The sequence below is a fragment of the Felis catus genome, chromosome C1 (genome assembly GCF_018350175.1).
Source record: "Felis catus isolate Fca126 chromosome C1, F.catus_Fca126_mat1.0, whole genome shotgun sequence".
Lineage (NCBI taxonomy): Eukaryota > Metazoa > Chordata > Mammalia > Carnivora > Felidae > Felis > Felis catus.
Window position 1 is genome coordinate 39,909,205 of NC_058375.1, and position 1,153,433 is coordinate 41,062,637.

The 1,153,433-nt window shown below is 38.7% G+C and overlaps 6 protein-coding genes, 2 long non-coding RNA genes and 3 pseudogenes across 19 annotated transcripts; 5 read left to right on the top strand and 6 right to left on the bottom strand.

The window, feature by feature from the left end:
* The first annotated feature begins 6,528 nt into the window (after window positions 1-6,528).
* On the top strand, window positions 6,529-152,863 carry ELAVL4 (ELAV like RNA binding protein 4). 6 transcript variants are annotated; one of them, XM_023258677.2, is made up of 7 exons: window positions 6,529-6,635; window positions 101,389-101,629; window positions 127,942-128,045; window positions 143,533-143,686; window positions 145,365-145,590; window positions 147,215-147,253; window positions 150,454-152,863. In XM_023258677.2, exons 1-7 carry the CDS (start codon window positions 6,618-6,620, stop codon window positions 150,821-150,823), a joined length of 1,152 nt encoding a protein of 383 aa, XP_023114445.1. In that variant the 5' UTR covers window positions 6,529-6,617; the 3' UTR covers window positions 150,824-152,863. The 6 variants fall into 6 exon arrangements, with proteins under 6 accessions (XP_023114445.1, XP_019692534.1, XP_019692536.1 ...); XM_019836975.3 differs by lacking the exon at window positions 6,529-6,635 and adding an exon at window positions 59,610-59,816; XM_019836976.3 differs by lacking the exon at window positions 6,529-6,635 and adding an exon at window positions 59,614-59,816 and having other exon boundaries at window positions 150,496-152,863.
* Window positions 118,798-119,692, top strand: LOC101085559 (annotated as a pseudogene).
* Window positions 152,864-153,007: 144 nt separating the features above from the next.
* LOC102902450 lies at window positions 153,008-280,876 on the bottom strand. Its single transcript, XR_006584262.1, has 12 exons — window positions 280,691-280,876; window positions 246,070-246,184; window positions 238,613-238,779; window positions 237,304-237,476; window positions 237,151-237,201; window positions 230,238-230,324; window positions 222,263-222,356; window positions 219,088-219,183; window positions 174,394-174,459; window positions 167,535-167,749; window positions 155,808-155,969; window positions 153,008-154,106 (listed from the first exon to the last, which is right to left on the bottom strand). It is a non-coding gene; the product is annotated as an uncharacterized LOC102902450 (long non-coding RNA).
* A 22,564-nt stretch (window positions 280,877-303,440) lies between these two features.
* Window positions 303,441-303,928, bottom strand: LOC101085815 (annotated as a pseudogene).
* Window positions 303,929-347,636: 43,708 nt separating this feature from the next.
* On the bottom strand, window positions 347,637-351,830 carry DMRTA2 (DMRT like family A2). Of its 2 annotated transcripts, XR_006584263.1 has the most exons (3): window positions 351,064-351,830; window positions 348,630-349,802; window positions 347,637-348,509 (listed from the first exon to the last, which is right to left on the bottom strand). XR_006584263.1 is itself a non-coding variant. In XM_011285032.4 (2 exons), exons 1-2 carry the CDS (start codon window positions 351,617-351,619, stop codon window positions 348,751-348,753), a joined length of 1,608 nt encoding a protein of 535 aa, XP_011283334.2. In that variant the 5' UTR covers window positions 351,620-351,830; the 3' UTR covers window positions 347,637-348,750. The 2 variants fall into 2 exon arrangements, 1 of the variants encoding a protein (XP_011283334.2); XM_011285032.4 differs by having other exon boundaries at window positions 347,637-349,802.
* An 18,421-nt stretch (window positions 351,831-370,251) lies between these two features.
* FAF1 (Fas associated factor 1) lies at window positions 370,252-890,593 on the bottom strand. 3 transcript variants are annotated; one of them, XM_023258678.2, is made up of 19 exons: window positions 890,485-890,593; window positions 817,349-817,417; window positions 730,196-730,242; window positions 719,532-719,737; window positions 677,241-677,332; window positions 663,878-663,969; window positions 637,347-637,452; window positions 592,235-592,321; window positions 538,112-538,207; window positions 528,441-528,567; window positions 527,425-527,488; window positions 526,429-526,510; window positions 510,849-511,003; window positions 479,550-479,686; window positions 474,269-474,357; window positions 426,356-426,436; window positions 425,300-425,377; window positions 410,675-410,890; window positions 370,252-370,506 (listed from the first exon to the last, which is right to left on the bottom strand). In XM_023258678.2, the coding sequence occupies exons 1-19, from the start codon at window positions 890,527-890,529 to the stop codon at window positions 370,423-370,425; spliced, it is 1,953 nt and encodes a 650-aa protein (XP_023114446.1). In that variant the 5' UTR covers window positions 890,530-890,593; the 3' UTR covers window positions 370,252-370,422. The 3 variants fall into 3 exon arrangements, with proteins under 3 accessions (XP_023114446.1, XP_019692539.1, XP_019692540.1); XM_019836980.3 differs by lacking the exon at window positions 890,485-890,593 and adding an exon at window positions 737,012-737,078 and having other exon boundaries at window positions 817,349-817,423; XM_019836981.3 differs by lacking the exons at window positions 730,196-730,242; window positions 890,485-890,593 and having other exon boundaries at window positions 817,349-817,423.
* LOC101086074 lies at window positions 538,522-540,284 on the bottom strand (annotated as a pseudogene).
* LOC109502307 (cytochrome b-c1 complex subunit 7-like) lies at window positions 684,105-685,665 on the bottom strand. Its single transcript, XM_045035806.1, has one exon. It carries the CDS (start codon window positions 684,430-684,432, stop codon window positions 684,238-684,240), a length of 195 nt encoding a protein of 64 aa, XP_044891741.1. The 5' UTR covers window positions 684,433-685,665; the 3' UTR covers window positions 684,105-684,237.
* A 7,708-nt stretch (window positions 890,594-898,301) lies between the features above and the next one.
* On the top strand, window positions 898,302-903,228 carry CDKN2C (cyclin dependent kinase inhibitor 2C). 2 transcript variants are annotated; one of them, XM_006934734.4, is made up of 3 exons: window positions 898,302-898,440; window positions 898,898-899,037; window positions 902,477-903,228. In XM_006934734.4, the coding sequence occupies exons 2-3, from the start codon at window positions 898,909-898,911 to the stop codon at window positions 902,852-902,854; spliced, it is 507 nt and encodes a 168-aa protein (XP_006934796.1). In that variant the 5' UTR covers window positions 898,302-898,440; window positions 898,898-898,908; the 3' UTR covers window positions 902,855-903,228. The 2 variants fall into 2 exon arrangements, with proteins under 2 accessions (XP_006934796.1, XP_006934795.1); XM_006934733.4 differs by having other exon boundaries at window positions 898,307-898,444.
* A 163,238-nt stretch (window positions 903,229-1,066,466) lies between these two features.
* CC1H1orf185 (chromosome C1 C1orf185 homolog) lies at window positions 1,066,467-1,102,126 on the top strand. Of its 2 annotated transcripts, none has more exons than XM_003990089.6 (5): window positions 1,066,467-1,066,517; window positions 1,075,697-1,075,802; window positions 1,088,447-1,088,582; window positions 1,099,314-1,099,350; window positions 1,101,413-1,102,126. In XM_003990089.6, exons 1-5 carry the CDS (start codon window positions 1,066,502-1,066,504, stop codon window positions 1,101,805-1,101,807), a joined length of 690 nt encoding a protein of 229 aa, XP_003990138.3. In that variant the 5' UTR covers window positions 1,066,467-1,066,501; the 3' UTR covers window positions 1,101,808-1,102,126. The 2 variants fall into 2 exon arrangements, with proteins under 2 accessions (XP_003990138.3, XP_044891742.1); XM_045035807.1 differs by lacking the exon at window positions 1,066,467-1,066,517 and adding an exon at window positions 1,066,524-1,066,650.
* An 11,788-nt stretch (window positions 1,102,127-1,113,914) lies between these two features.
* On the top strand, window positions 1,113,915-1,140,694 carry LOC109502309. 2 transcript variants are annotated; one of them, XR_006584265.1, is made up of 5 exons: window positions 1,113,915-1,114,058; window positions 1,115,208-1,115,310; window positions 1,115,582-1,115,640; window positions 1,116,737-1,116,962; window positions 1,136,973-1,140,694. It is a non-coding gene; the product is annotated as an uncharacterized LOC109502309 (long non-coding RNA). The 2 variants fall into 2 exon arrangements; XR_006584264.1 differs by lacking the exon at window positions 1,115,208-1,115,310.
* Window positions 1,140,695-1,153,433: the final 12,739 nt, after the last annotated feature.

Sequence of the window (1,153,433 nt, forward strand, 5' to 3'; positions counted from 1 at the left end):
CTCTCTCTGCCCTCCCTCCTTTGCTTGCATGCTCCCTCTCTCTCTATCTCAAAAATAAATAAACATTAAAATAAATAAATAAAATAATAAAAGTACCTATTCCAATGGGGCACCTGAGAGCTCAGTCAGTTAAGCCACCGACTTGATTTCAGCTGGGGTCATGATCTCACCGTTGTGAGATGGAGCCCTGAGTGGGGTTCCGCACTAAGCGTGGAGTCTGCCTAAGATTCTGTCCCTCCCTCTTCCTCTGCTCCTCCCTCATTTGCCCATGCACTCACGTTTGTGCTCTCTCTCTCTCACTCAAAAAAATAAAATAAATTTAAAAATTAAAAAAAAAGTATTCTTTGCTCCATTCTAAAAGGATTCAAGGCATAGGCATTAGACTAGCAATGTCAATAAATGAAATAATATTTAGAGATTCCAGTTAATCACGTCAGCACACAGAATTATCCAGTAAATGGTAGCCATTGCCATTGGTGACAGCAATGTGCGGAAAGCCAAGAGAACTGGGATTTGCTTCTCACCAGTTGTGTGAACTTAGGCACATCACTGAACTTCTCTGGACCTGCCTTTCCTTGTCTATGAAATGAGGAGGATGATATCAATGATCTCTAAGGTCCTTTACAACAATAAAACCTATATGAAGACTGAGTACTCTTTTTATCATTTCCTGCATGTCATGATGGGCCAAGCCATTTTCTACTACTAAGCAATTAATTATCTAATTTATTAAGTGCAAACTGCAACAGTTAAGGAGCAACTAAGAATAGTTAATTAAAACTGTTACATCAAAGGTTCTAATAAAATGTTTCTAAACATATGCTCATGGGCTTATTTGAAAATAAAGCTTATTCATTGTTCCTAGTGAAATCTCATGTGATCAAACATTAGAGAATGCACAAATTTTGTTATATCCATAATAATAACATTACAATGTAGCCTTCGTCTGACAATGGAATATACAAATTATTTCACAGCTATGTAGAGCAGGTCTTTTTTTTTTAATTTTTTTTTTTTTAGCGTTTATTTATTTTTGAGACAGAGAGAGACAAAGCATGAACGGGGGAGGGTCAGAGAGAGGGAGACACAGAATCTGAAACAGGCTCCAGGCTCTGAGCTGTTAGCACAGAGCCTGACGCGGGGCTCGAACTCACGGACCACGAGATCATGACCTGGGCCGAAGTCGGCCGCTTAACCGACTGAGCCACCCAGACACCCCAAGCAGGTCTTTTTTTAAAAGGCACCTCACCTCTATCAAGCTTCAGTGTTTAGTCTTTCACCTTCTAAATCCTACCTGTTCTTCAAAACTCAGTTCTAGAATAAGTTATTTTCCACGAATCTTCCCAGGTCCCTCTCCCATCTAACCCACTCTCCCCCAGGCTGTTTTGGATGCCCCTATGGCACTCTCAAGATCCCTGACCCTTCTGTTTTAGCACTTGTTAACAGTGTTACATCCTATTATCACTGCCTGTCATTTCCTTGTCTACTGTCCCCTCGGGCTGTGGTCTTCTGGAGGACAGAAGACAACTCCACTGTCAGTGGTTAGCAGGAGGCCTAGATCTACTGCGTGCCCAGAAGATGTTGATGATGAAAATAATAGATGCATTTTTTATCTTATGTCAAATTTCCAAATCCCTCAAATATTATCCATACCTTCACATATGCCTATTCTTCTTCTACGGATGGGCATAGCTGGAGCCTTTTTGAATGTGTCTCCTGCAGAGGAGAAAGGGGAAAAAGAAGCAACTTGTATTAATGGCTACTGCACACACTTTTTCCATTAACATTAAAAATAATCTTCATAAAACCTATGAGGTAAGTTTATCTCTACTTATTATCTCCATTATACAGAAACTGAGGCTCAAAGGGATAATAGAATTTGCCAAAGATCACAGAGCTCCTGAAGGACAGAGGTGGGATTAGCCTGACTCCATCTAATTTCACACTGACTCTCCAGGGAGAAGAGTGGGGTGGTGCTGGGGTTAGGTAGATGGGGGTGGGGCCTCATGTTCTAAAACCTCTCCTGTGTCTTAAAAGCAATCTATCCCACAAGTTAGCTCTTACTACCCTGAATTTTAGCCCTTTACCTGAAGGGTAAGCAGCAAATGCTCTCCCATCATAACTAATACCTGTGTTCCTCCCCAGTCATTATTTGAGCCCCGGAGGTTGTGCAGATGCTATTGTTAAGTTGTTCTCATTAAGAGAGAAATAGGGCGGGACAGGGGAGGAGTGTGGCAAATCAAATCCTCAGGTCCAACCAACCAGATAAACAAAGAAACACAGGTGCCCTTATAATTAAGGTTCACAATGAGCTTGTGATGCCTTTGTGTGAAGATTCAAGACTTTTAAAGAAAAATAACATTGTCCTTAATACAGGAATTGCCTTTCAGAGGAAGAAAGTAAGTTTCCATGCTCTTACTAATTGCTTGTTACATGAAGTTGACTATCCTAGAGTCACAATATGACGTGTAATTGTAAAATTATAACAGATTCTATTTATGGTTTGTATTGGGAAGGAATGTAAATTAACACTATACTTTGGGGAATTTAAAGTAATTCCAAAACATTTGTTTTAAATAGTTAATACTAGGTTTATAAAATTAAATTTTAATATGTTGCATTTAATGAAGTATGTGTGTGTGTATATCAGCCTGAAAGATATTTTCGGTTGATGAAAAATTGTTTTATTTTCCTGTACCATAATCCTTAATGCTATGATGATTTGTTTTTTATGAGCTTTTTCATAAGTAGTATTACCTTAACATATCTGAGTATAAAATTGAAGATGTATTATTTTTTATTTATGTGTAGAATTTTTCAGTTGCTTTCAAAAGACCTCATAAATCCAGAGAATAGATCAAATCTTTGAATATAATAAACAAAATGCATGACAAAGTGAAGTTCTAAATATGCCAGATTCTTTTCTTTGAAGAATTCATGGCTGAACTGATTTTGGAAAAGTTAGACTGAAAGAATTGGTATTTTTTTGTGTATATCGTGTCTGGGTTTGAATTCTGTTTTAGTAAATACAAGCACATGCAATGCTACATGGATTTCTTTTAAATGGGGACAGCTTCCTCCTATGAATCCTGACAGGTTGTGCATTAACCTTTTAAGTTAAATAACAGTATCTTCAGATATCAACATAAGCAATGTACTAAAATCTTTGTATCAATGTATAAAAACAACTTATAATTTATAAAATGTATAATCATTTAAAGAACTCTAAGTATACCAGGCACTGTTCTTACTGCTCTGTTAACTCTTTAATACTGAAAACAACCCCCATGAAGTCAGTCTAATATTATGCCCATTTTACAGCCAAGAAAACCGAGGAACAAAGAGGTTAAGTAACTTACCCAAGATCACTGAGCTAGTAAGTGGTAGAGCTAGGATCCAAACCAAGGCAGGCTTTAGATCCAGCCTATGCTCTTACCCACCCCACTGAACAGACAAATTAGACTCACTAGAGAGGTGATCTGAGTAATAAAATGATTATAAAGAACAGACTTTGCTATAAGGGTTGTGCCTAAATTATTGAAAATGACAGTATATATACATATGCATACATATATGTATACGTATACACACACACACACACACACACACCTGGCAGTGTGTTAGGCTAAGTGCTTTAAGTATATCCTTGCATTTAATCCTCATAACCACACTGTGATGTATTTATCTAATTATGTAAACTAGGGCAAGTTATTTGACTTCCCTTAATTTAAGCCCCAATTTCCTCACCAGCTGATGTGGGGATGAGATTATATACAGAGTGCTTAGCATACTGCCTAGCACAAAGTAAATTCTCTTTGAAAGTTAGCTATTATTATCATCACTGGTTTTAGGCTTAGGAAAAGCAAGTAACTTGTTCAAGATGACATACCTTGAAGAGGGCAGAGCTATAACTTGGAAGCTAGGTCTAATTAGTGCCCTAACTACAGTGGCTAAAGAACATAGTCTTAGCCTTAAGTCTTAGCACAGTTTACTGTGCTAAACTGCACTGAATTCTTATCTGCTCACCTTTGCCACAATGCCTTGCTCATTGTAGGTACTTTGATAATAATCAGGGATATGGATCCATTAAAACAAAACTTGTTTTAATTCCAAAATAATAAAAATTTACTACAGAAACTTAATAAAAAATAGAGGTAAGCAAAAGAAGGAGAACTAAAAATCACTCAAGATCCCACCTTCCAAAATAATCACTGTTACTCTTTCACAAACAGAATCATTCTAAACATACAATTTTGTGATCTGCTTTTTCTCTCCCTTTGAAATATACTGTGAACATCTTTCCACATTGATATTTATCTACTGTATCATTCTTAATGTCTGCAGACTATTACATTGTATGATCAGTCCCATTTGTTGACCCTTAAAGAGGATTTCCAATCTTTCCACATTCCAAAGAATGCTACAGTAAACAATCATAGAGCTACATCTTTGAACACATTAACGATTACTTCCTTAAAATAAATTTATAGAAATGGAGATATCAGATCAAAGGATACTAGTTAGCAGAATTTTGAGTTGGTATATCCCATCTTCTCAGGTACAAAACTCTTTTGTATTACATAGTCACATGAGATTGTAGGAAAATAGCTCTTACAACAAACAGGGATTATTCAGTTTTAAGGAGGCACTATGAATGAAATCATTTAAAACTTGGATTAAATGATATAATCCATGGAAAGTAAATATGATAAGTGATCAATAACTAATTGCTATTATTATATTGAAAAAACATCAAATTTGTTTCATTTGTCATTCCAAATCCTTTGTTAAAAAATGTTTATTTTTGAGAGAGAGAAAGAGAGTGCACACCCACGAGAACAAGCTCAAGTAGGGAAGGGGCAAAGAGAGAGGGAGACAGAGGATCTGAAGTGGGTTCTGCACTGACAGCAGTGAGCCCGATGCAGGGCTTGAACTCACAAACTGTGAGATCATGACTTGAACCCAAGTTGGATGCTTAACCAACTGACCCACCCAGGTGTCCCCCAAGTCCTTTTATTACCTAGGCCTCCTCTTTAGTTTATTTGAAGGTCTCAATGAATCAAGCCCTAAAACAAGAAAAAATTTGGGAATCCTGAGCATTACGAAGTAATTACTAAGTAACTTAGCAGTTTACTTAGTAATTCATATTCATACTTGTATTTCTTGTATTTTGAATCAAGGTAGATTTTCTGTAGGCAATAATGGACATTCTCTACAACCCTATGGTCTGTGAGTTTCTGAATTCAGAACATGGAAGTTTTATAAAGATCAGGAGAGCCAAAGAAGCCACTTGCCCTTTTTTTTTTTCACCTACCCATTTTTATTTTTATGTATTTATTTTTTTAATGTTTATTTATTTATTTTAAGAGAGAGGGAGACTATGCAAGGGATGGGCAGGGAGAGGGAGAGAGAAAATCCCAAGCAGGCTCTGCACTGTTAGTGCAGAGCCCTATGTGGGTGGGGTTCAATCTTGCAATGGGTGAGATCATGACCTAAGCCAAAATCAAGACTCACTCACTTAACCGAATGAGCCCACCCAGGGGTCCCTGACCTACTTTTTTTTTTTTTATGTTTAGTTTATTACTTATGTTCGAGAGAGAGACAGAGTGTGAGTGGGGGAGGAGCAGAGAGCGAGGGAGACACAGAATCTGAAGCAGGCTCCAGGCTCTGAGTTGTCAGCACAGAGCCTGAAGAGGGGTTTGAATTCATGAACCATGAGATCATGACCTGAGCCCAAGTCGGAAGCTCAACTGACTAAGCCACCCAGGTGCCCTCCACCCACATTTTTAATTATCATCACATTACCCAGCATGGAACTAACTTTGTATATTATTCAAACCTCTGGCGTGGTTTAGCAGGCCAGGCAGTAAAACTGAAGGGCTCTCCCAAATCAGGCCAACAAACAGTTTAACCTTAAATTATCATTAACATATTTATTTTAAATTATAGAGCACTAAAGTGTTGGCCATTTTGCTTGGGGTTTAGTGATGTCATTCATTGTCTCCATTTCTCACTTCTCTTTGGACATAACTTGGACAGGAGTCAACTAGCTAAACATGGCTTGAGGGACCAACTTAAAGCGCCCACACTGCCTGCCTGAGACAGGCCATGCTCCTAGTGTGCCTTCCCACAAAGGGTAAGATTTATCCTAAGGATTCCAAAGTGGGCAAGTTTGTAAACTCTCAAGGCTCAGCACAGTGTTTTGCCAATAACATTGGTCCAAATGGTGTTGGTAGACATGAACGGCAAAGCAGCAACCACGCTTAAAATTTAAGAACAGGCAGCAGTATTGGAGGAAAGGGAGTTTTATTCATTCACCTTTTCCAGCATAGATTCCAGGCCAACCACCAGGACCACAAAGGGAGCCTGCCTCACAGGGGCCAGTCCTCCGTCTCTCGCGCGAGGCGCCCCCTGGAGGCGACGGTGGGGGTGGCGGCAGCGACGGCGGCGGGGGTGGCGAAGCGGCCGCGCGGCGCTGGGCGGGCGAGCGAGCGAGCAAGCGAGCGCTGTGCGACTCCGCGGACGTACCCCCGCGCGCCGCGCGCCGCGCCCCGCGCCCCGCTCGCCGTGTCGCGCCCAGCAGCTGCCGCCTCCTGCCGGACCGCACTGCCAGGAAGATGCGCCTCAAGAATCAGGTAGCCGCGCCTCTGATCGGCCCCGCGCCCCCGACGCCCCGCCCACCCGCTGTCACGGGAGCCGGCGGCCACGCGGCCACGTGGCCGGGACTCGGCTGCCCCCGGCGCCCAGTCCGTCCGCCCCGATTCCCACGGAGGGAGTGGGAGCCCTTGCAGTTGGGAATCGCGCCGCGCGCCTTTGGTCGGAGGACTCCTGGAGACCCCTCCCTCGCCCATCTGGCAGCTCTGTTCCCGCTGGGCCCCGGGTCACTCCCCCGCTAGCCTCCCGAGACTCCGCTGGCCTCTGGGGAGACAACCGAAAGTTGGGTGGGCGCGCGCCTTCTCTCCCGCAACTGCGGACAGTGCCCGCGCGGAGAAGCCGCCGCCCTGCGCCACTCCCCTCTGCGCCTTTCGAGAGCTGTCCTCGGAGTGGTTTTGCTGAACTAGCTGGTGGCGCCAAAAAGTCCGGGCGGCTTCGAGCGAGCAAGGCCCCAGGGTGCTGGGCGAGCGGGCATGGATCCTCCGGGGGCCTGTCTCTCAGTGTGACTCCCGTTAATTGTTGAGAAGCTGCACTCTCCAATGGTTTCCCCCCATTACTGGCAGCTGTGGACCTGGGCTTGGGATATTTCTGGATGAGATTGAGAGGGCGCTTCTGTTTCACTAAGCACTGCTCTCGTTTAGCAGAGGAAAAAGAAGGCTCAGGTGTTGGCTAGGGGCTATCAGTGTTTTCTGATTGTTGTTTTCTCTTTGGGCTGGGGGTTGTCAAACGTTGGGGATTCAGTAAACACACGTCCTGAAGTCTTTAATTTACGGGAGACGAATTCGTTTCTAAAAGGAAGAGAACCTCCCCTCCCCCAACATATCTTAAGGGATTTAGGTAGACTACAGGGAAACCAAGGGTAAGGGCTTCTAGGAAACACCTCCAGGTTTGGGGAAAAGTGAGTCTTATTGATTCCCAAGGTGTTAGCTGGTATCGTTCAACGGTGGTAATTCTCATAAAATCTTCCTCTTGGGGATTCAAATACTGCCTCCATAACGCAGTTTGGCAGGAGCCTTGTGGGATCCTGAAAGCCTATCTGTGCCCCTTACCTAACTGCTTTATTTTATTTTTTAAAATGTTTATTTATTTTTTGAGAGAGAGAGAAGCCCAAGCAGGCTTAGCTCTGTCAGTGCAGAGCCGGAGGGGGGGGGGGGCTCAGTCCCCTGAACCTCAAGATCATGACTTCAGCCAAAATCAAGAGTCTCATCAAGATGCTCATTGGACTGAGCCACCCAGGCACCCCTAGCTGCTTTATTTTAGTAGTACCCCTTAAAGAGGCTGCCTCCCTTTTTGTCTTGCATTTGTGTGCCTAGTTTTTTATATTTTATAACACTTGCAAATTGACACTGAATAAGTTTTAACCTCAGTCATTTCAGAATAAGTTTGATGTTTTAAAGTTTTGAATGGAACTTCATTCATGAGGGAAGTAGTCTGTGTGAAGTGTTTTGTAAATGTGAGTGGGTAGAATTTTAAACTGAATAAAATTAGTGTAATGAAGAATCAAAAGGTTCAATCCAGATGTTTGCCTCCACGAATCCATAAAAAAATGACAGTGCAGTGCTGCACGCTGCCTTTCCTTGTGGTCCTTGGGTAAAGTGGGCTGTGGCACTGTGGTTGACTAAGAACAAGTGGATGGTTGGATTCCTTCCATTCATTTTCTAAAGCACTAACCATTCTTTGGGACTGATGGAGTTGTGACCCACCCACCTATATAGAGGATTTTCCCCCTCTCCCAACTACTTTAGAAATATGTGAGGGATTTACAAGCAGGTTTTCAGTTAAAGAATTTGCAAGTAATCCTCTTTAGTTATCATTAGTATTAGACCCTGAAGCCTTTGCTTGCTTGTTAAGATGAGGTACTTGGATGTGGTAAGGCTGTGATGTAGAGCTGGTGGCCTCACTAATTCCACTATGTAGTGTGTGTTTTGAATTAACAGAGAACACCTTAGCATTTGTGTAGAGGCAATATAGTTTAACATAAGGGATTCTAATTCAGATGTTCTCGGTTCAGGTCTCATCTCACCACTCAGTAGTTATCTGACCTTGCATAATTAATTTATTGGTCCTACCATCCCTCCCTTTTTATTCCCAGTAGATCAACAGGGATAATACCAACCTTCAACAGGGAATTAAATAGAATACTATATAAGTACTGTGCCTGGCATTAGGCACTCAGCAAATACTCCTATTGTTCACTATCATTAAGCAATAGCTATTACCATCACTATTACTATATCTACTTAAAAATACCTACCTACCTATGGTTGGATAGAGAGTTTGACTGCAAAGGGCAGGAGGGAACTGTCTGGGGTGATTAAAATATCCTATATCTTGATTGGGGTGTTGATTAGAAGGGTGTATCCATTTGTCAAAACTCATCAAAACTGAACCCTTAAGATCTGTGTGCATTTGGTTGTATGTGCATTACATCTCAGTAAAGTTAATTAAGAAAATTAATCTCCCAATATGTTAAGTATATATCTTTATGGAGGTGGTAGCTGACATACCAACCTAATTCTGCTTAATCTAGTGATTCATTTCCAGAGGCCTCTCTGCATATGAGCATATGTTCTTTATAAGTTTATGTTGGGTCATAGAAGGCACTCTCATTTTTCAGGTTGTTGCAGGACTGATGGTCTATGGAGAAGAATGATTGTGTGGCTTGTGTTGAGATGCTACGTAATTTGAAACGTACATATAGCGTTAGTTTTTACTAAATAGCTTTTTAAAATCAGATTAAAATGTTTTATTTGATCCAGTAGTACTTGTTTGCATAATATATCCATCAAGTAGGCACAGTTCCTGAAAGGCCAGAGTCATTTTCTATCCCTTTTCTTTGTATCGTTCATACTTAAGTGAGATACCTAACATGTTTTTAGCACAGCACCAGGCATGTAGTAAATGCTAATATATGCTAGATGTTATTATTAAAACTGATAGATTCATATTCATCTTTTTTGGAGGTCAGAAATCAACATTATGTATATTTTAATGTCAGTTCACTATAAAGATGTGAAAAACAGGTGTTTTCCTGAAGCCTCTCTCCTTGGCTAGAAGATGGTTGTCTTTTTATCTTAACATGGTCTTTTCTCTGTGTGTGTATGTGCCCTAATCACATCTTCTTATAAGAACACTACTCATATTTGAATTAGGGCTCACTCGTATGACTTCATTTTACCTTAACTACTACCTCTTTAAAGGCTTTATCTCCAAATAATCATATTCTGAGGTGGTAGGTGTTTAGGACTTTAACATATTAATTCTGGGAGGGTATAGGTCAGCCCACAACACATGGTATCTAGTAAAAAGCTGTGTTGGTTCTCTCAAAATAACTCAACAATAGAATATGAAACAAGTCAGATTTTTATTCCTGTTTTAGAACAGTTCAATTTTGATCTAAATGGTGTAGTTCCCTGCTGCAGTGAGAAACCCAAACATATCCATCACATACACACACACCTTTTACATGTAAGGCCAATTACAACTGAGGCAGAGTTAGGGTCATTGTCTAAGCTGAGTATTCCATGCATGGGTCCACTAAAAATCCTGTCCTTCATTGAAAGGGAAAGATAGCTATACAGCAGCGTCCTAATCTTTCTGCCTTTTTAGTACTTTGGATAACGGAGGTAGAAGGTTTGGCTCTCTGGAAAGAAACCACTTACTCCTCTGATACCTTTATACTTAGTGCTGTCTTTTGAGCTCTTGTTTGACTTTCCAGGTATCTCTCCAACAAAATAATTATACTAATACCTTTATACATATTTTGTACATATTCAAACCATGAATTTATGGACCCAAATTTACTGCACAAACAACCTTTGTTCCTTAAATCAAAGCCTAGAGATAGTTTACTCAGAGGTACCTAAATTGCCCACTTCATGGTTTATTCCCCTTACCAGTTTGAGGTTCATCTTGGCTCTTCATGTTCACGCATCAGGATATGATATTTTATCTAAAGAAAAAAAACTAAACTTATGTTGTGCAAAAATGGCTCTCAAATGCATTCTGTGTGTTACTATCAGTTTGTGCTAATTTGCACAGCCTCTGAACAAACTGGCAAAGTGGCTAGTGTTGATGTTGCAGCTGCTGCAGTGTTCCCAGTTGCTTTAAGAATTTTTACATTTTATTTGTATAATGATAGAGTTTACAGTTATCCACAGTGTGTTAATTACAAACACTTACTATCTTTTATAGTACCAGCTTTATTCTTGATCTTAAATTTCTTTTAACAGAAACGTTGCAGCTTTTATATTTAATTATAATGGGGATTAATCATCACTTGTATCAGTTTTTACCTACAAGCAAAAACTTGGAACAAATCATAGTTGAGGTGAGGCTATTAGACTTAGAATGCAATGCCAACAAAACTTTCTTTTTTTGACTTTAAAATTTTCCATTAAGAAAAAAATTGCTAATATCACTGAGCCTCATTTCACATGACTGATCGGATAATTGACTGACTCATCCATTCGGTGAATGTTTGTTGAGTGTCCAGTATGGGCAAGGCTCAGTTGTAGGTGCTTGGGATAATGCAGTGAACAAAATTCAAATATCCCTGTCAATAAGGGTGCAAGGGGAGATAGACATTAAAAGTAGCCATAATAAGCAAGTACATTATATAGCATGTTAGAAGGTTATAAGTGCTCTGGGCTTGGAGGAAGTACAGTAGGATAAAGGAGATGAGGAGCTTGGGTGGGGGATTGCAATCTTGAATAGAGCAGGCCTCATTGAGAGGGTGATATCTGAACAAACTTGATGGCAGTAAAGAAGTTAGCCATATGTCTCCCTGGAGAATAAGCAGAGGGAACAGCCAGAGGAGAGCCCCTAAGGCAGGAGTGTACCTAGAAGGCTTCAAGGAACAGCAAGGAAGTCACTCTAGGCTAGAGAGGAGTGAACAAGAAGGAAAAAAAAGATTATAAATTGGATTATAATGTTTGTATGCTGAATAAATTTTGTCGTGGTTCATCATACACTGCTAAGTAGATAGATGTTTAACCTATATACTACGCACATTGTAGGGGCTCTGCAAATGCTTCCTGAATGTTTCTTTAACAAATGTATTGGTGCTTTTAAGAACTGGTTCTGAACCACAATAAAAAATGGAATCACTTCTAGAATTGTTGCTGATTCTGGCGCCAGCAAAAGTTAGAATTGGAGCTGGGAGAGGAGAAGGGCAGGAAACTAACATGGAGATGCTGATGTGCAGATGACTGAGTCTTGCCTTACTGTTGTCACACTGACCTCTCTAGGGAATCAATTTTTCACTTCGACTTAAACATTTGGTACTGAAAAATTCCTTTTCAATTTGGTTTGTGTCCTCATGACTTAAAATTTTAAGCAGAAAGTAAAAATTCCAGTGTAGGGGATACTTTTGATTGGAAAGCTTGAGATGTGTCAACCTCAGGATTCCCACACCATAGCATTTTCTTGTTTACTTCTTATTGGGTGGATCCCATAATTATCATATTTGTTTACTTTATTTACAGTTTATGAAGCATTTTTTTACATATATGTCCCTCACAACAAATCTATGTGAAGGTGGAGAGCCATTATTACATTTTTGGACTGAGTGTCTTCCATTTGCTCTCTAGATCTACTCACTACCCTTTTCCCCATCCTTTCTGTGGCTTTGGAGGCTGCCTTTCATAGATTGCATCAGTGAGGTCCATTGTCCTTTTGCTTTGGGAAGGATTCAGCCAGTGGTGTACTAGCAGGATATCTGAGGGCAGAAAGAAATTGAGTTCCAGTGCTAGGCTATTGGTTAATAGTGGTGTGTGAAGACCACAACCCCTACCATCCTACAACTGTAGCTTTCTCTCTGGATTTTCTAAGGTCTAAGGGATGGCAAAGGGTCTCCACTTCTGCCAGCCTGGGGTGCTTCATCTCCCTTGATGAATTCTCTTCATTAAACCCTGCCTAATTTTACGCTTTGAGTGTGCCCTCCATTTCCTGTCTGGGACCTTGACTGAGGCACAGCTTTAAAGATGACAACCTAGAGAAGTTGGGTGACTTGTCAATGAGAGAAATCTGGTAAATGATGGAATAGGGACTTGAATCCTATTTTTGTGACTCAGAGGCACAATTAATTTTAAATATACCACAGAGGAATATATTCCAGCTGGTGGATACTATTGAAAAGCCTTTCTACTTTGGTCTCCGGTTAAAAGATATTATATGGGATATTATTTATTGGTATTTCCTTAAATGTGGAAAGGCTTTTGTAAAGAATAGGGCTCTTTAGAAAGAAATATTATTCACTTTCTTGCCCCCAGACAAAATCCTTAACATATCATATCTTCATAAGAAAAACATGGAGACAACATCAGGAAGCAATTAGACTGTTTGCTTTTGGTTTTTCAGGGTGATGAAAAATAAGGACAATGTGAATAATCTGTGATTTTCCTTTTTCATCTCTCTACTGGTCTACCATGAAGTCCTCTTTACACATTGTCTTACCTTCCTGTCTCCTCCCCTCCAACTGTTCTCCAGCACCAAACATTGTCTCTAAGTTGTAGATCTCAACTTAGAGATCATTTCCTTGTCCCCCACTCTCCACAGGATAAAGCCCAAGCTGTTGGTTTGTCATTCTCCATCTATCCTTACCTTTATATTTAACCTCATGCCCCTTCATTCTCTCCAATTCAAATCCTCCACTTGCTACAATATTAAATCATTTGCAGTTGACCAAACATGCTTCATATTTGCTTTTGCTTATTTGCATTTGTTGTTCTCTCTGCCTACAAAATCAACTACCCTTGCCCTGAGCCCCAGTATCTGTCAGGAGAACCACTTACCCATCAGAGTTCTGTTGGAAATCATCACATGAAACGTTGTGGCCCCTGCAGGCAGAATTGCCACACTTGAGGAAAGAAGCCAAACTCCTTGAGGACAGAAATGGATTAAAAAAAAATTTAATGTTTATTTTTCAAAGAGAGAGAGAGAGAAAGCACAAACTGGGGAGGGGCAGAGAGAGAGGGAGACACAGAGCTCGACACGGGCTTGAACCCACAAACTGTGAGATCATGACCTGAACTGAAGTCAGATGCTTAACTGACTGAGCCACCCAGGCACCCCAAGGACAGAAATGGATTTTATTCATCACTCTATCTCCTGAGTTCTGGGGCCCTCTACTTAGTGAACCCTTTACTGAGTTCTGGGACCCTCTACTTAGTGGACAATCAACAAATATTTATTGAGCAAATGACTTAGTATAAGGCCCTTCAACCAAAACCTTTATAAGAAAAGTTTTGAAGTTGTTTTTACTGATTTGAATTAAAATGTTGGGGCGCCTGGGTGGCTCAGTCGGTTGAGCGGCCGACTTCAGCTCAGGTCATGATCTCGCAGTCCGTGGGTTCAAGCCCCGCATCAGGCTCCGTGCTGACAGCTCGGAGCCTGGGCCTGTTTCGGATTCTGCGTCTCCTTCTCTCTGACCCTCTCCCATTCATGCTTTGTCTCTGTCTCAAAAATGAATAAACATTAAAAAAAATGTCAGAAAGATGGGGTGAAGGTGGTAGCAAGGAAAAGATAAAAAGCAAAAATTCGGGGTTGTCATCAACTAGAGTTTCTAATTAGGGAGTCCATGCCATAGAGTCATGTTTTTGCTGCTAGAAGCCTGAGTAGGACTCTGTACAACTCTGGCCTCTTACTCAATGTATAGACACCTGTGGTTGACCTGTATTAGCTTGCTCTGCTGCTATTATAGAAGGGATTTTTCTTTTATTTTTTCCCCCTGAAGATGAGTTGGCCATCTTTTCCCTACATCTCTGATATTAAAGATCTTTTAGTTCTCACAGCATGAATTTCTCAACAAAGGGTCATCTGGGAAGCAGCAGTTTTGAGGATCTTACTCAGGTCATTGGAGCTAGTGTTCCTGAAAGTGCCTGGTGCATAACTGTAATAATAGAAGTCAGATCCCAAGTTTGTATTACAAGTGAGTGTTTTGTACTACAAACTCTCCCTGTCCACTCATACTATCACTTGTTGAGGGGAAAATGATACTAACTGTAATACTATACTGTAATTTGAAGTCAAATTACTATGTTGTTTGGAGAGATAGGGCAGAAGAAAAAATTTTAGTATACATGGGACACTCTTACTGTGTGTTGAAATAGTATTTCTCTCTCCTCTGGAGATGTGATCTATTCTTCTCAGGTGTATATTATGCAAGGTTATAATATTTTTATACTAAAATAATTTCAAAATGCAAGTGGTATCAAACATTTTTACCAAATTAAAGTAAGTTTGAATTATTTTTTCTGATTTTTGAAATGGGAGAATCACACTCTACAAGGGAGAAGTGATCGAAGTAAACAAAAATTCAGTGATCTGTCCTCTAGTTACAAAATGTTGTCATATGGCATCACAATGGACCTGCTTTTCTGCTTTTCTAGAAAAGTTCTAGATCAGTTTTTTGCTTGTCTGCTTTTCTAGATAAGTTCTGTTCAGTGGGACATTCTCTGATTCATAAGACAGAAGAGACGTAATAAAGTTGCCAAACCAAATTGGGATAACCTGTACTGTAAAGACTGTCATAATAGTCTTTTTTTTTCCTATGGAAAATTGGACATATGTGGGATGGAGTGATATTCAGCATGGATGAGGACAGGATAGGACCTATAAGAAGAAAAAGCAAACCACAAAAAATTAAGGTGAGAAATGTTTGTGAATAGCAGTGTTATTACCTTATGTTTGTAGAGAATTCTGTCACTTTTCTCTTACATTTTCTGCATAAAAAGAGTAGTATAACGGCTCCGGGGTGGCTCAGTTAGTTGAGCATCTGACTCTTGATTTCAGCTCAGGTTATATGATCTCTTGGTTCATGAGATGGAGCCCCTCATTGGGTTCTACACTGACAGAGTGGAGCCTGCATGGGATTCCCTCTCTCCTTCTCCCTCTGCCCCTCCCCTGTGTGTGCACGTGCACACACACACACTCTCTCTCTCTCTCTCTCTCTCTCTCTCTCTCTCTCTCTCTCCAAATAAACTTTAAAAAAGAGTGGTATAAAAGGAGCATTAAAACTGAAGAACAAAAGTAAAAATGGAACTCTGAACCAATGGTAAGACTTCTGAGATAATTTCTTTATTATAAGTGTTCTTGTTCTTGTGTTCATTATCCTAGTTTATGGCATCATCATTTACCCAGTGAACCTGAGCAGAAAAATGCTAAGGAGTTACTATAGATGCATCCTTCTACTTTACTATCTACATTTAGTTACAGTCTCTGAGGCCAGATAGTCAATTTGATTTTTTTAATTAGTTGAGTGCTTAGTATGTACCTTATTCAGAGAGAATGATATAGATAAAAATTATTGCACTTGTGGAACTTACATTTTCTTAGGCATCATATATTTCTGATTTAAAGATAAGATTTCTGGGGCGCCTGGGTGGCTCAGTCGGTTAAGCGGCCGACTTCGGCTCAGGTCATGATCTCGCGGTCCGTGAGTTCGAGCCCCACGTCGCGCTCTGTGCTGACAGCTCAGAGCCTGGAGCCTGCTTCGGATTCTGTGTCTCCCTCTCTCTCTGACCCTCCCCCGTTCATGCTCTGTCTCTCTCTGTCTCAAAAATAAAAATAAACGTTAAAAAAAAATTTAAAAAAAAAAGATAAGATTTCTGAAATGGAAACCCATTTTTACAATCAATGTTTGAAAAGAAAACAACTAAACTAAAACTTAGTGAGTTGTGGTGTGGTTATCATGACCTGTACATGGATGAACTTAGCAAAGCTCACGGTAGGTATCTGTTCAATCATCACCTCAGTTGCATTATTTGCATTTGGGAGTCCCATATGCAATTGAATTATAACTTAAATTTGTATCCCTGATTGTCATGTAAGTTAAAAAATAGCCAAAAAGCACATAAAAAATGTTTAACATTATTAGTCATTAGTGAAATACAGATCAAAACCATGATGAGATACAACTTCACATCCACTAGCATGGCTATAATAAAAATAAAAATTAATAATAATAATAATAATAATGTGTTGGTGAAGATGTGGACAAATTAGAACCCTCATATATTGCCAGTGGGATTATAAAGTGATGCAGCAACTGTGGAAAAGTTTGTCGGCTCATCAAAATGTTAAATATAGAATTACCATATGACCTCCACAGTTCCACTCCTACATGGGTACCCATAAGAATTGAAAACAGTTATTCAGGTACATGTACACACATGTTTAGAGCGCACTCTTCATGATAGCCATCAGGTGGAAACAGTCAAATGTCCATCAACGGATGACTGGATAAACATTATGGTATATACATATAATGAAATATTCTTCAGCTATGAGAAGGAATGAAGTTCTGGTACAGGCTACCGCATGGATGAACCTGCAAAATACACTGAAAGAAGTGAAAGAAGCCAGATAAAAAAGGTGACACATGATTGTGCTTATATGAAATATCCAGAATAGAAAAGTCCAAAGAATTTGAAGGGAGATTGGTGGTTGCCAGGGACTAGTTATGGGAGTGGGAATGGAGAGAAACTGCTAAATGAGCAAGGGGGTTTTACTTGGGAGTGATTGAAATGTTTTAGAACTAAATAGAACTAGAGAGAACAACATTGTGAATGTACTAAATGCCACTGGTTGTTCACTTTAAAATGGCTAATTTCATAATATGTAAATTTCACCTTGATAAATTATTTTTAAAAATATTATACTATGATGCAAAATTCAAATAAAGGTTATTTTGTGCCCTCAAGTTTGTCTATCATATACTATCAGCGCAGTTAAAAACAGAATAAATGGTCAAATCTCTTTATATAGATCTTAGAATTCAGAGTTCAGAGAGATTGGTATGACTTTTTCATGTGTCATCAAGGATGGTTATACAGGCACCTGACCTCTAAAGTCAAAAGCTTGACTTCCAGTAGAAGCTTTATTATACATAATCAGGTATAACTGGGGTATCCATGTTCCTTCTGCCCTCAGCAGCTCAGAGTACATCAGTATGCCCCATGAGTGGTATGGGACTCAGGACTCATGAGTGGTATTGCCCTTTGCAGCTAAGTCTTGAGTAAGCACTGATGGCAGAGTTGCAATTTGCCTGGGCCAGGTGGATCCAGAGCAATGACCAAGGACTTTGTGAAGCAGTCTCCTGCTATTACCATGTTGAGGAGAACCTTGGCAGGCAGTAGCTGAGGATATGCTAGACTGGGTCCTCTTCTAACTGTGACACTACTACCAGCATGACCCCATTTGTAGCAGCAGTATTCCTACTGTCATCTGCCAAGTCTCAGACAGCCCTCAGAACCCAGTGGCACTGTGAGCTCATGTTTCCATGCCCTCACAGGCCCAGAACTCTGGTCATGCCACACCTACTCTGTCTTTTGGAGTCTGGCTGGACAAAGCTGTCTGCTTACTTCTTAAGGGACAGATACCCTGAGTGCCTTGTAATACTCAAGCATGATTTATATTCCTCATTCAAGGTAATCTTCCTTTTTTTCTCTTGTTGGAGAAAAATTTAAATAAACACATGTTTCAAATCCAGCAGAGCATCTCCATACATTAAAAAGTATCAAAACTTTGAATAACCAAATACAGAAGAAACCCCAATATTCCTTGATGCCTTCTGAGATTGTAGTATCACTCCTAACATATCAAAGAGGCCAAGTTCACCAGCATGGATTGTGAAAAACAGAGTGCCTGTGATGCCCTGCTTAGCTGTCAATGACCACAAATGATTGACAAGATCTTTGCATAATAGCTTCTGTTTATTCATAAAATTATATACAAATTAAGTTTTCAAAGTTTGAATCTTAGCCAGGCTTTAATAGTTGCTATTTTCTTTGATATTGTTTTTAATCTTAATATCATTAAGTAGATTATGTACTCTCCAGGTAGACTACAGAGACCAGGGGCCCTCTTTCTCCCTTTTATTTTACTCAGGCCAATTTACACATTTATGTTTCCTGCCTAGCCCCTGTGGTGTTCTGAGTTTATAATTCCCAAAAAAGACTGAAACTTTAATAGTACATACTAAGTTTCTGGGCACTGTTTTAAGTGTTTTATCTGTACTGACTAATGGAAGATCACAACCCTATTAGGTACTGTGGCCACCATGGAGGTCTGCTATTCAGACCTCCCTTCAAGAGACAACTCACTTTATCTGTAAGGAGCACAGATAACAGCCTCCAATTGCAGTGCCTTAAGGGCATGCTCTTCCTGGACAGTCCCAGCCAATGACTGAGAATGGTGGAGATACCAGAGCCTGACCATTTCTGCCCAATGTGGGACTCCTCTTTTTGAAAATCTTTGTCCCAGAGCTCCCCTTTGGGTTGGCCAAGGCTTTGTCTGATCTTTACAGTAGTGTGAGGCTCTCTCTCTCCAATTCTACTTCCTCTCCCTGTATTCTCACAATAAATTGATAAATCTCTTGCATCCCTGACCCTATCTCAGTGTCTCCTTCTGGGAGGACACAACTGATACAGGTAGGTACTATTATTATCCTTAGTTTACAGATAAGGAAGACAAGGCATAGAGAGGTGGCTCAAGGTCTTATAGCTAAGTTGGTTTCAGTGCCTTTAATCATGTTCTTAAACCATTAGGGTATGTTACCTCTCCATTCTAAAGTTCTTATCCAATTGGGGCGCCTGAGTGGCTTAGTCGGTTGAGCAACTGACTTCGACTCATGTCATGATCTCACGGTTCGTGGGTTCGAGCCCTGCGTTGGGCTCTGTGCTGACAGCTCAGAGCCTGGAGCCTGCTTCGGATTTTGTGTCTCCCCCTCTCTCTGTTCTTCCCCTGCTCATTCTCTATCTCTCTCTGTCTCTCAAAAATAAATAAACATTAAAAAATTTTTTAAGTTCTTATCCAGTTAAGTATCCTTTGTATGGCAGAAACTCTGCTGGGTTCTAGAAATAAAGAAATGAATTATATAGCCCCTTATCTCTCTCAAGAAACCCATAATATAGTGGAGAAAACAAGGAAAATAAGCAGATGGTTTCAATCTTTGCTCTCAGTGCAATGATGAGATGAATGCAGGGGGCCTGAGAGTCTAAAGGGAAGGAATCTAATTTGTGTCATTTCTCACTTCCTCTACCCCCGGTATGGACATCCCCTTCCTCTTCTTATCCCCCTGCCCCATGCCATCTGGGATGCCTGTCATGTTCTCTGACCCCCCTAAAACTGAGTTGGGCATTGATTGTTCTGTATTCTTTCAGGAACCATCTGTCTTACCATACCACAACCACCTTAGTTGATGTTTACTGCTTGTCTCCTGCTTGTCCATGTGCCCAGTGCCTAGTGGCATGCCTAGCTACAAAAGTGTTTGTTGGATCAATGAATGAAGAGAATCATTTGTTTGCTTGCCTGTTAACTCCCAAACCTAGAACCTTTCAAGCTGTGAATAGAAAAGAGATGTTAGAAGAGAATGCACAGGACGGGAATGGTAAGGAGGCAAATGAATTATACCTTTCTCTTGAGAGAATCTCACTTTTTTTCTCACTGTCATCAGCAGGTCTGAATTCAGGGATGTTTTTGTCTTCTTTAAAACTTGGGTTCAAACATGGACAAATGCTTTCTATCTTGTTTATGATACAGATATGGTAAGCTGATATTTTTATCCATCCATCCATCCATCCATCCATCCATGCATTTGTTTATTAAGACTGTAAACACATATCTATGGAGTGTCCCTTGTGTGTTAGGCACAGTGCTAGGTACTGGTAATAGTGGTGAATGAGAAGCACAGTCTCTCACCTCAAGGAGTTTTCATTCTAGCAGGGCAATTGGGTTCTAAACAAATACAACCGGAATGTCCCCTAGACTCCTCCAGTTCATAGATCTTAGATGAGGTCATTTTAAATCTTTGTCACTGAGTCCAGTATGTCTGTATTCTTCCATGTACCAGATGGCATGCTATCAGTTCTGTCCCTCTCTTATGTCTATGGGCATACTCAAAGGCTATTTTTTTCCTACAAATGAAATAATGCCTATCATTGATATGTGCTTTATAGTTGAATAAACCTTTCACAAATTGAATATTTTTATCATTATTACGAATATAATCATATAATATGTCCTCCTCCTACTTACGTTTCTACTTTTCTTCTTCTTTGATGCCTCCTTTTACCATATATCCTGGCCATTGTATGCTGTTCTGTTTGTTGCTATAAAGCTGCCTTTCCACTGTGCTACCACCACTATTGGAAACACCTACATGTGACCTGCTTGTTTTTCAGCTTCCTCTGTGGCCCCTGTCTCTAGATTTCTGTTCCTTTATCAGCATCTGGAATGATCTAGTACTAAGACTTGCTGCATTCATCTCATCAGCTGACCACTGCTCTCCCCACAAGACCTCTTGGAGCATCTGCTCTTTCTCCTGCCAGTTTGAGTTTGTTGCCATTTTTCATATCTCCAGATCTCAGATGCTCCCCTCTCTCCAGTCACTGGTCAAGCATTTTCCTTTATTTATTTATTTATTTATTTATTTATTTATTTATTATTTTTTAATTTGCATCCAAGGTAGTTAGCATATAGTACAATCATGATTTCGGGAGTAGATTCCAGTGATTCATCCCCTATGTATAACACCCAGTGCTCATCCCAGCAAGTGTCTTCCTTAATGCCCCTTACCCATTTAGCCCATCCTCTCACCCACAACCCCTCTAGCAGCCCTCAGTTTGTTCTCTATATCTAAGAGTCTCATACGTTTTGTCCCCCTCCCAGTTTTTATTTTTGCTTCCCTTCCCTTATGTTCATCTGTTTTGATTTTAAATTCTACATATGAGTGAAGTCATAATGACATTTGTCTTTCTCTAATTTTGCTTAGCATAATACCCTCTAGTTCCATCCACATTGTTGCAAATGGCAAGGTTTCATTCTTTTTGATTACTGAGTAATACTCCATTGTATATGTATACCAAATCTTCTTTATCCGCTCATCTGTCAATGGACATTTGGGCTCTTTCCATACTTTGGCTATTGTCAATAGCGCAAGCATTTTCCTCTTTTTTAACATTTATTTTTGAGACAGAGACAGAGCATGAACGGGGGGAGGGTCAGAGAGAGAGAGGGAGACACAGAATCTGAAATAGGCTCCAGGCTCTGAGCTGTCAGCACAGAGCCCGACGCGGGGCTTGAACTCACGAACCGCAAGATCATGACCTGAGCCAAAGTCAGACGCTTAACCGACTGAGCCACCCAGGTGCCCCAAGCATTTTCCTCTTTTTATGTCGACCTGCTTTTGTAGGGATCCCATGATATTGTGACATGGGCTCCTAGTGACAGAGTTATTTTATTATCACACATCTTTTCTTGCACTGTTAAATGTGGTTTTCAGTTAGAACCTCCCACTGTACCTGGAACCACTGATCCCATCGAGGTTTTAGGCCTACTGTACCAGCCTGTTTCCTCCTTTATGGTGGTTTTCCCCCCACAGGATTTCTGTTTTTCTTCTGTTCAACCTGGAAGTTTTAAACCAAGGATGCATAGGGTGCATAAAGGAAATGAGAGATCCAGTGTAAGGAATGGCTCTATGCAAAGCCCCAGAGACCAGGAACAGCATAGGTGTGTGATAGAGCTAGGTATGCTGAGAAAATGCAAGCATCGCAATGTAGCCAGTGCATTGTAGCATGGAAGGGCTTAGATGGCAAGAGGTAATCCTGGGAAGCTAAATTGTGTCAGAACAAGAAGGGCCTCTCTGGATTCTGAGAACAGAAAAAAGTAATCTGGAAATGAAACAGGTTGAGTTTTCTCAAATGCAGGTGTTTTATTGGTAGCTAATTTTTCCCTGACTCTCAAAAGCTGAAACACAAGCTGCTGACATTTTGTATGCATTATGCATGCCTTGCATTTCTTCTTGGTCCTTCTCTCCATCTTTTTTACTACCTAATGGGACTGGTCTAGACAATGTCTAGACTTATTGTCTGTTTTCTGAATCTGTTGATTGTCATGACCTGGTAGTTGCTTCAAACTTCCAGAATCCAGTTATTAACCCTTCCAAGTTTTGGATATGCTAGGACTCTCAGATGAGTCTTTTTTTTTAAGATTCTATTTTATTTTTAAGTAATCTCTACACCCAATGTGGAGCTTGAACTTACAACCCTAAGATAAAGAATCGCATGCTCTACTGACTAAGCCAGCCAGGCACCTCTCAGATGAGTCTTTTTTGCCCCCCTGCAAGGAATTACTCTTGTCCAAACCAACTAGATTTGAATAGTCACCATGTGGATATCTTGAAGAAGCAATCACCATGACAACCCTACGACAAAATCATTCCTACAGCAATGGAAGACTGTGCTCCCACAGGAAACTCCATCCTGTGCATCCGTCATGGTCCCTCCCATGTGAAGCCTTGTCAGTCCATGTTTCTCTTACTTTCCTTTGAACTCTGGAATCTGACTGCTTATTTCATTCATTTGACAGTTACTAATACTTCTTAAATTTCAGTCTTTTTGTGTATTTCAGTCTTGAATCCCCAACTGATTGTGAGTTCCTTGAAGGCAGAGAACATGGAGTTAAATGCTTTGAAGCCTCCTCAGGAGCCATTTTTATGGCTGGTGCAGATAGGAAGTGTTTGGTATATATTTGCTAAATGAAACAATTGGGCCACAGGCGAATGAACTGCAGGAAAGATTGAACTGCTTGGAGAACCCAGAGGTGGTTCAGAAGAGCAGCCAGGCAGCATGGGCCTGCTCTCTGGAGTTATCAGACTTGGAGTTCCAGCCCTATGAGGCTGCTCACAGGCTGTGTGACTTAGGGAGGTGGATTAGTTTCTCTGAGCTCCTCCCCCCTTCGTTTTTTTTTCCTCTTCTTTTTAAAACAAAGTTGATGATAGAAACTTCACAGGTTTGTTTAAGGATTAAATGAGATAATATATCAGCAAATTAAATCACTGCTGTTAAGGTTATTCTTCATAGAAATAGCTCTTTGTGTTGGAAAAATCAGAAAGACAGGGAAAGGTTAGGGCAGATTATTTGTTGTAGAAAAGACTGGAAAAAAGTTATTTATGTTGGATTAAGTAGAAGATCCTTTTTTTGGGCTTGAGTGCTGCTCTAGAGTTGTACTGTCTGACTTGAATTTTGGCCCCATTTTCTGCTAGCTATACAACATTGGGGAAGTCCACTTAAACTCTCTGGACCACAATTTTGTCATCTGTAAAATGGGGATAGTAATATTTACTGCATAAAGTTACTGTGAGAAAGAAATGAAGCAACCCCTGTAAGATGCTTATTAGCATAGTGCTAGGCACATAGTAAGGCTCCTGATAGGTTGTTTTATTTATTGCTACTTGTATCAGTTACCTATTACTATATAATTAACCACTCTAAAATTTAGTGGTTTAAAACAGTGAGTGTTTATAATTGCTCATGGGTATACAGATCAGCTGGACAGTTCTTTTGATGTCAGTTGTGCTCATTCATACATTTGCAGTCAGGTCTAGGGCAGGAAGGTAGCTCTGTGATCTTGGCTGGGCTCTCTCACATGTGTAGGGTCAGTGGGCTACAGGCTGTTCCAGGATGGTCTTCCCAGGGCTCACTGGGATGTTTTCCATAGTCTTTCTTTCTCTAGAAGGACAGTCAGGGCTTGTTCACATGACAGGTAGGCACAAATCCAAGAAAGAATGAAAGTAAGCAAGAACTGACACACTGGGATTTCTACTGCATCCTGTTGGCCAAAGCACATCACAAGACCAGCCCAGATACAGGCATGGGGAAAAAAGATTACATCTCTTGATAGTAAGATCTACAAAGTCACATTGCAAAGGGCATGGATACAAGGAGGGGTGAAGATGTGGCTAGTTTCACAGTTGCTCTACCATACTACCTTTACATTCCTTCTAGAAATATAGAAGGAATATAGATTTGTAGATTACAAAGACCTTTTGCCTATAAATACTGAGTCTTATAATGAGACTGTGAGTTAGGTATTTTTGAGCCTTTACTAGGTGCTAGATACTATCTTAGGCATGTACTTCTATTGAAATCTTTTTCTTACCCTTTCAGTATACATTGGTTGCTAATGCTTAGGCAGTAAGCTTTCCTTCTCGGCCAACTGCTCTCCTGACTCTTCCAGGGTCATTTTATTTACTTTCATGGGATTTCACTTTCGCCCTTTATGTAGAGACATTGATACTCCAGCCTAAATCTTCTTGAATTTTGTTCTTCTTAGTGCTTGTTAATCAGTGTTTCATAGTTGTCACATGACTGCCTCAAACTCATCTTGTCCAGATGTGTAACCAGATGTGTTATCATTTTAAAATCTAATTAGGCTGATACTTCCCAGAGTGAAAATACTATGAAAATACAAATACATACAGTAATATTTTGGCCTTTCTGTGACTTTTATGTATGACTTTTAACTCCTTAAAGTTATAGAGACACTGCAAATGGCTTTCTGTAATTAACATTCTTAGGAAAAATATCTCCTGGATAAAGGCATTTCTTATTTGGCCTTAATCTCGGGTTGGAAGGTAGGGTCCTGGATGTACACTGGGTAGTTTTTATTTAGGGTTTTAGTGGTGCTACTAAATATAGCATGTCCCATTTTTCCTTTTCCCTCAAACTGTCTCATTGATGTAACATAAAACCAAATAGAACAGTGTCGAACAGCTTGAAAGAGTGAATATCATGTGTTGAAAAGGAATATCACAGTATCACCTGATAAAAATAGCTATACCCACAGCAAGCAGAGATTGGTGCACTCTAGAAGAGTGCATGCTTTTTAAAGGTTTGATTCACTTTTTACCCCCAAGAAATTGATAGGTGTTTGCAAAAGCTGTACCAGGTACGGGTTTGCTGGATGGGGAAAAAATAACCTTTAAACTTGGTGGTCAAGTATAGTTCTTAAAAATAAGCAGAAGAAATGTGGTTAAAAGGTCCTTAACTTTTCCATGTTACCACTCAAATTATGTTCATATTTCTGAGGATTGAGGCAGAGGTTTGACAAAGTCAAGATTAAGAAGTCTGACGAGAAGGGGATCATATTATTTATTTATTCTACAGGTCTTAAGCAAGAGACCACATTATTTATTCAATAGCATTAATCAAGGAAACACTTTATCATGGGTATTAGAGGATACAGAGGTGAAACAGACAAACCCTCAAGGAATTTACTATCATGTAGGGAAGACATATTTATGCATATGAGTACACATATAATATTACCATGCCAAAAGGGACAGATATTGTCAGAAAGGTATCAAGTGATATAGAATTTGTATGTTCTGTGAGTACCAACTGCATCCAGGCACTGTGGTAGGTGCTGGGGACACAGCTTACATTCTAGCAGGTCAGGCATATAAATAACAAGCTAATAAACTATTAAATAAAATAATACAGGTTAGGGGGGAGAGACCTAGGGGTGTTGTTTTAGGTGGTCAGGATTATGGAGAGATGAGGGTGGGAAATGGAGGTCTTCCCCCCACCCCCTTTTTTTTTTTAAGTAGGCTCCATGCCCAGTGCAGAGCCCAATGTGGGGCTTGAGCTTATGACCCAGTGATTAAGACCTGAGCTGAGCTCAAGAGTTGGACGCCTAACTGGCTGAGCCACCCAGGTGACTCTGAAGGTGTTTCTGAGATAAAAAAGTAGACATGACTAGACATAGAATAAGAACTGTATTTGGGGAAGAGCATTCTAGTTGGACTGGTTTTGGGGTGGATGAGATGGGGTAATCAGGTTCAGGGTTGTTGGTGAACCTCCATCTTTTATTTTGAAAAGGCTTTTAAGGGGGAGCAGTTAAGACTAACCTGGAACCAATGACTGGAGGTTTTAGGGGTTAAAGTCTATGCTGTCTGGTAGTAGGTAGTAGAAGGAGTTCTGGCACCATGTTAGAACAGCATGGTTAACTGCCTGTGAACTCTGCAGGGGCACAAGAATGGTGTCTTTTTCATAAAAATATACCTGTTGCCTATCCCAGAATCTAATACATAGTAGGTGATCAAGAGTTGAGTTTTGAATTCCGTTTCTGAACATCACACACGTGGTTGTATGAAACCCATGGATCTTCTTGCAAGTATTCAGTTGAGATGGCTATGGATTTACATGGAAGTGTACAGATAAGTTTTCCCAAAAAGGATGGCCTATTCTGTTTTGGCTCCCCTGGATGAAATGAATTAAAAGTAATCCCTTTTTCATTTCACAGACATTTTCTCTTCTAGGATCAGAGATTGGTTTTGCTGTCCATAGAGCTGTACCTGATTTAAACAGTGTATAATAATTTAATTTCTATTTATTTTGCTTATTCACAAACATTTATGTATTTCAGAAGGAATAATTTACCCAGGATTTCACAGACAATAATCACCGAGGCCTTGTGGCTCTAAGTCCATGCTCTTTCTACTACATCCTACAGTCTCATATGAAACAGATTTCATTTCATGCAAGTTCTGTTTATGTACCTCTGTGTCATATTTCAGTTTCTTTAACAGCAGCATCATTTTACCAGCTAAGAAGACTGCCTGCTCTGGATGGCAACCTAATCACTGTGCTAAGGAAGACACCTCACTCCCTGTCCCCTGTTTAATGAAACCCTCTTGGATCTCTCTGGCCCCCATTATTCTCTCTTGTCTCTGGTTTCTGTAACATTTATACCCTGCCCTCACACCTTCTCATGCTTAGCTTGTTTTCCTACTGTTTCTTCTGGTTGAACCTTATCTCCCTAGATGGGTTGTCTGTTCTAACCCCAGAGCTCAATGTTTATTTATTTTTGGGAGAGAGAGAGAGCACACACGAGCAGGGGAGGGGCAGAGAGAGAGGAGGACAGAGGATCCCAATAGGCTCCACGCTGACAGCAGAGAGCCTGATGTGGGGCTCAAACTCACGAACTGTGGAGATCATGACCTGAGCCGAAGTCGGACGCTTAACTGACTGAGCCACCCAGCATCCTCCAAAGAGCTATTTTTTAAAGCAGGAACTCCATTTATGTTTTGTGTGACACTAGACATGGATGCTTATGAACTACTTATTTGATTCAGAACCATCCATTAGTGAAAGGAAAGTTGTAGTGAATTTCTCCAGGGCATAAGTCATATTGTCCACTTCATTTATATTCCTAGCCACAAGTATTGAGCCCAGAGTAGGTGCTCAATAAATATGTTTTAGATATGTCGGCTTGGTTCCCCTGTACCCTTGTTCCTGGCATCTCTGTTTAGTAGTATTCTTCTTAGTGATGTTCTTCAACATCCTTCAGGAAGGGTCTGGGGTTTATTTATCTGTGCAATAATGGTAATAAGAATAACAGCTTGGTTTTTAGTTATTCCTATGTGCTGGGCCTTACACTAAGTACTTTACATGAATTACATTATTAAACCCTTACAACCACCCCCTCAACCCAGGTACTCTTCAGAGCCCAACCTCCTAACCTTGGTACTATTTCCTTTGTAGCCCCTCTCTACACTCAGTAACTCACAGGGGATCAGTCATCAGGAATTTCTGGAGAAGGCCGATTGAAGGCATTGCCTAACCAGTTTAAACATTTCTAAGTCCTTTTTATTTTAGTGTCAGGGCTGTTATTAATATTTTCTATGAAATTCTGTAGTTTCTTTTTCCTCTTAGCTGAATTTGTTATAAGTACAGAATTATTACAGGGAATAGCTAGCCTAAGCTGGAATTGATGTATCTGCCGCCCCTGGCTTTGCCAAGCAACAAGATTCCTTGTTTTCTGAAGCTATCTTGGCATTGTTAATGTGGTTGGACATAGAAGTATATCTGTGATATAAATAATGGTCACTAGGATGGAGAGGATAGCAGTTTGGGAATGGTATTTCTAGTTCTGGGGAGTGCAAAAGAACTGCATTGGTCAGAGAGGATTGAACACTGCATTTATTTTCCTGAGTCTTCATTGAGATTTCTACTCATTTAGCACTATTGAAGACTGGTTCCTGGTGGAGGGTGGTGTGGGAGGATTGTGGGCTCTTCTATGGGCTCTTTTTCCCTATCATTTTCATTTTCCTCTTAACTAACCCATGTTTTCATTTGATAGCAAGAATATAGAATATGAAACTTCCACAGCTGAATGGTGAGATTTCATAGGGGCAGAGAAAGTTGTATAATCATTTTAGAACTCAGTGTTTTCCTCTGTAAATACGATGTACTCCAAAGAATTGTTGGTAGAATAAATGAGATCCAAATTCCTAACCTTGGCCTGCTCCCTATGCAGGGAGTATTGTATAATTTCAGCCTGCCTCTCACAACCTTCTCAGATCACCATTCCAGCCTCACTGACCCTCTCGTCTTGTTCCAGGATGCCCAACTGGCTCCTGCCTCACTGCCTTCCTGCTCTACCCACACCTCTAGACCCTCAAGCAGCTGGCTGGTTACCTCCTTAGCTTGACCCAGGCCTCTGCTCAAATTACTTCTCCTCAGAGAGCCTTCCTATTCATAGTCCAGAAGAACTTTCCTTCCTTCCCTGTTTTGTCTATCTCCCTTATCCAGCATTATTTCCCCTATACTACTCACTGCTATCTTAACCTATTTTATTTTTTATTACTTGTTTGTTCTCCCTTCACTTGAATGGAAGCTCCATGAGGGCAGGGTATTTGTCTGTCTTGTTTCCTTATCTCCTCAGCCCCTCCAGTGGTGCCTGGCACATGGTAAGTATTCAAACAGTATTTCCTGTCAGGGATAAATATGCCTGATACTATCCATTCCTTGTGGCATGGATAGACTTCTTAATTTCAACTTTGTAGCAACTTTTTTACTGGGTAATGCATTTTCTATTTTTACTAACATAACCAATAAAAGTTTATTGAACAATTTGATTAAAGAGAGTCAGGGTCAAGTTGAGGTCCACTATGGATACAGCTTCCTAAGGATTAAGTGACTAGGAATTGTTAGGTTCAGGGTTATCACTGGCAGATGATTTTTAGAGAGGCAGCTGAGGTAGGTTGGAAAGAACTGGATTCGGGTATATGAAGAGAACACCAAAGAGTTTTGTCTGAACATGATGGGGCTGGAACCAAACTGGACAGGCAAAGATTTCTAAAGGCCTTATACTTACTGATGGTGTGACTTTGTTCAAGTCCTTTGACCTCCTCTGCAGTTCAGATTCCTTGTCTGTAAAATGAGTCTCATAACTGGAGAAGGGAGATGAGGGAGGGACTGCTTACCCCAAAAGGGTTGTTGTAAAACTGTTGAGGGAATGTATGTGGTAATCGTTTATATCAAGTGGCACTCACATAAATTGACATAAATGCATATAAAGTGCTTGGCACCCAGTAAGTACTCAACAAATGGCACCTATTATTTGTATTAAAATTATTAAAACACTTGGAAATTATTTGAAACACTTGTAATGATTTGGATATCTTAATGATTAGCTTTTTTTGAATTTCAACAAACTTTAAACAAACTGTTGGATTGTCTCCTACTCCCGGTTTGCATTTAGTGAGCATGAGAGGGCCCTTGAGCATAGCAAGAATGTGGACTTTGGAATCAGACAGAAATGAGTGCAAATCCTGAAATGAATGAATAAATGAGTAGGCAGATGGACTAGTGTCCAAGCGTAATCTTACTTAGCCCAGGCAAATTTCAATTTCCTTTCCCCCTCAAATTGCTGTCCATCGTGTGAAGGGAGCACTGTGGGCAAAGTACCAGAATAAAGAGAAATAAACTGTAGTCTAGATAATTCACAGATGCCTTTTGTACCCCTGCATGAATGTGAACCACCCTATATTTCTTCCCTCACAGACACTGGGGCATGCTTGTCCACACAGCCCTACTGGTTCTTCCTACTGTTTTATGAGACAGATGCCAAGGCTCACTGGGTATCAGCCACTCACTGTCACCATCACTGGTGAATGACAAGAGTCCTGGAAAAAAAAGTCATCTTTTCCTTTAACTTACCAAGGCAGGGTACATAGATCCTCCTCTTCCTGGTAATAGGATTCCAACTTAACTTTGAAGGTCCCTCAAATCTGTGGTCTTTGCAACTTCCGGGAATAACATGACTAATAATCTTGACACAAAGATTGATTACTTACTAATGTCAGACATTGTACTCAATCCTTTATCTGATTCCTTCCACAACTCTAGAAGGTATAGGTACTATTGTCTCATTTTTTTCAGGTGGGGAAACTGAAATTTCAAGATAGGAAATAACATTTCCAAAGTCCCCCAGCTACAAAGAGGAGGAGTTGGGAGGTCAATCAAAGTTATCTGACTCTGGTGCCTGTGTTGGGTTGTCATTCACTAAAGTCTGTCATCTCTGCCAGACTATGAAGTCTTTGGGAGGAGAGATAGATCTTACTCACCTTAATCCCCATTCATCCCCAATGCCCAGCTCAGTCAATGGTTATTAAGATGAAAATGTAAAATTCCCTCTGTGTGGATGGCGCCCTAGTCTACATACAGCTCAAGCTTCCAGATAGAAAGTGGCTACATCTGTGCATCCTGATGTAAAAATGTTGGCGTTTGGAGCCGAGGGCGAAGAAAGAATTCTTGAGACATCTTTGGTGCAAGAAGGTGGTTTTATTAAAGCACAGGGAAGAACCTGAGGGCAGAAAGAACATCACTCTGCCTATTTTAAGGACATGTCAGTGGGCTGTAAGTTGTAAGGAAATTTACTTTTTTCTTTTGCCTTTGTTTCCCACATCGCATTCTACTCAGCTCTTTGCTCAGGCAATCTCCTCAAACCTCAGAGCACCTGGGGAAAGGGTGGGGTTATTACTCCATCTTTACACGGGAAGAAGTATTCTCCCAATACTTTTTTGTAGGCACCGAAGTTGGGATATAAACTCAGCGTCCTTAATTTCATATTTAGTCATTCCCCTTCCTCTGTATCTTTAAACTTTTAAGAGACTTAGAAATTTTCTGGGTGGGGGCAAGGACATTTGACACAGTCTCTTATATTGTTTTTAAAAAAGCCTACCTTAATTGTGTGGTAAAAGCTATTTTAATCTCTAATACAGGCACAAATGCTCTATTGATTTTTTTTAAAGCAAAGTCACAAAAACCCATGTCCCTCTTTTTGTGAAAAATCATTATTACTAGGTGTTGTGGTCTGCAAGATGCTAAATAAGGATTCTAGCTAAAATGCTTTTGCAAAACTATTTCAATGCAAAATCAATAATATACCTGAAAAATTTATGAAAAGATGAATTAAGGATAAAACAACTCCTTACCTTTTAGTGAATACATACACATGTATGAACATTAACATGCAATGTTAACTTTTGGTTGTCTTCTGGGGTTTGAGATCTAGTGGCTTTGTAGATGAGGAACATACCAAGAGTCTTGCCCGAAATACAATGGTAGCCATAACTATACTGGGTAGGCCACAAGTACCAAAGGCCTTAAGCACTTAGAAAAGTAGAAATCTAACATGGGGCCAGACTCTGGACTTCCATGTAAGACTCCTGTGCCTCCCATTGGCTTCTGGACATTTTCAGTGGACCATGTGAACAAGACTATGAGTTGGTTTTTGGCTAGCCATGGCTTTAAGGCATGCTATACAGTGTAGAGCCAGGAGGACTAGGAATAGAGAGGGATGGAGTGGACTTGAAAATTATTTAGGGGTACAATGCCTGGCTCATAACAGTTGTTTGATGTTCCCTAAATGAATGAAAGTGCCATCAGCAGGACCCAGAGAGTTCCAGTGATGAAGGATAAAGAAATAAGCTGTAAACTGTGCAAAGAAATTCAACCTCTAGCTTCATCTGTAAGAGGGGAAAGGTGAGAATACTTCCTGTATTGGTTACTTAGTCAAGAGTTTTCCAGAGGATGTATGTACATATAGAGAGATTTATTGGAAGGAGTTGACTCATGTGGTTATGAAGGCTCACAAGTCCCAAGAGCTGCAGTCAGCAAGCCAGAGACCCAGGAGAGTCAACAGTATCATTCCATTCCGGGTCCAGAGGCCTGAGAGCCAGGAGAACTGATGGTGCAGTTCCAGTCTGAATGCTTGCAAACTCAAGACCCAGACAGAGCTGATGTTTCAATTAGAGTTGGGTGGCAGCAAAGAACTGATGCCCCAGCTCAGTGTAGTCAAGCAGGAGAAGTTGCCTTTTACTCACAGGAGGGCCAATCTTTTTGTTCTATTCTGGCCTTCAACTGATTAAATGAACCCACCCTCAGTGGGGAGAGCAATCTGCTTTACTCAGTACATTCATTCAAATGCTAATCTCATCCACAACACCTTCATAAACCCCCAGAATAATATTTGACCAAATAGCTGGGCACCCTGTGGCCCAGTCAAGTTGGCATATGAATTAACCATCCCAATTCCCATGCTTGTTGTAGAAATGTTATGAGAGTTAAAAAAAAATACTGTACAAACATAAGAGTGTCACCATTTATTCAAGGGAAAAGGTATTTATTTATTCCTTAATGATAATACCATGCATTTACCTAGTGCTTCCCGCATGCCAGTTAGTGCCCTGTTTTACTTGCCTTATCTCATCTAATTCTCACAATGACCTTCTCTCTCTCCTTTTACCCTCAGAGGGGTCCATGTCTATAATTGTTACTGCATACAAACTGTCTGTGACATGGTGAGGAGGACCTCAGGCTCTGGAGCCAGCCTGCCATGGTTTCAATGCCAGCTGTTTCACTGGCTGCACAACCTTAGAGGCAAGTTATTAACTTCTCTATGCCTCAATTTCCTCTTCTATGAAATGAGATAATTGTAAAGTGCTTAGAACAGAGCTTGGCACCTAATATGTAAATATATGCTATGTACGTATATATGTACAGGTAGCATGTATGTGTGTATGTATGTGTGTTGCAGTGGTGGGGGTGACAGTGATCACACACAGACAAACTTACTTGCCTTCATTAGCCAGTCAGGTAACATCAGTGTGTAGGAAGCAGCGGAGAATAAGTTAGTAAGGAGTGGTAGGGTGAGTGGAGAACTAGAAAGTGTCCTCTTCACTTAAAGCCATTAAAATTGGGGAATTTACAAATCATGCAAGGAGTTGACCCCCCACACCCCAATGTGCCATATGCCAAGCTGCTGTAATCTGTGTTTTACAAAGAGTTCCCTTAGTGATCCTGCTAGCAGGATGGTCCATTTTATAGATGTCAAAAGCAAAGTTCACTCCCCAGGTAATAAGTACCAGAGGAAATACGGACTGAACAAAGGGCGCTCCCTATGCAGATCCCACACCGTGATCACTGTCTCTATGCCATTCTCATGCCTAACACAGGAGCCTCTGTTGGTGGCCTTGGGGGTTATGGCTATGTTTGTTTGTGTTACTCCTTTGTGAGCTTAGAAGGGTTGGGGCCTTATTCATTTTTCTATTTCCTGCCTCCCTACCACACTGGTGTCCACTGAGTAACATCTGATGGGTCTATGTTCTGGTCATTGGTCATCTCTAATCAGGTGGTGAACTTGGGCAATTAGTTTACTGTCTAAGATGTCCAGTTTCTCCATCTTCAAAATTGGGATAATAACTCCCACAGGTTGTATTCCTTGGGAAGCAGACTTTTGAGATGTGGACTAGCCTGCAGGAGATTTATTAGGGGGTACTTTGGGGATCATCACCATGGAAGGAAAGAGAAAGGGAGGGGAAGGGAGTGGAGGAGAGCAGAGGGAAGTTGGGGGGAAGGGAAGAAGCAGGATCAGACAGAGGGACCAGTGGGGCTGGGCTACAGTCTCAGTGAAGGCCTCAGCCAACCCTATGAAGGGATGGAAAGCTGAGATAGCCCTTCCAAGTGTACTTAGAGCAAGGGTTCCAGGTCTTCATACCCTATGTCAACCAGTCACTAGATGTGGGGTGCCCCAAGAAAGGGGCATGACTTTGGGAGAGACAGCTCTCTCCGGTCAGCTGAGCACTATCTAAGGGACTAAGTTCTTCAGTCGTGAAGGAGGATCTGGGCAGCTCACCCCAGCCTCTACTGGAGAAATCTGATACATGTAAAAGCACGCTGTGAAATGCTAGACAAATATAGCATTTTTGTTGTTAACATTAATAGTAATATATTCGGGGATCAGGAAAAAAATTTAAACCGAGTTGAGTCTATTTTTTTGAATAGGTTCTCAGTAAGAACCATGAAGTTGGTATATACCCTTGTTTTTATTCCTCTCACTTCCCCAAAGACACCCTTTCTCCTCTCTCTTTTGTTATTAATCTCATCTTAAAAGTGCTTATGCCATCCTATTTTAAAACCTCTAGGATTGGTTTGATTTGATTTCCTTTCCACTAAAATGACTGTTCTGACCTCTGACCTTAATCCGGGATGGTTAGAGCAGCTGGAAGCACTTTCTTGACTATCTATCTATCTTCACACTTTATATTCCATATAGGCTCAGAAAAATTCTAAGTCCTAGTGCAGTTTTTAAACATTGCTAACATTAACTATTCCTGTTATCAGTGAGGTTAATTAAACATAATTGAATGCCAGCCCTAGCATTCCCAACTCTGTACTGACCCTGGAGTCAGTTCTGTCACAGTTCTGTCAGTTTGTAGGGCTCAGACATGAGAACAACACGGCAAAAGCCATCAACATGAAAGATGAATGTTCCAGAGATCAAGAATATTGAGCAACTCTGAGTCAATTCCAGGGACCAGCTGCTTATAGAAAGAACTATGTATGTGAGTTCAAAGGTGTAATACATTGTTCATTTCACATACACGTGCACACACAAACTCACACTCACATGCACACAAACACAGCACTGATGTATTCAGGCAGTTACACTGTGAATTCCATCATATGATTTCTGTCAAACATACGTGTGTATATATTTCTAACTCACACATTTCATCATGTCACTTTTCTGCTGAAATGCAACATCTCCACCATAAAATCTAAAGTCTTAGCAAAGCTCTTTTAGTCCCTGAATATGTCAGAATCTTGTATGCTGCTGTGTCTTTGTGCATGCCCTTCCCTTCTCCCCAGAAAGCCTTCTCATTGCCTATGCATCCTTCAGGTCTCAGTTCAAATGTCGCCCCTACCAGGCAGCCTTCCCTGGCTTCCCCACAATGTCACATTGACACTTGGTGCTCTGTACTGGTTTTCCTCTCACTGAGCTACTGGATGGGAGGGAAATAAATTCATGAACCTGTTGAAGAGGTGATAGGGTCACGGTGGAGAGAGAATGGGAGAAGAAATATGCAAAAACCCTTTTACTTAAAACTTAAGTCCTGTAGAGGGGCACCTGGATGGCTCAGCCAGTTGAGCGTCTGACTCTTGCATGATCTCATGGTTCTTGAGTGCAAGCCCCAGGCTGGGCTCAGTGCAATGCAGAGCCTGCTTGGAATTCTCTGTCTCCCCCTCTCTCTGCCTTTCCCTGCCCCTCCTCCAACCCCCTGCTCGCACTTTTGCACGCTATCTCTCTCTCTCTCTCTCTCTCAAAATAAATAAAACATTAAAAAAACTTATGTCCTGTAGAGTCAATATTCAGTTATATCTCTAAAAGTGTAACTTAATGTATCTGATCCTTGATTTTGGTTTTGGTTTTAAGAAGAAACAAGAACCACCTTCTGACCCAAAGATTAGGAGAGCTTCTAAGGAGAGGCTTTCTGACAGAAGTAAAACTTTCCCCTGACTGCCCTCTTGTGGAGGTGCTGAAAGAGCCCAGAGATGATGGATAAAAACATAAACCTTGTTCCCTAGGTTGAGAGAGTAGTAAGTATATTCTGCATTGACCATTGTTCTGTTTAATCAAGCTGCCGCTTGTAGATAATTACAGATTTTTAAAGAATTAGAGTATAGCAAGTCATACCCCAAAATGAATTCAGTTTGCCTCTAATGAATCAGATGGTCCATCAAGAACATTAGAATATCCAAAAAGAAGGCTATGAACAGCACATAGAGAAAGGCCACGTGTGGTTAGGAGAGGTCTCTGGCAGATGAAGTGCTAGATGCACATGACTTTTCACTTGCATACCTTCACAGACTGAAGAAATCACAATTAAGAACACTTTCCGTTCTGTTTCCCTTAGATTAATGGCTCTTGTCATGCCCAAGAATCACCTGATGAGCTCTGTTAAAATACTGATTTTTGAGCCTCTCATCCAGATTCTGGTTCAGTGGGTCTGGGCTGGAACCTAGGAATATACATTTTAATAAGCACCCTAGGGTTATTTTAATGGATATGACCCACACACATCTTGCAGTGGGGATGGGTTTTATAGAGTCATTTACACACTTTTCCATTACCAGGCAACTTTCTCTAGCAGTCATGATTTTAGATGTTCTGAGCCATTGTCCCTTGATAGCACTCTTTTTAGACCTCATGCCCTGATTTTCAGCTTGCAAGACATGGTCTTCATTTCTGTACATGGGATTGCTAGTTAGAATTAGCATTTGATCTCTATGGAACAAAATTTCTCCTTTTCCTCCTCCCTCTCTTTCTTTGTACCCACCCACCTGCCTGTCTGCCTGCCTACCTACATACCTTTGTACCTACCTACTCATATTTATGGAATAGCCTACATTTTATGCTTTGTGCTTGGTAAACCAACATGAACCACAGAAGGAGCCAACCTTTTGAGACAGGGGTTACCCTAGGATTCTGGCATTCTTGATGCGGAAAGGTGAGATGTGCTGGCCAGGAAGTAACCTCCCCTGAGAATAATACCAACTATCATTTCCTGAGTGCCTACAAGGTACCAGGTATTCTATAAGTCTTTTTAGGTACATTGTTACTAATCCAGAAAAGTAGCTCACAGGTGAGGAAGCCAGAAATTTAAAGAGATTATATAACTACTCAAGTCTTCCAGAGTCTTGGAGGTTGAACTATAACTTGAATCCAGGTGTGTCTGACACCAAAGCTCCCTGCTCCCTTTCTCTGGATGAACATATATTTCTGGCTACCCACAGATGGGCACAAGAGCTCATCAGACTTTTCTAGAGCCACCAGTTTTGTTCTCATTAAACATAGAATTTTAGGTGAAAAGTCCATTTTCAAGAAAGTTAGCGAATCAAAAATTTTTAGATCAGCTGGATTGAAGCAAAAGGAATGGTTTCTGTGATTTTTTTTAAAGGTTTCTGAAGGTTGTTTTAGGACCAAACTGGGCATCCATCCATGTATCTTAATTTTGTATTTTGTAGAGAACCTGCGGCATTGTTGATACTCCTAAAAGGTCAATAACAACTTGTTTGATATTTCGAGTTAATTGTGAGTCTCTGCATGTTTGCATAGCTGAACCTTTATTGCTAAAGGTCCCTTATAAATGTTGCATTGCCCTCAATGTTTGGGGCTGCCTTAAATGCCTTGTATGCCAGTGAAAATGCATTTGTTGCAGTGGAAAGGCATTTGATTTAACACAGTGTAGTTCATACACAGTGATAGTTTAGCTATCAGAACCTTTTAAAAAACAAAGTTTGTATTTTTCTGATTATGAAACATGCTTGAATGTTAAAAATTAGGAAAGTCTAAAACAGTGTAAAGAAGATAAATCACCCATAATCTTCTTTTCCAAGAGCAGTGGCAGTAATAATAAAAAATGCTCTTTATGTAAGGTATGCTTACTATGTGTCAGCTCACTGTTGTGAGGAGACCTAATTCTAATTTTATAGGTTTGGTAACTAAGGCTTAGAAAGGTTAAATATCTATGCTCCTAAGTGGTAAGTTAGTGAAGCCTGGATATAACATGAATTTTTCTAGTTCCAAAGCCAGTATGCTTTTTGTGCCTCTCCCACATAACCACTGTTAACATTCTAGTATGTTTCTTCCAAGTCTTTTTTTATGCATATTTTTTCATGGCTGAGATCATACTGTGAACATAATTTGCGACCCTCCCGTTTTCACTTAACATAATGGCATAAGCATTTTCCTTATAGGATCTGGCTCTGCCTTTGCATCTGACTCCATCTCATACCACCTTCCACCTTGCATGTCACACTGCAGCCACACTGGCCTTCTGTCGGTTCCGGGAACCGGCCAAGAATGCTCTTGCCTTGGGACCTTTGCACTGGCCTGGCTCAACTTCTCTTGTCTCGGTTCTCAAATGATTAGTTTTTTTCTCATCACTCAGGCCCCAGCTTCAATGTGGAGGCTTTCCCTTAATGTCTGTCTCAAGTAGATCCTGTTCTCATTCTTAGCCCCGTGTGGATTTCTTTCGTAGCACTTATTGCATCTTACCATTAGTTTGTTTTATTTGTCTTTTTACTGTATCCTCACGTCTCCTTTTTACGTCTAGCCTAGCGTGGGCTTACACATGATTCTATACTGGACATTTTCATATATAATATGCTTTCTTTATTATTTTGGTAGTTTCATGGTTGTTCACCTATGAGGTCAAACTGTAGGAACATTTTTAAGGCTCTTGCTTCATATTACTGCAAAAATTTCATCCCAGCAGCCCAAAATGTATATAACTACAAGCTCTGTGTGAGGGTGCTTCTTTCACTCTACCTTTGCCAGTGTGATCAGTTTTAGAAGTCTTAGCTAAGTATATATCTGTGAAACCATCACCTCCATAAAGTGGTTTAAAAATAAATAAATGAAGAAAAATAGACCACACACACACACACACACACACACACACACACAGCCTTAGCTATTTTAATAGGTGGCTCAAATGATGCCTGCACATTGTAGGTGCCCAGGACATTTTTGTTGAAGGAATAGAGGAATAGAGGAATTTCAGTTGATAAGGGGATGATATAAGGTTGCATTGGGCCAGAGTTCCAAGAACACTCAAATCCTTTTCTGGACTCCTTTTCCTGTGAGGTCACACAGAAATGTAAGTGAAGAAAACAAGCAAGAGATGCACAGATGAGCTCTGTCTTCAGTCCTTGTAATCTGGGCCGGACCTTGTGAAAAATTCCTTTTGCTGGGCCTAGACGTGGCCAGAGGCTAAAAATGGGGTTGCCCCTTGTCCCTTTTCCCCATCTGCATTGGATTGGTGAGGAAAGTCTTGTTCAGAACAAAGGAAGACTATTTGCCCTATCGTTGCTGGTATAGACCTGTCCACATGCCATTTCAATATCATTTCCTTGACAGATGAGATACCATTTTTATTCAAATATACCAATTCAACAAAGCCTTTAAAAATTGATAATATTTCATGCATGGCATGATTAAAACTATGCCCTCTGAGATCGTGATCCAATAAAAAGCTCTTGAACCTGACTGGATTTACTCCTGCAAGCATCTTCCTTAGGTGGTCAGTGAAGGGGGAGATAGATACTGAGATCTCCCCTTATCAGTGTTGTTTTAATGTAAACATTTTTTTTTACAACTAGTTGTGAAGTTAAATATTTTCCATATTTATTAACCAGTTTTAAGTCCTCTTTTAAGTAACTGTTTGTGTGTTTTGTCTGAGTCTATACTGATAACTTCTGTGATTTATGTGAGTGCTTTCAAAAGCAGTAGTCCTTTTTTATACCTGTGGTAAATATTTTTTCAGCTCATCTTTATAGTTTTTATTGTTTTAGACTTCTGGATGTTTTGAATTTACATGTAATCAAGCCTATCAATATTTTTCCTTGTTAATTACTTTTAAGCTTAGAAAAGTCGAGGATTTGGATAAAGGGTTATTTTTTCTTATTTTACAGTTTGATAAGCATATCTTGTTTGAAGGTGCTTTTTAATTGTATAAAGGAACACCAAAGCTGTTTGGGTTGTAAATAACTGGTTCTGTAGTACCTTCCCAAAAATTGGCGTGAACTTTTTTCCAATTTGGCTTTGAAAAAATAGATTTCAAAATTAGGTGTAACTATATAAGCTTTAAAGATGTTTCTTTGTTTGCTTCCTTGGAATCATTCAGCTTTTTTTTTTTTTTTTTTTCATGCTCTCCCTTCTATCTCCTAGAATAGTACGCAGAGGAACTCTTTAGCATACTAATATAATAAGGATGCTTTTTATGGCTTAAGAGATCTTGGGAATCCTTGGGAAATTGTTCGGTGACTCTCTGCAATGGAATTAATGTTTTCAAGCCAGAAGCCTGCATTCTATATAAGATATATTTTCAGAGCTCTTCTTGCAATGAGCTTTCCCAACCCCTCCCTCCTGCTGGCTGTCCTGGGAGTGGTGCATCTCCCCCCATAATTGGATTGTGGCCAGTGTTCCTTTGTTGTGTGCTGCTCAGGGAGGGGAGGTTGTGTATTATATTCCCAAAGGGATGGGGGCTGCTTAAGTGTGAGTGCATTGTCTCTGGGTCTCTGCAGATCCAAGGCCAGTGCTTCATTCTCGGTCCCTCAAGTCACTTCTTGGCCTTGGCTGTTCTTCAGCTAAAGGGAGACATTCCCAAATGCTACTGATTGTTCTAATCTTTTTTTCCAAAGGGAGAATGTTAAATGTTAGTATCAAGGAGGAGGGTGGGTATAAAGGGGCAATCAATTATCTTTTGAGCTTAAAAGTAAACAAAAGGAGAAAACTAAATGGATTAATGATATTTATTTTACCATCCACTATTTTCCTTATGTAGACCCCTTTGGAGCAGGAGATTCTTTTTCTAATCACTATACTGATTTGGATCCTCAAAACAACCACCCAGAAATGGCATTCTGAAACACAGTTTATTTTAAATTGTTTTCTTATTTATTTAAAAAAAATTTATTTTTGAGAGGCCGAGAGAGACAGAGCATGAGTGGGGGAGGGGCAGAAAAAGAAGGAGACACAGAATCCAAAACAGGCTCCAGGCTCTGAGCTGTCAGCACAGAGCCCGACATGGGGCTCAAACTCATGAACTGTGAGATCATGACCTGAACTGAAGTCGACGCTTAACTGAGCCACCCAGGTGCCCTAATGTGTTTTATTATTTAAACCAGCTTGGTATAATAAGGAAACAGAAGCACAGAGAGGGCTGGGGACTTAGCCACGGTGGCACAGCTAGTTAGTTACAGGATAAAGATGTTTGATGTTCATGCCTTCCACTCTAGTACTTTCCATTGTTTCTCTTCTTACAATCTCCAGAGAAACATATTTTACAACTTTGATTATGAATAGCAAACAACATACATCTTCTGGATTGTATTTTTTTTTAATCTTAGCTATAATCCATCAAGTGAATATCTAGCTGGCTCAGTTAGTAGAACATGCCACTCTCGATCTCGGGGTTGTGAGTTCAAGCCTCATGTTGGTCATAGAGACTACTTAATTAAAAAAAAAATGTTAAATAACCCATTGAGGATAAATATATTTTTATTTTTGTGAATTTCACCTTAGTGATACAACTTAAACCATAACCACCTGAAATAGACACTGAACTTTGCATGTGAAAGTTGCTATGGCCAGAATTATGTCCCTCTAAGATCTATATGTTGAAGCTCTATCCCTCCAATGTGACACTATTTGGAGATAGAACTTTTAGGAAGCAATTAAGGTTAAATGAGCTCATAAGAAAAAAAAATGAGCTCATAAGAGTGGGGTCCTAATCCAATAGGACTGATGGCCTTATAAGAGAGAGATCTTTCTCTCTTCCATGTGAGCACACAGTCAACACGAGGCAGTCACATCTGCAAGCCAGGAAGAGCATCCTCTTCAGAACCTATGGCACCCTGATCTTGGACTTACAGCCTCCAGAACTGTGAGAAAAGAATTTTCCGTTTTTTAAACCATGCAGTCCATGGTATTTTGTTGTGGCAATACAAGCTGACTAATAGAACAGTTTTATCGCCTTATTAAATTCTGGTTTCTAGACCCAATAGACCCAGGATACCCTGGATACCTTTTGTGTGTTTGGGTTGTAAGCACTTCAGAACACTTGCTTTACTTGTAAGAAATAGCTTTTTGTTGACTGGAAATATCCTCGCTCACAAATTGAACTGGTGGATGGAACTTGGCCTGTCTTCTGCTGAACCAGGAATAAAGTATGCATTAGCATTGTGATGTCACTGCAGCCAGAGGTCTTTGCTGGGCTGGGAACTCAGTTCTTGGCTCCTGAAATCACTTAATTAAAGGCAAACACACATAATACCTAAACAGCACTACTGCACTGGTTTTGTTTTCCCTGCCATGCTGAGTTATTCGTTAACATTTGCGTAAAGCATCTGAATCATAGAATCTTTTTAGGAGGTCATCCAGCTCATCCTTTTCTCTGTAGACTAATTCTTCCACAAGCATCTGTAGCAAAATTCTGAGCCTCTGATCGTCCCCACTGCAGAGTTGGTGCCCTTGCCTTGATTCAGCTGATGTAAAAATTGAAAACAAATATTTAACAGTGCAACCTTGGACAAAGTATGACATCTGAAAATGCATGGCCTTATGCCTCATAAAGTTCTTAAAATAAAAGAAAGCCACCTGCTGGTCTTTAGGTCTTAGCTGGGTAGTAATGCTACTTACACAATGTTAGCCACTGAATGTCCTCCACCTGTTGGGATGGTCAGGCTCCTTAGATCACTCAGGGCACTAGAAACCAGGAAACAATAAAGGGCACCCACCCACATAGCCAGCCAGTACCTCTTACATCTTCCCACAGACTCTGTTCTCCAAATGTTAGAGGGTAGAATAATCAGTTAAACCTTGGTGAGCATCAGCGATACTTCAGATCCATTCAAATGATTGTGTTTGGTTCTGACTCAGGGTTGGCAGTTACTCTGTAGAGTAGGCTGGGTGCAGCGAGAGCCCCATTTCACAGCTGATGATGCTGATCCAGAGCAAGACTTGAGGGCTCCACAGCAAAGGAATTGAGCGGCACTGCTACTACGAACCACACTGAAAATTAACCAGCCCCACAAGGATTATCTGGCACACTGCCAGGCACTGGAATAAAGAGGAGTATCAGCTATGGTCCCTGCCTGGCCTTGCAAAACTCTTAAATGTAGTGGGAAAGAAAGATCCATAAACTGGTCATAACAGTGGGAAAAGTACTGCAGTGTTGGAAAGGAAGCAGAGGAGGCTATGAGGCAGGGCAGAGGACACCTAATGCAGATTCTTAAAAGGTGATCAACCTAAGTTAAAAAGATAAGGTATCGTTACTTTGGAAGGTTTTCCTTTTGATTCTAAGATGATCTTCATAGCTTCTAATGCGATTAAAAAAAATTACGACTTTTGATATACATTGGCTTTCCAGTATTTTAAGAACTTTGGTAGACATAGGGCCATACATTTTTTAAAAATTTTTTCATGTTTACTTATCTATTTAGAGGGAAAGAGACAGAGCACAAGTAGGGGAGGGGCAGACAGAGAGGGAGAGAGAGAATCCCAAGCAGGCTTTGTCAGCACAGACCCCAACATGGAGCTCAAACCCACAAACTGTGAGATCATGACCTAAGCTGAAATCAAGAGTTAGTTGCTTGACTGACTGAGCCACCCATACATTTTTAGATCTTAGACTTTGTCCAGGCTTGGGCTGTTAAATATTTGTTTCCAATTTTGACATCAGCTTCATTTGTCAGCACAAGGGCACCAGCTCTGCAGTAGGGAAGATGAGAGGCTGAGAATTTCAAACTTTTTGGAACTTTGATTCAATTTCAACATTCCCTCGGGTGTTCGGGTGTTGGCTTTTTTTTTCTTTTTTTTGGGGGGGGGGAGCATGAGTGGGGAAGGGTAGAGGGAAGAGAGAGAATCTTAAGCAGGTTCCATGACCAGCTTGGAGGCCGACACGGGGCTCAGTCTCACAACTGTGAGATCATGACCTGAGCCGAAATCAAGAGTCAGATGTTTAACCAACAGAGCCACCCAGGCTCCCCGATGGGTGTCAGCTTTTAAAAAACACCTTTCTTTTTCACCCTTCCTGTAGTCAGAATGGGCTGTAGGGGCACATTTTCTCAGCAGATGCCACCAGGTATGGGAAGGATGAGGCCAGGTGCAGGAGAACATAGCAGTTTGCTAAGGCCACCTGCAGAAGAACAGCCAGATGGGGAAACCCAGTGTCCAAAGGACTCAATTGTTTAAGAGTCATGAAAACACTTGGCATTTGGAGTCCTAACATGGCAAGCATAATAACAGGGATTCTGAGGTTGGTGTTTGAGGATCAGAGAGGCAGGTGGAGGTTGTGAGGTCTGTTCACAGAAGCCGGTTGGTAGGTTCAGGTGCTGAAATCAGTGAGAAATGGCTGCGCCCAAGCATACTTGAGTTATATACATCAACTTGCGTGAGTATCTGTTTCTGCCTGTTTAAAATGGTGGTGATTCCATTTCGTAGGGTTATTGTAAGAGATAAATGAAGTTTACATGCTTAAGGAGACTGGTTCTTGAGAGAATGTGGCCTTCCCCGCCTCTCCTTCCTTCCCATATCCTCTTCCCCTGCCTTCCTGCACTACTCCTTTTCACTTTTCAGGAGCTAATAGTACATAGCTAATAGTACATATGTTCTGTACAAAGTATAGATCATACTAATATCACTAAGGCTTCTAAGAGAGATGATGATATAGTAACTACTAAGACACTTAGTCTGGTGTTGCCACTTAAAAAAACCGGATGAAAGGTCTCTGTCAGACTATGAATTATTGTAGCAAACAGCCTTCAAATCTCAGTGGCTTAATGCAGTTAAGGAACTTCTCACTCATATCTCATATCACAGTTCAGATGGGTCTGCAGGAGGCCGTGCTCTACATGGTCATTCATGGCCCTGGGCCCCCTCCGTCTAGTGGCTCTGCTCTCCTTTCAGCCTCAGAGTTCAGCATTGTACCCTCTGCATCTACTCTAGTAAAGGGAGGAAACAGAAGAAGCAGCACCATACAGAAGTTGTTGGGGGACCAGGCCTGGAAGGATGCACATCACTTCCACCCACATTCCAATGGTCAGATCTCAGTTACTCAGCCACACTGTAGTCTAGCTGGGTGGCCAGGCAGAAAAGGAAACAGGATGGATACATGGTGGTCCCTGCCCTATAGTCAGAGCTAACCCCAAGTTGGGCAAATGATTAGAACAGTAGTGAGCTCCCATTCACTGAAGCTATGTAAGCAGAGTTTGATGAACCCTTTTTTGGAGTGTCCTGCGGGGTGGGGTGGGACATGTTCAAGCTAGAAGAATACAGAGGACATTTCTCTGTCTGTTCTGAGATCCTGTAATTCAGTAAAGCAGCAGAGAATTAAAGCCGAATTACCCAGCCGAATTTCCGGTGCCTTAAACTGAGTTCTTGGATTAGAAATAGAACATTGAATTTCATTTCATAAATTGTTCTTCCAGCTTGACGTATTGGAGATTTTTAGCACGCACACTCACACCTGGCTACCCGCCACCTTCTGCCATTGCAGATACGCTTACAGGAAACCGTAAGTGGATCTGCTTTTGATGCTGGCAGCATCTTACTAAAATGCTTTTGCTGGCATCATGGAACAGGAGCAGAATTCAGCTGGGACCAATAATGAGGCTATTTAGAAAGTTCTTTCCTCCACCCCCTGACAAGGCAGATGTGGTGGGGATTTTTCCACTCCCATTCTGTCGATGGTGGCCGAAATTAGTTCAAGGCCATCAAAAATGTTTAGACCTGGAGAGTTGAAGCCCCAGACCCACAAAAAGGACAAATTCTTATTCTCCTGTCTAGCAAGAGAATAAGAAACTCATCCCAGAGACTCCTAGCACAGAGGTTTGTCACCTATTTGTTCTGTTAGCAGACCTAGAAAAAGCACAGCCATGTGTCAGATTAGAAGGAAGGACGTATTGGCTTAAATTAAAAATATCTCCAGATAATATGATGTGGCTGATGCTCCCCCCCCCCGCCCACCAAAATTGAAGCAACATTTTATTGTAAGCATTTTCACTTCTTTCATCTCATTTAAAACTCCCAGTCATTTTTGCGTGAGGTAGGGATTTCATGCTTTATCCCAATTTAACAGATAAAACTAATTGAGGTCCAGAGAGATTAAGTGACTTCATTTAAGATTAAGGGACTTCAGGATTGGTACCCAAATCTCTACACTTACAAATTCTTTCACTAGACCACATGAGGTTATATAAGCTGATGCTCTTTTGCGGGGAGGGGGGCAACACACAAACTCATAACTGAGTCCATCTGTATGTTGATCCATTCATCCATCTGTCCATCCACAAACTCCATGCCAGGCATTGTGATTGAGATACAAAGATGAATGAAGGTCTTTGCTTTCAACAGATTCATAACTTAGTAAGGGAGATGGACCTATAGATAAATAAATGATGGATACAATTAAGTGTATAGACAGAGTACAATGGGTATATATGTGGGGAAGGAGCAGGGTTAGACACACAGTGAAAGCATGGTCAGTTTTTCCTAGGGAGTTCAGGGATGGTATCACAAAGGGGGCCACATTTGAGCTGAATCTTAATGACCATCACATATACAAGGGGTATAGAGGCATTCCAGTTAGGGCACAAGCTTGTGCAAAAGCATAGAAGCTTAAGAGAATGTGTGTGATCCATGTAAGGATATCCTGGCATATTTGGGGATGGTTTTGGAAAGTGGTAAACCCCAGGGGGCAGCCTGGCCACATTGCTGGGCTAAAGTGAAGGTTGATGTTCTCTAATACTTGTGTTCACCCTAGTTTCTGGGTCCCTTGTTGACATCTCAATTCTCAGAACTTAGGGAATGTTTTGAGTCTGATCCACACAATCGAGTCCTTGATTATGTACCATCTTGTTCTTGATTATGTACCGTCTTGTCTTGTTCTGTCCCTGTTGTCATCAATAAACCTGGCCTCCCAAGTCTGATTATAAATGCTCAAAGATCCTGAACCGTATCACATTCTTGCCACATTGCCATCCCAGTGCTAAGAACAGTATTTTGTGGATGCCAAGAGATTGTTTGGTGTTTTTAAAATGTTCAGCAATCAAGCAGTGAGCTCAAGGGAATGTTAGTAGCTATGGCATCGTGAGAAGGAAAGCATGTGGACTTGAGTTCAGTTGGGTAACCCAGCACTGTGTCAGTCCTGGGGCACATAGACAAAGACGGGTTGTTTCTCAAAGAGCTCACAGTCTTTTTTTCTTTGATTTTTTTTTAACATTTATGCATTTTTGAGTGAGAGAGAGAGAGTGAGCACGAGTGGGAGAGGAGAAGAGAGAGAGGGAGAACCAGGATCTGAAGCAGGCTCCAGGCTCTGAGCTGTCAGCATAGAGCCCAACGTGGGACTCAAACCCACCAACTGCAAGATCATGACCTGAGTTGGATGAAGTCGGTTACAAAATTGGACACTTAGTAACCGACTGAGCCACCTAGAGGCCCCAAGAGCTCACAGTCTTGAATGGAAGGCAGCCATTGCAATTCCATGAGGAATGGAGTAATCTGGAGAACAAGTTCTATGAGAAGTCAAAAAAGAAACTACTAATTCTTTCTGAGGAAATTTGGGAAGCTTTATTGTCTGCCCTCAGTTCAGTGTAAACTCTCAAGGCAGGGGGTTTGTGTGCCTTCTTTAATGTTAATTCTTTAGTGTCTGGCACATAGTAGGTGCTTAGTAAATATTTGCTGAATGAATTAGTAGGAATTAATACTTTAACTTTCTTTTGCAGGATGAGTAGGGGTTCACTAAGCAGAAGAAGAAGGGAGGTATTGTGTTCCAGACAGAGAATAGCTCATACAAAGATACATACATAAGTGTGTATCTTTATTTACCTAAGTTATTTCCCTAAATATAATTCCAGAAGGGATTCTTGAAGAGTATGGATATCAATGGGATTTCTTGTCCTTGGACAGTGCTGGTTTATGCCTGTTGTCTTGGTGTAATTATTAATAGAGCCTCCTTGCACTCTAAAAAGTGTCTGAATTCAACCAAAAGAAGGAGAGGTCCTTTGTCTTAAGCATCAGTCAAGAAAAGTAGTTGATGTAGAAGGGCCCACTACTAGATTTCAGAGGCACTAATTCAGTTCTTATTCAGCAGATATTTATTGAATGTGATTCTCTTCTGGGTACTCTAGGGACCCCTAAGGATGAACAAGGCATGGTTTTGCCTTTATTTTAAAGTGATGATTGTACATATTCTTTCCTGCTAATAGATGATTGTGAAAATAGCACAGTAAACACTCTGAATGTTTGTTGAATGGTTATAATGAGTCAATGTATATTATTTAACCTCTCTCTGTCCTCATTAGTTATCTTTATCTGTCAATGTAGGGTTAACAATCACAGTACCTACTTTATAGGATTATTGTGATATTAAGTGAGTTAATACATGTAAAGAGCTAATACTAATTCCTGACATAGTAAGTGCTCAGTAGATAGTAGTTGTTATGTAAAGCCACTTTGCAAATGGAGGAAAGCTACCTATAGCTCTCTGCAGCTTAAAAAGGAGAAAAGCAACTATTTGGAAACTTTGTTTAGGGAAAGTTTCATTTGTTAATCTATTCATCCATCATTTATTATGAATCATATATGTTCCCCACCCTTTAAGGAGTTCAAGCTTAGTAGGAGAAACAGACATGCAAGAGAAGACTTTGAACTTATACACATTTGTGTTATGAAACAATGTCCTATCAACATGTACAGTTAGAGGTCTGCTGACACACCTTCACTGGAAATCTCAGCAGAAGAGGGATGGACTTTGATTAATATTAATCAAGGAAGCAATGTGGTTAAAATGGAATTTTAGAAAGGTCAGTGTGTCTGGCTAATGGGGTTCAGTCAAAATTGGAGGTAAGGATATGTTGATAAAAATCTAGGAGAGAGATACAGAGATTTGAATCAAGCAAATAGCAGTGGGTATAAGAAAAGTTAAGGAGATAGATCTACACAACTAAGTGGTTCTCAGGACTCTTGAGAAGCTTACAGATAACTTTTCTTGACTAGAGAGAGATATCTTGAAGGACAAGAGCAAGACACCAGGTCTATTTTCTAAGCCCGCTCTGGGTACTTGTGAAACCTGTGTTGTTAACCTTGTGTGTCCTCACTGTCACCATTGTTACACCATTGTTGAACTTTGTGTAATTGAAGAATGATTGGGAAACAGATTAATTGGGGAGATTTAAGGTAGGTAGAAAGTAGGAGAGGAGTAAGCACTTTTATCCTGTGTGCTTGAGAAACCCCAGAAACTGAGGCATTATGCTTGTAATCTTGGATAGCAATTACCAAATGCTTTGAATTAGATGTACTAGAGGAGGAGGCTTGGGCCTAAGGGTGGTCTCATTGGTGCTAGAACCCAGGTCTTTTGATTCCCAATTAACTTTTTTCCTACTGCACTATAGACTGGACGAGACTAGATTTAGACTAGACTATATTGGTTTAGTGGGACCCACTCTTTTCCCAACCAGGAGAGCAGTACTGTTTTATTTGTTTATATATTAAGAATTCTAATAAGCTTTTACTTAGATAAAAATCACTTACTGGGAAAAAAACCTTGAAAGTAAATCCTCTGGAGTTACAAACCAGCTAAATAGCCTGCTACTCCTATAGCGCAGAAGTGTTGACTCTTGACTCTCCTTTTAAACTAATTATACATATATATTATATATATAAATTATATATATACATACATATATACAAATGTATATACATACACATATCCATAATGATGTAATTTCATACATGCATACATATACATACACATTAAATATTAACTGTTATTATTCATATAGGCAGTAACATTAAAGAATATTTAGAATACGTTATTAATTCTCTCAAGCACTTGCACATCCTAGAGTTCTTCCAGAGTCCTGATTGTGTAGAGCATGGTAATGTGGGCAAATGATGAATTCACACTCCAGGCTGCAGCAGTATCCTCCTCTTTTCCATGCCTTTCACATCATCGAAGACTTATTGGAGTTCTCTGCAACTGGTACTTCTCCAGCTATGGAAGCACAGATTCAGTGTGCAAACTCTCATATTATAGCCATTAAATGAGGTTGCAGACAGAGCATTGCCATCTCTAGTAGTAAGACAGTGGTCTTTGTTGAAAGCTCATGGCTTCAGCTCAATGGATTTGTCCTGAAGAATAACTTCCACTTTAGAGTTTCTGGTTTTAGTCATTTGAGGATTTCCAGAGGGATAAAGACCTTACTTTGGTAGAGATTTCTCACATAAAAAAAACGGTTCTCTGGAGGGGTGGATTCCAAAAGTTAAGGTTTTTTTGGAGTCCTCTTGGGTACTCATCTATTTTTTTTTTCGTTTTTTTAATTTTATTTAAATCCAGGTTAGTTAACATATAGTGTAATAATGATTTCAGGAATAGAATTTGGTGGTTCATCACTTACATATAACACCCAGTGCTCATCCCAACAAGTGCCCTCCTTAATGCCCATCACCCACTCAGCCCTACCCCCCACCCAGCACCCCTTCAGCAACTCTGTTTGTTCTCTGTATTTAAGAGTCTCTTTAATGGTTTGCCTCCCTCTCTGTTTTTATCTTACTTTTCCTTTCCCTTCCCCTATGTTCATCTGTTTTGTTTCTTAAATTCCACATACGAGTGAAATCATATGATATTTATCATTCTCTGACTGACTTATTTCTAAGACAAACCATTTCTTTTTTAATGTTTATTTTTGAGAGAGAGAATGCAAGCAGGGGAGGGGCAGAGAGAGAGGGGGACAGAGGATCCAAAGCAGGCTCTGCTGATAGCAGAAAGTCCTGTGCAAGGCTCAAACTCACGAACTCGTGAGATCATGACCCGAGCCAAAGTCCAACCCTTAACCAACTGAGCCACCCAGGCGCCCCTAAGAGAAACTCTATTTTAACCTGCCATGTGATTATGTTCATTTTACTTTAGCAGATATTTACTGAGCACAAACTACAAGACAGCCAATGCGCTCAACTGGAGGGAAACAAAGACACATGAGAACAGCCCTTGCCCTGGAGTATCTTTTTGTTTCTTTTTTTAGTTTATTTATTTTGAGAGAGTGTGCATGTACCTGTGTGTGAGCAGGAGAGGGGCAGAGAGAAAGGGAGAGAGAATCCCAAACAGGCTCCACATTAACAGCGCAAAGGCGTATGCAAGGCTCAATTCCAGGAACTGTGAGGTCATGACCTGAGCTGAAATCAAGAGTCAGAACCTTAGCTAACTGAGCCACCCAGGTGCCCCACCCTGGAGTATCTTGAAAGCAGCTCAGGGAAACAGACCTGTAAACAACTGTGATGGTGGAGGCAGGAAGAATAAGCTGCTATAAAAGCTCAAATAATGAATCAGCTCATTTTGCTTTGTGAGGTTGAAGCCTTGAAGGATGAATGTGATTTTCCAGGGAGAGAATGCATTTCACATGGAAGAAATAGCAGGAACAAAGGCATGAGGGAGAAGGGCCAAGCAACATGGGAGAATAGACTGGCATGTCTAGAGCTGTATATATGGGAGGGACTGTCCCAAAGGACTCAGAAAGCTTAAATGAAGACCAGATTGCAAAGAGCCTTGAATTCCATACTGAATAATTGGACTTGATATAAGCAGTGAGGATCATGGAAGGTGTTTTAGGCAGGAGAAGAAAAAAACATAGCTTGAGCGAGATAGAAGTGACAGTATTTGATTCTGTTTAATCTAAAAAAACAATTTCATGTGTTTCTACCTAATACTAAAAATATTTAGCATCTTTGAGTATGTAACAGCATTTCCTATACCCTATAATAATACATGCTTTATGTGTATTTTTTCACTTAAGCCTCACACCTTAGGCATTATTATTGTCCCATTTTGAACATGATGACGCTAAAACTCAAAGAGAATCTTTAAACTTGATCAAGGTCCTGGTCAAAGCTTGCAAGTTTAATGATTTTAACCAACTGTCTCTAGTTCTGTATTTTATTAAAATAACTTTGGTCACCAGACTGGATATCGGAGGAACATAATACCAACCTGGCTCTTCATTTGAGACAGACTTTAAAATCCTCAAAAGCTTCACTTCCCTTTAGCCAGCATTCTTACACTTTAATGTTAGTTGAAAATCTGAGTTAACCTTACCAAAAATTTTGTTTGCTAATTAAAAACTATTTATTTATAGACTCTGACATATTAGAGCTGGCAGGGACTTCAGAAATCGCCTAGTTTCAGTTCTTATTTAATCAAGAAGATTCTGGTCCAAAGAGGAGAGTGATTTGCCCAAGGTCATAGAATTATTAGTGGTAGAGATGGAACTGGCCTTGAGGTCTTCTGGCTCCTTCTTGTATATTCCCTAGTGATTTAAAATGGATCTTACTTTCAGGAACACACATCAAGCACCTACTGTGTATAAAGGTCATTGCTCTAGGCACGTCCTTCAGTAACACCCTGACACGTGGAAACATATAAAACTTCATGGTACGGTTTTGTTATCTACTGATAACAAGTAAAAATACGTCTTTTCTCTGTCCACATCATGGAATTGGCACACATAGATCAATAGTGAAGATGTTCATTGTTCTAAGCCCTTGTGCATTTTGTGCCCCGAGGGACCCATGTGCTAATAGACAATAAACAAATTTCAAGCAGAAGTTTATATATTATTTGAATTATGAAAACTTTAAGATGACAAAAGAGCTTCAAAATTTTTGAACAAGATAAAAGTTTTAATGATAGGCATAACATATATGACATGAACATTTTATATCCCTAAGGGTTCTTGATGGTTAGCAAAACCTTTTGCAAGCCTTCTCATTTCACTGACAATGTAAAAACAATTAAATGTGATGATTATTCGATATCCCATCATCCAGCTTATAGACAATGAAGTAAACAAAGTAAGTATTGAATAATAAAATCAGTAAGTACCTGTTTGTAAAGTTGGAATTTTCTTTTTATATTTTTCTTTAAACTGTCCATAGAATCTTAGGTTACATATAATAAATATAGTTTGTAAAACCCTGATGTAGGTTTTAAAAACTGTGATTTAAGTTGTTCACTGTTCTCAGTAGGGAGCAAACTGAATAGTGAGGTCAATATCAGTAACCCTTTTTAAAGAACTTAAGTATAATTTCTGTAATAACCTAGGATTAATGGTGACTTGATAAAATAAAAGTTATGTATTTGTGAGTAATTTCAGAGTAAGACCAGGGCTTTTCCAGAGACTGAAATTTCACAGGAGCCCAGCATCATTATGGTTACCACATAATATCATAAAGAAAAGTTAGCGTGAAATAGATATTTGTAGCCTACAAGGCTTTGGGGGCTGTAATGTTAAAACATCTGTTCAAAAACCTTACATTAAAAAAATACTCATCTTCATTAAAGATGTGATCCTTTTCAAGGAGGTATTTTGAACTTGAAGCTGCTGTTGCTAAGGGGTTGCTAAGGGAAATGAGCTACTCAGCACTAATGTGCAACTTTACTCTTCTGCTTAAAAGTAGTTAAATCATTCCCCCAGCTTCAGAGTCAGAGAAGAGAACTAAAAAGGGTCAAGTGGAGAGTTACCTCTTTCTGACAGGTATATAGCATGCCTCTCTTGTTTTTCATGGTTTTTCTTCATCTCCCACAGAGAATGGAAGCAACTTTCTTGGGCATAAAAAGGGTGAAAAGGTAAACAAGACTGCTGTGCAGGGCAGGGCTTATAATGAATGTAGACTGTTGCTAAGGCAGAAGGAAGTACCTGACCACTGAGAGAAATGCAGCTGCTGATGAGCAACCTCAGGAAAGGGCTTTTTATAATAACCCTGCATTAAGGGTGACTTGAAAGAGAAAGTTGTTTATTAATGAATAAAGTACCAAACAATTGTGTCCTAAGCATTTGGTTTTAAAGTTTTTCTAAAATATTTGGAACCAATTATTTCTGTTCTTTTACCGAGTGCCCACTATGTTCTAGGTACTGACGTTCTTCGTGCTGGGATGATAAGGCAAACAACATGCAATTTCTACCCTGCAAGCTCACAGTAGAGTGTGAAAATAAAAAAGAACTATAATTCATTGAATACAATCTGTAATAAAATTGTTTGAAAATTGTTGACATTTAGAATTATGTTCAGAGTTGAATTTTTGATAAAATTTGGAAAATATTTGGAAAGATTAATGTCTTGGGGCTTTAGTAGACAAGTCCATCTGAGGATCAGGCACTCTTTCCTCCACTACCAGAGATGGAGGAAGGAATAGCACACACACAAAATTATAGCAGGCAAAAACATGACCTTGGTAATTCTCATAGGACCAGGATTCTATCATCACCTGGTGGCAGAATACTGAAATTGCCAGCATAGGTTAGGTTTTTTGTTCTTGGGTTTGGTTTGGTTTTTTACTGTTATTGTTATACTGTCAGCAGATATCAATGACATTACTTTGCATGTTAGTTTCTGAATATATAATAACATAGAGAATAAGACTTAAATTTCTCTAGATCTACACTCTTCTATATAAGGTAGTATTTATAGTGAAGAGTGTGGATTGAGATTGGATATGTATAAATATGCCTCTTACTAGCTGTGTGATCTTGAGCAAATCATTTAAATTCCCTAATGTTTAGTTTCCCTATTGGAAATCTCAGAGTTATGAGATTAGATGAGATTTATAGGCAAAGTGTCTAGTGCAATGTTGGACGCAGAGTAGATGTGCCGTAACTATTAATTCCTATTCTTTTTATGAAAGTACTTACTGAATAAAAGGCCTGCTCTCCCACAGTCATATCATAATATTCCTCTTTTTATAACTTTAAAAATATGGAAGAGATTGGAATAGATTTAGAGGAAACCTCAGAGGGGGTCTAGCTACAATGAGCTGGCTGCCAATATCCCCTTCCTTCCATACTCCCCCACCTTTGTTATTATATAAAATATCTGGAATTTTCCTAGACAAATCCTATCATTCTTTAAGCCTAGTATTAGTTCCAGCTTCTCCCCTGAAGGCTTTCCTCATCAATGCAGAAGGCATCCTCACCATCAACTATCCTTCAGTATTTTATTTTGATACTATTTCTTTTTATATTCCTTACACTATCAAGATTCATGCATAAATATGAATGTTTCTTTCCCAACCAAACTGTAAGCTTCTTGAAGGTGGGAATTATGACTTGTATTTCTTTTTATTCTTCACACTCAGAATTTAGCACTGAACTTTACCTATTGGACTAAGTCCTAATCTGCAACAGACATTTTGGTTAGAACTGGAACAGCCCATTCAGCCTTTCTTAGTTATTATTGTCTTATTATTATCTAAATGTTTTTGAGAGTCTTTGAATTGTATCTTCCTCAGCAAGATTGAATTATCTTGTAGCTAGGTACTAATTCATACAGTTTTCCTTATTTTCCATATTAATAACAAGTACCATATAGAGTGCTGCCTCTACCAAGCCTATCTGTTTTAGTCTTGGCAACAAACCTTAAGGGAAGTATTACTGTGCCCATTTTACAGGTGAGGAAACTGAGGCTTAGGCAGCCTAGCACATCTTTTTCCCTAAGATGGTGTTTAGTGCCTCCTAGTTGAATCACATGAAATAGGCCTTGGGATAGTTTTTGAGATGATGTTGAATGGAATCGTTGATCTTTATTCCTTCCTCATAATTGAGTGTTGCCTGGAGCCTGGCTCTGTCCTGTAAGGGGCTCAGGACATCAGAGTTCATCCAACCAATGTTTGCTGAGCAGCTACTGTATGTAAGGAATTTTGCCAGATTTGGAAGAAGTAGAGAATTAGGTCTGAATCAGGTACTCATCCTACCTGCTAAAATTTTTTGCTTTCCAGCTTTAATCCTTTGTCTCACTCACTTCAGATTTATAGCCTGGTCATAATGACAGGCTAAATGAGATACATTTTGAGGACATGTTTAGTTAGAAGCACTTCACAAAGAAATCTCTTGGTCACTTTTAGATGAGAAAAAATTACATCTTTTTCTTTCTCTTCTAGTCTGTGTCCATCTTCCTCATTTATTCAACAGATATTTATTAAGCATATTCTTCTATGAAGTGATGGAGAGGAAGTCTTACTTTTAGATAAGGAAAACACCTTTCTAGAAGAATGCTTAGATATAACCGTTGTGATTCCTATGATGTTGTGTGAAATTGTGCATATCAAGTGCCTAGTGTAGTGTTCAGTATACAATAGACTGCTGGTAAAAAAACAGTTTTTATTTGTACTTTATAAGTCCTATTATTTTATTTCTTCTTCTCCTCCCTCTCCTCTTCTCATCTTCCCTTCCTTCTCCTTCTCCTCCTCCTCCTTCTTCTACAATACTTTTTTACGATACTATACATTTTTTCTTTATTTGTAGTTGCAGAATTATGAGTCCAGAATTTTTTTTGAAAAAACTCTTGTGTTGAATTATTTTCTAAACTGTATTAATCTGGTTAAACACTGAATCCTTTGATGGTATGGCTATTCCATATTTATCTGTTCAGTGGCCTTTGATTTGTAAAGATTTATATTTACATGAGGGTATTTTGTTTGTTTCTTTTTTTATTATTTTTAGTGAAGCTCATCTGAGCTGAAATGGAAAGGCCCCAAATCCTTTAATGCAGGGATCTTCAGAAATCTCTGTGTGTTTGCACATTGACCCTGTTGAGTTTTCTTAGGCTGTGATGAAGAATATAACAGTGAAAAGTCCAGACAGGGACTCCACCTAAATTAGATTTTTTTTTTATAAATGTGTATTTACCTTTTTCAGAATTTTGTAAGTAAGGCAGTTTTCCTGTCCTTTAAATTTTCTTTCCCAGAAAGACATCCTAGTGCTTTAAGGGAATGGTCAAAGGCACTTTTGAAAAAGCGTACCTTAATTCTGAAAAGAAATCTTCTGCTTTCAGCTGCTTTTCTAGCATAAGGCATAGGAATGGAAAGAAAATGGGAAGATCAAGTGTGAATCAACCCAGAGGTTGGTTTACCTGCATAGGTGAACTCTAGGCAATTTAAGTGGACTAGACATCCATTTGTCACATTTTCCTACGCAGGAGCATTCTTGTAGCTCTTTCCTGCAATCCATAGTAGACAAAAATACTTAGGAAAGAGAAAAGCATCATACGGTCAGGTCATATATCTCTAAGAGAACATCGACAGTGAATTCCAAGACTCCATGTCAGTCTGGTGCATTTTTCTTGCCTCTATGGTATGTTTCCATTTTCCTATAAAATTTGATTTAATGTTTTTAACAGGAAAAAGAAAGACAAAACCAGTGCCACAATTCATCAAAGGAAAATTAGGCTTTAAATTTTATCCAAAGCCCTTAAATAGAGTATACCATTGTCTGGGCATACTGATTGTATTTTCTCTAAAGGAAGAAATGCCAACAGTTTTGGGTCTATTTTTCAAGGGAAGAGGGAGAAGATAATAAGAAATAGCAAGCACTACAGGAAAATGTCAGGTCATAGTCACTGATGATGCTATTTAAATGGTGTGCCATAATCATATTAGGACAGAGCACGTGGAATTCCTGATTTCTGCATGACAGTGAAGAAGGGCCAGCAATTATGTGTGTGTGTGTGTGTGTGTGTGTGTGTGTGTGTGTGTGTGTGTGTCTGTTTGTTCTACCTTCCCACCCTGTTTTGCTAATTCAATTGAGGTGCAAGAAGAGATAATCCAGATACCCAGAACAGGAGGAAAAAAGTCTGCAGCTGTGCTGGGAGGGACTGGTGTGAAGAGAGAGGCTCAGTCAGACTTGGAGTTTTGTGCTATTGCACGTGAATGCTCTGGAACTGCCCTAATCGACTGAAAATGAGCCGGCTACGGTCATATGGAACAGGTCTGTTTAGCCACATCGCTGGGTAGCATGGCAGATGGTAGACCGTCAATGGGTGGTATTGATTGGCTGGATTTGCCTTAGGGTAACAAGACTATGGTCCTTAAAACCCCGCTTCATCTTATTTTCCTTTGTGTAACTACGTACAGTTGTGGTTTACTCTTCTCACTCCCCAAGCCCCCAATATCTCCCTTTTTCTTTTTTCAAATCAAAAGCCTTTCCTGGTAATCAAAATAGAGAGGTTACCTTGAGATAAACACTCTTTAAATTATCACCAAGGCAAGAAAACTCGGGAATATTTTATTTACTAGGCTGATTACATTTTAATGTTTGAAGAAAGTGACATTTTTTAATTAGTGTTTAAGACATATGGTGAGTGTACAAATTAGCTTATTTCATACAACCAGAATTTGATGAGAGCAACTCCTTCTCATTCCCCAGTTAAAAATTGTCACTTGAAACTTAATATATGCGAGGAGGTTAAATGGTATTAAGCGAAGCAGCCTAGACTTAAACATGAAGGAGACAGTCACTATTGTATGTGGCTAAATATTGCCTGGATGGGCTGGAAAAATACTAGTATCGACATTTGTGTTTGCAAGAGGATGTGTAAGTTCTAGGGCATTAATTTTGTCCAGCCAAGAAAACAAAATTCCAGGTATCTGTGTGTGTTGGTTTCTCTTTTAGACACGAGAGAACGTAAAATAGTGCATGCATGCTCTTTAATAATATCCTCCTTTAAATCAGGCCATATAACAATATAAGGGATGAGATTTATTTATGTCCAGGTGATTCTTTATCTTTGAACATCCACCCTCCATCACTTGGGGCTTTCAGCTTGGGACATTCTATTTATTCCTGGCAGAGGAGCAAATTAATTGGAATAGAATTGTACAAAGGAGACACCAAGTTAGCTATACATCCAAAATAACACAGGACAGAAATGTTCCACGTTGAGGTGGATCTTAGGGAAAAAGAATAGGACTGAGGAGAGATATGATTCATTTGCTCTTGTGGTCATTTATAGCTATTTGTATAATTGTATTTTTAAAAGAGATGCTTAAGATTTTGTTTCTGTTTTTTTTTTTCCAGTGTCTTTATGTTTAAGCTTTCGGTTATTTCCTATCATAAAAGACCCTATCAAATAACCTCATGCTTTACTCAGAAGAAAAGTTGTACAACCCTTAAACTCTTTCCTCCATCTTGTATGTGATTCATCCATATGCTCACTTTTGATGGGTTTTTATCACGTGAGTCAATATTCTTCTCTTTTTGCTAAAGGAAAATATTTCCAGGGAGTTTTTGGTCCCTCCCCCACAGCCCTGCTCTGTGTTGATTGCATTTTCCTTGTTCATCCTTTGCTGAATGAAACAAAGCATGTTTGTGTTTCATTCTTCACAGTTCTTATTAGAATTGGTGATGGTGTTTTGTTTCCTCCCTATAAGTCAGGAGAAGGAATTTTATTTGTTTATTTTGACAAAATACAGAGAGATACAAGACACGATGCCTATCATGTCACACTGTACACCTAAAAGGCGGGGGCGGGGGTGGGGGGGAACACCACGATCCTTTAAGATGGTTCATTTGAATCTGTGCACTCTACCCACCTGGTGGTTATATAGTGAACTGTTACTTTAAAGAGTAGTTTAAACACCAGCCATGTTTGGGGCAGGCTGCTCTTGCAAAGAGAGCAGTACATATAACAGGAGTCTACTGTGTGTGAGATAAGGGGAAAATTCAGCTCACTGACTAGAGGTTTTAATGTGCGAACTCTAGGGAAATAATATATTGACTGTTCCGTGGCGCGCAAGAAAATTGAAGAACCCTTTGCAGACGGAGTGCTTTGCAAAGGATTCTATCTGTTTCTCTTAAAACAAAATCTGTGGCAAGATGTTTGAAATCAGCAGGACGCTTAATGCTGCTTTGTTAAATAATGAGGTAATATTTTGTCACTTTTTTTCTGGGCAGCATCTGTTTCCCTCCCCCCCCCTTCATTTTTTTCCCCCTATGTTTATGAAGGATTCTTTTTTCTTTTTTTTTTTTTCCTCTTTTTTCTTTTTCTCTTTTTTTTTTTTTCTTCTCATGGAAGTCAAGGAATACAATTCACGCTTCCCTTTCTGTTCCTTCCTTTTGGTGCTTTTGGAGAATTTGGTTTGTCTTTTTTATTTGCAGTTTCAGCCGGCTGCTGTTTCCTAGCCCATTGTGCCACGTAAGGCTTCTCCACTTAGCGGAGTAGGTAGTTATTAACGCTGAATTGGCTTCTGGTACAGTCCATCTGGACTCTGTGTGGGAAAGCTGGCTGCCGGCGACTGATGCTGACATATCTGCAACCTTTGGGATGTGTGCATGGTGGCAAGGGGCTGACTGATATGAGATTACTTCTTTTAAGGGAAATTGTTATTAATGAGTCAAGAAACTGCTCATTTATGGTAAGAGGGATACAGCGGCACTGGCAGCCCCACAGCTCTGGGATATCATTTTTAGGTTGCCTTAGCTGCCTGAGTGAGACAAGTTTCTTTCTGTGGTGGTGGAGGATTGTGGCAGAAAAAAAAATCATGCATGACTGGGAGACTCGCCTGCCTGATTCTTGAGATAATATATTGAGAATCTGTTGCTTTACAAATGTCACACCACTGATGGAGCGGTCAGCCCCTCACTCTGAAAGATGAATGGTACTATTGGAAATGCAATAATAAGGTTGACTTTTCCCAACAATAGGATTCTGCCTTTGTCTTTAGAGAAAAGGCCTCTGAGGACATTTGTGCATTTGTTTGAGGATTCCGTTGAAAGACTTTAGAGTGGAGGTTTTTTGGAGAAGTAATCAATATACAAAGTGCATGGATTTTTTTAGCCTAGCACAACCAGCTAATTATTTATACTGTAATATACAGTTCCTGTTTCAGAAAAGTGGCCAGAACGTCTTTTGATATACCTACTGTTGATTGATACCTAAGTGTGCTGAGATTAGTAAGGAAGGGAGAGAATGCTTTTAAGACATTCTGACTCTTACAACCTCCAGAGAGATACAAAGTAAAGATTTTGTTCTGGAGCGGAGCTGTTTTCATTTGTGTTTTTCAGCATTGTGTTCATGGTTTTCTTTTCACAATATTTTGATATTGATAGGATTGCATTCAGAGTTTCTGTTGTTGATTTGGGGCACCTGTACCTTCCCTATGTCTGTATGTTGAGCTCTTTAGAACACTTAACCTATGAATTCGTCCCTAGAACACAGTTCAACAGATACTATAGTACTGTTGTGACTTGTAGGACTCTGTGTATTTGCTGGAGAAATTATTTTAAAAGTTTACTTAGACCAGTATTATTTCACCATAACTATTGTTACCATTTTAACATTTCTACTTTTCTCTTTCATGTATTTTTATTTCGAACAGCTGAATGTATCATAGAGTGTACCCAGCACATACCGTTTTGTGGTGTATCTGTATTTTTAAAAGTGTGAATATGTACATTTTGTGTGTGTGTGTGTTCATGAAATAGTAGCTGGGAAAAAAAAACAGTTTTAATTTTTTTTAATATAAAGGTCATTTTCTTTTCTAACAATTTTTCATGGGCCCGTCTTTTCTTGGACTTTGAAGCCCAGAGTGTAGCATGATTTTCGGCCTCTATTTCTATTCTGCCCAGTCCCGTCTTGCTGTCAACTACAGCCAAAGATTTAAAATAATGTTGAATTATTTCCTTAGTAATACTTGTTACCTCTGTGTATTCATTGAGGAACAAATTGACTAGATTGTGAATTAAATAAATAGCAGTAATTTAGCCTTTTGGATAGAAGTAAAGCAGAAACTCTTCAGGTAAGCCACTTTAAAACCCAAACCAGAACAAATTACTATCCTATTGGAAGACTGGTGTCGCAGAGGTTATGACATGTGTAACATGGGCAGACAAACTGTATACATCACCACACACTTGCTAAATAGCTCTTTGCAAGTCTTTCAAGGGGCCAAAGATAAAAGACCTCTTTTGAAGGAGAGAAGCAAAATCACGTGTTCAGTTAAGCAAGATGAGCCCTCTGCACCGGTTATGAAATGATGCTGTTGTCAAAAGCATGCTTTACCATTCTCTATAGCAGTAGTGAAAGCAGAGAAGATGTGTTTTAGTGGATTTTTAAAAATTCAGATCATGCCTCTATCCAAGTTGAGAAATATATTCATTTAAATAAATCATTCATCATTCTCTGTTTTGAAAAGCTCAGACAGAAGGCAGAAAGGTAGAGGCTGACAGCTTTCCCCCTCCCCCCCCCCAGCTTTTTTTCTTTTTTTTTTTATTAGGAAGTAGTTTTCTGAAGCAAACTTGTATGAACCCAGTTCACAGAACAAGCACAGTCTCAAACTTGCCTTCTCTTGAAACCCTGGCCATGTTAGCTGCACAAGGAGCATTACTTACTGAAAATCAGCAATATTAGGAAATAATAAAGTTAAAACGTGGATGTATTAGCACATTAAAGTGCTTTTGTTGTATCTTTAAGCCTAGAGGCAGATCATTAAATATGCATTTCGCTAGAAAGCAACTGTCCAGAAAGATAAGGTGGTTGAAAATATTCCATACTGGAAAAGCCCTCTGTCAAAGGGGTTTGATGGTGCAGCCCTCAGGACAGGGGAAAGGGAGGACACTCCCACTATTAAGGTTTGCAAGCGGCGGGTGACCTGCAGTTGTTACAGTACTTTTGAGCTGGGAGGAGAGAAAAGGTAAAAATACAAGTATGGCTGTTGTTGCTTCTGCCTGGCCTTAATTACCAGACACAAGAAGCAGTTCAGAAATCTGGTCTCTGTTGTTGTAGAGGTCACCAAATCATTAACATCGTCAATCTGGCAGTAGCTAATTTAAATAGCACCTGATGTTGCAACGCCTCCCTTCCTTTCCCCAGCCAATCAGATCCTGGCTTCGGCTGACAGATGGTCCCATAAATGGATGTAAAAAGGGGAAGCTTCGAGCCAATTTCAGCAAGGCTCTGTTCAGTTGTTCTTATCTACATCCTAGAATCGGGGGTTTCAGCTCACTGCTCCTTTTCTTTCTTTTTTTTTTCTTTCTCTCCCCCCATCCCCTCCCCCCAAATAATTGATTTACTTTACAATCATCCACACTGTGTTTTGTGGATCTTTATATATATATAACAATAGTAGTCATTTAAAAAATACATTCTGAAACCTTTGCAAATTTTAAGAGAAGAGTCGAAGCTCTGCGAGACCCAATATTTGCCAATAAGAATGGTTATGGTAGGTATGACTAGATTTATAATCTGTTGTTTGTGTTGCTGGAGGGAAGAAAAACATCTACACCTTGGCCAGTCTTATGCTTGCACAAGAGTTTAGTTCTCTGCTGCTGTTTGGTTCCTACATTTACTATCTCTTTTGTGTAGAGAGTGCCGGTAGGTCCTTTTATTGAAAAGCAGTGGGGAAATAGATTGTCATTTTTAACAGGTCATTGTCAATTTTCCCTTCAACATAAAGGAGGGGGGTGATGTAGAGGGGAGGTGGGCCGAAATAATTGCTGATTTTTTGGAAGAGATTATATTACATGAGACCATATTGGCAAAAAAAAAAAAAAGGGTTTTGTTCTGTGTTTTTTTGTGAGGGAGAGGGGGTTTGTCTATGTGCCTGGGTTTTGTGGGGCTGGAGGGGATGTAGCGGGGTTAGGAATCTCCATTTCCGTGCTGGAAATTTAAAGCTCGAGAGGCAGTTCCTGGATACTGAGCGTTGAGATGGGCAGTTGTGTTTCGGGGGACTGCGCAGTCAAAACGGCAAAGAGAGTGATTTATTTGGGCTTCAGTAAATGCTGCATCTTGTATTTCAAAGAGTTTCCTGTCATGACCTCATAAAAAAGAGGAGGCGGCTTGTATGTGTAGCGGTGCCTGGCGTGTTGAGTTGTTGCTTCCTTCTCTGGGCAGCAGCTCTGTAAGAAGGAATGTCAGCTTTTACATAACGTTCCTTTCCGCTTTTGACACACTGTGTGAGGGTCCATCTTCTTCTGATCACAGATGGAGTGGAATGGCTTGAAGATGGTAAGTGAAAATTCAGAGGAAGGCAGCTTGGAGATTCCAGCCTTGTGTGTGTGTGTGCGTGCGTGTGTGTGTGTGTGTGTGTGTGTGTGTGTAAGGATGATGGACTGTGCATCGTAAATCACTGTGCAGATCGTGTGTGTGTCTGTGTGTGTGTTTATTAGTATTTCTCTTTTCTGAAACCCAGCATCCATCTCCAAGTGTAATGGCACTGCATGCACACAAGGCACACACACTGCCTCTTCCATCGAACACACATTTAGCCAAGCGAGGCTGGTGTCTTTTTTGACAATCACAATGTCACCGTAGCTGTTGGCTGGCGTGTCCACCGCCTCTGTGAGCTTTCAACAGAATTACATGACTGTTAAAGTTAAAGGCACATTTCTTTTTCAGTCTCCTGCTAGGAGTGATGGGGAAGGCTGGGTACGAGGGGTGGAGGAGGTGAGGTTCAGTACCAGCAGATGCAATTGTGAAGCAGGACTTTTGGATGTGGAAAGGGAAGTGGAAAACCATTCTGCCAAAGTAGTAAATCTATTTTTAGCATCATCTTTTTCGGGAAAAAAAGAAGCAGGGAAACTCCTTGAGTGCCGCTCCTGTCGCCTGATGTTGACCCTGAAGATATGGCACAAAATGGCACAATCAAATGCCACGAGTGCCCACTTTGACTTTGAATTTCACCAGCAATAGCTTTCACAGGGTTTCAAAGCCGGGTATGTGGGGAGGCTGTAAATTCATATCTATCTCACTTATTTTTTGCTAGAAAAGCCTGGGGAGGACTTTTCGCTCTGCATAGATGTTATAACAAAGCTGTGGTCTTTTTCCCATTCTTAGAGGATTGCCTTTGTCTGGCTGCTTGTTTTGATGGGTGTAAAACAAATAAGATTAGACCGAGCAGCCCAACTGAAAGCGATAGCTGGGAGGAAAACCCAATGAAAGGTTGCCGGGGAAACGAACAGAGGAAAAGCCGAGTAGGGAGCAGGTGGCTATCATGAGAACACACTGCAAACAGTGTAAAAAAGGGGGGGAGGACAGGACCTCGATTATCTTTGCTGTTCTTTGTGGCCGGCCCAACTTTAATTATTCTTTATAAATAGGTGTTAATTACATTTCTAACTCTGGTTTACAGTGATTTTTAGAAATCTATTTTTAAGCATCTGTTCTGTCTCTCCTGTTTTTTTTTTTTTTTTTTTTTTTGGTTTAAAAAATAGAGAGGGAGAGAGAAGAAGAAGAAGAGGGGGGAAGGGAGGGAAGGGAATCTTGCTTTTTTTTTTCCTCTCTCTCTCTTTACCCCTTTCCCCTGCTGTGAAATTGTACGTGCGAAAAATCGCAAGGAATCCTGTGAGGCCATTTGAAAAAAATGTAAATTATATTGAATGAAGTTGACGGAAGCATAATAGTGAACTCCCACAGCTGATAGGTTCTGCAAATGATTTCTTAGAAATTTCCAGCAAATATCCATTGGAGAAATATAGGTAGTATAGATCTACCCTAAAGCAATGATTTTGTGCTAGCTGATATTGGTGTTTTTACTAAATCAGATGTTGATACTACAATTCCAGGGAGTTCATTGTATCTTTCATTTTATATCCCAAGTAGAAATTACTTTTAAAAATAATCAATGAAAAGCTGCATTCTAGCCTCTTGCTTCGTTTACCTCTCCATACCTCCAACCACAAGGTCCATCAGGTGTACCTTTGCAACCACTGCAGTGCATTTGGTCCTGGGTCTAGTCTTGGCATAAACTGAGCGAAAAGCTGATTTTTTTTTTAGAGTCTCTGAACGTCTAGGACCCGTGCGTGCCCTGGGTGACAGGCATCTCTCCCTTTTCCTCTGAGTGTGCTTTACTAGTAGTCTCTTTTTCTCATGATGGTGGGTACCAGAAGGACTGAAAGGTATAGTGCTTAGGCAAACAGGAGGTTGCATAAAAACCATGATCTGTTCTGGTTTCTTCCAAATTAGATACACGATCAGGTAGCTAATATTAAGCCCAAAATGAGAGATTAAAAAATACTGAAATACGTTAAGAGGTTCGGAAATGTAATTGGCTTTACTGAAAGTGCTCTTAATTTTTACTCTCTCCATTGCAAATCTCTGCACTCACCCCCACCCCCACCCCCCGCCCATTCTTTTTACCTTGCAAGAAGCTTCTTTTTGTTTTGTCTTCTTATTGGGGGATTTTTTTTATTTGTTTTGACTCTTGAAGTAAAAATAAATAAACTTATTTTTGTCATATGTCATATACTTGAACCTTTGCTCTCTGTCTTGAGCATATGTCTCTCTTAAAAATTAGAATACGTTTTTTTTTTATTATCTGTAACATATTTTTTTCTGAGGAATTTCTAGCATATTTTCCTTAGGGCAAAACCATTTCCATAGAACTAGCACTTTGTCTTGGGTTGTAAAAAAGACACGTGGTTCCACTGCTGACCTTTCTTGCTTCTTTGTCTTAAAAACATTAATGCCTACTACCTGCACGAGGAGGTGTGCCTTTATGGAAGCTCTAGGCTAAGAGTGCATTTATTGAGAAATGAAAATCTGATCGGATATATTTCTGCAAAAAATACCTGACTACATCCCAGGCTTAATGGTCAGAATTTCTGTTTACCTCATTGTAACATATTGGCTAAATCGTTTAATATTCAAATTTTTAAAAGGATAGAATGAACATAGATAGGGAAGTAGCTGAGAAACTGCTTTGAGAATCATTGACTTATAAGATAATTTTAATATCTCAGAAAAAAAGCCTAACAGACAACTTGAGCACTCATTTTTGTAATCTCAGTTCCGCTCATTTCTAACTGCCATTCATTCAAGTCGTCCTCCTGGCCAGATATAGATGAGCTTGCTTCTGTTTGATAGTTTTCCAAAGCCTTCAAACTTTTTTCTCTCCCGATAGCTCTTCCTTGGTCCTTTGAACACTCAAGGATTTTGTTGTGAGGGGAAGGCCAGATTGTTATGAGCTAATAACGATCGAATATTTTTTTTAAAGAAAAAGAAAGAAAATGAGCTACGTGTTTGCATTTTAGTTCTTAACTCAGTCTTGAAAAAGGGTCTGAGACGTGATAGACTTCAGGTATTCTAAACTTAGCATTTCTGTTGGGGATAATCTATTTGACATTTCAAATCTAGAAATCATTGCCTGAACAGTGCTTTGTGTGTGTATTCAGGGTCTCTAGAAGAATTTGTGGGTAAATCAAGGTGTTTTTCTCAAGAATTACCATGAACAATGAAAGGGTTTCCGTCAGGGCAAGTCCTTTCTTCGGTTTGATTTCTTCCCTTTGCACTTATTTCCTTATTGTGGGTGGAATCTTTTCCTATATGTAGACCAAATACTATTCCTTCCATGAGGATATACGCTGCTTCAATTAGCCCTTGGCATCTTAATGCCTTATTTTAATTTAAAAAAGAAAAAAGAAAACTGAAACAAATTGTGTGTACCACAAATAAGGAATGGCGGTCTTGATAGAGGTCATTGTATGTGAACAGAAGTACTTTGGCCTTGACAAATTTCTTCATCAGTTCCAATGACCTGTGGCCACCAGGCACTTAATTTATATGTCTGGACACTTAATATGTACATTTGTTGGTGAGCTGGCCAGCGGATGCTAGACACATGAGTGTGCGCTGGCAAATGCTGCAATGCAGTATTTTTTCCCAATGTCATTGGGAATTTGGGGGGTATGAAGGGACATAAACATTCTCAAGCTTTTATCTTACCATCTTCCAGTAGATGGACCATGTTGCACAGAATTGGCCAATTCTCCTTTTGAAAGTGAAGTCAACCTTTTATTGCCCACTGTTCGTTCTTCCATGCGTTTGATAGATATGTGGAAATTATGTGTATGTGACAGAGGGAGACTCTGTGTGTGTATGTGTGTGTGTGTGTGTATCTGTGTAAGCATGTGTGTGTGTTTCTGGAATCCTGCACCTGTCTTAGGTTTTCCTTATTTGGTATTACCAAATGTGTATACATACTTGCAAGTATATGTGCATCTAAAAATGGAAAGAAAACCAAACTGGGCTGGCTTCCCATAGGAAGTGGCTTCTCCTCCTCACAGACTCCAAGAGTTTTCTTATTAGAAGAAATATAAAACTCAATCAAAAAAGATATATCCGGACCCTGCAGACTTCCATTTGTAACCAAACACCTTTCTTTAGTTGCCACTTGAGAAACTATAAATGTGCAAATCCCTAACAGTGTTTGTGAGCTAGAAGCTGCTCTTTCAATCAAGGGGTTGGGTTCAAATTAAAATGTATATGTTTGTGGAAGGAGAGTTGTTTTTTCTTTGGGAACATTTGAACCTAATCTTTAACCATTGGTAAAAACAAGTAGGAGGTAGGGTGGCTGTGTTAGCAGTTTGTGCATTGTTTTGTGAGTTTGTGTGTGTATGTGTGTGCTTTAGAAACATCCTTTTATTTTTAAAATCTCAGTGTATTTTAAGGATAGAGGGCCATTATAGGTCAGTGGCTTTTTAAAGGTAAAAAGAAAGGTGATCTGGGGGTGGGTGGGAATTGTCACAAGCAGTAATTGTCATAAATTACTCATCTAGAAATGGAAAGGAAAAAAAAAGGCCGGAGGACAAGAGTGGAGAGAGGTACCAACATGTGGATCCGCACTTGCCGATATAAGAGATAATGAGTGATAAATTTGAACTGGTGCAGTGCGGGATGCCCGATAATTTCTCAGAACCTTGACTTTGCAGGTTCATTACTTCCTTGCTTGCTTGTTCACACCTTTAATTATATCCAGTTTGGGATGCTAGCTAGGGGCACCAAAGATGAGCCATTTTGTTTGTTGTTTACTTCATTAAGTATTCAGGCAGTGTGCTCACAATAGCTATGGAGCATCAGTGTTAGGAATCAAGCACTTTGGAAATGGAATTGTTACAAAAGAATAAAAAATAAGAAAGCAATCAGCCAGCTAGCTTGCTTTGGCTGTTCACTCCGCTTAATGGTAATATTTATGCTGTTCCTTGTACATTCATTAAGAAATAAATTATGCAGTGTTAGAGTCCTAATTTGCTGGTGGCTCCCCTAAACCCTGTCACTCTCTCTACCTCTTTTCTCTCTCTCCCCACGCTCCACCGCCAAGCTTTTGCCTTTTACTTGACCATTTTAGGACTGACCATTTTGCTTTGGGGAAGATCGTTATTCAGTTCCTCATTGTATTTAATACCAGAGATATTTTCCTCTCAATATGGATCTTTCTGTATAAGGATCACGAAATGCTGAACACCATAAAGGAATCTTTAAATAATTTTTGTTGAGGAAGCAGTGAAACTGTTGAAGAAATAAGGTCAATGTAATTGTTGTGCTTGGGTTTTGTTTTTTGTTTTGTTTTGTTTTTGGAAAGCCTTATTTTTAACCAAAAAAAGTAAAGTGCAAAACTAGCATATGTGATTTTTTTTAAATGGAAAAAGATTACAAGTCATAGGTATCTCTTAAAAAACTTACCTTGGACTCTGGTTTGAAAAATGACATTTAAACTCGAGTTTAGTTTTTAAATTGTTCATGTTAAAGCTATAAAATGTTATTCATAAACATTTTTTCTATAAGAAGTTTAGTTCTATTTTCAGGATACGAGGAAGCAGAGAAACCATCCTAGCCAAGATGGCGAATTCTGAAAAACACACTACAGGGTGGAGGTTTCCCCCTCTCTGCACTTTGTGGCATTGAATCCACTCCTGCTTGTTGTATGCATCAGTTACCTGCTGTCATCTACTGTCTTGTAGCAACTAGCCCTTGAAGTTGTTTTCCCAACTGTGTTCATAGTAGAGGTTAGCTATCATTTGTTGTTGGATGAAGATGTGTTTGTTGAGGACTTGCTATGTGTATTTCTTTGGAAGGTGGAATTCAGCTTCACCGTTTTCTTTTTCTTCTGACACTGATCAAAAAACTTCTAAGAGGCTAAGTCCCTGTGATTGGGGCTAACGTTGTGGTGAGGGATTTTAAACTTGGATGTTACATAATGAGGTTTGTGTCAAGTTATGAGAAGAGATCTGTTTGAACATTCAAGTACACAAATGTTTTTCTTTTTGTATTTGTAAGAGCCTAGGCGTGACTCCAAAAGATAGATATAAAAGGGGGGGGGGGCGCCTGGGTGGCTCAGTTGCATGAGTGGCTGACTTCTGCTCAGGTCATGATCTCGCGGTCGGTGAGTTTGAGCCCCGTGTCAGGCTCTGTGCTGGCAGCTCGGAGCCTGGAGCCTGTTTTGGATTCTTTGTCTCCCCCTCTCTCTGCTCCTCCCCTGCTTGTGCTGTGTCTCTCTCTGTCTTTCAAAAATAAATAAATGTTAAAAAATTTTAAAAAGAAATAAAAGGTCTTCTGGACATTTTTGTCTATAAGGTTCCATATATGCAGATGTTTGCTTTCAGGAAAAGTAAAGTTTAGGCATTTGGGAGGAACTCGTCTCTCTGTCAGCTCCTGTGGAGCTTGGCTAGAGCCTGTTAATTTTACAGAAATACGAATGCCTTTCTTCCAACAGAGATGACTCTTTGAGTACCTTTCCCCATGTCACCCTCCGGGGAGGACCTGAAAAGATAGTGGCCCTCTTGGCATGTACCTGTGCAAACTGTAAGTCTGCACATAGAGCAGAAATCATAGAGTAACTTTGTGACACACACTAAATACTGCATGGTGTGTGTGTGTGTGTGTGTGTGTGTGTGTGTGTGTGTGGCGGGGTATGTATAGATAGACAGCCATGACCCCCAGTGTGCTCTGGATGTGCCAATAATGGCTTCTGAAGTAGCCTATGTTTTCCTAAGCTGCCAGTCTAAACCTTCAGAGTTTTCCTTTCTAATTTGTACATGAAAAATAATAGGCTGAATTGAACTTTTTTTTCAAGTGCCCCCTTTGAAGATGCAGCAGTAGTAAATACAGCTTTAATGATAAACTTTAGCTCTAAGTGCTATTTAAAAGTCTGTCATGGAAAGCCTGAGAACTTGCAATCTTTACTAATGAAACTTTTATTAGGAGAGTGCTCACTTAAAATGGAGTAAACGACTAAGTCCCTGTAATGTGTGATTTTGACCAGATTTGACTCATCCTTTCTTATGTTACTTTTTGTAATGCAGCCAACCACACATCTAAAATTCTGGATATTGTACTTGTCTTCAATATTAATTATCTCTGTTGACGCACTGGGTACAGACAGTACAATTCCCACAAGTCCAGATTCTTACTGTAACACCAAAACAAAAGTGATATTTATGAATAATATTGGGAAAGTTGTCCTCATAGTAACCATTCCCCAAAGGAAGCTTTACATAAATGTGCATTTATTATTCAGGATATTAAAAGGGAATCCTTAGCTTTTACATTTTAATTTGGGCTAAAATATGTAAATTGGTTTTATTTTGGAGTTGTTCTGTTTTAGGTGGCTTTGGGGGAGGATAACTTTCTAGCTTGATTATATTTTAATCGCCTCTGTAGTAGAAAAGGTTCCAATCCTGAAATCAACCTGGTTATTGTGATTAGGACCCAGAGGGCCAGTGTGCAGATGAGGCTAAATACATATCACATCGATTTGTACACATGTAGAAAAATTAGATTTGTTTCTACTAGATACCACTGTCTCCATGTCTTTATTGGCAGGGCCAGCTCAGAAGCCACGGAGCCACAAGTCTGCCTGTGGATTTACAGGACTTTCATGGTGTGCCTGTACAAGCAACCATCTGGAAATATTGCCCTTTGTCTTAAGAAACCGGGAAGGGCAAAGGACTTTAAAGTCAGGTGGATTTGGATTAGAATCCTGACTTTCCCTATTAGTAAAAGGGTGATCTTGGATGAAGTCCTTCAGCCTCTGAGCTTCAGTTTCCTCATCTTTAAGATGCAGATGATAATGCCTGACTCACAGGGTTTTTGTGAGGCTCAAATGAGAAACGGTATGTGAAGGCATCAGTCATACACCTGAATATTAAAGGTGCTTACAGGATGTTAGGTCTCCTTCAGTCTGCCCGTGCCAGATGTCCTGGGGAGAAGTGACATTGAATGATGCCCTCATAGTCTCTATCCTCTCCCCAGAACTCAAGGAAGGGGGCAGGGGTGGTGGCACAGTAATTTTTAAACACAGATAGTCCCTCAGTTCTTCCCTGGAATTGTGTGGCTTTGTTAAGTTTCTCCTAGGGTTTTGTAAGGTACATTCACGGTCTCCTTTGGAATTAGAATTAACTTGGGATTTAGTTGTTAAAAGAGAAAAAAGGTGAACATAAAAATTAATTTTAGTTGGTGCTGTTCTTTTTATTATTATTATTTCATGAGTCTGTTAGGAAATTCAGAAGTCAACTGATAAAAACCAAAAAAAAAAAAAAGTGAAGCTCATTAATGCAATATCATCTCTGCTAAAATATGTTATTATAACCTGTGACCTATTTGAATTTGGCCCAAACCAACTTATTTTGGAGCTATGTTTTCCCTCTTCACCACATCACCTTTTTCTTTCTGTCCTTTTTGTTTCCCCAAAAGACTGAATTTTGAAGTTCTGATTTTCAAGGAGTGGTGAAGAGGTTGAGGCAAAAAGTGGCTTAATGAGATTTTTCTAACTCGCCATCAGTTTTCTTTCTCCTGCTTGGTGAGGCAGGATGATGGATGGCTTTGGCAGTGCAAACAGTTCTAGAAGCGATTGCATTGACTGAAGAGGTGTGGGAGATGTGAGCAGAATGCTGGCCCTCAATTTATTACCTTCCCATTTGTAGGAAAGAAAGAGAAAAGAGTAAGGCCTTGATGTAACTGTTGGTCACACACACTTGGGAAAGGTAGTGGTGTTAGGACTCGTGTTAAGCTGAGCCTAACTTTGTGCCTTTTTCCCGAGGCTCTGAAAGGGGGAATAAACAGGCACATTTAATAAAATTGACAACTTGCTTTAAATTGGGACCTGTTGCTGTCACAAGTGAGGACAAAGAAATAATACAAGTAGTACCTGAAGGTGCTTGAGACTTAAACTGAAAACATAACCTTTAGAACACTATTTTAATGTCATGGATTTTGGATTCCACTTTATATGGTCAAGGGAAGGATGTGAAAGGGAGTAATTTTCTTTCCTTCAATTTAATCCTTAAAATAAGGGGAAGGATTATAAATTGATCTGATCCCCCAAGCACTATTTTCCAGGACTTATGCTTTTATAAAAAAAGACCCTTTACTGTGAAACAGACAATAGAATTTTTCTCTTTCCATGTGTATCTATTTCAAGGCTTCACCAAGTTCTTCTAAGGATTTTGTAAGCAGCCTCATATATGGTATGCAAGCTCTCTGGAAGAATTTAGTCGATTTTTACATTGTGTGTGTTCGGGCAGAAATACGCCAGTGGAAGAAAGGGGCTTGAATATGGAGAAGGGTAGAAGATGTTTCTGTACAGTTTAGCCTAGAAAAATTTCACACCTATTAATGAAGGACCAAAAAGAGATGATCAGGTGAATGATTTGAGCAGGTGACTAGACAGGGGAGGGGCAGGTGGATATTCTTAGGATCTCTTGGCTAGCTAAATGTTTGTATTATTTAAAAATTGACCCCTATTTAAGCCAGTACTTGAGTCTCAATTCCTTCTTGCTTTACACCACTGGCTTAAGGTTATCTGCAAGAAGAAAAGACTTTTAGCTTAGAGGAGCTTTAATAAAAACTCTTAAACAGGTCTCTAGTTGGTGTATTTTGGAGACAGGGCTTGCAGTTGCTATAATCATAACAGCACTCTTCCCGAACTACCGTTGTGTCAATTTTCTAAGAACAGAGGAGCAAGTTTGTATTTCTAGAACTTGAGCTATTCCCAGCACAGTTCTGCTGTAATGGATCTGTGACTAGGGAGATCATTTCTTACATTCACTTAACATTGTATAATTTTTGCTCTATGGTGTCAGGTTGATCTCCTTAATGTAGTTGGGGCATGTGTTATTAACCCCTTTTTATAGAAAATAAAGCTTAGCTGCCTGCCTTAGGATACATGCTTAAGAATATCAGAAGTCTTAGCTCCAAAGTATTTAGGAATACATCCAGCTTAGCCAAAGTTTACTTCTCTAGGGGAAATCAAAAACAAAAACAAAACAAGTGAAGCAATTCCTTTTCTAGATCAAGTTTTTCAGTGTGGAATTAGCAAATACAATGGCATGTCTGTGCATATAAATCACATTCTAGGTGCCTTCTGGAATGTCATAGTATTTAAAATGTATTCTAATCTAGTGGGTAAGGACAGTGACAGGCAGAATGTGAAGAATGTCTCAGCAGAGAAGGTAAAATATACAGAAGAGGAGACATTCATTGTTGTTGGAGGAAGGAGGCAGGCTTCACGGAGGAAATGTCATTTGTGTGGAACCAGGAAAGATGGATAGGCAGAGAAATTAGGGAAAGGGAGAATTCTGTGTGTAAAGAAGAATGTAAGTAAAAGGCACGGGGATGGGTACTTGCTGAAGGAATAAGTAGTCTGGTGTAAATGCAGCATAGGATGTGTAAAGTTAAAGAAATAGTTAAAAGCTATCATTTAGGAAGGTTAAGGTGTTTTGACTTGGTTTTAACTTTATTTGAATCAGTAGCTCTGGAATGTGTTAGTTCAAAGGATTGTTAGTTTCCTGATTGTTTTGCAGAGAAGACTTGCCTTTATTGGGTCATGATTTCTCAGAAGTTGAAGTCACCCTAAAGATGCTTCTTAATTAGATATTGGTCATTCAGAGAGAATTGACATTAAAGCACTCTTCTGGTCAGAATGTGATGTGATGATGATGATGATGATGATGATGATCACTGGTGAAGTCACGTTGAGGCTTGCTTTTAGGCTTACAGTGCCAAAAAGCACTAGGAGGAAAAATACCAACTTTATTTCAGATTGTAAAGAAATGTGCCGTTAGAGGAGCACACTGCATTCTCTCACCAGCAGGGTACCAGTGCTCATGTCATGGGAAAATGTGTGGCCAGAGATAGGATAGTGGTAGTTTGGGAAAAAAACTTATTTCCCCCAGAATAGAATATACCCGCTTCAGACTTCCAAGTGCATGTACCAAGGCATGCTTGTCTTCCCTGGTAGTCTGTGAGCCCTAGAGGGCAGAGATCATGTCAGATGCTCTCTTATTTCGATGTTGGGCACACAGTAACTACTCAATTTAAATGTTTACTGAATTGAGTTATCCTTTTTTAAAGAGCCTGAACTACAGAGTTGGAAGACTTGTGAGTCTTGGGTCTGCCATTTAGTCTACCTTAGTCCAAATCACCCCATCTTGCTGACAGCTTCAGTTTCTTAATATGTAAAATAGAATCCATATCTTGTTGGGAGGATCAGTTAAACCATATCCTTGATACACCCTCACAGACAGAATAGCATTATTAGTAAATTACTAGGTTTAGTTTTGCCTCCAGTTATTTTACTGGGTCTTTTGACCAGAATTTTTTTAAGTAAAATAATAAATGAAATAGAAAAGAAAACATCAGTAGCTAGTGCTTAGGAAGGGTAAGTATTATTTCATGAATCTTTTGTTTCAGTTGCCTATGTTTTGAGTTGTGATGTGAAGTTGATGTGTGTTCAGTATGTTTCTTACTTTTTTTGCTTTGTTGGATTCCGGTCGGTAAATTTTGAAAAACACTGTTCTGTTTTTTTTGTTTTTGTTTTTTTTTTACTTTTTTTAATGTTTATTTATTTTTAAGAGAGACAGAGACAGAGACAGCGTGAGCAGGGGAGGGGCAGAGAGAGAGGGAGACACAGAATTCAAAGCAGGCTCCAGGCTCTGAGCTGTCATTACAGAGCCTGACGCAGAGCTCTAATTCATGGACCGCGAGATCGTGACCTGAGCCAAAGTCAGATACTTAACTGACTGAACCACCCAGGCCCTTGAAAAACACTGTTCTAGATGATCATGAGCTCCGCATTCTCCAAACAAACAAAATCCATCGTTTTTTTTTTTTTCAGAGCTATGCAATGCAAGATCTCTAGTATCTCCCAAATTATTAAAGGAAGCATGGCATCTGATTATTTTACATTTAATGTGAAACTGTATCTTTAGTCTTCGAAAATTCATGCTATCTGCATGGTATATGCTACGGCTCTCTATTAATCAAAGTATTTATTAACTAGCAAATCTTATTCCTCGGTCATGCCACCTAGCTGAACCTTCAAAGTAATAATACTAATGATAGTAGTAAGTAGTGGAGGTGATCTAAAGGTGAGACCAGAAATAATGAGATTAGCTTTCATTTCTTGAGCTCTTACTATGAGTCAGGCACTGTGCCTTACACACCATCCCTTTTAATCCTTAGAACAACCTTAAAAGGTAAATGTTAATTTTCCTATTTTATGGATGAACTAACGGAGATTTTGAAAGGTAAATTAAGGTTACACAGGCAGTAATTGATTGGGCCAGATTTGATTTGAACTCAGGTGTGTCTGATTCTAGAGTGAAATTTAAACGTTTTATTCAGTTCCATGAAAATGTATTAAGATGCCTACTCTGTGGTAGCACTGTACTTCTTTACAAATATTGGTGGGTCAGTTGGTCCCCGCTCTTTTTTTTATGTTTATTTGTTTTTGAGAAAGAGAGAGAGAGAGAGAGAGAGAGAGAGAAACAGAGCGCAAGCGGGGGAGGGGCAGAGAGAGAGGGAGACACGGAATCTGAAGCAGGCTCCAGGCGCCAAACTCCTAGCTGTCAGCACAGAGTCCTACGCAGGGCTCAAACCCACAAACCACAGATCGTGACCTGAGCCAAAGTCGGATGCGTAACTGACTGAGCCAGCCAGGAGCCCGAGTTCTCTGCTCTTCAGGCTTTACTGTGCGTGAAAGTGGGTGAGATGTGATTTAATCACAGGAGGGCAGCCACAGAAACTTCCGTACCAAGTATTTAATTTTGGAAGTACTGAGACAGGTGCCTGCCACATAGTAATTATTCCAGATTTATTGAATTGAATTGAAATTGGATTAATAGATGGTGATTGGGAAGGGAGTGGGAGAGTACTGGAGGACCTTTGTACTCAAAAATGTCCTTGCCTGGAAAGTGGCAGATCCATCTGCCCTAAAACCAACCTATGCCCTTTGAAACTCCTAAAACTTGCAACAGGGAAAAGCCAACCAGAGTTCAAGAATTCAAATTGTGGGGGCATCTGGGTGGCTCAGGCAGTTAAGCATCCGACTATTGATTTTAGCTCAGGTCATGATCTCATGGTTGTGGGATTGAGCCCTGTGTCAAGCTCTATGTGGACAATGCTGAGCCTGCTTGGGATTCTCTCTCTCTCTCTCTCTCTCTCTCTCTCTGTCCCTTTCTCTCTCTCAAAAAGTAAATAAATGTTTTTAGAAAAAATTCAAATTATGAACTTCAAGTTTCATTCAGGCAGAGAGAACCTTCTCTATCTTAGTATGAAAAGAGAAACCATTGGCAGAAACATTTAGAGAATGAAAATAGAAGGCGGGCTTCCTTAGAATGAAAAACAATAATTATTATTGTCGTTATTGTTATTCTTTCTATACTAACCTTATATCTTGAGCAAGTCACATTACCTCTGTGAGCCTCAGTTTCCACATTTGTAAAATAATCTATACTTCTTGGGGTTGTTGTGAGGATTAAATAGATCCATTTAATAAAGCCTTGCTAAGTACTTACTGTTTAGTGGTCTCTGAGGATTTAGCATAGAGACATAGCCCCTGAGTATCTGGCAAAAGTGCAATGAGAGTGGGATTCAGCCCCACCACCTGCAAAGCCCACTGCTGAAAGAATGCACCCTTGCATTCTGCTTTGGGGTGTGTATATTATTGTCATATGTGCCTCTTTTGCATCATTGGAGGTTCACGTTCATTGAGGGTAAGGTTGTCATGATATTCATCTTTTTATCTTCTACTACCCATGGGCCCCTGCTTACCCATTGGTGCAAGGTTACCTTATACAGTTGTCACTCAATGAATCTAACCCAGGTCGGCAAATATTTACCAAGTTGCTCAAGGTGCTGTGCTGGGAAAGGAGACTAGCATTTGCTGAACAGAGTTGAGTTTAAAGTGACTTCAACGTATAAAAGGGGAACAGTATCATGAGGTGGTGATAAATTCCCCTACTGCTAAAAATGCCCATGATCTATTCAGGAAGAAAATATGGCAGTGAACCTAAAAAAATAGTGTTTTCTTTCTTTTTCTTAGTGCTGTTTTGTTTGTATTTTTAAAATTTTTTTTAACATTTTTATTTATTTTTGAGAGACAGAGAGAGACAGAACATGAGCAGGGGAGGGGCAGAGAGAGAGGGAGACACAGAATCCTAAGCAGGTTCCAGGCTCTGTACTGTCAGCACAGAGCCGATGCAGGGTTCGAACCCAACAACCGTGAGATCATGATCTGAGCCGAAGTCGGATGCTCAACCGACTGAGCTGCCCAGGTGCCCCTGTTTTGTTTGTATTTTGTGGGGAACCAGTGTATTTGCTACAGGCACACAGTTGAGATGTGATCTCAAAGATGGCTACATTAGAGATTTGTGGCTCAGGATCAAGCCCAGCTGCCTTCACAACACCCATGAGACCCTCTGTGGCCTGTCCCCACCCTCCTTTCCAGACTCCCATCCTGCAGCTCTCAGCCTTCCATTCATTCTCCACTGTGGAACTTCACCATGCTCTTCTGTACCTATGCTCAAACAGATCCCTTGGTGTCAAACATCCTTCTACTTTTCTCCACCTGTCTTCAAGAGACAAATAGGTGACTTCTCACCTAGGAAAGGTGACTCATGCTGGGACTCATGAGCACTGCCAGCATCCTTCTGTCATTGGTCTTCCCCAGTGCATTATCAGTTGTTGACTTTCATGTTGCACTGCCACCTCAACAATCAGGACTGAGTTTATCTCTGTGCCTGTTTCCTAGTAAGTGCTCGGTAATGAATTGTTAACTGAATGATAGAGTTGGATGTTGGTTATATGTTCACAAAGGGGTTGCCATCAGGTGCGCCGTTATCCTCTAGCCTGTGAGAGGGAAGTTGGACCCAAAGCCCTCTGCCATGACGACTGATTTTGACACTGCTGTTGCTCACCAACCGTAGTTCTGTAACTTTGGGTTGAAGATCTTGAGGATGCCTTATTTACGTGAAACTCCCTGACTACCATGACTCACCTTGTACTTCCTCATTAATTCTTCTTTCTTTCAGACTTCTTTATGTCCCTTGGTCTCTACCACATGGTTAACAATGATACATCACAATAATAGTGACCTTTTATAGTGTATGTGTCAGGCTTTACAAACAGAACAAACTTAGGTTATGTCATTGAACCTTATAACTCTAGGAAGCAGGTATTTTTTTTTTCTTTTAAAAAATTTTTTATTATTTTATTTTAGAGAGAGAGCATGCATGCTGGAGAGAGGGGCAGAGAGAGAGAGAGAGAGAGAGAGAGAGAGAGAGAAAATCTCAAACAGGGCTCATCCCACAAGCCTGAGATCATGACCTGAGCTGAAATCAAGAGTCCATCACTTAACTGACTAAGCCATCCAGGTGCTCCTGAAGCAGGTATTTTTATTCCCATTTTTAAGAAAGAGCACCGCATAGTTTATGTAACTTCTACAAGGTTACATGTCTAAGAAGTATCAGACTGGGAATTACAAGCCTAGTCTGTTTGATCCAGAGCCCATGTTCTATCTCCTATTTTATATTATTCACTTCTTAAAAGGAAGGGACTGATGATAGACATTTAGCCTAGTGGTTATTAATAGAGACTTCAGTGAAGATTGCCAGAGTTCATATCCTGGCTTTACCAATTATGACTTTGAGCAAATCACTAATCCTGCCCCCCACGCCCCAATGCTTTAGTTTCTTCATCTGTAAACTAGGGTTATTTTGAGGATTTGATGGACCAATGTACTTTAAGAATTTAAAACAATAAAAATAAAGAATGTAAACAGTGCTTAGCATATAAAGTGCTAATGATAAGCATCATTATTATTGTCATGTGAAATTAATTTGGGTCCTATTCTTCAAATATTTGTTGGATGCCTGCTATATGCCAGACACTGTTCAAGGTACTAGAGATACAGCAGTAACTAAGACAAGTCCTTGCCCTCATGGGGCTTTCATTTTAGAAGGGGAAGACAGGCAACAGAATAAGTAAGTAAGTAGAATTAGTAGATAGATTGTGTGATGTTTTATAATTCCATGTGATGAAATGCTATTTAAAACATACAATGAGGGGCGCCTGGGTGACTCAGTCTTGAGCATCTGACTCTTGAATTCATCTCAGGTCATGATCCCAGGACCATGGGATTGAGCCCCACATCAGGCTCTGTCATAAGCATAGAGCCTGCTTAAAATTTTCTCTTTCTCTCTCTCTGTCACTCTCTTTCTCACTCTCTGCCCCTCTCCTCTGCTGTGCACACATGTTCTCTCTAATATAATAAGTTAAAAAATACAGTCAGATAATGGGTTGGAGAGTGGCACTAATGAGTATTTGTTTGTGAACGTGTAATGAGGCCACAACAGTTCAGCCAGCGTCTTGCTTCTGCTTGGTAAGCTGGAGCAGTCATTGTCCTGTTCTGACTAGCTGCTGACTCTTGGGGTGACAGGCATACCCTACCTGCATTCAGTTTGGGGTGGTCATCCCTGGAGTAGCAGGAAATTAAAAGATTGGTTTGAGGTTTCTGGGCCTCAGGAAAACCCAACATAGAGAACTCATAAAAAGACCAGAGGTCTTCAGTCTGTGAGGGAGAAGCTCCACTCTATTTCCCTATAGTTGAGACTATGAAATGGGATAAAAATCCCAAGAAGGTCAGAAAGAAGGTTAGGTCAATCATTCAAAAAGTTCAATAATCATTGTCATTATCATAAGATTCTTCATTTCCATAAAAGTAATCTAGTGGTTAAGAGGATAGGCTTTGGAGTCAGAGAAATTGAGGATTTTTTTTTCCTTTCCCACTTAACTGTGGGGGGGTCTTGGTAAGGCCACTAATTTGTTCTAGCCCTCAGTTTCATTGTCTATAAAATACAGTTAATAATACCTACTTCAAAGACTGGTTTATTTTTTTATTTTTAAAGTTTAATTACTTATTTTGAGAGAGAGCGAGAGAGTGAGTGCATGCAAGTGGACGAGGGGCAGAGAGAGAGGAAGAGAGAAAATCCCAGGCAGACTCTGCCCTGTCAGTGCAGAACCTGACTTGGTGCTCCATCTCACAATCTGTGAGGTTATGACCTGAGCCGAAATCAAGATTCAGACACTCAACCAACTGAGCCACCCAGGCACCCCTCAAAGACTTGTTCAAAGGATTATTAGCATATGTAAAGAGCCTGGTTCGGGTCCTGGCACACAGTAGGCATTTAATAAAGGAACATTTTAAAAAATAGTTCAATCCACCTGGGGTGCTATGGTGTGTATTTTAGATATTAGTCACTTTTTGTAGGGCTCATGGGGAGAGATTTAGACTAAAATATGCAAGCTACTTCCCATTGCATAACCTTCAAAGAGGAGAACAGATAACCTCAAAACTGAGGATATATCATCCAAGAAAGGCTCGTGGATGCCAGCAGAAGATAAAAAGAGCTTGGTAAAAGAGCTCTGGAGCGTGAGATCCTGAGTTCAGTTCTTGAGTCTGCTGTCAAGTTTTTAAGTTGAAATGCTTACTTTTGAATATGTATTTTCACAGGTCAAAAGTATTCAGGCCAAGACTACTGCATTAACTGGAATTGTAAATAAACCTACATGATGAAAGCAACCAGAAAGCATTAGTTTTAAAATATAGATATGTATATTTTATGTATTTTTATCTCCTCTCTCCATTGTGTATACTATTGCATAAAATTAGATTAAAATCTTAAGATTAAAAAAGGAGAGATACCGTTTATTCTGTTGCCAAAGCTCTTTTGTTTTCATTTGCAATGTGTAGATTTAAATTACTTAAAAAAAAAAAAGCAAAATTCTGCATCAAACACTCTTAAGAGTAGAAGAATAACTGAACATTTGGCAGTGCACCTTTTGTGCAGAGCTCCGGGTGAAGCCCTAAATATTTTCCTCTTCTTGTGTTTAGTGGCATGTTACGATTGTGAGTCTCCCAAAATTTATTTGCCCCCCCCCCTTAGCCACTAGTTCACATTTGTTTTGATCTTCATGCCTGTACTCATCTAAAATAAACAGCGCAGGAAGAGTGAAGAAAAGGCTTAAGGAAAGGATTTAAAAATATAGAACCACAAGTTTCTCTTATGGTTTTCTCAGCACACTGCAGAGCCTGGTGGGTTGGGAAAAAAGGAAGTCTCGTGCAATGTTCCCGTGTTCTCTCCCTCTAAACCCTCCTGGCACCCTGCACCTGCTGCTGATCACTGATTCATTCAGCAGGCTTTGGTCAGATTCTTCCTGTGTACTCCATGCCTGGAGCAAGAAGTCAACTAAAATTCAGGCCCTGTTCTCCAGGAGCTCCCAGTCAGTGGGGAGACAGGCAGGTAGACTGTGACTGAATGTGGAGTGTGAATGCCACAGCAAAGCAAAGAGAGGAGGTGCCAAGGCCATCTGGGTCAGGAAGTCAGACTTCAACTGAACTTTGCAACATGGCCCAGTTATTTAGATGGTGGTGGGAGAAGCATTTTAGTGGGAGGAGAGGAAGCACACATGTAAAGACATGGAAAAGACATACATACCACAGAAGGCAGACTATGGTACCTGCCTTGTTGCATTTTGGAATTTTGTCTATTCACAGATCTGTCCATTAACCACTGCCATCCCCCACCCCTTTCAAGACTAAATTCCTCAATGGCAGGGATCAAATGCCATGGAACTCAGTCATCTAATCATAATAATACATTTAATCTTTGCCACATTCCTATAAACACTGTCAACACTGAGAAAACTTAAGACACAGAATTGTTAAGTAACATGCCCAAAATCACAAAGCTGAACGTAGGCATTCAGGCTCTGGTGCCTGTGTTCCTAACCATTAGATAGATAGATATTGGATAAGTGTTTAAATTGATTTGAATTGAATGGAAGTAGAAGTAATTATATGATGGTTTATTCAATCATTTGTTTTTTTTAAAAAATAACACGCAAGTCATTAGCTTTGATAGTTGTTACAGCAAAGTATTGAGTCTCCATTGGCTTTGGCTTCTGCCTGTGTGACTTGTAGCAACTCTCCTAGGTGCAAGTGTTCTGTGGGACTCTTAACCTGTAGCCCTTAGCCAGATTTAGACCCAAAGTGAAAATAAAATATGAGTTTAGGCCTGAAACAGAGGCAGTCTGAGTTGGAATGAATGAATGGTAAAGGAAAAGAGGCTATGAAGATGGCCTTCCCCAGAAAATGGCCTTAAAAATACAGTCTTTGGGGACAGTTTGAAAGAAGTTGAGGAAGACAAGCGTGATAAGTGCAATATAGCTTTAAAAGATAAAGGTGCTCTTATTTTTTTTAATGTTTTTATTTATTTTTCGAGTTAGCACAAGAGAGGGAGGGGCAGAGAGAGGGGGACAGAGGATCTGAAGTGGGCTGACAGCAGCGAGCCCGATGTGGGGCTTGAACTCACGAACCATGAGATCATGACCTGAGCCAAAGTCAGATGCTCAACCCACTAAGCCACTCAGGTGCCCCAAAAGTGCTGTTATTTTTAAATTGATTTTGAAGAGCTGAGAAAGATACAAGAGAGGTTTATGATGAGAGAGGAATGGTGGGGAACAGAGCAAGGAAAGCAGATTTAGCTATGGAGAGCAGGTGAGCACCTGGAGAGCCGCCTGTTTATTCATTTATTCTGCCAACAAAACCTGGAGCTCTGCACTGGTCCTTGGGGTTACAAATGAATCAAACACAGCCCCTGTCCTCAAGGAGCTCACAGTCCAGCGATAAAGACAGGAAGATGGAGAGTCTCGAGGCTGTGTGGTAAATGTCCATGACGGAAGCACGTACAAAGGATAGAGGTGGGAGCTGGGGAATGATGGGGTGTTGGGGAAGGTCTGTTAGGCCTGGTGGTGGGAGAGGACAGCTTTCCAGGCCAACAGGAGTGCCTGCGCAGAGTGTGGCACGGGAGAGACCACAGCATGTTCTAGTTTGTCCTTGCAGGCTGGAGAAAATGTTGCTGGGAGGGTGATTTCCAGGGTTTATGGAGGTTGTGGTGGGTAAAGGAGGAAGATGAGAGTCAGTGACAGGAAGACCTGGGGTCAGATCCCAGCTCTGTACCTTGGGAACCAGGGCTAGTCACTCTGCTTTCTGTTTGCTGCTTAGCCCCTGGTTTGCTCACCTGTAAAGTACAAATGGTAGGGGAGGGGGGCAAAGCCCACTCATGTCTCAGGGTCTTCATGAAGATGAAATGGGGTGCTGGGTGTGAATGTGCTTATAAAATCCCCTGAGTCTAGCATGTGATTTAAAGAATTCTTTCCAGTGACTTTGTAAGGCTTCATTCCATTTCTGCAGGAAGATAACACTTTCTGTGTTATCTCTGCACTTCCCACCACACCTTTCCAACAGTGCCCTGTAAAATTCTCCTGAAGTGCATGTGGTCAACGTAGCTGCTCCTTGGGGTCCACAGGAAGGAAGGAGCAGTCCAAGTGGAGGGTGCACCAAGGACAGACAACCTCTATGCTTCCACCCTGAGCAGGTCCATGTGGAAAGTCAGAAATGCCCTCTGCTATCCTTCCACAGAGAGCACTGTGGCAATTTCCTGAAATTTCCCATGAAAACAAGAGGGTTTTCCTCTTGGGAAATCAGAAACCTGAGTGACTGCACTTATTACATTTGAAGTATCTAACTTTAAGCCACTCACAGTAGAGGGTGTTTTAAAAAGGCAAAGTGTACCAGAAATTATGTTTGTAAGTGTTAAAAATGGTGATTTCATTACTCACTTTTTCAAGTTCACTTAATCCCTTTCCCTTTGCTCTGTATGTTCCTTACTGGTATTATTGTGAGAATTTATTAATGTTTGTGAAACATTTTGAAGATGAAGGAAATAGCTATTGACATAGGTGATGAGTACTAACATTTTTAAGTATTTTTTTCCATTTCAGAAATTAAATTCCAAGGATAAATGTTACCAGCTCTGGTCAACTTTACTGCCTCATTTTAATGGGGATATGTTTTTAGAATGTTACAATTTTGACAAGGGGAATGAACATGTATTGTGTCCTTACTGTGTGCCAAGTTCTGAGCCAGATGCCTTAAATTTGTTATTTTTCATCTTCACAACCACCCTGCAAGGCAGATAGAATTATGTGTATTTTTCAGATGAGTAAATTTAAATTGCAATTCAGAGTCTTAAGTGTCTAAACCACGGTCAAGGCTGGAGCCAGTTTTCAAATACAAACTCCAAACTTCATGCTCTTGCCTGTACACCATGTGGAATTTTGAACTAAGATTTTCCTCTAGCATCCATTTATTTGACAGTTTTAATGACTAATGGTAGATATATAGCCCAGTAGGTTTTTAATTGGATTCGATCATTTACTTTCTCCCAAGACCATTGGGGTTGCATTTTATGGTGATAGGAGCTCTTTCCTCTGACTTGGAGGTTTCAGAAGGGACAGAGTTTGGTTTCACACTTGAGTTCAAGTTGTGGTTCTGGCTGAGTGAGAGCAGATACTGCCTCAGGCCTCACTTCTCCTTCATCCTATGTAGAGTGACTTCACTTCTTCAAGCCTTGGTTTCCCCAACTGTAAGTAGGGGGAACGACAGTTACCTACTTTGCACAGTTGTGGGAGAATTAAGTGAAGTAACCTACCTGACTACATCTATCACTGTTTATTATGCGCTGTTGGTAGTATTAGAAGTTCATGGTAATTGCTTGCCTAAACATTTTCCTGTGTAACCCAAAGCACTTTTTAATCCGTGTTATCACAGGATCACCATTTATTGGGCCTTTGCTATATTCCAGGCAGGGACTTTGCTGGGCACTTTGTATATACTTCTCCATTACCACATTTATGACATTATAGAGTAATTACTTATTTACTGATTTATTTATTTCCTTGCAGGCAGGAAACCCCTTTCTCTCCTGTATCTCAGGCATTTATCATAATGGCTTCTGGCCCATTGAAGGAACTCATTGACGTTAGGAAGTTAGCTTGACTTTTGTTCCTTTGTGCTGCCTTTCCTCTTCTTTTAAGAACTAACTTCAGTTGTGGGGAAGAGCTGTTCAAATGAAGTTCAATATTGTCATTATTAAATTGTGACTTGCTGGGGCGCCTGGGTGGCTCAGTTGGTTAAGCGTCCCAACTTCGGCTAAGGTCATCTCACTGTTCGTGAGTTCCAGCCGCACATCGGGCTGTATGCTGACAACTCAGAACCTGGAGCCTGCTTCAGATTCTGTGTCCCTCTCTCTCTCTGCCCTCCTCGACTTGCACTCTGTCTCTCTCTCTCTCTCTCAAAAATAAGTAAACATTAAAAAAATTTTTTAAAACTTTTGACTTGCTTTAAAGTATGCCTATAATTAAAAAAAATTTAGTTTGCCTTAAAATTTGTTAATTTGACAACAGCTGACTCTGAATATTGTTAGCCTTTAATTGTTTTGGTTTTTTTTTAAGATAAATTTCTGGGATAAAAAGAATATATCAAGAATTGGAGCAGTTTGCCAAGCAAATTTACTTTGTGATTTCAAAAGACATGGTTACCTGACTCAAAGATGTAAACTCTTCAATACCTTAGTGTATATACATGTATCCAAATTATTCTTAGGGACTTATTAAATTAGTTCTACAAGGGTCTTATCTGAGAATTATATATAATGCAGTTTAAATTTTAGTATAAAGGTAACAATTTTGAAACTTTATCCTGTGTTTTAAAAAGTCTTACCGTTTCTGAATTTTTAAAATGCCAGTTTGACTTTTATCCAATTATATGAATTAGTGAGATTTCAGAAGCATATTTTGAAAGACGAAAGATGATTTGTGAAGATAAAAATATTAACTTGTTCTTTATTCAAATCCAAAATTCTCTGTTGTTATAAGGCAACATCATAAAAATATGTAAAAATACATCTATTTTTCTTTTTTAAAAAAATAGAACAATGAGGAAATTGAGGTGAAGGAAAATTAAGAGAATAAGAAAAAAACCAAGATAAATTCAGAGGTTAAGTTTGTGTTGAAAAAGAATCAAGGGGCCCCTGAGTGGCTCAGTCAGTTAAGCAGCCGACTTCAGCTCAGGTCATGATCTCATGGTTCATGAGTTCAAGCCCCGCATCAGGGTCTCTGCTGTCAGCACAGAGCCCGCTTTAGATCCTCTGTCTCTCTCTCTTTCTGCCCCTTGCTCTCTCTCTCAAAAATAAAACAAACATTAAAAACAAGAATCAAAAGTTTGCAGGGAGATTCTGTGTTCTTTCCTTAAACACAGAGGGCTACAAATTTGCCCCCTCATTTTTCTAGCAGTATTACAAAGAGGAGACACAATGAATTACAAGATGCAGAGTCCATAAAACTAAAGGAAACCAATCATACAGAGGACAAAGAGTGTTAGTGGTTCATTGTCATAATAAAGTATTTGTCTTAAAGTAGACAAACATTCTGATACGTGGTATTTGTGATTTTTTTTCCCTCTCCACTTTGCTTTTTGTTCGTGAGATTTTTAATACATATGTATTAGGAAGATCTCTGTATGCAGGAAAGAGAGAGAGAGAAGCTTAAAAAGCATGGCATGGAATGCTGCTTGACAGTGTCATACATTCACAAGATGTCCTTGAAGATGGAGCACAGAACAGAGATCAGGGAAATTTTGGCAGCTGCGGTTGGGAAAATAAATGGCTGTTGTGTGATTGGGCAGATCCTAAAAGCAGGCTCCTGCTCAGACCATGTAATTAAGAAAAGTGGGAGCTTTTTGTCCAAGTGCAGAATGTTCATAATATCAGAGTTTGTCAGCAGGAGCTTTTAGAACGGATCAGTACTTTTCACTCCCCGATCCAGGGAATGGTTTTCTTATAAATCATCTTCTCTCCTTGCTGTCCTCCTGAAGGTTGCTGCCAGGCGATAAGGCAGACTTAGATTGTAACCTTGCTAATACACAGTGATTTAGGTGAAGGAGAGACTGAATCACAGGCCGTTTCAAGAAATGCGATTTTTATTCATTTGGGCTCCTATGTGTCCTCTAACGTAGGAGCAGAGTGTGGCCAAGGAGAGATCCCGCAGGACAGCTCTGGGAAGGAGATGGAATAATTTTTAATACTGTGACTCCAAACTGGTTTGAAGGATTTGACATTTTCTTTCATTTTTAAAAATAACTTCCTTTCAGATTATGAAAGTGCTGTATTTTCATTGTAAGACAAAAACTTGGAAAATAAAGATAGAGACGAGTGTAACAGTCACCTATAATCCCACCCTTTATTGTTAGTATTTTTACTTTTCCCTCCTACATTGTACATGTTTATGTAATCAAGATAATCAATTTTTATTTCACTTTTTTCTACATTTATCATACATGTTTTCTTCTGTTATAAAACCCATTATAAACATAATTTTAACAGCTGCAGAATACTGTGTCGTAAAACTATACAGTAACTTACTTAGTCATCCCCTCTTGTTGGGCCCTTAGGTTGTTTCTATTTTTTCACTCTTCTAAGATACACTTTTCATAATATACTTTATCATGCATACTTTTGGTCTTTAGAATTTTACAATGCTTTTCTGAGCTTCAGAATGGATCCTTGGGTCCAAGAATATGAACGTAAGGTTCAGAAAGATTGTGCCAGTTTACATTTCCACCAATGTGAATGAGACTATTTCACTGCACCTTAAAGCTTGACAGTTGCAAACCTTGAATTTCTAGGTTCTATGTGAACAAGCTGTCCACAAATAATTCAGAGATACACTTCTCCCAGCCTAGGTCTACATTCTTAGGAACGCTGTTAGGCTAGAGTCCCATTTTACTCACACCCATCTGCCTTCCCAGGGGGTGTCCAGGATGAATGGTAGTCCCAAATAACTCTCTGAGGTAGTGTGAGGAAAAAAGTTCCCCTATCAGGTCAAAAAGTCTTTTTTTCTAATGAATCCTTCTTATTAAAAAAAAGAAGAAAAAGAGAGAGAAGGAAGGGAAGAAAGAAAAATTCAGAAGAGGAAGAAATTAAAAATAAAATTTCAAATGTGATAAAGTAATTTTCAAATTTTTTTTTTAATTTTTTTTTCAACGTTTATTTATTTTTGGGACAGAGAGAGACAGAGCATGAACGGGGGAGGGGCAGAGAGAGAGGGAGACACAGAATCGGAAACAGGCTCCAGGCTCTGAGCCATCAGCCCAGAGCCTGACGCGGGGCTCGAACTCACGGACCACGAGATCGTGACCTGGCTGAAGTTGGACGCTTAACCGACTGCGCCACCCAGGCGCCCCAAGTAATTTTCAAATTTAAAACTGCCCTATCAGAATGACGTTCAAGATTTTTTCAGTAATGAACATGTAGATATAACATGAGGCTGTGTGAATTGTCCACAGGTCTAATTTACCATGGCCACTTACACATCCACTGAGGTGCTGAGAACTGTTTATTTCATTTAGTATCTTTAGCTTCAGTATGCCCCCAAATAATCTTTTCTCCTTTGAATTGCACAATTGGAAGAACCATTGGCATTATACAATTCTTAACAAAGAGAAGGTTGCCCTGTATAGAATTTTCTAGATACTGACTCCCTCTACTTCCCTTCACTATCCTCCCCATTCCCACCCAGGTTTGTTAAGAAAACAAATACAAATTTTCACAATAAAAAAAAAAAAACATTTTAGGGGCACCTGGGTGGCTCAGTCGGTTAAGCATCCAACTTCAGCTCAGGTCACGATCTCGTGGTCCGTGAGTTCGAGCCCCGCGTTGGGCTCTGGGCTGATGGCTCAGAGCCTGGAGTCTGCTTCCGATTCTGTGTCTTCCTCTCTCTCTGCCCCTCCCCCGTTCATGCTCTGTCTCTCTGTCTCAAAAATAAATAAACATTAAAAAAATTTTTTTTAATAAAAAAAAATTTTATTTGTATTTCTGAAGAATTTAATCTGAGTGTGCATTAACACAAATGCGGAGGAGTGACCCCATGCTGCAGATCATGATACAGATGCAGAATAACACATTGCTTCGTTCAGTTAATCCCGGTGAGTTTGCTTACACTCTGAGCCACCAGCCAGGCACTTTATAAGTATACCATATTTAAGTCACTGGCTATTGATTATGCATTTAATCAGAAGATAAGCTTAACTTGGGGTGCCTGGGTGGTCCAGTCAGTTAAGAGTCTGACTCTTGGTGGGCTCAGGTCATGATCTCATGGTTGGTTTCTGAGTTCAAGCCCCAAATAGGGCTCCAGTGGACAGTGTGGAGCCTGCTTGGGATTCTGCCTCTCTTCCTCCCTGCCCCTCCCCCACTCGCGCAGGCACATGAGCGCATGCACAGTCAGGCTTTGTTTCTCTCAAAATAAATAAATAAACTTAAAAAAAAGAAGCTCAACTTGATAATTCTGGAAGCAGTTTTACAAATTATCCATTGATGTTCTTTGTATGAAGATGACGTGTCTACCATCACAACTGGTTCCTGCCCCGGCAGGTACCCATAGCTAATTATGAGGCATTTTGGTTATTTTGTCCACATTAAATATTCAGAGTTTAGAAGCTTAAGGGGTAGAATGGGAAAGGAATTGTTTTTTCCAATTGATTTTTTTAAGTTTTTTTTTGAAGTTTTTTTTTAGTGTTTGTTTATTTTTAAGAGAGGGAGAGAGAGAAAATGAGAAGGGGGGAGGGGCAGAGAGAGAAGGACACACAGAATCTGAAGCAGGCTCCAGGCTCTGAGCTGTCAGCACAGAGCCTGACCCGGGGCTTGAACTCACAAACTGTGAGATCATAACCTGAGCTGACATCAGACGCTTAACTGACTGAACCACCCAGGTGCCCCTCCTGTTGATTTTTTTATTAGATCTAATATTTTTGCAGAAAGCGAGAGCTTGGCCATGAAATTGTATTTATATTGAAATGAAAACATTTGCGCTTTTCAAATATGTCTTTAACAAAGAAGGCTTATTGAAAGTTTGAGATGATCTTTATTTTGGAAAAGAGCACTGAATTGGGGGTTCAAGGGGTGGTGACAGAAAGGTTTCCTCATCTTTATAATGAACTGGATGGCCGGGTCATCCCTCGGCTCTGGAAGGTTTGCTGTAAAAGTCTGCTAAAACCAAGTACCCAGGGGTTTTACTAGGACTGCCCCAGGACAGGCATACCAGGAAATCATTTTAGGCCCAAACTAAAGCCCTAAAGAAACACTGTAAGATATAAAGGAGGCCAGTATTTATTTAGGAGGAGAAATGTGTGTGCTGTATCTGGGGAGGAAGATTAAAAACTTGGATTTCTGTGAATTTGAGAATAATGCCTAAGAGAAATTAAATTTTGATTATGCTTTTCATATCCACGCTGGCCCTGCTATTTTAAGTATTAATGCCTCTTGTTCTCTCCAGCGACTGCTGAGTTTTTAAAAACCCTGACTACCCCCACTGAGAATACTTTTGGCATGCCTAGTATTCCTCTCCAGTGAAGAAGATGCTGTTTCAAAGGAGTAATGCCTTAAGCTTACCTCCTTGTTACAAACAGTCATTTGTTTAGGACGTAAGCATTTAGACTGGAAACAGGACTGTCAGTACAGTATCAGAACTTGTCCGTGTATATCTCATGTATGTGCTTTTTTGGGAAAGAGGGAGAGCCATTAGAGAAACTCTGGAGGCAATTGCTTAAAGAAAGGGGTATATACAACTGGTTTTAGTTAATTATTTGTTTATCTGCCCTCCCTTTCCATCCTCCTAACTTGAACACTCTAAAGGCAGGGACCAAATTAGTTTTGTTTTCTGTATTCCTAGAACAATGCCTTGGTCTATAATAGCATTCAATAAACTTGTGTTGACTTGAACACACTTGTTTTAAGGATATGCTGAGAATTTATTACCACATAACTTCCTAGAGTAAATAGGTCTTTCAGGTTATTTGTGCATCTACCCAAAGGTACTATTAAACTGTCAGCATGTTTTCCCCAGTTGGAATTAAATATTTTTTCTAGAGTTTTCTAGTTACCTTCCAGCAGAATTAGGGAAACCTGGTACAAATGTTTTTGAGGGACATGAGTGCAGTCTTCAGCCAGATTCTTCTGCTCCAGGGGTCTTTTGTGAGTCATCACTTGTAATTTGGTGGGGGGCGCGGGGGTGCGGGGTGAGTATATTCCCAAGTTCCCTTTTCTTAGAGTGATCAGATCATCAATCTCAGCCCCTGCTCTTGGAACCCATTAATAACATGTGTCTCCCTCCCAGTTGAATCATAACCAGGAAAGCATTGCATTTAGAAAAAAATATTAATCTGAAGGGACTTGAGTGAATTAAAGCCTCTTGAAGAGAAGGAGGGGAGAGTGTGGATTTTATGAGCTGATGGATAAAACTTTTAAAAAATATGAAATTGGGGGTTGTAAGGACATTTTTAGTATCTTTAAAGGAGCAAGAAGAGAAGTGAGGAATTATTCCTAAAAATAATATCTGTCTTCAGGAACACAGAGCCTGCTGTGTAATTTTCTAACTTTGGGGATTTGTTTTTCAGGCTTTTGAAAGGCGGGTGAGATGCAGTAGTCTGGGCTGCACCACCAGAGTCTAACATACTGCGTGTCAGGATTTTATAAGGGTTAAGTGGGAAATGCCTACAAAGAGAATTAGGACTTTTATTTTTGTTCTCATGAATAATTTAAATCTATTTCTTTAATGGTTCGATTCAGTGACTGCCCTTGGTAAACATTATTCTTCATGCTCTCGGGAGCGCTTGTTCTATTACATAAGGGTTAGCCTTTATACATAAATTTTCAAAAGTCCTTCCAACATGGTAAAAGAAAACACCTTTCAATACTCATTAAAATATTGAATAAAATACGTGTGTGCGTGTGTCTCAGATGTACACACCTGAGACATGTTTGCAATCAGTACACTCCCTCTTTCTAGTTTCTGGGAATGCTGACATTTAGAGGGCATTAAAAGTAAAGGGGAGAGTATTTGGAAAAGAAGCACCATATTCCTGTGACCTTCTTAGTTTCTTTTCTCTTGGTCTTTTTGCCCAGATTGAGCCTGGAGGCCACCCCTCCTCCAGAAAACCAGAAGTTGAGAACTGCCGTGATAGGAGTACAAGGGCGCTGCACTGGGCTCTTGGATGACGAATGTCAGTCTTGCGTTTTACCATAGCACAGGTTCCTGTAACAAAGTCGTAACCCTTTATGTGTCTCATGAAGTAAATCCTGAGAGTGTAAAGTGGGTTAAGATATGTAAATGCAAGACCAAGCAGTTTATTGTGGGACTGCATTTTTATGGAAAATATTGGAGTAAGGCCACAGTATGGCAGACAGGATTGGTGAGGGGGCTGCGGTAGGGCCTCCAAGGTGGCTCTCTGGTGCCCGGGACAATAACTGTCCTTAGTTGTGAAGAGGAAGACCAGCCCTATATCTCTAGTCTTTCCCCAGATTTGAGCAGATGAAAGCCTTGTGAAGAGTGAAGGACAGAAGGGACTGTGAGGAGTCCATGAGCTGATGGAAGAAATATTAAAGGAGACTTTAAGTACATTTTTAGAATTTTACAATAGTCCAGTTTAATATACTTAAAGGACCTTCTGGCCATAAGACATGCTTGCTCTCTCCTCTGACATGTAGACCCTTTGGCAATAAATATTTGTTTGGTTAATGAATTCATGAATTCTGAGAACAAGAAGTTACATGAAAAGAAAGATTTGGGAAGGAAGGGAAGTTTTTGCACTTTGATTGTATTGCTATTCCTAGAATCAGCTGGAGGATTTCAATCTGGAGACAAAGGATTGCCTTTAGTGTACGTAAAATGGTGTGTGTGTGTGTGTGTGTGTGTGTGTGTGTGTGTACATTTTTCTGGGGAGAATGGAAAAAGGCATTCAACAGGTTCTCAAGGGGGCTCATGTCAGCCAAAGATTCAGCCCTCCTGCTTGAACAAATGCCTCTTACAATTTGTATATGAAATAATATCTAAATGTATGCCTGGCATATAGTGGGTACTCAGTAAGTGTTCTGCCCTCTTTTGTTACATTTAAGAATGGGATGACATTAATACCTTTTTGGCTTGTACTTTACAGGGTTGTTTGAGGGATCTAGTGAACTACTGAACGTGCAAGGACTTTCATTCATTCAATAGTCCTTTATCCAGAACTTAGAATCATCAGGTGCTGTTCTACATGCAGGAGATGCTATAATAAACAAAACAGATGTGTTCTCTGAGCTATGGAGCTCAGGTCACCATTCTTTGTAAACTGTAAAGTGCTATACTCAATAAAGTATGGAGGTAGACATGTCTCCACACCTCTGTTCAAGGGCATTTTTATGATATGGCCACCTTACTCCCTCTTCCCAGAAAAGGAGAAATAAACCCTCATCTAAATGTCCATGTCTGCATTGTCACAAGAGTACACAAGTGAGGTAGTCTGTAGACCTGGGCTTAAGTCCCATTTCCTGCTCTAACTAGCAGTATCACCCAGGGCAAGTAATTTCCCCTTTCTGGTCCTAGGTTTCCTCATTGTTAACATTATGGGGTTGGGTTTTGTGGTCCTTAGTGTTCTCTGGTATCTGTCATGCATCTCCATCAGGAACTCAATGAGGGCTATCTCTTTGTCTTTGTTGTCTCTGTATCCTCAGGGCCCAGCACAGTGCCTGGCACTCTGGGGCTCCATCTCTGTTCATCTAGCATTCTAAGATCTAGCCATAATGGAAATAAACCCCATTTTTTATGTGCATCTGACCTGACAAGTCCAGGAAACAGTGAAGCAGATACCTTTGGGGGGACAAAATAAAAGATGGGATTGAGCAGGTAATTAAGGCTATGGGGCCTCAGGACCCAGGATTGTGGCGATGGAGACACTACGATGGGCTGTTTTTTTCAGGAGCACCTTAAGAATGAGGCTGAGCCTGGCCTCTGCTTCTTACCTCCCTCCACAGAGATAAATATCCCTGAGTGCTGATCCAGCAGCTGCATGTCTGAGGCCTTCCCTCTTGCTTTTGTTGTATATTTTTCTGAAAAAAAAAGTGGTGGGAGGGGTGAGGTTAATGCGTTGAGTGTGAATAATTAGTCATTCAAATCATTGACATTTACAATGACAGGATTTGAGTGCCTGTGTTATTGTGCACTGCTCTAATAGTTTATCCCTGAAATTTTCTGCCTGTATAATGTTTCTTAAAATATATCACAGGAACATAAAAGATTTAATGCAGTGCTTTGTACAACCATTAGAGTTGAAGTCAACTGAACCTCCTCAATGCTCTATCCTGGATGCTCACTGTAATTCTGTTCTTAATTGCCATTCGTAAGAGGGAAGGAGGGCAAAAACGGTTTGGAACCTGGTCAGCTGCAAAGTTGGCCATGAGACCCACACAGACTGTTTCATGAAAATACATAGTCACACTTGAGTAACTGATATATTTATTTGCAATGAAAATTGTGCTGTTAGAATATCAAAGGCTTTAGCCTGGGGAAGGAAGTCTTCTGATCTTGTGAAGCCAGCCTCTGCACTTATTGGAGGATATACTTCCTGCTAACATACGTTTACCTCTGGTCTGTTCCCCAAGTTGAGATTACAGGTGTCCTCTCGTTAAAGACGTCATATAACCTTAAAATATTACAGTTTAATATTCTTGGGTTCCATATCTTTAGACCTTGGCAATTTCTCTTATTTTCCAAGTAATGTTTTAAAATCCTCTTGGTTCACTTGTGTGTTGGATTTGATTCTGACATTTTACATTTGTGATTCCTTTTTTTAAGCCTGTCTTGTATCCGGGGATGCATCATTAAGATGAGTGAGGGGCTTACTATGTGATGTGTGTTAAACATTTGCAAGTGTTTCTCAGCTTTAGCATTGTACTTTTTTATTGAGCAAACTCTGTGTGATTGTGTGTATTTTCATCAGTTCTTTCTGAATACACAAAAGGATAATTGTAGTTTGTGTGCAGAGCAAAGAGAGCTCCATCTCCATAAGCCAAGAATGACTTGACCTAATTTATAGGTTTGGTCGGTTGAAGTAGCTCAGTACCAAATATTGCATCTCATCGATCCTTTTCAAAAGTTTGAGCCCAGTTAAGGTTGTCTGATCTACAGATGGGGCTCCAGTCCAGGAGTCAGCATAATTTAGGAAATGCACATAAGATGTAGGGGAAGATGGCTGGGGAACTGACATGACTTTACTGCAGACTCGATGCTTCCTAGGCTTCTCTAGAGCAAGGAAACCTGTGAGATGTTTACATGGACAAGTGCTGGCTTTCACCACACATGTCTGTGAGGCGAGCATCCAGTGAACAAAAGATGAACCTGGCTGTCAGGTGACCTTTAACAGTCTTGATCCCATAGAATCTCAGCATGCTTAGGTATGATTTACATTCTTCTTCATACTCCATCATTCATGCCGAAAAGGCTGCCTCGGTGCAGGATATTTTCTAGGTGTTTGTGGGAGAGCCATAAGAAGAGTAACCTGACAGGGGCACCTGGGTGGCTCAGTCAGTTAAGCGTCTGACATCGGCTCAGTTCATGATTTCACAGTTCATGAATTTGAACCCCGTGTCGGGGCTCTGTGCTGACAGCTAGGAGCCTGGAGCCTGCTTCAGATTTTGTCTCCCTCTCTTTCTGCCCCTCCCCCAATCGCACTCTGTCTCTCTCTGTCTCAAAAATAAATACACATTAAAAAAAATAAAAAGAAATAAAAAGAAGGGTAACTTGACAAATATGGACAGCAGGGAAGGTGTTCTATAGATCATGGGACTAGCACTTTTGCCATTAAGTCAAAATGTAGCAGCTGGGTAGCTCTGTGGTTCTGCCAACCCAGCCTTCTGAACCAGATAAATTCTGCTTTTAAGTTCCTTATCAAGTTGGCAGTGCTCCTTGTGTCTGTTGCCTGGACACTTAGTGAGGCAGTGAGACGACACAGCAAATGGAGACACGGCTCAGGCCCAGGAGGCCCAACAGTTTGGCAGAGCAGAAACCTGCCTCCCAGCCAGGAGTTGTGATGATGCTCTACGACATCATCTCCATTAGCATGTACATCCCTTGGGCGCATCTCCCTCATTGTTTCCTGGACAGAGCAGCTGACTAGGCTGTGTTGGTACAGTTTCTATCAGTGCTGAGAAGAGTTTGATTTAAGATTCTTCAGATGGGGCGCCTGGGTGGCTTGGTGGATTAAGTATTCCAACTCTTGATTGCGACTCAGGTCATGATCTCGTGGTTTGTGAGTTCAAGCCCTGCATCGGGCTCTCTGCTGCTTGGAGCCTGCTTTGGGTCCTCTGTGCCCCCCTCTGTCTGCCCCTTCTCCATTCTTTCTCTTTCTCTCTCAAATAAACATTTAAAATAATAAGATTCTTCTCAGAAACTCTTTGTTTTCTCCTTGCTGTCTCAACCAGCCTTCCAGAATCCCACAGTTGACCTGAATCCAAGAAAAAAGTTCTGATGATGTGATAAGGGGAGCCACTTAAGTTACTTATAATGATAAAGAATCTTAGAAGCTCCTCACCTTCCTCCATCTGCCTTATTTCTCTGACTCCTCTTGAGACTTTTTTTTTTCTTTTGGTTTCATTTCCGATTTATGATCATTCAGAAGAGGAAAGAATTAAAGTAACACCTATATAGGGCATGATGCAGAATATTAGTCATTATGCCTCCAGGCATTCTTTCTGAAGATAAACCTACACGAGAGGCTTTATTCCAATTTACAAAGAGGAAACTGAGGCCCAGAGTATTGATGTAACCTGCCTGAGAGCACATAGCTAACAGGTGGTGGAACTACAATTTAAATCAGCTGTTGCCTTGACTAAAAACATATTCCTTTTTTACTTTATCACTCTGCTTCAATGAGAAAATAAGCAAAAATAAAACCAAACCAAGAAAGTCTCAACGAGTATTGATAAGGGTGTGCAGCAACTGGAACTTTCATACTCTGCTGGTGGGAGTGTAAATTGGTGCAGCCATTTAAAAAAGATACTGACAGTGGCTACTACAGCAGAACATAAGTATACTCTATGACCCAAAAATAGACTCCCAGGAATATTCCCAACAGAAATGTGTGTGTGTGTGTAAGCCACAAGACAAGTACATAATGTTCATAACAGCGTTATCAAAATAGTTAAAAACTAGAAACAACCAAATGTTTATCAACAGTAGAAGAGATAAATAAAATGTGATTTAAAAAAAATTTTTTTAATGTTTATTTATTTTTGAGAGACAGAGTGTGAGTGGGGGAGGGGCAGAGAGAGAAGGAGACACAGTATCCAAAGCAGGCTCCAGGCTCTGAGCTGTCAGCACAGAGCCCGATATGGAGTTCAAAACTACAAACCATGAGGTCATGACCTGAGACAAAACCTGACACTTAACCAGCTAAGCCACCAAGGCACCCCAAAATGTGATTTAAAAAAAAATTTTTAATGTTTATTTTTGAGGGGGGGGAGGGGCAGAGAGAGACAGACACAGAATCTGAAGTAGGTTCCAGGCTCTGAGCTGTCATCACAGAGCCTGACGTGGGGCTCAAACTCACGAACTGTGAGATCATGACCTGAGCCAAAGTCAGACGCTTAACTGACTGAGCCACCCAGGTGCCCCTAATTTTTTAAATGTTTATTTATTTTAGAGAGAGAGAGAGAGGCAGAGAGAGAGGGAGACAGTGGATCCCAAGCAGGCTCTGCACTGACAGAGCCTTTGTAGGGCTCGAACCCACAAACCGTGAGATCATGACCTGAACCAGAGTGGGATGTTTAACTGACTGAGCCACCCAGTTGCCCCCAATATTTTTATACAGTGGAATTCTCTACAGCAGTGGAGAAGAAGAACCTACCACTATATCTAATGACATGGATGACACCCAGACATAATGTATGAAAGGGTACATATTGTGTGATTCCATGTATTTAAAGTTCAAAAACAGATAAAACAAATCTCTGGATTAGAAGTCAGTTACCTTCGGGAGGTGTGAATGATGGAGGTGGGGACACAGGAAAGACTTCTGGAATGCTAGTCATGTTCTATATCATGATCTGAAAGGTGACTACTCAGGTACGAATGGTGTTCTCTTTGTAAACATTCTTTGAGTTGTACCCTTAAGGTTTGCACACTTTACTACATGTGTATGATATAAAAGTGCTTATCCCCCAGAAATTCTCTCAATAGCCAAATGGTGATGATAATGGAAGCTGCTAGTTATCAGATACCTGCTAAGCCTTGCTTTCCTTGTCTACAAGATGTGGAGAATATGAGAATATGCCTCATTGCCTTCTTGTGAGAAGTGAGACAAGTGATGTCAGACAATTGGTAGAGTGACTTTAATAAATATCAATGATGGGAGCATCTGGCTAGCTCAGTCAGTAGAGCATGCAACTCTTGATTTCGGGGTTGTAAGTTCGAGCCCAATATTGGGTATGAAGATTACTTAAAAATATAACCTTTTTTTTTTTAATTTTAAAAAAAAATTTTTTTTCAACGTTTGTTTATTTTTGGGACAGAGAGAGACAGAGCATGAACGGGGGAGGGGCAGAGAGAGAGGGAGACACAGAATCCGAAACAGGCTCCAGGCTCTGAGCCATCAGCCCAGAGCCCGACGCGGGGCTCGAACTCACGGACCGCGAGATCGTGACCTGGCTGAAGTCGGGCGCTTAACCGACTGCGCCACCCAGGCGCCCCATGTTTTTATTTTTTAAAAAGATTATATTTTTGGGGCGCCTGGGTGGCGCAGTCGGTTAAGCGCCCGACTTCAGCCAGGTCACGATCTCGCGGTCCGTGAGTTCGAGCCCCGCGTCGGGCTCTGGGCTGATGGCTCAGAGCCTGGAGCCTGTTTCGGATTCTGTGTCTCCCTCTCTCTCTGCCCCTCCCCCGTTCATGCTCTGTCTCTCTCTGTCCCAAAAATAAATAAACGTTGAAAAAATAGTAAAAAAAAAAAATAAAAACAAATAAATATCAATGAATGTGAATTACATTCCCACTACTATTCAGGTGGTGTCTGTACATCATGTCACCACCTCGCAAGGCAGGTGTTCCCATTTTCAAATGAGGAAAACTAGGGGTGCTTGGGTGGCTCAGTCACTTGGGCGTCTGACTTCAGCTCAGGTCATGATCTCACGGTTTGTGGGTTTGAGTCCCGCATTGGATTCTGTGTCTCCTTCTCTCTCTGCCCCTCCCCCACTTGTGCTCTGTCTCTGTCTCTCAAAAATAAATAAATGTAAAAAAAATTTTTTTAATTAAAACAAAAACAACAACAACAACAACAACAAAAAACAAATGAGGAAAACTAAGGCTCCTAGAATTGAAGTCCCTTACTCAAAGTCACACAACTAGTGAAAAGCAGAGCATGATTCCATTTCCAAAGAATTGATCAATTTCGGAGGCAATGGAAGTCTTATCATGAAGGACTAGTAAGGGATGGTGATAGAATAGAATGGAAAAGGGGATTGCTGGGCTGCATTCAGGGCCAGGAAAACTGTAGGCCCAGGCTCTGCCCCAGTTTGCGATGACACAGTTCACTGGATGTCTCTGGAATTCATCTCAAACATGAGAGTTTTGAACTAGATTTTACTAGATTTTATTTCCTTAAGTGACTTCTGGCTCTGCAATTTTATGATTCTCTATGTTTGTCATGCCTTATAGGGCCTCTTTACAACCAGGCTCCATGAGCTTAAATTCATTTTTCCCGTAGAACTTTATTCCTGCTTCATCTTCTCAGTACTTTTCCTCAATCACATCCTATAAAGCAGGGCTAATTGTTCCCCTACTACATGCCCATTGTCCTACTGTGAGCCATTTGCCGGTCTGTGTCCTCCATAGACTGTAATCTCCTTGAGGCTAGAGGCTAAGATTTATTTGTCTTTTTTCCCATACATGCTGCCTGGAACAGTTCACACATTTGTGGAAATTTTTGTTTAATTAAGTATTTAAATCCTCAGAAAGTCCTTTTTGAATAAAGTGTGAGAGGATAGCCTCAGGCTGTGCTGGACCTAAGGTGGAGACCCAGAGAGACCTTTTCCTTTATGTTCTTTATTTTATTAGAGGTCCAGGAGAAACAGTAATGGAGTGGCTAGGGAGAAGAATCATCAGATGACTTAGCAGCTCCTTGATGTGTGTTGATGAAATCTGAAGTTTGATCAGTGCTTAAACATCAGTGACAATCCAAACCCTTCCGATATGGAATGGCCCCCACTTAATTTAATGTCATTTTACTTTATAAGATAGTTAATAAACAGGTACTGTGTTTGATCTTGTGAGCATAGACCTCTATATTTAGTTTTTCAGCTTTAATGGAACTATAATTTTAATCATGATTATTACTTTACATTTTAATTATAATTTGGTGTGGCTTAAGTATACATTTCTGAGAGTGATTGTGTAATGAAAACAGGAATTAGCTTTTCATTAACAAAATAATGGGAGCGTTCCCATTGCATTCTAGTCTGTGTTCAAAATCTATGGGCTGGCCTAAAAATAGCAAAGGGAGTTTAACATTTTGGTTAAAAACATGCTTCTAAATTGGATGTGTTCACAACCCAGTCTCTTTTGCTCCATCTTGCTTTATCTTGTTCCCTTTCTTTTCAAAGTACAAAATAAAATAAAATCTTGAAAGAGACTTTGTGTCTTTGAGATTTCAGGAGGTTTATTTTTATTATTTTTATTTTTATTTAGATAATTAGCACCATGGAGCCACAGGTGTCAAATGGCCCGACATCCAATACAAGCAATGGACCCTCCAGCAACAATAGAAACTGTCCTTCTCCCATGCAGACAGGGGCAGCCACAGATGACAGCAAAACCAACCTCATAGTCAACTATTTACCCCAGAACATGACCCAGGAGGAATTCAGGAGTCTCTTTGGGAGCATTGGTGAAATAGAATCCTGCAAACTCGTGAGAGACAAAATTACAGGTATGGTCTTCTTCAATATTCTAAGCTTAGGATCAGCAGCTATCTGTTCCATTGAATGTGCAGACCTTAGCAGGAATGCACGCGCACACACGCACACACACACACACGCACACGCACGGTGAATGGTTAATGCATCTGAGTGTCTGCATCGTGTATCCTGCCTTCAGGGATGGCGTGGGAACACAGTCGTAAGCTCCTGCAAGTGTGTACACTACATAAAACCATTCTGCAGATTGGTAGGACTTGGAAGCAGATGAGATTTTGGAGCTTCCTCAAGCTTTACTTTCTGTGAAATAACCCTTTGGTTTGATCCCCTTTTATTCTCAATCAGCCACCCTTTCCCTTTGTTCTATAGTTCTCAGTTCTGCCCTCCACCCTCCCTGTACTCCATGCTAGTTTTTATCTATTCCTTTCCTCTCAAGCATTTGGCTTGTGTGTGTCCAGTGTCTGAGACAGTGTTTTAATGGGGCGGGGGAGCCATTGTGGATGGAGATCACAACTGCCCATTGTCTCTGGGAGAAATAGGCTGTAAGGATAGCAGATTATTCTGGAATAAAACTACTCTGCAGTAGGAGGGAGAAGCTTAATGAAGATCTGTATTTGAGGTATTTTGTTTGTTTTGTTTTGTTTTGTTTTGAGGATACTCTTTGAGAAGTCGGAGACTTTTTACTTAATAGTAACACAATACCCTTACAATTTCAATACTTGAACATTTTAGCTTCCGATGTTTTTCTAATCAACAGCCATTTGCTGAAGACCTAATGTTTGCCAGACACTGATACTGTAATTCTTTGGAGTGAAGTGTCCCTGTAATCTTTTTGGAAGTGAGAATATTTTCTTAGAAATCTACTGGCTACGTCATGACAGAGTGCAGCTGCTCATCTCTGATGCTCCATTCCTAAAATCATTCCGCCCACCTGAGCATTTGTCATTTTTGAGTGTTGACTTTTGTTTCCTTTTCTCTGGACAGTTTAATTGACAAGCAACTGGCCTATTAAGAAAAAGGAAAGTCTGTCATTAAAATAGGAAGATACATCATCTTGGTTTTAAGTCTGAGAATCCAGTGTATACGTGTGCACATAGCTGTATGTGTTCTCCAATTCTTCTAATTCACTTGTAAATTTGTCTCCTATATAAATTAAGTACCTTGCAAGATCATAAAACTAAAATAACTGTTGAAAATAAAAGTCACATAACCCTCCAAAATTAATTTCCTCATCTATAAAATTGGAAAATAATATTTATCTCAAAGGGCTTATTTTGAGAATTAAGTGAGAGACTGGATAGTGTAACGCCTATTGCATAGTGGTCTCTTAGTAAATGGGAGATGTTGTTATTACAGAGGCATGTAGTATGTTACAAGGAAAGTGGCTGAACAGAGAAATTTTATCAAGGTCTCCAAATAGGACCAGAGCTTTGATGATCTTATCTGAGAACACCATATCATCCATCCTTTAACAGAATTGCCTGTCCTCTCAGACAGCCAATGTTTAGATTCCTGAATAATCTTTATATAATAGGATGATAATTCACACAAAATTAAAACCAGTTAAGCATATGATTCTTCCTCCCACTCCTGTATAGAAAATGTATTTTTGGTGTAGCCTTACCTTCTAAATAGGGACTCTGCCAGCTATATTAGTGAATATTATTAATCACCTTTTCAAAAGATTTCCCTTAGAACTGTAGTGAGATTTTTTAAAAGTACTGATTCATGGTGTTGTTCCTTGTTTTCTAAAGACACATGTTTAAACAAGCAGATTCCTTTACTGAAAGAATGCTAATTTGGTAGTTCACCGAGTAGATTTGAATAGGAGTGACAGCTTCGAAGACAGCCTTTAATTTGGTATACAAAACCAAAATTGTCAACTTTGGTTTGTTTAGCACCCTCTCCAGCACAAGCAGAGACAGTAGCATCTGAGCTTAAAGAAGAAGCTTATGGGTTGAAAGCAGAAATATAATTCAGGCATAAATTTATAATTATGCACTTTTTAAATTTCAGGCAAAAAAAATTTTTTTTTATTTGCAGGGAACTTCTGGGAATGAGGCAAGGAAATATATAAGAGAACAGAGATATTTGCCCTCATTTGGTAGCAGTGTTTAATAAAAGTAGAACTTGTGGTTGTAAAGAGTGCTTATTAAATTCTTCATTTACACTACCTAATTAATTCTAGCATTTTAAATTAACAGTGAAACTGGTCCCTGCTGTACCATTCCATAGATGCAGCATATTTCCTCCATCCACCAGTTGTTCAGGTTTAATTGACTACGCTAAAAGTCAGAGAAGGAGGGAGAGAGGGCTGTGGGGAGTTGGGGAAGGAGTGAGAATCGCTCTAATGGAAGACCCTCTGAGGCCTACATTTGGTGGGAGGTGATAACACAGGCTGGGAGAGGCGAGGTGGAACATCAGGCAAGTTGAAAGGCTGCTGCCGCCGGTGGTTCAGAAGTCAGGGTAAATGACATCATAAGTATTTTTGTTGCCCTGATTTTTAACATCCCAGTCCCCCCTTTTCCTCCAACACCTCCTACAGATCTCAATACATCTCGATCCTGTGAAGTTTACAAGGAGTTTAAATATCTAGTGGGAGGATTGGGGGGTGGGAAGTGGCGAAGAGATAAGAATTCAAGATTAAGATTTTCCAGCCCAAACCACTCCCTAAGCGAATGGATTCCCTTAGAAGGTTCCAGCTTATCAAATTAAGAGAAAGAGAGGGGCGCCTGGGTGGCTCAGTCAGTTAAGCGGCCGACTTCGGCTCAGGTCATGATCTCACGGTCTGTGAGTTCGAGCCCCGTGTTGGGCTCTGTGCTGACAGCTCGGAGCCTGGAGCCTGTTTCGGATTCTGTGTCTCCCTCTCTCTGACCCTCCCCTGTTCATGCTCTGTCTCTCCCTGTCTCAAAAATAAATAAAACGTTAAAAAAAATTAAAAAAAAAAAAAAGAGAAAGAGAGACACTCAGAGGAAGAGAAAGAGAGTGAGACTTGTTGTTGAAAGCATTGTAGGTAGGCTGGGTTGGCTCCTGACTGTGGGTTGTGAATGAATTCTCCATTTGAAAACACATAGAGGAAATTTGGGCATGGGCTTAAGTGTTTGGTGCTGAGGACATAATTGCTATCATTTATCAGATACTTTATGCTAGGCACTTGCTAAGCACTAGACATACCTTATTTGATTTAACCCTGAGAATAACATCCATTTTCTTAGATGAGGACACTGAAACCTTGTGAGGTCAAGTAATTTCCCCCTGCAAAACAATTATCGCCAGGTGGTGGAGCTGGGGTTCACCCCCAGATTCCAAAAGCATGATTTTATGGGGAAGTATGTGCAGGATGCCCCTGCCTGTGTTAGCGAAGATCCCCGCCTAACCCTGGCCCCAGAACCCAATGAAACATTTTGATCTTCTGAGCAGTAGTTGCTGGCCACCCTCTGGAGATTCTACCTAATGCACCATGGCTTTAAACTAGACTCCTGTGTATAACAGGAGGCAAAGATAACAATATTTATCATCCTCTGGGGATACAACTCAGCCTTCAGAGTAGAACCAAATTTACTGAAAGTGCCAGGTTTAAGATTCTGTTATAGTGCTTTTGGACATCTCTGTTACTTATCTTCTCAGTGATATTAGATTTTCTTTTTCCAATTTTAAAAGGACACTTATCAGGATAATCTAGGTACCAGAGAGAGAAAACATGTCTCCCAACTTGCTTTTGTGTGCAGCCGTGGACACGTGATGGCACAGGAAGCCATGTTCTTCATTTTTCTCTTTCATCCATCTGCAGACTCTGCTGCTGGAGAGAAAGGGACATGGTGTGTGGCCCACGAGCTTTTGTGCAACCTCAAAACTCAGGCAAAAAAACATCAAACTCCTGGTAGAAATTATATTATTCCCATGAACTGCAAAGAATTGAATTAGTTTCTCATTTTTAATTTTGTTGCCCTTTTGTTTTTTCAAGCTTTGAAACTGCATTAGAGATGCTCAGTATTTTAGGGGAGGAAACATGGCTTAGGCAGGATGCAGTTAGATGGCTCAGGGTATGTCTTAAAGCCAGCAGAACTGGGATGCTAAATTACATTTTAATAGTTGTCTACCTCGTTATCACTGCTCTCCAAAAGGAAGACAGAAAGGAGAAAAAAAGTAACAAAGAAAAATCCCCAGAAATGAATCCATGTAAAACAAACAGTTTTGATCTACTTGTCTAGCTCGTGTGATTTTTTGCATTCTAGCGATCAAAAAGAATTTTTACTTGATATTACTCTTCATGTGCCCATACAGTGTAGTTTGTTTTTTTGTTTTTTTTAAATCCCAGTTCAGGCAGGTAAGAGCTCTGAAGGGAGGGTTTTGAGGACGGAGTGGTCCAAACTGAACATTATCTGTTATAAAGCTGAGTATATAGAGTGTCCAGGGCATGGAACAGACTGTAAGGACTATAGATGGTTGAGAAAGGGTGAGGTTTTTGTTAGCTGGAGCTGCTGGGAGAGGTTTGAAAGATGAGGTTAGGATTTAGGTAGAGGGAAGAAAAGCAAAGGTATAGAGCTAAAATTCCAGTCTAAGAACAAAAGCCTTTTTTATTCCTTTGTGTTTTGGACACAGGAAGTAGAGCTAGAGTATGCCTCTTAGGACACAGTAGTCTATTATGAAGCAGCATCACCAGATGAAGTTAAGCATACCAAAAAACGAAGCTGGTTAGAGTTGCACCCTGACAAAGACAGCATTTCCTAAACCTCACCTCTAGCCCATTTTTTTTTCATTTTTTTCTTTATAACACTTGGCTTTGGCTTAATTAATGTTATTCAGTAGAAAAGGCAGAACAAGGCAAAAAAGACCCTTCACTGCTGTGGACATCAGGATGAACGCTTTGCCACCACCTTTGTATCTGGAGTCACATCTCCAGTTAAAGGAACCAACTCAGTTTTGATTTCGTGCCACTGGGTAACTTCTATTCTTTCTCAGATTTGTGAAAATGCTATTAATCCTGTGTGTCCCTCTCAGTAGGTGACATGTGGGTACAGCAGCGGGGGTGGGGGGATTGTTAGGGCCCTCTAAGGTCAGGAGGCATTGCATGGAGTATGGTCTCTTGGGTTAAAAAGAGAAAGGACAGTGAGGGCTGTGGACTGCTTTATGTTACCTCATATACTTTCAAGAAACTGTACTTCTAGGGCACTATGGAAATTTGAGTGAGTTTTACTTCTGAGATAACTTTATAAACAATAAAAGGCCCTGAAAAATCCTAAAATATGAAAGTGCTTTTAATTCATTCCTAAAATGTGAATTCAGCCCTAAGGTGAGTTTATTGGCATACTTTCTTACAACACCCAGCCAAATAAATATAATAGCAGAAGTTTTTGTATGTTTCTGTGTGCCTTCTGTGTGTTTTGGGCATGGTATTCAATGCTTTAAATAGAGTAGCTCATTTAAATAGTAAATTGGGATTTCTTGGAGACTCACAATAATAGCCAGTGTTTATTGTGCACTATGTGCTAAGCATTGTGCTGAGATGAATTGATGGAATTTCATGTAATCCTCAAGATAGTTATTTTACAGATGAAGAAACTTGGACTTAGGAACAACTGAGTAATTAGCCCAAGGTGTCTTGGCTTCCAAATGGAGGAGCTGGGACTTGAACCCAGGACTGTCTGACTAATTGTGAGTTGTCCAATTTATAGTTTATCTTTGGCAGTTTCTCTAAAAATACTCAACTGACTTCTCCCCTTAACAAATGAACTCAGCTTATATTACCCAGGGAATGAAAACTTTCAGTTCAGGGAAAACACAATTAGAGTTCAAAATCTTTTGTTTTGGAAAAGAGCATACTACACATTAAAAAAATAACAATAAGGACCAGTGGTTTTTTAATTAAGCAGGTCACCAGTTACCTGAACAAAGAAGAACAGAGTGTTTTTTTAACTTCAGGTTTTGTCTCTTCACAAAATACTCTTCACTGTGTTTTCTTTTTCTTGATTTTGCAAGCACTGTATTAAAATGGATGCTGCCTTAAATGTAAGCATAGTTAAAACCCAGTCTCAATTATGTATAATCCAAGAAAATCCCAAGATATTGATTAGCTAAATGAACTTTTCTACATGCACATCAGAGGGCTAGTGATGAGAAGGGTACAGGAAATAGTAGCATTTATCAGCACATTTTGCTGCTGACTTTGAAAATGTGTTTGGTACAGTGCAACGTGTTTCTTGAATTCAAAGGAAAATCAGGCAGATTTGCATCTGTCATTTTATTTCTCATCCCCCTGCAGTCATCTTACTTGTATTCCACAAAGAAGAACGGAAGAATTTTGACTTGTGGACTTGGGGAGGGAAAGTGATTATTGTTGGGGGTGAATGGAAAATATTCAGTTATGGAGAAGATTTGGCAGCCTAGTAGGGTTACAAAATGGAAGAATAGGGGTCTCCCTTATTAAGGGGAACTGGAAGATGTCAGAATGTTAAGTGCAAACAGTAAACCATGTAATTATTGTGCCTCTTACACACCCATGGGGCAGAGACCTCCCATACTTTCTAATTAGGATGGGTTGGCAACTGAATGGATCAGTGAGGATTAGAACTTATACAGGTACATTCTGCTCCTTTGGATATAATTCTTTTCCCAGGGTGGCAGGAGTCAGGATTATAGAGCAGGTATGGTTTCCTTTTGCCCCCTGGCTATCTTCCCCTTCATCTTCCCTTCCATATTAGATGGTTCTGCCCCGCTTCCAAACTCAGATAACCGTAGGAAAGTATTCTCATGTCCCAAGAGAAATGTCTCAAAGGATTTTTACCTGGGATGTGAATCAGGCCTGGGTATTTTAAGGATTTTCTATTTCTGTGCTTTAGCTGACTGTTTGGTTCGTAGGACCAATTCCCTGTTCACCCAGCCTCCCCTCCTTCCCCCAGTACATACACACACACCCCCACACACACTCCTTCCCTCACTCCCTCCCCCTTCTCTGTAGAATGACCTGGTTGATTGAGACTAGGAACTAAGCAGGAAGGTAATGTCAAACTGAAATTTCCACACATTATCTAAAAATGTAATTCATCAGCTTCAGGGTAGGAGGAAAGTGCTTTCTGAAATGTGTTAATGGGAAATTCATTTTTTTTCTTGTCTTCTGGGAGGTGTGGCAGGGTGATTTCTCTTTTCAGTCTGCCTCCCCCACCCCACAACAGCCCCATTCCACATCTCCCTTACTGCTCTTAACTGATGAACTCTGTATCTGTCTTCATTCCTTGTAAGAACTAAAGATCTTTAAGTTGCCTTTTTATTTTTTCTACAGTCCCCAAATTGAGCTTTGATGGGAGAAGATATTTCTAGTTTGGAGAGAAGATAAAATTCAGATAGAGACCATATATTTGGATAAGGCTTTTACATTTGTAAAACATTTTCATTCAGCCAACAGTATTTATTTAGTGTCTGCTCTCTCAGACCAAATAAATGTTATTCCCTTTCCTTCTCTTCTCTTAAATTCTGTATCAGGGTCTGTGAAGAAGCCAGAGAGGATAAGACATAGTTCGTGCCCACACGTTGCTGCCAGCAGGGCAGTGATGGGGGAAGCCAGGACAAAGTATGGGGTCCTACGGCAGCCTGCAGGTCTGGAAGGGGCTGGAACGCATGTCTGTCCACCTTTACTGTTTTGCGTGTGATGGTAGTGGGGGTGAGGGTGGGGGGTGTTTGTTTTGTTTTTCACCAAGGTCCAAACTGACCCTTCCTGACCCTGGCTAGTAGTTTCATTAGCACAGAAGGACGCATCACAGAAGGACGGAGTTTTGATGGAATGCCTGCTGTGTGTCAGCTACGTATTATATATATTATCTCATTGAAGCTTTATGTCAGTTATGTATGATCAGTGGTATTATCCCCATTTTATAGATAAGGAAGCCAAGACTTAGAACAGTTAGCTGGAGAGTGGGGTTAGATCTGTCTGACTGCAAAGTCTGTGATCTGTTACCTTGTCACTCTGGCTGTGCTAAATGAATATGAACACATCAGCTATGGGTGTTCAAAAGAGAGAAAGACGACAGTAGGCTGGGGTTCTCAGAACAAGTGTCAAATGAGCCTTGATCTTGGTAGAGAGCAGGTTGTGGGAGACTAGTCCATGAAGAGGGAAGCAGTTGAGCAAGTCTTCAGAGACATCTTCAAGGGATAGTGAATGGAACAGTCAGGACTATTCCGTGGGAAAGTGTTATTAGTGGCCCCTTTGTGTTGATGAAATAACTGAAGCTCAGAAAGGTTAAGTAATTTATCCAAGGTCATAGCTAATAAGCGGTAGGGCTAAGATTTGAACCCAAGTTTGTCAGACTCCAAAGTCTGTGTTTTTTTCTACTTTCCTAATAAATAACCCAACCTAACACAGAAGGAGGTGGACAATTTGCAGACTCCCCATGGTGCCTGTGATTTGAGGATCATTGTTTATCTTGCTGAGGTCAGGCACAAGTTCTCTCAGTGACTCTCCTTGCACCTACTTCAGTTTCTTGCTGACTTACAAATGTGGTTTTCTGCTTGGCCCTTGTTTTGTAGTTGGATGTCTGGTGATATGTGAGGTCCCATTACCATTAAGTGGATACAGATAGTTCGGGTAATTACTCTAATTCCTATGGCTGATAATGGAATTTCTTACCACAAACATCTTGACTCAGATTTAATCATTTTATTGGTGGTATGAGCATAAAGCGTATACTTAATAATCCCCCAAATTTCCCTTTGTGTCTGTTTTCAGAGGCTTTGACATTTAGTACTTCCTCTGACCCTATCAAAATAGCCAACATATTGAGGCCAGTGCCCCCCAAAGAAGACTTGAGTCAAGAGCACTTGGCTTCTTCTTTTCCTTGCTCTTTCTTCTTTTTTTTCTTTTCTTTGCTTGCTGCCTGTCCTGTCTCCTCTTTTTGCCTTTTTATGTACTCACGTGCCATTTGATTAAAAGAGGATTTGAATTGGCTTTGTAAGATAATATGAAAGAGAGCTAGAATTAAAATAGCTATGGGTTTTTTAAAAAGCAAGGTAGAGCAAAATGGGCATAGAATGAATGGTAAAAGGAGAACCAGAAGGAAAATTACATTACATGTGGCTAGGTGACTTGTCTGAGAAGTAACCAACCACCTAGCCTAAGTTTTCTTTACATGAAGGAAAAATGGATGGTGACAACCTTGATCCCATTCTCCAGTGGTAAGCAGGATCCCAGCCCCCTCCCACCTTCCCCCCGACACTCACATTAGCCCACAGACCTCTGTGGAGACACTTGCCAGCTATGATACAGGATGGGATATGAAGCCTGAAATCACATACATAGAGTTTTTCTTTCTTCATCTTTCTTGCTTGAGCCCATGTTGGATTGATTGACATGTTTTTTTCTGGCCAAGGAAGTCAGTGACAGAGAGAGGCTGCCTGACTGGAGTCCCTGTTTTCACTGTTTTTGTAAACAATGTGCCAAAGGAAGTGTTCTGAAGTGAGCTTCCTTGCCTGCTGCCATGAACTGAGGTATTAACTGGTCTCCAGGTCTCTTCAGTCTTCCCCTCTCCCCTCAAACCCTGAGGCTGGGCACACAGATACTTCAGTACTCTGCTACCATCTTCCTGGTAAGGGTCCCTGCAATGAGTTCTGGCAGGTTCTGCATTGCCCAGGACTCTGAGCTGGACAGCAAACAGGAAAATCAAATGTTACTCTCACCTTCTGGCCCTGACCCTGGAAACTGGAACTAGTTCTCAGCCACCTTTTCTCTTCCCCAGTGCCCCTTGCCAGTAAGTGGAGCTTTTTCAATGAGACAGACCATGTCTAAGTACAAAAGAAATACAGCACTACCCCAGAGTGCTCCACCCTCCCCAACATACACACACATACCGAATGCTTCCTTCTCAGAAATACCAGACACAGTGCAGTGAACTCTAACCAGAAGTGAGACAGATATCAATGAAATCTTGCACTACTCCCCAGCCCCTCTCACACACGCACATAATAGGTATGTGCCTGGCCTTGCATAAGTCACTTTTTCTTGTGGACCTCCCATTGTCTCGACATACAATACGAAGATAGATCCTTACCCTACCTTCTTTGCATGTGACTTGGAATTCAAACAGCTGACACATGTGGAGGCACTTGTAAACTAAAGCAGCCTATAAATGGGAGGGGCCCCTTCTGTCTCTTGACTGCTTCCCTCTTCTCACCAAGTGTCCTACCCCTGGGCCAATAGATGGATAAAGACAGAGGAAAGGAAAAGTAGGTATCTATTTGTTCTTGGTTCAGTCCTCAGTTATATAATTCCAAATAGGAAATAGGAAATGCCATATGAGAAGGCAGGAGAGTGGAATGGGACCTTACATTTATTAAGAACTGCTGGATGCCAGTTGCTTTATATTTGTTATCTCATTTAATCCTGACCACAACCCCAAGAGGTAATAGCAGCCCCATTCTTTAGATGAGGAAACCAAAGCTCACGTTGTTTGAAGTGACTGACCGAGCTGTCTGTGTACCCATGTCTGTCTGACCACATGCTGCTGCCAGTTGGAACAAGAGACTTTCACAGAGAAGGTTCCTCGCATTCTTGCTGTTTCATCCTGAATCTTGCATGTGGCTGTGTAGGATGTATTCCAGTAAACCTCAGAAATAGCTACGGTAATAATGAATAGCAGTTTTAGTGGTTCTGGAAGATTGTAAATGAAAGCCTTCAGTTCAGTATTTGAAAATGCCAGGATGATTTCTGAGATTGTTTTTAAAACCAGGCCACCTCTATGAGTGGCAACATGATAAAATGGAAGGTTCCACCAAGTTCTCATTATAGCTATGGGACTTTCAGTGGATCAAACTGTTCTGTGCCTCAGATTGTTGTACATAAAATGGGGAAAACGACACTGGTACTTTCCACCTTACTGTGTGTTGACGGGAGATGAGCTACTAATGTGTTGGTAAGTCGTTAAAGTGCTATACCAATTCAGGATATTACTGTGGTCACCTAGAAGATAGAACATTGTGAGGAGGGGATTTGTAAGGATAAAGTAAATACTAAACCCCTTATGATAAGCTAGTTTTACTTTCTCGTCTGTCTTCCAGATGTTTTGTTCAGTTATCTATGTACATCTCAACAAAAGCTGATTAACTGCCTCAGACATCAGTGTCTAACTGTTATTAATGCTCAAGCTGATCAAATTACAATGCCACAGATCCTACTTGTGCTGTTAATATTAGATTTCGGATTCCGGTCTATAATGAATGATTTTTCCTCCATGCATTGGAAAAATTGGTTAGCAAGGTTCATAAGAAAGTTTAATTAGCAGGCTGTTTGTGAAAATAGTGGTCGTGAGTCATCATTTATAATGTTGAATTGTTCTTCTGTTCCTTGAAGAGCCACGTAGGATCCTTGTGTTTGGGAAGCTGGTGTCTGCATGCTGCCCACTTGAACTGCCCGTGTAACAAACTAATGACAAAAACAGCACATTTTAAATCCGAGAGAGGAAGAGAAGGTGTAGGGTATTTGTATATTTGTGTATGTGTGTCTGTGTCTTCCCGGGGAATATCATAGACCTACTATAATCTGGAACTGTGCTAGGCAGGATAGCTTTGTGATTAAGACATAGACTGCTTGTGTTAGCATCCCAGCCTCATTAGTTACTAGCTGTGTAACAGGCAAGTTTTTCCCCTCTCTGTGCCTCGGTTTTCTCATTTGTAACATAGGGATATTGATAGGATTATTGTGAGCATCAACATATAAAACACGCAGAACAGCATCTGGTAAATAGTATATAATTCTCACAGCAGTTCTGTGAGGTATAGGTATTATTAGCCCTATTTTACAGGTAAGGAAACTGGCTCAGAAAAGTTAACTAACTTGTTCAAGGTCACACAACTTCTAAGTGTCAGAACAAAATTGAACCCATGTTTATTTGACTCTATTTTTTAAAAATTTACTTTAGAGAGAGAGCGCGTGAGTGGGGGAGAGGGGTAGAGGGAGAAAGAGAGAGAGAGAGAGAGAGTCCCAAGCAGGGGTCACATCCAGCGTGGAGCCCGAAATGGGGCTCAATCCCACACCCAAGGATCATGACCTGAGCGGAAATCAGGAGTCAGACCTCAACCAACTGCGCCACCCAGGCACTCCTGTTTGACTCTGTTTTTATCTGCAATACTAAAGTGGCTCCCAGGGTATTGTGCCTAGTTAGTTAAGTATAGATAATGTGCAAGTGTATGGCTGTATCTGTGCACCTCTATATGTGTACTTCTGCTTTGGTGTCCATACAGCCACACACAATTATGTTTTGTTTCTCCCCTGGGTCTTTGGTTCTCTGAGTGAAACTCCTTGAGCTATTGTATGCTGATACATAGGGAGCTAGACCCAGATTTGTACAGGATGAAAATATGTCTTCAGACGTCTGACCCCCTCCCCACTATGCATCTCTGTCCTGTGTCTAGATTATCCCAGAGCAAGTCTATGTGATGTCCTCTGAGAAACAGAATCATAGACTGTTACAGTAAAAAGAGACCTTAGAACTGTTCTCTGGCTTCATTTCCTTTTTCCTGTGGGCCCCTCTGGTATCTCAGGAACTATAGCTCAGAGCTGGGGCCCACACCCCCAGGCTAGGGTAATTATATCCTGAGGCAGTATTCTGTCCTGTTTCAAAGAGTAGTGCTCATTTGGGAATCTCATCTAAAAGTCTTTCCCAAAGGTGTTTAATAGGTTATATGTTTTTTTAAAAGAGGTTCTGTGACCAAATGAGTTTGGGAAACTGAAGTGAACCAAATTAAAAAGGGTTGTTTTTTTTTTAATCACTGCTTCTTTGAGTCTGTGCTAATGCGTGTTACAAATCTTAAAAGGAATGGTATAATACATAACATTGCCCTAGGAACTTTTTTTTTCCTCCAGCATTTTATGGACTGTCATTCTAAGCCAGGAGGAGCTCTATTAGGGATAAGTTTGTAGTAGAAGGGAAGGAGGCAGTTTGGGATAGTTCCTACCTGATGACCTCCTGTTTTCTGTTAAGAAAGAGGTGGGGTTCTCTACTACACATGAGTGGGCAAGCAGAGGCCTTGGTGTCCTAGGAAAGTCTTAATGGCTCTCAGGAGAAACCGAATATGGTGCCAGATGGATCCATCCCTTCTGCACCAACACAGCCCCATCAAACATTAGGCATTTTTGTTAAAAATTACCGAGTACTAAGCATGTTCTGGGCATGATTTAAATCATGAGTTCCTTTGGTTTTCTGATTGTCAGGGTAACATTTCATTTTCCATTGCCCAAAAGAGGTGAGCCATAGAAGGTATTTATGTTTTGCAGTTCTCACACACATTCCTGGGCACTCCTTCATTTTCACCTCTCCCAGGTACTTGACTCAGTGTAATGATGCTGGTCACACTTGCACAGAATAGCCATTCCCCAAGAAGCCCTTAGCTTTAAAAAAAAAAAATCAAAGAAGATGGCTTCCCTCCTTGCTTCTTACACTACAGACCCATTTCTGCATGAGTCCTTTTGTTCTTGGGTTTTTATTTCTTGATTTTGTCTTATTTCTTATCTGCAAGCACCTGGTGATGAAAAGGGAAAATGTGCTTTGATTCTTGTTTCTTTTTTTTTTTTTTTCATGGATCTGGGAAATATCTATTTTAGCATTTGTCAGATCCTAACATGATCATGAGATTCCTGTCTGGTACTTCACTATCAGTGAACTCCTTGATGATAGGGATGGGGTACTCATCTCTGCATTTCACACCGCTGTTAGTGGTGAATCCAAGGCCAGAGATCCCCAAGCCCTGATTTCAGAAATGACACACTGACAAAGATTCTCTGACAAAGTCCTTCTCCAGCTCTGCACAGACAAGTTATTTTTCTCACCTCCTTCATTGAGAGCCATGAATTTTCTTTTACTTTGGATAAAGACAGTTTTAATAGATTTATACTCAGTTAATATTTATAAAGCATCTACCTTGTGCCAGGCCCTCTCACATAAGTTATCTCATTTAATCTAAATCCCAACATGATATCGGAAGCCTCCACACACGCCTTCTCCACAGTGTCTGATGGGAGTTTTGGAAGCCGTTGTCTTAGTGTTACACACAGCACTTCCTTTCACCCACAGACATTTCACCCACAGAATCTCATTTTGCCCAAAGGCTAATTACAGTGTATACAATTACTACTAACCTGATGACTTTTTCTACCCCTTCCTCCTTTGTTGTTGTTAGACCATCGTTTAACATCAGCTGCGTTTCTGGAATCACTTGTTGGTTTTGCATCCATTCTGGGTGGAAAGTCTTGTCTGTCTGACATGCAGACCTTTTGTTGTATGTGAGAGTAAGCCAACCAAGAATTAAGAATTCTGGTTCATTTCTCTGACTAGCTGGGAGTTTGCCAAAATCCTCCTCTTTTTGTTTCAACCCTTGTTAAAAATATGTTTAAATGTTTGACTATTCTTTCCTGTCTGTAAGAATATTCTGAACATAATTTAATTGAGTGTTGTTTCGATTAAGAATCTTTCATTGCCCCAGGGTCATCAGTCTGAACACTTGTTTTTGTGTGATAAATGCTGAAGGGTGAGGTGGTTGTCGCTGAGGTTTCTATTATCCCTCGTACATTACCTATTTTTTCTCTTTCAGCTTTTTTTTTAAACTAAGTACTTGATACTAGCTTTTTATCTCATGAATCGCCTTTCTTCCCTGAACAGACAGAAGAAAAATAGGGTTCAGATTAGTTTCATTTTGTCATTTGTTGAGGTATATTATTGAAATACATATTTGAAGATCTGTCATTGGAGCAACTTATTTTATAGGACAAACCAAAAGAGGTTAAAAAAAAAAACCTCCTTTGGGAATTTGTCGGTTGGCTTTCTTTGTGGAATATTGTAGTTTTGTAACCAGTCCTTCCTGCTCTGGGGACTGCTGGAAATCATTTTGTATACTCTGCATTTCCATGAACCTTACCCCAGTAACACAGGCTTTGTTTCACATTTACGTGAACAGTTTGGGTGATACTGCCTCTGAAATCAGGAAACTCTGTTAACAGCCTGTTTGGACTTTGGAGCCAGATGGACTTGGGTCTTGGGATCTGAGGTCTCTGGGCATCAGTCTTCTTGATTGTAAATGGCAGTGATAATGCCTACCTTGTAGGATTGTTTCAGGGAGCAGATGAGATGAGAGAAATAACATACTCAGCTAGAACTTAAATGTTCTCACCAAAAATACGAGTAAGTAAATAAATAAATGTGTTTTATCATTGCACATCATATCAAATCGTATCATATCATCATGATGTGCACTTTAAATATCTTAACAGTCATATTTGTTGACTATATCTCAGTAAAGCTAGAAAAAAAATAAAGCACTCAGTACAATAACTGGCACATGGTAAGCACTCAAAAAATAACTATTTTTGTTCCTATTTATTCATTGAGTTCATTCACTTATTGAGTTCATTCACTCATTCATTCATTCAACATAGATTTATTGGAAGCCTACTATGTGCCAGACATTGGTCATACCAAGATTAATAAGATCCATGTCCCTGCCCTTAAGGGATTTAGGGTCCATTAAGAAATACATTTAGTTCAGCAAGCTCATACTGAATGCCCACTGTGGGACAAGTGTTTTGCTCATTGCCATATTGATGCTACATGATGAGTTCTCAGCTTCTCAGGAAACTACGTCTACTTAGGAAGCCAGAATGTAGCCTCTGGAAATAACCTAGTACTGGTTCAATGTAATTTTAAATACTTCAAGAATTCGAAATAAGGGAGACCAGGTCCTGTCTTTTTCAATAGTGTTTGTTGTTGGCAGAAAGCAGACACACTCAGAATTTCAGATGCCTAAATGATTCTTGAATCTGTGTCAGAGGTATGGGGAGATGTCACATATACATCTGAGCCCAGATTCAACTTGGAAACAGTATTGACATTTCAGGTTGATACCAACAATCAGCGGCCTCCTGGAAGTAGTGGCTGTGAACCGAATGGCAGGTCTGTCTCCTCAAGGGATAGATGCTCATGCTTCCTCCTCCTGCTGGAATGCCCTTCTCCGTCTATTGTGTGGCTGTCTCCTATCAATCTTTTTGAATTAGTCTCAGAAATCCCTCTCTCCTACTGTCATAACACTGAACCATACTCCACTATCATTATTGATTCATAGGTCTGACTTTCTCGTAGACCATGAACTCCTTGCTTCTTCCTCAGTCCTCAGTTTCAGAATCTGGAGAACAGACTTGAAGATGATTGATACTAAAGTCCTTTCCAAGACTGTCATTCTGTGATATACTAGATCCAGTTTGGCAGGCACAACCAAGTTAGAAAGTGGGAATGGGATACTTGGGTGGTATATATTGAAATTAAATGAGAAGAATGAGATAGTCCTAGAAAACTCAGGCTCTGTCAAAGTCTCAGACACACTGTGCCATGTCCAGCAGGTGTTTAGCATACAAATGAGCACATATTCAAGAAACCAGGGCACAGCAAAAAAAAATGCACAGGCTCTGGAATCAGAGGAGTCTGGCTACTATTCTGCAGCCAAATAACCTTGGATATGTTACATCTACTTCCTGGGCCTCAGATTCCCCTACTGTAAAACAGGGATAGAAATGCCTGCCTCAAAGTGATGAATCACTGGACTCTACTCCTGAAACCAGTACTACACTATACGTTAACTAACTTGAATTTAAGGGGCAGCTGGGCGGCTCAGTTGGTTAAGCCTCTAACTTTAGCTCAGGTCATGATCTCACAGTTGGTGAGTTTAAGCCCCGCGTTGGGCTCGCTGCTGTCAGCACAGAGACTGCTTCAGATCCTCTGTTCCCCCCTTCTCTCTGCCCCTCCCCTACTCTCAGATCCTCTGTCCCCTTCTCTCTCTGCCCCTCCCCCACTAGCGCCCTGTCAGAGTCTCTCTCTCTCTCTCTCAAATATAAATAAACATTAAAAAAAAACTAACTTGGGGCACTTGGGTGGCTCAGTCGGTTTAGGGACCAACTCTTGGTTTCGGCTCAGGTCATGATCTCATGGGTTCATGGATTTGAGCCTCATATAGGGCTCTGCATTAACAGCGCAGGGCCTAGTTAGGATTCTCTCTCTCCCTCTCTCTGCACCCACCCCCCACCAATCACACTCTCTCTCAAACTTAACAAAAAATTTTTTAAGCTAACTTGAATTTAAATAAAAAAAAATAGTACTTACATAAAAAAATGTCTGCTTCAGAAGTTGTGAAGATTTAAATAATGATATATGTAATGTGTTTTGCTTGTAGGTGCTTAGTAATTATTCTCTATCCTTTTTATTTCCTCAGTTAGAAATCAGGATAAACTGAAACACGTTGGGAGTGTTGGGTCTAAAATAAATACGATTTAGTTCTTTCCCTGCTGCCGCCCAGTAGTGCAGAGGGGGAGGCTAGGGTACACTCAAGATTTGGCTCCACCCATAACCCACCACCATGGCCAGGGAAGGCATTGTAGCTGGAGGTATAATGGACATTAATACTGCTTTACAAGAAGTGTTGAAAGACTCATTCCACGATGACCTAGCACATGGAATTCACGAAGCTGCCAAAGCCTTAGACAAGCAAGCACCAAGCCCATCTTTGTGTGCTTGCGTCCAACTGGATGAACCTATGTATGTCAAGCTGGCAGAGGCCCTTTGTGCTGAACACCAAATCAACCAAATTCAGGTTGATGACAAGAAACTAGGGGAATGGGTAGGCCTCTGTAAAACTGACAGAGAAGGAAAATCCCATGAAGTGGTTGGTTGCAGTTGTGTGGTGGTTCAGGACTGTGGCAAAGAGCCTCAGGCCACGGATGTCACCAAGGAATACTGGAAATGCAAGAAATGAACAATAAAAAACTTAGCCCCTGTTCCTCAAATTAATAAATAAAATATAATTTAGAACCTTTCATCTTAGCGTTACAAGGGATCAGTCCGTCTTACTGACTGCTGCCCCCTTCCCTGATAACAAACATTGGTCTCTGCATACTTCTAGTCATGGCACCCTTACCACCTCACAAGGCAGCCACACTCTCATCAATCATTATTAGAAAGTTCTTCCTTTTATCAAGGCAGAAATCTGCTCCCTAACTTTCTTCTCCCAGATCTTTATTCTCTCCCTTATGACAAGCCTACCCCCGCTTTCCCATGACAGCCTTTCAAATATTAGAATTGGCTCTGAGCACCTCTAGAGTCTTCTCTCCTTCAGACTAAAGACTACAGGTCTTTCAGATGTGTCTCATGGTACTGATTCTTCTGGACATGGGTAAGGCCCTGGTAAAAAAGTTTGCAGCTCTTCCTGGTCCCTTTCTGTTTGGTATATGGGAAATTGAGTGGGTTAAGAGGATGTAAGTATGTATGTGAATAGATCATATTCATCTGTTCACCCAACAGGTATTTACTGACTATCCAACAATGTTATGGATCCTTTGGTAAGTCCTGGGGATACAGAGATGAATAAAATAGCATCTTGGCCCCAAGTTGCTCCCCACCTAGTGAGGAACAGGGATACATTAAGAGATGGTTTTGAAAGGATATGTCAGTGAGATCGTTCCCCTGATCTGCAGGGCTGAGGGGAGTGGGCTGGCATGGTTTTCATATATGTCTTATTCCGCAGCATTACAGAGTCAGTTTGAAGAAACCAGGGGTGCCCCTTTCCTGTTTAGTCACTTAGCAAGTGCAGTGGGGGCTGCCCTCACGTTCACTTGTGTCATTGCTCTGACGTTCCAGGCATGCTCCTGCCTCAGGAGCATGTTATGGTTTGTGGGATTAAACCCCACATCAGGCTCTGTGCTGACAGTACAGAGCCTGCTTGGGATTCTTTGTCTCCCTCTCTCTGCCCCTCTTGCTTACTCCCTCTCTTTCTCTGTCTTTCTCTCTCAAAATAAATAAATAAACCTTTAAAAAAAAGATTTCTTCTGTTTGGGATGCCCTGCCCTCAGAGAGAAGGGACTGGCTGCCTCCTTTCCCTCAGGTCTCTGCTCTCATGTCACCTTAGCAGCGAGGCCTCACTTGACCATTCTATTAAAATATTGCAACCCCATCCCCTATACTTTTCCCTCCTCTGCTTTATTTCCTCCCCAGTACTCACCATCATCTGACAACTTTTATATTTTATTTATGTTTCTTGTCTTGCTCCATCACCCTCAATCAGAATATAGATTCAGTGATGGCAGAAACCAAGTATTTTTGTTCTCTTCTAGTCTCAGTAAATGGAACTATGTCTCGCACATGACAAGTGTTCAGTAAATACCTGTGGGGTAAATTCATGCAGTGCTTGGATTCAGCCCTCAGGTTGGAAGGTCATCCCTTGGTAGGAAAATCCTATCAAAATTTTACTGTTTCTTCAAAGCTGAGCTCATGTGCCTCTACCTCCAGGAAGCCTTCTGTACTCTGCTCAGTCAGAATCAGTCTTCATCTCCTCTGTTATGTGTATACTTTCGTTATTGTTCTTGTTCTTGTATATGGTTTTAAAAGAAATATCTCTGGTATATTTATTATTTTTGCTGAGCTATAATTAATTCTTATATCTATTTTTCCCTTCTACACATTAAGTCTCCTGAAGTCAGGAACAATATCTTGGTCATTTTGGGGCCCACTCATGGTATCTGGCATGTTGTAGATGCCTGTTATACATGGGGTCTGTGTGCCTATAGCATATTATGTGCTCCAATATAAAAGAAAAGCATCAAAAACATTCTCTCCCTTTAAGAAGGTTGGAACCTCAATGAGAAGATAACAGTCTCATAGACAGTAGTAGAAAGCAACATTTAATGGGGCATGAGAGAAGAAAGACAAGGAACCAGCATCCACTGAGCATCCGTTATATGCCAGGCACTTTGCATGCATTATCACTTTTAATCTCCCTAATAATTCCATGAAAAAGTAATCTTAAGTTCATTTTACAGGTACAATTACTGCAGCAGAAAGGAACAAAGTGGGAATGCAGAATTGGGGGATGAAAAGAAATAATGTACACAAAGAAATTCTGATGAGGACTTTTCCCATCTGTGCTTCCCTTCCCTGCTACTAAGGATTAGATGTATAGTTTTCTCAGAAACCAATGTGTAGGGACATTACTTGAACTTGGTTAGCTAAGGCCACACAGCAGTAAGCTGAAGCTGCATTTCTTACATCATTACATTTCTGTATCAAGTCTCCAGATGATGCCAACAATACTGGTACAGGGACCACACTTAGAGTACAAAAACTTTAAACCATACTTAGTTTGAAACAACTGTGTGAACTACCAAAAGAAAAGAAATTCTCTGACTAGTTGGTTCTACTAACCCTGAGCCTGCAGAAGAAAAGTGAAGACCCAGAATGCCCAACACCATGTAAAACCCACAGAGGTGGAGTGGGTGGGAACAGAGCCATGGATGCTCCAGAATCTCAAAGCATCCCCAGTCAGTGTGAAGAAGGGGAAGAGACCCCAGCACAGAGTGTGTGCATGTCCTTGAGTGCTTACTTGATGCTGGACACTCTGCTGTGCCTTTTCACAGAAGCCAGGCCCTGTGGAGAGAAAAGCTTGAGCCCAAAAGTCACACAGATCTGGGCTTATTCAGATCCTAACCGTGGACCCTACTTACCGGTTACCTTTGGGCAGGTTACTTAACATGTCTTAGTCTATTGTTCTTATCAGCACAATGGGCCTGATAGTACCCATTTCACACAGGATTAAATTGGGTAACAGTAGGCCACTTAGCACAGTGCCTGACACAAGGCAGACCCTGAATAAATGGTAGCTGCTGTTAGTCTGTGTGTTAAACATAGTTAACCCTCACAGTGATTCTCTGATTGTGAGGATAAGGGATTATCCCTGTTTTCCCAGATAAAGGAATATGCTGATGAAGCTTAAATGGCTTAACCAAAGTTATACAGCAAATAAGTTTTGAAACACACACACAGTGTGTGTGTGTGTGTGTGTGTGTGTGTGTGTGTGTGTGTGTGTGTGTAATAACAGCTGAAGTGTGTAATAACAGCTGAAGTGTGTAATAACAGCTTCAGGTCTCTCTGACCCTCTTTAGGGTGTGTTCAGGTAGATTTTGAGCCATCTGACATCTCAGGACTGGCAGGGAGGGAGTCTTGGGATTCAGAGTTGGCTGCAGTTAACCCAGCATGCGGATTACTGCCATGCAGGTGATCTTAAGGTGACTGGAGATTTTATCATGTGCTTGGAGAACAGAATTTCATCCTGAGCTCGGGGTTCTAACATTCACAAGAATCCTTACTCAACTCAGAAGTTTTTATCAACAGCAGCTACCCATCTGGCTGCCCCCTCAGGGACTTTGCAGATGAGGGGAGTAGCAGTTAGGTTTCTGGAGAATGACGATTTTTGAAGAAAGAAAGAGCAAAGTGTGCAGGTTGGCAGTGCAAAATGCTGAGGCCCTTTCCAGCCAGCCTTGCAAAGGGATGGCTTCTCTGTTGCTGCCGTCAGCCATGAGGATGTCACATTTGGGGTCCTGCTGTCATAACCCCCAGGACCCCAAAGGCAAGAGAAAACAACTTCTATCCAGAATGACCAAGAAAATGGTACTATAATCAGCTATAAGGGTGATTCCTAGAGTCTGAATGCAATAAAAATGCTTAGCACAACTATTGAAGATAATTTTGTTTTTCTTAGATGATTCAGAAAAGCCTCAGAGGTATTTCAGGGCTTTGGAATAGTTGTCAGGGACATTTTACTTCAAATAGAGTTAACTGTGAGTATGGCAAAGGGTACTGGATTTGGAGTCAAAAGATCTAAACCAGGGGTCAGCAAACTATGGCCAAAAGGCCAAACTGAGCCCACTGCCTGTTTTCCTAAATGTGTTTTATTGGAACACATATTGTCTACGGCTGCTTTCATGCCACAATGGCAAGGTTGTCATGACAGAGACCAGAGGACCCACCAATCCTAAGCTACTTACTATCTCACCCTGTATAACAAAAGTTTGCCAATCCCTGATCTAGACTAAGATCCAGCACTATTTTCTCTGATCTTCAGTTTCCACATCTATAAAATGATGATTATCTCTCCCATGGGGTTGTTGTGAGAGTCAAATGTGACAGAATGGGTGGCAAAGCTCTTCGGAAATGCAGAAGACAGGCAGCACCTGATCTGTGCTGGAGGAGAGCTTACCCAGACATCCTTTGTGCTTTCTTTTCCAATCTTTGGTGTCCACTTGTCTTGTTCCCCCTTTCTCACAAATGGAAAAAGAATTCCCCAGGTATCCCACCTTCCCCCCAAACATAAAGCATTCTTCTAGAAATGGAGGATTGGTACAAACATATGTATCCACTCTTTCGTCCCTCAAATATTTGTTGGGCACCTACTGTGTTCAAGGAAGCAAACTTTTATAAGCTAGTTCTTGTAGGAAGAAATGTTTGGTTTCCAAGGGGACAAGTTGGTATACAAATTATTACAACAGAATAGAGATGTTGCCATGTCAGAGTAGGAGGACCCATCATGTGTTTGTGTGTGTGCGTGTACATATGTGCAGTTTATAAAAACAGAAATATTCAGGTTCAGATTTAAGAAAAGCCTGTGAACCTCTTTAATCTAAAATACACTGAAGTGCCCTAAAGTATAGCCATTATGTATAACTGTTTCCCTTTGGAAACTACATTCTAATTTTAAGTTTCCATCCCAAACTACCAAGAAAGCATTTCCTGCCCATGCATGGTCACTGGGGATCCCTCATCTATGCCTGCTGGACAGGACTGTTAAGGAGTGGTAACACATGTCAGGGTGGTTGATCACCTGAGCATCAAGGAGTCAGGTGCTCACTACAGTTTACAAATTTTGGAGGCAGTCTTCATTTTATAATATCATCTGTTCTTTATTGATTTTTTATTGATGATTCAATAAACATAACTTCAATGATTTGTTTTATTTGACCAACTTGCTATCAAAATAAACTCCTAAATTGAGAACAAAAGTTAAAAAACTTTCTGTTCTAAAAATACTGTTGCTATACCTATCTGGTGAAATCTTACTATTGCTGATAAAGAAAAATGTAGTTATTTGGGAAAAAATAATAAGAGGACCTTATCTATTTCTGGGATGCAGATACACACACACTTGGCTCTAGGCTCCAGACTGGGTCCCCTGGGCCTTCCCAGCATGATGGCTCTCTTAGTCCCCATGGAAATAGTGTTGGTATTTTTTGTGAATGTGTTTCATCCACATTTTTCCATGTGCATTTAAATATAGGACTGCAAACCCAAAACTCATCAAACAATGTATGTCCATCATACATACAAGTTAAAACATAGAATTCTTCTTCATTTTACTCTCCCCCCTACTAATAATTTTTTAAAGAAATGAGGCTTAGGTTTTTATATTTTCTACCTTGGGATTTAATCCTCTCTAGAGTGTTTTAAAAGAGACTGCTTAGTCTGCTTAGGGGGTGCCTGAGTGGCTCAGTCAGTTAAGAGTCCAACTCTTCATTTCGGCTCAGGTCATGATCTCAGGGCTTGGATCTCAGGGTTCGTGAGATCAAGCCCCATTTCAGGCTCTGTGCTGTCAGCGGGGAACCTGCTTGGGATTCTGTCTCTTCTCTCCCTCTGCCCCTTCCCCCATTTGCGCTCGCTTGTGCGCTCTCTCTCTCTCTCTCTCTCTCTCAAAGTAAATAAATAAGCATTTTTAAAAAGAGACTGCTTAGTTCCATCGAGTATTTTTTATTGGACTTAGCTGGACTCCTCCTACGTTGGCAAGAAGCACGTGAGGAAGCCATTTGTGAACAAGGTAGCACAGGTAGTTTCATTGTGATGCCAGTTTATCTCATGTCTTTTATTTCCCAGGCAATGTTCTTCACCTCCATTCCCCTCTGCTTGAATGCAGTGTTCTGTTTCAGAGTTTGTACCTCGTTATTTCAGATCAAGGAGAATCTCTAGTCTTTCCCCCCTCTTCCTTTCTGAAACGATGTTCATCTGGTTTTTAGTTTTTCCCAAAAGCACCTTCATTCCTGATGTTAAGTGCAGTTTCTCTCTAAACCTAGAGCAGGTGATGACAGCACAGTTGTGCTAATTGCAGTCAACCTGAGGTGATGGTGGGTTTGGGACTGATACAAGCAGGTGGGGAGGTATGACACAGCTTGCTGGACAGGAGTCCTTTCCTTCACTTGACCTTCAGAACCTTCCTAGGACCTGAAGCAAGGGTCTAAACCAAAGATAAAATATAGAATGTAAAAACATAGCCGCTGTATTTATTTTAGATTACCATAACTATATGATAATTAGAAAGAAAGATCTAGTGTATCAGGGAATGTGCACCACTGGTAGGCATGATAAATTTCTCCACATACATTCCATCAGCATGACGAATCATGAACTATTTGGGTTTAGGTTCAGTGTTTGCAGTTAAGTGGTGAGTGTTTTGTCTGTATTTTTTCATATTTCATTTTAATTTTATAAAAATTCAATTTAGCTGGATAGATTGACTGTCTGACTTGTTTCCTAGAACTAGCTAAGGTTTATCATTGAGATTATTGCTTTAAAAATGTCCTTCAAAGCATCTCAACTTGGTGCACAACTGTTTAAAATAAATAATTGTAAGAATATTTTAGTGCTGCAATTTTTAAGGCTTCTCTTATTTACAAGGAAAATAGAACTGATAAATTTGAATGATGAAAATGGATTTAATTAGGTGAATTTAGTTGGGCTTGATGAGGTGGAGCCAAATTTAGGATAATGATATTTTTAAACTAATGCCTCTTGTATTTTAGGATTTGCAAAAGTTTCTCAGAACATGTGGCAGGGTCGTGTAATTCACACACACCTCTCTCTCACACACACTTTTACTCTTCTGCACACACACATACACACACATGTAGAAGGGCCCCAGCAGCTAGAGTGTGTTTAGCATTCGCTCTTCCTCCTTCAGTTACTAATTCTGCCTATAAAGGGTATATCTGGCCAAGTTTGCTCCTGTCTTTACTGTTATTCCAAAACACAGAGGAGTTTTCTAATGGAAAGTATTGTCATTTTGGGTTTTCCATTTTGGGGACAAAAGTGGGCACTGAGCCATTACTCATGATCCTCTTTGCTTGCGTCCTATAAAGGATAACAAAGTCACCCGTTTTCTGATCCAGAACCCAACTTGTTTTCCCAGGTTCCCTCCCACAACCAACACAAACACAGACATTTACCAGCAAAACAGAAGCTGTTGGAAAGATTTTTTGGCTGCTGAAATGGGCTCCTGTCACCAGGACATGGCAGGCTTTTTGCTGTATTGTCTCCCAGCCCTGGCCCGGGTACTCCAGAAAGAGCTTTATGTAATCAGTCTTCCCTGACATGTGACGTCCTGTCATTTTCCTCCCTTTCGGCTCCACTGCCGCCCACAAATCAATAACATTGCTTGGGAAGTTCAAGCTGGTTTTTCAGCCACCCTAAGCTCTGTATTTCTTAAAGGGTATGTCAAAAAATGTAAAGTTTCCTAATGATATTTCTGGCTGATGACACATGGCAGAGCTGATGGACTATTTATAATCAGTGGCACGATCGCAAGCACATTATTTTTATTTCACTTGGGGGGAGCCCTGTCACTTGCTACCTCTCTTTGCAGACAAGTTGATGCCATCTCCACCTAAAGGAGCTAAATCCTCTTTGCAGAATGTGTTTGCACTCTCCCCTTTGTGTTAGGAGCTCCCCAGTTCTTTCTAATAGAACCTCCTCTTTTTTTAAAATTGTTCTCGGGCTGGGAGGGGAGGATGATGAGGGCAACCAATGATTTGTAGCAACTGCTTTAAATTCTGGTCATGCCTTCACTATAAATGTCTCAGTCTTTGCTGCTCAGATCCTGCTACATTCCTCTGAGTGTGGGCGTGGCTGGCATGACTGAGGCAGCAGACACAGCTACCGCATTCAGCGCTCGCCCCAGTTTTACAGGACTGAGCATAGCATAGCTGTCTTTCGTTGAGCAGCTACTATATTCTAGGCAATGTACCTGGTAGGCATTTTATACACAGTGTCTCATTAACCCTTTCAAACTTGTCTCTGGCAAGTGCTGTTATCTCCAGAGAAGACACATGGGGGGAAAAAAATTGGGACATCCAGTGACTTCTCTCCACAGTCACACTGCCCATAGGAAAAGCCCCATGACTCCAGTTCAGATCTAACAAAGCACACCTTCTCTCGTTCAACTACCTTCTCACCTCTGTCCAATTAAGTGGACACTTGTGTATGTATGTGGATGTGCAGGGGCACTTACCCATTCCCAACGTGGGCAGCTGCTGGGAGTTCATAGGCTGACCAAAGTGAGAGATGGAAGAATTGGAAACTTCACCTGGGGTAAACCCTGGTGTAAAAGAAACCATATACTAGAGGAGGGTTTTGACTCACTGCAATGGGAAGTATTACTGCTATAAAGATACTGAGCTCTCTCTTTCTCTCTTTCTCTTTTTAAAATGTTTCCACAGGACAGAGTTTAGGGTATGGATTCGTTAACTATATTGATCCAAAGGATGCAGAGAAAGCCATCAATACTTTAAATGGACTCAGACTCCAGACCAAAACCATAAAGGTAAGAAGTGATATGCTGTCCTGATTGGGAGGCACTGGTTAAATTTTGTTCCTTTGATCTCATAAATCCAAGCTATCAGGGAGCTGGAAGTGGTGTTCTTTATTTATGCAAAGGACATTTATCATCCACAGTGCTAAGTGGAGGACACAGATCATTACAAAGAATGAGATGTAGGCTGAGTAGAGGGAAGGGACTGGAGGGCAGATGGGGTGTCAGGGCCCGCCAAGAAGGCCTGTGAGCCCAAGCCTGCAAAGATGGCCAGAACTAAGCCATGGGAAGAAGCTGAGCCAGAGAAGCTGTTCCACACAGAGGGAACAGCACATGGGAAGCTGTGAAAATGAACGTAAACATTATGAGTGGGGAACAGCATATAGGGTAGCATGGTCTGATTTGGGATGGGAGGTGGGCAGGAGCCTCATGTGGCAGGCTGAAACAGTTTGGCTTTACCTAAAGGGGACAAGGACCCTCCTAACTGTGACTAGAAAAGAAAAAAAATCTGTTATAAATAAACACTAATATAATGGGGATGGGGACTATCAAATTGTTAGGAGCACAGTAAAGGAATGACAGAAAAAGTAACATTCGAGCAACTGGAAAATAATTAGAGCTGTAGATAATATCTCAGGTGGGGTTGTTTTAAGTCGAAAAAGAGAAACAGTTACCCAGAGCCTGTTTCTCCAGAGGTTTCTATGACTATGCCGTCACTCTCTCGGTTCAGATTTCCCCTTGTGGAGATCTTCAGGAGCTGTTTGCTTTGAGGGCCCCCTCTGATAGCTAGTGGTGGTCTCCTGGATGGAGCCTTCTCCTCCTCCTCAGTCTCCCTTCCCCTTCTTCCCCCACCTCCAGGCAGCATCCTGCTTGGGGGCAGCTGCCAGCCCATTAATGAGTCCCATCCTTCATAGCCTATTAAACCACAGGGAGGTGTCTCCTGGGCGCTCTTATCCTCACGACAGCAGGTCTGACGCAAAGTAGGACAAAAGAGAACCTCTCCCAGAATGGAAATCTATAGATGGCACCAGCTCTCAGCGTATGAAAACACAAAAGCAGAACTTTTTAGTTCAACAGAGCCACTTTTCCAACATCAGGACTGACAGAGAGAGACTGTTGGTATAAGATAATTTCAGCTAGGAGGTAATCAAAGCAAAACCAAAACAAAAATCTTCTTTTTTTGGAATATTATTATCCGATTGTCTTCCTTCCTTCCTTCCTTGCTTCCTTCCTTCCTCCCTCCCTCCCTCCCTCCCTCCCTCCCTTCCTTCATTTTAAGCAGTTTAACTTTTGCAATTGAGTTTAGCTTATTTCCAAAAGTGATTGCTTTCATGATCTCATACAGTCTGTAGTACACAAAGACCCCCAAATCAGCCTGATTCAGGCTGCCTCAGTCTCATCTTACAATCAATCCCTTTGAGCTATCTAATGGAGAAATAATTAAGAGTTGTTTAATTATGGGGTAGTCCTCTGAGAGGCAGGAGGATTAATTTCTTTCAAAGGAAAAACATACCTATTTTTACGCTTTACGTGAAGATGGGATGCTCACGTCCCTGATTGTTTGATGAGGCCACACCAGGTTGAGAGCTGTATTTGTGGGTTTGATTGATTTTTCTGTGCTATCCAGTTCAGCATTAGAATGTCAGACATTTACTCTTCCCTTGATGGACACCCTGACCTTGAACTGAGAAAGGTACTTTTTTTTTTCCTCTACAGTTTTCTTGAAACCCAAACCTTCCCAAGAGTTTAGGATCAAATCATCAGCCATCCATTTTACCTTTTTTTTTTTTTAATATTCCATGAAGCTGTTGGGTTTCCTGAAAGACTGATTGGACCTGGCTTTTCTGCTCTCAGAATGCACCCCCTGATCCATCATGCCATCAGAAGTAGTGCTTTGTCTAAGTAGATCTTACAGACAAGGAACGTCGATTATTTTCTTTCTGTGGGAAGGCTGTCTGCCTTCTCTTCTCTACATCCGTTGCCCCACCCCCTCACCCACCCTGTGCTCACCCTGCATCAAAACGCTGCCAACACATTTGCACCCAGCAGTAACATGGGCTTCCGAGGCATTGTAGGATTCAAAATGCATGATGCCATGGCTGAATCAATAATTTCCATCCTCTACTACGAATGAAAATTTAATGTGCAAACCTGGGGATTTCAGCCCTTTCATTAAAACAGTTTATTTGCCATACTAAAAATTAAGTTTGAGTGATAGGTTCTTTTATTAACTTTTCTTCCCTTTCCTAAAGGGACACAATGTTTAAGGTAAAAATCATATTAAAGGGGAGGAAAAAAGCAAACCCTTTTCATGTGCTGTTAATAGTCTCATCATTTATTAATTTTTTAAAATTGCTTTTCTGCCTTTCAGGCCACTGTTTACTTCTGCTTCAGTCTGCTTTGATAAGTGACATGAGATTTATCTCTTTGCTCTGACTCCCAAGAAGGAATAGATAACTTTCATATCTGGAAAAAACAAATATCTTCCTAGAAGCATGCTTTACAGAGATCTGCCCAGAACTATCTAGTACATGTTTGCAAGATATGGTCAAGTTTGTCCCTCCTTCTCACATTTCTGGAGCATTTTTGAAGTGCTTTGTGCAAAACACAATACTTTTTAAAAATTTTTTGTTTAAGTTTATTTATTTATTTTGAGAGAGAGAGAGCAGGGGAGAGGCAGAAAGAGAAGGAGAGAAAGAACCCCAAGCGGGCTCTGCTGTGTCAGCACAGAGCCTGATGCAGGGCTCGAACTCACAAACTGTGAGATCGTGACCTGCGCCAAAACCAAGAGTCAGATGCTTAACTGACTGAGCCACCCAGGTGCCCCAAAACACCCTATTTCAAATGTAATGCACAACATAGCTGCAGGAAAACCAAGAGTTAATTGTTGTTGTTATATTTTAATTCCTAGGTTTTAATGATTAAATGCTAGATTCAGGGATAGTTCTAGAAAGCCCTAAGGGAAGGGTGGAGACTATAGTGAGGTGGAGAGCAATAAAAATGGCAGGTACTCGTCAGCAACTACAGATTGTTTAAGCCCAGATTGTTGCCAGGTCTTCCAATTATTCAATAAAAACTGAAATCTAGATATTTTTAATGCCAAATCTGTCAATTTCTAAAGGTTGGAAACCAACTTAAAATTTTTAAAGCATAGGGAGTCAGGTCAAACAAAACTTAATAGTTGACCTGTGGGCAAGCAGTGTGTGGCCTCTGAAGTCAAATTTAAGTACAAAAACACTGTTTTGCTTATTGGACGTGAATGATTCATTCACCTCCTAGTGGAAGGTGCCCCCAAATGATGGTTCCCTGTTAACAACTATTCATTGTCGCTTTAGTAAGGTGGATGTAATGTGACTATGTGCCAATATCAAAGGCATATAGAGGGCAAGGCCAGGCCTCTGTCCTCAAAGAGAATACAGTCTTGGCATAGACACAGCATCAAAGCAGAGAAAGAACGTGATTCATTAATTAAGCCCCTATGAGTAGTGTGGATGACTGCAGATAACGTGCCTATCTGGATCAAACAAATATATTTTTTGGAAACGTGTTACAGTGATCTCCTAGGAACATCTAGTACATGTTTGCAGACGTGACTACAGAGGAATCATTCTTTGGATTATAACTTGTTTAGTGGGAGAAAGTGGCCAGGCTCAGAGATGAAATGACCTGTCCAATGGCACACAAGTGACCAGCAGCTGAGCTGAGCTAGCATCTGAAGGGCCTGTGAAGGACTCTGCCACAAGAGGAGATGCTTAATATGTGAGCATATGCTTGAAATAATAATAATTATTTATTATAATTATACTACTAATAATAGTAATGCTACCTTATATTGAATATTTACTGTGTACCAACAGTATTCTAACCCCTTTACATGCTTGAGAGGATTGAATTCTTGAAACATCCCTAGGGCTAGATGCTTTACACACATGAACTCTACTTCTTAAGATAGCCCTGTAAGAAGGTGCTATTCTCTCCTTTGTACAGTTGAGGAAACTGAGGCCCAAAGAGGGTAGGAGACTTACCCAGGATCACATGGTTGGTATGTGAGATTTGGAGTAAAGAAAGGTGTTTTAAAAATAACTCTAGCAGTAGGCTGTAAGTATTGGAAGGTCACACTGTGTGTTTGCTCAGCAGCACGTGCATTCTGTGAGATTGTTTGGGTCTGTATTTGGCTCTGCACACACAGATAATACTCCCTGGCATGGGAAGGAGATATAAAAAGCAAACAAATTGTGTGGTTCTTCCAGGTTCTTCATTAAACAGACTTGTGGTTTGGGACTTCTGCCATCAACCTGAGTACAGGCCTAAGTTCAGGTCTTTTCTTCTTGAACCCCTGCTTTGCAGGCTCTGTGCTAGGTCCTGGGATTTAGGTGACCCAGAGATGGCAGTGCCCTAGACTTTCTCCCATCTACATGTGTTAGAGAGGCACAGAGCATGGACCGTGGGCTTACATGTCTAGCCTGCCAGACCAGCCTGGCACTCCATTTGGGAAAGTGGGTCTTTTCTTAGGATTTCAACTCTGAACACAGGAGATGATTTGCCCCATTTAGAGTTTTGAGAGTGCTCTTTGTTGAGCTTTTTTCCTCACTTGTCTCCAACAGAGATCACGTTAGACTTTGGGACGTATTGGGTGAAATGACTGTGGGTTCTGGAAAATGATTCCCGGTACTCCTTGACTCCACAGTGGATGCCTGTCCCAGTCCTGGGCCCTCTCCTCTCTCCATGGGTTCTAAAACAGCAGCTTCTGAATTCACACTGTAATTTCAGCTGCTTACTAGGAAGCACTTCATTGAATCCAGCTGTAGTGGTCCAGCTCTTTGTCGCATTAATTAGTAACAAAGAAAATTAGATGTCTGTAGTACCTTCAAAAGAGATATCTTTACAAAAAGTTTGGATTGATATTCAAGTTACACTGAGAACCTTCAGTAAAAAGTGATCCAGAGTGTAATTTGAGGGTTTGGAATCATGCCCAGTAAATCTTTCAGAATAGTGGGACACCAGTTTGGATTTTTAACCTGAGTTCAAGGAGCAGAGGAGTAAAGAAGTGTTCACTGCTCTGCCTCCAGAAGCTCCTGTCTCATGGGGGGGGGGGGGGGGCACAAACATACAGAGAATCTTCTCTAATGCAGTGGGATGGGGCGCGGATGGGGCGCTTATGGGGCTGCAGGGCTGCCCATTGGTTTGGGGTGGAGGAGTGGGAACCCGGAAGCTATGCAAGGTTTGAGCAGGAAAGGGACTTGGTCAAAGCAAAGTTCCAAGAAGGCTCATCTGGCGACGGTGTGTCACCTGCGGTGTTGGACGGATGAAACCAGTGGCTTGCAAGCTGTAGTGGTAGGTTTTTGTCAGCCTAGACACTGGTTTTCATTAGCTCTTTAGGAGCTGTTTTTACTCATTTTAAAAGCAAGGCATGCTTATTTATAAATAATTTGGAAAACACATTATCATATAATGTGGCAGTATCAGCCATTCCCAACTCAATACTGTTAACGTTTTTATATATTTCCTTCCTTTTCTCATTGCATTACAGGTTTACAAATGATTTTGTGTCTTGTCTTTTTCAAATAATTACATTAAGCTATTACTCATATTAAAAAAATACGACTTTAAAGAAAACATTCCCAGAGCACAGCTCTTGTGCAAACTGGAGGTGTGAGTGCTTTCAGGACTGGAGCAGGAAGGAGGGGACAAAAGGCTGCTTCTGCCACTCGGAGTGAACCCAGGAGGGTTGGCACTCAGTCAGGAGAGGGGCTGTGAGAGTTAAGAAGGAAGCTTTATCACAAGGCAGCAGCCCAGCTCCAGAGGGAGCAGGACTGAGAAGGAGAAGGTGCACTGAGTAAGGGCTTTTCAGAAGGAAGAAACTTCCCATCACTGGGAAGGAAAACAAACTGAGCTCCTGTCTTCAGGCCTCTCTGTACCATGATGCTGCTTAGCCATTTCTCTGTTCTCGCTTTATTCTTCTAATAGCACTAACGGTGCCTCCAGGGGATCTTTCCACACTTGAGTTTTGCAGGTTCCAGTATGCCCCTCCCACTTCTTCCTCTTGCCAGGGGTCATTGGGGCGCTAGGCCTCCCTCCCTCGCCCTGCAATCCACCTGCCTTGCTAGAGGCCTCCGTTCCGCTGAAGCATCTTTTCTTTGCACTCGGCATAAGCAATTATTTCTCCTATCACTGCTCTTAATGCTTCCCAGAGAGTTGGCAGATCATTTTTTGCTGACGGGTATCACCCCACCCAGAAATGATAGACTGCCTCCCTCAGTCTTATTAATAATAAAAAAGGCATTTTTCTCTCCTCCCCCATTACAGCTATAGTCAGAGCAGTGTGGGAGCACTTCCCCCACCAAGGTCAGCAGGGGAGGCTGGATCACTGAATCCCCAAGGACCCAAGAGAGGGCACATAGCCACAGCAGTGGAAACTGGAGACTCTTTTACCCCAGTTGTACCAGGCTGCTCTTTCTCTCCGGTGAGAGCTTCCGTTTGCCTGCTCTGCTTCCCAGTGCCCTGCTAACTTCCTCTGAGTGAATGATTTCAGATACAGGTGTAGGAGTTTGAGAGAGAGAACTAGAGCTTCCCTGCTCTCTCTGCCCAGTGAGGCTGTTACAATTCCAGTATCTCTTGAAGGTTGTCCACAGTGTCCTGGATCTGGATTGCAAAAGAAAATCAGACAGGTACAGGTTAAGATGACACCTTATAGTGCTACCTTATATTGGTTTCAGAAGTGTGTGGAATGGGACTTGGGGGCTTTAGTTGTCTACAAGTGTGAAAGAAGCCAACAGTAGGATGCGAGCTGCTTTAAAAAAAGCCAGTGCACCTTGGCTGTGTTAGGAGAATTGTAGATTCCAGATCACAGGAAGTAATGCTGCTTTCTTGTGCACTCTGGTCAACCTGTCCTTGGTGTCAGTGTCCCATTCTCAGCCCCACATTTTAAAGAGACCTGACATTCTAAGGGTTGTCCAGAGGCAAATGAGGAAGATGGCAAAGATGATGCCATACTCAGATTCACCCACAGTGGTTGGTTTTTGTTCTCTAAGGGAAAAGAAGTCTGCAGTGATTCTGAAACTCAGTCCTATATTTCAAGAATCTAGGAAGAGACCCTGTGCAGCTATCAGGGTAGAACATTTGTCTTGGATAGTAGTGACTCTCTGTTAGAGACATTCAAATGGAGTCATCAGGGATGATGTAGAAGAGATTCCTATACCAAACTAGAGTCTGATCTAAAGGCCCCTTTGAGCTCTGAGATTCTGAATTTTTGTGTGGTTCCTGGACTTCAACTCTTCTATCCAGTATAGTAGCCACACATGGCTATTTAAATTTGAGTTTAAATTAATTAAAATTAAGTCAAATGAAAAGTTCAGTTCCTCAGTCATACCAGGTACATTTGAAGTGCTCTGTAGTCACATGTAGTTAGTGGCCACCATATCAAGCAACACATTTTCATGATCCTAGGTTTGGTTAGACAGCGCTGGCCTAGAACATCAGTGACCGTGGGGAATAAGGAATCTCTTCTCTATGGCTATCATGAAGCCCCAGAGAAAATCATTTGGTCTGTCAAAGATCATAGAGCCAATCCCTCTTCCCTTCCCTTTTGTTGTCCATTCAAAAGAGCTGAGTTAAGATGAAGAGTCGGTCAAGTCCCAGCTCTGTCAAAAACTCCCAGAATGACCTTGGGCAACTTACTTTACTTCCCTGGATGCATTTCCTCATCTGCAGAATGGTTCCTTCCAGCTGCAACAGTCTAATAAAATATTATAGTGTGATCTTGTCAGCTTGATAACTTTCCAGAGAAAGTAGCAGTTTGTGCCAAGCACACAGCTTTTATTTCACTGTCCACGTTATCCTGGTATAGTGGAAAGATCCCAGAACTTGGAGTCATATCCAGCTTTGTCTTAGTTTGGCTATGTGACCTTGGACAAGTACTTGATCTCACTGAACCAGAATTAGTCATCTAGAAAATGGAACGAATAATATCTCATGGGTAATCATGGCTTATAGTGGGGTACTCAAGTAATGCTTCCCAGAATGATGACAAAAGTGAATAGGGTTATCCCTAAGGTGAAAATTACATGACAGGAGAAGACTTTTTCCCATCTGCATGTTTCAGAGATGTACATGCTTCAAAGATGCATAAAAAAATAAAGAGTCTGAGCCTTACTAAGCCTCAGGCAGCACATATAGAGGCTTTGTATCGTAGGAAGTATTATGGAGCTCCCAGGTGGCTACAGTAATCTTATCAATCTTTCATATAGCAAGAATCAGGATTTGCAGTTTAGTGAGAAGACTGAGTGTCTTCAGCTCTGGGTCTGAGACCAGCTCTTCCACTAACCAGGCCATGAAACCGTTAGCATATCTCTACCTTCTGGAGGCCACTAGATGGACAGAAATATCCTTGTACTAAGTAAGCTTCTTTGGAATTTAATGGACTTTGTTAAAGTTGTAGACATATGAATATATCACCACACCATAGAAATATTTATCCTGCCTACTGTATGCCAGACACTCTCTTGATATTCTTGGATACTCTTAAACTCCACAATGGGAGACAGTGATAGCTGCTGCTGTTGAAATGTATATCATCTATGGAGTTTAAGGAGATAGCAGTCATTTGTGCCTGGGCCTCAGAGAAGAGATAGCATTCAGACCAGGTCTGTAGGGATGAGCAGGAGTTCATTTTGACATCATGATGAACAGATAGCAAGAACAAAGATAAGGAAGTGGAAACTTTAAGCGCATATTCTGAAAACTGACCTTTTTTAAATTTGAACTGAGGCATAGAGTACATGGAGAGTTAGCAGGAATTGAGAAGTTGGTCCAGATCGCAGAGGGCATTGAATGCTCGAATGAGGGATTTGAACATCCATCACAAGGTGTTGGAGAACCATTGAAGGCTTTGGGCAGGGAGAAGTGGCACAATCAGAGCTCATTAGAAACATTACCATCAGGTCTTGCCCCTGATAAAAGAATATCATGTATCAGGTGACAGGTGGGGGGAGTATGAGGAGTGGGGCCACATAAGCAGACACCTGTTCTGCCTGTGGGCAGGGCTGCAGCCACAGATACAGGGAAAGCTGATCCTCACAATCAAAGCTGTTGTTTCTAGGAGCCAGCTGGCTTCTTTCTTCTCTCCCTGCTCCTGGAGGTGGGAATCAGAGGTACCTGCAAGGGTTTGCTCCTAGAAGGCCCTGGCAGCACCAGAGACTGTTCTCAGCTGCCATTCTCCTGGTCTCTTTGGAATGAATATCCCCCAGGGATCTATGTGCTCTGGGGAGTTTATGCTCACTCAGAGAGTAGGGTGTTACAACAGATTGGGGAAAATCTGCAGCTTGATCTTTTGAAATGATTGGTCTCTGTGTGTGTCTCCTCTGCTAGACTAATAGTCCTACATGTCAAGGATGGCTATTTTCATCTCTGTACCAACCAGTGTTTCACATAAGGCCATAGCAATTATATCAGAGCTGTTTATTGAGCAGTTCCTATGTGCCAGGCATAGTGCCTAGAAATCTTATATGTATTAGCTTGTTTAATGCTCCAAGAACTCTGTTAGAAAGCTTCTAAGCTATGTTATTCAAGTGATATAACTCAGAAAGTTAAGTGACTTGCCCCAAGCTTACCCAACTAGGAAGTGGTCAGGATTTAAATTCATATCTTTCTAGCCCCAAAGCCCCTTGCTCTTAACCGTTTTCTCTTTTCCATTCCAGAATAGATGCTCAGTGTCAGTTAAAGTAACATAAACAAGAACTTCCTTGGAACAAAGGCCTGTCTCAAAGTTTCCTGATGCTCTAACTTGCACCTATCAGTGAGAGAAACCCACAGGATAAGAGGCAATGAGAACAGGAAGGATGTTCCTAGTGTGTGGAGCTAGAATAGAAATAGGAGAAGGATGGAAACTATAGAAGAGACAGGTTTGAACACAGTTGAAGGATGAACTTACCAATAGTCAGTGATGGCCAGTGATGGGGCAGAGCACCTCATGAAATAGTGAGCTTCCTATGTAATGTATAAGGTGGGTGGCCAGCTGTCTGAGATCTCAGCCAGAACTTTTCAGGCCACTTCCAGCACCAAGTTTCTGTGAAGCAGATTTCAAGGATAGTGCTTGCTGCTGGTATCACCAATGGCACCTGTCACCTTTATTTCCACTTACCATGAACCACAGTTGTAGAGATTAGCAGTTTTGTGAATAGAATGCCTAGCTCATGGAGACATCCAGTCAATGATAGAGATCCTTATTATGATTTGAAGGGACCTAACAAGTGATGCTCTTGTTTTCCATATCCTGTAAAACCACTGTAAATCAGGTGAGAGATAACACAAAAGAGAAAAGCATATTGAATCCTAAGGTCACCTTTAATACAGATTATGTCCTGGATGGATTTCCTGAACACAGTGGACTTCCTAACACATAACCCCACACTTTGACAGACTGACATACCATGTTACAGGGACTTTGGACCCCACAGGCCTCCTGCTCTCATCAAACAGATCCTGGAACAGAAAGTGTGCTTCCAGCTGGTATCTGGCTGCCAGAAGGGAAGAAGTACACGGTGGCTGAGGCTTCTGTGCCTATTGCCAGTATTGAAGCTTGTTCAGAATGGTCACTGTACTTCCCCTGGAGAAGAGAGGTGAGGGGGTACCAAGAAGCCTAGACTGCTACCCCAGGGGGCTCCCTCCACATGGAAGCTAACACTGGAAGTGGGAGATGAGTAACCCCTTGCCAGGAACAGCCCTCTGAACTGCACTCTTCATTTATCTGCTCCCTTCCTCACTGGACCTCGGAGTGCTTGAAGCACCAGGCACCCAGCACAGCTCGGCAGACAGGAAGTGTTCAGAAATGAGAGGAACGAATGAACTCACATCTTCTAATGCCGGTATTTATTAAACGAGCACCTTTCGAAAGCAGAGAAGGATGCCTTTTCTTACCTTACCAGACTCCCAGCACCCTAAACCAAGCCTTTATCATGTTTTCCAAGTCCTCTCCCTTTTCTGTACCACGGCAGGTTAGACAAGGGGCAAGGTATTGCCAGAGGATTCAGGAAATGTTTTACCCAAGGCCATGCTGTTCCCCCATCCCTGCCCAGGCCAACCCCCATGGCTGTGAACAGGTGAAGGAACCTGCGAGGAGAGTGCTGTGTGGGAGGGGCAGCCCCCAGCTGGGGTCCTGCTGCCCCATCTGTGATGAATGATAATGCTGCTGCACCACCTTGATGAGAATCACTAACAGCAGACTTGTGAAGTCACACTGGAAATTGGGAAGTACTTTACTTTGTGGATATGGAAAGTACAGTGGAATCTGTAGAAATGTGCTAGAGGAAATTCATGGCAGTGAAGTGGTAACAGATCACCCAGACCCCACCAGGCTGACAGAAGGAAAGTGGTGCCTCTATAGGTGCTCACTGGTGGTATCCCAGATGTTTGCTTGTGTGGTAAAATTGAAAGGTGTGTCCCAGTGGGTGCTAGAGTCCCACACTGCCCACAAAAGCCTGTAGTACTCACTGCGTAGTAATAATATAATAACATTTACTAAATATCTACTAAATTCTAGGAATGTGCTACCCCTGTTAAATCTATTATCTCGCTTCTTTATAATAACCCATCAAAGGAAAATTGTCCCCCTTTATACCAGTAGAGAAACTGAGACTTATCAAGATCAAATTACTTGCCCAAGTAATAGCTAGTGAGTGTGGGAGCCAGCTCACAGGGCTGTAAACTCCACACTGTACTGTTACTCTTGCAGTGGGTCAGGGTTACTGTAAGCCTGCAGGGATGGGGAGTTTGGAGGCACTGCAAATCTTTTATCAAGGTCATTTGTAAAGTCACCTGCCTCTGGGCCATCCTAACCCAGAGCTAGAGGAGTGGCCTCTGTATTCCCAGCTCTTTCTGAGCTCCAGAGCAAGATCAGTGCCAGCCTAGAAATGCCAGTCTTGTCTTCAAACGTTCTGGATGAATGGAGTGAGCAGGATCCTGAGGGACTGAGGCATGGGATTCTCTAGGGCAGTGCCTTTAGCATTGGAAGCCCTGGGCTCTAGGCCACTAGTTTAGTGGGGTTAACACACCAGCAATGGCTGTCTGTCTGCAGGGGCTAGAAGTGGATAATTTTTGAGAAACGTTTCAGCCTAACAAAGGACCTGACCCCTATAGTCACTCAGTTAGGATTTCATAAATGTATGAGGACACTTGAAAAGTACAAATACCAGGAATCAGCATTTGGATATTAAATGTAGGGAGATCCTTTTTCTGTCATTTTTGCCCATACCTACTTCTACAGATTTCCTGGATGGAAGACTAAGATAACAAGAGACTTAAGTTTTTCAAATAGAGGAGAAAAAGTAAGCAAGAGTTAGGTTTGGTGAATTATCAAGGTGCTGCTGTTCACCTTTGGCACTTGTTACTGCTCTGTGGCAGGAATTCTGCCTGGGTAAGATTCTGCCTCCATCAGAATCATCCTTTGAGGAAATGGTTTTGGTTCTGTCATTTACTTTCCAATGTCCACCCCTTTTCCCCAGCAGGTATGTCCTAAGCCTGCTCCCTCTCTACCCCAGCTCTGGCTGCCCAGACCATTGGGTATCAAGGTCATTATTATCCATTGTGCATTTATTGAGTGTCAAACAGGCATTGCACTAAGCCATTGACCTTCATCGTCTTATTTGTCCTCACACCAGAGGAGGGCTATCATTAGACCGCCATGCCCTGACCCCACCACACACCCATCTCAGCTCTGTCTTCTTTCTGGCCCTTATAACCCTTAACTAAGCCCTCCCCTTCACTGTGTTCCAGTCCCAGCTATACAACCCTAGAATAGTACACATCTTACAGCATTGTGATAATTGGTCCATATTGTGTACCATTCTTCCATTCAACTCATGTTTATTGGGTACCTTCTGTATGTTGTATATTGTCCCCATTGGACTTGGAAATCCTTTAGGGCAAGAGACCACTCCGTGTTCTTTCTTGTTGTGCATCCCCAGCACACAGCACTGTGTCTGGTTCATAGTAGGTCCTCAGGAAGTGTTTGCCAAGAGAAAGCCTCTACGTGGCGTCTACTTCTAGAACAGTCTTCTTTCAGTCCTTCCAACCTCAGACACTGGGAAATGGGAAACCTTCCCCTTAGCTCTTAGCTTAGTAGGGAAACACAGCTATGCTTCTGGACGCTTAACTCTTGGTGATCCCCCTAAGTAGAGGAATCCAAGCTGCAGTTAACTCCAGAGTCATTAATTCCTACATCATTCATTTTGTTCTGTGGATATATTCATTTATTCTTTCACTAGATGCTTAGCATTCTGCAGGTATAAGGCTCTGTGCTGGGAGCTAGAGCCACTAAGGTGAATAAGATACACCACCCCTACACACACACACACAACCATGACCTCAAGGAGATCAGCAGTCTAGACAGAGGGATGGTAAATCAAGGTCAGAATGGGTTAAATATCATGGGTATGGTTCACTGAAGAACACTGCTAGGGGGCTTTTTAGGAGGAGGTAAGATCAGGGAAAGCTGTCTAGAGAAGATGGCATTGGATCTGGGCCTTAAAGAAAAATAGGATCAGGGCCTGAAAAAGTAGGTGGGAAATTTTTCCTTGTAAGACATAGAAGTAGGAGGGTATGTTTTGGGGGAGCACAAATGTCATACAGGTTATTAATTTGTAAATAATTGGCAGGGGTTAGACAGGGGTAACTCTCATTACCATGAACATATCACTACTTGTTTTTCTTTCCTTGTCCCTACCACTCCCTCCTCATGTCTAAAACATAGTTCTGCTAGATTATAATCTAAAGGACTTTGTTCTGTAAAGAATGGGGGTAGGAGAGCCTTGTGTGGAGTGATGCTCTGTCCAGTCACATGAGATTCTTGGTCCTTCAGCTCCCACTCCCCAGGGACTCCATGTAAAGGTCCCTTTGCCTGTCAGCCCTGTGCTGGAGAAGAGCCTACAGAGGCCACCCCCTCAGTTTCTAGAAGAGGTAGATACTGCAGACAGTCTGCCTTGCTCCATCAGCAGGAGGAGACCAACGAGGCAGATTAGTCACTCACATCATTTTATCTGTTGAGTCAACATCTATTTTTAGGTGTGGAACCCATAAAGGGACTCGGCATCTCTGTCATGGAAAGGGAGAGAGTGCCAAGGGTGAGGGGGTCTGCTCATCCTTCATTCCTCTTTGCTAGGTACACTGCCAGACCCTTTCTCAGAAGCAAGTTCTCCTCCACTGCTGGAGCTTTAGTTCTTGATGCCAAGGGTCCAGTTTAACATGTACAATTTCTTTTGTACGCATGCTTTTGTGTGTGTACCACACACACACGCACACATCCATGCACATGCACACTCACCCCCAGAGTCTTAGCAGATCTTGTAAATTGGATATATGGATTAAATAAGACTCCCAACTGAAAAATGCTAAGGCATATAGGTCCCTTCCTGTCCAACATTGTCAGATGTGCTCTGAAATGACTGTTTTCATCATCTATTCTGAGCCATAACCGCCCCAGAAATAGCTTTAGCAGGAAAGTGCTTTTGTTAGACTAGCTGTAAATTATATTTCAAATGTCTGATGTTGTTTTCTTAAAAAATAAATAAATAAGTAAATGAAAGTCTAAAATTAATGACTGCTGGGGTTTGCTTTGCTTATGTGTACTGCTACAGATTTGGCTTCTTGCAGATGGAATTTCAGATCTGTTTACACTTCTGTGTTAGCTTTTTGGGGGAAAAAAAGCAGTTGAGAGATCTGGGAGGACAAATTTACAAAGTCGAACTTATTATAACCATCCGTGAGGCTCGCTTCCTTCTTCCACTGCCCTCTCCCTCCCTCCTTTCCCCTCTGCTCTCCTTTCCTTGATTGTAGTTTTGTCTGCTCTTCCTCCACGTTAGAAGGTACCCGGTTCTTGCAGATGTTATGACAAGGTCATGTATCCAGTATCACAAGCAGATGTTCATGAAGCCCCATTTCATTGCACTTTGTCATTCAGCGAGAGCAGACCTTGTGGGAGCAGATTGGAACAACACAGAGGATGGGACATAAAAAATCTTGCGGAGAACCTGATCGCTTTAATGTGTTGAAGACGAAGGGCTTGGGGGTGGGGAGGGTGGCAAGGAGAGAAATCTGCAGAGCAGAATTTCATGGAGGTTTTTTTTTTTGGTTTATTCAAAGATTATTATGTGTTAGATACAGTAAATCATCTATACACCCACATCCAGGAGGTAAATCTTCAGAGCTCCATGCGTGGGTCGTTCTGCATTTAACAGCTGCCATACAGTAGCTATTTTGTTCTGCACTTAGAGACCCTTATCTGTGCATTTGTTTTAAGTTATCGTCACCTCTCCTTTTGTTCCTCTGTTGCCGTTCTCGGGATTCGTATTACGATTACAAGAGTAGCTAAGAATCTGAACTACTGAGATATTTAAACGGCACCATGAGTTCGAATGATAGACAAGGGGCTGTCATCTCAGTTGTTGACTCAGTCTCTACTCAGAGGGTGTTGCCTGTAATGGATTTAGCTCCTCTTGCCTTTTCCTAGGTCTCATATGCCCGTCCGAGCTCTGCCTCAATCAGGGATGCTAACCTCTACGTTAGCGGCCTTCCCAAAACCATGACCCAGAAGGAACTGGAGCAGCTTTTCTCGCAATATGGCCGTATCATCACCTCTCGAATCCTGGTTGATCAAGTCACAGGTTAAGTGTTTCTTTGTCATTTCTTTCCTTGTGTCTCAATGCCACAGCCAGTGCCCTGTGACCCATAGGAGCAGAGAGATAATGGTTACTTAGGGTAAAGGGTATGGATCATGCGCAGACAGATTTTTGACATAAGAGAAAGATTTCTTATCAATCAAATGCCCACATTTAAAATGGGCCATCTTAGGAGGTAGCTCTCCCATCATGGGAACTGTTCCAGCAGCAGCTAAACTACTTGGCAGGGCTATAAAGAGGATTCGGGCATCAGGTTGTGAGTGGGACTGAATGACCTTCAAAGTCTCTTTCAACCCTTAACCAAGTAACATTACTTTTGTATGTGAAAAGAACCTGTGTTAGAGCTCCGGCTCCAATGATATCATTATAGAGCTAGAGGGAACCGCATGCTGCCTCATTTCACACGTGAAAAAAGAGAGGTCTTAAGTGGGGGATCTGACTTCTGCCCAGCTAGTTAGTGGCAGTGCAGGGACATGAACCCAAGACCTGGTACTGTGGTACTTTGTCCATAATAAAGAAAGGCATCCACCACCTCTCAGTAAGAAATGTAAGGTAACCTGGGTTGCATTTTTATTGACAAAATGTTTTCACCTACTCTCCATTTGATCCCATTTTAAAACACCCCCTGAGAGCAGTTCAGCGTGTGTTTCTCATTCGACTCCTGCAATAGACCCTTACTGAAGCCAGCTCTGCCCCAGACACTGTACAGAGGGACACTGGGGGCCTGAGATGAAGGAGGCACAGTTCTGTCCTTGCAGGACTCCATTATGATGAGCACTTGCTGGGGGCTGTCCAGTGTACCACAGGGGCTCAGGAGAAGGTGTGCTGTGCCTGGGAGGGGGGAGGTTGCTGTGAAGGCTACATCAAGGAGGTGACATTTGAGCAGGGTTTTGGAGGATGGATTGAGGTTATCTGGCACAAAGAGGGACAGAAAATTCTAGGTGGACATGATGTGTCCAGTAGAATAGGTGGATAGGACATGTCATAAGGCATGGAGTCAAGGAAGAACACAGCCTGTTCAAGGAATATGTGGTGGTTCAGTATGGCTGGCATGAGACTCAACAGGGGATTTGGGACCACATCATCAGGAGCACTAAATGCCATGCTAATAAAGTCTAACTTCATCTGTATGCAACATAGAGCCATGGGAGGATTTTTTGTGGGTTTTGTTTGTTATTCTGTATGTGGGGTGGGAGGCAGTGAGGAACAGGTACCACGCACAAAGTAAAGAATTGAAAAGTTACAAAAAATGTGTAAAAGATGCTTTGAAGGGGTGTAATGTGGTCAGAGTTTGCTTGTCAAATAGATTACATGGTTGCTAGGTGCAGAGGGCACATTGCAGGACTAGAAACTGGACAGTGGGTGATGGGTTAGAGCAACTAGAAGGAGACGAGAACTGAGCAATCTGGTGTAGAGGCTGGAATGGACAGATGTGAGAGGTGCCTGTGTTCTGTGGGTGGGAAGCACCTGCCCAGAGCCATGATGGAAGAAACGCAGCCAGATGCATTTTGATGGGTGAGAGAGATTCTGGGATACTCAGCCCTGGCCCCACAAGTGGGGCCACTCCCCACTGGAGGTCCATGTGGCCCAGCCCATCTCTTCTCAGAGATATTTACCAGTGTGCTTTGTTCACTCTTTATGAAGGCTCTTTCTCTTTCCCTAGGAGTGTCCAGAGGGGTGGGATTCATTCGGTTTGATAAGAGAATCGAGGCAGAAGAAGCCATCAAAGGGCTGAATGGCCAGAAGCCCAGCGGTGCTACAGAACCGATTACTGTGAAGTTTGCCAACAACCCCAGCCAGAAGTCCAGCCAGGCCCTGCTCTCCCAGCTCTACCAGTCTCCCAATCGGCGCTACCCTGGCCCGCTGCACCACCAGGCCCAGAGATTCAGGTAGGCACACCCATGGGGGAAAGAACGCTGCTCCACATGTACAGAGCTGGGTGGGGGCCAGGGAAACCCATATCCCAGAAAGATGGGACAAGCATAAGAACCTCTGTCCCCAGGAATCACTGTGTGAAGCTCCCTACTGAACCTCAGTTTCCACTACTGTTAAATGGGATGGTCCGACCAGATGCTCTACCAATCCCCCTTTCAACTTACGACTGTGGCTGTGGTTAAACTTCAGATTCTTGGATTAAAACAAAATGTCTACATTTCATCAAACAAGAAGGTGTTCTGTTTCAACAAGTTAAATCACAAATAAGTGACCACATTCAGTAGCTTAGACTTAAGGCAGAGGGAGTGGCTTTTAACAAAGTCAAAGAAAAGTGTAGGCCAGGAGACAGATGATGGGTTGTTTGGCCTGTCCCCCTCTTTCTTCTACAGGTAACTCTGTTGGGTTGGGGAAGGGACAGGTACTCTCTTTTGTGTTAACTTCACTCTGACTGTTAAGTCAGTAGATTCTGGGACAAGAAGGAAGATTTTGTCTAAGACTTATTAGTGTTTCCTTCAGGTACCAAACCCTCCCGGTGCAATGGGGGCACTTCCCTTCTCCTGGGACATTTCTGAAAGGCAGGTTTCACTCCATGAAGGCAGTCTTACCTTGACTGCCTTCATTGTGCAAGAGTTAAGAATATTCTTGACCTACTCGTAATAATTCTAAATAATGATTTTATTCCACCCATGCCCCAACTTCCTTTTAATGAAAGGGTTTTTCTCCTTTTCACACATCACATGGGAAGATAGTAGGCCCTTCCATCTGGCCATGATGAGGAGAAAATCAGCCTTAGCAGTGTCCTCCCATGCCCTGGGAATTTGAAACGGTTAATGATTTCATGAGGAGTCCAAGTCATCTAATTTTTATTTTGTGTGAGAGCACATGCAGTATTTATGTAAAAAGCCTTTCCAGCCAGCTTCTAATGGTGGAAACTATGGTTACTACTGCCCCATGGTGTGAATAGCTTGTCCCCAAGTAAAATACTGACCATGACGGAGATTACAACATAATGGCAGTTTGCTGGGAGGAGCTTTCAGGTTGCAAACAGTCAGCTCATTGTAAAAAATCTTAACCCCAAACTCCTCCTTCCCCCTCAAAAACATGTGTGTGGTAAGAAGATTTAGTTAATGTAGCTAGATTAAGAGAAAAGATCTGTTCTGATAATGCCTTGTGCATGCACGTGTATTCCTTTTATTCACAAGTTTAATTGCAGTAAAAGGTGAATTGTAATAAAAGGTGAACAACTTAAGAAGCTGCCCCCTTTTAACGGTCTCACACACAATATAAAATGAAATCCACACAAATGTTCTGAGAGGAGGGGTGAGTGGGATTAATTCAGACCTTGAAAGAAAGGGAGCTTCATTAGACACTTGCTTTAAACTCCAGCATTGACCTGAACGTGGATTACTCATAGTTGGAGGCAGAAAAGGGGGAGACGACCAGTGGATAGACTTCTAAGCATTGGGGAAAGTTGTCGAGCTTTTCTTCTTTGAAAATGGAGCATTCTTATTAATAGTTCCATTGAGCGATCTTGCCATCTGTGAGGCATTAACCCAGAGACCCTCCTTCTCTTTGCAGGCTGGACAATTTGCTTAATATGGCCTATGGCGTAAAGAGGTAATTAAAACTCCACAGATTGCCAGATGTCCGTGTTGGCACAGACTGGGGCTAGAAATTTTTTTTTTTTTAATTCACTAACTTTACTTTTTTTTTTTTTAATTCTTCCTTTTTCCTCCACCAGCATGTCAAATTCTTAATTTTAATTTCAGACTTCAGTTGGTTTTGTTTCTTTTAGGGCACACAAAGCGTGTTTGTGTGTTTCACTTTTTCTTTTATTTGCAGGTGGGCTTCTCCTATGGTTCAGGTGCCACAGCTACCAAGCCCTTGATAATCTGGTTCTCTAGACGGCTCCCCCAAGGGAGAAGGCTCCTAGTCTTTGCCAGCTGACTTTGCAAACTTGCAGAGCAACTGTTTTGCATTAGCAATGCCAAGATTCAGTTAAGAGGGCAGATTCCAGCAAATCAAAATTAGAACACTTTGCTAATCACGGTTGACAATCTTATGATTGTCAGTGGAAAAATTAGATTTTGGACTACCAGCCCTTGGCCAAAGCATGAATAAACTTGTGGAGGACCTGCTGACTCCCACCCCCAGCTCAGTGTGCATTTCAGGGTACGGCCTGAGAATGAAGTGTATCTGTGTGCACCTCAACCAGGAGTTTCTTTTGTTACAGGTTTTAACAGTTATTATAAATCCTCCCTTGGTTTTATACATGTATATATGTTTTACACTTGCAGTTTCTTTCATTTAAAGCCTTTCTGTGGGATTGGGCGTTCAAATAGAATCGAGGTTTGTGGGGGCTCTCTGAATGCAGTCACAAGAGTGATCCAGACCTAGTCTGAAAGCTGAATCTCAGGAAGTTGAGTGCGTTATGTCACTGTGTCCATGAGATTCCCATATGTGCTTTTGATAAGCTCCACTGAGCTGCTAGGGACATAGCATCTTCATCATCCTGCTCAGTAGAGCTGCACACTTTAATTCCCCTTCCCACAGTCAGGGAAAGCAATGTGGTCTTTAGTAGTCCCAGTCACATCCCCCATATGAGGCAGCTCTTTCACCACTTGGCCATGCGTGGTAAGTACCCTGACTCTGGAAACTGCACACAGTAAAGGGAATAACTTGACTGCAGACTTCACTTCGAGAGCGCCAGCCTCTTGAATCTCAGTCCTGGCACCAGTGAGGATAACTGAATTACTTCCACGTGTCCAGCACACTGCTTGCCTGTTCCCACTCCCACTTTTGCATTTTTCCCACTCTGCCCTTTGCTCCCCTCTGACTTGAGTGAGGCGGCACCAGTTACAAAAAGAGGAATGCTCATGCACGGACGAGGCCAGGGAAGGCACACAGTTGCAGCGTGCATGCCGCCACCACCTCTGCTTCCCCACTCAGAGCACACGTCACTAGTGGATAAGAGCACTCTCCTTTCCTATTAAGCCCAGGTTTGGACCCAGGCTCCTCCCTACCAAAGTGCTCCAGGTAGCCATTCCCAACTAGAATTGAGACTCTCCTTGAAACCTCTTTGCTGGCTCCTGACTTTGGCCTTAAAATAATTACTTATAGCTGTTCTCTACCTTTAAACTGAGAGGAGTCAATTCACTCAGTTGGAGGAGAGAAGGTTGAGAAGACAGTCTTCAGAAATAATGCAAATAATAGTTAGACATGCATTTGCCCTAAGAATTCTTACCGTGATGATTTTTGGTTTTGTCTCGTTACTTTTTTTTTTTAATGTCTATTTATTTTGAGAGAGAGAGCAGGGGAGGGGAAGAGAGAGAGGGAGACAGAGAATCCCAAGCAGGCTGCACGCTGCCAGCACAGCACCTAAGTAGGGCTCAAATTCACAAACCATGAGATCATGACCTGAACCAAATCAAGAGTCAGAGTCTTAACTGACTGAGCCACCCAGGTGCCCCTTGTTATTTGTTTTTTAGCAAGAGGGAAGATTGACTTAGTGAATAAGGCCAAAATTAATACCTATTGAGTTATGTTTAGCATATCTACAGCAGCCACTTGATTACCTAAATTCTAGTTACATGCAGAACTATTCTTCCATAGGACATTCCGATCTCCAAGAACATTTGCTTATTTTTAAAACATCCTAAGTAACACTTTACCCCATTCTTGTCCCCAGTTTTTGCTTCCTTTCCTCCTCCTATCCTCCTTTTCAGAAAACAAAAACAAAACCAAAAAAACCCAACCACATGAAAACGAAGACACTAGTCAGTGGATATGGACAAAATCCCTGTATATGTTTGGTATAAAACAAAAAGTTAGCAAATATTTTTCTGCTGTAGGCACTGGTAACATAATCTGATGCATCCATTATGAATCACACGGTATATATTTTATCAGACGGTGAATAAAATCTGAAGGGTTGTTTTTCTTTTCATGATAGTAGCATGAAAACTGAGATTTCAAAGGCTAATAATACAAAAGAAGTTATAATAGGCAAGTAACAGTTTCCTGCTTTTCTAATTCAAGTTATATAAATGCACAAACCACTTGAAATCTTACTCCTGTGATGCTTAGAAATTAATTCCAGATAATACAGCATCAAGGAGTGATCTGTCGTTAATATTATTGGTTGGGCTTTTTTTTTTTTTGAACTCTTTTAAATAAATGCTAAATGAAACATGAGCCACCCATGTGGTTAATAACAAGGCATGTCTGTTCATTGTCACACATCTCTGTCCACAAAATATCAAGAGATCTTTGACAACCATAAGTCAGGGGACTGCAAAGATGGTAGACTTGAAAACTCCTTGGGCCATCCCCTAATCTGCCTTAAAAATTAAAAAAAAAATTTCCCAAGCTTTGATATCCACCAGTGTTATTCACTTATGCAGTCAATAAGTATTTATTATTTTCTATGTGTCACTATGTCTGTGATAGTCCCACATGTGCCTCGGTGAATAAATAAGTAGAGCAACAGAATGAATGAAATAGAGCCCCTCCCCCAAGAGCTGTCTGTTGTGGGGAGGGAGGATAAGGGTCAGAGCGGGATACCCTATGACCATATACTGTGGTAGAAGTACGGTAGAGCCTGGCTCTAGGAGTTTCTTATGGTTATTAGGAATTGACCTAGCTTTTCTCTTGGCATTTATGTCCCTTAGCCAGTTGAGCCATTCCATTCAGAAGAAATGCCACAGACATTAGTTGTTGCATTTTGGTTTTTAAACCTTGAAGACTCTCCTGCAAACACTCACTCAGCCCTCTGCCCCATGTCTGTGTCTGTGCATCTGTGTGTTATCCGTGGTCAGACTGATGTCTGGACCAGTCCCCCCTTCTGCCTGTCCCCCCAGGTTCTCCCCAATCACCATTGACGGAATGACAAGCCTTGTGGGAATGAACATCCCTGGTCACACAGGAACAGGCTGGTGCATCTTTGTCTACAACCTGTCCCCTGATTCCGACGAGAGTGTCCTCTGGCAGCTCTTCGGCCCCTTTGGCGCAGTGAACAACGTTAAGGTCATCCGCGACTTCAACACCAATAAGTGCAAGGGATTCGGCTTTGTCACCATGACCAACTATGATGAGGCAGCCATGGCCATTGCCAGCCTCAACGGGTACCGCCTAGGAGACCGAGTGTTGCAAGTTTCCTTTAAAACCAACAAAGCCCACAAGTCCTGAATTTCCCATCCTTACTTATTAAAATATATATATAAATATATACGAACAACACACACACACATACACACACACACACACACACACACAAAAGAGAGAGAAACAAACTTTTCGAGGCTTATATTCAACCATGGACTTTATAAGCCAGTGTTGCCTAAGTATTAAAACATTGGATTATCCTGAGGTGTACCAGGAAAGGATTTTATAATGCTTAGAAAAAAAAAGAAAAAAAAACAAAAAAATACCTTTGATGCATTGAATGTTCTTTCATAGCTGTCGTTGTTGAATATAATATACATAGATAGCGATGTGCAGGGATTTTAACCCAGCCAGCTAACTTTACTACCTTCCTTGAAGGTGGGTCTTTTTAAGATGACCATTCGCTCATTTGAAGAAGAAAAACAAAAAACAAAAAAAAAATAAAAATAAAACAATTTTTACAAAGTAATGGGATTCAAAGAAAGAAAAAAAAGATTTTTTTTTTGTCAAAAAGTTGATCCAATCAGATTGGTAAAAACCCCCCACACAAATTAAAGAGGAATAATAAAAATTGCAAAAATGAAAAAAAAACTTTTGCAAATTTTTTTATTTTTCCTTTTTTCTTTTATATCATGTGAACTAAAAACAGTCTTCTGTTAGGGGATGGGGGCAAGGGGGATACCTGATGACATTAACAATTTAATAACATTAACATTGTTGCCAAAGAGGTGGTCTCTTTGCTGAAAATGGGTTTCAAGAAAAATCTATTTTTATAAAATATAAAGAATTTTTACAAGAGAATCTGGATTTGAGAAAAAAATATTTTGACTGGCTAATTTAGGGGAAATTGACAACTTTGTCGCGTTCATACTGCACTGGTAACTTTTTAGAGATCAAGATGTGTGTTTTAAACTGGATTCGTAGACTGTTTTTTGAAGGATGGGCTATAAACAGATGATCTTCATATCTTTTCATAGCATGTAATAATAATAAAAAAACAATTATTAATTACTAGGGGAAAGGAGTGTTCGTTCTACCCAGGGTACCACAGTTCCCCACAGTCAAAACCCAAAAGCAAGGAGATGAGTTGAAAGACAGTTTTTCTTTAAGTCATCAGTATGGGATGTCAGCAGAACAAAAATTAAAAAGATTAATTTTCCTTTTGATCTAAAACTTCCTTAGTTTGAGCAGTAGGTGCTACGAAATTATTTACATATCTTAGTATCATAGTTAAATGTAATGTGTTTAGGAGAGGAAAACAAAAGATACATTTGCTTTAAATTCATTAAGGAATTTTCAAATTCACTTTGTAGCCCATGCTGGTAGAATTGGGCTGTGTTGGTACATTTGAAACACTGTTTATGTTGCTTGAAACACTTATTTATTTAATCGCCGATGTGATGATGCCTATGGCCGAGATCAAATATAGCTAGATTGGCTAGACTACTTATTTGTTTACTTAAACTATGGGAAGAAGCATATTATTGTGTCATTCTGTTGTGTGTGTATGTGTATATACAATATAAATATATATATATAAAGTTATTTTTTCTTTGGGTTAATTTATTATAAGTTGTAACACTTGGCTAGTTTTGTTTGTATATGTCTTAAAATGTTTTCTTATGATATTTAAGTGACAGTTAAAGAGGTATCAAGGTAACTTGTGTAGAACTATTGTTTGATATATTGTCATGTTTGTTGTGAATATTTTTTCTTACTGCACAGTAGAAAAATAAAAACAACTGGGTCTTTATTTTAATGTAATTCAGATTGGGGAAAAAAAAACAGAGCTAAGGGAACAAAATGACTGAGGGAGCATTCTCCCACGTCCAGTGCACTGATCATTTTAGTATGTTTGTGCTTTGTACGGTTATATATTTAAAACAAAAACAAAACAAAAAAATACAAGGGTTCATGCTCTTCCCTGGGTAATAGAAACAGTTACTCGCTATGCATAATCTAGTTGATAGTTAAATTTGCTATTGCTTTTCTTGTCTTGTTATATAAAATCTTTTCAATACAAGTTTAGTCTTAATGGTAATAAAACGTTATGGTTATTTATAACTTGTGCTTATTTTGTGCGTTTTTTCCCATGCTGAACCCACTAAGTGCATGTAGACAGAACTGTTGTTTTCACACTGAAGAGGCAAACTGTAGTAGTAGTCGTAGTGGTAGACAGATAACGAAAACCAAGGCTGCATCATAGACTCCTCCTTTAAATTTTTTTTCTGTTTTTTTTTCCTCTTTTCGGTTTTGAAAAAAAAAAAAAAACACCAGATTTCAGTTCAGAGAACACTCGTTCAACATTCAGGGAAAACTTTTTACATCACCTGCTATGAATGAACGCAGTTTGCTGGCAAAGTTTTGATGCATTTGCTAAGCATTAGTGGGAAAGGCGTGCCAAAATCTCTTCTCTATAATGTGTTCACTCTTGGGGGAAAAAAAAAGGAAAAAAAATCTTAGGACCAGGCAGTTGTATACTTTAGTTATAATGAATGACTTCATGTTAATCTTGCTAGTTTAGATGATTTCTGAGGGAAAGTATTGTAAATGTTTTTTTTTTCATAATCTTGTTGTGTTTGAATTATTTGTACTTTATCTGTCCAGACAATAAATGAAAGTGTGTAGAATGGATTTGAGCTTCCCAGATTTTTAAATGTGTTCAAACTTTTTTTGTAGCATCTTCAAATTTCCCCAGTAATTTTATCATTAAACAAGCGCAAAAAAAAAAAAAAGGTAGAGTAAAATTGTGTTTTGCAACTTAGCCCAGTCTCTCAAAGTCAATTCGGTATTCAAAAGTCATTGCCCTAGTTCCATACGAGTAAAAGTGTGGGCTCCTGCCGGCAGTATCCACATCATCTGGGAGCTTGTTAAAATGCAGAATCTCGGGCTGAATGCAAATCTATATTTAACCAGATCCCCAGGTGAATCACTGGTACTTTAAAGTGACGAACACTGCACTGATTGATAACAAGCTGGTACATTTGGCATTATGTTTGGCATTGTGATACATTTAGCGTCGGTTATTCATTTATAAGCATATTTGTGACTTGTTCAGAAGAAAGGAAGTCACTGCTTGCAGAGCATCTCCTGTCAGGCTGTGTGCTGTCCTCTACATTCTCTCACTTTGTCCTCCAGCAATCTGGGAGAGGTGGATAGCACTGTCCTCATTTCACTGATGGTAAGACTGAGGCTCAATGAGATTAAGTAACTTGAAACAGCTGGCAAGTCTCCAGCTGGGGCTTGACTCCCAAGTCTGAGTCGACTGCACAGCACCTCAGCGTTGAGACTGCAGAGCTGGAGCAGTCTTTAGGAAACAGACCATTTACATTGGAAGTGGTAGCAAAACAAGAAAGGTTACCTTGTTATGTTAGCGTTCATTTTTGCTTAGAAGTAGCAAATATTTGACTTTCTTACTTCCAATAGAAACCTAAACAAGGACTTAACTTATACAGTGTATAAAAAACATGGATTTTAAGCTCAACCTCAAGGGGGGGACTAAATGTCTAAGGTATCATGAAGTCATATTAAAATGTTCCCTTAAATTTACAGATGAGCTTTTTAGTGATTTCCCGATACAACCACTCATTGATGATCTACTGTCTTTCGTTTTCATTTTCTCACTAATTGAAAATTCATAATACCTCATAAAACATCACCATCCATAAACTGACACTAGCAGACGAAATGCCTCTAAGTGAGCCAGATGAAGAAATAGTCAGATTCTCTTCCATTTCTCATTACCCTTCCCCTTTTTTATTATTATATTAAATTACCACAGTAGTTGGGATAATTAAATTCAGGGCAAAGAATGGGATTTAATTAACCAAGCTAAATATTAAAACGAAGTCAGCCTGAACTTTACATAGATGAACTTGAGGGTTCTTATTTCAGTTTTATTTAAAGACAAGTCCCTAAATTTCTTTTCTGAAGAAAAATGCACAAATAGCTGCCCCCAGGGAAAACGGCTTCACAAACATGTGTATAGGGTCTAAAAATGTTACTGCTAAACCTAAGATAGTTATTACCAATCATCACCATCTCTGATCCTTAAAAGTGTCATTTTAGTGTACTTTAAATGAATGGATACATTATTTTGGAATATTGGAAGTTGGTGGAATCTTACCAGTTCACTCCCCAGCCTGCAACAGACCTATCTTGACAGTTTCACAAAGAGCTGTACGTGTTTAAATAGGTCTTTAAAACATCCATGGAAGGCCATTCTATATACACTCTCTTGGTAGCACTTCCCAACATCAGCATAACATGTCTGCCTAACAACTAATAAAAAATTCATTTTGCTGTGAGTGTAAGCCTGTACCTTAAATCTCCAGACAAACGTTATATAGTTTCTTGTAGGTGTTTGTGGGAAAGTTTTAGCAAATCACAAGAAAGCAGAGGTTATTACATTTTTTTTTTAGGTCCTAGGTACGTTATGTTTTACTTGGATGAAAAATTGCATGTCAGGGAAGGCTGAAGGCATTTACTTAGTGTTATTTTTCTCAGACTGATAGGAAGAGTGCAAAAAACATGTGCTTGTGTCTGTAACCATCCTACATCATCACCACCAGCATCAAAACTACTTACATCTGACCAAAAGGATCAAAGAGTGACCAAATGTTAGTTACAGTCAGAACAGTTTATCAACTTGGGTCCTGTTTAAATTTCTTTCATCAAGATCAGTCATTATTTGTTCACTTATAAATGAAACATTTAAATCCCAAAGAACAACACTTAAAAGTACATTTGAAACTCACAAAGTCTCATAGGGCTCCTGTGCAGTATTTGTGTCTGACTACCTTAACCTTGTCAAAATTTGGTACTTAATCACCTTTCACCATAGGCAATTCAGGAAACTCAGTTCCAATTGTTTTGCCCTTACTTTCTGTAAGTACTATGCATTTGTTCTTCAACAGACATATACATGCAAATACACAGAGGCAAGCATTTGTACAACTGAATAGGAAATGGGGTGTTTTACTTTCACTTGCAAATTCAAAAATCATACCTGACAAGGCAGCATTAATGGAAAGAGTGTGTCTTCTAAATGGAAGAGTCATTAAAATCTTAATTTGAGGTCATCCTGCCAGGATCCATTCCACAGCCTTAACACATGCTCATGGAGCACAGCTGTATAATATCCCTACACCCTTCACTGCCTTTGTTCTACCTGGAAAAGAGAATAATAAAAGGAAATTACATTTTATTTCCATGAGCTACAATCAAGTTTTAATATTGTCCAAAAATGACTCGTAGCATTCCTTTATCTTATTAGCTTTTTGGCATATTAAGTAATAAGATAATTTCTCATGGTACAGTATTTATGTAAGAATCATATTTCTCTCTGTGCAGATCACTTACAGAAGTGTCTGTTAACAGGAGAGAATGATGCGTAATCGGCACTTAAGATTAAAATAGACCTGAGAACATAAAAGTGTTCCTTCAATTAAAGGAATAGCATTTCTTCAGTCTCCTCTTTTTTTTTTTTTTTTTTTTTTTTTTTTGTTTCTGCAGCAGAATGAAAACTGGCTTAAAATCACCCAACCCCAGGTTAATTACAGGAAGGTTTCCCTATGCAAGTCCAGCTTAATCTACTAGTGGTTCAAATGCAAAGTAGACTCACATGCCACTCCAGGATACCATGTAATTATTTTAAACAGTTTCCACCAAAGTCCTTGAGGTTTAAGAGATTATTTCTAGAAAGAGCACAAGCGTTTATTATCTTTCCAATATGCCAGGCACTATACATTTAGCATTTGGTCCTTCTGCCAACTCAGGAGTATCATCCTCCTTTTACATAGAGCAAAAAGAGATTCGGAAGAGATTTGTTATCTCTGCCTGACCTCAAAGCCCCCAGTTATACCACCCTGGCTATGAGCCAATTCTGTCATAATCAGAGCCAAAACAATTACCAAATGGTCCTTACTTCAATTAAAGGTAGAGATGAGTCCTGTTATGTAAGGAACAAGGGAAATAACATTAATGCATTGTGCCTGGGGTAATCCCCAACTCTTTAATGGAAAAACAGATGCAATAACGTTGATTTACAAGCAAATTGACAAGGAAAAACTAAAAATGAGAGTTTTTAAATACTGATGAGCAACAGTGTTTAAAAATGAAAATTTCGTTGACAAGTCTATTTAAACCACCAAAAGTCAATGAGGTGGAAAGGGGTTGAGGATAGGACCGACCATAGGATAAAAAATGTTTACAAGCTAAGCCAGCCACACTTGGAGCTGACCCTTCAAGTCTCCCTCAGAGAGAAAGTCATCATGTGAACAATATCACCATGATGAGAGCTCCTTTTGCTATCTGTATTGCCTCCAAATCCTCAGAACATTCGTAGGAGGCACTATAATCCTTATTTTACACCTGACAGAAGAGGCTCAGAGATGTTGTGCATCTTGCCCAAGGTTTTACAGCATGTCGCAGAATTGGAATTTACACCCGTTGTCTGGCTCCAAGGCAAGGTCTTTCCACTAAACCACACTGAGGGCCTTTCAGTGTGATACCACACTTGTTGCACCCCCACCTACCTGTGATGTAAGGTAGGCTGGGGGTGGGAGAATCAACCTAAGCCTTGTCTACATGAGAACCTCTGCTCTGGACATCTGCCACAGGCCAGGCACTGAGGTAGGGCACACAGCAATAAAGAAACATATTCAGCATTTTTTTTCTCCCACCTATTTTGTACATGGCACTGTGCAATGGCTTATGACAGGAAACAAGAGAAGAAAGGAACTTTAGAGTTTTGTTATAAAGAAAAGCCATATGAAACAATTATTTAGCCATGCCAGGTAGCTTCTGTGCTGGAAGGAGAATTACAAGAAATTCTGAAAAATCTGTGGGGAGTGAAACAGTATTTTGGTACCCAGAGAGGAAAGAGAGTATGGCCTGGTAGAAGGAGGACAAACACTATTGAAAGAAAGTTCTAAGTTTGGATCCAAGGGCAAATTGTTTAATGTCTCTGAGAGTCCTGATCAGAGAAGGACAGATTATAAATAAAATATGTCAAGTTCCTGGCACTCGATGAAGAGTACAGTTGACTATTAAACAACACTGGACCTAGGGACACTGACCTCCACATAGTCAAAAATCCATATATAACTTTGACTCCCCCAAAACTTAAGTACTAATAGCCTGCTGTTGACCAGAAGCTTTACAATAACACACAGTTGATTAACACATATTTTGTATGTTACATGTGTTATATATGCTATTCTTACAATAAAATAAGCTTGAGAAAAGAAAATATTATTCTTCTAATTTTTTAATGTTTATTTTTGAGAGAGAGAGAGACAGAATATGAGTGGAGGAGGGGCAGGAAGAGGGAGACACAGAATCTGAAGCAGGCTCCAGGCTCTGAGCTGTCAGCCCAGAGCCCAACATGAGGCTTAAACTCACAAACCATGAGATCATGACCTGAACCAAAGTCAGATGCTTAACTGACTGAGCTACCCAGGTGCCCTGAGAAAATATTATTAAGAAAAACATAAGGAAGAGAAAATACATCTACAGTGCCGTAAAAATAAATCCATACGTAAGTGGATTCTCACAGTTCAAACTTGTGTTGTTCAAGGGTCAACAGTGGTAGGGATTAAACAGTAGCCAGAAAGATCCCCAGAGGCAAGGAGCTTGGGCCGGACCATTTGTCAGGGGAAGGGGGTTTGGTGGGTGCCTGTGGATGTAAAGAACAAGGAAAAAGCCTCAAGGAGGGAGGAAATAGTAGGATGCATATGAGAACAAGCACTTGGAAATTTCACTCAGCCTTGTAGAATTTGAGCTCCTTTTGAAATACAACAATACAACAGGGACCACAGACCCTGTCGGTCCCTCCTCTGGTGCCTGGCCACTACAGTGATTCTGCCATTCCACCTCCTCCCTGGGACTCTTCAGTGATGTTCCCTTTACCAGCAGTCCAATTTTCTCTAAATAAACTGTTCAAATTCTAGAGAGAGGAACCTGAATGCCTTGGTTCATTGGCATTCACAGGCTGCTGGCACAATTAATTCCCTTTCTCATAGACCAACCTGGTCCTGAAGCCAGAGCTGAAGTCACATGCTACACAACATGGCCTGCTGGCAAAGAATGGCTTGGGGGAATTGCCCTGAGCAGGGGCTTGGGGCAGGACAGGCAGCTTGGACAGCCTGTGCAGTACAGTGGGAAGCAGCTAGGCAAGATGGAGTGGAGACAGGCCTTCCAGGGATTGGTGAGGGGATGGCGATAGGTGCTAAGGAACATAGGTAGACAGCAGTGGGAGGATAGCAGAGGAATACTGATATCCCCAAGCCCTGCTTGTCTTTGCTGTAGGCACAAGAAAGACTCATATGTTCTGTCTCAAGATGACAAACAGATCCAATTAGACTATTTGTAAAGGGCAGCCTTCCCCCACTTGTCACACAGTCAGCCTGGTCTTTGCCTGCTTAGTTAGCTATGGAAAGCCCTTGGAAGTCAGTTCAATCTCCTCATTTGAATCCTTGGGAGAAAAAAGGGCTTTGGGTTGCCCAATCCTACCCTAGGTGACTAGCTCCTTATCCCATCCTACAAACATTAGGATTCCTTTCCTTAAAATGCCCTTTCTGAACCACTGCTCCTCCCCCAACCAGGCCCCATTTCACTCAACACACACACACACACACACACACACACACACACACACATCATCCACATGACTAATCCTACATGTTCAGCTCACAATTCAGTCCCTCCTGAGAACCTTTCATACCCCTCAGGCTGGGTTAGGGATTCCTGGACAATCCCATATCCCTCTCCTTTCCTGTCTCACAGCACACTTTGACACCCCACATTTGTACCACTGTATGCATGCTTCCTTGGGGATGGAGGAATCAAATGCAGTGCCTACCTTGGAAGAGCTCAAACGCAGGCAGAGCACTGAAGGACAAGAACAAAACCAGAGGTTGTTTGGGGAGCACAGAGAAAAAAAAACAGTCAAGTGTAACTTTGGTAGGGAAGGGTGAGACTGAAGTGTAATAAGAAAGGCATCCTTAGACATGTGTAGGAATCAGCTTTACCTTGAAGGATGAATGAGACTTGGACAGGCAGGCATTGGGGCAAGGTCAGGAGCATCACAATGGGAACCATGGAAGTGACCCAGGACCAGGAGTCAGAATCCTCAGCCCCCTGACTTACTGTGTGATATCACTGTACCTCACTGGGCCTCAGTTTCCCAGAAGTTAAGGGAAGGTGTTAGGGACTAGATGGTCTCTGATGGTCTTGCTCCTGCTTTCTCCTAGATTTTCATTTTCCTTTATGTTTTTCATTGATTCAGCAAATATTTATTAATTACTTACTGTATGGTACTGAGGATACAATGAGGGGACAAAAGAGATGTTTGTATACAGTTGGGGACGAATGCTGTTAAAGTCAAGTACAGGCTGCTCTGAAAGTAACAAGGACACCTGCCCATCAGAGGACAAGGAATGCCCTGCTACTGTGGCATTTGAGCTGAGGTCTGAAGGACAAGATGGGCATCCCTCATCCTAGGCAGAGGGGAAGAGCATGGACAAAGAGCCAGAGGTGGAGAGGAGGCTCAGCGGGAAGGAGCATAGTGACTCAGCAGTGGAGGTGGGGCTGGGGCTGGGCTGGGAGTGGTAGCAGGGACCTGATAACCCCTGCAAGCCACAGAGAGGACTTTGACCTTTACCTTAAAAGTAGTGGGAAGGACCCACATTCCAGCCAATGGATCATCTTCTCTCAGCCTCAATGAACTCATATATAAAATAGGGATGATAAAGCACCCACTTTATATGGTACTGGAAGAATCAAATGAATTAATATGTGTTAAGTGCTTAAAACACAACCTGGAAAATAGCAATAGCAATAAAAATGTTTGCTATCACCATCATCATCATTAGCAACATCATCACCATCATCTCATCATTATTCATCTGGCTAATTCTCACACATTCCTCAAAATTCAGCATGGATGCCATCTCTTCGGGAGCTCCTTCCCTGACTTCCCAGTCAGATTATGTACCACTCCCCTGGGCTCCCAAAGTCCCTGTGCTTCCGTCTCTCAGCCTGCAGAGTAATTTGCTGTTTACATCTCTGCCTTCACCACTAAACTGTAGGCTCATCAGGGGAAAGGACGGTGACCTACTTGTCAGCACAAGATTGGGCACAAAAAGAATGTCAGTGAAGGTGCTCAATTGTGGTAGGCTGAATAACGCCCCCCAAGATGTTCACACCCTAACCCTTGAACCTTGAGAATATGTTACCTTATGTGATAAATGTGACTTTGCAAATGTGTGCAAAAGTTAAGGATCCTGAGATGGGGAGATTATCCTGGATTATCTAGGTGAGCCCAATATGATCATAAGGGCAGCAAGAAGGCAGCAGGGAGATCAATCAGTAGTAGGAGATGTGATGACAGAAGGAAAAGATTGGGCCCATGAGCCAAGGAATGCAGGTGGTTCTTACAAGCTGAAAAAGGTAAGGACCTCCAGAACTGTAAGAGAATAAACTGACATTTTAAGGTTACTCCGTTTGTGGTAATTTATTACAACAGCAAAAGGAAATTAATGTGCCAGCCAAACATGAAGCAGGGATTAGAGAAAGAATAATTGTGGGAGAAGCGAATGCTCAGACCAAGCACTCTCTGACCCCATCACATCAGTGAGAACTGGGGTGATGTTTATGGTGGCCCCTCTGCCCGCTCTGTCAGAATACCCTCATCAAACTGGGCCCCCCAGAAGCAGATGCCACCGCCATTTTAACTTCATCCCTGGTCTTTCAACTTGGTAGACCGAGAAAGGGGGAAAAGAATCAGTGTGTCCAAAGAGATGAGTGCACTGTTTCTCCAGGCTCCAGAGGATAGAGGCTAGAGTATCAAGTGCAGTAATGGAAGGAACACTGGCTCAGGAGACCTGGGTTCAATTTCCAGCCCTACCACCAATTTCTTGTGTGATTTTGAACAAATATTATATTCCAGACAAGCTCTTTCTCTTCTGTTCCACGTCCCAATCAATGGTGGGAAACCCAGGAATATTTTTAAACTCTACCCCTTTCCCTCAACCATCCAATCAATTACCAAATCCTGTGAATTTTACCTCCTGAAAATTTCCCAAATTCATCCCCTCCTCCCCCTCTTCATGGCTGCTATCCTAGTTTAAGTCTCATCTGCTCATCAGAGACAACTGGACATCTTCTATGTACATGGATTCTGGCACTAACCTCACAGGAGACCTCCCTTCCTTAACATCTGTACCCCTCCTATCCCCTCAGTCAGAATGAGCTGCCTAAAATATCCACCTGACCAAATGCCTTCCCTGCCTAAATCCCCTGAGGAGAGTCCCAAACAGGTGACAGTGCAGATGTCTGAGCATGACTTCAAGGCCCTGCATTATCTAGGCTCTGACTGCTTAACTAGCCTCATCCTCTCCTCTTCCTGCCTCATGGTTTATATTAAACCACGCAAAACTGCCTATATTAATTCTCTTCTTCCTTTCTAACAGAACCTAATTTTATTAAGGCAACAAAACGCCTAGCTTCAAAACATTTTTCAGTTTTTCTTACAGCTAGAGGTGGCCACATCACACAGCTATGGCCAATGAGATGTAACAAGTCCCTGGTGAGGTTTCCAGGAAAGATCTCAAAGACAGCAAACTCAGCTGACATTCTACTTTCCCTTTGTCATTGTCCTCCCCACCTCTTCTTTCTTCCCCCCTGGAATGCTGATGTGATATCTGGAGCTGCAGGTGCCATGTTGCAACTATGAAGGCAACAGCCAATAACCATGAATGAAAGAATTGAAACACATGAGGCACCATGGTCCTCAGTAGCATCTCTTAGCTGCTACAGCAGCCTGGATTGTCTTCCCTGTGCTTCTCATTACATGAGAAAAAAATACATTCCTTACTGCAGGGTTTCCCAGCCAGTGAACACATTCTTATTGATGTTCTCATTCTATTTCCTTGACATTCTGAGCAGCTGGGTGATGCTCTGGGCTGTCAGAGTCCCCAGGCCATTTATTTCTGACCCCAAACAGCCTGTCCCTCTACCCTATTGGGACAAAAAAAATATTATTGTATGTATGACACTATGTGAAAAAGGTTAGACAACTTTGCCTCACTGATTTAAGTTTGATTATTACCCTGTCCCACTTGGCCATTACCTATGCCTCCCAGTCTGACCACATTGAAGAGACTCACTTTGGTCTTCAGACCCACCCAGATGTCCAATGCCCCTACAAATGCCTGCTATCCCCACCTCTAGGAGTTCCATCCCCACCTGCCTCCATATCTCCATTGCCTTATTGCTGCCTGCATCAGTCTTCCATGCATCTAAGGACTCCCCATTCAGCAGCACTGACCTATTTCTGACCTCTGATGCTCCTTGGGGATTCAATTCCTGCCATCCCACTAACTGGAAGATCTCAGTGTCTTTGCTTACCTCCAGATCTACAGGGCTCATTTTTCTCTCTCTTGCTCATTCTCTCATTCTTGCTCATCATATGGGATGCACCCTCCCTTTCTCTTATCCCACTTGGCTAGGGAAGGAACAGTCCTACCATTGAGTTGCTTAGACCCCTGGTGACTTAGTAAAATCATTTTTTGGATATGCAGGGGTGGAGGTAGGTCAGAGTGGGCTAAGAAGTGCCTTTCGTCTAGTCCCTTTCATCCTCGAGCCTGTTTGCTAGTCTGGACCTCTGTGCCAGATGCTTTCCTCACTTACAGTGATGTTTTCTCTTGGGACCCTGTTGTTCTTAATTGTAATCTGGCTGCTAACGCCCCTATCCCCATGACCTCAGTGCCCATCAGTTACGCTTATATATGTCTGAGCCTTAAATACGAACCATCCAAGTTCTCATTCATGAAGTCTATGTCAACCCGGGGATGTAGCTAGACACCGGAAGGGCATGGAATATATGTAGAGTCCTGAGCCTCCTGCTACAGAATAAATGATTAAATTCTCTAGGCCTCAGTGTCCCTATCTGTAAATGCAGAACCAGGTCTATGTGAATTCAGCTACACCATGCTGACACTAGAAGGAACCCCAGGGAAGGCTCGAGGCCCAAGAATACATAGAACCAGTCTAGGAAGAAGGGGAGGGGGAGAAATGAGGGGGAGAGGAAGTTTTCATCAGGTGCTGAGATTTCACTGCCAAAAAATTTCTCACAAACAAACCCACCCCAGCAAAGGAAGCTACTGTCGGCTGGCACACTGCAGAAAAGAAGGCGGGCACGAGGCCTCATTAATCCAGCAACTGTGGGATCAGTTGCAGATACCCCCAGCCCACCCACTTCTCACCATCTGCTGCTGCTGCCGCGGAGCCGGAGGCGTGCAGCTCTGGTGGGCGTCCAGCCGGCAGCCGGCAGAGGGCCTGGACCCTAAACTGTGGGGCAGCCTCAGCACGGGGACCCGCGCATTCCCTTGAGCCAGCTTGGGCCCCAAGGGTGTCTCCTACCCTCCGTCCCCACCCACCAAGCCACGCCACGACCCTCAATGAAGTTCTGCTTTGAAAGCAGCTGAGGGAGAAGCCTCAGTGCCCCGAACAAATACTAAGCAAATAAAAGACTAAATGACATTGATTGAGAACCCACTGTGTGCTGGGCACATACCTCATCTCCCACACTCCCCCCAAACCACACTAAGACTCCGAAACTAGTTCATCATAAGCCTTAATGATTTCAATACGCATATGGATGATGCCTCCAATATCCTGGCTTCTCAATTCCTCAGCCTTTGCTTCCCCTTCCACCTCATTACTCCCTTCCTGCTCAGACCTCAGATCTGAATACCCTAATGTTAGTTGCAAGTGTCTCTGTCAGTGCCTACGTCCTCTCCCACTTCCTCTGGGAAACTGACTCAATCCCACTGGGACTTTCAATTTGCCTTGTACTGTCCCTTTCCCCCTCCCCCACCCCCACTGTCCTCATTCCCTTCCTAGCCAGTGTAAATTCCAAGATCAAACATCTAACCGTGCCTTGCATGCATTCATGATGTCCTGGCCAGCCCTCATTCCACTGCACCTGCTAGCTCTCCAGCTACTCTTCTCCTGCACCTTCACAGCTGCACATGACAAGAGGAAAATACATGCTAATGCCCTCAGTCTCCCTTTAAATTAGGGACCACTAGCCTCACAGGGGCCCCGAGACTACTTGCAGTAGCACTGTTTCTCTAATTCATTTTCTCTCCCTCCCTCTTGGATGGTGCTTTCCTGCTTTCTCCTCACTTTTCAAATTTCCAATACCCCCTCCCCCATCTTCATTCTCAATCAAAGACCCTGCTTCCTATCCTACTTTTCTGGCCATCTCTCGAGTTTCTTCTTCATTTCTTTGACCTCTAAATGTTGAAGGCTGGTTTCTTGGGCCTTTTCTCTAACTACATTCACTCCCCAGGATCACTCATCCAGGGTCATGGCTTTTAGTATAATTAATGTTCAGATGATTCTCATGTGTATTTCCAGCCCAGATCTCTGCCCTGAACTCTGGAGCCAAATACACAATTGCCAAGTTGACATCTCCTCCACCTGACTGTCTTAAGGACATCTTATACTTAACAATAAAAGAATAGCTTTTTACCCTCCTGTCCACCCAACCTGCTCTCTTCACCGTTTCAGCAAATGGCAGCACCATCCTACCAGTCGTTCAAGCCAAAACACTTGGGGTGACACTAACTCCATTTGCTTTTCTTCTATCCTTTAGAAAATTTCCCCTTCATGTAGAGATTGGTACCTATTTTGCTCACTACTATGACCTCAGCTCCTGAAAGAATGGCACTTAGTAGGTGCTCAATAAATATTTGCTGAATAAGTGAATAATTAAATTAATAACGATGAATGTCTTGGGCACCAAGTTATTCATCCATATGCTCATTAATAAATAATTACAGATTGGATAAAGGCTGAGAAGGAAGGTGCTGTGGGAGAAAATAACAGAGGGGTTCTACTTAGGGTAGGGGTCTTCTCCCTCAGAAAACGACTTTGAAATGGAACCTGAAGGATGAGAAGGAGTCATTGTGGAAGAGCCAAGCAAAGAACATCAGTGCAAAGGCCTGGAGGTGGGGAGAGTTTGAGGGGATCTAGGAAAGAAACGAATGGACAAAAGGGGCAGAAGAACAGTGAGGGAAGAAACAGAGATGCCAGCAGACTCTGGATTGCTAAGCAGGGCCAGATCATGCAGGCTTTTGCAGACCTTAGTTAGGAATGTGGATTTTACTCTTATGTGGATCCTGAGAAACTTAACAGAAGACCATGGGGGAGGGGAAGGGGAAAAAAAAGTTAGAGAAGGAGGGAGCCAAACCATAAGAGACTCTTAAAAACTAAGAATAAACTGAGGGTTGATGGGGGGGTGGGAAGGTTGGGAGGGTGGGTGATAGGCATTGAGGAGGGCACCTGTTGGGATGAGCACTGAGTGTTGTATGGAAACCAATTTGACAATAAATTTCATATTAAATAAATAAAGTCCTCAAAAAAAAAAAGAATGTGGATTTTATTCCAAGGTCACTGAGTTCATTTGTCTTGTCAACTTTCGAAATAAAAAATGTGGAGTAATGTTAAGACCTGAAGATCTGGCTCCCTGTTCTGCTAGGCTTACACTATGTGACCTCTAGCAACTATCTCTGCCTCTCTGAACTCCACATCTATAATCTAGGGATAACCACTTCTGATCTGCTTACCTTGTACCATTGTCTTTAGATTCACATGAGGTTAGCCAGGGACCTTCAGAGGGGTCACTGCCAGAGCTTAGGGGGCATTTTAACCAGATTGTTAAAGACTTGGACTAAGCAAAAGGAAAAGCTAGGAATGGTTTGCACTTAAAGAGGATAAATATGGTTAAAATCAGCACAGGCTGTTTTGCTATGGTATAAATTAAAAAGTATCTCCTAGCGTTGCCTGAGGCTTTCCAGCCAAGTTCCTGGCATTCGAGAAGACCCGTTGAGAAGTGACCTGCTGACAGAAGAGTACCTGGAGATGGAAATTCTGTCCTGTCAAGGCCCTCAAGTGAGGGCTCACTTTGCATATCCCCACTCCTGCCCTGGCCATTAACTCTCCCCCTCCTTCTCCCTCTGCTAAGGCTTGCCACACCCCATCTCTCTGCTCAGGGAGAGCTAAATATAAAATGAAAGCAACTGTAGCCACTGCTGTCTTGAGGTCAGGACACCCCTGAGAAGAATTACAAAAGGAGTAAGACATCTGAATCAGGCTGACCGGTCCCATGTGCCTTGGTGACTTAAGAGAGCCAGGCTGGCGTTCCAGGTCATCACCAGCTGGGCAGGGTGGTGGCTACAGGCAGCACCTCCTCCTCCACTTTCAGACAGTTGCCTAGGGCTGCTCAAGGGAAGCTGAAGCAGGTCAGGGAAAAGAATAGACTCCACATGCTAATATGGCCAGGCCTGGCCCAGGGATGGGGTCTGGGAGCTCAGAGCAGAGATAATAAAAATGGCTGCTTTTTTGTGAGTACAGACCAGGAGCCAGAGGCTTGAATACATTCTCTGTAATCCTCCTAACACCTCTTTGAAGCACACAGTATTTTCCCATTTTACAGGTAAGAAATCAGAGGTGTGGAGTTGTCAGATGCAATTTTCCAGCATCGTCAGCTTGGCCGCAGGGAAGGTGGAATTCTAGTCCAGTCTGTCTGACTCCAAAACTTATAAACTCTTTCCGCTAAGTCTCACTACCTCCTCCAGGGATATTTGCCTCATCTGACACAGCCAGAGGGAGGGGACCTCTAAGGCACATTTGCCCCTACAGGTAGAAATTTAAGAATAGTTACCTTATCAGACTGTTGAAAGGATTCAATGATTTAGCACTTGGGGGAGCACATAGTGAATGTCTAGTACATGTTGGTCCTGGTCACGATTATGGAATTTGAGCCAGCTTCCATTTGTACCTTCATCATTCCTAATGATTTCTGACGTGCCGTGTGACTGCCCTTCTCCTGCTCTACTCCCTACACGCACACCAGATCTCTAAAGCAAGACACAGCCACTGTGGAAAGAGCATGGATTTGGGGTCAGACCAAAGTTCAAATTCCCACTGTACCACTTACTGATCTAACAACAGTTAGTTTCCTTTTCTAATAAAATGTAAATAAAAGTATCAAATTCAATGGGTTTCTGTGAGGGCTAAATGAAAAAATATATGTAAATCACACCTGATAAATAAAGAAAACTCTTTGTGACGATCGTAAGGCCTGTGTCAAATCTTCCCTACTAGATGAAAAGGTCCTTGTGGCAAAGATTTGGCTTCTTATGAACACAGATTCCCTGGTCCCAGCATCTAGGACAATGTCTGGAACTTAGTAAATGCTTAAGAAATGTTTGCCAATGAATATAGAGTTTTGTCAATAATAATTTTTTTAAGACCCTGAGATACAAGGCAGGTAGCACAGACATACCGAAGCAGATTTGACCCTTCCTCTCTGAAGCTGACATCCAGTTGTCATCATCCTCATACACATCAAGAATTGGACACATTATTAAAATCTCTCAAAGCGACTTCCCTCTCAACTATCCTTCAGGCTGCAATGAGATGACAGAGATCTGACATCTTCATCACACAATTACTAAAACACCCTTTTTTGAGTTACCATTTTAAAATATTTGCCTAGGGACGCCTGGGTGGCTCAGTCGGTTAGGCATCCGACTTCAGCTCGGGTCATGATCTCGCAGTTTGTGAGTTTGAGTCCCCGTCGGGCTCTGTGCTGACAGCTTGGAGCCTGGAGCCTGCTTTGGATTCTGTGTCTCCCTGTCTCTCTGCCCCTCCCATGCTCATGCTCTATCTCTCTCTGTCTCTCAATAACAAATAAACATTAAAAAATTTTTTTAATAAATAAATAAAAATAAAATAAAATATTTGCCTAATTTAGCTGGAGTTTGGGTTTAATTACAGGAAGAATGTGGGCTTGGGTTAGGTTCAGTTGAATTTAGGGAAGGGGGAGCAGATAACTGGATTTCTTTCACGTGCTGAAGGACTTCTGCTGGTTACAGAACTCCCAAATAACTCTGGGCCAGTCCAAATAAAGCAAGTGACACCAAAGAAACTTGGAAAGCTCTTTGGAAAGAAAGAGAAGGTCATGGAGCAGGAGACTGAGAAGGCCTCAATCCAGTTAAAAATATTTCTGTGTCTCTCTAGGGCCTTAGAACACAGGTCAAGATGCTTGGCCTGACTGGCATTCAAGACTTCTATGATCTGGCCACACCTCTGATCTCTGCAACCTTGTCCCATATGCACAGCTCTCAATGACCATGGACCTCATTGACTTTAAGGACCTCAGGGCTCTTTCAACTTCTTTCCCTTGGCCAAGGCCCAGTTTTATATCTTTTTCCTATACAGTGGCCTAAACTTGACTGGTCTAGTTTATCAACCAATAAATACACATCAGGGTCTTATTATGCATCTAAATTGGCTCTAGAAGCTGGGGAGAAAGCAGTTAACAGAACAAGTAAAATTCCCTGCCTTCAAGGATGGAACAGACAATAAATGACCGCATAAATAAACAATATAGTCTTTTAAATGCTATGATAATTGCTTACCATGTTAGTTCCTTTTCTCTTTTTGCTAGAACTGGTAAGGGAAGGGACAAAACAAAATCTGTGCTTGATTCAAGGTGTAGTTTTGGGGGTGCCTGGGTGGCTCAGTCGGTTAAGTGTCCGACTAGGTTTTGACTCAGGTCATGATCTCTAGGGTCATGGTATCAAGACCTGTGTCAGGCTCCACAGAGCCTGCTTAAGATTCTCTCTCTCCCCCTCTCTCTGCCCCTCATCTCTCTCTCTCTCTCTCAAAAAAATAAAAATGTAGTTTTGGAAACACCTTTGATGTTCTTTTTTTTTTAATTTTTTAAAAAGTTATTTTAGGGGCACCTGGGTGGTGCAGTCGGTTAAGCGTCCGACTTCAGCCAGGTCACGATCTCGCGGTTCGGGAGTTCGAGCCCCGCGTCAGGCTCTGGGCTGATGGCTCAGAGCCTGGAGCCTGTTTCCAATTCTGTGTCTCCCTCTCTCTCTGCCCCTTCCCCGTTCATGCTCTGTTTCTCTCTGTCCCAATAATAAATAAACGTTGAAAAAAAATTAAAAAAAAAAAGTTATTTTAGTTTTGAGACACCGAGAGAGAAACAGATCACGGTGGGCAGAGGGGAGGGGCAGAGAGAGAGGGAGACACAGAATCCCAAGCAGGCTCCAGGCTCTGAGCTGTCAGCACAGAGCCCGATGCGGGGCTTGAACCCACGAGCTATGAGATCATGACCTGAGCTGAAGTTGGACGCTTAACCGACTGAGCCACCCAGGTACCCCAACACCTTTGATGTTCTAAATACTCATGGAAATACCCTGTACCTTACCCTACCATTGCACTGAGACCCATTAACTGATGTTAACAGCACATTATATTGTCCTTTGGACTAGATGAGGAGCTGCTTAAGGGCAGGGATGGAGTTCTGTTCTCACAAAGGCACTAGAGACTATCTGCTGAATGAATGAGAGGAAGATTGTGCCAACACTGAACTGTCTGTCCTCTGACCCCTAGTCATAAACCTTCAATTCATTTATACAAACATTCTGCCACTCTTGCAGTGAATTGCCCTAAGCTCTAAAGTGGTCTACTGAGGACCTTTGAGCTGGGATCCCTGATGACATTATAGCATCCAGGAAATAAGCATTTTCCAGCCCAACTCCATGAAAATAATGATTGAAAACATCATTAGCTAGTGAGCACCTTCTATTGCCAGGTGCCATGCTAGTTCCTTGACATAGAACATCTTTTTAATAACTAAAAAGTTCTCCTTGATAATCCTCCCAGTGCCAATAACTGTGAGAAATACATGGAAATTACTAGCTGCTATCAATATTACTGTGTCTAAAACTACCGTTTTCCCCTGCATTAGAACAATCTGAACATTGTTAGGCAAAGACATCTAAGCAATTTTAAAATTATTTGAGTCATGACAGAGAGACTCACAACTGAAATATTTACCTTTCAATTTCAGGTGAGGATGTTCCCAGAGATGGAAGATGTGACAAGTTCCCACATCATGTGAGCATCAGAGAAAAGTTCCCCTGACAAGTCACGTGCAGAGGTGGGAACCGCTGATTAAGGAGAGGATTAATTTTATCTTCCAAGTATTTCTGCCAGGGAAATACTCTTAAATTTGTAGAATGGTGAGGCTGGAAGGGTCCTTTGAGGTTTCCTGCTCTAACCCAGTGTCTTATGAATGGGGAAACAGAAGTGCATCCTAATTGTTCAGACTGCTTCCTTACATTTCCTGCTTCAATCCCTCCACTGCATGAGAATTTATTGAATGAACAAATGAATACAAATGAGGGAGTATTTGGATCTTGTTTTATCCATTCATTTAGTCAACAAATACTGAGTATTTACCGTTTTCCAGACACTGTTCTAGGGACTGGGGATACAGCAGTAGACAAAGCAGAAAAAAAATCTCTGCCCTCATGGAGTTTACATTCTAGAGAAAGGAGGTGAACACTAAAACTATATGCATACATACATGTTAAATGGTCATAAAAGCTAGAGAGCAGAATACAGCAACAAAGAGATAAGGAGTGGGGGAGGAGAGTGGAAACTTAATTAGGATGGTCAGAGAAGGCCCCTCTTAGAAAGAGATAGAAGCAAGGAAGGGAGCCATGTGGATATCTAGTGGTTAAAATCCAGATGGAAGGAATAGCAAATGTAGAGGGCTGGAGTATCCAAAGAATCCTGAGGAGGCCAATGTGGCTGGAGTAGAGTGAGCAAAGTGTGAGATTTCCAACATGATTCCAGAGACCAGAGACATGATAGGAGACTGAGGAGGGGTGCACCATATTGTAAAGGTCCTATGCCATCAATGGCTGGTTTCCTCGCATATCATTCTTCTCTGTACTTTTCCCTTGCCCTCTGGCTTCTGGTTACATTTGGCCAATGGGAGGCACTAGCAGATTAGAGAGGGAGGGAATAAAAGCGAAGTATATCTCTCACTCTCTCTGTTTCAAGTGGTATATCTAGCAGGGGCTACTGCCCCCCATGGCTCCAGCTCCCACCAGACAAGCCTACCAAGGTTCAGGCTCTGGTGGAACAGCTCCAGTCCTTGGGCCCCTCCCTTTATTCCTGCATCCCTAGGGAAAGTAGCAGCCCCTTCATTTGCTAATCTCACAGTTGCCTCACCTCCTTGGTTGCTCTTTTAGCTCTTCTAATACCTCTGTAACAAACTCCCTGCATTAAATGATCTCTACTAGATTACCTGGTGTGAGTTGTGTTTTGCCAGCTGGACCCTGACTAATCCAGGCTCCATAGGCCCTTGTTAAGACTTGAGCTTTTACTCTAAGTGAAATGGGAAGCCATTGGAGGGTTCAAGCAGAGGTGGATGAAGGACCTTGAAAGCCTGAATGAGGCATTTGTTTTTCCATAAGCACTTCTTGAATTGAAAACACTTAACCAAAGTCACACAAAATATGTGATGAACAGACCTCTGGTGCCTGCTCTTCTGCTCTCCACTCAGTGCTCAATAAATGGCATTGAGAATCCAGAAATTTCAAAGACAAGAAAAATAATTTGCATATTCTTAAGCAGTTTTGCTCAGGACTCTAACTCTTTGAAGACCTTTGCGGGTCAGGAGGGGAGATGACACTGTGCAGAGGAAGACTTTTATCTGTTTGATTTCCCAGGAGTGCCAGCAGAGATGGAGAAGAAAGGCTAACCCTTAGGAAGCCCTTGCAACATCCTAGGCACCCTGCCAGGCAATTTCATATCTAATGGCTCATTTAATCCTACAAGGACACTACTCAGTGGATATTATTATCTTTATTTTGCAAACAGAGCTTCTGAGTTTTAGAGTGGTTAGGTAACTAGTCTAAGGTCACACATCCTCCTTTTCCATTGACAAGTGGACGAAGGATCAGTACAACCCTCCAAGGTGGCCATCAAAGCAGTTGAATGAGGAGTCTTTGGGCAAAGTCATTGGACAAGAGACCAGGTCTTCGAACTAAAATTCATTTTCCCTCTCTGAATCTCAATTTCCTCATCTATAAAGTAGCAATAGTATCAATGAAATCCATTTCAAAGGATGGCTTTGAGGGTTAAAAGAAGCTACTGCATGATAAGAGCCTTGCACATTTTAAAGCTCTATATAAAAAGTTCTTAACTTGAGGTTCATGCCTGAGCTTTGAGGTCCATGAACCCCTTAAAGATGATGCTAAAATTTGTATGTAAAGGCACAAATATGCTGGTCCTGCAAAAAATGTGACTTTCTTCATGCCTCTTTTATAGGTAAGCATCTTGCTGTGTGGATGGTGATTCCATTTTATAAAGAAAAGCTTTTCTATACTACATGGCTTCCAAATATAAACCAACTAACTACTGTGTAGACAATGTGCTCCGGACTTTAGGGGAAATTCAAAGGATTTTCAAGAATAATTTCCATTACATGTGATTTTTGCCTTACAGACCATCTTTAGAATTTAACCTCTGCATAAGATGTGACTCCTCTGTGCTTTTGTGGCAGGAGGGTCTGTGACTCCCAGCAACAGATTCTCAAAGGAGGTGACCCAAAGTTGGTTGGAAGCACCATTCTAGACAAATTTTGCAAGTGTTACCATGTTTTTTTTTTAATTTTTTAAATGTTTATTTACTTCTGAGACAGAGAGAGACAGAGCATGAATGGGGGAGGGTCAGAGAGAGGGAGACACAGAATCTGAAGCAGACTCTAAGCTCCGAGCTGTCAGCACAGAGCCCGATGCGGGGCTTGAACTCACAAACCATGAGATCATGACCTGAGCCGAAGTCGGTCGCTCAACTGACTGAGCCACCCAGGAGCCCAAGTGTTACCATGTTAATAGTGAACATACTACGGTTATTGTCATTACATATACATTTATTGAGCTGTTATTATGTGTCAGATATAGTTCAAGAAATCCACGTCCACAAGGCTTATAGTGCTGTGGGGATACCAAACCATATGCAGCTGGCAGGCTTCTTGGAGGAGATGAGATATGAGCTGGATCCTAAAGGATGCTAGGAACCTTAACAGGTGAAGATGATAGAAGAGCTTGCCAAGTGGGAGGGACGTCTTGAGCAAAGACATGGGGTGGAGAAGGTGGCAGGGTCAGCTTAGAGAACTCCTAGTTGTGACTGGAGTACAGGTCAAGATGTGGGATGTGCAGGAAGGAGGCAGAAGTACTTTTGGAGACAGAAGTAGGGCTTGGCTATGGAGACCTTCAGTGTCAGCCAGGCTACAAATTCTCTTATCTGTCCCAATATCCACAACCAACTCAGCCCTTTAACTCCCCCAGCACCCATTCCAGGGCTCAATACCTATGGATGCTATGGGAGAAGGAGGAGACCCTTAACCTAGGTAAGAGCAAGACAGACCTGGAGTCTAGAGTCCTGATTCATCCACCATCCAGTTGTGTGACCTTAGACAAGACTCTTCCCTTCTTTGAACCTCAGCCTCTTCATCTATAAAATAGGATGTGTACTATCTCTTCTGCCAATAGTACCCAGTAGGGTATTTGGCACTTTGTGGGAGCTCACCTCATGTTAGTTGAACTGGGCTCTTGGAGGCCATCTAATGAGACAGTGAATAGTCAAGTGATTAGGAAGAAAGACCAAAGACAGCCTTAAAGTCCTGTGTTATTGTGGTCACTGACCTTGAGAAGCTCTCACTCCATCCAGAGGCAGCAGACTCAGCCCTCTTCCCTCACGCCAAGCTCCCTCTACAACAAAGGAGACAGGAGGGAAAGTCATCCGTTGCCTAGGCTGACCCAGACGTTGGAAATCTCCCAATGCATGCTAATGCCATCGACCCTCACCGAGCTGTGCTAGGTTTTCAAACAAGCGTATTTGACTCTGATTCACCTCTGGAGAAAAGAAAGGTTACATTATTGATATGAAAAAATACCAGGAACAAAGTCACCCAAACAACAACAATTCTCCCCAGCCTTCAACTTTCACAACTTCTACTTAAGTTTAGGTGACAGGCCCTTCTCAGAGAGGCCATCATGCCATCATCTCCTCACTTGATTACCTAACAGATACTCACTTTGAGCAGAACTTGAGCCAGACCCTGGGAGCACCAAGAGAACACAAAGCAGACCCTGTGTTAAAGAAGCTCTCGATCCAGGGGCAAGAAAGGAGCAAAACTATGGACCCAGAAAGCTGCAAACATTAAGATGTGATTGATCACAGGGCAGGATAGTCCAGAGTTCTTTGGGAGCCAGAGTAGGGAGCACTCATTAGCTTGGGATAGGCGAGGCCATAGAGATTTTGAAGACACCCAGCCCTATACAGGCTAGGGCCAGCTGCAACCCCAGCACTCCCTTTCGCCACACCTGCTCGCACCAACCGCACCACCATGCCAATAACTCGCAGCTTTTCATCTGTACCAGCCCATTTCATGCATTCACACCAGTGATAAGGTACATAAAAATAAGACTTGGGAAGCAATAATGAGGCCCATTCATGGAAGACAGTTCAGACAAGATCTCACAGGGAGATGCTAGAATGAGTAGGAATTCACTCGAGATGTCCAGGGACTCTGTGTGCCACGTGGGTAGAAAGGAAAGCATATGCAAGGGATGGTATGGAGTTACTATAGCATAAAGTGAGTGTGGGGAATTTGTGAGTTGATGCTGGGGGCAGGGGCAAGTAGCCAAGGGCCTAGGATGCCAGTCTAAGGAGTTAGGACTTTATCCTATAGGTTGATGGGGAGCCCTTCACAGGTTGTAAGCAGGGCAGTGACTTGGTCAACCACCATGACTCTGGGGTGCTTGAAGTAAGTTCAGAGGAGGCTGGGCTTCTATAAATTGGTGGAAAGAAAGCTGAAATCTAACCCAAAAGCAAGAAAGTGCATCCCAGGTCCCAACAGAGCCTCAGCCAGTGAGCAATCCCTCCCCCTCCTAGCGCACAAGGACCCAAGGACTTCCCAAGGTCACCCTAATGGCCTTTGATGTCTAGCATTTCTCTACCACCATCCTAAACCATCTCCTTTCGGCAGGTTCTGCACCAAGGACAGATTTGATGGTGAGCAAATGGCTCACTGGAGAAATAAAATGCTTGTGTTTCTTCAGCAGGGAAAGCTGTTGGGGTTTTTTGTTATCATTATTATTATTTTTCTCTGAGCCAAACAAGTGACAGAACATAATAATATCATTTATTCTAACTTGCTCTTGCAAATCAGAACTTTTTAATATTTTCCTTTCAAATGAAAATGCCATTTATCATTATCAAATGAAGTGCTAATGAAAACAACATGTCTAAGAAACACATTCACACAGCAGAGCATGATGGAGCACCTTGTCAGCGGTCCATAGTCTCGCCGTTAATTTGATTTCTGCCAAAAATCACTTAAGTGAGACTTGGGTTTTTTTTCCCCCTCAATGCTCCAGGCCCTTCTACTGAGGTCTGTTTATTCCCCTCTCCTGAGAAGGCTCTGAAATCTCAAGCCAGTTTTAATCTGCCTTTTAATGGAATTCCTGTTGATTGCATGAGGGATGTGTGTGCACGTCAGGGAGCATGGGGGGCTATGCTTGCCTGCCTGCGTGTTACTGCTCATTTCTTCCACCCAAAACATATGTGGCTGCGATGTGTCCTTGTTTAGGTATGTGTGTGTGTTTCTGTACTTCAGTTTGGGTGTGCCTCTGTAGATGATTATGTGTTCGTGTCCTTAAGCCATGGGGACAGTAATTATGTCTATTTGTTCCCCACTGTAGGCCCAGCATCTGGCCTATTGCCTGACACGTGGTAAGCACTCAATAAATATTTGCTAAGTGAATGTTAAGTGAATATGTCTGTATGTCTTCATGAGGCATGTATTTTTGTCTGCATGGGTTCATATCTGTGTTTCTATTTACATGTATGGGTCCTTCAGGGCAGGAATTATCCCTGAATCTCTAGTGCTTTGTAGAGTGCCTGGCACATGGGAGGCATTCAGTAAATGTTTGTGGAATGAATATGTCTATGGGTTTCCATACATTTTTGAAAAATTGAGGTAAAATTGACATAACATAAAATTAACCATTTTAACTGTACAGTTCAGTGGCACTTAGTATATTCACAGTGTTGTGCAACTATCACATCCATCTAGTTCCAAAACATCTTCATCACCCCAAAGGGAAACCTTGTACCCATTAAGCAGTCACTCCACACTCCCTCTCCCTCCAGTCCCTGGCAACCGCTAATCTACTTTCTGTTTCTATGGATTTACTTCTTTTGGATATTTCATGTAAATGGGAATCATACAATGTGTGACCTTGTGTGTCTTGCTCCTTTCACTTAGGATAATATTTTTAAGGCTTTCAATATATGTTTTGACATTTGTGTGTATTTAAGTCTATAGGCGTGTATTTATGTGTGGGGTGGTTGGCACCAGTGCTGTGTCCTTAGGACATGGGAAAAGGCCTGACAGCTGAGCAATGAGGAAAACTTCTTTTGCTGTGCTTCCACCCCCCTTCCCTGCCTGCCACCTCTGAGCCTCTGCGTAGGCTGTTCCTCAGCCCAGATCACCTTTCCTCATCCCGACCTTTGCCCTTGCTGGGAGAGCTCTGAATGATTCGTTGGTGATTTTTCCAAGGGCTACCTATTCCAGCCTTTGCCTACCCCAGTCTGGGTTATGAAACCCTTCTCTGAACTCCCACTGCCCTGTGCTTTCTTTTGTCACTGCCTTGCTCCACTATGTGGTCAGTGTTTGTCAACTTATCTCTCTCCCTATGATCATGGGCTCTTAAGGGCAGGGGCTGTATTGTCTTCACCTTTGCAGTGCCAGTGCTTAGCATGATATTTAGCTTATAGTGAGTGTCCCAGAAGTATTGCTTCAAAGAATGAATGAATTTCTAATAAAAGACATTCCATGTAGAGAGAACAAAGTGTGCAAAAGCCCTGAGGCATGAAAGAGTACATTCATTTTTAAAAACTATACCAATTTGGTATGAAGTGGAGCCTAATGTGTGTGGATTAGTAGGAAAGTGAGAGTTTAAATAGGAAGCAAGAAGTAGAAATGGGCCCATCACAAACCACCCCAAAGAAAATGGGAAGCCCCAGCAGGGTTTACAAGGGTGTGTCATGGCCCAACTTATGGGCTGCAATGCTTCCTCTAGCTACTTGGTGCAGAATGATTGGAGACAACCAGGATGTGATAAGGGTGAACCATCTAGAAGACTACTGCAGAAGTCTAGGCAAGTGGTAAGCGGCTTAGTCTAGAGTGGTGGCAGTGGAATTGGAGTCAGAGACTTGAGCAATGCTCAACAAAGCATGGGTTGTGAACTGGGGCTAATCCATGAACTATTACCAGTCCACAATGAGAGAAGTACATCAAGAAAAGGTGAGAGCAAGGACTTAGAAACCTTTAGAGCAATTTGACATTGCTGAGACATTTTTATTGTATTTTACAAAAGTATTGGTCCAGAACATATTGGAAATGGAAAAATAAAAGGTCCTTCACAAGGTAGTTTAGAGGACATCCTAATGAACGGGGTATGCTGGGCACAGGGAGAGATTGGAAGCAGGAGTGCTCCCGGCAAGACTGTCAATGACAGGGACCATGTCTGAAGTATTTCTGTGTCCTCAGGACCCCTTTAGGAGGAAAGGCTTAGAAATCCCAGGGTTCATCAGGAGCTGAAGGTCCTGAACAATGTCAAGACTCCCACAGGATTCCAGGAAGGGTATCTTAGTCCACTCAGGCTGCTATAACAAAATACCATCCACTGCATGGCTTAAACAATTGAACAAAAGTTATTTCTCATAGTTCTGGAGGCTGTAAGCCCAAGATCCAGGCACCAGCAGATTTGGTGTCTGGCAAAGACCTGCTTCCTGGTGCATAGACAGCTGTCTCTTTGCTGTGTCCTCGCATGGAGGAAAGGGATGGAGACATCTCTGTGCTCTCTTTAAAAAGGGCACTAATCCCCATCATGAGGGCAGAACCCTCCCAAAGGCCCCACCACCAAATATCATCACACTGTCGTTAGTTTTTAACATATGAGGATATAAACATTCACTCTATAGTAAAAAGTGAGGACAAAAAGCTGGGTCCAAAAAGAAGGGATCTGGTCACGAGCCACAGAGGATTCAGGCTATGCTTTCTGTGCTTTCCTCCAGCTCTGCCTTGCTCTGCTGAGTGTGAGCTTCTGTGAAAACTGAGAGTCTTCCCTGCCCTTCACACCCTATGCTTAATCAGCCACTGAGCACAGGAACCTCAAGAGCAGTATAATGTGGGATTGAGAGCTTGAACTCTGGAGCCAGACTGCCCAAGACTGAATCCTGACTCCACTACTTACTAGGTATATAATCTCTAATCCTTGAATATGATACATACCCTTTCAGTTATGTTTCTTTGGGTTATTGTGAAAACTAAATCAGTTACATGTCAAGCATTTAGACTGGTGCTTGGCACATGGCGACAGTTCTATGTGTTTGCTTACTATGGTTACTGTTATTATGTTGGTTGTTTCTGTTTCCTAAGTATCTCCTGAACAAATCTGCCCCTCTCTCCATTCCTTGTACCACTGCCCAGTCTAGGCCACAGACACAGCAACAACCTCCTCCTCAGTGGCCTGTCTTGCTTTGGGTCATTCCTCACTGCACTCTGGCCACAGAATGCTATTTCTGAACCATGAATCTGGCCATGTCACTTCCTGCTTAAAACCCAGCAGTGGCTGTCCATCGTCCCCAGGATGAGGTTCGTGCTCACAGACATAATTCACAAGGCCCTCTGTGATTCAACTCTTTCTGGCCTCTCATAGACTCAGCCTTTGCCACCAGGGCCTTTGCCCTCCATGTGTCAGCCACATGAGCCTCTCTCAGCTCCCCAGATGGCCTTTGCATTTTCTGCTCCCTCTGCCTGGGCCAGCACCCCCAACTCCTTCATCAAACCAGCTCCTCTGCCTCCTTCAAGGCTCAGCTCAATAGCCACTCTTTCTGAGATGCCATCCCTTATTCCCCAGGCAGAACTAGGAACCCATGTTCTCTGTTCCCATAAGCCCTGTGCTTCGTTGACATAGCACTGACCACACAGTGTTGCCTTTACTGTTACATATCTACCTCCCCCAACCATAAGCTTCCCTAGGTCAGACCCTGGGCGTGACCCATCTGTGTAGATGCTCAATAAACCCATATGAGATGGGATTGAATTGGAACCAGCCCAATATTGCATTTTAAGTGCCAGAAAGCAGAATAAAGTGGCTGGATCCAACTTCTTTAGGAGAGGCTCATGCGTGGGCAAAGGGAGCATGAGATGTTCTTTTCTCACACCATCCTCTTCCTGCTGCCAACCCCCTCCTAGCCGCGTGAGTCTCGTGAGTTGACTCCAGATGGGATGGGCTTGGCAGTGGCTGCCTGGCTGTGTGCCCACCACTCGTGGGCGCCCAGGAAACACTTGCTCAAAGGAGCTGAGCATCACCAAGCAGTCCAGCCCTGCAATTCCTACGTGGGGCCTCGGAGAGAGGAGTAGGTGGGAAGCAGGAGGTGCAGTACCTAAATCTATAATATCTCTGGGCCTCAGTCTTCCCCTCTGTGAAATAGAGTCAAAAATCCCTATCTTAATGGTTGTCATGGGAATCAAGGAGATCAAAGATGCAGGCATATAGTGAGACTTTCTACTCCTGCTTGATTCCTGTTAAGTTTCTTGACATTACCAGGGAAATTGGGGTGAAGAGAGTGAGGAAAAGCACAGTTTTGGGTAGGGTACCACTTTTGTACAGCATAGACAGGAAGGTTCTCTGCAAATGTACAATATCTTCCAAGGATCTGGCTCATTTTTAAAAGCACTCATGGATGGTGAACGTGGATACTGATTTGTAATGGTAAGGAAGTAGAGATAAGGAGTTCAAGAAACACAGGATTGTGTGTATATGAAAGAGAAGTAAACTGAAATACCCTACTGCCAACAACAACTAACATTTATAGAGAGTACTTAGTATGGACAGAGACTGTATTAAGTGCTGTATATGTGTAAATCTTATTTAAGCCTCACAATAACCCTATGAGGAAGGTATAATTACTATTATTCCCACTTTACAGATGAGGAAACTAAGTCAGGGGAAGTTAGGTAAATTGCCCAAGAACCCATTAACACAGAGCCAGGATATGAACCCAAAACCATCTGATTCCCAAACCCTTGCTCTTTCCATCCTGTCCTGGATATTGTCATTGGTCTTCAGCTCTATACCTGCTGTTCTAAACTCTTCTGGGCACCTGTAGAGCGGGAAACCTATAACTACACTTCTAAGATTCCTGTGCCCACTGGGATCCAGTCTGATTCTACAACTGGAAAGCACACGTGTGTGATAAGAAGGCCAGAAGAAATTGATGTCATTTTCGGCGTCTGTTATCCACAAGAGTGTGAACTCTTGGGTTGTAGGAGCTGTGCCGATACCAGTTCCAGGAATGTCATGGGGGTGAAGCCTCCACTCCTCCCCCTTTTCCTTTTCTAGACCAAGAGCAGTGATGGCTTCCTTTTGGTACTGATTTCTGGGGAGCGCCCCCTTTATTTCCTGTTTTGTTTTCCAACCCCTCCAAGAGCTTTATAACAAAGTCTCTTTGCTTGAAATATCTAGAGGGGTTTACTTCTCAACCAGACACTGGCTGACACAGTATTGCTTTCTACTCCTTCAATTAAAGGGAATAGCCAGTTATAGGATCAGTGTGTCTGCCAAACAGACTGAGGGCAAGGCTGAGGACTCTGTTGGATAGTGGAGGTCTATCAGGGAAACTGAGGCAAGCATCCACTGGGCCAACACCAACAAAGGAAGATGTGGGAGAGTGCTGCCAGCTGGTATCCAACATACCAGGCTTGGGCTTTGGGCCTAATTCCAGAATCCACCCACTCTTGATTGAGGTTGAGCCCCAAAGCCATCCCACCAACATCAAGATTGCTCAGGACTTGGGTAATGCAAGAGAACCTTGGGGCTGGCAGGTGAACAGGCCAGGAGATGCAAGGGTAACAGGATATCTTCTGCCTGCTTCCACTACCCCTAGTAACCTATCTACTTTGTGTTGTCTGTTCTCTTCATTGGGAGCCTGACTGAGAATAAACTTTGGAAATTTGACAAACCTGGGTCCCCATTCTTTACCAGGTAGTTCTGTTACTCACTTAGCCCCTCCACCCAACCCATGATCTCCTGGTTTATAAAAGGGAGGGGGGCTGTCATGCCCACTGAACAAGTGTGAGGATTGAGTGAAATAATGTGTGTAAAGTACCTAGCCCAGCTCCTGGCCCATTGCAGATGCTTATGTGCATCCCTGCTCTCTTCCCCCTTCTGAATCATAAGCTCCCTTATTTAGTTATTTAACAGATCCTGTATGTGTGTTTCTCAAGCTCCATTATAAGGTCTGGGATAGTAAAGATCATGTCATAGCTTTCTTTGCCTTACTCAGAGCACCTAGTTCATTTAAAAATAATAATATGCTTTTAATAATAAATAAACCTTCACATTCATAAAAAATAAAAAGAAGAAGATGGGAAAATAGAAATGAGGCTTCTCCACTTGGCATGAATATGGGGCATTGAGACAGGCTGCAACTTTAGAATCTGCATAATTTATTTTAGTATAATTCATTCCTTTTCTCCCTACCTTTCTCCTTCCTTCCCTCCCTTCCCTTTTTTCCCTTAAAGATTTATTTTCCAACCCTGGAAATGAATATAAATAGGTATGGCCCTTACCCTAAGAAGTCCAGATTCTAAGGTGGGAAACATCATGTAAACAGGTGTATATATGGGGCATCAACACATCCGCACAGCAGAGAACAGTGCCATGATGAAGGGAAACACACTGGTGTAGAGACCACAGTGGATGCTCCCTGGAAGAATACTGTTCTGTGCTAGTCATAATGGCAAAGTGGAAAGTATGACATGCAAGGGAAGGATGGGAAGACACAACAAAGGAGTCAGGCCAACTGCAGTTGAGAGCCCTCTCAGCTGTGTGGCCCAGGATAGCTCGTGCTTCCTGTATGAAACTCAGTTTCCTCTTCTGTAAGAGGAGTAATAATATTTGCTGGGCAAGGTTGTCATGGGTTTGATGGTGATACAGAAAGGATTTGGCATGAATTACGTGTCAGTGGATATCAGGTCCCTTCCACCATTACTGTGACAATGGCTTTTCCTGAAGGAGAAAGGAGATTAAAGTTGGAAGTGTGTGGGGCCAAGATACCTCTTAAAGACACTTTGCTGGCTTCTGCATGTGGAATGCTTCCCCACATTCCCCAGTGGGTCTCCCTTCTGAGGAGGACTTATTGTTAATCATAAAACATAAGACCCTGGGCTGGGGTGCCTGAGTGGCTCAGTCAGTTAAGCATCTGACTCTTGACTTTGGCTCAGGTCATGATCTCATGGTTTGTGAGTTCGAGCCCTGCATTAGGCTCTGTGCTGACAGTGTCGAGCCTGCTTGGGTTCTCTCTCTCTCTCTCTCTCTCTCTCAAAATAAATCAATAAACTTAAAAAAAAAAAACATAAAACACTGAATAATGAAGAATCCAATCCCTGCCCCCACTCCAACACACACATCCCTAAGGTTACAACCATCCAGAACATAGTCAGGCCAAGCGACTTACTGGATTTCAGCAAGCCCCTCTCAGCTCATACCTCCACTGCTTTTTAAGATTTTGGACATCACAACACAGGAAGAAACCAACCCTGACTTTTTCTCTCCCTTTTCAAACTAAACAAGTTCCTGAACTTGTCAAACATAAATGCAAAATTATGAAAAACAATCATAAGTGAAAATTCCAGTTATTAAAATGTATGGGGACTAATTATTGATCTGATGATATTCTGAATAAAAAGAAAAAGACACGCTTGGATAAACGGAAATCTTTTAAAGTCATTAATATACATGTGTTTATTTTTCCTCGTCCACACTGGAAGCTGCAGCAGGGCTGTATTGTCTAACAAATTAGAGGGGGTGACAATGCCATGTTCAGCCTGATGTGTGATGTCTCTCCACTCAGACTTATTAGTTTCTGCCAAATTAAAACAAGGGATCCCTCCCCACCGCAGGCCACAGGAACGTGTAATGCAAATATGAATGCTATTAGGAAGATTTAACCAGGGAACCTGCACAATGTTGTTTTTGTACCAACAGAACACTGCTGGCCTGAAACTGGGCCCTGTCAGCAGGGAAGCTCTGCCAGGAGGGGGGCACTTGGTTCTGTTCCTGGAAGGCTGCCCCCCCCCCAACGTGCCACTCCCTTGTTTTCCCCAGCACCTGTCCTTGCATCCTCCACGTGGCACCACTGCCCTGCAACTCCCTTCCAAAATGATCGCTGCTCCTCTGATCCTTGGTTTTCCCGTCTGCAAACTGGATCTCCTGGTGCCAGAGAGCAGAATGATGATGAAGAGCTGACAATCCAAAGTCAGGCAGATGCAATGTTCTAACCGTGGTCCCGAGTTGTGTAACTTCTCTGAGCCTCTGTTTTGTCAGTTAAACAAGGAAACAACTCTCATATAAACCCCAGTGGACTGTCTGAGGATCAAATCAGATAATACACGAAAAGCACTTAGTCAGAGCTTGGCTACATAGTAGATCGTCAATAATTTGTCAGCTATTGTTATTACTGTCTTTCTCACAGTTAAATAAAATCACATAAAGTATGCAAAAACAATAGACACAATGTCTCCTCAAAATATTTTCTCAACTAAAAAGAAACTGGCTCTGAAGTCACTCCCAGCATTTTTGGCTGAGCCAGGTGCTCTCTGACGGTTCTTTCTCTCTGTCTCTGTCTGTCTCTCTCTCTTCAGACTCCTGCAGGAAACTTCGGTTCAGGCCCTTCACATCAGGGTGTGTTTGCAACAGGCTTAAGTATCTCTGTTCATGTATGCAGTTCTCACCATGTGAGGCCACATGGCAAATCCTGCCCGTCTCCAGGTGTGGATCTCTCTAGGAAGCCTTTGGAGAGGCCCCTACAGTATCCCCTCTGGTACCTTGAGTTCTGGCTGTTCCTGCAGGTGTCCATCTCCCCCACTGGAAAGTGAAGGCCTGAAGGGCTGCGCCTGAGTCTTTCCCAGCTCTGGGCTCCAGGGACGGACAAGCACAAGGGCTAGTCTGGGAAAATGAACAGAGTAACTAACATCTATCAGGCATTTGCTCTGGGCCTGGCTCTGGGCTAACCAATTCACAAACACAATCTCACTGAACAGCACAGTACTTTATAAAGTAAGAAGAAGCATCACACAATTTTACATAGGCTCAGGGAAGTCAAGTCCCTTGCCCAAAGTCACACCTCCTGTGAGTGGGGCATCCCGATCACTGCGCATCTGTCTCCTCCAGGGCTTTAACCACTCCAGAGCCACTCTGCTGAGAGGGGAGGCAGGAGGGAAGAGGAAGAATTGCCTCACCCCCCTCTCTCAGCTTTAACTGGGGTAGGGGCATTGGTTGGGAAGCCAGTCGTAGCATATGCAAATGAAAGGTGACAAGAGTCTCAACAGGGTGTGCTGAGAATGGAGAGATGCTTAGGGAAGGGCGGGTCAGGATCGCTTCACTTGCTGAGTGAGAGAGTGCTGAGGGAGATAGCGATGGGTAGATAGTGGTGCTGTGGTCAGAAATGTGGACTGTGAGCCATCACGTTCATCATTGGAATCGCCATAGGTGGATGTAATTTCATGCCAGGCATTGTACTAAGAGCTCCACATACGTGATCCCACTCGGGCCTCACAGAAACCTTGTGAGAAGGTATTATTGTTCCCGTTTTATAGATGAGAATATGGAGGCTTTCAAGCAATAACTTATCGGGACAATTTACATTGAAAATGACTCAAATCTCATAAAATAAACATTTTATGATCCATTTAAGCCATGAAGTATGTGCCTGGCTACTCAGTCCTTCCCCCTGACATATAGAGGTTGGGGTGTCTTGTGTCCCCACTTTTGCCTCTAAGTCACAATCTCAGCATCCTGCGACTCTCAGTCTAAAGCATTCCCCCAGCACCTCTCCCAGCAAGTTTACCAACTAGAAGTTGGAGGCATCCAAGAGTTCTCAAAGGGGGCAGGCAAATCAGCACCCCCCTCACTCATGTACCCAAATTTCTGATGTCCTCCTGAGGTCCACAGTCCAGTGCTCCTGAATCCCTGGCTTTTCTGCTGCACCGGCTGCAGGACTCACTCTGGCAGCCCGGGTGTCAGGCTCACAGCTACTTGGTGCCCCAGCCCCTGGAGTGCTATCAGAATTGGGTAAATGCAGCTGTTCTTTTGAAGGAGTAAGTTGAGGGCACTTATCAAATCAACTTCCTAATGAATCTTTTCAGGTCTGGATGGAAGCTGTTCTGTTACTATGGAACTTGGCTTGATTTGGAAATTAATGTGGTAATTTACAGCCACTCTGCCAGGCAAGAAGATTAAAAGAGTGAGAGAGAGAGAGTGAGGGGAGGGAGACCTGCAGGGGCAGAGCCTTAAGAAGCACCAGCCTGGGGTGTGTCTAGAGAGCTGGACCACACGAACTGGTAGAGCCGGCATTTGGGACTCAGGTAGAGAAAGGCACTCCTCAAAGCAGACCTAAAAGTCAACACTCCACACCCTCTTCTTTTTAGGGATGATAGAAAGATGATAGATTAGATAGATAAATGATGATGATGATGATGATGATGATGATGATGATGGGAGAGAGACATGTATATGATATATATATCAGAGAGAGAGAGAGAGAGAGAGAGAGAGAGAGAGAGAGAGAGAGAGAGAGATCATAGACAGACATTTACTGCTTCTAAGATTTTCTTAGTATTCCAGGATTTACTTCCCATTATTACTTTTGCCATGTCCACATGTCACCAATACCATTATTCATTTTCTATTTTTCTTTAGATTTATTCACTTTTATCTTAAATAAATTTTATACCACTATCATAAGTGGAAAACCAATATTACATACCAGGAAGGGAAAATAAATGTAAAATTAATTATACTGAAAACAAAAGTTTAAGTATTAAATTCTGGAGAGGTCTTTGCCTGCCCAAGGTTCTCAGTCTGAAGCCTCACCCCATTTGGGAAAAAGCAAGTTTTAGAAAGATGCTCAAGACATATTAGTACAAAGTCAAGGTGTACACACCTCTTGGAATCCACTTTCTCACTGTATGAACCAGTGCTATTTAATGCAATGACCTTTGCAGTTTATTTAACAAACATTTACATAGCATATCTTATGAGTCAGAGCCCATTCTAAAAGTTCTTTTAAAAATTAACTCCTGGGGGCCTGGGTGGCTCAGTCAGTTAAGCATCTGACTTCTGCTCAGGTCATGATTTCACAGTTTGTGGGTTCGAGCCCCACGTCAGGCTCTGTGTTGACAGCTCAGAGCCTGGAGCCCACTTTGAATTCTGTGTCTCCCTTTCTCTCTGCTCCTCCCCTGCTCACACTCTGTCTCTCTCTCTCCTTCAAAAATAATAAACATTCCAAAAAAATTGAAAATTAACTCCTTCTCTATTTAATTTGTATAATAACCTTGTGTGGTACAGCACTATTCCCATTTTAGAGAGAGGAAACTGAGGCACAGAAGAGGTTCAGTAACTTGCTAATGGTCACCTCAAAACATCTTACTATCGGGGCACCTGGGTGGCTCAGTCGGTTAAGCGGCCGACTTCGGCTCAGGTCATGATCTCGCAGTCCGTGAGTTCGAGCCCCGCGTCGGGCTCTGTGCTGACAGCTCAGAGCCTGGAGCCTGTTTCAGATTCTGTGTCTCCCTCTCTCTGACCCTCCCCTGTTCATGCTCTGTCTCTCCCTGTCTCAAAAATAAATAAACGTTAAAAAAAAAAAAAAAACTCTTACTATCATCTGAAGTCATGTGCACTTTGGTCAGTCAGAGCATCGCAGAGCTTCTCCAGCCACTGTCCTGGCCAGAGCTGCAGGAATGCGGCAAGAGATGCTGTTCAAACACAAGTTGTAGGCAGCTGCAGACTGATTCCTCACGGCTCAGCCCCGCCAGTGGTGACATCTGTAAGTGGCCCCCATCGGGGCTCCGTGCCCTCCATCTGACTTTGAGTCTGGGTTCTATGGCTGGTGGGTGACAGAGAGTTGGATGTTGATCCAGAGAAGCTTCTCCAGAAGGAAAGAAGAGAGTGGGGTATTTTTTATTTTTATTTTTATTTTTTGTATTTAATAAAGAATTTTTTTTCCAGCGCCACTGGAGCTGCTGCTTTTCTTTTGAAAGAAATCTCTGAACAGAACAATGCTCTGAGAACCAGACCAGGGCTGCAGTTGGAGATCAGGTGGCTGGATCTGAGCGGGCAGCACGTTCCCTTGGCACAGGGAGCAGCGGTGGGTGCAGATGAGGCCTGTGTAGAGATGAGGGGCCGTCTGGTGAGGGCTTCTGTGACCAGCTGCTTCTGCAACTGCAGCCAGGTGCCCTCAAGGGGCCCACTGCAGTCGTTCCACCCTGGACAGCCCATGCCTTGTTTGGCCTGGGGGTGTAAGATCGGCTGCAATCCTAACCACAGCCTGGAGTGGATGACAGGAGCCCTACATCATTCATATAACAATAAAAGGGTAGCAGAGGCAATATTTTGGAAATTGTTAATGCATTATACACTTTTGCTTCTCCAAGTACATGAGCCTTGCCCAGTCTGACTAATGTGAAGTTGAGAATCTTCCAGAAGGAATTCCAAGAGAAAGATGAGGTAATATGTAGATACTGACACTTAAAAAAAAAACACACACACAGAATTTTATCCTGGCTGGAACTAAAAACTATATTTTCCCCCTTAGCAGTGGGGAGAGAGATGGGAGGCTCAAAAGTGAGGTTAGATCATCAATTGAAAACATGACGCAATCTTACTGCAGATTTGAGTTAGACTATGAGTTAAATCTGAGACCCTACTATGATAATTAACATTGCTGAGCATTTCCTTTGTGTCAGTTCTTTCGTTTGCTAAGTGTTATACATGCACAGCCTCATGTAATCTTCTGAATAATCACGAGGTTGATGCTGTTATTAACCCTATTTTATGGAGGAGGAAAAGGAGGAAAGTTAAATAACTCGGCAAAGCTCAGATATCCAGGAGACAGAGTAGAGATTTGAAGCCTTGGTGCATTTCTCTAGACTGCAACATTTGTCCCTAAGGAGCTACCAGTCCCTTTAGCCACCACTACTCACCCCCCCCCCCCCCCGGGAGCAAACAGAACACTCCATAAGAGAGTCTATCACCAAGACCAACATTCTTGGGCTCATCTCAGTCAAGGACTCACCATGGGACACTCCAGGTAAGAATCTCTGTCCAGCTCCTCACAGATACTAGACCCTATAAAGATTGTAAAGGCAATTGAAAATGCATAGCCCCCACACAGGGGATTGTGGATTTAGAAGCATCTGCCTCCTCTGGTAACTCCTCAGATCTTTAACAGACCAGGTGCCTGCTCCCACATCCAGATTCCAGATCTGTAAGTAATACAGATCACACAGCCTCATGAGGAGCCAATGCTTGGCTCATTTACTTGGCAGTTCAGTGAGCCCCTCAACTGTCAGAGGCTCCAAGCACATGAGAGCCACCACTCCCCTCTCCCCACGGTGCAGCTCAAAGGTCAAGCAGGACCTGGCTTTCCCTCTAACTCCTTAGATATTGGAGAAGGCCCACCTCACCTCCCCACTTTTACCCTGCCTTGTGCCCTCCAGAAACAGCCCCAGCAGAGAGGGCTGAGGCCATTTTCTTCGGCAGGCCCTAGGCCTGGCATACCTAGAGCTTTCCCCACCCCTCAGCCTTGGGCCTGGAGGCCAGCCACACTCTGCTACTGCTTGCTGCATAGCACTCAACAGAGAAGTTACTCTCTTTGCAGCTCTGTGTCTTCATCTGCTAAACAGAGAGCTAGATACAGCCTCTGCGGTTTACCACCTACTCTTCCCTCTGTCTGAAAATCCTTCCTCTTCTTGATCTTACTCCTAGACTTGATCTAACTTTCTAGACTCAACTCATGTTATTAGATCCCTCTGGAGGTCTTCCCCCACCTTCCATCTTCTGACTCTTTTCCCAAGCTGGATTGCCTTCCTTCATAATAATAATAATTATATATTTATAATATATAATATATAATATATATAATATAATATATAATATATAATATATAATATATAATATATAATATATAATATATATAATATGTAATATATAATATATAATATTATATATTTATAATAATATAAATATAAGAATTATATACTATATATTTATAATAATTATAATTATTAATTATTATTATTATTATCATTATCATTATTACCTTACCACATGCCAGGTACTGTGTTAAGCATGTCACATATATTTATTTAGTCCTTCACAACAATTCCATTAGGTGGATGCTATTATTGTCCTTATTTTACAGAGAAGAAAACTGAGAAATAGAGGCAAACTGAATTATCCCAGGTCACTTGGCAAATAAGTGTCAGGGCTGGGATTTGAACCCCTGCCTGGTTCTCATGAGTGATGAAAAAGTGTGATGAGGCATGAGAAGAGCTGCCTTGCCCTAACTTCCATTTTGATACATGATCCTGTTCAGGGAAGCCCATGCAAAGTTTTTAGCCAAATTACATCTTTTTTCCCAAGCAATTTTATTCCTCAGTGATGACCCCAAATCCATCCTTCTGGACTGAATTCCTGACATTGTAATTCTATCTGTTGCCATTGTTGTAATTACCCACAATTCACCCCAGAGCAAAAGTCCTATGTGTGGAGGCCCGAGGGCATGGTGGAGCTGTCAGAAAACTTGGGGTCAACATCTGACACTATGTATGACTTTGGACAAGTTCCTGCTACAATCTGAGCAAATTCTGCACCTGAAAAATAGAGATACAATACCTATATCAGAGATTTAGGGAGGGTCAAATAAAATAGTGGGCTTTAAAGCCCTGGACAAGCAAGAAGAACTCGTCAACAATTGCTCAGCAAGTACTTACCTGTGCCTGGCACTGTTACTGTCAAGCAGGACAAAAAAAGGACCTGTCCTCTCAGAGTTTATATTTGGAGGTGACATTTTTGCCCTGGAGTTATTTTCCAGACCAGCTCTTCCTGAAGGAGTCTCCTGTTTATGAAACCACCACATTCCCTATCATGTCAGAACCTCCGGATCCTCACTGACAGGTACCCACCTACTCACTGCTGTCCCGTCTCCTCTCTCCTCTGCCCCACCTAGGTCAAGGGTGTCCCCTGTCATTTCACTCCTTCTTTGGCCCTGACTCCTCCTCTCTAATTTAAGGAGCTGAGGTCACATGGATTTCCAGGCCCTTCCAGGTGGCCATCAATGATTGTACGGTTTGTTACTCCTTCATTGAGTGGAACTCTCCCCGGTATGGTGAAGTCAGAGGTGGGCAGGAAGATGAGCCCACAAGTCCAGTATGACCTTTGGAGTTTACCAGGCATGTCTTCACTGGGACTGAAACACCAAGTTTCACTCCCTGGCCACATCAAACACCTCCAAGTTCCCTTCATCTCCAGCTGAAATTACACCTTCCTTTGGCTGGGAGCTCCCCTCCATTCCTTGCTTTCCTGGCCAGTCCCTATATTACCTTTAAAACTCAGAGTAGAAGCCGCCTCCTCCCTAACGCTGTCTATTTTTGCAGTCAATGCACTAGGATATAATTTATTGATTTGAACATCTGTTCTCTCACCACACTGAGAGCTCCTCAAGGGCAGGGACTTTATTTTATAATACTGTTTCTCTAGGCCTTAGGTCAGCATGAGGCTCATAGCAAGTGCTCAGTTGCTATTGGATAGATTGAATTGAGTGTGATTTAAAGTCACCTGCTGAGGTTTCCAGTATCAGGAAATAACAGGGCTAGGACTGGAACCCAGACCTGAGTATGCAGAGTCCAGCACACCCCACCTCCCTGCAGTGACCAGAAGTGGCACAGAGGAGAGCTGCTGAGAGAAGAGGGGTGTCCAGATAGCTGTTTTCACCATCCTTCCACCTGAGCAGGGGAAGGCCTGGGGCAGAGATGGTCTCCAGGAGCCTGACTGTCTGAGAAGAATCCACAGGATGTCCTGAGCCTCTATAGCTACCCATCTTTTTTCCCTCCCTTTTCCCCTCTCAGCCCCCACCTGCCCAGCCCCTGGTTTTCTGGGAGCTGAAGTCAAGCCACCTTTTCCCCCTTATGCTCCCTTTCCCCAGACCTCTGTAAATATGTTGGGAACCTGGCTTTTTAAATGAGGTGGGAGGAGACAGAGAGAGCCACCCACCCCCCAATGCCTGTCGAGTGCCCAGTTCATATTCCTGCTGTGACTGTATCTAAATTTGCAAATCGTCACCCCGCGCCCCACCATCATGTGTCATCTTTTATGCATGGCCACCTCTGCCGTACTGCTCGGCCAGTTGCTACGCAACCGACAACGGCGCCGCAGGGGCCTGACATTAGTGAAAGCAAATTGACCAGAGGAGCCCTCATCCTGCATGCAAAGCAGCCAGAGCCTTCCCAAGCCACCCTCTTTCTATCTGGGGCCAGACCCTTGGACCACAGCCCCCCAGCCTAAGCTGCAGACACTGGCGCTCCTACTCCTCCAGAAAAAGCTGAACCCTGGCCAGTGACAAGAGCCACCTCCAAAGGGAAAGCAGGGGCCAATGAACCTCCAGTGGAATGGTCATTTGTTGCTGCAGGAAGGGAAGAGAGGATTCCTACTCATTGAGCACTTACTATTTGGTAGGCACTGTGAAAACAGTACAATACAAAAAGCTCTAACTTCCTAGATTCCAGCCCAGCTCCACCATTTCTCATCTGTGTGTTGTGCATATAAATCACTTATTAGGACTGAGACCCAACCACTGAAGGAGGCTATCTTCAGACATCTTAGAGGGCAATAAAAGGCTAGATAACTGGCTGGAGCAGGAAGGCCAGTAGAACAGCAGGTGTGAGTAGATGAGGGAAAGGAAGGAGAATAGCAGACTGCCTGGCACACCTAGTATGGAAGGCCTCTGAGCCTCCTGTTGGGAGGAACAGAGGAAATTAGAAGCTGGATGTTGTGGTCTCCCCTTCTGCTCAGTCTCTCATGGCTCCCACCCCCAGGAACTTGACCTCACAATTTGCCATTTGAATATATATATATAATTTTGCACTGGCAGGGGTGGGAGGGGTGCAGCAAGTTGTGCTGGAAAGAGTAAGGGTGTTAGGATTGATTAGAACTGACCTTAAATTCTCAAATCCTGGCTCTCACCTTTCCAAACTATGCAACTGCAGCAAGTTACTTCTGAAGTTTAATTTTTTAATCTATAAAATGCATATGATACCTACCTCACAAGGTTAAATGGCTGACATATGTACAGCTCCTAACAGAAAATCAATAAATGCCACTCTTCTCCCCCAAACTCTTCTATGGCTCTGAATTGTCAGAGGAGTTGGCTTCCTTAGGACCACCTGGCCCCCACCCCCCTCCCTGGTTGTCACCTCCCTGCACCTCTGCACATTTGCTCAGAATGCTGATTCTTCCTAGCAAACCCTTCCTTTGGCTGTTTTCTTTTGGAAATCTGGTCTACCTCTCAGGACCCAGAAAAAAATACAATAAAATTCCAATTTTAAAAGCTCCAACAGGCAAGGCTGCCCCATCAGACCATCCCCAAATCCACTGAAATTTCCTAGTGGAAGAAAGAGCAGGAAACCAAGGAGTGATCTTCCCTTCTTCAGTGGAGTATCTGAGAAGCTTTCTCAAACTTTATGACAAGATGTCTCAAAACTCACTTATCTGTTGAGGAATGCTGTTCTGTGGCTCCTGAAAGCTCACTGCTACATCTCACCCCGAGAATGGGCATGGGAACACCTCAGAAGGCATAGCTCAGCGACTTACAGGGTGCCAAGAATGGTTCTAGGTGTTGTAACAACATCTTGGTCTTGACCAGTGTTTAAAACTTCACAGTCGGGGGCGCCTGGGTGGCTCAGTCGGTTGAGCGTCCGACTTTGGCTCAGGTCACGATCTCGCGGTCCGTGAGTTCGAGCCCCGCATCGGGCTCTGGGCTGATGGCTCAGATCCTGGAGCCTGCTTCCGATTCTGTGTCTCCCTCTCTCTCTGCCCCTCCCCCATTCATGCTCTGTCTCTCTCTGTCTCAAAAATAAGTAAATGTTAAAAAAAAAAAATTTAAATTAAAAAAAAAAAACAAACTTCACAGTCATTAATTAAAATAATTCACAACTTATTAACATACTAATATGCTAACAACATCCTTCATTTTCATATAAATCAGTGAGGTAGATATTACCCCCACTTGCTGAAGAGGAAACAGAGTCTCAGAAAAGACGAGTGACAAACACAAGATCACACAGTGGATTGACGATGGTAAAACTGGAGCAGGTATGCAATTCTACATGAAAATGGGCTATGAGGCTGTAATGTAGACTTTGTCTATATCATCGATCAACTTAATACTTCAGAGTGATTTTCCCATTAAAAAAAACCTCACAAGTTACTGGGGAAAGCCATTTATCTGTTCCTTGTAAGGGCAGAGCCTTTACCACATTCAGAAAGAGGCAGCATGGAGGTTGCAGAGAGCACAAACTCAGCTGTGTGGCCCTGGGCAAATTAGTTCATTCCTTCAAGCCTGAATTTCCTCTCTCTGAAATGGAAGGTGAGGTTACCTATCCCTCTCCTGCTTCTATTCCAAAGGGTAAAATGATACAGACACCAAAGTGCTAAACTAAGAGGTCTTGGTAGGTGTTAGTATCCCCCTTAGGAGTGGCATTTCTCAGAACCAGGGGTATACAACCTATATCTGACGTATGCATTTCTCTAATTATTCAATGTTGAGAACTGTGTTGTCATTGTTGTTTAAAAGGAGACGTGTCAATTGTATTGCCTTTGTGTTGTATTGAAAAGCATTTCTTCATCATTTGGACTAATTTCCAAACAAATTAAAAACTGTTGTAGCAGTCAAGCTCTGACTGCTTCATCTATTAGATTCAGAAGATGGCAAATTTCTTAAAACACAGATATAAACAATTCTGGTAACACGATCTGATTTATAATTAATTTTCTGCCTGGGAAGGCAAAAGTTCTCCTTCTCACTTCCTTTGTCCTCAACTTCCTGACTGTTCTCCCACTTCTGACAGACTCTTGATTAAGGAAAAGCAGATTCTGTTACCTGGGACTGTGCTGCATGTAAAAAAAAGATATCTTTTCTCAAATGTCCTTTGACCACAGAGATGGCCAGGGTACAAGAAGTAGAGTTCCTTTATGATCTGACTATATTGGTTCCTGTTCCTCCCATGGTGCAGCCACAGTGCATCTTTATCAAGGCATGGTCACTCAGTGAACCCATTCTCATAAGCAGCCTTTAGAGGCCTCCCCTGTGCCAGCCTGTGGGACAGACATGCCCTAGGGGTGCTCAAGATCTAATAGAGTTACAAGGCTGAGATATAGGTGAAGTAGGATGGACAAACATGTATGCAAGGAGGGTTTTTTAAGTTTCTATTTATTTGAGAGAGAGAGAGAGAGAGAGAGAGAGAGAGAGAAAGAGAGAGAGAGAGAGAGAGAGAGAGAAAGAAAATCCCAAGCAGGCTCCACACTGACAGCATGGAGTCTGATGTGGGGCTTAAACTCACAAACCACAAGATCATGACCTGAGCTGAAATCCAGAGTGAGACGTTTAACCAACTAAGCCACCCAGGTAGCCTGCAAGGAGTCATTTAAACAGCAAGAGGGTTGGCTGGGCTGAGCCCCTTGTGAAATGACAGGTATATTAGATGGAGCCAGGGTCTAGTTGAGGACCAAGATCAGGACTCAGTCTGGAGCCAGGTTTATGGTTCAATATACGGCCAAGATCCAAGCTCAGGCTGGGACCAACATCAGGGCTCAGGTTGTGACCAAGATCAAGGTTCAGACTATAACTAGGATTAGGGCTCAATCTGTGGCCAAGATTAGGGCTCAATTGGGACCTGAGTTCCAGGACTAGTCTCTGGCCAGGGCCAGGCTAAATTGTGGTCAGGATCATGGCTCAGTGTGTAACATGGCAATGGGATTCGTAAGTGATTAGGCCCAGTTTCTGCTCATGGATTTCATAGTCTAGTTTGGGAGACAAGTAAACTGAAATTCCTCTACCAACTATTAAAAGTTGTAACAGAAGGTAACATGAAACAGTAAGAACACAAGAAAGGACCAGATTGTCCCATCTGGGGTCCAGGGAACACCTTCTAGAGAAGGTGATGCTTGAACTGTGTCCAGGAGAACCTGAGCAGCTTCATTTCAACGTATTTTTTTAATATTGTTTTCAACATGTGGCCTCATTTGCTTTGCCATTCCCCAATTTCCCCCAGCATTCTGTGCTGTATGCAATGTTTGTTTTGAGGGATACTTTTACTCTTCCTTTGGCCATCAAGGTCCTGAAGAACACATAGTTTTCTTCAACTTCAGTACTTTCCATTATTTCCTGTTCACCATTCAGGTGCTCTATCTGACCCTGACACTAACTCCCAGACACCTTTGCTTCTCTGGTTTGGTTTGATGCACTGGATTACTGTGCAGGAATCCATTCACTCCCTTGTACTATTCATCTCCATCTTGTAGCACAAAGGTGTGAAACTTTTCCCTAGGTCCAGTAGCCCCAGAGGAACAGAATGGTGAAGACAGGCAGTGAAATCTAGGAAACCAGATGAGCTCGGTGGCCTCAGGCAAATCACCCAGTCACTCTGAGCTTCCTTGTCTGTTAAATGAGGCTGAAGCATGCTTTGCCCATATTGCAAGACATTTTGGATGCCCAGTAAAATAACAGCTCTAAAAGTATTCTGGAAATGGTAAATATTACAATAAATCTCTCATGAATGAAGGAAACAGAAGTTCATTTCAGCTTCATGGGATTGGTTGATCCTCACTAGGGTCCTAAAAGGTAGGATCCGTGGTTTCTTGTATCTGTTCATCACCCAGGTATGTGGGGAGGGGATAATATGTGTTTCTGAGCTATTGCTTTGGGGTATGAGCACAATTTGTATGCCCATTTTATATTAATGTATGTACCCATGTATGTGTCTTAGATTGGCTTCTTCAGAGCAGACTCTGTGATGGGCATTTATGTACAAGTGATTAAGGAAATGCTTCCTGAAGAAACCAGTAATGGAGTAGGAAAAGCAGGAGGATAAGGAAAGGAGATAAACAATGTAAAAGTCCTGCAGAGAGTAGATTTTAGCCTGATCCTGCAGGGGAACTCCTAAGTGTAAGTCGTCCCAACTCAAGAGTGGGGCTGGGCTTTCATTCTCTCCCTGCCAATAACCCAACAGTCATTGGTCAACTCCCAGACACATCTAGCTGTCTGTGATAGTAGGCTAGTTCTAGTCTAATAGCCTGAGGGCAGTCCCACTGAAGAAAAGCTACAGGTGCTATTAAAAGCACATGAAGTGAGGGGTGAGGATCGAAGGAGACTGGGGTAGAATACCATTATATACTAGAAGGTTTCCATTTGTGTTGGTTTCCCCAGTCCTGTGTATTGGTTTCCCAGCCTCTCTGGCTATCTCTTCTCATTTTCCTATAAGAGCTCCACTTTCTTTATTCCTTAAGTGATAACATTTCATTTGCTTAACCCATCCCTGGCTCTTGACTGCTTGCAGGATAAAGTCCAAGTCTCCAAATGACTAAGAAGCTCCTTCGTGATCTGTCCTCTGCTGACCATCCCTAAGGCTTATTACTCACATGGCCTCATTACTCTACCCCACCCAAGAACTTTCTGGGTATGGGGATCATAATGGGGTTCTGGGAAGCCCTTACTCTCCTTGTAGCCCAAAGGGAAGATAGTGATATGACAAGAAAATTAAGGAGTTTGTGGAACAGAAATAAATACATAACTCAGCCTGTGTTCAATGAAGACTTCCCAGGGGATGAATGTGAAAGTGGAGAAAAGTGAGCTTGATAGGAATTGCAGCATAAGTAGAAGGTGGGAAGATGTGCAGGAGATTTGGCAGAGAGTGATCACAAATTAAATATTTGTGGAATAAATAAATGATTAAATGATAATACAGGCATTACACAGCCTGGGCTTTAGAATTCAACAGCCTCTCCTCTGCTTACTCACTGAGAAATCTCCAACAAGTCATTTAACCACACTAAGCCTCAGTTTCTTCATTTAGAAAATGGGGCTCTGGTGCCTGGGTGGCTCAGTTGGTTAAGCACCTGACTCTTGATTTCATCTCAAGTCATGATCTCATGGTTCCTGGGACCAACCCTGCAACAGCCTCTGTGCTGGCAGAGCTGAGCCTGCTTGGGATTCTCTCTCTGCCCCTCCCCCATTCATGTACATACACATGCACATGCACTCACACTCTCTCACACACAATAAATAAATAAACTTTAAAAGAAAAAGAAAATGGGGCTAATGAGAATATCTGGGACAATGGTTTCTCTGCAAGCTGGAAAACCCTGTTCAAATATTAGTGTTCATTCATTCAAAGAATATTTTTTAGTTGCTACACTAGAAATCAACCTACACAAATAGGAATTAGATGGAGACTCTACTTGGCAGGTAAGGAGGAGACAAGTTTAGGGGAAGAGATGAGACAAAGAAAGAAAAGTTTAGCTCATAATGAGACAAGGTGCTATAATTAAGATCTGGGGGCTCAGAGACAGCTTGACCAATTGTCATCTAATGAGGAAGTTTTCCCCCAAAAGGTAAATTTGTATAATTTTGCCCTGAAGGATAAGTGGGGTTTTGCCAGATGAAGAAGAGGTCATGGTAGAGGGAACATATATGAAGACATAAGCATGAAAGAGAAGTGTGTTTAGACCATCAGGGCTGGTCTGGATGGCATAGTGTATGTGGTATGGTGTTGAGACATGAAAGGGAAAGGGGATATCCTTAAAGGTCAAGTAATATAGGGAGAATTTGAATACTTCCCTGACAAGAGAGTTGTGGTGGCATTAAGATGAGAGGAATAAGTGAGCAAAGCCTATCTGGGTCCCAGGAAGAATAATTGTGGGAACCCATAACTTAAGAAATTGAGAAACTTCTGGATTTTTATAATCATTACCACCAACTCCCAACCACTCCACCACCACCACCACCACCACCAAGCTCCAGCAATCTCTCCCTTAGACAGGTATCCATTACAGAAACATCTGCTTAGTATGGTTCTTCTTGAAAATGTTGCTCCTGGGACGCCTGTATGGCTCAGTCAGTTAAGTGTCCAACTTCAGCTCAGGTCACGATCTCACGGTTTGTGAGTTTGAGCCCCACATCGGGCTCTGTGCTGACAGCTCGGAACCTGGAGCCTGCTTCAGATTCCGTGTCTCCTTCTATCTCTGCCCCTCCCCAACTTGTGCTTTGTCTCTGTCTCTCAAAAATAAATAAATGTAAAAAAAAAAATTTAAAAAAATGTTGCTCCTACATCATGAGACTCATTACATACTATCTATCTCCTGATGAGATTTGTTTGGTTATTTTAATTGTGTTTCTATTGGCAGGGTATAGGATGAAACACCTTCTAATTAGTCTTCAATATCCCCCTGAAGAGGTCTTTACCGGTTATCTATTGCTACACAACAAACCATCCAAAACCTAGTGTCTTAACACAACCATTTATTTAGTTCATGATGCTGTAGGTTGGCAATTTAGGCTATCCTCAGGTGGGCGATTCTCCTGCTGGTCTTGACTGGGCTCATTCATTTTTCTGTGTATAGCTGTGGAAGAGCTAGGAAGGTCTGTTTCTGGGGGTTAGATGGCTGTCAGCTGAGGGTTAATGGGGTCAATTGAACCACATGTTTTTCATCATCTAGCAGGCTTGCCTGGGTTTGGTCACATTGGTGGTAGTCTCAGTGTTTTAAGAATACCAAGAGAGGAAGCTGCCAAGGCCTCCTGAAGCCTAGACTTATAACTTACCCAATATTACTTATTCTACTGACCAAAGCAAGATGCAAGCCAGCCTGAAGTGCTCTCCACGTCTGGATGGGAGAATTTACAAAGTATTGTGGCTATTTTTGCAATCTGCCCTAAGGTTTATGAACTTACTTTTTTTCTATAATCCTGGCATATGCAAGAAAGAATGAGCATTCCAAGGTTTTTGGGTTTTTTTGTTAATTAAATTATTCCCTGTAACCATAACATATACTAAACACATGGTGAACTCCCAGTTATTTATTATTATGTATTATTATTATAGATCTCCCCCACATCCGAAAGTAGACCTGTCCTATGAAAACTTTTATAAGCCAAAATGATACAAGGTGAAGCAGCAATTACCATTAATTTATATGGAAAAATTTTATCATTCTCAGACCCCCAAAAAAACAACCTCTCTTTGGCCTGACACCTTAATATATCTTGCTCAAGGATGCAGAAAATAAATTGAGATACAGCACAGATGCTCACAAAGTTCAAAGCTATGGCAGCGAGTTGCTGAGTAGAGTTCCCAGGAAGGAACTGACTGCATTGCCACTCTGACTGCTCCATGCCTGCTGCCTCTATAATGGCTCACTGCAAAACAAGTGCTGAAAACTATTTTCGCTTTTATTTATGAAAGCAAAAATCCTCTCCAGATATTTTCTGGTTACCCAAAACAGGTACTAATGTAAGTCTTTCCTAAAAGCAAAGTGGCCTAATGCAAACTCTTGAAAAGTTGGGGGATACCTGCATTATTTGAGTACCTGCTATGCACCAGAGACTAGTCAAAAAAACAGTGGAAAAGGTATACACAGCACTTGATCCCATGGAGTTCACAGCCCATTATGGAAAATACCTTAAGCAAGTAATTATAATAGTTACATAATATTATGTCTAAAAGTTTTATAGCTTTATTAATCTTTTTCTTTATGATTTTTGTTCTTGGAGTCTTGACTTTTAAAGCCTTCCATGATCCACAAATTAACATTCACCTGTCCAAATGGGTTTTTGAAAGAAGCAAGTTGTACCCCTGCCTGGAGGCCCTCTTAACTTGGGTCTCCAATGAGCAAACCTGGGCCCAGCCAAAAGGCTAAGACCAAAATGGGGGGAAACCCCCGTTCATCTCCAGACCCAGGTCTTGGCTCATCCTGGAAGAGGCTGGTGCTATCCTCCCTTAGCATTGTGTTACCTCCCCAGGTGGAAACCATTAGAGGGAGATTAGAGGCCCTACTTCAGTCAGCCTAGAGTTGATGTCCACTGAGCTCCCTATTACCAGATCGCCTGTTGGGCCCCTCTCAGAGGTGTTTTAATGCACACTCTGACTGATAACTGGATCCCTCAGAAGCATTTTACTGGATTTCATTCAAGTGTATATATACATACCTACATACCTACACTAACTACAGATGATAGTTTCGTATCTCTTTTCCTTTTGTTTTTCACTTAACAATGTTTCAAGTTTTCACTTAAAAAATTTTTAGTTAAAATATAGCATAATATTGGTTTCAGGAGTAGAATTTAGTAATCCATCACTTACATATATCACCCAGTGCTTATCACAAGTGCCCTCCTTAATACTCATAACCCATTTAGCCCATCCCCCACCCACCTCCTCTCCAACAATGCTCAGTTTATTCTCTATAGTTAATACTTTCTTATAATTTGCCTCCCTCTCTCCTTTTTCCCCCTTCCCCCATGTTCATCTGTTTTGTTTCTTAAATTCCACATATGAATGAAATCATATGGTATTTGTCTTTCCCTGACTGACTTGTTTCACTTAGCATAATACATTCTAGCTCCATTCGTGTCATTGCAAATGGCAAGATTTCATCATTTTTATGGCTGAATAATATTCCTTTGTATACAGAAAACCCATCTTCTTTATCCATTTATCAGTCGAGGGACATGTGGGCTCTTTCCATAATTCGGCTATTGTTGATAGCGCTGCTATAAACATCAGGGTGCAGGTGCCCCATTGAATCAGTATTTTTGTATCCTTTGGGTAAACACCTAGTAGTGCAATTGTTGGATCATAGGATAGTCCTATTTTTAACTTTTTGAGGAAACTCCATACAGTTTTCCAGAGTGACTGCATAAGTTTGCATTCCCACCAATAGTGCAAGAGGGTTCCCCTTTCTCCTCATCCTTGTCAACATCTGTTGTTTCCTGTGTTGTTAATTTTAGCCATTCTGACAGGTGTGAGGTGGTAGCTCATCGTGGTTTTCATTTGTATTTCCCAGATGATGAGTGATGTTGAGCAGTTTTTCATGTGTCTATTAATCTGGATGTCTTCTTTAGCAAAATATCTGCTCAGGTCTTCTGCCCATTTCTTCACTGGATTATTTGTTTTTTGGAGTTCAATAAGTTCTTCATAGATTTTGGATACTAACCCAAAATCTAACCCATAGATTTTGGATACATACCCTATTAGATATGTCATTTGCAAATATTTTCTCCCATTCTGTTGGTTGCCTTTTAGTTTTGTTGATTGTTTTCTTTGCTGTGCAGAAGCTTTTTATCTTGATGAAACCCCAATAGTTCATGTTTGCTTTTGTTTCCCTTGTCTCCGGAAATGTGTCTAGTAAGAAGCTGCTACAGCTGATGTCAAAGAGGTTGCTGCCTGTTTTCTCCTGTAGGATTTTGATGGGTTTGTGTCTCACATTTAGGTCTTTCATCCATTTTGAATTTATTTTTGTGTATGGTATAAGAAAGTGGTCCAGTCTGATTCTTCTGAATGTTGCTGTCCAGTTTCCCCAACACCATTTGTTGAAGAGACTTTTTTCTGTTGCATATTCTTTTCTGTTTTTTGAAGATTAGTCGACCATATAGTTACTTTTCTATTTAATTTTTTTAATCTTTATCTTTGAGAGAGAGAGAGGCAGAGTGTGAGTGGGGGAGGGGCAGAGAGAGAGGAAGACACAGAATCAGAAGCAGGCTCCAGGCTCCAAGCTGTCTGCACAGAGTCTGACGCGGGGCTCGAACTCACAAACTGCGAGATCATGACCTGAGCCAAAGTCAGATGCTTAACCGACTGAGCCACCCAGGCACCCCGTTACTTTTCCATTTAATAATGTATTAAGAAAATTGTCTTACACTGTTAAAAAAAAAAAAAAAAAAACCTCTACCCTGAGAGATATAGAATGAATAAATAGATATGTTCATGAAACTTCATAGCATTTCATGGAATGCTATAAGGAGGCCCACTTCATCCATCTATCTGTTCAATAAATATTGTCTCCTATGTGCTAGGCCCTCTTCTAGATGACCATTTCTGTATCCTAGGGTATGTGGCCATCTGGCCACCTTACAATGGACTTTCTTTTCTTTACAGATGAAGGATTTGTTGATGTTTTTTCCATTATTTCCCACCTACAAAATCTTTCTAAACATTTTTTTCTCTTAATTACCACCTCCATAAATTTTAATACCAGTTATATTATGTATTTGCTTTTATACTGTTTATTTCTGTGTTTTATACGTTTTTTAAAAAGTAAGCTTTTTTCCACCCCCCAAGAACCACTTTTCACCCTCTTGTGGGCGATATCACCCTCTTTGAGAAACCTTTTCATTTCACAGTTGAAGAAACTGATGCCAGAGAAGGGAAAGGATTGCCTCAAGGTCATTTAGTTCAGACCCCTGGAGTCCAAAGCAGATCTCAGGGCTGCTGGTCCTTCACTCTACACTGCCTCAAACATATCCATGGAGGCCACTGTTACCCCCTCCCTCACCATCACTCCTGCCTTTGCTTCCCCAACTCAGGGCTCCCTCCAAACTCAGGCCCTCAACTTTCTAAGAGTGAGATTATCTATACCTAAGTATCCAGGTGCCTCCTAGACTCAGCCATGGACCAGTCCATTAAGAAACCCAAAGGCCCAGTTGGGGCTTCCCTCACAGAGTCCAGCATTAAGGGACAAGCACTGCTCAGCTCAGGTCTTCGCTATGGGCCAGCAGATCACACCGCAGCTTCCTGGGAGGTTCAGCTCCATCACCTTTTCCAAATGCAAGACAAGCATAAAACTACTGCAGCAATGAACAACAAAAAAAATCAACTTGGAAATAATTAAACAGTGAGGCAGCCACCCATAATGATATTCTGCAGCACACTTTGGGGACAGTTTGCTGCAAAAGCGCCCGAGCACTCCGGTTGTTTAATTAACATTGAAACGGCAGTTCCACAAGAACTAAAAACCCTGTTAATTTATGTGTCTCTTAATGATGCTCATTTAAATACTGTCAACTTTCCCTCGGTTTAATATTCATGATTTTGAGTCATTAAAACACCATGATCAGCTGGGGAGGGGGGATGTCTCTCTCATCTACCCAGAAACACAAACTGTGTGAAGACAACAATTTCCAAATTCCTACCTTTTTACCCCTCTCCCCAAATGTTCAGCCTCTTAGAGAAGCTACAAACCAGTTGGAGCATTTTCAGAGCTGCAGGCAGTACAGGGGGTTGAGTGTAGTTTATCATTTACTGCCCATCTCCCTTCAGAACCAACAGGCCCTCTCACATTTTCAGCAGTCACATAGCTGGGGAGCTCAGCTGGCAAATACAGGCTCTTGATATGCACCAAGAGGCCAGTCTCCAAACCCCAGAGTGCTGAACTATTTCAAACAAGACTAGGAGACACGAGTTACCCTGAAATGTATTTCTAGAAGAAAGGGACATTTGGGTCAGAATACGATGCTGATGAGGTGAGAAGGCATACATAGGGTTTAGAAGGGGCTGTGGACACCCTTGTAGGAAACACACAGAGTTAATGCAAGGCCCCACTTGGGAGCTACACACACATAATGGAAGCTATGGGTTAGCCATTACAAAAACCCAGGCTCAACATGCACAAATACTCACTGAGACACATGCAAATTCTATGAAAGCATGTGGAAATCAATAAGGAAAATTCAAATCAATCCAATTCAGGATTACCAAACTCTGATAATAGCCCACATGCTATACCTAATTTTCTAAACTGATTGAGTAAGGAAGACAGAGATAGAAAAATGAATGCGTAGTGACCAAGAGTCATTCACCATGATAAGAAGAGCCAATGTAGATGTGGATGGGAGGGTTTTAGGATCCCAGAGAAAGGGGCACATGTGTAGAAAGTGGGTCTGGCACCAGAACACTAGGCTGACACTCGGGAGGTACTTCCTAAATGCTAGTTCCCATCTTTTCACAAGATTTCTCTCTGTAAGACCCCTTCACAACACTGGATTCTACTTTCAATAAACTAAAAACAAGGTATGGGAGTAAGTCAAATCTACCAGCATTTCTTTTTTTTATATATCCTCAAGACAGATAAGTGGTAAGTGTCATGGGAGCTGACTGGAGCAGGAGACAAAACACTGACTTCAATGCCACCCAGAACAGGGTTCCTTTTAGGAACCTGGGTAAAGTCAGTTAATAAATAAATATAAGTCTAGTTCCTCATCTGCAAAGCAAAGACATAGTCCCCAATATCATTTTTTTTAAGTATCTGTTAATAGGTGTGTCTTCCCACTAGAATGTGAGCTATCTGAAGGCAGGAACAATGTCTGATTTCTCTCTGTATTTTTAGAGTATGGCACATAGTAAGGACTAGATAGTTGTTGAACTGAACTATTAACTTCACAGGGATGTTGTAATGAATAAATGAAATAAATATGTAAAGAGAAATCAGTCATGCTCAATAAATTACTTGAGACCAACCACAGGATCAAGGAAGACTTCAAGAGTTTGAACTTAAAATGGACCTCAAAGGGTGGTGTAAAGTGGACCAAAAAGAAAAGTGTCTTCAGTTGAAAGAGCAGAGTGCATAAAGAGCCAGGCCACAAAAGCCCAGCCCTGCCTGTCTCCTTCTCCCCTAGTTCCACCCACAGACCTCCCTGCACATATCATGCTCTTTCACAACCCCCTTTCCATCCTCATAATAATCTGTTCTCCTTCAATCAGCCAGCTAACTCCTACCTAGGCTTCAAGAACTGGTTCTGCAGTCTCCTTTTCCAGGAAGCCTCCCCTGATTGCCAACTTTCTTCTGGTGCCCTCTCTGGAGTCCTGCAACCCCTCTAATCCAGCTGCATTACACCGTATGGTCATCACTATTTATATGCCTGTCTTCTCACTTGGAGGGAAAGGACTGCTTCTGAGTGGTCACTACATACCCAGTGCCCAGCCCCAAGGCTGACACAGAAAAGTTTTTGCCTAGTGGATGGGATGGCAAGCAGCCTGAGTAGGAATGGTGATTAGAGAATAAGGCCCTCAAATCCCCTGTGCACAGACAAGTGTCCATGGTGGCCACCAGGGCCAAGCCACCAAGGCCTGGGCCAAGCCAGCTTTTTCCTCTCCCTCCCCCCACCCACCATCCAATAATCATCCATAAAGGAGCCCTATTGTCTAATAGGAAGGATTATGTTCCATCCCTCTACCCTCTCTGCCACCTCTATCCCCATCCCATTGCCCTGCCTCAGGCCCCACCAACTCTCCCTGCCTCAGGCTGCTGTTCCCAGCAATCCTTGTAGTCCATTCTCTATGCATAGCCAGAGAAAGTGAGCTAACAACCAGACTTCTGCAAAAGGAAATCTGACTGCTCTGCCTGACCCAAAGACCCTGTGGGATATGAGCACTGCCAGCCCCTGCTCTTCCCCTCATCATTTCTCAAATCTGCTGGCTCCACCCATTCTCTCCCTCCCCTCCAGGCCTTTCACCCACTGCTTTCTCTGCCCAGAAAATGCCTTCTCCTCCTCACCTCCCCTTTTCCCAGATAACATCTCTTCACCTGTCAATTCTCAGCTTCCATGTTACCTCCTCTAGGAAGCCTTTTCTGGTCCCCCTCAGGCTGGGCCAGGCCTTCTCCTGTCTTCCCTGGATGTCTCTCCTAGGACTCTCAGTGTGTGTCAGTTGAAAGGGAAGGTACTCAGGTGGTCACATTATGGGAATGGAAAGAGTCCTCTGTGGATCCTGCTCTTTTTCAGTTTATTTCACTCCCAGGGCCACCTCTGAGTAGACCCCCACCCCAGTACTGAGTGGGCTTTGCCAGGGGGAGGGGAGCTGCCCGAGCAACAACGCCTTCCTCCTGACCTTCTGCCTCTGCAGGTTCCCGTGACTCACTGATGGAAAACATCCACCCCTTCTGGGCCTCTTCCTTATTTCATCACTTTAATAAATTAAGAACAGATTGAAAAGCAGGAAACATTGTCTCCTGGGCCCCAGCACCCACATTCCAACTCAATTACAGGATTTGTTTTTCGGGTCTGGCCAGAGGCAGCTGGGATGCGGCAGAAAGAGGGAGAGAAAGAGTTTGAACCAAGAGGCCAGAGATGGCAATTCAGATCCCATCTCAGTTGCTGACCAAGGGCCTCAGGCCCATCCATTCACCCCTCTGAGGTTCCTCATTCATGTCTGGAAAATGGGAGATAACAATGACACATCCCTCACAGGGCGGGGGCAGCATGTCAAATGAGATTGGGAGTGTAAAAATGCTTTGTAAACAGTCAAGTCCTAGACCATATGAGAAATAGATTACTGCCAATTCTCTTGGTTAAAGCTAATGTGGCACCAGACCCCCTCCTGCCTAATAACTTGGCTCTAGGACTTTGAACTGAAACTCCTGAATTCCTTGAGCAAGGGTCTCCTTCATTCTCCCACTCCTTGAAATCAGCACCAGGAAGAGGGACTCAGTGGATCTTTAGTCATATATTCAACTGTTGTTCTTGCTGTTTTCAGTTGACATCCAGAGTGCTGTGTTGGAAAATAAAATGGGAGTGGGGGGGGGGGGTCCTCAGTGGAAACTAGGAGACACAGCTTTTCTCCTGACTGCACTACTTGATTTCTTGCCAATTGCGTCAGTTTTGTGGTTTGCAGTTTCGGTTTCTCCATGTATAAAATGAGGGCGAGGGGGAATGAGTTAATAATCCTTGTCTTGATAACCTCACAGGGTGGCGATTAAGATCAAATTAGACCTTTTACAAGCTGTAAAGCTCTATACAAATGTAAACTGCTGTTAAAAGGATATTAATAATTCAATTATTATAATAGTGACTAAGTAGTGATGAAGAAGGAGAATATTCCAGCTAGATGATAATATCTCTTTCCGCAAAGAGAATTGCATGGCTTTTCTTGATCACCTCTCCTGAGTTTCTTACAGGAAACTCTCCTGAGTTTCTATGATAGTGAAGTTCTTCCTTCTCTAATCCAATTATCTCATGCTTTAGGTTAAGCCATTCTCATTTTCTGCTCTCACTTGGAAAGGAGAATAAGGTCACCACATCCTTTCCAAAAACTTCTACCCAGTTTAAGACCATTCATAAGACACACTTCTTCCTTCTAACATGTCATCTGAAAAGAGCACATTGGAGGAAAGTGGTAAATTCTGTTTTGGAAAGGTGGGTCAGAGGTGCATGTAGATCTTTCAACTGAGATGCACAATAGGCTAGCTGGAAATAAAGTCTGGAGGTTCAACAGAGTGCTCTGTGCTGAAAATAGTGGTTTAGGAGACCTCAGAATAAAAGTGGCAGCTGTATAGCTTCAATCTTATTAAACTACTCTCCATTTCCTGGGCCAGCCATCCACTCTCATGCCTCTCTACCTTTGCTCTTGCTGTTTTTTCTGTCTAAAATGACATATTCCCTTTATCTGCCTGTGAGATACTATGCCTCACCTCCAGAGAAGCCCTAACATTGCTAGAGATTTCACTTACCCTTCAACAAAGTGTTGCAATCTAGCTTTTTATGTTGCAGGCACTGCACAAGATGCTTTGCTAACTCCATCCTATTTAGTTCTCACAACATCGCTATAAGTTCATTATCTTCACTTTACATATGAAAAACTAACCTGTCCAAACCTGTGCAGATGGCTTCTGGTATAACCATGATTCAAACCCAGATCTTTGGATAACAGTTCTAGAGATATTGCCACCAGATTCTGCCAACAACTATGATAGCAAGAGATGTAAGGCAGGGGTGCACTAGCTTCCAATTCTGAGACTGACACTCAGATTCAGACAGCAGCCTGGCCTGAATTTAACAGTTACTCTGTTTGGGGGTTGAATTGGCCAGGCAAAATCAGCTGGTCATATGCCAGGGCTCTCTTATGCTTCAAGAGGTCTTTCCAGAAGTTGGCCTCCCTTGTAGCTCTCCATGGTACTGACATGACTTACATCTGCCAGCCCTAAAAGCCTGACACATTCTCCCCATAGGCACTATTTCCCCAAGTGTGTCCCCCATCTCCAACTTCGAATTTTGTTTTTCCCTATGCCAGATACTCCTCTCTCACATACCTAGTGAGTTTCTCATCATTCTTCAATACTTGGCTCCCATTGGCTTTCCAAGGTGAAGATGCCACATTAGCTTTTTAGAAAGAGTTCTTGGATACCTTCTATGTATCAGGCACTGTGGTGATGACTTTCAGAGGCAATACCTCTTATTACATACTAACATACTCTATGGCTTACTTACATATTATACTTATTATTTATTGTCTGTCTTCCACCACAAGGCCCACAAGGGCAAGGATTATTGTCTGTCCACTGATTTATTCTTGGTAACTAGAAAAGTGCCTGGCACATAGTAGTTGGGCAATCAATAACTGCTGAATGATTAAATAATTACTAAGGTATAGACAAACAACAAAAAATATTAAAAAAGCATTATGATTGCATTTCATATATAAGGGCTTGGGCAAAATGTCTTCCCCTTGGTGTTTCTTGTCCCCTTCCAGGTCCAAACTCACAGTGGGCACTGAGAGAACTGAAATGTCAGAGCCAACCTGGATAGAGATCAGAGCTTTTTACAAGGGATTGGTAGAATGAGGAGCCATTGTTCACCTACACAAGTAAATCTCAGAAGAATATATAGTCTTCAGTTGATGCCATTGATACGCTCAACTTCTATTTATTTTTTAAATGTGTATTTATTTTTGAGAAAGAGAGAGACAGAGTGCAAGCAGGGGGGTAGAGGTAGGGCAAAGAGAGAGGGAGACACAGAATCGGAGGCAGGTTCCAGGCTCCAAGCTATCAGCACAGAGTCCAATGCAGGGCCCAAACCATGAACCACAAGACCATGACCTGAGCAGAAGTTGGTCATGAGCCACCCAGATGCCCCAAGACTCTCAGCTTTTAAAAAGGAGAACTGAGACCAAGAGAAAGTTGTTAGTCACAAAATCTTTAAAGGAGTTTACTATGGTGGAAATAGGATGTATTGAATGAGCTCTACTCTTATTTATGTGACTCAGTGCATCCTGGCATCAGAGTTTAACCTGAAATCACAGTTAGAGCTCAGTATCTGCACAGAGACATCTCAGTCTGATAACAGGGTTCAGGTTTGTGTATGGGATCAGAGTTTAGTGAGTGGGTCCAAATCAATTAAGCCATTAAATCAAATAATATACACAAAATACTTGTACCAAAACTCGATCCCATTTGGTGAAATCCTTAATAAATCAGTCCCTCTTCCCCCAAATTAAATGGAATTCTACACAATTTTAAATGTTCCCTTATTAACCTTCTTCTTTCCTGGGCTCCTTTCTCTTCTTTAAGGAGCCCTTCTGGAGGTGCCTACATTAGGAAGGATCTGGAACATTATGATAGTAATTTTGGATTTTGTTTTAAAGATTATGAGAGTTAAAAGAGCCAGGGATAGATTCCAGGAATCCTGACCTCTTCATCACTGTCCTCCACTCTGTCTACCAACCCTGCAAATTCCATACCCCAAGTCCTGGAGCTAGACACACATTTTCTTAAAAATGTCCCTATTTACTGCCTCCCTGGGAACTTCCACTTGTAGGCAAGATGGAGTAATAGGGATAGGGTTTATCTTATTACCTGAAACAACAACAACAACAACAACAACAACAACAACATCCAGACAAAGATATGAAACAATGGTTTTCAAGACAGTTCATGACAAGCAACAAAAGACAAAGACCCCCTGAGAACAAGACACAAGCAAGGCAGACCTTACAACTTCCCCAGCTTACTTCACTGAGAGAGATTCTAGGCTTCAGAACAGGGAGGGAGAACCCAAAGACAATCTGATGGACTCCCTGATTTGGGAAGTCAGAGCTGACAGTCCAAGGATAGCAAGACAGTGAGAGTTCATCAGACAGAGCACTTGAGAGAGAGAGAGCACTGCACAGAGAGAAATACAGAGATCTATAGAGGTTTCACCTCAAGTGTTGAGTGCATATGTGTGAGGAAACTACACGAGGCACAGGAAAGATCCATTAGTTCCCACCATTCACACAGCATCAAAAATAGTACCTGTTCTCCCCAAGAAACTTGAAGAAAAAAACGATTATAATTCACAGAGCATGGGTAGAACATTCAGAAGGGTCTTACCTCAATAATGGGTATTAATTAGCTCTAGACTAGAAGATGCTCTGGTCCTGCCTTAAAAACCTTCAGATCAAAACCCAAAAGGATCAACTGTTTACAAGTATCTTAACTGCATCCCAGAACAAAGCTCAAGAATATTTTACAAAACGCAAAAAATATCCAGCCCCCAACAAGGTAAAATTCAGTGTCCAGAACCCAGTCAAAGATCACCAGGCATGCAAAGAAGCAAGAGAATATGACCCACACTGAGGAGAAACATCAATCAGAACTGACACAGATATTAGAATTAGGAAACAAAGACATAAAACAGACACACAATTATATTCCTTATGTTTAAAAAGTTTAAATAAAGTCATGGAAGATACAAACAAAAGGCTCAAATTTTAAACTTCTAAAGGTGAAAACTGTGAGGTCTGAGATAAAAAATACATTGGGTTGAAGGCAGATTAAACCCTACAGAAAAATCTGTTAGTGAAGTTGAAGAACTAGAAATAGAAGCTATTTAAGGTGAAACACAGAAAAAATAACAGGCAATTTTAAAATGAGAAGATCATCAATAACCTGTGGGGCAACTTCGTTCAACCTTAAATATGTACAATTAGAGCCCATAAAGGAGGGAGAAGACAAAAATTATTTGAAGAAATAATGCCTGAAACTTTTTCCAAATTTGATGAAGACTGTAAACTCACAGATCTACGAAGCCCAATGAACCCCAAACACAAGAAAAATGAAGAAAACTGTATCAAGACACATCATAATCAAATTTTTCAAAACTAGTAATAAAAGAAAATATTAAAAGCAATCATAGGCAAAGGAAACATCCTATACAGAGGAACAAAGATGAAGTGAAAACAGATTTCTCATCAGAAGCAATGCAAACCAAAAGACACTGAAGTATCATCTTTAAAGTATAGAAAGCAAGCTGTCAACCTATAAGAATACGTAGTGAAAATATCTTTCAAAGGAGAAAGTAAAAGAAAATTTTTTTCAGACACACAGAATCTGAAAGAATTCATCACCAACAAAACAGCACTATAAGAAATGTTGTAGGCAATACTTTAGTCGGAAAGAAAATGAAACCAGATAGAAATAGAAATCTCCAAAATGAAATGAAAAATATGAGAAATGGCCACTACATGGGTAAATGTACAAGATTTCTAAATTATTGTTTAAATCTCTTTAAAAAAATAATTGACTTTAGGGGGTATAGAGTTTTAGCTTTATAAGATGAAATGAGTTATGGAGAAGGATGGTGATGGTTGCACAGCATTATGAATGTGTTTAATGCCACTGAACTATACACTTATAATGGTTAAGATGGCTAATTATAGGTTATATGTATTTTACTACAATAAGAACTAAATTTTACTACAATAAGAATTAAAAAATCATTGTTTAAACAAAAATAATAACAATGTATTGCGGTATTTATAAGTAAAATGTATGACAAAGTCAGCCTAAATGTCAGGAGAGAAGAAATGGAACTATATACTATTTTAAGAGTCCCATACTCTATCTAAAGTGCTACAATCTCACTTGAAGGTAATGCAATGTTGAAGATATATACTATAAACCCTAAAGCAGCCACTACAATACATACCAAAGTGTTAATAAGCCAACAAAAGAGACGAAATGGAGCCATGAAAAAATGCTGTCCATCCAAAAGATGATAGGTGTAAACCTACCCCACTCTGCATCAATAATTACATGAAATGTAAATGGCTCCCTGCCTCCCTGGGCCTGTTGAAATGACCATATGAAGAGCACTCATCTCTCATAGCTGGATTCAATCCTCAAAGCCATCTCTGAAATAGATCACAGTTATTGTCTCCTACCACAGATTAGGAAACTGAGACCTCCTCTGGGAAAGTAACTTGCTCAGGTCAACAGCAAGTTAGCAAATGAATCACCACCCTCCTTCTTCCCAAATCAAAGCTGCTTCAACCCAACCCTAAAACAGACTCCTCCCTTCAGAAACTCATTTATTCCTATCTACCCCCACCTCTTCTCTCTCTCTCTCTCTCCCTCAAAAGAAGAAATACAATTTGACATGAATTAATGATGAGCCTGCCTGGCCAATTACCAGGGCTAAGTGCCCTCCTGCTGGGAGCGGCTCCCACAAAGCACTAAGTGATGTGGGCCAAGCTGAGCCCCCCCTCCCCCAGCCAGTCCCAGCGCCCTCCTGGGTCCAGGCTTAGAGGAAGCAGCTTTCCAATTAGCTCTTGCCAGACAGACTGGCTTCTCTACACAGCAAATTGGGTTACAGAGCTCTCCTCCAGCTGGCCTCGTTGTCTGGTCCCACTCGCCCCAGCAGAGAGGAAGCTAATCAACTGTGAGGCCAAGCCTGCAGGTTTCAGGCATCCATGAAGGAAGGTCCATGCAGACCTCAGCCCTGTCCCACTAAGGTGGCATTCCATAGCCGAGTAGATTTCCCCTATAATGGACAGATAATGGCCTCAGAGCCCTGGAATCCAGGCTTCTGAGCTAAACAGAGCAAACAGTGCTCAAGGGAAAGAACCCCGGTGTCCTATACTTTCACCAATCTCATAGCCACTTCCAGGAATAATGTAGGAGGTTGCTGGGCTTTTTTCCTTCTTACTTTTCTAGCACGTCAACGATAGCCCAGATGTCACTTGAATTTGAAGGGAAACGTGAGGAAAGGGGAGACTGGGACCTCATGGCGATGTCTTAGACTCCGTGTTCCCTCTTTCTGGACCAGCCACGGGGCTCTGACGAGGGCCTGTCCTGCTGCTCAGCTGCTCCCTCTAGTGGGCATTGCCACATCACAGTGCTGAGCACCACTTCCCTCCACCGCCCCCACCCACCCACCCCACCCCCGCCAGAGCAAAAATACAGGCTCAGCACTTAACAGTTTAAGCAATAATTTCAGAGACACTGTCACACAAGTCCTCACAATCACTCTGTAAAGTAGCTGAGCAAGGGTTGTGGTTCCCATTTTAGAGATCAGGAAGCACGTTTGGACAGATGAGGAGAAAGCTCAGAGTCAGTGTGAAGCAGGGCTGGTCCTAAAGCCCAGGTCTCTCTCCAAACCAGGGCTGTACTGGGAATGCTCTCAGCTGCCTTTCACTGACAGTGTGTTTTACTTACCCTGCAGGCCTGAGGGTTGGGTGTGCCCTCTTATAGACTGTAACCCTCACCCTTACACAATATGCACATTGCACTTAGACTGAGCAACAGGGAAGGGTCCTAGCACCACATACCCCCTAACCATCATACCAGCTAGCCAGCCAACACATACTTGTGAGCATCTAGCATGATCCAGGTGATAGGGACTCCAGAGTGAATTAGACCAACTCCCTGTCCTCAGGGACCCCACAGGCCTATTGAGAAAATAAACAGGTAATGGCAATGTTGTACGAACAGTGCAACGATGGGGGTGGCACAGAGCCTGGGAGGTATACAGGACAGGCTCTTGGCCCAGAGGAGAGGTGACACCTGACCTAACCAGAAGAGCCAGTAGGAATCCACTGGCAAAGATGGAGGACTGAGCAGGTAGAAAATATTCCAGGCAGAAGAAATTGTTTTTATTTTTTTTTAATTTTTTTTAATCTTTATTTATTTTTGGGACAGAGAGAGACAGAGCATGAATGGGGGAGGGGCAGAGAGAGACGGAGACACAGAATCAGAAACAGGCTCCAGGCTCCGAGCCATCAGCCCAGAGCCCGACGCGGGGCTCGAACTCACAGACCGCGAGATCGGGACCTGGCTGAAGTCGGACGCTCAACCGACTGCGCCACCCAGGCACCCTGAAGAAATTGTTTTTAAAAAGAGAAGTCACAGGATGTCTTCAGAAAACTTTTCAGTCTGGCTGTAGCCTAGAGCATGAGGGTGCAGAGAGGCATGGCATGGGACTGAGATGCAGCAGGGTCAGACCATGAGACTCCCTGCATGTCCAGCTGCACAGGTCAAGGCTTTGTCAGAGTCAGCTCCCTATGAAGTGGTGGCTGCAATCCCATAGCTAGGTAGGTTTATGGCCAAATGTTCTTATACCCATCAGGGAGCTGAGCAGAGACAGGGCCTCTGGGGAGTGAGCAGCTGGTGATGCTGAAAAGCGTCTGCCAGGAGAATTCAGCTGCGAACACTTCCCATTCCCAAGAGGTCAAGAGGCCCTGTTGTTCCTCCCTAGTGGAGGCCCTGAGATCACACTGTCATCCATAATTCAGTCAACAAACACTCACTGGGCCTCCTGTCTGTGCCAGGCTCTGAGCTAAGCTCCAGGGGCACAGAAATAAAAAGACATGGTTCTTGCCCTTGAGAGAGATGTACAGTCCTGGGGGAAAGGGAGCCAGAGGGGAACAGACTGGGAATTTATCACAGTGTAGTGAGATGGAAGATGGGTACAGAGGAGGAACAGCAAATCTTATATGGGAGCCAAAGGGGTGAGGGGATTTGAGCTAGGCTTTAGAGTACAGGTAGGCATTTGCCATGCAGGAAAAGGAATTGTAGGAACCAGGAATGGTACATAAAGCATAAAGTCATGAAGGCACATTGAGGAACAGGGAGAAGCAGACGGTGGCTGTGTGATGAGCTGCCTGGTCAGACCATGGGAAACTAGACTTGCCAAGCCAAAAAGCTGGGATGCTCGCCTAGTCAGGTTTCAGTTTTATAAAGGTGACTCTGGCAGAGACCAAGTGGCTGAAGCAGAGGGCTAGAGTGGAAGGATTGGATCCAAAAGGCAGTACTGAGGCAGAATTGACAGGGCCAGGGGCCAGACGGACTGACTGTCTATAGGAGGAAACATTCATTTGTATTTTGCTCTTTTAATTGCCAAGTTCTGCTAAGCAAACCTCTTCTGCAGCGCACATGTGAATATTCGATAAGCTAGGGTAAGTGAAAATCCCTAGTACGCACACCCCCACCCCCACCCCCAGTAAACATGAAGTCAACACTCAGTGAGGATCTACTGTAGCTGACTCCCTCTACATGATTCAAGGAGTGAGTAGATGAATGAGTAATAAGCAAACAAATGGATGAAGGAATTGGTGACCTGTGGACCCCCAGCAGGCAGCATCAGAGCCACACAAGTCTCTATGCCAAAAGTCCTGGGGAGATGCTATCCAGGAAACTAGCTTGGTAGTATGTGTTGCTTAGGGAGGCTGGGGGTGGGGGTGGGGTGTGTGGTGGTGGTAGAAGCACGGGGAGTAAATTTCAGAGTTTGCCTTGGGGCTTGGGGTTCCAGTTGACCCTCTCTAGCCTTCATTCTTTTGGCTTGTATCAGGCAATGGAGGGTTGACAGGTCTACACCTGACCTAAGGAGACTCCATCTCTGGAATACAGGTTTGGATGTAGCTGTCCCACCCTCACTGTGGCAAACCTCAATAAGTCAGAAGATAACCTGTGAGAAATGGAAGAAACCTCAGGGGAGTAATTGACATCACTTAGTCCTATGATGCATAGGCACTGTGCAAGGTACATTATACCTACTATCTCATTAAATATAGCAGTCCTGAAAAGAAGGGAGTCTTATTGACATTTTACTGATTAGGAAACTGAGGCATGGAAAGGCCTAACCTTTCTTAGGCCATCAAATAATATCCTGGACCAAGTCCACCAACTTATCCATAATTAAAGCATTAGGGCATCTGGGTGGCTCAGTCTGTTAAGAGTCTAACTTTGGCTCAGGTCATGATCTCACAGTTCATGGGTTTGAGCCCCGCATCGGGCCCTCTGCTTATGGCACAGAGCCCGCTTTGGATCCTCTGTCCCCCTCCCCCACTCGTGTGCATGCTCTCTCTCTCAAAAATAAACATTTAAAAAAACAATATAAGATTAAATAGCATTATAGAAGTTGGAAAAACAGAGAAAAAGTGCTTACAATTTTATCATCCTAACATAGCAGCTGTTCTTTCACATAGCTCCGATATACTTGGTACATACTTGAGGTTTTATTATTCGTGAAATTTTGTCTTACTTTTTTCCTTATTTAACACTGTAACATAAGTATTTTTCCAGACTACTATGTCACCTTCAGAACCACTATTTTTGATGGCTTCAGACTGTCAAATCAGGTGTAAACACCAGATTTTATTTAACCATTTCCCATAGTTGGGTACTTAAATTGCTTCCAATCATTTGATATTATAATCAATCTTTTCTTTTATTAGAATTGCCTTTTTGTAGCAGTATTATTTCCTTAGGGCAGATTCCCAGAAACAGAAATACCAAGTCAGAGGGTTTGAACATTTTTAAGGCTTTTGATATCTGCTGCAGATAACTTTCTCATGGGATCTTTCTACTTCATTCCCCATATCTGGATGCCTTCTTTAACTCTCTTTCAAGCCCCCTTTCCCTAACACAGCACCTCCCTCACCCTCAGTCCCTCCTTATCTGTGAGGTGGAGCTAATGACCCTCCCCTACTAACCTCATGAGCTGTAGATAAAATGATTTGGAGACCCTCGTAAAGAATAGCAGGTTATACAGCATAGTGATCATATAGCACAACTTTTGGCACCAGACTACATAGCTCTGAAGCCCATATCTGCCGCTCCGAAGCTGTGTGACCTTGGGCAAGTTAATTAACCTCTCTGTACTTCAGTGTCCTCATCTGCAAAGCAAGAGTGATGAAAATAATAGCAACCCCTTTGGGTTGTAGATGAAGCTTTAAGGAGTTATTTTGTGCAGAAAGCACAGTGAAAGCCATGGTTGTAATAAGGTGATGTATGATGTGGGAGGCAGCCATAGCAGAAAAGGCTTCAGCATTCCTTGCTATAGGGGCTGCCCAGAGGGCAGGGGCCAGTAGCCAGGTGTCTGACAAAAGTACTTTCTGTGGTAACAACTCATCTAGCTCCATGGCAGTGACCATTACTCCCTCCCTGAAGCCTGCATAGTGCAAGTCTGGGTCTCTCTTACTCCCCCCTCCACTCCACCCTCTGGCTGCTGTGGCCTGATCTTATCCCTTTTTCATCAGGCTGCCTAACTGACCGGAAAATGCAAACGCATCCCTAAACGCGTGCAACTGCCCCCTCCCTCAGCCCTCTCCCCCTTCCGGGAAACCAGCCCCAGCGCCAGCCTGACGAGCAGCACTTAATTCTTTATTGAAAACCATTAACTGGAGTTCAGTTCTCTGAGCCCCAGTTTCAAATTACCCACAGGAAACACCAGGCCGAGAGAGTGGCTTTCAAGGGCAGAGCCATCTCCTCTAAGAGACTGGCTCCAAGACCCTGACTGTGGGGACTCTTTTGAGAGACAATGACAACAACCACAACAGCAACAACAGCCATCAGTTTAATTCCTAGAAGCACAAGAACTGATGAAGCACCCTGCTCTTCTTCCTCTTCCTCTCCCTCTTCAGTAATAGCCCAGCGCAGTAGGCCTGGAAAGAAATATTATTGCCCCATGATGGATGAGAAAGCTGACAGCCATGGGATCGCAGGCAAGCAGGGTTGAACTGAGAACTTCAGATCTCCCCAACTGAGCCCTATCACCCTCCAGTCAACACCTCATGGGCTACCCACAGTAGGGAGACAGGTGAAGAAGATGGGACTGAGCCCTTGATGAGCTAAAGTCCTGATTGGGAGGGGAGACATGAAAAATGCCTAAACTAGAGCCTCAGAGACCCTAGTGCTACCTCTGGGCCTGCCACTAACTACCTGGCACATTGTGCGGTTAGTTATTATTCTGGGAATATGGACAGGAGTGAGGAAACTGAAGATTTGAAAATGTGTCTTCAGGGGCGTCTGGGTGGCGCAGTCGGTTAAGCGTCCGGCTTCAGCCAGGTCACGATCTCGCGGTCCGTGAGTTCGAGCCCCGCGTCGGGCTCTGGGCTGATGGCTCAGAGCCTGGAGCCTGTTTCTGATTCTGTGTCTCCCTCTCTCTCTGCCCCTCCCCCGTTCATGCTCTGTCTCTCTCTGTCCCAAAAATAAATAAACGTTGAAAAAAAATTAAAAAAAAAAAATGTGTCTTCAGTCTTCTTTATCAAGATTTCTAACCAACCAGAAACTTCATTCATTCATTCATTCATTCATTCATTCATTCATTCATTCTGAATTGTTTACTGTCACCTATGTGCCTAGGCACTGAGCAAAGTAATTTGCAAATAGTACTCCCTGACTCCTCCAAACAGTCTTTGGAGGTAGGTAATATCACCATCCTCACTGCCCAATGAGGAAAGTGAGGCTCGTGGAGGAAAATGAGACTCATTCATGATTGTACATCAGTGGTAAGATCTGAACCCAAGTCAACCTGACTCCCTGATTCTTGCTGCTTTTTTGTTACTATTACAGTTACAGTTCTACAAAAAGTACACTATGGCCCCACAAGAGCACAGAGAGAATAAAGACCTGTGTGGGTCTCCAGGAAGGTTTTCCAGAAGTGGTGGCATCTGAGTTGAAGGATCAGTAAGACTTGGCCAAATGGGAAAGGCAGGGAAGAAGGTTCTGCAAAGGCACAAGAGCACAGGTCAGGGCTAGTAACCATCCAAGGATATGGCACATTAAGACAAGTCAGGAATTGCTAAGCCATTGGAACTGAGCACAGAGGGTACAAAGGAACAATGCCCTCTGGGAATGCACAGTCCAGGAGAGAGACAGAAATGTATAAAATGACTTGGTATTTGAGGCAAACTGGGTAATTTTTATCTAAGAACAAAGAGCTATCTGCTTCTGTGTCTCACCTCCTGCTCACAGTAGCCCAAGAAGCCACTGAACAAGAGGGCCTGGGGCTGGGGGGCAGTTAAGAAGTTTTGACTTCAGAGACCAGGAGCCTGCTTCCCAGAGGTTGTGCAACTTACCACCTCTCTGAACCTCAGAAGGGGAACTTCTCTACAAAGCAGTCACCAATACCTGCTTCCCAGCACTGCATGTTACTATACCTGATCCTAGTTAGAAAATAATAAAAAGATTGGATTTTATTCTAACTTACCTAATTATACAAATGTAGATGCTGAGGCTCAGAGGCATTAATAACTTGCCTATGGACACACCAGAAAATGCTTGATCTGAAATTTGATCTCATATCTGGTAGATTCCTCTGCCTACTGTCACTTCCACCCACAGATCCTAGTTTAGCCCTCTGGTGCCCAATGTAATAAGCCTGCTCCTCTGCCCACAATGCCCCTTTGGATGGATGAAGACAACAGCTGTGTCCCAAAATCTCTACTTCCCAGCCAAAAACTCCCAGATTTTCACAATATGATTTCAGCCCTCAACAGGGTTTAGCTGTCCTTGAGAAAGAAACAGGGAAGAATAAACAATAGAAGGAGCTCCTTAGTGCCCTGACCAGATGTGAAACATCCCCTGCCTCAGGACCAGCAGCCAGAATCGCACAAACTCCTCATGGAAAACAATAGTAACAGCCTGTTTGTTTTCCCCAGTCCATAAACTGTCACAGCCAAGCTGGACACCAGCTTTGAAACCCAAGGGACCTGTCTCCACCTAAACCTTGTCTCTTCTCTGCCCCAGATGGTCCTTATTTGAGCTGGATCCATTTTTTTGGCCACCTTGCTGAATGCGGTACACACTCATTCCAGAAAATGCTGACCTCTGCTCCAGGCCGCCTTGTCGGCAGTTTCCCAGACATGGCTCGACTGTTTATTTATTTATTTTTGTGTTAGCAAAGAGAAGAAAATCACATCGGCCTAAAATGAATACTAATGAAATGCCTTCGTTAGCTTCCTTTGTGATGAGAATGAAAAATCGGATTTCCGCAGAATTGCAGGCCATATATTTCTTTCCCCCAACCGTTTTTTTTTTTTTTTTTTGCCCTTTCCTCTGATAGGAAGATTACGGACAGCCAAGAAGGAGAGTAAAGTCATTTCATAAAAAATATCTGCATTTTTAAGGGCGCCTTTGTTGCAGAGGGACGTGGCAGTGCAATTTCTCCAAACCCACTTTTCCCAGCCTGTAAAGCAAATGTACCTATTTGTCCTCTGCTGCAACAATGCCAGCTGCATTCAATCAACTGAGAAGCTGCAAGCCATAAACCTTCTTCCCCAGCTAGGGGGGTGAGGTGGGGGGAGGGAGCAAGCAAGAGAGGAGGCATGCCATAAAAATTCATCAGAATAATGTAGGGATGAGACGCGCTCCGATCGCCGGCAAGCAATCAACCAATCACTCATTCTGTGGCATTTACAGCACGTCTCATTCCCCTGTTCCTTAAGGACAATTGATTTTTCCTGATTCCATTAGCATAACGGCGTGGAAAATGTCTGCAGTGCAATATTTCTGGAAAGTTCCAACAAGTAGGCTGGGCACTGGAGTGTGACCATCTCCATAAAGCTTCCTCAGGCTCTGCGGCAGACATCACCACAGCCGCAGCAAAGTGCCCAGAGAGAATGATACAGCCTCCAAAACTTGGGGGCCAAGGGCACCTGAGGGGTGTCAGAGCAGGTAATTGGCACCAATATGAAACCCCTCAATTTCTCATTCCTGGACAAAGAAGCACTCTTTTCTGCAAGACGGGGTACTATGGGATGGTAAGGAACAAGCAAAATGCACCCAGCCCAGGAGGGGCTGAGTCACAGATCCTATGTCTACTTGCGGCCTTCCAAGTCTTCTGGATTTAGGAACTGAGAAAACAATACTTAATATAATTATTCCTTTGTGTGTGAACAGGAGGCTGCAGTAGTGGGTGCCCAGAAGCCGTTATTCTACTCCTCTGTCAGCTGGGTCCCCACCAAAACAGCATGTGCATGAAGAGGGAATGTGAGGAGTTTGGGGACATGCAGATCTGAATTCAAATTCTGACTCTCCCTTTTATTTTGTGTGTGGCCATAGGCCACAGTTAATTGGCATCTCTGATCCTCTCCCATAAAGTTTCTTTTTATGGAAACTGGGGACCTCATTACTTCACAAGTTGTTGGGAGAATTAAATGAGAATATGTGAAAAGCACCTAGCACGGTGCTGATGCATAGTGACTGTTCAGCAAATCAAATTCTCCTTCCTCTCTCTATCCCCAAATTTCAATTCCCTCCTTTCCACCAGCAACACAGTTCTCTCACAGTGTCAGCTTCAGCTGGCAAGGTGGTAAATCTTTCAGTGCCAAAAGGAAACATGTAAAACCCAGGATATTTCCATCTACTGTTGCAAGTGAGATGAAAACCTGGCTGTGCCTTTTAGAATGAGCTTGGGGGGACTCCTTCCTCTTGCTCAGTCTCCTGAGTCAGCCCCTGCCTCTCTCTCACCCCCTCCTTTATTCGCACAATGCACCAGAGGGACCTTTCTAAAACACACATGTGACGTTTTCAAGCCCCTGCTTAAAACCACCCAGTAACTCCTCACTGCCATCTGGTCTCTCCAAGATTCAGCTCAGGCTGGGCCTCCTCCAGGAACCCTTCTTTGATCCCACAACCTTTGTGCATATCTCACACTCTGTTGTGATTATCTGTGTCCACGTTTTCTCCATCCTAGATGGTAGGTTCCCTAAGGTCAGTTTTCCAGTTCTGAGTCTCTGGCACCTCTCACAGCACCTGATACTTAATAGATGTTTGGTTTATGTTGTTGAGAAAACCAACTTACAAAGGCAGTGCTGATCTCTTTGGCTAAGACTCTAAGCTTATTTCAGAATTTGTAGGCTGCTTCGGTGCTGGCCATGGTCCTGAATCCTTCAGTACTGAGGAGAGAAGGAAGAAGTAATAAAGAAACCCTGAGTATGGTGAAAACAATACACATTCATTCAGATAACCTCTAAACAAACAGTGTTTGCAGAGCATAAGGAAGGCAGGGATTCTGGGGGAATTAAGTTCCAGTCCTGGCTGTTCTGTGAATACTCTGCTCAAGACACAAAACCTTGCTGGGTCTCCATTTTTCTCATCTGTCAAATGTGAATTTGACCTTCCTGTGTCACAAGATTGTTCTAAGGATTACAAAGATGATGTCTGTGAATCTATTTGTAACCTTTCTCTTGTTAAATAATGTTTATTTATTTTTATTTTGAGATAAAGAGAGACAGAAAGAGTATGAGTGAGGGAGGAGCAGAGAGAGAGGGGAGAGAGAGAATCCCAAGCAGGCTCCATGCTGTCAGCACAGAGTCCAACGCAGGGCTTGATCTCACAAACCTGAGATGACGACCTGAGCTGAAATCAAGAGTCAGATGCTCAATGGACTGAGCAACTCAGGAGCCTCACTTTGTGACCTTTCTTAAAGTGCCTTCCATGAAAGAACTCTGAAGTTCCTTCCAGCTCATTCAGTGCCCAGTGATTGAGAGTTACCTACATTGACCATCTCCACTTCTTTACCTCCAATTTAAATTTAGCCCACTCCTGTGTGGCTTTTGGACCTATGACTCTGACAAAACAGCCCTCAGTAATGACCTTATGCTGCTAAATCTATTGATATTTTTCAGTCCTTACTATACCTGCTCTCCTAGAACCATGCCTCTTGTTTTTGAGCACTTATCTTAGGCTGTAATTATACATTCATTTGTTGACCATTTTATTAAGGCTCACTCTCCAACTAGACTGTAAACTCCATGAGGATATAAACTGCATCTATTTTTGCTTAACACTGCATCCCTGGGTCCTGACATGATGTTTACAGGGAGCAGCCTCCCCAGTGAAATAGGAGGAAGGCAGGCAATGCTCAGAGCAGACATGGCCATTCCAGCACTGACAGACACCAATAGATGACCTGAAACCTCTCTGTAAGTCCCTGAGTCAACAACCTAATACCAGAGCTTCTCTGCCTGATGAGACCTGGAGCTCTGAGGAGGCCCCTCTTGAGAAACATTGAGGGTATTATGATGACTGTCATTGTGCCCAGCAGCATGAGTACAGAGGCATCAATACTTACTTACAGAGTTAAATATTGTGGGATAAGATCTGGGGGGATCATTGACCCCAGATACCTTGCTGTACAGAGAATGAAAATCAAGGTCAGAGAATAAATGTGATATGTCTAAGATCTCACAATGAGTCAATGTACTCCACAGTCCAGAAAGAGCAAGAGGCAGAAAGTGTGATCTCTCAGATCCCCTGGGCCCTCTGCTCTGGGCCACCACAACACCTAGGTTTTCCTCTACCATAACATATATCTCCATAGGCTTTCATTATCTGTTCACATATCTGCCTCCCCCTAGAGGATAAAGATGGTGTCTGGTTAATCTTTGTATTTTCAGGACCTAGTTCAATGCAAGATATATAGGAGTCACACTGGATGGTGAAAAGATTGGAAGAGTGGATGTTGAGGTATAAGAAGGGTGACTGGGAACCAGTACAGATCCCCACACAGCCTCAGAATCCCACCCATCTGAAGATCCCAGGAACAAGGGATGGTCAGTCTCAGGCCTGGATGTCCCCCAAATCCAGACTTGGGCTCCATGGTGAAATCTCTGACATAGATCTGCAACTGAGTTCCTGCTGAATTTCCCACCTGGCCATCCAAGAAAGCCAGAGTCATCCCATTATCTCCTGAGAATGACAGAACTTCAGAGTTTACGATTCATCTTTACAGGTAACACAAAGTACAAAATACTATCAGCATTTGAAATTGAAGTTATTTTATCCATTCCATAGGATACAGAAGCAGGGGCTTTGCAGTCAGAACCCCCAAGTATAAATTCCAACTTCTCCACTTACATCTGTACATCCAAGTCTATAATGTGGATTTATAAGTATATAGAAAATATTGACTTTGCCTTCAAGGAGCTTATAATCTAGTAATAGGAAAAAGACATGTCTACAAGAATTCTAATGCCAGGTATGATGTGACTAAAAATCTCTCAAAGAGATGATAGGGGAGGCTCACAGCCAGCTGAGAAGAAAGCTTTATGGAGAAAGCTTTCAAGACTCATCTGAGTCTTGAAAGATACATGGGATTTTTTTTTAATTTTTAAAGTTTATTTATTTTGAGAGAGAGAGAGCACAAGCTGGAGAGGGGCAGAGAGAAGGGGAGACAGAGTCCCAAGCAGTCTCCACACCATTAGCACAAAGCCAGATGCAGTGCTCAAACTCACATACTATGAGATCATGACCTGAACTGAGATCAAGAGTCAGATGCTGAACCAACTGCACCATGCAGATGCCCCATTTTTCATGGGATTTTAAGGCAAAGAAAGAGCATTCCAAGTGAAGGAGGAAGGAGGAAAGAATGGAGCATGCTCCTGGAATGGGAAGTAAGCATGTTTGACTGAAGGGTTTAGGTAATCTATGGAATATAAGCAGAAGCTGGAGCTATAAAAGGAAGTTAAGCCAAAGTAGAGACTTGAATGACATTCAAGAAGTTTAAAAAATTTGTGCAAGGACACATAAAGTCAGTGGGGGAATCTATGATTGGACTTCAATTCTCTTCTCCTTAACCACTTTGCCTTCATCGTCAACATGAGTAATGGCAGAGCAATTGGCATGGGCAGAGGAGTGTCCCATTATAAAAGTACATGAAAAATAAATAATCAGAATTAGTGTGACTGGCTGTGGGGCAGAGGCTCAGAGCCTCTGACAAATAAAAGTGTGAATTACAGGATGAAAGCAAGGAAGTATGTTCTTCCCCCACATCTCTACAAGTGGCATATTCTATTGCCCATCAAAACCACGCTTAGAATAGCTAACTCTTATGAATGAATATAAATCTTTGCCATGGGCACATAATGTTGATACATTTAGTGTCAATTAAACATCCAAATAGCAGGGCTTTTTTCTTCAAAAATATGTACCTCTGCTGAGACTTTTCATGGCAAAGGCAAAGGTAAATTTCAGGCCAGCTCACAAATTCTGAATTATCACAAATTGAAAATTTGTTAGTAGAAAGAAGGTAAGATTGAAGCCAGTTGATTGTTGAGATATTCAGCAGCTTTAGAATCTTCTATCCAAATGTTTTAGCATCTCCAAGGCTTTAACAAATTGATTTATTAGAATGGCACCATGGGCTCAGCCAGTCCCAGGTCCAAGGATCTGCTCAAACATTACCTGACTGTGTGACCCTGAGACCTTTGCTCCACCTATCCAATATTGTGGGCCTATCTAATATTGTGAGGACAAAATAAATTAGATAATAAAATACAAGAGTTTCACTGGGAGAAACTAAAGAATACCCAGAGTTCATATAGTTGGGACAGGAGCTCCAGCTCAGGAATTCAAAAGCAAAGTGGGGATGGGGGTGGGGCAGTGCTGGTCCCAGGCTCTCAGCTACTTTCTCTTCCCACCAGAATGGGGTGAGACTCAAGGTGTGGCTGAGGATGGGGATAGAGCCTGAGCATATCTAGCTTTGGAGGAGTCTGAATTAGGGGAAGAAGTTGAAAGTGTGGCAGAGTCTGATGCTCATTCTCTATGAAGGCACACACCTAGTCAAGGAAGAGCAGTACCCAACTTTTCTGCATCCTTCAAAACCCTGTTTAGATTACATTGGCTCTGAGATGCTCTCCATGACCTGTTCCCTAGATTTGATTAATCCCTCCCTCTGCCTTTCTGTTGTGACATCTTCCTCACCATATAAATCACTATCAGTTTACATGCCCATCTCTTCTTCCAGAGTGAGAGTTTTCCCTGGAGGCACAGACTCACATCTGAGGCATCCTTGGGTCTCCAGGGCCTGCTCAAGAGTTCCACTCAAGTACAACTCAGGAACTGTTTGCTGAACTGAAAGAGAGTACACATCCAAAAGGAACTTCAGGGACTTGAGAAGAGCAGTGATTTATATGTAGAAGAGATGCTTCTTGGAGGAGGAACATGAGGAAAAGAAAGCCTTGTTCAGGGGTTCAGAGAGAGGAAGAGGACAGACCCTGTCCCTGCTCTTTGAGGGAGGCAGAGGTCATTTCTAGGACTGAGCTGAGCCTCTTGCCTGTACCAAAGAATGTTCAAAGAATGTTCAGATGCCCTCACAGTCTCTAGGCTGAGCCTTTCATAATGAGGTCCATCAGCAATTATAGTGTTTTTCTAATGAAATTCAACTATTTAAAACCAACCTTAAGCTGATGAACACCTTTGGAACCTTACAGGAAAAATGCAGATGGAACACCCCACTTTTTGCAGACGGTCCTCAAATATTAAATTGAGACTACTGTCTGGGCAGAGTGTTCCTTATGGCCATCTGAGGGATCTTTCCTAAACCTGTCCATATCACAGCCAAAGTAAAAGTCAAACTAGCCCAGCAATACTCCTCTCCTCACACTTCACCAAACACAATTCATATCTCTGTGCCTTTGCAGATGCTGTTCCCTCTGCCAGGAATTCTCTCCTCATTTTCCCAACTCTACTTCACCTGCCTACTCAGCCCCAAACATAAGATCTGATACACATTAGAAACTACCTGAGTTTGGGTTTCCTCAGAAACAGATTCTAAAACAAGGATTAAACTGCAGGTAGTGTATTTGGAAAGTGGTTTCAGGAAACTCTAGAAGGGATATTGGGAAGTGAGCTAAGGAAAGGAAGGCACCAATAGAGGGTGTATTTTTAAGCAAGTTACCTCTACGAGTTGGTGGAACATAACTGCAGGAACCAGTGTAGAACTTCTGTCTCAGGATATCCCACCTGAGGGGTGAGAGAGCTGGGGTATGTATCCACCAGCTGCCATTACTTATTGGCTGAAAGCTGCTCTGTATGCTAACACCCTGGTACTTCTGGCCTGCCCGTTATGGTGAGAAATGGTAAATTCTGGGGGCATATGTGTGGGCACTGACAGCATCTGCTTCAGACACCTATAAATTTTGCTGAATGAATGACACACAAACAACTCAATAATGATAATAATAATTAACTAATATTTGTAATAAATAATAATTACTAATATTTTTGCTATATGTCAGACAGAGTATAAGTACTTTATACATACTTTTTCAGTCTCCCAACAACCCTGCAAGGTAAGTTACTAGTATGTCTATTTTACAGACAAGAAAATAGAGGCACAAAGAGCTAAGTAACTTGCCCAAGGTCATGCAGCTAATAAATGACAGAACCAGGAGTGAATCTTGACAGCCTGGCATGTAGGTGACCCATTCACTCTACCTACACACTCTGGAGATGCTCCACTTTGGAACCCTGGGGCTGCCATTTCATGGCAATGTAACCTTGGACAAGTTGCTAGTCTTCTAAGTCTTAATTTCCTGATCTGTGAAGTGGGGATCATGTCACATGATTCCTGCACACACAGCAGAAGTTAACATATCAGGGCTGGGCTAGACCTTGGTCTCCATTCGTACAAGGAACTATAAAGCCTCTCCCAGCTCTAATGCTCTGTAGTTTTAAAACTCAAACAACATCTGCCATCCTCCTGTGACAACCTCATTCAGGCACACAGTCCTTTAAGAACCTCATTTGTCTGTTCCATGAAAGTAGAAGTGAGCCCAGAGTAATAAGGTGGAGAGGAGCCCGTCTTTGTGCCTACCACTCCTCCCACTGAGCTAAGGATCTTGACATACTGGCTACAGGAAATTCCAACCCAGAGCCTGGGCTAGGGATCAGGTTCAAATCTCAGCCTTCACTGTGTGGCCTTTAGCAAGTCACTTCACTCATTCAAGTGTCAATTTCCTCATCTGTAATGTGGTGATCACAATTCCTACCCCAGAGGATTGTGATGAGTGTGATGGAAAGCCCCAGAACACAGTAGGTGCTCAAGGACAGGCAGCTACACATTCTTTGTTATGAAGAAGTATGCTATATATTTCCATTAGGGTAGAAAAAAATCTCAATGTTCACTTTAATTCTAAGCCCCGGAGGCCTTTAGCAGGGCTGACAACTTCGTCTGGAGTATGGTAAATATTTGTCTATTTCAGAGGCAGCATTTATCTTCTAAGGCGCTCGTGCCAGTCCCTGTGCTGACAAGCAACTTGTTTATTTATTACCCTAATAACAAATAGATTGTCAGGCCTGGAGGCTCCACATGCACATGGAGTTCGGGCCTGCTTCAAGCCCTAGCCGCCCAGGCCCTGGCCAGCTCTGTGGGGTCTGGGGAGCTGGGGGCGGGGGGAGGGCCACCAGATACCTGGCTCCTTCCATGTCCTGCCTTTTGTTTTTCTATTTGTTCTATCCAAAAACTCCCTTATAGAGCCTACACTGTGAAGCCTTGCCCTGGGCTGGCTCTGGGCTGCAGGGAAGAACCACATACAGCCATTGTCCTCAAAGGGCTTGAAGTCTAGAGAGAAGGAGATGATGATTATAAAAATATTAATAGTGATACTAGTAGTAGCAGCAAATACTCTGTACCAAGTGCTATGCAAAGTACTTTACATATACTAACTCATCTGATCTAACCAACAAGTGGATACTATTATTATCCCCATTTTACTGATGAGGAAACTGAGGTACAGAGAGGTTAAGGGACTTGCCCAAGATCACCTCTACAAAAATCATTGCAGTACAGAGCAGGAGTAGATACTAAAAATTTATATAATAACTATATAACAATAATACTTATACAATTTTGGTGATAACTGCATGGCCTCCCAGCTATTCCTCCCACGTGCCATGCACAGCCTACTTTAGGACCGCTTGCTGTTTCCTCTTCCTAGAACAGTCTTCCCCCAGATATCCACCTCACTCACCTCCTTCAAATCTTTGTTCAAATATAACCTCAGTGAGGCCCCCACATTTACAATTGCAGCTCTCCACTTCAACCCTCCCTAGCCACCCCCCATCCTTTGCTTAATTAGCCTCCAGAACACTTAACCACCACCTGTCCTGCTACATATTTTACTTTGGTTTATGTCCACCTCTCTCCACTAGAATGTACCTCCATGGTCAGAGGTTTTCTCACTTCCTGCTGCATTCATAGCATAAAGAACAGAGCCTGGCAGATAGGAAGTGATCAGTCTGTTGAATGAATGACTCATACCTGACAGTTTGAAGATATCATCCATGTGGCCTGCCCCTGAACTGCTAGCCTCCCTCAGGGTCCACTCTCTGGTTCTCCTTCATGGTGTCATTGGCACCTTCTCTTTAGGGAATTTTACCCCCTCCCATGGCTTCACATTCTTCCCTCCTCTGAGGACTCTAGGATCTTTATTTCTAGACCAAAGCCCACTCTTGAGCTCACCTGTGTAGGTAACAATCCAGGGCACATTGGCACCTGGGCCCCACCTGAGTCACCGTCCAAAATAGATAGATCGCACTACTTTATACCCAAATGTATCCCTTCTCCTGGCACCAGCCCCAAGTCATCCAAGCCAGGAGCCTGAGCCAGGGGCCAACTCCTCCTGCCTTCACCCCACAATCAGCAGTCTCAAGTCCTTAGAAGCATTTCTTGGCTGCCCCCTTCTCTTTCACCATGTTAATTTAAGCTATTATTGTATAAGAACTATGGCACAGCCTCCCTCCTGGCTGCCCCACCGCCAGTCCATTCCTAGGAAACCATGCTCTATGGTATGTCTAAAACACCAATACGTCCATGCAATTCCACTATTCCATATTCTTCAGTGACTCCCCATTGCCCAATGACTGAAGGCAAAGGTCATATCCTCTATTTACCTTCCCAGCCTCATCATTGACCCTGACTCTCCTCATTCTCCAAACACATCATACTATTTCACACTCCCAGTGCTAGTCTGTGCTTGGGAAGCTCTCTCTACCTGAAAGGTTTGTGCTCCTCTCCTCTGCATGAAAAACTCCTCACCCTTCACATTCCAACTTAGATGTCACCTCCTCCATGCAGGCTCCTGTGAAAGAAGAGGAGGGAGCATTGTGAGGACACAGATGCAAGAAAGGGTGAGGCCAGCTTGGGCAATAATGACTCTTGCAGGTTTGGGAATCCTCTGTTAGACCTGGGCTCCTGGAGCTCTTGCAGGTTGTGATGTTATGCTGACTTCAAGGGTGGGAGTCGGGGGGGGGGGGGGTTGCGATTGCCCATGGCTAAACCCTCACTGTGAGCTCAAACAGATACATGTAGCACCTGGGATCTCAAGGAGCTTGTGTCAAAAGGTGCCTGAGACTGTGGGGACTACAAACCACATGATACATTCCAGAGAAAAAGACCACCTCGTGTTCTCACCACAGAGATGAGGACCCCAGCTGTGATATTTGGAGATGGTTTGAGGTAGAGTGGTATGGTGGCTAAAATACCTCTATGCTAGAACTAGGCTGCCTAGCTGCTCTGCCACATTTTCCCTCCACAACTTCGGACAAATTACAAAAATATTCTTTGCCTCAGTTTCCCCATCTATAAAACAGGAACATTTATTGCAGCTGCCTCAAGGGATCACTGTGAGGATTAAATGGGTTATTATATATAAAGCACTTATACATGGTAAGCACAATTTAAGCTTTTTTAATGTTTATTTATTTTGAGAGAGAGAAGAGAGGAACAGGGAGGGAGAGAGGAGAGAGAATGCTAAGCAGTCTCTGCACTGTCAGCACAGAGCCCAATGCAGGGCTCCATGTCACAACCATGAGATCATGACCTGAGCTGAGATCAAGAGTCAGACACTTAACCAACTGAGCCACTCAGGCACCCCTAAGTTTTGATTATTGTTGTTTTCACACTGTGGTTTGACAGGACAAGACCAGCAATGACAGAGACAGAGCAACGACTGGGCATTGCTGCTCTAGGAGGGTAGTGGTCTGGAAGGGGTGACCCTGGGCTCAGGGAAAGACTCCTCTGTGCAGTCCTTCAGAACTCAGGTCCAGCTGGCCTTCTCTATTCTCCAAGTGGCCCTCCCTGACTCTGGGCCTCTCAAGGCCCCATCGCACACCCACCTCTATCATGACCCCATGCTGTCATTGTTTGTTTACATGCCTGTCTCCCCATCCAGGCTGTGAACTCCAAAAGGTCTACCCTGATGTAGCTCTAGAGGCCCAGTGCCTCACTTGGTGCCAGGCATGCAGTATGGGTTCCATAACTGAGCGGAACTATCAAGCCCTCCACAACCTTTGGTCCTGAAATCTCAAGCTGTTAATACCTGCCTCCATGTTAGTCCACCAGAGAAGGGCCACACTTTCCCATGCTCTCAGACCTGGGCATCTTGAAGGGAAGGCTTCTGTTACTTTCCAGAGAGCAGGGGCTCCCAAGCCACTGCTCAAGACTCTTCATAAAGTCAAGACCTTGGAGGAACCTGGGGTGTTCATCTGGTAGAGAAGAACGAAATGGGTCCCATTCCTCATGAAAGGTTTTTCATGGTGAAATTAGAAATGTAACAGCCAGGTTGACCAAGTGGGAGCCCTCAGCTATGCCCAGTATTAAGTCTTTACTTGCTGGACCACAGGAAGGCTAAGGGTCCTGGGGGAAAGGCCAGGATAGCTATTGCCAAATAGTACAAAAATATTTCCATATTTTGGCAATCAGCTGGGCTCAGTTTGACAAACAACCCAGCCATTACACCTAGACACACCATGCCTTGTCTTCCAGGAATCTAGTGCCCAGTGGGGAACTAAGAAGCCAAGCAAAGAGGTCAACATCAGTTACCACCCAATGAGACAAGAGCAAAGCATGCTAAGAGTCCCATGCAGAAGGATCTGAGCAGTTACGGGAAGGGAAAGTATTTTTTTTAGGGCTTGGAGTTTGGACCAGGCAGCTGAAGGGAGCTAGTAGTGCAGGCAGTGAGAACAAGGACCTGAAAATGTGTGGGGCCTGTTGAGGGATTGGGGCCAGCACGAATGTGGGAAATGATGCAGGAGGGACCAGGAGGCTTCGTTTTATTAATGTTTATTTATTTTGAGAGCGAGAGAGAGAGCATGAGCATGGGAGGGGTAGAGAAAGAGGGGCACAGAGGATCCAAAGTGGGCTCTGACAGCAGCCAGCCCAATACAGGGCTCAGACTCATGAACCATGAGATCATGACCTAGGTTGAAGTTGGATGATCAACCAACTGAGCCACCCAGGCAGTCCCTTAAAGTGTTTCTTAAACAGGCAAGTGATGGCAAGAAATCTAATTCTGGCTTCAGTGTAGATAGTGGGCTAAAGAGCCAATGGGGGAGGCAGTGAAGCCAAGTAGAGGCTGTAGCAGGCTTCAGGTCAGGGAAGATGATGGCTGGTCAGGGAGGTGAATGACAAGTGAGATGGAGTATGGAAGCCAGGGGATGTGAGTGGGCAGCACTATCTCAGAAGAACATCAGCCACGTAAGGCCAGACTTGGCCAACAGGAATATTTCAGCTTCTAGAACAAGGCAAACTTTAACCTTGAAGACATCTAAGAGTCAAGGGGAATGTGATAGGTGAGGAGTTTTATCTTCATGCATTTAGCCAACAAATAAGAAAATTACTGATGGGTCCTCACAGTACAGCTCCCAGACCGTTGCTATTTATTGGAGTCACCCATTGTGACCCCCCAGACCTTGCAAAAGAAAGTGAGAAGTAGTTCCAACTCACTGCAGAAGGTTCACTCACTATTTATCTTTCAACAAAGGATGTGGGCCAGAGTAATTCTTAGGGGCCCCTGGATCATCATTCAACCCATCAGAGAAGAGCTGAAAAGTGTAGAATCCAAAGGCTGTTATTTGAGGCTGAGCTGTTGAAAGATCTCTGGGCCAGGAGTCCTGCTGCCACCACTAACTGGCCGTGTGACCTTGGGAAAGTAAATCGCCTGCCCCCTAGACTGTTTCCTCACCTTTAAAGGAGGACTGTTCTGCACCTCACCTGAGGATAGCTCTTCTGTTCTCAACCCACCTTCTGTTCTGTGGTATTAAGCCAGCTATCCAACCCCTCAGCTGTCACACAAGAGCAACCATTAATTACGTACCTACTGTGTTCCAGACTCTCTAAAAGACAACACACACACGCTCGCGCACACACACACACACACACCTACCTAAAATGCAGACAGACTGTAGTATCACCACTTTAGAAATAAGAAAATAAGACTCAGTCTCATTCAAGATCAAGGGCAAATCTGGGATTTACACATGAGTATTTCAAATGCTAACATGCACAAGTTTTCTGCAAGGTGATATAGGCTCCTGAGTGCAAGAATGCAAGTGGGACTCAATATTCCTTGTCACAGTCAGCAAAGTGGAGGGCCTTCCATTTCCTCAGTGCTTGCTCTCCCTCTCTAAAATATACACAAACCACCTGAAATGACACACTAACCATATGCCTTCCCATTCTTTAAAATGAGTCCTTCCTTCATCACATCAATAAAAGAAAGGACAAGAACCATATGATCCTCTCAATAGTTGCAGAGAAAGCATTTGACAAAATACAGCATCCTTTCTTGATAAAAAAAAAAACCCTCAAGAAAGTAGGGATAGAAGGAGCATACCTCGAGATCATAAAAGCCATATATAAAAGCCATGATATGAGCCAACACTAATATCATCCTCAATGGGGAAAAACTGAGAGTGTTCCCCCTAAGGTTAGGAAGAAGACAAGGATGTCCACTCTCACCACTGTTATTCAACATAATATTGGAGGGCTTAGCCTCTGCAATCAGACAACACAAAGAAATAAAAGGCATCCCAATCAGCCAGAAGGAGGTCAACCTTTCACTCTTCCCAGATATGATCCTCTATATGGAAAACCCAAAGATTCCACCAAAAAACTGCTAGAACTGATCCATGAATTCAGCAAAGTTTCAGGATATAAAATCAATGCACAGAAATTGGTTGCATTCCTATACACCAACAATGAAGCAACAGAAAGAGAAATCAAGGAATCGATCCCATTTATAATTGCACCAAAACCCATAAAATACCTAGGAATAAATCTAACCAAAGAGGTGAAAAATCTATACACTGAAAACTATAGGAATCTTATGAAAGACATTAAAGATGACACAAAAAAAATGGAAGAATATTTTATGTTCCTGGATTGGAAGAACAAATATTGTTAAAATGTCGATACTACCCAAAGCAATCTACATATTCAATGCAATCCCTATCAAAATAACACCAGCATTCTTCACAGAGCTAAAACAAATAATCCTAAAGTTTGTATGGAACCAGAAAAGACCCCGAATAGCCAAAGCAATCTTGAAAAAGAAAACCAAAGCAGGAGGCATCACAATCCCAGATTTCAAGCTATACTACAAAGCTGTAATCATCAAGACAGTATGGTGCTGGCACAAGAACAGACACTCAGATCAATGGAACAGATAGAGAACCCAGAAATGGACCCACAAACGTATGGCCAACTAATCTTTGACAAAGCAAGAAAGAATATCCAATGGAATAAAGACAGTTTCTTCAGCAAGTGGTGCTGGGAAAACTAGACAGCAACATGCAGAAAGATGAACCTGGACCACTTTCTTATACTATACACAAAAATAAACTCAAAATGGATGAAAGACCTAAATGTAAGACAGGAAGCCATTAAAATCCTTGAGGAGAAAGCAGGCAAAAACCTCTTTGATCTTGCCCACAGAAACTTCTTACTCAACACATCTCTGGAGGCAAGGGAAACAAAGCAAAAATGAACTACTGGGACGTCTAAAAAGCTTCTGCACAGCAAAGGAAACAATCAGCAAAACAAAAAGGCAACCGATAGAATGGGAGAAGATATTTGCAAACGACATATCAGATAAAGGGTTAGTATCCAAAATCTATAAAGAACTTATCAAACTCAACACCCAAAAAAACAAATAATTCAGTGAAGAAATGGGCAAAAGACATGAATAGACACTTCTCCAAGGAAGACATCCAGATGGCCAACCGACACATGAAAAAATGCTCAACATCATTCATCATCAGGGAAATACACATCAAAACCACAATGAGATACCACCTTCACCTGTCAGAATGGCTAAGATTAACAACTCAGGCAACAACAGATGTTGGCGATGATGCGGAGAAAGAGGATCTCTTTTGCATTGTTGGTGACAATGCAAGCTGGTGCAGTCACTTTGGGAAAAAGTATGGAGGTTCCTCGAAAAACTAAAAATAGAACTACCCTATGACCCAGCAATTGCACTACTAGGCATTTATCCACAGGATACAGATGTGCTGTTTTGAAGGGACACATGCACCCCCATGTTTATAGCAGCAATGTCAACAATAGCCAAAGTATGGAAAGAGCCCAAATGTCCATCGATGGATGAATGGATAAAGAAGATGTGGTATATATATACAATGGAGTATTATTTGGCAATCAAAAAGAATGAAATCTTGCCGTTTGCAACTACGTGGATGGAACTAGAGGGTATTATGCTAAGTGAAATTAGAGAAAGACGAAAATCATATGACTTCACTCATATGAGGACTTTATGAGACAAAACAGATGAAATAACAGAAGGGAAACAAAAATAATATAAAAACAGGGAGGGGGACAAAACAGAAGAGACTCATAAATATGGAGAACAAACTGAGGGTTACTGGAGGGGTTGTGGGAGGCAGGATGAGCTAAATGGGTAAGGGGCACTAAGGAATCTACCCCTGAAATCATTGTTGCACTATATACTAACTAATTTGGATGTAAATTTTAAAAAACTTAAAAAAATAAATTAAAAAAAAAAACATTTAAAAAAATAAATAAATAATAAAAAAATAAAATGAATCCTCCTTCTTCCCCGTGGGAATGAAAATACAATCTCACTGTTCTTAGAGTTTAGACTTTGGTCTCATTCAGACCTGTCACTTAATAGCTGTGTGACCTTGGACAGGTTGTTTAACACCTCTGAGCCTGGAGCACCTTATATGTAAAGTAAGGACAATGACAATTATCTACTCCTCATAGGTTTGTAGTTAATCCATATGGAGCATTTAGCTCTGAGTCCGACACACAATACTACTCAATAATAATATAGTCCACAGCAGAGATTTCTGGAGCCAGACTGACTGGATTCCAGTTCTGGCTACAACATTGAGTGGCCTTGGACAAGTTACTTAACCTTTCTGTAGTTCAGTTTTCTCATCTGTAAAATCGGATTCTTATAGAACTGACCTCATAAATGGTTGTGAAGATTAAATGAGTTAATATGTATAAAATGCTTGGAAAAACACATTATCGGCACTCAGTAAGTTTTGCCTATTGTTATAGATAACTCTCACCATCTACTGTAAGATAAAGAACAGAAAACCCTTTACAAGATGCATTGAATATTATACAAATATCTGGCACCCTATAGGAAATAATTAGAACAAGGGAAATTGGTGGGGAAAGGAAAGAAGAAAAGGGGTTCCACTGAGATCATCAGGGTTAAAGGGCCAGACAGATATTGGAAGATTGAAAAGGAATTCATGGCAAAGTGCTGGCTAAGACAGAAGGAGCAATCTCTCTTCTCTCTCTCCCTCTCTCTCTCCCTCCCTCCCTTCCTCAATTGTTGTAAGAATAAAACAGAATGATGACACATGACAGAGACTTCCTAGCTCTTTACCAAACCCATGTCTTCTTTTCCTGGGCACATCACTAGACTAAACTTCCCAGCCTTCTGTCATTAGGAGAAACCACATGACTGAATTCCAGCAAATGGAACATGAGTAGAAGTGATGTGTGCCACTTCCTGACCTGGTACACAAAAACCTCCATCCTCTGTGCTCTTTCCTCCTTCTGCCACTGGGCGTAGATGAGATGAACCTGACAGACCCACAATATGTAAGGAGCCGGGGTCTCTGACTCACCAGCTGGAGGAGAGCTTCCTATCAATCAGGAACACCCATCCTGGACTTGACCTGAGAATGAAATAAATTTTCATAGTGTTTGAACCATATGCTTTCATGGGTTTTTGGTTACAGCAGCTAGTGCTAATGTTTGAGAAGAGTTTAATGCAGTACCTGGAACATGGCGAGCACTCAGTTTATGGTAGCCAAGAATGCAGGAGACCAGAAAGCCCAACAGTGTTGCAGAACATAAAATATCAAGGCTTATATGGGTTCCAGAAAGCAAGTCTTTTGTTCTCTGTCTTTTCTAAATCCTCAAAGGCACAGAGGGGCACATTTCTGGATCCCTGTAAAATAAGATAGATAATCCCCATCTGCCATGGTGACCCCGAAGAATAAAGGAAATAATTATAACTACCATTTTGTCAAGATACTGTGCATCAGGCATTTAACTAATGGCTTTATTTACCTACATTATCTTATTTTTTTCTCTCAAGTATACTAAGAATTCTTATTTTACAGATGAAGAAACTGAGGCTAGGAAGTTAATAGCATGTCTGAGCCACACAGATAGTAAATAGGCAACCAAGCCAGGTCTGACTGACTGCAGAGAATCCTTAACCACTGGCCTTCCCTGAGTGAAGTGATGCCCTCCAGGGCTCATCTCAGGCCAATTGGCTCCACACAAGGAATTCAGCCAACAAGGGAGGGCAGTTAGGTCTGGGGTCACAAGGGCTGATAAATTGAGTCTCAGTGTGGGATGTGTAGGATTTGGGGTCTTGCTGGCTCAACCCATCTCTCCAGGTCAGCCCCATCCTCAGCTCCTGGGACCTGGCCAGCTGATGCCAGACCAGCATTGGTGCAACATGTAAAATGCTGAAAAGAAAATGGAGGAAAATAGCTCAGCAGTAGGGAGGAGGGAACTTGTCACCCCATTTCCTTCCATCCCATGCCCAGGCTCCCAGGAGGCAGCTAGAGGTTGGACCCTGGCTCTCTCCCAAGGTCACCTTCACAACAGTTCCACCAGGGCTCCGGCTGGCAGCACCCGCCAACGCCAGGCCGTGATGGATTACTGCTCGCTCTGGCTACTGTTCACTGCACAATCCAATCTAGGAGACACACATATTTCTCAATTCAGGGACTTCTTTTATTTTATGAAAAATCAGCCAGCTGCTGAGGCATGAGTGGCCGGGCTTGGCAAGCGCTTGGATTTTGTTAGACTTCTCCAGCCCTGTTGCCTTCCTAAATTCTCTTCCCTCTACCCTAGTCTACCCATTACCCACTCTTGGCCCTATGGAGGGTGGAAGAAAGAGCACAGATTTGGGAGTCAGTCCTGGGTTAATGCCCCACTTCTGCCACTCGTTCTTTGTGAACCTCAGCTTCCTTGTGCATAAGGTGATGATGATACAACCCACACTTCAGAGTTATTATGCAGAATAAATTAGTCATCAGTTTGGAGTTCCTGGCACAATAAACACCTCACCTGTACCTCCTATGCACAGGAACTTATTCAGTTTCCTCTTCTCCATCTCCATTCTTACTCACTTGCTTCTCATTCTCTCCGTCCTTTGCTCTCTGTCCCTCCTTCTCCCTTCTTCTCTCTTCTCTGTTCAGGTCAACCTTTATACTTTCAGAGGATGTCCCAGACTGCTGTTTTAAAAGGCAGAGCAATTACTACCACAGGCCTCACTGAATTATACTTGTTCTTTATTTTCCACCTTTACCTGGACAACCATGGTCTGTCTTGTGTTGTCATTAGGACATAATTCTTATGACTCAGACAACAGTGATTCTGAGTCCGACTTCTGAAGAGGCTGATTCCAATGCACGCTTAAGATCCCTTGTCATTATCCTGGGGTGACTGGGTGGTTCAGTCAGTTAAGTGTCTGACTCTTGGTTTCAGCTTAGGTCATGACCTTGCAGCTTTGTGAATTTGAGCCCTGCATTGGGCTCTGCTCTGGTAGTGTGGAGTCCGCTTGGGATTCTCTCTCTTTGCCCACTCACACTGTCTCTCTCTCAAAATAAATAAACTTTAAAAAATATCCTTTGTCATTATCCTTTTAAATTCTAGTGAATCATTATTCCCAGTTCTTTACCTCTTCTTTATACTTAACCATTCTGATTTGAATAGGATACCCCCACTGGCTCAAAGAGGGGGGAAAGTATTTTCTTGTTGGAAGTGACCAGAAGATTACATTCATGGAACTGGGTAAAAGCAAAATAGCAGCCCAATCTATGCCATGAGTTCAAGTTCCTCGCCACTTCATGCATCATTTGAGTCATCTCAATGATGACCTTCTAAATGGGCAGAAAATCAAGAAGGGTTACATTTAAAAATCAAAGCTGAATTGGTACTCTAAGAGAAGATAAAAATTGAGCATATCCTTATAAGAAACCCCTTATAAGGGTCTCCTTGTGACGATGCCGGCTTAAAAGTTGGAAGACATTGGCCTTTCAACCTAAGGGAGACCAGAGACCCTGGTCCAGAGCAGTCACACTCCAAGCACTGGCACCAGCAGCTAGAATGGAGTCAGTGGATTTGGGTGCCTGACTCGTCTGTCATACATGTCAACACCAGAACACAGCATCTTCCCAAACATCCTTGACTTCTCTAGTGGACCTTCCTCACTCAGAAACCCAGCTATTCTTCAAGCACTACTGAATCCATGTTCCTTTCTTCATCCACAATGCTTCTGCCTTAATCCGGGGCATAATCTTTCACCTGAGTCCTGCACCAGCCTTCTTCCTGCACCTTCAGACACCTCCCAACCCCCATCCTCACTACACAGCAATGGTGGTCTTTTCAAAATGCAAATCTGACCCATGTCCCTCTACTCCTTGAAACTCTCCAATGCCTGCCACTGTTCTCAGGCTGGTATTACTAGTTAGAACAGCAAACGTTTTCTATAAAGGGCCAGGTAGTAAATATCTTAGGCTTTGTGGGATATCTATACTCTGTTGCGACCACTCAGCTGGGCCATTGTAGCAAAAGCAACCATTGACAATAAGTAAGCAAATGGGTGTGGAATGTTTCAATAAAATTCTGTTTATAAAAATAGGCAGGGAGCCAGATTTGGCCAGCAAGCCATAGGGTGCCAACCCCTGAGATTTAGACCAATACCTGAGTGACTTGGCCACTGCCTCAGAGAGGTTAGCCCCATCACTCACCATGCAATTTTTGCTTTATAGTTCAGCCACACAGTACAATTCATTTTCTCCAAGCAGGCTGTGTTCTATCAAGCCGTCATGCCTCTACTCATGCTGCTCATTATGCTCAGGCCTTTACCTTACTAGTTCCTACTTATATTAGAAGGCTTAGCTCAGTCTTTGAAGGGAAATTTGGTCATGTGCATCAAACTTTGAAACACATGTTTCTGTTTGACTCACCAATTCAACTTCTGGGAATTTATCCCACAGACAACTAACTCACCAAAAGCTTTCAAAGATATACCTATAAAGGTGTTTGTGGCAGTACTGTTTAGAGTGTTAAGATAAATTGGAAACAACCTAAATGTTCATCAATGGGGGAGTAATTAAATTATGGTACACACATATAATATGAATAGTGTGCTAGTATTGAAAATAATGAAGTAGATCCCCAGATGTTCTGATATAAAGTTATTTTCAAGATATATTAAGAAAACAAGATGCAAAAGATTGTGTATAACATAATCCGATGTGTGTAAAGAAAGGATACACACTCACAAATGCTTGGTATGTGTAAAGCATCTAAAATGATACACAAGAAATGTAACAGTGCTACCTCTGGGGAATGGAACTTCAGCTGAGGGATTGGAGCAGGACTGCCAGATATGGTTGTAAAGCCTGGGCACTATACAAGCCCAGGTGGAGCCACGTGTCTAGACCACAGTGGCAATGGCCTGCCTGGAGTTGTGCAGTATAGCAGCAGCTCTGGTTTTGGAGAAGATAAACCTTTTGTTAGCTACCCTTTTATACTATTTGAATTTTTATGACACCAAAGCCTGAAGCTTGAGAGTCAACCCTGGATTTGAAGACTGTGCTGTAGCTGTTTGCTTGCTTGCTAAGCTGTAAGTCTTTTGAGAGGAAAATGCCTGCCTTATTCACAGCACAGTGTGAATGATAACATCAAAGACAGGCGCTCAAGATACAGAGAGAGCACAGATTAACCTGATGTGGAGCTGGATCTTGCCAGAGAAAAAAGCAAGGAAGGGTACTTAAGCCAAGGGAAGAGCAAATGCAAAAGCATCGATGGGTGAAAAAAGTTGCTCATTCATGTGTTCAGAGTGATATAGAGAAATAGACTGCATGTGTACAGATGGGTATTAGATTTAACACAGTTCCTCAGACCTACTGTGTGCTAGAAGGTCAAGGCCAGCTGTCCAGAACTGGACATGTCATGGTCTTCTGTGATCCCAGTGCTCTTGAACAGGAAAAGGAGAACAAGTTCAAATTCCCTTAATATAAGGTAAGATGTTGTTGGCATCCTGTAGGTCAGAGGCAAAAGACAACTGCTGATAGAGACTATAAGAAAAACTTCATGAAGAAGCTAGTATATGACATGAGGAGGATTTTAACAGGCAGAGATGGAACACAGTAGGGCAGAAGGGAGCAGCATTTTAAGCAAAGGAAAGGAAATAAGAGAGCCCAGGACATGCTCAGGTTGCTGGAGCATAGAGCCACATGAGAGAAGGTTATAGATGAAGCGAGTAGGATTGGTTGGCTAAATGGAGAGGGCTTTGAACATGAGGCCAAGGATGCTGGCCTGTTTCCACACTGTTGGTAGAGTCTGGATTTCCAGCTGACATTCTCAGAAGCCGAGGGTTATTATCCAGGACATTAAGTGGCTAATGGGCCCATCCCAGTGCCCTGCGCAGCCTGGAGCACAAATGTTTTCCAAATGCTGTTTTTATCTCTTGGCAACAGTGAGGCCAAGCCCTCTGAGCTAAAAGCCCTGTATTTGCTGTGGTCCATTCTCCTTTCTACTGCCCATGGCCTAAAGCCGTGAGAATTGTCTCTTCATCATCACCACCCCACCCAGCCACAGCCCAGCCTAGCCCTTCCCCGGAAACAAAGCCAAGCCCACACCTGCTCTCTCTGACCTCATTTCTTCCCCACTAATTGATCAGAGTACAATAATAGCAGGCAGCAGGAGGACTAGTCCCTGATGGACGCAAAGCTCAGGAGAGAGCCTCAATTATTAATCCTGCACCAGCTGCTGGAGGCAACAGGCCTCCGGAGTGCCCAGAAGAGTAGCCTGGTCCCAGGTGGGGACGGGGTCAGAGGTGGGGAGGGTGGCTGAGTAATACCCGGCAGCTTCTAGGCCACATCTGGAGCCCCTGGGGCAACAGGATCCCATGCCTGGCCTGAATGGATAGATCTGCTAGCCATCTTGGCAACGCTTAGGGGTGGGCCATTTGGAAGGTCCTGAAGACAGGGTCACTTCCCTTCTGCTCATCTGTGGCTAATGCCCTTCCTGCTGCCTCCCCTTCCCAAAGAGTTCCTCTGGACAGAATCAGAGGGAGAACAGCAGCGAGTTTTTCCAGCCATCCTAGCCAGGTCCAAGCCTAATGTCTCACAAGTGTTCTTTCCATGGTTCAAGTCTTCTTCCCATAGTTCAGATCATAGTCTTCCTAGGGAGCTGGGAGTGGAGACACAAATATAACTCCCCCACCTCTGCCTATCCCAACTGTACCCAACTTCTGTGTCTAACCTACCCAGCCTCACCTCCTCCAGGAAATCTTTCCTGACTGTTTCTGCCATTCCTGGCTCAGTTCTCCTCTGAATTCCTTTTATTCTGAGCCACCTCTTGGAGTCTACATGACTATAAGCTGTTTTTCAGTGTTCTTTTTTTTAAGTTTATTTATTTTGAGAGAGAGAGAGAGAAAGAGAGGGAGAGAGAGAGAGAGAGAGAGAGAGAGAGAGAGAGAGAGAGAGAGAACGATTGGGGAAGGGGCAGAGAGGAGAGACAATTCCAAGCAGGGTCCTCGCTATCAGCCCAGAGCCCAATGTAGGGCTCAAACTCACAAACCATGAGATCATGACCTGAGCCGAGATGAAGAGTTGGACACCTAACTGACTACACCACCCAAGCACCCCTTCAGTGCTCTTTTAAGGCTATGAGCCATTTGCTGTATCCCTGTAAACTTTTCAAGGGTGGGACTCTGTCCTTTCTTTGCTTGTGGGGAAAAAGGAAAAGACATGGCATTGAGAGCCAGAAGAACAGAGTTCAAGCTTGATCTCTACCCACTAACAAGCTGTGTGCCCTCAAGGAGGCTGCCCAACTCCTATAAACCTCAGGTTCTCAATCTGCAAAATGGAGAAGATAATAATCCCAGCCTCCCAGGTAAATTGTGACAGGCCATTGGGGTTGTTCTTTCCATATCTCAGTACAGAGCCTGCTTTGGATCTTCTGTCCCTATCTCTCTCTCTCTCTCTCTCTGCCCCTCCCCCACTCATGCTCGCTCGCTCTCACTAGGCTACAAGAAAGGACTGAGGGATTTGAGAATCAATGCAGCCATCCAGAAGTAGCCCAAGTCCTGGAGTCATCAGACGTGGATTCAAATCCTACCTCTTATTTGAAAGCTGTCATTTCCTCTCTGAATTTAGCCTTCCCCATGTGGGGATAATTCTAACTTGAAGGAGTAGTAAAAAGAAGGGGTGCAATCTCTGTAAAATGCCTGGCAAATTGTGAAGACTCAATGAACAGTATCTATGGGGTTTGGTTTTTGAGAGGTTCCTTTGGTCAGCTTTCTTGAGGTATAATTTACACAGCATAAATGTCACCAATTTTACATGTATAATTCAATTTTTTGACAAATGTATCCACTCACATATCACCACAATCATGGCACAGAAAATTTCCATCACCCTTTCCATAATACTTTGCTCAAGCCCCCTTTCAATAAATACCCCCTCCCACTCATAGCCCCTAGCAACCATCGATCTGATTTCTGTCCTTATAGTTTTTCTTTTCTATAATTTCATATCAATAGCATAACATATTATGCCATCTTTTGTGTCTTTTTTCATTTAGCATAATACATTTGAGATTCATCAAATGTATTTGATAAATTTATCAAAAAATCAATAGTTCAGTCCTTTTTATTAATGAGTAGTTTTCCATGATATGAGTATACCACAATTTGCTCATCCTCTCACTAGTTTGATGGATGTTTGGGTTGTCTCTATACTTTAGCTATTAAGGATAAAGATGGAGAGTGCCTGGGTGGTTCAGTCAGTTAAGCATCTGACTCTTGGATTCGGCTCAGGTCATGATCTCACGGTTTGTGAGTTCAAACCCCGCATCAGGCTCTGTGCTAACACCATGGAGCCTGCTTGGGATTCTCTCTCCCTCCTTCTCTCTCTGCCCCTCCCCTGCTTGCTCTCTCTTAAAATAAATAAATAAACTTTTTTAAAAAAGAATAAATATGCTATAAACATCAGCTACAAAAGCCATCATTATCATTTATTATGGAATCACAGAAAATCAGAGCTGGACAGGTCCTCAGATGTCACCAAATCTAGCATCTTCATCCTGAAGATAAAGAAGATGAGGCGCAGAGGGGAAGTTTATAGTTTAGCTCCTTGCTGCTCCAAGTGTGGTCCATGAATCAACAGCATTACTGTCACCTGAGAGTTCATTCAAAATGCAGAATCCCAGGCCCCACCCCAGGCTTTCTTTTTTTTTTTTTAATGTTTATTTATTTTTGAGAGAGAGAAAGCATGCGCACAAGCAGGGGAGGGACAGAGAGAGAGGGAAACAGAGAATCTGAAGCAAGCTCCAGGCTCTAAGCTCTCAGCACAGAGCCCAATGTGGGTCCCAAACCTATGAACCATGAGATCATGACCTGAGCCAAAGTCGGACACTTAACTAACTGAGCCACCCAGGCACCCCACCCCCACCCCAGACTTTATGAGACAGAATCTGCTTATTAGCAACACCCCCAAGTGCTTCATAGGCACATTCAGGTTTGAGGAGCACTGTTCTAATAGGCAAGAGACGAATATGGAACTACTACCAAGACATCTGACTCCCAGGCCAGAGGGGCATTCTCCAAGTCACACTGATTGGCAGTGGAGGTGGTGGGCAATAAGGGTCCAAGGCTTCAGTCTCTGGAGAGCCCTTTGACACTGGGATGGGTCTGGCTGGTCTAGCTAAGGACAGACTGCAGCTGCCTCTGTAGCCTTTTGCGGCTGTGGGGCCTCTTGGTATCTGGGTCAGCTTGGACAAATTGCATACGGTCCTGGGCTCCTTAATTGAAAAGCATAATAATATATTTAGGTAACAAAGCTGTTAGCATGCAGAATTAATGACAGCTATATGGCTTAGGTTGGGGGAGGCAGAAGAAGAGGGCAAAGGAGTCCTGGGTGATTTCAGAGCCCAGAAGTACTCAATAGACTCATCTCCTGCAGACACACCTTAACAGTGTAATTATGTCTATTAAACAGATAACGCATGAGCATAATAAGCACACTTTCCCTTAAATAGCTAAGGGAAATAATAATCACTATAATTATTGAATTATATAATAATAATATTTTATAATATTATTAAATAACAACTACAAATTGTTTATAGTTTTTACAAATTTTAAAAGTCTTTTGTTCTCATTAATGGGTGATAATTTCAGGATAGGTTTAGAAGTGAAAATAATATTGCTAGTCATGAAATTTTCTTTTATTTTGTAATTGGCTATTACAGTGTATTTTCCAGCTAGGACAGAAACAATACACTTGATTCACCCCAAGATGGACAACCAATTAGCAAGTCTAGGACCCAATACTCTAAAGGAGGTCTGATCATATCAGACCATATCTTCAGATATTTTTTGAATGTCTACGGTGTTCTGCTAACTGAAAGCAGGGGGTGGGCAAACTTGAATGAATCATTTCCTTCCAGGAACATATAGTCTAATGGGGGGAGCAGGATAAAGCTAAGACACAAATAAATAACCATACCTGGCAGTCTGTCCATGATGAGTGAGTGGTACCAAGTGTCAGTGCTTCTGTAGCTCAGAGGAAAACAGAATCTCTGGCTGGAGTAATTATGCAATACTTCCAGGAAGAAGTAAGACTGAGAAAGAGAATAACGGAAAGAAAAGGGGAGAAAGTTCTCCATCAGAAAAGGAGGATGGCTGCAATAGAAGAGTGGAGGTTGGGGGTGCCTGGGTGGCTCTGTCAGTTGAACATCCAGCTTCAGCTCAGGTTTGTGAGTTCAAGCCCCACATCAGGCTCTGTGCTGACAGATAAGAGCCTGGAGCCTGCTTCAGACTCTGTGTTTTCTTCTCTCTCTCTATCCCTCCCCTGCCTCTCTCTCTCAAAAATAGATAACATTTAAAAAAAAATTAAAAAAAAAAGAGTGGAGGTGGGAAAGATATGCTGCAAACAGTTCTTGTATGACTGGAGAATGTAGTGGAAGAGAACAATGGTGTGAGATGAGTGCAGTGCAAAGTTAGGGCCAGCACTCAAGCCAGGCTGGGAAAGCAGGGCTTAATCCTAAAAACAACGGGAGTCAGTGAAGAGTTTTAAACAAGGGCCTGATATGGTCAGATTTGTAACTTAACCTTGAGAAAATTACAGGCCCATAACATATTAAATCCAGGAAGACTTTGTGCACATGGTCACAATCACATGGTTGTTTTGGAAGCACAGGTTCCTAGGCCCCATTCCTGGCCCAAGTAATTAAAGTCTCTGAAGTGGAAATCTGCTTTAGTTTAAGAATGCTGATTTTAGTTTTATTTAAGAACATTGATTTTAAGCCCCTCACTTTTCCAGAAGAGGAAGCTGAGGTTTAAATAGCAAATAAATTTCCCAAAGATCATAGAACCAGTAACTGGCAGAGCCAAGACTTCCAGACTCTAAAGTCTGTTCTAGGACTCCTCCATTGGAGATGTATTGTATTGTGTTGTGTTGTATTATTTTATTCTATTTTACAAAGACCTATGTAGTTCCAGATTCTCTGTCTTTTAGACATATACAGTAGGACTATCCTACCCAAAGCCTCCCCAGGAGGAAGCATTCTTGTACTTTCTGCTTCCCTTCTCCACTGGCTGCCCTCCAACCTCCCCTCCCACGCAGGTCACCCAACACAGACCAGCAAAGGCCAGTTTGGATCAGTCTTCAGAAGGCCTTCCTGTTGCTATACAGAACACTAATGATTTTCAGCATCTTCTGGACCCAAGTGATGGGTATCACTTGAGCAGATTAAGTGTAAAGAAAGGAGGAGTCAGTTTAATTGCATTTCATGTCACAGAAGACAGGGGCTTCGTTAGGGGTCAAATTTTGCAAAAACAGCAATAACTTCTCTTGTGCAATCTTCCTCAGCCTACCCTGCCTTCCAGCCCCAGTCACTTGGAAATCATTCCCACAGCTAAACTGGTGGCAAGGAGGGTGGGGGTGGGGGACAGGGCATGGAATCATACTTCCTAATAAGAAGAGATCCAAAATGCAGAATCAAGATTTAAGTAATAATATCCAACTCTTATACACTACTTACTCTATGCTAGACACTATTTAAAATGCTTTATATTTTTAACCCTTATAACAACTCTCTGAGGTATTTACCATTATTATTCCCACTTCATAGTTGAGGAAATAAACACCCAAAGAACTTAAATGACTGGCCCTGGGTCTTCACGCTAATGAGGGGTCAAGCTGGGAATGAAATACAGGCAGTCTGGCTCCAGAGCCCATGCTCCTAACTATAATGCTAAACCCACTGTGTGCCTAGCCTTGTGTTAGGAACTGAATACAAAGATGAGTTACAGCCAGCATTAGGGAAGCTCCCAATCTAGTGGTGGGAGGTAATTTACTAACACAGACAATAATAGCACAGTGTGATAAAGGCTGAGACAGAGAGCCCAGGGATATGGAAGCCCAGAGAAGAGCCCTTCCCTCCCACCCCCCACAACCCAGCCTGGAGATCAGGGAAGCATCCTGAATAAGGGGTGCCTGAGCTGCCCAAGGAAGATAATCATCTGCCAATAATTGTTCCCCAGGAGGCTGGCATTAGCATGTCCTGTGCCTGGACCAACTCTGGTCCTGATAATCCCTTCCCCTCCTAATTGGATCTGTATGCTTCACACCCAGATTCTGCCCCAGATGAGAGAAGATTCAGCCAAGCTCTACTTCCTGGATTCTGTATATTCAGCTCCCACTGGAAGGCTCCAGTTTAACAGTCTCCCAAACTTCCATGGCCACAGTGTGGAAGAGATTCTTTGCAGTAAATTTTCTAACAAAACGCAATTCAATTATGTCCTCAAACCCCCAAATAGAGTGATTTTTCTTATTCTCTCTTCTTTAGTATCTTTATGGGGAAGGGAACACGCATGGGGACTGGTGTAATCCAGCCACTGGAGGGTTTCAGCAAAGGAGGGACATGAGCAGAGTAGACAATAACTCCTAAGGTCCTGCCTGCATAATGGGGAAGACAGTCCTCAACTGAGATCAGGAACAAAGGAGAGCATGTCTTGGCTGAGACAGCTTGAGCAACTGAAGGCATCCTAAGGAGTGTTCCAGCTGTTCCAGTGTTGCATCTGGCATCCTTTGAACAAAGAAAAATTTACAGATGGCTCTGTTTATTAGTTTGCAGGGGCATCCCATGCAGGTGAGGCCTCCAACACATTTCCGGGGAAAAGATGTTATCAAGCACTCCCAGGGATAAGTACTGAATGAACAGGGGGGAAAGACCAGTACTGCTCCTCAAGGCAAGAGGGAAGTCCAAGAGAGCATGACTTTGGCCTGTCTTCCAAACTGACTTGCATGAAGACAGAGTTCTGAGCACTAGGAAACTAGGCGATGGCTGGAAAGGAAGAAGGGGAGATGACCCTGAGGCCATACTGAGATTTAGCCTCTGAGCTCATCACTTTCTGGAGTCTCAGTTTTCTCATCTGTGAGATGTGGCTAATCATCTGTGATAGGCTCATCCCTATGGGCTCATCTCACAGAGCTGTTGAGGGAATTGGATGGGATAATAGCTGTGAATGTGCTTTGTAAATGGATTCAAGGTACAAATGTGAGTTTACAGTAACAATACCCAGTTTGCCTTCTACTCAATCACTGATTCCCCTCCAGGAATACAGTCACACTTTTTGTTTGTTTATACCTATCATTTTATTATTATGGGTATTATTCACTTTATGCCATTTCCATTTTTTAAATTTATTTATTTAAATTCAAGCTAGTTAATATACAGTCGTGTATTTGTTTCAGGAGAAGAATCCAAGGATTCATTGCTTACATATAACACCCAGTGCTCATCCCAAGTGCCCTTCTTAATGCCCATCACCCATTTAGCGCATCCCCCCACCCAACACCCCTCCAGCAACCCTTAATTTGTTCTCGGTATTTAAGAGTCTCTTATTGTTTGCCTTCCTCTCTGTTTTGATCTTATTTTTCCTTCCCTTCCCCTATGTTCATCTGTTGTTGTGTTTCTTAAATTCCACATATGAGTGGAATTATACATTTGTCTTTCTCTGATGGACTTATTTCACTTAGCATAGCATACTCTAGTTCCATCCGTGTTGTTGCAAGTGGCAAGAATTCATTCTTTTTGATCACCAAGTAGTATTCCACTGTGTGTGTGTGTGTGTGTGTGTGCGCGTGTGTGTGTGTGTGCTGCATCTTCTTTATCCCTTCATCATTTGATGGACATGTGGACTCTTTCCACAAATGGGCTATTGTTGATATGCTACTATAAACATTGAGGTGCATGTTTATAGAATTTTTGTATCCTTTGGATAAATACCTAGTAGTGCAATTGCTGGGTCATAGGGTAGTTCTATTTTTAATTTTTTAAAGAACTTCTATACCATTTTCCAGAGTGACTACACCAGTTTGCATTCCCACCAACAGTGCAAAAGAGTTCCCCTTTCTCCACATCGTCACCAATATCTGTTGTTTCCTGAGTTGTTAATTTTAGCCATTCTGACAGGCGTGAGGTGGTATCTCTGTGGTTTTGATTTGTATTTCTCTGATGATGAGTGATGTTTGAGCATCACTGATGATTGAGCATCTTTTCATGTGTCTGCTAGCCATCTGGATGTCTTCTTTGGAAAAATATCCATTCATGTCTTCTGCCCATTTCTTCACTGGATTATTTCATTTTTGGGTGTTGAATTTGATAAGTTCTTTATAGGTTTTGGATACCAACCCTTTATCTGATATGTCATTTGCAAATATCTTCTCCCATTCCAAAGGCTGCCTTTTAGTTTTGTTGATTGTTTCCTTCACTGTGCAGAAGCTTTTTACCTTGATGAGGTCCAATTGTTCATTTTTGCTTTTATTTCCCTTGCCTCTGAAGTTGTCTAGTAAGACATTGCTGTGGCAAAGGTCAAAGAGGTTGCTGCCTCTCTTCTCCTGTAGGATTTTGATGGTTTCCTGTCTCACATTAGGTCTTTCATCCATTTTGAATTTATTTTTAATGGTGTAAGAAAGTGGTCCAGTTTCATTCTTCTGCATGTCGCTGTCCAGTTTTCCCAGACCCATTTGCTAAAGAAACTGTCTTTTTTCCATTGGATACTCTTTCCTGCTTTGTCAAAGATTAGATGGACACACATCTGTGGGTCCATTTCTAGGTTCTCTATTTTGTTCCATTGATTTATGTGTCTGTTTTGTTACTTTAAACCATTTCTGTAAGACAGATGAGACCAGTATCATCTCATTCCATAAACAAGAAAGCAGGGTCCCAGAGAGGTGACTCAACTATAATCCCGGACTTTTTCTTCTACACTAGAGGAATAATAACAATTAAAATATATACTGCTTTATCACTTTATAATTAACTAAGCATTTATACTTAGATGTTTCTTCTAATCACCCCCACAACCTTAAAAAAGGGCAAAGTAGCCCCTCCCTCCTTTTTATAATGAAACTGATGTTCCTTGCACTGAGAATAGCAAGTCAATGCCACATAGCCAGAAAGAGACAGAACCAGAGCTGGAACCCAGCCTTTCAGATTCCAGAGTCCATGCCTGCTTCTCTCTATTGTTACAGCTCCTTTCTTCTAGTCATTGGTTTCAGAGTTAGAGAAAAGAATTTTGACATATGGTGCCTGACCTTGATTGATCTTGACCACTTCAAATGCAGTCTTTTGAACTTTGAATATGTTACTGTATAAAATGAGTGCACCTCCTTTGCAACTACATGAGGCCCCACATAAATTCTATCACTGTGACACTTGAATGCACCTACTCATTTCCATGTTCCTCCTTCTACTAGCTTGGGAAATTTCTGAGGGCAGGGACCCTGTCCTACCTGCCCTGTGTCCCCAGTGACTACATATAAAAGTCTGCCACAAGTGGCTTTATAATATTGAACAAATCCCTCATTTCTCTTCATTTCAGTTTTACTATCCATAAAATGAAGGAGTGGGCCACCTGGGTGGCTCAGTCAGTTAAGCGTCTGACTGCAGCTCATGTCATGATTTCATGGCTGGTGAGTTTAAGCCCAGTGTCAGGCTCTGTGCTGACAGCTCAGAGCCTGAAGCCTGCTTCAGATTCTGTGTCTCCATCTCTTTCTGCCCCTCCCCTGCTCATACTCTCTCTCAAAAATAAATACATATTTTTAAAAATTTATAAAATGAAGGAGGAGATGTTCACTTCTAAGTTTCTTCCAGCATTAAAATGCTTTGATTTCATAAGAATGCTGTTTTCTCTACCTATCAAAATCACACCTTCCAGTGCCAGTTTGGCTACCAGGACTTCTCTAATCTCCCACAAGCCTTTGGGACTCCTTTCTTTCCTGAAATGCTAGAGTAGTCACTATCTGTGCCACCCACCTGTCCTTAGTCCATGCTATCTCATCCATTACATGTTTCTAAGTACCTGTACCTTGTTTCCACACATTAGGATTGCAGTTTGTGAGCAAGGGCAACTTAATACCCTTGTGTTTTTGTCCCCTCATGTGCTAAGTGCAGCCATGGGCTCTTGACTAGGCATCAGGAGAGCTGGATCTTATTCCCAGCTTCTTCACTGACTCTCCTTGTGACCTTGGACAAACCACTAGACCCCTGAGCCTCAGTTTCCTATGATAGAATATGGTACTAACATTAATGCTTCCAGAATTATTTTGATACCCAAGTTAGATAACAGACAAAAAGCACTCTGTTAACTATAAAATCCTATAAATGCAAAAGATTACATTAGTGTAATTGGCATTATGATATGATTACTATTGAATATATTTGACTATGGAGGAATATAAAGATTATGCATGTATTCATTTGTTCAAAAAATTTTCCAGACAATAAGATGGATTCCAGAAGAAAACGAAGGTAAACAAGACCAGTCCCTGCCCTCAAAGCCTTCTCTGACTACAAGAACATCTTAGCAAAAAGAGCACTGAATTTAGAGTCAGAGACTTGGGCTTGAAAAGTCTGATTTCTGTTCTTGTGTAGCCTTGGGCCAAGCCATTTGAAATCTTTGAAGATCAATTTCCTTTATTTATAATGAAGAAGCCATACTAGGCCATGCTTCCCAGCCATGAGAGTTTAGGATTCCATAAATATAAGAAAATTCATGGCATCTTTTCAAACTCTAGTGGATCTGTGGGGATGGGGAGAATACATGGTTAACTTCTAAGTGGCTGCTGTCAAGCATAGGAATAGAAAGGTGCACCCTGCCTAGAACGGAAGATGCTGTCCTCAAATAGCGTATTTCCTAAGCACCACTGGGCCCTGGCCTGCCTGTGTCCTTTATTGCGGCCGTGAGGCAGAGGCTGTTTCAGCACCATGGATAGCTCCACCGTGGTGCTGCCTCCATGGCCTGGAGCCTAAACAGGCCTTTCCACCACCAACCAGATGTTCCTGCTTTCTCAGCCAGCTTAAGGCTAAAACAAACCTTTTCAACCAGGGTTTATCAGAGTTTCTAAATTACATACTGGGAAGAAATTTAATTGGTTTAATTAAGAAAGTTTATTTCATGGTAATTCAGTTTTGTTATGCTGCAAGACTTAATGTGTCCTCTGGTGGGAGCGTCTGTTATAAATATTCATTGCCTCACTCAAATACCCTCTCCTGGCCCTAATCTCCCTCCCTTACCCCATAGAGTTTGAAAATGTGTCTGAAGAATATTGAGGAAAGTGAGGCCTTCCTGAGCAAGGACACCAGGCCAGGACAAGGTCAACTGAATTTAGCGAGGAAGGCACAGAAGATCAGAACTAAAAGAGACCTTTATAAATATAGTGTGCCACTCCTCCTGCGTTTTACAAATAGGGAAGATTGAGGTCTGGAGGAGAAAGGGCAGGTCATACACCTAGCTAGTGGTAGAGATGGAACTAGGGACCAAGTCTCCTGATTTCCAATCCACTGCTCTTATCTCCCAAATTCTAAATTCAGGCTATCTCCAAGCTAACTCTGGACATCATCTGGTCAACTTTCTTACTACAGAGGAGGAAACTAAGGCCCAGACAGGGGCCTATTGCCCTAAGCCATATACTGACCCATCTGCCTCCCTCCCACTTCAGGATTCCCCAAAAGAAACATGCAACTTCTGCTGGATCCTCTCTAGTTAAAAGCAGCTCAGTATTGGGGCGCCTGGGTGGCGCAGTCGGTTAAGCGTCCGACTTCAGCCAGGTCACGATCTCGCGGTCCGTGAGTTCGAGCCCCGCATCAGGCTCTGGGCTGATGGCTCAGAGCCTGGAGCCTGTTTCCGATTCTGTGTCTCCCTCTCTCTCTGCCCCTCCCCCGTTCATGCTCTGTCTCTCTCTGTCCCAAAAATAAATAAACGTTGAAAAAAAAATTTTTTTTAAATAAAAAAAATTTAAAAAGCAGCTCAGTATTATATTTTTACAACTATGCTAGTTGTAGGGAGGGGATAAAATGGATATTTGACATTGCCCTTCCTTGAAGAAGGGTGCAATCCAGTTGGGCAAAGGAGATAAAATGAAAGTAGGAGACAAAATGGCAGTAACGAGTACCCCTCATGCATTGTTCAAACACACTCCTCACAGTTACCCTAATGTGTCCCAGTATTTCATGTTTTTGTGCCTTTGTAGTTAGATATCCTTCACCAATGCAACTACCTAGTCAACTCCCACTCATTCTTCAAGACCCCCCAAATCATTCCAATCCATCCCCTGACACACAGAACCATAACTGAGTTCCTCTCTCCTCCATGCCCCAATGTACTCTACCATCTTATCACATAAATCCTATCTCACAGCATTTACTTGTCTGTTTCCTCACCAGGGTAAACTCCTTGGACTCACTAGTGCCAAGAGCATTGTCTGGCAAAGACTAGAAGCTCAGAAAATAGTAGCTAAATGGATGAATATGAAACTGATTTACTGTGGGGTTTCAGTTCATTGGGGTATAAACCTGGAATAGTTTTATTTTTCCAATAACTGCTACCAACTGTGCTCTGTTGAACCCTCTCTTTTCCTGCTGGGTAGCAGGCTGCCCTACAAACTCTCAGTCTGAAGCCATAACTTTTGAGTCACTTTTAGTTATTAGAACAGTCTCATTTGAGTTCTTTAGGATTCAATCCTATTTACTTATTTTTCCTTATTCTTATATTTTATTCAAATCTCTTGCTACCCCACCACTGTCATTCCCTGCCTTATACCCCACCACCTCTAACCCAGTTAAAGCATCTGGCTCTTGTTATGAGAGGCGGAGTATACTCTCACTACATCCTTCTCCCTCTTCCACTGCTCTGGTATGGGGGTGCAAGGAGGGAAGCAGGAGGTAGTGGATTCCTAATGTGACAGCTCATGGTGAGGTAGTCCTCTCCTAATTGTGCCTTAGCTGTAGCCACCGACCTGGTTTATGGTCTGTGCAATCCTTATGGTGATGCGGACTCTCCCCTAAACTCTGCAGAGGAAGGCCCTCCCCAAGAAGCTCTTCTATGCACTGTTCCCCCCTGAGATTTGCCTCATCATTGGCTGACACACCCTATCATGGTCTCACAACTCAATCCCCTGATGCCTCTCAATGATGAGGTCCCTAATCTCATCTAATCTCTGTGGACCTCCACTCAGAGGCCTGTGAACACATTCGAGAACTGACAGGTGTAGGGGGCTTGTCCTTGCCTTTTATGCCTGGCCAAACGACCACCTAGCTCTTCTCTGCTCTTGTACTGCTACACCAGAGCCAGGCCAGTTAGTTAAGTGGAGAAGCAAAATGTCAGTCTATTCTTTCCTTGGGGTCTTGTCTCAGGGAGGGGAAATCCTTTGTCTCCTCCAGGGCAATGGGGTGGGAGGTAACAGCTTTTCCCTTTCCCATTCCTCCTTTTCTAGTGAGGAAGAGGTCAGAGTGGGGCTTGTTTTCTAAACCAGGAGTCTCAGCCAGCAGTGGCCCTGACACCCCATCAGTCTCTGTAAAACGTGGGGACTTAGGGGCACCTGGGTGGCTCAGTCATTTAAGTGTCTGACTCTTGATTTCAGCTCAGGTCATGATCTCACGGTTTGTGGGATCAAGCCCCTCATCAGGTGCAGAACCTGCTTGGGATTGATATTCTCTCTCTCTCTCTCTCTCTCTCTCTCTCTCAAAATAAATAAATAAATAAACATTTAAAAATAAAATAGGGGCACCTGGATGGCTCAGTCAGTTAAGCAGCCAGCTTCAGCTCAGGTCATGATCCTGTGCTTCACGAGTTCGAGCCTCACATCAGGCTCTGTGCTGACAGCTCAGAGCCTGGAGACCGCTTCAGATTCTGTGTCTCCCTCTCTCTCTGCCCCTCCACCACTTACATTCTGTCTTTCTCTCTCTCTCAAAAAAAAAAGTAAACATTAAAAAATGTTTAATAAAATAAAATGCGGGGACTTGGTATTTTTTTTCTAAGTCATGAATTTCAGTTGTCAATTCCTGGACCAAAAAAATGATCCACTCTGCACCTTACCCTCTCCTGCACATAATTTCCTGGAATTGAAGCTAGTGCAAGAGAGGTTCAGAAAAGAGTGACTTCCAGGGGTAATCAGGGGAAACTTCCTGAAGGGAACAGTCTGAAGCTGAACTTTAAGGACCAGACAGAATTAGAATTTCTGTGGAAATAAAGGTAGTCTAGGCATGCAGAAGAGGAAAAGGAATGGTTATGACATTTTACAGGAGATAGTACAGTGCTCAGCATTTAATGGACCCTCAATAAATAACATGAGTTAAACTGATCCATTCATAGCTAGGAGTTTTCTCTGGAAAAAAAATTAAATTCCAGGAACTTTGCAGCTATACTGACTGAATTCAGATCACTACCCTCCCTTTAATCTGGCATCTTTATCTTGTAAGTCCTCCGACCTCTCTGAGTCTCTATTTCTTCATCTAGAAAAAAAGTGGGGGATGATAAAACAATTTAGAGGACTGTTATGAGGATTAACAAGGTGCATGGTACCCTGTAGCTGAGAAAATGCCATGTATCCACCAAATAGGTTTATTTCCTCCTGTGCTCAGAGCTTGACTTCATTTCCCAGTTCCCATGAGGAACCATGAGACCGAACTCTGACCAATGGAATGTGGATAAAAGAGAAGAATATACCTTCAACCTTGGCCCTAAATCCACCATGCATCTTCCAGGTTTCTCTCACCCCTATCAGTGAGGCCCAAAGGGAACACTCCAAGAAAATAAATTTAGAAAAGAGCTCCTCTTGAGAGCCACCTGGCCAACCTCTGATTATGGCAGGTAAGAATAAACTTTTGTTGCTTAATCCACTGAGATTTGAAGGTCATGTGTTTCAGCAGCAAGCATTAATACCTCAACTAGCACACACATAGAAAGTGCTTGATAAATGCTGGCCATTATTACTAATAATATGTTTATATCACTCTTCAGATTACAAGCACTTTTTATTTCTTCATGTAATTTGTCCACAGTGCCTTTGTGAATGGGGTATGAAGAAAAAAAAGTATTGCTCCATTTTATAAGTGAGGAATCAAACCAAGACCTACTGGTGAATGGAGGTACCCACAAATCACACACAAGCAAGGAAGTCACATGACCAAGACCAAAACAATTATACTTGACTCAAGCCCCTCTTAACCTGCTTGACCCTGAACACTTGCTCTGCTGGGTCCCATAACCAGCATCAGCCCCCCTGGGATCTGTCCAGACCAGAGGGTAACAGTAATCTTAGAGTCACTAGCAGGACACAAAAAGTTAGCAATTCCTGACAAGACTTGTGCATGGGCAGGCAGGCCAGATACCAGATACTAAAGTGAGATGTGGTGACATCATCATTGGTTCAGAAAACCACATGCCACCATAGAAAGAACTAGAAGATGTAGATTCTAGCTCTGGCTCTGCCACCATCTTGCTGAGTAACTTTGGGCAAGTCACTGTGCATCTCAGGACCATAGTTGTGCATCAAAATCTACAAGGTAGCATCAGAACTTAGGGGTTAGCCTTATCCGAGAGGTCAAGGACCCCATGATTGCAAGGTAGGCTGAGTGTCCCCCACCTCCAGGAGACTTTGGGATCTCCTCAGAGGCCAGCTGAGAATGGGCCAGCTCCATCTCCCACCTCCACCCCAAGCAGCTGCACATGCTTCAAAACCCCAGTCAAAAGGCATCTGTCACCAAAACAAGTGGGCCGCCATTCCAGCAGGGAGCAAAAGCTGGGAACAAATGGTGTTTTGTCTAAACAATTGTTTCCAATAGCAATTCCCTTTCCAGAGTGGCTTTATTATTATTATTATGTTTGTTCACTAATTAGGTTGAGACACATAAATATTTCCAATGTACAGATAACAAATACCTCTATATGAGGGAATCAACTGCCATCCCCAGTGAATCACCATCTGCCAGGGCTGGGGGGACCTTAGAACCAGAAACTGCAACATGAAATCCCAAGAGGGGAGGCACTTGAAAAAGATCACATGTAGATCAGAGGCAGCGCCAAGATGATTCAAGTTATCTTGTTCCTGAGAGCAGGGTCTAACTAGTTACTAATATGAATATTGTCATATTGTCATTACCATTGTTATTTTAGAATATATCTAGGTTTGAACCCTGACTCTCCATTCATTAGCTGTGTACGCCTCTTCAAGTCTCAATTTTCTCTGCAAAATGGGTAAATAATTGCCATCATCTCAGGAAGATCAAATGAAAAACTACATGTTAAGTGCCTGGCATTTAGTAAGCAACTGACCCTTCTTAATCAACATTTAAAAATAAGTGGGGATGGGGTGCCTGGGGGGCACAGTTGGTTAAGCGTCTAACTCTTGATCTCAGCTCAGGTCATCATCTCACAGTTCGTGAGTTCGAGCCCCGCATTCAGCTTTGCACTGATGGTGCAGAACCTGTTTGGGATTCTGTCTTTCCTTCTCTCTGCCCTTCTCTTGCTTGTTCTCTCTTTCTCTCTCAAAAACAAATAAAGAAAATTTTACAAAAATAAGTGGGAAACGTTCCAGAAGAAAAAACAGCCTTGTAGTTAAGAGAACAGATATACAGGGGAATTGTGAGGGTTTGAACTTGGCTCTACTATTTATTAGCTGCATACCCTTAGGCAAGCTTCTAAGTGCTAGCAACTCTTCTTTCCAATTTTGCCTCACTCCTGTTCAGCTTTTAAAGAATTTTCACATCAACTCTCATTGTGGACTGGATGGTGTTTGGGGGTTGGGAGCAAAAATTATTTTACCCATTTTACAGAGGAGACTGAGAGAGGCCTAGATGCTTGCTCAGGTCACCCAGTCAGGAGGTGGCAGAGCTAGGATTTGAACTCAGGGTTCAGCTATGAGTCCTAAGCCCTTCCCTGTCTTCTAACAACAGCTGGCCCAAGCCATAGAACAGAGCAAAGACTGAGGCTCAGCCCCACCCCAGTTCCGTAATTCTGTGCCAATCACCCCCATCGGTGACAGTGGGTTGAGGGGAGCATGATCCGAGGAGGTGAATGAGAACAGATAATGCCGCACCGCTAGCTTCTAAAGTGAGCAGGTGAAGGAGAGGGCAGTAATTTTAACTGGATTGATTTCACCTGTAGGGCCATTAACTTAATGTCTCCCACTTGGTTAGGAGCAAAGCCAAGACTGGTTTCGGGTTCTTGCAGCCTGCTGCCTCTGCTGCTGGGGAGGGTAAAGAGAAGAGAGGAGTCACCCTCAGATGTGGTCAGACTGGCTGGGGCAAGGGTGAGACAAGAAAGGAGGCACTCATGCTCAGGATTGTGAGCATGCCTCTCTCAACTTTGTACCCTAGGCACCTCACTGCTGAGAAAAGTCCACAGACTGAGGATCAGGAGCCTTGAGTTCAAGTCCTGACTCTGCCACTTACCAGACAATTAAATTAAGCAACTGGTTTTACCACTCCCCAGAACTAGGGGTGTGCATCCCTATGTGGAAAGGTTGAAGGGTGACTGAAAGGTGCTGAGCTGAATGGATGGCAGCCCTTAGTGACCACCTACTCTGCAAACAGGGAGACCTGCTCTCCACTCCAAGGTCAAGGCAGGCTGAGCTCACCATCCTCCCCTTTACCCACCCCCCTCCATAGCCCAGCCTGTGTTTTACACTTAGTGCAGCCTCCGAACAAAAAGGGAGGCTCCACCCGCCTAGCCTTCACTGTAGGTCACTAAAACCCTCCCCTTCTCACCCTTGACTATTCCCATCTTCTGCCTCTACTTCTCTAACCACCAAGCTCCTCCTTGCACCTCCACAGGACACACATGGCACCATCTTGCCACTAAACAATTTTCTGCCTGTTAGCCTTGGATCTCCAGCAATAAGAGTATTATAGACTGAATTATGTTCCTCCACAATGTATATGCTGAAGCCCCAGGCCCCAGTGTGACTGTATTTGGAGACAGGACCTTTGAGGAGGTAATTGGGTTAAATGAGATCCTAAGGGTGGGACCTTAATCTAAAAGGACGGGTGTCCTTACAGAAGAAGAGATACCAGGAGTGTTCAAGCACACAGAAAAGGTCACATGAGGACACAGCAAGAAGCAGGCCATCTGCAAGCCAGGAAATGAGGCCTCACCAGAAACCAACACTGCTGGCACCTTGGCCTTGGACTTGCAGCCTCCAGAACTGTGAGAAAATAAATGTCTGTTGTTTAAGTCATCCACTCTTTGTATTTTGTGGCAGCTCCTACAGACTAATATAGAGGGTCTGTGTCACATTTCATTTGTGACCTTGGGTGGTCACTTCCTTTCTCCAAGACTATTTCTACAGCTGATAAAAGGAGTCAGGTCTGCTGAGAGAAACTCAGAAATGTCCTTGTAGAGAAGGTGATGGCCAAAATTGAGTAGATGCTGGCAGGAGACACGAAATCCAGCATAGGGAGGGTGCCCAGCAATGTCAAAGAGGCTTGAAACAGCCCATCCTGAACTGCCAGGATCTGAAGGAGTCATGTGTGATGAAGCTGAAGTGGGCAGAGCAGGACATGGAGTCTCTGCTAAGCCACACAAAGGGCTGTGTCCTTTCTGCTGAGGGCAGAAGGAAGCCACTGAAGAGTCTTGAGCAGGACACTGGCATGATTTGCATCTTAGAAGGATTGCTCAGATGGTATGTGGAACCTGCTTTGGAAATGTAGGAAGGAGAATGATGTCAACTCCCTGACATAGGGTGATGGTCTCAAACAGTACAGCAGGAGGAGGGTCAGAGTGGGTGATAGCAGGAGAACAGATGGACCAGATGTGGTGCTTGTCTGGATGCAGGGGGAGGGAGAAGAATGCTGCACCCATTCTCCACTGGGCAGCTACTGCATGGGGCTGGCCAAGGGTGGAGAGGAGCCTGTGGATATGGAGGTGCTTTTCCACATTGTAGGAGGGGCTGTTGTCCACCCCAGTAACCAGCAAAATGCTAGGTACATGACGTGTGTTCAGTAAATACTAACTCAATAAATAAATGTAAAGAAACAAAATGGTTATCATTTTGGCCACACCCTTGGTCTAAAATGGCAATCATAACTCCCCGTCGTGAAACTGGCAATCCCCCAAATTACCTCTTTGACCCCCCTGGACAGCCACATCCTATCAGGACCAGAACCAGAACTCAGATTTTCCTAGTTAGGGATCATGAACTATGAGACAGCTATGCTGTCACACTCCAAATTTCACTTAATCCCTGCAATGACCATTGTAGGTGGAAAGATCAGCCCCATTTTAGAGATGAAGAAACTGGGGCTCAGTGGGATTCAGCAAATGGCCCAAAACCACCTGAGCCAGACTCCCTCAGTCCATCCTACAGCTTCTTGTTTCCCTGAAGGCTCTGAACTCTTCACCTTTGATCAAGAACAAGAACAAATTCCTGGAAATCATCTGCTACATCGTTTGGCTGGAAAATATTTCTTTGAAAAAATATCCTGTCATCTTCTCCTTTTTTCTTCATATTTCAGAGTCTTGGGCCACAGCTTTTAACTTAATCTGCTGGAAAATATGGCCTGGCCATGTACCCTGTCACTCTGATCTGAGGTACAGATCCCAACCACAAATGATTTCCGCTTCTCGTTAAGAACATTCATTCATCACATCCCATCCAGGGCCTAGTTGCTCCTCCCTGAGACATGTAATTAGAATAAAATTAGAAATTCAGAGTATCAGAATTTCCCATGGACTGCTTCCAAAGCCAAGGCCCAGGGAGGGGAAAGGACTGGCCCAGAATCACACAGCCACATAGTGGCAGAGCTGGATCTCAAACCTCCGTCTCCCAGCTCTGCATTCAGTTTTTTTCCCTCAGCTCTTGCACACGCTAAATGAAGTCAGAAACCAGCAGGTCCCTGTGGGTCAATTAGCTGTCTCCTTTGAGATGAATTTTTGTGGTGTGATTACTGAGGTTCTGAGCTGCCCACTGAATTCCCCTTCTACTTACTTGCTTTTGAAAACAAGAACTATGTAGCAGAGCCACATGCTGATACCATCATATAAAAAGCTTGAAGAACAAGAAAAGGTGAGCTTAAAGGGAGTTGGAACAGTTGAAAAAAAAAAAAGAGAAGAGACAAAGATTAAAGAAGCAAATGAACCCGTGTTTTGAAACATCTATCCTTGCCAGGCACTGTGCTAGATGAGGTGCATTCATTTCCTCATTTAATCCCCACATCAACCCTAACGGGGTAGAGACAATTAATATTCCCATTTTTTAAATAAGCAAATTGAGGCTGAGGGAGGCTAAAGTAACTTGTCCAAGGTCATGGTGCTGTCAATGGTAGAAGGGATCACAGTCTGACCTCAAGTACAGCACTAGATCTATTATGCCTGACTCTCCTCATGCACAGGCTGTGTGCCCTTGAGTGGGTCTTATCTCTCTGTGGGCCTCAGTGGCCCTCTGTGTAAAATGAAACAAGTGTAGCTCCACCATTGGAGAGATCTATGGAAAAATAGGACAATAAGAGGAACAACCAGAAGAAGGCAAGGGAGCACAGAGCCACTCTGCCCACTGAGGCCATCAACAGAAAACTCTGTTAATCAGAGCAGAGGCAGGATTTGCACATTGTCATTACCATTTCCCATTCCACCTTCCACTTTAATCTGACTCCGATCTTCGTATATCGCTCTTTGGCTCCTTGGAATGTCCCCCCCACTGTGGGTGGGGCTTCTGATGGGCTTTGGAGGCCCTCACTGCCAGCCCAACAATGGATTCACACCCTCCTTTTCTGCCGGGGAGGCCAGGAAGGAGAAGGGAAGGGGCTGGGAAGCCTGAGTCTCTCCCACATGCCCTGTGAACAGGGCCAAGTCACCACCATGCCACGTAATACAATTTTAGTCATTCAAGTGTCTGTCCTGTGTGAGGCCCTGTACAGGGACAGAGAAATACAAAGGTACAAAGAACATTAACCTAATTGAGCCTCAGTTTCCTCATCTGGAAAGTAGGGACAAACCTCTTCATTTAATCCACATACAACCCTATGAAATAAATATAATTGTTTATCCTATGGAAGTTCTGCTCAGTTCATAAAAAATGCTCAGTAGACATAACTATTATATTACACAAAAGCATAGTCCTGCCCTCAGAGATCTCCCAGCGCAGTGAGGAAGGCAGGTCTACATACCCAAGTAATAATATGTGCTACCATTCATTGAACAACTTCTCTTTTCCAAGCATTGCATCTATAGTATTTCTAACCTTCACAAAATCCTACAAGTCCTAGCATCCTTGCTTTTGGCACCCAAGGAGACTGAGGCTCCCAAAAAGGACAGGCAATTTGCTTCAGACCACCTCCTTAGGAATTTTACCCCAAGATTCCAACTGTCTCTTCTTGGCTCACTCTGTTCCAAAGCAGACTTCAGTAAGCTCTGGAGTTGAGGTCTAGGCCAGGATCTGTATCATCCAGCACTAGCCCTTTTGGAGGACAGATATTAACAGCTGGAAGAAACCAAGCCAGAAGGAATCCCCAGGCCGCCCACTGGCAACTGACCCAGAATGCCTGGGCAACAGAGTACAAAGGTACAACATGCCAGGTACAAAGAGGGGGTGGGGGCGCCCAGAGAGAGTGCCCATGGAACCTTGTGGAGTTTTGAGAAGGAGCCATTTTAAGGGCCAGTCTTCCTCCCTGCATGACCTATGAGAGGAACTGGCAAGACCCAGAAGGAGGCTGGGGCTACAGCCCAGGTGGCAGAGGATGAAGCCTCACCTGATGGCTGTGGAGATGGAGAGGAGGGGATGCCCCATCAGCAGACATCCACAGGACACCATCTGCATCCCCAACCCTGTGGGGAATACAAAAAATCCCTGCCCTCCTGGGGGCTTCACTTCCTCCGTGGGAGGAAGCCTAACCATGGGAGACAAAATTGAATTCTTCTTCATAAGAACTCCATGAGGCAGAAGTTATCATCAACCCTGATTGTCAGGTGAGGAAACAAGGCTCAGAGAGGGGATGCAATTTTCCCAGGTCAGTCTGTCCCTGCCCTGAGGCCTTCTAGTTCTTACTACTCTGAGTCATGTCCCTTGTCCAGCTCCTCTAGCTTTCAGAGGAGGAGAGGGACACAGGGGCCTCCCTCACAGAGGCCTAGAGACAGGCTGTATGACATACACTTCTGAAGCTTTTTAAAAATACTGATCCCCAGATCCTGTCCCTAAAGATTCTGATTTGGATGGTTTGGGCAGGGCCCAGGAATCTGAGTTTTAAAATAAATGCCAGACTGCTTCCAATTTGCAGTGGTGGCTAAAAATGAGAGGACTTCCTTGAAATGTTCTTTGATCTCTATCCCAAGGCCCAGTGAGGAGTGTGGAAAAGTCACCACCAGGTATGAGCTGAGAGGGCTTCATATCTGTCACACAGGGTTTTTGCTAAAGTTGGCGAGAATTCAGATTTAATCATCATCTGGGTCACTAACTCCAAGAGATCGAGATTCTATGATACTGAGATTTTGCCCTGAGGTCTGCCAAAGCAAGGGATGGTGGTGGACTCTGCAGTTTCCTGCTAAGGAGTGAAGATGAGGCAGGCAGGATAGGCCTGGGGTAGTGAAAACAGCCTTTGCAATCTGTTACAACATCTGGCTAGCATCTAGCTCAGTGGCTAGCACAGCATAGATGTTCAATAAATATTTGTTAAATGATAATGTATTTGTCAAGGTTACAGGTGTAAGAAACCCAGTTGAAACTTGCCCAGGTAAGGACACTAGGGTATCTCTCATGTCTGAGGCACAGCTGGGCCTTGGGAACCACAGGAGCCATGGGCTCAGATGCCACTGACCTCTCTCTGCATATCAGCATCATTCCATCCAACAAAGACCTGGCTTTCCCCCATATGGCATGAAATGTGATGACCTCCTCCTCCCAAACCTCACATCCCATAACTCCCAGTATCAGACTGGATCTAGGATTTTCCTTTGAAAAATCCCCAGGAAGCCCTCTGACTGGCCCAGCTGAGTTAGGGGTGCACCTCTGGTCAGGCGGGTGGAGTGACATAGCACTGACACTATTCCTTGAGCAGAAGGAATTGTTATGAGTCCGGTACTTACTCCTACTGGTGTCTATTGCCAAAAAAATTATATGAGTGCTTTCCACTGTACAGCATAGTTTAGTCAATTGTTCATCTTCACGTTATGTTGTTTGGTCCTCAAAATAACCATGATTGGGGGCAATAGGAGAGAGACCTTCTCAAACAGGTTAAGAGGGGGCCCAAGGACACACAGCTAGGTTCCAGGGTGAGGGACTAGACCCCATGTATTCTGACTCCTAAGTCACATATTTTTTGAAATAAAATAACAACCAAGGCGCCTGAGTGGCTCAGTAAGCGTCAGACTCTCGAATTCAGCTCAGGTCATGATCTCATAGTTTGTGAGCTTGAGCCCCACATTGGGCTCTGCACTGACAATGTAGAGCCTTTTTGGGATTCTACCACCCCCTCTTCCCCTCACCTGCTCTCTCTCTCTCTCTCTCTCTCTCTCTCTCTCAAAATAAATAAATTAACGTTTAAAAAACAATAACAGGTGTGCGTGGCTGGCTCAGTTGATTAAGGGTCCAACTTTGGCTCAGGTCATGATCTCACAGTTACTGAGTTTGAGCCTTGCATCGGGCTCTGTGCTGACAGCTCGGAGCCTGGAGCCTGCTTCAGATTCTGTGTCTCCCTCTCTCTCTGTCCCTCCCCTGTTTTTTCTCTCTCTCAAAAATAAATAAACATTAAAAAAATTTTTTTAAATGCCACTACCACCAATAATAGCTGTCATATTTTTTTTTAATTTTTTTTTAAGTTTATTCATTTTTCAGAGAGAGAGAGACAGAGTATGAGCAGGGGAGGGGTAGAGAGAGAGGGAGACACAGAATCCGAAGTAGGCTACAGGCTCCGAGCTGTCAGCACAGAGTCCAACACGGGGCTCAAACCCACAAACTGTGAGATCATGACCTGAGCTGAAGTCGGACGCTCAACCGACTGCGCCTCCCAGGCGCCCCAATAGCTGTCATATATTAAGTGCCAGTTCCTTTACATAAATGATTACATTTAACTCCAACTACCCTGAAGGTATTATTTTCACTCCCATTTTATGGATGAGGAACTTGAAACCCAGAGTTCTTATGTGGTTTGCTCAAAATTGGCTTAGAAAGGACAACACCAGGATTGGATTCATGATGTCTCCAATGTGAAAATCTGAGCCCTTCTTCTTCCACATGCTGCTGAAAAGCCATAATACCAGCACCATGTAATTTGGGAAATGCCAAAAAGTTCCTCAGCTCTACTCCTCCCCCACTTGCCAGTTACAAGTGAATGGCATTCCCTTCAATTGACACTATAATTCTTGGAGCACAAGTCTTCTTCTGTTCAAGTGCATCCATACCAGGGAGAGAGATAACCACTCTAAGCCAGTGGTTTTCTAAGTGTGGTTGGTCCCTGAACAAGCATCACCTGGGAACTTATTAAAAAATGCACATTCTAAGGCTCCACCCCAGACCTACAGTTATGGGTTGAATTGTGTCCCCCTCAAATTCATATGTTGAAGTCCTAACTCCCAGTACTCAAAATGTGACTATATTCAGAAACAGGGTCTTTAAAGAGGTAATTAAGCTTAACTGAGGTCATTGAAGTAGGCCCTAATCTAATATGACTAGTGTCCTTAGAAGAAGAAAAGATTAGGATACAGACACACACAGAGCAAAGACCATGTTAAGCTACCAGAAGATAGTCATCTATAATCCAAGGAGAGAGGTCCTTAGAAGAAACCTACCAACCCTACAAATACCTTGATCTCAGACTTCTGGTCTCTAGAAGTGTAAGAAAATAAATTTCTGTGTCTAAGCCACCCCAGTCTGTAGTACTTTGTTATGCAGCCCTTGCAAGCTAATACACCTACTAAATCAGAAAGTTGGGGACCCAGCAATCATGTTCTAACAAGCCCACAAGGTGATTCTGAGTACACTAAAGTGTGACAACCACTGCTCTGACCCATTGTCAGACATTGATACCTCTTTGTTGCTGGAATGTGTGAATATAAGCCTGATCTGGCTTCAGCTACAATTCTAGCCTAGTGGGGCCAACCTGCCTGAGAGACTGCAGTCAAATACAGTGGGAAGCAAAGATGAAACATAGCATGGAAGAACAGACTGAGAGTGACAGCGAGCAGAGATGGGATGACATAGATGACAGTGTTCAAGTCCACAGAAGGCTACTCTAGGATAACCCAGGCCAGCTCACTCCCAAGTTTTGACAATTGAAAGTTACCTTTGTCAGTCTCATGTCTGTAAATACAGTGTATACTCCCAACAGATTAGACATGGTTCATTTCCTGTACATGCTCCAGGGCACTGGGCACCAGGATCATGGAATACAGGTGTCTTCTCATGGGGAAGCCACCCCTCCTCCCCATCCTCATGACCGTGGCTAAGTGCTGGCCTCATTAACTCTTGTCTAGATCCCTGCAACAGCCCTAACTGGTCTTTTACACCTAACCTCTCCTCCTCTCCCTCCTACATCCCTCCACCTGACTTGTTTGGGGGCCTCAAAAGAGCCTCTGACTCATCCTCCTGTCCCATCCCATTCACCCTTCAGTCCAGCTCCAGTTTCCCCTCCTCCCCAGTGACTTTCTTTGTTCCCCGTGTCCCACACCCCAGACTCACTGGATCTCTCCTCCCTCTGCACTGTTAGAGAGCTAACATTTACTGAGTATTCACTATGTGCCAGGCTCTGTGTAAGACTTTACAGTCACTACCTCTTTAAAACTTACAACCATGGATGAAACACAGAAGGCTAAGTGACTTGCCCAAGGCCACACAAAGTGGCAAAGTTAGAATTTCAACCCACAAAGACTGGCTCCAGAGTCCTCACTCTTAATTGTGCCACAACACTGCCTCCACATGCTCTCATTTCTGTCCTTATACCAGGTAAGAATTTCTCCTATGGTAAGCTTTTTAAGTGTAAATTCAATATGGTGTGATCTTTTAATTAGAGAGTGCAATTTGCACTGGGCAGATCAGATTGGAGAGAAAGAGTCTGCTACAGGGGAACTAGTGAAGGGGATGGTGGGGACTGGAGTTGGCAGTGTCCGATGTCTTTAGGATGCTGTAGCAGGGCTTGGCCCTTGGTTCTCCAGCAGTGTGTGGTCAAGATGAATGGAAGGTGAGAAAAGTCTGCCCTAGAGACAGTGCTAGGGGGGACAGAAAAAGAAAAGATGTTCCTCTTGAGCAAAAATGTGGGGATGTCTAAGGCTGGATTTGCTCTGTGATGTTCAGGTTTTACAGCCATACACTTAGAGCTATAAAAGCACCTTTATTATTGCCATTCCTGAAGGAAAAATAACTTTGTTATGGCTAGTCTGAAACTATCCAGCCCTTAACCTCTTTTGCCCCGTTGAAGCAATTGTCTCCATAATTCCATTTCTTATAACACAAGATTTTTTTAGGAATGCAACTTCTGCATCCTAATAGAACATAGCACACGACTGGTGTCTGGTAGGATGTCTGTGCCCCTTGATTGAGCACCCTGAGGGTGAGATCAGGTCAGCTCCATTGCCAGACTTCAGAGCACAGAGCAGGTGCCCAATAGCTGTCTGCTGTGTGCTGCCTCTGCCAATACCCACCATCCCACCACCCTGTATTTCTCTTCTCTGTCACTTCTTTTGGCAAATGTAATATCACCAGCTGGTCTGACCCACCCTGCCCTGTCTCCTTGCAAATGGCTTGGCTCATTTGCAAACCAGCATTGCCCAGAGCCCATATTCACATGAAACCACAACACACACCATCGCACGCTGCCATCATTACCATTACAAAATTCTTAGCAGCCCAAAAAGACCTGGGTTCAAACTCCAGCTCTACTACTCCCCAGCTCAGAGATCTTGGGCAAGTCACACAGCTTCTCCAAGCCTCGGTTTTCTCATCTGCAAAATGGAGATAATAAAATACCTCATGCACATGGTTGTCATGAAGATTAAATGAGATAAGGTATAAAGACTGGCATAGGACCTGACATATAGGCATTAAATGGATGAAGGTTGTTGTTTAGCACTGTTTCTTCCTCACAGAAGTTCTGGGAAAGCAGCAGAGATGGTCCTGGTATTAGTTTACAGAAGAAGAAACTGAGGCATAGGAAGCCTAGGTGTCACCTAAGCCTGTGAACTCTGGACCACACAGACCCCTCCAGCTCCCTTCCTGCTTCCATACCCAGTGGGCTCCAAAAGCCTACTAGAGGAAGCAAACAGTTCCCTGAGGGGAGGGCAAGTGGCTTTTGTGGTGGCCTAGAGTTTAGATGAGCCAGCTAAGTCTGAAGACTTTGGCCCTGGGAACTGAATCTACACTTGACCTCAACTTCTCTCACAAAGCCCAAGACCACATTAGCCATGGGATGCTGACCCCCTGCTCTGGCTACTCACAGTCCTGCACCAAGATGTGGGAGCACTGGGCTCTCTCTTCCACTCCACAGATCAGCAGGTATGTGACTTTGGGAAAGTCACTTTCCCTCTCTGAGCCTCCATTTCCTCACTCATCTGTCTCCACAGATAATAACACCTGATCTGTAAAGTCATTCAAGGATCCAATAAACTATTGCATATGAAGTACCTAACCCAGGACACAAGACCTGGTCCACATGGTATGCTCAGTAAACAGAAGCTGTTTGACGATGATGATAATGGTGATGCTGGTGGTGATGATATAAAATCTCTCCACAGCAGAATGGGACCAAGAACCCAGTGAGATTAAAGGCCCACTTGGATAAGCACTGGGCATGTTTATCCTGATGGGTCAGGGAACACTACTGATATTAGGATGAATCCAAGCGCCACTGAATATTATTGTGCCCAAACCCTGTCCTGCCCTTACCTCTCTTCTTCAAGTCCCTGAGAGAAGAAAGAATGCAAACAATAATTAAAAAGAATGACTCAGTGGGGTGCCTGGGTGGCTCAGTCAGTTAAGCATCTGACTTTGGCTCAGGTCATGATCTCACAGTTTGTGGGTTCAAGCCCTGTGTCGGGCTCTGTGCTGACAGCTCAGAGCCTGGAGCCTGCTTCGGATTCTGTGTCTCCTTCTCTCTGCCCCTCCCCTACTTGTGCTCTGTCTCTTTCAAAAATAAAATAAAATAAAAAAGAATGACTCAGTTACACTGATTTTTAAATGCAGCTAAGGTCCCAAACCCAATGCTGAGAACTAGGCTGGGCCATGGGGAGCGGTCCTTCAGCTGCATGAGCTGGAACCCCCTAGTCAGAACTGAAGCAGGCCACTGATTATTCCAGACTATGACCAAACCCAAGTCTCAGTGTGTAGTCCAGGGACCCTGAGACTTTCATGGAATCCATGAGGTCAAAACTATTTTTGTAATATATTTGAAAGGCTTTATATGATTTTTTCACTCTCATCTCACAAGTACGCAGTGGAGTTTTTCAGAGCACATGATGTGAGATATCGTACCAGACTGAACCCAGAAGCAGGTATGAGAACTTAGCTGCCTTCTTTGAGGCCAGACATTAAAGAGATTTGCAAAAATGTAAACCATATCATTCTAGGGTACCTGAAGGGCTCAGTAGTTGAGTATCTGACTTTGGCTCAGGTCAGGATCTCACAGTTCGCGGGTTTAAGCCCTGCATCAGGCTCTGTGCTAACAGCTCAGAGCCTGGAGCCTGCTTCAGATTCTGTGGCTCCCTCTCTCTCTGCCCCTCCCCTGTTTGCTCTTTGTCTCTGTCTCTCTCTCAAAAATAAATCGACATTTAAAAAAAATTTTTTTAAATAAACCATATCATTCTTCTCACTTAATTTGTCCCAGAAAATACAGTTATTTTTCATTTAAACGATATGATTTATGTTAAGATATAATGAGTTTGTTGTGGCATTTCAAAATGAATTAATATATAAAATGGTTATTTAAAAAAATTTTTAATATAGTAAATATCTATAGCTATAACTCACCTAAACAAAAGTTCTTTGGAATCTTGAAACTAAAATGCTTGATAACCACTGCCCTAGACAAACTTTTGCACACATGCACCAGGGACATGATTATCTTAGCAGAATATCTGTAATAGCAAAAACTGGAGGAACTCAAATGTCCACAAACAGGAGAATGGATACAACAAATTATGATATAGTCACACAATGCAATATTATATATCATTGGAAATAAATGAATTATAACCTTAAAAAACAAAGGATAAAGGGACGCCTGAGCGGCTTAGTTGGTTAAACATCCAACTTTGGCTCAGGTCACGATCTCACGGTTTGTGAGTTCGAGCCCCACATCAGGCTAACAGCTCAGAGCCTGGAGCCTGCTTTGGATTCTGTGTCTCCCTCTCTCTCTGCCCCTCCCCTGCTCATGCTCTGTCTCTCTTTCTCTCTCAAAAATAAACATTTAAAAAAAATTTTTAAGGATATTTCTAAGATTTATTTTTATTTTTATTTAGTAAAATCAAAGCAAGTCACAGAAAAACATACTTTATGACATCACTCTTATAAAGCTCAAAAACAAACTATAAACACATATTTAAGGACACATGCATATGTGATAAAACTTCTTTTTAAGCAAGAGAATGATAAATACACAATCCACCCCCTTAGACAGAGGCTGAGGGCTGAGATAAAGGAGGGACACATACAAGATGAACTGTTGTTGATTATACTCTAATTTTTAAGTTGGGTGGTGGCTGATGGGTAGCCATTTTGTTATAATACTTCATAAATATATATATGGTACACACTCTTTATATGTATCAAATGTAACATTAAAGACAGTGTAACCCCTAGTACTCAGACTGTCCCTCCAAATACCATTTACCATTAGAAAGAAAGGGAGGCTATAGACAAGTTGCATCTTAAACTAGGAACCTACTGAAACCCCCTTTCACTCCAAGCTCTTGAAGAAATGGCTGATTGTAGGTCTGGGACAGGAAACGTAAGAAATGGAACACCTTGTTATCTGAGAAAGCAAGGAAGGTGGCAGAAACTACTGAGGTCACAATCAAAAGGGCTCAGGAGCCAAGTTGAAGAGGTTCCCATTAACCAAAGATGGGATGGGATCATTTGAGCACCAGTAAAGATAAAAACTGAAATGGGTTGAAACAGGTCACACTTATTTAGACTCATGAGTTCATAATGATACAAAATCATCTCACTGGTCACCTTTGGGTAATGCTGAGGAACTAACTCATTATTTAAAAAGCTAAATATAAACAGAAAGAATCAAGTTCTTAGCCTGCTTTTGCTGTATGAATTGTATCTTGGCATATCCAAAGAGTTAATGAGAGGATGTTACACTATATAGAAGTTCAGCTAAAGAGCAAATAAAACGTGATGGAACTAGAATACCACTATTGTGCAAACTCTGAAGAAGTCGTTGATCTAGGCAATGATGCTGAATGGCTGCTAACAACAAAAAGAGACACAATGATTAGACACTTTTGTGCCTCATGGTAAAAATTCATCCCACCACCTCTGAGGTGTTCTCACTCACAAATAAAAGCTGATGAGGGCTCTAGATTTAACTACTGATATACAGGAAACACAAGAGCCAGACAAACATATCAAATATCACTAGGATGCAAGCAGCAAAGTCCAGATGTGGGTTATAGGATGAACAACCACTTTCTTCAAATATACAGCTGGGGAAAAATAAGAGGAGGGGCTATCCTACAGATCAAAAGAGATTTAAAAGACACTATCAGCTGATTGCAGCATATGGAATTTGTTTAGATTTGGGGTCAAAGTGTAAAAGAAATTACATTATGAATAACCTAGGAAATTTAAACACTATGTATTTGGTGATATTAAGGAATTTTTGTTGTATTTTTAGGTATGGTAATGACATTGTAGTTACGTATTTTCTTCCAATTCTTTATCGTTGTGATATACACATGACATAAAATTTACCATTTTAACCTTTTTTTTTTCTTATGTTAGAGCATGAGCAGGGGAGAGGGGTGGAAGGAAAGAGAGACAGAATCTTAAGTAGGCTCCACACTCAGCACAGAGCCCAACGTGGGGCTTGATCCCACGACCCTGGGATCATGACCTGAGCTGAAATCAAGAGTCAGATGCTCAACTGACTGAATCACCCAGGTGCCCCCTATCTTAACTATTTTCAACATAGTGGTATTAAATACATTCATAATGGGGTGCCTGGGTGGCTCCATTGGTTGGCCATCCAACTCTTGATTTTGGCTCAGGTCATGATCTCATAGTTTCCTGAGTTCAAGCCCCCAATTGGGCTCTGCACTTGCAGCACAGAGTCTGCTTAAGATTTTGCCTTTCTCTCAGTCCCTACCCCACTCATGTGCAGTCTCTCTCAAAATAAACAAATTTTAAATAAATAAATAATGTTGAGCGACCATCACCACCATCCATCTCCATAACTCCTTCTATCTTGTAATACTGAAACTCCCTACCTATTAAACAATTAATTCCCCATTCTCCTCTCCCTCCAGCCCCTAGAAACCCACCATTCTACTTTCTGTCTCTATGATTTTGACTAAGTATCTCATAGCAATGGAATCATACAGTAGTTTTTGTGACTGGCTTATTTCTATAGTTATGTATTTTAATGCATCCTTAAATTTATACACATGGTGACATGCTGTCTAGGCTTTGCTTTAAAACAATACGGGGGCATGACAGGGTGGAGAGAGTGGGCAGGAGTAGATGAAACAAGATAGGCCATGGGTTGACAACCTTTGAAGCTGGGTTATAGGTACATGGGAGTTCATTATTCTCACATACATTATTCTACTTTTGTGTGAGTTTGAATTTACTATAATAAAACTTCTTGCAAAGAGCAAAGGAAAAATAAAGATCTTTCCAAGCAGCAACAAGAGAAAGATAATGAAGAAGCAGGAGGTGGTCACAATCATTCAGGTGCAGGATAGGGATACCATTAAGAGAATATGAGAAACAGTTTGGGAGGAACAGTGTTGAGTCGAATTTTGCACACTTGACTTTGAGATGCCGTACTTCCTCATTTAAACATCCATCCAAAATCAGTGCATCTTGGAAAAAACATCACTGGATCACTTAGGAAAAACCTCAAAACTAAGCAAACAAGTTCCAGCACTGCCATGGAGAGCTCCATCCTTTGTTCTTCCTATCCAGGAAAGCATGTTTTCCCTGTGCTTTCTGGCTGTAAATCAGTTCCATATCTGTGACAGCTTCCCTAGTCTCATCGCGACTCAAACGTGACACAGCATTTGGTAACTCGAACACCATCAGAGAAGGGAGGAGACCTTGGCAGGGGGACCAGGAGGGCTTCTCAGAGTACACAATTCCCCTCATCTGACAGGGAAAACTGAGCTCAGAGAGCCGACATAGCCCACCATGCACAGAGCTCATTCACGGTATAGCCACCAGCAGAGCTCGGGGCTGAAGGTTCTCAGCTGAGAGGGACTGGGCCAAGGAATCAAAAGATAAGTAGCATTTAAAACTAGGAACCCACTGAAGCCCCTTTTCACCACAAACCCTCTGGTCACTCTATGGAAAATCTGTAGCTCCTAGCAATACTGAATAATGCAAGTCTATGGGGATTCAGACCTGCTGGAGATCAGCACTTGCAACTCTCTACCTTCCATCCCTGCCCCTCAGCACCTACAAAATGGAGCCCCTCCTCCTGACCTCATATCGGGAAGCCCCTACCATCTCTCCAAGCACCTGACCTGATGCCATGTCCCAATCCTCTACACCTCAAAAGGATCCATCCATTATTTAGTGAGCACCTGCCATGTGCCAGGCACTCTTCTATTGTTGAAAACATGTCGGTGAACAAAACAGACGAAAACCCCTGCCCCCTTGTGGAGCTTACATTGCAGTGGAGGGAGACCAACAATAACCATCACAAGTTAAGTTAGTGATGTGGCACATTAGGAAGTACAGAGAAAGAGCAGGTAGTAGGACTTGGGGTGCTGGGTGGGAAGCGGTCAGTCACTAAGTACCATCTCTGCATCCTCACTGTCCTGGTCCAGGCCTTTATCTTCTCTCTCCTGGATCACTATAGCAGCCTCCTCACTGCCCTCCGTGCCCTCACCCCGCCCCCTCCTATCCATCCTGGAGTCAAGTTCATCTTACTCAGTCCCAGATCTGGCCATCACTCCTTGTGTAAAACCCTCTTATGACTCCCCACTGACTGCAAATCCCTCCAGGACCTGCTCAGTCTCCTCACCCACCACACACCCCTCTGCCCTCCAACCACATCAGGGGACACACCATTCCTGCCCTTCCTGTAGGAACATCAGCCCCCCTGGTTCCTGAGTTCTGCAACAACCATCCTCAGCCCTGTTTTCCATGTGCTGATGAATCATGCCCCAAGATAGCCTGGGAGCTCTGGGTCTCCCACTACCTAGAAGATCAAGAACCACAGCATCTGCCTTACATTGGGCTTCCAGAAATAGGCTCTGAAGTGAGAAGTTGTGTGCAGAAGGCTTACTGGGGAGTGCTCCCTGGTGCCACACCTGTAACAGGGCAGAGGGACAAGCTGACCCACAATGAATTGCAACTGATCCCACAGACAGCTTTGAAGCTGGGATGGCCCCTCAGAATTTTCCAAACTGAGGAAAGCAGGTTGAACTTTTATATCCCTCCATCAGCCAGTCATTGGCCAGAGCAATCACCAAGATGAAGCATACACTAGAATGAGGCAGTTTCTACAGCCAAGGGCAATTTCTAGTGAGCCACTAGCAACCAATATTCCCAGCAGCAAGGGGATTGTGTGTCAGCCAAAGAGATGGGATCTGTGCACAGCACCACAGTATCCACTACAGCCTCTAACAGACCTGAGTTTGAAACTTGCTTCTGTCAGTTGCTTCTGTCAGTTGCAACCTTTGTGGAGATAATAATAGGCTCTGCTGCTCCCTGGAGGTTGAGATTCTTAAATAAGAGAACTGTCTGGATAAAAATGGCAGTTTGAACTTTAATGCTTATCTTTTCTCCCTCTCTATACCTTCTCCCCTGAAAATGACAGTAAGGAAAAGATATAAACACAGAGAACAGGAAGAAAGGAAGAAGAGTCATTAAAGGATGAAAAGTTTCAACAAATCTCTTTAAGATGGAAAGGGGAAGGAGGAGTGAGTGGTACTTATTTGGAAGAATGCTGGAGCCCACAACACAACCTAAGCTCTTGTGCTCCACCACCACCCAGTGAGGACACTCAGAACAGCCACACTCAGGGCGCCTGGGTGGCTCAGTCGGTTAAGCGTCCAACTTCGGCTCAGGTCATGATCTCGCGGTCCGTGGGTTCGAGCCCCGCGTCGGGCCCTGTGCTGACAGCTCAGAGCCTGGAGCCTGTTTCAGATTCTGTGTCTCCCTCTTTCTCTGACCCTCCCCTGTTCATGCTCTCTGTGCCAAAAATAAATAAATGTTTAAAAAATTAAAAAAAAAATAGAACAGCCACACTCACCATTCTCTGTACAAGCTTTATGGGCTGGATACCCGTGTCTGGTAGGATGTTCCCGCAAATGCCCATGTATATCCCCTCTAGTTAATCTGTCTGCTTTCCCAGAAACAATTGCTTACTCCCAAACCTGTTTATGCCAGTTATACTTGCTTTTATAATTATGTGATTCAATTTAATATTAATAAACCAATAAAATATGATTGCAAAAAGGGAGTTGTTTTATGAAAACTAAGTTGAATGCCTTCAAATACTCAGTGAAGGCAGACTGCTATTAAAAAAATGTTCAGATGAGTTACAGACAAGCAGTTGTAACAGATTGGGAGGAAATGATATAAATCTAGAAGGAATTTGTATTCAGATCATTCCATAAGTTCCTTTAAGTGCTAGCTGCATTATAAAGAAGCTGAACCAGGAAACGATAGACAATGCTTTATGCACTGAGGTTTATGCAACAAAGACCTTACAGAATTCCAGTTAACAGACCCACACTCAAAGAAAAGGGAGTAGGCATCTATAGATTTTAAGTTAAAATAAAATGTTGACAACAGGTTTCATTTTTTAATTATTTCTGGCTTGAAATAATTTTTTCAACAAACTAAAGTTGCACTATTTTCTACTGACCTAGATAAGACCTGCAGAAGGTGTACCAATGACATGGGAAGATGGGGTAGGGGTGGTAGGAGGTGAGATTTTGAGGCTGGAAAAGGCTGAAAATCTGCCCTCACTAATCTGCCCTGAAAATCTGCCTAGGGAACAGGTAGACTCCACAGATCTCTTCCCTACTCCATAGAGAATGTGGCTATAGATAGTGACCCCAGACCCATCACTATGTTCCAGGCTAAGAGCTTTAGGTATATGAACTCAACAACACATAGGGTAATATTCTTATAGGTCTAATTTACATATAGGAAACTGAGGCACAGAGAGATTAAGTGACTTGTCCAAGGTCATACAGTTACTAAGGGCAGATCTGGGATTCAAACCCAGGTAGTATTCAAATCCAGGTAGGATTCAAAGCCAGGTAGTATGGCTCCAAAATCCACCCTCTTAACCATATCCACCCTCCTAACCACATCCTTCCTATCTTACTGCAGAAACAGGGCAGTGCCAGAGAACTCCCCTTGTTAATAATTATGTGTCCCCCAACCAAAAGACCAGGCCCTGCCTAGCCCACCTAAAAAGAAACTGGCCCACCTGACTCCACAGCACACCCGATGCCAGTCAACTTCTTGGATCCTTGTTCTTAACTATGGACAAAGCCTAGGACCTCAACATCAGAGAAACCTTGGCAGTGAGAAAGGATACAGAGCCAAAGACAGACCACAAAAAACTAGCCAAACAGAGAAACTGGAGGAGACAGAGATAAGTGAGGACACAGGAGGGAAAAATCACTAAGTAATATCCTCAGAGAGATAAAGAGGCTGTATCTATGTTGGGGTGGGGTGAGGGGAAGACAGAGAACAAATAAGAACTCTTAGAAATTAAAAAATATGATATCTGAAATAAAAAATTTCATAGGAGAATTGAGACATAAATTCAAGGAATTAATCTAGAGAGTAGAATAGAAAGATAAAGAACAAGGGAAAAAGAAAAAAGAGATCTGGAAGGTCAATCCTGGAGGTTGGGGATCCAAATCACAGGAGTTCCAGAGAGGACACAGAGAGAAACAGATTATTAAAGAAAAAAATTTTTAATTTCATGGCACTGAGGGACACAAGTCTCCACTTTGAAGGGCCCAGCACAATGAATGACAAAAGTCACCAACAGGTCACATGGATTGTAAAATTCCCGAATTCCAAGGATAAAGAGAAAATCCTAAAATACCAAAAAAGAGAGAGCAGTTACATATAAACAGAAATCACAAGGCATGAAGCTTCTGAACAGTAACTGTAGTTGGGCAGAGCATGGACATTCTAAAGGAAAATGATTTCCAACCCATAACTCTATGCCTAGCTGAATTATTGACCAAATACAAGGGTAGAATATAGATTAACTCCACATATATGAAAATTTCTCACCTCTGCCCAATTTCTTAGGAAGCAACTGGAGTTTCCAAAGGCAGAGAGTAAGCTAACAAAGACAGAGAACCAAAAAACAGGGACATGGGAGAAAACCCTGGAGAAGAGTTCCTGCAAACAACTGAGCAATACAGTATGGGAGGGAACACCCCTGGGAAAAGGAAGCCCAAAACAGAATACAGAACGTGACAGAACTTTAGTGGGGAAGAGAGGTGGATGGCAGTTCTGATAGAGCTTTTGGGGAAATAAAGAGTCACATTTTCTTAATAGGAATGCTGATTACTGAGTTACCTAAAAATAGTGCTCCAGATATGCTGGGCAGGAGGATGGGACCAGAACACAGCTAATTCCTTTATTCCAACAGGAAGACAATAGATGTCTGAAGTTGGTAAATTAAGAAATAGCAGTATAAGCATATTACTTTTAATTATGCAGATAAACAGCAGAAAACACAAGTTAAAAAAGCTAAACTGGTTGCTACCAGGGTGCAGAGCTGGGAGATGAATTAAGTAAGCATGGTATGGCTATTTTTCAATAAAAGCTTTCAATTTGAGGCTAGCCTGGGCCTCAGATTTTATAAAGCATTTTCGGCTTCTTCGAGAAACTCCCTTGCAGAGACAGGAAACAGAGGCCCAGACAGGGGCAGTGACCTCTGAAGGTCGCACAGCGAGGCCTGACCTCCCAACGCTCCTCACTGAAACGCGCCCCCCCCCCCCCCCACCGCCAGCCCAGTCCCCATTCACACACGGTGCACCAGAAACTCGCTAAAGGCCAGCAGGGTGCCAATGACTCGCACCCACCCCCGCAGCCGAAGATCGTGTCTCTGAACACGGCCACGCAACGGTAATGTGGGCGCTGGCGGACTCAGCCAGCCACAGCCTCTGTACCACCCGTCGCCGTGTCCACACTGTCCTTGGGAGGACACGCGCGGAAACCGCGCGCGATGCAGCAGCGCCCCCTGCTGGACACTGGGTGCTATGCTTCGGCCTGCCCCCCCACCCCCACGCCGTCCTCTGGGAAGGGTTGGGACCTCGCCCGCGTGGCTCTCAGGACTTATTCAGACCCCGGGGCTGGCCGACTCTGTACAGCCTATGGCCGAGCAGCACTGTAATAACAGAGGGACCCTCTCTAAAATCACAGAACGCGCCGGTCTCCGGGGCCTCCTCCTTGGACGGACGTTAGGGCTAGAGAAGGTGAAGACTTACCCAAGGTCACACAGCACGTCTGGTACAACTGGGACAGGCACCCAGACCTCCTGTGGAACCTTCTAGGGCCCAAACCTGGTTTTTAGAGCCCCTCAAACTGGCCTCTTGGACTTTGGGAAAGAGCCAGGGACAAAGAGAATTCGGGTCCCGCCCCGCTAGCACGGACCCCTGGGCAACCTTGGGCGGGACCTCCTCCCCACCCCGGGGCCTGGGTCGGGCTTCAGGGCGTATGACCTCCAAGGGTCCTTCGGGCGCCAAATCCGGGGCTGCGTTCCGCGCTTCTCAGCGGCTCACTGGAGGCGCCAACAGCGGCTGCGGCTGACCCCTGCTGGCCGAAGGAAGAGTCGCTGCGCCGGGACCGACCGCGACCCCACACTGGCCGCGCCCGTTGGGCCTGGGTGAGCCCATCCTGCCCAGCGTGCAGTACCAGCCCCAAGGAGCGCCTTGCGCTGAGCTCACAGCTCACACCGTGAAAACAGACTCAGACGGGGGCCGGATCCGCATAAGAGACCTAAATACCCTTCGCAGTTTCGGGTTTCAGATGAGGAGAGACCTCTACTGTGCTTCCAGAGGGAGCCAGGACTCCAGAATTTGGTTTAAGTCATACCTTTGTCTCTTCTCAGCTGTGTGACCTTGGATATGTTACCAAAACTCTCTGTGTTTCAATTTTTGCCACCAAAATGGGGATCATACCTAATATATAGACACTTTATGTATGTGAACTCATATTGGAACCCTATTATGAGGTAAGTACAGTTATCCCCATTTCACAATGAAGCACAGAAAGGTTAAGTAACTTAACCAAGATCATACAGAAAATAAGTGATGGAGTTAGGACAAAAATCCAGGTAATCTAGCTTTAGAATCATTGCTCTTAATTGCCATACTACACTGGGATGATAACAGTACCCACATTATAGTATCATTGTGAGAATTTTATGAGCTGATATATGTAAAGTACTCAGAATGGTGCCTGGCACATAGTAAGCCCAGGTCATTGTTAACATGATTGTTCACTGAGCACCTACTATGTGCCAGGCACAGTACTAGATATGTTGGCTACAGCAGTGAGTAGGCTGACCCAGCCACTGCCCTCGTAAAGCTGCCAGAATGGGGGCAAAGACATTGAACAAGCCTGTTCAATGGAACAGGAGGGTACTGAGAGTCAGGATCCCAGGCCAGAGGGTGGCCCAAACCCAAACACAGCCACTCACCTGGAGCTGACAGAGAAAAGTGCTAAACGGCAGGCAAGAGTCCAGTACACAGAGATCCCAGGACAGGAAACAAATACCTCAAGCTGAGGAAGGCAGCTGGGCTGAGCCTGAGAGGTGAGTTATTTGCCAGGCACAGGTGAGATGGGGTAAGGGTTCCCCTATGGCAGCTGGGGCCTGCATACCTGCCTGCAAGTCCTCAAGTCTCCCATCTAAGTCCAGGAATCACCTGAAGGTTGGTTTTGATTCACAAGACAAGTCATCTTGGTTTAAAGTACACTCCCACAGCCCAGAGGAAATATTTGCTCTGTGAGAACTGGGGTTCTGGTGTGAGGCCTCAGGGAGGTGAATTCTAAGTGGGCTACGTCAGGAGGCAGAGGACCGAACCGCTTCAGAGGTTGCAGGGAGCTCGGCCAGCGTTCCCCGTGCAGGGAGAGTGCTGGGACAGGCCATCTTTTCTGCTTCCTCCCACTGAGCAGATTGCTCTTTCAGAATGTCCTTGTTGATGCCTCGTGGAGAGCTAAATGGATACCACTTTCCCCTGTTGCCAACCAGTTTAGTCAGAATGCTTTCTTACTGGCTCCTGATTGCAGCCAGAGCTTGTGGAAGGGGAATTTTAATCAGGTTAGGAGTGATTCTAGGACTTCGGGGCCCTTTTAGGGAGAACAGGCGGGAGAACTTTCAAGGGAAGGAAAAGGAGCAACATTTGTTGAGCCCCTCGTTTGTGTCAGACCTTAGCAGGTGCTTTACCTCTAGGGTTGTTCTACTTTTAATCCTCAGAGCAGCTTTGCCAGGTAAAGGTAGTATTTGTTATTCCCCATTTCATATGTGATGGAACCAAGACTCCAGGGATGGCATAACATACCCACGGTCACAGGGCTGACCAACAGCAGAGGTGAGTTTTGAAGCTAAGTCAGGGTGACATTGGAAGGGGAATCTTGCCCACCACATTCCAGTGCTTTCTTAGAGAGACCCAAGTGGGAGGGAGGGTGTGGCAATAAGGATGGCAGGGCACCGGAAGGGAAAAAAGGCTGGAGGAAGGATTTTTGCCAGGCCAGAAAAGGCAGAGAAATGCAGGTGAGCAGTCAATGTCTTCAGCAAGGTCTTCGTTTTCTCCACAGGCCACACAAAATCAGCATGGCTGGAGCATCCCGCCTCTGCAGGGTATTTTTAAAACCACCCACCTCTAAACTCCTCTGTTCCTGTGCTTTAAAGTTCTTCTGAAAAGTTAGAATAAATTTGCCTGTCTTTTCTCCGAGACAAATGCAGAGGAGGAAAACAAAAAGAACACGTATTTTATGAGCACAAATTTGGGACAGTGACACCTCCAATCATCATTTTATGGCACGATGATATACAGTAATTAGGTGTCAGGAGTAATCTATGGCCATGAGAATAGAGTCATCTCTGGGGGAAAAAAAAGCGCTTTCTTCCCAGAAGGAAATCTGAGTAACTGGGAGAGAGAGGAGCAGGAACCTTGGCCTGCAGAAAGCACTGCCTACGAGGCCCTGGGCTGAGTCAGGCCAGGGCACCTCGGGTGCCCATAAGGGAGAGACCAGAGGGCCACAAGCAAGACTGGATTGGAATCTCTACTTAGCACTTTTCTCTGTCAGCCCCAGGTTAATGGCGGCATTTGGGTCTGGGCCACTCTCTGGCCTGGGATCCTGATGTCAGAGCACACTGCATGCTCCTCAGGCTTGTTCACTGTCTGTCCTTCTGGTTCTGACACTCCTTAGCGGCTGAGTGACCTGGACAAAGCTCTTTCACTCTCTGGAAGGCATGTCCTGGCTATGCCAGGGCTTGGAGTCCTCCTGGCAGGTTTCATGAAGAGTGGAGCTGGACCTAGGCCCTGAGGGACGGGAGGGTATGGATGGGCACAGAGAAGCAGGAAAGACATTCCAGACTGAGAAGCTGGCCCAGGCAAAAGTGTGGAAGGGGGAGATCTGCCTTAAAGACCTTAGGGGAGAATGGTTTTTGAGGCTGCATCATTCAGAAGCATTGCCAGTTGAATCCTTTATTTCTATAAGCTAAAATGCCAGGCTTTTACTTTTATTTTCCTCATGAAAACACTACCCAGAGGGCACTTTGTGTCTGATGACCAGGGTTCAATTTGTCTCTACTACTTACTCAAGCCAAGTGACCTCTTAGTGTCAACTATGCTCATCTACGGAAGGGGATAATTATATCTGAGGCTATTGTGAGGATTACATGAAATAATATAACCAAGTCCTAAGCCAAGGGCCTGGAATGATCTTCCCCCAGACCTTCACAGGGCTGTCTTCTCCTGATTACCCTTCATATCTCAGATGCAACCTCCTCAGGGTGGCCTTCCCTGACCACCCAACCTAGGGATGGTGTTCCAGTCCCTTCCAAGGTGAAACCACAGTCTGAAATCACCCTACTTATCTGTTCACTTGCCTGTTGTCTGTCTTTTCCATAAGAATATAAACTCCTAAGGACCCTCTTCTGTCTTATTTGCAATTAGACTGCCTCCTAGCACATGATAGGTACTCAGTTCAATTCCTGTTGAGTTAATGAATGAATACTAAACACAGCAGATCTTAATAAATGTTAGCTTTTTCCTTCCCCTCTTCACCCTGCTTTTCTTGCCTCTCTCCTTTGGCCAGTGATGATACAAATAGTGAAGCAGAGAAGCCCAGTCCACAGGGGATAGCTTGCACATCCTAAGGCTTGACCTCCCCAGCCATTTCAGGTTAACCTGAGGCATCCAGAGAGAGTCAGTATCTTGCCCAATGTTACAGTTATAAATGACAAAGCCAGGACTGACCCCAGGAACTCCAGCTATGGACATTAAGCTTTCAACCACTACACGGTATACACAGTATGCCTCTTTTAACTAATGTTTTTGAGCCAAGAACAGTTCTGGGTAATTCACATGTACTATATATTTTTTCTCAATCTTTTGAAGGTTTTTTTAGCATTATTAAGGTATAGTTGAAAAATAAAATTGTAATATATTTAATGTGTACAATGTGATGATTTGATATGCATGTACATTATGAAAGGATTAACTCTAAGTTAATTAACTCATACTCATATGTTTACCTTTTGGTGGTGGGATGGTAGTGAAAACACAAAATGAGATATCACTTTACACCCATCAGGATGGTTATCATCAAAAAGACAAGAGATGGGGGCACCTGGGTGCCTCAGTCAGTTGAGCCTCTGACTCCTAATTTTGGCTCAGGTCATGATCTCACCATTTAGGGGTTCAAACCCCACGGGCTCTGTGCTGACAGCAAGAAGCCTGCTTGGGATTCTCTCTCCCTCTCTCTGTCCTTCCCCTGATTGTGCTCTCACTCTCTCTCTCTCTCTCTCTCTCAAAAATAAATAAATACATTTTTTAAAAAAGACAAGAGATAAATGCTGGTGAAGATGAGAAAAGGGAACCCTTGTACACTTGGTGGGAATATAAGCTGGTACAGCCACTATGGAAAACAAGAAAACAAGATTCCTCAAGAAATTAATAACAGAACTTCCATATGATCCAGCAATTCTACTTCTGGGTATATATCCATAAAGGATGAAAGTTCATTATCTCTAAGAGATATTCTGTTCCATTGATTTATGTGTCTGTTTCCATGCTGATACCATATTGTTTTGATTACTATAGCCTTGTAATTTAGTTTGAAATCAGGAAGTGGGATGCCTTCAGCTTTGTTCTTTCTCAAGATGGCTTTGGCTATTTAGGGTTTTTTTTTTTTGTGGTTGCATATGAATTTTAGCATTATTTTCTATTTCTGGGGAAAAATGGCATTGGAATTTTGATAGGGATTGCATTAAATCTATAGATCACTTTGAGTAGTGTGGACATTTTAAAAATATTAATTCTTCCTATCCATGAACACAAAATATCTTTCCCTTTATTGCGTCTTCTTCAATTTCTTTGATCAATGTTTTATATTTTTCAGTATATACATCTTTCACTTCCTTGGTTAAGTTTATTCCTAAGTTTTTCATTCTTTTTGATGCTATTGTAAATTGGATTGTTTTCTTAATTGCTCTTTCTGAAGGTTCATTTTTAGTGTATAGAAACACAACCAATTTTTTGATATTAATTTTGTATCCTGGAACTTTACTGAATTTATTAGTTTTAACAGTTTTTTGGTGCAGTTTCGGTATATAGTGTCATGTCATCTGTAAACAGAGATAATGTTTCTTCCTTTCTGATTTGGATGACTTTTTTTTTTCCTAACTAAATGTTCTGGCCAGGACTTCTAGTATTATGTTGAATAAAAGTGTCAAGGAAGCACATCCTTGTCTTGTTCCTGATCTTAGAGAAAAAGCCTTCAGCTTTTCACCATTGAGTATGTTGTTAGCTGTGGGCTTGCCAAATATGGTTTTTATTATGTTAAGGTACATTCCACCTATATCTAATTTGTTGAGAGTTTTTATCACATGATCATATGATTTTATCTTTCATTTTGTTAATGTGGTATATCACATTTATTGATTTCCATATGTCAACCCATCCTTGAATTCCTGGAATATATCCCACTTGATTATGGTGTATGATCCTTTTAACGTACTGTCAAATTCAATTCATTAACATTTCGTTGGAGATTTTTGCTTCTGTGTTAATCAAAGATATTGGCCTGTAATTTTCTTTTCTGGTAGTGTGCTCTCTTTGGAATCAGGGTAATTCTGGTCCCATAAAATGAGTTTGGACATGTTCTCTCCTATTCTTTCTTTTGGAAAATTTGAAAAGGATTGGTACATATTCTTCTTTCTTGCTAGATATCGCCAGTGAAGCTATCCAGTTCTGAATTTTTCTTTGTTGGGCTATTTTTGATTACTTATTCAGTCTTCTTACTAGTAATTGATCTGTTCAGATTTTCCATTTATTCATAATTGAGTCTTGGTAGGTTAAATGTTTCTAGGAATTTATCCACTTCTCCTAGGTGATCTAATTTGTTAGTGTATAGTTTCTTATAATCTTTAGTATTTCTGTGTTATCAGTTGTATTATAATTTGTGATTCTCTAATAATATATGAGATTTAGCATCTTTTCATATATTTATTTGGCATCTGTATATCTTCTTCGGTGAGGTATTCAGGTCTTTTGCCCATTTTTAAATTGGGTTGTTCATTTTTCCTATTGTTAAGAGTCCTTTGTATATTTTGGGTAACAGTCCTTTATCAGCTGTGACTTTTGCAAATATTTTCTCAGTCTGTGACTTGTCTTCTCATTCTCTTGAAGGTGTCATTACTGACAGAAGCTTTTAATTTTAACGAAGTCCAGTTTATCAATTATTTATTTCATGGATTGTGCCTTTGGGGTTTTATCTAAAAAGTCATCACCATACCCAAAATCATCTAGATTTTCTCCTTTGGTTCCTTCTAAGGGTTTTATAGCTTTGTATTTCATATTTAGGTCTATTATCCATTTTGAGTTAATTTTTGTGAAAGATTTAAGGTTTGTGTCTAGATCATTTTTTTAATGTGGATATCAAGTTGTTCCAGCACCATTTATTGAAGAGATGATCTTTTCTCCACTATACTGCCTTTGCTGTTTTGTGAAAGACCAATTGACCATATTTAAGTGGATCTATTTCTTGGCTTTATATTCTGTTCCATTGATCTATTCATTTGTCAGTACATCATTAGATACTGTAGCTTTATAGTAAGTGTTGAATTTGGGTAGTGTCAGTCACCCGACTTGGTACTTCTCCTTCAATATTTTGTTGGATATTCTGGATCTTCTGCCTTTCCATATAAAAGTTACAATCAGTTTGTTGACATATGCAAAATAACTTGTATTTTGGGGGGGATTGTGTTGAATCTATAGATCAAGTTAGGAATAATTGAAATATCGAGTCTTCCTATTCATAAGCATGGAATCTCTCTCCATTTATTTAGTTCTTCTTTGATCTCTTTCATCAGAGGTTTAGAGTTTTCCTCATCTAGATCTTATACATATTTTTAGATTTATATGTAAGTATTTCATGAGGGGGTTGCTAATGTAAATGATAATGTGTTTTTTATTTCAAACATCACTTGTTGGCTACTGGTATATAGGAAAGTGATTGACTTTTGTATATTTAACCTTGTATCCTGCAACCTTGCTATAATTTCTTATTAGTTCCAAGAGCTTTTTGTAGATTCTTTCAGATTTTCTATATAGATGATCATGTCATCTGTTTTTATGTCTTCCTTGTAAGTATGTATACTTTTATTTCCTTTCTTGTCTTACTGCATTAGCTAAGACCTCCACTGTGATGTTGAAAAGGAGTGGTAAGAGGGGATATCGTTGCCTTTTTCCTGATCTTACCAGAAAAGTTTCTAGTCTCACCATTAAGTGTGATGTTAGCTGTAGGCTTTTGTAGATATCCTTTACTGAGTTGAAGAAGTTTCCATCTAGTCCTAGTTTGCTGAGAGTTTTTGTCATGAATGAGTGTTGAATCTTGTCACATTCTTTTTCTACATCTGTTGATATGATCATTTGATTTTTATACTTTGATGTGTTATTATGGATTCATTAATTGATTTTTTGAATGTTGAACCAGCCTTGCATACCTGGAATAAATCCCACCTGGTCATGGTGTATACAAAATTCTCAGTATACTTAAAACATTTTTATTATGAAAAAAATGTAAATATACAAAAGTAAGGAGTATAGTGAAACTGCATGTACCTGTCTCCCAGCTTCATCAGTTATTAACCTCTGGCCAGTCTAGATTCATCTACATTCCTACCCATTCACCTCTCCCCAAACCTTGGTGTTTTTTAATAAAATTCTTTTCATTTCATCCCTAAATATTTCAACATGTAGCTAAAAAATAAGAATTCTTTCTCTATTTTAAACAAATACCCTTAACCTATCTTACAGTTTTAACAATTTATTAGTATCATTAAAAATGTAATCAGCGCACACAAATATTTTTAACTAAACTTTTTTACTGATGTATAACAGACATATAGAAAGTGCACTAATCGTAAGCGTACATGAATTTTCACAAATTTTCACAAAGCCTCTGTGTAACCAGCTCTGAGATCAAAATGTAGAACATGAAAACACCAAAAAGCCTCCCTTACCACAGAGAAATTCCCCTGTTCTTCAAATACTTAGGTTTTCAGGGACACAGTCAAGCAAGAGTAGATGATTCTATGATTCTATAACCTGAGCACTCAGAACAATTTCAGATGGAAGCAACACAACTAATACCTCAACTACTTCTCCCATTAGTTCAGTTCTTTTTTTTTTTTTAATTTTTTTTCAACGTTTATTTACTTTTGGGACAGAGAGAGACAGAGCATGAACGGGGGAGGGGCAGAGAGAGAGGGAGACACAGAATCGGAAACAGGCTCCAGGCTCTGAGCCATCAGCCCAGAGCCTGACGCAGGGCTCGAACTCACAGACCGCGAGATCGTGACCTGGCTGAAGTCGGACGCTTAACCGACTGCGCCACCCAGGTGCCCCTAGTTCAGTTCTTTAAGTAGTCCTTGTGTCATTTAGTCCTCACCTTGACCTTGTGAGGTAGGCACAAGAAGCAGTTCTCCCATTTTATTGAGAAACTGAAGTTTGGAGAAATGGTATGATATGCCGAGAGTCACACAAGTAGTTAATACTCAGTAGAGAAAAAAGAAAGGAACTTGTACTTTGCCAGGTACTTTGTACAATTTATATCATGCAAACCTCACAACAGCTCTTCTAAGGGAAGCTGAGGCCTGGAGATACTTGTAATTTGTCCAGGTAACACCGCTAATGAGTGGCAGAAGCTGGGATCTGAATACAGGTCAGCTGGAGTCTAAAATCAGGCACCACCCACCCTTCCCTGGAGCCATGCCTTCTCTAGAGTCTTGGGGCTGAGCCTCACCCACAGTCACTGACCACACCCCAGCCCCTTCCAATGAGTGTCCATTCAGTTCACTTCAATGCAGTGACAACTGCATTGTTGTTACTGCTCAGACCCACATGAGTTGATTCCTAGTGTCCATCCCCAGGCCTTTTCCTGGCACTTTTGTGGACCTGAAGGAAAATCCCTATCTACTAAACCCCCAGAGGCATACAGAGAGGCACGGAGAAGAGAGTCTCCAGAGCACCATCCATCTGACACCCTCATTCCACCTCCAAGTTCCTCCTCCTTTCCCCTCCCTTCTTCTTCCCCTCTCCCCCCTCACATTCCATCCTTACCTCTCCCCTCCCCTCCCTTCCAGCTCCCCTCTCCCTCCCTTCCGTCCCACAGCCACCCCAACCCACCACCTCTATTGACAAACTTCCTGATCTGCAGTGTCTTCAACAAGTTGGAGTGGGGGGAGGGATGTAATTTTTTTTTTCTTGAAGAGATATTTATTTTTTTATTTTTTTTCAATATATGAAGTTTATTGTCAAATTGGTTTCCATACAACACTCAGTGCTCATCCCAAAAGGTGCCCTCCTCAATACCCATCACCCACCCTCCCCTCCCTCCCACCCCCCATCAACCGGGAGGGATGTAATTTAAAGTTGAGGCTCAGAAGAGAAAAACAAAGGAGGAAGGCAGAAATTAAAGTAACTCCTACACCAGGGAGTTGGTGCTGTCTTCCAGATCAGTGCCGGTAGGCAAGCCACTCTGGATACTGTCATTCCCTTATCACCAGCGACCTGTGACGAGCCCTAAAAACCAGCAGGGAGGAAAAAGGAAGAAACAGGAAGAAAAACAGGTGTGGGAGTGGGCCCGAGTGTGTGAGTAACAGTACTTAGTAACAGTACTTAGTTTTAGCCACCTCTAATTTTTCATCTTGTCATCACATGCAATTTCTTCTTCCCTCCCCTCCTCATCCCCAGCTGAACAATGATTTCCACACTAGTGGCTCATTCTGGCCTTTTCATGTAATAGATCTGTGGTCTGTACACTTCTCTCATGGGAGACCTCAAATAAGGCAGTGCACTGAAATGAAGCAAAGGGAAATACAGGGTACTTGTTCTAAAGTTGTTAGCTATGTGACCCTCAGTAAGTTATTAAGCCCCTGTGGGCATCAGTTTCCTCATCTCTAAAGTGGGGTTAGATAGATAGCTGCTACCTCATAAGCTTGACAGAGATTAAAGAAGTTAATATGTGTAGAACACCTATAGTGCCAGGCAAACATGAAGTGCTTAATAAATGCTAATATTACGATGAGCACCATCCCCCACTGCCACTCGGTGGCGGCAGGACTTTGTCTTACCTGCAGCATCAGCTGCCCCTGGGATTGCAGGGCTGCTGGGTTTCACTTGGGTTATAATTGCAACTCACCTTGCACACCTCTGGGCTTTACAGGTGCTACTTTCCCACCTCACTGTTTTCTTTCTCCTTTGGAAGAACTCTTTTGCATCTTCAAGACCAGTTCAAATGTCACTTCCTCTGTAAAGGCTTCCTGACTCCTCAGACCATTCGGTCCTCTTGGCTCAGTGTAGCCCCAGCATGTGGTGCTTGAAGAAACGGAAGGACTGAGTCCAACAGGTTTTCAACAACTGCTCAGCCCCTTTCAGGGGCAGGTGGTCCCTACGTGTTTCCTGTGTGGAGCTTAAATAGGAGGGCTCTGGAGGACAGGCACTGGTTGATGATTCATCAGCTAACATTCCAGCACAGATGATTACTAAGAGCCTACTGTGAGCCAAGGATCAAGGACTGAGTCTTTTTCATCTTAATCTATAGCTGAAGTATTACTTATGTCAGGGAACAGTCTGTACCACAACATTCCAAACCTAAAGTCAGATGTTCAGTAGGAAACAGGACTCACAATATCCTTGCCCCCAGAGTCTTCGTTCTACTTAGCCCAACTTCTAAGTCAGTGGGCACAGAGAGACAGAAAGAAAATACAGAAATACGGTACACCTAAGATTAAACCCAGCTGTCACCAGAGGGGGTAAAACCAGCATTTATGGAGCACTCATTGGTTGTTGGAACTTTACATTCCTTATTTCATATCATTCCTTTAAGGCAGGGACTATTATTTACTCCCCAATAAAAAATCTGATGCTCAGAGCAGTGAAATGACTTTCCCAGTCTCACAGTCACCAGTGGCAAATCTGACATGGAAGCCCAGTTGTGTCTCAGGGAACAACGTGTGCCTTTCTCTCCACAGGATGCCTCCATTCAGGTGATCAGAGGCCATCCCATAATCTCCCATCACTTGGGTTGACTCAGAGGCTCCCTGACTTTCCTTCCCTGTTCTCAGGACACATTCCTGTCCCAAGCTTATTCATGAGCTCACCATTAATCAGAGATCAGCTGCCCACATATCTTCTGACTTTGCAGCATCCACAAGAAAAGAAAAAAACAAAAGCTCTATTCAAAGCTTTGTGTCACTTAGACTGCCTCTAATACACAGGTGTTGGAGCAAATTGCCACAGACAGGCTCATCAGGGACCCAGTGAGACTCCAGGTACAGCCATAAGGTTGACAACATGTAGTGGAAGATAGATGCTAAAATTCATCCCTATAAAATTCAGGTTAAAAAGGTGACATCAATATATAAGCTTTTTATCTTGGGCTCTGCCATTAAAGAATCACCCTCTTTCAACCTCTTTCCATTTTTTGAGATTGTATCAACCTAAAAAAAACCTCTCTATAACATCCACATCCACTCAGATCTCTAAGGCCTTCCTTCATGTTCTAAAAATAACAGCACATAAAGCCCCCCCTCCGCCCAGCTCGCAGCACCTCCCGGGCCACCCACCTGAAACAGGAAAGATTTTATGCAGCTGCAAAGATGTTTGCTGTTTAGATGACAACTCAGGTAGAATCCATTAGTACCTAAACATCTTTCAGTGGGAAGCCTCCTGCTCCAAAGGACAGCAGAACTGCATGGTGGCAGAGCTTGCCTTTTTATTTTGTTATTTACATAAAGCAAATGTGCAGCGTACATGGCCCTTGCAAACAAGCACTTATCCGCAGGGAGCAGGTATCCGTGTGATATTGCTGGCTTCCCTTTCATGCCAGCTGGAGGAGAAGGCTTTCCCAGGGACAGGGAATGATGAATCCAAAAGACCCCAGCCTCTTCTCTTGGCCCCTAGGGAGGCTCATGATTTCTGTTCAGTGGCATCCAGAGCTTCCCAGCTGCCCACACCAGCTATGCTAACTGCGAGGCTGCTCTAGGGCCCTCCATCCATACAGCTACTGCCCTCACTCATGTGGGCCCTGGACCAGACCAAGGAAAAGACCTGGAGACTGCAATTCCAATCCTGGCTCTGCCAGTTGATGGCTGTGTGACCTTGGAGAAGTAACTTACACTCCCTGAACTTGAATTTCTTTAGGTGTAAACTGGCCTCCAAGTTGCCCTAGTTCTCATTTATGGGTTTCTACCAAGCACAAGTGCCATTCTCTTTAGGAACCCAGGATGAGTGTTTGCTGGAGGGCTAGGTCAGAAGACTAGAAGACTATTTCAGGTCCCTGCTCAGAAGTACTTCCCTCCACTGAAGACAGATGACTGAGCCCAGGTACTGCTCCTCATGGACACCCTTCCCAGAGTCCAGCAGCAGCATTTGTCCCCCCTTTTTCAAGTCCTAATATTGGTCTCCTGAAGCTAGTTTTCTTCACTGGTCTTTTTCCCAGCATGTCAGTGCATCACCATGAAGACTGGAATTTCCGTGAGCCATCCTAACACCAACACCTACACCCACCCCAACATTACACCCAGCTAATAGAACTGGGTGCTCACTAGGACCAGGCCCTGGTCTGCTCATGTTATATGTAGCATCTCATTCAAACTTTAGTGTACCCCAAGAAAAGGCATCTGCCTTTTACAGATAAGAAAATGGGCCTAGAGGAAGGACGAGCTAACGCTGTATGGGAGAATGAAGGCAGGCAGCCTGGAGGAGATGGCTTGGGAGCTCCAGCTTTCCAGATAGAGAAGCAGTGGGTCTTCCACGTGCCTCTCTCCCCTGACCGCCACTACCTTTGTAGCCTAGCAGCTGAAGTTAGGAGGTTGTTTTTAAAATTCAGATCCCGGATTGTGAGCCAAACCTTGGCAGAAGCAAAGGCTCTTTTTTTTTTTTAATGTTTATTTATTTTTGCAGAGAAAGGGGGAGACACAGAACTCAAAACAGGCTCCAGGCTCCGAGCTGTCAGCACAGAGCCTGATGCAAGGCTTGAACTCACAGACTCACAGACCGTGAGATCATGACCTGAGCCGAAGTCAGCCACCCAACCAACTGAGCCACCCAGGCACCCCACAAGCAAAGGCTCTTAACTATGTGCCCATGTATGTAAGCTAGCACAAGCTGAACGTACAATCTCTCACAGTGAAATGTAAGTATAAATTACAGAAAGTTGCCTTTGACAAGGAACAGACTATGCTCCTAATTCTACTGAAGCAAAATCTGCCCTCTCCTGAGGGTGGCCGGGGTCAACAGGCCACATTCTGGCTGAGCTGGGGGCCATGTTATTGGACAGGGAGAGGCAGCCTGCCCCACCTGGCAGCACACTGAGAGGAAAGGGAGAGGGTGGCATAGGTGTGGACAAGTGAGGACAGAGGTGAGAGCATAAGCAAAGACCCACTTCCTGCCCGCCCAGGGAAAGAGCTGGGCCCTGCTCATTGCAACAGAGAAAGGAGGTGGGGCTGGTCCGAGAGGCCTGGGCCTGCCCATAGGATGGGTTCCTCGGCCCCATTCAGAGCAATGACACCAGCCCCAGCCGGGGTTCCCATGCTTGCTGCAGGGCAAGGAGGGGCCGGGACAACAGGGGTGTGATCACCACAGCATACAGTCTTGTGCCCTTCCTGCTAACATCTGAATTGGGGCTGCTGATGGGCAGTCTTGGACCTGCATGCTGCGGACACTGGGACCCAGGGGTAGGGCTGGAGAAGGCGGTGAAAAAGAACTGATGCAGACAGCAGATAAGAAGGAAAGGATGGGAAGAAGGTTCCATCAGGAAGGTTCTCACCTGCCTCCTCATCTGCCCCAAACTGCCAGCTACCGTTAGATAAAAGCTGATTAGCTCAGTGGCTTACATGATAGGAGATGTGTTCCTGCTCATACTCCTGATTGGACCACCTTTCACGTGCTCATTCAGGGACTTGGGCTCCTTCCACATGGTGGCTCTGCCCACGGTTGGCAGTAGGCTGTGGCATTTGTGTCCATTGGGTCAGGACTGGGAGAAAGAAGACGTGGGGTATTCTGTGGGAGGTTTCACAGCCAGACCTGGCAGGGCCCACGTCACTTCCACCCACCTCCCTCAGCCGGAACTTGGCCCCGTGGCCACACCTAACAACAGGCAGGCTGCAAAAACAGTCTGTGTGCCCAGGAGGAGAGGAAAACAGGCCTGGTGAACAACAAGCCAGTGTTTGTCACCTCAGATCACCTCTCTGCACTTAGCGTCGCAGAACCTTACAATCATAGCCCCGTTGGGTGTCAGGACCATGAATTCAGAGAATCTTATAAGTATGAAGTCATAGAACTTGCAAGATCCACAATCATGGACGCTTTGAAATAATCATGGAAGCTCCTAGATCTGAGGAGTTGGTTGTAGATATGTCCATTTCCCCTATCAGATTATAAGTTACCAGAGGGACAAAGTACTTCCTCAGCACCCATGACACTGGCTGTGATAATCGTAGCGCTAGCAGTGGTGGAAGAAAGGGACATGGTGCCTGTGATGTGCCAGGTGCTGTTCTAAGCACTCTGGATATTTAAATTCATTTGCCTCTCACAACACCCTTGAGTTAAGACTATTATCCCCAATTAACAGATGAGAAGACCAAGGCAGAGAGGTAAAGGAATACACCTGGGGCCAGGCAGCTAGTGCGCATTCAATAAGTATCTGTTGATGTGGAAGTACTGAACTAGTGTGAAACACTGTCCACAACAAACTGTCTTCATTTTCTCTCTCACTTATAAAGGAAGAAGATGGAAAGCTTTCGGGACATAATTGAAATATTAAAGAGACCCACAGATAGAGAACAACTCACTTTGTTGTTTGCCCCCCAAACTTCTGAAATGAATTCCCCATCACAATGGGAAAATTGGTGGCCTCATTAATTTCTGGGAGGGGGTTTGAAGTCAGTCTGAAGCAGGTGTTGGGGAAGGGCTTATCCCCACGCTCACTGAGGAGGCCTTGCCTGTTCCATCTAATTAACAATAAACTAGACACCCCAACACAATCCGCTTCTGCATCTATAACACGCTGACAATCTAAAAATGCCAGCCTCCTCCTTGTGTGTCAACGAAATGTCACTGGCGACATTTGATGCCATTCAGAGATGAAAGTAAATCCAATATTATTGCTGACTAAATAACAACAGGCCCAATCAGGGGCCCCCAAGCCCCAGAGCAGGATAGGGAGAGGAGGCAGTGCAGCATGAAGACAGAGGAAACAGCTCCTTCCGAGATGAACCAACCCCTAGCTGCCCACGGATTGGAAACTCCAACTTGCTGGCCCACTCTGCTGGGGAGAGGCAGGACTTACAACCCCCAAAGCCAGCTGGGCGGGCCAGAGGGAGCTGTCTTCCCTCTCTGAGCCACACTTTCTTCTCCTGTGAGCAGCTCTGTGTGACAGGCAAGGGTCTAGACACTGAGGACACAGCAATCTTTTCTTTTCTATTTATTTGTTTATTTATTTTTGCAGTGTCCATCCTCTCCACTAGACTGTAAGCCACATGAAGGTAAACACCAGCTCTCTCTTGCTCACCCTTGTATCCTAGCCCCGCCCACATAGGTGCTCAATCAATACTTGTGAAATGCATGCATGCATGAGTGAGTCACCTTGTTTGGCTTCCCACTAGCCTGGGAGCTTCCTGGGAGGCTATGTGGGCTGCATACCACATATGAGGTATCACTTATCTCCTGGTGCCCAGTTCCCAACAGAGCAATGACAACCTTGATGCAAACTACACCAGTTCTCACCACACGGAACCCTTCTTGGTGGCACCCAGTATCAAAAACACCTCGACTGGGGGATCAAAATGAACATCACCAGTGACAGGTAGACAGACATCAAGTGCTTCCTGATGTGTCCCTGAGAAGGACACAACATCATTTATGCAGTGTTATAGCCACTGGTGCAGCAGCTGAATCTAATTACAAAGGAACATCAGACAAACACAAAATGAGAAGCATTCTACTAAAGAAGGAGCAGGGAGCAGGGGGCAGGGGCAGACTGTGTCTTCAAAAATGCCATTTTCATAAAAGATAAACGCTGAGAAACTATTCCAAGTTATAGAAGACCAAAGAGATGGGGCATTTGGGTGGTAGGTTGAGTGCTCAACTCTTGATTTCAGCTCAGGTCAAGATCTCATGGTTCATGGGATGAAGCCCTGCATCAGGCTCTGTACTGACAGTGAGTAGCCTGCTTGGGATTCTCAGTCTCCATCTCTCTCTGCCCCTTCCTCACCCCTCTCTATCTCAAAATATATAAATAAACATTAAAAAAAGAAGACTAAAGAGATATGACAATTAAATAGAATGTGTGATCATCTACTAGAGAGACAAAATGCCATAAAGAATATTACTGGTCGGGGGGAAAAGCCAAAATGGCAGAACAGCATGGTAGGTTTTTTTGCATCTTGCATCCATGAAATACAGCCAGACCAACACTAACCATTCTACACACCTAGAAAACTGATTTGAGGATTAACACAACAATCTGCACAACCTGAACCACAGAACTCAGCAGGTATGGGGTACAGAGAGGTGAACTGGGGGAGAGAGAAGCCTAAGAGGGCAGGGAGTTGTTTTTGCTTGAGGAGAGAGGACGGAGACAGGGTGTTGGGGAGGGGAGTATGGGAAAAGCACCCCCCAAAAGCAGCTGGAGAGAAAGTGGAAAAGTGGAAACAGCCACAGGGACTGAACTAAAAAGGGAGAAAGGAGAGGGTTTAAATTCCATTAAGACTGTAAACAAGGGGAGTGCAGAGTCTGCAACTCCACAGCTCGATACCTGGTGGTGCTCTGGTGGGAAGGGCGAATCCCCAGGAGCAGAGTGAAGTCCAGGGAGTCTTTGGGCTACATGGAGAGAGGTGGTTCCCCTGCTGGAAGGACACTGGGTTCAGGCTGTGCGGCCACCCGTTCCCAGCAGACTTCAGAGAACAATCACATTCACGGGTGCTGGAACAAGGTCGTTAAGGGCTAAGCCTTGTGCCAGAGGTATGTTGTGATTTTCCATGATCCCTGAAACGCTGTGGCTACATGATTGCGTGAACTTTTTCTGGAGCAGGCTAGCACGCAGCCGCAGTCTCGGGCATCGGCAGCAGCAAGGTCCCACAAACGTTCCTGGGTGCAGCCGGCACCCGGCCATTGTTCGGTGAGACCCTCCCAAAGAGCGGCAGAACGAGTCAAAGCCGCAGTCCCTCAGAAGCGAGGGGTCGGTAAACACAGCCGATCCGCGATAAAACTCAGAAGGGAGGTACAACCTGGCAACCTGACAGCTTGGTCACAGACAGCTTAAAAGCAGGGAGTGGACGGAAGCTGGAGACAAAGGATAGGCATGCAGTTGCCGATCAGAACAGCGCCCGAATACTAGAGTCTGGGTAGATCGGTGACGCCATTTTCACCCTCCGCCCCACCCTACGCATGCGCATACGCATACACACCTGCAAGCTCCACAGCAATCTACCCCAGTAGGCTAAGCAGCGCCATCTAGTGGGGAACGGAGCCATTACACTAAGCCCCGCCCAACTGGGCCAACCTTGCTCTTTTTTTTCCTTTTTTTTTTTTTTTTTAACATTTTATTTATTTTTGAGACAGGGAGAGACAGAGCATGAACCGGGGAGGGTCAGAGAGAGGGAGACACAGAATCTGAAACAGGCTCCAGGCTCTGAGCTGTCAGCATAGAGCCCGACGCGGGGCTCGAACTCACGGACCGCGAGATCATGACCTGAGCCGAAGTCGGCCCCTTAACCGACTGAGCCACCCAGGCGCCCTATGGGCCAACCTTGCTCTTTAGGAACATAAGTCTCTGCCTGCTTAGTTTACTGACTATAAAGAGCTTCATACATTGACTTCTAGGAGAAAACGATGTAATTTCAATCATATTTCAGTCTGTTCACTTTATTTTCTTCTTTTTTGTTTCTTTTTCTTGAATACAGAAAGAGAAAAAAATTATTGTTATTTTCAATTTTTATTAAAAATATTTTTCTTTCATTTTTATACTATATTTTTTATTTTTTGTAAATTTTTAAAATTCCATTTTACTTCCATCATTTCATTTTATTCCACTTCAGTGTTTTCATTTTTTCAAATTTTCAAACATTTTCCTTTTTCCCCCCTTGTTTCTTTAATCTATCAAGCTCCTTTCAACAACCAGATCAAAACACACCTAGGATCTAACATCATTTATTTGATTTGTGTGTGTGTGTGTGTGTGTGTGTGTGTGTGTGTTGTTTTTAATTTTAATTTTTTTACCTTATTAATTCCTTTTCTTCCTTCAAAATGATTAAATGAAGGAATTCACCCCAAAAGAAAGAGCAGGAAGAAACAATAGCCAGGGACTTAATCAACACAGATACAAGCAAGATGTCTGAACCAGTATTTAGAATCACAATAATAAGAATACTAGCTAGAGTCAAAAATACATTAGAATCCCTTTCTGCAGAGATAAAAGAAGTAAAAAATAGCCAGAATGTAATTAAAAATGCTATAACTGAGCTGCAATCATGGATGGATGTAGCAGCGGCAAGGATGGACGAAGCAGAACAGAGAATCAGCGATACAGAGGACAAACTTGTAGAGAATAATGAAGCAGAAAAAAAGAGGGAGATTAAGGCAAAAGAGCACAATTTAAGAATTAGAGAAATCAGTGACTCATTAAAAAGGAACAACATCATAATCATAGGGGTCCCAGAAGAGGAAGAGAGAGAAATAGGGGTAGAAGGGTTATGTGAGCAAATCATAGTGGAAAACTTTCTTAACCTGGGGAAAAACAGAGACATCAAAATCCAGGAAGCACAGAGGACCCCCATTAGATTCAACAAAAACTGACCACCAACAAGGCATATCATAGTCAAATTCACAAAATACTCAGGCAAGAAGAGAATCATGAAAGCAGCAAGGGAAAAAAAGTCCTTAACCTACAAGGGAAGACAGATCAGGTTTGCAGAAGACCTATCCACAGAAACTTGGCAGGCCAGAAAGGAGTGGTGGGATATATTCAGTGTGCTGAATCAGAAAAATATGTAGCCAAGAATTCTTTATCCAGCAAGGCTGTCGTTCAAAATAGAAGGAGAGATAAGAAGTTTCCCAGACAAACAAAAATTAAAGGAGTTTGTGACCACTAAACCAGCCCTGCAAGAAATGTTAAGGGGGACTTTCTCAGGGGAGAAGAGATGAAAAAAAAAATAATAAAAAAATAAAATATATATATATATATATATATATATATATATATATGTAAATAAATACCAAAAGCAACAAAAGATTAGAAAGGACCAGAGAACACCACCAGAAACTCCAACTCGACAGCATCATAATGGCAATCAATTCATATCTTTCAGTACTCACTCTAAACATCAATGGACTAAACACTCCAATCAAAAGACATAGGGTAACAGAATGGATAAGAAAACAAGATCCATCTATATGCTGTTTACAAGAGACCCACTTTAGACCTAAAGACACCTTCAGATTGAAAGTAAGGGGATGGAGAACCATCTATCATGCTAATGGTCACCAAAAGAAAGCCAGAATAGCCATACTTATATCAGACAATTTAGGCTTTAAAATAAAGACTGTATCAAGACATGCAGAAGGGCATTATAACATAATTAAGGGGTCTATCCACCAAGAAGACCTAACAATTGTAAACATTTATGCGCCAAATGTGGCAACACCCAAATATATAAATCAATTAATCACGAACATAAAGAAACTCATCGATAGTAATACCATAATGATAGGAGACTTCAACACCCCACTCACAGCAATGGACAGATCATCTAATCAAAAAATCAACAAGGAAGCAATGGCTTTGAAAGACACACTGGACCAGATGGACTTAACAGATATATTCAGAACATTTCAGCCTAAAGCAGCAGAATATACATTCTTCTCCAGTGCACATGGAACGTTCTCCAGAATAGACCATATACTGGGACACAAATCAGCCCTAAGTAAGTACAAAAAGATTGAGATCATACCGTGCATATTTTCAGACCACAATGCTATGAAACTCAAAATCAACCACAAGAAAAAATTTGGAAAGGTAACAAATACTTGGAGACTGAAGAACAGCCTACTAAAGAATGAATGGGCTAACCAAGCAGTTAAAGAGGAAATTAAAAAGTATATGGAAGCCAATGAAAATGATAACACCACAACCCAAAACCTCTGGGATGCAGCAAAGGCAGTCATAAGAGGAAAGTATATAGCAATCCAGGCCTTCCTAAAGAAGGAAGAAAGATCTCAGATACACAACCTAACCTTATGCCTTAAGGATCTGGAAAAAGAACAGCAAATAAAACCCAAAACTAGCAGAAGACAGGAAATAATAAAGATTAGAGCAGAAATTAATGCTATCGAAACCAAAAACACAGTAGAACAGATCAATGAAACCAGAAGCTGGTTCTTTGAAAGAATTAACAAAATTGATAAACCCCTAGCCAGTTTGATCAAAAAGAAAAAGGAAAGGACCCAAATAAATAAAATCAAGAATCAAAGAGGAGAGATCACAGCCAACACAACAGAAATAAAAACAATAATAAGAGAATACTCTGAGCAATTATATGCCAATAAATGGGTAATCTGAAAGAAATGGAAAAACTCCTAGAAACATATACACTACCAAAACTGAAACAGAAAGAAATAGAAAATTTGAACAGACCAACAACCAGTAAGGAAATCGAATTAGTAATCAAAAATCTGCCAAAAAACAAGAGTCCAGGGCCAGATGGCTTTCCAGGGGGAATTCTACCAAACATTTAAGGAAAAGTTAACACCTATTCTCTTGAAACAGTTCCAAAAAATAGAAATGGAAGGAAAGCTTCCAAACTCTTTCTGTGAAGCCAGCATTACCTTGATTCCAAAACCAGACAGAGACTCCACTAAAAGGGGAACTATAGACCAATTTCCCTGTTGAACATGGATGCAAAAATCCTCAACAAGATATTAGCCAACTGAATCCAACAATACATTAAAAAAATTATTCACCACGTCCAAGTGGGATTTATACCTGGGATGTAGGGCTGGTTCAATATCCACAAAACAATTAACATGATTCATCATGTCAATAAAAGAAAGGACAAGAACCACATGATCCTCTCAATAGATGCAGAGAAAGCATTTGACAAAATACAGCATCCTTTCTTGATAAAAACCCTCGAGAAAGTAGGGATAGAAGGAGCATACCTCGAGATCATATAAGCCATATATGAATGAGCCAACACTGATATCATCCTCAATGGGGAAAAACTGAGAGCGTTCCCCATAAGGTCAGGAAGAAAACAAGGATGTCCACTCTCACCACTGTTATTCAACATAATATTGGAGGGCTTAACCTCTGCAATCAGACAACACAAAGAAATAAAAGGCATCCCAATCGGCCAGGAGGAGGTCAACCTTTCACTCTTCCCAGATATGATCCTCTATATGGAAAACCCAAAGATTCCACCAAAAAACTGCTAGAACTGATCCATGAATTCAGCAAAGTTGCAGGATATAAAATCAATGCACAGAAATTGGTTGCATTCCTACACACCAACAATGAAGCAACAGAAAGAGAAATCAAGGAATCAATTCCATTTATAATTGCACCAAAACCCATAAAATACCTAGGAATAAATCTAACCAAAGAGGTGAAAAATCTATACACTGAAAACTATAGAAAGCTTATGAAAGAAATTGAGGAAGACACAAAAAAAGGAAGAATATTCTATGTTCCTGGATAGGAAGAACAAATATTGTTAAAATGTCGATACTACCCAAAGCAATCTATATATTCAATGCAATTCCTGTCAAAGTAACACCAACGTTCTTCACAGAGCTACAACAAATAATCCTAAAATTTGTATGGAAACAAAAAAGATCCCAAATAGCCAAAGCAATTTCAAAAAAGAAAACCAAAGCAGGAGGCATCACAATCCCAGACTTCAAGCTATACTACAAAGCTAATCATCAAGACAGTATGGTGCAGACACAAGAACAGACACTCAGATCAATGGAACAGATAGAGAACCCAGAAATGGACCCACAAATGTATGGCCAACTAATCTTTGACAAAGCAGGAAAGAATATCCACTGGAATAAAGACAGTCTCTTCACCAAGTGGTGCTGGGAAAACTGGACCGCCACATGCAGAAGAATGAATCTGGACCTATCTCACACCATATACAGAAATAAGCTCAAAATGGATGAAAGACCTAAATGTAAGACAGGAAGCCATCAAAATCCTCGAGGGGAAGCAGGCAAAAATCTCTCTGACCTTGGCCACAGCAACTTCTTACTCAACACATCTCCGGAGGCAAGGGAAACAAAAGCAAAAATGAACTACTGGGACCTCCTCAACATAAAAAGCTTCTGCACAGAGAAGGAAACAATCAGAAAAACTAAAAGGCAACCGACAGAATGGGAGAAGATATTTGCAAATGGCATATCAGATAAAGGGTTAGTATCCAAAATCTATAAAGAACTTATCAAACTCAACACTCAAAAAACAAATAATCCAGTGAAGAAATGGGCAAAAGGCATGAATAGACACTTCTCCAAAGAAGACATCCAGATGGCCAACCGACACATGAAAAAATGCTCAAGATTACTCATCATCAGGGAAATACAAATCAGAACTACAATGAGATACCACCTCACACCTGTCAGAATGGCTAACATGAACAACTCAGGCAACAACAGATGTTGGCGAGGATGTGGAGAAAGAGGATCACTTTTGCACTGCTGGTGGGAATGCAAACTGGTGCAGCCACTCTGGAAAACAGTATGAAGTTTCCTCAAAAAATTAAAAATAGAACTACCCTACAACCCAGTAATTGCACTACTAGGTATTTATCCAAGGGATACAGGTGTGCTGTTTCGAAGGACACATGCACCCAATGTTTATAGCAGCACTATCAACAATAGCCAACGTATGGAAAGAGCCCAATTGTCCATCGATGAATGTGTGGATAAAGATGTGGTATATATATACAATGGAGTGTTACTCGGCAATCCAAAAGAATGAAATCTTGCCATTTGCAACTACGTGGATGGAACTAGAGAGTATTATGCTAAGCAAAATTAGTCAGTCAGAGAAAGATAAATATCATACGACTTCACTTATATGAGGACTTTAAGATACAAAACAGATGAACATAAGGGAAGGGAAGCAAAAATAATATAAAAACATGGAGGGAGACAAAAACATAAGAGAATCTTAAATAAAGAGAACAGAAGATTGCTGGAGGGATTGTGGGAGGGAGGATGGGCTAAATGGGTAAGGGGGTAAGGAATCTACTCCTGAAATCATTGTTTCACTATATGCTAACTTGGATGTAAATTTTAAAAAATAAATTAAAAAAAAAGAATATTACTGGGTCAATTGACAAAATGGGAATACAGTCAGAACTGATGAAACTATTAGTGTTAATTTTCTATTGCTGCTGTAACAAATAATCACAAATTTAATGGCTTAAAACAACCCAAATTTATTTAGGATGTGGACATCTTTGGGGGGCCATTATTCCTGCTGACATAGTCATAATTGATACAAGCATCTTACCAATGACAAAATTACTAAAGTTGTTAACTGTCCTGTGCTTATGTAAGAAAATATTCTTACCCTTCAAAAGTATACACTGAAGTATTTATTTGTTTATGAAAAACAAAGCTTTCTTCATTTATTTGACATGCGGGTGAGAAGAGGAGGACTGTAATGTCACTGGCACATCTGCATGAAGGGTTTCAGAAGCTGGTATCCACCAGGCCCTTCCTCTACCAGGAGGACTCTCTGCAAGGGGCAGGCAGCTCACAGACGCCCTCCATGCCAATCATAGAAAAGTCATGACTGTCCCTTTCTTGCCAATCTGCCAGGGTTCCAGGGGGGGAAAGCAGATAATTATCGGATCCTGGCCCAGGTCCAGCTCCTTGGTGAGGGACTTGAAGAATTGGGCTTTGTGACTGCAGTTCTCCTCTGCAGTGTCCTCCACATGGGATGGAAGAGATGAGCAGTTGCACGCAGGGCTCAGTGGAGCTGTTCACCACCAAGGCCAGACCTGGTCACACCATCATGCTCACATAGTCTTCAGGTTGGCCCCGGATGGCTGCACTGGCTGTGCCGAGTCGCTCTACCAGTCCTGTGGGCACGCCGCTGTTTTGGGCAAGTTCATGTCCAGCTCGACAACTGGCATGTCTGGTGAGAAGGAACCGGAGTGGGCACAGCAGCGGAGAAAGAACATGCAGAGTCTACACTCAAGTATTTAGAGGCAAAGGGTCACAGTGTATGCAACTTACTCTCATATGGAACGGAAATAACAATATACAAAGAAAGAGAGAGAGGGGGGAAATGATAAAGCAAATTGACAATTTACAATAGGTACTTCTGGATAAGAAGTATATATAGTAGCCTTCCTACTATATTTGCAACTCTACCATAATTTGAAGTAATTTCCAAATGAAGTACGTGTGTATGGCTGTGTGTGTGTGTGCACATGCGTGTGTGTGTGTGTGTGTGTGTGTGTGTGTGTGTGTGTTTGCAGTAAGTAAGAGTGCCAAGGAGCTGAGACAAGAGGTTTGCTGTGTCTTGGTTTCATCTCACCAAGTAGATTGAAGAACACCTCAGGCGCTCTCTGTTGTAGACAGAAAACCCTATGTCCTCAACATGACATTCAGGCTTTTTCATGACCTTCAGCCTCCTCTGGCAATCACATCTTCCATCTCCCATCTATTCTTTTATCCACATCTGATTACTTACCATTCCTCAAAACTACATCATAATAATTTCTCCACTTATTAAGCATCTAGTGTATACTGGCTCTACCCCCTTGTCATTTCATTCAATCCTCACAACAGAACTTCAAGTTAGATACCAGTGTTCCCTCTTACAAATAGTGAATCAAAGGCTCAGACAGGTTACTTGATTTGCTTAAGGTCACACAGCTAGAGCTAGACTTTAAATCATGTCTAAAACCAGGTTCTTTTCCATATACTGCATTGCCCCACCCTCTAAGTACTGATTCAATAAACATTTCCTAAGCACTCACTCAGTGCTGGGCTCTATGCCAGGCACTGGGAGTACAAACGTAATCAATCCCACTTCAACCTCCCAGAGTGTATGATTTAGCCATAGAGACAGGGACAGGGCTGAGGAGAGCAAAGGGTTAAGGGTCAGGGTCAGCCAGGTTTCCAGAGTCTGGCTCCATGATCCTAGAAGCTGAGCCAGGAACCTAGGTGGTGGTGCAAGTAAAGAGGGAAACCTCCCCGCCCTCAGATGGTGGGGAGTCCTGTGTGAAGATTCCGGGGAAACATTTTCCTTTTTAGTCAGGTCTCTGCTGCCCTCTAGTGGGAGATGCAGAGATAACAGGAGGAGAAGTTTCACCCAGAAGTGGCGCGTGGGGGTGGGGAGCCACGTTAACTCTGAGCCTCTTCTTAGCCTTGGGATTTGTGACATGGTTCCCTGACTTGTAAATGTAGAGGTCTGGGTTTGAAACTGCAGTTTTGCAGGGGTCAGTCTGCTTCACCAGGAGAGATACTCAACTTTTCTCAGGCATATACTGAGCCCCAAAATTAACCCCAGACAGAGTCCCTCAAAGACTGAGCTATGATGAAGGTCACAGACTGAATTCTGACCTTGATTAGAGACTAAGCCCACCCTAACACCCTACCAGACTTCTGCCACCCCCTCGCCTGCTCCCCAGTTGCTAAACACCACCATTACTAGAAATTAAATTATATCCATTCACAATTAAATAAGCTGTAAAGAAAAACAAAGATGATACATACTCAAAATGTATTACTTCCTAATTATTTTATTACATTCTGCTGCTGGCTATACTCTTGAGGTGATTTAAATCTACAGTGTCTGCATGGCACAAATGTTACATAATGGCATGCAAATTCACATCACTCCCCAAGTCCCCAGCATATTCAGGGATAGCTTGAAATTAGCCATGCTGAGAGTATTTACACCACAGAAATTAGCCAACATTACAGCATCAGGCTTGAATTATTGTTTTGTTAATTGTCTAGACCAGGAATCAGCAAACCACAGCCAATATGCTATTTTTGTATGGTGACTTAAGAATGATTTTTACATTTTAAAAATGTTGAAAAAGATATAACAAAGGAGAATATACAACAGACACCATATGAGTCTCACAAAGCCTAAAACATTTACTATCTGGCCCTTTCCAGAAGGAGTTGGCTGATCTCTGGTCTAGACATAAGAACGTGTGGGGAAAATGTTAATAATGCAGATTATAAACATGTCAGATCTATAGCTGCTACCACATTATAAATCATACAGATTATTGAGGGAATATTTTTCCAGCATTTGAAAACTATTATCTAATGCAGCAAAAAAAGTCATTCACATCATTGACAAAGAGGTGAAATTCCATACAAACTGGTGCAGCCACTCTGGAAAACAGTATGGAGTTTCCTCCAAAAGTTAAAAATAGAACTACCCTACAACCCAGCAATTGTACTACTAGGTATTTATCCAAAAGATACAAAAATACAGATTCAGAGGGGCACATGCACCCCAATGTCTATAGCAGCACTATCAACAATAGCCAAATTATGGAAGGAGCTCAAATGTACATCAATTGATGAATGGATAAAGAAGATATGGTACACACACACACACACACACACACACACACACTGGAATATTACTTGGCCATCAAAAAGAATGAAATCTTGCCATTTGCAGTGACATGGATGGAGCTAGAGTGTATTACGCTAAGTGAAACAAGTCAGTCAGATAAAGACAAATACTATATGATTTCACTCATATGTGGAATTTAAGAAACAAACAGATGAACATAGGGGAAAAGAGAGGGGCAAATCATGAAATAGACTCTTAACAATAGAAAACAAACTGAAGGTTACTGGAGGAGAGGTGGGCAGGAATGGGTTAAATAGGTAATGGTATTAAGAAGGGCACATGTTGGGGCGCCTGGGTGGCTCAGTCGGTTAAGCGTCCGACTTCGGCTCAGGTCATGATCTCACGGCTGGTGAGTTTGAGCCCCGCGTTGGGTTCTGTGCTGACAGCTCAGAGCCTGGAGCCTGTTTCAGATTCTGTGTCTCCCTCTCTCTCTCTGACCCTCCCCCGTTCGTCCTCTGTCTCTCTCTGTCTCAAAAGTAAATAAACGTTAAAAAAAAAATTTAAAAAGAGGGGCAGGCACATGTTGTGATGAGCAGTGGGTGTTGTATGTAAGTGATTAATCACTAAATTCTACTCCTGAAACTAATATTATACCACATGTTTAAATAGAATTTAAATAAAAATTTGAAATTTAAAAAAAAGAGGTGAAATTTCAAAATATGTAGTGGTGAAGCTGAAGAGGTTTAAATTTAATGACTATAATTTATATGAGGTTTGAGAAACAGTTTTACAGAAGAACATGTATCAGATCTAATGACAATAAATTTATATGAAAAAAAGCACATTGGAATGCAACTCCATTTGCCAAATTATGGTTGAATCACAACTATCAGTTACAGATATAAGAGTTTGGCAAAAGTCAGTGGAAGTATTCTACGAGAATCAATTAGCTAGATAGAATTTATGATAAAGAATATTGTAGAAACTTAACAGAAACCCATGGGGGAGGGGAAGGGGAAAAAAAAAAAAGAGGTTAGAGTGGGAGAGAGCCAAAGCATAAGAGACTCTTAAAAACTGAGAACAAACTGAGGGTTAATGGGGGTTGGGAGGGAGGGGAGGGTGGGTGATGGGTATTGAGGAGGGCACCTTTTGGGATGAGCACTGGGTGTTGTATGGAAACCAATTTGACAATAAATTTCATATATTGAAAAAAATAATAAATACATAAATGAATAACCTAAAAAAAAGAATATTGTATATGTCATCACCATAAATTTTGTTACTCATATTAGTAAAATGTATAATGAACTTATGGATGCAGGCATATGCACACATTTTTGGAGAGCTCGTTGTTAAAAATTTGCCAGCATACTGCTGCTCAACAGCCCTCACATACCCAAAGCAACAGCTATATCCCTAGTTCTAAAAAGGCAGAGATTGCCAACATCTACCAACACCCACCCACTCTTACCATGGACCTTTTTCTAAGACTCCCACCTTTCAGAGTTTGGACCTTGGTATATATTTGCTCTTGTTTTCCATCTCTGTCTTTTTGCCTCACCTTTCAAAGTATCTCTTCAGATTTGTCTCATACCTCCTCAACTGATTTTTTCATTTATGCTCTCCGATATTTAACATCCAAGACTTTTTTCTTCCTGATCATTCTTTTCATGACATTCTCTTCTCTAGTGGATTCAATAACTTCTCTTGATTCTCTGAAAATATTCATGATAGAGTGTTGGATTTTTTTTTTTAGAGTGTTTACCTCCCCACCTAGTCTCTTTCTGCCACATAGCTTTTACCTTTTTGTTTGTTCATTTGTTTTGTTTTGTCTCTGTCTTTTCTAGTAGATGCTCTCCTTGGCTCTCTGAGGGTCTTTGCTGTCTTTACGTGAGGCATTAGTAAAAGAACAAGCCTCCTCGATGAAATGGCTGATTCCCAAACTAGGGCAGAGAAAGTAGTAGATGAGTCCAGAACATCCCCTTATGCAAGAAAGTGCCAGAAAGTCCATCTTATGATGGACATAAGGGACAGCAGCAAGGGGCTCCCGGTGGATAAATCTAGAATGAACTGAGCATAATATGCACATACAGCATAATATATTGAGCATAATATTTCATAATATACATATAGTAAGACTATATATAACTCATTGATCAAAATAAAATCCATGAGATGACATTAATACAACTTCATAAATAAATAAATAAATAAATAAATAAATAAATAAATAAATAAATAACAAGAGAGGAAAAGCTCTTCCTTGTACCAGGAAAATGACTAATAAATATAAAAGGCAATGGTGGCATTAGAAAATTATCTCCAGATAACATCCGTATAATGATTCAGGCAAGAATAATCGATGATTTGAAAACTGGTGGATAATGAATATTTATTAATTACAAAGGAAAAAACAATAACTTTACACTGAAGATATTTGGCAGACACCTCGTTTAAGCAGGTGATTAAAGTTAACATCACTGGCAAAGGGATAAATGGGCGTCATGTGCCTCCTGACATGTGAACTAACACAACATCATTTGTGTGATATTGCTGTCAACGGTTCCCTCAGGAGGAAACATCAGACAAACTGAAACTAAAGGACATTCTGCAAAATACCTGTCCTGTACTCTTGAAAAAATGTCAATGTGGCAAAGAAAGACTGAGGAATTGCTTCAGATTAAAGGAGCCTAAAGAGACATGACAACTAAATGCAGCACATGATCTGGGATTTTCTGCTCTAAAGGACATTATTGGCACAGTTGGCTAAATCTGAATAAGGTCTGTAGATATAATAGCCCTGAATCAATGTTAATTTCAATGTTAAAAAGAATGTCCTCAGTTTTGAGAAACACACTGAATTATTCAGGGGCAAAGGGGCATCATGTTCAGTGAAAAAATAATATGTTGATATTAGGGGAATTTGGTGAAGAGTAGACAGGAATTCTTGCAATTTTTCTCTAAGTCTGAAATTAGGCCAAAAAAAAAAAAAAAAACCACTCCACACAGTTAAGAAAAATTCTAAAGCTGACTGGGAGCTGTGTGCGCATAGGTCGGGGGTGTGGACAATGCGCCTGGGGGAGGGGGCCTGCTGGGGCCACTTCATTAGGCGCCACCCCTCTTCCCAGTTTCATCTTCCACTCTCCTGCCTAGAGGTGTCTGCCTGGTTGCCAGGTGCCAGGAGTTGAATGGGGCAGGGAAAGTGGTGTTGTGCTGGGGACTCAACATTCACTTAATCTCCTGTTTTCCCACCCTCAAGTCCCCTCCTCCCAGGCCAGAGACCCTCTCCAAAGAATAAACCTCCAAAGAATAAACCCCCCTGCCCAGGTTGGGGGAGGGGGTAGTCTGGGCTCAGGGGGAAGAAACCAGGGGGTCTAACTGCTCTGGGCTTTCAGCCACACCTACTTCTAGAAGTGCCTGAGCCTTTTCGGAGTTCCCAAGGTAGAATCTGGCTGCTTGTAAATCTAGCAAACCCACTGCGGTTTAAGATGCACCTTTCCAAGTCTGTCGAGCTAAATGTCTGAGCTCCACTCCCAGCTTCCAAAAGCTGCTGTCATCTTGTCTCCTGTTCCCTTTGTCCTTGTGGCTTTAAATATTTTAATAAAAACCATCCGCTGTCATTTTTCCTGGAGTTTCAGGAAAGAGCATGTGTATCCAACCTGTCATCTTTAATTGGAAGTCCTTTGTTATGTTCTCTAATCTTTCTACAATGACCATGTATTTCTTGTGCAATTTTAAAATATATTTAAGCACATGAAAGAGTTAAATGTTGTGAAACCATGTAAAACAATTTAAGAATGGGATATTTATCAGGTTTCTGACGGGAAGATAACTAAGCTCTGAGAAGGAGCTGGGCGGTGTAAGAAAAATAATAGGAGATGCTGCTCATTGGCAATGTGCCGTGAAGGCGAAAGCATTCCTCTCCGAACGCGTTTTTAACCTTCCAACAGCGACTACTAAAGATGGAGAGCACCTGGTGTGTATTGGAAGGGTCCGCAGGGCGAAAAAAGCCAGCAAAAGACTATGATAGTTCTGGAGCTCAAATTTCACCAAATCCTAGAGGCGGCAGGTACGCGCACAGCACGAAGGCCAAGGCCCTCCTTGGGGCTGAAGATTTGAAAGAGGCTACTCCCGGAGGGGCTCGCTTAGATCCTAGGTTAGAACCAGGCATCTGTCCCCCGCACCAACACGAAGTCAGGATAGATCCAGGGGTGAGTCAAGTCTAAGGCTCGGTGCCAAACCCAGACCCTCTGCCAGTCGGAGGCAGAGAGCGAGTCCCCAGCGCGAGCACCGCATCTGGATGCACCCGCGCTCACCTCCAGCTGCGTCCTCAGCTGCGCCGCGGCCTGGAAGGGGTGGCGTCGCGAGGAGCGGCCTTTCCAGCTCTAGCCACACAGGGGCAGCAGAGGACAGGCGGAGAAAACCGAGAGGGCCTTGGGGATGGGGGTGGGAGAGGGTAGGAGACTAGGAGAAAGACCTAGAGAGGGATACAAAGTACACAAAAAAGAGGTGGCAGAAAAATGGAGAGAGAGGCGAGGAAACTGACAGCCCGGCACTCGGGGAGAGCCTGGAGGCCCCAGAACTATAAAGGAAGGAAGCACTACTCACAGTGAGAGAATTCCTCACTTGTGCAGCGTGCCGCTGGCTCACCTTGTGATGTAAGTATAATGAACCCATTTCAGAGATGAAGAAACTCAGGATGACAAATTACACGGTCGGCGAAGTCACAGAATTGGCCCTAGATCGTTTACTGGCTGGGGGATTTAACTTCTCTGTGCCTTGTTTTCCTTCCCTGCCTCACAGGGTTGTTATAAGGGTTAAATGAGACGGCAGGCAAAGCGCTAGACTAGCTCTCGGCACATAGTAAACACTCAACAAATGCCAAGGATTATTATTTATCTTTGTTGTTGAATCCTCACAACATGGAGAGGCGCCCTTGGATTCCAGGTTTGCGGAGTGCTGCTGAGAACTACTCCCCCCATGTTAGAGTTGGGGAAACAGGCTGGGAAAGATTGTATGACTTAGCATCCAGGTCTACAGCCAGGGTATAGCAGAGCCAAAATGCAAAATCAGGTCGCTTGTCCCTTTCTTCTACCATGCCAGCTGCCTCAGCAGGGGGCAGAAAGTGCGTGCTTAGCCCAAGTTGCTGAAGTTTGGTTCGGCCCTTTCCCACTGAGCACAGCCTGCTGCCAGGCCCTGGGCTGGAGAGGCTGGGGGGGGGGGGGGGGGGTCAGCAGCATGTTTTCATGGCCAAGCAGCTCACTGAGGGAATGACTGACCAGAGCTGGACAGGGGTGGGAGTTCTGTTGGACATGCTCGCTGTTCCTGTCAGGGACAAAGAGAAGAGATCCTGGTTCCGCTCACATACCCACAGTTTCCATCCTTCAGTGACAAACACCTGGACAAAGAGCACACCAAACGGATGGCATGGGAGAGGCACACATTGGCATGGGAAAGGGGCTGTACCTAGTCTTTGAAAGCCTGGTCTCCGATTACTCCTGAGTCCCCCTGGATGAGATACTTAACCTCCCTCTCCTTCCTACCCTCTTCATCTGCAAAATGAGGGTAACAGCAATCCTTTCTTCCTCAATGAGGTGGGGAGGAGGGGGTAGGAGGATGAAATGAGGTGACCAGTGCACAGGACCAGCCTGGCACACAGGATGTTCCAAGCAAGGAGCTCTGTTATTATTTCTAAAAGAGGAATGATAATGCTATCACAGAATTACTTCAAAGAGTAAAAGAAATGAGGCATGTTCCAGTGCCTCCAACACAGCTGATACTCAGGAAATGAGACTTAAATCTACTGCCAGGCTTTGTAGAGTTGAAGGGGGACACACACACCCTGATACAGCTGGTCTTTCAGGCAACAATAACTTGGGGACAAAGCCCCTCCCACCCCCAACCACGCACCTCAAGAAGAATGTATTCGTGGGACGGTGATGCCTTTGTATGAAAGTGAGCTTTAGGGCCTCCTGGTCAGCCCCTGCTGTGCCCACTGATAGCGAATGTGCACCACCTGTGTACCACCCTCACCCCTTTGCCTCACTCTCAGCAGGTGGCCCCAGACTCTGCATCAGTCTGCTGTGACCCCCAGCTTCCCCTTTTACCAGTTGCCAACATCCTCCACCATCCTTGCCCTTGCCCTTCTGTCCCTCTAAAAAGCAGGATCCTTCCTCCTGCCCCAAACCACCTCCACCCCCCAGCCATGCACCTCCTCATCTGTCAGCTCCTCTCCCTCCTGGCCCCTTCCCACCAGCATGTGAACTTGCCCCTCACACCAGCAGGCTGCCCTCCCACAGTCTTCCTTCCTCCCATATTTCCAAATAAGGTCACATTTTGAGGTTCCTGATAAACATGAATTTGGGGAGGATAATATGCAACCCAGTACATTTAAACTCAGGAGATTTCACATAAATATCTAAATCACCACTTCTCTTTTCTTTAAGTTTATTTATTTATTTTGAGAGGGGGGAGGGGCAGAGAGAGGGAGAGAGGGAATCCCAAGCAGGCTCCATGCTGTCGACTGTGGTGGCACACAGCGCGAGGTAGGGCTCGATCTCATTAACTGTGAGTTGGGCGCTTAACTAACTGAACCACCCAGGCACCTCACCACTTCTCTTTTAAGAAAACCAGATGTGACCCCACATCACCCTGTACCCCAGATCCCCCCATGGTGATGAGTGGCTGGAGCTGAGAGGTGGGGAGCACTACCGCAGTCTCTTCTGAAGGCGTCAGACGACTGCAGGAGCATACCAAGATTAAAGACAGCCAGCACATTCATCTTCCTTAAAACTAGTGTCAACCTTCTGTCAGAGGAAGAGAGGAAGCAGCAAAGTGGTGTGTGTGCAACTTTTAAAGAGGCAACTGCTCTCAACCCAACTATTTCTCTCAGTCGCATTGCCTACCTGGTCCTGGTCAGGATTTTCATCTGGAGGCTGGCTAGATAGTAATGCCATGCTTATGTGACTGTCACTCACTGGGTGCAGCAGTCACTCTCCATACCCACAGCCCTCATTCTTACCATTCCTGCCCACCTTCCAACTGCCAGCACATGCACTGCTTTATCTAAGGGCCTCCTCTGGCTACTGGAGCCCATTTCTCACCTCCGCAGCGCCCCCTCCCCAGACACACATGCCAGCCTTCAAACACTGGCCAACAGAAGTGGGGGTGTGAACACCCCAGCTCCCTCACCCTGTGGGCAGGATGACTCTAAAGCTCATGTTCCCCACTGAAGTTCCCAGATGGCTGTACAATAAAGCTCCAGCCGCTCACTGTGGTAACATGTTCAGTGACACTCCCTCAGGTGGCCTGCCTGCCTGTCTCACTTCCCATCTCTCCTGGGAAGTGCTTTATGGGGTCACCTGTCAGATAAAGTGTTTGCACAAGAGCAACAGTGTTAGGGCGGGCTCCTGGAGGAACCTAGGTTTGAGAACAGAGACATGGCCTGCTTGCCTTGTTTGTCTTTCCATCCACAGCACAGAGCACAGTGGATGAGTACATCATAAAGAGTACTTATTATTCATTCATTTATTCTGCAGTATGTAATCTAGCTCCACTCTAGGCCTGGCCTGGGTTAGGTGCTGGGATACAATGATGAGAGGATCCACTGTGTTTCCTGCCCTCCTAAAGCTTCCAATCCAGGGAAGACTGACTTTGTTTTTAATGTTTATTTATTTTTGAGAGGGAGAGAGAGAGAGTACATGCATGCTGGGGTGGGGCAGAGAGCAAGGGAGACAGAGAACCCAAGCAGGCTCTGTTCAGTCAGTACAGAGCCTGATGTAGGGATCAAACTCACGAACCATGAGATCGGGACCTGAGCTGAAGTCAGACATTTAACCATCTGAGCCACCCAGGTGTCTCCAGGGAAGACTGACCTTTAAGGAAACAGAGATTTCTGCCCTCCTAGAAGCCTACAGCTTGGCCCTTGAAAACTTAAGATCGTAAAAAAGTGGAAACAGCACAAGCTGGCAAAGAGTGAGAACAGCACAAGCTGGCAAAATGAGTGGGGTGATCTTTCATTCACTAAGCAAATATCCACTGAGCATTTCTTCAGGCTCTCCTGAAGGCAGGGGTACAAACATGTCAACAGCGAGAAAGAACACCAAGAGGTCAAACAGAGACTATGGCAGCACCAAGGAAGGACTAACTCAGCCTAGCAGGTCCAGGAGGACTCCCTGGAGGAGGTGTCACTTGAGCTGAATTTTGAAGTATAGGAAGGCTTTTGCAAAATCTGGAAAGGAAAGAGCATTCTACACAAAGAAACTGCATGTAGAAAGGTAGGGAGGTGTGAAGATGGGGAACGAGTGGCTTGATGTGGGTGGGACAAAGGAGAGGGCTCAGAAAGGAGGAGCAGGCAGGGGCAGGAATATGAAGTTGCTCCTATGCTAGTCTCAGGCATTCACACCTCATTAGGACTCAGTTTTCTCCTCAGTAGAATGAAAATGTTGAGGCTCTTGTAAAGATAAAATCTATTAATGCAAGAGAAGATCTGGCATTTATACAACACCTGGCATTTCACTGGCCCTCAGGGAATAGTAGCTACTTTATCCTGAGAATGAATCCTAGGAAGTCACTGCAGGATTTAAAACCACACAGTGGCATGGTCAGCCTGGAGCTTTGGGAAATGCCAGTGAGGAGGTTGCTGTGGTCAGAAGAGGTCACCAGCATGGTTTCTAGGCATACCGATAGTTTCCTATGTCTTTCTGCCAGAGAGCTTTCTCTAGTATTGGAGAGAATCATGTGCAGGGCAGGCCAGAAATGCAAAGGAGTTAATACTCCAGGGGCAACCCTCTCCCAAGAAGGGTTGGGAATCAGTGGATAAGACCTTCCACTTCCTGTGGTAACATGTTCAGTGACACTGCCCACTGTGGGACAGTTCACTGCCTCTCAGAGGGTCCCCAGTTGGATTGAGCTCCAGGTGATGCCAGAGGTAACCCACTCATTAGTATATCTTTTATTAGCTTTTCTCCATTTCCTGTCTCACTACTGTACTCTCTCACTATGCCTCATAGGACCACCTCCAAAATAAACTACTTATACCCAAATTCATGTCTCAAGATCTACTCTTGGGGAAACCCAAACCAAACAGGTGGCAACAGAAATGATCCTAGAAAGCAGGCCTCAGGAGGAGATTCTAGAATTAAATTACTAGGCAGCTAGATGGCCAAAAAAAAAAAGAAAACAAATCCTGTTTCTGCTGGGAAGTGAGATGCTTTTGTAGCAGCACAATGACTGACTGACTCTAGCCCGTGATCGACTGGGCAGATACAGAAGTGGAAAGAAAACCAACAACCATGCCATAGCTCCAGCCCTTGAAAGCAACGGAAGTAATGGTAATTATAAGGATTGTGGAGTTGATTAGGTTGTGTTACCTTGAAGAAAGATGATCTGTCAGGCTGTTAAGTCCACCATCGGCTCAGGGCACATTTGAAAACTAAAAGGTCTCCATGGCACAATTTAAAGAGACATTCATCTCCTGCAGCAGGAGAGCGGACTGTGCTGAAAATCAGCCCAAGACTTGATTGGAACCATGACTAAGTTACAAAAGAGACCGAATCCACAGCTCCAGTAAGTCCTGAGACAAAGTCCAAGTCCCAGTAGAGCGGCAGAAGTAGGACGCTAAGACTTAGTATTTTGACTTGAGAACCTTAGGCCCCACATCTTCCTGAGCCCCGTAGGTTGGCACAAATGCTTCCTCTCCCCGCATAGAGGGGAGTAGCCTCTCATTGCCAGGAGACCATGCGAAGTCCTCCTCAAGGCAATTGTCTTCCAAGGTAATAATTGTTTTCCTGCCTCCTCCCACCCCACCCCACCACCCATGACATGTAGGCCAAAATCTAGGTCTGATCTCAGCATGATTTGATGGAGAAGTACTGTCCCTTACATGGCAGGTAATAGATTATTCACCATCAGAGCTGCAGGAACCAACTAATATATACCAGGAGAAACTAGAAGATTATATATGAAAGCATATCTTGAGGGTGCTGGGCCATGGTAGAGGAAGAATATTAAGCTGGATAGGAAGTAGTTTATCGAAGTAGGTGCTCCTCTCACTCAGGACTTCACATCCTGGCAAAGATGTTCAAAGCCAGTCATAACACATTGCTAGGGTGGTTTCTTGAAGCTTGGAGATGGCATTGGCCTACAGTAAATGAAGCAGAAATACCATAACTGCCTTGGCAGAGCATTATGGAAGAGGTCAGAAAGTTCAGAGAAGTGGGCACGCTCAAATGGATTTATGATGCAAGACCAGACAGCCACCGACAAAGTTCTGTAAGAGGGCTAGAGAGCACTCCCTTTACTATGCATTATGGAACAACAGGGAATGCACTATTAAAAACTCAGTGTTGGCTTTCCTCTATAAGTCAAGTTGATGGTAAAGATGTGGCTATGGAACTGGGCTAACTGGTGTCAATGGGAAGAAGGAATTCTGGACTATCAAAAGTCAGATAGTGGCACTTAAACATCAGAAACAAGGTGGGTGTTAAATGGGCAACAAAACTGGAATGGTAACCAAAGACCCTGACCCACAGGGTTATGTGATGAAGGCTAATAGTGTTTCCAGAGGAGACATATGGGCAGCCATCTAGAGTGTTGACTTACTTATAAACCAAAAAAATATAAAGAGCATGGAAGCAGAAAACTGATAATCAGTTGCCACAATGGAAAATCATGATCCTTTGCCTAGTTTCTAGAGTTGAACCAGTTCTCAGATCCAGAGTCCATTAATTGAAGGAGAAGCCAGGTCCCCTTGAGGAAAGACCAAGAAATCCCATAGCAAACATATACAATACATATTACCCCTGTCCCCAAAAGCCCTATAACCAGTTACCAGACAATCCATACTGAAGAAAGGGGAACACCCACAGCTATTGAATAAAACTTCTAAACTTCTAGCCAGGAAACTCAACATGCCATCATAGCTCCCTTGTTGGATTGTGGTTATATAAAGGGCAGAAGATATATGGAGTCTTGGCCCAAGTCCATCTCACATGGAATCCATCCTGTGAGAAAAGGTCTTAGTGAGAGCTCCTAAAACTGCCCCCTGCACAGGACAAGAATTGGAATCAGAAGCAGTGCTACAGCATAAGTAGAATGGCAGAAATTAGCGCCAGCATCAATGAATTAAAGAATGCAGGGGTGGTGATTTTTAGCATATCCCTCTCTAGTTTACCATTATATTCCCTGAAAAGAAAAAAAAAAAAAAAAAGATCATTGTGGACAATAGTGGACTACCAGAAACTTAACCAAGTGACAGATCCAGTCACAGCTGTTATGCCAGAAATGTATCTCCACTAGAATCAGTCAACACTTGGCATAGAGCTATTGGTGCAGCAAACATATTTTCAATCCCCATCAAAAAAGAAGATCAAAAGCAATTCAGAGTTCTCATTTCACATTCCCCTAGGATGAGTAGCAAACACGTTGACCTTGTTGCCCCAGGGCTATGATTATCCTCCTTGCTGTCTCCATGTAACCAAAGGAACATTGGTCATTTTGACATTTCCCCAGAACATCATCATACTGGTCCAGTATACTAAAGACATCATGTTAATCAGATCTCATGAGCAGAAGTACTCTGTATACCTTGGAAAGAAACATGTGTACTAAAAAGTAGGAGATTAATCCTACAAATATTAAGGGGTCTGCCACATCAATAACAACTTCTGGTACTCTAATGGCATAGGGCATCCTAGGACATCTCATTGCCCCAAAGTAAAGGCTAAGTTATTGCACCTTTTATTTACTATAACTAAGAAAAAGTCACAGCCCTTGATAGGCCCCTTTGGGTTTTAAATACAGCCCACATTTACTTATACTGTTATAATCCAATTTTGGGGTGACTGGGAAGTTTACCTATTTTGAGAGGGCTCTACAGCTGGTTTAGGTTGCTGTAGAAGCTGACCAATAAATTCAGTGGTGTTAGAGGTATCCATGGTAGATAGGAGGCTGTGAGAAATCTCTGACAAGCACCCAAATCAGAGTTTCAGTATAGACTTCTAGGATTCTGGAGGAATGCTATTCATATTTCTGCAGCAGAGAAGCTTTTGCCATTCAAAGACAGGCTGCTGGCATGCTATTGGGCCTAAGGAGAGACTGAGAACCTGACCTAAAACATTAAATGACTATGAAACCAGAGATGCTTATCAAGAGCTGGATATTATCACAACCACAAAACAATTCTATCATACAATATAAATGGTACATTTGGTACTAGGGTTGAGAAGGTCCGGAAGGTCCAAATAGGGAACCCGAATTCAATGTCTCCTACGTCCATTGCATTGCAGTCTCTCCATAAGTTTCACCTAGGGCTTCGTTGTTTTTTTTTTTTTCTTTATTTTTTTAATTTTGTGAGAGAGAGAGACCATGAGTGAAGGAGGGGCAGAGAGAGAATCCCAAGCAGACTTCATGCTGTCAGAGCAGAGCCCAATGGAGGGCTTGACCTTACAAACTGTGAGATCATGACCTGAACTGAAATCAAATCATGACCTTAACTGAACACTTAACCTACTGAGCCACCCAGGCGCCACATTTTCACTTATGGCTTCTTAGGAGATTTGCAACAAGTGGCTGATAGGAAGGAGAAAAACCTGGGACTAGTTCATGGATGAGTAGACTCAATATGTTTGTACAAGTAGAAAATGGACTTCTACACTACAACTTGTTTGTGGGTGACTCCAAAACATGGGATCTCCTCCACCATCAGGGAGAACTTCAAGCAGTACATGTAGTCATCGATTTTGTGTGGTACGGACAAAGGTAAGGATGTATATAGATTCCTGGGAAGTGGTAAAAGGTTTGTATGCATAGTCAGGGTCCTGGAGGAAAGAAAATTGGACGGTCAGAAACAAAGAGGCTTGACAAAGAGTCATTTAGATCAACCCACAGGACTGAGCATGAAGTGTAAAGGTATTTATGTCACATGCCATGCTCCTCAGAGATCCACCAGAGGAGGCATTGAATAACTAGGTCAATAGAATGACTCACTTAATGGATGTTAGTCAAACTCTATCTTTGGCCAACCCAGTGATCATACAATGGGCCCATTAACAATCTTGTCAGAGTGGCAAAGATGGATACTATACATGGCTCAATGTCATGGGCTCTATCTTACCAAGGCTGCTCTAGCTGTGACCACTCTTGAATAGAAATTTTGAATTTCTACAGGTACTGTATCCCACAAGTCACAATACATTGGCCCAGGAGCCAAGTGCTGAAAGTAAAATTGGTTCCTTTACCACCAATGTTAGGACTCACTTGAGAATTCTGTACTTCTGCCCTCAGAACTTTAGTGTCTTTATGGTTAGAAGTTCTGAGGTTCAGGGATGAAATGTTTTTACTAAGGGACACCATAAAGTGTTCCAGTGAACCTAAAGCTAGGACTGTCTTTTGGTCATTTTGGATCCTTCATTCTGGTAAACCTCCAAGCAAAGAAAGGAATCATATTGGCAGGAGTAACTAACCCTGATTATCACAAGGAAATGGAAGTGCTGCTGTATAATGGGGGCAGGAAGGAGTTTGTCTGGAATTTGGTGCTTCCATGATAGATGATAATAACAACAACAACAAAAAAAGGTAATTGCAGCAATCATGGACTTACAAGAACAAGGTAACTAGGAGCTTAGATCCTTGAAAGTCTGGGTCATCCCCCTGGGCAAGCAATCTAGACTGGCAGAAGTTCTAGATGAGGCTGAGCATAAGGGAAATCTTGAACGGATGAAAGACAATAAATTATAATTACAGCTTCAGATTCACCTACAGTAGTGAGCACTGTAGTTTGTCCCACTGATCCTCCTATTGTAAATCTTTTTTTTTAGGTATCATGAATGACTGTACGTTGGGGAATCAAAGTGGACTTAATGTGGTGACAGGTCGGGTCTTAGCAGTGCAAAGGGAAATTGTAGCAAATTCTGTACGTGCCTCACCTGGTACTACCCTTCTACCTGGTCAGCCTCCTTCCATTCTTGCATTCTGCATCCATTCGCAATTCAAGTAATAAGAACTTTCTTTGAATATACAACTCCTAATATCTCTTTCTAGTGCTTAAAATCTTCCAGTTTCTGAATGCACTTTAAATCCTCAACATGGTGGGGGTGCCTGGGTAGTTCAGTTGGTTAAGCATCTGACTTTGGCTCAGATCATGATCTCACGGTTTGTGAGCTTGAGCCCTGCATCAAGATCTGTACTTTCAGCCTAGAGCCTACTTCAGGTCCTCTGTCTCCCTCTCTCTGCCCCTTCCTTGCTTGCTCTCTCTCTCTCTCTCAAAAAAAAAAAAAAAAAGCTTAAAAAAAAACTTTAAAAGCATCCCTTCTAAAGAGCATATGACCATAGTCTTTCAATCCAATTTAATAATTTCTACCTTTAACTAATGGGTTTAGTCCATTACATTTTTGTGATTTCTGGTATGTTTGAATTTATTTTTAACATCTTAATTTAGAACTTCCTATATTTATTGCTTTATTAATACTTCTGTTTTCTCTGTTGCCTTCTAATACATTGACTAGTTTTTTATTCCTTCTTCTCTAATTGTTTCAAATTATACAATTTATTTCCATACTTAGAGTTACTTTCAAAATTTTAATACATATATTTGACCTAACAAGGTCTAAAGTTAAAGAATACTTTTTTTTCAGTTAAAGAATATCTTTACCCGCGTTTATATAAAACAATGACTTAGAACTTTATCTCTAATCACTCCCTCTCTATGTTATCATTTTATAGTATTTTGTTCCACCTTCTATTAGACTGCTGAAAATTAACTTTTATTATCACCTCATATAATCAAATGTTATTCAGCAAATCCACATATTTATATTATTATTATTGTGTTGTACATTCACTCCTGAGTTAGATTTCCTTCTTCTAGAAGTACATCCTCTAGTTGTTCTTTCAACAAAGGTCAGTTACTGGTAAGTATTTCAGTTTTTTTCTGAAAATATCTTATCTTGCCCTTACTCTTGAATGCTGGCTTACCTGTGGATAAAATTTCAGTAGATATTTATTTTCTCTAGGCACTTTGACAGCATAATACCACTGTCCACCATCTTCTCTTGTTGCTGTTGATAAGTCTAAAATTATTCTAATTGTCACCGTCTGTGGTTAATCTCTTTATTCTGTTATTTTTAAGATGTTATCTTTGATTTTAGGGTTCCTCGGTTTCATTTCAATGTTTATGCATAGATTTATTTTCATTTATCCTGCTTGAGATATTTAGGTTTCCTATACCTGAAGACTTCTGTCTTTGATAAATTCTGGATAATTCTTATTCAAAATTGCTTTACAGATGATCTCTGTCTTCATTCTCTCTATTTTCATCATCTGAAACTTTTATTAGATGAATGTTGAACTCTTTTATCCTCCATGTTTCTTAACCTGTCTTTCATGTTTTCCATTTCTGTGCCTATGTTTGTATCCAATTTACTTGGATCTATCTACCAGTTCACCAATTCTCTCTTCAACTGTGTCTAATCTGATATTTGGTCTGCTCATTGAGATTTTAATTTCAATGATATGTTTTTCATTTCTCTAAATTCTATCTGGCTCTTTTTCAAGACTGCTTCTTTCTATTTCATAGTATCTTATTCTTTTCTTTATAATGCTAAGCTAATGTGGGGGTATTACCAAGTTATAGCTGGGCCTAGTCTGCCTAATTCAGTATGCCTATTTGCATGGTTATTGTATTTCTCCCTACCAGATAATATGCACCATGAGGGCAGAGCCGTATCTGTGCTTTAATTAATTATAGTCAATATTAATTTTTATGCACACATTATTTCTTTTCTTGGCCAGGAGAAGCCCCTGCTAACTTTTGTTTTTTTGACATAGCCTCGCTTACTTTTTTAGATGGCCTACTTTAGAGTACAAGAAAGTGTCCCAGGCTCAACTACATTCCCAGCCTATGATCTGGAACTGGCCATTTTCCTGAAGAGCCATAGTTCTCCACAGTACCATGAAGTGAAGAAATAATATTTAGAGACCAAATTTTGGATGATAGGAGTGCTCTTTGCTCCAGATGGTCATTCATTGGCTCTAGGTCTTTTCATTGGACAGAATGAATAAATTTGAATTTTTTTAAAAATTCATGAGTTTATACTAACATTTCAAATTTAAATTACCATTGGAGTTTTACTTAACTCATTTGATTTCTTAATTATGGATGCACAATTTACATATAATAAAATTAACGCATTTGGGGACACAATTGTGTAACATCCAGGACCCATATTCCCTCATGCCCCTTTATAGTTGATCCCTCTCCTGACCTTCAACCCCTAACAACTACTAACCTGCTTTGTGTTACTTCAGTTTTGCTTTTTCTAGAATTTTATATATCACATGACATATAGTTTTTTGTGTTTGACCTCTTAGCATATTTTTGAGATACATCCATATTTTTGCAATATTAGTATGGCACTCATTTTTGTTACTGAATTAGTATTACAACATATGGATATACCACTATCTGTTTATCCCTTCACCAGTTGATGGACATTTGTTTTGTTTTTGTTTTTTTCAACTTTTGGCTGTTATGAATGAAGCTGCTATAAACATTTCAGTAGAAGTCTTTTTAAAAATTTTTTAACGTTTATTTTTGAGAGAGAAAGAGACAGAATGCAAGCAAGGGAGGGGCAGAGAGAGAGAGAGAGAGGGAGGGAGACACAGAATCCGAAACAGGCTCTGGGCTCTGCAATGTTAGCACAGAGCCCAATGCAGAGCAAGCTGGGGCTCATGAACCGAGATCATGATCTGAGCTGAAGTCAGATGCTTAACCAACTGAGCCACCCAAGCACCCCTTCAGTAGAAGTCTTTATGTGGACATATGCTTTTATTTCTCTTGAATAAATACCTAAGAGTAGGATTCAGGGAAATATGATGCATGTGTGTTTGACTTTATTAGATACTGCCAAACTGTATCTAAGAAGTAGTTGAACTATTTTCATTACCACCAGCAATGAAAACTCTAATTACTCCACAAGTTTGCCAGTACTTAATGTTATCACTCTGTTTTCCTTTAGTCATTCTAGTGGTGGATATTGGCATCCAATTGTAGATTTCATTTGCATTTCCCTAATGATAGTACTATTGAGCATCTTTTCATGTACAGATTTTCTGATTTTATAATTTTGCACTGAAATCTTGGCTGTTAACAACTATCTGTATTGATGGATTTGTTTCTATCTTTTCTATCATTATAAGTTGCTGGTGGTAAAATTCAATAATTCATGGGAAGCAGAAAAGTGGGAAACTGAGGGTTTTGGAGTTTGGCAGCCAAATGGAGACCCTGAACCATTACTTTCATAATGAATGGTCTTGGGCAAGCCCATTAGAGTCCCCAAGCCTCAGTCTCCAATTTTTTAAATGGGGATTGCCATCATCAACAAACAGTAATTATTATTATTAGCTATGACTTATTAAGTACTTTCTATGTGCCAAGCTTTATGCTAAGTGTCATTATATACTAAGTAAGTGTGTTTATATCATGAAAGTTCTTAGAACAATGCCGAGAACACAATAAGTCTATATTAGTATCAGTATAGTTTTTATTACAGTAAGGTATACATAAATTTTACTATTTTGATTATTTCAAGTGGCATTAAGTTCATTAAGTGGATACTAAGTTCAGTGGCATTAAGTACATTCACATTGTTGTGCAAATATCACCACTATCCATCTTCAGAAATTTTTCATCATCCCATACTGAAATTCTGTACCCATTAAACACTAACTCTCTAACTCCCCATTCTTCACTCCCCTGAGCTCCTGGTAACCACTGTTCTACTTTATGTCTCTATGAATTTGACCATTCTAGGTACCTCATATCAGTGGAATCATGCAATGTTTATCCTTTTGTATCTGGCTTATTTCACTTAGTATAATGTTTCTAAGATTCATCCATATTGTAGCATATATCAGAACTTCATTTCTGCTTAAGACTTTCTTATTTTCTATCTAGTTGTTCTATCTATCGTTGAAAGTTAAGTATTATAGTTTCCAGTTACTACTGCAGAACTGTTTCACTCTAATATCCTGTCAATTTTGCTACATATATTTTGAGGATGTGTTATTAGGTACATAAATATATTTATCATCATTTAATCCTCACAGCACACTATGAGGTAAGACCATTATTATTCCCTTTACTCAGATGAGGAAAATAAGGCTTAGAGAAATTATGTATCTTGACTGAGATCAACACATATAATAATATTTTGTAACAATTCATTTATCACTATTAGAGATAACATTGTACCAATCCCTACCTGTGAGTATTGACAATTAATGAAAATAAGCATTTTCTCTGCCTTTCCTATTCAAACTGTATGGCAAATTGCATGTAACCAAACAACCTTGGTTGATAAGGAAGAGGGTTTTGGTTTTGTCTTTGTTTTGTGTGTGTGTGTGTGTGTGTGTGTTTTACGAAAGAATTTCAACTAGAAAATGTTGATGGAATAATGAAACTAGAATAAAACACTTTTTTGCAGCCCCTCATGGAATAATGTTCTAACTGATGAACAATGGATGCAAATCACATTTGATAAAAATTTAATATGTATATTCATTTTCTATAGCTACTGTAACAAATTACTACAAATATAGTGACTTAAAACAACATAAATTTATTACCTTACAGTTCTAGAGGTCAGAAGTCCAAAATGAATCCCAATGGGCTAAAAACAGGGATGTCATGAGGACTGTGTTCCTGTGTTCCTTGTTCACCAGGAAAGAATCCAGTTCCTAGCTATCCTGGGTTCTAGAGGCTGCCTGCATTACTTGGCTAGTTGTCTCTTTCTCACTTTTCAAAGCCAGCAGAGTAACATCTCCAAATCTCTTTCTGACTCTGAACTCCCCTACGCCTCCTTCTTCTACTTTAAACGATCCTTGTGATTACATTGGGCCCACCTGGATAATCCAAGATTATCTCTTTATTTTAAGGTCATCTGATTACCCTAATTCCATCTACAACCTTTATTCCCTCTTGCCGTGTAATATAACATATTCACAATTTCTAGAGTTTAGGACACAGACATCTTTAGGGGAAGAGCACTAACTTGCCCACTACAATGGAGAACTAGATATTTGCCAGGTATCAAATTATCAACTCACAGGTTATTTAGAGGTCATAAGGGGGAAAATACACCTTAACAATAAAGGAGTCATATTGTCACCACCTGAACCCACTGATCAATTTTAACATCATTATTGGTGGATGGTCTATTCTTGTGTTATGTAATATGAAATAAACAGAATTGCCAATGGAAAATTCTTAACAAGAATGTTTTACATGACTTTAAGCAACCTTTTGGGTCTAACTTCCAGTTTACCAGAAATACAGGGGGTAGAGGAAAAAAGTTAAATGACACCTTGAAGAAGCAATCAGATTCTTAAGATGGGTAATTCTAGAGGACAATTGCCTTGGTTTCTTTAGTAAACCACTGGCATTAAAAAAAAAAAAAATGAAGGGCTGTTCTATGTTAAATGATAAGGTTTCCCCAGAAACAGACTCTGAAACATGGATTTGAGTTTCTGTGGGAAGCCCTGAAGAACCCATAGGGCAGCAATGAAGCAATACAAGGAAGGAAAGGAGCTAATGTAGGGTGTTTTGTTATACCAGTACTGCAGTGGGTAACTGGACCTCAGTCTCATGAGGAAACTCTGGGAAATGGCATAAAACACAAGACTCAGAATTATCACACCTGAAGAGCAAAAGAGCTGGAACGGTTATACACCAATTCTCAAAATCATTTGTAGAAGACTGGTCCCTGGGAGTGTTAATTCCCTGGCACTTTTGGCATGTGGCCAGCAGGTAAAGCAGACTTTTACCCATGGTATACCTAATATATTTGACACCGCAATGGATCACAGTTTAACAGCCCCTTTCTCTATATGAAAAAAAATATTCATTTTTTAAAGTTGATCTATTTTTATTATTTTGAGAGAGAGCACAAGTGGGGGGAGGGGCAGAGAGCTGGAGAGAGCATCCCAAGCAGGCTCTGCACTGTCAGCACAGCTCCCAACGTGGGGCTCAAACTCACAAACTGCAAGATCATGACCTGAGCCAAAGCTGGAGGCTTAACTGACTGCACCACCCAGGCGCCCCCCAAAAAATATTTTCAATAATTAGTATGAAATAAAATGGAAAACAATCATGAATAGAAAAGAAATACAATGAGAATTTTCTTTTGTTGAAATTTATATGTATAATCATGCCATTAAGTTTTTTAATTTCAAATTAAAAAAATATTTTTAATGCTTATTTATTTTTGAAAGAGAGATAGAGCACAAGTGGGGGAGGGGTAGAGAGAGACAGACACAGACTCTCAAGCAGGTTCCAGGCTCTGAGCTGTCAGCACAAAGCCCAACCTGGGGCTCAAAACCACAAACTGTGAGATCAGGACCTGAGCTGAAGTCGAATGCTTAACCAACCAAGCCACCCAGGCGCCCCTAAATTTAAAAAAAAAATTTTTAATGTTTATTTATTTTTGAGAGAGAGAGGCAGACAGAGAGTGAACAGGAGAGGGCAGAGATCGAGGGAGACACAGAATCCGAAGCAGGCTCTAGGCTCTGAGCTGTCAGCACAGGGCCCTATGTGGGGCTCAAACTCACAAACCATAAGATCATGACCTAAGCTGGAGTCAGATGCTTAACCGACTGAGCTATCCAGGTGCCCCACCAATTTTTAACTTTAAATAAACAAGGGACACCTGAGTGGCCCAGTTGGTTGGGTGTCTTCCTCTTGATTTCAGCTGGGGTCATGATCTCACAGTAGTGGGATTGAGCCCCACATGGGGATTATATATCTGATTTTTTACTTGAACTCACCATGCTTACCAAACAAAAATATTGTGCCTCAAATTTCACACTTTGTTTTACTGTTTAAAATTTTTTAAATTTTTTTTAACGTTTATTTATTTTTGAGACAGAGAGAGACAGAGCATGAACAGGGGAGGGGCTGAGAGAGAGGGAGACACAGAATCTGAAACAGGCTCCAGGCTCTGAGCTGTCAGCACAGAGCCCAATGCGGGGCTCGAACTCACAGACCGTGAGATCATGACCTGAGCCGAAGTCGGACGCTTAACCGACAGAGCCACCCAGGCGCCCTGTTTTAAATTTTATTTTATTTTTTTAATATGAAATTTATTGTCAAATTGGTTTCCATACAACACCCAGTGCTCATCCCAACAGGCGCCTTCCTCAATGCCTATCACCCACTTTCCCCTCCCTCCCATCCCCCATCAACCCTCAGTTTATTCTGTCTTTAAGAGTCTCTTATGGTTTGCCTCCCTCCCCACCCATGTACCCTCTCACTCTGATTCACTGGCTGGGCAGCAGAAGTTTCCATGGGTCTACTCAGTGGGTTGTGGCTCTTCTGGTCCCATGATCAGTGCTGGGGTGATACAGTGAGCAAGAGCGTGCTTAGAGGGACCCTGGACATCACCTCCTTTGACATTCATATCACAGCCTTTTCTTCTTGGTCAACATTACTTGGCATAGTTGGCAGGATCCAAAGCTCCTAACCTTTGTCCTGAGCATCACCATAGATTCAAGCAAGGTACCTACAAAGGCCTGTTATGTTCTGACATCTCCCTGGCGGTTTCAGGTCCCAGTGGAAACCAAATGGGAATCAGTGGTTGAGTGAATGGCCCCAGAACAAAACATAGAGGACATGGAAAAATCTTGAGCTTTTCATGCAAGATCTCACAAGTCCTTTTTGATCAGCAAGTACAAAATTCACTTTCAAGTATGAAAATTTCTGTAGAGGAAAATACTCACTAGCATACAGTTTGTAACTGCTATTGTCATTTTTAAAATACCCTTTTATATGTATCAGTTGGTGATACACTCTTACTTGAAACTGCACTGAGATGGGGCGCCTGGGTGGCGCAGTCGGTTAAGCGTCCGACTTCAGCCAGGTCACGATCTCATGGTCCATGAGTTCGAGCCCCGCGTCAGGCATCTGGGCTGATGGCTCAGAGCCTGGAGCCTGTTTCCGATTCTGTGTCTCCCTCTCTCTCTGCCCCTCCCCCATTCATGCTCTGTCTCTCTCTGTCCCAAAAATAAATAAACATTGAAAAAAAAATTAAAAAAAAAAAGAAACTGCACTGAGATAATTGTATATATCATCTGGGATGTCCGTGTTCAGAATTTCATACCATAAGTCTATTGAAAAAGAAAAAACTTGGTTCTGTCTTAGACAAACATGTTTATCTTGGAGAGGTTTGGGGCTTCTTCCTCTGCCTTCAAATTGGGAAGATCTTCCAACAGACCCTCAGTGGGAACTAGGAGGATACATAGCAACTCTCAGGGCGCTGGTGGGGTTGCTCAGCAACTTGTCAGTGAGCTTTGCTAGATGTGGACACGATGTGGGAGTGTGCATGTGGGTGGTTAGTAAGTATGGACTGAGCTGCTGCTGGGCCATCCTCCTTGGTGGACAAAGGAAGGCAGAGTAGAGGAGTAGGAAAGAAATGAGAAACAAAGCCTTTGGCTTTCTAGCTAAGGGGAGCATATTCAATGTGAAAGAGTCGACCTAAAAAAGGGTAAGCCCTAAAGTGCATGGTATGTTGTAATGATAGAGTCCCATGACCTCTCCTGCTTGTTTGAGATTCAGCCAAATTGCTACTATCATCTTAGAAAACCAGCTCTTCCCCAGGATGCCCATAGGCTGCTACTGCAGTGATTGCATCTTCTACAAGATTTTGTACTTTATTGGAAGACTGAAATCAATCTTAGGCAAATATCCTATTGTATTTATTCACTAATCAATCATTAAACAGAAAATTAAATATAGAAGATTTAAAATACTGACATCCTACCATTTGAAAACTGTCCATCATGTGGTACTTTCTTTCCAGTCTTCCTTTCCTATGTAGTGTGAGTGTGTCCGAGTCAGTGGCTACTTATACTGGCACAGGCCATCCAAAAAGTGGGAAGTTCATTATGGAGAGGAGGCATGGAGTGAGCACTGACACTCTCTAACCCAGCCATACAAGATATTTGCAACAAGGGTGTTGGGCACCAAGCTAACAACTAAGTTTTACATTGAGTTTCTGTTTTTCACTGTCCCTTGGGTGTGTGCTTACAGAATTTGAGCACTTCTAAGGCTTATGATAACATTTTCAAATACACTAAAATATATTGCTGATTCTTACCTGCTTTAGTCATTTACAGGCAATGACCCCAGCACTGACATATGTTACCTGTACTGTCTTACATGGGGCCCCACACCTCTCAGAATCTGTGGGCTGACCAGGAGCATGTGGGCTTTCTAGGCACATTTCACACCAATGATATGCCCAAATTGGCTCTTTTTTTTTAACGTTTATTTATTTTTGAGACAGAGAGAGACAGAGCATGAACAGGGGAGGGGCAGAGAGAGGGAGACACAGAATTTGAAACAGGCTCCAGGCTCTGAGCTGTCACAGAGCCCGACGGGGGGCTCAGACTCACAGACCGCGAGATCATGACCTGAGCCAAAGTCAGACGCTTAACCGACTGAGCCTCCCAGGCACCCCCCAAATTGGCTCTTAAATGCACCTATAGCTGCTGCTTTACATGACCACTGAGGCCACCTTATAATGTTGGGCAGTGTGTAGGACCTCTGTAACTCTGGTACTTCCAGTCATGCAAATTGATGTTGGTAACTCCCTTGTTCTCTAATGATCCTGTGGCTGAGTGGTAAATCAGGTCAGTAGCCCAGAACATTATCAGGACACAGGCCTGGGTTCACACTGTGACTTTTCCACATAGGAGGTCAAGAGCTTGGGCCATTCATCTCTGCTCCATCTCTGTTGAGGAAAGGGAATATTGAAGAATTCTCCAGATACAACTGTAGTGAAGGAGGAATGAGTTAATGTAGGCAAAGTGTGCAGTGTGTGTCTTTTTTTTTTTTAAGAACTCTGACACTTGCATTGGGCTGTTTATCTTTTTAATGTTTATTTATTTTTGAGAGAGGGAGACAGAGTATGAGCCAATGGGGCAGAGAGAGAGGGAGACACAGAAACCAAAGCAGTCCCCAGGCTCTGAGCTGTCAGCAAAGGGACTGATGCAGGCCTTTAACTCATGAGCTGTGAGATCGTGACCTGAGCTAAAGTCTGACGCTTAACTGACTGAGCCACCCAGCTGAGCCACATTCTGCTATTTAAATGGGAAATAGCTCCTGAAGAAATACATAAACCCACACATATTCACATTCACAATCACAACACATAGACTCACACATAGACACCCTCCAATTCTTTCACACACAAACCACACCACCTAAATGCCCTACTTGCTTCCACAGTCTGTAAAACATGGTCATAGTTCCTCACAGGACAATTTCTGACACTACACCCCTAACCCCCAATCCCAGCAGGAACCTGGAATCAGAGTGACTCTCCAAAGCAGTCAAGGAAGGCCCACCTTCTTAATCACTTAGATTTTGCCTCAAAAAAGGACTGAATCTAGAATACATACAGTTTTCATTTCCTCCAGCATCCACTTATGATTAGAGAAAATAAAACACTATGAGGATCACACCATCCTATACATTGTTTTCTTGATGACTTCAGAAAGCCAGATGGATACAGTGGTTGAGTCAAATTAAAGAGAACATCTATGAAAAAGGCTTAGGCTTTGCATGGAAGATTTCTTAAGTCCATTCTGATCAGCAAATACAAAATTCTTCCTCACAGAGGAAAATTTTCTGTTAATGAAAATGCTCACTACCATACATGTTGTAGCTGATGCTATATACATATTTTTTTTTTAGAAAGAGAGCATGCAAGTAGGTGAGGGGCAGAGGGAAAGAGAGAGAGAGAAAGAGAGAGAGAGAATTTTAAGCAGGCTGCACGCTCAGTGTTGAACACAAAGTGGGGCTTGATCTCATGACCATAAGATCATGACCTGAGCTGAAATCAAGAGTAGCACACTTAACCAACTGAGCCACCCAGACACCCCCTATGTTGTCATTTTTATTACCCATTTGCATCAGCTGTCAGCTGGTAATGTACTTAACATTCCCCTAATCAAGGAAATGGCATATACCATCACTAATATACATTGTCAGATTTTCCTATCTACATACGATTGAAAACAAAAGAAAGAAAGCAAGCAACATTTCTACCTCAAAGAAAGAAAGGTGAGCTTAGCCTGGGGAGAGATGGGGCTCCTTTCTTTGTCCTGTCACTGGAAAGGTCCTCAAACAGGCCCTCTGGGGGAGGTGGGGGACACAGAGTAACTGTCAGGAATTCCTCAGAGAGCTTTGCTTAATGTGGACATGGAACTACAATGCATGGGTGTGACTGGTTAACAAGCAAGAACTGAGCCACTGCTGGGCCAACCTCCTTAAGGCGTGGATGAAGGAAAGAAAAGGAGAGAAGCAGGAAGGAAATGAGCAAAAGCCTTTGGCTTTTTAGCTAAGGGGATCAAATCAGTGTGAAATAATCAATCTAAAGAAAGGAAAACATTAAATGCATGCCATGTTTCAATGACAGAGTCTCATAATGGGTCTTGCCCAGTGTAAATGCCCACTTCTTCACATATTAAAGGACCATTTCAGCTTTCGTGTCTTCATATATGTGGCTTCTGTATTCATCATGTAGTCTAGTGGATTTTTTTACTTTTTTATTGTAATGAAATATACATAACATTTAAAATATTTATGGATAAAATATTTGAAGAATAAAATATTTATCCTTCTAATAATTTGTAAGCATAACTCAGTGGCATTAATTACAGTCACAATTCTTTGTACCCATTGCTATGATTTACACCCCAAACTCACTAGATGGAAAATAACCTCTGTACCCATGAAGAAATAACTCCACCTTCCCCTCTGCCTTTAACCCTTGGTAATCTCTCCTTTCTGTCTATGAATTTGCATATTCTAGATATGTCCTATAAATGGTATCATATGATATATGTCTTTCTCTGCCCACCTAATTTCATGGGGTGCCTGAGTAGCTCAGTCCATTAAGCATCTACTCTTGATTTTAGCTCAGATCATGATCTCATGGTTTGTGGGATCGAGCCCCGTGTCAGGCTCTGCACTGCCCATCTCCTGCTCTCTCTCTCTCTCAAAATAAATAAATAAATAAATAAATAAATAAATAAATAAACTTTAAAAAAAGATGCCTTGTCTTGCCATTCCATTCAACATTTTGTTGGAGATTCTAGCCATGGAAATGAAGCAACAAAGTGAAATAAAAGGCATCCAGATTAGAAATGAAGAAATATTGGGACCTCATCAAGATAAAAAGCTTCTGCACAGCAAAGGAAACAATTAGCAAAACTAAAAGGCAACCGATGCAATGGGAGAAGATATTTGCAAATGACATATCAGATAAAGGGTTACTATCCAAAATCTACAAAGAACTTATCAAACTCAACACCCAAAAAACAAATAATCCAGTGAAGAAATGGACAAAAGACATGAATAGACACTTCTCCAAAGAAGACATCCGGATGGCTAAACAACACATGAAAAAATGTTCAACATCACTCATCATCAGGGACATACAAATCAGAACCACAATGAGATACCACCTCACACCTGTCAGAATGGCTAACATGAACAACTCAGGCAACAACAGATGTTGGCGAGGATGTGGAGAAAGAGGATCTTTTTCACATTGCTGATGGGAATGCAAACTGGTGCAGCCACTCTGGAAAACAGTATGAAGTTTCCTCAAAAAATTAAAAATAGAACTACCCTACAACCCAGCAATTGCACTACTAGGTATTTATCCAAAGGATACATACAGGTATGCTGTTTCGAAGGGGCACATGCACCCCCATGTTTATAGCAGCACTATCAACAATAGCCAAAGTATGGAAAGAGCTCAGAGCTCAAATGTCTACGATGGATGAATGGATAAAGAAGATGTGGTATATATACATATATATATAATAGAGTATTACTCGGCAATCAAAAAGAATGGAATCTTGCCATTTGCAACTACGTGGATGGAACTAGAGGGTATTATGCTAAGCGAAATTAATCAGTCAGAGAAAGACAAATATCATATGACTTCACTCATCTAAGGACTTTAAGACACAGAACAGATGAACACAAGGGAAGGGAAGCAAAAACACTATAAAAACAGGGAGTGGGACAAAACATAAGAGACTCTTAAATATGGAGAACAGAGGGTTACTGGAGGGGTTGTGGGAGGCGGGATGGACTAAATAGGTAAGGGGCATTAAGGAATCTACTTTGAAATTATCGTTGCACTATATGCTAACTAACTTGGGTGTAAATTTTAAAAAAAGAAAAAGAAAAAAAAGAAATGAAGAAGTAAAACTATCTCTGTTTACAGATGACAAAATCTTGTACAACATACACTAAGAGACCCAGTAAGAAAACTACTAAAACTAATACATGAGTTCAGCAAGGGTGCAAGATATAAAATCAATACACAAAAATTAACTGTGTTTCTATATACTTACAAAGAACAATTCAAAATGAAATTTTAAAAAATTCCATTTACAATAACATCAATAAGAATAAAATACTCGGCAATGAATTTATCAAGTACAAAATTTATACTCAGGAAACTACAAAACATTGCTGAAAGAAATTAAAGAAGACCCAAAGCAATAGAAAGACATCCCTTGTTCATGGATCAGAAGATTTAATATTGTTATGATGGGAATACTTTGCAAATTAATCTATGGATTCAACACAAGCCTACATCAATTTTCTAACTGACATCGCTACAGAAATTGACAAGATAATCCTAAAATTCGTATGGAAATTCAAGGAGCACAGTCAAAACAATCTTGAAAAAGATAAACCAAGTTGAAAGACTCACACTTTGCTATTTCAAAACTTACTACAGGGGCGCCTGTGTGGCTCAGTCAATTGAGCAGCCGACTTTGGCTCAGGTCATGATCTTGCGGTTTGTGAGTTCCAGCCCTGGGTCGGTCTCTGTGCTGACAGCTCAGAGCCTGGAGCCTGTTTCAGATTCTGTGTCTCCCTCTCTCTGACCCTCCCCGTTCATGCTCTGTCTCTCTCTGTCTCAAAAATAAATAAACATTAAAAAAAATTTTTTTAATAAAAAAAATAAATTTTAAAAAACATTAAAAAATATTTTTTATAAAAAACTTACTACAAAGCTACACTAATCAAGACAGAGTGATACTAGCATGGATCAATAAAATAGAACTGAGAGTCCAGAAATAAGCCTTCACATTTATGGTTGAGTTTTGACAAGGATGCTAAGACAATTCAATAAGAAAGAATAGTCTTTTCAACAAATCATTCTGGGACAATTGGATATCCACATGCAAAAGAATGAATTAGGACCATTACTTCACACATATACAAAAATTAATTCAAAATGGATCAAACACTCAATATAAGAGCTAAAACTATAAAACTCTTTGAAAAAGGGCTCCTGGGTGGCACAGTCGGTTAAGCATCTGATTTCAGATCAGATCATAATCTCATGGTTTGTGAGTTCAAGTCCCTCATCCGATGAGCTCAAGTTCCACATTGAGTGAGCATAAGCCCCACTTTGGGTGAGCATGAGCCCCACTTTTCTCTCTCTCTCTCTCTCTCTCTCTGCCTCTCACTCACTTGTACCCTCTCTCTCTTTCTCTCTTTCTCAAAAAAAAAAATCTCTTTGAAGAAAATATAAGTGGAAATCTTCATGACCTTAGTTTAGGCAGTGGTTCTTAAATGTAATACTAAAGATACAAACATCAAAGGAAAAAAGAGATAAATTGTATTTCATTAAAACTAAAAACTTGTGCAGCAAAAGACACCACCAAGAAATGGACAAGACAACCCTAGAATGGGAAAAAATACTTGCAAATCATCAAGCTAACAAGGAGCTTGTATCAAGAATATAGAAAGAATTTTTACAACTGAATAGCAAGGGGTGCCTGGTCGGTTCAGTCAGTGGAGGGTGCAATTCTTGATCTTAGGGTTGTGAGTTTGAGCCCCATTTTGGGTGCAGAGATTACTTAAATGAATAAAAACTTAAAAAAAAACCTCAATAGCAAAAAGACAATCTAGTTTTTTCAGTGGGCAAGGGACTTGAATAGACATTTGTACAAAGAAGACCTACAAATGAGCAAAAAGCACATGAAACAATGCTCAATATCATTAATTATCAGGGATATGCAAATCAAATCCACATTGATATACCACTTTACAACCACTAGGATGGCTGGAATCAAAAAGACAGATAACAACAAGTGTTGGCAAGCCTGTTACATTGTTGGTAGGATTGTAAAATGGTGCAGCTGCTGTGGAAAAGAATTTGGCAGTTCCTCAAAAAGTTAAACATAGAGATGTAATGTGATCCAGCAATGTCACTGCTAGGTGTCTACTCAAAGGAAATGTATATGCACACAAAAACTTATACACAGATATTCATAGCAACATTTTTCACAATAGTTAAAAAATGGAAATAATTCAAATGTTTGCCAACAGATGAGTGGATAAAGAAAATGTGGTGTGTCTATTCAGTGGAATATTATTTAGCAATGAAAAAGAATGAAGCACTGATCCATGCTACAACATGGATGAACCTTGAAAATAGCATGCTAAGTGAAAAAAGCCAGACACAAAAAACCACATGTTATATGATTTTGTTTATATGAATTTTGCAAGACAGACAAATTTAGAGACAGAGAAAATAAATCAGTGGCTATGTCGGGTTGGGGAGTTTAGGGCAAATGAGTAGTGACTGCTAATGGGCACAGAATTTCTTTTGGAGGTGATGAAAATGTTCTAAAATTGATTATGGTGATGGTTATGCAACTATGGGAATACACTAAAATCCACACAATTGTACAATTGAGATATGTGAATTATATGGTATATGAATTATATCTCAGTAAAGCTATTATTTGAAAATCCTCAACTGTAGGAAAACAAACAACCCAATTTTTCAAAATATTTGAACCAACACTTCAGCAAAGATATATGGATGGAAAACAGATACATGAAAAGATGCTTAAGATCATTAGTCATTAGGGAAATGCAAATCAAAACCACAACAAGACACCCCACCATTAGTATTAAAATGACTTTTAAGGGGCGCCTGGGTGGCGCAGTCGGTTAAGCTTCCGACTTCAGCCAGGTCACGATCTCGCGGTCCGTGAGTTCGAGCCCCGCGTCGGGCTCTGGGCTGATGGCTCAGAGCCTGGAGCCTGTTTCCGATTCTGTGTCTCCCTCTCTCTCTGCCCCTCGCCCGTTCATGCTCTGTCTCTCTCTGTCCCAAAAATAAATAAACGTTGAAAAAAAAAATTTTTTTTAAAAAATGACTTTTAAAAAGAAAGAGCTAGACAACCAGTGTGCTGATGTGGCAACTCTCATATGTGGCTGGTGAGAATGAAAAATGGTATAGACCCCCTGGAAAACAGATAGGCAATGTCTTCTCTTTTTTTTAATGTTTATTTTTATTTTTGAGACAGAGTGACTGGGGAAGGGGCCAAAAAGGGACAGAGGATCCAAAGCAGGCTCCCCCCTGACAGCAGTGAGGCCAAAACAGGGCTTGAACTTAGAAACTGCAAGATCATGGCCTCAGCAGAAGTCGGCCACTCGACCCACTGAGCCACCCAGGTATCCCAATAAGCAATACCTTCTAAAATTGAACATACAATTACCATATGACTTGGCAATCATACCCCTGTGTATTTTACCCTGGATAAATGAAAACTTATGATCACACAAAAGCCTATTCATGGATGTTGATAGCAGCCCCATTCATAATCACCAAAAACAAAAACAACCCAATGTCTTTCAATAGTGAATGGATTAACAAACTGTGGTGCCTCTGTACAGTTGAATACTATGCAGCAATAAATAAGAATGAACTATTATTGACACATGCAACAGCTTGAATGAATCTCAAAGGCATGCTGAGGAAAGAAGCCAGTTGTAAAAGGCTACATACTATAGGATTCCATTTATGTAGCCTTCTGGAAAAGAAGAAATTAAAGACAGCAGATCAGTGGTTGCCAGGGGTTAAGAGTTGGGAAGAAAACTGATTATAAAAGAACAACACAAGGAAGTTTTCTGGGGTGATAGAAATGTTCTGAATCTTGATTGTGATGGCAATTAACAAATCTATACATGTTCCAACTTTTAGAGATCTACTATGGAAAAGTCAATTTTACTATATATAAACATAAAAAATTATAAAGCAAACATCTGTGATATATAAGTATGTCTAAATATATTTTATATATGTGTGTGCATATCTGCACACACACTGCACATGCACACATAATGTAAACTCAACAATCACTGTGGATTGTTCAGAACTTTGACCACCAATGAAAGTCTTTGAGGTGAGTAATATTTTATCTCTGAGATTATTTAGAATTGCTAGGCTATGGTGATCATTTAAAAATCCAACCAACTTGTAGTCAGTATTATTATTGTTTTAAATTCTCTGCCAACAATGCATCCTCTCATTGCTTCCTCAGAAAAGGGTGGCTCCCACCACCCCAACTCTGGTATTCCTCTCTCTTCTGTGGTTCTGGTATAAAAACCCTTAGACATAGAGAAATGGATCCTGAAATTAGGAAATTAGGAAATTAGGAAATTAGGAAATTAGGAGCTCTGCCAGTGTCTGCTAGAGATGACCAAATTCTGGTATGAACAAATCAACTGTGTGTGTGTGTGTGTGTGTGTGTGTGTGTGTGTGTGTAAATAAGTAAGTCAGTCCCCAAATGGGGGCAACTGGGTAAATCTTAATATGTATTGGGTATTAGATGATATAAAGGAATTATTTTTAATTTTTAATGTTTATTTATTTGAGAGCGAGAAAGAGAGAGAGGGAGGGGCAGAGAGAGAGGGAGACACAGAATCCAAAGCAGGTTCCAGGCCCTGGGCTGTCAGCACAGAGCTGACATGGGACTCAAACCCATGAACCATGAGATCATGACCTAAGCCAAAGTTGGATGCTTAACCAACTAAGCCACCCAGGTGCCTCTAAAGGAATTATTTTTAATATTGAGAGTATATGTGGAGGTTTTGTAAAAACATGTCTCATATTTTAGAGATGCATACTGAAATATTTCACAATGTCCGTAATTTACTTTTAATTCTTCAAAGAAAAATGTGAATTATTAAAGTTATGTGATAAATATGAGAATTTATTAAACTCATCTCTCTACTTTCTTATATGCTTGAAATTGTTCATAATAAATGGTCTTCAAAATTTTTAAAATTCATAAAAAAATCCCAGATATATTGAATTTTTAGTGCTAGAGTCAGTGAACCCTTAATCCAGTAAGATCCCACAGTCCTATCCTGTACCTCCTGAGAAGATTTTAAATCAAAAAAAGCTTGGTGCATCTCAGTGTCCCTTGGAAAAGAAAATGGAAAAGCAAGTAACATGCTTTATAAATAAAGCTTCTACCTTAAAATGCTAAAACAAAGACTATTTAGGGCTGCAGTGGGCAAACATTCAGCTATGCTGAAAGTTTGGTTTTCCAGCAGGCAGGCCTTATTCTCTACAGAAGCCTCTGCAGAGAGACTTCCCTCTTTTTAAATCAAAGTGACTTCAGTGTCAGTCACTTGCAAATAGAAGAATCTTGTCACAGTCTTGACCTATGGGGCAAGGTCATAAAGGGCCATGTAACCTTTCACTTTTCACTGGAACATCTGCTCTTGGAGCCTTGAGTTAACATGCAAGAGTCAGCTACCCTTAGGCCACCATGACTGAAGGACTACAGATAGGTGTCCAGTCAGTGATCCTGTTAAGCCTAGCTTTCCAGCCATCTAGAACAAGGTAATGTCTTTTTTCCATTAGATATTTTTTCCATTGGATACTCTTTCCTTTTAGTTGGGTAATATCGACATTTTAATGATATTTGTTCTTCCAATCCATGCGCATGGAATGTTTTTCCATTTCTTTGTGTCTTCTTCAATTTATTTCATAAGCTCTCTATAGGTTTCAGCATACAGATCTTTTACCTCTTTAGTTCAGTTTATTCCTAGGTATTTTATCATTTTTGGTGCAATTGTAAATGGAATCAATTCCTTGATTTCTCTTTCTGTTGCTTCATTATTGGTGTATAGAAATGCAACTGATTTTTGTACATTGGTTTTACATCCTGTGACTTTGCCTAATTCCTGTATCAGCTCTAGCAGTTTTTTGGTGGAGTCTTTCAGGTTTTCCATGTAGAGTATCATGTCATCTGCAAAGAGTGAAAGTTTGACTTCTTCTTTGCCAATTTGGATGCCTTTTATTGTTGTTGTTGTTGTTGTTGTTGTTGTCTTATTGCTGATGCTAGGACTTCCAGTACTATGTTGAACAACAATGGTGAGAGTGGATGTATCTGTCATGTTCTTGACCTCAGGGGGAAAGCTCTCAGTTTTTCCCCATTGAGGATGATATTAGCTGTGGACCTTTCATATATGGCTTTTATGACATTCAGGTATGTTCTTTCTATCTCAACTTTCTTGAGGGTTTTTATTAAGAAACGATGCCTTATTTTGTCAAATGCTTTTTCAGCATCTATTGAAAAGATCATATGGTTCTTATCCTTTCTTTTATTAATGTAGTGTATCACATTGATTTATTTGTGAATATTGAACCAGCCCTGCAGCCCAGGAATAAATCCCATTTGATCATGGTGAATAATTCTTTTAATATACTGTTGAATTTGATTTGCTAGTATCTTGCTGAAAATTTTTGCATCCAGGTTCATCAGGGATACTGTGTCTATTGAAATAATCATATGGTTCTTAGCCTTTCTCTTACTGATGTGGTGTATCACATTGATTGATTTGCAAATATGGAACCACACTTGTATCCCAGAAATAAATCCCACTTGATTGCAGTGAATGAGTTTTTAACGTATTGTTTGATTTGGTGTGCTAATATTCTGTTGAGGACTCCTGCATTTATCTTCATTGGAAATATTGGCCTATAGTTATCTTTTTTAATGGTGTCTTTAACTGCTTTTGGTATCAAGGTAATGCTAGCCTCATGGAATTAATTTGGAAGTTTTCCTTCCTTTTCTATTTTTTTTTTTTAATAATTTAAGAAGAATAGGTATTAACTCTTTTTAGGTGTTTCGCAAAATTTACCTGTGAAGCCATCTGTCCTGGACTTCTGTTTGTTAGGAGATTTTTGATTATTGATTCAATTTCTTTGCTGGTAATCAGCCTGTTCATTTTCTATTTCTTCCTGTTTTAGTTTTGGTGGTTTACATGTTTCTAGGAATTTATCCATTTTTTCTAGGTTGTCCAATCTGTTGGCATATAGTTTTAAAAATCTTTTATTATTTATATTTCTGTGGTATTTCATTATTTCTCCACTCTCATTTGTGATTTTATTTATTGGGTATTTCTCTTTTTTTCTTGATGAATCTGTCTAAAGGTCTAACAATTTTATCAAATTTTTCTAAGAATCAGCTCCTAGATTCATTGATCTCTTCTGTTGTTTTTTTAGTTTTGATATCATTCATTTCTGCTTTAATCTTTAGTATTTCCTTCCTTCTGCTGTTTTAGGCTTTGTTTGTTGTTCTTTTTTAGCTCCTTCAGGTGTAAGATTAGGTTGTTTATTTGATATTTTTCTTGCTTCTTGAGATAGGCCTGTATTGATGAGCCACTTTTGCTGCATCCTAAAGGTTGTGAACCATTATGTTTTCACGTACTTTTTTATGTCTCCTTTTATTTCCTGGTTGACCCTTTCATTGTTTAGTAGCATGTTATTTAACCTCCATGTATTCGTGGTCTTCCCTGATTTTTTCTTGTGGTTGATTCCTAGTTTCATAGTGTTGTGGTCAGGAAAGATGTATGGTATAACTTCAATCTTTCTCCATTTTTTGAAGACTGTTTCATGGCCTAATATATAACCTATGCTGGAGAATATTCCATGTGCACTTGAAAAGAATGTATCTGCTATTTTAGGATGAAATGTTCTGAATATATCTGTTAAATCCCTCTGGTCCAATATGTCATTCAAAGCCATTGTTTCCTTGTTGATATTCTGTTTAGATGATCCATCCACTGATGTAAGTGGGGTGTTAAAGTCCCCTACTATTATTGCATTTTTATCAATTAGTTCCTTTATGTTTGCTATTAACTGTTTTATGTATTTGAGTACATAAATATTTATAGTTGTTATATTTTTTTCATATTGTCTCCTTTATTATTATATAGTGTCCTCCTTTATCTCCCGTTACAGTGTTTGTTTTCAAGGTTATTTTGTCTGATATATGTATTACTACTCCAGCTTTCTTTTGACATCCATTTACATGATAAGTGTTTCTCATTCCCTCCCATACAATCTGCTGGTGTCTTTAGGTCTAAAATGAGTTTCTTATAAGCAGCATATAGATGTTTTTTTTTTTTTTTTTTTACCCATTCTGTCACCCTGTCTTTTGATTGGAGTGTTTAGTCCATTTACATTCAAAGTAATTATTGATAGATATTTATTGTCACTTTGTTACTTGTTTAGTGGTTATTTTTGAAGATTTTCTCTGATACTTTTATTTTGTGAGTTCTTTGAATTTTTCAGAAATATTCATTTTTACTGCTTTTGTGTTTCTTACTTTCATACTGTCATTTTTGGTCTCTTCTTTCCACTCAAAGAGTCCTCTTTAATATTTCTTGTAGGGCTGGTTTAGTGCTCAGGAACTCCTTTAGTTTTAGTTTGTCTGGGAAACTCTTTGTCCTACTCTGAATGATAGTATTGCTGGATAGAATATTCTTAGCTGCAGGTTTTTCTCATTCAACACTTCAAATATATTATGCCTCTCCTTACTGGTTTGGAAAGTTTCTGATGAAAAATCTGCTGACAACTTTATGGGGTTTCCTTTGTATGCAACTGTCTTCTTTTGTTTTGGTGCATTTAATATTTTTTCTGTGTCACTATATTTTCTATTTTAATTACAATATGTCCTGGCATGGATCCGTTTTTGTTGATTTTGTTGGTAGTTCTCCATGCCTCCTGGATCTGGATATCTGTTTCCTTCCTCAGACTAGGGAAGTTTTCAGCTATTATTTCTTCAAATAAATTATCTACCCGCCCCCCTTTCTCTCATCTTCTTCTTCTGGAACTCCTATAATACAAATATTATTATGTTTGATGGAGTCACTGGGTTTCCTAAGTCTACTCTCAGTTTGCATGATTTCTTTCTCTCTTTTCTTCAACTTGATTACTTTCCATTACTCTGTCTTCTAGGTCATTAATTCAGTCCTCTGCTTCTTTCAGGCTGCTGTTTATTTCATCAAGGGTGTTTCTCATTTTGTTTACTGAGCCTTTATCTCTGCTATGTTATCCCTTATTTCTGTGTTAATGGTCTCACTGATGTCCTCCACTCTTTTCTCAAGTCCAGTGAGTATCCTTACAACCATTGCTTTAAATTCTCCATCAGGAGAGCACCTGGTTGACTCAGGCAATGGAGCATGTGACTCTTGATCTCAGGGTTGTAAATTCAAGCCCCTGTTGGGCTAGAGATTATTTAAAAATAAAACCTTAAAATAAAGAAAGAAAGAAAGAAAGAAAGAAAGAAAGAAAGAAAGAAAGAAAGAAAGAAAGAAAGAAATCCCCTTCAGGTATGTTACTTATATTTGTTTTGCTTAGTTCTCCAGGTGTGGCCTTGTCCTATTCTTTCATTTGGGGCAAATTCCTCTGTCTTCTAATTTTGTCTAAGTCTCTGCACCTACTTCTCTGTGTTAGGAAAGTCAGCTACATCTCTTGTTCTTGAGGTTAGTGGCCTTATGGGAAGAAGAGGTCCTATAGTGCCCTGCAGTGTAGTGTCCCCCTGTTCCATAGGGCCTCCAATATGTGTTGTGTGCTGCACTCTGCTGTTGTGTCCTAGCCACTTTATACTTCAGGCCAGTGGTGTGCTGAGGCTCTCTTTGCCTGTTGTGCACAATGTTTGGTTGCTGGCCTGGATGTGGCACGTTTTCACTAGTGTGTTCTGGTCTGCTTGTGAAATGAGACCTGTTGCCACCACCACCAGAATGGAGGCCTCACAAAACTCTGAGGTGAGGTCAAGAGACCTGGTGTTGGTAGGGGTTTAGGCCAGTCTTCTGGGTGAGGGGGGCCTGCCATGCTAGGACTAAGGCAAGTGTGACTGGGAAAGGTGGTTCTTCTGGAGCACAGAGTGTGGAGCTTGGTGTAAGCAAGTTAGGTAGGGAGTGTTGGCACTGCTCTGTGTTTATGCTGATGGGCAGAGGAAAGAAATGGCACCAGTTAGTTCATTGTTCCCAGAAGGGTCTCTCTGTGAATGCTGCCTCTTTGGGACATGCTCTGAGATGAGCAACTCACCTCCCCACTGTGTGCCCCAGGCACTCTTGAGATCACTATTTCCAAGCTGTATGTCCAAGGGCTGTTTGCCCTGCTTTTTCTCCAAGAGCAGCCCCAATGTCCTCCACGCTTTCCCAGAGCCAAGCACACTGACCTTTAAAACTCCAGGCTTTAAGCCCTGCTGGTTGCAGGAACTCATGAAATGCAGGCCCTGTTGCTTTCCAAGCCAATTGCTATGGGGATTTGTTTTCTCCCTGTGCTCCCCTGTGTGCTAACTTGTCTCTCACTCTTCCTTGTGACCACAGCTCCCTCCTCATGGAAGCGGCCATGATCCCTTTCTCTCCCCAGCTGTGTCTCCTCATTTCCTACCTTATTTGATGTGGGCTCTTCTCCACCTTTAGTTGTGGAGTTTGTTCTGCCAGTCTTCAGGAAGATTTCTGGGTATGTAGGATAGTTATCTTGTTGTATTCATGGGATGAGGTGAGCCTAGGGTCCTCCTCCTCCACCACCGTCTTCTCCTCCAAGTGAGGATCTTGAACTTTAAATTCCATCGGTGTCACTGGGACTTGGCGAAAGTGAGGACAGTCCTCAAAGTAGAAGAATAAGAAAGGGCTTTCCAGGCAGAGGGACTTGCATGGGCAAAGATTCAGGAAAGTTCATGGTCTGTTAGGTGACTCTGAGGAGCTCAGTGTGGCCAGAGTGCAAGATATAGGGAGGTGGGGATGGACATGTGGGGAAAGGGCTAAAACCCACTAAAGCTAAAGTCTCAGGGAGTAGAGAGCAGGGAAAGTTTGAAAAGGATCTGTACAGGTGGGGAGACCTGACATTTAAGCTTCATTGGTGTCACAACAAAACCAGGCATAGGCTCCCCAGGGTCCTGCTCTGGGACAATAACCTTCACAGGGTGCAAAATTTTAAGAGAATGATTTTCAGAGGCCAACCTTCTTGGAATGAACAGAAAAGATGAAAGACAGAATTCCAATGCCTGGGTTCTCAACATCCTCCACCCAGGCCCATGGCTTCCGCTAAGGGAGTCCTTTGTCCAATGGGATAAAGGGCTGGGCCACTTCATCCCTCCCGAGGCCCTGCTACCACCCACATGCTGACTCTTGACCATTTGGTGTCCACACCTAGAGGCCCCATAAGTTCTGCAAATTCTGTATGTTGAATATTGAAATATTTTCCTCATCTTCCAATCTTGTCTCTGCTCCAGGGGCCCACCACCCTGCAAAGGGTCAAGTGGTCCAGACACCTGGGAATTATCTGTGAGCTCTCCTCTTGGCTTACTCCCCTCACTCCCACCCCCACTGGATCATGAGTGGTGAGTCTGGTTCCTGATAGTTCTTTAAAAAAATTTTTTTTTGTGTTTATTTATTTTTGACAGAGAGAGAGAGCGAGCGCGCGCACGCGCCCGAGCCCACGAGAGCATGAGAGGGGGAGGGGCAGAGAAAGAGGGAGACACAGAATCTGAAACAGGCTCCAGACTCTGAGCTGTCAGCACAGAACCCAATGTGGGGCTCCAACTCACAGACCACCACGAGATCATGACCTGAGCTGAAGTTGGACGCTCAACTGACTGAGCCACCCAGGCGCCCCTGGTTCCTGATAGTTCTTGAAGTCAACCTTTTCTCTCCCTGTCCCTGCTTCCCCTGGCCATTTTTTGGTGCTATCATCCTACATGACTTCTACTCAGGAGACCTGGTACACAGTGGACACTCAATAGTGTGTAGCTAGCTGCTGTTGTTATGAAGAAGAGAACTCGGGGCAGGGGGCAGGGGAGATAATGTTGAAATGACCACTACAACAATCTGAGCTCTCCCATGGTAATCCAGACCCAGATCCTCAGTCCTCCCATGCCAGGGGCAGCTGCAGCAGACTTAGGGGAAAGTTTGGAAATAATATGGATGGTAGAGGTCAAGAAGGAAACTCCCATGCCACCTTCCTGTCCCCACAAAGAAGAGGTGATTCCAAAGCCTTCCACAAGATCTCCCAGGAGATCTCAGCAGCGCTCAGGCCCCAGCTCCCTCCCACCTGCTGCAGAAGATCCTCCAAACCAAGGCAGGTACTGCCTCAGCCCCCACTCCCACCACTGCCACTTAACAAACTGGCTTGAGCATCCTGGTTTCTGATTCTGACTCCCTAGAACCTGAATGTGCAGCCCTGGGCAGGTCACTGTCAGTCTCTGAGCCTCAGTGCTCCCGACTCTGCAGTTGGAATTCGCCCAAGTGTCAAGGCTGTGACTGCCTACCCCGGGTTTCCATCACTGCATCTGGGCCACTAAGACTCACAGGGCCAGGGAGGAAAGGAGCCTGGGAACCTCACTATCCCACCCTCTCAAAGTTTCACCGCTCAGGAATCATTCTAAGCTCAACCCAAACTGCTGGCAGCCGGGAGCTGAGGCAAACTGTTTCCCTTCTCCGAGCAGCAGGGGTACACATGAGGGGCAGTTCCTCAGAGGCCCCACCATTGGCCAGGAGAGACTGCTTCAGGAGAGGAGAAGAAGGAGAAGGTCCACTGGGGCAGTGCAGAGGAAAGGAGGTCCAGAGTCCTGGGATGGTGGACAAGTCTACAAACCACTCCGGACCTCAGTTTCTTTCTTCCCTTGTAAAACGAAGCCAATAATAAACAACTCACTGGATTATTCCGAGTTTGCTGTGAGGATGAACTAAAATCCTAATCTTGAAGTCCACGAAGCTCCACTCCGGTTGTTCCTCAGAGTGGGAATGCTGGTTGCCAGGCCAGCCTTTGGGGTCTGGCTTGAGCACCCGCAGGAACCAAGGAGCTCCTGGAGACTCCATGTAGGTCTCTCCCGAAACCAAGAGACCCAGAGCGATCTTAAGTTCACCTTGGATGGGGATGAAGGCAGAGGCCAGGAAGGGGGCAGCTGGAATCTATGCTGGAAGAGGACAGGAGGCCTCCAAAAAACTGGGAAAGGAGGGTGAGAAGGCTTGAGGGAGCAGCATGAAGGGCAAGAAAGTTCACCCTTCTAAAAGTGCGCGCTTTCTCTAGCTTTCCTCTCTTTTTCTAGTAACTCTTCCCTCCTCTTTCTCCTCTCTCCCTCTTCTTTCCTTCCTATCTTCCTTCCCTTTCTCGTTCTCTCTGTTGCCCCCATCTTTCTTCTCTCACTCCTTCTTGCACCACTTTCAGCTCATCGTCGCCCTCGCACTTTATAACCAAACAGCCAAACCCCTTTCCAATTAAAGTGGAATTAGGCAACTCAATCAAATTAGTTCCCTATTAAAGCCCTTCTTTATTAAACCGTTTTTCTTGTCCTGCTATTAAGTTTCACCGCCTGGCGGAACTCGAGCCGGCCCCAGAAGTTTACCTTGGGATGACGCCGGGCCCAGACTAGGGGAGGGAGCACCCTGTTTCCCGGAGAGAGGGAGTCATCCTGCAGGGAGCCGAGCAGGTGGGAGGAGGGGGTCGACGGGGGAGCCACTATTGTGCTCAGCCCCGCTGCAGGAGGGAAAGCCACTGGGTGCTAAGAGAGATCTGGCCGGAAGGCTCGTCCTCAAAGTCCCTTTCGGATTACACTGCCGCGGACGAGGGCTGCGCCTCCCCCCCTCCGACCTCCATCACCCCAGAATAACTCCCGGGCCACGAGCCTCTGTGGAAGAATGGTCGCAGCCCTCCTTCCCCCAGCCGCCGCCTCCGTTGCCTTGGTTCCAAACCTCTTTGAGAAGGGAAGCGCGCGGTGTGCGACCCGTGCTGTGCCCAAATCTGCGGCCCGGGAGAACCGGAACCCGGCCTCCAGCCTCTCAGAATTCCGTAGGAGGCTTTGCCAGCGATCCGAGGATCCAGGGCACTGGCAAGACGACCCGCCGCTCCCGCGCGCCCAAAACAGGAGTGGGAAGGACGCAGGGTCCCCGACGCGTAGCGGGCGCCGCTCCTCACGGGGTTCTGAGTCGCGCGTCACTCCCGTCGGCGGGGCCTTTCCCTGCGCCACGGAAAGTTTTCCGGCTCCGCACCCCCCCCGGGGGCGGACACCAGCCAGCCTTAAGTCAAGCTGGCACCGCGGGGCCCGAGCGGGAAATCAAGACCTTTTCAATGTGGCCGCCCGAGGAGCGGGACGGGATTCGGTGCTGTTTTCTTAGAAAATAACATTTATTTCTAGCTCATGTCTATGCAAAGGAAAGCACAAAGTGAGCCATTCTCTGCAGCAGCGTTTCCCGCTGCTGTCCCTTCGGTCGGGCTTTTGGCGAGTCCCGGGAGGCGGGGATGCGCCCTCGGGCGGGCGGTTCTGGCTCAGTCACTAGTCGCTCTGTTCCTGCTTCAGTGCGCACCTTGACCACTCCTTAGGGAGAGATCGGCCGCAAGCAAGAGGGGCGGGTGGGCAGGATTTGTCCCGAGTTCACAATATATTTAATCTATAAAACCTGATAAGTACAATGCGCGCATAGTCTACTTCTTTCCATTTTGTCCTTTTTTTGCTTGTTTCTGAATATTTTTCACGTTAATACCGAGGTCACCTACAGATTACAATTAATAACTTAGAATTCCATTTTATAACATTATACACTGGCTTGTATATATATATGTATAGATTATATATAGATTTATACATATATAAAAACTCACACTGCACCAAGGAAACCCATGCTTATCGGCATAAGCAACAAAGAGAGCGACAAATACCGCAACGAGGAAAGTGCACCTTAGAACTTGTTTCCTTTTTTTTTTTTACAATTGATATCGATATATATATGTGTGTCCCAAAGACTCGACTCAGTGCCAAGAGATTTATACATCCTAAATTTATATTTGTTAGAGCGAATAATTTTTAAAAAATTTAATAAGGAGAGGGAGACATAGAAGACAGACTCTCGGACTATCCTGCCATCCACTGGAGAGCGGGCGGGCGGGACGAGCACAGCAAAAGGAGAGGCAGGAGCGTGTGTGGCGGCCTCAGCCTCTGAATTCTCAAGAATTCCCCGCCTTTCGAAGAGCTGATAGAGCCTTGAGAAGGGGTTTAGAGGACGAGGGTCAGGGCCACGCACCCCCTCGGAGAACACCTGTATCTGTAGTTGCTCCCTTTTGCTCAGCTCTCCACCCTTCCAAAACAAAACTGAAAATCACCTTTGAGCGAGAGGACCCGAGCCGGGGCGCAGAAGGCGCAACGGGTGAAGAGGGACCCGCGGCCCGCGGGATCAAGGCTGGGGTCCCCGTTTGGGGGCCGCCCGGATGCCGGACCCCCGGCCTACTGCTTCTCTGGGGCGCCGTTGACCATAGGCCCGTACAGGCCGCCGCCGTAGGTGGGTTCCTTGTGCACCGCAGCGGCGGCGGCCGAGCGGTCGCGCATGAGGTCGCTGAAGGCGTAGTCCATAGGCGGGCGGAAGCCGAGTGTGGGTACTAGACCCGCGGTCGAGTAGGGAGCCATGAAGGCCAGGCCACGGCTGTGCGCCGCTGCCGCCGAATAGGCCAGGCGCAGGGGGCTGAGGCCGAGCGGCGCGCCCAGTGGGTAGGCGCCGGCGTCGGCGCCGAAGTGACTAGCGTTGGGCTGCAGTGGCGAGAAAGCCGAGCGGCTGCTCAGCGAGCCCAGCGCCCCAGGCGCCATGGCGCCGGCCAGCAAAGGTCTATGGTGCGGAGGGGCAGCGGGGCCGGCCTGCAGCGGCGCGGGCAGCCCCGGCCCCCCGGCAGCGGCGGCATCAACGCGGCCCGGCCACGCGTCTTCCGCAGCTGCTACCGCACCCACCGCGGCCTTATCAGGAGGCGCGGCGGGGCCAAGGCCGGCCGCCAGACCCCCGCGGTGGTGGTTCAGCACCTGCTCGATGGCCTGCACCACGTCGCCGCCGCAACCCTGCAACACCAGCTCCAGGACGCCTCGCCGGTGGCCCGGGAAGACGCGCGTCAAGATGTCCAGCGGCGTCCGCTGCCGTGGACCCGGGCCCCCGCCCAGCCCTGGGGCGGGAGCGGCCTCTGCCTCTTCTTTGTCGGCCTCGGAACCAGATTCGGAGCCCAAAGGGCTGGCGGAGCCCGGGCTGTCCTCCTCGCCACCGCCTCCCGGGCCTGCGCTGCCCGGGCAGCTCCCACCTGCCTCCTTGGAGGCCCGGGCCAGGGGCGACCCGGAGAAGGACTCCCCGTCGCCATTCTCAGAGCCCGAGCCCGGCCGCACCTCCGGAGAAGATGTCCCGGGACCCGAGTCTGCGCCGTCGGGTGATAAGGGCTTCCCCGGCGGCGGCTGCGGGCTGCCTGGGCGGCCGGTCTGAAGCAGCGTCTTGGGGAACAGGTCAAACTTCTGCAACTTGGCCTCTAGGAAGGGAGAAAAGGGTATATGAGGAGTGATTAGGCGCCGGGAGGCGACGGCACCCTCAGTACATTATCCCTTTGGACCCAGTTTCCTCTGTCTCTGAACCCGACGACCTTCATTCACTGGGCTCCAGTGCCTCTTTCTTTTTTTCTCCAGTATTCCTTAATCTCTGAGCCCCTACAGTTTTGTCTCACTTCCCCTACCCCTAGGGTGCACTCTTTTGTATGTACCCAGGACCCTAACCACTTGGGCCCTGTAAATTCAATGTCCAGTTCTCCTTTCCACATCTGTGCCCCAACACTTCCACCTTTATTCTCCTTCCGATCTTTGCCTTGACCTGGAGAAGTGGCCTGGCCCAGGAGACAATATAACTTCCACCTAGATCATCTACTGTATAGAGACCCCACTCCACATCCATCGTTCCAAGAGCAAACTCTGCCCTGGGTGCCCTCTGGCCTTGGGCAACATAGCTTGTAATGGAAGGCACCTTGGGTACCTGAGAGATCTCAAGCCTTTCTACAGGTAAAAATAGAGCCCCTATTTCTAATCCACCCTTTCCAAAATTAAAACCTAAGAACTTCTTCACTGCCAAGCTGGGGTCTCAGAAGGCCCCCAATGGCCCCAGACTTAATTCCTCCCTCCCTAGAAAAAGGCGAGATGTTCTTGAAGAAGAGGGTGGGGCCAGACTGGGAGTAGTGGGGGGGGGGGGGAAGAGTGGGGATCCAGGGAAGCGAGAGAGTTCCTGCTCGAAGGAAACCAGGACAGGTGGGGAAAGAAGCTAGAAAGAAGGAGCAGGCGCAGCATGCGGTTGTGCGGGGAGCATTAGGAACTTGAGAAAAGGAATCAGAGGGGGAAAAGGAAGGGGGTGTCTTCAATACCTAGAGAAAGCCGTGCGGGGAGACGAAGGAAGACTGGGAGAGGGCCAGATTTCTGAAGAAAGTTGGGAAGGAGCAGAGGAACCACGGCGCGTGAAGAGCAGAACCAAGGTTAAATATGAGACGCGCGGATTTCCGCGCGGATTTCCGAGCAAAGTGAGCAAGGAAACTGGGACCTGGCTGCATTGGGGTAGAGGAGATAAGATTACAGGGTCTACATTTGGCCCCGCAGTGAAAAAAAGGGCCTGGGTGCGCGGTGAACTCTAGCAGTCGGGGATTTAGAAAAGGGGATTCCACTCTTTCAGTACCAAGACAAGTAAGTCTCTGGGCCACGTCCCCTGGGGCCCCGTCCCTGCTTCCCTTCCTCCCCACCCTGCCGCGCGCTCACCTGAGCTCCCTGAGCCCGCAGTGCCGCCTCCGGTCCCTGCGGGCGCTCCTGCTCCCGGCCCCCCGCCGTCGGCGGCGCACACGGAGCCGAAGACCTCGTAGGCAGGTCGCGGCGGGATAATGCCGTTGGCGGCGGCCAGCGCTAGGCCCTCGGCAGTACCGTAGAGCAGCTGTAGCTCGCGCGCCTCGTTCTCCTCCTGCGCCTGTTGCCTGCGCAGCGCCACCTGCGCCGCCATGACGCGCTGGCGCTCCGCGATGAGCGTGCACTTGGCGCACAGGCAGTCCTTCCAGCGGCAGTAGCGCTTGTGGCCCTTGAGCGCCGACACCACGCCGTGGTTGCGGCAGCGCGCGCACTTGGGGGTCCGCGGGTACTTCTCCGCCGCCCGCAACAACAGCGGCGGCGCTCGTAGCAAGCCGCCCGCCACGCTCACCGGTAGCGACGCGGCCGCAGCCGCCGCCGCTGCCACCGACGCCACAGACGCCACGGGCGGCCCCGTCGCTGTCGCCGCCGCCGTCGCTGCGCCGGGCACGCTAGGCAGCTCAGAGCGCAGCTCCATGGCAGGACCTGGCGTAGAAGACCGTGGGAAGAAGGAAGAGACTTGTGGTGAGGAGCGCACGGTGTGCTAAGGTACAGCGTACCCACGAAGAAATCAGGCTTAGGGAGGGAAATTTCGGTCGCGGAAGTTTGGCTAGTGGTGCCAAATTGCCGGGAGGAGGTACCTTCTGATCCCCCTTGTAAGGCTGAGTTCCCCCACCCCACCCCCACCAAGGCTCTTCTTATATCTGATTTATGCGCTGGGTCTAAGATTTCGTTTGACTCAGTGGTTCCGCTGGAAAATAAAAATAAAAAGACACAAAGTTTGAAAAGTTATTGGTTCAGGTGGATATAACGAGGGTATGAAAAGTAAAATATTATTTCCCAAAGTTTAGTTTAATTGAAGTGAGACAGGTAGAGAGAAATATTTGTTTGATGGGACTCGGACTAGAGAGAAAAATTTTGATCCAACAGTTAGACCGATACCAAGATCAAAACAGGAAAACCGAGGCGAAATGCACAGTTTTGTGGAAAGGTGAAAAAGAGAGAGCTATCAGAGCATACAAAGCATGGAGTTCAGCTGGCTGGGTCTGAAGGTTTTGGTGAGAGCAGGAGAGTTAGAAAAATCAGGAACAGAAAGAACGGCTCGAGGAAATAGAGTGAAGGCTAGCAAAACAAATATTTTAAAAGCAAAGTTAGGCGCGGGGGGAGGGGCAGGGACCAGTGGAAATGTGGGGGCTACAAGTTTCATGAAGCGGGGCCTCCAGGGAGTGGGAGAGAAAAATGAGTGTGGAAATGAATTTGGGAGGCGTGGGGGGGGGGGGGTTAAAGAGAAAATTAAGCCGAAGAAACTTTGGAAAAGCAAACCCAGCCTCAAGGTTAGCTTGAGGGGTGAGGAAAACAACACCAAAACAACAGCTGATACGGGTGTCTGGGTCCCAGGGTTCACTCAGGAGAGAAAGGTGTGCAAGAGAGGGAAAAACAAACAAACCCTTCAGGTAAAAGTTGTGGGTGGGGGTGGAGTAAAACCTGTGGCACAATTTTTAGTCTCGTAGCCTGGGAGAGTAGTCGAGAAGGAAAAAGTATCTTGCGAAAAGTTAGGTATTACAGGAGGGTGATCTTTTCTCCGACCATCTCACACTGCCTTCAAGATCCTCTCCTCCAGTTTAGGGACAGAATCGTCAGACACATGCTCCCCATCCTGGGATCTCTGCGGGACCTTACTCGAGTGCAGATTCTCGAGCTCTGGTCTCAGAATTGGGATCCTGGGACTTGGCTAGCCCAGGAGACAGCACCGAGGCGGAGGAGTCGCCTCTGGAACTGGCTATAGGCTAACAACGGAGTCTCACCTGAGCTGCGGACCTAGAAGGCCTAAGCAGGCCCAGCCCCGAGCTTCTGCCTGTCTCTTCTGGGTCCCCGTATTCCCGGGTCCCCGCCAGAGCCCGAAACCGAATCCCCCTGTTCCCGCCCCAGTATCCTAGATCACTTCCCTATCTGAGCGGCCTCTTCCCTCAGGCCCCTGGGGCCGCTAAGTCCCTAAGGCCGGCGTGGCCCGGGCCTTGTCAACAGGGCCGGTAGACCAGGCCGCCTCCCCCTGCCCTCCCTGCGCCCCTCAACTACCTGCCTTGGGCTCGGGGATCCTCCTCCTCCGCTGGCGCTTCTCGCACCTCCCAGCTCCGCTCGCGATGCAGGCGCTCTTGGCCTCTTCCCCTTGCCCCCTGGTCCCTTATCTGACCACGTCACCCTCCTTCGGTCACCATGTCCGAACTTCCGGACCCCCTCGGAACGCTGCGCAGTCCAACGCTTCCGTCGGAAATCCGAGCCGGGGGACTGGTTAGGGACCGGCTGGCTGGAACCCGCGACCCGGCCCTCGCCGCGCGGCGTCCCCTCGCGGAGCGCGCGGGACGCTGCGCACAGCCGCGCCCCAGTTGCCCGGCGCTGCCAGACTCTCAATGAGCCGCTCGCCCGCTCTATTGTTGCTCCTTAGGGCTCCATTAGACAGAATTGGACAACAATGTGGCGCCTGCCATTGGCCAGGGGAGGCAGACAGCGCTCTGATTGGCCGGGCCCGCGCCCGGGGAGCCCCGCATTCTACTGTGTCCGAAAGATTCGAAACTCCAAAAGCTCCACAGAGTGCCTCCGGGAGGGGAGGGGCGCGCCGGGGAAGGAGTGGAAAAAAGTAGGCTAGGAGGAGCGTTGAAAATATCGTGACAAGTAGTTTCCGTGCGCCCGGGAGCGTGTGAATTGCGCCTAATTACCGTGTCCGGTGCGCCTCTACGTAGCCGTGTGTAACCCCTCGGCTTCTAGGACGCGGGCTCCGCTGCGCGGCTCTCAGAGGCCCCGGGCGCTTGGCAAGGCCGAGTTTCCCAAGTGGCCTTGGTGGCCGGGGGCGGGATAGGGGCAGGTGACAATTCAATTACCGCGGTCGGGGTGGGGTGGAACGGGGACGCAGGGGTGGGGAAGGGAGAGGGCATATAGCATAAATGCCAAGACGATTTTTCCTGCCTCCTTCCGGCTCTGTTCTACCAAGTCCAATGCGTTTGGGGTAGTTGGGAGCTGTTTTGTATTTTTCTCTTGCCGCCTTTAAAACACAGATCCTTTATTTTAAAATTCCTGGTACGATAGGCATCAAAAAAGGGTAAGTATGGTTTATGAGGATTTTTGTTGTTAAAGAGGAGACGGGAGAGAATTGAGATGACGCTTCCCGTCGGAGCCTTCCAGTTCCCTTGCGCTTCCTTTCCCAACCCTTAATTCCATTCCTCTTCCTCCTCTTGTTCTTTCCTTTCCTCACTTCTGCAGCATCTTGATTTCCTTTAGGTGGTGGTGGGATTCTTTTTGTCACTGTTGTTTCAAATTAACAAAAAGTTTAATTTCTTTTTTAAACGAAAGTAAAACGTGCCCTCTCTGTCTCCCTAGATCCTCTTGAACGCAGGACGCGCATCGGTCAGTCCGTCCTTCCCGGCCTGAGACAAGGTCGCCACGGACCCCCAGGAGTAGTTTTAACTTTCACCTTCCACTCCCGTACTGACGTCACGGCCCTGAGGAACAGCTCGATCTGCAGAGGAGGTAACAGGTTTTGGATTTTGTTTCCCTTTTGAATGGCAACATCTGGAATTAATACCGCGGTTTTCGGGCAGGATCACCTTGGGTTTCTCTGTGATTCTCTGTGCCCTTTCTTTCTGTCTTTTCCTCGGTCCAGTGTTCTCTCTCATTTTTACTCTCCACTTTTCTCTTTCCTTCAGAGTAAAGAAAATTTGTTTAATTAATAGAAAAAACGAGCTTTCACGTTGTTCTCCCTCCACTCCCGATCATGCGTTTCTGTGATGTTCTTTAGAACTTCCAGGGCCACGGGGTTCAGCCCGCGCAGCCTGGGTCGCGGAGGTCCTGGGCGCGTAGACTCAGTGTCCCGCCCCTGGCCTAGGAACGCACCCCTTTCCACCTGGCACAACTCGTGGGCCACGACCCGCCAGCCCAACCTCTCTGACGCTAGGCGCTTGCGACTAGGGGAGGAAGGCAAGAAAAGTGGGGCCCCACCCCAGTTCACCCAGTCTCGAAGGGAGGTTCCTAGGATGCTGTCCGGGATGGCCAGGCTGAGGGAGGGAGAGGGAGAGGGAAGAAGGTGGTGTGCGGAAGAGCCGGGCAGAGAGCTTCCAGAAAGCTGACCAGTCCCTCGGGCAAGTGCCCTCCCACCCTGACAGAGTCTGTGATGGTAACATAAACCAGACCCTTTGCTCCTAACAAATTCCACTAGCTGGAGCCTGAGAATATGTTTGGGAGAGAGCAAGGGGTCAGCTCCACCTCGTGTCCTGCATGGAGTCAGGTAAGGGAATGAATCTGGGATACTATGTCCTGCAGGAGTGGAAGACCCAGACCCCACCTTAGAACACCTTGACGTTACAAGGTTAAGGAAATCTCTCTGTTAGCTGCACTCTGGCAGGAGGACATGTGGAAGAGGGGGAGGACTGCGACTGAATCCCGCACCAGGGTGTCTGGTGTCTTCTCCCAGAGCTACCTTGGACAAAGTTTTTCAGAAATTATTTTAAACCCTAAATGAATTGAACTATAGGAGTAAGCCTAGCTTTTGGAGAGCGGTGGCCCAGATACTCCTCTTTTCGCTTGAGGCCAGGCCACTGTGTCCTCAACTTCAGTTCAGTGAACCTGGGGGAGCCAAGGGTCCAGCCACAAGGACTTGGGAACCCCACGCTCTCCCACTAGAGTGTGAGGAACCTCATTTCCTTAGGAGGCAGAGCCCACATCCTGGAACCCCGCCTAACCAGAGGGAATCTGCTCACCCCTAGAGCAGGCTCCTCTTTCCTTGCCTTCATCACTCAACAGGTCTGGGACCTACAGCCTTTCTTCTGATACACCTGAGATTGGGGTGCTCATGTGAGTGAATGTGTCATGAATGGAGGGAGGCAGAGTCATCCTAGGCAGAGGTCATTGCACTCATACCTCTACAGGCCATCCTGGGGTTAGTCCTGATTTGGACTGATCCCCAAGGGAGCAGCCCTGAGGGCTGTGGCTGTGCTAGCCACCAGTGGTGCCCAAATTGAGGCAGCAGGGACTACCTTCTACACACACCAGAGGGTGGCTTCACACCTGGACATACATCCTGCACGTGGAACCTCTTTCTGTGAAAGTCTTGGATACACCCTCACATCTGCTTGCAGTGACCGCCCACAGGGTGCACTCACCTCTGAAGCTGCCTTCTCACCCAGAGGACCCCTTCAGAAAGTCTGATTGAATTCACAGCGATCATAATCATGCCCTCATCCTAGGATATCCACTTTGTACTTGACCTCATACCCAGATGCCCACAGACTCCCTGGTCAGTGACTAAACACCTAGATAGAAGCATATGCTCACAGACATGTGCCCTCGCTAGTCCATGGACCCAACCCTGTTCCAGGGCCCTGAAGTTGGACCCTGCACGGAGAAAGCCAGACCACTGGGACGAATGAGGCGGCTCAGGGCAGAAAGCTCATCCTCACACAATCAGGCACAAACACACTCCCTCAAGCACCTCCTCTTAGTTCAGAATCATTTGCTGCGCCGGCGTCTGGGGTTCCCGGGTGAGTTCTCCCAGCCAGGAAAATCCACCTCCACCCGTGTTCGCTGCTGTTCCCATCCCCCAGGACCCCGCCCGCAAAGGGGTGGGGTTCAAAGGGATGGCCCTAGTGGCGACCCAGGGTGAGGCTGGAGTTGGGGTTGAGGGTGTGGAGGGGGCTGGAGGTGCGGCGTGGTGGCGCTGAGTAGGAGCAGGGCCGGGGGCGCTGATGGGGGACCCGGGAGGCATTGACTTTTGCGCTGTTTGCCCGCGGCCTCGGAGCAAGCAGACGCCATCTGTTTGCCGGCTGCGGCACGTCCCGTTTAATTACCCTCCCGGCAGCCTAATAGAGATGATATTAAACTAAATCTTTCTGACATTAAAAGTAATTATCCCCAAACCGGTGGCTCCGGGACGGAATCGCTCCTCCCGTCCCCACCCCTCCCCTGGCCGCTCCAGATTCCGTTAGTTTGGCTGAAACTCTTTACCGGGAAAGGGGCGCGGAGAAAAGGGGGGAAGGAAGGTACCTTTGGGAGAAGGAATCTACGCGGGCTGCCCTATACACGCTGTTTTCCCGCACAACCACAGACGCACGAACACGCGTGTGGATACACTCACGTCTGTACACACACAGACCACGACATTTTCCTCCGGATCAACTCTCGCCATGTTAATTAAGAGTCTCAGCCGCGTGCACCCCTGCGTGGACAGAGAAGCGCAGCCTGGTTTGCTGTCCCCGCCCCCGAGCCCGCTACAATGGCCCTTTTACCGGGTCAAAGCCACGGATCCGGCCTAAACCGGGGCCAGGGACCCAGGCACAGTTCTGCAACCAGAAAGAACCTCTTTCATCGTGGCCCTTGACTTCTCGGGCGCTCTTCCTGTGAGGGGCCCTGCGCCTCGCGATTCCCCTCCAGGCCCTTAAGTCCCGCCAGAGTCTGCGAGGCAAGTTCTATTATTCCACTTGACAGGTGAGAGCACAGACCCAGGGAGGTGAGGTGACTGGGCCCCCATCTCAGAAGCAGTACGGGACAGAAAATAATTCGAACTCAGGAGACCAGAGGAGACCCCTACCCAAGGCCCAAGTTGTGCACGGTTCCAGGCACGGCGTCAGGCTGGGCGCGGCAGATGGAATTCTGGCCCGAGGCCCCTCTCCGCACCTCGCCCTCTGGGGCCCGCGGGACCCTCTGGTGCTCCGCCTCTCCCCGGGCCTTCGACCCCCTTCAGCAGAGGAGCGGGCCAGGGAGCCACCTGAGGGCGAAGCAGCGGTGGCACCGAGTTGAGAGCGCGGCGAGAATCCCCAGCCCAGAGCCCCTGAGCCCAGCCGGCCGCAGCCCTTCTTTGGATCAAGCCCGGGCGTCTGCAGGGTGCGTGCGGAAGCGGCGGCCGCCCAGTGTCGCCAGGCTTCCTGTCTCCACAGCTTTCTGGCTGGGCGCAGCTGAGCCTGGGACAAACGCTCGGAGAGTCCTGTTCATTGCCCAACTATTTGCTTGTATTTTTGAGCGCCTAATGTGTACCGCTACCCTGATAAACTCTTGATGTTGCGCTGGGTTGCTTGGTACCCACTCCTTGGGGGGAGGTGTGACGTTCCTCGTTTTAGAGAAAAGACCGCCGATGTTCAGCAAGGCCGGGAATTCAACTTGCCCGGGGTCACAGTGCGTCTGAGCGTCGAGGAAGATGGGAACCTAGATCCCATTCCCACTCAGGTTCTTTTCTTCTTACCTTCAGTTCCAGTTGGACAGCGTCAGACCTAGGGGCTTTCGTTCGGTTCGATTCCATTCAGTTGAGAGATGATTCACAGAAAATCGAGAGAACGGGTCTTTAATTTCATTCATTTTGAGTACCTAGTAAATGCCTTGGGGCTCGAGGATAAATCAGTTGTGATGGACCCTTAAAGTGTTCATGGACCAACTAGGGACACAGTCACCCATCAGTGACCTCACGATGAGAGACAGGGTTGAGGTGGGAGTGGAGAAAGGAGGGTTAAGGGAGACTTCCTGAAGAAAGGGATCCCTGAAGTGAAACGTTCAATTTCCCAAATCGAAACATTATTATTGTTTGTTCTGATAAGACATTACAAAACATTTTAGACAATTCAGTAAATTTGGAATTCCTTGTCTGTCTATTTACCGTTACAAAAATATACTTTTTGTTACTTGTTTTATATACAAATGTGATAAACATTTTTCATATTAATATATCTACATAACCTTAAAAATTGCTTAATATTTCAGTGTGTGGATGTACTTTAACTTAGCCAATTTCCTCTTGAGGTATTTTGTTTGTTTCCAATTTTTGCTACAATAAACATTACTACAATGAACATTCTTTGTGAATTTGCCTAATTATTTCCTTAGGATAAATTCTTAGAAATAAGATTGATTGGCCAGAGGCTTTTTTTTTTTTTTTTTTAAGGCTTTTGATAGCTACTTGTCAAATAGCCCCCAGGAAAGGTTGTGTCAACGAACACACTCAACAGTAATGTATCTTGCTGATCTTTTAAATCTTTGCCAATTCAGGCAGGAAAAAAAGAATCTTTTGTCATTGTAATTTGCATTTCCTTAGTTATTTCTTAGTTTTTCTTTATGTGTTAGTCACTTGTGTTTTTTTTTAAACTGTGTATATTCTTTGCTTATTTTTCTCTCACTGAGTTTCTCCTTTCCTTAATTTGTAATGGCTGTTTATATATTAAAGACAGTAGCATCCTCTTATCTGTAACATATGCTGCATTTCTCCCTTTTTGTTGTTTTATCCAGTTTTGCTGTTACACTGAAGTTTAATTTTTTTTTTATGTAGCCAAATCTGTCATTTTTTCTTTATAGATGCTTCTTTCTTTATAGATGCTTAAGCAAGGATTTTTCAAATCCAACTTTCTGAAAGCATTCACCTATATTTTGTATTAGCCCCTTTTCATATAAATGATTTACATTTATATCTTTAGTTCATTTGAAATTAAATTTGGTGGAAGCTGTGAAGTAGGTTTGTAACTTAATTCCCCCCCTCCAATGTTAGCCAGTTATCACAGCTTGTATCTAATGGTCCACCCTTTCCCCCTCTGCACTGATCATATATTATATACTGAATTCTCAGATGGCCTTAGGTCATTTCAGCACTTTTCTCTCTATGGAGCTATTTACTTTTGCACCAGGCTCACTAAAAAATTATTGTAGTTCTGTAATGTTTGGGAGGGCAAGCATCTTTCTGATTCCTGATTCTTCTTTTTTAAATACTCTTGCCAATTTTGGAAAGATAGTCACCTGAATAAATATTTTAGAATTTTTAAAGCTGGCTCCAAAGTGAAAGTAAAATTTTAAAAACCTTTGGAAATTTAATTTAACTGCCTTTAGAAATTAATTTGAGGGAGATTTATCCTATACATCTTCACAATATGGGATATTTCCATCTCGGACACAGTGTGACTTTCTTATTCACAACTTTTATGTCCCCTTGTAAATTTTGTCGTTTTGTTCCTTGAGTTGTTTTTTAAGCAAATTCTTTAGTATTTTATGTATCTATCGTGAACACATTGTTTCACCTATTGCAATGTCTAACTGGTTATGACAGGAGCATAAGAGAGTTACCGATCATAGTATATTTAGAGACCGGCCTCCTTGCTGACCCACTTTAAATGAGTTCTCACAGTTTCCCGGCGCTGAGTTTGGAAGGACCTGGAACTGACTAAGCTGAGGGAGGGAAGGGCGATTCTACACAGAGGAACCGGTGCGAAGGGCCAGTGATTTGTGCACGGAGTGCACCCACAGGGTGGTCTTTTTTGGACCTTCCTTCTCGTGGTCTTCTTCTTGCAAGAGAGCCTTTGGAAACAGCGATTCTAGGAATCAGCCCTGTGTGACCGTGGGCGAGTCGCCTCCCTGCTGGAATCGGATTGTTTGGAGAACAGCAGCCTCCAGGCCATCGCATGTGGGGAGAGAAGAATGCGAAGATGAAGGGCATCAGGGCTCTAGGCTCTTGGGCTGGATCAGCCGGGGTTTGAGTGCCGATGGCTCCTCGGAAGTGCGTGGGGTGTCCGCAGCCGCATACTCGCAGCCTGTAACCCTCAGGTCACTGACCAAAATGAACATATGGGGGAGGGGGAGGGGGCTAGAAGGGAGAGACCTAATCCATCTGCCCGGGCCACACACTCACACATACGCTAACCCACGCACCTTTGGCATCTTTCCCTCAAAGAGTTCTACTCAGACTTCCACCCTCCCCTCGCCCTCCTACCCCCACCCCCCACCCTGTCCCATTTCCTGCTGGGACTGCGCAGTCTCCTTCCAGACTGTGTATGGTGGGTGAGTTCCAAGCTGCATGACTGGCTCAGGGCCCGATACTGGTTGGGCCAGAGCCCAACATGTTAACTCTCTTTCCTGGCGGGGCCCCGTGTCAGGGTGGGGAAGTTGGCTGACAAGTAGGTGGCTTCCTGTCCCCCCCCCCGAAATGGGTTGAGACTCCAGGCTTGCAGTGACACAGATGCACAGATGCCTTCTCCAGGTGCTCAGGCCCAGGCCACACAGTTACCTGGAACACTTCTGTTCACTTTTTAGGACCCAGCACTCAGGTTGCCTCACTGTCTCTTGTTAGAGGCACAGTAGACACAGACCAACCCTGCAAGCTTAGTGCCTCTGCATTTTGCCCTCTCTGAAGCCTCACAGCTACCCATCTTCATCCCCAATTCATGTCAGAGGAAGCTGAGGCATGAAGAGGAAGTAACTTCCCAGAGTGATACAGCTCGGTGGGGGAGGGATGAGAACTGTTCTTTGCATCTGTGGAAGAGACTGGTGAGTCTAGGAGGTAGAGTTGAGGCCACTTCCCCTCAACCCCCACCCCGCCCAGTTCTCAGAACTGACCCCCTAGTAATAGGTGTAGGAGGGGTGGATGAAGGCACCCCTTCCTTTGGTGTTGGGTGCCTCTTTTCTTGGGGTTTTCTTCACTCCCTTTGGAGCATGTACACCCCCTCTCACCCCTCAGGACTGACCACACTCTGCTTTCATTTCTGGTGAAAATTCTGGCAGCACCTTAACACCTTTGGGCATAGCCTGGCTGAACATGGGTGCCAGTATGGTACATTCCCTCCTGTGTAAGATGGAAGCTTTCATGGGTCACTGTGAGGATTCAATGACACAATTCATGGAAAGTCCTTCTCGGTGTCTGACATGTAGAAAACACTCGGGGTATATTGGGTATTGTTATTTGTTAGTCAGTTGCTGAATGAACGATTCTTCTCTGTGCCTTCGCTCCAGAGGGGAAAACTGTTCCCTTCTCAGTACCCTTTTGCTTCCATTAGAAAAAGGACTGGGGAGCTGGGAGCTGATGACAGGTGACTTCTGCTCTTGAACCATAATCTGAAAACTCCCTCCAGAATCAGAATTCTGATGGAGTGTCATGGATTAGAGACCTTCTGGCAGGCCTGGGGTGCTCAAGGTCCCAGAGGGACTCTGGGCCATCTCCTTCCCTAGGTCACCTCATCTCCCCTACCCACCACTCTCTCCAGGGGCTCCATTAACCAGAACATGTTTGCTATGAAGCACAAAGTGATACTGCACCAGTGAGAAAGGAGCGGCACAGCCCAGAGCCCACCCCCAGCCTCTGGAAGCAGCCCCATCTGTCTCTTCTCAGGGCCTCCACTATTTTGGGCACAACATAGCCCTGCTGGTTCCTTGTGGGGCTCTGCAAAGGCAGGGGCTGGGTTCTTTTCCCCATGGCACAGTACCACTTTTATGCCAGAGAACATGGTCTTTCCCTTTGTGTCCATGACCTCCCATAGCATGTAAAAAATTCATAAAATGCACCTCGGTTTTTATATCAAGAACCTGAGGCATGTAGGTGATACTGCACAAGCTAGTTCCTCACTGATGCTTGATGTGGTTGAAGGCATGCCAGAATGGAGTCTTGCTCATTTCACTATTCTGGGCCTTAGTTTCTCCATCTGCAGAATAAGGAAAGGTAGACCTGCTGTATATGGAAATGCTCTGAAATGAGAAAAGGACTATGCAGACCCAGGCAGGAAGATGATGATTGCTATGTGGGATGCTCCATCCAGCTGAGACCTTGGCACTCTCCTTTAGAAATATAGCGAAGTTCCTGGCCTCCACACCTGATTTTCTTTACTTGTGTTTCCACTAGACTCCTCAAAACACAGAGAAAAGTTTCAGTAAGACTCTCCTTGTTGCCAACTCTTCAGAAAAATATCATGCAAATGTTACCAATGTGTGCCCAAGTAAGGCAGATAACATTTCCAGGGGCCTGGACTCCTGAGCACAGAGGAGCAGTCTCCATTTTGATCCTGTAGGATGCCTACATTTTGTAACTCTGGGATCTCAGATTGTCAGGCTAGGGCAGTGCCATTTATTACAGAATGGACTGGCCACAGCTCCTAGGTGGGGTTCATCTCTCCCAGAACAACTATCCAATCAGGGAGCCTCCTCTGGGTTCCCATGGTTCCTGGAACTTCTCTAGCATTGGCCACACTGCCCTGAAATTTGTGGCCTCATCCCAGCCTGGAAATTCTGAGCTGAGGGTAGAGGCTGAGAATCCAGTGTTTACCAAAAAACCTAAATGATGAATAGATGAGTGAAAACTGACCCCATCTCCATAAGGCAAAGAGCACTTAAGTAATACTTCAATTAAATGCAGGTCTAATGAAAATGCATGATGGAAAAAAAAAAAAGATTTGCTTTGGTGATAGACAGGGTTATGTTATATAGTAGTTATGAGACTTTGGGCAAATGATTTAACCTAAGCTTCAGTTTATCAATGTTTGAAACAGGGATAGTATGATCCATCTCACAGGGTAGTTTTGTAGTTCATTCATTCATATAACATTTACTGTCTGTGCCCTGTGCCAGGTCCAGTGGGGCAGACCAGTCATGGTCTATAAGGGAGACTTCTGTGCAAATAATCATAATAATATGATAAGTGCTCTGCTAGGGGCAAACACAGGGATTAGAGAGGCTCCTAACTTGTCCTGCTGATTCCATGAGGCTTTCTGGAGGAAAAGGAGTAGAATGGAGTAATAGCCTGAACTCTGGAGCCAAACCACCTGTGTTTGAATCCTGGCTCCTTGGTTTACTAGCTGTATGACCTTGAACAAATTACCTAATGTTTTGTTCCTCAGTTTGCTCACCAATAAAGTGGGGATATTAATAGCTCCTACTTCATAGGGTTGTTGTGAGTGAAGCATTTAGTGCCTGACATTCAATAAACATATCAATGTTCAATATATTATCAACAGCTATTTACCAAGCATCTATACAGTGCCAGCTCTGTGTGGAGTGATAAAACAACAGACCAGACTGACACAGACCTTACCCTTGTGGAATTTATACCTTAGGCAAAATCTGAGCTGAGTTTCAAAGTACAAATTGCCTCCTATCTAAGGAGAGTTTGCAAAGAGCAAAGGGCAGAGGAAGGAATTTCACAGGCAAGCAGAGCAGAAAAACTGCACAGGAGACAGAGGGGTTGGAGGAAACTAGTGGCAGGCAGTATCCTAGAAGGCAAGGGGGAAAGTGTGTGTGGGAATTTTTATATTCTATCACCTGTGGCTTAGAAGTTACAGCTACTAAAGCAGCTCAAGGATGGGGTGGGGGGCTTACTGATGAGGGGAAACAGAGCGGATATGGGCTTTGGGCTCAGATCCAGAGTGGAATTTCAGCTCCTCTCTACTAGCTGTATGTCTCTGGACAGTGACATAATTTCTCTGAGCCTCAGTTCCCCTAACTGTAAAATAAGGATACTAGTAAGAGTGACTTGGCAGATACTTCTGAAGATGGCATGGGGTGACACTGTGCAGGGCTTACCTGGGTATTCAACACCAACTCCTTTACCCTCTGTTTTTTCCCAGCAGCTCCAGTTGGTTTTGTTCCAGCTCCAATTAATTAACTGCTTCAGTAACCACTGGGTGCATGACTGCTATGTGCCAGACCCTGGGCTGGCTCTGGAAATAGATGATTATGACCTGTTCTCTGCCCTTACAATATTCCCAGATGAGCAAGGTGTTAGAGATGGAAGTGACCACCTGTACACAGACATCATTTCTTTGTTGAAACTCAGTTACTGAGTCAAAATTTACTGTGTGCTTACTATGTACTAGTCATTTTGCCAGGCCTTGAGGATAAGAAGTGACTCAGACCTTTTGGAGGGCTCAGGAGTCTGAGGTGGGGGCAGGAAGGACATGTGAGCTGAGAGTAACCATTCAGAGTGATCCACGCTACGAGAAGGGTAGCACAGAGCCGAAGATTCACAGCACAGGCACCCAACTTGGAGGGTGTGCAGAAGGTGTAGCAATGGTCAATGAAACCATTTTGGAGGAAATGAAGTCTAAACTGAAAGCGAAGGATAGAGGGGTGGTAGGAGTCTGGTGGTGATGGGAGAGCACTCAGGACAGAGGGGACAGTGTCCAAGGCCAGAGGTGATATGGAGCTGATGCTTTCAGGAAACTGCAGGTGACTCAGGAAGTGTGTTGAGGGCATGGCTGGAGGTAGATGGGAAGGGAGGTGGGGGCCAGATGAGAGGAGTTTTAAATCCAAGCCAAGAGTCTGGGTTTTATCTGGAGGGCAATGGGAAGCCTCTGAGGGTATGAAAACAGGGGTGTGGCATGGTGAGGCAGGTGTTTTAGAAAGCTCTTTCTGGCATCTGTGTGGTGACTGGTCTACAAGAGAGGGACTGGAGAAAGGGAGCTCAACTAGGATGTGGTTTTATAACGCAGGTGGGAGACAACAAAGGTCTAGGGAAGAAACGCCCATGGGAGAACAGACAAAGGAGCAGGGGATGGACTTCGGAGATGTCAAAGATGCAGAAGCTACAGGATGCTTCTTAAATCACTGCATGTATTTAAAAACAAAGGCATTGCTTAAAACTTGGCCCCTGACACACTGGGGAAGGAGTCATTTTGGAGAGCTAAATTTTCTATAGAAGTAAGGCTATACCCATTTTTGTATCCATCAACATTTAAAAAATGTTATGATTGTGACTATGTGAAACGCTTGGTAATATGTCATACTTTCCTTGAACGTGGCACTGCATTGCCATAAACACAGTAGGAGCTTTGGAGTCAAAGGTCTGGGTCCCAAACTCTGTTCTGCTCTTTTATAAGCTGTGGAACTCAGGCTAGTTAGACTTTACCTCTCAGAGCTTGTTTCTTCTTCAAAATAAGGTCAAGATCACCCAGTCGACAGGGTTGTTGTGGGGTTACATGACGTAATGTATGTACTGCTCTGAGCACATTACTTAGTACATCCTAAATGCTCAGCAAGTTAGTCTCCTCTTCCCTCCTTCCCATGATGCCCCAGGATTAGCCTCTGGACACCAGTAACAGTGACACTTTGTGCAGGGGTCTTTACTCTTCCCTGTAGGGAAGAGTAAGTTCTCTTGGAATTCTTCTGCTTCTCGTATTTTCTGTGTCCTCCCCCATAAATGGCCACTTGTCACTGCTATCATCATTCCCTCTCTTTTCCTTAATCCACCCCTCCCCCTACCATGTGAGTTTGTAGACCAGATAATAGCTAACTGCTCTACATGTTAACTAATTGCTAAATGTTAGTTCATTTAATCTTCAGAATCTTATCAACTAGGTACTGTTGTTACCTTTTTTTTTTTTTAGCTAAAAAGTGAGGCACAAGAAGGTGAAGTGACTTCCAAAGGGCACACTACTAGTAAGTGCAGGAGTGGCTTGGATCCAGGCAATATGGCTCTAGAGGCTATGCTCTTAGCCACACATTGTATCACCTCTCACAACTGAGAACAACTAATAATGTGCAAATTGAGAGTTAACAGAATGAAGACTGGAGAGCAAGTCTCTTTTATTGGTATTTCCTTTCAGACCAGGCTTTCAAAATACAGCAGGGAGGAGCTGTAAGGCCAGTTGGGGTTGTTAGAGGTCACCTTCCAAAGCAGATTATTTGAGACAAGAGAAGCACTAAATGCAGAGGGAGGTTCAAGTCAAGAAAGCCCAACTGTTGTATCTCACCCTCTTTGGGGGGTGTAGCTTTCTTTTAGATGAAAGTGTGGCTTGATGAAAAGAAATGAACTTCCCAAATAGTCTGATGGTATCTGCATAAATGGTGGTTCTGCATTTTCTGGCATCAATATTACCCAGTGAGAATCTGATGAATACAGATTTCCTCTTCCAGAAAACTACACATTTAACTTTTTATACACAATTTAGGGGTTGCCAAGCTCCATTCTTGGACATAAAATTTAGACATTTGCTATAAAGAGCTGTGAAACTGAAAATCAGAACCTCGGGCTCGAGTGTGGACTCTTGTATTGACATCCTGTGTGACTTCAGGCAAGCGCTGCCCTTTGAGCCCCACATGCAAAGATGGAATAATCATCTCTGCCCTGCTTCTCTCACTGCAGTGGGCCATGGTGATGTGTGTAGAAGGGGTGGGAAACTGCAAAATGCTATCTGAATGCATCAGGACATGGAGGTTCAGAGAGGTTACTCACCTTAAGGTCACACAGTTATTAAGTGGCAAGACTAAGGTTCAAACTGGAAGACCCTAAAATCTCATGTGTGTGTGTGTGTGAGAGAGAGAGAGAGAGAGAGAGAGAGAGAGAGAGAGAGAGAGACAGAGAGTGAGGAGAGAGGGAGAGGAGGTGGGAGAGCAAAAGACAGAGAGAGAGAGAGAGAGAGAGAAATAGCTCCCTCTAAGAATTTTTAAAAGGATCAAATGAGATAATGCATATGAAAGGGTCACATAGGTTGTGAAGTGTGATGTTTAAGTGATTACTCGTGGACTGAATTTAGGATTCCATGTTCCAGCTACCTATGGGATCTGGGACTGGGACTGCTGAGAGGGATGGTAGAAATGTGCCAGTGATCCTGCTCATGGGGACAATTAAGACGCTCTCCCCCTATCCAAATGAACAACTTCTGTGCTTTTGGGAAAATCTGCCAGAGCTGTGCAACATCTTTAAACCCACTGACCAGCATACTCAGGTCAGCATGTGTAGCTTTGGGAGTAGCGATTTTAATACAACCACAAACTTATTTTATGTTTATAATGTCACCAAATAAAACTTATAAAAGCCCAAATCCTATTCTCCTACATTAAAAAAGAAAGATTCCATAAAAGTCTCATCCAACTCAAGACTTTGGACGCTTACAATTCAGAGATGAACACCTGTGTGTCCCATAAAACTAGTGGTGCCAGAGCATGGCAACACTGCAAACCAGAAACCTCCCCAAACTGCACCTTCTTAGAGACTGTGGAATATTGTCAATACTTGCTTAAAACTTCAAACTAATGCTTCAAACATACAGCTGATAATCTGAGAAACACTAAGGAATGAACTGGAACAGGAGTGAGGATGACAAGGAGCCCTGGAACTTCACCGTTAACAGCTGGGCATAAGAACACTGAGCACTTGTTCTGACTGACTCACTGCATCTGGAGGCTGGGATGCAAAGCGCAAGGGAGTTTTAAAGGTATGAGGAAGAATTGCCAAAAGACATCACTATTTCTGTGATAGCAGAAATGACTTAATAGCTCCTCTTGTGATAGCAAGTTGCTTAATGTTTTTCTTAGAACCTAACTTTATGCAAATTGTTTTAATGTTGTACTTGTTGGAAAAAGCCTAAAACTGCTTTGGTCTCCTGTTCTGGAGTTCGACAGAACAGAATGGCATCAGTCAACAGTGACAATTAGCTGAGGCCTTTCAGGGCAATGAGGGCCTATAGGATAGGATTTCATGAGACCTGAGTAAGGAGAATCTCTCAAGTCAGGGTCGAAAAAGGAAGCACTTAATAACTTCTATGAAATCAGTTTCAGAATAAAGTCTGTACCACTGGAATACAGAAGTGAAGATGACAGGGCAGAACAATATGATGAAGTCAAACTTAAATCCGACAGAACAGGTTAAACATGAAAGTGAATTCAGAGTCCTGTCTCTCCACCCCCACCCACACTCTTGCTGCTGTTCCTAAGTATGGTCTGCATTCAGGGCTATAGCTTCTGCATGGCAGCTACAGAACAAGGTCTCCCTGGAAAAAGAAGAGCTGGTGCCCTAGTGCATCTGTAGCATTGGAGATGACTATCTTGTGGGACCACCAGGTAGGAAGGTAGGTGTGGACCGCCCCCACCCCCCAAAAAAAGGGAGGTAGGAGTGGAGCCAGAGAGGAAGTGCTCCCTCCACAGTGGGTCTCTTTTCCTTTCAGTCTCCCTGGGAGACCTCTGGGGCCAGAGAAGGCCTGCACCTAAGTAGATGGAGCACTGGTCTGTTAGGAACACATCTCTTTCTTGTAAGAAAGTGTTCAGGGGAGGTCCCTGTTTGGAGCATCAGAGAAAAGACACAAGGTGGAATTTTCCTGGCCAATATCCACTTCCAGGCAAAGGGAAAATGACTAAACATATCTTAGGCTTCAGTTGGAGTGTTCTAAGGAAACCTTGACTTGGGCCAGGGGAAAAAACCAGCACTTAGACTATACTTTGGACAAATAGAGAATGTCAAAATCAGAATCCTAATCCCTGGGATAGAGACCACAGGTGACATAAAAACAGATGTGGAGAAACATTCCAAGACCAAAAAGAAATCACTGGATGTGAAGGCATAAATAGTGCTTCTGTGAACTAAACTTCAAACCCCAAATCCACAGATTAACAAAAACCCACAGTTACTAAACTGTCCCCAAATTATTATATGTAGATTCAGGCAACACAGGTCTTCTGAGCTGAGCCCCCAAGTTTGCTCTCTTAAATACATGTAGTCAGAATTTTCAGCCATAGGATGGCATCCCTTTCATTTGAGAAGGGGACCCAATATCTAATACTAAAACATTAAAAGAGTGAAATAGTGGAGCAAGGTTTTATAGAGGCTCAGAGTCCATGGGGTGACTGATCAGAGTTTGGTGATAGACAAGGTGCTTAAAACAAGAGATAACAGGGTCCAAACGCACGGTGGAGTGGAGGGAGGGAAAAGCAGGAGAGAACTGTGTTCAGTGTACACTGAAGGATCAGCAACATGGGAGCTGGTATCTGCCCAAATGCAAACCTAACAGCAGTTCCCCGCAGCTGGGCGAGATACCAAAGTCCTGGTACTGGTCCTCTTCACACTATCTCTATATTCACATAATGTGCTTAAACAGTTTCCCATGTTGCATGGGAACAGCAAATACCTCCTAGGTGGAACCCGGAGACCCGAGGGAGCAGCAGTAAATAAGTATCTTGCATATAGGTCGAATGCAGTCCTCACACACACCTTACATCTTAGTAAAGAAGTCAGAAAGTACCAACAAAGATGATATGCTTTTTTTCCTACAACAATGTTTAATCTCCATGCTGAGAAGTCCCATTTAACTTATTTCCCCCATGCCTTTTAAAATTAGGTGACAGAGTAGAAATCCAGTCATGAAAATAAAAAGGCAGAGGTGGATGAGCCCTGGCTCAATGAGACACATCAAATACATAGCATCCTGGTGTCACAGGGCAGACAGAACTGTCCTAGACAGTGTGGGGAAAAGATGGGCACTCGAGAGGTAAAAATTCTACTTCGTGATGACTCACACTTGAACGGTGCATTAGTCATTGAACAAGGGCGAGGTGAAGGGGATAAGGGAGGGTGGTAGAGTTGTAATTCTCTATGAGGGGTGGGAACATATACTCATGGATGGGAACTTTTAAGTAGCTATGTTTATTATTACTTTTTTCCAGCAATCTTGCAAGAGGCAGAGTGTGACACTGAATTGAGTGAGACGAGCGTGTAGGTGGGTTGGCGAGGAGCCCTTCTCTTGACGCAGGCCTCTGGCTTGTCAAGGAATGGCTGGTTCCACTGCTGGGCTGTGTTTACTCTTTTGCTTCAAGGAAAAGGGTTTCTTGAGGGAACAACTTTACCTCCAATAGTGATTTATTTGGGTCCAGCTGGGTTACCTAAAAAGAAAGAAAATATATTCAAAAGACTGGCACAAGCACTGTTTTCTCCACATGGCATTCAGATCCTGTCTGTGCACCCTGACTCTCAGTCTGCTAAGCAGCGGCATGAACATTTCCAAACCTGTTCTCTTATTTGATCCTCACAATAAACCTATGACGTAGGTGGAGTTATTACCATCTTATAACAGAGGAAACCAGGCTCATAGAGGTCGAATCTCATAGTTGAGTGGAAAAACTAGCATTTGACCACAGGGCAGGCATAGCTTCAGGAGACTGGACCTCTTCCTGGGCAAGTGGAAGGTCCTTTGCCTCCTACATAGCTCAGCTTGGCTGACGGGAGCCCCTAAGGAAAGGGTGTTGGCTGAACAGCTGGTTGGCACTCCTGGGAACTTCTGCTTGATTAACTCCCCACAGCATGGAAGGACTTTTCTGCTTGGTGGGAAAAGAGCTAAGCCTTTGGGGCTGATATGGCTAAACCTTCCTGTAGTAAACTGGACAATGTGTATTCTGCCATACCCAAAGATCAATATCCTCCACTGAGGACACTCTCCCTAGGAAGGGATATCAACAATCTCCTTGGTGGAGTGGGAGGATTTTTAGTTTGAAAAAGTGAGTCAATGCCACAATAAGACTTTATATTTTAGAAATTAAAAAAAAATCATTATTTTATAATATGAACTGTTGGGAGTAAAGCTAGACAAAATCTTGGCTCAGTTGGGATAGGCTAATCATACAGGAACCCTATATTAGGTTTATGACCCCTTAGGCCAGGGCAGGGGTGGAGGATTTATGAATCTGAGAGTGAGAGAAAGAAACAAAGTTTTCTTATTTATCAGAAGGGAATATAAATTTTAAAAAGTTAAGAAATAGTAGTGTAGTGGAAGGGACAGTGGGGCTCTGGAACCAGAAAGATTCTGGTTTCAATCACAGCTGTGTTGGCTATTAGCTTTGTGGCTTTGAAGTTAATATGAACCTTGCATGACTGATGTGTGGATTAAATGAGAAAAAAAATATATAATTAGCACAGTGTCTGGCACAGAGTAGGTGTTCAGTGAAGGCTCCTGTGTATGTGAGTAACCGTAAGGATGGACAGACAGATCAATGGATAGTTCTGAGTGTGTGTGATGGGAGGCCAGGTAGTCTGCTATGTGAGAGACAGGGGCTCTGGGCCAGCAGTCTGCAGAGTGTACAGCATTTGAAGCCAGCAATCTTGTCCTCTGCTCAACTCAAGCCACACCTAATGAGATGGCTCTGCTTGCTTTCTCCTAGCCGAGGGGGATGGGGTCCCTGAGAGGCTTGGTGTCACAAGCAGGCTGGCGAGCTGAAGGAGGAACACGATCTTTGACTGTATCCAGATGGAAACCTGGTATGCCCAGGAGGGTCATTAAGGAGACACAACCACCTCCAGAATCCTCTCTGCTTATACAGACCCCAGAGCAAAGGGGCTCTACTGGTATCTCTTGGGTTCTGGGCAGATGGGCAGGCAAGACGGTGGGGAGGGCCCAGCCTGCTGTCTGTCTTCCAATGCACGGGGGGCAAGCTGCTGGCAAATGTTTACCCACTTCCCCAATTAACATACAATATTGTGCTGTCTTTTGTCAACAGAGCCTCTGCTTCAGACTCGTTGGTATTTTTTGCCCAGCTGCTTTGTCTATTGTTCTTAATTAACATGCCAGAGCTCTTCCGGCATCTTCTACTTTGTTATTTGTAGTTTGTAAATATGATGTTTGTTGGGAGAAACCATAATCATAACAGTGCCAGAACTATGCAGACTGGCAGAAAAATTATGCTATATAGCAAAACAGGCTGGGAGGCTGCCTGCTCCCTGCTCCCTCCTTGCACCCTGCTTAAGTTGTCAACATGCAAGGTCAGAGGTTCAGAAAACATACCCAGTTTTCTTAGACTCAGTGCCCAAGAAAAGTTAAGGGATTTTCTCTGTTTTTTGGGGTGAGATGGCTGGGGCTTGAAAAGGAGGAAAATAAAGTTTCTCAAATCCTGTTACATGCCAGGGACTTTATATTATCTCATTTAATTCCTGTAACAACCATGCAAGGTGGGTAGAGATGACAAAACTGAGACTCAAAGTTGTAGTCACTTGTTTAAGGCCACATGGTAAGGGTCTGTCTATACAGCATAATGGTTAAAAAGGCTGAAGCAAACTTAGATTCAAATCCTTGCTGTCACTCTAGTAGCTATAGACCTTGAAGAAATTATAGAACCAGAGAGCCTAGGTTTTCCCATCTTTAAGATGAGAATAATCAGTTTCACATTCATAGGTTGGTGTGATGGTTAAATGGAATATTAGTAAAGTGTCTGGTACACTGCCCAAGCCAGTACTTGCTCAGTTGGTGGCAGCCATTACTGGCTGGAATGTTGCCTTGGGGAGGGGTCCTGGTCTAACCTCAGAGCTGGAGCTTTCCCCTGAGGCCTCTTGGGGAGGCACCAGGCTGCCTTCTTATTTCTGCCCTGCTGCCCTTAGGTAATGCCTCAGTATCTGGAGACCCCCTTTGATAGCCTCAGTGGGGCTGTGCTGAACTACTTCACAGCAAACATGGCTATTTGGGGGCTGCTCCTTCTGGTACCCCAGATCAGAAGCACTATTTTTTTCTTTGAAGAGCATTTTAGACAGGAATTTTCAAAATGAACAAGGACAACCTCTGCTTCCATTTTTATTTGACTGTCTTGGACAAAAAGACTGTGGGGAACCTAGGGGGATGAGGTTTTCCCCTGCAAGATAGATGGCCCAGTGTTCTGGGTCCCACTTAAGAAGGATGTGGGGGCACCTGGCTGGGTCAGTTGTTGAGTGTCCCCGGCTTCGGCTCAGGTCATGATCTCATGATTCTTGAGTTCGAGCCCCACATCAGGCTCACTGCTGTCAGTGCAGACCCTGCTTCAGATCCTTTGTCTCCCACTCTCTGCCCCTCCCCCCTCTTGCACTCTTTCTCTCTCTCTCTCAAAAAAAAAGAAAACATTAAAAGAAGGAGAAGGAGAAGGAGGAGAAGGAGGAGAAGGGGAAGAAGAAGAAGAAGGAGGAGAAGGAGAAGGAGAAGGAGAAGGAGAAGGAGAAGGAGAAGGAGGAGAAAAAGAAGAAGAATGTAGAGCATGCTAGAAGGGACCTCCAGGCAGGGAAGAGCCTAAAAACCACATTCTCTGAGAAATGGCTGAAGAGTGGGAGAGAGAGGAACTGAGACGTGGTGGTGGTGGTGGCTGCTACAGGGGAAGGGCTACCTGAAGGACTACCAAGTAGATCAGATGTGTTATTCGTGTTATTCACTGTGCCAATGGGCAGAGCTTGGACTGGTGAGCTAAAATCGCAGGGGAAGCAGAATTCAGGTGGTCAGAAAGAACTTTTTAACAGAGCAGCAGCTGCTGGTGTGCTACTGTGCTACTTTCTTCTTCCTCCTTCTGTTGTTTTCTTCTTGTTCTTCATAACCATCATCATAGCAGCAACTAGCATTTACTGAGTACCTACAATGTAGCTAGAACCGTGCTAAGTGCTTTATATAGAGTACCTTAACCATTCCTCAAAAAGTCAAATGAAGTAGGTATTATTATTGCCATTTTATAGTTGAAGATACCATGGGTTATCCTGCTCAAGGTACAGATAGAATAAGATCTCACACTCAAGTCTGTCTGACTCCAAAGCTCATAACCAGAATGCTTCTGACTAACATGTCAATAGGCTGCCTTGTGGAAGTGGAGAAGTAGGGAGGGGAGGGGAGAATGAGTACATTCTCTGTTGACCCTCAAAGCATTCAAATAAGGGTATATTTGAGAAGATCATGAAGATAATAATAATGGCTAACATTTATTAAGCATTCATTTTGTAACGGGCATATTCCAAGCATTTTACATTTATAAGATAACTTAATTCTCATACTAATCTTCTGAAGTAGGTATAATTATTATTTCCATTATACAGATGAGAAAACTGATGATCCATGGAACACATTAAGTAACTCACCCAAAGTCTCAACGCTACTCAGGAAAGAGCCAGAATGTGAATCTAGCTTTGGAATCCATATGTAGAACCACTAGAATATTCAGCCCGAGGTGTGGCTACGAGTAGGATCCACCCAGACAAAAAAGTTGGATGAGATGGCCCTGAGGTTGTTTCTAACCAAGCTTCCAAGAGAGAAGATCTTCACTTTAAGAATGGCAAAAGATCAAGGGTCAGGAAAAAAAAAACCCTGAAATGTTTATAAAATACGAATACAAAAACCCAAACTGAGCTTGTGTTCTGCCATTTACTTGGGACTTTACTGAATTATTGACTCTCTAAATCAACAGAGAAACCCACCCTTTGGGACTCCTTGGGAGAAGAGGCGCATTCTCAGATAAGAGATATGGCCTGACTTTGTCTGTTAGAAAAGGAAAGTCAGTCATTTTGACATTTTATTCATTATACTTAGGAAAAGTGAATAATATATATTCTTATTAAATTAATATTTTAGCAATTCATCTTTGTGAAACTTATGTTAGCAAAAATGGAACAAACAAAGCTATTCTTTCCTAGATCAATTTTCTCAGCAGTTTGAACTTTCATATACATCTTATTTCTATTACTTCCCTGGGACTCAGTTCCTTTTTAAAAAAAGTCTAACATTGCTATTGAGAAAAATGTGAATCAATGTGACAGAATCTCATCCAGGCCACACCAAGTGAGTCCCAGAATGTTAGGGGGAGAAAGTTCCTTAAGTGCCAAAAGTCCAACCCCTTCATTTTCCACAGGTTGCCCACCTGAAGCTCAGAGAGGTCAAGTGACTTGGCCCAGGTCACACAGTTGATAAGAAGCAGAAGTAGTACTCTACCCTAGAATTTCTGACTTCTGTTTTGGGGTTCTTTCTAGCCACAACATTCTGCCTCTCACTTAAAAAAAAAACGAGCATAAATATACTACTACTACTACATTGGGGGCTACCTCAGAGCAGGAGCTGAGTGATAATAAAATAATAATAGTGGCAATATATGCATAGTACTTTATAGTTTACAACATATTTACACAAACATTGACTCACAATCATATAAGATAGATATTATTATCAGTTCTTGTTATTTTACTTAATTTTGTTAACAAAATTAATGCTTTTATTTTGAAACTGAATGAAGGTAAATTTGAATCTAATATTTTCACATTTAGGAAAAAATTCTAGCTTCAACAAATGTTGCTGGAACAACTTAACACTGACAGGCAAAAAGACTGGATCTAGATGCAGACCTTACATCTTTCCCAAAAAATTAACTCAAAATGGATTATAGACTTAAAGGTAAAACACAACACTAGAAGATATTCCTAGAAGATAACATAGGACAAAACCTAGATGACCTTGGCAATGGCTTTGATTTTTGAGATACATCACCAAAGGCACAATCCACAAAAGAAATAATTGATAAGCTGGACTTCATTAAAATTAAAAACTTCCGTGAAACACACTGTCAAGAGAATAAGAAGACAAACCATAGACTGAGGAAAAATATTTGCAAAAGACACATCTGATAAAGAATGATTATCCAAAATATACAAAGAATTTTTAAAACTCAACAATAAGATGAACAACCCAATTAAAAAATGGGCCAAAGAGCTTAAAGGCACCTCATCAAAGAAGATCTACTACAGATGGCAAATATGAAAAGATGCTCCACCACATCATATGCTATCAGAGAAATTAAAATTAAGATAAAAATGAGATACCACTACATGCCTATTAGAATCGCCAAAATCCAGAATATTGACAACACTAAATGCTGGTGAGGATGTGGAGCAACAGGAACTCTCATTCATTGCTGGTGGGAATGGAAAATGGCATAGCACTTTGGGAGACATGTGGTTTCTTACAAAACTGACCATATTCTTACTATATAATCCAGTAATTGTACTCCTTGGTATTTACCCAAAAGGAGCTGAAAACATGTCCACACGACAATCTACAAAAGTCTGTACACAGATGTTTATAGCACCTTTATTCACAATTGCCAAAACCTTGGAAGCATCTAAGATATCCTTCAGTAGGTGAACAGATAAATAAATTGTGATACATCCAGACAATGGGATATTATTCAACACTAGAAAAATGAGCTATTAAGCCATGAATAGACATGGAGGAAATCTTAAATGCTAAATCAAAGAAGCCAATCAAAAAGGCTACATACTGTATGATTCCAACTATATGACATTCTGGAAGAAGCAAAACTATGGAGACAGTAGAAAGCTCACTAGTTGCCAGAGGTTGGGATGGGTAGAGGGGATGAATAGGCAGAGCACAGAGGATTTTTAGGACAGTAAAAATACTCTGTATGATGCTATAATGATGGTTATATGTCATTATACATTTGTCCAAATCAATAGAATGTATAACACCAAGAGTAAACACTATATAAACTATATACCTCTGAGTGATAATGATGTGTTAATGTAGGCTCATCAGTTGTAACAAATGTACTACTCTGGTAGGGGATGTTGATAACAGAGAATGTTGATAATGGATAATGGGGGAGGATATACATGTAAGGGGGTATATGGGAACTCTCTGTACTTTCTGCTCAGTTTTGTTGTGAACATAAAACTGCTCTAAAATATAAAGTCTTAAAAAAACATGCTAGGTTGCATTTTTTTGAACGTTCCCAATGTATTTTAATAGCTTATGAGGGAAATGCACTGCAGTAGTACTTGAAAACCATGCATTGGGAATTAGCCACATTCTGTAGATTAGGAAATGAGATCCAGACATTGTGTTTGCCTATGATCGCACAGTATAAATGGTAGAGGCAGAACCAGAACCCAAGCCTTCTGACCTGTTTGTTTCCTTATAATTTCCATTATAACTATTCTCCCACCTCCTTCATGTGGTATAACTGTGTTCTCACTCTGTGAGTTACAGCCTTAAGGTTCAGTGTGTGGAATGGGGAAACAATAAACCACCAGTGGTTTCTATAATTTATTCTTGCTTTTAGAGTAAAATTTGCATTTCTGAAACTTCCGGCATCTTCAAGGGGAGAAAAGCTCTGTTCTCATATTTTCTGTAGTATTTGGCTGCTCTCCTCTGGGAGACCAATACCACCATTTTCTAGACTGTGTGCTGGCAGCACTGTGTGCAGAGGAGCCTTGCACAGCCTGATCCCCAGGAGCAGTCCCTTTGCTACACTGGCAGAAAGTTCACAATCTTTCTGTAGCCCACACAGACAGCAAACAGTAGAATCTCATCCATACCCCTTCTTCCTTCTTCTCCCTCCCACAGATGTGAAAGACAACCAGGTCCCATCCTCTACGTTAGAAAGACAGACAGACACATGACCACACAGCCTCTGCAAGCACTCACTCACCTTTCAGCCCTCAGCAAGTTCTCTCTCCTCCACATTCCTCTGTACTGACCGCCATGGCTGTATATTTATAATGGTGTCAGGATGTACAGGTTCCAGTTCTGGCTCTAGTGGTGGGACTTTGGACAAATCACTTTTCTTCTCTAAGTTTTAATTTTTGCATTTAAAAAAAAATGTGGGGGGGCAGTGTAATGATTCATTGAGGTCAACTGGGCTGCAGTTGAGCTTTGGAAACAAACACGTGGGTTCAAATTCCAGCTCTTGGCCATGCTCTAAGATGCTTAGAGATCCAGTTTCCTTCTCTATTGGGTGAAAGCATTGTTGTAGGGATTAAAATAACTATCATAGAGCCTCACACATGGAAGCAACTATAATTTAATATCTTCTTTATATCTTAGTAGATGTCATTTGTGTGGTGTGAGCTCCCCAATGATCTAGGGAGGGAGACTTGGGTTGGATTCCTTTGCTAAAACCTCCTCTCTGATGACCATCGATAAGTTATTTAATTTTCTGGTTCATTGTTTATTTATAATAGTGAGACATTTTTGCCACCCAGCATTGTTGTGAAGATTATAAGATGAAGCTTATAATCATGAAGCATTTATTTCATACTCCTGCTTCCACACAGAGGGACTCTGGGATGCTCTCCCCATTTCTCACACAGGGTGAGAGGAGATCTACCTGTTTGGTGAATATGGGAGAAGAATCTAAACTCAGCCCCTTCCTTTCCCTTTTCTGGAGCCAAACCTGCTCTCCTGTTACAAGGGGCCCGCACTGACCAGCTGTATACCCAGGACTGTGTGGGCAAGTCTGTCTCATTTAGGGACAAAGAATGTATCAGTAAGACCCCTGGCTGCAGATCCCAAGCCACAATCTCTGATCAACATGTTCAGTAACAAAGGTGATATTTGTATTCCCCCCGAGTCCTACTCTTTCTGTTGGTCTTATGTCTTTCAATTAGTCTTGGACAAGTGAAGTGAAGGGATATTATTTAAATGGCACTTAAAACCCCAAATGCCCCCACAACACTGAACAGGGGCTTAACAGTTATGATTGATGTAACTTGATGTAAGGGTCATAACTCTTTTTTTCTCAAAGTCTATTCTGCTTTGGTTAGAAGATGAGAGCAACCTTGTCAGGGCATTAATCAATTCTAAATTGCCACAAAAAAAAAAGCCTATTCTTAAAGACATGCTTTTTTTTTTTTATTAAAAGTTTATTTATTATTTTGAGAGAGAGAGCACCCCCACAAGTTGGGGAGGGGCAGAGAGAGAATCCAAGCAGACTTTGAGCTGTCAGCACGGAGTCTGACACGGTGTTTGGGGCTCTATCTCATGAACTATGAAATCATGACCTGAGCTGAAATCAAGAGTTGGACGCTTAATTGACTGAGCCACCCAGGTGCCCCAAAGACATGCTTCTTAAAACAAGTTATCTGAGGGGTGCTTGGGTGGCTCAGTTGGTTAAGCGTCTGACTTCAGCTCAGGTCATGATCTCACGGTCTGTGAGTTCGAGCCCCATGTCAGGCTCTGTGCTGACAGCTCAGCTCAGAGTCTGGAGCCTGCTTCAGATTCTGTGTCTCCCTCTCTCTGCTCCTTACCTGCTCGCACTCTCATTCTCTCTCTCTCTCTCTCTCTCTCTCTCTCTCTCTCTCTCAAAAATAAATAAACATTAAAGAAAAAAAAAAAACCAAGTTATCTGAACACAAAATGAATGTGCTGACAAACTTCCTCCTGAAGAATGTGTACATAACACACTTCAAATCCTGAGCTCTTTCTGCTCTAGGAGGCAGCACAAAGACTGCTTACGTAAGTTTCCAAATTAAAGTGAAGCTGAATATATATATCTCCTTTTGGTTCTGTTCAAAATTAGCATTTACTTTGAACATGAGAGAACAACTAATCTTTTGGTATAAGTAATCCATTCTGTTACTTCATTAAAAAAATGCACATTAAATCCTATAAATTTAAAAAATAATTACTAACATCATCATTAATAGTTACCATTTATTTGGCATTTTATAAGTGCCACATGCTATACTAGTTGCTTTATATATTATCTAATTAAATTGTCATAATAATCCTAAGAGGTAAGTACTCCTATTATTCCTATTTTATAGATGAATTCTTTGAGGTCAAAAATGGTTAGGGGATTTGCCCAGGATTACACAGGTAGAAAAGATAAGGCTAGAATTTGCACCCAGTTTTGTGAACTTCCAGCTTATATCAGATGCATCCCCCTTCATCATGTCTTATCCTACTTCTAAACAGGGAACAGGTAATGTGACTAACTGGCTTTCCTTTGAGCATAAAGAAAGCAGGCCTCTGCAACTTCATCACAGCCCGTTTTTCCTGTTGTGGTATGAGCTTTGTTCTTCCCCACAGGAACACAGGCTGTTTTTTGTTACTGTCAATGTGGTCTTAATAGCTAATTGTCCATTTTCTTTAACTACCTTCTGATGAGTTGGGAATCCCTAAAAAGAAAGGCCAGTTATACCCACAAAGTATCAGAGGGAGAACTTAAGACCTGATCTACTGGTCATATGCTGATCAGGGTGTGAAAAGACTTTGGTAACTGTAAAGTCTTTTGCAAACATAAGGGATTACCCATCATCACCATCATCACCAAGCAGGACAATGCCAGTTTTCACTCATAGCAACTTCTCTTCTATATTTGCTGAAGGTGGTAATGCAACCCTAAAAGGAAAATTCAGTCTGGAAGGGTGCCACTACGGGACTACTCTATAGCTTATTTCCATCCCAGCTTCCTGTGTAGTTTCTAGACCAACATGTCATCTTCTTGCATCATAGGTAAGAAGTAGCACTGGGACAAGACTTTCCAGAAAACAATGACAGATCTCCTCTTTCCATTATTAAACTGTGGTAGAATAACTGGTGTGCTACAGAGTGAGGTTGGGTGGGCTTTTGCAGCTGCAAAGAATAGGGTCCTACAAGACATTTTATCTCCTTGACTTTTTTTTTTTTAAGATGGGAAGAAGGGAGAATGAAAGAAAAGGTAAAGGAAGAACAAAGGGAGAGAAGACTAAAGTGGCAAAGGGATAAAAATTGTATCTTATAGGCTACCCTATCTGTTCTTTGTTTTATCACATTATAATAATGGTAACAGTTAACCATTTATTGGGAGCTTACTAGGTGCTAACTGTTCTAAATGGTTTACACTATACAACACTGTGAGGGAGGTGCTATTACTTTAGCTACCTCTCACTTTAAAAATGAGAAATAGAAGCTCAGACAATTATGTAACCTGCCTAAGACTGAACAGGCAGGAAGAGGCAGAATAAGGATCTAAAACTAGGTCTGGCTCCAAAGTCTGTGTTCTTAACCATCACACCAGATAGTATTAGTATTGCAGTCATACACTAGACTATTTATTTCTAAGTCTCGTACTTAGAAGGACCATCCTTTTCATGTAACTGAAGCACGTATCTCCCCAAAACAGAGTGTACTACTATGTCAGGCAATGGGAAAATATCACTATCTAGCTCCTCAATTATCACAAACCCAGTGATTGTTAGATCTGGAAGGGATTCTTAAGTTTATTTACTGAGAGAGAGAGAGAGAGAGAGAGAGAGAGAGAGAGACAGAGAGAGAGACAGAGAATCCTAAATAGGTTCTATGCTGTCAGTGCAAAGACCGATGTGGGGTTCAATCTCATGAACTGTGAGATCATGACCTAAGCTGAAATCAGGAGTCGGACACTTAACTGACTGAGCCACCCAGGTGCCCCTGGAAGTTTAAAAAAAAATTTTTTTTTAATGTTTATTTATTTTTGAGAGAGACAGAGACAGAATGCGAGTGGGTAGGAGCAGAGAGAGAGGGAGACACAGAAGCAGAAGCAGGCTCCAGGCTCTGAGCTGTCAGCACAGAGCCCGACATGGGGCTCAAACTCACAAGCTGTGAGGTCATGACCTCAGCCAAAGTCGGATGCTCCACCGACTGAGCCACCCAGGCGCCCCTGGAGGGGGTTTTTATCTCTGTAACAGATGAGGACAGACAAGTCCAGTGAGGGAAAAGAATTTACCCTAGATTACTTAGCATTCATGGCAGATGTGGGACCAAATCTAGATTCTTCATTCCCACTCTGTGCTTTTAGACAGGCTGTTAATGAGGACACAGGCTCTAAAGTGTTGCTAATGTCAAAATGGCCTCAAACTTGGCGCATTGTCAGGGAGACCCTGAACACCAAATGAAAGATGTGACCCTCTCCTTGCACTGGTATCCCTGGTGGTGTCTCTGGTCACTATACTATTAAACAATGATGTTAGTTTAATATCATCTAGTGGGGAAGCCCAGAGGGAATAGAGGGGCTTCTATCAAGATGGGTAGGGTGGGGGTGGGAAGGCAAGCCTCTTTAGTCTAGAAACAGAAGATCCTAGTGTACAGAGTGAACATAAAAAGCAAAAAAATAATAAAATAGTAGAGAACATAAAGAGAATGAGAACAGGCATGTGTCCTCATTCTGGGAAGGGGTTCCCAAGATTAGTCCCTCTTGGGCTCTAGAAGACATGATTTCAAGTAAATAAAAGAAGACCTACTTTATAGAATGGTTTGCAAGCTCACTGTCCCTGAAAGCCTAATAAATAGGGCATAGGCAAATTCACAAATGAGGATTCTATAGTGTGGCAAGAGAAATAAAGTGCAGATCAGCTCCAGTGCTGTGGCAGGTTATAGGTGTGCCAGGACCTTCTCATCCCTTAGGGCAACCAGAATCCTCAGGGCTGGGTTGCCTCTAACCCTGAGCAACTTAGTGTGGTTACCCCAAAGAGGCATACAAACGTTTTCAATGTGTGCAATGATTTGTAAAAGGCTAGAAGCACTGGTCTAGGGGACATGCCTCACTTTCAGAGGCTGATATCATGGAAGGCAGCCAGGTCCTTATATAAAAGGTTCCTAGGAGGCCTCTGATAAAAGATTGGTCTACAAAGCAACCACTATGCTTGTAGAGAAACCTGTTAACTGGACAGGTTCAGAACTGTTACCTCAGCTTAAAAACCTGAGAAACCCTGATTATTATCTGCCCTATAGTTTCACCACTAGGCATGGACTAAGTGCTAATTAGGGAGGCAGTAAGAATTCTAGTTCTGCATCTATGCTCTTGACCAAGTCATTGAACCTCCAGAAGACCCAAATTTCTCATCTGTGAGCTGGTGACAACATCACTCAACACCTAATAGGTTCTAACAGACTATTTCCCTCCGTGTCTTTATTTCACACTGTCACTTGAGAGAGTTGAACAAAATGTCTGATCCTGCCTCTCTTCTTAAATTTCTTACATGATTCCTTACTACAACAGGATAGTCCCCTTTTGCTTTGGCCACATTTTCCCAATTTCCCAATGGGTGGTGTTTCTGGCAAGGCTCATAGCATATCCATAATGGAAGAGATATGATTGGAAAGACAGTTTGGAGATAGATCATGAAGGGTTTGAATGTCTTATTAGGTTTAAACTTTTGAAAAAAACTTTTCTCCCTGGCTTCAGAGGGATCTGGAGGGGCATGCTCGATGTGCTCTTCAGGCAGAGTGGCTAGGGAGAAAGTGAACATTTTGAATGCATTTTAGTACTCAAGCAGGGCCACGCGAGCTGGTGTGTGCGTAAGTCTGCACGCAAACACTGCTCAAGAGCTGGAGCTTTGAACAGGAGTTAAAAGAGTTGAGTCCCTAACGACATACAAAAGACTTGCCGGTGTGATTTATTCTGATGTATTTACTTATCCAATTACCAAAACAGCAGGAGATCATTAAATTTTCTAGTTACCAGATGCAGCACGTTCAATATCTTAAATGTTACCAAGGCTCTCTCTGAGCTATTTTGATATTACATTTCATCTGCCCAAAAGCTTATGAAACTGGAAGTCAAGAATCATGAACAGAACAGGTGTTTTCTTTGAAGGTTGGTCCAGCAGGCACCTGTACAATACCAAACTTATACCAGAAACTCCCAAACTCTCTCCTGGACTTAAGGAAAAGTACCATGATGGGTAACAAAAGTATTTAGGAAAGAAGATGCTAAGGAAATAGTACTTGAAGGTGGCTGCAGATACGCATTTTACCTAGTCTGGTTTTCTTCATGCTCATTTCCTGTCAGTTCAGTCCGTATGTCCACAGAAGGTCAGGGTTCAGAGTAGAGGAGAACAGAAGGTACCAAGCATGCTTTGAGAGACTGCAAACCTGGCTCCTAACTCAAGCACACTGCTTCTAACTACCTGTGTGATCTTGGGCAAGTCACTGTTCCTCCTCTGAGTTTCCTTCTGTTAAATAAGGATGTTGCATCTGATGCACCACTTCTACACCTGCTGTGAGCATCTACACAGCTTGTCTTCCACTGTACTTTACACAAATGTCTCCTGGATAAGATTGAGCAACTTAAAGACAGGAACTGTGTGTTTCCGTTTTCTGTATTTCCAGCTTCCTGCAAGGAACCTGGTATATTATATGTTCTCAATAAATGATCAAACCAAAGAGGTACATCATGGAACACTGAAAAACACAGATAGCAAGCCTTTATTAACACCATTTGTAAAGTTAAGTGGCAAAATAGATGTTTATTCTATTTTATTTTGAAAAAAAAATGCATCAAATAAGTGGTATCTGGGCTTAAATGTTATGAAAGGGTGGTGGTGGCTTGGCCTCAACATTCTTTCTCTAAATACTGTCCTCTCACAGACCTTATGCTTTAGCCAATTAGAGCAGTTTGTTATTCCCTAAATATATCTGATGCTAAATATATCTGGTTCTCCTCTCTGAACCTTTGCTTGTGTTGTTTCCTCTATGTTATTTCCTCTACTGGAATGTCCTTCCTCCCCAGTTCCATCTGTTGAAAACATATACATCCTTCAAGGTTCATCTTAAATGCTACTTTATCTATAAAACCAGGCCCTAGTGACAGAGCCTAACTTAATCTCATTCTCTAGTTCCTTGTAACAGAGTTAATCATAAGTGGCATCTTCTCCCATTCACTGGGCCATGGCTTCTGGAACACAGGGACCACATATGTTCATTGTGGTCTCTCCCTCAAGTACCTATTCTGCACATGTAGCCCACGTTTGCTACACTAATACCTCTGTTTCAGCTCATGCTCCTCAGACAAGGTGGTTGCCAATGTCTGTTGGCAGACTTAAGGGGAGTGTTTAAACTGAAACGTAGACACTGGCAATGCCAACCTTGTCCTTTGCTAAACCAGCCTTTGACCAGGCAAAGCTACCCATTTATGGAGGCTCTAGCTCAAAGGATCAGCTACAGTCTTACACTGAGTTATCTGTCTTTTGTGCCTCTCAGGTTTGTCTAGGAGTCTATCTCTCCAGTTGGGTTGAATTCTGCGGGCTTAAATGAGGTCTCACTGGCTGTCTATCCTCAGGGCCTAGTGTATTGCTGGAAACAGTGTGAGTTCAATAAATGTTTGTTGAAAGACTGACCTATTGAATGACTGAATAGAGGCTCCCCACTCTTCCCTGGAGTCTCCACCAACCCAAAGAAAGGGAGTCAAGAGGAGCTGTATTCCCAGGTTCCTTCTGTACCTTCCTCCTAGCCTCACTCTGACAGCAGGCAGAGCTTGTCAGTAATACCATTAACAGATCATCCTAGCAGGCCCCCTGGCTGTGGACTCTCTCTGGCCCTTGCTTCAGTCCTGTTGCACAGACATAGAGACTGACAGTAAGTTTGCATCAGTTGCCCTTTCGGAAGGGATAGATTTTTCCTTGTCTATTTAAAATGCTGTTGGAATTGGCTAATTAGAAGGATTTAAAAAATCTTAATACTCTAAACAGAGAAAACTGGTTCTGAATTATTAAGCAACATTTTCAGTGCATCTGAATAACCTTAAGTGACTTAGCTGCCACCTGATCCTAAGCTCTGGCTCAGATAAATAAATGTGAAATATTGTCAAAGCTCCAGCTTATAGAACCCTCCAGCTACAGTAAATAAAAGCTTAAGTCCCCATAAACTGCCTGGGACAGAGACATTCTCATATAAAAGGAGAGAAGATGATCTTAAATAAAGCTAATATGATCAGAAAGCCAATGGTTTTGTTCTAGTTTTTAGAATAGAGTTGTCAACAGGGCAGGTATTATCTATATCTGGGTCATTTAATCAGAGAATCACATAGTATCAGAGCTGAAAGATTAAGCACTTACTTTAATCTCTTCATATTTCAGATGAAGAAAGTAAGACCCAGAGAAGTACATACCTTGCTTGAAATCACAACAAATGGCTGAAAGAACTAAAATTCTGTCCCAGACATCTGGCTCCCAGCTTAGTTCCCTTCCTAGTCTATCATACTCTTCTGAGAACATACTGTCAAAATGAGAGGCTGACAACTGGCTGTTAAAAAAACACCTGAAAATTTTAACCAGAGGGGTGACTTCTAGAGCTTAAATTCTAGAGTCTCCATGGTTTCCCCCCAAACACTTTGGAGTTCTCTTCCATGACTATGCAGGGGGAGGGGGGAGAGACATGGAATGAGGAAGGGAAGGAGGGAAACCCTAATTAAGTGAGGATGAATGTGACTATATTGTGGTCCTCTCTTGCTTATCCTCAAGCTGCGAGGATATCCTGAGTTTCTGCCTGGTGAAGATGGAAAATACTAAAGCAAAAACCAAATAAAAACAGTGGATGCGTGAATGGGCAGGAATACTTTATTTCTTTTCATTTATTTACTAAACAAATATTTCCTGAATGTTTACTACAATGTCAGAATCCACGCTAGGCACTGGGATACAACAGTGAACAAGACACTATTTCTGTCCTCAGGGAATGTAGAATCTAGGACAGGATGCAGACAAGAAATTGGCCCACTACAATTCAGAACAGTAAAGGGCTATGACAGGGAAGAGGCTCAGCAGGGGAGCACGAGGAAGGTAAACCTCAGTCCTAGGGTGTCAGTTTATTTCTCTTTCCTCCTTGATGCATTCTAATATGCACACCTGTTTCCTCCAAGCGAATGAACCATTTTTCTGACTTATACTTTCATATACAATGAATCAGTATTAACTACTATGTGCCAAGCACAGTACTAGGGAATATTCAGATAAATTAGACATAATCCCAAATAACTTGATGTGTATAATTCTTTTTTTGTTTAAAAAACATACATCTTAACCTTCATTTTGTGACTGTGTAAACCAGGGCCAAGCATTTCTGCTTTTGGTATCTTTTGGTTTTCCTAGGCCTTGATCAAGTTACTTTCCTTCTCTGTATCTTGGTTGTTTCATCTATAAAATAGGGGTCTTTTCTCGTTCTCAAGGTCTAAAATACATGCATGAGGAAGGCCTGTTCACACAAGGCTCTTACATGAAAGCCAACTAGAGGAAGGAAAGTGAAATAAATTTGGAAATGTCAAAAGAATCTTCAGGTTTGGGATTCAGCCATAGACATTAAACCTGAAGCCTTGAGGTCCTGTTTCCAGGTAAAGAGCAGGGTGTGGTCAGGGTGCAGTAGGCTGGGGCTGGGCTGGGGCTGGGTCTGGGTCTGGGTCTGGAGCTGGGGCTGGAGCTGGAGCTGGAGCTGGCAATGCAGTGAGGCCCTGGGGGGTGGGGGTGGGGGATTTGGCATGTTGATGCAAGTGCTAATGCACTCTGGAACTCCAGCACTGGCTTTGAAAATTACAAGGAGTGTCTAGAAAAGGTTAATCTGCGCATATACACGTTTGCAGTTGTTTGTATTTACAATGGGGTTATTATACAGACTTTAAGTGAGTAAAGCATGTCTGCAGAAGCACCTGGAATATTGAGCACAGAACTAATGATTTTTTATTTATGGCCAGAAGGAGTCAGATTGGATTGTATGTAAAGCCTTTAAAAGTTTATTTGATTTCTGATATAGCAATTTTGAATGGTATAATGCTTTATAAACCCCTTATAAAATTAACTTCTGGGACAAAGTAAATAATTTTGTAAAGGTTTAAATACATCAACATACCTATACATAATCAGTAACAGTCACTCCATTTTATGTTTGCATGGTATGGGGAAGGGGCCTGAATTTTGGAAATTAAATACTGGTATTGACATTTATTGTGCAACCTTAAAAAATGTAAGAACTCTAAGCTTCCATGTCCTCATCTGTAAAATGGGAATAATATCTATCTTTCACAGAACTAATATACTTGATTATGCATATAATGGCACAAAAATAAATGGCTTTCATTCATTGTCCTCATTCCCTACCATTCCAAGTCCTTTGCAAATGAGTAGAAAGGGCAGAGACAGTTTGTGAAGGCTCTGAATTCCATTCAGCTTCCATGAAATGGCTATAATTGCCTCAAACATTATTTAAAACTCCTCTGTGTTTTCCTTTAATCTGGTCAGGAACGTAAGTGATGGGTTTTCTTATAAATATCACTGGTCCTCTCAATACCTCTGTGGGTTAGCAAAAGCCTTGCCTTTTCTTGCCATCAGCTTCATCATAATAGCTTAGATATAGACTTACTACATGCTGGTGCTTTAGAAGTATCAGTTCGTTTCATTTTTACAACAACCCTGTGAGGTAGGTACTATCATCCTTATCGTATAGGTGAAGAAACTGAGCTATATAGAGGTTAAGTAATTTGCCCAAGATCAAAGAGCTAGGAAATGGCAGAGTTGAGATTCAGCCTGGGATGTTAGACTCTGATCTTTTAACCACCACCCTGTACTGTCTCTCCATCACTCATCTCCTTCAAATCCATTCTAGTCACTGCCAGGGGCATTTTCTGGTTTAGAGCCAGTGTCATAGTTTAAATCCTCTGATAGAAAGCACCACCTAGATTTTCTCCTGGTACCCCAGACTCAACAAATCTGTCTCAAGTGAAATTTGCCTCCTTAGCAGTCTTCTTTGATTTCTGTACATGGTAGAAACCATCTTTCTCATCATTCACAACTCCTTTCTACCCACCCCCCACCACTGACTAGTTTGACAATCACCAAATCCCATTGATTATTCCTTTCTCCTGATTCTGCCATTTCTTCATCTCTATTTTTTTTTAAAGTAGACTTCATGCCCAGCATGGAGCCCAATGCAGAGCTTGAACTCATGACTCTGAGAACAAGACATCAGCTGAGATCAAGAGTTGGTTGCTTAACTGACGGAGCCACGCAGGTGCCCCATTCTTCATCCCTGTTGATGCCCTCTTAGTTCATACTTCCACAGCTTATTGTCTTGTCTACTGCAATAGTTCTATTTGGTCTCATTTTTCCAGGCTCTCCCTACTCTAATTCCTCTTAATAAACATCCACAAGCTTTAGACGATAAGAAAAAGGCAAAAATATGGAATCAAAAGACCTAAGTGGAGCCACTGCTCTGCAACTTACTAGCTATGTCAATTTGTGTTAGCCACATGGCAGCTGTAAGCCTAAATATTTCATCTTTATTACAAGGGTTAACACCTACCTTAAGTAGTTCAAATACCAGTGGAGTTGTTTTTTGTGAGGGCAAGAATATTGTCTAGCCTATTCACTATCATATCTCTAATGTCTTGTGCATAAGAGGTGCTCAAATAATATTTGCTAGATTAATACATAGAAGACTCTTCAGTATTTTTCCATCTCTTATCTCAATTCTTTCTGTGCCCAACTTCATATCCTAAATTCTATCACAGAAAACTGTGTGCAGTTCCCCAACATATACTGGCTTATATTTCTATGGTTTTTGTTCATGCTTCTGCTTGGCAAATGTCCATTTATTTTTTTAACTTTTTATTTTGAAAAACGTATAAACTCACAAGATGTCAAAAAAATAGAGTCCTTTGTACCCTTGACTCAGCCTTCACCCAATGGTACCATATTATATAACTATAGTGTGATAAAAAACAGGAAACTGACACTGGTATCATGCTATTAACTAGACTACAGGCCTTATTCACATTTTATCAGTTCTTTTTTTTTTTAAATGTTTTTATTTATTTTTGAGACAGAGAGAGACAGAGCATGAGCAGGGGAGGGGCAGAGAGGGGGGAGATACAGAATCTGAAGCAGGCTCCAGGCTCTGAGCTGTCAGCACAGAGCCTGATGCGGGGCTCAAACTCACAGAGTATGAGATCATGACCTGAGCTGAAGTCGGAGGCTCAACCGACTGAGCCACCCAGGCGCCTCCACATTTTATCAGTTCTTATGTGTATTCATCTGAGGGTGTGTATGTGAATGGTTATGTACAATTTCATCTCATGTGCAGATCCGGGTAACCACCACTATGATTAAGATACAGAATTAAACTATGAAATGTATAGTCACACCTATCCCCTACAACCACACCCTCTATCCTTATTCCCTGGCAATCACTGATTTGTTTCCCATCCTTATAATTTTGTCAATTTGAGAATGTTATATAAATGGAGTCATACAGTATGTACACCCTTTTGAGATTACCTTTTTCTACTCAGCATAATGCCCTTGAGATCCATCCAAGTTGTTTCACGCATCAAGAGTATACTCTTTTTATTGCTGTTCCTTTTTAAAAACACTTATTCAAATCCTGTTTCTTCTGTGAAGCTCTACTGACCTTCAAGTAGAACTAAACCCTCTACTGTTCCTTGGGTTCCCACTATAGCCAGTATAGACTATCACAACATTTTTGATCTTTGAATATCTTTATTTGGTCATTCATCTATAAGGCCTTTTGGTCACATCTTTGTATCTTTAGTACCTAGCGAGTACTTGGTAAAACTAGGCATGTGTTAAATGTTTATCAAATTAATGAATGTAGACTAACTTTAAGTTATGGGTAGAAGTATTTAAAAAAAAATTTTTTTTTTACACTTACTTATTTTTGAGAAACAGAGGGAGACAAAGCATGAGCGGGGAAGGGGCAGAGAGAGAAGAAGACACAGAATCTGAAGCAGGCTCCAGGCTCTGAGCAAGCAGTCAGCACAGAGCCTGAGGCAGGGCTTGAACCCACAAACTGTGAGATCATGACCTGAGCTGAAGTTGGACTGAGCCACCCAGGCGCCCCCAGGTAGAAGTATTTTTGAAAATAGTATGCAAGTGTTCCTAAAAGGCTACACAGCTCATATTATAGTTGGTCTTCATTATTCCAGATCCTACAATTTGTAAATTAATCTACTTGTTAACATTTATTTGTAACTCTAAAATCAACATGTGCAGTACTTTCATAGTCATTTGAGAATACATGCAGAGTGGTGAAAATTTTGAGTTGCCTGATACACATGTTCCCAACCAAGGTCAAACAAGGCAATACTCTGTTTTATTGTTTCAGCTCTGATAGTGTAAACAAATGTCCTTCTTGTGGTAGATTTAGTCACATGACTTTTTCTATTTTTGTGCTTTTTGGGGTGATTTTGCAGTTTCAAATGGCCCCCAAGCATACTGCTGAAGTGCAGTCTAGTATTCCTAAGTTTAAGAAGACTGTGATATGCTTTATGGAGAAAATGTGTGTGCCAGATAAACTTCAGGCATGGGCTATAGTATTGCTGGCCATGATTCATTGTTAAAAACACTACATATTAAATAAGATGTCTTTGAACAGAAACACACATAAAACAAAGTTACATACTGATTGGTTGATGAAAACTTATAACCAGAGGCTCATAGGAACTTAACCCTGTATTTACCTTAGGAACAATGTTGAGTATTTGGTAACTCAGTGTTTGTGGCAACTTTATACAACATAACTACTGTGAAAAATGAAAACTGTACTTCTCAGTTCTAAAACCAACAGCTCCCTATAGCCCACAGAATGAAATAAGAATACAGTAATTTCTTAACCTCAGATACATTGCTCACCACAATCTGTACTACTGACAAAGACCTTTCTGTTCAGCCAAAGCAATATATTCTTCTTCATGTTGTGCCTAGCTTGGCAAGATGTGTCCCATGCCTGCTATGGTGATTTCCCGCCTTATGTCCTCTACCAGACTTGGCCTTATAGGTCAAGACCATGTCATAATCATCATCACACCCACCATAGTGTGCCATCCATACATCCTTCTGTCCATCCTATAGTCAGATCTTGGTGGGTCCTTACTCTGTGCTAGGCCTGTGCAAGCTCAGTGCCAGAAAATGGAGGTGCAAAGGCAAATAAGATGCAGTTCAGATACTGCCCAAGTGAACTTACACAGAGCAGACCCTGGAGAACTCTGACATAAATTAGGTAAAAATCTCCAGGAGGAAATAAGCCTGTCTCTTACCCTAGGAAAAACACCATAAACTAATTTAGAAATGTTTCCAACTATGAAAGAAATCTGCTGGTTTGGTAAAACAGAAGGCAGATATTAAACTCTAGATATTCCTAGTTGAACGCCACTCTTAAACTTTTATTATTAGGCCTGTAAGGCACACTGTTTGATATCTTTACTTGAAAGCTGGTAGTTTCCAAACAGTTAATATTGGACCGAGATCCTGTCCTCTTGAAACCAAAACATAAAAGAAAAAATAAGGATAGGAAAGAAGAGGTGGGCAGAGAAATAATAATCATTACCACCATACCAGTTACTATTATTAGAGTCTAACTATATGGCAAATGCTGTATGTATTAAATATTTTACATTTGTCTTCCTTTTAATGCTCACAACAATCCTTTAAAGTAGGTATTGATACTCCCATTTTTACTAAGAGACTAAGTAACCTAAGATCACTCAATGGAAAGCTGATCCAGAATTCAAGGCCAGGTCCATTTGACTCCACAGCCTGTTTATGCTCTTGTTTCAGGATACAATGCCTCTGAAATGTGATTGAAAAGAAGAGGTAGTGTTGAATAAATCATCTTTACAGTGTTGATTTATATTTGCTTATAAAACAAGCAAGGAAAAATAAATACCAACAACTTCTCCTTTATTTTAAGTAGCCAGTTTGAAGAAAGTATTCTCTCTGGGAGGGAAAGTGGCTGAACCCTGAAAGACAACTGCAGAGGCTCTTAGCAGACTACTGCAGATTTTGGGGCAAGTTTATATTGAGTACGTTGGCACTCTAGAATTAGGAGATGCCAATCTCCAGAGATTGTGCTTTTCTCAGGTTCTGTTGAAAATCTCCTTTGACAATACAGGGTTAAGTGGTGCTTATTAGTACAGTTGATCCTTGAACAACATGGTTTGAACTGAGCAGGTTCACTTATATGTAGATTTTTTTTTATAAATATAGTACTATTAATGTATTTTCTCCTTAACCTTTTCTTTTCTCTAGCTTACTTAAATTGCAAGAATACAACATATATTACATATAACATACAAAATATGTGTTAAATTACTGTTGATCTTATTGGTAAGGATTCCTGTCAACAGTAGGCTATTCGTACATAAGTTTTTGGGGAGTCAAAAGTTATATGTGGATTTCTGACTGCACAGGGGGTTGGCACCCCTAACACACCCATGGTGTTCAAGGATCAACTGTATTCTTTGGAGGCTACTTTGACCCTTCACTACAGGACTAAGTTCTGTTACAAGTGAAGGTAAGAGGCAAAGTCAAATGCTTAGAAGTTTCCCAGTTTACAGAGTTCCACCTACATATCCACTAGTAATCCCCAGAAATGAATTTGAGATGTGAATATATTAAAAAAATAAAATTATAAAAAAAATTATAAAATTATGTGCAGAGAAGGGTTAACATAGCAGACCTGACAGCTATTCTTTTGGAAGTCTTGCTTACAATGTTGGCCGTTGGCTGGCATTTAGGAACTTGGGTTTGGAAAAGCTTCCCACTATTCCCAGAACTGGCAAGAGTGTCTCACTATGCCCAAACTGTTTGTGGAAACAATATAATTTTTGCTGAACACCTGCTTTCCTTCTGGGATTCTGGAATTTTGGGACATGCCACTGCAGAGGGTATATACATGATCAGTCCTCAACTAAAAATCCTGGGTACTGAGTCCCTAATAAGCTTCCTTGCTTGGGAAATTAAATATGTCCTATGTGACTCTACTGCAGGTGGACCCTTGGAAGCTTGTGCCTGGTTTCTGTTGGACTTTGCCCCGTGTGCCTTTTCTCTTTGCTGATTTTGCTTTGTATCTTTTTGCTGTCATAAATCATAGCCATAAATATTACTGGATGCTCAGTCCTATGAGTTCTGCTAAGGAATTATCAAACCTTGGAATAGTCACAGTGTTAGCTGGTGTCAGAAGTGGGATTTTGGTGAAATATGGTGAAAGCATTGTTTGGATAAAGAAAGTTGGAAGGGATAAGGAATGGTCAACCTTTGGTGCCTGAGTGGATATGAAGTCATTCATCCATGGTATGAAACATGTGCTATCTGTTGTGAGAGGTAAAAGTTACCTATGGTATTTTAAAATGATAGATCTAATCTAGGAGAGTTGGCTTCATGGTTCCCTTAACTAGTTTTGGTTATGCTAACTAAAGTGAAGGAAAAAGGTGCAACCTTGTAAGGCCTTTGGCTTTGCTCTCTCTTTTAGGTGACAAGAGAAAGGATAACAAAATTTCCAAAAGTGAGCCTTGCATAGGCCAGAAATGCAAAGTTTTTATTGTTCTCTCCTTCAGGTGGGAGGAAGAAAAGAGTTAAATTGGTTCTCGGGGCTGGAGCATAATTTTAGATAAACCAGAGGGGGAAAAGGGAGAAAAACACTCCAGCCATTTCTGCAGCTTAGCTGTTGTTAGGTCAGTTGCTGCAACAGCCAAGATCTGCTCTCTTCCCCACTTCCCTTGCATTCCAGCAGGGGTCTTCCCCAGCAGCTTAATATTAACCCTGTAAATGCTAAATATACTGCTAGGTGAATAAATTTTCTATGAGAAAGAGGTGGGGGGGGAGGGGGGAAGAGGAGGATTAAAAATGGTTTTGTGGCTACTGTATTTGGATATATGGTAAAAAATGGATATAAAACATTACATGCTTCTAACTTCATAAATGCTAGAGGTATCATCCCAATGAAAGCTGCAAATTGTTAGTAGAACACTAACTACTTCCTTGATTTTGCCACTGGCGAGTGGGTTAGCATTTAAACTCTGAGTACTGGAAACAGAACAAATCTCCAGAACTAAGGATTTTTGCTTATTGAAGCCTCTAGAAAAAGGGAGATAACATTGGAAAGAAAAGCAACTTCCAGATAGAGATACACCTTGGGAATTAAAAAAAAAACATTTTTGGGGCCCCTGGGTGCCCAGTTGGTTAAGTGCCAGACTTCAGCTCAGGTCATGATCTCACAGTCCGTGGGTTTGAGCCCCACATCAGGCTCTGTGCTGACAGCTCAGAGCCTGGAGCCTGCTTCAGTTTCTGTGTCTCCCTTTCTGCCCCTCCCCTGCTCACACGCTGTCTCTCTCAAAAATAAATATTGAAAAGAATTAAAAAAAAAACCATTTTTAGTTTGCTAATGAGCTTGTATACAATTAGATCTCTGATCTTTGGAGGCTGGTGATTTTCCAGTGTGGTGTGCATATTTCTGAGTAGGTAAATTTGGACAATACCAAAAGGGCTTAGGAAAGCCTTGCTTGTTGCTTGAACTTAGAACACTGCTGCCTGGTCCTGCAGCATCTTGTCTTTGCTGCTGCTGAAGAAAAGTTGCTGGCTTCTTTTGGGACTCCTAAGTCCACAGATTCTAATTGTCTATACTTGACTTTAAATAAAAACCTGACACTGTCTGTTGTGAGCTGTTTTGGCATCAGAATGTGCAGTGGTGAAATGAAAGCAAGCAGAGGCTCAATGAACAGGACTGTGACTCTGTGACTGTTGTAAATTTAGGATACCCCTTTTAGGGACCTGAAATTTTGAAAATATCATGAGTATTATCTGTATCATCTGGGTCACATACAAATGCCCATAGGAAAGGGTTTGTTTTTTGATAGGACCATCTAAAATCAAGCTGCTGATTGGCTTATATTTGGTATAGAGAATGACTGCATTCCTAATTTGTGATTCCTGACAAAAGCTGCAAGTTGGGGTAGGGCACACCACGAGGAGTGTGACTCCTCTGCCCATTCCTGACAGACCAGACTCGACTTCCTTTGGGGGATGTCTTACTATGGTTGACTTGTGTTCAACTTCCCAGATTAGTTGCAGTTTGCAACAACAGACTAATAAATAGCTTGACTCTATTTTTTAACCTTTCCTCTGGTGCACACCTTAGAAAGACAATCTGGATTTTTAACTGCTGCTGTGCTCAAAAAGGGATTGATTTTTTCTAGGCTGCTTACCAGATAAATGAACAGGACAAAAGGGGTGGGAGGTTATGTAAACTCATTTAGAAAATTTTTTGTAATTCAGGATTTTGACCTGACCAATTCCTAAACACGATGGGTCTTTCTGGTGAAGTTGTATAAAAATGATTTTCTATAGGGGCGCCTGGGTGGCTCAGGTGGTTAAGTGTCCTACTTCAGCTCAAGTCATGGTCTTGTGGCTTGTGAGTTTGAGCCCCACATCAGGCTCTGTGCTGACAGCTCAGAGCCTGGAGCCTGCTTCAGATTCTGTGTCTCCCTTTCTCTGCCCCTCCCATGCTCGCACTCTGTCTCTCTCAAAAATAAATAAACATTAAAAATAAAAAATAAATAAAATTATGATTGCTAAATATAGGATATACTGATTTTGTAACAAAGGAGAAAACACAAAACAAAACCCTGGCACCTGGGGAGGTGTAGGGGAGGGAGGAAGGCATTAAAATGTTTGCTTTTCAAAACTATTCCTGGAAACTTTCCTCTCTTCCTGAAGGAAAACTCCCCATGCTGGCTTTCCAGGCTGTTGCAAGTGCTTTGAATTCAAACTCAGTGTTGAGTCTACAATCACAAATGACAGTGGTGACTAAGAGACAGGCAGTAGCCCCACCGCCATCACTTTCACACAAAACACCTTCGGAAGTCATGTACACTCATGAGGCAGATAAACTGGTATCATGGAGAAGCAAATTTATTTGAGACTGCCTGCTTTAGGCAGTCCCTCTGAAACCAAGGACCGAACTAAATTGTTTGGACTGACTGAGAACCCAAGTGGGGGGCAGGTACCACACTGGGCCTAATGCATGTCCTGCTCGGGGTGTTCTAACAATTAATTATAGATTTTGTTTCCAGGGGTATCATGTATGCTCTCTGGGATTGTACTTCTTGTGTGTACCCTGATATTAAGACACTGCTTCAGCCCTGGAAGGTGTTCAGGTCAGCTTCAACTTAGAATTGTGCTATCCCTGAATTGATGCCTTGGGCCAGGTTTAAAAAAAAAAGGTTAATATAGAAACTTAAGGAGGAAGCCACCTTACTTTCTAAGATGGACTTTAATGATTAATAGGATTTGTTTTTTTAATTCAATGTTATTTTTTTAAACATTTATTTAGTTTTGAGAGACAGAGACAGAGTGTGAGTGGGTGAGGGGCAGAGAGAGAGAGGGAGACACATAATCCAAACAAGGCTCCAGGCTCTGAGCTGTTGGCACAGAGCCCCATGCGGTGCTCAAACTCATGAACTGTGAGATCATGACCTGAGCCAAAGTCAGACGCTTAACTGACTGAGCCCCCCCAGGTGCCCCGGATTTGTTTTAACTGGTGGAGTCCAGGACCTCTAAAAAGCATAACTGGGACCCATACTGCAAGTTGCTCTTACTTTTCTGTAAAAATGTCTTGGTCAAGAGTAAAGGGGGTGATACACGTAGAAAAGACTGATATTCTTTGAAAGCCTTGCTTTTAAGGTTGGCCTTTGGCTGGTGTCCAGGAACTTGGTTTTCAGGAGAGTTCCCAACATTCCCAGAACTTGTGTGGTTCAATAAGTCTACACTGTGCAAACTACATAGCTTTTGTTGAATACCTACTTTTCTTCTGGAATTCTCGTACCTCAGTGGAGGGTACCTGCCTTTGTGATCAGGTCTCAATTAAAAACCTTGGGTACAAAGTCCCTAATAAGCTTCTTTGCCTGACAACACTTCACATGTGTTGTCTCAAATCACTGCTGGAGGAATTAAGCTCATTCTGTATGACTGTCCTGGGAAAGGACCCTTGGAAACTTGTGCCTGGTTTCCCCTGGACTTCTCCCCATGTGCCTTTCCTCTTTGTTGATTTTGGTTTGTATCACAGCCATGAGTATGACTACATGCTTAGTCTTGTGAGTCCTCTTAGGAAATCATCAGACCTAGAGGTGGTCTTGGGAACCCCTGACACATTGTATGAAAAAGCATACACTTTGGATGTTTCATTCACAATTATGTCAGTTACTATGTATGTGATCTTGGAAATATTACTTAACATCTCTTAGCCACAGCTGTCCTATTGGTAAAATGGGGCTACTATCTATGCCTTAGGGTTTGTATAAAGATTAAATGAGAGAATACTTTCTGAAGTGTCTGGCACAGGTTATGGCATAGAGTAGGATATTAATAATTATTAACTCTCCTGTCTGACTGAGAGGTAGAAAAGGCTGTAAGAACTGAAGAGGTCACCACAAATTCAAAATTTTCACAAATTTTCAAATTCACAAAAATTTCAAAGAAAACTTTCACTTCAGAGATTCACCCACTTTTGGAAGGCTCAGACCCAATTCCTCTTGAAGGTAAGCAGGAAATTGTGCCAGTACCTTTCACTGCAAACCTCTTTGGTGTTTAGTTATGCTTCCATGTAATCTCAGGACGATTCTGCTTTCTGGCAACAGTAACATGAAGGAAGGAAGAGAGAATATGCTCACTTAAAGGAAAGTATGCTGAAAGCGAGATGGTGTGGTTTCATCCTGCACACAGTGCCTTGCCCAGGTCATGTCCAGCTGGTGAGTGGTGTTATTTCTTGCGATCACAAGGTCTATACATCTTAAAGGATCATATGTCCTGAGTACCTACCATGTGTTATGTCCTTGCCTTCAAATCACCTCTCTTAATTCTACATCACCTCATATGTGGCTATCATTGTCTGTCTTTTACAGGTGAAGAAACAAGTTTAGAGAGGCTATGTGCCTTGCCCAAGGTGTACCTAATAACTGGTTCTTTATATCATCATGCTGTCTCCCTGTCATGATTGTCAATACTCAGAACACATTTTTTCCTGCACTAGAGGGGCTGTAATAAATAATGGACTTCCTTCCAAGGAAGAGACAAGTCACAAGATGCAGGTCACCCTCATATTAGGAATGAGGAATGTGTGTAAAAACTTTTTTTTTAAAGGTTAGAGACAGGGCAAAAGCAGTGACTTGCTGGAAATGAATAAAAGGAACTCAGCATTACCAAATCAAGCAGCATGGACCTCTGCCCTTTACCAGGTGTTTTCATTATCACTTTTGATCTTATTATCACAATGTATTAGTGAGGACACATGACATTATCCTCACTTGAAAGATGAAGTAACTGAAATATAGCAAAGAGAAATAATGTACTTAATGTACCTCAGCAAATAGATGGAAGCGCCAGCATTAGAACCAACATCTCTCTGACCCCAAGTAAAGATGACATAGGAGAAACTATCGAACCATTTATCAAAATACTTAGTCCAGGTGTTAGTAGACTATGTTTAAGCATCTCTCTAATCTCCCCCTGCTTGGCTGCATTTTTATCAATCTCATTTTAAGTACTGCAGCATCCCTTGACTATTCTTCTGGCTTTAGTCTTTCTTTATGTCAATTCATTTTTCCAGGCTTCCAGTGAGATAGAATGGAAAGAATCATTACCTTGATATTTAATTTCTACTTCCTGGCTATGTGATCTTGGTCGAAACACTTAACTTACAAGTTTCAGTTCCTGTATCTGTAAATGGGAATATTTGCTTGGTATAATAGATTTCGGACATGGGTTTGAAATCTTTTTGTGCCTTTAATTTTTTCAACTATAAAGTTAATACCAATTTCATAAGCTGGTTGTAAGGATTCAATTAGAGGATACCTGTGAAGTGCATAGCATAGTTACTGATACACAGTGGGAACTCAATAACTGGTAGATAGCCTAATGGTTGTCATTTAGAAAGAGAGGGGTTGCTGAAAGGAGGGAAGGAAGTCTGTTGTTTTATATGGGTTGGTCAGAAAGGGCCTCAATGAAAAGGCATCATTTGAGTAGGGACTTGAAGGACGTAAGGGCATGAGCAATATATATTTCTAGAGGAAGAAAGTGTAAGTGCACGGCCCTAAAGTGAGAAAATGTTTTGTTGTGTTTCACAAATACTAAGGATGCCAAGATGACTTGAAAAAATTGAGTGGGGTCAGAGAAATATACCAGGGAGTCACATCAGGGAGGGCCTTTCAAAAATTCAGAACTAGATGGGGAACTATTACAGGATTGGAGAAAAGAAGTGATGTGGTTTGCCTATAGAGGACTGACATTTATTGAGTACCTACAATGTGCCAGGCAATGTGAATTTACAAATTATGGAGTAATGTACAGGTAATTATTCTTACTTTGATGATACCATGATGACCATGTCACTACCTTGCTCAACAAATTTACATGAAATAAAGCCAAGTTGTCTTGCCTGGTATTCTGGGTTTAATACAATTCCCCTTTAGCCTTTTCCTAGAACTTGACTATATACAAACCCCATTTTTCAACTAATCTGGTTTGCATGCCACTATCTAGCCATGCCTTGTGCTTTCCAACATTAGCTTCTTTCTTCAAGCTGTCCTGGCTGCTGGAGAATGTTCTCCTCTTACCAGTTCACCAAAAACCCTATCCATCTCAAAAGTTTTGTTTATCTGCTCTACAAAGCCTTTCCTGATCACCCAGGTCAGCATGAATCTCGGTCAACTTCGACTTCTGTTGCCCTTTTTGTCTAACTACTCTTAGAATGAACTCACTGCATGAACTGCATTATGGGGATTATTTTTGTATGAGAAACCCAGGTATTCTCAAAGGCAAGGACCATGCCTTATTCCTTGGCACTTAACAGTGTCTAGAAAAATAAAAGTTTTCTGGTAAATAGAGTGTGAAATACAACTAAGTATATACTTTACCTACATCTGGCTGTGACTTTGGAATAGGAATTACAAAGACAATATGAAAAATCAGAGATGATGAAATCTTTTCAAATGTGTAAAACTGAGTTTCATTTACACATTTAAAGTATTTTTTTAGATGACAAACTACTTCCTTGGAATAAATCAGGGGGCATGATAGCATAGGGATTAGGAGCAGACTCTAGAGTCACACACTTAGGTTTGTTTCTGGTTCTGATATTTACTATGACATTGGGCAAGTTACTTAACCTCTTTTGTGCCTGAATTTCCCCATCTCAGTGAGGACAGGATGAATGTTTACCTTCAGAATAGTTTTTAGGATTAAATGAGATAATGCATGTAGGGTACTTAGATTAGTGCCTAGTATAGTAAAACCTCAATAAATACTATTATTTAAAAAAAATTTATGCTGAACATTTGGCTACTGGATAATCATCATGATCATTATCATTTTTAATATTTCATATCTCACAGTTTATAAAACACTTTTATATACATTGCCTTATTTGAGCCATGATATGGTCCTGGGAGAAGCAGAATTTATTGCTTCTGTTTCAAGACAACTGAGATTTAGAAAGGGGGTGTGCCTTGTTCAAGGTTGTACAGCTAATAAATGATCTTTTGATTCCAAGCCCAATGTTCCTTCCTCTATATCATTGCCTTTCTCTATTCCATCTCCTTAATCATTCCAACAATCAAGCACAGACACCTAAGAACTATGAGTTTTCTGACTGAGTCAGTGTGTAAGGCATTGTTAAGGCATAGGATGCTTCATCTCATTGCTTAAAAACAAAACTTATAATTTAGAAAATAATACATTTCAAAAAAAAGAAAATAATACATTTCTTAAACAAAATGACTAACCTGAAGAAATATCAACCACTCTTGCTAGAAATAGTATTTTCTCCCTTTAACTAGACTGCTAATATACCAGATTAGTTTCACATATAGACCTATTTAGAAGTAACTATATTATTCTTTTAAATGTTTTGTTATTTAGTTTTTTTCTGTAAATATTATATGAACAGTTTAGCAGATGACTTCAACCTATAAATTCAAGCGTCCTGTGGTCAAAATACGCCACAAGCATCTTTCCTTACAACATCACTTTTGGAAATAAAGCAATTGAGAGGCCTCGTCTCTAGTCCTCAGTGGTCATGAACTGGATGTATGCTCTCAAGCAAGCCATTGTACCTGAGGCCCCCACTTTCTCTAACTGGCACTATCAATGACTGCCTTGCTGCCTCCCAAAGCTGACGAGAAAAGGGATAAGGTAGCTCTGTGAGTGCATTTTGCACCTGAGTGACACCTGTTGGTTTCTCTCAGGCAAGCAGTTTTTTGTGGCTTAAGGATGAGACGAATGTGGTAGGGAAGTAACTGCATGGGAGGTGGGGAGCAGGGGAGAAGAAATGAGCAGGAAGAGGAGATGGTGTGAGATTGTGTATGCTTCGGTAAGGAGTTTGGACTTTCTCTGGTAGGCCATTAAAACGACTGGAGGGTTAAAAAAATTTTTTTTTAATGTTTATTTATTTTTGAGAGAGATAGATAAGGCTCAAAAAGGGGAGGGGCAGTGCACAAAAAAACATAAAATACCTACGAATAAATCTAATCAAAGAGGTGAAAAATCTATACACTGAAAACTATAGAAAGCTTATGAAAGAAACTGAAGAAGAAACAAAAAAATGGAAAAAGATTCCATGCTCCTGGATAGGAAGAACAAATAGTTAAAATGTCGATACTACCCAAAGCAATCTACATATTCAATGCAATCCCTATCAAAATAACACCAGCATTCTTCACAGAGCTAGAACAAATAATCCTAAAATTTGTATGGAAACAGAAAAGACCCCGAATAGCCAAAGCGGTTTTGAAAAAGAAAACCAAAGCAGGAGGCATCACAATCCTGGACCTCAAGCTGTACTACAAAGCCGTAATCATCAAGACAGTATGGTACTGGCACAAGAACAGACACTCAGATCAGTGGAACAGATAGAGAACCCAGAAATGGACCCACAAACGTATGGCCAACTAATCTTTGACAAAGCAGGAAAGAATATCCAGTGGAATAAAGACAGTTTCTTCAGCAAGTGGTGCTGGGAAAACTGGACAGCGACATGCAGAAGAATGAACCTGGACCACTTTCTTACACCATACACACAAAAAACCTCAAAATGGATGAAAGACCTAAATGTAAGACAGGAAGCCATCAAAATCCTTGAGGAGAAAGCAGGCAAAAACCTCTTTGACCTTGGCTGCAGCAACTTCTTACTCAACACATCTCCGGAGGCAAGGGCAACAAAAGCAAAAATGAACTACTGGGACCTCCTCAAAATAAAAAGCTTCTGCACAGCAAAGGAAACAATCAGCAAAACTAAAAGGCAACTGACAGAATGGGAGAAGATATTTGCAAATGACATATCAGATAAAGGGTTAGTATCCAAAATCTATAAAGAACTTATCAAACTCAACACCCAAAAAACAAATAATCCAGTGAAGACATGGGCAAAAGACATGAATAGATACTTCTAGTCACTTTTGACACTTCACGTCAAAAGACATGAAGAAGACATCCAGATGGCCAACCGACACATGAAAAAATGCTCAACGTCACTCATCATCAGGGAAATACACATTAAAACCACAATGAGATACCACCTTACACCTGTCAGAATGGCTAACACTAACAACTCAGGCAACAACAGATGTTGGCAAGGATGCGGAGAAAGAGGATCTCTTTTGCATTGTTGGTGGCAATGCAAGCTGGTACAACCACTCTGGAAAACAGTATGGAGGTTCCTCAAAAAACTCAAAATAGAACTACCCTATGACCCAGCAACTGCACTACTAGGCATTTATCCACGGGATACAGGTGTGCTGTTTCGAAGGGACACATGCACCCCCATGTTTACAGCAGCACTATCAACAATAGCCAAAGTATGGAAAGAGCCCAAACGTCCGTTGATGGATGAATGGATAAAGAAGATGTGGTATATATATACAATGGAGTTTTACTCGGCAATCAAAAATAATGAAATCTTGCCATTTGCAACTACGTGGATGGAACTGGAGGGTATTATGCTAAGTGAAATTAGTCAGAGAAAGACAAAAATCTATGACTTCACTCATATGAGGACTTTAAGAGACAAAACAGATGAGCATAAGGGAAAGGAAACAAAAATAATATAAAAACAGGGAGGGGGACAAAACAGAAGACTCATAAATATGGAGAACAAACTGAGGGTTACGGGAGGGGTTGTGGGAGGAGCGATGGGCTAAATGGGTAAGGGGCACTAAGGAATCTACTCCTGAAATCATTGTTGCACTATATGCTAACTAATTTGGATGTAAACTTAAAAAAATAAAAAATAAAATAAAAAAAAAAGAAGGGGAGGGGCAGAGAGAGAGGGAGACATAGAATCTGAAGCAGGCTGCAGGCTCTGAGCTGTCAGCACAGAGCTTGATGTGGGGCTTGAACTCATGTACCATAAGATCATGACCTGAGCCGAAGATGGAAGCTCAACCACCTGAGCCACCCAGGTGCTCCAAGAAGCCAGTGATCTTAAAAAGCAATGGCCATAAGAAAGCTTGGGTTTTAGTGTTGGCTCTCCTTTTATAATTGATCATGTGACATAAGTGCATCATCTTATTATGCTTTGATTCTTCCATCTGTAACATGACAGCATTGCTTTGATATCTCTGAGATCCTTTTCAAATATAGTAACGATTCCAATGTAATGTAATGATACATTATTTTGTCTGGTTTAGAGCATTTGGGTATTTTTAACATAAGTATCCATCATTGCTCTAAAGAAAGAATTCATTGCCATCATGCTTTCTTTAGCTGAAAGCCTTTCCTACCTCTTCTGCCTCTCTCCACTTAAGGTAATTACAGCAGATACTATTTATTTACTATGTGGTAGGGACAGTTTACATTCTCTTATTTCTTTCCACAACTCTCTGAGATAGATGTTATTATTTTTCTTTCAAAGAAAGAAAGGTGAAGAAATAAACATTCAGCATGGTCCAGTAAGTTGCTCAGTGTCACACAGCAGGTATCTGATGGAGTGGGATTCAGATACAGGTCGAACTGCAACCAAAACTTTTATTTTTAACTATGCTCTGTTTCTACTCAGCCAACATCTCTCTCTGCAAGACTCAGTTCAAATTTATTTCCTTTATAATGCCTTCCCTTACCACTGCAGGGTGAAATTACCTGTCTTTCCAACTGTAGGTATAATTTGTAATGCAATTTGCTTTATGTGTGTTTTCACTAGAATATGAACTCTTCAAGGTCAGTAACAATTTTTTATTTCTGTATCATTAGCGTCTGGTATGGAGGTTGGCAGAGTAGCTGCTCAGCAAATGTTTTGTCATATGGAAGAACAAATACATGAACGAAATACAAATTAAACTACTTCTATTTCCTTATGTTGGCAAAAAGGATATCCTTGTGTTATCGATAAAGTCAAACATCATCCAGCAGTAGTTTGTGGATACAGACTGTAAGTTCTACAAGGGCAAGAATTATGTCATTATTTTCCAGTCCTGTGTTTCCAGCACTGAGCTTAATGCTTAATGTAATAAAGGTGGATGGGTAACAGAGGAAGGAATCTGCACACCCTAAATTTGTAAGGTGTTCCCCCCACAAAGTTAATTTAAACAAACTTTTACTAACTAAGGGCCTACTCCGCTAGAAGCTTGTTTATATTCACTGTCTTGTTCCTTTAAACATTAGAAAGAGAAAGAAAAAGAATTATAAGTTATACTTATGGACGGGGAAAAACTAGAAAGCAGGAGAAAAATACAAATACGTTCATTACTTTGTTTTAGAATATAAAATGTCTGATACTGTATTTCTGAATGTATCCATGTTTGCCTGTTTGGGGAGTTCATAACTATAGGTCTGGAGGAAGAAATGCTCTCAGAGCAAGAATGAGGGCTGTGTGATTACATAAGTGACAAGGAACACAGGGCACCAGTCCTGAAGCCAATCTGCCATTACCATCCTCCTTTCCTAGTATTCTCCAGTCATATTATAAACAGAAAGACCACACTTTCCAGTTGCAGCTGGAGCTTCTCTGAGTTGGCAAAAGAAGGAAAACAGAGGAGACAGTAATGGGAAAGAGTTATGGTATAAAAAGAAAAGGAGGCGGGAAGAGTGGAAAGAAGGGAGGAGAATAAAAAGAGTAAAATGGGATTGGAAAGAACAGGAGGGGTGGGAAAGAAGGAGAGAAAAGGAAAGAGGAAGGTTGGGGGATACTGACAACCTCACACTGAGTGGCACTGGGCCAGTACCCAGTAGGTCCAGAGGGGAACTGAGAAGATGGCAGGGGCCCCTTACTGACTCTGAGGCAGGGGGAGTAGTAAGTAGTAGGGGTTAGGATCATTCCTTAACTTTAGGACTCAACTACGTCACTACCAACTACCTTGCAATGCCCAAGTAAGCAAATGGGCCACTGATGTTCACATGGCTCTAACACATCCAAGAGGTATGGCTTAATGACTAAAGCTCTGGTAGTGAATACTACTTCTCTTGGTAACTGTTATGAGCAAAACAGAAAGCAAAACAACAACAAAAATCAAATAACTCAATGTTCCCAGCACCTTGACAATCAGCTTTGCTGGGAAAGGCCTGTGTCTGCTGCTATTTTGCTTGTCCCACAGTGCTTAATTCAGTGGCATACCCACCAGACATTTAGTAAATAGTTGGACAGCTGGGAAATCTTAACATGAAGTATTGTTTTGATTGGAGGGTGGGGGCACAGAAGAACGTTTACCATCCTATGGTGAGAAATCAGTCTCTGCTTTGTGGAGAAAAGGTTGAAGACACAATAAGACTCCTGGAGTTAAGTCTTATGTTATTTGTTATTAAAGAGGTGAGGTCTTAAGATGTGCTTTTTAACAGTCTTTAGTTTGGTTGTAATTTAAGATGACTTTTACAAATTAGATCCTAATCCTTGCAGACACAGATGGCTGTTACAGAATAGCCTTGCAAAAACACTAGTCGTTTGACTTGAAAGAGCAGTTAGAAAAGGATGAAGGGCTATTAACTCTCACCCTACCCCTGGCTCTAGGAGGTCTAGTGAGTCCTGGGTGGGCTTTCTGGGTTTAGGTCTGGGTCTGGAATCTGGGTGGGCCTATGGCATCTGTTCTTATTTGGAACAGCTTCTCTAGTTCACTCTGGAATCAGAGATTTAGGAACAGACCGAGATCATTAACATTTCACAACAGCAAGTAAATGGTTATGTGTGAGGTACCATTCTGGGAACTTCAGGGGAGATAGACATGAACATGATATGGACAGCCTTTGTAAGAAATCATAGAACAACAGGAAAAGTGATATGAGAGAGGGATGTACAAACTGCAATGGGTACAGAGCTGAGGAGCCTGGGAGAAGGGGAGGGCTTCTGAGAGAGCATCGATGACATTTGAGCTGGGCATTAAAAGATGACATCAAACAAGCCAGGAAAAGTGGGAGAGTGGATATTCAAGGAAAAGAGAACAGAGTATACAGAAGCAAAGAGGCAAGAGAGTCTCGTGTCTTTTGTGAATAGTGAGCAATTTCATCTCCTGGTGATGGAAATAAGTAATGAAAGGCAAAGCTTAAGGTGGGAATGGTAGGTATGGGTCAGATTATGGAGAGTTTTTGAAAACATTCTAATGGGTCTATCCTTATCCTAGGTCCATAAGGAGCTATTAATGAGGTTTTCTGTTTGTTTGTTTGTTTGTTTGTTTTAAACAAGAAAGGGAATGATCAGAATAGGTTTTTAGAAAAATCCTCTTACAGAAGCAAGCCTCTGGTTAAACTTTTCCTCTGGGGAGCTGGGCCCAACTTGATCTAAACTGGCCTTGGGATAGGGTTTGAGATAGAAATGGGGTTAGGTATGAAAGGAACATTAGAAGAGCCTGTTAACAAGATTGAATAGCATTCTTCAGCAGTGTAAAGAGTGAATGCTTGAGATCTAAATGAAGAGCAAATTTTCTTGGGGAGCTTGGGTGGCTCAGTCGGTTGAGCATCTGACTCTTAATTTTGGCTCAGGTCATGATCTCACAGTTGTGAGATCGAGCCCTGTGTTGGGTCGAGCTCTGCACTGGGCATGGAACCTGCTTGGGATTCTCTCTCTCCCTCTCTCTCTGTCCCTACCCTTTGCACTCTCCCCCTCTCTCTCAAAATAAATAAATAAACATTAAAAAAAGAGTAAATTTTCTCTAAAACTAGGTGACTGACCCTCGATTTAGGGCAAATCCATAGTTAACATAGTCTGTACTGAAAAGGCTGAGTGTTCAGTCAGTAGAGCTCAAGGTAGGCAGATAGCAGGCCCAAAAACCTCTGCATTTCACTTCACAGTTCCCTTGCTTATTTACAACAGCAACTTTGTACAGTCTACATTTCTACCATATAGTCATTAATACTAACCATAAAACTCAGCCTTTTTAGAGATTGTTCCTCTCTCTCTATCTCAAAAATAACTAAAAAAAAAAACCCATTAAAATAAAAAGGGGTGCCTGGGTGGCTCAGTTGGTTAAGCGTCCAACTTCAGCTCAGGTCATAATCTCATGGTTTGTGGGTTTGAGCCTCGCGTTGGGCTCTGCGGTGACAGCTCAGAGCCTGGAGCCTGCTTCGGATTCTGTGTCTCCTTCTCTCTCTGCCCCTCCCCTGCTCCTATGTCTGTCTGTCTGTCTCTCTCAAAAATAAATTAAAAAATTAAAAAAAATTTTTTTAGAGCTTGTTCCCCCCACGCTACTCCCAGTAATTGGGTTTAAAAATTAATTTGAAAAAAAAAAGTTTAATTTTAAAAGCCAGCAGCTCCTTACACTTTCTCTCTTTTAGTACTTTCACTTTCAGATGAAAGGCCCAGAAGAGGAGTGCCTTAAAACCAAGGGTTGGGATTTTAGAAGTCCTCATCACAAGGAAAAAAAAAAATTGTTAACTATGTGTGATGATGGATATTAGCTAAACCTACTGTGGCTATCATTTCGCAATGTTCACAAATATTGAATCATTATATTGTACACTTGAAACTGATATAAGGTTATATGTTAATTATACTTAAATTTAAACAAGCAAACAAACAAACGAGCTGGGAGGGACTAAGTTAGTTCCTAAGTTTTGTTAAGTTCTTTAAGAGAGATGTTCATCACAGAACATAAGTATGAGAACCAGGCTGATCTTGAACTCCTTGACAGGGGTTCTTTCCTAAGTGTTCACACACTTAGAATTTAACTTCAGTGTCAGAATTCAAGTAGTTTTTTACTTGGCCATGCAGTCCACAGAGCACGTACATGCATGTGTTCCCTGGGACATGTTTGTGTGTGTTATATATAACAAAGAGGAAGAGATTGGAGCAGTAGGTGGGGCTAGTGAGAGAGGAACCAATGGCTAGCACCTGGAGTCCATTCCAGTGTCCTTGGCTGAGATATAAGTAGTAGGATCCTCATCCCACCTAGGGATTTTGTGGCTGAGTGGTAGAGCTAAACATATACCACTGGTTTCTGTCTCTACTCTGCAAATCTGACAGCCACTGTGAGGGACTAAGATGAACCTTAATTAAATTCTTGCTTTTGTGTTTTAGATGAAGTCTAAGTTATTAGAGTTTACATTATTGGATCAAAATGGAATCAAAGAATATTAAGATTTACTATGTATCCTAGAGGTAAGCTAGTCTAAGCCCTATCCCAGTTAAAGCAGGAACATCAGGAATGAATCCTTCCCCATGTATGTCCAGTAATGCTGGAAAGGGATCATTCAGTAGTACATGGTTATCTCCAATGACAGGAAAATCACTACTTCATGACCCAAGATATTCCCTTCTTAGAAAATACTTCCCTATATGGGGCCAAATTCATCTCCTGTAACTTTGAAATCACTGGTCCCAGTTCCGTCTTTGGAGCCTTACAAAGTAAGATCTCTCTTTTTCATGGCAGCCCTTCAAGTAACTGAAGACAACAATCATGTCTCCCATAGCCTTTCCATCTCCAGAGGAAATGTTCCTCAAATGACAGGATTTCCAGTTCCCTCATCTTCCGATCAGCTCTGCTCTAGACATGCTCTTTTTTCTTCAGGCTTCAGCATGGAGTCTAAGGACTGTTTGAGGGGGAGTTTATTTTGTACACAGCTGAACAGGACCATTAAACTATCTTCTTGTTGGGATTATACCTCTAAAAATGCATCTAGCATTTTGTTAGCAGCCACAACACATTAATGCTTATTCAGCTCAATTCAACAATAACTTCTGCTAAGGCATGGTCTTTCCAGACCAAACATGAGTAATTAATTTTCTAAATCTAATGTGGGAATCTATCTCTAAATATTTCTGTAAAATTTCTATAGGTTTATTTTTGTCTATTGTTTTAGTATTTTAAGGTTTTTTTTAAATCTTGTTTTTCATAATCTATAAATCTGATAAAGTCTTAAAAGCATGGTGAGTAATAAAGGATTGAATATAGAACTTCCTGGTCTACTCTAGGTGTCACTTTCTGGACACCACCATTTAGTCAGCAATGAGACTACCTAAGTATAGAGTTACATCTCTATTTTGCCCCAGAATACATTAGAGACTATCAAATACTTTGCTGAAATACAGATACATAATGAGTATAAGTCATTTTCTGTGACTTTCCAGGATAGCAAAAACTGTCAAATCACAAAAAAAACTCTTGGTTTAGCATGACTTGTTCTAGTGAACCTATAATCGTTGACCCTGATCAAACTGTTAAGCTGATAAGCACACAATTCTCAGATCTACTCTGAGGTATATAGAGATGAGATCTTGGGAAAGATCTTGAGTCTGTATACAGATGCTTAAATAGGGGAAATAGCTAGGAAGGAAGAAAGATTTAGTACCTAATTTCTCACATAGGCTCCTGGGACATGTCTGTTGGCTTGGGAAGACATACCTCCTCCAAAGTCTGAGAAGAGAATGGTGTGTGCAACAAAGTACTCCTAGGCATGTGGTTTTGTAGTAGGCTGTACCATTGGACTTTTCTTGGACTACTTTGTCCAACCCTAATGATGGGATATCTCCCACTGGACATATTTCCTAAAATAGGCATGTGAACTTACGTCTCTCCTTGGAAAGGTACTCAGTAACTTGAACTCGTCCCATGGAAATCCTTTGGAAGCTACAAAATCAAAGACAATCTGGAGCTTATTGCTGGCCAGGAACCGCCGCTCAAGGAACTCGCCACTGGGGGTCCGGATCCGCAGTTTGCTCACAGGTTCAGCATTTTCTTCCTTTGGCTCTGGAGGCAGGGCCTGCTCTAAGGAGAGTCGAATGGCCTAAAGAGGGAAAAAAATCAGGTGTCAAAGTGTGTCACAGAAAAGACTGTGGAGAGTGGGGCAGGGAGAGACTAGAAAGAAGCTGCTGCTTTCTAGAAACTCATCAAAAAGTTATTGCCCTTTATTAACCAAGCCTGATGCTTGAACAATAGAATCATGTATTTTTCATTTTCTTAATATTAGCCCAATAAGCAATTAATTAAAAGAAATCCCACTTTAATGACATATTAGTAAATTGATAGGTAACCACATAGAAAAGAAATGTAATTTGTTTTTTACTGAAGGGCTCATGGGTATCAAATACCCAAATTGCCTCCTTTGTAGGTTATGAATTAAGGCTATTAGAAGCATTTACAAAAGACATACAAGTAAATAATATATTTGAAAAGCATACATTTTCCAAGTCAAAATGACTGAAGAGTTTGTAGAATACTAGATATTATATGAACATGAAAATGGACTGGAAAGATTCACTTGAGGTGATGAACAACTTTGGAAATAGTGGTGATGGCTGCACAACATTGTGAATATAATTAATGCCACTGAATTGTACACTTAGAAATGGTTACAAAGGCAAATTTCTGTTGTATATATTTTACTACAATAAAAACAAAGTGGAATGGAATGAAAAGAAATTCAAATGTTAGCTTTATTGGAGGCAGAAGACCGCAGACCTATTTTCAGCCTTGTCACTAACTTGCTGTGGGACTTGGCCAAGTTCCAATTTCTGGACCTAGAGATGTCCAAAATTCTTTACTTCACAGGTAAAAATACAGACTTAAACAGATGGAGTAAACTGTTGAGATCTGATGGCTAGAGTTGGGCTGAACCTAGGTTTCCAGGTTCACAACCTACAGTATTGCATTGTTTCATATTCATGATACTCCATTGGAAGGAAATTAGAAGGTCTCTGATATAGGAATCTATGGCAGAAATTCACTAAAACCTTATTGTCTCTGGTACTCGGGAGGCATCTTATAAGTAAGCCTGCCATTAGTATGCTCAGCCTTATATTTATATTCTTGCCTGGTTACTTTGACATTTCCATGTTCCCAATTTGTCATCAATAGAAAAACAAAATATTCCTTCAATTTATCTGTGACTATTATAACCAAGTAACATGAATGAGAGAAATTGGAATTTATATTCTCTAAATCCTCAACAGCAATTTTCATTTTTTAATAAAAGTTTATTTGATAGAGGGAAAGAGAGAGAGTGAGCACAAGCTGGGGAGGGGCAGAGAGAGAGGGGGAGAGAGACAGAATCCTAAGCAGGCTCCACACTGTCAGCACAGAACTGAACTATAAATAATAAAGGGGAACTATAAATAAAAGATACAGAATATCTAGAAAACAATGATTGTTGAAATCCATCATGTTGGAATTAATGGGACTCATCCAAGGCAGTGCTCAGAGGAAATTCATAGCCTTAAAATTCTTCTATTATCAGAAAAGAAAGAACAAAAATAAGCTCAGTTGGCAGGGCATGCAACCCTTGATCTTGGGGTTTGTAAGTTCAAGCCCCATGTTGGGTGTAGAGCTTACTTTAAAAAAAAAAAAAGACTAGGGGGAAACACTAGGGGGAAAAAGCCAACAAAGTAAGTGGGAAAAAAGCTTAGAAGAAAATAATAATAAAGCTAAAGCATACAGGAATGCATTAGAAAAAAAATACATAGTTAACCAATAAATAAGCTGGTTCTTTGGAGAAAATCAATAAGCTTCTACAAATAAAAAGAAACGCATAAAAATGTTAACCTATAGAGGGTGGGGAAAACAGGGTGGAAGAAATAATGTGTTTAAAATAACCAGCAAAGAAACAAAGTTTGTTCAGACACCAATATAGATAAGAAACTAATTTTGTGTCATTCAGGATAATTTGGTTGGTTCTAATACTGATTTTCAAAAAAACCATTAAGAATTTCTGTAGTGTAGGGGCGCCTGGGTGGCTCAGTCGGTTGAGCGTCTGACTTCGGCTCAGGTCATGATCTCGCAGTCTGTGAGTTCAGGCCCCGAGTCGGGCTCTATGCTGACAGCTCAGAGCCTGGAGTATGCTTTGAATTCTGGGTCTCCCTCTCTCTCTTTCCCTCCCCCACTCATGCTCTGTCTCTGTCTCTCTCTCTCTCTCTCTCTCTGTCAAAAATAAATAAACATTAAAAAAAAAAAGAATTTCTGTAGTGTATAGTGAAAGCTATTTTTCTCTATGACTCTGAAGTCATTTTCTTTCTTGAGGCATTGGATAATACCATCTACCTTAAAGGGGATAATAAAAGATGGGAATTACAAACATGATATATGTGAAGTTCCTAGTGTGGTGTTGGATACATAGTAGGCTTTAGTGAATGGTTGCTTGGGTTGCTTGCACTGGTTAAATAGTTCTATATTCTTGTTTTTTATATGGGGGAACTGATAACCCAGAAATGGAGACATAAGAAATATAATTCAAAAATCAGAATAATAGGAAGTTAAACCAGTTACTCTTGCCTTTTCTCCTTTCCTTTCTTTCCTTCTTTGGCTAGCATGAGGGAATTTACTTAATATTGGTGTTCTGATCAGCAACCAGTTTCAGCTGAACATTTTCAAATATTAAGTTATTTTAGTAATATTGTCATATATTAATAACCCAATGAATAGATAAACCTGTGTATATCAAAATTAAATTCCAGTTGTACTATGTCTATTACAGCATTCTCCATACTGTACCATAGTTATTTGTTTAATGTCTGGCTTTCTCACTAGCTTACAAGTTCCTTAAGAGTATGGAAAATGTCTTACTGCTTATTGCAAGAGTAGCATATAGCACAAAATATATGCTCAATATGTATTTGATAAGAGAAGGAATAAACTAACATGTTAACTGAAATGATACATACAAAAGTATTTAGTATGGTGATAAGTACACAGCATGTGCTAAATAAATGCTAAAAGAATCTGAATCTCAGGGGCTCTACTCCTAGTAACCAAGAACTCATCACTCCTTTCTCTGAGGTATGACTCCCTCCAGCATCAACTTCCAGACTAATTTTCAACATACATGTTCCTTAAGGGATACCCAAAAGTTGCTTGTAGGAATAAAGCACCTCTGTGGATTAGAGTTATATATATTTTCTAAACTGTTAAATGGGATCATTTGACTATTTCTAACACTGTGATTCTTTAAAACTATGTCTTTTATGGCCGATGTTCATCACCACTTGCCATCAGGGAAATGCAAATCAAAACTACAATGAGATATCACCTCACACTGGTCAAGAATGGCTAAAATCAACAGTACAAGAAACAACAGGTGTTGGCGAGGATGTGGAAAAAAAGGAACCCTCTTTCACTGTTAGTGGGAAAGCAAACTGGTGTGGCCACCTGCAAAACAATATGGAGGTTCCTAAAAAGTTAAAAATAGCACTAACCTATAATCCAGCAATTGCACTGTTGGGTATTTACCCAAAGAATACAAAAACACTAATTCAAAGGGATACATGCACTAATTCAAATGATACATGCCCTATGTTTATACAGGAGCATTATTTACAATAGCCAAGATACGGAAGCAGCATACATGTCCATCAATTGATGAATGTATAAGGAAGATCTGGTGTATATATACAATGGAATATTATTCAGCCATAAAAAGAATTAAATCTTGCCATTTGCAATGACATGGATGGAGCTAGATGGCATAATGCTAAGTGGAATAAGTCAGTCAGAGAAAGACAAATACCATATGATTTCACACATATGTGGAATTTAAGAAACAAATGAGCAAATGGAAAAAAATGAGAGGGAGAAAGAGACAAACCAAGAAACAGACTCTTAATTACAGAGAACAAACTGATGGTTACCAGAGGGGAGGTGGGTGGGGCGATGGGCTGAACAGGTGATGGGGATTAAGGAGTACACTTGTGATGAGCACCAGGTGATGCATGGAATTGCTGAATGACTATATTGTATATCTGAAAATAATATAACACTGTGTGTTAAGTAATTGGAATTAAAATAAAAACTTAAAACTATGTCTTTGAGTTAAAAAATATTTTTCCTGATTATAAAAGTAATATATAACCTTTGGAAAAAGAAAAATATTACAATTAATTTCCAGATTCACCATCCAGAGATAGCCACTGCTACCATTTGATTTTTTAAACCATTAATTTTTTAAACCATTTTTTAAGTGTATAATTTAGTGGCATTAAGTATATTTACGTGTTGTATTACCATCACCACCATTTATTTCTAAAACTTTTTCATCATCCCACTCTCCATCAATTTTCCATGCATAGTTTTATATAAATATATATTTAAATCTTTTTTAAACAAAATTTTAATCAGTGATATACTGTATAAAACTTTATGTTTTGTTCAAAGCCATATGTTCTGTCATTTTAAAGTTTTTTATTGAAATATGCTATGAAAAGGTACAATGTATATAGTGTGCAACAGTATACAACTTGATAAATTTTCAAAAAGTGAACATACCCATATAACTGGCCATCAAAAGTCCTTTTGCCCCTTCCTGAAAATTATCTTTCTCAAAGTTAATCACTATCCTGACTGCTAACACTGCAGTTTAAAAAACTTTAACAATTAAATGCTATGTATGGTTAGGAAACAGGCTTTGGGTATGACAGACAGAGGTTCAAATCTTGACTCATAGGCATATAACAGTCTTTATGAACTTCAGTTACCCCGTATAATAAATAGGGCCAATAATACCTTCCTCACAATTTTTTTTGTATAACATGTAGTAATGTTTGTAAAACATCTAGCAAGTGCTAACACATGGCCAGCACTCAATAAGTGCCTAGCATTGAACCTCACGCTGTAATACGGTGCTCAACAGATGACAGTTGTTGTTGTTGTTATCATTATCGTTATTATAATCCCTCTGCACCTACTTTAAATCAGAACTTAACGTGATATTTCCTGGTTTCTCCTCCTGTTCTTCCCTTTAATCCACCTGTATGCTTGCCTTCTATTTTGACATTTCCCTGCACACTATAACAACAGATGCTACATTATTGTCTGAACTCAACCAATTATACTACAGAAGAATAAACAACAGTAGCTCATTACCCCACTCATTGTGCAGACAATATCTGCTTCCTCAATGCACCTAGTCTCCAGGGCTTTTCCCCAGAATGAAAACAGACCTCAGATATCCCACACCAGTGGTCCCAATGTGGAAAACAATGAAGAGATATTAGGTAAGTTGGCAACCTTGGGATGTGAATACCCAAGTTTTACTGGCAAAAAAGAACAAACATACATCAGTAGCTAAGTTTCAAATATACTGGCTAAAAACAAAGGCCTCATATAAGTAAACACTGTTGTAAAACAATGACATAAAGGACACCTACACTTGAATAGCAGTCATAGTAAACACCATTGTTAAACTTCAATTTGATTTGCTCAACAAATATAATTTTTTATTTGCATTATTTTAGGTTTGTAACAAAACAAGGAAACCTAGTATAAGTTGGAAATATAAATTGATCTTGGACTTTTTGTTTGACTAAAAAATATGAATACTCAAAGCATTCACATTTGAAGGATGAGAAATGGGGACTTCTTTGAAGTGAAATTAGGAACTATAGATAGATACCCAGAAAAGACAGTTTCTATGCACTTACATTTTTTAAACAGGAAAAATAATATATTCTTACACCAATCTCTTACAGTAGGAATCAAAGACTGACTTAATTTACATACACAACATGCATACATAAATACATGCATATACACATTATCTTCTGGGCTTCTGAGTACCCGTCATACTCACATATACAACAATTTATAGCTAGTTGAAAGAGTTTGAAATAGGCTAAAGCTAACAGTCATTAATTCCGTAAATTCTTACTGAGCGCCTTCTATATGCCAGCCATTGTTCTAAATGATAGGAAAATAGCAGTGAACAAAATAGATGAAAAAAATTCTGCTTATGTGGAAACTATATTTTAGTAGGGTGGAAGAAAGACAACAAATACACACATAAGAAAATGTATAGTTTGTCACAAAGTGATGAATGCTATGGAGAGAGTACAGGGAGGCTGGTAGGAGGGAGGGGTACAACTTTAAACTCTGTAAGCCTCAATAAGTAAAAACTGTAGGCCAGTAAGCAAAGGGCTAAAAGAGAGAGGGAGTCACATGGACATTTAGGTCAGAGAGAAGCATCGCAGGCAGTAATCACAGTAACTGTCAAGCCCTGGCGCCTGGCCTGACTGCAGAATAGCAAGGCAGCCAGTGTGGCAGGAGCAGAAAGATCAGGGGGAGAAGGGGATGCAGTTGATTAGAGAGGAATCAAAGGAGAAGGGTGAGTAAGTCATACATGGCTTTGAGTAGCCCATGTAATAATTTTTTTCCTAATTTTAAAATTGGGGTATAACTGATATACAGTAAAAACCTGTCCCTCTAAGTGTATAATTTTGTGAGTTTTGGTAAATGCATATATTTATGTAACCATCATCATCAATCAAAATAAAGAACAGTTCTATCACCCCCCCCCCAAACACAGTTCCCCCACTCCTAGTCCCTGGCAACTTCTATTTTGTCTCCAGTTTTGTCTTTTCTAGAATGTTACATAAATATAGTCATAAATATCATATAAATGGCTTTCTTCATTCAGTGTAATGCATTTGAAATTCATTCATGTTGTTGACTATATTGTAGTTCATTCTTTTATTGCTGAGTGGTATTCCATCGAATATACCAGTGTGATTACTCCTTCTTCAGTTGGTTGACACTTAGTTAACTTCCAGTTTTTGGTGACTAAAATACAGCTACTATAAACATTAACTACAGATTTTTCTGTGAACATAAATTTTACTGTTACTTGTATTTCACCTGTGTAAATACCTAGGCATCTGACTGTTGGGTCACATGGTATGTGTATCTTTATTTTATTTTAATGTTTATGTATTTTTGAGACAGAGACAGAGCATAAGCGGGGGAGGGGCAGAGAGAGAGAGAGGGAGACACAGAATCCGAAGCAGGCTCCAGGCTCTGAGCTGTCAGCACAGGGCCCAACACAGGGCTCGAACTCATGGACCATGAGATCATGACCTGAGCTGAAGTCGGAGGCTCAACCGACTGAGCCACCCAGGCACCAGGTTAAGTATCTCTTTAAATATTTTGTCCATTTATTATTGAATGTTGAAAATTCATTATGCATTCTGGACAGTAGATATATGATTTTCTTTTAGTCTGTGGCTTGTCTTTTCAACAGTGTCTTTTGAACGGTATAATTTTTTTTTTAAATTAATGTTTGCTTATTTATTTTGAGGGAGAGAGCAAGAGAGTGAGTGCAGGGTGGTGGCGGGGGTGGGGGGCAGAGAGAGAATCCCAAGCAGGCTCCACACTGTCAGCACTAAGTCCAATGAGAGGCTGGATCCCATGAACCAGGAGACCACAACCTGAGCCGCAATCAAGAGTCACATGCTTAACCAAGTGGGCCACCAAGGTGCCCTGTGATCAGCAGGGGTTCTTAATTTTGATTTGGTGTAATTTAGATACTTGTTATTTTACGGATTGTGCCTTTGGTGTCAGATCTAAGAAATCTTGGCTTAACTCAAGATCATGAGATTTTTCTCCAATGTTTTCTTTGAGGACTTTAACAGTGTTAGGTCTATGACTTGTTTTTTGTGTATGATGCAAGAAATGGACTGGGAGGTTTTTTTTTTTTATTGTTTGGTGTTTTTACATTTTTTTTGCATATGCATACTCAACTGTCACAGCATTATTTGTTGAAAAGATTATTATTTTTTTCATTGAATTGTCTTTGCACCTTTGTCAAAATCAATTGATCATATGTGTGAATCTATTTCTGGACTATTCTGTTTCACTGAACTGTGGGTCTATCCTTCTGCCAGTTCCCACAATGTCTTGAATATGCTGTCTTGAACTCTGGTAGAGTCAATCTTCCAACTTTGTTCTTCTTTTTCAAAATTGTTTTGGCTTTTCCAGTTCGATTGCCTTTTCATAGAAATTTTAGAATCACTTCATCAATTTCTTTTTTAAAAATCCTGCATACGCTTAGAATCACTGTAAAGATTTAACTTGTATTTTGAAATATGAAGCCATCTGGGTCTTGAAGTGACATGATGTACCAATTGTGTTTAAAAGGACTTATTAAAAGACATATAGGGAAGGCAAAAATGGAGGCATCAAGTCAAGTTGGAAGGTTACTAAAGTAACCCAGGTAACAGATAATGGTGGCTTGCATGAGAATGGTAGTGGTGGTATAGGTACGTAGCATTGGAGTTGTGCATATATTTTGAAGGTAAAGCCAAAAGGATTTGCTCATTAAATATGGCATGAAAGAGACAAGTCAAGGATAATTCTAAGGCTTTTGGTTCAAACAACTAGAAGATTTTCCACTTATTAAGATAGGGAAGACTGCAGGAGGAGTAAGTTTGGGTGGGGAGGATAAGATCAGTTGTTCCACTTAAGATATATTAAGTTTGTGATGTTATTAGACATCTATGTGGAGATGATGGGCTAGTAATTAGATATTCAAGTCTGGAGTTCAGGGAAAGGGAGGACCTGGAGATTTAAATTTGGATGCCAAGTGTACAGACAGTATTTAAAGTCATGATACTGATGTGATCAAAGGAACAGAACGGATCCTATATGAGAACAATTGGTCTGACCCAATTCTGCAACCATTCTCTGTTCTGGCAACCAATCATCCATCTAGAGAGTATCGATTGCTTATAACAAATATAGTCTTACTGCTGGATAAAGTAAATCGAGGCAAACAGTCATGACCAAAATTGAGATATATGAATTTTGGGCTGCTTTTGGGATATGAGGAACAGTCTGTAGGTTGGTAATTGGATACTGTGAAACTAGAATTTCTAGTCTATTTTAATGGTTCATGAAGACAATGGCAGAATACTTCAAATTGAAACTAATAAATTGTGGTCTCTATAGTTATAATAAGGTGAATTCATGTATTGGCACCTACCTTATTAAGTTGTTAACAGAGATTCAATAAGATCATGTCTGTAAAGTGCTAAGCACAGGGTTTAGCACTTATTAATTGCTTAATAGCTACTGATGATGATGATAGTAGGGATGATTACCTTTGTGGCTCATGTAGTGGTGTTATTTTTGTGGGACAAGAAGCAACTTACATAAGATAAAAATACAAATTATAAGGAACAGTTTGACTTTAATAGTCTACTCATGTTCCCACTTTCATTCTTCCAATGTAGTATAACAGGTAGCAAGTATACCAGTAGGAGCTCTGGTTCTGCTTTTACCAGGCAAATGTTTGCTAAGAATTTTAAAATAGGCTTTTTAGGGGTGTCTGGGAGGCTCAGTTGGTTGAGCATCTGACTCTTGATCAGCTCAGGTCATGATCTCATGGTTCATGGGATCGAGCCCTGTGTTGGGATCTGTGCTGAGTGTGGAGCCTGCCTAAGATTCTCATTCTCTCTTACCCCCCACCCTGCCCCTCTCCCCTGCTCATGATCTCTCTTTCTGAAATACAAATAAATAAGTAGATAAAATGGGCTTTTAAATCCTGCTATGATCTGATTTCTTCATCTGTAAGATGGTAATGATACTCAAGTGAGTTTTGTAGGATGGTTATAAAGAGCAGATCAGAAAACTAAAGGGAAGTACCAAGGCTTCTAATTCCATGTTCTTCTGTTCTCTCATTTAATGGTCTTTTAAGATTAGAGTAGGCACCAAGATGTAAAAGAAAACAACTTTGGGGGAGCCTGGCTGACTCAGTCAGCAGAGCATGAAACTCCTGATCTTAGAGTTGTGAGTTCAAACTCCACGTTGGGTACAGAGATTACTTAAATAAACTCAAAAACAAAACAAAACAAAACAAAACAAAACAAAACAAAACAAAACAAAAAAACCCACCAAAACCAGAAAACAACTTTGGGGAGATAGGCAAAACTTAACCAGCAGCAAAAGGGAATAGCTTTGTGCCTATTCTCTCTCACCCATGATTCTCCAAAACTTGGCTCTTTTAACCTTATCTAATTATTAGACAGTGTTCTAAATTTGTCCATTTACTGTTCCCTGAAGAAGCCCTGTGTCTTTCTCTCTTTACTCATATTACCTAGCCCATGCCCTACCCTTTCCCATACATTCACCATCCACCTATTCATGACTCCATCCAAAAAGCTCCTCCACTTCATCTTTAACCATAAAGCCATGTTCCCTCTGTGAAATCTTTTTTATTGCTTTCCTAGTCAGAAATCATCCTCTTCTAAATATTTTTAATACTCTGTGCTATTTTAATGATTTTTATAATGTATAGTATCTTTTCCTATAATTATTTTGTATTCATCTACCCTCCTGTATTAGTGAGCTCCCTGAGGGCAGGGGTTAGGTCTCATACATGCCGCAGCACCCGATTTAGTGATTTGCACAAAGGAGATTAACAAATATTTGCTGAATACTGACTGATTAAAAGACCTGAGAGTCAAAAATCTTAGCTGAAACCTTTTCTACTAACCAAAAACTTGGTGGCAAAATTCAATATTTAGAAAAGATTTCTTAAAGAATATGTAGTCCATACATTTCTCTAGTAACTATAAAATCTGTCCTTTAAGCTGGACCACCAAAAAACATATTATTTGGGTCCTGCAGAGATGCTCTTAGTAAACTGTGCTTTGGCCTTATGCTTTCAAATTATATAAAGCTGTAAGAAGCTGTTATATAGGACTTGCTTTTGCTATTATAGCTGTAGCTATAGTATTCACCATATTGCAGTTCCCCCCTTCCCCCCCCCCCCCTTTTTTTTTTTTGAGAGAGAGAGACAGGGTATAAGCAAGTGAGTGGCAGAGGGGGAGAGAGGGACAGAAAGAGAGAGGGAGAGAAAAGCAGAGCTTATCCGAAGTGGGGCTTGTGTTTACCCGAAGTGGGGCTCGTGCTCACCTGATGCAGGACTTGAGCTCACCCAATGCAGGGCTCGAGCTCACCCAAAGTGGGGCTTGAGATCACCCAAAATGAGGTTGGAGCTCACCTGAAGCAGGACTGGAGCTCACCCGATGTGGGACTTGAACCATGAATGGTGAGATCATGACCTGAGCCGGTCAGATGCTTAATGACTGAACCACCCAGGTGCCCCTCTTCTTTTTTTTTTTAAACATTTTTTTAAGTTTATTTATTTTTGAGGTGGGGGGAGGGGCAGGGAGAGATGGGGAGAGAATCCGAAGCAGGCTCTGTGCTATCAGCACACAGCCAAATGTGGGGCTCAATCCCACGAACCGTGAGACCATGACCTGAGCCCAAATCAAGAGTTGGATGCTTAACTGACAGAGCCACCCAGGTGTCCCTGCACAGTTTCCTCTTGAAGGAAATCATAAGAAGCATTGCTCTAAGGTCTTAGTGCTTGAAAAATCTGGGCATCTTTTGATAAACTGGTCTTTATCTGATGTAATAGATTAAGTGAAACTTGTAAACAATCATTTTAGCCCAAGAAAAGCACCGAACAAATTTTGTGGTTTAACCTGAGCAGGTGGGTATGCTGGATTGTCTGTTGTCAAAATGTTAATCTTACTTTTGGCTTTATTTTCCTTTGTCCTGATTATTGTATCTTTTCTTTCTTCCTTAATCCATTTGAATTGCACATATTTATGTAAAATACTTGAAACTCATTTTGGAAGGAACACGTAAAATATATAAATTGGTAAAATATGGGAGGTTTTTTTTGTCCTTTGAGAATAGCTTTAGAGCCTTTCTCCTTATCATGGTCAAAGACCAGATAAGAATGTCTTCCTAGATTTTGCTGATTTCACTACAACAGTTACCACACAGCAAAATGAGACCAACTACTAAGGAATTTCACTGTAACCAAGGTGATTTGACTATTTAATACTTCATCTTTCCAAAAGATTTTGAAATACTAGAGATAATTAAAATAATAAAACCATTCTTGTTTCTCAATACAATTATACAGGTTAGGATTTCTGGTTAGAAGGAGAGGCAGTATTACTGTAAAAAGTCAGGTGACTGGGCTTCTAGTCCAGATTATGTGTCCAACCAGTTTGGTGACCATAGGGAAACTGTATAATCTTCCTGGGTCTCAGTTTCTTTAGAGGTTGCACAATAAAACCACCTTTCCCAAGGAGTTGTTTGCTGTACATGAGTGTGCTGAAATACGTTAATTGGTGCTCCACGAAAAAAAAGGGTCAAATAAATTTGGATAAGACTTAAGTAAATTAAGATACACAGAAGATAAAGAGTTCCTTAATGGTGGGGTTTATAAGAGCCTTTAACTGTGACTCTCTGGGGGAGGGTGGGTAAAGTATGGAGTATTACCTGAACTTGTGTTTTTTGGGAGTACACTCATGGATAAGTGCAATAATGACTAGTTGCAAAATAGAGTGTTCCACCCTCTCACATACTTGTAGCCAGAACATAGATATTGAAGTATGTAAAGGATGTTTATGGGGTCTTCTGTGAGAGGACAGGCTTTATCTACATTGGGAGAGAGAACAGATTTTAGCGTGGGGTAAATAAGATAAATCATCAGAAGAAAGTACATGTACTACTAAGCTCTAGATCCAGAACATGTGGTTGTGTACACCTGACCTTTAGCAAGTATATGGTTTTAAGATATACTATTGTGACAGTGTGTGCACTGTGAAAGAGCATCAAAAATGAGAGTCCTAAATTTTCAAACTATGTTTCTTGAAATAGCCTAAAAGCATAGTGACAAATCTGTTTCTTAACTTCTGTGAAACATTGCAAACATGATTCCTATAGACACATGCAATGATGTATGACTTTGTATTGGAATGAAGTAAGTGAAACATCATGAGCTTTGGAGTCATAAAGACTCGGTGAGAATCTCAGCTATATTTCAATTTCTTTTTTTTTTAATGCACGAACAGGAAAGGGGCAGAGAGAGAGAGGGAGAGAGAGAATCCCAAGCAGGCTTTGCTCTGTCAGCACAGAGCCTGGTGCAGGGCTTGAACTTCTGAACCGTGAGATCATGACCTAAGCTGAAATCAAGAGTCAGACGTTTAACTGACTGAGCCACCCAGGCATTGCAGCTTTTCCATTTCTTTGTGTGACTTCTCAAAGAGCTTTAGTTTTCTCATTTGTAAAGAAAAATCTCTAAGCTTGTAGCTTATTTTAATGGTCAATGAGTAAGCATATGTAAGGCCACTAGAAAAGTATCTGATACACGGAAGATGCTCAATAAATCTACCTTCCATTATTGAGAGTTTTCAGTGTACAGAGACTAGGGTTTGGCAGATATCGTATTTTGCATGTATGTGATAGGCACTCAATGTGTTTGAATATGAATAAACTTTGATTTCCAAATCTTAAAAGATTACACATCTTTTAAGACGTGGCTTGAATATCACTTCTTCTATAGTGTAGTCTGATTCTCAAAGCTGTGAAAGATTTTACTTTGCTAATGAACTCTCTAAGTATACTTCTATGTTATTTAGCATGGTTTTCCCTTGATTTGCTGTTCCTTGTAGACATGTCATATCTTCCCTACCAGATGCAATTTCTTGTAGAAACTGTTTTATTATCTTTTGTTTCTCTTTCAGTGCTTAGCATAATTCTTGTTCAAAAAACATTTATTGAATAAGTATGAAGTGACATCCTCTGACCAGGAACGATGACTAATGGAGTTTTCCTTAGCCCAAGTTAGAGCCTTCCAGGCCTTTCCATCACTTGTTAGATGACTTCTTTTTATAAGTAAATCTTGCTGTTAATCCCATGTCTAGAAAAAGTTTCAAAAGTCCTTCTTTGTGAACCCATCCTAGGAAATCATTTGATATCCCTTCCTTCTCTTTGTTCCCACTGCACTGTAGGCACATCTCTATTATAGCTTTTACATATAGTTTTGTAATTCTATTTTTACAAGACTATGAGCTCCTGGTGGGGATGACCCATGTCTCTATCCCTAGTACTGATCAGATTTTGGGCATGTACTAAGTATTCAAAAAATATTTGCAAGATGAGTAAGTGAAAAATTCTCTATATTGTTATGAATATGACAGGAACTTGGGAAGAGGGGAATAAGCCATGCTAAATGGATTTCCCATATTTAGGGGCCCAATGAAGATATCACAGAAGTAACTCACAGTGTCTTTTGGTGGGGAAAGTGAAGGCTGGGAAGGGGGCTGAAAATACAGTTTTGTATTCTTGGGGTGAGACAATATCCAGGAAGGATGGGAGCATTTGTCATGTAAAAAAAGGAAAAGGAATTTCTTGAAAAGAATAGAAAAGCATGAAACTAGTATAAGGTCAAGTTTTCTAAGAGTTCCATACAATAGAGCAGGAATGATTCTTTCAAGGAAAGGTTAGGTCTTCCATACTGAAATGGGTCTGGGGAAAGTGGAAAGACGTTATAAGAAATATTAATATCTTCAATATCAAATGCAGTGAAAATAAACCTAGCTTTTGAATAACTTTACTTGAAATTATCCCCTACCTCACGTTCCTCTTCTTGTTCTTTGCGAATCTGCTCCAAACGAAACTGTTCTGCCATCTCTCTCTCATGAGCTTCCCTCTGTCAATAAAAGAGAAAGGGAGCCAGCACTCAATAAACACTGGTTTACTTAAAAAGGCAGGGGATGGAGGGGGAAGAGAGCTCACGCCCAGCACCATCATAATAGAAATGTTTCTCTCTGGAACAAGGGTGGAAATGGAAGGAACAATAAAGTATAGCTCTCTGATCATGTTGAGTACCCATATAAACACCTGTTCAGCTCTGGGAGTGTGGCATTCAAGATTCTTCGGAAGACCTTTCTCTGGTCTTCTTTTCTGGTCTTTTCTGCTATCTCTCCTATACCCAAATATCAGGCTCTATCTGCATTAACTTCTATCACGCACCCATGCTTTCTGGCTCCTTGCTGCTAGCATATACCACCTCTTGTCTCCTACCCTTTTTCTCTATTCAGTTCACATTTTTAACCCCTTCCATGAAACTCTTCCACTTATTAGCTCTCTAAAAAAAGCTAGAAAAAAACTTTCCACTGAAACTCTTGTTCCCTAATCTCTCACAGAACTCAGTGCTTCCCTTATGACTTTTATGATCCTTGCCTAAGTATTATAGCTAACTATGTTCTTGAGTTAATCTATTCTACACCACATTGTGAGTCTTTTGAGGGTAGAAATTGTGGCTTATTTTCTTTTCCCTCCTTCAATACTCAGTACAGAAGCAGGTACTCAAGAAGTATTAAATAAATCAGTGGTTTAAACATTGCTGAGTTTTTACTACAGACTGGTTAAAAAACAAGTAAAATAAATATTAGGCCTATTTTTGTTTTCATTTCTCATGAGTGTTAAAAAACTTTGTGTTGTCAAAATGAATCATGCTTCAAAAGCCACGGTTAGAATTATATTCTGTTAACTGAATCTAGCTTTCTCCATTGCAAATCTAACATTCTTATGGATTAAGATGATAAAAGGGCTGGCACTTAAATCAATAATAAAAGACTATTTAGGATTGAATTCTTTGTCTCAGAAGCCCCTTGACCAAACCTACCTTGGCTCTGTCAGCCTCAAGTGAAAGGCGATAGGCCTCATCTTGCTCTCTTTTCACATTTTCTCTGGCTTCACGTTCATCCTTAAAAGAAAGGAAAAGATTCAAATGTCTTTTACCATATTACTTTTTTTTATAGAAGAAAACAAGGATGATCATCTTGTCTTAGTCCTGTGTAAATTTATTAGAATTAAATAAGGCGTTTTAAAGTGTATAGGATAGAAATAAGCAAACAAGAAGAATAGCACAGTAGATGGTGAAATAAGAATGTTTAGGCCTAGCTCTACCACTTATAAACTGTGTGACCTTGAGCAAGTTATTTAACCTCTCTGGATCTCAGTTTCTTCAATTATAAAATAGAAATAGCATTTGTTTCATAGGGTTGTTGCGAGACTCAAATATAATAACATATAAACGGTCTTGCAAAGCACTTGACATTTCATTTTCACAATGATTAGTTCCCTTCCCCTTTTCTCCTGACTTTTTAAAGATAAACTTGGCGTTGTCACCACTGAGGCTAAGGACTGGGAGAGAGTAAAGGACTAGAAAGTAATCCTCTGGTCAGCATGAGAAGAAGCTGAAAGCAAAATACCCTGGTTAACCACAGTCCACACTACACCACTAAAGCTTGGTTATCGAACTCAGTGCTTCCAACAACATTCACACTCATCAAGTGTGGATGACTTAAGCAGTTATCCAAGTTGAAGATCCTTTAAAACATTTTTAGCTTCTGAAGTGATTGTGCATCTGCCTACATTTAAATTACTTCATATGAAATTAAAAGTTAATTCAACTACCAGAATTTCTACATGTACTTAAATTTAATAAATACCCACACCTGTTGACATTAGAATATAGGTTCCCTTTTTGGCCATTTTGTGTCATAGCTGAATGAATCATATAAAGTCACCAATATCTGAATGTTTTTGACCTCTAAAAATGGAAATCTCATATGGTTGAACTTAATACTTTCTAATGTTTTGTCTTCCCAATTCAATATATACTTAGGTGCTCTCACTGATACCCGTTTAACACTGGCCTTCTCTCTGAAGCCTCAATCTCCTTTTAGTTTCAATGATTCAGCTAATTCCAAAATCTCTGATATAAATAGTAACATTTCACTGACTCCCAATCTTTTAAATAAAAAATTTGAAATAATTATAAGTTGCTGGCTAAAGCTAATTGCTATACTATCTATGATGAAAGGGTATGCTAGGTGATTTATATCAGGAACAATATTTAACCTGAGAGATTGCTCAGGCTGTGAAGCATTCAGGGACAATTTACATGTCATATAATATTACACATGAGTAAAAATGGGTTTTAAACACTTCCACTTGGAGACTTGTACTAAGCAATTAGTATTCATATTTTAGAGAAACAGCATACATCTTTAAATATATTTTCACTAATTCCAGCTGGGTACTTCCCACTTTGGTATATATACTAGGTTTTACTACGACCAGATACAATCAGCCTGATAATTATATTTTGCGCATTTCTGTTTATATTAGCATTTCCCTAATTCATTACTCTGTGAACTCCTCCTCCACTCCATATCCAAGTTTGTACACAGTGGCCACTTAATAGTTCATTTAGCCAAGGCTGATCTATATTTGATATATAATGTCTTTATTTTATAAGTCACTGAGGAGAGGTAATGGGAAGATTAGCAGATCTGTATTCAAATCCAATCCTGGCCAGTAGCAAGCTATGTGTTTTTGCTTCTGTCTCTCTTTCCCGTTATTTATTATATTAAAAGATTGAATTTCTAAGGCTTTTATGCCTCTGTGGACAAGTCTACCTTTCAGAAATCCCCAATATACTTAATATAACCTATGGGAGTAACTTATCTTTCTATATTTCAAATGGGGAAATACTTGAGATGTTTAAATTTTTAATTTTACATTACTTTCTTGATCCCACTCCTCTAGTTTAGGTTTCTCTTGTAACATTCTGCACTGTCCCTTTAAAACCTTTATCACAATGACAATTAATTATCATATAATCATTTCCTTAATGTGAGATCCCCCCATGGCACTGTAAGCATCATAAAGGCAGGGTCCTTATCTATATTACACACCTCTATATTCCAAGTGTTTCACACATTGTGTAGTTTTTGGGAGGTGTTTAATAAGCATCTGTTGAATAAATAAACTGTCTTTCCAGGCACAAAATATTTATTGTCTGCAGTAAAAATTAAGGAGGAAGAGAATAGCTTAACAAAAATGCAACCCTACCTGACTCAATGAAATCAACTGGCTGGGCAGAAATGACCTATTATGACACTATGTACAGACAACAAAGGGACCTTCTAAAAGCTACCACAGCTGGAAGCCCTTTGAGCACAAATATAGTTGGTAATAAAAGCATTCTAAGTAAACAGCTCTGTTTTAAAACAGACTGTTGCAGATATGAAAGGCCATTAAATATAGGGATCTCTGCCACAAAATGTGGCACCTGTTATGAGAGGACTTCCTGCACCAGCTAACTTGCTTCCTTCTCTTCCCTGTACCCTCCTTTTCATATTAGGTATCACATCAGCACTGAGGATGCAGATGCAGGCCATAGTTTAATAGGGGAAGACACAGATAATCTTGCTTGCTTGGATCACCTTCATCATTTTTTGTGAAGAGTTCGGTGTTCAAGTTTTGCATTATTTTACTTTTATTCCTTAAATAATGTCACTCTCTTTCTACCTGGAATAGTTCTGCTCCATTAGCTCTATCATTAAAAATCCTACCAGCTTTTTATAGAAATATAAGAGGGCGCCTGGGTGGCTCAGCTGGTTAAGTGTCTGACTTCAGCTCAGATCATGATCTTACGGTTTGTGAGTTTGAGCCCCGCATCAGGCTCTGTGCTGACAGCTCAGAGCCTGCAACCTGCTTTGGATCCTGTGTTTCCCTTTCTCTCTGTGCCCCCTCCCCTGCTTGTGCTCTGTCTCTCTCTGTTTCTTTAAAATGAATAAACATTAAAAAAATTACCAAAAAAAAAAAAAAAAAAAGAAATATAAGAGAACAACATGTACAAAAGAGCCACTATATAGATGGAGAAACTAAAATCACATGAGGATAGAGGATTCATACAAGACTACCCATTAAGTCAGTGGCAGAACTTAGACTTGAATCCAGGTCTCCTGACAGCTTCTTCTCTCCTGTCTGCTACAAACCAATGCTCTTTTCCTTGCTCACAGCCCTCCTGGACTATCAGACCGAAAGGCCAGATCAGGCATGTGGCTCAGCATGAATTTTTCTAAACTTATCATGGTCAGAACTTCTTACGTGTTTGGTAGTTGCTTGTGAATAGCTATCATTTCTTCTTTTCTGTCTTATGGATCTTACACTTGCTTCTCTAACTGCCCTGTTCACTATCATCTCCAATTTGGAGGTTTAAAGAACACTGCTTAGGCATCTCCCCCCATATTATTCTATACGATTAGATTTTTTAAAGGAAAATTCCAGGTGTGTTTAACATTTCATGCACTAATTTGTTCTCATATCTATACAGGCGCCTCCTGGAACTTCTCCTCTACCCTACAAATATAGTCCTTGCGGAGACTCCCTGTGCTAAATCTGAGTGGGCACATTGCACAAAGTGACGAGAAATACATGTATATTGTGTGGAAGTAGAACAGCTGGTTCAGTAACTGGTTTCAGGTGCTGCTTGGGCTAGAGCTTGGGCTACTGGGTATTAAAATACTCTTTATCACACCAAAATGTGAAGTGGGATTGCTCAGAACTAAGTGATAGCCTCCACTGAAGCCTTTCATCTATAGCATACTTGTCAGTGCTCTCATACTGCTTTGTGCTACACTCATTTGTATGTTTTTTTACTGTTTCCTACCTCAGCTGTTAAGCTCCCAGAGGGAAAAGACTCCATTTGATATGTCTTTGTATTTCCTATGGCATCTAGCATACTATCTTACATATGGCAAGCATTAAATACACATTTGTTAGATGAATGAATGGAATTACCAGTGCTCAAACAGTTATACACCTCAAGTTCTGGAGTCTCTAAGTATTCTTCAAACTAGTAATTTTTATTTACATGTATTTTTTTTATTCTGAGTAATAGGGTGACTTGTTAAGAAGTACAAGAGTTAGAATTTAAACCTATGTTTAAAAGATTTAAAAACCTTTCTCACCCCAAAGCCTTTGTTTTTTTCCCACTGTGTCAAACTAGGTGGCTTGGTATAGTTCTCTGAGACAGTAGCCATTGAGTCAGACTTTCCTATAAACCATTAAAAATAATGAAAACATTCTGAGCTGTCAAATGGTTCCTAAATGAGCTACTTAACCCGAAATGGAATTTAGATGTAACTTGTTACTCCTCTGTAGTGTTTAAAATTGGTAATCATCAGTTAATACCCAAAGGCTAATGCAAAGTTCTGAATTATCAAATTGAAGTAGGCTATAGTGGTTAGGCTTGTTTCAAATACTTACCAAATACATACACAAATATGTACATACATATATGGTATTTATCTCTTCTTCTGAATGCCCAGGTCAGAACATATACCTTGCTCTTTGCTCTGTTGAGTAAAACCTTGTAAACAGGGAGATGGCTCTGGTATGTATCCCTGAAGAGATATGGACCAAGATACCTTGAAATTCTCTCAATATAAATACTTAAAGACGATAGAGAAAATGTAACAAAATTTTTAAAAAGTATTACTCAGCATGTGAGAAAGAAAGAAACAAAGAAAGAGAAATACCTGGGTACCAGAAATAAAAAACTGAAAAATTAGAGCCGTCAATGATGAGGTAGCATGGAACCTGATAAGTTAGATTATCCATTTTGGTAACTAGAGTCCCGGAAGATTTTATTTTGGACCCAAGTGAGGTAGGGAAATGGAAAGTCATCTATGGGATAACTTTTGGCAGTATGGTGTAAGTATAATTTGAGTCTGGGAGTAGGGTGCAGGGGTGGGGGGAGAAAGCTTATTTTAGGAAATGATGGCCAAAAGTTTTCTGAATTTGATAAAGACTATAAAGCCACAGATCCAAGAATCTACATGAAAACACAAAGAAAGCTACACCCAGGCACATCATAACCAAATTGCACAAAATTAATAATAAAAAGAAAAATCTTAAAAGAAATCAAAGACATAATATGTATTGGGGAACAAATTAAGAATGAAAGCAGTTGTCTCAGAAACAGTGCAAGTGATAAGATAGTGAAGCAACATCTTTTATTTTTTTTTTTTTAATTTTTTTTCAACGTTTATTTATTTTTGGGACAGAGAGAGACAGAGCATGAACAGGGGAGGGGCAGAGGGAGAGGGAGACACAGAATCGGAAACAGGCTCCAGGTTCTGAGCCATCAGCCCAGAGCCTGACGCGGGGCTCGAACTCACGGACCGCAAGATCGTGACCTGGCTGAAGTCGGGACGCTTAACCGACTGCGCCACCCAGGCGCCCCAAAGCAACATCTTTTAAAGCACTGAAAGAAAACAACATGTCAACCAAAAGTTTTATCAAAGGTAAAATTACCTTTCAATTGGAGATGAAATAAAGACTTTTTCAGATATACAAAGGGTGAAAGAATTAATCACCAGCATGTGTATCGAGGAAAAGCTAAAGGAAGTCCTTTAGGGAGAAGTACCCACCGTACCAACCAGATGGAAATCTGGATCTACACAAAGGAGAACTGGAAATGGGAGTTCCGTGGGTAAATTAACAGACATTTTTTTCTTATTGTTTAAATCTCTTTAAGAAACAACTGAGTGCATACCAATGACATTTTTTAAAGAAACAGAACAATCCATTCTAAAATTCATATGGAAACTCAAAGGACCCCAAATAGCCAAAACAGCAGCCAAAGCAATCTTGAAAAATAACAAAGTCAGAGGACTGACATTTCCTGATTTCCAAACTTACTACAAAGCTATAGTAATCAAAACACTGTAGTACTTTACCTAGTCTTATAAACAATGGAATATTACTCAGCCATACAAAAGAATGTTATCTTGCCATCTACATCAATATGGATGGACCTAGATGGTATAATGCTAAGTGAAATAAGTTAGAGAAAGGACAAACACCATATGGTTTCATTCATATGTGGAATCTAAGGAACAAAACAAACCAACAAAGGAAAGACCAAAAAACAGACTTATTTACAGAGAACAAATTGGTGGTTGCTAGGGGAGATGGCTGAAATAGATAAAGGGGATTAAGAGTAATACTTACTGTGATGAACACTGAGTAATGTATAGAATTACTGAATCATTATATTGTATACCTGAAACTAATAACACTGCATGCTAATTATACTTCAAATGATGATGATGATGATGATGATGATGATGATGATAATAATAATAAAATAAAAACCACTGTAGTACTAGCAGAGGATACGTATCTGGACCCATGGAACAGAACAGAGAGCTCAGAAATAAACTCTCACATATAAGATAAATTGATTTTTGACAAGAGTGTCAAGATCATCCAAAGGAGAAAGGACAGTCTTTTCAATGCATGGTGCTGGGAAAGCTACAAAAGAATGAAGTTGGGCTCTCACTTTATACTATATAAAAAATCAACTCAAAATGGATCAAAGACCTAAAACTAAAGAATTAAAGCTATGAAATTTTATAAGAAAATATAGGTGAGCAATCCCTATCAAAACAACACCAGCATTCTTCACAGAGCTAGAACAAACAATCCTAAAATTTGTATGGAACCAGATAAGACACTGAATAGCCAAAGTAATCTTGAAAAAGAAAACGAAAGCTGGAGGCATCACAATCCTGGAATTCAAGCTGTACTACAAAGCTGTAATCATCAAGACAGTATGGAACTGGCACAAAAACAGATATTCAGATCAATGGAACAGAACAGAGAACCCAGAAATGGACCCACAAAAGTTTGGCCAACTAATCTTTGACAATGCAGGAAAGAATATCCACTGGAATAAAGACAGTCTCTTCAGCAAGTGGTGCTGGGAAAACTGGATAGCGACATGCAGAAAAATGAACCTGGACCACTTTCTTATACCATACACAAAAATAAACTCAAAATGGATGAAAGACCTAGATGTAAGAAAGGAAGCCATCAAAATCCTCGAGGAGAAAGCAGGCAAAATCTTTGACCTCGGCTGCAGCAACTTCTTACCCAACACGTCTCCAGAGTCAAGGGGAAACAAAAGCAAAAATGAACTATTGGGACCTCATCAAAATAAAACCTTCTGCACAGTAAAGGAAACAATCAGCAAAACTAAAAGGCAACCAACAGAATGGGATAAGATATGTGCAAACGACATATTAGATAAAGGGTTAGGGTACAATATCTATAAAGAACTTATCAAACTCAACACCCAAAAAACAAATAATCCAGTGAAGAAATGGGCAAAAGAAATGAATACACACTTCTCCAAAGAAGACATCCAGATGGCCAACCAACACATGAAAAAATGCTCAACATCACTCATCACCAGGGAAATACGAATCAAAACCACAATGAGATACCACCTCACACCTGTCAGAATGGCTAACATTAACAACTCAGGCAACAATAGATATTGGCAAGGATGTGGAGAAAGAGGATCTCTTTTGCACTGCTGGTGGGAATGCAAGCTGGTGCAGCCACTCTGGAAAACAGTATGAAGGTTTCTCAAAAAATTAAAAATAGAACTACCCTAGGAACCAGCAATTGCACTACTAGGTATTTATCCAAGGGATACAGGTGCTGTTTCCAAGGGGCACATGCACCCCAATGTTTATAAGCAGTGCTATCAACAGTAGCCAAAGTATGGAAAGAGCCCATCGATGGATGAATGGATAAAGAAGATGTGGTATATACCATGGAGTATTACTCAGCAATCAAAAAGAATGAAATCTTGGGGCGCCTGGGTGGCTCAGTCAGTTAACTGAACAACTTCAGCTCAGGTCATGATCTCGCAGTCCGTGAGTTTGAGCCCCACGTTGGGCTCTGTGCTGACAGCTCAGAGCCTGGAGCCTGCTTCAGATTCTGTGTCTCCCTCTCTCTCTGCCCCTCCCCTGCTCATGCTCTGTCTCAAAAATTAAAAAAAAATTTTTTTTAAAATTTGAAAAATAAAACAGAATGAAATATTGCCATTTACAACTGCATGGATGGAACTAGAGGGTATTATGGTAAGCAAAATTAGTCAGAAAAAGACAAGTATCATATGACTTCACTCATATGAGGAATTTAAGATACAAAACAGATGAACATAAGGGAAAGGAAGCAAAAACAATATAAAAACAGGGAGGGGGACAAAACATAAGAGATTCTTAAATATAGAGAACAAACAGGGTTGCTGGAGGGGTTGTGGGTGGGGGGGATGGGCTAAATGGGTAAGGGGCATTAAGGAATCTACTCCTGAAATTATTGTTGCACTATATGTTAACTTGGATATAAATTTAAAAACATATATAAAATAAATAAATAAATAAATAAATAAATCAATTAAAAAATATATGGGTGAAAATTTTCATGACCTTGGATTAGGCAGTGATTTCTTCAGTATGACAAAGCATAGGCATTAAAAAGAAAAAAAAATAGATAAGGTAGGCACCAGCAAAATTAAAAACTTTTGTGCATCAAAAGACACTATTGAGAGTGAAAAGACCATTCACAGAATGGAAGAAAAATATTTGCAAACATATATCTGGTAAGAATTTAATATCCAGAACTACTATAAGTCAATGACAATAAAAATGAACAATCCAATTAAAACATGGGCAAAGGACTTGAAAAGACAATTCTCTAAAGATATATAAATGGTCAATAAGTACATGTTCATAGCAGCACTATTCACAATAGCCATAAGGTGGAAACAATGCAAATGTTTATCAACAGATGAATGGATACACAAAATGTGGTATACAGATACAACAGAATATTATTCAGCCATAAAAGGAAGGAAGCTCTGATACATACTACAACATGGATAAACCTTAAAGACACTGTACTAAGTAAAAGAAACCTGAAATAAAAGGACAGATATTGTATATTTCCACTTACATGAGGTACCTAGAGTAGGTAGAGTCATAGAACTAGAAAATATATCAGAGATAACCAGGGACTGAGGGAAGGAAGAATGGAGAGTTACTGCTTATTAGTCTGGCTAGATCTCTAATTCAATGGTTAACAAAGTGATATGAACAGACATCCCAGCCTTTTTCCTGATCAAAAAAACAAAAACAAAAACAAAAACATTCAATCTTTCACCACTCAGTAAAATGTTAGCTCATAGGTTTTTTTAAATAGATGTCTTTTCAGGTTCTACTCTGTTCCTACTTTACTGAAAGTTTCTATCAGGAATGCATTAGCTTTTGCCTAATGCATTTTCTACATCCATTGAGATAATCATATGGTGAATCACACGGATTGATTTTCAAATTTAAGGCAAGAAATGGAAATAAAAGACATCTAGAGTGAAAAGGTAGGTACAACTCTTTATCACACATAAAATTATCAGAGATATGGAAAATTATATGGATTCTACCAAAAAGCTATTTGAACTAATAAGGGATTTTGTAAGGTTGTGAGATATAAAATTGATATACAACTAGCAACTGCATTTCTATGCACTAGCAACAAACAATTAGAACCTATAATTTAAAAAATACCACTTATAACAGCATAAAATATGTGAAATACTTAGGGATAAATCTGACAGAAAGATGTACACTGAAAACTACAAAATACTGCTGAAATTAAAGACCTAAATAAGTGGAGAAAAACAACATTTTCATGGATTAGAAGAGTCAATATTTTTATATGACAATTCTCTTCAAATGATGTACATATTCAATACAATTCTAATAAAAATATTGGCAGTATTTCGTTTTCTTGTAGAAATTGACAAACCTATTATAAAATTCATGCAGCAATGCAAAGGACCTAGAGTAAGCCAACACAATTATGAAGAGAGAAGACTTAGACTACTTGATTTCTTTTTTTTTAATATGAAATTTATTGTCAAATTGGTTTCCATACAACACCCAGTGCTCATCCCAACAGGTGCCCTCCTCAATACCCATCACCCACCCTCCCCTCCCTCCGACTCCCCATCAACCCTCAGTTTGTTCTCAGATTTTAACAATCTCATAGTTTGGCTCCCTCCCTCTCTAACTTTTTCCTTTTCCCTTCCCCTCCCCCATGGTCTTCTGTTAAGTTTCTCAAGATCCACATAAGAGTGAAAACATATGGTATCTGTCTTTCTCTGTAGGACTTATTTCACTCAGCATAACAACTCTCCACTTCCATCCACGTTGCTACAAAAGGCCTTATTTCGTTCTTTCTCATTGCCACATAGTATTACATTGTGTATATAAACCACAATTTCTTTATCCAGTCATCAGTTGATGGACATTTAGGCTCTTTCCATCATTTGGCTATTGTTGACAGTGCTGCTATAAACATTGGGGTACAAGTGCCCCTATGCATCAGCACTCCTGTATCCCTTGGGTAAATTCCTAGCAGTGCTATTGGCTGGGTCATGGCGTAGATCTATTTTTAATTTTTTGAGGAACCTCCATACTGTTTTCTAGAGCGGCTGCACCAGTTTGCATTCCCACCAACAGTGCAAGAGGGTTCCCGTTTCTCCACATCCTCACCAGTATCTAGAGCCTCCTGATTTGTTCATTTTAGCCACTCTGACTGGCGTGAGGTGGTGTCTCAGTGTGGTTTTGATTTGTATTTCCCTGATGAGGAGTGATGTTGAGCATCTTTTCATGTGCCTCTTGGCCATCTGGATGTCTTCTTTAGAGAAGTGTCTATTCAAGTTTTCTGCCCATTTCTTCACTGGATTCTTTGTTTTTTGGGTATGGAGTTTGGTGAGTTCTTTATAGATTTTGGATACTAGCCCTTTGTCTGATATGTCATTTGCAAATATCTTTTCCCATTCCCTTGGTTGCCTTTTAGTTTTGATTTTTTCCTTTGCAGTGCATAATCTTTTTATCTTCATGAGGTCCCAATAGTTCATTTTTGCTTTTAATTCCCTTGCCTTTGGGGATGTGTCAAGTAAGAAACTGCTGCAGCTGAGGTCAGAGAGGTTTTTTCCTGCTTTCTCCTCTAGGGTTTTGATGGTTTCCTGTCTCACATTCAGGTCCTTTATCCATTTTGAGGTGGGTTTTTTTTTGAATGGTGTAAGAAAGTGGTCTAGTTTCATTCTTCTGCATGTTGCTGTCCAGTTCTCCCAGCACCATTTGTTAAAGAGACTGTCTTTTTTCCATTGGATGTTCTTTCCTGCTTTGTCAAAGATGAGTTGGCCATCCTTTTGTGGGTCTAATTCTGGAGTCTCTATTCTATTCCATTGGTCTATGTGTCTGTTCTTGTGCCAATACCATGCTGTCTTGATGATTACAGCTTTGTAGTATAGCTTGAAGTCTGGGATTGTGATACCTCCCGCTTTGGTCTTCTTCTTCAAAATTACTTTGGCTATTTGGAGTCTTTTGTGGTTCCATATGAATTTTAGGAATGCTTGTTCTAGCTTCGAGAAGAATGCTGGTGCAATTTTGATTGGGATTGCATTGAGTGTGTAGATAGCTTTGGGTAGTATTGACATTTTAGCAATATTTATTCTTCCAATCCATGAACACAGAATGTTTTTCCATTTCTTTATACCTTCTTCAATTTCCTTCATAAGCTTTCTATAGTTTTCAGCATACAGATCTTTTACATCTTTGGTTAGGTTTATTCCTAGGTATTTTATGATTCTTGGTGCAATTGTGAATGGGATCAGTTTCTTTATTTGTCTTTCTGTTGCTTCATTATTAGTGTATAAGAATGCAACTGGGGCGCCTGGGTGGCTCAGTCGCTTGAGTGGCTGACTTCGGCTCAGGTCATGATCTCACAGTCCGTGGGTTCGAGCCCCACATCGGGCTCTGTGCTGACAGCTCAGAGCCTGGAGCCTGTTTCGGATTCTGTGTCTCCCTCTCTCTCTGCCCCTCCCCTGTTCACGCTCTGTCTCTCTCTGTCTCAAAAATAAGTAAACGTTAAAAAAAAATGAAAAAAAAAAAAAACCGCAACCAATTTCTGTACATTGATTTTGTATCCTGCGACTTTGCTGAATTCATGTATCAGTTCTAGCAGACTTTTGGTGGAGTCTATCGGATTTTCCATGTATAATATCATGTCATCTGCAGAAAGTGAAAGCTTGACTTCATCTTTGCCAATTTTGGTGCCTCTGATTTCCTTTTGTTGTCTGATTGCTGATGCTAGAGCCTCCAACACTATGTTAAACAACAGCCGTGAGAATGGACATCCCTGTCGTGTTCCTGGTCTCAGGGGGAAAGCTCTCAGTTTTTCCCCACTGAGGATGATGTTAGCTGTGGGCTTTTCATAAATGGCTTTTATGATGTTTAAGTATGTTCCTTCTATCCCAACTTTCTCGAGGTTTTTATTAAGAAAGGATGCTGAATTTTGTCAAATGCTTTTTCTGCATCGATTGACAGGATCATATGGTTCTTTTCTTTTCTTTTATTAATGTGATGTATCACATTGATTGATTTGCGAATGTTGAACCAGCCCTGCATCGCAGGAATGAATCCCACTTGATCATGGTGAATAATTCTTTTTATATGCTGTTGAATTCAATTGGCTAGTATCTTATTGAGAACTTTTGTATCCATATTTCTCAGGGAAATTGGCCTGTGGTTCTCTTTTTTTGCTGGGTCTCTCTCTGGTTTAGGAATCAAAGTAATGCTGGCTTCATTACTTTGAAAGTTTTCCTTCCCTTTCAATTTTTTGGAAAAGCATGATAAGGATAGGTATTATCTCTGCTCTAAATGTCTGGCAGAATTCCCCAGGGAGGCCATCTGGTCCTGGACTCTTATTTTTTGGGAGATTTTTGATAACTGATTCAATTTCTTTGCTGGTTATGGGTCTGTTCAAGTTTTCTATTTCTTCCTGTTTGAGTTTTGGAAGTGTGTGGGTGCTTAGGAATTTGTCCATTTCTTCCAGCTTGTCCAGTTTGGTGGCATATAATTTTGTATAGTAATCCCTGATAACTGCTTGTATTTCTGAGGGATTGGTTGTAATAATTCCATTTTCATTCATGATTTTATCTATTTGGGTCCTCTCCCTTTTCTTTTTGAGAAGCCTGGTAGAGGTTTACCAATTTTGTTTATTTTTTCAAAAAACGAACTCTTGGTTTCATTGATCTGGTCTACTGTTTTTGTTTGTTTGTTTGTTTGTTTGTTTTTTAGATTCTATATTGTTTATTTATGCTCTGATCTTTATTATTTCTCCTCTTCTGCTGGGCTTGGGGTGTCTTTGCTGTTCTGCTTCTATTTCCTTTAGGTATGCTGTTAGATTTTGTATTTGGGATTTTTCTTATTTCTTGAGATAGGCCTGGATTGCAATGTATTTTCCTCTCAGGACTGCCTTGGCTGCATCCCAAAGCATTTGGATTCTTGTATTTTCATTTTCATTTGTTTCTATATATTTTTAAATTTTTTTCTCGAATTGCCTGGTTGACCCATTCATTCTTTAGTAGGGTGTTCTTTAACCTCCATGCTTTTGGAGGTTTTCCAGACTTTTTCCTGTGGTTGATTTCAAGTTTCATAGCATTGTGGTCTGAACGTGTGCATGGTATGATCTCAATTCTTGTATACTTATTAAGGGCTGTTTTATGACCCAGTATATGATCTATTTTGGAGAATGTTCTATGTGCACTCGAGAAGAAAGTATATTCTGTTGCTTTGGGATGCAGAGTTCTAAATAGATCTGTCAAGTCCATCTGATCCAATGTATCATTCAGGGCCCTTGTTTATTGATTCTGTGTCTAGATGATCTATCCATTGTTGTAAGTGGAGTATTAAAGCCCCCTGCAATTACCACATTCTTATCAATAAGGTTGCTTATGCTTGTGATTGTTTTATATATTTGGGGGCCCCTGTATTTGGTGCATAGACATTTATAATTGCTAGTTCTTCCTGATGGATAGACCCTGTAATTATTATATAATGCCCTTCTTCATCTCTTGTTACAGCCTTTAATTTAAAGTCTAGTTTGTCTGATATAAGTATGGCTACTCCAACTTTCTTTTGGCTTCCAATAACATGATAGATAGTTCTCTATCCCCTCACTTTCAATCAGAAGGTGTCCTCAGGTCTAAAATGAGTCTCTTGAGACAGCAAATAGACGGGTCTTGTTTTTTTATCCATTCTGATACCCTATGTCTTTTGGTTGGAGCATTTAGTCCATTTACATTCAGTGTTATACAAAGATACGGGTTTACAGTCATTGTGAGGTCTGTAGGTTTCATGCTTGTAGTGATGTCTCTGGTACTTTGTGGTCCTTGCAACACTTCACTCACAGAATCCCCCTTAGGATCTCTTTAGGGCTGGTTTAGCGGTGATGAATTCCTTCAGTTTTTGTTTGGGAAGACCTTTATCTCTCCTTCTATTCTGAATGACAGACTTGCTGGATAAAGTATTCATCACTGCATATTTTTTATGTTCATCACATTGAAGATTTCCTGCTATTCCTTTCTGGCCTGCCAAGTTTCAGTAGATAGGTCTGCCACTAGTCTTATGGGTCTTCCTTTATAAGTTAGAGCCTGTTTATCCCTAGCTGCTTTCAGAATTTTCTCTTTATCCTTGTATTTTGCTAGTTTTACTATGATATGTCGTGCAGAAGATCAATTCAAGTTACGTCTGAAGGGAGTTCTCTGTGCCTCTTGGATTTCAATGCCTTTTTCCTTCCCCAGATCAGGGAAGTTCTCAGCTATGATTTGTTCAAGTACACCTTAGCCCCTTTCTCTCTCTCTTCCTCTTCTGGAATTCCTGTTATACGGATATTGTTTCATTTGATTGCATCACTTAGTTCTCTAATTTTCCCCTCATACTCCTGGTTTTTTTAATCTCTCTTTTTCTCAGCTTCCTTTTTTTCCATTCTCTCCTCTGCCTCTTCAATCCATGCTATGGCCACCTCCATTTTATTTTGCACCTCCTTTATAGCATTTTTTAGCTCCTCATACCTATTTCTTAGTCCCTTTATCTCTGTAGCAATAGATTCTCTGCTGTCCTCTATGCTTTTTTCAAGCCCAGTGATTAATTTTATGACTACTATTCTAAATTCATGGTCCGTTATATTGCTTACATCGTTTTTGATCAATTCGTTAGCTGTCACTACTTCCTGGAGTTTCTTCTGCGGAGAGTTCTTTCATTTCGCCATTTTGGGTAGTTCCTGGGGTGGCTCTAAACTGCAGGGCACTTCCCCTGTGCTGTAGGGAGTAACTTGTGTTGGTTGGCAGTTCCACAGTCAGACCTTATATCTGTCCCCAGCCCACCGCTGGGGCCACAGTCAGACTGGTGTGTACCTTATCTTCCCCTCTCCCAGGGGCAGGACTCATTGTGGAGTGGTGTGGCCCCTTTGTGGGCTACATGCACACTGCCAGGCTTGTGGTGCTGCTTCAATGGGATCTGGCGTATTAGCTGGGGTGGATCCACAGGTGCACAGGGGCGGGAGGGGCAGGCTTAGCTAGCTTTGCAGTCGGTGGTTGCCTGCACGAGGGGTCCTGCAGCACTGGGAGGGAGGCAGATCCGTGGGAGGAATGGATCCATAGAAGCACATTGTTGGGTGTTTGCGCAGTGCAATCAAGTTTGGTGACAGGAACTGGTTCCCTTTGGGATTTTGGCTGGGGGATGGGAGAGGGAGATGGCACTGGCCAGAGCCTTTGTTCCCTGCCGAGCTGAGCTCTGTCTTCCGAGGCTCAACACCTCTCCCTCCCGGTGTCCTCTTGCCCTCCCGCTCTTCCAGCAGAGCTGTTGACTTAAAACATTCCAGATGTTAAGTCCCGCTGGCTGTCAGAACTCACACAGTCCGGCCCCTCTGCTTTTGCAACTCAGACTCGGGGGCTCTGCCTTGCCGGGCGGCTGCCCCTCCACCGCCCCGGCTCCCTCCCGCCAGTTCGTGTAGCGCACACCGCCTCTCTGCCCTTCCTACCCTCTTCTGTGGGCCTCTTGTCTATGCTTGCCTCTGGAGAATCTGTTCTGCTAGTCTTCTGGCAGTTTTCCACGTTATTTAGGCAGATGTGGGTGGAATCTAAGTGATCAGCAGGACGAGGTGAGCCCAGCGTCCTCCTATGCCGCCATCTTCCGTATCTCCTCCACACTACTTGATTTCAAGACTTATTATAAAGCTAAAGTAATTGTGTGTGATATTTGTATTAAGATGGGCAAAAAAACCACTGGAACAGAATGGAGTTCAGACAGAGATCTGCACATTATATCAACAAAGATGCAAAGTTCAATGCAAAGGACAGTGTTTGGAACAAATAGTGCAGGAACTACTGGGTATCCATGTCTCCCTCTCCACTCTCCCTCCCTACTCTCCCTCCCCCAAAAGAACTTCAATCCATACTTCATACTACATATAAAACTTAACTCAAATGGATCACGGACCTCAGTATAAAACCTAGTTATAGTTATAATACTTTCAGAAGAAATACAGGAAAAAATAGTGACCTGGAGTTAGGCAAATATTTCTTAGATATGACCCAAAAGCATGACACATAAAAGAAAATATAAATTGGACTTCATCAAAATTAAAAACTTCTTCTGTTCTCCTAAAGAGAATTGAAAATGATATTAGGCCACAAACTAGGAGAAAAATCTGTGCAAATTACTTATCAAATAAAGAACGTGTATCTAGAACATATAAAGAACTCAAAATGCAAAAATAAAAAAGAATCCAATTTAAAAAGCGGGCAAAAATTTGCAGACCATCAAAAGACATATGGACATCAGGAAAGCACATGAAAAGAAGCTCAATCTCAGTCGTTAGGAAAATTAAAGCCACAATGAGGCACCACTATATACTTGTTAGTATGTCTGTAATTTAAAAAGATTAACCTCACCTAGGGTTAACAAGGAGGTAGAGCCACTAGAACTCTCATACACTCCTGATGGGAATGGAAAATGGTGCAACTACTCTGGAAAACATTTCGGCACTTTCTTAAAAAACTGAGCACATATATATCTACTATATAATCTAGTCATTCTAGACCTAGGTAGTTACCTAAGACCAATGAGAAAATATAAAAAACTTGTATACAACTGTTCATAGTAGCTTTATTTGTAATAGTCCCAAACTAGGAAATAATCCAAATGTATGTCAACAGGTCAATGGACAAAAAATATGAGAAAATACAGTTTTGAAAGCAGCAGTAGGTGCTTTCCTCAAACCATTGCTTGTTCAGGGCAGACAGGTATTGGAACCTCTGTCATACTGTAACAATTCCCCTTCATAGGATTTCAGAGTGAGAGTGGTAAGCCAATTATCAGTGGCTTTTCTGCCAATTTTAAGCCAATCATGACTAGTCTGGAGAAATGAGTTCTGTAATAGAGACCAAATCTCAGAAACTCAAAAGAAGAGGTACGCTTAGAACTGAGTGACTTAAGGTCAGTTTACTGAGGGCAGCCAGCACAAAGTGGATTCCTCTCAGGAATACAGTACTGAAATGCAAGGTTAAATGAGACTGCTCAGCTTCCTTCTCAAAACAGTAAAAACAGAGGAAACAGATTCAGTGAGCCCTGAAATACCCATTCTCAGCTTTGTCTACCTAATTTTACTAAATGAAAATGATGACGATGGTATAGTGGTCATGTAGAAGGCTGAATCAAAGTGGAGGCTGACAGTCTTTCCACTGGGGACTAGGGGCACATTAGTGTTTAGAGTAAATCAAGTAAAATTTGCAGTGTTTGTTTCAGATACTGACAGGAACTAAGCTCAGGCAGTTACCTTTTTTTTTTTTTTTCAATGTTTATTTATTTTTGGGACAGAGAGAGACAGAGCATGAACGGGGGAGGGGCAGAGAGAGAGGGAGACACAGAATCGGAAACAGGCTCCAGGCTCTGAGCCATCAGCCCAGAGCCCGACACGGGGCTCGAACTCACGGACCGCGAGATCGTGACCTGGCTGAAGTCGGACGCTTAACCGAATGCGCCACCCAGGCGCCCCTGCAGTTACCTTATAAGTACAAAATAGCTATCATATTGTTCAGTGGCTACTGGAGGGAAGACTTATCCTATATATTAGTAGCCTATTTTAGGATCCAGAATAGCTAACAATGAATGAAGCATTTGGATCTGCTGGAATACTGTGTGTGTGTGTGTGTGTGTGTGTGTGTGTGTGTGAGAGAGAGAGAGAGAGAGAGAGAGAGAGAGAGAGAGAGAGAGAGAAGCTAATCAGAAAGAAAAATACAGTGTAATTTGAGCTATTTTGCTATTTAAAAGCTTCCCTTAAAAAAGGCATTTACGCAAAATTTTAGTGCAACTGTTAAATTATTCTTAAAGGTATCATTAATATTGTTAGATGGTGGTTGTACAACATTGTGAATATACAGAATGCCACTGAATGACACATGTTACAGTGATTACCTGAATGTTATGTTAATTCTACCTCTATTAAAAAATTATTAGAAAAAAATAGTAAAATTTCTGTATATAGTGGAACACTACTAAATAATTAAATGGAATGAATTACTGACACAGGCAACAACATAGATGAATCTCAAATAATTATGCTGAGTGAAAGAAGCCACACTAAAGAATATATACTGTATGATGTAATTTTTTAAAATAAAACTTGAAAAGATGGAAGATCATTTGGGGCATGGGACCTGGAAGGTTGGCATGCAGATGCAGGAGGAAGGAATTATAAAGGTCTATGAGGAAACGTTTGAGAGTGATGGACATGAATATGCTCACTATTTTGATTGTAGTCAGAGTTCCATGACATATATGTATGTCAGAAATTTTCAAATTGCGCAGTGTCTGGGTGGTTCAGTTGGTTAAGCCTCTGACTTCTGCTCAGGTCATGATCTCATGGTTCATGAGTTCAAGCCCTGCACAGCCTACTTCAGATCCTCTGTTTCCCTTCTCTCTCTGCCCCCCACAGCTCACACTCTCTCTCAAAAAGCAATAAACATTAAAAAAAAATTTCAAGTTGTATACTTTTTATAGGTTAGGTTTATTGTGGATCAATTATACTTCAATATAGCTTTAGAAAATAAATGATTAAAGCATAAGAGACTCTTAAAAACTGAGAACAGGGGCGCCTGGGTGGCGCAGTTGGTTAAGCGTCCGACTTCAGCCAGGTCACGATCTCGCGGTCTGTGAGTTCGAGCCCCGCGTCGGGCTCTGGGCTGATGGCTCGGAGCCTGGAGCCTGTTTCCGATTCTGTGTCTCCCTCTCTCTCTGCCCCTCCCCCGTTCATGCTCTGTCTCTCTCTGTCCCAAAAATAAATAAAACGTTAAAAAAAAAAAATAAAAAAAGACACTGCGTCAAAAAAAAAACTGAGAACAAACTGAGGGTTGATGGGGGGTGGGGGGGGAGGGGAGGGTAGGTGATGCGTATTGAGGAGGGCACCTTTTCGGATGAGCACTGGGTGTTGTATGGTAACCAATCTGACAATAAATTTCATATATTGAAAAAAAAATAAAATAAATTAAAAAATAAATGATTAATAGTACTAAAAAATTAATGGATGGATTAAGCAGCAGCTTGGACACAGGTGAAAAGAGAATTAATGAAAAAAAGAGAATTAATGAAGTAGAAGTAATGTGAGAAAATCACCTAAACTGCAACACAGAGAGATATAGAGAAATAAAATATGATAGAGGAGTTAAAAGATATGGAGGATATAATCAAGAGTATCTAATATATATCTGCTAGGAATTCTAGAAAAGAACAATACTCAAAGAGATAATTGTTTTGAATTTTCTAGTATGAGATAATAAGTGAGTAAGGATCATTTCAAATGGTAACCTCTAGTTCTATAGAAACTACGGAACTGCATAAACGTATCAATTGGTTGAAGTCACCATAGTCAAGGAGTAGAGCTTTGAATTCCACCTCACATGAAGAACACCAGTTCTGATTCTCAATTCTGCTAATCTAATGAATGACTTGGGCTGTAGTAATAAAAGTAGTAGTTAAAACCTTGCCAATCAAAGTAATTCAACAAGCAACACTGAAAACAATTGGAAGCTCATCAGAAATGCAGAATCTTGGGCCCCATCCCAGATTGATGAAAGCAGAACATAAATTTTAATAAGATTTCCAGGTGATTCCTATGCACATTTAATTTTGAAAAGCACTATTTAAGAAGACTGTGTAAGTCTGAGCAGAGAATCTTACAGAAAGCTAGAATTTCTTTGCTTAGAAGTAATATACCTATATTGCTTAATTACAAGTGCTTGGGATGGTTTTTGCTTGCAGTAAAGTTATAAATGGGGGAAATTCATACACACTGGTACACACTGGTACAGAAGAATGGTTCAATACTATTGGATGAGGACTTAATCTGTTAGTGTAGAGGCAGCAGTTTGGGAGACAAGACCTGTGCTATTGTGTGTGTGTGTGTGTGTGTGTGTGTGTGTGTGTGTGTGTGTGTGTGTTTAATGTTTATTCATGTTTGAGACAGAGAGAGCGAGCGAGCGAGTGCATGAATAGGGGAGGTGTAGAAAGAGAGGGAGACACAGAATCCAAAGCAGTGGTCACGCAGACTGCTCATATAGGAACATGTCCATTGAGAGCATACACTCTGAGAAAGTGAAGAGAAAGACAGTTATATTTCCTCTCCCATATGGCAGCCCTATTACATGGAAAGTCCAGTTAAATGCTCTGGAGATTTTGGGGTGTGTGTGCGTGTGTGTGTGTGTGTGTGTGTGTGTGTGTGTGTGTGTGTTTGTAACAGAAATGATGTAATGGTCTCTGATAACATCTACATTTGGTTGCCACTTCTCTAGTTGGCATTCCTTCCTGAAAGTAAATAAATAAGACAGGAAGAGAAAGCTTGTTTTCCATCATAGGTGAGCAAACTATGGTTTTAGGGCCAAGGCTGGCCTGTGGCCTGGTTTTGAAAACAAGTTTTACTGGAGCATAGTCATGACATTTGTTCACATATTATGTATGACTACTTTTGTGCTACAACAGCACAGCTGAGTAGCTGTGACAGAGAGAATATGGCCCCCAAAGTTAAAAATATTTACTACCTGACCCATCACAGAGAAAGTTTGCTGACCCTTTTAAATCATTATAAATGCTGATTACAGCCTTTTTAACTTTTCACTTTTAGTAAGCAGGGAATAAAACTCTAATGAGTTCATGGGAATCTAGGGAGTACTTCAGGAAAAGGAAAGGTCAGATGGAAAGAGTAACTAATTTGTTCAGTACAAAAAACCAGAAGCCATAACCCAGCTCTGACATTAGTGTTAAAGATTTAAAATCAAGGGGCGCCTGGGTGGCTCAGTCAGTTAAACATCCAACTCTTGTTTTTGGCTCAGGTCATGGATGATCTCAGGTCCATGAGTTCAAACCCTACATCGGGCTCTCTGCTGTCAGCACAGAGCCCACTTCAGATCCTCTGTCTCCCTCTCTCTCTGCTCCTCCCCTGCTTGTGTATGCGCGTGCTCTCTCTCTCAAAAATAAACATTAAAAAATATTTAAAGTCAAAGGTCTCGTAGCCACATATTTCAAAATTTTCATAGGCTAATAATAGAAGGTCTTGAAAGTGATTTCGAACTACAGATAAAAACAATTCGATTAGGCATAAGCATGCAAGAGAATTATATACTTAGGTTACTAGAAGACGTGGAGGAATACTTTTTTTTTTTTAATTTTATTTATATTGAGAGAGAGTGAGCAGGGGAGAGGCAGAGAGAGAGAGAGAGAGAGAGAGAGAGAGAGAGAGAGAGAGGGAGAGAGAAAGAGAGAATCTCTCCATGATGTCAGGCTCCGTGATGTCAGCATAAAGCCTGACATGGGGCTTGATCCCATGAACTGTGAGATCATGAGGAGAGCCGAAATCAAGAGTTGGACATTTAACTGACTGAGTCACCCAGGAACCCCCGAAGAATACTTTCTAACTCTAGACACATTTGAACAAATCACCTGTCTTGGAGGCTTAGGTATAGAATTTTTTTGTTTTTCACTTGGTATCTTGGCTTAGTTTCAGGCAATGACTCTGTTGAACACCTACTATAAATAATACACTGAGCCAGGTACTGTGGGAAAGAGAAAGAACCAGGTACACTAGTCCTTACGTTAAAGACTGTTTTTAATTTCATCTAGGAGAAAGGGACAAAGGATTTTTGTTTTTATTTTTATGGAGATTTTGTAGTTATATATTGCTGTTATCAAATTTCTATTGTTGAAAATATAGTGTCAGTAAAAGAATTACCTTTCTACAATAAAAATTACATTACAACACTCTTCTGCCAGTGATTTCCCCACACCTTCAGGATAAAGTCTAAATCTTAACACAGCTGCCCTCACATCCTCAATCAGCTTCATTGGCCACTTTCCCTGTCCACATATCCTATGTAGGCATATAGAGCCCTGGACAGACCAAGCTTTTGCATGCCTCCCTGCCTTTATACATCCTTTATCCTTGGCCTGGAATACTCTTCTCCTTTGGGCAAAATCACACTTGTCTTTTAGGCCCACCTTAAGTGTACATGTATTCACAAGTACTCTTCTGGTAGAATGGCTTCACTTCTATGTTCTATTCACATTGTAGTGTTATAGTTATATATTTACTTATTTGTCTCTCTTACTAGATTATGCATTTAGAGGGCAAGGATACTGTTTTATTAATCTCTGAATTTCCAGCATACCTTAACATCACTAAGTGCCAACTTAACATAACAGTAGTTAATGTTTAGTGAATGCTTACTATATGCCAGGCACTTTTCTGATTAGTTTGTGTATTATGATTTGATTTAATCTTCATGTATATTGAGGGAAGGAGGAAAGAAAAGAGGTGATTATGTATATAAGAAAGAAAGGAAAAGGGCGCTAAGGTACCTGCTCTAGAAACTATTATGGATCCCAGAAGTGTGAACAGCCTTTCCAAGCTAAATGCTCTTCTTTTACTTTCCTCTTTTTACCATTACTGCTATTACTTCTATCTTGGGTTCTGAGACTTAAAAGATGGCTAGAAGCCTTCGGAGAAATGATAATAGGTAGGGATGGGTGTTAAGAAAACAGCTCTACTGAGGAAATAATCCTTTTGTGTAGATTGCTAGATTATTCCAGGACTACTCTCTGTGACATATTCTGCATGAACGACAAGTTTCTTTTCAGGGGACTCTTCATGCTGATTACTGGGCACAATGTTTGGCACAGAGGAGTTATTCAACAAGTGTGGACTGAATTGAACTGGATAGACAATTAATTGACTCCTTCTGAGTCACTAAAATAGACAAGCCAGTCCCTGGCAATTTTGTAGAGTCAGTGATCTCAAAAAGAAAAAAGTAAGATAATTCAAGTATATAATAATTTAAAGCCAAGTTTTAAAGCCATAACCTGCCTCCAAAGCCAGCGATCATTTTATTTTCTAAGTAAGTACCTGGTTGGTATGAGAACAAAGGAAGCAGAATTTAGTAATTAAATTATTTGTAAGGGGACTAATTGATTAGGCACCAGAAAAAATGTAAGACTGTGCCTTAATTTCTTCTTCAATGTTTGGGAGATGAAAGCCTTGTTTTTGTTTTTGTTTTTAAATCTCCATTTTATGATCTAATTGGAATAGAGCTGGAGCTTAGATATTTAAGATCTTATTTCTGAAAATTTCTTAGGCCATAGGATATTCTAATAATTTTGTTTACAAAACAAGATATTAAAACAGTATTTATTTTTAAAGTATCAGAATTAGACATTTCCCCGAAGAATATATACAAGTGGCCAGAAGCATATGAAAAGATGCTCAACATCATTAGTCATTAGGGAAATGTAAATCAAACCACAGTGAGATACCACCTCATATCCACTAGGATGGCTAATATTTAAAATATGGGGTGGGGGGACAAGTGTTGGCAATTAGAAACCCTTGCACATTGCTGGTTGGAATGTAAATAATGCAGACAACTGTGGGAACAGCTTGGTGGTTCCTTGAAAAACTAAACAGAATTACCACAAGATTCAGCAATTCACTTCTAAGTATATATTCCCAAAACTGGAAACAAGGACTCATACAGATACTTGCACACTATTATTATTCACAACAGCCAAAAGGTGGAAAAAAATCCAAATGTTCATCAACAGATGAATGGATAAATAAAATGTGGTATGTCCCTACAATGAAACATTATTCAGCCATTAAAAAAAACCTGAAGTACTGACATATGCTACAGTGTGGAGGAACCTAAGGGAAAGAAGCCAGACAAAAAAAAATCACATACTATATAATTCCACTTGTATAAAGAATCTAGAATAGGCAAATCACAGAGACAGAAAGTAAAATGGTGGTTGCCAGGGGCTTTTGGAGGAAGGGCAAAGGGGTTGTAGGAGTGACTGCTTAATGGATATAGGAGTAATGAAAATGTTTTGGACCTAGATAGAGGTAATAGTTGCACAACATTGTGAATGTAAAAAATGCCACTGAATTGTACACTTTGAAATGTTAATTTTATGTTATGTGAATTTTGCCTAACCACTCACCCAGTATCAAAATTACAGAGGGAAGTAATATGAGCTGCTGTCTTGATAGCTACAGAGCCAAGAACTAAATAACAACAAAGCTCTCTTAACAACAAAGCTCTCTAACAACAAAGTTCCTCTAAAGAGAGAGGAATATTTTTATTTTTTCTGCACTTGCAGTATAAATGATGAAAGCACTGCTTGAAAAGATGCGTTAAATTGGCATTCCAAAGAAGCGCTGCCAGGTAGCACTGGCTTCATGGTGTACTGCAGCCAAAACATTCACTTTCCAACGAAATAACTTGGATTATAGTCCTCATTCCATTCTGATGTCAGAACAGTACAAGGAAAATGTCATAGGCTTAATACACAGACTTGGTTTGAATTCTAGGTTTTGGTGTCCTTGGGTGAGTTCCTTGATCTCCTTCAACACTGATCAATTATATCTCCAAAATGGGAGAAATACCTCCTGGCTAGATTACTGAAAGGATGAAATGAAATGATGAATACATATCACCCAGTATAGTATCTGGAACTACAATAGGCATTTGATAAATGTTATCTTAATCATCATCATCACCATCATCTCCCTAATAATATCAATCCCTTTCCTTCTAATAAGTAGGTGTGTTATCTCAGCCCAAACAGTTGAATTTCTCCACTTTCTTTTAAGGACTGCCTGGGGAGGACCTGGGGGGCAAATCACCATTCATTAACAGCATCATTTTTTATGGGTAGATTGGCAATGGTAGAGGAGGGAAAGCAGGGAAAGGTTCATGAACAATTATACGAACACAATCCTCGGGTCTCTGAAGCATTTTTCCATTCTTCCCTGGCTGACTGCTATACCTCATCCAAGTCACTGCCTAGGTACCAGGGCTGTGATAAGTATCCCAGTGCCAAAAATATGAACATTAGTGGTCCTAAGCATAACTGATACACCATATGTAATTTAGGAAACAAGCTTATACTAAACTGTAAAATAAGTTTAACAAATTTGACAAAATTCTGATTTTTCTGAAATGCCAAATTTCAAAATGGTAGCTCTCTCTCTCTCTGTTTTTTTTTCTGTTTATTTGGTGAACCTTCTCTGCTTATTCCGTAAGTGCTTAGTCTGCCTTTAGGTATTGACATTCTAAGTTAAAGTTTGTAGGGGCTGATAGTGGAGGGAGGCTCTTTAACCTAAGGGCCCATGGTAAGCCCCTAAATTTGCTGTTTTTGGGTGACCCAGGTTTTGAGTATTAAACAGAGGAACACATGGTGAGGCATCGTTCTGAAATGTACAAAGATTCCAGACTGAAAGGGATTATCATTTTGTTAATGGAATCAGGAATGACTTAAGAAGGCCTGATCCACTCCATGATAAGAATGAATTCCTTAAAAAAAAAAAAAAAAAAAGAAAGAAAGAAAAAAGAAGGAAAGAAGGAAAGAAAGAACAAACGAATTAATTAATTCCTTGGTCCTAGGTCTAATCTATCACTGTGGTTTCCATTCTGTAAAAACCTCTCATTTCCTTGTTCAAATCAAAGCTACCCTTAATTATTTGCAAAAGAAAATGTAGTATTAATGAATATCTCCCACCAATATTTTTACCTACAACTTTTAATCCTTTAAAGTCTTATATTCCAAAGTTTAAAAAGCACTTTCACATGTGATACTCCCAATAATTAGGTTAGCCAGGAAGGAACTTATATATATATATTCCCATTTAGAGATGAGGAAACAGAGACTAAGAAAGTTTAAGTGATTTTCCCAGGGTCACACAGCTTATTAGAATGCAGGCCACCTGGTACCTCATCTTTAGCTCTTTCTGCCATTTCATTTCTCTTCAACCTATATGCTTAATGTGTTTCTCCTCTCTAAATTTTCTTCCTTCCAAATATTGTAAATATAGTCCTTCAATCAGTGTAGGAGATAGTCATGGAATGATTTTCGTGGGAATAAACTGTTTACCCTTGCTGAATGAACTGAATAATAGGAAAAACAAATACAGGTTTAATTTATTTTATTATCAATGGATTCTACAGAGACGAGCAAGAGAGTAAGAAATGGATATATACCTCCAGCCTTATATTATGCTGCAGAGTTGTCATCATCTACTCACATGTCTATTTTTCTCTTCAGATCCTAAGCAAATTGAAGAGACTTTTCCTTGTTTATTTCTGTATCCCTAGTCACAAACAGTGCCTGGGACTTCATAGATCCTTAAAAGTTGAACAATGAAATGAACATTTGGCTCTACAGACATCTGTATTATAAGTTTGTTTGTTAAACTGATTTGCCTATAAAATCATTAATGAACTGCTAGTGCTCAAAAACAGTGAAATAAGGATTATGGCAAACCTGATACTCAACATTCTTTCAGCTTACATACTTGAAAGAATGGTTGGTACCTATTATATAAAAGACTGAGTCTAAATGTTAGACTAACAAGTTATTTTCTAAACTTTAATTCTCCAAAGTTTTAAACAGAGAAATCTTAAGATAGTCCATTGTAAGACCATGAAAACAGAGAGATGAATTCATAAGTAGCAAGTAACTTCCAAGCCCTAACTGAGACGGTCTTGCTTTGGTAGAATATAAGTCTCTGGAATTTCCGGTGGAGATGTTTAGAAAAGATTCTTTTTCATCTGGATAGAAGTGGTATGTGGGAGTGAGTTGAAAAGCTGGATTTAAGACTGGTTTGCTAATTTCTTTAGTGGCAGGATTTCAAACGATGGACTGCCTTGACTGCCGTCTCAATGTCTGTTTTGGAGGAAGTGGGCTAACTTGTGAGAGTTTATATGTTAAAGCTAAACCAGTCCAGAGAGAATCTACATATCTGCTTGGTAATCTAGGATGAAATCTGCACATTTTTCAAGCATGATGTCTCAGTTCAGAACCCTGTCATCTCTTGCTTACACTATGGCATTAGTCTCTTTATAGGTCTCCCAACTTCTAGTTTCTCCCTATAAAATTCATCACTCATTCATCCACTTACACATTTATAAAACATTTATGCATACCTTCTATATGCCGGGTTTTGTGTTAGAAACTGGAAACAAGCAGATGAGTAAGACAGTTTTTTTTCTCTTACTAGATGTAGGAGATAGAAGTATAAACTTGGAAAGGAAGGCAGTATACATGGGGGCCTATTGTGAGTTAGTCATTTTACATATGCTGTTTCTTTTCACCCCAACAATGGGGTATTATTATTTACACTTAACATATGGGGAAACTGAGACTCAAACTGGCTACATAATCTGCCGATGGTATAGAGTTTGTAAGAGATTCAATCAGGCCTTATACTTAGGTCTATCTGTTCTAAAGGCTGTGTTCTTTTCACTAAACCAAGGGTTCTCAAATTTTAAGATATACAAGAGTCACTTGCCATTTTAGGAAACTTGTGAAAACACAGATTCTCTGGCCCATCTGCAGAGATTCTGATTCAGTAGGTATAGCATAGATGCTCAAAAATCTAGTTGTAACAAATATCTACTCAATAGACCACACTTTGAAAAGCACTATACCTCAAAAAGAAGGTTTTCTTTCAAAAAGAAAACAAAATAACAGATAAATTATAAAATCAAGATAAGTACTATCATAAAGATACCAACAAAGTGATGAGCAAATAGCACGGTCATCAGAATTAGTTTCCTAAATTACAAATCTAATTATGTCAACTTCCTGCTTAAAAGAAATGACAAATACTCCACTGCCCAGTTTAAGATCCAAATTCTATAGCAGAGTGCCTTCAACATGTGGCCCTAATGGCCATTTTCAGACTCTTATCTCCTCCCTTCCGTCTACCAACCCCTCCTTCTTGCTTTATTAAATTACTTCTCATTTTCCACATGTCCCGTATATCACACCTACAAGTTGTATCACATTTCCATATTTTTAAATGTACTTCCTTAGTCCAAATGATTACTTCCTACTCATTATTCCAAACTCAGTTTATATTATACAGAAAGTATTTCATAAGTACTTAGTAGATGCCAGGTACTAATCTAAGCACTTTACAGATATCAATGGGTTTAATCCTATCAAATAACTACTAACTGAGGAAACTGAGGCACAGAGAGATTAAGAGATTATTCTCAAGGTTATGTAGCTGCTAAGTGGCAGAATTAGGATTTGAATTCAGGCACTATGGCACCATAAACTCTTCATGACTAATTTATAGTTGCCTCTCATGAGACAGTGAGCTATTCTCAGGCAAGGACTTTCTTCTAGTTACTGAGGGCCTAATTCAAACCACATCTCTCTTCAGATTCCTTTAATTTATTCTTTTCTCTTAATCTTCCAAACAACTTCTTTCCATTCCACTTGTGTGTCTCCCTGTTTTGAACCTAATTATTCTCTAATTGCTTCATGTACAGAGGTTTCCTTTTTAGAGATAAGTGGCAAGCTCTCTGAGGGTAGAAATTGTGTCTCCCAGTGCATCTTGGTACATGGCAGGTACTGAAAGAATTTTTGTTGTACTAAAATGCAGAGCAAGTATTTTACCAGCTAACCTATGTTCAGTGATTAAAGAGAAAGTATATGAATAGGGAATGGGTAGTTCCTCCAGCTTGGAATGAGGGAGCAAGGGGGTAGGTATGTGTTAGTTACTTTTTTGACAGAAGGCTGTCATTTTGAGGAGCAAATATGAAAGGGCTCTTAGGCATATAAAGACTGTTCTCCATGGTTGACTGGTTCTGACTTTCAAAGAGAAATTCTGTAGTTCAGTCTCCTAGTAAATAGTAATTAGATAGCTATAGCTATATATTTAAATTGATATTTGGATTAAAAAGTTGTATAGAAACTTTCACCCCCTTCCCAGATAAGAGATGTTCACAAACGCTTTAGGTTACTTGCAAAGCTGAATTTTTCTATTGCTTTGCATGAAAAAACTAGTTCAGGACAACAAAGTACATGTTCTTTGTCTCAGTTACATCTGGAATATACGCAGTGAATAGATTCCATAGGCTCTATTCTTTGCATTTTACATAGTTATTCTAGTTCACATTTTCCTAAGGATAAACCTTTTTACAACTGTTAAGGTAGTATAATCAAATATATACAAATGTTTATAAGAGCTTTATGAAAAAGAATTTAAGGAATTATTTTTTCTAGGATAAATCTATTTGAAAAGGCAAATGTGTAAATTGGTGCAGCTACTATGGAAAACAGTATGGAGGTTCCCCCCCAAAAGTAAAGTAGAACTACCATATGATCCAGCAATTCCACTTCTGGGTATTCATCTGAAGAAAACAAAAATACTAACTCAAAAACACGTATGTACCCTCATGTTCACTGCAGCATTATTTACAATAGCCAAGATATAGAAACAACCCAAATATCTACCAATGGATGAATAGATAAAGAAACTGGAGTATAAATATGCAACGGAACACTACTCAGCCATAAAAAAGAACGAAATCTTGCCATTTGTGACAACATGGATGGACTTTGAGGGCAATATGCTAAGTGAAATAAGTCAGGCAGAAAAAGACAAATACTGTGTGTGATCTCACTTATATGTGGAATCCAAACAAGCAAACCAAAAAACCAAGCTCATACATAACAACGAAAAGACTGGTGGTTGCCAGAGGTGGGGTTGGCCGAAATGGATAAAGGTGGTCAAAAGACACAAATTTCCAGTTATAAGATAGATAAGCCATGGAGATGTACCATACAGAACAGCAACTATAGTTAATAATACTGTACTGCATTTTTGAAACTTACAAAAATCCATGGGGTGCCTGGGTGGCTCAGTCGGTTAAGCGTCCGACTTCAGCTCAGGTCACGATCTCACGGTCTGTGAGTTCGAGCCCCATGTCGGGCTCTGGGCTGATGGCTCAGAGCCTGGAGCCTGCTTCCGATTCTGTGTCTCCCTCTCTCTCTGCCCCTCCCCCATTCATGCTCTGTCTCTCTCTGTCTCAAAAATAAATAAACGTTAAAAAAAATTAAAAAAAAAAGAAACTTACAAAAATCCTAAAAGTTATCATTACTCACAAAAAATTCTATTACCATGTATGGTAAAGGATGTTAAGAAGACTTATTGTGCTGATCATTTCACAACATATACATATATTGAATCGTTATGTTCTACAACTAAAAGTAATATAATGTTGTATGTCAATTATACCTCAACTAAAAAAAAAAGGAAAATGTTACTTAAAAACAAAAGGTTGTAATTTGAAAGCATCTGAAAATCTTTCTCCCAACTCCTATACACCTACTGGATTTCTTATTATAAGAGAAATATTTAATTTCAATTAAGAGAAAATAACATTAAAAGGAGAAAAAATAACAACAAAAGGCCTGATTCTGTAAGTGATTTTGGGCAAACAACTTATATAACTCTCAATTCCTCAACTGTAGTATTAAATTAAGATTAAATGATATCTAAAGTTCCTTTCAGCTCAGCCTAGAATAAAAATAACAGCAATAGATAATATTTATTTATATACCTTTTAGTAAATACTAGGTACTAGTACCTATTTTACACATATTATCTTATTTAATCTTCCAAACATGCACATCAGGGTAAGTATAATTATCATCCCATTTTATACAAGAAGAGACTGAAAACCAGAAACACGCATTTTAACAGACTCCTCCAGTAATAGTGATGTTAGCAGCCACTGTACCATACTTTTGGGAACTGCTACTCCAATAGATGCAGTCTATACTGGTAAAGTTAGTGCAATCCCAACTGCTGTGTATAAAATAAGATTCCCCCGACCCCCAATTTGTATCTGGGTTGGGAAAGTCATTTAATGTTCTGTGCCAGTTTCCTTTTCTGTACAATGGGTATAATAATACCTATCTTGAAGAATTTATAGGAGGAATGCAAATGGCCTGGTCCCTAAGAGTAGGGACTCAATAAATGTTGTTATTATCACAGGCAACAAATAACATTAGTAATACAATAAAAAAGAACAATAAAAGAACTGTAAATTTTTGCTGAAGCCCATTTTATAGTTACTTCTATGGGCTGTTAATTTTCTTTGCTTTTGATCTTATTTTTTAAGCAAACATACTACAACATGGATTATAGTTCTATATAGTTCTATAAGTTTCAACACACGTATAGATTCATGTAACCATCACCAAAATATGATACAGAAAACTTCCACTGTCCCCCCCAAAAATCCCTGGTGCTATTCCTTTGTAGTCATATTCTCTCCTGAGTCCTAACTCCTAACAACCACTGATTGGTTCCCCATGCCTATAGTTTTATCTTTTCAAAACTATCATATAATGGAACTATATAGTATGTAACCTTTAAAGACTGACTTCTTCTACTAAGCAAATGCCTTTTTAATATATTCAAGTTGTTGTAAATATCAATAGTTTGTTCCTTTTTATTGCAGAGTAGTATTCCATTGTATGGATAGAACATGGTATAATTTATCCATTTATCCACTGAAGGTGAACTGAAAGATAATGAAGGACATTTGAATTGCTTCCAGCTTTGGAAATTATGAACAGAGCTTTTATGAACATTCATGTACAGGTTTTGGTGTGAACATTAGTTTTCACATTTTTAGAGTTAATATCTAGGCTGTATGTTACGCGTACGGTCAAACTTTCTGAGGAAAGGTCAAGCTTTTTCTGAGTGGCTGAAACATTGTGTATTCCCATGAGCAAATGAGTAAGAGTCCAAGTTGTTCTCCACCAGGCATATTAGTGTTCTCTCTTCTAATTCAAGGGTAATAAACATTCCTAGTCCAAGACTCCAAAGGTGTGCAAAGCTGTGATGAATATTTTAGTATATAAGCAGTGAATTACTTCAATAAAACAATGCCATGCAGCCAAGAATTCCAAAAGCAAATCCTCTATTAAAATAGTTTTCTATAGTCTGCCAAAATTTTCTCTAGGATATTTTCCTATATATGTCCAGACATTAAAACACACAAACATAAACACACATACATACACCTCTAACAGTAACAAAACTTTAGAAGTGTGGAGTGTAGGGAATCATTTTTTTTTTTTTTTTTTGCTTTGACTAACTTTGGTATGCTTTATGGTAAAAATGGTCTGCAAAGATAAGTATTAATAGGAAATGGGGTGTATATATACTTATTGTTGAACTGAAATATCTAATCTGAAATTAGAATCTTTCTGCTAATTAATCAGGTAGTCCCCACTTAATTATAAAATGGGTCTTTGAGTCTTCCAATCTAGCTATTAGAAAAGTATCTTTGTTTTTTCTAGAAGATACTTCTTCACAAGTCTACCTACTACAATGTTGCCTTTTTTTTTTTTTTTTTTTTTTTTTTTTTTTTTTTTTTTTTTTTTTTTTTTAGCTTAATAGAATTCTCCCTGGTGAGGTCTTTCTAACTCTGATAGGCAGATTTAACACCCTACATATGTCTCTATCATGGGAATTATATCATTATACTGGAATCCTTTGTTTGCATGTCACTTAACATCTAAGGACTGTATCATCTTGTACATTAGTGCTTAGCACAATGTGGGCATATAGCAAGTCCTTAATAAAAATGTGTTGGTTTAGGGGTCAAAGAAATGAATTAATGGGGGTTTACCTGGTAAACATCTATATATCATCCTTTAAGACTTAAATGTTTCCTCCTCTAAGAAGTCTTCTTTGGGTCATCTCTGTTCCTTGTATTTACTGCCATTGCTATGTTTTCATACTATATTGCAACTACCTGTTTGCTGGCATGATAGCTAATTAGATATACTGCCTAGTGGGAGAGAAATATTCACAAAGAATATTTGTCTCTAAAGATAAGGATTTAGGTAGTGTCATATTTAAGACACGAAAAGTTTCTTCTGCCTCTTTTTAAAGGATTTGCCTTAAGAGAGTTTCAGTTAACATTTTCTTTGGATGCCTGTCAGGTTTATTACATTGGGAAGGTCTCAACAGCCACTTGAGAACACTTTAGAAGAAGTAGGTTTTAATTTTCATTTGGAGCTACTTTTAAAACAATGGTACACAAAATAAAATATAATAACTAGATATATTACCCACCCCAAGCTAGGTAATATAGCATAATTAAGATAATAAACATATTTTGTTAGACTGTACTTTTACTAAAAACAAAAAGTGGACAGGTTGGGCAAGTTGTTTAACAATGATCGCTTCTACAGTAATAAATGTTGACAGCCCAAATCAAAAAAGAATGCATTACTGAGATATCATCAATTGTGTTCTGTCATTACAAGGCAGCTCCACCCAGTCTAAGCTTGTCAAAAAGTGTTACTGTAATCCATGAAGAAGCCTCTACACCTCAGGCAAAGGAAGGAAAAAATGTGAAGGGCTGGCTCAACAGGTGTGTTGAATTGTAATGCCAATATTGAGTCATAAATCCCTTTACATTAGTTTCATATATAACAAATATTAACTTCACTCTGAGGTGTCAAGCATGGCTGGACGGATCCATCAGCAGGCACTTTAAGAGCAACAAATGTAAATAAACAGGGCGTGGATATAACTTTTTAACAGTGAGCATTATTCCATGTATAAGAGTAGACAGTATGACAAATTTTCTTATTCTACTCAAGTGAATATGGTATTTGGGAATCTAGGAATGTCTGACCTACCTTTCAGGTCAGCCCACTCTGATTCTACCTAATCTTGATAAGAACATTGCTTTCAGTTCATCCTTCAAATCTTTAATGTAAATGTAACTCAGCTTTACAGGGGATCATGATATACAAAAGGACAGAAGTATGTATTCTGGTTTTGACACAGTTGTGTGACTTTGGGCAAACTTTTATAAGTATTATATGTGTCTGCTTTCTCTTCAATAAAATGGGGATAATAACTATTTCACAAGGTTATGATGAAAACTAGAAGTGATTATTTTCAGGAAAAGTCTAACAGTGCTCAGCACTAGCAGATATTCAACACATTTACTTTCCTTTTTAAGGTACTTCAACTGACACCCTTGCTTCCCTAAGGTATAAAAGTTTGGAATTTAATACAGACTAATGAACTGCTCAGGATTAAAGCCTATGAAAGCAGGGCTGGAATCTTTTCCATTCTATGTCAGTTCCCAGTAGTTTCCAGCAAGTACTGACCTCAACAATCAAGAACTTCTCATGTTGACAGTCCACAGCAATCTCTCACTTCTCAGCACTCAAAACCACTGAACGTGGATTTTGTTAGTGGGTTATTTTTTTATTATGCTAAAATACACATAATATAAAATTTACTATTTTAAGTGGACGATTTAGTGGCATTAACTACATTCACAGTGTTGTGCAAACCATTACACTATTTCCATAACATTTTCATCACATCAAACAGAAATTCTATACCCATTAAAAGCAGTAACTCCCCAACCTGCCTCATACCTCCAGTCTGGAGTAAGCTCTACTCTACTTGCTGTTCTTATAAATTTGTCTGTTCAAGATATACAAGTAGAATGATACAATATTTGGCCTTTTGCATCTGGCATCTTTCATTTCAGGGTCTTCAAGGCTCATCCATGTTGCAGCGTGTATCAGTACCTCAACCTGTATTATAGTTGAATAACATTGTTGGTATAGATATAACACAGTTTTTAATCCATTCATCTGCTGATGGACATTTGGACTGTTTCCACTTTTTGGTTATTGTAAATAATGCTGCAATGAACATTTATGAACAAGTATCTGAGTTCTCGTTTTTAATTCTTTTGGGTATTCATACCTGAAAGTGGATTAGCAAGTAATGCAGTAATTCTATATTTAACTTTTTGAGGAACTTCCAAACTGTTTTCCACAGCACATGCACCACTTTACATTCCAATCAGCAATGTACAAGGCTTTTACTTTCTCCAAATTCTTGTGTTAATTTCTATTCTTTTTGATTTTAGCCATTCTACTGGATATGAAGTGGCATCTCCTTGTGGTTTTGATTTGTATTTCCTTAATGACTGATGATGTTGAGCACCTTTTCTTGTGATTGTTAGCCATTTGAGAATCTTCTTCAGAGAAATGTCTATTCAATCTTTGCCCAATTTTGAATTGTGTTGCTTGGCTTCTGTTGTTCAGTTGTGGGTGTTCATTATATATTCTGGATATTAATCCCTTTTTATATATGATTTGCAAGTATTTTCTTCCATTCTGTGGGTTTTCACTCTCAATAGTGTCCTTTGAAGCATAAAAGTTTTTAATTTTTTCCTAGAAGTGTTTATTTAAATTCCAGCCAGTTAACAAACAGTGCAATATTAGTTTCAGGTGTAGAATTTAGTGATTCATCACTTACAACACTTGGTGCTCATCCCAAGTGCCCACCTTAAGACCCATCATCTATTTAACCCATCTCCCCTCCAGTAACCCATCAGTTTGTTCTCTATAATTAAGAGTCTGTTTCATGGTCTGCCTCTCTCCCTCCCTTTCTCTCTCTCTCTCTTTTTTTTTTTTTTTTGCCCCTATGTTCACTTGTTTTGTAAATCGTATGGTTAAATTATATGGTATTTGTCTTTCTCTGACTTACTTACCTTAGCATAATACTCTCTAGCTCCACCCATGTTACCGCAACTATTAAGATTTCATTCATTTTTATGACTGAATAATATTCCATTGTATCTATATACCACATCTTTAGCCATTCATCAGTCAATGGACATTTGGGATCTTTCCATAATTTGGCTATTATTGAAAATAACAGAAGAGAAATAACAACCAACACCACAGATACAATTAAAGGACAATATTATGAAAAATTATATGGCAAGAAATTGGATAACCTAGAAAAAAATGGATAAATTCCTAGAAACATAAACTACCAAAACTGAAATCGGAAGAAATAGAAAGTTTGATAGACTGATAACCAGCAAAGAAATTAAATCTGTAATCAAAAATCTCCCAACAAACAAAAGTCCAGGGCCAGATGGCTTCACAGGGGAATTCTACCAAACATTTAAAGAAGAGTTAATACCTACTCTTCTCAAACTATTCCAAAATATAGAAATGGAAGGAAAACTTCCAAATTCATTTTATGAGGCCAGCATTACTGTGATACCAAAAGTCTTTGGAGACAAAGACTTCACTACAAAAGACAACTACAGGCCAATAGTCTCAATGAACATGGATGCAAAAATTCTCAGTAAAATACTAGCAAACTGAATCCACAGTACATTAAAAAAATCCCACCATGATCAAGTGGGATTTATTCCTGGGCTTCAAGAGTGGTGGTTCACTATTCACAAATTAATCAACAAGATATACCACATTAACAAAAGAAAAGATAAGAATCATATGATCCTCTCAAAAGATGCAAACCACCCCCCCACATTTGACAAAGTACAACATCCATTCATGATAAAAACCTTCAACAAAGTACGGTTAGAGGGAACATACCTCAACATAATAAAGGGCATATAGGAAAAACCCATAGCTAATATCATCCTCAATTGAGAGCTTTACCTCTATGATCAGGAACAAGACAGGGATGTCCACTCTCACCACTTCCGTTTAGCATAGTGCTGGAAGTCCTAGCCACAGCAATCAGACAACAAAAAGTATCCAAATTGGCAAGGAATAAGTGAAACATACACTATTTGCTGACGACAGGATACTCTACACAGAAAACCTGAAGGACTCCACCAAAAAGCTGCTAGGACTGACACACGTGTTCAGTAAAGTCACAGAATACAAAATCAGTGTACAGAAACGTTTGTTGCATTTCTATACAGCAGTAAGTTTTTAATTTTTATGAAGCCCACTTACCTGTTTTTTCCTTATGTTATCTGTGCTTTTGGTGTCATATTTAAGACAAAATCATGAAGATTTTTATCTGTATTATGTTCTAAGAGTTTTATAGTTTTAGGTCTTCGATCCATTTTGAGTTAATGTTTGTATATGGTGCTAGATATGGGTTCCACTTCACTCTTTCCTACCTGGGTATCTAGTTTTCCCAAACCATTTATTGAAGAGACTGTTCCTTCCTCATGAATAGTCTTGGGGCCTTTGTTGAAAACCAACCGACCATACCTATGAGTACATTTCTGGGCTCTCTTTTCTATTCCATCGGTCTTTATGTCTATCTTTTATGCTAGTACCACACTGTTTTGAAACTGTAGGTTTTTGATAAGTTTTGAAATTGTGAAATGTGATTCCTCCAACTTTGTTCTTCTTTTTCAAGATTGTTTTGGCTATTCAGGGTTCCACATGAATTTTAAGATGGGTTTTTCTATTTCTGCAAAAAAATGTCTCTGGGATTTTGACTAAGACTGCATTGCATTATGGATAGCTTTAGATAATGTTGTCATCTAAACACTATTAAGTCTTCCAATCCTGTGAACAGGGGAGGTATTTCCATTTATTCGGGTCTTCCTAATTTCTTTCACCAGTATTTTGTAGTTTTCAGTATACAAGGCTTGGGTCTCCTTGGTTAATTTATTTCTAAGTATTTTATTATTCTTGATGCAGTTGTAAATGAAATTTGTTTTCTAAATTTCCTTTCCAAATTTTTCATGGCTAGTGTATATAAATACAACTGATTTTTAAATTTGGTATCCTGTAACTTTGCCAAATATGCTCTAACAGTCTATTTGTGTGGAATCTTTAGGGTTTTCAAAATATAAGATCATATTATTTTTGAATAGAGATAATTTTACTTCTTCCTTTCCAATGTGGATGCCTTTTATTTTTCTTGCCCAATTGTGTTTTTTTTTTGTGACTTATTTCACTTGGCATAATGTTTTCTTTTCTTTTTTTTTTAATATGAAATTTATTATCAAATTGGTTTCCATACAATACCCAGTGCTCATCCCAACAGGCGCCCTCCTCAATACCCATCACCACCCACCTCTCCCTCCCAACCCCCATCAACCCTCAGATTGTTCTCAGTTTTTAAGAGTCTCTTATGGTTTGGCTCCCTCCATCTCCAACCTCTTTTTTTTTTCCTTCCCCTCCCCCATGGTCTTCTGTTAAGTTTCTCAAGATCCACATAAGAGTGAAAACATATGGTATCTGTCTTTCTCTGTAGACTTATTTCACTCAGCGTAACAACTCTCCACTTCCATCCACGTTGCTACAAAAGGCCATATTTCACTCTTTCTCATTGCCACGTAGTATGACATTGTGTATATAAAGCACAATTTCTTTATCCAGTCATCAGTTGATGGACATTTAGGCTCTTTCCATCATTTGGCTATTGTTGACAGTGCTGCTATAAACATTGGGGTACAAGTGCCCCTATGCATCAGCACTCCTGTATCCCTTGGGTAAATTCCTAGCAGTGCTATTGGCTGGGTCATGGCGTAGATCTATTTTTAATTTTTTGAGGAACCTCCACACTGTTTTCCAGAGCGGCTGCACCAGTTTGCATTCCCACCAACAGTGCAAGAGGGTTCCTGTTTCTCCACATCCTCACCAGCATCTATAGTCTCCTGATTTGTTCATTTTAGCCACTCTGACTGGTGTGAGGTGGTATCTGAGCATGGTTTTGATTTGTATTTCCCTGATGAGGAGTGATGTGAGCATCTTTTCATGTGCCTGTTGGCCATCTGGATGTCTTCTTTAGAGAAGTGTCTATTCAAGTTTTCTGCCCATTTCTTCACTGGATTCTTTGTTTTTTGGGTGTGTAGTTTGGTGAGTTCTTTATAGGTTTTGGATACTAGCCCTTTGTCCGATATGTCATTTGCAAATATCTTTTCCCATTCCCTTGGTTGCCTTTTAGTTTTGTTGATTGTTTCCTTTGCAGTGCATAATCTTTTTATCTTCATGAGGTCCCAATAGTTCATTTTTGTTTTTAATTCCCTTGCTTTTGGGGATGTGTCAAGTAAGAAATTGCTGCGGCTGAGGCAGAGAGGTTTTTTCCTTTCTCCTCTAGGGTTTTGATGGTATCCTGTCTCACATTCAGGTCCTTTATCCATTTTGAGGTGGGTTTTTTTTTTTTTTGAATGGTGTAAGAAAGTGGTCTAATTTCATTCTTCTGCATATTGCTGTCCAGTTCTCCCAGCACCATTTGTTAAAGAGACTGTCTTTTTTCCATTGGATATTCTTTCCTGCTTTGTCAAAGATGAGTTGGCCATCCTTTTGTGGGTCTAATTCTGGAGTCTCTATTCTATTCCATTGGTCTATGTGTCTGTTCTTGTGCCAATACCATGCTGTCTTGATGATTATAGCTTTGTAGTATAGCTTGAAGTCTGGGATTGTGATGCCTCCCGCTTTGGTCTTCTTCAAAATTACTTTGGCTATTTGGAGTCTTTTGTGGTTCCGTACAAGTTTTAGGATTGCTTGTTCTAGCTTCGAGAAGAATGCTGGTGCAATTTTGATTGGGATTGCATTGAATGTGTAGATAGCTTTGGGCAGTATTGACATTTCAACAATATTTATTCTTCCAATCCATGAATACAGAATGTTTTTCCATTTCTTTATACCTTCTTCAATTTCCTTCATAAGCTTTCTATAGTTTTCAGCATACAGATCTTTTACATCTTTGGTTAGGTTTATTCCTAGGTATTTTATGCTTCTTGGTGCAATTGTGAATGGGATCAGTTTTTTTATTTGTCTTTCTGTTGCTTCATTATTAGTGTATAAGAACGCAACCAATTTCTGTACATTGATTCTGTATCCTGCGACTTTGCTGAATTCATGTATCAGTTCTAGCAGACTTTTGGTGGAGTCTGTCGGGTTTTCCATGTATAATATCATGTCATCTGCAAAAAGTGAAAGCTTGACTTCATCTTTGCCAATTTTGATGCCTCTGATTTCCTTTGGTTGTCTGATTGCTGATATTAGAGCCTCCAACACTATGTTAAACAACAGCCGTGAGAGTGGACATCCCTGTCGTGTTCCCGGTCCCAGGGGGAAAGCTCTCAGTTTTTCCCCACTGAGGATGATGTTAGCTGTGGGCTTTTCAACGTTTATTTATTTTTTTGGGACAGAGAGAGACAGAGCATGAATGGGGGAGGGGCAGAGAGAGAGGGAGACACAGAATCGGAAACAGGCTCCAGGCTCTGAGCCATCAGCCCAGAGCCTGACGCGGGGCTCGAACTCACGGGCCGCGAGATCGTGACCTGGCTGAAGTCGGACGCTTAACCGACTGCGCCACCCAGGCGCCCCAGCTGTGGGCTTTTCATAAATGGCTTTTATGATGTTTAAGTATGTTCCTTCTATCCCAACTTTCTCGAGGGTTTTTATTAAGAAAGGATGCTGAATTTTGTCAAATGCTTTTTCTGCATCGATTGACAGGATCATATGGTTCTTTTCTTTTCTTTTATTAATGTGATGTATCACATTGATTGATTTGTGAATGTTGAACCAGCCCTGCAGCCCAGGAATGAATCCCACTTGATCATGGTGAATAATTCTTTTTATATGCTGTTGAATTCAATTGGCTAGTATCTTATTGAGAATTTTTGCATCCATATTTCTCAGGGAAATTGGCCTGTAGTTCTCTTCTTTTGCTGGGTCTCTGTCTGGATTAGGAATCAAAGTAATGCTGGCTTCATTACTTTGAAAGTTTTCCTTCCCTTTCAATATTTTGGAAAAGCTTGAGAAGGATAGGTATTATCTCTGCTCTAAATGTCTGGCAGAATTCCCCAGGGAGGCCATCTGGTCCTGGACTCTTATTTTTTGGGAGATTTTTGATAACTGATTCAATTTCTTTGCTGGTTATGGGTCTGTTCAAGTTTTCTATTTCTTCCTGTTTGAGTTTTGGAAGTGTGTGGGTGCTTAGGAATTTGTCCATTTCTTCCAGCTTGTCCAGTTTGGTGGCATATAATTTTGTATAGTATTCCCTGATAACTGCTTGTATTTCTGAGGGATTGGTTGTAATAATTCCATTTTCATTCATGATTTTATCTATTTGGGTCACCTCCCTTTTCTTTTTGAGAATTGGCATAATGTTTTCAAGATTTATCTGATATTGTAGCCTCTACCAGAATTCATTTTTAAGGCTGAATAGTATTCCATTGTATGCATATGCCACTTTTTTGTTGTTGTTATTTTTTATCCTTGTCCCTTTATGGACACTTGTGTTGTTTCTACCTCTTGGCTATTACGAATAATGTTGCTATAAACCATGCACAGATTTTTAAAAAAAGTTTTCATTTAAATTCCACTTAGTTAACTTATAGTGTAATATTAGTTTCAGGTGTACAATATGGTGATGCAACACTTTCATATAATACCTGGTGCTCATCACAACACATGTACTCCTTAATATCCATCACCCATCACCGATTTAACCCATATCCCTGCCCACCTCCCCTCGGGTAACCATCAGTTTGTTCTCTATAGTTTAGAGTCTGTTTCTTGGTCTGCCTCTCTTTTTTTACCCCTTTGCTCCTTTGTTTCATTTCTTAAATTCCGCATGAGTGAAATCCTATGGTATTTGTTTTTCTCTGAGTTATTTTGCTTAGCATAATACTCTCTAGCTCCATCCACATTTTGCAAATGACAAGATTTCATTTTTTTTGATGGCTGAGGAATATTTTATTGTACGTGTGTGTGTGTGTGTGCGTATATACAGATCACATCTTCTTTACCCATTCATCAATCGATGGACATATGGGCTGTTTCCATAGTTTGGCGGTTGTAGGTACTGCTGTTATAAACATCAGGGGGCACCTATCCTTTTGAATTTTTGTATCCTTTGGGTAAATATCTCATAGTACAATTACTGCATTGTAGGGTAGTTCAGCCACGGTCAATTTGGGGGAATTAAGAAGATAATATAACTGATTTAAGCAAGGAAAAATGAATATAAGTTTAACAATAACATGTGAATGACATAATAGTTCAGAAGCCAAAGTAAACTGCCCCAGTTAAATGAATTTGTCTCAATAAAACAACCAATGCAATCCTGTTGTATATGAGCAGCCTATAAAACAGATATGATGAATGAAATGCGATTTATTTTACATTTCAAAATGTGAAATACATGTTAACAAAATTGATTACATTGCTTATTCATACCAAACTGCCTGGAATCCTTGGTGGATAGCTAAGTATTCTGGTAGTCTAGGAATTACACTGAGAAATACCTATGGCTGGCATGTAGCAGGAACCTGAAGAGTAGCTATTATTATTATCTTCATTCTCACCTGTTATACCTGCCTCATAGCTTACATGGAGAATGCAAGAGCCCTTCTCTGTCCTCCATGTCAAGTTGCCTACACAGCATGTCTAGCTCACTCTGGCTAGGTGCTCCCAGGGCTCTATCTTCCTGATTACTTCCTGAGTTGTAAGCCCAGTGGCCCTATCTTGCTCACAGCTGTGGTACTGGTGCTTTACATAGTGTCTAGTACATAGGAAAAGATCAATAAATATTTATGAAATGAATATACAAATCAAGATGAAAGAAATTATTATCTTCTGTGATCTGGGATTAACTATGGAGAAAAAACATTGGATAAAGAATCCTTTTTAAAATATTTATGCACCCAACATAGAAGTACCTAAATATAGAAAACAAATATTAACAGACCTAAAAGGGAGAAAGAGGCAGCAATACAATAATAGTAGGGGACTTTAATACCCCAATTTCATCAATGGATATATCATCCAGACAGAAAGTCAATAAGGAAATACTGGAATAAAATGACAGGTTAGATAAGATGGACTTAAGAAACATATACAGAACATTTTATCCCAAAGGGATCAGAATACACATTCGTCTCAAGCACACATGGAATACTGTGCAGGATAAATCATATGTTAGGGCACACAAAAAATCTTAATAAAAACTGAAATCATATCAAGCATGTTTTCCAACTGAAATGGTATGAAACTAGAAATCAATTACAAGAAGAAAACTGGAATATTCACAAATATGTGGAGCTTAAACAACATGCTGAACAACCAGTGGGTCAATGAAGAAATCAAAGAAAAAATAAAAAAATACTTTGAGACAAATGTAGATGGAAATACAACCTATCAAAACTTATGGGACACTGCAAATGCAGTTATAAGAGATAAGCTCATGGTGATAAATGCCTATATCAAGAAACAAGAAAAATCTCAAATAAACAATCTAACTTCACTCTCAAGGAACTAGAAAAAGAAGGACAAAGTCCAAAGTTAGCAGAGGGGAAAAAATGGTAAGGATCAGAGGAGAAAGAAATGGAGACTAAAAGACAATAGAAAAGATCAGTGTAACTATATTTATCATTGTGAGCACTGAATAATGTATAGAATTATTGAATTAGTATGTTGTATACCTGAAACCATTTTATATCAATTAAATTTCAATAATAAATAAGAGTTCAGTGAAACTAAGAGCTGAGTTTTTGAAAAGATAAACAAAATTGACAAGCCTTTAGACAGACTCACCAAGAAAAACAGAGGGCTCAAATAAATAAGATCAGAAATGAAAGAGGAGATGTTACAATTGATAGCACAATAGTACAAAAAGGATCATAAGAGACTACTACGAACAATTATATTCCAGTATACAAATAAATTAGATCATTTAGAAGAAATGGATAAATTCCTTGCAGGGTGCCTGGGTGGTTCCATCAGGTAAGTGTCGTCCAACTCTTGGTTTCAGCTCAGGTCATGATCTCACAGTTTGCAGGATCGAGCCCTGTACTGGGCTCTGTGCTGATAGCACAGAGCCTGCTTTGGATTCTCTCTCCCTTTCTTTCTGTCCCTCCCCCTCCTCTCTTTCTCTCTCTCTCTCTCAAAATAAATAAACTAAAAAAAATATTCCTTTCAACATACAACCTACCAACATTGAATCAGGAAGAAGTAGAAAAATCTGGAAAGAAGTAATCCCTGCACCTATGACACTGAGGATTCTAAATACATTGTTGAATGGATGAACAAAGAAACGAATGAAATAATAAACAGACCAGGAACTAAGTATCATAAACTCTTTATAATCAGAGTTTTCTGGATTACTACTGGCTAAAGAAAATAGGGCATATGAAAATAATTGAATCTATTTACATGTTAGAAAGTATCTATTGTTTGGAACCAGGCTGTAAGTAAAAACAGATTTTAGATGTGGCTACTATCATGTAGTGATATTTACTCTCCTCCTCATCCCTTCATTGTCAATAAGCCTACATTGCAGCAAAGTACCTCTCTGTCCCCAGGACTGAGCCCGGAGCTATATACTTGATAGATGCTCAGTAAACACTTAAAAAACCAAACTAAATCATTATTGAAAGTGTCTGTGAATAAAACTATAGGCCGTTCTACCAAAACAAGAGGCTTATATAATGTATGCTTCTTGATTATATACAATGGAATATTCCTCAGCCATCAAAAAGAACAAAATCTTGCCACTTGTGACAACGTGGGTGGAGCTAGAGTATCTTCTGGTATCTAAGCAAAATAAGTCAGTCAGAGAAAGACAATATCATATGATTTCACTCATATATGGAATTTAAGAAAGAAAACAGATGAATATAGGAGAAGGGAAGAAAAAATAAAATATAAACAGAGAGGGAGGCAAACCATAAAAGACTCTTAAATATAGAGAACAGACTGAAGGTTGCTGGAAGGGAGGTCAGTGGGGGGATGGGCTAAATGGGTAATGGGCATTAGGAAGTCACTTGTTGTGAGTACTGGGTGTTGTATGTAAGTGATGAATCACTAAATTCTACTCTTGAAACCAATACTACACTATACATTAATAACTAACTTAAATTTAAATAAAATCTTGGAAGAAAAAGAAAAGAAAATAGAACAATTAGTGATACAAAGGTTAGTGCATTCTGGGCCATTAAAGAATAATTCAGAGAATGAATATGTTTGGGCTTGGTTTTATTTAATAAAAACTTTGTATAGTATAGGCATCTCTGGTTGCACGAATACAATGGAATCAGGGAAGTAATGGATACAACTGAACCAAAGTTAAGTTTACATAAATTCAGGCCTAGGAAGCTGTGCCCCAACCCTGTCTATGAATTTGATTATAATTGCAAGCTTAAGATAAAGCCTTACTTGAAATTTTTTGAAGAGTAAAAGCAAATTCGCCATTATAAGGGACAGTGTTTCTTGTCACGTACATGGCAGATACCAAATCATTTATGATCTATGCATAGTCCAAAACAAGTCGTTGAACCTAGAAAAGCTTGTCTTAGGAACTCTACTTATGAACTGAATAATAACTTCCATGAAGACACTAAAAACAAAGAGAAATCCTTACCTCTTACAGTTAAATTTCAATAAAAATTTCAATTATATGGAGCCTTGGATTTTTCCTGTAACCCTGATATTAAAATTTGTGCTCAGTATTAAAGGAATTAAAGTCAATTTCTTTACCAATGAATTATGAGGAACACAAATTAAGACGAAAGAATGAACTGGGAATATGCATGCAAATACAGTGCATTCATATTATTATACAGCATAATCTGTAAATCTAGTACTAATGAGACTCAAGATTTAAATGGCTGAAGAATGTGTTTAGTGAATTATTGTCAATCAATGCCTCTATTCCAGGATAAATGTAATCATGAACGGCAACACACCTATTATTACAAATTCCTAAGTAAGTACAGTACTTCATTATTTCAAAATGTCATTGTCAATTTATAGAGTAACAGATAAACATCTTTCCACCATATACCTGATTACCTTTTCTTTAGAGTAAATGAAACATTGGCTATTACGGAAAATTACAAACATCATTTTTCCAGCAATGAAAGAAACCTAATGTGTATTAAAACTCTAAACTAGTTACAGCACTCCAAATTTTCGTATTTGTTAATTAGTGCTAACTTGTTAATCAGATTTTATACCACTATAATCAAGAATTCTTTTTTTCAACTAACATTCTTTCTTTTATTTTTAATGTTTAGTTTTGAGAGAGAGAGAGAGAGAGAGAGAGAGAAAGAGAGAAAGCAGGGGAGGGACACAGAGAGAGGGAGAGAGAGTCAGAAGCAGGCTCCAGGCTCCAAGTTGTCAGCACAGAGCCCGATGTGGGGCTTGAACTCATGAACTGTGAGATCATGACCTGAGCTGAAGCTGAATACTTAATCAACTGAGCCACCCAGGTGCCCCATCAACTAACATTATTTCATGTGAATTCTGCCAAGTATTCATTTAGTCAATCATTTAGCAAACATTTGTTGAGTGCTTACTTCATCCTAGGTATACCGTTAGGGGATACAGTTATAAATGTGAATATGACCCAACTCTTGTTCTTAAACTCAGTCTAATAGAAGAAAGACACAAGCAAATAAAGTAAAAAATATGTCTACATGTTTTCCATTTGTAATAGCTAATGGGTATTGTATTGAAAGTACTCCCTATAGCTGGAAACTTTTCATCATTACTCAGAAATCAAACTTTCTCTATTTGTCTATGAAAAAAGTTTTTTCAATTAAAAATATTAGGAGGGATAATTTAATAAGTACCTGTGAAATAAGCATCTCAAACGAACAAATGCTAGCATGTGTTTCATAATTTTTAGGCTGTTTTCCAAACCCAGAAATTTTTTGACTGATATAGCAATAATGATTACTTGAGATTATTATAGGTCCTACTAGCCATGTGATCTTGGGCAAATGAACTTAACCCTTGCGATCTTCAGCATTCTCATCTGAGAAGTGAAGATAATAGTACCAATCTGTATTAGATTATCTCTCATTTGGTCCTCAGTATCCACACTTCACCTAGCTTTTTGCCCAGGGTGGTTCTCTTGATTTTCAGCTTCTGGTTGGGTTAGGTCAGTAGGAGGTACTAGTAGGAGATCAGAGCTTGGAAGGAAAGTAAAGCTATTTCCGGGTTTCCTCTCTACCAGGACACCAATGGCTATATCCCTCTACTAGATACAGTCCTCTCGATATACCACCTTCTCCAACGCATTTAGGCCTAGGGGTGGTTAACAGCTCCTCTTTGCCCTAGAGTTTGTACTAACTATTGCTGATTTCCATAAACCCTGACCTTACCTTTATAAACAGTTCTTTTATTAAACTGTTCTCAAATAACCAAGTTTGAAAGTGCCATGTGTTTTCTGCCAGAACTCTGTGGCAGAGTTTCTGTGACTCGTATACAACCTCATGGGGTTGTTTTGAGATCACTTCTTAGCTCAGTGCTTAGCACATTATAAATATTCAGGAAATGTTGACTACTACTGTCATTATCAATATTGCTGTTATTATTATTTTATTTGAGGTTCCATGCTCATGCCATCTATACCAACTGAATATACTAAAGAGACTGAGAAATTCAGAATTCTGGAGATCTTTTACTAAGCCTCCCAGTGTTTCAAAAATATGTTCAAATGTAAAATCTGTTCACTCCTAATCAATCTCAATATTTAAAAAGAGTAGGAGGATCTTGAAAGTGAGTGAAAAAACCATATAGTACACAGGATTTCCTGGACTCTCGTTTCTTTTGTAAATATGCTTCGGAATTCATTTCTTGCAAATTGACCTCCTGTCACCACTCCAAATCTAGCAAAGTATAAATGTCCATAAAGTTAAACAAATTGTTGGGTCTTAGGGTCATGAAAAGAAAGGACTGAAAGGTAAACTCAATGGTATAAAAGTCCTTGGTTCATCTGGAAATGCATCTTCATTATCCTTATTTATCAATCATGACATAGGCAAGCATCTCCATTTGACAAATTATCCCATCAAAATCCTATTAAAAGTCTACTTAACCTTTCATCTTACCTCATCCTTTATATCTTCCTGTTGTTGGGCTGTGAAGATCTCCATTGCAGCCATGAGTCTCATCATTAGCTCATCCACTGTTGTGTTACCTAGCAACACACGGAGATTGCCAAATTTCACATTATTAAAGTTATAATAAAATGGAAAGACATTCTAGAATTAATCAGTAAGGAGTAACTAAAGTCTAATAAAAATTGCAGACTACTATGCTAATATCTAGTTAAAACACTTTCACATTTTCATTGAAAAGTTTCATATGTTCAATGTGAAAGAGTAAAGCAGTATACAGGCAGTTGAAATTTCAAATACAGTAGATTTGAGGGAACCATCTCTCAATGAGAAAGATTTTTCAGCACTATGAAGAAGAATGGTTAAGTTATGAGGATCAGAAGTTCTTTCAAGTTAGAAAAATGCAGGTACTTAAAGATACTAGCAACAACTACCAATTGTTTATATGCCAATAATTAGGCTAAATACTATATATATATATGTATATCAGTTGGGCAAAAATATAAGTATATATATAGTATTTAGATTATATATTTATTTACAGTAGAGTATGTTATATATTTATTACTATAATATATTTTATATTATATATTTATATATAAATATATTTATATTTTATATATTATAATATGTATTTATATATTATATATAGTATAGTACATATTATATATTTATTATTATATACAAATATATTATAGATATATTATTTATATACATTACATAGTATAGTATATAGTATATATTTATTTATAGCTATAGAATTTGGATTTAGATTATATATATAATCTCATTTAACCTGTACAACAATGCTTTGAAAGTATCATTATGATTTTGACTTTGAGAGCTCAAGTAACCTGTGCAATCAAGATCAAGCTGATTAAGTGGTGGGGCCAGGGTTTGAAATCAAATGAGTCTGACTCAAAAAGCCTGTTCTCTTTGCCATCTCAGTACACTATTTATTTAGAATTATCTCTTATCACTAAAAACTCTGGTGACGCAAACAGCAATTCATTTTCTGGAAAAAAAAAAAAGAAGAGTTCTTTTTTTGCCCAACTGATATTTTTCCCTTTCAGCTGCTTTTAAATGACTATACTATAAACTTTATGAGAGTACTTATTTATTTTATTTTATTTTAATCTTTTAAAGTTTTAATTTTAATTCCAGTTAGTTAATATACAGTGTTATATTAGTTTTGTAAGAGAGTATTTAAATATTTGATTTCCTTTTGGGGTGCTTGGGTTGCTCAGTCAGTTGAGCGTCAGACTTTGGCTCAGGTCAGGATCTCACGGTTCATGGGTTTGAGCCCCATGTCAGGCTTTGTGCTGATAGCACACAGCCTGCTTCAGATTCTCTGTCTCCCTCTCTGCCCCAACTCTGCTTGCACACTCTCTCTCTCAAAAATAAATAGTAAAAAAATAAAAAGACAAAACAAATAAATGCTTGATTTTCCTTAATGCTATTTTATTCTCTGCCCAATGCCATGACAAAAGTATAGCACATAAAGCACATATACACCATTTCTTGAATGCATTGTGCTGTTACTTGTTTTGGATACATCTACAAGAGAGAAATCCATAAGGATACATAAAGATTTGGCAATTCTTCTTTTCTTTCAAAACTACATGCAAAAGTGCCCATCTTTCTCCGGGGCCTGAGAGGAGGTCTTCTTGTCCCATTGATGAAACGGGACAACAAATAGCAAGCATCCTTGCTGGTGTTATTCTAGAGTAGGGCTGGACTAACATGACCTTTCAATGGTCCTTTTCTCTATTTTCCTTATGACCACTGGCAGCAGGTTAGGGAGCATCTGTGGTCCTTAGTAAAAGAAACAATCTAAATAAATCAGTCACATCAGCACTAGTCTCTGAACAAATGAGCTAGAGAACAAATATTATCTTGGTGTGATACCATGGTAGTGAGAAAGCAGAGTTGGTTTTATAGCCACAGTTCTAACCTAACTCCACAACTTAAAAACTATATGTTCTAGTGCCTAGAAACTGCCTAGCACATGACAGGAGCTTAATTAATTATTCACTTAGTAAGCGAATAACTAAGTGAATGAGTGACTGACTATAGCTCTCTAAGGATCAATTTCCTTATCACAGAATACACAATCACTGGTAGTTATTAATTGGTATGACAAATGGAAAGAGTTTTGGAGAAACTTCAATTTTGATACTGGGCAAATCTTTGAGTTTCCCTTTCTTATTTGCAAACTGTAGTGACTAAGACTCAATGCATGGGATATGAATTCTTATGTTGTTTGTTTATTTATTTTGAATGAGAGAGGGAGAGAGAATACCCCAAGCAGGTTCCGTGATGTCAGTGCAAAGCGTGATGCAGGCTCAATCCCACAAACTGTGTGTGACCTGAGTTGAAATCAAGAATCAGACGCTTAACTGACTAAGCCACCCAGGTGCCTAGGAACAGGACTTCTTTATGGAGGGTACTGGCCAATCATTTTCAGGCTTAAGCCTGCTTATCAACTATGCTTCAAACCTAACTGTAAGGATTCACTGCCAAACTGGACAAGGCAGAGAAAAGGGACCAATTAATGCAGTTCTGGACAAGTTTTTTCTTTATAGTCTATTGCGGTAGTTTTAAAACTTTTGTTTTCAGAACTCATTTACACCCTTAACAACTTTTGAGATCCCCAAATAATTTTTATGTGGGTTATTGTTATCAACATTTATTGTGTTAGAAATTAAAGTTGAAATACTTAAAGCATATTTATCAATTCGTTTAAAAGTAACAATAATAAACCCATTACATGTTAATATAAATACCACATTTTTATGAAAAATGGCTCTATGTTCCAAATGAAAAAGTTTAGCAAGAAGAATGGTATTGTTTTAACATTTTGCAAATGTCGTTACTGTCCGGCTTAATAGACCATAACTGGATTCTCATATTTACTTGTATATTAAACCAGTTACAATATGTTGTTTTATGTCTTAGTTAAAATTTATGAAGCAAATCTGGTCTCACATAGATATGTAGGTGAAAAAGAGAGGAGTATTTTAATAGATAATTGTAAATATTCTTTGATACACCTAAACTGACAAGTAGAAGTTTCTCCAAGTATGTGAAGAACTTGAAACCATTGATGAACTGTTTGTATTTTGTAATATTAAGATCCACTGACCTATCTTGCTCTTTGAATGGATCTTTTACCTATGCATGATTTTATAATATCATGCATTGGTCATGTTGAAACTATTGGTTCACTGACTTATGCATTTCTCCTCAATATTGACATACCTAATTATATGATATCAAAAAATCACATTTGTTAATCTTACAACTGATGTCATCAGAAAATTATTTAAGCTGTCAATTTTATGGTGGATGACAATGTTTTGCTTAAAAGCTCAAGTTTTATCAGTGGCAACAAGTACTATCAGTAATACCTAGGCTATTTAAGTATAGTTTGTCTCAGTATTTTCAAGTAAAAATGATGTTCTGTAAGAAAAAAATGACTCGTTCAGCTCAAGTAACCATACAAGTGCTTTTCTTTGAGACTACCTTTGTACTCTGAAATGCAGCAGAAATGTGTTATCCATACCTCTCGTGTATCACACAAACTATAAAAAGGGTGGAATTTAATAAAATAATTTTAAAATTGCACATAATAGAGGTAAAGAATATGCTACTGGTATAGTTTTGGTCGTGACCTTGACTTGTGTGAAGGTGCCAGTAGTTTTACACAAATTTGATTTTGTGCCACCAATGTAAATGTTAGCACAGTAATAAAAAAAAAAAAGAGGCAAAAAAGAAAAGTCTTATCACTATCATGAAAACAATTTGATGTCACGGATCCAATGAAAGGGTCCAGAGGACCTCCAGGATCCATGGAATACATTTTAAGAACCACTGACTATTATAATACTGCCTTTGACAGGGAAAACAGGAATGAAATATTATCTTCATTATCCATTTACCCTATGTAATTCATTCCCCTAGAAGATCTTCTTTAGCATTGTTTATGAAACTCAATGCTTTAGTTACAGAGCAAACATAAAATACCAGAGGTTTTATTTTGAGTTTTAAAGGCACTAGAATTTACACCATGCCCCGACATCATATTATTCACTATAGAACTTTTAACTGAAATACAGGTAGAAATAAAGTATCTCAGGGCCACCTGGGTGGCTCTGTCAGTTAAGTGACCGACTCTTGGTTTCAGCTCAGGTCATAACCTCATGGTTAGTGAGTTCGAGCCCTACATTGGACTCTGCACTGACAGCCCCAGAGCCTGCCTGAGATTCTCTCTCTCCCACTCTCTCTGTCTCTCCTCCACTAGTGCTCTCTCCCTCTCAAAATAAACTTAAAAAAAAAAAAAGAAAGAAAGAAAGTATCTCAGACACAAGCTTTAGCTTGGGGCATGGGAAACATCTTTTCACTATGGCATAGGAAAGATATACTGTTTTCAATTTAAGCTATGTTCTAAATAATAATTTTATAATAATCCTTGGGGTATATCAGTAACAGTTTTATAAAAAATCAGTCACTGTTTTTGTGATTAAACTTACAGGCATCCTATAGCTTCATACCTTAGCACTGTATCCTAACACGGATTCACACAAATAAGGGGTACCAGCAACCACTGTGTGAACAATTGATTTATAATACCCAGTCACTGGCTTTTCTAGATAACTAAAGATCAGCATTTCTTTCAATTAATCAACATTACAGCAAGAAATCAATATATGTATAAAAAATGTCATGTTTGACAAGTGATTATGACTTAATTGTTGGAGAATTTAGCAGTTCTGAACAATTAACATGATTATGCTATGTCCCAAGGGTTGTGCAATTTTATTAAGAAATTTCTGTTGGTGGGGCGCCTGGGTGGCTCAGTTGGTTCAGTGTCTGACTTCAGCTCAGGTCACGATCTCACAGTTCATGAGTTTGAGCCCCATGTCGGGCTCTGTGCTGACAGCTTGGAGCGTGGAGCCTGCTTCAGATTCTGTGTCTCCCTCTCTCTCTCCCCCTCCCCTGCTTGCACTCTGTCTCTCTCAAAAATAAATAAACATTAAAAAAATGTTTTTAAATAAAAAAAAAAGAAATTTCTGTTGGAATTTAATGCAGCATATTTCATTCTTCATAGAACCTGTACTTTTTGAAGATGTTCTTTTTTAGGATATTCTATGTTTTAAAATACAAAGATGTTCACCAATATAGAGAATTACTTTCAACTTTGATGGTAAATATTATAAGGTTATCTCATACACAAGAAGACACTCTACTCCCTTTGTGACAGGTACTTTACCTTGTATCACATTTAACACTTCATTAGATGAACGTTTTCCCATAATAATCAGAAAAAGTGGAAACTGATCTGTTTTTTGAGTCCGAATGGTTTGTGCCACAACACTGCCAAAATGTCTATTGCACATTGTCAGAAATCTAAAATGAGACAAAAGTCAAAGTCAATTTCATTTCGGAGTTTAATAAACTTACTAGTTCCCCAACAAAAAACTCACTGTTTTACTAATTATGTTACAAATAGCCTGTCTGTTATCAGTACATACAGTCCTGCTATACTGAGTTTTCAACAATATCTTAAATGATACAGAAATAATTATCATACAGGAAAGCAGGCAGCAAGCCCTAAATGCTGGCTGGAGGCTGAGAGAATAGGATTCTTAGTCTTAAACATTGCAAGCTATACTGCCCTAAACAATGAGAAAAACAAACAAAATGAATTTTAAGAGGAAAGAATTTCTTAAATAGGACAAATACCGTGTGGTACAAAGTTAAATTGACTGGCAGCATCCTAGACTAAACAGGATTTAGCAACATTTTCACAAGTCTTTAGAATCAAGAATTGTACTTTAGAATTGTGTTTTTGCCAGTAGTAGTGGGCCTTCTAGTTTCATACTTACCATGAGATAAAAATAATAATTCTAAGCTTTTGACCAAAAAAGCTCAGAGATATTAGCATACTGAAGTCTAGCATTAGTATTCTTAACACGATCTGGAATAAATGAAAAAACTGATAAAGCTTTTCTCTTCTATTAGAGGACTGTTTGAAATTAGCATTTCTTTCAAGAGAAAAGGGTAGCTTATGATATGTTTTCAGATCTGATGGTAAAAAGTAAATGTCATAATAATAATGAATTATGAAAGACCAAATGCAAATATAGAATGCTTTAATAAGATCCAATTTAATAAAGTCTGTAAAAATAATGGACTTTTAATAACACAGGTCACAAAAGGCAAAACAGTGGAAATTCTGGGGACTAGCCACTGGTACTGGCTTATTAATTCTTAATTATGTTCATGAAAGGCAACTTAAATCGTGTGTTTTCTTATGCCTTATGATAATATTTTAGGTAACAACTCCTCTGAAATGTATGTTCTAGCTGATGAGCAAAATCCTGTTGTCACATGCATTAGAAGGTAAATCTATTTGAAAAGACAAACGGCATTAAAATGTCATGTGCTCAGATTCATTTGATATCCAAATTCAAAACAGAATCAAACCTCTTAATTTTTAAAGCCCATATATCTCTTGTCTATAGAAATTCATTCCAGAAATTTAGGCTGAATCCTCCACAAAACCTGTGCTGTGACTACAGGAAGTAGACCGTGTTAAGGGCCACGAGAGCTGTCAGCAAGAGTGTCAAGGCAAGTTAGCACCACAGCAATAAGTTCACTGGGAGGCAGTTTCACATATATATTTAGAGCAGCAATAACCAGATCTCATGGCAATTTGAAATGACAAGGCCCTAAGAAATCAATTGTTGGCCATGAAATATCAGTGCTCCCATGAAAATTCAGATCTTCACATGCCAGAACTATTATACAATAAAAGGTGCTCAAGCAGCCTAAGCCTCCAGTACAAAATTTCACACTCATATAGTTTTAATTCATCAATGGAGATGTGTAGATCAAGACACTAGAACGTTAGGATGTCATTTTTCTTTCTGCTGTTACTAAAATATTTGAGGTCAATCTTGACCCTGATTTGATCATTGGCAACCTCTGAATTTAAAAATGTCAAAAAACATCTGGAATGTCATTCCCTACAAAAGGGAGAAAATAAGTCCTTGTTGCTTTCACACCAATGGATTAAGTGGATATCACAGTAGATGCCCATCATAGCACTAGCCTCACAAGTGTTATTAAATACTAACTAAACAGGATACCCCCAAAAAAGGAAGGGAAGAAAGAAGCCAGGAAGGAAGGAAGGAGAAAAGAGAGAAAGCAGGCAGACACGCTGGTTAGCTTAGTGGTTTAAAGTATTCAATTTCAAGACAATTTGCCTGGAAATTGTGTGCTTCCCAAATTGTCATTTTATGAAAACGAGCTAGAAGGGAAAATAATTATGAAAATAGAGCTAACTTCTTGAGTTTAAATTAATACACAACACACATTTCAAAACTTCACAAAGTGTATTCAAGAGAAATACAGCCTTCAAAGGCACATTAGCTGTTCAATTAACTATAAAAAACAACAAAGTGATCAGTTTTCTAGCAGGTATTGGCAAATCATTCTAATGTTTTGGAAGTCGTGGAGAAATACACAGGAATCCCACAGCCAGTTGATGCTTTCTAGTGGCCTTAACTAACAATTTGATCTAATCAAAGAGAGACTTTGTTAAATTTTTAATTAATCTAATTAATCTTCCTAAGATCTGAATCATGTTTACTTTGAGATTTTCAAATTACAATCAATGAGAGCATATAGGGCCAATGGACAGCCAAGTCCCAAATTACAAAATTCCTGCTTGTCAGTTCCTTCTATTACAATTTACAAGAACTTCACCACACAGATATCACATCCTTCTCATGGCTAGGAGACTCCACTTCTTCCTCTCAACATCTATTCACAACACAAAGTTACCATTCATAGCATACTACCAACAGCAAAAATCCATTTCAGAACATTAGCACAAAAACAGACAAGGGAAAAACAAATTGTTTCAAGAAAAAAAAATGTGGTTTTCAGAATTGTGTGGCATTTTCTTCCCTTTTAAAGAGCTAAAAGTGTGCCGGTGCATCTAATGGCAGCACCAAACTTGTCAGCCTAACTGCATACGGTGTTCAAGAGAGTCAGGTGTCACAAAGGGATAAATGGTTTCCACAACAATTGGATTCCTACAATCTCAAACCCAGAAGGGGAAGCAATGGCAACTGTTCCCTGGCAAGGAGAAATGGCTTTGTTTTTTAATTATAAAAGCTTTAAATAAATGAAACAATTTACTCCTCATATATCTAATTAAGAGGAATCAACCCCCCAAAACAAAAAGCTAAAGTGACAAATTTAAAAGACAAAGAATGAAGGTGGGAGGAAGGGAGGTAAGGAGGAAGGGGAAGAAGAAGGAAAGGTTGAGAAAATGAATGAAGAGAAAACAGTTAATCACAAATCAAGTATAATAAAGCAATTCATTGGTGGGGGCTGGGTGATGGTAGTGGTGGGGGAAGTGAGTGAGAAGTCTCAAACTTTGGCCTTGCTGATGAAACAAAACATAATTAGTAGCTCATATTCACCAGTTCTTGCTCTTAGAAATCTAAAATTAGATACAATCTTATCTTTTAATCTAAAGTTTGGGAAGAAAAAAAGCAGAACATCTAATGGCTAGCATATATTAATCATTAGTAAAATTTTCAGTCTCTGAAGCATAGTACTTTTCTATCTTGCTAATGGAAACCAGGATTACTAATAAATCAGATATGGGAAAAAGTAATCTCATTTTAATTCAAAACAGGATATAGTTTAGTTTCTCTCAATCAAATTCATAATTAAATGAGTCACTGACTTTTACTAAGTTGTACTCCAGCATAAGATACATTATAGAAGAAACACAGCAATTTAGGAATGGTGAGATTCCACAAACATTTACTATCTACTGTATACCAGATAATACAAAAGGATGCACATCTGATAAAAAATGGAGGCTAAAAACTGCTAATGACTCTGTGAGGCTTCCTGATTATTACATTTCAATATGTAATATTGAGGTTCCCAAGGAACCTCAGATGTAAAATGGGAGTAATACTTACATTTAAAACATTTATATTCTTGTAAGATACAAAAAGCATCAGAATTATGTTCAAAATATGGTATCCCTTCAAATTGGTAGCTATTTTATTACTAATTGAATAATGATATCTAACATTTTTATCATAACTATACTTTCAGGATTAAAATAAAAGCTTTTGGGGTGCCTGGGTGGCTCAGTTGGCTAAGCATCTGACTTTAGTTCAGGTCATGATCTCATGGTTTGTGAGTTTGAGCCCTGTGTTGGGCTCTGTGCTGACAGCTTGGAGCCTGGAGCCTGCTTCAGATTCGGTGTCATCCTCTCTTTCTCTTTCCTTCCCCCGCTTGTGCTCTGTCTCTGTCTGTCTCTCTCTGTCGCTCAAAATAAGTAAACATTTAAAAATTTAAAAAAGAATCAAAAAACAAAAAAGAATCAAATGATAGCTTATACCTAGGGGCTAACACTGAAAGATTAAAAAAAATATATATATATTTTAACATTTATTTATTTTTGAGACAGAGAGAGACAGAGCATGAATGGGGGAGGGTCAGAGAGAGAGGGAGACACAGAATCGGAAACAGGCTCCAGGCTCCGAGCTGTCAGCACAGAGCCCAACGCGGGGCTTGAACTCATGGACCACGAGATCATGACCTGAGCTGAAGTCAGACGTTCCACCGAATGAGCCACCCAGGCGCTCCAGAAAGATTTTCTGCATAGTAAGAATTGTTGACTAAAACCCAAAATAGTCACTGGTTTTATTTTCATTTAGAGAATGAAAGGGGAAGTATTAATATTTGGAAAATAAGGAAAGACATGATGTTACAGCTGTGTAATACTACAAAACCTTACACATTTAAAAGTGGATATGATAGGCACAACAATTATGTAGCTAAATGCAATCAGAGTCTGTTTTCCCAAACTTACTCATCTCTAATAAAAAAAAAAATGAAGTAAAACAAAAAGGAAACAGAACTAAAATCACTAATAAAAAATGTATTTACTGGGGCGCCTGGGTGGCTCAGTCAGTTAAGCATCTGATTTTGGCTCAGGTCGTGATCTCACGGTTCGTGAGTTGGAGCCCCGTGTCAGGCTCTGTGCTGACAGCTCAGGGCCTGGAGCCTGCTTCTGATTCTGTGTCTCCCATCCCTCAGCTCCTCCCGTGCTCACACTGTCTCTCAAAATAAAGATTAAAAAAATTTTTTTTAAATGTATTTATGTTTAGCAGTGTTAACTGATTTAAAAGCAAGAATCAGTATTAAAATTTCTGGCTGCTTACCCTTGAGCCATTAAACATTAATTGTCTTTCTGTTAAAGTGTGAACCATTTCTTCAAAATGAGAGGTTACTAAGCAGAAGATATTCATGTTCAACAGTGCTATGGGACTTCTCCAATATTACCAAATAGTTTAAGGCAGAATCTATGTATACATTTCCTTAGCTATAGCTGCTAATTTTATACTACTTCTTAAGTTACTTTGGTTTAAGGTTCTTCCCTTTATTTATTAAAAAAATTTTAATGCTTATTTATTTTTGAGAGAGAGAGAGAGGCAGAGAAAGATGGGAACAGAGGACCTGAAGCAGGCTCCATGCTGATGGCAGAGAGCCCAATGTGGGGCTCAAACTCACAAACCATGAGATCATGACCTGAGCTGAAATCATGAGTTGGGCACTTAACAAACTGAGTCACCCAGGCACTCCAAAGTCTCTTCCCTTTAAAACAGACCAAACAAGGGGCGCCTGGGTGGCGCAGTCGGTTAAGCGTCCGACTTCAGCCAGGTCACGATCTCGCGGTCCGTGGGTTCGAGCCCCTCGTCGTGCTCTGGGCTGATGGCTCAGAGCCTGGAGCCTGTTTCAGATTCTGTGTCTCCCTCTCTCTCTGCCCCTCCCCCGTTCATGTTCTGTCTCTCTCTGTCCCAAAAATAAATAAACGTTGAAAAAAAAATTTAAAATAAAATACAACAGACCAAACAAGCTGTTTTTGCTAGAGTAATAATCCTCATTACTCACACATGTGCATACATGTGGGTTTGTTTAACCACATTTATGTATATCAGTAGAAAAACCAGAACATAAAAGAAAGAACCCTTGAGATCATCTACCTATCTAGCCATTCTTTCTTTTGCTTTTCCCTTTAATAAGAAAATTAAAGCCAAGGTCCTTTAATGTGTGAAGTGAGACTTACCAAGTTACTAGCACTACCAAGCATACCAAAATCAGGCCAAAGAGTTTTGTTTCCTACTGCAACACCATTTCCACGTCTGCATGCCTATCCCATTGTTTAGCTCAGTTCTGGAGTTTGTATTGGGAATGATCTTCAGCACCTCTGGTACACTCTTTGTCCTTTGAGGGTAGTTTTGATTTTTGGAAATAGTCTTACGTATGATTCAAACTGAGGAAAAGGTATGTGACTAAGCTGGGGGACACTGATTATACAGGCCGTGATCTTTAAGCTTTAATGGCTTAGGAATCACCTAGGGAGTTTGTTTATTTTGGAGAGAGAGTGAGAGGGAGCGAGAGAATCTTAAGCCCTGACGTGGGGCTTGATCCCACAACCTTGGGATTATGACCTGGGCCAAAATCGAGCCAGATGCTCAACTGACTGAGCCCTATTTTATTTTATTTTATTTTATTTTATTTTTCAATATATGAAATTTATTGCCAAATTGGTTTCCATACAACACCCAGTGCTCATCCCAAAAGGTGCCCTCCTCAATACCCATCACCCACCCTCCCCTCCCCTCCCTCCCACCCCCCATCAACCCTCAGTTTGTTCTCAGTTTTTAACAGTCTCTTATGCTTTGGCTCTCTCCCACTCTAACCTCTTTTTTTTTTTTTTGAGCCCCATTTTAAAAGGCAGGTTCCTCAGCCCCATTCCCCAGAGATTCTGATTCAGTAGATCTGGGGAAAGGCCCAGGAAACTGCCCATTTTAATAAGCTGCCAACCCACACCAGGTGATTTTTATATTAGGGGTTAATGGACTACACTGAGAAACACGTTTTCAGGGCACAGGACTGCTTTCCTTGTAAAGCTTTAAGCTGTCTCTGAATGAAGTTCTTAAAGAAGTTGTCCCTAAAATGTTTTGGACAATGGCAGCTTCAGTGGACCATGTGTCTAGTCTCCTGAGGTGATGACCATGTTGAAGATGTTAATTCTCCCTTGTTTGTGTAGGTGAGCTGCAATGTCTCTATGAGACAACTAAAAATACTCCTAAAGCCTGTGAGCTACAGGTGATAGAGGAAAAACAAAGCAGGGAAAGGGAGCCTGCAATACAAAATAGTCTCACTGAAAAGTTGGTATTTGGTCAAAGACTCAAAAGAGGTGAAGGAGGAAGTGAAACACGTATCTCTGGGAAGAGAATTTCAGGCAGAAAGAACAGCAAATACCAACACCTCGATAGCATATTTTAAAGGTAAAAATAAGGTTAGTATAGCTGGAGCAGAGTGAAGCATAAAAAACAAAACTGATAGTTTTGACTATTTCTATATGGTAAAAAATAGCTTAACAAGGCCAAAAGATAAATGATGAACAGGGGAAAAAATTCTGAATTTCAAACCACAGAAAAAGGGCAAAGTTCCCTAATATACAGAACTCTTATAAAATAAGGAAAAGATCAACAAACAATATATAAAGACAGCTCCCATAAATGGAAATAGCAGTGGCTCATAAACATGTGAAAAGACACTCAAAATAACTCATAATGAGTTAACTTCTAATTAAAGCTACACTAAGAGGGGTGCCTGGCTGGCTCAGTGGGTGGAGCATGTGACTCTTGATCTAGGGATCATGAGTTTGAGCCCCATGTTGGTTGTGGAGATTACTTAAATAAATAAATAAATAAATAAACTTAAAAAAATAAAGCTACACTAAGAAACTATTTTTCATCTGTCAGCTTAATAAAGCAAGTATTGTACACTGTTAGACGGAGTGAAATTTGTGCCAACTCCCTTGTGGGCAATTTGCCAGTATCTATGAAAATTAAAAATGCACACATACTTTTTTTTTTCTTCCAAGTTTTAATTTAAATTCCAGTTAGTTAACATACAGTGTAATATTATTTTCAGGTGTAGGATTTAGTGAGTCATCACTTACATACAACACCCAGTGCTCATCACATGTGCTCTGCTTAATCCTCATCACCTATTTAACCCATCTTCCCCGCCCACCTCCCCTGCAGCAACCCTCAGTGTTCTCTATAGTTAAAAGTCTGTTTTATGGTTTGCCTCTCTTTTCCCCTATGTTCATCTGTTAAAAAATACACACATACTCTTAACCTAGCACTCCTACATTTGGGAATTTAGTTTAGATATGTTTTTATGTAGGAAATCACTTATGTGTACTCTCACTGCAGAACTGTAATATTGGATGCCCATCAGTAGGATCTCATTAAATAAATTATAGTAACGTTGGAAATGAAAAGGGATATTTATCCATAAAGCAAAAAGAGTTCTTTACGAACTGATATGGAATATCTTTAGCATATAATGTTAGAGAGAATCCTGGGAAGATGACGGCATAGGAGGACGCTGGGCTCACTGCACGTCCTGCTGATCACTTAGATTCCACCTACACCTGCCTAAATAACCCAGAAAACCGCCAGAAGACTAGCACAACGGAGTCTCTGGAGCCAAGCGCAGACGAGAGGCCCACGGAAGAGGGCAGGAAGGGTGGAGAGGCGGTGAGTGCTCCACGGACTTGTGGGAGGGAGCCGGGGCGGAGGGGCAGCCCGCCGGCCAAGCAAAGCCCCCGAGTCTGGCTTGCAAAAGCGGAGGGACCTGACGGAGTGTGTTCCGACAGCAAGTGGGACTTGACATCTGGAAGGTTATAAGCTAACAGCTCTGCTCAGAGAACGGGAAGGCTGGAGGACAACAGGAGGGAGAGTTGTTGAGCCCCCGACGACAGAGCTCAGCTTGGAGGGGAACAAAGTTGCTCACCAGCGCCATCTCCCTCGCCCATCCCCCAGCCAAAATCCCAAAGGGAACCAGTTCCTGCCAGGGAACTTGCTTGCACCGCGCAAACCCCCAACGCTGTGCTTCTGCGGATCCATCCCTCTGGCAGGTCTGACTCCCTCCTGGTGCCGCAGGGCCCCTCCCGAATCGTATCTCCGAAGGAAAAGTGAGCTGAGCCTGCCCCTCCCGCCCCTGTGCACCTTGCTGATCCACCCCAGCTAATACACCAGATCCCCAGCACCACAAGCCTGGCAGTGTGCAAGTAGCCCAGACAGGCCACGCCACCCCACAGTGAATCCTGCCGCTAGCAGAGGGGAAGAGAAGGCACACACCAGTCTGACTGTGGCCCCAGCGGTGGGCTGGGGGCAGACATCAGGTCTGACTGCGGCCCCGCCCACCAACGCAAGTTATTCCAGACAGCACAGGGGAAGTGCCCCGCAGTCCTGCACCACTCCAGGGACTATCCAAAATGACGAAACAGAAGAAGTCCCCTCAGAAAAATGTCCAGGAAATAACAACAGCTAACGAACTGATCAAAAATGATTTAAACAATATGACAGAAAGTGAATTTAGAATAATAGTCATAAAATTAATCGCTGGGCTTGAAAACAGTATAGAGGACAGCAGAGAATCTCTTGCTACAGAGATCAAGGGACTAAGGAACAGCCAGGAGGAGCTAAAAAGTACTATCAACGAGCTGCAAAATAAAATGGAGACAACTACGGCTCGGATTGAAGAGGCAGAGGAGAGAACAGGTGAACTAGAAGATAAAATTATGGAAAAAGAAGAAGCTGAGAAAAAGATAAAAAAAATCCAGGAGTATGAGGGGAAAATTAGAGAACTAAGTGATGCACTAAAGAGAAATAATCTACGCATAATTGGTATTCCAGAGGAGGAAGAGAGAGGGAAAGGTGCTGAAGGTGTACTTGAAGAAATAATAGCTGAGAACTTCCCAGATCTGGGGAAGGAAAAAGGCATTGAAATCCAAGAGGCACAGAGAACTCCCTTCAGGCGTAACTTGAATCGATCTTCTGCACGACATATCATAGTGAAACTGGCAAAATACAAGGATAAAGAGAAAATTCTGAAAGCAGCTAGGGATAAACGTGCTCTAACATATAAAGGGAGACCTATAAGACTCGTGACCGGTCTCTCTACTGAAACTTGGCAGGCCAGAAAGGAATGGCAGGAGATCTTCCATGTGATGAACAGAAAAAATTTGCAGCCGAGAATCCTTTATCCAGCAAGTCTGTCATTTAGAATAGAAGGAGAGATAAAGGTCTTCCCAAACAAACAAAAACTGAAGGAATTCGTCACCACTAAAACCAGCCCTACAAGAGATCCTAAGGGGGATCCTGTGAGATAAAGTACCAGAGACATCGCTGCAAGCATGAAACCTACGGACATCACAATGACTCTAAACCCATATCTTTCTATAATAACACTGAATGTAAATGGACTAAATGCTCCAACCAAAAGACATAGGGTATCAGAATGGATAAAAAAACAAGACCCATCTATTTGCTGTCTATAAGAGACTCATTTTAGACCTGAGGACACCTTCAGATTGAGAGTGAGGGGATGGAGAACTATTTATCATGCCACTGGAAGTCAAAAGAAAGCTGGAGTAGCCACTTATATCAGACAAACTAGACTTTAAATTAAAGGCTGTAACAAGAGATGAAGAAGGGCATTATATAATAATTACAGGGTCTATCCATCAGGAAGAGCTAACAATTATAAATGTCTATGCGCTGAATACGGGAGCCCCTAAATATATAAAACAATTACTCACAAACATAAGCAACCTTATTGATAAGAATGTGGTAATTGCAGGGGACTTTAACACTCCACTTACAGAAATGGATAGATCATCTAGACACACGGTCAATAAAGAAACAAGGGCCCTGAATGATACATTGGATCAGATGGACTTGACAGATATATTTAGAACTTTGCATCCCAAAGCAACAGAATATACTTTCTTCTCGAGTGCACATGGAACATTCTCCAAGATAGATCACATACTGGGTCACAAAGCAGCGCTTCATAAGTATGCAAGAATTGAAATCATACCATGCATACTTTCAGACCACAATACTATGAAGATTAAAATCAACCACAGGAAAAAGTCTGGAAAACCTCCCAAAGCATGGAGGTTAAAGAACACCCTACTAAAGAATGAATGGGTCAACCAGGCAATTAGAGAAGAAATTAAAAAATATATGGAAACAAATGAAAATGAAAATACAACAATCCAAACGCTTTGGGACGCAGCGAAGGCAGTCCTGAGAGGAAAATACATTGCAATCCAGGCCTATGTCAAGAAACAAGGAAAGTCCCAAATACAAAATCTAACAGCACACCTAAAGGAAATAGAAGCAGAACAGCAAAGACAGCCTAAATCCAGCAGAAGAAGAGAAATAATAGAGATCAGAGCATAAATAAACAATATAGAATCTAAAAAAGCTTTAGAGCAGATCAACGAAACCAAGAGTTGGTTTTTTGAAAAAATAAACCAAATTGATAAACCTCTAGCCAGGCTTCTCAAAAAGAAAAGGGAGATGACCCAAATAGATAAAATCATGAATGAAAATGGAATTATTACAATCAATCCCTCAGAGATACAAGCAATTATCAGGGAATACTATAAAAAATTATATGCCAACAAACTGGACAACCTGGAGAAATGGACAAATTCCTAAACACCCACACACTTCCAAAACTCAATCAGGAGGAAATAGAAAGCTTGAACAGACCCATAACCAGCGAAGAAATTGAATCAGTCATCAAAAATCTCCCAACAAATAAGAGTTCAGGACCAGATGGCTTCCCAGGGGAGTTCTACAAGACGTTTAAAGCAGAGATAATACCTATCCTTCTCAAGCTATTCCAAAAAATAGAAAGGGAAGGAAAACTTCCAGACTCATTCTATGAAGCCAGTATTACTTTGATTCCTAAACCAAACAGAGACCCAGTAAAAAAAGAGAACTACAGGCCAATATCCCTGATGAATATGGATGCAAAAATTCTCAATAATAATACTAGAAAATCGAATTCAACAGCATATAAAAAGAATTATTCACCATGATGAAGTGGGATTCATTCCTGCGATGCAGGGCTGGTTCAACATTCGCAAATCAATCAATCAATGTGATACATCACATTAATAAAAGAAAAGATAAGAACCATATGATCCTGTCAATCGATGCAGAAAAGGCCTTTGACAAAATCCAGCAACCTTTCTTAATAAAAACCCTTGAGAAAGGATAGAAGGAACATACTTAAAGATCATAAAAGCTATTTATGAAAAGCCCACAGCTAACATCATCCTCAATGATGGGGAGGATCAATGGGGAAAAACTGAGAGCTTTTTCCCTGAGATCAGGAACACGACAGGGATGTCCACTCTCACCGCTGTTGTTTAACACAGTGTTGGAAGTTCTAGCATCAGCAATCAGACAACAAAAGGAAATCAAAGGCATCAAAATTGACAAAGATGAAGTTAAGCTTTCACTTTTTGCAGATGACATGATATTATACATGGAAAATCCGACAGACTCTACCAGAAGTCTGCTAGAACTGATACATGAATTTAGCAAAGTTGCAGGATACAAAATCAATGTACAGAAATCAGTTGCATTCTTATACACTAATAATGAAGCAACAGAAAGACAAAGAAACTGATCCCATTCACAACTGCACCAAGAATCATAAAATACCTAGGAATAAACCTAACCAAAGATGTAAAAGATCTGTATGCTGAAAACCATAGAAAGCTTATGAAGGAAATTGAAGAAGGTATAAAGAAATGGAAAAACATTCTGTGTTCATGGATGGGAAGAATAAATATTGTCAAAATGTCAATACTACCCAAAGCTATCTACACATTCAATGCAATCCCAATCAAAATTGCACCAGCATTCTTCTCGAAGCTAGAACAAGCATTCCTAAAATTCATATGGAACCACAAAAGGCTCCGAATAGCCAAAGTAGTTTTGAAGAAGAAGACCAAAGCAGGAGGCATCACAATCCCAGACTTTGGCCTCTACTACAAAGCTGTAATCATCAAGACAGCATGGTATTGGCACAAAAACAGACACATAGACCAATGGAAGAGAATAGAAACCCCAGAACTAGACCCACAAACGTATGGCCAACTAATCTTTGACAAAGCAGGAAAGAATATCCAATGGAAAAAAGACAGTCTCTTTAACAAATGGTGCTGGGAGAACTGGACAGCAACATGCAGAAGAATGAAACTAGACCACTTTCTCACACCATTCACAAAAATAAACTCAAAATGGATAAAGGACCTGAATGTGAGACAGGAAACCATCAAAACCCTAGAGGAGAAAGCAGGAAAAGACCTCTCTGACCTCAGCCGCAGCAATTTCTTACTTGACACATCCCCAAAGGCAAGGGAATGAAAAGCAAAAATGAACTACTGGGACCTTATGAAGATAAAAAGCTTCTGCACAGCAAAGGAAACAACCAACAAAACTAAAAGGCAACCAAAAGAATGGGAAAAGATATTTGCAAATGACATATCAGACAAAGGGCTAGTATCCAAAATCTATAAAGAGCTCACCAAACTCCACACCCGAAAAACAAATAACCCAGTGAAGAAATGGGCAGAAAACATGAATAGACACTTCTCTAAAGAAGACATCCGGATGGCCAACAGGCACATGAAAAGATGCTCAATGTCGCTCCTCATCAGGGAAATACAAATCAAAACCACACTCAGATATCACCTCACGCCAGTCAGAGTGGCTAAAATGAACAAATCAGGAGACTATAGATGCTGGAGAGGATGTGGAGAAACGGGAACCCTCTTGCACTGTTGGTGGGAATGCAAATTGGTGCAGCCGCTCTGGAAAACAGTGTGGAGGTTCCTCAAAAAATTAAAAATAGATCTACCCTATGACCCAGCAGTAGCACTGCTAGGAATTTACCCAAGGGATACAGGAGTACTGATGCATAGGGGCACTTGTACCCCAATGTTTATAGCAGCACTCTCAACAATAGCCAAATGATGGAAAGAGCCTAAATATCCATCAACTGATGAATGGATAAAAAAATTGTGGTATATACACAATGGAGTACTATGTGGCAATGAGAAAGAATGAAATATGGCCCTTTGTAGCAACATGGATGGAACTGGAGAGTGTTATGCTGAGTGAAATAAGTCCTACAGAGAAAGACAGATACCATATGGTTTCACTCTTATGTGGATCCTGAGAAACTTAACAGAAACCCATGGGGGAGGGGAAGGAAAAAAAAAATAGGTTAGAGTGGGAGAGAGCCAAAGCATAAGAGACTCTTAAAAACTGAGAACAAACTGAAGGTTGATGGGGGGTGGGAGGGAGGGAAGGGTGGGTGATGGGTATTGAGGAGGGCACCTTTTGGGATGAGCACTGGGTGTTGTATGGAAACCAATTTGACAATAAACCTCATATATTGGAAAAAAACCCACATATAATGTTAGTGGAAAAAGCAAGGTGTTGAATGGTGTTTACCAGTTCCACCGTATAAAACAGATGAAAAGTAAGTACATATTAGCTTTGGCTTGTTTATACATAAAACAGTCTCTGGATGGATAAATGAGAAACTTACAACAGTGCCTCTGGGGAGGGTAACTAACAGGGGTAAGTATGGGACTTTTCATTTCATACCTTTTTATGCCTTTTGAATTTTGCTTAATGTCAATATATTAGCCAATCATGAAATAAATATCAAATTTGAAAGACAGTAAGTCCATTACAAAAATAAAGAAAAATTACATGTAATATAAATTCCATAAACTTTTAACACAATGCTAATAACATTTGTCTACTTCTTATCAGTGTTTCGTTCAAATATATCTTTTCCTTTTTGTGGTAATCACTATATGAGTGAATACAATTTTTAAGTCTTCTATGCCGTAGTAATGAACTGGCATGTTACTTAAGTGTTTGAATAATATTCCATTGAGTAGATGTATATATTGTCATATTCATAAATACTCACCTATAGTTAGATTTTTCTTTCTAGTTTTTATTATTATGAATAATACTGGGATAAATAACCTGAAGTATTTCCTATGAAGTGAAGTGAAAGTCTGTGAAGTGAAAACATAGGGTAAAAGGATAGAATCATTTAATGACTACTGATCCATATTATTAATATGTATCAGTCACTTTTTAAAAATTATTTTGAGAGAGAGAGCAAGAAAGAGCATGGGGGAAGGGCAGAAAGACAGAGAATCCCAAGCAGGCTCTGTGCTGTCAGTGTGAAGCTCTACATGGGGCTTGATTTCATAAATTGAGATCATGACCTGAGCTGAAATCAGGAGTTGACACTTAACCAACTGAGCCATCCAGGAGCCCCTATACCAATTGTTTTCTAAAAGTATGGTATAATGTTTCTCCATGAAAATGCAATACTATATGCATGTTAGTACACAGCCAAACTAAAGGCCAATTAAAAAAAAAAACACAGGTGAGATTTTGGGAAGATTTAATCTAAAAAACATCCTTGGTCTGTTTGAAGCTTATTAGACTTCTTAGTAACAGTAAACTGTTAAATGTCTCAATAAATAAGGAGTCAGAATTTATTCTATTTTTGGGAGAGCGAGAGAGAGTGTGAGCAGGGGAAGGACAGAGAGAGAGGGAGACACAGAATCGGAAGCAGGTTGCAGGCTCCAAGTTCCAACCTGTCAGCATAGAACCTGACTCAGGGCTTAAACCCACGAACTGTAAGATCATGACCTGAGCCAAAGTTGGATGCTTAACCGACTGAGCCACCCAGGTGCCCCAGGAGTCAGAGTTTAAAAAAATGAAATAATTTTTTTTAAAGTTTATTTATTTATTTGAGAGCTAGAGAGAGAGAGAGAGAGAGAGAGAGAGAGAGAGAGAGTACAAGTGGGGGGTAGGGGGGAGCATAGAGAAAGGGGAGAGAGAGAATCCCAAGCACTGAGCTATCAGTGCAGAGCCTGATGCAGGGCCCAAACTCATGAACTGTGAGATCATGACCTGAGCTGAAATCAAGAGTCTGATGCTTAACCGACTGAGCCACCCAGGTACCCCAAAACCAAGTAACTTAATTTATCTCCTTATTGTTACCCATAAATCACTCAGTGAAAAGGCATTGAGGCACTGACAGTTTAATGACTATAGAGTCATTATTTACACATTTTTTGGGGATGGGCAATAATCATAAATAGATAATTGGCTATCTTATTCTCACCACTAGTAAGAAATAAACATTTATTTTAAGTACCTCATACAAATCTTAGTTGGGAGGAATAACAGAATATCTAATCCAATTTCTTATCAAATGCAAAAATTCCTTCTCTAGATATGTAAAGAGAAGATTCATTTTCAGGGGCCAAATAAGAGAGCAAATGTATGTTAAATAAAAAAAAATATTTCTTGTATGTTCTGCCTTTTATCAATCAGTCAATATTTAGGAGGACCTACTAAACATATGACAAGGTAAGACATGGTTTGTGTCCTTAATAAGGATATTTTGGCTTTGATAAATCAAGGCCCCTAAACAGGAAACATAATCTGGCATTTAACTGGGGCCTGAATTTTAGTGGTTCAGATTAAGTACTGGAGAGAATGAGAGAAGGGAATGGGGGCCCAGAAGTCAGGGAGAACTTTGTGTTCCATAATGGTACTCTTGGACAGCTATTAGAAGAAATCATCTCTTATTCACCTCTGCATTCCTAGCATCTAGTGACTAATTATATTTGTTGCATGAATAAGCCAATTTATGCTTCAGTAACCTTTATCTCCACTACGATAATGTTGACCATACTACTTTTCTTTTCCTCTTCCAACTACTTCTGAAATCAGTTTAATTAAGACAGTTGGGGGGCGCCTGGGTGGTTCAGTCGGTTAAGCCTCTGACTTGGGCTCAGGTCATGATCTCACAGTTAGTGAGTTTAAGTCCCGCATCAGGCTCTGTGCTGACAGTGCGGAGCCTGGAGCCTGCTTTGGATTCTGTCTTCCTCTCTCTCTGCCCCTCCCCTGCTCATGCTCTGTTTCTCCCTCTCTCTCAAAAATAAATAAACTAAAAAAAAAGACAGTTGGCATGAATTATAATGGTCTCCAATGCCTCTTTCAATGTGCTTCTACCATCATAAGTCATTTGGACCCTCAAAATAAGCAAGTATTGGTCCACAAGTTCATGATTCTAAGCTTCCCTCACCATTTTTAGCATACTGCAGTTTTTACATAATTTCATCCTGTCACCACCCACTGACTGAAAATGTGATTTAGAAGAGGTGTAAAATACTCAAATATTAACATATTAAAGAAAGTAGGAATTATTGCAAGCAGCATAATACTGTAGGGAAGAACACACTTAGGAGTCAAATAAACCTGATTTTGTCACTTACTAGTTGTTTCTTTAGATAACTTAATTGTTCTGAGCGTTAGTTAGCTTTCTCACATATAAAATGAAGATAATGATACCTTTCGAACTGATCAGCAGATTAATTAATATTACTTTATTTTCTCCCTTTTATGTGCTTCAGAGTCAAAATTAGTTTTTCCTTTATCCACCCCGTCCCCCATTAAGGATAAGGCAAAATGTTTCCTAAAATAAATTTTAACAGCAATATCAGACTCACATCAGTCACATAACAAGGTGTTATGATTAGCACCATGCTTGGCACTATATTATACTGCTGTATAACTTCTACAGTGTACCTCATTATCATTGTAGCATAAGATCATGTACTATTCTAAGGTACAGATTTGAAGTAAAGATATATATTCTTTCATACTGTCATGTTCCCTGATTTTTTCCTATCTGCAAAATTTGGAGATGTGATTTTATTATTATATTAAAAATTTTTAGCATCATTTATTTCAGAGTTGGTTGGCTTCCGCTGGAATGCTGACATTTATATGTAATTTATTTACATATTTGACTTTTTAAAAAGTTTTTATTTAAATTCCAGTTAGTTAACATACAGTGTAATATGAATTTCAGGTGTACAATGTAGTGATTCAGCACTTCCATACAACACCTGTTGCTCATCACAAATGCACTCATTTTTATTTTCATTTTATTTTAATTTACTTTAATTTAATTTTAAGAGAGAGTACTAATGGGGTACTGGGTAGATGGGGGGAGAGAGAAAAAGAGAGAGAGAGAGAGAGAGAGAGAGAGAGAATCCCAAACAGGCTCCATGCTCAGTGCGAAGCCTGATGTGGGCTCAATCCCATGACCCTAGGATCATAGCTGAGCTGACATCAAGAGTTGGATGCTCAACCAACTGAGCCACTCAGGCACCCCACCAAGTACACTCCTTAATCCCCATTACCTATTTATCCATCTCCCCACCTACCTCCATTCTAATGGATAAGAAAATGTGGGAGAGCATCAGCAGAAATCTCCTACATAGGAGGAAAATCTTCAAAAGATAAAAGCAACAGTTCAGTATATTAGCATCTTAGTCTCTCATTAAAGCTTTCATGTAAAGCACTTGACAAATGCTCACTTGAGACTGTTGCTGTTTGACAAAGAGCACTGAATGGACAGGTTGACTCTATAGGCTTTTCCTTTATGCTCTATACCAGTTATGAATTAGAGCATCAAAAAGGAATACTTAAGGACCATATCACCTAAGATCCCTAAAAAAATTACCATTACTACAAAATATTTAATACAAAGGCCTCTTCTTTTACAGAAGGTTGATATAAGAAACATCTATTTTAATTTAAAATCTGTCATATGCAAAACAGTAGAAAATAACTGTCTATTTCTTAACGACTCTTGAATAGATAATCATGCAAAAAAATTCTCTCTTGAATTCAGTGCCAGGAAATCTTGAGATGAACTGTTAATTTTTTTTTATTAGTCAATGAGATCTATAAATGATAAACTGTAAACTCTAGGGCATAGTACCTGGCACATACTAGAAACTCAAAAAATATATATTAGATGGATAGATGAACGAATGAGAAACATTTTCTGTTTCTCCTAAGCTGCCAGAATTACAGAGCTAAATTCAGTGTTTATGTACAAAACTTGAGTCAATCCAAGTGTTTATAAATGTTTAATGGATACTTTACTAGACAAAGAAATGCCTCGATAGTAGAATAAATGGGACAGTAAAAAGCTAGAATAAATGATGATAAAAATGACTATCATCTGAATCTCTAAAAACAAGTTAATACTATGAGTTTCAAAAAGTACAGATCAGTAAACTGGATCTCAGTCCTCTACAAAAGCTAGAAAAGTCACTTAGACAAATGGCTTCTGAACACTTAGAATACAATAGTGATGACTAGGAGACAACATGGGTTATTAAGAATACAATAAGCCTAACTAGGCTGAATTACTAGGCTGAGAACTCATGAGCATTCCATGAGCTTTGAGTATCTGGAGTTCAGTAAGAAGTGATGAGGTATCTCGAAATATCCTTCAGGATAAGATTCAGAAATGCAGGCTAAGTTGGATAAATTTCTTGCCACTAAGAAATTGAACCTGCAGAGTGTTACCAAACTGAAAGTGGTCTCAAATAGCTTACCACTTGGTTTTGTTCTGTCAACATTTTTATAAATGTCTGACATAAACCAAATATACCTTACAGATACAATGCACTGAGCATTTATTCTGTGCCAGACTTTTTCAAAAATCAATTATCCCAGTTAAGTCCAATAACAACTCTAAGGGATGTAGTTTTTAATCTCCATTTTTCAATACAGAAACTGCAACTTAGAGGGGTTAAGTAACTTGCTCAAGGTCCCTATAGTGACCTACTGGCACAGCTAGAATTCCAATCCTAGTGTGATTAAATCTAAATTAATTTATACTCAACCATTATGCTGTTCTGCATTTTTATATCATCCAACAAGTAATTATTGAGTATTCAAGTAAGAAACACAAGTGAAGATTGATGTAATTCTTGCCCTTAGGAATCTTACATTCTAGTGGAAGAATTAGAAAACAAAATTTTAATAAACAAAAGCAATGGCTTATTATGAAAAGTTTTAAGAGAGTACTATGAAAAAGAATGATGGCGAAGAAGCTTTCTCTAAAAAGGTTCAACAGGTCTTTTTCAAGAGGAGACATTTACAGTGAGACCTGAAGAAAGAAAATTAAAAGTCATTTCTATCTGATGACTTCTGTTTTCTCAGTCAACTTGTGAGGGCAGCTGGGAAAGGGAGCAGAGAGGGACAGGAGATGTTTAATGAATGAGGAGTAGTATGAAACAGACATCTTACCAAGGGAACGAAAGCTAACTAGAGAATCACAGTAGGCTTGGTCAGCATTATTGTGTACTTGCTTGCAGTTTGTGTTTGTTTAGAAAAAAAATTAGTGTGACTATCTCTAGCAGTGTTTAAGTGCAAGGGCACAGATATAAAGAAGGAGAATAGCTGGGTTCAGCAAATTGAGTGCAATGGATGGAGACACTGGTAAGGGAATTTAAGATATTACAAGGAAGTCATAATGATGGGCCTTGAAATCTAAATAGGACAAAAAGGGAAATGAAGATTAGAGGCACAAAAGGGCAGATGAAGTAAAGTGGTGGGGTCAATAGATTGGAGGGCATAATGAGATAAAAAACTTTAGCACTTGAGCAAGTAAGATAGGGATAGGAAGTGTTGGTCAGAGCCAAGTGCTTGAAATCAAAATATATGAGGTGATAAAGCTTCTCTTGATGGCTACGTCTAAGTGTGGTAAATAAGGAGAAGAAAAAAAAAATTCTGGAGTTAGGTATAGCTAGGCATGGAAAGGATTATCAAGAATGACAGCAATAGAAATGATAGGAGTTACAATATCATTTATGAATGATAACTCTTGGGAGAGTTAACAGAATCTGAACTTCAAAAGATCTTGTCAGTCAACTGCATTAGTAGAGAATGGCAAAGATCTAGTTTAATAACAACCCAGACCCCCAAAATTATTTAAACAAATAGTAACAACCCAGGCCCAGCCCATCAGGGTAGCCCCATATTTGAAAAACTGGTAGGGGGATTTAGTTGACTACCTCAGTTCAACAGGAGCCAACAATATAATTCCAGAATAGAACTGAGCACAGCGTGAGATAAACCTGTTTTAGAGCACTATGCTTGATTTTGGGCACCTTTAGAATGGGCTGGATCTAGACACCCTAGCATATAAGGAGCAATGGAAATAAATATACTTTGTAAAAAAAAAAAAAGGCAAGAAAATTAGGGCAAACAAGATAGCTCTAGTTAAACTGACTGTAAGGCAGAACTAAAGTCAGGCTTATTAATTCCCAAGTTAGGCTTATTAATTCCAAACTAGAACCAAAAGGGAGAAAGTTGCAGAAGTCCTATGAAGAAGCACTGTAGCAAACACCTTTTCTAGCTTTTAGAGTAGCTCAAAAATGTACTACCTTCTGAAGCTTTAATTTCTCTGTCCCTAGCAGTATCCAGGTAGCAACTGTAGTAACAACAGTTAAGCACATTATGGGGAAACATACCTGCATGGCTGTAAATTAGATGTTGAGAACACCTCTAATCTCCAACTCTAAGATTTGGTGAATCCCATATTTATTTGTTCCTTGAGCAAAAGGTCTAGGTCTTATATTCCCCTTACAACCTTCATAAGGCTTTGCATAGTTATTCAGTACATTTTTGTTGTTGAATAATCCAGCCTGACAAGGTCATGGGACAAGAAGCATTATGAAGCAGAAAAGCACAGGTTGATTTGGAATTTATATCTGGTACAACCATTTGCATGACCTTGGGTAAATTATAGAACCTCTCTGAGCCAAAAATAATTTCCATATATGTGACATTGGACCTTGGCTATTTACCTTGCAGAATTGTAGTTAAATGACCTAATATATACACAGTGAGGATTAAATAAACTCATACATCTATTTATATCTATATCTGTATCTATAATTAGTATGGCACATAGTAGGTGCTTTAATGGTTGCAGTTATTATGTGTTTTGGTTTTTTTTAAAAGCAGTAATGATAGTCTTATTCTTAGCTATTGAAACTCTCAGTAGAAGCCCCTGTCATAAATGACATGAGCTTGGAGAACAATTCTAAGGGTAAAGAAGCTGTCTTTATTGGTGAAAGAGGCAGAAAATGATTGTGGCGTCCTTAGCTACACTCCACTAAGGTCACTCCAAGTTATCACAAACTGGTAAGGGCAGTAATCTACTTAAAACTTTACTAACATTTATTTTGAAAATGAAATCTTGCTTACTTCTCATTTTTCTATTGAAAATAGTTATGTCCAAGTCATCAGAAAGAGAATTTTAGAGATAAAGGTCAAAGGTCTCAGGTCAAGTGGGTTAGCTGTCAGCACCCTCTTCCCCAATTTTCATAGATGGAAAAAAAAAAAAAGATCTGGAAATGTTATACCATTTGCCTAATATTTCCTTGTTCTTCATACTCCCAGACCAACTGAGTCCAACTTCCTAACTGCTCTACATTTTATGAATGACATCTGCATAAACAGTGGGAAAATAGTTTATCACAGTCTTTTAAGAACAGCAACTGACATATTTAAATGTGCATAGATTTTGCTTTAAGAACTAATAAAAAGTTAATACTTACATAGCTTTCATAATGACCAAATAAATTTTTGTTGCTGTGGTACTGAGTAACTTATTTGGGAGCTACTCAGAGCCTCCAATACCTTATTTGATACTGGGTTGGCAACATAATTTTTCAGATTGAGATATAGTAATCAAAGCTTCTTTACTGTTCATGTTAACTTGCTTCATTCTTTCCTTAGTTGAGGTGTATAGAAAGGTATGTTAAAGAGGACTTTCTTGGTGCTGATCATGCATTGAGGAAAAGAAAGATACATACATACAGAAAGATACATACATATCTTAAATTGTTGCTGTGCCTACAGACTGAGTCAGCCAACAGCAGATAAACTACAAAAATCCCTACAGTTAACTTTTAATTCATTAATAATATAAAAATATTTTGTCACTTTTCTCTATTACTGTAATGCAGTCAAGTTCAAAGACACAAACATATGCTTGAGGAAAGGACACAAAATCTACTTCCTAATGAATTATCCAAATATGTTAAGAAACAGGATTCCACCTGAGTCTACAATTCCCGACTGACAGTTTTTGGTGGTACATTTAGCAGATTAGATCACTAAGGTAATTGGGCACTAAAACCTTTTTGAGTATCCATCTAAATTGAGAGGCAAATACTAGAAAAATGTCAGAGGAACCAGTTTCCAATAGGTGGTGACTGAACGAACACATTCCCTTTATAAGTTTTCTGAGTGTTTTACTATCAGTATTTATGGAAGAGGAGAACTGTGCTACTGATTTAAGTGGCATAGTTGATACATGATCAGTAAAAGTTCTTCAGAAACAACCATGAATATAAAAATTATTAACACTAACAAAGCAGTTCATAAAGTAAATAAATCTCTTGAGATCTTTTCAATTTCAGGCAAGGAGAAAAGCAAAAGACATGATGGGGTATATTACTTTAAAAAAGATATTTCATTTTGGAGATGTCTAATTTTTAGAATTTGTTTCATTAGATAACTCATGTTTTGTATTCTATATAAACACTGGATCAAGTACCTCTGGCAGTCATATTTATCTGAATTTGTATATTCTAAAATACTAGGATAACTAGCTATTGGGAGGGAATATTTACATACAACCGCACACAAATTTAGAAAGTCACAAAACAGGAAAGAATCTGGCTACAGAGCACAGAAGGGCAAAAGCTTGGCATTTAGCTGAAACTCTGTGTATCTTGAAAAGATACAATGATTCTTTTTATTCTGTAACTCTTACAAATCAAGTACTTAGAATATTCAAAATACAAAGGGTTTAGCAGAAAGACCAAGGAGAACACCAACAGAGTAACAAGAAAGGTCTAGTGCATGAGAAAAATAAGATTTGCTAAAAACATATAATGTTCTTTTGGACTGTATTGTCAACAGTTCTCACCTTTGATTGTTCTTTTCTAAAATAGTCTTCATATAGACTGTGAAAACACATAGAAAACTGTATCTGAGTTAAATGCCTGTTTTCTAAATAGCATTAATTAGATGAATATCAAGGGAAAAATATATAGCTTGATTCAGATATAATGCATGCACCAGCAGGCAGTTATGATTGCAGTACTAGGTAGTAGTGTAGGAAGTATCCAAATCACAGTAAAAAGGCTTGTAAACCAGTAATTTAAAATTACCTAAAAGAACATTTTTAAAAGGATAATCTTCTATTTTAAAAAGAGTAAAGAATTATAAACAGTTTAGCCATCATCTATATACAGACTGGCTTGTTCTCAATCATAAGAGGCCATCATCTTTTATCCTGTCCCTCTTTTCCTTCCTTTCAGTACTATTAGTAAACTATTCACAACTGCACCCTTGGACAATGCTGAGCAGTAATTATGACTTGCTGACAAAGAGATATGAACAATTACTGAGCCCATTTTGAAACCCTACACTAATAAAGTCATTAGATGCTGCCCTTGCCATGATCCTTCTAAAAGCTTCTGAAGTTACAAGAACACACGGCATTGTTTGCAGGGACAATTGCTGCTGGCAGAACGCAAACCTTGAGTTAAACCATGCTGCAAATTGATCTTGACATTCTGTTAAGACCGCCACTAAAAATCAAAAGCAGAGGAGAAAAGGAGAAAATGAGTGGGTAGGATGTAATCATGGAACAGGAGGGGTTCCTCCTCACCTTCTCTCCTCCCTCTTCACAAAACAAACCAGGGAGAAAATGACAAACTCTCCTGGTGTTTTGGAACCTTTATTTTAAAGCATTAATTAAGCCCTTGACCTGGGATGTTTAGGATGGCAATACATTTCCTTTAAAAGTACTGGAAGGAAAACGTAGCACAAAGGAAATAAAGAAGTTTGGGGAAAATTATATGGAAATCTGGCATGAAGGCTCTCTGGAAGTCTTGGTTCCCTGACCACAACATGTCCATCTGTTTTATCAGCTACTTCTGCAGAATCCCTATCTCCTCCTAGGGTAGCAGCTGGGAATTAACACTCCTTGTGTCTTCCATGCAGACCTCACACCTGGGCAATATTTGCTGGATCAAATGGAGGTGGAGGGTTAGAGTAACATGGTCATCTAGGCTTCAGCCAGGCATGAAGCATGGAGTAATTTGGAATTAAGGGTATGCCACTGTGAATATTGCTAATTGCTCAAATGGAAAGTGCAGGTGAAGACAGCCTACTGATAATAAGAGCTTTAAGTCAATTAACTCTTGCCAAAGATTAAGTAATGTGGAAAACTATCACTTGAATATTAAGGCTAAAAAGTACCTGTCAGCATAGCAGCAGAAGTTTCCAGTGATCTGAAATAACTGCACTCAAGGGCATTAAGTTCAAAAGCTAATATTAACAGGCAACAGAATTCTGTGAATACTGGTACTAACTGTGCAGGCAAAATTTAATGCAACATTATGTATATATATTTCATACAACCTGTGTAATTCAGGCACTGTCAGCAATTCCTAGGTAACTATTTGCAGCTACTATGAACACCGCTTAGAAATAGTGCACAATGGCTGATTTAACACTTCGTAGCATGTACACTGATGTGCTAAATATTTCCACCTCAGGAACTTACATATAAACACCTCATAGCTGGCTGATTACCCAGTTGGCATTATCCTAGTCAAATTCAAGTTTTCTAGAATTAAATAATCTAAACCAGTACTTATACTAGATAGACTGAGACATTTGCCTTGTGGGCCCTCCTGGTCAGAACAAGAGATACCCATTAATCCATTTACTACTGGTTAATATTGGTGGTTTACTGTGCCAATAGGTTATGTAACTTTCCTTGATGAAGCAACTACAGCCAAAAACTCATAGCTTAACATCAAGGGCATTCCTGTGCCAATGTTCCCATGCAACTAATAGATGTCCAAATAACTCTAATAGAGGGAAGCAAATTAATGCTTATTGTGCTAGTGCTTTATATACTACTATCTATATTTAATTCAAATGATGCCCAAATGGAACTTGCTTGACTCCTTGGCATACCTCATCATGTAGCCAGTTTAGCACTCTGGTCCTATGAACATGTTTACTTTAATCAATGCCATCACCATTGCAGAAGGCTCAGAGTACCATCCCCAAATGGCCCGATCTGAGGGGGCCAGTTGTTTCAGGGCTATCAGACTTGGTGAGTCTGGGGAAGAAACTCTGGAACCACAGGATGAACTCATCTGGGCTGGAATTCAAGTCTCTTTCCAGAGGGTGTGAGGGTGCCTGGTGCACAGATGACAGACAGCAATATTCTAAAGTGCTACAGGGCCAGCAGAAGACAAGGTACGTGGTCTGGACATTTGTAATTAATTCAGCAAGGAAAATGAAGGTTTTTGCTTTATTAGACCTACTAATGGCTATGGCGGAAGATCACACAATTAGAGTAGTATAACAGCATTTCCAATACTCTTTCCACTGCCACTTATTATTCAATAAGACTATTAGAGATTATTTATCAATATAACACTGACTTTTTCAAAGGCACTGTGTAACACATTGAGACTATAGATATAGCTCTCTTGGGGGGGGGGTGACAACATAATAGGGAGACAGACAATAACCATACAATGTTCATGAATTCCATCATTACAGGTTAGTATATGGATATTATGGGAGCATAAAGAATGTGCATTTTAGACTGAGAGGCAAGAGAGGATGGACAATGGCAAGGCTTCCTAAAGGTGATAACTGTCCTGAATTTTAAGAAATTATTCTTTTACAGCACAAGCATTTGTTCACTAACAATATATTGTCCTTAAATATATTTTATTGTAGTAGTTAAATCCATGATGATTTTCTACATGTTTCCACATCCAAAAGAGTATCTGATCTCTGCCCCACTGTCTGCCTGTAAGCATATGCCAATATTGGGGTGAATCATTAATAAAACAACTTCTTGGGATCTGTCCATCCCTGCTAGTTGACCTTAAACCTTAATCTCGTTCAGACCATATATGATTACACTAGCTGGGCAGGTCCTTCTATTTTTTCTCTCCTCCACAATTATATAAACCACTGATTCTTCGTTTCTGATACTTAATTATGAGGTTTAAAATACTAATATTCCTTTATAAAAATAGCAAATATCTCCAACCTAATAAACTAGGAATGCTGCTAATATAAAAAGTAAAATCCTAATTTCATTTTTCCATGTGTCATTTCTTTGAAGTTCTTCCTTGGCCCACTCAGGTAGAGTACCTCTCTATGAAGTTCATCTATACTCCCAAAGCACCTTGGGCATACTTCATACTACATATTAGCTCTCTGTCTTCCTACTAAAGAGTAGGAATTTTGAGCATTATACACTGTATCTTTTTCACCTTCTCATCCTCAGTGCAAAGTACCATTCCTGGTTCCTATTAAATATGCAGTAAATGTTTACTCAATGAATAAACATGAAGAAAATATACCTTTCTTAAGATATCTTTTAGCTACTTTCAGAAATGATCTGCGGGATCTCCCTATTTACTGTTAACGTTTCTTCAGCTCTTTCAGTTACAGGTATATCCTACTCTTTCTTTCAGGATTATTGTTTAGATGGATATTTAGGAAATTATACCCTCCAGGACTTCTTAAGACTAACAAGGGCTTATTGCCTACTGCTTTAAGAAAGAATGGCCCTCCCTGAATTGCAACTAGACATGACAGCCAAGACTGTACAGAGTTTTCCAGGAAAGAAACCTCCATTTAGATATATAATACTGAAATTATAAGCACATTCTTAGGTAGAAATGGATGCATACATTCATTGGCCAAATGCTTACTGAATTTCTTTCTCCTACAGTTTTGTAAATTTAAAGTACCTTGTTTACAGGGCATCTGGGTTGCTTGGTTAAATGACTGACTCCTGGTTTCAGCTCAGGTCATGACCTCACTGTTCAGGAGTTCGAGCCTCGCATTGGGCTTTGCATTGACAGTGTGCAGCCTGCTTGGTATTCTCTGTCTTCCTCTCTCTGCTCCTTCTCATGCTTGCTCTCTATCTCCCTCTCTCAAAATAAATAAATAAATAAATAAATAAATAAATAAATAAATAAATAAATAAATAAATGTGCCTTGTTTAATGAGACAAATAAAATGAATAAGACTTTCTGGGAGATCACAATCTAGTGAGGGAGAAGATAGTTATATTACCATTACTGCTAAAGTCTGATGTCTCAATTCATATTTGGAACGTTCCAAGATCAATCCAGAAATTATTCTAATCTATTTTATACAGGTATAGGTTGGTCAAATTAAGTATTCAACTTAGAAAGAAAGTTATTAGAATCATTTTGGAGGTGGGAAATCCAAATCATCAACATCACAGGGGTGTATAATAGTGACATTCTATAGATATCTGTTTCTTTTTTATTCTAATTTGTTAGTGAAATTAAGAAATTTAACTTATAACCTCAAGTGATATTCATATTCTGGTAACTTTACCAAATCATTCAGTTGGTATAGTATTCTTCTCTTCTACACATGAGAGATTCACAGTAAACTGACTAATGTTTCTGTAGGTTTAGCAGAGTATTTCTTCCATTACTTTTTTTTTAAAGATTTAATTTTTTTTAAGTAATCTCTATACCCAACATGGGGCTTGAACTCACAACCCCGAGATCAAGAGTCGCATGCTCTACTGACTAGGCCAGCCAGGTGCCCCTTAGAAGAGTATTTCTTTTCTTTTTCTTTTTAATGTTTGTTTATGGGGGGGGGGGAGGGGAGAAAGAGGGCAACAGAATCTGAAGCAGGCTCCAGGCTTTGAGCTGTCAGCACAGAGCCCCACATGGGGCTCGAACTCACAAACTGCGAGATCATGACCTGAGCCAAGGTCAGATGCTTAACGGACTGAGCCACCCAGGCGCCCCATTATTTCTTAAGCAAAAGTAAATTTGCCTGGCAAGTCCAACCCCATCTTAGGCACCAATGTCCCCAGCTATCACGTCAGGGGGCAGTCCCAGAAAACTACTAAGGAGTCACCCAGACTAAATAGCATATAGGCTCAGGATTTAAAAAATTTGTGTGATCAGTTTGAACTAGGAAAGCCAGATATGGGATGAAACAAGCCATCCACCAGGAATTTATTTCCACACTTTTTACATCTGTCATACGAAAATCACAGCAATCTTGTTTGTGATGCGTAGAAATCTCTTCTACATTTTCACATATTAATCTGTCATATTTTAGCTTTCTGGTAATATGCAAATGATGGCAGAGCAACTTTTGAAATACAGCTCACTGATCAATAAATATTAGTTCAGTGGTCTACTGAACTGAGTGTGAAACTTTGAGGTTTTGTTATTCAGTGTTAATAGTGTCAAATGGATATTTCAATAAATGTTTATGACAAACACCTCTGGACAAAATGTGGTACTAAAAATACAAGTAAGATCATAGAGATGGAAATGCAACTAGACAATTTTACTTAGATGACGGCTGGTAAGAAAATTTTTGCTAAGCTAATCTTTTTCTGTGATAATAAATAAGTCTAATTAATTAAAATATTTTTGCAGTTCAATATATCAAGGGAAATCTACTTTTACTCCATTTTAGGAATATGTCATTCCAATGAAATTTCATCCTGGGTATGTAAAATATGTATTTTCCATTTGCCTTGACAATAATAATGTGGAAATGTACATGAAAAGCATCTACATGATTCTGTTGCTTTATAGAGAGAAATATAATACCTTAACTTAAAATACTTTTTAATTTGTAATATGGATAGAATTTGATTTTGAGTAAGGATGCCAAGTATCTTAAATTCCAGAAATGGTTAATTCTCTTTTGCCCCATTGGCCCTGTTTCTTGTTTGTATAAATATTTACTAAAGCAAATTCCTAGATGTTTCTATTTTCAGTCTTTAATATCACTTCTTTTCACTTTCATGAATGTAATAATAATAATGAGATGCCATATTTTTAAAAATGTAGATTGAAATATCTTATCATACCTCACAGTTGGTCCTGCAATTCATTGAGAAATAGCTCTAAAGCCTTAAACAAGGCCTTTATTTTGTGTTTTAAAAAAAGTGTCATAAGGAGTTAATAGGACACAGCTGTACTGGCTCTTTCTAATAAGCAGCTTCTGTCGCTTTGGTCACCACAGGTGTCTCTGTAACCTGCAAACTCTTATTACTAGTGTATCAAAGTTGTGCTACTTAACAGACTTCTTTGGTAAAACATAACAAAGCAATTACATGGCTGTTGATTGCCAGTCATAAAAAAAAAACCCTCAAACACTGTTTTTCAAAAGAAACTACACTGCAATTTTTTGTCATTGTAAAATAAAAGGAACTAAGGAATTAAATGGAGGATAGAACAAAATAACAGCAGGTAGCCTGCTGAACTTAGCCATTACAGATGGTTTAGAAATAGTGTTTCCTTCTCCATCAAGTTGTGGATAAAAGGAAAGGAGGAGATTCCTTACTGCCAGTGAATGGCAAAAGATTTAGCCAAGTCTCCAGTCTATGTATTTTGCCTCATGAAAGACCTTCGATGCTGCATTTTTATCTGTTTTTGGCACTGCTTTTCATCACCTTTAACTGAGTGTGAATAATAACCTGATTTAATTTAAACAAATACAGGTGCTAAAGGTTCTTTATTTATGTATAACAGGGAACATTTCCAATGCAGAACGAAGTCATCCTGTGAAATTTCCTAACCATTTGCTTAAAGAAATGAAGTATTAGATGAAGAAATTGCTTCAACATTCTTTTGCTTCACATTTCAGGGAAGAATCATTCTTCTTTCCAGGTTTAGATTACATAAAACAAAGTCTAAATGATGAGCAAAAATTCAGTGAGCAATAAAATAATAAAAAAACAAATCAGATGATTTCTAATTGTTCTATAATCATTTAAATTAGGTAACTACAGTAGGCTTGCCTTGAAATGAACTTAATCTCCCTGTTCATAAATCAATACCCTGTGATTATGATTGTGTTAAACACACCCAAAGTAGCATCACTGACTGTTATGGCCACATGTGTAATTAAACATGATGAAATATATTTCAGATGGGAAACTCAAACAGGCAAAATATGAAGAATTATTCATCATTTATAGATAATATGATTAACAAATTAAGTAAATTTATCCTGACAGCTAGGAAAGGGATTTTTTTTCCTACTGAGAATATGGATGTGTGCAAAAGAATGTGTGCAATAAAGCGATTACATCAATTAGTATATGCTAGAGTTAAGCTATTACCAACTCCATGGACTAGCCCAGAATGTCTTGCCTTCTTCACTGGAATTATTAAAAAATAAACTTACTACTAAGATTTTATGTTAGACTTGCTCTGCTTTTTCTGAACATTATTAAAAATGGATTTTCTCTAAATATTCAACAACATATGAGAACCTAAGAATATCCAGTAGGTGGAAATGTACTGTACCAGTTTTACTGCAAAAAGATGAAAAACAATTTGGTATTTTGGTTTTGGTTTTCAGGTTACTCTTGGATTTAGAAACCTTTTATAAATTGAGGTATATTTTCACAATTGTAAATAACTGCATACATTAGCTACAACAAATACCTTTTATCTAATTAAATGTAATGGTAGAGAATTTAATGCTGAGGATGAAAATGTTTATGATAAGAAACCAAATACAGTAACTTTTTTAAAAAATTGAAGCCCCACTTGTAACAACAGTATTACCTTGCTCTGTTGGCGTCCTTTGTCAGATCCCAAGCCCAGGTTATAAAGTTTTGACTCAGATAAGAGACAATAGATTCAGCACAAAGCATTTGTGAGCAGAACACGTTGGTTAATACACTTTCATCATGGTGGAGGTAGATAGCAAGAAGCTTTCTCTGAAAAGAGGAGAAAAGACAGATGAATTAAAATATTCACTAACATAAGATTTCTTGAATTTTGGAAAGGCATAATCTGTCAATATAAACAGCAAAGACAAAAATTAAATGCTACTACCTAAAAGAGCACCTGACACTTGAGAGTTCCTAAAGCATTCACTAATATGAATAAATTTTGCTTCCTTATACTCTAAAGAGGCTAGGATGATTATATTGTTTTATAGACTGTCACAGACCCCTGTTAACATGTGCAAGCCTATCTGTAGCAGAATATGCAATAGAATTGCATTTTCTTTAAATAAAACGGATTTACAATTCTTCATATTAAAACATGCTTTATAAAAGGAAAATTAATTTTGAACTATCCAACTATGTACAGAGAAAAAATATGGATTAAGACTGATTCCCAAAGTCTCTTACGTATTTTTTTTGTTTTTAATCTTAACTCTGAGAAGTCTCTTCTACTTGAAGGGAAAAGGTCTGAAATGAAGTTATGTTTTACTTCCACAAGTAATTTCAAAGCCCTTAATGTGTTCTCATATTAAAGTCTTTATGTAAGAGCATGTAACATCTAATTGCCCCTGGAAAGATGGTAGAAAGTAGTTCACATGAATTCTCTCTAGTCTATATTTCAGAAAATGTCCGCTGTGGTTTCTCATATGGTGAATTATTCTTTCCCCTTTGCTTGATAAAACTTGCTATCAAGAAATGACATTTGTTCTCTTAAAAGCATCCTCTGTCATAGATGGATAGTTAATAAAATAACTGAAACTAAAAACTGAAATTGAGCAACATAATTTGCAACATGTCAGCTTTAACAACATCCCCCTGCGATGATGATTAAAGAGCCTAAATTGTTATTGACTAATTCTTGGTGCTACACTGTAGAAGAGCTGAGTTTAAAAACAGTCACTTGCCATGATATGGAAAAAAAAATTATGGTAAACACAATATGCAAACCAATCTGTGAAATTCTGGCAAAGGAAAATTTTAAGGAAGCTTAGGGTCTTCTCCCTTCATATTAAATAAGGATGTGATGATAAAAAAGAAAAACTTGCTGTGTGGAATTCCAAAAAAAGGGAGGACATTTACAGAGAAATGTAAGGCTCATATTGATGAAAGGATATTGATATTTGAAGCTTGGAATTATCTTATTCAATAATCCAAATGATGATGATAATAATAACAATAATAATAATAATGTATTAAAATATTTCCTCCAAAGGTAAATTTTGTACTAGATGAGGGTAACCAGAGGTACATAGGTAGATTAAGATTCCAAAAGCATCTACTATGAATAGGAGGCACTATTAGTTACACACCCTTTACCTACTTTAATCCCCAGAATATACCTGTAAAATAGTATTCTTAAGTTTATTAGCAGATAAGAAAACTGAGGTTTAGAAAGAAGACTTGTCCTAAATTCTACCACAACTAGTAAGTAAGTAGTACATCTGGGACTGGAAGCCAAATTGATGGACTCTAAGCCTAGTATTCTTTCTTTGGCACTACAGCAGTAGCAGGAAAATCAACCACACTATAGTCAAGGCTTGGAGTGCTCATAGAATATGAAGATGCCAGATTGGCCCCTGATCATACATCAGTGCTTCCTGGGCCTCAGAGACAACGTGTAATGGGAATAAGGACAGAATTCCTGAGTATAAGTAGCTCAGTTACTCCAATAGTAGCTGTTTCCATGGGTCAACTCATTTAATCATTCACTCAACAAGCATTTGTTGAAATACTGTGTCAGGACTAGTAGGAAGCCTTGGTGATAAAATGGTCAACAAGACAGACTCTGGGTTTCTTCATCCGTGTTGGTGTCTGCAGGTAACAGTAGCTGGTTTCTAGGAAGTTTGTAATCAGATTCACAGTTGGGAGAGATACTTATCTGGTAAATTCCTACTCATCCTTTAAGGCTCAAAGCAAATGCCTCTATGAAACCTTCCCTGATTCCCTCAGGCAGAGCTAACAGCTTCCTTTTCTGGGCCTCTATCTCTTCCCATTGGTATTATCATTGTTTACCAGTTTCCCCTCTAGACAAAGTCTCTCAAGGGTGAGGACTGGGTCTCTTTCAGTCTTTGCATCCCTACAGCTAGCATGGGTCTCAGCATGTTTGATGAAAGAAACTTGAATGCTGATTATCAAACCGCTGGCAAAAAAAGATACCAAATGGCAGCAGCAATGCCAAACCACTTTCAGCAAAAGAATCTAGAAATCTGCTTTAGGAAAAGGAACATGAACCTGGCAGCACTAACAAATTCAGAACTCCTCTTCTTAGGAGCTCTCTAGCTGAATAGACAGAGGGATGTCAACCTCTAATTCTGCTTGATCGTATCTCAGCAACTACATTTAATGAGACACTGGGAACAAGAGAGCTGTCCACTTTTAAATCAGCATATTTCTAACCAAACAATGGCAATGGCTAAATCTTTAAAACGCCCATTTCTCTCAAGAATGCTGCAATGGAACATTTAGACTTTGAGAAAGAGATTAGCGATTTACATTGCTATCTCACTGATTTAATTTAAATGCTCTTCCAAACCAAACACACATGTGCCGAAGAGGCTACTAAGAAACCCAACATGCAGAGTTCCCTATAAGTGCAGCCGACAGTGTTGACTGAAACTAAACTTGGAAATCCAGGGCACTAATGCACAATATCAAGCAATAAAACAGCATCTCTTTGGCAATATTTAATTTAAAAAAGAAGAAAGAGGCAGGCGAAGATCAGGCACTGTCTGTTTTGGAGGATCAACCACTCTGCATTTCAAAGCATTGGTCCCTGCAATATCCAGGTTACTGTGCTAGAATCTCGACTATTATATCGCAGTTGTGAGAGGGAGGGCAAAGATGTGTTTACTCAGTGATTAGGCCCTTAGAATAAGCCTCTAGCTCCTAGAGAGACAGCTCACTACTTATTCATTTGGGCCAATTCACAAAGCCTAGGAAGATTAAACATCCATGCTGAGAAGACAAGCGAATGCAGACGGTGAAAAAGAAATAAAAATTCTTTAAAAACTCTGAGATGACTTCATTATTTTTCCACAAGGAAACTTTAGGAAAGTGTTTAGTTAGAGAAAAACCCACATTGACCTCTCTCTAAACCCTTAATCTTTCCTTTGTGGTGGCATTGCTTTGTGGTAAGCGACTGGCTCGCCTCGCCCCTCTTTTCACTGGAAGCTGAGAGAAAAAAGGCTCTGGAGAAACAGTTTTCGTTCCAGGGACACAAACCCCTGACACTGTTAAACATGAGATGCCAGGAAAACACACTTAAAAAAAAATTCTCACTTTAAGCTCTAAACTGTGAGAAAGGAGATGATAAAAAGAGTAATCAGAAGAGAATCTTCAGGCTGGGGGTGGGGGGTGGGGGTGGAACGCCCATAGTAGCTTTGAAAAGGGAAACTGAATAATCTTAAAATGATCTTTCTAACATAATATGCTTTCAACAAAAATTTTTTCTTCTGCTATTTTGACAGAAATACTTAGTAAAATAGAAAACTCTTAATAATATGCAAATGCTACTGAATATGGACTACATAAATCTTTGATTAAATTACAGGCACAGCTAAATAAGCCCCAGACACAGATTTCTGATTATTTTATTGAGCTCAATTAAACACAGGTCCAAACAGTGAGAACTGGGTTCAGCATATCAGAAAACTGCTTTTGTGAAGAAAGGGCATCTAGTACATTGAAAAAGCATGAGAAAATGTTTTGTTTTCCATAACTATAACCATTTTTCCCTTTGGTCCATTAATAATTCAGTTCAATAACATTTACGGAGTGCCTATGTGTTAGGCATTGAGAATATAAAGATGAATAAAACAAAGTTCCCTTGTCTTCAAAGAGTTGGGGGTGGGGGGGGTTGTCAGTGTATAGGGAAGCAAAAATGTAATTGCAGTACCATAAGATAAGTGATAAGAATGGGACATTAAAGAAACTACATTTTATTTGTATTTCTAATTTGGCACAGAGGGTGTAAGTCTGGGCGACAAAGGCAAGCAGACCAGCTACACTCTCCTCAGACTCCCTCTTTGTGATCTAGGTTTTGGTAACATAGTGTAAAGGTAAAAAAGCTCTGTGCTAAATCCAATTTTGCACTTACCATCTGTGTGACCATGGAGCAAGATGGGTGTTTATTCCAAGGACTGTGGATAAAGTGGGTATAGTACCTATTCACAACATCTGGCCCAAAGTAAGTGCTGAATGAAATGTAGTTGTTAAGATGAAGATTCCAGAATTATCCAAGTAAAATAAAGGATTTGAAAGCAATTTCAAAAGAAATGATAGCTAAGAAAATGTATTAAAGATTATGAAGCTCCTCTATTTCTCCTACTAGCAATAGTGTTTATATGCTAAATTGTGTCCTTGCCTTCAGGGCCTCACTAATCTTCACATTAAAATCCAAGAGCTGGGGTGCCTGGGTGGCTCAGTCAGTTAAGTGGCCAACTTCAGCTCGGGTCATGATCTCACAGTCTGTGGGTTAGAGCCCCACATCAGGCTCTGTGCTGACAGCTCAGAGCCTGGGACTGTTTCAGATTCTGTGTGTGTCTCTCTCTCTCTGCTCCTCCTCCACTTGCTCTCGGTCTCTCAAAAATGAATAAACGTTTAAAAAAATAAAATAAAGTAAAATCCAAGAGCTGATGCTTAGGAAAATGCCAGGCTGACAGCAACCAATGTGATGTGGCCTTGAGTTACAGGAACTATTGTATTTAGACACTTAGCATTACAGAACCATAGAACATTAGACCTGGAAGAAAGGAACTGGCTATGTTTCAAAATAAGCCAGGCATTGAGCAGACACTCAGAAAATATTTGCTGATGGACTCAAAGGGAAGTTTTCTAGTTTCTTTTTGAGTACCAGAAAGTCCAGTCTGTGTATTTAGTAATTTTAAAATTGCTATAATTTTTATAAATGGTAGTTCATAGATTTTTCAGTGTAAGAATTAAAACACATTACAAATAAAATAATTTCCTTTATGTATATTGGGACCTGACTTTGTTTCCTTCTTTTCTATCATGATTTTCATCACCATTAAGAATCACCATCACTGTTACTTTTTTTGGTTTTAAGTCTGGGAATGGTTTATTGATACAAAGACCTGACACAACAATAAACACTAATCCTTCACTTAGATTTATCAATTATTAACATTTTGCCATATTTGCTCTATCATTCATTGTATGCTTCCTTCCCTGAAACATTCAAAGTTGCTGTTTAGTAAACTATACTATTTACACACATCTTGACACATCCACCCTAAATACTTCAGTGTCTGTCTCCTGAGAAACCAGGTCATTCCCTTACATGACCATATTTTTATCACACTCTAGACATTTAATATTGTTACAATTTCATCGAGTATATAGTGTCCATATTCAAATTTCCCCGACAACTTCAAAATGTCCTTTGTAGCTGTTTTATTTACTGCTTTAAATCTAGGCTCCAATTAGGATTGTTCCAGTCACTGCCTACTTCTATAATCCTATCCCTGTATATGAATGTTCGTAGATCCAGCCCAGCATCCAACTGAAACTCAAGATAAGTACAGGTGAGAACAGAGGCCGGACAGCATGAAGCCATGCCATTTGGTTCAAATTCCTGCTTTGTCACCTCCCGGTTATGTGACCTTGGGAAAGCTATTTCACTTTTTTGTGCTTTGGGTGCCATATAGCTCTGGAGGTCAGAAGTTCAACACTCTGTCTAGATGGGAGTGGTACTATGAGTCCTATAACAGAGGCAGTCCTAGGGTTTAAGCATAAACTTTGATTGGCTACTTCGTTATAAAGGGAATACCTGAGCTAAATTTGAAATTTGGGTGGTAGTAAGGAAAATAAGAATAAAAAGAAGAAAAAGCAAAGAGAAAAGTTTGGTAAAAGGCCCAGTAATGTTAATAGCCTGATATGTTCAAAGAACTCCAAGCTAATAACTTTTAAAGAGTGAAGAATCAGTGTAGATTGATTTGTGGAAAAAGTCATGACACTTTGTATTTTTGGTTCCCAAAGCTGAGTTCGGGGACCAACAATCAGCAACCAATTGGAGAGGTTCCAAAAGGAAACAGCCAGATATTGAAGGTGAGGTGATGCCAAGATGGTATCTTTTTACTCTCGCTTCCTGAAGCAGATGTTGGGATAGCACTCTGAAATCTTGAGAACATAAATGTATTTGAGCCTCATGCAGGGAGAATTCTCATATGAAAGTCACAGTTAAACCAAGAAAAAAGCCTAAAGTAAAATCAAACTCTCTTCATAAAAAAGCTGACCAACGTTAACTGGGACAAAGCTTTATCAGTTTTCATTGTTCAGAGTGTAATATTCAAGTCATAAAGTATTTTTGAGGAAGGCCACCATGTGACTAAAGTTTTTACAAATAAGGAAATTAGAAGCTCAAGTGATTGGCTATTATCACAAACTGTAGAGAGGCAGGTGAGTTCTTTCGGGAGGTTGTGAGAGGGAGTATGGAGGCAAGAAAAGTAGGCAGTTGCAGGCCAGAGCAAAGATCTCATCTCACTGGTTTTCCAGGTGAACACCTAGAAGCAGTACCAACGACTGGAAAAGCAGCCTCATAAAAGTGCAGGCAGGATTTTAATCATCTTCTCTTCTTTTTTTTTTTTTTTTTTAATTTTTTTTTCAACGTTTATTTATTTTTGGAACAGAGAGAGACAGAACATGAACGGGGGAGGGGCAGAGAGAGAGGGAGACAAAGAATCGGAAACAGGCTCCAGGCTCTGAGCCATCAGCCCAGAGCCTGATGCGGGGCTCGAACTCACGGACCGCGAGATCGTGACCTGGCTGAAGTCGGACGCTTAACCGACTGCGCCACCCAGGCGCCCCTATCATCTTCTCTTCTGAGAGGAATAACACTACCCCTAGTTAACCTGTGGTCTGTTAAGCAGGCAGAATAATACGAATGTGAATGTGAAGTACACAGTTTGAAAGGCAATGGTACACAAATACTTCTTTTCCCACTTTTAGACCACTGAGAAGAAGAACCCATAGCTTATCTATCACATCATTTCCACATTCCAGGGGGTGGGGGAACCACAGCAATAAAGAATTAAAGATAAATTAACAGTACTTTTTAAAGTATATTGATAATGCTTTCTTGCTGAAAAATCACAGGAATTCTAATGATTTGTGAGTAAACATGTTCAGTAACTTTTTACTACTGTCAAGTACTATCTGGCAGATTTCACAGTAGAACAATGTAAATTATAAAAATAAGCTAAGGCTAAGCATATGGTAATTCTTTTTTTTAAATTTGATTTATTTTGTGTGTGAGAGAGAGAGAGAGAGCCAGAGAGTGAACGTGTGAGTGGGGGGAGGGGCAGAGAGGGTGACAGAAAATCCCAAGCAGCCTCCACACTGATCTAAAGAAAAGATATCCATTTATGGATTAGTTTGTGGCCCATCAGAAAGACTCTCACAGACTCCAGTGGGCCCTGAATTATACTTTAAGGGACTGTAACTAACACTGGCCTAATGTGAATGACCTAACTGGTCCTTTAGAAAGCTCCATCTTGTACACCTGTTTAGTGAGAAGAGAGGAGAGGACCCTGTTTTCAGAAGGCCAAGTAGGCATGAAGACAAAAGAAGACATGGAGGTTGTTAGTCTAGCCTTCATGCAAAGGTCAGGAGAGCCTTCACTATTAGCTTGTAGTCCAGTCTATTTAACCCAGAGAGGATAGCCTACTGGGATTTGTAGTACTGAAATGTACATCTATCTGAAATGCCAGGTGTGCCATATTACATATATTTGAGACCCAGGATGGTTAAAGTCATAGTAGGGGGTTGGTGTGTATGTGTGTGTGTTTTAATAGTCTATCTATGTACACACATAATCTTTATAGCACAAAAGGAGATATACTATACAGTTATGCATCTCACTTTTTCCCCTTTACAAAGTATCTTGAACATCATTCCACATCAATATATATAAAGTGACTTCACTGTTTTTAATGGTCACATAGTATTCCACTGTATGAATGAAATTTAAGATATTTCGAATTATTTGCTATTATAAACAATGCTGTAATAAATATCCTTGTATTTATCTTATTTCTCTATGCTTAGGTATATATGCAGAAAAAATTTTGCTATTATGATATGTGAAAATGATGTATTAGTGTAGTTTTAATCTGTATTTCTTATATTATGGAAGATATTTAGTGGAAACATCTAATTACAGAACAGCGTATTTAGTATGTTTTCATTTATGTAAAACATATCAACATGTTTTCTGATATACATATTTGGAGATTTAAAAAAAATCACATTTAACGGGTGCCAGGTTGGCTGAATTGGTTGAACATCTGACTCTTGGTTTCAGCTCAGGTCATGATCCCAGGGTTGTGGGATCAAGCCCTGACTCAGGCTACTCACTAAGCGTGGAGACTGCTTAAGATTCTCTCCCTCTCCCTCTGCCCCTCTCCCCAGCTTTTGTTCTGTCTCTCTTTCAAAAAAAAAAAAAAAAAAACAAACCAACAACCACACATTTAATAGTAATTATTTTCAGGTTTGGAATTATGTGGTTACTTGTTTTCTACTTTAAATGTACCTGTATTATTTTCTTTCTTTTTTTTCTTTACAACAATGAAAACATACGTAGCAAAGTTATATTAGCATCATAGTTCTTATCTCACACATGTGCAGGATGCTGTCATAGCTGTCATAGAAAATTACTCTAAAGACAATGCCTGACTTTAAGGAATTTAAATTGAAAAGAAAACAAAGACAAAATGAAGAGACTGAGCATATTTTCTAAACCACAAATAAATTTGTTTGCCTATTTTTTCTGGATAATGGAGGGATAGAAACTCACCAACTACGGCTGTAGCTTCAGATTTGTGAAGAAATTATTTTTCTTGAAAAATATTGATCAGTGATGGTATTTACATTTTTAAACATGAAGTGGAAACAGCATTACTTTAAAATAGGCTGATTTTTTTAAAGTAATAAATCCTGATAACAAACATTGTTAAAGCAAAGCAGTTATTTTAGTGCTGTAAACACTTATATAGGGGTTCTCAAAATTCCTTTCTGGAATTATTCTTAGAATTAGTTCATAAATTGTATGAATAAATCAGTTTTGTTATTTTACAAACATTTCAAATTTGTCCCAAATTGCTTCACACCACTTTAGCCATAGTGCTGGGTGCATTTAAGGATAGCATCCTATTTAATCCTCAAAAAAACTGTATCATCATCTCCCTTTTGCTTTTCTTCCCCAGATAAGAAACAAGCTGATTACTTGTTTAGGGTCACGGAATTACTAAGTGGGAAATTAAGAATTGAGCATTGGTTTCTTTAAATTATGTGTAATATTTGGAAACAGCACTGGGTCTGAAGTCAAGATCTAAGGAGGTGTAACAGGATTACTGATATCAAAGCCCAGTCTCCCAAGGGGATGCTAGGAAATGAACAACCCTTCATGTGGGAGATAAACCGTGGCGCTGAGATTTTTATTGCTGTTGGTTTTTAGTTATTACAAATGTTTAATCACTCTCTAGGGCACTTTTTTTTTGTACAGAATTCAGAGGTAGCAGGAATAAGAGGTAGGGAGGCAATAAGGAGAAAAAGAACCATCTTTAGGAAACTCCTAGGGAGAGGCGCCTGGGTGGCTCAGTCAGTTAAGCATCTGACTCTTGATTTTGGATCAGGGTATGATCTCCTGGTTCAAGAGTTCGAGCCCTTTGTTGTGCTCTGTGCTGACAGCTCAGAGCCTGGAGCCTGCTTCGGATTCTGTGTCTCCCTCTCTCTCTGCCCCTTCCCTGCTTGCGCTCTGTCTGTCTCTCTCTCTCTCTCAAAAAAAGATAAACATTGTGTATATAAACCACAGTTTCTCCATTCATCAGTTGATGGACATTTAGGCTCTTTCCATAATTTGGGTATTGTTGAAAGTGGCCTTTTGTAGCAACGTGGATGGAACTGGAGAGTGTTATGCTAAATGAACTAAGTCATACAGAGAAAGACAGATACCATATGTTTTCACTCTTACGTGGATCCTGAGAAACTTAATAGAAGACTAATAGGGAGGGGAAGAAAAAACAAAGGTTAGAGAGGGAGGGAGGCAAAACATAAGAGACCCTTAAAAACTGAGAACAAACTGAGGGTTGATGGGGGGTGGGAGGGAGGGGAGGGTGGGTGATGGGTATTGAGGAGGGCACTTGTTGGGATGAGCACTGGGTGTTATAGGGAAACCAATTTGACAATAAATTTCGTATTAAAAAAATCTTCATTAAATAGAAAAAAAAAATCTTAAGCAGCTGACACACAACTGATGCTGCTATTACAATTCTTGATACGACAGCTTTTGTGAAGGCTTTGTAAAAATTAAAAAAAAAGATAAATATTAAAAAAAAGAAAAAAACTCCTAGGAAATTGTGGTGTGGCCAGTGGTAACTCTTCTGCAACCTTAATTAAGGTGATTAACCATTGGCTCTCACTTATCTAAAGATAATATAAGCTTTATTCAATAAATATCTTTTAAATGCCAGGTAATAACAAGGAATCACAGCCCCTTCCATGCCATGGCCCCTGCTGATCTTCCCAGCCTCATGCCCTGTAATCCAACTGTCTTGCATTTTTTTCTCCTGGTCTTAATTTTTTGGTTGTAATTCTCTAATTTTAATCTTCTTGCCTTTGCTTTTGACCTGTTATTCTGTTTAGAATTTTGTTATTTGGCTAAGTATTGCTTATCTTATAAGATTCAGGTCAGATGTACCTCAAGAAATCTCCCTAAACTGTCTAAGGTAGATGAAATACCTCTCCTCTTTGCTTCTATAGCATATTATACTATATGGATGTTTATATTATCCTCCCCATTAAACTGCGAGCATCTCAAGGGCAGGAAAGCTCTATAGTCCAGGTCCTTAGTAGGCATGTGATAAATATTTATGGCCCTCAAGTGCATGAACATCTCTAACAGTTAAGGGCATAGGAGGAGGTCATAAAACTGATGAACCTGTTGCCAGAAGTCTGTCTCAGTCACAACATACTTAAACACAAGAACTTACAATACCTATTTTACTAAAGTTGGAGCTCTGCTTTGGATGGTGTTTTAAATTTCTCATGAAAAAGGCAGAAAGAACCATGGGCACTCTCTTCATCAAGTACTCTCAAATGAAATCAGTTTGAGCAGTTTTCATTAAGATGGATTGAATGTGGCATCGTGAGAAACACTTTATCAAATGTAGTGTTTTACTTAGTGATTAACTATATACCAGTTGATGAAGCTCCCCAAATCCTTTGTAATCCCACCACTCCAATAAACATTTAATGAGTATATAAGTTCAAAAAGCCTAGCAGAGGATTTAAACCTTCAATCTTGTTTTTATTTACTCTTGGAACTCAATTTCTCACTTCAAGTAAAGAATGCTGGTGCTTGAGGCTCATCTGTTGCCCTGGTAAAATTAATGTGCCTCCCACAGTTTAAATTAAACATGTGATATTTAAGATGAAAGAAATTTAGTAAGAATGCCACAGTATCTGTCACACTTGCTTTTAAAATATGTGAACATCGGCCAACTGTTTTCTTAAAAATGTTTCATTCACAAGTTTTATAAAATAGTATTGAAAAAGATTTGTTTTAAGTCTCAAATGTGAAATCTGAAAAGGAGAGATGAACTTTGAAATATAGTGGTATGGTGTAAATCACACTTACCTGTGTTGGAACCTGAGCTCTTATTTGGCCTCCAGTACTTACTACTGATGGGCTTTGGTTAAACTGTATTTTGTTTCTGAGCCTGCTCATCTTTACAATGGGAATGTTGACATTATATGCCCCTATCTCACTGATTTGTTGTGGGGTTCAAATGAGATACGTACAGGAAAGATGTTCTATAAATCATACAGCACCATATAAATCTGTAGTAACAGTATTATTTCTATGTGGACCCTGTTCTCTTTAATTAAAAGTAGATATATATAACTTGGCTGATGACCATAATAAATGTATCTGCTTAGATTTAATTCTGAATAAATTATCCATTATGTGGATAAATTTTATGTAAGTTTACAGTAATGTAATAACAATGTGTAAACAGTTGTTCTTTAACTTGTAAAAGAGAAATGAGGACAGAAAGTGTTGGATGAGGGGGAAAAGATAAAGACAGTTTAGGAGTCCAAAGAGGTCAGTGGATTTTGGTATGAATCTAATATGAGGCAAAACATTTAATTTCACGAATGTGAAATTTGCTTTAACAAATGAAAATCATCCCAATAATTTTCATTTGTTAAAACACCGACACTAGTCAAAAGCAAACAATCAATAGTTTCATTAGACATATCCAGAAGTTAATAAGCAAGAGTTGTGTTCCCCTGGATAATCAGTCTGAATAAATCCAAATGCCAGTTTATTATATAAGACATTTAGAACAAGTTCTTTTGTCTATTTTGTACTATATATTTATGGCTATTTGGGGAGCTATAGTTTAAGTTACAAAAGGCCCTAACATTTTCCAGTTACTTCAACTACTTTCAACCATATTTAGGTCCAATAATAAGTGATTGTTTAAATACAATAACATGGCAATACAATCAGAGACTCTATAACCTATTAGATTCCTGTTTTAATAAAGTATTCAGCATTACTTACAAAGCATTCTTGCAAGAAAAGTTTGATCTGAATCTGGCAAAGCTTTTAGACCTGATACCCATGTCTCAGGAAACACAGGGATAGAGGAACAAGTTAAATAATATCACAAGGAAGCAATTATACAAATCCAGAATTTGGAACAGTCTGTAAGTCATCTAGCATGATTTCTTCACAAAGCAAATGTTATTGAGGGGAGGGAGGGGGAGGAAACAGGACTGGGGAGGAGAGGGTGCTTGTTTAAAAGGAATTTAAGAAATCCAACAACCAAATATATTTTGTGATCCTTGAGTAGATTGTGATAAAGAAAAAAAAAGTTAAAAAGACATTTTGGGAACAGCTAGTGAAGTCTGAATGTTCACTGGATATTAGATGATATTAGGAAATTACTGTTAATTGTTATATGTGATAATGGTATTGTGATTATATAGGAGAATATAATTATTTTTTGGAAAATATATACAGATTTTTTAGGCATAAGATATGATATCTGTAATATACTTTAAAATGGTTTAACCAAAAATAATGAATATACAAGGGTATCACGCAGTTTAAGTTTTAATTATTTCAAAAATTTAACTGCCACAAACTTAAAAAAAATTATAAGAAAGTTCAAATTCTTTATATTTGTTTGTTTTTGTATATTTTGAATAATAAATTTTACATTTATTTTCTGTTCTAATCAATGCTTGCCATTTTCAGAGAAGAACTGAAACAAAAATTTATCATAAAAATTTATCAAAATCACAAAACTAAACAAGTACAAAAATGTGAATGATTACATTTCAAATGCTGCTCTTTTATAAAAGTTTGGCAGTTAAACTTTTGAAGTTATTAAGGCTGGGGCGCCTAGGTGGCTCAGTTGGTTGAGCATCCAACTTTGGCTCAGGTCATGATCTCACTGTTCGTGGGTCTGAGCCCTGAGTCAGGCTCTGTGTTGACAGCTTAGAGCCTGGAGCCTGCTTCAGATTCTGTGTCTCCCTCTCTCTCTGCCCCTCCCCTGCTCGCACTCTGTCTCTCTGTCTCTCTCAAAGATAAACATTAAAAAAAGAATGAAGTTTACTAAGGCTTATATCTACATTGAAACTTTGGCATGTCTATATATGGAAGAAGCAAATATGGCAACATTTGTTAATTATTAAATCTAAGTATAAGAGATTTGGATGTTTACTGTACTACTCTTTTTACTTTCTCTGTATTAAGAATTATTTTAATAATGAGTTAAAATACTATAAAATAATTAAGCAAATGATCATGTTGTTAAAAGGTGAAAATAAGCTATTTTAACAGGATTATAACATGACGCAATAATATTAAATACACGCAAAATGACTCATTAAAATATATTAAAAAATGGAAAGAATATGAATTGTAAAACTGTTAATCTATGTTAGAATATTTCCTTTTTGCTTTTCAGTATTTTCCATAAATCTGTATTTATGGAAACAATAAACATGTAAATATTACAGATATATTAATACTACAGTAATTATTATTACAAATATGTTTTATTGTAAATATTTATTTCTTCAAAATAATATCCATTTAATATAAAGGTAATGGTTAAAAGATAGATGTTTAAAAAAGCCTTTATAATAGGCTAGTCCACTATTCTTAGTTTAGGTAAAGAACAGTTTCTGTTTCTTAATCCACTTCATTCAACTATCATTGATTGCTCTAAGTTTGATCACTAATTATTGTCCATTTAAAAAATTTGTTTAAGATGAAATTTTCCTTAGGTCAGAACAGGAATTTCAGGAATTTCGGAGGAATTCTTACACTCTAGTCTCAACACTTCTTGCCCTCTTTAATTCTAGTAACTTTTCCTCCACTCTACACTATTTCTTCCTTCCATTCTCTTTTTTTCCTTCATTCAGTAAATATATAAAGTATTTACTATGTATAGGGATGTAGGTACACAGTCACTGCCAAAAAGAAAATCAAGTCTTTTGAGAAGACATATACAGAGAATAATTGTAAGCAATGTGTTAAATGTAACAATAAAAAGAGCAGAGGGTTTCCTTACAAAGTACTAAAGGAGGAGGTGGAATAGTGACAACAGTGGAAGAGTCAGGAACAACTAAGTCTTAGAGGAAGAGTAGGAGTCAACCAGGTAAAGGCAGAATGAAGGCATTCCTTACAGCAGAGAAGCATGAACAAAGAGCAAGATTATGGGAAAACACAAATGGAACATTATTACTAAATTTATTAATTGTAAGGCAGGGAACAGGAAGAGTTGAAGCCGTGCAGACAGGTAGGAGCCAGATTACTGAGGTCTTCACTGCTGTATCAACATATAGAGTGTATAGAATATTCTTGCTGCACTGTACTTTCTGAATTCTTGTCATAAATGTCAGTCTACCTGATTTCAACATCACAAAGCCCATTTCTATATTTTTGTGTCTAAAGTGACTTTTGAGAAAAAAATATTGCAGTTATTAGATATGTTTTATTAGATGGTCATTTTGGGAAATGACTGAAAGAAACCTCTTTTAGCAAGAACCTGTCAATCATGTAACTGAAAAGAACATACACAGGTAGCCTGGTCCCTTCTAAGCATGTCCACCGCCCCCTGCCCCTCCCCCCCCCCCGAAAAAACCTCCTGTTTCAGAGCTTGACAAAGCCATCTACATGAGGCAGCAATACCCTATTATACTATTGCCCCTCTGAAATGGGCATCTTGGTGATGACTAGGATGGTAGATGAACCACAAACAAAATCAAGTCTTCAATCTGAAAAACACAGAAAACATTAAGCATTGCCTGAGGCCTGGTGGTAAACCTATAGGAGATGCACTTTTTAATCAGAAAATGTTTAAGATTGCACTTACATCTCGGGCTTTCACATAGAAGGCCTCTTGAAAAGCAGCTTCTAATGAGCCAATAAAAAATACAGGATGGCAGTCACCATATCTACAGGAAAAATTATGTCTATTAATTAAAATACATTTCAAATTTACCTCAAAGTTTCACAAGTCTAATCAGCATCTTCTAAGTAAATGTTGGGACTAGTATCTCTTAAGTACAGATCAAACATTAAAACATTTCTTTAAAGGCTTCACTAGTTCTTAGAAATTTTTTTGGCCTATACTGATTATATCAGAATACTGGAATTTTAACTACATCTAGCAAATGGATTTAATAAATGCTACAAAACCATGGCATTTGTAAGTAGTGATTCTTGGTTATCCACTTTCATAAGATTTCCCTTACAGAAGCCTTAACTTTCCATTTTGGTTAACTTATTCCGGAAGTCCAACAGAGAGGGAAAAAAATTGTATCTTGCAAATTTTCCAAATTATATTACATTGGAAAACAGAACTAGAGAGAAACATCATTTAAACAAAAGTTAGGGTTAAATATTCAAATCTTCTTTACTTAAACACCTTACAAGAATCTCAAATGCATATAAAACATTTTATAGTAGACTCTTAAAAGAAGAAATGTTAAACAGTTCCAAAACAAAAATTAAAAGAAAAATTCACTTATATTTAAAATTTTAAAATTATTTTTAAATTTAATACTATTTTAAAGGATATTTTTGTTTATCCTATGATATACTAAAAATTAGTATTCTATAACATAGTCCTTTTGGGAATATAGTCAATATATTAATTTGATCCACATTTTGTAATCCACTTATTTTGCTTCTATATAGAGATAACATGAATGCATCTCTGAAGTGGCATAAGTGGCTTACTAGTGAAACACATACTTTGAATACTTCACAGAAAAATTAAAGACAATCTGTGATTAAAACTGCTCCAGAAAAATCACAGTAGCATTAAAAAAACATCAATTTTATATATTTAATGTCCTAACCCTACCTTGAAGAAAACTCTGCTGTAAATTGTAATAAGGCATCTCCTTCATTTTCTGCGTTTTCTGGCACTAAAAAACAAACAAAAGAAAAAACAAAAACCAAAAAACAAAACAAATAGACACAAAAAACAAACCACATAACATCTAATCCCACATATAAGAAATATATTTAATCAATAAAGAGGTAATAAAATTAAATTTTAGCTTTTGTGATATATCTGAGGAGACATTTTAACTGGACATTTCATCAAACCTTAAAAAAATTCCAAGCGCATAAATTTTGGAAAACCAACTGACACGATCTTAAGTATTTCAAATATGTGCCAGTCATCATTAGGATTTTAATGTTGTCTTAAAATGGTATCTTGTAATTAAATTATGTAAAAAGGATCTCGAGTTTCTTAAAAATCTTATTTATAAGGAAGATGGTCAATTTTAAGTAAATTGACCACATCTATTTCTGCTCAAGGCAGTTACCTAATTTCACTGAGTAAATGAGCCATTTAAGGATTTATTTTAATGGTAATTTTGCATATAGTATCACTTGTGATTCTATAGTATATATCTTGTAGCGTGAAAGAAAAGGAGATGTCCCATTTAGTTTACTTTTCTTTCCTTTGAAAGGTGATACCGGTGAATGGAAAAGCAATACTACTCTTAAAACTGATACCTCCAATAAAATGTGGGGAAACAAGTCAAGTCACAGAAGTATAGTTATTTGTTTATCAGGCTCTAGATTTAAAGTAAAGAGACAGACTCATAACTAATTATACACATGAAACAAATCTATACAGTCCTTTACATTTTTAATGAATTTTACTGAAGCATTGGGAAATGTTGAGGTTAATAAAATAAAAATTCAAGAGGCTCTGGTTCTAATGAATAATGTGCCTACTTGCTAAATTTTCTCCCTGTAAACCTGGAAAGTCAGTAAGAGATTTTTAAGTTCATTGTTCTTCCTAAGTTTCTGCAGTAGAGAGTAGAATTATAACGGTGGACCCAAAGAGCTATTAATACTCACTCATTGGAGATTTTCTCAGGGCAGATGATGCCATGCCGAATACTTCTCCATCATCCACCCCAAATTCGGAAGCATCTTCAAAGTCATCTCCATCACTATCACTAACCATATGAACATCGGTGCTTTGCTATTTGAGAAAAGTCCTGATTAGCTTTAAATTGACTTTAGGAAATAAAATTCCAAAACATAAGTTATATACTTACAATAGAACATTAGTATTATAATAGTTTTATTAAATAAGAAGCCATTTGCTAGAGGAAATCTTAATATTTTTCATTTTAAGGCTTACATATTTCTAAACTTGCTGTGATACCCCTATACTAAAGGTTGGAACCTGAGGGAAAATGAAGGATGCTTACAAACTGAATGAAGACAGGGATTTTTGTCTGTTTTATCCCCAGCACATAGTACACAAGTAAGTGCTCAATAAATATTTGCTCAATAAATGAGGAGATGGGTACAGAGAGGTCAGACACAAAGCAAGCTATATGAGTCTTTTAAAAAGCTCACAGTAATCTCTATTTCAAACTGCCACTTCCTTACTGCAGTGGTTCTCAAATTTCTCATTAGTGAAAAATGGTACACTTTCCTCAGTGTTATTAGAGATAACATGAAATAACACTATATATGAAAGCTTTTTGTAAAGTATAGGCTACTAAATATGAGATGTATGATTCAGTAAATGTTCATTTACTACATGTTGGGCACCGATAAATATGCTGTTTATTTTGTTTTCAGCAACATTCGTTGAGATTTAAAGTATTACAATTAAAAACATCAGCTTCAAAAAAATGCACTAGGCTGCTAATCTCTAGGTAAGAACAGAATTTCAAAAATACTGAGATCTAAAACATCCAAACTGTGAATACTGACAAATATTTATGCCTTGAATGAGAAGAGGGTCCCAGCAAGGTATCTGGCTAAATGCCTGTCTACACTAGGTTCAGTAAATAGAATCTATAAAGACTATTTAATAAATGAAATTTCTATCTTTTTAAAATACGGTACTATGCACTTAAACTATGAAAATGGGGAAACTAGTTCATTCTGGTCTATGCAGAAGAGCCTAACTTAGAGATAAATATTTGCCAGGAAAGCATCAAGGGAAACTAAGAATCAAAGACTCATAAAACTTGGCTAGAGGGACGTTAGAGTTTAGACAGTTATACAATCATAGATTTTAAGGCTAGAAGGGATTTTAAAGATCTTTCTTATCAATGTTTTACCTCTTTCCCCTGGCCCCATGGCAAAATATTATGTAAAATTACAATGCATACCATATACAAAAGTAAGGCCACTCTGGCTGATGCAGGGGAGAAGGCAATGGGGGAGCCTAAGGCTCCTGGCGTTGGCCTTTTCTTTCTCATATCCCTTTGATAGCTGGGGTACCTCCAAAGGATCTCAGAACACTATGAAACAATTTTTTAAAATAACTGATCCAGCAAGTCTAACAGCTCCAAATAAGAAAGCCAAGATATTTACATTTGACTCAGCTTAGCATTTCCTTCTTGGGCATAACCAAGCATTGATGCCCAGAATTGTAACATTTTTCCCTCTTATCTGAGCGACAGACTTCCCAATGGCCTGAATAGAGAAGATAATGAACAAATACTTACTGCATGAGTAAAAATGAATGGTCCTTATCCTAAGCAGTCTATCTGCTATTTTGACCAAATTACTATTTCTCACAGACACCTTGGTTCTACTTAGGATTCTAATCCTACTTGAGTGTTTTGCTTTGTAGGGCCAAGATCTCCTCCGGATTTCAGCAATTCAATAGCCTCAAAATTCAAAAACCCCTTCTCATTTCAAAGTGGTGAGAGAGCATCCTTTACAAAACAACACATTTACTAGGACCATTACTGTGTCTGAATTCCCCTGCTATGTTTCAGTCTGGCAAATATCTGGAGCACGAAGTTCCCTGAACTTTGAGGCTCAGTCTTAAACAAGTAAAGGCTCAGGATCTAAAAGGTACACTACAGTCCCATCAGGATAGACTAGTGGAAAGAAACAAAGGTCTAGTATGACAAACCACACATTCTCTATCAGCTAAGCTCTCACCTTAGCTTTCACTTAGTCTTGCCTAACATTCATCTTTCCTTTTAAGAGGCATCAGGTTAAGAAGAAGGGTTGCAGGACACAGAGAGTAAAAAGAAAAGGGTTGTTCTACATACCATTTTTTTCCTTACTCCTTTTACCTTACTCACTCCCCTACATCTAAACTTCTTCTCCTAATCCAGTTTTCAAATAATAGCCCCTTTCCCTAACAACAGGACTTTACATCATACTAAGATAGTGATTTTAATTTTGTGCCTATGTAACTAACCCATTATTCATTTTGTCTTCATAAAGTGTAGAATTCCCAAATCTCTTAAGACCCAGAAAGCAAAATCCTACAACGACAACATCTTCAAAGGGAGTTATCTAAAAAGCCAATTTTGTTGAAAAAAGTATATTTCAAATATGAATTATTGAAGTATGTGCAAGAATGAGCTACTTAATTATGTATAAGGAACTCCCAATCTCTTCACATTTTCTTATCAGTCATCTAACAGGTTAGGAAAAGCTTTTTCTAAAAATGAGATAAACAATCTTTTTTTCATTAATGTTTGCTGATGAGAATACATAATCTCTTGGTTCAGTCATGGCAGCCTTAAAATTCTTTGAATCCAGAGAAGTTATTTATTCAGAATTTGAAAAGCAGCTAAAAAAAATTTGTGATTCTATTTTGGCTGTTTATTGGCATTCATTTATTCCCATTATTATTTAAAAACATTTACAAAGCCCTAGTAAATGCCACACTGCCTGAACCTGTATGCAAGGTAGTCTATATTCTCTTATGGAACACTATATAATATATACAGAAAATTATAATATCTAATGATAAGCATTATGACAGGTAAGTTCAGAGGAGAGCATTTAATACACTGGTAATGAGAAAAATCAGAGCAAACTTCCTAGAGGAGAAAGAACCAAACTTTGAGACAAAATTTAGACTTATATATACTTGGCACTAAGGCAAGCTTATAACTGAAGTAGATGTTCCTTTCAGCAACTACTTGTACAAAGATATAATTTAGTTGCAGATGTGTCCTTTTCAGTGCGATAAGAGATATAATAAAAGTACAAGCAAAGGCTGTGGGCTAATAAAAGAGTTACTCTAGCACCAGTGAAGAAGACTGTGCAAGGCTTCACACAAGTAGTAATTTTAACCCATACTTTTATTTTTTTTTTAATATATGAAGTTTATTGTCAAATTGGTTTCCATACAACACCCAGTGCTCATCCCCAAAGGTGCCTTCCTCAATACCCATCACCCACCCTCCCCTCCCTCCCACCCCCCATCAACCCTCAGTTTGTTCTCAGTTTTTAAGAGTCTCTTATGCTTTGGCTCTCTTCCACTCTAACCTCTTTTTTTTTTTCCTTCCCCTCCCCCATGGGTTTCTGTTAAGTTTCTAAGGATTAACCCATACTTTTAAAAGAGATACCAATGTTGTACAGAGTATGTAACGGAAGACTGGTAGGGAGGAAGTTGTACTCTAGGCAGAGAAAAAATTCAAGCAAGCAATTGGATATTTAGAAAATCAATAAAGAATTCAGGAAAGCAAACTGAATCATCAACCCCACATATGGGAGAAGAATATGGACTAGCACTAAGGGCAAAAACTTTCAATGGAACTACGTTGCAGCAGTCCTTAAACTGGCATTGGTATCTGGACTTACTTTGATGGCAACAGAAGAACTACAAAAGGTTTTTAGGCAGAGGACTGCTCAAGGGAACACCTCTAATGGCTCTGTGTGTGTGTCCACGTGTGTTTAGGGCAGTATGTTGGCATATGGCAGCTTTGATTTGGAGATGTGAGAAGAAAACTTATTTCAAAGTTCCAAGTGAGAGGACTTGAGAGCCTATACTTGAGCAGTAGCAGTGGGAACTGTGCTGACAGCTCTAGTTTAGAACCTGCTTCAGATTCTGAGTCTCCCTCTTTCTCTGCCCCTCCCCTACTTGCACTCTGTCTCCCTCTCTCTCAAAAATAAATAAAACATAGGGGCGCCTGGGTGGCGCAGTCGGTTAAGCGTCAGACTTCAGCCAGGTCACGATCTCGCGGTCCGTGAGTTCGAGCCCCGCGTCGGGCTCTGGGCTGATGGCTCAGAGCCTGGAGCCTGTTTCTGATTCTGTGTCTCCCTCTCTCTCTGTCCCTCCCCCATTCATGCTCTGTCTCTCTCTGTCCCAAAAATAAATAAACGTTGAAAAAAAAATTAAAAAAAAACATTAAAAAATTAAATATATATGTATATTTATAGATATATATAAAATTATGACATATAAATATGTAAGCATATATATACTTATTTCAATTGGCGAAGAAGGAAAAACAGTACAAGAGATGAAGAGATGAGCTGTCAAAAATTAGAAAGTTAGATAATAGCCAAATTATGGAAAGAGCCTAAAAGTCCAACAACTAATGAATGGATAAAGAAATTGTGGTTTATATACACAATGGAATACTACGTGGCAATGAGAAAGAATGAAAGATGGCTTTTTGTAGCAACGTGGATGGAACTGGAGAGTGTTATGCTAAGTGAAATAAGTCATACAGAGAAAGACAGATACCATATGTTTTCACTCTTATGTGGATCCTGAGAAACTTAACAGAAGACCATGGGGGAGGGGAAGAAAAAAAAAAAAAAGGTTAGAAAAGGAGGGAGCCAAAACATAAGAGACCTAAAAACTGAGAACAAACTGAAGGTTGATGGGGGGTGGGAGGGAGGGGAGTGTGGGTGGTGGGTATTGAGGAGGGCACCTGTTGGGATGAGCACTGAGTGTTGTATGGAAACCAATTTGACAATAAATTTTATATTAAAAAATATGGAAAGTGAGAGAGAAATCTTAGAAGCAAGGTCCGAGAAAATTTCAGTGCAGACAAGAACTATAAACAGGTTCAGTATGATGAAAATCAAGGAAGAGAGAGTTATTAGGTAGTTATTAGTTAGGTATTATGACAAAAAAAACCACATGAAAGAAACCTGAATTTATAACTGAAAGACCTGGCTCTACTATTTTCTGTATGACACTGGGCAAGTGTCTTTGCACCCCCACTATAGAATGTGACTAATACTGACCCAGAAAGGCTGCTGTGAAAATGAAAAGAGATGACATAGCATCTTATAAAAATGAGTATCTGACTCATAAATTCAATTTAAATCACCTGGTAGAAAAAAGCCCAAACTGTAGTCAGTTAAGTGAATAGAAGGTGAAGAAATAGTCATCCAGTGTAGATTAAAGCCTGAAGGAATATATTTTTTTTTTAGGGAAGACCTGAACATGTTTTTAGGATAAAGAGAAGGAACCAATAGAGGGAGAGGATAAAAATGAAATAGAGACCCCTTGCTCCTCCCTTGTTGTGGGAAGGGGTAGTAAGGGTAAACTCAAGATAATGGGTAGAACATAAACTCTGATAGCAAGAAATTTCTCAACTAATAAATTACAGTAATAAATTTGATGCTGACATAAAAATATCCCTATTTGAATAGTCAAAAGGAAAGGGTCATAAAAATCATGAGGTATCAGTTCATTTGGTGCAGTTTCAAAGAATAGCAGGTCTCTCAGTGACTGGAATGAACAGTTTTTGGCTGGGGTTGACAATGATTATTAATATGGGTGAGGAGATAGGTTTCTGGGGAGATATGGTAAGTTCAATTTCGTACAGAGTGAATCTGCAGTGGGCACTCAGACGGAAATATTCAGAAGGAACCAGACTACTATTTAGCTTGTCTGCCTGTGGTGCAATGCCACATACTATTGACTCCTCCAGCAATACATGGCATTGACCCTAGCAGTATGTGGCATTGCACCACAGCCAGACAAGCTAAATACTTGTCTCACCAAGTTTTAAAAACTGAAATACAGATTTGTGGCAATTATCTGTGTTCAATTTCATTTTGTTAGGTAGAAGCTCCTTAATGGAAAGACTTTGCTTTGTTCAATGCTATATTCCTGGCACTTAGACCAGTACCAGGCATAAAGAGGCATGTAACCAGAATTTATTGGATGAATACTGAATGAATCTTTTCCATCACTTAAACCAAAAAACCTAGGTATCATTCTTATCTCTTCCTTTTCTCTTCTCCCACAGATCCTATCAGTCACCGGTCCTACTGAACACTTCAAAACACTTCCTGAATCCATATCCTTCTCTATTTTTACCAATGATATTCTAGTTTGGGATCTCATTATCCTTTAACTGTGCTAGTAAAATAGATTCATACTTATTTCTCTGCCTCCAGTCCTGCTTCCCTTACATCTAGCTTCTGCACAGCAGCCAAAGTGCTCTTCTCTAAAATGTGTATGTTAAAAAATACTTAAAAGTCTTCTATGGCTGCCTAGATTTCAAGTTCCCAACTTGACCTATAAGTCCTATTCACCTTCACCTCATCTCTTATCTTTGTCTTCCACTTTATTTTGCACAGACACCAAACTGCACTCATCTCTGTGCATATACTGCATCAGACCATGTTGTTTCCTTTGAATGAAATTCTATTTCTATGTTTCTTCATTTGGGTGACTGTTCTTTATTCTTTATAATTTGATTTGGATATAAATTCTTCTAGTCTTTCTTCCTCCTCCTCCTCCCCTCCCAACTTATTCCTTTTCCTCTTCCTCCTACCCCTCCCTCTCTCCTTTAAAAAAAAAATATTCACTCACCAATATTTATTTTGTGGCTGGTACAGGCCAGGTACCACACTAGGTGTTAGGGCTACAGAGGTGAATAAAGCAGATACAGCTTTTGCTTGCAAATATTCTTGAACATTGTGCCTCCCACCCCCATATTTGTGCTCCCCTAGTATCTTGTGCTTGCCTCAATTTTCTCGTTAATTATATAACATGAAATTACCAGGTTATATTCATCTGACTAGCTCATAGTGAGCATTCAACAGATGTTTCCCTAACTGAAGTTATTAACTAATTAACTAGTCAATTACATTTGAAGTTTATTTTTTTATTCTTGGGGTACCCCTCCCTCTCTATCAACTGAGAATTGGGTAATTCTCCAGAAGACTGGGTCCATGGGTCTCTACCCTGTCTCACCTAAGCACCTGGGAAAAGGAGAGGGAGATATTTAGCTAGGTACCCAGAGGTATGGAAAGATCATTAAAAGGTGGTCAGGGATAGGGAAGGCTGGGAAGGAAATTAAAATGGTGAATAATCATAAAAAAATATAGGTATAGGACCAGAAGGAGGATATGAGAAACAAAATTCCCCCAGCTAGAGGACAAATAACTATAATCCATAATATTCAAAACTTAAATTTAACTACTGATCTCAAGTATCTGCTTCCTAACTCCAGGCTTAAGACAGTCAATAGAAAAATGGTAACTGTCCTGAAACATGAAATCATTTAGGAAAAGGGTTAAAACCATAAAAAAAGAAGCAGAACCACTGGATGGAGGCTGCAGGGACACAGGTTCCAGTTTAATATAAGGAAGATATCAACAGACAGAGTTGCTCAACAATGGAACTGGTTTGCCTCATGAAACAGAATTTTGTTACTAGAGATAAAACACAGGTATATTTTGAAGGTATATTCTGAGTGAGCTCTTTCAGCATACAGACTATGGTCCTAATGTTTAGCACCTAGAAGACATTAAATAAATGTTTAAATGAATGAGGGATGAATGGAGAGAAGACTGGAAATCAAATTAAAAAATCCCTTTCAGTTGTATAATTCTAGGACAGCATAAAAGCCCAAGTCACATTTGTCTGTCCATTTCTCACCAGCCACCTGAAAGGGTGATATTTACAATTAGCCAGAGAAGGAAAAGTAATAGTTTCGTCCCAAATCATCACATTTTTAGATACTCCCAAGACTGTGACTCTTTAGTTTAGCAAAGCCTCCTAACTCCACTCTACTTCTTCTCTAACCTAGAGTGTGCCAGCTTCATCAACACTCCTTTTACTATATGGCACTGACTTCTTTTTTGCTGAAGGGTCTGGCCAAATAACACATATTTGTGAGAGTGAGAGAAGGAAATAAAATGAAGTGAAACAGGTTATCTGTCAGATTTCAGAGCACAGAATAATGGGGTGGAGCTAATTGGTCACATTTTAATGTAGTGGATTTATCCATTAAAGAGTTGGAGCATAACCTGCTTTAGCACTAAAAACATACTCAAGCACTAGAAAGAAATATTTCTTTTTTAAAAATGTTTATTTATTTATTTTTGAAAGAGAGACAGAAAGCACAAGAGGGAGAGGGGCAGACAGAGAATCCCAAGCAGGCTACACACTGTCAGCACAGAGCCTGATGTGGGGCTTGAATGCACAAACTGAGCTGAAATCAAGAGTTGGACGCTTAACTGACTGAATCACCCAGGCGCCTCAAGAAAGAAATATTTCAATAAATTATTTCTGGCAATTTCTGCCAAACAGTGAAACTCAATATTATGTTTTCTTTCGTGAGGATTAGGGAGATAAAATGCTGAATAAAATAGTGTGGGCTCTTTAAAGGAAATTAAGATTTTTAGAGGCCCAAGAAAACAGTGCAGTAGTATTTGTAGCAGAGGAAAACCCTTTCTTTCTTGTGGATTTCTAAAAAATGTTAAAAACCAGAGCAGCAAATTATCATTTTCACAGGATGAGCAGGGACTAGAATGTAATTTCTCTTTCACATATTTAAGTGATATAAATACATATTCAGAAGATGGCTGGAAAGGTCCTGTGGGAGCTTCCACAATAAGTATTCAAAATATATAGTCAGTTTAAATAAACATTTGCAACTATATTTTGTATAGAATGTAAATGGAAAAAGGTTTGACTGGACCAGTCCATCTGTTGAATACTTGGATCATATGTTAGCCTGAAACACTGAAATAAGTAACATTTTTTTTGTATTATTTAGCTATGACCTCTATCAATACACTTTTTTAAGTCATGGTGATGATTTTTCTTAGCACATAGTGGGAGCTCAATAAAAACTTTTTACACAGCTAAACTGTAATGTACAATCTATCTTTCCCCATTCCCTTGTATCCAAAGTCATAGCTGGACACAGAGTGCTATTTGTAACCATGGAAAAGATATTGCCTTTTAACACTGTTCAGACCCATAAAGACACACATCCCATACACAAACACGCTGAATCTTATCTGCCCCTCTTCTCTTTTTATAACACCCTATATGCTATCACTGCTTTTATTACATTATGCCATTATTATTAATTTGCTAATTTACCATGTTTCACTCTGAGCACCTTGGTATAGAAACAGTGTTATTCACCTTTGTTACCTAGTATTAAGCACAACATCTGGCTCATAGAAAGTGCTCCAACTCCAGGAGTTAAAGGACCTTCAGGATCAGTCCTAATAACTGTATTCTACTATATAGTTAGCAGCAAAGAAAATCCTTTAGTCAACCTGTCAATTCTAAGTAAAATTCATTTCAACCAATTCACCTGAATTCTGTCTGTTGAAACATGAAACTTATACACCAAGAAGGAGCACATTAGCAATAAACTCGCATGAAAAGTTTCTGTCTTCAAGAATTTACTGAGACTTTATTCACGCTACATTAACTTTATCTATTCATTTGTGTGGCAGATAAAAAAGAATAGGAAGTGGGAAGGTAGGTGAAAGACAGGCCTCCTATTCACTGAAAAGCTGGCAAACAGGCTTACCTCTTCGGACTGCTCCCGGGTCTGCGCAGGTGAAGATCTTCTCCCCACTGTAAGTCGATGGCAGGGATAAGATAGCCCTGATTCAGCAAGACACATCTGTAAAAAGAAGAATCCATCATTTGTAAACAAAATGAGGCCATGTTTCACAAAAGGACTTTACTTTTGATATTTTCTATTATTTTTGAAGTTAGACTAGAAAGCTCACTCTAGTAGCCCATGCATTATATTACCAGGAAGGCTTTGAAAATTTGAAATTTTTCCATATATGGGATGTTACAATAGTCAAGGCCTCTTTTTTGTTGGCTTAAACAACATAAATCTATTTTCTCACAGTCCTGGAGGTTGAAAGTCTGAGATCAAGATGTTGGTTGGCAGGGTTGGTTTCTTTTTTTTCCTTTACTCTATTTATTTTTTTTCTTTTATTATATTTTCTTTTTATTTTTTCTAGTTAGAAACATTTTATTAAAATGTACCAGATTAAAACCCACATTTTCAGACCACAGGATGTTAATACATTCAACAAAAATTTATATTATCCTACTGCTGTGAATTTATAGAGTAATAACCCAAATCCATTTTGATCAGATAACTGAAATACCCTTCCTAGGTTACGCTTTATAGACATCACAAATCCCTTATAATAATGTAAACAAAATGACCCTTCCCTAAAAGGTGAACTTGAGAACTTCAGTCCACCTTTTCAGGACTTGCACTTCTTTGTGTACTTCCTGATGGGGAGTGGCTTCTTTTGGAAATGGAGATCTGGACTTTGGCTGATTCTTGATAGTGAAACAGAACTGATTCTTTTTTTTTTTTTTAATTTTTTTTTTCAACGTTTATTTATTTTTGGGACAGAGAGAGACAGAGCATGAACGGGGGAGGGGCAGAGAGAGAGGGAGACACAGAATCGGAAACAGGCTGCAGGCTCTGAGCCATCAGCCCAGAGCCTGACGCGGGGCTCGAACTCACGGACCGTGAGATCGTGACCTGGCTGAAGTCGGACGCTTAACCGACTGCGCCACCCAGGCGCCCCCAGAACTGATTCCTGATCTTGACCTTGATGGGGATCTTGATGTTTTTATGGAACCAGACGTAGACCTCTGTGTGAAGCTGATCTCGATCTACAGAGAAACACAGATCTTGATCGCTGAGGAGATGGTGATCTTGACCTCCTTTCCCTGCTCCTGCTATGTGAACAAGAGTATCATCTACCTCTGGATCTAATTAAATGTGATCTAGACTGTGACCTGCTTCTCCTCCACCAGCTGTCAAGATGACATTCATAAGCATAATGTCCCTTTTTGCCACATTCATAGCATCTATCATTGGGATCAAAGGAATGTTGGGCAGGTGGTTGGTCTATCAAAATCAGAGCTCTGAGGCATATTTGTTGATAATTCAACTCTCACTTGGGAACCACAAATCACCTCCCTGCCCAGGCCTCGCATTGCATCTTCTGCATATCTAGGATCTTCAAATTCCACAAAGGTAAATCTTGGAGGATTTCTCACAATCCACACAGCTCTTAAGATACTGTAATAACCAAAAGCCCTTTCTAACTCTCCTCTGCTGACACTGGTTCCCAGACTACCAACATATACCTTGGTTTTCTCCTCCATACCACCCACAAGGTGACATGATGCCTGGCTGTTCTCAATGCCCAGGGAGCAATCAGTACAAAAGATGCAGCACCGACTCAGTTGCCAATGGTATTGGCAGCCTTAAGTTTTTATTTTAATTCCAGCAGAGTTAACATATACAGTGTTACATTAATTTCAGGTGTAAATATATTGATTCAACAATTCCACACATCACCCAGTGCTCATCACAGTAAGTGCACTCTTTAATCCTCATCATGTATTTCACCCATTTGCCCATATACCTTCCCTTTGGTAACCATCAGTTTGTTCTTTATAGTTAGGAGTATGTTTCTTGGTTTGTTGCTCTCTTTTTTCCCTTTGCTCATTTGTTTTGTTTAAATTCCACATATGAGTGAATCATATGGTATTTGTCTTTCTCTGACTATTTTGCTTAGCATTATACTCTGTAGATCCATTCACATTGCTGCAAATGTTAATAGGTTTCATTCTCTTATAGGGCTGAATAATATTTATATATATGTCTATATACACACATATATATGTGAGTGTGTATATATATATAATCTATATACAATGTATATATGATCTATATACAATGTGCATGTATATAATCTATATACAATGTATATAATATATATACACATTGTATGCATAATATATATACTATATATATGTACACGTGTATATATAATATATACATTATATATATATAAAATATATCTCACCTCTTCTTTATCCATTCATTGACAGATGGACACAGGCTGCTTCCATAACTTGGCTATTGTAAATAATACTCCTGTAAACATTGGGGGTGCATGTATCCATTTGAATTAGTACTTTTGTATTCTTTGGGTAAATACCCAGTAGTGTGATTGCCGGATCATAGGGTAGTTCTATTTTTAACTTTTTGAGGAATCTCTATACTGTTTTCCACAGTGGCTGTACCAGTTTGCATGTCCACGAACAAGGCAAGGGAGTTCCCTTTTCTCTACATCCTTGCCAACACTTGTTGTTTCTTGTGTTTTTGATTTTAGCCATTCTGACAGGTGTGAGGTGGTATCTCATTGTGGTTTCCATTTGTATTTGTCTGATGATGAGTGATCTTTTGAGCATCTTTTCATGTGTCTGTTGGCCATCTGTATGTCTTCTTTGGAGAAATGTCTGTTCATGTCTTCTGCCCATTTTTTTATTGGATTATTTGTTTTGGGGGTGTGAGTTGTATTAAGTTCTTTATATATTTTGTATAGTAATGCTTTATCAGATATGTCATTTGCAAATATCTTCTCCCAGTCAATATGTTGCCTCTTAATTTTGTGGATTATTTCCTTTGCTGTGCAGAAGCTTTTTATTTTGATGCAGTACCAATAGTTTATTTTTAGTCAAGGCTATTTTTCATAAGACAATAGACTGGTGCTCCAGGAAACTGTAATAAGTCTAAAATAAAGCTAATCATATATAACCTCCACATCACCACCCACTACTAGTATGTCTGTTACTTTTCCAAATAGAATAATACTTCAGTTTACTAATTCCCAGGGCAGTGCTCTATAAATCTTTTTTGGAGGGTACTTGGAATAGTGTTTGTTGAAGGCACTAAAAAGAAAAATTTCCACAGATAGTAACAATGTCATTTATTATTTAATCATACTAATCCACAATACCAAATTATTATAGCTTATGAATCTATAATATATGTAAAGCACCTAGCACAGTACCTGGCACACAAACATTCAGTTAATTTTTATTACCATTATGATCCAAGATGTTACCCAAAGAATCTGCCTAGTTTAGCCAACATAATTAAAGCCACATATATTTCCTTCTATTGAAGTTTTTAGTGGGTCAGATATTAAATAATTAATTTGAGGTTTAAATTAAATTTGGGAAAATGTGAGCAAATATGAGTACATGTCATTTTTGTCTACATAGAATTAAAACAATATTAAATAGCCAAAAGAGGGTGTTTTCTCTAATATTCATGAAATGACACATTGGTGTATTTAATATAATGATGATAAAAAGTTTCTTTTATTATTATTAGAAATAACATAGGGTCTCCATTAGCACACTGAAAACATCCATTGGTAACTTTTTGGGAGGTGTGAATTAAACTGATATCTGAGGAAACCTAAATATCTGTAAATTCATAAAAACCAACCAAAGACACAATAGTGGGTTGGTCATGAGTACAATTCAAACATGTGTTACAAATAAGCTAATTATCTGAAGACAAGTACTGGAATGAAAACTACAAATGTCACATAACTATACAGGTATTTTCAATCATGTGAGGTATGTGCTGTCATATATATTATACTGATAAAAATCATTTGTATTTGATTATTATTTTTCCTTTAGTCTGGTTAGAGGTTTTTTTAAATTATTTTTTTTATTGGAGTAAAGTACACCTAACCTTTGCCACTTTAGCCATTTCATTTTACTTATTTTTAAAGTAACTCTATGGCCAACGTGGGTCTCGAACTCATGACTTTCCAATCAAGAATCCCATGCTCTCCCAACTGAGGCAGCCAGGTGCCCCATGGTTAGAGATTTTTGTTAGTTTGTTTTGGCATTTAGATATTCTGGCCCTGTACCTTACAAATGCTAGAAAACCTGATTAATAATAATTACAGAAAGCAAACTGCATCCTTCCTGTCATTCTATTCATCATTTATCATAATTAACTCAATTTATTTTATTTCAGTACCAAGAAAAGCAAAGCTAATTTGGATAAGAAGCACAGGCTAAATTTAAGTCACATTAACTTTCACAATAGTTTTCATTTAAAAAAAGTTCTCCTCCCCCATCCTGAAATCCTCTGGTAATGAAACAATAATGATGGTAAATGTCACTGACAATTAGAAGCAGTGTAGCATAATGGAAAGAAATTTGGACCAGGAGCCAGAAAAATCTTGAGTCAAGTACTTCCCAGCCTCCTGAACTTGTGAAAGTCTCTATTCTAAGCCAGAGTTTTCCGTTTATTGAGGTAAGTAATCCCTGACTTAACTACGTCAATGGACTTTTGAAAGGGTTAAATTAAGGTAAGTAAAAGCTGATTTTGAAAGTATACGGACTAGGCAGAAGACCTATTATCAGTCCAATGATCATTATTTTTAGGACCTGGAGAGAGAAATGGTGATTAGATACTACTGTGACTACCTTTGCATAGCAGCCTAATCATGTGTAAGTTATAAGAGGACATATTTTAGAAGTTGGAGGAAAGTACTCGTTAAAAGTACATAGTACTACAAATGGGCTGGCTCCTCAATGGGCTGGTGTCTATAGTTATTAACATTAACCTTTCCCATAGCTACTAGTAATTCCTGAAGAGGAGTGGCCAGCACTTTCTCCTTAGCCTACAGCTGACCAAGTGGGCCTCTGCATCACTCTATTTCAGACACCAATCACAATCCACTGAGGAAATTACAGGGTCAGGAATTTCTGAGTTACTATGTGCCCAGTGTAAGTCTGTCCTAAGGGAACATATATACCAGGTGGAGAGACAAAAGATGCATATAAGAATAGGCACAAAAAAAGGGAATAGAAGTGAGTAAAGATGGGGCTATATCTCCTCCAGGCAGTTTCTGTAGGGCTAGCAACCCCTTGGAGGGGACAATGGTTACTCAGAGAGTGATTTCAAAAATTTAGGGCTAAAGTAAATGTTTGCTGGGACTCATAACCTAAATTTATATAAAAGATGTGTAGTCAGAAGGCTGAGATTCTCGACTGGCTAAATCATTCAACTGCCCAATGACTATGGGAAAATCATTTAGAATTTCTGTATTTTAGGGGCGCCTGGGTGGCGCAGTTGGTTAAGCGTCTGACTTCAGCCAGGTCACGATCTCGCGGTCCGTGAGTTCGAGCCCCGCGTCAGGCTCTGGGCTGATGGCTCAGAGCCTGGAGCCTGTTTCCGAGTCTGTGTCTCCCTCTCTCTCTGCCCCTCCTGCGTTCATGCTCTGTCTCTCTCTGTCCCAAAAATAAATAAAAACGTTGAAAAAAAAAAAAAAAGAATTTCTGTATTTCAGTTTTCTTAGAAAGAGAATGGATTAATAAACCTGTCCTTAAATACAAAAATAGGGTAATACAATCTGTTCTCCCTCACAGAGTTGATATGAAGATCCAATGAGATAATGTATGTGAAACCAAATGGTTACATAATTATAAAGGATCGATACTATTATCGTTGGGGCATTTATTTTGCAAAAAATTGGAAAAAAGGATTAGGGCTGCAGGTTTGCTTGATTTTATAGTTGCAGAGGGTTGCCTTAAAAAATTTAGATTTGCATACATCATATTAGTTAATTAACCTATAAAAAATGGTAATCTCTCAATCACAAGACTGCTTTACCCTAATATAATGAAGGACTGTGACTCATTTGCAAAATCTATTTCAAGGCTTTATTCAGGTTTGTTTTTTTTTTTTTCTTCTGGCCATGTTAGACTGTAATTCTCTGACTTTCCATCATCACAGATTCAGAGTTTCAAAATAAGCTCTCAAATTCAAAAAGAAATCAAGTCAAAATCCCTTTATTATTTAATTCTATACCTTTAAATAAATCCAACACATCTGAGGGTATAATCTTCTGAATGCTTAGGGATAGGTTGGGGTAAAAGAATTTCATGCCTAAAAATCTCACTGGCTATTATATACATTAAATGGGTCATGGATTTAATTAAATCAAACTATTATATACATAAAATGGGTTATTTGTTGAATGGCATGAGAGTTATATGTATATTTATTTACATATAAAGACTTTATTTTTTTTAAAAGAGTAATTGTAGGTTTACAACAAAATTGAGAAGAAAGTACAGAGGTTTCTCCAATACCCCCTACCATATGCCCCCAATAGGCATAGTCTCTCCCATCATCAACATCATTTACCAGAATGGGGTTTTTTTTTACCAACGATAAACCTATACTGACACATCGTAATTACTCTAAGTCCAGAGTTTGCATTAGGGTTCACTCTTTGTGTTGTACATTTTATATGTTTGGCAAAAGGTATAATGGTATTTATGCATCATTATAATATCATACACAGTATTTTCACTACCTTAAAAATCCTCTGTGCTCTGACTATTCATCTCTATTTCCCCTCACCACACCTGGCAACCACCAATCTTTTTCCTGTCACCATAGTTTTGCCTTTTCTAGAATGTCATTCCAAATTGGTCTCTTTCAATTAGTAATATGCATTTTAAAGTTCATCCATGTCTTTTCATGGTTTAAAATCTCATTTCCTTTTAGTATTGAATGATATTCTATTGTCTGGGTGAACCAGTTTGTTTAGCCATTCACCTACTAAAAGATGTCTTGGCTGCTTCCAGATTATGGCAATTATGAATAAAGCTGCTATCAACATCTGTGAGTAGGTTTTTGTGTGAAGCTAAGTTTTCAACCCCTCTAGGTAAATGCCAAGAAACTCAGTTGCTAGATCATATGGTAAGAGTATGTTTAGTTTTCTAAGAAACTGCTAAACCATATTCCAAAGTGGCTGTAACATTTTGCATCCCTACCAACAGCAAATGAGAGTTCCTATTGCTTCACATCCTCACCAGCATTTGCTGTTGTCAGTGGTCTGGATTTTGGTCATTTAATAGGTGTTTTTTAATTTGCATTTCTCTGATGACATATGATGTGGAGCATCTTTTCATATGCTTATTTGCCATCTGTATATCTTCTTTGGTAAGATGTCTATTAAGGTCTTTGGCTCACTTTTTAATTGGGTTGTTCATTTTCTTGTTGAGTTTTAAGAGTTTCTTGTATTTTAGATAAAAACCTTTTATTAGACGTAACTTTTGTAGATACTTTCTACCAGTTTGTGGCTTATTTTCTGATTTTCTTGAAAGCAAGACTTCTAAAGTCTGAGTGTCTGGAGTTCAAATTCACTTCTGGTAGTTATTATTCTATTATTTACTCCAATCAATATTTTATATCTCAAACCTCAGTTTCTTCTACAACAATGGATAATATTACCTTTCCTAACAGGCTTTCTGTAAGATGGCTTAAAGGAAAATAGATTTGCCACATAGTAGGTATTCCATCAGTTAGTGAATACTCTTAAGATTTAGTATTTTCTTAGGAACATATTAACTATGCCAATGATTCTCAAAATGCAGTTTATAGACAGGGTTCTTGAGATCCTTTTGGGGGTCTACAACATCAAAATAATTTTCATAATAACACTTAGATGGTATTTGACTTTTCCAATGTGTTTTTACATTGACAATGAAAAAACAATGGTGGGCAAAACTGCTGGTACCTTAGCACAAATCAAGGGAGTGACACCAAACTGTGTGAAAGTCTCCAGTGCCATGTACTCACTATAAAAATGTCCAGTAAAGAATGTCCCTGCTGAATCAGTAAAAAATACTACTTTTAATTAAACATGACTCTTGAGTACATACACCTCTTTTAAAACTCTCTGTGTGAACAAATGGGAAGTCTGCAAAAAGCACTCCTGCTGCATATGGCAAAGTATGATGGTTTTGCTGAGGAAAAAGCACTTGTGTAATTGTTTGCCTTGTGTGCTGAACCAACAATTTTTTCAATGGAACACTGTTATTACTTAAATGACTGGCACATAAACAATGGCTATTTGGATTTAGGTGTCTGACAGAATTTTCTTCAAAAACGAATGAAGCAAGCCTGTTACTTCAAGGAACAGGTCTGAGAGTTATCAGTTACCCATGAAAAAATTTGAGTTTTCAAATAAAAATTAAAATTTTGAAAAACGTATTAGCCACCATGAGCTCAACAGCTTCCTAAAGCTTAAAAACTTTCTTTTCTTTCTTTCTTTTTTTAAAATAAGATTTTATTTTTAAGTAATCTCGACACCCACAGTGGGGCTCAAACTCACAACCTTGAGATTAAGAGTCGCATGATCCACCGACCGGGCCAGCCATGTGCTCCCTTAAAGACTTTTCCAATGAGATTGGTAGTGATATTAACAGGTGATTGGTTTTTTTTATATCAAATAATGGAATATGTCAACATTATGTTATGTCTGCATAACTCAGAGGACCGATACTCTCTGGATGAACAATGAATGCATGATATTATAAAATTATGCACTGGAAAAGGATCTATTTAAAGTGCAAGACAGATCAATGGATCTTACTGTAACAAAGTTACAAAATGTATATTTAAATAGCTGTAGATTCCATATCAAAACTAACATTTAGAGGAGCACCTGGGTGTCTCAGTCAGTTAAGTGTCTGACTTCAGCTCAGGTCATGATCTCTCAGTTTGTGAGTTTGAACCCCACATCAAGCTCTCTGCTGTCAGTGCAGAGCCTGTTTCTGATCATCTGTCTCCCTTTCTCTCTGCCCCCTCTCCTGCTCACGCTCTTGCCTTCTCTGTCAAAAATAAACATTAAAAATAATCTTTTAAAACATTTAGCTATCACTTATTGAGTTCCGATCTAGTATCAGAGAATATTCACAGTTATCTGAAAAGACTATTAAAATACTCCTTCTTTCTCCAGGAGGAGCCAGGATGTAGGCTTGGATTTTCTTCCTATACTTCCACCAAAATGATATATTCACAACAGGTGAATGCAAAAGATACGAGAAACTACTTGTCTTCTATTAAGCCAGACATTGAGATTTGTAAAAGCGTAACACATCACTCACTAATTTTATTTTTTGCAAAATACAATTACTTTTAATTAAAAGGTGTTATTGATATCAACGTGTAATGGACTTATTATTATCTTAAGTAAACATTTAATTTTTTCTTGGGACACTTGGGTGGCTCAGTCGGTTAAGTGTCCGACTCTTGGTTTCAGCTCAGGTCATGATCTCGTGATTCTTGAGTTCAGGCCCCACCTCGGGCTCTGTGCTGACAGCACAGAGGGAGCCTCCTTGGGATTCTCTCTCCCCTTCTCTCTGCCCCTCCCCACCTCTCTCTCTCTCTCAAAATAAACTTATAAATAAGCAAAAAATAAAAAAAACTTAATTTTTCTCAATATTAATTTTGAATATGGCAAATGTTATTAGATATAATCCTTGTAGACAAAAGCTCTTTGAGGTCTTTGATGATCTTTAAACAGTACAGAAGGATCCTGAGACTAAAAGGTTGTAAATTATGCAAAGTATACAGATAAAACTAATTTTCATAAATAATGGCAATTATTTGAAACAATTATTTGAGAAACTCTCAAAGTGCTTTCTTTTGTGAAGTTTTAGAATCTTCTCAATGTTTCCCCTTACATAATTAAGAAAGCATATAGTGTTTCCTCATAAACAAATTAAAATGAAATATTAGGGCAATGTGCAAATGACAACTCCTATAAACCATCATAATTGATCACAGGCCACCTCTAACAAGCCATTGACACAGTACTATTATTTTAAGCTTAGTTGTCAGAATGTTTATAGGCCCCTTCTTAAATAACTTTCTTTAAAAATATGAATTAGTTCTTCAAAGTATTTTTTATTCTGTAGCTAACTTTTAGCCCTCTCCCCCACATTGCAGCTTGTCTTTTTTCCTCACTGTTAAATCACTGAGACTAAGACATTTTAAGAGTTCTGAATTGGAGACCAAGTTATGGGACTTAGGGCTAGTCATCAGGGGCCTTAATATTCTCTTTTGTAAAATATGAGAGCAACCCACATGAAAGACCTCTCAGACCCTTTCCAGCTCTTATGAACTGTCATCTTAATACATCACTAAGAACATTCAGTTCAATCACCTGAAGGATCCTTGTCCTGAATGTGACACACTTAATAATAAAACCTAAGTATTATAAAACTATAGCTTTACTATTTATATCTTTTAAAAATTAGTTTGTAAAATACAATGCTCTTGTATTTAAAAAATATTAATAAAAGAAAAAAATTTTAAACACAAGAGCATTGTATTTTACAAACTAATTTTTAAAAGATCAAATAGTAAAGCTATAGTTTTACAATACTTAGGTTTTATTATTAAATATTTATTTATTTTGAGAGAGCGAGTGAGTGAGCATGTGCATACAAGCAGGTGAGGGGCAGAGAAAGGGAGAGAGAAGAATCCCAAGCAGGTTCCACGCTGTCAGCATAGAGCCCAACTTGGGGCTTGATCTCACGAACCCATGAGATCATGACCTAAGCCGAAATCAAGAGTTGGATGCTTAATTGACTGAGCCACCATCCTGACAAGGCAGCAGCATAGAATACAATCATTGTAGTACAAAGAAGATATACACACACACATCATTGAGTATTGCTTTATTGAGGTATAAGTGACCTACAATAAACCATACAGGTTTTAAAATATATAATTTGATAAGGTTTGAAATATATATACAAATACCCATGAAATTACTCAGTAGTTTTAAAAATATTTTAGTAATAATTGCTATTATTGAGAGCTTAATATATATTGGTATTATGTGTGTGCTTTATATGCATTACTCCACTTAACTGTCACAATAACTCTGCTTGGTAAGTATTATTGTAATCCCCATTTTAAAGAGAAGGATACTGAACCTTACATAGATTAAGGAGCTTGCCCAAGGTCACAGAGCTACTAAGTAGTGAGCCAAAACTCAAACTCAGGAAGTTTTATCTCAGAAGCATTTAGAAATAATTCAATCCTCTCTCTCTCTCCCTCTGCCCCTCTCCCCTGCTTCCTTTCTCTCTCTCTCTCTCTCTCTCTCTCTCTCTCTCAAAAAACAAAAACAAAAACAAAAACAAAAATGGTGGGTAGGGGGGTATGCTTGAGTGGCTCAGTCAGTTAAGCAACTGATTCTTGATTTCAGCTCAGGTCATGATCTCACAGTTGTGAGATCCAACCCCGAGCTGGGATCCTCTCTGGGCTCCTTGCTGGGTATGGGGCCTGCTTAAGTTTCTCTCTCCCTCTCCATCTGTCCCTCCTGCAAAAGCATGCACATGTGCATGCTTGCTCCCTCCCTCAAATAAAATAAAATAAAATAAAATAAAATAAAATAAAATAAAATAAAATAAAATAAAACAATTAAGGCCCTACCATATGTTGTCTGATGGACTGATAAACAATAATTACTTTCTTTGACTTAAGCAAACAGCTGCTCCTGGATATCATCAATTTGTCAGGTACGATATTTTAAATGCTGAACATAATATATGTCTACCATATATGACAATCCTGTAAATTAAAGACAAACATGATTGCACAGATCACAAAATGGCCTCAGAGGGGTAGAATAACTTGTCTAAGATCACTGAACTACTAAGTGGCAAACCAGATTTTATTCCAAAAGCTATGGAGTTTTCAACTACATCACCTATCTGACCAATCCAAAGCTTTTTATGAATAAGAATCCCTGAAGATGACTGCTGGATCACCCCTTTAAAACTTTCAGATGCTCACTGTTCAGCTAGACAGATTAAGACAGTTATAAGCCAAACTGAATCATGAGGCTGAAGTTTCATTTACTGCCAACCAGAGTGCAAATCAAAAAAGCTTATTTATTCACAATCTGAGCTTTTTTTTTTTTTTAAATCACTTACGTGCTAGAAAAGTCACAGAGCTTTAATTTGTGGCAGGTTGAAGCAAGCTTATTAAGAATGTTAGTTACCAAGTGCACATCCACTTGTCTGGACTAGCCCACTGCCACATTCTTGTAGCAGGGTTAAATAGCAGTTTAGTCACCTCATAAAAAAAAAAAAAAGCACACTGTTAAAAAGGAAGTGACTAATAACAATCTGGAACCAATGGAATCTTATAAGAGATGTGCAGGTCAAGATCAATTACCTACAAAACTCCTGTGTAAAGAGCTCAAAAACTGTGTTCTTTTCCTGGCCTTGCTGTATTATAGTCCTCAATTCATTTGGCAAGGTTGGTAAGGTTTCATGAAATAAACACCAACAGTAACAAATTCTGAGGCTTTCTGTTATGTACAAAAACACGAATGTTATCTTGCAAGCAAGTAGAGTTGGAAGAAACAAGGATGGCTGTTATAGATATGGCTTCATTTTAGACTCAGAAGATATTCAAGTTGGAAGGGTCTTTGAATTCATCAACTGCTGATATCCCAACAAGGAGACCACAGATCTTTAAGTCTCAGCTGAGTTCAGTGCTGCTGCCATACTATCCCCATCAAGCATCCCTTGCTCCATTCAAAGCTAGTAATGTGACTCTCCTGAGAGTTTATCAGCAGCCACTCTTAAGCATCTTCTATCAGTAGCTCCATCATCCCCAGTAGACTCCAAATGAAAAGTAGTTCCTTCTCACAAGAGGATCTAGTCAAATAGTACTATTTAAGGGGAGAAACTGAGATGTAGAGAGGTAATGTTTTACCAAGTCAAACAGCTGCTTAATGATAGCACAAGCATGTTCTCTTGACTCTTAACCTGTTCTTCAAAGATGTTATAGCCAGTTACCAAATACTATGTTTTGGTTTAATTATCCCAAATTTCTAAAAAAAAGACAAAAGTTTAGGAAATATATATAAATAAACTGTTCCTGACTTGTTTTTCTGTTTATTTATTTTAATCTACCACACACTGAAAAGATGTTTAACATGATTAATCATTAGAGAAATGCAAATCAAAACCATAATGAGATGTCATCTCACACCAGTCAGAAAGGTTAGTATCAAAAAGACAAAAAAAAAAAAAAAAAAAATAACAAGTATTGACAAGGAAGTGGAGAAAAGGGCACTGTTGGTGGGAATGTAAATTGGTATAGTTACTGTGGAAAACAATGCAGTTTCTTCAAAAACAAAAGCAACCCTAAAAACAGAAATACCGTATGATTCAGTAATTCCATTTCTGGGTATTTACTTGAAAAAAATGAAAACACTAATTTGAAAAGATATATGTACCCAATGTTTACTGCAGCAATATTTACAATAGCCAAGATATAGAAACAACCCAAGTGTCCATAGATAGATGAATGGATAAAGGAGGTGCAGTAAATATACATACAATGGAATATTAGTCATAAAATAGAATGAAACCTTGCCATTCGTGACAACATGAATGGACCTAGAGGGTATTATACTAAGTGAAATAAATCAGAGAAAGATAAATACCATCAAATACCATATGATTTCACTTATATGTGGAAATCTAAAAAACAAAAAAACCAACAACAAAGAATAACAGACTCACAGAGAACAAACTAGTGGTTGCCAGCGGGGAAGGGAATAGGGAGATGGCTAAAATAGGTGAAGGGGATTAAACAGTACAAATCTACAGTTATGAAATAAGTAAATCATAGGGATGAAAAGTACCGCATAGGGAATATAGTCAATACTGTAATAACTTTGTATGGTGACAGACAGTAACTATACTTATCATGGTGGGCATTTTGTAATGTATATAATTGTCAAATCACTATGTTTTACACCTGAAACTAATATAATATTAAATGTTAACTATATTTCAATTAAAAATTAAAAAAAAAACAAAAAAGAGAAAGAAGGGATTTCAAATCAATAATGACTTGAGACTGATCTTTGAGGAAATGACTGTCAAAATAAATAGCATTTCCTAATGCATTTATGCATTTCCTAATGCATTAGTATGCAGAAATGCCTTAGTGAAGCTACTGATTATTCTTCGATAACCACACTCTAAACTATAAGCTGTATAAGCTGGCCATCTTCTTGGGTCCTCAGTGAACATCTGCAGAGGACAATTTTCAATTAAAATTGCATTACAATATTTTTTTATTTTGGTTCCATTTAACCCATAGTTAGTGTCATAAATTACATGTAAATATTCCCAAGATGTGAACTGTAGATTTGACAAGTTGTAAATTCCACATGACACACTTAATTTAAACTGTCTTTTTAATAAAGAATAAATTTATTAAAATTTTTGAAAATATTTAAAAAGAATGTTGGGATTCTTGAAAACAGAATCAACTGATGCTACTTTTTCACATTATAATTGCCCACCTTCACACTTCCCTGAACTGGCTCCACATTATCCAGAGTTCTATCAAAGAGAGGTTGCTTGACACAAAAGCTTTAGTTTTTAAGTCTTCTATTGCATCCCATCTCCTAAAACCAGACTGCACCATAAGGAGATAAAGATTTGACCATTGTAATAGAATTAGCAAAATTTCCAAAAAGATGGACTTTTATAAACTAAATAACAACATTCTTGCATTTTATTATTTGATTCTAGTGAGTACATTAGAAGAGCTTCTGAAGTACTTCAGAATACTAGAGTACTTCTGAAGAGCATTAGGTTGTATAAGAATGTAGCCTATTAGACCAGCCTAATGTAGCCTAGTACATAATTTCTCTCATACCTATTTAGTTAAGAATGGTCAGGTTTACCTCTATAAAGATACTAGCTCACACAGACAGACCAGTTACTATTTGCAAGGCAACTTTAAGCAAAAGAAGCTATTTCAGTTGAATCAAGACTTCTGTTTTAAGAAAGTCACTTATTTTGCACAGGGGCAATAATCCATGCTGTGAATGAAAATGGCACTAGTTTCTTAGTTTCTATTTCTACGCTTGGTCATTTAATTGCTTATGAGCACCCTCTGGTGGAGGGCAGAAGAGAGAAAAGAACCTATTAAAAAACATTGCTTCTAACCCACGGGATGGTGGGGGGGGGGGGGCGAATAATCTGAAATGTGCAGAATTCTCTTGAACTTGCCCTTCTTCCCCATAATTATTTCAAAATTTAGAACTAGTTATTAAGTTATATGAACCATATAGTTACCCAGAGTCTATAACTTAATTATTCGATAAACATTTATGAAGTTCCCATTATGTCAGGTACTCAGATACAGATAACCGGGCCTTGGATCCTGGCTTTGATATTTTATACCATTTCCCAGGAAAGTTGCTTGATCTCATAAAAACCCACTTTTCTAATCTGAGTAATGGGAATAATATCTTTGTTGACAACATTAAAAAGATGGTAAGTGAAAAAGTGCCAAGCCTAGTTAATTTTGCAACTAAAACAGAAACAAAAAGCACACACATTTGATCTTTGGCTCTTTGTCAGAAAAAAGAATTATCTAACAGGTGTTTTCAGATGCAATGCCCAATTATTTCTGTCTTTAAAAATTTAAGACTAGATGACAGTATTGGTATCAGATAGTTAATAACACCTTATGTCAACTACATTTAACTTAATTGATATGTGTTCTGAACATACACAGAACAACCCAATGTATTACTTAAACTTTTCCATACCAAAGGTATTCAGAAGATGTTGACCAATATTTAATAAAATAAAATACTTTCTTCCTAGGTAAACAAACCAAGCTTATTTAGGGGTTTCTTATCTATTCTCAACAGCTAGTATGTCATTCTTCTAAGTATCGCCCAGTGAAGAGTATGTTTGTTTAGATATATTTTAGCTCTGAGTACATCTAAGAGCCCATCTCTGACATTCACTACCTGCTTATGATGGAAATTTTTATGAGGATATTTTACAAGTGATGTCCAAAAGTGGAAACTCACTTCAGGTTTCCCATTTAATTCCTATAAGATGAACTGAACCAAGACTGAAGGAGAGGAAAACAGCCTGCGGGAGGATGGTGGAGGGGGAGAGGAAAGAAGTGTTGCTATCTGCTGCAGTGACTTTAGGAGACTAAGCCTACTAAGGACTCAGCTTAAATACATTTAACCAGCCTGTAAGCTACTTCTCTTCTATCACCACCATTAAAGCAAATCAAGTACTATTGTTCTTTTATGTCTTAAGGCAGCATGGTGCTCTTTTATCACTTTCTCCCATCAATGCTGCCTATGATAGGATTCCACGCGTATAAAAATATTGGAGGGCTAATACATTGAAAGAACACTGTATATAGATAAAAGGATGTGGATTAAAATCCCAACTCTGTGACTTTATTGTGACTTTGATCAACTCTCTTCTCTCAGTTTTATCACCTGTAAAACGAAAAAACATGGACTAGGTGATTTCTAAGTTCCTTTAGCTCACTCTGAACAAAATTTTCAAGGCCATTTCTGGCCCATTTTTCACGCTATTATCCCCATTCTTTTTTTATACTGTATACATATTTGCTCACTGAACCAAAAATATGCCTTGCACTTGCCTACTCCTAGATTTTGCTCATGCCATGACTTTTGCCTGGGTTTCCATCCCCATTCTCTTCTACCTGTCTCATAGGTATGCTTGGATCATAAGAGAAAAAGTAAGTGAAAGCACTTTGTCAACTCTCAGTTCAATCTCCTCCTGAAAGCCCCTACTGTAACCTCCTAATTTCAAAATTTTCTGTTCTCTAAAACACCTGGTATCTCTAAAAAAAAATTTTTTTTAAAGTAAGCTCTACGCCCAACATGGGACTTGAACCCAAGACGTCAAGATTAGTGGAGGCATACACTCCACTGAATGAGCCAGCCAGGTGCCACATAAAACACCTGGTATCTTTTGGTAATCAATCATACCTAGTAAAACTTTGACAACTCTTCCAGAAATAAACATTTTTAGTCAGCTAGTTCCTGAGGGGAGGAGTACAATCCCAGGTGAGAGCTGAGTAGGAGGAGGCAGTGGGGATTTTAGGAACAGAGGTCTCACATGGGTAGGTCAGGGTCTGGGTTAAAGAGGTGAAAGCTTGGCCCAGGAATTGGACCTGACTGAAGGAAGGGCCAAATATCTAGGAATCAAAACTCTGTTATCCTACATTTATGGAAGTTTGTCCAGGCCTTAGCCCTGTAAGACATTTCTGTATTGGGGAAGAGGTAGCCCTAAGAAAGTTATCAACACCACTTCAATGGATGCAATGGATTGGTGAGCCTGCTGTTCTAGGAGGCAAAAGGGAGAGGAAGTGTCTCAATGAATAAAAAAGGAATTCCGCCCCCAACCCCCAAATGTATTCCCAAGTCTCCTAAATCATTTACACCTGTGACAGGGAAGTTTCTGAGGAAACCTGTATCACTGTAAGATAATTTCTTTGGTAGTCATTGTTATTATGCTTCCTTGGAGAAGTATAAAAGCAGAGTATGAACTTGGACTCCAAAGTCACACTGCCACTGTTTGAAATCCTATGTCTGCTGGCTAATAGCTGTATGACTTTAGACAACTCCCCCATCTTCTCAGTTCCTCAATTCCCTCCTCTGTAAAGTTTCTAACTTATAAGGTTGTTGTGAGGATTAAAGAGTGGGGTGTGTGTGTGTGTGTGTGTGTGTGTCCATATATACATATGGTAGGGATTTTGCTATATACCTCTGGGGAGTAGCAAACAGATAATACTAAATTTGTCTTAAGTAGAGTGCACAATATGACATTATTCATTCACTTAATAGTGAGCATCCATGAGGAAATCAGCTGAGTGCTAGGGTTACAGCCAATGGTGAACAGTTTCCGTTTTGATGAAGTTAATAATCACTGGTTTGTGAATAAAGTATGCATCATGTTAGCTGTATTTTATCCTGCTATATCTAATCTTTGTTACTGGCTTAGTGAATGTACCTGGCATAGTTTACCAAGTCCTATTCAGAAAAAAAAAAGGTTCTTATTTTTCACTCAAGTTCACAAACCTAATAAATAACAGCAGAGTCAGGACTAAGATGTTCATTCTTAGCTTTTTTTTAAAAATGACATCACCTCCACTGTAAATGTGAACTAACCTGGCTAGCTTGTTAAACTTCTAATTTATTGGGTGTGGGAACATGGTAAAGTTAAATTATGAAAAAATTTCCAAAGTCTCTAGATGCCATTAGATTACCTGAAATCATAACTATATTTAATATATTTCAAGGTGTAGAAAGGCAATGAAAGAAAGAAAGAGAGCAGTATATATTGTAATATTTCATCTGTTTTTTGCATGGCTAGTTTCTATAGCCTGGACATTTGTAGAGAAAAATTACACTTGAAATCTTCTATACTTCGCAGGTTAGGCAAACATAATCATTAGGTCATTTGAATTATTTTGTAAGTAAGTTAAAGTATACTTAAAAAAAATACTACTGTTAAAGAAAATGGTTGGTGCTTGGAGAACAGACTGGAAAAAATGCTTATCAAATCTCTCACTCAAGAAATACAGGACTTTTACACCTCTCCAAGGACATGCATATAGCACTGTGGCTATGGTGACCTGCAGTTCACTCAGGTCCTTCACATGTTGTCTTGCTTCATACGGGCCAGTCCAATACTCTGAACATTTTTTAAAGTAACTGAAAACCAAACTTTCAAACATTTTTCTAACTGTCAAAGTATCTTTTCCCAGAAGATAATGTAATTCTCTATACAATATTTGAGATTTCACACTATAATGGCTTTACTGAAACAAAAAGCATGAAAAAAACTTTTGTTACCAAAACTACTTACATACCAAAAAGAAACCACATGTTAAAATAAAAACAAATGCATGTCTTCCAACAATTTATATTTTGTGATAATTGTTGTTATTGAATAATTAGGCTTATGAAAAGATCTCCTGAAAGGTATTTAACAGTTTATGTTAAATGGGTAAGAAAAAAAATCTATCTTGGGTGCAGTGTGTTCAGGTTATAAAAGCACAAGTGCTTATTTTATCTCCCCACAAAGTGTTGCTGAGATAATTACTGCTGACAGCTTTATTCAAGGTTCATTTCACTTCTTCTGCTATTTTTCTCTGGTTAGAAGTTCAACAGAGCCCATGGGAAGCCACACCCCTCACACCTGTTAGGCTTCTTCATGTTACGGAGGGCCAGTATGGACATGTCACTTCAAATTAGCATTGTACCAGGGCACTAACTGTGACAATTACTTATCACAGGTTTAACTAAAAAAAAAAAAAAAAAAGTTTCTAATTCAACCACAAAAACAGTGTCACAGAATGTAATCTAAACCTGTAAAAGCAGGTTGCATAAAGAACATTCAGAAAGCTGAAGAAAAGGTTCCCAGGGTCGAGCTTTGTGCTATATCTGAATTATTCAGGAATGCTCTGCAACTGAACATTTCCCTTTAAAACAAAACAAAACCAAAAAAGGTAAACAAGGAAGAGCCAGCAATTACACTTTAACAGTAGGCCTCTCTAAATTTTCTTCACAGTCCTCTCCCAAGCTTGAATATGTGATTCATTTTGTTAATTGTTTTGTCATATAACGAATTCGATAATGAAATTTCCAGCTAAAGCAAAGCAGCTACTTCCAGATTTACCAAAGGAAAGACAAAGCTTTATAACCACGTAGGAAGGAGGTATTCTTCTCTCCTAATATTTGTTTTTTTTCCCCATTTATAAAGCAGAAAATTATAACTAGAGGGCAGACATTAACAAAAAACGAAAAAAGAAAAAGGAAAAACCTCATTCTTAAGTGTGTTTTAAGCTAGTTATTATAAGCCTGTCTGTTTCAAGTGCAAAATAATCTCAGAATTATGCCACCTCTGAAAGACCTGGGATGGTTGGCGGTGGTTTATATGGACTGCTGTGAGGCTAATTGTGGATCTTGAGTTAATTACTCTCTCTTAATAGGGGATTTAAAAAATAAATAAAATGAGCTTTTCCTCCATTTTTACTTCAGTTTGTATTCAAGGAAACACTGAATGATGATGGCTAAACTCTGAATACTTCATTATTTGCTGCTGTTATTTAGATAAAGATCTACAAAGTCCAGGAAATAAATATGTCCACACCATAATCAATGCTGATATACACTAACAAAACAAAAATGAATGGATCTATATTTGCCACAACATGCTCAACTTGCCCAGTGTCCATTACCTGGTCAATGTTAAAAGTTCAATGTTGTTTCACAAACACAAACACACATACACACCAACAACCTGGCTGAAAGATATAAGCCAGAGCCTGTGGAAACTAGCTTTGAAACAGAATCTAGAAGTATATTAAACACTCATGAAAAGCAAAGGACAAAATAATGACTCTGAGCAGGAATTCAGCAGGAGAAAGTTAATTGCTTGTTTATTGGAAATGACATCCATTGAAGAATCCTTTGGAATTCTGGCATGGCAACACAATTTCAGTATCTTAATAGTTCCACAAAAATTTAAAACCATCATACACATGGATAGTGCATTAGAAATGCAAGATTTGGGGCGCCTGGGTGGCACAGTCGGTTAAGCGTCCGACTTCAGCCAGGTCACGATCTCGCGGTCCGTGAGTTCGAGCCCTGCGTCAGGCTCTGGGCCGATGGCTCGGAGCTTGGAGCCTGTTTCCGATTCTGTGTCTCCCTCTCTCTCTGCCCCTCCCCCATTCATGCTCTGTCTGTCTCTGTCCCAAAAATAAATAAAAAAAAACAAAAAACAAAAAAACAAAAACCCTCAAGATACTTTTCTTCATCTTCTCTAACATTTAGAAAGTTATTTATTAACAAAGGCATATAAAGTCAACACGAAATATTGATGATAATCCTTTGCTTTATAATCACAACATATTCACAGAGAATCAAGATAAAATCTTTGGTTAGAAGGAGCTTTTACTTCAAGCTGGCTCCTCATTTTAAATTTGATAAAGAGGTTCTGCTGGTGGAAAAACCTCATTATTTTCGAGAGCTACAGTATTAATCAGTGGTGACTTCAGCTCATTATAATGACAGAATCTTCAGATATGCAGGGATACATCTCAGGCCTGCTTTGTATGCATAAAGAGTACCAAGAAGCCATTTGGCACATGTCTAGTCAATAGTGGGATGCCATTTACCCCACAACACTGTGGAACTCTTTGGATAGCAAACATAGGAGCTGTGGATATTTTTCCAGCAGCATCTAATTCCTTGGCAAAACTCAGGCAGTTATGCTAACAGCTTTGGACATAGTGCTGCTGTGCATCTTGTCGTGGCTTTTCCTCCTGGGAAAAATAGTGTCTAAATTAACTATATGAAGTTAGGCACAGCACCATAAATGCTGCCTAGAAACCAGAAAAAAAAAAAAAAAAAAGAAAGAGAGAGAGGGAGAGAATTTCACCTTGCTGGTTAATCCATGCTTGGCCTATTCCAGCCATGTGATTCTTCTTCTGCTCAACTCCCATGCCCTTATTGTGAACTTGGAGAATTCTTGGTTTGTGATTCTTTCAACTTTACCTATGTCTCTGTTTAGGTATTTGATCCTAAGGCCCTTAAGGATTCAGCCTGAATCTTATATTCTCAGTTTTAGCCTCCATAGGGCTTAGAAGGTTTCTTTGATAGGTCAGTCATGTAATAAATGTCTATTACTTTAATTTAAATGAGTACTTTGCCTACTTTCCTTGTAATTTTTAGAGAAATACAAAATCTGCCTAGGGGAAAAAAAATGCCTGGGAACCACTCCAAAGTGAGATAAGAAATACTAAACACTATCATCAGAGTGCCGATTGACCTCTGGGTCTGAGTGAAAAGTATAAGGCCCAAAAGGATTCTGACCTAAGATAGCAGGTTAAATTTGATTCAGTAGTAACTGATAACCTAAAACCACCAGTCAAAATAAGCAAAATATAGACCACTCAAATTCAACATCAACATAATTTGAATTTAAACTTTTTTATTTATTTTTTTAACGTTTTATTTATTTTTGAGACAGAGAGAGACAGAGCATGAACGGGGGAGGGGCAGAGAGAGAGGGAGACACAGAATCGGAAGCAGGCTCCAGGCTCTGAGCCACCAGCCCAGAGCCCAACGCGGGGCTCGAACTCACGGACCGCGAGATCGTGACCTGAGCTGAGGTCGGACGCTTAACCAACTGCGCCACCCAGGCACCCCATAAACTTTTTTTATTTTTTGATGAAATATACTAGTTTCTTTCATATTTAATGTTTCTGTGTAATTATTTTTGCCTTCTAATACATTTCATCTCTGTGGATTTCATGGGAATTAGAGTATTCAAATGTCATTTGCACTCCCAATTTGTAAAATATGATGACTCAAATTTATGAGGATGCATAATGTAGCTAGTAAGAATGTTTTCAGATTGGTATAAAACCTATCTAGTAATGTATACCATATATAAAGATACTCTATTACACTGTAAATTACATCTCACATAGGAATAAAAATACATTAGCATTATTTTACTATCACAGTTTTTAAAAAGGACTCACACTCTGATAAACACAAGAACCGGCAAGTTCTCTAGATCTCTCTAGATACATGTGCATATATTTAGTTACTGGTTCACTGGGTTCTTGTATACACCAAAGAATAATCTTTTGTATTAAACGGGAAAATCCTCAAATCCAATAATCTTTCAAAAACATTTTGACACATGATAAAATAATGCCTTATTCCTAAGTCAAACATGTTTTTGTGGGCAAATTCATACCTGCAGCACTTATTTATGTTAATGCCAAAAACCAGTATAAAATGAAAGCTATGCTAAAGTGTTAACTCTGTAAGAAGTAATCATTTTTGTGTGCTAATTTTAAGTCTTATTTTCCAAAAATTAATCAACCTGTAACTTTGTGCTGAATAAATTTACTGAAAAGTATTCCAGTAAAGAAAAAACAAAAGAAAGAAAGAAAGAACCATTAATGTCAGTATAGCAAAACTTTTTAGTGAATTTTTTTTCCCCAGAAGCTAGGAATAGATCATTTTATACATTATTTTAATCAACATATAGTAATGTCAAAAATATTCCTTCAAAGCAAAACAAAATTTCTAGAGATCTCTCAGCAAAGTGGGAGCAAGAAATAAGGAAAGCTTTATTTTTTGAAGGACACTAGTAAGGTTGACATTCAGAAGTTGTATATTATTTGAAATTTACCTATTTTTAGTTGATCCATTTCATTTGCTAAAGACTCACGCATCAGAATTGTATAGAATCAAATAATTTGAGAGTTGGGGGTGGGAAAGATGATGGAGAGAAAGGGAGAGGATTCCAATATTTGTAAGGCATCTACTGTGCATCACTTTAAATTCCTCCCCCAACTTTCCATTAACATAGGGTTCTTTTTAAAAAATTCTTTATTTAGAGAGAGAGAGAGAAGCCAAGTGGGGGAGAGGAGCAGAGGGATATAAAGAGAGAGAGAATCTTAAGCAGGTTCCACACTCAGCGTGGAGCCAGACATGGGGCTCGATGCCACGACCCTGGGATCATGACCTGAGCTGAAAAATCAAGAGTCAGATGCTCAACGGACTAAGCCACACAGGCGCCCCTAACATAGGGTTCTATGAGGTAGGTACTATTACCCTGTTTCAGGAAACAGAAGTCCTGACAGACTATTTGCTCCTGGTGGGATTGAGATTTCATTCTAATTCAAGTTGTTCTGATTCTAGAACATATATCTGTTCACCCATATGAGAAAACTAACTTCTATTTAGCCAGGCAACCCATATTCACTAACTCATTCTATCCTAAAGCTGCTAATATTCCCACATAGCAGATAAGGAAACACAGACTTCGTAAAATTAGTAAATCTGTCGAAAGCTACTTCAAAATCTTCTAATTACATGGTCATATGTATATTTTCTAATATAACTCATTTGTCTGCTAAGTAAACCAAAGTCCAGAGGACTTATGTGACTTGACTAAGGTTAAACTGGTGGCAAGTTCAGAGCAGACACTATGAGCTGGGCCCGTGCCCTTCAATATATCATATTCTTCTTTTCATACTTTGTCATTCAAGATACTCCCACATTTCATCACCACCTAATCCAAGAGCTTCCTAAATGATGTCATATGAAATGTTCCCCAGCTAAAATGACACTGAAACTTATTTGACAGAATAAAAATAACATCATTCAAACTTAACTTTTTACAATTTCCTAACACTAAAACTTTTACTTACTTATACCTTGGGAGAAAGGCTATAGGCTTTGGCTATAGCCAGTCCTGGGTAAAGTCCACTTAGGAAAGGAGGATAATGAAAGCATCCTCTTGTTTTGCTAACCTGGGAAGCATTGACTAAGGTTGGTTCTTAGGGGCTTGAGAACCAGTAGGCTGCCATTTAGGACACATAAAGACAGCTAAGGAGTAAGTGACAGTGATTAATTCTCTACCAGGGTGGGATGCCCTTGGGGATACTGTAAGAGAATATGGCTCCTCTAGGCAACCTTTGATAGTATAGCTACGTATATCTGGAAGGAGTGGTAGTCACATTTGGGCCCAAATGGGAGGCAGCCTCAATTTTCTTGTAGACTCTATCCTTTCCCCCCAAATCCTCTTCTAGGACCTCATCATCTTAGACTCAGTAACTCCATATTGTACCCTACTCTACACCTTAAGCTCATTAATATCATCTTCTCCCACATCATGACCGTACTGCTCTTACTACCTCCCAACTACACTGAGTCTATATTGCGTTAATTCCCTCAGAGCCTAAAGCCTCAACTAGCTCAATAGATATACGAAGTCTGAACCAACCCCTACGAAGTAAAGAGCAGTTGAAGACTCTGCTAAATTATATTCTTTTATTTTTATTGTAGTATTTGACAGAAAATGTTCCATTTTGACTGTATTTGGGAAATTTTCAGAAATTTTGGCCCAGGTTGAAAAACTTCCCACAGATAGGAAGATAAATGGCCAAACAGAAAGGCCATGTGGTTCCATGGGAGGCATTCTGGTAGACAAGTCAGCAGAATGGGATTCTAGTCCAAACTCTACAACTTTATCACTGTCAAGTGTTCTTGACAAAGTCATTTACCTCTCTGAATCTCAGTTTCTTTATTTGTAAGAGAAAAACAGTAACTCTTGCCTGATTAAAAGATTATGAAAGAAAAATGAGTTAGTCTATGTGAAATGACTTTAAAACCAAAAAACAGATGAATGGTTTATTCCTTTGACATTTACTAGGCTCATTCTATGCACCATCTGACTCAGCATTATTTCAACTTTAACTTTTCATATGTATTCACCTTGATTCCCTTATAGGATCTCAAAGTAAAACTCAAGTGCCCTACAGTAAGCAGATATGTAATAAAAAATCTGACTATTAGGCTGATGTTGATGATACAATAAGAACCCTAATTAGTCAAAGTCAAATGCATTGTAACTCATCCCTGTACACAGCACCAAGATCCTAGAGCTGGCCTTAGTCTTAACAACAATAATAGAAGGAATCCACTACACAGCATGAATTTGACCCCACACATCTTTTTACTTTAAAGTCTGACCATTCCTCATTTCTCCTAGTCACTCTTCTTTAGTTACCTTGTCACTAAATATCAAGTATGTATCTATAGATAGATAAAGAGAAGAGTATTGCTGCTTTTGAGGGATCCACAAACAAATAGTTAAACACATTTACACGTAAGTGTAAGTAACTAATTTTACTACCAAAATGGTTAAGTCTCTTCACAGGAGAATAAGAGGAGGAAATGCCTAACTTCGTCTGAAGACTTCAAGGGAAAATGTCACAAAGAAGTGCCGTTGAATCTTAAAAGGATAATTTGATTATGGACTAGGCCACAAGGAATGCAAGCACCTTAGAAGAAGAAAGGAAATGATATAAACAATGGCAAAATGGCAAGAAAGAAGGCAACACATTTAAGAAACAAGTAACTTAATGTTATTGGAGGACAGGTAAGGTACAAAATAGTCAGAGATACAGGTAGAAGGGGGAATGAATAAGTCAGATCATGAAGGGTTATATATGCCCCATATAAGCTCCCATTAGACATCATCCTATAGGCAATGGGAAACCACAGAGAGATTTGAAGCAAGGGAATAATATGAGGCAAATGCATTTAGCAAAAAAAATTATACTACAGAAGGAAAGACAGACTAGGGGATGCAAGAAAAGGAGAACTGAAATAGAGAAACCAGGAAAAAATGATAAGAGCCTTAAATAAACTATGGCAGGAATGTTAGAATGACAGGGGGGACAGATCAACAGAACAAAAGAATGAAAACTAAAACCACAATAATTCTTGCCATTTGTTTACATAATTCCAGTATCACAGCAAAATTTAATAATTATTAAATTATTGATCACTGTCACTTGCCCCTTGGCTGTCTTTATGTGTCCTAAATGGCAGCCTACTGGTTCTCAAGCCAGCCGCTAGGAACCAACTTTAGTGAATGCCTCCTGGGTTGGCAAAACAAGAGGATGCTTTCATTATCCTCCTTTCCTAAGCAGACTTCACCCAAAGGCTCAAAGATGATACATTAGAAGAACTCAAAGCACTAAAGTAGTAAGCAGACATCAGAATATGCAGGGCCTGGTGGGTTATGTAATGATTATGGTCTTTATTTGGAAAGATTAAACAGAGAGATTATTTGAGCAGACATATATACTTTTTAAAAAGAAATTATCCTGATGTAGTATGAAGTGCAGACTGAAGGAAAGTGAGAGTGGATATGAGGGCCCAGTCTGTAGCCTTTTGCAATAGTCCAGATTCAAGAAGTTGGTATCTTGTAACAGGGTGGTGGCAGTGGAAATGAATAGAAGTGAATGAGTAAGAGATATATAGGTGCTAAAATTGACAGGAATTGAATATATGGATAAAGTCAGCAAGGGAGACAGAGGTATCAAGAATAACTTCTATCTGATTTGTGAAACTGGATAGACAGTGATGCCATTTATGGAATCAGGGAACTTTAGAAGGGGACCAAGTATGGTCAGGAAAAAATAAAAATTCAATTTTGGATACAATGAATTTAAGGTATACGGGACCTCTAAGTGGAGATGTTAAGAAGGCTTTTCTGGAACTGACATGGGAGGACTGGGCTAGAAATATAAATTTGTTGACCATCATCACATGAATGACAATTTAATCTACAGGTATGATAAGAATGCCTAGGGAGAACTTATGAGACAGAATGAGTACACAGAACTATGCCCTAATGACCTCAAATATTTAGTAATTGGGTAGAGAGGATGAACATCCAAAGGCGACATTAAATGAAGGAGCAGAGACAGGGAAAAGCCAGGAGAGTATGGTATCCTGGGAGGCAGAGGATGAGTATTACAGGAAGGAGGAGTTTTCAGTAGAATCTAATGCTGCTGAGAAGTAGCATTGAAAATAGCTCAGCAGTGGAAATTACCCAAATGCTTGTTCCATCAATATTAAAACAGATGAATAATGTGGAACATCCACATAATGGGATATTATAAACCAATGAAAATGAATCAGGTATAGCTACATATAAGAATACAGATCAGGCCACCGACAGAATGGGAGAAGATATTTGCAAATGGCGTATCAGATAAAGGGTTAGTATCCAAAATCTATAAAGAACTTACTAAACTCAACACCCAAAAAACAAATAATCCAGTGAAGAAATGGGCAAAAGACATGAATAGACACTTCTCCAAAGAAGACATCCAGATGGCCAATTGTCACATGAAAAAAATGCTCAACATCACTCATCATCAGGGAAATACAAATCGAAACCACAATGAGATACCACCTTACACCTGTCAGAATGGCTAACATTAACAACTCAGGCAACAACAGATGTTGGCAAGGATGCAGAGAAAGAGGATCTCTTTTGCATTGTTGGTGGCAATGCAAGCTGGTGCAGCCACTCTGGAAAACAGTATGGAGGTTCCTCAAAAAACTCAAAATAGAACTACTGTATGACCCAGCAATTGCACTACTAGGCATTTATCCACGGGATACAGGTGTGCTGTTTCGAAGGGACACATGCACCCCCATGTTTATAGCAGCACTATCAACAACAGCCAAAGTATGGAAAGAGCTCAAATGTCCATCGATGGATGAATGGATAAAGAAAATGTGGTATACATATATACAATGGAGTATTACTTGGCCATCAAAAAGAATGAGATCTTGCCATTTGCAACTACGTGGATAGAACTGGAGGGTATTATGCTAAGTGAAATCAGTCAGAGAAAGACAAATATCATATGACTTCACTCATATGAGGACTTTAAGAGACAAAACCGATGAACATGAGGGAAGGGAAATAAAAATAATACAAAAACAGGGAGGGGGAGCAAAAAGAAGAGACTCATAAATATGGAGAACAAACTGAGGGTTACTAGAGGGGTTGTGGGAGGGGGGATGGGCTAAATGGATAAGGGGCATTAAGGAATCTACTCCTGAAATCATTGTTTCACTATATGCTAACTAATTTGGAGGTAAATTAAAAAAAAAAAACAAAAAGAATATGGATCAATCTCATAAACATATGGTTGAAAAAAAAGAAAGGGGAAAGCAAGGAATGAATAAAGGAGACAAACAGTATATACTATATGATTCCATTTATATATGTTGAAAACCAGACAAAACTGATTTAGGGTCTTATTTTTGGATGAAGGGGACCTGAGAGGGCCTTCTGGAATACTGCAAATGTTCTCTTCCTGCTTATGTGAAGGTACTTTATGAAAATTCATCAAGCTGTACATTTATCATTTATACACCTTTCTGACTGAATGTATTTCAATTCAAAGGTTTTTTTCTCCAATACTCTTAAGAAGTCAAGTATAGCTACAATGAGAATTTGGAGGCCTACTTGGTTTGACAATATGGCAGTCAATGGTACCTTGAGGAAAGCTATTCCAGGGGAGAAATGGGTTGAAAGCCAGAGTAGAGTGAGGTGAGAAATCAGTGGAAGAGAAAAAAATATAGATGATAATTACAGATAACTCTTTGAATTTTAGCCACAAAGACTAGGAAAGTAGTAAAGTCTGAGAGAATTTGTTTTTGTATGTTTACATGGATTTGTTTTATGGTGTGTATATGTGTGTTTGATGAGAGGCTTTTTGTGCTTAAACGTGGATAGAATATCCAGCACAATGTGATTCATTAAAATACTAAAGAGATCATTGATAATGTATAGTTGTGAGAAGACAGATGGGAATGGGGAACAGAGCACAGGTAAAGAGATGATCTTATACTCAGCTTGGACTAGAAACAAGGTTTTCTGACTTCCAAACCCAGTGCTCTTTTTCTATACAGTTACCAGATTTGAAAGTGTGGGATTAGGCTAGTGGCAATATTCTAATGTTCAGTTGTAAAGGAGCTTCCAGGTCTTAATCCTGTCTCTGTGGACTTGGACAAGTTTTTAAATAACTACCCATAGTATCTTTCATGTTAAAAATGGGAACGTGAACATTTAATATCACTTCTGGAGTTTTATGGATGAATTGGTAAATCCTCAGCTAGTAGTGTTAAAAGATGCAAAAGGCTAGAATGAGGATACCTTCTCCTTGAATGTTAAAAGCTTGTGGGTAAAGTTGCCAATTATCTATAAATCAACGAATCTAAATGAAAAAGAATTGGCAGATACGATACACACGGTGGTCACGTTTCACAGTAAATTATAGAAAGACCTAGTTTCCATTCCACCTCACATTCCATAGAAGTAGAATTATTGCCACAATGAATGTAGCATGCTCATCCATGAGCTGCTACACAGTGAACATTGTATCATGGTGAAGAACATAAATGACAGATAGGCTTTTACAGATGTCCTGTATTTCATCCACCTGTGCTATTATGAGAGGTATACAATGTGATAAGGCCATGAACTCTATTCTATTCTACTTGGGCTCAAATACCACTGCCACTGACTACTTATGAGATCAAATGAGTATGTCTCAGTTTGCTTATGTGTAAAATGGGGTAAACAATAATTACCCCATTGGATTGTTAGAAAGATTGAACTATATTATTATATATATTACTAACACTAATATCTTGTGTATAGTACTTTTAAAGTACTATCTAATGTTATCATTATTCCCAGAAAGACAGGTCTAAGATGAGATGAAGGCAAAGGGACTAATCTTATGGGGACAAAACAGATTCTTTAAGGAAAATATCTGAATGCTTATAACAGGTGAGGTTGGAGAACTACTATGTAGGGAAGGAAAAATAAGAACTTGAGATTTAGGGAATCCCTTGTGGTACAGTGGAAAGAGGTTGTAGAGTCAAACCTGGACCAGGATCCCCTTTCTACACACAGTTCTTCTGTGTGTTGTTGCACAAGTTCCTAAACCACTCTGAGCCTCAGTTCCTTCATGGAAGGAGCTGTGTAAATAAAGGAATAATAACATCTACCTTTACGGATTGATTAATGGGCGTTTTAGGGATAAAACATATAAAGCCCCAGCAAAATGCTTAGAAGAAAGTAGGATAGATGAATATTGTTCCAGTTGTTACTATTTTTATTAATAACAACAAGAATAATAATTAGAGAGGTGAAGAGAAATGGTTATATTTCATCTAGACTTTTCTTTCTTTCTTTTTTTTACTTCCTGGGGTCATGTCATAAATGTATTCTATTTTTAGCTATAACTTTTTTTTTTTTAATTAAGTAACCCCCCCACAGGGCACCTGGATGGCTTAGTTGGTTCAACGGCTGACTTTGGCTCAGGTCAGCCCCACGTCAGGCTCTGTGCTGACAGCTCGGAGCCTGAAGCCTGCTTCGGATTCTGTGCCTCCCTCCCTCTCTCTCTCTGCTCCAACCCACTCGCATTCTGTCTCTGTCTCTCTCAAAAATAAATAAACATTAAATTAAGTAACCCCTATGCCCAATGTAGGGCTCGAACTCAAAACTCCAAGATCATGAGTCACATGCTCTACCAACTGAGCCAGCCAGGTGCCTCAATTGTAACATATCTTGTATCAAAATAACTAAACATCAATTTTTGAAAGTTAATTTAGTTCTCACTGAAAAACTGATGTCACACTGCAAAAGGCTAATTTTCATTAAATTATTTTTGAGTTTATAATCATCTGAAAATACATAAACATCATAATGAAATTTTTGTTTCTGAATTCAGGGAACAAGTGATCCTGTTAGTAAAAAGAAACAATTCCCTGAATAATCATTTTTAAACATGGAATCTTTACATTTTTCAAGAGACTGTTATACACTTTCCCCCTATCCTAAAGGTTTCATTTTTCTGGTTTGTTTTGGTTTTTCTTTTAGTAACAATTATCAGCTGATATTTATCAGCTCTAAAACAGTGGATAACTAAATTTTGAGAGAGGTTCCTAAATGGATAACCACAGAACAGAAAAGTTTATGATAGCACTGGGGTGGCTCAGTTGGTTGAGCGTCCGTCTCTTGGTTTCAACCTAGGTCATGGTCTCATAGTTTGTGGATTCAAGCCCTACGTGGGGCTCCATGCTGACAGAGTGGAGGCTGCTTGCGATTCTTTCTCTCTCCCTTTCTCTGTCCTTCCCCTGCTTGCACGTGTGCTTTCTCTCTCTCTCAAAATAAATAAACTTAAAAAAAAAGAAAAGCGTATCATAAATAATACAATTCTTACAAATCTCTCTTCTTTTACTTAATTTACTGAAGCAGATGATTAAGATAACTGTAGAAGTAAGAAATGCAATGAACACCATGGGGTAACACACTGTTAATAAAGGTCTATTAAATATCATTTGAAAATGTCATATTTATTTGTCACTAGTCTGAAGGTTACCCTTTTTTGTCTGAATTACAAATATTTGAATTTTATGACAGATGAGTTTACATCTGCTCTAAATGAGACTGAAAGGTTAGAAACAAGTAACACAAATCAGATCTGCAGCTTTTCAATTGCACAACTAATCCAAGATAACCAATGAGATGATTTAGGTCAAATTTCTCTTCTGAGTCCTCATTCATGTGTTATCCATATGCTTGTTCACCTAGAATGATTCACTAGCATTTTACAAATCAGGGAATACATCTACATCTGTTCTTTTTCATCTCTTCAGATTCTCCAGTTACCTCTCTATTCAGCTCATTCTGCTTGCTTCCTGTTTAACTGTGAAATTACATTTAAATTTTAGGGGTAAGATATTTAAGTACTTCATACTTTCCTTCAGATTTGCATGGTTTAATTTGGGTTACTGTTCTTGCTTCTTCTTGGTGTTTTTTGTTTGTTTTCGCCTCTTTTCAGTAGTATCAACTACAGAGATGGTGGTTTCCAGCTCTCACGGTTCTCCATACTTACCCACTGTTACAGGAGTTCTTCCAGAATTAAGACTACTAACTCTCCTCGCTTCTGGAGTGTAGGGGAAAAAAATGGCTTCTTAGGATGCCTATGCTTTCTCCAGGTAAGATTCTATTTTCTCCAGTTATTTCTTGAACTGCCCATCCTTCTCCCATACCACAATGCTCTACTATCAGTGTTTTCTTATGAATTTGAAGCACTTTATATAAGCTGGTATTTATAAAACATTCATTTTTAATTATTCCACTGCTGAGAATACTGAAAAGAAATTAAAATAACCCTAAGAAAGTGTTCAAATACAGCTATTTGCGTTTAAACAGCAAGATGTTGAAGTAATGGTTTCAAATGAGAAAATGATACACAAATAAAAGATAACTTCTGAATTTTGAGATGGAACAGCTAGCATGGTTCACCAGCAATTTACAAGTCAGGTGCATTTACTTATTAAGCAAATGTCTAACTATATAATCACTAATAGCTTAACATATCCAAATTAATTTGTTACATAAACTTGGAGAACATGTATTGGTTTTTTTAAGTTTTATTTGTAGTATCAGTCCTGTATTTTCTAACCTGTCATAATTAATTCAGTCCTCTTGCACTTTGAAATCTCCACAATAATAAGAACTTTATCAGGCTGGTGTTGGTATGAAGTGGCACAGCAAACTGAAATCCCACCGGGAGCAGTCCACAGACTTCTCTTCTAAGCAGCAGAAAGCTGTTATCATTTTCTGAATTACAGGAACTATAAAAGGACACTCTACTCAAGCTGCCGCTGAATGTCACCTGAAAAGCAATCACAAAAGGGCTCTGTCTTGGCTTATCTCTGAGCTCTGTCACTACGGCAACCAGCAGGGAATAAGTATCTGTGGGTCTATGAATTTCAGAATCCCATAAAAGCCAGGGCTAAAAAGGCATGTGCAGCCTCTCAGAGATTGACTGCATTAATACATTAGCAAATACTGTGAAACACTGGATAAATGTCAGCAATTATGGAAAAAGCGTCTAATAACGATATTCGTTGCCTGTCAAACCCCCGTGAGGTTTGATATGTAACTGCCACTCAAAGCTGTCTGTAATTTTATCTCTTTTATACATCTGAATCCACAGCATTCAAATTTGTACTTTGAAAGTAATAAACTGTAAAGCAGTTCATTCCGTGTTGATCACAGCTGTCAACAAACATACAACAAAAGAACAAAAAGACTCATTGGCTGTGGGAACAATCACTACCAACAATCTCTTGTAGATGATTACCAAAAAAACCCTTACATACTATACATGTAGAATAGTAAACAATGTCATGATGTGGAATAGCAATTGATAGGACTATTGATTAAGTCACCTTGAGCTCAAAAAGCTACTTACCATGCAGAAATTTTCATTTTAAGCCTTCTCTTTCCGTTGGAAAATTTATAAGAATGCAGCCAATTGAACACAGTTGCAAACATCCCTTTTCTTTACACATCAAAAAATGACATGGAATCTCTATTAGCTCCAAAACAGGTTACAACGCTATCCTCACCACTTTTCTCAAACAGAGAATTATAGGCAATTGATTACATCTAAAACCCAAGAGTCTAAAGGCACAACTTAACAAACTGGGAACACTATTCTTCAGATTCATATTTCCATTGCTCAAGAAAATGACTTATTAAGAAATCTTATCACATATGTTACAGCTGTTCAAATACAATAGACAGCATGTTAACTTGCAAACACAAATGCCGGAGATTAAGTAGTGCACATATGTATTCTAAACAACCTTCGTTTCTCAGTTATAGAATGGGGTCAGGTACAAGAGTTCTAATAAGACCTTTCTCAGTTACAGAGGAAAAGAGCTTGGTTTCTTGAAAAAGAGCAGCGGAGCCTCTGAAGAAAGCAGTAATATGTACTGGAGTACTTGGCTATCAGTTATTTATTGCGATTTAGAGCCAATCACTTGACTTTTCAGAGTTACATTTAATATAAATACAAGAAACATTTACTGTTTATTTTGTGCTAGGGACTCTACTAGGTACTTAAGACACAGAGGTGAATAAGATCGGCCTCTTGTCCTCAAAGAGTTCATAGTCTTATAGAGAGAAAAGTATATGTAAACAAATAAGTTATTACAACTACTCTTTATAAGAGCTAGTTAGAAGAAAGAAGTGGTTTGAAATAGCACTGAGGAAAATTTACAATATCAACTGTATTCCATTGTGTACTATTTTTATCAAAAATTATTTACTTATAATCTGCTACTTGGCTCAAATGAGATCATATATATGAAATGTTTGTAAACTAAAAATCACTATATGAATGTCTCTTAATGTCCTCAACTACCAGCATATGGCTACTATTCAAGAACACACATATATGCAAACCAAAGTGCTACAATGAAAATCTAAAATTCACTTACTTTCAAAAACACATAAATGCTACCCAAATAAAGGAAAATGAAGACAAATTTTCTCTGTTTCTGCTTTTTATGGAATAAGTGTTAAGCTTCAAACCAGTATGAGTACAATTCTGGAAAAAATCTGACTAGATATTTAAAAATTGAAATTATCTGGAGAAACATGGAACACGGAAGAAATAGCATGGTACAAAAGAAGGTACATGGCATCAGGGAGGGAGCAGATTTGGAGTTGAATACTGATTCTGCATTTTGCCTTCTCATCTATCAATTATGGTTTTAACTCAACATATTCATTATCATCTATTTTTTTAAGTTTTTTAATGTTTTATTTATTTTTGAGACAAAGAGAGGCAGAGCATGTGCGGGGGAGGCACAGAGAGAGAGGGAGACACAGAATCCAAACCAGGCTCCAGGCTCTGAGCTGTCAGCACAGAGCCCGACGTGGGCTCGAACTCACAAACTGTGAGATCATGACCTAAGCCAAAGTCAGACGCTTAACCAACTGAGCCACCCAGGCACCCCTCATCATAATCTACTATTAAAAATAAAACTTAATGAGGCTCAGTCACCTATAATAAAATGCACCCATTTTTTTAAAGTATTTTTTAAAGTTTATTTTGAGAGAGAGTGTGTGAGTGGGGGAGGGGCAGAGAGAGAATTCTGCACTAACAGCATGGAGCCCCACTTGGGGCTCGAACCCACAAACCACGAGATCATGACCCCAAAACAAAGAATAACTCAACCGACTGAGCCACCCAGGCACCCCAAAATGCACCCATTTTAAAGTGTACAGTTTAAGGAGTTTTGATATATATATATTTGTAACCACCACTGCCACAATCAAAATATCAAAAATTTCTATCACCCCCCTCCAATTTCCTAGTATTATTTAGTTAAGACTTTTTTTTTTTAATGTTTATGCATTTTTGAGAGAGAAAGACAGCATGAGCGGGGAGGGGCAGAGAGAGAGGGAGACGCAGAATCTGAAGCAGGCTCCAGGCTCTGAGCTGTCAGCACAGAGCCTGATGCGGGACTCGAACCCACAAACCACGAGATCATGACCTCAGCTGAAGTCAGACACTTAACCGACTGAACCACCCAGGCACCCCAAGACTTCTTTATATAATCTGGATATAAGGTCTCTGCCAAATATATGTTTTCCACATATTTCATCCAAGTCTGTGGTTGCCCTTCCTTTTTTCCCTGAATGGTGTCTACTGAAGAGCAAAAGTTACAATCTGTGATGAAGCCAAACGTACTTTTTTTTTTTTCTTTTATGGTGAGGGCTTTTAATGTCCTAAGAAATTTTTTTCTACTCTCAAGTCTTAGAAGATTTTCTCCTATATTTTCTTCTACCAGTTTTACAGCTGTAGCTTTGCATTTAGGTCTATGATCCATTTCAAGATAATTCTTGTGTAGGACATAAAGGTTCAAGTTGTCCTTACTGACATCACTATTTGTTAAAAAAAAAAAAAAGGACCATCCTTTCTCCATTGAACTATTTTGATATCTTTGTACAAAACCAATTGACATATATATATGATATATATACAGTTAATGTATGTTTAAATGTGTATACACACACACACACAATCTATTTCTGAATGCTGTATTTTATCCATTGATCTATATGCCTGTCTTTACACATATCACATTGGCTTGAATACTGTATTCTTTTTTGAAATCGGGCAGTATAGTCCACCAACTTTGTTCTTTTTCAAAACTGCTTTGGGAATTCTACATCCTTTATATTTCTATATAAATTTTAGAAGTAACTTATCAATTTCTACCCCAAATAAGCTATTGAGATTTCGATTGGGAATGCAGTAAATCCACAGATTAGCGTGGGGAGTAATAAAACCTTGAAAATATTGAAGTTCCAATCCATGACCATGATATACCTCTCCATTAAAAAAGTTTTTTTTAATGTTTATATTTGAAAGAGAGATAGATATGTACACAGTGTGAGTTGGGGAGGGGCAGAGAGAGACAGAAGCAGCCTCCAGGCTCTTCACAGAGCCTGATGCAGGGCTTGAATCATGAGCTGTGAGATCATGACCTGAGGTGAAGCCAGATGCTTAACCAACTGAGCCACCCAGATGCCCCTATACCTCTCCACTTTTAAGGACTTTATAGGTACACCTCATTTTATCGTGCTTCACTTTGTTGCACTTAACAGATACTGTGTGGTTTTTTTACTTTGTTTTGTTTTACGAATTGAAGGTTTATGGTAATTCTTTATGGAACAAGTCTGTCAGTGCCATTTTTTCCAACAGTATTTTCTCACTTTTTGTCTTTGTGCTGCATTTGGGTAATTCTTATAGTATTTCCAACTTTTCCATTATTATTATATTTGTTACAGTTATATACGATCAGTGATCTTTGAAGTTACTATTGTAATTGTTTTAGGAGACCATGAACCACACCCATATAAGGCAGCAAACTTAATCAATAAATGTTACGTATGTTCTGATTGCTCTAAAACCAGCATTTCCCCATCACTCTCTCTCTCCTCAGGCCTCCCTATTCTCTGAGACACAACATTATTGAAATTACACCAGTTAATAATCCTACAATGGCCCCTCAGTGTTTAAGTGAAATGAAGAGTCGCAGGTGTCGGGTGCCTGGGTGGCTCAGTTGGTTGAGCATCTGACTTCGGCTCAGGTCATGATCTCATGGTTTGTGGGTTTGACCCCCACATTGGGCTCTGTGCTGACAGCTCAGAGCCTGGAGCCCTACTTCGGCTTCTATGTCTCCCTCTCTCTCTGCCCCTCCTCTGCTCATGCTCTGTCTCTCTCAGTCTCTCAAAAATCAATAAACATTAAAAAAAAAAGAGTTGCAGGTCTCTCACTTTATATTAAAAGCTACAAATGATCAAGCTTACTGAGGAAGACATGTAGAAAGACTGAGAGCTAGGCCTCTTGCACTAGATAGCCAAGTCATGAAGGCAAAGGGACAGTTCTTGAAGGAAACTAAAAGTGCTACTCCAGTGAATATATGAATAAGAAAGCGAAATAGCTATACTGCTGATATGGATAAAGTCTGAGTGGTCTGGATGGAAGATCAAACCAGCCACAACATTCACTTAAGCCAAAACCTAATCCAGAGCAAGGCCCTAACGCTCTTCAATTCTGTGATGGCTGAGAGAGGGGAGGAAGCTGCAGAAGAAAAGTATAAAGCTAGCAGGGGCATGTTTGCAGGATTTAAGGAAAGAAGCCATGTCTATAAGATGAAACTACAAGGTGAAGCAGCAGGTGCTGATGTAGAAGCTGCAGCAGGTTATCTGGAAGCTCCAGCTAAGATAATTAATGAAGGTGGCTACACTACACAACAGAATCTCAATGTGGACAGAACAGCCTTATATGGAAAAGGATGCCATTTAAGACTTTCATTGCTAGAGAGAAGTTAATGCCTGGCTTTAAAGCTTCAAAGGACAGCCTGACTCTTGTAAGGGACTAATGCAGCTGGTGGCTTTAAGTTGAAGCCCATGCTTCTTTACCATTCTGAAAATCCTAGGGCCCTTAGGAATTACACTAAATCTACTCTGCCTGTGTCATTCATTCATTCATTCATTCATTTAGACAGCAAGTGGGGGAGAAGGGCAGAAGAAGAGAGAATCTCAAGCTCAACATGGGGCTCAATCTCACAACTCTGGGATCATGACCTGAGCCGAAATCAGGTCATGACTCCCCATGTGCCCCAACTCTTCCTGTGCTCTTTAAATCAAACAAAGCTTAGATGACAGCAAATCTGTTTACAGCATGGTTTACCAAATATTTTAAGCCCACTGTTGAGACCTGCTTAGAAAAAAAGATTCCTTTCAAAATACTACTGCTTATTGACAATGTTCCTGGCCACCCAAGAGCTCTGATGGAAATGTACAAAGAGATGAATGTTGTTTTCATGCCTGCTAACACAGCATCCTTTCTGCAGCCCATGGATCAAGAAGTCATTTTGACTTTCAAGTCTGATCATTTAAGAAATCCATTTTGTAAGGCTATTGTTGTCATAGATAGTGATTCATCTGATGGATCTAGACCAAATGGATTGAAACGTTCCGGAAAGGATTCACCCTTCTAGATGCCATTAAGAACATTTCTTGATTCATGGGAAGAAGCCAAAATATCAGCATGAACAGCAGTTTGGGAAAAGTTGATTCCAACTCTCATGGATGACTTTGAGGAGTTCAACACTTCAGTTAAGGAAGTAACTGCAGATGGGGTAGAAAGAGCAGGAGAACTAGAATTAAAAGTGGAGTTTGAAGATGTGAATGAATGACTGCAATCTCATGATAAAATGTGAACAGATGATGAGCTTTTTACAGATGAACAAAGAAAATGGCATCTTTAGATGGAATCAACTCCTGGTGAAGATACTAAGAAGACTGTTGAAATGACAACAGAAGATTTAGAATACTACATAAACTTAGTGGATAAAGCAGCAGCAAGATTTTGAGAGGAGTGACTCCAGTTTTGAAAGAAGTTCTACTGTGGGTAAAATGCTATCAAACAACATCACGTGCTACAGAGAAATTGTCCATGAAAGAAAGAGTCAATCAGTACAGCAGATTTTATTTTTTTCCTATTTTAAGAAATTGCCACAGCTACCCCAAACTTCTGCAGCTACCATCCTGATTAGTCAGCTGTCATCAACATCAAGATAAGACCCTCTACCAGCAAAAAGATTACAAGTCACTAAAAGCTTAGATGACAGTTTGCATATTGAGCAATAAAGTGTTTTTAAATTAAGGTATGTACATTGTTCTTTTTAGACATAATGCTGTTGCACACTTCACAGACTACAGTATAATGTAAATATAACTTTCATACACACTACGAGAAAAGTATTTGTTTGACTTGCTTTATTGTGGTATTTGCTTTATTGCAGTGGTCTAGAAGCAAATCTTTGATATCTCCGAGGTATGCCCATATTTCTTTATGCAATAATTTGTAGTTTTCAGTGTACAGATCTTACACATATTTTGTTAGATTTATCCTTATATATTTCATGTTTTTGGGTGAATCGTGAATAGTATATTATTTCAAAAACTCCATTTTCTGCAATTATTACAACCAATCCCTCAGAAATACAAGCAATTATCAGGGAATACTATGAAAAATTATATGCCAACAAACTGGACAACCTGGAAGAAATAAATGGACAAATTCCTAAACACCTGCACACTTCTAAAACTCAAACAGGAGGAAATAGAAAGCTTGAACAGACCCATAACCAGCAAAGAAATTGAATCAGTTATCAAAAATCTCCCAACAAATAAGAGTACAGGACCAGATGGCTTCCCTGGGGAATTCTACCAGACATTTAAAGCAGAGATAATACCTATCCTTCTCAAGCTATTCCAAAAAATAGAAAGGGAAGGAAAACTTCCAGACTCATTACTTTGATTCCTAAACCAGACAGAGACCCAGTAAAAAAAGAGAACTACAGGCCAATATCCCTGATGAACATGGATGCAAAAATTCTCAATAAGACACTAGCAAATTGAATTCAACAGCATATAAAAAGAATTATTCACCATGATCAAGTGGGATTCATTCCTGGGATGCAGGGCTGGTTCAACATTCGCAAATCAATCAACGTGATACACATTAATAAAAGAAAAGATAAGAACCATAGGATCCTGTCAATTGATACAGAAAAAGCATTTGACAAAATTCAGCATCCTTTCTTAATAAAAACTCTCGAGAAAGTCGGGATACAAGGAACATACTCAAACATCATAAAAGCCATTTATGAAAAGCCCACAGCTAATATCATTCTCAATGGGGAAAAACTGAGAGCTTTCCCCGAGATCAGGAACACGACAGGGATGTCCACTCTCACCGCTGTTGTTTAACATAGTGTTGGAAGTGTTAGCGTCAGCAATCAGACAACAAAAGGAAATCAGAGGTATCAAAATTGGCAAAGATGAAGTCAAGCTTTCACTTTTTGCAGATGACATGATACTATACATGGAAAATCTGACAGAGTCCACCAAAAGTCTGCTAGAACTGATACATGAATTCAGCAAAGTCGCAGGATACAAAATCAATGTACAGTTGCATTCTTATACACTAATAATGAAGCAACAGAAAGACAAATAAAGAAACTGATCCCATTCACAACTGCACCAAGAAGCATAAAATACCTAGGAATAAATCTAACCAAAGATGTACAAGATCTGTATGCTGAAAACTATAGAAAGCTTACGAAGGAAATTGAAGAAGGTATAAAGAAATGGAAAAACATTCCGTGCTCATGGGTTGGAAGAATAAATATTGTCAAAATATCAATACTACCCAAAGCTATCTACACATTCAATGCAATCCCAATCAAAATTGCACCAGCATTCTTCTCGAAGCTAGAACAAGCAATCCTAAAATTCATATGGAACCACAAAAGGCCCCGAATAGCCAAAGTAATTTTGAAGAAGACCAAAGCAGGAGGCATCACAATCCCAGACTTTAGCCTCTACTACAAAGCTGTAATCATCAAGACAGCATGATATTGGCACAAACACAGACACATAGACCAATGGAATAGAATAGAATAGAAACCCCAGAACTAGACCCACAAAAGTATGGCCAACTAATCTTTGACAAAGAAGGAAAGAATATCCAATGGGAAAAAGACAGTCCCTTTAACAAATGGTGCTGGGAGAACTGGACAGCAACATGCAGAAGAATAAACTAGACAACTTTCTTACACCATTCACAAAAATAAACTCAAAATGGATAAAGAACCTGAATGTGAGACAGGAAACCATCAAAACACTAGAGGAGAAAGCAGAAAAAGACCTTTCTGACCTCAGCCACAGCAATTTCTTACTTGACACATCCCCAAAGGCAAGGGAATGAAAAGCAAAAATGAACTATTGGGACCTCATGAAGATAAAAAGCTTCTGCACAGCAAAGGAAACAACCAACAAAACTAAAAGCAACCAACAGAATGGGAAAAGATATTTGCAAATGACATATCGGACAAAGGGCTAGTATCCAAAATCTATAAAGAGCTCACCAAACTCCACACCCGAAAAACAAATAATCCAGTGAAGAAATGGCAGAAAACATGAAGACACTTCTCTAAAGAAGACATCCAGATGGCCAACAGGCACATGAAAAGATGCTCAACGTCGCTCCTCATCAGGGAAATACAAATCAAAGCCACACTCAGATATCACCTCATGCCAGTCAGAGTGGCTAAAATGAACAAATCAGGAGACTATAGATGCTGGCGAGGATGTGGAGAAACGGGAACCCTCTTGCACTGTTGGTGGGAATGCAAACTGGTGCAGCCGCTCTGGAAAGCAGTGTGGAGGTTCCTCAAAAAATTAAAAATAGACCTACCCTATGACCCAGCAGTAGCACTGCTAGGAATTTACCCAAGGGATACAGGAGTGCTGATGCATAGGGGCACTTGTACCCCAATGTTTATAGCAGCACTCTCAACAATAGACAAATTGTGGAAAGAGCCTAAATGTTCATCAACTGATGAATGGATAAAAAAATTGTGGTTTATATACACAATGGAGTACTATGTGGCAACGAGAAAGAATGAAATATGGCCCTTTGTAGCAACATGGATGGAACTGGAGAGTGTGATGCTAAGTGAAATAAGCCATACAGAGAAAGACAGATACCATATGTTTTCACTCTTATGTGGATCCTGAGAAACTTAACAGGAACCCATGGGGGAGGGGAAGGGAAAAAAAAAGAGAGAGAGAGAGGTTAGAGAGGGAGAGAGCCAAAGCATAAGAGACTCTTAAAAACTGAGAACTGAGGGCTGATGGGGGGTGGAAGGGAGGGGAGGTTGGGTGATGGGTATTGAAGAGGGCATCTTTTGGGATGAGCACTGGGTGTTGTATGGAAACCAATTTGACAATAAATTTCCTATATGGAAAAAAAAACTCTAATTTCAAAATTTTCTTTGGTGCTATATAGTAACTTTTATATTTTTGCTGTATTAATCTTGCAGCTTGTGCCTGTGTTAATTTCACTTGTCACTTTTAGTAGTTTTTTCTTTGATTATATGGACATGCAAACTACTAAACAAAGTGTATAAGAATAAAGATAAAACGTAAATTACAAATTACATAAATTACAAAAATTTGTAACTTATTTTTGTTTTGGTCAGATATTGACTTTTTTGCAGTCCTCTAAAATGTACTAAAACTTTATTTATGGTCCAGGCTGTGGTCTATTTTGGTGAATGGACCATTGTTACACTCGAAAAGAAAGTGTACTCTGCTATTGCTGAGTAAAGTGTCTATAAATTTCAATTAGGTCAAGTTAGTTAAGAGTGTTGCTCAAGTCTTCTATATCCTTATCTGTTATTTTCTGGCAACTGCTGATACAGAATGAAATCAGTAGTTATTATTGTAAACTTGTCTATTCTTTTGGTCTTGTCAGGTTTTATTTTATGTATTTTGAAACTGCTTTTAGGTGCATATATATTTAAGACTGTTATGTCTCCTTGATGAACTGTCCTTTCAATCATATGAAATGTCTCCTTTTAATATTCTTTGTTTTGTACTTTGATGTTAACATAGTCATTATAGCTTTCTTATAGTCATTATACTTAAAGTAAGTTTCTGATAGGCAGCATATAGCTGAGTCTTGTTTTTTAAAATTCATTTTGACAATCTTTGCCCTTTAATAGACCATTTACATTTACTATAATTATAATGTAGTTGGATTTAAATCTTTCATCTTGCTATTTGTTTTGTACATATCCCAATTTTTCTTTTTTCCTGCCTTATTCTGGATAATTTTTAAAATAATTCCATTTTATCCTTCTTAACAGCTTATTAGCTATGTTTTTTGTCTTTTTTTTTTTTTTTTTAGTGGTTGCTCTAAGGTTTACAATATGCATCTTTAATATAACAGACTATCTTCAATTAATATTATACTACTTCATGTAGTGTTATTTTCCTTTGGCTTAAAGAAATTTCTTTATCATTTCTTGCACTGCAGGTTTGCTGACACCAAATTCAATTTTTGTTTAGAGAAGTATTTTTCATTCAGTTTTGAAAGAACATTTTCATCTGATATAGAATTCTAGGTTGTCATTTTTTTTTAACTTTTAGTACTTTAAAAATGGCATTCTACTGCTTTTTAGCTGCATTGTTTTTGATGAGAAATCTAAAGAATCTACATTTGTTCCCCTATGTAATCAGTGTTGTTGTTTTTTAACTCTTTCTGCTTTGAAATTTCTTCTCTTTATCACTTGTTTTCACCTTTGATAATGATACTCCTCAGTGTAGAAATCTTTGTGTTTACCTTTCATGGAGTTCATTGAGTTTCTTGGATCTGTAAGTGTTATGGTTTTTATCAAATATGTAAAAATTTCAGAGATTATCTCTTCAAATATTTTTTGTCTTGACCTCCTTCCCCTACCTTTTCTCTCCCTTTAGGATCTAATTACATGTATGTTAGACTGCTTGATTTTGTCCTAGGGGTCACTGACACTTTGTTCATTTATTCTTGTCTTTTTTCCTCTCTGTGCTTCAATTTAGATAGTTTCTATTGCTACATATTAAAGTTCACTGGTCTTTTCTTTGGCACTTTCTAATCTGCTATTAAGCCATCCAGTAAAATAGTCATTTCAGATATAATATTGTTTATCTCTAGAATGATACATTATTCCATTTTATATATTCTAGTCTCCCCTCATTAACTACATGTTTTTAAATACTTGAACATGTTCATAATATTTATAAAGCTCAAATCCCTATGTGCTAATTTAATTATCTAAGTCACTTTTTAAAAAAAAAAATTTTTTTTTTTTGAAAGAGAGACAGAGCGTGAGCAGGGGAGGCACAGAGAGAGAGGAACACAAAGAATCTGAAGCAGGCTCCGGGCTCTGAGCTGTCAGCAGAACCCTCTGCAGGGCCCAAACTCAAGAACTGCGAGTTCATGACCTTAGCTGAAGTCAGATGCTTAACTGACTGAGCCAACCAGGCACCCCAATCTAAGTAATTTCTATGTGTATTTCTTTTGACTAATTTCTCTCCTGATTGTGAGTTAGGTTTCTCTGCTGTTCGTATGTATAGTAATTTTTGACTGGATGCTGGACTCTGTTTTCTAGAGGCAGTTATTTGTTAATCAGCTTGTTCCTTTTGAAGATTGTTTTTAAGCGTGTAAAAGGGCAGTCCTAGAGTAGCTTCACCCTAAGCCTTGCTTACTCTCTCCATTAAGATGTGACTCTTCTGGTGGATACCCTTTGAATGCCCCATGTAGTCACTGAGGTGTCTCCACAATGGCCAGTGGGAACTCAAACTATTCCCAGTTCTATGTGAGCTCTGAGAATTGTTTGCCTTACAGATCCTAGTTAATTGTTCTTTCTCCTGGCAGTTGTTCTTTACCCAGCCTCCTGGAATTTCACCATCTGCATGCACAGATTGGTACTCAACTATTAACACCAGGGGAACACTATGTAGATTTCTAGAGGTTTTTCCTCTGCTAGTACTTTACGTTCCAAAGTCTAGCTGCCTTGACTTCCCTAAACACTTTCTTTTCAAACTCAATAAAATAACCAGTTCCTGCTTTGGTTTCCTCTCTGTACTCTGGAATCCAGAAATTCCTCCAGGCAGAATGTAAGACTACCATAGAGCTCGTATGTCTCCTTCAGAGTCCTACATTATCTGTTGTCTAATATCTGAAAATAGTTATTTCACATATTTTATCCAGTCTTCCACTTGTTTATAGAGGGAAGAAAATTTCCATAGCAGTTAACTATTCATGGACAGAAACAGTAGTCTACAGGCTTAGGATTTTAATAAACCCCTTGTAAAATCAAGATTCACAGCATTAGATCAAAATGCTTGTAAATTTCGTGTTGGGGGCTGCCTTGCTTCCATGTGTTTGCCCTCATATTTACTGAGTAAATATGTCCCTTGAATGCTTCATCCACCCTCCCAAATTTCTCTCTCTGTTCAGGGTACAGTCCATTTCACAACTTTTCATTCCTTTAAAAATAAAACTTTCCTCTGCTTTCAAAGCTGTTCTTTCTGTTTAGTCTTTGCCTGTGTTATTTGTAAAAGACTCTATATGTTGACAACGGCAACAGACGCTCTGAAGCAATGGAGTCTCACCACCATCAGAAGCAACATTATCTATAACCTTGCCAAATAAAGAAAGAGCCAGTGAAGATATCCAAAGATTGCATAAATTTGTCTGACCTAGGATGGGCCAACAAAGTAATTTAAATAGCATAGGATGACCCTGAAGTTACTCAAAGAATGCTTCTGATTCTGCATGTGTATGTGATATACAGAAGGTGCTCACTCAGGGGAAAAGGAGCTAATGTTTGTTGAATGGCCTACTAAATGCCAGATGTTAGTTACACCAGGGGTTAGCAAACTTTTTTTTGTAAAGGTTCAAACAGCGGATATTTTAGGCTTTGTGGGCATGTCGTTTGTTGCAACCACACATCCCTGTTGTTATACTGTAAAAGAAGCTGTTTACAATACATATACAAATGGGTGTGATGGTGTTCCAATAAAACATTATTTACAAAAATAAATGTTGAGTGGGATTTGGGCTGACAGTTACAATTGCCAAACCCTGCATTATATTATGTGTATTATCTACTTGGTAAAACCATATGAAGTTGTTAATATTCAACCATTGTGTCCATAAAAAGTGGTAATTTCATGTTTCAACCTATTATGTTAATCCATTTAATCTTCACAATAGACTTTCAAAGATGTCAATATCATCCTCACTTTGCAGATGAGGAAACTGAAATTCATACCATAACTAACTTATCCAAATAACAGCAATATTGGGATTCAATGAACTTGGATTGCCCTGCTCTCTCACAAACGCACATACAAACGTACAAATCAGCGTGGTGTTGCCCTGCTCCCCCACAACTATGTTCTACTTGCCACTAAAGAAATACTGAGTTTTGATAATTTAATTTTTATTGGAAATAAATTTGTATTAGAAAGATAATTTAATTTTTATTAGAAACTTGAATCTCAGTTTATCAAGTTACTAAAATCATACAAATTCATTGTTTAGTTGTTTATTATCATAGATGTCAATTTAGCAAAACTTTGAACAATTCAAATGAGTGAATGTATAAAACACTATGTTTGATCCTTACGGAGCACACAAAGATGAGGAAGACAGTGCTTACTCCTAATTTTTAAACTTACAAAAGAGAGGAACACAAAAATATGAATTAAAATGTAATCAAATGTCGCTTTCTTGGGAAGTCATTTTCTTACCACTCCCATCTGTCAGCAAAATTGGTTGCTCCCTCTTCTGTGATCTCTCTGTATTTACGTAGACTGCAATTATCATTGTTTATGTATCTGTCTCACACTATACTTGCAATCCCTAAGGAACTGGACCTGAAGAACAAACCTTATCCTTGCAACTTTAAGGGCAAGCATGGTTACTGGCCTGTAAGAGTTGTTCTACAGATGTCTAGTGAATGAACAGATAGATGGATTAAAAACAGTAATAGCCAAAGGTTAACTACATTAGACACTATCTAGCACTACTTTAGTCTTTGAAATAAACTCAGGGGTAACTGTATTTATAAATACTGACTCTTTCAGTCTTCATAATACCTCTAGGAGTAATTATCTCTGTCCTATAGTTATAGAGACTGACACCCAGAAAGGTTCATTGTTTGTGGTTATTGAGATGGTAAGTAATGGAGCCAGGTGAGAGGAACTAAAGAAGGAAAGAACAAAAGAAATAATTTTAAAAGTTTAAATGGAACAGAAATATAAACTAATTTCTAAGAGAGCTGGCAAAGGTGGCATGGGAAGAGGGATAAAGGTAAAGTTTCTTAAAGAAGGGTCTTGAGGAAGGAAATAATTGCTGTAGGTATTCCAGGCAGAAGGAATAGTATGATTAACTGACACAGAGCAGAAGGGAGCACCAGGTATATTTGAGGAATGGCAAAATGATTAGTTACCTAAGCTGAGATATATATGTTATCATATTGAACCATTTATTCAAGAAACATTTATTGATGACTTATTCTGGGCCTATGGGAAAATAAACCTACAAGAGACATTTCACACCAAAGAATGAAGGGTTTTGAGTGCCAGCATAAAGATCAGTACATAAATCAGCAAGTGCTGGGTTGCCATTGAAGATAAGTAAGCAAGGATGAATGTAATTCATTTTGCACCTCAGAAATATTAACCTTGCAACAATGGATGGAATGACTACAGTAGAGGCTTATGAGTTTACTTAATAGAGAACTACTGTTTTCTAAGTATGTGGTAATTGTGACAGTCTCTTTAGACAGCAGCTCCTATAAAGTGGTGGGCAGGGAACCAGTGGCAAGGGAATGTCCATAATTTGACACCTGACAAACATATGCATCAGAGAGAAGTTACAGAAGAAAATGGTCCCCATTAGAAGGATCAAAGTAGATAACATTCCTATGTTCACAAATTCTTTTTATTTAAAAATACAAAAAGGCAGGAGGGATGTGTGTGGTTTTTGTTTTATTTTTATTTTATAGAAAAGTCACTGTGTAATGATTCTACTTGTAAATGATCTCATTTTCAATGTGAAAATATATAATAAGCAGCTTTCTAATTCCTAACACATGCCTAAAGACCTGAATCAAAAATTCCTAATTTCTCAAATTCTGAGTTCACATTCCTCTAGCCAATGATGGAACCCTGGCAGACCATTAGTAATCTCAAAAGAAAAAAAAAAGGCACACAATAAAAAAGTACTAAAAACAGAAGAATTAAATTGTGCTTGCAGCGCTGCTGCACCGCCTCTAACTTGCCCAGCTCCAGCCAAAGGAGAAGGGGGGTAAGTAAGAGTTGTCTACACCATGGCTCCTAAAAAGCAGACTGCCAGCAAATCCAACACTTCTAAAGCACAGAGGAAGCAACCTGATACAAAAGCTGCTGACAAGAGTGCACCCCCTACAGGAAGGGTGAAGAAACCTCATTGTTATAGGCCTGGTACTGTGGCCCTTTTTGATTCTCAAACTTCTTTCCAGCGGCTGGTGCAAGAAATTGCTCAGGATATAAAAATATATTGTGCTTCCAGAGTGCAGCTATTGGTGCTTTGCAGGAGGCAAGCGAGGCCTATCTGGTAGGCCTTTTTGAACAACCAGTGTGTGTGCTATCCATGCCAAACGTGTAACATTTATGCCAAAAGACATCCAGCTAGCATGCCACATACATGGAGGACATACTTAAGAATCCACTATGGAGGCGCCTGGGTGGCTCAGTCGGTTAAGCGTCCGACTTCGGCTCAGGTCATGATCTCACAGTTCGTGAGTTCGAGCCCCGCATCAGACTCTGTGCTGACAGCTCGGAGCCTGGAGCCTGCTTCACATTCTGTGTCTCCCTCTCTCTCTGCCCCTTCCCTGCTCATGCTCTGTCTCTCTCTGTCTCAAAAATAAATAAACATTAAAAAATTTTTTTTTAAAAAGAATCCACTATGATGGAAAACATTTCATTCTTTAAAAAGAAATTCTCCTCTACAAGTTATTTGTAGTTCTGAACTTTTTTTTCCCAGAGAGTCAAAATACATATAAGTATATGATTATAAGTGAAAAAATAGGGGACAGAAATTAGGTACTGACAGTTTTTCCACTTTCATTTGTGTGTCAATTTTTAATATAAATATGGGGACATAGAGCATTAATGCGAGTCAAAATGTTTCAGTGGACAAGTTTTGCAGTTCAACTTTATAACAATAGTAAATAAACCTGTTAAATTTTTCAGGACAATGCCAGCATTTGGATTTTTAAAAAACAAGTAAATTTCTTGGGGCACCTGGGTGGCTCAGTCAGCTGAGCATCTAACTTCGTCTCAGGTCATGATCTCACAGCTCATGAGTTCGAGCCCCACATTGGGCTCTGTGCTGACAGCTCAGAGCCTGGAGTCTGCTTCGGATTCTGTGTCTCCCTCTCTCTCTGCCCCTAACCCACTCGCATTCTGTCTCTGTCTCTCTCAAAAATAAACATTCAAAAAAATTTTTAAAAACAAGTAAATTTCTTACTGACGGCAACTAAATGGTGTTCGTAGCATTTTTATCATACAGTATATTCTAACCATTCACTATACTTTTCTGAGTTGTCCTACACGCAAGTACATGTTTTTAATGTTGTCTGTCTTCTGTGCTGTTCTTGTAAGTTTCCTATTAAAATACATTAAACTATAAAAAATTGTTTTAATAAAATAAGCCTGAAGGATTTTTCTTTCTTTGTACAAGCATTATTAAAACTTGGAATTTTTAAAACTATGTATATTCAAATTATCTGCATTATAATAAATAAGGTGTCTAGACATAATTCAGAGTGTTAAAATTATTTCTACTCTCTGGAATCCAAGAGCGTCCTTGTTAAAGTGTAAAATGAGATTTCGCCTACTTGCAACTCCTTGTTCTCACAGCTGAACTGTCACAGCATGAAAACATTCCCCTACTGGTCAGCTTTAGATACCTATTTCCCTGGTGAAAGAGTGCAAAAGGAACTGAAAGAGTTATTGACAATTCATACAGTATCCCATACCCCATTAGAGTACAACTACAAGCAAAGAAAATATTTTAACTCTGAAGGGAGATGGAACAACAATGTTTTAAATGATTGTTGACTTCACTGAGTAGCATTGAAAATGTCAAAAAAGTGTAGTCTATCAGATTGGTAAGAGACTTAAGATTATACAAGAATCTAATTATAAGGAGTCTATTTCTTTGTCCTGTTTGCTAAGTCAAAGGTTAATGAGAAGTACGCTAAAGAAAACATCTTCTGTGTTATTGCAAAAAATTTCTCATACAACATAAAAATGTAAACGAAAAAAGTATTTTAATCTAGTTCTCCATTAACTTTTATAAAAAATAGCTTGTGAGGTATAATTTACATGCTATAAAATTTACTCACTTTTAAATGTTCAATTAAATGATTTTTAGTAAATTTATAGAGTTGTGCAACCTGGCCATGATCTAATTTTAGAACATTTGCATCATCTCAAACCCATTCACTTCTTGATCTAAGATGTTTCCATAAATTCATGGAAGCCACTGTTTATCTAAAGCTACTGTATATTCAAAGCCACACAAATATCTGCAATTGAGCAGGAAAAGCGCAAACTAACCTCACTTTTAATGACCTTTATAATCAATCCTCTACTCTGGCACTGGGAAGAAAATGTTCAGGTGCTTTCTCTGAAAGTTAAACCATTCTAAGTATTAAGTTATGGCACACTGTGTTGGAAAGAAATTAATTATATTTTTGTTGGTAACACATTTCAGGCTGTTTACACAGCTGACATTTCTCAGCTGTACCCAATTCATGCCCTAAGCTGTGAGGACGATCTTGTTTTGTAGCAGATGCCTCCACTTGAGTGATTTAAATAAGTATAAAAACACCATCACCTGCAACAATATAGATTACAAGCACCAGCTTTATGAGTTTTCATAATCCTAATGAAAGAAAGGTTTCACAACATTTATTTGCCTAGAATCTCCTTAGAAGACTACAGTTATAAGCTATTTTTGCCAAAATTTAAGTACTGGAGCTAGTGGATCTGCTATGGCACCAGTTAAAAGCAGCCTGGCCCTGAACATCTTTGTTGTATCAAATCATACAGCTCAAGGCAACATCCTGCCAATGTGGCAACATTTGCTCTGGGGAGGTGTGGGCAGGCATCACTTCACAGGTTCTGGGACAAGGTGCAAATATGAATAATGAGGCAAAAAAAAAAAAAAAATCAAGTCTCTTAATGGAGATTCCCTCTTGTGTTAGCTGTGACTTAGATACAGCATGAGGTAGTATTATAGTCTTGAACGATGAGTTTAAGCTGCTTTCTATATTCTCCTATAGGAATGAAATTGTATTAGAACTCTTTGGTAAAAAATTAAATGTTATAACAATCATTAAAACATGGGCCTCATAAAAGACTGTGTCAATTTTCTTCAATTATTTAACACCTAAGATGTATAAGGCATGATGCTATAGAGCAATTCACTACTATAATACTAACAATTTTTCACTAAATTTTTCACTAAATTTGCCTATCACTCTTAGAACTTGCATCTGAAAAGTCTATTTCAGTCTGGTTTCCACAAAAATGGCATCTCAGGGCAGTTGTCTTTTCAAATCCTATGAAGTCCCACATTTCTGGACTTTATTACTTTGTGTTCTTGCTCTTCAATCAGACAATTATTTTTACTTTAAATTTTATATTACAGACATTTCCAAATGTATATAAAAGTTGAGAAAACAGTATGATAAACTGAATATACACATCATCCAGCTTCAACAATGATCTATAGGTAGCTAATTTAGATTTACCTATATCTCCACTTACTCTCCCAACCCCACAAGTTATTTTGAAGCAAATCTCAAATACCATTTCATTTATATAACCCAGCAAATTCTTGCATGTGATACTTTCCTGAGTTAATATTATATGTTAATATTAATTGTAACAGTGACTCATTTATTGAGTGTCTACTTTGAGCCAGGTACTGTATATATATTATCACTAATCCTTCTTATAATAAAACTGCAAATTAGTGAGGCAACTAAAGCTCAAAGAATTTAAGTGACATGCTCAGATCTTAATTATTTTCTTCTATTAATGTTATGATTTCTTGTGGCAGGTTATAAAACAATGCTGAGAACATTTCTGGTTTCTCCATGTCTCCTCAGGTAAACAGAAGGCTATCTTTTATGAACATTACTCTCTTATTTTTGTTAAAAATAAACATGGCACATTTTCTGTCAGATGTGTCAAATTTTCACCAACAGGGAAAAAAACAATCCAAACTAAAACCAGCAACCACATCCCTACCCCTTAGCCATGGAAAACCAGCCAATAATTCTAATGATTTACTGTATCAACATTAAAATCAGTTGCTTAGAAATAAATGTGCCTAGGGGCACCTGGGTGGCCTAGTCGGTTAAGCAGCAGACTTTGGCTCAGGTCATGATCTCACGTTTTGTGAGTTCAAGTCCTGCGTCGGGCTCTGTGCTGACAACTGAGAGCCTGGAGCCTGCTTCAGATTCTGTGTCTCCCTCTCTCTGCCTCTCCCCTACTCACGCTTTTTCTCTCTCTTTCTCTCAAAACTAAATAAACATAAAAAAAATTCTTTTAAAAAAAAAAAAAGGAAAGAAATGTGCCTATATGTAAACAATTTTTTTCTGGAAGGATTCACTTAAAATTTTTTTCTCTATTTTCCGATTACTTAAAATATTTTTTTAATACTTATTTTTGAGAGAGACACACACTGTGAGAGGGAGAGGGGCAGAGAGAGAGGGAGACACAGAATCTGAAGCAGGCTCCAGGCTCTGAGCTGTCAGCACAGAGCCCGATGTGAGGCTCAAACCCACAAACTGTGAGATCATGACCTGAGCTGAACTCGGATGCCTAACCAACTGAGCCACCCAGGCGCCCCTATTTTCTGATTATTTTTAAAGTTTCACAATCTATAAAGCATTTTCCAAAGGCACAGTGTTTAAACTATGGAATAATTTAGACTCAAGTGACATCTACATAAATTATTTAAAAATATTTCTATCTTCCACAAAATGTATGATGTTGGTGCTGAGAAAGAAGGAGTAATTATTATCCAGATGGAAATGTAATATTTACTAGATAAAACAATATTATTATTATTTGGGTATTTATTATTGTAAGATGTTTACAAGGTCTCAATTTCTTTGCAGTCTGATTTATTATACACGTTAGAGTTAACGTCAAAATTCTTGAAACATTCTCATTTTTCACTTTTTTTTTTTTAAAGGGTGTCTGGTTAGAACAGCCAAGAACATGAGAAAAAGTGGCCAAAACGTAATTACAATTGGCCTCCTTAGACAATAAAATTTACTCTCTTGGAAAAGAATGATCACTGCAAACAGTATAGATAAGAAAAGTTTCAAAATTAATAGGATAATCATTGTAAATAGATATAATAATAGGTAAAAATAATAAACTAAATCTTTTCCTCTAGCTTGTTATGCTGGTGAAAATTATGGGTATGTTTAAGAATAGAGTGGCATCAATATTACTATACAAATTAACTTTTTTAAAAAGTATCAATCTACTGTGGGAAATGTAGTTTTAAAACTAAATACGATTAGGTTGATTTTGAGACATCTGTAATTTAGGAAAAACTATTTTGTGTTTGGGATATTTCATTAGGAATGTCTAAATACATTCTTTTTATCAAGGAAAAAATTAAGTCAAATCAAGCAGCATCAAATTCCTGATACTGATACTGTAACATTACCAAAAGAATGTTGACGTTACTTGGTTTATGATATGTGTTCTGCAAGTGACCTCAAATTATTAGAACTCATTTTCACATTATTTGATTTCTAAAGTTCTTTCAGTGGAATATTCAAAGCATTTGATTCTGCTTTGTGATAATCACAGCCAATTAGACTGAAAATGGCAAAAGAGAAGAGAATAAAAAAATGACAACTCAATGGTCACTTACTGAGTCATCTGTGGCAGAAGCTGGCCAGCCCTCCCATAACTGATGGCGAACGGGGATACTCGTAAGGTCATACACATTTCTCTTTACCTATATAAAGAAAGAGACATCACAATTAAAATAAGGTTTCCATATGACTTATGATTGTTGCCACTTACATGGTATACATTGTATTTCCTTTTTCTTCTGGATTTGAAACAGAATTTGAAACTAGGAAAACAAGAGTCAGAAAAATTTTGTAAAAATAATCTAAACCAAATTTAAAAGTAGATCCTCAATGAAAGCTAGATGAAACAGTAGTTCAAGAAACATCTCCCTCTGCCAGTTGTTTTTATATTCCTGAATGGCTTCAAGTTTCTATTCGGTCAAGAAGCTTCAGGTACACAGTTTTCACCTCTCATGGACCATAATTATAAATGTTAATAATATATTAAATTTTTAAATGACTCATGATGTGTAATAAAAAAAAGATATACTTTAAGTTTCTATGTGGGAGAAAGAAGATAGTAGTTTTTGTTTGTTTTGTTTTTTGGAGAGGCCAGGAAGAAAAACCTGAAGGTTTTTACTGTTTGATAGAAGTTTCACAGATATAAAAACACAGTGGGGTGGGGGGTGGGGGTGTCTAGGTGGCTCAGTAGATTAAATGTCTGACTTCGGCTCAGTGTCACGACTTCGTCATGCTCTCACAGTTTGTGGGTTCAAGTCCTATGTTGGGCTCTGTGCTGACAGCTCAGAGCCTGGAGCCCGCTTCAAATTCTATGTCTCTTTCTCTCTCTGCCCCTCCCCCTGCTTGTGCTTTTGGTCTCTGTCTCAAAAACAAACATTAAAAATTTTTTTAAAAGATATGAAAAGACAGATTATTTCTTTGATCTCACCCCAAATTAAAAACTACTTCAACAGCATATTTATTAACTGAGAGCCATCCATTAACATACTATTTAGGGTCTTCCTGAAAATAGAGTAATGATTCTTTTTAAATACTGTTAAAGATGAAAAACTATTTTTCTCAACATGCAACATTATGCCTTTTCATTTTAAAAGGACAGGAGGTAAGTAACTTATCAGAATGAAGTGTTGGAAGGTTAAACTCTATGTTACCCAGTAATTAAGAGTTGCCATACGGGTCTTCAGCTTTTCTTCTAAACCAGTTACAGAAATTCTATTTTATTATCAATGTACACATTTAAAAAAATGACAAATCCTAAGAATGGAGAGATCATCCATCTTAATTAACTCTTCAAAGTTAGTTATGGGATTACCCGACTGTAACAAATGAAGCTAGTATTGAACATAATCTGTTCAATAATACCACTTCAATATAGAAAACAAGCAGCATTCGTTCATGTTTTAAAAATGCAGAAACCTAAAGTATCATGTTGTCTAATTACAGCATCTTGTATCACATTACTGTTTATTATACACAAACACATCTAAGTTATCCTTCCAGTGAAATAGAGATATATATTCACCAAGGAAAAGAAAAAAACAAAACAAAAAACATGGAACTCAATCTATTTTTATCTCTAATGTACACCTGTGAAAAAGACTATGTAAGTGAGAACTGAGGAGCTTGGGGGCATGGTTTGGTCCCCACTCAATTCAAACAAACAGCTTTTTTCAGAGTTTCTTAGCAATGGCCTTTCTACCATGCAGTATTTTGTTTATGGTCAGTCACATTAAGTTTGGAAATTTTCGTTAGTTATTATCAACCCAACAATACAACCAAATGCAACTGGATAAACTTCTGACCACTTCCACTAGCTAAGATTATTTTGTCATGCTTAAGGAGAAAGGTGTTCCATAAATACCTATTATTATATTATCTATTATATTAATAAAAGAGAGGGAAAGGACAGAAGAGGGAATATGAAACTTTATGCCTTAACACAAAATTCCTCTCTTAAAGTTATTTTTGAATTATGTTGTCTAGATACACTGTTTCATCAGCTATTTTTGGGGGGAAAAGGCAAGACAAATATTTACATCTGTTGGAAAGGTGGCAAGTCTACCCCAGCTTTGGAGAGTATACACAAATACTACGGATTGAGTATATAAACAAATAACTCTGGAGTGGGATTCTTTAAATTCCACCTTAATTCCAAATCACAACAATATGGTATTATGAAATAAACAGTATTTTTCTTCTTCTATTAACTCATCTGTAACTGCACTGAAATGAATAACATTCCTTTGCTATTCTAAGCCTGAAAAGCATGTTCTGGCTATAGTGTTATGTTGGTATAAAGCACAACGCCAGACTGATGTGCTGAACAAAAGTGATCAAAGTTAGAGTAATGTTAGACATTGCACAAGTATTTGGCTTCATTGTTCTTCCCAGAATGACATCTGTTAAGCAACTTGTCATAGAATAAACTGGTTAATGCAGACAGACCTTGGCTGAGATGGTACAACATAAAGCATATTAGGCTAATGTTTGTTCCAATAAAAAAGCTAAATTGACAGTTTCTGAGATTTAGTGAAAAGAATCATGTACTAAACCACAACCACTAAGCAACAATTTAAGAGAAAACAAACTAGTTTTCCAAAAATAATTCTGTATTTTATCAAAGCTGTAACTATAGACAGATTTTACCATTATATGAAAGAAAGATAAGTGATATGATAGCAAAAGTACAAAATGAGTGATGCTTTTTACTAATGTAGATACTGAAATTCTAGTATCTTCATTGATAGTTTTATGGAATTAAAATTTTACACCACAATCTTGCAGAGAAGGAAAAAATCCCAAACGTACACAAAAGTTAAAAATTATTCTTTTAAGAGATTAGTATTCTAGGAAACCTGAATAACAAAATATAGCTGTGTATAAAATGATGCAGATGAATTTAAGGTCATCACAAATCAAATGAAGAACACAGAGTTCTCTCAGAGAGGGAAGGAGGACAGAACAACAGAGGAAGGAGGGCAAGAGATTGTGGGGACAAAGGCAGGACTACAGGGAAGGTGGAAAAGGGACAAGGAGGAACAGAGAAATTGAGAGTGACTAATTTGAGAGATTGGACAGCACTCAAGAGAGGCAGTAAGAACACACACAGGTGAGGCTGCTGTAGCTGACATCCCCAGCTGCCATTATTGTGCTACTTCTGATGGAGTTTCATCTTTAGAGATTTGTGTTAAATTCCAGTTAAGGACAAGTGGCACTTCACAGGGTAACATTTCCTAAGGGCCTTTTTGTCTTACACATTTTCTTTGATCAACATTGGCTCAATATTTTGCTGAACCTTCATAATCTTTTCAATTCTGGTTATACATTAAGCTCTAAATCTATGAGATTTCAGGCTGCTAAACTATGCAAATGTTTCAATTAGTTCTGAAGAAATTTAATAATTGCTTTGATTACCAGACGAACATTAAAGCTATGTTGCAAACTATACTGTATATGGATCAAGTATTCTAGATTGACAATAGACTTTCCAGAGTTTGGAGATTTCTAGATTTCCTAAAAGGATAGTTTCATTTCTTCCCATTGCTTCAGATAAAATAGTTGTGACTAAGAAAAAAGATCAGATAAATTTGAAATAGTACAGAATATACTACTGATTTGTTTACTTGCTTTTCATTATTAATATCTGTTTATTATACTATAATTAATGTAAAAAGCTAAGCAGTGATCTTGACTTCAAACTTCACTATTTCCTCAATGTGGAAATTTCAGTGAGAAACACAGCACTGGGGAAAGATCACTTTATTATGAACGTGTTTAATATAAAATTAAACATGATAATCATCTCCCACAAAGTTTTCTTTTGAGTTCCAAAAATTTCCAAACAATTTTATTTTTTAGTTAAACTTTATCAGAATTTCTTAGAAAAGAATTCTTGGGAAATTATTCTGCTTAAAGGCTAAATTGTGAGTCTCTAAGATTAGCCTCAAATGAGCTGTTTGTAGGTTCAAATTGAAATATAAAAAACTTAGTAGATAACTTGTCAGCCTTAATAAAATCATTCTTTGTGTGTTAAATGTTGATCAAACTACTGAAAAACATTTCAGAGAATTTTAAATGTCATTCTGGTATTATCCAAGTGAAAGAAGATTCTGATAGAAAAGTCACAAGGTTTGAGGTATTATGGCATAATGAGAAGAGAGAAATAGATTTCTAGTCCTAATGTTGCCCAGCTGTTATTGTGGGCAAGTCGGTGAAATCTTTCTGAGACTTAGTTTATTCAATATCAGAAGAGAATAAAACAAGATCACTTCTAATTTTCAAAGTTCTAAAATCCTCTGATTTTGTGACAGTATTGGAGTTAATCCTAGGAACAGGAAGAGCTAAACATAATGTAAGACAAGCAAGTAATGAGGGAAAGTTTAAAATCATTCAATGCTAGAATACAGAAGAAAAATAGTAAAAAGTCAATAGATCAAAAAGGAAAACTGTAGATAATTTCAGGTAAAAAACACAAATATTATATATAATAAGCATATTAGGTGAATTTTTTTCCTTAGATGAGAAAAGTCTGAGCTTTTGCTTTTATCACACTAAAAAGTCTACATTTTTTTAAAAGGCCACATAACATTTTCCTCTCGTGAGATTCATTTAAAAATTAAGCCTGTCATGTTGGTTTCCCATATAACTACTCCATGAACCAAATGTTATCATTCAGGCTATGGATTTGACAGACTACTACTAACTAAAACAGTTGTAAAGTGCTATTAACTTATGTCAACATCTTTAAAATTTTGAAATCTGGCCCAAGATTCTTAGCATATCAAACATTTTAATAAAAACAGAAACAAAATACTTAATTGCCATGGGATTAGAACAGCTACCAATTTATGAGCATTCTAGTTTTCACATTTTTTGAATTAAGAATACTAGGGCAGATTACAACCCTTACCAAAAGGCACCCTGAAACTACAATCATTCTCTTACCAATATTAGAAGGCCTTTGGTCATATTAGAATGTGAATTTATCCAAATTTTAAATATATCAAACTTTGAACTCCAAGTATTTCACACTATCAAATGATGCTCTGGTTAAGAGTTTGCTAAATAGTAACTGCACTGAAGAAATAAGAATTTGTGTGTGGGTGTTTAAATCAAAATAAAGCATACAGACTAGGCTTACTTCCAGTTTCCTAGCAGTCTTTGGTGCTCTGAAAGGCTTATACTTAAAAAACCAATCATTCCTGATCCAGACTGGGTTTTGTACACATACTTCATATCTAAGGACTTTTCTTTTTCTTCTTCTTTTCTTAACATATTATATACTCATCCCAGTTGCAGATGGATTTGTTTTACTAAGATGCAAGTTAAAACCCTCCTAAAAACCCTTCCTGAACAAAAACACTTGAAACCGGATGGTGCAAGGGGAATGAGAAGGTGGCATCAGTAATCAAATGTTAATTAGCAAGCTTTTTTCCCCCTTCCCTCAGGGCTGGCCTGTGTTGGAGAATTCAAATCAGAAATCAATGCTCCAAGTGTTTAACTATTACTTCTTCTCATTAACCATTTAAAAGACTCAGCAATTCTCTCCTCATAAAAACAGTAACTGGAGACATTTCTTTTTCTCAAATACCATCTTTCCAGAAAACAATGAAGATGTTGTTTGAAGAAAACTATAAAATTGAAGTTGCTTTCAATTAGGCTTTGAACTAACTGTATTCTGCTCTTTAAAACATCTTTTGGCTCTAACTGAATTCTTCGTTCTAACAACTGTAACTAAGTTTGGCTTTGTATACCATACTTAAAAACTTATTCCACTTCTTACCTGTCAGTAAGGAAGTTTGACGATTGGCATTTTAAAAGATTACTGGGAATGATGACAATCAAACCAATCAAATATGGAAATGCATCTGAATGCATTTACTCGGAAATGGATTTTAGCATCCTGCAAAATTACCAAGGATAAGATTTAACACTTACATTAGAAAAATGGTTATATTCATAATTCCCTTTCCTAAAATTTTGGTGTGGGTGAAAATGATGTAAAAATTGCAAAGTTAGGCCATATTTTTTTTCAATATATGAAATTTATTGTCAAATTGGTTTCCATATAACACCCAGTGCTCATCCCAAAAGGTGCCCTCCTCAATACCCATCACCCACCTTCTCCTCCCTCCCACCCCCCATCAACCCTCAGTTCTCAGTTTTTAAGAGTCTCTTATGCTTTGGCTCTATCCCACTCTAAACTCTTTTTTTTTTTCCCTTCCCCTCCCCCATGGGTTTCTGTTAAGTTTCTCAAGATCCACATAAGAGTGAACACATATGGTATCTGTCTTTCTCTGTATGGCTTATTTCACTTAGCGTAACACTCTCCAGTTCCACCCACGTTGCTACAAAGGGCCATATTTCATTCTTTCTCATTGCCACGTAATACTCCATTGTGTATATAAACCACAATTTCTTTATCCATTCATCAGTTGATGGACATTTAGGCTTTTTCCATCATTTGGCTATTGTTGAGAGTGCTGCTATAAACATTGGGGTACAAGTGCCCCTATGCATCAGCACTCCTGTATCCCTTGGGTAAATTCCTAGCAGTGCTACTGCTGGGTCATAGGGTAGGTCTATTTTTAATTTTTTTGAGGAACCTCCACACTGTTTTCCAGAGTGGCTGCACCAGTTTGCATTCCCACCAACAATGCAAGAGGGTTCCCGTTTCTCCACATCCTCGCCAGCATCTATAGTCTCCTGATATGTTCATTTTAGCCACTCTGACTGGCGTGAGGTGATATCTGAGTGTGGTTTTGATTTGTATTTTGTTAGGCCATATTTAAAGTGACTGAATAGCCTGCTTGGGATTCTCTCTCCCTCTCTCTCTGTCCCTCCCTACTCACTCTCTCTCAAAATAAATAAACTTAATTAAAAAAAAATAAAAAAAAATAAAAAAAATAAAGTGGCTGAACTAATGATAATAAGTTTATTAAAATAAATTTGTGGGGCACCCGGGTGGCTCAGTCAGTTAAGCGTCTGGCTCTCCATCTCAGCTCAGGTCATGATCTCACAGTTTGTGAGTTTGAGCCCCTGCAAAAAGCAGGCAAAAAGCCTGCTTGAGATTCTCTTTTTCCCTCTCTCTCTGCCCCTCCCCTGCTTGCTGGCACGGAGATGCTCTCTTTCTCTCTCTCTAAATAAATACATTAAAAAAAATAGTTTGAAATAAGTTCGTATCTTAAGCTAAAGGTTAAACCTGAATTTTAAAAGAGAATTCCTAAGGTACTAAGATGAGCAAGGCTGAGAATGTTTCTCAAATAGGAAAGATGCTAACTTTTAAGAGCTTTCTGGAAAAACAAAAGGTTTAGAGAAATTGTGAAGTTGCAGAAGTTGAAATCATAAACAATAAATACAACTCTGTATAAATTAAAACTCTGTGTTTTAATCAGCCCTCAAGGTAATTCTTACTAAGCCAAGTTTAAGAAGCGCTGTTTTAAGATGTATGAGTTATAGGCTTTCCCAGATAACCATACCTCTCCAGTATACTCATTCTAAAGTCCCTCTGAATTTGTGCCTAATGTAGCCAATCCTTTTTGAGAACAATTATGGTTAACAATGATTTGTTGCAAAAATTCTAGACAGGCTATAATTTTATTTGAATGATAAAGCGATCATTGTTAGTCTAAGAAACTAATGACACCCTACTACCTCTTTACCACAGACTTTATAGCACTGAAATAATTGATAATGTCTTCACCATTGAGAATCTGTGCTTTTCTTCAGTTTTTCTACCTTAAACTAAGTGATTGCTTTCTGGCTATAATATGTATTTGGACATTGTAGTAAAACTGCAAATCCATAATAAATGATCTACTGGTCACACTAAATAAACTTGGAAGACACCTGTATACATCAGTTGAATTAAGAAATGTTCCTAAACATCAGAAAACTATATTTGGGGGCACCTGGATGGCTCAGTCGGTTGAACATCTGACTTCGGTTCAGGTCATGATCTCACAGTTGAGATTGATCCCCACATCGGACTCACTGCTGTCAGCCTGGAACCCACTTTGGATCCTCTATCCCCCTCTCCCTGCTGCTCCCCTGCTCGTGCTCTGTCTCTTAAAAATACATAAACATTTGGGATGCCTGGGTGGTTCAGTCAGTTAGGCATCTGACTTTGGCTCAGGTCATGATGTCACAGTTCCTGAGTTTGAGCCCCATGTCAGGCTCTGTGCTGACAGCTCAGAGCCTGGAGCCTGCTTCAGATTCTGTTTCCCTTTCTCTCTGCCCCTCCCCTACTTGTACTCTGTCTCTCTCTCTCTCAAAAGTAAATAAACATTAAAAAAAATTTTAATACATAAACATTAAAAAAAAAAAGGAAACTAGGTTACAAGCAAATGAAAAGTTTGTTTGTTTTTTGTCTCTCTCATAGGCTAGCTGAAACAAGACCCAAAGGAAAAATAACAGAAGTTTAACCTCCTATGAGTCAGTCAAGACCTTGTCTTACAGGGCAATATCTCCTCTCTATACTTTATGGAAACAGTAAGAGAGTGCAGTTTTTCCAACTATTTAATGGCCCAACAGAAACAAATACTTTTTTAATGCCTGCAATGAATGTATCAGTCATTCAATAAATGCTCTTAAAATTTCCCTTTATTATTTTTTTGAAAGAATTTATAAAAAGTTTATTTTTGTATTAGCCAGCACACATCAAACATTTTTTTTAATTTTAATTTTAAGTAAACTCTACACCCAACATGGGGCTTGAACTCATGACCCCGAGATCAAGAGTAATATGCTCTACTGACTGAGTCGGCCAGGCACCCCAAACTATCATAACTTTTAAAGCTAACTTTGTTGGTGCTTCTGGCAAGCTCAGTCAGTAGAGAATCGACTCTTGATCTCCCCCTTTTAAAATCAGGTAAATTAAGGCACCTGGGTGGCTCAGTCAGTTAAGCAACCAACGCCTGGTTTTGGCTCAGGTCATGATCTCATGGTTTGTGAGTTTGAGCCCTGTGTTAGGCTCCACAGGTGGCAGTGTGGAGTCTGCTTGGAATTCTCTCTCTCTGCCCCTCCCCTGACTGCACAGTCTCTTTCTCTCTCAAAATTAATAAATAAATTAAAAGAAAAAAACAAATCAAGTAAATGAGTCAATCAATTTGTAACTCCTTCCACAATGGAAAACACCAATTAAGTCAAAAGTCAATCCTAGAAATAACTAGAGCAATTATAAGAACATTTTTAGAAGTTTTACTTTAACTTAAAACCATTTTATAAAGTTCAATTTTATGCACTACTTCAAAGATTGATTATGTAAACCAAGAAATACTTGTATATCCAAAATGTTTTGATTTTTAAGTCTGAATTTTAGCAGACAATTTGATATAATGTCAGATGCAGTGTACATGTTAACCTTAAGGATATAATTATGTATAAAACCAAATTTATAAACCAATTTATTCCTATAGCTATAGGGTTATTCAATGCACCTAGTATATCATCAGACACATGCAAAACTGGAACCATTCTTAATATCCAAAAATAGGATAATTAAATAAATAAGTAAAATATCATACATCCACTAAAATGGTGACGTAGAACCAGGGTCAGTCAAGTACAGCCCAGAGGCCAAATTTGGTCTGCTATATTTGTAAATAAAGTTGTACTGGAATACCACCACTTCCATTTGTTTATATATTGTCTGCGGCTGCTTCTGAATTACCATGATAGCAGAGCTGAGCAGATGTAACAGAGGCTATATGGCCTGCAAAGCCTAAAATATTTACTATTTAGCCCTTTACAGAAGAAGTTTGCTGACCTTGATGCAGAAGAATATTTACTAACATTAGAAGTTGTTACAGGGGCGCCTGGGTGGCGCAGTCGGTTAAGCGTCCGACTTCAGCCAGGTCACGATCTCGCGGTCCGGGAGTTCGAGCCCCAAGTCAGGCTCTGGGCTGATGGCTCAGAGCCTGGAGCCTGTTTCCGATTCTGTGTCTCCCTCTCTCTCTGCCCCTCCCCCGTTCATGCTCTGTCTCTCTCTGTCCCAAAAATAAAGAAATGTTGAAAAAAAAAATTAAAAAAAAAAAGTTACATATTAGAAAAACGAGGCTATAAAATTATGTACATTTCTGCTTATTATATATATATGCATACTATATGCACAGAAAATAAGATACATAATAAATGCACAGAAAAAAAGATACATAATAAAGGTAAAATTTGTTCTCTCAGTATCATGGGATTATGAGTTAATTTTATTTCATTTTTATCTTTTTGAAGTTTCTGTTACTTCTGTAACAAGAATTTTGTTTTGTTTGTTTTTATTCAGAGTAAAGACATGCCCTTGGAGACAGAACAACCTGTTTTCATTTCAGCTATGCTACTAATTATAAGTAACCCTGAACAAAGGAAAGGGGAAGGAAAGAGACACAAATGAACATTTGTTCAGTATCTTCTACAAACCAGGAACTTGGTTTTAACATATCATTTTCACAATAACCTTTACATATACTACTATCTTCATTTTACAAATGAGCAAACTGAAGCTCAGAGACAACAAATAAGTTATTCCAGTTAATAAATGGTGAGATTAGGGTTTAATTTAGTTTTCTGAGATTCTGAAGTCTAGATTCTTTCACCACTATAGCGTATCTTCTCTTAGCCTAAATTTCCTCTTCTGTAAAATAAAGGGTTATAATAAATTATCTTTAAAATTCTTTTCTACCTGACACTTTTATAATTGTAGTGTGTAAGAATTTTCTATGAGACCTTTTACACTTACTCTAAATGATGGGCATTAAGTGGTAACAAGTAAGAGTGACCAACTATGAATAAAACCTCTGTCATGAGACCAAGAGAGCCTTTTCAGACCTGTTGTGCTGTAATAGGCAATAAAGAGCAAGTTACAGGCTACACATTTTTGTACTTTTAAGTGCTATAGAGGAATGACAACTGCCAGATCAAATAGAAACTTGTTATTGTTTCAACAATTGAATGCGGCCTTCACAGTAAGAGGGCAGTTCCTGGTGTCACACACAGCTGGGAAAGAAATAGCAAGATAAAAAATTTTCAAGGAAAATAAATCAAGGCAAGAGGAGAACAGTTAAAACAGTAAACTTCATAAAGTGAGGGGTAGCAAAAACTCTTTCTCATATAAGCTTTTGCCCAAAGCCTTGAGTTTCCAACCCATGCTAATGTAAGAGTTTTGGCTGGAATAAAGAATATGAAGACATTTATACTTTGGGCCTGCTGATATTCTACTTTGCCAAAATACAGTAAATCAATTATGCCCTATTATTGATTATTCTAGTTTTCCTTCTCTCAACAGTTGGGCAGTCTTAACCAATCCCTCTTCTATGCTTTTGATTTGGACAAGTGAAACTCTGGTCAAGTATCTGTTTTATTTGCAACCTCTACATGTTCTAATGTAAAATTGTGGGGCAATGGCATTGATCTACCCTACCAATTTGTTTTCTTATAGAATTGCATTTCCTTTTAAATTTTTTATACACACAAATACAGAAATTAAACTACTTGCCCAAATGTCATTCAGTTAGTTAACATCTAGGTCTGGATGATAATGCAGATTTTTAAAATTCTTAATCCATTTCTTCTTTCCTGTTAAATTTTTTTTTTTTTTTTTTTTTTTTTTTTTAAATAAGAAAAGACCATTGCCTCTCTAGCAACTTCAAGTTTTTAAAAGTGCTGCCAATCCTACTGTTTGGGGCAAAGATCGTCTTTATATTTTGATGAAAACTGCATACCCTTTCCCACTCTGGTAGCACTACACTGATGCTCAGACATGATGTTTATGTTTGCTTTGCTGCTTTCTGTTGCCCATCCAGGCCTTTGCCTTTCTCTGAGATGTTGAAAAAAGTGGTGGGAACCATCAGCAATGGAAGCTCAGTCTATAATCAGGTCTCTTATAATTTTATCTTTTCTTGTTAACAAAAAAATGCAAAAAACAAAGACAACAAAGGGACTTAGTGTTGGGGTCTGAATACTAAAGTGGCCTGGGGGTGTGGCTCATCAAGTGAAAATAAACCATTCAAGTCATCCACATCAAGGAGAAAGTTTGGGAACAACTAGGCCAGTGTTTGCATTTGGGGCCCTGGAGTCAGGAGAGTTACACTTCCCTTCACTCTGCTTAACCAAGGCACCAGAGACAACCTATTTAACCTCTCCTTTCGGACATATTAAGTAATCTCTTCCAAAGAACAACGCTGAGAGATATTGAAGTATACCTGGTTAGGTTTTCTGATTTTAACTTGCTAGTTTCCAAGATCAGCTTTCAGTATTACTGTCTCCAAGAGATATGTGGGTGGGAAGGCAGGGAGGATATATTAAGGAAAGTAGCTGCCATGGCTAAGAGCAAGGTTGTATTAAGACAATAGGCACCAAAATCGTATACCTAGTTAATTTTAGGTGAATGAGATAGAGTTGGATGCTGATTCCAAGGGACAATTTAATTAAAGCTTATCAAAGTGAATTGACACTATGAACTAAAGTCTAATACTGCACACCAAATCCAAACTAAGGAGTGATACTGCCAATGCTCAGAAGCTCCATACAACTGGCTTTTAATTAAGGCAGTTACAATCCGATCCCAAGGATTTCGCTCTTAGGGCTGGCTCTGAAATGTAAATATAGTTATTTTAGAAAGAAAATAACAGGAATACCCTAGCATTCCACTTAATGTATAACTAAGATCAGAGAATTTCTTTTTTAAATCACGATTCATTAAATAAGCAGTCATTCTAAATAAACTGTCTGAAGTCTCCTGTTAAAAAAAAAATTACTCCTATTTATTCATTAACAAAGCTATTCCTTAGCTCATCCCTGCCATAACCTACTCTATTCAAAACCATATGGGAAAGGACATTAAAAAACCGCCACAAACCATGGACTTCTGGTATTAGTGCTACACACTGCATACCCCTATTCATTATTCTACCTCCCTTGTTTAATCTATCATTAAGATTCAGTGACCCTACACTAAATTTAAAGCAGATCCTTCCTTCCTCCCATGCCTAAATTCACATACTTTTCTAGTTGGGGATGCCCTCAAGTATTAACAACTCTACGGGGTTTCTCTAATCTCAGCTCTGAACTATGTCATGCTATAGAACCAAGAAATTGCTGTTTTACATCTCTAACTATGGAGGCTTCCATATAAAAGGACCATATAATTTACTTAATAAGATAAAGGGGGAAAAATCACCATTTAATAAGTATTTTTTTCATTGTATATGGTAAAAGAGGTGCATGGAGACACTGTCATATGCTATGATGTTTTACAAGTTAATATTACCTACAGGCATTACTTCAACTGTATTTATCACAGAACTCAGAGTTTTAAATAACGATGAAAATGTCAGGTGTTGACTATCTTAATAAATGGAAAAACAAATGAAAAAAGAACATGCTGATTTAAATATATAGTTGATAAAACAATCATTTTGAGGAAAAGAGATTTCAAGAAATTAGCAACGTAATGTTTCTAGAAAATATTAAACTTCATTTTCAAATTAGAAACAAAAAAATCTAATGTACAATGTGGCAAAATAAAGAGTAAGGAGTCACGTGTATGACGGTGTATCAGTGCTAACAGTGATACAGTGATGTCAGATATGTTCTATATCTGTGTTGTCCAATAAGGTGGCCACTAGTCCCAATGCGACTGCTAAGCATTAAAACCTAGCTAGCTAGTGTAGTTGAGTAAGGAACATAATTTAAACTTAAATTGCCACATGCGAATAGTACCTATCCTACTGAACAGTCTATTAAGATTACTTAAGAAAGTGAAGAATACAGAGCAACATAAAAACATACCACTGATAAAACTATACATTTACATACTTCATCTCATTCTTATTTCTTTATAGTCAATACACAAAGGTAGAAATATTGTGCTAAATTAATTTTTCACATGTATACTTTTGTTGTTCTTGATGTTATTTTAAAGTAGCCTAATAAGTATAAATAAGAATTATATGCTTTAGCATTCTGAAATTGAAGGAACTGTGATAGCATACACATAAATGAAACCTTACTTGAAAAAAAGAGCAATAATGGGCTATAGTATAATCATTAAATATCCAAGAGAGTCAAATATTCTTTATTTAAAAATGTTACGTTTGATTTACATAGCTGCCACATTATGTAGGTCTAATTATTCATCAGTTCATTCATTCATTCATTCATTCACAAAATGGTTACCTGGGAACAATTACAATGATTCAGATGCTACTACAACAAATCATGTTAACTGTACACCTGGCAGCAGCATCTCATTTAAGAGAGTGATGATTCAAAATTAATTCCTTCTTTTTGGGCCAAGATTCCTAAAGCATTCATAGAAGCAGAGCTGGGAAGGGGCATCTGGGTGGCTCAGTTGGTTAGGCATCCGACTCTTGATTTCAGCTCAGGTCATGATCTTGAGGTTTGTGAGACAGAGCCCTGCTCTTGACAGTGCGGAGCCTGCTTGGGATTCTCTTTCTGCCCCCCTCCCTCTGTGCACACATGCTTTTTCTCTCTCAAAATAAATAAACTGAAGAATTAAAAAAAAAAAAACAGCTGGAAAGAGACATATAATGGATGCTATAACTACTACCAGCCTTAAACCCAGTTCCTTATTGATTCAGTAAGTTCTTACGTCAGTGATTACAATACAGCAAAGAAAGTGCTGGGTGGACAAGATTCAGACGTCTATACTCCCTTAAGGAACTACATCTGGTTGGTAAGAAAATATGTGAGAATAGCTTATTTACAGTGAAAATATACTTGTTACAGGTTTTTTTTAAGGTAAATAAAATGACTGAATGAATAGAAAAAAATGCAGATGGGACCAGAGAAAAGAGTTAAGAATTAAATATAAAACATTTCTCCTCCTTTAAAAAGTAGATCATTTTTTATTAATGCTAAAAATTAGGGTGACATTATAAAAATACTTTTAAGGAAAGTACATAATGCACTACTAATAAAGTACTAGGAGAATTTCTCACTGGATTTCATAAGCAACAGATAAACCTGTTCTAAGTTTAACAAGTACAATCATTGAGTGCTAATAACTCATGAGCATTCATATGGTTGTCCAGCCAGTCAAAAAATATCTGAGTGGCTACAATGAGGATGGTACTATTTTGTAGTAGTTACTAAGAGACAAAGTCTCTGCCTTCATGGAATTTAAATTCATTCTAAAGTATGTGTATGGCAGGTGGGGGTGGGCGGTAAGGAAGGAGACAGAAAATAAATAAGTAAATACATAACAAGATAATTTCAGGTTAGGTAAATTCTATGAAGGGTGATACTAGATTCCTACCAGTCATTCTCTACTTTAGGTGAGTTGAATCCTGAATGAGAAGGTACTTATCCCAGAAAGAGTGTTCCAGACAGAGAAACACAAAATGCAAAGGTACTGACAGGTGCTTTATATACATGTATATACTCTCTAATTCTTGCTATCAAGTTTCACCTAGCTTTTATTTATTTATTTTAACAGAAAAAGCATCTGAGGACTCAAACTCTCCAAGTAAGCAGAAACAGGATTCAAAAAGGAATCTATGGGACTCTGAGGCACTTTCTCTTTTTCACCTCACTATGATACTTCCTCCAAAACTCAAACTACAAAAGTCTGTTCTTCGAGAGCCTGAGTGGCTCAGTCGGTTATGCATCTGACTTTGGCTCAGGTCATGGTCTTGCGGTTTGTGGGTTCAAGCTCCACGTTGGGCTTTGTGCTGACAGGTCAGAGCCTGGAGCCTGCTTTAGATTCTGTGTCTCCCTCTCTCTCTGTCCCTCCCCCACTTACACTTTGTTTCTCTCTCTCTCTCAAAAATAAATAAACGTTTAAAAAAACTTCAAAAAAGAAAAGTTTGTGTGTTTTCAGTAGATTATTACTGCCCCCTCTATACTGCCAAAAAATGTTACCCATGCTGATCACTTACTTGCCTAACTCTTCATTCATAGATTGGGTCATGCATTAGTTCAACTAGACTAAATAATCATAAATCCCAAATTACTGTCAGCTACAAATTAATAAAGTTTATTATACTAATAGCTAACTCAAAGGGATATTTCAGAGATTCTGATCAAAGATACCCTGTCTTCAAACACAGCTGGGTGTTGTTTGTATGTTTTAGCTCAAGTGAATAGATATTGTCATGTATTCCAAAATAAATGGCAAGTGCATTTGATCATATTTTATCTTTTGTCATGTTTCACTGCATTATGCCAGTACTGAATAAATTTGAGAGTATCTACTCTTGAAAATTGTGGCAGCCTGGCAATCACATCCAAGGAAAGCCAGTTATTTGAGAGCAACATTCTCTGACACCCCAATATTACCACACCTTCTTCATGCTCTAAATCGAAAAAGAGGACAGGAATAGCTGTTGCTAAAGCACAGCTAGACCCCTATTACCTTGTACATTTAAAAGTAAATCTGGTAAACTTTCTATACTTGTATATGTTTATGGCTCTTTAATTCATCTATTCAACGAACATTTGTTGGGCACTTCTGAAGTTCTGTCTCTGACAGGCATTAGAGTAGCCTTCTCAAATGCAAGTGTACAGAGCAGCTAGAGACGTAACATAAATGGGTGAAATGTAATGGGCAAATGGCATTTAGTTTTAGTTTTGAGGAAGCAAAATTGGGGTGCTGGGGACTACAGTAAACTGGAGAGCATGCCTCATCTACTGAGGCACCTACTACTCTATAACAGCTGATTGCTGCTATGGAAAATCTGGGATTCGATGTTGCCAGAATTTTCTCATTCGTTGAGAGAAGCCAGAAGCCAGGAATTCTGTTTTATTTTGTTGTTGTTGTTGTTGTTTTTTTACATGTGATGTGTCCAAACTTTTAAGTGTTGGCAACCAGTTCAAATATAAAACACTCTTGAACCAAAACTCGTAGCCTAACAAAACAGTCATTGCAGTTGCCAGTTTGCAACCTCTGCAAGAGAGATACAGGGTAGATAAAGACACAATATTCTTGCCTTAAGGGAAGTCACAGCCCTGTGAGGGTTACATTCAGAAACAAACATTCATGGTACAATATGATAACTATTATGATAAAGATATCAATAAAGCATTAGGAGTGCATAAAGAAGACTTAGCATAATGTCTTCTAGCTTTATCCATGTTGTTGCAAATGGCAAGATTTCCGTTTTTTTAAGGCCGAACAATATTCCGTTGTGTGTATAAATCATATTATCTTTATCCATTCATCTGGAGATGAGGCATCTGAGGCACAGAGAAGATATGTAACTTAACCAAGTTCATATAATAATAATAAATGCCTCCCTCTATTTTAATCCAATTGTAACATACATGATAAGACAATAAATTATACACTACAATATATACTTTTTCTATAGTAAAACTAACAATGTGAATCAAGTGTTTCAGCGTTGTTAAAGTTCAACCATTACTATATGCACATTAATCACTCTGTAATTCAATAAATACCAAAGTAACTTGGTTTGGAAACTGTAGGGGCGCCTGGGTGGCTCAGTCAGTTGAGCGTCCAACTTTGGCTCAGGTCGTGATCTCACAGTCTGTGAGTTCGAGCCCTGCGTCAGGCTCTGTGCTGACAGCTCAGAGCCTGGAGCCTGCTTCGGATTATGTGTCTCCCTCTCTCTCTGACCCTCCCCCCATTCATGCTCTGTCTCTTTCTGTCTCAAAAATAAATAAACATTAAAAAAATTTTTTTAATTAAAAAAAAAGAAAAAAAAGAAACTAATATCACCAAGATAAACTAATACATACAGAAAAATGCTTAATTTCACTAGTAATTAAGAAAATGCAAATTAAGAAATACCATTCACACCTTTCAAATGGGTAACAACTAAAAATATTGACATAATCCATTGTTGATGTAACATGCATGCTCACATAGCTGGTAGGTAAAGAAGAAAGCAAAGCTTTTTTTGAGTGGGGACAATTTGGCAATATCTATCAAAATAAAATGAATGTAGCCTTCAACCCAGCCATTCCATTTCTAAGTTGCTATCTTAGAGAAATCCATACAACTCATGAAGAGGAAGTTATCAAATTTTTTTTAGGTTTCTGAGTTCTGAGTCATTTACAATGAAAATATTATTTATGTACTTTCTGAGTAATTAAAAACACAATGACTAACACTATGATGGAAAAATTGTTATGCTTTTCAATGTCAACCTGAATGTGCACAATAATTTCATTTTATTTCATATTACAAAGTTTAGAAAATTTTGAACTATGAAGCACATCTAGGCCATATATGTAAACTACAAAAGTAAAATAATTTGGTTTTGGGGATGATTTAAGACTATTTGAGATAGCCACAACCCATTCAAAATTAACACTTGATGTCAGGCCCTTTCCCTGCTCCAAGCAGCTTTAACCAACCCTACCGATCTCACCCTTAAGATACCCCACAGTACAAAATCTAAAAACTGCATCAGGAATTTCCCCTATCTCTCCTAAATACAAATAGCATTAGCCTCATAGGCAAGTGAGCATCTAGGCAACTATACACTATTGAAACCACAGTGTCATTTTTTATCTAACTCATGGGTTAGGCAGGCAATGTCAAGCATATATCTGAGGGCAAGTTCGTTAGTGTTTGACTAGGATACTTCAGGGAATCCTTTTTTCCTCTGTCTTACACATTTCACAAAACACTATTTTTATGAGTAAAAACACAAGGAAGAAGGCAAGAACTGGATAATCTGATAAAGTTAAATTAGTTGCTTTCTAAAAAATATATTTTCCTATGCCAGATTCTTCATCTACCAAACATGATAATCAACACATAGTACATTGTTTTATAACTGCTAAATAAGACAACAAAATTACTGAGGGAAAGAAAGCCAGTTTCTTAAAAAAAAAAAGTGTAGTTTTGAATTTCAACTTCATTTTGAATTTTGAAATCATTCACCTGAATTCATTCATTTTGAATTTCAACTTCATTCACTCCTTCATTCAACTATTAAGTGCCGCATGCTTTATACCTGAACATATCCCTCAGTATCCCTACTAAACAGATGGCATTATTTCCACTTTACAGAGACAAATGACACCTAACAATTTGCCCAACTGATATACTTGCTTCCCTATGCAGATGTTTAACAATGAGAATGTAACATAGCCAAAACTCAATTATCCTCATATCTAGTCCTATTTTAATAAATGGCACTACCATTCAGTTACTCAACTCAAAAATTTAGGAATCATCTTTCATTTTCCCCTTATTCTCACCATTCATTCCTTTTAATCCATAACCAAAACAAGACTGCCACTGTCTCTCAGCTGGACTAGTACAAGAACTACCTCAAAATTCTAAGTGTTTTCACTTTTGCCTTCTGCAATCCATTCTACACAAAGCAGCAAAAACAGTATTTTAAAAAACATAACTAGATCATGTAATTTTTCTCTTTAAAACTTCTAAAAGCATCCCATTGCACTTAGAATGACTTGGTCTCACTTACTTTTCCAAATTAAGAACTAACTATTAACCTCTCAGCTAACAAGTTATTTGTTTAAATAATGTGACCCAAGCTGAGTATCAGGAATTCTGCTGTTAACTGTGAGAGAGGCAAATTTCATTAAAGTTACAAAACTGGCAGAATAAACTCAGGGCTTTATATAGTAGCCCTGGTATCAGCACTTGGGAAGATACTGACTGAAAATAAAGATAGTTCAAAAGAAAGTGGAAGCAAAAGATGGACACAGAGAGTAGTTTATGCTGGCTTGTGCTAGACACAACACTTGTGCTTATTCATTATTGAAACATTAAAAACTTACTATATGTCAAGTACTATACTGGATAGACCTTGACAGGACTTGAAAATACAAGAAACTTTTTTTCTAGATGTATCAGAAAAATGATGTTTCTTAAAACTCAGTTACTTTCATGCTTCCGTGCTTTTCCTCTTGTCCACTTGGAAATTTCTTACCCATTTTTACACAGCCACCTCAAATATTACCTCCTGAGAAGGCCTTCTTCAGCCCCCATAAGTAAAGTTAATCCCAATACCTTCTGTTACAGCACTTACTAAATCATCTTTAATAGGTATGGGTTTATCTCCTTAGAAGTCCACAACAAATTATCCTTGTGCAGTAGGCTATTAGCATGGTGCTTTGCAAATGGTAACAGCATCACAAATATTTGTTATGTGTAGAAGTCCACATTTCTTTTACATAGGCAGATCTTCATACAAATGACTCAAATGTAAGATATTACATTACAAGGTATCTGAGAAGTCATAAACAAAGAACTCAGCAAAAAAAGTCATTTTATCTCCATGAAAGATTAAAGAAATCTTTACAAAGGTGGCATCTTTGAGCACAGAACTTAAAAACTTTCTGGATATGGACATGGAAGGTAAAAGCAGTCAGAGGAGAAGAGAAAATGAACAAAGAAAAGTACAAAAAGCTAAGGGGTGTGTGTCTAAGAATTCAGAGCAGCTCTGAGTGGTTGGAGCTTCTGGTAACCAGGGGGAATAAAATGAGGTTATTTGTTTTTAGTTCATAGCAACACTCAGACATGAAGAGAGCAATTTTTATTATTCTGTAGATACTTAGGATATAGAATTAAATATCTAATGAGTATTAAAATAGACCTTAATTTGCTACAGAACACTGTATGATATACATTAATACGGACAAATAAGTAAAACATACACCTACTACTCTCCTCCCGAAGCTTACAACAAAAAAGAGAGCAATGGACACAATGATAAACTATTTTCATGCAATCTAGACCATAATAAATATTAAAAAGTATTAAAAACCTATATTCAATGCTTATTAAGGATTAAACATTGTGTTAAGAGCTTTAAATGCAGTAATAAAGTTAATCTTCATAACAAAACCCTAAGAGATGTTATCTTCACAGAGACAAAGGAATTAAGGCATAGAGAAGCTAAATAACTTGCCAAGGTCAGATTTAGTAAGTGGTGGATCTAGCATAAAGTGCCTCTTCAAAAGATGAAGAGAGTGAGTTTGAGTAGATAAGTTTCCCAGAGGCAGCAAAAATTTTTTGTAGTTGTTGAACTGGGTGCTTGGGTTATGCCAGGGAATAAGACAGACATGGTTTACTTCCATAAAACATATAGTCTAATGGGAAAGACAAGTAACCAAACACATAATTACAACTTGTGATCAGTCCATGAAGCAAATAAACGGAGTTTAATGATGGAAACTCACAAAGTAGTGGAGACCTAGTTATATAGGAAGATGGTGGCAGAGAAGGTCTTTCTAGGATGATATTTAAACTGAGACCTGAATGGGGCACCTGGGTGGCTCAGTCGGTTAAGCGTCTGACTTCAGCTAAGGTCACGATCTCGCTGTCAGTGAGTTCGAGCCCCGCGTCGGGCTCTGGGCTGATGGCTCGGAGTCTGGAGCCTGCTTCCAATTCTGTGTCTCCCTCTCTCTCTGCCCCTCCCCTGTTCATGCGCGCGCTCTCTCTCTCTCTCTCTCTCTCTCTCTCTCTCTCTCTCTCTCAAAAATAAACATTAAAAAAATAAATAAACTGAGACCTGAAGAATGAGGAGCCAATCATGCAAAAGATGTTCCAGATAGAAGGCTAAGTAAGAGGTAGGCAAGACCCTTATACACATATGTAAAGGAGGCAGTAATTCTCAATTCTTAGTGAATAATTTCTCAGTAAATTCTTTCTTATTTCTATCAGTTGCATTTCAATTTAGTATTATTAAAAACACATTTTTACTGATTAATAAAATCATAACACTGTGTAGTTAAAATGTTAAGCACATAGTAGGTAAACAAAAATAAAATATTGGTAAGTGCTATGTATTTCCACATGTATTTGTATGTCACAGATATTCTAAATGCAAACACTAAAAAATAAAAGTTTCTATACATGTATTTTTGTAGAGTCTGAATCACACATCTTGGCCATTAACACATCTAATAACAACACCATACAGATTGACAATATATTCCATTTCTGGATAATGACCTAACCATGAATAAATCCCGGAGCCTAAAATTTATACCTTTGCTTCACAATAAGTAGTATTTTGCCTTGAGATAAAATCCAGCTTTTTAGCAAAACCACTTTCACTATGCTATATCTAGTAGATATAGTAGGTGTTCACCAAAATAAGTCATTTTTGTTTCATATTTTTAATTATGATTCAGAATTAGGTGATCTTAATTAAAAGATTAAAATAATGTTTTCCAAGCTGAATAAATGTTAAGCTCTGATAGTGTGTAGCAGACTGATAACAGCAACATCTAATTAACGTTTTGTAAAACTAGCGTTCGAGTGTCACTGACAATTGGTTTTATCACTAAATATTAATTATAATTTTTTAAAGTTTGTTTCTTCTTATTCTTTAGATAAAATTCATTTTATAAAAGGATATCTTCATACAGAAATTATAATGCTCTATCATATTATTAAGGAAACACTTTGAAAATCTATCACAGATTCTAAAACTTTAGAGGCAAAAGTAACCTATGGGATCATCTGATCAAGACAACTACTCAATGCAGTATTCTCCATAACAAGAATCAGAATTTTGAGAGAATTTCTATCACTCTCCAAGATGCTCAGATCAACTTAAAAAGTACTTGTGATTTGACCATTCTTATAGTTAGAACACTTAAGCACAGAATTTATATGAACCAATTATCTGCAGAGTCCACTGAAAGCTATTCTGTATTGTAACCTGAACAGTTGCTTCTACAAATATAAACAGTTTATTATAATATAATGTAGATCACAGACACTATATTCAGAATTCTAATCATTTTTATAAAATACCGGAAAGAAGAAAACTTAGTTGCATGCTTCATTTCTACCATAATTTGTGATGACCTTAACGTCTGAAAAATAAAAGTAGTTATTTATTTTATGTTGTGATTTACTGTAAATTTCAAATGCCTATTAGTAAATGATCCATTAGTATTCTCGAACACACACACACACACACACACACACACACACACACACACACACACAAATGGAAAACAAATACTAGCATTCTACAAATCTTTAACCCAAACAGGAATCTCCCATTTTTCTGAATTGCTTCTATCTCTTAACTTTTCCATAGGATAAGCAAGGTTGTATTAAAATGTCACCACTCCATTATCATTATTCTTGAATCAAACATCTTCAGTATCTGCAGTGCACTAATTCCATACAGGATGGAATTCCAACATGCAACTGAGTAGCTGATCCTGAAAGATGTACCTCTAGAGACAGAGTGCACTTGCACCTAATTAAAACTGTCTGAAATTTTTCGCACTTTCAATAGAACCAACAAATATGCATGTTGTGTAATGTCATTTTCTGTCTGTCTTGATTTTACCAACAAAATTAACCTATTGTGTAAAGTGAGAACAGAACTTCAAAAATGAAAAATTTGTGTTGGTGATTTATTTACCTCCTTGGTTACAAAAAAGAACATGCTACTTATTCAATACATACTGGTACATCTCACCCTTCTTTTTTTCTTTTTCTTTTTTTTTTTTTTTTAAATTTTTTTTTTTTTCAACGTTTATTTATTTTTGGGACAGAGAGAGACAGAGCATGAACGGGGGAGGGGCAGAGAGAGAGAGGGAGACACAGAATCGGAAACAGGCTCCAGGCTCCGAGCCATCAGCCCAGAGCCTGACGCGGGGCTCGAACTCACGGACCGCGAGATCGTGACCTGGCTGAAGTCGGACGCTTAACCGACTGCGCCACCCAGGCGCCCCTCTTTTTTTCTTTTTCAAAGTAAACTCTGTGTCCAATGTGGGGCCTGAACTCACGACTCCCAGATCAAGAGTCGCATACTCTACTGACTGAGACAGCCAGGTGCCCTCATCTCAGCCTTTTTGAAAGGGATTTAAAGTATTGTAAGTAACATAAATATGATCGATAGAACATAAACTGACAACTTCAGAAAGATGCTATTTCTATTCTTTTAATACTTAAGGTTGAGATCTGAATATACTGTTTACTTCAAATTTTTAAAGAAATTAAAAATGGTTTTGAGCTTAGATGGCAATAGATGGCATACAGAATGGTCAGAAAGCACAGCATTTTTTTTTTTGAATCTTACATGTATCATGGTTATGGAAAATGTTTTAGAAAAAATAAAAAAATCCAAATGACTCTTAACATCTTTAAATACCATTTTATATAAATGTCATTTTTTATAAAACTGACAATTTTAATAGAAAAAATAATGCAAGTTGTTTAAATATAGCAATTTTAGTAATATTTTAAGTCTAAGACATTATATTTTAATTTGTCGGTATTTGTATCATCTATGACTAGAGAGAATTAATCAGTTAGTTACCTCTTATAATGTGAAAGGAAATCTTTCAGCTAATTTGAGGTGGTTCACACTATTGGCTTCCAACTTGGAAATTGAAAGGTGAGTCAGTCAGTTAAGCAAGGATGCCAAAAACTTAGTAGGCAGCAAAGTCATAGCAGGAGTAGTTTAACAAGGTGATAATGGACAGAAATGCCATCCTTACTGTGCTATTGAAACATCTGTGTTTAATAGTCTTGATTTCCAATAGACTTTTTTTTTTTTGGGTCAAACTCTGAAGGAGAAAGAAAACTGCAGCCCATGACAATGGGCCATTTTTCATCTTGGTCTCAAAAAATACACTTGACTCTGAAATTCAGTCTCTGCCAGCAGGAAATTAGACAGTAGAGGAATAAGGCAGCTGATAAAGGCAGTCACTTATTTATGCATTAATTCTACAAAGAGTATTCCTATCATAGGCTAGGCACTGAAGCAGAAATGAAACTGAAGGAATTCACAATCTACTCTGGGCTAGAGACACACAACTAGCAATGGCTGGTAAAATGGTTCTCCCAAACAAAAAGCCACAATTTGTAGAGTTAGCCAATTTACATGGTGTAAATACTCTCAACTCTGGCCAATTTCAAACTATCAACAGTTTATCAGGTTCACAAAATTCCAGGGTATCTAGCAATCAGCTTTTTTGCACTGACGGGAGTTAGCTACAGCATTATACAACTAATGACTTCAATCATATTTTTGCAAGGTAACACCAGTTAAGTGCTAAAAGAGATACATATGTTAAGTGTGATTAGAACAGTGGAATGGAATTCCATTTCAACATATGCTTTTTCTTCTTCTATATTCTCTACCCCCCCCCCAACTAATCTGAAAGCATTCTATTCAGTTCTGTAGAGAACATGAAGATCAGTAGGACATAGCTCCCCTCTCCTCAAAGACCTGAACAATGATCAATGACAAGAATATAAATTGTGCATGAAGCACAATATTACATTGTGGCATATAAGGGCAAAATCAAGAAGTAAGGAGAGCCTACATTTATAACTGGACACAAGATTACAGAAGACTTCCTAAAGGATGTATCAGCTGAGGATGGTCTTCCTGAAATATTTAGTGGGGAGGGATATTTGAACAGTGTGAGGAGAAGGGGTCAAGCAGAAGGAGAAGAGTTAAAGAAACTCTTAAAAACAGTGAGGCATGTTTAGAGACAAGTAATATCATTTAGTAAAATCTGAGATACATGGAAAAAAGAGTAACTCCTATAAAAAGTATTTTAGAGTTAATAAAGTTATATTCACCTATACCATCTCACTTTTATTCTCATAATTAAATAATACCTGTGGCAAGTAATATCACCACTGCTAATTTTACAGATGAGCAAAGAGTCTATATAGTGAGATAGGAGGAGGATGAGGTAGGAGAGGCTTCTCAGTATAGACCATGTTAACGGATTAAACGTTTAGTAAATGATATAAATGAAGGCACTACAAATCATACAATGGGAAAAAACAATGTCTTCATTGGGGACTCTTATACCACTTACCTATAATCTTCATCAGTACATCTATCTATCTATCTATCTATCTATCTATCTATCTATCTATCTACCTTTTTTTAAAAGATTTTATTTTTTTAAGTAATCTTTACACCCAATGGGGGCTCGAACCCACAACCCCAAGGTCAAGAGTGACATGTTCCATCAACTAAGCCAGCCAGGGGCCCCAATATCTCTATTTGTATAGCAGTAAAGGTGACTACATTCATTGAGTCTTACATTCACAACCTCACCAAGACCACTGTATTTCAGAATTTCAGAAGGTGCCATTTTCGACTTGCACAGCCATATGCAGCAAGTCTGACACCAGCAGATGCAATAAGAATCAAATGCATTAAGGCAGGGGAGAGGAAGTTGTAAAGTATAAAACACTAACATAATGTGAAGCTTCCTCCTCATTTCCCCTCAATGTAGTTATCAACAACTAGAATATTATTGACTGGAAGAATCTCCATAGAAATTCATTCAAATTACTGTGAAATAAAAAATCACTCCTTCTTATAATTTAGTGGATCTCCACTAAATTATAGGTAGATGATAATTTCCTCACAGAGAACATGTTTTACTAACACACTAATTAATATCTTTATTCTCCATACAAAATATTTATTCCATGCTCAAATATTCTTCTACTACATTCACATTAACAGAACAAACTAATGGAAGCACTCTGCAAAAAAGCACTAGTCAAAGAAACTCTGTATGATATAATCAGTACCCTTTAACAGTACTTGTGTCCATGTTATCACTGTGCAGAAAAGTGGGTATTAATCCATTTGGGATGTTATGCTACTTGTGCAATAGACTTACAATCAATTAGTCAAAAGAAAAGTAAGGATCTGTCCCCTTTTAAATATTTAACAGAGGGGTGCCTGGATGGTTCAAGTCAGTTAAGTGTCTGATTTTGGCTCAGGTCATAATCTCAGGGTTGATGAGTTCAAGCCCCGCACTGGAGTCTCTGCTGTCAGCACAGAGCCCACTTGGGATCCTCTATCTCCCTCTCTCTTTGCCCCTCTCGTGTTTGCACTCTCTCTTTCTCAAAAATAATAAACAAACACTTAAAAATAACTAAGTATTGGCACAAAAACAGACACTCAGATTAATGGAACAGAATTGTGAACCCAGAAATGGACCCACAAACATATGGCCAACTAATCTTTGACAATGCAGGAAAGAATAACTAATGGAATAAAGACAGTCTCTTCAGCAAACGTACAGCAACATGCAGAAAAATGAACCTGGACCACTTTCTTCTACCATACACAAAAATAAGCTCAAAATGGATGAAAGACCTAAATGTAAGACAGGAAGCCATCAAAATCCTCGAGGAGAAAGCAGGTAAAAACCTCTTTGATCTTGCCCGCAGCAACTTCTTACTCAACACATCTTCAGAAGCAAGGGAAACCAAAGCAAAAATTAACTATTGGGACTTCATCAAAATAAAAAGCTTCTGCAGAGTGAAGCTGTGAAAGAATCAGCAAAACTAAAAGGCAACTGACAGAATGGGAGAAGATATGTGTAAACAACATATCAGATAAAGTGTTAGTATCCAAAATCTATAAAGAACTTATCACACTCAACACCCAAAAAACAAATAATCCAGTGAAGAAATGGGCAAAAGGCATGAATAGGCACTTCTCCAAAGAAGACAGCCAGATGGCCAACCATCACATGAAAATATGCTCAACATCACCCATCATCAGGGAAATACAAATCAAAACCACACTGAGATACCACCTTACACCTGTCAGAATGGCTAACATTAACAACTCAGGCAACGACAGATGTTGGCGAGGATGTGGAGAAAGAGGATTTCTTATGCACTACTGGTGGGAATGCAAACTGGTGCAGTCACTCTGGAAGACAGTATGGAGGTTCCTCAAGAAATTAAAAATAGAACTACCCTAGGAACCAGCAATTGCACTACTAGGTATTTATCCAAGGGATACAGCTGTGCTGTTTTGAAGGGACACATGTACCCCAATGTTTATAGCAGCACTATCAACAATAGCCAAAGTATGGAAAGAGCCCAAATGTCCATTGATGGATGAATGGATAAAGAAGACTCAGCAATCAAAAAGAATTAAATCTTGCCATTTGCAACTATATGGATGGAACTAGAGGGTATTATGCAAAGCGAAATTAGGCAGAGAAAGACAAATATCATATGACTTCACTCATATAAGGACTTCAAGATAAAAAACAGATGAACATAAGGGAAGGGAAGCAAAAATAATATAAAAACAGGGAGAGGGACAAAACATAAGATACTCCTAAATATAGAGAGCAGGCAGAGGGTTGCTGGAGGGATTGTGGAGGGGGATAGGCTAAATGGGTAAGGGGCTTAAGGAATCTACTCTTGAAATCATTGTTGCACCATGTGCTAACTAACTTAGATGTAAATTATAAAAAATAAATGAATTATATGAAAAAAAGAGTACAAGTAGACACATACAAAAAAAATAAATATTTAACAGAAATGCTTATAAAATTTGACTTCATAAAACTCTCCAAAGCTTAATAACATCAAACCCAAAAAAAATACCTCCAACATTACACGGTCCATTTTCTCTTGGCTTAACTTAAATAGAGAGAGATTTAGTTACTATCTCAAAAAGAGATCTTTAAATTCTTGGTAAACATTGGTAAATTGAAACTGGGTGTTTTTATATAATTTATCCTTGTAGCATCATCCCTGATTCTTTAATTTTCGTTTTTGGTACAATTATTCAACTTGTAGTTGTAGTTCTCTTATAAGCTCTCAGTTCTCCATATCCACTTTTTGGTTTTGTTTATTTTTTATTCCTTTTAAGTGTATGATTCAGTGGTTTTTAGCACATTTACAAACTTGTGCAACCATCATCACTAACAAATTCCAGAATGTTTTCATCACTCCATAAAGAATATCCTCCTAAATGGGCATAGGACTTGAGTGGATATTTCTATAAAGATATACAATGACCAATAAGCACATGAAATGATGCTTCCTCAACAAACAATACTAGCAATTAGGAAAATGCAAACTAAAACCACAATGAAATACCATTTCACATCCAAATGGATATTATCAAAATGACAGAAAAAAACAAATGTTGGTGAGGATGTGGAGAAATTGAAATCCTTACACACTGCTGGTGGGAAAGTGAAATGTTGCAGCCACTGTGGAAACCAGTATGATGGTTCCTCAAAAACTTAAACATAGGATTACCATATGATCCAGCTTTACTTGTGGGTATAATTTGAAAAGAATTGAAAGCATGGGCTTGATAAGGTGATTGTACACTTCTGTTCAATATTCAAAATAGCCAAAAGGTGTAAGCAACCCAAATGTCCCATCATGAATGGATAAACAAAATATGGTATATACATACAATGAAATATTATTCAGCCTTAAAAAGTAAATTCTGAAAAATGTTATGACATGAGTGAACCTTGAAAACATTATGCTTAGTGAAATAGGCCAGTTACAAAAGGACAAATACTAATCCACTTATATGACTAGTCAAATTCATAGAGACAGAAAGTAAAATGGTAGTTGCCAGGGCTAGAGGGGAGAGAGGAATTGGGGAGTTATTGTCTAATGGGTATGGAGTCACAATTTGGGAAGATGAAAAAAATTCTGGGAATGAATAGTGGTGATGGTTATACAACACTGTGAATATATCTGATTCCACTAAACTGTATACTCAAAAATGGTCACAAGGGTCAATTTTATGTTATGTAAATTTTACAATGAAAAACACAGAAAAATCATACCTGTGGCAAATTCAGTTATTTATTGCAAAGCCAAGTATGCTCTTAGTTATATTATCTTAGAATTCTGAAAATGAGGGGTGCCTGGGTGGGTCAGTCAGTTGTGTTGGACTCTTGGTTTCAGCTCAGGTCATGATCTCACAGTTCGTAAGTGGTGTTACCTTGCAAAATTATGATTGAATTAGTTGTATTAGTTATATAGTTAGGATTCTCTCTCTGCCCCTCCCGCCTGCCCCTCCCTTCCTCCCTCTCTCTCTCTCTGTCTCTCAAAATAAACAAATAAACTTTAAAAAAAATTTAAAAAAAGAATTCTGAAAATGAGTTTAAGTAGGGAGAGATATGCACAAAAACAAATTTGTACACACATAAACACGAAGATTTAAATTGACTTTCCTAATTACTAAACTCTGAATCCACATGTGAAGATCACTGTGTTTAAATTACACTATATTTCTCATTAGGTACAACTTTATTTATAAAATATGTAAATAAACAATTATTTAAAGATATTTAATATTTTAAATGCATTTGTGTTGTGTAACTGGTGGGTTATTAATGAAATGTAAAAAACAAAACAAAAAAACAAAGCAAAACAACAAGTATAACCCTGTACTCATCAGCAGCTACTACTCATTCCCCTTTCTGTCTCAGCCATGTGTTCCTGGCAAACACTAACCTACTTTTTAATTTTTTAAAGAGACTTTTTTTTTTTAGAGTAGTTTTAGGTTCATAGTAAAATTCAGCAGAAGGTTCAGAGATTTCTCACATATCCTCTGCCCCAACAAATGTATGCCTTCCCCATCAGCAACGTCCCCCACCAAAGTAGTATATTTGTTACCAATGATGGATCTACATTGATTGACACACCATTATCACCCAAAGTCCGTACTTTACATTAGGGTTCACTCTTGGTGTTGTACATTCTGTATGTTTGGATAAATTTATAAAGACATGTATCCACCATTATGGTGCAAAGTAGTTTCACTGCCCTACTAATCTACCTTTTGCCTATATAAATTGCCCATTCTAGGCATTTCATATAAATGGAATCATATAATGTGTGGCCTTTCGTGTCAGGCTTCTTTCACTTAGCATAATTTTTTTTTTTTAAGATTCACCTGTGTTGCAGCATATCAGTACTGCATTCCTTTCATATGACTGAATAATATTCCACTTATAGACATACCATATTTTATTTATTCATACATCAAATATGTTGATGGACATTTGGACTGTTTCTATGTTTTGGCTATTAAGAATAATGCTGCAGTCAATATTCATGCACACGTTTTTGTGTGGACATGTTTTTAATACTTTTGGTGTATGTCTAGGAGTGGAATTACTGGGTCATATGGTAACTCTTCATTTAACTTTTTGAGGAACTGTCAAACTGTCTTCCAAAGCTACTGCATCAGCAATATCTGATTTCTCAACATCTTATCAACACTTGTTATTGTCATCTTTTTTATTCTAGCCATTCCTAGTGGTATGAAATGGTATCTCATTCTGGTTTTGGTTTATAATTCCCTAATGACTAAAGATGTCGAACAACTTTTCATGTACATACTGACTGCGTATCTTCTCTTGAGAAATATCCATTCAAATCTTTTATCCATTTTTAAATTAGGTTGTCTTTTTATTGTTGAATTGTAAGAGTTCTTTATACAGGTTTCTTATCAATACATGATTTGCAAATATGTTCCTCCACTGTGTGAGTATTCTTTTAACTTCACTGATCGTGCTCTTTGAGAGACAGAAGAGTTTTTAATTTTGATTAAGTCCAATTACCTATTTTTCCTTTTGTTCCTTGTCTTTTTGATGTCATATCTAGAGAAACCATCATCTAACCCAAGGTCACAAAGACTTATTCCTATATTTTCTTCTAAAAGTTTTATAGTTTTAGCTTTTATATTTAGGTCTTCGATTCAAATGATTCAAAAGAGTAGTCCAATTTAATTTGTTTGCATGTAGATATCCAGTTGTCCCAGTACATGTTGAAAACATTATTTTTTCCATGTTTGTCATGGCAAACTTGCTGAAAATTAATTGACCTTGAGTGTTAAGGGATTTATTTCTTGACTTCTAATTCTATTCCACTGATCTATAGGTGTATCCTTATGTTGGTATCCTTATAGTCTGGATATTCTCACAGAATTTTAATTCACTTACCACAGGTGAAACTAAAGATGTTAAATTAAAATACCATTTACTTTTATGCATCTCAATTATTAAAAATTCTTCTTATATATTAGAAAAACTTGTTATGTTTATGCAATTCACCTTTAAAGTCTCATCACATCATATGTATTCAAGGATAGGGGCACCTGGGTGGCTCAGATGGTTAAGCGTCCACCTCTTGATTTGGGGTCAGGTCATGATCTCATGGTTCTTGAGATCAAGCCCCGCATCGCGTTCTGCACTGACAACACAGAGACTACTTAGCATTCTCTGTCTTCTTCTCTCTCTGCTCCTCCCCCACTCTCTCTCTCTCTGTCTCTTTGTCTCTCAAAATAAACATTAAAAAAAAAAGGTTAAACTGTACTTTAAGATAAAAATACAATTCTTTATTATTCAGAAAGAATTCTCAATTATAGAACTTCAAACACCATGGCAACAGAGGCCTCTATTTCAACCTTGAATCTCTTAAATAACACCTTAAGGATTAAAGGGATATTTACATTCCACAGTGACAAATATGCATGTTTATACACACAGTGACTACCTATTGACCAGTTTTCTCTCTCCTCCATCCCCACCTCACACACAAGGTTCAGCTGAAGTATATATGAAGTCTCTAAATTCACACATCATGACCAAATTTTAGAAGCAGGAAACTCCTTTGAAACCATTTCCTAATTTTCATAAATGACTCAGATTCACAGCAGTAGTTAAATGGCTTGCCTAAATTCATACATCTACAATGTAAAATATCAGATATTAGAATCCAGGTTTCCCAATTTCTTTTCAACCACTGAATGGTGACTCATGTAAATGTGTGCTCATTCAATAATCATTTATAAGGTGCTAGATACTACATTTAGTACTATAAATATGAAGATTAAATGACTGAGATCCTACCTTCAAGAAGCCTACCATGAGAAGGAAAAACACAAAACAAAAGGATAGAAGTGCTGCAATACATGTATACACCAGGTTCAATGGGACAAAGGGAATTTATGCCTAAAGTTCCAAGACATTTTATATTTTCACTAGCAAAAACTTTGAGTTTCTGCTGCTCTATATTATGAAAAAGTCAAACAAAGGAAAAATAAATACCAAGCTACTCAGGGCTAGATGAGCACGCAGCTGGTTAGTAGCAGGAAGATTAGAACTCAGATTTCCCTATACCTTAGTGTAATGATCTTTCCACTATCACAAACTACTTAATTGCCAATTGAGAAATACTGTTAGTTTTATTAAAATCTGTTTCACTGCATTCCCTAGACTCAGAAAAGTTTTTAAAAACCAGCTATAACCTCATATACAGAGAAAGTACCAAGAAATGACCTGGCAGGTATTACAAATTAAGGATGATATAAATCTATGTTATTGTTAGAATTTTATTTTGCACTTTTTGTGCAAACTATCTATTCTCGGTCTCATTTTTAACAAGTAAGTGAGAATTTATATAGCCAAATCAGAGATCCTCTCATAATAACCCTCTTAAGGAAGCACCTATTTATGTCAAGATTAATTCTTGAAATGCTTGAGGGGTGCCTGGGTGGCTCGGTAGGTTAAGAGTCTGACTTCGGCTCAGGTCATGATCTCACAGTCCGTGAATTCGAGCCCCACGTCGGGCTCTCTGCTGACAGCTGAGCCTGGAGCCTGTTTCAGATTCTGTGTCTCCCTCTCTCTCTGCCCCTCCCCTGTTCATGCTCTGTCTCTCTCTGTCTCAAAAATAAATAAACGCTTTAAAAAAATTAAAAAAAAAAAGAAATGCTTGAAATACCAGAAACATTACTTGAATGACTTCACTTTTGCAAATGCCTTCAGGTGCAAACAAGCTCACTGAGTTACAGATTGCTCTCTTTAAATTCAGTCATTCATTAAGCATACAGACTCTGTAACAAATTCAGTGGAAGGTCCACAAATAAAGAGATGAATTTGATAGTTTTCCTGTTCTTAGTCTAATGGGGAAAAAATAATAGATAACTGCAAACGAGTGTGATAAATGCTAAAACAGAATATATATTCACAAGGAGACAAGAAGCTCAGGAAAGAGAGAATAACCAAAAATTTGACCACCCAGATTGAATAGCACCTGCCTCACAACATTTTGTTTCCAATTACTTTTGGCAGTTGCAACAAATCAATTTCTCCCCATCATAGAAGAAAGACTGGCCATAAGTGAGGCCATTCAAAAAGAAAAGTAAAAAAAAAAAAAAAAAAAAAAAAAAAAATCATAGTCTCTTAAACTAGTTCCTGGAAATCTAAAAAAACTTTTGAGCAACAGAGGATATGTATATCAATAACACAGATGTTTAATTTGAAGGCATCAACATTCATTTAAATTGATGAAATGTATGCATGTTAATGTATCAATCACTTTTAGAGTCATGCTTTACATGTTGCTCCAGTCATTCATATACAAAAACTGGCTACAATATTTGAAATTCCAATTACCAATAGAAATTACAACTTGTAAGACATTTTATTATATTTCTGAAATTTCCAATTCCAAGCAAAGTGATCCATGTACATACCTGTTAACAGCAACAAAAATTTTATCCATAAAAAAACAGCAGCCTTGCTTTAAAAATACCTTATTAAAATTCCCTTCTTTACAATGAGAAGGGTAGGGGAAGTATTTCCCAATTCAACAGAAATGAACTAATACTCTTTTGTTTTTTAATTTATTAATTTGGGAGAGAGCGTGTGCACAGGGCACAGGGAAGGGGCAAAGAGAGAGGTAAAGAATCTCAAGCAGGCTCCACACTATCAGCACAGAGTCTGATATGGGCTCAAACCCAGAAACTGTGAGACCATGACCTGAGCTGAAATCAAGAATCGGATGCTTAATCGACTGAGCTACCCAGGCACCCCAAACTGATATTCTATTATAATAATAATTATTATTATTAGACATTACAAATATACCTCTTAGCAGGAAATACTTCACATTTTCATCAGGCAAAGTCAGGCGTGTAAATAAATGTATACTGCTTTTGATAACAGAATACCAAAAGCACTAGAAACAAATGGCAACAGCATATTTTGAACTTAACATATATAATCTATAACTTAAATATTTTTGAAATGTAATTTTTATAAAATTATTAACAAGAGAATCAGGAATGTCACTATCTCACTTATAACTGAGTTTATTTAAATATGATTTGTTTTTTTCCTTTGTAATGATTATAGGATGTCTTCAACATTAACGTCACTACCATAACATGGTAACAATATACTTACAAAAGAATTATGACAAGTATTAAATCAATGAAATAGGAAAAAATCACAAAACAGAAGGAAAGAGGCTGAGAAAGTCAACTGATTTCAATTACTCTGAAATAAAGCTGTAGCTTGATATATAAATCTTTAACTTTCCTATATACATTAGGAATTTCCACTTTGGATAGATCTTCACTGTACTAACATTTAGAACAGATTTAGCTCTATCAGAGAAAAGAGGATTACATAAATGGATAGAAATTAATGCTCCAGAAAGATGACATATTCGAGAGAGGTCCAGCAGGTATGTAAAAACTCTAGAGCTGCTTATCTTTAAAATCTGTAAAATGGAAGGTTCAGTCTCTTACAATATGGTTTCTCTCTTTCTAGCTATCTGCTTTTTAAATTTTAACTACCTACTTGCAAAGCAACGAAAACTTTATCAATATTATTAAATTTTGTCTTCATGGACAACTTGAAAACAATTCAGCCTGTATCAATCAAATAAGTCATGGCACCTTGATCTCTAACAATGAAAGAGAAATTACATATACATGATAGAGTCTTATTTAGAACCTTTTCTTGTTCTCTCACTCCATTGGCTAATCCTGGACTCTCTCTGGAGTGTATCTTATGATGCTCTCCAAAAATATATCAATAAGACTTATACTTTACCAAATGGGGGTTATTTAATCCTAAATATGTGCCTCCCACACAAATATGAGCATCACTGTCTTTTGTACAGTCTTTGTTTTAGAGGGAAAAAATATTTCCTTGGATGCCCATTGTCATTTCTAAAGCTTAACCTGGGAGGTTCCTCTCTCACCTTCTGGAATTGGCCAAATCACATTTATTTCTTCACTGTTTTTTTAAGTCTCTAAATCAACCCCAACAAACCTCTGGCTTTTATTCTTATGCCTTCAATTACACTCAATTTGTGGGGATTTGGCTTTTCTAACATAAAGGTTTTAGGAAATTATCCATAATCAATGTGTGGAATAGCTATAGCCAAAAAGGAAAAGATTCCTTCCTTGACTTCATCTGCATGGATACCATACCTCTGGAGACCACAGGCTGAAACTGGTGGCATTTTAAAAATCCTATTTTGTACTCTTAAGTGCAAATCCAATTTGTTTTCCACTGTTACGCATAGGACTTTCCCAGCATTACTGTTTTCCAAAGTACCTTCTTCCCTTATTTCCTTCATCCCTTTCCATCAAGTATTCATGTTCAGTATTATTTCTCCCCCTGCTCTCCCTCCACCCCCCATGCATAAGCTGTAAAATAGATGTAAAGCTTGGTGTAAGTCCAAAAATTTTATGATCAAAATACATACTTAGCAAATTGTTTGGCTAAATCTTTCATGTATGATGAAAGATTATTACCACAATTCATTAGCAAATTATAGACTTTGAAATGTAGGCAGACAAATATTTGGCCCTGTATCAATCAATTTGGACCAGCTGGGTAGAAATTCACACAATCCCAGGAAACCCGGGAAGTGAGGTGCTCTTTCATTTTTCATTCACTTGAAACATTAAAGAAAAATTATCATTCTATAAAAATGTCCACTTCTCAAGATTTTAGCAGAGCCATTTTAGATTGAGTTTTATTTTCAGTCAATTACTACTTTAGTGACCAATAAACTGATCATTTTTCTTGCAATCCATTGTGGAAGAATAATGCCTGGTGTTATATAGGCACCTTAATATTGGACCATTATAGCCCACCTTAAGATCTAAATATTTAATAATGGTCCTATTGCCCTAAAATGAGGAAGGGTATACTTCTACATACACTAAATCAGCTTGGAAACTAATTTTGCAGTTCTTCACAATAAATATCATTAACATTCTTTCTCTGAGCCTCTCTAGCCTAGTAAGGTGACCCTGTACAAAGATTCTGATTGATCCTATGTCTGTCTGTTTTGGTTAAGCTACTAGGCCGTATATGGGGACAGCTGCACTTTGGGAGCAACTTAAAACAAATTTCATCTTAGTGGCATCTAATCCAGTGCTTGGTAAAGACGCATGGAAAAGTCAGTGTCAAAATTAAACAATGCCGGCTTTGCAATGAGCAGATGCTTTTGCCTTGCAGCTGTAAAAACCTTAAAACAATCCAGTACTCTACTGTCTGGTCACGCAATGACCACAAAGCAAGGAATACATTTTGTCATTTATAAAAAATGTTTGCTACAAGCTTTTAAAGTCTTTTTTCTTTTAAAAATATGCTTAAAAAAAGGAACATATTGAGGGTTATAATAAGGTTAATATAGCTCTAAACTGAGCTATAGGATTTTTGTTTAAGTTTTATTTTCCATACTAAATATGTCTGAAGAAGAACTCCTTGACTAGGTAGTATTAAGTCATATACAAGACACATTAGACAAAAGAAAAATGATCATAAACAGATGTTGTAAGGGGTTTATGGCCAAATAATCTTTGGTATATAAGGATAAACATGTAAATAATTTTCAACATGTAGGCCTTAATATACCTTGACTTGATCTAGGTTATGTTTATGAGCACTTTACATTCACTTACCCAACCTCTGATTTACTTCTGTCTCTCTCTCTCTCTCTCTTTTTTTTTTTTTTTTTTTTTTTTTTTGCTGGGTTGGGTAGGGAGAAGAATGAGGAAGTTATTATTCTTATTTAATGGCTGGAGGATACTTAAATGTTAAAATATTTCTCAGCTTAAGTAACCCAGTACCTACCAAGGTCTGTTAAAAATTGCAGCCTCTTCCAGACCTTAGAAAAAGGTTTCTTTCTCTTTTTCCCTTCCCTTATAGGACAGAAGCTTGTCTCTGGCATCAGGAATCTAGGGGTTAATATTTTAATGCTGAAATAAACTCTTCTTCATGAAGAGAAAGGCTCAAACTACTATGCCTATGAAACCAAAGAATCAGCCCCACCTAAAGTAAGTGATTGCATGGTCAATCCACGTCTGCTAACTGAAGTCCTAGATTTAAAGATAGCTTTGTATGGTATCTACAAGAAAGAGAATCTAGTAGTCTTACCTTCAATTTAAACTGAAAAAAAAATTTTTTTTTTCAGTAAGCGTTTCCCAGTCATATTTTTTCTAGAAATCCTTATCTCCCTAAGGATATCAATTTATTTACACCTCACTGCTTATAAATTTCATTATGTTTTGTTGGTTGAATGTTTGAGGACTCCCCTTATATTCTTCCCCATCTCAAAACTTATATTTCAATGAACAAAGTAATGACATTAATAGGAAATAAATTAAATTTTATTTTAAATATCAAAGAAAGCATGTTACCCTCTATTAAAAGTCTTTGACAAATAAAAATTAAAATGTTTTTGTGGTTGTTTTTACATTTCTACATTTTATTTCCTAAGAATGTAATTAAGACATATTGATATATAAAGCGTTATTGGTGCCTTATGCCTTTTAAAGTATAAATGCTAAACATTCATTTAAAGAGACAGGCCAAACTTAAGAAATAATCTTCTCTATGAATTATTTACAATTATCATTAAGTTACATATTACTGGCATGATTTTGTTGTATTCTTTGCTAATAACTATAATTAAAATGAACTTGAATTATAATGTCAGTATGCCATCAAATAAAAGTAGAACATGTGACAATATATCACAAGAGAATTAAACTTAAAAGTATAAAAACATACAAAATAATTGACATGTCCTAGATGTGATCTCCTGTATCTTCACACACATAACTTAGAAGAATTCATTATTTTACAGTGTCAGTATTCCAAATTACAAGTATTGTACACAAATAGCTTTAAGGATAAGAATAACTATAAATTTGCACAAACTGGGCTTGCTATATCTTCTTGTTATGTCATAATAACTTTGGCTAATTATTTGTATTATCCTAAGAAGAACCACGTGAAAATATGTTTGGAACTGCATTCCAATTTATGGTAATTAATTCTACAATTCCAATTCACATTTAATGGACTTTAATATACTACATATTTTTACGGGACCATGTAAAAATTTGCAAAAACGGTCGGCTCAAATAAACGTTCTCTATTAAGTGCAATTTATCCCTTTGGGTTCACTCAATAACCGCAATATATTTTTGAAGTATATATTTTACTCAAAAAATACATAAGTAAGTCACAAACCAAAAGCTAACAGATGTGTGACTTCTAATTAGTTATAATAATCTCTGCTTCAATGCCATTAGAATGAGCCTTTCTTTTCTTTTGAAAACTAAAAAAGCTTTCCTTTGAATTTTAAACTGTCAGGGTGCTTCAAAGTCAATGTACGAAATCTGCTTTGATTAAAATTTTAGACATCTACAGTGATAACTTTATGAAAGGAAAATATTAAATTATAATTATCCTAAACAGACACAGTCTTGTGAAACTAACCCTACATTCATGTTAAAACACAAAGAGTTGAATATAATGAATTTGATTCATCCTTGGACACAAAGCTTCACCACAGTAAACTCAGTCAACTGTTGCTCTTGCGCCTATATTCATGGTGCTTAAATAGCGCACTTTAAAACAAAAAAAACTCCAATTGGCTTTTCATATATCCACCCTCCCCAAAAATAACGCACTTGAAAAACTCAAATGATATGAAAGGCTTCAAGGCCTCTTTTCTCCCTTTCATAGCCCTTTTTTTTATTTCTGTTTGCAGTAATCTGCCTTTCTCTTTCTCTTTCTCATTGCTACAGAGCAAGCGAGGAGGCTCAGAGCTTTGAAAAGGGGGCTCAGTGTGTAATGGGTCCACTAGAATTAATTTACTTGCACCAAATCCATTGAGCACAGAGGGTTTTTTTTCCCCCTCTCTCTCTCTCTCTCCGTCTCTCTCTCTCTTCTCAAATCATTTGGAGTCGAACGCAGCCCCCAGCCTTTGTAATTCTAGTAAAGCACTTAAAGTGCACAGTAGGTGTTCATGAGGACCATCTGGTCAAAAGCAAAACAAGCTGCTGATTTTGCCTTTGAATAGAATGAAGCAAGTGTGAATTAGTCTCTTCAATTAGCACTATTACAACCTGTCAAGTGCATATTGTAAAACAGGATTATTACAGTATTGGTCACCAGTGCAATTATTTACTCTCTGCCTTTTCTTGCATATAAAAATGTCTTATGTTTATTAGTTTCTGATAACTGAACATAATTTCTCCCAACCCAGACATTTCGAAACTACCAACACACAAATCAGAGATTATGAAACATGGTCAGCTAAGAAGATGTTAGGATACACATATCTTAAGTAACAAAGGACTAAAGCGTTGTCCTTAAATCTTAACAAAATTTCATTGTTTCTATCCTCTTGAAAGTAGGTGAAGGAATACTTAAATACTTAATTTCCCATAGAGATTATTCTAAAATGTTTTTGGAGAGAGAAGAGAGAAAAAGACTTGTCAGTTTCAAAAGGCCGCATTGTAAATTTTACTTAAACTTATTTCCTACGGGGATGATTCATTAAGAATCACAGGTAACCTCAATATTTATAAAATGATTATTAGCAATTTGTTCGCTTTAAGTGGTATGACTTCCACAGATTATAACATGCAACTTGAAACTAATAATATACATGCATATTTAAAAGAAACTCATAATCTCCTTTTCTGAAAGCTGAATAAAGGCTTGAATTCATTGCCCAGTTGTTTAAGAAATTATGTCTTTCATTCTTGCTAAGATGTCACTTGTGATTTCAAATTTAAAAAAATCAAACTATGATATATGCTAATTAAAATGGGTTCATTCTAATTGAGTTTATATATGCCATTTATTTTGAAGTAAATTTATAAATCACTTAAACTTTTAATTAAACAAGCACACAATTTAATTTACTCTCTTGCATATGCACATTCTCAGCTACTCTATTCTTCAGTTCTGTGCCAGCACCCCCGCCCTCTCCACACTAGAAAACAAACAAACAAAAAAACAAACAAAAACACCTATACTTAAAACATTTAGAGAAAGGGCATGTTAGTTAAACAGTTATAGTCAACCCAATACCAGAAAATTGCTTATTAGTACAATCTGTAAAAAACTACATGTTTAATTGTTGTTAATGATCTCCAGCATCAGAGGAGACTAGTTTGAAATATACGTTAGTCAAGCAAGTTGAGAAAGTAGCAAGTAGGAAAATAGACATAAAACCCAACACGTTTCAAATTTGCAGAATCAGACTAGCCTCATGATTTCACAATTATTTAGTAAGGATTATTTTTAAGGACTAGTATGATTTATGTATTTAGTTCACTTCTCATTGCTAATTCAAACCTGGCTTCATTTGACAATCACTAGTATTAGTAGTGAAATGTTTTACTCTTCTATGCAAGATATATCTTTATAGGTTGTCAATTTTTCCATTTCATTTCCCTTAAGAACTAAATCAACATTAATAAGAACAGTGCGAATTCTAGGGTAAAGTGAAACTTGGAAGAGGATTTAAATAATTCTAAAAGCTATTCATCATGCTTCTTGCTATAACAGATAATACTCCATGATTCCATACCAAAAATACTTAGGTTTCTTATCATTGTTATTCTGGGTCATGTGTGTATTCCTTAAGTTTGTATGACATCTGCAAAGAAAAGTGTATATTTTGCCTAATAGAAGCTTTTGCAATAGTAATATGGACAACAAAGAATTAGTTTCCAAGAAAAGTTGGCTTGATTTCAGGGACTTCATATCCTTTTCCACACCTGGGTTTAGGATTTGCAGTAGGCAAATTGATCTTTTTCCTTTAATTTAACCAATCCCAAGTGCATTTGTAATCACAGATTTTAACAGTATTAGAAAGTCGTATTACTACAATCAATATAATGAACTGTTTAAAAATCTGAATTCTCAGTGAAGAAAATGCATTAAAATTAGGTAAGCTTGTTTGAATCTTCAAAGAAATTCACTGTTTTAAAGTGTGACAAGTAGCTACTTCAGGACCCAAAAAGGTGGAAAGAAAGACTGTCACAAAGTTACTGTCATATTATCTGATAATTTGTTAAATGGAAAAAAGAGAAAGGATTTTTAGGCTTACAACTACTTCCAACTTTCCAGTCTGACCGTTTTATGCTATCAATGTCTTTTCCTCAAGTAGAAGGATAATGTAAATGGAATGATTTGTAAAGAGATTAAAAAAAAAAACCCAATATCTAACTAGCCTAAATTAAAATCTAGAGCACCCGAAGGACATAAGTCATGCATTGTGAAGCAAGAGAACACAGAGCCAGAATGAACAAACACTTGCACAACTATCGGTTTATCACCACTAAGTTGCATGAACATATGGTCACTGAAGAGTTTATTTGAAATTCAAACTACATCTAAGTTCTATTTTCTAATTCAGTATTTTAAAAAATGTATTTTGTCTAATTAAAAGTTGAATTCATAGGACCTTTTCAACCCAATTTCATTTAATAGAAATTTCTCTCTGGGACAAAAATATTACAAAAGCTTTCTCTTGTATATGCAAAGCTTTCAAAATTTAAAAATATCAAAAAAATGGGCTTTTTTTCCCCCACCTATAGCAAAAATAAAATACTCCTACACTGGAAAAAAAATCAGGTGGTTTTTTCTTCCTTTCCCTCACATATTGGTCAAAATTCATTCTAGGAAGTATTAAACAACACTGAAAAGAAACTGATGACAGAAATTAATTTATAATTTAGGATGTATGGCATCACTAAGCTTCTACATTCATAGCAAAAATTCTAACATTTCTAGTACTACAAAAATTCTAACATTTCTAGTACTACAAAATCATACTGACATTATATTTTTACTGTGTTGCAAACTGACTTTTAATCATACAACAAAAAAAGCCACATATTTAAGTGTCACTCTGGGTTGCATGGCTGTAGCATAAAAGCATCTATTCTTTCCCAACTACCTCCCTGCCCCCCAAGTATTCCACAAGTTGAAGAAGAAAAGTCTTAGGACTAGACCTACAGAGTGTGATCCCAGGCCTAGAGAGTGTTATCCATATTCATTTTCTAAGTTGTACAGAATAAAAGACCCTACATGTACCTGTCTACTCATAAAAGGCAACTGATATTAGAAACTTCATTTATTTTGTCCTGGCACCTAGCATTTCAAAATCTTATTTTAAATAAACTTAAAAAAAGAAAAAAGAAAAAGAGGAAACCAAACTCTTACAAAGAAATACGTTAAGAATATCTGTCTTTGCAAAAATATTTCTAGGACATTTTTCATTTAGAAAATGGTATGAAAAGGTTTACTGTTTTCAAGTCCTTGAGGCTTAAAATATATTTGATAATCTAAATTGCAGGCAATGGAGAACAGTTTCAGCCAACTGTGGCGCACAATGGCACATTTACAGAATTTTAAATATTTCTTTTAATAATTGATGTAGTCATTTTGAATCATTCTGCATAGGATATCAGGTGTGAGCAGATTGCATTAACGCTGCTTAAACATTTCAACTTGTCAGTATGGCCAACTCGATTTCGGAAATATTTGCAGTATTTTCCCATCGAAACAGTAATAAAGGCAAAATAAATATATGCCACTACTTTATAATCACCGAACATTAATGAATATTTTATGTCTTTTTAAATCTCCCTGTTTAATTTAAAAGGGTGAAATTAAGTCTCCTCCTTGCAATATGCCAATTATCTGTAAATCAAACAATAACTTGGCCATTATGCTCCTTTTTGTTAATATAAGAGAAGCTAATTTGAAAACACTGAATGGCATTTTTAGACTATCAGTTTAATAGTCCTTCCTGCCCTCTTGTGGGAGAAAATTGAAACACACTCAAACTATAGAAACTGGAAATGTTTAAAAAAAAAAGTTAAAATTTTGGCTATAAAAATTTCAGTCAGAAAGGAAAATAAAGAAGTGTATATTTTTCCATCATGCATTATACTAGTCTTCAATTTAAAAAAGTAAATCAGAATGAAATTTACTTCATATTATTTTTGCTTTTCTTGATTAAAATGGAGTTACTTGTTGGAAACTAAATTTCCTTATTTAATTACATCCAATACATAACTTAAATTTTACCACCATAAAGTTACCAGAATAAATTCTGCAATATAGCCATAGTTAAACATTATTTTTAATGTAAAAGCAACAATGATTCTCCAAGGAATTAAAAGTTTCAATTTAGAAACTAGAACACCCATTGTAGACGTTAAGAATGAAATGGCAGTTAATATGTTTAAACCCTGGGGAAAAAATCAAATTCAAGCTTATGATTCAAAGTATGGGCGGAGAAAAATTTACTAGTCAACCAACTATTCAAGTGATAAAGAAAATAAACTTCAAACAGTGATTTATTTATGGCAAATTCAGAAGTTGAAATTCATTGACAAAACATCAAAAAAGGAAACCATTAATAGTCTAACCATTGCTAAAACAATTCATATATGTCTGAAAAATGACTAGGTGAAAACAACTCATTCTTTCATTATGACATTAGTAATTATTTTAACCAATGTAGTCCAAGAAAAAAATTATGAAATAATCCAAGATTAAACATAATTCTCTTTATAAAAATATTAGTAGACAAATGATTGTTGTCTTAACAACTAACAAGAGGTAATGTGTTATAACTGTCATTTCAATGTTTCTAAACACAAGTCCTGTCAAACCCTTGAATATTTTTCCCCCCATGGAGATAAATTACTGGCTTTCAAGTGGGTGGGGCCACAGGCAAGAAGGTACCTTTTCTCTCTTGGGGGCGGTTCTTTTTTGAAACAGTGGCCCTGGTTGGCCACATTGAAGAAAATATTAACACTATAAATAGACTCTTCTCAGATATTCTGAGCTAAATGACTGACAGTCTCCAACAGCATTTCACGAATACTGTCCAACATTGGGATTGAGCTACTTAAGCAAAGCTTTCTCAAATTCCTTTTGGAAAAAGCCATGTTGTAAATAATGTATTTGAAAGCAACCTTTCAAATAAAGTATAATCATGTTCGAAAATGCATGTTGTCCACAATTTCCAAATTAATATTTTAAATCATTACTATAAAACCATAAAATGCATTATGTAATAACAATGAGTTATTTCTAAGCAAGGTTTTAAGTTGACTATTTTAAGAGTTATCAAGAGCTCTCATTTATAACATCTATCTTTCTAGGTCAAGTCATTTAATAAAACTACAGTAATCATTGATGCTCCAGTTAATTAAAATTAAGAACCCAATAATGAAACATAAAGAGAGTTTCCAACTAGAACAGATAAGCCCTCTTTAACAGGGTCAACATTAGCTATAATGAGCTACCTTTATTCCTTAGCTGTGAGACATAACTCACCTCTTGAATAGTACTGCTTCCTGAGAAGTTCAGGTTGTACTCCCGCTGGACTTCTCGGTGGGTGATGATCAGCATGAAGTTTTGATTTAATGACTCCTGCAGGGCACTGAAAGGGTTGAAAGAAAAACAAGGAACTCTGAGATGAACATGTTCTAGCTTGCTTTACAGCTAGCTGCAAAAACCCCAGGAGTACCATAACCTCCACACAGGCATGTCCGGGCCCAATGTTATCATCTCTTCAGCTCCTAAAGGCAAGAGAGCATGCTGAGAACAACCAAGGGGAGCTAACCTGTTAACTCCTTCTCTACCAAAGTGTTTTTAAACTTCAATTCTAAACACTTTGCATACATAAGAATTTTCTAGAAGTCATAGGCTATTGTCTACATATGTATTTCCTCCAAGAGAACCAAATTTTTCAATTATGTCAAATTCCAAATATAATACTAAAATGTATACTCAAATGCTCTGGTTCAAATCCAAGTGAAACAGCTGTTTTAGAAGAACAGAAATATAAAATACTGTTTATACTCATGAATGTTGTGTAAGAATAGAAATATGGTTTCAGTCAAAATTCAGAAGATACTGACTGAAAACTACAGAATTTTAATTGTTATCCCCATATTCCTTCAAAATATCTGTGATTTCACTTAGGACTCAGAAATATACAGAATTTAGACACTGGGAGAATTCAGAGCAACATTAACCAAAATGTTAGAAATGTATCAGAACTATGAAGAGTAAATGAAATTAACCACCTAAGACAAGAAATATAAGTCATGGTTCTATTTGTTTATGACAATTTTAAGAAGCACTGTTAACACTCCAGAAAATAAAAATCTGTCACCATTATGTATGAATAATCTATACTGGCAGCCTCAGGTATAACTGTGCCAGACTGGTGGAGGTGGGAAGATAATTTGGGTGTGCTACACAGTTCTGGCCTTTATTATTCTTTCTTTGCTAATCTGTAACTATATGATAAACATACATTCAACAGAAGATTAGGATTAGGCAGTTAATCTCTGTCCCACTGTCTCCCATAGAGTTCCCAGGTTAATTACAGACTAAAAATACCTAGGAAACACCAATATATAGCATAAAATATTACTGATCAAAATCAAAGGAAATAATACCTAACTAAAATAGAGTTTCTTTAGGCAGGAACCTTTGTCACTGTATCCTTAGCACTTAAGCATAATGCCTGCCACACTATAAATATGTATTAAATAATGAATAAATGGTGAATTTCCAGAAGGCAAGAGTCTTACTCATCTTTGTGTCTCACAAAGCAATGTTACTTTCTGGAAAACTACTATAGGTATTAAGATTTTGATTAATTTATTTATCAACATTAACTCAATGCCTTACATTATTCCATGTGCTAAGAATATCAACCCAAATAATACACAGGTCCTGTCCATAAAAGACTTCACAATCTGAGAAGGTAGACAAATATATAAACAGCCAGAGTATAATGCAATAGGTACAACTGAGAAATTGAAAAAAGTATAATGAAAACATGGAAGGAAGTGCTCAATTCTGTCTCTGTGAAAGAGGGAAATGGTTAAGGAAAGCTTTAGAGGAGAAGAAAAATATAAGTTGAAATATGCTGGATAAGTAGGACCCCTGTGTTTATCATTTGGAAGACAAGAAATTTTTGCTTCATCTGGGAAAGAGAGAAGGGTGGCATTTTTTAGACAAGGAAATAATAAGTGGCAGAACGTAGTAAGTTTATTCACTCAGTTAACAAATATTTATTGAGTACCTACCTATGTTTATGACATTGTTCTAGATGCTAGGGGTTCAGCAGTGAACAAAAAAACAAACAAACACGATCCCTGCTTTCATGAGACTTACATTCCAGTAAAGGATACAAACAATAAATAAATGAGTAAGCAATTTTAGAGAATACTAAGTGCCATGAAGTAATAAAATAGGATTACAATTAAAAAGGTAACAGAGGGACAGCGTGAAGGGAATTATTTTCAACAGAACAGTTGGGGAAGGCATCTCTGAGGAAGTGCCATTTAAGTTGAAGCGGTTATGATAAGAAAGAGATAGCAGTAGTCTGATCATGTAGGTCCTTGCAGACCATAGTAAAGAACTTGATATTTATAGTAATTGCACGGGAAAACCACTGGAGGTTTTAAACAGGGAAATAGTTAAGAGCTGACTTACATTTACATGTATACAATATTATTCTGGCTGTTCAGGCTACAGTGAGGAAACAGTAAGGCAGGGAGAGCTAGAAGAGTTAGGAGGCTAGCCCTGGTAAGAAGTGGTGGTGACTTGGACTAGGGCAGTAGAGGCAAAGATGCTAAAGAGTTGTCAGGTTCAGATATCTTTCAGAGGTAGAAGCCAGACAAATTACGGATGGAATGAAAGAAAAACATAACCTCAAATTTCTGGCCTAAGCAAATGGAAGGACAGAATTGGATTTAACAAGGAAAACTGGGGTGGGAACATATTGGTTGGGGAAATTGAGAATGAAGGTTTGGACATGTTAAGATGCCTATTAGACATCCAAAAAGAGATACCATGTACAGCTATACAGAGGTGAAGGTCAAGGAAGACAGCTCAGAGCAGGACAGTTGACGGCGTATAGACAGTATTTAGATTTTGTGGGCAAAAGAAATAATCTAGAGAAATAGTTTGCTTAGAAAAGGAGAGAGGCCAGGATGGAGCACCAGGCATTCCAATCATTTGAAATCAAGCATAGGAGGAGGAGTCAGAGTAAAGGAGATTGATAAGTGGTCAGTGAGATAAGAGAAAGACCAAGAAAGTCTAGTATAAGGGAGTCAAAAAAAGTGTTTCAATTAGGAAGGGCATGAGCAATTACACCAACTGATGCTGAGATGTTAAGTACAATAAGGTCAGAAAAAGGACAACATTCAGGAAAAAGCTCATTATGACCACAGCGAAGGGTGTGTGAAAGGCATGCAATGTGGTTCAAACAGAGGTTGGGTTAATTGTTCAATTATCTGCATGCTAAATGAATTTGGGGTCAAAAGTGGCAAGTAATGAAAAGCCTATTTGGAGTTCAAGGCCTTTCATAGGTAGACTGACTTCACAACTATTCTTCAAAATTTGGCTTTTGCTCTAGAGATTAGCTAACTTCTCATGTCAGAAACATCACACCATACTCAATTCAATCTCTGTTCATGTTATTCTCATCCTCCTTCACAACCACCCTACCAATACTGCAGCTTTCAGACCACCTTATGACGTACCATTTTTATTTATTATTGACCTCCTTTTCTCCCAATTCCTTTATCATATACTGTATTTAATATTATAGCATATTTTGTACAGTTTGATTTGTTTCATGTGTGGAAGTCCTCAATTGAAAACTACAAGTCTTTTAAAGATAGGTATCTTATTACTCATCAGTATTTCCCTTGGCAACTAGCATAATAAAAAGTGATTCAACTGAATCCTATAAACATTTAAGGAGTAGTTAGTTCTGCATATTCTGAACTGCATATAAAGAACTACTAACTGTCATTTTTTTTTGAGACATTCACTCAGATAGTCATTCACAGATTGTCATTCACTATCTATGAAGTGCCATTTTATTCACAAAATTGTGGTTCAAAAAGGTCAAGTAATTGCCCAAGGTCATGTAGCCACAAAAAGATGAAACCCAGTTTCTAAATTATATTTAATTCTATGTCCTTTACACATCAGTATCCTATCTCCCAAATGGCTAGGCTGCTTTGGGGATACAAAGATGATTAAGACTCCTGCCTGCTAGGAGTTCACAATTCATTCATTCCTTCTATAATTATTTGATTCCTATTATTTTCATTTATTCATTCAGAGAGAGTGTGAGTGAGGAGGGAGGGAGGGAGGGAGGGTAGGGGAAAGGGAAAGAGAGAGAGAGAGAGAGAGAGAGAGAGAGAGAGAGAGAGAGAGAGAGAGAATCTTAAGTGGGCTCCACACTAAGCATGGAGCCTGATATGGGGTTCAATCTCACTACTGTGAGACCATATCCTGAGTGGAAATCAAGAGCTGGAAGCTCAACTGACTGAGCCACCCACTTGTCCCCTTATTATTGGTTATAGTCAAGATAGACTACTCATAGAATTTAAAACAGATGCGAGGATTGTGAAGAAAGGAAACAGTACTTTGAAGTAATACGAAGAAGAATGGATAGTAATTGGACACGTAGATATGGAGGGTGACTATAGGCTAGTTTGAGCAGAGATGGAGATTGGAGAACATAAGGAAAAGTGCAGAAAGCAATAAGGAAGAAGTATAAGGGGATGTGATGAAGGGTTTGTGAAAAAGAAAACTTCAAAAAATTAAACACGACCATTATGGAGGTTTCAAATGCCAGGCTAAGGAGCTCAGAATTCCAGAAGTCTTGATTATTATATAGATCCTCCTTTATCTTTACATATGGATCTACACATGTCTAATACTTTTAGTGCTTGCCTTTATGCAATTCTTTAGATATGTCTCTTGATCTTGACTGGCAGACCTGTGCAGTAATTTTGCAAAAGGTTTGTTAAGACCAGCACTGACTCAGACTACTTTAGAAGAACATCACTTTAGTGTAGTTCTACAATTCCTGGATAGTCCCGGGGCAAGGTAACTAGGCAAGAAAAAATACTTATAGGTTTAAACTGCTCAAGAGTCACAGAGCTAGATTTGAATCCTTGGCTCCACTACTTGCTAGTTGTTTGACTTTGAAATGTCAATCATACATTCTTTCAACGTATTTGCTGAATGTCCACCACATACAAGGCCCTATTTTAGGCACTTAATTACTCTGTAAATTCTGTTTCCTCTTTAGGAAAAGGAGAATAATCCTTCATAGAACTGTGAATATTAAATTTTAGAAAGCCAAGTGGAAATTTTTATTGCATATAAGTTTTAAGGTGCCCTGTTATATAACTTAGTGAAATCAGACCACTTTTTTTTTTAGCTGTTTTATTTTTATTTTGAGAGAGTAAGCAGATTCATGGGAGGGAAGTAGCAGGGGAGGGACAGAGAAAGAGGGAGAGAGAGAAGCCCAAGCAGGCTCCAAGCTGTCAGCACAGAACCCAATGAGGGGCTTGATCTCAGGAACTGTGAGATCATGACCTGAGGCAAAACTAACAGTTGGCCCCTTAACCAACTGAGCCACCCAGGCATCCTGAAAACAGAACACTTTTGAGGGGTATTCATACTCTGAAATCTTACAATGACAGTGAAACATTAATAAAAGGATCTATGGTGTTTTTTAGTAGCATGTTTTAGTTCCATTCCTCTGCAGGAGTTCATAGAGGATAAAACTTTTTTTTTTTTCAACGTTTATTTATTTTTGGGAGAGAGACAGAGCATGAATGGGGGAGGGGCAGAGAGAGAGGGAGACACAGAATCGGAAACAGGCTCCAGGCTCTGAGCCATCAGCCCAGAGCCCGACGCGGGGCTCGAACTCACAGACTGCAAGATCGTGACCTGGCTGAAGTCGGATGCTCAACCGACTGCGCCACCCAGGCGCCCCGAGGATAAAACTTTTTTTGATGCATTGAATGTAATTTTATACTAGGCCTAATGTTATCTAGACTCCCTCACAGTGTTCTTTTTTTACACAGGTCTTGTTTGGTGTTGATATACCACATTCATATTCTTGTGAGAATGGTTTGTCTGGAGGAGTAAGCTAAAGATATTATTTGTGACCTCGGACTCCAGCCTCACTCATTCACTTAGCCATTAACAATGATAGCTAGCCTTTAATGAGTGCTACTATGCGTCAGGCATCAAGAAATTCATGTCAACTTTATGACGTTATGATTATCATTTTCCATTTCACAGATGACAAAACTGATGTTAAGTTACTTGCTTAAAGACACACACAAAATAAGAAGCAGCCACCCAAGTCTAACCCTTAGGATTTGTTCTCCAGGTACTGAGAAAGGGAACCCAGTAAGATCACAGGTCTACCTTCACTGAGTTTATTGAGAGATGGGAAGATAAGTAAACTTACAATTCACATATGGTACTGTTTGCTAAGAATGCTAATACCACTTCTCCTAAGGTGCTATGGAAATAAGGAGGAAGAATACCTAAATTTAACCACAGAGGCTTTCCACAGAATCTGGCATGTGAACTGAGTAAATTTTGTTTCTTGGTTTTCTGAGGTTTTTTGGCGGGGAGCGGGGGTGAATTGAAATGGGGGTGAAAGCTGTAAAGAATTTACTGTGGTGACTGGTATAATTGGCAAAGACTTTATTGCTACAATATTATCTAGACACAGATTCTAGCTGCTACTTAGCAGAATGATATGAGTCCTCATAGCTATTGCATCTAGGAGCAATTTTTTAACAGTGTCTTCTAATGGTTGATTAGGATAGCTAGCCTCAGTTAATCTACCTTCAGGCAGTCTTTTACCTTCAAAATGCAGTCATTCATGCTATGTAACTTTTAACCTTTATAATAACTCTAAGGACTACTGCCAACCAAAGTGGGTGGGTGAGAAATAACATGAAATGATTTTTTTAATGGCATGTTTTCACTTCAATTAGAGGGAGAAGGAAAGGTATAAGCAAATGTACAACCTTCAATTTTAACCCAAAGCAAGAAATGGTTTCGATAGAATATATATGCTATTCTCACTGTAAGGTATTTAATTTTTGATTCTTCATCATGATTTTCCTTTCAGTTAGAATATTTGCATTTACCAACAAGAAGATTTTGTTTCTACAAAAGATAAGAGCTGTTAAAACTTGCCACTGCTCTACCCTCAGAGAGTGAAATTAATGTTTAAATTGTAATAAGAATCACATAGATTATTCCCAAGCTTTAAGCTAGTGACTATTTGTAAAAAATACAATACACTACAATATAATACAATGAACATTCACATTTTTAAGCAATTAATAGACCAAGGGCTAGATATTTTCATATATACCATCTCATAATTCTCCTAGCTAGTTTCTTCATTTTAAAATTGGGGGAGCAGGGGGTGGCACCTGGGTGGCTCAGTTGGTTAAGCAGCCAACTTCAGCTCAGGTCATGATCTCATAGTTCGTGGAGCCCCGTGTCAGGCTCTGTGCTGACAGCTCAGGGCCTGGAGCCTGCTTCGGATTCTGTACATGTCTCTCTCTCTGTCCCTTCCCTACTTGCCACTCCCTCTCTCTCTCTCTCAAAAATAAACATTAAAAAATAAAATAAAATAAAATAAAATAAAATAAAATAAAATAAAATAAAATAAAATAAAATAAAATAAAATAAAATAAAATAAAATAAAATAAAATAAAATAAAATAAAATAGAGGGGGGAATGATACAAGAGAGGGAATGGAAGGAAGGAAGGAAGGGAACAAACTACACCCTTAAAATTCTCAATGTTATAGCTAAGCATCAATATTTAAGCCATCAACACAATTCCAGCAATAGTTCCAGTAGAACATCCCGCTCTGCTTTCCTTTTTGTCCACAAGTTTTACACTTACAGTGCCATTTCATTAGTAGAATGTCCACCTCTGCCTGGGGAGATCCTATTCCAATTTAACTATGAACATTTATCAGAAATCAAGAGGCCATCTATAAAATATCTGCCTTCTAGTAAGTACCAATTTCCCTTTAATTCACTGGCTTAATACATTTTATATTGCCCTCCAGTTTTAAGTTTGTTTATTTTTTGAGAGAGAGAGGGTGCACGTGCGAGCAGGGGGAAGGGCAGAGAGGAGAGAGAATAATCCCAAGCAGGCTCCATGCTTTCAGTGCAGATCCCAAGCCAGGGGCTCAAACCACAAACCACGAGATCATGACCTGAGCTGAAATCAAGAGTCAGACGCTTAACTGACTGAGCCACCCGGGCACCTTCTCCAGTTTTTTAATAAGGAGAAAATAATGTATAGCAAATCTTAACACAAAAGCCCCAGTAAGTAAATTTGAAACTACATACATTTTTATACATGTGGGCATAAAAAACCATCAATTATTAGCCTCTATGGATCAAGTACTGATAAAAGCAACAGCATTAAGAAATAAATGTAACGGGTGCCTAGGTGGCTCAGTTGGTTATGCGTCTGACTTCGGCTCGGGTCATGATCTCACGGCTCATGAGTTTGAGCCCCACGTCGGGCTCTGTGCTCACAGCACAGAGCCTGGAGCCTGCTTCAGATTCTGTGTCTCCCTCTCTCTCTACCCCTCCCTCACTCTCTCTCTCTCAAAAATAAACATTAAAAGAAATTTTTTTAAAAAAGAAATAAATGTTAACAGTCTACTGTCTTGACTGAGTTCATTTCACACTGAAAGAGCACTTTAGAGATCCTCTTTCTGCAGAAAGCACATGGCTATTTAATATGTATAATGCAGTGATTTTTCAAGGTTAGCTTAATGCTGCATTATGGTAGTGAAACAATCCTTTGATCATCATGTAGCTATATACCTGTTGTTAATTCCTGATTAATAAGAAGAGGAATGGCTGGGGTGCCTGGGTAGCTCAGTAGGTCAAGCGTCAACTCTTGATTTCTGCTCGGGTCATGATCCCATGGTTCTTGTGGGTTTGAGAACTGCATGGGAGATCTGCACTGTCACTGCCTGGGATTCTCTGTCTCCCTCTCTCTCTCTCTGCCCTCCCCGGCTTGTGCACACACTCTCTCTCACAAAATAAATAAATAAACATTTAAATAGAAGACGAGGTATGGCTTTCTTCCTGCCAAATAGCAGCAGGCCTATTTTATAGGGTAGCACAGTAGCGGGCAGGGTATCTTGCATCCAGAATATGACAGTAATTTAAGAATTTCCTTTCCAGCAATTTCTTAAATCAAGAATTCCCTCTTAAAGTCTTCAGTGGGCAGATTTGGGCAGCCTATACCCTAGCCTTCCTATTAAAATAGTTAACAGTTCTAAGAGAAACATTGTTATAAAGTATAAATCCATCAAGATTAAACAACCAAACTAGGAAACACAACAAATTCAGATTTAGGTTTCAGGGCTCTTATGGGCTGAATGTTTGCGTCCCTTTGGAATTCACAAGCTGAACGCCTAATCCCCAATGTGATGGAATTTGGAGGTAGGGCCTTTAGAAGGTTAAATTTAGCTAAATCATGAAGGCGGCGCCCATTATGGGATTAGTGTCCTTAACAGAAGAGGAAGAGAGACCAGAGCTTTTTCTCTCTCTGCCACGTGAGGACACAGCAAGAAGGCAACCATTTGCAAGCCAAGAAGAGGGCTTTCACCAGGAACCAAATCTACCAGTACCTTCCTTGATCTTGAACTTCCCAGCCTTCATAACTGTGAGAAATAAATGTCTGTTGTGTAAGCCACCCACTCTATGGTATTTTATGATAGCATCCTGAGTTAACTAATGTAATAAGGGCTTTTAGAGCTTTTGTATTCACAGCACCATGTAAACAGCTGCTATCAGTTGAACACAAGCTTCTAAATGTATAAATATATAAATATATACACCTCCAAATTAAAACCTCACTCATTGAAATCCATGGTAGAAAACAATATGCTTTTGTCAAAACTCCTATAACTGGGAGAAACTTAAGAATTGTACATTTTTGGCTGAGGTATGGGCAAAATGGGTGAAAGGGAGTAGGAGATAAAGGCTTCCAGTTATGGAATGAATAAGTCACAGAAATAAAAAGCACCATATAAGGAATATAGTCAATGATATTGCAATAGCATTGTATGGTGACAGATCATAGCTACACTTGTGAACACAGCATAACGTATAAACTTGTGGAATCACTATGTTGTACACTTGAAACTAATGTAATATTGTGTGTCAACTACACTCAAAAAATTTTAATTGTTAATAAATTTGCAAAAAACAATTGTATGTTATTGTATGTAAATTTGATCTCTATAGAAAAATGTAAACCATATAAATAAACTCTTGAACAATCTGATAGCTACCATTTTGCAATTGGATGGGCCCCTTATTTTTATCTTCACAAATACAACAGACCTTTTAGTCAATGTAAATGGAAACCATGGATTTGTTGACACATCATGTTCACTGACACATATGGTTTGTTGACAGTGAAATCATACTTCTCAAAATAATGCTGTATATGTAGTTACAATAAGTAAAGTATTAACACCAATATAAAGATTAAAATATTTCCTGTTTCATTCCTGCTGTGTGTATATGCTGTTTATTTTCTTGTAGTGGATATTTTAAACAAAACTATCAGTACAAAGTACAGACTTAGAGGTAGACATACTTTTTAAATATGTACTTTAAAAAGTACAGACATACTTTTTAAATATGACCCGAATCTGAAGCAAAAACAGTAATTTTTTTCAAATTACTTTATTAGAAAAAATGCAGATAATATACTTCAAATGTGCTACTGAATTTTTCATTAATACTTCATAATTTATATCTTCCCAAAAGGCCCTACAAAATGTTCTCTTTTTTGTTTCTGGGAATATTTTATGATCTACAGTGATCTTTATATCCTTTCAGATACATCAAGATTTTAAATTAAAAAGCATCACACATGGCAATTTAAATTTCCATTCTAAACTTACAGAGTCATATGAGCTCTTGTCAACAAAAGACCAAATTTACTATAATTATGGATTATTTACACTAAAACAAAATAAGAAATCAATATGTAAATGTAATGTTTGTTGTAGCTAATGCAGCCAGCAATGACAGATTAGGTTCAAATAGCAATCAGTTTGAAAATCTGGCACATATGTAAATGAGCTAGGGACTTGATGTTTACATTTGACTGTATTTTATTCAGGATTTTTAAATTGTCTCAGGAAGAGCATAAAAATAAAATGTTAATCTTTCCACTATAAATACAACTTGAGCCCTTATCATAACTGAAACTAGGTTTTGCTCCTGTCCAGCTAAACTAACATATGATACTAATAATTCTGAGCTGCAGATTACATCATTCTTAATTAACACTCTGCTACAGTTGTTAACATCCTCCAAGACACCATGTTATCATCACCACAAGTTCTGTAACAATCTTAAAACCACGTTTAACGAAGGTTGGCCTCTTACCCTGCAGCTACTTTTAATTGCTTTCTTTGCTGGCAATTAAATATGTCTAGATAAACAAACATTTGGTTTCACATAATTCTTAATAACATTTTTCATGATAATTTCAAGTTCAGGTGTCTTTATAATTACTGTTTATCAATATAGTGATATATTGGATTCAGCAAAATGTATTAACCAAAGTACGTAAGATGAATCAAAATGTGGTAATTAGTGGTGATAGTGATATATTGTGATCCATCAAGTAGTTTATAGCAAAACTGTCAAAAAATAATTCCATCCATGTAGACAAAATGTGAAGAAAACAAAAAAAAATTACATTTACAGATATAGTGATTTTTGTTTCATGAATTATGACCAAGTTTCTGACTGTTCATTAAATCAACTATAGAGAATACCTGCAATTCTTTTTCAAAGTGTGATGTTAACAAGCTAATATCTGTGGTCACTGACCTATCAATAGGCAGTAAACCGAATAAATGGGTTTGGTACATCAATCCAATTAGATGTGTTGTGAACTCCATCAATGCTTTAATTGGAGAAAAGTTTCTTCTTTCATCCAGAATGCATGACTTCAGGGAAATGTCCTTTTATTAAAATAAGCTACTTTTTAGTAACCCCCTTATTAAATTTTGAAACATTTACTAACCCAATACTTTCTAATGTCACTTTTACAAATTCTAATACTCACTAGAATTAAATTTAAGTTGAACAGCAGTCACAATAATGTACCTGAAGTGCCGCTTATATCCACTAATTCTTGAGAAATAATGACCTACTTTAAAAATGATATATCAAAGTGTTATCAAATATCATAATGATTATGACACTGGTAAAGTATTCCCAAAGGTGACTATCCTTTGTAAAAACAACAAAAAGTTATTTTGTATAGCATTTTGGAAAAAAAGTTACTTGATCCATTCAGAGTATTTACTTCCATATACAGTTTTTTCACAAAATTGTCATGTATAGGCCAGTTAAGATCTCTCTTCTATGCTGCTAACATCTCACAAATATTGATCAATAAAAAGTCATCATGAAGAAGACACACTCATAGAACAACCATTTTAAATAACATGTCAGAAAATTATTTAGACATTAAAACCTACTGTGTGGGGTTTTTTTTTTGGGTTTGAAAATAAAAATACTTAGACAAAAAAAGCCCCCCATTGGAAGTTGTTCACCTCTTCCTAAAGGAGCTGCATCACTTTGTCCATCTTCATTTAAAGGATATTATGAGCATCTACTTTACACATGAACCAGGCTGAAGTGAGACGTTATATTGAGGACCATATTCACTGTGACCTTTTGAGCATGCTCAGAGGCACTATAATGAGTGGTTTAGAGTTAGTTAAGAGTTCCCTGACAGCCAAGTCCTCGCTCATCCATTAACTAGCTCTGTGACCTGTACAGTGCTCATGTGAGCTATCTTATTTAATCACAATGCCCCTCCCCAAAGTCCCAGGAGGCAGAAATTATCAACCTGATCGTTCTGGATGAAAAAGCTAAGGCCTAACAGACTAACTTCTCCTTTCTGTACCTTAGTTCTTCCAGTCATAAAATAGGACTAGATTAGATGGTTGCTTTAACTCCTTCCAAAGACGATACCCTTAGAATAAGAGCTTTCTTCTCATTCTAAGTCAGAACCCCGTGGGTGTGACTCTTCTTGCATAAGGAAGTATTTTTCACACAAAAGAGTGAAAAATATTACAAGATTGCACAAATTACAATATTGCACAAATAAACATTTGTGCAGAGATTGTGAGGTGTTGGGGAAATAGAAGAAGGATAGAGTCTGGAGGCATCTTCAGAATGTCCTTCAAATAACTGAATCCCACAAAATTACATGATGCTTCTCAGTTATCTTTCTTCGTTGGGGTTAGGGGGAAAGATGAGAGTCAAGTAGAGTTTCAGTACAGGGTGGAAGAGACAAGAATGAGAAAGAAAAAGAAAAAGGCATACTACGTTTATATGAGTATCAATACACCTCAGCTAGAACCAAGGCTAGGAGCACAGGTGGATACTTACTACCACAACTGCTGGATAGTTATAAGAAGCTAAGGACAGAGGAGGAATACTTCAGTCTTTCCCTTTTTATATATACCATGCTTAATGGGTATAGTGAAACACATATGAAATGTGGAGAGTTAGAGACCTCAAGGATCCTGAGAAGAATGGTGTTTCATCTGCTTTTCTTCACTTCTGCCTCTGCTCATAGGGAGTATACTATTTCTGCCCATGCTGCTTCTCCCCACAAAGGAAGTTTTAATGAGAACACTTAGAGTATTTTTCCTCACTCTAGACCTGTTTCTCCCAGAGGAAGAAAAGAAGAGACTATTGCAATTATTCACAAGGTCACATTGTACTAGGTTAGGAGTCACAGAAGGCAAGGACTAAACCAGCAGCTTCCTCTTTCACTTCCTATGCCCTAGTACAATGAATTCTCTCCCACTTCTTACCCTCTGTGGTAGATACACCTGGACAAAGCTTGCCATGAACTCCCTAAGCTGTCTTTCCTACTGTGACTAGGTTGGTGAAGCAGGCCTATTGCAACAGCCCATCAGGCTCTAAAGACCCAGTCATAACTCTTTCTATTAGGCTACCTGAGTAGTGGGTCCTAAGATTTAGATCTGGAATAAGAGGTAAAAGACTCCACTTAGGATTCAAGTCAAAACCACATACTCCATTGGGTGCTTGTTTAGCCATTAAAATAGTTTTGTCACACAATGATTCTGTGGCAGAGCTGGGGTTACAACTAAGATACCTTTGACTCATTACTCCTCGATTCCTTCCACAGCACCCATTGGAATATATAACACCCTACTCTTGCTTAATTCAAGACTACTGTCACCTGCTTTCCCACACCAATGGTTTTCCAAGGACCAAAAAAAAAAAGTCATATATTTTTAACACTAGTGGTTTACTCAACTAACACAAGAGTCCCAATTAGCACCCTGAATTTAACCCTGTTTATACAATAGCAACGAACTCAAAGTCATAGTTAACAGCAACTTCACAATTCAGAGGCCACACAAGAGGACCATATGCTTGACTGTGTGACAGAGCTCAAAAACAAACTCATGGAAGTCATTAAAATATTAACTGGAACCATCCTCCGAGTATAAGAAGGCCAAGTTCAAAGACTCAGTTACTACTTATAAAAGGGACAACTACACAGGGATACCTTATTTTCTGTCACCTTTCCATAAAATGAAAAAAACCTATATAACTAAAATGGAACTGGACATTTTCATCACCTATTAAAACAAGGCCAAAGCAAGGTGAAAAGACTGCCCAAGACTCTACCGAGACATCCTCTCAGTCCTTTTCTAGCAAGTTATCATTAGTAATACCCAATCCAAAATGTTCAACCTCCAACTAATATTTACATATGACCTGAAAGCTTCAGCACTATTCCCCACACCTAAAATACTTTTTCTTCTGCTCTTCACTTTAATGGCTCCTCCACCATTCATGTCTCAACTTAAACAGTACATCTTTGGAGAGGCCTTTCTTGAGCATACAACCTATAGTAGCCACCCAATTCTTATCATGTCACTCTATTTTGGTTTTCTAGAAAGCACTTACTATCATCTATTGTTTTTTTTATAGTTTCTTGCCTGTCCCCCCACCTCTACACGTACTATACTGTAAACTGCATGAAAGCAAGCACCTTGTCAGCTTGTTTCTCATTATATCTCTAGCACCTAGAACAATAGCTTAACATATTGTAAGATGGCACTCAATCTATATCTGGTAAATGAGTGAAAAATTGACATCCTGCATAAATAACATGATAGATAGGACTCTCAACTTATCTGAAAAACACCTTATGATGAATTTGACAACTAGCAAAACAGCCAATGGAGAGAGTACGGATTCAAGAACCAAAAGTGACATTCTTCAATTAGTCATGAAACTTCTCACATTCATTACAACAAATGTTTGTTATTAAGGGCCTTTTACATACATGACACTTTCATAAGTTGAGGAATATGCTCATTAAGAATGTTCTTGCTTTTCTTTTTTTTTTTTAAGTTTTTTTTTTTTTAACATTTATTCATTTTTTGAGAGACAGAGAGAGAGTGCACAAGCAGGGGAGGGACAGAGAGAGGGGGAGACAGAATCGGAAGCAGGCTCCAGGCTCTGAGCTGTCAGCACAGAGCCCGACATGGGGCTCGAACTCATAAACCGCGAGATCATGACCTAAGCTGAAGTTGGACGCTCAACTGACTGAGCCACCCAGGTGCCCCTTGCTTTTCAAAGCTCGGTCGGGATCTGATTGGAGAAGATAGCCGTACATGAAATAATACTAAGGAAACTAAGACTTATAGAGGAAAAATGTTGCCTTAGGCCAAAAGGCCAGTGTCAGGCAAATACAGGACTGAACAGTCTATGTGTTCTATAAAGCCAGAGCTCCTTCCATTACTACATATTTTGATGGGGAAAACCATAAGGAACAGTAGACAAAAATAAAGGTTAACCTCATGCCAAGAAGTGAAGGCTGCCTAGCTCATTACATTTATGGGACACTTTTAAGATCTTCTGTTATTATTTATGTATAATTTTGTTTTAAAATTTACTAATTTCTTACTTGCTTTAGTATTATTTAATAGTTACCTTATTATGAAAACCTTTATGAATCTGTAGTTAAGTTCCCTTTTTCATTTCTGATATTTTTATTTGTGCTTGCCTCTTACTTTTCCCTGTCTTGACTTTCCAAACAGAGTTAATTTGATGTTGATTACCTCTATCAATAACTTCTGCTTTTTAATCTTTCTTTTCTTCTATTTACTTTTGGTTAACTCTGTTGTTATTTCTCTATTTTTTTAAGTTGAACATACAATGCAAGTGTTTTCTATCTTTCTTGTCTTTTAATTAGTGGACTTAAGATTACGTATTTCCCTCTAAGTACCACTTTGGTTATATTCTAAGTTTTAGTATCTAGCACTCTCAGTTATGTTCATTTCTAAATATCCAGTGATTACTACTATGATTTCATTTTAACCTATAATTTTGAAATAAATTATCTGTAGTATCCAAAAGTATGGAGGATCTCAGAAATATCTTTTATTATAACTTCACTTGTAATTTTCTTGCATGATGGCCAGAGAATGAAGTCAGTATGATAGCAATTTTTTGATACTAGCTTTGTGTTCCAGTACATGGCCAATTTTCATTAGTATTGCACTGTGTTTAATTCAGCTATTCAAATCTTCTACAGCTGGCAAGAATACAATTGTTTAATTCATTAGTTTTTGAAAGATGTTTGTATATGATTGTGGTTAATCTATTTCTTCCGGTGATTTTGTCAATTTTGTTGATTTGTACATACAAGTTCACAACTTGTGTTAAGAATGCTATACATTCTTTTAATTAATATTGGCTAGAATATCATTTTCTGTCCCTTTATTTTCCCTTTTCTATGCCATTTCTTCAAAAAATGTTTCTCTGGTAAAGAACATATAGTGGACTATTTTTAAAACTCCTATATGAGAGCTTTTAATAGCAGAGTTTAATATTTTACTGACATTTCAATATACTTGATTTCTTTTTTTTGCTACCATATTTTGTTTTTCTTCTGTCTACTTTCCTTGTTTCCTGTGCTCCTTTTTTCATATTATTGTTTGCTGATGCACTAAGTTTTACCATTCTCTTTCTTATTCTAGAAGTATGCAGGTTATTCTTCTTTAACATTATCCCATTTAGTTATAACATTTATACCTAGGTGTATGTTTTTTCTAATACAGACTAAAGTTAATTAGGCTATCTAGCCTTCTTCAAACAAGAACCTAAATGAACTCCCAATAATCACTCTTTCTCACCACTACCCCTAACTCAGTTTCCCCATCTACAAAATTTGGTTAATAATATTTCTGATTTATTGTGAAGATTTAATATCATATATATGTCATATGTGTGTGTGTGTGTGTGTGTATATATATATATATATATATATATATATATATATATATATATAAAAGACTTGGCCAAAAAAAACCTGTCTTTATAAATGGTAAATGTTGTGTCACTGTCACCTAGCAAGCACTTTAACTTCATACTTAACATTTTTATTCTTGTAACTATTACTTATCTTCTATCTCAGTCATTATCTATAATTTGTACTTTGTCACTAACTTTTACTATAATAGCTCCAAAAAGCCAGAACCCAGAAACATTCTCCATTTGCTTCAATCTATTATTCTCCTATCTTTCCTACTGTCACTAAACCTGCTAGCTAACTTCATTTCCATACTTAAACCCTGTACTCCACTCTGCATCCCTGCTATGGACTAAAATGCATTTCCCCTCTCCCCAACCAGAATTCTTATGTTGAATCCCTAACCCCCAATATGACTATTTGGAGACAGTCTTTAAGCGGTAATCAAGATTAAATGAGGTCTTAAGAGTGGGGCCCTAATCCGACAGAATTGGTGTCTTTATAAGAAGAGGAAGAGAGACCAAAACATCCTTGCTCAGTCACACATACCTGCTATCTGTGTTTTCTCTCTCTCGATCATGGGATCAGCCCTAATTTTGGTTTTATATTTTCAAATTTTTCTTATCTGTTGTGTCTTTCTCCTCTTCTAATTCTCTAGTCTCTTGATGCTACTCATCCTTCAACTTCTTCTCTGCATAGTTGACTTTTCTGAAATAACAGTAACTCCAATTCCTCACTTCTCTCTTATCTCTTAAAATCTACTATAATCTGGTTCTCATTTTTTCTATCAGAAATAATCTCAAAAAAGTCATCAATTACTTATACGCCAAACTCAATGACCTGTTAAATCATTATCATCCTAATAGGACTACACTGCAGTATTTTGAACCATTGTACTTTAAGATAAAAAAAATATATAGTAGTACACATTTCTCAGTTCTAAACATGACTTTGAATTGCATATGGACACACACCAGTGAAAAGCTCCATTGGCAACTAGGACATGTGGGTTTATAAATAGGTATTTGTGTGTCATCTATACATATTTGGAAAGTGAAAGACTGAGAGTAGGTATCAGGGAGACGTCACAGTAGGAGGAACTGCTGAGAACAGAACTCCCAGGAACACCAACCTTTAGAGTAGATGGAAAGAGAAGCTTACTGAATGAATCAACCTGAGTGGCAGACAGAACACTAAGAGTGAGTCGTATCTAAGCAAAATTTCTGTAAAGAGATGAATTAAAAAACAAGCCTAATACTTTTAATGAAAAGTATATAAGCTCATTGAAAACAGAACTTATTTTTAAAAAAGAGGTTAGAGTGGTAGAGAGCCAAAGCATAAGAGACTCTTAAAAACTGAGAACAAACTGAGGGTTGATGGGGGTGAGAGGGAGGGGAGGGTAGGTGATTGGCATTGAAGAGGGCATCTTTTGGGATGAGCACCGGGTGTTGTATGGAAACCAATTTGACAATAAATTTCATATATTAAAAAAAATTTTAAAAAAAGGAAAACAGAACTTATTTTTATTCACTATGTAACCAATAAATCTTGGATAGACTAAAATTTTTCCTATAATAATATGAAACCTGTATAATTAACCGGTTTTTTTCCCCCTTGCTAATTTTACTATCACTGACAGTATAGTCTGAAGTTTTGCCATTGAGGTACTATTTCACCTATTAATTAGTGAAATCTGACTTATTAAAAAAGTGTTTTTAAATGATTTTCAACTGTTATAAAGGTTATGATTAAAGAGTTTGCTCTTAAATTTTCAGAAAGCTTGATATTCTATTTCCTGAAAAATATAATTTACATTCAAATATAATTCTAAATGTAATTATAGATCTATATATAATTTTCTGCTCTTAATGTTTTCTTTTTTCAGAAATTGTAAATACATAAAAGACTCAATTACCAGGCACCCCCTAGTGGTAGTAAAATCAAGAAAAAAATTCTTATAGGACACGGTTTAAAATGTACTGTTCTCTATATGTACAGTTCTTGGGGTGCCTGGATGGCTCAGTTGGTTGAGCATCCGATTTCGGTTCAGGTCACAATCTTGCCATTCTTGAGTTCAAGCCCCACGTTGGGCTCTGTGCTGACCAGGCAGAGCCTGGAGCCCACTTCAAGTTCTGTGTCTTTCTCTCTGTCTCTTCCCCACTCATCATCTGTCTCTGTCTCTCTCTCTCAAAAATAAACAAACATTAAAATAATTTTTATCTACAGTTCTCATCAAACCTTGAAAATAAAATGGTTTATAAGTAAATAATTTAAGAGCATGTTATTTTATATCTACATTTTAATAAATGATTAAGGATACATTGGAAAAAAAAAGGGGGGGAATTACACACTGAAATTTCATGAATATTCCTGAGAAGAACTACAATGAGTGAACTAATGTAATGCCCTTCAAAGAGTATATAACAATTACAAGGAAAAAAAAAATCTCAATCTAAACAACTGCCTCCAAAAGAAAAGGCATATTTACTTTTTTAATATTTATTTATTTTGAGAGAGAGTGCAAGCACAAGTGAGGGACAGGGAGAAAAAGAGGGGGAGAGAGAGAATCCCAAGCAGGCCCCACACTCAGCACAGAGTCCGACGCAGGGCTCAATCTCACGACCGACCAGGAGATCATGACCTGAGTCAAACTTCAGAGTTGGATGTTTGACTGAGCTATCCAGGTGCCCCAAGAGAAGACATCTTTAAAGTCTTATACATTTGTGTCAAGAATCCAAAAGCCATATTAGATGGAGAGTCACAGAGACTTCAGAGTGAGAAGTATTTACTATTGACCTTGAACAATCCAAAAGTCTTCTAAATACCTCAATTTCCTCATTTATAAAATAGATGAATCAAAATCACGCTGCATACTAGCAGGGTTATTTTAATATTTAATAAATTACTAATGGTAATTACTAATTACTAATGGTATTTATCAGCATAAATAAATCATTTTATTTACTGTGCTTTGTAATTTATCCATTTACATATAATGTACCACTCCTTCTTAATGAATTTTTACAACCACACTGATAACTAAAAACAATGCTTCCCATTTTATAAATGAAAAATCTAGGGCCGCAGCTAAACTGGGAGAGTAATCTAGGATTTTTCTCATTATACCTTAGTGTCCTTTGTCTGGAGAAACAGATTACAATCATAATACTTTCCTGACTTGGTTATAATAAACTTTGTCTAGGAGTGACACTATAATACCATATTGCCTGGTCTGATTATAGAAGACTGATACTTTATAAAGAATGAACCTAAAGTTTGCCATTTCACTGGAACTGCAATGGTAAAATCTAGCAGCAGGACCTCATCATAGTCCTCCACTGCAATTAACAAGCGGTTATTATCCAACTCTTCTTCATCTTCTAATATACATTGACTCATCTCAGAGAAAAAAAAATAATAAAACCAATTAAACATCAAATGAACCACCTAAATAAAATAAACTATTTTTTTTTCAAAATTCCCAAATCTGAGATGAAGAAAGGAATGGGGACATTATATATATATATAAATTCTCCTATTTACAACAACCAATTCCAGAGTTCTTCTATTCACTTGCCAATTCTCAAATAACATTAAGAATCAGAATTACCCCTTATTTTATCCTGTTTAGATTATAAATTAGGTAACAAATTACAAACTTTATCTACCAGATTAGATAATATGATATGTTATATAACTCAATAGGAAATTTGTTTTTAGAGTCTACTATATAGTTACAATGTTGAAAACATATTTTTAATGTTTTATTTATTTTTGAGACAGAGAGAAAGCATGAGCAGGAGAGGGGCAGAGAGAGAGGGAAACAAAAGATTGGAAGCGGGCTCCATGCTGACAGCAGTGAGCTCCATGTGAGACTCAAACTCATGAACCATGAGATCTTCAACAGAGCCGAAGCTGGACACTCAACCAACTGGGCCACCCAGGTGCCCCTGAAAACTTATTTTTATTTGGTAGAATAAAAAATTAAAATCACAAGTTAAAAATAATTATAACCATTAGCTTTTAAGGTTCTAAATGAATTTTTTTAATGGTCTCCCATGAAATCAAAATTCAGATATACATCACCAAAAAAAAGGGAAAATAATCTCTAGTTTTACTGAAAGATACATTAGATTAACACACTAAGAGAAAAACAACTTGGATTTTAGTTAGACTTTAATAAAATATGCATTGATATGATTTTTCATTACAAGGAGCCTCTACATGTCCTTCCTCCCCCCAGATAGTTTGTGCTTCTGTATCTTCTGTTTGGCTTTGAATTCTTCTGTCTTACTGTTCCAACAAAGGAAACAGCATCAGTATAACTTGGTAAAAATCCATAAAGCCAAGTTGGAAGATGGCAGCAGAGTATGAAAACCTGAAGTTTGCCTTGTCCCAGGAATACAGCTAGATAATTATCAAATCATCCTAAATACCCTAGAAATCCACCTAAAGACTGGCAGAACAGACTCCACAATGAAAGGCAGAGAAGAGGCCAATCAAAGAAGGTAAGACATGTGGAGACACAGTTTGGGAGAAAACTGGATTTGTGGCTGCCGTGGTGAGAAGGGATTCCTGGTCTCAGATAAAGGTGAGAGACAGACCAGCACAAAGGGGAGCACATGGGGAAAACAAATTCCCATAGCAATTGGCTAGGAAAGCAAAAAGGGCCAGATTTCCTACAATTAGTAGATCTTAAGGCCTGGAAGTTTTGTTTGTTTGTTTGTTTGTTTGTTTGTTTGTTTGTTTAAGTAGGCCTCATGCCCAGCATGAAGCCCAACATGGAGCTTGAACTCACAACCGTGAGATCAAGACATGAGCTAAGATTGAGTTGGATGCTTAACTGACTGAGCCACCCAGGCAACCCAAGCCTGAAGTTTTAAAGGTCATCCAGCTTGGGTGAATAGAGCCCAAAGGGCATTGCAATGCTCTTGGAGAGAAGGCAGTCAAATAATCCAGGGACACAGAGAATGGAAACAGTGATCTGAAGACCACCTGGGGCACACAGTAGGCAGGCTATTTGCTCATTTCAGAGCACATCCCAGAGAGGCAGCATTCACAGAGACACCACTATAGGAACAAAGGAACAGACCAATACCATTTCACTCACTTCCCCTCAGCATGAGCAGGGTCACGGACTACCTGTAGGGACCAGTGCAGCACGGACACTCATGACCTAACTTGCTTACACCAAGCCCCACCCCCATGCTCCAAAAGAACCACCCTTCCCAGTCATGCTTGTATAAGAGTTCAGTGTGACAGCCTCTGGTTCCAAAAGATCAGCCCAAACCTGTGCTCACACCTTATCTCCAAACACAGGAGTTTTGTGGAGCTTCAAGTTCCACAGTGGTAGCAACATGTCTCATTTCACAAATACACCAGAGCACACCTAGTTAAAAGGTGTCACATTCAGGCAAAGGGCCAAACACTGCCCACAACAGGCAAAGAGAACCTCTACAGATGACTGACTTGGGGATAAAGCAGCCAGAACGAAACAACAGAGTGCACATAAAACACACTGTAGACACTACTGTAATCACCAGACCCTGGGGGAGAAGGAATAATACACAACAGGGCACTACAGGATCTCTTGTTCAGAATGCTATTATACTCAAGAACAGGATACATAGCTGACCTACCACACAGAAATAGGGATAGAAATTAAGACAGAATGAAAAGATAGAAAAACTTATCAAAAATGAAAGAACAGGACAAGGCTATAACCAGAGTTCTAGGTGAAACAGATATAAGTAACATGCCTGATAGAAAATTTAAAGTAATGATCATGAGAATTACTCACTGCACTTGAGAAAAGAGTAGAAGGCATGAATGAGACCCTTAACACAGAGATAAGGAATAACAGCAAAGATAAAGAGCTTGATAAATGAAATAAACATACTTGATGGAATGAACAGCAGGCTGGAAGAAGCAAAGGAATGAATTAATGACTTAGAAGACAGAGTAATGGAAAATAATCAAGCTGAACAAAAGAGAGAAAAAAGAATTATTCAAAATGAGAAGACTGACGGAATTCAGTGACTCCATCAAACATAGTAACATTAGCATTATAGGAGTCCCAGAAGAAAAAGAAGGAAAGGGGGTAAGAGAATTTATTTGAAGAAATAATAGCTGAAAACTTCCCAAATCTGAGGAAGGAAACAGATATTCAGAGCCAGGATAGGCACAAAGAACCCCATCAAAATCAACAAAAGCAGATTCACAACAACACATATTATAATTAAAATGCCAAATACAATGATAAAGAAAAAAATTTAAAAGCAGCAAGAAAAAGAAGACAGTCATTTATATGGGAAAACCAAAAGGGCTGGCAGGGGATACTTTAGCTGAAACTTTCTAAACCAGAAAGGAATGGCATGATAAGTTCTAATGCTAACTGGGAAAAATGTGCAGCAAAGGAGACTCTATCCAGGAAGGCTATCATTCAAAATAAAAGGACAGATAAAGAGTTTCCCAAACAAACAAAACTAAAGAAGTTCATGACCACTAAACCAGCCCTGCAAGAAATATTGAGAGACTCTTTGAGTGGAGAGGCAAAAGTGACATGATAAAGGTAGGAAACACAAAAATAGCAAAAATAAATATATCTGTAACAACCAGCCAAGGAAGTCACAAAATAAAAAGATGTAATATATGACATCATATTTCTCAAACCTGGGAGAAGAGGAATAAAGAATTGGTTCAAACTTGAAAGGCCATCAACTTAATATAGACTGCTATATGCAGAAGGTGTCATATACAAACCTAATGGTAACCACAAATCAAAAACTACTAATACATATGCAAAGAATAAAAAGAAAGAAATACAAATATATCACTAAAGAAAACCAGCAAACCATGAAAGAAAGACAGGAAAGGATCAGAGAAAATCTTCAGAAACAAACACAAAACAAGTAATAAAATAACAATACATAGATGGACAAAATAATCCAACCTAAAGACACCAGCACATTGAAAATGAGGTGATTGAGAAATATTTATCATGCAAATTGTCAAAAGAAAGCCATATTAGTAATACTTTTATCAGACAAAATAAAGTTTAAAACAAAGACTATAACAAAAGACAAAGGAAGAGACTATATATATATAATAAAAAGGACAATCCAACAAAATATAACAATTATAAATTTTATACACCCATAATGGATAGACCCAAATAGTTACTAGATAGACCTAAAATAGTTACTAGATAGACCTATTATTATGTATTAGAAGGAAAAAATTACTCTTTTTCTCTCATACACTACTCACAGAATACTTCTGGCTATGAAATGTGTGTTTACTATGTTTGTTTACTAACAAACATAAAGGAACTAATCAAGGAAAATACAATACTAGGAAGAGACTTTAACACCCCACTTACATCAATGGATAGATAATCTAAACAGAATATCAACAAAGAAACAATGACTTTGAATGACACAATAGACCAGAGAGATTTACCAGATATATTCAGAACATCTTATCCTAAAATAGCAGAATACATATTCTTCTCAAGTTCCCATGGAACATTCTCCAGAAGAGATCCACAAAACAGGTCTTGTCAAATTTAAAATGATCAAAGTCATACCATGCATGTTTTCTGACCAGAAAGCTATGAAACTAGAAACCAATCACATGAAAAAAAAGTCTGGAAAGCACAGAAATACATAGAGATTACATAACATGCTATGAAACAATGCATGGATCAACAAAGAAATAAAAGAAGAAATTAAAAGGTACATGGAAATAAATGAAAATGAAAATACAATGGTTCAAAACATTTGGGATGCAGCAAAAATGGTTCTAAGAGGGAAGTTTACAGCAAAACAGGCTTACCTCAAAAGCAAGAAAATGTCAAATAAACAACCTAACCTTATACCTAAAGCTACAAAAAGAACAAACAAAACCTAAAACCAGTCAAAGGAAGGGAATAATAAAGATTAGAGAATAAATAAATGATAAAGAAACTTAAAAAACAATAGAACACATCAATGAAACCAGGATCTGGTTCTTTGAAAAAAAAAAAAAAATCAGTAAAATTGATAATCCTCTAGCCAGATTTATCAAGAAAAAAAAAAAAAAAAAAGGGACCCAAATAAAATCACAAAGGAAAGAGGAGAAGTAACAACAAACACCACAGGAGCACAATTATAAGAGAATATTATGAAAGACTATGTGCCAACAAATTGGACAACCCAGAAGAAATAGGTAAGTTTCTAGAAACATAACCTACCCAAATTGAAACATGAATAGAATGTTTGAACAGACCAATTACCAGCAAAGAAATTGAATCAGTAATCAAAACACTCCCAAAAACAAAAGTCCAGGACCCGATGGCTTCATAGGTGAAGCCTACCAAATATTTAAAGAAGAATTATTACCTATTCTTCTCAAACTATTCCAAAAAATAGAAAAGGAAGGAATATTTCCAAATATTGAACTTGTGTCTAATGTGGGGACAATTTTAGAGGACTAAGCCCCGAACCTATGGGATTTTATGCTGTCTTCAGGTAGATAATATCAGAATTAAATTAAAATTGTAGAACTGGTATTGAAAAATTGCCTGGTGTGGGAGGGAAAGAACACCACACATTTCATAGCCAGAAGTATTCTGTCAGTAGTGTATGAGAGAAAAAGAGTAATTTTTTCCTTCTAATACATAATAATAAAGATATTTCATAGGTGGGAGGGGAAAAGGTTGACAATATTCATAGTTTAAGCACACAGGTCTCTACCACACAAAATCACCAAATTGTATTAAGAAAGAAACATGTATAAAAATTGTGAAAATCTAAAAACAAATGTAGTTCTGGAGTGATACTGTACTCACAAACATTATTACTCTATTACTGGCATAATCATTTACTTTGGATCAGTTTGCTTTATCTAGCATTAACAATGTAATATATAATTTAATATTAAAATATTTTAATCATTCTATAAATGTCTTGAGTTTCAAGAATAATGAAAAAAGGATAAGATTCTTTATTTCAAATAGAAAAGCTTAACAAAAATGTATCAGTGCTTTTCAAACCCTATTCTGCAGGACCTGATGAACTTCCCTCAAAAATATGCCTTCTTTAGCCATGGGGAAAGCTAGAGTTCCATTTACTCAATCTCTTCCTTCTAATACTAGTCCCTCCCCTTCAAACAGAGCAGCACTTTTTTCTTTTTTCTTTTTTTTTTTTTTTAATTTTAGAGAAGGAGATGGAACAAGCTGGAGAGGGTCAGAGAGTGAAAATGTTAATGAGGTTCAGTGCTCAGCACAGAGCCTGACATGGGGCTCAATCTCAGGACTCTGAGATCATGACCTCAGCCAAATTGAGTCAGACGTTTAACCAAGTGAGCCACCCAGACACCCCAGAGCAGTACCATTTTTGACTATTTTTTCCATAATGGAGTTTTGCTAAAGATTTTCTTTGGAAAAAAATTCCACCACTAAAATCAAACAAACCATCCAGACCAAAATAGTTTGAAATTTTATATAGTTAATAGTTGGTGGTAAGTTTATGCTTCAACAAGATTTTGATTCGATTTCATTTTGATATTTACATACAGCTTAAAGCAATGTAACAATCAAGCTTTCCATTTCAGACTCCCAGGAAAAGTAAACACCTTACCCAGCATGACTAGATGATGAAGGTGGTGGCAAGTCTGGTGTAAGGACATAAAGACTGTTGTTTTTTGGCAAATGTAGCGATTTTAAGACCGTCTGGAAAAGAAAAATTAAAAACAAAACAAAAAAAATGACTGTTGATTGTACATTATTCATTTTTTCCCTAAAGTTCTTGAAAATTTTTCAATATTATAGCTTACCTTTTCATCTTTTGATAATTTCCTAAATATGATAATGCAGAACGACTGAATCCAAATAATTTGTTTCTCCCATATACAAGTGAGCATATAAGTATGAACATTAAAGATAAAACGCAAATTCTTTAGCTCATGATGAAATACAACTAGATAAGAACACAGCTGAGAGTCATTAATTTCTTCATTAAAGAAGTATATCCTTGAAACTAATACGCACTTCTTCAAGGATCATTATAACAATTAGCATACTGTAGGTTTTCAGAGATCACAAGACCTAGAAAAGATTATAAGCAAGCACCTCAACCCAAAGACTTTAAAGATAAGGAACTGCAGCCCAAGAAGTAAACTGACTTGGGTAAGGGCTCTAGTAAGTGTTACCTGGGTACCTTAACTCTTACTCCAGAGAATTTTTTTGTTAAAATATTCCATCTAGGGTGAATAAACTACTCTTGTGATACATCTGAACTATATCTTGAAAGCCACACAAAACTTTAGTACAACTTTTTGCCATAAAAACCCTACATACCTTTTGCACTCCTAACTTGATGGTAAAAACTTACTAACATACTTCAAACTTTTTTTTTTTGACAGAAAAACATATTAAGAAACACATTTTACATCTTTACATCGTAACCCAGGGCATACATATTTATTAAACAGATACTTACTGAGCTACCTACTTTGTGTCAGGACAATTGTAAACACTGAGGGTATAGTGGTGAACAGAACAGTTTAAATCCCCTGATGGTATAGAGTTTTACAGTTTAGTAGGAACAAATAAAGTTAGCAACCTATATAGTTGAAGATTAAAACTTGATAATTCTTTGGAATAAACATAAATCAGGGAAGGGAGGATGAAGAATATGGGGGTGTGAGTTATGTAATTTTACACTGGGTGGTGAGGGTGGTTCTCACGTGGGGAATATGGCTTTTGAGCAAAGACTTAAAGGGGTGAGGAAGTAAACCATGAGAATATACAGAAAAATAATATTTCAGGCAAAGAAAACAACCAGCACGAAATACTTAATGAACAACAAGGAGTCTGATGTAACTGAAGTCAAATGAGCACTGACTGAGATGGGTCACAGAAAGAACAGTGATGGTAAGGACAGGAAATATGTTGAGGTATTTAGGCTAATGTAAGGGCTTTGACTTTTACTCTGAATGAAATGGGAAACTACTGAAGTGACAGCATTACTTAAATGATTCACGTTAAAATGAATCATTTAAATAATACACACATACATAAATTTGTTAGCTGTGTTGAAAACACTTGGGAAGGGGTTGGCAGAGGAGGACAGAAGCACAGAAGAGACTAATGGAATATACTAAGATAAGGATGATAATGGTTTATACCAGTGTGATAGAAGTGATGTAAAATAGCTGGATTCTAGATATATTTTGAAAATAGTATCAAAGAGATTTCCCGACATATTGGATACAGTTTCTGACAGAAAGGAGTCAGTAATGATCCTAAAGATTTTAGACTGAGTAACTGGAAAGATGAAGTTGGTATCAATTCAAAGGCAAGACTGAAGATGAAGACTTCCATTTTGGGCAGGTAAGTTTGAAATGTGTATCAAGCATTTAAATGGAGAAGATAAGCAAGTGGCTATATCAATCTGGAAAGCCGGGAACAGGTCTGGAGTGGAAATATAAACTAAAGATATAAAACTGTGCATATAGATGCACTTAAAAGTCATTACACTGGACAAGATTACCACTGAATTTAGTCACGTGGTCACTTCACTGGGGACTTTGACAGAAGCACTAGCAATTCTTTGCTTAGATTGGGCTAAGGAGAAATGGGGATAAATAAATTAGAGACAAGAAATATAAACAACTCTCTGGGGAAAGTTTTGTTATCAAGGGGACTAGAGGAATGCAGTGATTATTAGAAGGGGAAGAAAAATAGAAGACATAACATTATGTTTGTGGTTATGCTCTACTAGAGGTAATGGTCTATTAGAGAAAAATACCAATGATGCAGGAAACACAGGGAAGAATTAGGTCAAATTCTTGAATAGGCCAGAGGGGATAAAGAATGCAATCCAAAGCAAACATGGAGGCTTGGTCTTCGATAGGAGACTGGACAAGCCATCTAGAGTAACAAAAGGAGAATACTTTTGTAAAATGCAGGTAAGTAAACAGAGACCAAGCTGGGAATTTGTAGAATTTTGCTTATATTGCCTTTATTTTGTCAGTGAAACAAAACAGGAAAGAAAGGCATCAGTTGAGAGTGAGAATAACGGAAAGGTGCTTTAAAGGCCTGAGGAGAGGACAAGTACAAAATAACCATTTAGGAGTGTAGATAAACCAGGTAAATATACTGTGACTGCCTAGCAACATTAAGGGGCTCTCTAAAGACCATGGTCATGAATTTAAAGGTACACCAACACCATGATTTTATTTGTCTGCAGCCACTTTTAGCTGTAAGGCACAGAATAGATGGAGTTGGATTTATCAAAAGTAAGGATTTTTGTCATGCAGGATCTTTAAAGGAAGAGTTGGGATTATACACAAGAAAGTGATTATAATGATTAACCGTGGGATTTAACCCACTGTAAGGAAGGAAGAAAAAACATGAAAGAGGTAATCATCTTGAGCAGATGGTAGAAACAATGGATTAGAGGCCTAAGTAGTATTGAAGGACTGCTGGAGTTAGGACATCAAAGGAAATGAGCTAGAAAGATGAGATATGGTAAGCAGAAAATCAAAGCCTCAAATTAAGATTTGAGAATTATAATTAAATGATAGGAGAATGGGAGATATAGCTGATACAGGTTGGAGAAAAAAAGACCTCTGTAGGAAAGAAATTCAAGAAACTAAGAGTCCGAGGTACTGGAAGAACCATTTACAAAGATATTTAAATTACCAAGAATTAGGATAGAGAAAGGTGAATCCCCTGGAACACGAGGTCTGAGAGGTCTGGGGGCCATAGGAGGAGAAGTGGTTCTCCTCCGACGAGAGCATTTGGTAGAGGCTGTACAGTCTCCCCACAGGCAAAGGTCCCAACAGACCCTGGAGAACAGCCACATTCACTCATATTGGAACAAAGACACCATGGTGTGATGAAACCTGGCACTGGCTGTATGTTGTGTTCTGCCATAAGCCCTGAACCTCTGCTGCTATGCAATTACCCAAACTTTTTCTGCGGCAGGCAGGCATCTGTCTACAATCTCTGAACTTCTGCAACATCATAGCCGCATGCATGTTCCCAAGGGGCAAGCGGGCACCTGGCCATTGCCCAGCGAGACCCTCCCCCATAGGGTCAGAGGGGGTCCAAGCCACAGGTTTCTCAAAAGTGAGGGATTTGGAAACACAGCCCCATATGAGATATAATTCAGGAGGGAGCTTCCGCCTGACAGGCTGACAGCATGGACACAGACAGTGTAGAGGTAGGGAGTGGATAGAAGCCAAAGACAAAGGTGGGGTGCTTGACTGCTGGTCTGTGAGAACACAGAGTTCCAGAGCCAGAGACTGGGAAGCTGGGTGACCCCATTTTCACCTCTCCCATGCATTCGCATAGACATGCATGCCTGCCAACCAATCCACCCCAGTAAGCTAAACAGTACCAATTAGTGGAGAAGAGAGCCCTTGCACCAGGCTCCAACCAACTGCACCAACCAAGCTCAGGCCCTAGGACACCAACACAAGTCTCTCTCTCTGCTTAGTGTAAGGACTATAAAGTGCTTCACATTTATACTTCTAGGGGAAACCGGATGTAATTTCATTCAGATTTTCTTCTGTTTCCTGGTCCATCTATTTGGTGTTTTTTCCCCCTTTTCTTTTTCTCTTATTCTTGGATACAGAAAGAATTTATTTTTATTTCCCATTTTTACAAAATTTTTTTACTATATTCTCTTGTAAATTTTTTTATTCTATTTTACTTTCTTCATTTCATTCTATTCTATTTTATTGTATATTTTTTTATTTTAAATGTTTTACCTTTTTTTTTTCTTTTCTTCCCCTTTTTTCTCTATTCTATCAGCTTCTTTCAAAAACCAGACCAGAGCACACCTAGCATCTAGCTCCCTTTATTTGATTTTTTCTGTTGGTTTTAATTTTGAAACTTTTATTTTTTTTATTTCACTAATACTTTTCCTTCCTCCAAAATGACAAAATGAAGGAATTCACCTCAAAAGAAAGTACAGGAAGAAAGGATAGCCAGGGACTTAATCAACACAGATATAAGCAAGATGTCTGAACTAAAATTTAGAATCATAATAATAAGAATATTAGCTGGGGTTGAAAAAAGCATAGAATCCCTTTCTGCAGAGATAAAAGAAGTAAAATCTAGTCAGGAAAAAATTAAAAATGCTATATCTGACATGCAATCTCAAATGGATGCCACAGCAGCAAGGGTGGATGAATCAGAGCAGCGAATCAGTGATATAGAAGACAAAATTATGGAGAATAATGATGCAGGAAAAAGAGGGAAAGTAAGGCAAAAAAGCACGATACAAGACATAGAGAACTCAGTGACTCATTAAAAAAGAAAGGCATCTGAAACAAAGGAGTCCCAGAAGATGAAGAGAAAGACAGAAGGGGTGGGAGGTTTATGTGAGCAAATCATAGCAGAAAACTTTCCTAAACTGTGGAAAAGACACAGACATCAAAATCCAACAAGTACAGAGAACTCCCATTAGATTCAACAAAAAAAGACCATCAACAAGGGATATCATAGTCAAATGCACAAAATACACAGACAAGGAAAGAAATATGAAAGTAGCAAGGGGAAAAAAATCCTTAACCTATAAGGGAAGAGAGATCAGGTTCACAGCAGACCTATACATAGAAACTTGGCAGGCCAGAAAGGAGTGGCAGGATATATTAAGTGTGATGAACCATAAAAATATGCAGCCAAGAATTCGTTACCCAGCAAGGCTGCCATTCAAAATAAAAGGAGAGATAACGAGTTTCCCAAACAAAAACTAAAGGAATTCATGACCACTAAACCAGTCCTGCAAGAAATTTAAGGGGGACTCTTTGAGGGGAGAAAAGATGAAAAAACAAAACAAAACAAAAAACAAAAACAAAAATAGACCAAAGGCAACAAAGACAACAAAGGAACAGAGAACACCATCAGAAACTTCAATTCTACAGGCAACAAAATGGCAATAAATTCATATCTTTCAGTACTCACTCTAATGTCAATGGACTAAAGGCTCCAATCAAAAGACACAGGGTATCACATGGATAAGAAAAAAAAGATCCTTCTATATGCTGTTTACAAGACCCATTTTATCTCTAAGGACATCTTCATATTGAAAGTAAGGGGATGGAGAACCATCTATCATGCTAATGGTTGCCAAAAGAAAGCCAGAGTAGTCACACTTATATCAGACAATGTAGATTTTAAAATAAAGAATGTAGGGGCACCTGGGTAGCTCAGTCAGTTAAGTGTCCAACTTTGGCTCAGGTCATGATCTCACAGCTTGTGGGTTCAAGCCCCAGTTGGGCTCTGTACTGACAGCTCAGAGCCTGGAGGTGCTTCAGATTCTGCATCTCCATCTTTCTCTGGCCCTCTCCTGCTCGTGTTCGTTCATTCTTTCTCTCTCTCTCTCTCTCTCTCTCTCTCTCTCTCTCTCTCTCTCTCTCAAAAATAAATAAACGTTAAAAAAAATTTTTTTTAAGAATGTAACAAGAGATGAAGGAGGGCATTATATCATAATTAAGGGGTCTATCCATCAAGACCTAACAATTATAAACAGTTATGCCCCAACGTGAAACACCCAAATATATAAACCAATTAATCACAAACATGAAGAAACTCATTGATAATAATGCTATTATAGTAGGGGAATTCAACACTCCACTTACAACAATGGACAGATCATCTAGGCAGAAAATCAACAAGGAAACAATGGCTTTGAATGACATCTTGGACCAGATGGACTTAACAGATATTCAGAACATTTCATTCTAAAGCAGTGGAATATGCATTCTTCTCAAGTACACATGGAACATTCTCTAGAATAGATCATATACTGGGACACAAATCAGTCCTCAACAAGTACAAAAAAATCAAGATCATACCATGCATATTTTCAGACCACAACACTATGAAACTTGAAATCAACTACAGGAAAAAATTTGGAAAGACCATGAATACTTGGAGATTAAAGAACATTCTATTAAATAATGAACAGGTTAACCAAGAAGTTAAAGGGGAGTTTAAAAAGTACATTGAAGCAAATGAAAATGATAACGCGACTGATCAAAACCACTGGCATGTAGCAAAGGTGGTCACAATAGGGAAGTATATAGTAATCCAGGCCTTCCTAAAGAAGGAAAAAAGGTCTCAGATATACAACCTAACCTTAAACCTTAAATATTAAAGAGCTGAAAAAAAGAACAGCAAAAAGAACTCAAAACCAGCAGAAGATGGGAAATAATAAAGATTAGAGCAGAAATCAATGCTATCTGAAAAAAATAAATTAATTAAAAAAATAAAAATAAATAAATAAATAAATAAATAAAGTAGAAAAGATCAATGAAACCAGGAGTTGGTTCTTTGAAAGAATTAACAAAATTATAAATCCCTAGCCAGTTTGATCAAAAAGAAAAAGGACCCAAGTAAATCAAATCAAGAATGAAAGAGGAGAAATCATAACCAACACAGCAGAAATACAAACAATAAGAGAATATTATGATCAATTATATACCAATAAATTGGGCAATCTGTAAGTAATGGACAAATTCCTAGAAACATATAAATTACCTAAACTGAAACAGGAAGAAATAGAAAGTTTGAACAGATCCATAACCAGTAAAGAAATTTAATTAGTAATAAAAAACCTCCCCCAAAACAAGAGTCCAGGGCCAGATGGCTCTGCAGGTGAATTCCACCAAACATTTAAAGAAGAGTTAACACTTATTCTTTTGAAGCTGTTCCAAAAACAGAAATGGAAGGAAAACTTCCAAACTCATGCTACAAGGCCAGCATCACCTTGATTCAGAAACCAAAGACCCCATTAAAAAGGAGAACAATGGACTAATTTCCTTGATGAACATAGATGTAAAAATCCTCAACAAGATACTAGCCAAGTGGAGTCAACAATACATTAAAAGGATTATTCATTGTGATCAAGTGGCATTTATACCTGGGATGCAGGGCTGGTTCAATATCTGCAAATCAATCAATGTGACACATCACCTTAACAAAAGAAAAGAATAAGAACCACATGATCCTTTCATTAGATGTAGAGAAAGCATTTGACAAAATACAGCATCCTTTCTTGATAAAAACCCTCAAGAAAGTAGGGATACAAGGATCATACCTCAAGATCATAAAAGCCATATTTGAACGACCCAACGCTAATCTCATCCTCCATGGGGAAAAAACTGAGAGCTTTCTCTCTAAGTACACTCTCACCACTGTTATTCAACATACTATTGGAAGTCTTAGCCTCAGCATCAGACAACAAAAGGAAATAAAAGGCATCCAGATTGGCAAGGAGAGTGTCACACTTTCACTCTTCACAGACCATATGATATTCTATGTGGAAAACCCAAAAGATTCCACCAAAAACTTGCCAGAACTGACCCATGAAATCAGCAAAGTTGCAAGATATAAAATCAATGCAAAGAAATCGGTTGCATTTCTATCCACCAATAATGAAACAACAGAAAGAGAAATTAAGGGAAAAATCCCATTTACAATTGCACCCAAAACCATAAAACATTTGGGAATAAACCTAACCAAAGAAGTGAAAAATCCATACACTGAAAACTGTAGAAAGCTTATGAGAGAAATTGAAGAAGACACAAAAAAATGGAAAAATATTCCATGCTTATGGATTGGAAGAACAAATATTGTTAAAATGTCAATACTACCCAAAGCAATATACATATTCAATGCAATCCCTATCAAAAAAACACCAGCATTCTTCAGAGCTGGAACAAACAATCCTAAAATGTGTATGGAACCAGAAAAGACCCCGAGGAGCCAAAACAATCCTGAAAAAGAAAACCAAAGCTGGAGGCATCACAATTCCGGATGTATTACAAAGCTGTAATCATCAAGACAGTATAGTACTGGCTCAAAAACAGACACTTAGACCAGTCAAACAGAATAGAGAACCCAGAAATGGACCCACAAATGTATGACCAACTAATCTTTGACAAGCAGGAACAAATATCCAATGGAATAAAGACAGTCTCTTTAGCACATGATGCCGGGAAGACTGGACAGCAACGTGAAGAATGAACCTGGACCACTTTCTTACACCACACACAAAAACAAACTCAAAATGGATGAAAGACCTAAACATAAGACAGGAAGCCATCAAAATTCTCAAGGAGAAAGCAGGCAAAAACCTCTTTGACCTTGGCTGCAGCAACTTCTTACTCAACACATCTCCAGAAGCAAGGTAAATAAAAGCAAAAATAAACTATTGGGAACTCATAAAAATAAAAAGCTTCTGCATGATGAAGGAAACAATCAGCAAAACTAAAAGGCAACCAAAAGAATGGGAGAAGATATTTGCAAATGACATATCAGATAAAGGGTTGGTATCCAAAATCTATAAAGAATTTATCAAACTCAATACCCAAAAAACAAATAATCTAGTGAAGAAATGGGCAAAAGACATGAATAGGCACTTTTCCAAAGAAGACATCCAGATGGCTATCAGACACATGAAAAAATGCCGAACACCACTCATCATCAAGGAAATGTAATTAAAAAAAAGGGGTGGGGGATACAAATCAAAACCACAATAAGACACCACCTCACACCTGTCAGAATGACTAAAATTAACAATGCAGGCAATGACAGATGTTGGCAAGGATGTAGAGAAAGATGATCTCTTTTGCACTGCTAGTGGGAATGCGAACTGGTGTAGCCACTGTGGAAAACGGTATGAAGTTCCTCAAAAAATTAAAAATAGAACTACCCCACATCCCAACAATTGCACTACTAGGTATTTATTCAAAGGATACAGGTGTGCTGTTTGGAAGAGTCACATCCACCCCAATGTTTATAGCAGCGCTATCAATAATGGCCATTGTTGGCTAAGAGAACAAGTGGGAAAGAGCCCATTGTGTGTGGTGTGTGTGTGTGTGTGTGTGAGTGTGTGTATGTATATACACAAAATGGCGTATTACTTGACAATCAAAAAGAATGAAATCCTGCCATGTGCAACAACGTGGATGGAAGTAGAGTGCATTATGCTAAGCAAAATTAGTCAGAGAAAGACAAATATCATATAATTTCACTCGTGTGGAATTTAAGATACAAAACAGATGAACATAAGGGAAGGGAAGAAAAATAATATAAAAACAAGGAGGGGGACAAAACATAAGAGACTCAAATATAGAGAATGAACTGAGGGTTGCTGGAGGGGTTGTGGGTGGGGGGAAGGGCTAAGTGGGCAAGGGGCATTAAGGAAGATACTTGTTGGGATGAGCACTAGGTGTTATATGTAGGGGATAAATCACAGGATTCTACTCTTATAATCATTATTGCACTACATGCTAACTAACTTGGATGTAAATTAAAAAAAATACATACATACTGCATGACATTAAAAAAAAAGAAGACAGAGAGCAATTCTAGACCAATAACTAAAAATTATCAGGAAATGAGGGGAAATACCTCAATAAGTAGGTGATGATTTTTTGACATCAAATTCAAAGCTGAAGATTTTTAGAGAAGGACTGATAAAGGTCTGGAAGTGGAAGTGAGGAGCAATAAGGACACATATTTTACCAGTTAGTCCACTGTTATGATGGCTGCTAAGGAAAAGCAATGAACACGGAGAAGGCTACAAAGAAACAATGTCCTCAGGAAGGCAGATTTCAGTCAGAGGAAGATGGTGGAGGGAGTGTGCAGGGAAGAAGTTGACAACAGAAGGAATTTTGCTAATAATAAAATTAGTTCCACAGGGAATAACACAGGGTCCCAGGCATTGTAAGGGAAAAGGCTAGAGACAGATGGAGCTATGGAAATTTTAGTGAGGGATGATATGAGAATCTTAAACTCCTTGTAGTGACCAGCATAAACAGCAGGAAGAGATGTAATGAAATTAGTTGTGGTACAATCAAATAATAATGTCCAGGCTGAAAGTGTTGGAAAGCAAGGTGGAGTGCGATGTCTAGGAATCTCTCTTAATCCTACAGATGAAAGTAGAGACACATAGGGAGGCTGATCTTACCCAAGCATAGAATTCATTCTTGATCCCACTCCAAGAAGGTCCATCTTACTATAAGTATACAAGAACACTGGGATTTACTGTTGACTCATATTAGCTATCTGTTAAATAAATAAAAATACTTACCCTTACTGTCTGCAAAATACTCTGACATCTTCTATTCTATTTGGTTTTTTAATGTGGGCTATAACCCACTCATGTCACTTTACAACCCATTAATGGTTTGTAATGCATGGTCTGCAAAAATACTATATTAGGCAATTACTCATAAGTTTACAATCTGTACAGAAACCTTTATGTTCTGAATCTTTAAAATACGTGTAAGCCCTTTTGAAATTGATGTGTGACCTTTACAGAGCTAACATGCAAGCAAAACACATGCATACACAGGAAAGTTATTTTTACCTTTTCATCTTTCATTTTCTTACTTGGTGGATTACTGTAAATACTCTTACCATTTGGATGGTAACTACTACCTTTTGCTATGCTATCATCCATAGATTTTCCACTGAATCTTCCCTCTCAAACCACACATGGCATAATTAAATAAATGGATACTTTTATTCATTCATTCCTTCATTCATTCCACAAACATTTGCTCAAGGTACTATGATGGAGAATGCTGGGATGGGAACCTAGTTTTATACAGAGGCCTGTTAGAGAAAGTAATGTTTAAACTGAGACTTGAAGGATGAAATAGAGGTACCCATATGAAGAATTGGGGATAAAGCATTCCAAGCAGTTAAAGGGACAGGTAGAGACATAAAGGGCTTGGGCCTATTAGAAGAATTAAAAGGAGGTTTCTATGGCTGCATCATGTAAAGTGAGGGTAAGGAAGGCTAAAGGTTGTAGAGGTGAACAGTGGATAAATAACACAATGCCTTTTGAATCACGGTGAGTTTTATTTAAAGTGCAACAAAAAACTATGTTTTAAAAGCAGAGTTATATAATTCAATTTATGTTTTTAAAAGATCATTCTGGCTGCTATGTGGAGAATGTAAGGAAGAACTCAAGAAAAATGCTGGGAAAACAATGATGAAGCTATTGCATTGATCCAGGCATGAGATGCTAATGGCTTGGATTAGGCAGTGGAATAAAAATACTGAAATGTGACCACAGTTGAGGTATATTTTGGAGACAGATGTCATAGCACTTACCAAAGGATTAGGTGTTATTTGAAATGGGAAAAGACTGGATGCCCATATTTTTGTATTCATTAGTGGCTATACAGTGCTGCCATTTATTGGAGGGAAACTGATAGAGAAATGACATGGGAAGAAAAACCAAGAGCCCCATTTTAAACATGTTAACTTAAAGATGCTAATAAGGTATGCAAGTACAAAAGTGAATTACCAATTTGGATAAATGAATTCACAACAGTATAACCTGGAAATATACATTCGGGAGCAAGCAGAAAATTAATGGCATAGGAATATCAGAAATCATCTTGGGAAAAGAGTATACAGAAACTGAAAATATTGTTGGTAACAAAAGACTATGTTCAAATATTAGAACAGATAGCTTTAAGAACATTTTCAAAATAATTGTCTTTCTCTTCATAAACTACTGAAAATGCCATGTACAACTGATTCATATCCATAGGCTTCCCAGTAAATGAACAGATAAATGATACAGCTATATAAACTAATGCATTTTCGTGTTTTATTTCTGCCAAGGTTGTTGATTTACTCAGGCAGCACTTCTTTTTATTTTTTTAACCTATGTTTCAATTACAACAGCCATATAGCACCCACCAGGGGTCAGCAAACTATGCCTATGGGACAAATCTAGGTCATTGCCTCTTTGTATATGGCCTGTAAGTTAAGAATAATTTTTACATTTTTAAATGGTTGAAAATTTTAAAAAAGTATTTCGTAGTATGTGAAATTATATAAAATTAAAATTTCTGCATCCATAAAGATTTATTGGAACACAGTAGCGCTTCACATTTTCACATATGGCCTGTGGCTCCTTTCACACTATGACACAGAATTGAGTAGCTGCAAGGGAGACTATATTGCCCACAAAGCCTAAAAGATTTACAACCTGTTTCTGTATAGAAAAAGGCTGCTGACCCCTAAAACAGTACATCACTAACTTAAACCTAAATCTATAAATACCTTGCTAATGTGAAATTCATGTAAATATCTTATTTAAATACTCAGAACATCTCCATATACCAAACGAACTCACATATAGATATTTACAAGCACAATGTCTACCAGAAGTCACTGACAAAGAACTGAACCAAAAATTGAAGATTCTATGTTTATGCCTAGATACTGAAATACCAAGTTAATAACTAGTATGAAAAGATTTGATAATTATTTCTACCTCAAACATCTAAAACTTTAGAGTTAATTCATTTCCTTTCCATTTGTCCCCACTTTCTCTGTCAAAGAAAAAGTGTATGAAATATTTAATACCTGAGGCTGCTGCTGGGTCCTTAAGAATAGCAACTACTGCCTTATAATGGCAACACTTTATGAAAATTCTTAAAATACAATTCATTCCATGCACTTCCCACTATCCAAGTAAACAACGATTCTCACCATTTAAATTTTCCAAATTTAAAAAATTTGCTATTATTATCTCTGTTCTATTATCAATATTTGGCATATATATATACATTGTATGTGACTTCCTTCAGGTCAATAAGTAATTGTTTAGTACATTATTGTTCCAGGGTACTTAATGACACCCTATGAGGTTTGAGAAAAAAGTAAAGGCTCTCAAAAAGAATGCCAAACTAACTCCTATATAACAGAAATATGAAAAATATGCCATATACTCTTTTCAATTACATACCTAACTCATTCAAAACTACTGCTAGTTTATCATGAAAATGTTTTCACTTGAAAAACACTGTTTGCTGATTCTTTAAACTAAGTTACTATTTTACCAAAATCTACTTCTGTCATATATAAAAACTAATAAAAACCATTTTTTAATACATCATTTAGTCAATTGTATAACTTCATATTCTTTTATTTTAGGCAATTAAGAAACTCACACTGTCTTCCACATCTCCGGTCTTCCAGCCTTTTAACAGCATTTTAGACACAGGTATCTGAAGTTCATTTTCTAGAATCTGTTTAATCTCTCCTGTATAAATAAGAAAAGACTGAATATTACTAAAAAAATAATGCAATCATCACTTGTCTATATCCAGGGCTAGCTTTAATATTAAGCATATGGTGCACAGTCAGTGACATTTCTCTGATGAATAAATAAGAAAAATTTCCATAGTCCAAACTTCAAATCTTGATCAAATAAAATGTCCCTTTGAAGAACTTAGGCTTCAAGATTAATTCTGATAAAAGACTCTACAATTAATTAACTAGTTAATTAACTGCATATCTTTTTAAAAGAAATAGTTATCAGTGATTGGAGGTAAATAATCTGTTTTAAACCAACCAATTGACAATACCACTAAATGCTCAGCATGTGGTAGGAACAGCAGGTAAAGTATAAAACTTGAGGTATTATAGAAGGAAAGTAGATTTTGGAATGAAGATTTGGATTAAAGTCTTATCTTGGAAAAAATAAAATATCCATTCTTAGGTTTTGCATCATAAAATGGGGAATAATATTGCTATTCTTAACTATTTCCAGGGCCCAAAGATAAAAAGAGATAACATCCACAAAAGCAACTGAAAAAATAAAGCTAATGTACATAATCTAGAAGAAAACTTAAATTGTTTTAAAGAGAAAGGCAACAGAATTTCAAAAAAGAAAAAAAAATAATGTTGGATAAATAGTCAGAGAAGGCTTTAATGAGAGAGAGAAAACTTAAACTCAGCCTGAAGGAGAGTTGGCTTATGAAAGAGAGCCAAACCAAAGGTTACTCTATTCAGTGAAGACAAAAGACTTAAAGATAAAAAGCAAAAATGAACATGATGCTAATGAAAAACAGTGAGGAATCAAAGTTTTCCCAGTGCCCCACAAATCATTTTTCAGGAATCAAGTCTACATGTAAATCAATCAGCTAATTTCTGTAACTATAGATTGTTGAATCAGAATGTACAAAGATTACGTGTATTTAACTTTTATTAGGTTGGTGCTAGTCTATACTTTTAGGTTCAATCCCATTTGTAATAAGTGAATGGATACTGAAAGAACTGATTATGTCATATATTAAAAGAGGAAAAATAATTCCATGCTGATAAAGGAAAAAATGGTGGCCGGTGGGGGGTGGGGAGAGGAAGTTTATGCTACCCAAGTACTATAGAAACACAGTTGCCAAAGTAAGCAATGCTACAATCAAAAACTTCATGGCCTTCGTGACATGGTTTTACTTCCCCAAAGAAAATTCCTATCTGGGCACTTTTGATTAGTGATTAAACATCACAATATATTTTACAAGCACAAACTTTATCAACCTTGGCCTTCAAAAACATCACTGCTGACAAAATATTGTTCTGTTTATGGAAATAGTAGAAAAATGAGCCATACTTTTTATATCAAATACATATAAACATTGTATTTTCGCTTGTGGTTAAGGTTGGTATTTCTAGAACAGTACTTGTCTGGAACTGGGCTTGTGCTCTTATAAGTCTGCCCAGTGCTTTCCTCTTAGAAACCGATCTTCACCTGACACCTTCCACTTAGACTCTTGGAGACACTCTTAGCATTCAGAGCCTAAAAGAAGTTTCTTAAAGGAAAAACAAAAAGATTTTAAGTTGAAGACCCAGTTACTCCTTGCAGCATGCTTAGGTAACATATAAATAATTCCTGGTAGAAAGGAACAGAAAACAAAACCAGAATCTTGACGACAAACTTGAGTTCCTCATATTTTAAAAATTTATTCTCTGTTGGTCTCAATTTCTTCTGTGATATGGGGATAATTATACTATCAACCCTTCATTGGGGTCAAATCACGTAAAGGCATGGGAAATGTTTTGTATCAGTATGTACCCAATATACACAAGGGACTATAAAAATGTTAGTTATTTTGATTGTATTAACTAAGGTAATACACACATAAATGTTTAGCATAGTGCCTGGCCAGTATAGGTTGTCAATAGACAGTAGTTATTGTTTCAGGGATATCTGAAATAATTCAGGTCAATGAAGCACTAGAATGCAGCAAGTTTCAGAGGCAGTATTCATATATGGGTCTATCCATATATGGGTCTATCCATATCTGATACCAAAGATCTTAACACAACATAGCACTGACACTATAGCACCCTGGTATGTTACCTGAAAAATGTGAAGATAATATAGATGTCATCAAGAACAGTCCACTGAATTTGCAAACTGATAGGAGCTACTACCCAAAATATATAAAGAGCTCACAATACAACAGCAACACACACAATTAAAAATGGGCCAAGGTCCTGAATAGATATTTTTCTAAAAAAGATATACAAATGGTCTATAGGTACACAAAAAGGTGCTCAAGATCACAAATTATTAGGGAAACACAAGTCAAAACCACAGTGAGATATCACCTCATGTCTATTAGATTGGCTGTTATCAAATGCCAGCAAAAATGTGGAGAAAAGGACACAGTTGGTGGGACTATAAATTAGTACAACCACTATAGAAAACAGCATGGAGGGTCCTCAAAAAATTAAAAATAGAACTATCATATGATCCAACAATATATCCAAAGGAAATAAAAACACTATGTCAAAGAGATATCTGCACCCTTATGTTCACAGCAGCATTATCTACAATGCTTCCAAAATATGGAATATCTTCCATATGGAATATCCAATATCTTCCAAAATATGGAAGCAACCTAAGTGTCCACTGACGGATCAATGGATAAAGAGGTTGTTATGCATATATACATTTCAATATTATTCAATCATTAAAAAAAGGAAGGAAATTCTGCCATTTTTGACAACATGGGACCTTGAAGGCATTATGCTAAGTCAAAGAAGTCAGACATAGAAAGACTAATAATACTGTATAACTCAACTACATGGGGAATCCAAAAAAAAAGAAAAAGAAAAGAAAAGAAACTCAAAGGAAAAAGACCAGATTATAGTAACCAGAAGTAGGGAGTTGGGGAATGGGACAAAGGTGGTCAATGGTAGAACTTCCAGTTATTATACAAATAAGTACTAGGGATGTAATATATAACATGATGACTATAGTTAACATTACTGTATGCTACATTTTAAAGTTGTTAAGAGAGTAAATCCTACGAATTACTATCACAGAGAGAAAAAGCTTTTTTTTTTTGTATTTACATGAGATGATGGATGTTAACTAAACTCATAATGGTAATCATTTTGCAATATATGTAAGTCATTATGATGTACACCTTAAACTTATACAGTGTTGCTTATCAATTATATCTCAATAAAACTAGAAAAAGTTTTTTTTTAAAAAGCCACTGAATTCAATAGCATACTTTTCAAAACCCCAACTTAGATTATGATTTACATATAATAAAACTCACTCATGAGTTTTGATAAATATATACACCAATGCAACCACTGCCACAATTAAGATAAAGAACATTTCCTATATCACAAAAAGGTACTCATACCTCTTTGAAACAAAAACCTAACCCTACCCAACCATGGATCTTCTTCCTTCTTACTCTAAAGATGAGTTTTGTCTGTTATCTTTTATGCCTGGGATCTTTTGCTCTGCATAATGTTTTTGATCTTCACCTATATTTCTGTGTGTACCAATAAAGTTATTTTTCATTGTTTAGTAGTATTCTATTATATTGTAAGATAGGCAGCTTCTGAAATGGCTTTAATGCTCTCCACCTCATGGTATTCATGTCCTTTGTAATTCCCTCCCTGTGAGCATGGGCTGTACCAAGTTACTTCTAATGAAGACAATATAATAATGGTGATGGGATGTGGACTTCTGAGACAGGTTACAAGACTACAGTTTCCATCTTCTTAGCACACTCTCTCTTAACCTTTACTCGTTCACTCTGATGAAACCAACTGTCTTGTTTTGAATTGGTATATGGAGAGACAAACATAATAAGGAAGGGAGAGAAGCCTCCAACCAAGGGTGAGTGAAGAGCTGAGTCTCTCAGTTCAACAGCCCACATGGAAATAAATCCTGTCAGCAACCACATTAGTAATCTCAAAAGTGTATACACTTCCCTAATTGAGCCTTGAGATAACATACTAATTGCAGCCTTTGTTACACAGCAGCAAAGAAAATACATATGGACAGAGCACAATGTTTATACATTCACCAGCTGATGACCATCTGGGTTGTTTCTGTTTTTTTTCCCTACTGCAAAAAAAAGCTACTATGAACTTATTGTGAAAACTCTTTTGTAAATATGTGTGGATTTTTCTTGAATAAATACCTAAGAATGGAATTCTTAGATTGTATGATCAACTTTATAAAAAACTGCCAAACTTTTCCAAAGTGATTATACCATCATGCACTCCACCAAAGTTCCCGTTGCCACATATCACTATGAATAAGAACTTTCTTTTTGTATTTTAGCCTTTCCAGTGGGCATGGTTTTGAACTGTGGCTTTAATTTATATTCCCTGAAGATTAATAATAACTAACAAAACTGAACACCTTTTTGTGTGCTTACTGGCTATTTGCATGTCTTCTACAAAGCGCTGAATAGATGTTTTATGAGTGGACCTTGCATTGTTCTTGATCTTAGGAGTCAAGAATTTAGCCTTTAATTATGAAGTATTACATTAGTTATATGTTCTTCATCAATGTGCTTTATGAGGTTGACAAAGTTTCTTTCTATTCTTACTAATTGTGAGTTTAGTTGTTTTGTTTTTTTTAACAACATGAATGGGTATTAAATGCTTTTTCCTCCACCTACTGTAATGATCAGATAAATTTTCTCATTTATTGTTCTAATATGGTGGATTACAAGAATAAATTGTAAGCTGTTAAATAAGATTTGCTTTCCTGGATAAACTTACTTGACCATGAGGTATATTATATACGTATGTGTATATTTTATTACATTTTACTGAATTCAACTTGCAAATACTTTGTAAAGGATTTCTCCCTCTATAATTGTGAGAAATATTGGTCTGTAGCTTTCTTTTACAATAATGCCTTTGTCTGGTTTTGGTATTAGAATAATGCTGATTTCGGGGCGCCTGGGTGGCGCAGTCGGTTAAGCGTCCGACTTCAGCCAGGTCACGATCTCGCGGTCTGTGAGTTCGAGCCCCGCGTCAGGCTCTGGGCTGATGGCTCAGAGCCTGGAGCCTGTTTCCGATTCTGTGTCTCCCTCTCTCTCTGCCCCTCCCCTGTTCATGCTCTGTCTCTCTCTGTCCCCAAAAAAATAAATAAACGTTGAAAAAAAATTAAAAAAAAAAATAATGCTGATTTCACAAAATGAATTAAAAAATATTTCATCCTTGATTTATGAATAATTGCTAGTATTTCTTCCTTAAATATTAGATAGACTTTACCAGTGAAGCCATCTAATACCGGATTTTCTTTGTGGGAAGATTCTGATTGTCAATTCAATTTAAATAACTGATGTACATCTATTCAGATTTTATAATATTCTTCTGTCAGCTATAATTTGTACCTTTAATATAATTTTTATAGCTTCTTAAAGTCTGCCAAACATTAATTTACTGGCATAAATTTGTTCTTCATGTTGCCTTACAACCTATTTAATGTCTACAGGTTCCTTTCATTTCCAATATGAATAACTTTGTGGGTCTTTTGTTCTTATTCGCAGTATCAAGTAAATTATCAATTTTATTCATCGCTCAAAAAACAGCTTGAAGTTTTATTTTTTGTTCATTCTTCTTCTATTTTCTGCTTTGTTAATTCCTGTGTGTGTGTATCCACATATATAATTTGCTTCCTTCTATACTTACTTTGGATTTTATTTGCTCTTTAATAAAAAACTTTAACAGCTTTATTATGATTGACATAAAATAAACTGCATATATTTAAAATCTACAATCTCACAAGTTTTGACAAATATATTCAAAAAGTAAAACTACCATCATAATCAAGATTGTAAATTTATCCATCACCCCTGCAAAGTTTTCTTATGCCACTGGGTAATTCGTCTACACTATCCTAACTTCATCCCCAGAGAATTGAGGATTTTGATTTCTGTAACAATGGTTTATTGAGAATTATCTAGAATTTTACATAAATGAAATTGCAGAATATATACTTTTGAAATCTGGCTTCTTTCAGTCAAAGTAGTCTGAGCTTCTCTCACATTGTTGTGTGTAACAATAGTGCATTTCTTTTATTACTAAGCATAGGTATACCACAATGTTTACCCATCCACTGGCTTACGAGCATATGAGGTTTTCTACAGTTTGGTGCTTTTAGAAATAAATTGCCATGAACAATAATGTACATGTCTTGAAGGACATATGCTTTTTTTTCTCTTGGGTAAATACCTGAATGAAGAATGGTCAGTATATTTTTAAGTTTGTAGGAAACTGCCAAACTCCTTTCCAAATTGGTTTGTAATATGATGCCCTCAAATTTATTAATCTTTTCTTCTTCAATGTCTAATCTGTTAATCCCATCTGGTAAATTTTTCATCTCAGACATCATGGGTCTTCATCTCCAGATTCTCAATTTGGATCATTTTTAACATTTCCAATGACTTATGATTTGAAATCTTTCGTATCTTTTTATTTTTATAATTACAATAGACATTTAAAGTAATACATTTGTAGCTCAAATGGTTCTAATTGTATGCTTCATGTTTATCCAACTTCTTAAAAAATATTTGTAAGACAAATATTAGTCGGGTGGCTTAGTTGGGTGAGCGTGTGACTTCGGTTCAGGTCATGATCTCATGGTTCACGGGTTCGAGCCCTGTGTCAGTGTCTGTGCTGACAACTCAGAGCCTGGAGCCTGCATTGGCTCTGTGTCTTCATCTCTCTCTGCCCCCACTCCTCCCCATCCCCGCCCCCAACTAATGCTCTGTATCTCTCTCAAAAATAAATAAACATTAAAAAATTATATTTGGAAGACAGTTACAACCACAGATATCAACTCCATGATTATTTCCTTGCCCATTCTTCTCTCTCTTTTCTTTCCCAAATAACTCATTTCAGATACGGTTCAAGGTAGAATTTATACTCTTCACATTTTGTCCAATGCTCTTTAGGCACAATCTGCTGCTTCATGGTCAGGTCCAATGCTCTCTTAATGTGAAACATCCTGTTGTTGTAAAAGTTCTCAGGAAGCTTTCTTATGGTCTCTTTCATATCATCATTCCCATATATTATGTCATCTTGCATTAGCCCCAGTTTATTGAACGCTGCCACAGGCTTGATGCTGCAATCACAGGCTGACAATTTTGAATTTTGTGGATTTTACCTTAATGGGTGCTGAATATTTTTTGTTCCTATAAATATTCTTAGGCTTTGTCTAGGATGCAGATAAGTTACTTAGAAACAGCTCTTGGGTCTTGATATTAAGATGTCAGTAGGTTTCATGTGAACAGTATATAATCTAAAGCTAATTATTCCCCATTACTGAGGCAAAAACCTTGAAGCCTTGAATACTCTATCCAAGCCTCGTAAATTATGGGATTTTCCAATATAGCTTGTGAGCAGACACTATTCCTGATAGTACTCCTTCTAAGCCTTTTGGGTGGTTTATTTAGCTGTTTTAGGAGTGAATGTAAATCCTGTTTCTGAAAGTAGAAGGAGGGGAGAGAACACTTCTTGGTACAAATGGAACTAGTGGAACACTATTTCTTAGTTGAAATTGGTCATTGTTTTTAGAACTCTTTTGTAATTAAGCAATTGAACCATAAATTTCCCTCTCAATACCACTTTGTCAGCATCTAACAATTGTTGACACGCCATTTTTCCATATTAATTTAGTTCAAAATATTTTCTAATTTCCTTTGTGATTCTTTCTTTGACCCATGATTTAAAAATATGTTGTTTAACTTCCAAATATATCAGGATTTTCTAGACTTTTGATTTCTATTTTCACTCCACTGTTTTCGGAAACACAGTTCACATGGTCTTTAAACTTTCAGTGATTTGTTTTATGGCTAAGTATATTTTCTGCCTTAATGAATGTACCAACTGCACATGAAAGAATATGTATTCTGCTATAATTATGAGGAATTTACACACTTCAAATAGGTCAAACTGGTTGATATGTTGTTCATATTTGCTGTCTGTTGTTCTGAACATTAGTATGAGAAAGGACTGCTATCATCTCCAACTATGAATGTGGATTTGTCCATTTCTCATTTCAGTTCTATCAGGTTTTGTTTCATATGCTTTCAAACTCTGTTATTAGACATGTCCACATTTATGATATTTTGGTCTTTGTGATGAGTTCCCATTTTCATCATGAAATGTCTCCATTTGGCCCTCATAATATTTCTTGCCCAGAAGTCTACTTCATTTAATATTAATTTAGTAACAATGTTATTAATAACATAATACTGATTACTGTTTTTACATATATATTGTTTTCATATATATACTGTTTTCATATATTTATATTTCATATTTATACTGTTTTCATATATATATTTCAATATTATGCTTTATATTTAAAGTGGGTTTTGGAGTGCACAGGTGGCTCAATCAGTTAAGCATCTGACTTTTGATTTCAGCTCAAGTACTGATTTTGCAGTCATGAGACAGAGCCCTGCATCAGGTTCCAAGCTGAGCCTGGAGCATGCTTGGGATTCTCTATCTCTCCTTTTCAAAATAAATGAATAAAAACTTTAAAAAATATATGAAGTGATTTACTTGTACATATATCATTGGTTTTCCTTTTTTATCCAGTCTCACAATCTCTACCTTCTAATAAGAATGTAAGCTAATTTATATTAATTGTAATTACTATACAGTCTTGTTTTCTATTCATCCTATTTTTTATCATCTATTTCTATCTTCATTTGAATTTATTATTTTTAGATATTCCATTCTATTTTAACCCTTGGCTTGATAACTATTATCTGTATTTCATTGTTTTAGTGATTGCTCTAGGGTTTATAATATGCATTTTTAATTTAATACAGTCTGCCTTCAAATAACATAGGACTTGTCTTACAACAGTACACTTATATTTCCACATACCTTTACTTCTACATAATTCATAAACCCCACAATATATTTTTAATCATTTAAAGAAATTAAAAATTAAAAATTTTTCGTATGTACCCACATATTTACAATTTCTGCTGTTCTTCATTTATTTGTATTAATCTAATTTTCTGTTATAATTTTCTTTCAGCCTAAGGAACTTCCAATAACATTTCTTGCAGCTTTTGTTTGTGAAAAATATATTTATTTTGTCTTGATTTTAGAAAGATATTTTTGTTGGATATAGTATTCTAAGTTAACATTTTATTCCTTCAACACTTAAAAATATCTCTGATTGTCTCCTGGCTTGCATTGCTTCTGATAATAAGTCTGTAGTCATTATTTTTAAATCTCTTTCCTATATACAATGTGTCTTTTTTTCCTCACCTCTGATTAATATTTTTTGCAGTTTTATGCTTTTATTAACACAAATATGATGGGCACAAAAGCCGCCTATTCATTCTCTTCACTGTGCAGCCTGGCATTGGGATTGGTGACTCTGATAGACAGCTGGGGTACTCTTCCCAAAATGGCTTTGCAGTTTTTGGAGGAGACATTATGAGCAATCTCTGCACAGTAAGATTTGTTGCACATCAGCAGCACTTCAAGCTCCTTGACGTTGTGGATTAGGAATTTCCAGAAGCTGTTGGGCAGCATGTGCTTTGTTTTCTTGTTGCTCTCGTAACCATTGCAGGGCATCAAGACTAGCCCTTGAATCTTGTGCACCCCTATTGTCAATGCCTCTAGGTTTCCACCAGTTGCACTTAATTTTGACAGACCAGTCTGACTGTTGCTGGATGAACTTCTTGTACTACTGATTTTCAGCAATTTTATTATGATCTGTCTTGATATGGCTTCCTATGAGTTACTCCTACTTGGAGTTACTAAGTTTCTTACACCTGTCTGTAAGTTTACATTTTTCATTAAATTTGAGTAGTTTTGTGTTATTATTCTTTTAACATTTTTCCCTTTCTACTAGTCCCTCTAGTTCAGGAAATCTAATCATACATACATTAGACCACTCAATTTGTCCCCACTCAGGCTGCATTCTACCACCTCACTCCTGTAGTTTTGCTGTGTGTACTTCATTTTGCATTGCTTTTATTGTTATGTCTTCAAATTAATTGATCTTTTCTTCAACAGCATCTACCTCTTAATTCTTTTGAGTAAATTCTTTCTTAGTAGATCTTATACTTTAGAATCTCCATTTAGTCAATTTTCAGTATTTTTCATTTCTTTCCTCATTGCGTTCTTGATTTCCTTTAAACTCTTAAGAATAGTTAAAACAGCTGTTTTAAAATCTTCATCTGTTAATTCCATTATTTTTGCCATTTAAGGATTTTTATTTTCAAATTTTTCTCCAAGTTATGAGTCATACTTGGATACTTCTCATGTCTACTATTTTTGACTAAATGCCATTCATTATGAAAATTACATTAATGAGTATCTACATTTACTGGTTTGCCTTTAAAGAGAGTGGAAGTTTATTCTGACAGGCCCTTAATTTTCAGGCATATCAGACTGATCCTCTTTAGACTCCTTCACAACACTTTTTAGGGTGGATCTAAAGCAGCGATTCTCAAAAGTATAGTTCACAGATGCCTAGGACTGCTTGAGACTGATTGTACAAAAGTAATGCTAAGTAATATTCCTGCTACTTTATCACAAATCGAAGTAGTGGTGTTAAGCTGAACTACTAGTCCTTATATCCTTAACCACCAAATACTTGCATTAAAAAAAAAAAAGCCATGAAGTAACAAAAATGGTTACCTTTATTAAATCTCAGTGCATTTAATATTATGTGTGATGAAACTGGAAGTACCCATAAAGCACTTCTGTTACATATTAAAGTACAATCATTGTTCTGAGGAAAAGGACTTGTTTATAATGTGAGATGAACTATGTTTCTCACAGAACACTATTTTTACTTGAATAAATGATATTACTTTATGTTATTCAGACTTGACATTTTCTTAAAAAGGAACAAAGTAAGCCTGTCAACCCAAGGGAAAAATCTGACATTTTTTGGTCAATGATAAAATTTGAGGCTTCAAACTAAATCCCAAATTTTTAAAACTTTGTATATGTTATTATGAGCTTGATAACTTCCCCATACTTAAAATACTTTTCTGTGAGATTAGTGATGGTATTAACAAATTATTGGGACACCTGGGTTGTTCAGTTGGTTAAGCAACCAACTCTTACTCATCTCAGGTCATAATCTCAGTTTGTGAGTTCTAACCCCACACCAGGCTCCATGCTGACAGTGTGGATGGAGCCTGCTTGAGATTCTCTCCCTCTCTCTCTCTCTCTGTGCCCCCCTCGTGCATACTCACTTTCTCTCCCAAAATAAATAAACTTTAAAAAAAAGTGATTTACTGATATCATATAATGCAATTTGTCAATATTTCATTTATCTATATAACTAAGTGAACCAATATTTTCCAAATGACTATTTCATGGTATTAGAAAATCATACAGTGAAAGTAAAGATATTCCAGTGAATTTTCATATAACAGAATACCACAATTTCGCTGGTGTGGTTTCAGATTTTACATTGCAACTGGCCTTTAAGAAATGATCATTTACCAGTTTTGGTTGTAGTATCAAATGAGAATATCAAATAAAACTATAAGAATATAGGGAAGAGTTAAGATGGCAGAGTAGTAAGGGGATCCTAGGCTTGTCTTGTACCTGAAACACAGCTAGATCAACATCAAACCATTTTGAACAACTAGGAAATTGATCTGAGGATTAACAGAACAATCTGCATAATTTGAGGGAGAGAATGCGGCAGGTACACCTGTCTGCAGAGGTGAACTGGGGGAGAGAAGAGCCATAGAATGAAAGAGAGGAGGGATCCATTTTTTTCAAAGAAGAGAAAGAGGGGGAGACTGAGCAGAGCCTCCATTCACACAACAAAAACACTCCCCCTCAAAGTACCTAGAGAAAAAGAGTGAAAACATGTGCAGGGGACTGCGCAAGAAAACTGTTCCCCAAAATAACTGATGGAGGTGGGGAGAAGCAGAGGGTTTCAATACTGCCAGTTTTTTATAAACAGCAGAACAAAGAGTCTGGTTTCCGAGGCTAGCACCTAGTAGCACTCTGGCAAGAAAGCAGGGAGGACGCCCGGGAGTGGGCAGCACAAACTAAGGATCCCCTGGGTCTGGCAGGGAGAAGTGGTTACCCTGCTTGTAGCGCACATGGTAGAGGCAATACAGATCTCCACAGGCAAGACCCGGTAGGTGCCATAGAGCTACCCACTCACCTATGATAGAAACAAAGGCGCTGGCTGTGTGTTGGGATTTACCTTAAATTCTGAGCCACTGCTGCTACATGGTCATGCAAACATTTTCTGGGACAAGCCAGTACCAGCCACAGTAAAGCGAGATCCTTCCCCAGAAGATCACCACAGGCTGAGCCATAGGGGTCTCTGAAGTGTTGGGTTGTGAAACACAGTTGCCTCTGGAGATAAAACTCTGGAGAGAGGTGCTGCCTGGCAGGCAGACAGCTCGAACATGGATGGGGGAAGGCAGGGAGCTGACAGAACTAGAGACACAGGAGGGGTGAATGATCACTAGTCTATGAGTCCAGAAACTTCCCTATTGGGGAGACTAAGAGAACAGGGTGAAGCCACTTTCACCATTAGCACAACACTGATCAACCCCAGTGAGCTAGCCAGAGCCACCAAGTGGAGAATGGAGCAGTTACACTAAGCCCTGCTCCTAGCACTCCACTAGGGCAAGTAAACCTGAGAATCAGAGCAGAAGACCTCCCCCAGAAGACCAGCACAAATCCCTTCCAGGCACTTAGTCTACTGATCATAAAGTGCTGCAAGTTTCAGCTCTAGGGAAAACCTGATTCATTTAGGGTTTTGTGTTTTTTTTTGTATGTTCATTCGTTCTTTGGGTTTTTTTTTTTTCTTCTATTTTGCTTGTTTTTTTCTCGGATACAGAAAGAGAACTTATTTACTTATTTATTTAATTTTTTTTTCTTTTCTCTTGTCTGTTTTATCTATCAAGCTACCCTTAACAAGCAGACCAAAACACACCTAGGATCTAGCTTCCTTTATTTGATTTTTTTCTAATTTTTTAAACTTTTATTTCATTTTGTTACATTTTTCCTTCCTCCAAAATGACACGATGGATGAATTCACCGAAAGAAAGAAAGAAAGAAAGAAAGAAAGAAAGAAAGAAAGAAAGAAAGAAAGAAAGAACAGAAAGAAAGAAAGAAAGAAAGAAAGAAAGAAAGAAAGAAAGAAAGAAACCAGGAAGAAATGATGGCTAGGGATTTAATCAATACAGATATAACTAAGAGTCTGAACTGGAATTTAAAACAATGATTATAAGGATACTAACTGGGCTTAAAAAAAAAGCATAGAAGACACCAGAGAATTCTTTTCTGCAAAGATAAAAGAACTAAAATCTAGTCAGGCCGAAATAAAAAAAGATGTAAGTGAGATGCAAACCCAAATGGAGGTCACAAAAACCTCCAATGGATGAGGAAAACCTCATCCAATATGGATGAGGCAGAGGAGCAAATTAGGGACATAAAAGATAAAATTATAGAAAATAATGAAGCTGAAAAGAAGAGGGAAATAAAATAGATCACAAAGGTAAATTCAGGGACCTCAGCAACTTATTAAAATGTTATAACATTTGTAATGATAGGAATCCCCAGAAGATGAAGAAACAGAAAAGGGGGCAGAAAGCTTATGTGAACAAATTATAGCTGAAAACTTCCCTAATCTGAGGAAAGACACAGAGATCAAAATCCAAAAAGCAGAGAGAACTCTCATTAAATTCAACAAAAGCTGGCCATTGCCAAGACACATCATTGTCAAATTCACAAAATATACCAACAAGGAAAGAATCTTGAAAGCACTAAGGAAAAAAACTCCTTACTATAAGGGAAGACAAATCAGGTTTGCAGCAGATCTGTCCATAGAAAATTGGCAGGCCAGAAATGAGTGGCAGGATATATTCACCATGTTAAATTGGAAAAATATGCAGCCAAGAATAGTCTATCCAACAACGCTGTCATTCAGAATAGAAGGACAAAGAGTTTCACAGAAAAACAAAAACTAAAGCAGTCTGTGACTACTAACCTAGCCCTGCAAGAAATTTTAAGGGGGACACTTTGAGTGGAAAAAAAAAACAAAAACAAGAAAACAAGAAAACAAAAACCATGACCAAAAGCAGAAAAACTAGAAAGGACCAGAGAGCATCACCAGAAACACCAACTCTATATGTAACACAATGGCACTAAATTCATAACTTTCAATAATCACTCTGAATATAAATGAACTAAGTGCTCCAATCAAAAGATGTAGGGTATCAGAATGGATTTAAAAAAAAATAACAAGAGGGGCGCCTGGGTGGCTCAGTTGGTTAAGCGTCCGACTTCAGCTCAGGTCACAATCTCGCGGTCCGTGGGTTTGAGCCCCGCGTCGGGCTCTGGGCTGATGGCTCGGAGCCTGGAGCCTGCTTCCGATTCTGTCTCCCTCTCTCTCTGCCCCTCCCCTGTTCATGCTCTGTCTCTCTCTGTCTCAAAAATAAATAAACGTTAAAAAAAATTAAAAAAAAATAACAAGATCCATCTATAAGCTGCCTAGGAGAGACTCATTTTAGACCTAAAGACAGCTGCAGATTGAATGGACATCAAAAGAAAACCAGAGTAGCCATACTTAGACAAACTAGATTTTAAAACAAAGACTGTAACAAAAGATGAATACAGACATTATATCACAATTAAGGTGTTAGAATCAAGACGATTCTAACAATTATGAATATTTATGGACCCAACTTGGAAGAACCCAAATGTATAAATGAATTAATAACAAACATAAAGAAACTCATTGATAATATCATAATATGAGGGGACTTTAACACCCCACTTACAACAATGGACAGATCATCTAAGCAGAAAACCCTCAACAAGGAAACAATGGTGTTGAATGACACACTGGACTGGACAGATTTAACATATATTCAGAACATTCAATTCTAAAGCAGCAGAATACACATTCTTTTCAAGTGCACATAGAACATTCTTCAGAATAGATCATCTACTGGGTCACAAATCAGTCCTCAGCTAGTACTAAAAGATCAATTATCATACCATGCATGTTTTCAGATCACAATGCTATAAAACTTCAAGTCAACCACAAGAAAAAATTTGGAAAGCCCTCAAATACATGGAGGTCAAAGAATAGCCTACTAAAGAATGAATGGATTAAGCAGGAAATTAAAGAAGAAATTAAAAAATAAATGAAAGCAAATGAAAATGAAAACACAATAGTCCAGACCTTTGGGGTGCAGCAAAGGCAGTGCTGAGAAGGAAGTATATTGCATTTCAGGCCTATTTCAAGAAACAAGAAAGGTCCCAAATACTCAATCTAACCTTATACTAAAGGAGCTAATATAGTAACAGCAAATAAACCCTAAAGCCAGCAGAAAAAGGGAAATTATAGAGCAGATATAAACAATTTAGAAACAAAACTAATAGCTGGTTCTTTCAAAGAATTAACAAACCCCTAGTCACCCTTATCATAAAGAGATCACAACCAATACCAGAGAAATACAATTGTAAGACAATACTATGAAAAATTATATGCCAACAAACTGGGCAATTTGGAAGAAATGGACAAATTCCTAGAAACTCACACACTACCAAAACTGAAACAGGAAGAAATAGAAAATTTAAACAGGTCCATAACCGGCAAAGAAATTGAATCAGTAATCAAAAATCACCCAGCAAACAAGAGTCCTGGGCCAGACGGTTTCTACCAGGGGAATTCTACCAGACATTTAAAGAGTTAATACCTATTCTTCCCAAACTGTTCCAAAAAATAGAAACAGAAGGAAAACTTCAAAACTCATTCTACAAAGCCAGCATTACCCTGATTCCAATATCAGCCAAAGACCCCACTAAAAAGGAGAATTACAAACCAACATCCCTAATGAACATGGATGCAAATATTCTCAATAAAATACTAGCAAATTTAATTCAACAAAATACTAGCAAACTGAATTCAACAGTACATTAAAAGAACTATCCATCATGATCAAATGGGATTTATTCCTGGGATGTAGAGCTGGTTCAATATTCACAAATCATTCAATGTGATACACATTAATAAAAGAAAGGATAAGAACCATATGATCCTGTCCACAGATGCAGAAAAAGCATTTGACAAAACACAGCATCCATTTTTGATAAAAACCCTCAACAAAGTAGGGATAGATGGAATATACTTCAACATCACAAAGGCAATATATGAAAGACCCATAGCTAATTATCATCCCCAATGGGGAAAAACTGAGAACCTTTCCCCTACAGTCTGGAACAAGACAAGGATGTCCGCTCTCACCCCTGGTATTCAACACAATCTGAAAGTCCTAGGCTCAGCAATCAGACAACAAAATAAATAAAGGGTATATAAATTAGCAAGGAAGAAGTCAAACTTTATTTGCAAATGGCATGATACCATGTGTAGAAAACCTGAAAGACTCCACAAAAAATTGCCAGAACTAATACAGGAGTTCAAAGTCATAGGATATAAAATCATTGTGCAGAAATCTGTTTTATTTCTATACACCCATAACGAAGTAGCAGAGAAAGAAATTATCCCATTTGCAATTGCACCAAAAACAGTAAGATACCTAGAAATAAATATAACTGAAGAGATAAAAGATCTGTACTCTGAAAAGTATAGAACACTTATGAAAGAAATTGAAGAGGACACAAAGAAATGGAAAAGCATTCCATTCTCATGGATTGGAAGAACATACATTGTTAAAATGTCTATACTAATATAGAAAATATTCCTCTGGAGACTCTACTAACTGTATGTTCAACAGAGTTTCTTTCCTCTGGCAGGAAGGAATTTAACAGTCTCCTAACCCCAGGAATTGTTCAACTCAGCCTGTGATATTCAGATTACTATTCAGCCAAAGATTTGAGGGCAGCACAATCCAGATTTCTGGAGTTTTCTCTACATAGCTCTCTTTTCTCTAGTATTCTGCCCAAAACATTCCAGTCATCTCAGCACCATGGATCTCCCAGTTCTTCTTTTCATGTCAACAAGACTGTCAGGTTCTGCTTGGGTTCCTTTTCTGTAAATAATGGTCTAGAAAACTTCTCCAAGGCAGAAATCAGAGGGAACTATAGAGCTCACCTTATTTGTTTCCCTTTTCTCAGCGATCATAGACCTATTACGTTGCCTGTTGTCCAATACCTAAAGACAGTTATTTCATATATTTTGTCCAGTTTTATAGGTGCTTTCAGCAGGCCCACACCAATTATTCCTCTAGGGGCAAAAATAGAAATTCTTGTAATTTTTATTTCTTGAAGTTATTGCCAACAAAAATCCCAATGTTTTCCGAAGTTTGAAACAGTTTCAGAAAAACTAACCAATCAGGGGCACCTGGGTGGCTCAGTTGGTTAAGTGTCCGACTCTTGATCTGAGCTCAAGTCATATCATGATCTCATGGTTCATAGGATCAAACCCCATACAGGGCTCCACACTGACAGTGTGGAGCCTCCTAGGGATTCTCCCTCTCTCTCTGCTCCTCCCCTGCTTGTGCTCTCACTAAATAAATAAACTTAAAAAAAAGTAAATCAACAAAAAAAGAAAAATTAACCATCAGAGATGTAGCTCATGAAAGTATAGTCAGCTATTGTTAGACACACTGATTCTATTTTACATGATAATGCCTACCTTTACATTGTAAATTATGATGTTTTATATTTATGTGGTTTTATATTAACATGAACCATAAATTAGTTCATCTAACAATTTATTCTATGCATTAATAAGGATATTACAAACATTGCTCTGAGTATAACTGCCTTTGCTTTTTTTTGTTTTGTTTTAACAGCAACATTTCTTTATTTTTTTAAAATTTCTTTTTTAACGTTTATTTATTTTTGAGACAGAGAGAGACAGAGCGTGAACAGGGAAGGGGCAGAGAGAGAGGGAGACACAGAATCTGAAACAGGCTCCAGGCTCTGAGCCGTCAGCACAACGCCCAACGCGGGGCTCAAACTCACAGACCGTGAGATCATGACCTGAGCTGAAGTCGGATGCTTAACCGACCGAGCCACCCAGGCGCCCTGACACCAACATTTCTTTAGAACTTTCCAATTTTTAATGACAAGAAAGCTAAAAAGAAAAAGGAAAGAAAAAAAGACTACTTCAAACCTTCATCAGCAATTACTCTAAACAGAAAGCTCCTTTAGACTGATACACTACAATATACTGAAAACAGATTTATAAACACTTTTCTTTATCTGCCATTTAAATGCCTAACAAACAGAAATTTTATACAGTTTTTATCTTCCTTCAGATTCCCAAGTTTTAACAAATACACTGTGTATAGAATTTATTACCTTCTTTCAAGTTCATTTGGAAGGAATATGTAGTATTAAACCTTTATATTTGTAAAGGCAACTAAATACGAGGAGAAGAAAAAGGATTCTATCAATATAAAACAAATGACTATTAATACATTCCAATTATTTCCTTTCACAGAGGAAAATGTGTAGTGAAAGTTGGATACTGGGACTGTATTAATAACTTCCACATGGAATTAGGCACATTGTTGCAATGTTATAATCACTAGGATGAAAAGCATTACCCCAGTTCTGTCACTGGGTAACTATCATTAAGGCAAATTATAAGCCCTCTCTGGGTCTCAAATTCCACATTAATTTTAAAAAACCTATGAATACATTTCATATTAATGAGGCCTGTAATGCCAGCTGCTGCCATTTTTTAATTTAAAAAAATGCCAGCACAAGTTGGCGCCAAAAAGTTAAAACTGTCCCCAAAAGAAAAATGATAGCCTATCTCAGTAGAAACAATAAGGAAATCAAACCTATAATCTAGAAGAAACAAAATGTACAATAAGTATCGCATGGATTTTTCCCCCAAGTACAATCCTCAAAACTGAATTTTCCCCCCTTTGTCCCATTAACATTTTTGCAAGTCAGAAATACTTTAGTGCTCCCAATCATTTCCTTATTTCGAACATTATAACCTACCAGTCCCTACAAATACTTGTTTTAACTATGACAGCTATTCTTTTGAGAAAAACCAGATTAAGATTCTGTATCAAAGGTATATTAGACTTTTAAGGTTGGAAAGAACCCATCCCAGAGGCTGTGTAAAACCACTCTGAAGTATGACTTATCCAAGAACAAGTAAGACTTTAACAGCAAAGACTACAAGGCAATGCTGCATTGTTTCTCCCTCTACACCACAGATTCTGACTTCACAGGTTCAAAGGTGCAGCTCTTGCATAACCTGCTGCTCAAACATATAAATTTAAACAAAAAGATCACTAACATAACACCTATAGTTATCAAAAGAATCATAAATATATGGATATTTAGAGGTTCTGAGACAAAAGGATTCCAGAAAATACTACTCATTTTTACATGGTTATTTACAGTGTGTCACTGGGTCCTACAAGAACTTGAGATTACACCCAACAATGCATACATACACTCTATCAGACTACTCTAAAAGCTAATATTTGTGTCTGTGAAATTAAAAGTCTTAAGTCATTTTTTTCCCCAAACATCAATGTTCCCCTGAAAGTTGAAAGAAACCTAAAGATTATATTTAATAGGTAAGAAAGTATTGAAAATAACTTTTTAGGGGGGAGCGCCTGGGTGGCTCAGTTGGTGGAACATCCAACTTGAGCTCAGGTCACAATCTCATGGTTCACGAGTTCGAGCCCTGCATCAAGCTTGCTGCTGTCAGCGCAGAGCCCACTGCAGATCCTCTATCCCCATCTCTCTCTGCCCCTCCCCTGCTCATGCTCTCTCTCGCTCTCGCTCTCAAAAATGAGTAACATTTAAAAAAATAAACAAAATAACTTTTTAGGGAGCAAAGGTTCGGGTCATTTCTGAAGCATACTGGTCAATAAAGATTATCAAATACTTTTCATTAGTGGCTATTTTCTATTTACCTCTTTGCTTCTCGTATTGTAGGTCCTTTGCCCAAATAAAAACACTCTATGCTTGCCATTCATATAACAAAATTGTTTTAAGATCTAAAATCTCATATCAATGTCACATCTACTCTGTGTAAAGCATTAAGTTTAGCACTCTGAAGAATACAAAAACTGAATATTAAGCCAGGATGGAAAGGGCTTCCCAATTACAAACATAAAGGGAAAAACTATGAAAAAAAAGTCCAATACATATTGTCAAAATAAAAATCTTCCTTATCCCCAAAAGCACAAAATAAAAATGTAAATTGGGAAGATATCTTAAAAACAGATAATGAATAAAAGGATAATCTCATTTATATAAAAAGTTCTTATAAATTAAAGTTTTTAAATCAATAGAAACATAATCTCACATATAAGAGAACCACTAAACCTAGTGAAGTATTAACTCATTAGTTAGAGTGAAAGAAAAGTGAATTGAAAACAAAAGATATCATCTATTGGCCAAACTGGCAAAGCACTTTCTTTTTTTTATTGTGGAAATATATTCATACCATAAAATGCACCACTCTAACCATTTTAAGGTGTGCAGTTCAATGGCATTAAGTACTTTCACATTGTGTAACCATCATTCCTATCCATCTCCAGAACTTACTCATCACCCCACACTGTAACTCTGTACCCATTAAACAATACCTCCTTATTCCCACCTCCCCCAGCTCCTGGTAACCACTAATCTACATGCTACAATTTGACTATCATCAGTACCTTCTATAAGGGGAATAATACATATTTGTCCTTTTGTGTCTGGCTTATTTCATTTAGCATAATGTCTTCAACTGTCATCCATGTTGTAGCATACTGCAGAATTTCATTCCTTTTTCAGGCTGAATAATATTCTATTGTGTGTATATATACATATATATATGTATACACCACATTTTGCTTATCCATTTTCAGCTGATAGCTTCTTGGAATGTTTCTACTTTTTGTTCTATTTTTCTGTAAATGTACTTACTTTCAATACTTTTGGGTATATACTCAAGAAGTAGGATTGGTGGATTACATGATAATTCTAGGTTTAATTTTTCAAGGAGCGCCACACTGTTTCCCCAGTAGCTGCACAATTTTATACCCCTACCAGCAATGAACAAGTGTTCCAATTTCTCCAGATCCTCACCAAATCTTAACACTTCCTGTTGTTTAGATGATAGTAATCTTGATGGGTGTGAAGTGGTATCTCATTTTGGATTTGATTTGCATTTTCCTCATAATTCATGATGTTCATCATATTTTCATGTGCTTGGCCATCTATATATTTTCTTGGGAGAAATATCTACTCAAGTCCTCTGCCCAATTTTTAAACAACTTATTTTTTATTGAGATATAATTGATATATAACATTGTATAATTTTAAGGTGTATGTATATATGTTGATTTGACACACTTATATATTGCAATTTGATTACCATTGTAACAACTCTATCACGTCACAATTATTTCTTTTTTGTGGCGGGAACAATTTTAATTGGATTCTTTGGATTTTTTTTTTGTGGGGAAGTTGCAGGAGTTTTTTATATATTCTGGATACTAATCCCTTATCAGATATATGATTTGCAGGTATTTTCTACCAGTCTATAGGTTGCCTTTTTATTCTGTGAATAGAATCTTTGATGCACAAAAGTTTTTAATTTTGATGAAGTCCAGTTCACTTACTTTTTTTCTTTTGTTCCTATGCTTTTGGTACCATATACAAGAAATCATTGCCAAACCCAATGACATGAAGTTTTTCCCTTATATTTTGTTAGAAGATTTTTCAAGTTTGAGCTCTTATGTTTAGGTCTTTGAGGTTTTTCTGGTTTTTGTTTTTTTAAATATCACAAACTGTTGGCAAGAGTATAAATTAGTATACTATTGATGGCAATTTAAACTAGTAAGACTTCACTGAAGAGTAATTTAGTAGAATATGCCAAAAACTAAAAAAATGGGTGTGCCCTCTCATGCAGAATTACACCACTAGGCATCTATATTAAGAAAAATAATCATTGAGGTTCAACAAAGTTCACTGCAGAATATTATAGTGAAAGATCAAGAAGGGAGGGGAGCTCAAAATAACCAGCAAAAGGGAAATGATCCACTAAATCACAGTATGGATTTTAAAAACTATGTACTTCAAGAGTATTTTCTTTTTGAGAGAGTGAATGTGCACAATCAGGGGAGAGGGAGAGAGGGAGAGAATCTTAAGCAGGCTCCATGCCCAGCATAGAGCCTGACATGGGGGCTCAATCCCAGGACCATAAGATCATAACCTGAGTCAAAATCAAGAGTCAGACGCTTAACTGACGGAGTCACCTAGGTGCCACAAATATTTTAAAATACAGAAAATGATCATGATATAATACAAGTGAAAAAAACAGATTATGGGGTGCCTGAGTGGCATGGTTGGTTGAGGTCCAACTTCAGCTCAGGTCATGATCTCGAGGCCCACATCCGCCTCGCTGCTGTCACCCTGTGAGCACACAGCCCGCTTTGGATCCCCTGCCCCCATCTCTCTGCCCCTCCCCTGCTTGTGCTCTCACAGAAAATATTTTTTTTAAGTAAAAAAGCAAATTATAAAGCATTAGAGTCTATCTCAAGTCTGCAAAATATAAATTTATACAACAGATGTAGAATGAAAATGGAAATAAATGCAGCAAAATGTTAACTGCAGTTAAAAGTAGAACAGCTGACCATTTTACTTTTTTCATATTTTGTCTATTTCATATATTTTCTACAGTGAATACTGGAACAGGAATGGACTGGACATGAGAGATTTATAAACAGAGGGAGGCAATTTCTATGCCAGGACTCAAGAAAGAAAGTGTGGAGGCACCCTGAGGGTTGAGTTGGTTAAGTTCAGTAACTGAACCTTCAGTTCAGGGCATGATCTGACAGTTCGTGAGTTTGAGCCCTGCATTAGGCTCTCTGCTGACAGCACAGAACTTACTTCAGATGTACTGTCTCTCTTTCTCTTTCTCTTTCTCTTTCTCTTTCTCTCTCTCTCTCTCTCTCTCTCTCTCTCTCCCTCTCCCTCTCCCTCTCCCTCTCCCCCTCCCCCTCCCCCTCCCCCTCCCCCTCCCCCTCCCCCTCTTCCCTACTCTCTCTCTCCTAAAAATAAATAATCAGTAAATTTAAAAAAGAAAGAAAGGGTAAACAAAGCAATTAATATCTATTGAAAGGCGTTCTTCTAAGTACCAAGATGGTAACCATGTATATTGAGTACCAAGGGGAACTTGTTACAGATTTTAAGAAAATCTAGCAAAGCATTGGATGGCAAACAGAAAAGATGAAAACCTATTGGCACAGGATATTAAAATAACAAGACAAGAAATAGTAAATGAAAGTATACACTGCCTATGCTGAAAATGGAAAAGGTGATGCATAAGACAGTAATCTGTGAAATAGACTCTGTTTTTCAAGATGTAGTTCTTGAATCAATTTCATCAGAATCACCTATGTTGTTTGTTTTTTTAAAATGCAGATTTGCGGTCTCTACTCCATTACAGAATTAGAATCTAAATCTATGGAATTCAGCCCAGGACTTACATTTAATTAGCCCCCCAACTCACTCTGTAGGTGACTTTTATGCACACAAAATTAGAAAGACTCCTTTGAAGTTCAGCAACTTGTAGAGTCTGAGAATGAGAGGGATGGAGGAATAGAAGAAATGGCTTAGTTTTCAAGCATGTTGGTAACCAGCTCCATGTTGCTATGGGCTCTCCATGTTTTGTGGCAAACAACATGGATACTTCATTCTAGTTTAACTTAACAAAGACTTTTGCCTAAAGGTACCTTTCTGTCATACTACCCAACTGCTTAATTTGTCCTCTTGAGACTGTATTTTATTAATCTCTGAAGCTGCTTACATTAAGAGCTTAAAACATTTTAATTCCACACCTATCCTTAAGAGACTAGAAGAGCACCTGGCACATACATAGTAGGCAACCAATGAAATGAGAAATGGGTGCTTCTAAGGAAAAGAAAGCTGTAGGGCTAGAGAGGTAGGATAAGATCAGAGAGAAAAGGGTGTACATATATGCTAAACCAATGAGCTTGAACTTATCCTAAAAGGGTGCAGTTTGAGGAAATGAGATTTGGCAAATGTATACTCTTGTGAAACAACCACTTCAATCAAAATAAAGAACTTTTCCATGACCATGAAAGTTAACCCATATTTCCCCCATTTGTGGTCATTACCTCCCCTATCCCTAATTCCTGGCAACCACTGATCTGATTTCATTCACTAGTTTTGCCTTTCCAGGACATTATATAAATGAAATTATATAGATTCCTTTTGGCCTGGTTCCTTTCACTTAGCATAATATTTTGAGATTCATTCACTGTTACCTGCATTGGTAGTTTGTCACTTGTGATTGCTAGAAGTATTTCTTTTTTTTTTAATATAATTTATTGTCAAATTGGCTAACGTACAGTGTGTACAGTGTGCTCTTGGTTTTGGGGGTAGATTCCTGTGATTCATTACTTACATACAACACCCAGTGCTCATCCCAACAAGTGTCCTCCTCAATGCCATTACCCATTTTCCCCCTCTCTCCCGCCCTCCCCCAATCAACCCTCAGTTTGTTCTCTGTATTTTAGAGTCTTTCATGGTTTGCCTCCCTCCCTCTCTTTTGTAACTATTTTTTTCTCCTTCCTTCCCCCATTGTCTTCTGTTAAGTTTCTCAAGTTCCACATATGAGTGAAAACATGATACCTGTCTTTCTCTGACTTATTTCACTTAGCATAATACCTTCTAGTTCCATCCACATTGCTGCCAATGGCAGGATTTCATTCTTTCTCATTGCCAAGTAGTATTCCATTGTATATATAAATCGTATCTTCTTTATCCATTCATCAGTTGATGGACATTTAGGCTCTTTCCATAATTTGGCTACTGTTGAAAGTGCTGCTACAAACATTGGGATGCAAGTGCCCCTTTGAATCAGCACTCCTGTATCCTTTGGATAAATTCCTAGTAGTGTTATTGCTGGGTCCTAGGATAGTTCCATTTTTAGTTCTTTGATGAACCTCCACAGTTTTCCAAAGTGGCTGTACCAGTTTACATTCCCACCAACAGTGCAAAGGGGTTCCTGTTTCTCCACATCCTTGCCAGCATCTGTTGTTTCCTGATTTGTTCATTTTAGCCACTCTGACCAGTGTGAAGTGGTATCTGTGTGATTTTGATTTGTATTTCTCTGATGATGATGTTGAGCATCTTTTCATGTGTCTGTTGGCCATCTGGATGTCTTCTTTGGAAAAATGTCTATTCATGCCTTCTGCCCATTTCTTCACTGGATTATTTGTTTCTTGGGTGTTGAGTTTGGTAAGTTCATTACAGATTTTGGATACTAACCCTTTATCAGATATGTCATTTGCAAATATCTTTTCCCATTCCGTCAGTTGCCTTTCAGTTTTGTTGACTGTTTCCTTTGCAGTGGAGAAGCTTTTTATCTTGATGAGGTCCCAATAGTTCATTTTTGCTTTTAATTCCCTTGTCTTTGGGGATGTGTCGAGCAAGAAACTGCTGCGGCTGAGGTCAAAGAGGCTGTTGCCTGCTTTCTCCTCTAGGGTTTTGATGGTTTCCTGTCTCACATTAAGCTTTCATCCATTTTGAGTTTATTTTTGTGTATGGTATAGGAAAGTGGTCTAGTTTCATCCTTCTGCATGTTGCTGTCCAGTTCTCCCAGCACCATTTGCTAAAGAGACGGTCTTTTTTCCATTGGATATTCTTTCCTGCTTTGTCAAAGATTAGTTGGCCATACATTTGTGGGTCCAATTCTGTGTTCTCTATTCTATTCCATTGGTCTATGTGTCTGTTGTTGTGCCAGTACCATACTGTCTTGATGATTACAGCTTTGTAGTAAAGGCTAAAGTCTGGGATTTTGAGGCCTCCCACTTTTGTTTTCTTTTTCAGTATTACTTTGGCTATTCAGGGTCTTTTGTAGTTCCATACAAATTTTAGGATTGTTTGTTCTAGCTTTGAGAAGAATGCCAGTGCAATTTTGATTGGGACTGCACTGAATGTGTAGATTGCTTTGGGTAGTATTGACATTTTAACAATATTTATTCTTTCAACCCATGAGCATGTAATGTTTTTCCATTTCTTTGTGTCTTCTTCAATTTCCTTCATAAGTTTTCTATAGTTCTCAGCATACAGATCTTTTACATCTTTGGTTGGGTTTATTCCTAGGTATTTTATGGTTCTTGGTGGCTAGGAAGTATTTCATTACATGGTTGTACCACAGTTGTTTATCCACTCATATTTCAAATTTTCTTTTATAGTTTTAAAGTCTGTACTTTTTGTTTCCTATTTGGGGAAGAAATGGACAAACTCTGCCTAACCCAAACTCAAAATTTTCTTTTTCAAATTCTATAGTTTCAGCTCTTACACTTAGGTTTGTGAATTATTTGGGGCTAATTTTAGTAGGTGGTGTAAGGGCTAAGTTGCTGCTGTTTTACTGTTGCTTCCTCCTCCTCCTGTTGTTGTTGTTGTTGTTGTTGTTGTTGTTGTTGTTGTTTTGGCATTTCGGATATCCAACAGTGCTAACTGCATTTGTTGAGAAGATTTACAGAGTTGAATTAACTTGGCAAGTTGTAAAATACTGAGCAGGTAAACGTGAGGTCTATTTCTGGACTCTCTATTCTATCCCGATGACCTATTTGTCTTTCTTTGCTGATACTACATTGTCACATTTACTATCTTAAAATCAGTCTTAAAATGATGTGGCATGGAGCCATCCAAGTTTCTTCTTTTTCAAAATTCTTTTAACCATTTACACCATTTGCATTTTAATATAAATATTAGAATTAACTCATCAATATCTTTTTTATTAAAAAAAAACTGGAATTTTTATTGTAATTACACAGATTTTACAGATCAATGTGAGGAAAATGACATTTCAACAATTTGAGTCTTATAATTCATGAATATGATATTTATAATTCGTGAACATGATATATCTCTCCATTTATTTAGTTCTTTTTCTCAGCAATATTTTATGCTTTTCAGTGTAAGGCCTTGAGTATATTTTGCTAAATTTATCCCTTTTTAAAAATGGTATTGTAAAAAGTACTTTTAAAAATTTTACTTTCCAAATTGTTCACTGCAGTGTAAAGAAATACAATTGATTTTTGTATATGTGTATCAACACATATGTATCATGTATCTTTGTGTCATGTGACTATGCTAAATTCAATTATTAATTCTAGTAGCTTTTTTTGTAGATTCTTGGGGGCTACTTGATTATCATGTCATTTTTGAATGACAATGAGGCTTTGAATGACAATGTTGAACAGAAGTGGTACGAGTGAACATCCCTGCCTTATTCTCAACTTTAGGGTGAAAAGATTCAATCTGTCATCATTAGGTATATTAGGTGTAGGATTTAAATAAATGTCCTTTATCAGGTTGAGGAGTCTACTTTTATTTCTAATTTTGGAGTTTTTTGTTTTTTTTTTCAAATGGACATTGAATTTTGTTAAATGTTTTTTCTGTATCTGTTGATATGATCATATGGGTTTTCATGAAATTTTTTCTTTTTTTTATACTTATTTATTTTTGAGAGAGAGAGAGAGAGAGAGAGAGACAGCATGAGGGAGGGAGGGGCAGAGAGAGAAGGAGACACAGAATCTAAAGCAGGCTCCAGGCTCTGAGCTGTCTGCACACAGCCCAATGTGGGGCTCAAACTCACAAAGATCATGACCTAAGCCAAAGCTGGATGCTTAACCAACTTAGCCACCCAGGCACCCCGAAATTTTTTTCCATCACAGGAGTGGCATGATTGTATTTATACATTTTTTGAGAGATCACTCATCATTAAGTTGCAAATTATTCCTTATAAATTAGTTACATCTACATAGATTACTAGACTGTAAGTGCTTTTGTTGTTGTTGAGAGAGAAAGAGAGAGAGAGAGATAGCAAGTACAAGTAGGAGAGGAGCAGAGGAAGACAGAGAAAGAATTCTGTGTTGTTAGCACAGAAACTGACGTGGGGCTCAATCCCACAACTGTGAGATCATGACCCAATCTGAGGGTCAGCCAGGCACCCCTAGACTGTAAGTTCTATGAAGACAAATACCATGCTTCTTTTCTTCTCCATTCTATATCTAGGCTTGAATACAGTGCCTGAATTAGAGTAGAAAATATTTACTGAGGGAATAAACAAATGTGGAAACAAATGCAAATAGAACAAGAAGAACTATGAAGAATCAGCTAAAACTGAAAAAGACTAGAGGAAGAGAAAATAATTATTAGGAGGCTATCCGATTGAGGGTTGGTATTTCCACAACAGAACACTTAAGGGGCAAAAGATTAGGAATTTTCCAATTAGGGAAAACAAACAGACAAAACTTTCAAGTTTTCTACATGCCTAAGAATCCTGGAGAATTTCTTGTTGATGCTAGTCTATATAGAGTTTGAATTATTCTAATGACCAAGCCAAGAAATGAAAGCTACGCAATTTGCTCTGTTTTTCTAGGGTTATCACATATCCTTGGATTAACCTAAATCTTTGTATTTGTGGACAAAGAGTTAAATAAACTATGGCCGTCTCTTTGGACCTCACCAAACTAGAACCTATTTACCAAGTGTATAAAGGACTTTCCAAACCAAACCTGTTAATAGGATAGTCTAATATCCTCTAATGGCATAAATGACTAAAGGGGAGGGAGGGTTGGGAGAGCAGTAGAGGGAAGAGGATGAGCTCAAAAGTACAAAAATCCTAAAATACCAAAATGCACTAAGTTTTTACAAGAGATTAGTTGGTTGGCAGAGAGGTAATAACTAGCAATGCCATAAATCTTCCTAGTGCTTTCTCTTCTCTAGACTTCAGACTACTAAGATGGCAAACAAGTTGGCCTTAGAAATGGTCTGAACTAATCAGAAATTCAAGCTGTATAGGAACTGGGACTGTAGAAAAGGAAGTTTTTTGCAAGAAAATACTGCAACTAAAAGAAAAGAAGAGGGACAAGGCAAGATATTTTTAACCTAAAAGTTTTAGTATTAGGCCAGTGCTCATCCCCTTATTCCACATTCAACAAATATTTAATTAACGCTTACTATTGCCAAACAGCAAGTACAATATAAAAACAAGAAGAAATCATGCCTGTCTTTAAAGAACTCACAGTTTAACAGAAAGACAGACCTGTTGAGAAACTGTGAAATAACTGGTTTACAAAAATAGAGAGAATAAGCAGAGGGTAGGAAGTAATACCAATCAACACCTCACTGTGAGACTCTGATGAAACATCATTAAAAAGTGGTTCCAGAAATTAATACAGATTACACTAATAGGAATGACATGGCTCAATCAAGGAAGAGGAAAGATCAACTGTGATCTCTCAACCCAAAGTGGACACTAATTTGAGTGTCACATTGTACAAGCAAAATGACCTCCTAAAATTAACCATGCTTCTAAAATGGAAAAGTATCTGAAAGTGAGGCTTCAGAAAATACGACTAACAACAACTATCATCTATAGTATGCATTTTTCAGTTTTATTATGATATAATTGATATATTAGTTGAAGGTATGTAACATAATGATTTGCTATTATGTATACTGCAAAATGATTAGCACAATAAGTTTAATTAACATCACTTACCTCACATAGTTAGTCTTTTTCTTGTGATGACAACTTTTTAAGAGCTACTCTCTTGGCAAATTTCAAATATAAATACAGCATTGTTAACTATAGTCCCCATACTTTATACATTATCCCCATACAGTATGTATTTTAATTTCCATACAACTTTGTGCAATGGTTAAATGAACTAAAGATGTTTAGCCTGAAAAAATGGAGTAAAAACAGTACTGTTTTTAATAGTTGAAGAATTATTAAGGGAGAAAATACATTTACCTTGTAAGCTCCGTCTGTAAAAGGAAAGTGAGGTCAAAGGAATGTTTCTGAAAGCAACACTACATTATATGTTAACTAACTTAAATTTAAATAAAATCTTGTAGTGGGGGTGCACCTGGGTGGCTCAGTTGGTTAAGGGTGTGATGCTTGATTTTGGCTCAGGTCATGATCTCACAGTTGGTAAATTCAAGGACCGCATCAGCATCTTTGCTAATAGTGCAGAGCCAGATTGGGAGTCTCCCTTTCTCTCTGCCCCTCCCCTGCTCATGATCTCTCTGTCTCTCTCTCTCTATCTCTCAAGAATAAATAAATATTAAAAATAATTAAATTTTGAAAAGATAAGTAAATAGAAAAAAGAAAAAAGGAATGCAGCTTATAGGTGGCAACTCAAAATAAGGAAAAAGAAACACATGCAACTGATACCTCTTTTTTTGCATGTGGTTGGTATATAAAATGTTTATATTTATAAAACTTTAGACAGAGTTACTGAACAAATGAATTAATGCCTTAAAATTAACAAGCATTTCCACTGCTAAAAGTATTTAAACACACAGTAGGTGACCCTAAGACAAAAATGTGGAAAAGACTGCTTAATTTGTGGCCATACAGACTATTTTTACAGATCCCTCCACACTCATTAATCTCCATAAACCAGTAAGTTGCTTATTCTCTTTTCTCAGTTCTCACATCTATAAAATGGGGATACAGGTTCTGGCTGTCTCAAGGTAATGTGAAAATAAGTAAGTCAAGGAGTATAAAAGGACAGAGGCAGGGACTAAGGTAGGATCAGGGGAGGGAAGGGCAGCATAAATCTGTCACTGGTGGAAAGGGAGCGAGGTTCTCCTGAAGTGAACTGTTCAACTAACTGAAGACCACAACCCCAACTCTATGCTAAAGACCGCATATTCCTCATTATTCCTCCATATACATTATCATTCCTGCTTCTGTACTTTCCTTGCCTAGAATAAACTTACTTCCCCCGCCTAATGTGTCCACATAACAAATTTTGATTCATATTTCTTAATTCGGTCCTTCTCTGAAATCTTTCCTGACCACCCTCACAACCCTATCTATTCTCTTCCCATACCTCCAAGACACCAGCTAAAACTGAATATTCCTTTTCAATATCCTCATAGCACAATCTACATTCATAAGAGAAATTACTTTATTGGGAAGATCATGAGTTCTAGATTCAGTCTAAGATTGAATTTGTGACTTAGGAATTCTCTGATCTTCAGTTTATTCATCTTTGAAACAGGGATAACAATGACTGCTTCACAGTATTGTTCAACTGTTGTATAGGAACCAAGTACACTAAGCATAGTGGCTGTTGTACAATAGGTAATGTGAGCATATGTAATGTGTGTGTGTGTGTGTGTGTGAATAAATGAATGAGTGAATGAATGGATAGATGCCCTTTATTTCCATGTCTACTTCCCCCTCTTTATAGATATATAACATGGAGTCCTCTGGGATAATGACTCCCTTATTTTATGCACAATCTGAAAACAGCATAACATTAAGTAAGCCCAAAGTAATCAACAAACATTTATAATAAAATGATCCATTCTGATTAAACAAAAATCTTTTGGAATTTATGTCCTAACATTCAGCACTAATTGCTAAATATGAGACCTTGAGAAAGTAAAGTGCTATTTACTATTACAGCCATTACTGTGTGTTTTATTCCTTTAAACAGGAAAAAAAGTCATCTTAGAGTCTTTCAAAGGAAGATGATACAGAATTATCAGAGGGAGAAGAGACTGAAAGATAAATGGCACAAAATAAGATGCTAGAAAACATAAGTCTATGCTTCTTATCTTCATTGCTTTGCTTTGAATAAAATATGACATGAGTGATAAAAGTAGTTGAGGGAAAAATAATTTTAAATAAAGCTTAAAGACGCTTTATAAAATGGCAACTTTAAACTCTATACCAAACTGCTAACAGCAGGGACATAAGAATGAGAGAGAGGAAAAATATTCGTTTCTTTTTTATATACTTCTCTAAAATATATACTTCTCTTAAAATATTTTTTTTACTGAATAGAAGTTTTAGAAATGTGAAACTAGGTAAAAGAAACATTTCTAATGCATAAATGAGAATAAACTATGTACACGATGGCCCAGTCTGAGATGCTGCTTATTTATATATTAAAATAATTTTATAATTTGGGGAGTGTACAATTGTTGGCATAGAGGCAACAAATATCAGTTTGAAGACAGACCAAAGAACAGTGAGATTAATGTACGAAATTTGCAGACACCTCCCTCCCCCAAAGTACAAGCTATTATTAGTCCTCATCATTTCATGCTCACAACATTTGTGTAAGACAAATATGATTGCTACTTTCTTTCCACATGCATTAATAACAATAAAAAATAACCACTTATACAGTGTTTATTATTCATAAAGAGTGGCTGAGCACACAGGGTAAAGGCATATGCCAAAAATTACATGGTTAATCTGAGTTACAGAGTCAAGACTGGAAACTAAATTCACAGATTCAAGAAAAAAACTGGTTTGAAATATCCTAAACTACTTTTTCAAGCTCAAAATGCACTTGCTAAATGTTTTAACTCTTTACATACTCAATCTTATTCATTTCAACTCAAATGCTATCTAACATAATAAAAGTAGTTTCAGGATAGTAGATTAAAAACAGAAAAGAAAATGAGGCAAATGGTTAAACTAATTACAGACCTATTTTTCTATTTTCCATTCCAGAAATGAAACTAAGGCTCTGCTGAATAGGCCCAGCAAAAGTAAATTTTCTGGGAGCACTGATTCAACAAACTTTATTGAACAAATACCTGTATGTTAGGTTAAATCCTGTACTAATCGGCTATACATAAAACGAGACAATAATTCCCACCCTCAAGATCACACCATTTCACACTAGATAGTATTTTACAGAAGAACCAATGCTTTAAAATAATTCTTTAAATTTATTCAAAATAAGAAAACCCCGAAAGATTTTGTAACAAAACAAAACTGTAGAAACAAATAAATAAATAACACACTAAAAAATATTAACAAACTGATACAATTACCACTAGGTGTCACTCTGATATAAAGTTGTCAGCTGCCTTTAGGCTTGCTTTTATACATTGTAGAGTCTCCCTGGTAATAACCTGGAAAACTGCATCTTATTTACCATTTCTTTGCATTTTAACATTTATGCATACACAGAAAATTAGGATTTATACAATTCCTTAATAACAGTAAGTTGGTCCATATTTTTAAGTTTTCCTGTGGTATTTTAATATACATACAAATACATACATATGCTCATATATTGAGCCATTTATTTTCTCAACAGACTACTCTGTGCTAACCATTGTGCTTGGAGAATTTAAAGAATAAGACCTAGTCTCTGAATAGTTTGAGAAGTTAATAGTCACAAGGGAAACTTGAAAAGAATAAGATATTTTAAAATCCATTTTGCAAGTATATATATTTTATGGTATCATACAAGATGAATCAACTACTATGTCCACACAAATTAGGAAAGGCTTCATAAAGAAGAGATATTTACATGGAATATTAAAAGATGAGTATGAGTTTCCTAGAAAAACTAAAACAAGGAAGGGCAAATCAAACAGAATATAGGAAATAAGAAACCACTGAAAGATGTATAAGAAGATTTATATTCTAGAAAAATCATTATAGGGCAACTATGTAAAATATAGACTAGAGGAATAAAGGTAACAGAGATGATAAAAATAAAGGAAGGATTCAAGTGATATCACTGTAAAACTAATACAACTTAATCAGTCAAATGCAGTGAAAGAAGAAAAAAATCTTCCATAAGTTCCAAACATCCCTGCATACAACTTCCACAGTGATGCACATCAACAAACTTAATGAACACAGAGATGTGCAACATGATTCTTTGACTGGCATGCAATTCATAATAAAAGAATAACCATAATCCAAAACAAATTTAAAAAACTGGAATAGTTAGAAGAAGCAGGAGGTGTGTTGCACAATAACAATATGTGATATATAATTTATTTTGAGTCATATTTTATTTACAATATATTTGTAACTATCTTAATTGTATTTCTGTTTAAACAGAATGATTATTTGACTGTTTCCACTCTACCATACTTGGTCACAAGTCCGTTTTTAAAAGTGAATTATAAAGCCAACAGTTTTAACAAATGTGATCTCTGGAAATTCTACCATATGTTTTTGTAACAAAACTTTAACGCAGTTTCATAGATTATTCTCCAAATTAAGATAGAATTAAAGTGTAACATTAACATATCCAGACAAGATCCAGACAAGCCAGCATTTCTGATCACCATCTTTGAAATAAGTAGGGATATCACTCCCAGTGAGAGAACCAATGAAAAGGGTGGTTCAAGTGATCAAAATATCCTTTTACTTCCAACATATACCAAATATTCCATCAACCAAAAAAAATCAGGTCATTTTCAAATGAGAGTGTTAACTACTCAGCCACATGCTACAAAATAGCAGTTAAAATTTATTTAATAAAGGACTTCTTTACAGTTTTTTTTAACAGATAAAACAGATAATTTTAAGTAAAAGTGTGATACGGTACTGAGTTCTTTCCCCTATAATAAATACATTCATCACTAAACTAAGAAAGTAAAAGCCTAGTAAAAAACCCTACATAAGGAGTTTCCTACTAATACACCATGGATACCTTACCAATATTACTGAAAATCTATAGGAACAATAAGGAGGGTCAATTCTGACAAATTTCTATTGTAAAAATAAATAAAACTATTTTGCAAATATCAATAAATGGGCCTTTGGCATTTTAAAACTACAAATTCATTTTAAATATCAAAAACCTAGAAACTTACTTAAAAAAAAAAAAAAAGAACCAAACAGACACCTGGGTAGCTCAGTAATTGAACATCCGACTCTTAGTTTCAGTTCAGGTCATGATCTCACAGTCGTGAGATCAAGTCCCATGTCAGATTCTCTTTCTTCCTCTCTCTCTGTCCCACTCCCTGCTCGTGCATGCATATGTGCACAAACTCTCTCAAAATAAATAAATAAGCTTTTTAAAAAACATATTTTGGAGCTGAAGAATATAATAACTGAATTGAAAAAGTCATTAAAAGGGCACAATAGACTTGATCAACCAGAAAAAAAAATATGTGAACTTGAAGACAAGTCATTTGAAATTATCCAGTCAGAAGAGAAACAAGAAAAATGAAAAGAGAAAGAATGAAAAAAGCCTAGACAACTTATGGGAAACCATTAAAGGAGCAACACAGGCATTTATGGGAGTTGTAGAAAATAAGACAAAGGGTCAGAAGGCTTATTTGAAGAAATAATGGCTGAACAATTCCCAAAACTGGGGAAGGAAACAGACTTGCAGATTCATGAAGCACAAAGGATCCAAAAAATAATAAATCCTAAAAAGTTCATACCAAAAAACATTAAAATCAAATTGTCAAATTAAAGGACAAAAAGGAATCTGAAGGCAGCAAGTGAAAAAAGCTCATCACATAAAGGGAGCTGCCCCCAGTATCAGCAGATTTCTCAACTGAAACTTTGCAGGACAGAAGGGAAGAGAATAATATATTAAAAGTGTTGAAAGAAACTGCCAAAAAAGAATACTGTATTTCCAGTAAAACTGTTCCTCATATATTAAAGAGAAATAATGACTTTTCCCAGCTAAAAGCTGAGAAAGTTCAACAGTAGACCTGCCTTATAAGAAATGCTAAAGAGAGTACTCCAGTTGTAACAAAAGTATACCAGATAGCAACACAGGAGTATAAAGCTCACTGTTAATGGTAAATATATAGACACTACAAAAAACTTTACACAAGTACAGAATATTGTAATAATGATGATTAATAACTTATTCTGGTATAGAAGTTAAAAGAAAAAGTATACAAAATATAACTATAAAATGTTAATGGTACTTAACATGCAAAGATATAATTTGTGACATCGATAACAAAGGGAGGGAATAAAGAGTAGGTTTATGTATGACTTAAATTACCAGGTTAAAATAGATTATCAAAAATAGAAGATGTCTTGGGGTGCCTGGGTGGCGCAGTGGGTTAAGCGTCCGACTTCAGCCAGGTTACGATCTCGCGGTCCGTGAGTTCGAGCCCCGAGTCAGGCTCTGGGCTGATGGCTCGGAACCTGGAGCCTGTTTCCGATTCTGTGTCTCCCTCTCTCTCTGCCCCTCCCCCGTTCATGCTCTGTCTCTCTCTGTCCCAAAAATAAATAAAAAACATTGAAAAAAAAATAAAAAATAAAAAATAGAAGATGTCTTATGTAAGCTCCATGATAACTACAAAGAAAACAACTACAGAAGATGCAAAGAAAACAGCTACAGAAGATACACAAAAGAAATGGGGACAGGATCAAAGCATGATACTACAAAAAAAAAAAAAAAAAAAATCGGGGCGCCTGGGTGGCCCAGTCGGTTAAGCGTCTGACTTCGGCTCAGGTCATGATCTCGCGGTCTGTGAGTTCGAGCCCCGCGTTGGGCTCTGTGCTGACAGCTCAGAGCCTGGAGCCTGTTTTAGATTCTGTGTCTCCCTCTCTCTCTCTCGTCCTCCCCCGTTCATGCTCTGTCTCTCTCTGTCTCAAAAATAAATAAACGTTAAAAAAAAAAATCAACAAACAAAAAGGAAGACAGCAAGAGAGAGAAAGACAGAACAAAAGCTACAAGACAGAAAGGATATAATCAACAAAATGGCAACAGTTAAGTCCTCCCCAATTAGTAATTAGTTTAAATGTAAACAACCAAAAGACATAGGCTAGTTGGATTAAAAAAACAAAATTCAACTACATGGTATCTATAAGAGACTCACTTGAGATTCATGGACACAGAGAATGAGCGTGAAAGGATGGAAAAAAATTCTATGCAAATGGTAACCAAAAAAGAGCATTGTGACCACACTTACATCAGACTAAATAGACTTTAAGTCAAAAACTGTCACAAGAGAGATAAGATATAATGAGATATAATGATAAAAGAGTCAATTCACATACAGTAAGATGTAACAATTATACACATATGCTCTCAACATCAAAGCACCCGATATATACGAAACGAACAATGACAGAGCTGAGGGGAGAAATACACAACCACAATAATAGTAGGGGATTTCAATAATGGATACAATTTCTACACACAAGGTCAATAAGGAAACACCGGGCTTCAACACTAGACCAAATGGACCTAACAGACGTATACAAAACATTACACTGAACAGCAGCAAAATTCCAAGCACACATGGAGCATTCTTCAGGGTAGGTGACATGTCAGGTTATAAATGAATCTTAATAAATGTAAGAAGAAATAAGCAGAAGGAAAACTGCTATTGATTTTTAGTTTCATTATACTGTGATAGGAAAACATTCTCGGTACGATTTCAGTCTTCTTATATCTGTTAAGACTTGTTTGTGACCTAACAGCATATCTATCCTGGAAAATTCACAGATGTATAGAAATAACTTAGGCCTGAACAACCAAAAGAGCAAAGAAAAAAATCGTAAGAGAAATTAGAAAATATCTTGAGACAAATGAAAACAAAAACACGACATACCAAAACTTCAGGGATGCAGGAAATGCCTACATTAAAAAAGAACAAAGATCTAATACACAACTTAATTTTACACCTCAAGTAACTACAAAAACAGAAACAAGCTGGGGCGCCTGGGTGGCTCAGTCGGTTAAGCGTCCGACTTCAGCCAGGTCACGATCTCGCGGTCCGTGAGTTCGAGCCCCGCGTCAGGCTCTGGGCTGATGGCTCAGAGCCTGGAGCCTGTTTCCGATTCTGTGTCTCCCTCTCTCTCTGCCCCTCCCCCGTTCATGCTCTGTCTCTCTCTGTCCCAAAAATAAATAAACGTTGAAAAAAAAAAAAAAAACAACAGAAACAAGCTAAGCCCAAAGTTAGAAGAAGGGAGGAAATAATAAAGATTAGAGCAAAAATGAAAAGAGAATAGAAAAACAATTTTAAAAAATCAGCAAAACTAAGAGTTGAGGCTTGAAAAGATCAAGAAAAAAATGGACAAACTTTTACCCTAAACTAAGAAAAAAAAGAAAGACTCAAGTAAAACCAGAAAGGAAAAAGTAGACATTACAACTGATGCTGCAGAGATAAATACAGAGACTACTATAAATAATTATATGCCAACAAATGGGATAGCCTAGTAAAATGGGTAAATTCATAGAAACATATAAACTACAAAGACTGAATCACAAAGAAATAGAAAATCCAAACAAATCTATAACTAGTAAAGAGTAATCAGTAATTTAAAAAATCAGTAACTAGTAAAGAGTAATCAAAAAAAAAAAAAAATCAAAATCAGGGCACCTGGATGGTTCAGTCAGTTAAGTGTCCTATTTCGGCTCAGGTCATGATCCACAGCTTGGGGGTTCAAGCTCCACGTTGGACTCTGTGCTGACAGCTCAGAGCCTGGAGCCTGCTTCAGATTCTGTGTCTCCGTCTCTCTCTGCCCCTCCCCTAATTTCTCTCTCTCTCTCCCTCCCTCCCTCCCTCCCTCTCTCCCTCTCTCCCTCTCTTTGCCCCTCTCCTGCTTGCTCTCTCTCTCTCTCTCTCTCAAAAATAAACATTAAAAGAAAAAAAAAATAATCAAAATCAGTAATCAAAAACCAACAAAGAAAAATTCAGCACCAGATGGTTTCATTGGAGAATTCTACCAAATATCTGAAGAAAAATTAACCTCACTCTTTTCAAACTCATCCCAAAAATTAAGGCAGAGAGAACACTTCTGAATTCATTTTATGAAGCCAACATTACCCTGATGCCAAAGCCAAACAAAGACACTACAAAAACAAGAACAAAAACTATTACCCAATATCCCTGATGAATATAGATGCAAAAATCCTCTACAAAATATTAGAAAACCAAATTCAACAGCACAGTAGAAAGATCATACACCATAACCAAATGAAATTTATGCATGTGATACAAGGATGGTTCGACACATGGAAATCAATGTGATATATACCATATTAATGAAATGAAGAGAAAAATATTACACAATCATCTTAAAATATGCAGAAAAAGCATTTGACAAAATTCTCCAACATTTCATGATAAAAATACTCAAACTAGAAACAGAAGAAAATTATTGCAACATAATAAAGGCCATATATGAAATATCCACAGCTAATATCATACTGAATGGTGAAAACTAAAAACTTTTCCTCTAAAGATCATGAACAATTCAAGAATGCCTGTTGCCACTTCTATACCACACAGTATCTGAAGTCCTAGCCAGAATGATTAGACAATAAAAAGAAATAAAAGGGATCCAAATCAGAAAGCAAGAAATAGAATTATCTGTTTCCAGATGATATTATATGTAGAACACCCTAAAGATCCTATTAAAAAAATAAAACCTGCTAGACCTAATAAACAAATTTGGCAATGTTGCAGGAATACAAAATTTACATACAAAAACTAGTTATATTTCATACACTAACAACAAATAATCTAATAAGGAAACTAATAAAACTATCTCATTTACAGTAGCATCAAAAAGAATAATATACACAGGAATAAATTTAGCCAAAGAGACAAAAGACTTGCACAATGAAAACTACAAAACAATGCTAAAAGAAAGTAAAGATGAAACAAATGAAAAGACATCACATGTTCATGGATTGAAAGACTTATTAATATTGTTAAAATAACCATACTACTCATAGCAACCTACAGATTCAATGTGATCCCTAACAAAATCCCAATGGCATTTTTGCAGACATTTTTGCAGAAAACAATGTTAAAATTCATATGGAACCACAAAGGACCCTATGTAGCCAAAACAATCTTGAGAAAGAAGAATAAAGCTGGGGGCCTTGTATTTCCTGACTTCAAAACATTTTACAAAGTAATCAAGACAGTATGGTACTGGCCTAGAGAAAAACACATTGACCAATGGAACAGGTAGCAACCCCAGAAATTAATCTATACATATATGTCAAATGATTTGACAAGAGTGCCAAGTCTACACAATCGGGAAAAGATAGTCTCTTTAACAAACAGTGTAGGGAAAACTGGATATCCATGTGTGAAAGAGTGAAATTGGACCTTTATCTTATTCCATGCACAAAAACTAACTCAAAATGGGGAGGTAGGCAGGCATGGGCTAGTGGGTAAGGAGTATTAAGGAGGGCACACGTTGTGTTGAGCATTCGCTATTATATGTAAATGATGAACCACTAAATTCTACTCCTGAAACCAATATTACACTAGATGTTAACTAACTAGAATTTAAATAAAATTTTGAAAAAAAAAAAACCAAACCATAGACTTAAACATAAGATCTGAAACTATAAGACTCCTAGAAGAAAATATAAAGCAAAAGCTTCATTAACATTGGTCTTGGCAATGATTTCATGGATATAACACAGAAGCATAGACAACAAAAGTAAAAATAGACAAGTGGGACTAGATTAAACAAAAAACTGTGCAGCAAAGGAAACAATGAGTATAAATATAAAGGCAACCTACAAAATTGGAGAAAATATTTCTAAAGCATATATCTGATAAGGGGTTAATATTCAAAATATATAAAGAAATCCTACAATCCAACAGCAAAAAAGTAATAACCTGATTTAAAGATGGGCAAAGGCCTTGAATGGGTATTTCTCCAAAGAAAACATACAAATTACCAACAGGTATATGAGAAGATGTTCAGCATCACTAATCACCATGGAAATCCAAACCCAAACCACAATGAGATATCACTTCATACCTGTTAAGATGGCCATTATAAAACAAAAACAAAGCAGAAAATAGCAAGTGTTGGCAAGGATATGGAGAAATTGGAACCCTTGTTCATTATGGGAATGTAAAATGGTGTGGCCATTATGAAAAAAGTAACAATGGTGGAGCCATTATGATAAAAGTATGAACATTCCTCAGAAAATTAAAAATAGAACCACACGTGATCCAGCAATCCCACTTTTGGGTATTTACCCAAAAGAATTAAAAGCAAAATCTTGAGAGATATTTGCAATCTCTTGTAGCATTATTCACAATATCCAAGAGGCGAAAACAACCTAAATGTCCACAGATGGGCAAATGGATAAGGAAAATGTGGAATATACATACAATGGAATATTCTTCATCATTAAAAAAAGAAGAAAATCCTGTAATTTGCTACAATATAGACGAAGCTTGAGGATATCATACTAAGTGAAATGAGCCAGACACAGAAAGACAAATACTGTATGATTCCACTTCTAGAATAGATTTAAAGTATTCAAAGTAATCTAAGCAGAAAGTTGAATGATGGTTGCCAGGGGCTGGTAGAAGGGGAAAATGGGGAGTTGCTAGTCAATGGATACAAAGTTTCAATTATACAAGATGAAAAAGTTCTGCTTTCTCAAGATATGCTGTACAACAATGTACATATAGTTAACAAAACTATATTGTACATTTAAAAATTTAAGAGGATAGATATATTATGCACTTTCCTTTACCACAATTTGGGAGCAGGGGAAGGAATCTATAGGAGAATACTGGGGGCATGGGAATGAGTATGGGAAGAAATAGATGGACTAGGAAAGAAATCTGGGCAGAAGAAGATATGTGTACAAAGGATCTAATAACCTATTCAAGGAACTGAAACAAGTCCATAAGAACTTAGGCATGGTGAGCAAGGACAAAAGTGGTAACAGATGAAAACTAGAAATGGAACAGGGGCCTGATCAAGCAGAGACTTAACAGGCCATGGTAAAAAGACTTTAATTTTATCCTAAACCAATGGGAAGTCTCTAAATGGCTTTAAGTAAGGGAATAACAATCTGATTAGTGTTTGAGAATGATCAATCTTTTAACAGTTTAGCTTTTTCTCTGTAGTGTACTTCAATTAATAAAATTAAATACAATTAGGAAAGATCTCCCTAAAAAAGAACAAAGGCAAAATTTCAGAAAGATTTGGAATTTAGATTTTAGGCAAAACTACAGTAATGGGTCAAATAATCTGAATCAAACGTGAATTCAACACAGTTTCTCTGTAGAAATTTGGCAAAATCTGTCCAACAATGGCACACATACACTTTAAGTTTCCTTTGAAAAGCTGGCAGGGAGAAGGGTATTAAGTCTTATTTCTGATTTCTCATTAACCATAACATGAAAAATGAATGGATTTCAGCTATAAAGTCCAATACACCATATACTTAAAGTTCAATTTGCATCTGCCCTAAAAGAACATCTTACACTATTTCATATAAGTGGAACAAAAAAATTATTCTCAAACTTGCCTCAATATCAACACAGTGTTTTAAAAATGCAGCATAATTATCTGTATGGAAAATATCAGTTTCAATTTGCTCTCTCTCCCTTCTTATTGGCAGTCAACTCAAAAGAAAAGGATATAAATGAAATATTTACCTAAGAAATTATTTATGAAGGCTTTATGTTAGGAAAAAACTTACCAACAGTACAGCTGTCTTCAAGTACCACATCAACATTTCTGTCTCTGTACTCAACCCTGAAGTCCAGCATCCGAGGTTGCCTTTCTACAATTTGCCTAGATGGCATTACAGGTCGAAATGCTGAAGAAGAAGAGGGAGCGGGAGCTGAAGCTGGGTGACTTGTTGGATCAAATGCAGGTCCTGGTATGGTCTCACCTCCATAGTCACTGAAATATTGACATAAAAAGGATTATCATCAACCAAATCATTACAAATTACCACTAAGGATCCATTTCCATTCCTGGCTAGTGTTGATCTTCCTATCTTATGTTGTACTTCCTCCATAAAATCTTTCCTAGTGACTGAAGGCCACATTATTCTCCCTCCCATCCTTGACTTTCTATGTCTATTAACAGTATCATACATATCATTTAGCATTTAATCAGGTTTTTGCCTCATTGTTAATAATGTTAGTAAAACATTATTTTAGTTTCTATGAATTAAGAACAGTGTCTTCATTCACTTTCATTTACTCACTGAAGCACATTATTTAATTCATTAACTCTACTTTCCACAAAACTATTTCATAACTTTACCATCCTTAAACTTCCATTCTCCCTATCACACTCCTCAGCCTTTTTAAACTTTTTTTTAAGATTATTTATTTATTTTGAGAGAGAGACAGCACAAGTTGGGAAGGCAGTGACAGAGAAGGAGAAAGAGAAACCCAGGCAGGCTCTGTGCTGCCAGAGCAGAGCCCGACCCAGGGTTCAAACTCACAAAACCGTGAGATCAGGACCTAAGCCAAAACCAAGAGACAGACATTTAATGAACTGAGGCACCCAGGTGCCCTGCACTCCTCAATCTTAAAAGATGATTTTTTTCCTACTGTGCAGAGAAAACGGATGCATGCCATCAAGAGGAAATTCCTTTACCTTTCTGATATCAAATCCACAAACTACCCATCATATGTACTCTTTTTTTTCTATAAAACAGAGGAGACATCGTTCTATCTATACAAAATCTAAAACCATCTTCTAATAGCTTTGCATTATGGATTATGCTTTTCCTTTCTAGTATCTTCAACATCTCCTCTTCTGGATTCTTCTCAATAACATTTAAACACGTTCAAGTCTTAAAAATAAAATCTTTGCTCTGCCCACTTAATAGTTATCTCATTTGTAAAATGGGAAAATTAATTATATTTGCAGGGATTAAATCAGGTAAACATATGAAAAGCTTAGCACAATGCCTGGTGTCTAGTAAGATCTCAAACCTCAAACTCCATATATCCAAAGTTTAACTCCTTAATGTCTCCCCAAGCCTGATCCTCCTTCCATTATTCCTCACATTAGCCACCCAACCAGAAACTCCTGGCATTATCCTTAACACCATCTTAAGTCATAAGTCATCCACCTTTCCCCTCTGAAGCTGACACCCTGGGGCAAGTCACAAGCACCTCATGTATGGTTTGATGCAAAAGCCTAATGTCTATGTACCCCTTGCTCCCTTGCATGTCATTCCAGATCACCACTAAAATGAAATTAAAGACAGAAATGTCTTAATATTTTTCTTCGATACTCCCCTCTGGTCTTTATACAGAGCTAAAGAAGCATATAAGTCCTTGTATGATCCATATCCTATCTACCTTCCCATCCTTAGCTTGCTATGCTATCTCCATCTCTCTATGCTAATAGCCACAACAGCCTTTCATTTCTTCCATCTTACCTTGATCCTTCCCATTTCATGGGGGAACACACACTATTCCTTCTAAGAATATTCTTCCCATCTCATCCCTATATTCCATCTTTCTTCTAGTTAATTATATTCATACATATCTCAGATTGAACATTTTTCAACTCAGAGCATGTTTCACTACCTTAGACTGGTTCTAATTCCTCACCACCAACAATTATAATTGGTATTAATCATTTGACATTTAAGACCCCCGTAGAATTTAAGTTCCACAAGGGCAAAGTTCCCATTTGTGTTTTTAATGGCCATATTTTCTGCCTAGAGCTCAAGAATTCACAGAGAAGGTACTTAGATATTTAACAAATAAGTAAAGAAATAATTATTAAATGATTTGGTTTTTCTCTCACTTAATTTATCATATGTAGCCACTTTTTCCCCCATTGCTGGGAGGAATAGGAAAGAAGGGAATATAAGGAATGCTTCCATTGATACATTATTGTATATATGTTCCACCACTAAAACTACAAGGTCACAAGCTCTATTCTAAAACATCTTTTTTCTCACCCTAAATTTGAGGAAAAACAATGGACTGGCAACCTGAACAGGACCAAGAATGACTAAAAACACACAAATAAGCAGTATTCATTCAAGTCAGGAAAAAAAAATTACATTTACCTCACACTATTGCTTTGATTAGTGTTAACCAAATTTATATTACAAAATTGATTTAGTGAGTTGTGTGATCAGTCTTTTAAAGAACAGGATAGGAAACAAATTATCAGCATGTGGCACTTAATAGTTAGGACCAAGTATTGGTTCCTAAACTTTTTGATTCTGATACATATTTGCATATGTGTGTTTTGGATTCCAAGCATTCCTCATTGTAGGTCCTGGCCAAAAAAGTGTGAAAATGACTAGCTTAGATCTCAGAGTTAAGATACTCTAGTAATCACTGATGCAAATACAAAACCCAAAACTCCCAGCTGTTAAGCTCAAGGAAAGTAATCTTAGAAGGAAGACATGGAAAAGAAAATGACCAAAGCAGGAAAGACTATAACTGTTGGAATTCAAATTGAGCTCCTAAATATCTATGAACAGAATGTTGTGTAAGGTTACTTAGTATCTCTAAATTTTGTCACAACTTCCCAGAACCTCGGAAAAATAGCTGAAGTTAATAGGCTGGTCACTGACTTACTGTTTGCTTAACTCCAAATTCATTCTTCTTTTAAATATTTTTTTTAATGTTTATTTTTGACAGAGAAAGAGAGTGCGAGCAGGGGAGGGACAGAGACAGAGGGAGACAAAGAATTCAAAGCAGGCTCCACGCTGTCAGTGCAAAGCCCAACATGGGGCTCAAACCCCAACATGGAGCTCAAACCCACAAACCATGAGATCACTATCTGAGCTGAAACCAAGAGTCGGGAAGCTGATTGAGCTACCCAGGCACCCCCAAATTCATTCTTCTATAGTCTATACTGTGATGCTGGTGCTAGCATTCTCCAAAATTCTATTTATTTTGGCATATGTTTCCCTAATAGATTCTGCATATAGGGGATACTAGCTAGGGATTATTTGTGAGGAGAGAAGGAAAGACTTCCTTCTTCCTGTTTGCATATATTTCTATCAGTACCATCCTGTAGCTTTCAGTCTCCTGCTTTTTTCAGCATTCATATAACCAGTTTCTTGACATCTCCTCAGATACCAGTAGCAGCTAAACAGTATGCATTCCACAGTGGCCTAATCCTCACTCGGATCCAAGGGGCTCCTCTGAGCTTCAAAGTTCTGTTAATCCCTTTGACCTAGACCTAAGAGTGCTGACTTCCTGAAGCAGTTATTATATCAAAGTTTTTTCAGTTTACTTTTTTACTGTTCCATACCTGTGTAACCAATCCTACATTAAATTCCCTTTGTTGAAATACCCATTTCTTTTTTGATAATGGAGGCATCACAGGAAACAAAATTCAGGAATTGGCTTGATTATGTCCTTGACCTTCAATACACTGCTGAGCTCCTTGCCAATGGAAAATGAGATGCTAGTGATCCAAGTCATGCACTGGCATAATGATTAATTACATTATCACTTACAGTTCATTATGATCACATGCCTATTAAAACAAGTGCCTAAGGGGACCAAATGGCTATTGCACTTGGCCATTATGATAGTAATGACAATAAAGACTAGGAGCTGGCTGCTTCTGAATCTAATGGAAAGCTTAACAGAAGAAAATGACACACTTAGGGTTATTAACTTTCAGTTCAAGCCATGAGAAGAAAGCTATAGAACTTCTGAAGTAGCACTTTCTTATTTCCTATAACCACAGGTATGATCCTGCTGAGAATCACACACAAAATTTAATTTTGCAGCTTGCATAATTATAGTGAAAGTTGAATATATATACTTACTAAATCTCTTCTGTGAAAATTACAGCACAGTTTTCAAAGGAGTGGGATCCTAAAATATGGAATGGGGATACCCAAATGGGTTCAGATGAAGGTTACAATCTTGAATCCATGGTGTCCTTCTGAACCTCTTTTGTAAGCAGAGACATGACTAAAGTTAGCCTCCTCTTGTTGAAAACTAGTAATGATCTTACTTGAGACCATTGCCTTGAAAAGGGATGCCTATTCTCAAAACCTACCCCCACCATTCCTTCTTGCCTCTAAAATCAAATTGAGGTAGGCTCCAAGAAAGTAAGTACAATGTTTTAACTGAGCGAGGGCTTAAATCCAAAAATAATTATAAAATTTTGATAAATTATATCAGTAAAAACCTAGGGAACAGGCAAGGAAATCAATTTGAAGCGAATTTGACCAAAAGAGTTTGGGTAGGGCCAAATATAACATGTTTGCTTAAGCAGCTCTAAGTACCTCTAATAGTTTGCTTGTTGACTGAAACTTAAGTCCCAAAGGAGTCTACATTTAATAAGGATGAAATGCCCAAACTTTCCTGGCAAAATGTAGAAGAAATTCAGATGCTTAGAAAAATAAAGCTTAAGTGGATTACCATGTACAGTCTGAACATACATATAGCTTCCTAGTACATCACCCATGAGGTCCCAGAGGACAAGGACATTGCACTAAAGCATTCAGAAATACATTTATTTGTAAAAGTGTCTGCCTTCTTAAAAAAAACTGCAGAGGCTGTCTTCTGTGGATTGGGAATGACATGGGGAGATGAAACCACTGAATAAGCCTCCCTAATGGGCATGATGAGATGCCAGAGTGTTGAGGTCAAATGGCAGAATTTAGTAAGAAGAAGGTGGGAACAATTATGTTAACAGACAACAGAGACAAAATGCAGCAATCAGAAGATTTCAACCTCCAGAGATCTTTAGAAGTATTGAACTGAACATGATTGTATCTAAGGAACAAAATTAAAAGTCAGCCAACTAAAATATTACTTGATCTAAAAACATGAGAAACCCTAGACCTGGTAGCCTAAAACCTGAGGTCCATAACCACAAAGGAGAGTCATAGTCACTCTCAGTTTCCAAACACAAGTTGTTTCACAAAGCCCCTGATCCCCACAAAGACAATGCAACAGGACCACACATATATATTGTAAATTTTCCTCTAAGACTTCACCTAAGAGACCTGCAGCCTTCAACTAGAGTGCCTGTGTACCAATAAAAGGAAAATATCTAAATCTTTAGGGGATTACTAGATGCTAACTCTAAACTGATACTAATTCCTAGGGATATAAAAGTGGAAGATTATGATGGTAAATCAAGTTTTGGCCCAAGTCCACTCATACTATATTCAAACAATCTGTCAACCTATCATGCAATTTCTTCTCCAGATTCTGAATGCATAATTGAAAGAGACACCTTCAGTAACTGGCAGACATCCCACATTGGCTTTCTGATCCATGGAGTTAGGGTTACTACATAGGAAGGGATAACAGGAGGAAACTGATCTTTTTCTCTATATTAATTTGCAATTACCAAGACAAGCATTTTATTTTTACCCAGAAGGGTAAACAATATACCTTCACTGACTTTTCTAAAAGATTATGTAAACTCTCTCTAGCATAATAATCTAGTCTAGAGAGATCTTGATCACCAAGCATTCCACAAAACATTACATTGGTAACAATGTGAACTGATCCTGAAGAACAATAGTAGCAAGCACTGAGATGCTTTGTCTTATCAAATTAGAAGATACATGCCTCAAAAATGCAGGATCTCACCACCTTGGTGAAGTTTCTGGGGTTCAGTGGCCATAAACAAGTCAGGGTAATAGGCAGTTGCTGTATCTTGCACTTCCCATCAATAATAAGAGATAACTAAGTTAACAGAGGAAGGAAAGATTTAGACTGGGAAAAGAAAAGATGGTTGTGTATACATGCTCACACCAACCAAAAACAAACTGCTGAAGCATAACAGCCTCCAAACAAAGATACCCCAAAAAGATAGCAGTGAGAGAAAAGCCTCCCAGTGGGGAGAACTTGATATTGTACCACAGGTTGACCTTTTCATTTAGAAAGAGAGATTGCCTGAGGTACAAATCTATACTGAATCACAAGCAATAGCTTATAGTTTGGCCAGCTGATCAGGACTTGGAAAGAATAAAACAAAATTAGGTGACAAGGAAGTCTGGGCGGAATTTATGAAAATGGATCTTTTAGAATGGACAGAATGTGAATATATGTTTTAGGGGAATGTTGCCTGTAGGCTATCCGCTGGGGAAAAAAGGCTCTCAGTGTGGCGTAAGATAACAATGTTCTATTGTTGTGAGTCAGCTTTTTCCCTTACTACCCTAGGACTGTTCAATGCATTAATATATAATGTAGTCATGCCAAAAGGAGGGAGGTTAGAGCACAATATCAACTTCCCCTTACCAAGTCTGAATCTGGCTACGGAAACTACTGAGTGTCTAAACTGCTACCAACAGAGACTAATACTGAGCCCCTAATATGGCATCATTCCTTAGGGATCTGGTAATGGATCATTTCTATAATGGAGGAGGAAACAATCTGTTCTCACTTAAAAAGACACTTTTCTGGATATGAAATTGACTTCCCTGATGTAATGATTCTGCCAGTAGCAACATTCATGTATTGAGGAAATGCTTATTGATCTATGGCTTCCCCTTGTTCTAAACAAGGAACTCATTTCACAGCAAAAGAGGTATAGTGCTGGTATCATTCATATATCCTGTTACCCTGAAGCACCTAGCCTGTCAAAACAGTGGAATGTCCTGCTGAAGACAGTTATGGCACAAATTGGGAGACAACATACTCAAAGCTTGAGGCTCCACATTAAAGGATGTGGTGTATGCTTTATATCAGTGACCAAAACTATGATGTTTCTCATACTACCAGAAAACATGGGTATGAGAATTAAGCAGTGGTAGTGGTTCCTTTTATTATGCCTAACAACTTAACAGAATTTTTGTTTCATGCTACTTTAGGCTCTGGTGGTTCAGAGATCACAGTTCCCAAAAAATGTAATGTTTCCACAATACTTTCGCAGAATTAGAACCTGAGAATGCCACTTGGCAGTTCTGTACTCCTCAGACTATTGAATCAACTAGCAAATGAAGGGATACTAAGTGGGGTGAAAGGTCCTGATTACCAAACTGGATTGCTGCTCTACAATGGACTATTTTCTGGTCTTCTCTAGGTTCCCTCAATGAGTTAAATAATAGACAAAGAAACATACAATATATCTGCCTCGGTCAAAAAATAAATATGAGTTGAAAAACACCATCCTTAGTCAATGAGGAAAATTACACTACTGGTTCATAAAATTTTTAGGAAACAGGGGCGCCTGGGTGGCTCAGTTGGTTAAGCATCCGACTTCAGCTCAGGTTATGATCCTGCAGTCTGTGAGTTTGAGCCCCATGTCCACCTCTGTGTTGACAGCTCAGAGCCTGAGGCCTGCTTCAGATTCTGTTTCTCCCTCTCTCTCTGTCCCTCCCCTGGTCATCCTCTGTCTCCCTCTCTCTCAAAAATAAATAAACATTAAAAAAAACTTTTTTTTAATTTTTAGAAGACATAGCATGTGCTGTCTACTAACATGAGTAATTCATTAGCTCTTCCTTCTAACAATAACTGCCTGCAAAAATAATGTTTAAAAAGGTTCTGGACAATATGCTAAATAAATATTATACCAAGATGTAGTAAATAAACATGCACACATTTGATGTTTTATGATTAAATTGTTTACATTTATGACAGCATAAGTTACACAGTTTATAAACATATGGTATTAGTAGTATATTGTCTAGTGAAATAAGCCTTGGAGGATGAGGCAGAAGATTTGCTTATATTCCTGACTCTATCAACATCATGCTATATCATCTGGGCCAAGTCATTTCATGCCTTATCCTACCTATAAAATGAGGGATAGTAACATCTTTGCTTTGCTTACAACTAAAATAGTCGTAATTGCCTTTGCTTGCTTACAACTAAAATAGTAACTGTAAAAACAAAGCTGTGGAATAAAGACCTTACACACGTGTATAAATTCCAACTTTTTTACCCAAAGGAAAAAATCTTAAAACAAAGGTGTGACATTGTCTAGTTTACTGAGTAAATTTACCTGAGTAAATTTATGTCAACTCTCTACCCTTCAGTTTCCTCATCTATGAAATATGAACACTTACCTTTTGAGGGTTATAATAAGTATTAAATGATGAAATATATGTCAATTACCTGACACAGTGCCTTAAGCATTAGGAAAATGTTAATTTCTTTGCTTTGAACTTTATGGGTACATTAAAAACCATATTCCCACTTTTGAATTCATACAAATATCTGATTTCAAGAAAAGCTATAAAGCACAGGGGATTGGGCTATTCTCCTTCCAAAAGTAATTCATATTAAAAAAATATTTTTGGTAGCTCTTTCCTCTGTTGAGGTATGAACTGACAAGTTAAGAGTCAGCTGTATTCACAGACTATATTCAATTTTACTATAAAAGTCAAATAAACAAAAATCCTTTTAACTACCTACATATACCATTCTTACTACTGTGTCTTCCACTTTCAGTGTTAAGTAAATGAGAAACTAACATTTTCTTTTCCTTTGGTCAATAGATCTACAAAAGGAATTTTCAGTTATGTCAAGTCCACACTGATTTCAAAGCTGAAGAAAAAGGTTAGGAAGGGAAAGAGTTGAAGACTATTACTAGATACAACTGATTTTCTTCTGTGCACATAAGTCATTGCTTTAACAAGCAAACAAAATAAACAAAACCCACTCTGATAAAAGTTAAACCTCAAATATTACAGTAACCTCATTAGAAGTCAATTTAGTGCTGTATCCCTATTTATATTAAGCAAAAACTATCATCTTTGACAGGAGAGGTGGAATGTTTCCATGGATGAAGGAATTTCTACAGTTCACCCATAGCATAATACTGTTAATGTTAAGATATATCCAATATGTACTCAGAACCCAGCAGCTGAATCCACAAGGGTTTAGCAAGCAAAAATTTTGGCACAAAAAGTGGAATAACATTTACTCAAGAATAAAACTGGAGCCATATTTAGCAGTCTAAACCTTTTTAAACCAAAGCGGGGGAAAAAAAAAAAAAAGATCATGAAGGAAGTTCCTGTAATCACCTGGTTTGCTTTCTAGACAAGGGTTTCAATAAAACTAAATGCTTTTGAACCAAAAAAGAAAAAAAGGAAAAAAGAAAAAAAAAGAAGAAAAGAGTAAACAAAAAAATTTTGGTACAGACTCTGGAAATCAGCCACGTTTACTCTGGATGGAAAGTCTTTCTCACAGTTTTTTTTGTGTTTTTGTTTCTGTTTCTTTTAGGGAACAGGTCTGTAATCACTAAGGATAGTATTGGTACCAAACAAAATTTGCTACCTTTCTAAATATAGACAATTTCCTATAAAGTACAGCACATTTTGCAATTCATGGTGAATTTTTTGACAGTTTTGCAACAGCACTTTTCTTTCTCTTCAAAACAACCTCATTCCTAGTCTGCTGTTTCTGTTTGCCTCATCTGCGCTTAGCAGATCATGCTTCAGTGACTTAGAAATCCCAGCCACCAAAATTCAAGCCAAAGTTTGAATGGGGGATGGGGGGAAATCAAGTAATTAAACTACACTTGGAAGGGAGAATGGTTTTACCTCCTATGACTTTATAAGTGTCCTCTTTTAATCCAAACCAGAGTCTCCAATTTTAAGGAAAGAAAACTTAAGAAATGTTACTTCTAATTTAAGGAATTATTATTTTGTAACTTAGAGTTCTCTTGGCATCATCTTCCAATTTTACCTTCCGGCAATGACACAAAACCATGAAGACCATTCCACATGTTAACAATGGATTCTTCAGATGAAATAGTTCAATGTTCTAGGAAGTTTCATCAATTAAGAACTTACTGAAATTGTTGCAAGTTATCATATACTTAATTTAGAAAACAAAAGTGAGTGGGAAAAAGAATGTAGTAAATTGGTTGGAGACAAAGGCTGAATTGGTAGATGATAACCATGTTTTAGAGCTGCTGAGATTCAGTTCTTTCCACTTTATTAGAATATGACCTTGAAAAGCTTTCTTTCTTCCTTTCTTTTTTATTTTAGAGACAGAAAAAGACAAACAGTGTGCAGGCAAGCAGGGGAGAGGTGCAGAGGGAAAGAGTGAGAGGATCTCAAGCAGGCTCCACACTCAGTGCAGAACTTGACACGTGGCTCAATCCCACAACCTTGGGATCATGACCTGAGCTGAAATCAATAGTCAGACACTCAACCGAATGAGCCACCCAGGCACCCGAAAAGCTTTCCTAAAAATAAAATAAAACCAGCTTTAAAATAGTACCACCCATTCTGAAATAACATAATACAGTTAAAAGCTACAGACTTTAGGAAATTGATATAACAAAAATGTCTGTAAGAACAGTAACAATATTAATGAGCTTCTACACCAAAGAATGCTGTATCAAATGCTCTATCAAAAAGCGAAACAAAAAGATTAACAATTGTCTCTTTTTGCTTTGCTAAATTCTCATCCTATCATTAAGCACCTTATAACATACCTTTGTAGAATGCCATTTTCCTGGGGTATTACACCATTGATAGCTGCCTGCAAACAAAAAACAGAGAAGCCCATTTAACAAAAAAAAAAAAAAAAAAAAAAAAACAAAAAACAAAAAACAAAAAAACAAAAGAACAAAAACAAAAAAACAGAAAAACAAAAAACAAAAACAAAAACAGAAAAATGCTCAGAGATGGGGTGGGGTGGAGAAGACTGTACAGGAAAATAAGTGTAATTTTGGAAAATAAACTGTAAACAAATACTAAATGTTTCCCTAGTAATACAAAATATTCTCTAAAATGTTTCTCTACTTGCTATAATAAAACAGTATTTTAAGAAAAAAATGCATTTGGCATATAATATACCCAAATCTTGAGTCATAAAAAGCTTAGTTCCAGTCTTCATTCAAGCAAAACACCCACAAAAACCAATGTTTAAGAATGTCAGAACAAGTAAAATCAGTACCGTAAAGTAATATTTTTAACATTATTTCCTTCTTCAGATTAAGATATAAAATCACAAATGAAAAATTCCAATAAGAATTTTACAATTAGCTCAGAAATTAAATTCACTCTTTCATGTTATAATTATAAATCTTCATAAAAAGACCATCTAGAAGGAAAAAACGTAGAGGCATAAATTCTTTGATAAACACAATACCACAATTGTACCAGGTTACAAAAGGAGGCAGGAGCATCACTGGGAAGTTTCCATAAAACATTCCTGAAGTTGGTCTCTATCCTAACAAGTCACCAATTACTCAGAACATAGCACAGAGGTGACATGATACGGACATTTTTGCAGACTACTAAGCAAACAGGCTGCTACATCCTGGATTGTCACTACAGGTAATAGAGAAGATTCACTGGAGGAAAAACTTTGCATTTCCAACTCTGCCTCTGCGTCATAACAACTTCTTCCCTCTCCATGCCCATCCAAGTCCACATCAAAATGCAAAAACAAACAAACAAAAAACCTAACACTTCAATGCTTTATCAGCTGTCTGAAAATCATCTCCCAAAAGGAGTTTGTGTATTTGGTGAAACATTAATCTAAATATTTGCCAGAAGTGGGTCAAGTTTACAATGTTATTCTGTAGAATGGAAACAGAGTAGAGTGTAAGGTACTTCCTATAAATTTTGAGAGTTGTAATGCTCCACTGGCAAAGAAAGAAAGAAAGAAAGAAAGAAAGAAAGAAAGAAAGAAAGAAAGAAAGAAAGAAAGAAGAAAGAAAGAAAGGAAAGAAAGAAAGAAAGAAAGAAAGAAAGAAAGAAAGAAAGAAAGAAAGAAAGAAAGAAAGAAAGAAAGAAAGATTCACAGATTAATACAGAGAGTGGATTCCATAGAACCCTGACAACTCTGGAGGCTCATAAATCCTTTGAGCCAAACATGCTAACATGGGTTTTCAAAGCCACAAATGCAATGGAAGCATCTCTGTCTACAGCCAGGTCAATTATCTCTTTTCTCTTGACAGCAATGGTTCCACATACAAATATCTTCTTTGCTAAAAATTAGGAAAACAGTAAGAGAATTTTCTGTGCTGTTGGAAAAGAAACAAAATACCAGAGTTTGGAAAGACTGTGTTCAAATTTTCACTCAGGAATGCCAAGGTGTAATGGAAAGAATATTAAGGATTTATAAAGTCCAAAATTTGAATGTAGACTTTCCCACTTATTAGTTTTATGATATTAATATGTTCTATAATCACTGAACCTCTTTCAGCCTGTTTCCTCATCTCTATAATGAACTATACCCTCAGCCAAACTGGGCCTTTTTGTTCCTCAACAGCATCAAGTTCCTCTAGTTCTTAGGTCTTTTGAAGATATTATGTCTGTTTGAAATGCCCTTTCCTCATTTCTTGTCTGGCTAAATCTTAATGATAACCAAAATTTCTGTTAGATACACTTTTTCAAATAATACTTCTTTGGTCAACCCCCATCTATATAGGTTTATGCTCACATAGAACCCTGTGCTTTTCCTTCATAGTAATTAATAATTACTTATTTGGTGGTTGTTTTATGTCTGTCTTTCTCAATAGGGTGTAAGCTCTGTGACAGACAAGACAATAACAATTTTGTTCACTACTTTATCCCCATTGCCTAGCACAGTGCAGGAACTAAACAGCACTCAATACTTATTTGTTAAATTAAGGATGATAGGGAGTACAAAAATGAAAAACAAAACAAAACAAAACAAGTCACACAGCCAAGTGACCAAAGCTCAAAAAGCTTCCTAGATGAAATAATGTCTCAACCAAGACTGAAGGATAAGTGAAAACTAGCAAGAAGGGGTAGGACACAACACTGTCCAGGAACAGTGACATACCTCCGCTTTCTTTTTCCTAGATCTTAGATCGTTTTAAATAATGTATTTCATTTTGGATAGGAAGTTAGTTTCTGACCTCAACCTTATGTACATAATAAATTCTGTACATAAATATGTAAAATGCAATCCAGAATGAAGGTACAATAAAAGTATAATTTGCTAAAGGAATATAGAATAGGGAAAGAGATTTTTATGAGGATTAAGAAAAGTTTCAGAAAAGAGATGGCATTCGATCTGGACACTGAATAATGAGTGGATACAGAAGCAAAGGAAAATATCAGAAGAGTTCAATTTTGAACATGTTAACTTTGAAGTGACAGTAGGATATCATTTGTTTAGTTAACAAGTATGTTATTAATTGCCAACTACATACCAAGCTCTGTGCTAGGCAATGGAGATATACTAATAAATATAACATAGCTTGCATTCTAGCAGGGACAAAAATATATTCAATAATTAATTTTACTATAAGCAGTTCAGGTAATATCCAAATGGAGACAAAAGTAATTTAAAAATTCAGAGGTAGATTAATTAAAGCTATATATGTTTAAAGGCAAATAAAAGAAGCCCTAAAAATATTTTAATTCTCCCTCCCTATAAGCTTTCTTCTTTGGTGAAAAGAAGAGAGATAGAGTATTGGGGAATTCATACATGTAAGAAAAAGACGAGAGAAATCTAATGACAAAAATTAATATAGAAGGGTTAGATATAAGGGCAAAAACCATGAATATGTCACAGAGGGAGCAAAGAAGGTACTGTAGGGAAAGATTAGACAAAACTGAAAAATGTGAAAATAGTCTAATATTATGAGGCCTAAGAAGAGATTATTAAACATATTTTTTAAGTTTTAGTAAAAATTAGCTTATAAAAGGCTAAAAAATACATGGGAAATAAAGTATAACTCTTGAAACAGTGTTTAAAGTATAAAAATAGGATTATCAGTATAATACTCATTATTCTCAGTATATACACATTAGTTACTAACAAACCACCATTCTTCCAGGCTTCAATGATTACATCATCATAGCATTATCATCAGCTCTATTCTTATCAGCAGCCTCCTCAGCTGGTTAATCTCCAAATTACTGATTGCAGATAAGTAAAAATAAATATTTAATACATTTAAGTTACAAGAATTTATAAATAGAAAAAAAACATTTAAAAGTTTATAATAATAGAAATAATAAACACATTTTCATTATACATATACATATATATAATCGTATATATTATTAGTTGACAGAATTAAGAATATAGGCAACTCTACATATTCCACATCTTTGGAAAGCCTGTGAACTAGAATAATAATTATTATTGTTAACACTGGCTTTGTTGTGTCCATTATCCATTTTTCCATCTCCTGAACATACTTAATATATAGAAAAATACTTTCTAAAATTAGTATACTTTTATTCAATTTGAAATTACTACTCTATGGTATGTCAGATTCAAAATATTTTCAAAATAACTAAAAAATTGGGGCGCCTGGGTGGCGCAGTCGGTTAAGCGTCCGACTTCAGCCAGGTCACGATCTCACGGTCCGTGAGTTCGAGCCCCGCGTCAGGCTCTGGGCTGATGGCTCAGAGCCTGGAGCCTGTTTCCGATTCTGTGTCTCCCTCTCTCTCTGCCCCTCCCCCGTTCATGCTCTGTCTCTCTCTGTCCCAAAAATAAATAAAAACGTTGAAAGAAAATTAAAAAAATAAAAAATAAAAAGATAAACATTGGGTCCACAAAGTACTACTAGTATTTTAGCATTCACAACTCTGATCTTGCCATCAAGTGAATTCTTCAAACAAATACGGACTTTCTCTCCTCCAATCATACTGATCCTTTACAGAATATCCTTTTTTCCACCAGTTCAAATTCCTTCATTCTTTTATTCACTGAGCACAGTGCTGGAGAAAATATAAAAATGATGAGACACGTTCCTCCCAGGACAGGCAGTTATAGAAACAACTAATTGTAAAGCAATGTGAAAGGCAATATGGGATCATGAAGGAAGGAATGCCTATTGTTGCCTAATGGAGTTGAAGACCCAGATGTGAATCATTTTCTTCAAGAAAATTTAACTGACTCACACTACCTTTTTCTCAATGATTTTTCTTCCTTTATTTTTTTTTTTTTAAGTTTTTACTTAAATTCTAGCTAACATACAGGGTCATATTGGCTTTAGGTGTACAATTAAGTGATTCAACACCGGTGCTCATCACAAGGGCACTCCTTAATCCCCATCACCTATTTAACCCATCCTCCTACCCACCTCTCCTCTGGTAACCATCAGTTTGTTCTCTATAGTTGAAGTCTGTTTCTTGGTTTGCCTTAAAAGTCTCAATGATTCTTCCACTGTGTTGTACTTACATAGCACTCATGCATCTTATTCATTCATTTGATATTTCATTCACTCATTCCAACATTAACTCATCCCACAAATATTTAATTAATCATCTGGAACTATTCTGAGTATTGAGAAAACAAAAGAAGGTATCAGTGTCCACACTAAATTGATAAAATCATCCTCCTCTCATGATTTCACCCTGAGTAGAGCCAATCAGAAGTATTGTAAGAGCCCATCATTCTACAGCTATGAATTGTGGAATTTTCACCTTTAATCTTGTATTGGGGGGAGATGGAGGGACACTGTGTGTCTCCTCTACTCTCAATACTCCACCACAAACAATATTACTTCACCTGACACCAGATGTGTGGGTTTTCTATACATCAAGCAATTCTGCAACACCAGCTAAGTGTTCTACAATTTAACTCAATTCTGACACTGTCTACCAGTATCAGATCCCACCAGTTAAGGGCTCAGGACCATAAAACTACTCCCCACCTCCCCCTCTTCAGATGCTCATCACAAAGTCCAGACTGTTACCTGTGCTTCTGACCCACCTGCCATACATCAGAGATTCCCACAACCCTCTCTTCAATTAATTTGCTAGAGCGGCTCAAAGAATTCAGGAAAACATTTTACTTCTTAATTTACTGACTTATTATAAAAGGATACAATTCAGGAAAAACCAGGTGGAAGAGATGCCTACAGAAAGGTATGTGGGAAGGCATGCGGAGCTTCCATGCTTTCTCTAGGCACACTCTCCCTCCACATATACTACTCCCCAACCTGGAAGCTTCCCAACCTGCATTATTGGGATTTTTATGGAAGCTTCAATTACGTAAGCATGATCAATCACTAATTCAATTTCCAGTCCTTCTCCCCTTCCTGGAGGATAGAGTAGGACTGACTGAAGCTTCTAATCATGGTTTGGTCTTTCTGGTGACCAGCCCCCATCCTGAAACTATCCAGGAGCCCAAAAGTCTCCTCGTTAGAACAAAAGACACTCGTATCACCCAGGAAATTCCAAGGGATTTAGGAGCTCTATGGTCAAGAACTAGGATCAAAGGGGCGTCTGGGTGGCTCAGTTGGTTAAGCATCCGACTTCAGCTCAGGTCATGATGTTACGGTTCATGAGCTCGAGCCCCGCGTCGGGCTCCATGCTGACAGCTCAGAGCCTGGAGCCTGCTTCGGGTTCTGTGTCTCCCTCTCTCTCTCTGCTCCTACCCCTGCTCATGCTCTCTTTCTCTCTCAAAAATAAATAAATGTTAAAAAAAAAAAAAAATTAGGGTCAAAAATGAAATAGTAGAACAAAAGATGCCACTAGTATTATTCTTATCACTTAAGAAATTATAAGGGTTTTAGAAGCTCTGTGTCAGAAACTGAGGGACAGAGACCAATATATTTTTTTCTATTATTTCACAGACCTTATTAGTATTCTGTTAATCAAAGGAGCTATAAGAAAAGGATCCATTTTGGGATGAAAACTTTCCCAGCTACAAAAGTGACAGGCCAAAGAAACAAAAGTAGATATAAATGTCCACACTAAATTGTAGAGTTCTAGAGAAAGAATATGAGATAATGGTGGGAAACCAATGAGGCCTCAAAAAAAGATGCTCTACACCATTTTCTCCCTCTTTCTTTCTGGCAGAAAGGAAAGTTTTTTCCACAAATGATTATTTAATTTTCTGTAAATATCTGTAACAGACTGTTTCCAACAATCTACTATATTTATACTCTTCTAAATGTTCTTTCAAATTCCTCCTTGCAAACATGTTCATCACTATGATAGCCCTTCTTCAAGTACTCTATTGATAACTCTTCCTTCCACTGATTATAAACTTCAACAGAGGAATATATAAGATACTAAATGAAGGCAAAGGCAAAACAGTGGAAGTAATTTGAATGCCAGGAAAAAGCTGGGAAGAAGGGGTGAACCAAATGTTAAAGCAGAGCTCTTCTAGGGGGAAAAGCTGAGTAAGAGCATTCAGGGGAAAAAAATCCTTTTTTTCTGTAAGTCCATTCAAGAAGTGGAAACTAGTTTTGTGTGGCTTCAGCAAAGGTTTGGGTGAGGAAGCAGTGAGGAGCCAGTTGGAAAGGTAAGCAAGAGGTAGATTATGAGAAGCAGTATAAATACAAGCATTAAAAGTTTTACTTAACCTGAAGATAATGGGCAGGCAACTGCTGCAACTGAAATTTGCCCTTCAGGAACATCATTTGGTCAGCACTGTGAAACACGAATTGAAAAGAGAAAATTGTTGAGAATGATGCCCAGGTTCTGGCTTGGGTAACTGAGTAGACTGTTCCTGCTCCAGTCCTCCCAATCATCACAACTGGCAAGCAATTCTAAAGATTCCGTCACTCAAGTCAAAAATATATAGTTATCCTCAATTCCTTTCTCTCACATTCCACATCTGACCTATGAGGAATTCTACTTGCAAAATGTAGAATCTCCTCGATTACCACCCTATCTAAACCATCATCTTTCCTCTGGATTTCAGTAGTTTCCAAACTGGTCTCCCTGCTTCTGTCTTTGCCTCACTTGCTTACTGCTTGTTCACACAGAAGCCACCATGATGCTTATAATTGTCAAGTCAAATAAAACCCTTTCCATACTCTAATGCCTTCCCATACCAGCAGAGTAAAACTCAATGACTGTATTCTGACCTTGTAAGAAGACTGTATTAGCTGGCTCCAGCTCCTTCACTGACATCATCTTCTTACAATATCTCTGAGGTTCACTTACTCTAGTTGCTCTGATTTCCTTACAATTTCTTGAACAAGTGAAATATGCTCCCACATCAAACCCCTTATATTTATTTTTCCTTCTGCCTACAATGCTCTTTAGATATCCACATATCTCACTCCCTCACTTCAGTAAGGTTTCTACTCAAAGGTCACCTCAGAAAGACTTTCCCTAACCATTCTATCTAAAAGAGAACCTCTTAGCCATAACACTCTACCTAACAAATTGTTTGTCTTTTTGTGTTATCTGTCTAACCTCATCCTTATTGTGAGATCCAAATGACCTTATTTTGTTCACTGATGTGTCCTCAACACCAACAACAATGCCTGGTCCCTAGGTGTTGTGAGTTAACATATACTGAATACATGAATGAATATGTATTCATGAACCCAAGAACATGAGCAAAGTGACAGGCTGGTGAAGATAGGGAGATTTGAGGCCTTCGGTTTTAGGCATATTGATTTTGAAGTACACTTGGAACATTCATATAGAAATGTCTTGGGGCGCCTGGGTGGCTCAGTCGGTTGAGTGCCCAACTTCAGCTCAGGTCATGATCTCACAGTTTGTGAGGTTGAGCCCCGTATTGGGCTCTGTGCTGACAGCTCAGAGCCTGGAGCCTGCTTCAGGTCTGTGACTCCCTTTCTCTCTGCTCCTCCCCTGCTCACACCCTGTCTGTCTGTCTCTCTCTCTCTCAAAAATAAACATTAAAAAAAATTTTTTTTTAAAAGACATATCCAAGAGATCAAGAATGTAAAATGTGTGAGTTCAATATTCTGACTTTGGAGTCATGGGTCATCTACTTGAAAAGTATTTGGAAAAAATAGAACTACCAAATGATCCAGCAATCTCACTTCTGGGGATATATCTGAATTAATTGGAAGCAGGGTCTCAAAGAGATACTTGTATACTGATGTTCACAGCAGCACTATTCACAACAGCCAAGAGGTGGAAGCAACCCAAATGCCCATTAATAGTAATGAATAAAGAAAACAGGGACACCTGGGTAGCTCAGTCAGTTAAGCATCTGACTCTTGATCTCAGTTCAGGTCTTAACCTCAAGGTCAAGGTTATTATATATATAATGTATACATAATTAAAAATTATATATATAAATATATATATATATTATATATAAGAGAAAATGTGGTATACTCATACAATGGAATACTATTCAGCTTTAAAAAAAGGAAATACTGTCACAGACAATAACATGGATAAACCTTGAGTGCATTATGTTAAGTGAAATAAGCCAAAAAATGTCAAATGTCAAAAAATGACAAATACTGTATGATTCTATTCATATGAAATACTTAGCATAGTGAAATTCATAGAAACATAGAAATTCATAGAAAGTAGAATGGGAGGAGGGAAAAAGGTAAAGTTGTAGATTAATAGGTACAGAGTTTCAGTTTAGTGAGATGAAAACATTCTGGAGATCTGTTTCACAACAATGTGAATATACTTAACACTATTAATTTACTCAAAAAAGAATAAGATGGTACACTTTATGTTTTATGTTATAAAACCAACTTTTTAAAAAGTCTTTGCAAAAGTCTTACGAATGTATTAAGTTTATCCAAAATGTGAACAAAGAAATGGCTCATGATGGAATCTATGGAATGTCAGTATTTAAGGAGTATGTACGAAAAACAAAATCAGAGAATATATTAAAAAGAAGTTATCAGAGAAGTAGGAGGAGATACATATATGCTCATCTGAGCCTCAACATAAATCTCAGTTACAGTTACATATATGCATTAACCAAATTTGTAATGGTGCAATTGGCCCCAGGGAATTTACCAAATATGATGACCTACTGTCATTAATAGAAAATGGATGAAAAAGAGATGGCATACAAACAGTAATTTTTATACTTTCTTTTTATATTTTCTTTTTTAAGCAAACAAAAAAAAACTACAGTAATAATTCGTATTCAATATTTCTCTGGTCTATAATCCACTATTATAGGATGGAATCAATTGTAGGATGTTCTATGTTCTGTAGTCTGACAGATCTGTTTTCAAATCCTTGTTCTATCATGTGTTTATTACCTGTTTGACTTTGACCATGTTAAATTGGCCAAAAGATTTAATTTCCTTATCTACAAAATGGAGTAATAATACCAACTTAATTCACAAGGTTGTTATAAGGATTAAATGAGGTAATACAAGAAAGTACTCTATAAATGTTAGCCACTGTAATTATTCATCCTTATATGTTTTTTGTTTTAGTCTATTTTGCTATGTGCTATATACCACTGGTGCATAAATGTCTGCCTCATGCTGGGCTAAAAATACAGATATACTGAAGTCCTGATCCCCGTGATTCAAATTCAGGTAGTATGGAATGGGGCCCAGAAATTTGTTTTTTCCCCTCACAAACTCCTCCAGAGATTCTTATGCACGGCCAAGTTTGGGAACAAGTACAGATTGTTTACAGCATAAATTTTAGAGACCTATATAAAATCCTTTATTCTGACATTACATATACAATCTATTAATTCCCCCTAAACCATTTATTATTTTCGAAGTTACTTAATGTCTAAAAGCATAGATCCTTCAGAAGCTCATATGTAGAATGAGTATATTATAAAATATGCTCAAAGTGAGGAGTGAAGGCTCTTACACCAGAATGCCAGTGTTTCCTAGCTCCATCATTTACTAGTTATGTAATTTTAAGAAAGTTACTTACATTGTCTCAGTTCTCTCATCAGTAAAATGAGAGTGATAACAGTACTTGTTCACTGGGATTTGATGAAACTTATTGACACATACTAAATGCTTAAATGGTATTTGATAAATAGTAAAATACTCAGTAAAGATGAGCTGCTTTTATTGTAACATTTGACATACCAAGATTTTTTTTCCTTTGTTTTAAATTCCAGTATAATTAATGCACAGTGTTATATTCATTCCAAGTGTACAATATGGTGATTCAACAATTCTATACATTATTCAGTGCTCATCACAGTAAGTGTAATCTTAATCCCCCTACCCCTCCCTCTGGTAACTACCAGTTTATTTCTCTATATTTAAGAGTATGCTTTTTTGTCTTTTTCTTTCTTTTTGTTTCTTAAATTCCATAATAAGTGAAATCATATGGGTGTTTATCTTTCTCTGACTGACTTATTTCACTTAGCATTATATCCTCTAGATCCATCCATGTGTGCCATACCAAGATTTATTCCTGTTTAAAATCACAAATAGTTATTCATCACAAAATGTTGAAAGCAAGGAATGGACACTATTAAAAAAAAAAAAGAAGATTTTCAACATTTACCTATTGTAGACAACTTACTTCTGGAGATTTTTCCTCTCTTCACTACTTAAATAATGGTTACATCATCTAAATACTCTATCACTTACAAATAAGATGATGAAACCATAGTTGAAGAAAAGTGAATAGTTTAACAGCCCCACAAGTCTAAATTTAAATTTATTTAATGTGTTGTTTTTTTTAATTTTTTTTACCAATCTATTGCTGTTTACCTTTGTACTAAAAAAGAATTACAATTGGCAACCCTAAAACAGCTCCTAACAGCCAAATATTTCATTTTAATAAGGTCTAATTTGATTTTTTTTTTCCTTTAGGGAAAGAAACCAGAAAGCAGAACAATTTAGGAAATGTAACCATTCCACAATCTGTTTTTGGTCAAACACAAAAAATGTTCACTGAATCCTTCCAAGTAGGTATCACTATCAAAATCGCTCAACATGCAGCATCAGCAATGGTGTAGACCAAATTAAAGTCAAAGAAATACAAGACAGCTCCTAAGATTAATAATGGTACCTGAGAGACTCACCCTTGTCAAATAAATACCTAAGGATGAAAAACCAAATAGCAAATTGGGAAAACCATATAGCTGGGATCAAAAGGAACTGGCAACCAAGATCTCATTTACTAAAAGCAAAAATTAGGAAAGGTGGTTTCAGTGACAGTCACTTCCCTTCCCCAGGTTCTTTGCCTCTCCTGAGGAAATTTCATGGTACTTAGACTTTGGTCAGCATCACATAAAGACCTAGTCACCCCTCTCTCTTCTGCTTAGTATAAAATAACGCCTTCTACATCCGGATGGCCAACAGGCACATGAAAAGATGCTCAACGTCGCTCCTCATCAGGGAAATACAAATCAAAACCACATGCAGGTATCACCTCACGCCAGTCACAGTGGCTAAAATGAACAAATCAGGAGACTATAGATGCTGGAGAGAATGTGGAGAAACAGGAACCCTCTTGCACTGTTGGTAGGAATGCAAATTGGTGCAGCCGCTCTGGAAAACAGTGTGGAGGCTCCTCAAAAAATTAAAAATAGACCTACCCTATGACCCAGCAGTAGCACTGCTAGGAATTTACCCAAGGGATACAGGAGTGCTGATGCATAGGGGCACTTGTACCCCAATGTTTATAGCAGCACTCTCAACAATAGCCAAATGATGGAAAGAGCCTAAATGTCCATTAACTGATGAATGGATAAAGAAATTGTGTTTTATATACACAATGGAGTACTACGTGGCAATGAGAAAGAATGAAATATGGCCCTTTGTAGCAACGTGGATGGAACTGGAGACTGTGATGCTAAGTGAAATAAGCCATACAGAGAAAGACAGATACCATATGGTTTCACTCTTACGTGGATCCTGAGAAACTTAACAGAAACCCGTGCGGGAGGGGAAGGGGGGGAAAAAAAAGAGGTTAGAGTGGAAGACAGCCAAAGCATAAGAGACTCTTAAAAACTGAGAACAAACTGAGGGTTGATGGGGGGGTGGGTGATGGGTATTGAGGAGAGTACCTTTTGGGATGAGCACTGGGTGTTGTCATGGAAACCAATTTGACAATTCATATATTGAAAAAAAAAAAGAAAAAAAGAAAATAACTGCCTTCTGTTTTAAAAAAAAAGAAGTTTTTAATGTTTACTTGATTTTGAGAAGTAAGAGGGAGACAAGAATCCAAAGCAGGCTCCAGGCTCTGAGCTGTCAGCACAGAGCCTGATGAGGGGCTCGAACCCACAGACCATGAGATCATGACATGAGCAAAAGTCAAACGCTTAACCGACTGAGCCACCCAGACACCCCAGCTGCCTTCTGCTTTATTCAATGAATGTAAAAAGAGAAAGGGGAGAATGTCAACTAATCTGTCTTTTCTAAGATTCAGATTTTAAGCTAAAAACATGGAAAAGAGAAATGTCTGAAGATTAGCAGTTTAAAGAATTTATGAAGGCAGACATCCTACAGGATTAAAGGGAAGGCTTTGGATGGTTGAGCAAAGCCAACAAGCCAGATGTACTTTATGTTATAAGCAACAACATAAGGAAAACACTCTTCCTTGGTATTTAGCAGCCCTAAATATAGTTGTCTCCATTTTGAGGTTGATGAACATCCAAAATAAATTTAATTTAGGAAAGTAGGTTGCAATTACTCTGCACTAGGTTAAAACAACCAAACAAAAAGAACTGCGCTAGGTATTATGGATAACACATGGACAAGACAGCCCGAAACCTTGGGAAGCCAGGAGGAAAAATAAGAATACATAAAGCAGAATATAAAAGTGTCTCTATCTCAATAAGTGACAGTTGGTCCACTCAAAAACCTTGGTGTACCCTTGACTCCCTCGTTCCCATTCACTGGCAAATTCTGATAGCTGAAATGTTAAAACACATTCAGAATTTGATCACATTGCACTGCTACCACTCTGATCTAAGCCTCCATATTCTCCCTCCTCTATTATTGCAACAGCATCCTAACTGATTTCCTTGCTTTCCCCTGGCTCATCTACAGTGTATTATCAGAGTGGCCACAGTGAAGCTATTAAAATGTATGTCAGACCATGTCAACCCTCTACTCAAAATCTTCCACTGACTTTTACTCAGAGATAAAAACATCCCTAATATGGCTTATTTCTCCCTCACTCCTGTAATCTCTAACTTCACCTCCTCCTCCTTTCCTGAGCCACATTATCTTTTTGATGTTCCTAGAAAATGGAGGCCTGATTTTCCACTTAAGGGTATTTGTGGTTACTACTCCCCCTTCCTGAGATGTTCTTGCCCCCCAGATACATGGCTCATTCACTAATTCCATTCCTCCAGGTCTTTATTCAATTGTCACCTGCCCACTTTTTTCAGAAAACTGCAGACCCCCCCCCCACCTACTTTATTTATATCTTTCTTCCCTGTTTTATTTTTTTCCTTAGAAATGATCACTTTCTGACACATTATATAACTTACTTGTATCACTTATTGTCTGTCTCCTCCTATGAAAATGTAAGTGCCACGATGACAGTCTTACTTGTTTTGGTTCACTGCTATATATCCACCACTGAGAAGAAAGCTTTGCATATAGTAAATGCTGAATAAATGCTCTCTGACAAATTTATGAATGGAAGTGTTAAGTGAATTAATCTTCATTAGATGTCTTTTTGGACTTAGAGGAATAAAGGGAGAAGGAACATCTGTCATGTGCAAGACACTATGTAAAGTAATTACACATTATTACATGTCTCATTTAATCCTCACTCTACAAAGCAAGCATGTTATAGATGCGGAAAATAACATTCTGAGAGATTAAATGGTTTATCCAAGATTATACAGAATATACCACTCAAATTCAAGCCCCTCTGACTCCCAGAAATCCTGATCTTTTCACCACAAAGCAATTTGAGACGTCTGTTCCTTGACAACAACAAAGAGGAAAGAGTGCACTTTGTGTTTCAAATGAACACAGTATAAATCTCTGAACTATACCAACAATACTAATATTTACTAAAATCCTCATATTCTTGGATCACTAACCCTATTTTAGAAACTGAGAAATCAATGCATCTCTGATCTGTGACTGTATGGGTGAAGGAAATGTGTTGGCTCAGGTGAGGGGTTGTGGCTGAGGGGAGAGGTTTGACTACTACCATAAATATGATCATTCCTAGAAATGAACTACATTAAATTCCTGAGGCTACAGAACACCTTCCAGCCTTCCAGACTACAACTACCCAACAGAACTTTCTGCAATGATGGAAATGTTTTATATCTGCACTGTATAATACCCTAGCCACCAGTCCCACTGATCATTTAAGATATAGCCAGTGTAACCAACAAATTGAATTATAATTATTAACAATTATTAATCATTTAATTTAAATTCAAATACCTACATAAGAGTAGTTGCATCTATATTGGATGGCACTGTTCTGAACTCTCCATTCTACTTCAGCTTTCTTCTTCACATCACTCACTAGTTCACTTATAACACTTTGATTCATTTTAGATGATGACACCGCATACAGGGCAAAGTTCTTCTCTCAAAATCATCCCAAAGGAAAAAGGAAATTACTCTATAGTTGAGTCCTTACAAATATTTTATTGTTGAAGAAAAAAATATTTAAAAAAGACATAGGGTCTAAAACAACTTCAGGCAATACTAGTTTTGGATACTAAACACAGGTTCCCTGATGGAATCAGTTTAAAGACATGGCAAAGAACTGGGTGGCTCAGTCAGTTGAGCATCTGACTCTTGATATTGGCTCAGGTCATGATCCCAGGGTCATGGGATCGAGCCTTGCATAGGGCTCCACACTGAGCATGAAGTCTGCTTAAGATTCTCTCTCTCTCCCTTTGCCCCTCTCCCCACTCACACATACACACACGCCCCAAATAAAAAATTTAAAAAAGAAAAAAGAAGAGAAAGAAGTTCAACACAGATTTCCTAATTGGGAGGGGGAGTAATAATTTCACAATTAAAACTTTAGATGCCATTATAAATAAGCCTGTTAGAGGCGCCTGGGTAGCTCAGTCAGTTAAGCATCTGACTCTTGATCTCTTGGCTCAGGTCATGATCTCGCGGTTTGTGAGATGGAGCCCTGTGTCAAGTTCCGAGATAGCACAGAGCCTGCTTGGGATTCTCTTTCTCTCTCCCTTTCTCTCTCTCTCTCTCTCTCTCTCTCTCTCTCTCTCTCTCTCTCTCTCTGCACCTCTCCCCCCTCCTTCTCTCGCGTGTAAGTTCTCTCCCACTCTCTCAAAATAAATAAATACATAAACTTAAAAAAAAATAAAATAAAATACACCTGTTAAAGATTGGGTTTGAAAAGGTTTCATTGTAAAGCTCACGAATAGCAAATGAGTTCTTGTGACTTGAGATTAAAATTCCCAGGAAAGTACCATATCCAATTTTTTAAAAATAACTCTATCTCAAGCCACTTAAACAAAAATTAAGATTATGTGCTCTGAAAAACTGAGAAACTAACTCTGGTAATGAGGAAGAAACTAACGTTTAAAATGCATGTGAAGGGTCTGAATAATGTTCTTCATGAAACAAATATAAAAAAGGTAATAAGGCAGTATTTTATATTATATAATTTTAAATCTGTATGCATAACTTATTAAGCTGAACTTAATGGCTATTTCTTCTACAAGCTTAAAAAAGTTTATATATTCAGGCTGACCAAAATATTTTCATTATCTTGTCATTGAGAAAATAAGAATCACCTTATATTCAGACATGTACAATAAATTCTTACATTTATTTTAAAAGCAGCTAGACTCATCTACTACAGCCAGTAGTCACAAGGCCCAATTAAAGTCTCTCCTCCATCCCCTGAGCATTCTCAATCATTCTCACACTCTCTCAATTTTTACTGCTTAACCCTATTTGAAGACATTTAAATTTACACATATTATGTCCTATGTTTATGCTTCTTTTCCCACCTATGTGTTTTTTGTCCTCAAATAGAGTCTAACCTCATGAAGGCAAGAACCATACTTCTTTGCATTCACCATACCACTCAGAGCTAAGTGCTTTCTAGAAGACAGAAGGAAAGCTATGGATCTGATACTCCAAATGTACTAAGGAGCAACAAAACAAATGCCTTCAATCTACTATACAATACATTTGCAGGACAATTACCTCAGGCTCAGTAAATCCGAGCAATTAGTACAAGGTTAGCACTACTATAATCCAGGTTCTTTCCAATTCTGAATTGTTAATGCTCTACTGACTGATTACCATCTGATTTGCACACTGTTTAAAAACTCTTAACACTTTCCCCATACCACTACCAACACCCTCCCCCGCTCCTCCCACAGCTACCACAGGAAGGTATGAAAGGCAGCAGAGAGGAAGATGAAGGAGAGACAGTAATAGTAATTGGAAGCAGAGGATATACATGTGTCCAGGGCACACAATTTCATGGTAAATTAATCAGTGTCCACTTTGGAAATGTCTTGGGTACTAATAATCTGGTAATAGCACAGACCTTTCCACTCAGAAAAGAATCACAAATAACAGAAGATAAGGAATCACAAATAATTAAGACCTAAAAGTAAGCAGTATGAATCATTTATCATCCTGCCAAACCAATGAAGGGAAAAGACTCCCGGCTGATGAGAATCAAAAGTTGGGTAAACGCGGGGCACCTGGGAAGATCAGTCAGTTAAGCGTCTGACTGGAGTTCAGGTCATGATCTCAGAGTTCGTGGGTTCGAGGCTGCGTCAGGCTCTGAGCTGATAGCTCGGAGCCTGGAGCCTGCTTCAGGTTCTGTGTCTCCTTTTCTCTCTTTGCCCCTCCCCTGCTTGTGCATGCTCACTCACTTGGTCGTGCGAGTGCTCTCTCTCACTCCAAAGTAAATAAATATTTTGAGCACTCTCACTTGGTGCTCTCTCTCACTCCAAAATAAATAAATAAATAAACATTAAAATAAAGAAAAGCTGGGTAAACAAATCTTTTCTTTAGTGCTTAGTATCATCAGGGGACAGGAATAAAAGAAATATATACAGAGAATGCAGTATTGTAATCAATAATTCCAGTTCTAGAGTTAGACATCTAAGTTCAGACAAGGTCTATCATTGATAAAATGTGTCATTTTAGGCAAGTCCATATAAAAGTGGAATGTGATAGGGGCACCTGGGTGGCTCAGCCAATTAAGCGTCCAACTGTTGGTTTCAGCTCAGGTCATGATCTCATGTTTCGTGGGTTAGAGCCCCACATCCAGCTCTGCACTGACAGCGTGAAGCCTGCTTGGGATTCTCTCTCTCCCGCTCTCTCTGCCCCTCCTCCACTCACATTCTCTCTCAAAATAAGTAAACACTAAAAAAATTTTTTTAGAAGTGGAAAGTGATAATAATACTTATTTCCTAGGGCAGCTGTGAGAATTAATAAGAAAAATGGATACAAACTACTTAGGATAAGATCTAATATATGGAAAGTAGCCAATATGCTTATTTCTTCTTTGAAGTAGGAGAGGGTGAGCTTCTCCATTTGGTTTTGATGTTTTGGGCAAAGCAATTTCAGGTAATAAGAGTGTTAGATTGGAAGTCAGGCGACTTGGGTTCATGCCCTGGCTTTCTCAGTAACTTGTTCTTTGACCTTGGCCAGTTCTTCTTCTCTTTGAGCCTTTATGTTACCAAATCTGTAAAAATAAAGGCACTGGGTTAAATAATTTTGCATTATTCAACATTCTTCAGAGGAACAGAACAGGATATGTATATGTGTAACTGGAGAGGGAGAGGGTCAGGGACAAGGAGAGGGAGTAAGGGATTTATTTTAAGGAATTGGCTCATCTAATTATGGAGGCAGGTTAAATCCAAAATCTACACGGTGGGCAAGCAGGCTGAAAACCTAGGGAAAAGCCAATGTTGCAGTTCAGATATGAAAGCCATCTACTACGGAACTCCCCCTTGCTCAGGAAAGGTCAATCTTTTGTTCTATTAGACCTTCAACTTATTGGCCTTCAACTCCACCCACATTTGGAGGGCAATTTGCTTTACTCAAAATTCACTGTATCAGGGAATGGGTCAGGGTATTAGAAATGAAAGAATGAACAAAAAAGAGGCATGGTCACCAGAACTATAAACCTCCTACGGAGGGGAGCCTGGGTGGCTCAGCCAAATTCGGCTCTGGTCATGATCTCACGGTTCATAAGTTCAAGCCCCGCACTGGGCTTGCTGCTGTCAGTCTGTCAGCACGGAGCTTGCTTCAGATCCTCTGTCTTACTCTCTCTCTCTCTCTCTCTCTCTCTCTCTCTCTGTCCTTGCCCACTCACACATTCTCTCTCTCAAAAAACAAATATAAAACCTTTAACATTTTTTTTAAATTTCTTAAAAATTAAAACTTCTAGGGGTGCCTGGGTGGCTCAGTTGATTGAGAGACTGACTTTGGCTCAGGTCATCATCTCATGGTTTGTCAGTTCCAGCCCCGCATCAGGCTCTGTGCTGACAGCTCAGACCCTGGGGCCTGCTTCTGGTTCTGTGTCTCCCTCTCTCTCTGCCCCTCCCTCATTCATGCTCTGTCTCTCTCTGTCTCAGAAATAAATAAACATTAAAAAAAAAATTTTTTTTTTTTTAATTAAAACTTCTAGTGGAAAACACAGAGAAAAAGCTTCAGGAAATTGGATCTAGCAATGACTTTTTAGCTATCATACCAAAAACATGGGCAACAATGTTGGGGGGAAGATACATGAAACTAAAATTTCTGTGTATCAAAGTACCACAATCAACAGAGTAAAAAGACAATCGATAAAATGGGAGAAAACATTTTCAAATCGTACTTCTGATGCTACAACTCAGTAAAAATGATCAAATAAATCAATTTAAAAATGGGCAACAGACTTGAACAGACACTCAACATCACTAATCATCAGAGAAATGCAAATCAAAACTGCCATTAGGATGGCTACCTCAAAAATTTAACCCTTAAAAAGTGTTTGCAAGGATTTGGAGTTTGGAGCCCTTATGCCCCTTATGCACTGTTGATGGGATTATAAAATGATATAACCACTATGAGAAACAATAAGGAGGGTCCTCAAAAATTCAAAATTTGATCCAGTAATTCCAATTCTGGGTATATATCCAAAAGGGTTTAAAGCAGGGTCCCAAAAAAATATTTGCACACTCATGTCCAAGAGATGGAGTCAACCCAAACGACCACAGATGAAATGAATGAATAAACAGAATATTATTCAGTCTCAGAAAGGAAAAAAAAATACTGTTACAGGTGACAACATGAATATAACCTGGAGAATATTATGCTAAGTGACATAAATAAATCACACACACAAAAAAAACAAATACCATATGATTCCACTTATATGAGGTATCTAAAGTAGTCAAATTCATAGAAACAGAAAGAATGGTGGTTACCAGGCAGGGTCAGGGTGGTAGAGGTGGTGGAGGGTGAGGTAATTGTTGTTTAATCAGTACAAAGTTCCACTTATGCAAGATGAAAAATTGCTGGAGATGTGTTTCACAACAATGTGAATATATTTAACACTGTTGAACTATACACTGAAAAATGGGTTAAGATGATAAATCTTATGTCACATGTGTTTTACCACAATAAAACAAAATGCATTAAAAACAAAAAAGATTTCTGGGTGCCTGGGTGGCTCAGTCCTTAAGCATCTGACTTCAGCCCAGGTCATGATCTCACAGTTCTTCCACATCGGGTTAGCTTGAGTACCACACCACACTGGGTGAGCTCAACCCCCGCTTCAGATGAGCACAAGTCAGGCTTTAGGTGAGCTCAAACCCCACTCTGGATGAGCTCAAGCTTCGGGTAAAACATGAGCCCCGCTTCTCTCTCACCACCCTTCTTCCCACCCCCCCCCCATCTCCTGAGATTCTCTCTCTGTCCCTCGTTCACTTGAGCCTTTCTCTCTCTCAAAAAAAAAAAAAAGTAAAAAGTAATAAAACCAATTTCTGCCAAGAAAGAAAGAAAAAAAGTGGAGGATTAAAATAAATATTCTCTGAGAGTAGCTTCCTCCCTGAAATGTCAACAATATATAAATTTTAAAAACACTTGTATTAGCAGATTCTTATATTAATTAATTGACAGTCTACATTTGTTACCACAGGGTTGTTGTCAAAAGCAGGTAAAAACAATTAGTAATGTATACATGATAGATCAATTTACTATAAAGGTTCAATCAATCTTCAATTTGAATAAAGTCTAATAATCCTTCGTGATCTCTAATATTCCTCAGTACTCAATAAAATTTCTCTCATACCAAACAAACATCAGACCTGGTTTCTGTCCTCATGAAGCTTAGAATATATGAAATGTTATAGGTAATAAATAAGCAATAAACATATAAGTAAATATTTCATTAGTTTCCAACAAGGAAAAGGAACCTACACCATATAGATCAATACAGGGACCTCAATAAGGAAAACTACTTTTAAGAGTAATGGAAGAATTAAGAGGGTTGAAAACTCATTATGCTAAGTGAAAGAAGTCTGACACAAAAAGTTACATATTATATAATTCCTTTTATATAATATATCCACAACAGGAAAATCCAGAGAGACTGAAAATAGATTAAAGGTTACCAGTGAGTAGGGAAAGGGGATAAAAGGGAATGAAGAATTACTTCACGAGTCTGGGTATTTTTATGGGATGATGAAAAAGTTTTGAAACTAGAGCAAGCTGGTGGTTGTACCACACTGGAAATACATTAAAGGCCACTGGATTGTACGTTTTTTTTTTAATTTTTTTTTTTAACGTTTTATTTATTTTTGAGACAGGGAGAGACACAGCATGAACAGGGGAGGGTCAGAGAGAGGGAGACACAGAATCTGAAACAGGCTCCAGGCTCTGAGCTGTCAGCACAGAGCCCGACGTGGGGCTCGAACTCACGGACCGCAAGATCATGACCTGAGCCGAAGTTGGTCGCTTAACCAACTGAGCCACCCAGGCACCCCTGAATTGTACGCTTTTATATGGTTCAACATATATTATGTGCATTTCACTTCAATTAAAAAAAAAAAAAAAGTCTATGTGAGGCAACCTAGCAATAAGCAACAACAGGAAATCCCTACTACCCCAACAAGGGTGTGGATACAAAGGAAGAAAGTGTATTAATAGAGTCCATAAACCAAGACTACCCAGTAGTAATGGGAGTCATGGAGGACAGGCTGTCCAGAGAGAGATGGAACTCTGGAAGGAACTAGAGACATACAAGAAATGGGATCACTACAGGACACTCCACAGAAGCAGGAAGAGAAGAGTAGCAATGGCCTAGTATCTCCCTCTGCAATGTCTTCACACTGCCTGTAATAAGATGATGGCTAAAAGCCAGATGGCAAGGGAGCTTGGGTAATGTAGCTTAAGTGGATCAGCCCTATAACTCAGAACATAGCAGGAGACAGTTGGGAAATTGGCAAATGATGAGCATGAAAGTACACCAAACTAAGCAACACAGAGGAAAAGAACATAGTGCTATGACAGAAATACCTGTGATCAAGAAAAACCCTCTGAAGAGGTAAAATATTTGTTAAGATCTAACAAGATGAGCAGAAGTCAGTTATTTTAAAAACTGGGGAAGGAACATTTGAGGTAGAGGAAACTACATGTACAAATGTTGTAAAGGTAGGAAAAAAATTAGTGCATTTGAGAAACTAAAGAGAGAAAAACAGGGACAGGAGAAAAACTTCCTTCCAACCAAAGTTAAAAGTGAAATGGTCAATGTCTAAAGATATTAGCTAGATTTATGACCAGTATTTGAGTTTCTGCAAATCCTTAGACATACTGGGCCAAGACCCCTTGAAGATTAGTATGGCTCAAACACCTAGAGTTTGTCATTGAAATGTCCCCCATTTAGAAAAAGCCATCAATAAAACACATGCATCGCAGTTAGTTGAACTGAACTCTTGAAGTGTGCATATCACTGTATGTAAATTAGTATATTCGAAATTTTTTAATTATAAACATTAAAAAAATTTTTAATTATAAAACAAGCCAGAGAAAAGGGCAGATTATAATCACAGAAATGACAGTGAGAATGGCAAGTAACTTCCCATCAGGAACAAAAAAGTCCAGAAGATAATGGAAAGATAATGGAATGATATCTTCAACTGACGTAATGAAAGAAAATAACAATCAACCTATAATTCTATATCCAGGGAAAATATTTGTCAAGAATAAAGGAAAAGGGAAAAATAGATGTGTCAGACAAACTAAACCTGGAAGAGTTTGCCCCCATCAGATCTGCACTAATGCAAACTCTAAAGTATATAATACAGCAGAAGGAAAATGATCCCAAACTGAAGGCAAAGATGCAAAAAAGAGCAAAGAAAATGGGGGTAACTGCAGGTAAATCTAAATGAACACGGACTGTGTAATTTGTGAGGTTTAAAAATTTTCCACAAAACTAAAGTACCTAGTGAAATAATAGTGTATAAGTTGAGAGGAATGGAAATGGAAAATAAACAGTTCTAAGATCCTTACAATGTATTAACATTAGACTTTGAGAAGTCAAATATCCATTGTCTGGTTTCCAAGGAAATTTGCCAGAAGATTTTTAAAGAGTATATAATTAACAAATGGGAAGAGGAAGGGGACATGACAGAGTAACAAAATAATCAATGTTTGCTCAACATCACTGATGATCAGGAACTACAAATAAAAACCACGATGAGATTCCACTTCACACCTGTCAGAATAGCTAAAATTATCAACACAGGAAACAAAAGATGTTGGTGAGGATGAAGAGAAAGGGGAATCCTCTTATAATCTCGGTGAGAATGCAAACTGGTGCAACCACTCTGGAAAATAGTACGTTGGTTCCTCAAAAAGGTAAAAATTAAACGATTGCACTATTAGGTATTTACCCAAAAGATACAAAAATACGGATTTGAAGGGGCACATGCACCCCAATATTTATACCAGCATTATCAACAATAACCAAACTATGGAAGAGCCCAAACGTCCATCGACTGATGAATGGCTACAAGAGAATATTACTCAGCCATCAAAAAGAATGAAACCTTGCCATTTGCAATGATGTGGATGGCGCTACAGTGTATTATGCTAAGTAAAGTAAGTCAGACAAAGACAACGTATGCTTTCACTCATAAGTAAATTTAAAAAGCAAAACAGATGAACATAGGGGAAGGGAAAGACAGAGAGAGAGACGGAAGCAAACCATAAGAGACTCTTACCTCTAGAGAACAAACTGAAGGGTTGAAGGAGGGAGATGGGCAGGGAATGGGCTAAATGGGTAATGGGTGCTAGGGAAGGCACTTGTTGTGATGAGCACTGGGTATTATATGTAAGTGATGAATCACTAAATTCTACACTTGAAACAATTTTTACCACATTTTAACTAACCAAAATTTAAATAAAAACTTGAAATAAAAAATAATAATGTAACAGAAGAGGGAAAACAGAACAGTTAACAGGTGGAATGACTACAACACACATAGTATCATAGATTTCACCCCAAATATATGAGTAATTACATTAAATCTGGATGTTGAATGTCCCTCATCATCAGGGAAATACAAATCAAAGCCACACTGAGATACCACCTCACACCGGTCAGAGTGGCTAAAATGAACAAATCAGGAAACAACAAATGCTGGCGAGGATATAGAGAAACAGGAACCTTCTTGCACTGTTGGTGAGACTGCAAACTGATCCAGCTGCTCTGGAAAACAGTGTGGAGGCTCCTCAAAAAATTCAAAGTAGAACTACCCTATGACCCAGCAATAGAACTACTAGGAATTTACCCAAGGGATACAGGAGTGCTGATGCATAGGGGCACTTGTACCCCAATGTTTATAGCAGCACTTTCAACAATAGCCAAATTATGGAAAGAGCCTAAATGTCCATCAACTGATGAATGGATAAAGAAGATATAGTTTATATATACAATGGAATATTACCTGGCAATGAGAAAGAATGAAATACCATTTGCAGCAACATGGATGGAACTGGAAGGTATTATGCTGAGTGAAATAAATCAGTCAGAGAAGGACAAGTATCATATGTTTTCATTCATATGTGGATCTTGAGAAACTTAACAGAAGTTCATGGGGGGAGGGAATGGGAAAAAATAATTACAGAGAGGGAGGGAGGCAAACCACAAGAGATTCTTAAATACAGAGAGCAAACTGAGGGTGGGGGCGGGTAGTGGGAGAGAGGGGAAAATGGGTGATGGGCATTGAGGAGGGCACTCAATGCACTGGGTGTTGTATGTAAGCCAATCTGACAATAAATTAAATAAATGTATGTATGTCTGTATGTCTGTATGTCTGTATGTATGTATATATGTATGTATGTAATAAAAGGGTGCCTGGGTGGCTCAGTCGGTTAAGCCTCCAACTTCAGCTCAGGTCATGATCTCACAGTTCATGAGTTCAAGCCCCACATCAGGCTCTGTGCCAACAGCTCAGAGGTTGGAGCCTGCTTCAGTTTCTGTGTCTCCCCCTCTCTCTCTGCCCCTCCCCAAATCACGCGCACACGTGCTCTGTCTCTCTCTCAAAAATAAATATTAAAAAATTTTAAAAAGTAAGTAATAAAGATTGGGGGAAAAGTTAAAAAATAAATCTGGATGTAGAAAATGATAAAATTGAAAAGCAAAGATTAAATGGGTTAAAGATGACTCATCAACCAGCTGTATGTTATCATGGACACATTAACAATATAATGACACAGAAAGGTGAACAATAAAGAGTAAAAAGAGATATACCAAGAAAACACTACCCAGAAGAAAACTGGTGTACCTGTATTAATATTAAACGAAACAGAATGCAAAGCCAAAAGTGTTCCTAAAGAGAATAACTTAATAAGACAAAATTTCAGCCTGCGAAAAGTTATAATGATTCTGTATGTGTGGGGTGCCTGGATGGCTCAATCAGTTGAGCGTCTGACTCTTGATTTCAGCTAAGGTCATGGTCTCATGATTTGTGAGATTGAGCCTCATGTTGGACTCCGTGCTGGCAGCACAGAACCTGTTTGGATTCTCTCTCCCCCTCTCTCTCTGCTCCACTCCTGCTTGCATGTGTGCTCTATCTCCCTCTCTCTTAAATAAACAAACTTTTAAAAAATAATAATTCTATATTTGCATGTATCTAATAATATAGCCTAGAATGAACAGCATTACCCATAAAAATCAACAAATCCACAATCACTGCAGGAGATTTTAATATACCATGTTTAGTAATTTACAGAACAAGCAAACAAAATTAAGTAAAGATTTAGAAGATCTGAACTTAAAATATTTGATCCAATGGACATATATAAAAAATATTATTCCCAGCAACTGCAAACATATTTCTAAAAACATAGAAAACAGTAAATAAATTGGATCATAAATAGGGTCATTAAGTATTAGTTATCTGCTGTGTAACAAATTACCATAAACTAAGCAGTTTAAAACAATAAATACTGATTATCTCAGGTTAGCACCCTAGGTAGGTGTGCATGGCTTAGCTGGAATCTCTGCTTCAGGGTCTCTCACAGGGCTACAACTGGTGTGTCTGCCTGCCAGAGTTAGGATCTCATGTATAGGCTCAATGGGGTAAGGATTTCCCCATTTCCAAGCTCATTTATATGGTTTGGGGCATGTTTCCATTCCTTTTGGGCTATTGGGAGTTCCTTGCCACTATTCCTCACCAACATGGTAACTTGCTTCATCAAAGCCAACAGGAGAGAATCTCTAGCAAGACAGAAGTTAAATCCTATGTAACTTAATCGCAGAAATGATATCACTTTGTTATACAGACAGTCCCCAACTTAAGATGATTCAACTTAAGTTGCTTTGATTTCATGATGATGCAGAAACAATACACATTCAGTAAAAATCGTACGTCAAATTTTGAATGTTGATCTTTTTCTGACTTAGTGATATGCAGTAAAACACTAGTGTGAAGCTAGGCAGCAGCAACAACCACAGTTCTCAGTCATCTATACCCACAATATTGTGATTACACTTACAACCATTCTGTACACATACAACCATTCTGGGCTTTTTTAATGTTTATTTATTTTTGAAAGAGAGAGAGACAGAGCGTGAATAGGGGAGGGGCAGAGAGAGAGAGGGAGACACAGAAACTGAAGCAGGCTCCAGGCTCTGAGCTGTCAGCACAGAGCCTGACGCGGGGCTTGAACTCCAGAACGGTGAGATCATTACCTGGGCTAAGTCAGATGTTTAACTGACTGAGCCACCCAGGTGCCCCCATTCTGTTTTTCTACAGCATGGTAGTCAATAAATTACATGAGATGTTCAACATTTTAGCATAAAATAGGCTTGTGTTAGATGATTTTGCCCAACTGAAGGCTAATGTAAGTTTCTGAGAGTGTTCAAGGTAGACTAAGCTAAACTAAGCTGTTTGGCAGATTAGGTTTATTAAATGCATTTTCAACTTATGGTGAGTTTTTGGGTACATAACTCCATCTTAAGTCAAGGAAAATCTGTATGAGCCATCTTAGAGTCAGTCTGTCACAGAAAATACCAATAAACTGCAAAGGACTGAAATGATACAAAGTGTACTCTGCCAAATTAACATAACACTGCATGTTACCTACACTGAATTAAACAAATTTTTTTAAGCATACTGTCACATACTGCTGTAATTATGGCAATAAAAAACATTAACAATGACTACTTTTTAAACAATCACATTTGAGGGGCGCCTGGGTGGCGCAGTCGGTTAAGCGTCCGACTTCAGCCAGGTCACGATCTCGCGGTCCGTGAGTTCGAGCCCCACGTCAGGCTATGGGCTGATGGCTCAGAGCCTGGAGCCTGTTTCCGATTCTGTGTCTCCCTCTCTCTCTCTGCCCCTCCCCTGTTCATGCTCTGTCTCTCTCTGTCCCAAAAATAAATAAACGTTGAAAAGAAAAATAAATAATCACATTTGAAATTTTATACATATACTTCTAAATATATCCTTTTGAATTCTAAACAAATATATCCACACAAATTCAAAATAAATCCACTTGAATTTGATTGCTTCCATTCCTCTGATTACACTCTCCATTGTGGCATATAACAACATATTTCTAAAAACTTCTTGACTGATAACTGAAATATCTGATCTCCAATGGATCTGTTTCTATTGTCTGTTTCTCTAGGTTTTCAGTAAAATTTTTACTTAAGGTAAGCCTTAATTTTCATTGAGTAGATCAGGTAAAATACACTGAGAGATCTATTTAAAGTTCAACTGGGTTTTGTCCCTGGAAGACATCTAGGCAAAAAGATGAATCATCTTATTGTAGTCAAGGATGGAGATGATTCAAGATTGAGCCTCATTTATTCTGAGGACTGGTCTATATTTTCAGTTTACCCTTATTCCTTACTATTCCTTCAAGGTCCCAAATGAAATTATCTGATAGAGTGTTCACCAGGGCTCTCTGACAGGACCTAATCTACACTCTCTCTCATCTCTCTTACCTCCTACCCTGTGAAATTATGAAAAAAAAAAAAAAAAAAGAGGATAAGTGAAATCAAGAGCTTTGTAGATGGATTTAACATCAGATTAGACTTAAATAAAGGAATAATAAATGAATAGAAGATCAATCAGAGGAAAATTATCCAAGTGAAACATGGAGAGACAGAAGAATAGAATTAAATAATGACTAAAATACATATGAGGTACACAGTGAAAGATATTACACATACGTAATTAAATTCTAGACTTAGATAAAATAGAAGCTTTATAAAAGAGACAGTACTAATATTTCCTAAAATTGTTGGACATCAAGAGGCATAGTAAAGAAATCCTAAGAACTCCAGGAAAGATAAATAAAAAGAAAGCCACACCTTGATACATATTAAATTGCTAAAAAAATATGTATGGGGAGAGAGAGAGAAAGAGAGAGAGAAGGAGAGAGCAACCAAAGAGGAAAAGGTTTACTGTCTAGAAGCCTAGGAGCAAAATTAAATTCAATAGCTGCTTTCTTCCCAGAAACAATGGAAGTCAAAAGAAAATAAAATGTCTTCAAAGTAATGAAAATAATAAACTTTCTTCATTTAAAATTCTATTTCCAGGGGCACCTGGGTGGCTCAGTCATTTAAGCATCCGACTTCGGCTCAGGTCATGATCTCACGGTTCGTGAGTTCAAGCCCTACATTGGGCTCTGTGCAGACAGCTCAGAGCCTGGAGCCTGCTTCAGATTCTGTGTCTCCTTCTCTCTCTGCCCTCCCCCACTCACACAATGTCTCTCCCTCTCTCTCAAAAATAAACATTAAAAAATTTTTTAATAAATAAAATTCTATTTCCAGTAAAAAAAAAATACTCTTCAAAAATGAAGTTAGAAAAAAAAATAAGGTGAGATTTTTTGTTAATACACTCACAATAAAGCAAAAACCAGAATATGTTCTTCAAGGAGAAGAAAAACGGCATGAGATGGAAGGAAATGCAGAAAGGAATAAAAAGCAACAGACAGAGTAAATAGAATTAAATCTAAATGCATACTGACAGTATAAAACAATAATGATGTCTTATAGGACTTAAAATGTATGCAGAATTAAAACAGAACAAAATACCTGAAACAAAAAATAAATGGAGGTTCGGTGTTCTTTGAATGTCCTTGCTTTGTCTGAAAAGTAGTAAAACCCTTCGTTTATATTAGGCTTTAAAAAATCAAGGGTACGTGTTTAACCTCTATCATAATCACATTAAGAATGATAGAATATATAATAAACAAAGATTATATATCCTTGTAGGATAAAATGTGAAGACATTAAAGTTACTCACTTTCGTATATACCAGCAATGAAGAATTTGAATTTGAAAAAAAAACAAAACACAGTATCATTTACATGAGAACCCCCAAAATTAAATATGTAGGTCTAAATCTAAAAAATTCCAGGCACAGACAGCTTCATTGATGAATTCTACCAAATATTTAAGGAAGAAAACACAAATCTTACATAAACTCTTCCAGAAAAAAACGGATATAACATTTCTGAACTTGACCTATTAGTGACATTGCCAGATAAAATACAGGATGCTGAAATAAACAAACAAACAAATATTTTTAGTATAAGCCTGCATGAGATTTTTATATGCTAAACCTAGCAACACTTTATGAAGCCAGTACTAAAATACATTAACATTACGGGGAAAAAATATCCTATGCCAGTTTCTCTCACAAACACAAAGGCAAAATTCCTAAATAAAAAATTACTAAAAGTACATCCAGAATTAAATGAAAAATACTAATGCAAAACATTAAAATATCAACCAGTGCTAAGAAGAAATTTTCTATGGCCATTTCAAAGTATGCAAGGAAAATACTTACTAAACCTCAGTATCAATTATAATTGCTAAAAGATAATAAGAAAAAAAATAGTATGAAAAAAATCTCCTTAACTTGATAAAGGGTTGCTACAAAAAACCTACAAGTAACATCACTTTTGGCTTCAACATTGAAATCTCTGTCTGGAATAATTCAAGGATGCCCACTAGTACCATTCCTTTGAATGCTGTACACAAGGTATGAACCAGGAAATAAGCCAGAAAAAGAAATTCAAAATATTTTTAAAAATTAATGAAAACTTAAAAGCACACCATTTATAACAGTTCACAAAGTTTAAGTACCTACAGAATATCCAATGAAAAAAGTACAAGACTACAACAAAGACAACCAGAAAAGAGTACTAAGAGACAATAAAGACAAGTTAAAAAAAAAAAAAAATGGAGTGATACTCTATGTTCAAGGATTTGAAGAGTATGCTATAAATATGTTCATTCTCTTTCAAATTCATCCTCAAACTCAGTATAATCTCAATTACAATTCTGGCAGATTATTTTATAGGAAGTGATAACTGGATTATAAATATATATGAATATGCAAAGATCAAGAATCATCAAGACAATCTTGGAAAAAACAAAGCTTAAAAATCTACACCCCATCTCGGGGCACCTGGATGGCTCAGTCAGTTAAGCGTTTGAATCTTGGTTTGGGCTCAGGTCATAATCTCACGGTTTGTGGGTTCAAGCCCCGCGTGGGGCTCTGAACTGTTACACAGAGCCTGCTTGGGATTCTCTCTCTCTCTCCCTGTGTCTCTCTCTGTGTCTCTCTGCCCCTCCCCCGCTCGTGCTGTCTCTGCTGCTCTCAAAATAATAAACTTAAAAAAAAATCCTCACCCCACCAGATTATCAAGATTTTTAAAAAATCTGACAGTCAATAAAACAGGGTAGTACCAAAGCAAGGAAAGACAAATAGAGCAATAGAACTTTAATAATTGAGAAATGGATCCACACATATATGAATACTTGGTTTATGATAAGTATGACACTGTAGAGAAGTAGGGAAAGAATGGTCTTTTCAGTAAATGATAGTAAGTCAAATCGATATCTGTGAGAAAAACAAAAAACAAAAAAACTTGACCTATTCTCATACACGTAAAAACAAAAATCAACTACAAATAAATTACAACTCTAAACGTAAAGGCAAAAACAGTAAAGCTTCTAAGGAAAACATCTAAAAGAACAACATCTTCATGATCTTGGAGCAGGCAGAGATTTCTTTAAACACAGGAACTATACTGTCCCAAAAATAAATAAACGTTGAAAAAAAAAAATTTAAAAAAAAAAAAAAGGGGCGCCTGGGTGGCGCAGTCGGTTAAGCGTCCGACTTCAGCCAGGTCACAATCTCGCGGTCGGTGAGTTCGAGCCCCGCATCGGGCTCTGGGCTGATGGCTTACAGCCTGGAGCCTGTTTCCGATTCTGTGTCTCCCTCTCTCTCTGCCCCTCCCCTGTTCATGCTCTGTCTCTCTCTGTCCCAAAAATAAATAAACGTTGAAAAAAAAAAAAATTTAAACACAGGAACTATAAAAGCAAATTCAATAAAGGAAAAGGTTAATAAATGAAGCTACATTAAAATTAGTCTTTCCTGCTTGATTCTAGGAGATGGCGGCTAAGAAGGACACTGGGCTCACCACGTCCTGCTGATCGCTTAGATTCCACCCACATCTGCCTAATTTACCCCGATAACCACCAGAAGACTAGCAGGACGGACTCTCTGGAGCCAAGTGTAGACGAGAGGACCACAGAAGAGGGTAGGAAGGGCAGAGGTGGTGCCCGCTACACGGACTGGCGGGAGGGAGCCGGGTCGGTGGAGGGGCAGCCAGCCCACCCGGCAAGGCAGAGTCCCCGAGTCTGGCTTGCAAAAGCGGAGGGGCCAGACAGAGCATGTTCTGACAGCCAGTGGGACTTAACATCTGGAATGTTTTAAGTCAACAGCTCTACTCCGAGAGCGGGAGGGAGAGTTGTTGAGCCCTAGAGGACAGACTCAGCTTGGCGGGAAACAAAGGCGATGGGAAACGCCATCTCCCTCACCCATCCCCAGCCAAAATCCCAAAGAGAGTCACTTCCCCTCACGGAACTTGTTTGCACCGAGCAAACACAAAACGCTGTGCTTCTGCGGATCCATGCCTCCAACGGGTCAGCCTCCATCCCAGTGCCACAGGGCCCCTCCCGAAGCGGACCACGGAAGGCAAAGCCAGCTTAGCCTGGCCCTCCCGCCCCTGGGCACCTTGCAGATCTACCCCGGCTAATACGCCAGTTCGCATGGAAGCAGCACCACAAGCCTGGCAGTGTGCGAGCAGCCCAGACAGAGGCCACACCACGCCACAGTGAGTCCTGCCCCTGGGAGAGGGGAAGATAAGGTACACACCAGTCTGACTGTGGCCCCAGCGGCTGGCTGGGGGCAGACATCAGGTCTGACTGTGGCCCCGCCCACCAACGCAAGTTACTCCAGACAGCACAGAGGAAGAGCCCTGCAGTTCCCCGCCACTCCAGGGACTATCCAAAATGACGAAACGGAGGAATTCTCCTCAAAAGAAACTCCAGGAAGCAGCGACAGCTAACGATCTGATCAAAAACAATATTAAGCAATATAGCAGAAAATGAATTTAAACTAATAGTCAGAAAATTAATCGCTGGGCTTGAAAAAAGTATAGAAGACAGCAGAGGATCTATTACTACAGAGATCAAGGGACTAAGAAACAGTCAGGAGGAGCTAAAAAATGCTATAAATGAGCTGCAAAATAAAATGGAGGTGACCACAGCTCGGATTGAAGAGGCAGAGGAGAGAATAGGTGAATTAGAAGATAAAATTGTGGAAAAAGAAGAAGCTGAGAAAAAGAGACATAAAAAATCCAGGAGGATGAGGGGAGACTTAGAGAACTAAGTGACATAATTAAACGAAATAATGTACATAATTGGATAATTGTACATAATTGGGATTCCAGAGGAGGAGGAGAGAGGGAAAGCTGCTGAAGGTGTACTGGAAGAAATCATAGCTGAGAACTTCCCTAAACTGGGGAAGGAAAAAGGCACTGAAATCCAAGAGGCACAGAGAACTCCCTTCAGACGTAACCTGAATCGATCTTCTGCACGACATATCACAGTAAAACTGGCAAAATACAAGGATAAAGAGAGAATTCTAAAGCAGCTAGGGATAAACATGCTCTAACATATAAAGGGAGACCGATAAGACTAGTGACGGATCTGTCTACTGAAACTTGGCAGGCCAGAAAGGAATGGCAGGAAATCTTCAATGTGATGAACAGAAAAAATATGCAGCTGAGAATCCTTCATCCAGCAAGTCTGTCATTTAGAATAGAAGGAGAGTAAAGGTCTCCCCAAACAAAGATAATACCTATCCTTCTCAATCATTTCCAAAAAATTGAAAGGGAAGGAACACTTCCAGACTCATAATATGAAGCCAGCATTGCTTTGATTCCTAAACCAGACAGAGACCCAGTAAAAAAAGAGAACTACAGGCCAATATCCCTGATGAATATGGATGCAAAAATTCTCAATAAGATACTAGCAAATTGAATTCAGCAGCATTTCAAAAGAATTATTCACCATGATCAAGTGGGATTCATTCCTGGAATGCAGGGATGGTTCAACATTCGCAAATCAATCAATGTGATACATCACATTAATAAAAGAAAAGATAAGAACCATATGATCCTGTCAAGCAATGCAGAAAAAGCATTTGACAAAATTCAGCATCCTTTCTTAATAAAAACCCTTGAGAAAGTCGGGATAGAAGGAACATACTTAAACATCATAAAAGCCATTTATGAAAAGCCCACAGCTAACATCATCCTCAATGATGGGGAGGATCAATGGGGAAAAACTGAGAGCTTTTTCCCTGAGATCAGGAACACGACAGGGATGTCCACTCTCACCGCTGTTGTTTAACTTAGTGTTGGAGGCTCTAGCATCAGCAATCAGACAACAAAAGGAAATCAAAGGCATTTAAATTGGCAAAGATGAAGTTAAGCTTTCACTTTTTACAGATGACATATTATACATGGAAAACCCGACAGACTCCACCAAAAGTCTGCTAGAACTGATACATGAATTCAACAAAGTCGCAGGATACAAAATCAATGTACAGAAATCAGTTGCATTCTTATACACTAATAGTAAAGCAACAGAAAGGCAAATAAAGAAACTGATCCCATTCACAATTGTACCAAGAATCATAAAATACCTAGGAATAAACCTGACCAAAGATGTAAAAGATCTGTATGCTGAAAACTATAGAAAGCTTATGAAGGAAATTGAAGAAGATTTAAAGAAATGGAAAAACATTCCATGCTCATGGATTAGAAGAATAAATATTACTAAAATGTCAATACTACCCAAAGCAATCTACACATTCAATGCAATCCCAGTCAAAATTGCACCAGCATTCTTCTCGAAGCTAGAATAAGCAATCCTAAAATTTGTATGGAACCACAAAAGGCCCCGAATAGCCAAAGTAATTTTGAAGAAGAAGACCAAAGCAGGAGGCATCACAATCCCAGACTTTAGCCTCTACTACAAAGCTGTCATCATCAAGACAGCATGGTATTGGCACAAACACAGACACATAGACCAATGGAATAGAATAGAAACCCCAGAACTAGACCCACAAACGTATGGCCAACTAATCTTTGACAAAGCAGGAAAGAACATCCAATGGAAAACAGACAGTCTCTTTAACAAATGGTGCTGGGAGAACTGGACAGCAACTTGCAGAAGATTGAAACTAGACCACTTTCTCACACCATTCACAAAAATAAACTCAAAATGGATAAAGGACCTGAATGTGAGACAGGAAATCATCAAAATCCTAGAGGAGAAAGCAGGGAAAAACCTCTCTGACCTGAGCCGCAGCAATCTCTTACTCGACACATCCCCAAAGGCAAGGGAATTAAAAGCAAAAGTGAATTACTGGGACCTTATGAAGATAAAAAGCTTCTGCACAGCAAAGGAAACAATCAACAAAACTAAAAGGCAACCAACCAAATGGGAAAAGATATTTGCAAATGACATATCGGACAAAGGGCTAGTATCCAAAATCTATGAAGAGCTCACCAAACTCCACACCCGAAAAACAAATAACCCAGTGAAGAAATGGGCAGAAAACATGAATAGACACTTCTTGAAAGAAGACATCCAGATGGCCAACAGGCACATGAAAAGATGCTCAACGTCGCTCCTCATCAGGGAAATACAAATCAAAGCCACACTCAGATATCACCTGATGCCAGTCAGAGTGGCCAAAATGAACAAATCAGGAGACTATAGATGCTGGAGAGGATGTGGAGAAACGGGAACCCTCTTGCACTGTTGGTGGGAATGCAAATTGGTGCAGCCGCTCTGGAAAACAGTGTGGAGGTTCTTCAAAAAATTAAAAATAGACCTACCCTATGACCCAGCAGTAGTACTGCTAGGAATTTACCCAAGGGACACAGGAGTGCTGATGCATAGGGGCACTTATACCCCAATGTTTATAGCAGCACTCTCAACAATAGCCAAATGATGGAAAGAGCCTAAATGTCCATCCACTGATGAATGGATAAAGAAATTGTGGTTTATATACACAATGGAGTACTACGTGACAACGAGAAAGAATGAAATATGGCCTTTTGTAGCAACATGGATAGAACTGGAGAGTGTTATGCTAAGTGAAATAAGTCATACAGAGAAGGACAGATTCCATACGTTTTCATTCCTATTTGGATCCTGAGAAACTTAACAGAAGACCATGGGGGAGGGGAAGAAAAAAAATGGTTAGAGAAGGAGGGAGCCAAAGCATAAGAGACTCTTAAAAACTGAGAACAAACTGAGGGTTTATGGGGGGCGGGGGGGGTGGGGTGGGTGGGTGATGGGTATTGAGGGCACCTGTTGGGATGAGCACTGGGTGTTGTATAGAAATCAATTTGACAATAAATTTTATAATAAAAAAATTAGTCTTTCCTCCTCATTAAGGACCCCATTAAAAGAACACAAGGCAAGCAACAGAACAGAAGATCTTTACAACACATATAACAAAGAGCTCCCAGTCAGAAAACATCTAGAACTCCCACAAACCAACAGGAAAAAAAAAAAAAACATATCCCAATAAAAAAATAAACAAGAGATTTAAATGGATACTCAGAAGGGAGCATACCCAAATGACCATTAGCAATCAGGGAAGTACAAATTAAAACCACAATGAAATGCCTCTGTTTAAGAGAAAGGATAAAATAAAAAGTTGACAATACCAAGTACTGGCAAGGATGTAGAGCAACTGGAACTCTCATACTCTGCCCACAGTAATATAAATCGTGTAATCACTTCTGTGAAAGAGGTAGTGTGATACAGGCAGTCATAATGTGGAAGAGGGGTGGAGTAGTGAGGTGCATTATTGCATGGAGCTGTACTCTAACATGAAGGCGAAAAGTGGAACCAGACCAGTCAGAAAGGTCTGTTGTTTAGTGGGACAGAATACACAAAAAGGTACTATCCTTTACTTATTCAGTAAAGTCTCACAATTTGGCTTTCACAGTGTAACCCACTGTGAAATACTAACATTGTTTGCTGTAAACTATAAACTGATTCACCCTCAAATAAGCGACCTCTCATTGCAGCCTAACCTCAACAGTGCTGACACCCATTTGACGTGTTCCCCAACACATTCCATAAGAGGAAAACAGGCATATGTGCCAGGGTCAGTAGGAAACTGAGACTGCTGCTCAGGATTAAGGGCAGTTAAAGGTAACACCCCTTCCCAAAAGTCCATTCCTCTTTCAGAGTATTTTGTACTACTGAGTGGAAACATCAGGAAACCAAGAAACTACCCACACACCCTTCTCTTTTTCCTATTCCACTTGTTTCTTCTAAATCTGGGCAGCTACACTGCATCCCATAACTGAGCTGCCAATTATTGACAAACCAAAGCCCAGCATTTCAGTTGTTTAAACCTCATGACCCAAACTGCTCTTTCAAGTGAGTAAAATTTAAAAATATTTCATTTTAAATAAAAAAGCATTATTAGTAGCTTGAAAAGAATTGCGAGGTTATATAAGTAATAATAGTTTGGTTATTAGAATTTGGCATGCATGCACTACCAAAACCTTGGCACCTTACTATGTCCCTTTTAAGGTCAGGTAGGCTGACGGAAGGTATCTGCATCCACAGCACAGAAATTTAGACTAAACACAGACTGTTTAACCCTCTCCTCCTGATCCTGAAGGTGTCATTTAAGACACAGAGACATCTGGCTGTTCTTATAAATTTTCTGTGGTAATCATTAGATCAATTCAGACTGACCACTAGATCAATTCAGATTTAACACTTCAGCAACCAGTACATCTTGTATAAAACATTTCCAAGTTTTACCAACCTACATTTTATAATCTGAACCAAATTTGTTACTAGTTTATCACATAGATAAGCTATTCTGTACTGTAGCTTCTTCTCAGGCTCAGTCTTATTTATCAACTCCAATGGCTTCTCATCTCACTTAAAAAAAAAGCATCTAAATCTTTACTAAAGAAAATTAAAAGAAAATATGAAGAAATAGGAAGTCATCCCTGAATGGAAAGATTATTGGAATGATGCCAATTCCTCCTACATTACCTTATAAGAATAAAGAAATTATAACAGTAATATCAACATTTTGTTTCTGTAACCTAAACAAAATAATTTTAAAATCCACCTAGAAGAAAGACAGTTGAAACAAGGCAAAACATTTTTGTAAAAGAAGTGTAATGAAAAAATACTTGTCTGTCATATGCAATAAGTATGTATTATAAAGTTACCTTAAGGAAAACCACTTGAAGCTAGTTCAAGAACAGACTTCAAAAATCAAATGGACCAAAAGAAACCTAGTATACAGAAAAATTCAACATAAGCTAAAAAAGAAATTTCAAGTCAAAGAAAACACAGTTGTAAATATATATATATATATATGTGTGTGTGTGTGTATGTGTGTGTATAATACTCATTAACTGAAATTAATAAATGATTAGCTGAAAAAAGATTGCTATTTACACAATAACAGATCCTATGTGAATTAAAGAGTTAAAAGTTAAAAATGAAAAAAACAAACAGTGCTAGGAGAAATATATGTGTATGTTTAATCTGATCTTGTAGTAAAAAAGTCCTACATAAGCATACAAATGAAGGAAAAAAAAGAAGTTGATGGATTTGGCCATATGAAAATAAAAATTGTGACATTCAAGAATGCACATGTAAATTTAAATGACAAAATAGGGGAAAAAAACCCACCATGGGTGCATGTATATGATCATTTACCAAAAAACAAAAACCCTCCATATTTTGAACAGACGGGATTATAGAACTAAAAAAAGTTTTAGTACTTGAAAAAATGGACAATGGATACACAGGAAATAATACAAATGACCAACGCAACATATGGGGGGACAAAATATCAACCAAAGAAATAAAAATTAAAACAAAATAACACACTTACTTATCAGGCTGCCAAATGCTCACATGCATGTACAGAAAAATATCTAGTGTTGCTAAGAATCAATGAAAATGCTTTCTCATATTTGCAAGCAGATAACAGCCTTTCTGGAGGTTAATTTGATGTCAGAAACATTAAAAAAGGGGGGCGCCTAGGTGACTCAGTCGGTAAGCGACCGACTTCGGCTCAAGTCATGATCTCACGGTTTGTGGGTTCGAGCCCTGCGTCAGTCTCTGTGCTGACAACTCAGAGCCTGGAGCCTGCTTCTGATTCTGTGTCTTCCTCTCTCTGCCCCTCCCTCTGTTTGCAGTCTGCCTCTCTCTCTCAAAAATAAATAAACATTAAAAAAAAATTTTTTTTAAGTCAAGAAGAGAGATTGCTTTAAACCAACAACTCTATCCTTAGGTATGTGGTCTACCGAAATAATAAAGGGATTTTTTTACATGATTTTTCTACAAGGATTTCTCTGTGGTGTTTATATCATAAAAAATTAGAGCCAAATGAATAACTAGAGGCTGGTTAAGTACTACAGTCCATAATACGATATGGTGAGGCCATTCAAACTCATGCTTTGTAAAAATATTTAATGACATTTAAAAAGCAACAATAATTTATAAAAGAATAATTTGGGGGAGAGCCTTTTTAAGCCAAGTTATTAACAGTATTTATTTACAATCAGATGGAGAGATAGCTGCCTCTATACTATTATAATTTTTATAAAATGATTTCATAGGACTAATATCATTATAAAAAATGGGGAGGTTAAGTTTGAAATATTAATTACATCTGAAATATATTTTCAATTTAAAATGTAAATTTTTATTTATTTTTTAATTTTTTTAATCTTTACTTATTTTTGAGAGAGAGACAGAGTGCGAGCAGGGGAGGCACAGAGAGAAAGGGAGACACAGAATCTGAAGCAGGCTCCAGGCCCCGAGCTGTCAGCACAGAGCCCAATGTGGGGCTCAAACCTATGAATCGTGAGATCATGACCTGAGCCAAAGTCGGACATTCAACTGACTGAGCCACCCAGGTGCCCCTGTAAATTTTTATTTTTAACTTAGAGGGATATTTAAAAGGAGTTTTAAAAAAATTATATGTCTGGATAGGATAAGCTATGCTGCAGTAACAACTAATCCCCAATTCTGGTGGTTTAACAAATCAGAAAGTTTATTTCTCACTCATGCAAAACCTGCTGAACATACGGGCAACTCTCCAGGAGAGCTATCTTCCATGTGGCCACTCCAATAGTATAACTCTACCTTAAAAACACAGTTTCCATCATTGTCCACAGCATACGAGGAAGGGAGGAGGGAAGGAGATAGGGAAGGAGGGAAAAAGGGAAGGAAGGAAGAAGGAATGTCCCCATCTAACTTCAGAAGGGCTAGAAAAATCAACTTTTCTGTTTGCCCAGGAAGGAATAATATGAAAGGGATTTGGAAATTTATTATAGTATTGTCTTTGCCACAGTGTTCATAAGATTACTGAAATCCAGGTTCAGGATGTCAATGTTGTAAGATAACAGAAGCTTGTTATTCATTCTCATTCCTCCATATACATTCTATGATGCAGTAGCACTTTAGAACCTGCAGTTTCCTAAGCCACTCTCTTTCAATCCATAGTACCTTTACACCTGATACTCCCTTTGTCTTAGAATCTTCCTTCAGAATTCAAACGTCAACTCTTTTGTTAAGTCTTTCTTGACTCTTTTCTTATCCCTCCTGGGTCCCTCCACAACAAATACAAGATGAGTATATAGGCGTATTCAGCACTGAATGTAAGTCTCTATTACCCTGCTTATCATACTATATTGTAGACACCAAGGTTTGTATTTGCCTTCCAACTACATTGGGGTCTCCTCTTAAGAGTAAATAATCTGATTCATCTTTCTTTAAACTTACCCCTGGTATTACGTGGGCTTACTAAATGTTTATTGAGCAAATGAATGAATATGATCAGAAGAAAACAGGGTCTCCACCGGTAAGAGTTATCTCAAATTGTCAGCACTTTTCTGCAGTTGGTTGAATAGCATGCCAATAAAATTCATGTCAACCTATAACTTTAAAATGTGACTTATTTGGAAATAGAGTCCTCGTAGATATAAGGTAAGGACTGATATAATACTGGAAAAAGGTGAGCCATAAATTCAATGAGTGTATCCTTATCAGAGACAAAAAGTATACACAGAAAAGAAGGCCATGTGAAACTGAAGGCAGAGATTGAAGTTATGCTTACACAAACCAAAGACCACAAGAAGCCATCAGAAGCTACAATAGCCAAGAAAGAAAGGATTCTTCCCTAGATCCTTCAGAGGGAATGTGGCCCTGCCAACACCTTAATTTTGGATTTCTGGCCTCGAGAATTGTAAGAGAATAAACTTCTCTTGTTTTAAAACACCAAGTTTGTGGTAAATTTTTACAACAGCCCTAGGAAGCTAAAACACTTGCTTTTAGAAAGATGAATGTGCAGTGTGGCCGGGAAAATACGAAGGGAAAAATGGGGAAAACCAACATTTCCTCACAACATAGTTGCAAATCCAGTGGAAGCATTATTTAAAGCTTTTAGAGTGGTAGTGGCATTACCGACAGCTGCCTCAACAGTTGTTCTATTGTCCTATACTAGCAGAGAATACAGTTGTAGTGACAAGGAACAAAAGTGATCATCCATGGCACTTCTCAGACTAGTATCAATTTTGATACCAGAGTTTTCTGTATTTCTTGACTATCTGGGGTAATAAGCACCCATAGCATCCTTATAGTAAAGTAGAGATATTTTCTAAAACTTTCTGCTGAACAAGTTCGAAAGTTCAACAAATTTAACAATGCTAAATTTAAGTGTGCAACTGCAATAATACTAACAAGGAGACTTCTCCACAGTGGATGTTCCAGGGAGGAAAATCTCAAAACCAAAACTTCACAGCCTATGAACTTGATGAGCATGTTTAGATATCTGAGGGTTTTTGTTTTTTTTTTTTTGCTGGTTTTTTTCAAACCATGGTTTTCCAACCTCTTTTTCCTGACTTCATGCTTCTTCTGAATGATAACCTTCTTTCTATGTTTTTTGTGAGTGGTTTCCTCGAATGGAAAAATAACACATTTTCTATGTAAATCTGGAAATAGCTATGTCTCTGGTTATGTGGTTCCATCTTTCATTCTCTTTTGAGGTTAAGGTAGGAATTAGTGAGAAATTTAAGCTATTTACTCCTGTAGTTTCATTTCTCTCAAAATAGAAAATCTAGTTCCTTACAGAAGTCAATACAAGCTTTGAATCTTGGAATCCATTTGAGGGGAAGGACTGAGCAGAAGACAACCCACTCTTCCCTCACCATTTCAAATTGTAAAGCTTACCCTCATAATTATTTCTCCTTTCCCAAATACTGATCCTATATGAAATGCTCATCAAACCACATCAATCTTTTAACTGGTTTTTCTGTACCCATCCAGTCTATACCCTTCCAATCCAACCTACACATTCTGTCAAAGTGGAACTCTTGTAACACTGCTGTCAATGTGTCACATCTTTGCTCAAAAACTTCTCAGATGAAATCATAAAATCAAAGTCATTAGGAAAGATGGGTGGGTGTCAGAAAACACTTCATTCAACTTGTCATTAACTGGATAAAATAACTGAGCCTAGAAAGTTACACTGAATTGACTGAGAGTATACCAAATAAGGGGCAGAGCCAAAACTAGGAATCAGGTTCCCCAATTACCATTCCAATACTGGGGATTGAATGAATGAATGAATGAATGAATGAATGAATAAATAAATAAATAAATAAATAAATAAATAAATAAATAAATAAAGTTGCAAAAACTCTATGCCAGCTTTCCTAAGGAAAAGTATTTTCATAGTGTTAGGATTAGATGAAAGTTCATTAACATTCACTGAACATCTAATATGTGTGAGCTATGACCCTCAAGGAGTTCACAATTTTATAGTAAAAGGCATGAAAACAATTAAAATGTAGATTTATAACATAAATATGTATAGGGCAAAGAAAAAACACCTAATTCAGCCAGTAAAGGTGTTAAGAAGACTTCCAGCAGGAACTTATACTTTCAAATCTTGAATAACAAGTATAACAGACAATGTGGCAAAGGGTGAAAGAGCTAGAATAATAACAAATATGAGGACATGCAACCATGACAGACTATAGCAACTGCAATTCAGTTTTTCAGTGTCATTGGACAGTAGGATAGATGTGAGGAGACACGTAAAGATGAGGAAAGAGAAAAAGGTAGGGTCTAGATCATACAAAATGCTTTACTGTTTTCATCCTAACCAATGAAAAGAAATATGGCTAGATTTGCTTTTTAGAAAATTCACTCTGTCAACAGCATGGAGGTTCTAAAGGAAATGAAGTAGAGAGCAGAAAGATTAACTAGACTCTTGCAATAATCCAAGCTGAGACTTAAGCAATGGGAGTGTCATAAACCGCAAGAGAAAGATTTAAGAGAAATTTCCTTAGGATCACTGGAAAGAATGCAAATTTTAGAAACCAGAAAACCTAAATTCACTCCTTACAAGCTCTATAACTTAGGTCAAATCATTTAACTTCTTTGAACCTATTTCCCAGTCTCTACTATTAAACTGAAATTCTGAAAATGAAGACACCATCTAAACACAGTGGTTGTTCAAAGAATATTAGCAAACATATACAAGGTATTGAATAAGTACATGGAAAATATTAGTTATCTTTCCCCATTTCTTTGCCCCCTTGAGCTAATTAGATAGGAGGATAGGAATTGTAGGATGAAGAAAAAAATAAATAAATAAAGGGACTGTAGGACGATAACTCAGTGCTTGACTGGTCTATCTACTGAGGCATCATTAACCACAGAATATAAAAATTGCAGTTAAGATACCTGTAGGACATCTGGATGGAAGTGTGTAATGAATGATTAGATAGAGGATTGCAACGTTTAGGAGAAAAGTCTGGGCACAATGGTAGTTGGCTATGACCTTGTGTGTGTTTCTCAAAACCCCACATTGTTCATTTCTAAAATGAAAAAAACGCCACCTATCTCATCTATTTTACAAAATGGGAACAGAATGTATATAATACTCTTTATGTGTTCTTTAAACCATAAAACAGTCTAAAATCATGGTATGGCATTATTAAAATGAAAAACCCAATTAATAAATAATTATTGAGCATATAACATATTCAAAAACCTCTTGCAAAAGACAGAATTAGAGATAAAAATCAAACCAAAATAAAGTAAATACCATCCTAATGTTAAAGTTTACTCTGTGTGGAGATTTTGTCCCCAGCATTTTTGTTTTGAAAGTTTTCAAAGTAGAGAAAAGCTGAAAGAAAACACAATGAACACCAATACACCTTTCGCATAGATTCAATAATTTTTAACACTTATCAAATTAATTTCATTCTCTCTGGCAATACGCACATACCTTTTCTTTTTGAAACATCTGAAAGTAAACTGTAGACATTATGAAACTCTACTACAGCGTTTAATCTGAAGAACAAGTACATTCTCTTACGCAACCATAATATTATTATGACATTAAAAATTTTTAATACTGACATTAGGGGCATCTGAGTGGCTCAGTCAGTTAAGCGTCCAATTTCGTTCAGCTCAGGTCATATCTCACAGTTTGTGAGTTCAAGCCCCGCACAGGGCTCTGTGCTGACAGCTCAGAGCCTGGAGCCTGCCTCTGATTCTGTGTCTCCCTCTCTCTCTCTGCCCCTCCCCTGCTTGAGCTCTCTCTCTCAAAAATAAATAAACATTAAAAAAAAATTTTAACTGACATTATATTGCATCTAGGATACAGTGCATATTTTAATTTCTCCAAGTATCTAAACTATTCCTTTATAATTGTGTGTTGTTCTGGTTGTTTTGTTGTTTTTGTTTTGAATCAAGACCCAGATAAGAGTCATACACTGCATTTAACTATCTGTTGCTTGGTCTCCTTTAATCTACAACAGGTTCCCTAACTTTTTTCCTTTTCTCCTTCGTGTGTGTGTGTGTGTGTGTGTGTGTGTGTGTTGTTTTATATGTCATTAAAAATGCTAAACCAGGTATTTTATACAATAACACACCATTGTATTTGTCTGATTATTTCCTCATGATTAGGCTCATTTAAATATTTTGGCAAGAATACTACAAAGGTGATGCTTTTCTTTATGAAATTTATAACATATTACATGTACTGATTTTAATGTAGAACCTATGTGTTCTAAAAAACTACTCAAATAACTTCCATTATGTAAGTTCAAAGACAACATCTGAAGCATAATTCTATGATCCAACACTTATCAATAACAATTCGTCTCTAATACATACCCAATCCATAAACTCAATTCAACCATCATCTTTATGAAAATAGTAGAAAACACAGTTTTCTTTATACTAAATGCCCTTTAAAACCATAAAGGCTCAGTCGCTTAAGCAACCGACTCTTGGTTTTGGGTCAGGTCATCATCTCACGGCTTCGTGGGTTTGAGCCCCACAATGGGGCTCTGCGCTTGGGATTCTCTCTCCTCTCTCAATCAACTCGCACTGTCTCTCTCTCAAAATAAATAAATAAACTTTAAAAAAGATTTTTTTATGGGCCCCTGGGTGGCTCAGTTAAGTGTCTGACTCTCGGTTTCGGCTCAGGATATGATCTCATGGTTTTGTGGGTTTAGCCCACATCAGGCTCTGTGCTGACAGTGCAGAGCCTATTTGGGATTCTCTCTCTTCTCCCTGTCTCTCTGCCCCTCCCCTGTTCATATTGTCTGTGTCTCTAAGAAAATAAATAACATTAAAAAAATTTATAATAAATAAAACCATAAAGTACCTCCCACCACCACACCCAAAATATCAAATTATAACATGCTCAACTCTGCAAACATTCTTTTTTTTTTTTCCTCCTGCAAACATTCTTTGGTGTAGTACAACAGGATGATTTTACAGACTGAACCACAGGGCTAAACCATGCAAATAGCATCAGATGGGAGATGTTTCCTTTTTTTTTTTCCAAAAAGAAGTGAAAAATCTGTAACTAACATTCAACAACTGATATCTTTCAAAGCTCTCAATTGGTAAGAAAATTTTATCCTGAAAAGCCCATGTAACCACAGAAAGCTATAGTATAAATGTGTAAATTGGCATGTGTAGGATGGTAACTAGAAATAAAAATTATTTTGGAATATCTCCAAAAAATATATGTGACAATCAATTGCTACCATAAATGCTACCGGTTTTGCAAATATAAACATTCTGAAAATCATAATTTTCTCTCAGAGTGATATATACAAAGGATTTCATTTCATTTTGAAAATTCCTTAAATGTGATAACTATAAATAATATATCACTATTACTATTACTTAATAATAATTTTCAAAGTCATAACAATAAAAGTACCCAAATCAAACTTAAAACACAAACCAATCTTTCAGATAGTAAAGTTGGAAGCTGAAGATAAGTTCTCAGTATTCACCATTAAGGTATAAACCACTGAAATAAATGTTCATAATTAAAATACTAGGGGGAATATATTTAACTAACTTAGCTCTACTAATAGGTACTCCTAAGACCTCAGTTCCTTTCTTGATGTGTTCAGAGCACAAAGGACTCTCTATAGCAAGGAGCTGAAAGGTTTGTTTGTTCACAAAATGGAATATACATTTATTAGCCTGTCCCTTGCTCACTGACTGCACAATTTTTGTTGGCACTATGCAAGAAAAACAGGAAGAAGGGAGTTCATTTCTGTGGTACCTAAATTTCTATTATTATTTTATAAACAAAAACAATAAAAATCAAGTGGCTGTGTATTCATAAAACACATTAGCTTACATTAGTTTATATTGGTGAAACCAACACCAAGCAAATGGCCACTACAGGACAGCCAGCCACATACTCCAAGTTCACATACTCGCAAACATTCAATATACACAAACTTTATGGTATACAGGAAGTCTGGTATTTATAGACTTGAGTCTTGTTTCATATTTATATAAATTACTTTATCTCCAGATGTTTTATTCAACCAGAATTTTATAAGGCCTTTATCACTAAAAGAGGTCAGCAAATACGTATAAGCAATGGAGAAATGGCCTAAATATCATTGATCTGATTTTGATAATCCCAGCATCTTATGCTTTCACAGAAAGAAGAGCGGGGTGTCCTAAGGATGCTAATTACCTGTCAAGTCCTTCTAACAACTACTTCCAGATGGCTACTAACCTGTTTATTCCTCAATACCAGTAGATAATTTGACAAAACCAGCAGTTTTAAAAAGAGGGTGCTGGGGGGTATCCGAACATGTTCTGCTGAAAACAAGTACATTGCAAATCAGATTCTATGACAGCCATCCCAACATATTGAAAACAGGCAAAAAAAAAAAAAAAAAGTAATTTTTAAATGAAAGCTTATCATGTCAAAATTAATCTACCTGAAGACATAAAAAGCCTACATCCTGATTCCCTATACTTCAGCACTATGAACAAACCCATTCTTCAAAGCCAGAATAGAACACTTCTGTAAGTTTAATTCATTTTCAATAAGAGTGATAAGGTAATTTAATGAGGAAGGAATAATCTTTTCAAAAATGATAATGAAAGAACTGGATATCCACTTGGCAAAAAAAAAAAAAAATTAAAAGAATTTCAAATCTAAACTCACACCATACATCAAAATTTCCTCAAAATGTTAACATAAAAGCTGAAACACAGAAGAAAAATCTATGTGATCTGTGTAAGGCAAGAATTTCCTAGACAGGACATAAGAGCATGAACAATAGTTCATAAACTGAACATCAAAATTAAAGTCCTCTGTTTTTCAAAAGACACCATTAAGAATATGAAATGGTGAGCAATATACTGGAAGAAAATATCTACAGTAAATGTATCTGACAAAGGACTAGTATATTTATACATGTAATGAATACATAAAGAACTCATAATTCAGTAAAATAATCAATCCAAATATAACACAAAAGACCTGAATAGATATATCATTGAAGAATATAAATAAATGGTCTATAAACACATAAAGAAGATTAAAAAAGAATCTTTTTGTGATAATGGGAATATTCTATATACTGAGGCAGGTATTAGTTATATAGGTGTACAGAAATGCCAAAATTCTTCGGACTATTTGGTTAAGATCTGGACATTTCACTTTATAAAAATTATAGCTAATAAAGATATTCCATAATACCTAGTGTTAGCAAAGATAAACTTTGTTACCTCTAAATTGATACATTTCTCAAGTGCAACCAGGCAATTCATATCAAATTTGAGCAATTTTACTTATAGGAATATTTTCCAAGCAAACTGTCAGACAGTAAATAGAAAGGTATTTACTGCATCGCTATTTTGTTTACAACAAAGAAAAATTAAGAAAGGCCTAAGTGTATACCAATAGAGAATTAATCAAATTATGGTACATCCTATAATGTAATACTACTCAGTCAATAAGAAATTATAACAGGGGTGCCTGGGTGGCTCAGTCAGTTAAGCATCCAGCTTTGGCTCAGGTCATGATCTCGAGGTTCATGAGTTCGAGCCCCACGTTGGGCTCTGTGCTGACAACTCAGAGCCTGGAGCCTGCTGCGGATTCTGTCTCCCTTTCTCTCTGCCCATCCCCCCACCCTCGCGCTCTGTCTCTATCTCTCAAAAATGAATAAATGTTTTCAAAAAAAATTTTTTAAGAAATTATAACATGGGCTATTGATGTAAATTGGTACTGATACTATGTATTACTGAAACTAAAAATCCCTCCAGACCCAGCCCCTTGGTGCATGGGATGTCATACTTTGACAAAAATAATTGTGAACATGAACTATGAGAGTGATAACTATAACTTTACATCTAAACTACAACATTAGCATAGCCCAAAGATCTGAGGCAGCAATGGCTCCACTGCAGATCTAAAAGAATAAGCCTCAAAACAACACATGATAATAAATGACAAAGACCTGTGATAACAGACTGACTCCAGAATCCCCCTGAAAATATATGTAAAATATTATCTTTAACTTTTATGCATTTTTCTCTCATCTATAGATTTCAAAAGATTTGAAGGCATTTGTGATGCAAAATAGCTTTAAAAAATTATATGTATGCACACGTGCTTAAACATAAGCATAGAAGAAAGGAAAAAAAAGACAACACAAAAATATACGAAAACATCAACAAAAGTTGTAGTGTAAGATTATAAGTGACCTTCTCCCTTGTAACATGCTTTTATGTAGTTTTCAATTTTTTCAATAATATCAATGTCCTGTTCATGAATCAAAACATAATTATATTTTTAAAATAAAATTAATCACAAGAAACAGGCTAAACCTAGCTAAGTTTTATATTTGTCTTTAATGTTTTAGTTACATGTAAGATAAGTACTCTAGGTCTTTGACTAACAAAGAAAGAGAAAAAGATATGAAGTTAATGGAAAAGCAGCATTTTGAATTAGTCAATCAACGTTTATTTATTTTTTGGGACAGAGAGAGACAGAGCATGAACGGGGGAGGGGCAGAGAGAGAGGGAGACACAGAATCGGAAACAGGCTCCAGGCTCTGAGCCATCAGCCCAGAGCCTGACGCGGGGCTCGAACTCACGGACCGCGAGATCGTGACCTGGCTGAAGTCGGACGCTTAACCGACTGCGCCACCCAGGCGCCCCTGAATTAGCCAATCAATATGATAAGAGACAGAAATAGTTGGAGAGAATGTCAGTAAAATATTTTTTAAAAAGAAGTTATTAAGGTCAAAAGAAAAACCCAGCTATACAACATAACATTTTAGGGGATCAATCAAAAGTGTGGGTTGAGGGGCGCCTGGGTGTCTCAGTCGGTTTGCTAGGGCATGTTTCTTGAGTTGAAGCCCCACATCGGGCTCTGTGCTGACAGCTCGGAGCCTGGAGCCTGCTTTGGATTCTGTGTCTCCCTCTCTCTCTGCCCCTCCTCTGCTCATGCTCTGTCTCTGTCTCTCAAAAATAAATAAAAAGATTAAAAAAAATTTTTTTTAAGTGTGGGTTGAATGAATTAATGATTTCAAAACATTTTGGCCATTAATTTGTTTCCTGCATTCCATCAAACTTTCATACCAATTGTTAAGCAATATCTAAGTTATGGACTACTATACTTTCTAACTAGAATGCTGGATCATTACATTTCCAGACTAAGTAAGAGATTTGGACTCTGTTTTACTTCCTGACTGACTGGGAATGCAAAGGCCTCATTATACTTTCTAACTTACTTGGAATTTTGGACTTCATTTTATTTATTGACCAAAAGATCCTGTTATACTTGATGTAAGTGTATCAAGTCTTGTCCCCTAGATAGTAGTACTGAGTCCGGATACACTAACTGCAAAAACCTCATTATACTCATTCAGAGTATTTAACTCCTTCCCACTGACCAGAACCAATAATTTCATTCTGATGTAAAACTCTAGATTTTGAGCTCCTAGATCAAGACAGTCCAAATGGTGAAAGACACAAAAAGAACTGAAGGTCTGGGTAATGATTTCTTCAGAACAGCAATGAGCTTTTACAGAGCTTGTCATTAGAAGTCTACTGTAAGAGAACACTACTTTGTAACCCAAACCAATATAATTTTATATCACTCTTAAGCATGTATTTAAATGTTTCATGCTCTGAGAAAATCATTTTTGGATTTTGAGTTAACAAAGTGAAATGTTCTTAATACACCCAAAATACTCACTCACGGGGTCCTATAAAATCAGGTCCTTATCTCTTGATCTGACTTATAGCATTCTCTCTCTTTTGCTCACTGTACTCTGGCCACATCAGACTTTGTTTCTTTTCTTCAAACACATGTTGACCCTCATCTCAGGGCCTTCACACTTTCTCTCTTCTCTGTCTCTATGCTTTTTCCTCAAATCTTTCCCGGTTGGCTCCTCATTCGAATTAATAAGTGAAAGAGATACATTCATTTTGGAATTATATATTAGCATTATAGAATACTATGGCAAGTGGTGGAAACAGAGATGTTACCACTGCCGGTTATCTCTGTCTAAAACCAAAAATCTATATTTGCTACTTAAACATACTAGTGATCACAACTCATTTTATTTTTTAATACAAATTATACTTTATTTTTTCAATATATGAAATTTATTGTCAAATTGATTTCCATGCAACACCCAGTGCCATCCCAAAAGATGCCCTCCTCAATACCCATCACCCACCCTCCCCTCCCTCCCACCCCCCATCAACCCTCAGTTTGTTCTCAGTTTTTAACAGTTTCTCATGCTTTGGCTCTCTCCCACTCTAACCTCTTTTTTTTATTGTTTTTTTCCTTCCCCTCCCCCATGGGTTTCTGTTAAGTTTCTCAGGATCCACATAAGAGTGAAACCATATGGTATCTGTCTTTCTCTGTATGGCTTATTTCACTTAGCATCACACTCTCCAATTCCATCCACGTTGCTACAAAAGGCCATATTTCATTCTTTCTCATTGTCACGTAGTACTCCATTGTGTATATAAACCACAATTTCTTTATCCATTCATCAGTTGATGGACATTTAGGCTCTTTCCATCATTTGGCTATTGTTGAGAGTGCTGCTATAAACATTGGGGTATAAGTGCCCCTATGCATCAGCACTCCTGTGTCCCTTGGGTAAATTCCTAGCAGTACTACTGCTGGGTCATAGGGTAGGTCTATTTTTAATTTTTTGAAGAACCTCCACACTGTTTTCCAGAGCGGCTGCACCAATTTGCATTCCCACCAACAGTGCAAGAGGGTTCCCGTTTCTCCACATCCTCTCCAGCATCTATAGTCTCCTGATTTGTTCATTTTGGCCACTCTGACTGGCATCAGGTGATATCTGAGTGTGGCTTTGATTTGTATTTCCCTGATGAGGAGCGACGTTGAGCATCTTTTCATGTGCCTGTTGGCCATCTGGATGTCTTCTTTCAAGAAGTGTCTATTCATGTTCTGCCCATTTCTTCACTGGGTTATTTGTTTTTCGGGTGTGGAGTTTGGTGAGCTCTTCATAGATTTTGGATACTAGCCCTTTGTCCGATATGTCATTTGCAAATATCTTTTCCCATTTGGTTGGTTGCCTTTTAGTTTTGTTGATTGTTTCCTTTGCTGTGCAGAAGCTTTTTATCTTCATAAGGTCCCAGTAGTTCATTTTTGCTTTTCATTCCCTTGCCTTTGGGGATGTGTCAAGTAAGAAATTGCTACGGCTGAGGTCAGAGAGGTCTTTTCCTGCTTTCTCCTCTAGGGCTTGGATGGTTTCCTGTCTCACATTCAGGTCCTTTATCCATTTTGAGTTTATTTTTGTGAATGGTGTGAGAAAGTGGTCTAGTTTCAATCTTCTGCAAGTTGCTGTCCAGTTCTCCCAGCACCATTTGTTAAAGAGACTGTCTGTTTTCCATTGGATGTTCTTTCCTGCTTTGTCAAAGATTAGTTGGCCATACATTTGTGGGTCTAGTTCTGGGGTTTCTATTCTATTCCATTGGTCTATGTGTCTGTTTTTGTGCCAATACCATGCTGTCTTGATGATGACAGCTTTGTAGTAGAGGCTAAAGTCTGGGATTGTGATGCCTCCTGCTTTGGTCTTCTTCTTCAAAACTACTTTGGCTATTCGGGGCCTTTTGTAGTTCCATATGAATTTTAGGATTGCTTGTTCTCGTTTGGAGAAGAATGCTGGTGCAATTTTGATTGGGATTGCATTGAATGTGTAGATAGCTTTGGGTAGTATTGACATTTTGACAATATTTATTCTTCCAATCCATGAGCAGGGAATGTTTTTCCATTTCTTTATATCTTCTTCAATTTCCTTCATAAGCTTTCTATAGTTTTCAGCATACAGATCTTTTACATCTTTGGTTAGATTTATCCCTATGTATTTTATGCTTCTTGGTGCAACTGTGAATGGGATCAATTTCTTTATATGTCTTTCTGTTGCTTCATTATTAGTGTATAAGAATGCAACGGATTTCTGTATATTGATTTTGTATCCTGCAACTTTGCTAAATTCATGTATCAGTTCTAGTAGACTGTTGGTGGAGTCTGTCGGATTTTCCATGTATAATATCATGTCATCTGCAAAAAGTGAAAGCTTAACTTCATCTTTGCCAATTTTGATGCCTTTGATTTCCTTCTGTTGTCTGATTGCTGATGCTAGAACTTCCAACACTATATTAAACAACAGCGGTGAGAGTGGACATCCCTGTTGTGTTCCTGATCTCAGGGAAAAAGCTCTCAGTTTTTCCCCATTGAGGATGATGTTATCAAAACCCTAGAGGAGAAAGCAGGAAAAGACCTCTCTGACCTCAGCCGTAGCAATTTCTTACTTGACACATCCACAAAGGCAAGGGAATGAAAAGCAAAAATGAACTACTGGGACCTTATGAAGATAAAAAGCTTCTGCACAGCAAAGGAAGCAATCAACAAAACTAAAAGGCAACCAACCAAATGGGAAAAGATATTTGCAAATGACATATCGGACAAAGGGCTAGTATCCAAAATCTATGAAGAGCTCACCAAACTCCACACCCGAAAAACAAATAACCCAGTGAAGAAATGGGCAGAAAACATGAATAGACACTTCTCGAAAGAAGACATCCGGATGGCCAACAGGCACATGAAAAGATGCTCAACGTCGCTCCTCATCAGGGAAATACAAATCAAAGCCACACTCAGATATCACCTGATGCCAGTCAGAGTGGCCAAAATGAACAAATCAGGAGACTACAGATGCTGGAGAGGATGTGGAGAAACGGGAACCCTCTTGCACTGTTGGTGGGAATGCAAATTGGTACAGCCGCTCTGGAAAACAGTGTGGAGGTTCTTCAAAAAATTAAAAATAGACCTACCCTATGACCCAGCTGTAGTACTGCTAGGAATTTACCCAAGGGACACAGGAGTACTGATGCATAGGGGCACTTGTACCCCAATGTTTATAGCAGCACTCTCAACAATAGCCAAATGATGGAAAGAGCCTAAATGTCCATCAGCTGATGAATGGATAAAGAAATTGTGGTTTATATACACAATGGAGTACTACGTGACAATGAGAAAGAATGAAATATGGCCTTTGGTAGCAATGTGGATGGAATTGCAGAGTGTGATGCTAAGTGAAATAAGCCATACAGAGAAAGACAGATACCATATGGTTTCACTCTTATGTGGATCCTGAGAAACTTAACAGAAACCCATGGGGGAAGGGAAGGAAAAAAAAAAAAAGAAGAGGTTAGAGTGGGAGAGAGCCAAAGCATAAGAGACTCTTAAAAACTGAGAACAAACTGAGGGCTCATGGGGGTTGGGAGGGAGGGGAGGGTGGGTGATGGGTATTGAGGAGGGCACCTTTTGGGATGAGCACTGGGTGTTGTATGGAAACCAATATGACAATAAACTTCATATATTGAAAAAAAATAAAAAAATAATTTAAAAAAAAGAGGATGATGTTAGCTCACAACTCATTTTAAAGACACACTGAAATAAATTTGGTTACAGTGAGACATATATGTCTATTGTAGATATTCAGAAGCAATTATATCACTTTTTTCTGCTAAATCTAAACATGATCCTATCAACATTAACACACTTTTTGAGGTATACATTATCAATTGCCTTTGCACACAGTGAAAAAAAAAACGTTGGCTTACATCTTAAAACAGTGTGCCATCTCTAATATAGTGGAATATGAATCTAGAGTCAGGAGTCCTGGACTTCAAGTTTTGGCCCTGCAGTATTGTCAATGTAATGATGGAAAAACAACAATAACAACAACACCAACAACAACAAAGAAATTAGGGAAAGTGGATACAAAGGATCTGAAAAACAGAGTAAAGGTGGCAGGACCCATGAATTTATAGATCCTATGTGCTTGAAGGATTGTGCAAGTCAGGTTGTTAAAGGATAGGAAGAGGAATACTTGAAATTAAGATTATGAGAGAGGTGGCAGTGACTGGTAATGAAAAGGCTAAGGTCAGGCACCTGGGTGGCTCAGTTGGTTGAATACCTGACTCTTGATTTTGGCTCAAGCCATGATGAGCGTCGAGCCTGCTTAAGATTCTCATTCTCATTCTCTCTCTCTCCCTCTCTCCCTCTCCCCTCCCTTCCCCTCTCCCCAGCTCTCTCACTCTCTAAAAGAGAAAGAAAGAAAGAAAGAAAGAAAGAAAGAAAGAAAGAAAGAAAGAAAGAAAGAAAGAAAGAAAGAAAGAAAGAAAGAAAGAAAGAAAGAAAGAAAGAAAGAAAGAAAGAAAGAAAAGAGAAGAAAAGAAAAAAGGCTAAGATCAAGATTTTAACAGAGGGTGCCTGAGGCAGATAAATGTTTAACAGGCTGGAAGGAAAGATTTGAAATGCCAAGGGATGGCATTCCAAATGAAGAATTTAGTAAGAAAAAAAGGTACAGTTATATAAAATTTGATGGAATTCTGGACTTCATTTTATTTACTGACCAAAAGATCCTGTTATACTTTGTGTAAGTGTATCAAGTCTTGTCCCCCAAATAGGAGTACTGGGTGCAGTCAACAGTGGGTGCCTAACTATCTGCCATCCAATATTTCCATCTGTGTCATTTATCAATTTATTGACTCTCAGGTCTGAATGCACACTTTAATTATGTCCTAGAAAAAAAAAAAAAAAGAATTCCTTAACGTCTCTCTTTAAAGTGAGCACAATGTCTTCTCAGTAGAGAGGATACTGGAAGGACACTGCAGAGGAAAAAGTCTCTCTCCTGTAGGTTCCAGCTGCAGCACAGATGCTGGCAATGTGGGTGGGAAGTGAGGACACTCAGTGGAGTTCTACCTCAGTCCTGGGCCCAGAACATAGTCCATATACAACTATGCGGTCTTGGGTTAGTGATAATCTTTTCATGGTCTTCTCCATGGGAAAACTCTCCAAAGGTTTTCTGCCCTCTAACTAGTGCCCTGAATCCTTCTTGCAAGCCGCTCTGCACAGCCACCTGTGGCCAGAGGGTTCACACCACGTTGCTACTCCTTCTACAAGTCCCCCATCCTCTACACTCAGCTTGCCTGTGCCCAGAGGATTCCCAACTCTGAGCAAGCACACTGCACACCCACACTACTGATTGTTGATTTACTCCCCCATCTGCCACCAGAGGGTGCCAATTACTTACCCAATGACTACAAACCAGTTCAGGTCTAGCCAGACAGTGAACTTCTCTCCAGTTCAACGAGCTGAACTGCTTCTCCAAAAAGGTATGAATAAGTCCTAAGTTTGTCCTTTCTTAGGTACTCTCTATTAGCCCTAGGGTACAGTATAGATTTTTCTCATATTTCATAGTTACTCCTTTATCACAGTTAATAATGCACTGCATTAAATGTCACTTCTTTAACCCACTGTGGGGTTTTCTGTATCCTGATTGAAGCTAAACTGTTGCACCATCCAAAACAATATTAAACAACAAAGGGGATCTAAAGCAAAACAAAAATCATGACTTCATCATGACTTCCAGAAAGAGAATACTGAAACTTCAAGATAATTGAATAAAAAGAGGAAAATTACCAATTCCCAGAGCATGGTCTCTCATATTCCTGGTCCCGCTGCTCCCCCACAACACAGTCTCCCAAAACTGAGGGGAATACAGAAGAGGGAAGCTAGAGAAGTAGACTACAAACTGCTCTTAAACTATTGCCTAAGACCATAAGTTCTGTCTGAAAACATTAAAAAGGTACAAATAGATAAGCACAAAGATTACAGGAAAGGAACTTATAAAGGTACAATTTATAAGGGCAGGCATGATTACAAGGCAGTCTAAGAAACACATAGCTACTGTGGGGAAAAGGAAAAGGAAAGTGAAAGGCTCCCTTTGACAGTCAAGTGGTAAAGGGGAAAAGAAGCAAAATGGGAAAATTTCATGTTTTACAAGACAAAAGAGAGCCATAACATCAAAGCACTCCTTACTATTTACCACCCTTCAACTCCCCCCACACACTGAAAACAGACCAACCAAAAAAGAAAAAAAAAAAAACAAAACTGGCTTAAGGTATCTGAATTTTGCTAAATTGACAGAAGAGGGCGCCATTAAATAAAAATATTGTGATCCACACCATTACCATAAAAATGAACATGAATATACACAGACAAATCAACAAATATTTAAGAGCTATTGCAAAAAACATCAGGAAATGAAATTTCATACATATCTACTGAGGGAACTCCCTTACAAAAAACAACCATTAAGCAGGAAAACGCTATAAATCAATACTCCAAACAATATATTTAAATGTACTTAAATAAGCATTTGGGGAAAAAACCACCTTGAATCAGAAAAATTTAAAAACTATGAACAACAACCACAAGATCAGGGAGAAAGGAAAGTTCATGGTACTCAGGAAAAGGAAAAGAAAAAAAAAAAAAAAACAGATATTCTCACAAATGAAGAATAAGTCACAAGGTACCCAGAGGAAAATAGATGCTAACAAAATTTAATGACGGGCATTGAAGAAACACAGGAAAACAACCAAGAGAATGAAAATAACATAATGAAAAAAAAAGAGATCAAAGAGAAAATAGTGAAAGTAGAAGAGAGATAAAGTAATAATAGTCATATTGCCTAGTTCCTATAACAGAAAAAAATGGAACAGAACTAAAATTTAAAACTATAATCTAAGAAAGTTTTCTAGAAATACAAAAAGACATGACTGTGTATATGCTGAATAAGTTCACTGGAGACCTGGAGAACACTAATTCAGAATGACCAACTCGGAGACATATCTTACTAAAACTACTAAATTTCAAATATAAAGAAAAATCCTCACAGCCTCCAGGCAAATATCAATAACTTACAAAGGCAAAAGAGTAAGACTGCCATCAGTTTCAAAACCAATATATAAAGCAAGACAGTGAAGCAGGTTTTTATAAAAGCAAAGAACATATGAACCAAAGATTTTATACGCAGCCAAACTTCAAATATCAGGATAACAGAAAAAACAAAAAATTCAACGTATAAGAATTTAGGGAATTCTGCAGTATTTAGCCCTTCTTGAGAAATATACTAGACAAAGATCTTCATGCAACCAACTGACGATTAAGAAAAATTTAGTGCGAGGATCAATGATAAATATTTTAAGAATATATAAATATAATAGGGCACTTGGGTGGCTCAGTTGGTTAAGTGTCCGATTTCGGCTTCAGTCATGATTTTGTGGTTTCTGAGTTCAAGTCCCACATCAGGCTCTCTGCCATCAGGGCGGAGCCTGCTTCAGATCCTCTGTCTCTTTTTCTACCCCTCACTGCTTGTGCTCTCTCTATCAAAAATAAACATTTTTTAAAATATATATATAAATATACACCACTACACTCTGTATCGAAATGAAATCGGGAAGATGGCGGCATAGGAGGACGCTAGGCTTTACCACATCCTGCTGATCCTTAGATTCCACCCACATCTGCCTAATTTACCCCGATAACCACCAGAAGACTAGCAGGACAGACTCTCTGGAGCCAAGCTTGGAGGAGAAACCCACGGAGGAGGGTAGGAAGGGCAGAGGTGGTGCCCGCTACACGGACTGGTGGGAGAGAGCCGGGGGTGGAGGGACAGCCAGCCCACCTGGCAAGGCAGAGTCCCAGAGTCTGGCTTGCAAAAGCGGAGGGGCCAGACAGAGCATGTTCTGACAGCCAGTGGGACTTAACATCTGGAATGTTTTAAGTCAACAGCTCTACTTGGAGAGCGGGAGGGAGAGTTGTTCAGCCCCAGAGGACAGAGCTCAGCTTGGCGGGAAACAAAGGCGATGGGAAACGCCATCTCCCTCACCCATCCCCCAGCCAAAATCCCAAAGAGAGTCACTTCCCCTCACGGAACTTGTTTGCACCGAGCAAACACAAAACGCTGTGCTTCTGCGGATCCATGCCTCCAACGGGTCAGCCTCCATCCCAGTGCCACAGGGCCCCTCCCGAAGCGGACCACGGAAGGCAAAGCCAGCTTAGCCTGGCCCTCCCGCCCCTGGGCACCTTGCAGATCCACCCCGGCTAATACGCCAGATCCCATAGAAGCAGCACCACAAGCCTGGCAGTGTGCGAGCAGCCCAGACAGAGGCCACACCACTCCACAGTGAGTCCTGCCCCTGGGAGAGGGGAAGATAAGGTACACACCAGTCTGACTGTGGCCCCAGCGGCTGGCTGGGGGCAGACATCAGGTCTGACTGTGGCCCCGCCCACCAACGCAAGTTACTCCAGACAGCACAGAGGAAGAGCCCTGCAGTTCCCCGCCACTCCAGGGACTATCCAAAATGACGAAACGGAGGAATTCTCCTCAAAAGAAACTCCAGGAAGTAGTGACAGCTAACGATCTGATCAAAAACGATTTAAGCAATACAGCCGAAAATGAATTTAAACTAATAGTCAGAAAATTAATCGCTGGGCTTGAAAAAAGTATAGAAGACAGCAGAGGATCTATTACTACAGAGATCAAGGGACTAAGAAACAGTCAGGAGGAGCTAAAAAATGCTATAAATGAGCTGCAAAATAAAATGGAGGTGACCACAGCTCGGATTGAAGAGGCAGAGGAGAGAATAGGTGAATTAGAAGATAAAATTGTGGAAAAAGAAGAAGCTGAGAAAAAGAGACATAAAAAATCCAGGAGGATGAGGGGAGACTTAGAGAACTAAGTGACATAATTAAACGAAATAATGTACATAATTGGATAATTGTACATAATTGGGATTCCAGAGGAGGAGGAGAGAGGGAAAGCTGCTGAAGGTGTACTGGAAGAAATCATAGCTGAGAACTTCCCTAAACTGGGGAAGGAAAAAGGCACTGAAATCCAAGAGGCACAGAGAACTCCCTTCAGACGTAACCTGAATCGATCTTCTGCACGACATATCACAGTAAAACTGGCAAAATACAAGGATAAAGAGAGAATTCTAAAGCAGCTAGGGATAAACATGCTCTAACATATAAAGGGAGACCGATAAGACTAGTGACGGATCTGTCTACTGAAACTTGGCAGGCCAGAAAGGAATGGCAGGAAATCTTCAATGTGATGAACAGAAAAAATATGCAGCTGAGAATCCTTTATCCAGCAAGTCTGTCATTTAGAATAGAAGGAGAGATAAGGGTCTTCCCAAACAAAACAAAAACTGAAGAAATTCATCATCACTAAACCAGCCCTACAAGAGATCCTAAGGGGGATCCTGTGAGACAAAGAACCAGAGACATCACTGCAAGCATGAAACCTACAGACATCACAATGACTGTAAACCCCTATCTTTCTATGATAACACTGAATGTAACTCCAACCAAAAGACATAGGGTATCAGAATGGATAAAAAAAAAAAAACAAGACCCATCTATTTGCTGTCTACAAGAGACTCATTTTAGACCTGAGGACACCTTCAGATTGAAAGTGAGGGGATGGAGAACTATTTATCATGCTACTGGAAGTCAAAAGAAAGCTGGAGTAGCCATACTTATATCAGACAAACTAGACTTCAAATTAAAATCTGTAACAAGGGATGGAGAAGGGCATTATATAATCATTACAGGGTCTATCCATCAGGAAGAGCTAACAGTTATAAATGTCTATGCACCAAATACAGGAGCCCCCAAATATATGAAACAATTACAAACATAAGCAACCTTATTGATAAGAATGTGGTAATTGTGGGGTACTTTAATACTCCACTTTCAACATTGGACAGATCATCCAGACATAGGATCAATAAAGAAACAAGGGCCCTGAATGATACATTGGATCAGATGGACTTGACAGATCTATTTAGAACTCTGCATCCCAAAGCAACAGAATATACTTTCTTCTCGAGTGCACATGGAACATTCTCCAAGATAGATCACATACTGGGTCACAAAACAGCTCTTCGTAAGTATACAAGAATTGAGATCATACCATGCATACTTTCAGACCACAATGCGATGAAACTTCAAATCAACCACAGGAAAAAGTCTGGAAAACCACCAAAAGCATGGAGGTTAAAGAACACCCTACTAAAGAATGAATGGGTCAACCAGGCAATTAGAGAAGAAATTAAAAAATATATGGAAATAAATGAAAATGAAAATACAACAATCCAAATGCTTTGGGATGCAGCAAAGGCAGTCCTGAGAGGAAAATACATTGCAATCCAGGCTTATCTCCAGAAACAAGAAAAATCCCAAATACAAAATCTGACAGCACACCCAAAGGAAATAGAAGCAGAACAGCAAAGACACCCCATATCCAGCGGAAGAAGAGAAACAAAGCTCAGAGCAGAAATAAACAACATAGAATCTAAAAAAACTGCAGAACAGATCAATGAAACCAAGAGTTCGTTTTTTAAAAAAATAGACAAAATTGATAAACCTCTAGCCAGGCTTCTCAAAAAGAAAAGGGAGATGACCCAAGTAGATAAAATCATGAATGAAAATGGAATTATTACAACCAATCCCTCAGAAATACAAGCAATTATCAGGGAATACTATGAAAAATTATATGCCAATGAACTGGACAACCTGGAAGAAATGGACAAATTCCTAAGCACCCACACACTTCCAAAACTCAAACAGGAAGAAATAAAAAGCTTGAACAGACCCATAACCAGCGAAGAAACTGAATCAGTTATTAAAAATCTCCCAACATAGAAGAGTCCAGGACCATATGGCTTCCCAGGGAAATTCTACCAGACATTTAAAGTAGAGATAATACCTATCCTTCTCAAGCTATTCTAAAAAATTGAAAGGGAAGGAACACTTCCAGACTCATAATATGAAGCCGGCATTGCTTTGATTCCTAAACCAGACAGAGACCCAGTAAAAAAAGAGAACTACAGGCCAATATCCCTGATGAACATGGATGCAAAAATTCTCAGTAAGATACTAGAAAATCGAATTCAACAGCATATAAAAAGAATTATTCACCATGATCAAGTGGGATTCATTCCTGGGCTGCAGGGCTGGTTCAACATTCGCAAATCAATCAACCTGATACATCACAATAAAAGAAAAGATAAGAACCACATGATCCTGTCAAGCGATGCAGAAAAAGCACTTGACAAAATTCAGCAAACTTTATTAATAAAAACCCTCGAGAAAGTCGGGATAGAAGGAAGATACTTAAACATCATAAAAGCCATTTATGAAAAGCCCACAGCTAATATCATCCTCAATGGGGAAAAACTGACAGCTTTCCCCGAGATCAGGAACACGACAGGATGTCCACTCTCACCGCTGTTGTTTAACATAGTGTTGGAGGTTCTAGCATCAGCAATCAGACAACAAAAGGAAATCAAAGGCATCAAAATGGCAAAGATGAAGTTAAGCTTTCACTTTTCACAGATGACATATTATACATGGAAAACCCCACAGACTCCACCAAAAGTCTGCTGAAAATGACACATGAATTCAACAAAGTTGCAGGATACAAAATCAATGTACAGAAATCAGTTGCATTCTTACACACTAATAATGAAGCAACAGAAAGGCAAATAAAGAAACTGATCCCATTCACAATTGTACCAAGAATCATAAAATACCTAGGAATAAATCTAACCAAAGATGTAAAAGATCTGTATGCTGAAAACTATAGAAAGCTCATGAAGGAAATTGAAGAAGATACAAAGAAATGGAAAAACATTCCCTGCTCATGGATTGGAAGAATAAATATTGCTAAAATGTCAATACTACCCAAAGCTATCTACACATTCAATGCAATCCCAATCAAAATTGCACCAGCATTCTTCTCAAAGCTAGAACAATCAATCCTAAAATTTGTATGGAACCACAAAAGGCCCCGAATAGCCAAAGTAATTTTGAAGAAGAAGACCAAAGCAGGAGGCATCACAATCCCAGGCTTTAGCCTCTACTACAAAGCTGTCATCATCAAGACAGCATGGTATTGGCACAAACACAGACACAAACACCAATGGAATAGAATAGAAACCCCAGAACTAGACCTACCAACGTATGGCAAACTAATCTTTGACAAAGCAAGAAAGAATATCCAGTGGAAAACAGACAGTCTCTTCAACAAATGGTGCTGGGAGAACTGGACAGCAACATGCAGAAGGATGAAACTCGACGACTTTCTTACACCATTCAAAAAAATAAACTCAAAATGGATAAAGGACCTGAATGTGAGACAGGAAACCATCAAAATCCTAGAGAAGAAAGCAGGGAAAAACCTCTCTGACCTCAGCCGCAGCAATTTCTTACTTGACACATCCACAAAGGCAAGGGAATGAAAAGCAAAAATGAACTATTGGGACCTCATGAAGATAAAAAGCTTCTGCACAGCAAAGGAAACAATCAACAAAACTAAAAGGCAACCAACCAAATGGGAAAAGATATTTGCAAATGACATATCGGACAAAGGGCTAGTATCCAAAATCTATGAAGAGCTCACCAAACTCCACACCCGAAAAACAAATAACCCAGTGAAGAAATGGGCAGAAAACATGAATAGACACTTCACGAAAGAAGACATCCAGATGGCCAACAGGCACATGAAAAGATGCTCAATGTCGCTCCTCATCAGGGAAATACAAATCAAAACCACACTCAGACATCACCTCACGCCAGTCAGAGTGGCTAAAATGAACAACACAAGAGACTACAAATGCTGGAGAGGATGTGGAGAAACAGGAACCCTCTTGCAGTGTTGGTGGGAATGCAAACTGGTGCAGCCGCTCTGGAAAACAGTGTGGAGTTTCTTCAAAAAATTAAAAATAGACCTACCCTATGAACCAGCAGTAGTACTGCTAGGAATTTACCCAAGGATACAGGAGTGCTGATGCATAGGGGCACTTTACCCCAATGTTTATAGCAGCACTCTCAACAATAGCCAAATGATGGAAAGAGCCTAAATGTCCATCAACTGACGAATGGATAAAGAAATTGTGGTTTCAGACAACAAAAGGAAATCAAAGGCATCAAAATTGGCAAAGATGAAGTCAAGCTTTCGCTTTTTGCAGATGACATGATATTATACATGGAAAATCCGATAGACTCCACCAAAAGTCTGCTAGAACTGATACATGAATTCAACAAAGTTGCAGGATACAAAGTCAATGTACAGAAATCAGTTGCATTCTTATACACTAACAATGAAGCAACAGAAAGACAAATAAAGAAACTGATCCCATTCATAATTGCACCAAGAAGCATAAAATACCTAGGATTAAATCTAACCAAAGATGTAAAAGATCTGTATGCTGAAAACTATAGAAAGCTTATGAAGGAAATTGAAGAAGATATAAAGAAATGGAAAAACATTCCCTGCTCATGGATTGGAAGAATAAATATTGTCAAAATGTCAATACTACCCAAAGCTATCTACACATTCAATGCAATCCCAATCAAAATTGCACCAGCATTCTTCTCCAAACGAGAACAAGCAATCCTAAAATTCATATGGAACCACAAAAGGCCCCGAATAGCCAAAGTAATTTTGAAGAAGACCAAAGCGGGAGGCATCACAATCCCAGACTTTAGCCTCTACTACAACGCTGTCATCATCAAGACAGCATGGTATTGGCACAAAAACAGACACATAGACCAATGGAATAGAATAGAAATCCCAGAACTAGACCCACAAATGTATGGCTAACTCATCTTTGACAAAGCAGGAAAGAACATCCAATGGAAAAAAGACAGTCTCTTTAACAAATGGTGCTGGGATAACTGGACAGCAACATGCAGAAGGTTGAAACTATACCACTTTCTCACACCATTCACAAAAATAAACTCAAAATGGATAAAGGACCTGAATGTGAGACAGGAAACCATCAAAACCTTAGAGGAGAAAGCAGGAAAAGACCACTCTGACCTCAGCCATAGCAATCTCTTACTCGACACATCCCCAAATGCAAGGGAATTAAAAGCAAAAGTGAATTACTGGGACCTTATGAAGATAAAAAGCTTCTGCATAGCAAAGGAAGCAATCAACAAAACTAAAAGGCAACCAACCAAATGGGAAAAGATATTTGCAAATGACATATCGGACAAAGGGCTAGTATCCAAAATCTATAAAGAGCTCACCAAACTCCACACCCGAAAAACAAGTAACCCAGTGAAGAAATGGGCAGAAAACATGAATAGACACTTCTCGAAAGAAGACATCCGGATGGCCAACAGGCACATGAAAAGATGCTCAACGTCGCTCCTCATCAGGGAAATACAAATCAAAACCACACTCAGATATCACCTCACGCCAGTCAGAGTGGCCAAAATGAACAAATCAGGAGACTATAGATGCTGGAGAGGATGTGGAGAAACGGGAACCCTCTTGCACTGTTGGTGGGAATGCAAATTGGTGCAGCCGCTCTGGAAAGCAGTGTGGAGGTTCCTCAGAAAATTTAAAATAGACCTACCCTATGACCCAGCAATAGCACTGCTAGGAATTTACCCAAGGGATACAGGAGTGCTGATGCATAGGGGCACTTATACCCCAATGTTTATAGCAGCACTCTCAACAATAGCCAAATGATGGAAAGAGCCTAAATGTCCATCAGCTGATGAATGGATAAAGAAATTGTGGTTTATATACACAATGGAATACTACGTGGCAATGAGAAAGAATGAAATATGGCCTTTTGTAGCAATGTGGATGGAACTGGAGAGTGTGATGCTAAGTGAAATAAGCCATACAGAAAAAGACAGATACCATATGGTTTCACTCTTATGTGGATCCTAAGAAACTTAACAGAAACCCATGGGGGAAGGAAAGGAAAAAAAAAAAAATAGAGGTTAGAGTGGGAGAGAGCCAAAACATAAGAGACTGTTAAAAACTGAGAACAAACTGAGGGTTGATGGGGGTTGGGAGGGAGGGGAGGGTGGGTGATGGGTATTGAGGAGGGCACCTTTTGGGATGAGCACTGGGTGTTGTATGGAAACCAATTTGACAATAAATTTCATATATTAAAAAAAAAAAGAAATTGTGGTTTATATACACAATGGAATACTACGTGGCAATGAGAAAGAATGAAAGATGGCCTTTTGTAGCAACATGGATGGAACTGGAGAGTGTTATGCTAAGTGAAATAAGTCATACAGAGAAGGACAGATTCCATATGTTTTCACTCCTATGTGGATCCTGAGAAACTTAACAGAACGCCATGGGGGAGGGGAAGAAAAAAATAATGGTTAGAGAGGGAAGGAGCCAAAACATAAGAGATTCTTAAAAACTGAGAACAAACTGAGGGTTTATGGGGGGTGGGCAGGAGGTGTGGTTGGGTGATAGGTACTGAGCAGGGAACCTGTTGGGATGAGCATAGGGTGTTGTAAGGAAACCAATTTGACAATCAATTTCATAATAAACAAAAATAAATAAATAAACAAACAAACAAACAAACACACCACTAAAACAAAGATGGGACACAAAGTAAAAGACAAATGGACAAATGTAAGTGTTCTGAAAAAGTACAAATAACATAATTTTTTAAATATAAGAAGGAAAAGAGAATAAGCCCATAGCAAAAGGTAAACTTAAGTAATACTTAAAAATTGATAAATCACATAGTAACAGACTGAAGAGAAAACATGAGACTAAGAGCATTAAAAAAAGTTCAAGTATTGGGTTGCCTATTTGGCTCAGTCAGTTAAACATCCTACTTCAGCTCAGGTCATGATGTTGCAGTTCTGAGTTCGAGCACCGCATTGCGCTTTCTGCTGTCAGTACAAAGTCTGCTTTGGGTCCTCTGTCCCCCTCACTTTCTGCCTCTCCCCTGCTTGCACGCATAGTCTTTATCTCTCAAAATAAACAAACATTAAAAAAAAAAGTTCAAGTAAAAAAGTAAACACAAGAACAAACATATAAGCCTTCTTAAATACCAATAATTTAAGAAAGTAACTGTAAATAAAAGGAATGAAAATAACACCTCATAGAAAGCAAGTACAACAAAGTATGTATAATTATAAAATATTACGACATTACTGAGACGAAACACATCAATCATATTAGTGAATATGAACTGACATAACTGTTTAAAAAAACATTTTCAATTTGGCCCATGAAAGAGGTCTCAACTATATGTTATACATAAGACATTCATCCAAGATATAGTAACTCAAAATGGCTAAAAATAAAATTTAAAAATCAAGCTAATGAAGACAAAAAGAGTAGTATATATATAGTAAATATGACAAGGTCACTTTTCTTTACAAAGGTCACTTTATAATGCTAAAAGCCACAATTCACAATGAAGATATTACTCTTAGGAATATGCATGTGTGAAATAACATAGCAGCCAACTTCATGAAAGAAAAACTAAAAGATATTTAAAAAGACAGAAATACACTAATAATAAGAGACTAAATATAGCACTCACAATACAAGACAGATCAAGTGGACAAAACATAAGAAAGGAGGTAGAAGATTTTATGGATATATATTAAATTCTACATTCTGATAGTAAAGAACACACCTTCTCTCAAGAGCCAATGACAAACACAAAAATCAATCATAGGTTATAAAGACACATAATTTTCATGAAGTAGAAACGTTTAAGAACAACACTCTCTAAATCCACTACAATGGAATTAGAACTAACAAAAACAAAAAAAAAAAAAACAGGAAGGACCTTACATCCAGAAATTTAAAAACCACCTACCAAACATTTATTGGAGAAAGAAAAACTCAAAACAGTGGTTTTTCAAAATAATGGCATTGGATCATTAGAGAACTAGAAAAGAGTATTACTCCCAACCTTATAATACAAGGAGAGAGACCCCGAATTCATAACTTTCCTGGAACCCATTCACAGGGCAAACAACTGGCCTAAAATCTAAGAAAGGAACATGCAGAGAGAGACAAGGTGTCAGCACTGGCTTACTAGGTAGGGTAAGAGTTACACAAGAATGACCGACAAATTGGTAAAGACTAACAGTGTACTGGTGAGAGAAGTTAAGGCCAATACAGGGGGTTTGCAAGTTCTTACAGGTTCTTTTCTCCATGACCACCACCCACCAAGTGCTCACAGGAAAAAAAAAAAAAAAAAGGCAGAATCCTGAGAATCAAGAGTCTACTAAGGTACAAAACAAAGAGAATAGCAGCAGACACTGTGTGAGGGACACAAAATTCTTTCAGGACCCTTCCATCTCCTTTGTAAAACAAAAGCCTTAGTTTGAGAGGACAGGGCAACAAACGTTGTCACCTTAGGGCACAGCTCATGTCCATGGTGACCAGAAGAGAAAACAAGAAGAAAACCCTCTACCTCAAGAAGGGGGACAGGAAAACATGCTGGGCTCAGAATTATAGCTGGAAAGAGACAGAAGCTTGGAGAAGACCACAAACCCAAGACACAGGGATTTAATGCCTACAGAAGACTGAAGTATTGTCAGAACAACAGAGAATGCCATCCGGTCTCCATGACCAGTCTAGCTAGCAGACTGTTACTACAGACTGTAGATTGTTACTATAAGTAACTTGCAAGAGACACCCTCTCTGAAGCACAGCTCAAAGGAAAAACCAAAAGCTGAGGGTGCAGTGAACATTAAAACAACAAAAAAACAAAGAAACTCCAGCAAACCAGTCAACACCCTAAACACAAGGTATCACAGAAGGAATTTGAAGGCTTTGATGTACTGAGCAAAGCCAAAGGAGAAATGAATCTCAAATCCAACACAACACAAAATGAGATCAACTCAAACACCTGCACATTAATATGGTCAAACTATATGTAATATTAATTTAGCCTCAATAAAAAAAGAAAAAGGACTATTTAAAACCACAGATCCAAGTACACCAACCATAACTACAGAAGCTACACACACACACACACACACACACACACACACACACACACACAGCCTCAGACAGATCATATTCAAAAAAAAGAAAATCTTGAGTACAGCCAGAGGGGCAGAGGGGAGGAAAAAGATATTATAGAGGAACAAATATAAGAAAATCAACAGACTTCTCTCCAGAAACCATGCCATCTAGAAGCTAATTGAGTGACACAGAACTTTTAAGTGCTAAAGGGAAAAGAAAAAAACCTTTCAGCCCAGAATTCCATACCCATTGAAAGCATCTTTCAAAAATGAAGAATAAAACTTTCTCAGAAAAACAAAAAACTGTGACAATTTATTGCCACCAAATCTACTCTACAAAAAATATTAAAGGAAGGGGGCACCTGGGTGGCTCAGTTGGTTAGGCATCTAACTTTTAATTTCAGCTCAGGTCGTGATCTTGTGGTTCGTGGGTTCAAGCTCCATGTTGGGCTCTGCACTGGCAATGTAGAATCTGTTTGGAATTCTCTCTCTCTCCCTCTTTCTCCACCCTTCCCCTGCTCTTGCACTCTCTCAAAATAAACATACATACATAAATACATACATGAAGGAAGGAAGGAAGGAAGGAAGGAAGGAAGGAAGGAAGGAAGGAAGGAAGGAAGGAAGGAGTTCAGGCAGAAGGAATATGATACCAGACAAAAGCTTAAATCTACACAAAGAAAGGACACAAATGTTAAGTAAAATAAAATTATTTTCTCCATACATTTTATTGTTCTAAAAGAAAACTTTTTGAAGCAAAACCTGTCACAACATATTGTATTTATAGCACATGCAAAACTAAAACAACATGAGAACAAAAATACAAAACATGGGAGAGAAGAATTAGAAACAAAGTGTTATATGGCCATCACACCACACATGAAGCAGTATATTACTATTTAAATGTAGATTCTGATTGTTTAAAGATTATTTTGCAAAACTAGGAAAACTACTAAAAATAGTTTTTAAGAATAATGTTTATAAGAATAATGACAAATTAATAGAAGACAGAAAATCAGTGGGCAAAATTTTAACAGGATATTTATATAGTCTCAGAATATCTGCACATAAGACATTTACAAATTACCAAGAGGAAAACAGTAACTTTACAGTGAAGAAACCTGGGAGACATCATCTTAAGCAAGTGTCAAAGTTAACATCACCAGTAATAAGACATACTGACATTAGACGTCTCCTGGTACAATGAGAAAGGCACAAAATCACATCTGTGATATTCTTACCAAGAACGCATATGTTCAGTCTGTTATGACAAAACACCAGACAGCTCCAAACTCAGGAATATGCTATGAAATACCTGATCAATACTCTCCAAAGGTGTCATGGTCATGAAACAAAGAACTAAGGAATTATCACAGATTAGAGAAGGCTACAAAAACACAAAAACTAAATGCACTGTGGATTCTAGCTTGAATCTTGAACCAAAATAAGGACACTAGTAAAATATCTAGTGATATTCAAATAAGGTCTATAGTTCAATTAATAATATTGTACCAACAGTAAAATAGTACTATTGTGATAGTATGGTACTAAAATTACCAACAGTACTGTACCAGTTGTACTAATTGTTACCACACCAACTATACTGTGCTGTGTTACCAACTATACTGTAAGATGTCAATGTGAACAGAAGTTGGATAAAGGATATCAAGAACCCTGAAGTATTCTGCAACTCTTCTATAATTTCTTAACATTTTAAAATATCCTCATGTTCTACACATACTATTATCAGTCATTATATGTTTTAAAAATATTCATCCTCTATGCATTAGATCAACCACTAAGAAAAAAAATAATAAATCACAAATTCAAGCCAGGTACTTATGAGAGTGCTATTAGACTTGCCATATCCCTAAAATACAGACCTCTGCCTATAGAGACTACTGACCTGACCTTTAGAAATATACCTCAATTTTGACATTCAGAAAAAGATAATAAACTTCCTGGTTTAAAAAAAAAAGCCAACATGTTAGCAATAATGTGGTAATACATTAGGACTACTCAATTATCTTCAAAGATTTCTTCTACATAGCTGTTAGCCATAGATTAAAGGTATAGCATAATGATTTTCCAAGCTATATCCATGAATCAACATGTACACTTAAGCCATAAAGTACATCCTTGCACACTCTAGGTGAAAGTCATCCTAATTCTTTCAACAATATTACCCATTCTCTTTAAACCTGTACAAGTATATGCACACTGTTTGGGTAAAGGGAAGAGGAACAATGTAGTAAAGGCACAATAACGGATACAAAGCTTCAGAGACAAGTGTCCTAAGAGAAGAGGCTTAGATAATAGAAAGGATCAGACCTCAAGTGAGCCTCAAAGGAAGGATAAGGGGTATGCCTGGGTGGCTCAGTCGGTTAAGTATTCAACTCTTGGTTTCAGCTCAAGTCACAATCTCATGGTTCATGAGTTTGAGACCCACATCATGTTCTGTGCTGACAGTGCAGAGCTTGCTTGGAATTCTCTCTCTCCCTCTTTCTGCCCCTCCCCTGCTCTCTCTGTGTGCGTCCCTCTCTCAAATAAATAAATAAATAAATAAATAAATAAATAAATAAATTTCTTTTAAGAAAAAGGGAAGATAAAATCTGAATGATCAATAAGGAAAAGGAAAAGCATAAGCTTAGCAAAAGGAATGCTTAAGGCATGTTGGAGATTATAGGCTAATTTGGCTGTATGAAGTCATACATGCTCTACACTTATTATGGAAGCTCATCATAATGAATAGGGAGGGTTAAATGGGAGAGGGCTCTCAACATTAAGCTACAAAAGATCACCCAAATTCTGTGACAGAGGTATTCAAAGAACAACTCCACTGTTCAGTTTCCTGTAACTAAACTAGATAATAGACAAAACATAGTTTACCTTAGAATACCTTGGTATCTGCAGAACTATGGAACTATGTTTTTAAGACATAGAGCAAGTATGTTTTGTACAGAAACCCATGCATAAGAGAGAAAGACGTATTAGATGATTACACCAAAATTACCAAAACATCAAGCTAAACAAAATCAAACCAAACAAAAAAAATCCAAAAATGGATTATTAAAAGAAAATTAAGTTGCTGAAAGTAGGTCTTAAGCATTCTTATTGCAAAAAAATTTTTTTAATAAATTAATGAGAATGAAGAAAATGAGAAGCTACGGGGCTATAAAAGGAAATATAAATTTTTATGTGAACACATTACTTTAACTGCCTCTTCCTTAAATACAGAAGTATAACTAAAATTTTTAAGAAGTTATATTATTGCTAAGTAGCAAAATTTTTAAAAACTGTCAGTATAAATATGAAAACAGGAATTCTAAGTGCCATTATTTTTCTTTCCTAAGCACACACTGATTTATGTCAGCTGATCCTAGAAACCAGCAAGAGGAACTGCAAGTCATCACACTTACAGGTGTGCTAACCAAGGACACTGCTGCAATGATATTTTGTTTAAAACAATTCAAGTAACAGAAATAAATTAGTTAAGTACCATATAAGAAGGTAACTTGTGGAAAATATACCCATTTTTTTTAAATCAAGCTAACCTGTAGGTTAGCAAGCTTTATAAAATATAAAGATCAGGGGCACCTGGGCAGCTCAGTCAAGTTAAGCATCTGACTTCGGCTCAGGTCATGATCTAACAGTTCATGGGTTCGAGCCCCGGGGCAGGCTCTGTGCTGACATCTTGGAGCCTGGAGCGTGCTTCAGCTTCTGTGACTCCTCCTCTATCTGCCCCTCCCCTGCTTGCATTCTGTCTGTCTCTGTCTCTCTCTCTCTCTCAAAAGTAAATAAAAATTTTTTTAAAAAACCATCAAAATCAAAATGCATCCGACAGAACTGAACAATTTTAAAAACAAAACCATTTAAATTTTTATTTTCTTTTAAATGTTCAAGCCTTAATTAAGTAGCATATACTACTTCTTTCATAACTAGCATAAAGCTTTTAGCTTAGTTTCACAGCAGTGAGCTGACTGCTCATGATTTCAATTAGTTTAACTGCATGTTCTAAAACAGGTTAAACAAATATACTAGAAATCAAAAAACAATAAATATTAGCCAGAGTTTCAAATTTCATTCAACAAAACATTCACACAACAAAATGTTCATTCACACAACAAAATGTGGGCACATTATTAATTAACCATAAATTAACACACCACTTTTTTACTAGGTCTTAAAGTCTCTAAACTTTTACCTAACATAGGTTTTACAAAAGAGATGTTTGGGTCATGCAAGGAAGTAACTCTAGAATGAGATTATATTTAAAACAAAAGTAGTACAACATGGAGCAAAATCTAATGAAAAGATAAGCAGAAAGTCAAGTTGCAGTCAGGGGTAAAAACGTAGACATCAAACAGTTATGTTTTGATAATGTGAACCACTGCTGAGGTTAGTAAACTGACAATTTCATGTTTGTAAAAATTTAAGTATTCTTCTAAAAGGTAGAATTCTTTCACATCCACTTAATCACACTTTAAATAGCAGTAGTCCTTCACTGTACTTAAGCTGTCTCCTGAGATGGAGAACTGATGAAAAACTTCAGACAGGTTGGGTCATGTGAAGAGCTTTCTTTATGGTAGCACAACCAGATTAGCACAACCAGAAATAAACAGAAGGAGAAAAAGACAGAAAGGATTTGTTTTCAGACATATTACTTAAAAAGCTGCAACAGAAGACCATCTAAATGTTATTAGAGAGATAATTAAATCAGCCCAATCATATTCCTTGGTATCTGAGTTATCCTCCCTCTTTCTTCAAACTTTATATTTGCCAGGTAAGGAAGAGTACTAGCAATAAGTCTTTTAACAGCAAGTACTTGTCAAATATGCAAAAGATGGGGATGGAAAATAGACTTAAAAATTAAAGTGTGGGGGCACCTGGGTGGCTCAGTCGGTTTAGCATTCAACTTTGGCTCAGGTCATGATCTCATGGTTCGTGAGTTCAAGCCCCACATCAGGCTCTGACAGCTTGGAGTCTCTAGCCTACATCAGATTCTGTGTCCCCCTCTTTCTCGGCCCTTCCCCTGTTCACACTCTGCCTGCCTCTCCCTCTCTCTCCCTCTCTCTCCCTCTCTCCCTCTCTCCCTCTCCCTCTCTCCCTCTCTCCTTCTCTCCCTCTCTCCCTCTCTCTAAAATAAATAAACAGGGGCGCCTGGGTGGCGCAGTCGGTTAAGCGTCCGACTTCAGCCAGGTCACCATCTCGCGGTCCGTGAGTTCGAGCCCCGCGTCAGGCTCTGGGCTGATGGCTCAGAGCTTGGAACCTGTTTCCGATTCTGTGTCTCCCTCTCTCTCTGCCCCTCCCCCGTTCATGCTGTGTCTCTCTCTGTCCCAAAAATAAATAAACGTTGAAAAAAAAAATTTTTAAATCCTATAGAAAAAAAGAAAGAAAAAAGAATTAAAAAAAAGAAAAAATAAATAAATAAACATTTAAAAAATTAAAAAATTTAAGTGTGCTAGTAAGAAAAGCAGTCAAATAAGCATTTATTAAACAAATATCATGTGCCAAGACAAAATTAATAAGAAACACAATCCTGGGGCACCTGGTGGCTCTTGGTTAAGTGTCCAAATTCAGCTCAGGTCATGATCTCATGGTTCTTAAGTTTGAGCTCCACATCAGGCTCTCTGCTGTCAGCGCAGAGCCTATTTCAGATCCTCTGTACCTTCTCTCTCTGCCCCTCCCCCCACCTCTGCCATTCCCCACTCACATGCATGTGCTTTCCCTCTCTCTCTCTCAAAAATAAACATTAAAAAAAAAAAATTCAAGCACTTTCTTCCAGAATCTTAGAATCTATTTGAAAAAAATGCATAAATATATTTAAAGTACCACTAGGTAACCAAAGCAAAAGTTCTTTCACTTGACAATATGAAATTAGTTGTGAATGCCGGAAAGGAAAATATAGCAGTAAAGAGGAGATAGATACACACACACTGCTATGGAAAATTTAATACCATGACTTTAAAGGCATGAACATTTTTATGGATTGACAGACAAGAGTTCAGAATCACAGCTTTACTTCTTATCAGATGCACAAGCATGTACAGTTTACTTTATTGGGCCTCAGTTTCTCATCTATAAAAAAAACCTAATACCTACCTATCCACCTTTTGGAACTGCTCTGAAGATTAAATGAAATAATGTAGGTAAACCACTTGACGTAATACCTAGCACAAAGTACACCCTCAATAAAAGGGCAGATGGTAGAGATGGAATGATAGTCAAATTACAAACTGAAAAAGTGAAAACTTCTGTAGAACAATGGGCTTATGGTCCCTCAAAAAGAAGGAAAACAAAGAAGGCTATAGCAGAGGAGAAATTAATATGAGATATTCCTTCACAATAACTTCTCTTTTGTCATAGCAAGGATCTGTGCAAGTATAAGCCAGTGTCTAACGGCCATTGATGAAGGGCAGCACTCAATGCTTGGCTGCTTTCTGATGACAACAGAGACTCATTATATCACTGGCTAAACTAGTTCATTCATAAAACTGCAGGTGTTCAAAACACTTGTATAAAGTAGAAAAGCAGTACACACTCAAGGAACTCTACAGCCACATCCTGAGTAGGGTAGCAAAAGAAATTTTCCTAAGCAATTTTAGGGTAATCATTAAGATACATTTCTTCAAAAGTGAAAATTGGTGTAATAGAAAGATCTCAAAGCACCTCAATGAATCTGAAAATGAGACAAATTATGTGCATGATAATTTTCCTTACATTTGACTCTTCAGTGTTTACCACTACTACATACAAGCTTCTATTAATACAAATCTACCAATGAAGACTAGTAATTTAATAATGATCCAAAAATAAATAGGAAGATTTGTTTCATTTTTGCATTAATTTGAAACATGTAAAGATAAATACAAGCACTCTGAATAGAGTCTTTCTTCAGCAAAACAGCTATGTCAGCACAGGCAGAAAACTAGAGCAGAACTATGGTGCAAAGTTCAAAAATCATTCCCTAAGAGCATAGAGTACTTAATATGTAGGATGGCCAGGTTTACTTTTTTTTTATTTTTACTTTTCATGTGGCACTGGGTTATCAAGTATATGTCAAATATCTTTCCCTAGGTCTCCTTGAGCTTATTAGAAATTTTATTTTATTGAAGGAGTTACATATATACAGACCTGTGAAACAACTGGCATAGCATCTTGTCCTCCCATTATCTACATTACAAAGTTGTTAAAAATATTAAACAAAATGGTATGTATACAAGTATTCCAAACACTGATGAAGTTCTACTAAAATTTTTGCTTATATTACTATTCATATTTGATTTTTACAGAATCTTAATAGGAATTAGAACATAAATCAATTTTTCATAAACATTTCATGTATCAAGGGATCTTGAATGTAATTTAATCCAAACCCCTTATTATACGTAAAAAAAAAGTTCAGAAAGAAGTAACTCAGCTTAGACCATACTCAATAAAAGAATGACAAGAGATTTGAAAAGCCAGCCTCCTGATTCAAGATGAATACAATGGGTTTTCACTATAGTTAACTGTCTCACATTTTGGTTACTCACAATTAACACAAACTATATAGATTTCTATTCTCCACTGGCACAAATTCTTCTGTACTGAAAACAAAAAATGAACACTGGGTCAAATCTGGAGCCTACATTAAAATTTATAGTGATTACATAGCATGCTTCCATGCAATCTTTGTAAGAGATTCTAATTCGTTGGCAGTCATTCTTCCTTATGTGCTCATCTTTCTGGATATAAACTGAAAATACTCATCTGCAAGGAAGGAAATCAACCATAACAACGTTAATCTCTTAAATGTAAGTGAAAACAAGGTGAAAACTCAGTCTGAGGTAGATGGAGGCAGGCAGAGTAAAACTACAGTCTTCATTTCAAGTAAAACAGTAGCTCGAGATACTGCCCAACAGAATTAAAGTTCATGTGGGGTGCCTGGGTGGCTCAGTTGGTTAAATGTCTGACTTTGGCTCAGGTCATAATCTTGTGGTTTGTGGAATAGAGCCCCTTGTCGGATTCTGTGCTAACAGCTCAGAGCCTGGAGCCTGCTTCAGATTCTGTGTCTGCTCCTCTCTCTGCCCCTCCCATGCTCATGCTCTGTTTCTCAATAATAAATAAAGGTTAAAAAAAGAAGAATTAAACTTCATGTTATTTTGTTTTCAGAATTTTTGCATATATAACCTACAGTTACCCCAAAACAGAGTCAACTGGGGAGTACTTAGAAAAGGGTTTGGAAGCACTAGTTTGTGAATAGCAATATAATGAAAATAATGTACAAGATCGGGATAAGTGACTAATAACTAAAATTCCTGGGACTCAGTGATATTTTCATACAGAATATGTAATTTGTGTCTACATCTATAAAATAGCAAAAATACTTGCAATCATTATTTTTCAAGAAGTTATTCCCATTTGAGTATAATACACAAGTATAAGAAACCAGATGTCTTATCAAATTTTCAGTACACTTACCAAAGTCAGCTACCATATATTGTTACTTTATTTAAGATCCTATTCTATCTAGCATAAATCTGGATAAACTGTAAACACTCAGTACTGATGTAATGGGCTTTCTTAAAATCATCACAATCCCAAACTGTGGTACCTAACTCACATTTCTCTACCCTTCTCTAGCAAAATGGGCACAAAAACACGGGAGAAGTTGAACTGATATATACAGGAAATCTTAAATATAGATATGTCCAAGGTTTAAAACTCAAATTATGCAAACTGTTCCATAAGGCCCAAAAAATATAGAGCAGTGATAATCATAATTTAGAAAGATAAAATACACTGCACAGGCAAAATACATAAAACACCATATAAAAAGTGCCATGATACCAATGAAAAGTTTGAACTAGTAGTAAGTTATTCAAAATATTCAAGTTTCATTTTTTAAAAGCATAAACCTTGTATAAAAATAGGACAATGAGAGAATGTATAGAATATAGTTACACAGCACAGCAAATTTTTACTGTGGATACAAGTGGATTATTTGCAGAGAAAAGCCAGTTAGGACACATATTTCAAAAGAAACCCAAAGATTAAGGTTGTGAGAGAGATCCTGATGCTTTTGTGTGGGCCCGAAAAAGTGTGAAATTACATTTCTGCAGAAATTTAACACCAGTGTTTTTAAGCCAAGTGCTATTACAATATTTTCCAAAATCAAATAACTGAGAAATAGTTGAAGAAGAGTACTCGTGCCACGCAATTATTTAACACTACCTAGGAAAATTGTCCTTTACAATATTCTAGATAGAATGGACTGAGAAAAAGGCAGAATCAATTAATGTTTTACCCTTCAAAGCTAAAGAACATGGACCAACAGAAAGGACATTAGGAAAGAGTTTACATTCATTTCCTACCCCCTCCCCTTGACACCACAACTGGTAATTTTCAGATGAAAGACTTGTACTCCATCACTCTAAGCCCACAACCTCACTTAACTCCATCCCATACTCCTTTCATCAATACCACACAAGATTAGCTTGGTGGGATTTTTAATCTCAAACAACAATTTATATCAACCTCTCCTAAAGACACCCTAAAAATACACAAACTAAATAATGCACGTGAGATTGCAAAAAAAAAAACTTCAAGACAAGAAACCTGCAGACATTATTCTGAATAAGTTCCTGACACTTTCCATCTCCATAGAAATCATGGACATGTCATCTACACAGTACTTTGATAAAAATATAGCACAACAGATTAGGAAGATACAGTGGCAGAGTAGGAGGACCCTAGGCTTGCCTCATCCCACAAATACAACTAGATAACTATCAAATCAACCAAAATGCACCAGAAATTTATCTGAAGACTGGCAGAACAAACTCCACAACTAAAGGAAGAAAAGAGGCCACCTCAAAGAAGGTACAAAATGCAGAGATGCAATTTGAGAGACAAACAGATCATGGCTGCTGTGGTGGGGAGAGCCCCAGTTGCAGACAAGGGTGAGAGAGCAGGATACAGGAGAACACATGGAAAAACGAATCCCCACAGCAATTGGCTTGGAAAGCGTCAGGGCCCAAATTTCAGGAGTTCTTGCAACCAGCAGGGGTTTAAGCCTAGAGTATTAAAGATCAACATTCTTTGGGGCGCCTGGGTGGCTCAGTCGGTTGAGCACCCGACTTCAGCTCAGGTCATGATCTCACAGTTTGTGGGTTCGAGCCCCATGTCGGGCTCTGTGCTGACAGCTCGGAGCCCGGAGCCTGCTTCGGATTCTGTGTCTCCCTCTCTCTCTGCCCCTAACCCACTCGCATTCTGTCTCTGTCTCTCTCAAAAATAAATAAACATTAAAAATTAAAAAAAAAAAAAAAAAAAAAAAAAAGATCAACATTCTTTGCTCTGAGAGAGCTCAAAGGACACTGTGGCTGCTCTTGAAGAGAAAGCAGGACAAACAGCCTATGGACATACAGCATGGAAACTGTTCTGAAGAGAACCTGAGGCAGTGGGGATATTATTTGCTCATCTTGGAACATGTCCCAGAGAGGCAGCATTCACAGAGAGACCCTGCTGGAAACAATGGAACTGGCAGATACCACTTCCCCCCACCCACCCCTCAGCGTAAGCACAGGGCCACCAGCAGGAACAAGCACAGTGCCGACACTTGCTACCTAACTTGCTTAAACCAAGCCCCACCTCCCCATATTTCAGAAGAACCACCTTCCCAGTCACAATTGCCTCAGTCCCAGTGGGGTGGCCTCTCCCCAAGAAGACCCACCCAAAACCCCCGCCAACACCATGACGCCCACCCAGGAGTTTTGCAAGGCCTTTCTTCCAGTGGTGGCAACTACAGGTCTCATTTCATAAGCAGACCAGAACATACCTAGTTAAAACATGCCATATTCAGGGGCACCCAGGTGGCTCAGTCAGTTAAGCATCTGACTTCATTCAGCTCAGGTCATGATCTCATGGTTCGTGAGTTCGAGCCCCATGTCGGGCTCTGTACTGACAGCTCAGAGCCTGAAGCCTGCTTCAGATTCTGTGTCTCCCCTCTCTCTGCCCCTTCCCCGCTTGTGCTCTGTCTCTCAAAAATAAATACATGTTAAAAAAAAAAAAAAATGCCACCTTCAGGCCAAGGACCAAACACTGCCCAACCTAGGCAAAGAGAGCCTCTGCAGACAACTGGCCTGAAGGATAAAGTGGTCAGGACAAAACAACAGAGCACATGCAGCACTCATGGGGACATTTCTGGAAGCGCCAGGCCCTAGGCAAATAGGATACACTACACTGCAGGGCACTAGAGGACTTCTTCATAAAACCATTACCCTCAAGAAAAGGAAATGTTGATGACTTTCCTAACACAGAGAAAAGGGAACAGAGACTTAGGAAAAATAAGAAGACAGGAATTTGTCCCAAATGAAAGAATATAATCAGACCACAGCTGCAGATCTAAGTGAAACAGATATAAGTAACATGGTTGATGGAGAATTTAAAGCTACTTACTGAAATTGAGAAAAAAGTGGTAGACATCAGTGAGACAATTAACCCAGATAAGGTATAACATAGCAGAGATAAAGAGCTAAATAATCAAAATGAAAAATATACTTGATGTAATGAACAACAGGATGAAAGAAGCAGAGAAATGAATTACTGACCTAGAAGACAGAATAATGTATAGTTATCTAGCTGAACAAAAGAGGAAACAGAATTATGCAATACTGGAATAGACTTAAGAAACTCAGTGATTCCATCAAACATAATGATGTTCATTTTATAGGAGCCTAGAAAGAAGAGAGAAAAGGGGGGAAGAGAATTTATTTGATGAAATAGCTAAAAACTTCCCTAATCTGGGGAAGGAAACAGACATCCAGATCCAGGAGGCATGGAGAACCCCCATCAAAATCAAAAAAAGAAGACCCACAAGACATACTGTAATTAAAATGACAAAATATACCAATAAAGAAAATACTAAAAGCAGTCAGATAAAAAAAGGTACATACAAAAGAAACCGCATAAAGCTATCAGCAGATTTCTCAGCAGAACCTTCCAAGCCTGAAAGGAGTGGCATGATATATTCAGAGTGCTTAAGGGGAAAAACCTGCAGCCAAGAATACTCTATACAGCAAGGCTATCATTCACAATAGAAAGAGAGATAAATAATTTCCCAAACAATAACTAAAGGAGTTTATGATCACTAAACCAGCCCTGCAAGAAATATCAAAAGGGACTCAAGTGGAAAGGAAAGAGAAAAAAAAAAAAAAAAGACAGTATAAAGGTAGGAAACACAAAAGTAGTCAAAGTGAGTATTCTTGTAAAAAAAAAAAAATCAGTCAAGGAACTTACAATATAAAAGTACATAGCATATGATACCATATACCTAAAATAGGGGGAGGAAAGGAGTAAAGAATGGGTTCAAACTTAAACAACCATGAATTTAATATGGACTGCTGTATGCAGAAGATGTTATATACAAACCTAATGGTAACAACAAATCAAAAACTACTAATACACATACAAAGAATAAAAACAAAGAAATCCAAATGTATGACTAAAGAAAACAAGGAACCCATGAAAGAAAGACAAGAAAGGATCAGGGAAAATTTTCAGAAACAACCAAATACAAGCAATAAAAAGGCAATAAATACATTTCTATCAATACCTACTTTGAATATAAATGGACTAAATGCTCCAATTAGAAGACATGAGGTGACAGAATGGATTAAACAAACAAACAATGGCCCATGTGTAGGTTGCCTACAAGACTCATTTTAGACCTAGAGACACCTGCAGATAAAAAGTGAGAGGATGAACATGCCAAAAGAAAGCCAGAGTAGCAATACTTATATCAGACAAAATAGACTAAAACAAAGTCTGGGGGCACCTGGGTGGCTCAGTAGGTTAAGCATATAACTCTTGATTTCAGCTCAGGTCATGATCTCACAGTTTATGAGACCAGGCCCCATGTCAGGCTCTGGGCTGACAGTGCAGAGCCTGCATGGGATTCTCTTTCTCCCTCTGTCTCTGCCCCTCCCCCATTCATGCCGTTTCTGTCTCTCTCAAACTAAATAAATAAACTTTAAAAAGTTTGGCTAAAAATAAAAAATGAAAGTAATAAGCATAAATAAGTAAAGTTTAAAAACAAAACAAAGTCTATAAAAAGACAAAGAAGGACAATATATAATAAGAAAGGGGACAATCCAACAAGATATTATAATTGTAAATATTTATGTACCCAACATGAAAGCATCCAAATACATAAAACAGTTAATAACAAACATAATTGATAAATAATAATAATAATAATAATAACAATAATAATAGTAGTAGGGGACATTAATATCCCACCGACATCAAATAGGTCATTTAAACAGAAAATCAACAAAGAAACAACGGCTTTGAATGAAACACTGGGCCAGATGGATTTAACAGATATATTCAGAACATTCAACCCTAAAAACAAATACACATTCTTTGCAAGTACACAAGGAACATTCTCCAAAATACATCACATATTAGGCCGCAAAACAGGCCTCATCAAACTTACAAAGAGTGAAGTCATACCATGCATCTTTTCTGACCACAAAGCTATGAAACTAGAAACCAACCACAAGAAAAAAATCTGGAAAGAGCAGAAATACAGAGAGGTTACATAACATGCTACTTAATAGTGAATGGGTCAACAAATAAAAGAAGAAATTAAAAAGTACATGGAAACAAATGAAAACACAATTCAAAACCTTGGGAGGCAGCAAATGTGGTTCTAAGAGAGAAGTTTATAACAATATAGGCTTACCTCAAGAACCAAGAAAAATCTCAAATAAATAACCTAATGATGCACCTAAAGAAGCCAGAAAAAGAACAAAACCTAAAACGAGCAAAAGGCAGGAAATAATAAAGATTAGAGCGGAAATAAATGATGTAGAAACTTAAAAAATAATAAATCAATGAAACTAGGAGTTGGTTCCTTGAAAAAAAAAATCAATAAAAGTGATACACCTCTAGCCAGATTTAACAAGAAAAAAAAGGAAAGGACCCAAATAAATAAAATCACAAATAAGAGAGGACAAATAACAATAGATATCACAGAAATACAATTATAAGAGAACATTATGAAAAACAATATACCAACAAATTGGACAACCTAGAAGAAATGAATAAACAGAAACAAAATGGAAACAAAAATACATAGAAATCTGAACAGACTAATTACCAGCAAAAACACTGAATCAGAAATCAAAAAACTCTCAACAGGGCTGCCTGGGTAGCTCAATTAGTGGAGCATCCAACTCTTAATTTTGGCTCATGTCATGATCTAGGGTTGTTGGATCAAGCCCCACATCAAGCTCTACACTGAGCATGGAGCCTGCTTAAGATTCTTTCTCTCCCTTTGCCCCTCTCTCCCCTGCTCTCGCATGCGTGCTCTCTCTCTCTCCCTCTCTCTCTAGAATAAAAAAATAAATAAAAACATTTAAAAAAAATTTTAAACTCCCAACAAACAAAGGTTAAGACCAAATGGATTCACAGGCAAATTCTACCAAACATTTAAAGAAGAATTAATACCTATTCTTCACCAACTATTCCAAAAGATAGAAAAGGAAGGAAAACTTCATTCATTCTATGAGGCCAGTATTACTGATACCAAAACCAAAGACACCACAAGAAAAGAGACCTAGAGGCCATTATCTCTGAAAAACACAGATGCAGAAATCCTCAACAAAATATTAGCAAATAGACTCCTACAATACATTAAAAATATACTCCTGGGATGCAAGGATGGTTCAATGGCTAAACAATCAATGTGATACATCGTGTTAGTAAGAGAAAAAATAAAAACTATGATCATCTCAATAGATGCAGAAAAAGCATTTGACAAAGTACAACATCCATTCATGTTAAAAACCCTTAACAAAGTAGGTTTAGAGGGAACATACATCAACATAATAAAGGCCATATATGACAAACCCACAGTTAACATCATCCTTAATGGAGAAAAACTGAGAGCCTTTCCCTTCAGGTCAGGAGCAACACAAGGATGCCCATTCTCACCACTTTCATTCAATATAGTACTGGAAGTCCTAGCCACAGCAATCTCATAACAAAAAGAAATAAAAGGTATTCAAATAGGTAAGGAAGAAGTAAAACTCTCATTATTTACAGATGACATGATACTGTACACAAAAAACCCTCAAGACTCCACCAAAAAAACCCACTAGAACTGATACACTCATTCAGTGAAGTCACCGGGATACAAAATCAATCTACAGAAATCTGTTGCATTTCCATACAACAATAATGAAGCAGCAGAAAGAGAAATTAAGAAAACAATCCCACTTACAACTGCACCAAAAATAATAAGATAACTAGGAATAAACCTAACCAAAGAGGTAAAAGACCTGTACTCTGAAAACTATAAAACACTGATGAGGGGCGCCTGGGTGGCGCAGTCGGTTAAGCGTCCGACTTCAGCCAGGTCACGATCTCGCGGTCTGTGAGTTCGAGCCCCGCGTCGGGCTCTGGGCTGATGGCTCAGAGCCTGGAGCCTGTTTCCGATTCTGTGTCTCCCTCTCTCTCTGCCCCTCCCCCGTTCATGCTCTGTCTCTCTCTGTCCCAAAAATAAATAAACGTTGGAAAAAAAAAATTTTTTTAAAACACTGATGAAAGAAACTGAAGATGACATAAACAAAGGGAAAGGCATTCCATGCTCACGGGCTAGAAGAACTAATACTGTTAAAATGTCTACACCCAAAGCAATCTACATATTTAGTGCAATCCTTATCAAAATACTACAAGCACTTTTCACAGAACTGCAACAAACAATCCTAAAATTAATAGGGAACCACAAAATAGCCCAAATAGAGCAATTCTGAAAACAAAAGGCAAGCTGCATCCCAGTTCCAGACTTCAACTTATATTACAAAGCTATAGTAATCAAAACAGTATGGTACTGGCACAAAAATAGAAACGTAGATCAATGGAACAGAATAAAAGTCCAGAAATAAACCCACAATTATATGGTCAATTAATTTTTGACAAAGCAGAAGAGAATATCCAGTGGGAAAAACTCTCTTCAACAAATTATGTTGAGAAAACTGGACAGCTACATGCAAAAAGCATAAAACTGGACCACCTTCTTTCACCATACACAAAAATAAATTCAAAATGGATTAAAGCCCTAAATGTAAGACCTGAAACTATAAAAATCATAGAAGAGAGTACAAGCAATAATCTCTCTGACATCAGCCAGACCGATTTTTTTCTAGACAGATTCCTTGAGGCAAAGGGAAACAAAAGCAAAATTAAACTACTGGGCCTTCATCAAAATAAAAAGCCTCTACACAGCAAAGGAAACAATTGATAAAACTAAAGGCAACCTATGGAATGGGAGAATATATTTGCAAATGACATATCTGATAAGAGTTAGTATCCATAATACATAAAAAATTGATACAATTCCATGCCCAAGAAACAAATAATCCAATCTAAAAATGGGCAGAAAACATGAACAAACATTTCTCCAGAGAAGACATCCAGATGGTCAACAGACACATGAAAAGATGCACAACATCACTCAATTCAGGGAAATGCAAATCAAAACTACAACCAGATATCACCTCATGCCTGTAATAATGGCTAAAATTAACAAAACAGGAAACAACAGGTGTTGGCAAGAATGCCAAGAAAGGGAACCCTCCTGCATTGATGGTAGGAATGCAAACTGGTACAGCTACTCTGGAAAACAGCATGGAGGTTTCTCAACAAGTTAAAAGTAGAGGGGCACCTGGGTGGCTCAGTCGTTGAGTGTCAGATTTCGGCTCAGGTCTTGATCTTGCTTGCGGCTTGTGAGTTTGAGCCCCACATGGAGCTCTTTGCTGACAGCTCAGAGCCTGGTGCTTGCTTTGGATTCTGAGTCTCTCTCTCTCTCTTTCTCTCTCTCTCCCTCTCTGTCCCTCCCCCACTCAAGCTTGCTCTCTCTTTCAAAATAAATAAACATTAAAAAAATTTTTAAGTTAAAAATAGAACTACCCTATAATCAATCTAGCAATGGCACAACTGTTTAACCAAAGGATACAAAAACACTAATTCAAAGGGATATATACACTCCAATATTTACAGCAGCATTACTTACAATAGCCAAATTATGGAAGCAGCCTAACTGTCCATTGACTGATGAATGGATAAAGCAGACATGGTGTATATATATACAATGAAATATTATTCAGCCATAAAAAAGAATAAAATCTTACCATTTGCAATGACATGGATGGAGCTACAGAGTATAATGCCAAGAGTAATAAGTCAGTCAGAAAAAAACAAATACCATATGATTTCACTCATATGTGGAATTTAAGAAACAAAACAAATAAGCAAAGGGGGGGGGGGGAAGACACACACCAAGAAACAGATTCTTAATCATAGAGAACAAACTAATAAGGGTCATTAGAAGGGAGGTGAGCAGGGAGGAAGTGTGAAATATGTGATGGAGATTAAGGAGTGTATGTGTCATGATGAGCAGAGGGTGATTAACAGAAAAACTTAAAAGAAAAAAAGAAGGAAAGAATAAAAATACGTTTAAAAGAAGATTGTATCATTGTAGAAGCATGGATTTCAAGTCAGACCATAATTTCAAGCATTTGTAAACTTTGACAAGTACCAAAGGTGTTCTTTGAACATTTTTCTTATATGAAAAATAAGGAAGCTCTGGTTTAATGAAATAGACAATCTCAAAAATGTACATATTAATGCAACCATCCTGGAAGGCAATTGACTATAAATATCCAAAAACTTAAATATATATATAATTTGACCCAGAAATTCACTTATGATTTGAATTTATTCAATATCTTCTAGGAAAATAATAGGTTACACACACCACAATGTTCAACAATATTCTCTACAGTAATGTGTATATTAGCAAAACACTGCAAAAATCCTAAATGTCTAACAGCATAGGACTGATTGGTAAAATTATGCTACAACCATCCCTTGAAATACCATGCAAACATTAGAAGAACATTAAAAAGAATAAGCAGTCACATTTATTTAGATAAAGACATTCATGATACGCTGTTGTGAAAAATGCAGATTACAAAACAGGAGGACTAGAACTAACTCATCTGTATTTAGAAAAATTTAATCACACAATTAAAAGAAAACACCCTTGCATAATATACTAGAAAATGTTAAACAATTAGTTGTACAAGCTGAAAATAAAGATTTTCATATTTTGAGTATAAAAATTAAAAGTAGTAAATCTTCACAAAACAGATAATTAATGGTTGATTATATAAATGCATGCATGGACTTGAACACAGCTAGATATCTAATCTCAGCTCTCTAAGCCCACATCTCAAGTTTTTACCTCTGAAAATTAACACTTCTTCAAAATTGTAATTTGGACTTTTTTAGGATTTCAAAGGCACTGAGGGACACCTGTGTCATCCCAACACAACCAGTATTATTCCAATACTGTTAAACAATTCATGTTTATGAGGCACTTGGGTGGTTCAATTGGTTAAGCATCTGACTTCGGCTCAGGTCATAATCTCACAGTTGATGGGTTCAAGTCCCACATCGGGCTCTGTGCTGACAGCTCAGAGCCTGGAGCCTGTTTTGGATTCTGGGTCTCCCTCTCTCTTTGCCCCTCCCCCACTCATGCTCTGTCTCGGTCTCTCAAAAATCAACGTTAAAAAAAATTTTTTTTAAACAACTCATGTATAGTTTGCTTCGCAATTGTAAATAAATTACAATTCTGTAGTGCTGTGTCCGAACTTGATTTATGAGTTACTGCCTCCCACCATTCAAAACATTAAACCACTTCTATAATAAACTGTCTGAAGTTCACTAAAAAAAATTTTTTTAACCACACAAGAATGTCACTTCTTTAATAGCTTTAGAAAGGGGTGATCAATAGTGAGAGCTCCAGGAAGTGAGGAGGAAACATCAAATAGAATTATTCTGACATTTAGACATGTCTGACTTTTCTCTCCTACCAAGCATCTCAATCAAAATATTACAGGGGAAGAGGAACCTTAATACACAGTGAGAAGAGAACAACTTTAAGAACCATATAATTATCTAAGAATTCATAATAATTTAGTAATTTAATACTGAACTAAATATGAACTTCATATTAAAGATAAGACATTTAGATTTTGTGCACTGAGATTAAAATTATTAATGGCTATGGTATGCTGAATCATCTATAAGGAATGTTAAGGACACTGAAAAATTAATAAAATTTGATTACTGGTCAGGGAAAGAAAAAATTCTTGAAATAATTCTGAGGAAACAAATACCGTATGATCTCACTTTTATGTGGAATCTAAAAGAAAATGGAATTCACAGAAACAGATTAGATTGGTGGTTATCAGGGGTAAGGCAGAATGAAGGTGGTCAAAAAATACAAATTTCCAGGTATAAAATGAATAAATGGGGATCTAATGTACAGCAAGGCAATTAGAGTTAACAAAACTACACTGTATACTTCAAAATTGCTAAAAGAGTAAATCTTAAAAGTTTTTATCACACACAGAAAAGTAACTGTGAGATGACAGATATGTTAACTAACCTTATTGTGTTGATCATGTCACAATATACATGTATATCAAATCATCAGGTTATACACCTTAAATTTATATGCTATATGCCAATTATATCTCAACAAAGCTGCAAAAAAGAAAAAAAAAGAAGTACTTACCACTAAGTCCCAATTATTTTGTTCAAGCAATGTAATAGCTTCATCAATGTTTTCAATGCCAGTACATGCCTGGAAACAAAGTAAGAATTTTAGATATGAGTTTACGAATGGGGAGGTTAATCTTAAAAAGGTAAAGACCATAATGTGTAATTTAAGTTTGAAAAGGTATGTGAATAAAGCCAAGACACTAAATCCCTAACACATCTTAGCATTTTACAAATATGGTTTGAAAATTAATTACAAAGTAAATTTACACTGCACTGAAATAAAAGACAATGAAGCAGTAACAGAAAGCTATGTTTAAATCTTGAGCTTTAGAGCCTAGAATAATCTCTAGATTTCTAACTGCCCAGAGCTTTTATTAAAACATTTCTGATGACAACCATGTAAAAAGAACTTCAACCCATACCTATACAAAATGTAACTCAAAATAAATAACAGATTTAAAGTAAAACCTAAAACTATTAAAACTTCTAGATCTGTGCTTTCTGATATCGTAGCCACTAGACATACATGGATAGGGAGTCCCTGAAATGTGCCTCAACTGAGTTAAGATATGCTGTGTGAAATACACATGAGGGTGGGAGTTAGAACAAAAATTAAAACGTAAATTCTTTATTTTTAAGGGGCACCTGGGTGGCTCAGTCAGTTAAGGGCCCAACTTTGGCTCAGGCTGTAATTTCACAGTTTGTGAGTTCAAGGCCCACTAGGCCCACATCAGGTTCTACACTGACAGTGCAGAGCCTACTTGGGATTCTCTCTCTCCCTCTCTATCCCTCCCCAACTGCGCACACAGGCCCTCACTCTCTCTCTAAAAAATAAAGAAGCTTTTAAAAAAATTATTAAAAGAATTAATAATAATTTTTCAGAGCGCTTGGCTGGCTCAGTTGGTAAAGCATGCAACTCTTCATCTCAGGGTTGTAAGTTCGAGCCCCACAGTGGGTGTAGAGAGACTACTTAAAATCAAAACCTTTAAAAATAATAATTTTTCTATTAAATGTGTGTTGAAATGACCATTTTGAACATACTGGCTTAATTAAAACATAATTTTTTTAGGTTTATTTATTTGGGAGAGAGCTTGCACAGCATAGAACAGAGAAGGAGACAGAGAATCCCAAACAGGCTCCACAATGTCAGCACAGAGCCCAATGTGGAGCTTGAACTCACGAACCATGAGAGCATGACTTGAACCAAAATCAAGAGTAAGACACTTAACCAACTGAGCCAACCAGGTGTCCCATTTTACTTTCTTAATACTAAAGAAAGGATACTAAAACCTTTCTAGTTACATTTATTAATTCCATTCTAATTTTAGTGCTGAAAACATATGAAGAATCTAAGAAATCTTCAGGAGCCTTAGACACAACAGCTAAAGTAAAGCCCCAAAATACTGATAAAATGGACTTCATTAAAATTAAGAATGACTGCACTTTGAAAGACACTGTTAAGGTTATGAAAAGCCAGGCCACACACTGGGAGAAAATATCGGCAAAACACACCTAATAAAAGATTAATAACCAAAATATAAGAAGAAGTCTCAAAACTCAATTAAAATAAATAATAAAGAGGCACCTGGTGGCTCAGTCAGCTGAGCAACCAACTCTTGATTTCAGTTCAGGTCATGATTTTAGGGTTCGGGGGTTCAAGCCCCACACTGGGCTCTGCACTGACACTGCGGAGCCAGCTTGGGATGGTCTCTCCCTCTCTGTCTGCCCCTCTCCTGCTCATGCTCTGTCTCTCTCTCTCCAAATAAATAAACATAATTAATAAACAAATGGATGGATGGATGGATGGATGGATGGCTGGCTGGCTGGCTGGCTGGCTGGCTGGCTGGCTGGCTGGCAAAAGATTTCAACAGAAACTTCCCCAAAGAAGATACACAAATAAATATACATGAAAAAATGTTCAACAGCATTAGTTAATAGGAATATGTAAAACAAACAGAGATGCCACTTCGATACATTAGAGTGTCTAAAATCCAAAACACTAACATCAAGTGATGGTAAGGATGCAGAAGAACCAGAACTCTCATACACTGATATATGTATTACATAAGAATCTCAAAATTATATGGCCACTTTGCAAAGTTAGTTAGCAATTTTCTTAGAAAGTTATGATATAGTAATCCCACTTCTTAGGTATTATTTATCTAAAAAATTAAAACTTATGTTCACATGAAAATTATACATGAATGTTTATAACAGCTTTATTCATCATCACTAAAAACAGAAGACATCCCAAATTTCCTTCAACTGTACATTCATGCAATAGAAAATTACTCAGCAACAAAAATGAACACATTACTGATGACTCAAAACAACGGCAATAAATCTTCAAATGTATTATGCTATTGTACATATGTACAACTGTACAATGTACAACTGTACATTGTACAATGTGCTATTGTACATTACTATGCAATGTGTTTTGAGCCAGGCTCAAAAGCTTACATACTGTATAATTCCAATTACATAACATTTTAGAAAATGCAAAGTTATAAGAACAGAAAACATATTAATTATCAGAGGCTTAGGATAGGAAGAAGGGTTGACTACAAGCACCAAAGGGGAAATTTGCAGGGAACACCTGGGTGACTCAGTCGGTTAAGCATTCCAGTTGGCTCAGGTCATGATCTCACAGTTTGTAGGTTCGAGCCCCACACAGGGCTCTGTGCTGACAGCTCAGAGCCTAGAGCCTGCTTCAGATTCTCCCTCCCTCCCTCTCTCTCTCAAAAATAAATAAATATTTTAAAAAATTGGGGGGGTATCTGGGTGGCTCAGTTGGTTAAGCATCTGGCTTCAGCTCAGGTCATGAACTCACCGTCTGTGAGTTCAAGCACCACATAGGGCCCTGTGCTGACAGCTCAGAGTCTGGAGCCTGCTTCTGAGTCTGTGTCTCTCACTCTCTCTGCCCCTCCCCTACTCATACTCTCTCTCACTCTCAAAAATGAATAAATGTTTTAAAAAAAATGAAAATAAATAAAATGAAAAAAAAATTTTTAAAGAGGGAAATTTGGGGAGTAAGGGAATAATTTGATTCCTGGACACCATAAAAATATAACAAAGGAAACAAGTAAAAAAGGCAATCTTCATTTTAAGCTGAATGAAAAACCAGAGATAATCCAAAGGCTCCAAAATAGTAACAAAAGCAGCTAAGAACAGTTAAGATAGGGCAGAAGCTGCACAGGAAGAAGTGGAGAGAAAAACTGTAAGAGGTACATAGTGAGCCCAACAGCAACAAACATCGGAAAGCACAAGCAAAATACACTTCCTCAAAGACATCATCCTTTTTCCCTCAGAAAAACATGTAGGTGGTAGTTCCAAGAGCCAATCCTTCCACAGAAACACAAAAAATTGAACAAAAACCGTCAGAATCAAATTTCTCAGAACTCTGGAAATTGGTCAAAGGTTTGTACAAATCAAACAAATGCTGAAACATAAAAAAGGTGACTTCAAAACAGTGTGAAAGCTTTGCAATGTTTTTATTTCCCTTTCTCCACTCTTGGCTCTGTAAAAGTCTTGAATATACTAACCCACATTCCTACATTTGAACCGTAGTCCCTGGTTCTAGAGAGCAGAGCAGACACTGTTCTCAAAGAATTTGTGTGCTGTGACCTGTGCAAGGTTACCTGAAGGACTGACTCAAGGCTCTCGCCTTTGTTTTACCAACTCAAAATTCTCCTAGTACAGAAAGAGCAGCTATACTCTGAAGAGGACATTCTTCATGAAAATTTTAAGGCAAATGAAAACTCACTGCCACTTGGGACAAAATATTCCAATGGAGGCAAATAACAGGCAAGCCAAAAACCTGGAAGAAAAAGATGGCAAGACAATTTCTTTGGGAAAGTACGGCACTAAAAAATACTGGGAGTTTAGAAAGCCATGCACATGTCCAAGGCAAGACACCTACTCAGAGAAAACCTGAAAAAACTACCGACTCATCTCTAGGCTCAGCACAAAAAAAGAGAGAGTTGTAAACAGCCTAAGTGTTAGAGTGCTCCAGTACAGAGACAGCCTACGTTCTTTCTTCTTTTTTTTTTTCTCTTTTCTTTTTATTTTCTTTTTTACTCCAGATATTAAAAAAAATCTCTCTCATACCATTAGCAGATCACAACTAAGGAAAGATTTCAGAGACTGTTATGTACCAAATGTTTGTACCCCACTCCCACTGCCCACCAAATTCAGATGTTGAAGTCCTAAGCGCCACTGTGATGGCACTCAGTAATGGGGGGCATACGGGAAATTATCAGGTTTAGATGAGATCATCAAGGTGGGGCACTCATAATGGAATTAACGTCTCTTATAAGAAGACACACCAGAGAGTGCTTGGTGTGTGTGTGTGTGTGTGTGTGTATGTGTGTGTGTGTGTGTGTGTCCCTGCCACATGAGAACCAAGAGAGAAAGTGGCCATCTGCAAGTCAGGAAGAGTTCTCACCAAAAACTAACCACACTGGCACCACTGATCTGAGACTTTCAGTCTTCAGAACTATGAGAAAACATCTCTGTTCTATGGTATTTTGTCACTGTAGCCCAAGCAGATTAAGACAGACAACTCATCACCAAAAAAATTATAAAAATTGTTTAGAAAAGCAAGTGAACAAATAACAACCCACAGAAAGCAACAGAAATGAACCATAAGGAGAGGTAAAAACTTGAATTCCAAAGTTATCACATTATATATTTAAAATAATCACTTGTGGAAAAAGAAATTGTGATGTATACAGAGCAACAGGAAAGTATGACCCATTCAAAGGAGAAACTAACAGAAATGGTCTGTGAGGGAGAAGAGACATCAGATTTATTGTACAAAGATTTTCAATCATCATATTAAACATCCTCAAAGAGCTCAAAGAATCCATAAACAAAGAGCTAATGGGAACCAAAATGACAATGTGTCAACAGAGACTATCAATAAAGACATACAAATCACTTTAAAAAGAACCCAAGGAAAAAAATCTTGGGCTGAAAAGTACAATAACTGAAATGAAAAATTAGCTACAGGGTTTTGATAGCAACTCTTGAGGAGGCAGAAGAAAGAATAGAGAACTGGAAGGTAGTTCAAATGCAATTATCCAATCTGGGAAGCACGAAGAAAAATGAACAGAGCTGAAGAGATAAGTGAGACCCACCAAATACACCAACACATGCATAACAGGGAGTTCCAGAAGGAGAAGAAATAAAGAGGCAGAAAGAATATTTTAATAATGGCTAAAAACTTAATTAAATTTGGTAAAAGACTTAATAAACTACACATTCAAAATGTTCAAGAGATTCCTAAAAGGATAAACGCAAAGACATCCATACCAAAACACATTACAATCAAGCTATCAAAACTCAAAAAGAGGGGTACCTAGGTGGCTTAGTCGGTTGAGCATCTGACTTCGGCTCAGATCATGATCTCATGGTTCATGGGTTCAAGCCCCGCACCAGGCTCTGTGCTGACAAGCTCAGAGGCTGGAGCCTGTTTCAGACTCTGTGTCTGCCTCGCTCTCTGACCCTCCCCCACTCGCACTCTGTCTCCCTCTGTCTCAAAAATAAACATTAAAAAAATTTTTTAAAAAAACTCAAAAAGAATCATGAAAGGAGAGAGAACTTCATCTATAAAGGACCCCCAATAAGATCAACAGCTAATTTCTCAACAGAAATTATAAATGCCAAAAAGCAGTAGGATGACTTATTTAAAGCAAAACAAAAGCAAAAACAAAACCAAGAAAAAACCATCCTTTAACACTAAACGAAAGGGGCACCTCGTGTGGCTCAGTCAGTTAAGAGGACGACTTCAGCTCAGGTCATGATCTCACAGTTCGTGAGTTACAACTCCACGTCGGGCTCTGTGCTAACAGCTCAGAGCCTAGAGCCTAATTTGGATTCTGTGTCTCCCTCGCTCTCTGTCTCTCCCCCACTTATGCTCCTGTCTCTCTCTCTCAAAAATGAATAAACATTTTAAAAAATTAATATAAATAAATAAATAATAAATGTAATTATATAGGCAAACACAAAAACCAGTATTATTATATTTTTGGTTTATAACTTTTTTCTACATTACTTAAGAAACAAATGCATAAAACAAGATTATAAATTGACATCAATGAACACAAAATGTATAAATTGACACTAATAAGCACAGAATGTATAAAGATGTAAGGTGTAATAACAACATGAAGAGGGAGCAATGGAGCTGTATAGGAGCAGAGTTTTTGTATGCTACTGAAGTAAAGCTGGTATTAATTCAAAACAGATTGTTATAATATGGAGAGGCTATTTATAATCCCTAGAGTAACCACTAAGAAAATAACTAAAAAACACACAGAAAAAGGGATGAGAAAGGAAACAAAACAGTACAGTACCAAAAAGTCAAGTAACCAAAAAGGAGACAATAATGAAGGAATTGAGGAAACTGAGAAAAAAAGAATGACACACAGAAAACAAACAGCAAACTAGCCAAACTAAATGCACCCTTATCAGTAATTATTGATTAAACTCTCCAATTAGAAGTCAGAATAGGCAGAATGGATAAAAAAGACATGATCCAACCATAGGCTATCTATAAAAGACTCACTTCAAAATCCAAAGACATAAAAAGGTGAAAAGTGAAAGGACAGAAAAATATGTGTGCAATTAGTAACCAAAAGAAAGGCTGGCTCACGATACTAATATCAGATAAAGCAGACTTTAAGTCAAAAATTTCCATAAGAGAAAGAACTGATAAAAGAACAACACATCAAGAAGATATAAAAATAAGAAATACATACATACCTAATAACAGAGTCTCCAAAATACATGAAGAAAAAATTGACATAATTGAAAGGAGAAATACAATTCTACAGAAACACTTGGGAGATATCAATACCATACTTTCAATAAAGGACAGAATTAAACAGAACATCAATAAGGAAATAGAGGAATTGAAATATAGTTATTAAGTGACTAGATTTAACATTTATAGGACACTCTACCCAAAACAACACAAATACATATTTTCTTAAGTGCAAATGGAACAGTCTCTAGGAAAGAATATATAAAAACAAGTTTCAATGAATTCTGGAAGATAGAAACCATAAAAAGTATCTTTCTATGACCAAAAGGGAACTTACACCTGTAAATATCTTATTAAAAAGAAGATTAAAATAAGTAACATCACACCTTAAGGAACAGAAAAAGAACAAACTAAACCCAAAGCCACTAAAAGGAAGAAAGTAATAAAAATATGAGACTAATAGCAGAAAAAACAATAAGGAAAATCAACAAAATCAAAGACTGTTCAAAAAGATTAACAAAATTTGACAAATGTTTAGACTGGCCAAGAAAAAAAAGAGAGAAGACTCAAATTACTAAAACCAGAAGTGAAAGCAGGGATGTTACTACTGACCTTACAAAACTAAAAGTATGAAAATAATACTATGAATAATTATATGTCACCAAATTAGATAACCTACATGAAATGAAAGAAATTCCTAGAAACATACTATCTACCAAAACTGACTCAAGAAAAAACAGAATTCAAATGGACTTATAACAAATAAAGAGATTGTATCAGTAATCAAAAGTCTCCTATAAAGAAAAGCCAAGGACCTGATGGCTTCACTGCTAGATTCTACCAATTACATAAAAAAGAATTAACACCAATCCTATAAATCATCCCCAAAGGGGCACCTGGGTGGCTCAGTCGATTGGGCGTCCGACTTTAGCTTAGGTCGTGATCTCGCAGTTTGTGAGTTCCAGCCCCACGTCGGGCTCTGTGCTGACAGCTTGGAGCCTGGAGGCCGCTTCAGATTCTGTGTCTCCCTCTCTCTCTGCCCCTCCCTCACTTCTGCTCTGTCTCTCTCTGTCTCCCCAAAATGAGTAAATGTTAAAAAAAAACATTTTTTTTAAATCATCCCCCAAAAACCAAAGAGGGGACACTTCCTAAGTCATTCTGTGAGGTCAGAAGCATCCTAATAATGACATCAGATAAACAGAGCACTAAAAAAGAAAAACACAGACCAACATCCATTGTGGATATAAATGAAAAAAATTCTCAACAAAATAACAGCAAACCAGAACCAGCTACATATTAAGAGAGGATTTATCCCAGGATTGCAAAAGTGATTCAACACAGAGGAATCATTATACCACATATATAGACTGAAGGAAGAGCAAAACGAAACAAAACAAAAATATCAGCTCAAATGATGCAGGAAAAGTATTTGAAAAATCCAACAACCTTTTCATGATAAAAACACATAAATTATGAACTTTTGGGGAACTTTTTTTTTTAAGTTTATTATTTTTTGAGAGAGAGAGCGAGCGACATAGAATCTGAAGCAGGCTCCAGGCTGTGAGCTATCAACACATAGCCTGACACAGGACTCGAACCCATGAGGCGTAAGATCAGGACCTGAGCCGAAGTTGAACGTTTAACCGAATGAGCCACCCAGGCACCTCTTGAGGGGAACTTCTTTAACATAAAATATATTTATGCAGAACCCAAAACTAACAGCATACTCAATGATGAAACACTAAAAACCTTTACCCTAAGATTAAGAACAGGATAAGAAAGCCCACTTTTGCCACTTCTATGTAACATTATATTTGAAATCCTAGCCAGATTAGGCAAGAAAAATAATAAAACACATCAGAACTGGAACAGAAGAAGTAAAACTATCCCTATTCCCAAATAATATGATCTTAAACACAGAAAATCCTCAGGGCTTCACACACACACACACACACACACACACACACACACACACACACACAAAGTTGTAGGATAAAAAATCAACACACAAAACTTAGTTGTATTTCTATACACTAGCAATGAATAATTGGGAAAGGATATTAAGAAAATAATTCCATTTGTGATATAGACTAAATGAATAAAATATATAGAAATAAATTTAATGAAGGAAACACTGAAAACTGCTCAAAGAAATTTTAAAATACCTAAATCAGTGAAAAGACATCCAATATTCATGGATTGGAAGACTTACTATCATTAAGAGGACCATACTACCCAAAGAAATGTACAGATTCAATGCAATCTCTATCAAAATTCCAACAGCCTTTTTTGTAAAACGGAAATGCTGATCCTCAATTTCAAAGAGAACTGCAAGGGACCAATAAGAGTGAAAACAATCTTGGGGGGAGGGAGGGGGGAATCAAAGTCAAAAGACAATTCCTGATTTCAAAGCTTACTATAAAGCTACAGTATCCATTGTGATACTGATATAAGACAGGCATACAGAACAATATAATGTAACTGAGAGTCCAGAAATAAACCTATATACATATATAGCCAATTGATTTTTTTTAACGTTTATTTATTTTTGAGAAAGAGAGAGTACAAGCAAGGAAGGGGCAGAGTGAGAGAGGGACACACAGAATCTGAAGCAAGTTCCAGGCTCTGAGCTGTCAGCACATACCCGACGCGGGGCTTCAACTCATGAACGTGAGATCATGACCTAAGCTGAAGCTGGACATTTAACTGACTGAGCCACCCAGGCACCCCTATAGCCACCTGATTTTTGAAAAGGGTGCCAAAACAATTCAATAGGAAAAGAACACTCTATTCATCAAACAGTGCTGAGACAGGATGCCTGGGTGGTTCAACTGGTTGAGCATCCAACTCTTGACTTTGGCTCAGATAGTGATCTCAGGGTTGTGGGATCAAGCTTCACATTGGGCTCTGCACTGAACATGGAGCCTGCTTAAGATTCTCTCTCTCTCTCTCTCTCTCTCTCTCTCTCTCCTCTCTCTCTCTCTTTCTCTGACCCTCTCCCCCACTCATGCTTTCTCTCTAAAATTAAAAAAAATATATGTTTCTTCTAAAAAACAAAAAAACAGTGCTGAGACAACTGGATACCCACATGCAAAATAATAAATTTGGACCTCTGCTTCACACCATATATACAACAATGAACTCAAAATTGATTAAATTACTCAAAATAGAAGAGTTAAATTTTAAGTCTTAGAAAAAACTGTAAGGGTAAATATCCATGACCTTGTGTTTGGTAATGGATTCTTAGATGTGACATCAAAAGCATGAGCAACAAGAGAAAACGCATATACTGCATTTCATCAAAATTAAAAATATGTGTGCATAGGGGCGCCTGGGTGGCGCAGTCGGTTAAGCGTCCGACTTCAGCCAGGTCACAATCTCGCGGTCCGTGGGTTCGAGCCCCGCGTCGGGCTCTGGGCTGATGGCTCAGAGCCTGGAGCCTGTTTCCGATTCTGTGTCTCCCTCTCTCTCTGCCCCTCCCCCGTTCATGCTGTGTCTCTCTCTGTCCCAAAAATAAATGTTGAAAAAAAAATTTTTTTTTAAATATGTGTGCATCAAAGGGCATTGCTGAGAAAAAAAAAACAGCAATCTACATAATGGGAGGGAATATCTGCAAATCGTAGGTCTAATAAGGGTTTAGTTATCCAGATTATATAAAGGAACTTAACAACTCAAACACAAGAACACAATTTGATCTTAAAATGGGCTAAGAACTTAACATATTTCTCCAAAGGTACACAGATAACCAACAAGCACAAAAAAATATGCTCAATATCACCAACCATTAGGGAAATTGAAATCAAAAGTGCAATGAGTACCACTTCACACCTCCCAACATGGTTGTAATTAAAAATAAATAAATATAGGGGCACCTGGGTGGCTCAATCAGTTAAGCGTTGAACTTTGGCTCTGGACATGATCTCACAGCACAAAGGCTCATGAGTTCAAGCCCAACATCAGGCTCTGTGCTGACAGCTCAGAGCCTGGAGCTTGCTTAGGATTCTGTGTTCCTCCCTTGCTCTGCCCCTCCCCCGCTCATGCTCTGTGTGTGTGTCTCTCTCTCTCTCAGGAATAAATGAAACAAAAATTAAAATAAATAAATAAAATTCTAAAAACAGTAAATAACAAATGTTTGGAAAGACATGGAGAACCTGGACCCCTTACACACTGCTAATGACACAGTAAAATGGTTCAGCTGCTGCGGAGAAGAGTCTGGTGGCTCCTTAGAAACTTAAACAAAGGAGGAGCCAAGATGGCGGAACAGCATGGAAGCTTTTTATGTGTCTCGCATCCATGAAATACAGCCACCAACACTAAACCATTCTACACACCTAAAAAACTGACTGGAGGATTAACACAACAATCTGCAAAACCTGAACCACAGAATTCAGCAAGTACGTGGCGTGGAGAGGTGAATTTGGGGAGCAAGAAGCCGCGAAAAGTAGGGAACCACTTTTGAGGGTGGAGAGAGGATGGAGACTGGGAGGGAGCATACTGGAAAAGCACCCTCCCCAAAAGGGGTGCTTTTCCAGTATGCTTCCCCCCTCACCAAAAGCAGTTGAAGAGAAAGTGGAAAATTGGAAAGAGCCACAGGGACTAAACTACAAAGGGAGAAATGAGAAAGGAGAGGGCTCAAATTCCATTAAGACTGTCAACAAGGGGAGCGCAAAGGCTGCAACTCCGCAGATCGATACCTAGTGGTGCTCTGGTGGGAAAGGCGAATCCTCAGGAACAGAGTGGGGTCCGGGAGGTTCTTGGGCCACACAGGGAAAAGAGGTTCCACTGCTGGAAGGACATTTGGTAGAGACTGGTGAAGCCACCTGGTCCCAGTAGACCCCAGAAGGCGGCCACATTCACTGGTGCTGGGGCAAGGTCATTCAAGGCAAAGCCTGGTGCCATATGTGTGTTGTGATTTTCCATAATCCCTGAAACGCTGCTGCTACACTGTCTCGTGAACTTTTTCTGGGGTGGGCTGGCACCTGGCCGCAGTCTCAGGGCACCAGTAACAGCAGGGTCCAGCGGGTGTTCCTGGGTGCAGCCAACATTCGGCCATTCCTCATTCAGCCATTGCTTGGTGAGACCCTCCTACAGAGGGGCAGAACGTATCAAAGCCACAGCCCTACAGAAGTAAGCGGCCGGGGAAAAGAGCCGCATCAGAGACAAAACTCGGGAGAGATGTACTGCCTGGGGCCTGGTCACAGAGAGTGAAAAAGCAGGGAGTGGACAAGAGCTGAAGACAGAGGACGGGTGCGCGGTTGCTGATCCTGGAGAACAAACTGGGTAGCTGGGTGGGACCATTTAAATGCTCCCGCACATGCGCATATGCACCTATGAGCACCACAACAATCCACCCCAGTAGGCTAGCAGCGCCATCTAGTGGAGACCGAAGCTGTTGCACTGAGCCCCACAACTGGACCAACTTCATTCTTCAAGAACACAAGTCTCACCACTGGCTTAATTTATGGACTATAAAGAGCTAAACAGACTGACTTCTAGGGGAAAACGAAGCAATTTCCGTCCTACTTCAATCTGTTAGCAGGTTCATCTATTCAATTTTCTTTCTTTTTTCTTTCATTTTCCTTTTTCTCTTTTACAATTCTTTTTCTTGAATACAGAAACAAAAAAAATTCATTTTTTAAAAATTTTTATTAAAAATAACTTTCTCTATTACTATATTTTTTACTTTTGTGTAAATTTTTTCAAATTCTACTTTACTTCCATCATTGTTTTAGTCTACTTCAGTGTACTCACCTTCTCAAATTTTCAAACAATTTCTCCTTTTCTTTTTTCTTTCTTGTTTCTTTCCTTTTTCTCAAATGCAGAAAGAAAAACTTCATTTTTACTTTCAACTTCTATAGAAAATATTTTCATTTAATTTTTATTACTATATTTTTTGCCTCTATGTAAATTTTTTCAAAATCTATTTTACTTCCATCATTTTATTCTAGTCTATTAGGGTATACTCAGTTTCTCAAATTATCAAACGATTTTTTCTTTTTTTTTCATTTTTTAATCTTTTTTCTCTTTTTCATTTCTTTTCCGTTTCTTACACAGAAAATGAAAAAATTCATGTTTATCTTTAATTTTTATTCAAAATATTTTTCTTTTTTTTCTACTATATTCTTTACTTTTGTGAATATATTTTTAAATTCTATTTTCAAATTCTATTTTAACCCCATCATCTCACACTAGTCTACTTCAGTGTATTCATTTTTTCAAATTCACAAACGATTTCCTTTTTTTCTCTTCCCCCACTTTTTTTTCTCTAATTTGTCAAACCACTTTCCACACCCAGACCAAAACACACCTAGGACCTAGCATCATCTATTCGATTTTTGTGGATCTTTTTAATTTTTAATTTTAATATTTTTTTAATTTCAATTTTTCTACCTCATTAGTTCCTTTTCTCCCTTCAAAATGACAAAATGAAGGAATTCACCCCAAAAGAAAACGCATGAATAAATGACAGCCAGGGACTTAACACAGATACAAGCAAGATGTCTGAACCAGAATTTAGAATCATGATAATAAGAACACTAGCTGGAGTCGAAAATAGATTAGAATCCCTCTCTGCAGAGATAAAAGAAGTAAAAACTAGTCGGAATGAAATAAAAAATGCTATAACTGAGCTGCAATCATGAATGGATGCAGCGGCGGCAAGGATGGATGAGGCAGAACAGAGAATCAGCGATATAGAGGACAAACTTATAGAGAATAACAAAGCAGAAAAAAAGAGGGCAATTAAGGCAAAAGAACATGACTTAAGAATTAGAGAAATCAGTGACTCATTAAAAAGGAACAACATCAGAATCATAGGGGTCCCAGAGTAGGAAGAGAGAGAAATTGGGGTAGAAGGGTTATGTGAGCAAATCATAGCAGAAAACTTTCTTAACCTGGGGAAAAACAGAGACATCAAAATCCAGGAAGCACAGAGGACCCCATAGATTCAACAAAAACCAACCATAAACAAGGCATATCATAGTCAAATTCACAAAATACTCAGGCAAGGAGAGAATCATGAGCAGCAAGGGAAAAAAAGGTCCCTAACCTACAAGGGAAGACAGATCAGGTTTGCAGCAGAACTATCCACAGAAACGTGGCAGGCCAGAAAGGAGTGGTGGGATATATTCAGTGTGCTGAATCAGAAAAATAAGCAGCCAAGAATTCTTTATCCAGCAAGGCTGTCATTCAAAATGGAAGGAGAGATTAAAAGTTTCCCAGACAAACCAAAATTAAAGGAGTTTGTGACTACTAAACCAGCCCTGCATGAAATTTTAAGGGGGACTCTATGCGGGGAGAAAAGATGAAAAAAATATATACAAAATAAATGAATACCAACAGCAACAAGAATTAGAAAGGACCAGACAACATCACCAGAAACTCCAACTCGACAAGCATCATAATGGCAATCAATTCATATCTTTCAGTACTCACTCTAAACATCAATGGACTCAATGCTCCAATCAAAAGACATAGGGTAACAAAATGGATAAGAAAACAAGATCCATCTATATGCTGTTTACAAGACACCCACTTTAGACCTAAAGACACCTTCAGATTGAAAGTAAGGGGATGGAGAACCATCTATCATGCTAATGGTCAACAAAAGAAGCCAGAGTAGCCATACTTATATCAGACAATCCAGACTTTAAAATAAAGACTGTATCAAGAGATGCAGAAGGGCATTATATCATAATCAAGGGGTCTATAGACCAAGAAGACCTAACAATTGTAAACATTTATGCGCCAAATGTGGCAACACCCAAATATATAAACCAATTAATCACAAACATAAAGAAACTCATCGACAGTAATACCATAAATAGTAGGAGACTTCAACACCCCACTCACAGCAATGGACAGATCATCTAATCAAAACATCAACAAGGAAACAATGGCTTTGAACGACACACTGGACCAGATGGACTTAACAGATATATTCAGAACATTTCAGCCTAAAGCAGCAGAATATACATTCTTCTCCAGTGCACATGGAACGTTCCCCAGAAGAGACCATATACTGGGACACAAATCGGCCCTCAGCAAGTACAAAAAGATCAAGATCATATCGTGCATATTTTCAGACCACAACACTATGAAACTCAAAATCAACAAGAAAAAAATTGGAAAGGTAACAAATACTTGGAGACTGAAGAACATCCTACTAAAGAATGAATGGGCTAACCAAGCAGTTAAAGAGGACATTAAATAGTATATGGAGGCCAATGAAAATGGTAACACCACAACCCAAAACCTCTGGGACGCAGCAAATGCGGTCATAAGAGGAAAGTATATAGCAATCCAGGCCTTCCTAAAGAAGGAAGAAAGATCTCAGATACACAACCTAACCTTATGCCTTAAGGAGCTGGAAAAAGAACAGCAAATAAAACCCAAAACCAGCAGAAGACAGGAAATAATAAAGATGAGAGCAGAAATTAATGCTATCAAAACCAAAAACACAGTAGAACAGATCAATAAAACCAGAAGCTGGTTCTTTGAAAGACTTAACAAAACTGATAAACCCCTAGCCAGTTTGATATAAAAGAAAAAGGAAAGGACCTAAATAAATAAAATCAAGAATGAAAGAGGAGAGATCAAAAACAACAGAAATAAAAACAATAATAAGAGAATACTATGAACAATTATATGCCAATAAAATAGGTAATCTGAAAGAAATGGACAAACTCCTAGAAACATACATACTACAAAACTGACACAGGAGGAAATAGAAAATTTGAACAGACCAACAACCAGTAAGGAAATCCAATTAGCAATAAAAAATCTGCCAAAAAACAAGAGTCCAGGGCCAGATGGCTTTCCAGGGGAATTCTATCCAAACATTTAAAGAAGAGTTAACACCTATTCTCTTGAAACTGTTCCAAAAAATAGAAATGGAAGGAAAACTTCCAAACTCTTTCTATGAAGCCAGCATTACCTTGATTCCAAAACCAGACAGAGACCCCACTAAAAAGGAGAACTACAGACCAATTTCCCTGATGAACAGGGATGCAAAAATCCTCAACAATGTATTAGCCAAACGACTCCAACAATACATTAAAAAAATTATTCACCACGAGCAAGTGGGGTTTATACCTGGGATGCAGGTCTGATTCAATATCTGCAAAACAATTAACGTGATTCCTCACATCAATAAAAGAAAGGACAAGAACCATATGATCCTCTCAATAGATGCAGAAAAAGCATTTGACAAAATACAGCATCCTTTCTTGATAAAAACCCTCAAGAAGGTAGGGATAGAAGGAGCATACCTCAAGATCATAAAAGCCATATATGAATGAGCCAACACTAATATCATCCTCAATGGGGAAAAACTGAGAGCTTTCCCCCTAAGGTCAGGAACAAGGCAGGGATGCCCATCCTCACCACTGTTATTCAACATAGTATTGGAGGTCTTAGCCTGTGCAATCAAACAACACAAAGAAATAAAAGGCATCCAAATCGGCCACAAGGAGGGCAAACTTTCATTCTTCGCAGATGACATGATACTCGATATGGAAAACCCAAAAGATTCCACCAAAAAACTGCTAAAACTGATTCATGAATTCTGCAAAGTTGCAGGATATAAAATCAATGCACAGAAATTGGTTGCATTCCTATACACCAACAATGAAGCAACAGAAAGAGAAATCAAGGAATCGATCCCATTTACAGTTGCACAAAAAAACCATAAAATACCTAGGAATACATCTAACCAAAAAGGTGAAAAATCTATACACTGAAAACTATAGGAAGCTTATGAAAGAAATTGAAGACACAAAAAATGGAAAAAGATTCCATGCACCTGGATAGAAAGAACAAGTATTGTTAAAATGCCGATACTACCCAAAGCAATCTACACATTCAATGCAATCCCTATCAAAGTAACACCAGCATTCTTCACAGAGCTAGAACAAATAATCCTAAACTTTGTATGGAACCAGAAATACCCCGAATAGCCAAAGCAATCTTGAAAAAGAAAACCAAAGCAGGAGGCATCACAATCCCAGACTTCAAGCTATACTACAAAGCTGTAATCATCAAGACAGTATGGTACTGGCACAAGAACAGACATTCAAATCAGTGGAACAGAATAGAGAACCCAGAAATGGACCCACAAACGTATGGCCAACTAATCTTTTACAAAGCAGGAAAAAATATCCAATGGAATAAAGACAGTCTCTTCAGCAAGTGGTGCTGGGAAAACAGGACAGTGATATGCAGAAAAAATGAACCTGGATCACTTTCTTACACCATACACAAAAATAAACTCAAAACGGATGAAAGACCTAAATGTAAGACAGGAAACCATCAAAATCCTCGAGGAGAAAGCAGGCAAAGACCTCTTTGATCTTGGCCGCAGCAACTTCTTACTCAACACGTCTCCGGAGGCAAGGGAAACAAAAGCAAATACAAACTCTGGAACCTACTCAAACTAAAAAGCTTCTGCACAGCAAAGGAAACAATCAACAAAACTAAAGGGCAACTGACAGAATGGGAGAAGATATTTGCAAATGACATATCAGATAAAGGGTTAGTATCCAAAATCTATAAAGAACTTATCACACTCAACACCCAAAAAACAAATAATCCAGTGAAGAAATGGGCAAAAGACATGAATAGACACTTTTCCAAGGAAGGACATACAGATGGCCAACCGACACATGAAAAAATGCTCAACATCACTCATCATCAGAGAAATACACATCAAAACCGCAATGAGATACCACCTTACACCTGTCAGAATAGCTAACATTAACAACTCAGGCAACAACAGATGTTGGCAAGGATCCAGAGAAAGAGGATCTCTTTTGCATGGTTGGTGGCAATGCAATGGTGCAGCCACTCCGGAAAAGAGTATGGAGGTTCCTTAAAAAACTAAAAATAGAACTACCCTATGACCCAGCAATTGCACTACTAGGCATTTATCCAAGGGATACAGGTGTGCTGTTTCTAAGTATGGAAAGGGCCCAAATGTTCATCGATGGACGAATGGATGAAAAAGATGTGGTATATATATATATAATGGAGTCTTACTCGGCAATCAAAAAGAATGAAATCTTGCCATTTGCAACTATGTGGATGGAACTGGAGGGTATTATGCTAAGTGAAATTAGTCAGAGAGACAAAAATCATATGATTTCACTCATATGAGGACTTTAAGAGACAAAACAGATGAACATATGGGAAGGGAAACAAAAATAATATAAAAACAGAGAGGAGGACAAAACAGAAGAGACTCATAAATACAGAGAACAAACTGAGGGTTGCTGGAGGTTTTGTGGGAGGGGGGATGGGCTAATTGGGTAAGGGGCATTAAGGAATCTACTCCTGAAATCATTGCTTCACTATATACTAATTTAGATGTAAATTTTAAAAAATAAAAAATTAAGCTAAATTACAAAAAAAAAAAAAAGGAATAACACATGCTACAACATACATAAACCAGAAAAATATTATGTGAGGATCAGCCAGACACAAAGGGAAATATACTGTATGATTCCACTTGTGTGAGGTAGTCAGAACAGGTAAATTCACAGAGCCAGGAAATAGAACAGACATTTCTAGGGACTAGGGGGAGAAAAGTAGACATGGTTGTTTAATGGGTACAGTATTTCTGTTTGCAATGATAAAAAAAAATTCTAGAATTAAATACTGGTGATGGCCAATACTGTGAATGTACTAAATGCCCCCTGAATTGTACATTCAAGATTAGCTAAAGTGGTAAATTTTATGTAATGTATAATTTGCCACAATTTAGAAAAAGAGAAAAAAGATAAAGCTCTTTCTTCCTTGAATTACTTTAATAACTTTATTGCAACTCAATTACATGTGTGAATCCAGTTATGGACTCTATTCTGTTATATTCATCTAAATGTCTAATCTTCTGCCAATAAGGATACTGTATTTACATTAAATCTTTAAAAAGGATAGTATAAGTACTTCACCTTTGCTGTTTTTTTGGTTCAGTTTTTTTTTTTTTTGCTTTTTTTTGACTATTTTAGGGCTCTTCTTCTCCATATAAATTTAGGATCAGTTTGTCAATTGCTGCACAAAAAGTCATGTAGGATTTTGACTAGGATTGCAGAGACTCTATAATTAATTTGAGGAGACCAGGTATCTTAACAATACAGAGACTTCTGATGCATAAAAATCTATCCATTTAAAAAAATTTTTTAAGTTTATGTATTTATTTTGAGAGAGAGAGAGAACATGCACAGTAGGAGGCAGTGAGAAGGAGAGGGAGAATCCCAAGCAGGATCCACATTGTCAGCACACAGCCCAATTTGGGGCTCAATCCCACAAACCATGAGATCATGACCTGAGCCGATTGAGCCACCCAGGTACCCCACATCTATCCATTTAATTTAGGTTTTATTTTCTCAGAACTACTTACCTCATACATGTCTTAATTTATTTCTAATGTTTTTTTAATGCTACTCTAAGTGGTGTTTTTAATTTTTTAAAAATTCTTTTATAAAGCATGTATTGATTTACTTTAAGTAGTTTTTCCTGTAGATTTCTTATTATTTTAACTGCATGAAACCATGTCATATAATAAAGATACTTCTTCCTTTTCAGTTTAAAACTTGAAGTCTTTCACTTCTTTTCTTTGACTTATTGCACTGGACAGAATTTCCAGTAAAATGCTAAGTAAACATGATTAGAGCAAACATTCTTGCCCTTGTCTTGGGAAAAAGCATTCAATCTAACTATGATATTAGCTGTTGATTTTATGTATACTCTTCATCAGGTTGAGATTCCCTTCTATTCACAGTTTCCTAAGAATTTTTACCATTACTCAGTGCTGTATTTTGCCAAATATCTTCCTGTATTTATTGAGGTGATCATATGAATTTCTGCCTTAAACCTATTAATATGGTGAACTCCACTGGCTGACTTTAAAATGATAAATCAATCTTATATTTTTCAGATAAGCCCCATTCAGTCAGGATATATTATCTTCTTTCTATGTCCCTGGATTCAACAGCTAATATTTTAAAGATTGTCACCTCTATGTTCATGAGGATTTTGGTCTATAATTTTCTTTTCCTATGTCTTTGATTTGAGTACAAGGGTAACACTGTTCTCATCTATTTTCTGAAATAGAATTGGTATTTTTTCAGAGCACCTGGGTGGCTTAGTTGGTTAAGTGACTGACTCTTGATTTCGGCTCAGGTCATGATCTCACAGTTCATAAGTTTGAGATGCACATCAGGTTCCACGCTGACAGCATAGAACCTTCTTGGGATTCTTTCTCTCCCGCTCTCTACCCCTCCCTGTTTATGCTCTTTTTCTTTCTCAAAATAAATAAACAAAACTTAAAAAAAAATGGTATTTTTTCATCCTTAAACTGTTTGACAAAATCCACCAGTGATTTGTGCCTAAAGTTTTCTCAAGGAAAGTTTTTAATAATCAATTTACTTTTAAAAATTGTTGTAAGGGCACCTGGGTGGCTCAGTCGGTTAAGCTTCTGACTCTTGATTTTGACTCAGGTCATGATCTCACGGTTCAAGGGATTGAGCCCCGCAAAGGGCTCTGTGCTTCAGTGCAGAGCCTGCTTGGGATTCTCTCTCCCCACATCTCTTTTTTCCCCTTCCCCACTCACTCTCTCTCTCTCTCAAAATAAATACTTAAAAAAAACCTTTTAGTTGTTATAAAATATTCAAGTGTATTTCTTAATATTGGTAGTATGTATCTTCCTAGTTATTGAATGTAGCAAAAGCTATTCATAATTCTCTTCTAATGTGCTTTTAAGTCTGGAGGATCTATAGTAATTACCTCTCCTTCATTCTTGTTGGAGAATAAAAGAATTATTCATGAAGATGAACAATTATCCCATTACTGATCATTTCTGTATATCAGTCATCATACAATCAAAACATCATACAATCAAAATTTCTTTAATAACCCAGCCAATGGTGTATATTGCTAAATGTTTCATATGCACTAAAATAAAATCTGTACTCTTCCATTGTTGTGGAGTACTTCATGAATTTATAACAAATTGAGATTATCAGTTCTCAATTAAACCAATTATGTCTAGTTGTTGATAGTTTTCTTCAAATCTTTTCTATCTTCACTAATCCTATTTGTTCTATTAATCATTAAGAGAAGACTGTAGAAATCTCCAGTTATAATTTTGAATTTGTTCTGCCTTCAGTTCTGCTCATTTTTGCTTGATATATTTTTAATGTATACAAATTTGGAGTATTGTCTTCTGGAAGAATTGATTCTCTTATCATTGTAACATGTTCCTTTTATCTTTGGTAATATCCCTTGTCCCAATGTCTAGTTTGATATTCAAACAGCCACTTAAGCTTTTCAATGATAATTTCATAACATAGTTTTTACCACACTTTTAACATAAATGTTGCTTTATTTAGACAGTGCATTTCTCTTAGCCTAGTGTGGCCTTTTTCACAGTCTGACAATCTCTGGCCTTTTAAATGGTGTATTTAAAACATTTTTTTCACAGTCTGACAATCACTGGCCTTTTAAATGGTGTATTTAAAACATTTATGTTTAATAAAATATGACTGGGCTTAAGTCTACTACCTTCCTATTTGTTTTCTAATTGCTCCAGTCTGGTAGCTTTTAGTAGTTATTTTTGACTTTGCTATTCAGGCATAGTGTTTGACTGTCGGGGGTATTTTTAGAAGTCTGGGACATCCCCCACTTATGAATGTTATCTTTCCCACATAATCTATTCTCCGCTCCCCCACTTATGAATGTTATCTTTCCCACATAATCTATTCTCCGCTTTTTTTCCTATTTGTCATGTAGCTGCATCTCATTCTAGCCTCTATGTCACATTTTCAATGCTCTCTCTATATTGTGATGATATGCTCCCATTATCTATTTCATTTTTTTAACTATGTAGCTTTCTAATTTACTCATCCATTCATTTTTTTTAATGACTTTCTTTCAGATTCTTTTTAAAATCCATTCTATGCTATTTGTCACTATAATCTGTTCCCATCTTAGTTCTATTCTCTGTTGCTTTACATATTTTAAACACATGTATTTTAAAATTTGAGATTGCCATCAATTCTCAAGTTGTTAGTTCTTCAGTTTTAGCATCTGCTGGCTATAACTGTGGCTTCTCTGTGGCATATAACTTCTGACATTAAGTTCATCTTCAGCAAGATTTTCACACTTTGGGTTCAGCTGTGTCCTTATAAAGTGTTTCTTACATTTACCTTGGCTGAAACGTCAGACATTTCAATACTTCTGGACCAGTTCTTATTCATCTTATTCTGATTTCTTATTTAAATTCAGAGTCTCAATCTTTTGATATAATCTTGTAGTTACAGTTTTTTGAGGATAATGCCTTTTCTACCTATATTCCTATGTGAATGCTCACTTTGTTTACCATGGCCCTGAACTAATGGGTAGAATTTTACCAGGTATTATTTTGGAGATGGGCACCAGGCTTTTAGAGCTCCTTGCTTATACAGGCCTAATGTCTTATCCTTCATCTCCAGGCATAAGATCAGTGTCTAGCAACATTATATCCATATGCAGTTTAAAAGGGCATTTTTGCCTTCAGCAACTGGCCATTCCAATAGCAGTGATTTCCTTTTTGAGTTCTAGCATCTGAGAACTCTCCTTTCTTGATTTCTAGTTTGAAAACATTTAATTTTTTTGTTGTTACTGTTTTATTTTGTTGGCTGATTTTATTTAGCATTAACAGAGGGTCTTTAGCCCAGTCTTCCACACTTTGAAAATCTATCATTCACTATTTTTCTTTCCTTTTTATAATAAAATTTCTTAAACATACCCTGGTATAACCCCCACCCTTATTTAACAATTTTATTATTTGTCATGTATTTCAAATCCATTTTTTATGTGAGAAAAATTTACAGATAGTTTAAGTCCCTAATCCTTCTCTATTTGATATCCTTTCCTTCTTCCCTCCTGAAGAATCTGAGAGTTACAGCAGCATGTTTTATATTTTTACATTACACATACGAATTCAGACATAAAAGAATATTGTTTTGTGTTTTTAAGGTCTTAGATAAATCTTACCAATCTGAATCAATTCTTTAGTACATTTTATAAAACCAATAGTATGTTTTCTGGTACACATTTTGAATATATGGCTTAATGAGTTTATAAGATATTCACATCTTCAATTTTTCCTGATTTATCAGATTTTTCTTCCAAATCTTCATATTAATTTATATGTCTATCAGATTTCAATGAGAATGTAACCTCAACTGGTCCACATGGTGCCTAGCACATAGATGTTAAATAAATGAATAAATTAATGAAGAGAAGAAAACCTGACTACTGTATGGCTACATGAAATACCACCTTTTTGGTTTCATACATCTTTTCAGTGCATGTACTGTCATTATAACTATACCATTACTTTAGGTCTGATTTGACACATGAGGTCTATTTCAGAAAATACACGTATAAAATGAGTACACCCTTGCATTTTAAATTTTGAAATATTGATTTTTTTAGTTTTTAAAGTTCTAAGTTTGCAAATGCACTTGCCTTACTGCCTTTCAATTGCTTTCCTGTCTCTCCATTAAGTGACTGGGTGAGAGGAAAATCTTCAAATTTTATATAGCTCTAAGCTTTCAGAAAATTAAAGTCAATTAAAAAAAGTGCTATGGAGAGATTTTAAACATTATTAACTAAGATATATTTCTATTTAATCTCAAGGGTTAATTTTTCTTGTGAAGAAATAATGTCAAACGAAGGTCAAAAGTTTTCTTAGCAACCAGCTAGAGATAAATTCCTAACACAACATATTGAAACAGACTGCATTAAGATATTGAAACAACTCTCTCCCCATATCTTTCTCTCATCTTAATGTATTTTATATTAAAATTATAGTTTTAATTACCTTGTTCATATGAGTGCTTTGAGGAGCTCACAAAGGAGGTGATGGCTTACATCAAGAAGATTATGATTCTGAGACTATGGTCTTTGTGACCACCTCAGGCTGGCACAGGGACAATATGCTGACCAGCAACAGTAAGACACATGGGTTCAAAGACTGGAAGACCACTAGGAAAAAAGGGAATGTGGCAAGCATGACACTGCTAGATGTGCTGGATTCCATTACCTCTTCCTTCTACCCCTCAAGCCTGCCCTACCAACAAGCCCTTCAAGGTCATCTACAAGATTGGGGGCATCAGCCCCAAGCCCATGGGCTGAGTGGAATAAGCCTTTGTCAGGCACAGATTAGTAGTGACCTTTGCCCCCTACGACATCACCACACAGGTCAAGTCTCTAGAGATGCATGCAACACAAGGCCCTGCCCAACTACAACATGGGCATCAATATGAAAAACACGTCAGTGAAGGACATCAGGTGAGACAACAGGCAAAAAGAACAGTCTGCTTTCAGAGGCGAGTAGCTTTGTCTCTCAGATAATCACTCTCAACACTCCTGTCAAATCCCAACCAGCTAGTCACCAGTACTGCCATATGGCCCATATCACCTACAAGTTTGCTGAGTTATAGAAGACAACTAACTGCAGTTCAGGCAAGAAGGCTGAAGACAACTCAAAGCTTTGAAGTCCAGGGGCACCTGGGTGGTTCAGTTGGGTGAGCGTCTGACTTTGGCGCAGGTCGTGATCTTGTGGCTTGTGAGTTCGAGCCCCACTTCAGGCTCTGTGCTGACAGCTCAGAGCCTGGTGCCTGCCTCGGATTCTGTGTCTCCCTCTCTCTGCCCCTCACCTGCTCATGCTCTCGCTCGCTCTCTCTCTCTCTCTCTCTCGTCTCTCTCTCTCAAAAATAAACATTTTTTTAAAAAAATTAAGAAAAAAAAAAAAAGCTTTGAAGTCCAGGGACTCAGATGGAAAGCTTCTCAAAGTACCTGTCCCTTAGTCACTTTGCTGTGCACGACATGAGGCAAACAATAACTATAGGATCATCAAGGCCATGGAAAAATGATACCTAATAGCTAACAAAGTCACCAACTTGGCCATGAAATCAGCCAAAAAGTGAGTGTAACAACTATCTCAAGCCCTTCAAGACTTGGAGCCTATAGCTAGGTATTATTTACAAAGCAATGAGTGCCCACTCTCAAGGACAAGCACCACCACTACATGCAAGCTTTCAGAAGCACACTTTAGCACTGTGGTAAAGAATGTTGACTAAACTATAGGTATGGGAGGCTGAAAAAAAATGGCCTCAAATCTATAGATATTACTTTATAGAGCAAAAGATGTGATTAAATTAAGGGTCTTGAGAGAAGTTTATCCTGGACTATCTAAGTGGACCCAATATGTGATTCTTACAAGACAGAGGCAGAAGGAGTTTTTGAGATAAACACACTCACAAAAGAAGATATGAATACCAATGCAGAGATTAGAGTTATGTGCCTATAAACCAAGAAATGCTGACAGAGAGAGTATGGCCCTAGTGACATCATAATTTGGACTTCAGGTATCAGAAACAATGAGAGAAAAAAAATCTGTTGTTTTAAGTCATTAAATTTATGGCAATTTGTTACAGCAGCAATAGGATCTAATACAGTAGGCATATAGTTAGACAAATATTGAGCAAGACTGAGCTATCTATATAAGGTCACACAAAGTTAGAATTCCTAACCCAAAACTTTAGTTTACAAGGAAATACTATTTAAATATGGTAGGGATTCTTCAGAGAAATTCAAAATGTGAAACCTAGACTCCCTGATTTTCCAACAATGTTGCAAATACCACAAAGAGGTAAAAATTCAAACCAATATTTAATAAGCACTATTTGCCAAGAACACAAGTAACAGGAATATAAACAACTCTGTACATTTTTTAGAAGTAACTAAACAGAAGAAGTTTAACAAGATGTCAAAGTGAACAACATATATAAACACATAAAGTATACACTGTCATGTACACATATTTGTTTATTTAATTCATTATCTCCCACTCAACCAACTTCTTTAACAAGAGCACCCATCCCTGGTTAGCATTAACCACAGCTTTAAACAAAAAAATGATAGGAGCACCCAGGAAGATCAGACAGTTAAGTGTCTGACTTTGGATCAGGTCATGATCTCACAATTCGTGAGTTTGAAGTCCCACATCAAGCTCTCTGCTGTCAGCACAGAGCCCACTTCAGATCCTCTGTCCCCTTCTCTCTCTGCGCCACTCACACTCTCTTCTCTCAAAAATAAATAAGCATTAAAAAAAATATTTTTGAGATTAAAGTAAGTCCTCTTTAGAGAAAGGCAGTCACATGAGTTGTCATGAAAAATCCTCTAGATTCACAGTTAATTCTAGGTAAGGACCACAAAAATAAAATAAAATCAATCCTTTTTTGCAGCAAAAGATAAAACCTTGAGCAGACTGAAGACATGAAGTTTGCCATGGCCTCCAAGTGAGCTCTTACAAATCACTGACTTCAGAACTGCAAATAGTTAAGATCACAGGCAGAGGTTGTAAGCTATACCTACAATCACTTACTTCCTGAAAGCAAAGGCCTTCCTTCTCTAATCCAGCCAAAGATTTCATTAGCATCTAATTCTCTGTATGAAACCCCTTCCAGGTTAAAATGTCTAGAGGTCTATTATCTTTGGGGTTTTTGTTAACATTGTTGCCATTTTTTTTTATTTAGGAATTTTATTTTTATTTATTTTATTTTTATTTTGATAAAACTGATCAGGGGTGCCTGGGTGGCGCAGTCGGTTAAGCGTCCGACTTCAGCCAGGTCACGATCTCGCAGTCCATGAGTTCGAGCCCCGCGTCAGGCTCTGGGCTGATGGCTCAGAGCCTGGAGCCTGTTTCCGATTCTGTGTCTCCCTCTCTCTCTGCCCCTCCCCCATTCATGTTCTGTCTCTCTCTGTCCCAAAAATAAATAAAAACGTTGAAAAAAAAATTAAAAAAAAAAAACTGATCAGACAGTTCTTCTAAACCATAATTTTATTTTATTTTATTTATTTATTTATTTATTTATTTTTTATTTATTTTCAATATATGAAATTTATTGTCAAATTGGTTTCCATACAACACCCAGTGCTCATCCCAAAAGGTGCCCTCCTCAATACCCATCACCCACCCTCCCCTCCCTCCCACCCCCCCATGAATCCTCAGTTTGTTTTCAGTTTTTAACAGTCTCCTATGCTTTGGCTCTCTCCCACTCTAACCTCTTTTTTTTTTTTTTTTCCTTCCCCTCCCCCATGGGTTTCTGTTAAGTTTCTCAGGATCCACATAAGAGTGAAACCATATGGTATCTGTCTTTCTCTGTATGGCTTATTTCACTTAGCATCACACTCTCCAGTTCCATCCACGTTGCTACACAAGGCCATATTTCATTCTTTCTCGTTGTCACGTAGTACTCCATTGTGTATATAAACCACAATTTCTTTATCCATTCATCAGTTGATGGACATTTAGGCTCTTTCCATCATTTGGCTATTGTTGAGAGTGCTGCTATAAACATTGGGGTACAAGTGCCCCTATGCATCAGTACTCCTGTATCCCTTGGATAAATTCCTAGCAGTGCTATTGCTGGGATTTTTTATTTATTTAAATCCAAGTTAGTGAACATATAGTGTAATAATGATTTCATGAATAGAATTTAGTGATTCATCACTTACATATAACACCCAGTGCCCACCCCAACAAGCGCCCTTCTTAACGCCCATCACCCGTTTAGTCCATCCCCGCCCCCCACCTAACACCCTGCCAGCAAACCTTAGTTTGTTCTCTGTATTTAAGAGTCCCTTATGGTTTGCCTCCCTGTTTTTAATCTTATTTTTCCTTCCCTTCTCCTATGTTCATCTGTTATATTTCTTAAATTCCACATATGAGTGAAATCATGTAAGTGTCTTTCTCTGACTGGCTTATTTCACTTAGCATAATACAGTCCAGTTCCATCCACATTGTTGCAAATGGCAAGATTTCGTTCCTTTTGAACACCAAGTAATACTTCACTGTGTATATATATACCATATCTTCTTTATCCATTCATCAATCGACAGACGTCTGGGCTCTTTTCTTACTTTGGCTATTGTCAACAGTGCTGCTTCTGATTGATACAAAATGGTCTTCCTTTTCAAATGACCTCCACTGAGTGATAGTTGTATGAAAAACAAGATATTAAGTACAGTAGTAGAGCAGTCTTTCAGACCCTAGTTTTGGTAAAACCATTCACCCAAATCTCCCTTTAACTATCACTACCACTACTTCTTTTCCTCTCAAAAGCAAATGTTTTTCTTTTGTTTTGTATGACTTTTTTACACAAATGAGAATGCCCCAACCACTGCTGTGAAGAAGCCCAATGTCCGGCAGGGCAAATACATATGTAAACAAACAGAACTATAACATGACATACAATTCAGCAATCACTCTACTAGGTATTTACCCGAAGAATACAAAAATACTAATTCAAAGGAATACATGCACTTCAGTGTTTATAGCAGCAATATCTACAATAGCCAAACTATGGAAACAGCCCCAAGTGTCCATCAACTGAAGAATGGATACATAAGATGTGGCATATATATACAATGGAGTATTACTCAGCCATTAAAAAAAAATGAAATCTAAGCCATTTGCAATGACACAGATGGAGCTAGACAGTACAATACTAAGCAAAATAAGTCCATCAGAGAAAGACAAATACCATATGATTTTACTCATATGTGGAATTTAGGAAACAAAACAAATGAGCAAAGGGAAAAAAGAGAGACAAACCAAGAACCAGAAGGGAGGTAGTTGAGAGGACGAGTTAAATAGGGGATTAAGGAGTGCACTTATTGTGATGAGCACTAGTGTTGTATAGAAGTGTTGAATCACTATATTGTATATCTGAAACTAACAGTATACTGTATGTTAACCAACTGGAATTTAAATAAAAATGTTAAAAAAAAAACTATAACATGATATGTACTATAATGCAGGCTAGATAAAAGAATTTTCAAAAAAGAGTGATTCAGAGAGAATTAAAGAACTACTTTCCACAGAAAGTAGTCCTTGAACAGGCTTTTGAAAGATGAAATGAAGTTTCCAGGCAGAAAAAAATGGTGGCGAATATTCTGTACAGAGAAAGCAACATGGCCAAAGACAATGATGCATGAAATTATGGTATGTTTGGAGCAAGTAAAAGTAGGTCAAAATCAAGAACACCTGGCACCCACATCTTAGTTTCTAATACTATTCTCCTATAAAATGAACGAGGGTTCCTTGGAGTAATGCCTGACTCTAGGATTAGGACAGACAATATAGATTAGCCTGGAATACCTCATAGTGCCAGAAAGCACGTGAAGTGTTCAAATACAAAACACACACACACACACACACACACACACACACAAAATGATAGGGATATGTCAGAAGGATGCAGTATCTCATTAAAAGACCTCCCTCAAAACTGGAGCATTTGAGCAACAAAATAAATTAAGTCTTAATGGATTATAACCCAAAGTATAAAATAAATATCTCTGAGTACTGACTAACACACACACACACACACACACACACACACACACACACACACACACAAATAAATAAGAGGCAAACCTCCCACGCAGAATTCCAAATAATTTGCATATATACTCAGCCTTCACAAAGGTAGAGTATAATTCCTTACATGTAGGATGACTTCCTTTCAAAGAGTACAGTATATAAATGGGAGGGGTGCTCTATCCCAGCCAGGTGACCAAGGTCAAGGTCAGTATCAACAATGCTAAGTCATACATTGTGATGAAAATGGTAATTTACTTCTGTGGTTTTCCTCCCAAAAAACCATTACCTCACTCTAATCAACATCAGACAAATCCCACCTGAAGGACAACCTGAAACCTGAAGGTAATCTTGAAAACTGTCAAAATCATCAAAAACAAGGAATGCTTGAGAAAGTATCACAGTAAGAAGAGCCTGAGAAGACAACTAAATGTATTGCAGCATCATTTATAGAACAGAAAAGAACATCAGTTAAAATACTATATATTACAAAAGATCTACATAATAAATGTTCTAGTTACACTGTTACCTCTTTATATCGATATGTAACAGTTGGGCTTTGAAAGCACCCTCCTGGACTGGAAGAAATGCTTCCTCATTTTAATTAGCTGTTTCCCCCCTTCAATTTATTAATGACTAACAAAAATGGCTGTGCTCTTTAGACAAAATGAACATAATAAATCAAGTATGAAAGTTGTTTTGATGAGTTATAAATGTTATAAAATTAATAATCAAAGTTATCTGCTTCCCTAAGTATTATTCAGGGAATTAATTATTTCTCAAAGCTACGATTCTAGTCAAATTATTCATAGCCTTTTGAGTCAGACATAGAGGTGTCTGCTCTGGGTGGTTTCTTCTCTTTCACCCTAAGACCCAGAGATAAGACATGAAAATTAACTGTCAGAACTCAGCAACTAACACTCAACTGATATAATTCTCAAACTAGGGGAATGAAGCCAATGGAGAACACTCAAAATCAATTTGGCATTCCCAGCATAAAACTCTTACCCATTTGGAGCTAACAAGTTATTTATTGTAAGCCAAGCAATTTACATTCTCATTAAATCTTCCCAACAGCCCTAAAAAGTGGATACTATTATGCCCATTTAACAATGAGAAACAAGTTTCAAGGACGTTAGGATAGTAAATTTCATGTTTTGTGTTCTTTATCACAATTTTTTTTAGATTACGGGGGTGGGGGGAGGAATGGTGGCAGTGGTGAATAAGTCAGAATTGAAAAACAGTTCTATTCACATTTACACAAATTGAATACAATATTTTTGAGACACTGTAAGATTTTCAGAATGCGCTGTCCATGGGTTAGAAATGTGGGTCTAGAATTTTAATTTTGGTAGTCATCAGCATATGGGTAAATAATTGAAGCCACTGGCGTGGGTGACATTACCCAAGGAGAGCAAGTAGAGGGCTGAGAATGGAACTGTATTCATTTCCTACTATTACCGCTGTTAACAAATTATTATAAAACTTAGTGGTTTAATATAACACAAATTTATTATCCTATAATACTGGAGGTCAGATGTCCTAAAACAGGCTTCTTTACTTCTGGAGGCTTTGAGAAAAAAAAATGTTTACTTGTCTCTGGAAGCTACAGGCTTCTGGAGGTTGTCCTCAATCTTTGGCACCTAGCCTTGCATTCCATACCTTGTCTCTCTGCTTCTGTCAAGTCACCTTCTCTAAATTGACCCTCTTGCCAAGCTCGTATAAGGACCCCTGTGATTATATTGGGCCCATCTGGATAATGCAGCATTTCTCCACCTAAATACCCTTAATTTCATCATATTCAAAGCAGCTTTTGTCATGTAAGGAAACATATTCATAAATTCTTGAAATTAGGATATAAACATCTTTAGGAGGCCATTATTCTTCCTATCACAAGAACCCCGAGGAAAACTGAAGATAAAAGACATTTTAAAGGCCTCTTTGTTTATATTATTAGAACAATCATTCTCCCACTCTTTCAGATACAAACTTTAATCACCTTTGAATCACTTCTTACATAACTTCCACTTCCTTTCCTATTCAATCACATAATTTCAATCACTCTTTCTTAGTGATGTATTTGAAATTCACATCCATTTCATTCCATATCACTATACTTGTTTAGATTCCCAGTACCTAGTATTTGAAATATAATAGTGTTATATAGTATTCTCTGTGTGTTTTGTATTTTCCTCTTTTGGTCCACCAGTATCAGATTAATCTTTGTAAAATTCTGCTTTGACCACTTCACCTCTTCTATTTAAAAATCTTCCATGGTAGGGGTGCCTGGCTGCCTCAGTACAGCAATGTGACTCTTAATCTTGGGGTTGTGAGTTCAAGCCCCATGTTGGATGTAGAGATTACTAACAAAATTAAAAGTTTTAAAAAAAACTTCCACTGTATTCAAAGCCCTCTATGGTCTGGCTTCTGCAAACCTATTCCACTTGACTACAGTTAACTCTGTCTCCCAACACATGACATATATATGAACCCTATGATATCCGTTTTGATTTTCCTATCTGTATTCTTGTCTATCCCTTCCTTCTTTAACCTTATCTTTAAAACTGAGCTATCATTTGTCCATCATTATGTAGCTCTCTTCCTAACTTCTACAGTATTTAGAATATACATGACACTTAACAATATAATGTATATGCAATAGGATGTATATGCAACATTATAAACTTTATTTCTATGTATATAGCATGGTGGTTTCAGATGCTATTTTCTCAAATTAAATTTTCCCAACCAGTTCCCTTTCCACTTTAAATTACCAATTGAGTTATTTTGTTTGAATATTACTAAGCTACTCAATAGGCAGAGATCATGATTTACCCCCAAGGGGTGATACAGCTAAAGAATGGAGGAGGAAGCAGAAAAAAGATGGTGGATCTGAAAAAGAGTACGAGGTAGTCTGAATCCACATTGGATTTCTTGCTTTAACAAGCAAGAAAATGTTATTTTTATATTTGTTGCATGACCATCTCTATGGATAGCTGGGGCTTCATCACCATACTGAAATCCCCTCCTAGAGGACTGCCCACTGAACAGGAGTACTCATAGCTTCAAGAAGCTTCATGATGCAGTGCTGGTAATGGGATGTGGGCTATAAAAAGATGTAGATAATATATGAGGACACTGTCCTACTTCTGAGGAAAATCCCAAGGGATGAGATTATAGCCATAGCTACTACTCAGAGAAAAAAGTAGGGCACATCTTAGAGCCTATGTCACCAAAGAGAGGGAGCACCTCGTGAGTTAATTTGGTTTTGACAAGACAATGGAAGTAAAAGGCTTATACAAGTATAATCATATTTTGTCTATTCTTTCATATATTGTTTTTCTATTATTGCTGCTGTTGTTAAGGTGCTGGTAATTATACTAAACCAATGATAATCAAAAGGAACTTAATATTTCTCAGTCATACAGAAATGAGGCTATTACATTTGCCACATGATGTGCTGTGGAAAGAATGTGACAAGGAGAGAAGCCTATAAAGTTAGTCTTTATTTACCTAGTGATTTAGAATTAGGAAATAATGGTGCCTGCCACTTGTGAATGGAGCTCTTTTTGGTTTTTCCTACTACTGATGAGTGTCGAAGACCAAAAAAAAAAAAAAAATTATTACACATTTGTAACCAAGTAATTTATCCTAGAAAATGTTCCATGGTCCACTTGAAAAGAATGTATATTTTGTTGCTTTTGGATGGAATGTTCTGTACTTGTCTCTTAGGTCCATCTAGTCTAATGTATTAAGGCCAATGTTTCTTAATTGATTTTGTCTAGTCTATCCACTGATGAAGTAGAATATTAAAATCCCCTACTATTACTGTATTGCTATTTCTCCTGTTAAATCTGTTAATCTTTATGTCTTTATATTTATATTTTTATATTTACATATTTATACTTATATCTTTGTTCCTATTGGACTGATGCTTTTATCGTTATATAATGACCTTCTTTGTGTCTTATTAAAGTCTTTGCCTTAGAGTCTACCTTATCTAAGTATAGCAACCCTGGCTTTCTGTCTCCACTTGCACGCAATATCTTTTCCTATCCCTTCACTTTCAGTCTGTGTCCCTAAAGCTGAATAAGTCTCCTGTAGGCAGCATACAGTTGGATCTTGTTTTTGCATCCATTCAGTGACTCTATGTCTTTTGATTGGAGAATTTAGTCTATTTACATTTAAAGTAATTATTCAGGTACAGACTTACTGCCATTTTGTTGTTTTCTGGCTATTTTGTAATTCTTTTGTTTCTTTCTTCTTCTATTGCTCTCTTCCTTTATGATTTGACTATCTTCTCAAGTGGTATGCTTAGATACCTATTTCTTTGTATCTACTTCAGGTTTTTGCTTTCTGTTTACCAGGAGGCTTTCATAAAACATATTTGTAACAGTCTATTTTAAGTTGATAATAACTTAAGTCTGAATGCATTATAAAGCTCTACATTTTTACCCTTTCCCCCTCCCACATTTTATGTTTCTAAAGTCACAATTTATATCTTTTCATCTTGTATTTCCATTAAAAAACTACTGTAGGTATAGTTCCTTTTTACTATTTTTGTCTTTTAATCTTCATGCGAGATTTATAAATGATTAACCCTCCACCATTACATTAGCCTGAATTTAACCATCTATTTACCTTCACCAGTGAGATTTATACTTTAATATGTTTTCCTGTTACTAACTGGCTGTCTTCTCACTTAAAGAAGTTCCTTTAACATTTCTTGAAAGGCCTATCTACTGCTGAAGAATTCCTCCAACTCTTGTGGTCTGAGAAACTCTTTTATCTCTACAATTCTGAAGAACGGCTGTGCCAGGGAGTGTTTTACTAGTTGGCAGTTTTTCTTTCACCACTTTGACTACAGCATGCCACTCCCTTTTGGACTAAAAAGTGCTGAAAAATCTGCTTACAGTCCAATGGGGAATGTATATAACAAGTTGTTTTTCTCCTTTTACTTTTCTCTCCTTACCTTTAACTTTGTGTTAAATTATTATGTGTCTTGGTGTAAGTCTCTTTGGATGATCTTACTTAAAACTCTCTGGGATTACTGCATCTGGATGCCTGATTGCTTTCCCATAAGTTTTCTGCTTCTTTGTCTCCCTCTCTTCTCTTTCTGAGACCCTCATAATGTAAATATTGATTTTATGTTGTCCCTTAAGTTTCTTAAGTTGTCATCACTCTTTTTCATTCTTTATTCTTTTTGACCGACCCTCTGACTGGATGAATCCACCACCGTGTCTTCAAATTTGCTGCTTGCTTTCTTCCACTTCATGTATTTCTGAATCCCTCTATCGAATTTTTCATTCCGTTGTTATATTCTTCAGCTCTTTGATTTCTCTTTGGTACTTCCTTTTACTTTCTCTTTGTTGAAATCCCCCCTTTGTCATGTGTTGTTTTCCTGACCTCAGTAAGCATCTCTATGACCATTATTTTGAATTCCTTATCAGGTAAAGCACTTATCTTTGTTTCATTAAGATCTGTTCCTGAGGTTATATCCTTTTCTTTCACTTGGAATATACTCTTTGGTTCATTTTCCTTGCCTCTCTGGATTGGTTTCTGTGCATTAAATGAAACAGTCACCCTTTCCAGTCTTGACATAGTGGTCTCACATAGAAGATAAGCTTTATGTTTCAATCCTGCCCTAGCTCTTGGTTGTCTCTCAAACCTTTAGGATCATCTAAGGAGACTTCTTTGTTCTTAGTGGCTCCCAGTAGCTTAAGGTGTGTGAAGAACTGTCAGTATCCCAAAGGGGAGGATCTCAGCAGCCACATGGAGGCTGATTAGAAACCAGATCCTCAGGCAGCAGCTGTTAAATATATCCCCTTCAGGATATATAAATATATCCAGTAAACATATCTCTTTTAGGAAAAGACTAGACGATAGGTATATGTGTCTGCACTGGGGTGATACCCAGTTAAGAACTGTTTCTTTGCTACCATCCCATGTGACCCCTGAACACAAGCTCTGCTGGCCACCAGAGCCAGGCTATCATCATAGGTGTCTCTGGACAACAGCCACAAAAGCTGGGTGCCAGATGAGCACACAAGCTCCTTGCATGGATCCACCAGTGATCTGGTACAAGGCAGAGGGGTAAGCATGAAGATGGCACTCACTGGCTTCCCCATTCTCTAAAGAGTAATGCAGTTGGCTCCTTGACGTGTGTTAAAATAAAAGCCTGCCCCTCAGGCTGTAGTATTATGTATGATAAGCAAATAGGTCTCCTTCACAGAAAGTCTAGGCATTTCTATCTGCTGCCTCAGCACTGTGACCTGGAGGAGTGCTGGTTGAAAACTGTTTTTGTTTGTTACTGTCTGATGTGACTCACGAATGCAAGCCATGCTGGCTACGAGAGCCAGGCGATCAAGGGGCATCCCCTGATTTGCAGCTGCAAAAACCATGGTGCCAGATGTGTGCATGAGCTCCTTTCTAAAACACCAAGGACCTGGAGTGGGGGAGAGGAAGAGCAGGAAGATGGTGCCTGCTAGCCTCTGTGGTCTCTGGAGAGACCCCTAGGGAGGCAGTTAGTCCCTAGATAGGTCTTAAATTAGAAACCTACCCCTCAGACTGAAGCTTCTAAGATAAGGAAATAGGGCTCTTTCGTGGAAGGCCTGAGTATGTTTCAGTCTGCTACCTGTGTTTTTGGCCCTGGGGGGGTTAGCCACAGTGAGTCAACAAAAGCCCTTCAAAAACTGTCTCTGAGTTCACTATAGCCTTGTGGGTCTCATGGACACAAACCCATTTTCTCAAAGCAGGATGTTTTAGGGGCACATCCCTCAGGTGGAAGTCTTAAAAACTGAGGCACCAGATATGGGCTCCAAAACCCTTTTCTTGTCAGGGAAAAGCTGAGACTTCTTCGTCCCCACCCCCCCCCCCCCCAGGTGTGTTGCTAACCAAGGGCAGGTTTTATGGTTAGATTGTGTCTCAGGCTCTCCTAACCTTTTTGATGAATTTTATCTCATTTGCCCAATGAGTAGGAGTCACTCAGCTCATTTATGGATTTCTTTCAAAGGAAATTTTTCCATATGTGGCTGTAGATTTGGTGTGTCCATGAGAATAGATGATTTGAGCTTCCTATGACACCGTCTCACTGGCAAACTACATACCAATTCTAATCTTCATGAAGTAGATAAATATTGCACAGAGGGAAAAACTCCATCTATAGTTCTATCCAAGATATTGAGAAGATATATACATATTCCCCCCATCCCTAGTTTGGAGAATGGCTGTCAGAGAACAAGATTGCTTTAACACTTAGAACATTTTTCCAACCTTGACCTAATTCCTCATTCTTTCTCCCTACCACAGTGCCTCTTAGAAAGAACACTTACAAGTCAACAAACTTTCAAACAAACAAAAAAATAAAATAAAACAAAACACTTTATAACTAGTAAGTTTCATACACTATTGGGGGGAATTTTAAAATGGTAAACCACTTTGAATAACCACTGGGAACTTTCCTAAATAGGTAATATGTTACCTTATGACCTAGAAATGCCACTTTTTTTTTAATCTTTATTTATTTTTGAGAGAGAGAGACACTGAGTGCAAGTGGGGTAGGAACAGAGAGAGAGGGAGACACAGAATCTGAAGCAGGCTCCAGGCTCCAAGCTGTCAGCACAGAGCCCGACACGGAGCTCGAACTCACAAACTGCAAGATCATGACCTGAGCCGAAGTTGGACGCTTAACCTGACTGAGCCACCCAGGTGCCCCCTAGCAATGCCACTCCTAAATATTTATTCAAGAGAAGTAAAAATTTTCATAAAATGAAATATCCACAGATTTATATAAGAATGTTAATATCAGCTTTATCCACAAGAGTCAAAAAGTAACCAACCCAAATATCCAGCAACAAATGAATAAATGAATTGTGATATACATACAACAGATACAACAGAATACTACCTCAGTAGTAAAAAGGAATGCATTTCTGATTCATGCATCAACATGGATAAATCTCATAAACGCTATGTTGAGTACAAAAAGGAAATAAGAAAATATATGCTATATGATTCCATATACATGATATTCAAAAGCAGAAAAAACTAATCTATGGTGACAGAAATGAAAACAGCAGTTGCTTCTCTAGAGGTTGGAGAAATGACAGGAAAAGACATGAGGAAAATTTTAGGGTGATAGGAATGTTTTGTATCTTTTTTCTTCTTAGAGAGAGAGAGAGAGAGAGTGAGCAAGCAGGGGACAGAGGCAGGGGAAGAGAGAGAGAGAGAGAGAGAGAGAGAGAGAGAGAGAGAGAGAGAGAGAGAGAATATCTCTCTTGGGCTTAATCCCACGACCCTGGGATCATGACCTGAGCCAAAATCAAGAGTTGGGACACTCAACCAACTGAGCCACCCAGGTGCCCCAGGAATGTTCTCTATCTTAATTGGAGTTATGATTTCATGAATATACTTTTGTTGAAATTTTTAAAACTGTACTCTTAAAATCTGTGCATTTTATTTTATAAAAAGTATACCTCAACAACAACAAAAACAGGTATGTAAAAACATTAACGAGTGACAGGTCTCCCCAACCTTATTTCACTTCATGCCTCCATTTATTCATTCAACAAATATTTATTGAGCATCAACTGTGTTCTTGATCCAAGAGACACAGTGAATAAAAATACGGAAAACTCTGCTCTCATTACACATGCATTGTAAAAGGGCAATACAAACAACAAACAAGGTAAGTATTTTAAATACACATATTTAAAGACTGTGATAAATTAAGGACTAAAGCAGGGAAGGGGGATATGAAATGTTGGGAACATTCTATGAAGCCAGCATTACCTTGATTCTAAACCCAGACAAAGACCCCACTAAAAAGGAGAATTATAGGATAAATAAAATAAAAAGCACTGAGAAATAAAATCTAGGGAGAGAAAATTGCAGACAATGTAAAACAATTGGGGAGAGAAGAGAGAGGAAAGCATATGCGAAAAATGAAACTGATAAGCTTACCTCAATATTTAAGGTTTCTTTTTTCAATTTTTCTACTCTCATATGCACATGGAATTCATGCTCAAATTAACTTTATTAGAGAAAAAACTGAGAGCTTTACCCACTGAGATCAGGAACACAACACGGATGTCCACTCTCACCACTGTTATTCAACATAGTACTAGAAGTCCTAGTCTCAGCAATAAGACAATAATGACAAAAAAAAAAAGGCATCCAAACTGGCAAAGAAATCAAACTTACACTCTTTGCAGATGACATGATACTCTACACGGAAAACTCCAAAGACTCCACCAAAAGACTGCCATTGCTGATACATGAACTCAGCAAAGTAGGAGGATATAAAATCAAAGTACAGAAATCAGTCGCATTTCTATACACCAATCATGAAACAACAGAAAACAATATCAAGGAATCGATCCCATTTACAATTGCATCAAAAAAAAATAAAATATCTAGGAATAAACCTAGCCAAAGATGTAAAATATCTGTATGCTGAAAATTATAGAAACCTTAAGACACTGAACAACATACAAAGAAATAGAAAAACATTCCATGCTCATAGATCAAAAGAACAAATATTATTAAAATGTCAGTTCTACCCAAAGCAATCTACATGTTCAAGGAAATCCCAATCAAAATAACACCAGCATTCTTCACAGAGCTAGAACAATCCTAAAATTTGTATGGAACCACAAAAGACCCCAAATAGCCAAAGGAATGTTGAAAAAGAAAACCAAAGTTGGAGGCATCACAATCCCAGACTTTTGCCCGTATTACAAAGCTGTAATCATCAAAACAGTACAGTCTTGGCACAAAAACAGACACACAGATCAATGGAATAGTATAGAGAATCCAGAAATGGACCCACAAATATATGGCCAACTAATCTTTGACAAAGCAGGAAAGAGCATCCAGTAGAAAAAAGGTCTCTTTAGCAAATGGCGCTGGGAGAACTGGACAGCAACATGCAGAAGAATGAACCTGGACCACTTTCTTACACCATAACAAAAATAAACTCAAAATGGAGGAAAGACCTAAATATGAGACAGGAAACCATGAAAATCCTACAGGAGAATGCAGGCAGAAACCTCTTTGACCTCGGCCACAGCAACTTCTTACTAGACATGTCTCCAGCAGCCAGGGAAATAAAAGCAAAAATGAACTATTGGGACCTCATCAAGATAAAAAGCTTCTGTACATTGAAGGAAACAGCAAAACTAAAAGGTAACTGATGGAATGGGAAAAGATATTTACAAATGACATGTCTAATAAAGGGTTAGTATCCAAAATCTATAAAAAATAAAAAAAAAAAACTTACTAAGCTCAACTTCCAAAAAACAGATAATCTAGTGAAGAAATGGGCAGAAGACATGAATAGACACTTTCTCAAATGAGATATTCAGACAGCTAACAGACACATGAAAAAACGTTCAACACTGCTCATCATCAGGGAAATACATATCAAAACCACAATGAGATACCCACCTTACACCTGTCAGAAAGGCTAAAATTAACAACTCAGGCAACAAGAAATGTTGGCAAGGATGTGGAGAAAGGAGAACCCTCTTGCACTGTTGGTGGGAATGCAAACTGGTGCAGCCGCTATGGAAAACAATGTGGAGGTTCCTCAAAAAATTAAAAATAGAACTACCCTAGGACCCAGCAACTGCACTACTTTCAATTTATCCAAAGGATACAAAAATGCTGATTCAAAGGGGTACATGCACCCCAATGTTTATAACAACACTATCAACAATAGCCAAATTATGGAAAGAGCCCAAATGTCCATCAACTGATGAATGGATTAAGAAGGTATAGCATATATATACAATGGAATATTACTTGGTGATCTAAAAGAATGAAATCTTGCCATTTGCAATAACGTCATGGAACTGGAGGGTATTAAGCTAAGCAAAATTAAGTCAGTCAGAGAAAGATAAATATCACATGATTTCATTCATATGTGCAATCTGAGGAACTTAAGAGATGATCATAGGGGAAGGGTAGGAAAAATAAGATAAAAACAGAGAAGGGGGCAAACCATAAAAGACTCTTAAATACAGAGAACAAACTGAGAGTTGATGGGGGTGGAGAAAATGGGCATTAAGAAGGGTGCCTGTTGGGGGCGCCTAGGTGGCTCAGTCAATTAACCATCCGACTTCAGCTCAGGTCATGATCTCGTGGTTTGTAAGTTCGAGCCCCACACGGGCTCTGTGCTGATAGCTCAGAGTCTGGAGCCTGCTTCAGATTCTGTGTCTCCCTCTCTCTCTCTGCCCCTCCCTCGTGCTCTCTCTCTCAAAAATAAACATTAAAAAATTTTTTTAATTAAATAAAAGGGGGGCACTTGTTGGAATGAGCTCTGGGTGTTATATGTAAGTGATGAATCACTGGATTCTACTCCTGAAGCCAAGACTACACTGTATAATTAAGACTACACTATCATTTAAGACTGAAAAGAATACAGGGACACTCAGGTGGCTCAGTCGGTTGAGTATCCAACTTTGGCTTAGGTCATGATCTTGCAGTTGGTGAGTTCAAGCCCCACACTGGGCTCACTGCTGTCAGCACAAAGCCAGTTTTAAATCTTCTGTCCCTCTCTTTCTGCCCCTCCCCTGCTCACATGCTCTCAAAAATAAATTTTAAAAAAAGTTTTTTAATTAAAAAAAAGCCTGATAATATAAAAATATAAACATATTCACTTTTATTTTTTCAATGGAAAAATAGAGGACTTTTTTAATGTTTAAAAAAGGGAGAGAAAGACAAAAGGGAAAAGAAAATAAGCTAGAATGCTTTGAATATACTTTGATGCATAGATTTCAGTGTAACCATGTAAATATCTTACATTATTATTTAACTACAATGACAAAAGATGTTTAAAGGATTCTCAAAGATTGAGTAACAGTGACTGGATTTATCCTCTTGTCTGATGAAACAAATTTAAAAATCAGACAAAATATGTGACACAGAGATCCAGTCAACTCAGGTATCCAAGTAAACTAAACTTTGGCAATTATTTCTGATACTTTAGGTCCTTTTCTCTCTACTTTCCAATGAAATCTGGGCATTTATTAGACTATATAGAATGATTATATAATCATTTGTTTATAAATCTCTCTTCTATCCTACTAGATTTCTGAAATATAGGAACCATGTCTTACACATCTTTTTAGCCCAAGCACACAAATAATATTTGCTCGTATCTAATGCATTTTCTAACTACTCCCACCTTTTATTCAAGTTAGTTCCTATGTTTAAAGTGCCTTTCACATCTTTTCTATTACTCAAGACACCTCATTCTGTAAAGCTTTCCCTTCCCTAACCATCCTTAGCCTTAACTCCTAAAAAAATTACTTATGTTTTCTTAGAACTGTATGCGTATCTCAAAATTCCTGAGATATATATACATATATAATAATTAGCATACTATATCCTAATCATTTGCTTATATATTGTCTTCTCAAAGATATGAGTAAACATTTGCTCATTTTTGTAGCTCTAGTCCCTGTAACTAACTCTAGTATAATTCGTCATAATAAATGCCTTTCAAAGGAATTAAATAACACATCTTTTGCATATTCAGGAATTGTATCACTGTGCATGCACTAGCAAAAATTCTGGTCTTGTAAGAAAAAATTGTTGGAATATTTGGATACCTAATAGAAATTACAATAAACAAACAAATAAATAAATAAAAATTGCAGGGGTATCTGGGTGGCTCAGTCTGTTAAGCTCTCGACTTCAGCTCAGGTCATGATCTCACAGTTACTGAGTTTGAACCCACATCGGGCTCTGTGCTGGCTGACAGCTCGGAGCCTGGAACCTGTTTCGGATTCTGTGTCTTCCCCCCTCTCTCTCTCTCTACCACTCCCATACTCATGCTCTCTCCGTCTCAAAAAACAAATACTAAAAGTTTTTAAAAGAAAAAAGAAATTGCAATAAGTAGAGAACTGTAGGTGTAACAGAGCATTTAAAGGGAGGAGGGGATAAAATAGGAAGGACTCCATTTGTCAAACAACCATGTTAGTTATGTGGTAATATATCTCTACTGATAAATCCAGTAGCAGCAACAGATACTAACTACTACAGAGTTTAAGTCTCCCTGGCTTTCTAGAACAAAGAAAGACAAAGGAATAGTCTCCACTCCATTCTATATAGTCTGGCTTGGCTTCCAGCTTGCTCTCTTAAAAAACTGTAGATATAGGCTATTTCCTGCAACTTTCTCCCCTGGAACCTCACAAAATTAGTTGTATAAATGAAAACTGTGTAAAATTTCTGTTTAAGTATGGAAGTCCTCAAAAAATCAGACACAGACTTACCATTTGATCCTGCAATTCTAATTCTGGGTGTATACCCAAAGGACTGAAAGCAGAAACTCAAACAGATCTTCATACATTCATTTCCATACCACCATTATTCACAATAACCAAGACATGGAAGTAACCTAAGTATCCACTGACAGATGAACAAATGGAGTATATACATATAACAGAACATATTCAGCCCTGGAAGAGATGGAAACTGTACCACATGCTACAACATGGATGAACTCAAGACATTATGCTAAGTAAAATAAGTCAGACACAAAAGGAAAAATATTGTATGATTCCATTTATAAGAGGTACCTAGAGTAGTCAAATTCATAGAGACAAAAAGTAGAATGGTTATTACCAGAGGCTGGGAAAATGAGGGAGTGAGGAGCTATTATTTAATAGGTACAGGGTTTCAGTTTGGGAAGATTAAAAAGTTCTGGAGATGAATGGTATGATAGTTACACAGCAATGTCAATGTACTTAATGCCACAGCACTGTAAATCTAAACGTGGTGAGATGAAAAATTTAATGGTATGTATATTTTATTAGAACTTTTAAAAACTTACTTAGTTAAGGGGCACCTGGGTGGCTCGGTCAGTTAAGCATCCAACTCTTGATTTAGGCTCAAGTCATGATCTCACAGTTTGTGGGATTGAGCCCCATTGTACTGTTAGCACAGAGCCTGCTTGGGATTTTCTTTCTCCCTCTCTCTCTGCCCCTCCCCCCCAAAATAAATAAACATGTGAAAAAAGTCATTTAATTAAGCTCTTTGTAATGCTTAGTTGTGTTGAGAGTTTCCTACCAACCTCCATTAAGTCAAATTTTCAAATCTAGTGGATTTCATTGTAGAGTCTACCATCCCAACCAAGTTCAGAGGCCATCCCACTTACATTACAAATAGTCCTAGTAGTTTATATTTCACTTTTCCCTATTTGAGCAAAGATGAACAGCCAGTTTCCAAACACCTACTGATAATAATATACCCACCAACCAACTAGAAAATTACATCATTATTAGTATCTTTGAAGCTTTCAGAGGGCTACTTCCTAATTGCCTTCCTTTTTCCACTAAATTGACTCTTACCCTGAATTTTGCCTTATTATTATCTTGTTTTTAAGAAAAATGTCTTTCCATGAATGGGTACAATGGCCATGAAACTTACGTATGACTAATAATATTTAGAAAATACAAGACTCATTATTCACTTATTCATTACATTTATTGGGCACCAATTCTATTCTAGGCTTAAGAAGCTCATAGTTTGGTAAAAGAAACATAATAGGGGTGATGGGAGGAAGGAATAGGTAGAGAAGAAAACGTGGAAAGAAAAGATAAAGACAAAAGAGCAGTCACGTTAGGAAACTAAATATAATTCATTTTTATTAAAACATACATATATGTCAGAAAAAATTTTAAATTAAGAATTGTCAAAAATGAAAGAAAAGAGTAATACATGAGTCATCTTCCATACTATGAGAAAATTCAGAAATATCCAAGGGATACTCAAAAGCAGAATGGTTAGAGGACTAGAGCACAACACAGAATAGACTATTATTGTCAGTACTACAAATGTAAGACAGTATCATTTCCAGAAGGTCTCTTCAGAAAGAAAAGAGAAGGGCTTGAGCAGCAACATGACAAGTCACTATCACAGACAGCATAGGAGGCAGCATGGTAGACTAAACAGTTGTTTACAGTATGGCCCTTATTCTTCCTGCATCAGGTTTACTTGGGATGCTTATTAGAAATACAGGTTTTTAGGGGCGCCTGGATGGCTCAGTCGGTTAAGTGTGTGACTTCAGCTCAGGTCATGATCTCGTGGCTCATGAGTTTGAGCCCTCCATCAGGCTTTCTGCCGACAGCTGAGAGCCTGTAGCCTGCTTCAGAATCTGTGTCTCCCTCTCTCTACCCCTCCCCTGCTTGCACACTCTCTCTCGCCCGCTCTCTCTCTCAAATAAACATTAAAAAAGAAATTTAAAGATACAGGTTTTTAGATCCTGCCTCATACTACTGAATCAAACTTTCTGGAAGTAGGGCTCTAGTTTACCAACCATCCCAGGTGATTCTTACACTTACTAAAGTGTATTCAGAACCACCAATACAATGGTAAGAGAGCTTTGCCCACCTCCTAACTCCCTGCTGGATATTTTCAGGTAAACCACTTTAATTCTGCAAAAGTTTTACTGTTGTTAGAAAGAACTACTGGGGCACCTGGCTGGCTCAGTTGATAGAGCATGCAACTCTTGATCTCAGGGTTGTGAGTTTAAGCCCCACATTGGGCACAGAGGATTGCTTACTTACTTACATATACACATACACACACAAATAAATAAAAACAAAAATCAGGGCTACTGAATTATATACTATTTTAAATTTTACTAAGCCTGGTTGCTGTGTTATTGTTCTTCTTAACATCATTAGTCTATTCTAACAACCTACATAGATGCTTTTATTGACAATAGGTGTGTACTAAGAAAAATAAAGCATGTCTCTACCATTTCCCAAAATAAGCTGCCTATAATTCTGTACTGATGTAATCTACTCACAAGCTGGTAAATGCAAATAAATGCCAAACAGTCCCACAGTGCAGATGTGTACACATTTTGCCAAACAGCAGTTTGCTATTGGGAAATACTATCAATCATCAACCCAGTTTTCTGCTTTTTTGTTTTTTGTTTTTAAGTAGACTCCATGCCAAACGTGGGGCTTGAACTCTTGAATTCAGGTCAGGTCACGATATCATGGTTGGTGAGATCAAGCCTGCCCCATGTTGGCTTAGAGCTCAGCCCAAGAGCCTGCTTGGGAATCTTTCTCTCTGCCACTCCCCTCCCACCCCCACCCGAGTGAGCTCTCTCCTCCTCTCAAAATAAATATTTTTTTTTAAAAAAAGAGTAAACTATCAGCAGCAAAAGATAAGTATCAATCAAGCTAATCACATTAGTATAACTTAAATTTCTAACAGAAGCATACACCAAATGTAGGGAAAAGAAGAATCAAATTTACTGTTAACAGTAAAAAGTTTTTCATGCTGAAGGGAAGTGATACCAGATAGAACCTTTAATGTATAGAGTGCCAAAAATGGTAAGTATGTGGGTAAATACAAGACACTTCTTGTTTCTTATGTTCTTTAAAAAACAATTAATTCTTTAAAGCTAACTAAAACAAGAGCAATGAATTGTGAGGTTTATAACATGTAGAAGTAAAATACGTGACAAGAATAAAACAAAGACTAGGACAGAATAAATGGAAATACCCTTATAAAGTTTTTATACTACTTACTATACATAAAGTGGTAGAATTCAAGACAGACTGTGCTAAGTAAGCCAAATATATTATAATCCCTAGAACAACAAGAAAAAAAGAATATAGAAAGTATGGCCAAGATGACTCAGATTTACCTAAGCTGAAACTACATTTCTGAAAATTTCTTCCCTGAAGGGTTTCAGGTCAAGAGTGGCCATAAGAAAAAAAAGAAGGCAGATGAAAAGCAGCAGGCATTATTGCCCTCAAAAAGTCTAAGTATGGCACAAGGTGCTATTGTAGCTCATATACATTGTCACTGATCTGCTGACTCACCTCACTGACATGGAAAAGATAGGTCCACAATTTCTCCAGATCTGAACTAATTTTCCTCATAAATATGGATGCAAAAGTCCTTAACAAAATCAAGTCCAGGAATATATGTATATATGTGCATGTGTGTTTGTGTGTATGTATACACATATATATACACATATATACATATTATAAAAAAGATAACACATCATGACCAAGTGAGGTTTTTTCCAGCAATGGTGATTTAACATCAAGAAATCAGTGTAATTTACCATAACAACAAAATAATGGAGAGAATCTATATGATCATCTCACTTAAATAAAAAACATATCTGATGGGGTGCCTGGCTGGCTCAGTTGGAAAAGCATAGAACTCTTGATCTCAGGATTCTAAGTTCAAGCCCCACATTTGTTGTAGACATTACTAAATAAATAAATAAATAAACAAACAAACAAACTTCAAAACAAAGTATCTGAGGCACCTTGGTGGCTCAATCAGTTAAGCAGCCGACTCTTGATCTCAGCTCAGGTCACAATCTCACAGTTCGTGAGATCTGTTCACGTTGGACTCTGCGTTGACAGTACAGAGCCTCCTTGGGATTCTCTTCCTCCCTCTCTCTCTATGCCCCTCACCCAGTCACTCATGCACACTCTCTCTCAAAATAAATAAACATTTAAAAAAAAGTAGCTGACAGGGGCGCCTGGGTGGCTCAGTCGGTTGGGCATCCGACTTCAGCTCAGGTCACGATCTCGCGGTCCGTGGGTTCGAGCCCCGCGTCGGGCTCTGTGCTGACTGCTCAGAGCCTGGAGCCTGTTTCGGATTCTGTGTCTCCCTCTCTCTCTGACCCTCCCCCGTTCATGCTCTGTCTCAAAAATAAAAATAAAACGTTAAAAAAAAAAAAGTAGCTGACAATACTTAACACCTGTGACAAAACAAAATTTTACCACACTAGGAAAAAAGAAAATTCCATAATTTGATGAAAGAAATCTATTTAAAAAACCTACACTAACACTACACTTAATAGTGAAAGAGCAAGTACTTTCTTCCTAAGATTGAGAACAAAGCAAAAATGTTTATCACCAGTTCTATTCAACACTGCATGGGAGATCCTAGCCAATGTGAGAAAGCAAGAAAAAAAGTCCTAAGTTAGTAGGTAAGATATCTTTTATCACAGACAAATGACCGTATATAGAAAACCCTCTCCATTCTTTAAAAAGAAAAACCTCCTACAGTGGTAAGGAAATTTATAAGGTCACAAAATACATATGACAAAAGCCTACCACATCCTCAAAAAATTAAAAATAAAATTGCTATTTGATCCAGCAATTGTACTTTTTGATGTATACCCAAAAGAACTGAAAGCAGGAACTTGAACAGACATTTGTATATTCATGTTCACAGCTACACCATTCACAACAGCCAAAAGGTGGAAACAACCCAAATGTCCACTGACGGATAAATAAACAAAAGATGGTATATGCAAACAACAATTTATTCAGTCTTAAGAAGGCAGGAAATTCTGACACACACTATAACATGGATAAACCTTGAAGTCAATATGCTAATATAAACCAGACACAAAGGGACTAATTATTATAGGATTATACGTATATGAGGTAGCTAGAACAGTCAAATCCACAGAGATAGAAAGTAGAATGATGGTTGCCAAGGACTGGAGGAAGAGGGGTATGAAAAGTTAATGTTTAATTGGTAGGGAGTTTTAGTTCAAGAAAATGAAAAAATTCTAGAGATAGATGGCAGTGATGGTGCACAATGTGAATGTACTTAATGCCACTGAATTCTACACTTACAAATGACTTAAAAAAATAACTCTTATGTTATATATATTTAACCACAATTTTTTTTGAAAGCCTACCAAGGGTGCCTGGGTGGCTCAGTTGGTTAAGCATCCAACTTCAGCTCAGGTCATATCACAGTTCTGGGCTCAAGCCCATGTTGGGCTTCTCACTGAGCAGAGCCAGCTTTGGATCCTCTGTCTCCCTCTCTCTCTACCCCTCCCCCACACATGTACACTCTCTCTCAAAAATAAACATTTTTTTTAAAGCCTACTGTATGGTTTCCTGCACGTAATGTTTAAAAACAGGCAAAAATATAGGTTAGATTCAAAGTACTGGGTTATCCTAGAGCATGAGGAGATAATAACTAGAAGAAGGCTACTGAAGTTACATTGTTTTCTTAACCTGAGTGTTGGTTTAATGGGTGTATTCATTATGTGCAAGTTCATGAACTTTTATGATTTGTGTTCTTTGCTCTATGAATATTATACCACAACATTTTGTTATTTGTTTGCTTGCTTTAATTAATGACAGACACATTGTGATTTTGGTGAGGTGAGGATCTGGATCATGCTTACAGCTAGACTGGTTTCAGGAGCAAGCCACCTGTCTAGTAAGCGAGCCCTACTGAGAGTCCAGCATCCACATTACAGTGCACATTTATTGCATGCTATTTGTCTTTGACACATAAAGTATAATTCTTCTGCAATGGTGAAAATATTGTTTCTATTCCAAAACTAGTCTCAAAATGAAAGTCAACTTCTATTAATGACAGAAGTATACAGAAAATGAAGAGGTCTAACAAAATAATTTGAAGCTCTCTAAGCATACAGAGAAAAGAACATGAAGGATATATATACATGTGTGTTAAAAAGATTTTTCTACACACTAAAGCATTCATAAGGCCCAACTGCTCATAGTCTCAGTTGCATTAATTATTTAGAATAAAAATATTATGCCTTAAAAAAAAAAAAACTAGGGGCGCCTAGGTGGCTCAGTCAGTTGAGTGTCCGACTTCGGCTCAGGTCATGATCTCACAGTTCGTGGGTTCAAGCCCTGCATCAGGCTCTGTGCTGACCGCTTGCTCAGAGCCTGGAGCCTGCTTCGGATTCTGTGTCTCCTACTCTCTCTGCCCCTCCCCCATTCACGCTTTGTCTCACTCTGTTTCTCAAAAATAAATAAATGTAAAAAAAAAAAAAAAAAACTAGACAGATGTTCTGAATTTAAAAGCTGTGAAGGCGGGGTGCCTAGGTGACTCAGTTGAATGTCTGACTCTTCATTTTAGATCAGGTCATGATCCCAGGGTCTGGTATCAAGCCCTACATCAGGTTTCTCACTGAACATGGAGCCTGCTTGGGATTCTCTCTCTCTCTCTCTCTCTCTCTCTCTCTCTCTCTCTCTCTCTCTCTCTCTCCCCCCCCCCCCGCCTGTCTTCCCTGCTCACACTCTCCCAAATAAAATAAAATAAAATAAAATAAAATAAAATAAAATAAAATAAAATCTGTGAAGACAAAATAAAATTAGGCTTTTGTTTTTACTTTGATCAAAACAAGGAATGTTTAACACTATTAGGAAATAATACTGTCAGTAGTACCCTCATACATAACTAAAACTAATAGAGTTTTAGAACTAAAACAGAAAAAAGTTATTTCATCATTCATGTAATTTATATGAGGGAAAGCAGAAAGGGTATGCTCAAAAAGTGCTCCTAAGTTCTGACTTAACAATATATAAACTTTATCCTGGACGTTAAAACATTATACTTCTTGAGCATGAATTCTGCATGTTTTATGAGTGTATGTGCACTAAAAAACTTTATGGGCTGACAAAGGTATATGGATTACTATCTCTCCAAAAAGACAAAAATATTGATAAATTTTATACCCTATTTACAGTACATCTTTAAATAAAAACAAAAAACAAAAAACAAAAAAACTAGAGAATAGATTCATTGTAAGAGCTTACATTCTCCTTTATAGCCACAAGAGGGAGCAAACATCTAACACATCTTTATGGGAATTTCATTACATACTAATTTTTACATGACTTTTAGGAGACAATAATTGGAAAAAAACAACTACCAAAAAGTATTTGACTGTTTACATGGGCTAAATAGTGTCTGGAAATACTGTGGGTAATATAGCTCCTGTTCCCAGGCTTCATACTACTTCACACAACAAAGTACATCTAGAGTTTTGTACGATTCTTTAATAAACGTGAATAATACTTGGCTTTTTTATAGCATTACTATAAACTGTAATTTGTAAGTATTCAGTCTGACTAGAAACTACAAGTATGATGGAAAAAGACTACACAAATATCACTAATTTATATTCTACAACTCTAAGAGGCAAATAACATGCATTATGCAGTCAGTTTATTATATAAAGAGTTCACAGTAGGCTCTACAATACCAGTATCTTTTTCTGAATGGACTCCAATAATCTAAGCCACTTCATCTTTTTGCATTTAGCTTAATCAAAATATAAGTAAGCTAACACTGATTTAGGGTAATTTGAGGCTGTAGTTTTAACAAAGCATTTTAGGAGAGGGGCATCTTTAAAATGTACAATGAAGGGCGCCTGGGTAGCTCAGTCATTTAAGTATCCAACTGCAGCTCAGGTCATGATCTCGCAGTTTGTGGGTTTGAGCCCCATGTTGGGCTCCATGCTGACAGGTCAGAGCTCAGAGCCTGGAGCCTGCTTGCACGCACGCACTCTCTCTCTCAAAAATAAACGTTAAAAATTTTTTTAAAAAATAACCAAACGAACAAATAAACAAAATGTACAATGAGGGCGCCTGGCTGGCTCAGTAGGTAGAGCATGCAACTCTTGATCTCAGGGTTGTAGGTTTGTGCCCCATGTTGGGTGTAGAGATTACTTAAAAATAAAACCTACTGGGGCACTGGGTGACTCAGTTAGTTGATCGTCTGACTTCAGCTGAGGTCATGATCTCATGGTTTGTGAGTTTGAGCCCCGAATCGGGCTCACTGCTGTCAGCACAGAGCCTGCTTCATATCCTCTGTCCCCTCCCCTCTCTGCCCTCCTGCACTCACGCTCTGTCACAAAACTGAATAAACATTTTTTTTAAATGCACTGATGAACAATAAAATCATAATGCCAACACTGAAAATTCTCAATAACAGCCTATTAATAACATTTGAATAAAGCCATTTTTATATGATTTAAAGAAGAATGGATTTCAAAAGGGCATGATGAATAGATAGGTGACCTGAGGAGAGCTCTGCTGATTAGTATTATCTTTATACACATAAATCTTTATAGAAGCAAAGTATCGGGGATATTCCTTCACAGGAAGGCATGTTGACAGAAAACAATGTGTAGTTAAAAAAAAAAAAAAGTGAATTAAAGCTGAACTGGCTTCAAATCTGAGCTTTGCCAACTATTAGCCCTGCAACTTTAGGAAGAACAGTAATCATCTTACAAGGCTATTACAAGGATTGATAATTACACAGGTAAAATAACTAATATATGAGTTCAAATATTAACTGCAATTCATAGATGAGAAAACAGAACAAGGCCACATGATTTACCCAGGATTAGAAAGTAGAAAACTAGTAAGCCAGAACTTCTTTATTTCTAGTAATACTCCTTAAAGTTTACTTGGCCTGATGTTGTTAATCACAATAGCTTTGTTATGATTAGTACCTACATGGTATAGGTTTTCTCACCTTAACATTTCCAACCTAACTGGATCTTTATGCTTCAAATGCCCCTCTTGTAAACAATATAGATCAGTTTTTCTTTCTTATCCAATCTGTCTCCATTTTTTTTTTTTTTTTTTTTTTGCCTTTCCTTAAACAATTTTAATTACAAATGGGAGGGAGGGTGAAAGGGGTAAGGGAGGCAGGTAAAGAGAGTACAGCCTGGCTTCTAGAAAGTCGCAGCTGAGTTCATGCCACACTCTTGAAAATATCAGTGGGTGAGGTGGGGGTGGGTTCCGGAACCTTTGCTAGTAACAGTCTCTACCTTCTGTTTACTGCTTAGTCTGTTTACATTTAACGTAATCATTAATATGACGAGTTTGTCTACCATTTTTTTTGTCATCTGTCCCAACTGTTTTTACCTACATTCTTTAAGGTTGAACCTACTTTTTAGTATTCTATTTTATCTCCTCTATTGGTGCTTTTTTTTTTAATGTTTATTTTTGAGATAGATAGAGCATGCTGACAGCAGCAAGCCCGATGCAGGACTCAAACCAAAGAACCGTGAGATCACGACCCAAGCCGAAGTCAGTCACTCAATCAACTGAGCCACCCAGGCGGCCCTCAGGTACTGTGTGTGTGTGTGTGTGTGTGTGTGTGTGTGTGTGTGTGTGTGTGAGAGAGAGAGAGAGAGAGAGAGAGAGAGAGAGAGAGAGAGAGAGATTATAGCAGAGCCTTGGCATTTCCAGGGGATGGATTCTGAAAGTATGTTGACATGGATACAGAGTCATCCTTTGATGAAAGGGCAATAGTGACATACATAGTTGGCCCTGGGACTCAGTTCTACATGCATTCCTCCTGAGTTTTTGGGAGACCTTCATGAAGATAGCTGCAAGGAATTCCCTGCTGGCTAGGACACATCTCACAGTTGCAGATGCTGCATGTTACCCATGGGGCAAGTCTGAAATTGTAGTCATGGATCTTGATTGGTTTTCTATCATTGCTTTAGTAATCCCAAATAGGATGCTCTGGATTTGTTCGACAAGGCATTTACTCAGAAATACCTCTCTTCCGGTTGCTGTTGTAGTCAGATTAAGATAAAAGAGATGGGAATATCATGAATTTGGGTGGTGTTAGTGATAGTGCTTGATAAATGAACAGCATCTTTAATTCTTAGTGCTGTAAATCTGTAAGCATGTTATTGAGGGTGTACCAGACATTCATTTGTTCAACACATACTTGAATGATTCCACATGTATTGTGATGTCAGGATGTTAGAAAGAGAAATATGTATTACCTGACACTGTCTTGATTCATGTTTTCTTTTTTCTTTGATTCATATTTTCACTCACTTGACAAAAATTTACTGAATACCTGCTCTGTGCCAGGCATTATACTAGGTAATTGGCATTATACTAGGTAATTATATTACTGATTGCTACTTCTTAAGTCAGTTCAAATAGCTAATAAAAGTTTGTCTCTTTATAGCTTATTTATTTACTCTAGACCTGTACAAAATTTCTTTTCCTGTCACATAAAGGCAACTATGTTATCATTAACTCCTACTATCTGGGTCCTAATTTTCTAGTTCTTTCCCCTACTCTTTATCACTTGCTTGCTTTCCTCTGGATGTTTTTATTTATTAATGGCACACTTCAATGGAGAAGCTTGGGGGTGAATACAATATTCCAAAAAGGAGTAGGAGTAGAGCAGAATGGCCTCTCCCTTAATTTGTATATTACATTACTACTAATGCAGTCACCTTACAGCTTTGATACATTTTTAATGGCTAGAAACTTAAAATGCTACATGAATAGGTAAGACATATCTCCCTCATCCTAAATTTAATCATTTGCATTTCTCAAGCCTCACTCCTAACTTCTCTTGAACTCCATAGTCATTTGCTTATATAGGATGAAGGTCAAGTTCATTGGCATGCTAACAAAGCTCTTTGTTTTTTGTCCTTTTGTAGACTATACTTTTCCCATTGCCTGGTTCTGTAGTGACACTTTGATGCTTGTAATTTTCTTGAATTTATTTCATGTCTCTTTGCCTTTGCAGTTCTCCCAATGCCTACCTCCCAGTCTTATATTTACCTCTTTTAGTTCTACATAGGCATTATTTCCTGTGAAGCCTTCTCTAACAGTACCTATTCCCTCTATATTTTTCATTCTTATGCATGCATCTGTTATTGCAGCTATCACCTTACTATGTAAATATTTACTTGTCTTCCTTAGTAATGTGTGAGTTCCTTACAGCCAGGAACTAGATCTTATTCATTTTAGTATTCCTAGTGCCTAGCACACATTCTGGCACATAGTGTGTTCTCACTGAATAGTAAACTACTGAAATAAGATGAACATGAAAAGGATATGATTGAGTTTTTGGATCCTGATTTTGTCATCAGAATACTAGTTGTTTTAGCTTTGTGTCATTTGCATATGTAAAGGAACATCATTCCATTAACCCTGAGTGTCTCATGGCTTGGAATTATGTCATATTCATCTCTGTATTGCTAGTATCTAACTGTCTGCCAAATATCAGGTTACCAGTGTTTATTGAACTGAAGCAAATTAAATTGAAATTAGATGAGGGCATTCATGCTGCAAGATACTATATGACTAGTAGCATTCATCTTTATTTCTGTATGTTATCTTTAAGAATAAATAAGAGGGGCGCCTGGGTGGCGCAGTCGGTTGAGCGTCCGACTTCAGCCAGGTCACGATCTCACGGTCCGTGAGTTCAAGCCCCGCGTCGGGCTCTGTGCTGATGGCTCAGAGCCTGGAGCCTGTTTCCGATTCTGTGTCTCCCTCTCTCTCTGCCCCTCCCCCATTCATGCTCTGTCTCTCTCTGTCCCAAAAATAAATAAACGTTGAAAAAAAAAAAAAGAATAAATAAGAAAAAGTTTTGTCAGTTGCCTTATTGAAATCCAGATTTAGGGATATATTTTAAATTACTGACATGTATGTCAAATTATTTAAAAAAATCTTTGGGCATCATTTATTATAATGACCATACGCTCCTTTCTAAGGATTTATAAGGCAGCAGCAACTCTTCAGGATTTGTTTTAAAATTTGGCATGAATTGATGGCAAGGTAATAGTGGTAATTGTCTTAATGTTTCTATCTTTTTTCTTCTTTTGAAGTGCTCCTAGCATTCCTTCTATTAAACAAAAAATGTCCCCAAAGATGTCCTGTTGTATGTGTGGATATCATTGGCAAGATTTTTCAGTACCTTTGCAGGTATGAGACATAAATTTACAGATTCAAGAAGCTCTGTGGGACACCAAAGAGGATTAATACTAAGGAAGCCATACAAAGGCACACCGTAGTAGTCACATTGCTGAAAACCAAAGATAAAAAGAAAAGTCTTAAAACACATCCCATGAAGAGAACAATGACAAGAATGGTAATTAACTTCCCATTAGGAAAAATGGAATAAATACAGGGGACAATGGAATAATATCTTTCAGTGCTGAAAGAAAAATTATCAAACTAGAATTTTATATGTAGCAAAATTATCCTTCAGAAGTGAGAATGAAGACATTTTCAGAAAAGAAAACATGAGAGAGTTTGTTGCCAACAGACCTGCACATTATAAGAAATGCTAATGGCAGTTCTTTAGGCTGAAGAAAAGTGACACCAGACGGAAATATGGATCTATGGAAGAAGTGAAGAGCACTGCATATGGAATATATATGCGAGTAAACATAAACAACTATGCTTGCCTTTTTATTAATTTTTAATGTTCTCATTTATATTTGAGAGAGAGAGAGAGAGAGAGAGAGAGAGAGACAGAGCTTGAGTGGGGGAGGGTCAGAGAGACAGAGACAGAATCTGAAGCACGCTCCAGGCTCTGAGCTGCGAGCTGTCAGCACAGAGTCCGATGAGGGGCTCAAACCCACGAGCAGCAGGATCACGACCCAAGCTGAAGTCGAACACTCAACGAACTAAGCCACCCAGGTGCCCCACCTTTTTATTATTTCTTAAAGAACATTCTACTAGCACAAAAATATACTGTGGAGTTTTATATTTCATGTAGAAGTAAAATATATGACAACAGTAGTGAAAGAAAATAAGTAAATGGACTTTCTTATAAGGTTCTTATATAGAATGTAGTAATAATATTAACTCAAGGTAGACTAAGAAGTTATAGATGCATATTATAATTTGTAGAACAACCACTAATAAATAGAAGAATCATAGTTAAAAAGCCAACAGAGAGGGGCACTTGAGTGGCTCAGTCGGTTAAGCGTCCAACTTTGGCTTAGGTCATGAACTCTCCCACTTTGGATCATCTGTCTCCTTCTGTCTCTCTCCCACTCGCATGCATGAAACCATGTGGCTGTTTCCTGGTATATCAATACTTTTATCCTGGCATATTAAATTACTCCCAGATTATTCGTTAGGATTTATGATTTAAAAAAATCTCTAATCTTGGGGCACTTGGGTGGCTCAGTCAGTTAAGCATCCAACTTCTAAGCATCTGACTTGGCTCAAGTTACGATCTCACAGTTCATGGGTTCGAGCCCCACAATGGGCTCTGTGCTGACAGCTCAGAGCCTGGGGCCTGCTTTCAGATTCTGTTTCCCTGTCTCTCTGCCCCTCCCCCGCTTGTTCTTTCTCTCTCTCTCTCTCTCTCTCTCTCAAAAATAATTTTTTTTTTAAATCTGTAATCTTAACAATAAGAACATACTTCACTTTGGCATAATCTACATTGTAACTTTACATACTCTTCATGCATGTGTAAGTGGAAAGACTAATAACCTAGGCAGTATTTCTCTGTTCCACTCAGTTTTGGCAGAATATTTACTACTTTATTCCAAAGTAATCACTAAATAATGCTTTCCTCTTCTAAAATACAATGTACTTGGGGCGCCTGGGTGGCGCAGTCGGTTAAGCGTCCAACTTCAGCCAGGTCACGATCTCGCGGTCCGTGAGTTCACGCGAGATCAAGCCCCGCGTCAGGCTCTGGGCTGATGGCTCGGAGCCTGGAGCCTGTTTCCGATTCTGTGTTTCCCTCTCTCTCTGCCCCTCCCGCGTTCATGCTCTGTCTCTCTCTGTCCCAAAAAAAATAAATAAACGTTGAAAAAAAAAAAAACATTAAAAAAATAAAATAAAATAAAATACAATGTACTTTATTTTTTGTTTGTTTATTGAAGTCCAAGTTAGTCAACAAAAATGTAGTATAAAACAAAGTTTTTGATTATGTATACTGGAATTTAAAATAAAAAATAATAAAATAAAAAGATAAAACAAAGTTCTTGTGTCTCAACCTGGAGCCAGCCTGCCCTGGCTGGAATCAATTCTATTATTTTTGCCTCAACATCATTATCTTTGTTTCAAGTCCCACTACTGGAACCTTAGGAAATACCCATAACTGATAGTACTCCCAGAAAAGTGAAGCCAAAATATATTTTTACATTTTTATTATGTATACTATGCATTTTATATATAGACAGCACAAATACAGACACATACGAACACAATACAGACACTGGTAAATGTAAAAGTGAAGTTTACAAGAAAAAAAAGAAAAAAAGCAGAAAAAGGATAATCTCTTGCTAAAGTAATCATAACAGCAACCTAACAGCAATCCTAATAGTACCTAAATAATCCTAATAGCAACTACTGCCACATACAGCTTCAAAATAGAAGTCAATTAAATTAAACCCAGTTTTTCATCTTTTGATCACTCTATTAGTCTCAGTAAATCCAGGGACAGCAGAAAAACTTCATTTTCTTTTTGTGTTTCACAAAGCTACAAAAGGATGAAGGAATCAAATAACTGGATGCAGCTTTGTTTGTTTTTTTTTTAAAGGCAAGCTTGTAAAGTGCAGCACTTAGTAATTTTTTCCACTGTTGTAGTCACAATGATAGAGGAAAGGAAACACGGGAGAGGAGGAGACAACCCAAAGAAAAACAAGTCACATCCTTACAATTTCTTTGAAATTTCATTTTCAATTTAAAATTCGTGCAAATTTCATATTTACTTCATAGTAAATTTCATATTTACTTCATAGTAACCGTTTTTAATTTTTAAAAAACACATATTTATAAATTATTCTAGTAAATTGGTCCTAGAAGAAGACATTGATATTTATTCTGTAGCTTTGAGTACTTCCTAGCACACCCATTTGAGAAATGTGCATATACGAATCACAGACTTGACTTTGGAGTAGAACATACCTGAGTCCCAAACACAGCCTTGTTATGACTACCTGTCATTAGATAATTACTTAACCTCCTTACACTTCCACTTTCTCATCTTTAAAATGGGAATAGTAATGACGGCTATCACAAATTGAAAGGTATATACCAATTAGATTGGATAATGCAGATAAAACACTTATCACATCAGCCAAAGTAATGCTGAGTAAACAGTAGTAGTAGTTATTATAATTACCATCTCTAAAAATCAATCTGTACAATGAAGGACTGCCTAGTTTACAGGGTGATAAGAACTGTGAAGGATCTAATATTTTACTCACTTGCAAACCAACAATTTAGCATGTTACAATTTCAAAGACGCTAGAGGAAGACACAAGACTCCTAGATCAAGAATAAAGTACTTTATTACTCACAATATTAACAGTAGCCAGAGTATCAGCATTTTCTTACATGGGTCCCCAAGATCCATTTCTCACATGGTGATACAGAGTGGGCCAGGTGACAGCTGCACATGCAGTAGAGGAGAGGAACCCTGAGCTTAGGGAATCTTTTATAATAGACAGTGAGCATGGACACCTTTGCTTTGGAGGGAAAAAGTATCTTTATCTCCCAAGCTGTAAGCAAACCTGCCCTTTGGTCCAGAAGGAGACATTTTCTAAGCTGGTCACAATACAATACCCCTGAAAAGACAGTTTGGAACAATCTGTCTCTATTCATAAGACGTGCCGAAATATGAGGCACAGAGACTTGTCTCTCTCACTTCTAACTATCTTGGCTGCTGACAAAGTTTCTCATGAGTATATGATTCTAACCGCTACTCTGATTCTTCTGACTGACAAAGGGCTGGGACTAAATCCATTCAATCTGTTTCATACAGCATTTAATTAAAGTAGCTATCAACAGGCAGCAGGGTAAGATTAACCTTCAGAATTGATTTCAACCATGTTTCTCCGAGTCCTAAATAAGGACTCTGAGAATAAGTTGAAGAAATCCCATAAAACATCAGGGTCTACCTCAGAAAGTCTGGCAGTTCTGTCCCCAAAGTTCTGTATGAACTTTTCCACTTGGCCCAAGGCATTAATCCAGGAACAAGAGAATGTATTAACAATTATACAGACTCTGCTTCAGCCTACAAGGAAGAAGTCTAGGGCAATTTTATCATCCATAACAATGCTGGTGAGTTGAGGCTAATCTGAATGCTTTCCAGGGCCAGGGTATGTCACTGATTATGTCAGCTAAAAAGTCAGGAACAAATTCTGAACCACCAATTCTAATTGAATAAATTCCCTCATAGAGATAACTGTCTACAGGATGTGCATAAATAACAAACTGGTTATGACTCTGGGAAGCTTCCCCAAGAAAATAAGGATAGTGTCATTTTAGAGAGATCTCCATAGTTAACTGAAGGCTATAAGATCTACTGGTGGTATTCGGTTAAACACTCAAAGGTGCAAGAGTCCATATTTTTAGGAGGGAGGTATGTTAATGCCTGGCTTCCACACAAGAAATAAGATCCTGAGGGCAGATATAGTATACCTAGAAAACGTGGGTTGTTTGCAATTATTGGGTCCTTCCAAATGGGACCTACATTAGTCTGAGAGACACAGTCAACCTGTGTCCCAACATGGCCTCCCAGCCAGGTGTCAGGCCTAGAGTTCACAAATTCAGTTTGAACAACTGTGTCTAGTCCTTGTTTTTGAAAGGACTGAATGAGAGCAGTCAATCCAAACTGTCCCAATTATCCAGGCCACCAGTAATCTGCCCCATAGAATCTCTGAGAGAAGGCTATGGAATGGGAGTGGGTAGACATGAGGTGGTACTGACAGGTGTTGTGCATGGAAGGTATAGGAGCTGGGGCAACCCTTGCTTTTTCCAATAGATTTTTCAGTAAGATTAAAGAGAATGGCCATCAAATGGTGATCACAGCTGAGCAGCCTAATGGAGGATGGCACACTCAGCAGTCAATTAAATTTAATGTGCCTGCAAAAGTTTGGAAGAGCTGCACCAGGACATTTTCCTTCATAAGGAAAGCTTTAAGTGTGGTTCTGAAGGTGTCTCCCTTCCCCAAAGCTTCTGGAGTCTAAGGTGTTCCTTCCCTGGGTGTCAATATTGTTGTTTTCCCTCCACTGCCACAAAATCAGTATGTTCCACTCCAGTAGCTATAATTTCATCTTTTTTCCAATCATCTCCTACTCATACTCAGGCCTTCCCCCTAGAAATGTCAGGTATGAAACAGTCAAGGGAATTTTTATTAAACCTACAGAAACCCATTTACGGTCTCTACTGACCCACATGGACCACTGTAGGGGAACTCAGCAAGCAGGGTACTCAACCAGTAGTCATTATCCTTATGATCTAGGACCATGTCAACCAGCATGGGTTGCATGGGTTCCATGTCAACCCAACATGAAAATCCAGGTGGTGAACAAGAATTAAGTTTGAATCCCTCAGGACACCACCTTTTGGCAGCTGCCATATACAAGGTATACCAACAAGCTGGCACTGCACTGCAGCTAGGAGAAAAAAAGAAGCTCCTTGCCCAGAAATAGGATAGAATGTGAATTTTCTTTTTTTTTTTTTTAATTTTTTTTTTCAACGTTTATTTATTTTTGGGACAGAGAGAGACAGAGCATGAACGGGGGAGGGGCAGAGAGAGAGGGAGACACAGAATCGGAAACAGGCTCCAGGCTCTGAGCCATCAGCCCAGAGCCTGACGCGGGGCTCGAACTCACAGACCGCGAGATCGTGACCTGGCTGAAGTCGGACGCTTAACCGACTGCGCCACCCAGGCGCCCCTAGAATGTGAATTTTCAAAACAGGACTATATAACCTCTCACCCCTTCCACCCCGATCATTACCCATGAAGTGACCCAAGTTGAGATGATCCCTTTCTGGGCATAGCTGTATTCACTGGCCTAAATGACTTAGTAAGTAAAAAGATGTTTCAGTCTTCAACATTTATCCACATACCAGATGCCTGTGGATGGTAGGGAGCATGAAAGGTCCCTCAAATATCTTGACTATCAAGCTCACTGTTGAGGGGCTTCTGAGATAAAAAGTACACCACTGTCAACTGCAAATGGCCCAGAAAGCCCAAAAGCATAACACAGATTAGTTTCACAAGCCAAAATTGTGTGGCCAGTCAGCCAATTGGACTAGAACAACAACACCATAACCAGAAAAAGTATCAACAGCAGTGAAGCAGCACTGATACTTCTGAGTGGGAGGTCAAAGTTCCAGTGTATTAAATCTGCCAAAAACAAGCAGGAGCCACATTCCATGAAATGTGGCTTCTTTTATTATGTGACAAGTAGGTCAATTTTTGGCAGAAGTCACTAGTATAATATGCAATGCTACTCTCTGCATCAGAAATACACAGTCCTTAAGTCTACACCCAGTTTATGATAGCTGATGCGTTATCACATCTAATATGATGGGTGGATCCAGACAACAATGATGGCTCTGGGCAGTGCAGTCTCAATCAGAAGCTTGATTCCAGTGGGCTTCATTAGAGAACAGGCCCTTATTGTGGGCATCTACATGAGTGATCCAGACAGTTTGATCAGCAGCTATAATTTGTTTCCATAGTTCACAGCTTCAAAGAGAGCTGTCTTTAATCTGCCAGTCTATAGTTTCCAAGTGGCAGACCAAATAGCTAGACCATTGGCAATAGGCCAAAGGGGCAGGAGAAATACAAGTTCCATGAAGGAAAGTACTGGCCAGAGCTATAAAAACAGCCTTGGGGCACCTGGGTGGCTCAATCAGTTGAGCATCTTGGTTTCGCTCAGGTTATGATCCCCGCATCAGACTCCACACTGAGCATGGAGCCTGCTTAAGATTTTCTCTCTCTTTCTCTCTCTCTCTCTCTCTCTCTGTGTGTGTGTGTGTGTGTGTGTGTGTGTGTGTCCCTCTCCCCAACTCACGCTCTCTGAAATTAAAAAATTAAAATTAAAAAAAAGAACAGCCTTGAGCTCTATCCACTGAACAATCACATCCACTATCAATCTGCATAGCTGGTACAGAGGCTGAACAGCCCCAGGAAACAACAAGTTTCAGCTTGGCTGAACCACTGGTAAACTAGGCCTAGGTTTAAGGAAACCTCTATGAATTGAGGACCCCACTGAGGCGGTGGCTTTGCCTTAGACAGTGAAGTGGGGAATAAAGATTCCTCCAAAGGAAAGGCTGAGCCATAAGACATTATGCACCCCCATCCTCCCATCTCTCAAACAAACCAGTGAAAATTCTAACAACTTTGCTCTGTGCCCATAGAAGTTGCAAATTTGTCTCCTTTCACATTCAAGTATAGGTGTACACAGGTCTATAAATGTTGTCTAAAAGGAGGCAGAAACTTCTGCCCAGCCAGGACAAATCTTAGTACTAGTGGTTACATTGTGGGGAGTGGGGGGAGTCTGACTCTGAATCTAATAGACTAGTGAAAAAAATTCCCTCCACCAAAGAAGATACCTGAGGGTGGTTAAGAGTTAGCAACAACCAGAATGTTCAGACAGCTGTCTTTGATCCTACTTCCTGGTGCTCAGCCTGCAACCACCTCCCTAATTCTTCCTCATTAACAGGCAATAAAGTAGAGAACCACTTAACAATTTGGACAACATGTTCAACACCAATTCCCATAGACTTCTCTCAAATTCTGTTAACCAGCCCATGAGGCCCTCACCCTTCCTCTTCCAGAAAGCCATGTGTCTGTCGATATACCATCCTGGTTGCCAAAACTGTCAGAACAGTGAAAGATCTGGTATTTTTTACCCTACTTGCAAGCTAACAAGTTACCCTGACAATTTCATTGATGTGGGCAGAAGACCTAGACTCCTGGGTTGGAGACAATGAACTTTATGACTCATGACAATATTCATAGCCAGAATATCACCATTTTCTTAGGCAGTCCCAGGCCCATTTCCCACAGTGCAACACAAAGTAGGCCAAGTCATACCTGCACACGCAATAGATTGCACTAGAGGAGGAACTCAGAGCCTAGACAACCCAAACCTTTCAAAATGCAAAGGGTATACATGCCTACCCTTTACTCCAGAGGGAGACACTATCTCTATCTTCCAAGGTAGCTCACTATACAAACATCCTTGAAAAGAGCAGAAACAAAAGCAGTCAATGTCTCTGATCACAAGACATACAGAAATCATGGAGAATTGTATCAGTGGATCCCAAAAAGGCCACCGTAGAGTTTAGCTATTAAGAGCCTAGCACAGTATCTGGTACATACAAAGCAACAAACAGCTAGATACTAATGTTCTTATTCCTCCCCCATTAAACCTAAAATAAGAATGTTCAATTGTGTCTCCACCTCACTTTTATTACATGCCAAAGGATATAACTAAGATTTTATCCATATATATATGTGTGTGTGTGTGTATATATATATATATATATATATATGTATATATGTACGTGTATATATATGTAAATTACAAATTTATAATAAAATAAACTAAATTAAAAATAATTTTTTTTAAGTATGCTCCACACCCAACATGGGGCTCAAACTCCTGAGGTCAAGAGTCACGTGCTCTACTGACCAATCCAGTCAGGCCTCCTCCTAAAATTATATTTAAAAACACAAGTTCAGGGCGCCTGGGTGGATGGCTCAGCTGGCTAAGCATCTGACTTCAACTCAAGTCATGATCTCACAGTTGCTGAGTTCAAGCCCCTCATTGGGGTCTGTGCTGACAGCTCAGAGCCTGGAACCTGCTTTGGATTCTGTGTCTCCCTCTCTCTCTGCCCCTCCCCCATTCATGCTCTCTCAAAAATAAATAAACATTTAAAATTTTTAAAAACTAATAAAAAATTAAAAAAAAAACATAAGTTCAACCACTACTTTTCCCTTGGGAGAAAGAAGGCAGGGAGCCAGAAGGGCACAAGAAACAAAGCTTTCCTCTCATTAACATTATACTACTACTACAGCTCAATCATTAAAGAGTCCAGGGAACCAGGGTAACTACAGGTGGAAAAAAAACAGGTGGCTGAAACCTAACTCTAAAACCATTAAGGTGCACAAAACCTGAAAAAAAATTTTCTGCTTTTCTTTACCACAACTTGACATCTCATCCTTCCTACCTCAATTATTCCTCTATAACCACAAATAAGACAGCTACAATTATTCTGTTAATGTCACCAAACTGCTTCTTGAAATTATCTCAAACTCACCTTAAAGCCAATGACTAATGATTTAAAAGGGTCAACAATTTTGATTTGAAATTTAAATCTCTGCCTTAAAAAACAGTTTGAAAGTGAAACCATAATGAAGAAGAGTGATTGGGGCACCTGGCTGGCTCAGTCGGTGGAGCATGCAACTCTTGATCTCCAGGCCATGAGTTCAAGCCCCACACTGGGTATAGAAATTACTTAAAAAGAAAAAAAAAAAAAAATTAAAAAAAAAAAAAAAAGTGACTGACACATAGTTCAATAACAGCATTCAAATTTCCAGAAGTTATTGACCTCAAGCCCTATATTTTGCCACATTACCTTACTGAGCCCTCTATAAAAAGGAGAAAGCACCAGAAGGGAGATGCTCTGTATTTCTCTATAAATGGGTCACTTTAAAGTTATAATCCTCAATTCAATAAAATAAGCTGATTTTCATTCTCTCAATGACAAATTTTATTATTCAAAATCATGTCAATAAATGGTAGATACTTAAAAATACAGCTGACCCTTGAAAACCACGTGTTTTAACTATATGGGTCCACTTATACCTGGATTTTTTTTTTCAATCCAGTACAGTACTGTGTATTTTCTCTTCCTTATGATTTTCCTAATAACATCTTCTCTAGCTTGCTTTATCATAAAAATACAACATATAATACATAGAACATATAAAATGTGTTAACCGTTTATATTATCAATAAGACTTCCAGTTTAAAGGCTATTAGCAATTAAATTTGGGGGGAGTCAAAATTACACGTGGATTTTCAACTGCATGGCAGGTTGGTGCCCCAAACCCCTGCATTGTTCAAGGGTCAACTATACATACAAACTTACAATTCTACTCTATTTGTACCATAACAGCTAAGATTCATAATATTCCTTCAAAATATATTCACTGAGTGCCTCTTATAGATATTGTAAGAAAAAATGGTTAAGACCAAGGCGGTTGTTCAAAGAGCTGACAGTGGCAGAAAAAAACAAGTGATTACCAACAATCTGGCATAAGACTCAAAAGAAGAGAAACATACAAAAGATATACAACATATGTAAGACAAAATGATTAACCCTAAAACTGGGTAGAGGGTACTGATGTTATAAGCACAAGGCAGCCAATAGGTTTTAAGAGATAAACAGAAGTTTTCCAAAGGGCCACAAAAAATAAGGGTATAAAGGCATGGAGCTTTGGGGCACCTGGCTCAGTTGGTGGGGCATGCAACTCTTAATCTCAGGGTCATGAGATCATCCCCACAGTGGATGTAGAGCTCACTTGCGGGGGGTGGGTGGGGAGAATATGAAGCCATAAAACACATTCTACTGTGAGCATCAAATATATATAAAATACTCAATTTTCCTATGCCATAAAAATGCAACAGTACTGAAGACAACAAAATCAAAAAAGTCCCAAGAATGGATGTAACTTCTAAAGTCATCTAGATCAGTTGTTCCCAAGTGTAGATCTTGGATCATCAACATAACCTGGGAACCTGACTGAAACACAAATTTTCAAGCCCTACCTAGAATGCACTCAATCAGAAACTTGGGGTGGGATCCAACAACCTAAGGTTTAACAAGCCTTCCAGGTTATTCTTATGCAAATTCAAAGTCTGAGAATCAATGATTTAGATCAGGGTTTTTCAGCACTAAAGACATTTTAAGGTGGATAATTCTTCATTGTGAAGGGATGTTTTGTGCAGAATGATTAGCAGCATTCCTGGCCTCTACCCACTAAATGCCAGGAGCACCCCCTAGATGTGACAATCAGAAATGTCTCTAGACATAGCCTAGTGCCCCTGTGGGGAAATTATCCACAACTGAACACCACTAATCTAGATAAGGATCAGCAAACTTTCCTGTAAGGGGCAGGGTTAATATTTTAGGCTTTGCAGGCCAAGCAATCAACTATTCAACTTTGCTATTGAGGGCAAAAGTGGCCAGAGACAGTATGTACACAGATATGCATGACAGCCTTTCAATACAACTTTATTGACAAAAATCAGGTGGTAGTTTGGCACTCAGGATGTAGTTTGCTGATCCCTAATCCAGATCAATTACCTAAATTATAACTGAATGTCTTCAACCCCAGCTGCTGGCAACTGATTGTCCTGACTCTATATGAATATCTAATCTAGTCCAGTCCTGTTTTCAGGTAGATATTGCTCTAGACAAATCTTCATTTCATAGACTGAGTAACTCAAACCGAGAAAGGATAAATGACTTGCTCAGAGAATCAGAGCCCAAACAACAACGACAACAACAACAACAAAATAAACAGCAATAAACTAGAGCTCTAGTCTGCCTAAGTGCAATGTTCTAACAAATGCTTCCTACAGAGGTATATAACCATATAATGCTGTTTGTGAAGCATTCAAATATTCTAGCACTTTGCAGTTACTAAAACCTGGCAAGAATAGTATTGGTTTCACGGTGGGAGGAGGGGAGTGAAATAACTTTATCTTAAAGGTCCGAATAGTAAATATTTTAGGCCTGTGGGCCATAATGTCTGACTCAACTAGTCACCTCTGTCACTGCAGCAAGAAAGCAGTCACAAACAATAAGTGAGTAGCTATGGCTGTATTCCAATAAATCTTTATGTATAAAAACAGGCAGCCAACTTACAGGCTATAGTTTCCTGACCCTTGATCTACAAAGTTCATAAACCCAGTCTGGAAAACAACAGGCATCAACCCAACCCCGCTCAACAAATCTAAAGGCTTTTTATTCCATGGCTTCTGACCACCTGTAAACTTAGAGGCATGGCACTAGACTGGAATGAGTGCTAGTCTAGGAACAACCAAAGTGCCAGACCCACCCTCACTTCCGTCCTTCTGGCATGTCTATTATATGCCAGATACTATTAATTCATTCTGTATGTAAATTTTATCATTTGGAGAAATTTCTGAATGGTGGGTCTTGTTTTTCTCTAGAACTCCAAGCCATGTGACACATTAAGCTAGAAAATAAACACTCTAATGTGCACCTGGACAAAACCTTTATTTCAAACCAACCCATGAACTTGGACAAGTCACTTCCTTTTTCTGATTTCAGTTTCCACAAAAGGAAAAATGAGAAGCTGGAAATAGATGATCTCTGAAGTCTCCTGCAGAGAGCAAGCATATACTTTAAAATTGTCAAAAATGAAAATAACAAGGCACTTGGGTGTCTCAGTCAGTTAAGCATCTGACTCTTGATTTCGGCTCAGGTCACAATCTCACAGTTGTGAGATCAAGCCCTGCATTGGACTCAATGCCCGTGGAGCCTGCCTGAGATTCTCTCTCCCCTCTCTCTGCTCCTCCCCCATGCATGCTCTTTATTCTCTCTCTCTCTCAAAATAAATAAATAAAAATTTAAAAATAAAATGAAAGTAACAACTAAAACTTAATGAACTCTTTCTACACTAGACATCTATTCTAATCACTTTACAAGCATTAACTCAGTTTTCATATGAGGAAACTGAGGCAGAAGTGTGAAGTGATTAGTCAAAGATCACAAGATAAGTGAGTTGCAGAGCTGTGATTTAAATCCAAACAATCTGACCTCAGAGTCCATGCTCTTAACTACTAAACTTTATTCTACATGCCAAAACCTTATTTTCCCAATGACCAACAATCCAAACACAAACACAACATGCTTTGTCTCCCTAATGAATAAAGAAGATAGTGGAGAAAAGAAAGAAAGGACAATAACAAGACTACTTTCTGCCACAGTACTCAATCTCCTGCCTAAGGCAACCTCCCAGGAAATACATATGATGTTCCACCGATACATAGTTTGGTCCCTAATCCACAACATCACAAAGGACACCTATCCATGTGGATTAATACCATTTCTACTTGCACAGTCTGGCATCTCCTTTTGTAGAAGATTCACAGCTTCATTTAAAAGGAAAAAAACGTTATGAAGGGGCAGAAACTAATTTCAAGTGACTTACTGATAGTGTCATGGAAGAGTTCATGCTACCAAGAGAAGCTGACAGACAAATAAAAATGTAAAAGTCCATAGTGACAGTCCAGTATGAAAATGCATAAAGCAATTTAGGCAGCAAAGGTTTCACTAGTTTGAAAGACCAGGAGAGGAAAATAAAAGCACAACTATGTCATCCAGGAAACAACTGAAAGTAACATCAAAATCAAAGCCAAATTAGAGAAGAAACAGACTCACTCTGTGACCACTGGAACTAGGTTCAGAAAACATATTTTCTTAGCATGGCAGATAAGGTTTTGCTTTCTTTTTTATGTTTATTTATTTTGAGAGCGAGCATCAGCATGCATGAGTGGGGGGAGGGGGGGAAGGGAGGAGAATCCCAAGCAGGCTCTATGCTATCAGCACAGAGCCCCATGTGGGACCCAATCTCACAAACTGTGAGATCATGACCGGAGCAGAAATCAAGAATCAGACACTTAATGGACTAAGCCACCCAGGCATCCTGATAAGATTTGTTTCCTTAAAAAAATATATTACTATTATGAAAGCTGTTCCTTTTTTTTTCCTTGACTTGAGTGAAGCTATAATCTACATCTCTATATTAGACAGTAACAGAAAAATATAAGTAGAAAAATATATTAAATCAACATGTGACACTAACCTAAGTAGCTATAGCACCCGTTTTGTCCCCCTTCCCAAAATTGTTATAAAAATGTATCTTAGAGGAAAAAGAAATTAGCATTGCATTAATTAAAAGGTTAAGCGAGAAAGGGAAAATTTTTTTTGTTCAGATAGACCCAAAATAAAACATAACTAACATTACTAAAATTATTTGATAGCAACAGCAATTCTATTTGGATAGCTCTTTTCACAACTGCAAGTAAGCCAAATATATCTCAAAAGTTTGTTTGAGCAAATGATATTTGCTCTACACCTCAACCTTCAAAAAAAAAAAAAAGGCAAAGAATTCTACAATTACAAAAAGAACAAGATCTGGAATTTTCACCTGAATGCATCTCTTTGTTATAAAAAAGACATTAAGGAAGAAAAGAAAATTGTCCTCATTTATTAATGCCTGCCTGTTTTTAAACCCAGGAAATTCCTCTACATCTCCTCCTAGCTCTAGCCAGCCAAAACTGTAGGTGTACTACTCTATTCATTCCTTTACCAGTATCAGGCCATGCTAACACTATTTACATTTAAAATTGATTTTTTTTTTTTGGACTATTCCAAATTCTAAACTCACTTGCCCAGAGTTGAATTTACAAATAATTCATTAAACATGATACTGCCATTCTCTCCATTCAAGCTTTTGGTGGTGAGCCACTATGGATAACAGTATGGCAGTTCCTCAAAAAAAATTAGAAATAGAAATGCCATATGATCCAGTAATTCTACTTCTGGATATATACCTATAGGAATCGAAAGGAAGGAGTCAAACAAATAATTGTACACCGATGTTCACAACAGCACTAACGATTCACAACAGTCAAAACATGGGGGGAAAAGTGTCCATTGACAAATAAATGGGTAAACAAAATATGGTTCAGCAGTCCCCCATAATCCACAAGGGTTATGTCCCAAGGACTCCCAATGGATGCATGAAACCAAAGACAGTACTAAACCCTATATGTTTTTTCCTATACATACATACCTATGAGAAAGTTTAATTTATAAATTCAGCACAGTAAGAGATTAATAACTATAACAGAATAATCTTAGCAATACTGTATACTGTAATGAAAGTTATCTGAATGTGGTCTCTCAAAATCTTACTGTACTCACCCTTCTTGATGATGTGATATGAAAAAATGCCTACATGATGAGATAAAGTGAGGTAAATGACCCAGGCATTGTGTGTAGTATTAGGCTACTACTGACCTCCTGATTATACATCAGGAGGATCATCTACTTCCAGACAACAGCTGACCAAGGGTAAGTGAAACCATGGAAAGCAAAACCACAGATGATGGAGGACTATTGTATATACATACAGTGGAACAGTAGTCAGCCTTTTTAAAAATGAAGGGAATTCTGACACTTACTACTAACTGGATGAACACTGGAAACCTCATGCTAAGTAAAATAAGCCAGCTGCAAAAGGATAAATACTGCAAGATTCCACTTATTAGGTACCTAGAAAACTCACATTCATAGACAGAAAATAGAATGGTGGTTGCCAGGGGATGGAGTTCAAAAAAAATGGGAAGTTACTGTTTAATAGTTAATGTCACAGTTTTGCAAGATAAAAAGATTTCTGGAGATGGATGGTGGTGATGGTTGCACAACAATGTGAATATATTTGATGCCACTGAACTGGACACTTAAAGTGGCAAATTAAGATGGCAAACTATGTTATGTGTATTTCACCACAATTTTTAAAAATTTTTAATTGAGGGGTACCTGGGTGGCTCAGTTGGTTGAGCGTCCAACTCTTGGTCTCAGCTGAGATCATGGTCCCACAGTCATGGGATCGAGCCTCCCCCTACTTGACATTCTCTCTCTCTCTCTCTCTCCCTCTGCCCCTCTCCCCTGCTCTCTCTAAAATAAAATAAATAAATAAAAGTTAAAAAGTAAATGAAAATCCTGTACCTTTCTCAAAAAAGGAGAAAAAGGGGGGCAAACCAATTAGAAGACATTGAACTATAGAAAACAGGCTGATGGTTGCCAGTAAGGAGGATGGGTTAAATAGGTAATGGGGATTAAGGAGTACACCTGAGGGGGCACCTGGTGGCTCAGTCCATTAAGTGCCCAACTCTTGATTTTGGAGCTAATGGTTCTAGGATCGAGCCATGTTGGGCTCTGCGCTGACAGCATTAGAGACTGCTTGATATTCTTTCTCTCCCTCTCTCTCACGTCCCAGACACTCAGGTACATGTGCTGCTCTCTAAATAAACAAACATTTTTTTTTAAAAAATCATGTCCCTTTCTACAAAGGCAGCACTGAGCTAAGTTACTATTAATTTCATGGTCATATGTTCACTTTTGGGTGGAGAAATTGATTTGCACAGTTACAGAAGAATCCAGCATCTTCCAAATGTCTACACTCCAAGACTTGAACGGCAATCTTTAAAATTACCCAGTTTCTGATAACTGGATCAATGCTAATTTTTTAAAGTTAATCCTATGAAAAGTTTATGTAATATAAAAAAAAAAAAAGGAAGAATAATTGATCTTAAAGCTAAGTCCACAAGAGCAAACTGATCTGGAATCATCATTTGTGAGAAGAATATGAGGTTCCTAAAAACACAAAAGGCTAATGTGCTCAATATGTATATAGTTTCTAAGTAATTTTTTATTCTACCAATAATGTTCCTACCTACTTGACAATATAAAAGAAACCTTCATCATTTGGCAAACATGAGAATGCCATAGCTTTTTCACATTTTGTAAACAACTGTTCACATCAGTGCCACTGGTTTGAAGAGAAAAACTTAGTAGAATATACTAATGTGATCAAAATTAAACCCCAAATTCTTGTCAGAAAATCTTACTCTGAGTACAAGAATCCTAAATTTCCTATTTTGGGCCAATATAAGGTTCATAGTAAGCACAATAACTGTCATAAATAATGAGAGAACAAGCAGCTACAAGTTGTCACAGGAAGTATAAAAAGTTTGGTGAAATCTCAACAAAGTTACACTTACCTTAAAGCTTTTAATGAGGTACACTACTCTAAATTGTCTAAATCCATTCTTACCAGAATATGCCAATTTTATTTTTTTAATGTTTATTTATTTATTCTGAGGCAGGGGGCAGGGAGAGGGGACGAGGAGAGCCAGCAGAGGGGCAGAGAGAGAGGGAGACAGAGAATCCCAAGCAGGCTCCAAGCTGTCAACACAGAGGCCACACAGGGGTTGATCTTATGAAGCATAAGATCATGACCTGAGCCGAAATCAAGAGTCGGATGCCTAATCCACTGGGCCACCAAGGCACCCCAGAACATAACAATTTTATAACAGGATAAACTACTCCTAGAAATAGAGTCCTTTTTCATACAACCATATTCCACATTAGATAAAAGACTAGAGAATGAAAAAAAGAATTAAGAAAATAAAAGACTTAGGCAAAAAAAAAAAAAAAAAAAAATCCTAGGCCATGCTAATCATACAAAACACCAAAATCTTGTGGTCAACTTTTATTTTCAGAACACTTCTTTCTGTCTGAGTTTGGAAGTTACAGTATAATCAAATACAGATACATCCATATTCCCAATAAATCTGGTAACCGGGTAAGATAAAGAACAAACTATGGAAATGACTATCACAATATTAAGTTGTAAAAATAAGGAAATTTTTAAAAATCAAAGAGGGAGAAGAGAAACCCAACAAAATCTCATTAAGAAAAAATGCCACCTGCTGTGCTAGTGTTAAACCATTGTGTGCGATGACAGTATTATAGAATGAAAAGTCTATCTATACATAACAGTAGTTTCTAAATTAATCCCAAAATGATTGGTTAAAAATATCTCACTACAATAATTTTTTCATCATACATCAAAAGGCAAAGATGGCGTTCACAGGATATTAGCTCTAACTCCAAGTCTTTCATGAGGTACAACTCTACTTTCAAAGGGCCTCCCTAAGATACTTATATATTAGTGTAACTACAGTTGGGCTAAGGAATAATCTTTGCTTATCCTTTAAATTATTCCTGGAATTAAGACACCAACCAAACAATTCAAATCTGGAGGAGAGGGGAATCCGCAAATATGAATTGGTAATTTATTAAGCTTATGAATTCACTGCAAAGATACTATGGTATATGCTATTTGCCTCCTCATCTTCATACCCTCCAAAGATTCCAACATGGCATCAAAGTCTCAAATGTTTATTTCTCCTTGAAAAAGACCATACCCTCACCATTACCTTCACCACCACCCCCTTCTCCTTTTTCTTACTCTCCTCAATACACCACACCCACACCACCACGCTCTCCACACCCACACTCCATACAGCACACTCTCAAGTAACAACCCAAAACTCCTGACCCAAAATACCCCATACTTAAAAGCCCCACACTGAATACTCCCAAATTCTACCTGTTCTCTACATAATACAGAAAACATTACACACAGTCCACACACATACTCTAAACTATTATTAACACCCCTCACCCTACAAATGCGTATATAACACCCAACCCAGCATATGAATTGCACGTTCCCGGATGGTTCACCTCCCCCCACCCCCGACACGTTCCCGGATGGTACCACACACACACACACACACACACACACACACACACACCCCACACGCGCGCGCGCCACGTACCATACAAAAGCCCAAACCACACACCACTGCAGTGCTCAAACAAACCCTGAGAAGAGGCAACCCTTCTGGCACCAGGAACCCACGAAGTTGGAGGTGGAAGAGGAACAGGGCCAGATACTTCACCTGAAAATCCGCCAGGATCATCTCCCGGTCCATGTTGGACGCCATGGCGGCCGCCGAGTTCCGCGGCTCCGGGAGCGAAGCGCGCACCTGGCAGGGAAACGGCGCCTCCTGCGGCCGTCGCCGCCGCCGCCGCCGCCGCCGCCGGGCGCCGAGGGGCTGGCAGGCGAGCCGGCGGGCGGGCCGGCGGGCCGGCGGGCGGGGCAGCGCGGGAGGCTAGGCGCTCATGCACTCAGTAACCTTCAGGCGCCCGGCCGCCTGCCTGAGCCCCTTGGAGCCCGCGCCGCAGTTGTCCTGACAGGGAGGCTGGTCTAGATGCCGGTCAGGTCTTCCTGTCGCTGGCCAGGATGAGGACAGGTTACGACAGCGCGCACCCGGCTCTCTTCAGCGGCCGTGAAACCGACGGGGGCGGGGAAACCAGGCGAACGAGCAGGCGGGCGAACCCCACAGCCGCCTCCACCTCCTCCGCTTCCTCCCTGGCCGCCGCCTCCGCCCCTGGTTGGCCGGCGCCACAGCTGTCGCACATTTTGCCTGTCATCGAGGTCGCAAAGCACTGCTTTGCGGCTGCCACGTGACTGCTTTCCTGTCAAGCTCTGGGCGCGCGACTACCAGGCGGGGATCCGCGCGCCGCAGGCGGCGACGCCAACCAGCAACTGCGGGAGATTGAAGTCCCGCAACAGGTTATTCCGGTTTGGAATTAAGCAAAGGCCTCGGGATACTGCCCCCCGCTGGCTGGGGCGGGGATGAGATTCTGAGCCTTACGAGGTTACATAGTTACATAAATACACGTCAAGCCCCACAAACCAATTCGACACTCTCACAACCCGTTTTACAAACAGCATTTCATAAATTTCATTTTCTCTAACAAAGTCTCACCAAAATACAATTTCATATACAGTCTTTTAGGCTCAACCTCACTGTCAAAACCTGCTTACACACTGTCACACTCAAACCCAAGTCCCCTGACACCTGCATCCTCAGATTCTCAGTTAACACAGAGGTAACCAGACTCCCAAGATAGATATGGGGGAAACATGGAAGCTGAGAAAGGTGAGACTATCGACCCCAAGAAAAGGATGAGCATTTTTGTTAGTTATGAGAAATAAAAACTTTTCTATTCCTACAGCATAACATTTATTTTTTGGACCTGAGGCAACATCTTACAAATGGGGAAACCTTGAGTCCAGCTTTGAATAGTCAATTTAAAATAATTCCGTAAGTGAAGAAATTATATTAAAATACTTACCGGTTACTAAAAGTTTCAGTTTATGGTCAGAAGTTGACAGGCTTTGAGACAAGAATACTCAAAGGCTATGTAATGAAGTGTGACCATTTGTAATTGTCATCATGGCTGTAGGAAAAGTGACAGTGGGATATGTTTGACTTGAGTAAATATCATCTTCTAGACTATGGTAGAGCATGACTTGCCTTGGAAAGTGCATAAAGCCCTGAAAGAGTGAAGTAAGATTGCTGATTTTGTGCTGTAAAGTAGATACTAGTGAAATCACCATTTAGAACAAGGCCTAGCTCTTTGTATTCCCTGAACACAAAGAAGAGCACTATGGTGTTCTAAAGATCTAGGTTTATTCTGTGTTTCCCTTAAGTGAAAATAGTCTGGCCTACAACTCTCATGCAATAATCTGTATTTAGACCAGAATTAGCTAGATAAGGAATAGAACCCTCCATAGTCACATGAATTGAAACATCTTGTTTAATTGCCATCCCATTGGAAGTAATTTCAAAATAAAGCACAAATGTGAATCATGAGGTGAAACACAGAACCAGCAATTTAAGTGTGGCAATTCAGTTGTCCCATTCATATACCTCATTCTCAGCACAGGGTAGGTAAATAATTGTCTCTAGTTACATGGCCAAGAATAATGCAGCCCTGAAAAGTTGGAGGTTTTTCCTCTGTGATGGCATGTGTATATACTGCAGAACCCATTCAAATCCAGTGCTCGTCCCTTTCTCCCTCCCTTTTCTCCATCTGGGAATTAAAATGATGTGGTAATGTATAAAGATGGAAAGAATACCCTACACATTCAGGTATATGGGTTCTAGTACTGCCTTCCCAGCTAATTAGCTGGGAGAACTTGGATGGGTCACTTAGACTCTCTGACTTAATTTTCTGACATGACTGTTGCATGTGATAAGAAAACAATCATGAGAATGAATGGAAAATATTTTTACAAAATGAGCATAGATTTCACAGCATTACTAGGCTTCAGATCTAATTCTTCCCCTTAACAAAAAAAAAAATTCTCCAAGTCTCCATGTCTTTATGTCTAAAATGAGGCTTATAAAACTTATAGAGTAATTGTGGATATTGAGTGATATAATGCTTGTGAAAACTTTTCAGAAATTGTAAAGCTCTCCAAACATATTAGATGCTATTACTCTGTATACCAATTCCTAAATGTTTTTCTGAAGCCCACCTCTTTCATAAAACAGGCCAACAAGAATTCTGCTTTCTAATCACTGCTTTTACTGTTTTTACAACAGAATATAATGGTCTAGTAAATTCTGTAACTTTTTTCTCTAATTGTTTCATATATTAATGTTTTAATCTCTCCCCAGAGGCTGAAAATTCCTTGAGATTACAAGCCATTTCATCCAGTGTGTTTTTATATCTACCATAATTCATATATAGCAAAGTATTGAGTACATAACAACCAATACTTTTGAATTGAATATCTAGTATGTACACATATTTTACACATCTTATCTCATTTAATTCTCACAACAACCATTTTACAGAATAAAAAACTGCTCTGAGAAGTTAAGAATTTGCCCAAAGTCATGCTACAAAGTGACATACTTAGTATTCAAGGCTAGGTCAAAACTAGTGCTCTTTCCACTTAACCTGGTTACATCCCTGCAATTCACCCTCCATGTTGCAAAGTTTGTACATTTCCCTATGACCTACCTATTCATGATTTGGTACATAGCATCCAGAGTAATTGTCCACTGCAGAAAACAAAATGAAAGAAAAATATTGAATTAAAAATAGTTCATTTTTCATTTCTCCAGAATTCTTTTCTTAGAAACAATTTCATTTCACTGTCACAAACTGAGAGAATAAAAATATATAGTGATTGTATGTAAGCATGAGCAAAGGAAAATAATTTTAATCTATCCATTCTCATAGTTGATCTACTGCATTAACTCATGGAGCGGCCTAATTCAAATATAGATCTTTTTCTAGAATCTCCATGTTCTTTGATCTGACCATTACTTTTTTAAAAGGAATTTTTATTTTATCTTCCTTTCAAATATATGTGATAAAGGTTATTTGTAGTTATTTTGCTGAATTTTCATTTGAAATAATTTTAGATTTATATTTATTTACCTTCCTTACCTTCCTTACCTTATTACCAGCTTCCTCTAATGTTACCACCTTACATAATCATGGTACAGCTATCAAAACTAAGAAATTAACATTGGTATAATACTATTAATCAAATTCTAGAGGCTCTTTGGATTTTTACATTAATGTCCTTTTTCTGTTTCAGGGTCCAATCCAGAATACATTATATATAGCCATTTATTTCGATATTAAATGTATTTCCTAAGTTTCTTTAGCCACTTCCAATCTGATAGTTTCTCAATCTTGACTTTTGAAGAGTAGTGGTCAGGAATTTTAGAATCCCACAAATTGGGTTTGTCTAAAATTTTGTCAGAATTATACTGTTTATGGATTTGGGAGGAAGAATACCACAGAAGTGATATGTCCTCATCAAGTATTATCAGGGCACATGATATCAACATAACTTATTACTGGTGGTGTTAACCTTAACTCTTTGGCTAAGTTAATCAAGCTTTTTAACCATACTACTCACTTCTAATGTAATTCATAAGAAGATTACTACAGAGTTAGATCCACAGTTGAGTAATCAAAAATATATTTCATCTAATGATTTGATGTTCTTTAGGAGGCTAGTGTCTGATCCTGGACTCTTAACTAACAGGAAAGGCATAAGATTTGGGCTCAAGATCTGAGTCCAAATCCTATATCCCACTACTTACTGGCTTTAAGTCACGAACTCTAACAAGCCTCAATTCCTTCACCTGCAAAATGGGGAAAATTACCATATTTAACTCAGAAAAAAATGGGGATAATTACCATATTTAATTAAGAGTTGTGAAGATTAAATAATCTGTGCATCATATATCATAACCATGAAACAATATACATATATTAATTATTGCTATTATATTTAAGCTTTTGAGTTGCTTACTGGGCATTTATTTTCTTACTTTACAAATTGACTTTCATAAGTGGGTTGGAGTACCCATATAAGAAAGCCTACTGAAACTCAGAAATAAAATGGCAAAGTCCCAATTATGAAATGATAAAAAGATCCCTGAGGGTAGCAGTCTGTTTTCCACCTCTGTTGGGTCTATGAACACAACAAAGACTTTGATACTAGTAAAGAAATTATAAATACCACATACACATTTCCATAAGCTAATCATTCAGGAACCACATAATTGAGTCAATGAGGAAAAGAACAAAATAATTTGATAAATTATATTTCTATAAGCTTTTTAAAATGAGTATGAACTGCTGGGGAAAAAGATTTCCATAACTGTTAGTATTTAATATCCAACTATAAAGCCTCTTTTCCAGTATTTGAAAGACATGTCATTATTATGCTAAAAGTGAAACCACTGATTTCAATATAATAGATGCTTAACTGTGGATCTTTCTCATATACCATGTTAGAATGTCAAATTATTAAAGGCAGAGATACTCACCTTTCTATATACTTCAATGAACTAGCACTTAATAAAAACTAGATTCTCATTGGAGTTACTTTGTAGTGCTTACCTATGCTCTCTGAACTAAGGCTGGAACCTCTGTGATGCCAGTTGTGGTTTATACAATAAGCAGACTGAGTATATGCTTTAGGACACCAGCAAAGCCAGAGTAAAAAATAACAAAGACTTCCTTAAAGAATTTAGTATTTCAGCAAAAGCACTGAAATAGTCATCATGGGAAAAATCAGAATTTTATTGGACTTCTTTACTCTTATTTTTTGGTTTTGTTTTTATTTACATATGAGGTGGGGGGTGATGGGACATCAAAATCTTTCCAGTGCTTACGACCCCCAAAAATCTTAATCCAACTCTGTATGCATCTTAAATTATCATAAATTTTATTTACTGTTATTTAGCCAAAAGTATTTCACAGAAATAATACATATATATCTATGCATAAAGAGTGCACTTTAAGATTCTTCCTCATTGCAATATCTTTTCTTAGCAAGAAACCAAAATAAATACTAAAAAGCAACTATAAATTTGAAATATCTAAATGTACGTAAGAAATGAGAGGAGTTAATTTCTGGTGTTGTAGTACATACTTGACTCACAATTCAAGTTTAGTTGCCTAAGAAAAGAGCTGTAGTTATTTTTTTTCTCAACAATTCTGTTAAAGAAAAGACTGCTAATCTACGTCGTAGCCAGTCTCTTGCTAGAGATCACACAGATGTTTCTGGTGTGTTTTGTTGCTAATACTCTCATTATTCTTCAAGGAACTGGGTACAGATGTTGCTTGAGGATATGCTTGCTAGAGGCCGGCTGTAATTAGACCACTTGTCATTTTTTGCTTGGTTTCATTTTGACCACTGGGTGCACCATGTAACCGTGTTGCATGTTTTTAAAGGCAAAAAATATATATAGAAACCAGTAGTAAATTAATCTTACATAGCTTAAAGAGGAAGTTAAAAGTACAGACAACTGGTGTCTCACATGACTGAAATAAACCATTGGGGAAGAGACTATTTACTCCTTTACAGAAACCCTAACCACCCCCCCCCCCAAAAAACCCCAAGCCCCCATCTAAGTAGTAAAAGAGAACCTAGGCAATAAAGAAATGGCCTTGATAGAAAACCCTTCCCAAGAATTAGTGTAAATTTGCCTTTAAAGTTAATTGTTTTTCTCCCTTTCCCCGAAGAAATGGAATATTTCATTGGTTCTCTTCCCTTGGAACATTAAGTCCTCCGAGTTCGTCATGATTTCCTCCTTACACCATGTCTTCAGTTTTCGTAAAAATCAGTGTGTGAAGGCTTTTGGTTTTTCTGAACACTGTTCTCGCTGTCAGTCTGGGTCTCTTCCTCCACCCCTCCACGGACACCTCTGCCCACCAGGACCACGGGAGTTGGTCTGGCAGGTGCGAGACCAAGGCCCGGTACTGAGAAGGCTGCGGAGTTTACACCGTGCGCGCCCCAGAGGAGGCGGCGGCAGCCCTGGGCCTGGCCGCCCGAACTTCGAGAGCCTAGCGGGGGAGCACGAAGGCGAGCCGGCCTGCCCCGCCAGGGCCGGGAAAGACTTGGTTCGCGCCAGCTCGCTCTCCGCCTTCCAGCAGCCAGCACCGCCGAGCCTCTAAGGCCCTGCGGCTCTCTGCAGCCGTCTTAATTAACAAGCCTCTCCCCCCTCACCCGCCCCCGCCGGGCCCCGGGAGTCCGAGGTTTAGTGTCGCAGACTCCATCCCGCCCGCCAGCGGGAGGAGGCCAAACCCGGCTACACCAAGCAGAACTCCCTTCCAGCTGGGGACTGGCCGCGGGGCTGGCGGGTGGGAACCAGCGCAGGAGACGCTGGGAGGGAGGTGGGGAGCAAGGAGGCTGGAGGAAGGGCGCGGGTTGGGGGCGGAGCCAGGCGAGCTGCTAGCGCGAGCGCCTCCTGGGCAGTGGGCGGGGAGTGGGCGGTGCCCGGCCTTCCCGCTCCCGCGGCGCGGCAACTCCGCGGAGCCTCCTTAAAACTCTGCCGTTAAAATGGGGGCGGGTTTTTCAACTCAAAAAGCGCTCAATTTTTTTCTTTTCAAAAAAAGCTGATGAGATCGGAAAAAAGAGAGAAGAAACCGGCACCGTCTCTGCAGCGGCAACAGAAGCAGCAATTGTTTGAGCGAAAAAAGAAGCCAGGGAGGGAGGAAAGGAAAAGAGCTGAAAGGGGGACAACGCTCAAGTGTCTCTAGGGGTGAAGAGAGCAGGGACCGGCGATTTGGGGGGGACCAGCTACAAAAGAAACTGTCACTGGGAGCGCTGCGGCTCAGGAGGAAGCAGAGCTCCCCGGCTCGGCTCCAGGGCACAGCTAGCTGGCGGCTGCTGCCCTGTCGGCGGCACGGACTGGGGGCACAGGCCAGGAGACCGCGAGAGGTTGGCGAAGTGGCACCGGGTGTCAGAGCCGCTGGGCTCTCGCCGACACGGCGGCAAGACTGGCTGTCCTCTAGCATTGTGGCGACTCCCCATACTCAGACCTTGGCCTGCGCTTCTCTGGACGCTCCCAATCTCCGGAGACCCCCCCAGAAAACTGGGAAAGGAAGAAAAAGACGACGGCGGCAGCTCAATGAGCCTCTACAGTGGGAAGTCTGAACTGGTTCGGTCGTAGGCGGGAAGTTACCGGTGGGCTGCCCTGTGCAGTCGCGATGCTGCAGCGCGCTGCCCTAGCAGCCCGAGCCCCATAGAAGCTTCCCGCAACGCTAGCTCCCTTCCTCACGCTGCTGGGAGTCCCGGGACCTGGTGGGGCCGGCATGACCGACTTGCCCGGGGCCCGCCGCGCGCCCGGCCGCCTCCGGAGACGCGCTCCGAGCCTGGCTCCCACGGCCTCTGAGGCTCCGCGGGGCTGCGGCAGCTCGGCGGGCGGGCTACGAAGCATTCCCACACGGCGTTAGCTTGCAGTTCGGCGCGAACGCGAATAAGGAATCCTCCTGAGAAGCCGAGGCCACTGACGAGTCATTACGACCTGTAACTTGAGGGCCACGGAACTGCTACTCCCGTTTGCCTTTGGCGATCGTCTTTAACCCTCCGGAGCACGTCAGCATCCAGCCGCCGCGGCGCTCTCCCTGCAGAGGAGGACTCAGGACTACCCCTTGCGTGAGACGGATGGAGACCGAGCCCCTCCGAGGACTTGCCCCAGCGGTTCTGGCTCGCGCGGCTCAAGTCACCACCGTGAACAAGGGTGGGTTAGTGCCTTTTCTTTCCCCCGAAATGTCTTTTCTTCCGCGGTGTTTTTTGCCCTGATCTAGTCCCTTAAGTCTCCGCACACATTTCTCCCAGAGATCTGTAGTGTAGGTACGTGACAGATCTGCTTACATTTTACGTCCAGAGTAATTTGCCAGGAATATATGTGTGTCTGTGTGTCTTTCTGTTGAGTCACCAGAATTCTTCACAGGGGTTAAGCTAAAAAGCAAGGAGCGGAGCCCCTCTCCAATGGCTCAGTTTTGCTGAATAATCACGTGTGAATCGAGGGGCGGGCTTTTGGCAGGCAGATCTTACTAGTATTTACTACCAAGCTCTACTCCAGATTAACCATCCCAGTCCTTCTGTCAGTCTCCGATGCCATCATGCAGCCTGGTTAGGAGCAAAGGAAAGGGGAAAAAAGAAAAACAACTAATTCATCTTTTCCCGATCGTCAGGACCCTAAAGAATGGCCGAGCCTTGGGGGAACGAGTTGGCGTCCGCAGCTGCCAGGGGGGACCTAGAGCAACTTACTAGTTTGTTGCAAAATAATGTAAACGTCAATGCACAAAATGGATTTGGAAGGACTGCGCTGCAGGTTGGTATCAAGAGAGGTGGGGAAAACAGGTCAACAATGTTGCCTACGTGACCCGGGTTTCTGGAATAACGGCTTTAAAGCTTTCAGGGGTACAAAATTTCACTGTTTTTAAGCCTAGTTGGTTGCCATATTTTATATCTTTAAGTGGATCCAACTCTCCAAAATGACGTACTTTGAACGAACTCGTCAAATTCAATAACATCCTCGATATCAAGTGGGTTCTAGGTTTGGTCTTAATTTTTGGAATGTTTTTGTGACGGTAAGGATTTAAAAGGAGTCCCAGAAGCGCCGAGGTGTGTGTGTGTGTGTGTGTGTGTGTGTGTGTGTGTGTGTGTGTGTAAGACAGCTCTGTAAACACACTATTATGATTATTATTTGAAGTAAATACACTGCTATTAGTGGTTTCCGTACTTTGCTCCAATAATTGACTTTAACGTTAATTTTCTTGACTACTAGTGAGGGTGTTTTTCCTTCAAATGCTTCAAGTTTTGACAAACGACCTTTCCTCGTTTGGACTAGGTGGCCTGGACACGGGGACAGGATGTACATTTCATAGTTAATGTAATACCATCCACCCATTCAGGATTAAGGAGGAATAAAAAGTTGAATTTTCTAATCAGAGCTCAGTTTGTAGTATTTTTGTCTCTGCGGTCATGCGGTGGTATGTTCTAATTTTCAGTTAATTAGATTACAAGCAAGAAATGAAATATGTCCAGCTACCAAGTATTGTACCTGATAATTTTTTCCTCCTATGGACGTTAGTTATCATGTAACTTAGTTGGAATGGTTAGAAACAGAAAAATGGCAAAATAGTCTTAAATAGTTGCTTTATCAGACTCCTGATGGTACTCTTCTGAACTATGCTTGTTTGGAAATGCAACATTTGAAGCTGTTTTTGAAAATCCTTTGGGGAGAAGGTTTTAGAGTGCTTTGTTTTAGTTACAAGAATTAGAAATTTAAGTGGCAGGAGATACACTATTAACAGACGAAGTTCAGTCTGTACATTTTAAATCAGAATATACTGACCTTGCAAAAATGTCAGTAGTAAAGAAGCTTATGCATAGATACTAAATTATTTATCTTGTTATTTCAGGTAGATTCTGTGAGATAAGGATTTTTTTTCTTTGTCCACCTAGTAGTTTTTAATAGGTTTGATGATGACAGCAATGCTACGAATTTAATATATTGAAAAGTTTCCTATTGAAAAATCCAAGATTTTATAAATCTCACAAGGAATGAGCAACTTAACCCATGTTCAGAATAAGATCTTACAGGACTTTTGACGAACAGGAAGGCTGAGAGATTAATACTGACAAAAAAAAGTTTTGACATTTTTAATACAACTTTGCAATCTTGTTTATATTAAGTACACTTATCAAGATACTAACACCCACTTATTGTGGCTTAATCCTAGTACATATAATGAAACACACACAAACAGGAGTCTCAAGGTTTATTTTCAGTATGTATAATCCTGACTCTGAAGTTGTGTCATAACTCAAGAAAGAACTTTCTTTCAAAACAATTTCCAATGTTACTATTATTTTCTGTAAAAGATGGCAAATTTTCTTCTACAGTTATGTTCACTTAACTCCATTGCAAAAGCTTCCCCCCCCCCCCCCAAGGGTGTAAGCTTTTCAATCAGGGTAATATCAAAGGCCTTAATCGCACATTTGCTTTACAAAGATCCAAGGTATCTGCCCTTATTCTTCCCAGTGCAGGTCCTTAAATGTGACTAAATCTTTAGAGGTAGTTGTGGCAAAAATTAGATTGTGCTAATATTTAACCAAAAGTATATATTTTTTTAATTCTCAAAAAAAAATTATGTATAATTTTTACCATTACCCCAAAGGAAGGGCTAAGTCAGCAGGGTTTTATCAACAGGGAAGTTTAATATCTTGGCCATCTATATAGCTTGCATTTATAAAATATTATTCATTCTAAATATATTTTATTACTTAATTTGTAATTATTTTTCAAACACACAATTTAAAGAGGTGGATCATCTTTGTATGTATCTCCCAGTGTATTATATTTAATTTCACAAACATTTCAGTGTCTACTATGTAATCTATTTATTATAAATTAGATTATTATGAATATACCTAAATATAAATGAAACCAGTTAAAATGCTGAACTATTTTCTGGCATGTTAATGAGACTACACTTTTTTTCACAACTAAATTATATGTGTTGTATAATTGCATGCTGCTCTACAAGACATTTTATAATTATGAGAGCCTAACAGAGATCCCTATTAGGGTAAAATGTATTCAAACAACAGTAGATAAGTCTTTATCATGTGAATTATTTGTATGTTGATAGCAAATTTTAATACCACATTCTGACTTTTAAAATGTTGGCAGTTTACAAATAGCTACTCCTAAATATCTGATAATCACTGCAAAAGGAAATAAGATGGCATCACCAGTTGATTATTAAATGCACCCAAACCCAAGACAAAATTGTCTGTCCCAAAATACACATTAAATATCTTATTTTCTCCTTTCTTGCTCACTTGAAAATCGCTAGTCAGAACTTTAAGTAAGTAATATAGTAGGATGACCGTTTTATTCTTTTTAAGAACAGTTGCCATATAGTCATCTCCTATCTAATGCATGGTGTATCATTAACTTAGTTTTAGATAAATCAGCATCACAAGCAATGTAGAAAACCGTTGCTTATTTAACACCTTAATAGTCAGGAACATTTGAAAATTTTGAGTGAAGGATTCTAAGCACTGAATACACCTACTAGCCAATATGAAATAACTTGCAAAGAAAAAAAATTAAAAAAAAACACTTGGAAATTTGAGCTATATCTATTTGGAGAGAACTTGTGAAAATTAATAATTTAAGAAAATATCAGATCTGGTATTTTAATAGATCATTTTTATACTGGGTTATAGAGTCTAGTGTGTAGAAACACTTCTGTGGGGATTTTAAGAATCTCACTCTCATTTCTTTTGGGTAGCTATTTAGAAAATAAATTTTACCTACATTTGATTTTTTATAACTAATACCCCAGGTTTTGTATTTTATGAGCATAAGCAAGCAAACAGAAGACTCCCAAATTCCATTTCTTTTCTTTTCATAAATTCATGAAATTACACAGTTCTTTATGGGAGATAGAAAACTGAGTTGTGGGTGAATTTTACACAAGATGGACTGGTTCTATTTTATTGATCAATTTATCCTATTTTTGGACCTGTTTAAGATATTACATCATAGAAGCTCAATTTTTAGAAGCCCTCTTTTACTTTTACCTACTAGTACCTTCTTTCCTGCAATTGAGCCCTTCAAACCCCATCATGTGGGTCTTCTCCAAGCACTCTTTCACCTAAAATAAATGCTTACATAAATAGAAAGAGAGATGGCTATTTTAAAATATTCCTGTAGGAGCCCTTGAAGGATTCTCCCATTTTCTCTTCTCTCCTAGGTTATGAAACTTGGAAATCCCGAGATTGCCAGGAGACTACTACTTAGAGGTGCTAATCCCGATTTGAAAGACCGAACTGGTTTCGCTGTCATTCACGATGCAGCCAGAGCAGGTTTCCTGGACACTTTACAGACTTTGCTGGAGTTTCAAGCTGATGTTAACATCGAGGATAATGAAGGGAACCTGCCCTTGCACTTGGCTGCCAAAGAAGGCCACCTCCCTGTGGTGGAGTTCCTTGTGAAGCACACGGCCACCAAAGTGGGGCATCGGAACCATAAGGGGGACACCGCCTGTGACTTGGCCAGGCTCTACCGGAGGAACGAGGTCGTTAGCCTGATGGAGGGAAACCAGGCAGAGGGAGCTTCGAATTTGCAATGAATATGGGGAGGGCTCTCCCACAGTGCCTTCTATTTTGTCAGTTAACTGGTTGGCTGTCCTATTTTACTATCACTTGTTAAAATTCAGTTTTGTCATACTTTAAGCAACTAGTTAAATCTTCTCAAACTGCTAAGTGGAAATCTTATTACAGGTTTATGAATATATTTAAGCAACATCTTTTTCACCTGCAAAATCCTGAGTTCTAACATGTAATTGCAAATAGCTTTGGTTTTCTCCTGAATATGTTATCTTTCCTTGACTTTTTCCTTGCTTCTCCCTTTGCCAGTCTCAAAACCCAACTTAAGAGACTTTGTTTTTAAAATGGTTTGTCCTGACTCTTCTTTTGCCTAATTAAACACTTTTTCAAAACAGGACAATGTTTTTCTGTTATTTCCTCTATTACTCCCACACAGTTTGCCACTCGCTAAGGAGAAGTGTACTGAAAGATCACGATGCATTAAATCTTGACATTGGAGAAAATAGACCAATTGAAAAACTAGACGTATTCCATTGATGATTCAGTTATTCTTTTCTTTCTTTCTTCATGCCTCCTCTCCAAAGATTTTACTTGGTGACTAGTATTTCTGCTATACAACAAAATAAGGACAACATTTTTTGAAGACCATACCTGAAGTTATTTCATTATGAATTTATCCTAATGTTCAGTCTTCCTCTTTTCTCAAAGTCAAGTTAAATATTTGAAAAACAGGTTTCAGAGGTAGCGATCTGAAAACAAATATATGTTAACTTTAAAAGTCTTTTTTAAAAGAAAATGCCACCCTGAAAGTGCTTTCCACTAGTTTGATTTTTTAAAATCACGAAGTCAAACAATTGGCTAAATAATATATTTCTCAAAATTTATACTATAAAAGTATACTGTCAAGCTTTTTCTCCCTGAATGTCAGAAATGTAAAATTACAAAATGTGAAGTCCTAAAATATAATGTAAATACAAATTTTTAGGGGATAACAAATACAACAAGAAAAAATATATAAATTATGTAAGGGTCGTAACTAATTATGTATACATGTAAGGGTCTTAACTGCAGTATAATAAACATAGAAACTTTTACAATAAGTAAATAGGCCACTTCTATATATGGTACTTGATTCCCACAAAATTTTTTAGTAAAGGCTCATAAAATCTTTTTAAGAATACATTTAGCTAAAAATTAAAAATTTTGAATGAAATAGAACTATAAAATTTCAAAGATAATTATTCAGTGTCTACTACTTACTCTAATTTTAATTAAAGATTTCGCCAAAGGATTTCAATGCAGTTACCATTTATAAATTTATAAATACATTATTCATCATCTCCGACATGAACAAAGATGTTTTATGTGAAAGCTCCCCCCTCTGCTTTATAAGCTCCCTGCCCTGGGTCCAAAAAGAACAAAATACTTCAAGGTTTATTGAAGGACATGTTTCTGATGCCTGCCCTAACAAGGATTGGAATGGTCGCAGGCAAGTGGTTTTCAATAATTTATTTTCTATGATATAAAAGAATATAAAAGAAAATGTTTAATCCCTTTAGCACTGAAGTTCACCTTTCTTAAGTGCAGTAAGACTTCAACTTCTGCCCCCTCTAACCACAAATTACTGAATGAATATATTTTTGACACCAACATGATATTAAACTTCAAACACTTATTTTAAAGTTTTTTTTAAAGTAGAAATTGAGATGTTTTGAAGAAAAAAGTGTTGTGTTTTGGATTTTAAAACCAGAATCAGCATACAAAATACACTGCTTGGGAAAGCTGAATACTTTCAAAACAAAAGGCTATTCCTAAAAAAAATAAAAACACTTCTTATAAGTTTCAACTGTAAAGATGGACGTTTCTGAATTTAAAGTGGAGTTTCATAAACTTGCAAGACCCAGCATTAAAATCGCTCTTTAGAAATTTCAAATATAAAGGCATAGGGTGTCTATTAAGCTAAACAGAAGTACTTCTACAATTGCTTTGTTCTTAGGTGGTTGGAGCACAGTAAGGGGAGCGGGAGCGTCCTCTCTCTCTTGATTAGCCTAAATTTACTAAGCATTAAAACATCACCATATCTCTCTGGCTCTTCGCAGGAAATAGCTTTACTAATCTAAGTATTTTAGAAATGAGTTTTGTGGTCCTCTCTAGGAAATATGAAAAACCATTATTCAATCTCTCAAAAACCTCGACAATAGTCAGCAAGACTTTGGACGTGCGAATTGTATAGGATGGGAAGAAAAGGTGCTGCTGAGTTTAATGGGACCTAATTTACATCGAGCTGAGGTGGAGAAGGGTCTGAACTTAATTCATATGCGGAGTGGAGAGACAAGCGCAAATTGATAGGATGATCAGACCCCCAAGAGACAACGCAATATAAAGGATGGAGGGTACTTCAGCAGGGATGCGCCCTCAGATTCAGTTCTTCACTGTGCCCGCATCCACTTTTGGAAACTTGGGCTCAGCCTTTGCTCAGAAAAGCTGAATTCAGGCTTACACCTGGGAGAAGAGGGGACACTAGCCAGATCTCAGGCCACGTTCTAGTCCTTGAGCCACTGAGCAAACTGCATTTTGCCATATTTCGGTAGAGAATCAATACTTTTCTGATCAACATTGCACATTTCACAATGGTGTGATGAGCTCCTCCTGCACACGCATTACACTGGTTGACTAATAATAGACAAAAGTATTCCATCCCGGGAAAATAATTCAATTGGTAATATTACAAAATTTCCTATCCTGTTGATCAAACGAACGCTGTGGAATCCGTAGTCCAGGACTGGTTTCGAAATCTCAGTTCCCAAAAAGGTGCTTTCGGCTTTTGCCGGGGGCAGAAGTAAGAGTCCAGAAGCGCTGGAAGATCAGTGCTGGAGAGAGAAAGGGTCGTACTCGCAGCCTTCCACACTGCCCTAAGCTACCTTCATCAAAAGGCTCCGGGGGGGTGGGAGGGTCGGGGGGGGGGGGTAAAGCTCCGGTCTTGCTATCTCGACTGTTTGGATTTTACACGGCAGATCCCCCCCGCCCCACTCGCCAAAAAAAAAAAAAAAAAAAAAAAAAAAAAAAAGCAGATCCACGGAGGGTCCTACCGAGAGGCAGGAGACAATCTTCCAGCCTGAGACCCAGGGTAAAGCTATGCCCATTGCCAACCTAACCCAAGCCGTCTATGCAGTGGCTGCGAAGACATCCTTTCTGTCCTTTACAAACTCTCCAGACTCCAAACGGCAGCTCCCGGCTCCCCAGTGAGGAAGCTGGAGCCCAGAGCTCCCTCAGGGCGCGCAGAAAAGCCCGGCGTGGGGGTGGGGGAGTTTCAAAACCGTTAGCTCGCGTTGTTTTTTTTTTTTTTCCCCTCCCTCGCTAAGGTTTCTTTTCTTTTCTCTTCCTGTCCAAATATTTCAAATTTCCGCGCCTTAAATAACAGTCTCCTTTTATTTAGTTAGTTTCCTCGGCAGGTTTGGCCGCCCTCTTGTCTCTGCCCCCCGGCGGGCCCGGGGCGTCTCAGGCGCCTCGGTGCTGCCTCAACCCCCTGCGCGCTGCCCCCGGCCCAGGCTGCGTGGCCCAGAGCGCGCCCGCCGGAGCCACAGCCCCCTCTTGCCGCGACCTCGTTTGACCCGGCTCTTTGGGCACCCACAGCCAACTAAGGCCGCCCCCCACCCGGACGCCTGTCTACCTCCCAGCTCGACTTCCCTCCCCGGACTTTGGAGCCTTTTCTGCTTCGGGATTTGGATCCCGGTCGCCCTGGAGCGGCGGAAGGGCCGCAGGAATAGGAAAGCAGCGGAGGAGGCCAGTGGCCGGAGCCTGCCCCAGCCCCCACCCCGCGGGTAACCTTGGAGGCGCCCTCGGAGTGAGTGTGTGCGTTGCTGCGCCAGCCGGCTGGGGCGAGCGGGCGCACCGCGCAGCGGGCTGGAGGCGGGAGCTGGGGGAGGGGAGGGGGAGCGGGCTCCGGCGCCTGCCGGCCGCTGCCACAGCGCCCCGGGAGCTGCGGGCTACCGGGACGGCTAGGGTCCCCGGCCCTGGCCTTCAGGCAGCGGTCCCCGCGGAGGAGGCGGCCATCCCACTGGATGGTTCCAGCGACCTATGCCTGAGGACTGGGGCCGGAGGGCGACGTGGGAGCAGGGGCAAGCTGGCCGGTGAGTGCCTAGCTCTCCGCAGAGGTGAGCTGGCAGCGGGACGCGGCGCGGCGGCTGGAGCAGCTCCACGCCCAATGCCAATGCCAGCACTCCCTCCTCCCCCCGTGACAGCTGAGGACAGCCGGGCTCAGAGCCTCGCGTCCAACTGCGAGGAGGCAAATGCACCTCAGGCTTCTCAGCCCCTTAGACTATTCGGGAAGTTGCCCTATGGTGTTACCTTCCCCCTATAAACTGCTAGTAGTCCGGGACTGAAAATGCACGTTCAATTGGAAAGACCCTCGGCGTGAAATACAAAGATTGCAGGCCCGCCGGCCCTTTGGGTGGGACCGCGGCGTGCAGAAGCACCTAGAAGGGGTCTTCTTGTTTTGTTTTGCTTTGTTTTTACCCGGAATAGATTTTAAAAAATCGATTATGGATCTTCAGCGGTGTCTCAAAAGAATAAAAACTCTCCAGATCTGGATATTGACTTGGTAAATTAAGGTTCCAGTGAAATGTTTTGCCATCTGCTCATAGAAACATTGTGCAAGCTTCAGGTGTTAGGATGTGGGTTTGGAATTTTCTGTACTGTCTTTAATTCTCAAAGACATTAAGTAACAGGACGGTAACACACCGGCAAGTGAGCAAAGGTTATCCTTGCCACCACAACACCTGCAAAAGCACAAGTGGAAACTCATATTTTGCTTCCTGAGTTCTAAAATGGCTTCTGAACGGTCCAGAGGTACCAGCACATACAAGGAGGGGGACGGGCGGGGGGGGGGGGGGACGAGAAAAGGGTTTGTACACTAAAAAAAAAAAAACTATACAGACATTATTACCCTTCAATTAATCCACCTCACCTCTCTTTCTCCCAGCCCCCATCCTCTTTGGTCAAGGGACAATTTTAGTGTAGGCCTATTCTATAATTCTATATACAGCCTTTTTCTCTGCTCTCAGCCTCCCCCCTCCACACAAAAGTCGGCCAAAAACCTCAGCTCTTTTGCGGAGGAAGTAAAAAAACCACCAATCCTTATCCAAACTACCCGTTATTTCTTTTGAGTACTAAGAAGAAATCCTACATATAACCAATACTATGGAAGAAGAAATAATTTACTAGGACCTTAAACTCACTTAATTGGTATAAAGTGATATTAATGGTCTTAACATAAAATAATGAGACAGTTTCTGCACTTGATAAGTGAAAAGCTTAAAAAAATCTCCACCAACATGTTTGGAGACGTAAGCTTCTGCTCTTCTTTATATTTAATCATTACAGTAGTTACTTAGAAAAAAATAGATCCTTTATCTTGACCATATAAAGCAGTATCATGCTGACTAATTTTATTTTATATGCCTTAGTTTCTCAGATTAGTTATATACAGTGAAAGTTCACATATAAAGCAAAACTGACATCTTTTAATGCTAAATTTTTAACTTGGAAATGCAACTAAATTATCACAATCACATTAAAATACACTCTTCTCCCCTATTTCTTCTAAGTGTGCAATGTGCACAACTTGCTGGTGAAGAAGTCTGCCCTGACTTTAAAATCTATACCTTGGAAACATGATTTCCTAAAATAAAAAATAGCTCACTGGTCTTTAAAAATAACTATTCAATAATTTAGCTATTCTGTGCACAGCTAATGTAACAGCATCTCCTTGTCTTACATTTTGGAACTATTGTAAAAGCCATTATGGCCCAAATAATTCTTGTTCCATAGTTTTCTCCTTCAGATATTTTTACTAAAAAGTGTCCTCAATGATGCAGCAGCATTCTGATGTCCATTCTGCTAACCAAAAACTTCAGACCAAACCTATACAGACCATTTTAAAAGGAACATGCATTTCTTCTTATGTCGAAGTTTAGAACAGATATGAATGAATGTTAACATTTGAAAATCCTAGAATAACTAATTTGCAAATCCATCACCATAGTGTGGTGATGATTCAAGATGAAATTTTTAAAACTTCATTTATTAGAAGAATAAGTGGGATCAAATTATTAAATTAAGCAGCATTTGATGATGATTAATAGTACAGTATCCCCTATCTCAGTATTCAAATAAGCAATAATGTGTATTCTGGTATGATTTTTAACTGTGAAGACAATAATATATAATAATCATTAGATATAGAAGTAATTGATTGCTCCAAAGTCTCTTTTCCATCATCACCTATTTTTTGGCTGCCCCCCCTTTTTTCTTTTTTTTTTTACTTTTTGTATTTTTGTGCCTCCACGTTTTAGGTGATGAACAACAGTAGCATGTAGAAAGAGGTTTCCAGTTCTCCTTTATTCCTGTTTCCTCAGCCATCTATTCCTCTACTCACAAACATTACTTCAACTTTAAAAATCATATATTGTGGTACTAAAAAGTAACTCTTATTCCCATTAATTTAAATTAATAATAGGCCTATCAATCTGCATTTTATTTAAAATAAAGTTAGCAAAAAAAAAGTGTGGACATTAGGTTGTAGCAAGTGTATATTTATGTTTTGAATGTAAATTTGCTGGAATCTTAAAACCTATTTAATATTTTGACACATGCTAAGACTTTTAGTGTAGGATCAAGATCTAAAAAATCTTGACTTTCTAGTCTTCAAAAAATAATTTAATATATTTTAATTTGCCGTATTAAGATAAGGCCAATTGTTTTAACTAATAAAAAGTTAAAATGTTGATACAGAAAAATATGAAGGGAGGACTATTATATCAAATCTAATGCAATGACCTTTTAAAATAAATTATTCTTACTGGTAAATTGTACATTTTATTTATAGTGATTATTATTTTACAGTTAAATTTTGCACTTGGCACATGGATCAGAGTTTTCTATGTTTATCTAAAAGCATATAGTTGTTCTCATGCAGGTATTCAAAATTACACTTAGTGGCCCTGTCCTATATTGGTATTTTTAGGTACATGTGTGCATGTTTAGGTATTTTTTACTGAAGTTCACTACTGAGCAAGTAGATATTTTGAACAAATACCATCAATTCACTTCATATTACTATTTTTAAGATGTAAAATCATAATCTGCTATGGAAATGTAAGCTGATAATTTTTTAGATATAGGTGAGATCATTTTCATTAATGATCCAGATGATATAAATTAAAATCTGAGAACTGAAAACACTGATGCAGGTCCTAGTTCTACCTAACTTACTGTTTCAAATTCTTGTCATGAGGCAAATATACATGTATGAAAGGAACTTAACATCCACAATCAATATAATCAAATTTGAAATAATAGAAATACAATTGTGACAAGAGGAAGAACGGACATTTAAAATGTTTTAGATGGCTATGGTTGTAGGTTAATTTAATTTCAATTATATGATGGGCAATTTGCTAAATAATCCAAAAGCAAGGATAAAACAAGACCAGTAAAAGATGTATCTGCCCAGGAATTCAAAAGCAGGGCAAACAAGACCAAAATAAAATTTTTTTCATTATACCACCATAGGAAACAGAAACAAGTGGTATGGATAATTTTACAGCTTCTAGTAAGTTTTGTATCATCTCACTTGGATAATGCTTTTAAAACATATTAGCTAGAAGTTACCACTTGCTATTTATGGTTGTATTTTAGAATTAGATATATATATATATTATGTTTTACTTAAATACGACAGACACATATTCTGTTCCAAAAGAGCAAGTTCAGCACCATTCTAAAAGGGCAAGTGGATGCAGTTGGACATCTGGACTAGACGGAGGGACTGTTTAATGTGAAGCCCGAGTAGAGCCACATGCGAGAGAGCATTGAATTGACTGAATGCTGCCTAATTGGCTTAAGAGTAATCAAAATGGCTCTGAGCTGGGTTACATTGTCTATAGTTGCTTAAATACACAATATACCTATTGGGAAAGCAAATAACTTTATATAAAGCACTTAAAGGAAGGAATATATAGATTTTGCATCCAGAAGGACATCACAGACGTCACAGGGAAGATATTAATGTAGCAACATAAAAGAAAACTGTACATAGTAATATCAGCTAAAGATAAATGATTGGTTTCAGTTTCTTAAAAAAGGCTTATCTTTTAAAGATTTAAAATGTTCTTCAAACATATAACTACTATCTATAAAATACACAACACAAGCTTATTGATATTCTGATTTTTTAAATTTGCACAAAAAGGACTCCGAAGTACCTTTGAGTTCATCAGATCCTATTGAAATATCATGCACTATCCCTAAGATAAGGAAGTAAATTTTGTGGCTTATCAATGTAAAATAGTTTTAAATAACAGTACTTTCTAAGGAAAATGTTGTCCTGAGTTGTTAGGATGATATGGGAATTTTTAGTAGCACATTTTGTCTTATACAAAAAAACCCCCATATTATACTTACGATCAATGTAAGATTAATTTGACATTTCTAGAACAAAGTAATATTTTATATCATTGTTTTAAGTTTAAATATGTAGAACTTAAACAGTAGGACTCTGTATGGCCATTGTGAGATTTTTTTATTCAGCAACAGAATAAAGAGAAATCAGATCAAAATATAAAATTCAGACATAAAATTCAAGTTACAGAACAACAATGATATTAAACCAACTAAGACAGAAATTGTCTTGTGATAATCTTCTGTTAATTTGGAGAAAGGAATGTAAAAAACATTTAAATCCCTTTTCATTAGATTAAAAGATTGCTGCCTTCTTATCCAATATTGTAAGGACTAAAATCCTAAATATTTATAAAAGAAATATGAGCATCCTAAAAAACAAATGCCTCTCTGCTTAGAAGTGTAATAGTAATTGATCTGAGAGTGTTCTCTGAAGTTATTTTAATGTAGTAATGAATATATTAGCATATAAAAGTACTGAATTATATTGAATTTTGTCATTTAGTAAGCTATTGTATGTATACAAAGAAAATAGGAGATAGTTTAATAAATGTCTTTTCTTTTTGGAACTTCTTAATTTATACATATACTAATTCAATTTACATTTCAGTAAAAGGAGAGAGAGAAGGAACAAAATCAAGCAAGATAATAAATCAATATTTATTATTTTGTATCTGTATTACCTAATTTAATATTCATAACCCTCCTCATAGATTGGGCTTTATTCTCACATTTTACAAATTAGGAAACTCAGATTTAGTGATGCTGAGTAACTTGCCCATAATCATAGGCTAGTAATTTATAGCATAATGATACATAACTTCATTATGGCCAGATGAAAGATCTTTCAGGAGAATTACCACATATCAGTCGATTCAACAACCACATATTAAGTACTCATCATTATAGTCATTTAATAGATTTACGACCTTGGGACTAATTATATCAGAGGCTTCTCACATCTGTAAAATGGGGGTAATAATACCTAATTTGCCATGTTATTGTAAATAATAAATGGAATGTGTGTAAATCCCCTGGTACTCAGTAAGCCTTTAATAAATGGCAATTATCATTATGAGGAATACAAAACAACAGAAAATTGACCTTGGGGGACTTAAAAGCTATTTGGGTACATAAAGTATACATACGGCATACATGTAACAACTGGAAAGCAAACAAGGTCTAAGTAAGTGCATGGGAGTATGTGGTGTAGATTTCACACACAAAAAGCAGTTTTATTAGGGAAAATCTTATTAGAAGACTTATGATATAGATTTAAATATCCTATAGTGGGCAACTTCCCTTATTGAGAAGAAAAAGGGAAAGCCACCTCAAAATAATTGACTGTTGTCCCATTTTGCACTCTCTGAGGGTGTCTACATCTAACAAATACATCAGGTGAATAACAGAAAGCAACTGCAAAGACATAAAATGTATTATTAAAAGCATAAATAAGTAGGTATTTTGAAAGGTGTCTTTCATTACTTTGGACTAAGTGACTACGATACTCTGATTCAAATGGGAATAGAAAGATACCTAGGAGTTTCATGAGCATTATATAATAAGTGGTCAGTGTAGGCTAGTGGGTGAATGGTTTTAGAGCCAAATAAACTTTATTTATAACTCTGGTACATGATATGTATCTCATCGTGGAATAGGCAGTGATCCTTTCTGATTCTCACATCCACATTTGTAAAATGGTATAATTTTATTTACAATACAGTGTTGTAACAATTAAGAATAATATTTATTAATAAGTCATTTTGTAGTCTAATATAGGAAACTTGCTTTGACATAAACCAGCAGACTTCCTGAGACTTATATTTAGTTATATTAATCAAAATGAAAAGAAAATCCCTCTTAGGTGAACATAACCTCAAATATTGCAGGTATTTGTGGGCTAAGAATAAAAACTTTGAATTAAGACTTGAAGTCCTTGTTCCAAGCAACTATACACATCTATGCCTGTGATCAATATGCACATATGTTCCGTTTAATAACCAGTTATTTTTTAATTTTTTTTATGTAAGTAATCTCTGCCCCCAAAGTGGGACTTGAACTCATGACCCCAAGACCGAGTCGCATGCTCTTCAGACTGAGCCAGCCAGGCACCCCAGTAACCGCTTATTAAATACCTATTATATGTGAGCTATTTTTCTATATGCTGAGTATACAAAGGTGAGTAACAATTTAGTGAGAAAAACAAATACCATATACAGAGTATAATAGGATATTAGGCATAATGAAATCTAAAAGAAATAATAAATTAAACTTGGAAAGTAATAAAGTACCTGAGAGAAACCAAACTCCATTTTCAGAAAGTTACTCTAGAAGAGTCAAGTAGACTTTCATTTCCAACAAAATGAAGACTAGATTTTCTAAAAATAAAGATCCCAAAACAAAACAAATAAATTGCTGGATAAGATATTTTTTTAAACATATTTTGGAATGCAGAGTGCACTGGCAAGAAAGTAAGGGAAATCTACAGAGACAAAAAATCAGGGAAAGTGAGTCCTGATGCCAGCTGCTCTGGGGGGCATTCACTAATCTCTAATAGTTAGTTTCCTGAGGCTGCCATAACAAAGTACCACTAACTGGGTGGCTAAAACAACAGAAATATATTGTCTAATATTTCTAAAGGCTATAAGTCTAAAATCACGTTGATTCCTTCTGGGGGCTGAAGAAGAATCTTTTCTATTCCTTTCTCCTAGCTTCTGGGAACTTCAGGCATTTCTTGACTCATAGATGGTGTTCTCCCTGGGTCTGGCACTGTTGTCCTTCTATGTGTGTCCAATTTCCCCCTATTTATAAGAACACCAGTCGTGATGAATTAGGGCCCACCCTAATAACCTCATCTTGATCATCTGCTCAGACTATTGCCAAATAAGATAATATTCACAGGTGCTGGGGGTTAGAACTTAAGTATCTTTTGGGAGAGACCCATTCAGCCCATAACACCTGGTAACCTAAAGTTTTGATTTTAAAGAGGCTCAAGGAGAGGATAAAATACAATGGTTAGGGCAATCATGAGATAGGAAGACTGACAGAAAGCCCCTTTATAAAGCTAGAACCCCCACCCCAAATGATAATATGCTTATGCTCAAGGAAAAGTTAAACTGTCTATACAAATATTTTGCCCATTTTTATTGTTTCTTGTTTGTTTATTTTCTTATTGAGTTTTGAGAGTCCTTTGTGTATTCTGGATACAAGATCTTTATCAGTATGTGTTTGTAAATATTGTCTCAGTCTGTGGTTTGTCTTTTCATTTAATCTTGTCTTTTGAAGAGAAGATTTAATTTACTGAAGTACAATTTATCATTTTTAAAATTTTCTGGTTCATGCTTTGTGTGATCCAAGAAATCTTTGCCTAAGCCAGGGGAAAAAGTTTTTCTCCTAGAAACTTCATAGTTTTATAATTTAATTTTAGATCTATGATAGATTTCAAATAATTTTTTATATATAGTGTGGGGTAAGGGTTGAAGGGTTTTTTTCATTGCATATGTGTACCTATGCATAGGTACATATGTTGTTCTAGGATCATTTATTGAAAACACTATCCTTAACCATTGAATTATCTTGACATCTTTGTGGAAAAATCAATTGACCACATATATGTAGGTTTAATTATGACTTTCTGTACCATTGATCTACATGTTTATCATTATGCAGATGTAACACTGTCTTGATTGCCATACCTTTATAATAAATCTTGAAATCAAGTAGCCTTGAAATCAATCCAACTGTATTTATTTAAATTTAATTTTGATATTCCAGGTCCTTTGATTTCTGTATACATTTTCAGATTTTAGAATTATCATGTAATATTCTCAAAAAATGGCTGAAATTAAGTTGAATGTATAAATCAATTTGGGGAGAACTGACATGTCAACAACTTTGAGTCTTTTAACCATGAATGTCTCTCTACTTATTCAGGTTTAAAATTTTCTTTTTCTTTCATTAATATTTTGCCACTTTCAATATACAGATCTTGCATAAAATCTGTCAAACTTGCTCTTAAACATTTCATATTTTAAGCTATTTTCATTTTAATTTGCAGTTCATTGCCAGTATACAGAAATACAGTGACTTTTAAAATTCTGTATAGTTAACATACAGTGTTACTTTCCTTACAGGTATACAATACAGTGATTCAACAATTCTGTACACCACCCAGTGCTCATCATGACAAGTACACTCCTTAATTGTCATCACCTATTTCACCATACCCCACCCACCTCCGCTGGATAACCATCAATTTCTCTATAGTTTAAAGAGTCTCTTTCTTGGTTTGTCTCTTTCCTTTTTTTTTTTTTTGCTTTGTTCATTTGTTTTATATCTTAAATTCCACATATGAGTGAAACCTTATGGTGTTTGTCTTTCTCTGACTGACTTATTTCACTTGGCATTATACTCTCAAGCTCCATTCATGTTATTGCAAATGGCAAGATTGCATTCTTTTTTTATGGCTGAATAATATTCCATTGTCTATTATACCACATCTTCTTTATCCATTCATCCATAGATGGCCACTTGAGCTGCTTCTATAATTTGCCTATTGTAAATAATGCTGCTATAAACATAGCGGTGAATGTATCCCTTTGAATTTGTATTTTTTATTCTTTGGGTAAATACCCAATGGTACAATTACTGGATAGTACATAAATACAGTGACTTTTAATTTTTTTTAATGTTTATTTATTTTTGAGACAGAGACAGAGTGTGAGCAGGGGAAGGGCAGAGAGAGAGGGAGACACAGAATCCAAAACAGGCTCCAGGCTCTGAGCACAGAGCCCAACGCCGGGCTCCAACCCACAAACTGTGAGATCATGACCTGAGCCAAAGTCAGACGCTTAACCAACTGAGCCACCCAGGCGCCCTGACAGTGACTTTTATATACGGACCTTATACCCTGCAACCTTACTAAACTTACTAATTATTCTAGATTTGGTGTGGGTTTTTTTTGTTTTTTGTTTGTTTGTTTGTTTGGAGATTTTCATGGACAGCTATATTGTCTATAAGTAAAGACAGTTGTTTCTTTTTTTCTTTCCAATTTGTATGCCTTTTATTTCTTTTTCTTGCCTTACTGCACTGGCTATCACCTCCAATACAATGTTTAATAGAAGTGATAAGAGTGGACATCCTTGCTTTATTTCTGATGTTAGGGGTAAAGCATTTAATCTTTCACCATGTTAGCTCTAGATTTTTCATAGATGCCCTTTATTAGGTTGAGGAAGTTTCTTTCTATTCCTAGTATGCTTACATTTTTATTTTAAAATCATAAATGGATGTGGAATTTCTTAATTTTTTTTTCTGCTTCTATTGAGGTGATTATTTGTTGTCGTTTTTTTTTAGCCTGTTAAGAGGGTTATGTTGATTTTCAAATATTGAATTACCTTTGTGTTCCCAGGAGAAACCTCACTTTGTTTTGATGTATCATACTTCTTACACATTGCTGGATTTGATATGCTAATATGTTGTTAAAGATTTTTATGAGTATGTTCATGAGTGGTATTGATTTATAGCTTTCTTTCCTATTAATATCTTGCTATAGATGGAATATTTGTATCTCCTTAAAATTATTATGTTGAAACCTAATGCTCAATGTGATGGAATGAGTAGATGTGGGAGCTACTTAGGTCATGAGGGTGGAACCCTCTTGAATGGGATTAGTGTTCTTATAAAAAAGATTCCACAGAGTTCCCTAGCCCCTTCCACCTGTGAACAAGAAAGCAGGCCTTTACCAGACACTGAATCTGTCAGAGCCTTGATCTTGGACTTCTCAGCTTCCAGAACTGTGAGAAGTAAATTGCTGTTGTTTATAAGTCACCCAGTCTATGGTACTTTGTTAAAGCAGCCCAAATGGAATAAAACACATCTTTTTCTTGTTTTTTTGATACTAGAGTAATGCTGACCTCATGAATTGGGAAGTGCTCTCTTTTCTTCTATTTTCATAAAGAGTTTATATAGAATTGATGTTATAACTTCCTTTTTAAAAAATTTTTAATGTTTATTCATTTTTGAAAGACAGAGAGACAGAGCATGAGTGGGGGAGGGACAGACAGAATCCAAAGCAGACTCCAGGCTCTGAACTGTCAGCACAGAACCTGATGTGGAGCTCGAACTCATAGACCGAGATCATGACCTGAGTGAAGTCAGATGCTTAATCAACTGAGCCACTTGGGCGCCCCGATATTATAACTTCCTTAAGTGTTTGGCGGAATTCACCAGTGAAGCCCTCTGGAATTGGAGTCTTCTTCATGGCAAAGTTTTTATCTACACATTCAAATTTTAAAATGTATATAGGGTTATTCAGGCAATCTATTTTATTTAGTAAACTTTGGTAGTTTGTGTCTCTCAAGGAATTTGTCCATTTTATTTTTATAGTCAAATTTTTTGAAAATAACTTTGTCATAATGTTGCCTTATTTTTTAAATGTCTGTAGTATATGTAGTTATGTCTCCCTTACATTCTTAATATTGGCAATTAATATCTTCTCTCTCTCTTATTTATTTATTTTGATCAGTTGAATATATAAATTGTATTGAACTTTCCAAGGAACCATCTTTTGGCTTCACTGATTTTGTCTATTTTTTCTCTGTTTTCACTGGTTTCTGTTCTTACCTTTATTATTTCTTTCTGCTTGCTTGCTTTCAGTTTAATTAGCTCCTTTTTTTTCTTAATGTGAAAGCTTAGATTACTGATTCAAGACATTTATTGTTTTCTAAAAGAAATAGTCCCTCAAATATTCCTGCATCCCACAAATTTTGATATGTTATGTTTTCATTTTCAGTCAATTAAAAATATTTCTAATTTCCCTTGTTACTTCCTGGACTATTTCTGCTGTCTGTGGTCACAAAAATATACTTTGTATTATTTCAGTTGAGATCAAATACATAGGTCATATCAACAAATGTAAATGGATTTGATTCACCTATTAAAAAGATTCACATTTCAGGAGAAAACAAAAGTCAACCTATGCTTTACTTAAGAGACATACCTAAAGTTAAGTGAACCACAAATCCAAAAAAAAAATGGAATAAAAAAAGATATACCAGGTAAATACAAAAAATTAAAAAAGCAAGGCTTATGATCCCAATATCAGATAAGGTAGAATTCATGCCAAAAAAAGCATTAAGTGAAACAAAGAAGGATACTTTATATTACTAAAAATTACAATTCCTGGAAAGAGCCCAAATGTCCATTGATGGATGAATGGATAAAGAAGATGTGGTATATATATACAATGGAGTGTTACTCAGCAATCAAAAAGAATGAAATCTTGCCATTTGCAACTTCATGGATGGAACTGGAGGGTATTATGCTAGGTGAAATTAGTCAGAGAAAGACAAAAATCATATAACTTCACTTATATGAGGACTTTAAGAGACAAAACAGATGAACATAAGGGAAGGGAAGCAAAAATAATATAAAAACAAGGAGGGGGACAAAACAGAAGAGACTCATAAATATAGAGAACAAACTGAGGGTTGCTGGAGGGTTTGTGGAAGGGGGGGTGGGCTAAATGGGTAAGGGGCATTAAGGAATCTACTCCTGAAATCATTGTTGCACTATATGCTAACTAATTTGGATGTAAATTTTAAAAAATAAAATTAAAAAAATTACAATTCACAATGATGATATAAAAGTTAGAATTATATAAACCAAATCACACAGCAACTTCATAAATAATACACCTTTTTGAATTAGTACCTATATGAGGCACAAGGAGAAGGGTGGCTGCTGGCTCAGTCAGTGGAGCATGCAACCCTGATCTTGGGGTCATGGGGAGTTCCAGCCCCATGTTGGGCCTAGAGCTTACTTAAAAAAAAAAGAGAGAGAGGTGTGAGGAGAAATAGAAATACACAAATTGTATGAATGTATAATATGTGATTCTTAATGTATAATATGTGAATCTTAATTTTATTTTTTATTTTAAGAGTAACAGTTTTTTTAAAAAATTTTCTCCCAGCTACAAATTAAAAAACTCTCTAGCAAATAACTCTTGGCTGAAAAGAGAAAAACAAATGAAAATTCCAGAATTTCTAAAAAAAAATAACAGTAATGTCTGGATGTCAGAATCTAAGTGACACAATTAAAGTAGTGATCAGGGGCACCTGGCTGGCTCAGTGGGTGGAACATAGAACTCTTGATCTCTGGGTTGTGACTTCGAGACCCACATTCAGTGTAGTGATATTAAAAAATAAAATAATGAGAGGAGAACCTATTAACACTTATATCAGTAAAAATATGAATTAATTTTTCAATTCAAGTAGCTAGAAAAAGAAAATAAATGAAAGCAGAGGAAAGTCATAATACATATTAAAGCAGATGCTATTGAGGTATAATGCAGAGAAATTATATAACTAGTAATTAAAATTTCTGTTCCTTAGAGCACCTGGGTGGCTCAGTCGGTTAAGTGTCAAGACTTCAGCCTAGGTCATCATCTCACTGTTGGCGAGGTTGGTGAGTTTGAGCCCCTTTTCGGGCTCTGTGTGACAGCTCAGAGCCTGGAGTCTGCTTCAGATTTTGTGCCTCCCTTTCGCTCTGTGCCCATCCCCCCACTCACGCCCCATCCCTCTCTCTTACTCAAAAATAAACATTAAAAAAATTTTAAAAAGAAAATTTCTGTTTCTTTGGAGAAAGTCAGTAAGATAGAAAACCACTAGCTTAGTGAAGTGGAAGAAAGCACACATATACAAAATAAGAAATGACAAATGGGAAGGGTGCCTGGGTGGCTCAGTTGGTTGAACACCTGACTTCGGCTCAGGTCGTGATCTTGAGTTTGTGGGTTCAAGCTCTGCGTCGGGGTCTGTGCTGACAGTTCAGAGCCTGGAGCCTGCTTTGGATTCTGTGTCTTCTCTCTCTGCCCCTGCTCTGCTCACCCTCTGTCTCTGTCTCTCAAAAAAGAAAATTTTAAAAAAAGTTAAAAATTAAAAAAAAAGAAACGACAAATGAGAAATAAATACTGATATAGAGAATATTGAATTATTAGAGACTACTTTGCACAACTCTATGAAAACACATTTATAGTAAAAATGCATACTTTCTGTGGTGCCTGGATGGCTGAGTTGCTTAAGCTCCCAACTCCTGAATTCAGCTCAGGTCATGATCCCAGGGTCATGGGACTAAGGCCCATGTCAGGCTCTGCACTGAGCATGGAACCTGCTTAAGATTCTGTCTCTTTTCCTCTGCCCCTTGCCCCTGCACATGCACGCTCTCTCCCTCAAAAAAAGCATAACTTCTAGTAAAATAAAATTTACTCACATTAACCCCAATGTATATAGAAAGCTTAAAAAGACCAATTGCATAGAAGAAATAGAGAAAATTATCAAAGAAATATCTCTCAAAAAAGGATCAGGTCAGATGTTTTGACAGGTGAATCATACAACCTCTCCATTACAAATGATTCCAGTGCTACTTAAATTATTGTAGAGCATCATAAAAGAAGGAAAACTTTCAAATGTTAATTTTGATGAAGATAGGAAAAAAGAAAAATACTGTGGTAGATTGAATTATAGGACCAATTACTCACTGTTCCCTATCTATATTCTTTACCAGGTCAACTTGCTGTTCCTCCCATAAGAGGCATAGGAGATTGTACTTCACAGCCCCTTGTATTTAAGCTCAGTCATATGATTTGTGTTGGCAAATGGGACTATTTGATTTAGCTGTATAACTAACCACCTCAAAACTTAGTGGCTTAAAGCAACAAGATTTATTATTCAATATGGTTCTGTGGGTTAGCTAGAGGGTTCTCATCTGGGTCAGTTCAGATGATGCTGGATACTCTAGGATGATCTTTAAATATTTCAAAGAATGCTCAACTTGATTCAAAATTAGATAACTTCAAAGTAAAAGATATAATTCTCACTGATAAATTGGGTAAAAGAAAATTAAAATTTAGTAAAAAATGTACAGTGCATATCGACAATAGTTGAAGTATGGGAAGAGCCCAAACATCCATTGACTGATAAATGGATAAAACAGATTTAGTATGCACACACACATGCACACACACACACACACACAGACACACACACACAGACACACAGACACACACACAGACACACAGACACACACACACACACACACACACAGGAATATTATTTGGTGATCAAAAAGAATGAAATCTTGCTATTTGCAACAACATGGATGGAACTGGATGGAGTATATTATGCTAAGCGAAAAACGTCAGTCAGAGAAAGACAAATATATGATTTCACTCATGTGGAATTTTGGGAACACAACAGATTAATATAGCGAAGGGAAGCAAAAATAAGATAAAAACAGACAGGGAGACAAACCATAAGAGACGCTTAAATACAGAGAACAAACTTAAGGTTGCTGGCGGATTATTGGGTGGGGGGGGATGGGTTAAATGGGCGATGGGCATTAAGAAGGGCACTTGTTGGGATGAGCACTGGGTGTAATATGTAAGTGATGAATCACTAAATTCTATTCCTGAAATCATTATTACACTATGTGTTAACTAACTTGGATTTAAATTTTTAAAAATGTAGTGTGGACTCTGTTGGTTAGACTATGGGGAAACAGGCACTCAATTCATCGTTGGCAGGAATAAAATAATGGTACAGCCTCTTTGAAGTGAATTTGGCAACACATAACAAAATTACATATGCATTCATGTTTTAACCCTACAATTTTAATTTTAGGAATTTAACCTGAAAATACACTTTCAAAATAGGAAAAAATACATGCACAAGTATTTCATTTTGTGTATTTGAAATAGCATTACAAATAAACATGATTTGTAATAGTAAAATACTGTAAATATCCTAAGTATCCAACTACAGGGACTGATTATAATAAACTGTGACATATTTACACAGTGAAAAACTATGCAGCCATTTAAGAAGTTAGGAAGAGGGACGCCTGGGTGGCTCAGTCGGTTAAGTGTCTGACTTCAGCCTAGGTCATGATCTCGCCATTCCCAAGTTTGAGCCCCGCATTGGGCTCTGTGCTGATAGCTCGGAGCCTGGAGCCTGTTTCAGATTTTGTATCCCCCTCTCTCTCTGCACCCCCCACCCCGCCACCTCTCAAGAATAAATACACATTAAATTTTTTTTTCTTAAAAATCTTCTTAAAAAGATAAAAATAGGGGTGTCTGGGTGGCTCAGTCAGGTAAGAGTCTGACTTTGGCTCAGGTCATGATCTTGTGGTTCCGGGCTCTGTGCTGACAGCTCCTAGCCTGGAGCCTGCTTGGGATCCTGTGTCTCCCTCTCTCTCTGCCCCTCCCCCACTCACACTCTGTCTCCCACTCTCTCTCTCTCTCTCAAAAATAAAAATAAACACTTAAAAAATTAACAAAATAAATATAAAATAATTTAGGAAGAGCTGTATAAACTGATACAGAGTGATGAATGGATAAACAAAAATATATTCATACTATGGAATATTTTTAGTCATAAAAAGGAATGAAGTACTAATAAATGGTACCACATGGGTGAAAATTATACTAAGTGAAATAAGCCTGACACAAAAGACTACGTATTGTATAATTCCATTTATATAAAATGTCCAGAATAGGCTGCAGAGACAGAAAGTAGATTAAGTGTTGCAAGGGGTTCCTGGAGGGTGGAAATGGGGAATGACTGCTAATGGGTACAAAGTTCCTTTTAGGGGTGATAAAAATGTTCTGGAACTGGAAAGTGGTGATCACTGCATGATTTTGTAAAGATACTAAAAAAAATCACTGAATTGTACACCTTATTGAAAGAGTAAATTTTGTAGTGTATAAATTATCTATCAGGTTTTTTTTAAAGAGGAAGAGAGAGGCAAAAACAACAAAAGAACCCAGACTTGTGTCTATTGCCCTGCTCAATACAAAGATGATGACCTCTAAAAGTAGGACTTATTCTTTCTAGCATGTTACCTGGCATATGATTGACACCCAGTAAATAAGTGTTGATTCAAAAAGAAAAGTAGAGGGGCACCTGGGTGGCTCAGTAGGTTAAGTATCCAACTCTTGATTTCAGTTCAGGTCAATATCTCATGGTTCGTAAGATCAAGTCTCTTGTCAGGCTCATGTGTACTCACAGCTCAGAGCTTGTTTGGGATTCTCCCTCCCTCTTTCTCTGCCCCTCTCCTGCTCTCTCTCTCTCTCTCTCTCTCTCTGCCTCAAAATAAATAAATAAATATTTTGTTAAAATCTTAAAAAAAGAAAAGTAGAATGAATGATAGAGTTAAGAAATCCTATCTTGTAATTACCAGTGCAATACTTAAAAATTATTGTATGAAAGTTTGATAGGTAGGAAGATATTTACATGATCTCAAAGTATCAACCCCTAAGATTATTTAATCACAAAGGGAAAGGTATTGTTACAACGGAGAGATGTTTTGGACACCACTTTAATCAAACTTAGCATGACCATAAGGGAATTAACTGACATTATGTACTTCCTGATGTGATACAGATGGGAGCACACAACACTATATATGAAATTTCTTACCAAGATTATTTAACCTGAATCTAATTTTGAAGAGGCAATCAGACAAAAATTGTGAGACATCTATGAGACAACGGTCTAGGTTGTTTAAAAATATGAGTATTAATCGGGGCACCTGGATGGCTCAGTTGGTTAAGCAACTGACTCTTGATTTCATTCAGCTCAGGTCATGATCTCACAGTTCATGAGATTGAGCCCCATGTTGGGCTCTGCGCTCACAGGGTGGAGCCTGCTTGGAATTCTCTCTCTCCCCCTCTCTGCCCCTCTTCAGCTCACATGCGCTCTCTCCCTCAAAATAAATATCTAAAGAAAATCAATATTATCGAAGAAAAAAAAGCAGAGTGATATCTAATTGTGGTTTTAATTTGCATTTCCCTGATAACTAGTGATGGATTGTTTCTTGACCATCTGTATGTCTTCTTTGGAAAAATGTCTATTCAGGTCCTCTGTCCATTTTTAGTAGGATTGTTTGTTTTTTTTGTGTTGAGTTGTATAATGCTTTATATATTTTGGATATTAACCGCATATCAGATATATCACTTGCATATATTTCCTCTCATTCAGTAGGCTGTCTTTTGGTCTTGCTGATTTGCTCTGCAGAGCTTTTTAATTGTTTATTATTTTTAAAAGTTAATTAATAAATTTTTTTTGATAGAGCATGCAAGTGGAGGAGGGGCAGAGGGAGAGAGAGCGAGAAAGAGAGAGAATCTTAAGTGCAGAGAATCAGTGCAGAGCCCAAAACAGGGCTTGATTCCACAACTATGAGATCATGACCTGAGCTGAAATGAAGAGTCTGACGCTCAACTGACTGAGTCACCCAGGTACCCCAGAAGCTTTTTATTTTGGTTCCAATAGTTTTATTTTAATAAATGTAATAACTTAATTTTGCTTTTTTTTTCCATAGCCAGAGGAGACATATCTAGAAAAATGTTTCTATGGCTGATGTCAAAGAAATTACTGCCTATGTTTTCTTCTAGGAGTTTTAGTTTTTTCAGGTTTCACATGTAGATCTTTAATTCATTTTGAATTAATTTTTGTGTCCAGTGGTCCAGTTTCATTCTTTTGCATGGAGCTGTCCTGTTTCCCCAATACAATTTGTTGAAGAGAGAATCTTTTCCCCGTGGTATATCCTTGCCTCCTTTGTCATAGATTAATTGACCATAAAAGCATGAGTTTATTTCTGGACTCCATTCTGTTTCATTAATCTATGTGTCTGTTTTTGTGCCAGTACCATACTGTTTTGATTACTACAGCTTTTGGAACTCCTGTGCACTGTTGGTGGGAATACAAATTGCTACATCCACTGAAGGAAACAGTACAAAACAGTACAAAGTTTCCTCAGAAAGTTAAAAATTGAATTGCCATTTGATCCAGTAATTCCAACACTGGGTATTTACCCCCAAAAACCAAAACACTAATTTGAAAAGATGTATGCACCCCTATATTTATTGCAGCATTATTTACAATAGCCAAGATATGGAAGCAACACAAGTGACCATTGATAGATGAACTGATAAAGAAGATGTGGCATATTTATTCATATTATGAAATATTACTCAGCCATAAAAAAGGATGAAATCTTGTCATTTACAACAACATGGATGGACCTAGAGGGCATAATGCTAAGTAAAATAAGTCAGACAAAGACAAATGCCATATGATTTCACTCATTTGTGTAAGTTAAGAAACAAAACAAATGAACAAAGGTAAAAAGAATGAAACAAAAAAATAGACTCAAATACAGGGAACAAACAGGTGGTTGCCAGAGGGAAGGTGGGTGGGTGGGTGGATGGGTGAAATACATGAATGGGATTAAGAGTACACTTATCATGATGAGCAATGAGTAATGTATACAATTGTTGAATCACTATATTGTACATTTGAAATGAATATAACACTGTATGTTAATTATACTGGAATTAAAAAAAATCATTACTAAAAAAAAATTAAAGACAACTCAATTTAAAAATGAGTGTAAAATTTGAATAGATATTTCTCTAAAGGAGATATACTGATGGTTAATAAGCATATGAAAAGATGCTCAATATCATTAGCAAATCAAACCCAGAAGGAGATACCACTGAGACCCAGTAATATAGCTGTAATCTAAAAGACTATATATAGTAAGTGTTGACAAGGATGTGGAGAAATTGAAATCCTCATTCACTGCCAGTGAGAATATTAAATAGTAGAGCCACCTCAGAAAACAGTGTGGAATTCCTCAAATCGTTATACAAAGTTACCATATGGTCCAGAATTCTCAGTGTATATATCAAAGAAAAATGAAAACATATTCCATAAGAATTGCACACAAATGTTCATATTAGCATTATTCATAATAGCCAAAATAAGTGAATACAACTCCAATTTCCATTAAATGATAAATGAATAAACAAAATGTGGTATATCCATACAATAAGCATGTTTTAAATTTTGATGAAGCCCAGGTGCCTTGTTAGTGCAGTCAGTAGCACATCAGTCTCTTAAATTTTGAGGAAGCCCATTTTGTCAGTCTTTCCTTCTGGGTTTTCTGGGTCTTGTCTGCAAAAACTCTGCCTAATTCCAGATCATGAAGATATTCTCTATTTTTTCTTCTAATAGCTTTAACTTTTATATTTAGATCTGTTACCCAACCTATCAGTTGTTGACAGATGGGTATTTAAGCCTCCAACTACAATTGTGGATTTGTCTATTTATTCTTTCAGTTCTATCAGTTTTTACTTCACATGTTTTGCAGACCTATTGTTTGGTGCATATGTATTTAGGATTGCTATATCTTCTTGGTGGATTCATCACTCATTATATAATGTATTCCTCTGTTTCTGGTTATTTTCTTTGCTCTGAGGTATACTTTAAAAAGTAAATAGCCATTACTATTTACTTTTATAAAAAAATTTAACAGGCTTATTTATAATTATTACAGAGTTGAAATATTGAAACTTGTTCACTGATTCATTTTGACTTACATTAAGGTCTTCACATTTATATTAAAAATTCACATACAAATGAAAATGAAAAAACTGCCAGTACCTGATTTCTGTCCCCTATTTTTCCACTTGCAGTCATATACTTAGGTACCTTTTGACGCTATTGAAAAAATAAACCTAATGTTCAGAACTACCAATAACAGGAAGAAGAGAATTTTTTTTAATTTTTCTTTTAATTTTAATTTTAGTCAGTTAACATATCAATATTGGTTTTAGGAGTAGAATTCAGTGATTCTACACTTACATGCACCTGGTGCTCATCACAAGTATTCTCCTTAGCTCCCATCACCCATCTAGCCCATCTCATTAACCTTCAGTTTGTTCTCTATTGTTAAGAGTCTCTTGTGGTTTGTTTACCTTTCTTTTCTACCCACTTTCCCTTCTATTCATCTGTTTTGTTTTTTAAATTCCACATGTGAGTGAAATCATGTGGTATTTGTTTTTCTCTGATTGACTTATTTCACTTAGTATAATACATTCTAGCTCTGCTGCATCATTGTAAATGGAAAGATTTCATTATCTTTTTAAAAAAATATTTATTTTTGAGAGAGAGGGTGTGAGTGGGGAGGGGCGGACAGACAGGGAGACAGAGGATCCAAAGTGGGCTCTGCATTGACAGCAGCAAGCCCAATGCAGGGCTCAAACTTACAAACCATGAGTTCTTCTTGCCATTCATCCATTGATGGACATTTGTGGGTTTTTTAAATGTTTATTTTTGAGAGAGAGAGAGAGAGAGAGAGAGAGAGAGAGAGAGAGAGAGAGAGAGAACTAGCAGGGGAGGGGCAGAGGGAGATGGGGGACAGAGGATCCAAAGTGGGCTCCATGTTGACAGTAGAGAGCCTGATGCGGGCTCAAACTCATGAACTATGAGATCATGACCTGAGCTAAAGTCAGACACTTAACTGACAGACACCCAGGCACCCCAGGCTCTCTTTATAGTTTGGCTATTGTTGATAATGCTGCTATAAACATTGAGGTGCATATACCCCTTTGAATCTGTATTTTTGTATCCTTTGGGTAAATACCTAATACTGCAATTGCTGGATGGTAGGATAGTTCTATTTTTAGTTCTTTGAGGGAACTTCCACACTGCTCTCCAGAGTAGTTGCACCAGTTTGCATTCCCACCAACAGTGCAAGAGGGTTCCCCTTTCTCCACATCCTTGCCAACACCTGTTGTTTCTTGGGTTTTAAATTTAGCCATTCTGACAGGTGTGAGGTGGTATCTCCTCATGGTTTTGATTTGTATTTCCCTGATGATGAGTGATGTTGAGTATCTTTTCATGTGTCTGTTAGCCATCTGGATGTCTTCGTTGGAACATGTCTATTCATGTCTTCTGCCCTTATCTTAACTGGGTTTAATGGTTTTGGGGGATGTTGTGTTTTATAAATTCTTTATTGATTTTGGATACTAACCCTTTATTAGATATGTCATTTGCAAATATCTTCTCCCATTCCATAGGCTGCCTTTTAGTTTTGTTAATTGTTTCCTTGCTGTGCAGAAGCTTTTTATTTTGATGAGGTCTCAATAGTTCATGTTTCCTTTTGTTTCCCTTGCCTTTAGCAACACGTTTAATTAAGAAATTCTTCAGGCTTAGGTCAAAGAAGTTGTTGCCTGTATTCTCCTCTAGGATTTTTATGGTTTCTTTTCTCACATTTAGGGCTTTCATCCATTTTGAATTTATTTTTGTGTATGGTTTAAGAAAGTGGTCCAGTTTCATTCTTTTGCATGTTGCCATCCAGTTTTCTCAACACCATTTGTTGAAGAGACTGTCTTTTTCCATTAGATATTCTTTTCTGCTTTGAATATTAGTTGACCAGAGAATTTTTTTTAAAGAATGAAATGTTTCCCATTATGGTGGATTCTTTTTTATTTTTTTCAAAATATTTTTTACTTTTGTTATTTTAGACAAAGAGTGAGGATGGGTGGGGGAGAGGGGCAGAGGGAGAGAGAGAGAGAAAGACTCTTTTTTAAAAAATGTTTATTTTGAGAGAGAGAGAGAGAAGAAGAGCAAGGGAGGGACAGAGAGAGGGAGAAAGAGAATCTTAAACAGGTTCCACGCTCAGCACAGAGCCCTATGCAGAGCTCGATTCCACAACTCTGGGATCATGACCTGAGCCAAAATCAAGAGTCCCACACTCAACTGGCTGAGCCATTCAGGCGACCCCATCATAGTGGATTCTTTTTTTTTTTACAGGGGGTTCTGTTAATTTTTCTTTTTGTTTCTTTTTTTATTTATTTTTTTAGTTTTATGTTTAATTTTTTAAAATTTACATCCAATTTAGTTAGCATATAGTGCAACAACGATTTCAGGAGTAGATTCCTTAATGCCCCTTACCCATTTAGCCCATCTCCTCCCCCACAACCCTTCCAGTAACCCTCAGTTTGTTCTCCATATTTATGAGTCTCTTCTGTTTTGTCCCCCTCCCTGTTTTTATATTATTTTTGTTTCCCTTCCCTTATGTTCATCTGTTTTGTCTCTTAAAGTCTCCATAGGAGTGAAATCATATGATTTTTGTCTTTCTCTGACTGACTAATTTCACTTAGTATAATACTCTCCAGTTCCACCCACGTAGTTGTAAATGGCAAGATTTCATTCTTTTTGATTGTCGAGTAATACTCCATTTTATATATATACATATATATATATATATATATATATATATATATACATACATATATATCACATCTTCTTTATCCATTCATCCATCAGTGGACATTTGGGCTCTTTCCATACTTTGGCTATTGTTGATAGTGCTGCTATAAACATGGGGGTGCGTGTGTCCCTTCGAAACAGCACACCTGTATCCCATGGATAAATGCCTAGTACTGTAACTGTAATTGCTGGGTCATAGGGTAGTTCTATTTTGAGTCTTTTGAGGAACCACCATACTGTTTTCCAAAGTGGCTGAACCAGCTTGCATTGCCACCAACAGTGCAAAAGAGATCCTCTTTCTCCACATCCTCGCCCACATCTGTTGTTCCTTGAGTTGTTAATGTTAGCCATTCTAATAGGTGAAGGTGGTATCTCATTGTGGTTTTGATTTGTATTTCCCTGATGATGAGTGATGTTGAGCATTTTTTCATGTGTTGGTTGGCCATCTGGATGTCTTCCTTGGAGAAGTGTCTATTCATGTCTTTTGCCCATTTCTTCACTGGATTATTTGTTTTTTGGGTGTTGAGTGTGATAAGTTCTTTATAGATTTTGGATACTAACCCTTTATCTGATATGTCATTTGCAGATATCTTCTCCCATTCTGTCAGTTGCCTTTTAGTTTTGCTATTTGTTTCCTCTGCTGTGCAGAAGCTTTTCATTTTAATGAGGTCCCAATAGTTCATTTTTACTTTTGTTTCCCTTGCCTCCGGAGACTTGTTGAGGAAGAAGTTGCTGCGGGCAAGATCAAAGAGGTTTTTACCTGCTTTCTCCTCGAGGATTTTGATGACTTCCTGTATTTCATTGAGGTCTTTCATCCATTTTGAGCTTATTTTTGTGTATGGTGTAAGAAAGTGAACCAGGTTCATTCTTCTGCATGTCGCTGTCCAGTTTTCCCAGCACTACTTGCTGAAGAGACTGTCTTTATTCCATTGGATATTCTTTCCTGCTTTGTCAAAGATTAGTTGGCCATATGTTTGTGGGTCCATTTCTGGATTCTCTATTCTGTTCCATTGATCTGAGTGTCTGTTCTTGTGCCGGTACCATACTGTCTTGATGATTACAGCTTTGTAGTATAGCTTGAAGTCTGGGATTGTGATGCCTCCTGCTTTGGTTTTCTTTTTCAAGATTGCTTTGGCTATTTGGGGTCTTTTCTGGTCCCATACAAAGTTTAGGATTATTTGTTCTAGCTCTGTGAAGAATGCTGGTGTTGCTTTGATAGGGATTGCATTGAATATGTAGATTGCTTTGGGTAGTATCGACATTTTAACAATATTTGTTCTTCCTACCCAGGTGCATGGAATCTTTCTCCATTTTTTGTGTCTTCTTTAATTTCTTTCATAAGCTTTCTATAGTTTTCAGTGCATAGATTTTTCACCTTTTTGGTTAGATGTATTCCTAGGTATTTTATGGTTTTTTGTGCAACTGTAAGTGGGATCGATTCCTTGATTTCTCTTTCTGTTGCTTCATTGTTGGTGTATAGGAATGCAACTGATTTCTGTGCATTAATTTTATATCCTGCAACTTTGCAGAATTCATGGATCAGTTCTAGCAGTTTTTTTGGTGGAATCTTTGGGTCTTTCGTGTAGAGTATCATATCTGCAAAAAGTGAAAGTTTGACCTCCTCGTGGCTGATTTGTATGCTGTTTATTTCTTTGTGTTGTCTGATTGCAGAGCCTAAGACTTCAAATATTGTGTTGAATAACAGTGGTGAGAGTGGACATCCCTGTCTTCTTCCTGACCTTAGGGGGAAAGCTCTCAGTTTTTCCCCATTGTGGATGATATTAGTGTTGGCTCATTCATATATGGCTTATATGATCTCGAGGTATGCTCCTTCAATCCCTACCTTCTTGAGGGTTTTTATCAAGAAAGGATGCTGTATTTTGTCAAATGCTTTCTCTGCATCTATTGAGAGGATCATGTGGTTCTTGTCCTTTCTTTTATTGACGTGCTGAATCATGTTAATTGTTTTGTAGATATTGAACCAGCCCTGCATCCCAGGTATAAATCCCACTTGGTCATGTGAATAATTTTTTTAATGTATTGTTGGAGCCGGTTGCCTAATACCTTGTTGAGGATTTTTGCATCCATGCTCATTCAGGGAAATTGGTCTATAGTTCTCCTTTTTAGTGGGGTCTCTGGTTTTGGAATCAAGGTAATGCTGGCTTCATAGAAAGAGTTTGGAAGTTTTCCTTCCATTTCTATTTTTGGAACACCTTCAAGAGAATAGGTGTTAACTCTTCTTTAAATGTTTGGTAGAATTCCCCTGGAAAGCCATCTGGCCCTGGGCTCTTCTTTTTTGGCAGATTTTTGATTACTAATTCATTTTCCATACTGGTTGTTGGTCTGTTCAAATTTTCTATTTCTTCCTGTGTCAGTTTTTGTAGTGTGTATGTTTCTAGGAATTTGTCCATTTCTTTCAGATTACCCATTTTATTGGCATATAATTGTTCATAGTATTCTCTTATTATTGTTTTTATTTCTGTTGTGTTGTTTTTGATCTCTCCTCTTTCATTCTTGATTTCATTCTTGATTTTGGGTCCTTTCCTTTTTCTTTTTGATCAAACTCACTAGTGGTTTATCAATTTTGTTAATTCTTTCAAAGAACCAGCTTCTGGTTTTATTGATCTGTTCTACTGTGTTTTTGGTTTCGATAGCATTAATTTCTGCTCTCATCTTTATTATTTCCTGTCTTCTGCTGGTTTTGGGTTTTATTTGCTGTTCTTTTTCCAGCTCCTTAAGGCGTCAGTTTAGGTTGTGTATCTGAGATCTTTCTTCCTTCTTTAGGAAGGCCTGGATTGCTATATACTTTCCTCTTATGACCGCATTTGCTGCGTCCCAGAGGTTTTGGGTTGTGGTGTTACCATTTTCATTGGCTTTCATATACTTTTTAATGTCCTCTTTAACTGCTTGGTTAGCCCATTCATTCTTTAGTAGGATGTTCTTCAATCTCCAAGTATTTGTTACCTTTCCAATTTTTTTCTTGTGGTTGATCTCGAGCTTCGTAGCATTGTGGTGTGAAAATATGCAGGATATGATCTTGATCTTTTTGTACTTGCTGAGGGCCGATTTGTGTCCCAGTATATGGTCTCTTCTGGAGAAAGTTCCATGTGCACTGGAGAAGAATGTATATTCTGCTGCTTTAGGATGAAATGTTCTGAATATATCTGTTAAGTCCATCTGGTCCAATGTGTCATTCAAAGCCATTGTTTCCTTGTTGATGTTTTGATTAGATGATCTGTCCATTGCTGTGAGTGGAGTGTTGAAGTCTCCTACTATTATGGTATTACTATCGATAAATTTCTTTTTTTTTTTTTAATTTTTTTAACGTTTATTTATTTTTGAGACAGAGAGAGACAGAGCATTAACGGGGGAGGGGCAGAGAGAGAGGGCAACACAGAATCGGAAGCAGGCTCCAGGTTCTGAGCCATCAGCCCAGAGCCCGACGTGGGGCTTGAACCCACGGACCGCGAGATCGTGACCTGAGCTAAAGTCGGACGCTTAACCGACTGAGCCACCCCAGCACCCCCGATGAGTTTCTTTATGTTTGTGATTAATTGATTTATATATTTGGGTGCTGCCCCAATTGGCGCATAAATGTTTATAATTGTTATGTCTACTTGGTATAGACCCCTTGATTATGATATAATGCCCTTCTGCATGTTGTGATACAGTCTTTATTTTAACGTCTAGATTGTCTGATATAAGTATGGCTACTCCGGCTTTCTTTTGTTGACCATTATCATGATAGGTGGTTCTCCATCCCCTTACTTTCATTATGAAGGTGTCTTTAGGTCTAAAGTGGGTGTCTTGTAAACAGCATATAGATGGATCTTGTTTTCTTATCCATTCTGTTACCCTATGTCTTTTGATTGGAGCATTGAGTCCATTGACGTTTAGAGTGAGTATTGAAAGATATGAATTGATTGCCATTATGATGCTTGTCGAGTTGGAGTTTCTGGTGGTGTTGTCTGGTCCTTTCTAATTCTTGTTGCTGTTGGTGTTCATTTATTTTGTATGTATTTTTTTCATCTTTTCTCCCCTCATAGAGTCCCCCTTAAAATTTCATGCAGGGCTGGTTTAGTGGTCACAAACTCCTTTAATTTTGGTTTGGGAAACTTTTAATCTCTCCTTCCATTTTGAATGACAGCCTTGCTGGATAAAGAATTCTTGGCTGCTTATTTTTCTGATTCAGCACACTGAATATATCCCACCACTCCTTTCTGGCCTGCCAAGTTTCTGTGGATAGGTCTGCTGCAAACCTGATCTGTCTTCCCTTGTATGTTAGGGACTTTTTTCCCTTGCTGTTTTCATGATTCTCTCCTTGCCTGAGTAGTTTGTGAATTTGACTATGATATGCCTTGTTGATGGTCAGTTTGTGTTGAATCTACTGGCAGTCCTCTGTGCTTCCTGGATTTTGATGTCTCTGTCTTTCCCCAGGTTAAGAAAGTTTTCTGCTATGATTTGCTCACATAACCCTTCTACCCCAATTTCTCTCTCTTCCTACTCTGGGACCCCTATGATTCTGATGTTGTTCCTTTTTAATGAGTCACTGATTTCTCTAATTCTTAAGTCATGCTCTTTTGCCTTAATCTCCCTCTTTTTTTCTGCTTCATTATTCTCTATAAGTTTGTCCTCTATATCACTGATTCTCTGTTCTGCCTCATCCATCCTTGTCGCTGCTGCATCCATCCGTGATTGCAGCTCAGTTATAGCATTTTTTATTTCATTCTGACTAGGTTTTACTTCTTTTATCTCTGCAGAGAGGGATTCTAATCTATTTTCGACTCCAGCTAGTGTTCTTATTATCATGCTTCTAAATTCTGGCTCAGACATCTTGCTTGTGTCTGTGTTGATTAAATCCCTGGCTGTCGTTTCTTTGTGCTCTTTCTTTTGGGGTGAATCCCTTGTTTTGTCATTTTGAATGGAGAAAATGAATTAATGAAGTAGAATAATTGAAATTAAAAAAATTAAAATTAAAAAATATTAAAATTAAAAATTAAACACACACACACACACAAATCAAATAGATGATGCTAGATCCTAGGTGTATTTTGGTCTGGGTGTTGAAAGTGGTTTGAAAGATTAGAGAAGGCGGGGGGGGGGGGGGCGTGAGAAAAACAAAAAAAGAAATCGTTTGAGAATTTGAAATAGTGAATACACTGAAGTAGACTAGTGTGAGATGATGGGGATATAATAGAATTTGAAAAAATATACACAAAAGTAAAGAATATAGTAAGATAAAATTAAATAAAAATATTTTTAATAATTAAAAAGAATATGATTTTTTTCTTTTTCTGTATTAAGAAAAAAGAAAATAAACGAAAAGGAGAAAAAGATAAAAGTGGAAAAAAAAAGAAATCGTTCAAAAATTTGAGAAAGTGAATACACTGTAGTAGACTAAAATAAAATGATGGAAGTAAAATAGAATTTGAAAACATTTATATAAAAATAAAAAATAGTAATAAAAATTAAATAAAAATATTCTTAATAGAAATTGGAAGTAAAAATGAAGTTTTTCTCTTTCTGCATTCAAGAAAAAGAAAAGAAACAAAAAAGAGTAAAAGAAAAAGAAAGAAAAAGGAAATTGTTTGAAAATTTGAAACGTTGAATATACTGAAGTAGACTGAAATAAAATGATGGAAGTAAAGTAGAATTTGAAAAAAAATACACAAAAGTAAAAAATATAGTAATAAAAATTAAAGAAAAATATTTTTAGTAAAAATTTAAAATAAAAATGATTTTTTTCTCTTTCTGAATTCAAGAAAAAGAGAATTGTACAAGAGAAAAAGATAAAAGAAAAAGAAAGAAAAGAAAAATCAAGAAAGAGAATTGTATAGATGAACTTGCTAACAGATTAAAGTTGGACTGAAATTGCTTCATTTTCCCCTAGAAGTCAGTCTATGCAGCTCTTTATACTCCATAAATTAAGCCGGTGGTGACACTTGTGTTCTTAAAGAGCTAAGTTGGCCCAGTTGGGTGGGGCTCAGTGTAACAGCTCTGCTGTCCACTAGATGGTGCTGCTGGCCTACTGGGGTGGATTGTTGCAGTGCATGTAGGTGCATATGCGCATGGGCGGGAGCATTTACATGGCCCCACCCAGCTACGCAGTTTGTTCTCCAGGATCAGCAACCGCGCACCCGTCCGGTCTTCAGCTCTCCTCCACTCCCTGCTTTTTCACTCTCCGTGGCCAGGCCCCAGGCAGTACCTCTCTCGCAAGTTTTGTCTCAGATGCGGCTGTTTTCCCTGGCCCCTTACTTCGGAAGGACTGCGGCTTTGATCCGTTCTGCAAACGGATCTCACCGAGTGTCTCACCGAGCAATGGCCGAATGAGCAATGGCCAAATGTCGGCTGCATCCAGGAACGTCCTCTGGACCCTGCTGCTGGCGGTGTCCCGAGACTACGGCTAGGTGCCAGCCCGCCCCAGAAAAAGTTCGCGAGGTAGTGTAGCAGCAGCGTTTCAGGGATTATGGAAAATCACTACACACATCTGGCACCAGGCTTCACCCTCAACGAACTTGCCCCAGCACCAGCGAATGTGGCCGCCTTCCAGGGTCTGCTGGGACCAGGTGGCTTCAATAGTCTCTACCAAATGTCCTTCCATCAGTGAAACCTCATTTCCCTGTGTGGCCCAAGAACCTCCCAGACCCCACTCTGTTCCTGAGGATTCGCCTTTCCCACCAGAGCACCACCAGGTATCGGGTTGCGGAGTTGCAGCCTTTGTGCTCTCTTTGTTTACAGTCTTAATGGAATTTAAACCCTCTCCTTTCTCCTTTCTATTTTCTCCCTTTTTAGTTTAGTCCCTGTGGCTGTTTCCAGTTTTATACTTTCTCGCCAGCTGCTTTTGGGGAATGGGGGAGCATACAGGAAAAGCACCCCTTTTGGGAAGGGGTGCTTTTCCAGTATGCTCCCCCTGTCCCCCGTCTCCATCCTCTCTCCACCCTCAAAAGCGGTTCCCTACTTTTCACGGCTTCTTGCTCCCCAAATTCACCTCTCTGCGGCGTGTACCTGCTGAATTCTGTGGGTCAGGTTGTGCAGATTGTTGTGTTAATCCTCCAATCAGTGTTCTAGGTGTGTAGGATGGTTTAGTGTTGGTCTGGCTGTATTTCATGGTCTCGAGACACACGAGAAACTTCCATGCTGTTCCACCATCTTGGCTCTTCCTCTCTATCATAGTGGATTCTTAAGCATGTTCTCCACTTATGCTATGTGCTAGCTGGATTTATTGTGGTATGATTGTTACTTGTTTGGCATGGATAGTACAAATGGTGGTTTCTTCAAAACGGCCCACCAGATAGGCGTCACTTGCTTCCTGAAATGCACCAATAGCTGCATTCTGGAAACACGTATCTGTTTTGAAGTCCTGAGCAATTTCTTGTACTAACCGCTGGAAAGGAAGTTTGGTTATCAGAAGTGTTCAGTAGACTTCTGATAATGGCTAATTTCACAGAGTGCCACAGTACCAGGCCTGTAACAGGTTTCTTCACTTCTCCAGTAGAGGGCCCACTCTTTTTTTAAACACAATTTTTTTTTTTAATTTTTTTCAACGTTTTTATTTATTTTTGGGACAGAGAGAGACAGAGCATGAACGGGGGAGGGGCAGAGAGAGAGGGAGACACAGAATCGGAAACAGGCTCCAGGCTCTGAGCCGTCAGCCCAGAGCCTGACGCGGGGCTCGAACTCACGGACCGCGAGATTGTGACCTGGCTGAAGTCGGACGCTTAACGGACTGCGCCACCCAGGCGCCCCGAGGGCGCACTCTTGAGAGCAGCTTTTGTATCCAGTTGCTTCCTCGGTACTTTACCACTAGTGGATTTGCAGTTGGCTTTGTAGGAGTCATGGTGTAGAGACCTCCTTACTTACCCCTCTTAGTCTGGAACTCAGCAAACTATAGGTGGCACTGGTGTGAGCAAGTCACTGTGGTCACTGTAGTGGCTGGGAACCCTACTACTTACTACTTTTAATTGATGTTTGTATGATGTCTTTTTCCCCTGTTATTTTACTGTCAACCTGACTATATCATTATATTTGAAGTGAGTTTCTTATAGAATAGTTGGGTTGTGTTTTTAATTCACTCTGACCATTTATATCTATTAAAAAATTTTTAATGTTTATTCATTTTTGAGAGACACAGAGACAGAGCACGAGCGTGGGAGGGGCACAGAGAGAAAGGGAGACCCAGGATCCCAGGCAGGTTCCAGGCTCTGAGCTGTTAACACAGAGTCCGGTATAGGGCTCAGACTCACAAACTGTGAGATCATGACCTGAGCCGAAGATGGACGTTTAACTGACTGAGCCACCCAGGTGCCTGTGACCATTTCTGTCTATTGATTTGTATTTAGACCATTTACATTTAAGGTAATTATTGATATTTTAGAGTGTAAGTTGTCGTTTTATTTTTTATTTTCTGTTTGTCCTGTTTTTTGTCTTTGTATTTTCCTTTCCTGCCTTCCTATGGATTGCTTGAATGTTTTTAGAATTCCATTTTTATTTATTTATCATGCATCTCTTTGTGTAGTTTTTTTAGGGATTGTTCGAAGTATTACATCATACACACATAACTTATCACAGTCTACTGATGTCAATTTATTAGTTTGAAGGGAGTATAGAAACCATATTGTCCTTTGTTTTCCTTTACACTCCCCCCTTTATAATGTCTTAAATATTTCTTGTACATACATGTATAACCACGTCACTGTTAAACATTTTGCTTCAGTTGTCAAGCATGTTTTAGAAACCTCAAAAAAAGAAGAAAAGCTAATTAATTTTATTTTTCTTTACCATATTTCTTCATCCTTTTTAATGCTCCAACATTGCTTTTTTTAGTCCCTTCCTTTCTGTTTAGAGAACTCTTTTAACAATTCTTACAGTTGGTGACAACTTCTTAGTTTTCCTGTATCTGAGGATGTCTTGATTTTCCCTTCATTCCTAAAGGGTATTTTTACCAGATATGTAATTCTGGGTTCAGAGTTTGTTTCTTTTAGTATTTTAAAAGTGGTGTGTCACTACTCTCTGACTCCCATGACTTTCAATGAGAAACCCATTGTCATTTGAATTGTTTTTCTCTGATAGGCAAGGTACTGTTTCTCTCCCCCTGTTTTCAAGATTTTTAATTTGTCTTTAGTTTCCAAAAGTTTAACTCTATGTTTTGGTTTAGATGTCTTTGGGTTTCTGTGGTTCACTCAGATTATTGAATATGTAGGTATGTGTCTTTTCCCATGTTTAGAAAGTTTTCAGCCATTATTTCTTCAAGTACTTTTTTAACCACTCCCTCTTTCTCTTCTTCTTGGATTCTGCTGACATAAACATTAGATCTTTTGTTATGATTCCACAGATTCCTAAGGCTCTGTTCTTTTTTTTTTTTTTTTTTTGCTTTTTGGTCTATTTTCTCTTTGTTGTTCAGATAGAGTAATTTCTATTGTTCTATCTTGCAGTTCATTAGTTCTTTCCTCTGATCCCTCTGTTCTGCTGTTGAGCCCATCCACTGAGTTTTTATTTTGGTTATTATATTTTTCATGTCTAAAATTCTCATTTAGTCCATCTTTACATTTTCTATTTTTTTGCCAAGAATTTTTATTTTTCTATGATTCAAACATGGTTTTACATTTGCTCGTTTTACATTTGCTCGAAGTATTTTTTTTATTATGGCTACTTTAAACTTTGTTGGATAGATCTAATATCTCTATCATCTCAGGTTGTAATTTAGTTTGAGATTTTCCTGGTTCCAGGTGGGGTGTGTGATTTTTTATTGAAATTTTGATATTTGGGGGTTTTGTGTTATAAGACTATGGATATGATTTAAATCTCCTGCTTTAGCTAGCTTTCCCTGACATTTATATGGCAGGGGAAAGGAAATGCCCACCACCTCATCACTGACAAGTTGGGGTAGAAGTCAGGGTACAAGTCCAGATTTCCAGTTTGGACTCTGTTTACATGCAAGGTGGGGGCTATTCATTACTGCTGTGCAGGAATGGAATTTCTGACTCCCCACTAGTGTTTCAAATGATACCATTCTGCCTGGGAAAGACAGGAGTGCCTCATTTATGCCCATTATTGCTGGGCAGTGGTGAATATCCTAGCTCTCCACTAGACCTCCTCTGACCAACCTCCCCCTCCCCCCATTTTCCTTCTTTTTAAAAATAATGTATTTAATTGTAAGGTTATGTAATTTAATTTTTTAAATGGATATCTCTAACAACTGGTTCAAAAAATTCTTGAAAATTTAACAATCAACTCTTATGAGCCAGCAGAAGCTAGCTCCAGCACAACTCAGTAAAAACGCACATAACCTTTGATACAACAACTCTACTGCTAGGAATCTACCCTAAGAAATTCTAAATTTATCTTAAATTCACCTGTGCAACTGTTTGCTGGGCATGTCTTATACCCATGTATGTCTAATAAGACATCTCAAATTTATTATGTCCAGAACTAAACGTTTAATTTTTATTCTATTAAAACTTTTTTTCTCCTGTGTTTCCCATCTCAGTATCTGGCTACCATCACCCAAATGCTCAAGTTAATCAGTCTTGACTCTTCTCTTTCTTTTATACCATCTAAACTATTTGCAAATCCTGCTGACTGCATCATCAAAATATGTTATGAATCTGATGACTTCTTACTTTCTTTGTCATTGAGCCTCATTGGTTCTAAGTAACCAGTTTCTGAAATAATCACTGTGGCTTTGTCTGGCCAAACCTAAGTTTACCTATCTCTGAGAGTATTGAGCCAGTCCCACCTAAGCACTTGCATAAATGGATTCTGGCAAAAAAGGCAATTTTGGTTCTAATGTTGCAACATGGTCATTTAATTGCTTATGTTCTCTGTTATAAACATCACATAATTCTATACATATATAGTAGATTAAGTGGGGAAAAAGAAAAGAAAAATAAATACCGAATTTAGTGCTTATAATCCATTATATTTTCAGTAGCATGTTTTTGAATGTTAATTAACTCACATGACCTAAACAAATCCTTTCGTTTTTAAAGTGCTTCTTCTTTTGGGGCGCCTGGGTGGCTCAGTCAGTTAAGCGTCCAACTTTGGCTTGGGTCATTATCTCGCAGTTTTTGAGTTCAAGCCCCTCATCGAGCTCTCTGCTGACAGCTCAGACCCTGGAGCCTGCTTCAGATTCTGTGTCTCTCCCTCTCTGTGCCCCTCCCCTGCTCATGTTCTGTGTCTCTCTGTCTCTCAATAATAAATAAACATTAAAAATTTTAATAAAAAAATAAAGTGCTTCTTCTTTTGGGGTGTTTACTTATTTAGAGAGAAAGCATGAGCAGAGGAGGGGCAGAGAGAGAGGAGAGAGAGAAAATCCCAAGCAGGCTCCACACTGTCCGCTCAGAGCCTCACACGGGGCTCGAACTCATGAATTGCGAGATTATGACCTGAGCTGAAGTCAGATGCTTAACTGACTGAGCCACCCAGACACCCCCCAAAATCCTGTTTTTAAACAGATATTTAAAATTACCTAGAGCCATTTTGTTCTTTTAAAAAGGTCAATGTTTAATCTTTTTCCACATAGAATGGAATAATATGATTATATATGAAAATTCATGGCAAATTCCTCTATATGGAAAACATAGTTTTCTAAGGTGCTCTTTAATTCACTGCTCACACACTTAAAAGTAAACATGAAAGAAAACCTGTTTTGCACCTTTGGGCCAGGACCCTTTTAAACCTCTGTTCAGCTTATTGCTGATTTCTCTGGTTTCTTCACTGGACCCACAAGAAAATAATTTTCTTCATTTGAAGTATATAATTGCCAAATAGAACATAGTTTTAAATTTGGAATGTTATGACTCTTATAAAAGTTACCCTGGCTTTTTAGCTGCAGTTACTACTTTGTATTCAAATTTTCAAAACAATCATTAACTCATATGATTATCGCTATTCAAGAAATTTGCATCTGTTAGGTGCAATTTTTGTGTGGGGGGGTTGAATTTAATAAAGGGAATATATTTACAAAGGCATAAGCAGAATTTAAGGAAACCAACAAGGGATGAGGCAGTATTTGAGGGTTAATAACAGTGAGAAAATTAGTAAAAGAGGACATTGTTTACCAGTATTTTCAACTGTTGGCTTTGCCTTCCCCAGCTCATGCTTACTTGGTACTTTTAGTACTTGGGCAGACAGATAAGTACTTTTGCAGTGCATCCCTGCCGCTGGTAGCTACGAATCTATATGACTATTTGATGGTTCGTAGGAAACCATGTGTGAAAGACTGAGCTGGATGCAATCTGTATGTTCAATACACATTTGAGTGCCATTGCATGTGAGGATTGTGATTAAGTACTGAGGCAGTCAAGAAGACAAATTTGATTTTTGTCTAAATGGAATCACAGTTTTGGCCTATTTATATAGATGATGTTTGTATTACTTGCATGTGACCTAGATGCTTAATATAATTTTTTTTCAGTCAACCCCCAAAGCCTTGCTCCCACTAACTTCCTTGTTTTTCAGGTCTAAAGGTGCTAATGACTTCTGGCTGTCTTTGGTTCTTGAGATCCTCTTCTTTCCTTGTTTCTTCCTTTAAACTTGTCTGTATTTCTGTAGATAGTTCCTTTATGAAATTCCTTTAATTTAAGTTCTTTTGAGCATGCTATCCACTTAATGCAAGTACTTAAATTAATATAACCTATTTCAACATGCGTTCTGACTGAAAGCTGATGTTAGAAATATTCAGGGGTGCCTGGGTGGCTCAGTCGGTTAAGCGGCTAACCCTTGATTTCAGCTCAGGTCCTGATCTTACACTATGGGTTCAAGCCCCACATAGGGCTCTGTGCTGACAGTGCGGAGCTTGCTTGGGATCCTCTGTCTCCCTCTCTCTCTCTCTGCCCCTCCTCTGCTCTCTCTCATAATAAATAAAAAAATAGAAAAATAAATAAATAAATAAATAAATAAATAAATAAATAAATAAATAAATAAACAAAATTTTTAAAAAAGAAATATTCAAGTTCTGGTTAACTATTGACTTGTTTGAGTAAATGCTTTAAAGAGCTAACTGTTTGGGAGCACTTGGGTGGCTCATTCGAGATCGAGCCCCATGTTGGGTTCCATCCTGAGCATGGATCCTGCTTAAGAGTCTCTCTCTCCCTCTGCCCCTCCCCTGTGCTCTCTCTCTCTCTCTCTCTCTTAAATTAAAAAAAAACTATTTTAGTATCTAGCTACTTATCTTCAAAAGTACCATTGTCATCACCTCTTTTATGCTTCATCTCAGTATTGTGTTTGTTTCCCTAACTTATTGAAAATTTTACTTTTTACTTGCTTATTTATAATCTTTTCCATTAGAGTGTAAGTTGCCTAGAGAGCATGTTTGTTTTTTCATAATATTCCTTGTGACTGACATACAGTAGATGCTCAATAAATATTTGTTCATTCATTTGACAAATATTGAGTAACTACTATGTGCCAAGCCCTGTTTCAGATTTTGAAAATAGAAGAAGTAAACCAAGTCCCCTCGCTTGTGAAATGAAGAAGCAATTGTGTTCCAAATATAAGGGAGATATAGACATAGATAGATATAGATATAGATATAGATATAGATATAGATATAGATATAGATATATGGGATGTTAATAGCCTTTACATGAAAATAGCATTCTATAGACAAAGGGAAACAGTGATTCAAAAGTTGAACTGATTTTTTGTTGCAGGTTTTCTCAACTGCCTTAATAGGCAAGTGTGAATTTACAAAAGGGGATTGATAGATGCAGTGTTTCCCACGCTCTTTTATCACAGAGTTCCATTTTCAAGAACAAGCCAAAATTAATATTTCAAAATCGGCCATAATTGGGGGGCATGGTTGTTGTTTTGGATTTTTTAAATTGTTTATTTATTTTTGAGAAAGAAGGAGAGACAGAGTGTGAGCAGGGGAGGGGTAGAGAGTGAGGGAGAAACAGAATCCGAAGCAGACTCCAGGCTCTGAGCTGTCAGCACAGATCCTGACACGGGGCTAGAACTCATGAACCATGAGATCATGACCTGAACTGAAGTCAGACACTTAACCTACTGAGCCACCCAGGTACCCTGCTGTTTTCGGTTTTTTAAGTGGGTCAGGAAAAATATGACTAGAGGTGCAATTTCCCTATCTAATCCATTACTATTTATTATTCTTCAATCAATTGACTTAAAATGTACAACATAAAATGATCTTTATGATTTCAGAACAAGTTATGCCTCTTTTAGAAGATATAAAACAAATTTGAAGTTTTACAGTTGACTCACAGGGTGATGTACAATTAACAACAGATCTTCAATGTAATAGTTTGGTCCTCAAAGATGTGCACACAACATTGAAACAACTGGTATAATGTCAAATTCGTCTATGTTTAATTCTGGACCATATCAACATAGCTTAAATGCATTTTACCAATTCATCAGAATGGTCTACTACACAAACCACATACCTTTTAATTTTTTGCCTTAAATATTCTTTTTCTCCCAGAAGAAGTTTGGTTTCCATCTCTTAATCACTGTGTCTTTGAAAAAATGTATTATATGGGGCGCCTGGGTGGCTCAGTCGGTTAAGCGTCCGACTTCAGCTCAGGTCATGATCTCGTGGTTCATGGGTTCGAGCCCCGTGTCGGGCTCTGTGTTGACAGCTCGGAGCCTGCTTCCGATTCTGTGTCTCCCTCTCTCTCTGACCCTCCCCCCATTCATGCTCTGTCTCTCTCTGTCTCAAAAATAAATAAACGTTAAAAAAAATTTAAAAAAAAAGAAAAAGAAAACATGTATTATCTCTGAGCCTCAGTTTCCTCAACTATTAAATGACATACTAATTCCTAGCTCACAGGATTAACTAAGATCACGTATATATAATTCTTCTCATGAGTGGGAGGTTACAGACAAGCCAGGGGAACAGGATAGACAGAATAAAAAATGTGGTAATGTATTAAAGTTGGAGACATCAGTAAGAATGCGTGTTTAGCCACCTGGGTGGCTCAGTCAGTTAAGCATTCACCTTTAGCTCAGGTCATGATTCCCTGGTTTGTGGGTTTGAGCCCCATGTCAGGCTCTGTGCTGACAGCTCACAGACTGGAGCCTGCTTCAGATTCTCTATCTCCCTCCCCCACTCACAATCTGTCTCTCTCAAAAATAAACTTAAAAAAAAAGAATTCACATTTAATTCATAGGTACAGATGGTTAAATATAGAAATATTTATAGATATGTGTATACAGATGGGTTAGTATGTGCACACGTACTTCTTCATTCTGTCCACTCAGCTTAGAAGAAATGACACCCCAAACATAATAAACACACTTAGGGCCTAGATCTTGGCTTCTAATACCATGAATCCATGAAACAGAACCAGGGTTCCTTGGAAAATGGCTGATTCTGGACTTGGGCAGGCATTTACAAAATGAACCTGGATCATCTTGTGGTGTCAGAAAGTAAGGGATTGTTCAACACACACACACACACACACACACACACACACACACACACACACACACTGGGGGGCTATGTCAGAGAGGCATAAGAGCCAGCTGAAAGAACTCTCAATTCCAAAAATGGAATAAGTTAAACAACACAATAAAAGTGGCATCAGGGGACCTGGGTGGCTCAGTCGTTTGAGCGTCCAACTTCGGCTCAGGTCATGATCTCGTGGCTCGTGAGTTTGAACCCCACCTCAGGCTTGCTGCTATCAGCCTGTCAGTGCAGAGCCCCCTTTGGGGCCTCTGTCCACCTCTGTCTGTCCCTCCCCCTCTTGTGCTCCCCAAAATAAATAAATATTTAAAGAAAGAAAGAAAGAAAGAAAGAAAGAAAGAAAGAAAGAAAGAATAAAAGTAGCATTAAATTGTAACCAAAAATATAAAATAAATATCCATGAGTCTATAATGGTATAAATAAATGACTAAATTAATTAATTAATGGGTGAGAATAGGCAAATTTCCTATGCATAAAATTTCCAAATACAGTATATAGATACTCAAACCTAAAAGAAGGGGAGCATAAGTTTCTACTCCTTAAATGTAGGCTGCCTTCCTTCCTAAAAGTACAATACGGAAAGTTGTGGGTGAGGAAAATCTTCATAGTAGAAAAGCCTAGCAAATACTACTTCAGTCAGGAGATCAACATCAACAGTCCTATGTCATGTTGGTGGTATGTAACCTTGATATCATATGATGAAAATGGCACTTTACCTTTATAATCTTCCTCCAAAAAACCAGTAATTCATACCATTACACACCTATTCAAATGGCTAAACTCTAGATCATTGACAATATCAAATTTGCTTAATAATGTAGGTCAACAGGGACTCTCATTCATTGCTGGTGTGAATGCAAAATGGTACAGCCACCTTGGAAGTTTGGCAGTTTCTTACAAAACTAAACATGCTCTTACCATTTAATCCAGTGACTGCATCCCTTGGTGTTTACACAAAGGAGCTGAAAAGTAATGTTTACTGAAAAACCTTCACACAGATATTTGTAGCACCTCTATTCATAATTGCTGGAGCTTAGAAGCAACCAAGATACCCTTCAGTAGGTGAATGGATAAACTGTGGTACATCCAGACAAGGGAATATTATTTAGCGCTAAAACAAAGTGAGCTATAAAGCCATGAAAAGACATAGAGAAACCTTAAATGTATGTAACTAAGTAAAAGAAGCCAGTCTGAAAAAGCTACATATTGTATGATTCCAACTGTATGACATGGAAAAGGCAAAACTCTGGAAAGAGTAAAACCATCAGTGGTTACCAGAGGTTGAGCATTTGGAGGGATGAATAGGCCCAGAAAATTTTTAGGCCAGGGAAATACTCTGTATGACACTATAATGAGGGATACATACCATTATATATTTGCCCAAATCCATGGAACGTACAAGACCAAGAGTTAACCCTAAGGTGAAGTATGGATTTGGGAGTGATTATGGTGTGTCAGTTTAGGTTCAACAATTGTAACAAATGTACCAATTGGGTGGGAGATATTGATAATGGGATAATGAGACCATGCATGTGGGGGATAGGGAGTATATGGGAAATCTCTGTACTTTCCTCTCAATTTTGCTGTGAACCTAAAATTAACATAATAAGCAATAACAAATAACAAAATATTAATATGTACATACCTCACTTAGCATATTTTTAATCATCTTAAAAATCATGTATCATTGGGGCACCTGGGTGGGTTGGTCAGTTAAGCATCCAACTCTTGATCTCAGCTCAGGTCTTGATCTCAGGGTCATGAGTTCAAGCCCTGTATTGGGCTCCATGCTGGGGGTGGAGACTACTTTAAAAAAATCATTTGTCATTTATTTATTTTTTATCACTGAAACATTGTATGCTACATGGATATCAATTTGGAATCAGCATCCAACACACTCAAACTCAGCTACATATTTGTTGTAGAGTAAGTTCATTATGGTTCAGAATTGCTTGCGTTCACTACAGATGCTGTTCTTGTCTTCAGCCCTGTGCTATTATATATTTCTGCATTTAAAGAGTAAATTTGATACAAAAATGATGACACAGAGATTGTAAAGATGAAGAAACAAAAACTTCAGTTCCTTTAATTCTGTCATTTTACATAATTATAAGGAGTTCTTATTTGTGTTTAAAATTTTGAATTTAAAATGTAGACATTTGAAAGTGGTTAAAATCAATACTAAAGAAACAAAGACATGTAACTTTTAAAATTTATTGTGAAATGGGATTTTGTGAATCTCTGCCAAACTTATCCTTTTTGCTTAAGACTTTTCCTATTTGTAGATATGTTGCTTCATTTGAAAGAAACTTTTCAAAATTAAAGTCAATAAAAAGAGTTTTTCAATCAACAGTGAGTAAAGAGATTGACAAATCTGGCTATATTCTCTATTAAATATGAATATATGAAGAAGACAGGTTTTGATGAAGTCATTGACAAATATGCAAAAGGTAAGGCTCAAAAGCAAAATGGTACTCATTACTACAACAATTTATAAATATAAGTTTCTTTCCCTTTTAAAAAATCAATTATTTAAAAATTATTATTTTTTAAATGTTTACTTATTTTTGAGACAGAGAGAGACAGAGCATGAGTGGGGGAAGAGCAGAGAGAGAGGGAGACACAGAATTTGAAGCAGGCTCCAGGCTCTGAGCTATCAGCACAGAGCCCGACACGGGGCTCAAACTCAAAAACCGTGAAATCATGACCTGAGCCAAAGTCAGGTGCTTAACCAACTGACCCACCGAGGTGCCCCAAATTAATTAAAAATTATTAAGGGGTACTGGGTGGTTCAGTTGGTTAAGAGTCCAACTCTTGGTTTTGGCTCAGGTCATGATCTCACAGTTTGTGAGATTGAGCCCCACGTCAAGCTATACACAGACAACATGGAGCTTGCTTGGGATTCTCTCTCTCTCTCTCTCTCTCTTTGCCCCTCCCCTGCTCTCCCTCTCTCTCAATATAAATAAGTAAACATTAAGCATTTATTAATCCTTTGTTTTTTTAATTTTTCTGTACTGTAATTATTATTTAATTTTTTTGCTATTTTTAATTTTTATCAAGATATAATTGACAAAATATTTGTAAGTTTTAGGTGTATAACACTGGTTTTATTTTTAATTATTTTTTAAGTTTTTATTTAAATTCCAGTTAGTTAATATATAGTATAATATTAGTTTCAGGTGTACAATATAGTGATTCAACACTTCCATACAACACCTGGTACTCATCACAACAAGTGCACCCCTTAATCCCCATCACCTATTTGACCCAGCCCTCCATCCACCTCCCCTCTGGTAACGATCAGTTGTTCTCTATAGTTAAGAATCTGTTTCTTGGTGTGTGTGTCTCTTTTTTCCCTTTGCTCATTTGTTTTGTTTCTTAAATTCCACATATGGGTGAAATCATAAGTCATTTATCTTTCTCTGATTTATTCAACTTAGGATAATACTCTCTAGCTCCATCCACAGTTGTTGCAAATGGCAAGATTTCATTCTTTTTGATGGCTGAGTAATATTCCATTGTGTATATATACCACATCTTCTTTACCCATTCATCAGTTGGTGGACACTTGGTCTATTTCTGTAATTTTACTATTGTAGATAATGCTGTTATAAACATTGGGAGGCATATATCCCTTGGAATTAGTAATTTTGTATTCTTTGGGTAAATACCTAGTAGTGCAATTGCTGGATCATAGAATAGTTCTGTTTTTAACTTTTTGAGGAACCTCCATACTGTTTTTCAGAGTGGCTGCACCAGTTTGCATTCCTACCAACAGTGCAAGAGGGTTCCCCTTTCTCCACATCCTCACGAACACCTGTTGTTACTTGTGTTGTTGATTTTGGCCATTCTGACAGGTGTGAGATGATGTCTCATTGTGGTTTTGATTTGCATTTCCCTAATGATCAGTGATGTTGAACATCTTTTCATGTGTCTGTATGTCATCTTTGGAAAAATGTCTATTCGTGTGTTCTGCCCTTTTTTTTTAATTTTATTTTTTTAATTTACATCCAAATTAGTTAGCATATAGTGCAACAATGATTTCAGGAGTAGATTCCCCAGTGGCCCTTACCCATTTAGCCCATCCCCCCTCCCACAAACCCTCCAGTAACCCTCTGTTTGCTCTCCATATTTAAGAGTCGCTTATGGGGCGCCTGGGTGGCGCAGTCGGTTAAGCGTCCAACTTCAGCCAGGTCACGATCTTGCGGTCCGGGAGTTCGAGCCCCGCGTCGGGCTCTGGGCTGATGGCTCAGAGCCTGGAGCCTGTTTCCGCTTCTGTCTCTCCCTCTCTCTCTGCCCCTCCCCTGTTCATGCTCTGTCTCTCTCTGTCCCAAAAATAAATAAACGTTGAAAAAAAAATTCATTAAAAAAATAAAAAAAAAGAGTCGCTTATGTTTTGTCTCCCTTGCTGTTTTTATATTATTTTTGCTTCTCTTCCCTTATGTTCATCTGTTCTGTGTCTTAAAGTCATCATATGAGTGAAGTCATAGGATATTTGTCTTTCTCTGACTGACTAATTTTGCGTAGCATAATACCCTCTAGTTCCATCCACGTAGTTGTAAATGGCAAGATTTCATTCTTTTTGATTGTTGAGTAATACTCCATTGTGTATATATACCACATATTCTTTATCCGTTCATCTGTGGATGGACATTTGGGCTCTTTCCATACTTTGGCTATTGTTGATAGTGCTGCTAGTTTTAAACATTGGGGTGCATGTGTCCCTTTGAAACAGCATACCTGTATCCCTTGGATAAATACCTAGTAGTGCAATTCCTGGGTCGTAGGGTGGTTCTATTTTTAGTTTTTTAAGAACCTCCATACTGTTTTCCAGAATGGCTTCACCAGCTTGCATTCCCACCATCAATGCAAAAGAGATCCTCTTTCTCCACATCCTTGCCAACATCTGTTGTTCCCTGAGTTGTTAATGTTAACCATTCTGGCAGGTGTGAGGTTTTGATTTGTATTTCCCTGATGATGAGTGATGTTGAGCATTTTTTCATGTGTCGGTTGGCCATCTGGATGTCTTCCTTGGAGAAGTGTCTATTCATGACTTTTGCCCATTTCTTCACTGGATTATTTGTTTTTTGGGTGTTGAGTTTAATAAGTTCTCTATAGATTTTGGATAGTAACCCTTTATCTGATATGTCATTTGCAAATATCTTCTCCCATTCTGTCAGTTGCCTTTTAGTTTTGCTGACTGTTTCCTTTGCTTTGCAGACTTTTTATTTTGAGAAGGTCCCAGTAATTCATTTTTGCTTTTGTTTCCCTTGCCTCCAGAGACGTGTTGAGTAAGAAGTTGCTGCACCCAAGATCAAAGAGGTCTTTCCTGCTTTCTCCTTGAGGATTTTGATGGCTTCTTGTCTTACATTGAGGTCTTTCATCCATTTTGAGCTTATTTTTGTGTATGGTGTAAGAAAGTGATCCAGGTTCATTCTTCTGCATGTCACTGTCCAGTTTTCCCAGCACTACTTGCTGAAGAGACTGTCTTTATTCCATTGGATATTCTTTCCTGCTTTGTCAAAGATTAGTTGGCCATATGTTTGTGGGTCCATTTCTGGATTCTCTATTCTGTTCTATTGATCTGAGTGTCTGTTCTTGTGCCGGTACCATACTGTCTTGATGATTATAGCTTTGTAGTACAGCTTAAAATCCGGGATTGTGATGCCTCCTGCTTTGGTTTTCTTTTTCAAGATTGCTTTGGCTATTCGGGGTCTTTTCTGGTTCCATACAAAGTTTAGGATTATTTGTTCTAGCTCTGTGAAGAGTGCTGGTGTTACTTTGATAGGGATTGCATTGAATATGTAGATTGCTTTGGGTAGTATCGACATTTTAACACTATTTGTTCTTCCTACCCAGGTGCATGGAATCTTTTTCCATTTTTTTGTGTCTTCTTCAATTTCTTTCATAAGCTTCCTATAGTTTTCAGTGTACAGATTTTTCAAGTTAGATGTATTCCCAGGTACTTTATGGGTTTTGGTGCAACTATAAATGGGATCGATTCTTTGATTTCTCTTTCTGTTGCTTCATTGTTGGTGTATAGGAATGCAACCGATTTCTGTGCATTGATTTTATATCCTGCAACTTTGCAGAATTCATGGATCAGTTTTGGCACTTTTTTGGTGGAGTCTTTTGGTTTTTCCATATAGAGTATCATGTCATTTGCAAAAAGTGAAAGTTTGCCCTCCTTGTGGCCTATTTGGATGCCTTTTATTACTTTCTGTTTGATTGCAGAGGCTAAGCCCTCCAATACTATGTTGAATAACAGTGGCGAGAGTGGACATCCCTGTCTTGTTCCTGACCTTAGAGGGAAAGCTCTCGGTTTTTCCCCATTGAGGATGATATTAGCGTTGGGTCATTCATCTATAGCTTTTATGATCTCGAGGTATGCTCCTTCTATCCCTACTTTCTTGAGGGTTTTTTTTTTATGTTTATTTATTTTTGAGAGAGAAAGAACAAGCAGGGGAGGGGCAGAGAGAGAGGGAGACACAGAATCCAAAACAGGCTCCAGGCTCTGAGCTGTCAGCACAGAGCCTAATGCGGGCTTGAACTCACAAACTGTGAGATCATGACCTGAGCCGAAGTTGGACACTTAACCAACTAAGCCACCCAGGCAAGTTTCTCTTGCCTCAGGAGACATATAGAAAGAATTTGCTATGGCCAATATCACTGCCTGTGTTCTCTAAGATATTTATGTTTTTACATCTCACATTTGCGTCCTCCATCCATTTTGTATTGTGGTCCACTTTTATTCCTTTGCATGTTGCTGCCCAGTTTCCCCACACCATTTGTTGAAGAGACTATCTTTTTCCTGTTGGATATTCTTTCTGCTTTATCAAAAATTAGTTGACCAAGTAGTTGTGGGTTTTGATCTGTGCATGTTTTTGTGTCAATGCCATATTGTTTTAATTACTAGGGTTTTGCAATATAACTTGAAGTCCGGAATTGTGATGACTTCAGCTTTTCTTTTCTTTTCCTTTCTTTTATTTCTTTTTTCTTTTTAAAATTCAAGTCAGTTACTGTACAGTGTGATCTTGGCTTTAGTAATAGAACTCAATGATTCATGAGCACCCAGTGCTCATCCCCAAAAGTACCCTCCTTAATGCCCATCACCCAGTTACCCTCTCCTCCAGCAACCCTCAGCTTGTTCTCTGTATTTAAGTGTCTCTTATGGTTTGCCTCCCTCTGTGTTTTTATCTTATTTTTCCTTCCCTTCCACTGTGTTCATTTGCTGTATTTCTTAAATTCCACAAATGAGTGAAATCATATATTTGTGTTTCTCTGATTTATTTCATTTAGCATAATACATTCTAGCTCCATCCACATTGTTGCAAATGGCAAGATTTCATTCTTTTTAAGATAAATTTTTTAATGTTTATTTTTGAGAGAGAGAGACACACACACAGAGTGTAAGTGGAGGAGGGCAGAAAGAGAGGGAGACACAAAATCTGAAGCAGGCTCCAGACTCTGAACTGTTAGCACAGAGCCTGACGTGGGGCCCAAACCCATGAACCGTGAGATCATGACCTGAGCTGAAGACAGACACTTAACCGATTGAGCCACCCAGGTGCCCCTGGATTTCATTCTTTTTAATCTCTGAGTAGTATTCCATTGTATATATAGGATAGTTTGTTCTAGCTCTGTGAAAAAAATGCTTATGCTATTTTGATAGGGATTGCATTAAATGTGTGGATTTTTATGGGTAGTACAGACATTTTAATAATAGGTTTTCTTCCAGTCCATGAGCATGGAATATCTTTCCTTTTCTTTGTGTTATCTTCAGTTTCTTTAATCAGTGTTTTATAGTTTTCAGAGTACAGGTCTTTCACCTCTTTGATTAGGTTTATTTCTAGGTATCTTATTGTTTTTGGTACAATTGTAAATTGTATTGATTCCTTAATTTCCCTTTATGCTGCTTAATTATTGGTGTATAAAAATGCAACAGATTTCTTCTAATTTTTTTTAATGTTTATTTGTGAAAGAGAGAGAACAAGTGGGTAAGGGGCAGAAAGTGATGGGGACAGAGGATCTGAAGCACACTCTGTGCCTCAGACAGCAGAGAGCCCTAATGTGGGACTCAAACTCATAAACCATGAGATCATGACCTGAGCCAAAGTCAGACACTTAACCAATTGAGGCACCCAGGTGCCCCTGCAACAGATTTCTGTACATTGATTTTGTATCCTGTGACTTTATGGAACTCGTGTATCAGTTGTAGCACTTTTTTTGGAGGAGTCTTCGGGTTTTCAACACAGGGTATCATGTCATCTGCAAATAGTGAAAATTTTAGTTCTTCCTTGCTAATTTGGACGCCTTTTATTTCTTTTTGTTGTCTGATTGCTGTGGCTTGGAGTTCCAATACTATGTTAAATAACAGTAGTGAGATTGGACATCCTTGTCTTGTTCCTGGCCATAGAGGAAAAGCTCACAGTTTTTTCCCATTGAGGATGCTATTACCTGTGGGTTTTTCATATATGGCCTTTATTATGTTGGGTTCCCTCTAAACCTACTTTGTTGATTTTTTTTTTTTATATCGTGAATGGATGTTGTACTTTGTTAATGCCTTTTCTATATGGAAATGATCATATGGTTCTTGATTTTTTTTTAATTTACAATTTTTTGTTGTTATCAACAAAAGATTTTCAACCCATGCATATATTGTCAATTAATTTATGACAAAGGAGCCAAGAACACACAATGGGTAAAGGAGAATCTCTTCAGTAAATGGTGTTGAGAAACTGGACAGCCATGTGCAAAATAATGAAACTGGACCACTACACCATACACAAAAATCAACTCAAAATGGAGTAGAGATTTGAATGTAAGAATCAAAACCATAAAACTCCTAGAAGAAAGCATATGTAGTAAATTCCTTGACATTGTTCTTGGCAATGATTTTTTGAATCTGACACCAAAAGCAAAGGCAACAAAAGCAAAAAACAAAAACAAAACAAGTGAAATGACATCAAACCAGAAAGCTTCTCCACAGTGAAGGAAACCATCAACAAAATTAAAAGGCAACCTACCAAAGGTGAGAGAATATTTGCTATTAATATATCTGATAAGGTGTTAATATCCAAAATACATAAGGAATTCATACAACTCACTAACAATAACAAAAAAGATGTGATTTAAAAATGGGCAGAGGATCTGAGCAGACATTTTTACAGCAAAGACATACAGACGGTCAAACATGCTTGAAAATGTGCTCAAGATCACTAATCATCAAGGAAATGCAAATCAAAACCACAATGAGATATCACCTCACAGCTGTTAGAATGATTATTTGTTTATCTCATTTTTAAAAAATTTTAGAGCATGTGAGCAGGGGAGGGGGACAGAGGGGAAGAGAGAGAGAGAGAGAGAGAGAATCTTAAGCAGGCTCCATGCTCAGAGCATGAGTGTGCGCTTGATCCCACGACCCTGGGATCATGACCTGAGCCCAAATCAAGAGTTGGACACTCAACCAACTGAGCCACCCAAGCACTCCTCTTAGAAAGACTACTATCAAAAAGACAAAATATGGCAAGTGCTTGCAGATGTGGAGAAAAGGAAACTCTGTGTACTATTGGTGGGAATGCAAAGTCAGGGAAGCCACTATGTAAAACTATATAGAGGTTCTTCCAAAAAATTTAAAAGAGAATTACCATATGATCCAGTAATTCCACTTCTGGGTATTTATCCAAAGGAAATGAAAACACTAACTTGAAAAGACATATGCACCCCCATGTTCACTGCAGCATTATTTACAATAGCGAAGATATGGAAACAACCCTAGTGTCCATCGATGATTAGTGGATAAAGAAAATGTGGTATATATACAAAATGGAGTATTATTCAGCCATAAAAAGGGAAATTTTCCATTTACAACAATATGGATGAAAATTTAGGACATTTTGGTAATTGAAATAAATCAGACAAAGACAAGTACCATACAATCTCACTCATATGTGTAATCTAAATAAACAAATAAACAAACAGAAACCAAGCTCATAGATACAGAGAACAGACTGGTGGTTGCCAGACGTGGGGGTGGGGAAAATGGGTGTAGATGGTCAAAAGATATAAACTTTTCAGTTACAAAATAAATAAGTCCTGGGGATGTGATATGCAGCATGGTGACTATAGTTCACAATACTTCATTGTATATTTGAAAGTTGCTAAGAGAGTAGATCTTAAAAGTTCTCATCACAAGAAAAAAAATTATAACTGTGTGGTGATGGATGCTAATTGTACTCTTGCAGTAATCATTTTGTAATATATACAAATATAAAATCATTGTGTACGTGAAACTAATGTTATATGTGAACTATATTTCAGTAATAAAAGGTTTTTACTGTCTATTTTTATTTTCTGGCTATTATGATTATTCATTTCATTTTCTGATTTTTACTAAAAATACTTTTGTCATGTAGAGGAGGAATGTGTTAATAATATGACCCAATTCTTTTGTCAAATACACTAAGAACTGCCTATAGTAATAATAAGTTAATATTTTAAGAATGAGATTAAGAATATTCTTCTTTCCTGAATACTCCATGTCTCTATATATGGTACTTTAGTTTTCATATTTTACTGAATCATTCACCAGTTTGTATATCTAACAAAATTACAAATTGTCTTGTCTCTCCAAATAGACTATATTCCATGATAGCAGTTCATGGAATAGGAAATCAATAAATAAATATCAATGTAAAAAATATTCTCACTGCATCCTAACTAGACCAAAAACTGAATTTGACTTTGAGATGGAAAAAAATTAGATACTGAAATGTAATTATTCAAAAGTTGTTTGTTTATTTATTTATTTTTATTTATCTTAACATTTATTTATTTTTGAGAGATACAGACAGAGCACGAACAAGGGAGAGGCAGAGAGGGAGGGAGACACAGAATCCAAAGCAGGCTCCAGGCTCTGAGCTGTCAGCACACAGTCCGACGTATGACTCAAACCCAAAAATTGTGAGATCATGGCCTGAGCCAAAGTGGATGCTTAACCGACTGAGCCACCCAGGTGCCCTGTAATTATTCAAAATTTAGATGTTCATGTTCTGAGGCAACACTGTTTTTTTTTTTTTTTTTTGACAACACCATTCTTAATTAGAAAAAAAATAATTATAACAATGGCACTCTTCCCTTCTGTAGCAGATATCTCTAGCACCACCCACATCACATACCCACAGCCCATCTCTGATTTTAGCCCTATTGTTAGGTCATTCCAATTCACTTCACATTGCCCTTGTCTTACTCAAATTAGTCTGTATTCTGCCCTAGGGCCTTCTGACATCTTTAGAGCTTGCTCCGTCCATGTGGCCAGCACAGCCCAGATGATTGAGGGATTTAACTTCTTCTGCAACTTGCAGTTGATAAGATGTAGGGTTTGTCGATAAATGCTCCAGCCTCTTTAAAATGGATTACAAAAACTCAATAGCATGTCCTTATATTTGATTTCCTCTTTTGCTATTTCACTTTACTCACTCCCTCCCTGCTGGTTCCTGGGATGACCTCCTAAATAAACTACCTGCCTCCTAAATAAACTGCCTGCATCCAAGACCATGTCTATGACTCTGCTTTCAGAGAAATACAAATTGAAAATATACTCAACCACTATATTCCAATAACATTAGGGATTTTGTAATTCTGTGAAAACGGCAAGCTCTTTCTTGCCTCAGGGTTTTTGTATATGCTATTCCTTCTACTTTTTGTCCATTTCCCCACCTCATCAGTTAGGTATCAACTTAAGTAGCACGTTATAAGGAAAACCTTCCCTGACTCCATAAAGCAGGTTGGATATTCCCTTGCTTAATGCTCTTATTAACCAGTACTTTTCCTCAGTGGGTGTTTTAACTGTAGTTGAGTATTTATTTGTATAATTTTATGTTTAAGGTTGTTTTTCTGAGTTAGACTATAAGCTCCATGAGAGCAAGGATGATGTCTGTTTACAGTAAGTCTGGAATCCTGTGGGTAGTCAACAAATATGTACTTAGTGCCTATTATTTATCGAGCACTTTTCCAGACTCCAGGGGTATAGTAAAGGACAAACCACACAAAAATTGTACCCTCATGGATCTTACATTCTATGAGGGAGAAACCAAAATATACAAATGAAATCTGTGCTATGCTAGAAGATGCTAAATGCTATGAGGAAAATAGCAAAGGAAAAAGAAAGAATTGAGGGAGTTGAAATTTTAAATAGAATGATCATGGAAGGCATAAAAGAGGTAAAATTTGAGAAAACATCTAAAAGGTATGAGCCATATTGCTATCTGGGTTAAGAGTGTCTAGGCAGAGGGAAAAATAAGTGGAAAGACCCTCAGGCAGGAGCATGCCTGTCATGAGCACATTCAAAGAACAACAATGAACCCAATATTGTAGAATTAGTAGAGTGAGTGAAAAGGAAAATAGAAAGAGATGACATCAAAGGTACATGGTGATAGTGAGGCAGATGATGTATGATCTCGGAAACTACTGTCAGGACCCTTACTTTTACCCTGCGTGAAATGAGAAGAAGCTATTAAGCCTTTAAGCAGGGAAATACTATGCTCTGAATTCCATTTTAATGCTATGATAGTGGTTGTTACGTTGAGAAGTAGGGCAAAGACAAAGATAGAAACAGAGGGACCAGTTTGGATGATGTTGCAATAATCTGGGCAGGAGATTAAGATAACTTCAACCAGACTGGTAGCAGTGAGGATAGTGATAAACAGTTTGATTCTGAATATGTTTTTTTTTTAATTTTATTTTTTATTTTTTAAAATTTACATCCAAATTAGTTAGCATATAGTGCAACAATGATTTCAGGAGTAGATTCCTTAGTGCCCCTTACCCATGTAGCCCACCCCCCTACCACAACCCCTCCAGTAACCCTCATTTTGTCTTCCATATTTATGAGTCTCTTATGCTTTGTCCCCCTCCCTGTTTTATATTATTTTTGTTTCCCTTCCCTTATGATCATCTGTTTTGTCTCTTAAAGTCCTCCTGTGAGTGAAGTCATATGATATTTGTCTTTCTCTGACTGACTAATTTCACTTAGCATAATACCCTCCAGTTCCATCTATGTAGTTGCAAATGGCAAGATCTCATTCTTTTTTGATGGCCGAGTAATACTCCATTGTGTGTGTGTGTGTGTGTGTGTGTGTGTGTGTGTGTGTGTATATATATATATATATATATATATATATATATATATAACACATCTTCTTTATCCATTCATCCATTGATGGACATTTGGGCTCTTTCCATACTTTAGCTATTGTTGATAGTGCTGCTATAAACATGGGGGTGCATGTGTCCCTTTGAAACAGCACACCGTTATCCCTTGGATAAATGCCTAGTAATGCAATTGCTGGGTCGTAGGGTGGTTCTATTTTTAGTTTTTTAAGAACCTCCGTACTGTTTTCCAGAGTGGCTTCACCAGCTTGCATTCCCACCATCAATGCAAAAGAGATCCACTTTCTCAACATCGTCGCCAACATCTGTTGTTCCCTGAGTTGTTAATGTTAGTCATTCTGGCAGGTTTGAAGTGGTATCTCATTGTGGTTTTGATTTGTATTTCTCTGATGATGAGTGAAGTTGAGCATTTTTTCATGTGTCAGTTGGCCATCTGGATGTCTTCCTTGAAGAAGTGTCTACTCATGACTTTTGCCCATTTCTTCACTGGATTTTGGGTGTTGAGTTTAATAAGTTCTCTATAGATTTTGGATAGTAACCCTTTATCTGCTATGTCATTTGCAAATAGCTTCTCCCTTTTAGTTTTAGTTTGCTAAAAGTTGCCTTTTAGTTTTGCTGATTGTTTCCTTCGCTGTGCAGAAGCTTTTTAGTTTGATGAGGTCCCTGTAGTTCATTTTTGCTTTTGTTTCCCTTGCCTCCAGAGACATGTTAAGTAAGAAGTTGCTGCACCCAAGATCAAAGAGGTCTTTCCTGCTTTCTCCTTGAGGATTTTGATGGCTTCTTGTCTTACATTGAGGTCTTTCATCCATTTTGAGCTTATTTTTGTGTATGGTGTAAGAAAGTGATCCAGGTTCATTCTTCTGCATGTCACTGTCCAGTTTTCCCAGCACTACTTGCTGAAGAGACTGTCTTTATTCCATTGGATATTCTTTCCTGCTTTGTCAAAGATTAGTTGGCCATATGTTTGTGGGTCCATTTCTGGATTCACTATTCTGTTCTATTGATCTGAGTGTCTGTTCTTGTGCCGGTACCATACTGTGTTGATAATTACAGCTTTGTAGTATAGCTTGAAGTCTGGGATTTTGATGCCTCCTGCTTTGGTTTTCTTTTTCAAGATTGCTTTGGCTATTCGGAGTCTTTTCTGGTTCCATACAAAGTTTAGGATTATTTGTTCTAGCTCTGTGAAGAGTGCTGGTGTTGCTTTGATAGGGATTGCATTGAATATGTAGATTGCTTTGGGTAGTATTGACATTTTAACACTATTTGTTCTTCCTACCCAGGTGCATGGAATCTTTTTCCATTTTTTTGTGTCTTCTTCAATTTCTTTCATAAGCTTCCTATACTTTTCAGTGTATAGATTTTTCACCTCTTTGGTTAGATGTATTCGTAGGTATTTTATGGTTTTTTGTGCAACTGTAAGTGGGATCGATTCCTTGATTTCTCTTTCTGTTGCTTCATTGTTGGTGTATAGGAATGCAACCGATTTCTGTGCATTGATTTTATATCCTGCAACTTTGCAGAATTCATGGATCAGTTCTAGCAGTTTTTTTGGTGGAATCTTTGGGTTTTCCATATAGAGGATCATATCTGCGAAGAGTGAAAGGTTGACCTCCTCCTGGCCAATTTGGATGCCTTTTATTTCTTTGTGTTGTCTGATTGCAGAGGCTAAGTCCTCCAATATTATGTTGAATAACAGTGGTGAGAGTGGACATCCTTGTTTTCTTCCTGACCTTAGGGGGAAAGCTCTCAGTTTTTCCCCATTGAGGATGATATTAGTGTTGGCTCATTCATACATGGCTTTTATGATCTCAAGGTATGCTCCTTCTATCCCTACTTCTTGAGGGTTTTTATCAAGAAAGGATGCTGTATTTTGTCAAATGCTTTCTCTGCATCTATTGAGAGGATCATATGGTTCTTGTCCTTTCTTTTATTGACATGATGAATCACATTAATGTTTTGTGGATATTGAACCAGCCCTGCATCCCAGGTATAAATCCCACTTGGACGTGGTGAATAATTTTTTTAATGTATTGTTGGAGCCGGTTGCCTAATACCTTGTTGAGGATTTTTGCATCCACGTTCATTCAGGGAAATTGGTCTATAGTTCCCCTTTTTAGTGGGGTCTCTGTCTGATTTTGGAATCAGGGTAATGCTGGCTTCATAGAAAGAATTTGGAAGTGTTCCTTCCATTTCTATTTTTGGAACACCTTCAAGAGAATAGGTGTTAACTCTTCCTTAAATGTTTGGTAAATTCCCCTGGAAAGCCATCTGGCCCTGGACTCTTGTTTTTTGGCAGATTTTTGATTACTAATTCATTTTCCTTACTGGTTGTTGGTCTGTTCAAATTTTCTATTTCTTCCTGTGTCAGTTTTTGTAGTGTGTATGTTTCTAGGAATTTGTCCATTTCTTTCAGATTACCCATTTTATTGGCATATAATTGTTCATAGTATTCTCTTATTATTGTTTTTTATTTCTGTTGTGTTGTTTTTGATCTCTCCTCTTTCATTCTTGATTTTATTTATTTGGGTCCTTTCCTTTTTCTTTTTGATCAAACTCACTAGTGGTTTATCAATTTTGTTAATTCTTTCAAAGAACCAGCTTCTGGTTTTATTGATCTGTTCTACTGTGTTTTTGGTTTCGATAGCATTAATTTCTGCTCTCATCTTTATTATTTCCTGTCTTCTGCTGGTTTTGGGTTTTATTTGCTGTTCTTTTTCCAGCTCCTTAAGGCGTCAGTTTAGGTTGTGTATCTGAGATCTTTCTTCCTTCTTTAGGAAGGCCTGGATTGCTATATACTTTCCTCTTATGACCGCATTTGCTGCGTCCCAGAGGTTTTGGGTTGTGGTGTTACCATTTTCATTGGCCTCCATATACTTTTTAATGTCCTCTTTAACTGCTTGGTTAGCCCATTCATTCTTTAGTAGGATGTTCTTCAGTCTCCAAGTATTTGTTACCTTTCCAATTTTTTTCTTGTGGTTGATTTCGAGCTTCGTAGCATTGTGGTGTGAAAATATGCAGGATATGATCTTGATCTTTTTGTACTTTCTGAGGGCCGATTTGTGTCCCAGTATATGGTCTCTTCTGGAGAACGTTCCATGTGCACTGGAGAAGAATGTATATTCTGCTGCTTTAGGATGAAATGTTCTGAATATATCTGTTAAGTCCATCTGGTCCAATGTGTCATTCAAAGCCATTGTTTCCTTGTTGATGTTTTGATTAGATGATCTGTCCATTGCTGTGAGTGGAGTGTTGAAGTCTCCTACTATTATGGTATTACTATCAATGAGTTTCTTTATGTTTGTGATTAATTGATTTATATATTTGGGTGTTGCCACATTTGGCGCATAAATGTTTACAATTATTAGGTCTTCTTGGTCTATAGACCCTTTGATTATGATATAATGCCCTTCTGCATCTCTTGATACAGTCTTTATTTTAAAGTCTGGATTGTCTGATATAAGTATGGCTACTCTGGCTTCTTTTGTTGACCATTAGCATGATAGATGGTTCTCCATCCACTTACTTTCAATATGAAGGTGTCTTTAGGTCTGAAGTGGGTGTCTTGTAAACAGCATATAGATGGATCTTGTTTTCTTATTCATTTTGTTACCCTATGTCTTTTGATTGGAGCATTGAGTCCATTGACATTTAGAGTACTGAAAGATATGAATTGATTGCCATTATGATGCTTGTCGAGGTGGAGTTTCTGGTGGTGTTCTCTGGTCCATTCTAATCCTTGTTGCTGTTGGTACTCATTTATTTTGTATACATTTTTTATTCTTTTCTCCCCTCCGAGAGCCCCCCTTAAAATTTCATGCAGGGATGTTTAGTGGTCACAAACTCCTTTAATTTTGGTTTGTCTGGGAACCTTTTAATCTCTCCTTCCATTTTGAATGACAGCCTTGCTGGATAAAGAATTCTTGGCTGTGTATTTTTCTGATTCACTACCTTGAATATGTCTTACCCCTCCTTTCTGGCCTGCCAAATTTCTGTGGATAGGTCTGCTACAAACCTGATCTGTCTTCCCTTGTAGGTTAGGGACTTTTTTTCCCTTGCTGCTTTCATGATTTTCTCCTTGCCTGAGTAGTTTATGAATTTGACTATGATATGCCTTGTTGATGGTCGGTTTGTGTTGAATCTACTGGCGGTCCTCTGTGCTTCCTGGATTTTGATGTCTCTGTCTTTCCCCAGGTTAGGAACGTTTTCCGCTATGATTTGCTCACATAACCCTTCTACCCCTATTTCTCTCTCTTCCTCTTCTGGGACCCCTATGATTCTGATGTTGTTCCTTTTTAATGAGTTACTGATTTCTCTAATTTCTAAATCGTGGTCTTTTGCCTTAATCTCCCTCTTTTTTTCTGCTTCATTATTCTCTATAAGTTTGTCCTCTATATCACTGATTCTCTGTTCTGCCTCATCCATCCTTGTCTCCGCTGCATCCATCCATGATTGCAGCTCAGTTATAGCATTTTTTATTTCATTCTGACTAGTTTTTACTTCTTTTATCTCTGTAGAAAGGGATTCTAATCTATTTTCAACTCCAGCTAGTATTCTTATTATCATGCTTCTAAATTCTGGTTCAGACATCTTGCTTGTATCTGTGTTGGTTAAATCCCTGGCTGTCATTTCTTCATGCTCTTTCTTTTGGGGTGAGTTCCTTCTTTTGTCATTTTGAAGGGAGAAAAGGAATTAATGAAGTAGAAAAATTAAAATTAAAATAAACTAAAATTAAGAAAATATTGAAATTTAAAAAAATTAACCACACAGACCCACAAATCAAATAGATGATGGTAGATCCTAGGTGTATTTTGGTCTGGGTGTTGAAAGTGGTTTGACAGATTGGAGGAAAAAAGGGGGGGGGGAGGAAATTGCTTGAAGATTTGAAAAAGTGAATACACTGTAGTAGTCTAAAATAAAATGATGGAAGTAAAATAGAATTTGAAACAATTTACATAAATGTGAAAAACGTAGTAAAAAAGAATTAAAGAAAAATATTTTTAACATAAATTGAAAGTAAAAATGAAGTTTTTCTCTTTCTGCGTTCAAGAAAAAGAAAAGAAGTGAAAAAGAGGAAAAAAAAGAAAGAAAATTGAATAGATGGATCTTCTAACAGATTGAAATAGGACTGAAATTACGTTTTCCCCTAGAAGTCCGACTATGACGCGCTTTATAGTCCATAAACTAAGCAGGCGGTTAGACTTGTGTTCTTGAAGAGCTAGGTTGGCCCAATTGGGCAGGGCTCAGTGTAATGGCCCATTCTCCACTAGATGGCTCTGCTAGCTTACTGGGGTGGAGTGTTGTGGTGCTCGTAGTTGCGTATACGCATGCGTGGGAGTGGTGAAAATGGTGTCAATCAGGTACCCAGTCTCTAATATGAGAACTCTGTTGTACCCGATCAGCAATCATGCATCCATCCTCTGCCTTCAGTTTTCATCCACTCCCTGCTTTTTCACTGTCCTTGACCAAGCCCTAGGCAGTACCTCTCTCCCTAGTTTTGTCTCAGATACGGCTGTTTTCTCCGGCCCCTTACTTCCGAAGGACTGTGGCTTTGACTTGTTCCACCCCTCTGTGGGAGGGTCTCACTGAGCAATGGCTGAATGTCGGCTGCACCCAGGAATGCTTGCTGGACCCCGCTGTTGCCAGTGCCCCGAGACTGCAGCCAGGTGCCAGTCCACCCCAGAAAAAGTTTGCAAGATAGTGTAGCAGCAGCTTTTCAGGGATTATGGAAAATCACAACACATATCTGGCACCAGGCTTCACCCCTAATGACCTTGTCTTAGCACCAGCGAATGTGGCCACCTTCTGGGGTCTGCTGGGACCAGGTAGCTTCAACAGTCTCTACCAAATATCCTTCCAGCAGTGGAACTGCTTTTCCCCATGTGGCCCAAGAACCTCCTGGACCCCACTCTGCTCCTGGGGATTCGCCCTTCTCACCAGAGCACCATCAGGTATCAATCTGCGGAGTTGCAGACTTTGCCCTCCCCTTGTGTACAGTCTTAATGGAATTTAAATCCTCTCCTTTCTCCTTTCTCATTTCTCCCTTTTTAGTTTAGTCCCTGTGGCTGTTTCCAATTTTCTACCTTCTTTCCAGCTGTTTTTGGGGAGAGGTGCTTCTTTTCCCATATTCTACCCCCGTCTCCATCCTCTTTCCGCCCGCAAAAGCACCTCCCTTCTCGCTCCCCAAGTTCACGTCTCCGCACCATGTACCTGATGAATTCTTTGCTTCATGTTGTGCAGATTGTTGTGTTAATCCTCTAATCAGTTTTCTAGGTGTGCAGGATGGTTTAGTGTTGGTCTGGCTGTATTTCATGGTCTCGAGACACACAAGAAACTTCCATGCTGTTCCGCCATCTTGGCTCCTCCCTCCTGAATATGTTTAAAAGAAAGATTCAGTAGGAGTTGCCTCCAAAGTTTTAAGTTTGAACAAATAGAACTGAGATTGGAAAAACTGTAGGAGAAACAGGTTGGGGGGATAGACATCAAATATGAGAGGTCTTTTGTATATCCAAATGGAAATGATGAGTAAGCAGTTGAATATACAGAATTTTGGAGTTGTCTTCAGAATTTTGAAGACAACTTAGCTGGAGATATAAATTTGGAAATTATCAGCACATAGATTATTTTTATGGCCATTAGACTGAATGAGATCTGAAAGTGTAAGGTTAGATGGAAAAAAAGAGGAAGTAAAAGGTTTGAGCCTTGGGACTTTCCAATATTTACAGGTCAGAGCAGTGAAGAGAAACCAACAAAGGGGACTGAGAAGATATTGCCACAGAGAAACCAGGAGACTGTGGAGGGAGCTATGGAAGTTCTCTTCTGATTGCTTCAATTGTTAAAGTAAAATAGGAAGTAAAGTTATTAACTGAAAGTTTTGAAGCAGGAGGAGGAGTATATCTAAGGAAGCAGAAGGTACAAATTGTTTTCTAGGAGAGTGGAAGAGTAAAAACCGTAGGGCAATACAGCATGATTTCTGAGTACCATTAAGGTTATTGATTTCTGATTGTAAATTTAAAATAATAGTTAGAATTTTATATAATTTTTTTAACATTTATTTATTTTTGAGACAGAGAGAGACAGAGCATGAACAGGGGAGGGTCAGAGAGAGGGAGACACAGAATATGAAGCAGACTACAGGCTCCAAGCTGTCAGCACAGAGCCGATGCGGGGCTCAAACTCACAGACCGTGAGATCATGACCTGAGCTGAAGTCAGACGCTCAACTGACTGAGCCACCCAGGTGCCCCAATAGTTAGAATTTAAAATAAGAATAGTCAGTATAATTGTGTATTTTTCTCTAGTCACATTTAGCCTTATGAGAGTAATGAAAGGGTATGAAGACAGTTCAATTTAACAAGTTTTGCCATAGGAATATGACAAAGTGAGGGAGAAGCAAATGGGTTGTGGAAGGGAAAAATTATAATCATTGGCCATGGAGTTTAAATTTGATAAGAAAAGTGTGAGGTCATAAGTGGGATGAAGGACAATTAAAAGGTCATAGGACTAATAGGTTATAAGTCTCAGGGGAATTTGAGACTTACTAGAGTTAGAATCTTAGAGGGAGTGAGTGGAAAGTTAAATGATGGTTGGAGAATAGGACACTTGAAATTGAAATGATAGGAAGATTGTAGTTACAGGTAAGACAAGATCTAGAGTGCTGTTATAGTAGTAAGTGGCAAAGGTAGGTTGGAAAAGGAGTCAGGTAATGAAATATACACGGTCCAATGGAAATTACAGTCTCAGGTATGAGAGATGACCTATGAGATCTAGGTTCTTTGTAGCAATTGATATAAACAGGGACAAATAGCATCACCAGATTGTTTCATCATCCAAAGAAAGATGTTTGTGGTAAAGTAGTGAATATTGCAAAAAAGAAAAAATCTTGCCAAAAGCTGAGAGTTTTGTGCCACACATTAAATTCTGGTAGAGGTATTAAAGTATTCAGAGGTCTCTGAATAACAAAATTTAACAATTATTGAATGTCAAAGCACTGAACTCAGAATAAATGTAAGAAAATCTTGTGGTCAACTCACTAAAGTCTGGCTTCAATCCCTACCACTGTTCTGAAGTATGTCAGTGACCCTCATTGGGTTTTCTTGAGGAGGACTCTATACAAGACTGCTTGGAGGGTGAGGTGACCTCGATAGATGGGTGAACTTCCAGAAACTAAGTTTGAGGGGAGTTGTAATCAATAAGCTGGGAGAGTCATTGGGTACTGCAGTAAGATTCCCTAGGAATTGAAAAAAATGGTCTTTGAAAAAGCCCACAAAAGTACTCTATGAAAAAAGAGTCACTAATTGTGCCACTGCCATAAAGAAGACCCTTCAGGGAAATTATATCTGTATCAGTTAAGTGAGATTTTTCTGCCTCTTATCTCTCCTCCCTCTCCAATCCAGATACACCCTGATGAATGGGGAAGGAGGAGTGAAAGAACAAGGTGGTAAAGTAGAACAGAAATTAATTACATTACTCTCCCCAACACAGGGTTTTACATCTGCCACACATAGGAGACTTTGGACTAGATGTTTTTTAGTCTCAAATAAAAGACTTTATTTATTTGACTGGGGGGATTTTTAAAAAATTTTTATTTATTTTTGAGAGATGAGTGGGGGAGGGGCAGAGAGAGAGGGAGACATAGAATCTGAAGCAGGCCCCAGGCTCTGAGCTTGTCAGCACAGAGCCTGACGCAGGGCTCGAACTCGTGAACTGTGAGGTCATGACCTGAGCCAAAGTCAGACACTTAACTGACTGAGCCACCCAGGCGCCCTTGACTAGGAGGATTTTTTAAAAATTACTAAAAGTAGGGGTGCCTGGGTGGCTCTGTCGTTACACATCTGACTTCAGCTCAGGTCATGATCTCACAGCTCATGAGCTCGAGCCCCACATCAGGATCTGTGCTGACAGGTTGGAGCCTGTACCCTGGTTCAGATTCTCTGTCTCCCTCTCTCCCTGCCCCTCCCCCACTTGTGTGTGGGCTCTCTCTCTCTCTCTCAAAAATAAACATTAAAAAAATTACTAAGAGTAACCCACAAATCTGTGGAACCTCCTTAGACATCATCCAAGGATGGAAAATGAAAAGTTGAGAGCAGTCTTGAAGGAATCACTGGAAAGTAATAAAGTAACTTTCTGGTAGCAGTGCCAGGTCCAGGTTGTTAGTAAAGAGGCTATAACTATAAATTAGAACATAATAAGTAACATAGGAAAAGAAGAAAAATTCTTTGAGAATTGAGTGAAAAAAAGAACCCAGGAAGTAAAATGGAAGCAGCAGCATTTGAGTTGGACTTCAAAATAACATTGGATACTTCAGAGTGGATAGAATTTAAAGGTGAGAAGAAAAGACTACTAACTAACAAGTCATATTATCCTGAGTTTTCTGGAAAACAAATCCTGAAGCAAAGCTGAAGTATTAATGTAAGAGTGAGGAAGAAGGGCAGTGCAAATGCAATGTGATGGATTGCTAAACTGGCCATTATTTCTCAAAGTTAGACAGCCAGAAATATACCTAACAGGACATCTCCAGGCAGGTTATACAGAAACACCAGACCCAGTAAAGTCTATTTGAGAAGAATGAAAAGATAATCTATTGGTTGGCCACTCCTGTGCCCTCTCCCCATTGTCAAAGTTTGCCCCTTACAGAGTTAATTACCCTATACTTTCCAGTCATTTGGCCTCTGCTATACTTTCTGGATAAGCAAAATCGCACTCTATGGCATGATCCTTCACTTGAGCCTGGAATTTGTGGGTAGAGCCTGAGACTTCAAGATTCAGTTGTGAAACAACTTGGATCCATTGCAGTCTGTATAATTGGCCAAGGAGGCAGTAGCTGGGCTTGAGCAAGCGGCTGAGGTCCAGGAAAACTAGTGGAAAAACTGAGGCAATGCATAGAAAATGTCAAATATAGTCCCAAATCTGTAACTATGGCTTACATATTCCCACTTGGTTTGTCTACAGGCATTTCAGTCTCAAAATATCTAAAATATGTTCAAACCTTTTTTATTATGATATATTACATATCCACAGAAAACTGAAAAAAAGGTCACAGAAGGGGAGAATATATTTGCAATACATAAAACTTACAAAGGACTCATTCTAGAAGAATATGTAAAAATATCTTTTAAATCATGAAAAAGTAGACAACTCAGTAGAAAAAAAGAGGCAAAAGATGCAAAATAAATTTCACAAAAAGGAAAATCCAATGCCCATAAATACATGAAAACATCTCATCTTAATTAGTAATCTGGAAAATTCTCTTTAAATCATGATAATTCCATTTGTGGATAGGATACAGTGGGAAGGATAAACCAATGTTCTACTGTAACAAATAGATAAATGGATAAATTCCAAAAATATTTTTAAATACATCAGTGTTGGGGTGCCTGGGTGGCTCAGTTGGTTGAGCATCTGACTTCGGCTCAGGTCTGATCTCACCTTTGGTGAGTCCAAGCCCCACGTTGGGCTCTGTGCTGACAGCTCAGAGCTTGGAGCCTGCTTCCAATTCTGTGTCTCCCTCTCTCTCTGACCCTTCCCCACTCACACTCTGTGTCTCTCTCAAAAATAAATAAACATTAAAAAAATGTTTTAAAATAAATAAACACATCAGTATTCATTTAGATGAATTAAACTTTTAATGAGAAAAGCCCTCTCCAGGTAAGTTGACAACAGTCAACAGTTTCCTTTCCTCATTATATTTGCTAATTCTAGGCACAGAGGAATTGAGCTGGCCTAGTCAGAGGGACTTCTTTGGGAGAAAAAGGAAACAAAAAAGCATTTGACAGCCAAATTGCCTGGCATAATGGGTTGCAATTTAGAGGTACCCCCAATAAGCAGCCACTTAATCACATGGGACATTTTCTGACTGAGTGGCGCAGGAAGCTGGAGGGCCTGGGTCAGGGAGGTAGAGTGAAATTGCATAGTGCTTAGGAGACAAAGAATCTTGCTAAAGTAAATGAGCCTGTAAAAAACACACAGCAGGTCTCCCTCCCAGTAAATTCGCCAGATGTTATATCTTCATGAGAAGAGATGCAAAAGAATTAAGTTTAAAACTTAAAAGTTTTCAAAGAAATTTCAGAGCTGAGGAGACAAGAGACTCATCAAGCTTTCAATCAAAAACCTGGGATAGTCACACTGAAGGATGGGACTGGACTGAAAAAGTAGAATGAAATCTCTTGTGGTTTCATAGTGTTCAAACATGTGAATGAATGTCCAATAATGTTTTAGTCTTCTCCCACAGTAGGTCAGTACTGTAGACTTACCAAAATTCCAATTAAAAGCTTGGAAGGGCTACTTCTAAGGAACAGGGACAAATCAGAGGTGGACTGAGTCTCACTAAAACTGTAATTCAACTTTGGACTAGTTCAGATCCCAGATTGTACTGAGGTGATCTTTACCTTATTTCATTTATTTAACAGAGAAAAGTGTAAACTGTGGGGGAAAATAACGTCACCAATACTCTCTGTGGTCATATCATACACAATGTCTGCATATAATTAAAAATTACAATACACATAAAGAGGAAAAATGACACCAATAATCAAGATAAAAAACAGAGCCACAGATGATACATATGTTGGAAATAGCAGACAAGGACTTTAAAATCCCTATTATCAAATATGGTTTTAAAACTTAAGAAGATTTTTATTTTATTTTATTTTATTTTATTTTATTTTATTTTATTTTATTTTATTTTATTTTTATGTTTTTATTTTGGGGACACCTGGGTGGCTCAGTTGGTTGACTCTTGATTTCAGCTCAGGTCATGATCCCAGGGTTGTGGGATCAAGCCCTGAGTCAGGCTCTGTGCTGAGCGTGGGTACTGCTTGGGATTTTCTTTCTCTCCCTCTGCCCCTCTCCCCTGCTTGCATGTTGACTCTCTCAATCTCAAATAAAAAATATACAGATTGTATTTTTAAATAAACTCTACGCCCAATGTGGGACTCAAACTTACAACTCCAAGATTAAGAGTTGCATGTTCTTGGATCAATGAAACAAAATAGAAAACCCAGAAATGAACCCACAACTATATGGTCAACTAATCTCCAACAAAGCAGGAAAGAATATCCAATGGAAAAAAGGTAGTCTCTTCAACAAATAGTGTTGGGAAAACTGAAGAGCAACATGCAAAAGACTGAAACTGGACCATTTTCTTATACCATACACAAAAATAAATTCAAAATGAATGAAAGACCTAAATGTGAGACATGAATCCATAAAAATCCTAGAGAAGAACACAGGCAGTAGCCTCTTTGACATTGGCCATAGCAACTTCTTACTAATTATGTCTCCTAAGGCAAGGGAAACAAAAGCAAAAATAAACTATTGGGACTTCATCAAAATAAAAAAACTTCTGTACACTGAGGGAAACAATTAGCAAAACTAAAAGGCAACCTGCAGAATGGGAGAAAATATTGCAAATGACATATCTAATAAAGGGTTGGTATCCAAAATATGTAAAGAACTTATAAAGTTCAACACCCAGTAGTGCCTGGGTGGCTCAGTTGGTTGTGTCTGACTCTTGATTTTTGCTCAGGTCATGATCTCCATGGTTCATGAAATCGAGCCCTGTATCAGGCTCTGCACTGCACAGTGTGGAGACTGCTTGGGATTTTCTTTCTCCCTCTCTCCCTCTCTCTATGACCCTCCCCCACTTGTAGACGCTCTTTCTCTCAAAATAAATAAGTAAACATTTTTAAAAAGAAAGATCAATTAATTTACCACATAACAGAATAAGAAGGAAATAATCATTTCAATAGCTATAGCAAAAACATTTAATGAAGTTCAACATGAATTCATGATAAAAAGGAAGAAAAAGAACTTTAAAATCTGATAAAAGTTATCTACACAAAACCTACACCTAGGTTATCTCCTCTAATTTGGGAAGATGACATCAATGTTTAGTACCATTTATTCAGCATTACACTAGAGATCTTAGGCAGTGCAGTGAGGAAAAAATTTGCAACGTTTGAAGATTGGAAAGAAAGTAAAAGTTGTATTTACAGATAATATGATTAAGTATATAGCAAACCCAAGACAATCTACAAAAAAAATAGTCATTTGGGCAAGGTAGATAGATGCAAAGTTATTATATAATAATTAATTGTATTTCTATATGTCAGGTACAAATAGTGGAAAGTAAAATTTATAAAGCTACACCATTGACAATAACATGAGCAAAGTAAGTACAGGTACCTAGGAATATATCTAACAAAAGATGTGAAAGACCTCTACGCTGATAATTATAAAACATTGCTTAGAGAAATTAAAGCCCTTCATATAGACAGATAATTCATGTTCAAACCTTCAATGTCATTAAGATGTCAGTTCCTCACAATTTTATTTATATATCAAATACAGTTCCAATCAAAATCCCAGAAGGTTTGAGTTTTGTGTTAATTGACAAGCTGATTCTAAAATTTATATGAAGGGGTGCCTGGGTGGCTCAGTCAGTTGAGCATCCAACTTTTTTTTTTTTAATGTTTCTGAGACAGAGAGAGACAGAGCATGAGTGAGGGAGGGGCAGAGAGAGGCACACACAGAGTCAGAAGCAGGCTCCAGGCTTTGAACGGTCAGCACAGAGCCCAATGCGGGGCTTGAACTCACAAACCGTGAGATCATGACCTGAGCCAAAATTGGTCGCTCAACCGACTGAGCCACCCAGGCGCCCCAGCATCCAACTCTTCATCTCAGCTCAGTCCTGATCTCAGGGTTGTAAGTTCGAGGCCAATGTCGGGCTCCACACTGGGAGTGGAGCCTACTTAATAAATAAACAAACAAATGAAATAAAATAAAGTTTATATGGAAATGCAAAGGACTTAGGATAGCGAACATAATCTTGAATAAGAACAAGTTTTGAAGATTTACTATAAAGGTACAGATAATAGACTGTGGTATTGGCAAAAGAATAGACATTTGTGTCCTCCCACCCCCCCCCCATTCATATGTTAAAATTCTAACTTCCAATATGATAATGTTAGGAGGTAGGGCCTTTAGAATATAATTAAGTCTTGAATGGAGCCAACATAAATGGGATTTGTGCCCTTATAAGAAGAGACAGGATAGCTTGCTCCTGTCTATTGCTCCTATCTATTTTTCTGCTCTTTACCATGTAAGGATACAAGAAGATGGCCATCTGCAAACCAGGAGGCAGGCTCTCACCAAAAGCTGGATCTGTAGACATCTTAATCTTGGACTTCACAGCCTCCAGAACTGTGGGAGACAAATGTTTGTTGTTTACACCAACCAGTCTATGGTAATTTGTTATAGCAGTTTGAACTAAGACAATAGATATAGACCAATACTGGTACAGAATAGAGTTCAGAAATAGATTCACACATATATAGTCATTTGACTTACAATGAAGCTGAAACTTCAATTAAGTGGGGGAAGGACTTTTTTAAAAAATATTTTGTTTTTAATGTTTATTTTTGAGAAAGAGAGACAGAGACAAAGTGTGAGTGGGGAAAGAGCAGAAAGAGAGGGGAACAGAATCTGAAGCATGCTCCAGGCTCTGGGCTGTCAGCACAGAGCCCCATGCAAGGCTGGAACCCATGAATCATAAGATCATGACCTGAACCAAAGTCGGAAATATCACCCAGTTACCCAGGCGCCCCAGGATTTTTTTTTAAATAGCACTAGATAAAGTGGACACCTGTTTGAGAAACAATGAAACTTAACCCCTATTCATACCATCTGTTAAGAATTAGTTGAGATGAATCATGATGCTAAATGTGAAGGCTAAAACAATTAAGTTTAGAGAGGCAAACATAGGAGACCATTTTTATGATCTTGTGGTAGGCAAGGATTTAAACAGGACACAAACACTAACTCTAAAATAAAAATCAATAAATTAAACTTAATTAAGAACTTTGGTTCACCAAAAATACCAGTAAAGCAGTACAAAGGAAGGCTGTAGTCCAGAGAATATATTCACAATACAGACATCTAACACAGGATTTGTATCCTGAGTTTACAAATATTTCCTACAAATAAGATAGGAAAAAAAAATAATTTACAAAATAACAAAAGAATTGAACAAGTACTTCTGAAAGAAGATGTACAAATGACCAATAAAAATCAACATCACTATCATCAGGGAAACACAATTTAAAATTACAATGAAATACCAGTTTGCTGCCACCAGAATATCTAGTAATGAAAACAAAACTAAAAGATATTGATGAAGATATGGATCAAATAAAATTCTTATACATTGCTGGTTAAGGTGTAAATTGGCATAACCAGTTTATAAAACTTTTTGGCAGTAACTATTAAACCTATACATGCAATTTCACTCAAAGAGAATCCACCCAACAGATCTGACAAAGAATGCAAACAACATATCAACATATCTGAAGAATGTTTATAGTTTTATTGTAACAAAAAATTAGAAACGATGTAATATTAGTTAACAGTAGAATGGATACACAGTTGTGATAAAATCATATAAGAGACTGCATAGCAATAAGAAAAAAACCACTATCTTGATGAAGTCCCAATAGTTCATTTTTACTTTTGTTTCCCATGCCTCTGGACATGTGCCTGGTAAGAAGTTGCTAGGGCGAGGTCAAAGAGATTGCTGCCTGTAGGATTCTGGATTCTCTAGGATTTTCATGGTTTCCTGTCAAATGACATATCGGATAAAGGGTTAGTATACAAAATCTATAAAGAACTTCTCAAACTCAACACCCAGAAAACAATCCAGTCAAGAAATGAGCAGAAGACATGAATACACATTTTCCCAAAGAAGACATCCAGATGGCCAACAGACACATGAAAAGATACTCAGCACCACTCATCATCAGGGAAATACAACCACAATGAGATACCATCTCACTCCTGACAGAATGGCTAAATTTAACAACACAGAAAAACAGATGTTGGCGAGAAGGTGGAGAAAGGGAAACCATCGCACAGTGCTAGGAATGCAAACTCGTGCAGTCACTCTGGGAAACAGTATGGAGGTTCCTCAAAAAGTTAAAAATAGAACTACCCTATGGCCCAGCAATAGCACTATTAGGTATTTACCCAAAGGATACAAAAATACTGATTTGAAGGGACACATGCACCCTTATGTTTGTAGGGACATTATCAGCAATAGCCAAATTATTTCTTAATGTATTTTTTAACGTGTATTTATTTTTGAGAGATAGAGCATGAGCATGAGAGGGGAGACACAGAGAGAGAGGGAGACACAGAATCTGAAGCAGGCTCCAGGTTCTGAGCTGTCAGCACACCCTTTGAGACTTGAACCCACGAACTGTGAGATCATGACCTGAGCTGAAGTTGGATGCTCAATTGACTGAACCACCCAGGCACCCCACCCCACAATAGCCAAATTATTGAAAGAGCCCAAATCAAATGCCCATTTTCAGATGAATGGATAAAGATGTAGTGTGTGTATATACATATATGTATATACACATGCAATATATATATGCAATGGAATATTACTCAGCCATCAAAAAGAATGAAATCTTGCCATTTGCAATGACATGGATGGAGCTAGAGTGTATTATGTTAAGCAAAATAAGTCAGTCAGAGAAAGACAAATACCATATGATTTTACTCATATGTGGAATTTAAAACAACATAACAGATGAACATAGGAGAAGCGGTAAAAAAGAAAGAGAGGGAAACAAACCATAAAAGTCTCTTAAGTATAGAGAACAACTGAGGGTTGATAGAGTGGAAATGGGTGTGGGATGGGTGATGGGTATTAAGCTTGTGATGAGCACTGGGTGTTATATGCAAGTGATGAATTACTAAATTCTACTTCTGAAACCAATATTCTGTATGTTAACTAACTAATACATTTAATTAAAATTTGAAATAACAAAAAAATTAAAAATATACTACTACTCCATGCATTAATGTGGGTGAATCTCACAAATCTTGTGTTGCATGAAAGAAAAGAGTCTTAAAAAAGTACAAGAACAGGCAAAACTAATCCATGGTAATATAAGTTAGAATAGTGGTTACCTGGGTTATGGGTGGTTATAGATAGGGAAGGGATATGAGAAAATCTGGAGCATGGGAAATGTTGTATATCTCAGTCTGGGTGATAGTTAAAAAGGTGTTTATATGTTAAAACCCTAAGGATTCTATCAAAAAGACTACTAGAACTGATAAAAGAATTCAGTAAAGTCGCAGCATACAAAATTAATATACAGAAATCTGTTGCATTTCTATACACTGATAATAAAGTAGCAGAAAGGGAAATTAAGAAAACAATCCCATTTACAGTTGCACCAAAATAATACAATATCTAGGAATAAACTTAAATAAGGAGGTAAAAGATCTATACTCTGAAAACTATAAATCACTGATGAAATAAATTGACACAAAGAAATGGAAAAATAGTCCATAATCATGAATTGGAAGAACCAATATAGTTAAAATGTCCATACTACCCAAAGCAGCCTACAAATTTGGTGCAATACCTATCAGAATGCTAACAACATTTTTTCTTAAATTTTTTTAACGTTTATTTATTTTTGAGACAGAGAGAGACAGAGCATGAATGGGGGATGGTCAGAGAGAGAGGGAGACACAGAATCCGAAACAGGCTCCAGGCTCTGAGCTGTCAGCACAGAGCCCGATGCGGGGCTTGAACTCACGGACCGAGAGATCATGACCTGAGCCGAAGTCAGATGCCTAGCCGACTGAGCCACCCAAGCACCCCAACTAACAACATTTTTAATAGAACCATAACAAATAATACTAAAGTTTGTATGGAACCACAAAAGAATCCAAATAGCCAAACCAATTTTTGGAAAGAACAAAGCTGGAGATATAACAATCCCAAATTTCAAGATATACTACAAAACTGTAGTAATTAAAATGGTATGGTCCTAGCACAAGAACAGACAGAAAGATCAACAGAACAAAATAGAGACCCTGAGGTAAACCCACAATTATATCGTCAATTGATCTATGACAAAAGAGGCAAGAATATACAAGAGGGAAAAGACAGTATCTTCAACAAATGATGCTGGGAAAATGGTACAGCTATAGGCCAAAGAATAAAACTGGGCCACTTTCTTATACCATACACAAAAATAAATTCAAACTGGACGTAATGTGAGACTTGAAACCATAAAACTCCTAGAAGAAAACATAATAATTTCTTTGACATTAGCCATAGAAACATGTTTCTAGATATGCCTCCTCAGGAGAGGGAAACAAAAACAAAAATAAACTATTGGGACATCACAATAAAAAGCTTTTGCACAGTGAAGGAAATCATCAACAAAATGACAAGGGAATCTACTGAATAGGTGAAGATATTTGCAAATGATATATCTAATAAAGTGTTAATATCCAAAATATATAAATAACTTGCACAACTCAACACAAAAAGATAATCCTAATAAAATGGGCAGAAGACCTGAATAGATATTTTTCCAAAGAAGACATACAAATGGGCAACAGACTTATAAAAAGATGCTCAACATCACTCATTATCAGGGACATGAAAATCAAAACTATGAGATATCACCTCACACCTGTTAGAATGGCTAGAATCAAAGACAGAAATAACAAGAGTTGGTGATGATGTGGAGAAAAGGGAAGGCTCGTGCACTATTAGAATGGAAATTAGTGCAGCCACTGTCGAAAACAGTATGGAGACTTTAAAAAATTAAAAATAGAACTTCCATATGATCCAGTAATTCCACTACTAGGTATTCACCCAAAGAAAACAAAAACAGAAATTCAAAAAATACATATACCCAAAGAACATAAACATACTAATTCAAAGGGATACATGCACTCCTATGTTTATTGCAGCATTATTTTCAATAGCCATTATATGGAAACAGCCCAAGTGCCCATTGACAGATGAATGGATAAAGAAGATATGGCATATATATATATATATATATATATATATATATATATATATATATGGAATATTATTCATATATATGTATGGCCAACTAATCTTTGACAAAGCAAGAAAAGAGTATCCAATGGAAAACAGTCTCCTTAGCAAATGGTGCTAGGAGAACTGGACAGCAACATGCAGAAGAATGAAACTAGACCACTTTCTTACACCATTCACAAAAATAAACTCAAAATGGATGAAAGACCTAAATGTGAGACAGGAAACCTTTAAAACCTTAGAGGAGGAAACAGGCAACAATCTCTTTGACCTCAGCCGCAGGAATTTCTTGCTCAACACATCTCCAAAGGAAAGGGAACTAAAAGCAAAAATAAACTATTGGGACCTTATCAAGATAAAAAGCTTCTGCATTGCAAAGGAAACAATCACCAAAACTAAAAGGCAAACAACGGAATGGGAAAAGATATTTGCAAATGACATATCAGATAAAGGGTTAGTATCCAAAAATCTATAAAGAACTTACCAAACTCAACACCCGAAAAATAAATAATCCAGTGAAGAAATGGGCAGAAGACATGAATAGACACTTTTCCAGAGAAGACATCCAGATGGCCAACAGACACATGAAAAGGTGTTCAACATTACTCATCATCAGGGAAATACAAATCAAAACCACACTGAGATACCACCTCACACTAGTCAGAGTGGCTAAAATGAACAACTCAGGAAACAGCAGATATCAGTGAGGATGTGAAGAAATGGGAACCCTCTTGCACTGTTGGTGAGAATGCAAATCGGTGCAGCCACTCTGGAAAACAGTATGGAAGCTCCTCAAAAAATTAAAAATAGAACAACCCTATTGACCCAGAAATAGCACTACTAGGAATTTATCCAAAGGATACATGAGTGCTGATTCACAGGGGCACATGTACCCCAATGTTTATACCAGAACTCTCAACAATAGCCAAATTATGAAAAGAGCCTACATGTCCATCAACTGATGAATGGATAAAGAAGATATGATTTATATATACAATGGAATACTACTTGGCAATGAGAAAGAATGAAATCCTGCCATTTGCAGCAACGTGGATGGAACTGGAGGGTATTGTGCTAAGTGAAATAAGTCAGTCAGAGAAAGGCAGATATCATATGTTTTCACTCATGTGTGGAACTTGAGAAATTTAACAGAAGACCATGGGGGAAGGGAAGAGGAAAAATAGTTACAAACAGATACAAATATAGTTACAAATATTTTCCTAAAATATTACATACAGAGTATATAGGATTAATTATCTTGTGCCAAAATGATGGGCATTTGATTGACAGTCTGTGCAGGTGTACCTCAAATTCAGCCTATCTGTATTACTGTAGTATAATACACTCTTTATCTTTAAACCAACAAAAAAATGCTTGCAGTATCACATCAAAGCTTATTAAAACCATGTGTTCGGTTATTATATTATTTTTAAGGTAGATTTGTAAAACATTAACTTAGCAAAGGTATAGTCAAATGTGTTTTCAAGACATAATTATTGCACTTATTTCATTATAAGTTTTTTTCATTGGAAATTGAAGTTAAAGCCTCTTAAAAATCAATGTAACTGATCACATGTTAAAATATATAGAATTGCTTATTTTGGTGTAAATTATATTTGAGATTGCCTCATCCATTACATTCTTACTGTTTTATTTAAGTTCTTGTTTTAATTCCAGTTAGTTAACATACAGTGTTATATTAGTTTCAGGTGTACAATATAGTAATTTAGTGCTTCCATATATCACCCTGTGCTCATCACAAGTGCACTCCTTAATCCCCATCACCTATTTAACCCATCTCCCCACCCCCCACCATTGTATTGGTTTTGACAATACAATGTATCTGATGTAATTAATTAATTAATTTATTTATTTATTTATTACCAGACTTGAACATATTCTAAAATCTAGTACAGTTTAGTATAAATAACTTATGATGTTTTAATAGCAGGAAATCCTGCTGCTGAATTTGTTAATATCATCTACTTCTACTAGGATTTTAATGGTAATTTTGCTTTTGTAAACATAAGGTCAAAAGTGTTATTTGGGAATGTGTATGCAAAACCAAATTTGGAAGTAAATCAACTTCAGTAAACTTTTAACAGAAATGCAACTTGAGGATTTAGAAATTTATCATTTTAATGACACAAGAAATAAGTATTTCTCCTAAGAAGCCACCTGTCACACATTAAATATAAATCATAGTTTCTCAAGTGCTTTTTTGGGACATTTATGCTGCAATTCCAGATACATAAGTTGATTAAGCAAGGGTATTGTTGCGTTTGGGTGAGCAAAAAAAAAGTGATGAAAGACAGGCCTTAAAATAATTTGGGGGATAAATACTTTGGAATTTACACTTGATATAGAGTAAAATGTGGGGGAAAATAAAGTAATTAAGAATTGAATGTATTATCTACATAGCAGAGGATCATTAATTTACTGTTATCACTAGATGATTTTATAATTGTGAACAGATTCCCTTTTATTTAAAAACATAACAAAACACAGGTGCTAAGTGGCTCTGTTGGTTAAGCGTTCTACTCTTGATTTTGGCTCAAGTCATCATCTCATGGTTTGTGAGTTTGAGCCCTGCATCAGGTTCTGTGTTGACAATGCAGAGCCTGCTTGGGATTCTCTCTCCCTCCTTTTCTGCCCCTCCACCATTACTCTCTCTCTCTCTCTCTCCCCCTCAAAATAAGTAAATATTAAAAAACAAAAACAAAAATGTAACAAAACAGCACCAAAAGTTGTAAACTAGAAGAAAAATTATATATTTAAACATTTAAATGCACCATATGAAATACAGAGTTCAGCCTTAACCTTAGATCCCCTTAAAACTTACTAAAAATCTTAATTATTTTTTAGCATTTATAATGCTTACAAAATATCAGTTACTGTTCTAAGCATTTTATAAATATGAAATCATTAAATCCTTATAATAAACTCATGAGGTAGGTACTATTATTCTCATTTTACAAATGAGGAAATAAATTGCTTTTGCCTGGATAAAACCTACAACACATTGAAGTTAAGTAACTTGCCCAAGGTCACAAAGTTAATAAGTGGCATGACTGGACTTGAACCTAGACAATCGCTCCAAAGACTATGATTTTATTCACTATATGCTGTGCTGCTTCTCCAAAGCCTACTATTTCGTCTTCAGAAGATTAACTAGTATCAGGTATAGAACTAAACTAAATGGTGTCAGTTATATCAAGGGCAAAATGGAAAGGGTCAATGCAGGTGCATAAAGGAAACAACCTAACTTTATAGGAATTTATAGCTCCTCTTGGAGATCAGCAGAGGATACCAGTCAATACCTAACTCCAAATCTGTTTATGCCATCTCTGGACTTCCTAGTTCCCCTGACTCAGCTAGCCTGATCCAAGTAAGAAAACCACTAGGCAACCAATCAACTGAAAAAGCCAAATAAGTTCTGCATTTATCTCATAAAAAAATCCCTTAGTCTATGAGCAACTTTGAATTCATTGCTTCTGTATCATTGAGTTCCAGGCTTGCAATGAACTCATCTTTCTGCTTTGCTTTATTCAGTATGCAGAGTTTGGCTTTTGACACAGGAAATAATAATGTATTTTGAAACTTTTTAATTGAACAAAATGTCAAAGAATATAAAAGCTAAGGGCATTTCATTCTACTAAAACTCCCCATAAACATTTGAATTCCTTGAGAAGATCTTCAACAAAGTACCATAGAGATTTTACATGAACACCTCCAATGAGAGGGAACTCATATTGAGGTAGACAATTTTATTTTCATAAATTAATTTTTTTCCTGAACTCTGCTTCCTTCAAGCTTTTACCTTCTATATTATCTTCTAAAGTCACATAAAATTAACCTTATTGTTCTTGTACTACTGCTCTTCAAATATGTGAAGAAACAGACTGTGTTCTAAAATGTGTTCCTCATTTCTACTTTTTCTCCTCTGGATCTGCTCCAATCTGTCATGTATCTTTTAAAGTGTACCAGTCCTAAACTGAATTCCATATTGAAGGAGTATTTTGACTATAATAGAGTAGCAACATTACCATTCGTTCTAAATACTATTGATGTAGATGAATATTCGCTTTTTTTAAAAGTAACTTTCAGGGCACCTGGGTGGTTCAGTCAGCGGAGCATCCGACTTCGGCTCAGGTCATGATGTTGCAGTTTGTGAGTTCCAGCCTGGCATCCAGCACTGTGCTGACAGCTCAGAGCCTGGAGCCTGCTTCGGATTCTGTGTCTCTCTCCCTCTCTGCCCCTCCCCTGCTCACGCTCTGTCTCTCCCTCTCTCTCAAAAATAAATAAACATAAAAAAATTTTTTTAAGTAAGTTTCATGCCCAGCAGGAAGCCCAATATGGAGCCCAACGTGGGGCTTGAACTCCCAACCCTGAGATCAAGACCTGAGCTGAGATGAAGAGTCAGAGGCTTAACCAACTGAGTCACCCAGGCACCTCTTGATATTTTTAGACAGCAAAAACTTACAGACTTGCATCAAGTTTATCATAAAAGCCTCTAAGATTTTTACATACATATGTTGCAGCTAGCAAACATAATGTACTCATGCAATTGATTTTTGAACATAAATTCAAATTTAACCTTATGAAATTGAATCTTAGTGTATATCAGCCTATCATTCCAGTCTATTGAGATCTTTTAAAATCCCAGTAGTCTTATTTAACAAATTAGCATCACCTCTTGTTTTGCACCATCAAACTTGATTGGGACACTGTCAATATTTATCCAAGGTAGTCATTTAAATTCCAAACATGAAAGAAACAAAGCCCTACTACTAACTTTTAAAAAAAAGTTTGGCTCAGGTCATGATCTCGTGGTTACCGAGTTCTGTGCTGAGAGCTTAGAGCCTGGAGCCTGTTTAGGATTCTGTGTCTCCCTCTCCCTCTCCCTCAGCCCCTCCCCCGCTGGAGTGCTCACGTTCTCTCTCTCTCTCTCTCTCTCTCTCTCTCTCTCTCTCTCTCAAAAATAAATAAACATTTAAAAAAATTTTTAATGTATTTATTAAGGGCATCTGGGTGGCTCGGTCAGTTGAGCTTCAGACTTGATTTCGGCTCAGGTCATGATCTCACAGTTTGTTTCATGAGATTGAACCTGGAATCCAGCTCTGTGCTGACAGTGTGGAGTCTGCTTGGGATTCTCCGTCTCCCTCCCTCTCCGCCCCTCCTCCACTTACGTTCTCTATCTCTCTTTCAAAAATAAAATTATTTATTTATTAAATTAACTGTTTACTTTGTAACAGTTGGAGAGGTATGGAGTTATTACAAAGATAGTATACAGACATATATCACATACCCAGTTTTCCTATTATTAACATCTTACATTGTTAGCATGGTATATTGTCAAAATTAATGAAACAATATTGTTACATTACTATTAAGTAAAGTCCATAGTTTATTAAGTTTTCCCCAATTTCCCCCTGATGTACTCTTTCTGTTTCAGGATCTCATCCAGGAAACTACATTATATTTAGTACTCATATCTCCTTAGGCTACTCTTGGCCATGACAGTTTCTCAGACATTGCTTGTTTTTTATGACCTTGATAGTTTTGAAGAATACTGGCCAGGCATTCTTGTGAAATTTACCCACTGTTTTTCTCATGAACAGACTGAGGTTATGGGTTTGGGGGAGGAAGACCACAGAGGTAAAATACTGTTCTCATCAAATCTCATCAATATGACTGCTATCAATACTATTGAGATGACTTATGACTGCTGATGCTAGCCTTGGTCACCTGGCTTGAGAGAGTGTTTGCAGGATTCTCCACTATAAAATCACATTCTTTTTTTTTTTTTAATTCTCTTTTGGGGCACCTGGGTGGCTCTGTTGGTTGAGCATCTGACTTGATCTCAGCTCAGGTTACAGTCTCACAGTTCGTGGGTTCGAGTGCCACGTGAGGCTCTGCTGTGACGGTGTTGAGCCTACTTGATTCTCTTCTCTCCATCTCTCTCTCTCCACCTCTGCTCCTCTCCGACTCTTTCTCTCTCTTGACTAAAAACCTTAAAAAAAAAACCTCTTTCCATAATCTATTTTTTGAAAGAAAGTCACTATGCGCAATTCACACTTGTGAAGTGAGGGTTTATGCTTTATTTATTTATTTATTTATTTATTTATTTATTTTATTGTTTATTTATTTATTTATTTGGACAGAGAGAGAGGAGAGGGAGAGAGAGAGAGATGAGCAGGGGAGGAACAGAGAGAAAGAAGACAAAGAATCCCAAGCAGGCTCCGCACTGTCAGTGCAAAGCCCAATGTGGGGTTTGAACTCATGAACCATGAGATCATGACCTGAGCCAAAATCAAAAGTTGGACACTTAACCAACTGAGCCACCCAGGCACCCCTATGATTCGTCTCTTTAACGGTATATTAACTATATAAGTTATTTGGAATTCTGCATGCAATACTTGTCTATTCTCTCCCATGAATTCATTTATTTAATCATTTGTTATTATTATTATTATTATATTAGTATAGGCTGGCTTATGGATATTTAATTTAGATTTTGAGTTATAATCTAATGGTACTTTATTTAAGTTAGAGACAAATTTCATATAATTTAACTCATGTGTGGAATTTAAGAAACAAAACAAATGAGCATAGGAAAAAGAGAGAGACAAACCAAGAAACAGTCTTAACTACAGAGGACAACATGATGGTTACCAGAGGGCAGGTGTGTAGGGGGGATGGGTTAAATAGGTGATGGGGATTAATGAGTATACTTGATGTGGTAAGCACTGGGTGATGTATAGAACTGTTGAATCACTATATTGTACACCTGAAACTAATAAAACACTGTGTGTTAATTATATTGGAATTGAAATAAAAGTTTTAAAAAAAATTTTAAAAAGGCTTACACATATAAAATCATATTTTAATGGTACAAGACGAAATATTTTCTCCTAATATCAGGATCAAGTCAAAGAAGTCCTCTCTCACCACTTTCTATTTAACATTTACACCAAATTCTAGCCAGTGCAATATGACAAGAAAAGAAATTAAAAGTCTAAAGATTTACAATTTATTTCCTTATTCCTAGTTAATGTTTATACTGATCACATTTATTGAAATACAATTTTATGTCTGTTGAATCTAAAATAAGAAATCTGACTTGCTTGTATGTCTTTAAAAAACTATTGCATGTTTTAAAGTGATGCATTTTTATTTTTTCAAAAGTATTATTATTGGATAGCTTGGAATTAAAAAACAAAAAACAAAAAACAAAAACCCCTGATCATTCCCTACAGGGAATTTGAAAAGTGCTGCTCTTGACTAGTTTGCTGTCCAGGATCTCTACCTGTATAGAGAGTCTGGAAACACTTCTGCAGATTCTAAAGTTTCTATTCAACAGATAGGGCCAGTACTATAAAATAAAGCCTATAAAATCAGCCAGCCCCAGACACTACTTTTTAAATGTATTAACCCAAAAGAAGAAAATTAGAAAAGGGGGTTGTTCATCCAAGAGCATAGAAAAGGATAAATGAAAGCACAAATATTAGCAATGCCCATCTAAGCAATGTCCAAGGGTAAGGGTATGTGGCCACATTATTTATTTCTATCATATTTGCAAAGCCATGCCTATTAAGACAGATTTATAGAAGGAGCTGTTGCCAAAGGAATTGAAATATTCTCATTCTTTTAGTATTATCCTTCTTTCTATTGACTCATAACAATGGTATTAACCATTACATTCAAACTCTGGATTAGTGATTTCATACAGGTTGGTGAACTAGCAGTAGTTACTGGCTGTCTCAGTTAATTATGTTGCTGTTCCTGAGCTCCAAATCCACCATTCTATACTCTGCTTTGTGAAGCTATTGCTTGGACCCTGCAAACTTTGGGTAGCTGATATATTTCAGGACAATTCTCAGCAACTAGCACAGAGAGAGGCTGTGAGAAAATTACTAGGAGATTGAAAATGGCTTTGCCAAAAGGTGGCAATTGAGAGACACTACAAGGCTTGAGAAGAAAGAAGAAACTTGCTCTTTTCTGTTTGTTCCATTTGGGCTTGTGTCGGCTTCCTATCTATTTGCAGTTCCTATAAGTGGCCTCCCAACAATTCTTCACCATGGCAAGAGTTCCTTCCTATCACTTCAACTAAATCCAGCATGCAGTTATTCCAATACTTGTTCCCAGCTTCATTGTTCCCTGTTCCCTCCAAAGGTACTAGCTTCAGCTTGGGTACCTGCTCCCAATGAGTTAGTCCCAGGCCCAGGCCCACAACCTCTATTCAAACTTAGTGCCACCAGGAACAGTTGAGCGACACAGCCTACTTAAATGTCTGAGTTTCATCTCTGTCATCCCTTAAGTTTCCAAATTTTAGTAATTCCAATATCTTCACCTCTTCTCAGCCATAGGGATTTTAGCTGCCTTCTGCAGTTGCTATTTCTGGGGTACCTTCCAGTTCTCTGTTTACCCTTTCAGTTATCTAGGTAAAAATGTTTATATCAAATTCTTTATATACACATAATTAGTATGGTTGCTGCTCCATGACAGACTCTGATCCACTGGCTCCCTCCACTGAATGCTTTACTGGAGATACCACAGGAAGGGGGAGTTCAGATCTCAGATCCATTCTCATCAACTAATTCAAGAACTGTGATAAAACTTTAGGGAGATTGAGGGTTTCTGGGACAAAGTTTAGGATAAAGAGTGTCCTGGACCCAGAGAGGGTTAGGGACCACAGATGGAGAGAGATTGCTAATTGCGCTCTTTTCTCTTTACTATATTGCATCATACAAGTCTGATAACAATAACAAAAGTGTGATCTCAGTTGGGAAGATTGGTTTTATACTGTATGGTGACTCCTATTGCTTTACTACAATGAAAACACAAATAAAATAGCACACCCAGGGAGAACTGATCAAGAGAAAAAAGAGATCAATAAAATAGGGGTGGGGGGAGGGAGAGAGGGAGAGGGAGGGAGAGAGGAAGAGGGAGGGAGAGAGAGAGAGAAACAAAGGGAGAGAGAAAAATATAGAATTAAAATCAGAAAACAATCACAGATATATCCAAGATTTCAAACTAATGTAAGAAATGATGAAAAACTATATGCCAAAATATCTGAAAACTTAGGTACATAGACAAACTCCTGGAAAGATTGTTTTAAACGGAGAAAATAGCACAACATCCAGTAGGCTTTCAGAAAGAAACAACATTAAAGAAGATAAAATGGGTATCAATTACCTCTTCCCTTCCCTATTTCTCCTTTCCAAATGCTAGTGTCAAGCAGTAGAGTTCTAAGAAATTTTCATAGAACATAGAAAAAGAAGTAGCACTAATTCTATTTATGAGACAAGAATAATTTTAACAGAGCATCCACACAAAGATAATACAAGAAAATTACAAACCAATTCCACTTATGAAAATACATGTAAAAATCCTGAATATTATCTAATTGAATCCAACAGTGTACTTAAAAATTGCAACATGATCAAATGGGATTTAGCATAGTAATGTGAAGAAACATTGAAATTAGTCATGTTAATGGGCTATAGTAGATATTTTGGATAGTTTTCTCAATCTCCATTTCTCCAAATATTTAAAGAGTTTGCAAAACTTAAAAAAAATATATCTTTCTAGATCTTTGCAGCTAGGGTTCTGGATAAGAATCAGGTTCTACCAAAAGAATACACACAAGTGAGATTTAGAAGGTGAAAATGAGTTGGATGGTGTTCAGCTGTAGTTATGGTCTATTGCTGCTAGCAAGCAAGTTTTGTAAACATGCAGCTTTCTGCAAAGGTATTCCACTGTCCAAAGGTAAGGATAACCAGCCACATTCTTTGTTTATTGCAATCATATTTGGAAACTGATGCCTATTAAGACAGTTTGATACAAGGAGCTGTTGCCAAAGAAGCTGAAATAGTCTCAGTTTCCTGTGAGTAAAGAAACAATGGTCATGGCAGTGCTTCTTCATCTGAATTCATGCTTTGTAATCTCCTGTTTGCTGTGTTAGATACTCATTTGCTATCTTTGGTGTAAAAGACTGTTGTGGCAGCAGCTTCTATATTTTAAAGTTTTTATTTAAATTCCAGTTAACATACAGGGTAATATTATTTTCAGGTGTACAATATAGTGATTCAACACTTCCATACATCACCCTATTCTCATCACAAGTGCACTGTCATAATTCTCATCACCTATTTAACCCATCCCCCACCCACCTGCTTTCTGGTAACCATCAGTTTGTTTTCTATAGTTAAGAGTCTGCTAAGATTATGCATTATGTGTGCATAAAATTATGCATATGAGAATGCATATTTGAGACTATCCAGTCTGAGAACAGAAAGAAAAAAAGAATAAGCAAAAATGAACATGGTCTCCAAAACCTGTGAAACACTTTCAAACATACTGACACATGCATAAGGTGAGTCCCAGAAGAAAGGGGAGAGAAAGGTCAGAAAGACTATTTGAAGAAATAATGGCCAAAATCTTTCCAAATTTGATTAAAAAAAACCCATATCAATATGCAAGTAGCATAATAGAATCCAGAAGAAGGGAAATAATACAGATTAGAGCAGAAATCAATGATACAGAAACAAACAAACAAACAAACCCAGTAAAACAATCAATGAAACTATAGATGGTTTTTTGAAAAAATAAACAAAATTGATGACCCCCTAGCCAGACTTCTCAAAAAGAAAAGAGAGAGGACCCAAATAGATAAAATGACAAGCGAATGAGTAGAGATCACAACCAACACCACAGAAATACAAACAATTATAACAGAATACTATGAAATATTAAATACCAACAAACTGGACAGTCTGGAAGAAATGGACAAATTCTTAGACACTCACACACTACTAAAACTCAAACAGGAAGAAATAGAAAATTGGAACGGTCCGTAACCAGCAAAGAAATTAAATCTGTTATCAAACCTCTCCCAACAAATAAGAGTCTTGGGACAGATGGCTTCTCGGGTGAATTCTATCAGATATTTAAAGGATAGTTAATACTTATTCTTCTCAAACTGTTCCAAAAAATAGAAAAGAAAAGAAAGCTTCCAAACTTATTCTATGAAACCAGCATTACCTTGATTCCCAAACCAGACAAAAACCCCACTAAAAAGGAGAATTACAGGCCAATGTCTTTGATGAACATGGATGCAAAAATTCTCAACAAGATACTAGTAAATAAAATCCAACAGTACATTAAAGGAATTATTCACCATGATCAAGTGGTATTTATTCCTGGGCTACAGGGCTGGTTTAATATCCACAAATCAATCAACATATATACCACATTAATAATAATAAAAAAAAGGATAGAGATACTTGGGTGGCTCAGTTGGTTAAGTGTCCGACTTTGGCTTAGGTCATGATCTCATGGTTCATGAGTTTGAGTCCTGCGTCACACTCTGTGCTGACAGCTCAGAGCCTGGAGACTGCTTCAGATTCTGTGTTTCCCTCTCTCTCTGCCCCTCACCTGCTCCCACTCTATCTCTTTCTCTCTCAAAGATGAATAAACATTAGAAAAAAAAAGCTTAAAGGATAAGAACCATATGAGCCTTGTAATAGATGCAGATAAAGCATCTGACAAAATACAGCATCCTTTCTTGATAAAAACCCTCAAGAAAGTAGGGATAGAAGGAACATACTTCAACACCATAAAAGCCATATATGAAAGGCCCCCAGCTAATATCATCCTCAATGGGGAAAAACTGAGAGCTTTCCCCTAAGGTCAGGAACACTACAGATAGGTCCACTCTCACCACTGTTGTCCACCATAGTATTAGAAGGCCTAGCCTCAGCGATAAGACAACAATGATAAAAAATAAAAATAAAAGGCATCCAAATTGGTAAAGAAGAAGTCAAACTTTCACTCTTCACAGATGACATGATACTATACGTGGAAAACACAAAAGACTCCACCAAAAAACTGCCAAAGCTGATACATGGATTCAGCAAAGTTGCAGGATATAAAATCAACATACAGAAATCAGTTGCATTTCTATACAACAATAATGAAGCAGCAGAAAGAGAAATCAAGGAATCCACCCCATCTACAAGTACACCAAAAACCATAAAATACCTAGGAATAAACCTAACTAAAGATACCAAAGATCTATAGAGAGCTTATGAAAGAAATTGAAGACACAAAGAAATGGAAAAACGTTCCATGCTCATGGATTGGAAGAACAAATATTGTTAAAATGTCAATACTACCCAAAGCAATCTACACATTCAATGCAATCCCTATCAAAACAACACCAGCATGCTTCACAGAGCTAGAACAAACAATCCTAAAATTTTTATGGAACCACAAAAGACCCCAAATAGCCAAAGTAATGTTGAAAAAGAAAACCAAAGCTGTAACGATTGCAATTCTGGACTTTAATCCACATTACAAAGCTGTAAACATCAAAATAGTATGGTATTAGCACAAAAAACAGACACATAGATCAATGGAACAAAATAGAGAACCCAGAAATGGACCCACAAACGTATGGCAAACTAATCTTTGACAAAGCAGGGAAGAATATCCAATGGTATAAAAATAGTCTCTTCAAGCGGTGCTGGGAAAACTGGACAGTGACATGCAGAAGAATGAACCTGGACCACTTTCTTACACCATACACAAAAATAAACTCAAAATGGATGGAATACCTAAAGGTAAGTCTGGAAACCATCAAAATCCTACAGGAGAAAACAAGCAGCAAATTCTTTGACCTTGACCACAGCAGCTTCTTATTAGCCATGTCTCCAGAGGCAAGGGAAATAAAAGCAAAAATGAACTATTGGGAACTCATCACGATAAAAAGCTTCTGCTTTTTTATCTGCTACTATGCAACTGACGGAATGGGGGAAGATATTTGCAAATGACATCAGATAAAGGATTAGTATCCAAAATCTATAAAGAACTTATCACACTCAACACATAAAAAGCAAATAATCCAGTGAAGTAATGGGCAGGAAACATGAATAGACCCTTTTCCAAAGAAGACATCCAGATGGCTAACAGACCCACGAAAGGATGCTCAACATCATTCATCATCAGAGAAATACAAATCAAACCACAAGGAGATACCACTTCACACTTGTCAGAATGGCTAACATTAACAGCTCAGGAAACAACAGATGTTGGCAAGGATGTGGAGAAAGGAGAAGACTTTTGCACTGTTGGTAGGAATGCAAACTGATGCAGCCACTCTGGAGAACAGTATGGAGATTCCTCAAAAAATTAAAAACAGAGCTACCCTATGAGCCAGCAATTGTACTACTAGGAATTTATCCAAAGGATACAAAAATGCTGATTCGAAGGGGCACATGCACCCTAATGTTTATAGAGGCATTATTAACAATAGCTCAATTATGAAAAGACCCCAAATGTTCATCAACTGATGAATGGATTAAGAAGATGTGGTATATATATACAATGGAATACTACTTGGCAATTAAAAAGAATGAAATCTTGCCATTTGCAGCAATGTGGATGGACCCAACTGTATTATGTTAAGTGAATTAAGTCAGAGAAAGAAAAATATCATATGATTTCACTCATATGTGGAATTTAAGAAACACAACAGATGAACATAGGGGAAGGGAAGGAAAAATAAGATAAAAACAGAAAGGGAGGCAAATCGTAAGAGACTCTTAAATACAGAGAATAAATTGAGGGTTGCTGGAGGGTATTTGGGTGGGAAGATGGGCTAACCAGGTCCTGGACATTAAGGAGGGTACTTGTTGGGATGAGCACTGGGTGTTATATGTAAGTGATGAATCACAGGGTTCTACTCCTGAAACCAGTACTACACTGTATGTTAATTAACTTGAATTTAAATTAAAAAAAAATTTTTTTTTAATTTTTGAGAGACAAAGAGCAACAGAGAATGAGCAGGGGAGGGGCAGAGAGAGAGGGAGACACAGAATCTGAAGCAGGCTCCAGGCTCTGAGCTGTCAGCACAGAGCCCCACGTGGGCTCAAACCCAGGAACTGTGAGATCATGACCTGAGTGGAAGTCGGATGCTTAACTGACTGAGCCACCCAGGCGCCCCTAATTAACTTGAACTTAAATAAATATATTTTACACTTGGTCTTAGCCAAAAGGCCAAGAAGCGATAAATAAATAAATATTTTTAAAAAAGAAAAAAAGTGACTTTAGATGTTTTTAGGAAAACCAATCAGAGACATTTCACAGTTCCTCTTTTCCACAGCTAGGTTTTCACTTCACTTTTACCCATTTCTGGCTTCCTTCTGCAGCCGCTTTTTAAAAATGTTTATTTATTTTTGAGAGACAGAGACAGGGACAGAGCACGAGCGGGGGAGGGGCAGAGAGAGAGAGGCAGACGCAGAATCCGAAACAGCTCCAGGCTCTGAGCTGTCAGCACAGAGCCCGATGAAGAACTCGAACTGACAAACCGTGAGATCACGACCAAAGCTGAAGTCGGAAGCTCAGCCAATTGAGCCACTCAGGTACCCCTCTGTCTGCTTTCTCAAATTTCAATACATTCCTGCTGTACATCTTTGGCTGTTTTTGGAAATTCTCCCCACCCACTCATCAAATTTTCTTCTAAATTTTTCCTTTAGAATACTCCTTTAAATTGATTATATTAGATGTTTCATCAGTGTAACCATTAATACTACAGCTATGGTGAACTCAAATTGCAACAGCCTTAAATATTATTAACGATCATATATAGTTAACTATAAATAATAATTATTATTAACTATACCAATTTCCATCTACCATGCAAAAGGCTTATTTTTTAATAATTTTTTCCTGCAATTTTGGTCATTTTCTTTATGTTAAAGACTATCACAATTTGTTCAGGTTGCTATAACAAAGTACCAGAGACAAGTGGGTTAAACAACAGACATTTCTTTTCCCAGAATTCTAAAGCCTGGAAGTCCAAAATCAGGATGTTAGTGGAAAACTCTTCCTGGAGTGCAGAAAACCATCTGGCTGTGTCCTTACATGGTAGAGAGACAAACAGCAAGCTCTCTGATGTTTCTGCCCCCTCCCATCATGAGGGCCCCATATCATGGTATCATCTAAATTAATTACCCTCCAAAGGCACCATCTCTAAATACCTTCACACTGGAACTAAGATTTTTAGCATATGAATTGGAGGGGGGGTGGACATAATTCAGTTCATAGCAAAAAACCTGGCCTTTATATAAGTTTAACTTATGCTAGTTAATGGGATGCCACTAGGATGTTATTCTTAATCCTGGCAGTAAAGATGGAGGAAGAGATCATTAAAAAACATATCCATTAAGTTGTAACGTATAAAAGATCAAATTAATGTCCCTGTTACCAACTTTGAATATCATTTCATTATTGAATATTCTCTTTGAAAATATGTTTACAAAAAATAAAAAACTTGATACTAAAATGTAATAATTTTAACACTTGAAGTGCACAATTAGTATTATCATAACGAATGAAAATTTGACGGTAATTTTGTCATATACAATGGCATGTCAAACACTTCTTTCTAGTTCTCAAATTCCCACGTTAACATGTTAACCATGGCACCATCTTGTGGATATTTTATCAAATAGCTGTGCAAACATTTAAATGGAAACACTGAAAATGAGTGCATCTAAAAAGAAAAAATAGGAAGTTTTAAAACAAAGTTTAAGTTAGTAAAGTAAAATGTTGGCATTTCCTCAGTCTCTTTTCTTTCAAAGGGCTTTAATATATAAGTGAACTCTTGTACCAACTCCAGCGTGGTTATTTTTTCTTTTTAAGGCATTTTCTACACTAACTGCTTATATTGAGTTTCAAACTGGCCAATTGCTTCTGAATACATGATATAGATTGTGCTTTAGTGTTTATGGTGTATGTATACATTTGTTTACATATATAAATATAGGGGGACCTAGCTGGCTCAAGTTAGAGGGGCATGTACTCATTTTGGAGTTGTGAGTTCAAGCCCCACATTGGGTATAGAGATTACTTGATAAACTTAAAAAAAAAGTGTGTGTGTGTGTGTGTTTGTGTGTGTGTGTATGTGTGTGTATGCTACTGTAATTTTATGCTGATCTAGTTTCAGGTTATGTTAAAAGATGGGAATTGATAGAATAGGTTTAAAAAAAGGAAAAATGTTTGTGGTGCTTGGGTGGCACTGTCAGCTGAGCCTCTGACTCTTAATTTCAGCTTAGTTCATGATCCCAGGATGGTGGGATTGAATCCTGCATTGGACTCGCACTAAGCGTGGAACCTGCTTGGAATTCTCTCTCTTTTTTTTTTCCTCTCTCTCTCTCTCTCCCTCTGCCCCTGTCCCCTGCTAATGCTCTCTCTCAAATAAATTTTTAAAAAATGTTTTTAAAAAGGAAAAAAATGTTTACGAAATTAAAGTTTAATCACTTATGAACTACTATTTTGAATCTAATTTTGAGGTAGTATGAAACATACTGACAATTAGAAAATATTAAATATTTACCAAAACACATCAAATTCTGACATCAAAACTATATATTATTTTAATGTGAAGGATTTAAATATGTATTGACTATGATAGGGAAGTATGCTAAAAATATTTTACTTAGAAAAATATTAACCACATAACATTTTGATGACTTCATCACAGAGTATGTGGAAAAATCATTGGTGTAACTGATGTGATTTTCCAAAAAAAATTGTTGACAGTGGTTTTCTGTAACAATTTCATTGTAAAGTTTCAGAATTTAGGGTTTACAATCACATTTAAAACTTTTCATTACTATATTTACACAAAATAGAATAGCTTCTCTTGTAAACCCTATTATATGTCAAGCATTTGGATACATTATCCAATACAATCCTTCCAAAAACCTTTTGAGTTGGTATAATTACTTCTATTTTTCAGTTGAGGAAAATTGAGACTCTGAATAGTTATATAACTCATTAAGGTCATATATCTAGTAAGCAGTCATAATTATAACTTAAGTCTTCAAAGCCCAAATTCTTGTCACAACACAACCCTGCTTCCTTAGAAGTTCAGAAAGATATCAGAGATTTTAGTCCAAATTAAAATAGAATTTAAAAAGATATTTACTCAAAGTCCTATATTTATGCCAAATTAAAGTTGTTTAATTTTTCATATGCAAAAGTTTAAATGTATGAAACCTAATATTATTGCATTTTGAGACAAAACTCTTCCAATAATACCACACTATGAAAGTATAGGAATGCCAGTTATATAACATTCTATAGCTATAAATAAGAATAAAACATAAATAGCAAATTTTCTTTTTTTTAAGATTTTATTTTTAAGTAATCTCTACACCTAACATGGGACTCGAACCCACAACCCCGAGATCAGGAGTCACATGTTCCACTGATTGAGCTAGCCAGGCACCCTGAGAACAAAATTTTTTTTTAAAATCAATAGCATAGCTTTATTTTATTTTATTTTTTCCAATATATGAAATTTATTGTCAAATTGGTTTCCATACAACACCCAGTGCTCATCCCAAAGGTGCCCTCCTTAATACCCATCACCCACCTTCCCCTCCCTCCCACCCCCCCATCAACCCCCAGCTTGTTCTCAGTTTTTTTTTTTTTCTGACACTTGCTTTTATTTTTTTTGTTATTTTTTTTTGTCTTTTTTTCAATATATGAAATTTATTGTCAAGTTGGTTTCCATACAACACCCAGTGCTCATCCCAAAAGGTGCCCTCCTCAATACCCATCACCCACCCTCCCCTCCCTCCCACCCCCCATCAACCCTCAGTTTGTTCTCAGTTTTTAAGAGTCTCTTATGCTTTGGCTCTCTCCCACTCTAATCTCTTTTTTTTTTTTCCTTCCCCTCCCCCATGGGTTTCTGTTAAGTTTCTCAGGATCCACATAAGAGTGAAAACATATGGTATCTGTCTTTCTGTCTATGACTTATTTCACTTAGCATAACACTCTCCAGTTCCATCCACGTTGCTACAAAAGGCCATATTTCATTCTTTCTCATTGCCACGTTGTACTCCATTGTGTATATAAACCACAATTTCTTTATCCATTCGTCAGTTGATGGACATTTAGGCTCTTTGGCTATTGTTGAGAGTGCTGCTATAAACACTGGGGTACAAGTGCCCCTATGCATCAGTACTCCTGTATCCCTTGGGTAAATTCCTAGCAGTGCTACTGCTGGGTCATAGGGTAGATCTATTTTAATTTTTTGAGGAACCTCCACACTGTTTTCCAGAATGGCTGCACCAATTTGCATTCCCACCAACAGTGCAAGAGGGTTCCTGTTTCTCCACATCCTCTCCAGCATCTATAGTCTCCTGATTTGTTCATTTTGGCCACTCTGACTGGAGTGAGGTGACATCTGAGTGTGGTTTTGATTTGTATTTCCCTGATGAGGAGCGATGTTGAGCATCTTTTCATGTGCCTGTTGGCCATCCGGATGTCTTCTTTCGAGAAGTGTCTATTCATGTTTTCTGCCCATTTCTTCACTGGGTTATTTGTTTTTCGGGTGTGGAGTTTGGTGAGCTCTTTATAGATTTTGGATACTAGCCCTTTGTCCAATATGTCATTTGCAAATATCTTTTCCCATTCTGTTGGTTGCCTTTTAGTTTTGTTGATTGTTTCCTTTGCTGTGCAGAAGCTTTTTATCTTCATAAGGCCCCAGTAGTTCATTTTTGTTTTTCATTCCCTTGCCTTTGGGGATGTGTCAAGTAAGAAATTGCTGAGGCTGAGGTCAGAGAGGTTTTTCCCTGCTTTCTCCTCTAGGGTTTTGATGGTTTCCTGTCTCACATTCAGGTCCTTTATCCATTTTGAGTTTACTTTTGTGAATGGTGTGAGAAAGTGGTCTAGTTTCAATCTTCTGCATGCTGCTGTCCAGTTCTCCCAGTACCATTTGTTAAAGAGACTGTCTTTTTTCCATTGGATATTCTTTCCTGCTTTGTCAAAGACTAGTTGGCCATACGTTTGAGGGTCTAGTTCTGGGGTTTCTATTCTATTCCATTGGTCTATGTGTCTGTTTTTGTGCCAATACCATGCTGTCTTGATGATTACAGCTTTGTAGTAGAGGCAAAAGTCTGGGATTGTGATGCCTCCTGCTTTGGTCTTCTTCTTCAAAATTACTTTGGCTCTTCAGAGTCTTTTGTGGTTCCATACGAATTTTAGGATTGCTTGTTCTAGATTTGAGAAGAATGCTGGTGCAATTTTGATTGGGATGGCATTGAATGTGTAGATAGCTTTGGGTAGTATTGACATTTTTACAATATTTATTCTTCCAATCCATAAGCATGGAATGTTTTTCCATTTCTTTATATCTTCTTCAATTTCCTTCATAAGCTTTCTATAGTTTTCAGCATACAGATCTTTTACATCTTTGGTTAGATTTATCCCTAGGTATTTTGTGCTTCTTGGTGAAATTGTGAATGGGATCAGTTTCTTTATTTGTCTTTCTGTTGTTTCATTATTAGTGTATAAGAATGCAACTGATTTCTGTACATTGATTTTGTATCCTGCAACTTTGCTGAATTCATGTATCAGTTCTAGCAGACTTTTGGTGGAGTCTATCGGGTTTTCCATGTATAATATCATGTCATCTGTAAAAAGTGAAAGCTTAACTTCATCTTTGCTGATTTCGATGCCTTTGATTTCCTTTTGTTGTCTGATTACTGATGCTAGCACTTCCAAAACTATGTTAAACAACAGCGGTGAGAGTGGACATCCCTGTCGTGTTCCTGATCTTAGGGAAAAAGCTCTCAGTTTTTCCCCATTGAGGATGATGTTAGCTGTGGGCTTTTCATAAACGGCTTTTATGATGTTTAAGTATGTTCCTTCTATCCCGACTCTCTTGAAGGTTTTTATTAAGAAAGTTTGCTGTATTTTGTCAAATGCCTTTTCTGCATCAATTGACAGGATCATATGTTTCTTATCTTTTCTGTTATTAATGTGATGTATCATGTTGATTGATTTGCGAATGTTGAACCAGCCCTGCATCCCAGGAATGAATCCCACTTGATCATGGTGAATACTTTTTATATGCTGTTGAATTCGATTTGCTAGTATCTTATTGAGAATTTTTGCATCCATATTCATCAGGGATATTGGCCTGTAGTTCTCTTTTTTTACTGGGTCTTGTCTGGTTTAGGAATCAAAGTAATGCTGGCTTCATAGAATGAGTCTGGAAGTTTTCCTTCCCTTTCTATTTTTTGGAATAGCTTGAGGAGGATAGGTATTATCTCTGCTTTAAATGTCTAGTAGAACTCCCCTGGGAAGCCATCTGGTCCTGGACTCTTATTTGTTGGGAGATTTTTGATAACTGATTCAATGTCTTCGCTAGTTATGGGTCTGTTCAAGCTTTCTATTTCCTCCTGATTGATTTTTGGAAGCATGTGGGTGTTTAGGAATTTGTCCATTTCTTACAGGTTGTCCAGGTTGTTGGCATATAATTTTACATAGTATTCCCTGATTATTGCTTGTATTTCTGAGGGATTGGTTGTAATAATTCCATTTTCATTCACGATTTTATTTGGGTCATCTCCCTTTTGTTTTTGAGAAGCCTGGCTAGAGGTTTATCAATTTTGTTTATTTTTTCAAAAAACCAACTCTTGGTTTCATTGACCTGCTCTACAGTTTTTTTAGATTCTATATTGTTTATTTCTGCTCTGATCTTTATTATTTCTCTTCTTCTGCTAGGTTTAGGCTGCCTTTGCTGTTCTGCTTCTAGTTCCTTTGGGTGTGCTGTTAGATTTTGCATTTGGGATTTTTCTTGTTTCTTGAGATAGGCCTGGATTGCAATGTATTTTCCTCTCAGGACTGCCTTCACTGCATCCCAAAGTGTTTGAATTGTTGTATTTTCATTTTCGTTTGTTTCCATATATTTTTAAATTTCTTCTCTAATTGCCTGGTTGACCCACTGATTCTTTAGTAGGGTGGTCTTTAACCTCCATGCTTTTGGAGGTTTTTCAGACTTTTTCCTGTGGTTGATTTCAAGCTTCATAGCATTGTGGTCTGAAAGTATGCATGGTATGATTTCAATTCTTGTATACTAATGAAGGGCTGTTTTGTGACCCAGTATGTGATCTATCTTGGAAGATGTTCCATGTGCACTCGAGAAGAAAGTATATTCTGTTGCTTTGGGATGCAGAGTTCTAAATATATCTGTCAAGTCCATCTGATCCAATGTATCATTCAGGGCCCTTGTTTCTTTATTGACCATGTGTCTAGATGATCTATCCATTTCTGTAAGTGGGGTGTTAAAGTCCCCTGCAATTACCACATTCTTACCAATAAGGTTGCTTATGTTTGTGAGTAATTGTTTTATATATTTGGGGGCTCCCCTATTTGGCACATAGACATTTATAATTGTTAGCTCTTCCTGATGGATAGACCCTGTAATTATTACATAATGCCCTTCTTCATCACTTGTTACAGATTTTAATTTGAAGTCTAGTTTATCTGATATAAGTATGGCTACTCCAGCTTTCTTTTGACTTCCAGTAGCATGATAAATAGTTCTCCATCCCCTCACTCTCAATCTGAAGGTGTCCTCAGGTCTAAAATGAGTCTCTTGTAGACAGCAAATAGATGGGTCTTATTTTTTTATCCATTCTGATACCCTGTGTCTTTTTGTTGGCGCATTTAGACCATTTACATTCAGTGTTATTATAGAAAGATATGTGTTTAGAGTCATTGTGATATCTGTAGGTTTCATGCTTATAGCGATGTCTCTGGTACTTTGTCTCACAGGATCCCCCTTAGGATCTCTTGTAGGGCTGGTTTAGTGGTGACGAATTCCTTCAGGTTTTGTTTGTTTGGGAAGACCTTTATCTCTCCTTCTATTCTAAATGACAGATTTGCTGGATAAAGGATTCTCGGCTGCAAATTTTTTCTGTTCATCACATGGAAGATTTCCTGCCATTCCTTTCTGGCCTGCCAAGTTTCAGTAGAGAGACCGGTCACGAGTCTTATAGGTTTCCCTTTATATGTTAGAGCCTGTTTATCCCTAGCTGCTTTCAGAATTTTCTCTTTATCCTTGTGTTTTGCCAGTTTCACTATGATATGTCGTGCAGAAGATGGATTCAAGTTACGTCTGAAGGGAGTTCTCTGTGCCTCTTGGATTTCAGTGCCTTTTTCCTTCCCCAGATCAGGGAAGTTCTCAGCTATTATTTCTTCAAGTACACCTTCAGCACCTTTCCCTCTCTCTTCCTCCTATGGAATACCAATTATGCGTAGATTATTTCTCTTTAGTGCATCACTTAGTTCTCTAATTTTCCCCTCATACTCCTGGATTTTTTTATCTCTCTTTTTCTCAACTTCCTCTTTTTCCATAATTTTATCTTCTAGTTCACCTATTCTCTCCTCTGCCTCTTCAATCCGAGCCGTGGTCATTTCCATTTTATTTTGCAGCTCGTTTATAGCATTTTTAGCTCCTCTTGACTGTTCCTTAGTCCCTTGATCTCTGTAGCAATAGATTCTCTGCTGTCTTGTATACTGTTTTCAAGTCCAGCGATTAATTTTATGACTATTATTCTAAATTCACTTTCTGTTATATTGTTTAAATCCTTTTTGATCAGTTCATTAGCTGTTGTTATTTCCTGGAGATTCTTTTGAGGGGAATTCTTCCATTTCGTCATTTTGGATAGTCCCTGCAGTGGTGCGGAACTGCAGGGCACTTCCCCTGTGTTGTCTTGAATAACTTGCGTTGGTGGGTGGGGCTGCAGTCAGACCTGATGTCTGTCCCCAGCCCACCGGTGGGGCCACAGTCAGACTGGTGTGTGCCTTCTCTTCCCCTCTTCAAGGGGCGGGATTCGCTGTGGGGTGGTGTGGCCCATCTAGGCTACTTGCACACTGCCAGGCTTGTGGTGCTGGGGATCTGGTGTATTAGCTAGGGTGGATCAGCAAGGTGCACAGGGGTGGGAGGGGCAGGCTCAGATTGCTTATCCTTCAGTGATCCGCTTCGGGAGGGGCCCTGTGGCAGCGGGAGGGAGTCAGACCCACCGCCCGAGGGATGGATCCGCAGAAGCGTGGTGTTGGGTGTTTGTGCAGTACAAGCAAGTTCCCTGGCAGGAACTGGTTCCCTTTGGGATTTTGGTTGGGGATGGGCGGGGGAGATGGTGCTGGTGAGCACCTTTGTTCCCCGGCAAACTGAGCTCTGTCGTCCAGGGCTCAACAACTCTCGCTCCCGTTGTCCTCCAGCCTTACCGCTCTCTGAGCAGAGCTGTTAACTTATAACCTTCCAGATGTTAAGTCCCGCTTGCTTTCAGAACACACTCTTTCCAGCCCCTCTGCTTTTGCAAGCCAGACTCAGGGTCTCTGCTTGGCCGGTGGGCTGTCCCTCTGCCCCAGCTCCCTCCCGCCAGTCCGTGTAGCGCACACTGCCTCTCTGCCCTTCCTACCCTCTTCCGTGGGCCTCTCGTCTGCACTTGGCTCCAGAGAATCTGTTCTGCTAGTCTTCTGGCAGTTTTCTGGGTTATTTAGGCAGGTGTAGGTGGAATCTTAGTGATCAGCAGGACGCGGTGAGCCCAGTGTCCTCCTACACCGCCATCTTCCCCTAATGAATCGAGAGCAAATTTTCTTAATGGTAACTCTTAAGCATCAATATCCTTTTAACCGTTATTTTCTTTTATTACATACTATAGCTTAAAATTCTTTATAAATCTTTTAAAATTATTATGCTAAGAACACTTAAGATCTACCTGCTTAAAAATTTTTTTTTATTCCTTAGTTAATTAACATATTGTGTAGTCTTGGCTTTAGGAGTAGAACCCAGTGATTCATCTCTTACGTATGACACCTAATGCTCATCCTGAAAAGTGCCTGTCATCCATTTAACCCACATCCCCATCAACCCTCAGTTTGTTCTTTGTATTTAAGAGTTTCCTATGGTTTGCCTCACTTTCTTTTTTATCTTGTTTTTCCTTCTCTTCCCCTATGTTCATCTGTTGTGTTTCTTTTATTCCACAAGGAGTAAAATCACATATGAATGAAATCCAAATTCATGCGTGAAACTAAGGTCAGATATCTTAGTTGTGAGTAGCAGGCCAATATTTAATACAGTGTGTGGCTTATCATAAATACTCAGTAAACACTTGTTGAACTGGGAATAGCAGTAGATCTTCTGACTTATAGATTGGTAGTCTTTCCACTATATCACATCACTTTCCAGAATTCAAACGTTTGCAAAGAAAGTGTTAGATTTTCAGGCAAAACATTTTAGAACTACCAGTTCAATAATTGTTCATTTTTATAGAATTTCAGTTCTTTTCTTGGAAACCTAGTTTCAAATACAGTAAAGTCCAATGATAATGAGCCCCACAATAAGGTGAATTTGAATATAACACAACTGGCAGTTGGCTCTGGTCTTAACACAGCCACTTTCTCAAACATGGATGAGCTGAAGTTCTTTGTGTATGTGTGGGAGGGGTGGTGGGGGAGAAAGAAGAAAGGAATACAGAAAAAGGCAGAAGCCATACAAGGAAACAACATTCAATACCATCAAAGAGATCAGTAGGGCAGAGAGTGGACCCCCATAGCTCCATATTCCCCCAGTCCCTGTCTCCCTAGATCAGCCAACAAATTGGGTGCTACTACAAAGGAGATTCCTGAAATCACTGCAGCTCTCCAGAAGTCCCAACTTAACACAAAACCCAGAATAATTTCTGTCAATGTTTCAGTCAAAGTAAACAACTGCCAGCACTACAGCTAGTATTTGAATGGATTTGAACTGTGTAAGCAGACCCATATCTACAGGCCACTAGCTGCACAGACTTACCTCCATTTCACTTCCTAAATCTCACAATATTATGACCTTGTATTTTATGTAATTAAAAATTTTGAAACCTACTTGTTTCACATCAAAATAGTCTTATTATAAGACCATCCAGAAATTTTATCACTTATCCCATGTAGTTATTTGTCCCATGTGGTCACAAATGTGTGGTATTTTTTTTTCCTTCTGACATATTCATCAGAGTAGCAGGCAAATACCAAAAAGAGCTCCATTGACCAGTAGCACTATTGTCTCCCAATTTTTAATCTCAAGCTAAATAAAGACTAACTTTATAGACTCCTTAGATTGTCTGATTCTTCTCATGATACATCATGTGGCAAATATGACATCTTCATTTCTAAATGAGTGACAAATACTAAGACTCTACTGACAATGATTGGTTCAGTGTAATTACCAACAACTCTAACAACAATAACAGAAAATGTATAGAAAAGAAAAAAGCGATACACTTCTCATGATGAGCATTTCATAATGTTTGTAATTGTCAAATCACTATGTTGTACACTTGAAACTAAAACAATATTATATGTCAACCTTACTTCAATTAAAAACTTCAAAAAATTTAAAAATAGGGGTGCCTGGGTGGCTCAGTCAGTTAAATGTTGGACTTCAGCTCAGGTCATGATCTCGCGGTCTGTGGGTTCGAGCCCCACTTTGGGCTCTGTGCTGACAGCTCAGAGCCTGGAGCTTGCTTCAGATTCTGTGTCTCCCTCTCTCTGCCCTTCCCTCGCTCACACCTCTGTCTCTTTCTCTCAAAAAAAAGTAAATAAACATCAAAAATTTTTTAAAAAAATAAAAATTTTCAAAATGAATAGGCAATGGGACACTTGGGTGGTTCAATCGGTTGAGTGTCCTACTTTGGCTCAGGTCATGAACTCGTGGTTTGTGAGTTTGAACCCCACATCAGGCTTACTGCTGTCAGACTGTCAGTGCAGAGCCCTCTTCAGATCCTCTGTCCCCTTCTCTGCTCCCCTCCCCCACTTGTGCTCTCCCAAAAATAAATAAATATTTTTTAAAAAATGAATAGGCCAAATATGATTACATTTTTACAGGTCTTTTAGTTTGGAGTCTCCTTGTCAAAACCAAATTAACATCCTAGGTGCTTCCTCTTTTTGGTGTCAAACGCCCTAAGACACAACTTTCTTCACTTCTAAATAGGAGCTATGACCACCATATCGTTTCTTAGAATTTTCCTCAATAGTAGCATAGTGTCCTCAGTTAATTCATATATTATCCATTTCTTTTTATGCCCATAGGCTCCATTATCAGCACTCCAACCTGAAACCGCTTGAGACTAGAGTGCTTCTATTCAATGGGTAGCCCTCAAGGAAGGGGGTTTCAGCAGAGTGATTGAAGCCTCAGCTATCTACAGATACATTCAACATACATGAAAATTGCATTTCTTTATCATACTAAATAGTGTGGTACAGACTACCCTGATGTTCTTTTTCAGATCCACCATCCTTCTCTTGGTCCTTTCTCCACTTCTTAGCTTCACCAGGCTGTGGGACAATCAAGATCTCAACTACTTGAGTGGTTCAGCAATTTTCAAACAACATGATCTCCAGCTCCCAAGTTAAAGGTGGGAGGGAAACACTGTTTGGGCAAACTTAATTCAGAAAAATGGCATCTCATACCACCAAGTAAAATACATAGAAATCAAGTTTATAATATAATGTGTATACTAAGTGTCAAGTAGTGGCATGTATATTCTAAATGGTATAGAAGTTCAGAAGACAGCTGCATAATGATGGATTGTGATTATGAGGGAAAACAGCTCAGTTTTAAAGGTAAGTTTAAAAAGCAAGGAAGAGATAGACAAGAGTATAAATAGGAAAATCAAGATGGGATGTGCATATGCACATCATGTGTTGGGAGACAAATTTAACTGAAGTCAAGTGGAATGTTTGTAGAGGCCAGACAACAGAGGGCTTTGAATATTATGGAATATTTTTTAATGTTTATTTAGTTTTGAGAGAGAGGGGGAGAGAGAGAGCATGCACACAAGTGGGGGAGGGGCAGAGAGAGGGAGACACAGAATCTGAAGCAGTCTCCAGACTCTGACATCAGCACAGAGCCTGACACGGGGCTAAAATTCACAAACCATGAGATCATGACCTGAGCTGAAGTTGGACACTTAACTGACTGAGCCACCCAAGCACCCCTATTATGGAATATTTTTAAGGTTAAATGGCCAAAGAAGTATTTCATGAAAATTAATCTGATATTGGTGGTTAGAATGAATCAAAAGGGGGAAAAGAAAAAACACACATAGAACAATAACACTTCACAGTATTTTAGACATAAGGTGCTGAAGATCTGAACAAGTAAGCATAGTGACATTTAGAATGCAAAAGGAGTGGACTCCAAATACATCACTAAGAAATAATGAAAAAAAACCTGAATGAACTAGAAGTAGAAGATAAGGTGAAGAATAGAGTAAAAAATGACTAAGATTTATATCTAGCTAATTGGTAGAATTAATACAAAGAAGCTTTTGTGCGTTCCTTTAAGTTTTCCTCAGACTTCTTATGATATACAGGGAAATTGCCCCCCCCCTCAAATGTTAATGTGCTAACCCCTAGAACCTATTAATATGTTATTGACCTTGGATGGCAAAGGGACTTTGAAAACATGATTAAGTTAGGGATATTGCAATGGAGACATTATGCTGGATTATCCAGGTGGGCCCAATGTAACCACAAAAGCCTGTATAAGAGTGAAGCAAGAGGGAAAGGTCAGAGAAATTACAATGAAATGACAAAAGCAGAGGGACACAAGGCTATGTAACGCAAGTCCAGGAGTGAAACAATAATGGTAGCCCTTGGAAACTAAAAGCTTCTGGAAGCAAGGAAACAAATTCTTTTCTAGAGTCTAAAAGTAACCACAGATTCATTCCTGGGCTGCAGGGCTGGTTCAACATTCGCAAATCAATCAATGTGATACATCACATTAATAAAAGAAAAGATAAGAACCATATGATCCTGTCAATTGATGCAGAAAAAGCATTTCACAAAATTCAGTGTCCTTTCTTAATAAAAACCCTCAAGAGTGTCGGGATAGAAGGAACATACTTAAACATTATAAAAGCCGTTTATGAAAAGCCCACAGCTAACATCGTCCTCAATGGGGAAAAACTGACAGCTTTCCCCCTGAGATCAGGAAGACAACAGGGATGTCCACTCTCACTGCTGTTGTTTAACATAGTGTTGGAAGTTCTAACATCAGCAATCAGACAACCAAAGAAATCAAAGACACCAAGATTGGCAAAGATGAAGTCAAGCTTTCACTTTTTGCAGATGACATGATATTATACATGGAAAACCCGATAGACTCCAACAAAATCTACTAGAACTGATACATGAATTCAGCAAAGTTGCAGGATACAAAATCAATGTACAGAAATTAATTGCATTCTTATACACTAATAATGAAGCAACAGAAAGACAAATGAAGAAACTGATCCCATTCACAATTTCACCAAGAAGCATAAATACCTAGGGATAAATCTAACCAAAGGTGTAAAAGATCTGTATGCTGAAAACTATAGAAAGCTTATGAAGGAAATTGGAGAAGATATAAAAAAATGGAAAAACATTCCATGCTCATGGATTGGAAGAATAAATACTGTTAAAATGTCAATACTACCCAAGGCTATCTACACATTCAATGCAATCCCAATCAAAATTGCACCAGCATTCTTCTCAAAGCTAGAACAAGCAATCCTAAAATTTGTATGGAACCACAAAAGACTCTGAAGAGCCAAAGTAATTTTGAAGAAGAAGACCAAAGCGGGAGGCATCACAATCCCAGACTTCAAGCTATACTACAAAGCTGTAATCATCAAGACAGCATGGTATTGGCACAAAAACAGACACATAGACCAATGGAATAGAATAGAGACTCCAGAATTAGATCCACAAAAGTATGGCCAACTTATCTTTGACAAAGTAGGAAAGAATATCCAATGGAAAAAAAGACAGTCTCTTTAACAATTGGTGCTGGGAGAACTGGACAGCTGCATGCAGAAAAATGAAACTAGACGGCTTTCTTACACCATTCACAAAAAAAAAAAAGAAAGAAAGAAAGAGAGAAAAAGAAAAACTCAAAATGGATAAAGGACCTGAATGTGAGACAGGAAACCATCAAAACCCTAGAGGAGAAAGCAGGGAAAAACCTTTCTGACCTCAGCCTTAGCAATTTCTTACTTGATACATCCCCAAAGGCAAGGGAATGAAAAGCAAAAATGAACTATTAGGACCTCATGAAGATAAAAAGCTTCTGCACTGCAAAGGAAACAATCAACAAAACTAAAAGGCAACCAACAGAATGGGAAAAGATATTTGCAAATGACATATCAGACAAAGGGCTAGTATCCAAAATCTATAAGGAACTCACCAAACTCCACACCCGAAAAACAAAGAATCCAGTGAAGATATGGGCAGAAAACTTGAATAAACACTTCTCTAAAGAAGTCATCCAGATGGCCAACAGGCACATGAAAAGATGTTCAACATCGCTCCTCATCAGGGAAATACAAATCAAAACCACACTCAGATACCACCTCACGCCAGTCAGAGTGGCCAAAATGAACAAATCAGGAGACTATAGATGCTGGCGAGGATGTGGAGAAACGGGAACCCTCTTGCACTGTTGGTGGGAATGCAAACTGGTGCAGCCACTCTGGAAAACAGTGTGGAGGTTCCTCAAAAAATTAAAAATAGACCTACCCTATGACCCAGCAGTAGCACTGCTAGGAATTTACCCAAGGGATACAGGAGTACTGATGCATAGGGGCACTTGTACCCCAATGTTTATAGCAGCACTCTCAACAATAGCCAAATGATGGAAAGAGCCTAAATGTTCATCAACTGATGAATGGATAAAGAAATTGTGGTTTATATACACAATGGAATACTTGGCATTGGAGAATCCAATACTTGGCATTGGAATACCAATACTTGGCAATGAGAAAGAATGAAATATGGCGTTTTGTAGCAACGTGGATGGAACTGGAGAGTGTTATGCTAAGTGAAATAAGTCATAGAGAGAAAGACAGATACCATATGTTTTCACTCTTATGTGGATCCTGAGAAACTTAACAGAAGACCATGGGGTAGGGGAAGGGGAAAAAAAAAAGTTAGAGAGGGAGGGAGCCAAAGCATAAGAGACTCTTAAAACCTGAGAACAAACTGAGGGTTGATGGGGTGTGGGAGGGAAGGGAGGGTGGGTGATGGGTATTGAGGAGGGCACCTTTTGGGATGAGCACTGGGTGTTGTATGGAAACTAATTTGAGAATACATTTCATATTAAACAATAAAAAATAAATAAATAAATAAATAAATAAATAAATAAATAAATAAAATAAAAGTAACCACAGCCTCACTGGCGTTCACTTTAGAACATCTGACGTCTTGAACTATAAAATCATAAATTTATATTACTATAAATCACTAAAGTTTTTTTTATTAGTCATTTTCTTTTTATTAAAAAAAATGCATGATGTAAAATAGGCTCACTTAAGTCTAAATCTTGATCTACATTTATGGTGAAAAGCTTTTTACAGAGTAAACCCAGAACACAACACTACCCAGTAAAGCAAAACAACCAAAAACAAAACAAAGCAAAACAAAACTCCCAGCTAACATAATATATAATAAGGAAATTTACATGTGAATTGTTAATTTAATATAAAACATATAAAATATATGTTATTGTAAATAATGTATCATTCTGGATTATTTACTTCCTTGTATCAGAAATCTTACCTTAAAAAAACAAAAAATACCATTTGCAACAACGGGTTGGAACTAGAGTGTATTATGCTAAGCAAAATGAGTCTGAGAAAGACAAATATCATGACTTCACTCATAGGTGGAATTTAAGGTACAAAACAGATGAACACAAGGGAAGGGAAGCGCAAATAATACAAAAACAAAGAGAGGGACAAACCATAAGAGACTATTAAATACAGAGAACAAACTGAGGGTTGCTGGAGGGGTTGTGGATGGAGGGATGGTCTAAATGGGTAAAGGGCATTAGGGAGGACACTTGTTGGGATGAGTACTGGGTGTTATATGTGGCAGATGAATCACTGGATTCTACCCCTGAAATCATTATTGCAGTATATGCTAACTAACTTGGATGTAAACTTAAAAAAAAAGGCGGGTGCCTGTGGCTCAGTCGGTTAAGCATCCAACTTCAGCTCAGGTCATAATCTCACGGTTTGTGAGTTTGATCCTCACATCAGGTGAGCTCTAGCCCCACTCTGGGCTCTGCACTCCGCACTCTTTCCCTCTCTCCCTGCCCCTCACTCACTTGTGCTCTCTCTCTCTCTCTCTCTCTCTGAAAAAAAAAAAAAATTAAAAAAGAGACCTAGGTGTCAGGAAAATTAAAAGTAATTTCCTTTGGTTAAATTTTTATTTTAATTCCAGTATAGTTAACATACAGCATTATATTAGTTTCAGGTATACAATATAGTGATTCAACACTTCCATACATCACCCAGTGTTTATCACAATTACTTTCCTTAATCCCCTTTACCTGTTTCACCCATCCCCCCACAACCTGGTAACCGTTTGTTCTCTATAGTTAAGAGTCTGTTTCTTGGTATGTCTGTCTGTCTCTCTTTTTCCTTTTTTTTTTTTTTTTTTTTTTTTTTTTAAATTTTTTTTTTTTAACATTTATTTATTTTTGAGACAGAGAGAGACAGAGCATGAATGGGGGAGGGGCAGAGAGAGAAGGAGACACAGAATCGGAAGCAGGCTCCAGGCTCTGAGCCATCAGCCCAGAGCCTGACGCGGGGCTCGAACTCACAGACCGCGAGATCGTGACCTGGCTGAAGTCGGACGCTTAACCGACTGCGCCACCCAGGCGCCCCTCTCTTTTTCCTTTTATAAGCCACTAAGTTTTGTGGTAATTTGTTACAGCAGCAATAAGAAACTAATACAGTTCTATTGTCAGTCTTCTCCCCCTGAGTAATATCATCCATACCAGTGGCTTCAACCATGACCTGATGATTGCCTGTAATAAATACCAAAATAAATACACCCGACTCATGGACAGTGCATCCTGAAAATCCTCCAGGTACCTCAAAACTACTGAACTCAATATATATGAATACTAACTCAAAAATTTCTCTCAAATCTGACACTTCTGTTGCACCACTGCTACCACCTTTAGTTTTGGTGCTCATTTTAGTTTCACCAATTACAGGAGCTTCTTAACTGATTTTTCTGTCATTACTTTAATTCAATATCCTCAATTTTGCCATCAGTTTTATCTCTTTTAAAAGTTTTATTTATTTATTTTTGAGAGAGAGAGAGAGAGAGCAAGAGAGCCTATGGGAGGGTCGGAGAGAGAGGTAGACAGAATCCCAAGCAGGCTCTGCATAGGCAGAGCACAGCCTGATGCGGGGCTAGAACCCACAAACCGTGTGATCATGACTTGAGCTGAAATCAAGAGCTGGTCACAACCAACTGAGCCACCCAGGCACCCCAGTGATCAGTTATATGTTTAAATAATGAGATTATATCACTTCTCTTCAAAATTTTCAATGGCTCCACCTGCTTATAGGGTGTATAAAGGCTGCAACCTATTTCTGTAGTCTTATCTCCATCCCACTGTATTCCACAAACATATCCCAGTTGAGATATCAGGATTGCTGAACATTTTTCCAGTTCTCACAAGCCCTTTCTCTATGGCTGCTGAAAATGCTTCCTTATTTTCCTGTATATCCTTAGTATAAATTCCTACCATATCTGATACTTGAAACAACTTTCAGAAAGATGATCAGAGTCAAAAAATCAGGGTTATTGATTTTGCCTTGTGATATCTTGGATAAATTACCTGTTTGCTATAGTTCTACAATGATACTTGTTTTCTATATTCCAAAGAGAAGAAAATTCTGGTGAACATGTGGGGGGAGCATCCTAAAGTGGGACAATGTTGGGGGCACCTGGGTCGTACAGTTTGTTAAGTGTCTGACTTCAGCTCAGGTCATGATCTCAATGGTTTGTGGGTTTGAGCCCTGTATTGGACTCTGTGCTGACAGCTCAAAGCTTGGAGCCTGCTTCTCATTCTGTATCTTCCTCTCTCTCTGCCCCTTCCCTGCTCGCACTCTGTCTCTTTCTCAAAAATAAACAAACATTAAAAAAAAATTAAAGTGGGACAATGTGGGGTGAGGAGGGTATTATTGTAGGAGGTGTGTTATATGTAGAATGTCAGAACTTGAGCAGGATAACAAGGAAGACAGAAGGACAGCCTGGCAAGGAAGTCAGGATGAGGACTTTCATGAGGGAGAGGGGACCAGTGTGAGGTATGAGTCCGAGCATAGTGAGAGGGGAATCTCTGCAGAGAGGTGACCCCAACGGGATGTTAGAGTACAAGCAGGGTGACAGGGGTATCCCTGCAGAAAGATAGCTCTAAGATTGAAGTTAGATCCTGAGTGACATGAGAAAGGCATTTGTATGGAAGCTTGACTCAGGATGTTGGAACCTGAGTGGAATGAAGAAGGGTCATCACAGGGGAGAGCAGCAAGAATGGGAGATTGGTTACATCCCTTTCCAGAATGTCATACACATAAAATCATATAGTATGTAGCCTTTGCATCTGGATTCTTTCTGTTAACATGATATTTTAGAGATTCATCCATATTGTTGCATAAATTATTCATTCATTCCTTTTTATCGCAGGACAGAATTCCAAAATATGGATGCAGCATGATTTGATTATATATTCACCATTGATGGACATTAGGTTGTTTTTAGGTTTCACTATAATGAGTAAAACTGCTACATGGGGACAGGTATTTGGGTAGATCTATATATGTGTTTCTATTAAGTAAATACCTATGAGCAGGGTTGCTAATAAGCATATGCTTAACTCTGTAAGAAACCGTCAAATTATTTTCCAAAGTTTATGTACTATTCTCTTGCCATTGGAAAGTAGAATTCTGCGTCTTTGCCATTACTTGGTATTTTTAATTTAGTTGCATTTCTTTTTAATATTTAACAATTTTAATGTAGGTAGACAGGGGTATCTCATTGAGACTTCAATTTGCATTTCCCTAACGACTATAGATTTCAAAAATTCTATATGCTCATTTGCCATGTACATATCCTCTGTAATATCTGTGTAAACATTTTGCCCATATTTAAAAATTGAATTTTGTACCTTATTGAATTGAAAGAGTTATTAATATTCTAGACATGAGTCATTTAAAAAAATTTTTTTCAATGTTTATTTATTTTTGAGACAGAGAGAGACAGAGCATGAACAGCGGAGGGTCAGAGAGAGAGGGAGACACAGAATCGGAAGCAGGCTCCAGGCTCTGAGCTGTCAGCACAGAGCCCGACGCGGGGCTCGAACTCACAGACCGTGAGATCATGACCTGAGCCGAAGTCGGACGCTTAACCGACTGAGCCACCCAGGCGCCCCTAGACATGAGTCATATACCAGAATTATTTTGCAAATATTTTTCTCACTATTTATGGTTTGTTTTTTCATTTTCTTAATATTATTTTTCAGTGAGTAAAAGCTTTTAATTTTGAAGGAGTCAAATTCATTTATTTTTTTAATGGTTCATGTTTTTTGTTTCCTAAAAAATATTTGCCTAATCTTGGGGCGCCTGGGTTGCTCAGTCAGTTAAGCATCCGACTTCCACTCAGGTCATGATTTCGTGGTCCATGAGCTCAAGCCCCGCGTCAGGCTCTGTACTGACACAGCTCAGAGCCTGGAGCCTGTTTCAGATTCTCCCTCTCTCTGACCCTCCTCCGTTCATGCTCTGTCTCTCTCTGTCTCAAAAATAAATAAATGCTAAAAGAAAAATAAAAAAAAAGAAATATTTGCCTAATCTAAATTCACAAAAGACTCCTTCTAGAATTTTTAATAGTTTTAGTGCTTACATTTCAGTCTATAATTCAAGTAAATTTTTGTATATAGAATGAGTTAAAGGTTGAAATTAATGCCTTTGCACACAGATGTTCAATTGTGCCAATGACACTTATTGAAGAGATTATCTTCTCCCCTCCCCCCCCATTGAATTAACTTGGCACTTTTATTGATGATAATTAACCAAACGTGTTACAAATAGAAATAGAATATTCATTCTGTTTCATTGATCTACATGTATATTCTTAGGTTAATGCTAAACTGTTTTAATTACTATAGTTTTATAGTAAGGCCTGAAATCAGAGACAATGAGTCCTCCACTTTGTTCTTCTTTTTTAAAATCATACAGTATGTAAACTTTAATATCTGGATTCTTTCTCTTACTTTACTTAGCATGATGTTTTAGAGATTCATCTATATTGTTACAAATTTAGTGGTCTGTTCCTATTTATATGTGGGTAGTATTCCATGATATGCTATAATGTATCTCTTCACTAGTTGATGGACATTGGGGTTGTTTCCAATTTTTAACTATAATGAACGAAGCTGTTGTATATACTCACATATAGATCTCTATTTAAATACATGTTTTCATTTCTCGTCCATACAAATTTTAGAATGAGCATGTCAGTAACTTTTTTTTACAGGCCTACTGAAATTTTGGTTGAGATTACTTTGAATCTATACTGCAATTTGAGAGAAACTGGAATTTTAACAATATTGAGTCTTATAATTCATCAAAATGGCATCTTTCTCAATTTATTTAGGCCTTTTAAATTATCTATTATCAATATTTTGCACTTTTTAGCTTACAAATATTGTACATATTTTTGCTATATCTATCCCTAAGTATTTATTTTTATGGTATTATAGTGTTTTTAAAATTTCAATTTATAATTTTTCATTGACGATATATAGAAACGCAATTTGGTTTTATATATTTATCTTGTGTCCTGTGACCTTACCAGAGTCACTATTATTAGTTTTAGTCACTTTTTGTAGATCCTTTGGAATCTTCTTCATAGATAATACCTTTGTCTATAAATAAAAATAGTTTAAAAATAGTTTAATTTTTTCCTTTCCAATATGTATGCCTTTTTTCAATTTGTCTTAAATATCATATTGAATTGAATAAAACTTCCAGTGAAATGCTTAACAGAAGTAATGAAAATGGGTATCCTTGCCTTGTTCTTAATCTTAGAGTGAACAGTCCAAAAACTTTGGGATGCAGGAAATGCAGTCATAAGAGGGAAGTATGTAGCAATCCAAGCCTTCCTAAAGAAGGGAGAAATATTTCAAAATACATAATCTAACCTTACACCTGATGGAGTTGGAAAAAGAATAGCAAATAAAGCCCAAAGCCAGAAGAAGAAGGGGAATAATAAAGATTAGAGCAGAAATCAATGATATCAATATCAAAAAAACAGTAGAACAGATCAATGAAACTTGGAGCTGGGTTTTGAAATAATTAGCAAAATTTATAAACCCTTAGCCAGATTTATCAAAAAGAAAAAGGAAAGGACACAAATAAATAAAATCACAAATGAAAGAGGAGAGATCACAACCAACACTGCAGAAATATAAATAATAATAAGAGAATATTATGAGTAATTATATGCCAAAAAATTGGGCAATCTGAAAGAAATGAATAAATTCCTATAAATATAAACTACCAAAACTGAAACAGAAAGAAATAGAAAATTTGAACAGGCCCATAACCAGTAAAGAAACTGAATCAGTAATCAAAAATATCCCAACAAACAGGAGACCAGGGCCAGATGTCTTCCCAGGGGAATTCTACCAAAGCTTTAAAGAAGAGTTAATACCTATTCTTTTGAAATTGCTTGTAAAAACAGAAATGGAAGGAAATTTTCCAAACTCTTCTTTTAGGCCAGCATTACCTTGATTCCAAAACCAGGCAAAGAACCCACTAGAAAGAAGAATTACAGACCAATATCGCTGATAAACGTGAATGCAAAAATTCTCAACAAGATACTAGCAAATCAAATTGAACAATACGTAAAAGAATTATTTACAACAGTCAAATGGGATTTATTCCTGGGCTGCAGGGGTGGTTTAATATCTGCAAATCAATCAACATGATACATCACATTAATGAAACAAAGGATAATAACCACATGATCCTCTTAGTAGATACAGAAAAAGCATCTGGCATAATACAGCATCCTTTCTTTTTCATTATTATTATTATTACTATTATTATTATTATTATTCCCAAGTTAGTTAACATACAGTGTAGTCTTGGCTTCAGGAATAGAACTCAGTGATGCATCTCTTACATATGACACCCAGTGCTCATCCCGAAAAGTGCCCTGTTTAATGCCCATCACCCATTTCACCCACCCCTTGAACTCCCAAACCTCATCAACTCTCAGTTTGTTCTCTGTATTTAACAGTCTCTTACGGTTTGCCTCCCTCTTTGTTTCTCTTATTTTTCCTTCCCTTCCCCTATGTTCATCTGTTAAGTTTCTCAAATTCCACATATGGATGAAATCGTATATCAGTCTTTCTCTGAGTGACTTATTTCACTTAGCATAATACCCTCCAGTTCCATCCATGTTGTTGCAACTTGCAAGATTTCATTCTTTGTGATTGCTGAATAATATTCATATATATATATACACCAAATCTTACTTAATCCATTCATTAGTTGATGGACATTTGGGCTCTTTTCATAATTTAGCTATTGTTGATAATGCCTCTATAAACATTAGGGTGCATATGCCCCTTCAAATCAGCATTTTTGTATCCTTTGGATAAATTCCTAGTAGTGCAATTGCTGGCTCCTAGGGTAGTCCTATTTTTCATTTTTTGAGGAACCTCCATACTGTTCTCCAGAGTGGCTGCACCAGTTTGCATTCCCACCAGCAGTGCAAGAGGATTCCCCTTTCTCCACATCATCACTGACATCTGTTGTTTCCTGAGTTGTTCATTTTAGTCACTCTGACCAGTGTGAGGTGATATCTCATTGTGGTTTTGATTTGTATTTACCTGACAATGAGTGATGTTGAGCATCTTTTCATGTGTCTGTTGGCCATCTGGATATCTTCTTTGGAAAAGTGTCTATTCATGTCTCCTGCCCATTTCTTCACTGGATTATTTGTTTTTTGGGTGTGGAGTTTGCTAAGTTCTTTATAGATTTTGGATAGTAACCCTTTATCTGATATGTCATTTGCAAATATCTTCTCCCATTCCATCAGTTGCCTTTTAGTTTTGTTGATTGTTTCCTTCTCTGTGCAGATTTTTATCTTGATGAGGTCCTAATAGTTTATTTTTGTTTTTATTTCCCTTGCCTTCAGAGACATGTCTAGTAAGAAGTTGCTTTGACCGAGGCTAAAGAGGTTGCTGCCTGTTTACTCCTCTAGGATTTTGATGGTTTCCTGTCTCACATTTAGGTCTTTCATCCATTTTGAACTTATTTTTGTGTATGGTGTAAGAAACTGGTCCAGTTTCATTTTTCTGCATGTCACTCTCTAGTTCTTCCAGGACCATTTGCTGAAGAGACTGTCTTTTTTCCATTGGATACTGTTTTCCTGCTTTGTCGAAGATTAGTTGGCCAATATTTGTGGGTCCATTTCTGGGTTCTCTATTCTATTCCATTGATCTATGTGTCTATTTTTAAGCACCTTTTCTTGATAAAAACACTCAAGAAAGTAGGGATAGAAAGAACATACCTTATCATAAAGGCCATATATGGAAGGTCCACAGTTATATCATCCTCAATGGGGAAAAACTGAGAGCTTTCCCCCTAAGGTCAGGAACACAACAGGGATGTCCACTCTCACCATTGTTGTTCAACATAGTACTGGAAGTCCTAACCTCAGCAATCAGACAACAAAAGGAAATAAAAGGCATCCAAATTGGCAAGGAAGAAGTCAAACTTTCACTCTTTGCAGACGACATGATACTCTACGTGGAAAACCCAAAAGACTACCAAAAAACTGCTAGAACTGATATGTGAATTCAGCAAAGTTGCAGGATATAAAATCAGTGTACAGAAATCAGTTACATTTCTATACATCAATAACGAAGCAGCATTCATTCAATAATGAAGAGAAATCAAAGAATCGATCCCATTTATAATTTCACCAAAACCTACAAAATCCCTAGAAATAAACCTAACCAAAGAGGTCAAAGATCTGTACATTGAAAACTAGAGAAAGCTAAAGAAATGAATTGAAGAACACAAAGAAATGGAAAAATGTTCCATACTCACTGACTGGAAGAGCAAATATTGTTGAAATGTCGATACTACCTGGGCGCCTGTGTGGCTCAGTCAGTTAAGCGTCCAACTTCAGCTCAGGTCATGATCTCTTGCTTCATGAGTTCGAGCCCCACGTCGGGCTCTGTGCTGATGTCTCAGAGCCTGAAGCCTGCTTCAGATTCTGTGTCTCTTTCTCTGCCCCTCCCCTGCTCGTGCTCTGTCTGTCTCAAAAATAAATAAACATTTAAAAAACTTTTAAAAAATTACGATACTACCCAAAGCAATGTATACATTCAATGCAATCCCTATCAAATTAATACCTGCATTCTTCAGAGATAGAACAAACAATCTTAAAATTTCTGTTTTTTTTTATAAACTACTCAGTCTGTGATATTTTGTTATAGCAGCCTGAACAGACTAATATATGAATCAATTTTCTAAGTTTTCCTCAGGAACTTGGTGGAACTATGAATTCAACTGACAGTGGTATTCAACAATATATGCAATTAAATTTTATATTTTCTTTCTAGCACTATCAGTTCTGTGACCATAAGACATAAGACATTATGATTGTCAAGGCCACTCTTTTGTTCTTAGGTCATGACTTTAGCTGAGAGAAAAAGATTTGAACTTGTCATTTACTTTCTGTAAATACTCAATTCACTCAGTAGAATACATTCCATACTAATTCTTTTAGTCATCATTGTCATAATGTTCAAATGCAGTAGTCACTTGGGCTCACAAGTGAGTCGTTTCAGTTGTTACTTGTTGACAATTATCTGCAGGTATTAGCATGATTATTTGTGGTGATATTTCATGACATGAGCTACTAGCATCCCACTTCCTATTGGCAAGGATCTCAGCACTGCATTCAAGCCCAAGGGCATGATTAAACAAAGTCCCAAATTCAGTCTTTTCTGGTCTATCTTTTGGGACCACTCCCTGTACTAAATCTGGATTAATTGGGGTCCACTTAGCAGAAATAAACGACACAATAATTTGAACAGAGGAAGTTAAGTATAAAGGATCACAAATTGTAACAAGGAATTATTATTATTTTTTAATTTAATTTTTTATTTTTTAACACTTACATCCAATTTAGTTAGCATATAGTGCAACAATGATTTCAGGAGTAGATTTCTTAGTACCCCTTACCCATTTAACCCATCCCCCCTCCCACAAACCCTCTAGTAACCCACTGTTTGCTCCCCATATTTAAGAGTTTCTTATGTTTTGTTTCACTCCCTGTTTTTATATTATTTTTGCTTCCCTTCCCTTATATTCATTTCTTCTGTGTGTTAAAGTCCTCATATGAGTGAAGTCATATATTTATTTTTCTCTGACTGACTAATTTCGCTTAGCATAATACCTTCCAGTTCCATCCACGTAGTTGTAAATGGCAAGATTTCATTCTTTTTGGTTGCCTAGTAATACTCCATTGTGTGTGTGTGTGTGTGTGTGTGTGTGTGTGTGTGTGTGTATTATATATATATATATATCTCACATCTTTATCCATTCATCCACTGATGGATATTTGGGCTCTTTCCATAGTTTGGTTATTGTTGATAGTGCTGCTATAAACATGGGGGTGCATGTGTCCCTTCAAAACAGCACAACTGTATCTCTTGGATAAATGCCTAGTAGTGCAATTTCTGGGTGGTAGGGTAGTTCTATTTTGAGTTTTTTTGAGGAACCTCCGTACTGTTTTCCAGAGTGGCTACACCAGCTTGCATTCCTGCCAACAATGCAAAAGATATCCTCTTTTTCTGCATCCTCGCCAACATCTTTGTTGCCTGAGTTGTTAATGTTAGCCATTCTGACAGGTGTGAGGTGGTATCTCATTGTGGTTTTGATTTGTATTTCCCTGATGAGGAGTGATGTTGAGCATTTTTTCATGTGTCGGTTGGCCATCTGGATGTCTTCCTTGGAAAAGTGTCTATTCATGTCTTTTGCCCATTCCTTCACTGGATTATTTGTTTTTTGGGGGCGGAGTTTGCTAAGTTCTTTATAGATTTTGGATAGTAACCCTTTATCTGATATGTCATTTGAAAATATCTTCCCATTTCTGTTGGTTGCCTTTTAATTTTGTTGATTGTTTCCTTCACTGTGCAAAAGCTTTTTATTTTGATGAGGTCCCAGTAGTTCATTTTTGCTTTTGTTTCCCTTGCCTCCGGAGACATGTTGAGTAAGAAGTTGCTGTGGGCAAGATCAAAGAGGTTTTTGCCTGCTTTCTCCTTGAGGATTTTGATGGCTTCTTGTCTTACATTAGGTATTTCATCCGTTTTGAGCTTATTTTTGTGTATGGTGTAAGAAAGTGGTCCAGGTTCATTCTTCTGCATGTCACTGTCCAGTTTTCCCAGCACCACTTGCTGAAAAGACTGTCTTCATTCCATTGGATATTCTTTCCTGCTTTGTCAAAGATTAGTTGGCCATACGTTTGTGGGTCCATTTCTGGGTTCTCTATTCTGTTCCATTGATCTGAGTGTCTGTTCTTGTGCCAGTACCATACTGTCTTGATGATTACAGCTTTGTAGTATAGCTTGAAGTCCGGGATTGTGATGCCTCCTGCTTTGGTTTTCTTCTTCAAGATTGCTTTGGCTATTTGGGGTCTTTTCTGGTTCCATACAAAGTTTAGGATTATTTGTTCTAGTTCTGTGAAGAATGCTGGTGTTGCTTTGATAGGGATTGCATTGAATGTGTAGATTGTTTTGGGTAGTATCGACATTTTAACACTATTTGTTCTTCCTATCCAGGAGCATGGAATCTTTTTCCATTTTTTTGTGACGTCTTCAATTTCTTTCATAAGCTTCCTATAGTTTTCAGTGGTGTATAGATTTTTCACCTCTTTGGTTAAATGTATTCCCAGGTACTTTATGGTTTTTGGTGCAATTGTGAATGGGATCGATTCCTTGATTTCTCTTTCTGTTGCTTCATTGTTGGTGTATAGGAATGCAACCAATTTCTGTGCATCGATTTTATATCCTGCAACTTTGCAGAATTCATGGATCAGTTCTAGCAGTTTTTTGGTGGAATCTTTGGGTTTTCCATATAGAGGATCATATCTGCGAAGAGCGAAAGTTTGACCTCCTCCTGGCCAATTTGGATGCCTTTTACTTCTTTGTGTTGTCTGATTGCAGAGGCTAAGCCCTCCAATACTATGTGGAATAACAGTGGTGAGAGTGGACATCCCTGTCTTGTTCCTCACCTCAGAGGGAAAGCTCTCAGTTTTTCTCCATTGTGGATGATATTAGCGTTGACTCATTCATATATGGCTTATATGACCTCGAGGTATGCTCCTTCGATCCCTACTTTCTTGAGGGTTTTTATCAAGAAAGGATGCTGTAGTCTGTCAAATGCTTTCTCTGCATCTATTGATATGATCATATGGTCCTTGTCCTTTCTTTTATTGATGTGATGAATCATGTTAATTGTTTTGCAGATATTGAACCAGACCTGCATCCCAGGTATAAATCCCACTTGGTCATGTGAATAATTATTAATGTATTGTTGGATCTGGTTGGTTAATACCTTGTTGAGGATTTTTGCATCCCTGTTCATCAGGGAAATTGGTCTATAGTTCCCCTTTTAGTGGGGTCTCTGTTTGGTTTTGGAATCAAGGTAATGCTGGCTTCATAGAAAGAGTTTGGAAGTTTTCCTTCCATTTCTATTTTTTGGAACAGTTTCAAGAGAATAGGTGTTAACTCTTCTTTAAATGTTTGGTAGAATTCCCCTGGAAAGCCATCTGGCCCTGGGCTCTTGTTTTTTGGCAGAGTTTTGATTACTAATTCAATTTCCTTACTGGTTATTGGTCTGTTCAAATTTTCTATTTCTTCCTGTTTCAGTTTTTGTAGTATGTATGTTTCTAGGAATTTGTCCATTTCTTTCAGTTTACTCATTTTATTGGCATATAATTGCTCATAATATTCTCTTATTATTGTTTTTATTTTTTGTTGTGTTGGTTGTGAGCTCTCCTGTTTGATTCTTGCTTTTATTTATTTGGGTCCTTTCCTTTTTCTTCTTGATGTAACTGGCTAGGAGTTTATCAATTTTGTTAATTCTTTCAAAGAACCAGCTTCTGGTTTCATTGATCTGTTCTACTGTGTTTTTGGTTTCGATAGCATTAATTTCTGCTCTCATCTTTATTATTTCCTGTCTTCTGCTGGTCTTGGGTTTTATTTGTTCTTTTTCCAGCTCCTTAGGACATAAGTTTAGGTTGTGTATCTGAGATCTTTCTTCCTTGTTTAGGAAGGCCTGGATTGCTATATACTTTCCTCTTATGACCGCATTTGCTGCATCCCAGAGGTTTTGGGTTGTGGTGTTACCATTTTCATTGGCTTCCATATACTTTTTAATTTCCTCTTTAACTGCTTAGTTAGCCCATTCATTCTTTAGTAGGATGTTCTTCAGTCTCCAAGTATTTGTTACCTATCCAATTTTTTTCTTGTGGTTGATTTCGAGCTTCATAGCATTGTGGTCTGAAAATATGCACGATATGATCTTGATCTTTTTGTACTTACTTAGGGGTGATTTGTGTCCCAGTATATGGTCTCTTCTGGAGAACGTTCCATGTGCACTGGAGAAGAATGTATATTCTGCTGCTTTAGGCTGAAATGTTCTGAATATATCTGTTAAGTCCATCTGGTCCAATGTGTCATTCAAAGCCATTGTTTCCTTGTTTCCTTCTTTTGATTTTTTGATTAGATGATCTGTCCATTGCTGTGAGTGGGGTGTTGAAGTCTCCTACTATTATGGTATTACTATCAATGAGTTTCTTTATGTTTGTGATTAATTGATTTATATATTTGGGTGCTGCCACATTTGACGCATAAATGTTTACAATTGTTAGGTATTCTTGGTCTATAGACCCCTTGATTATGATATAATGCCCTTCTGCATGTCCTGATACAGTCTTTATTTTAAAGTCTGGATTGTCTGATATAAGTATGGCTACTCCGGCTTTCTTTCATTGACCATTAGCATGATAGGTAGTTCTCCATTCCCTTACTTTCAATATGAATGTGTTTTTAGGTCTAAAGTGGGTGTCTTGGGGTGCCTGGGTGGCGCAGTCGGTTAAGCGTCCGACTTCAGCCAGGTCACGATCTCGCGGTCCGTGAGTTCGAGCCCCGCGTCAGGCTCTGGGCTGATGGCTCGGAGCCTGGAGCCTGTTTCCGATTCTGTGTCTCCCTCTCTCTCTGCCCCTCCCCCGTTCATGCTCTGTCTCTCTCTGTCCCAAAAATAAATAAAAACGTTGAAGAAAAAATTTTTTAAAATAAAGTGGGTGTCTTGTAAACAGCATATAGATGGATCTTGTTTTCTTATCCATTCTATTACCCTATGTCTTTTGATTGGAGCATTGAGTCCATTGACGTTTAGAGTGAGTATTGAAAGATATGAATTGATGGCCATTATGATGGTTATTGAGTTGGAGTTTCTGGTGGTATTCTCTGGTCCTTTCTAATCCTTGTTGCTGTTGGTATTCATTTATTCTGTATATATATTTTCATCTTTTCTCTCCTCAGAGAGTCCCCCTTAAAATTTCATGCAGAGCTGGTTTAGTGGTCACAAACTCCTTTAATTTTGGTTTGTCTGGGAATCTTTTAATCTCTCCTTCCATTTTGAATGACAGCCTTGCTGGATAAAGAATTCTTGGCTGCATATTTTTCTGAATCAGCACATTGAATATATCCCACCACTCCTTTCTGGCCTGCCAAGTTTCTGTGGATAGGTCTGCTGCAAACCTGATCTGTCTTCCCTTGTATGTTAGGGACTTTTTTTCCCTTGCTGCTTTCATGATTCTCTCCTTGCCTGAGTAGTTTGTGAATTTGACTATGATATGCCTTGTTGATAGTCGGTTTTTGTTGAATCTATGGGGGTCCTCTGTGCTTCCTGGATTTTGATGTCTGTGTCTTTCCCCAGGTTAGGAAAGTTTCCCGCTATAATTTGCTCATGTAACCCTTGTACCCCTATTTCTCTCTCTTCCTCTTCTGGGACCCCTATGATTCTGATGTTGTTCCTTTTTAATGAGTCATTGATTTCTCTAATTCTTAAATTGTGCTCTTTTGCCTTAATCTCCCTCTTTTTTTCTGCTTCATTATTCTCTATAAGTTTGTCCTCTATATTGCTAATTCTTTGTTCTGCCTTGTCTATCCTTGCACCGCTGCATCAATCCGTGATTGCATCTCAGTTATAGCATTTTTAATTTCATTCTGGCTATTTTTTACTTATTTTATCTCTGCAGAAAGGGATTATAATCTATTTTCTAGTATTCTTATTATCATGATTCTAAATTCTGGTTCAAACATCTTGCTTGTATCTGTGTTAGTTAAATCCATGGCTGTCCTTTCTTTGTGCTTTTTCTTTTTGGTGAATTCCTTCGTTTTGTTATTTTGAAGGGAGATAAGGAATTAATGAAGTAGAAAAATTAAAGTTAATAAACTTAAAATTAAAAGAAATATTAAAATTAAAAATTAAAAACACACAGACACACACACACAAATCTAATAGTGATGCCAAATCCTAGGTGTGTTTTGGTCTGGGTGTTGAAAGCGGTTTGACAGATTATAGGGACAAAAAGGGGAAGGGAGGGAAAAAAAAGGAAATCATTTGAGAACATGAAAAATGAATATAGTGATGTAGACTAAAATGAGATGATGGGGTAAAATAGAATTTGAAAAAATATACCCAAAAGTAAATAATATAATAGAAAAAAAATTAATGGAAAATATTTTTAATGAAAATTAAAAATAAATACGATTTTTTTCTTTTTCTGTATTTAAGAAAAAAGGAAAGAAATGAAAAGAGAAAAATGATAAAAAAGGAAAAAGAGAAATCGTTTGAAAATTTGAAAAAGTGAATACACTATAGTAGACTTAAATAAAATGATTGAAGTAAAATAGAATGAAAAAAATTACATAAAAGAAAAAATATAGTAATTAAAAAGTAAATAAAAATATTTTTAATAGAATTTGAAAGTAAAAATGAAGTTTTTCTCTTTCTGCATTCAAGAAAAAAAAGAAATGAAAAAGAGAAAAGAAAGGAAATTGTTTGAAAATTTGAAAAGGTGAATACACTGAAGACTAAAATAAAATGATGGAAGTAAGTAGAATTTGAAAAAATTTACACAAAAGTAAAAAATATAGTAATAAAAATTAAAGAAAAATATTTTTAATAAAAATTTAAAATAAAAATGAATTTTTTTCTCTTTCTGTATTCAAGAAAAAGAGAAGAATTGTAAAAGAGAAAAACAAAAAAGAAAAAAAAGAAGAAAATTGAATAGATGAACCTGCTAACTGATTGAAGTAGGACTGAAATTGCTTCATTTTCCCCTAGAAATCAGTCTATATAGCTCTTTATAGTCCATAAATTAACCGGTGGTGAGACTTGTATTCTTGAAGAATGAAGTTGGTCCAGTTGTGGGGCTCAGTGCAACAGCTTCGGTCTCCACTAGATGGCGCTGCTAGCCTACTGGGGTGGATTGTTGTGGCGCTCGTAGGTGCATATGCGCATGTGCGGGAGCATTTAAATGGTCCCACCCAGCTACCCAGTTTGTTCTCCAGGATCAGCAACTGCGCACCCGTCCTCTGTCTTCAGCTCTTGTCCACTCCCTGCTTTTTCACTCTCTGTGACCAGGCCCCAGGCAGTACCTCTCTTGCAAGTTTTGTCTCAGATGCAGCTGTTTTGCCTGGCCCCTTACTTCCAAAGGACTGCGGCTTTGACCCGTTCTGTGCCCCTGCGGGAGGGTCTCACTGAGCTATGGATGAATGAGCAATGGCCAAATGTTGGCTGTACCCAGGAACGTCCGCTGGACCCTGCTGCTCCCGGTGCCCGGAGACTGTGGTGAGGTGCCAGCCCACCCCAGAAAAAGTTTGTGAGACAGTGTAGCAGCACCATTTCAGGGGTTATGGAAAATCACAACACACCTCTGGCATGCGGCTTCACCCTTAATGACCTTGCCTCAGCACCAGCAAATGTGGCCGCCTTCCGGGGTCTGCTGGGACCAGGTGGCTTCAACGGTCTCTACCAAATGTCCTTCCAGCAGTGGAACTTCTTTTCCCCATGTGGCCCAAGAGCCTCCCGGACCCCACTCTGTTCCTAGGGATTTGCCCTTCCCTCCAGAGCACTGCCAGGTATTGAGCTGCGGAGTTGCAGCCTTTGCACTCCCTTTGTTGACAGTCTTAATGGAATTTAAACCTTCCCTTTCTCATTTCTCCCTTTTTAGTTTAGTCCCTGTGGCTGTTTCCAATTTTCCACTTTCCCTCTAGCTGCTTTTGGGGAGGGGTGCTTTTCCCGTATTCTCCTCCCCTCCCCAGTCTCCATCTTCTCTCCACCCTCAAAAGTGGTTCCCTACCTTTCGCAGCTTCTCACTCCCCAAATTCACCTCTCTGAGCCGCGTACCTGCTGAATTCTGTGGTTCAGGTTGTGCAGATTGTTGTGTTAATCCTCCAATCAGTTTTCTAGGTGTGTAGGATGGTTTAGTGTTGGTCTGGCTGTATTTCAGGGACATGAGACACACAAAATCTTCCATGCTGTTCCACCATCTTGGCTCCTCCTAACAAGGAATTAACTAACAAAAGCAAGACAGAACTCTAAAGATTACTAGAAGAGTAGATACAGGGAGCAGAACTACCTCCAGGACTAAGCAGAAGGAGCAAATCTGAAAAAGCTCTCCATCCATGCTCTGATCTAGCCCTCTTTGGAAAGGGTGCAGCTGTGGCCCACTGAGGTACCAGGGGGAGTCATTTAGGAAAGTGCCTCAGTGGTAGAACTCACACTGTGCAGAAAGTTGCCTTCTAGGGGGCCAAGGGAAGCCATTAATGGTAAGATATCAAATGCTGATGGTCACTACATGCAGTGGCTACCACACACTGCAGAAGCTACTTACTACAGAAGACTGCTGAGGAAAGCATACTAAAACCAGGAAGAAAAACCAGTTTTTTTTTCTTTAGTGTCCTCCAGCACCCTGTCCTGACAAAGATTAACATTGTATCATCAGGCAAAAGAGAAATGTTTACAGGCTCAAGTTCCATCTTACAGAGCAGGTAATGAAATGTGGACCTGAAGCTGAAAGGTACTCAAAATATCTCTGAGAAACTACTTATTAATCATAATGGTAAAAAACATGATCCCTAATTCAAATGATATTAGTTACCATCGCCAATAATGGAACAAACCAGCATTGTGTACTACCTAATGGGAGGTAATTTAAAAATCCAAGAATGATTTTTTTATGTTCCTGCCAAAAACGCATAACCCAAATCTAATTATAAAGAAATCTAATTATAAAGAAACATCAGGAACATGTAAAAAGACATTCTACAAAATAAGTCTCCTGCAATGTTCAAAACTGTTGAGATCCTGAAAGTAAAGAAGGACTAAGGAACTCTTCTATATTGAAAGAGAATAAAAGAAACCTGACCACAAGAATCCTTTTGCTATAAAAGACATTACTGGGACAGTCAGTAAAGCTTTAGTGGGATTTCTAGGAGTTCTTTGTACTGTGCTTGCAGTCTTTTTGTAAGTTAATATTATTTCAAAGCAAAATACAAGAATAAGTTAAATAAATAAGGCATTCCCATCTGTTACTACTGCTGCATGTCTCACCAAAGTAAATACACATTCCTTGGAATGCCCTCAAAGAATTCTCATGGATAAAATTCAAAAATATATAACCTTATCAGAAAAAAACAAAGAAACATAAAACACCCAAGGAAACAAAATATCATTTATAAGAGCCAGCATAAAAACAGGTAGCAGAATCAGATCCACAGACTTCAGAATCATTACAAACATAACATAAAACATCCATGCCCAATATATTTTTTAAAAAGAAGGAATCAAGAAGATAGCTGAGAAAGAGTTTTTTTTTTTTAATTTTTTTTTAACGTTTATTTATTTTTGAGACAGAGAAAGAGCATGAACGGGGGAGGGTCAGAGAGAGAGGGAGACACGGATTCCGAAGCAGGCTCCAGGCTCTGGGCCATCATCAGCCCAGAGCCCGACGCGGGGCTTGAACCCACGGACCGTGAGATCGTGACCTGAGCTGAAGTTGGGCGCCCAACCGACTGAGCCACCCAGGCGCCCCAAGAGATTATTTTTTTAAAACAACAAACATAATATGGAAAAAACCTGAATTCCTAGAAATGGAAATGTTATACTCAAAATGAAGATTAGAAAGATGAATTTCAGGGAATTATTTTACACTTACTACAGGAAAAAATGATAGTGATTAAGACACATGGAGGATAGATTAGAAAGGGACTAATTAGTGTTAGAAGGAGAGGATAGAGTGAGTGGAGAAGCAGCAATATTTTAAAAAATAATGCCTTAGAATTATTCAGAACTTATAAAAGACACGAACCTACAAGTTCAGGAATCCCAATACACACCAAGTACTATCAATAGAAAATCTTTACTTTCATATCTTATAGTGAAATAGAATATAAGACCAAGAAAATCTTAAAAATTAGCCAGAGAGAAAAAAACATATGCCTATGAAAAGAATGCTATCAGACTGATAGCTGACTTATTAACACTAGCAATAAAAGCTGAATGAGAATACAGAGAGTAAGCTTCAACCAAAATTGCCATTTTGTTGAAAATATCACTTAAGAACAAATCTGAACTAAAGATAATTTTAAACATACAATAATTGAAAGAATTTGTTACAAACAGGTCTCCAGTAAAAAAAAATTCTGAAAGAAAATTTTCAAGTAGGAAGTAATCACAGATAGAAGTTCTGTGAAATGTGAGATGAATATGCAAGGGATAAATAATCCTAAACCTAAAAAGAACAATAAGCAATTCTTATCCAAAAAGGTAATTCTAGCCAAATATTGATTTTTTATTCTTTCCAAGTTTTTAGTTAACATGCAATGTAATGTTAGTTTCAGGTGTAGAATTTAGTAACTCATCACTTACATATTAACATCCAGTGCTCATCACAAGGGCCCTCCTTAATACCCATCACCTATTTAACCCATCCCCCTCTCCCACCTGCCTCCCCTCCAGTAACCCTCAGTGTGTTCTCTATAGTTAAGAGTCTATTTCTTGGTTTTGCTCTCTTTCCCCCCACTATGTCCATTTGTTTTGTTTCTTAAATTCCAGGAGTGAAATCATGGTATTTGTCTTTGTTTGAATAACTTATTTTGCTTTGCATAATATTCTCCAACTCCAACCATGTCACTGCAAATGGCAAGATTTCATTCTTTTTGATGGCTGAGTAATATTCCATTGTATTTATATACCACATCTTCTTTATCCACTCATCAGTCGATGGACATTTGGACTTTTTCCATAATTTGACTATTGTTGAAAATGCTGCTACAAACATTGGGGTGCACTATCCATTCGAATTAGTATTTTTGTATCCTTTGGGTAAATACCTAGCAGTGTAATTGCTGGGTCATAGGGTAGTTCTATTTTTAACTGTTTTCCAGAGTGGCTGTACCAGTTTGCATTTCCACCAACAGTATAAGAGTGTCCCCCTTCTTCTGTATCCTTGCCAATCCTGTCATTTCCTGTGTTGTTAATTTTAGCCATTCTGACAGGTGTGAGGTAATATCTCATTGTAGTTTTGATTTATATTTCCCTGATAATGAGTGGTGCTGAGCATCTTTTCATGTGTTTGTTGGCCATGTGGATGTCTTCCTTGGAGAAATGTTTGTTCATGTCTTCTGCCCATTTTTTAACAGGATGGTTTGTTTTTTGGGTATTGAGTTTTAAGTTATTTGTATATTTTGGATACTAACCCTTTATCAGATATGTTATTCCAAATTTCTTCTCTCATTCCAAAGGTTGCCTTTTAGTTTTGTTGATTGTTTCTTTTGCTGTACAAAAGCATTTTATCTTGATGAAGTCCCAATAGTTTATTTTTGCTTTTGTTTCCCTTGCCTCAGGAGACACCTCTAGTAGGAAGTTGCTATGGCCGATGTCAGAGAGGTTACTGCCTATGTTCTCCTCCTGGATTTTAATGGTTTCCTGTCTCACATTTAGGATTAGGTTGTTAATCCATTGTGAATTTATTTTTGTATATGGTGTAAGAAAGTGGTCCAATTTCATTTTTTTGCATGCTGCTGTTCAGTTATATTACAAAGCTGTGGTGATCAAGACAGCATGATACTGGCACAAAAACAGATACATGGATCAATGAAACAAATTAGAAAACAGAAATGAACCCACAAGTAATGGGCAATTAATCTTCAACAAAGCAGGAAAGAAAACTTAATGAAAAAAAAGACAGTCTCTTTGACAAATGGTGTTGGTAAACATTTTTAACAATAATAACAATATCATGAGGGTTTAAAAAAGCAGAAGTACATGAAAAAATAACATTAAGTCAGGAAGGTTTGATCTAAATTATTGTACTGACTCAGTTTTTCCAAAAAAGCTTGTTTGTATTTTGTCTTTATGTTTGTATTACTAATGGAATAAAATCAAATGTCTTTCACTCAAATATTTAGATTAAATAATGATAACGGCAAAAATAATTAATTAATTGAAGTATTCAGACTCTCTATGTTATTTGGAAAAGGATAAACATATTAAATCATTTTCATCTTTTTTTAAAGTTTATTTATTTATTTTGAGAGAGAGCAAGAGAGCATGAGCAGAGAAGGGGCAGAGAGAGAGAGAGAATCTCAGTAAGGCTCCATGCTGTCAGCACAGAGCTCCATGCAAGGCTCGATCTCAGAAAATGTGAGATCATGACCTGACCCAAAATCAAGTGTTCAATGCTTAACCAACTGAGCCACCCAGGAGCTCCTAATTTTCATCTTTGATATGTTAAGTATAAACATAAAAATATAAAAGGTAACTACTAATACATTAGAGAGACTTTCTGAAATAGTAGTGGGTAAAAAAGTAAAATGAAAAAAATTCAGAAGTTGCAAAGAAAACAGAAAAAAGAAAAAACGGAATAAGAGATAACATAAAGTACGATAATAAGACAAATCCAAGTATATCAATAATTGGAGTACATTAAGGTATATAAAAGCTCAGGTAGAAGACAAACACTGATACACTGGGTGAAAAAAAATCTAGCAATATCTGGTTTACTAGAGACAAATGTAAAACCAAAGAATAGAGTAAGATTAAAAACTAAATAGATGGTCAAAGATATACCAGGAAAATATTAACCACAAGAAAGTTAGTATCATTATACTAATATAAATATAGGCTTCAAGGGAAAATATATTTTTTAAAGGTTATTTATTTTGAAAGAGAGAAAGAGAGGAAAGTGGGGAGAGAGGCTGAGAAAGAGGAGAGAGAATCCCAAGCTGACAGCATGGACCTCAACACAGGGCTTAATCTCACAAACTGATCACAACCTGAGCTGAAATCAAGAGTTGGATGCTTAACCTACTGAGCCACCCAGGTGCCCCTCAAGGAAAAAAATATTAACAACATAAAGGATAACAACATAATTTACCAAAAGTTAAAAGTTTAATAATTCTAAATAATTGTTGCATGTACCTAAAAAACTGTCATACATATAAATTCATATATGAATTGTCATACATATAAATATAATTTCTCACCATTTATATATATATGGCATGCATTTATACATGACAAAAATAGAACTACAAAAAAAATAAGCAATTCCCAAGCTTGGTGGGAGGTTTTTATTCTTTTTTTATTGTAAAATAAAACACTGATTAAGAGTAATACATGAGGAGCGCCTGGGTGACTCAGTTGGTTAAGTGTTCTACCATTGATTTCGGCTCAGGTCATGATCTCACAGTTCATGGAATTAAGCCCCACATCTAGCGCTGTGCTGGCAGCATGGAGCCTACTTGAGATTCTCTCTCTCCCTCTCTCTCTCTCTGCCAGCCCCCACCATGTGTGTGTGTGTGTGTGTGTGTGTGTGTGTGTGTGTGTGTGTGTCTGTGTGCATGCGTATTCTCTCTTTCTCAAAATAAAAATTTTTTAAAAAGAGTAATATACGAACATATAGTTTATGAACTATAAAGTGAATATTCTTGAAACTGGGAACAATTCATTGTGTTCCTCTGATTCCTGTTATTTCCTACAAGTTGATAGTCAGATCCAGTGGCTAGAACAGATTAGGGTTCATTCACATTTGCAAGACCATAGGAAATGTTGTGGTTGTTTGTTAAGAGGCATATCATGTCTAGTTGTGATTTAACAACCATTGCTGTCAAATGCTTACAGCTATTAATTTACTGAGACTTCCAAAATGCTGATATTCTAATGCTGAGCTTTATTTTTTACTAGATGAAATACTTCATTAAAGTGATATTTCTCTTTGTCTATTATTTGAGTACCAAATGACATAGTTCATGTAGAAAAGACAGGATAAATTCTTGACATTTTCCTTGGTCAGACTTCAAGTAACAAATTTGTTTCTTATCAATTTCTGAATATGATCAATTTTTTTTGTCAGTTTGAACTCATGGATTCTATGAGTTTCAATCTATTATAATTATTATCCTTCTTGAAATTCAATTTGTTCCATATGTGGCCAGTGGGAACTTCTTCAAGTTTAATAATGTGTCCTTTTGATTTGATCCTAGTAGTCTTTGATAGCTTCCTTGCTATATAGTATGACAAGATGTTCTAGGCTTGTCTAAGAACCATTTTTCTAAGAAGCTCTAATGGAAAATGTTCATTCTAGACTACAGTCTGGGAATATAAGTGCTAAGATTGCTGGGTTAGTCATTTTTCTATTCTTTTTTAGTGGACACACTAACTCATACACATATATATGTACATGTACACATGCATACACACATCTGTATGATACCTCACACATTCATACTAACACTCCCAATTCAAATTTAATACTACAGTGTTTGCATATGATCTCTTCTGTCTTCTATATTACTTTATTTCCCCTCTTCCATACTGAGAATCTTGGCTTTCAAAGACATAGAGTATGACAGTAATAATGACAGATTTTAACATACATCTGTCAGTAACTGATATACCATATAGATTTTCAAAAAATAGTAATATAGAATATGTGAACATTAATTCACAAGCTTGATTAATTAGAACTAAAGATATTGAGTCTCAAACTGAAGAATTCATGTACCAGTTAGGGTCTCAACAGTAAATACATGGCACATTTGAAAAAGGATAATTCAGTGAAGGTTTATTTACAAAGGAATATTTGTAAGATACAGGTACAAGGAAACCATGAGGGATAGTTCATTAACCCTGAATTTAATAGTAGCCAGGCTATCACTACCCCAAAGAGAAAAAGGAAGTTATAATTTCGAAGGAAAGAGTGGCACTGAATTAGGTATCTTAAAAAGAACAATAGCTATTAGGCAACAGATACAGCCAAGTGACCTTGAAGGAAGTAATCACCTTACAGGGGAATAATTACCCTGACCTTTGTCTTATTCTTCCTTCCAATCTCCTGTTGGGGAATATTTCACCTAGATTACTTATTGAAACAACTGCATAAACTGTTCAATGCTTCCTCCCTTGCTCTCCTTCAGTATATCCTCAGCACAGCAGCCAAAATGATCCTGTTAAAACATAATAGAGAATTTGAGGGAAGATGGCAGAGTAGGAAGCACCATGAATCTGTCTCCCCACATAGACAACAATTGCACCGTCAGAATCTGTCTGATGTAACTAATTTTGAAACTCTGGAGTCTGTTGAAGGTTTCCAACTTGCAGTATAAGGTCTGGACAGGTAAATTGTAGTTAATTTTAGTCAATTTCAGCTCTTAGCACAGTAGCAGCTATCTTCCCCCAACCCCCAGACACATGGCAGGCAGCTGTACATGTGTTCCTGGAGCAGCTTGCGCAGCTTGTGGGATCTAGGGTGGGTAAAAAGGACGCTGTCCTCCAAATATTGGTGATTTGTGCTCTGAGTATTGATTGCTGCATCTGATCACAACCATACAAAGAGCCTGGCAGCCATTGTTGTTACATCTCCTCCAAGAGTTGAAAGCCCCTCCCCCTCCAGCTGAAGTGACTTGCAGGAGATTAAATTAGGGCTAGTGCCCTTTTTTCCCACCCTCATGTTTTCCTTTTTTCCTTTCAGTAGCCAGACATTAAAGACAAGTACATCCAAAAATAATTGAATATATGGAGAAAAATCACAAAGTGACTGTGCATGCCCCCGAAAACTTAAGAAGACATTAAGCTTACTTTGTCAGGCTGATCTTCAGCACAGAAACAGCACAGACAAAAATAATCAAAAAAGTAGCAAACCCTGGGGAAAGGAGAGAATCTGATTGCCAGAATTACCACATTATTCAGTTCAATGTCCAATGTTCAATAACAATAAAAAAAACCCCACAAGGTGTACAAAGAAATAGAAAAGTATGGCCTATTAAAGGGAAAAAGGTAAATTAACAGAATCTGTCCCTGAAAGACTTAATAGCAAATATATTAGACAAAGATGTGAAAACTCTTATCTTAAAGATGCTTAAAGAACTAAAGGAACAGGTGTAGAGTAAAAAAAGTGATGGATGAACAAAATGGAAATATCAGTAACGAGATTAAAAAACTAAAATGAAACTAAAATTACAAAGCTGAAAGACCAGTAATTGAAATGAAAAGTTCACTAGAGGGATTCAAAGGCAGATTTGATTGAGCAGACAGAAGAAACAATCAGTGAACTTGAAAACAGGACAATAGAAATTATCAAGGCTGAGGAACAGAAAGAAAAAAGATTGAAAATAAATGAACAGAGCCTCAGGGAACCTGTGGGACACTGATACTCATTGTGGAAGTCCGGAAGGATAAGACAGAGACAAAGGGGCAGAAAGAATATTGAAATAAATAATGGCTGAAAACTTCCCAAATTTGAGGAAAGACATGAATATAGTCAAGAATCTCAACAAACTCCAAGATGAACTCAAAGGAACCCATTACACATTATAATCAAACTTTCAAAAGCCAAACCCAAAGAGTGAAACTTGAAAGCAGCAAGAGATAGGCAAATCATCACATACAAGGGATCCTCAATGAAATTATTAGCAAATTTCTCATTAGAAACTTTGGAGACCAGAAGGCAGTGGACCAATACATTCAAAGTGCTAGGGGTGCCTGGGTTTCTTAGTTAGTTAAGTAGCCAACTCTGGATTTTGGCTCAGGTTGTGATCTCATGATTTGTGAGATTGAGCCCCAAATCTGGCTCTGTGCTGACAGTGGGGATCCTACTTGGGATTCTCTCTCTCTCTCTCTCTCTCTCTCTCTCTCTCTGCCCCCCCATTCTCTCATTCAAAATAAATAAATAAATTCTTTGAAAAAAGAAGGAAAGTGCTAAAAGGAAAAAAAGGCAACCAATAATCCTATATCTGACAAAACTGTCCTTCAAAAGTGAGGGAGAAATCAAGACACTCCCAGATAAAAGTTGAGAGAGTTCATAACCACTAGACCTGCCTTGCAAGAAATGCTCAAGGTAATCCTGCAAGGTAAAATGAAAGGACACCAGTCAGTAACTTGAAGCTATAAGGAGAAATAAAGATCTCAATAAAGGTAAACACATGGATAAGTATAAAATCTACTGTTATTGTAACAATGGCATATAACTTTTTGCTTTCTACATAATTTAAGAGACTAATGCATTTAAAGATTTAAAAAAATATTCATGGAAGGGTGCCTGGGTGGCTCAGTTAGTTAAGCATCTGACTCTTGGTTTTGGCTCAGGTCATGATCTCATGGTTCTTGAGTTTGAGCCCTGCATCAGGCTCTGCGCTGACAGTGCGGAGCCTGCTTGGATTCTCTCTCTCTCCCTCTCTCTCTGCCCCTCCCCTGCTTGCTCGCTCTCTCTCAAAATAAATAAACTTTAAAAATTAAAAAAAAATTGGGGCGCCTGGGTGGCTGTCAGTTAAGCGTCTGACTTTGGCTCAGGTCATGATCTCACAGTCTGTGAGTTCAAGCCCTGCGTCGGGCTCTGTGCTGACAGCTCAGAGCCTGGAGCCTGCTTTGGATTCTGTCTCCCTCTCTCTCTGCCCCTCCCCCACTCATGCTGTGTCTCTCTGTCAAAAATAAACATTAAAAAAAATTTAAAAAATTAAAACTATTCATGTAAAAGCTACTATTACTGTAAATTTGGTTTGTATCTCTAATCTAGTTTTCTATATAATTAAGAAGACCAATGCATTAAAAAATTGTTTATGTTTTAGGCATACAATGTATAAAGATGAAATTTTGTGACACAATAACCAAAAGGGACAGAAATGGAAATGTAAAGGAGCAGAGTTTTTGTTTGTTATTTAAGTTAAGCAGCTATAAATTAATTTAAACTGTTATAACTTTAGAATGTTAAATATAATCCCTATGGTAACCACAAATAGCCATAGATTATACACAAAAAGAAATTAAGAATTTTAACTCTACATTGCAAAAAATCAACTACACAAAAAAAGAAGACAGGAATGCAGGAAATTGAGGGACAAAGACACTATAGGCATGTAGAAAAAAAGAATGCAATGACAGAAGCAAATCCCTCCTTATCAGCAGTTAGTTTAAATGTAAATGGTTAAACTCCCAATCAAAAGACAGAGATTGTCAAAATGTATTAAAAACATAGGACCTTGGAGCACTGGGTGGCTCAATCAGCTAAGCTGCTCCCGACTCTTGATTTCCATTCAGGTCATGATCTCATGATCATGAGATGGAACCCTGCATTGGGCTCCATGCTAAGTGTAGAGCCTATTTGGGATTCCCTCTCTCCTTCTCTTTCTGCTTCTCCCCCACTCTTTCTCTCTCTCCTTCTCAAAAATAAATAAAATAAAAACAAAACAAAACACATGACCTAATTATATGCTATTTTCAAGAGACTCGCTTGATATCGCAAGACACAAACTGGTTGAAAGTGAAAGTATAGAAAAAAATACTAACCAAAAGAAAGAAGTGGCTATACTAATATCAGACTAAATACACTTTATTTATTTATTTATTTATTTATTTATTTATTTATTTATTATTTTATTTATTTATTATTTTATTATTATTTTTTTTAATTCACTTCCAAGTTAGTTAACATTATAGTGTAATAATGGTTTCAGGAATAGAATTTAGTGATTCATCACTTACACATAACACCCAGTGCTCATTCCAACAAGTGTCCTCCTTAATGCCCCTTGCCCATTTAGCCTATCCCCCTCCCCCAAAACCCTCCAGCAATCCTCAGTTTCTTCTTTGTATTTAAGAGTCTCTTATGGTTTGTCTCCCTCCCTGTTTTTATATTATTTGTGCTGTCTCTAAATAAATAAATAAACTGTAAGACTTAAAAAAAAGAAAGAAATTAGAATAAGAACAAACTAAACCCAAAGCTAGCAGAAGGAAATTGTAAAGATGCCAACAGAGTGAAACAAAATAGAGAATAGAAAAGCAATAGAAAAATCAAAGAAACCAAAAGTTGGTTCTTCAAAAAAATCAACAAAGTTGAAAACCTTCAGGTAGATAGACTATGAAAAAAGAGAGACAAGTCGAATTACTAAAATCTGAAATTAAAGTGAGGGCATTATTACTGATTTTACAGAAATGAGAGTATTATGTATAAATGCCAAAAATTCGGATAACCTAAGATGAAATAAAATCAGCATCTCAAAGAGATAACTATACACTCTTGTTCATGGCAGCATTATTCATAATAGCCAAGATTTAGAAACAACCTAAATGTCTACCAACAAATGAATGAGGAAAATGTGGCATATACATACAATAGACTATTATTCAGCCTTAAAAAGGAAGGAATTTCTGTAATATGTTGTAACATGGATGAACCTTGGAGACATTATAGTAAGTGAAATAAGCCAGTCACAAAAAGAGAAATATTGTATGATTCCACTTATATGAGGTAATTAATCAAAATTATAAAGATAGAAAGTATAATGGTGGTTTCCAGGGCCTTGGGGGAGGGGAGAATGGGGAGTCAGTGTTTAATAGCCATAGAGTTTCAGTTCTATAAGATGAAAACAGTTATGGAGATGGATCATGGTGATAGCTGCACAGCAATGTGAATGTATTTAATACTAATGAACTGTATACTTAAAAATGGTTAAGATAATAAATTTTATATTATGTATGTTTCATCATAATTAAAAAAATGTGGTTCAGGTTATTCATTGGTTCAGTATCCTTCAACAATTTCCATCTTATTCAGAATAAAAATCAAAGTCTTTATTATGACCCATAAGACCCTACATGATCTGAATTCCCTCTCTTTATCACTCTGACCTCATCTTACTATCTATCTTTTCTATATTCTTTTCCTATCACACTGGCCTCAGGGCCTCTGCATTTAATATTCCATCTATTGGAACGCACTCTCCACAGATATTGACTTGGCTCTTTTCTCTTTTTTCCTTCAAGTAAAGTCCTCCTTGGCCATCCTGCCTAAAACTGCAAAAATCACCTCCACAGACTTCCTATCCCCAATCTTTGATTTACCTTTCTGTTCAACGTTTATCATTCAAATGTGCAACATATTTCACTGATTTATATTTATCTTGTTTACTGTCTTAATCTCCAACCAGAATGTAAGTCCTTGAAGACAGGGACTTTTGTCTGATTAAGCCTGTTTCACACAGGTAAGAGATCAACAAATACCTGTTGGATTAATGAATGAAAGAATATGGTTTAAGAAGTAATAAAGGTAATCTACATTTTACATACATTAAAAAATGATTAATGTATTTTTACGAGCCTAATGTTTTCCTGAATTGCTCACAGTTACTAAATGCTAGTCTGGGTTTGCTTAATGATCACTTAGAGCTCTGCCTATCTCACTAGATGCTCTCTTCTTTTCCTCCACTCCATAGATGCGGCTAAATGAACTTGGAGGCAAAGGCCAAAAATATGTAGAAGTACACAGGCATAGGCTTTGGAATCAGATAAACCTGGATTTACATCCCAGACACTACATCTGATAGTGTAGGGTTTTTAACCTCTACATGCCTTCATTGTTTCAAAGACAGTATGAAATAGTAGAAAAAGTATATTGGCTTCAGAATCTAAGAGTCTTACATTCCAATGTAGTTGTGGCTTTGGGCAGTTATTTAATATATAATTCAATTTTCTCATCTATAGAGTGAAGATAATATCTCCTTCATAGGGTTCTTGTAAAAATATACGCTAAAGCACCTGACACAGAAGGTAACCAGTAAATGTTCATTTCTGTTGCTAATATAGGGTAGTCATTAATTTTCTACCCAAGACAATTTTGTTCACTAGTAAGAAAGCATCTACCTTGGAGGATTTTTTTGTTTTGTTTTGTTTTTTAATGACTGCTACCTTCCAAATGAGTCTAGGGTGATTGTGTTTCAATATTACTATTAACCCATATCACTAGAGATTAAAACCAGAAGCATACTCCTATTAGCAAGATTTTACCCACAAATATACATTTCGAAGGGAATGGAAGGCAGTAGCAAGCACTGCCAGCTTACAACATTCCTTTTGCATCCACTTTCTGTTTTCTATTACAGGTGGAATCTCATTTTAATGAATACCATTTTAAACATCTGTTTTTTACATACTGAGGCTATTTTTGTGTTCTAGCAGATGGGCCACAGGAACTGTGCTTTGTTGACTTGGCTAAAACAAATTCTAAAAAAAAATGAAAATTCTTTCTTTACAAGTACTGTTTGTGCAGAAATAAGTATTTTAATAAGAGGTAATTATCATTTGTAAGTGATATACCCTGGCCAAGGCTACTTCCAAGAAAACAGAACTGGGTTGTGGGTGGGTGGGAGGCAAAATGGACTAGAAAGCAAGAGAAAATTAGAGAAAAACAGAGAAACCTCAAGTTAGTTCTGTTGGAAAATACAAACCTTAAGTCAGAACTCTACTTGTAAACATAACCTCTCTTCTTCCAGGGCTTACTACACATGTTGTTCCTCTACAAAGACTTTTCTATTCTCTCTATTCCTTCTATTCCCTTGTCCTGAATCTTTTGTGGTAGCATTTACCAGGGTTCATCTTACACCTTTAAATATAATTGTTTGGTGTTCTGTCCCTTCCCTCCAACAAGACGGTGAGCTCAGATCTGTAGGCCAAAGCTGATTCAACTTGCTATGACCAATACCTAGCACAGAGCTTAATCTACAAAAATGTTTAATAAATTCTCATTGAATTTAATATAATGAAGAAGTATTGAAATGCTTGAATTAAGTATTTTTACCTATCTTGGATGCTCCTTGATAGCAAAAAGTATTTCATTTCCACAGGATTTGACACACAAATGCTCAGTGCCACGTGTTGGTTGAAAAAATTACTGAAATCAATATACTAAAGTTGGTAAAAACCAAAATCAGACTCTTAACATTTAATTTCTCTCAGGACTTTGATGCACAAATAAATCTACTATTCGCTGCTGAATTAAACCTGATAGCAAGTGACTAGAATATACCGTGAGCCTTGGGGAGACCCAGCTTAAGGCTCTTCATTCTCACCACCAGGAGAGGGGGCAGGGCAAAGGAGAAGCTCCCGGAGACAGGGACATGGAAGGGCTTGGCACACCACTGGGTGGACTGCATTAGCGGGTTACCTCAAAAGAACCAGAGGACAAAATGGGAACTGCGAGAATTGATTCGAAAGAGCCCACTGGGAGCACACTGGAAGGCTTGCTCCTCTTTCCTCAGATTACATCAACTCAGGAGTTGGAGCTAACTTCAGCCAACCATTCAGAGTGAGGCTACAGCTTCTGGACCCCCTGCCCCAGGTTTACCACCCTCCAGGGTTTAGCTTCACACCACACTTCTGCCTGTGAGGTTCCAGCTTCTCGTGGCGGGACTCCAGCTTCCTCGAAAGGCACCTTCCAGTCCAGAAAAGGCTGAGTGGGCACCTCGCCTCCAGGATGTAGGAAGAGCAGCGACCTAAGTGGCACTTGGTCTTGGTCGTGCTGCTTCTCACTTGCTCAGCCTTATCTTGTTACTCTCCCTAGCTGACCCCAACAAGCTTCAAAACCGCTGAAAAAATGCCTCTGCTCCTCTCATTCCTGTGAAGATTGGCTTCAGTGGAGTCTCTACTGCAGACCTGAGAAGTGGCACCCATTTTAGCCCTCAAGTTTCTTTTGCTCCATTTCTTTGGCACCCACTGGGCTTTGGAGTTTTGGAGTTGATCACCATTTCCTGACCTAGAGTTCCTGGAAGACCCTATTTTAGTTAAATCCTCTGGCTTGCCATGAGGAGCCCTTTGCCCTGTTTGTAAGGGAAAGGTCTGAATCTTCTTCTTCTTTTTTTTTTTTTTTAAGGTCTGAATCTTCTTAAAAGGATGATGCAAGTGCAAAATCTAAACTAAAAATGTTGCCCTATTTTGGCCCTTCCACAATGATCTTTGGAATAATGAGATAACCTGGTTTACCCTTCCTTACATCTGAATACTTTCTGGAAAGAAACCAACTTTCCTACCACATGCAAATTAAGGTAAAATTCAAGAGCTTCTCCTTCATGTATGAGCTTACTTTTGCAGGGGCTGTAATGCTAACAAAGTGTAAGCACTTTCACTGTACACAGTAGTATCTATGGCTAACTTGTTCAATAATTAAGATTTGCTAAACCTTATGAACAAATAAAGTATAGAACATGAAAAAGTAACCATTTATACTTGAATATATTTTCCATTATTATAGTCCATCAAATATGTTTTTCCAAATGCAATTTATTTTCCTCACTGTCAAGAATGCGTACTCAAAGTTCGTGCTTGACTCTTGAACCTTTATGTTCCCACTTCTTTCTGAGTTTATGCCACACATACATTTAATTGTGGGCCTACCTAATATGGCTAGTGAATGGGAAAAAGAAAGTTAAAAACAAGTTAGAAGTTGGTATAAATATAGAATGTAGGTTATGTAAAAGCAGATGGACCTAAGCTCACTATTTATTAGCTATTTATGACTTTAAACAACTTCTTTTTTTTAAATGTATGTTTATATTGGTGGGGGGGGGGGAGGTGAGCATGTGTGAGAGCAGGGAAGGGGCAGAGGGAGGGAGAAAATCCCAAGCAGGCTCTGTGCTGACAGGCATGGAGATCAGTCACACCAACTGTGAGATCAAGACCTGAATGGAAATCAAGAATCAAATGCTTAACAGACAGAGCTACCCAGGTGCCCGTTTAAGCAACTTCTTTATCTTAAATTGGGTTTCCCCACAACAAGACTCTGAGACAAGGATTGGGATTCAAAGAACTTTCAGAAGCCTGATGAGGAAGTGACACAAGGAAGAAAGGAAAACCAATAAAGTGTGTAAATGAGCAGGTTACCACTGAGGGAAATTGGAACTCAATTCTACTGGTGATCCTCTGAGAGACTATAGAATAAAACCCAGAATTGTTTCACTGAAGGACAAGAAAACTGAGACATTTATCTACTAATTCCCCTCCCTCAGTGGTTAAGGGTTATTCTTGGGAGTGTTAACTCTCTGGTACTTCCCTTAAGTAGCATGCTCCTATTGCTAGAGAAAACCTTCAGGCAGAAAGACAGATGGTTGAGATAGGAAGCCATTGGCATATCATTAATGGGAATTGCCATTGAAGCTGGAGGTAGCCTCCATGGTGGGCCAGGGGGATATGGGCATGCCACTGAGGATGTCTGATACATTCAATTAAGCCTTAGCTTATTTCTCTGTAAGCTGGAGATAATAATTAGAGATTATAGCTAGAGTGATATTAAGTTCTAGTCCATAAAAAAACTAAAAAAATCCTCATATATGTAATAATGTTGTATAATAATAGTTAAGAACCTCTTTTTTTTTATTGAAGTGTAGTTGACATACTATGTTACGTTAGCTTCAGGTGTACAATATAGTGATTCTATAACTCTATACATTATGCTATGTTCACAAGTGTAGCTACCATTTATAACCATACAATGCTATTACAATACCATTGAGTATATTCCCTTGCTGTACCTTTCATCCCCATGACTTATTCATTCCATAAATGGAATCCTGTACCTCTCACTCCCTTTCACCCATTTTGCTCATCCCTCACCCCTTACTCAGCCACCCACCAGTTCTCTTTAAAAAATTTTTAGGATACATTGATATTTAATTGTGGTTCCACTTTGTTTGTAGAACACATTTCTGTTTCCTCTAATCTATTTATATTCACTTATTTGGGTACTTAGCTGTCACATTATCTAGAAGAGTTCCTAAACCTGATTCTTTAATACCCTGCTCCTTCCCCTAGAATTATTTATGTGTCCCCACTAGACCATAATGAGAACAAATACAGTGTAATTTATCCTTCAACAAAAAAATGTATGAAGCATTGTGACAAATTGGGGGATCATAAATATTAAAAAAGAAAGCTCCATTCTCAGGATTTTCCAGTTTAGGCTGGATATAAACCAAAACTTAAACAACTAAAATATGTTATGATACTCTGATAATGGTAAATCAAAAGTTTTATAGCAGCAAATGTGAGGAGTTAACTCCAGAATTTAGTCTGGAAGGATACAAACCAGACTGTTAATAGCAGTTATCTGTGGAGAGAAAAGTGTATGTGTGTATATGCTGACATTTGGCAGAGAGAGATCGGATAAAGGAATAGTTAACTTTTTACTCTGTTATGTGAATCCTTTAAAAAGAATGTGTACTTATCACTTCCTTGTATAAAGAAAAACAAGTGTAATGAAGAGGTTGAAGGGATACCAAAGAGAGGAAACAGCAAAGGCACAGACACTTTAGCTCAGAAGAATGCATTATATTCAGGAAGGTACATGTAGCATAGTATGGCTGATCCATAATAAGCCTAAAGACAAGTGTCATGAAATCAAATGAGAGAGTTGGATTTGGGCCAACTCAATTCTGTAGGCTATTACAGTAGGCAAGACAAAAGCACGAGAGCATTAGCCAGCAAAGCTGAAGGAGGGAGGCATGGAGGAAACCAGAGACAAGAGGCAAAAGCTACTAACTTGGCGCATAGATATAGAAGGTAAATGAGCACATGTATCAACTGAGTTCTGCAAAATAATTAAGCCCTAGTGCCCTAAAGCATCTATTATATGTAATGGATTATTTTCCTATGTATCTGGAATAGTATTGTGCACTGATTCTTGGAAAAATTGAGTAATAATGATTTTTTTGTGTTCAAATATAGGTCCTGGATTGAGAAAGGCCTTGGTAATTCTGTGGAAGATGGTTGTTTATTATTGGCTAAAACGTGTCCTATATGTGTAGAAGCAAATTTGAGTTTAGTTCTTAGTATATTGAATTTGAGGTATTTATGGCACATATAGGAGGAGAGATGGGATAGCTAGTTGAATAAAGGATTATGGAGCTTATACTGGAGATCTATACTGGAAATAAAGTTTAATGAGTCATCAGCATATAGGTGTTGTAATTAAAGACATATATTTAGATGGATCAACCAACTTCTGTAAGGGAAAAAAAACCCAAAGATTTAAAATAGAGTCTGAAGGAACTATGACATTGGGAATGGGCATTAGATGATGAGCCTGATAAGAAGTCTAAAGCAAGAAATGGAAACCTGGAGAAACTTATGGCATAGTGGGCAAGGAAGAAAAGAATTACAAGAATGAAGGAGGGATCAACTGTGTCATTACCATAGAAAAGTGTCCATTGGCCATGGTAATATGGAGATCAATGTGCAATCTTAGTAATATGGGATCTTAGTGAGAGCAGCTTTGGAAGAATATGGGCAAAAGGAATATTAGAGTGAGTTGAAAAGTGAAAAGGAGGTGAGAAAGTAGAGATAGTGAGAGTAAACAACTGTTCCAAGAGTCTTGACCATGAGGAATAATAAAGGGTTTATTTGTCTTGAGGAAAGAAGAGGCTTTTGAATGTTTAAATGTGAAGGGAAAAGGTCAATAGGGAGAGGGGAGGAATAAATAGTACAGAAGGAAGAGAGAAGTGATAATGGTTTCTGAGCTCAAGTGTAACATTAAGCCTTAGGCAGAAAGGAGATTCTTCAGAAAAATATGCAGCCAAGAATTCTTTATCCAGCAAGGCTGTCATTCAAAATAGAAGGAGAGATTAAAAGTTTCCCAGACAAACAAAAATTAAAGGAGTGTAACCACTAAACCAGCCCTGCAAGAAATGTTAAGGGGGAACTCTCTGAGGGGAGAACAGATGAAAAAAAAACACAAATAAATAAAGACTAAAAGCAACAAAGACTAGAAAGGACCATAGAACACCACCAGAAACTCCAACTCTACAAGCAACATAATGGTAATCAATTCATATCTTTCAGTACTCACTCTAAACGTCAATGGACTCAATGCTCCAATCAAAAGACATAGGGTAACAGAATGGATAAGAAAAAACAAGATCCATCTATATGCTGTTTACAAGAGACCCACTTTAGACCTAAAGACACCTTCAGATTGAAAGTAAGGGGATGGAGAACCATCTATCATGCTAATGGTCAACAAAAGTAAGTATGGCCAGAGTAGCCATACTTATATCATACAATCTAGACTTTAAAATAGAGACTGTATCAAGAGATGAAGAAGGGCATTATATCATAATTAAGGGGTCTATCCACCAAGAAAACCTAACAATTGTAAACATTTATGCGCCAAATGTGTGAGCACCCAAATATATAAATCAATTAATCACAAAAATAAAGAAACTCATCGGTAGTAATACCATAATAGTAGGGGACTTCAACATCCCACTTACAGCAGTGGACAGATCATCTAAACAGAAAGAAAAACAAGGAAACAATGTCTTTGAATGACACACTGGACCAGATGGACTTAACAGATATATTCAGAACATTTCATCCTAAAGCAGCAAAATATACATTCTTCTCCAGTGCACATGGAACATTCTCCAGAATAGACCACATACAGAGACACAAATCAGCCCTCAACAAGTATGAAAAGATCAAGATCATACTGTGCACATTTTGAGACCACAATGCTAGGAAACTCAAAATCAACCACAAGAAAAAATTTGGAAAGTAACAAATACTTGGAGACTAACTAACATTCTAAAGAATGAATGGGCTAAGCAAGAAGTTAAAGAGGAAATTAAAAAGTACATGGAAGCCAATGAAAATGATAACACCACAACCCAAAATCTCTGGGACGCGGGAAAGGTGGTCATAAGAGGAAAGTATATAGCAATCCAGGCCTTCCTAAAGAAGGAAGAAAGATCTCAGATACACAACATACCCTTACACCTTAAGGGCCTGGAAAAAGAACAGCAAATAAAACCCAAAACCAGCAGAGGACAGGAAATAATAAAGATTAGAGCAGAAATCAATGCTATTGAAGCCAAAAAAAACAAAAAACAAAAAACAAAAAACAAAAAACAAAAAACAAAAAACAACCCAACCAACCAAACAAAAAACAGTAGAACAGATCAATGAAACCAGAAGCTGATTCTTTGAAAGAATTAACAAAATTGATAAACCACTAGCCATTTTAATCAAAAAGAAAAAAGAAAAGACCCAAATAAATAAAATCAAGAACGAAAGAGGAGAGATCACAACCAACACAGCAGAAATGAAAACAATAAGAGAATATTATGAGCAATTATACACCAATAAAATAGGCAACCTGGAAGACATGGACAGATTCCTGCAAACATATAAACTACCAAAACTGAAACAGGAAGAAATAGAAAATTTAAACAGACCCATAACCAGTAAAGAAATTGAATTAGTAATCAAAAATCTCCCCCAAAACAAGAATCCAGGGCCAGATGGCTTTCCAGGGGGAATTCTACCAAACATTTAAAGAAGAGTTAACACCTATTCTCTTGAAGCTGTTCCAAAAAATAGAAATGGAAGGAAAACTTCCAAACTCTTTCTATGAAGCCAGCATTACCGTGATTCCAAAACCAGAGACCCCACTAAAAAGGAGAACTATAGACCAATTTCCCTGATGAACTGGGATGCAAAAATCCTCAACAAGGTATTAGCCAACCAGATCCAACAATACATTAAAAAAATTATTCACCAGGACCAGGTGGGATTTATACCTGGGATGCAGGGCTGGTTCAATGTCTACAAAATAATCACTGTGATTCATCACATCAATGAAAAAAAGGACAAGAACCACATGATCCTCTCAACAGATGCAGGGAAAGCATTTGACAAAATACAGCATCTTTCTTGATAAAAACCCTCAAGGAAGTAGGGATAGAAGGATCATACCTTGAGATCATAAAACCCATATATGAAAGACCCAATGTTAACATTATCCTCAATGGAGAAAAACTGAGAGCTTTTCCCCTAAGGTGAGGAATAAGACAGGGATGTCCACTCTTGCCACTGTTATTCAACATAGTACTGGAAGTCTTAGCAGCTGCAATCAGACAACACAAAGAAGTAAAAGGTATCCAAATCGGCCAGGAGGAGGTCAAACTTTCACTCTTTGCAGATGACATGTTACTCTATGTGGAAAAACCAAAAGATTCCACCAAAAACTGCTAGAACTGATCCGTGAATTCAGCAAAGTTGCAGGATATAAAATCAAAGCACAGAAATCGGTTGCATTCCTATACACCAATAATGAAGCAACAGAAAGAGCAATCAGGGAATCAATCCCATTTACAATTGCACCAAAAGCCATACAATACCTAGGAATAAATCTACCCAAAGAGGTGAAAAATCTGTACACTTAAAACTATAGGAAGCTTATGAAAGAAATTGAAGAAGACACAAAAAAATGGAAAAAGATTCCATGCTCCTGGATAGGAAGAACAAATATTGTTAAAATGTCAATACTACCCAAAGCAATCTACATATTCAATGCAGTCCCTATCAAAATAACACCAGCATTCTTCACAGAGTTAGAATGAACAATCCTAAAATTTGTATGGAACCAGAAAAGACCCTGAATAGCTAAAGCAATCTTGAAAAAGAAAACCAAAGCTGGAGGTGTCACAATCCTAGACTTGAAGATTTTACAACGCTGTGGAGTTTCCGGCAAGATGGCGGCTTAGGAGGACGCTGGGCTCACCGCGCGTCCTGCTGATCACTTAGATTCCACCTACACCTGCCTAAATAACCCAGAAAACCGCCAGAGGATTAGCAGAACGGAGTCGCCGGAGCCAAACGCAGACGAGAGGCCCACGGAAGAGGGTAGGAAGGGTGGTGAGGTGGTGCGCGCTCCACGGACTAGCGGGAGGGAGCCGGGGCGGAGGGGCGGCTCGCCGGCCAAGCAGAGCCCCCGAGTCTGGCTGGCAAAAGCGGAGGGGCCTGACGGACTGTGTTCCCACAACAAGCGTGACTTAGCGTCTGGGAGGTCATAAGTTAACAGCTCTGCTTGGAAAGCGGGAAGGCTGGAGGACAAAGGGAGGGAGAGCTGCTGAGCCCCCTGACGACAGAGCTCAGTTTGGTGGGGAACAAAGGCGATCACCAGCGCCATCTCCCCCGCCCATCCCCCAGCCAAAATCCCAAAGAGAACCAGTTCCTGCCAGGGAACTTGCTCGCTCCGCGCAAACACCCAACTCTGTGCTTCTGCGCAGCCAAACCTCCGGCAGCGGATCTGACTCCCTCCCGCTGCCACAGGGCCCCTCCTGAAGTGGATCACCTAAGGAGAAGCGATCTAAGCCTGCCCCTCCTGCCCCCGTGCACCTTGCCTGCCCACCCCAGCTAATACGCCAGATCCCCAGCATCACAAGCCTGGCAGTGTGCAAGTAGCCCAGACGGGCCACACCACCCCACAGTGAATCCCGCCCCTAGGAGAGGGGAAGAGAAGGCACACACCAGTCTGACTGTGGCCCCAGCGGTGGGCTGGGGGCAGACATCAGGTCTGACTGCGGCCCCGCCCACTGACTCCAGTTATACACCACAGCACAGGGGAAGTGCCCTGCAGGTCCTCACCACGCCAGGGACAATCCAAAATAACCAAGCAGAAGAATTCCCCTCAGAAGAATCTCCAGGAAATAACAACAGCTAATGAGCTGATCAAAAAGGATTTAAATAATATAACAGAAAGTGAATTTAGAATAATAGTCATAAAATTAATTGCTGGGCTTGAAAACAGTATAGAGGACAGCAGAGAATCTCTTGCTACAGAGATCAAGGGACTAAGGAACAGTCACGAGGAGCTGAAAAACGCTTTAAACGAAATGCATAACAAAATGGAAACCACCACAGCTCGGCTTGAAGAGGCAGAGGAGAGAATAGGTGAACTAGAAGATAAAGTTATGGAAAAAGAGGAAGCTGAGAAAAAGAGAGATAAAAAAATCCAGGAGTATGAGGGGAAAATTAGAGAACTAAGTGATACACTAAAAAGAAATAATATACGCATAATTGGTATCCCAGAGGAGGAAGAGAGAGGGAAAGGTGCTGAAGGGGTACTTGAAGAAATAATAGCTGAGAATTTCCCTGAACTGGGGAAGGAAAAAGGCATTGAAATCCAAGAGGCACAGAGAACTCCCTTCAGACGTAACTTGAATCGATCTTCTGCACGACATATCATAGTGAAACAGGCAAAATACAAGGATAAAGAGAAAATTCTGAAAGCAGCAAGGGGTAAACATGCCCTCACATATAAAGGGAGACCTATAAGACTCGTGACTGATCTCTCTTTTGAAACTTGGCAGGCCAGAAAGAATTGGCACGAGATTTTCAGGGTGCTAGACAGAAAAAATATGCAGCCGAGAATCCTTTATCCAGCAAGTCTGTCATTTAGAATAGAAGGAGAGATAAAGGTCTTCCCAAACAAACAAAAACTGAAGGAATTTGTCACCACTAAACCAGCCCTACAAGAGATCCTAAGGGGGACCCTGTGAGACAAAGTCCCAGAGACATCACTACAAGCATAAAACATACAGACATCACAATGACTCTAAACCCATATCTTTCTATAATAACACTGAATGTAAATGGATTAAATGCGCCAACCAAAAGACATAGGGTATCAGAATGGATAAAAAAATAAGACCCATCTATTTGCTGTCTACAAGAGACTCATTTTAGACCTGAGGACACCTTTAGATTGAGAGTGAGGGGATGGAGAACTATTTATCATGCGACTGGAAGCCAAAAGAAAGCTGGAGTAGCCATACTTATATCAGACAAACTAGACTTTAAATTAAAGGCTGTAACAAGAGATGAAGAAGGACATTATATAATAGTTACAGGGTCTATCCATCAGGAAGAGCTAACAATTATAAATGTCTATGCGCTGAATACTGGAGCCCCCAAATATATAAAACAATTACTCATAAACAGAAGCAACCTTATTGATAAGAATGTGGTAATTGCAGGGGACTTTAACACCCCACTTACAGAAATGGATAGATCATCTAGACACATGGTCAATAAAGAAACAAGGGCCCTGAATGAGACATTGGATCAGATGGACTTGACAGATATATTTAGAACTCTGCATCCCAAAGCAACAGAATATACTTTCTTCTCGAGTGCACATGGAACATTCTCCAAGATAGATCATATACTGGGTCACAAAACAACCCTTCATAAGTTTACAAGAATTGAAATTATACCATGCATATTTTCAGACCACAATGCTATGAAGCTTGAAATCAACCACAGAAAAAAGTCTGGAAAACCTCCAAAAGCATGGAGGTTAAAGAACACCCTACTAACGAATGAGTGGGTCAACCAGGCAATTAGAGAAGATTTTACAATGCTGTAATCATCAAGACAGTATGGTACTGGCACAAAAGCAGACACTCAGATCAATGGAACAGAATAGAGAACCCAGAAATGGACCCACAAACATATGGCCAACTAGTCTCTGACAAAGCAGGAAAGAATATCCAATGGAATAAAGACAGTCTCTTCAGCAAGTGGTGCTGGGAAAACTGGACAGTGACATGCAGAAAAATGAACCTGGACCACTTTCTTAAAACATACACAAAAATAAGCAAAATGGATGAAAGACCCAAGTTAAGACAGGAAGCTATCAAAATCCTAGAGGAGAAAGCAGGCAAGAACCTCTTTGACCTTGGCTGTAGCAACTTCTTACTCAACATGTCTCTGGAGGCAAGGGAAACAAAAGCAAAAATGAACTGTTGGGACCTCATCAAAATAAAAATGTTCTGCACAGCGAAGGAAATAATAAAACTGAAAGTCAACTGACGGAATGAGAGAAGATATTTGTAAACGACATATCAGATAAAAGGTTAGTATCCAAAATCTATAGAAAACTTATCAAACTCAACACCCAAAAAACAAATAATCCAGTGAAGAAATGGACAAAAGACTTGAATAGACACTTCTCCAAAGAAGTGATCCAGATGGCCAATCAACACATGAAAAATGCTCAACATCACTCCTCATCAGGGAAATACAAATAAAAACCACAATGAGATACCATCTCACACCTGTCAGAATGGCTAACACAGGCAATAACAGATGTTGTGGAGGAGGTGGAGATAAGGATCTTTTTTGCACTGCTGTTGGGAATGAAAACTGGTGCAGCCATTCTGGAAACAGTATGGAGTTTCCTCAAAAAATTAAAAATAGAACTAGCTTACAACCCAGCAATTGCACTACTAGGTATTTATCCAAGGGATACAGGTATGCTGTTTCAAAGGGACACATGCACCCCAATGTTTATAGCAGCAGTATCAACAATAGCCAAAGTATGGAAAGAGCCCAAATGTCCATCGATGGATGAATGGTTAAGGAAGTTGTGGTATATATACACAGTGGAGTATTACTCAGCAATCAAAAAGAATGAAATCTTGCCATTTGCAATTACGTGGATGGAACTAAAGTGCATTATGCTGAGCAAAATTAGTCAGAGAAAGACAAATATCATATGACTTCACTCATTGAGGAATTTAAGACACAAAATAAATGAACATAAGGGAAAGGAAACAAAATAATATAAACGCGGGGAGGGGAAAAAACATAAAAGACTCTTAAATACGGAGAACAAACAAAGGGTTATTTGAGGGTTTGTGGGAGGGGGGATGGGCTAAATGGGTAAGCGGCATTAAGGAATCTACTCCTGAAATCATGGTTGCACACTATATGCTAACTAAGCTGGAGGTAAATTAAAAATATATGTATTAAATTTAAAAAGATGAAATTTTATAATAGTTGCTGAAGGGAATGAGAGGAAGACAAAGAAACTAAGATTTACTTAAAGTCTAACATATAATAGCTTGTATGGTAAAAGCTTGATATACACTATTGCATTTAATTCTAACAATCATCATTCTCTCTCTCTCTCTGTATATATATATATATATATATATGTGTGTGTGTGTGTGTGTGTGTGTGTGTGTGTGTGTGTGTGTATTTAAAAAGATAAATATCTTGCTCATTTCTCACAGCTAGTAAGTAACAGCCAGAATTTGAACCCAGAGTTTTTCTGGCTTCAGATCCTATGACTGACACAATTTTATGTTTAACAAACCCAAGGGAGTAAAATTAAATTTGTGGACTATGAGGTTTTGTGATGTATAGGAAAAAAAGTAGGGCTGGAAGTAAAGCCAGAGAGTAATAATAAATTGGGGGGAAATAGAAGGGTCAAGGGTTTAGAAACATCAAGGAGGTAAAATTAAAATTATGGTAGGATTAAGGTAATAAAGCTGGAATAATGATCAGAGAAAAGCATATTATGGTAAAGAATAGAATATAGGAGTTAAAATTTTAGAGTTGAAGCAGATTGGGACTGAGGTGGGGTCAGGGTAGGAGAGGGCATGAAAAGTAGGGGAGAGTGATTATGGCTAGTATTTTTTAAGCTTTTAGAGTACTAGATACTATACTAAGCACTTTATATGCATTATGTCATTTAATCCTCACAATCCTTAATAAGGTAGATACTATCAGTATTCACATTTGCTAGTGGTTTTGGCTGTTACTTTCCTAAATTAAACTAATGGAATCAGATTTTCATAAGGCAGCTTCATTTTATGGTTAATTTTCTTACTACATTCTTCCCCCCACCTTCTCTCTGGTAACCATTAGTTTATTCTCTGTAGTTAAGAATCTGTTTCTTGTTTGGTCTCTCTCTTTTCTTCCTTTCCTTGTTTGTTTTATTTCTTAAAATCTATATATGAATGAGATCACATGGTATTTGTCATTCTCTGACTGATTTTGTTTAGCATTATACTCTCTATCTCTATCCACTTTGTTGCAAATGGCAAGATTTCATTCTTTTTTATGGCTGTATAATATTCCTCTGTGTGTGTGTGTGTGTGTGTGTGTGTGTGTGTGTGTGTGTGCGCGCGCGCGTGTGTGTGTACGTACACCACCTCTTTATCCATTTATCAGTCTGTGGACATTTGGGCTGCTTCCACACTTTGGCTACTGTAAATAATACTGCAGTAAACATAGGGGTGATGCATCCCTCTGAATTAGTGTTTTTGTCTTTTAGGAGTAAATACCCAGTAGTGCAATTACTGGATCATAGAGTAGTTCTATTTTTAACATTTTGAGGAACTGCCATACTGTTTTCCACAGTGGTTGCACAAGTTTGCATTCCCATCAACAGTGCAAGAGGGTTCCTTTTTCTCCACATCCTTGCCAACACCTTTTGTTTCTTGTGTTTTTGATTTTAGCCATTCTGACAGGTGTGAGGTGATATCTCATTGTGATTTTGATTTGTATTTCTTTGATGATGAGTGGTGTTGAGGATCCTTTCATGTGTCTCTTGGCCATCTGGATGTCTTCTTTGGAGAAATGTCTGTTCGTGTCTTCTGCCCATTTTTAATTGTATTATTTGGTTTTGAGGTGTTGAATTGTATGAATTCTCTATATATTTTGGATACTAACCCTTTATCAGATATGTCATTTGCAAATATCTTCTCCTATTCAGTAGGTTGCCATTTAGTTTTGTTGATTATTTCCTTTGCTGTGCAGAAGCTTTTTATTTTGATGTAGTCTCAATAGTTTTTTGTTTTGTTTTGTTTTGTTTAATTTCCCTTGCCTCGGGACACATATCTAGAAAAATGTTGCTACAGCCAGTGTCAGAGAAATTACTGCTTGTACTCTTTCCAGGATTTTTATGGTTTCAGGTCTCACATTTAGGTCTTTAATCTTTTGAGTTTATTTTTGTGTATGGTGAAGGAAAGTAGTCCAGCTTCATTCTTTTGCATGTGGCCGTCCTGTTTTCCCACCAGTTTTTTAAAGACTTTTTCCCATTCATTTGTCCTTTGTTGAAGATTAATTTACAAAGTAATTGTGGGTCTATTTTTGTTTTTTTTTTTCTATTCCATTGATCAATGTATCTATTTTTATGCCAGTACCATACTGTTTTAATTACTATCACTTGTAATATAACTTGAAATCTGGAATTGTGACACCCCCTACTTATTTTTTCTCTTACTACATTCTTTTTTTGTTTGTTTGTTTGTTTTGTTTTCAACGTTTATTTATTTTTGGAACAGAGAGAGACAGAGCATGAACGGGGGAGGGGCAGAGAGAGAGGGAGAGACAGAAGCGGAAACAGGCTCCAGGCTCTGAGCCATCAGCCCAGAGCCTGAGGCGGGGCTTGAACTCACGGACCGCGAGATCGTGACCTGGCTGAAGTCGGACGCTTAACCAACTGCGCCACCCAGGCGCCCCTCTCTTACTACATTCTTTAGCAGATTTTTTTCCAATGGCATTTTTGACTAATTCTTAGAATTTTATGAAATAACTTTAATCATAGTAATTAATGATTTAATATTGAATAACAAAGTGATTTAAAACATCTACTTTATTATGTTGTGATTATATTTTATTATGCTTTTCAGATCAAATAAAAGAGAATCAATATTAGTGCTGAACAAAACTACTTATATTAGGCAACTACCACCTTTAAATCAGAGCAGGCCACATTTCAAAGAATTTAATTTATTAAAGTGTTGGGGAAAAATGATTTTAAATAAAGGCAAGAATTTGCAAAACCTTTTATCTGGAAATATTTTAAGAATCATTTTATAAAGTAAACAAAAAGCATATTAGTGAAATCATAAAAACATCTATTTTAAAAAGACAAACAAGAAAAAAGAAACTCAGCTCTACTTAAACAGCAAAAACAATATTGTAAATTTGTAGAAACACAAAGGTATAAGGTTACATATTATAAAGGAATTGTAAATAACTTTAAGAAAGAAGGCAATTGAAAAGAATAGTAATTTGACATACTTTCATAAATCTTAACAATATGATCTGACACATGATTGGTACATGCATTGAGCAGAACACATGGGAATAAAAAGACTTAGTAAGCTTCTCAGTATTCAATTTAACCAATGCACTTCCGGGTGACAAAAACAATCATTTCAAACTAAAATTGAAACAGATATTATGTTTTTAGTACATTGCTAACATCTCTTAACTCAAAGTTAATTTATCAGAGTTTCAGAACATAGAAACCATATGGTTTGTTTAAATCAATGCATTTTTTAAATGTTTATGTGTTAAACAGAAAAATAAAGGAAAAAAAGAACCACAGTGTTTTATTTAAAGCATGTCATGGAGGATTATAATTTTTAAGTAGTTTAGTAAATGGTAGAAACACTTGGCAAGTGTTTTCAGAAAAATCATTTACCAAAATTTGCTCAAAAGGGAAAGTAAAAGTCCTTGATCCTTCCTAACCTCTATAAAACAAAAATCAACCAAAGTTCAAAAGAGTCACCAAGTACAGAAAGTGTATGTTTGACTGTAATAGAATAAGCATTCAAAAGGTAACTCAAGAAAGTTTTGGGATATAGTGAATAACAGATTTGGGATAGTTATTGAATTTATTTTAAAAAACAAAAATAGAACAGCAGCTTTAGAATTTATTCAAGAAAAGCTGAAATTCCTATGTTCATTTAAATTGCAAAAAATATGATATTTAAATATGATCTTTCAGAACATCTTGAAAAAATTTCACTCAGATTTTCAAAATAATGAGTTTCTAAGGCCAAATGGAAGATGTCACAAAAGAATCAAAAGTTGTATATGATGTATTTAAATTAGTAAGTGGCAGAAATGAATCACAAAAGAGACAGGTATCTAAAGTAAAAAGTATTTTGAAGAAGAAGCAAAATATAAATATAGAAATGTGATCTATAGTCATCATCACATTTGAGTTATAAATCATAGTCAAATAATGCAAATATATCAAAAAGAGTAACCACTACATTTATTGGAAAATTCATGACAGTCTCCTAACAAATTGAATATATTATTAAAAGCTAGAAAAACTATAGTCTTCTTATAAATATCTTCTTTTTTTTATTTTTTTTTTATTTTTCAACGTTTTTTATTTATTTTTGGGACAGAGAGAGACAGAGCATGAACGGGGGAGGGGCAAAGAGAGAGAGGGAGACACAGAATCGGAAACAGGCTCCAGGCTCCGAGCCATCAGCCCAGAGCCCGACGCGGGGCTCGAACTCACGGACCGCGAGATCGTGACCTGGCTGAAGTCAGACGCTTAACCGACTGCGCCACCCAGGCGCCCCAATATCTTCTTTTTTTTAACTACAGAAATGAAGCATCAGAGGGAAGCACAGGAATATTTTTCACAAATGTAAAGTTTTATTCTGATGGATTTAAAACTTGAAAGCCAAAGAGTCATACCAGATAAACAACATGAGAAAACTAGTAATTTTATGTACTCTTTAATGAATGGAATGAATTTTACATACTCAAAAAATTTTTTTAAGTTTATTTATTTACTTTGTGAGAGACAAAGAAAGCAGGCAGGGGAGGGGCAGAGAGAGAGGGAGAGAGAGAGAATCCCAAGCAGGCTCCATGCTGTCAGCGTAAAACCTGAAGTGGGGCTCAAACTCATGAACCATGAGATCATGACCTGAGCCAAAACCAAGAGTCTGACATTTAACCAACTGAGCCACCCAGGTGCCCCACAATTGAGCTTTTATAAGCATGCTCCTTCGAGCACCTTAAGTAAAAGGAAGAAGTGCTCCACAGATGATGAAACTGTCACAATAACTGTTGGTAAGCTTTAGATCATGATGTTGTTAGTATTTTATTATGTTATTTACTAATATTCTAAGGTTTGAACAAGTAGTCTATAGGCTATGTATTTGTCCAGAAATTTCATAGGCTATACTTTTGACAGTTAAGCAGTTCTACAATTTTCATTATTTAGGCTTATGTCATTGCATTGAAATATACCCCAGGTTGTTAGAGAAAAGTTTCTGAAGACACAATTTCTCTGGCAGTAATATAAAAGAATTGTCATAAGGAATATGGACACTTTAGACTTTCATACATATCTTGAGTGAGAAATGAAGGATCATAGTACTTTTCCTCTATCCCCAAAACTTCTGTCAATTTTATGTGTGATGGTACTGCACATAACAGGGACCTCTTTATTATTTTTTAAATTATGTTTTTTATTTTAGAGAGAAAGATGCAAGTTGGGGAGAGGGACAGAGGGAGAGAAAGAGAGAATCCCAGGTGGGCTCGGCAGTGAGCGTGGGGGCTTCCTCCCATGACCCTGGGATCATGACCTGAGCCAAAACCAAAAGTTAGATGCTCAACTGACTGAGCCACCTAGGTGCCCCAACTGGGACCTCTTTAAATAAGAGGTTACACAGAGTTTAAGGGTATATTGTAGTGAAGTTGTAACAAGACTTCTTTCTAGCAACAAATTATTTCTCTCTTGAAAAAATATTTGAAATAATTTTGAAATGCTTATGACCATTTCTCTTTCATTACACTAAGCATAATATAGTTCCCACCACAAATAAGCTGACAATCCCCTCCTTACCCGTGTACATTTGACAGAATGGAAGATTAAGTAGTTCTGTTTAGCAGGCCAGATGAGTTACAGGAGAGATTTTCTTTTTTTCCCTGTCACCTACTCTAAAGGTGCTTTACACTGATTGGAAAAGGGAATGAAAATGCTCCCCTTTCTTCTGATTGAACATATAAGGAAGCCCAAATAAGGTTCAATTAGTTCTGTGCTCCAGTTTTACAATGATAAAATTCAAATCACACAGAATATACATGTGAAAAATGAAAAGTTGAGCATGGTATCCCTAAATCCAGCTTCCCTTCCACAAAGTATGTATCTGGAGCAGCATTGCTTCTCTTGGACCTTCCTTCTACTTTTGAAAAAATATCCCATAAAGATCTTTCTTTTCTGCATTCAAGGAGAGAGGATTATGCAGGACATGTATACCAGGGGAAAGCAATCATATTCATATTCTTACTAGCATAATTTTTAGATATTTTTATGGTAAAAGAGCATCTGTCTCTACTGACCTTAAAATATGTTTTAAAGCCTTGTTCTGTTAACTTTGCCTTTGCAGGTGCCATGCCCAGTTGCTTCTTTCTGATTCTTGTGGGGTTTTATTATTTTTCCTTGAGTACAGCAAATAGGGAGTGAAGTAAGGACATTCTGCACCTAGCTCTAAAAGAGTTTACAATCTAGTGGAAGAGATGATTTCCAAGCAATGGGAGCTCCTTAAAGAAAAAGGAAAGGAGCTTAAGAATTGGCATCTCAGGGGCACCTGGGTGGCTCAGTTGGTTAAGCGTCTGACTCTTAGCTCAGGTCATGATCTCACGGTTCATGTGATTAAGCCCTGTGTTGGGCTCTGTGCTAGTGGCGTGGAGCCTGCTTGAGATTCTCTCTCTCTCCCTCTCTCTCTCCCTCTGTCCCTTCCCTGCATGCACTATCTCTCTCTCTCTCTCTAAATAAATAAATGAACATTAAAAAAAAAGACAGGCATTCTGATTGGAAGTGAGCCATTCTGACTGGAAGTGAGACTTAAAATATCAAATGGACAGAGGTCATCTGAAATTGAGGATAGTGGTAAATGGAGTTGAAAAGCTGAGCAAAATTGAGAAAGATCAGAATATCTTCAGTGGAGAATAAACAACTAAAAATCTACATAATTCATTGATTTAATTTACTTCAATAACAAATAGGTGAAGCAGAAGTCATGAGAGAAATAATTGTTTCTAAAGCCTCTGACTACCCACATAAGCTATTTGATTGTAGAACCTCCATTATTTTTATTTATCGTTGAGAATAAAAATATATATTATTAATGGTAGTTATGTTCTATAAAGTTGCTGTGAACACTGAATTAACAAATACTCAACTATTGCTCTTAAGGAAAAATATAGGGTTAGGTCCCTGCAACTTCTCATTACAACATTTTTGTTAACCAGTCTATATAGTTTTGTTTTATGTGTGCTTTTATGTAAAGACACTTTATATGGTATAGTTAGTTGATTCATTAACATTGAACTCAGTTGACAGCAGCACTATAACTCAAAGCTGAGTGAAGCTTGTCTACCACACACTTTTTCTCTGTAAGGCACATCACAGCCTTCTTGCACTTAGGAACACTAGATGGTGTTTTACACTATGTTTGGGGGCCATTTTAAACAGTGAAATCACCAACAAAAAGTACAAAGCTTCAAAAACCATAACACTAAATAGATCACAAAAAGGATAATTATTGGGGTACCTGGGTGGCCCAGTTGGTTGAGTGTCCCACTTTGGCTCAGGTCATGATCTTTTGGTTGGTGAGTTTGAGTCCCACTTTGGGCTTCCTACTCTCAACACATAGCCCACTTCAGATCTTCTGTCCCTGTCTCTGTCCCTCCCCCACTGGCACTCTTTTTTTCAAAAATAAATAAAACATTTTTTAAAAAGCTTAGAAAAGGATGATTGTCTACAGTATGAGATCTACAATAAGAAGACAGAACGTCGCCTTGTTTGACCTCAGCTAAAAACATGTACATGGATGGGAATGCAAGCTGGTGCAGCCACTCTGGAAAACAGTATGGATGTTCCTCAAAAACTCCAAATAGAACTACCCTATGACCAGAAATTGCACTACTAGGCATTATCCACAGCATACAGGTGTGCTGTTTCGAAGGGACACATGCACCCCTATGTTTATAGCAGCACTAAACAATAGCTAAAGTATGGAAAGAGCCCAAATGTCCATTGATGAATGAATGGATAAAGAAGATGTGGTATATATGTATATATATATATATACATACATACATACACACACACACACACACACACACACACACACACAACGGAGTATTACTCGGCAATCAAAAAGAATGAAATCTTGCCATTTGCAACTACGTGGCTGGAACTGGAAGGTATTATGTTAAGTGAAATTAGTCAGAGAAAGACAAAAATCATATGACTTCACTCCTATGAGGACTTTAAGAGACAAAACAGATGAACATAAGGGAAGGGAAACAAAAATAATATAAAAATGGGGAGGGGGACAAAACAGAAGAGACTCATAAATATGGAGAACAAACTGAGGGTTCCTGCAAGGGTTGTCGGAGGGAAGATGGACTAAATGGGTAAGGGGCACTAAGGAATCTACTCCTGAAATCATTGTTGCACTATATGCTAACTAATTTGGATGTAAATTTTTAAAAATAAAAAAGAAAGTTAAAAAAAAGAAAAAAAGAAAAAAAAATGTACATTGACTAAAATTTTTTACCACTCTGCCCATACATATGTCTGTAAATAACTATAAAAGCACTGTGAGTATTGATTTTGAGGTTACAAATACATTTCACTGAGTAAATGAATTCACAAATATGGAATCCACAAATAATGAGGATCAACCAAAATTACTTTAGCAAGGTTTCAGATCCATCTTTCATTGCAAGATTTAAATGATTCTGAAAACAAAAAAAAATCTCCCAGACTCTTTTTTTTTTTAATTTTTTTTAACGTTTTATTTATTTTTGGGACAGAAAGAGACAGAGCATGAACGGGGGAGGGGCAGAGAGAGGGGGAGACACAGAACCGGAAACAGGCTCCAGGCTCCGAGCCATCAGCCCAGAGCCTGACGCGGGGCTCGAACTCACGGACCGCGAGATCGTGACCTGGCTGAAGTCGGACGCCCAACCGACTGCACCACCCAGGCGCCCCTCCCAGACTCTTTTATATAATTTATTTATTTTTTAATATATAGTGTTTAATTTCATTTTAATTGTGTTCAAATTTTTCTTTTCCATGTCTTCTTTTAAAATATTATAATTTAAATTTTTTTACTTTGAAAAACTGCTTTATTGAAGAATAATTGAATACATATTTATGACATTTTGAACAAAGTTTTGACATGCGCACGCATATACATCACCATACTCAAGATAATGTATTATTTATTACCCCCAAAAGGTTTTTTTTTTAATGTTTATTTATTTTTGAGAGAGAGAGAGAGAGAGAGAGACAGAGACAGAGCATGAGCAGGGTAAGGGCAGAGAGAGAGGGAGACACAGAATCTGAAGTATGCTCCAGGCTCTGAGCTGTCAGCACAGAGTCTGATGTGGGGCTAGAACCCATGGACTGCGAGATCATGGCCTGAGCTGAAGTCAGAAGTTCAACCAACTGAGCTCCAGGTACCCCATTCCCCAAAAGGTTTTGTATACCCTTTTGTAATTCCTCCTTCCCATCCTTCCCTGTCTCTCATCTCTAAGCAACCATTAGTTTGCTTTCTGTCACTGTAGATTAGTTTGCATATTCTAGAGTTTTATATAAATGAGATCATATTATATATAGTCTATATTTTTTGGCTTCTTTCACTCAGCAGAATTATTTTAAAATTTATCCCTATTGTGTATGGCAATAGTTTATTTCTCTTTATTGCGAAGAGTATGAATAGACTACAGTTTGTTTATCTGTTTATCTGTTGATGGGCACTTGAGTTCTTTCCAGTTTGTAGTAGTTTTCTCTTGCTGATTAACAAATTACAATCTTTTGTAGTAGCTACATAGAATAACACCCATGTGTTGGTTTTTAGTTATGTAGAACAGAAGTCTAGGTATAGTATGGCCAGATTTCTCTGCTTCTGGTATTATAAGGCTTGAAGTCAAAGCATCAACCAGGCTGTATTCCTTCTTGGTGGTTCTGGAGGGAAAAATCTGCTTCCGAGTTCATTCAGGTTGTTAAATGAATTTTGTTCCTTGTAGTTGTAGGGCTGAGGTTCTCATTTTCTTGCTGGGCTTCTCTCAGCTGCTAGAGGATACCCTCATTCCTTGCCAAATGGCTCCCTCTGTCTTCAAGCTAATAATAGAGAACTTACCATATACAAATCCCCCTGAAGCTTCAAATCTCTGACTTTCCCAGTGTCTGACCTCTAGGCCCAGATTTTTCTCATGTTTCAAGCATTTATTATTTATTTATTCATTTATTTATTTTATTTGTTTTCATGTTTCAAGTTTTTATTTAAATTCTAGTTAGTTAACATATAGTGTAGTATTGGTTTCAGAAGTAGGATTTAGTGATTCATCATTTACATTTAACACCCAGTGCTCATCGCAACAAGTGCCCTCCTTAATACCCATCACCCATTTACCCCATCCCCGCACCCACCTCCTGTCGAGCAGCACTCAGTTTGTTCTGTTTTTTTTTTAATATTCTGTTTTTTTTATGTTTTTTTTTTTTTTTTTGAGAGGGAGAGAGAGAGAGAGAGCAAGCTGGGGAGGGGCAGAGAGAGAGAAGCAGAGAAAAATCCTGAGCAGGTTCTGCCCTGTCAGTGAGGAGCCTGACGCGGGGCTAGAACTCACAAACTGTGAGATCATGATCTGAGTTGAAACCAAGAATCAGACTCGGCCACCCAGGCACCCCAACCCTCAATTTGTTCTTTATACTTAAGAGTTGTTTATGGTTTCCCTCTCTCTCTCTCTCTCTCTCTCTCTCTCTCTCTCTCTCTTTTCTTTCCCCTATGTTCATCTGTTTTGTTTCTTTTTTTTTTAAGGTTATTTATTTTGAGAGAGAGAGAGTGCAAGTGGTGAAGGGGCAGAGAGAGAAAGGTGTGGGGGGAGAGAATCCCAAACAGGTTCTGCAGCACCAGTGCAGAGCCTAACGTGGGGCTCGAATTCACAAACCTTGAGATCATGACCTGAGCTGAAGTCAGACTCTTAACCAGCTCAGCCACCCAGGTGCCCCATCTGTTTTGTTTCTTAAATTCCACACACGGGTGAAATCGTATGGTATTTGTCTTTCTCTGACTGACTTATTTCACTTAGTATAATACATTCTAGTTCCATCCACATCATTGCAAATGGCAAGATTTCATTCTTTTGAGGGCTGAGTAACATTCCATTATATATATATACATATACATATATGTGTGTGTGTGTGTGTGTGTGTGTGTGTGTATACACACACACACACACATATATGTATATGTATAGATATATACACCACATTTTTCTTTATCTATTCATCAGTCAGTGGATATTTGGGCTTTTTCTGTAGTTTGGCTATTGTTGATAATGCTGCTATAAACATCAGGGTTCATGTGCCCCTTCGAATCCATTTTTTTTTATCCTTTGGATAAATACCTAGTAGTGCAATTGCTGGATGGCAGGGCACTTCTATTTTGAACTTTTTGAGGACCTCTAGACCCAGATTTAAAGGCCTCATGTGATTATGCCAGGCCCACTCAGATCATCTCTCTATCTTAAACTCAATTACTTTGGGACCTTAATAACACCTGAAAAATCCGTTTATAGTAGTATGTAGATTAGTGCTTCATGAATAACTGGGAAAAGGTGTATGTATACTAGAGGCTGGGAGTCTGAGGGCGATCTTAGAACTCTGCCTACCACCCAGTTTTTGACTATTACAAATAAGCTGCTTTAAGAGTACCTGGGTGGTTCAGTGGGTTAAGCGTCTGACTCTTGATTTCAGCTCAGGTCATGATCTCATTGTTGGTGGGATTGAGCCCTGCATCAGGCTCTGTGCTGATGGTGCAGAGCCTGCTTGGGATTCTCTCTTTACCTCTCTCCCTGCCCCTCCCCTGCTCATGCTCTCTCAGGATAAATAAACATAAAAAAAAAACAGATAAGCTGCTATAAAAATTTTATAGACATATATTATCTTTTTTTATTGGATAAATACATAGGAATAGAATGGCTGAATCACATGGTGGGTATATGTTTAATGTTTCATGAAACTATCAAACTATTTCCAAAGTGATTGTAACATTGTACATTCCCACCAGCATAGTAAAAGAATTCCAGTTCTTCCCCATTCTTGCCAATCTTTGGTATGTTTAATCTCATTTTAGCCTTCCTAATGGATGTGAAGTGGTTTTTCAATATGATTTTAATTTGTCTTTCTCTAATGCATAATGATGTGGAGAATCTTTTCATATGCTTATTTGCCATTTGTTTGTCTTGTTTGGTGAAGGATCTGTTCATATCATTTGCTCACTTTTAATTGGGCAGTTTGTTTTCTTATTGGTGAGTCTGAGAGCTCTGCATATATTCTGGATGCAAGTCCTTAATCAGACATGTGCTTTATTAATATTTTCTCCCAGTCTGTGACTTGCCTTTTCATTTTCTGAGTAGTGTCTTTCGAAGAGCAAAAGTTTTTTTTAATGTTTATTTATTGTTGAGAGAGAGTGGGTGGGTGAGTTAGTGGGTGGGTGAGTGGGTGGGTGGGTGAGTTGATGGGTGAGACATTCCCACCAACAGTGCACAAGGGTCCCTTTTTCTCCACATGCTTGCCAGCATTCATTTCTTGTCTTCTTGATTTTAGCCATTCTAACAGGTGTGAGGTGGTATCTCATTATAGTTTTGATTATCAAAACTGTTAGAATCAGATGCATCTGATGCATCAGATGCATTTCCCTGTTAGAATAACACCTGTTAGAATCAGATGCATCAGATACATCAGATGCATTTCCCTGATGATGAGTGACGTTGAACATTTTTTCATGTGTCTATTGGTATATCAAATCTTCTTCATCCATGCATCTATTGATGAAAACATGGGCTGTTTCCATAGTTTGGCTACTGTAAATAATGTTGCAATAAACATAGGGGTGACATATCCCTCTGAATTAGTGTTTTTGTCTTTTAGGAGTAAATACCCAGTAGTGCAATTACTGGATCATAGGGTAGTTCTATTTTTACCTTTTTGAGGAACTGCCACACTGTTTTCCACAGTGGTTGCACCAGTTTGCATTCCCACCAACAGTGCAAGAGGGTTCCTTTTTCTCCACATCCTCACAAACACTTGTTGTTTCTTGTGTTTTTGATTTTAGCCATTATGACAAGTGTGAGGTGATATTTCATTTCCCTGATGAGTGGTGTTGAGGATCTTTTCATGTATCTCTTGGCTATCTGGGTGCCTTCTTTGAAGAAATGTCTGTTCATGTCTTCTGCCCATTTTTAATCAGGTTATTTGGGTTTGAGGTGTTGAGTTGTATAAGTACACTTTAGATACTTACCCTTTATCACTTGCAAATATCTTCTATTCAGTAGGTTGCCTTTTAGTTTTGTTGATTGCTTCCTTTGCAATCAAAAGAAAAAGTTTTTTATTTTTGTATAATCCCAATAGCTTATTTTTGCTTCTATTTCCCTTGCCTCAGGAGACATATATAGAAAAATGTTGCTATGGCCAATGTCAGAGAGATTGCTGCCTGTTCTCTCTCCTAGAAATTTTATGGTTTCAGGCCTCACATTTGGGTCTTTAATCCATTTTGAATTTATTTTTGTGTATGGTGAAAGAAAGTGGTCTAGTTTCATTCTTTTGCAAGTGGCTATCTAGTTTCCCCAACATCATTTTTTTAAAAGACTGTCTTTAACCCACTGTATACTCATTCCTTCTTTGTTGAACATTAATTGACCATAAAGTTGTGAACTTATTTCTGGGTTTTCCAGTCTGTTCTATTGATCCATGTGCCTGTTTTTATGCCAGTACCATACTGTTTTTATCACTATAGCTTTATAATATAACTGGAAGTCCAGAATTGTGATGCCTCCAGCTTTAATTATTTTTTAAAATTTATTTATTTATTTTGAGGGACAGAGAGAGCATGTATGTAGGGACAGAGAGAGACAGAGAGGAAGAGAGAGAATCCCAAGCAGGCCCTATGCTGTCAGCATGGAGTCTGACTCTGGGCTTGATCTCACAAACCATGAGACCATGACTTGAGTCGAAACCAAGAGTTGGACACTTAACTGAATGAGCCACCCATGCATCCCAGCTTTGTTTTTCTTTTTCAAAAATGCTTTGGCTATTTGAGATCTTCTGTGGCTCCATACAAATTTAGGACTGTTTATTCTAGCCATGTGAAAAATGCTATTGGTATTTTGATAGGGATTACATTAAATGTGTTCAAAAGTATACATGCACCTCGATATTTATAGCAGCATTATCTACAATAGCCAAATTATGGAAAGAGCCCAAGTGCCCATAAACTAATGAATGGATACGGAAGATGTGGTGTGTGTGTGTGTGTGTGTGTGTGTGTGTGTGTGTGTGTGTAATGGAATAATACTTAGTCATAAAAAAGAATGAAATCTTGCCATTTGTGACAACACGGATGGAGCTAGAGAGTATTATACTAAGTGAAATAAGGCAATTAGAGGAAGACAAATACAATATGATTTCACATATATGTGGAATTTAAGGAACAAAGCAAATGAGCAAAGGGAAAAAAGAAAGAGAAAGAGCGGCAAACCAAGAAAAAGAGTGTAGCCATAAAGAACAAAGTGATGGTTACCAGAATGGAGGGTGGGTGGAGGGATGGTTTAAATGGGTGATGGAGATTAAGGAGTGAATTTGTTGTGATGAGGTCGTGTGTTGTATGGAAGTGCTGAATCACTATAATTTACACCTGAAACTAATTTTACACTGTATGTTAACTAATATAAATAAAATAAATATAAATAAAAACTTAAAAAAAAAGAAATGACCCCATGTTTTTATCCTTTCTCTTATTCATGTGACATATCACATTGTTTTGTCAATATTGAACCATCCTTGCATCTCCAGAATGAATTCCACTTGATCATTCCACAGAATGATTTTTGTAATGCATTATTGGATTCAGTTTGCTCATTTTGTTGATATTTTTTTCATTTATGTCAGAGATATTAGCCTGTAGTCCTCTCTCTCTCTCTCTTTTTTCCTTTTTTTGGGGTGTCTTTTTCTGGTTTTGGTATCAGGATAATGCTGGTCTCATAGAAAGAATTTGTAAGTTTTCCTTCCTCTTTTATTTTTTGGAATAGTTTGAGAATAGGTATTAGCTCCTCTTTAAATGTTTGGTAGAATTCACCTGTGAAGCTGTCTGATCCTGGACCTTTATCTTTTGGGAATTTTTTGATTACTGATTTAATTTCATTGATCTGTTCAAATTTTCTGTTTCTTCATATTTTAGTTTTGGTAGGTTATATGTTTCTAGGAATTTATCCATTTCATTTAAGTTCAATTTGTTGGCATACAGGTTTTCATAATATTCTGTTACAATTATTTGTCTTTCTGTGGTTTTGGTTGCTATTTCTCCTCTTTCATTAGTGATTTTGTTTATTTGAGTTCTTTCCTTCCCTCTCTCTCTCTCTCTCTTTTATGAGTCTGGCTAAAGATTTATTGATTTTGTTGATCTTCTCAAAGAGCCAGTTATTGATTTCATTGATCTGTTCTATTGATGTTTTAGTTACTATATCATTTATTTTTGCTCTAATATTATGTCTTTCCTTTTGCTGTGTTTGGGTTTTGTTTGTTCTTCTTTTTCTAGCTCCTTTAGGTATAAGGTTAGGTTGTTTATTTGATATTTTTCTTTCCTCTTGAGGTAGACCTGTGTTGCTCTAAACTTCCCTCTTAGAACTGCTTTTGCTGCATCCCAAAGATTTTGGATTGTTGTGTTTTCACTTTCATTTGTTTCCATGTAACTTTTTATTTCTTCTTTTATTTTGTGGTTGGCCCATTCATTATTTAGTAGCATGTTATTTAACATCCATGTATTCGTGGTCTTTCCAGATTTTTCTTGTGGTTGATTTTTGGTTTCATAGCATTGTGGTCAGAAAAGATGCATGGTATAACTTTGATTTTTTGAATTTTGAGACGTTTTGTGTCTGAATAAGTGATCTATTCTGGAGAATGTTCCATGTGAACTTGAAAAGTTCATGTGTATTCTGTTGCTGTAGGATGGAATGTTCTGAAAATATCTGTTAAATCTATCTGGTCTAGTGTGTCATTCAAAGCCACTGTTTCCTTGTTTATTTTCTGTTGGATAATCTGTCCATCTATGTAAGTGGGGTATTAAAGCCCCCTACCATTACTGTATTACTATAAATTATTTCCTTTATGTTTGTTATTAACTGTTTTTATGTATTTGGGTGTTTTCATGTTGGATGGGTAAATATTTATAATTGTTATATCTTCTTGTTGGGTTGTTCCATTTATTATTATATAGTGTCTTTCTTTGTCTCTTGTTATATTCTTTGTTTTAAGGTCTATTTTGTCCAATATAAGTATTGCTACTCTGGCTTTCTTTTGACACCCATTTGCATGATGACTGTTTCTCCACCCCCTCACTTTCAATTTTCAGGTGTCTTCCTGTCTGAAATGAGTCTTGTACGCAGCCTGTAGATGGGTCTTGTTTTTTTTTTTATACACTCTTTCACCCTATGTCTTTTGATTGGACCATTTAAATTTTTGGTAGATATGTATTTATTGCCATTTTGTTTTTTGTTTTATGATTGTTTCTATACATTTCCTTTATCTTCTCTTGCTATCTTCCATGTTTTGTTGGCTTTCTTTAGTGATATGCTTGGATTCCTTTCTCTCTCTCTCTCTCTCTCCCCCTCCTTCTCTCTCTCCCTCTCTCTTTTGCATATCTATTACTACCTTTTGATTTTGGGTTACCATCTGTATTGTTTTCTGTTTTCTATTTCATTGGTTTTCATTTTAGTTTTTAATATTTTTTCTTCTGTTCACATTAGGCTTAATCAACTCTACTTTAGTTTTTAAGTTTTTTCACACTTTTTTTTTAATATTGCAGTTTTTTGGTGTAAATTTTTCCCTAAGTTCTTTTTTCATGGCATCGCCCAAATCCTGATATGTTGTGTTTTGATTTTATTTGTGTTGAGTGTCCTATAAGTGTTAATTAGATCCATGGTAACACACGGCTCCAAAGTTCCCTGGGGATAATCTCCATCCCAGTCAAGCCTAAAAGGAGAAGGAGCATGGAGAAAGGTGATTGAGAGGTTTTTATGACATCACTTCCATTCAAATTCCATTGGTTAGAACTCCATCATATGGCTTCACCTAATGGTATGGGAAGCTAGGACACATAGTCTAGCTTTTTGCCTGGGAAGAAAAGGAAAATGTATTTGGACAAACAACCAGCAATCTCTTTCTATTTTCTGGAAGAGCTTGTATAAGATAAGAAATACTTGAATCATGGGTATACAGTAGAAATTGTAAAGTTATTGGGGCCTGCTGTTTTCTTTGGGGGAAATTTTGTAACTGCTGATTCGGTTTAATGGATACATGTTCATTTAGGTTTTCTATTACTTCTTGAGTCACTTTTTGTAAGTCACTTTTAGGTATATATAATTTTTATAAGTTTAAAAATAATTTGTTGAAAGTATTTTCTTATTTTAATCTCAGCTATACTTATAATTATGTTCTTTCTTCATTTTAAATATTGTTTACTTATGCCTTTTTATTTGGTTATTAATCTAGCTAGAGATTCATCAATCTTATTAATCTTTACCAAAAATCTTAATTTTTATTTCATTAGTTTTTGTTCTTTATTTATTTCCTTCCTCTGTGTTATTTGGGCTTATTTTGCTGGTCTTTTTCAACTTGTAATTTGAGGAATAAGCTCATTATTTTTCAGCTTTCTTTTCTAATATATGCATTTAGGGCCATACATTTCCCTTGAATTTGGTTCTAGCTTTGTTGCTACAAGTATTTGTACATATCATTATTGGTTATTTGTTTTTATTTTCAAACTTCCACTGATTTCTTTTTTAATGTGTGAGTTATTTACAGTGTGATTTTAAGTTTCCAGAAGTATGGGAGCTTTTCTCAGGGTATTTGTTAGGTTATTAATTTCAAAATTAATTGCATTATTTTCAGAGAATGTGGTATATGTAATAATGATTCTATAAAACTTGTTGAGTCTTGCTTCATGGCCTGGTGTATGCATGTGAAGCTTGAGATGTCTTCCTGTTTTTTATGTTATTAATTCCTTGCAACATTATCTCATTTACTTCTAATTCTAATCATGTGAGATAGATAGTATGACTCCCATTTTTCAGATAAGAACATTAAAAGCCAATCAGCAAAAGGAGTAATTTTTCCATATTCACAGACAGGTCTGGTTAGTTTTCTAACCACTCAGAGCAGACACCAACTGAAAAAGTCAGTATGGTCAGTTTTTTATACTGGTTGCATATGAGCCTTGCTTATATCTTATTATAGATTTTTAAAATTTCAGGGCAAGGATTCATTCTTATTTAAATGACTTTTTATCCCTCACTTGGTGTATGAAACAGTATTCTACATATAAATGGTGTTCAAAAGAGACTGAAAGCTGGCAAAACCCTAAAAGAGTATAATAAACAGGTAATTTGGGAATAACTCAAAAAATAAAACAGGATTTTTAGTTCTGGAATGATTGCAAAAAGTAATCTGAAAACACTCCTGGTACAAATACCTAGTAGTTTTGGGAAAAGATATAGATATAAGTATATATAGGTAACATCTATATCTATCTATATCCCTTAAATACCTCAAGACAGAATCTAAATCTAAATAGATATGTTAAAGGATATATATATATATATATATATATATATATGTTAAAGGATATATATATATATATATATATATATATATATATGCAGTTAAAGGATATACATATACATACCTATATATGCAGATTTATAGATATATAAAGATATATCCTTTATATCAATATATTTAGATGTATTTAGATATAGATAGATATGTTAAAGGATAGATGGGCTAAAGAAGAGAGACCTATAAAGGCAATAAAGGTTTAGACACATAAAGGGGAAGAAAACCAAGTGGATTTACTTTACTGATGCCAAGGCAAAAGAGAGAAAATGGCCACTAGTGGCCTTTTGATTTTTTGTGTTAATGGAGTTATTAATGCCTTGGAAATAGATGTGAAGAAGTAGAAATTCTCATTTTAAGAGTTTAGGCTGCAAATGGTAAGGAAAGGATCAATTGTATGGTGGAGGGTCTGCTGGGAGAGAGTTTTATTTATTTTAAGATAGAAGAATCATAACCTGATTTAAGACTTAATGTTCTTGCCTAGCTATCTCTTACTTGTTCTGTAAGATTCAGCTCAGGTGTTATCTCTAGAACAGTTTCTGCACTTGGTCAAACTGCTTCTGTTGATTTAGCACTGCCAAAACGTCATTATCATAGCACTTGGAATATTTTAATGAACATACCCATTTAAACGTCTTGTCTTCTCCAGATTATAAACTCCATTATCATGTGTTATTTATCTTTGAATCACCAATTCTTGGCAAAGGTTTGGCAATAGAAAGTTCTCAAGTAATGTTTAACTAAACTACGGAGCTTTTTAAAATTTACCCTACCTTTTTATAAATCTACCTGCATCCACATTTTGTACTTATTTCTTCTATTACAATACCTAGATAGTTTTTAACTGCAAATATTCCTTTTCACATGTATGGTCTTCCTACTAAACAACATACTTATTTTATCCATTTTTGTAATACTAGCATTTAGCACGGTGACTTTCATTCATTCATTGAATATTCAATCATTTCTGAGTAACCAGTCATTATTCTAAACTCTAAGAATACCATAGTAAGAAAGACTTATCTTCTGGTAGAGGAAGAGAGACAATAGACGATAAACCAGTAAGTAAAGAAAATTATTTATAATAGTTATTGTTAAAGACAAACAAGGTGATGTGATACAGTAACTGCTTAAAGTGAGGATTCCTTACTTTAGACAGGATACTTAAGAGCAGAATCAAGAAAGTAAAAATACTATGTTTGTATATAATGTTTCTTTAAAATATATATTGATTAAAACTTTAAAGTGAGAAAGAGATCGTAACGATCACAGAGTTCAGTCTTTTTGTTTTACGGATGGATTTAGAGAGAAAGTGTGACTTGTTGAAGGTATTAACAAATATGTAATGTGTCTTTCTCTTGGTAAAGTGGCTTGGAAACTTTTGGATTCTTTATACCTCACTGGTTTTTCCCTGAGATGTAAATGACCTGTTTAAATTAGGGAGTATGATGGTGTACCAATCACACCTATTTTCTTCCCTAATCGAGATTTGGGGTGGGGGGGGGTGGAGTAAAGAAGAGGGCAGAGATCTGCAAGAGGAGACAGTTAACTATCTCCTCTGACAGTTGGGCTATCATCACAGTGATAACAATAGAGAAGGTTCTACAAGGAGACGTGTAATATCAGGAATTACATAGGTGTCAAGAATTACATAGGAAGCTTCAAATTATTTTTCCTGATTTTTCTAAGATACTCATGGTAGAAAATATACACACACAGGTCTAGAGTGGAAAATTGTAACTATAAGCCCTTGCTCCAGGGATAACCAATGTTGATTGTTTTCCTTTTTTTTTTTTTTTACAAAATTGAGACTACATATATGTATGTGTATTATATATATATATATAATTATAAATATATAATTAATTATAATTATACACACACACACACACACACACACACACACCAGGAAAGTGAAAAGAAAAAGGAAAAGGACAAGGGATGACAAGCACCCATGTAATCTACTCAATGCATATTTTTTTGGGTCATATAAGCTTCAGATATATCATTTTTTAAAGAAATAAAACATTACAGATAAAGTCTATGTTCCATCCACAGTCCCATTCCCCTCATTCCCTCTCCAGAAACAGTAAATATCATGAATTTAATGTATTTTAATACTTCTATTATATTAATGTGCTTTAAAAATAGCATTATTATATGTTTTCTTTTAATGTGCGTACATGGAATCAGTACATAACTGGAATAATTGAATCCAAATTTATGGAAATTGCTTTTTCATTGAACATTATGTTTTTCAGTTCTATTCATGATGATACCTATATATCTATTCAAAGTTATAAGTGTTAGCCTTGATGAATTTTCACTGAACACACCTATATGACCAGCACCCAGCTCAAGAAACAGAATATTATCAGCATTCTTGAACTCCTCAGATAACTGTTTTTGAATTTTATGTTGGTCTTCTTTTGCCCAACATTATTTATGAAATTTATCTACTTTGTTGTGCATAGTTGTAGTTTTTTCTTTCCCGCTGTATAGAATATTAGCATCCATACTTAACTGGGTTTTTTTCTGACAAAATCGAAAGATATTCCATGTCTCTTCTCCACCTGATCTAGATAATAAAGGACCTTAGCAATTTTTAAATTACTATTGTTCCCTCGCTTAGCGGTTGTGTGCATTTAAGCAAGTCCCTTAAACTTATTGTGCCTCATCTGCTTCCTCATCTATAAAACAAAGAAATAACTATACTTAATTCAGAGTTGTTTGTGAGAATTAAATGAATTTAAATATATAATACATTGAACAATGCCTGGCATGTAGTATTTACTATATGAATATTAGATATTACTATTGTTGTTGTTATTGACAAAAGGATAGACAACATACATCAAGGGGAGAGAATAGAGAGTCTGCAAATTGACACTAATATAGCTATTTGATTTTTGACAATGGTACAAAGACAACTCAGTGAAAAAAGGATAGTCTTTTCAATAAACATATCCAAAGGGGGAGGGGGGAAGAGATTGACATATACTTTATGCAAAAAGTAATTCAAAATGAAGAATAAATTAAATGTAAAACATAAAACTATAACTCCTTTATAGGAAAATATAGGAGAAAATCTTTGTGGCCTCTTAGGCAAAGAGCTCTTAGATAGGACCCATAGTATAAGCCACACAAGCAAAAAGTTAATAAATTAGACATCACCAAAATGTAAAAGTTTTGTTCTGAGAAAGACACTCTTAAAATAATTGAAAAGATAAGCCATAGACTTGGAGAAAATATTTCCAAATCACATATCTGACCAAGGACTTGAAGAATTGTAAAAAATCAGCAAAGATTTGAGTCAATTATTCACTAAGGAAGATATATGGATGACAAATAAATGTGTGCAAAGATGCTCAACATCATTATTCACTAAGGAAATGCAAATTAAAACCACAGGGAGATACCACTGTACATCTATTAGAATACTTGAAATAAAACTAACACCAAGTGGTGGCAATGAATCAGAGCAAGTAGAACTGTCATATAATGCTGTTGGAGAAGCAAGATGGTACCGACACTTTGGACAGCAGTTTGGCAGTTTTTTATACATTTAAATGTATGGATTTATATATTTTTTAAAATGTTATTTTTGAGAAAGAGAGACAGGCAGACAGAGTGTGAGCAGGGTAGGGGCAGAGAGAGGGAGACAGAATCTGAAGCAGCCTCCAGACTCCGAGCTGTCAGCATAGAACCTGACACTGGGCTCAAACTCACAAACTGTGAGATCATGACCTGAGTGGAAGTTGGACACTTAACCGACTGAGCCCCTCAAGGGACCCCAATACATTTAAATATATACATGCTACATGACCCTACTGAAATAAAAACTTATGTTCAAACAAACACTTTTATGCAAATGTATAGTAGCTTTAATCTAACAACCCCAAACTGGAAACAACCAACTGTCTCTCAGCTGGGGAATAAACAAACCTGGTACATCCGTAAAATGGGATGTTACTCAGCAATAAAAAGAAATGAACTATTGATACATGCAGCAATGTGGGTGAATCTCAGATGCATTATGCTAAGTGAAAAAAAGCCAGACTCAAAAGGCCACATGCGGTATGATTCCATTTATATGAAATTCTGGAAAAGGCAAAAGTATAAGGATAGAGAATGGGGATTGAAAATAAACAATGGTTGCCAGCAATTGGTGCTTGACCACTAAGAGGCAGTATGAGGAAATTTGGGGAGGTGATGAAAGTGTCATGTAACTTGGTTATGGTGATGTGATTAAACACTCTTTGTATTTGTCAAAACGTATGGAACTACACACACACACACCAATAAATTTTAAAAATTTTAAAGTAAAATCCTTCTTAGGTTGTTGCTCCAGATACCTCTTCTCTGCTACTCTTCTATTCTTTTTTTCTTTTGGAACCCATATTACTTTTAAATATACACTCCTAATCTTTTCCAAGTCTCATAATTTCTTTATATTTTTCGTTTCTTTATGTAACTTGGCAAGTTTCTCAGTCTTATCTTTCATTTCATTAATTGTGTTCAAAGAAGACTTTATCATGAAATTTTTTAATTTTTCATTTTCCAAGATTCCTTCTTGGTCTTTTAAAAACTTTTTTAATGTTTATTTATTTCTGAGAGAGAGGGAGCGAACGCGCTCGAGGGGTTAGGGGCAGAGAGAGAGGGAGACACAGAATCCGAAGCAGGCTCCAGGTTCCATGCTGTCAGCTCAGAGCCCAATGTGAGCTCCAACTCATGAATCGCCAGATCATGACCTAAGCCAAAGTCAGAAGCTTAACCGACTGAGCCACCCAGGCACCCCCTTCTTAGGTCTTTTATTGGTGGTTCAGGACTCCATTCCCACAGAGATTTTGTTACTATAGGGTCATTCACAGTACCAAAGGATGGTTTGATCTAGGTCTTGTCTCAATGATTTTCTCTGTTTCTTCTAGCTAATTCTTGCTTCCAGATCTCAGTGCTTCACATGCTTGTGGTTTTAGCCTCTACTTATGTCTCTGTGTTGCTTTTCTTTCTTTCTTTCTTTTTTTTTTTTGTCTATACAAATTTTTATCTTTTTTTTTCAAAGTTTTATTTCTTTAAGTAATCGCTACACCCCTCGTAGGGCTCAAATTCATGACCCTGAAATAAAGAGTTGCATGCTCTTCCAACTGAGCCAGCCAGGCACCTCTAGAAATCTTTATCTTATATTTGAGTACAACTATTTCTTTTTCAATTTTTAAAAAATAGGCATTTTATCTGTCTTGCTTTTATCATTGAATGCTATCTGATATTTCCTCATACCACTGTGTCAATGATTCTCAACTGGGGGCAGTTTTGCCCCCAGAATACATTTGCCTGGAGACATCTTTAGTACAATGCACAGGACAATCCTTACAACACATTATCTGGTCCAAAAGATAATTAGTATTGAAGTTGAGAAACCCTGCACTAAATAATTAAAGAATATGATATTTTTCATACGTAACATCATCATAACATATTTAAGTGACTTCCTAATGTGCACTTAAAAGGGTTTTTTTTGTATTATAAGTATCACTTTTTGGTATAACTTTTTGGTACCATTAATTCCCAAATTTAGACATTTTTTGAACCCAAAGAAAACTAAGACTTGAGAGGCACCATCTTGGAAACTGGAAATTACTTAGGAAATAACAAAAGTATGGGAACAACAAAGTTTTTATCATGTCATATTTTTAGTGGAATTTATGATGTGTTCTCATATAAAGATCTTCATAAGTTTTATTTTACTTTTTAAAATTTTTATTTAAATTCCAGTTAGTTAACATACAGTGTAATATTAGTTTCAGGCATACAATTTAGTGATTCAAAACTTTCATCCAACACCCAGTGCTCATCACAAGCGCTCTCCTTAATCCCCATCATAACCCATCACCCTACTCACCTCTCTTCTGGTAACCATCAGTTTGTATTCTATAGTTTTACATTTTTAAAGCCTTTTTTCCCAGGTAACATGCAGTCAACCTTTGAGCAACATGGGTTGAACTGTGCAGGTCCACTTATAAGTTGATGATTTTTGATATAGTATAGGACTATCAGTGTATTTTCTCCTCATGATTTTCTTATTATTTTCTTTTCTCTAGCTTATTTATTGTAAGACTACAGTATGTAATACATACAACATACAAAATATGTGTTAATTGACTATACATTGGTAAGGCTTCCTGTCAATAGTAAGCTATTGTTTATATATTTATATATGTAAGTAGTTAAGTTTTGAGGGAGTCAAAAGTTATATATGGATTTGTGACTATGCAGAGGTTGGTGCCCCTGAACCTCATGTAGTTCAAGGGTCAACTTTACTTTTAAATTGTTTTAAGGCCCTTCATGTTGTATACAGCTTTCTGTGAAAGTTTCCCACAACTTGCTTTATTTTTAGGTATCAGATACCAGAATCTTAATAAATACTTGACCAACTGGACTATAATTGCATCTTGTATTCTTTAGTTTTAATTCTTTTCAATATATACCAGTATCAAGATGATTGGTAGTAGGGATAATAGGAAAAAAACAAAATAAAAACAAAAACAGAGGATTGGCTTTAATCTGCTGCCTAATCTCAATTCAGGTCCTTCTCTTATGTGGACCTCAATTTTATCATCTGTAAAATGAGAGAGTTATACCATATAATTCCAATAGGGTTTTCCAATTATAAACTTGCAAGTTTGTCTCCTGACCTCCTGATTAATGTCTTAACACTACACTGTGTACTATCTTTTGAAATACTATGTCATTTAATTTTACGTGGAGAATGAAGATATAGGCATGAAATAATCTTTTAGAATTTATTTGTATAGGTTTTTTAAACCCCTTAACCTATTTGTTATTTTATTATTATTTTATATTGTTTTTTATATATTGATTTACATTGCTATTATTTTATGTTGCTTTTATTTAACTTTTGGCCATCATCTTTTATTATTCCTAGGATAAAATGGAGATAAGACAAAGATTTCTAAAATAATTTGAAGTTTCTCACATTTGTTCTTTATTACCCCCATCTACTTTCTTGTAGTGATTGATAATACAAATTTTATTCTATTTTTTTATTTGAGAGAGAGTGTGTGTGTGTGAGCAGGGCGGAGGGGCAGAGGGAGAGAGAGAAAGAATCTCAAGCAGTCTCCATGCTCAGAATGGAGCCTGACACAGGGCTTAATCCCACAACCCTGGGATCATGACCTGAGCCCAATCCAAGAGTTGGGTACTCAACCTACTGAGCCACCCAGGTGCCCCAGATAATACAAATTTTAAAATGAAAAGTGTCTTATTTAGAGGACTGCAAAGAATGATACTGAAAAGATAACAAAAGATTCACAACTGGACTGGGAAAGGAGAAAGCTAGATAAGAAAAAAAGAGGTGATGGCTGTACAAAAACAAACAAAATTTAGGTATCAAATCCAAGCAGAGTCAAAGACATGTGCCCTGACCCTAATCATCATGAGGCCCTGTGTAAATCTCAAATTCAGAGTCTTGAAATTTGTTAGAATTGCACAGGACCCTAAAATTCAAGTCTCCCAACTTCCTGGTTAATGTCTTAATACTACACTTTGAAATACTTTGTTACATAATTTTACCTGGAGAATGAAGATATATGTATGAAATAATCTTTTATCATTTATTTGTATAGGTTTTTTAAACCCCTTAACCTATTTTCTGGCTGCTGGTGCTGTTACTTTGGGAATTGGTTTCTTTGCTTTGGCATCAGCTTTGTGGTTCCTGATTTGCAAACGAAGGTAAGGTTTATTAAATATTTAACTTCTTTCCCCTTAAAAATCCAATGAAAGACTTTTTCAAATGGTATTAAATAACTATGATAGTATAGATTCTATAATTTGAGGTTTGGTTACAGACTCTTTGATTGGGGAGGAAAATCTTTACATGTTTAAAATAGCCTGGAAAGAGAAGTCCTACTAGAATAATAGTATAAGTACTATCATAGCAGTCTTCATGCATTAAAATTTTAAGGAATAATGAGATATATTTTATTCTTTGGAAGACATGGGTTCAAATTATAAGGCTTGACACTAAAAATTTTTTTGATTTCTAATTTAGAAACATTTAACATTTCTAATGTTAAAAACATTACCAACATGGAAAAACTCTCTTTCTTTAGGAGATATTTAAGATAAGAGCTGACAGAATGCCCTGGTATAGTCTAAATATAGTCTTTTTCCAGAGACAGAAAACCCTAAAATTTGGTGGTTTTGAATATTTAGTTCAGTATTTGCTTTGTTTGATGCTTAAAAATGTAAATTTTAACATGTTCTTGCACATACTCTTCCAATATTTCCTATTTCAGAAAATTAATGCATATTATCTGTTCACTTGCACAGGTCAGAAAACTAGAAAATCTTCACTTATTCATTCTTTTAACAAATATTTATTGGGTGCCTGCCATTGTTCTAGGGACTGAGGATACAACTGTGAACAAGTCAGACAGGATTCCTGTTTCATAGGCTAGCAGTGCCATTGGGAGGAGACAGATAATGAAAAATAAAGCGGTCAAGGAATGTCTCTTCAAGTGAGTGGTATTTAATCTGAGATCTGAGTCAAAAGAAAGAGCCAGACATTTGAAGACTTTGTCAGAGAGCTTTCTAAGCTGAAGGGATAGCAAGTACACAAACCCCAAATGGTAATGTTCTTGGTATTGTTCAGTAAAGGGAAAGAAGGCTAGTGTGAATAGACTATACTGAGTGAGGGAAATAATGATGAGATTGAAGATGTAGATAAGGGTCAGATCAAATAGGATGTTGTAGGCTAGAAATGGAGTTTGATTTTATTTATTGTGCCATCATAAGGTTTTAAGCAGGGGGATAATATTATCAGCATAATAATGGCTAAAACTGAGTGCTTACTACATACTAGGCACTGTTCTAAGTGCTTTGTATGTGATCTCATTTAGACTTCATAACCACCCCATGAGGTAGCAGTAATATCATCCCCCTTTTAAGAACACTATAATGTCACCTATAGATGATTTACATTTTTGTAACACTCTTTAAAATTTTAGATATAATTTACATGAAATGAAGTACATAGATTTTAAATGTATGATGATGAATTTCAGCAAATATATTCCCATGTATTCACAGCCTCAGTCAAAATATACAAATTTCCATCACCCTGTAAATTTCCCTCATGCTCCTTTCCAGGCATCACTCCCCACCTCCCACCCAAAAGCAATCATTATCCTGATTTTTATTACCATAGGTTAATTTTGTCTAGTCTTGAATTTCATTCAAATAGAATCATAGAATCATATGGACTTTTTTATGTCTACTTTTTTTTCATTTAACATATTTTTGAGATTCATGCATGTTGTTGTATTTATGTGTATTCCATTCTTTTTACTAATGAGTAGTATTTCAGTGTATAAATATACCTCAGTTTACTTATTCTGTTAATGGACATTTGGGTCATTTCCAGTTTTTAGTTATTAGGAATAAGGCTGCTATGAACATTCTTGTATAAATATTTTTGTACATGTGTTTTCACTTCTCTTGGGTAAATACCTAAGAGTGGAATTGTTGGATCATATAGTTAACTTTATAGCAAATTGCTAAAGAGTTTTCCAAACTGGGTACTTACTCCAACCAGCAATGTATGAGAGTTCTGATTCATATTTTTAAAAGATTTTTCTTACTTCTCTGTGAAGCCTAAATTTTAATTGAGCAAGAGTGAAAGCAGAGAGCTTTAGGAAGCTATTTCATAGTTCAGGTCAGAGATGATAGTGTCTTGGACTAATATGGAAGTAAAGGATATGGAAAGAAGGGGTTGGATTGGGGATGTGTTTTGCAGGTAAAGTTAGCAGGGCTTGCTGATAGGTTGGATGAGGTAAGGAAAGATAAGTGAAATGACAGAATTAATGCTAACATCTACGTTTTTACCATGAGGAACTGAGTAGTTGATCATGTCATTTACTGAAATGAAAAGATTATTAGAAAGAGGAGCAGGCTGAGGGAATAGTGATAAACTAGGAATTACATCTTGGATATAAGTTTGAAAGTCTATTGGACATCCATTAGAAATGTCAAATCCTCAGATATACATGTAGGAACTTTAGGAGAGAAGTCAAGCCTGAATATATAGGGTATCAATTAATAGAGGGTATCTAAGTTTATAGAACTGGGTGAGACTAACCAGGGAGTGATTGCTGGAAGGGAAGAGAAGAACTTCGGACCGTGCCCTTCAGCCCACCAACATTTAGAAATCTAGCAAAACAATAGAAGAATCAATATTTAACCGGAAAAACAGAAAGGTACACTGTCAAGGAAGTCAAAATTAGGAAATGTTTCAAGGGTGCTGGGAAGATGACAGAGTAGGAAGATCCTAAGCATACCCCCATCCCATATTTACAGCTAGATATCACTCATATCTAAGTCAATAAACCAGAAAGAGATCCAAAGACTGGCAGAACAACCTCCCCAACTAAATGTGGAGACGCTGTATCAGAGAAACTAGGAAATGCAGAAACTGTGGTCAAGAGTTGCCCACAGGAGGGAGAGAGCTGTGGTCATGGAGAGGGGAAAATACCAGGAAGCCCACACAGGGAAAGCAAATCCCCATAAGTCTGGCTTTGAAAACCAACAGGGCTGAATTTTCTGAGATTGTACAACCAGCACAACTTGGAGCCTGGAGTTTTCAACGTCAGAGGGCAAGTGATAGCTGGGTGTCTGCCCTCAAAGCAACAACAGCCTGAGGAGAGGCAACATAGAAGCAACAGCTTGAAGAATGGGAGGGAGATCTGTTTCTACTGATTTCAGAGCTTATTGGGGGATTTCTCTGGGAACAAAGGAGTTGGCAGGTGCCATTTTCCTCCCCTGCCCCCAAACATAAACACAGAGCCATCTGGGAGGGGTGGCACTGCACAGGCACTTGCTACCTAACCTGCTAGTACTGTGCCCTGCCCAAGTTCTTCTGAAGACTCACCAACTCCAAGCTTGCTGTCTCAGCTCTGGACCCAGTGCAGCTTTTGTTAATGCTATGCACACTGCACCCACCCACTGCCTGTACATGCTGTGCTCCTGCAGCCACCACACGTTGGAGGGTCCAACTTAGGACCAGTAGCTCAGTGCAAATTTTGCTAACATCACATGTGCCCCACCCAGCTGCCAAGCACTCCCCACCCCCGCTTTGGCTGCCACCACTACACCCTCCCACTAGGCTGTGGGAGGTTCAGCCTAGGACTAAGGGTTGGGTACAAATTTTGCTAACACCACCGCCCTGCCCCCGCGTCCTTCTGCTGTCACACCCCCAGAGCTGGCCTACCTGGACCTCACTAACATTGCAGAGAGCAAGCACAGCCCACAATAGGCAAAAAGTCAGGGCAGACATCTGGACTGAAATGAAAAGTGACTCAGACACAATAGCAGGATGCAGGCAACACACATAGGAGACTCCTCTGAAGAGCCAGGTTCTGGTGAACAGGGAATACTGCACTGTGGGACACTACAGGACCTCTTCTTCATAAAGCCACTACTTTCAAGAGCAGAAGACACAGCTGACTCCTAACACATAAGAAACAGACACAGAAGGTTAGGCAAAATGAGGAGACAGAGAAATATGTCTCAAATGAAAAAACAAAACAAAATCACAGCAGGAAGTTTAAGTGAAAGAGAAATAAATCATATGCCTGATACAAAATTTAAAGTAATGAACTTAAGATAGTCACTGGACTTCAGAAAATGGTGAAGACACCAGTGAAAACCTTGAAAAAAGGATAAAAAATAATATATCAGAGATGAAGAACAGAATAAATGAAACTAAAAATATAATAGATGGAATAAATAGTAGGCTACAGGAAGCAGAGGAACATATCAGTGATGTGGAGGATAGAATAAAGGAAAGTAATCAAGCTGAACAGGTGAGAGACAAATACTGCATGATGAGAATAGACATTGCCTCCCAGCCTTTGGGCTAAGATAAAGTGAAGAACAGACTTATATAACTCAGTGGCTCCATCAAGCATAATTACATTCATATTAGAAGGACCCCAGAAGAAGAAGGAGAAAGGGGAGGGGGGGACAAAAATGTATTTGAAGAAATAATATCTGAAAACTTCCTAAATCTGGGGAGGGAAACAGAGATCCAAATACAGGAGGCACAGAGATCCCCTAACAAATTCAACCCAAGAAGGTCCACACCAAGACACATAGTAATTAAAATGTCAAAAAAAAAGTGATAAAGAATGTTAAAGTTGCAAGAGAAAAGAAGATAGCTACTTACAAAGGAAACCCCATTAAGCTATAAGCTGATTTTTCAGCAGAAACTTTGCAGGCCAGAAGGGATTGACATGATGTATTCAAAGTGCTCAAAGGGAAAAATTTGCAGCCAAGAATACTCTATCCAGCATGGCTATCACTCAGAATAGAAGGAGAGATAGTTTCCCAGACAAACAAAAGTCAAAAGAACTCATGATCACTATACCAGCCCTACAAGAAATGTTAAAAGAATGGAAAAGCGAAAAGCATAAGTAAGAATAAGAAACATAGGAATCACAAAATAAAAGGGTGTAAAAATGATACCAAATATCTGAAGCATGGAGGGGAGAGGAGTAAAGAATGAGTTAAAAAATAAGTGAAAATCAGCTAAATATGGACTGCTATATGCAAAAGATGTTATATATAAATCTAATGGTAACCAAAAGTCAAAAAACAGTAATAGAAACACAATAAATGAAGAGTAAGGAACCTAAGTATATCACTAAAAAAAGCCCAGCAAACCATGAAGGAGAGAAAAAAAGAAAGGATCAGATAAAAACTACAAAACAACCACAAAACAAGTAACAAAATGGCAATAAATACATATCTATCAGTGATTACTTTGAATATAAAACTTCCAGTCAAAATAAATATGGTGAAAGAATGGATAAAAAAAACAAGACCCATCTATAGGCTGCCTACCAAGACTCATTTCAGACTGAAAGACACCTGAAGATTGAAAGGGGATGGAGAAACAGTCATCATGCAAATGGATGTCAAAAGAAAGCCAGAGTAGCAATACTTATATCAGACAAAATGACTTTAAAACAAAGTCTGTAATAAGAAACAAAGAAAGACACTATATACTAAGAGAGGGAAAATCCAACAAGAAGGTAGAACAATTGTAAATATTTACGCACCCAACATGGAAACATCCAAATACATAAAACAGTTAATAACAAACATAAAGGAAATGATCAATAGTAATATAATAATATTAGGAGACTTTGACACATGACTTTCATCAATGGACAGATCATCCAAACAGAAAATCAATAAGGAAACTGACAGAATGATACACTGGACCAGTTGGATTTAACAGGTATATTCAGAACATTCCATCCTAAAACAGCAGAATACACATTCTTTTTAAGTGCACATGGAACATTCTCTAGAATAGATCACATATTAAGACATAAAACAAGCCTCAACAAATTCAAAAAGATTGAAGTCACACCATGCATCTTTTCTGACCACAACACTATGAAATTAGAAATAAACCACAAAGAAAAAAAGTCTGGAAAGACCACAAATACATGGAGATTAAATAACATGCTACTAAACAATGAATGGGTCAACAAATCAAAGAAATAAAAAGTACACAGAAACAAATGAAAATGAAAACACAGAATTCCTAGATCTTTGGGATGCAGCAGAAGTGATTGTAAGAGGGAAGTTTAGAGCAATATAGGTCTACATTATGAGGCAAGAAAAATCCCAAATAAACAACCTAACCCACACGTAAAAGGCTAGAAAAAGAACAACAAACAAAACTAAAACCAATAGAAGGAAGGAAATAATAATAAAGATTAGAACAAAGGTAAATGATATAGAAACTAAAAAACAAACAAACAAAAAAACAAAACAGAACAATAGAACAGATCAATGAAACGAGGAGCTGGTTCTTTGAAAAGTTCAATAAAATTGATGAACCCTTAGTGAGACTCATCTAAAATATAAAGAAATAAAAGAAAGAAAGGACTCAAAATCACCAATGAAAGAGGAGAAATAATAACCAACACCCCAGAAACACAAATAATTTAAAGAGAGTATTGGGGCACCTGGGTGGCTCAGTTGGTTAAGTGTCTTACTTTGGCTCAGGTCATGATCTTGCAGTTTGTGGGTTTGAGCTCTGCGTTGGGCTCTGTGCTGACAGCTCAGAGCCTGAAACCTACTTTGGATTCTGTGTGTCCCTCTCTCTCTACCCCTCCCCCGCTCACGCTCTGTCTCTCTCTCTCTCTCAAAAATAAAATATACATTTAAAAATTTTAAAAATTCTGAGAATATTATGAAAAACCATATGCCAACAAATTAGAAAACCTGGAAGAAATGGATAAATTCCTAGAAACATAACCCACCAAAACTGAAGCACAAAGAAACAGAAAATTTGAACAGACCTATTACCAGTAAGGTGATTGAATCAGTAATCAAAAAACTCCCAAAAACAATAGTCCAGGACCAGACTAGTTCACAGGTGAATCCTACCAAACACTGAAAGAAGAGTTAATAACCTGTTCTACTCAAACTATTCTAAAACATAGAAGAAGGAAAACGTCCACATTCATTCTATGAAGCCAGCATTATCCTAATACCAAAACCAAATAAAGACACCACCAAAAAAAAAAAAAAAAAAAAAAAAAAAAAGGAGAACTACAGGCCAATCTCCCTAATGAACATAAATGTAAAAATCCTCAACAAACAGAATCCAACAATACATTAAAACAGTCATTCACACCACGACCAAGTGGGATTTATTCCTGAGATGCAAATGTTGTTCACTATTTGCAAAATAATCAACACGATACATCCCATCAACAAAAGAAAGGATAAAAACTGTGTGATCATCTCAATAGACACAGAAAAAGCACTTGACAAACAACATGATAAAAACCCTCAAAAAAATATGTTTAGAGGGAACATACCTCAACCTAATAAAGACCATATATGAAAAATACACAGCTAACATCATCCTCAATGGGGGAAAACAGTTTTCCTTCTAAGATCAGGAACAAGATAAGGATTCCATTCTCATCTCTTTTATTCAACATGGTATTGGAAGTCCTTGCCTTGGTAATTAGACAACAAAAAGAAATAAAAGGCATCCAGATTGGTAAGAAAGAAGTAAAACTGTAAGTATTTTCAGATGACACGATACTATATATAGAAAACCCTAAAGACTTTGCAAAAAACAACTACAAAAACTGATAAATGAATTTAGTAAAGTCACAGGATACAAAATCAATGTACAGAAATCTGTTGCATTTTTTAAATGTTTATTTTTGGGAGACAGAACGCGCAAGTGGGGGAGAGGCTGAGAGACAGGGGGACAGAGGATCTGAAGTGGGCTCTGCACTGACAGCAGAGAGCCCAATGCAGGATTGAACTCATGAACTATGAGATCATGACCTGAGCCGAAGTTGGATGCTTAACCAATTGAGCCATCCAGGCGCCCCTGTTGCATTTTTATACACTAGGAATGAAGCAGCAGAAAGTCAAATTAAGAAAACAATCCCGTTTATCATTACATCAAAAATCATAAGATACCTAGGGGTGCCTGGGTGGCTCAGTTAGTTAAGTGTCCAACTTTGGCACAGGTCATGATCTCACAGTTCGTGAGTTTGAGCCCGCATCAGGCTCTGTGCTAACAGCTCGGAGCCTGGAGCCTACTTTGGATTCTGTGTCTCCCTCTTCTCTCCCCACTCGCACTCTGTCCCTCTCTCAAAAATAAATAAGCATTAAAAAAAGATACCTAGGAATAAACTTAACCAAGGAAATGAAACACTTGTACTCTGAAAACTATAAATCATTGATGGAATTAAAGATTAAATTAAAGATGACAAAGGGGCACTTGGGTGGCTCAGTAAGTTAAGTGTCTAACTCCAGCTCAGGTCGTGATCTCATGGTTCCTGAGTTTGAGCACTGCATCAGGCTCTGTGCTGACAGCGTGGAGCCTAGAGCCTACTTTGGATTCTGTGTCTCCCTCTCTTCCTGTCCCTCCCCCGCTAGCACTCTGTCTATCTCTTAAAAATAAAGAAACATTTAGAAAAATAAAAAAAAATTAAAGATGACACAAAAATGGAAAGACATTCCATGCTCATCGATTGGAAGAACAATTGTTAAAATGCCAATACTACCCAAAACAATCTACAGACTTAATTCAATTCCTATCAAAATACCAACAACATTTTTCACAGAACTAGAACAAAAAATCATAAAATTTATATGGAACCATGAAAGACCCTGAATAGCCAAAGCAATTTTGAAAAAGAAAAGCAGGGGCGCCTGGGTGGCGCAGTCGGTTAAGTGTCCGACTTCAGCCAGGTCACGATCTCGCGGTCCGTGAGTTCGAGCCCCGTGTCAGGCTCTGGGCTGATGGCTCAGAGCCTGGAGCCTGTTTCTGATTCTGTGTCTCCCTCTCTCTCTGCCCCTCCCCCGTTCATGCTCTGTCTCTCTCTGTCCCCCCCAAAAAATAATAAACGTTGAAAAAAAATTTAGAAAAAGAAAAGCAAAGCTGGAGGTATCACAATTCTAGAATTCAACTTATATTACCAAAATGCAGTAATCAAAATGGTATGGTATTAGCATAAAAATAGACACATAGATTAATGGAACAGAATAGAAAACACAGAAATAAACCTACAATTTTGTGGTCAATTAATCTCCGACAAAGCAGTAAAGAATATCCAATGGGAACAAGACAGTCTGTTCAATAAATTGTGTTGGGGGGCGCCTGGGTGGCTCAGTTGGTTGAGCGGCCGACTTCACTCAGGTCATGATCTCACGGTCCGTGAGTTTGAGCCCCGCGTCGGGCTCTGTGCTGACAGCTCAGAGCCTGGAGCCTGTTTCGGATTCTGTCTCCCTCTCTTTGACCCTCCCCCATTCATACTCTGTCTCTCTCTGTCTCAAAAATAACTAAACGTTAAAAAAAAATCATTAAAAAAAAATAAATTGTGTTGGGAAAACTGGACAGCCACATGAAAAAGAATGAAACTAGACCACTTTGTGATACCATACACCAAAATAAATTCAAAATGGATTAAAGACATAAATGTGAGACTTTAAACCATAAAAATCCTAGGAGAGAGGACAAACAGTAATTTCTCTGACATTGGCCATAGCAACGTTTTTCTAGATATGTCTCCTGAGGCAAGGAAAATAAAAGAAAAAATAAGCTATTGGGACTACCTCAAAATGAAAAGCTTCTGCACAGCAAAGGAAATAATCAACAAAACTAAATGGCAACCTACCAAATGGGAGATGATATTGCAAATGACATATCTGATGAAGGGTTGGTATCCAAAATATATAAAGAATTTATACAACTAGACACCCCAAAACCAAATAATCCAATTAAAAATGGACAGAAGACACGAACAGACATTTCTCCAAAGAAGACATCCAGATGGCCAAGAGACACATGGAAGGATCCTCAACACCACTCATCATCAAGGAAATACAAATCAAAACCACAATGAGATATCATTTCACACCTGTCAGAATGGCTAAAATCAAAAACACAAGAAACAAAAGGTGTTGGCAAGGATGTGAAGAAAAAGGAACCCTCTTGCACTGTTGGTGGGAATGCAAACTGGTACAACCACTGTGGAAAACAGTATGGCAGTTCCTCAAGTTAAAAATAGAACTACTCTATGATCCAGTAATTGCACTACTGGGTATTTACTCCCAAAAGACAAAAACACTAGTTCAGAGGGATATATCACCCCTATGTTTATTGCAGTATTATTTACAGTAGCCAAATTATGGAAGCAGCCCACCTATCCATCAATCAATGAATGGATAAAGAAGATGTGGTATACTGGGGAACCTGGGTGGCTCAGTCAGTTAAGCATCTGACTCTTGGTTTCAGCTCAGGTCATGATCTCTCGGTTTGTGAGTTATATATAGCCCTGCATTGATTAGATATGTATTTGGAAAATGTGTTGACAGTGTGGAGCCTGCTTGGGATTCTCCCTCTCTCAACCTCTCAACGTCTCTCTCTCTCCTGTGCCCTGCTCATGCTGTCTTTCTCTCAAGATAAATAAATAAACTTAAAAAAAAAAGATGTGGTATATATACACAAAATGGAATATTATTTGGCCAAGAAAAAGAATAAAATTTTGCCACTTGTAATGATACGGATGGAGCTAGGAGTATAATGCTAACTGCAATAAGTCAGTCAGAGAAAGAAAAATGTCATATTATTTCACTCATATGTGGAATTAGGGAACAATCAAAAAAAATGAGCAAAGGGGAAAAAGAGAGAGAGAGGGAAACCAAGAAATAGACTCTTAACCATAGAAAGCAAACTGATGGTTACCAGAAAGGAAGTAAGGGGGGGATGGTAAAATAAATCATGTGGATTAAGCAGTGAACTTGTGATGAGCACTGGGTGATGTATGGAATTGTTGAATCACTGTATTTATATCTGAAACTAAGATAACACTATATTAACTATACTGGGATTTAAAATTAAAGAAAGATGTTTCAGGAAGGAGGAGATGATGATATTGAGAAGATATTGCTTATGAAGTTGAGAGAGATGAGGATAGAGAACTAATTTTTGGATCTGGCAACATGTAAGTTATTGATGACCTTTAACAATTTTGTGGAGGGATGGGTTCAGAAGCTTATGTTTGAATAAGACACAGGAGGTAAGAAAATTGAAACAAACATGGACCTCTCTTTAAGGAAGGTTTTTGTTTTGTTTTGTTTGTTTTGTGTTTTTGGTGAGGAGGGAGTTGATAAATGGGCCAGTAGCTGGAAGAGAATGTGAGGTGAGGGAAGGGTTGTTTTTTCTCTCTGAAGATTGAAAATATGCTTGGTATCTTCCTCTTTTTCACACCTCCCCCAAATTTGAACCATCACCAGGTTCTATTTATTTTACCTCATAAATCACTAAAATCTATTTATTTCTTTCAATTACCACTGCCAACTTTTTATTTAAGTAATCCTTATCCCTCACCCATCACAGAGATTACTGCAGTAGGAGTTATGACTGACCCACTACCTTCAGTATTCTCCCCATTAAATCTCTTCTCCATGCTTCAGCCAGACATTTTCCAAATACATATCTAATCAAGTCACCCAACCATTCCATCCCATACCCACTATATTATAAAAGACTTCCCATTGCTTTTGGGATAAAGACAAACAACACAACATTTAAGACCCTACATAGTTTGCCCATGCATACTCCCCAGTTTGTCTCCCACTTTCCCTCTTGCTTTCACTGCTTCTGATACAGTGTCCTAATCTGGTCCCTAGGTCTTTATACTTGCTTTTCTTTCTGAAAAAAGACTCTTCTTTTTTCTTAGGCTATTCTTTCTTCTACATCTTTCTTCCTCCATCACACCTACCTAATATCTTACTATTTCTTCAGATACCCAATTCAATCATCTCTCCCTCAGAAAAGCCTTCCCTGACCTCTCTAATCAGATTAATTCCCTTTGTTATGTATTTACATGGTACACCAGGTACCTTTCCTTGATAACACTTTCCAAAGTTGTAATTTTTCATTTTCTTATCAGTATTTTATTAATGTCTGTCTTCCTTAATAGTGTTTAAGCTCCATAAGAGCAATAACAGTTCTATGAAGCTAGTGGCTGTGCTTTTTTTTCCCTTGCTACAACACCCAGCATAATGCCTGACATATAGTAAGTTTTCAATAAATATTTAAGGGAATTGAATTCAATGAATGAATGAATCCTAATTGCCTATACCTTATTAAGTAACATAATGCAAACTCTTGAATTAATTTAGGAATTTTCTAGTACCTCTGTAAGAACAAATGGAAATCAGCATCATTTTTTAAATTGTTACATTTAGAATGACTGTTAGAAACTACATTTCCTCATACTTAACTATCTTTGATCAGTTGGAGTTTTACTTGCTGATTGATTATTTTTAACAGTCTCTCAAAATTATTTGTGTTGCATGGATAAAGATCACAACTACTCTTGCATTGTAAGTATGAGTTTCAATTCAGTTTCCTTCCTCTTACTTTTGCCAGGTATATTATTAAATATAAAGCTGATGAATGAGTTTCATTTAATTTCATTTCCTTTGCCATTGAAAGCAAATTTATGAAAAGACTAATATTAAAGTAGATTGATTATCTCACAACCAGAAAGAAGGATATAAAAAAATCATGGTTAATTTCAAACTGGAAATATTAACCCTGCATAACAAGTAGCTTAATTTACATACTACAAATAAAATAGGTGTAATGAAATCAGTAATAGATGAGAAGAAACTATATATATTGATTTGTGTTTTAAAAATTAATATATAATAATATGTTCTGATTTTTAAACCTTTATGTATAACTATTGGAAACAATTTAATTGGTTTATAATGGAACATATGTTTAATAATATTTTTTATAAAATATTTTTCAGAGAAATATTTCAAAATTCCAAATTTAAAGCAACTGATGAGAGATGCAGGCAAAGATCATCAAAGGCAAAGATTAAATCTCATTCTCAGTGTGTTTTTATTTCTCGAAACTTTCATACTGGAGGATACCAATTACAGGTAATGTATAATATTTTATATAAATATTTTCAAATAATTTATTTGATACCATGTCATTAGCATTGTTGTCTTTAAATTTGAAAGAGTATCCATTGTTATTTTTAAATTTGAGAGACAATAACATGGACCTAAATTTAAATTATCCAAACTGGTTAGTTTTTATGAGAAATTGAAAACTAAACGAAAATGTCTGCTTTTATAGTTGCTTCTCTATATTTCTTTTTTTTTTAATTTTTTTGAAGCTTATTTATTTTTGAGAGAGAGAAACAGAGTGCAAGCGGGGAGGGACAGAGAGAAAGGGAGACACACAAAATCTGAAGCAGACCCCAGGCTCTGAGCCATCAGCACAGAGCCCGTCGCTGGAACTCACCAACTGTGAGATCATGACCTGAGCAGATGTTGGATGCTTAATGAACTGAGCCACCCAGGCACCCAGCTTCTCTGTATTTCTAACCTGAGAGCCTATACTCCTCATAGTGGGATTGTTATTGAGGATACATAGAATAAGAAAAAGCAAAATTGCCAGGCCTGTCAGAAGAAAGCGATTTAGAAATAAGAGGATACTTGGGTAACCAAATAATCTAACAAAACTAACTAATTGAAATTAAGTACAATTAACAAGAATCTATTAAGACTTCATTGTATTCTGGGGCACCTGGGAAGCATCCGACTTCAGCTCAGGTCATAATCTTATGGTCTGTGAGTTCAAGCCCCATGTGGGGCTCTGTGCTGACCGCTCAGAACCTGGAGCCTGCTTTTGATTCTGTGTCTCCCACTCTCTCTGTCCCTCCCCCACCATGCTCTGTCTCTCTTACTTTCAAAAATGAACAAATGTTGAAAAAAATTTTTAAAGACTTCATTGTATTCTAAGCTCTGGGAGCCCCCTATTAAGGATGGTTAAGATATGAATCTTACCTTAGAGATGCTAGTGTAGTACAAGTGGGAAAAACAGACACATAGTTAACTTTCTGTTATGTGATATCAAAAACAGTGTTATATGCACAAAGTAAAACAAGGGAGATACCAGTAGAAATTTAAATCTATGATATAACTAAACAAAATAAGTATTAGTGGTTGATAACATTATTATTATAGCAATAAATAAATAGCGACAAATTGGTAGGATATCAAAGTTTCATTTTACATATTGAATATTGAACTCAAGTTAAACTCAGTTTTCATTTGTTTAACAAATATTTTTTGACAACAGTAGTTTTGGCACTGAGGCTACATAAACAAATAAGATATGAGTTCAGACCTAGTTAGTAGCCCCAAGTTAGTAGCAAAGAAAATCATATAAACTAAAATTATTACAACATAACATGGTAAGAGCCACAAAATTGACGAAATGCAGGCAAAGGAGCATAAATTGAGGAAGGCTTCACAGAGAAGAAATTTTTAGCTGGATTTGGAGAAATAATTTGCCAGACGGAAAGAGAACAAAAGATATTCTATGTTTAAAGGCTTACAGGTATGAAAGTAAGTAACATGTTCGGTAAAAATGCTGTAATGTTTAGAGCCTAGGGTTAATAGGAGGAAGTGGTAGGAAAAGATCCTGGAGACGAGGCTGTGAGGATCATTTGCAGTCTAAGCATTTTGGATTTTGCCCCATAGGCTTCACAGATCCACTGGAGGCATTATGGGATTATGGTCAAGGGCATAGACTGTAGAGCCAGTTGATGCAGTTTGGAATCCTGGCTCTTCCACTACTAGCTGTGTAATCTTAGGCAAATTACTTAACTTCTGTGTGTCTGTTTCCTCTTCTGCAAAATGAGGATGATTTCATCTCCATAGAATTGTTATGGGAAGTAAATGAATCAGTATGTAAAAAGCACTCAGAATCATGCCTGGCCACATAGTGAGCAACATATAAGTATACCATTATGATTACTGGAGGGTTTTAAGCAGGTGGGTTTAATGATCAAGTTAATTCTAAAGATTAATAGCTCTGACTTTCAAATGAAAGATTGTTTGAAATTGAGACTGCATTGCAGAGAAAAAAAATGTTTCTATGTATACATTTAATATTAATTGAATTTACTCAATACCCATCACATGCTAGGCATTTTGCTAGGTTCTATTGGTATAATGATGTCTTCATACCTAATGATGGATACAGACAGACAGTTACAAAAATATATTGAGTGTTATAATGGAAGAAATACATATATAGTAGCCCCGAATTTTAACTGTTTATTGTTCATTCAACAAATATCTAATAAAGGCTTATGTGCCAGGCACTGTTCTAGGCAACTGGAAATTTGGTAGTGAACAAGGAAGATAAGAGTCCCTGCTCCCCTGACATTTATAGCCTAGTGGGAGAGATAAATAATGCACAAGTAAATATAAAATATTATTCTGGACTCTTGATAGTCAGTGATAGGAACCTAATTTAGAAGAAAAGTAGTATAAAACATAGAATAAAAACATGGTATGAAAAGAATAAGGTAGTGCTGACCTCAGCCATAATCACTTTCAGTACAAAAGGATTCTTTTTCTTATTGTGCCTCTTTTTCTCATCTCAATTTCTACCTGTGTATTGGCCCCTTCCTCACCTACTAGAGACAGGCAGGCAGGAGGATGAAAGTTATAACAAAAGATATGGCTTAATATATAGAACTAGAGTTTGGTTTATTTAAAAAAAGCTTTTATTGTGAAATACAGCATATATACAAAAGAGTACCCACAAACAATTTAAAGACTAGTAAGTGTAATTATTTATGCCTATCACCCAGAATAAGAAATAGAATATTACCAGTAACTTTGAGGTGTCCTGAGTCTTCATTTATCTCTTACAGTCTAATCCTCACCCTCCTGTGGACCCATTATCCTGTAATTGCAGTTAACCATTTATTTGCTTTTCTTTATGGTTTTACCACAAATACTATAGATCCTTGAGCAATCTGCTGTTAAATTTTATATGTTTTTAGACTTCATGTCTAATACATTCTTACCTTTTTATGCAACATTATGTTTCTGAGATTCATCCAGGTTGGTGCATATACTCATAGCTCATTATGGGCTGTTATACAGTATTCCATTTTATGAATAGATCAAATTTTAAGTTTTGAAAATAATTCTAAAATTAAAAGACCTTGAATAGCCAAAGCAATCTTGAGAAAGAAGAACAAAACTGGAGTTATCACAATCCCAGATTTCAAGATAAACTACAAAGCCGTAGTAATCAAAACAGTCTGGTACTGGCACAAAAACAGATACACAGATCAATGGAACAGAATAGAAAACATGGAAATGGTCCCACAGCAATATGGTCAACTAATCTTTGACAAAGCAGGAGAGAATATCCAATGGGGAAAAAGACAGTCTCTTCAACAAATGGTGTTGGGAAAACTGGACAACAATATGCAAAAGAATGAAACTGAAACACTTTCTTACACCATACACAAAAATAAATTCAAAATAGATGAAAGACAAATGTAAGACAGGAAACCAGCAAAATCCTAGAACACAGGCAGCAACCTCTTTAACATCGGCTGTAGCCCAGAGACAAGGGAAACAAAAGCAAAAATTAACTATTGGGACCTCATCAAGATAAAAGCTTTAGTGTCATATCTAAAACTTTTCTCCAACTGAAGGTGGTAAAGATTTATGCGTATGTTTTCTTCTAAGAGTTTTAGTAGTCTTAGCTTTTATATTTAAGTGTTGGATCTACTTTGAGTGAGTTTTCAAATGTGGTTTGAGGTATGGGCCCAATTTCACTCATTTGCATGTAGATATCTGGTTGTCCCAACACCATTTGTTGAAAAGACTATTATTTTCCCATTGATTGTCTTGGCACACTTGTTGAAAGTCAGTTAGTTGACTACAAATGTGAGCATTTATTTCTGGAATCTCAATTGTATTCCATTGATCTATATATTTGTCCCTTACATCAGTACCACGTTAAAAAAATTTTGTTTTAATGTTTATTTATTTTTGAGAGAGAGACAGACAGAGCCAGCATGCAAGTGGAGGAGGGGCAAAGGGAGAGGGAGACACAGAATCTGAAGCGGGCTCCAGGCTCTGGAACTGTCAGCACAGAGCTTAATGTGGGACTCGAACTCACAAACCATGAAATCGTGACCTGAGCCAAAGTCGAAGGCTTAAGCAACTGAGCCACCCAGGCACCCCTATCAGTACCACATTTAATTATTATAGCTTTGAAGTAAGTTTTAATATCAGGAAGTTTTCCAACTTTGTTCTTCTTTTTCAAGATTTTTTTTGGTATGAAGTTTTACATTCTATATTTCTATCTTTGATCTGCTTTTAATTTTTTAATAAGGTGTGAGGTTTAGATCAATGCGCATTTTGGGGGCTACTGATGTCTATTTATTGGAAAGGTATCCTTTCTACACTGTTGCTTTTGCAACTTTTGTCAAAAATCTATTGGGCATGTATGTGTGGGTCTATTTCTGGATTCTCTATCTGTACTATTCACCTGTCTATTGCTACCAATACCATACTCTAGCTACGTAGTAAGTCATAAAATTGAGCAGTTTGGTTCCTCCAATTTCATTCTTCTTTTCAACTTTTTTAAAGCTTTTGCCCGTTTATAAAATTTTAAGATAAACCTATCTCTAGCTACAAAATATCTTGTTAAGATTGTTGTGATGGGAATTGCATTTAGTTTACAAATTAGTCTATAGTAAATTGGCATCTTTACTACAATTGATATTTATATTGACCTGTGCTCTGTGACGTTTGTAAATAAATTTATTTATTACTTCGAGTAATGTTTGTTGTAGAATCCATAGGGTTTTCTTCAATACAGTCACATCATTTGTGAAAAACATCAATTTTACTTCTTTTCCAATCTTTATGGTTTTATTTTCTCATCTTATTGTACTGGGTAAGGCCTCCAGTGTAATGATGAATAGAAGTGAGAACAGTTATCCTTTTTATATTCCTGATCTTAGAATGCATAATACATTCAACTCTTCACCAGTAAGTGGGAGGTTAGTTATGGAATTTACAGATGCATATTGTCAGGTCAAGGAAATTCCCTTCTATTCTTAGTCTACTGAGAGTTGCTTTTTTTTTTTTTTTTTTTAGTCATGAAGTTTGCTGAATTTTGCCAAATAGTTTTTCTGTGTCTTTTGACATAATTCACATGGATTTTCTCTTTTGTTAATGTGAATTACATTTAATTCCAAATATTACACCAACCTTGTATTCCTAGAATAAACCCCCCTGGATTTGATTTACTAATATATTTTAAATCATTTTGGCATCTATGTTCATAAGAGGTATTATTCTTGTAATATCTTTGTTAGATTTTAATATCACAGTTATTCTGATCATAAAATTGTGAAATGTTTCCTGCTCTTCTCCTTTTTGAAAAATACTGCTTTCTCAAAGTTTGTCTAGAATTTACCAATGAAGTCATCTACATCTGGAGTTTTCTTCAAGAGAAAGTTTTGCCTATAAATGTAGTAACTAATAGATATGGGGCTATTTAAATGTTCTATTTTGTATGCTTTAGAAATTTATGTTTTTTCAATGAATTTGTCCATTTTATACAAGTTGTTATTTATTGGCATAAAGTTTTTAATAGTATCCATTTATTATCCTTCTAATATCTGTAGAATCTTTAGTGGTGGCACTCTTTTTATTCCTGATTATATTTCTCTTTTCTAAATCAGTCTTGCTAGGAAGTTTCAATTTTATTATTCTTAGACTTCCCTCCCTTTATAATATAAACATTTAATGTTTATATTTTCCTCTAAGCACTCCTTTTGCTGCATCCTACAAATTTTTATGTTTTCTTTTTTTTTTTTTTTAATTTTTTTTTTCAACGTTTATTTCTTTGGGGACAGAGAGAGACAGAGCATGAACGGGGGTGGGGCAGAGAGAGAGAGAGAGACACAGAATCGGAAACAGGCTCCAGGCTCTGAGCCATCAGCCCAGAGCCTGACATGGGGCTCGAACTCACGGACTGCGAGATCGTGACCTGGCTGAAGTCGGACGCTTAACGGACTGCGCCACCCAGGCGCCCCAGTTTTCTTTTCATCATTATTCAGTTCAATATATTTTAGAATGCCCTTTCATTGTCTTTCCTGATATTGACATTTTGAAGAATACAAGCCAGTTATTTTATAGATCATAGATTCAGTTTGACTTTCCTTATGATCAGATTCATTTTATCAGCTCTGAAGACATACAATATTTGTCTACTTTTCACTAGTGATTTTAGTTGATCACACAATCAGGATGGTGTCTGTTCTTCACCTACTGTATTATTCCAGTTTTTGCCCTAGCAATTAAATAATGTGTGTGATGACATTTTGTGATCATGTAAATATCCTTCATCAAACTCTACTTACTAGCTATATAAATTATTCTTGCCTGAGCCAATCTTTACAAAACTGTAGCAAAATGATGTTTTTCTAATTCTACCACTTCCATCTATATTTGTCATGTGGCTTTCTACTGTAAGAAAAAAGGTCCCTGTCTTTATTACTTTATGTATTTATTTATTATCTGTATAGACTAATGGGTTTCTGTGTTATTCAGCAGATGATAATCCATTACTATAATTATTTTGATTGTCAGATTTTTAAAAATTTGGCCAGTGGGAACCCCTTCAAGGTTGTTTCTCTGTTTTTTTTTGATATGTCCTCAAAATTTTTTGATTCCTTACTTCTGATATTATAGCATCATTTTTAATAGTTGGAAGAATATCCATTGTATTAATATTTATGTATCATAATACATTTATTTTTATTTTCTTTTTTTTATTTTTTATTATATGAAATTTATTGTCAAATTAGTTTCCATACAACACCCAGTGCTCATCCCAAAATATGCCCTCTTCAATGCCCAGCACCTACCCTCCCCTCCCTCCCACCCCCCATAAACCCTCAGTTTGTTCTCAGTTTTTAAGAGCCTCTTATGCTTTGGCTCTCTCCCACTCTAACATCTTTTTTTTTTTCTTTTTTTTTCCTTCCCCTCCCCCATGGATTTCTGTTAAGTTTCTCAGGATCCACATAAGAGTGAAAACATATGGTGTCTGTCTTTCTCTGTATGGCTTATTTCACTTAGCATCACACTCTCCAGCTCCATCCATGTTGCTACAAAGGGCCATATTTCATTCTTTCTCATTGCCACGTAGTACTCCATTCTGTATATAAACTACAATTTCTTTATCCATTCGTCAGTTGATGGACATTTAGGCTCTTTCCATCATTTGGCTATTGTTGAGAGTGCTGCTATAAACATTGGGGTACAAGTGCCCCTATGCATCAGTACTCCTGTATCCCTTGGATAAATTCCTAGCAGTGCTATTGCTGGGTCATAGGGTAGGTCTATTTTTAATTTTTTGAGGAACCTCCACACTGTTTTCCAGAGCGGCTGCACCAGTTTGCATTCCCACCAACAGTGCAAGAGGGTTCCCGTTTCTCCACATCCTCTCCAGCATCTATCGTCTCCTGATTTGTTCATTTTATCCACTCTGACTGGCATCAGGTGACATCTGAGTGTGGTTTTGATTTGTATTTCCCTGATGAGGAGCGACGTTGAGCATCTTTTCATGTGCCTGTTGGCCATCCGGATGTCTTCTTTAGAGAAGTGTCTATTCATGTTTTCTGCCCATTTCTTCACTGGGTTATTTGTTTTTTTGGGTGTGGAGTTTGGTGAGCTCTTTATAGATTTTGGATACTAGCCTTTTGTCCAATATGTCATTTGCAAATATCTTTTCCCATTCCGTTGGTTGCCTTTTAGTTTTTTTGATTGTTTCCTTTTCTGTGCAGAAGCTTTTTATCTTCACGAGGTCCCAATAGTTCATTTTTGCTTTTAATTCCCTTGCCTTTGGGGATGTGTCAAGTAAGAAATTGCTACGGCTGAGATCAGAGAGGTCTTTTCCTGCTTTCTCCTCTAGGGTTTTGATGGTTTCCTGTCTCACATTCAGGTCCTTTATCCATTTTTGAGTTAATTTTTGTGAATGGTGTGAGAAAGTGGTCTAGTTTCATTCTTCTGCATGTTGCGGTCCAGTTCTCCCAGCACCATTTGTTAAAGAGACTGTCTTTTTTCCATTGGATGTTCTTCCCTGCTTTGTCAAAGATGAGTTGGCCATACATTTGTGGGTCTAGTTCTGGGGTTTCTATTCTATTCCATTGGTCTATGTGTCTGTTTTTGTGCCAATACCATGCTGTCTTGATGATTACAGCTTTGTTGTAGAGGCTAAAGTCTGGGATTGTGATGCCTCCTGCTTTGGTCTTCTTCTTCAAAATTACTTTGGCTATTCAGGGCCTTTTGTGGTTCCATATGAATTTTATGATTGCTTGTTCTAGATTTGAGAAGAATGCTGGTGCAATTTTGATTGGGATGGCATTGAATGTGTAGATAGCTTTGGGTAGTATTGACATTTTGACAATATTTATTCTTCCAACCCATGAGCACGGAATGTTTTTCCATTTCTTTATATCTTCTTCAATTTCCTTCATAAGCTTTCTATAGTTTTCAGCATACAGATCCTTTACATCTTTGGTTAGATTTATTCCTAGGTATTTTATGCTTCTTGGTGCAATTGTGAATGGGATCAGTTTCTTTATTTGTCTTTCTGTTGCTTCACTATTAGTGTATAAGGATGCAACTGATTTCTGTACATTGATTTTGTATCCTGCAACTCTGCTGAATTTATGTATCAGTTCTAGCAGATTTTTCATGGAGTCTATCAGATTTTCCATGTGTAATATCATGTCATTTGCAAAAAGTGAAAGCTTGACTTCATCTTTGCCAATTTTGATGCCTTTGATTTCCTTTTGTTGTCTGATTGCTGATGCTAGAACTTCCAACACTATGTTAAACAACAGCAGTGAGAGTGGACATCCCTGTCGTGTTCCTGATCTCAGGGGGAAAGCTGTCAGTTTTTCCCCTTGAGGATGATGTTAGCTGTGGGCTTTTCATAAATGGCTTTTATGATGTTTAAGTATGTTCCTCCTACCCCGACTTTCTCAAGGGTTTTTATTAAGAAAGGATGCTGAATTTTGTCAAATGCTTTTTTTGCATCAATTGATAGGATCATATGGTTCTTGTCTTTTCTTTTATTAATATGACATATCACATTGGTGAATGTTGACCCAGCCCTGCATCCCAGGAATGAATCCCACTTGATCATGGTGAATAATTCTTTTTATGTGCTGTTGAATTCTATTTGCTAGTATCTTGTTGAGAATTTTTGCATCCATATTCATCAGGGATATTGGCCTGTAGTTCTCTTTTTTTTACTGGCTCTCTGTCTGGTTATCATAATACATTTAAGTATTTCTTTACTTTTAGAAATTTAGAGTTTTAAAAATGCTTAACAGTATTGTAAAGAACATTCTGCTAACTGTATATTTGCACAAATCCAAAATTATTAACTTGGAAAAAATACATTTCTAAAAGTAGATTTGTTATATTGCCCTCCATAAAAATTCTACCTAATTATAGTCAGCAATATGTAAGAATGTTCATTTTGTTATTCCCTTAGTTTGGGTGGAATTTCAATCATTCTAGGGCCTTATTCTGTGGTCCCCAGACCAGCAATATCATCATTACCTGGGAGTGTCTATTAGAATTGCAGAATCTCAGACCACCCCTCTCCTGCCCCCAGACCTACTGGATCATAATCTGCATTTGAACAAACTCCCAGGTAAGACATAGGCACATAAAATTCTGAGAGGCAGCATTCTATTATAATGCATACAGGAGTCACAAATTGAATTGGTCTTAAATCCAGCAAGGTAAATCAGGAGCCTATACTGGCATTTATCTTAATAAAAGGTAAAAGTGACAAAAAAGTAAAGTGACAAATAAAAATAGTGACTAATAAAAGGTAAAAGTGACAAATAAATAAAAGATTGTGAAAAAAGGGCTTAATGTTATCCTATATATATGTATAAGACTTATATATATACATACACACATACACACACACATATCGTATATATATGTACGGTGTATCCTAAGCAAACCATTTTGGGGGTTAGGACAATGCAGATCAGAACAGAGTACTAACACAGTTCCCCCAAAACACAAGAAACAGTGTTATTATCTCTCCAGCCAATTCCAAACACCCTGTGTACTAGCCGATTATTTGTCTTGTGGTCTAAGGAAAACTTGAATCAGAACCACTTGCAGAACGTGTTAGAATGCATACTCCCAAACAGCTCCCAGAGAATGTTTTAGTAGGGTCTGATATTATGCCCAAGTATTAGCATTTTAATAAGCACAACAAGTGATTCTGATGCCCTGGAGTTCAACAACTACTATCTCATGGCACTTCGCAGAACACATCTGGAATGTATTGTTTGAGTAACTGTTTTATTTGCTTCAAAACAATAGACACATTTTTATAAAATTCATTTTGTTGTTGTTGTTGGTTAGTGAAATGAGTAAGTCTAGGAATTCTAATTACTTTTTTAGCCCTCTCTAGTTCTAACCAAGTGACTCTGAGTTAGTGAGGAGGGAGAGAAATAATCCTGATGAACTCTATTTCACCCTTTCATTCCCTATCCTGAGACTGCCTTCTTGAACCAATTCATATTCTTTCCAGATGATACCCCAACACTTTTTCTTTTCTGACAACATATTTTTGATGAAATAAATTCATATCATAGAAAAAGAACATTCCATTGTACATTAATTATGAAATTAAAATATATTATTCTTATATAAATATATGTTAAATATATTTTAAAAATCACATAGAAACCATTCAGTTTTTTAAATACAAATAACTTTTTTTTGCAGGAGGAACAAAGAAAAAAGGAAACAGCATGTATAAAAGGTAATTTTTCTCAACAATTTATTAAAAGAAATCATAACCAACTTAAAACAATTCACATCTTAAAGAATCAAGAGGCTGACCTAAATGATACCTAAATATTGTTTTTAAAACCATGGAAATTCAAGGGAAATGTTAATGGATTAGTATGTGAGCAGGCATATATTTCTTAGAAAACGAAACTTGCAATGTCATATCTTAAATTAAAATGTGTGATTTAAATTTTTGTTCCTTATTTATATCTAAAGGTATCATAGCTAGTGTCATATAGTAATCCTGGAGGATCAAAAGACATGAGTGTTTTATAATCCTTTAGATTATGCGTATTGCATAGTCCCTAGTACCTCAAAATGTTATCCTCCTATGTAATTTAAGAAATGTTGGAAATAAGGGCGCCTGGGTGGATCAGTCAGTTAAGTGTCCAACTCTTGGTTTCAGCTCAAGTCTTGATCTCAGGGTGGTGAGTTCAAGCCCTGCCTTGGGCTCCACACTGAGCATGAAGCCTACTTTAAAAAAAAAAAAAGGAAAATAAAAGAAAAGTTGGATATACAAAATGTAATAAAGTATCTAAAACAGCTTTAAAAATTAATGTTATAGGGGTGCCTGGGTGGCTCAGTCAGTTAAGCGCCCGACTTCTGCTCAGGTCATGATCTCATGGCTTGTGAGTTCCAGCCCTGCACCGGGCTCTGTGCAGGCAGCTCAGAGCCTGGAGACTGCCTCAGATTCTGTGTCCCTCTCTCTCTCTGCCTCACCCCCGCTCACACACTGTCTGTCTCTCTCAAAATAAATAAACATTTAAAAAATTTAAAAAATAAATAATTAATGTTGTACATTAATATCAAAAGCCAATATGTAAAAATATTATAACATATGCTTAGGATATTATATCATATGATATTTTCTAAAACTTAAATTTTAAAATACCAACTGTGCAGCATAAATAATGTAATGGGAGAAGCATTAGTCTTAGAGTACTAGAAGTCCAGATGAAGTCTAGATTTGTGGTAAGTCTTCAGTCTCTAAACATGTCTTTTCCTTTGTGAAGTGGTGCTAATAGTAACTACCTTGAAAAATTATTGATAAATGAGATATGTAAGTATATCAAATCGCTTTGCACATTGTAAGGCACTCTAGGAATGTTAGATGTTACTTTAATTGGTGTAAAACCAGCCCATAGGCCCTTCCCACTGTGGACCAAACACTTTGTAATCTTACAGAAGCATGTTTTTTTACTGTTTTATTTTTTAATGTTTATTTATTTTTGGGAGAGGCAGAGCATGAGCGGGGGAGGGAGAGAGAGAGGGAGACACAGAATCTGAAGAAGCAGGCTCCAGACTCTGAGCTGTCAGGCAGAGCTGGATGTCGGGCATGAACTCACGGACCATGAGATCATGACCTGAGCCAGTCAGGCGCTTAACCAACTGAACCACCCAGGCACCCCCAGAAGCATGCATTTTTAAAATTTATTTTAAAAAATCAGGCCTTACTTAGCTATAAATACTGAAGAAACTATCTACATTTTCTGATTTAAGGGACATTCCAGAACTGAGCTTTCTAGCCTGTTTAGAATCTTCTCCTGTGAAAACAGGTTGATTTTATCTAGAATAGCCTTTTCTATTCTTGATTATCATGAAATTGTTAATTCCTAATTACATATTCAACATTGTACAGATGGTGATAGCAACTTAGAATTTCACTATTTCATCCTACTGTCCATTATAACCCTTAAAAGAGTCTGAATTTTATTTAAAAAAATTTTTTTTTCAACGTTTATTTATTTTTGGGACAGAGAGAGACAGAGCATGAACAGGGGAGGGTCAGAGAGAGAGGGAGACACAGAATCGGAAACAGGCTCCAGGCTCTGAGCCATCAGCCCAGAGCCCGACGCGGGGCTCGAACTCACGGACCGCTAGATCGTGACCTGGCTGAAGTCGGGCGCTTACCGACTGCGCCACCCAGGCGCCCCAAAAGAGTCTGAATTTTAAAAAGAAACATTGTCTTTGTAAGTAAGATTTGGCTCATGAATTATGTAATTTTAATAGTAAGTCTAATTTTTCTTTTACAGCAAATAGAGATCACTCTAAAGATGAATTCTGCCTTGCAACAAAAAAGGTCATTTGTGACCCTTCAGAGACTAGCTCGACAACGCATCCCAGCAGTGTTACTTTAAGTTTATCGACGCTACAATCTGATTCTCATTACAGCCAAAGTATAGACGCAGGTGATGACTGGTTTTCTGACGATACTCTAGCAAAAAAGAGCTCTCCAATGCCTTTTCTCAGAGAACCTCAAATGGAAAAAGTATTTTCATACCTGTCAACAATTTCATTAGAAGAATGTACTGAAAATGTACTGAATATGACACTTTATGATGATCAGAAAGATGACAGCATTAAGGAAATATTTTCACGAAGAAATGCAGAAGTTGAAATACAAAAATTTCAACATAATATTGAATGACTTTTTTCTTTTGAAACTTTGTGTACACTGAAATCATGGAAAGTTAAAACCAAATTACCAGCTTCTGAGTCTCTTAAAATGTCCATACTAATATTACTTTTCTTATTCCTTGCCATATAGTGGTCCTACTTCCCTTGCTGATTCTTATTTCTAGAAATAATTACAGGAAGAATTAGAGTGACATCATGAACATTAAGCTTAACTCCTTGTATCTCATCAAAAGATATAACAAATAATACAAATGTATTTCAACATGCAGGAAAATAAGAAATCTTCAGCACAAATAGAGTTTTGAATAAAACATTCACAACATTCCTTATACTTTTGACATTTTTAATTTTATTTCAATGTGGGTAGGGCTGGGCAGAATACTTTCATCAGCTTTTCTGAATTTTAAATGCATCAATCACCTACAATTCAATTTTTATTTTGTCACGATTTTGGTAAACAATATACTCAATATCTGTTGCTCTTCTAGGGGAGCCTGGAACACTGTGAAGAATCCAGAATATAATTTTTCTTTGCCCTCTCCTATGTCTGCTTCTCAGAATGGTTTCCTAATCCTTACCGCACTGTGATGAAAATGTGGGCATCTATGTTCTTAAGCCTCTGATTCAAGCTAGATGAATCAGAGTTCCTCTCTAATCAGAGACCCTTGGTCAGAGTTCTGTGTTTGGTCCTGAGGGATTTCTGACACCCACTCTGTAATTAATCTTTTTTTTCCTCTTTATCCTAAATACTGTCCATGTACTTAGTCCCCTTTTTCTTTCTTTGGGGAAAAATTGCTAAATATAATATTAGCTTTTGTGCTTAATTTACTCATACTGACACTTGTGCATATCTTCCCAAGAGATAAATCATACCTATTAAAGTAAATGAAAATAAACTTGTCTCAGTTAAGATAGTAGCATTACTCAGGCTGTCCCATTACCCCTTTCTGTCCCAGGGGAAATAGTAAAAATGATTAAAACACCTCTGTCTTCTAAAGCACCTTGTCATTTCTACAAGTTATCGGTTGTGAGAACATCTATCTAATATCCACCCCTACATCTAAATAAGCTATTTCAGCTCAATGTCTGTAAGGAATAGCATATATATAAATTGTTCTCTGTCCCTTGGTGTCCTACCAACTCATATCTTACTGCCTATCCCAGAAAAGTCATCTCTAATTTTGGTGAGATGCTATAACTTTCCTACGAATTTGGGGTTGGAGATAAGAGATTCTAGCTTTGATCTCATTAGTCTTTGGAATAGAGGAAACAAACTGGGGAGCTATGGGCTGCCATGTCCTACCTTGTGGTTTGGGAAGAAAAAAACAGTAAATCTGCTGTGCGAGAGCAGTGAAGCACTTGCAAAGTGAAAAGCAGACATGAGAGGTCAGGAGAATGTAATTCCTGGCTTTCTAACAGTCCTCCATTTCCTTGTTCCAGCTCTTCATGAAGCCTGCCCTTGGCTTGGTATGGCACACGTTATCCTAATAATAAATTAACCTATTTTCTTAAGCTAGCAAGATCTGACATTTATTAGTGTCCTGTTTTTAACTATTGTTCTGGGCTTTGGCAAAGTACCTTGTAATTTTATAATAAATTATTGTTTTTGCATAAAGCAGAAAGAGCTTTGTTTCTGTTACTATGACCAAAGCATCCTAACCAAATTCCTGTCATTATAAGTGAAAAATAACTATATGTATGCATATACAGTAATTGTTATATTATGATAGAATAGATTGAATTTTGTTTCTCAAAACCTAACACATTTACATGTTGATTAAAATGTTATTCTATATCATAGGTATATACATTTTTCTCTTTGAAAAGACTAATGAACAGTACATATGAAATTACAATGGTCTAAAATAATATTTTCAAGAATTGTGAAGATCTGAGATTTCACCATTCATGCCCTCTGACAAGTTAGCCTTCAATAATTTCATGTCTCATGGGTCAGCGACAAAGGACAGTTTATTATTCATAGCAATAGCAAGGGTGGCTTTTAAAAGAGGCTGACATCCATGAAATGGATCATTTTGTCCACTTAATTATTAACATTTCTTCTGATATTGCTCTTTGGGGAGCAATTACTTGAGACTCATTTATATTCCTATTCTGTGTCCATTCAGAGAAACTTACTGACATCTATTTTTCTTAGACTCCTTATCACTAATTTTCCAAAGGTACTCTTTACAAGTCCCCAACCTTTCAGCCAAACCATTAAGTACCCACTTCCAGTAAATCAGTACAAATGTATAACTCTGAAAATTTATCTTTAGAGGCTATACAACTAGGTCACTGCTCAGTTATGCCTACTGAAATTTTCACCAAGGCCATACATAAGTGGTACTCTGGTATTCCAGCTGTGAACTTTGAGATAATGCTAGCATATCATGCAGCACTGTTTGATAAATCAGGATCAAGTATCTTCTTCCTCAGTGAACTGATGATAAGGAATTCTACTTGATACGATAGGTTATGTGGTGAGAGAGAGAAGACCAGGTAGCAGGTATAAGAGCCATGGGCATCTTAACCATCTCCTCATGCAATTTCTTTGTGCCTTCAGAATCCGCTCACATCCAGTTTTATACGTCCTAATGCCATTTGTAATTGAGTGCAGATCTACATGCCTAACTTTATGTCTTAGCAAATCATAAAACACCAGTTCATGGTGAACAGACCAACTCAAAGGTAAATTGGTGTCCATGGTCACATGTTAAGTCCCTACATCTAATAGTAAGCCAGAGGATACTTCCAAAAGAATAATTATTGGCAGGTGATAACATAGCTTTCTTTAGAATCCTACAGACTCTCATTAACCTAGAGTTGCCTGCTAAAGTCTCCATAGAGTATCTCTATTTGCTACAAACACTTCACATAGCATGAATCTACTGGGCCATAAACCCCAAGTGGCATAACAACTAACTTAGCCACCTGGATCTGTCGCAGAGATTTCTATTCTTCCACGCTCCAAACTAGAATCTCTTTCATATTACTCAATAAGATGAGTGGGTCAACCAGGCAATTAGAGAAGAAATTAAAAAATATATGGAAACAAACGAAAATGAAAATACAACAATCCAGACGCTTTGGGATGCAGCGAAGGCAGTCCTGAGAGGAAAATACATCGCAATCCAGGCCTATCTCAAGAAACAAGAAAAATCCCAAATACAAAATCTAACAGCACACCTAAAGGAACTAGAAGCAGAACAGCAAAGGCAGCCTAAACCCAGCAGAAGAAGAGAAATAATAAAGATCAGAGCAGAAATAAACAATATAGAATCTAAAAAAACAGTAGAGCAGATCAACGAAACCAAGAGTTGGTTATTTGAAAAAATTAACAAAATTGACAAACCTCTAGCCAGGCTTCTCAAAAAGAAAAGGGAGATGACCCAAATAGATAAAATCATGAATGAAAATGGAATTATTACAACCAATCCCTCAGAGATACAAACAATTATCAGGGAATACTATGAAAAATTATATGCCAACAAATTGGACAACCTGGAAGAAATGGACAAATTCCTAAACACCCACACTCTTCCAAAACTTAATCAGGAGGAAATAGAAAGCTTGAACAGACCCATAACCAGCGAAGAAATTGAATCGGTTATCAAAAATCTCCCAACAAATAAGAGTCCAGGACCAGATGGCTTCCCAGGGGAGTTCTACCAGATGTTTAAAGCAGAGATAATACCTATCCTTCTCAAGCTATTCCAAAAAATAGAAAGGGAAGGAAAACTTCCAGACTCATTCTATGAAGCCAGTATTACTTTGATTCCTAAACCAGACAGAGACCCAGTAAAAAAAGAGAACTACAGGCCAATATCCCTGATGAATATGGATGCAAAAATTCTCAATAAGATACTAGCAAATTGAATTCAACAGCATATAAAAAGAATTCTTCACCATGATCAAGTGGGATTCATTCCTGGGATGCAGGGCTGGTTCAACATCCGCAAATCAATCAACGTGATACATCACATTAATAAAAAAAAAAAGAGAAGAACCATATGATCCTGTCAATCGATGCAGAAAAGGCCTTTGACAAAATCCAGCACCCTTTCTTAATAAAAACCCTTGAGAAAGTTGGGATAGAAGGAACATACTTACACATCATAAAACCCATTTATGAAAAGCCCACAGCTAACATCATCCTCAATGGGGAAAAACTGAGAGCTTTTTCCCTGAGATCAGGAACACGACAGTGGGGATGCCCACTCTCACCACTGTTGTTTAACATAGTGTTGGAAGTTCTAGCATCAGCAATCAGACAACAAAAGGAAATCAAAGGCATCAAAATTGGCAAAGATGAAGTCAAGCTTTCGCTTTTTGCAGATGACATGATATTATACATGGAAAATCCGATAGACTCCATCATATTACTCAATAAGTAGGTGAGAGTAGCACATCCGAATGGAGTATATGTTACCTCCAATATTCAAAGGAGACCACTATGCATTGTGCTTCTTTCTTAGGGGTTGCAGGTATCAGATGCAGCAACTAGTCTTTCACCTTGGAAGGGATATCTGGACATGCTCCAGACCACTGGATGCTTAGTAATTTCACTGAGGCAACAGGCCCTGGAATTTTGTGGAATTTATCTCCACCCTCTGGCATGCATATATTTTACCCAATCATCTAGGGTAGTTACTAATTCTTGCTCACCTTGTCAGTCAGCATGATATCATAAATGTCCTGTGCTGTCCATTTGTGTTGAATGAAGATTAAGGCCCATTTAGACTAGATTATGACAGAGTTAGGGAGATAATATAACTCTGCAGTAAAACAGTGAAGGTGTTGATGGGAATGTAAATTATTACAGCCATCATGGAAAATATTATGGAGTTTCCTTAAAAGATGAACAGAACTACCATACTGTCCAGCAATTCTACTTCTGGATATGTATCTGAAGGAAACAGTATCTTCAGTATCTTGAAGAGGTATCTATACCCCTGTGTTCCTTGCAGCATTATTTACAATAGCTAAGATATGGGAACAACTTAAATATCCATCAATGAATGAGTGGATAAAGAAAATAATACACGCACACACACACACAATGGAATGTCATTCAGCCACAAAAAAGAAACCCTGCCATTTGTGACAACATGGATGAACCTGAAAGGCATTATGCTAAGTGAGATAAGCCAAAAAGAGAAAGACAAATACTATGTGGTATTATTTATATGTGAAATCTAAAAAGAAAAAAAATTGCATTTACTTGGGACATATTCTTCTGTCTCCTCATTTTGTCTAACTCTTGTGTCTGTTTCTGTGTGTTAGGAAAGTCAGGTGCATCTCCTGCTGTTGAAAGTAATGGTCTTATGAAGAAGAGGTCCTGTAGCACCCTGCAGTGCAGTGTTCCCTGTTCACCATAACCTGGCTCTTCAGGGTGTTTTCTATGTGTGTTCCATGTGCCCTGCTGTTGAGTCTTGGCCACTTTTTCCTTCAGGCCATTCATCTGCAGAGGCTCTCTTTGCCGGTTGTGGGAAGTGTTTGGTGCCCAGCTGGGGAGGAGTGTGCCATTTTAACACGGTGGACTCAGGTCTGCTTTTGAAATGAGACTTTCTGCAGCCCATGGGATCAGGACAGTGTGGGCAGGGTACACAATTTTACAAAGGTATTCCTTAGTCTTCCACAGGGCCTACCGACCTGGGAACCACAGCCTTAGCAAGGTTTCTTCCAATCTTCTGGGGAGGTGACCTGTAGCACCTGAAACAAATGTGACTGGGAAGGGCAGTCCACCATAGCATGGAGGGGCAGGTGGGAGTTTGTTGTAAGCAAGTTAGGTAGTGAATGTTGGCATTTTGCTGGTCTCTGCAGGTGGCTGTGTGTTTATGCTGGGGGCTGGAGAAGGGATATGGTGCCTGTTCCTGAGGAAGTCCCTCTGGAGCCCTGCTCCTCAAGCTGAGCTCTGAGATGTGTCAATAACTCTCCCTTCCACGTACACCATGTGTTGTATCTGTTTCTATGTTGTATCTCCAAGGGCTATATGTCATACTATCTCTTTAAGAGCAGAGACTTGGCTTCCTATCACTCTCTGGGTTATCCTAGAGCCAAGCCCTCTGATTTTTAAAATTCCAGGCTTTAACACTCCCTGGTTGTAAGAGCTTATGGAATTAGACCCCTCTACTTTTCAAAGCCAAATGCTTTGGGGGTCTGTCTTCCCCTCTTCTCAGTGTGATAATGTGTTTCTCTTCCTTCTCCATGTTTACAGCTCCCTGCCAACTGTGGGTCCATTTTGCTCTCCATCCATTTCATTACTGACTGAGTTTCTGCCCTTCTTACCCTCTTTGATGTAGCCTCTTCACTCTCTTTAGTTGTGGAGTTTGTTCTGCCAGTCTTCAGGTTATTTTCTGGGCTATTTCCACTGACGTGAGTGCTATCTAGTTGTATCCATGGGACAAGGTGAGTTTAGGTTCCTCATACTCAGCCATCATGGCCTCCCTCCTCTCTGATTTAGCATTTTAAATATTTATTTATTTTTGAGAGATAGAGATAGAGAGAGCATGAGCAGGGGAGGGACAGAGAGAGAGAAGGACAGAGGATCTGAAGTGGGATCTGCACTGAAAGCACTGAGCCTGATGTAGGTCTGGAACTCACGAACTGCCAGCTCATGACCTGAAGTGAAGTTGGAGGCTCAACCAACAGAGCCACCCAGGCACCCTTTAATTTAGCATTTTATTTTATTAATAATTTATTTATGTTAAAATTTACATCCATGTTAGTTGGCATATAGTGCAACAATGATTTCAGGAGTAGATTCCTTAATGCCCCTTACCCATTTAGCCCATACCCCCACACATAACCCCTCCAGCAACCCCAGTTTGTTCTCTGTATTTAAGGGTCTCTAATGTTTTGTCCCCCTCCCTGTTTTTATATTATTTTTGCTTCCCTTCCCTGATGTTCGTCTGTTTTGTATCTTAAAGTCCTCATATGAGTGAAGTCATATATTTGTCTTTCTCTGACTGACAAATTTCGCTTAGCATAATACCCTCCAGTTCCATCCACATGGTTGCAAACGGCAAGATTTCATTCTTTTTGATTGTTGAGTAATACTCCATTGTATAGATATACCACATCTTCTTTATCCATTCATCCATCGGTGAACATTTAGGCTCTTTCCATACTTTGGCTATTGTTGATAGTGCTGCTACAAACATGGGGGTGCACGTGTCCCTTTCAAACAGCATACCTGTATCCCTTGGATAAATACCTAGTAGTGCAATTTCTGGGTCGTAGGGTAGTTCTACTTTTAATTTTTTGAGGAACTTCCATACTGTTTTCCAGAGTAGCTGCACCAGTTTGCATTCCCAACAATAGTGCGAAAGAGATCCTCTTTCTCCACATCCTTGCCAGCGTCTGTTGTTGCCTGAGTTTTTAATGTTAACCATTCTGACAGGTGTGAAGTGGTATCTCATTATGGTTTTGATTTGTATTTCCCTAATGATGAGTGATGAGCATTTTTTCATGTGTTGGTTGGCCATCTGGATGTCTTCCTTGGAGAAGTGTCTATTCATGCCTTTTGCCCATTTCTTCACTGGATTATTTGTTTTTTGGGTGTTGAGTTTAATAAGTTCTTTATAGATTTTGGATACTAACCCTTTATCTGATATGTCATTTGCATATATCTTCTCACATTCCGTCAGTTGCCTTTTAGCTTTGTTGATTGTTCTTCCACTGTGCAGAGATTTTTACTTTGATGAGGTCCCAGTAGTTCATTTTTACTTTTGTTTCCCTTGCCTCCAGAGACGTGTTGAGTAAGAAGTTGCTGCGGCTAAGGTCAAAGAGGTTTTTGCCTGCTTTCTCCTTGAGGATTTTGATGGCTTCTTGTCTTACATTTAGGTCTTTAATCCATTTTGAGTTTATTGTTGTGTATGGTGTAAGAAAGTGATCCAGGTTCATTCTCCTGCATGTCACTGTCCAGTTTTCCCAGCACCATTTGTTGAAGAGACTATCTTTATTCCATTGGATAGTATTTCCTTCTTTGTCAAAGATTAGTTGGCCATACGTTTGTGGGTCCATTTCTGGGTTCTCTATTCTGTTCCATTGATCTGAGTGTCTGTTTTTGTGGCAGTACCACACTGTCTTGATGATTATAGCTTTGTAATACAGCTTGAAGTCCGGGATTGTGATGCCTCCTGCTTTGGTTTTCTTTTTCAAGATTGCTTTGGCTATTTGGAGTCTTTTGTGGTTCCATACAAATTTTAGGATTGTTTTTTCTAGCTCTGTGAAGAATGCTGGTGTTATTTTGATAGGGATTGCATTGAATATGTAGATTGCTTTGGGTAGTATTGACATTTTAACAATATTTGTTCTTCCTATGCAGGAGCATGGAATATTTTTTCCATTTTTTTGTGTGTGTCTTCAATTTCTTTCATAAATGTTCTATACTTCTCAGTGTATAGATTTTTCACCCCTTTGGTTAGGATTTCTTGGGTATTTTGTGGGTTTTGGTGCAATTGTAAATGGAATCGATTCCTTGATTGCTCTTTCTGTTGCTTCATTATTGGTGTATAGGAAGGCAACCAATTTCTGTGCATTGATTTAATATCCTGCAACTTTGTGGAATTCATGGATCAGTTATAGTAGGGTTTTTGGTGAAACCTTTGGGTTTTCCATATAGAGTATCATGTCATCTGCAAAGAATGAATGTTTGATCTCCTCCTGACCAAGTTGGATGTCTTTTATTTCTTTGTGTTGTCTGATTGCAGAGGCTAAGACTTCCAATTCTATGTTGAATAACAGTGGCAAGAGTGAGCATCCTGTCTTGTTCCTGACCTTTGGGGGAAAGCTGTCAGTTTTACCCATTGAGGATGATATTAAAATTGGGTCTGTCATATATGGCTTTTATGATCTCAATGTATGATCCTTCTATCCCTACTTTCTGGAGGGATTTTATCAAGAAAGGATGCTGTAGTCTGTCAAATGCTTTCTCTGCATCTATTGATATGATCATATGGTTCTTGTCCTTTCTTTTATTGATGTGATGAATCACATTGATTGATTTGTGGATATTGAACCAGCCCTGCATCCCAGGTATAAATCCCACTTGGTTGTGGTGAATTATTTTATTAATGTATTGTTGGATCTGGTTAGCTTATTCTTGTTGAGTATTTTTGCATCCATGTGCATCAGGGAAATTGGTCTATCATTCCATTTTTAGTGGGTTCTTTGGTTTTGGAATCAAGGTAATGCTGGCTTCATAGCAAGCATTTTGAAGTTTTCCTTCCATTTCTGTTTTTTGGAACAACTTCAAGAGAATAGGTATTAACTCTTCTTTAAATGTTTGGTAGAATTCTCCTGGAAAGCCATCTGGCCCTGGACTCTTGTCTTTTGGCAGATTTTTGATTACTAATTCAATTTCTTTACTGATTATGGGTCTGTTCAAATTGTCTGTTTCTTCCTATTTCAGTTTTGGTGTTTATATGTTTTTAGGAATTTGTCCATTTCTGTCAGATTGCCCATTTTATTGATGTATAATTGCTCATAATATTCTCTGGTTATTGTTTGTGCTTCTACTCTGTTGGTTGTGGTTTCTCTTCTTTCATTCTTGATTTTATTTATTTGGGTCCTTTCCTTTTTCTTTTTAATCAAACTGGCTAGGGATTTACCAATTTTGTTAATTCTTTCAAAGAACCAGCTTCTGGTTTCATTGATCTGTTCCACTGGTTGGTTTTTTTTTGTTGTTGTTTTGTTTTTTTGTTTGTTTGTTTGTTTTTGGTTTTGATAGCATTGATTTCTGCTCTAATCTTTATTATTTCCTGTATGTATTCTGCTGGTTTTGGGTTTTATTTGCTGTTCTTTTCACAGCTCCTTAAGGTGTAAGTTTAGGTTGTGTATCTGAGACCTTTCTTCCTTAGGAAGGCCTAGATTGCTATATACTTCCCTCTTATGACCGCCTTTGCTGCATCCCAGAGGTTTGGGGCTGTAGTATTATCACTTTTATTGGCTGCAATGTACTTTTCAATTTCCTCTTTAACTTCTTGGTTAGCCCATTCATTCTTTAGTAGGTGTTCTTTAGTCTCCAAGTGTTTGTTATTGGTCCACATTTTTTTCGGGTGGTTGATTTCGAATTTCATAGTGTGTGGTCTGAAAATATGCACGTTATGATCTCAATCTTTTTGTACTTGAGGGCTTTTTTTGGTCCCCGTATGTGATCTCTTCTGGAGAACGTTCCATGTGCACTGGAGAAGAATGTATATTCCGCTGCTTTGGGATGAAATGTTCTATCTGTTAAGTCCATCCAGTCCAGTGTGTCATTCAGAACCATTGTTTCCTTGTTTATTTTCTGTTTAGATGATCTGTCCATTGTTGTAAGTGGGGTGTTGAAGTTCCCTACTATTATGGTATTATTATCAATGACTTTCTTTATGTTTGTGATTAGTTGGGTTCTCCCAACTAATATATATTTGGGTTCTCCCACATTTGGAGCATAAATGTTTACAACTGTTAGGTCTTCTTGGTGGATAGACCCCTTAATTATGATATAATGCCTTTTTTCATCTCTTGTTATAGTCCTTATTTTAAAGTCTAGATTGTCTGATGTAAGTATGCCTACTCCAGCTTTCTTTTGGCAACCATCAGCATGATAGATGGTTCTCCATCCCCTTACTTCCAATCTGAAGGTGTCTTTAGGTCTAAAATTGGTCTCTTGTAAACAGCATATAGATGGGTCTTGTTTTTTTTATCCATTCTGTTACCCTATGTCTTTAGATTGGAGCATTTAGTCCATTGATGTTTACAGTGAATACTGAAAGATATGACTTTATTGCCATTATGTTGCCTGTAGAGTTGGAGTTTCTGGTGGTATTCTCTGGTCCTTTCTAGTCCCTGTTCCTTTTGGTCTCTTTTTTTTTTCTTGTCTTCTCTCCACTCAAACAGGGCCCTTAAAATGTCTTAGTGGTCACGAACTCCTTTAATTTTTGTTTTTCTGGGAAACTTTCTCTTTCTCCTTCTATTTTGAATGACAGCCTTGCTGGATAAAGAATCCTTGACTGCATATTTTTCTGATTCAGCACATTGAATATATCCTGCCACTCCTTTCTGGCCTGCCAAGTTTCCGTGGATAGGTCTGCTGAAAACCTGATGTGTCTTCCCTTGTAGGTTAGGGACTTTTTTTCCCTTGCTGCTTTCATGATTCTCTCCTTGCCTGAGTATTTTGTGAATTTGACTATGATATGTCTTGTTAATGGTCAGTTTTTGTTGAATCGAATGGGAGTCCTCTGTACTTCCTGGATTTTGATGTCTGTGTCTTTCCCCAGGTCAGGCAAGTTTTCTGCTATGATTTGTTCACATAACCCTTCTACCCCTCTTTCTCTCTCTTCCTCTTCTGGGACCCCTATGATTGTAATGTTGTTCCTTTTTAATGAGTCACTGATTTCTCTAATTCTTAAATCGTGCTCTTTTACCTTAGTGTCCCTCTTTTTTTCTGCTTCATTTTTCTCCATAAGTTTGTCTTCTATATCGCTGATTTGCTGCTCTGCCTCATCCATCCTTGCCACCATGACATCGATTCGAGATTGCAGCTGAGTTATAGCATTTTTTATTTCATCCTGACTAGCTTTACTTCTTTTATCTCCACAGAAGTGATTCTAATCTATTTTCAACCCTAGCTAGTATTCTTATTATCGTGATTCTAAATTCTGCTTCAGACATCTTGCTTGTATCTGTGTTGATTAAGTCCCTGGCTGTCATTTGTTCCTGTTCTTTTTTGGGGGTCAATTCCTTCATTTTGCCATTTTGAAGGAAGAAAAGGAATTAATAAGGTAAAAAACATTAAAATTTAAAAATTGAAAACAACACACACACACAAATCAAATAAATGATGCTATATCCTAGTTGTGTTTTGGTCTGGTTGTTGAAAGGAGCTTGATAGATTAGAGGAAAAAAAGGAAAGATAAGAAAAAAAAAGAGAAAAGAGGGGAAAAAAGGAATATGTTTGAAAATTTGAAAAAATGAATACAATGAAATAGAATAAAATGAAATGATGGAAGTAAAATAGAATTTTGAAAATTTACAGAAAATTTAAAAATATAGTGGAAAAAACTAAAGAAAAATATTTTTAATAAAAATCAAAAATAACAAAATGTTCTCTTTCTGTATTCAAGAATAAGAAAAGAAAAGAAAAAGAAAAAAGAAAAAGAATTGGACCAGCAAACAGCTGAAGTACGATTGAAATTACATCGGTTCCCCCTCAAACTGTGAAGCACTTTATAGTCCATAAACTAAGCATGCAGAGACTTCCTGAAGATCGAGGTGGGCCCAGTTGGGCGGGGCTTAGTGTAATGGCTCTATTCCCCACTAGATGGCACTGCTTGGCTTACTGGGGTAGATTGTTGTGGCACTTGTAGGGGTGTGTGCGCATGTGTGGGAGGGGTGAAAATAGCGTCACCCAGCTACCATGTCTATAGTATGAGAACTCTGTTCTCCCTGATCAGCAATTGCACACCCATCCTTTGTCTCCAGCTTTTGTCCACTCCTCGCTTTCACACTGTCAGTGACCAAGCCATCAGGTTGCGAGGCAGCACCTCCCTCCTGGGTTTTATCTCAGATGTGGCTGTGTTTTAACTCCTCACTTCTGAGGGACTGCAGCTTTCACCCATTCTAACCCTCTGAGGGAGAGTCTCACCAAGCAATGTACAGGTGCCTGCCTGCTCCCAGGAACGTTTGCGAGACTGTGCTGTTGCTGATCCCCAGAGACTGTGGCTGGGTGCCAGCCTGCTCCAGGAAAAGTTCACGTGATTCTGTAGCAACAGCGTTTCAGGGATTATGGAAGCCACAACACATATCTGGCACCAGGCTTTTCACTTAATGTCCTTGTTCCAGCACCAGTGAATGTGGTTGTTCTCCAGGGTCTGCTGGAACCTTTGTCTGAGGGTGGCCACACAGCCTCTACCAAATGTCCTCCCAGCAAGGGAACTGCCTCTCCCTATGTGGCCTGAGGACCCCTTGGACCTTGCTAACTATTCCTAGGAATTCGCCCTTCCCACCAGAGGACTGCCAGGTATCAAGCTGTAGAGTTTCAGACTCTGTGCTCCCCCTATTTATAGAGTCTTCAGAGTCTGAAACTCCACAGCTTGATATCTGGAATGGAATTTAAATCCTCTCCTTTCTCCTTTCTCTTTTTTTGTTCAGTCCCTTGCATACTCTTTCTTTTCTCATCAGCTGCTTTCAGGTGTCAGGGGTGGGGGGAAGCTTTCCCGTACTCTCCCCACCTCCATCTCCATCCTCTCTCTGCAAGCAAAAACAGCTCCCTGCCTTTTGCGATTTCTGTCTTCCCCAGTTCACCTCTCCGCACCATGTACCTATTGAGTTCTGTGGTTCAGGTTGTGCAGATTGTTGTGTTAAACCTCAAATCAGTTTTTTCTTTTTTGTTTTTTGTTTTTTTTTTTTTTTTGTATGCAGGATGGTTTAGTGTTGATCTGGCTGTATTTCAGGGACAAGAGATGCAAAAAAACTTCCATGCTGTTCCGCCATCTTGGCCCCTTCTAATTTAGCATTTTAAAGGGTAATTTTTAGTACATCCAATTTTTGGCTTAGAACTTCCTTTAAATACAATTATTCCCTCTCCCCAACCACCATTAAGATACAATTTAATTGTATCTTTACTTCTTCTTTCCCAAGAGTTTTCATTTAATGTGTTAATATGTTTTTGGTAAAATATTTATTTCCTAAGGCATTATTTTTTAAAGAGAAATTGCAGTATTCATTTATTAAAGCAAAAGCAGTATTATGTAAAGTGCTTGTTGGTTGGAACTGAAAATGTATTTATTTTTTAGATGCTCATTGGGTTGACTTGGCATGACTCTGGTGGGATGTAGATGAAGTCTTCATTCAGGTAAATATAAATAATAATGAACAAATGAATGTTTGTTAAAATAATACTCAATTAATACACATCAAATAATACACACCAAAGTGCTTCCAGATGAAAGAATATGAGACATGATTGCAATACCTAAGAGACATAGAAATAATATTTATAATGATTGTGCACAGGCAAATATACTTCTCAAAAGAAAGCACTATTTTGTTGAGGTTGCTATCAAGGGGAAAAAGTACAACACTTTTTATATTCCTCAGGATTATCCTTCTACAAACACAGCATATAAAAATTTGGAGGGAATAGGAAGACAAGGAAAATACTTGTTGAGTTAGGATTTGGGTATTATTTTCATTTTAATAAAATTTTAGAGTTTAATTAGATGTAAACATTATTAAGTCTATTTTTAAGACAGGTCAGGGCGCCTGGGTGACGCAGTCGGTTAAGCGTCCGACTTCAGCCAGGTCATGATCTCGCGGTCCATGGGTTCGAGCCCCGCGTCAGGCTCTGGGCTGATGGCTCAGAGCCTGGAGCCTGTTTCCGATTCTGTGTCTCCCTCTCTCTCTGCCCCTCCCCCGTTCATGCTCTGTCTCTCTCTGTCCCCAAAAATAAATAAAAAACGTTGAAAAAAATTTTTTAAAAAAAAGACAGGTCAAAAATTGTTCTTTATTTTGCCATATTAAAGAGAGGAAGACTCTAAAACTTTAAGAATGTTGAAAATAACAGAAAAAAATCTTAAAAGTATTCTTTGAAAAGCACTTCAAACTGTTCTTTTAATTAAGGAAACTGTCGATCTTCCTCAGCAGTGGGAAGGAAACAAAGGATGTAGATGAAAGCACTGTGATTTGTCCAAAAAGGATTTAGCTATTTAAAAATTCCATATGTTTTTTTAACCTTTTGATTTATTTAGTCTTATGCTTTTTGGCATAATTGAAGCTTCCATAGCTGGTCTTCATGAGAGGTGTGTGTCTACATTAATAAAAGAAAGGAACATTTGTTAGAGAACTGCAGCATTAATTTTATATTTTGAATATTTTTAAAGAAGGATAAGAATCCTTTTTTCTTTATTCAACAACTTTTGAGAGAAACTTTGCAATTTTTTATTTTTCAGAAGGTTAAAATAGTGTCTTGGATGGGAAGTTTGAATTATGTAACAAACAATGTCAGGTTTTCAGAATCTTCTGCAAAAACCTGCTGCTGGGACCCTGAGAAGAAAGGGACACTCAAACACAGAGAAGAATCAGCTCCTGTTGAATTTCCAGAAAGTCAGTCACTGTCCTCCATCACAAAGACTGAAGGAGGTGCTCCTTTCATTTTGTAATTCTCCTTTGCCTCAGGTAAGAACTTCTAGGACTATCCCTTCTGTGCATTTGGGAAGGTGAGGAGGGCAGGAGTTCTGCAGGGGTTGGGAAATGAAGAAGACTTGGATTGTACTGTTCTAGTTTCTCCTATTCTAATGCTGCAGGACTTACTTGGAAAGGGAGATGAAAAATTCCCCTGCTCAAATGAGAAGAAATGCAGATATAGTAAATGTATTTCTATGTGACTGCCAAGACCTTTGCCCTTTCTTTGAAATCACCATCCCCCCAGCTTCAACTGTTGCTGTAGGGATTAGGTGTCCATGACTGTACTAGGTGACCCCACCCTCAGCATCCTTTTGACTATAGCAGAATGGATCAGAGTTCACACCTGGTCCAAGTTGAGTCAAAATCTTTTTTTTTTTTTCTTAGAAATTTCTAATTGGTATCCAAAGTTGATAGAATTCAATTAGGGAAACCAGAGGCTGTCTGAATCAACTCCAAAACTGGGGGGTTGCTGGGCTTTTTCAGGATGTTTGTATGAAGGTGAGGGCAGGCCAGAGCCATTTATGGCCAGGCATTCTGAGTTTGAATTCCACCTCTGCCATTTATTCAGTGTGTAACTTTGGGCACATTAATCTTCCCCAAGGTTGTTTCCAAGTAAGAAAGATTCAGTTAAGAGTGCTTACCCTGCAGCACTGATGGGAAGATTAAATGAGGTAAATGATGTGAAATCAATATGGTTGGTTGGTTGTGGGCAATGTTTTTGTAATGAAATTGAATAAAATAGAAAATATCAGGCTATGATATGACACATGGGTGGGACACATAGTAAGGGTTAGTATTATTTTATGAAAGTTTGTTTCAGATATGTATGTATCTAAATGTGTATGTAAACTGGGTCATGATGGAAAATGTATTTCTTACATGTTAGTGGTGGTAATTTTTTTCTTATATTTAAAACTAGTATTGCTCAACATATAGTCCAGAGATACCTATATTACAATCATCTGATCCTGTTAAAAAAACAGATTCTTTAATTCCACTGCCCAGAATCAGAATTTCTGAGGGCAGAGTCCAAGAATCTACATTTCAGCTTCTTTCCCAGATATGTCTTACACACACTGAAATTTGAGAACCAGAGCTTTACGCCTTCAGAAAGTGTTAAAATCCTAGCTATTATTTATATAATTAAACTCATTCCTTTGTTCAAACTCTATTTATGGAACACAACTATACTAGGAACTCTGTGAGGGGCATAGAGGAGAAAGCACTTTATTTTGAGTTATGTAGCATATGTCAACATAGGCATCTGGTATTTTGGTTGGTCTAACATATATTGTTGCGTTTGACTTCTTGTTTACAAAAGACAACTAACTCTGAGGCAGGAACTCCCAACCATTACATTTTTAAGAGTTTACAATTTTCCCAAGGTATCGATCCCCCTCAGCACTCAGAAGGGTGAATTATGAGAAGTTTCCTATATTTCCCTAATGTGTCATTTTGGGAAACACTACCAAAGGCACAATATTGTTTTAAAAAATTGTAACTGATAGTCAAATGTGGATTAGAATTCATGTACACTAAAGCCCACTACCTAAAATGTGGTCCACAGACCAGAAGCACTGGCATCATCTGGAAGTTTGTTAGAAATGCAGAATCACAGGCCCAACCCAGACCTACATTAATGTTGAGAAGCACTGTTAAAGGAAACATGTGATCAGTTAGCCAGCTTTTATTAACAACTTCATGCAAAGGTAACAATATCCTGAAAAATAATTATTTAAAGTATACCCACTACCACATCAGCACAAACATTGGTGTTTCATAGGTATTGTTTACTAAGTATAAAATCATACAAAAATTGTAGACATTTTTGGAAATTCATAAAATGGGAGAATTTACTGATAAAAAATTTTTTCATAATTCCATTCCCTTTTCTTCAATAAAACATAAAAATATACATATTTTACAAAATTGGAATTATACCGTACAAGTAGATTTATATTTTACTCTTCATTTGATTTATCATGAGTATTTTCAGTAGTACTTTTTAAAAAAATTTAAGGGGTGAAGGGGAGTGGGGAGTATAAGCTTCTAGTTATAGAATGAATAAGCCACAGAGATGAAAGGTACAGTGTCCAGAATATAGTCAATGGTATTGTAATGCATTGTATGGTGACAGAAGGTAGCTACATTTGTGGATAACATAGCATAACAAATAGAGTTGTCAAACCACTAAGTTGTTCACCTGAAATGAATGTAACATTGTGTATCAACTATATTTCAATTTAAAAATTCATTTAAATTAAAACCATTAGGGTAGGTGGCTCAGTCAGGTCACCATTGGACTTTCAATTTGGGCTCAGGTCATAATCCCAGGGTTGTGGGATCAAGACCTGTGACAGGCTCTGCGCTGAGTGTGGAGCCTGCTTAAGATTCTCTCTCTCTCTCTCTCTCTCTCTCTCTGTCCCTTTCCCCCACTCTCACACACACACACTCTCTCTCTCTAAAATAAAAAGAAAAAATAAAAAAAATAAAAAAGCAATTAAAACACAAACAGGTAGTACTTAAAATTCCTTTAGTATAGATAAGATAAAATATGAATGTAGGCAGGACATAAATGTGACATCCAATTCTAAAATATCAAGTTTAAAAGGGCCTTAGATATTATTTTGTTTAAACTTTTTAGTTAATAGTTGGAGAAATTTAAACCCATGAAGCAAAAGTGATAATTTTCCTAGGTAAACAAATTTATTGATTGAATTATTATTATGTGTCAGGATCTGTGGGAGGGTGACATGGAACTTTTTTTGCTAACACTGGAACAGTGCCAGGCCAAGCTGGATGGTTGGTCACCTGATTACTAGGCATTAGAGACAGAACAATTTATGGGATCTGGCCTCTGCTATCAACTTGGAGAGACACGTTTGTGAACATATCACTACAATATTGTGTGATAAATACCAGAAGAGCACCCAGACAGTGAAAGACAAGACTTCTGGGATCCTGAAGCCTCTAGTACAAGAAAGGAGTTAGTCAGATGAGAGTAGTAGGAAGGGGGTAGTTTGGAAAGCATTCTAGTCTGAAAGATCACTGTAATAAAAGACATGATAGTGAAAAATAATACTAAGAATTTACTGACAATTCACTGTGCCAGGCACTACGCTATTGATTATCTCCTTTAATACAACCCCAATAAGATTGGGTTTGTTGCATAAGTGATGAAGATACCACTGGAGGGTTCTAAGCAGGAGAGTGATATTACTGTGTACTTTAAAGATCACGGCTCATTCTGGCAGTATGTAAAGTGTGTTTAAAAATTTATATATCCACTATGTGTATGCTATTTTGAAATACCCTTAACTTAATATCATCCCCCAAACTCAGTTTCATAAGAGGGATTCCAGATTCTTAGTATCATTTAAAACCAAATTTGTCCAGTACCTTAACTCTTCTATTCTACTTCTTCTATTTCTTTCTATTTCTTCTATTGGCTTTCTACCAATGTACAAAGTCCAGTAAGGAAATTTTATTACGTTTTGTAACGTGGGCTCCCTCTGTTGACTGTGTAGCAATAAAACAGCAACCATTTGAAATCAAGCAGAAACAAATGCTTTTGATCTTTACAGTAATTCTTTTTTGTTTCTAGGAAAGTCAGAGGTGTTTGCCCCTAAGTTACAGTGATTTATAAAGTATTTAAGTGCATATATGACCCAGTTTTTGAGTCATTTAAGTTTTAACCAAAGAAAATATTTTTATAATTGCAGTCACCATTTTCATTGATATATTCCATTTCTTCATCAAAGAGCCATTTACATTCATTAAGCTGGACAGCTGTTTGAATTTCATAATAGAATTATCCAGGCTTTCATTTCCTATCATACCCACAGTCATACAAATGAACTTTATTATTATCACTTATCAGTAATAATCACTCATTAGGAATGCCATTTCTGTATGATTACCAGATCACCTAAATCCATGTCAGGTTGGCTCCCATCCACTCCAATTGAATGCCTGGCAGAAGCTACAGAGAGAGCTGCACCATGTGGGCTTGCCCTTTTAAGACTATAGACAGAGTCATTCTCTCATTCAACAAATACCTACTGGCACTTGCTCTGAACCAGGTCTGTGCTTGGGAGGCAAACTAGTAACATAGACCTTGCTTCCAAGAACCCTTTGGTCTAGTGAGAAGGATATTTGACATCTGAAGCAATACCTCTAACTTGAAGCAGACCATAAGTGTAATTACAGTAGTACATAAAACACGCCATAAAGCAGAAGGATATATTAAATACAATTGAGAGAATTCAGGCAGGCAGACATTGTGGAGAGGATACTGTTTGGCCTGAAAAGAACCTAAGCTCTGTGATGGCAAGAATTTTTCCTGTTTTATTCACTGCTATATCCTAAGTTCCTGCAATTGTGACTGGCACATAATAAATAGCTATTGAATAAACCAGTAGATTACAAAGCAAGTAAGAATTTTACTGAAAGGAAAAGACAGGGAAAAAAAAAACCTTCTTTTTTGAAAAGGCTTATCCTCAAAACCATGGAAATTATTACCTTTTGTTTGTTTAACCTGCCTAAACCCTTCTCCTGGATCTCCATTATCTTTAGGATAAAATATTGTCCCCTGTCTGCTTCTCTTGAGTTTTATCTATGTATCCCACCCCAAGCCATTAGAGTAGACCAGACATTCTGTATGTCACCTATCAGTCCAAGAAAGTAAAGATAAAGAATATTATGTTATGGTGTGAATTGCTCATATACCAGCTAATATAAACTATAATATAGGTTACTAATGAACATACTGATCCTCTGTGTATGTGTTTCAAATTGGGACCATCCAGTTTCAAGTAACAGAAAATTGAATTTAAATGGGCTTAACTAATGAAAGGTTTTATTGGCAAATATAACTGAAAATAAGTAATTGGGCAGACTTCAGTGCAGTTCAACCAGGGCTTCTCCTCAATTGCTCTTCAGTAGTCTCATTTCTGACCTCCTATATATGTAGCTTGTAATCCTTGGACTGGCTTCCCCTATGGACACAAATTAGCAGCTAGAAAGACTATATGCTTTTTTGTTTGTTTGTTTACATGCAGTGGGAGAGAGCATCATTTCTTAAAACCAGTGAATAAAAGTCCCAAACTTGACTAAACTATCCCTGAAATATCTTCTGTAGTCAGAGGACTGCCAAATTTGATTGATTTGCACTTCATTTACCAGAACAAATCATCATGTCAAGGGGCATAAGATGATTCTACTTGGTTTCTGTCAGTCAGAGGCCACCTCTAGAGCTGGGTTTAGAGTCAATTACACGGAGAAGGAGTAGCTCCAAAAGGAAAATATGGGAATGGTTAGAAAGGCAGAGGGAAAGTAAATGCTGGATAGGCAACTAATGAACCTCTGACATATGTAACTTTTTTGATTGACAAACATACATCAAGAGTTAGTATTTCTTGCTAGCTGTAAAGCTACAAAGTTTTGAATTTCTTTTACCATTGTCCCATCACATATTCAGCTCTCTCTCCCCAAGACCCCCCTTTTGCCTAACGAATGCTTATTGACTTTTAAGGAATACTCTTACCAGGTTGTCTGGGTGGCTCAGTCAGTTAAGCATCTGACTTTGGCTCAGGTCATGGATCTCATGGTTTGTGGGTTTGAGCCCCGTGTTGGGCTCTGTGCTGACAGTTCAGAGCCTGGAGCCTGCTTTGGAGTCTGTGTTGTGTCTCCCTCTTTCTCTGTCCCTCACCAACTCGGTCTCTCTCTCTTTCTCTCTCAAAAATAAATAAACATTAAAATTTTTTTTTAATTAAAAAAAAAAAAAAGGAATTCTCTTACCTGGAAAGGTTTCCCTGACTCTCAGTCTAGTTAAGCACCTACACAAGGATCTCACAGCCCCCTGGTTTTCCTCCAGGGCAGCATGTGACATACTGAAATGTGTTTATCTGTTTCCATGGTGGCTTTCCCATAGGCAAGGGGCTCCTCAAGGATAGTGTTATCAGATGCTTTCGTTAAGAGTAACAGAAACCTAACACAAATGGGCTTAAACAATAGATAATGTATTATTTCTCAAAATAGGAATATTGTTCTATGAGTAAGGCAATATCCAGGATTGGTTGATACAGCGGTTCAACAGTGTCATCAAGAGCCCATGCTCTTTCCATCTCTCTGCCATCATCAGTGTTAACTTTATCCTCAGGCTGCTAACAGGGTGGCTACAAAAGTTTCAGGCATCACATAATCCAGAGGAAGAAGAGGAACTATCCCATTCTTTGGAATAAGAAAACATTTTCCCGAAGCTCCCCTGCAGACTTTCGTTCATCTTTTTGGCCATCTCTAAATTGGTCAGTGGCAAGGGGAATAATATTACCACACAGAATTTTAGGATAATCATCCAAGGTAGGGTGGAAATTGCTAATTGTTTATGTTGGTTACTACAATAAGGTTTTGTTACTCTTCATCCCCTGGATTCTGACACTCTGCAGCTCTGTGCATCTCTATGGTTATGTGCATCTGTCTTTTTGACTCCATTTCCCACCCCACCCTGAAACTCACTACCATGGTCATACTCTATACCCTATCCTTACCCTGCACCACCCCCCCATATTTCCATCCCACTGTCTTTAGTACTCCAACAATCCTTCAGTCCCACAGGGATTTATATTCCACTGATGATGCTACCACCTTTTTACTGTCCCTTGTCCCCTTCATGTCCTCACTTGCCTTTCTACCCAACTTAAATATCATGGTCAATCATTATAATCACTCCCTTGTTTATTTTCAACTCCATTGCCTCCCTTCGTTTCGTGATACTCTTTGGTAAGAATGCAAACCTGCTCACATCCAACTCTGAGCTTATTCTGTGCACCAAGACCCCTGTGTATGACTGGAGAAAAACAAACAGCAATGTTAATTAGTCTTATTCTACTCTTACTAGGTCTTTACCACTGGATAGAAAAGCTGCTCAGCAATCACAATACATTTCAGTAGCCCAACTGGTGAATTCTAGTCCAACCAGTCCATTCTCCTAGATGATCTCCATCAGATCTCCCATCTCCTAAAACTTCCAGCACCTCCTTTCATGTGCTTGCCTTTGGCTGCTTACTCTGCTTTTTATTTTGCTGAGAATTCTTTTCTCAGCAACTAGAAGAGAACTTCCTTAGGTACCTACTGACACATCTAGCCACGTAGCTGCATCCATGCCTATACCCTTTGCTTTCTTTGTTAATGTAGATTCACAGCCCATGAAACTAGCAGACCAATCCCTCTTCTTGGACAGTAGATCCCATCTCTTTTCACTAACTCAAAGATATTGCCCTAGCAATTCTCCCACTCTATGCTGCATCACCATATTCTTCTTTTCTACTAAACAGTGGTTCTCAATTATAGGTGATTTTGCCGGCTCCCCTCCTTCTACCTTCTAGGGAACATTTAGCATGTCTAGAGACCCTTATGGCTACCACAACTGGGGAGGTGGGTGGGGGCATTACTATTCATTTAGTCGATAGAACACCAGGGATGTTTCTAAACATCTTACAATGCGAAGGATGGCCCTCCACAACAAAACATTATTCTGCCAAAAATATCAGTAGTGCCAAAGTTGAGAAACACTGAACTAGAACATTTCTTATAAGCACACACACAAATGCTAGTATTTCTCCTATCTTAAAAATTACCGTCTCCTGATTTCATATTCCCTTCCAACTTCAACTCTTCTTTCCTGCTACTCTTTACTGTAAATGTCTCCAGAAACATTTCCTTCATTTGATTCCTAGAATGAAACTACATTCTTCTGGTTTTCTTTATAATTTTAATAATTCCTTCTAGTCTCCTTTTCTAATTTCTCGTGTCCTGACCTCTAAATGTTGGAGTGCCCAGACCTCAGTCCTTGGATTTTTTCTTCTGTATACTCACTTCCTTTGTTGCCTCATATGGCTTCAAATAACATCTACATGTTGATGAATCCCAAATTTTTATCTCTAGCCTGGACCTCTCCCCTGAATTCCAGGTCCATATATCCAATTGCTTATTCACCTTCTCCACCTGAATGTTTAATATGTATATAAAGCTTGGCATGTCTGAACTGAGCTCCAGATCTTTCCCTTAAAACCTGCTTCTTACTCAGTCTTATTCATCAAAGTAAACTACAATTCTATTTTTCAATTTCCTCAGTGTAAAACCTTGGTGTCATCCTTGACTCCACTCTTTCACAGTTCAATTTGATCCATCATCAAACTTACCAAGTATACCTTTAAAATATAGTATATCCAGAATCAGACCACTCACTACCTCTATTGCTATCTTCCTGATCCTAGCCACCATCACTCTCCCCTGGATTATTTAATAGCCTCCTAGCTTATCTCCACTTTGATCCTCCTTCAGTGTATTATCAACACTGCAACCAGAATGAAAATATGAAATAATAAAGTAGATCATATCACTTCTTGATTCAAAAACTGTCCAATGGCTACTCATCTTTCTCAGAATAAAAGTGAAAATTTTTATAATTTTTACTCTGCCCCAGTTACATTGGCCTCTTTGCTGTACCTAGATCATATCAAGCAACACTCCAGCCTCACAGCCTTTGCACTTGCTCTTCTATATACCTAGAATGTTCTCCTTTTGGTGAAAATGCAAGGTATTTGTTCAAAATCATCTTCCTAGATGGGCCTTTCCTGACCTGTCCATCTCATTGATACTTCCTGTCCCTCTTCCCTGCTTTATATTTCTTCCTGGGCTCTTACCACTATCTAAAATATTATATATTTTCCATATTTATTTGTTTGTCTCTCCCTAACAGAATGTAAGTTCCATGAAGGCATGTCTCTTTTGTTTACTCTTGTATCCACAGTGCCTAGAACAATGCATCACACATAGTAGGTTCTCCATACTTATTTGTGGAAAGAATGAGCCAACCACAATGACCAAGGATAGTCTGTGTCTGTTATCTGAATCCTTGGGTGCCCAACAGAGGCACAGAATAAGAACTAGTAAAATAAATGAATCTTCATTGTTGTCTTGAATAGTTGTGACTGTCATGTGTCTCAGTGCTTTCTTGATTCAGATGGATAAAAGTTTCTTCTCTTTCCTCATCCCTCAAATATTTCTGTGGGGAGACAATGATCTCCCTGGGCACTCTTCCTAAGTTCTTAGTATCTAGGGTCTCTCTATTCCCTTTCTCCTTTTCCTGGAACTTTTACACTGAAACCCTGTACCCCAGCCAAGCCCTGGGTATATATGACACCATCACTCCTGTGGGCTCCATTTCTGGAACACCTGTACGTTCCACCTAATTTTAGGTGCCTGACACCCTTATCAGACTGGTTTCTCTTTCATGGAAAGGATGATATTTGACTTTTCTGTGTGCTTCTACTTGGTATAGGGCCCAGAATATCATAGACACTTTACAAATGGTACTTGGACTAAACTTCTGCCTATTTATTTTCTGTCATTTTGTAGTCCTTATTCTCTCCACACTTCTATGTAGCTACCATAATATCTTAGTAAATTTATTAGTAGCATGTCCCTATGGTGTTGTGATTAAGAGCATTAGGCTTTGGAATTCAAAAGACTGAGTCCTGGCTCCGTATCTTACAGGTTATGTAAATTTGGGCAAGGTACTTAATCTCTCTAGCCTCTCTTTCACTATGGATAAAATGGAAATAATAAGACTACAGAAGTTATGGTGAAGATGAAATTCAATAGTGTATACTAAGCCCTATCACTCTAGCTCATAATAGCTCAATGAATGATAACAATAATATTCTCTAGTCAAGAACAACGACAACAATAATACCACAATGAATTTCTTGAGAATCAGGGACTGTGATTCTAGCATCTAGAGAATATGAACCTTGTGAGGGAGGAAAATGATGAGATGTGGGGCTGGTGAAGCAGCTGCCGCCTCATTAGGAAAGGTTAAGGAGGTTAGCCTTTATTCTCTAGATTTAATGAGGAATAGTAAACACCTAATACAAAGAGCAAGCTAATGATGATATTTGTGAGTACCAAAAGGGGAAGACCAAGAGAACTGTGTGGGACCGTGTTAACAACTCATTGAACTTTATGGTGACTGACATCAGTAATACATTCAGGCCATAGTTACATGATGTCAGCTTTTCAGATGAAAACAGAAAACTTCAGTCAAACATCTGGTTGTTTAGTCTACCCAACATCAAAGACCTGGCTGTTCTGAAACTTTCAGATGTTTGGCCCAATGGTTTAGTTTTCATCTTCATCTAAGAGGTCTGGTAGACACAATCACTATGATTTTTGTCAGCTTTAGGTTTGAGGTTTAGGTTTTTTTTTCAATTATGAAAACATTTTTATGACAGCATAAAAGGAATTTTTTAAAAATAAAAACAAAACTTCCATAATTCTACTTTTCTAAAACAACTGGTTTTATTCTTGCATATTCCCTTTATAGCATAAAGTTTATATTGCTTACCCACAGTGGACATATGTTTGTGTCCTTTTCTTCGCACTTAGTGTTATATGGTAATTTTTAAATTTTAGCAAAAGTTATATTTGAAAATAATTACTATATAATATTATCAAGTGGATGTGTTAGGCATGTACTAAACTTTAGCATCTTGAGACTGTTGGAAATTTTTATTGCCTCTAACTTTTCATTAAAATGAATAACTTCTTTGTTGCTTGATATTTTTCCCCTGTAAATAATTGCATAGGATAGCCGGTTAAAGGTTAAAGTGTTTTTATGACTCATTGTAGGTTTTGATATTCTAAAAAAACTATATTAATTCATACTGATAACAACAATGCATGAGCTCCTTATTTCACCACAATCTTATCAACATTGATGTTATAATTTCAGTGTTTTTATTTTAGTCAATTGAACCAGTTCTAGCATAATAACATATATAATATGTTATATATTATATATAACATGTTTTATATATAATATAATATATATTATAATCTACATATGTGCTTATCTTTCCTCCTCTCCAAAAACATCAGTAAAATGAGAACAAATGATTGTTTAATGCTGTCAACTCACGAGGAAAGAGAATGCAGGAGAAGTTGTCAGTAGACACATTTTTAGAAGAGGAAAAAGTGAATAGGGTTGAGGAAGCTGAAGTGTATGCTGAGGGAAGATTCCAGTGGGAAGCTATGGAAACAAATAAGGATAAGAATAATATTGTATTATTATATATCTTAGTTGATATCAGGCATTGTTCTAAGCATTTTACATATATAAACTCATTTAATCCTCACAATATCCTTTGAGGTAGGTACTATTATTTTCACCAGTTTACAAATGAGGAAACTGAAGCATGAGGTCAAATAACTTGTCCAAGTTCACATAGCCAAATTTCAAGCCCAGACTATCTAGGTTCAAAGTCTATTTCCTTACCCACTACATTGTACTGCCATTTGAGAAAGGCTCAGTAATTTGAGGCATGGAATATTGTGGAAGGCAGGAATGAGAAATTGGCTGAATGATGTCTATATAGAGAGAACTTAGACTTGCAGAGTTCTTCCCCCAATTCATCTAATCAGGCTAGATCTCCCTATCCTGGCAACAGATCAAATCCATAGATTTGATCTATGGAAAATTTGCACCTCTGAAGCCAAGGCCCAGAGAAATTAAGCACTTAGCATGGGGAGACAAGGGACAACAGAAAATGAGGGAATTAAGTGAATGTCCATTTACTGAATGGTGAGGCCTCTATTCCCCTTGTCCTACTTAGCTTAAAGTACTTGGATAGCCAGGCAGCAATACCTGCCTCTGCTATCCAAGGGAAGAGTCTGGAGAAACTGACCAGCTTAATAAAAAAAGAACTACAAATACTGATATTTTGAGGTCCACAGCAAAATGGTCAGGTAACTCCCCTATTAATCTATAGTGAAGCCACCAGTTGACAATCCCATTACTCACACAGAGCTTCCAATTGACATTTTAGTACCTCACCACTAAATATGAAGGGCTGCAAAATTTCACCAAATATTTGAAGAAAGACGATAAAATGGGAGAAGCCAAAAGAAATAGAAAAATGGAACTCAAAGAAAACAGACAAACTAGGGAGTAGAAGAAAAATTTTAATTGATCATCAATGTACTTAGAGAGTAAGAATAGTTATTGCATTCATGACACAAGAGGAGGATGCTTTCTTTAAAAGAAAGAAAGAAAGAAAGAAAGAAAGAAAGAAAGAAAGAAAGAAAAAAGGCAGGGTGCCTGCGTGTCTCAGTTAGTTGGGCATCCAACTTTTGCTCAGGTCATGATCTCAGGGATTGTGAGTTCAAGCCCTGCATTGGGCTCTATGCTGACAGCTCAGAGCCTGGAGTCTGCTTTGTATTCTCTCTCTCTCTCTCTCTCTCTCTCTCAAAAACAAATAGACATTTAAAAAAAATTTTAAAGAATAAAAAGAGAATAAGAACTCATAAAAATTAAAAACGTGAAAGTGGAAAACTTAAAAAATCAATAGAAGAATTGGAAATTAAAATGGAACAAAAAGTCAAAGAGTTAAACAAATGAAGAGATAAGAAAACTGGAAGATCAATTCAGCAGATCCCAAATCCAAACAATATAAGTTTCAAAAAGAGAAAGCAAAGAGACAAAGATAAATAAATTATTAAAGGAAGAACATGAGAAAAAATTTCTAGAATAGAAGACACATATTTTCAGTTTGAAAGATGTACTAAAGTCTGTGCCAAATAAATTTTTAAAGATGTGTCAAGGTAAATCCTTAAGAAATTTCTGGACACTAGGAGATAAAGAAAATATGCTTAAAATTCCAGGGGAATATAATGGTATAATACAAAGTATAGAGAGAGAACTGAAAGAATATTAAATGTCTCAACAACAAAAAATAGACACTAGAAAAGAAAGTAGCAATGCCTTAAAAGTTCTGTGTCAAGGGGCACCTGGGTGGCTCAGCCAGTGTCTGGCTGAGTGTCTGACTTCAGGTTAGGTCATGATCTATGTTTTGTGAGTTCAAGCAACGCATAGGGCTTGCTGCTGTCAGCTCAGAGCCCTCTTCAGATCCTCTGTCTCCTTCCCTCTCCGCCCTTCCCCTGCTCACACTCTCTCTGTCAAAAACGAATAAACACTTATTTTTAAAAAGTTCTGTGTAAAAATTATTTCCAAGCTAGGATTCTATACCTAGAGAACTGCCAGTCAAGTGGAAAGGTAAAATTAAGGCATAAGACTTTCAAAGTCCCAATATATGTATATGTGTATATATATATATATATATATATATATATATATATATATACACATATATATATATATATATATATATATATATATATACACATATACATATATTCAAGAAGCTATTGATGGTATATGTGCCACCAGAATGAAGGAGAAAAAGAGAGAGAAACATGGAATTGGTAAAACAAAAAACAAAACAAAACAAAAAAAGTACATATAATGCAGGGGAGAGGCAAAGAGAGTTCCCCAAGATGATAATAAAGGAGAATGTGAGGATTACAGTTGTTTAGCATATTTGAAGATTGGAACAGGAGAATGGAATAAGTTCCAGGACTTATATCTTCAGAAAAATAAATGAAATGGATAAATTATCTGATATATTTGATAATGTAGAAAATAGTGATATAGAGAACAAAACAAAGGAAAAGATAAAATTATTAGTATCTCCAGTAAGAAAAGTACACAAGAAAAGAAATAAAACTATAATCCAGTGCTTAGCTTACAGTGAACAATACTGATAATAATTCAAAGAATGAATTTTGGTTTAGTAAAAAATTATTATTTTAACTACATTTGGGAGAGGACAATATAGGCCTGGAGTGATGGCAGAGGGCTGAACCCTGTTTCCACAATAGGAATTCAAAAGATGATGTTTAAAGTTGATAAAGCAAAAAGAGTCATTATAAGCATATTATCTTTTAATGGAGGGAAATACCAGAAGAAATAGCTAAGAGAGTTTGGTTAGGGGGGTTGAGGTTAAGGATGGGAGGAGGTGGAGATCACAGTTTTCCATCAGAAGTCTGATAGTATTTTTTGACTTTATAAACAATGTGAATGTATTATTTTGATGACTTTTTAAGTTTTAAAATATTTTTGACGGTATTTCATCTGCATTTGAATTCCTTTAACTGAAGATTTTATCATGTGTTTATGTGCTGACTGCGTTACTTAGCAAACATTTATGTGTTAGGAATCTTGCCTGACCCTGGAGATAAATAAATGAGCAAAATTAAATCTGTACTCTTAAATAGCTCACAGTACAGGTGAGAGAGAAAGATAAGTAATCAAATAGTTATTAAACAGATGACAAGTGCTGTAATAGAGAAATCTGGAGTGTGCTAGAGGAGGAGGAAGGAGTGCTTTTCTGGCTTTGCCTTAGGAGAGGTGGGTCTGAGCTGCATCACAGAGCAGGGTGGTGGAAGGGAGGGTTTTCCAGGCAAACGGAATTGATGTAAAAAGAGTTGGAGGTGTCAGCAAGTTTTCTTTGTCATGTTTGTTAAGGCAGGATGTGCAGAATGCAGGATTTGCCTCAGCCTTTGTTCAGTTTTATTTGGGTCGGGTCAAGTTTTGTGGCCTTCTGTGGACATTTTAAAATCTCAGAAATGTGCCTGTTTAAATGCCTCTGGGGTCCTGTATTTGAGGTAGAAATAATGCAAAGGCCAAGAAAAGACTAAAGTATTCAAACTCTTTTTATATGTGTGTTCTTTAATGGCCTCAGTGTGTTTGATTTACCTGCCCTATGTGGAGGACCACTGAACTGTAGGCAGAGTTTCTGATTTTCTAAATTATGAAAATAAGCTTTTTATCCAAGCCTCTCCAAGCAAAAAACAGGTCACATTTAATCAACTTTCAAAATCATGCCCAGTAGAAACTAGCTATTAGCTATGAAAACAAGCACTAGCCCACTCACTGTTTGTTTCCCTTTCCCCTATCCCCACCACCACTGTCCTAGCTCAGGCCTCCCTGTCAGACATTACAAAGAAGCCCTGACTACTTTCTCTATGCTTCCCATATCCTCCATTCAATCCATTTCCCCTTGCAACCAGATTATTGTTTCTAAAATACAGAACTAATTGTGGCATTCATTTGATTAAAAGAAGGAAAAGGAAAACAACTTCAAAGCCTCCTCATAGCACAGAGGATCAAGTGCTTTGTGTAGCATTCCAGGCCTTCCATTACCGGGTCCCAAAGTATATTGCCAGCACCTTCACCTACCATTCTTTTCTCATCCTCCCTCCACTTCCTACTACTACTACTACTACTACACACACACACACACACACACACACACACACAAATGTTCTTTCTCTAAATTTCAGCTTCCCTGAAATGTTATTCTTAGGACACAGGGAACTTTCTTGCCATCAAACATTTGCATCAAGTATTTACGTTGTTTTTCCCTCTTAAATGCTCTTTGGCCCACAAATCTATTTTAAGACCCAGTTTAAATTTTCCTGCTGATGATTAAAAAGCATGATTCTGGTCCACCAAGATCCAATCCAGGCTTATGAAATGTGTGACTTGAGCAAGTCACCTAAACTCTCCTTACTTTAGAAATATTAGTAGGGGATCCGGGGTGGCTCAGTCGGTTAAGCGTCCAATGTCCAGCTTCAGCTTAGGTCACGATCTCGCAGTGTCCAGCTTCAGCTCAGGTCACGATCTCGCAGTTCGTGAGTTCAAACCCTTTGTCAGGCTCTGTGCTGACAGCTCAGAGCCTGGAACCTGCTTCGGTTTCCTATCTCGCGCGCTCCCTCTTTCTCTTCCTCAAAAATTAATAAATAAACATTAAATAAAAGAAATAACAGTAGAAAATAACAGTACCTACTTCACAGGGCTGTTGTGAGGCATAAATAACACTTAGAACAATGCCAGGCATGTAGTTTGAGCTCAATGAATGTTACCTATGCTTTAAAATAACAATAAAAGAATAAATAAATAAATAAATAAATAAATAAATAAATAAATAAGATGTCCTCTTTTCTGGGAGGCTTTACTCATTTCCCCAAGGAAAATTAATCATAAACAATTCACATTGCTCTCATACTTCATACAACAAAGAATATGTTCAAAATGGTCTTTTAAATAAAGTTATAGCCTCCAGAACTGTAAGAGAATAAATCTCTGTTGATTTAAAATAAATAAATAAATAAATGAATAAATAAATAAATAGAATTATATTCACTTCTGAAATCTTTGATTTTATTGTTTTTTTTTCTTTTCAATTTTTTATTTAAATTCTAGTCAGTTAACATACAGTGCAATATTGGTTACAGGAATAGAATTCAGTGATTCGTCACTTACATACAACACCCAATGCTCAGCATAACAAGTGCCCTCCTGAATACTCATCACCCATCTGCCTCCCCACTTCTCTTCATCAACCCTCAGTTTGTTCTTTATTATTAAGAGTCTCTTGTGGTTTGTTTCCCTCTCTCTTCCCCCCCACCATAGGTTCATCTGTTTTGTTTCTTAAATTCCACATATGAGTGAAATCATATGGTATTTATCTTTTTCTGACTGACTTATTTTGCTTAGCATAATGCACTCTAGCTCCATCCATATCCTTGTAAGTGGCAAGACTTCATTCTTTTTGATGGCGGAATAATATATATAATGGAATATTAATCCGCCATCAAAAAGAATGAAATCTTGCCATTTGCAAGGACATGGATGGAGCTAGAGTAAGAAGATGTGAGATATACATACATATATATATATACATATATATATATATGTATATATATATACACATATACATATCTTCTTCATCCATTCATCAGTTGATGGACATTTGGACTCTGCATAGCTTGGCTATTTTTGATAATGCTGCTATAAACATTAGGGTTCATGTACCCCTTTGGATCTATTTTTGTATCCTTTGGGTAAATACCTAGTAGTGCAATTGCTGGATCATAGGGTAGTTCTGTTTTTAACTTTTTGAGGAACCTCTACACTGTTTTCCAGAGTGGCTGCACCAGTTTGCATTTCCACCAACAACAGTGCAAGAGGGTCCCCCTTTCTCCACATCCTTGCCAACACCTGTTGTTTCTTGTGTTGTTAATTTTAGCCTTTCTGACAGGTGTGAGGTAATATCTCACTGTGGTTTTGATTTGTATTTCTCTGATGATGAGTGATGTTGACCATCTTTTCATGTGTATGTTAGCCATCTGGATGTCTTCTTTGGAAAAGTGTCTATTCATGTCTTCTGCCCTTCACTTCTGAAGCCTTTGAAAATGTAGTTTCAGAGCTTTTAGACATGGATTCCAATCCTGGATCAGCCACCCACTAATTATGTGATCTTGGGCAGGTAACAAAACCTTGGTTTCCATATGTATGAAAGATGGATAATCTCATTTATCTTACAAAGGATTCAGTAATAATTTTCCTTTCAAGGTGTTCCAGGGTCTGCAGATAAAGCCTATAGGCATTTGTCCAGGCCTGTAAGTCTCTTTAGCATCCAGCCCTGTTCATCTTTCCAGTTTCATCTCCCCCATTCTCCCTTGTACTTGAAACTTCAACAATTCTGAAATTCTTGCAATTTCCTAAACTGTTCAGGTTTTTGAGTTTTTGCACATGCTGTTCATTCTGTCTGAAGTGTCCTTCCCTTCACTTCTACATGAGCAGTTCTTTTTCATCCTTCAAAACTCATTTAAATACTTATTGAGTATCTACTTATATACAGTCTATATTCCACTGATTATTCAACAAGTGTTTAAATGCCACTCGGAATAGAACTGAAAATCAGAACTGTTAAGGCCCTTTGAGCTCACCTAACCTAGCCTGACACTGCCCAAGCTGAAGAAATAGTTCTAGAGAGAAAAGACTTGACCCAAAGCCATGGAGATCTCAGTTATCTACTGTTGGGTAACAAACTATCCCAAAGTTAGGTGGCTTGGATCAACAACCATTTTATTATTTCTCACAATTTTTGAATGAGGAATCCAGTCATGACTAAGTTAGTTGCTTCTCCTACTCCACATAGAGTCAACTGAGATCACTCAAAGATATTCATTTGGCTTCATTTACATGCCTTGAGGCTTGGTGGGAATGGCTAGAAAGTTGATTTCATTTGGGTCCCCTTCACCCTACTGAGGGTCTCAGTGTGATCTTTCCAGCAGGGTACATGGTGGCTTACAGCTCAAAGAGACAATGTTCCCAAGAGACAGGAAGTGGAAAGTTACCATCATTTAAGACTTGAGCTTGGAAGCTAGCACAGTGTCACTTCTACAATATATATTTTTAAAATTTTTATAATGTTTATTTATTTTTGAGAGAGAGAGAGAGAGAGAGAGAGAGAACGTGAGCGGGGGAGGGGCAGAGAGAGAGAGGGAGACACAGAATCCAAAGCAGGTTCCAGGCTCCAGGCTGTCAGCACAGAGCCCAAGGTGGGGCTCAAACCCACCAACTGGGAGATCATGACCTGAGCTGAAGTCAGATGCTCAACCAACTGAACCACCCAGGCACTCCCACTTCTACAATATTCTATTGCTCAAAACAATGATAGAGCTCACCCTGACTCTAGAGGAGGAGATACACCACTTGACAATGGTAAAGGATCAAAGAATTTACAGCCATCTTTAATCTGTGACCATCTGCCCACGGACCATAAATTATTTTACATTCTTCTTCCTACATGTAAAATTCACTCACTTCCTCAAAGAATCTACCCTGCCAGAACAACCAATTACAGCATCAGACTCAGGAATAAGGTCCATGATCTCATCATCTGAATGAGTTCCAGATGTAGATGAGGTGCCTCAGATGTAGTTTCTAAGCTGTAGCTTCTTGAGCATTATTCCTTTCAACTGAAGATCTCTGAACTAACGAGGAAAATTATCTTCCCTTACACACCCAATTACAATGGCAAAAGGTATAAAATAACTGCAATGGCACTCCAGTTCAAAAGACGGCTGTGGTGGTGGTAGGTTGGGGGAGTGGAAGCACATTGCAGTCACTGGTGCATAGAAATTCTGAAATCTAGCTAGGCACGTGTTGCTAGTTCCTTAATTAAGGCCTATCTTTGCTCCCTGGGAATGAGAGTCTCTATGATTTTTGGGACTGCCCTCTGAATCATCCCCCTTTTTTCCATAATAAACAGCCCATTTTTGTAGCTGAGTAGTGTCCTCAGCCTACTCTCTGCCCAAAGCAGAATGGGAGTCCAAAGACCTCTTTTAATCTTGTATTGTCTCTGACAGTTTCAGGCCAAGCTAATATAATCCTTTTACAATTTGGGGAGTTTCCTTTGTATCATATTATAGTCTACTCCATTATCCAAAAAACAAACCCACAAATCTCTTTCAGAGAGCCTTTCTTGACCCTAGGTCCCCTGTGAAGCTGCTGTAGAATGACACCCTTAAGACTCTTAGAAAACCTATTGTTCAACATTGATGGTCAATGAAGCACAGCATTAAGATTCTTAGAAAGAATTTTCCCCTTAGGAATAACTTATAAAAGATCTATGAGACACAGCCTTAAATCTCTCTGAGGTCTCAACCAAAGATTTTATAGTTGTACCCTTGATTTATTTTTACCCTGTGACCTTATTTTACTGGCAACACCTTGGATTTGACTTTTACCAAGAGGCCATTTATTCCTTTGAGATCCTTGTGCTGGCTAGAAATGCTATCCTAGGCCTTCTTTAGTTTACCAGTCTCTTCTCTTATTTTATCATAGATAGCTACAAAAAGCAAGTTGATACTTTATACTTTCTGCCTGGAAAGTCCCCATTCAGATCCCCAAGTTCATTAGGTACCTTTCTGTTTTCTAATGTTACCATAAGTGACCATGTTGCCAACCTTCCTCCAGCTTCCAATAACAATTTCTTGACTATTCTGTAAGTCTTCAGACTGGCTTCTCCAGGCCATTACCAATTTCATTAATAGGCTCCTCAAGGCCATTCAAGTCATCAACCATTGCCTAGTCTCAAAGTCAATGTCAAATGTCTTGGGTTTTGTGTCACAGAAGTGCCCCATTTCTAGGTATCAACTTATGTTCTGGTTATCAGTCATTGCCTAACAAACTATCCCCAAACTTAGTAGCTTTTTTAAAAAAAATCATTATATATCTTAATTTTGTAGGGTAATATTTGGCATATGCTTGGATGACCGATTGATTCTTCTGCTTCACATGGACTGAAATGAGCTCAGTTTATGGTGTTCAGCTGGCAATTTGACTGGTCTGCAGGATCCTAGATAGCTTCACTCACATGACTGAAACATTGGTAAGGCTGGATTTGGCTAACCCCATCTCACATAGAAGCTGGGCTCAGTCAGGCCCTTCTCTCTGCATGTAGTCTCAAAGCCTGTCCACGAGGTCTCTCCGGAAGGTTGCCAAACATCTTACCTATCATCCAATGGCTTCAAAAGGCAATGTTCCAAGGGATAGGAAATGAATGCTTCCATTTTTTTAAGCCCAAGTCTTGGAAATTGGCAGTGTCATTGTTGCCATATTTTATTAGTTAAAGCACTAACAGAGTCTCTACTCAGATTTAGGTGGAAAGAACATAGACACCATTTCTTAATAAGGAAAGCATCAAAGTATTTGTGGCCCTATTTAATCTGCCACATAAAGAAAGTTAACAGTGAAGCCAAGAGTTGAACCCATATCTCCTGCATCAGATGCATGCATGTGTCATTATAGCATTCATTCATTCATTCATGATTCAACAAACATTTCTGGACTACCCCATTCCACTAGGCATCCTATTAGATGCTAGGACTAGATATAAACATTAAAAATATATAAACACTATTCTGAGTTAGCCCACAGTTTAACAAAGTCAGCAGATATGTTTACAGATCATGCTATATGCTAATAGAGAAGTGTGCCAAATGCTGGGGGAACACAGAAGAGGGAGGAAATATCTGCAGTGGGGAAGAGAGTGTATCAGGAGGGCTTCCCAGTGAAATGATCTTAGAGTGAGTTTTAAAAGCTGAAGAGAATTTGTTGAGGAAACAATGAAAGACTTTCTATGCATAGGCCAAGGGGAGGCAGGGTGAAAGAGTGCGGTATGTTTGAATTCATTGAATTCACATGGTTGCTACAGAGGACATGAGAAACACAAACCACTAAGAAACTATTAAATGTTTTTTCCTAAGGCAATTAGAGAGATATAAGGAGAAAGTTATTGGAGACTTCAACTCAATATATTTCTACTTGATGAATCCAAGAGTTGGGACTCCAAAGCTTTTCTTTCTGTGTTCCCATATGCAACCCTCCCACCCCCATTTCTTCATTAAATCATGGCAGGAGGAGAAGAAAATAGGTCATTTAGTGTTCTATATTTACATCCAGCATATAAACTTGTCTTTCAGCAAGTATACAAGTCTGGTACGACTATATGTGAGAAATATTAATCATGTCTTTTCACATGGTTATTTGAAAACTACACATTGAGCCTGGCCCCAGTACTTGCTGGAGTAGAGATTGATGTGGTACAACTAAGACGTTATTTTACTTGGCATCAGACTCCAGCACACTAAGTCAGGGTCACTAGTAAGTGGTCCATTCTACTAACTATCCTCTATGATGCCTTTGTGAAAATTAGAAAAAGCTACCCCTTCTGGGCAGATATAGCCCTACATCAGGTTTCAGTGACTCAGGAAGTAGAGTAAGGTCTGAATTTTAGTTGCCACTTGTTTCCTGGCTTGAGCACCTTTGTGACATATACAAGATGTGAAATTCTATGTTCTGGCCTTGCCTGATTATTGGTATTCCATTGTTAAATTCAGAATAAAGCCTGTGGACACAGACCAGAGAAGCTAGTTTCTGTTCCCTTATCTCCACATCCCTTGACTCTAATGTATCTTGTGACTTACTGTTCAAACACTAAGCAATCCTCCTCCTCCTCTGTGCTTAATTTCCTCTCTGAAAGCTCCAAGGACTATTCCTTCCCACCCTGGAATACATAGCCTCATTTATCAGGAATAAGTTTGGCAAGCATAATATTCTATCCATGCTTTCACCTGCCTCAGGAAAATAGCTTTTAAAGGTTTGTTTTTTTTTTCATAGCACAAACCACTTTGAAACATTAATACCAAGAATAAAGGGAAAGAGAGAGAGAGAGAAAAAAAAAAAACACTGCCTATAACCTTGTCTCCTATCAGAAAAATCATTTCCATTTCTCCACATTACCTTGGTGACCATTATCTCCAAGTTTCTAGGTTCCAAACTCCATCAACATGTATGCCATTTCTTTTCATTGTTTTAATGAGAGAAAACATTTCATTTTCTGTATTTTTTACTAAGTGGTATTTCCCAGGAACTTTTCATGTTTCACTTATGCATATATTCAACAAATATTTAGGTAGTTCCTAGAATTTGCCAGACTCTAGCAAATTTTAGATGCTGAGAATTCAGTAGTGAAAACGACAAAGCCCTTACTCTATGGACTTAATTATAGTGAGAGAGACATACAATGAACAATACACACATAGTAAAATATCAGGTTCTATAAAGAAAAACAAAGTAAGGCAAGGGACTAGAGAATAATGTTGTAGAGAATGCTGGTTTTAGAAAATATCTCTTGAAGTGAATATATGATTATTTAATCAATTTCCTTTAATCAAATATTTGGATCATTATTTCCAAGATTTTCCTTCAGTAAATATATATATTATCTCCTGGTTTTTAATGTAAAGATATTGTGATCACCATAAGTTATTTTTTAGTGGGCAAAATGTTACCAAGAGAGGATTCTGGAAAGATGGCAAAGTAGTAAATGCCAAGATTCAGCACTAGCAGAATCTGCCTCATATAACTATGTATTTGGAACTCTGGAGTCTACTGATGCCTTGCTTACAACTTCCAGGGGAATACTTGGAAGATAAATTTGTGGTGAATTTCAATCAATTTCAACTCTTAGAACAGTAACAGCTATCTATCCTTCACCCCCAGTGGCAGGCAGCTGTGCACAGCTTCCCGAAGCAGCTTTAACACAGCTCATGGGAGTCAGGGTGAGCATAAAGGACCCTGTCCTCCAAATATTGGGAATCTGTGCTCTGATTGGTGATTGCTGCTTCAAATCACAGAGGTATAGACAAAGAGGTGGGCAGCCATTGTTGTTGTCGAACCTTCCCGTTGTTGCAAGCCCCTCCCCCTCCAGCTAGTTACTTCCAGGGAATTTAAAGGCCTAGTACCCCTTTTTTGCTCCCTTCATTGTTCTCTTTTCCCCCTGACAGAATTGAAGGGAAAAATAGGCAATTCTACAACATAGTTGGAGATGTCAATACCCTGCTCACAACAATAGATAGGACAACCATTCCAGAAGATGATAAGTAAGGAAATAAAGGACTTAGCACAATAAACCAACTTCATCTAACAAACATACACAGAACACTCTACCCAACAACAACAGCATACACATTCTTCTTAAGTGCCTATAGGACATTTTTTAGGGTAGACCATATATTAGACCACAAATTAAGTCTCAATAGATTTAAAAAGATAAATATTATGAAAAGTATCTTCAATGGGATGAAATTAGGAATAAATAACAGAAGGAAAATTGGAAAATCCACAAAATTGTGCCTATTAAACAACATACTTTTAAACAAACAATAGTTGAAAGAAAAAATCACAAAGCAAATTAGGAAACATTTAGAGGTGAATGACAAACAAAAACACAACATACCAAAACTTATGGGACTCAGCAAAAGCAGTGTTAAGGGAGAAATTTATAGCCATAAAAACATTAAAAAACAAGAAATATCTCAAATCAACAACCTAGCCTTATAGTTTAAGGAACAAGAAAAAGAACAAACTAAACCCAAAGCTAACAGAAGAGAAGAGATAATATAGACCAGAGATAAATGAAATAGAGAATACAAAAACAAACAAAAAACAATGAAACCTGGGGTGCCTAGGTGACTCAGTTGGTTGAGCAGCTGACTTTGGCTCAGATCATGATCTCCAGGTTCATGAGTTCGAGCCCAGCATCAGGCTCTATGTTGACAGCTCAGAACCTGGACCCTGCTTCAAATTCTGTGTTTCCTTCTCTCTCTGCCCCTCCCCCCTCATTCTCTGTCTCTGTCTCTGTCTCTCTCTCAAAAATAGATAAAAACATAAAAAAGCAATTTAAAATTTTTTAAAAAATCTTTGAAACCAGAAGATCAACAAAATTGACAAAACTCACTAGATGACTGAGAAAAAAGAGAAAAAACTCAAATTACTAAAATCAGAAATGAAAGTGGCAACATAGCTACTGAAGCTACAGAAATAACAAGGATTATAAGAGAGTGGTATTAGTAAGTATATATCAACAAATTGAATAACCTAGATGAAAAGGAAAAATTTCTAGAAAAATAAAATCAACCAAGACTAAATCATGAAGAAACAGAAAATCTGAATAGACCTATAACTAGTAAGGAAATTGAACTCACAATAAAAAAAATATATATATCCCAATAAAGAAAGCCCTGGGCCTGATGGCTTCACTGGTAAATTCTACCAAACATTTAAAGAACAAATGCCAATTCTTCTAAAACTTTTAGAAAAAAATTGAAGAGGAGGTAACAATTCCTAACTCATTCTGTAAGTTCGGCATTACCCTGATACCAAAGTCAGAAAAAGACACTGTAAGAAAAGTATAGACTAATATGCCATATGAACATTGACACAAAAATCCTCTGTAAAATACCAGCAACCTAATATAGCAGCATATAAAAGGATTATACACCAAGATCAAGTTCAATTTATCCTTGGATTGCAAAGACTTTTCTTTCTTTTTTTTTAATATGAAATTTATTGTCAAATTGGTTTCCATACAACATCCAGTGCTCATCCCAACAGGTGCCCTCCTCAATGCCCATCACCCACTTTCCCCTCCCTCCCACCCTCCCCCCCATCAAGCTTCAGTTTATTCTCAGTATTTAAGAGTGTCTTATGGTTTGCCTCCTTCCCTCTCTGTAACTTTTTTTCCCCCTTCTTCTCCCCGCTCGTCTTCTGTTGAGTTTCTCAGGATCCACATAAGAGTAAAAACATATGGTATCTGAATTTCTTTGCCTGACTTATTTCACTTAGCATAACACTCTCCAGTTCCATCCACGTTGCTACAAAAGGCCATATTTCATTCTTTCTCATTGCCAAGTAGTATTCCATTGTATATATAAACAACAACTTCTTTATCCATTCATCAGTTGATGGACATTTAGGCTCTTTCCATCATTTGGCTATTGTTGAAAGTGTTGCTATAAACTTTGGGGTACAAGTGCCACTATGCATCAGCACTCCTGTATCCCTTGGGTAAATTCCTAGCAGTGCTATTGCTAGGTCATAGGGTAGATCTATTTTTAATTTTTTGAGGAACCTCCACACTGTTTTCCAGAGCAGCTGCACCAGTTTGCTTGCATTCCCACCAACAGTGCAAGAGGGTTCCCGTTTCTCCACATCCTCTCCAGCATCTATAGGCTCCTGATTTTCTCATTTTAGCCACTCTGACTGGTGTGAGGTGATATCTCATTGTGGTTTTGATTTGTATCTCCCTCATGGGGAGTGACGTTGAGCATCTTTTCATGTGCCTGTTGACCATCTGGTCTTGTTTAGGAAAGTGTCTATTCATGTCTTCTGCCCATTTCTTCACTGGATTATTTGTTTTTTGGGTGTGGAGTTTGGTGAGTTCTTTACAGGTTTTGGATACTAGCCCTTTGTCTGATGTGTCATTGCAAGGATTTTTCAATACAAAAAGCAATATCAGTGTAAGATACCATATTAACAGAATGAAGGGAAAAAACCCACATCATTATCTCAACTGATACAGAAAAAGCATTTGACAACATTCAATACCCTTTCATGATAAAAACATTGTGAAAACTAGGGATAGAAGAAATTACCTTCATGTAATAAAAGCCATATATGAAAAACCCACAAGTAATATCATATTCAATGGTAAAAGACTAAAATCTTTTCCTCTAAAATCAGGAAAAGGCAAGGATGCCTACTTTCACCACTTCTATTCAATGTGTACTGGAAATTCTAGCTAGAACAATTAGGCAAGAAAAAGAAAGGCACCCAAATTGAAAAGGATGAAGTAAAATTATTCCTATTTGCAGTTGATATAATCTTATACATAGAAAACCCTAAAGATTACACACACACACACACACACACACACACACACACACACACTATTAGAACTAATTAATAGATTCTGCAAAGTAGCAGAAAACAAAGTCAACACAAAAATCAGTTGCATTTTTATATACTATTGACCCTTGAACAACATTAGTTTGAACTGAGTCGGTCTATTTATAAATGAATTTTTTACAGTACAGTACTGTCAGTATATTTTATCTTCCTTATTATATTCTTTTTATTAAGTAGGCTCCAGTTTGGGGGGAGTCAAAGTTATATGTGCATTTTCAACTGCACGGGGTCAGTGCTCCTAACTTCTATGCTGTTCAAGGGTCAACTGCATTAACAATGAACAATTTGAAAAAGAAATTACAAAATGATTTTTTTACAATAGTATCAAAATGAATAAAACACTTGGGAATTAACCAGGGAATGAAAGACTAGTACAGGAACTTTATAAACCATTGCTGAAAGAAATCAAAGAAGACATAAATAAATGGAAACATATCTCATGTTTCATTGGAACATGGAATGGAAGATTTTATATTGTTACAATGTCAAAATTATCCAAAGCAATCTGCAGGGTCAATGCAAACCCTATCAAAGTCCCAACTATGTTTTTTTATAGAGATAGAAAAAGCCATTTTAAAATTCATATGGAGGGGTGCCTAAGTGGCTCATTTGGTTAAGCATCTGACTCTTGATTTCAGCTCAGGTCATGGTCTCATGGCTGTGAGACCGAGCCCTATGTCAGGCTCAATGCTGGGTGTGGAGCCTGCTTAAGATTCTCTCTCTCCCATTCCCACTGCCCCTCCACCCAGCACATGCATGTGTGTGCCCGCGCTCTGTCTCTCTCTCTCTCTCGAAAAAAAAAAAAAAAAAAAAAAAGATGTTAAAATTCATATGGAATCTCAAGAGACACCAAACAGCCAAAACAATCTTGAAAAAAAAGAACCGGGGAATTCACATTTCCTGATTTCAAAACTTACTACAAATCTACAAAAATTAAAACAGTGTGGTACTGGCATAAAAATAGACATATAGACCAATGGAGCTGAATAGAGATCCAAGAAATAAAGTCTTACATCTATGGTCAAACGATTTTTGACAAGGGTTCTTAGACCATTCAATGGGGGCGGGTGAGGGGAAGACAGTTTTTTCCAAGAAATGGTGCTGGGAAAAATGGATATATATAAGCAAAATTATGAAGTTGGACCTTTAGCAAACACCATAAAAAATCACTCAAAATGGATCAAAGATCTAAATTTAAGATCTAAAACAATAAAACTCTTGAAAGAAAACATGGGATAAAACTTCACAGCACTGGACTCAGCAACGGTATCTTAGCTATGACACTAAGGGCACAGAGAACAAAAGAAAAACTAGACAAACTGGACTTCATGAAAATTAAAGTTTTTGCATCAAAAGATACCATCAACCGCATAAAAAGGGAAACTACAGAATGGGAAAAAATATTTGCAAATCATACAGCCAATAAGGGATTAAGAAGAACATATAGAGAACTCCTGAAATTCCACACAAAAACAGAACAATCTGATTGAAAAATAGGGACAGGACTTGAATAGACATTTCTCCAAAGAAAATATAGGAATGGCCAATAGACACATGAAAAGATGCTCAGCCTCACTGATCATTAGGGAAATACAAATCAAAGCTATGGTGAGATACCTCCTAACACTTATTAGGATAGCTACTGTCAGAAAAACAGAAAAAAGCGTTGGCAATGATGTGGAGAAATTGGAACCCTTGTGCACAGCAATAACTGGAGAGTTATTGTTTAGTAGGTACAGAGTTTTGATTTTACAAGATGAAAAGAATTATGGGGATGGATGTTGGTGATGGCTGCAAAACAATGTGAATGTGTTTAATACCACTGACAGGTACAGTTAAAAATAGTTTAGATGGTAAATTTTATGTTATTTGTATTTTAACATAATTAAAAAAAAAGAGTTATGGAGTTGGATTGTGGTGATTATTGCACAGCATTATGAATGTGCTTAATAACCACTGAACTGTATACTTAAAAAAATTGGTTAAGATGGCAAATTGTGTGGGTATTTTATCACAATAAAAAAATTGGAAAAAATATTACCAAGAATCTAGGTATGTTCTATTTGCAGTTTCCTAATGTGGAATGGCATTTTTCTCTACTGTGCCTTCATCCAAGCTCTCCCTTCTGCTTGAGTCCTTGTCTCTGTCCTCCCCAGCTGCTCCTAGTCATCCAACAAAGCTCAAGTGTCAAGAAGACTTCTTAACCCTCCTAGGCCCAGTGTTCCTTAAACTTCAATGTGCATATAAATCTGAGGATCATGGTAAAATGTACATTCTCATTTACTCAGTTTTGGGTGGGGCCTAAGACTGCATTTCTAATAAGCCCCAGGTGAATCAGGTAGAGGTGATACATGGACCACATTTAAGTAGGAAGGCTTTAGACTAACAATTTCAAACTTTGATCTTAAGACCCCTATATGCTTTTAAAAATTATTGAGGACTTGGGGAGCCTGGGTGGCTCAGTTGGTTAAGCATCTGAATTTGGCTCAGGTCATGATCTCACAGTTGGTGGGTTTAAGCACCGTGTTGGGCTCTGTGCTGACAGCTCTGAGCCTGGAGCCTTCTTCAGATTCTGTATCTCCCTCTCTCTTTGCATCTCCCCCACTTACTTTTTTTTTTTTTTTTTTTTTTTTTTTTTTTTGGTCTCTCTCTCTCTCTCTCAAAAATAAATAAATAAATATTTAAAAAAATTATTGAGGACTTTAATGAGCTTTTGTTTATATAAATTATATCTATCAACATATCTCATGTTAGAAAATAAAACTAAGAAATATAATACGTTTAATTTGTTTAAAGATAACAATATTAAGCCCCTTATATGTTAGCATAAATAACATATTTTTATTTTTGCAATATCTGTTTGGGGTGCCTGGGTGGCTCAGTCAGTTGAATATCTGAGTCTTGACTTCAGCTCAGGTCATGATCCCAGATTCATGGGATAGAGCTCTGCATCTGTGCTGAACAGGGAGTGTGCTTAAGATTCTCCCTCTGTCTCCCTTTGCCCCTCTCCCCCACTTGTGAGCTCTTTCTCTCTAAAATAAAATATAATAATAATAAATAATAATATCAGGTTCCACTCTATTATAAATGGACAAATCCAGCAGGCTTAAAATCTGTAAGGACATAGTTGAACTCAATGACACCATCAATTAACTGGGTATAATGGATATCTATAGACTACCTTATCCAACAACAGCAGAATATACATTCTTCTCAGGTTCATATGAAACATTTACCAAGATAGACCACATTCTAGGCTATAAAATATGCCTTACCAAATTAAAGAAAATTTTTTTTACATTTGTTTATTTTTGAGAGACAGAGCAAGACAAAGTGAGAGTGGGGGAGGAGCACAGAGAGGGATACACAGAAATCTGAAGCAGGCTCCAGGCTCTGAGCTGTCAGCCCAGAGCCTGACACGGGGCTTGAACTCACAAACCGCGAGATCACGACCTGAGCCGAAGTCGGACGCTTAACTGACTGAGACACCCAGGTGCCCTGCCTTACCAAATTTAAGAGAATAGAAATCATACAATGTCTGCTCTAACCCACAACAGAATTAAACTAGAAATCAATAACAGAAAAATAGTTAGAAAAATCCCAAAATACTTATGTGATTAAACAACACAGTTCTAACTAACATATGTGTCACAGAAGAAATCTCATGAGAAATTAAACAGTATTTTGATACATTTTTTTAAAGTTTATTTATTTATTTTGAGAGAAAGAGAAAGCATGAATTGGGGAGAGGCAGAGAGAGAGAATCCCAAGCAGGCTCCTCACTTCCAGCGCAAAACCCGATGCAGGACTCAAGCCCATGAAATGTCAGATTATGACCTGAGCTGAAGTCAAGAGTCATATGCTTAACCTACTGAGCCACCCAGGTGCCTCAACATTCATTTGAAGTAAATGAAAGAGGGAAATTTATAGCATTGAATGCTTATATTAGAAAAGAAGAAAGATCTAAAATCAGTCACCTAAGCTTCCATTTTAGGAAACTAGAAAAAGAAGAGCAAATTAACTCCAAAGTAAGCAGAAGAAAAGGAATCATAAAAATTAGAGGAAAAAAAATCAATGAAATTGAAAATAGGGAATTAATAGAGAAAATCAATGAGACCAAAAGCTGGTTCTTTGAAAAGATCAATAAAATCAACAAGACTAGCCAGACTAACTAAGTTAAAAAGGGAGAGGGCACAAATTACTAACATCAGAAATGAAAGAAGGGACATCACTACAGATCCCATGGACATTAACAGAATATGAAAGGAACACAATAAACAATTCTATGCCCACATATTTGATAGCGTAGGTGAAAATGGACCAATTCCTTGAAAGACACAATCTGCCAAAATTCACACTAGAAGAAATAGACACCATGAATAAATCTGTATCTATTAAATAAATTGAATCAACAATTAATAACTTTCCAAAACAGAAAGCACCAGGTCCAGATAGGTGCATTGGTGAAATCTTCCAAACATTTAAGAAAGAAATTATACTAATTCTCTACAGTTTCTTTCAGAACATAGAGCATAGAGAAGAATCCTAACCTATTTTATAAGGCCAGAATTACCCTAATACCAAAACCAGACAAAGACATTACAAGAAAACTACTGACCAATATTTCTCATGAACATAGATGCAAAAAATCCTCAAAAAAGTTAGCAAATAGAATCTAACCATGAATATAACCATGAATTATATACCAAATGAGATTTATTCCTGGTTTGCAAGGTTGGCTCAACAACTGAAAATCAATTAATGTAATTCAGCACATAAACAGGTTAATGAAAAATCATGGGATCATATCAATAGGTGCAGAAAAAGCATTTGACAAAATTCAATATCCATACATGATACTCTCAGTAAACTGGGAATACAGGGGAATTTCCTAAGCTTGATAAAGACTATCTACAAAAAACCTACAGCTTCCATCATACTAAATGGCGAAAAACAAAGCTCTCCACTAAAATGAGGAATAAGGCAAGGATGTTCCCTCAACACTACTTTTTAATATCATACTGGAAGTTCTAGCTAATTCAGTACGGCAAGAAAAAGAATCAAAGATATACAGACTGAGAAGAAAGAAATAAGTCTGAGTTTGTTCATAGATGACATGATTATTTGTGTAAAAAATCCAAAAGAATGAACAAAAAAACTCCTGGAACTAGTAAGCGATTACAGTAAGATTGCGGGATACAAGGTTAATATACAGAATTCAATTGCTTTCCTATATACCAGCAATGAACAAGTGGAACTCAAAAATCAAACCGAAATACCATTTACATTAGCAACTCCCCCAGATTAAATACTTATGTCTAAAGGTACCAAAATATGTACAAAATCTATTTGAGGAAAACTACAAAATTCTGGTAAGTGAAATCAAATAAGAACTAAATAAATGGAAATATAGTCTATATTCATGAATAGGAAGACTCAATATTGTCACGATGTCAGTTCTTTCCAACTTGATCTATAAATTTGATATAATCTCAAACAAAATCCCAACAAGTTATTTTGTGGATATCAACACCTGATTCTCCATTTTTATGGAGAGGCAAAAGACTCAGAATAACCAGTAGATTACTGAAGAAGAAGAACAAAGTTGGAGGACTGATGCTACCCTACTTCAAGACTTACTACAAGGCTATAGTAATCAAGACAGTGGTATAGTATTGACAAAAGAATGGACAAATAGATCAATAGAACAGAATAGAGAGCCCTGATAGTCCTATAGAAATATACTCAACTGATCTTTAACAAAGGAGTAAATGCAAGCAATACAATGGAGAACAGATAGTCTTTTCAACAAAAGTACTAGAACAGCTACACACCCATATGCAAAAAAAATGGATCTAGACATAGACTTTACACCCTTCACAAAAGTTAACTCAAAATGATTCACATCTAAATGTAAAATGCAAATATATAAAACCCCTAGAAGATAGCATAGAAGAAAATCTAGATGACATTAGGTTTGCAATGACTTTTTAGATACAATGCATAGCACAATACATGAAAGAAAGAAGGATAAGCTGGACTTGGTTAAATTCAAAAATTTCTGCCATGTGAAAGCCAGTGTCAAGAGAATGAAAAGAGAAGCCACAGACTTGAAGAAAACATTGCAAAAGATACATCTGATAAAGGACTGTTCTCTAAAATATGTAAAGAACTCTTAAAACTCAACAAGAATATAAACAACCCTCTTTAAAAAAAAATGGGCCAAACATTTTAACACAAATGTCACCAATTAAAATATACAGATGGCAAATAAGCATATGAAAGGAAAATTTCAGATATATGGAAATTCAACAACAAGTTACAACTATACACCTATTAGTATGGTCAAAACCCAGTATACTGACAACACCAAATTCTGGTGAAGATATGGAGCAACAGGAACTTTCATTCATTGGTAAAGGTGATGCAAAATGTTACAACCACTTTGGAAGATAGTTTGGTACTTTCTTACAAAACTAAACATATTCTTAGCATACAATCCAGCAATTGTGCTCTTTGATATTTGCCAAAAATAATTGAAATCTTATGTCTACACAAAAATTTGCAAACAGACTTTTGTGAGAGTGTAAAATGGTACAGCTGCTGTGGAAAATAATGTGGCAGCTCAAAAAAAAAAAAAAGAAAAAAGAAAAAAGAAACATAGAATTACCATGTGATCCAGCAGTTCCACTTCTGGGTATATGACCAAAGAATTGAAATCAGTATCTCAAAGAGATATTTGTACACCCATGTTCATAGCATCATGATTCATAACAGCTAAAACATGTATCCATCAATGGATGAATGGATAAGCAAAATGTGGTATATAAATACAATAGAATATTATTCAGCCTTAAAAAGGAAGGAAATTCCGCAAAATGATACAAGGATGAACCTTAAAGTCAGTCACAGAAGGTCAAATACTGTGAGATACTTAGTCAAAAATCATACAGACAGAAAGTAGAATGGTAGTTGCCAGTGGCTGCAGAGAGAAGAGGATGGGAGTTATTGTTTAATGAGTAGTTTTGATTTTGTAAGATGAATAAAGATCTGAAGATGGATCCTGGTGATGGTTGCACAATATTATAAGTATATTTAATTCCACTGAACTGTACACTTGAAAATGGTTAATGTGGTAAATTTTATGTTAAGTGTATTTTACCACAATGAAAAACTGGGAGGAAAAACCCTGTGCATGGATGTTTATAGCAGCTTTATTCATAACTGTCAAAACTTGGAAGCAACTAAGATGTCTTTCAGTGTAAACTATGGAACATTCAAAGAGTGGAATATTACTCAGTGCTAAAAAAAGACGGGTTATCAAGTCATGGACAGACCTGAAAGAACCTTAATTGCATATTACTAAGTGAAAGGAGATAATCTGAAAAGGCTCCGTGCTGTATGATTCCAACTATATGACATTTTGAAAAAGGTAAAACTATGGAGACAGTAAAGAATCAGTGATTTCCAGGGGCAAGAGAGGGATGAATAGGTGGAACACAGATTTTTAGGTCAGTGAAACTATTCATTATGATGTTATAATGATGGATACATATTATAAATTTGTCCAAACCCATAGAATGTACAACAGCAAGAGTAAACCCTAATATAAGCAAGGATTTTGTGTGTTAGTAATGGATCATTATAGGTTCATCAATCAAGGATTCTGTGTGTTAGTAATGTGTCATTGTTTGTTCATCAGTTGTGACAAATGTACCGCTCTAATGTGGGATGTTGATAATGGGGAAAAGTATGCACGTGTAGGGGAAGGCTGCATACAGTAAATCTTTGTACCTTCTGCTCAATATTGATATGAATCTAAAACTTGTCTAAAAAATAAAATCTATTTTTAAAAAATCTAGCTCAATAGAAGATACCAGATTATCATATCTCCTTCTGCATTAGATCTCCTGCTGTCAGAGAAAACCAGAGCCAGACAGAAGTTAACATGGTGAAGGCAAATTTTATTCAGGAGCTGTTGCAATAGGGGAAGGGAGGCCTCATGATAGAACTGAATCCAATTCTGAATACAAAAAGGACAAGTGTGGATTTATGGGCAAGGAACAGGGTGGGATCAGTGGATGGAAAATTACTAAGAGGAAATATCAGGGATAAGGGGAATTCTAGTTAAACCTTCTTGATAGGATTTTTGCTGAAGGCAGGCTAAGTTTGTCAGATACAAGAATGGGGGGTTCTGGCTAAACTGACTTAGCTAGATTCTTGCTAAAACTGGAATCAGTGGGCCAAGGACAGAACCCATGTTTATGACCTTGAGGACTTTGGAGAAGCCTGACTAGAGTTAGGTCAAGGAGAGTCTTTGTCACTGTAATAGTCTTGGTTACTATTTTCAATTTTAAATTATGTTTTGTGATTAGGTCACACTCTGGTCTATAGGGCACTTTCCATGGGCTCCTTTCTAAAGCTGGGTTAGGAATATCATTGATCAACTACTTCCTTACATGTGGATGCCAAAGGCATTCGAGATGTTTTCCCCCATTCCCTTGATTGTACAAACTGAGGAATACCAGGATGAAAAAAGCTGTAGTCTTTTCCCAAAATCTAACAAAGGCAACTGGTATATGATTCAAATCCTGGCTCTAGTCCTGAAGAGCCATGTGAAACCATATTTCTATTCTTACAAAACAGGAACACCAATATACACCTTTCTGGGCTCTTACATATCTGGCTCAGGCTAATACATGTCAGTTATGACTATATATTTAAAATTGTGTTAAAATAATTATACACAATATAATACAATAATAGATCCCATCCATTTTCTATCATTATATATGTTCCAACTAAGTGAAATCAGGGACAGCTACATGAAGAAAGTAGTTTTTATTGAGGGTCTTAAAAGGTACCTGGATTCAACAGAAGGAAAGAGCATGGCAAAAGGTCAAAGGTGGAGAAGCATAGTGAGAACTGAGGGCATAGCAAGTAGTGTGCAGATGGCTGGAGTGTAGGATGCCGGGTTGGAATTGGAGTCATAGGGGACATAAAAATGGGACCAAATGCTACAAGGCCTTAATGCCATGATAAATTTCTGAACCACAAGTCTATGAATGCTCTCTGGTCACATTTTTCATGGCAGTAGTGTGGAGGATGGATCGATGGTGCAGAAGCAAGGGCTTCATTAAGAACCTATTTCGGTAGTTCAGAGGAGACTAGGAAAATGGCAATGGTGGGGGGTGGGGTGAGAAGAGGCAAATGCTTGAAATTTTTCTTGCAAGGGATCCAATGATTTCACTTTTCAAGCTAGAGAAATAATGCTTCATGGGGATGTGTGAAAAGATTCTGATACAAATGTGGCAATAGGGATACCATATTTAGGTGGGAGCTATTAACAGGAAGCAAGGCAGGTCTTGAAGAAGAGAGAATGCAGGAAAAAGGTTATATTTAATATGGGATATGAGTACATTTAAGTAAGTAATTTTGTAGAATAGGGACTTCAAAGTTAGAGCACTCAGGCCCATACCAGTTTAACAGAGTCCTACCTCCAAGAATCCTTTCTGATCCTCACCCAAATGGTCTAATCACTCTCCTTAGGGCTCTCTAAAAACATTTGGTTGGGGGAGGTAGAAGGACTCATCTGTTTGTCTTCCCAGGAGGGCTCTGGGCTCCATTAGGGACAAGCCAGGTCTGATAAGTCAGTTTCCCTAGTGCCTACACAGGGTCTGGTGAGGGTGGGGTGGGGGGAATCAGTAAATGGTGAATAAAAGAAAGGGAGTCAAGACCCACTTCTTGTCTTCTGGGAGACTTCTCATCTTTCTTGTTTCCTTCCTTTGCACACATTGCTTCTTGGGCTTTTTGTTCATTCAACCATGAAGAGGGCCTACTCTACCTTAGGCAATGTGCCAGGCCCTGCACAGAGGAGGGACAGATGATTCAGCTTGATCAGGCTGTGACAGGGAAAGGCTTAGGGACTGAGAGCACAGAGAAGGCGACTAACCCAGACTGAAGGGTTAGGCAAAACAAAGTTGAGTTTAGGAAGGACAAGTGGGAATAATGGTTAGCCTGACGGGAGGTAGAAGGTCAGGAGTGAGGGAGAAATGATAAGTCAGGGAAATAATATGGGCAAAGGCCTCAGCCAGTGGAAACAGTCTTCTAAGTTTTTATTTAGACAGCCTGGAGTTTAGAGTATTTGAGCGGACAATGCTGCTAATGAGATTGGGGAAGTAGTCAGATTTGTAAACCATTTAAGAATAGTCATAGCACTCACAACAATTTCACGACGCCATTGAAGGTTTTAAATGAATGACATGATCGAATTTATACTCTTAAAAAATTATCCAATTGTGAAAATAGTGGATTGGTTCACTAGTGAGCTTGGACTTTATTCTGAAGGGATAAAGGGGAAAAAGCCATTTAACATTTTAACCATGGGAGTGACACAT

Bases quoted from the DNA above. Each gene is read 5' to 3' on its own strand.
- ELAVL4 (XM_019836975.3), top strand. From the start codon at position 59,769: ATGTTTGAAATCAGCAGGACGCTTAATGCTGCTTTGTTAAATAATGAG. The intron at 101,630-127,941 runs GTATGGTCTTCT...ATGTTTCCACAG, and splicing joins CGTGAGAGACAAAATTACAG to GACAGAGTTTAGGGTATGGA. The intron at 147,254-150,453 runs GTAATTAAAACT...ATCCGTGGTCAG, and splicing joins ATGGCCTATGGCGTAAAGAG to ACTGATGTCTGGACCAGTCC.
- DMRTA2 (XM_011285032.4), bottom strand. From the start codon at position 351,619: ATGGAGCTGCGCTCTGAGCTGCCTAGCGTGCCCGGCGCAGCGACGGCG. The intron at 349,803-351,063 runs GTGAGCGCGCGG...CTCCCTTCCTAG, and splicing joins TGCGGGCTCAGGGAGCTCAG to AGGCCAAGTTGCAGAAGTTT.
- LOC109502307 (XM_045035806.1), bottom strand. From the start codon at position 684,432: ATGCAAGATGACATAATATATGGGAATGATGATATGAAAGAGACCATA.
- FAF1 (XM_023258678.2), bottom strand. From the start codon at position 890,529: ATGGCGTCCAACATGGACCGGGAGATGATCCTGGCGGATTTTCAG. The intron at 526,511-527,424 runs GTAGGGTTAGGA...TTTTTCCTGTAG, and splicing joins ACAGCAGAGTTTTCTTCAAG to ATATGGTGACTGCCATCCTG. The intron at 425,378-426,355 runs GTAGGTTTGGTC...TTTTATTGACAG, and splicing joins TTGAGGCTGACAGAGCCAAG to AGGGAAGCTCATGAGAGAGA.
- CDKN2C (XM_006934734.4), top strand. From the start codon at position 898,909: ATGGCCGAGCCTTGGGGGAACGAGTTGGCGTCCGCAGCTGCCAGGGGG. The intron at 899,038-902,476 runs GTTGGTATCAAG...CTTCTCTCCTAG, and splicing joins TTGGAAGGACTGCGCTGCAG to GTTATGAAACTTGGAAATCC.
- CC1H1orf185 (XM_003990089.6), top strand. The intron at 1,088,583-1,099,313 runs GTAATGTATAAT...TTTTTTTTGCAG, and splicing joins CTGGAGGATACCAATTACAG to GAGGAACAAAGAAAAAAGGA. The intron at 1,099,351-1,101,412 runs GTAATTTTTCTC...TTTCTTTTACAG, and splicing joins GGAAACAGCATGTATAAAAG to CAAATAGAGATCACTCTAAA.